Raw genomic sequence first — 1,018,059 nt, forward strand, 5'->3', positions numbered from 1 at the left:
AAAGTTGAAACACAACCTGCCTCTTTTCTACCTTTAAAGAATGAAAAGATCAGACAATAGTTTCTGGCTTGATGCCTAAATGCCTCACTTTAGTCCACATAGGAATTAACTATCTTGATTGAAAAAAGGAAAGGAAAGAAAAAAAAATATCTTGTTACTCTCTGAAAGAAAGGTATTTTAACACAATAACTATAACATTATATCATATTCTCTTTACCTGCTACTTTTTACCCATAAAAACTTTTCTCTGGAGGCTTTGTAGCCTACACATACAACACACAGGCATACACACACAGAGACATTCTGTGTGTTGCTGTCCTTGAATTTTCAAAGCAACTACTCATGGAAAAATTATTTGATGAATGAAGAAGTTATTTTTATATTTGGTAACAAAAAAAAGCTTTCTGCTAGCTGAAAGTTAATAAAAGCCAAGGCTGATTTGGGAATTTATGTAAAATGCCTATTGTCAGCTGTATTACAAATAATATCACATATTTTATTACGTTGCCTCATTTTCCTAAGCAGTATTGTTTTATCCAGGAGACAGAAAGAAAAAATAAAGTTCTAGGATGCAGTCTAGAGGTATGACACATGTGAGAAATTTATGTGTTTAATATCATACACTCTTTTTAAAATAATTTGCATAAAATGCTTTCTTATTTTTCTTTTCCCTACTTTTCAACTGATTTTTCCAACTTTATTGGGCCATAATTGACAAATAAAAATTGTTCATATCTAGGCTATGCTTTGTAATAATTTAATATGTTTATTTCTAAATAATGCCAACAATAAGGTTATTTTACATGTACTTCACATCACATAGTTACCTATTATTTTATTTTATTTTTCTGGTGAGAAACTTAAGATCTCTCAGCCAATGTGAAGTAAACCATATAGTATTATTAACTGTAGTCACCATGCTGTGCATTACATTCCCATATTTTACTCATCTTAAAACTCAAAGTCTGTACTCTGACCAACATCTCACATTTGGCCCACTTTCTAAACCCTACCTAGTAAATATCATTTTTATCACCCATTCTATTTTATATTCCATATACCAATGAGATCATACAGTATTTGTTTTGTTTCTGGCTTATTCCACTTAGCATTATATCCTCCAGATTAACCCATATGTTAGCAAATTGGGGGATTTCCTTTTTAAAAATATCATTATATATACATACCACAATGTCTGTTCATCCATTGATGGATACTCAGGTTTTGTCCATGTCTTGCTATTATGAATAATGCTGCAATGAATGCAGGGGTGCAGATAACTTTTCTAGTTAGTGTTTTCATTTCCTTTGGATAAGTTCCCATGCCAGGGTCCAGCCTCCGCAGGTTTCAGGGTCTCCGAAGGATGGACCTTCAGATGGACGGCACATGCGAGGAATGAAGCGTCAGACACCCGGTTGGATGCAGGAGAACAGCCAGACTCTATGGGTCTGACCGAACTCTGGGAGTTTGATTTAGGCTTTATTTTTACGGAGATTGTTATATAACATTAAAGGAACAGATGCATGGCGTGATTAGTTAAGCAGAAAAAAACAAATCAGAGGTAACTGGGAAAAGTACAAGAATTTCCATAGTTTCAGTTGTGTTAAACAAAGGTTGTTTTGACCAGGAGAGGCATTAATCAGACAATGTGAAATAGCAGTATGTACAGAGATGAGATGTCTTATTGTTTATTAAAGTTCTTAGAATTTAGCATGGGGCAAAAGGGTACGCTAGACCGAGCAGAGGTTGTAGAAAATTTATTATAAGGCCTTTGTGATGTCTAACTTAGCTACCTATCTTTCTGTCTAAAATGTTTCTTTATGTAATATGGACTCTGACCCCTTGGTAATTGTTTTTACATGTTTAGTTTGTAATAGCTAACCAACTTCTCCTGTTTCTTTGCCTAATTCTAATTAATATACATTCCTGTCCAAGGTAGAAGAGGAACTGTTACTCCATCAATTTTTAGATATTCAGTGGCTACTTCATTAGGAAGCACTTTGTTCTCTGGCCAAGAAATTATTTTGTACAACTTCATTGGAATTATGCGGATCTTTTAGCCTGAAATGCAGGTGTCTAAAAATCCCACCACCTATTAATTGCAACGACAGACATACAGGGAGAGATAGACAGGAAATCCAGCCATAGTTGCCTCTGCTGTGCAGGTGCATCTCATCTGTCCCGACTGTGTCAAGGGACAGCTGCTGGTCGGCTCCTGACATTCCCAGAAGTGTAATTGCTAGACCTACCACAGCAGTTCTATTTTTAACTTTTCCAGGAACCTTCATACTGTTTTCCACTGTTATCACCAAAAACAAGTGTACAAGGGTCCTCTTTTCTCCATATCTTCACCAATGCTTGTTATTTCTCATCTTTTTAAATAATCATTTGACATGTATAAGGTGATATCTCATTGTGACATTATTTCCTCATGATTAGTGACACTGAGGACATTTTTATGTACATGTTAGCCATCTGTATGTATGTCACCTTTGGAAAAATATTTATTCAGATCCCATGCCCATTTTTAAATTGTGTTGTTTGCCTCTTTGCTATTGCTTTGTATGGGATATATATATATATATATATATATATATATATATATATATATATANAATTTTTAATATCAGTCCTTTATCAGATATATGATTTGCAAATATTTTCAGCATTTGTTAGGATGCATTTTCATTTTGCTGATGGTTTTCTTTGCTGTGCAGAAATTGTTTAGTTTGATGTAGCCCCACTTGTTTGTTTATGTTTTTGGTATCTAATCCAAAAAATCATCACCAAGACCTATGTCAAGGAGCTTAAATGATATGCAAAATTTCATCCTCAAACTGGACACAAAGTCACAGCAGGGAGCAATGAAATGATGAACTCATTTATTCTTAAGTAATCTACTCCGTGTTATAATAACCACATTTTCAAAAACTGCTGAGCTATCCAAAGAAAATATAATTGCATTTTTATAATAGATTTACAGAGTTTGAGTATGAATCATTTTCAGTATCTGAGTACCTATATTTTTGCTTATATCATAAAATTTCACTATGATGATTTATTATCGAGAGGAACTGATTAACCTAGAAGTGTATCACAAATCTCTAAGCAAACAAACTCACATTATTTTTTTTAAATATTTTATTTATTTATCTTTGGAGAGGAAGGGAAGGAGAGAAGGAGAGAAATATCAATGTATGGTTGCCTCTCGTGAGTCCCCTGCAGGGAACTGGCCTGCAACCCAGGCATGTGCCCTGACTGGGAATCGAACCTCGATCGTGTGGTTTGCAGACCCGTGCTCAATCCACTGAGCTACACCAGCCAGGGCTAAACTCACATTATTTTGATGCTGGGGTTATAAAATGTGTCCAAAGTCTGGACAATTTTTCTGAAAATGTTCCTGGAAATGTGTCCAAATCTGGACAATGTTGGATCTGTTGGCTTGGCCAAAAAGTTCGTTTGGTATTTAAGTAAAAATAAAAGACATTTTTTCATTTTCACCAATAACAGTATTGAACAATGTATTTAGTGTTTTGTTCCACTACCTTATGACATTTTCAGGCAATTTCATAATTCCATCTTCCCAAAACTTTTTATCTTTTGAGCAAAGAACTGTTGAAGTTTCCTTCTGCAGTCTTCCAGGGAATTGGATTTTTTTCTTTTTTCATTAAAATCATTTTGTAAAGACCAAAAGACTTAAAAATCAATGGTGCAGTGTTTGGTGAATATGGCAGATGAACCAAAACTTCCCAGCCAAACTATAACAGTTTTTGCCTGGTCATCAAAGAATCATGTGGTCTTGTGTTATACTGATGTAAGATTATGTGTTTTCTTTCCGTCGACTAATCCTGCATGTTTTCCTTGAGTGCTGCTTTCACTTGGTGTAATTGAGAGCAGTACTTGTTGGAATTGATCACTTGGTCTTCTGGAAGGAACTCATAAGAGTTGACTCCCTTCCAATCCCACCATATACACAAATCACCTTCTTTGGATGAAGACCAACTTTCACTGTGGGTGGTGATGGTTCATTGCATTCGTTTCATGATTTTTTCCATTCCACATTACTATAAATTACCCACTTTTCTAGCCCATCACAATTTGTTTTAAAAATGGAAACTTTTCATTACATTTAAATAGAGAATTGCATGCAGAAATATGGTCAGGGAGGTTTTACAATAAACAAGCTGGTAAAGATGATTTTCAATGTGATTTGGATATTTTGAGTATGCCTATATCTGCTATCTCCCACACAGTGTAGTGTTGATTGTTCTCAATTAATGTTTCAATTTGATCACTATCAGCTTCACCTGATCTACCTGACTGTGTGGAGCATCATCCAGAGAGAATTCTTCAGCATAAAACTCACACCATTTTTGACGTGTGTGATCCATCACAGCACCTTCTCCATACATTACACAAATCATTTTGTTTTACAATTGCTTTTTACCTTTCTTGAAATAATAAAGCATAATATGCCAAAAATGTTGTTTATTTTCTTCCACCTTCAACATGAAAATAACTATACAAAAATTCACCAATTTTGATTTTTTTAATGGATCCCAATAGGACAACTGTCACAGTGCAATTTTTTAAAAGATTTTATTTATTTATCTTCAGAGGGGAAGGGAAGGAGAAAGGGAGAGAAATATCAATGTATGGTTGCCTCTCGTGTGTCCCCTGCTGGGAACTGGCCTGCAACCCAGGCATGTGGCCTGACTGGGAATCAAACCGCGATACTCTGGTTCGCAGGCCCGTGCTCAATCCACTGAGCTATACCAGCCAGGGCTCACAGTGCAATTTTAAAAATTGTTTCAGATAAAGTTAAAGACAAATAAGCACTACCAATGCCATCTATGAAAAAAACTGAACAAACGTTTTGCCCAAATGTATGATTCTTTTAATGTGTTTTATTTTCATGAAACTACTTGAATCAAACTTAGGAAAATACCCGCAACCATTCAAGAAATGTTAATACTGGATTCAAAATTTTAATTACCCTATCTGCTCCTTTTAAACAAACAGTGAGACTACTTCAGTGTTTAAAAATTCTGTGTTCAGATTTCTTCACTCAGAATGACAGAAATTTTACTCTTATTTGCTTAATTATTGAATAGTTATTTTTATTATGCTAAAATTAATATTTTCTTACCTACCATTCATTATACCAGTGATTTAGGGGGAAAATGTAGATGATCCATGTTGTCAGGTCATATAATAAATTAAATAATAAATATAAACCTCCTTTGTAGAAGAACTTCTTTCATTTTACTGTTAGAAATTAGACACAAAAATTTGGAGTAATTCAGCCAGACTCACAGAGTATAATGTTGGCAGAATCACTGCTCCAAGTGCATTGCTTATTATGCTGCATCAAATAGTGGGGAATGACCTGAATTTATACTTGATAGTATATCTAAAAAGAAAGTTTAGCCTATAGTAATCTAGAGTATTAAAAAATTAATTACAGTAAGGTTATGTCTAATAAAAGTGCGTTAAATACCTGGCTGGTGTAGCTCAGTGGATTGAGCATGGGCCTGTGAATCACATGATCGAGGTTCGATTCCCAGTCAGGGCACATGCCTGGGTTGCAGGCCAGTTCCCAGCAGGGGACTCATGAGAGGCAACCATACATTGATATTTCTCTCCTTCTCTCCTTCCCTTTCCCTCTAAAGATAAATTTAAAAAAATGTATTAAATAAAAATACACAAAGTTCAAATCAAAACTATAGGGCACATATGTCAGATGCAATATAGGGCAAAGAGGAAGTACTATCTCTAAGGAAAAGTAGTAAAAATTAGTTATTTTTCCATTTTTACTGATATAGAATTCTTACAATTCAAGGATTTTTCCTCCCAGATAAACAGACAAGAAGCTAAGCATTTGGAGAACAGAATTTATTACTTTAAAGTTAGTCACACTTAAATTATAGAAATAACTGAAACCTGATTGCATATACTCATGAATATTAAAATAAGTGTAAAGATCTATCAAGAAAATCTTAAGGGTATTTGTGTTCCCTATTGAGTCAACTCATTTTTTCTTGCCCATAGCAAGTGCTTTGTTTCTATGAGTACTAAAGAAGATATACTACTTCTATGAATGCAGTTCTTTTTTAAAAATCAATCATATCTACAGAGACTGATCACAGTGAGAAAAGACAGAGATTTTTAAAAAACTGTATATAATCTGATTTTCGGCATATAAATAATTTGTTCCCACATGATTTTGAAATCTTGCTACTAAATAGCCTATGGCTATATCTTTCAATAGATATGTTTACTTAGTTTTATTTATGCTTATACCAAAATTGGGTTATCATTTATTTTGTGCATAGTTTATTGGTATGCAACCATAATGTAAGAAAATCAATAATAACTAATATTATGAGCTTTTAATATGTGGTATGCCTAGTGTTCAATATTTGGCATATATTATCATTTTTAATGCCCCAACAAACTTATGGGGCAAGTACTATTGCTAGCAACAATTTTCGATCTGAGAAAGTGGGGCTTTGAAGGTCTAAGTAATTTGTTTAAAGCCAGAAAGCTAGTAGATGCTGGAATCAGGACTTGAACTTATACAAACTGAAGAAAAAAGTCAAAATCATTTTTCCTATGTTATATGTGAATGTACTGATTATTTAGTCAAACAATGTATATAAATCAGTGGCATCTCCATGAGAAACATTTAACAAATAAACTACATATGTCAGTAAGAATTAGGTTTGGCTATAAACAAGTGTAAGTTCAAATTAGTAGTGGCAAAAAGAATTTTCCTTCTTCAACACTTTCAAATCTAAGTGTTGCAGGGTTGGGGTGTTGACTCCACATTGGCGAGAGTCTAGTGAATATAGACTTTCCCTCCATGAATCCTAGATTGTGATGTTTCTCTTCATTTTCCACAACTATTAGGCATTTTTTTATGCATTCTAAGAAATTGAATGAAAGACAATGAAGAAAAGAGACATATCTTCATTTTCTATCCTAGAAGTAGGAATAGCACAACGCTGCACATCTCAGTAGGTATAAATTTGTCAATGTCCACATCTATCTAACAGGAGTGGTGGCAAATGTAGTCTTTATTCTGGGTGAGTGTAAGAACTGATAAACTTAAAGACTCTATGCCGGTAGAAGAAAGGAGAAAGAGGCCCTAGGGGACAACATCTCTAGTTTTTGTCACGCACATGAACACAGATCAACAAATTAAAAAGAATTTAAATCCTACTTGTCAGTCTTCAACTTAAAAGGAATATAAAATGCTGTGTTATATTTTTATAAAATTAACTGTATGAAAATAATTATTACACTAACAAAATACATAAATAAAATAAAGTAAAATAACTATTAGAATAAAGATAAAACTGAACTTTTGACTTCAGCAAATAAATTGCAATTTGTTTTTATTTTTATAAAAAATATATAGACATTTGTATTTTCTTCCTCCCAATAAAGAAAAACTTGAAAAAATAGGCCATTTGTATAATAAACAAAGAATTTTTTCTACAAAGTAAACAAGGTTTATTCACAAAGCCTGAACCAGTTTCAGGCTATCACAGACTAGGTTCTCCAGAAGTAACAGTTAATTGGCATTTAGGGCTACAAGATATATATTGGGGATCAACACCTGTGAAGGGAAGGGGGCGGGAGCAGAATTGATCAGAGGATGAAGTCAAGCTGTGATGCAGATTTACTTCAGCTAACATTTGGCCAAGTTAGCCGAAGACTTGAAACAAGGATTTTATTGCCTGGCAGAGTTGCCTCAGGTTGATATGAAATGGTCAGCCCTTTCAAACTCATCTCTTTCTATCTCTAGATACAATTAGAGATAGAGTTGTATCTTTCTTAAGATACATATCTTCTTTCTTACGTTGCCTCAAGAAAGATATGACTTGGACAAATCCATTCTGATAAATTAAGGCACTGTTACTCAAATATGCTCTACTCTCCCTATTTCTTTTTCTAGTACCCTAATGGCTGGTTCATGTAACCAATGCTGATCAATCATTTGTGAGCTGAATTATTATATGTCTCTTCCAAGGTGGAGAAATGAAGTTTTATGTCAGACTCTCCTGAGCTTTTTTGCTTTCCTGCAGCATAGTCATCAGCAGCATATGAGACAGTGGTTGCTCAGTCTGGATTCTGAAAGACTGTAATGAGCAAAGAGAGCCCTTCTGCTGATCCATGTTAGACATGCAAATGTGCAAGTACATGAGTCAGATCAGCTATTTATTACCACAGAATAACTCAGTCTATCCTCACAGATACTCACTTTTTTGATAACATAATCCTTGCATTTAGGTAGGCATATTCATATATTTTCTCCCAATAGCTTTTGCTCAGGTGGAAGTCGTACATATATACATACATATATATGTACGTACATTTTATACATGTCTCTTATAAGCATTAGGTACTTCAAAAATTATATTCTGTAAGATGAAAAACTTTTATTTTATTTTTAATCAAGGTATAATTGACATATTAGTATCAGGTTTATAATATAATGATGTTATATTTGTGTATATTTAGAAATGATCACCACAGTAATTCTTTAACATTCATCATGTACATAGTTTTTGTTTTCCTTTGTGATGAGGACTTTGAAGATTTACTCTCTTAGCAACTTTCAAATATACAGCACAGTGTTATTCACTACAGTCACCAGGCTGTACATTACTGCAAGTTTGTTCCTTAGACTCCCATGACCCATTTCACCCAGTCCCTACTTCTGGCAACCAGCAACTCATTCCCTGTATCTATAACTTGTTCTTGTTGCAGGAGGGCAAGTTAGATGCTGCAAATAAGTGAGATCATACAATATTTGTTCTTGCCTGCCTGATTTATTCCACTTAACATAATGCCCTCAAAGTTCACCCATGTTGTGACAAATGGCAAGATTTTCTTCTTTTTATTGCTGGATAGTATCCTATTGTGTTTATGTGTGTACACACACACATATATGTGTACACACATATCACAGATGTGTGGTATATATGTATGGGGGCTCCCAAAATGTGATTTATTTATAAAAACTCTACATTTAGGCTCTGGCTGTTGTGACTCAGTGGATTAAGTGCCAGCCTGTAAATCAAAGAGTTGGTGGTTAGATTTCTAGTCAGGGCACATGCCTAGGTTGCAGCCAGGGTCCCCAGTTCAAGGCACATGAGAGGCAACCATATAGAAATAAATGAAATCTTTTAAAAAAATTCTACATTTATTCTTACATGTTTAAACTTCAGCATCTCAAAGAAAGTACTCTCCATTTAATGCTATATCCCTATCAATATATTTTTTCCACTGCTCAAAACAGTTTTTGAACTCATCGATTTTGATGCCTTTTAGTGCTGCTGCTGTTTTTTTGTTTCACCTCTTCCACATCACAACATGTTTCTCTTTTCAGACTTTTATCATCCAGGGAAACAAATATAAGTCATTTGGGGTAAGAACAGGTGAATAGGGAAAGTAGGACATGGAGTTCATGCCATTTTTAGTCAAAAACAGCGGAACACTCAGTGTGGTGTGGGCAGGTATGACCGTAAATTACCATCATGAAATAGGCAACTATGCTGAAAGAGTCTTCAAAAAAATTCATTGAAGCCAAACACAGTCTCTCAGAACAATGCCAGCTGGTGCACTGATACAGGTGGGTTCCTAGAACACTCACCTAGTGGGGGAAGCCTGTATTACAAGGGATCTGCTGTTCAGAAGGTAATTCTGTGTTTTTTTTTTCCCCTCATATATATGTGTGTGTGTGTGTGTGTGTGTGTGTGTGTGTGTATTTATCCATGCATCCATGGATGGACACTTAGGTTGTTTCTATGTCCTGGCTATTGTAAATAGTGCTGAAATGGAAATATGGGTGCAGATATCTTTTCACATTAGTATTTTTTCATATAAATGCCCAGAAGTGGATTTGCTATATCATATAGTAGTTCTATTTTTACTCTCATATTGTTTTTGATAGTAACTGAACCAATTTACATTCCCAGCAATAGTGCACAAGGGTTCCCTTTAATCCACATTCTTATCAACACTTGTTATTTCTTATCTTTTTTTATAATAGCCATTCTAACATACATCAGGTGATATCACATTGTGATTTGGGTTTGCATTTCCCTGTTCATCAGTAATGTGAGCATCTTTTAATGTACTTGTTAACCTCTGTATGTCATCTGAGTAAAATGTCTATCCAGGTGCTGCGCTCACTTATTAATTGGATTGTTTATGGGGCTTTGCAATTGAATTGTATCTTTTTTATATATTTTGGATATTAGCCCCTTATCAGATATATGAATTGCAAATATTTTATCTCAGTTGGTAGATTTCCTATTCATTTTTCTGATGATTTTTTTGTGGTATGGTGTAAAAAGCTTTTTAGTTTGATGTACTCCTACTTGTTGATTTTTGCTTTTGTTGGCTTAGCTTTTGCAGTCAGATTCAAAATCATTGCCAAGACCAATATCAAGGAGTTTATCATTTAAGTGTTCTAGGAGTTTCATGGTTTAAGTTCTTACCTTTAAGTCTTTTATCCGTTTTTGAGTTGGCTTTTGTATATGGTGTAAATAATGGTCCAGTTTCAATCTTTTGCATTTGGCTATCAAGTTTCCCTAATACCTTTTATTGAATGAAAAGACTGTCTTTTCCTCATTGTAGATTCTTTTCATCTCCTTATATATGAGTTAATTGATTGTACTACATACACAGTTTCCTTCTGGACTCTTTATTTAGTTCCATTCATATGTCTGTTTTATGCTAATACCATACTGTTTTGGATTACTATAACTTTGTAATATAATTTGAAATCTGTAAGCATGGTGTCTCTAGCTTTGTTCTTTTTTCCCTTGAGATTGCTTTAGCTATTTGGGATCTTTTGTGGTTCTTTAAAAATCCAGAATTATTTGTTCTATTTCAGGAAAAAATGCCATTGAAATTTTTAGAGATATTGCATTGAATCTGTAGATGGCTTTTTTGTAGTATTGATGTTTTGACAATACAAATTCTTCCAATCCATGAGCACAAAATATCTTCTTATTTATTTGTGTATTCCTCAATTTCTTTCATCAATACCATATAGTTCTCAATATATGTGTCTTTTCCCTCAGTTAAACTTATTCCTAGGTTTCTTATGCTTTTTGATGCAATAGTAAATGGGATTTTATTTATTTTTCTTTCTTAGTATAATAGTTGGATGAGAATTTAGACCAAAGATTATCTAAGAATCAAAATGTTATGAAGCCAACCAATGCAATTCTTAATTAACAAGACAGTGTACACAGTTCAGCTGATTAGGGGCTACATTCACATCAGGAAATATTTGAGACAAAAGGTAATGGACATTGACATGGCATATGTTTAAAAATATACTGCATCCCCCTCACAGGACATAATCAAATTTGAAATCCATAACAATATATTTATCATTTTTCTTAGAAGCATAGGAAATATGATCAAAGGGTGACGCAGATCCGGGCTCCTAGGGTCCGCACTGTTATGAATGACATGAGACAAATTCAAATGGGCTACTGAGTCCTGTGGAGGAAAAGGGATGGCTCAGCTTCTCTTTCAAGAGGAGAAAAGACTCAGAGTGCCTTGGCTACTCTCTCAAAAGGAGAGTGCCTCAACCCTTGCCCTGACAAGCTTTTATTGGGTTCAATTTGCACAGAAATACAGGTTGTATATGTAAAGCTCATCAGTCATTGTCAGGCAGAAATGATTAAACAATAGATAACACTCGAAGAACTCTGAGGGCTTATTCAGAGTGAGGGTCAGACAGTTAAACAGCCACAAAACTCTGGGGAAGAAACTCACTTCCTGCTTGGTCCCTTATCATTTAAATTGAGAGTATTACTCGCAGCAACATTTTTACTGATATGTCCCCTAGATTAAGGACTATAAAGGAAAGAATAAACAAATGGGATCTCATCAAAATAAAAAGCTTCTGCACAGCTAAAGAAAACAACTTTAAAATAAAGACAACCAACTGTATGGGAAAACATATTTGCCAATGATATCTCAGACAAAGGTTTAATCTCCAAAATATACAAACAACTCAAACTTCACTCTAAGAAGACAATAACCCAATTAAAAAATGGGGAAAGGACTTGAACAGACACTTCTCCAAGGAGGACATACATACAGAGGATCCAGAAACACATGAAGAGATGCTCAATATCGCTTGCTATCAGAGAGATGCAAATTAAAACCACAATGAGATACCACTTTACACCGGTGAGAATGACTATCATAAACAAAACAATAAACAACAAATGTTGGAGAGGGTGTGGGAAAAAGGGGACTCTGGTCCACTGTTGGTGGGATTGCAGACTGGTACAACCATTATGGAAAACAGTATGGAATTTTCTCAGAAAACTAAAATTGTACCTGCCTTTTAATCCAGCAATTCCACTGCTAGGATTGTATTCTAAGAAGCCTAGAACACCAATCCCAAAGAACATATGCACCACAATGTTCATAGCAGCACAATTTACAATAGCCAAGAGCTGGTAGCAGCCTAGGTGCCCATCAGTAAATGAATGGATCAAAAAACTATGGTACATATACACAATGGAATTCTATGCCACAGAAAGAAAGAAGGAGCTCCTACCTTTTACAACAGCATGGATGGAACTGGAAATCATTATGCTGAGTGAAATAAGCCAGGTGTTGAAGGACAAATACCATATGATCTCACCTTTAACAGGAAGCTAAACAACAAAACAAACAAGCAAGCAAATTATAACCAAAGACACTGAAATAGAGAACAGGCTGACAGTGACCAGAGGAAAGAGGGGAGGGAATTTCAGGGGAAATAGGAGAAGGATTTAGAGGAACATATATAAAGGATACATGAACAACAACTGAGAAGGGTGGAAATGGGAGGGTGGGGGGAGCAGGAAGGGGTGGGGTGGGATGAGAGTAATAGACAGAAAGTGTACTTGAAAAATAATTAAATAAATTTGAAAAAAAGAAAAAATAAAAAAACAAATTGAGAGTATTAGCAAAGTAGGTTTCATAGGATTTTATGCATTCTTTCTCAGGCCTGAACACCCTATGGAACCCACCCTTTCCAGCACAGGGCCACGGCCACCTCCATCATTGTTTCAGGCTTAAGTCAGGCAGGGAAAGTAAGGCGGCCAATATAGTAGGAGACTTCTGGCAGACAGAATGAGGACTCAGGCTAGGTTAAAGCCAAGGGGAGAAGGTCCATTACTCCCTTTTTCTATAGCCTCCTAAATCCTTCCCCGAGGGTTCCTTCACAACCATGCCTGTCTTAGGTTGTCCTACTTTTGTGGAATCTTACCTGTCCTGGCTAACCAGTCATCTACCTGGGCCAAGCAGGGTGAAGAGAAAGGGGGCAGAGGTGGTGCCCCTACAAGGAAGATAACCTTTGTCTCCTAACTGGCTTATTGTCCCAAGGTCTCTCTACTCAGCCCTAGCCACTGGAGATTACAGCTTCTGAAAACAGGCAGGGCAGTTCCCAACAAAAGGGGGAGGTAGAAGTTAATGGTTAATATGAGAGATTGAATCTGAATAGGAAACCGATGTGAGCCTATGAACTGAGCCATTTCAACTGCTAGCTGAGTCTGGAAAAACCAAGAGACATGTTTTCACCTCATTTAAATTCCTACCATATACATTATTTATATATTCACTCATCAACTCACCCTGTGTTGTTTTGTGAGTTTCGTACTGTCTCTAGATATCATTTATAACATCTATTGTACAGCTATTTTTATTGTGCCTTTCCTAATATAACCTAGAAAAAAAATTACTATCGAAAGTCAATATTTCTTCTACCTTTAGTTACTGGCTCCACCATTTAATATCTCTTTGATCAGAACTTCTCTAGTCAGGTTAACAAACTATGTAGTTAAAATAGATAAATGAAAACATGCTTTTTTCAGATTCCCTAACAATTATAAAAGTAGAAATCATTTACCTCAAGTATTTATCATTAAATTCATGCATTCTGTTTTACATATATAACCAGATAGCTATTATGTCTATAAATTCATCAGCATACAAAACTTGATTTTTTTTTTTTTTTACTACTGACATGGATGTCTTTGGGAAATTCACTTAAATTATTTCAGTCTTCATTTTACATTTGAAAATTACAAAAATATTAATAGCATCTTTATCAAATGCTTTCCCATCTACTCTTAAGAAAAAAGCAAAACACTACATATCACTACCTTCATTTTCAAGATGAAAAGCAAAGACATTCAAGGCTATGTAATTTGCTTATAATGAGTGAGAAAAATGGGATTTGAATATAAGATAAATTTTTAATGCCTTTAGTTCCCAAGTGAAATTTTTCAAATGAATTAAATCATCCACAACTGTAAATATACCATAGATTGAGATATAGAGACAGAACAACAATTTAAACAATAATTCCAAAGAATAAGTTAAATTATCTGCATCTTTGAGGTTAGACTAAATCTAAACATATCTGTTATATCACCAAGAAAATAGTTACCATAAAAATAAATATATAACATTATTCAGCTTTTTGATATAGACTATTTTAAAGAGGCTAAGATAACTTAAACTAACATAACAGAGCACAGAGCAATTTAACTGGTTTAAAATGAGGTAAGTGAAGTAAGATCATAAGAAAAATAAATAATAGGGAGTTAAAATAAGCAATAGTATCAATATTTCTATATTGGGTGTGTTCTGAGTTTGAAAATCTTGAATTACGAGGCAATTACAATGATCATCTAACTTGAATTTCTGTATTGGAGAAATGCTAATATTTAAATAAAGAATAAGAATAGAGCCTATGACTTCTATCAGGTTGATCAGTAATTTTACATGTCTTCAAGTTCTTCAAAAACAACTGCCTGTCTTCATAAGGATGTAAAAAAATCTAAAATATATTCCACTAATTTTAAAAATTAAATCTTTAAACTATTTAGCATAGCTGACATATGCATATATGATTGTACATGCTTTGCCTGCAAATCAGTAAAGGATGGTTCATTTCCTGTGCCATAAAATATGAGCTAGTTTTGGTAGTATTTCCATCTTACTTTGAAAACTGAAAACATATTCTTCTAAGTAAATGTGATAAACGTGTTTATTTAAAGCTTGTTTTGAGCATGTTTTTGTAAAAGTTATAAAACAGGAAATAGATTTCTACCTGAAAAGCATAAAATGTAAAAAAGTTGTTTGCATTGGAAAGAAAGTGTGGGGAAACCATAATGACTATCTAAGCTATGATGCTGGCTCTTACCAGTCCTCAGTCCCTTAGTGACAGTTTAACTTTGTGGCCTGCCCAGTAGCATTGCCACTGAGCTTTGAGCACTGAACATTCATCTCCCTAAGCCTCTCGTGGAAAATTGGATATGCTGAAAATGGTGACACGCTGACTGTGAAGCAATTCCAATATCTTTTTCAGGACAAAAAAAAAATGAAAATCTTGCTAGCAGTGTTGCAATTCAAACATAGTGAGGGACTGACTCCTGATAAAGTAGTGAGTTATTAACGCCCTTTCTCTTCCTTCTCAGTTCACTACCTCAGCTTGTTGAAAAATAATTGTAAATGTTACATTAATATGATTGTAATGTTACATTGTAAATGTTACATTAAGCATGAGTGTGCTCATAAACAGTGACATCTCTCCATATTGTCTACTGTTTTGTGTCCTAAACTTAAGCCTAGAGAACCCAAGCTGTTTTGAGAGACAGAAAAGTGGGGCAGAAAATGTGGCTCAACTGTAAAAGCTTAACTTTTCAATGAATGATAACCCAGTTGGTCTAGTGCAATAGGCTGTCTACCTAGGATAAAGAATGAGGATGATGGATCTCTGGCAGCTAGAGACATTATTTTTTAAAAAAGATCTAAAGGAGAAAGGATACCAAAAACAGAAGTTGTACAAACCAGAGTACGCCTTAGGCAGACCTACAAAATATGAGGAAAGGATTCTGCCATCAATCAGGAAAATTAGAAGTCTCCAACTTACTTTAAAAAGGATGTTGGTTTTCTAGCAGATAAAGAAGTAAAGCTAGAGAGGATAGATATAATAAAAATTAATAGCAATTATCATGCATAAAAATATTGCTGTTTATACTGAGGTGGGTGTTCAAAGAATGTAGCAATGATGGCCTGAGCTGAGTAAAGCCATCCAAAACCATAAGAGCAGCCATTGAATTATTAACATTATTGTAATAATTAAATGAATATACTAATCACAACCATAAAAGTATAGAGGACTGACCTCTGTATGTAGAAGTAATAAAATGACAATTAAAAAGATAGTAATGATATCTATACCACCAACAAAACAGAACAAAACAAAATTATGCCACACTATAGCAGTTATAGAAAAAAGAGAGATTGATAGAGGCCTTAAGAACAACTGAGAAAATACACAGTATAAATATTATGCTTTAAAAATGAAATACAAAAATACCACATATGCATACACACAGATGTGTGTGTATGTATGTGCCCAGCCATTTCCTATGAAGACATATAGGAAAAATATCATGAAATTCATAATAATTCATAATAATAAGTAGCAGTATCCTTGCAGACAAAATGTGTGTAATATGTATAAATGTTTGAAATAATGTTTGGATATTTAAAAAGTGGACAATAGGGGAAATTAAAGCAAGAACTGAAAACAATTTATGCCAGTAATACATAAACATTGGTATAAACTAGATACTCAGAAAAAGCTATGAAAGCCCTGTAGATAAACCAAGAGTCTTGTATTGCAACCATGATATAGATTTAAATAAAGGGAGGGGTGTGATCTCCCTTCTGGAAACATTCCCACCCCTTTCCCTCTCCATCTCCCCACCCCCACAGGCATGCATCTTCTAAACTCTAAGGGACACCACAAGACTTACAACCAGGGGGCCAATAGACAGTGGCAGCTCATTCAGGACTAACCCCCTGAACCCTCAAGGCCCTGTTCTCTAGGACTCTGAAGTGACCTGACAGCAACCCTGCCTTGGCTCACTTCATTCTCATAGTGTTTCTAGAGTGCCAAAGCAGCCTGCCACATCTCTGTCCTTTAGCTCCTTCTATCCTAGGCCCTTTCTTGTTTCACTCTCTCCAACTTTTCAAAAAAATTTTACTTATTTATTTTTAGAGAGAGGGGAAGGGAGAGAGAAAGAGAGGGAGAGAAATATCAATGTGAGGTAAACATCAATGTGAGAGAGAAACATCAATTGGTTGCTTCTCACACGTCCCCAACTGGGGACCTGGCCCACAACCCAGTCATGTACCCTGACCAGTAATTGAATCAGTGATCTTTCACTTTGCAGGACAATGCCCAACCCACTGAGCTGCACCAAGTGAGAACCCCAGCTTTAATAAACATACTCTCAAAATCACCTGGATTTGGTGTTGTGAAATCTTTTCCACACCAAGTCAAGAACCCACACACTACAGTCCAGCCCTAGGAAGACCTGCTCCAGGCTGGGTCCCTTTCGGACAACACTCTCTGGTGACCCAGATGGGACCTTGTTTTCTGAGCCTTCTAATAACTTCATAACTTTCAGCTTCACCAGTAATAACTGGTGTAGTTCTATGATCAACATCATTGGTAGCATATGTAGTGACTCAAATCACCTTATCATCCTTCTCTGGAAAGTGAGTCTTGCTCCTCTTGTCTAGAGGTACCTACTTACACTTTCAGAACTATCTCTTTCTGTATCTGCCTCATATCTGGGCAGTGCAAGTGCCTCATGGAATCTCCTGAGGTTTATATGTTTAACTACCCAACCTGTCAAAACCAACTCGGATTGATGGGCTGCATGATTAGTCATTGCCCCAGCAAGCACTGGCATAACTCTCACTTATAAGCATTACTTTCATCCTACTCCTTTTGTCTATACCTCTCAGATATTTCACCTATCTCCTGTAGGTTTTTTTTTTCTTGAATTGTCTTATTGTGAAGTATTGTGGCAGGATTCCAAGAAGACCCACCTTGGATAACTTCACAGACCTAGATTATGCTTGGTACAGTCAAGGGCCAATTGCACCTTACTGGCTCCTCACTTTGTATCAGGTAAGCATGGGTGAATTTTCTTGGAATACTGGACCTCTCTGTTTTAAAGTAGAAGGCCAACTTCCTTTGAGATGTTTTTTTTTTTAAATCCTCAAGGTGGAGTTATAGGTTAAGGGTTGAGAAAACCTAGGCTATAAAAAAGGGTCAAGATAATTATACATAGGAGAAAAATGGGTGGCTAATTTTTAACTTTGGCTTTTTGATTTGAATTACTTTCTGAGAGTCTGAATAACACATTTTTCTGGAGAAATGAGCTCCTGAACTCATTTGGCACCAAAATAAGGGTTATTTCCTCCCTGGAGCTTGAATCTTGGGTATTCTTAGGCAACTAAGAATCTCTGTGTAGGTATGAGAGGTACTGATGCAGAGAGATCTGATCAGAACACTGGCGAGAAATAGGAATAAGCAGTTGGAGGACATAACATAGGGCAGTGGTAAACAGTCCAGGACAGGATTGATTGAGAAGCTGAATGCCTCCAGTGTGCATGGAATGATGAGCTGGAAGATTTAAACAGAAGGAAGAGGCAGGCTCTCTACTCTTATTCAAGGAGGCCTAGATGATCATGCTTTAGCCACATGTGTTTTGTAAAGGATGGTATTTTTTAAAATAGTTTTTATTTAATTATTGCTCAAGTACAGTTTTCCATCCCTCACTCCCATCCCAGCTCACCCCCCCGTGCTCCCCACCTCCCTCCCATTTCCAATCCTCTTAGTCGTTCTCCATGTGTCCTTTATACTAGTTTCTATGAATCCTTCCCCTTTTCCCCTGAAATTCTCTCCCCTTTCCCTTCTGGTCCCTGTCAGCCTGTTCTGAATTTCAGTGTCTTCAGTCATATTTTCCTTGCTTGTTTGTTTTGTTGCTTAGGTTCCTGTTAAAGGTGAGATCATATGGTATTTGTCCTTCACTGCCTGACTTATTTCACTCAGCATAATGCTTTCCAGTTCCATCCATGCTATTGCAAAGGGTAGTAGCTCCTTCTTCCTTTCTGCAGCATAGAATTCCATTGTGTATATGTACCATAATTTTTTGATCCATTCATTGACTCATGGGCACCTAGGTTGCTTCCAGCTCTTGGCTATTACAAATTGTGCTGCTATGAACATCGGGGTGCATAGGTTGTTTTGGATTGGTGTTTCAGGGTTCTTAGAATATACTCCTAACAGTGGAATTGCTGGGTCAGAAGGCAGGTACATTTTTAGTTTTCTTAGAAAATTTTATACTGTTTTCCATAGTGGTTGTACCAGTCTGCAATCCCACCAACAGTGAACTAGGGTCCCCTTTTCCCCACAACCTGTCCAACACTTGTTGTTTGTTGCTTTGTTTATGATGGCCATTCTGACCAGTGTAAAGTGGTATCTCATTGTGGTTTTAATGTGCATCTCTCTGAGAGCTAGCGATATTGAGCATCTTTTCATGTATCTCTGGATCCTCTGTATGTCCTCCTTGGAGGAGCGTCTGTTCAAGGCCTTTGCCCATTTTTTAATTGGGTTGCTTTCTTCTTAGAGTAAAGTCGAGCATGTTTTTTATATATTTTGGAGATTAAACCTTTGTCTGAGGTATCATTGGCAAATATGTTTTTCCAAACAGTTGGTTCTCTTTTTATCATAATACTATTTTCTTTAGCTGTGCAGAAGCTTTTAATTTTGATGTGATCCCATTTGTTTATTCTTTCCTTTATATTTCTTGCTCTAGGGGACATATCGGTAAAAATGTTGCTGCGTGAAATACCTGAGATTTTCCTGCCAGTGTTCTCCTCTAGGACTTTAATGGTGTCACAGCCTATATTTAAGTGTTTTATCCATCTTGAATATATTTTGGTGTATGGTATAAGTCGGTGCTCAAGTTTTATTTTTTTGCATGTAGGTGTCCAGTTCTCCCAAAACCATTTGTTGAAGAGGCTATTTTTACTTCATTATGTCACTGCCCCCTTTGTGGAATATTAATTGATTGTAGAGGGTTAGGTTTAATTCTGGGCTCTCTGTTCTGTTCCATTGGTCTATATGCCTGTTTTTATGCCAGTACCAGGCTATATTGATTATAGTGGCCTTGTAATACAGTTTGTTATCAGGTATTGTGATTCCCTCCTACTTTGTTGTTCTTTCTTAAAATTGCAGCTGCTATTTGGGTTTTTTTATGGTTCCATATAAAGTTTTGAAGTATTTGTTCTATGTCTGTGAAATATGCCATTGGTACTTTAATAGGTATTGCATTGAATCTGTAATTGCTTTGGGTAGTATGGACATTTTGATGATGTTAATTCTTCCAATCTAAGAACACAGTATTTGTTTCCATTTGTTTGTGTCTTCCTCGATTTCTTTCTTCAGTGTTGTGTAGTTTTCTGCATACAGGTCTTTTACCTCCTTGGTTAGATTTATTCCCAGATATTTTATTTTTTCTTTTTGCTATGTCAAATGAAATTTTTTTCTTGATTTATGCTTCCACTGATTCATTGTTAGTAAATAAAAATGCCTTTGTTTTCTGAATATTGAGTTTGTATCCCCCTGTTCTGCCAAATTCATTTATTAGGTTGAGCCATTTTAAGGTATAATCTGTAGTATTGTCCATATACACTGTCATATCATCTGCAAACAATGCCAGTTTTGTTTCCTCATTTCTGATTTGGATGCCTTTTATTTCCTTTTCTTGTTTGCTGTGGCTAAAACTTTCAATACTATATTGAATAGAAGTGGTGAAAGTAGAGAAACTCATCTTATTCTTGATATTAGTGGAAAAGCTTTCAGTTTTTGCCCATTGAGTGTGATGTTGGCTGTAGGTCTCTCATATATGGCCTTTATTATATTGAGGAATGGTCCCTCTATTCCCACTTTGCTGAGTGTTTTTATCATAAATGGGTGTTGTAACTTATCAAAAGCTTTTTCCACATCTATTGATGTGATCATGTGATTTTTGTCTTGGCTTTTGTTTACGTAATGTATTACATTTACTGATTTGCGAATATTGTACCATCCTTGCATCCCTGGGATGAATCCCACTTGGTCATTGTGTATGATCTTTATAATGTGTTATTAGATGCAATTTGGCAATATTTTGTTGAGGATTTTAGCATCTGTGTTCATCAGCTATATTGGCCTGAAGTTTTCTTTTCTTTTCTTTTCTTTCCTTCCTTCCTTCCTTCCTTCCTTCCTTCCTTCCTTCCTTCCTTCCTTCCTTCCTTCCTTCCTTCCTTCCTTCCTTCCTTGTGTCTCTGTCCGGTTTTGGAATTAAGATGATGCTGGCTTCATAAAAAGAGTTTGGGAGTTTCCCATCATTTTTGATTTTTTAGAATATTCTGTGAAGAATAGGGGTTAGCTCTTTCTTAAAAGCTTTGTAGAATTCTCCTGTCAAACCATCTGTATCAGGGCTTTTGTGTGAGGGGAATTTTTTGATTACTTATTACTAATTACTTATTTCAATTTCATTTGCTGTTTGGTCTGTTCAGGCTTTCTACTTCTTCATTCAGTATTGGAAGATTATATTTTTCTAGAAATTTGTCCATTTCACCTAGATTTTCAAATTTCTTGGCTTAGAGTTCTGCATAGTAATTCCTTACAATCCCTTCTATTTCTGTGGTATCAGTTGTAATCTCTCCTTTTTCATTTCTGAGTGTTTATTTGTATCCTCTCTTTTCTTTTCTTGATGAGCCTACTTAAAGTTTTGTCTATTTTGTTTCTCTTTTCAAAAAAAAACAGCTCCTGGATTCATTGATCCTTAGAATTGTACTTTTAGTCTCTATGTCATTTAATTGCACTCTGATCTTGGTTATTTCCTTCCTTCTACTTGCTCTGGGCTGTCTTTGCGTTGGGTTAGGTTGTTTGCTTGAAATGTTTCTCTCTTCTTTAGGTAAGCCTGTACTGCTATGAATTTCTCTCTCAGAACTGCCTTTGCTGTGTCTTATAAGTTTTGGGCTGTTGTGAGTTCATTTTCATCTGTTTCCAGAAACTTTTTGATTTCTTCCCTAATTTCACTCTTGACCCATTCATTGTTTAATAGCATGCCATTCAATCTTCATGATTTTTTCGTGTTTTGGGTTCTTTCCTTTGGGGTTGGTTTCCAGTTTCAGTGCCTTGTGGTCAGAGAAAATGCTTGGTATGATTACAATTTTCTTGAATTTGTTGAGGCTTGTTTTGTGTCCTATCATGTGGTCTATCTTGGAAAATGTTCTGTGTACACATTCATTTGAAAAGAATGTGTATTTAGCTTCTTTGGGATGGAGGGCTTTGTATATATCAGTTAAGTCCATTTCATCTAGGGTATTGTTCAATGCCACAATATCTTTGTTGATATTTTGTTTGGAAGATCTGTCCATTTTTGACAGTGGGGTATTAAAATCCCCTACTATAATTTTGCTACTCTATATATCTTTCTTGAAATCCTCTAAGATTTTCTGTATATATTTGGGCGCTCCTATGTTGGGTGCATATATATTTATGATGTTAATGTCTTCTTGGTAGATTCTTCCCTTGAATATTATGAAGTAACCTTCTGGGTCTCTCTTTAAGGCCCTGTTTTTAAAGTCTATTTTGCCTGATATGAGTATTGCTACCCCGGCTTTATTTTCTTGTCCGTTTGCTTGAAAAATTTGTTTCCAGCCCTTCACTTTTAGTCTGTGTAGGTATTTTGTACTGAGGTGGGTCTCTTGTAGGCAGCATATGTGTGGGTCATTCTTTTGTATCCATTCACCTATTCTATATCTTTGTATTGGAGCATTTAATCCATTTACGTTTAAGGTTATTATTGATAGGTACTTATTCTTGTCATTTTTGTACCTGTGTTCCTCTCTGTCATTCTCTTCTCCTTCCTTTACTTAGAGCAGTCCTTTTAGCATCTGTTGCAGAACTGGTTTGGTTGAGGCATATTCTTTTAGACTTCTTTTGTCTTGGAAGTTTTTTATTTGGCCTTCTAACTTTATTGAGAACCTTGCTGGGTAAAGTAGCCTTGGTTGCAGGCCTCTGGTTCTCATCACTTGGAATATTTCTTGCCATTTGCTCCTTGCTTGGAGCATTCTCATTGAGAAGTCAGTAACTAACCTTATTGGGGCTCCCTTCCATGTTACTTTTTTTCTCCTTTGCTGCCTTTAAGATTCTCTCTTTATCTTGGAATTTTGCCATTTCAATGATGATGTGTCTTGAATTGGACCTTTTTGGGTTCCTCTTGATTGGGACTCTTTGTGGTTCCTGGATTTGTGTAACTTTTTCTCTCATCAAATTAGGGAATTTTTTCCTCATTTTTTTTCAAATAGATTTTCTATTTCTTCTTCTTCTTCTGGTATTCCTACTATTTGGATATTATTACATTTCATATTGTCTTGCATTTCTCTTAATCCCTCTTCATTCTTTCTGAGCCTCTTTTCCTCTTCTTCCTCTTTCTGTGAGTTTTTTTCTACTTTGCCCTCCAACTCACTGATCTGATCTTCTGCTTTATCGATTCTGTTTTTGGTTCCTTCTACTGTGTTCTTCAATTCAGAAATTGTATTCTTCATTTCCTCTCGTCCCTTGCTGATAGTTTCTATTTTCTTTTTTCATGTTGATATAGTTTGCGGTGAGTTTGTTGTAGCTCCCCTGTAATTTCTGGTAGCTCGTTGTAAGCTCTTTGAACTTCCTGAGAACCAGTGCTTTGAATTCAATATCTGATAGCTGACTTGCCTCTATTTCATCTAACATTCTTTCTGTGGCTTCCTGCTTTCCTTTCATTTGGGGGTTGTTTTTTTGTCTTCCCATTTTTATGAGCCTCTTCTTGTTATCCTCAGCTTCTTAAAGTGATCTGTTCTGACTCCTTGAGTTTATGGTGTGAACTTCTGTGGTGGAATGCCTGTGATATTCAGTGGTGCAGACTCCTTCGGTCATCCTGGTGTACTCCACTTCCACCTACTCCTTTTGTGTGTGTGTGTGTGTGTGTGTGTGTGATCAGTTGGAGGGGGAGGCAAAGTGGTTTATGACAGCAGGAGAGTATTCTGTGATATTTACAGTAACAGCCAGTAGAGAAGAGATAGGTGATTCCCTAGCTATGTACAGAGATAACCATAATCTTCAACCCAACTAGACACTTTTTAGAGAGGATGGAAGGAAGATAAGGCTCTTGTTGGGGAGGGAAGTTTTGTGATTTGGATCTAGAAAGGAGTGAGGTTGAGGGAGGTCAGATTCTGAGGCAAGGTGAGAATAAAGAATAGTAAATAGGTGTAGTGTGAGAGAGAATAGAGTTAATCACTACAGTATTATAGTTCAGCGAACAGTGAAGTGGGCTAAGATCTGGGGGGGGGGTGTTGGGTAGTATTTACAATAGTATGTAACAGCTATTATTTACAATAATATTAGAGCAACAGTCATATGACAAAATCTATGATATACCAAAATTAGAGAGTATTGAATCTTCAATAGCGTGCTAGCTGGGCAAGGGGAATTAAAGGACAGTAAATTAGCAATACACTATGATTGAGGGGACAGGGAAACCTGTCAAATGATACAATATATTCAACAGAGGAAAAGAAACTATACAGGAAGAGGGGGAATTCAGAGATACTATTAAAATAAAGGATGTAAAAATAATGACAAAATAATGGAAAAAATACAAATATGAAGTAACTTGTAATTTTTCTGTTATAGCAAAGTGAATTTTGTCTCTATGTTTCTACTGTTGGGATACCCCCTCTTTGAGTCCAACTCTGGTCTTTTCACCTTCCCAAGTCTTTTGTCTCACTTGGGCAGGGGAGAGGGGCAAAAAGAAAGAAAAAGAGAAAAAAAGGGCAGAAGATGGGAGGAAAAAGCAGTAGGTTTGGAAAGAAAGGAAGAAGGAATAAAACAAGAAAGAAGAAGAGAGGGTAAAGTATTGAAAGATAAAAGAATAATAAAGTTAAAGGAATAAAAGATTATTTAAAAACAAACAAACAAACAAACATAAAACAAGAAACAACAACAACAAAAAACACCTCTTACTGGTTTCCAGCTGGTCAAACCTTTTATTCTGGTTACACTAGCTGCAGCAGCTTGAGGGGCTATTAGTGTGGCCTTTTTTGCTTCTCGGTGAACTCGACTGGTCTCGCCAGTGCCCTCCCAAGATCCAGACTGGCGCCACTCTCCAGCACCCCACTGAGAGCAGATTTTCCCCAAGATTCACAGTCCTGGCCTGGGGTTTGAGCACGCGATCCCGGCCAGGCTTCCCTGGTCTCACAAGCTTGGGCGCTGACCTTTCCCAGTGCTGTGGCAGAATGCACAGGGCGACTCTCGATTCTCCCAAGCCGGCAACCACAGCCAGATTCCACGGGTAATCAAAACTCTCTGGTTTTCTTCCTAGTGCCCAGTCCTTTCTTTGTCATTCCAAGCAAACAGATCTCTCCTGGCATTTTTCAATCTGCCAAGGATGGTATTTTAAATGGGAGATGGGACTCTGGGTGCGGCCTAGGAATGGTTTGGTCTGGCCTGGCAGAAGGTGGTAGGGAGAATTTTCTTTGGGTGTGATAAAAGGTACAGGCTCTGGAGCTGAAGCCTACAATTTTTTCAACATTGTACAGCTTTCGTGCGTTATGTTGTTTTAGTTTGTAAACTAACCATATAGAAACAAGATTATTAAGAATTAAAGGGGAAAAAAAGAATTAAAGGGAAAATGATAGGGAACTCAAAGGTTAAAGGTTTTAGTCTTAATTGATAGGCCTAAGTGATTAAAGGTGGAACTAAAGAGTTATTTAGCCCAAGGATATCAAACTCATTTTCACCAGGGGCCACATCAGCCTTACTGTTACCTTCAAAGGGCCACATATAATTTTAGGACTATAAATATAAGTACTCCTTAACTAGGTGGTAGGAACTGTCATGGAGTAGAAACAAGGTGCCTGGCCAAGATAGAGGACCTTGTGTTTTCCACCTGTGTTTTAGCCTTTAGGCTTTAGTGACTAAGTAAAAACTTGTTATTCTAAAATTGTATAGCTTTTGTATAAAGACTCCTATCTTTTATCAACAAACCTTTGCCTCTGGAATTTTGCCAAGAGGGTGGTGTTGGGCAGCAGGAACGCACTTGCTGTTTGTAACATTATCTCTCATGAAGTGTAAAAGCCCCATAGGAAATTATAAACCAACTCTAATTAAATAATTGACTTATCTGGAAATGCACACTTACAGATTAGTTACCTAGTCCTCATGGTTGTATTAGACAGGCAGAGAGAGACACCAAGACACACATAGATGCTTGAAATGACTTGGGAGGTGACAGTCCCTTGGAGCTTAACCCATAAGCAGCACACTTCAACCCACTACACAATCTCCCTAGAAATTTGTCCAGACTCTGCAGATCTCAAAAGAAAACTATCTTGCAGCTGGATCTTTTTTGCTGTTCCCCAGGGAAATGGATTGAGGTTCCATATTTCTAAGCCTTTATTGCTCTCAGAGATGACCATAAGCTATGTGCTGTCTGTAAACTAGAAGAATGTTTTTTTCCAGATGCAAAAGACATATTAGAAATGGGTGAATGGAATTGTCACTTCTTTGCCAATATTTGGGTGGCAACCCAACTCCTGAGATATTAAAAATGACTGTGTTTGCTTTACAAATGAAGTCCTTGCAGGGCCAAAGGTGTGGCTCCAGAAACAATTAAAAGCCCACCACATCTTTTTACCTTCCCCTAACCACCCCATTCATCTTAAAAGGCTTACAGATAATTGACTGTATAAAACCCAACTCCAGCCCTGGCTAGTGTCACTAAGTGGATCGAGTGCCAGCCTGTGAACCAGAGTTGCAGGTTCGATTCCCATTCAGGACACATGCCTAGGTTGTGGGCCAGTTCCCCGGTAGGGGGTGCATGAGAGGCAACCATACACTGATGTTTTTCTCCCTCTCTTTCTCCTTCCCTACCCTCTCTAAAAATAAATAAATAAAGTATTTTAAAAAATAAAATAAAATAAAACTCAAGTCCTTTTTGAGGAAGCTTGAATTTCTTTTTCTGTACCTTTGAGATGCAAACACCTGACCTTCTTCAAGAACTCTTACCTGGGCCATCTGTTAAACACAGACTTCTGGGAGATAATTCTTATCAAAAGTGAAAAAACTTTTAGCCATTTGAACAGATAACTTTAACTTACTTCAGCTGTTCTTTTCTAAATTAGTAAATTTTAATAAAAGTTATTTAATATCTAGATATTTTGAGATAACTTGAATTACTGAAACATTGATTGCTAGACAAGCCTTAAGTTCACCCACTTTTGTCATTTTATGATAGAAAATATATAAAATAGATTTGGAGCTATTAATCACTGTTATACTTTATTAAAAGTGTGTTTCTTGAAAATGAGAATGTGTTGCCTAATAGAGGACCCTGTGTTTCTAAAGGTTGTGATATGTATTCATAAAAGTATTGCTCTGGAATGCTGATTCCTTGTTTTTTGGTTATCATTGGAAATTGAGGTGTCTAAGAAAGAAACTCTAATTAAATTGGAAAGAAATTGCATGGTTTGATAGTAGAAGGCATAAAGTATGGTGATTCTTTTGAAGGAAAAGAAGGAAAGTGAGTTTTTTAAGGCTGATTATTTTTAAATGGGTAAGAAGAGGCAAACCAAAGAAAAGTTGTAGAAGGTTTATAAAAAGAAAACCTCCAGTCAGGTTCTACTCCCCCTACCCCCACCTGATTCTTGTCTGGTGACATTCTTTAACAACTCTAGTGGGAATCAGAGTTTTTTCATTATTCTGTCTTCTCATTGCAGGTGTGCAGGAAACCTACCTGTCAGCAGCATGGTAAATTTCTTGGTCAAAAAGTGCCTTGTCATTGCTGAGATGGAAGGTAAACTTGCCCTCTGGACATGAAGTCACCATCCACCTAACCATCCTAAGGTAACACCTGGATGATGGGGTTCAGTGAGTCAGGACCTGATTGCCCTTGAAGTCCAAAGGGACCCTTTTCCTTCCCCTCATTTTGCCAACCACACCCAAGGACAGATGAAGTAAAGGAATAAATCTCATTCTGGCACATCAGTATGAAACTAATGAATATTCTATTGATATCTTCCCCTAAATCTCTAGACTTTAAATCCCTCAAAATGAAGGACCCAGCATGCCCTCTCCTTCCTGGGAACACACCCACAACTTTTCCTTCCCTACCTTCTTCCCCCCACAGGCATACATCTTTTAAACTCTAAGGGGTGCCACCAAGGGAGCAATAGGCAGTGGCAGCTCATTTCAGGGAAACCCACTGAACCTGTCCCCAAGGCCCTTTTATCTCTCCAGTGAGCTGACCGCAGCCCCACCTTGGCTCACTTCTTTCCTATGACCTTTCGACAGAGCCAAAGCAGCCTACCTAGTCTCTCTCCCATGGCTTCTTCTATCCTAAGCCCTTTCTTGTTTCACTGTCCACAGATTTAATAAATGTATTTTTAAATAAAATAAAAATAAAATAAAATGGGGGTGTTTAATGTAGTCTTCATCTAATTTAGATGACTGGAAGTCATATAAACCCTCAGATTAGGAAATACATGACCTATGGTTGTGATGGGCCTGATTTTGGTCAAGTCAGATGACAAGATTCTATACAACCATAGACATCACATGTAAGTATCAAAATTATAGAGAAAAAGGTTAATATAGTTGATTAACATAGACTCACAAGTTACAATAATTCTGAACAAGCTAGCCATCGGAAGTTACAATAAGAGGTAAAGATAAGGTCTGTACAGTACAATATCCAAATCACAGGAAATAGAACAGTGGGGGCAGCTTTCAGGATAACCATAAAGAAATATAAAGTTGTAAAAGCACCAATTTATGGATGTGTGATAGCAATAGATACTATTTGGGGGGAAAAACTCAGGAAAATGTGATAATAAATAATATTTTATTGCACATAAAATAGATAAAGCTAAATACAATCCTGATATACCTAACATCAGACCAAACTGTAAATACCCATCGATATGATATCAAAGGAAGATTGGAAGATAGCATAAAATATTGCAGTATCTTTCAAGAAAATTCCTAATTAGACAAATAATGTGTGGCCAGTAATGTTACTGAAGCAAAGTCTGTGTGTCTGATGCTTTGAAAGGCCAAAACATCAGAGTTCCTCAATGAATAAAGGAAACGTTTATTGATTGAGTAGGTACAACCAAGAAGGTGGGAGACCAAGAAGTGGCTCTCTAAACCCATCTTACCAGAGTACACAATTCAGGCTTCTTTTATGCCAGGAAAAAGGAAATCGGAGGGGGATGCTAAGAGGTGACTGGCCTCTTAGCACATCTGGTGACTAAGAGGTGACTTGGCACATTTGGACAACAGCAGAGGTCCCAGGAAAATTGTGCTAGTTGATATGCATCTCATCAGGAGATTCCTTCAAATCTTTGATTAATAATCATCATTGTTTTACACACTTTCCTGATCTCCTGGTAGTTGGTAGTGCGCCTTCTGACAGGGAGGCATGTTTATAAAACTCAAGCCACAGGCAGAATCCCTCTAATGATCAGCATGTATATATGCAAGATTGAGCAGAAACTATTAGCCTAAAGGCCTTGGGAACAAAACAGACTTGAACAAGACAGAGTCAGAGAGGCCGAGCATTTCACTGTTACAATAAAGAAAGCCTTCAGGAAGAGAGGGTTTTTTTGACCAAAACAAATATGTAAAGGTAAAAAAAAAGTCAGAGAATCATTGGCTATTTTATGGTTCAGTTGGAGAGGAAGGACAAGAGATTTCCATTGACTTTAGGAATTAAATAGAAAATGTCACTGAAATAGCAGGCTCACTTCATGGCAAAAGATAATAATTAGATGAGATTTCAAGTAGCCCCTAACAACGCATGTCAATGATACATTAGGTAATATAGATTTTTCAAAATACTAGCAGCATAAGGAAATAATTGCCTTCAGAGAGAAAGGGCATTACACATGATTACCAGATTGACATAAGAACGTTTGTCTGCAAAGAATATGTATATACAGATTTTAAGTCAGAATTTAAAATAAAGTACAAGGAAGAAAAAATCATTTTTCTTCTACCCTTCTACATTTTTGACTGACAAAGCTCTGGCATAAAAAGCATATTAATAGCAGAAAAACAAACAGCACTTTAGTAACATGTGTACCTTCCATATACATAAAAGAGACCAGGAAAACTGAGCCACTTCCTGAAATGGCCCAAGCCCCCATCTTCAATACCATCTGCAACTACAGACAAAAGAAGGTGTTAGAAGTATGGAGCCAGTTATGGGAGGCTGTCAGAAAAACTATAGTAAACAAACATAGGCTTGTCATTCAGATTTAGGTCCTTGCTTTTTCCATTGTAACAGTTTCTTGATATTTAGTCATCCTTCTCTTCCCAGTGCAGGGAGAGAGATACACACTTACAATTGGAGGTTTCCCTTTTAAATGCAAATTTCTCTCACAAAAATGTAACTTCTACTGGACTTTCAGAGCTTTCCCTATGTCTACTGTTTTTAGAAAAATCATCAGCCTAAAATAATTCTTATGCCAAAGAGGCATATTTGGGGTAGAAAATTTTGCTGCCCTTCAAGGAATTAATAGCAGAATATTTTATTGATAATATTGTGATCAAACGAGAAAATAAGTAAGAAGTAATGAAAAAATAAGAGATGATAATTGCCTGCATACAGACTAGAAGATAATATATAGTACAAATGCAACTAAAATTGGCACAAAATTTGATTAAATTATAACATCAAACTTTGGCAAGTTAATTTACAACTGCATCAGTAGAGAATTTGGGAGATTTATTTAACTGTAGATCATTCGTTTCCATTTCAAAAGAAAATGAGAACAGGACCTAGAACACACCCATCCCTATACCCAGTTTTAAAGTCTGGATATGTCCAGAATTATCTTGCCCTTGGAGAAATGCATTTATTTATAGATGAGAATGAGAATCCTATCCATCCTGTCTCCAAGGAGCAAAGCTTTTACTGTCTCTCTTCAGGAGGTGCCAAGGAGGCAGCTACCTCTTGTGTGTAAGTAAAAAAAAAGCTTTGCTTTTTGTTTTCCTCTGTTTGTTGCCTATGTTGCAGACTTTGTAATACTAAGGTATTTGGCTTGATTTTCACTTTGTCACTAAAGGGGCTAAAATAAAGATATAGGGAAATACGTTGTTGTTACCAAAGTCAGTGAGTTAGATTTTGGCCCTGCTCAGAGAAGCCGAAGTCTGAGGCAACAGGTTTTCACAGAGGTAGGATTTATTTCTCCAGCTGCAAATACAGAGATGGATTAAATAAAGACTAAGAGCAAATTTAAATGATAAAGTTGAGAAATATATATATATATAATTATAATTTATATAGATTTACATATATATATAGTTTATATATATAGTTACTTCTAATTTAGGAGTTTTCAGTGGACAATTTTGGAGTAATTCATCAAAGATAAGGAATGGGAAAGATGAGGGAAAGTATAATGAAATTCTAAGTTGGCAGGAAATGGTTGGGAGAAATAGGTGCTGCGTTCAGAGTAAGTTACTAGGCCTTCCCCCCTCCCCTTGCTTCTGAATACTGTCTTCAAGGACTGGTCTGAACACAAAAGTTCCTGCTAGTAGAGGGTTTTAGTTTTGGCCACTCTAGGGTTAGTTGGAGGTCATTTGTCTTTCTGAGCCTCCACGAGAATCTGGGCCCAGGCTGAGCTGCCTTTTTCGTGGCCTCAGGGTCACTGTAAGGAGGACTGACTCCTGATCTGAAAAGAAATAAATAACCAACCAAACAAAAAACTAAGAGAAAAAAAGATTATTAGGATGTTTCAGTGTTAGGACTGTATTTCATTGTCACAGGGAACTTGTATCTACCCTGTAATCCCAAGGCAAATACTAGAGAAGTGGAATGGACTATTGAAAACATGTATGAATATAAAGATAGCTTTGAAAGAAATTAATGTAAAGTTGATATAAGTACTGACAGATTTCAACAGGTTAAGAAAAGATAAAAAGGGTAAATTTATTTTCTCTGATATAGATATCTTTTTCCTGTATCTTATTGTAATAATTTGACCTAAAATATAGGAGAATTAGGTCCACTTTATATGATAAATTATGAATTAAAGGAAAAAGTTATATGTGAGTCCCAAATAGATGATAGTGAAAACAGCACCTCTGTACACACAGGGTAACAGTGGAAAATATAATTTCTGTGAGAAAATATTCCAAATAGTTTTCCAGACAGGTAAACTATTTTTGAGGAGGAAGGGTGTCTGTGTTCTGTTTTAAATGCCATAATTTAGAATTTTATGAGAGTAGTTACAATAAAAAAAGCTTGCTAATCTTCAATGTGAAACAGTTTGAAAAATATAAATTAGGTATTTAATATGTATAATTACTAATTTCTATTTTTTATTCTAAAACTAGTTATTAAACAATTATGTAGTATATAATTGATGTTTTATTATAATGAGTTTTTTCAAATTTTTAAGTATGGTTATAATTATAGATCAATATGTAAGCAATTATGAGATTTATGATTCTACTGATAATCCTTTAGCATCAAGCATCAACTTATTTATGTGTTGTTGAAGCTTGCTAACATTTTGGAACAATCATACTGACAGTTATATTACTTGAAGGAAACAACTTGTTTATTACTAATCAGACATCCTTGTACCATTAATTCTTGATCACTTCTGGCAATGACTTTATTTTCAGTCAATAAAAATATAGCCAAATGTTTTACTTTATTTTAGGTGCTATGTAGAAATGATTGCTCTCTCCATGGATTATTTTTCTGAAATACTGTCATCTTGTGGTATTCTTCACAGAACCTCTAAGAGTCATTTATTGTATAGACTTTCAGTGAAAACAAAATTGTCATTTGATGAAATAAGTAGATCTAGAGAGTACAATTGACCTTATCTTATTAAATATGAAATATCTTCTTAGTAATCATCTAGGTGGGGAGTTATAATACAATAATTTAGAGCAGAATAAATCATTAAAAAATTTTAAAATATTTTATTTTATTTTTAGAAAGAGGAGAGGGTAGGGAAAATGTGAGGGACAGAAACATCAATGTGAGAGAGAATCAATCCCTTGCTTCTTGTATGTACCCTGACTGGGGAATTGAACCAGCAACCTAGATATATGCCCTGACGGGGAATCAAACTGATGACCCATTTCTTTGAGGGATGGTTCCAAACCAAATGAACCACACAGATCAGTGAGAGATAGTTTATTTGATTTGCCTATAAATTTCTTAATGTGAATAACTCAAGGAGAAATATAATTAAGTACTAATAAAATATTCTCTCTGGAGAAAAAATCCTCTCATTTTTATCTCAGTCTAATTTATTTCAGTACAACAACTTACTGAGTTTATTTTACAAAGTTTTACACATCACATGGAAAACAAATATGGCACAGTAGCTACTACACTTCAATTTTTTTTGGCTTTTGATAAAGCCAAGTTTTATTTGCATTATGATTTGGACTATCAAATACCAGGGGATGTATTTTTATTTTGATACATTTGAGTTGTTTGATTCTCCATAATCATTTAAATTTTCTTTACTCTCTAGCCACAGAATATTGACATATAGCTAATAGAAAGAAACAAGTTTTAGCTTACAGTCTACTTCAGTGATTTTCAACTGCTGTGCTGCAAGAATTTTACAACATGCAATATCTGACTATTTAGTCAGGGCACTGACATCTTTTTTTTCTTAAATTGTCAAATAAAAAAGAAATGACAACAGCCAGCTCAACAATAGTAGTCCAGTGTGAATGAATCAAACTTATACCTATTTTTGTCAGATCAGCAAAATATATATACATATATATTATTTTGCCACATAATTTTATAATTTACATGTGTCATGAGATGAAAAAGGTTGGATATCACTGGCCTATTTAATTTTATTATGAGAATATAATTATGTAGCTTAATTGTTCCCTTACTTACTAGCTTGATTCCAAATTAAGCATAATTATTTCCAAAAAGCAAAGTTATTTATCTCTGTTCAAGATAGGTAAAATGGTACTCAACCTGATTTAAAGATCACTTCAAAAAATTTTCATAAGTTACTGGCAAAATCACAATTTCCATTTGAATCTATGAGCTCTGACATATGGATTCAAGTGATCAATTATGTTACTTTTTGCTTTATTTTTGTAAAGGTTCTTTGCTACATAAATATGTTTAAGAAATAATGAAAATTTAGTCTAAAAAAGAAGTTCTGTGGTCTTTTGGACTAAGAGAGTACCCAGATCTCTAGTAATGCACCAAGAGCACTAAGTAGATTATGGACACAGGAATAATGTCTGTGAACACTTGTAAGGTCAGCTTAGGCTTCCTCTGGTAACTGAAGCAGAAGAAGCATTTTCAGCATGATGTCAGTGTAAATACCCTAAAACTTTGAGTATTGAAGCAGTTTTCACACAATAAAAGGAAAACACTTTATGCAGCAACTTTACCCTTGCTTCCAGGACACTTTATTTTCTCCCGCAGAAATTAACGTGAACATTATCAATGAACTCAACCTTGTAATAAGCTGTGCCAAATGTTTTTTTTGTGTGTGTTTCTGCATCCAGTTCCAAAAAATTCAAGTGATTTTACTTTTTACTATGAAACATTAACTTGAAGAGAAATCTCAATATTTAGCGAATATAGAGAAATATTTAGTGAATAGAGAAATCTCAATGTTACAGTGAATCTGTAACCCTGAGACATAATCAAGAATATTCTTACCTTTTTGTTATGTCTTAAAATACTACATTTCAAAGTAGTCAGCTTTAACAGAAGAAAAAATGCATAATGGTTTTGAATAAGTACCAGTGCTGATATGGTAATGTTGGCGATGGCAAGAATGACACCTGTGCTCTTCCTGGAAGCCTGTAATGTACAATCAAGATAAGCTTCCCATTCATTCAGTTTATTTTTAAAGCTGTTTTTTTTTTCTAATTTTCAATGTAAAAATTGATTTAGGCATCAAAAGAGGGACATTTTGGCCATCTTAAGTTCATATCGCTTCTAGTGAATTCTTCCCACTTCTGTAAGTACTTGTAAATAAAGTCTTCCTATCAATTGTATATCTGCAGGAGTATTAATGGTGGCTGGGATCTGAAAGTTTCTCACCCCACAATTTCCCATGTTTTCTTTAGAAAATTCTAGTTTTCTTTAGAGAAACTGAACAAACTTCTAGGGATATTATGTAGTGAGTTGAAGTATGGTGCTTGTGGATTGAGCTCCAAGGAACTGTCACTTCCAAAGTCATCTCAAATCCTCATCTGTATCTTGGTCTCTCACTGCCTAACGTAAGGGAGGACCCCCCATAGAATTATCTTGGAGTATCAGCTTTTCCTGCTAGTGAGTGTTTTAGGAACCCATCTGTATCAGTATACCCGCTAGGGTTGTGAGAGGCTGTATTCAGCTTCAGTGAATTTTTTAGAAGGCTCTTTCAATGTGTTTGCTTATTGTGTGATGAGTGATTTATGAGCACACCTGCCCACACCGTGCCGAGTGTTCAGCAGTTTTTGACCAAAAACATCATGACGTCCATACCCCACCCTGTCTATTCACCCAATCTCACTCTGAGCAACTTTTTCTTGTTTCCCCAGATGAAAAGATTCCTCAAAGGGAAACATTTGGCTGTTGTTGAATAATTTAAATTTAAAAAATGGCAGAAGTACTAAAAGGTATCAAAATCAACCAGTTCAAAAGCTGAGCAATGGAAAAAATCTCAATAGGTGAATTGCATCAAATGGAGAGTACTTTGAAGGTGACTGAAGTTTAAACATGTAAGAATAAATACACAATTTTTAATAAGTAAATTCTCTGTTTTTAGGTCCCCTTACAACTGTGAGGACTCAGAGCAGTAAGTTGAGCTGGAATTCCCTATGGGGCTCCTGCAGGTAATGAAGGATATGCTCTGACACTGCCACAGAGAATCTTAGTCACATGAGAAGGCCTGAGATTTGAGTTGGAGTGCAGAAGTGCCCTTTGTCTTACCAGCCGAAGGAATGCATGCTCTCATTTCTCCGGCAAAAGGTTTTGTTCAGACCCTCAAAGAAAGCTATTCCAACTGAAAAGCCAAAGTTAAAAACCAACCACTGTGGAATTTAAAGTGTTAACATAGCCCTGGCTGGCGTAGCTCAGTGAATTGAGCGCGGGCCTGCGAACCAGACGATCGCGGTTCGATTCCCAGTCAGGGCACATGCCTGGGTTGCAGGCCGGTTCCTTGCAGGCTAACTTCCAGCAGGGACGCACAAAAGGCAACCATACATTGATGTTTCTCTCCCTCTCTCCTTCCCCTCTAAAGATAAATAAAATCTTAAAAAAAAATAAAGTGTTAACATAAATACTTGTTATACAAAAGGCAACCCAAAATATTGATTTTATTTATAAAAAAGTGTGTATTTATCCTTATATATTTGAAATTCAGTCATCTTCAAAGTACTCACCATTTGATGCAATGACCTATTAGGATGTTTTCTGCACTACTCAAAACTGTTTACGGCCTTGTTGATAATGATGCCTTTGAGGACTTTTTCAATCTGGGGGAAAAAAAAACTTATTCCCAGTGCAACAGCTGAATGGGAGGGTGGGGAAGGGTGGTCATTACCTTTTTGGTCAAAAACTGCTGAACACTCAGTGGGGTGTGGGCAGGTGTGCTGGTAAATCACTCACCATGAAATATGCAAACACATTGAAAAAGTTTTTTAAACACTTCATTGAAGCTGAACATAGTCTCTCACAAAAATGCCAGTTGGCCCACTGATACAGATGAGTTCCTAAAACACTGACCCAGTGGGTAAAACCTAGATTACAAAGGGGCACCCTCAAGAAGATTATTCTGGATTTTTGGGGGTCCTTCTTCATATAGTAAAATATTTTTAGAATATTAATTGTATAGCAACACATTGAAAATACATAAATTAATTCATTAATGAATCTAGAAAAATTACCAGTGAAAACTGATTGACATAGAGTATACAAAGAGCTGTGACTAGGCATTCAATACAATTATTTTATCACTAATACCTTTTATTACTTTTTATAACTTAACAAAACCAAAACTTACAAATTTAGTCAAATTTGAATACTTATTCCAACTGAACATAATTATTTTTACCTCTTTCTCCTATTCTAATTCAATGTTTTTCAAAGTTTAATCATTTTTACTGAATAATCAATAACTTAAAAAAAATTTTGTTGATGCTCTGTTACAGTTGTCCCAATTTTTTCTTGTTGCTATCCCCTACCCCACCAATCACTCTGCTCCCACAGTCAGTCCCCACACTGCTGTCTGTGTCCATGGGTTCTTACACACATTCTTTAACTAGACACTTCCCCTTCATTCTCCCATTTTCTCCCTACCCCCACTCCTCTGGTCACTGTTACTCTGTTCCTTGCTTCTGCTTTCTGGTTCTATTTTGCTTATTTAATTTGTTCATTAGGTTTCACTTACAGGTAAGGTCATATGTTATTTGTCTTTTGCCATCTGGCTTATTTCTCTTAGCATAATGCTCTTCAATTCCATCCATGCTGTTGCAAAAGGTAGGACTTTTTTCTTTCAGCTGCATACTGTTCCATTGTGTAAATGTTCCACAGTTTTAAGATCTTCTCGTTTATTCATGAAAACTTAGGTTGTTTCCATAATTTAGCTATTATAAATAATGCTGCTTTGAACATTGGGGAGCATAGGTTCTTTTGGATTCGTGTTTCAGAAGTCTAAGGGTATAATCCTAGCAGTGAGGTCACTGGATCAAAAGACAGTTTCATCTTTAGTTTTTGAGGAAATTCCATACTGTTTTCCACAGGGGCTGCACCAGTCTGCATTCCCACCAACAGTGCACAGAGGTTCCCTTTTCCCAACATCCTACCAGCACTTGTTGTTTGTTAGTATGTTAATGATGTCCATTATGACCAGTATAAGATGGTATTTCATTGTGATTTTAATTTGCATCTCCCTCATGGCTAGTAATGCTGAGCATCCTTTCATATATCTCTGGGCCCTCTGTATGTCCTCCTTGGAGAAGTGTCTGTTCAGGTCCTGTGCTCATACTTTAATTGTATTATTCGTCTTCCTGGTGTGAGTGATATAAGTTCTTTATATATTTTGGAGATCTAACCCTTGTCCCAGTTATCACTGGAAAATAAAATACATTTCCCAAAATGTGATTCCCTTTGATTTTGATGATTTAAAAAATGTAAAACAATATGTATTTGGACAAAATAAAACATTACATGTACATTACATGTATATTAAAACATTACATGTAATTATTTAAAAAGCATATTACAAGTTTATCTATCACCAACTTTATGAATACAATATTAAAATTCTGATTAACCCCTAAAAATTTCTCAGAATGCATTTCTTTTATACACTCAAAAAATTAGCATTAAGTTAGGATTTAATGGAAGATTTTTGTCTCTAGTTTAATATTTACATACTCGTGTAAGCAAATTTGTTTTAGTTGAGTCTTAAACTTTGTAGATTTTTTCATTATTTTTACTGTTGCTGAAGTATATTTGTCTCTGTTTTCATCCCACAACACCCACCACCACACCCATGCCCACCTCCCGCCCTCACACCTACCTCATTTGGCTTTGTCCGTGTGTCCTTTATATGAGTTCCTTGATGGACCTTCCCCTACTTTCCCCCATTATCCCTCTCCCCTCAACCCACTGGTTCCCATCAGTTTGTTCTTTATTTCAGTGTCTCTGGTTGTATTTTGCTTGCTTGTTTGTTTTTGTTGATTAGTTTCCACTTATAGGTGAGATCATATGGTATTTGTCTTTTACTGCCTGGCTTATTTGACTTAGCATAATGCTCTCCAGTTCCATCCATGCTGTTGCAAATAATATAAGCTCCTTTTTTTCTGCTGGGTAGCATTCCATTGTGTAAATATACCACAGTATTTTGATCCACTGATTTACTCATGGACGCTTAGGTTGTTTCCAGCACTTGGATATTGTAAATTGTGCTGCTGTGAGCATTCGGGTGCATAGGTTATTTTGGATTGGTGTTTCAGGGTTCTTAGGATATAATCTCAGCAGTGGAATTTCTGGATCAAAAGGCAGTTCCATTTTTACCTTTCTGAAGAAATTCCATACTCTTTTCTATAGGTGGCTGTACCAGTCTGCATTCCCACCAACAGTGCACTAGGGCTCCCTTTTTTCCACAACCTCTCCAACACTTGTTTGTTGATTTGTTTATGATGGCCATTTTGACCAGTGTGAAGTGGTATCTCATTTTATATTTATTTTGCATCTCTATGGTGGCTAGTGATGCTGAGCATCTTTTCATATGTCTCTGGGCCTTCTGTAAGTCCTCCTTAGAGAAATGTCTATTTAGGTCCCTTGCTCATTTTTTTAAAGATTTTATTTATTTATCTTTAGAGAGGAAAGGAAGAAGAGAAGGAGAGAAACATCAATGTATGGTTGCCTCTCATGAGTCCCCTGCTGGGAACTGGCCTGCAACCCAGGCATGTGCCCTAACTGGGAATCGAACCGCGATCGTGTGGTTCGCAGGCCCGCGCTCAATCCACTGAGCTACACCAGCCAGGGCTGCCCATATTTTTATTGTGTTGTTTGTCTTCCTAAAATCCTCAACAAAATATTGGCAAACCACATTTATACATTAAATGATCATACAGAATGATCAAGCGGGATTCATCCCAGGGATGAAAGGATGGTATAATATTCACAAATCAATAATGTAATATATCACATAAACAAAAGAAAAGACAAAAATCATACGATCACATCAATAGATGTGGAAAAAGCATTTGATTAGATACAGCACCTATTTATGATAAAGACACTAAGCAAAATGGGAGTAGAGGGAACATTCCTCAACATGATAAAGCCCATATATGAGAGACCTACAGCCAACATCATACTCAATGGGCAAAAATGAAAAGCTTTCTCACTAAGATCAGGAACAAGACAAGGGTATCTGCTTTCACCACTTCTATTCAACATCTTATTGGAAGTTCTAGCCACCATAATCAGACAAGAAACAGAAATAAAAGACATCCAAATTAGAAAAGAAGAAGTAAAACTGTCATTGTTTGCAGATGATATGATAGTGGACATTGTAAACCCTAAAGGCTCCACCAAATAACTACTTGACCTAATAAGCAAATTTGTCAAAATACCAGGATTCAAAGTTAATATTCAAAAATCAAAAGCATTTTTGTATACCAACAGTGAAATCTCAGAAACAGAAACAAGGAAAAATCCCATTTATTATAGTAACAAGAAACATAAAGTACCCAGGAATGAACTTAATGAAGGAGATAGAATACTTGTACTCAGGAAACTACAGAACACTGAAGAAAAAAATTAAGGAAGCACCAGTCTCTGTTGAGTCTGTTCTCCATGACTCCCCCTCTCCCAAAACTAGAGTCTCTAACAGTTGGGTCTAGCTACCACCTTTCAGAGCCTCCAACAGTTTTAAATAAAGTTTCTTTCTGGATCTTTCCCAGATGGCATTGGGAAGACCCCACAGCTAAACAATAATACAGGGTGGTAACAGAGTCCTGACCTCACTCCCTTTAAAGATCTTTAGCTCCAGCAGTCTAACTTCCATTGTGCTATGTCTGGATCCCACACTTCCCAGGCCTTCTCTCTCTTCCCTGGTAGTTTGCAACTCCTGAGCCAATCACCAGCTGCTCCAACTCTGTGCAGCTAGTAGTGCTGGTCTGGGCAGCCATGATGGCTTCACTTGGAGAATCCAAGCTTCTAGCTCCCAAGTGCCCTGCAGGTTGGCAGATTCTTGCATACTGCCGCACACTCCCCACAGTATTTTTTAAAGATTTTACTTATTTATCTTTAGAGGGGAAGGGAAGGAGAAAGAGAGAGAAATATCAATGTATGGTTGCCTCTCGTGCATCCCGTGCTGGGAACTGGCCTGCAACCCAGGCCTGTGCCCTGGCTGGGAATGGAACTGTAATCCTTTGGTTCACAGGCTTATACTCCGAGTCTTTTCTGATGTGGACACTGGCCTGCAGTGTCCGAGTCATTATGGATAAAATGAGACATTCACATGGATGGTGGAGGAAAAGGAACATCATGGCCTTTTCTCTCAAGGGGGGCAAAAGCCTTGGCCCTTGCCATGCCTGCCTTTATTGGGTTTCTCCGCACATTACAGGATGGTCCTCATTTACTATGCACAGGTTTGCTTTAGGTGGTTACCTTTTACAGACAACAAAGGAGTCAATGCTGCTTATCACATTACAGGAGAGGGATATTTGCAAATGAAAGGGGAAAAGTTGTTGAACGGTTACACTGGTCCTGGGAAGGTTTAGCATGGATTTTAGAAAGTTACAATAAGCACTTGTCTCAATTCGTGGTGAGGGAGTTTTAGCAAAAGCAAGTCTCACAGCAGACAGGCACAGTGCAGGCCTGATTCCCTACAGGAGAAACTGCCCATGGGCGTGGGTCCTGTGCATCTCCAAGGGGGAGCTGGGCCCACGCCACACAGAATGAACGGTCTCCTACATTTTCCATGTACATGCTCACTCACAGGCGCTCACTCACTCTCCACTGGACTCTTGAGTCAACTGCTCTGTGTTTTGGCTGCAAGACCAGTCCCGCTCTGACCTACTCTGTCACCATCTTGGATCTCCTCATATTCTAACTAATTTAAATTATGCTTATCCTTCAGTTATTTTTCCCCATCAGCTTGGACAATAGCCTAGAATGCATTAACATTACAGTAATTCTATAAATTAGTGTACATGACCAAAAAATGGCATTTTTTGCTTTTATTTGCTCCAGTAAGAATGATATGTGTGTGTTTATTTTGTACATTTCTCTTTATAAGCTATCTGTGTGAGTTAATATTGGCTACTAGCATTCTTTTCTTTAAAGATTTTATTTATTTATTTTTAGAGAGAGGGAAAGGGAAGGAGAAAAAGAGGAAAAGAAACATCAATGTGTAGTCACCTCTAGGATTCGCCCTCCTTGAAAGTTGCCCTGCAACCCAGGCATGTGCCCTGACTGGGAATCACACTGGAGACCCTTTGGTTAGCAAGCTAGCACTCAATTCACTGAGTCACACTAGCCAGGGCAAACACTATTCTTTTTTAATAGATTTTTTATTTATTTTTAGAGAGAGGGGAAGGAGAGGGGAAGAAGAATATTAGCATTATTCTTTTAGTGAAGTTTTATAAAACAAAATATAGCAAATATAGGAACTTACAGCAAAAGATTCTTAAATAAATTGCAATGCACCTAAAACTCAGACCATTCTTAAAATCATCAAGAGAAAATCATAAGTATGATTATAAAACAAGGTATGAGATTAAAACTAAAAAATACCCTAACATGTAATACAAAATAAAAATGAAGATAGATGAGGTGATAAATTTATGGTTTGTAATTATCCAATGACTTCAAATAATAAATGGAAGATTTTTAATTTCAGAAAACAGAATCAGTAATGTTGAAGTCAAACTGAAAAATAAAATGTCCTGAATGAAAAAGCAAAGCAAATTTTAAAAAAAGTAATAATAGAAAATCTGATACATGAGGGTAAAATGTATGATGAGTAATTTGTACTTTATAGAATAAACTTCTATACTTTTTGACCCTTCAAATTAGCTTCCTTGTATAGTCATTTACTGTATCTTGCTGCCATTTTGAGATTATTGTGTGGCTGTTCTTATTCTGTTTATGTTCACTAATAAGAACAGTATTCCTCTAGTAATTAAGACTCGCTTTGTAATTAACGTGATTCAAATTAGTTTATTGTGGTCTAAACCATTACTTCATAAACCCAACTCAGTGTTTTGTCCCTCACTTTGTCAGAAACTTGATAGTTGGCAAATATACCAGCAATAGGGAAAAAGACCACTTTATTCTTTTTTCATTTCTTATTTTTCACTCCCCCTCAGCAATTCTTCACTTTGTTTTATTCATCAGCCAAGAAAAAAATAAGTTGAAAGGATATTAAAGAGACTGATTTTTTTTTCCTGGTAGGCATTTCGATTTTGCCACCTCATGGAACCTTAGGTATATTTTTTTCTAGAGGTTCTGTGGAAACTTCCCCACTGAAGAGTTACCTGATAAGAAAACTCCTAGTTGTGATTACTCACTATGTACAACCTCTGCATTTCACTCTGCACAGTATATACTACAGCCTCTGGCTATAGGGAACACTTTGCCTGATGACAAGCCTCTCAGAATGGGGCATTAGGAAGAGAGCTCAAGATCAGGTACTTTNGGTAGGCATTTCAATTTTGCCACCTCATGGAACCTTAGGTATATTTTTTTTCTAGAGGTTCTGTGGAAACTTCCCCACTGAAGAGTTACCTGATAAGAAAACTCCTAGTTGTGATTACTCACTATGTACAACCTCTGCATTTCACTCTGCACAGTATATACTACAGCCTCTGGCTATAGGGAACACTTTGCCTGATGACAAGCCTCTCAGAATGGGGCATTAGGAAGAGAGCTCAAGATCAGGTACTTTCTGTGGCACCCACTCAGTCTTAGCTACAGTCATATCTCCTGACCCTCCCAAAGGGAGACAGTGCCTTCATCTTTGGTCCTCTCTTTCCCCCCCCTCCGCCATGTTATCCAATCTCCCAGATCCTCCCAGAGATATATGTTAGGCTCTTTCAAGAGCTCTCTTACCACATTTAACTCTCATGACAGCTTCACAGTATCCTTATGACCAAGAGTGAGATACCTAAAATTTTGTGGGCGTCCTCAAAATCCATGAATAATTTTTGTGAACTCCTCTTCATAACATGGTTTGGGAAAGAAAGACTCATTCCTTCTTTTATGGTGAGATGATGGGAAGGAAAGTTAAAAGCAAAATTAAAAAAAGGAGGAAAGTGCCCTGGCTGGTGTAGCTCAGTGGATTGAGCGTGGGCTGTGAACCAAAGGGTCGCTGGTTCGATTCCCAGTCAGGGCACATGCCTGGGTTGCAGGCCAGGTCCCCGATGGGGGCCATGTAGGAGGCAACCATACATTGATGTTTCTCTAACTCTCTCCCTCCTCCCTTTCCCTGTGAAAAATAAATATTTTTTTAAAAAGGAGGAGAAATAATACTCCCAATTTAAATTAATATTTGTTTTAGTATATGAGGTAGAATCTTATTAATATCAAAATATTCTGAGCGCTTACTAATGCCTAGTTCTTATTGCCTAATACAGCATTTACAGCATTTTCTCTATGATAGCACTTCATGTTTACATGGTATTTTCAATGTGTAAACTATACTCATTTAATATTGTCATGCAAGCTTGACAGAATTCTTGACGGAATTCTAAATAGTAAGTATGAAGGAAGTAATTCCAGATTTACAAGTGAGAAAACTGAATGTCAGAGAAGTTAAGTATTTTGCTATGACTAAAAAGCTATACAAGTCAGTAAGCAGGTCTTCTTAAGTCATATATGCTATCATTTACAACTATCCTTTAGCCAAATTAATTATTAATGTGATTTATATAAATATAAAACAATTCACTGTTCTGATATAATTTAATATTAAACTTCCTTTTTTAAATTTTAAAATTATTTATTGATTTTAGAAAAAATGAAAGCAGAGAGAGAGCAGGAGAGAGACATCAATTTGTTGTTCCATTTGTTCATGCATACATTGGTTGACTCTTACATGTGCTTTGATGGGGAATCAAATCTGCAGGCTTGGCATTTCAAGACAATGCTCTTAGAGCTAGCTGGCCTGGGCTGAACATTGAACTTTCATAATACTAAAATGAGTATTCTAATATCTATGCCATTAGTTAATAATAATTTTAAGGGCACAGATGAAAAACAAAAACAATATATACCCATGACTGAAAAAACTTCCTATAGAAGTTTTATTCCTTACATGCACTTGACCAAAAAGTTTCAAGCAAATTACTAAAACATTCTCTACTTTCCTTGTCTTGTTTACATATGTAGGTATGTATACATCTGTTTATATCATTACTATGTTAAAAGTAACTTTATTTACATGTCAAAACTACATTTAGAAATATTTATTTGATATTAATTTTAAAATTCTGTCCTCTCAAAGAATGAGTCTTTTTTAAAAATTAATTTGTCATTTAACATTAGAACCAATTCTCATCATTGCACAAATCTCATTTTATTTCATTATATTTAAGCAAATCACAGATATATTTATGAAGTTAATGTTACAGATAGAAATTCCACTATATTTTTAAAATTCTCAATCCATTGAAAAAAACATTTGAAGCAAAGCAGAAGTTCAGGTTTTAAAAAATAATTAGTATCATGTGGAATGTGTATAACTTTGTTTTTTTTTAGATATTTCTCAACATGAAGGTTTACTTAACTGTCTGCACATAGCTCATTTTAACAGGAATTATAGAATCCATTAAGATATGGGTAAGTTACTCTTAGGAAGAAGTATCTACTTTGGAGTAAAGAAAAACTCAAATATATTCTATATTTTCTGGAAACCAATGTGTCATTTTCTTTCCCTAAAGCTAAATAACAAATACAACCAAATAGCATAGAAATATTTGTCCATTAATTAGATAAGTCTATATGTGCTCCTTTTTTCTTTTAGTGTTTATTTCTATGTTTCACAAAGCGGCTTATGAATCTGTTGTGAATGTTGTGAATCCAAGTTTTATGGGAACTTATACTTGGTCAATTCAGGAGATAGCTTTAAGTAAAAAAGTAAATAAAATTGTTTTAAAATTTGTATGTGGGAAACAATACTTATTTAGATAGAGAAAATAGATCATAACAAGTTGTAAATTTCAAAAAGTTGACACATAACAAAACCATACAATCTAAACAATATTTATACGAATAATGTCTCATATTATACATTATTTTTTCTACATTTTCTTTCATTCTCTGATTATCTTATAGATAACCATACTCTGTTATTATTTTTATAATAGGGAATATAGAAAGCCTATTCAGTTTTCTTTCTACTTGAACACATTTTTAAACTGGTAATTCTTAAGAATTTTTTTTTTATTTTTAAAATATTGCTAATATACTAGTGTTTTAAACTTCCAGTCATGGTAAAGCAACAGATGTACTCTGTTGCCTTAAACAGCTTAAAAGGGAGAAAAGCTATGCAACAAGTTTTCAGACACTGGAAAACAGGCAATAAAGACAATAATCCCTGAGAGAAGGAGAGCTAACAAGGTTAGCAGTGAGGTTACTCAGCATATGGCCTGGAGAGAATGTGTAGGCCAACGCAAAGAAAGTTGTACAGATGGTTCAGAATATGGGGAGACCAAGGTGACAAGAATTCACAAAGCACAGTATTTAAGAGGAGAAATCTACAAATAGAAACTTATTTGAATCTCTTGCTGGATACCAAACAGTGTGTACTTCTGAAGAAACCACCTAAAGGCAAGGCAGGCATTGCCACCCACAGCAGCATGGAATCATCAGAAGTCAGTAGGTCTGGGCATAGCCAGAGTAGAAAACTTACTAATGTTCAACAATTACATAAAGTGCACACAAGTGTTTTGCCTTAGTAGTGGGGCCAATTAAACCTAGTATAAAGGTAATGCTAATTCCTGGGGTTTTTCAAATAGCAAAAGTTAAAAACACGTATTAAAAGATCAGCTCTTTACAGGTAATATAATTGAATCACAGAAAATTGCTAAAAATATTTGGAGGAATATTAACCTTTTCTCCAATAAACCTAGCACACAATTATGTAAAGTTCAATATGTATGATGTTCACTTATCAAACATGTTAAAAAGCAGAGAAACTAATTCATAATTAGAGGAGTCAGTAAAAAATTATGTTTTAAAAAACAAAGCTGGTAAAATTATTAGACAAGATGATTATAACAGCTATTAAAAAGACTTTGAATTTAGATGTTTTAGTTAAGATGGCGACAGAGTAGCCCGGAGGGAACCCAGCTCCCGTGCATCTGGTAGAAAATCCGGGCAGATCTACCGAAGAACAGCTTAATCAACCAACAGTTCCCCAACATTTATGAAAATAAGAGACCAAAGAGTGTTACAGAGGAACCAGACACCTGCAGGTCAGCGAGGACTCCTGAAGGTGAGTGAGGACACAAGCGGCTGCGCGCCTGCGGCCTCCTAGGCTGCGGGCTGTGCCCGCCGGGCACCCAAGGCGGGCGACCTCGGGCAGAGCATGAGTATGGACGAGAAGCAGCTCCCAATCTGGCCCGGCTCCCAATCTGGCCGGGCGCCATCAGTGGGAAACAGAAGTCCCCGTCTGAATTCAGGGCTGGGGCGCCTGTGGTGGAGGTAACTCCAGAGTCCTGGCACCCGGTGGGCCGGCAATAGACTCCGTGGGAGAGAACTGACTCCCCACCTCCCCGTCTAGGCAGGCAGGTTAATACCGGGCAGAGACCTGTGGGCTTAAGTTAATGTAAAGGGTGACAACTGCAGACTCTGTGGTCGCCAGCCCGCCAGCCCACCAGGCCGCCAGCTCCGAGGATTTAAGAAGGACACTGACTGTCCTTGCTGATCTTTTGGGATTGGGTTGGGCTGAGAGGCAGGCTTTGTGGAGAAGTCTCTATGGAAAAGTGGACTGAGGTGCTCTTCCACAGCAGCTTACCTCACGGCCCAACCACCCAGCAGCCATCCAGGAGAGGGGTGGGAACACCTAGGTCCCTCCATGGGACTGAGAAGGAAAGTGCCAGATACTGCAGGACACAGGCAGCCTCCCAGGGGTGTGGGTACCCACATCCCAATCCGAGCCTACTCGCGCATACCTGCATACCTGCCCTCAGAGGGGCCGCAACCAGAAAAACCGGTTTGGACAATTTGAAACCCACAAAGGAAGGGTGCTTTTTTTGTGTGTGTGTATGTGGGGAGGGGTTCCCCTTCCCCCCTTTTTTTCTCTCTCAACTTCTTTTGTAAGTAATCTTATATCTTTTAAACTGTATTGTTGCTCTATCTTTCAATACAATGTCCCTCATTTCTTTTTCTTTTTGTCTGGTTTTAGTCCTTCCGTTCTTCCCAAATTTTCCGCTTATTGCTCTTTTCTCCTGACTTGTGTGTGTGTGTGTGTGTGTGTGTGTGTGTGTGTGTGTGTGTGTGTTGGATTGTTTGCTTGTATGTTGCTTAGTTTTCTTTTAGGTGCATTGTTATTTTTTTGCATTATTCTTACTTCTTTTTTTAATTTAAGAATATCTTTGTACCCCTCCTTTTTCTGTACAGGTTTCTTAGTCCTGGCTGGTTATATTGTGCTACCTGACAGGCTCCCACTGCTCTTTCCTCCACAGGGTTATTGCTAATTTTCTATACTTCACTTGCTTTCCTTTGCCATACCAACCAAGCTCTATAACCCCCATTTAGAGTATCACATAGAGTTTATCACGTGAGTGTTGCTCTAATATTGTTGTAAATAAGAGCTGTTCTATACAACGGTAATACTTCATAACACATCTCTTGGAACTTAGACCACCTTACAGGTTCCTGAAGTCTATTACTCTGTTTACTCACACGTTACATCTAGTTACTAACCTGTACTCTCACCTTACCTCAAAATCTGACCACCTGCAACCACACTGCTTTCTAGATACAACTCACAAGCCTCCCCTTCCCAAGGAGAGACTTAGCTTATGTCCATCCTTTCTTAAAAGTGGCAAGCTGGGTCGAAGAGCACGGTTAACTCAATACATAGCCTAAAGATTGTCTATTTCCTCTCTGCCGACTGTGTCTGTAAATAACATAAAATAAACTTCTGCTTTCATAAACCATTTTGCCTCCCCCTCCAACTAATGACACACCCACACTAAAGAAAGGAGTAGGTGGAAGCGGAGAACACCAAGATACCTGCAGCAGACTGCACCCCTGAATTTCACAGGTATCCTACCACAGAAGTACACACCATAAACCCATGGAACCAGAACAGATCAATTTAAGAAGCTGAGGAAAACAAGAAGAGTATCACAAACAATGGGAAGACAAAGAAAAAATCCCCAAATGAAAGAAAAGGAGGAAGCCTCAGAAAGAATGTTAGATGAAATAGAGGCAAGTCAACTATCAGATGTGGAATTCAAAGTACTGGTCATCAGGAAAATCAAAGAGCTTACAACAAGCTACCAGAAACTACAGAGGAGCTACAATGAACTCTCTGCAAACTATACAAACATGAAAAAGGAAATAGAAACCATCAGCAAAGGCCAAGAGGAAATGAAGAATACAATTTCTGAACTGAACAGAGAAGAAGGTATGAAGAATAGAATCGATATGGTGGAAGATCGCATAAGTGAGATCAAAGACAGGATGGAAATAATCTCCCAGACAGACCAAGTAAGAAAAAAGAGAATCAGAAAAAATGAGGAGAATTTAAGAGAAATGCAAGACAACATGAAACGTAATAATATCTGAATAATAGTAATACCAGAAGGAGAGGAAGAGGAACAAGGGATAGAAAACCTACTTCAAAGAGTAATAACAGAAAATTTTCCTAAGTTGAGGAGAGATAAAATCACACAAATCCAGGAATCGCAGAGAGTCCTAGGCAGGTGGAACCAAAAGAGGCCTACTGAAAGACACATCATCATTAAAATGGCAAAGCTCTAAGACAAAGAGAGAATCCTAAAGGCAGCAAGGGAGAAAAAGGAAGTAACATACACGGGGGTCCCAATAAGGTTGGCTACTGACTTCTCAATGAGAACACTCCAAGCAAGAAGAGAATGGCAGAAAATATTCCAAGTCATGAGAAACAGAGGCCTACAACCAAGGCTACTGTACCCAGCAAGGCTCTCAATCAAGATAGAAGGCCAAATAAAGAGCTACCAAGACAAAAGAAGTCTAAAAGAATACGCTTCCACCAAACCAGCTCTACAAGAGTTACTAAAAGGGCTGCTTTAAGGAAAGGAAGGAAAAGAGAGGGACAGAGAGGAACACAGGTACACAAATGACAATGAATAAGTACCTTTCACTAATAACCTTAAATGTAAATGGATTAAATGCACCAATTAAAAGACACAGAATAGCTGAGTGGATAAGAAAGCATGACCCACACATATGTTGCCTACAAGAGACCCACCTCAGGTCAAAAGACCACCACAGACTAAAAGTGAAAGGATGGAACCAAATTTTCTAAGCAAATGGACAAGAAAAAAAAAAGCCAGGGTAGCAATTCTCATATTAGACAAAATAGATTTCAAAAATAGGGCCATTAGAGAGACCCAGAAGGTCACTTCATATTACTCAAGGGAATAATACACCAAGAAGACATCAACATAGTAAATATATATTCACCCAACATAGGAGCACACAAATATATAAAGAAAATTCTGGAGGACCTCAAGAAAGAAATTGACAGCAACGCAATTATAGTAGGGGATTTTAACACCCCACTGTCAAAAATGGACACATCTTCCAAACAAAATATCAACATGGATATTGCAGCATTAAATGAAACTCTAGATTAAATGGACCTAATTGATATATAGAGAGCCCTTCATCCCAAAGAAGCTAAATACACATTCTTTTCAAATGTACATGGTATATTTTCCAAGATAGACCACATGATAGGACACAAAACGAGACTCAACAAATTTAGGAAAATAGAAATCATACCAAGCATTTTCTCTGATCACAAGGGACTGAAATTGGAAACTAACCCCACAGGAAAAAACTCAAAACACCCAAAATTGTGGCCACTGAATTGTATGTTATTAAACAACAAATTGGTCAAGATAGAAATCAGGGAAGAAATGAAAAAAGTTTCTGGAAACAAATGAAAAGGAACTCACAACAACCCAAAACTTATGGGACACAGTGAAGGCAGTCTTGAGAGGGAAGTTTATAGCAACACAGGCTTACCTAAAAAAAAAATAGATATATTTCAAACCAACAAACTAACCCTACATCTCCAAGAACTTGAGGAACAACAACAAAGACAGCTCAGAGCAAGTAGAAGGAAGAAAATAACCAAAATTAGAGCAGAATTAAATGACATAGAGACTAAAAGCACAATTCTAAGGATCAATGAATCTAGGAGTTGGTTTTTTGAAAAGATAAATAAAATAAACAAACCTTTCAGCAGGCTCATCAAGAAAAGAAGAGAGAGGACCCAAATAAACACAATCAGAAATGAAAGAGGAGATATTACAACTGATACCACAGAAATAGAAGGGATTGTAAGGAATTACTATGCAGAGCTCTATGCCAAGAAATTTGAAAACCTAGGTGAAATGGACAAATTTCTAGAAAAATATAATCTTCCAAAACTCAATGAAAAAGAAGCAGAAAACCTGAACAGGCCAATAACAGCAGATGAAATTGAATAAGTAATCAAAAACTCCCATCGCAGAAAAGCCCTGGACCAGATGGTTTCACAGGAGAATTCTACAAAGCTTTTAAGGAAGAGCTAACCCCTATTCTTTACAAACTATTTCAAAAAATCCAAAAAGAGGGAAAACAACCCAACTCTTTTTATTAAGCCAGCATCATCCTAATTCCAAAACCAGATAGAGACACAACAAAGAAAGAAACTTCAGGCTAATATCGCTGATGAATATAGACGCTAAAACCCTCAATAAAATATTGGCAAATCACATCCAACAATCCATCAAAAGATCATACACCGTGATCAAGTAGGATTCATCCCAGGAATGCAAGGATGGTTCAAGATTTGTAAATCAGTAAAATAATACACCACATAAACAAAAGCAATCACAAAAACCACATGATCATATCAGTAGATGTAGGGAAAGCTTTTTTAAAAAATTTTTGACTTCTTTTAAGATTTTATTTATTTGTCTTTTAGAGAGGAAGGGAAGGAGAGTAATATCAATGTATGGTTGCCACTTGTGAGTCCCCTGCCAGGAACTGGCCTGCAACCCAGGCATGTGGCCTGACTGGGAATTGAACCTCAATCATGTGGTTCCCAGGCCCATGCTCAATCCACTGAGCTACACCAGCCAGACCCGGGAAAAGCTTTTGATAAGTTACAACACCCATTTATGAAAAAGGTACTCAGCAACGTGGGAATAGAGGGAGCATTCCTCAATATAATAAAGGCCATATATGAAAGACCTACAGCCAACATCACACTCAATGGGGAAAAACTAAAAGCTTTTCCACTAAGATCAGGAACAAGACAAGGTTGCCCACTTTCACCACTTCTATTCAATATAGTATTAGAAGTTCTAGTCACAGCGATCAGACAAGACAAGGAAATAAAAGGCATCCAAATCAGAAACGAGTAGACAAAACTGGCATTGTTTGCAGATCACATGATAGTGTACATGGAAAAGCCTATAGTGTCTACCAAAAAACTGCTCGAACTAATAAATGAATTTGGCAAAACAGCAGGATACAAAGTCAATATCCAGAAATCAAAGGCATTTTTGTATACCAACAATGAAACAGCAGAAGCAGAAGTCAAGAAAAAAATCCCATTTGATATAGCAAAAACAAAGATAAAATATCTGGGAATAAACCTAATCAAGGAGGTAAAAGACCTGTATGCAGAAAACTGCACAACACTGAAGAAAGAAATCAAGGAAGACACAAACAAATGAAGACATATACCGTGTTCATGGATTGGAAGAATTAACATCATCAAAATGTCCGTACTACCCAAAGCAATTTACAGATTCAATGCAATACCTATTAAAGTACTAATGGCATATTTCACAGACATAGAACAAACAGTTGAAAAATTTATATGGAACCATAAAAGACCCCGAATAGCAGATGCGATTTTGAGAAAGACGAACAAAGTAAGAGGGATCACAATATCTGATATCAAGCTGTATTACAAGGCCACTGTAATCAAAACAGCCTGGTACTGGCATAAAAACAGGCACATAGACCAATGGAACAGAACAGAGAACCCATAAATAAACTCAAATCTCTATAGTCAATTAATATTCTACAAAGGGGGCAGTAAAATAAAATGGAGTAAAGATAGCTTCTTCAACAAATGGTGTTGGGAGAGCTGGACAGCTACATGCAAAAAAATGAAACTCGAGCACCAACTTACACCATACAGCAAAATAAATTCAAGGTGGATAAAAGACTTAACTATAAGCCATGAAACCATTAAAGCCCTAGAGGAGAGCATTGGCAGGAAAATCTCAGATATTCCATGCAGCAATATTTTTACTGATACATCCCCTAGAGTAAGGGACCTAAAGGAAAGAATAAACAAATGGGATCTCTTCAAAATTAAAAGTTTCTGCATGGCCAAGGAAAACAGTATCAAGATAGAAAGAGAAGCAACTGTTTGGGAAAACATATTTGCCAATGATACCTCAGACAAAGGTTTAATCTCCAAAATATACAAAGAACGCACACAACTCCACTCAAAGAAGACGAGCAACCCAATTAAAAAATGGGCAGAGGACTTGAACAGACATTTCTCCAAGGAGGACATATAGAGGATCCAGAGACACATGAAAAGGTGCTCAATATCGCTAGCTATCAGAGAGATGCAGATTAAAACCACAATGAGATACCACTTTACACCAGTCAGAATAGCTATCATAAACAAAAAAACAAACAACAAGTGCTGGAGAGGTTGTGGGGAAAAGGGGACCCTAGTTCACTGTTGGTGGGATTGTAGACTGGTACAACCACTATGGAAAAGAGTATGGAATTTTCTAAGAAAACTAAAAATGAACATGCCTTTTGACCCAGCAATTCCACTCTTAGGAGTATATCCTCAGAACCCTGAAGCACCAATCCAAAAGAACCTATGCACCCCGATGCTCATAGCAGCGCAATTTACGATAGCCAAGAGTTGGAAGCAACCTAGATGCCCATCGGTCAATAACTGGCATCAAAAACTATGGTCCATTTACACAATGGAATTCTATGCTGCATAAAAGAAGAAGTAGCTCCTACCTTTTGCAACGTCATGGCTGGAACTGGAAAGCATTATGCTGAGCGAAATAAGCCAGGCGGTGAAAGACAAATACCATATGATCTCCCCTTTAACAGGAATCTAAGCAACAAAACAAACAAGCAAGCAAAATGTAACCAAAGACACTGAAATACAGAACATGCTGACAGGGTCCAAAGTGGAGAGGGGAGAGAATCACAGGGGAAAAGGGGAAGGACTCACATGAAGAACTACAAAGGACACATGGACAATAAGTAAGGTGGGGGGCGGAGATAGGAGGGAGGTGGGAAGCACTGGGGGGGTGCAGGGCTGGGAATACAGGAAAGAAAACTGTACTTGAACAAGAGTTAAGTAAAAAATTTAAAAAATAAAAGAAAAGAAAAGACTTTGAATTTAAAGAAGGTAGAAAAACACACATTTTAAGAATACATCGAAAAGTATGAATAAAGATACATATCACATTCAGAGGAATATAAAACAACACTGAATGAAATTTTAAAACAACACCAAAAGACATTAAATTATTTATATTAATAAAATAAAAACATACAGGGATACTGAATTTAAACTAACTAGCCAAACAGAAGTATACTTTTGTCATTTAAAAAATTATTTAAAAGTTTCAAAGATTAAAGCAACAATTATTTTAACAATTTTGCAGAGTTATAAAATATGCACAACTGAAATATATGACAATGATAACATCAAGTTAGGAGAAAGGGAGATATGCTGTGGTGTACTTACACCACCCATAAAATTATTTGAACAATGAATATGACACCACTTATACTGTAAACCTTAAAATGGTGATAAGAAAATCAGAACAAAGATATGAGGGTAAAAAAGCCAATGAAATAAATAAAATGGAAAGGTAAAAATAATCAATTACTCAAAAATAAAACAATAAAAAGGGAACCAAAACAGATGGAAAAAATAAAACTATTATTAAATAGTAGATTTTTATCACAATATATCAATACCACACTTTGTTTAAAATAAATTTTTAGTAGGTTTAATATCTAAATATCAAATATAAAAAAGAACCCATTTTTGGAAGGACTAATGAATATGCCTTCATGACCTAAGATAATAATGAATATCTTAAACAGGACACATACTGTTCACCATAAAAAAGGGGTTGAAACAAATTGAGAACTTCTGTTCATCCAATGATAACATCAATAGTGAAATAATAAGCAACAGTGTGAGAAAATATATTTTAATAATATACAACCAGTATCCATAATACATTTTAAAGACTCAGAAGTCAATAAATCAGAGAAAAGATCTGATAGAAATATGGTCAAAAGATATAATCCTTTCAAAGCTTTTCATATGAAAGAATAATTGGACAAAGAACATCCAAATATGACTATATTAATTACATAATACAAGTTATTTACATAATCAAATTACATAATATACGTTAATTACATAGTCAAATAAATACTGGTTAAAATGTCAAGGTAATATCACTATATATGGACCAATATGGCAAAATTTAAAGATAGTCAGTAAAGTACAAATTCTACTTATGATGGAAAACAACCAAATTCTCATACACTGCTAGTAGGAGTATACAACACTTTATGTAATTGTTGGTCAGTATTTTAACACATGCGCATTCTATAGTCTAAAATTCCACTCTAGGTACATACTCAAAGGAAATGCCAAAATAAAAGTGGAATTGTGGGGTTAATGCTGGACATGGCCAGCCCTTTAAACTCATGTTTGAAGGCTGGCCAGAGGGCTTCTGACCATGAGGAATGTGAATTGTCCTGAGGGATGTAATGTAACTCCCTTTTTATCTCCCCTGGGGATAGGTTTCTTGGTTAGTGACTGCTTCTTGACCTTTTCCTTTGGCATGTACACACTGATATAATGTGGCTCTGAGCTGCATGAAGGTTTGTTCAACTTAGACCCATGCCACCTTTGTCTGGAGCCCTTATGATAAGCCTTGAACTGGGGGACGCTTGGTTCTACTTTGCCAATCTATTGTCAACGGTGCTCCCTGTAATGTGAGTATAAAGGCTATATCTGCTCCATCAGGTTCTTCTTGTTTTTTTTTTTTTTCAGTTTATCTGATGAGTGCTCCAGATCACTGGGCTTAACTTCCTGCATTACAATTGGTGTAGGAGGCAAGATTCACACGCTCTAAAAACTCCTTGGGTTGCTAGGTGGAATCCAGGACTGGCCAGTAAATTCTATGTGGTTTGAGGTAGCTAACTTTGATTCATGGAGACCACCATAGGACTGATTGAGGAGATGCCCCTAATACTCTTTCCGATATTCTACAGGCCTTGCAGCATGCAGGAGAGCATTGTGCCCAGGAAAAAATAAAGACCTCCACCACGTTGCCACTGCCATTGGTTAGCTAATGTTGCTGGTGCTTCAGAATGTGACTGAAAAGCAGATAGAAGCAGAGGCACACACTGAGTGTTTAGAAGAGGAACTGAAACTAGAAAGGGACAGACGTCTCCTATGGGCAGACAATAAGGAGATAGAACAGGCCAATGAGCAATTACAGAACCTAGTACTCTGCTTCACCAGGGTACAGGGGCAGCAACTAGTGCCCACCAGTATACAAGCAGCTGTAGCACAGTCCGGAATCCCCACAAGTGGGATCCTACAGACAAAATCGAAAGTGACTTGGATGTAGAGATCATAATGAATGATAATGAGGAGGATATAATCGTAAAAGAAGGGAAGTTTATGGCTTGTCCCATTATGACTTAGAAGATTAAGACCCAACAGAAATAGGTGCCTGAGGGCATTCAAGTGCCACCTCCCCAGTGGACCTTGCATACCATGACACACACCTACACTCCTGCTGAACTAGTAGAGCTAGCTGCTAAACTTAGGCAGAAAGGGTCTGAATCCATTGTGGCATGGCTATTGAATCTGTGGGATATAGGGGCTGATGGTGTTTTGCTTACGGGGGATGAATTAAAATATGTCTTCTGTTACCACGCATCCCTCATTAAGAGGAAGGATCCACGGTGTTGAGCTCATGCTGGTCCCATGGCTACCTATGGGACTGGCTGCAGAGCAGTGTGACCTAATAAAGGGCTTCCTCCCTCCTCTAACCCATACCGGACCAGTTTATTGGAGCTCTAGCAGTTCGTCCAGGAACTAGACATCCAACACTCTGCCCACAACCCACATTCCAATGGGTCAGATATGGAAAGGCTTACTGTAAGATTGAGGGATCAGGTTGTGCAAACAGTGCCCCCAGCTTTCTTCGGCATTCTGAAACATATTTTGCTCATTAAGGTGGGCGATCATGTATAGGAATTAATACTGACAGTTGATAGTTTAGGGGAGGTAGAATTACTGAAAAAAAAAAGCAGAATAAACCCAGTAGGAAAGGACAAAGAAGAGATAGAGGGAGTGAATATTTAACTGTGAAGAATGAGCAGGAAGGTCCTGTGAAGGTAACCCACAAACAGCTATGGAATGACCTGATAAAGGCTGGGATAAATAAAAACCAAATAGATAAAAGACCTAACTATGTCCTTGTAAACCTGTGATAGCAACTGAAACCTGAGCAACAGTTCCAGCTTATAGTGATATCTACCGTGCCAACGTTGAAATGGACACTATCAACTGAGATGGTCCGGTCAGTGCCCCCAGAGCCAATACCCTGTTGAGCTGACTTGATGGCTTCCCTACTTGTGAAATTGCCTCTGGCCCACCCAGAGGACAATCCATCGGAGGGACCTTTGCATACTGGGATGGCCAAGGGACCTGCTTACCAGGACCCAGGGGGGCCAGATGCTACAAGTAGAACTTGCTATTTGCTTTGCCCAAAAATGTACAAAGAGTGTTGGCTTTAGTTGATACTGTTGCAGAATGTACTCTTATTTATGGTAACCCAGAAAAGTTTAGAGTACCTTTAACCGCCATTGACGGCTATGGAAGACAATCCATTTTTGTGTGAACAGCGACATAAACCCCTGGGGTAGGGTGTTTTCCACCCACCTCTTATAAGGTCTTATTTCCCCTGTCCCAGAGTATATCCTAGGAATTGACATCATAGCCAGCCTATGACTACAGCCCACCATAGGGGAGTTTTGCCTCAGAATACTGGTTGTGAAAGCTGTTTTAAGGGGGCATACGAAACACTCTCGTGCCATTTCCCACTCACTATAGAATAGTGGCCTACATTAATATAGCTAGCCTCCTAGACCAGTTCAACCATGAGCTGGGACATGCCATTGTGTACTAGATTTGGCATGTGTAGGCAAGGATGTGTAGTCAACTCCAACACAATTCAGGTACCTGGACTGTCTGTCAAATTTTTGAGGGTTGTTTGATCAGGTAAGAGAAAGGTGATACCTGCTGCCATTTTAGGTAAGATTCAGCTTTCCCCAAACCTCAAGAGCCAAAACAATTACTGGAATTTTTAGGGTTGTTAGGATAATGGTGGGTTTTTATACCACACTAAGTTCAGCTAGTATGCTTTCTATATCAGCTAACCCACAAAGGGGCCCCACGGGATTGGGAGGAAGAGCATGACTAGGACTTTAAGATTACTAAGCAAGCAGTGAAGACTATACAAGCACTGAGGGGTTATATATTGATTGCAAGCATGTAATTTATATGTCCACATCACCCCTGAGGGCTATGCCTGGAGCCTCTGGCAATGACAAGTGTGCACCAAGACGCCAATTGATTTCTGGTTCCAGCTCTAGAAGGGGACAGAGGCTTGATAGAGCATAATTGAATAGCAGGTAAATGCTTTTTACTAAGTTATCTTGGCTACTGAAGCCATCACAGGACCTTCTGAGGTTCCAGTACATACTACCTATCTTGTTGCTGGTTGGGTATAGGACCTTGTAAAGTGACCCAAGAGCTCAGTAGCACAGACACCCACTCTGACAAAATGGAGTGCATATCTCCAGCAGAGAAGCAAGGTGGCAATAAGCCTTCTGAGTCAAGAACTGCAACAGCTTGTGGGCCTGGTTACTTATCAAGATGCAGAAACAGAGGCCTCCTGCTCCCCTTTCCATGCCTTGGCCTGCTACTAAAGAGGAATGAACACCTGTGCCTGAGGATGCTTGGTACAATGATGACTCTTGCTGGGTCCAGCCACCCACCTATAGCTCAGTAGCCTACCAGCCCAGCACAACAACATATGGATGGAAAATGGCTTAGGACAAAGTAGCCAATGGGTTCAATTAAGAGCCATCTGGATAGTCATAACCTGAGAACCAGAGCCAATAACAATTTGCATAGACAGCTGGGCATTATACATAGGACTAACACTATAGTTACCCCATTGGCAAGAAGATGACTATCAGGTATTCAGCAATCCTTATGGGACAGGACCTATGGAAGGACATTCATGCACATAGTCTAGAAAAGGTAATAACCCTTTAACATATCAATGAACATCAACCTCTCCACAGCCTGGGAAATGCCAAGGCAGAGAGCATGGCACGTATCCACTGGCTTGAAGAGACCAGCAGAAGACCTGAATGGCTCCACAGAAAGATACATCATGTGGAAAAGAATAATTTACAGAAAAGAAAGTGATAAAGGCCTGGGGCTTATGGTTCCATTGCTCTGATGTAGTCACAGCCTTTCAGCAATGCACCATCTGTGCAGAGAAGTACCCTTGCCTTGCTGGCTACCTGTAGATACGGTGGCCTGTGACAGAGGACACCCCATTGACCCACAGGCAAGTAAAGCAGATTGGCCCCCTCACAGTATCCGAAGGCTCACACTATGCTCTTACATGTGTGGACTTGAATAACTATTGGCTTGTTTTAAGCATGCCCATGCATGCAGGCCACACAGTGTGGTATCCTCCGAAGCCTAAAACCAGCTGTGTCCTGCCTGTAGAACCCTGTATGTCATTGAAGCAACCAAGTCAGCCATTTTACAGGACATTAGGCACAAGAATGGGCAGATATTCTCGATATAATTTGAAGGTTCCATCTGCTACACAACCTTATCAGAACCAGCCACATTGAGAGATATAATGGCCTCTTGAAAGATGCTCTGAAGATTGACTCTGATTTATTCCAGGGCTGGATGGCTCCTCTTTCCAACTATCTACAAGATTTTTGAATGAATGGCCTAGGGCAGGGGTGTCAAACTCATTTTCTTGGGGGGTGCATATCAGCCTCATGGTTGCCTTCAAAGGGCCAAAGTTAATTTTAGGACTGTATAAATGGCCCTTCAAAGGGCCAAATGTAGAGCTCCTTGCCCCTAGTTAAGGAGTAGTTACATTTATAGAGTCCTAAAATTACTTTCGGCCCTTTGAAGGCAACTGCAAGATTTATGTGGCCCCCAGTGCAATTGAGTTTGACACCCCTGACCTAGGGTGAGACAGGCATCTCCTGTCAAACATCACTAGTTCTTGGTTGGCAAATATCTGCCTGAAATGAAGCACCTAGGAGCCTCTGCTGCATCTTGGACTGGGAAAACAAAATAACAGGCTCTTTCCAGTGCCTGTGGAAGACATACTCCTGTGAAAAGTATCCCCATCTGGCCCTGACAGGCACAAGTAGGGTACCATTGGCATTCCCTAGTGATTCCTTGGGGTTATAGCTAGCACTGTGGTAATGGCCTCCTGACCCCTTACCTTTGTGTGTTATAACCTACAACAGACCTCAATTTATAAGGGAACACACAAAGCCTCAGTGTGACTTGTATGCATACCTCCCTAGGCCCTTTGAGTACGGAAGGCCCATAGCCTAGGGCCAGACGGGGCATGCTACCAACCACTAGGGCATCCACAAGTTAGGGTAACAATTTTAACCAAAGGCCGGGCTGTTGCTTGTGTATTGCCATACTGCTCAGATCTGTCCCTACTGGTTGCTATTAAACATCTCTCTTAGCCCTGGCTGGTGTAGCTCATGGGATTGGGCATGGGCCTGAGAACCAAACAACTGCAGTTCAATTTCCAGTCAGGGCACATGCTTGGGTTCCAGGCTAGTTCCCAGCAGGGGACACACAAGAGGCAACCATACACTGATACTTCTCTCCCTCCCTTCTTCCCTTCCCTTCCCTTCTAAAGATAAATAAATAAAGTCTTTTTTAGAAGGTTTAAAAAAACCATCTTTCTTATCACTACTAGAGTCTGCTCTAGAATCACCATTCTACGGTGGGCCAGTATGATAGCAGCAATCAACAACTGCTCTGATTGTTGGGTCTGCACTGGATTTCCCACTGCTGCCTATGCCGGCCTACCATGATGGATCCACCCTGCGAACCAGACATGTGGGGACCGGCTGCAAAGCTGGAAAGCTTCTGACCTCTTTATGACTTGGCGGAATTCTTTATGATCTTGGTGGCATTCCCTCTTTAGGTCTGGCCCTTCTCTCTTGGGGTGTAGCCTTTACTGTATCTGTGGTATATGGATGGAATGTGCTACTATGCCCACCACACAAACACCCTAATGGAAGAATTAATGTGAAGAATATGAGGTGGAAGAGCAATGTTGGGGTGGAGTGTGGGGTTAGTGCTAGGCATGACCCTTCTATCACCTGTGATGGATGGCCAGAGGGCCCCTGACCAAAAAAAAAAAATGTGTATTGTCCTATGTAATGAAGCTCCCTTTTCTTGTCTCCCTTGGGGAAACAAGCTCCCTCCCTTGTCTCCCTTGGCTTCTTGCCTGGTGACTGCTTCTTGACCTTTCCCTCTTGCATGTACACACTGATGTAATGTGGCTTTAGACTATATGCAGGCTTATGCAACTTAGACCCGTGTCACCTTTGTTGGGCCCCTTATAACAACTCAGACAGGGGAGGCTTGGTCCTGCTTTGCTGATCTGCCACCACCAGTGCTCCCTGTAACGTGAGTAATACAGGCTATGTCTGCTCCATCAGGTCCACTTTGTAGGAGACCATTCTGCATGGCGTGGGCCCAGCTCCCACTGGGAGATGAACAGGACTCACACCCACTGATAGGTTCTCCCATAGGGGATGAGACCTGCTATGTACTTAGGCTGATTTGAGTCTTGTTTTTTGCTAAAATCTCCCTCACCTGGATTTGTGGCAAACATTTACTGCAAAGTAACTTCCTAAAAACCATGCTAAACCTTCCAAGGACCAGTGTAACCCATTCAACCACTCTTGCCTTTTCATTTGAAAATATCCCTCTTCTATGATGTGATTACCAGCATCCTCTCCTTTGTTTTCTGTAAAAGGTAACCACCTAAAGCGAATCTGTACATAGTAAATGAAGACCATCATGTCATGTGCTGAGAAACCTGATAAAAGCAGGTCACAGTGAAGGCAGGGCTTCTGCTCCCCTTGGGAGAAAAGCCATGCTGTCCCTTTTCCTTCACCGGACTCGGTAGGCTGTGTGAATGTCTCATTTCACCCATAATGACGCTGACACTGTGGGTCGGTGTCCACATCACATCCTTATGGTTTTTCTTAGTTTATTCAGATGAATGGTGGAAGTCCCCAGGCTTGACCTCCTGCATTACAAGAATAATCTGGTAAAATGTCAGAATCTTTATAGCAACACAACTTGTAATAACCAAAAAGCTATCAATAGTAGTATATCCACATAATAGAATGATATATAGCAAATAGAATAAAAGATCCACTATGTATAGCAATATAGCTGAATAGCATAAACATAATGTTGAGTGAAAGAATCCAGGCACAGTTCAATATCTTATGATTTCAGTTACACAAGGGCAAACATAGGCGAAACTGTTAGAGGTCAGCATGGTGTTTATCTGTGTGGGTGGCAGTGAGGGAAGGAGGTGCTCAAGGTTTTCCTTGAATAATAGAAATGTTCTATTTATTCACACAAGGGGTGATTATATGGGTGTGTTCAGTTGTGAAAATTCAACTCCTCTTTCTCCTCTTTCTCTAACTTCTTATGTAAGCTAAAATGCAATGTAGTGTGCAGTTTAAAAAGTACAATTTAGGTTTCTTATACAGCATTTACATCTTAGCCAAATTACCTAGAGGTTGATTAGTTGGGCTGTAGCAGACTCTGCTGATCTCTTGGAATATCAGCTGTGGTTGTCTTACATAATTCAGTACATTCTCAGAACACTGTTTCAATCAGTGCCTCAACCTCCCAAAATGGATATTCAAAGGAGAGGAACCATTTTAAAGCTTTCAATTATTATCAGCATTGTTGTGCTATCTAGAATTAAGACTTCTTTTGGTACAGGTATTGAGTCCAAGTAGTTAATTGGAAAGTAGTTACATCATTAAACAATTAAACTTATGACTAAATACATATAATTATTAAATGTAAGGTATTTAGCCACATAGGATCCAGTTATCTATCATGATTGCATTTTACATTATTAAACTTTTTGAGCAAAATATTACCCTATGTGTTTAAAGCATTGTGCAATCCAGATAAGCAAGATTTTTAAAAAATCGGTGGCTTATATTCTATGAGAAACTCCTCTGATAGTCTATCTTATACTAGATTTGCTTTGATATACATGCTTATTACATGCTCATAGACATTGATGGATTTGGAACACTCAATAAATTTATAAATAAAAATGTTGAGGGACATGCTTCAAGGTAAGGAAATTTCTACTCCATATACACATTAATTTGAGTTATGAAGTGGTGGACTTTAGTTGGATTCAAAGTCAAATCAATGACATGTAGAATGGGGTAGTAAAATTGTGTGCACCATAAAACTTTTCTTAAATATCAGCCAAATCATGGAATATTTGGCAGGATTCCTAGTTTTTTATATAACTTTAGAATTCTTTTAAGTGCTCATAAGCACATTTTATGTACATGTTGCCAGTTAACTAGGAAACTGTAATAACTCTTCATTATATTGATATTCAGAAGCCAGTTGTTATAGATTCTACTCACTCAAAATGTTCAAATCACACAACAATTTAATTCTCTCAGAAAACTACGTTATCTCACATCAAGAGAATGCACTGACCACAATATAGCTCCTATGGCCTGGTCTGAGAAGTGGATTGTAGGGGTTACCCAAATCTGTGAGTGGCCAAAACCTAAAAGGAAGTGACAAATAGAAATTGAATGAGTGAACTAAGGTTAATCTTAACAAGGGATCAAAGTAGAATGTGGCAGATATTTGGAGCTTGAATCTTCACTTCACAAATATTTGAGGTAGACTGATGCACAGAAGACAAGGACATTCAACAACTTTAAAGAATTTTGTAGAGGACTAGGACCGGTACTGCACTGTTGGGCTTAGAAGAGAGAATAATAGGTTTGAAAAATAAAGTCCTATAAAGCAAAAATTTTCTGGTTTTGGAATTTTGAGTGTTTTAATCTTAGCCATTTTAAAACTTATCATGACATATCTAGGTATTGTGTCTTCATTTATGCATCCTCCTTAGTGCCTAGTTGACCCTGATGTCTTCTTTCTTTTTGCATTTTCCAATGTTGATCTTCTTTATTCTGCATTTAAAATATTTTTCCTGGAGTTTTTAATAGATAAGATGTTAGAAATTCTGTTCTTCCATATGAATGTCTCGTGTCCCTTGAAATGTACTTCCTTACTTTTATCTATTAACTTCATACTGTGTATTGGTTAGAATCTGTTTCAAGTGGCAAATAATTCATTCAAAATGCCTTAATCTAAAAAAGAATTTATAAACTCATATAAATGAAAAATCAAAAGTAATAGTAACAGTTCAGATGGACCTGATGCACTTTGAAAGTCTCAGAACTTGTTTTTTTTTTTTACTATTTGAAACTTACTTTTTAACTTTGTTTTTATTATTACACACTATTACAGATGTCCCCATTTTCTCTGCCTTTGCCCACCTATACCCAGCCCACACTTTCCTTAGAGCATCACCATGCTCTTGTGTTTATAGGTTATAAATACAAGATCTATCTGGAAAAGTCCAGCCATTGTTAATATAAGAATGGTTTGCATGACATTGATGTAACCTGACAGCCAAGGAGAGTGGACAGGAATGCACATGTGTGAACAATGACAACTTCACTATTCTGGTCAGTAGGGGTGGTTGATGCTATTGTGTGAGCACATGTACTATGTGGCCATCACATTCACAATGATTTAGCAAGTAGAGCAATGACTCAGCATCAAATATTGCATTAAACTTGAGCATTCCTCCTCAGAAACTATTCGGCTGATTCAGAAGTCCGAAGCTCTGGGCAACTAGTGATTGGTAGCTTCATCAAGACAATGCACCCATTCATGCATCATACTTCACACAGAGTTTTGGTGAAACATCAAACCACCCAGGGGACTCAGCCCCCTTACAGCTGAGATTTGGGTCCCTGAGACTTTTGGCTTTTACCAAAACTAAAATCACCCTAGAAAGGGAAGATATTTTAGACCATTGATGAGATTCAGGAAAATACAATGGGGCAACTGATGGTGGTAATTGGGAGAACTGTGTAAAGTCCCAAGGTGCCTACTTTGAAGGTGCCTGAAATGTCATTGTCCTGTGTATAATTTTTCTTGTACTTTGTATCTTCAATAAATGTCCCTATTTTCCATAGCACATGGCTGGATACTTTCTGGCTGGCCCTAAATCTATTCTCTGGCTAATCTCTTCACCTTTTTTCATTCAGTCTCTCCTATCCCTGACAACTGTCACTGTGTTTCATGTTTCCATATGTCTGTTTCTATTTTGTTCATTAGTTTATCTTAATGTCTCTTAGCTGAGTTTTGTTGAGTGTCTTCCTTCTCAAAAAAATATTTCTTGGTGTTGATTCAAGAGGGCAGCAGCTCTTGACCTCAGGAATGGGGAGTAAAGGAGAGGAGGATTTTTAAAATAAAATTAAGATCCTGTCACAAGCAATAGAGGGCATGAACAATGATTTTAAAATAACAACAAAACAAAACACCAACAGTCACAGAATGAATACTAATCTGAATGAAGTCTTGGGCTCACTAATTTTTTCCCTTTAGTTTTTCTTGCTGTATTATCTAGTTCATATTGCTTGACCCCCTACAACAGTCAGTAACTATTCTCTGGCTAGAAGGGCTTCCCCATGTGCCTAGACTTGTCAGCTACTCAGCCAGCTCTGCTTTTCTTTCCCTGGGTCTCACGCCCACTAATACTGATTTGGAAGATCAGTATGTCAGCTACCCTGCTGCACATTTTTGCTTAATGAATTTAGACAACACTTCAAATGTTGATAAAAATGTTGACTCAGATAACTTAAGTAAATCATGCCCATTATCTTTTCCACTGATCTATTCATGCTCATTTGAAGCTGGGGTATCCTTTTTAGTTTAAATCTATCTGCCTTTTCATATAAATATACCTTATATTTATGAATCTTCAATTATTTCTAGAAACTTGGGCAAAGATGAAGAGGAATAGCAGATGTATCTCCACCTGCTATTCAATTTTCAATTTTTGATCTTATCCATAGCATCAAACTATACATCATATTCCACTACCACCAATTCCTTCTGTATTCTAGATACTATATTCCCTTCCAAAAAATACTATGGAGTTTCCTGTATTGAGATGAAACCTGTTTTCAAATATGTACTGGTAGGTACCAATGTTATTTATCATAAAACATTAATTTGTATAACATTAAATTTATTCCCTAATCTTAGCATGTTTATTTATTTTTACATATGTGTGTTTTGCTTTGAAATATGACTTTTATTTACATCGTGTGCTAAAATTATTTCTGTGGAATATTTTAAATTATAGTAAATGTCAAGAAATATTAGATTTCACTTATATACTTGTGAGTTTTCAGGAAGTTAGTCCTTTTACAACAAGAAAAACATATTTAGTTATATAAATAAAACTAATTAAATTTTTATTATTCTACTTGTTACTTAAAATATTTATGTATTAATGGTCAGAGATAACCCGAATGGCTGCATTTAGCTATTTTGGGAAAGGGGGAGATATGCTGTCTTCAGTTCTTTTTTAGCGGGTGTTCTGTATTCTTTCCACGTTTGTTCATCTTCAGAATTCCAGAACAGTTTCATCTGTAGTACTGTGCTCCACAGCAGGTGAGGTTCGGTCTACTCATAGGCTACATTTATATAGCATTTAAAGCTTAACCAGTATGATTTACAGTGTTCTGCAGTGTTGTTTATCCTAGTATGTGTATAGCAGAGAAGGTACTTGTCAGAGTACTTAATGATCACATAAATTTTAAAAAACATGAGCACTAGAAACACCATTGTATTTATACACTGACTAATTCACTACTGTAAAATAGTGAAAGACCCCCAAATAACTAAATAAATAATGAATGGAGGGTTGTTTTACTATTTCTAATGCAGATTGGAGAAAATCTAACAGATTATTACATTAATGACATGTATGATCATGACCAGAATATATAATTATAAAATCGTTTTAGATTATTAAAAGACTAGGTATATTATCGATTATTTGTTTAATAAAGCTACTAGTTATTTCAAAATAAAAACATTTTGAAGTGTACTTTCTGCAAGCACCATGTAGAAAACAGAAATTTAATGAAGTTACATTGTTCTGCTACAAAAGACATGACAATCATAATGGCTCTTAATTATCATAAAATTGTATTATTTAAGCACTTAGTTAATAAAAAATAAACTTTTATAAGAGCAATTTTAGAAACCTATGGCAATAGATCTCCATCTTTGTAACTGAGGCCACCAGACTTTTATTTAGCTTGAAGAGCAAGTCTAATTAAGCCCAGCATGGTGCTCATTTGAAGATTAGAATAGTTTTCCATGCTGCTATATGAGAAGGGCAGTATCAAAACTGAGTATCAAAACAAGTGAATTAGACTCTGAGAAAACTGTGCCTTTGTCCATGCCATATATACTCAATGTAAAGTACAAACAGTCTAATTACATTACTGTTTTGATATGTGAGAGGAAAAATTAGTTTGAATATCTTTACTTTCTTATTGAATTAATTGGCAATTTTGGAAAATACAACTTAAAAGGAACAGCACACTGGCTTAAAAATATATTTTCTGAAAACTTAAATGGGAGGCAAGGAAATTGTACAGCTGAACAAAAATAAAATTCTGTGAACTCCAGTGGGAAAAAATTACTGAGCCATGGAAGAAAGTACTGGTAAAATATCATGTGAGTACACACAATAATATATTTTTCTTGACCAACATCATAGAGCAGAGAAAAATGAAAATGTTTAGGACTCTTAAGTCCATTTGTGTGAAAATATGGTATTCCCATAGAAACCAGTAGAGTTACTGTTAATTATCACTCTGTGAATGAAGGCCAAAGAACTACAGGTTCCTTCTCAGGATACTTACAGAATTTTACAGTAAAGAGTTGAAAGGCATGATAATGTAAAACCTATTTGATTCTATTACTGGTTAATGAAAGACATTTATAGTTGATTGAACTATGAAACAGAACCCCTAGCAGTCTTTTTGAAATGTCTGGCAAGACTTCAGTGTGAACTCCTCCCAATAACCATCTGCATATAATTTACTTGAATTGTATTACCAGCAACTTGTACCAAATCAGTGCAGCAAACAAGATTTATGGGATATGTCTACTGAGATCTTATATATAATACTTCTTTTCTAAAATATATTTTATTGATTATGCCATTACAGTTGTTCTATCCCCCCATTCCCCTCCATGCTGCATACCCCTATCTATTTTCTACCTACCATTCTATGCTACTTATTTTCTGTACCTTCTCCCCCCTTCTCCTCCTCCCACTCCCCTGTTGCTAACCCTCGATGTGATCTCGATGTGATTTCTATGGTTCCGCTCCCAATCTAGCTGTCCTCTTAGTTTGCTTTTGTTTTAGGTGTGGTTGTTAATAACTGTGAGTTTGCTGTCCTTTCACTGTTCATATTATTTCTAATACTTCTTAAACAAATCACCTCTTAATACTTGCATATCTTATTTTTTATTAATGATATAGTTGTAACTTTTCAATCTATAAAATAATTAACACAACATTATGAAATAATGCTTTGCCAAATCACATAAAAGTGCATGTTCTTTCCTACTTTCACTGCATTTTCCCCAGGTATATTTGAGCTTTGTCAGCTGGCCCATTCTGAACTACAGTGGCAATCTCCCTACCCACCTCCTTTAAAAAAATCAGTCTTCTGTAATTTAGTTGCTATATTCAAATGCAACAAATCACTGGTTGTGACCTAATTATCTGATATTGATTTTTGGAAGCAAGATACTATTTTGGTAGCAGCTATACTATTAGTTTGTTACTGCAATTAAAATTGCTTCCTTTATCTTCAGGAGCCCATTTTATGCACATGAGTCATATTGCTTATACCACACAAATGGAGCACATTCGGAACTGATGGCAACTGTAGACGGGGATCCAAACTTGGTAGAACTTGGATCACTAAGGACGGAATGGGTAACATAGAAGAAACAGGCAAAGCATTAAGGTTTTGGCTCTAGAATAACACTTGGTGGTTAGTTTACACAGAGATTTACACTCCAAATAAACAATGATAGAAACCATTTGAGAATCTTTTTTTTTCAGGAAGAATTTTTTATTTTTTTAACTTTTTATATATTTTTATTTTTTTAATTAATCATATCACTTATCATTTTATTTAATTCTTATTCAAGTACAGTTTTCGTTTTATATTCCCTGCCCTACCCACCCCAGTGCTCTCCATCTCCCTCCCATTTCTGCCCCCCACCTTAATTATTGTCCATGTGGCCTTTATACTTTTCATGTGAGTCCCTCCCCTTTTCCCCTATGATTCTCTCCCCTCTCCTCTCTGGACCCTGTCAGCCTGTTCCGTATTTGAGTGTCATTGGTCATACTTTGCTTGCTTGTTTGTTTTGTTGTTTAGATTCCTGTTAAAGGGGAGATCATATGGTATTTGTCTTTCACCACCTGGCTTATTTTGCCCAACATAATGCTCTCCAGTTCCAGCCATGATGTTGCAAAAGGTAGGAGCTCCTTCTTCCTTTCTGCAGCATAGAATTCCATTGTGTAAATTTACCATAGCTTTTTGATCCAGTCATTTACCGATGGGCATCTAGGTTGCTTCCAACTCTTGGCTATCGTAAATTGCGCTGCTATGAACATCAGGGTGCATAGGTTCTTTTGGATTGGTGCTTCAGGGTTCTGAGGATATACTCCTAAGAGTGGAATTGCTGGGTCAAAAGGCATGTTCATTTTTAGTTTTCTTAGAAAATTCCATACTGTTTTCCATAGTGGTTGTACCGGTCTACAATCCCACCAACAGTGAACTAGGGTCCCCTTTTCCCCACAACCTCTCCAGCACTTGTTGTTTGTTTCTTTGTTTATGATAGCTATTCTGACTGGTGTAAAGTGGTATCTCATTGTGGTTTTAATCTGCATCTCTCTGATACCTAGCGATATTGAGTATCTTTTCCTGTGTCTCTGGATTCTCTGTATGTCCTCCTTGGAGAAATGTCTGTTCAAGTCCTTTGACCATTTTTTAATTGGGTTGCTCGTCTTCTTTGAGTGGAGTTGTGTGCGTTCTTTGTATATTTTGGAGATTAAACCTTTGTCTGAGGTATCATTGGCAAATATGTTTTCCCAAATAGTTGCTTCTCTTTTTATCTTCATACTGTTTTCCTTAGGCATGCAGAAGCTTTTAATTTTGAAGAGATCCCATTTGTTTATTCTTTCCTTTATGTCTCTTGCTCTAGGGGACGTGTCAGTAAAAATATTGCTGCATGGAATATCTGAGATTTTCCTGCCAATGCTCTCCTCTAGGGCTTTAATGGTTTCACAGCTTATATTTAAGTCTTTTATTCACCTTGAGTTAATTTTGGTGTATGGTGTAACTTGATGCTCCAGTTTTATTTTTTTTCATGTAGCTGTCCAGTTCTCCCAACACCATTTGTTGAAGAGGCTATCTTTACTCCATTTTATGTTATTACCCCCTTTGTCAAATATTAATTGATCGTAGAGAGTTGGGTTTATTTTGGGGCTCTCTATTCTATTCTATTTGTCTGTGTGCCTCTTTTTATGCCAGTACCAGGCTGTTTTGACTACAGTGGCCTTGTAGTACAGTTTGATATCAGATATTGTAATCCCTCCTACTTTGTTAGTCTTTCTCAAAATCGCATCTGCTATTTGGGGTCTTTTATGGTTCCATATAAATTTTTCAACTGTTTGTTCTATGTATGTGAAATATGTCATTGGTATTTTAATAGGTATTGCAGTAAATTTGTAAATTGCTTTGGATAGTATGGACATTTTGATGATGTTAATTCCTCCAAAACATGAGCCTGGTACATGTTTCCATTTGTTTGTGTCTTCCTTGATTTCTTTTTCAGTTTTGTGTAGTTTTCTGTGTACAGATCTTTAACCTCCTTGGTTAGGTTGATTCCCAGATATTTTATTTTTGTTTTTGATATATCGAATGGGATTTTTTTCTTGATTTCTGCTTCTGCTGTTTCATTGTTGGTATACAAAAATGCCTTTGATTTCTGGATATTGACTTTGTATCCCGCTATTTTCCCAAATTCATTTATTAGTTCCAGCATTTTTTGGGTAGAGGTTATAGGCTTTTACATGTACACTATCATGTCATCTGCAAACAATGACAGTTTTGTTTCCTCCTTTCCGATTTGGATGCCCTTTATTTCCTTGTCTGGTCTGATCGCTGTGACTAGAACTTCTAATACTATATTGAATAGAAGTGGTGAAACTGGGCAACCTTGTCTTGTTCCTGATCTTAGTGGAAAAGCTTTTAGTTTTTTCCCATTGAGTATGATGTTGGCTGTAGGTCTTTTGTATATGGCCTTTATTATAATGAGGAATGCTCCCTCTATTCCCACTTTGGTTAGTACCTTTATCATAAATGGGTGTTGTACCTTATCAAAAGCTTTTTCCACATCTATTGATATGATCATGTAGTTTTTGTCTTTGTTTTTGTTTATGTGATGTATTACATTTATTGATTTATGAATATTGAACCATCCTTTCATCTCTGGGATGAATCCCGCTTGGTCCTGGTGTGTGATCTTTTTCATGAATTGTTGGATGCGATTTGCCAATATTTTATTGAGGATTTTAGCGTCTATATTCATCAGCGATATTGGCCTGAAGTTTTCTTTCTTTCTTGTGTCTCTATCTGGTTTTGGAATTAGGATGATGCTGGCTTAATAAAAAGAGTTGGGTTGTTTTCCCTCTTTTTGGATTTTTTGAAATAGTCTGTGAAGAATAGTGGTTAGTTCTTCCTTAAAAGCTTTGTAGAATTCTCCTGTGAAACCATCTGGTCCAGGGCTTTTCTGCGATGGGAGTTTTTTTATTACTTATTCAATTTCATCTGCTGTTATTGGCCTGTTCAGGTTTTCTGCTTCTTTTTCATTGAGTTTTGGAAGATTATATCTTTCTAGAAATTTGTCCATTTCACTTAGGTTTTCAAATTTCTTGGCATACAGTTCTGCATAGTAATTTATTACAATCCCTTCTGTTTCTGTGGTATCAGTTGTAATCTCTCCTCTTTCATTTTTGATTGTGTTTATTTGGGTCCTCTCTCTTGTTTTCTTGATGAGCCTAGTTAAAGGCTTGTTGATTTTGTTTATCTTTAAAAAAACCAACTCCTAGATTCATTGATCCTTAGAATTGTGCTTTTACTCTCTATGTCATTTAGTTCTACTCTGATCTTGGTTATTTCCTTCCTTCTACTTGCTCTGGACTGTCTTTGTTGTTGTTCCTCAAGTTCTTGTACATGTAGGCTTAGTTTGTTGGTTTGAAATGTTTCTATCTTCTTTAGGTAAGACTGTATTGCTATGGACTTCCTTCTCAGGACTGCCTTCACTGTGTCCCATAAGTTTTGAGTTGTTGGGAGTTCATTTTCATTAGTTTCCAGAAACTTTTTGATATCTTCCCTAATTTCAATCTTGACTCATTCATTGTTTAAAAGCATACCATTCAGTCTCTGTGCTTTTGTGTGCTTTGGGTTTTTTCCTTTGGGGTTGGTTTTCAATTTCAGTCCCTTGTGATCAGAAAAAATGCATGGTATGATTTCTATTTTCCTAAATTTGTTGAGACTCGTTTTGTGTCCTATCATGTGGTCTATCTTTGGAAATGTTCCATGTGCACTTGAAAAGAATGTGTATTTAGCTTCTTTGGGATGGAGGTCTCTATATCTATCAATTAGGTCCATTTCATCTAGGGTGTCATTTAATGCTGCAATATCTTTGTTGATATATTGTTTGGAAGATCTGTCCATTTTTGACAGTGGGATATTAAAATCCCTTATTATAATTTTGTTACTCTATATATCTTTCTTGAGGTCCTATAGGATTTTCTTTCTATATTTGGGTGTTCCTATGCTGGGTGCATATATATTTACAATGTTAATGTCTTCTTGTTGGATTCTTTTCTTGAGTATTATGAAGTGACCTTCTGGGTCTCTCTAATGGCCCTTTTTCTGAAGTCTACTTTGTCTGATATGAGAATTGCTACCCGAGCTTTTTTTGTTGTCCATTTCCTTGGAAAATTATTTTCCAGTGTTTCACTTTTAGTCTGTTTAGGTCTTTTGACCTGAGGTGGGTCTCTTGTAGGCAACATATGTGTGGGTCATGCTTTCTTATCCATTCAGCTATTCTGTGTCTTTTTATTGGTGCATTTAATCCATTTACATTTAAGGTTATTATTGAAAGGTACTTATTCATTGCCATTTATGTACCTGCCTTCCTCTCTGTCTCTCTTTTTTCCTTCCTTTCCTTAAAGCAGCCCTTTTAGTAATTCTTGTAGAGGTGGTTTGGTGGAGGCGTATTCTTTTAGACTTCTTTTGTCTTGGTAGCTCTTTATTTGGCCTTCTATCTTGATTGAGAGCCTTGCTGGGTACAGTAGCCTTGGTTGTAGGCCTCTGTTTCTCATGACTTGGAATATTTTCTGCCATTCTCTTCTTGCTTGGAGTGTTCTCATTGAGAAGTCAGTAGCCAACCTTATTGGGACCCCCTTGTATGTTACTTCCTTTTTCTCCCTTGCTGCCTTTAGGATTCTCTCTTTGTCTTAGAGTTTTGCCATTTTAATGATGATGTGTCTTTCAGTAGGCCTCTTTCGGTTCCACCTGACTGGGACTCTCTGCGATTCTTAGATTTGTGTGACTTTATCTCTCCTTAACTTAGGAAAATTTTCTGTTATTACTCTTTGAAGTAGGTTTTCTATCCCTTGTTCCTCTTCCTCTCCTTCTGGTATTACTATTATTCAGATATTATTACGTTTCACATTGTCTTGCATTTCTCTTTAACTCTCCTCATTTTTTCTGATTCTCTTTTCCATTACTTGGTCCATCTTGGAGATTCTTTCTACCCTGTTTTTGAGGTTGCTTATTTGGTATTCCACCTACTATTCATACCTCTTACTGCGTTCTTCAGTTCAGAAATTGTATTCTTCATTTCCTCTTGGCCTTTGCTGATGGTTTCTATCTCCTTTTCCATGTTTGTATAGTTTGCAGAAAGTTCATTGTAGCTCCTCTGTAGTTTCTGGTAGCTTGTTGTAAGCTCTTTGATTTTCCTGATAACCAGCACTTTGAATTCAATATCTGAGAGTTGACTTGCCTCTAGGTCAGCTAACATTCTTTCTGAGACTTCCTCCTTTTCTTTCATTTGGGGATTGTTTCTTTGTCTTCCCATTGTTTGTGAAGCTCTTCTTGTTTTCCTCAGCTTCTTAAATTGATCTGTTCTGGTTCCCTGGGTTTATGGTGTGAACTTGTATGTTAGAATACCTGTGAAATTCAGTGGTGCAGTCTCCTGCAGGTGTCTTGGTGTTCTCTGCTTCCACCTACTTCTCTGGTTGGTTTCCAGCTGGTCAAACCTTTTCTTCTGGTCTCACTAGCTATAGCAGCCTGAGGGGCTATTAGTGTGGCCTTTCTCATGCCTCGGTGACCTCAACTGGTCTCGCCAATGCTCTCCCAAGATCCAGACTGGCACTGCTGTCCTGCGTCCCACTGAGAGAGCATTTTTCCCCAGGCTTTCCAGCCCTGGTCTGGGGTGAGGGCGTGCGCTCCCAGCCAGGCTTTCCTGGTTTCGCAGACTTGGGCATGTACCTTTCCCTGTGCTGTGGCTGAACACACAGGGCAACTCACAATTCTCCCAAGCTGACAGCCACAGCCTGACTCCCGGTGCTTCCCAGTCTGTGTCAACTGAGTTGGGATGAAGCTGGCGACTGGCTATCTTCCAGGTGCCCTACCAGCTGCCCAAGACTCCCCGAGACTGTTTGAAAGCTGGCGCAGGCCCCATGTTACCAGGAAAGCAAGGGCAATTCACAGTTCCTCAAGCTGACAGCCAAGGCTTGACTCCCGGTGCTTCCCAGTCTGCGCCCAAGCATATGAGAATCTTTAAAAAATCTGTTAGTCTGAGTTTCCTACATGATCTTATAATTTTCATAGAGAGTTTTATTTCTTTGTTTGTTTTGTTTTATTTTGCTCTGTAAAAAAAAGGATTATAAGGCCTTAACCCTAGAGATCTAGTGATTCTATGTAAGATATCTGTGGTAAGGTCTGAATAGCTATGTTTTTAGAACTTGTCTGATTCTTGTGGCTGAGTAGCTTTGGATCTACATATTAAAACTAACTCATAAACACTTATCTGGTACTTTGGTTCATCCAAAATACGCGTTTGATATTTAGAATATGCTAGATTTATTTTCTGATTTGACAGATATTGTCCTGCAGCATAGTTTTATCAGCATTATTATAATATGAGATAGGAGGATGGCTGTTTAATTTTATGAAGACACATGGAAATTAACATATGTGTGTGCTTCCATTCAATCAATATCTACTTTCATTAATTTATTTTGCTTCTTAAAAATGTGTAATTTGTGACGAGAAATAGATGTAAAGATTTGAACCATGTCTAATACAATATATCACATTGCAAACACTAACTTTTACTTTTTCTATTAATTCAAATTTTAACTGATTGCTTTAATATTTTATGTTGAATTTACTATCTTCCAAGCTCTTTTGCTAGTACTTTACAAATCCTGACTAATTTGACTTTTAGATAACCCTATAAACTAGTGCTATTTTTATTCCTGCTTACAGGTGAGGGAACTGTACAACACATATATGTCATTGCTTTTTATAAATCACACAGATTGTAAATATTAGAACCAATAATATTTAAGTTCAGGTACTCTCTACCTACTGAGTCTAGATTTAAATTCTGTGCTATAGAGCAAGACTTAGCTTCAAAACATACATGGGCAGCTTTACAACATTGCAATAATTAAAATAATTTAAAGTCAGAATGTTGAATGTCTAAAAACACCTTTTAAATAAAAACTGTCAACTCATATTTAATTTACAGACTAATGGAATATAAATACACTTGATGGGCCCTACCAAATGATCAAAGCTATTCTCATAATTCACATGGAGAAAGTTAGGGTTACAGGAAATACTGCATAGGAAGTCAATGCAGAAATGCATGGAGAGTCAGGGTAGAAAGGTAAGATCTGACCTACTGTCCTCATCTCTTTAGAAATTCTAAATGAAAGGTAGATTCTCATTCCTCAGTGGTCAGTAATTGATGTCACTAACAGTGTTCAAATTGATATAAGTTAATGGAGGCTCCATGACCTATTCCACCATCAAAAGAAAAAAGCTTTTTATCTTCCAAAATGGCATATATCCTTACACCACAATTCAAATATTTCTCAGAAACCTCTAACTTCTAGAATTTTTGTTAGTCATCTTAAGCCTTATTACTTTAGAGTATAATTACATAATTAATTCATATTTATAATATTTTAAAAATGCATTTGAAAAGAAGTTTTCCTTTGCCCTCTGCAGTTCAATCCTATACCCAAATGTATGTATTTATAATTTAATATATATTTTTCTGCAACTGGTATTTTTCACATGATACTATTTTGGAACAACTTTCTTTGTCAACATGTATAGATTTATCTTGTTCTATGTAATTGCATCCTTATATTCCACTGATAAAATTAACTATAAGTCATTACAATAAAAATAAGTTTGTTTTTTCTAATATCATAAAATGCGTACACATAGTAATAATTTTCAAATGGCCTGGAAGAATATAGAAATCAAAACAAATGCCTACATTTTTCTCAATCACAAAGGCAGCCAGTGCTAAAAGTTTCATTTTTTAACCTTTCTAATGTTTCTATCTATCATGCATTTGTATATATATGTATAAAATACTTATATCTATCTTGAGCCTATTTATTAATTTATTAATTTTTAGAGTATTTGTTGTTCTACCATTAAGAATTAGAACACTCATAGCTTAACTCTGACCATATATATTATTAGGGATATTTTCTGATTGCCTCTTACCTGTCTTACCTTCATGATTTATGTATTATGTTATGATATTATTACTTGAGCCCTGGCCTGTGTGGTTCGACTCGTTGGAATGTTGTTTCATAATTGAAAGTTGTGAGTTGGATTCCCAGTCAGGAAACATACCTAGTTGAAATTTCATCCCTGGTCCACACATGTAAGTATCTCCAGTCTGGGTATATAAAGGAAGTAACCAACTGATGCTTCTGTCTTACAAAATGTTCTTCTCCTTTCCTCTCTCTCTAAAAAAGCAATGAAGAAATACCCTTGGGTGAAGATCTTAAAAAATGTTATTACTTGACTTATGAACTGTAACCAGGCCCTATTATAGAAGTAAAACATTGCTCCGGTAATTACCCATATTTTCTTCTCCATTCTCATTTTTTTTTCTTTTTGATGAATCATTTCTATAAACACACAATCCCACTTGTATTCTGTCTTAAAAAGGACTATCCTTATCCCTACTTTTCACATAAGCTACAATGTTACTTCTTTCCTCTACCTTGTGGCAAAAATCCCTTAAAGAATATTGTACTTATTTTCTTCAATATCTTTTTTCCCTTCAATTTATTGTATTCATTACAGAACATTTTTTTCTATTTCTGAGTATTTTTTTAATCAAAGGGAACCTGTGCTTATTAAGAAGTTTATGATACATTTATATTTTTATGACTATGATGAGGTTTATTTTTTCTTAATCCCAAAAGAGTCTCTTTTCTTAAGGGTGTGTTTAATTTACCCATATTTATTATAATTGCTGGTTTATTTAAAATTGTTTGAAACATACTATTCTATGTTTTGTATATAACATTCTTTTTTTATACTTCCTTTATTAACCTTCCTTGACTTCTCACACTAATTGAATTTCTTTGACTTTTATTTTTCTTAATTGGTTTGGATGATATATACACTTACACACACCTACTTTTTTTTCCATTAAATGTTAATGACAAAAATATATACATGTGTGCATATTTTCATTACATTTAAAGCTTATTTTAATTTTCTTTTTAACTTTCTCTTTGCTAAAATTTATATTATCAATATCTAAATGTTTAACTGGTTTGTTTTAAAATACATTAAATATGTTAAATTGCATTATTAATAAATTATGTTTCAAATATATAGTTATATGGATTACCAATATACCTTACTATTTACTTGTTTACCTATTCTCTTTGAAACTATACATTTTTTATAATCACACAGATTGTAAATATTACCAGTGTTCGTAATATTGGTAATAATAATTACCTTACTATTTATTTGCTCACCTACTCTTTCAAACTTATTTCTTTATTTGGTGATACTTTCTGATTTTATTTCTGGAATATATTTATCCTCTGAAACTTTATGTACTCTTGGGCAAATTAAATTATATTTATTTTTCTGCTGAATGGCAGATTGTTAATCCCTTGTATATAATCTAATTCACGAAGATATTCAACATATATTTTCTCTTCATTTTTTTGTTTATTTTTGTTTGAAGATTTTTTTTCATTCTCACCTGAGGACATTTTTTTCCATTGCTTTTAGAGATGAAAGAGAGAAAAGGAGAGAGTGAAACACTGATGCAAGAGAGAAGCATCAATTGGTTGCCTCCCTATGGTAATCATAGACTGGGGAGCAGAAGCACCAGGACCAAGGAACAAACCCACAAATTAGGTATGTGTCCTAATCTGACCAGGGAATCGAACCTGCAATGTTTTGGTTACAAAACCACATTCCAACCAACTGAGCCACGCCCCAGGGCTGAAGGTCTTTTTCTACCCCATAAAGATTTTTCTTTCTTGTTTTCAAGATGCAATATGTCTTTATTACAATACTTAATCATAAACACTTCCCTTTTGACAGGAGTTGTCTTTGTATTTGAAGTCAGCTAAAGTATTGAGAATATTTCTAGGAAGTATTTTGGGATTTATATTTGAAGAAAATATTCAGAGAAGATAATGTTGCATATTTGCTATGATCCAATCTTGCATCCTAAACACATTCAATGAACTGGATAAATTTTTCTAACAATGTACAGTCCACTGAACAGCTTCTTTTCATACATAAAACATTGGAAAATTCATATCTTCTGAAAGAGTTAAAGGGCCAGGAAACTTTCAGATATTTAGTGCTCTTTTGTAAAAGATAATTTCTCTGTCCTTATCTCCTAAAAAAATAGCTGAGGAAAATGAGTTAAATCAATTCCCTATCCCTAGTCCTATCGTCAACACCATTTCTCAGCTTCCTTTGTCTGCAAAAGTTAGTCCGTTAATCACTGTGTCTTGTCTACTTGGTTCAACGAATGGAGGAAATCGACCTTGTTTCAATCACTTGAATTACCAATTCATCTTAAGTCCCCTAAAAACATCTATAGTTGTTGTAAGACTTTTCTTTGTTCAAGGATAAGCATGTAGTTCAGTTCTCTAACTTGCTTCTCTTATTTTTATACGGTATCTGCTTGATTCTCTTCATATTGAGTCTCTATCTTTATTATGCATTTCTGAGTACATCAGTGTTGCATATGATTATGTATTTGATAAATATAGATATATAAGAAATATGTATATTGAGTCTTCTGCTTCCAAAATTAATCAGCCTAAATTAATCCTCATGCCAAATGGTCACATTTTGGGTGGCAAATTTTGCTCCCCTACTTAATCATATATTAAACTATCCTATTTTTACTTAAATAAAGCCACATAATTATTGTTTTTGCTTGAAAATATTTTAGCAATATCTGGATGTTGCAAAGTTACAGAAATAGTTATTTATTGGCATTTCTGTGGTAAGGGAAAGATTAAATATTGAAAAACACATTGTGTCAATTTTTTAAAAGGAAGTATTTAGGCAAATGGAAGAGGTTTGAAGTATAGTGCTAAGAAAATAATTATTACAATGACAACTTCATTAAAATTAAAAATAAGCTCATTTAATTGAATCACTTGTAACTGCTCAATTAGAAACACTTCAGAAAGGTTATGGCATTCTTAGGTTTCAGGTTACATAACTTCTCAGGAGAGAAAGCTCATTAACAATTCGCTACTTAAAGATGAAATAAATTAAGACCTAGGATTTTACAGGTTTTCACAATTTCTTAGAATATTTTAAGTATTTAAAATATTAAGAAAGCAGATACAGAATCTTGTCTTTCCTGACAAAACAAAAGTATGAAATAAATGTCTTCAGTATTCATGGTTGGAATATAGTTCATATTTAAGTAACACCTAGCTATGTAGTATAATTCTTAATAAAAACATTTATTTAAATTTTCCACATTAAGGTTTTTTTAATCCAAACCACATCTTCCATCAACAATCCAGGATCATTTCAGTATGAAGTCACTACAACAAACTTAAGCCTCACATATTACGGCGCAGTAACATTTCAAGCACTGTTTACTGGTTTTGTGACCCTGGTGAATTAATTTAATACCTTACCTCTGTTTTCTAATCTATAGGATAAGGTTAGTAACAGTAATTGCTTCTTGGTTATTTTGAGAATTAAATAGCATACTATGTGCAAAGTCCTTAAAACAGTACTTGGAATATGAGAAATATTTAGTAATTTTAGTGGTTGCTTTTGTTGGTATTGTAATATATTATATTACAATATAATATAATTTAGTATTTTGTTGCTTTTGTAATATAATTACTAATATTTTTATGTTTATATATTACATAAGTAATATAGTTACATAAATATAATTTCACTATATAGTTGTTAATAATTACTGTTATTAATTACCTTTTACTTTTTGTCTACCACTGTGCTTTTCTTTTATGGTATAGAACAATTTATTATCCAGAGCTCTAAGCACAGTCCACAAATTTCTATCAAATTCTTATCTTGGGTCTCTCTCCTCTAACAAGGCAGCATCCTCTTGCAACCCTGCTATTTTATCATCCATATCACTGACACAAGAAAGGCTTTTCAAACCAAAAATGAACTGCTATTTTTATAATCTCTACTGCTTCTTTCTCATGCTTTATAGTTGAGGACTGTAAAGTTGAGAATTTAAAACACCATTGTTAGCACCTCTCAACACATACATACACATATGTACACACATTTCTCTTTTCCTTCATGATTTTTCTCTTTCCTGAGTATTGTTACCTTTTAATGCACGTAAAATGTCAGTACTTTGGGAGAAAAGAATCAGCCAACAGGCAAAACTGCTTTGGTTGCTCAGTCTTCACGTCATACTAGACTGATTCACTGACTCTGTGGAGTGGTTGTAAGAAAAAGTGTATTTTCTGTCATTACCCAGGCAGCCCCAGTATAATGAAATATGGGGGTGGCAGAAAAGGAGAGAGAAAGAAAAGGTGAGAAAAAGAGAGAGGTAAAAAGAAACATAAGAAAGAAACATACTATATAATGAAGAGAAGCTTGGCAAATTCTTCACAATAAAAACTGCTAAGCTTGAGTATGGGAGGATACTGTGGGATTCTCATGTTTTGTTTATTCTAACTTAAGAATGTTGGGTTGTCATCATTGTGTATGTATTTTCCATTTTTTTAGAACTTGGTTTTTCATCATTATGTATGTATTTATAGGTATTTTAGTGGAGGGTAGAAGATGTTATAATGGAGGTTATTTGTTCTCAAATATTATTTTAATCCACAAGATTAAATAAATGTCTATATTTCTGGAATAGAAGAAAATGTTACAGATTGAAATAGATGCTTGTGAGAGAGAGAGAGATTTTAAGTTTTAAGCTCTGTGTGTTCACGTTTAAAAGAGGAATAGAAAAGAAGAAACACTATAAAAGATATATTTAACACTTCCAGCCAATACGGAGGTGTAGGTAGATGTCACACAACCAAAAGAAGAACAACAACACATTGAAAAACCAGAAAATAACTAGAACTGCCAGAAAATCAAACTGTATGGAAATCTGACAACCAAGGAGTTAAAGAAGAAACATTCATCCAGACCAGTAGGAGGGGCACAGACTGGCAGCAGGTTCAGAGAGAATTCATGGCAAGGTGGGGCAGCTGGAGGACCAGACAAAATGGCAGCTGATGGGGTGGGTGGTCCTGTTACAGGACAGACCCAGGGAAGGGGAGAAATGATCTACTATTGCCAAATGGACCCACCCTTTTGCTCCAGGGATCCCCCCACCCCATACTAGGTTCACCTTGCCTGCCACTTGGAAAAGACATCTCTCAATGCCAGAGACTGGTGAAAAGAAAAGGAATTATTTAAAGAGTTATACAAACTTAGAGTAATGACTTAATGTCTTTATTGAGACCCTAAAGTCCTTTAGAATACCCACAAATGCACAGTTCTTCTTTCCCCCTCTGCCGAGTACAGAGTACCATATCTCAGAAAAAGAAAAAGAAGTCCACGGTTCTTCTCTACCCAAGCCATGTAGTCCCAAAAATATGCTGCATGGCTACTGCACCTGGGTTTAAATATCAGCACCAATCTTCTTCTGCTGCACCATTTCTAACTCCTCCCAAAATTGGTCACAGCCACCAGCATTCCCATAGTTTTCCACCTTTACTAGGCTGCCATAGTAAGTCTGGGCAGGTATGGCCCCATGGTGTGGAGCCAATCACCTCCAAGCTCTTACACAGGATCTGTAACCAGGGGGAGTTGCCTCCCAGTTAAATTCTGGGTTGAAGTCATTCCCATCCTCCTGGCTCAAAGCATGGCCACAGCTGTTTAACATATCTATGAAACCAGTTAAATGTTATAGATACGTTAAACAACCATTCTAGTTTTGCATAGCAAAAGTGTTATTATGCAAAACAGCTCTCAATGGTCCTGCTCCCTGAGTCCCAACCTCCAGCTCAGACTTGTGGGGGTGGGGACATCTTCTCTCTCTATTTTTTTCTAATATTTTCTGGACACCGAGTTCTGGACCCCATTACAAACCCCTATCTGTGCCCCCCTTGACTATACCCTGTTACAGTCCCACATTTGCATGGGGATAAACTGGGAGAAACAACAGGGGAGTGAGACAGAGACAAACCATGCAACGCAGAGTTCTGGGACAGCAAAATACCAAAATGTTAAATGATAAAAAGACTTATCAAGAAAAAAAGAAGATAAAAAATATGAACGGTAAAAAAACAAGAAACTCACACCTATCAACAACTGAACCTAAAAAAAAAAAAACAAAAACAAAAATGAACTACTGGAACAGGAACAGATTCACAGAAATAGAGATCACCAGGAGGGTTATGAGGAAGGAGAGGTAGGGGGAAGAATGGGGGAAAAGTTACAGGGAATAAGAAGCATAAATGGTAGGTAAAAAATAGACAGGGGGATGTTAAGAATAGTATGGGAAATGGAGAAGCTAAAGAACTTATACATATGACTCATGGACATGAACTAAGGTAGGGGAATGATGATGGGAGGAAGGTAGAGGATGGAGGAGAGTAAAGGGGATGAAAAAATTGGACAACTGTAATAGCATAATAAATAAAATATATTTTAAAAACCTGGTACATTTACACAATGAAATACTATGCAACAGAAAGAAGTAGCTCCTGCCCTTTGGGACAGCATGAGTGGAACTGCAGAGCATAATGAGAAGTGATATAAGCCAGGCAGTGAAAGAGAAATATCATATGATTTCACCTGTATGTAGAACCTAATCAACAAAAGAAAGAAGCAAGAAAAATAGAACCAGATACTTAGAAATAAAGAACACACTGACAGTGAGTGACCAGAGGGGATGGGACAAGGGGATAAGAAAGGAAAGAAGGGGAAGGGGCAAGCAAAGGAATATGAATAGAAGACTCATAGGCATGGCCAATGAGGGGGGAATTGACTATGGGTGTGGGAGGAGATGAGTTAGGGGTGAACAATGGGGAAAAGGGCAGAACAACCATAGCGAACAATATTAAAGCAAAACAAAAAAAACCTCAAGATGTCACTTCACACCTGCTAGACCAGCTATGATTTTATAAAATGACAATAACCACTATTGGTGAGGAGGGGGATAAATTGGAACCCTGAACTTTGTTGGTGGGAATGTAAAATGGTGTAGCCTCTGTGTAAAAGCAATGTGGCAGTACCTCATTTTATATATTAAAATATATATGTATTCTCCAAAAAGTTTGGTTTCTTGGCTAGATTTCTGTCAGCAGGAATGCATATATTCCCTGTTGATGCATATATTTTCTCTAATTTTTAAAATATTATAGCTCAGTTCAAGACTTATGAAACTTGAGTCAATTTTTTTCTATGAACAAAAGCAACTGTGACTTATCAGAAGCAGGCCCATGATTTTATGGACTTAAAAATACCTAAGGCAAGACAACCTTTTACAGAAACATTATCTTGTTAATCAACTGACATTATACAGTCATGTCTTTTATAACTTGTTAAAGAAGCATTGTTTGAGTATCAGCTGTGTACTCTTAGAAATATTCTCACTTGGAAAGAACCCAGTACTTCTGATACTAAAGACTAATAATTAGAGCCCCCCATCAAAAGCCAACTTTGCCCTATAGTGTAGCTCAGTTGACTAGAACATCATCCTGATAGCCAATGTTGCAAGTTCCATCCCCATTCAGGGCATGTACAAGAATCAATCAATGAATCCATAAGTAAATAGAGCAACAAATTAATCTTGATCTCCCTCTCTCTCTCTCCCCCACTTATTTCTTTTCTCTCTCAAATCAATTTCAAAAATGCCAACATATTTTGAAAAATACCTGATAACACACAGGCTTAAAATTATTGCCAATCATAAGGTTGTCCTAGAAGAAAACATTTGAAGGGAACATGTTAAAATGAATATATGCAACCCCTAAGTTTTATGAACCCTAATAAATTCTAGTGTGTGTGTGATAAATAATCTATGTCAGATTGTTGAGATCTCTTGATTAATTTAATTTGCATACCTTAAATAAGAAATATTTATTATAAATAAAAAGCAGATTTAATTCAAAAGGGGTAGATGACTGTGTGATAAAAGCAAAGTTTGGTAGGTTCTTCACAAGAAAAATAATAGTTTTTCTTTTTTTAATTTTCCAATATTTTCACCATTTACATTCTCAACATCCACACTCAAAGATATAAAAGAAATTATTCAGTAGATACTTCATGAATGACAGAAAAAAATAATGGACTTGTTTGTGTTTGTACATCATACCTTTAAAAAAAGATTTGTTAGTTTATAGTGATTTATAAGGTATAGCTGTATATAATACATTTAAGTATTTTATAAAGTAGAATTAAAAATAAATTATGGCAAGGTAAGGCAGAACCAGAACTGCTGCATATAATGTCATGAAATTATTTACAATTTCTAAAGTCAGGCTGTTCTATTAAAATTACTTTATTGTTTTTCCATGTTAAATTCTCTTACAAGGCATTAGTGGACAAACATTTCCCCAAATCTACCACCCAGTTGTACCCACCCTTAATTATCTTTTAAATAAACTTTATTTTTAAGATAGTTTTATTTATTTGTTTTAAATATGCTTATGGCTTTTAGAGAGAGAGGAAGGCAGGGAGGGAGGGAGGGGGAAGAGAGAGAGAGAGAAAGAGAGAGAGAGAGAGACATCAAAGTGAGAGAGAAACAATCAATTGGCTGCTTCCCATACATGCCCCAAACTGGGGATCAGACCCTCAACCTAGGCATGTGCCCTGACTAGGGATCAAATCCCCAAGTTTTGGTGTACTGGATGATGCTCCAACCAACTGAGCCACACCAGCCATGGCTGGTTTAGAATAGTTTTAAATTTACAGAAAAATTAAGAAAATATAATGAGGATTTTGCATATAACCCACATAATAGTTTCCTCTATTATTAGTACTCATTTGTTACATTTAATGAATTTTGATAGATTATCATTGAAAAATCTATACTTCATTTAAGCATCAGCAGTTGGTACCTCATGTCCCTCTTCTGTTCCAGGGTCCCACCTAGGATACTGTTGGGAACCTTGCTGCCTGGTTTTAGGAGCTGTAACTGCCCCCATGGCTAAGACTGAGGGAGCCACCTCTGGAATGTGAGCCATTAGGGAGATAAAGCTTGTCTCTAGTAGGAAACGCTGCTTCTGCTTCATCCTGCTCCCCAATGCATGGTTGGTAAGACCCCTCAGAGGAGGGGCAACCTAGGCCAGACATGATCATTTGGGAGGCCATCATGGAAGGACTCGGAGGGCTTCAACAAAGAGGCAGTGATGAACCCTCACCACCACCACCCCCAGATATTCTGACATAGCCTGAGTCCCCATGTCCTCCGGAAGAAGCACTTCCTGGCTCTAATGCACTTAAGCCTAAAAACATGTGATGGAGAAGGTGGTGCAGCCCTTTCCCTGCTGGAGCGGGATATGGGGTGATCAGGCCTAAGAAAGAATACGTAAAATCACATGAAACCTGCTTTGTTTAGAATGGTCTTATTTAAATGATAAGAGTCCAAGCACAAAGTTTGTTCCTCAGAGTTTTATGGCTCTTTAGCTATCTGACCCTGACTGAGAATAAGCCCTCATAGTTTTCTTAATCACATAGAGTCTGTCGTATGATTGTTGCTCTAATATTATTGTAAATAATACATATTGTATATAACTGTAAATACTTCATAACACATCTCCCTGATCTTAGTCCACTTCACATTTTCCTGAATTCTATTACTGGAGTAGTTAACTTTATTTGCTCATACATTACACCGATTTACTATCCTTTACTCTCACCTTACCCAAGAATCTGACCAACCTCAATCTACTGCTTTCTAGATATAACTCACTAGCCTTCCCTCCACAATAAGAGACTTATCTTGTGTCCATACTATCTTAAAAGTGGCAAGTTGGTTAAAGATTATGGTTAACACTATATATAGCCTAAAGATCTTCTATCTTTTCTCTACTGGCTGTGACTGCAAATATCATAAAATGCTCTCTCCCTGTCATAAACCCTTTTGTCTCCCCCTCCAACTGGTCACACACACACACACACACACACACACACACACACAGGAGTAAGTGGAAGTAGAGAACAACACGATAACTGAAGGAGACTGCACCACTGAATTTCACAGGCATCACACCACAGAAGTTCACACCATAAACCCAGGGAGTCAGAACAGATCAATTTAAGAAGCTGAGGCTAACAAGAAGAGTCTCACAAACATTGGGAAGACAAAGAAACAATCCCCAAATGAAAGAAAAGGAGGAAGCCTCAGAAAAAATGTTAGATGAAATAGAGGCAAGTCAACTATCAGATATTGAATTCAAGGCACTGATTATCAGGAATTTCAAAGAGATCACAATGAGCTACCACAAAATACAGGGGAGCTACAACGAACTCACCGCAAACCATATGGACATGAAAAAGGAAATAGAAACTATCAGTAATCGACAAGAGAAAATTCAATACAATTTCTGAATTGAAGAACACAGTAGAAGGAACCAAAAACAGAATCAATGAAGCAGAAGATCTGAATAGTGAGCTGGAGGACAAAGTAGAAAAAAACTCACATAAAGAGCAAGAAAAGGAAAAGAGGCTCTGAAAGAATGAAGAGGGATTAAGAGAAATGCAAGACAAAATGAAACATAATGATATCCCAATAATAGGAATACCAGCAGAAGAGGAAGAACAAGGGATAAAAACATATTTGAAAAAGTTATGAGGAAAAAATTCCCTAATTTTTTTAAAGATTTTATTTATTTATTTATCTTTAGAAGGGAAGGAGAGAGGGAGAGAAACATCAATGTATGGTTGCCTTTCGTGCGCCCCCTGCTGGGAGTTGGCCTGCAGGGAACTGGCCTGCAACCCAGGCATGTGCCCTGACTGGAAATCGAACCGCGATCCTCTGGTACGCAGGCCAGCGCTCAATCCACTGAGCTACACCAGCCAGGGCAAAAATTCCCTAATTTGATGAGAGAAAAAGTAACGCAAATCCATGAACCACAAATAGTCCCAATTAAGAGGAACACAAAGAGGCCCACTTCAAGAAAGACATATCATCATTAAAATAGCAAAATTCCAGGGTAAAGAGAGAATTTAAAAGAAGCAAGGGATAAAAAGGAAGAAACATACAAGGGAACCCAAATTAGGTTAGGTACTGACTTCTCAATGGAAACACTCCAAGCAAGAAGAGAATGGAAAAAATATTCCAAGTAATGAGAACTAGAGGCCTGAAACCAAGGCTACTTTACCCAGCAATCTTCAATCAAGATAGAAGGCCAAAAAAAGAGCTTCCAAGACAAAAAGAAGTCTAAAAGAATATGCCTCCACCAAACCAGCTCTACAAGAAATACTAAAAGGGCTGCTTAAAGGAAGGAAAAAAGAGAGACAGAGAGGAACAGAGGTACAAAAATGACAATGAAAGTACCTTTCACTAATAAACTTAAACATAAATGGATTAAATGCTCCAATCAAAAGATATAGACTAGCTGAATGGATAAGAATGCATGACCCACACATATGCTATCTACGAGAAACCCACCTCAGGACAAAAGACCTAAACAGAAGGGCTGGAAAAGGACCTAAAAGTGAAGGGCTGGAAACAAATTTTTCAAGCAAAGGGACATGAAAGAAAAGCCAGGGTAGCAGTACTCATACTAGACAAAATAGACTTCAAAAACAGGGCCATAAAGAGAGACCCAGAAGGTCACTTCATAATACTCAAGAAAAGAATTCAACAAGAAGACATAAACATCATAAATATATATGCACCCAACATAGGAGCACCCAAATATAGAAAGAAAATCCTATAGGACCTCAAGAAAGATATTGAGAGCAACACAATTATGGTAGGGGATTTCAATTCCACACTGTCAAAAATGGACAGATCTTCCAAACAAAATATCAACAAAGATGCAGCATTGAACAATGCCCTAGATGAAATGGATTTAACTTATACATATAGAGCCCTTCATCCCAAAGAAGCTAAATACACATTCTTTTCAAATGCGTATGGAACATTTACAAAGATAGACCACATGATAGGGCACAAAACAAGCTTCAACAAATTCAAGAAAACTGAAATCATACCAAGCATTTCCTCTGACCACTAGGGACTGACGTTGGAAACTAACCACAAAGGAAAAAACCCCAAAGAGTTGAAATCATGTAGATTGAATGGCATGCTATTAAACAAAAAAAATGTGTCGAAAATGAAATTAGGGAAGAAATCAAAAAGTTTCTGGAAACAAATGAAAATGAACTCACGACAACCCAAAACTTATGGGACGCGGCGAAAGCAGTCCTGAGAGGGAAGTTCATAGAAATACAGGCCGCCCTAAAAAAGGTAAGAATATTTAAAACAAACAACCTAAACCTATGCCTGCAAGAACTCGAAGAACAACAACAAAGACAGCCTAGAGCGAGTACAAGGAAGGAAATAACCAAGATCAGAGGAGAATTAGATGACATAGAGACTAAAAGCACAATTATAAGGATCAATAACTCTAGGAGTTGGTTTTTTGAAAAGATAGACAAGCCTTTAAGTAGGCTCATCAAGAAAAGAAGAGAGAGGACCCAAATAAACACAATCAGAAATGAAAGGCAGAGATTACAACTGATAATACAGAAATAGAAGGGATTATAAGAAGTTACTGTGAAGAACTGTATGCCAAGAAATTTGAGAACCTAGGTGAAATGGACAAATTTCTAGAAAAATATAATCTTCCAAAATTCAATAATGAAGAAGCAGAAAGTCTGAACAGAACAATAACAGCAGATAAAATTGAAGCAGTAATCAAAAAACTCCTGCCCCCCAAGCCCTGGGCCAGATGGTTTCACTGGAGAATTCTACAAAGCATTTAAGGAAGAGCTAACCCCTATCCTTCACAGACTATTCCAAAAAATCCAGAATGATGGAAAACTCCCAAACTCTTTCTATGAAGCCAGCATCATCCTAATTTCAGAACCAGAAAGAGACACAAGGAAAAAGAAAACTCCAGACCAATATCGCCGATGAACATAAATGCTAAAATCCTTAACAAAATATTGGCAAATCACATCCACTAATACATTAAACAGATCGTACACCATGACCTAGTGGGATTCATCCCAGGGATGCAAGGATGGTTCAACATTCACAAATCAAAATGTAATACATCACATAAACAAAAACAAAGACAAAAATCACATGATCATATCAAGAGATGCAGAAAAAGCTTTTGATAAGGGCACCACGCCCATTTGTCATAAAAACACTCAGCAAAGTGGGAATAGAGGGAGCATTCCTCAATATAATAAAGGTCATATTTGAAAGACCTATAGCCAACATCATACTCAATGGGCAGAAACTAAAAGCTTTTCCACTAAGATCAGGAACAAGACAAAGCTGTCCACTTTTACCACTTCTATTCAATATAGTATTGGAAGTTTTAGCCACAGAGATCAGACAAGTAAAGGAAATAAAAGGCATCCAAATCGGAAAAGAGGAAAGAAAACTGTCACTGTTTGCACATGACATGATAGTGTACATGGAAAATCCTACAGTCTGTACCCCAAAACTGCTCAAACTAATAAATGAATTTGGCAACACAGTGGGATACAAAGTCAATATCCAGAAATCAAAGGCACTTTTGTATACTAACAATGAATCAGCAAAAGCAGAAGTCAAGAAATAAATTGCATTTGATATAGCAAAAACAAAAATAAAATATCTGGGAATAAACCTAACCAAGGAGGTAAAAGACCTGTATGCAGAAAACTACACAACACTGAAAAAGAAATCAGGGAAGACACAAATAAATGGAAACATGTACTGTGTTCATGGATTGGAAGAATTAACACCATCAAAATGTCCATACTACCCAAAGCAATTCACAGACTCAATGCAATATCTATTAAAGTACCAATGGCATATTTCACAGTATATAGAACAAACACTTCAAAAATTTATATGGAACTATAAAAGACCTCAAATAGCAGCTACAATTTTGAGAAAGAAGAACAAAGTAGGAGGGTTCACAATACCTGATATCAAACTGTATTACAAGGCCCCTGTAAAAAAAGCAGCCTGGTATTGGCATAAAAGCAGGCACATAGACCAATGGAATAGAACAGAGAGCCCAGAAATAAACCCAACTCTCTATGGTCAATTAATCTTCGACAAAGGGGGTAGCAACATAAAATGGAGTAAAAATAGCCTCTTCAACAAATGGTGTTGGGAGAACTGGGAAGCTACGTGCAAAAAAGTGAAACTTGAGCACCCATTTACACCATACACCAAAATAAATTCAAGGTGGATAAAAGACTTAAATAAAAGATGTGATACCATTAAAGTCCTAGAGGAGAACATTGGCAGAAAAATCTCAGATATTTCACACAGCAACATTTTTATTGATATGTCCCCTAGAGCAAGAAACATAAAGGAAACAATATACAAATAGGATCTCATCAAAATAAAAAAGCCTCTGCGTGGCTAAAGAATACAGCATTAAAATAAAAAAAACAAATGTATGGGAAACCATATTTGCCAATGATACCTCAGACAAAGGTTTAAGCTTCAAAGTATACAAAGAACTTACACAACTTCACTCTAAGAAGACAACTGACCCAATTTAAAAAAAAATGGGGAAAGGACTTGAATAGACACTTCTCCAAGGAGGACAAACAGAGGATCCAAAGACACATGAAAAGATGCTCAGTATCGCTAGCTCTCAGAGAGATACAAATTAAAACCACAATGAGATACCACTTCACACAGGTGAGAATGGCTATCATAAACAAAGCAACAAACAATAAATTTTGGAGAGGTTGTGGGGAAAAGGGGACCCTAGTTCACTGTTGGTGGCATTGCAGACTGGGACAACCACTATGGATAACAGTATGGAATTTTCTCAGAAAACTAAAATTGGACCTGCCTTTTGACCCAGCAATTACACTGCTGTGATTGTATCCTAAGAATCCTGAAACAGCAATTGAAAGGAACCTATGCACCCCAATGTTCATAGGAGCATAATTTACAATAGCCAAATGCTGGAAGTGACCTAGGTGCCCATCAGTAAATGAATTGATAAAAAAAATTCTGGTACACAATGGTACACAATGAAATTCTATGCAGCAGAAAGAAAGAAGGAGCTCCTAGCCTTTGGAATAGCATAGATGGAACTGGAAAGCATTTTGCTGAGTGAAATAAGCCAGGTGTTGAAAGACAAATGCCATATGATCTCACCTTTAATAGGAAGCTAAACAACAAAACAAACAAGCAAGAAAAATATAAACAAAGACATGGAAATGGAGAACAGGGGTATAGCAACCAGAGTGGAGAGAGGAGGGAATTTCAGGGGGGAAGGGGGAAGGATTTACAGGAACTAGTATGAAGAACACATGGACAACAACTAAGGGAAGTGGAAATGGAGAGAGTTGGGGAGCATGGGGGAGGTCAGCTAGGGTGGGAGTGAAGTCAGAAAACTGTACTCTAACAATAATTAAATAACAATAAATAAAAATAAAAAGAAAACATTATCTCTGTTATATTTTACATGTATATATTGATTAAGGAATAGAAAGATTAATTTATACAAAGTGTTACTAAAGCAATTCAAAATCCCTATGCTAGACTTAATTCTATTCAACTTTTTAAAAATATATTTTATTGATTATGCCATTACAGTTGTCTGATTTTCCCTCTTCACTCCCCTCCACCCTGCACAACCCTCCCCCACCATTGCCCCCCTTTCATTCATGTTCATGGGCCACAAGTTCTTTAGATTCTGCATTTCCCATAGTATTCCTGCCCTCTCCCCTGTCTATTTTATACCTACTGTCTATGCTACTTATTCTCTCTACCTTCTCCCCCCTTCTCCTCCTCCCACTCCCCTGTTGCTAACCCTCCATGTGATCTCCATTTCTATGGTTCTGCTCCTGATCTAGTTGTCCTCTTGGTTTGCTTTTGCTTTAGGTGTGGTTGTTAACTGTGAGTTTGCTGTCCTTTCACTGTTCATATTTTTTATCCTCTTTTTCTTAGATAAGTCCCTTTAACATTTCATATAATAAGGGCTTGGTGATGATGAACTCCTTGAATTTGATCTTATCTGAGAAGCACTTTATCTGTCCTTCCATTCTAAAGGAAAGCTTTGCTGGATAGAGCAATCTTGGCTGTAGGTCTTTGGATTTCATGACTTGGAATACTTCTTTCCAGCCCCTTCTTGCCTGTAAGGTTTCTTTTGAGAAATCCGCTGACAGTCTGATGGGAACTCCTTTGTAGGTGACTGTCCCCTTATCTCTTGCTGTTTCTAGGATTCTCTCCTTCATTTTAATCTTGGCTCATGTAATTATGATGTGCCTTGGTGTGTTCCTTCTTGGGTCCAACTTCTTTGAAACTCTCTGAACTTCCTGGATTTCCTGGAAGTCTATTTCCTTTACCAGACTGGGGAAGTTCTTTATTATTTGTTCAAATAAATTTTGCACTACTCATGGGTGTTCCTCTTCCCCTTCTCGTACCCCTATAATTCAGATGTTGGAACGTTTGAATATGTCCTGGAGATTCTTAAGCCTCTCCTCATTTTTTTTGAATTATTGTTTTTTCCTTCTTTTCTGGTTGGTTGTTTCTTTCTCCCTTCTGGTCCACTCCCTTGATTTGAGTCCCAGTTTCCTTTCCATCACTATTGGTTTCTTGTGCATTTCCCTTCATTTCAATCAGTCTAGCCTTCATATGTTCCTCTAATTTGTGGCTAAAATCAACCAATTCTGTGAGTATCCTGATCACCAGTCTTTTGAACCGTGCATCTGAAAGGCTGGCATTCATCTTTAATAAAAAGATAAAAAATGAATAAAAAAATTAACTGAGGTAAAAATAAAGAAGCTGTAGATGCTCTAATTTTAAAACCTTCACTGAAACCATGTATCTCAAAAGATCATGCAAATGATAAGAAAGCAATTATGGAACACGTTATGATTGGAATATTTAGGTAATTGTTAAATATTTTAATTTTTAAAATCAACATGGCTAAATCATCAAGTCTTTTCTAATATATATTATTGATTATGCTACTACAGTTGTCCCACATTTCCACCTGTATTTTCCTCTGCCCTCACACACCCTCCCACCCTCATTCCTCTCTCCTTTAGTTCATGTCCATGAGTCATACATATAATTTCTTTGGCTTCTACATTTCCTTTACTATTATTAACCTCCTCCTGTTTATTTTCTACCTGCCATTTATGCTACTTATTCTCTGTACCTTTTCCCCCTCTCAACCCCTCCCATTCCACCACTGCTAACAGTTCATATGATCTCCATTTCTGTGATTCTGTTCCTGTTCTAGTTGTTTCTTTCTTTTTTTTTTTTTAGGTTCTATTGTTAGTCGCTGTCGGTTTGCTGTCATTTTGCTCTTCATATTTTAATCTTCCTTTTCTTAGACAAGCCTCTTTAACATTTCATATAATAAGGGCTTGGTGGTGATGAAGAGCTTTAACTTGACTTTTTCTGGAAAGCACTTTATCTGCCCTCTCATTCTAAATGATAGCTTTGCTGGATAGTCATCTTGGATGTAGGTCCTTGTCTTTTATGACTTCAAATACTTCTTTCCAGCCCCTTCTTGCCTGCAAGGTCTCTTTTGAGAAATTAGCTGATAGTCTTATGTGAACTCCATTGTAGGTAACTGTCTCTTTTTCTCTTGCTCTTTTTAAGATTCTATTTTTATTTTTAATATTGGGTAATGTAATTATGATGTGTCTTGGTGTGTGCTTCCTTGGGTACCACTTTTTGGGGACTCTGTGAGCTCCCTAGAGTTCCTGAAATTCTATTTCCTTTGACATATTGGGGAAGTTCTTCATTATTTTTTCAACTAAGTTTTCAATTTCTTGCTCTTTTTCTCCTCTTTCCAGCATCCCTATGATTCAGCTGTTGGGACATTTAAAGATGTCCTGGAGGTTCCTAAGCCTTTCCTCATTTTCTTGAATTCTTGTTTCTTCATTCTGTTCTGGTTGAATGTTTATTTCTTCCTTCTGCTCCAAACCATTGATTCGAGTCCTGGTTTCCTCCCTGTCACTGATGGTTCCCTGTAGATTTTTCTTTATTTTATATAATGCAACCTTCATTGCTGCCCGGGTCTTTTTTATGCTGCTGAAGTGCCCAGGGAGTTGTTGGAGCATCCTGGTAACCAGTGTTTTTAACTGTTCATCTGATAAATTGGCTATCTCTTTGTCACTTAGTTGTATTGTTTCTGGAGCTTTGAACTGTTCTTTCATTTGGCCATTTTTTTTTTCATCTCGGTGCATCTTTTATACAGTAAGGGGTGGAGTCTTAGGCATTCACCAGGGCAGGGCAACCCACATGGCTGCCTTGTGAGGCTTTATGTGGGGTAGGGGTCTGAGAGGGAACAACACCGCTTACTCTGCTCTCTGCCAGTTTTCAGTCACTTCCCCACTACCCACAGTGAAACTGAGCCCTTCTAACTCCCAGATGGGTGGTTTGTGTACATTCTAGGACCCTCGGGGTCTCTCCAATGAACTCTCCTGTGAGGCTGGGAGTTTCTCCCATTGCCACCTCAACCCCCACAGGTGTTTTCAGTCAGAGATTTTTGAGACTGTATTTCCCTGCACTGGCACCCTGGATTGTGTGGTCTGTCTTGCTCCCCAGTTGTCCCTCCAGGTTTATCTGCACACAAATGTGGGACTACCTGCTCTGCCAGCCTCTGCTGCACATGGTCCACCAGCCACTGCCTTGCTCCAAGTCCTCTCCTCCCATTTTCCCATGTCTGCCCCTCCTACTGGTCTGGAAGAATGTTTCTTCTTTAACTCCTTGGTTGTTGGACTTCCATACAGTTTGATTATTTTTGTTCTGGCAGCTCTGTTTCTCTTTTTTAAATGTGTTGTTGTCCTTCTTTTGGTTGTGGGAGGAGGCACAGTGTCTACCTACACCTCCATCTTGGCTGGAAGTACAGCATTAAGAGTTTTAAATGTTATTTAAATTATCTTCTCCTTCACTTGAAAACTTTTGTTAGAAATATTATCATAGTGTTATAGCATCCTATAAAATTTTCAACCTGTTAGGTAAACATTTATATTAATTTCATTTTAAATGAACTCAGATAATGAGCCTGTTTCCTTTTGAGTTATTTACCTAGGCTATTTCTTAGTAGGTCAGATTTTTGTTACCAAGAAGAAGAGAGCTCATGTGTATTGTCATCCTGAAGTTTTTTTTTTAAATGTAATTGACACTGCCTGTTAGTTTATATATAATACTTGGGGAAAATCTAAGTTGAGTACAATATCCTGAGTTTATACTCTTCATCAATCTGAGCTTTTTAGTAATCATGGCAGTGATCTAGAGCATGATATGGTCTTAGAGAAAAATATGAGGCTATGCTGAATGACTCCCCTTTCTACAAGCTCCCCCCATTTGGTTACTAAAATAATTATTTCTTCAAACTTAAACTTCTGCAGTGTTTTTCTATAACATAAAGTGTTATAATCTATATATGATTTTATTTCTGCCTTGTCCATTCTGTTTATTGTTATTCTGAATTAATTTTCTTATTTTTTCAAATGTTATTTTTATCCATGATCTTATTGAGTTTACAAGCTTAATATTTATTCCATTTGTCTCTTTACATTCTGTCTTAGAGGTATTGTTTTATTACATTGAAAAATATACTACTTTCAGTATTCAAATCATTTGTGGGAAATTTTCTCCTGTTACAGCTTATATAAACTAATCTGTATTGTGCCTAATATGATACTTGCTTTTAATTCACATTATTAGTTTGCATTGTTACCAACCCATTTCTTTTCATTTTTTACCTGCTTAGGCAATTTTGTCTAGTTCACTTCTTTGCTCCTTGCAATGTTTTGACCATATTCTCACCATATCTATATTGCATATTTTCCCTGTTTTGTTACTGTTTAGTACCAATTTATTTATTTTTTGTTGTGTTTTAAGCACATTTCTGTAGCCTGAGAGCATAACAGGTAAAGGAAAAAGCTTGAGTGAAGCACATTGAAATCCTTGTTAGAAAACCCAAGCTCTGCTTTGGTTTCTGTAATCATGCTAAATGCCCATACTGTGTTCTCAATACCTACCATAGAATTTGGCACATTGCAGATGCTCAATAAATGATTATTAAATGAGAGGAGAAATAAATAACTTAGAAGAAAATACTTGCCACATAATTGGATACTTATGACTCTTCTGCTACAAATTGTTTTCCCTATTAATTGTATAATTTTGAATTCACACTTTAAATTATAATTAGCAGACACTTGCAATGCTACACAAAACTGAAATTGGCACACAGTTGCATTCACTCACTCATATTTTAGTTGCCCAAGCAAAGCATCTGCAGAGCCTGATATTGGGGAAGAAATATATCTGCTACCCTTCATCATTGAAGAGGCACTGGAAATACCTGAGAAAGGGGTATATACTTCTCCTTGAGTGAAGAGAAAAATATCCAGGAACAAAAATACACTGCACTTTAAAATGCTCCAACCCTTTCAGGTAGACAGCCCTTTCTAGAGCTGACAAATCTTAATAAATGTGTAGAACATAGACTCAGATTTTTATTCTTTATGTTTGCAGTTAATGTTAAGAATAGTCTGACACTGGCCAGTGTGCTCAGCTAGTTGAAACATCATCCCAGAACCAAAAGGTCTCTGGATCAACTTCTAGTGAGGGCTCATGCCTAGGTTATGGGCTCGATCCCTGTTGGGTACATGCAGGTGGCAGCCAATCAATGTTTCTTTCTCACAATGGTAATGTTTCTCTCTCTCTCTTTCCCTTTCTCTCTCACTCTTTCTCTCTCTTGCCCTCTCCCTTTCTCTTTATCCCCCCCTCTCTCTTCTTTCTTTCTTTCCTCACTCCCCTCATTTTCTCTCCCAAATGAGAATAACATAAACCTTTAAAAAAAGGATTATTTGACTTCTTTTTGGCTATTTTTTGCCTTGCCCCCTGGATTAACAGACTTTAATAATTTTGACTGTTAATACATGGTTTCATGTTTTTTCCGGTTTCTAGAATTATGCATTATCATGCTTAGCAGGCTCTTTTTAAATAGTATTATTTTTAATGTTCATTTAATTTAATATTTTAAATGATACTGTAAAGTAGTTCAATTTTGCCATTTTACAACCGTTCAGGCTCAACTTTTAGCCAAGATCTCCTTACCACCTTAAGTGTGAAACCATTCTATCTAATACATACTTTCTCATATTTAATATATGATACATTGTTTATACTTAGTATGGTGTTATGGTTCTGTTTAATTAAAAATTTATACTCTTATGAATAATCAAGAATGAAGGCACTTAAAATTTGCCACTGTTTTAAATTTTAATTTAAATTCTTCATCTGGTAAATTATTTTTTAAAAGCCATTAAATCTTTTCTTTTAAAGTATACCCTTCACTTAACCACATTTAATACTATGGTTTTCACATACAGCATTTGCCATGTTCTATTAAGATCTGTAAGAAAACTACTAAGTTGTTGGTCATATTCTGGGTATCATAGAGCAGTCTCAGAAATTCTGCATAATACCAATTCATAACCTCATCAGTATTTATCTCTTACTTTTTCGATAATAAGCATTATAAAAGGTGTGAGGTGTTATCTTATTGTGCTGTTGATTTTCATTTGTCTAATAATTAGTGATTTTAAGCTCCTTTTAAAGCCCCATACCCAAAAGTTCCTTGATAAGACCTAATAAGTGTATTTTTTTTCTTCTGGGCCTTATGCTTTCAGGTTTTACATTTAAGTCTTTAATCCACTGTACATTAATTTTTGTGAGTGGTGTAAAACAGGGAACTGGCTTAATTCTTTTATACGTGAACATCCAGCTTTTCCAGCACCAATTATTACAGACACTGTCTTTTCTCCTTGGAGTATTACTGTCTTCCTTCTCATATACTAGTTATTGTTGTTTGACCCCATCTAACTCTCTCTATCTTTTTTATATACAGGATATGAGTATATCCACTTATTGTTCTTTCTTTCTAGTTTAATATGTAATATATTTTTCACTGCAAGATACTTGAATTTTATAATAACTTAGAGAATATGAAAATGTTTAATAGGTAGAAATATGTTGTTGGCACTATTAGAGCTAATTGCCCAAAGCTTTGCAAGAGAAGACTCATTTAAAGGCACAGTCATTAGTCACACACTCAGATCTGATTTACAATCCAGTCAAAAACTATGGAGAATTAGATTTTAACATTGATGCAAGCATTCTAGGGGTCCACAGACCCAAAGTTTCATGACCCACTGTGTGTTTTGGCTTTGCATAGGAAAGAGTTCCAATATGAGCCAGCATAGAATTTTAAGTGGAGGAGTTTATGAGTGAAGTATGAGACAGAGAGAAGGCTACTCCACAAGCAGAGAAGTCCCATCCCATTTGGGATTACTACTGTATTATGCCATGTATAATGCACACATTTTGGCCCAAATTCTATAAGAGAAAAATACAGGTGTACATTATACATGGGTATAATGATTGCATACTGTGGGTATAATAATAGGCATAATAATTCTGTATTTAATGAGCATAAAAACGTGGGTGAGAATTATACATGGAAAAATATGGAAACCTCATTTATTGAAGCTCATTTAGTATAGAAGTAGACCATTCAATAAGGGGAATAAATATTCAGTATTTTTCTGAGAGGTGGGTAGAGATTTCTCAGAAGAGCTCAGTACGCTACTTCATGACATTTTATGGGCTTTCATTTCAATTCAAGGCAGCCAGGGCATGTTGTAAAGTATGCCAATGGACTACAATGAGCATATAATGAGGCTACAGGTTACTGCAAGGTGAAATTAGACACCCTGTTGGGTCAAGCTGATCTTTGCTGGTTCTAAGCCATAAATCTTTTGGAGGTTGGTCTTACCACCTCCTTGATAGTCCTTGTAGCCCTCCTTTATTACAGCCCTTTCACCACATACCCTACCTCAATATCTGTAGCAATAAAATAGCTTAACATTGTACTTGGTTGAGCAAATAGTAATGTTAAGAAAAAATAGGCTAAGATTATGAAAAGTACAATTCTACACCTATTTCATTTTTACAAAGTAAATACAAATGACAGAGCTGGCATGGCTTTAATAATTCAAAATCTTAATGAAGAATAATTTATATTTTAATTGTTTAGTAAAAAATAAAGTAATTTAGAATTGTATTCATTGATTTAAAAAGATAAGTTATTTATTTAATTTAGAAGGATAAATTATGTTTTTTACTCTAATTAGATACTTCATGAAAGATAAGTTGTAACTATGTATGGCATATATATATATATAGATATAATTTTACACTTTGCGAAAGATGAATCATAAAAAATATATCAGTCGATCTAAAAGAAATAAAAACTCTTCCTACTATTTAAATTTAATGTACATTTATCTGAATGCAACTGATACTTAAACAGCAGTTAGACAGATTTGAGTCTCATGCTGTTACAAGTGGCATCATTTCAAAGATCTACTTTTAGTTTGAGATTTTGTATTTATCAAGATGGCCTTAGTGTCTGCCCTCTGCTTTACAAAATTTTTGACGAACTTCTTTCTGACTGTAAGTAACTGACCTTAGAGCATTTACTTTAGAAAACTTGTAAATTCTCTTCGCCCTCTTCAGATGTAAATCTTATTAAAATCTTCCTGAATTATTAAAAGCCAGTAATATTTTTTCTTAAGGAAGTGAGAATCACTTATTTGAAATATAATCATCAAAGGTGATGGTACACTTATCTCTGTTTGTGTGGGAGATTTGGAACCCAATTTCTTCAGGTGTCTTGTTCCAAGTTGGGAAGTTACCTCTGTCATATGATAAGCATGGTTTTCTTTAGGATAAGCCAGTTAGCAAACACAAATGACTTAAGATCCATAGCATTGTCCAGTAAATTTTTACTAGCTCACTGTAGCACTGAAAAATCCTACCATACTCTACTTTGCTGAGTTTACATTTAGTTTTAGCCTCTTTCCCCTATTGCAATAGCCATGAATAAAGGTTTTTTTTGCCAGGTTAACTTATCCAATGTAAAATAATTTCAGATTATTTTAATTATTTTTGAAGATGTCTTTAACTTAGCCTATTTTATTATACAGTGGTAAAACAAAGCAAAAGAAATAAAAATATCTCACCTTATATAAGATAACCTGAATTTGAATTCAATTATCCTGTTCACATACATTAAAGAGTGTAGTTCATATATTTTCTGTGATCATCAAATAAACATTAGCAACATACTAAAGTAAAGAATTAATACATATAGACCACAAATGTTTTTGTCCTCTCAAAATTCATATTTTGAAACCAAATCACCAATGTGATTTTATTTGGAGGTGGGATTTTGGGGTGGTGATTAGGGCATGGGGGTGAAATCCTCATTAATTGTGTTAGTACCCTTATAAAACAGACCCTAGAGAGTAGTCTCATTTCTTCTTCCAAGCCTTCTCCATGGGGGCACAACAAAGACACACATCTATGAAATAGTATGTTAGATCTCGGTAGGTGTTGGATCTCTAAGAACCTTAATCTTGGATTTCCTAATCTCTGAAACTGTGAGAGATAAATTTCTGCTCCAGTTTAATAACCACCTAGAATATGCTATTTTTATTATAGAAGGCCAACCAGACTAACTGGGTAGCTTATACTTACTTATTATTATCATATTTATTATATTTTCCTTTGAAATAATAGACTTATCACAGTGACCAATAATTGACCAAGAGCATGAATAAATTTTATCTAAAAATCACTTTCCATGATTTTTTAAATAGGTAGTTTGATTGTAGTACTGGCAAACATTAGGATATACTAGATGAATTAATTTAAATGAGAAAGAATACCTTAAGATTTCTATAAAAAAACATACTTATCATTGTTCCAAAATTGTTAAAGCAAAACATTTATGAGATTTCATTATCATATCTTCACAAAACAGTGTGTCTAATCTGTAATGATAACATATCTTTTTTTTACATTTTTAAAAATATATTTTATTGATTATGTTATTACAGTTGTCCCATTTTCCCCTTTTTAATTCCCCTCTGCCCTGCACACACCTTCTCACACCTATCCCCCCTTTAGGTCCTGTTCATGTGTTGTGCATATAAGTTCTTTGCCTTCTACATTTCCCATACTAACCTTAACCTCCCCTTGTCTATTTTGTACCTATCACTTATGTTTCTTATTCCCTGTACCTTTTCCCACTTTGTCCCTCCACCACTGATAACCCTCCACGTGATCGTGATCTCCATTTCTGTGATTTTCTTCCTGTTCTGGTTGTTCCTTTTTTAAATTTTTATTTTTATTTTTTTAGATTTAATTCATTTATCTTTAGAGGGGACAGAAAGGAGAGAGAAAGAGAAGTATCAGTGTAAGGTTGCCTCTCGTGTGTCCCCCACTGGGAACTGGCCTGCAACCCAGGCATGTGCCCTGACTGGGAATCAAACTTCAATCCCTTAGTTCTCAGGCCTGTGCTCAATCCACTGAGCCACACCAGCCAGGGCAGTTTTTGTTTTTGTTTTAGTTTTAGGTTCACTTGTTGAAAGTTGTGAGTTTGTTACCAATTTACTGTTCATATTTTTGATCTTCTTCTTTTATTAGATAAATTCCCTTAATATTTCATATAAGGGCTTGGTGATGATGAACTCCTTAAACTTGACCTTATTTGGGAAACACTTTATCTGCTAAATGATAAATGATAGTTTTGCTGAGTAGAGCAATCTTTGATGTAGGTCCTTTCCTTTCATGACTTGGAATATTTCTTTCCAGCCCCTTCTTGTCTGCAAGGTTTCTTTTGAGAAATCAGCTGATAGTCTTTTGGGAACTTCTTTGTAAGTAACTTTCTCCTTTTCTTTTTCTGCTTTTAAGATTTTCTCCTTATCTTTAACCTTGAGTAATATAATTATGATGTCCCTTGGTATGTGCTTCCTTGGGTCCAACTTTTTTTGGACTCTCTGAACTTCCTGGACTTCTTGGAAATCGTTCTTTCTTTGCCATATTGGGAAAGTTCTCCTTTATTATGTTTTCAAATAAGTTTTCCATTTCTTACTCTTCTTGTTCTCTTTTTGGCACCCCTGTGATTCAGCTGTTGGAACATTTAAAGATGTCCCAGAGGTTCCTAAGCCTGTCCTCATTTTTTTGAATTCTTGTTTCTTCATTCTGTTCTGGTTGAATGTTTTTTTCTTCATTGATCTGAATCCTGGTTTCCTTTCCATTACTGTTGGTTCCCTGTACATTTTCCTTTATTTCACTTTTCCTAGCCTTCACTTTTTCCTCTATTTTGCAACAATAATCAACCAGTTCTATGAGCATCCCAATTACCAGTGTTTTGAACTGTGCATCTGATAGGTTGTATATCTCTTCATTACTTAGTTTTTTTTTTGTTTGTTTGTTTTTTTATGGAGCTGTGATCTATTCTTTTGTTTGGTCCATATTTTATGTCTTGGCATTCCAGTTATGTAATAGGGGCAGAGACTTAGGTATTGTGGTGGGCCTACCCATGTTGCTGCATTGTGGGGGAGAGGTCTGGCAGGTGTCACTTGCTTAGCTCTCAAGTGGCTTTCAGTCACTTCTTCTGCTACCCACAAGCAAAATGTGAATCACCACCAGAAGGGCCCACAGTGGGTGGTTTTGTGTGCATCTTAGGACCCTGTGGGTTTTTCCAATGATCTCTCCTGTGAGGCTGGGAGTTTCTCCCGCCACCTCAAGCCCCACAAGTGTTTTTGGTCAGAGTTTTTGAGGCTTTATTTCCCTTCACTGGAACCCTGGGTTGTGCAATCTGTCTCACTCCCCTGTTGTTCTTCTCAATTTATCTTCACACAGATGTGGGACCACCCACTCAGCCAGCCACCACCCCTTCTGGTCTGCCAGCTGCCACCTTTCAGTGAAATCTCTCCACCCTGGCTGCCCATCTCTGCACCTTTTATCAGTCTAGATGAATGTTTCTTCTTTAACTCCTTGGTTGTTGAACTTCCATATAGTTTGATTTTCTGTCAGTTCTAGTTCTTTTTTGTTTCACATGTGTTGTTGTCCTTCTTTTGGTTGTGTGAGGAGGCACAGTGTATCTACCTATGCCTCCATTTTGGCTGGAAGTTCATTAATAACACATCTGACAACACATCTTCTGCCTACATATCCATTCTAAACATGTGATATGTCTAAGATATATTGATGTATTAAGATTTATAATCCCACTCACTAATTTCTGATTGCTTTGTAAAAGCACTCTGAATTATTACTTCCAGAATTATGCCACTCACACTTGATTTTTGTTAGGACAGCCAACAAAAGAAATTCAGAATCTATCAAGAAAGAAACCAAAAGCAGATGACATGATACTGCAGAGAGAGAAACCTAAAGATCCCCCCATGACTCTACTAGAACTGATAAATTAATTCAGTAAAGTAGCACGGTACAAATAAATATACACAAATCAGTTGAATTTTTATATACCAGTAATGAACTATCAGAAAATGAAACTAAAAAATCCCATTTACAATTGCATCAAAAAATACCCAAGAATAAATTTAACCAAGATTGTAAAAGACCTGTACTCAGAAAAATATAAGACACTGAAGATAGAAACTGAAGAAGTTACAAATAATTGAAAGCATATAACATGTTCATGGATAGGAAGTATTTTAACATCATTACAATGTCTATAAAACACAAAGCCATCTACAAATTTAATGCCATTCTTATTAGGATACTCTTGGCATGTTTCACAGAACTAGAGCAACTATTCCAGAAATCTGTATGGAATCACAAAAGACCTTTAATAGCCATAGCATTCTTGAGAAAGGAGAACAGAGTTGTAGGAATTACACCACCTCATATTAAAATATACTCCTAAGCCACAGAAACCAAAACCTGATACTGACATAAGATAGGCACAGGGACCAATGGAACAGAATACAGAGCACAAAAGTAAATGATACCATTATGGTCAACTAACATTTCATAAGAAGGCAAAAACTTACAAAATGAAATTAGACCACTTTCTTTTACCATACACAAGAATAAACTCAAAATTGGTTACAAACTTAAATATAAGACTCAAAACCATAAAAATCCTAGAAGATAACGTGGGTAGTAATATCTCAGGTATTTCTCGTAACAAATGTTCAAAGGACTGGAGTAGACATTTCTCCGAAGAGGACGTAGAGAAGGCTGAGGTCTTGAGCAGATAGATGAGATGGTCTCTGAGACAGAAGTCTATTATTCTCCCAGATTACCTGGAACCTTAGTAAAACCTCTTTCCTCTTGCGCTAGCACATGCCTCATGAATTTGCCTTTTGTTGTGGCAGAAAAACAAACCTCTCTTCTGTTCAGTTATAGTTTTTGGTGAGTCTGCTGGAACAGTGTGGACCTCAGTCAGTCTTGGAAAGCCCAGGTTCAGGTCCCAGCTGCCTGTGGCAGGCCAACCTCAGGAGCAGGACTGTGGGGACTTCCCAGAAGATGCACAAGCTCTTCTTAGGGAATATCCTGCATTCCTTTTCAAGGCTTCAACTGCCCAAAACTTGGCTGGTGAAAGGAAATTGGTCTGGGAGGCAGATGGATGACAAGATCAAGTAAGTCAAAGCAACATGTACACCGATATTCCTGCTGTTTGGGCTTTGTGCCATTAGGCTTTGGGCCATTTGAGTTTGTGCCACTTGGGTCCAGTTAGGAACATTCATGGTACCAATTGGCAGTCTATCCATGATGCTCGGGCTTTGTGCCATTCAGACTTTGTTTCATTTGGGTATGTTTGAGACCATTCATGGCACCAGTGGTCAGACTGTTTCTGCCACTGGGGCTTCATGCCATTTTGATCTGATTAGAACTACTTGCAGTATCATTTGGCAGGAGATAAGGCTCTAAGGCCAGTTTGTGAGCACTCATTTGGAATAATGGAATTATGGGTTCAAGTTTTATCTATATGTTCCCTCTTTTTCTGAGTCTTGCTACACGTATGCTTTTAGGTTTGTACTGTCTTGTCCTCAGGGGTTGTTCTGTTTCAACTCCTGAAGGGAGCCTACTGGATCAAATTTTAGCAGATTAGTTCATGTATAGCTATTATCCAATGAGTAGGAAGGAATTAGTTTTCTATTGTAACACTGCTTGGGCTATGTATACTTTAGAATATGAAAAAATAGCCCATAAATGGTTCTCCAGATTACTATACCATCATACAATTTTAATTGTTTTGCCAAAGGTCAGTAAAATAAGAAAGAAAAGAAAAAACCTTATGTCCAGGCATTTGTGTCTTTATACCATAAGAATTTGGCAAAGAAAGGAAACAACCTAATGATACAGAGAAAAGGATTAGCTTTAAAACTCCTCCCTGATGGTAAGATACAGAAAGAAAAGGTATATGAGTAAACGAGTCTCTTTAATGTCCTAAACACAGGAGATGCAGGATTAGCAGCAAGAAGATCACCCCCACTCCCAATCCCACTGCTGGATACCCCTGAAATAAGGCCCAGAAAGGTGACAACGCCACCCCTGTGTGATGAAGGTATAATGTCCCCATAGAAGACTTGTAAGAGCACTCAGTTTGGCCAGGGAATATCCTTATCCTGGCCAGAAAAAATTCCCTTTGAGGCAATTCCTTATAGGCTGAATAAACTAGGAAGGCCAGTGCACAGTGCCAGTATAGACCACAACTGGGCCTATACTACATCTTCCATTTCAGATTAACTAAACTGGAAGAATTCCAATCCCTCATAGAAAGAATACTCAGAAAATGGCAGATCTTATTGCCTTTATTTTTACCACTCAACTTCCAAATGGGCAGATGTACAGGCTCTCCTTAACATTCTGCTCAGGGAAGATGAAAGGCAGCTAGTTATAAATAAGGTTAATGAAAAGGCTCATTGCCTCCATCAAGAGAATCCCAATGGGACTCCCAACCTAGCTGGGGAGATTCCCTTGACAGAGCCAAACTGTGACCCAAATGGGGACAACCTAGCTTCCCTAGAACATTACAAAAAATGCATGTTGGGCGGGCTTAAGAAAGAGATGCCTAAATAAAATATCCTGAATATGACACAGGGCATTCAGCCGAAATCAAATGAAGACCCTTCTGAATTTTTAGAAAGGATCTATCAAACCTATCAAAAGCACACTGTTGCTGAACTACAGGCAACAGAAAATGTTCAGATGGAAACGTAACTTTTATTGGGCAGTTTGCCCAAAATATCAAAACAGAAGCTTCAACATTTAAATGGGGCATTGGAAATGAATCTTTCCCAGCTGGTCAACATGGCCTTTAAAGTTTATCATGCCCAGAAAACAAAGAAACGAAAGCATACTACCATTTTCTTAGAAAAAAAGTGTGAGAAAACTAAAAGAAAATGTGGGACCTTGAAGGAGGAAAGACCCACTAGTTGCCAATCAATGTGCCTATTTCAAGGAGCAGGGCCATTGTAAAGAAGATTGCCAAAAACTCAAAAGGAAAGATACAAACAATAGAAGCCCTCAGCAAGAAATGATAAGAAAGACGGTATTGGCTAATGGCAGGGTGCTGATAAAATAACAAACCATTTTGTTAGACAACCTAAATGTTACCTTGCCAACCAACTACCACTACCTTAAACATAGTCACCCTGCTCAGAGACTCAGAGGAAGACGCAACCCTCCAGCATGATTGCTTGGAAATCATTGACTAAGTTTATTTCAGCATATTGGATCTATTGGATTAGCTACCAACAAAACCTGACTGGGAATTATATACAGATGGGAGCAGCTTCATAGAGAATGGTCAGCAATGAGCTGGGTACATGGTAGTCACCATAGACAAAGTAATAGAAGGCCAAACCCTTGCTGTAGGAACCTCAGCACAAAAGGCTGAGCTGATAGCCCTCAAGAACTCAAAGTGACAATGGGCCATTGTTCACTTTTAAAATCGTCCAGAAAATAGGACAGGCACTACAGATTCAATGTAAACTACAAGCTTCTTGGAAATCCTAATAATCTATGGGGAAGACTTAGAAAATGAACCACACAATAAAGAAGACCCTGGTAAAAATATGCCAAGAAATGCATTTGAAGTAAGACTAAGCACTCCCTATTGCTTCCTCCAGATTAGTGTTGTGCCCCACAATAGACTTAAATTAATTCCTTTTGAGATAGTTTATGGGAGACCCTTCTGAGTTCCTGTTTTAGAAACTCTGTTTTTAGATTTAGGACATGAATCAAAAAGCAAACAATATGTATAACATCTAAGGGAAACACTAACAATTTGGCACAAATTTGCTCATTGTAGGTCCATCTGTCTATCTGGCGAGCCCTTATACCTGTTACAACAGGGAGACCAAGTCTTACTAAGCACCTGAAATAGTCAAAGACCTGAACGGCAGTTAGCCAATCAATGGAACAGCCCTCGTGTCATCCGGCTCACACTCTTCTCTAGAGCTCGTAGAATCAAGCCTTGGATCCACCACTTGGGGAGAAAGTTGGCATCCCTAAGGAGGACTCGGATCTTGTTGCTACTGCTAATAAAACAAGGAAAAGCTGAACCTGCACTATTGAAGGAGATTTAAAACTCCTCTTTCACAAAGGGACACCACCTACCACAGCTAAGTGATAATGTTACTTTCTATTTTATTCTGCATGTTTCAGACAGTAGTTTTCTCAGCAAATTTATCCTGTTGCTGAGTGTGCCAACTAAAGCCCCACTCAGGATTAGATCATGGGTATCCTTTAGTCTCTCCAGTTTTTTTGTTTCTCTAAAATTACCTCTGCACTACTAGATATAACCCAAACTTGAATGTTTGTACTATACATCTCACCTTGGAAGCCCATCTGCAACACTGTCTGCTGAAACTTGAAGCAGTCTACCAGCTTCACCTGCTTATTAATGCTATCCTCTAGACAGCAACCCTTCTCTCTCATGTAAAGGCTTCCCTCCATTCTCGACCTCTTCCTTCTTCCTTCAGTAGACAGTAGACTCTCTGGACCACAGGAAGTAACTACAGATCAGACCTTTCTCCTTTACCCTTGTAAGACGACAAGGGTGCAGCATTTTCAAGTGGGTGTTATTACCATCGACAGGAAGCTATACCACTGAGGAGCCTTCCCCATTGGCCAAGACAGCAACAGGGGGAGGCTCTTACACTGAGCCCATCAAAAGCTAAAAAAACAAAAAGAGAGAGAGACTGGATAGGGTTAGAAATTAAACATTCCGCTATTTGTAATAAACTTCTGGTAAACAGTGCACCAAAAGCTAGAAATATGAATGGGTAGGGCCTGAGCATGTACCAAAAACTTGAACGATGAGCAGATAGGGCCCTGAGCATGGCAAAAGCTAGCAAGACTGTTAGGGAAAAAGAAAGAGCTTTCCCCTCCATATCCTTATAAGAAGAACTAGGGCTTGAACAGGAAGATGAGATGGTCTTTGAGATAAGAGTTCACCACTCTCCCAGGTTGCACAGCACCTGAATAAAAACATCTTTCCTTTTGCAACAGCATCTGCCTCACGATTTTGGCTTTTGTTGAGACAGGCAGCCAAACCTTCATTTTGTTTGGTTACACTTACTCACTGTTAAAGTACAGCAATTACGAATTTGTGGATTGGGATCAGTGGTTAAAACAGAGGCTCTGTGGACAATGGACAAAGTTATTCAACTTAGCTAAGCCTCCATTTCCCCTTATGCAAATTAAGGTTAGAAATTAAACATTCTACTGTTTATAATAAACTTCTGATAAATAGTAAATCCTCAATAAAAAACACAAAAAATATCATAATCACTATCACCATACACACAAAAAAAGAGTCTTTTCTGAGTGTAAATACAAAGTGTAGGTTAGGGCAGAATAAGAGCATAACTTTAAGGTATGCCTGAGATGTGCCCCTAGGGAATGAAAAGTTAAGATTAAGAGCCCAGCAATAGAAGAGAGACTAAGGACCCCATTCCTCATTCATCTAATAAGTATAGACAAAACAATCTGAAACAGATCCTGAAATTTGAAAAAGTCCTATTTTTAAAATCAGCATTATTTTGAAGTGGCTCAAGGGAATTTGGGTGACAATTTTCTAAAACTATTTTTAAAAATCCCTAGAAATAGATTTTAATTTTTATAAGAATATTTACATTGAAATCTGGGAATTAATTCTTATAAAAAAGTTCATCTTTGGAAGCAGATTATGAGCCCTTATGAAGAACTGTTATAGCTGTAAAAAATGGCCACAGACATGGCATTGTCATTTAAAATCTCCTCTTGTTTTAATGCAGAGGTAACCATTGCTATTAGTGAGGAATATAATGCCTTCTCTTTCATAAGTTGACAGCAATCAAGCAAAGATATCTCCTAAAAGCCAATAAAAATAATATAGCTATAAAAAGCTAGAGATTAAAATTATTTTATATGATGAACTCCTAATAAACTTATGAAAAGCAGATTAATATTAAGTCTTCCAAAGTTATATTCACCCGTAAGCCCAGGCTGATTTTGCTCAGTTGGCTAGAACATCACCTTGTAATAAAAAGTTGTAGACTCGATTCCTGGTCAGGGCACATACCTAAGTTGTAAGTTCAGTCCCCAGTCTGGGTGCTTATGGGAGGCAAATGATCCATGCTTCTCTATCTCCCTCCCTCTCTCTAAAACCAATGAAAAATGTCCTTGTATGAGGATAAAAATAATTTAAAATTTACTGATCCATATGATTTACATATATATGCTTATTGTTACATTGTTTTTAATAGCAAGATTCTAATCAATGTAAAATCAATAGCTTGTTGAATTATGATAATTTTATGCAATAAGACACCTTTTACTAATTAGAAAGAATAAGGTAGATGTAGGTGTATAAGTCCAGATATGGAGAAAAATAATTTAACATATAATGGTAAAAAGTAAATTACAGATTGTTGTGCCTGCATATGTATATATATGCATGTCTATAATTGTATATATGTGTGTACATATGTGTGTATGTATAACTATTTGTATAAAATACCTGTGTATATAAAAAATATGCATGCATATAATTATTTTCAGAATATTTCTGAAAATATACAAGCAAATATAAATAGTAGAGACCCACAGGCACTTGACAAGTGATACTAACAGAGGAGAATATTTTATTTATTTTTTCTTAATTTTTAAATTGAAGAATGTTGGCATACACTGTTACATTAATTTCATGTGTAAAACATCATTATTCAATATAATATACCTTACAAAGTGATCATCATGATAAATCTAGTAATCATCTGTCACTGTACAAAGTTATTACAATACTAACAATATCCTTCTGCTATACATTACAACCATGTGATATTTTTATTTTATAATGGGAAATTTGTACCTCTTATTCTCCTTTAACTTTTATTAGAAGATTTTAAATTTTATTTTGCATGAGTTGAGTAGCTGTTTCAAATTTTTAGCATGCATGATATTTTTTCTCACAACATTTTACTGTAGTTGTTTACTTTCTTACATTGAGAACTTCATATATATTATTTCTCCCCTCTGCATACAATAGTACACCTCTCATTTGTGATGGAGGGAAGAAGGGCTGCATATTTCCCCTCAGTCCTGCTCCATGGAGGAAAAATAAAGAGGTGAGAACAAAATGAAAACACACACACACACAATTGAAAAAAAAAAGCAACTGAAATTTAAAACTTGACTTTAGCTTCTCGGTTTTATTTGCAGAAATCTGCAAGGACTACACTGGGAAAGAGTGATAACTATAAAACTATAAAAGAAAATAATAGAAATGTAACTGGAAAAAGAGAGCAATTACACTAAGTACAAGAGAAATGAATTTTAAAATGAATATACTTAAAGACAAAAGAAATGGTTACATAAAAATGGCTATCATGGCAATTAGTTGCAAGCCTGCAGACATCAAATCCCACGAGCAAAGGTTAATAACACTGATCTCATCAGGTCGATAAGAAAGGTCATGTTTCTATGACAAAATGCAACCCACAGTTATAATTTCTTATTTCATACCTACTCTTTTTTGGAGTGGGTAGAAATCACTGCCAGACCCATTCAGATCATTTCTTCTCTGCCTAAGAGCTCTAGACTGTATTGTAGAAGGGCAACAGAAGACGTTGTGCATTGTCCTTCCAATAAACCACCAAATTTCTCAATCACAGTGTTAATTAAGAAGCAGATTGCAAAGAAATTTATATGAAACAAATTAAAAGCAAAACTACATATGTCTATGCATGTATGTGAATGTGAATACATGTATGTAGATGTGAACACATGAATACACATGAAAAGGTTTGGACATTACATTCACCATGGTTACTTCTTAAGACAGGAAAATGAGTTTGTGTATTTTAAATGGTAAGATAGTAATTTATATGTTTTTTGAGTTTTTAATGCTAGGCTTTACTATTTCATGTTATTTTATTTTTTTACATATTTTATTTAAGATTTTATTTACTTATTTTTAGACAGAGGGGAAGGGAAGGAGAAAGAGACAGAAAGAAACATCAATGTGTGGTTTCCTCTTGTGCCCCCTACTGGAGACCTGGCCCAAAACTCAGGCATGTGCTCTGATGGGAATTGAACCAGTGACCCTTTGGTTCACAGGCTGGCACCCAATCCATTGGGCCACACGAGCCAGGGATATTTCGTGTTATTTTAAAAAGTGAAGTAAAAGACAAATAAGTTGATAATAGTTACACTACAGGGGAATAAAGGATAATCTATCAAATTTAAGATTTTTAACTGATTTTTAAAATATAGATTTGAGCTTTGAGGAATTCTTACCACTTTAAGAGGCTAAATAAAATATGATATGTTTTTATTCCCAATACCAATTAACACACTTTCACTATGGGCCTATGGAACTGGGCCTATGGAAAACATGAGCATAAGTGAGTTTGTCTGCCCTACAAACTCAAACCCCACCGCACTGTTCTATAATCTATACCTCAGTTTATAGACATTAAAGATTCTAGACATAGAGATTAGCAAGTAAATAATTACATTTATAATAATTTATGTTTTCCAATCTAGTTTCTCTTAATAAAATTAGTACTTTTTCTTCATCTGCTTACTGTTTTTCTTAGCTTCCAATTAGTTCAAAACTCGGGGAGGAAGAACGGTGTAAGTCCCTTTTGAATATTCCCAAATGTAGTCCTGGCGGGCTGGTGTGGCTCACTGGACTGAGTGCCAGCCTGTGAACCAAAAGTTTGCCCATTCAATTCCCCATCAGGGCACATGCCTGGATAATGGGCCAGGTACCCATTTGGGGGCGTGCAAGGGGCAACTTGTAGATACGATGTTTCTCTTACACATCAATGTTTCTCTTCTTCCTTTCCTCTCACTCTAAAAATAAATCAATAAAATATTTTAAAAATATTCTATAAAGTATAAGCATGGATGTTTTGCCTTCATGGAAAATAAGCCACATTTGATGCTATATTAATGACAAATAAAACCTCATAGAAATCCTCAAAGTAAGAATAAATTATTCATATTCTATGATTAAAATGAAAAAAATCTAGAAATGAAAATCAAAAGTTTAAAATTAAGCTTACATTTAAATGAAAAATTTAAATGTAAAATTAAACTTTAAATTGAAATGAAAAATTTTAAATGAAATAATTTCTTAAATAAGAAAAATTGAAAAATAAATGTTGATTTTGTCATAGCTAAGCAGAATGTAGACTAATTGAATCAATAAATAAAATATTTAAAAAATAGCCAACTTGGATATATTTTTTAAATATTTTTTTTATTTATCTTTAGAGGGGAAGGGAAGGAGAGAGGAAGAGAAACATCAATGTATGCTTGCTTCTCGTGCATCCCCTGCTGGGAACTGGCCTGCAACCCAGGAATGTGCCCTGACTGGGAATTGAACTGTGATTGTCTGGTTCACAGGCTTGTGCTCAATCCACTGAGCTGACAATTTGGATATTAACATATCCAAGTTAATTCATGCATCCTAAGTATTCTGAATTGATATTAATATTTCTTCCAGACATTTCACATGATTTTTTTAAACTTAGTGTCCTAAAGGAGAGAGGAAGGAGGAAGAGCATACCTTAAAAGTACTACTTTTCTAAAAAATATTTTTTTAATTTATTTTTAGAGAGAAGGGAAGGGGAGGACAGAGTGGGAGAGAAATATCAATGTGTGGTTGCCCCTCATGTGTCCCCTGCTGGGGACCTGGCCTGCAACCCAGGCATCTGCCCTGACTGGGAATCGAACCAGCAACCCTTTGCTTCACAGGCCCATGCTCAATCCACTGAGCTACACCAGCCAGGGCTAAAAGTACTACTTTTTTTTTAAAAAGGATTTTATTTATTTTCAGAGACAGGGAAAGGGAGAGAGAGAGGGAGACCACCACCGATGTGTATTTGCTTCTTGTACGCTTCCAACAGAGGATTTTGCCCACACCCCAGGCATGTGGCCTGACTAGGAATTGAACTGGAGACCCTTTGGTTCGCAGGCTGGTACTCAATCTACTGAGCCCCACCAGCTAAGGTAAAGGTACTGCTTTAAGGTCACTTTCCCAACGTTGCTCAGAATTAGCAAAACAATAGGATATCAAAAGATGATTAAAAATTAAGGTAAGATTTCTCAAGGCACATACCTCACGAAATATAAATAGTATTCTAATCTCTTTCTTTGTAACTCATCTCTATTTCCTTAATCTTTCTTTGTATTGGTTACACACATGTGAAAACATTCCTGCTTCACAGTCAACTGTAGACTCCTAGAGGAAAGTTATCATTGGAAATGGTTATTTAAAGCTCTATGGCAAGCAAAAGACTGGTCTGTTATTTCTCCCTCGTAATTTTTCAACATGACCCTCAAACTGAGTAATTGGAAGAGGGTTTGATAAACATACTATTTTACAAAGGTCTGGGCAAAAAACCAAATAAGGAAAACATGGGTAATAGTGGAGTATCCTACTGTTAGTGAAAGCCCAAAAATAACATATTGAGGCCCAAGTGCAGAGCAGAGGGGTCTGTAGAATGGCCCAGAGACAAACAGAGAGCTGTCATGGACATAGCCTGCCAAAGAAAAGCCCACAGGAGAGAGGCTGGATTTACCCTATTCTCCATATTCTCTTTGGTGCTTCTACTAGTGCTCTTCATTCTCTAGTCTCAACAAAAGATACCCTGGGTCAAGCCTATAGAGGTCAGTCTCCCAGAGCATAAAGCATGGTGCAGAAAAGTGAACATGCATCATGAGGGAAAACGAAAATAAACCTAGCTCAGGTACTATGAAAGAGAGATAAGCATGAGGAACATTAGGAAATGATGCTTGGCATCAATACTAAAACTAAGAACTGACAGACCTGTATAATGATTTTTCATCTTTGTGAGTACATTTCAACAAGAAGAAAGGGTAGGGAGGATATTAATGATATTGAACCAGAGGTAAAATTTCAAGGTCTTGGATTATATTCAGCCCCTTGATAAGTCATCCTGAGAATAACTCAGGCTTTTAATAAAACAGATTCACAACTGAATCAGACAATTAAAACATTCCTCTCCACTTACCCAAGAGAAATCTTTAAGAAACACAATGTGAAAACAAAAACATAACCTCCAACCACGATCTCACAGCACATATACCCAGGGAGAGGCAATTGTGTACTTCATATGCCTTAGGCTAGCCTCCTTCTCTGCAGCTATAAGAAACACTGTATCTGTCAGAATGATTGCAGCAAGTTTCCTTTTTAAAGGAGAAATGTCATATAGACTTCGTCAGTTTTGAGTGTGATGCTTAGAATATGCAATGAATTTGATATAGCATGGTACAAATTGGCTTAAGGGAGTAGGAAATATTTTAGTTGCTAAGTATCAACAGATCTGTCACTTGAAATAAATTAAGGATTATGCCAATAATCTAATTTTCTGCTTCTTGGAGTGCATCTTTGAGTGGCATAAGCCAATGAAAATTGAGCACCATTTCTGATCTAATTAGAGATATGAACCCGTTGGGGGTTGTCTTGCTCTGCTTGACAAAGTTGAAGATTTTATCTGAATCAGGGCCGAGAATTGGTGTGGTATGGTTTTTGGACCAAAGTTAGGGGAAATATGTCTGATATGGTGTACTTTTTGCCTGTTGAGATGATAATTTGAGGCCAAACTGGCAATCTATTATTTTTATAACACTGGGAAATGACTATAATTAAAATGGGATACGAAGATAAAGTAATAGTCCAAGAGAAAAAATTAATAACAGACATTAATATTAATAGATCAGAGCCATCTCTAAATGAGTAGATAAAGCCTGATGCATAAGTATATTCTGTCATGGAACTATGGGAGATAAAACAGTACCCCTTAAAGAGCCTGGCATATTTGAATAAGCTCAGCTTTACTTACTCTAACTACTTAAGAACTATCTGGAATAATTTGACAGTAAATTATATAACATAAAGACACCTTTACTTATTTGTGCACATGGGTATATTTTTCAGTGCCATTATGTGCTACGCACTGTTTTAGACACTGAGGATATAGAATAAACAACAAACAGGCAAGGATCTGACCTAATGGAGTTTACATTCAAGTACACAAGACAGAGTAAACAAAAGAAATAGATGCATATCAAATTATAGATAATGATATAAGAGATTATGAAGCAAAAAAGTAGGGTAAGTAGATCGCTGTAACTGCTGTTTCAGAAAGAGTGCCATTAAATTTAAACATAAACTTGAATGAAGTTTGAGAGCCAGCCATGAAAATTTCTCTGGGAGGAGTATCACAGATGAAAGAAACATCAAGAGCTAAGATCTTGAAGTGGATCAATAATTGTGCTGTTTGGTAAACAGCAAGGATTCCAGTGTGTTTTAAGTGTAGAACAGGAACAGTGGCTGACAGAGAAGGAGTCAGGAGCCAAATCATATGGAACAATTGAGGCAGAGAGAATGGTTTTAAATTTTAATCTAAATGTAATGAAAAGTCATGGTGTAGGGCAGGGGGTAAGAGCAGAATAATGAATTATTACAGAATCCCACCAATAGAGTTCTGGAACAGCTACTGGTTTCCATAGCCTGCTGCCAAAAAGCGGGACTCCCAATGAGAGAGTTTGGTGAAAAAGAAAAGAGGCTCTTTATTTAAAGGTTATATAGATTTATAATAATGACACATTCCTGTCATTAAGTCCCACTCCCTTTAAAAACATCCAAAATAGCCCTGGCTGGTGTAGCTCAGTGGATTGAGCGCAGGCCTGCGAACCAGAGGATCGGGGTTTGATTCCCAGTCAGGGCACATGCCTGGGTTGCAGGCGGGTTCCCTGCAGGCCAACTCCCAGCAGGGGATGCACAAAAGGCAACCATACATTGATGTTTCTCTCCCCTTCTCCTTCCCCTCTAAAGATAAATAAATAAATAAATAAAAAATCTTTAAAAAAAAAACATCCAAAATACATAATCCTGCTCCCCTTTGCCAAACCAGGATAGTTTGAGAATACACCACTCAGAGGTACAGTCTTTCAGAAAAGCAGAATTTTGTAGCTCAGCATTCCCAGTCACAGTGCAGCTCCTAGACTCTCTCAGGAATCTGAATGTCCTGGCAGGTCCCTGAAGCTCTCTCAGATCTGCTACCAACTTCTCCAGGCAGAGTTCCAGACAGACATCCTCCTGGGGGGACATTCTCATTGACTTTCAGACCTCCCAGTGGACCTCCTCTCTCACTGCAGACCTTGTGGCTCTCTCTCCTGACTCTCAGCCCTCTTTAATTTAAATGTTTGGTCCAGAATTTCCTATGTGATCTCTTATCTGGCCCTTCCTATGATGTGTTATTGTCTGCCATTTTTGACAGTTCCCCAGTGTCTTTTACACTCTTTTGCCTGCCATCTTTAGTCAGGGCAAGAGTTTCCAGTGACACAGGGACACCCCAGGTAGGCATTAACCCCCAGTCTCTCATTCAGGCTATGTATGAGCTTCCCCCTGACTATGTCACAAGTCACTGCATGTTCTCAGAGTCACGTACACAATTGCCCCTCAAGCCCTGAGTGGGAGCCCTCTTCCTTTCAAGAAGGCATAACTATTAATTTGCCTTTTGTTATACAATGTATGTCAAACACTGTACCATCTGCTCTTTCCTTCCCCCAATCAAGGGTTGTGGTGGCTGTTACCCTATTTTCAGGGGAACAATGCTCCAAAAGCCATTACAAGATCACCTGAATCAAAAAATGGTCACTATGTGTTCTCTATGAAGAATAAACTCTAACAGAAGAAGATTTATTCAGGAATCCCAATTAGGGAGTAATTATAGTAATTTAGGTAAGGGATGATAATAATCTTATGTCCTGAATACTTGTGACCCATCCTTTTGGTACTCATTCCTGTATTTGTTTATGCTTGTTCTCAGTACTCACTTCAGAGGAACGCTTTTTCACTTAGAGGTAAGAGGGCCAATAGAAACACTGGATCTGGAAAGCATATCCAACCTAAATGCAATTCGACACTTGCAATAAGTCTCCAATGCTTTCTCTTATTACTGGCCAAAACATTCCCCAGTTACTATTTTGCATTTGCTTCTTAAAACTCAGCATCATCTTCTGTCATCTCTGGACCAGCTGTTCTGATTATGAAACTTCAAATAGTTTCTCTAATCACCGATCTCCCATGACTGTGTTTTAAGTTCTAAAAACAACCTGGGATAAATTTAGAAATCAAGAACAAAGTACATACGAAATTCTAGATTTAACAGCTTGTGACTTTTAATGGCATCTGTCACCTTGTCTTTGAAAAGCTATTTATTGCTATAATTCCCTACTGTACTGTTTTGAAATGGTGGCCTTTTTATCTTCTTAACCCAAACATTTTATGTAAGCAAAATCACTAGGATGAGAATAAGAATGTCATACTTGATGAAGAACTGAGTTCTGTGTACTTTGGAAAAATTTAAAGATACCTAGCCTCAGATATTCAGATAAAATTAAATATGGGATTTTACACAACATTTTAAAATACCAACTCCCAGTATTACCAGATCTCATGACATCATGTTAGTCACATTCTTGGCTTCACACAAACATGGGCATGTGATACAACAGAACAGAGGCAGGTAAGAGTAGGAGGGTTAAAAAGAATGGTTGGTTCTATGCCATTAGTTCTGAGCATCATCCGTATGGGCTACGATTGCCTAGACTGAAAAATTCAAAATTTCAAGTACATGTATTTAAGATCCATTTGGGTCTGAACATTTTCACATTTTTGATAAAATAAATTTTCCAAGTTCAGTTCTCCAACAGAATGATAGCATGGATCAGTAAGAAAAGAATAGATTACATCTTTAGCTCTACTAGTTCAATGCAATCCATTACCAAGATAGATTTTTACTCTTAAAGGGCTTATTAAGTTAGTAACATACAATACAAAGTAGTTTAGCTTATAGTAGTTGTACAAGGAGATGTCATACAATACTGTAAGAAGAATAAATCATTGTTTATATACACTTTAACAGCATGGGTTTGGTAAGATTTTTAAATGAATGTCATGTTTAGATTTTTAACCCACCTGCATTAGTTCATAACTTAAGTTTTTCTCTTTTCTTCTTTCCAGCATCTCTTCAGTATTCTACTCTAAAGAGAGTTAAAGTTTGTTTGGTAGCAGTAGATTATACTCACCATGAGGATGTCATTGATCTCAAGATCATGCCTGTCTAGAGACAATGAGAATTGCTTTTGGGGCCCTATCATCTCTGTCTTCACAAATTCACTTCTACAGGCTTTTGTCCCAAATGAACAAGGCAACTCTGTGAGATATTAAATGCTCAGATGTCCTATTACTTACTACTTTCTCTCCTTACTATTCAGTTTGCAGAAACTCCATAGACCACAGCAATTGAAACTATGAATAAACTCCATATCTATTCATGAAATAATAATTTGATATATTTTTATTTGTAGCCCATTCCCCAAGTACAGAAAATTAATATTTAATTTCATAGGGCAAGGTTTGGTGTAAGACAGAGTGTGGCAATGCCAGAGTGTGGCAATGTCAATTTGCTATTGTGCAATTTTCTATCACTTTCACATCCCCTGATTTTTGAGTGATAGTGATTGATTCAACAGGACAATGCAAGCTACTTTGTTCATCCCCTCATGCAGCCAAACTGCCATCTTCCTGCAGTGAGATGACAGCCAGCAGGCATGAGCTCTGGCAGAAAACTGAGTTAATTTTTCTACAAATTTAGATATAAAGAGTGAGCTTAGTTTATCAAGGAAAGAACAAATAATTTGCTAGTCATAGTCATGCATGCTCAAGTCGAAATTCACTTTTTCAAGCCTCATCATACCCTAAATCAAATCCAGAGGAGCAAAAGAAACAGCATGAAAACTTTATGTGTTATTATTAATTTCCAATGATAAGAGGTATAAATAAGGTATCTCAATAGTGACTCAATTCATTTTTTTTCTCATTAAATGTAGCATTGTATGTTTTGTGTAAAAAAAGTGATTTGTTTGATTTTTTTTTTTTGGTCAGGGAGAGTTTCTTCTATTCTTCATTACAATTTAGACCCCGTCATGACCTGAGATATCAATATGACAAATGCCCTTATTAAACTAGTTTACAAATTACAGAAATATACATAATCTGTCCAGAAGTATCCAGCTGTATGCTATGAAAAATAGAGACATCTCTTGAAGAAGGTAGAAGTATAAGAAACATGGTACATAGGACAATGACACTCCAGCCCCCTTAAAAGTAGGCACCTTGGAACCTCACATAGTTCTCCCATCACCATCAGCTGACCTGTCATATTTTCCTGAATCTCATCAATGGTCTGAAATCTCTTCCCTTTCAAAGGTGATTTTAGTTTGAGGAAAAGCCAGAAGTTTCAGGCCTCCAAATCTGAGCTCTTGGGGAACTGAGTTACCTGGGTGATTTTGATATCTCACCAAAATTTGTGCACAAGACATAATGCATGAGTGGGCACATTACGCAATGTGCCCACTTCAGCAATGATGAAGCTGCCAACTGCCAGTTGCCCATAGCTGTGGCCTTATGAATCATCTGAATAATTTTTGCAGAGATATGTTCATGCTTAATTCAAAATTTGATACAGATTCATTGCTCTACTTACTCAATCATTTCAAGTGTGACAGCCACACAATGTACAACTCTCACTCAGCAGCATCTAACACCCCCACTGACTAGTACAGTGAAGTCATCATTGTTCATACATGCACATTTCACACATGCACATTGTTCATACATGCGAAGTCCACTCTCCTTGGCTGCAAGGTTACAACAATGTTAGGCAAACTGTTTTCATTATATTAACAAAGTTTGGATTTTTTCCAGACAGACCTAGCGTATATAATAACACAAGGGATTATTACCTTTATCAGTTTCCTTGATTTATAGTCACTATGTTTTATCATAATTGCCATGGTAACTTCTGATCAGTTGTCAATTTTATATCATCCGTATCCCCTGTACACATTAGTTCAATCTGTTATGGCAGTCAGTTATTTTGTACTATAGCTTGTTAGAGTTTACTGATATTAAGTATAGATGAAACTAAACAAAGAAAAATTAGAAAGTTAGATTCATGTAACTTATGACTAGGTTTAAAGAAAAACATACGCAGCCCTGGCTGGTGTAGCTCAGTGGATTGAGCACAGGCCTGCGAACCACATGATTGCGGTTCGATTCCCAGTCAGGGCACATGCCTGGGTTGCAGGCCAGTTCCCAGCAGGGGACTCACTCGAGGCAACCATACACTGATATTTCTCTCCTCTCCTTCCCTTCCTCTCTAAAGATAAATAAATAAATTCTTTAAAAAAAAAAGAAAAACATACCCAGACATTTGTAAAGCTAAATTTATGTTCCTAGATATCTTATTTGAAGATGATGAGAATTACCACACAGATTATTAAAGCCCCTGAAATTAGTTCATTAGGTCCTAAGGATCTTGGGATAATTAGAAATAGACAGAAAATGCATGAACTATGCCATTGTTCTTTGCTTTTACTTGTACTTCTCAGTGCATGTATTTTTAATTGCCTATATTGAAATTGATATGTATTTATAGTTTATTAATACTTGATGTGAATATTATATTTTGAATAATATTTAACCAGAATTGTAATTCAACTAATCAGATAAATATTTTATGTCTTAATTTTTATGTAGGTATTGATGCATCTGTATCACCTTTTTACAATTTTTATATAAGTTGGTTTTCTTTGCCAACTTCTATATTACTCAGAATTGTTTTTAAAATATGTGTCTTGTTTCAAGGGTAAAATGAGTCAGAAACAAACACTGATTAAGTATTCATTTACTTCATTCAGTCATCTGATTGGAGTTTCCTATATGATCAAAGAATTTTATCTATGGCCTATTCTGTCAGTATTAAAGAAAAACTCAATCCATGTAGCTTAGTAAATATTAATTTGAAAACTAATAATAATTGTTCTATACTCCAAATATTAGTGTGCACTACTAAACTGTTAGGTTTTCTAATTGTAAAACATTGTTATTTAAAATAACCACTTAAAAATCAGAAATAAAAAGATGTTTCTGCATAAACATTGGTTCATTTGATTTTTTAGATCTTATATATATATTTTTAAAGAGAGAGCAGGGCAGGAAGAAAGAGAAGGAAAGAAACATCAACCTGGATTATTAACCCGCCACCCAGGCATGCACTCTGGCAGGGAATTGACCAGTGACCTCTCACTTTGTGGGACAATGCCCAACCAACTGTGGTATACCAGTCAGGACAGTTCGAAGTTCATTTCTGACATGTTCATCACCTTGGAGTGGCCTCGTGCATGCCTTCCTATTTATATGTTGAGTTGACCTGTTTACCTGTCCATTTATCCTCTCACTATTATACTCTCAGGTGAGGCACTTTTCTCTGGTTTTCCATAATTTATATTTCCACCAACAGGTACTTCTCTAAGGTGCTGCTATATGTAGACTGCTTCATTTTTAAAAGACAGTACCAAATTGGAGATTTATACAGGGTGGGGCAAAAGAAGGTTTACAGTTATAAGCAAAATATAATTTGTTTTTGTATTATTATTTATTAATTATATTATTTTTCATGTAAACAACTGTAAACTTACTTTTGTTTCACCCTGTGTTGAATTTAACCAAAATACCTTATATTTATTTCTTCATGTAACCCTAACTTTAGAACCTCACAGCAATTTTTGTGTTCTTACAAACATAAAGCTGATTTTTTATAAGAGTATATTTGAGATGAGAAGAACTTTTAAATAGCTGAAAGAGAAAGGATTTGAATATCACATTGGATGCAAATTAGGATTCAAGGTCTGATCTGGGTAATGTTTAGTTTCCAAATGTGGAAGTACAAACTCAATTCTAACATGACCTCCTATTATATCATTGTATCATTTAGACACTAAGTGAATTATCAGACATTTAAAAGGCTTTCTATAAAAGTAGCTTTTTAATTTAACTGTGTTATAGATTTTAAAAGAATCATCAACTTGGTTTTTCTATTTCAATTTATAAATAGAGTCTTTAGAAATATAATATTCCAGAAAATAAGCAGGCACCCATCACTACCCATGGCCTAGGGAATTAGGATAGTCATCATTACATAAATTAGGTCCAAATCTCCATAAACTGGAGATAAATTAGAACTTAAGAAGTATTTTATTTTTAACATAATATGATTTCAAAAGGTTAGTAAACTTAATGATAACCTCATAATGATTCTTAAGAAGATTCTGATTGATGTATCATGTGAGCTGGAGGGGGACAAATTAAAGCTCTAAAATAAAACAAAACAATTTAGAATTGTGTACCAAAAATTATAATAGAGAAAGCAATTATACTAATAATTTAACCAGAAAAATAGCAGAAAACCTCAAACATCATCAAGTGACTTATCACTGAGCAGGACTACAGGACACATTTTCAATAATCAGTGATAGAAGACATATCACTTTTTAAAATTAACATTAATTTTCAACAAATGCATTAGAAGTAGTTAAAAATAAAACTATTTCTGAAGCAATTATTTAAAAAAACTATTATTTGACACTTTATACTTTGTTCTATCCTTCAAGGCAAATACATCTACTATTTAACTGTTTTATTTGGTAATTATCTCCATATATATAAAGTAAACAAATATACTGCTATAACTTGTGTGTAGTCAGTTTAAACACTATGTGACTCCTTATTGTAAGGTTTTATTGTTATGGATCATTTATAAGTTCTATTTTTTCAGTATAATTATGCCTTAATTTTGCTGAAAAACATAGTGTTTCTATGATAACTTTTCAAATATTGTTCACTGCTGAGCAAAGACATCTACTCTGATTAAATTTCTTTCTTTACATTTATTATTTTGCTGAAGTTAAAAATTGCCCCCCTCACCCCTGCTTTTATTGTTTTTGAACTTATGAATAAGTCACCCCCACACTTCAGAAGCTCATAATTTCAATATACTCACAGCTTTTGTTTCATTGTCAAACATATTTTACTTCCCTGAACACATGCCTAGTGAAGACATCTGACTTCTTACTAAAATTTGAGCTTCCTGCACTGTAGACCTGCTATCCAATTATCACATGGGTACTTCATTTTGCCACAGATCTTGGGAATTTTTTCATCTCTCTGCTGAGTTGGAGCTCCTGTTTCCTGGATCACACAGTTCTTCTATGTTGGCTTCTTTATTTGTTTTGACAGAAATCAATCTCATATAGCTTTCTGAAAAAAAGGTATAAGAGGGTCAAATTTTATATTTTTCAAAAGTCTAAATATAATTTTATTTTTCTGTGTTAGATAATCTAAATGGATAAAAAAATTTAACTCATATATTTTCTTTAGAATTTTAAAAACCTTTTTTCAAAATTTTTGAGAATCCAATATTCTGATCTATAATCTTTTTTATTTGACATATTTATTCTTTAAAATATTTCACTGTTTTAATTGTGTCTTATTCACCTGATTAGTGAGTGAGGGACTCACACTGAGAAAAGATGAACAGCATTTTCTTAGTAACATTAATTCACAGTTTAGTGCAGGAAGATATTTCAGGGCTGATGCGGGCAGGAGGTCGGGGGTGCTCTTGGGACCAGAGTGACCAAGGGGCTGTAGGAGGCAGTCGCTGTAGCAACAAACGGTTGAGGTGCACTTCTTTAACATAGGAGAAAGGGATTGTCTTGTTTGAATAATTCTCTGGGATGGCAGGAAACCAAAACCTCAGGAATAAGCAGGAACTGTGCCTGATCTCTTTTATAAAGAGGGTTGTTTTGGTAACGGACCTCATCTGCAAGAGTAGAACAGCTTGGGGAGGGACTCGCAATTAGGCCCTTTGAGGCACTTCTGATTTTACCAAATGTTAATGCAGAGGATAATATTAATATTACGACTTGCATTCCATTTAGGAACTTCCCCTTAATTTCTATGTTATAAAATTTCATGGTATTGTTGGGAACAAGAAAAACAGTCTCAGCCCCAAGGAGCCTGCATCCCTAGCAAACATCCTGTAAGTTCATTGCCATCTGTTTAGTTTCAAAATTTTCCTCTCAGTCTAGTCAGACCCTACCCTCTTCCCGCGCGCGGGCTCTGTAAGCCAACAGCTAACCGCCACATCTGCTTCTGTGCAACGCTTGCTGACTTGCCTCTATATAAGGATTTAGCTGTAAGCGCTAGGCAAGACTCTCGTTTTCAGCCCTTGCGGGCACTGTGTCTGAGAGTTCGCCCCTGCGCAGGTTAAACTTGGCCAATAAAGTAACATCTTTGAAACCCTGAAAGTCTCCAACATTTGTTCTGGCGGTTGGTGGATGCAACAGTATTATGTTTTAGTAAGAGTCTATTTTTCACTTCCTGTCACCCTATCACTTTGGAAATTCATGCCCCTGTTTATAAGTTTTGTTTGTTTTCTTTCTGCTTCTTTTCTTCAATGATTGCTTTTAGAAGTTCCTCTCATTTTGTTTCACTGATCTCCTTTTGTTGAAGTTCTATTCACCAGATTTTGAATTAATTCAACTTCTGCAATGTCCTTACATAATTCCTCCCATCAATCATCATTTTGCCTTCTTTTACTTTTCCCTGAGAGATACGACTTCACTTTCTTCTAATTATTTTATAATTTTATACATATTATTTTTAAATTTCCAAGACTTTTTTCTCTGAGTAATTTTTAAGTATTGTTTAATAGTTATTTGTATCTTCTCCAATCTCTCTGAAGATATTACTAATATATTTTTCTTCTATCATTGTCACAATTTCCTTTTTTTCTATTTGCTTACTTTTCTGATATCATTTGTCCTTAAATGTGGGCAGGCTATTTATATTTACAAATGAGGCTCTAAAAATTGATTGGAAACTGTACATACATTGAATTTGCCATAAGGCACAATTTCTTTTTTATGTTTTCATTTTGGGGATATTCCACAAGTTTTATCCTCTGACATATCTTCCTGTTAAACCCTATACACTTTTTCTGTGAAGTATTTTCTTAGTTTTGTTCATATTATCTCTTTTTACTCTTACTTTTCCTATTACACATTTTAATGTCTTTTATAGTAGTCACGGTATTCTGCCTTTTATTATGTCTAGACTGGATTGTAAACTGCTTAAGAGTATTCCCTATTATTATCTGTGAAGTTCTCTCAAACTATGCTGCACTTTTTTAGCATTCAAATATTTACAGCTTTACATTTCACATTTAATGGCCAGTTAAAAATATAATCTTTACTTCTAAAACAAAAACTTTGCCTGAAGTTTTCATTTTCATAAATATTGTGATTCAGTAATTAGGCTGAGTTTAATAATATTTAACTTTTGTCCAAACTAAGGGTGCTTCAAAATAACAATGAAGCCTCAGGTGCATTGATACCAGATGCAAACCTGGTATCATTACCAGGTTTCTTCAGAGGTAGGGATTGTGATAAGACATATTCTACGTAAATTTCAACTTAAGCTGAACTGCCAGCAGACAGAAAAAGAAAAAAGTTGTCTTCTACCTGAAGAAGGGCCTCACATTTTCAAAGTGTCTTAGAATTCATTCTTTTAAAAAAAATACACTTTCTTAAGCCACTAGTTTTATCTCCATAGGCATGTAATGCAATTCATACTTTGCTGTGTGTATGTGTGTACACAGATACTACAGTATTCATGCAGATACTGTAGATATTTTTAAATCTCACATAATACAATGCAAAGTCTATATAGTGTTAATACAAAGATTCATAACAAACACTATATTTTCATAATTCTTTGTGAATAACCCAAGTATATAGCTTACAAGAAATATTAAAAATATTCAAACATCCATAAAAAGTAAAAAATCACAATCTATGAAATTTAAAGCTACTCATAGATTATTTATATGTATATATAACTTTTGTCAAGTTCTTATATCAGTTTATAGTGCTTCACATTCCTATACTGCAACACAGTGCAAAATGTACATCTTAATTGACCCTAATTATTTTATTATCTTTTTATTATGTATAATTTATTTTATATAATTATTTGATATTCTTTTGTGCCTTAGTCTGTTTCTAACAAAGATGGTATTTTACAAGTAATGACTACACATATGTCAATTTGGGTGTTTCTTGTGAAAACAGAATATCTGAGTATGTGTAGGTTGACTAAGGTGAGAACTCAATCCTGCAAAAGAAGGAAATGGATCCATAGCACTTTCTTCCTTTTATCACCTCTCCTTTTCCTTTTCCTTTCCAACTTAATTGCTATTTGGGTCATAAGAATGGATGGATACTGTGTCCTTTTCAGTCCCCATTACAATTTCTGTGATGAAGATATGGTATAAAATGTTAATGTTTTATGTATTTCTGACAGTAGTAATGTAAAATTCTATTTTGACCTTTCCAATATGATTCAGATTGATCAACTGGACACTGTATTTCTTCCTTTGTCTACTACTGTAATAGCCTATTAAAGAAAAAGACAAAATGATCACTCAATCAAGCTTTCTAATGTGATGGATAACAGTCATCCAATTTCACCTAGTTAAGATAGACAAATGCTGATTGTTTATATATGTCCATAAATGTGTTTGTGTCAGTATAGGCATTCTATTATTTTGAATATATGTGTATTGTATTTTTTCTTCTGAATTATAGTCTTATTTAATATGCAGTAGTCTCATGCGTTTCCTTGTTAGTTATCTATTTTACAAAAAAATGAAGCTGCATTTAAAAAACAAAAAAGCCCTGGCTGGATTGGCTCAGTGGATTGAATGCTGGCCTGAAAACCAAATGGTTACAGGTTCAATTCCTGGTCAGAGCTTATGCCTGGGTTGAATGATGGTCAGATGCCCAGTTGGGGGTGTGTGAGAGGCAACCACACATTGATGTTTCTTTTCTTCTCTTTCTCCCTCCTTTACCCTCTCTTTTCAAATAAATAAATAAAATCTTAATAAAGTTGCAGTTTTTTGCTTCTAGCTTATAGAAATTAGAATAAATGGGAGAAAGAAAAATGAGACAACTTTAATAACATAATCAATAAAATACATTAAAGAAAAAAGGAAATTAAAAAAATAATATACAGTAGTGCCCTTAAATGCTGCTAAAATCTGGCTTCAACTCTGCATGGGTGTTAGTGGTTAAAAAGCATGGGTATAGCTATATCCACTTTTTTTTGTGCCCAGAATCTAGTTTTATGCAAATGCTGGAACAATGAAGAAATGTATACATCCTTATCACATTTTAAATAAAATCTATCATCTTCAGAAAAAATAAATTAGAAATCTGATTTTTTCATTAACAAAATATGAGTTTTCTAGGTATATTGGATAAAGTAGCAAGGTCTCTAGATGTTATTGCAAAATAAGGAAAGATCTTGGGGATTCTGCACACAGTGCAAAGTAATTGAGCTGAATATCTGAATGCAGACTTTCAAATTATTTACTTATGATAATGCAGACAAGGAGGAGAGGACAATTTGAGTCTCATTCAAAGAGTCAACCTATTACTGTATAGTTTAAACTGATTAGTTCTTATTTGTTAAAAAAAAGGTATCTCTTTTCTGAAAATCAGACATTTCACTCTAAAAATTAGAAGCAGTGTCAAAAATCACTGCAATATGAGTAGGAGAGACTAATCAGTAGTGTCTTGGGTTGGCTCACTCCTAAGGAAATCAATTAATAGCAATATAGTGATTAACAGTACTGTAGGCTGAGTTCCCAGAGTCAATAATTTCCATTTTCACCACTGCAGGGATATCATAAAAGAAATACCTTATCATAAGGTTAAAATTAGTGTTTTGCCACCTATTTGGCAGCCTTCAAAGTGTTGCAAAATATTGAGGGTCACTGCTTATATAGTCCAGGTGACTATTATGCTTTTGATTTCCAGTAGGAACATATTATTTGAGTAGTTAGAACAAAATGTGAAGTGTATACTTATATAAGTATATATTACCATCTTACAATTTTACACAATGCTATCTTACAATATAATACTATCATAAAATTTTTACATAATTTAACATAATTTGAGACATGATAAACAAAAAGAACTGAGATTACATATCTTTTTCCCTGCTAATCTTTGATATCCATTTGGTTTTCCAAAGAAGGTGGACTACAATATTTCATTAAAAAGGAGAAGGAGAAAGAAGAAATTGAGTTACAACCTAGACTCACCTATTCCTGAATTATCCCAAGAAGAAATGTAGGAGTCATTGTGATTACATTACCACACCACCTATATCCAATGCACATTCAAGGCCACGAGTGCTCTCCTTACCATCTCTACTGCTACTGTCTTCCTTTACTGTCAATAAATAATTATACAGGTCCCAATATGTGTCAGACACTCTGTCTTGAATTTTACTTGGATTTTTGCAACTATTTATGTTGCCCATGTCTCTGTTTTACCCTCATCTGTGACATTCACATCTGTGACTACACTACCATTAGATGGTTTTGGTATCTCTAGATATAAGGTGTAAAGGGCTTCACATACCTTATAAGGCTTGAATTTTAAGTATTAATGTTATCATACATTCTTTAAGGAATTGGCCACTAATACAATGTTCAATATAATTTTTTCTTGCCTAGAAAATATTTAAAATTACTTGACAATATTCAGAAATGCACGTTCCAGACTAAATACATTATTTGCACAAACTGGTGTTTATGCCTAGAATCCTTTAACTCTACCAGCTAGTTGGCTAATTTCTTCTGTTTAATCTCCCTAATCTACCAATCTAGATTATATAGCTCTATTTTGTCACTCCACAACGACTTGTGCTTCCTCTTAGCATTTATCACAACATATTTCAATTTTGTGTTAAATATACCCTATTAGTTGGAGATTATTGTAGAGTATAATGCAGTGACAGGAAATAATAAAGACAGATCCCATATGTCCTTTATCCAGTTTTTCCATGTGGTAGCATTTTACAAAGCTGTGTCACAACCAGCATATTGATATAATCCACCAATCTTACTCAGATTACTCAGATTTACTTGTCCTCTTGTGTGTGTGTGTGTGTGTGTGTGTGTTTAGTTCCATGTGTTTTAACACAAAGATAGGTTTGTGTATCACCAGTCTACTCAATATTTATATAACAGTTCCATCACTGAAAGAATTCCTCAGGTCAGCCTTTACTGTGTTTAATATGCCCTGTGTTTTAAACTGTCCTAATTATATATTAAGATCCATGAGATTAGGCTTATTGATAGGTTTAATAAATACTGAATATTACATATTCTGGTTGGATATATATCTGTATGTGTGGATGAATAGACAGATATATGTATAACATACACACCTACATATACAGTTCTTTGAATTGATGTTCTGTTAAATTAATTTTTAAGAAGGTTTTTGTCAGTGTCTTTGATTCACACATTCAAATACTGGTTATTGTTTAATATAATAATTGGTATATAATTCTATAACAAAGCATGATTTTAGGAAGGATGTGTGTGTGTGTGGTGTAAGTCCACAGCTTTGACCCTAAAAAGCTTAGTAGAACTTGTGGTACCTTGGATAATTCATGAAGTTTTATTTAATAGATGATTGCTATGATTCATACATATTTGAATTCATGCTGATGCTTTATGCCAAATTCAGTTTGGCACCAAGATCTAGAATTTATATGTATCCATAATATTTTCCCCTTTTCTCTTTATCTGCTTATTGTGATTGGAGATTACCAGCAGTTGCTGTGTGCATTTGCTGATAACAAGAAATGTTTAGAGTTCTGTGTCCAGTTTTTCCTGCTTCAAACCCTCCATGATAATCAGCTTCCCTGCATTTGGCTGTGACATGAGATTATCTTATCCCTCCTATGAGTTTTGTCTTTCCACCATAGATATAAATCATTGTGATTGGGTACACAGAGATGTGGGCATAAGCCAATTGGTAAAAATTCAAGCATAGGCAAGAATAGGGCTCATTCTGGTCTAGTAATTAAAATCAGCCCTCATTTCTTGTAGAAATATTTAGGTTTGGTCACCCAATATCAACACTGTTCTGCATATCCTTCCCTTGTTAACTTGTCCCTGGAGATGGAGGACCATTTCTTACAACACTTCTGAAAAGAAGGCCCAACAATCAACCAGAACTTTGCAAATAGATTCTCAGAGGTTCCTCATATGAGAATGGAGTGTGACTGTGAGGTTAAACTGCCAGGAAAATGTTACAGAGGTGCTCAGTGGGCATTTTTCTCTTCCAATAATTTGCATAGGTCAGCTGTGATATTGTACTCAGAATGGTGTATCTAGAAGCGGTGTATCTAAAACCCCACATTCTCTGTTTCAGTTCATGTCCCTGTCAGTACTTTTGTGCCAGAGCAGATAATACAAGAGTGACTAACATAAAATGAGACAAATCCATTGCTTAAGAGAAGTGGTAAACCTCATTTATCTTAAGAGATGCAGTTTCCTTGTATCATCATTTTACATTTTTATTCTATTCTTTAAGCTAATAATCAAACACTATATATGTTATGTTGTCCACCATTCTTTATCTCTAACACACAAAAAATGAGGCAAATGCAGCAGAAAGAAAGAAGTAACTCCTACTTTTTGTGACAGCATGGATGGAACTAGAGAGCATTATGCTAAGTGAAATAAGCCAGGTGGTGAAAAACAGATACCATATGATCTCAATTATAAGAAGAATCTAATGAATAAAATAAACAAATGAACAAAATAGAACCAGAGACACGGAAACACAGAGCAGACTGATGACTGTAAGAGGGCAGGAGAGGGAGATAATGGTGAAAGGAAGGAGAAGGGACTAGTCGAAGAATGTGTGCGAATGTCCCACAGGTGTGAACAACAGTGAGGGGATTGACTGTGGGAGTAGGGGATGGGATGGGCAGAAGAGGGCAAAGAGGGAAAAAATGGGACAAGGTAATAGAATAACAAAATTCTTTTTAAATGTCAAAATTATTTTATTTAAACAATTTGCTAATATCAGTTTATTTTTTGTATCAAAACATTTTTGGTTATCTCATAGTGTATGTTAATGAATGTCTGTATATATGTGTGTGTGTATATATATATATATTTACATTTAGGGGCCTCTTTCAAATTGAAGTTGTCTTTGACATAGAATCACTGACGAAAAATCAATAATGAGTGCTTGATTGTATAAACAAATTTTGGGAAGACACACTACCTTCTCTGCTTTTCTGAGATTTTTGTGACCACCCTTTTTGAATAAAAATTAAACAATTGATTCCAGATTCTCATAAAGGACCTAGAAGACATTAAGTCACTCTTCCTAATCTCAGTTCAAGAGATGAGAAGAAGATATTCATAATAGTTTAGATGATATTAAAGTTGGCTCAGATGAGTTGTAACAAGCTAAACAAACAAGAAACCATGACTTATGAGAAAATAATTGAATTTACTCATATGAAAACCTACTTCTAATTTTTACATTTTATTTTAAGTTCAAGGTTGCATAAAATCTTTTGCAGGAAAATGAGCCTTAATAAAGGTCTTCACTGATAGAAGAATACTCTGGGTATTTTAGTATTTTGATCATGGTTACACAATTGCATAATTTTTTGTGTGATTTTTTTCTTTGCCTAACTATATAAAAAGTAAAATAGTGAAATAAGAAAAAAAATTGCCTTGGCTTATATAGTGGATTCACACAGGATTCCTTCATATACATAGCTCTAGACAAACCTTTTGACCCAGCAATTCCACTGCTGGGATTGTATCCTAAGAACCCTAAAACACCAATCCCAAAGAACCTATGCACCCCAATGTTCATAGCAGCACAATTTACAATAGCTAAGAGGTGGAAGCAACCTAGGTGCCCGTCAGTAAATGAATGGATCAAAAAACTATGGTACATATACACAATGGAATTTTATGCTGCAGAAAGAAAGAAGGAGCTCCTACCTTTTGCAACAACATGGATGGAACTGGAAAGCATTATGCTGAGTGAAATAAGCCAGGTGTTGAAGGACAAATACCATATGATCTCACCTCTAACAGGAAGCTAAACAACAAAGCAAACAAGCAAGCAAAATATAACCAAAGACACTGAAATAGAGAACAGGCTGACAGTGACCAGAGAGGAGAGGGGAGGGAATTTCAGGGGAAATAAGGGAGGGATTTAGAGGAACCTATATAAAGGATACATGGACAACAACTGAGAAGGGTGGAAATGGGATGGAGGGGGGAGGATAGGGGGTGGGACGGGATGGGAGTAATAGACAGAAAACTGTACTTGAAAAATAATTAAATAAAAAAATTGGGGAAAACAAACAAACAAACAAACAAAAAAACAAAAGGCTCCTGGAAACCTTGCCCTTCAGTGTTCATGGTATAATATACACAGCTTAATAAATCAGAGTTCTTTCAGAACATCTTGGGAAATTTTAGCAATTTTAGAATCATGATTTGTATTAATAATTTTCCAATTAGGTTCAAAAGTATTTTAATAATATAAAGCATTATGGCTTGTTAATAGGTTTTACATTTTTAAAATGTTTAATATTTTATGTGAAAAACTTTGATAACTGCTTCAGAAGAACACACTCAAGTCCAGCATACTTACATAATATGTGTTGAAATATAAAAGATAAATTTTAGATTTAGGTTAGTGTTTTATCACTTTGAATTGTTATTTAGAGAGTTATAGAGAAGTATTATAAGAACTTGATTTCACATATTTGAAATACATGATTAAAGGTAGTAGGGCATTTTAACTAAAAAATGGTACTTTAAGAGAGTTATCCATTAAAACAAAATGTTTATCTTGGATTACCAATGATATCACTGATATTTCTAGGTTTTGCTTTTACAAGTTGAAAATATGAGTTATAAAATAAAAATAGATATAAAATGGGTTAATCTTTTACCATACGAGTGTAATTTAATTAATCAAGAGGTAAGTAAATGATATCAACAGGATAAAAATTTTATTTACCTACAATACACTATGTTTCATAAATGTAGAATGAGAATTTAGAGAATCTGTACCAGTTAGGGTAGGCTGAGCTGCAGTAATAAATACACACAAATATTACAGAACCAGGCAAAAAAAAACCCAAAACAAATATTTATCTCTTATCCAATAGTCTAAGGCTGGTCTTCTAAGTCAATGAGAAAAGATGTGTGTGTGTGTGGTGACTGTGGTGGTGGGTTGGGGGTGGGGGTCTGCTCCAAGTGTTCATTTGGAGGCCCAGAATAATAAGAGATCTTCCATCTTTAACACATGGCTTTTCCATTTTAGACAATAAAAGGGGAAAGAGCGTAGAGGGGTGCACACAGGAAATTTTAGGATCTGTGCTCAAGGCAGGGCATATGATTACTGTACTGTACATTACTTTTCCTCACATGACTAGACTTTGACTGTACCAGCTTTTTCCCCTTCTTTTAATCTTTTATTTAACAGTCACGTGAACTTAAATAAGTTGTATTACTTTTATTGGGATCAATTCTCCAAAATATTTTTGTTTTATTTTTATCTTTTAATTACAGTTTACATTGTATCAGCATCTTCTCTGACCACAATGGTATGAAACTAGAATCAATTGCAAGAAAAAAACACACAAATGCATGGAGGCTAAAGAATATGTTGTTAAACAAAGAGTGGGTTAACAATAAGATCAAGGAATAAATCAAAAGATACCTTGAAAGAAATGAAAATGAGAACACAACAACACAAAACCTACGGGATACAGTTAAAGCAGTGTCCCCAAAGAGGGAAATGCATAGCACTACAGGCTTACTTCAAGAAACAAACAAACAAATCTCAAATAAACAATCCTAAACTTAAAGGAACTTAAAAACAAAAACAAACAATCCAAACTGAGTAGAAGAGAGAAAATAATAAAGATCAGAGCAGAAAAAAACAAGATAGAGTCTACCAAAACAATACAAAAGATTATAACTTAGTTTTACCACTTTACCCAACTGCAGTAAAGGTTGGAGTGATAGTCTGTGTGGTGTGCCCAGGTGAAAAACAAAAGAAAACATTTGGGTGAATAGCGAGTAGCTTCTGACATGCAAAACAATGTATGCCACTAATCTCTGAATCCAAGTTTGTTTTCCCTATGCCCAAGGATCCTTCCTTTTAGTTTTCAGAGAGCAAAGTTTTTTGTTTTACTTTCCCAAGAGAGGGAAAGGGCTACAGGAGGAGATGTGTACCAGCCCTGAGGAGTGGGGCTGTGAGATTTTATTAGGTGATTTGAGTGGTTGTAGGGCAGGATGTTTTAAAGGATCCTAAATATTTTAAGAGCCTATTTAGCTTCTTAATAAACACCATCAGTCATTTCTTTTTAGCATACTATACTACATGAAGACCTTTAGTTTCTTACACACAGAGAATGATTCTGTACTTAGAAGGAAAATGAAGAATTTGAAAGTTAAGCTTTCCAGTCCTGGGGTATCAGTCTACATCATTGCAGGGAAAGCCATGGAGAAAGAGAGGGCTATGCATGGGGGCAGGCTACAGGGTATGGCAGCAGAAGAAATGGCCTAGTACTCAATTCTTCTTGCTGTAAGGAGCCACCACACCTCAGACAACTTTCTTTCTTATAAAAGAAAAAAAGGTGCTGCTTTAAGAGGCAGGACAGTAGGAACAACAAAACTGTTGAGATATCAGAGTAGAAGCAGACAAGAGGGCTTCCATCATCCTACATACATCTTCTTTTTCAGGCCTGCTTCTAAAATTTTCTCTGTCCCTTGCAGAATGAGAAAAAAGCACAAACATTTTGGACTAATCACAGTTAAATTTTCTCCAGCACTTAGCCATCCAGTCCTGGACTATCTTTTAAGAATCTTCATACACTTTGAAGAATCATCTATCTGCATGGTTCTGCTTTGCATTTCTTTTTAAATTCTTTTCTTTTATTGATTCCAGAGAGAAATATCTATCAGTTGCCTCTTGCAGGCACCCCAACTGGGGACAAAACCATCAACAGGCACATGCCCCGACCAGGAATCAAACATACAACCTTTCAGTTTGTGCCTGGTTCTAGGAATTGTAACTCTCTACTCCCTGTGGCTAAGGATGAGTGAGCCACAAACTCACTCATTGCTACAAAAATTGCTAAGTTACTCTCCTTTCTGATCCATTGATTTGTTCCATGACCTCCTGTCTTGACACTGTTGGACCTCAATTTCAAAATCTATAAAACTATTCCCATTGGATTTGCAGTTGGACCAATTACTTGGGTCTTGAAATATCAGAAAAAAAAGAGATGACACATTTATCCCACCTCTTTATAATATTCGGTTCAAAAAAATGCAGGCCTTCTGTATTGCTTAAGTCTCTCCATAGTCTGAATTTTCACATATTATATATTTAATCATTTTATATAAATTAAGGATATTGCAATTGTGATAATTAAATCTGGATTTAAATCTGGATTTAATTATCTTCAACTGATGTTGTAGACCTCTCTGCCTGGTTCTAGGAGTTGTATCTCCACCCCTTGTGGCTAAGGGTGAGGGTTCACCTCTGGAATGCCAGCTGCAGGAGACAAAGCTTGTCTCTTGTAGCAAATGCTGCCTCAGTTTCCTCTCCCTGCCCCCAAAGCTTAGTTGGAAGTCAATGACAGGTAAGACCCCTCACGGTGGGGGGCAAACTAAGCCAGACTGGATCACTTGGGTAGCCATCATGGAAGGACTCAGGGGGCTGCAACAAAGAGCAATGGACTCTCACCCCCTGGCTTTGACAAAGCCTAAGTCCCCATTTCCTCTGGGAGAAGTGCTTCCTGGCTCTAATCCCCTGAAGCCTGAATACCTGTTGGGGAGAGGTGCAGCTCCTTGCCTTGCTAGAGCGTGTCTTGGGGAAAACTCTGACATCACAAAGACTTCCTGATAAACCTGTGAAATCTGCTCTGCTAAGAGTGCTTTCATTCATATGTTAAGGGTTCGAGCAGGAAACCCTAAAGCTCTGTTCCTGACAGACTCTGACTCATATTAAGCCCTCAGATTTCTTTGAAATGTTATCTACTGTTTGATCCTTGCTGCCCTGTATTCCTGTGTATTACAACCCAATAAAAGGCTCTGGAGGAGGGGGTCCAATGACTTTTTCCCCTGGGGAAATGGCCACTTTTCCTCCCCAAGCAGATCACATAATCTCTGTCATGATTACTCTCATCTGTGGCAGCTGGGGGGACTTTTGAGGAAAGCCTCCCCCGCAAGCAATAGTAGCTGCCAGTAAAAATTTTTGGGTAAAAAAGTTTTTAATGCCTATCATTCAATATACAAAGGTCTGTCCAGAAAGTACCCCGCCAGGCACTATGAAAAAGTAGAGACATTTATTATAGAAGATACAGGTGCAGGGAACATTGTAGACAGGATGAGATGCCTCAGTCCCCTTCAAAGTATGCACCTTGGGTCCTCACAGCATTCTCCTAATCATCATGAGCTGCCCTGTCATATTTTCCTGAATCTTATTGATGTTTTAAAATCTCCTTCCTTTCAAAAGTGATTTTAGTTTTGGGAAAAGCCAGAAGTTGCAGGGTGCCAAATCTGGGCCTTAAGGGGGCTCAGTCACCTGGGTGATGTGATGTTTCACCAAAAAATTCTGCATAAGGCATGATTCATGAGCGGGTACATCATCATGATGAAGTTTTCAATCACCAGTTGCCCATAGCTATGGACTTCTGAATCATCCAAATAATTTTTGTGGAGGAGTGTTCAAGCTCAGTCTTTTTAAATGTGCTGGCCACACAGTACACATGCTCATTCAAGGGTGTCTACTGCCCCCATTGACCCACACAGCGAAGTCATCATTTTCATGCTCAAGCATTCCACACCACTCTCCTTGGCTGCCAGTTTATATCAATGTCATGCAAACTGTTCCCATTATATTAACAATGGTTAGTTCACTCTGGCTGTTGTGGCTAAGTGGGTTAGGTGCTGGCCTGTGAACCAAAGGTCACCTGTTTAATGCCCAGTCAGAGTCAGGGCACATGCCTGAGTTGTGGGACCAGGTCCCTGTTGGGGGCATGCGAGAGAAACCCATTGATGTTTCTCTCCCACATTGATGTTTTTCTTCCTCTTTTTCATCCTCCCTTCCCCTCTCTCTAAAAATAAATAATAAAATCTAAAAAAATATTGAAGAAAACAATTCTTGGACTTTTTCCAGATAGACCTTGTATACCATATATTATTCAATACTTAAACTATAGAAGAGTCACAGGTATGAAGAAAACTTTTTTTAACCTTAGAATCACTAAACTAATTTTAGAAAATCCTCAGGGCTCAAAGTTAAAGATATTCTGATTCATTTTAAAATCAAATATTCTCTAAATTTGTTATTTCATTTGACCAAGAATAATATAAGTGACAACTCAAGGCTATATGACACCCATAAATTATCTTGCTAATACAGTAGTCCCCTCTTATCTATGGAAATATATTCCAAGACCCTCAATGGATGCCTGAAACTGTGGGTAGTACAGAACCATACATGTAGGTAGATATGGATAGATAGATACATGGGTATAGATTAGATATAGATATAGATATGTAGATATAGCTCTATAATGTTTTTCTTATAATAATTTCCTATATAAAGTTTAATTTATAAATTAAACACTATAAGAGACTAATAATAAAATAGAATAATTACAACAATCTACTGTAATAAAAGTTATGCTAATGTGGTTTCTCTCCTTTTCTATCTTTCTCTCTAATAACCAATCTGATAACTGAAATGGTTATTATACTGAAGAAAGGCATGATTCACATTCAGAAAGAACAGAGTGGATGATACAAGATTTCATCATGATTCGCAGGGCTGTGAAATTTAAAATCTATGAACTGCTTATTTCTGGGATTTTCTATTTAATATTTTTGGACTGTGGTTGACTGTGGGTGACTGAAACTATGGAAAGTGAAACCACAGTTAATAGAAAACCACTATATATGTTTTCACCATAAAAGATTAGGAGTGTATGAAAGGACAATGCAATTTCATCACTATAAACAAAAATTAATTTAAAATAAATATTCAAAACATTTCACAGAAGTACAAAGTTTAGCCAGAAAGCATTTTCTAAATTTATAGAAAGGCAATATAATGTAGCCATTAAGAATGTAAATTCTGGAACCGGATCATAGGGGTTCAGGTCTCAGTCCCACTATCTGTGTGACTTTAAGGAAGTTGATTAGCCCCTCTGTGCACCTGGTGCCTTCCTGAGGTTAAAAGAGGATGAAGATGATGCTTGTACAGGCTGTTTCATATATATTCTATTTCTGCTCCTCTAGCTCTTCCTCCTCTTTCTCTTTTACTTTCTTCTTATTACTTTTGGGAACTATTGTATATAAATGTTATACACTCTTGAGTATAGGTTGTTTATTGCAAAGGTTAAACCAATATCATGACTATATTTTTTTAAAAAGCTTCCTTATCTGCTGGACACATGAACAATAGAAACTAATATGTAGGACCTACATATTGTACCAAGACTATATTCTTACTATTAAACTGAATAATGTAAAAATATTAATTATATGCAACAATAATGTTAGTATCTCAATGAAATTAAGAAAATTGTATCCCAAACCACATTTTGCTTTGTATAACTTAATTTTTCCTAATAAATGCTGATCCACTCTACTTAAATCAAACCTATATATACTGCTTGAAAAATTTGATTTTTTAAAAACAATGTTTAAAAAATTAAAGAATAACCTTGGCTGGTGGCTTTTTGTTAGAGTGTCATCCCATATACAAAAAGGTTGTGGGTTTAATCTCTTGTCAGGGCATGTACCTAGTTTGTGGGTTTACTCCCAAGTAGGGGTACATACATATGGGCAACTGATTGGTGTTTCTTTTTCTCTATAAAATTGATAAACATATCCTTCATTAAGGAGTAAAAAATATTAAAGAAAAATAGGTAGCACAGAAGTAAAGCCACTTTAGTACTAACCAGAAAAAATTTATCTGTCAGATGGTATTTACAGCTATTAAAAGGCTATGTTCAACCTCAATGAGCCTGCTTTGGGCACCAATCATAGTTCAGTAACTTTGTTTTAGTGTGTCCTTTTATACTGACTCATGGGCAGGTTATACAATTTATCCCAATTGCCACAGTATTCATGTCATTGCCCATATGGCCTATATGGGCACTGCCCATATTTTGTGGAAGCATTTAATACTGTTTTGAATACTCTAGAATTTTTCTGTAAGGTTTGTGAGGATTGCATTTGGCTATTGTAATTGTAACTTCAAAGCCAGTTGCAATATACTTTAAACTTAGCATCAGTAGCATTTTTTTTTTTTGCTCACACGCTACATAATGTTATTCTGACTATATTGTTTAGTCAAGATAACCAGTTATATTATTCCACAACATGCAATCATAGTGGTCAATTTATCCAGATCTGCTTATGTAAGAAATATGTGACCATCCATGAAAAAGAGAGATTGTATGCTCTACGTCTTGGGGACCTCAGAAAAGAAAGAGATACTTGACTTTATAATGTATAAATAACATTGAAAAGTATAATTACTAAGAAAAAAGTCAATATTATATTTTCTTTTCAAACTTATCAGCCTCTTCAGATATAGACACTAATGTCTGTGTCTTAAAATCCAGACCTAAGATTTTCTTATCAAATATTGAAAACCAAAGTCGTATTCTTACAGCATCATATCTGTCTGCAGTAGAAAAAAAGGAACTATCTTTGCCCCTACTCTACTCGCCAGGTGACCGAAATGCTTCACAGATTCCATCTACTTAGCATGATACAACCCACTATCGTGCTCAAAGCACATCTCTGCCACTTACTTGTAGTTTTTGGCAAGGGATATTTTTACTGTATGCTTATTCCCCAAATATGTACATACAATGTTAATTATAGTGCAATGTCTATCTCACAAAATTCTTTGAGGATTAAATGAGCAAATACTTAAAAATGCACTTACCACATTTCTAATAAAAACAAATCTTAATAAATATAAATTATTATTAACAATAGTTAAATAAGAAAAATATATTAATTTATTTCACTAGCACTCTTTCCACAAAACTTATATTCCTGAGCCCTTGATCTTTCAAAATAATAGATCTATATGTGCGAAGTTATGATGTGATAAGGATGAATATAGGCAAGATAAAATTCAGGTAAAGGATTTAAGAAAGAAAGCAGTTTGTGATACAGTTTAAGTAATTTAACCTTTAAGCAAAAATAAATTTACATTTTTATCTTTAAGAGCAATAACTTAAAAAAATTAATAGTTCAGATTTGAAGATTAGATTAATTCATACAGTTTAGAATCCCCAGTAAACTATTTAATTAGTATTTAATAGGGTGATCTTAACTTTATTATATGATAACTAAGCAGACACACTTTTTCCCAAGAACTCATATATTATATTACAGAGCATGCAGCTGTCAAGTATTTTTCTAAAAGGCAATCAAAATAACTGAAAACTTATTTTTTATGGGTGACATAATCGAAATGAGGAAATGCATTAGAACATCCGCTGCATATTTCAGAGCTTAATGAACAATCTCATCTTCATTCAGCATTTTTAAGTTACTTGTGCCTAAAAGGATAGAAGTAATTCTAAAATGATCTTTCATACCAATAGAATCTATCTCTCTACAAATTACAAGAGCTATGGGAAATGAAAATATAATACATCACCTGAGCAAAACATTAGCCTTTTACCTCTGATTTTTCTTTGCACCTTTACCTTTAAAATGTACTGCCATTTGCAAATCAGCAAAATGTGTGAAATCTTTTTATAGTGGAATTGCACAAAATCCAGTGATTATTCAACTTCAGTAAAATTAAATAAAACCAAATTGCCTGATAAACAGAATGAGACATCCTTCCTGTAGATCCACTTAATGGGTACAGAAACATATTATTGAAGGGTTTTGCTTTTTTTTTTGACCATTTTCACTTGGGATAAAGATTGCCTTTGGCCTTGGAATACAGAAGCATTACTCTGACAAACAGAAAATGATAAAAGTGTTTTTTATCCAAAAATTAAAGGCTCATCTATCACAGAACATGTATTTTTGGAATAAAAATATCTCAACTTCATGCCATTCATTTATAGATAAGTTAGCTCCTTTGATGACAATGTTAACTTGGCACTTTATATTAGATTTAAAAATGTGTTTCATAAACAAATATTTATTAATTCACTTCAGAAAAGTCTAAATTTTGAGCCATTTTCAGTGACCATAATTATTTTTTACTAATGGATTTGTGTATGACTGATTTTCAACAAGCTACCTCAGTTACAAACCTATTTCTTTTATGAACTATATTTAAGTCAGTGCCTTTTTATTTTTTAAAGATTTTATTTATTTATTTTTAGAGGGGAAGGGAAGGAGAGAAGGAGAGAAATATCAATGTATGGTTGCCTCTTGTGAGTCCCCTGCCGGGAACTGGTCTGCAACCCAGGCATGTGCCCTGACTGGGAATCGAAACTCGATCATGTGGTTCACAGGCCCGCGCTCAATCCACTGAGCTACACCAGCCAGGGCAGTGCCTTTTTATTTTTGTAATTTTAAACACTAAGCTTTTAGGATTCTTTAATTTCAACCTAACATTATTTCTTATAGATTAATCAGCACAGGGTATCCATATACTAAAAGTACATGAAGAGGTGAGACATTGGACCACAATCATGGGATTTGGGCTCCTTACCCTTTGAGTGGTCTTCAACACTTCTATTTCCTTTAGTAAGATAATGTACTGAAAGTATTACAATTGGCAACCTACTCTCTTCTGATTAGTGCACAATGGGTCTCCCATCATTATTTTCCGTGTTCAACAATCTATTCGACTTCAGAATTCTGATAGCGGACTTTTTAGTAAAATGCTATTGTGATAATTAATGTTGGTTACATACTTGGAGATTCTTGTATGGTTAATCATATTCTTGTGCTAGGTGCATTATGATTTCATTAAAATGAATGCCAAGACGAAGCATAAAGTGGAAGGCATGGCCTGAAATTATTTCCTATCACCAAGTAGAACATATATTTGTTTAACAGCTTTCTAAGTACAGTGTAAGCAGGTGGCCACGGACAAACTGACACATAGAAGAGAAACATTTCACCAACATAACTTAGATTCTGATTGAATTATTGGTAAAGTATATAATGTCTGGGTTTCTTTGGCTATTACACTAAGTGGAGATTTAGACAAATTACTTTGTGAGAGGACAAACAGAAACTTTTTAAGAGAAAAAAAGCTTCAAATCAGAATTACCCAAAAATGTTTTCTTTACTGTAGTGAAAAACTATGAGTTTGGAGTTAAAAAAAGGATGAGCTGGAGTTGAGGATCTGTCAATGTTGAACTTCTGTGACAAGTGGACTGGGTCTGTGTTATTTACTGCTGTACTCCTGGTGTATAAAACATAGTGGGCACATGCCTGGGGCACAATGCCTGTTTACAAATAAACAAAGTGCATGAATTTAAGTGAGATATGTAATAATGGTGACATTTACTTAAAAGTGTTATAAAACTCAAGTCAGTTAATGAATGTAAATGCTTTGTGAGAATAATGTAATAAATATCAATAACATTCTATTGTTCTAAAACCTATTGTGTAGTATCTTCATGAGAATAATAATAAACAACTCTACTAATTTTGATGAGAATGCTTTTCAATTTTCAATTTTTAATTCAAGTTTCAATTTTCTCCTTTTAGTTTTAACTCAAGTCCAGAACCATCTATGCGATAAGTTTCTAACAAAACCAAACATTAAATAGCATATAACTTTAATTTATATAATGTTGATTATAAAGTCTTTATATCCACTATTATTTATATTACAAGATATGAAATGTAGCAAAGAATAAAGAATACATTTAAAAATACACTTTAATTCCACTACTTGGTGATAATAATCATTGCCATTTTAATGTATTTTTAATGTATTTCATAAACAAATACAGACATATGTAACTATATAAGCACATGCATGTCATATTTTCATTTTATATTCTTAATTGTTAAATATTTCCCAAAACTTTATTTTGAGTGACTGCTAAATATACCTTATATTAATATTTATTCACAAATTAATAATTAAGTTTATCTCTCCAATGTTTAATTAAAATATGTAATAATAGTGCTATAAAATACATATATGTAAAACTTCACAGTCATAGCCTTTGTTCCCTTAACAAAATCAGTGGGTGAAAAATTATTGTTTAAATAGCATTATTATAATGTAATTATTTTGGTCAACAAAAAAAAAACCATCAACAAATGTAATGGAAAGGTAACCTACTGTATGGGAAAACATTTAAAAATAATATATCTGATAAGGGAATAATATTGAAAATATGTAAAGAACTCATAAAACTCAATAGCAAAATATATGAAAAAGCTAGCAATCCAAATAAAAATGAGCAAAAGATTAGAATAGACAAATTTCCAAGATGGCCAACAGCTTCACGAAAAGATGCTGATCAAACCCCAACCAGTGTGGCTCAGTTGGTCATTTGTCTTTCTACAAAGCAAAAGCCCCCCAGCTCAATTCCTGGTCAGAGCACATGCCTGGGTTGCAGGTTTGTCCCCAGGTATGAGAGGCAACCAACTGATATTTCTGTCTCACATTGATGTTTATATCTCCTTCTATTTCTCCCTCCCTTCCCCTTTCTCTTTCCCTCTCTCTTAAAATAAATAAATAAAATATCTTTAAAAAAGATGCTGAGCATCATTTTCATGAAGGAAACACAAACCAAAACCACAATGAGTATCATCTTACCCCTTTTAGAATGACAGTTATCAAAAAGAAGAAATAACAAGTATTGATGAGGATGTGAAGAAAGAGGAATGTATTGTGGGTGGGAATGTAAATTGCTGGAGCTACTATGGAAAGTAGTATAGAGGTTCCTCAAAAATTGGTAACAGAACAACCAAATGATCAATTCCACATATCGGTATTTATCTGAAGAAAAAAAATTCTAACTCGGAAAGGCCTATGTACTACGATGTTTATAATACCAAGATATGGAATCAAACTAAGTTTCCATCAAAGGATGCATGGATAAAGAAATTTTGACAAATACGTGTGTGTACATAGATATTATATGTAACGGAATATTATTAATCATAAAAATAATAAAATTTTGTTATTTGTAAAAAAAAGCTAAAATAGATGGAACTTGAGGGCATTATGATAAGTCAGTGAAAGACAAATACTATATGTTGTAATTCATATGTAGAATCTAAAACAAACAAATGAAAAAAGCTTATATATACAGATATTAGATTGATAGTTTCCGGATTTGGGGGCAGGAGGTAGGAGAAATGGGTGAAAGGGTCAAAGACAAACAGAAAAAATTAATGCTTTTGATACAAAATGGATAACAGCCCTTGGTAGTGTAAGAATCACAGTGGCATCAGCAATTCCCTTGTACATATGCTTATGGATCATTTATAGTTAATATTTTGTGATAAATGTGTTCCCAATGTTTGCCAATGCTTTAGTGTTGTGCTTGATGGTTTTTATTTGGTTTATAATGAATTATGGGTAAAATATAAAACAAGTTTTATTACATACAACAAAAACATTTTACATAATATATAGCTTTATATAACAAAGCATTAATTATTTGTAGATCATATATCTCATTTCGAACAAAGAATCTTGGACAGGAACATGCTCAGAGCTGTGGAAGGCGAGGAAGACAGATTGGGAATGAATGACATGGTTGGTGTTAAGAGATGAAGTCTCGCCCTGGCTGGTGTAGCTTAGTGGATTGAGCATGGGCCTGTGAAGCAAAGGATCACAGTTCGATTCCCAGTCAGGGCACATGCCTGGGTTGCAGGCCGGTTCCCTGCAGGTCAGTTCCCAGCAGGGGACGCATGAAAGGCAACCACACATTGATGTTTCTCTCCCTCCCTCCTTCCCCTCTAAAGATAAATACAATTTAAAAAAAAAGAGAGAGATGAAGTCTCAGCTGGGGATTGAGAGCATGTGGGTCTTTCAGGATAGTGTAAGGTCATTAGTATTAATTTGAAGTAAATGAGGAGCGGTTGCAATATTTTGAGGAGAGAAGTCACTTAGTTTTTTTAAAGGATGTTTACTTTGACTGCTTTCATAAGAATAGACTATAAAGGAGGCAAAATAAAAGCAAAAAATCAAATTAGGAAATATTTACAGAAATCGGAGGAGAGATGATGTTGCCATTGGAATAAGAGAGAAATAGTTAAGGTGGTGAGAAAGGTCAGGTTCTGAAGATATTTTAAAGGTGTTACTAAAAGATAGTGTTGGGAACTGCCCTGCCTGGTTTCAAGAACTGTAACTATCTCCCATGGCTAAGTGAGCGACTTCTGGAATTCGAGCCACAGGAGACAAATCTTGTCTCTGGCAGCAAGCGCTGCTTCTGCTTCTTCCCCTGCCCCGAAAGCTTGGTCGATGTTCCTGGCAGGTACAACCCCTCAGAGAGGGGTAACCTAGGTCAGACATGATCACTTGGGAGGCCATCATGGAAAGACTTAGGGGACTGCGACAAAGAGGGAGCAATGGACCCTTCTCCCCCAGCTATTGTGACAGAGCCCAAGTTCCCATTTCTGTCTGGTAGAAGCACTTCCTGGATCTAACCCACTTAAGCCTAAAAACCTGTGATGGGGAAGATGGTGCAGCCCTGTGCTGGAAAGAGCCGGTATCCAGGGTACATCAGGCATAAGAAAGAATATGTAAAAATCCTGTGAAACCTGCTTTGTTTAGAATGCTCTCATTTAAATGATAAGGATTCAAGCAAGAAGTTTGTTCCTCAAAGTTTTATGGCTCATTAGCTATCTGACCCTGACTGAGATAAGCCCTCAGGGTTCTTTGAATGCTATCTATTGTTTGATTCTTGCCTATATTCTTGTGCAAATGAACCCAATAAAAGCCTCTTGAGTAGGCGGCTCTTGGCCCTTCCCCTTTGAGGGATCGACCACCTTTCCTCCCCAAGCAGATTTTGTCTTGGTAGCTTCACTTTCATCCGTGGCAGATGGGGGGACCTTGTGGGAAAAGTCACCCCCACAAGATAGTAATGTTGATTATTCTTATGTAAGTTGGCAAGTATAATACAAGTAGATTTCAGAAGAAAAATATGAACTAGAAATGCAAATGTTAGAATTGCTGGCATAGAAATAGTGCCTAAAGTGTTTGGAATAAATGAGATCTCAAAAGGAAAAATAGCAAAGAAACATGCTCTAAGCGCTTGGCCACTTGGACTTGAGCAATTAGAAAGAGAGAAGAAGCCACCAAAGCAAGCTGCAAAGGGTGATAAGTGAGGTATGGAGGAATTCAGAAAAGTGGGAGAATGTGGACAAAAAAGATGAGCATAAGCAGCTATAACAAATGCTATTGCTAGGTCAAGTGTGATGATGATTTAACAACATGGAAGTGTCATGAGCATAGTGTCTGTTGAATAGGTCACAGCATGGTTTACTTACACACACACACACACACACACACAACCCTATTTGAATTGTGCTTGAGATAGAAGTGGAGGAGAAATTATGAGGATAGAAAAGTTATGCAGGACTGTTAACTATAAAATGGGAGCAAAAGACTGCATAAACAGCAGGCTGGGAAAGTGAGTTAGAGAAATTCATATTTGATTTCATTCTTAGAATGGAAAAATACAGCTTACTTATAACTAATGAGAACTATTTAGTAGAGAACAAATATTTGAACTCATACATAGGTGAAAAAGGTAAGAATCATTAGATCAAAATGCTTACGTAGAAAAGAGGGAGTAAATTTAGCACACAAGTACAGAGCTTGGTTTTATACAGGAGCAAGAACAACTCATCTCTGAGGCCTGATGTCAGGTTCAAATGCTGTAGGTGGGTAAAGATGGTAATGGGAGTTGATGGAAATTGTATTCTCACCCTGCCTGAACCTCATATCACCTTGTTCATATTTTCTTTTGAATAAATGTTCTAGTTTTTGACATAGTCAATTTTGCTAATCTTTTCCTAAAGGCTCTGTAGTGTTTATATCTTTCATCAAAAGCCCTTTCTTACTTGATGTGATTAAAATGTGTACCTATACTTTATCCCAAAAGTTTTACATTTATTTAATCACTAATGTACCTAAATTGCATTTTTGGAGTAAAAATTATAATAGATAGAAAAATATTAGTAGTTTAATTTGATTTTTAAACAATAAAGATGTATTTGGGGATAATTAATTATACTTGCCAACTTACAGAAGAATAATCAACATTACTATCTTTTAGTAATACACTCAAAATATTTTCAGAACCTGACTTTTTCACCATTTCAACCACTTCTCAGCCCAAAGACAACATCACCTCTCCTTTGATTTCTGTAATACAAGGTGTGTCCGGAAAAAATCCAGCCATTTTTTTAATATAAGGAGAATGGTTTGCAGGAATGTGCATGTGTGAACAATGACAACTTTACTGTACTAGTCGGGGGGGGGGGTGGTAGATCCTGCTAAGTGAGCGTGTGTACTGTGTGGCCATCACATTCAAAATGAGTGAGCAAGTACAGCAATAAATCTTCATCAAATTTTCTGTTAAGCTTGAACATTCCTCTGCGGAAACTATTTGGATGATTCAGGAGTCCACAGCTGTGGGCAACTGGTGATTGCAACTTCAAAATGACAGCACACCCACTCGTGTATCACATGTCGGGCAGAGTCTTTTGGTGAAACATCAAGTCACCCAGGTGACTCAGCCCCACTACAGCCCAGATTTGCTACCCAGTGACTTTTGGTTTTTCCCCAAACTAAAATCACCTCTTCAGTAAATGTCTCTATTTTTCATATTACATGGCTAGACACCTTCTGGACAAACCTTATATTTCTTAACTTGTCTCTTGGTAGTGAATCATACTATACCTTTCTTTTATTGTTTACTTTTTTCTTCATTAAAGTCCTATACATATTTTGTTAGTTACATTAGGTATATTTTTGTAGACCACTCTGCCTGGTTCTAGGAATTGTATCTCCACCCTTTGTGGCTAAGGGCGAGGGATGACCTTTGGAATGCGAGCCACAGGAGACAAAGCTTGTCTCTTGTAGCAAATGCTGCCTCAGTTTCCTCTCCCTACCCCCAAAACTTGGTCAGAAGTCAATGATGGGTAAGACCCCTCACAGTGGGGGCAACTTAAGCCAGACTGGATCACTTGGGTAGCCATCGTGGAAGGACTCAGGGGGCTGAAACAAAGAGGGAGCAATGGACTCTCACCCCCTGGCTTTGACAAAGCCCGATTCCCCATGTCCTCTGGGAGAAGTGCTTCCTGGCTCTAATCCCCTGAAGACTGAATACCTGTTGGGGAGAGGTGCAGCTCCTTGCCTTGCTAGAGCGTGTCTTGGGGAAAACTCTGACATCACAAAGACTTCCTGATAAACCTGTGAAATCTGCTCTGCTAAGAGTGCTTTCATTCATATGTTAAGGGTTCGAGCAGGAAACCCTAACACTCTGTTCCTGACAGACTCTGACTCATATTAAGCCCTCAGATTTCTTTGAAATGTTATCTACTGTTTGATCCTTGCCACCCTGTATTCCTGTGTATTAGAACCCAATAAAAGGCCTTCGAGGAGGGGGCTCGAGGCCTTTTTCTCCTCTGAGAAACTGGCCACTGCTGGCCTTTTTCCCCTGAGAAACTGGGCACTGCCCACGACCTTTTTCCTCTGGGAAAATGGCCACTTCTCCTCCCTAACCAGATCACAATATGCCTCAGTCATATTTACTCTCATCCGTGGCACTCGGGGGGGCTTGCGAAGAAAGTCATATTTTTCTGTGTTAATACTGTATTTTTCACAGAAAGTATATTTTTCTGTGTTAATACTGTATATGTTATATTCTTTAAATATTAAAATGTCTGATTATAGTATTGAACTGGGAACAGTACATCAAGAAATATTTATATTTTTATCCAACAACTGCTCTTAAATAAAGTTTAATCATTCTGTCAATTCATTGAATGACTCCTTACGCAGAAGCCATTACTTTCAGAACATGTTCAGTTACAGAAACTAATTGTATTTCAGTAATTATAACTTGCTTTTAGATATCAAAAAAAACAGTTCCCATAAAGTGCAATTTAAAATTTAAATGTCTCTTCCAGTTCATGGATATTTCCCTTTCCCTGACCCAAGGCTGATTTATGACTTAGAGACCTAGAATAGAAGATTTTTTTCACTGTTTCTTTTTTGTTCCTTACTTTCCCAGCCTTTCCACAACTTGTTATTCCTCTTCCTTCTTCCATGTAAGTGTGCTATCAAAGCAATGATTGCACTGGCAAAAGCTAAACAAGCAAGGCAGATCTATTCAAGACTATAGCAACAAGGGAGAAAGGACAGAATTCAGTATGAGCTCAACACTCCTGAAATAAAAAGTTGGAGAGATTTTGAGAGCTGCAGTGGGGGATGTCTTAAGTCACCTGTGTTTACTAATTGGCTGTATGAAGAAAAAGAGCAAACATTCACTTATCTTCATAAAAGAAAGTAGCTTTTTTTCCTTTTCTTTTAAGATTTTATTTATTTATCTTAGAGGGGAAGGGAAGGAGAGAGAGAGAGAAATATCAGTGTATGGTTGCCTCTCATGCATCCCCCGCTGGGAACCGGGAACTGGCCTGCAACCCAGGCATGTGCCCTGACTGGGAATCGAACCGCGATCGTGTGGTTCGCAGGCCCTCGCTCTGAGCTACACCAGCCAGGGCAAGAAAGTAGTTTTATAACTTGGAGAGAATCTCCTAGCAAAATTAGACTGCTACCTTCCCAAGAGAAAGTGGGAGATAGGTGCTCTAGTTTCCCTGGTGATTACATTTCAAAGGAAATCCCCCAGGTCCTTGAGAAAGACATTTTTGGTTATAAAACTGGAAAGAGAACTTTGATAAGATACGCATGTCAATTGCGCAGAGATAACATTTTCAAGTACAAATTTTTTAAAGTAAATGCTTTGAGTCAGAGGTGGCAAACACAAGGCCCACAGACTGAATCCAACCCTCCACCTTGTTTTATTCACCCAGCATTTTGTTTCTATGGCAGCAGCACCGAGCTCTCACTTAACTGTTAAGTTGTAGTTATACTTATACAGTCCTAAAGTTACATTCAGCCCTTTGAAGGCAACCTCGAGGCTGATGTGGTACCCCGTGAAAATGAGTCTGACACCCCTGCAAGTAAAGGGAGGTCAGGATCTAGAGTCAAGAAGTTTGTCTTAAGTTTAGTCAAGCTCAGGGGAAGGTGGAAGTCATCTTGATCAGTAGGTACAGATCACTGTTCTCTATCTTGTGCCCTGAAATATAGGGACAAGAGGAAAATCCCCCTTTTTTTCATTTGTAACACTTTCTAATTATTCATATTCACGTTAGGAATAAAATTGATTTGTATACAATGACTTTTTTATTATTTCAGAAAGCTTGTGGAATTATTTTTATCATAAAAATTTATTGTAAAGTCTCTTAGGTTTTATCTGTCAGCAATCATCTTGTCAGCAATTATGACAGTTTTGTTTCCTACTGATTAATCTTTCTTTTTTTTTCTTGACTTCTTATCCTCTGTACCCACTAGGACCTCCCTCACAATATTCAATATATATGCAGTGATAGAAAGCATGCTCCTTTCTGCCTGACTTGAAAGAGAATGCTACTAATATTTGCCTGCATGTGCAAAATCTGATGTCAGGGTTTGGTAGATTTTAGTAAAAATGGCAGTAGCTTTACATTTTTATTTTATTAAGATCTTTTACCTAAAGACTGAGTTTTATAAAGAATTTTCCCCCCATTATCATACAGTAGGTCCTCCGATAACATTGTTTTATTCAACATCATTTCATTATAACATTGATGAGAGGTCATAAGAACTTAACTCTTATTTATATGACCTAGCCTGTGGTAAAATTGGTCTCATCATACACTGTTTCACTCAAACTCACAGAACCAATTGATGGCATTAAGTGAGGACTTAGTGTACACATTTAACATAGTAAAAGTTGGCAATTTTTTTCTATATGTTTTTCTCTTAGTTATCTATGCATTTTTTATTCCAGGGTGACAGGGAAATTCATTCACACTTTTTTCTAAAGCTTTTTAAATATTAATTTTTACATTGAAAGTATTTAATGACTCCAATTAATGCTATTGCACTCTGTCTTAGTGCTCTGATAATTTTCTTGATTTGTGATTTTATTGGAATTGTCTATAGAAAGTGGTATCATGCCAGGGTTTGTTTCTTGGCACAATTCTCTTCTTTCCTTTTTTAATATTTTTTTTTGTTCAAGTACAGTTGTCTCCATTTCCCCACCACCACTCCCCCCCACCCCATTGATTTCCGCATTCCACCCTAGATCCTACCCCCTTTGGCTTTATCCATGTGTCCTTTATACATGTTCCTTGATGACCCTTCCCCTATTTTCCCCCATTATCCCTCTCCCCCCTCTCTTATGGTTACTGTCAGTTTGTTCTTTATTTCAATGACTCTGGTTATACTTTGCTTGCTTGTATGTTTTGTTGATTAGGTTTCAGTTATGGATAAGATCAAATGGTATTTATCTTTCCCATCTGGTTTATTTCACTTAGCATAATGCTCTCCAGATCTATCCATGCTGTTGCAAAGGGTAGGAGCTCCTTCTTTCTCTCTGCTGTGTTGTATTCCATTGTATAAATGCACCACAGTTTTTTGCTCCACTAATTTTCTGATGGACACTTAGGTTGCCTCCAACACTTGGCTATTGTAAATTGTGCTACTATGAACATTGCAGTGCATAGGTTCTTTCGATTTGGTGTTTCAGTAATCTTAGGGTATAAACCCGGTAGTGGAATTGCCAGGTCAAAAGGCATTCCATTTTTAGTTTTCTGAAAAAAATTCCATACTGTTTTATAGTGGCTGCACTAGTCTTCTTTCCAGCCAACAGTGCACTAGGGTTTCCTTTTCTTTACAACCTTACCAGCACTAGTTGTTTGTTGATTTCTTTATGATATAATGATGAGTATCATGGACTTCAGAGTCAGAACACTCAGGTTCAGAATCCAGCTTCTTGAACTTTGGTTCTGTGTCTTTGACAGATATTTAAGTGTCTGCTGGATTCATCTGTAAAATTTAGATAAGAATAATACTATGACAGGAAAAAGGAAGGCAGGTAGAGAGACTTAGCTCAAAGCAAGCAAAAAGATGCAGAACAGAATGAGATATTCCATGTATAAGAATGACTCATTCCATGGCTGCTGGCTGTGAAGGTGGGAAAAGGGTCTACACATATGTCAAATAATGTGGGCAGACTCTGGAAGCTGGGAAGCTGAAGTTGATGCCTGGCTGAGAACCAGCAAGGAGGTGGGACATCACTTCTAGCATCACAAGGGAGTGAATTAAGCTAACAACCCAATTGAGCACATAGAGGGATTCTTCCCCAGAGCCACCAGTAAGGAAAACAAGCCTGAGTAACCTTGATTTTTAGGTGACAATCTTGTTGGATATATGAACTACAGAAACTGTGAGGAGCAAATTTCCATTGTTTTAAGCCACAAATTTGAGGTAATTTGTCATTCAGCCATAGAAACCTAAAGCAGCTACATACATGAAAGGATTGTTATGCTTATTAAATGAGTTTGTTTGTATAAAACACTAAGAATAGTACCCAGTGTGTATGAAGGCATAAATTCTGACTGTTGTTATAAAGATACTATATTATTTCACTCATCTAAGTCAGATCTCATTTATTATAATGTTACCATACATATTAATCTTGGAAATTCTTATTCATTTATCCTTCTTTACTCTGTCAAGTTTAAATCACAATTGAAATTCTATAACACATACTTCAAAAAGTGCATTGATTCTAACTTTCAGGTTCTATTGATAAAAATTATGGCTTTTAACACAATATTATTATTAAATATTTTAGTACATTTATGTTCTTCCAAAATTATTTTTCTTTCTTTTACTCTTATATCCATGTTCACATTACTTTAGATCAGCTTTTCATTCATTTTCTAGGATGATAATAACAACAGTGTGGTGACTGTATAGTGGGGCAGGAATAGTGGATGGAAGTGGAGGAGGTTATGATGGGGGATAAATGGTGATGATACTTAACTTGGGGTTTTGAACCCACAATACAGTGTACAGATAATGTGTTGTAGGTCTGTGCACCTAAAATCTATACAGTTTTGTTAATCAGTGTCACTCCAATAAGTTTAATAAAAAGAAAAGTAAATAAATAACCAACCTCAAAAGAATTCTGCCCTGCCTAGAAGTCCTCAGATGAAGCACATTGGGAGGTATTCTTTCCTCCTACCTTGTGGACCTACACTTTCACCACTTACAATGATCCTCTTGCTCTCCTGTGGCTTCAACTTTTCCCTTTCAACCAGATTGTTTCCATGACCTGCCCATTGTCATTTTAAAACAAAGGAAAACCAAGCAAAAAGTTATACCTTGATTTGCACACCTATCAACTACCACCACATTTCTCCTTTTATAACCATTTTTTAAAAGATGCATTGTACTTTTTCATTTTCATTGATCCCCCTTACATCCTCTTCCACCTATACATACCTCCTCTATAACCAAATTTTCTGACAGATGTGAATGGATTTATGTTTTCTATTTCCTCACCTGCTATTGCTCAACCCATTCACATCACTTCCTTGTAGTTTATGTCAGGGTCTCCCATACCTTTCACATTATTCTGAGCTCATTTTACCTCACTTCCACATAACATTTAACACAATATCAATTTGTTTTCCTCCTGGGAACTTCCATACTTTGGCCATTAAATATTAACAGTCCTTAGTGCTCGCTGTTCTTATTCTATATTCTCTGTGGTAAATCTCACATTTGCTAATAGCTTCAATCACTGTCTATATGCTCTGACTCCCAAAGTGATGTATCTAGTCTAAGCTTCTCTTCCCAATTTCAGATCTTGCTTATTTTACTTCTCTGCTTGGGTGTCTCAAAAGTTTCTCACACTCCACAGGTTCAAGTCTGAATATTGTTTTTCTACTCACAGCTCGTCCTCTTCCATTGCTCTCTAGCTCAGTGACTGGCCCCGCAATGGAGGTACACAAGCAGAAACCTATATATTATCTTCAACTTATCACCTTTCACCTTCCAAATTAAATACAACACAATTCTCCTTATTTAACTTTCTAAATAAGTCTTGACTTTTCCTCTAATGCCACACTCTAGTCTAAACAACTTCTAAGGAATTTCAATGAAACTAGGTAGCATACAGACTTTTTGAGGTCCTCCTCTTTTGGAGCTACCCTCCTACCCTCAGATTTAGCTAGTACTAGTGGTCATGGGTTTTCATGGCATCTAATAATGAGCCACACAATAACAATGAACTGATGCTTAATGACTTTATATTCTGATCAAAATGAAATTTACAAAACTATAATATCTAAATTCTTGCTTTATTCATTGGTTACATTTTCCTTAAATTGTATTTTGAAAAAGACTGACATCTGAAAAATTTCACTGTGTGCTTCACAACTATTAATTATTTATTGACAAGCAATGAGCCTTGTAAAAGATTAAAATGGACTGAAAATAATGCACAGAACAGATTTCTTAAAAGGGTATGCACCAACAAACAAAAATTAATTGTAAAATACCACTTCACATATACTCATTTTAAAGCTAAGGAGAAAGTAAATACTAAGTGGGAACCTAATGCAAGGCAGCTTCAAATAAGAATATATGTATTTTCAAAAGCACCTCATTGGCAAGGTAATCACAGTATACAGATAGCACATATGATTAAATAATCTTTAATATCTCAAAGTTTTCTCTTGGAGAGAGGTCATCAGATGTGTAGGAGTAGTTTTAACATGGAAAAAACTGTCTTTCCCAGCAGGACAGCCTAGGTGGCCATAGCTCTTCACTATCACAATGAATGGCCAAGTATGTATGAGTAATGATAATAAGAGCCTGTATCACGGTTAGCAGCGCTTCTTTGAAAAGAGTATATTTCGAGCTCAAACTCCACTGTTGTGAAGAGGCCTTGTCCTCTTCTTGTCATTAACAGCAGCCAAAATTCTCAACCTTGAGGGTGTTTGCCAAATGATCCTGCTAACCTCCCTCCCATGGGTTCTGCCAGGACTTTCTGTTTCTGTCTTTTCTACTTGGCCCACCAGGGTTCCTCCATTTCCTGTAAACCCTTCTGTTGGGGCCAGACTTGGGATGGTGGCTATGAAATCTTTTCACTTGATCCTTAAGTTATTGAGCTGAGTGGCTTGTCAGCTGTGAACAAGGCCTTGTCTGGAGCCCTTCTGCACAGAGCTGGGGTGAAGCCAACAGGAACTGAGGAGGAAGGACATCCTGGGGATCCTTCCAAATTACCTTCTCTCCCTGCGGTCTCTAAACATGCTTAATCACACATTTCCATCAGTAAAAAATATTTTGAGCATGTACCCCAACATTTTTATAAATTATAAATATAATTATGACAGCATCTACATATTAGATTAAGCCTACTATATGGGTTAAATATTAATATTACATATTATATATATTAAGTATCAAGTAGATTAAATATATATTAAACAGTAAAGCTTATTATAATTTTTCAGAGTAAATCAATCTAATACTTTCCTCACTCTTATCAGAGTGTTTTGTACACTTCATAATTTGCTTACGTTGCATTTTGAAGATCATTGCCGTTCACTTTTGCTAGAGTCAATGTTATAAAATACACATCTCTTTTTGCTTGAAATCCTTCAATGGCACCACATTGCTCTCAGGATAGAGTCCAATTTCCTTGACCTGGATTTCAGAGTCAGTCTGGCTCTGATCTCACCACTTTATATTCCCATAATTTAGAATCATAGCCTTAGTCTTCTCTCTATGCTGTATATTGTCTCCCTTCCAGGACTCTGCACAGAATTTTCCCTCTCAATAGAAACTCTTCTCCCCACAACAGTCTTCCCCATAACTGCAATTTCCAGAAAATTCCTTGATCTCTTCCTCCACCTCCTGACTCATCAGGATTTGGAACCTGCCTGTGCTTCTCCACAATAGGGTTCGTTGTTTGTGTGACATGCATTATAGATCAGTTATAAACTTACTAGTGAACTTGCTAAAATTGGGTTAAGTTTTTAATTAAAAGGTTTGGGTTTAGCAAGTTTAAAAGGTGCTGGTATGAAAGAGGGTCCCAACCTCACTCCTCACCAAATGGATACTGGCTCTGGTACTGGGAACTGATGTTTCTCACCCTTTTCTTCCTGCTTTCTTCCTTCCCTTTGTATGCAGACCATACTGTGGTTTAATAGCAATGATTTTCATAGATTATGGTCAACAACTAATTTTATAATAGACTCAATTCACACATATATATGCACTTAATTATATGCACAAATTTATTTTCCACTTTCTCAGGGAGGGCTACTTATTTACCTCATGTACAAATACAACTAATACCTTGTGACTCCTGAAGCTCCTTATGTCACTCTACATTTTTCCTTTTTTTCATCAAGCCTTTGGACATACTAACTGATTTTATCCCATTTATTTTTATGTTCTGAATCTTCACCCTGGACTATAAGGTCCTGGAAAGCAAGAATCATTATCTATTTTGTTCACATATTTATCCCAAGTGTCCAAAACAGTGCCTGGCACATTGTACGCCCTGAATAACTATTTAAGCAAATGAATTAATTAAATTGAAATAAATGTTTTGTGAAACTTAGCCTTATGGTGTAGAATACATGCATGTACTTTCTCATCTCATCTATTAAAACAATGACCAAGATACACTTGGTTTTAATGGGTCAAATCTGAAGTTTCAAAAGCCCTGACTGAGGCTGTTCTTTTGGGGACCTGTGTCAGGGGATCTTGATATGGCTGGAGAGAAAATACTCTATGGGCCAGAAACCTTCTAAAGGGATGCTACAGGACTTACAACACTGGGTGGAAGTGAGGGAAGAAGGAGCAGTCCCTGAGGAGCAGTTTATCTAATACATGTTGTGGACTTTAAAAACATACCCTTAATTTTTTGACACTCTTTCCTTCAGGATAGAGGGCCTAATTTGTGTCTACTTGAGTAGAGGCCACACTCTGAGTTTCCTCCTAATGAGAAGATTGTGGTGAAGCTGACAGTGTGTGGCTTCCAAGTCCAGGTGAAAGAAAGTAGTGTGGTATCTCCTTGCTTCCTCTTTTGATGATCAACAGTGGGAAAGTCAGCCACCGTGTCATGAGGACACACAAACAGCCCAAAAGAGAGGTCCACATAGCAAGAAACTGAGGCCTCTTGACAGGGGCTGTGTGAATGAGTTGTCTTGGCAGCGAACCCTCCATCCCCAGTCAGGCCTCCAGATGACAGCAGCCCTGGACGGCATATTGGCTCAACCTCATGGGGACCCTGAGCCACACCCTCCAGTCAAGTCACTCCCAACTTCTGACCCAGAAACCTAGATTAAAAATATATACATTTGTTGTTTTAAGGCATTAGGTTTTGGAGTAATTTGTATGCCAAAATAGACCATTTATATGTGTGTAAACCATTTTAAAAGGCATTTAATCACATAATTTGATGTATAGAAAATGAAACACAATTGTTTTCATAATACTAACTAAAATGCACAGCTTGTTAAAATATTGTTGGCTAGTGGGAATTTCAAAAGATAGACTCTTGGTTTAGATTATTGTTGCAAAAGCTGGAGCTGATTCTTTCTGTGAATAAGTTTTCAAGGTTTTCCAGTTCTTTAAGAGGACTTCTTGGCCAAAGACTAAGGGGAAGCCTCTTCCTCTACCAGAAATTAATCATTTTTTTAAGATGAAAATTCAGCACTCCCAGAAACCAGAATTAATCAAAATGATATTTGCACTTTGTTTTCTTCTCCGTATACTTTTAGATGCAGAAGTCTGCATTGGGTCCATCATATTTCTCGATTCATGGCACATTTATTGTGGTCCATGAAATCCCCTCTCTTATTTGACTTGTTTAGTTAAATTCCTGTATTCCCTTTCCCACTGTGATCAGAGGCAATCATTCCAGTGTGTTTGTTGTGAATCCTTTTATTTGAGTAGTGTTGTAATGGGTGCACTTTGAAAACTGGCGTTGTGTTCTAGACATTTTTCTGTTTCTTATTACTCTATATTTAACAGCTTTCAGTATTGCCATGTGTATCCCCACTGCCTCTATTTCCTTATCCATTTGCCCGTAGATGGTCACCCAGGTCATCTGCAACTCCCTTTGATGGAAGCCATATTAGTGAGTATTCTCATTATGTCTGCATGAGAATTCTGTAACTAGGACCAGACAGTACGATCATGGGGCATGTGCAAATTTTATTTGATTAAATGCCAGTAGATTATTTTTGTAATGTCTGTGCCATCGAAACAGTACCAAGAATTAGTACGTGAGGATTCCTGCATTATGCTATATCCAGCTTTCTAATTGTTGCCCCATGTATTAATACAGATAGACATTTTATTATTGCATGTATGGTTCTCTGTTACAAAGGAATTTGAATATTTCTTTACCTGCTTGTGAGTTACATAGCTTCTTTCTTTTGCAGATTACATGCTCACATCCTCTATACATTTACCACTCTGTTTCTTTGTTGATTTGTAGAAACAAACTAATTTGTTTCTAAAATTAGTAAAATTAACATTCATAAAATAGATTAATATTTTCATTTAAAAGACACTGTTATTTTTGTTGCATTTTATTATCTGTATTCCCTATCTGTTATTTATTATTGTCACATGATCAATATTCCATATTTAATATACTAATGTTTACTCCCTCATTCTAAATATATACCTTTATTCTCTGAATTAAAGAGACATCCCTAGAATTTTCACCTACATCACTGATTCTATTTTATATAATCTTCACTCAAAAGTAGATCAAGTTTTAGGAACTTTAAAAATTTGTCTTATAATGTTTTCATACCCCAATGATGTTTTCTCTCTCTTCCTCTCTCCCTTCTGCTCATCCTCTTCTTTCTCTCTCTCTCTGTTTTACCACACACTTTTAAAATTTGAATTTATTGTGCTATCATCTCATTTTCTGTCTTTATGGTCAGCATTTTATTAAATTTTAATAGTGCACAATTACATTTTTCATATTTATTTTTTTACTCTATTACTTTTTATGTTGACTGTCTTTTGGTAGTTTTATTACAAAATTTAGGTGCTCCTCCTTTCTTAATTGTTAAATAAAGAGTGTTCCAGCTTAGCTTAGGTTTAACAAAAACAAAATGATAAAGTATTTATGCCCCCTAATATTTTAGTCAGAAATTAATCTGAATTATAAAATATGTCCCTCAATTCTCTGTAATTTAATGTTTATTTATATAACATGGTTCGACTGCAATTAAAGGACTTTCTTGTTTTTAATAACAGGTAGTTTTATGGGAATATTTGAAGTGGGCTGCCCTTCTTTCTTTTTCAGAAACAGTACATGAGGCACTATAATGCTAGTACACTAAGGCTCTCGCTTTTTCCATCTCTGCCCTTCCTTATGATGGATGTGCCCTTCACAGCCAAGATTATGTGATCAGGTCAGTAGATATCTAAGTCATTCCTGAAATGGAAACGAATGAGAACTGGAGCATCCAAGTAATCATTATCTTGAAAAAATGAAACAGAGCTACTCCTGTAAGGTGTATGCGTGTATGTTTCTGGTAAAGAAAAGAATATATACGTCCCCTTTTTAATCTGGAAAGATTTGTTTTCTCTGTGGTTAGATGGAAATCTGCCATCATCTTCTGAACACTTTCAATTTTTTCTTTTAGGGTTCTATTTCTGCTGTGGGTGACTTTTTCCAGGAACCTGGAAAACCCTTGGCCAGTTTTGTCAGTGATTAGTTGTTTTATAATTTATAACCCCTTCTTTGTTTTCATGGTCACTTTGATCCATCAAAAATGAGCAACCTTAGCTAGTAGTCATTATTTAAAATTGTAGTAGAATTTCTTTACTTTTGTAATGTATTGGGTTGGCCAAAAGTTCTGTGTGCTTTTCTTCCTTAAAATAAAAGACACATTTTTCATTTTCACCAATAACTTTATTGTTTTGCATATTTCGAGTATGCCAGGTATCTCCTGCATGGTAAAATGTTGATTACTTTCACTAATGTCTCAATTGATTCCTATCAACTTCAACTGTCCCATCCAACCCTGGGACACTGTGCAGCAGGAAGCTTCCCTAACCACTTTTGGTACGTTTGATCAGTCACAGCTCCTCCGTACACTGCACAAACCCTTTTTGCATTTCAATTGTCTTTTTATCTTTCTTGAAATAATAAATGATACTATGTCAGATGTTTCATATTTTCTTCCTATAACAGTGGGAAATTCTAACGGTAGAGAGCTGTAACCACCCCCACCATTCTTTTGACATTGTTTCTGCAAGTGCTGACTCTGACTAATATGTAGCTTATAGATGAACAACATGTTTGTATAAGAATCCTAGGAACTAGTTTCAAAAGGTACTGACTCCAACCTTCAAGTGTCTCAGTTGAGGGAGATTTGCTGACCTCCACCCATCATTAAGTGAGTCTGGGATGACAAAACCAGGATGATGCCTAGCAGACCACCATTTGCCTTATTGGAATGTACCATGCTTGTCTGCATGCAGAGAACTTTTCAACACTTCCCATGATCACTTTGTTCTGTTTCCCTCTCCTTCCTTATAAAAACCTCTGCCTTCACTGAGAGATAAAGATAGGCTTTGAGGGGCGAGTCCCCCATTTTCCAGGTGGCCAGCATCTACAGATAAACCACTTTCCTTTACATCAGCTCCCTCTTCTTGAGTATTGGTTTGCATGCTGGCAGCCCGCCCCACCTACTTTTAGTTACATTTCAGCTTCAATATTAAAATGGCTACACAAAAATCCACCAATTTTGATGTTGCTTTTAATGCACGGTAATATAACAGCTATCACATTACCATCTAGCAAAATTGTTTTGAATGAAGTTAAAGACAATTAAGCACTACTGTAGCCATCCTATGGGGAAAAAAGCAAACAAACATTTGCCCATCCCAACATTTCATCATATTAATAGGTAGTAAAAAATCATCTCAGATTTAGGCAATAGATTGGCTGCTAGACTTTCCTGTGAGACTGAAAACTTCAGTACTATTTTGAATTTTTATAGGCTTTTGAAATATTTTGTGAAAACTGAACACCACAACATCTGGTGACATCTTAAATTCTGATTTTTACATTTTCATTAATCATCATGTTTTCATTTTTCATGATCATAAAGTAAGTCAACTAATTGTTCTGTATACTTTCAAATTATTTAGTCATTTATAGAAGATAATTTGAAATTTTGCTGTGTTCAGTCACACTTTTAAAGGGAGAAGTCTTTTAGAGTTATGTGTCAATAATAAACCAACATAACCTAATAGAATGATGTGAATATTTACAGACTGTGTCTTATTTAGTTGCTGTTTCCACAGTTGCAATGAAACCAAATAATGGAATTCTATATGTCTGAGGACTAGAAGATTATATGTTATTAAACTCATTTTGAACAGTTGACATCAAGAATTCTCAAATGTTTTGACCTGTTTTAAGTAAGTCACAAAGATGTCTCACCCCAGCTTCTCAGTTCCTATTATTGTTTCTTCATTCTATTCTTTTGAAAATAATTGACTTCCATGAATCCTTTCATCTTTTTTAAAGCTCAAGGAGGGTACTTTAAAGAATCAGACTGGGCAGGAAAAAAAATCTTCAAAGGACTGAAGCAAATCTGAAACTATGTCACAGAACTGGGAGCAGCTGAAACAGTGAAAATGTTCTCATGTTCAGAGAGCAGCCTGAAGGCAGCACAGCTTCTCCAGTAACCGTTTTAGAGGCTTATAAGCAGCATTTGCTTAATCACAGGTTCAAAGAAGTATCTCTCCTTTGTACAGTGATACAGGTATCTGGCATCACATTGGCTACTTTTTGACACTTGTTTAAGAGATCTCATTTACATATCTGTACTCCTTTCTTGACCCTGTTTCTCTTTAAAATCACAAAGAAAGGAGGGGGAAGGGGAACATAGCAAGGGTTTTGTTGGGTGAACCTTTAGGTGCTATCCCCTTTCCTCCCCTCAGATCATACCCAGTCCAAGTCACAGCCACTATAGATGGATGTGAAATGCAATTAATACTTTGGAAACTACGCAGTCAGTAATTATATAAATAATTAGAAGACTGTGTACATTTTTCTCAGTAATGCATGACCTTTTCTTAATCTACTGAGAAGCAACAGCCTAGTGAATACATAGGTGTTTAACAATAACCACTTTAATATGTCTCACTATTTTGTGAGTCATAAATATGGGCACAGCTCAGAGGTTGATTATTTTGCTCTGTGCAGCATCAACTCCTCAGTAATAGCATTTTGCAGGGAGTCTGAGTGATCTGGGTGGTTCATATAGATTCACTCTTCTTCCTGGCACCTTGGTTTCCCAAGGCTGAAAGCTGAAGGCCTCCCAAGGCTTCACAGGCTGAAGGCTGAGCTCAGCTGGATCCCTCTTTGATGCAATTTGAGGGCCTTTCCAAATGGTCTCTGCAGCTGTATATTTGGATATCTTTCATGGTGACTCAGGGCTCCAAGAGGCAAAAATAAGTCGCTAGATGTATCAGAACTTAAATACAAAGTGTCACTTTTATTGGTAAAAAAGTCTTGAGCCCTGGCTGGTGTAGCTGATTTGGTTGAACTGTCCTTACACATGTGGGTTGCGGATCATCCCCAGTCAGCAGGGTGCTCATGAGTAGACAACCAATCATCTCTCTCTCTGTCTCTCTCTCTCCCTCTCTCTCTGTCTGTTTGCCTGTCTCTCCCCTATCTCTCTCTGTCTGTCTCTCCCCTATTCCTCTCTAAAAGCAACTGAAAAAAATGTTCCTGAGTATGAATAAAAAAATCTTGAGCCAGTGCAGACTCAAGAAAATAAGAATATACTCCAACTCTCAATGAAAAGAGAATTAAAGAATCTATGGCATTCCTTTATCTATCTCAAGACACCATGTATGTTCAGTGTTTAATAACAATTTAATGCCCTTCCATTTAGTTCCATGGATGCCAATTATGAATGCAAGGCTGCCTCTGGCAGACAGAAATTCACATTTTAATATAATCAGCATGTAATTCCTGTTCTGTGTGAGTGTGCGTGTGCACAGTCAAGCAGGCGCCACCCTTCCCTGCCCCCTCTCCATATTATCTGTTACTGAATAAATGTGAGGTGCTAGCTTGAGCATTTTAAAGGGGTATGTGGTAAGAGTTGAAGATAATTATCCCTTAGGAAACAATGTGGCAGAAGCACCTTATATTCAGAAGTGGGTTAACAAAGTGTCACTTTAGAATGATAAATTAAAAAGAAAAATGAATTGACAGTGGATAACGACCTGGGCATAACCTCTCTGAACCCATTACCTGCTTTATTCTTAGTAGCAGACCTTTGTGTGAAAGACAGCAAAATAAGAGCTAGTGAGGTAGAAGGTGGTGGCTCATTGCAAGGAGAGGAAAATAGGATATTCTTACTTGTCTACTTACTTGACTATAACAGAATAAAAGTATGCAAAGGTAAGAAAGAAGGAGGGGACAGGCCAGCAGGGAGACAAGAAGGGGGAAGGTATAACCTGGAGAGAGGGTGGAAGAAAAAAGAAGAGAAAAAGAAACACTAAAAGGAGACAGAAAAAAAGGAAACTTTTTCTGGTTACTTTCTTCCTCAGCACAAAATAAGCTTTGAGGCCACAATGGTCATCCCCAGGTATATTATTTTTAAGCTGTAATTAACTACTAAAAGGGAAGATATGTCTATTTTTTATTTCATGATCTTTTTCACTACTTGACATGATGCTAGGAACTATGCACATATTAAACACAGATTACATGACAAAAAGTAATTTGATCTAAACTTTTGATCAAATTAGGATATAATTAAGAAATCACTCATGTTGGCTTTTTCTCACATTAATTATAACACTTATATCACCTTTATAAATATCATCTAAGAGATGAAAACATTATATTTAAATATTTGGGAATAGGCATTTTTTTTTACATTCTTCATTACTGATTGCAAACTTGGTTGAGGACACGTCTAAGACAGGAAGGTAGGAATTAACATATATTCATTGAATATCACACTAACATTTAGAATGTAATTTTTCACACTGCAGTCTCTCATATTTGTCACAATGATTATAAAACAAAGGCAACCACCATTGCCCTGCAAGATAACACTACCCATGTGTGTAGCACAGTTTTAACTTGCTACTAGGCCTCTAATTTGGGGGTCTAGAGTGAGAATGCCATTATAAGAAAGACTGTTCTAAAAATCTCAGGCCATTAAAAACAAATCTATATAAATCTATATAGAGGATACAAATGCATTCTCAATTGAACACAAAGAATACCCTATGAGTGTAGTTTAAGAAATACATTATATCTAATTATACACTATTTTTCTTTTATAATGTATCATATAATATAAACATACATATATATTTTAAGAATATAAATGTCATAAACATTAGGTTCTACAAACCTAAAAGTTCAGATTAACAATCATTACTGTAAAATTATGTAACTGGTAGACATGATTCTTGGAAAGTCATTATCATGTTTACATGGCTACAGTTTTCTACTGGTGTTGTTAGCTTGTAGAATTAATTATAACAGTACATAAATATTTTAAATAACCCTCACTTGAAATTACCAAATTATGATGGCTTATACAAATTTTATTAACTACAGGTATAATTCATTTTATTGTACTTCATTTTACTTTGTTATGCAGATATTATATATATGCTTTTACAAATTGAAGGCTTGTGGCAACACTGCATCCACTAAGTCTACAAGTGCCATTTTCCAACCACACTTTCTCATTTCCTGTCTCTGTTTGTTCATTCTAGCAATACTGTATTTCCAACTTTTTCATTTTTGTTACATTGCTATGGTGATCTGTGACCAGTGATCCGTGATGTTACTGTTGCATTGTTTCGGGGCACCATGAACGCTGGCTATGCAAGATGGTAAACTTAATCAACAAATGTTGTATATTCTAACTGCTCCACCAGCTGGCAGTCCCCTTATGTTTCCCATTCTTTTTCGACCTTCCTATTTCCTGAGACACAAGAATGCTAAAATTAAGACAAGTAATAACTCTACCATGGTCTCTGAGTGCCCAAATGAAAGGGGGGATGGCACATCTCTCTCTTTAAATTAAAGCCAGAAATAAATAAGCTCAGTGACAAAGGCAAGTTGAAATCTGAAGTAGGTAAAAAAGCTAGGTATCTTGGGCCAAACCTTAGCCAAGTTGTGAGTGAAAAGTAAAAGTTTTTTTGAAGTAAAGTGATAATTCAGTGAACATGCAAATGATAAGAAAGCAAAGGAGCCAGATGGAACAGATTATCATTGAAAGTGCGTGGAAGTAGCTGCAGATCTGGCAAACGTCAGCCAGTGGAACCTGATGGTGTGACTGAATTGGTGTAATCTCACAGTAAAACTTGAATGGCTGAGGAGTTGCTTCTTATGGATGGGCAAAGAAAGTTGTTTCTTGAGATCGGATCTACTGTTGGTAAAGATGCTGTGAAGATGTTGAAATAACAAGAAAGTGGTTAGACTATTATGTAAATAAACTTGATACAGCAGCAGCAGAGTCTGAGAGATTGACTCCAATTTTGAAGGAAGTTCTGTGGGTAAAATGCTATCAAACAGCCACCCAACCTTCAGCGAATACAACCCTGGTCAGTCAGCAGCTGTCAACATTAAGGCAAGACGTTCTCCAGTAAAAACATTGTGACTTGCTGAAGGCTGAGATGATGGTTAGCATTTTTAGCAATAAATTATTTTTAAATTAAGATGTGTACATTGCTTTTTAAACATAATATTACTGCACACTTAATAAACTACAGTATAGTGTAAACATTACTTTCATATACACTAGGAAACCCAAAAATCCATGTGGCTCACTTTATTGCAGTGGCCTGGAACCAAACCTGCATGTTTCTGAGTCTGCCTGTTCTGTAGAATTTAACTGGAGTCCCTTCTCTCTCTCTCTCTGTGTGTGTGTGTGTGTATGTGTGTGTGTAATAGTAGTAGTAGTAGTAGTAGTAGTAGTAGTAGTAGGAAGAGGAGGAAGAGGAAAAAGAGGAGATTTAGTAATTTCTTTGGGATTCATGAGACTTTATTAGTGCTATGTTATGTATTCATCATTTGTTTAAAATATTTAAAACAATGTTCATCATATATTTCAGAGAAGAAGAAACAAGAGATACTATATTCATACAGAGACAATATTTTATTAAAGCTATTATTTGAGGGCAGTGTGTCTACTTCACTATTTATTTATAAGCTTATGATTCTTCCATATCCTTTTCTGGTTCAGAGAAAAGCAATCAAAAGAAGATAGCAACTTCTTTAACTTATCACACATACATTTCATAAATTAATCTCCGAGATTCCCTGCAACTTGTAAAGAAGAATTATACTTTATATAGGAAATTTTAGAAACTATATTTTGGGCCCTCTTACCACTACCAACCACCACTTTCAAAAGAAATATCACTGTATCAAAGTTTTACTTAAACAATTTAATTGCAGAACATTCTCAATTAAATTTTAGAATAATTTTTAAAAATTTCTTCTCTTTTTAGACTCTGTAACTTTCAAAATTCAAATACAGAAATGTATGCAATGTATGCAAAAATAGTTTGGTAACAAATAAATAATTAAAATACTTTAATAATAATTTCAGAATATTAAGTTAATACAAAAATAAATTCACATATATGTTTTTGGGTGGATAATGTAATGCTTCTTATGTGTCCAGTGTTATTGTAGTGGTTGAAGACTCAATAATAAATGTACATGCTTTGTACACAGTTTATGAGATTTCCCTAGATAAAAGATATATCATGAATCAAAATATAATCTGGTGACACAACATATTTCAATATTATTAAAGTCCAAAAAATGCTAAGAATTTTGCAGGTTAAATCAAGAACAAAATAAAATTTAAAATAACATCAATACTTCTCTCAAAGTCAAATAGTAGTTTAATTATTTATTCAAACATCTCAGATAATCTACTAGTCATTTTACATTATCCTTGCCATATAAAAATTCAATTATTTAATTCAAGAGGCAGTCTTTCTTATTATTGTTTTCATGTATCCATGGAGCAAAATTATGACATAATGAATCCAAACTTGATGGTCGTTACTCTTAGGTACTTGGAGGTGTAGAGAAAGGGTGGGGAGTTAGACAATTTTATTATTTATATCACTAAATTATATGGTCATTTGATTTTTTTATGTGTTCCCCATCTGAATAAAATTTTCACAAAGGTAAAGATTTTGTTTTGTGACTGAAGTTTTCCCAGCATTTGGAACAGATCCTGACCAATAGAAGGTCTTCTGTAAATACCGGGTGAGTAGGTACATCAATACAGTACAATATTGGGCTGGCCAAAAAGTTTGTTTAGTTTTTTCCATATGTGGCTCTTGTAGTGCTTAGTGCTTTAACTTCATTTAAAACAATTTTGTTAGATTATATTGTGACAGTTGTCATGTTAGTGTGCATTTAAAAAATACTTATCAAAAGTGGTGAATTTTTGTGCAGACACTTCAATATTGAAGATGGAAGAAGATTCACAACATGTTTAGTTTATTATGTTTTGTTATTTCAAGAAGGGCAAAAATGCCACTGAAACACAAAAATGATATGTTCAGTTTATAGAGGAGGTTCTGTGATTTATCAAACATGTTAAAAGTGGTTTGCACCCTGGCTGGTGTGGCACAAAGGATTGAGCACCAGCATGAACCAAAGGGTCGCTGGTTTGATCCTCAGTCTAGGGCCCATCCTTGGGGTGTGGACCAGGTCCCCAAGGGGAGGCATGTAAGAAACAACCACATATTGATGTTTCTCTCCCTCTCTTTCCCTCTGTATAAAAATAAATAAAATATTTTTAAAACGTTAGAGTGTACTTTTAAAAAGTGGTTTGCTAGTTTCATGATACTATTGACATTTTGGCCAAATAATTCTTTGCTGTGGGGCTGTCTTATGCATTGGGAGATGTTTAGCAGCACATTGGCTAAACCCTGGCCTCTAATCACTATAGAAGCCAATAGTGGGAGAGAGCTGACATACCCCAAAGTATCCAAATCAGTAAAGTTATTGGTGAAAAAAATTTTAAAAATGTGTCTTTTATGGAAAAAAACATACAGACTTTTTGGCCAACCCAAATGATAAAAAGTAAAGTGAGGCATATGCTACTGAAGCAGCATATTTGCCTTGGGCCATCTAAGCTTACCTGTAGCTACAGGCAGTTTCCAACCTGCTGACTGCTTCTTAACCAGGGGCCCTGCATCTGCTCCCTTCTATGCCCAAGGACTTTCTCCAGCACAATTGGAGATTATCCCTACCATCAGATGGAATTCTATAGTTCAGTGGGGTCATCACCCTTGGCAGCAATGTTCTACCAATGCCGGATGAGAGTTAGTAGATAAATGTTAGAGTTTACCTGCAACCTGATAAGACACTTCTGGAGTTTATTTCACTATGTTCCTCAGCTAGCCAACACGCCCCAACAGGATTGTGCCTTAGTGGCCCTTAGGAGCAACAGACTCATTAATACCTTCCTTAATGGCTTTTCACTGTCTCACTTTCCCCAGTTCTTTNATCCCTACCATCAGATGGAATTCTATAGTTCGGTGGGGTCATCACCCTTGGCAGCAATGTTCTACCAATGCCGGATGAGAGTTAGTAGATAAATGTTAGAGTTTACCTGCAACCTGATAAGACACTCCTGGAGTTTATTTCACTATGTTCCTCAGCTAGCCAACACGCCCCAACAGGATTGTGCCTTAGTGGCCCTTAGGAGCAACAGACTCATTAATACCTTCCTTAATGGCTTTTCACTGTCTCACTTTCCCCAGTTCTTTACTATAGCTTCTCTGGACTGCACTCAGAGAAGTCAGACTATGGTCATCAATGATGATATTTCCTCTGGGCAGTGCTTATCATTTCATCAAGTTGAACTCGAGCAAGTGCATAAGAATTAACTTTCTTCATTTTGTTATTCAACTAAATTAGAATAAAATATGAGGAGTCACCAAAATTATACATTAAATTAACTTGCTCAATACTTAAAAAGTAGTAATAGATTTCAAATTTTTTGTGCAGAAATGTGTATTGTTGGTGCCTTTCACCCTGCTACCCCTAAGTGCTCTTCTGAATTTAAATTGTAGAGAAAAACCCATTTTATGCACAACATAAAATGTTATATTATGTCTAATTAAAATTATCTTTCTTGGAATTTAAATAATTACATCTCAAAACATAACTAAAATATGGAAGAATTAAGTCTTTTATCTTGTATATTTATTATAAATAAGAATTCTCAAACTTTGTATATAAACCTTCCAAATATCATTTTGAATATTACTAGCTTTTCAGTGAATTTTTAACTACATTCTATTTTTGAAACACCTCTTCTTGAAAAGATACACTTTAAAAATGAAGATAAAAAGAACATTGCAATAATTTATTTTAACTTTAAATGAGGAATATCAAAACCAATATATATATTTGCACATATATAACTAAGCAGTGACACTTTTAATGTTTGGTATATTTATCTTGAGTGATTTTGCAAAACAATATAAAATAAGATCCATCTTTTTTGTTATCAAAAGATATTATTAGCTAACCCACATGATGAAAAAATGAAAAAAGAGAGGTTCTACATTTGATGACAGGGTTTTATCTTAACAACTCTATATATGCATTATAAAAAGGCAGTATTAAAGTTACTGTACTATTACTAAATCAAAAGATCATAATAGGTTCACTAATGTTACTGTGAACTTCATAACACCATGCCTAAGAAAAACAGACAAGTTTATTTTACTTCTGTGTAATAGCTCTAAGTTAATAGTCAATGATTACAAGACAACTCTGTTCTACATGACCATTTCAGAGATCAATCATGTTGTAGCCATACTCCAAACACCATGTTCATGTCTTAAAGCCAAATTCCTGTGGGTCTCATGATCCTGTCAGTGGAAAGGATGAGGCCACTACTGTCTTGAGGACTAAACACAAAAGTGGGAAACATTACTTCTGCTAATCTTCCATTGACAGTTACTCAGTCATATAGACACATCTCACTGCAAGGGAATTGAGAAATATAGTCTACCCATATTACCAGAAGGAGGGAAGACACATTTTAGAGGACCACTCACTATTCCCTTAAGTGATTAGGGCTTAGTCACTAACAGGGATAAAAAACTTTATGTAACTTTAGAATTCTTAAGATTGGTATAAATTTAAAAGACAGTAAGTATAGTATTCATCACCATTGTATTTATATAATACATGTTGACCAGCTCTTATGAATAAGGGTCTTAGTTTCTAACATATAAATCAGATTTAGTTCATGACGTACTTTATATTTTATTCATTTACTTTTAAAGGGAGGGGAAGGAAAGGAGAATGAGAGGAAGAGAAACATCAATGTGAGAACAATTGGTTGATTGCATCTTGTGTACGCCCCATCCAGGCACCAAGCCAGCAAGCCAGTAGTGTCCTGACTGGAGATGGAATCAGAAACCCTTTCCTTTTGGGATGACACTCAACCAACTGCAGTCAGGGTAGATTATGACATACTTTTAAAAAATTGATGTAAAGCAATTAGTAACCTGTAATATTCAAAGAAGTTTGGGAAAATGTTTCATATATGCACATCTAACCGCTTCAGCATAGATTAATTTCAGAATTATTCAGAATCATTCAAACTCATAATATTACTTAATTTTGCAAAAACTGAAGTATAAGAAGTGGAATTACTGTGCACAATATTTCCCGCTGATAAAATTGTGGCACAGTATATGTAGGCAAAGATAGATTCATTTTTCAGTGAGCTTAAGTGTATGTTAATAAAATAATAAAAAAATCCCCCAATCCTCTCCCAAATGAGCTTCCATAAGAGCTGAAAATATCAGTAATTTTATCTTGTAACACATTATAACGTGTAGTTGGAGAAATCAATCAACCAGTCAAATAATATTGTTTAAACATTGATCATTGTATTATCATGCATTTTAATATCTAGCACTATAATTATAATTATTATTTAATAATGATTGTCTCAGCCTTGTTCTATTATATAGAGATTAAAAGCTGTATATTTAAAACTTATTATTTGTGTATAATACTATAGCACAAATTTTACAAAACAGAAAGCCTATATGAGTCAACTGATAATAGTTTCATCTATGGTAGTGAAATAAATTTGCAGTCATATTCATTGTTTTAAATAAAGAAGGCTAATTTTATAGACATAAAAACATGCAGAAGTATCTATCTAGTTTAATCAGTGTGTAGATTGTACTATTTATCCATGATTCTTCCTTTCATCCTCCCTCTTGCCATGATTAAATGTGGGGGGAAACATCTACTTTTCCACTAACTTGCCTTGGCCAGGTAATGTTTTTCTGACTGGTAGAATGCAAACAGAACAAAAACTGCAAGTACTAAGCAGAGTTTTTGGAGACTGTTTTCATTTACCACTCTGTTTTTTCTGTTTTCTGCCATAGAACATGTTTCCTATGAGACATGCTCCGTCATTCTGTTTCCCAAAGCAAGAAAACATGTGGAGCAGGGTTTTACCTAACTTAGAGCTAAATCAAGCAGAGTCCAGTGGAGAGAGCAAAACCCAGTGGAGTTCTGAAAACCCACAACAAACTCTTAGATATTGAAGCACAGTATAAACATGAGTTATAATAAATGCCAAAGTTGTCAGTTGAATGCTATACATAATTATAAACAATATCAGAGTAATACAGAAATTGTTAACAAATGTCCCAATTTTTTTGTTAACAAATTGTTAACAAAAAAAACCTAAAGTACATGGCACTGATATTAGAGGTACATGGTGACCAGCCACTAGACCATTACTGCAGACAGAAAATTTTCAACCCATGTATAATAGTGGAATAAAACTTGGTAAAACTGCACCCTGCAATAACCTGAGGTAGAAATGTTCTTAACAAATTCTTGAATGAGGGCACAGTTTGATTAGTCCGAAGTGATGTGTGCTAGTTTTGAGAAGAAACATTGTTATTGCATGCTTTTATTTCTCCTCTTGCATTCTTTCCCTCTTTTACGAAAACCCCATGACCCAGATGAGAGGTGCTCCTTCAGTGTGCATCCCATAGTGAGGAGACATGTCAGGGAGACTTAATTCTAACATTCAGCTTTGGGCCTGTCTCAGCTAAAAGTAGGAGTGATAATCTTAACAAATCACGGTATAGCAGCCAAAACATGCATAGATCTATGAGCTACTACAAAATATTATTTGCTACAACCCATGGGCTTCAAGGTAATTAGATAGCACTATCACAGCAAAAACATGAGTAGTTAACTCCAACATCCTCTGTAGTTACTAGTAAATTATTATTAGCATAGTTATTGTTTTTTAAAATTTTTTGACTATTCTTCCTGAGAAAGAACAATTTTTACTTTCATTCGAAATAATTGCAAATATTTTTATGGACAATCCTTTTCAATGTAAGTAGAAATATTTACAAATAGGATGACTTTTGCTTTATTACATCTATTATATTTCTCAAATGTTTCTTGGTTGAGTCTAAAATTTATGTCAAGGCATAATCTCAAGGGATCTTCAATGTGCATTAGGTATCCTTGTGTGTTTAAACTTTTAAATGATTTAATGGATACACTTACTGTAAATACTAAACCTTCCCAGCTATCTTCTCAAATTTAGAAATCTTATTTTTTTAGACAGCCATTGTAAATCAAAACCAAAATAATATACTAGAAGAGCTGAGAGACATATAATACAGAGATTTTTTTCTAAACTTAATTTAATATGCTAGAATATTAGTTATTAAGTTGAAACAATCTAATAAGTAATTAACATATAAGATAATAGCTAGGCTTTTTGTTTCTCTGGAAAAATTCATTCTTACCATCCTTGATTAAAAATGAAAATCTTTGTAATGGTCATTTTTGGCCATGAGTAATATAGTGTACTATATGTTATTTATAAGAGAAGAGACCTACTACAGCACTTTGTAAAGAATCAACACTGTCTCATGCAGACTTGGGCCAGAGTAGTGCACACAACTCTGAGGAAAAACTGAGATTTACCTTCATCTCAAAACTTACCACCATTACAGAAAATTTTATTATGCAAATTTTATTATACCAAATTTTATTATGGCAGGACAGATATAATTGGATAATTTTTCACTTTTATACAAAAAATGTATTATGTCATTAAAATATTTTAAAGGGTTTATATTTTTACTTTTGTATGATAATATTTTTATGTGTTAATGAAATTTTGGTATACCTAATCCATCTAAATATTTATCTTTTTGTAATTTTGTATTGCTGCCCTATATTTTAGAGAATCTTAATACAGGTAAGTAACTCTTTTTTCAGAAGTACTATTTCACTTCACAGATGCATGTGTCTGGGATACCACTTAAGATTCATGAAAGGAAAAATTAGTTGTTGATTTCAAATCAGTGGCTGAGCCAATTTTTAAAAATAATTTCTACTAAATTAGCTGGAGTTTGAACTCCACATACTGTAACATTCTCATTAAAGGTACACATCAATAATTTACCTAGAGGTGATGTTTCAACAGGCAGTGTTTAAAATAGTTTTTTTTTCACTTTTAAGTTTTTTTTAAAATATAATTTTTATTTAATTCTTGTTCAAGTACAGGTTTCTGTCTTATATTCCCAACCCTGCCCGCCCCCCACCCCATGCTCCCCGCCTCCCTCCCCTTTCCACCTCCCACCCTTAGTTATTGTCCATGTGTCCTTTATACTTGTTCATGCGAGTCCATCCCCTTTTCCCCTATGATTCTCTCCCCTCTCCCCTCTGGACCCTGTCAGCCTGTTCCATATTTGAGTGTCATTGGTCGTATTTTGTTTGCTTGTTTGGTTTGTTTAGATTCCTGTTAACGGTGAGATCATATGATATTTGTCTTTCACCGCCTGGGTTATTTCGCTCAGCATAATGCTTTCCAGTTCCATCCATGATGTTGCAATTTAGAGTAATACATTACAAAATCATTCACAAAATCAGCCATCATCTATACAGGATTCCTTTAATAATGTGTCTAATTAAAAATTAGAGGGATTTAAAAAATATCACAATTAGCATCATGCCTCAGCATCTTTGCAAACAAAATACTATACTAAATCTCACTTTCAATGGTCTTAAAAAGGCAAATTTATTTAAAAAATGAATATAATATTAGCTAATATGCAGTATTTTAATCTTAATTTCAGGTTACAAAATGTTGGTAATAAGAACATAAACTATTATAATTCAACTCTTTCTTATAAGATTATTATTAAATAGCTTCTGTATTTGATACTAATGACCTGGTTTTCCTGAAGGTAGATATTTTTCCTGTGTGAACTTTTTATTGGGTCAGTTCAGTACCATTTTCCCTGATTGGATATTAGATTTAAATCTGACTGCATTACTTATCAGATGTGCAGAAATGAAAGAAATTTATTTTTTCTCTATTACCTAATTTAAATACATATTTATTCATTTAGTAATTATGAGTAAAATAACAACACAAAGTAGGGTAATCAAGTATACAATAAGTACTACATGTTTGTTCATTTCCATTTTACTAGGAAATTCTCATCTTATCCATATGTGATCGCCAACACTTTTTCATATGTCTCATTTCTCTTTGTACTTAGCACACTTAGCATCTATGGAGTGTAGACACATTAATCTGATGCTATCTAGTACAAAGGAGAGCAACATGTTTTTGCATATACACAGTTCTTAACATGTATATATGCAACTGTATCTTAGAGATTTGTATATGGATATGTCTGTGTATGTGTATATGTGTGTGTTTATGTATCAAAATATTCATATTATTGTGAAAAAGGAGAAAAGTGTGCTTTGTAATACATAATATAAGCACCATGGAGTGAAAGGACAAAGCCAGTGCCACTTGCTATCTTGGTGCCATCTGCCGAGCAGGCCTATGACCTTGTTAAACGTGACTGCCATTTTACTCTTCTGAGATTATGTGCCCAGGACTGGAAAATTACTAGAAAAACAAGAACAGAATGTAACTGAACACTCCCCACAGCCACAGGCAAGAGATAACATTGGAGCAAACTGCAGCTTATGCAAAACTACCCAAAGCCTCCTGTGTTGCAACACCCTTAACAGCCCAGTGGCCTCAAAACAGCAACCCTTCCCACCCTTTATAATCCGATTAAAGCTCAAATCCCAACCCTTGGGGCCAGCATAATTCTTCACACCTGACCCCTTTTCTATTTGGGAAAGTGAATAAAACCTTACTCTCTGCATTTTCCTTTCTTTGTGACTTCTTTCACAGTCCACGTCAATGGTCTCCCTAACATTTTGTGGTCTACATGGGGATATTCTCTATTTCTTCTCTCCTCTGCCTCCTAAGACTTGTGATTAGGTGACCAGTGGGTACTGAAAGTTTGTCTCAGACTTACACCCTAACTCCATTTCTGCAAGGTTTGGAGAGTGGATTCTAATCCTTTAACATTTCTCCGGACTCTGAGAACAGCCTTCCCCTTACCCACCTTCACAGCCAGCAATTGGTAAGTCTCCTTAGATCCCAGGACACTAACATTCACAGAACTGAAGGCAACAGTTTTCTAGCCATGCTGTGGTAGCAAGCACTAGCTTTGGGCCTGTTGCTTTCCTCCCAACATTTAGCCATGAGGGATGCCTCTTCTCTGTCTTGCTTCTAGTCTCAGTCTTGTCATTTGACCCAGCAATGCCTGACTCTAGAACAGATTTTTGTGGTTTTGGTCTGATCTTAGAGTCAGGGGTGCTCAATTCCTAGGGTCAGATTTATGTAAGTCATCAGAGTTGATGACACTCCTCTCTGACCTTTCCCTCCCTCAGCATGTTTCCTTCCCTGAGATGGCCTCCTCCTCCTTCCTCCCCCCCTTTTTTTTCTTTGTAGTTCTCACCATGATCAATACCTAATCGACCCCATCCAGGGACTCTCCCTTGGGATGTCTCCTTAAGAATTTGAGGGCTCTGGGACTTACCAACCTCAAGCTAAAGTGCTTGGTTTTCTATTGTAATACAGTCTGGCCCTAATATAAACTAATCAGAGGTCTGGCCCACAAATGGATCTCTTAACTCTAATACTATTCTCCAGCTTGACCTGTACTGTTACTGTCTTGAGAAATGGTGTTAGATTCCTTACTTTCAGGCCTTTTTCAAACTCTCTTATCATCCTGATATCTGTGCCTCCTGTCACATGCTCAGTTTATCCTTACTTCCCTTCCTCCTCCATCTCCCCAAGATTCAGACAATATCTCCCTCTCCACCTCCTCCTCTTCTATATCCCCATTCTGCCCTTTCACCTGACTTTTCAATACCCCTTCCATCTCCTCTCCTTATTTCTCCTCCTCAGCCCACTCCCTCATCCCTCCTTCAGATTGGATTTCCCCCAGCCATACCTGTTTCATCTGCCCTTTTCAGGTACACCCTAAGCCTGCGACCCAGCTCCCTGTCCATGAGGTTGCTAGATCCGAGGGTACTGTTGAAGTTCAAGCTCCCTTTTCAATGTCATACCTCTTCCAAACTGAGGTCAGACTTCGCAGTTTTTTGGAAAATCTAGCCAAACTTACAAAGGGGTTTGAATATCTCACTTTCTCATGTGGCTTCTCTTGGAGAACTATTCATATTCTGTTTTCTACATGTACTATTTCAGAAGAGATAGGTTGTATTTGGGCCAAGGAACATGAGTATGGGTGTCACCTAGGTCAAGGCAGCCTAATACTTACACTCCCAGTGCCAAAGCCATTCCTGACCAGGACCCCAACTGGGACTACAAAGCTAATTCCCCTGTCTGTAGTAAACAGGATCACATGTTCTCCTGCCTCATAGAAGGAATGAAGCAGGCCACAACTAAGTGTGTTAACTATGACAAGTATAAGGAAATTACCAAGGGCAAGATGAAAATTCTGCTATTTTCCTCTCTATGCTTTTTGAGACTTTTTGGCTCTACACTAACCTAGATCCCTAGTCTAGGGAGGGTCAGCCTAACCTAGCAATGCACTTCATCTCCCTGTCAGCCCCTGACATTCAGTACAAACTTCAAAAGGTAGAAAAGTATCCTCAGAGCCCACAATCAGAGTTAGTCAACCTGGCTTTCAAAGTATTTAACAATTGTAATGAGGATAGAAAGCAAGAGAGAAGGGAGTGGGACCAGCAATAATCATGGGACCAATAATAAGTTTTTCCAAATGGTAGCCTCAGCAATTGAGGGGTCTTTTCAGGAAGGGACTTACCCAAGGCCTCTAACATAGCATCAAGGACAGTCATCAGGGGCACTGGGGCCCTGAACCTGCTTGAACTGCAAACAAAAGGGTCATTGGTGCAAAGTGTGCCCTAAGAAAAAGCAGCAGCTGCTGGGTCCATACCTATTTTGTAAAACGATGGGGCACAGTAAGAGAAGGAAGAAGACTGAACTCCTCTTCTAAACCAGCAGGCACTCCTAGGAGGGCTCTCTGCATACCCATGGACCTCCTTGGCCTCCTCCAGACACTGAACTGACAAGCTCTGGCATGGAATCAAGCTCAATTCTGCACCATTGAATTGGCCAAGCCTTGGGTAACACCGTTGCAGGTAAGCTAATCAATTTCTTAATCAAATCTGGAGCCACTTACTCTGCTATTTCCAAGTTTTGGACCCTTTGTCTCCCTCTCTTATCTCCATCATAGGAGTCAAAAGAAGGCCTCAGGCTACTCTACAAATCCCTAGCCTCCTCTGTGCTCTGGGAGATCAGGTCTTTGCTTGTTCATTCTTAGTAACTCCTAATTCTCCCACACCTCTACTTGGAAGAGATTTAATGACTAAGTAGGTACTCACATCCTCCTACACCCTCAGGCTTCTTTTCTAGGATTGTTGGGGATGTTGTCAACCCCAACTTCCCTCTTGCACCCTCAAATAGAAACAGCTGTACATCCCTAACCAACAGGAAGCAGCCATTAGAGGACAAGACCTTCCTATACTCCTCAGAATCAGATCCAAGCTTTAATAATAAAATGATTTCCCTTTTTTCCTCCATTTGTTCTTTATTTCAATGTCTCTGATTATATTTTGCTTGCTTGTTTGTTTTGTTGATTAGATTCCACTTATAGGAGAGATCATATGGTGTTTGTCTTTCACCACCTGGCTTATTTCACTTAGCATAATGCTCTCCAGTTTCATCCATGCTGTTGCAAAGGGTAGGAGCTCTTTCTTTCTTCTTTCTTTCTTTCTTTCTTTCTTTCTTTCTTTCTTTCTTTCTTTCTTTCTTTCTTTCTTTCTTTCTTTCTTTCTTTCTTTCTTTCTGCTGAGTAGTATGCCATCATGTAAATGTACCATGGTTTTTTGCTCCATTCATTTACTGACTGGTCCTTAGGTTGTTTCCAGCACTTGGCTATTATAAATTGTGCTGCTATGAACATTGGGGTGCATAGGTTCTCTTGAAATAGTGTTCCAGGATTCTTAGTGTATAATCCCAGCAGTAGTATTGCTGGGTCAAAAGGCAGTTCCATTTTTAGTTTTTTGAGGAAGTTCCATACTGTTTTCCACAGTGGCTGCACCAGGCTACATTCCAACCAACAGTGAACTAGGGTTCCCTTTTCTCTACAACCTCTCCAGCACTTACTGTTTGTTGATTTGATTATGATGGCCATTCTGATGAGTGTGAAGTGGAATTTGATTCTGGTTTTAAATTGCATCTCTCTGCTGGTTAGTGATACTGAGCATCCTTTTATATGTTTCTGGGCCCTCTGTATGTCCTCCTTAGAGAAGTGTCTGTTCAAGTCCTGTGCCCATTTTTTAACTGGATTTTTTCTCTTCCTGGAGTGGAGTCATATGACTTTTTAAATATATTTTGGAGATCAAACCCTTGTCCAAGACATCATTGAAAAATATATTTTCTGATACAGTTGGTTCTCTTTTCATTTTGCTGATGCTTTTTTTAGCCATGCAGAAGGTTTTTATTTTGATGAAGTCCCATTTGTTTATTCTTTCCTTTATGTACCTTGATCTAGGGGACATATTAGTGAAAACATTGCTGTGTGGAATATCTGAGATTTTTCCTGCCTATGTTCTCCTCTAGGACTTTTATGGTAGCATGACTTACATGTATGTTTTTTATCCATGTTGAGTTTACTTTTGTGTATGGTGTAAGTTGATGGTCAAGGGTTGTCAAGGAACATGTATACCGGACCCATAAACAAAGCCAAAGTAGGTTAGGATTGAGGGTGGTGCGCAGAAAAGTGGTGGTGGGAAAATAAAGACAACTGTATTCAAAAAACAACTTAAAATGGTAAAATAAATAAATAAATTTTATTTCAGCAGATAAAAAAATAAAATAATTTTAAATCCAGATTCAGGAATCAAAGGACAAAGCTTGTGCCATTTGCTGTTGTGACGCCATTTTCTGAGCAGATATGTGACCTTAATAAATGTGACTTCCACTTTACTCTTCTGAGCTTATATCCCCAGGAAAACTGGAAAACTACTGGAAAAGCAAGAACAGAACATGACTGACCACTCCCCATAGCCACAGGCAAAAGATAATATTGGAGCAAACTGTAGTTTATGCAAAACCACCCAAAACCTCCCACTTTGCAACACCCCTAACATCCCAGCAGCCTGAAAACAGCAACCCCGCCCACACTTTATAACCCAATAAAAGCTCAAAACCCCAGTCTCTCAAGGCCAGAATAATTATCCACATCTGGCCCCTTTTCTATCTGGGAAAGTGAATAAAACTTTGCTCTCTGAATTTTCCTCTCCTTGTTAATTCTATCACAGCCTGAATCAATGGCCACCTTAATATGGAATACAAATGATACAAAGGCAATATGCATAGCTTTTGATTTATTTTTAAATGACTGTCCTCAAATGTAAATGCATTATTTTTAAAAATTTGACCATAATTAAAACTCAGTTTCTTAATAAAAGTACATATTGAGGGCTGTAGCAGTAAAAATAAACACAATCATTTATTAGGTGAATCTTTTCTTTGGAGGAAACTCTCTGGCCCATTGTTTACCATGACCACTGTACATTTTGGAAGACTCTTCTTTATCTATTATTCTCTATTTATCTGAAGTGAATAATTGGAACATGCCATCCTTGGGGTTGAGTTGTTCTTTAAAGCTTACTGCTTGTGGAAAAACAGAGTTCCAAATGATTTAACTAATCAAAGTTTTTTGGGTAAGCCTTATGGATTTTTATTTATAATGATATGCTCACAAATTTACTAAGTATTGCATTCACCACTAACCACACTCAAAGATTATTCCTAGTCCTTGGTCTTCAATCTGCATCATATTTCTGCCACGTTGCTTCCATGTGCCCCATCTCAACCCAATTCCCAGTCTTGAGCTCTCTCTTCATCTCTCTCCTTCCTCACCCCTCCTATTTTTTGTTTTCTTACACACTTTTCAAATGACTTATTTTACCAAAACTTTGATTCTCATATTCCATTACTAGGAATTAGAACCAGTGGCTTTTCAACCTGGAAGACCCTTAAATCATCTTTGGCCTCTTTTTTCATGTGTTAAATATGGTCTTATAACATGTTTTTTAATATGGCTCATAGAGGCCAACACACCTGAAAAAGGTCTTGTATTCTAAGTCCTGCTTCCTAGCTTCCTTCCATGGAGTGGCTGACCCAACAAATAACTTTTCTCTCCATTATAACAAGAGATAATTTAGTAAATCTTTACCATTATAAAAAGTGTTAGTTTTTTTTTTTTTTTTTACTTTCCACCATCCAAATGCTAAGTCAACATTACATATTTTTGGTTTTTGCTAAAGTAGAACCCCACTTCAAAAAGTCATTTTCTTATATCACTCTTGTAGTGTGGGTACTAACTAGCTTTCTATACAACTTAGGAACTATATTTAATAATAAGAAAAAATTATCTCTCAAATAGCCTACATGCTAGTATTTCAATGAAAAAAAAATGTTCGAGAAACCAATTACTTTATGCTAAATATGTAGATAATGCAAAATCTGAAAGGCAGCTTGAGAAGTAATAAGAATAAAATATAATGAAGGTGACATCCCATAAAAAAGAGAAAGAGAGAGAAAAAATCAATCATCCCTCTGAAGATATACCACTGTATTTTTAAAAATTATGGCTTAGGAATCATGCATACATGACTTAATCTCCCTCAAGATATCAAGAAACAAATAAAAACCTTCAAAAAAACAAAAAAAAATGTTTTCATACTGCTAAACCAACATCTTCATACAATCCTGACTTTTTAGGTAAATAAGTAATAAAAAGGTTTTTTGGAATGGTCGCTTTCCCACTGAATCAAATAAGAATAAAAACATGTACACAGTAAAAGTTGTATAGACAACCAGGGAATAATTAAAAAATACACAAGGTACTCAAAGGGTGGAGAGTGAAGCAAGTTGGAGTAAAGATTTCCTAAATATAAGCAGAAATTGGGGAGAAAATAACTTTAAAAGAAATTAGCTTCAAGAATTGATTTTTACTAGTAGTAATAAATAGGAATGTTCTCAGGAAAGCAAGTTCAAAAGGTAAATGAGTCTAGGAAATCACAATGCCATTTTCAGAAATAATTCCAGCTGTATTTTCTAAATATTTATAGAAAAAATGGAAAAGAACAAAAATAAGCCATCTAAATTCAGAGAGCTACATAATAATGTGAAACTTAAATCTGCAAACATGAAAATATGAGAAGAGCAATTAAGAACAAAAGCAGTTCAGAGATGCACTTCTCCTAAAATACAGAATGGAAGAACAGACTTTATTTTGCATTGTGCACTTATAAAGAGATAAAGCATCAACACTTCATTGTAAGTAAATGAAATAGATTAAATACTACTGATAGCAATTAAAGTGTACAGTACTTTTTCTATTTTATTTACGTTTTATCTATTTTTTATTGGTTAGTGTAATGCATGCAATATGGAAAAAAACAAGCTCTGTCTTAACCCTGCCCCTGACTTAACCTCCCAGAAGCAACCACTGCTGTCTGTCCTTGGAGTGCTTTCAAAGATAATGTCAAAGACATTTAGGTATATATAAACATACTATATGCAGACACATTTATACACCCAAAGGTAGCCCACTATACATAGTATTCTATATTTAATTAACAATACACCTTTAAACTTTTGTATAAATAGATGTGGAGCTTCTGAACTCTTTTTAACAGCTACGTATTTATATATAAATAAAAACACACATGTGTATAGTTATATAATAGTTAGATATTATCAAATTCATAATAATACAAATAAAATAATACATTTGCTATGTCAAAGGGTATGTGAAATCTTAATTATGACAAATATTTCTAATTGCATTATAGTTGAACTCCAAAACATCAACATATGACAGTGCATATCATCCCACTCTTTCTGAATATGCTATCAAAATTCCAGAATAGTTACAAAAGTAATTTATTCAATATTAACAAATACTTTGTTATAATGTGCTAATTATAAAAATAATATTCTATGTACCCCATTGGATGTTTTATTTAAAATATTGGTTTTTAATTTTTTTTATATTGATTTTAGAGCAAGGGGAATAGAGGGAGAGAAACATTGGTGTTGGAGAGAAACAGGTTGCCTCCTGCATATACCCTGACTAGGGCCAAACCCACAACCCAGGTATGTACCCTGACCAAGAATCAAACCCGTGAACTCTTGGTTTGCAGGGTAACACCCAACCAACTGAGCCACACCAGCCAGGGCATATATGAAACAATTGTTATGAGCATAATTTAAAAGAAATGGAGACACATGAGAAATAAGGTAGCTTAAATAGTCTCAATATTTTTTCTCTTAAGCAAATGTGCTCAGCAATCATTTACATATACATATAAACTTCATATAAATATAAACTATGATAGAAACTCCAAATGTGATAGAACTTCAAGTATTTAGTTGAAAAAAAAACTAATATTTACATAATCTGGTACTGAAATATATAGTGTTTTACAAGAGTGTTATTTACTTAATAATCTATAAAAAGTCATCTGACTCTTCCATAGATTTTTCTCATGTCAAAGCCTATTAGAGTTTTTGCAGTGAAATATTAAACCCATAGGTTATAAAACTTACAAATGAGCCATTACTGTCTATTAAGTCAGTAGAGGTGCTATGTATGGGCCATCTCTTGGTTAAAATGCCTATAATATTTTAAATATAAAAATATCAAGCCTGTATCACAATGATTCACTATAAAAGATGCAGTAAAAATGAAATGTATACATTTTCCAGAAAAACCCACTTGTGAAATGTTTGAAAAATATTTAATTTCTAAACATTTTAAAAGCATTATATTTCAAAAATTATTCTGCAGCTGCAAATTTTTTAGAAAGTTCTATATTCATAGATTATTCAAATGCTATTCTAATTTATTTCCATTTATGCAGGAATAAGACTGAAAGAATTATCCTAAATTATACCTAAAGTTGTGGAAGCAAGACCAGAGAGATAAAGATGGAAAATTAGCAATGCTGCAAAGGAAAAAAATCACAGAACTGGAGTCCAGAGATCTAAGCTCTGCCACTAACTAGCTCTGTAGCCCTGGCAAGGAATTTTACATATAGTCTTCAGTTTTTTTCTCAAAAATAAAATAAAATAAAATAAGCCCCCTCGCACAAAATGAGCTCAGAATGTAATTTCTAAGGACAATCTCTAGACTGAATTAAATTCACAATCATAAGTGCCTTATTTCACAAAAAATTATACTTCAAATTCAAATGCAATTTTTAATAAAACAAAATATGTGTGTAGGTGCTTAAAATATCTAAATCTTCTAGTAGACCTCAGACCAGCATTTCTGAAATGCTGGCTCACTGGGCCAGCATGGCCCAGACCAGTAGAGCATTGTACTGCAAAGCCAGAGGTCACTGTTTCCATTTCCCATTAGGGCATATGCCTGAGTTTCAGGCTAAGTCCCTGGTTGGGGCACATGTGAAAGGCAACTGATCAATGTTTCTACCACACATTGATGTTTCTCTTCCTTTCTTTCTCCCTCCCTTGCTCTCTTTCTCCAAAAAAAAAAAAGAAAAGAAAAGAAAAAGAGTAAATCTACCAGTAGAGTCTCAAATTAAAAAAGATCTCTAAATAAATAATATAGAGAAGACATCAAAATTAGTATTTAATTCTAGAAAATTAAGAAAGTATAAGCCTGTAATCAGATTTAAGCTTGACATTGATTTTGGGAAATATAACAATTGCATAAATCATAATTGTTTCTGTTAAACAAATGTGGTATTCTGCATTGGATCCCTGAACAAACAAAAGTTATCTAGGTAATAATAAAGAAATATCAATATAAATATAAACTGAAATTAATAATGGGTCTTTATTAATTCATTAGCTGTGATAAATGTATGTAACAAAGTTAAATGTTAATAATAGAGGAAACTGAGCAGACTTAAGGCATATGGAAATTGTACTACTTTCACAACTTTTCTATAAATGTGTTCTAAAAATTTTTCTAGATTAATTTTTCTTGTTAGCTAGCCCAAACCTTATCAATTTTACTGAAATTTTCAAAGAATTAGCTTTTGAGATATGTTAATTTTTTAACATTTTCTTGTTTTACATTTCATTGATTCCCTTTTTTAAAAATTATGTTTTATTGGGGGGAAAGGAGGAAAGGTTTTCAGGAACATGTATAAAGGACAAATGGACAAAATCAAAAGGGGGGTGGAATCGAGGGTGCGAGGTGAAGATGGCTGGGGTTGGGGGAAGAGTAGAGGGGGAGAATTGAGACAACTGTACTTAAACAACAATAAAAAAAGTGAAAAAATAAAAAATTAAATTAAAAAAGAGAGAGAGTGGGAAGATGGCGGCGGAGTAAGACAAAGGATTTCACTTCCCTTCACGTGCCAGAGAAAAACCAGGCTGCTCTGCAGAGGAGCACGGCGAACACCCAACAGGGACCCAGCATATGGGACGGCAGGACCCCAAAGAGTATAGCGGACACTGAATGACCAGAGGTTGAGGAGAGGAGATGGACCTCAAATCTGCAAGGTACGAGGGAACAGCACAGAGGCTGCGGGACCTTCGACGGGCAGCACCAGGGCCCTGGCAGGGCTGCCCTGATCTCTGAGAGCAGAGGGAGGGCAACAACGACAACCCTATGAGAGAACTAGTCACCGGCATCCTCTCTAACCAGCAGGGTGCAGATTGGAAAACACCAGGAGAGATCAGTTTGTCTGTAGTGGCAGAGAGAGGAGTGGGCATTGGGAAGCAAACCGGAGAACTCTGATAACCCATGGAGTCAGGCTGTGTTTGCCAGTTTGAGGAACTGAGGGGCCCCAGCATTCCCAGTAGCCTGAGCCTGCGCTCCCACAGTCTCGGGGGAGATTCGGGATACGGTCAGTGCCCCTGGAAGAGCACCAGTCACCAGCTCCCTCCCTACCCAGCCGGGCGCAGGCTGAGAAGCACCGGAAAGCAGGCAGTAGTTGCCCGCTTGGAGGTCTGGGAGTCCCGTAAATTCCTGGAGGTGTGCATTCCTGATACCTGGGGACTCCAGCCGGGGACTCCAGCCGGCACTCACACAGCCTCGGGGCGCTGCACGCAACTGACAGGGCCCCTGGGGAAGCACTAATCGCCAGATCCATCCCTACCCAGCTGGGCTCAGACTGAGAAGCACCGGGAGTCAGGCTGTGGTTGACAGCTTGGAAGAATTGTGAGTTGCCCAGTGTGTGCAGCCACAGCACAGGGAAAGGTCCAAGCCCAAGCCTGCGAGACCAGGAAAGCCTGGCTAGGAGTGCCTGCCCTCACGCCAGGCCAGAGCTAGGAAGCCTGAGGAAAAACCTGCTCTCAGCCGGGCACGGGAGAGCTGCGCCATTCTGGATCTTGGGAGGGCACTGGCGAGACCAGCTAAGTTCACCGAGAAGAGAGAAAGGCCACACTAATAGCCCCTCAGGCTGCTGCAGCTAGTGAGACCAGAAGAAAAGGTTTGACCAGCTGGAAGCCAACAAGAAGAGTAGGTGGAAGTGGAGAACACCAAAATACCTGCAGGAGACTGCACCACTGAATCTCACAGGCATCTTACCACAGAAGTTCACACCATAAACCCAAGAACCCAGAACAGATCACTTTAAGAAGCTGAAGCCAACAAGAAGAGCAACACAAACAATGGAAAGACAAAGAAACAATCCCCAAATGAAAGAAAAGGAGGAAGTCTCAGAAAGAATGTTAGATGAAATAGAGGCAAGCCAACTATCAGATATTGAATTCAAAGCACTGGTTATCAGGAAATTCAAAGAGTTTACAAAGAGCTACCAGAAACTACAGGGGAGCTACAGTGAGCTCTCTGCAAACTACACCAACATGAAAAAGGAAATGGAAACCCTTAGTAAAGGCTAAGAGGAAATGAAGAATACAATTTCTGAACTGAAGAACACAGTAGAAGGTATGAAGAATAGAATCGATATGGCGGAAGATCGCATAAGTGAGATAGAAGACAGGATAGAAAGAATCTCCCAGACAGACCAAATAATGGAAAAGAGAATCAGAAAAAATGAGGAGAATTTAAGAGAAATGCAAGACAACATGAAACGTAATAATATCCGAATAATAGGAATACCAGAAGGAGAGGAAGAAGAACAAGGGATAGAAAACCTCCTTGAAAGAGTAATTACGGAAAATTTTCCTAAGTTGAGGAGAGAGAAAGTCACACGGATTCAGGAATCGCAGAGAGTCCCAAACAGGTGGAACCCAAAGAGGCCTACTGCAAGACACATCATCATTAAAATGGCAAACCTCCAAGACAAAGAGAAAATCCTAAAGGCAGCAAGGGAGAAAAAGGAAATAACATACAAGGGGGTCCCAATAAGGTTGGCTACTGACTTCTCAATGGAAACATTCCAAGCAAGAAGAGAATGGCAGGAAATATTCCAAGTAATGAGAAACAGAGGCCTACAACCAAGGCTATTGTACCCAGCAAGGCTCTCAATCAAGATAGAAGGCCAAATAAAGAGCTTCCAAGACAAAAGAAGTCTAAAAGAATACGCCTCCACCAAACCAGCTCTACAAGAATTACTAAAAGGACTGCTTTAGGAAAGGAAGGAAAAGAGAGAGATAGAGAGGAACACAGGTACACAAATGGCAATGAATAAGTACCTTTCAATAATAACCTTAAACGTAAATGGATTAAATGCACCAATTAAAAGACATAGAATAGCTGAATGGATAAGAAAGCATGACCCACACATATGCTGCCTACAAGAGACCCACCTCAGGTCAAAGGACAACCACAGACTAAAAGTGAAGGGATGGAACCAAATTTTCCAAGCAAATAGACAAGAAAAAAAAGCTGGGGTCGCAATTCTCATATTAGACAAAATAGACTTCAAAAGAAGGGCCATAAAGAGAGACCCAGAAGGTCACTTCATAATACTCAAGGGGAGAATCCACCAAGAAGACATTAACATCGTAAATATATATGCACCCAACATAGGAGCACCCAAATATATAAAGAAAATTCTGGAGGACCTCAAGAAAGAAATTGACAGCAACACAATTATAGTAGGGGATTTTAACACCCCACTATCTAAAATGGACAAATCTTCCAAACAAAATGTCAACAAAGATATTGCAGCATTAAATGACACCCTAAACGAAATGGACCTAATTGATATATATAGAGCCCTCCATCCCAAAGAAGCTAAATACACTTTCTTTTCAAACGCACATAGAACATTTTCAAAGATAGATCACATGATAGGACACAAAACGAGTCTCAATAAATTCAAGAAAATAGAAATGATACCAACCATTTTCTCTGATCACAAGGGACGGAAATTGGAAACCAAACCCAATGAAAAAAAACCAAAACACCCAAAATCATGGAGACTATATGGTAGGCTATTAAACAACGAATGGGTCAAGATTGAAATTAGGGAATAAATCAGAAAGCTTCTGGAAACAAATGAAAATGGACTCACAACAACCCAAAACCTATGGGACACAGTGAAGGCAGTCCTGAGAGGGAAGTTCATAGCAATACAGGCTTACCTAAAGAAGATAGAAACATTTCACACAAACAACCTAACCCGACGCCTCCAAGAACTCGAGGACAACAACAAAGACAGCCCAGAGCAAGTAGAAGGAAGGGAATAACCAAGATCAGAGCAGAATTAAATGACATAGAAACTAAAAGCACAATTCTAAGGATCAATGAATTCAGGAGTTGATTTTTTGTAAAGATAAACAAAATGGACAAACCTTTAAGTAGTCTCATCAAGAAAAGAATAGACAGGACCCAAATAAACACAATCAGAAATGAAAGAGGAGAGATTACAACTGATACCGCAGAAATAGATAGGATTGTAAGAAATTACTATGTGGAACTGTATGCCAAGAAATTTGAAAACCTAGGTGAAATGGACAAATTTCTAGAAAAAATATAATCTTCCAAAACTCAACGAAAAAGAAGCAGAAAACCTGAACAGGCCAATAACAGCAAATGAAATTAAAGTAGTAATCAAAAAACTCCCATCACACAAAAGCCCTGGACCAGATGGTTTCACAGGTGAATTCTACAAAGATTTTAAGGAAGAGCTAACCTCTATTCTTCACAGACTGTTCCAAAAAATCCAAAAGGAGGGAAAACTCCCAAACTCTTTTTATGAAGCCACTATCACCCTAATTTCAAAGCCAGATAGAGACACAACGAAGAAAGAGAATTACAGGCCAATATCGCTGATGAACATAGACGCTAAAATCCTCAATAAAATATTAGCAAATTGCATCCAACAATACATCAAAAAGATCATACACCACGACCAAGTGGGATTCATCCCAGGGATGCAAGGATGGTTCAATATATGCAAATCAATAAATGTAATACACCAAATAAACAAAAGCAGAGACAAAAATCACATGGTCATATCAATAGATGCAGAAAAAGCTTTTGATAAGGTTCAACACCCATTTATAATAAAGGTACTCAGACAAATGGGAATAGAGGGAGCATTCCTCAACATAATAAAGGCCATATATGAAAGAACTACAGCCAACATCATACTCAATGGGCAAAAACTAAAAGCTTTTCCACTAGGATCAGGAACAAGATAAGGTTACCCACTTTCACCACTTCTATTCAATATAGTGTTGGAAGTTCTAGCCACAGAGATCAGACAAGAAAAGGAAATAAAAGGCATCCAAATTGGAAAGGAGGAAACAAAACTGGCATTGTTTACAGATGACATGATAGGGTACATGGAAAATCCTATAGCCTCTACCAAAAAACTGCTGGAACTAATAAATGAATTTGGCAAAACAGCGGGATACAAAGTCAATATCCAGAAATCAAAGGCATTTTTGTATACCAACAATGAAGAAGCAGAAATAAAAAAAAATCCCATTCGATATATCAAAAACAAAAATAAAATATCTGGGAATAAACCTAACCAAGGAGGTAAAAGACATGTATGCAGAAAACTACACAATACTGAAGAAAGAAACCAAGGAAGACACAAATAAATGGAAACATATACCATGTTCATGGAACGGAAGAATTAACATTATCACAATGTCCATACTACCCAAAGCAATTTACAGATTCAATGCAATGCCTATTAAAGTACCAATGGCATATTTCACAGACATAGAACAAACACTTCAGAAATTTATATGGAACCATAAAGTACCCCGAATAGCAGCTGCAATTTTGAGAAAGAAGAACAAAGTAGGAGGGATCACAATACCTAATATCAAACTGTATTACAAGGCCACTGTAATCAAAACAGCCTGGTACTGGCACAAAAACAGTCACATAGACCAATGGAATAGAACAGAGAGCCCGGAAATAAACCCAAATCTCTATAGTCAATTAATATTCGACAAAGGGGGCAATAACATAAAATGGAGTAAAGACAGCCTTTTCAACAAATAGTGTTGGGAGAACTGGACAGCTACATGAAAAAAAATGAAACTTGAGCACCAACTTACACCATACACCAAAATAAATTCAAGGTGGATAAAAGACTTAAATATAAGCCGCGAAACCATTAAAGCCCTAAAGGAGAGCATTGGCAAGAAAATCTCAGATATTCCAGGCAGCAATATTTTTACTGACATGTCCCCTAGAGCAAGAGATATAAAGGAAAGAATAAACAAATGGGATCTCATCAAAATGAAAAGCTTCTGCATAGCTAAGGAAAACAGTATCAAGATAAAAAGAGAAGCAACTGTTTGGGAAAACATATTTGCCAATGATAGCTCAGACAAAGGTTTAATCTCCAAAATATACAAAGAACTCACTCGACTCCACTCAAAGAAGACAAGCAAACCGATTAAAAAATGTGCAGAGGACTTGAACAGACATTTCTCCAAGGACGACATACAGAGGATCCAGAGACACATGAAAAGATGCGCGATATTGCTAGCTATCAGAGAGATGCAGATTAAAACCACAATGAGATACCACTTAACACCAGTCAGAATGACTATCATAAACAGAAACAAACAACAAGTGCTGGAGAGGTTGTGGGGAAAAGGGGACCCTAGTTCACTGTTCGTGGCATTGTAGACTGGTACAACCACTATGGAAAACAGTATGGAATTTTCTAAGAAAACTAAAAATGGATGTGCCTTTTGACCCAGCAATTCCACTCTTAGGAGTATATCCTAAGAATCCTGAAACACCAGTCCAAAAGAACCTATGCACCCCAATGTTCATAGCAGCACAATTCACGATAGCCAAGATTTGGAAGCAACCTAGATGCCCATCAGTCAATGACTGGAACAAAAAACTATGGTACATTTACACAATGGAATTCTATGCTGCAGAAAGGAAGAAGGAACTACTACCCTTTGCAACATCATGGATGGAACTGGAAAACATTATGCTGAGTGAAATAAGCCAGGCGGTGAAAGACAAATACCATATGATATCACCGTTAACAGGGATCTAAACAAAAGAAACAAGCAAGAAAAATATGACCAAAGACACTGAAATAGGGAACAGGCTGACGGTCCAGAGGGGAGAGGGGAGAGAATCATAGGGAAAAAGGGGATGGACTCACATGAACAAGTATAAAGGCCACATGGATAATAACTAAGTGTGGGGGGTGGAAATGGGAGGGAGGTGGGGAGCTTGGGGCGGGGAGCGGGCAGGGTTGGGAATATAAGACAGAAAGCTGTAATTGAACAAGAATTAAAAAATATTTTAAAAAATAAAATTAAAATTAAAAAAATAAATTGCATAAACTTTTTTAAAAAAATAAATTAAAAAATAAAATTATATTTAATTGATTATGCTATTATAGTTGCCCCAATTTTTCTAGTTATCATTCCTTTTCTTCAACTTGTTTTAAGCTTGAATTATTGTTATTTCTCTAGTTTGTTAAGGTGAAAATTTGATTATTGATTTTAGATTGTTTTTTCCAAGCTATTTATGTATCTCATACTATAAATTTCCTTTTAACAACTGCTCTTGCTGCATCCCTCTGATTTATAGACTATATTTTTACAGTTATTTCAAAATATTTAAATTTATATTATGACTTTTCTTCAACTAATATATTATTAATAGTATGCTGATTAATTCACAATCATTTGTAGATTTGCTAGTTATCTTCTTTTTTTGAACTCTAGTTTAATTCCATCTTGGTTTGAGAACATAATTTTTATAACATATAAAAACTTGTTTAATACTTTTTTAATTTGTTCAAGTATGTTTTAGGGCCCCAAAGGTGGTAAATATACATCAAAGTTCCATGTGAATTGAAGAATAAATATTGTGTATTTTGCAGTTTTTGTATGGAGCATTGTATGAATGTGACTTACAAGAAGTGTATTTATAGTGCTGGTTAGGTCACTATATCCTACTGATATGCTTTCTGATTGACCTATCAATTACTGAATGAAAAGTGCTCACATCCCCAACAAAAATATATAAATTTGTGTATTTTTCTTTAATTTTATAAGTTTTTTGACATAATATTGCTGAGCACATGTACATTTTGGATGTTTTTTTTCCTTGAAGGATTGAACTCTTTATCATTATTTAATGTACCTCTTTATCCCTGATAAACTTCCTTGTTCATAAGTCTGCTTTGTCTGAAATTAATATAGATAATTCAGATTTACATTGATTAGTGTAAGCGATAGAATATTTTGGGTGACAGGGAAAATGACAGAGAGAATGAGAGGGAACTAGGAAGGTATGCCTAGATTTTTATTTTCTTCCTGTTAAATCTTCATGAAGAGATAAGCTGGGGGATTCTTGCTTTTCCTGCTTTGAGCTTTGAAATTCTTAGTGCTGCAGAGAATGTTATCCATCCCCAAACTTTGATATAAAATAAGGAAAAATTTTAAATGTGTTTTATACTACTAATATATTAATATCCCAAGTTTCAGAAGCCTGAACAACAGATGATTCACTGAGCTACAATATATGAATAATCTTAGCAAAACAGGATAATCGATGATAGTAATACTTTTTATATCTAAATATGTTTAGGCTACAATGGTGGTAGCCTGGACTAAAACATTTACAGGTTTTTGCTCTATACAGAGGGCCTAAAATTAGCAAAGTGTACTTTAATGTATTTGGCCATGAAGGGAGATAGGGGACAGAAAATAAAATTGTGGTTAATTATGCACAAAATGATATAGTGGGCTTTGTATGCTTTGCTGCCTACCAAATATAATATTAACAATGAATGTAAAACAAGATGTGAACCAGAAGTGTGGTTATGATTGTAAACTAACTGCACTGAGAATATGTTTCACTGGTCCATAGGGTGAGTACAAGCTCATTTAAAGTCAGCTTAGGTAGCAAGTTGTCTTCATGGTGTATATTAAGATTTCCAGTACCCTGGGTAAAAATAAGGAGCTAAAACTTAAATCATCATATATGACACTTCAAAGGGTTTTTTATCTCACCTAATTTAAGATCCATAACTAAAGCCAGGCTATGATTTTATGCAGACATTTCATCTGCTTAGCATAAAGGAGAGTCATAATGACCTCAGAATCTGAGCCAGCCACAGTCATTCAGCAATCTAATTTTATACTCAGTGGGATGGAATATTTTTTATCATTCTGGAAATGTTCTAGTTCATCTAGGAAACACTGGTTCTTGTATTTTATCTTCTTAAGTAGATAATGGAGTAGTAGTGATCAAGCAGATTAAGTTTAAATTCATTTAATGGTCTTAAAGTGTAGAGTTTAAAAATCTTGTTAATGAGAATAATCCTCTTCAGTTAGTTTGCCAAATGCTTGGTGACAACAATTCTCCAGTACAATTTATCCTGAGGTATCTGCTTCTTGAAGTTTTCCTGATTAAGTAAAAAAGAAGTGCTTAGAGTGCAATTTATATTCTTTTCAGTTCCAGATTGATCTATAGCACAAAGTTAATTAGAGTTAACTGCTAAATTTTTATATTTTACACTATTTTTCAAATTTTTGTGTATATTTAATATTTCCACTCAGTAATTGATTTCATTCTAATGAGATACTATTCAGCGTATATAAACTTGACAAAAGCACAATCTATAATGTCCTGGCCAGGTGGCTCAGTTGGTTGGAATATTGTCCCATGTACCAAAAGGCTTCAGGTTTGATCCTCATTTAGGGCACATACTTAGGTTGCAGGTTCCATCTCAATTTAAAAGATGTAGAGAATGAAACCCATCAATGTTTTTCTCTTATATCAATGTTTCTCTCTCTCTAAAATCTATAAACATCCTCAGGTGAGGGTTTAAAAAAGAATAATTCATAACACTTTAAAATAGTTATTTTAAAGTATTCATCAAGATGCCAGTGTAGGTAAATGGGGTACTTGGAACATTCCACAACCACATCAAAATTACAACTAAAATAGAGAACAACCATCACTGAAAACCACCAGAAATTTAGTGAAACAGAAGCCCTAAAATTAGTAACATGAAGAAGCCACATTTAGACTGGTAAGAGGGACAGAGACATGGAACAGGCTGGTCCAACAGCCATATATGGCAGATAAAAATCAGAAATGATAGCTCAGCTGCAGAGGTCTCCCTGAAGAGCAAGGGGCTGAAACCTGTTTCCCGGGCCCCCAGCTTAGGGTGCCCAGCTCAGGTGGGTGGGGACACAGTGCCACTGTACCCTACATGACACTTACTATATAAGGCCACTGTACTAAGACTGAGTGATGTAGAAGCTCTACCTAATACACAGAAACAAACACAGAAAGGCTGACAAACGAGGAGACAAAGAAGTGTGTCCCAAATGGAAGAACATAACAAAATTCCAGAAAAAAACTCAACAAAATGGAGAAAAGTAATCTAACAGATGCAGAGTTCAAAACACTACTTATAAGGATGCTCAATGATGTCAATGAAAATTTTAACCAAAATGTAGAAAACATAAAAGTGGAGGTAGAAAACATAAAAAGAACTAGTCAGAAATAAAGAATAGGCTAACTGAAATAAATAATATATTATTATTATTATTAGATGAAGCAGAGATCAAATATGCAAATTGGAAGACAAGGAAGATGAAAACAGCTAATCAGAGCAAAAAACAAAAAGAAAGCCCCAAAAGTGAAGGTTATTTAAGGGACCTTTAGAATAACATGAACCATAACAACATCTGCATCATAGGGGTACCAAAAAGAGAAGGGAGAGAGAGCAAGGGATTAAGAACTAATCTGAGAAAATAATGACTGAAAACTTCCCTAACCTGGTGAAGGAAATAGACAGAAAAGTACAGAAAGCACAAAGTCCCAAATAAGATAAAGCCAAGGAAGCCCAGACCTAGACACATCATAATTAAAATGCCAAAAGTTAAAGACAGAGAATCTTAAAAGCAGCAAGATCAGTTAGTCACCAACAAGGGACCTACATAAGACTGTCAGCTGATTTCTCAACAGAAACTTTGCAGGCCAGAAGGGACTGACACCAAATATTCAATGTTATGAAAAGCAAGGCCCTACAACAAAGATTACTTTACTCAGCATAACTACCATTTAGAATTAAAGGACAACAAGAAGAAGCCAAAGAAGTTCATCATCACCAAACCATTTTTTACAAGAAATGTTAAATGGTCTTTTTTTTTTAATCTTTTTTAAAGATTTTATTTATTTATTTATCTTTAGAGGAGAAGGAGAGAGGCAGAGAAACATCAATGTATGGTTGCCTTTCATATGTCCCCTGCTGGGAGTTGGCCTGCAGGGAACCAGCCTGCAACCCAGACATGTGCCCTGACTGGTAATCGAACCGCGATTCTCTGATTCGCAGGCCTGTGCTCAATTCACTGAGCTACACCAGCCAGGGCTCAAATGGCCTTTTTTAACAAGAAAAAATATATAAGATCAAAATATAAATAATAAAGTGGAAAATACCATAAAAAGTTACATATTAAGATTCTGGCCCTTCTGCAGGTAGATGAATTTTTTAATGAAGTAAGTAATTCTACTAAACTCCCCCAAAATGAGGCCTATTCATGATTAACTAAAGCATCACCATATTCTGAATGAAGGCTTTGGGTGAGAGAAGAAAATGAAGACTACAGTTAGAGAATATAGTTAGAGAACTATAGTTAGAGTAAGATTTCTAAGAAAAAGTGAACAGGGTGAAATCCTGGATTAAATGGAAAAGCCTTTATTAATTACCATATTTTGGGACTATAAGATGCACTTTTTTATCACATTTTTGCTTTAAAATTTTCTCCCTTATTTTTCTTCTCTAAAACCTAGGTGCGTCTGGGGTCTGCATCATAAGATGCACCTTGGTTTTAGAGGAGGAAAATAGGGGAAAATTTTTGAAGAAAAAATGTGGTAAAAATGTGCATCTTATAGACCAAAAAAGTACGGTATGTGAATGAAAAGAGGCTCTACAGAGAGTAACCTCAAAGAGTGGTCTGATCCTAGATTCCTAACTGAAGATTCCTATGGTGGTAGCCATGTCCCAGGCCCTTAACTTTTTTAGTGGAGGGTTTCAATCCTTATTGTTCTTGTGCATCTAGGTTAAGATACCTTTGAAACACCAGAGGTAATATCCCTCAAAGAGAGCATTACCCTCAGGGGATAACATGATTTTGTTAACTATTTTGTAATCCAATCCCTGCCGTGCTTTTTTTTTTACCTCATGTAATTATTCTTACATCCTTTCCTTAATTTCAAATGTGTAAAAGAAGCTGCAAAGCTTATTTTTCTGGAGCATTTGAGATCTTGCTCCTCAGTATATATTGTCTGGTTGGCTCAAATAACCCTTTAGGAAAACTCCCTACAGATTTGGGTGTTCCTTATATCAATGATTACATCAATCAGAAATTTTATAGTCCTTTTCAAAATATTGTTTAAACTCCCTACTACAAATCCCCACAGAGTAGAATACTATGACTGAAGCAGAAATTAAAGGAAGGTAAGAATATCTTTCCAGCCAATTATCTGCCTTTCCCCCCTTACAGAACACTAGAAATATTTCTCTCTCTCTTTTTTAAGATTTTATTTATTTATTTTTAGAGAGAGGGAGAGAAATATCAATGTGTGGTTGCTTTTCATGCATTTCCTACTGGGAACCTGACCTGCAACCCAGGCATGTGCCCTGACTGGGGATTGAACCAACGACCCTTTGCTTTGCAGTACAGCACTCAATCCACAGAGCCACACCAGCCAGGGCCCTAGAAACATTTCTAAATAACTCAAAGATTCTAGGTAACAAAATTGAAAATCTACTATTCAGTTTATTTTCACATTCCTATAAGCTTATCTGCAACAATTAAAAAAAATAATATTATGACTCTCAGTAGTACTTTTAGAAGGGCCTCTCAAAGATGATGAGGTCAAAAAGAGTTTTGACATTTATTAATAATGTTTCAAAGGTCAAAACCATAGAAGTTGAAATGAAATGGCATTACAGGAGTAGATGAATGAATACCTTAAAGTTAAAAGCGGAATTGGATTTAAGTATGTTATCACTGACAGTATAGGTATAAAAAGACATAGAACCTCACAGACAGGCACTGAACAAGTTTAACTGTTCTACACATGTTAGTTATAGGAAACTAATTGTCCCCAAAGACATTGCTGACTGGCATCCCAGGTCTCTCTGTTGAATTAATGTTTATATTATTTAATGTATTTATATCCTACCTAATTACCAAAGTGATCTGGATTTTTAAATACCTACAAGACAAATAATTGAGGAAATGAGTAAATTAGACAAGATTCAAAAGTAAAAAAAATATGATACATACAAGGAAGTCTTTTAAAAATATATTTTATTGATTATGCTATTACAGTTGTCCTAATTTTTTCTCTCCTTTATTCCTTCCACCCTGTATCACCCCTCCCACCATCATCCCCCACCCCTTCAGTTCATGTCCTTCGGTTGTAAGGATAAGTTCTTTGGCTTCTCCATTTCCCATACTATCCTTAACATCCCCCTCTCTATTTTATACCTAGCATTTATGCTTCTTATTCCTTGTACATTTTCCCCCATTCTCTCCCCTCCCTCTACCCCTCCCCACTGATAGTCCTCTATGTGATTTCTATTTCTGTGAATCTGTTCTTGCTATAGTTGTTTGCTTAATTTGTTTTTGTTTTGTTTTTTTTTTTTTTAGGTTCGGGTGTTGATAGTTCCTAAGACTCTCCTAGTTTTTGTGAGTTGTTGTTTCTTCATTTTGTTCTGGTTGAATGTTCATTTCTTTCTTCTGCTCCCAACTATTGATTTGAGTCTTCGGTTTCCTTCCTATCACTGTTGGTTCCCAGTACATTTTTCTTTATCTCACTTCTCATAGCCTTCACTTTTTCCTCTATTTTGCAACCATACTCAACCAATTCTGTGAGCATCCTGATTTGACCAGTGTTTAGAATTCTGCATCTGATAGGTTGGCTATCTCTTCATCGCTTAATTGCATTTTCTCTGGAACTTTGATCTGTTCTTTCATTTGGGCAGTATTTTTTTTTGTCTTGGTGCACCTGTTACATATTAAGGGGCAAAGCCTTGAGTATTTACCAGTAGGGGGGCACCCATTAGGCTGCATTGTGGTGTTCTATGTTGTGGAGGGTCCAAAAGGGAACAACTCCATTCGCTGAGCTCTCAGCCAACCCTCAGTCTCTTCCTCCACTACCCACAAGCAAATTGGGCCCTTCTGGTGCTGACTTCTGGATGGGTGGGTTTCTGTACTGTTCTAGGACCCTGTGGGTCTCTCCAACAAACTCACCTGTGAGGCTGGGAGTTTCTCCTGACAGCTCAACCCCCACAGGTTTTTCTAGTCAGAGGTTTTGAGACTTTATTTCCCTGAGCTGGAACCCTGGTTTGTGCAGTCTATCTCACTCCCTAATTGTCCCTCTTGGTTATCTGCATGCAAATGTGGGACCGCCCACTCTGCCAGCTGCTGCCTTGCCAGCCCTGATCATCCAGCCACTGCCTTGATGAGAGTCCTCTCCACCCTGGCTGCTCACTTTCACCCCTCCTATCAGTCTAGACGAATGTTTCTTCTTTAACTCCTTGGTTATTGGACTTTCATACAGTTCAATTTTCTGGCAATTCTAGTTATTTTTTTGTTTTTAAGTTTGTTTTTATCCTTCTTTTGTTTTTGTGAGGAGGCAAAATGTATCTACCTATGCCTCCATCTTTGCTGAATGATTCCCATGGAAATCATATTAGAATTATAAGGTCCTATATTATGCTTCAGAATTAAAATAAAAATTAGGATGAGCTCAAAAATATCTAACATAAGAAGGAAAAGTAATTATGTTAACGATAATGACCATGACCTAGTACTGAGGTAGCCAAAAATTTGGTTTGTTTTTTTTTCCATAAGTAAAAGGCATATTTTTCATTTTCACCAACAACTTTATTGATTTGGATATAGTGAGTATGTTGGGTATCTCTCACATGGTATAAATAGTATAATATTGATTGCTCTCAATTTATGTCTTAAATTGATGCTTATCAGCTTTAACTGGTCTATATGACCATGGAGCATCATCCAGCAAGAAATCTCCAGCATGAAACTTCACAAACTTCTTTGACATATTTAATCAGTCACAGCACCTTCTCCATACACTTCACAAATCTTTTTTTGCAGTTCAGTTGAATGTTTACCTTTCTTGAAATAATAAAGAATAATATGCCAAAATTATGCTTATTTTTTCATCTTCAATATTAAAATAGTTACACAAAAAATCACCAATTTTGATACGTTTTTTTAACACATGCTGATATGACAGCTGTCACAATGCAATCTAACAAAATTGTTTCAAATGAAGTTAAACACAGTTGAATGCTATTAGAGCTCTCTTATGGAAAAAAGCAAATGAACTTTTTGGCCAACGCAATGTCTACATTCTTAGTGCTTGTAGTCAAATCTATGAGAAAAATACATAAATATGCAATTTTAATCTACTGCCTACATATTATAATAACTTGGTCAAAACATATGGCCTGTTATAGTATAGGAAATGACGACATATATTGCGATATTATTGGAGTAATCAAGACAACTAAGATAATTGTAGTAGGAAGAGAGATATGAAAGAAGTAGAATTTATAAAAGGTAGTTATTGCTTTTATATAAAACATTAAGAAAAGCGAAAGACCAAGAAAAATAGCACCACATCTTTGGTTGATTGCACCATTCTCCAAGATTAAGAAACAGGAGGAGGAATGTGTTATGAGGAAGGAGAGGTGGATATGTTTTGGACAAATAGAGTTTGAAGCTGTGTAGAAATATAACTATTTCTGGAGATAAAGACAGAGTGTATTTTTCCCCATGGGTATTCTTCTAAAAATGTATTATCCAGGTATCTACCTGGATAATACCTTGGAGGATTAGGATGTGGATAATTTTCTTCTAAATTTTTTGGGATTATTATAATGGAAACTTCTTCCCTTTGGGAATTAATGGGAAAGCTATTTTTGTCTTTCCCTCACCCTTGTAACTACTTCTTCCCAAGAGGAGTGATTATCTGATTGGTAGAATGATGAGAATCTCACAGCACTTAGTACTCCTTCCTCTATTATTAAAGTTTTAGGTGGTAAAGATGACTATTTCTATGTTGTTTTCCCTGGTCAGTTTAAGGCTAGCTTATGGCTACAGATCATTCCTCCCTGAAACTAGGTTTCACAAAATAAGCAAATACCCCACATTGTTTCAATTTACAGTGACTGAACTGGGGATTATTTTTTTAAAGATTTCACTTATTTATTTTATAGAGAGGGGAATGTAGGAAGAAAGAACTGGAGAGAAATACTGGTGTATGAAAGAAATATTCAGCTGCCTCTTACATGTACCCCAACCGTGGACAAGGCCTGCAACCCAGGCATGAGCCCTGACCAGAAATCAAACCGGTGGCCTTTTGCTTTGTGGGACAATGCCCAACCAACAAGCCACACTAGCCAGTGCAAATTGGGGGTTATTTTTCAGGTAGCTATGGGACAGTAATTAGACTCCAAGATAGTCAACCTTTAACAAAACCTTGGTTGGGAGATATACTATTGGTATTTTGCTCCCAAAATGATAACAGTGTCTCTTAAGAAGGATTCATGGATACTTGAGTCAGAACAGTCTGTGGTTATTATTAAAGGTACACATACTGGATTCTACTCCAGATCTATTTCATATGGAGAGAGTTGGGAGAGGACCATTTTCACTACTTCTCTAGTGAAATCTAAGTACCTTAATATTGAGAAATGGTTATCAAAGTGCTACTCTAGACATTTTAGTACAATCTATAGTACTACTTCTCCTATATATCACAAATTCATCTCAATAAGAGTGTGTTTGGGCTCTCTAGGGGGTAAAATTGCACCCCTATTATTACAGATTCTTGAAGATTTGAAATATAAACACATAGATCAGATTAACATTTAAATATCAGTTTCCTTTGTGAAAAAAACTAGATAGGATTAAAAGATGCACAAGTGGGCTTCTGGCCAAGATGGAGGCATAGGTAGATACACTGTGTCTCCTCCCATAACCAAAAGAAAGACAGCAACAATTTAAAAACAAAAAACAATCAGAACTGACAGAAAATCAAACTGTATAGAGGTCCGACAACCAAGGAGTTAAAGACGCATTCATCCAGACCAGTAGGAGGGGCTGAGATGGGCAGTTAGGCAGAGGGACTCCTGGCAAGGCAGTGGCTGGTGGACCCAGCAAGGCACCTGAATGTGGACTGGACAGTCCCGCATTTCCATGCAGATAAACTGGGAGAAACAGCTGAGGAGTGGGATGGACTTCATAATCCAGGGCCCCAGAGCAGGGAAATAAAGCCTCAAACCACTGATTGAATAAACCTGTGGGGGTTGAGGCAGCAGCGGGAGAAACTCTCAGCCCCATAGCAGTGATCTTTGGAGAAACCTACAGGGTCCTAGAATGTACAAAAGCCAACCCACCTGGGTCAGCACCAGAAGGGCCCAATTTGCTTATGGGAAGAAGGGGAAGTGACTGAAATCCGGCAGAGAATGGAGCAAGTGTCATTGTACCCTCTCAGACCCCTTCCCTGCATACAGCACCACAACCCAGTGACTGGGTTGCCCGACCCTGGTGAATGCCTAAGGCTCTTCCCCTCACTATGTAACAGGCTTGCATCAAGGCAAAAAAAAAAAAAAAAGGCCCAAATGAAAGAACAGATCAAAGCTCCAGAAAAAATACAATTAAGGGACAAAGAGGTAGCCAACCTATCAGATGCACAGTTCAAACCACTGGTAATCAGGATGCTTACAGAATTGGTTGACTTTGGTCACAAATTAGACGAAAAAAATGAAGGCTACACTAAGTGAGATAAAGGAAAGTGTAAAGGAAACCAATAGTGATGGGAAAGAAACTGGGGCTCAAATCAATGATTTGGACCAAAAGGAAAAAAGAAACATCCAATCAGAAAAGAATGAAGAAACAAGAATTTTGAAAAATGAGGAGAGGCTTAGAAACCTTCAGGACATCTTTAAACACTCCAACATTTGATTTATAGGGGTACCAGAAAGAGAAGAGTAAGAGAAAGAAAGTGAAAACTTATTTGAATAAGTAATGAAGGAGAACTTCCCCAATCTGGCAAAGGAAATAGACTTCCAGGAAGTGGAAGTCCAGGAAGCTCAGAGAGTCCCAAAGAAGTTGGATCCAAGAAAGCACACACCAAGGCACATAATAATTACATTAGCCAAATTAAAAATAAGGAGAAAATCTTAAAAACAGCAAGAGAAAAGGAGACAGTTACCTACAAAGGAGTTCCCATCAGACTGTAAGCTGATTTCTCAAAAGAGACCTTGTAGGCAAGAAGGGGCTGGAAAGAAGTATTAAAAGTCATGAAAGGCAAGGACCTACAGCCAAGATTGCTCTACCCAGCAAAGCTTTCATTTAGAATGGAACAGCAGATAAAGCACTTCTCAGATAAGGTCAAGTTCAAGGAGCTCATCATCACCAAGCCCTTGTTATATAAAATGTTAAAAGGATTTATCTAAGAAAAAGAAGATAAAAAACATGAACAGTAAAATGACAACAAACTCACAGTCATTAACAACCACACCTAAAACAAAAGCAAAAGCAAACTAAGCAAACCACTAGAACAGGATCAGAACCACAGAAATGGAGATCACATGGAGGGTTATCAACAGGGTAGGGGGAGGGAGAGAAAGGGGGAAAAGGTACAGAGAGTAAGTAGCACAGATGACAGGTAGAAAATAGACAGGGGGAGGGTAAGAATAGTGTAAGAAATGTAGAAGCCAAAGAACTTATACATATGACCCATGGACATGAACTAAAGTCGGGGATGGGGAATGTGGGTGGGAGGGGCTGTGCAGGGCTGAGGGGAGTGAAGAAGGGAAAAAAGGGGCAACTGTAATAGCATACTCAATAAAATATACTTTTAAAAATGTAAAAAAGGCAGCAAATGTAAGAATTTCCGCCACTTTTCCAAAATGCAAATCTGAGACCTGTGCATAAACAGATTTAATCTGCAGTGGGACATTTACCCAAGCAATTGGAAATAAATCACTTTTCTGTACTCATCTTGTCCTGACAGTGAGGATAAAGTACGCTGCAATTCAAACATTCTTCTAAATGACAGACCCTAGACTTGGACCTTTATGTGCTTATTTTATGAAACCTATATTTGGTGACAAATGATCTGTGTCCATAAGCTAGGTATATATCTGAAGAAACCCAAACCACTGATTTAAAAGAATATATGCACTCCTTCCCTGGCTGGTGTAGCTCAGACTGAGCACAGGCCTGAGAACCAAAAACTTGCTAGTTTGATTCCTAGTCAGGGCACATGCCTGGGTTGTGGGCCAGATCCCCAGTAGGGGGTACTTGAGAGGCAACCACACATTGATGTTTCTCTCCCTCTTTCTCCTTCCCTTCCCTTCTCTCTAAAAATAAATAAGTAAAATATTTTTAAAAATAAAGAAAGAATATGTGCACTCCTGTGTTTATTGCAGCAGTATTTACAATAGCCAAGATATGGAAATGACTCAAGCACCCATTAACAGATAACTGGATAAAGAAGAGTGGTACGAGTGTACAAAGGAATATTACCGGGCCATAAAAATAATAAAATATTACCATTTGCAAAGATGGACCTAGAGGTTTTTATGTTAGTGAAATAAGTGAGACAAAAAAGACATATAACAAATGATTCCATTTATATGTGTAATCTAAAGAGTAAAACATATGAACAAACAAAATAGAAACAGACTCATAGATGAAGAGATTAGACTGATGGTGGCCAGAGGAAAGGAAGGTTAGGGGGCTGAGTAAAAAAAAAAGGAAGGGATTAAGAAGTACAAATTGGTAGTTACAAAATAGTATGGGGATATAAAGTTGAGTATAGGGAATATAGTCATTAATATTGTAATAACTATTTACAGTGCCAGGCTGGTATTAAAAGATACCTGGGGGAACACTTTATAAATTATACTATTGTCTAACCCCACGCTATACACCTAAAACTAATATATTATAATATTGAATGTATTATTCAATACATTGAATAATGTATTGAAATGAAAAATAAATGTAACAAAGGAAAAAGAAAGAATTGGCCATTGAAGGGTATTAATGCATGGGTACACATTTATATATGGTATATTTTATGTGAAATGAGTCAGTGTGTCATACCAATGTTTTAGAGCAGGAATGTGTGTGAATGTGTGTCTGTGATCCTGCACTGCCTTACAAATCTCTGGGTTTTCAAAGTTACAGGTATTTGTCCTTTTGGACTCTTATCCATTTGCAGAATGTGACTGAGGTCATAGATGGTCATGTGGCTATAGGGTGTGGAGAATTACAATGTAATGGACCACTCCCCTGTCTTCCAGTTGACTGCTCTCTCCACATCTCTTCTGTAAGGAAGATTACCTGATTCACTTGAATTGGGGTCTCCTTCTCCAGGAGCTTTGCAGCCCATCTCTCATCCCCCTCAATATATTTGACCATCTTATTTCCAAAATCCATCATCTAGGAGGTAACAGTTAAGAGATTCAGTGCCGTAGGAGGCTCCACCAAGCCCTGACCCGAAGCCAACTTTCTCAAATTCTTGCAGGCTCATTACCCCAGCACGGCCCCTCTGCAGACAGAGCAGTGTGCAGGAGGATGTCAAAGTCACAGCCATGCTTCCTGAGCCTCTTTTTCCTTCCTAACTCTTTCTTTCTTTTTCTCCTGAGGATTTCTCCCTCCCCAAACTTGACCCCTTGACTCTTGCCCCCCGCCATCTCTTACACCCCACCTAAACTCATCCCAAGTGCCTTTATTTCAGGAAACAAACAAAAGTCAACCAGGTATTAAGCTACAGGTAATGGAAAGATAGCTCTCCAAATATGGAGAGCGAACCATGAGGCTGGCTTCTGATAGAGGCAAAGCAGAGAGGCAATAACATGTGATCAGGGCTGTGTTCAAATCAGTTCAACCAGAAATAACCATGTGACCTTGGCCAAGTCACTTTTAGTTTCCTGATCTGCAAAGATGAGAACTCTTATATCTTAACTTTTTCTGTTTCCTTTGACAGTTTCTGCTCCCCCAGGCACCCCTCAACTTCCACCAAAGGAAACCCCGGAGCTCAAAACCCCTCATATCAGAAAGAGCTGCTCTCTCAGGAAAACTTTTTTCTCTGTCTCTGAATCACAATGACAGATCTCTAGTGAGGCTTCTCTCGTCCATTGTTTACACTGAAAATTCTGCTTCCTCTCCCCACAATCTCAGTCCTCTGAATACTGCTTTTTTTTTTCTCTATAGCAATTGTTACTGACTAACCTAGCAGATAATTTGCATGATTTGTTGTTTCTTTTCTCCCCTTCACCTAGACTGTAGGCTCCACAAAGTCAAGAATTTTGCCTTTAGTGAGTCTAGTGGAGGCCCTGCAGAACTCTAAGATTAGGAAGAACTGAGTGCAATTTTAACCTGTGTGATTTAATATTTTAGCAGATTAGATTAGAACCAGTCTGGTTATTAAAGAGGATCTTTTCTGGTATTTTTAAGCAGCATGATAAATTCTAAGTAAACATAAATTTTCAATAATCACAGAACAGCCATGAGCTCTTTCTTACTTTGTTCCTTAGACTCATAAATCTAGTTTATCCTAGTTTAAACCAAATTTATCCTCTGGGTAAAGTGGGGATGTGTGAGGATGACTGGCCTAAGTCTGCACTAAATAAGAAGACACACACACACAAAAGCATTTAAACAATTTTTAAAACTAAAAACATAGTGTGGTTTCCTATGGCACGTCAGATATTATCTAGCCTCCACTGAGGTCAGGGGTAATAGAGATAAAAGCACAGGGTGAAGAAGCAAGGGTGGGTCACCCATCCCTCCCTCTTCTGGACCTTCCACCAGTATCATCATCCCTTACCCTCAAAACAAGATCTCAGGGGCCAGCACATGCAGTCATAAAGTGTGGCTACTTCCAAATCCTAGTCACAGGGATGTAGAAAATTTTTGCTTACAAAAAATTTTTGACCACTTTCCCCAAGATTGTTTTTAGGCTACTGCCCATCATTGGCCCCATATGTGGGCTAAGAGGTGGTTCCTGGGTCCAAGGGAGGGTTGGAAACTTGGGTTTTAGGTAAATAGGTGGAGACATCAGCCAAGAGAATGCTGCCACTGGGTAGTGTGTTGTCAGAATTAGGAGGTAACACGGACAATGGGGGAGTAGCTCTCCCGAGAGACAGGAACCGAATGTAAAAGGACAACCTAGGAAGGAGGAGAGGTGTCCATAGCCTTGGTGTCAATGGCAGGGTGAATTTTACAAAGGTTCTGTCTACTGGAACATGAGTGACTTCAGAGTCCATAAGGAGTGGTCCGGTGGAACAGGATCCCTAGGGAGAGAGTTTTTCTTATGGTGAACATGGGGGTCCCTAAGATGGGCTGAGGGCCAATAGAATGGTTTTGAGGTAGAGCAAGGGTCCTTCAGTACAGAAGGACCAATGAAGGGGACTGAAGAGTGCTGATGACCCACACTGAATTGGGTTTGGTGAACTGGCAGGAATCTTATACTGGAGTCTAGAGAAAATATGATTATGGCAGCACCGGAAGGGGGCAGGTAGAGTCTATTTCAGTGACATCGGGATCTAAAGTAGACTGACAGGCCAAATCTGCAGATGTCTTGGCTGTGATATTGGAAGTGATTTCACAGAGATGATTGGCTGGTCTGTAGAAACAGGGATACTGGTAGAAAGGACTCAAAGAAGGCTGGGTAAGACAAAAAAAGGGGAGAGAATCTATGCTCATAGGGGTTGGGGATTCATTTTGGCAAGAGGGAGGCTGGAAGGAGAAGGTTAAGGTCCTAGGAGGTGTGGAAAGGTAAGAAATAGGACGTGTTACTTGTAATGGAATAAGGATGTCCTGCATTCTCATGAACTGGAATTTCCAAAATGTGATTAGAATTAAGAAAATCAGTGTGAGCTGCAGGAGCAGAGTAAGGGAACCATATTTATTTACTGAGTAATATTTACTGTCAGAGAAGGTGGAAGGACAAACAGGTTCTGGGGTGAAGCAACTGGGTCAGCCAAGTTGGTAGTGGTAGCAGAAGCCAGCCAAGTTTGAGTGGCCGGGGCAGACTGAGCCAGGTAGAGAGAAAGATGAGAGGCACTGCAGTCGGCCACAACCTCAGTTTTATCCTTCAAGGTCTTTTTACTCTGATACTCAGTGTTCTATAGGGTGCCTGAGTTTTTGTCAGCAGGAAGGCAAAGCAGCTTAGGAGGTGGTTCAGCTCATCTTGGTCCAACAGCAGTGGTGGCAGTGGTAGCAAATGTGTGTATGAAGAAAAGAGGTCAAAGGACAAGAGGTGGAGCCCTCAACCACTGGCCAATCCTTTTATGACTTCCTGACACCTGAGATTTCCAGCTGTAGGTAGCAGATACTTGGCACCTGATAGCCCTCCGTGAGTGTTGTATTCCAGACCAGAGAGGCCTCACTTGCCAGAGCTTACTCTGCCTGGCTACAGGCTCTGCAGGTGCTTTGGTGACTTCCCCAAGTTATAGGAGCCCCAGCCTGCTCAAAGCCAGTGCTGGAGCCACCCAGATACTGCCAAGATGTGGCCCACCTCATCCCAGGACCTCCTCAATTTCTATGTGAAGCCTGGAGTCAGGTACACTTTCTCCACAGTTGCACTGACCACCAGCCTGACCATTAGGTGTGAAAGTTTCTGAGGAGTGGACCCGAAGCCCTGACCTGACAGAGTACTGCACCCCACAACCTTCATTCCAGAAAGGCAAGTACTTTCTTCACTTTTTAAAAAGTTGGTAAAACAGCATTTAAACCTTACCAGGGGTGCCCAATCCATGGCACACAGGCCACATACAGTCCAGGATGTCCATGAATGTGGCCCAACACAAAATCATACAATTACTTAAAACGTTATGAGATTTTTTTGTGATTACATGCTGCAATGCATTTAGTGTGTGACCCTTCTTCTTCCAGTATTGCCCAGAGATGCCAAAAAGTTTGGACACCCCTGCCTTAGACTGTTCCTCAGCTCGCACGGTCGGTGGCTGCTTAGTCAGGATTGGAGCCCAGCTTGTGATTCCTGTTTGCATTGAACAAGTTTTTTTCTTCACCACACCTCAAATTGGCGATTCCTGTTGGCATTTAATTGGCACCAGTTGACAATCAGTTGATATATCAAATTTATTGTGGTTAGTATTTGCATATTTTTAAGTTATACTTTTTATAGTCTCTTTTCATCTCTTTATGTTCTCATCTAAATAGTGACTTTTGTAAAGAGGGTATGATTAGATCTTTTATTTTTTGTCCTTTCTGACAATTTTTGTCACCTACTTAGGTTCATTTCTTGTATTTTTAATTTAACCACCCACATAGGTAGATTTAAATAAGGAGCTTATCCATTTTCAAATTATTCTAGTATTCTTTCTTTCTTCTCTTATAGCCTCCCTTTGAATATTCAGTTATGTTTTATTATTTTATTTTATCTCCTCTATTCATGTTATACCATTTTATATTATTCTTTTAGTGATTGGCTAACATTGTAGAGATTAAAATTTGCAAGCTTTGTTGCTTATAGTCTATTTTAAATAAGTGCTTTTACAACATAACCTTACAATAGTTCAACTCCATTTACCCAACTCTAATCTTCATGCTGTTATCATAGATTTTATTTCTTTAAAACTCACACATCATAATTATATTTGCACCTTTAAAGATAAAAATACATTTTAAATTTGCTTAGATATTATTTTTTAATGTTTTAACTTACTGATTTTAGAAAGAGATTGAAAAGGATAGATAATATTGGTTCTACTTGTTTATGTAGTCAGTGGTTGATGCTTAGATGTGCCCTGTCAGGAGATGAAACCCACAGCCTTGGCAGGTGGGGATGAGGCACTAACTGACCGAGCTACATAGCCAGGGCTTGCCTGCATATCCTTTACTTATGCTGCTGTTCATGTTTCCTTCTGTGTAATAGAGCTTCTATTTAGAATTTTTTTCATTCTTCACAAGATACGCATACAAATAATTTAGCCAAAACAGTGTTTCACTTGACTAGTAATTTCCAAAAGGAAAAGAAAGACCCCACCCAGGTGTTACCTACAGATCTTGCCTTTCTTGCTACATCCCGGTCCACTCTCCTCCTCCTGAAGAATAGGCAATGTATAAACATTAATAGCTCGAAGCACCCTAAAACTACACAAACTGTATAAAGTGACACAGGTGAATATCCAACAGAAAATCTCAGTACAAAGAAGAAAATGCAATCAAGACTCAACAAACATATGAGGAATATCAGTAACATAAAAGCTTATAGCAACAAACCAAAGTAATTATAATTGCATTAAATATTGTAAAAGTTTAACATGACAAAAGATTAAATCAACACTTACTTATTAGAAGCCCAAAGTTTCAACTTGGACCTTCCTATGCTGACTCAATGTTAAAACTTCCCCATACTATTTTTTCAAATCTTTTTATATTATGTCTACTCTGTATTTACAGAGTCAGAGAATAAAGCATTCATGCATTTACTTTGTCTCTCCAAAGACTTTGATAAAGTTGTTTAATAAGTAAGTGCTCAGAACTTTAAAGTCTGAAGTAAAAGTGATCCATGGAATTCTATGATGGATATTGCACCAATTAAAATCTGAAAAATGTATTTCCCAATTTAAAAATTGCATAAACAGATTAAAATATGTCAATTATTCCAAAATGAATTAAAACATAAAAATCAACATTGAGTTATATCCTGAATGTTATGAAGGTCAGATATATTAAAAGTATACTTTGTTCATCTAGGTAAGAAAAAAGTTTCCTGCAAAGGGAAAATCAGGGTGGACTCACGACTTAGTCATACATCCAGATACAATACAGCAAAATTATGAAAGTAATGAGGAAATTATGTTACCAAAAATTAAATTCAGACTAACTTTCACTCAAGCATAAAATCAAAATGAAAATATTCTCAAATATGGGAAAGTTCAAAGAAGAAAGCATTTAGGAAGTCATAACTTCAAAACATTGAAATTAAGCCAACCAATAGGTACTCAAAATAGGCAATTCAGAAATGAAGAAGCCTTTAGGAGGTATGATGACATATATTAAAATCAAGTAAATATAGAGCGAAGATATTCAAACAGGAAAAATGTGGATACAGACCAGAAATGTTAGTACTACAGCTCTGATCAAGGAAAAATTCAGAAATTATAGCTAGAGAGAAATTAGAGTGATAATTATAGTGTTAAAAACTTTATCTTTCATAACAGGAAGTTAATGATAATAAATTAGTTATTATACAGTAGAAATGTAGAATAGAATTATTGTAAAACACAAATAATTATACATTAATTACTATAAAACAAAAACAGAGCTTAAAAAAATGGGTTCAACATGATACCCATGTGAACAAACTTTTAAAATGCCCATCTGTGTTTACTATCTGCATTTCTCCACTAAAACTGCTTCACACTTTGCACTCCGCACAAACTGCTTCATCTAATATCACCAGTGAACTTCGTGTTGTCAAACCCAATGGTCATTTCTCAGTCTGCATGTGATGTGCTTTATCTGCAGCATTGGGCACTTGTATTACCTTTCTTCCTGCAAGACTTTCCTTTCATAGGACATCATAGAATGTTTTACAATTTTTCTTTCACTTCATGACCTGCAGCTTTTTAACATTTCAATTAATCTTTTTCATACTAGACACTCTAAAGGTTGTAGAGTTCCTTGATCTAGTACTTGAAACTTTTCTCTGTCTCTATGAACTTAGCTGGGGATTACATGCAATTTCATCAGTGCATGAACTGAATTGACAACACCTATGTATCATCAATTTTTTAAAAATTATATTCAGCTTAAACCTCATCCTGAATCGTAGACTCAAATATTCAGTCATTTCCTTGACACTTTATTTAAATAGCTGTCAAATTTAACATGTCAAAAGTCAAGCTCATCTTGCCCCACCCCACACACTCATGCCTCATCCTGCTGCTCATCCAGTGTTCCCCATATTAGTTACTGGCAGCATTATTCTTCCTGTTGACTCTTCTCTCTTATAGCTCATCTGCAATTACCCATCAGATTCTATTTACTCTACCTTCAAAATATATCCACTTCCATGTAGCTTGTACAATCCACTATTATCTGTCAATAGACTCATCACTGGCTTCCCTACTTTTATCTTTGTTCTTACAAACTACTCTTAGCAGAGCTTCTAGAATGGACCTACTGAAAATTAAATCAGATCATTTACTCTTGTGCTCAAAACCTACTAATATATTCAAGTCTGTTTATACTGAAATGACAATAGTAAATAATAATAACAATTATTGTTTTCATTGTTTCTTAGCAATGAAATTCTGACCTCCATTATATCTCTGCATTAAAGGTAATAACCTTTGGTTATCTACAATGAAGAGGTTACTGAAGGCAAGTCTTTGTAGAACTAGTAAACCAGTGTCTTAGAAAAATACATGGTAATGAGTAATTCCAGAAAGAGTTGGTGAGCTGGTTGTCTCTAAACACAGTGACATTTTTAAAGAAAATAATCCAGCCCTGGCTAGGTGACTCAGTTTAGTTGTCCCCTACACCAAAAGGATGAAGGTTTGCTTCCTGGTCAGAGCACCTAGGAGAGACATCTATGTTTCTCACATTGATGTGTGTGTGTCTCTCTCTCTTCTTTCCACTCTCTAAATTCAGTACACATACCCTTGGGTTAAAAAGGAAGAAACAAAATAATCTACAAACTTAAAGTCCAAAATTCTCAGCTAAAATTCTCGCTGAAGATGAGGAATTTTCTTTTATAAAAGAATCAATTTTAGCCACAGTCTACAGTTTATCAAACTATAATATCAGCTGAATTCACAACCTTCACTGAACTCATATGTGGGAAGAAAGGGAGAAATAACAGAATAATCAGAATCTCTATTAGAAACAGAAAAACTTCTACTTCATGAGGGTCTTAATAGCTTCCTTGAAGATCTTGTGGTAATGTCTCTAGGTACTTTACTGGCAAAGGGAAGATTTTTTTTTTCATTATTTACTTTCAAACCCCTTCCAGGCAGCTAGAATCATTGTCTTGTATTCCCCAAAGGAACAATATAGGTTATGACCACATAAAATTATAAATTCAAATTTCAAGATTTGTTTATTCACACTGAAAAAAACCTGGAAATATTTGGGAGTGGAGTCTAATGATTGCCCAGAAGGCAAAATTTATAAATTTGGATACATGGACCAAATATTCTGAATCCAAAAAGCTGAGGGCCAAAATTTTTGGCTTTGTTATTTGGTTGATATACACACTCAATTGGTGACCTGAACAAAAGTGAATTCCCAGAGTTTCTTGTCCAGGTACACTTTCTAAATATGCCCAAACCAATATATATTCTATCATGCTCTTCCTACAATATAATTTTGACACTCCTTCATTGAAAGATGTAAACACATGGTCTCTCTCCTGGATATCCTGCCAGGCTTGTTATTACACCAGAAGTAAAACCTCATATATAATTCATATGGGATACTCACCCTTAAAACCAAGCCACCACACTATGAATGCACCAAGCAGCCACATGGAAAGGCCAGAAAGAGTTGTTTCAGCTAAAGGCCCTGCTGAGATTGTAGTGGATAACCAACACTAGCACCAGACAAGTGAGTGAGGGAAGTGTAAGTTTTGGAAGTACCACAGCAAACACTGAGTAGAGTCCAGCACAAATTCCTGTTCATGATAAAAGTAAATATTGTCATTATTTTAAGCCAGAATTGTAGATGCTTTAGTACTTAGCAATCAATAACCAGAACACTTCATACAATGTGCCATTCTGTGGCCTATTTGACCTGAGATCTATTCTCCATTTTTTACCTGCTTTGTTCTGTTTTGCAGCAAATTCCAGCCTCTTGCAAGTTGTTTTAATGCTTGTTTAGTTTAGTAAGCTGAAGAACTAGAAGCAGTTTGGAAGGTGGGAGGAAGGGGAAACCCAGTGGGTTCAACTTGCACACGGTCTGCCTCTTGCAGAGCATCTTTCAGGGACTGTTTTCTTGCCCATGCCTCTGGCTTTTACCAGGCAGGTCTGCTGTGGTTAGAGGTCCTTCTGGTTGAATCTGTGTTCCTTGGAATCTTGTAAAACGCCTCCTTCCTTTTGTCACTCCAAGCTGATGAATGGTTAACAGCAACTGCAAGCAACTGGCTTTTCTCCATTATTCATTATTTGGATTCTCAGATATTACATCACCAGTTTACCAAATTCCATGTATTAAATTTCCTTTTCTAAGTATTTTAACTAGTATACTTACCAAGTCCCCAGTTATACCCTATTTAGTACAAATATAGCAGCAGCAATTTTCAACCTTTTTCAGCTCATGGTGCACAGAAACTAATTACTAAAATTCTGCAGCTCACCAAAAATATAGTTTTTGTTGATTAAAATAGGTATAATTTTGATTCATTCACACAGGACAGCTGTTGCTGTGTTGGCTGTTGTCATATTTTTTATTTGACAATCTAGGGGAAAAGAGGTCAGTACCCCTGAATAAAAATAGTCAGGTGTTGCATGTTTTAAACATTCTTGCAGCACACCAGTGTGCTTCTTGTGGACATCAGTGTGCTATGGCACATAGTTGGAAAGTTGCTGAAATATAGAGAATTCAAATAAATAGACAGCTAGGACATTTTCAATTAATCCATCAATATGAAATTCTTTCACATCTCTTCACCATGGCAGGAGGCAAGAGATAGTCATTGATAATCTCAGTTTTTGCTATATTTCTGCTCATACATGTCTCAGTCTACCATTAGTCTTATGGTTATTTAACCAATTTTGAGTATATGTTTAAAACACGTAAGATCAACTCCTGAATTTTTGGAACTAGGTTTGTATGAAGAAGCAAGTAGAAGTCTTAGCTCTCCCACTGCTGTGTAAAATAGTAAAATCTAAAAAAATATTTCATCCTTGTGAGAAGTCCTAGGGTGATGCTACCCCATTTCCCGCAACTTGCCTATTTGGCTTATACAAAAGAAAGCTATTGATACAAATGTGGTCTTTTAATGTGAGCAAGCTACATAACCTCTGCACCTGTGTATTCATCCACTAGTCTGCTACATTATTTTTATCTCTAGAAGTGGAGAAGAACACTGGAAACAGTTAGCTTCTATCAAGAAAGAACAACTTCTATCAAGCAAGAACAACAGTAATGCCTCACCTTCTTGTCTAAGATTTGTATAAACTTTCCTGCTCTTTATTATGTGTCAGTCTAAAAAGATGTTAGTTATATTAGCATAAGCACTGGACCTCAGAATTATACACTATACATATCAGAACATATACTGATATGTTCTCATGAGTAAGACAGTAGATTCTCTAAGTATGTTGAAAAGCCACACGGATGCCAGTTGTTGGAAATAAATCCCATGAAATTATAAGTTCCTGCCATCTCAGTGGATTTTCTAGGAGATCTAAAGGTTGTGGGTTGTATCATGACAACCATTCCAAATTGAAAGACATATTTAAACTCATTATAGTCCTTTCTGCTAAGAAGGGGACATGTGCTTAGTAGGTCTGTTTAGCTATTAAAAATATGTATCATATTTGGGTACTTTTTTATTCCCTTTTAGTAAAGTCAGTTTGTTTGTTTTTTTAAAGAAAAAAAGCATCTCCAGCTAGTCTATTTTGCAATTGAAACTGTTCTATTGGCCTTTGTTTCCTAAAATCTGTATCATGTTGCTTAGTATTTCTGAAACAGACCAGAGTAATATATGGAGTCTAATACAAAGTCAATGATACAGCACTGAGAATGTCTTTAAGGTTTTAGAGCAAACTCAGCCTTGTCAGACAAAAATGACTATTGTCCATCTGATAACTCTTAAATTGCCACTAGACCTTGGTAAACTGATTGTCTGGTCAGTGGATGTGAGAAGTTTATGTGACCTGAGCTGCCCATTGTGAAATGAGTACCCAACAGCATTTCTTTATCAAATAGAGTATTTATAGGTCTGGGTGTCAATAAGTCTTGACACCCCCCACCAAACCAGTTCCATCTGTATGGTTACACTTTCTTTAAACCTATTTGTGCTGTACTGTCACACCTCCCTCAAAGCACATTTATAGCCTCCTGGACATTGCCTTCTGCAATATTTATGCTACCAAGGAGTTTAAAAAAAAGAGTCTTGCTTGACAAATGATTTCTGTGATAGGCTCAGTTTGACTGGATTTGTAGTGCTGCAATTATGCGACCTTATTTGAGACTAAGGCAGACTGAAAATCCTGCCAGTGGTTATAAATGCAACTTTATATCTCATGATCTACTTGGTCTGCAGAAAGAGAAGCATGAACTCATGGCCAATAGCTAAGAGTTTGGCCAGATGTTCAGAGATTGAAAGCAATAGTACTATAGGAAATGGGCAAAGAGGAATGTCTGTGAATGTGCCCACATTGCACATCCACACTGTGCCCCATTTAAAACTCACCAAATTACTTTCTGAATAAAAGTCTCTCAATAATCACATGGAAAAATGATACATTTAATGTCAATCAGTCATTTTCCTCGAGTACAACAGTGTTTCTTAGTAAGTTTTTGAATAAATAGCTATGGTAACAGGTTATCATTTATACTCCTACTTTAACATGGAATTTTCACCAAGTTTGAACAATGCACTACCACTACTGAGCATCCAATATGTTGACAACAGCAACCAGCTCTGAGACTCCAATGTAGTACTATACCCAGAGCAAACATAAAGCCAACTGGTGCAGTATGACTGTAAAATTTCAGTTGACCAACAAACTGCATCATAATTATGATGTGCCCTTTCCAAGCTCACATATCAGGGAGCCTTATATGTTTCCTCCTGCTTAGATAACCCTGCCCCATTGCCATAGAGACATTCCCAGGTTAGCCTGTTGGGCACTGAGAGACCATATAGAAAAGAGATCCTCTTTCCCAGTTGAGGCCATCATAGACCAACCTACTTCAGCCAACCAGCAACTGGCTGCAAATGTCTGTGTGAGATCAGCCAAGTGTAAAACCCCTTAGGAACCCAGCACAAATAGTCTTAGAATCATAAACCATGTTTTTTTAAACTATTTATTTTTTCTTATAAAACAATCTCTTTATTTGTTAAAAATCTATTTATATTTTTATGTTTTCTTCTTTAACTATTTCTTAGCATACAACAGTGAAGCCATCTGGGGGCTTTTGTTTGTGGAAGCAGTTACTTTTTTACTATGTTGTTTTTTCTCCCTGATATATTCCCATCAATTAAAGACTTTTGCAGTTTAAATGCTCTTGGATCAGTTAGGATCCCAGTAGGAAATGAATGGCCTGCTCTGTTTAAGATAATTCAAGGAATCTGTAATAGGGATGGTAGGGTAAAGAAATTTTAAGGGATATTTTAGATCCCTAGGTTTGGCAGCAGGTGCAGCTCTTCTTAATCTGAAACCCAAAGGATCAGTAGAACGAAGAGATTACTGGAACCTGGAGGAACAGCTGTGTCCTCTTTACAAGGGACATAGTCATTCCAAGGAAACGAAGCAGGGATTCTCAACTTCACTTTACTTCCTCCTTTTGCTCTTCTGTCACGTCTTGAGGTTGAACCCAACTGGAAGCCAGAGTGTGAGGGAGCCATTCATATGGTTAATAGATGACCCTTCTGGGGCAGAGAACAAGGCACAAAAGGAAATATAATGTATCTGAGAAAACAAAAGCTTGTTAGAACCTATATACCTATCCAGAACATATGTATTTGAATGGATAAGTGAATGGGATAGATGTTGCTGTGTAAATTGTTTCAGTCTCTATGCAGGCAATTTGGAAGCATTCTTTGACATTTAAAGTATTTGATTTTATATCTCAGAATCTTAACTAAAAAATACTAGTACTGGTAAACCAGGAAGAAGTTCTAAAAAGATACCTACAGATACAACTTTGGTCACCAGCTGAGAGTAGTGTAAGCTTTTAGGGTAATCCACTTTTATCTATATTTTTTAAAAAATTAAAATGATGTTTTGTACATGTACTGACTAGATAATTAAAAGATCATTTAAATTTTAGAAAAATAAATACAGTAATTTTAGTAGAGCTATCATAAAATAATATGTGCAATTAATCATTCCATTCATATGGGTCTTAGGTTCCTGGCAAACAAAGCAAAATAAACATAAAATATTACATAATATTAATTGTCTAATGAAAAGAAACAGACCAGTTGAAATAAATATGTTATTTCTACTAAACTCTTCCTAATATTAAACATTGTGCTTCTATAAAAAATTGTATAGCCCTGGCTGGTGTAGCTTAGTGGATTGGGCCTATGAACCAAAGGATCGTGATTTGATTCCCAGTCAGGGCACACGCCTGGGTTGCAGGCCAGTTCCCAGCAGGGAATACACAAGAGGCAACCATACATTGATATTTCTCTCCCTCTCTCCTTTCCTTCCCCTCTAAAGATAAATAAATAATAAAATCTTTCTAAAAATTGTATAAACTATCATATAAATGACAGAGGTAACTTTCACGGTACTATAATTTTAGAAGTTTTTTTTTTTAAACATCGTTTCTTGTTTATTTTATTTTTTTTTAGATTTTATTTATTTATTTATCTTTAGAGGGGAAGGAGAGAGGGAGAGAAACATCAGTGTATGGTTGCCTTTTGTGCGTCTCCTGCTGGGAGTTGGCCTGCAGGGAACTGGTCTACAACCCAGGCATGTGCCCTGACTGGTAATTGAACCGCGATCCTCTGGTTCACAGGCCCGCGCTCAATCCACTGAGCTACACCAGCCAGGGCCAAGAAGTTTTAAAGAAATTGCAAAAGCATTCTCCTTCATAAAACATTTCTTATACCAGGTAGTTAAAAATTATATGAAGGCTCAGTGAAGCAATTAATGAACTCCAAATGTATCATATGCAAGTAGCATAACCTGAGTTAAGAATAAAAATACCATATTTTTGTTAATTTTATACAGTTTAGTGTATATTGCTTACATTAAAATGTTTTCATAATGACATTGCATAACTTCACCTTTTACTAAATATTTTCACCAAAACAATGGTAGTCCAAAAATAAACTGACACCAAAATAGAGTAGATAACCTGTTTCTGTTTTTTGATTATTCATCTTCCATGTATGGGTAGAAGAAGCAATTTAAAAAACATAGTTTGTTACAAAAAGTGAGATCATATGATTTTCTATATTTGTAACTCTTGTCAATTTGATAATTTTACATTTAAATACTCCTTACTAGAATTCATTTCTAATATTCATAGAAAAGATAATATTTTATATTCACTATACATATATTGAGACCTCACCACTGCCAAACTAGTATTGGTATAAAATACAAATGAAGTTCTATTTTCATTGTTTCCAAAGGTTTTATTGCTAAGAGCACCACATGGAATTGTTGCCATACTTATAAGATCAATGAGGTATGACTTTTTGTAAAGCGTGGTATTTAATCTGCCTACAGATACCAGAATCATAAATTAAGTCTGAAAAACAAAAATAGCAAATTATAAAAATACAATCTCTCTTTCAAATAAAAATTTAAGATTATGAATATTTAAGCCATAACTTCTGAATTTCTTATGAAATTTTAACTTTTTATAGCAAATTATTTGATTATATGTTTTGGAAAATTAAATATACTAGTAATAGTTTATTTTTCATGATACAAGTATTTGCTAAAATACAAAAGTTTAATAAAATGCATTAAATCTTTTTGAAATTACCATGTAGTATAGCTCACATTCACCCCAGTAAGGACTTTATTTTTTTATTTTTTTTAAATATATTTTATTCATTATACCATTACAGTTGTTCTATTCCCTCCCTTCATTCCCCTCCACTCTGCACACCCTTCCCCCATCATTCCCTCCCTTTAGTTTATGACCACGTGTCTCAAGTTCTTTAGATTCTGTATTTCCCCCACTATTCTCGCCCTCCCCCCTTTCTATTTTCTACCTACCGTCTATGCTATTTTCTGTGCCTTCTCCCCCCTTCTCCTCCTCCCACCCCCCTGTTGCTAACCCTCCATGTGTTCTTCATTTCTATGGTTCCACTCCTGATCTAGCTGTCCTCTTGGTTTGCTTTTGCTTTAGGTGTGGTTGTTAGTTACTGTGAGTTTGCTGTCCTTTCACTGTTCATATTTTTCATCTTCTTTTTCTTAGATAAGTCCCTTTAGCATTTCATATAATAAGAGCTTGGTGATGATGAACTCCTTGAATTTGATCTTATCTGAGAAGCACTTTATCTGCCCTTTCATTCTAAATGAAAGCTTTGCTGGATAGAGCAGTCTTGGATATAGGTCTTTGGATTTCACGACTTGGAATACTTCCTTCCAGTTCCTTCTCACCTGTAAGGTTTCTTTTGAGAAATCAGCTGACAGTCTGATGGGTACTCCTTTGTAGGTGACTGTCCCCTTATCTCTTGCTGTTTCTAGGATTCTCTCCTTCATTTTGGTCTTGGCTAATGTAATTATGATGTGCCTTGGTGTGTTCCTTCTCGGGTCCAACATCTTTGGAACTCTCTGAACTTCCTGGATTTCCTGGAAGTCTATTTCCTTTGCCAGACTGGGGAAGTTCCCCTTTATTATTTGTTCAAATAAGCTTTTCACTCATGGCTGTTTCTTTTCCCCTTCTGGTGCCCCTATAATTAGGATTTTGGAACGTTTAAAGGTGTCCTGGAAGTTCCTAAGCCTCTCTTCATTTTTTTGAATTCTTGTTTCTTCATTCTTTTCTGGTTGGATGTTTCGTTCTTCCTTCTAGTCCACTCCATTGATTTGAGTCCCAGTTTCCTTTCCATCACTATTGGTTTCCTGTGCATTTCCCTTCACTTCAATTAATTTAGTGTTCATATGTTCCTCTAATTTGTGGCTAAAATCAACCAGTTCTGTGAGCATTCTGATCACCAGTGTCTTGAATTGTGCATCTGAGAGGTTTGCTATTTCTTTTTCACTTAGAGTTATCAGCTCTGGGGCTTTGAGTTCTTCTTGAGCCTTATTTTGGACTGTTTGTGCCTGTTATGTATGAGGAGCAGAGCCCTAGGTGTTCACCAGAGTGGGGCAACTCAGTCCCTGGGTTGTGACGCTGTATGTGGGGGCAGGGTCAAAGCAAAGCAAAGGTAGTCCCCTTTGCTGCCTACCGCTGCCACCCGGTGCCGGGGCCCACGTGGCCTGTCCCACTGTGCAGGAATGTGTGACTGTGGTCAGCCCGCCACTGGGTTTGCATGTTGGGGCCTGCATGGTCTGTCTCACTGCTTATTCCTTTGCTGGTTTATCTGCACGTGAATGTGTGATTGCAGCCAGCCCGCCGCCCTGAGCCCTCACTGGGTCAGCCCGACCCATAGCTGCCTGAGCGCCTGGGGTTGGGGGATCTTTCTTGCCTGTCCCTGCTCTGTTGCTGGCTCCGCCCCTCTTAGCTGTCCGGTTGAATGTTTGGTTGTTGTCAGACTTCCGTATAGTTCAATTTTCTGTTCCTTGGCTGCATCTTTGTTCTCCAAACATTTGTTATATTCAAACTTGGTTGTGGGAGGAGGCACAGTGTTTCCACCTACACCTCATCTTGGCGGAAGTCTCCCAGTAAGGGAGTCTTCCGCCAAGATGAGGTGTTAAAAACTTAACCCAGTAAAGTTTTTATCTAAGATAACCCTTAGATAACATCTTGAATTAATTTCTGTATATGGCAACAAATAATGTAGTTTAATTTTTTGCGTGTGGCTTTCCAGTGATCCCAGCACCACTAAAAAAGGCCTTCCCCCCTCCATTTTATGTTTTTGCTCCATTTTCAAAAATTGTTTGTCCATAGGCATGTGGGTTTATTTCTATGCACTCACTTTTGTTCCATGGGTCTGTTTGTCTGTTTTTCTGCCAATATCATGCTGTTTTGTTATGACATTAATCATATGTGGGATGTAAAACTGAAAGCAACAAAGAAAAAACAATACAAACAAAGAAGAACTCGTAGACACAGGTAACAGTATGGTAGTTACTAGAGGGAAGGAGGTGGGGAGGTAGTGAAGAGTAAAAGGATCAAAATCTTGTGACAAAAGGAGATTTGACTTCGGGTTGTAATCACACAATGAAATCTACAGATGAGGTATCATAGAATTATGCCCTTAAAACCTATATAACTTTATTATCCAATGTCACCTCAATAATTATTTTTTTAAATATTGAGAGGGAGGAGATAACATCTACTTAACATAACTTGGCTTTAAATAAGTCAGTTTATCTGACATCACCTAAGAGATATATCACCTGCATTTTCCAAAGTACAGTGGAACATTAACTGGCCCAAGGCCAAAAGGCAATGCAGAAATTTGAACATAGTCCTTTCTGATTCCAAAATTATTTCTTTTTCTAATAAATTATAATTTCTACTAAAATAAAGCATTTAGTCAGTACTCTAAGCTATAAATAATGTTGCACTTGATTGAATAGTGTCTTGCAAATAGCCGTGTGTATCCAGCACTTCAGAATGTGACCTCAATTGAAAATAGTATTGAGGCAGGAGACAGCATAGGAAGAACTCTAAGATGGCAATACTGTCACTGACCAGCGTCTAGCATCCCGGTTTCCAGGAAACATCTTTTACCAATTAGGTAGATTAAATAGTAAACCAAGGCAGGGAGGAGGAAGGAGATATATCTCACATGCTAACTCAGTAGTCCTGAGCCTGATCTGATAATATTGCCAAGTGTTCCAACATCACAAGAAACACTATGTTGGCAAGAAAAAGGGGAAGCCCTTGAAATTCTATGTAGCATTTTCACTATTTGGGAGAGAAAGTCTTGCAACTGTGCTTTTATCCCCAGGCCTGGAATGTGGGAGAGGGTCCATGGTGCCCAAAGAAGAAGCCCATAAAACAACTTTGGTTAATTGTCTACCTCTAGTCACTACCTGTTTTATGAGGAAGTCCCTGAGGCTTTCAGGAAGAGCCCATAAATAACTTTGGAAAGTGCCTCAATTTTAATTAACTGTGTCCTGTCACATATTTCTTTTACAACAAGATCAACAAATGGAATCTGGAGCAAGGTAAGTCTTTGGGCTAACAGACTCCCACACATACCTAAGTTTGGGTAGTCACATTTCCCCAGAAAAGCTCATAACACATTTAATTGTTAATCAATATGTAACTTTTTTCCTCCTATACCACCAACTATATAAGTCCTCAGAGCTAAGGACTTGCTCCCTCTTGGGAGCTTGGGCACTCTTGGCCTCCCAGGCCACTGGGCCTCTGGACACCCAGCCTCAAGCTGCCCAGAGGCTTGCTAACCTGGACTTCAGCCGCTCTTACTTTTGCCACCCTGCTTTGCCCTGAAACTTTGCCTTTCACCCTCCACTCTATCCAGTCCCATTCTTTTACATGGGAATGGGTCACTAATAAACTGATTACATGCTAATAGATTTGGTGATCTGTAATTCTTTACATGTGTCAGCAAGAAGAACCAGGCCTCTCCTGTCAACAGCATTATTGCAGATATAATCATTAAGATGAGGTCATTACTAGTTTACTATCATAACTATCGTTACTATTCAACTCATATTAGAGGAGACCCTAAATACCCCCTGTGCTGTCTTTCAAAGAGGTCATATAAAGACACAGAGAAACACACACATGCTCACACACACAGAGAAGGACATGTGAAAATAAACACGGAAATTAGTGATGCAGCTACAAGCCAAAGCATGCCAAGAATTGCCAGCAACCAACAGAAGCTAAGAGGAAGACTATTTCAGAGGAAGCATGGTCCCACCAACACCTTGACTGTAGACTAGCCTCCAGGACTGAAGAGAATAAATTTCTGTTATTTTAGGCCAGAAATCTTATAGTATTTTCTAAATTACCCCACAAAATCACTACCAAGGTTAATTAACAATGAAAGTATAATTTGCTTGTTATAGTGTTAGAAATAAATGTTCTTTAATAATTAGAGGACACTTTAGAATCTTGCATTTCCTCAAAGCCATAATTAATATCATTGACTGCTAATGAAAATATTCTTATTAATTGTTTTTATCATTTATTGCCTCATTTGACTACCTCCTCCCCCATCCCTGTACAGTCAAACCCAAGCACTCAAGCCTCCATAATGTCTTTGCTTAAATATTTGTTAGATAAATGGTTCAATGAATGGTTGGAGGGATTCATTATTGAACTTATCAGCTTAGATGTTTGGAAAAGTTGACTAGCTGAAAGTCTTAATTCAATTTTTGGACAAACATTCAAAATGAATATAGAAACTTTGCCACTCACTTTTGCTCTTACATATACAAAAAAAATCCTTACCTATAAATATGACAAAATGGCTAAAGAACTAAAACTCTGTTGATTTTAATCAAATCTATGGCCACTTGAAAGAATACTTACAAAGTAAAAATGAAATATATGGTCTGAGGAAACAATTCTGAGGTTGTCCCATCAGTACAAGAGAAATTTTTAGCAAAAATATCTGCTCACAGAGTAGGAGTCCTATCTCCATGCCTCTAAAATCTCAAAAAAATAAAAACTGAAAAACTGGCTATTTAAGTACAAGTTGATAAAGTTTCTGTATGTTTGTATCTGTACTTTGAACATTGTAAAAAGACAGAAATCTTTGAAATTATGACATTACTCTTATCCAAAGATTTAACTGGAAATATCTGAACCTATTTGGAACTGCCTTATTGGAAAAGAAATATTAGTAAATTTATAATATAAAGAAGAAAAGGAGTTCTAGATAGGACCAAAATGAAAGATATATCCAATGCTATTAGCTTAGTAATCAATTACACAACCACATCTTTAAATATGTCTACACGTTAATTTTTTTATTTAATTATTTTTCAGGTACAGTTTTCTGTCTATTACTCCCATCTCATCCCAACACCCAAGCTCCCCCCTCCCTCACATTTCCACCCTTCTCAGCTGTTGTCCATGTATCCTTTATATTTGTTCCTCTAAATCCATCCCCTATTTCCCCTGAAATTCCCTCCCCTCTTCCCTCTGGTCACTGTCCCCCTGTTCTCTATTTCAGTGTCTTTGGTTATATTTTACTTGCTTGTTTGTTTTGTTGCTTAGCTTCCTGTTAAAGGTGAGATTATGTGGTATTTGTCCTTCAACACCTGGCTTATTTCACTCAGCATAATGCTTTCCATTTCCATCCATGCTGTTGCAAAAGGTAGGAGCTCCTTCTTTCTTTCTGCTGCATAGAATTCCATTGTGTATATGTACCATAGTTTTTTGATCCATTCATTCATTCACTGACAGGCACCTAGGTTGCTTCCAACTCTTGGCTCTTGTTAATTGTGCTGCTATGAACATTGGGGTGCATATGTTCTTTGGGATTGGTGTTTTAGGGTTCTTAGGATACAATCCTAGCAGTGGAATTGCTGGGTCAAAAGGCAGGTCCAATTTTAGTTTTCTGAGAAAATTCCATACTGTTTTCCTCAGTGATTGTACCAGTTTGCAATCCCACCAACAGTGGACCAGAGTCCCCCTTTCCCCACACCCTCTCCAACATTTGTTGGTTATTGCTTTGTTTATGATAGCCATTCTCACGGGTGTAAAGTGGTATCTCATTGTGGTTTTAATTTGCATCTCTCTGATAGCAAGTGATATTGAGCATCCCTTCATGTGTCTCTGGATCCTCTGTATGTCCTCCTTGGAGAAGTGTCTGTTCAAGTCCTTTCCCCATGTTTTAATTTGGTTAGTTGTCTTCTTAGAATGAAGTTGTGTGAGTTCTTTGTATATTTTGGAGATTAAACCTTTGTCTGGGGTATAAGGAGAAAATATGTTTTCCCATACAGTTGGTTGTCTTTTTATTTTAAAGTTGTTTTCTGTAGCCGCATCGAAGCTTTTTATTTTGATGAGATCCCATTTGTTTATTCTTTCCTTTATATCCCTTGCTCTAGGGGACATATCATTAAAATCTTGCTGCGTGGAATATCTGAGATTTTCCTGCCAATGTTCTCCCCTAGAGTTTAATGGTGTCATGGCCTATACTTAATTCTTTTTTTTTAAGATTGTATTTATTTATCTTCAGAGGGGAAGGGAAGGAGAGAGGGAGAGAAATATCAATGTATAGTTGCCTCTCATGTGTCCCCTGCTGGGAACTGGCCTGCAACCCAGGCATGTGCCCTGACTGGGAATCGAACCGCGATACTCTGGCTCGCAGGCCTGCGCTCAATCCACTGAGCTACACCAGCCAGGGCCTATACTTAATTCTTTTATCCACCTTGAATTTATCTTTGGTGTATGTTGTAAGTTGGTGCTCAAGTTTCATTTTTTTTAACGTAGCTGTCCAGTTCTCCCAACATCATTTGTTGAAGAGGTTATCTTTACCCCATTTTATGTTACTGCCCCCTTTGTCAAATATTAATTGATTATAGAGAGTTGGGTTTATATCTGGGTTCTCTGTTCTGTTCCATTGGTCTATGTGCCTGCTTTTATGCCAATACCAGGCTGTTTTGATTACAGTGGCCTTATAATACAGTTTGATATCAGGTATTGTGATCCATCCTACTGTTCTTTCTCAACATTGCAGCTGCTATTTGGGGTCATTTATGGTTCCATATAAATTTTGAAGTGTTTGTTCTAATCTGTGAAATATGCCATTGGTACTTTAATAGGTATTGCATTGAATCTGTAAATTGCTTTGGGTAGTATGGACATTTTGATGATGTTAATTCTTCCAATCCATGAACACGGCATATGTTTCCATTTGTTTGTGTCTTCCTTGATTTCTTTCTTCAGTATTGTGTAGTTTTCTTCATGCAGGCCTTTTGCCTCCTTAGTTAGGTTTATTCCTAGGTATTTTATTTTTGTTTTTGCTATATCGAATGGGATTTTTTTCTTGATTTCTGCTTCTGCTGATTCATTGTTAGTATACAAAAATGCCTTTGATTTCTGGAAATTGACTTTGTAACCCGCTGTTTTGCCAAATTCGTTTATTAGTTTCAGCATTTTTTTGGTAGAGTCTATAGGATTTTCCATGTACACTATCATGTCATCTGCAAACAATGACAGTTTTGTTTCCTCCTTTTTAATTTGAATGCCTTTTATTTCCTTTTCTTACCTGATTGCTGAGGCTATAACATCGTAAATATATATGCACCCAACATAGGAGCACCCAAATATATAAGAAAAATTCTAGAGGACTTCAAGAAAGATATTGACAGCAACACAATTATAGTAGGGGATTTTAACACCTCACAGTCAAAAATGGACAGATCTTCCAAACAAAATATCAACAAAGATACAGCTGCACTAAACAACACCCTACATGAAATGGACTTGACTGATATATATAGAACCCTTCATCCCAAAGAAGTTAAATACACATTCTTTTTAAATGCACATGGAACATTTTCAAAGATAAACCATATGGTAATACACAAAATGATCCTCAACAAATTTAAGAAAATTGAAATCATACCAAGCATTTTCTCCTACCACAAGGGAGTGAAATTAAAAACCAACCCCACAGGAAAAAACCAAAACACCCAAAAGCATGGAGACTGAATGGTATGCTATTAAACAATGAATGGGTCAAGATTGAAATTAGGGAAGAAATCAAAAAGTTTCTGGAAACAAATGAAAATGAACTCACAGCAACCCTAAACTTATGGGACACGGTGAAGGCAGTCCTGAGAGGGAAGCTCATAGCAATACAGGCTTACCTAAAGAAGACAGAAACATTTCAAACAAACAACTTAACCCTACGCCTGCAAGAACTCAAAGAACAACAACAAAGACAGCCCAGAGCAAGTAGAAGGAAGGAAATTACCAAGATCAGAGCAGAATTATATGACATAGAGACTAAAAGCACAATTCTAAGGATCTATGAATCCAAGAGTTGATTTTTTGAAAAGATAAACAAAATAGACAAGTCTTTAAGTAGGCTCATTAAGAAAAGAAGAGAGAGGACCCAAATAAACACAATCAGAAATGAAAGAGGAGAAATTACAACTGATACCACAGAAATAGAAGAGATTGTAAGAAATTACTATGAAGATCTACATGCCAAGAAATTTGAAACCTAGGTGAAATGGACAAATTTCTAGATAAATGTAATCTTCCAAAACTCAGTGAAGAAGTAGAAAGCCTGAACAGACCAATAACAGTAGAGAAAATTGAAGCAGTAATCAAGAAACTCCCGGCACACAAAAGCCCTGGACCAGATGGTTTCACAGGAGAATTCTACAAAGCATTTAAGGAAGAGCTAACCCCTATTCTTCACAGACTATTCCAAAAAATCCAAAATGATGGGAAACTCCCAAACTCTTTTTATGAAGCCAGCATCATCCTAATTCCAAAACCAGATAGAGAAACAACAAAGAAATAAAACTTCAGGCCAATATCGCTGATGAACATAGGTGCTAAAATCCTCAATAAAATATTGGCAAATCGCATCCAACAACACATCAAAAAGATCATGCACCATGACCAAGTGGGATTGATCTCAGGGATGCAAGGATGGTTCAATATCCGCAAATCATTAAATATAATACACCACATAAAGAAAAGCAAAGACCAAAACCACATGGTCATATCAATAGATGCGGAAAAAGCTTTTGATAAGTTACAACACCCATTTATGATAAAGGTACTCTGCAAAGTGGGAAAAGAGGGAGCATTCCTCAATATAATAAAGGCCATATATGAAAGACCTACAGCCAACATCATACTCGATGGGCAAAAACTAAAATCTTTTCCACTAAGATCAGGAACAGGACAAGGTTGTCCACTTTCACCACTTCTATTTAATATAGTATTAGAAGTTTTACATGTTATTTTTGCATCTTTTATATTAATGTTTAAATCAGTGATTGAAGTAGTGACTCTTTCACAACGCATCTTTTCTGTGTTCAGTAAAACTGTCCTCTCACCAGGCAAGAGAGAATAAAATTCACAATTGACAAAACAGGGAGGAGAGATCAGCTAACTCTTTTCTTCATTCTTTTTATTTCCTGGCTGTGCTCCTCTGTAAAAAAGAAAAGCCCTCTGTTTCACTGATGTAGTAAACATACCCAGTAGCCACTTACAATCAAGCTCAAGCGATAAGACAGGAACACAAATGGACTTGTGATCCAAGAATCTAAATTGTCTTTTTTGTAACTCTTTTGTTTCCATAGCTTATCTGAATCCTAGAATCTGTGTCCTTGGAATTGCTGAGAAAGAATGCCCTCATGACTCGCGGGTGTCCGGAGCACCCTTGATGATAACCATGAAGGAGCACCCTTGATGATAACCATGCAGGACAAGGGACATCTATCCTGCATACAGTGTACAAAGCTCCAAGGGGGACAGCTAATTGTTTTTTTATCTCCTAACTTGCCATAAAACACAACTCAATATTAAAAAAAGATTAATTTGTCCCCGATTGAAAACTGATGTAGACTCTATTTACAAATTATTGAACTTGATTATATCTGCTCCAGAGTCCCAGTGTTTTTGACAATTTTAATAAGAATTACTAACTGGAGCCCTGGCTGGTGTAGTTCAGTGGATTGAGCACAGGCCTGTGAACCAGAGTATCTCGGTTCGATTCCCAGTCAGGGCACATGCCTGGGTTGCAGGCCAGTTACCAGCAGGGGGCACACGAGAGGCAACCATACATTGATATTTCTCTCCCTCTTTTCTTCCCTTCCCCTCTAAAGATAAATAAATAAAATCTTTTAAAAAATAAAATAAAAATAAGAAACATTAAAAAAAGAATTACTAACTGTGCAAAGTTTTTCATATGTTTTGATGTATCATATTATACAGTAATTCTACAATGGAGATAAAATATTGTCTATAGCCATTTCCAGTAAAATACCTTTGTGTAGAAAGCATGTGAAACTATGAACCAAAATCTTAATGAACAGCAATTTATATAAATAGAAGAAGACCCAGGTTATACTTAGAAAAACATAACAACCCTAAGCAAGTTGTCAATCTCTTTGAGTCTCAAATTCCTCTCTGAAAACTCTGGATTAGAAGATATGCCCTACCAAACTTTATGGACTAATAATTCTGTAATTGGAATTAAATCAGATGCATAAAAAAGCATTAGGAAAAAATGCATCCTTAAAATGTGGATTCTTAATGTTTTACTTTTAAATATTTTGTTTTATAAAAATAAAGCAAGTGTGTATGTTTTAAATTCAATAATATTTAAAGATGTGCCAAAAATAATAATCTTCCCTTACCATATCTATTTTCTAATCTTACTTTTTTTCCTGCCAATTTTTTTTTAAATCAATGAGATACCTGATCAATTTGGAAAGTACTGTTCTAATCCTTAATGTCTTTTTTATTGTTATGAAAGTACAGTTTTCTGCCTTTCACCCCCACTTCTCCCCCACCCCAATCCTTCCCACCTCCTCCCCCTGTTTCCATACCCCCCTTGTTATTGTCCATGTGTCATTCCTATAAACCCTTCACCCTTTTCCCCATTATGCTCTCCCATCTCCCCTATGGTCACTGTCAGAATATTCTCAATTTCAATGTCTTTGGTTATTTTTTGCTTGCTTGTTTGTTTTGTTGATTAGGTTCTAGGTAAAGGTGAGATCATATGGTATTTATTTGTCTTTCACTGCCTGGCTTATTTCACTTAGCATAATTCCTTCCAGTTCCATCCATGCTGTCGCAAAGGGTAAGAGCTTCTTCTTTCTTTCTACTGCGCAAAATCCCATTGTGTAAATACACAATTCACTTTGTATATTTGATCTATGCATCTACTGATGGGCACTTAGTTTGCTTCCAGTACTTGGCTATTGTAAATTGTGCTTCTATGAACATTGGGGTGCACAGGTTCTTGTGGATTGGTGTTTCAGAGTTCTTAGGGTATAATCCTAGCAGTGGAGATGCCAGGTCAAAAGGCAGTTCCATTTTTAGTTTTCTGAGGAAATTCCATACTTTTTTCCATAGTCGTTGCATGAGCCTGCAATCCCACCAACAGTGCCCTAGGGTTCCCTTCTCCACCCCCGCACCGCAACCTCTCCAACACTTGCTGTTTGTTGCTTTGTTTCTGATGGCCATTCTCAATGGTGTGGAGTGGTATTTCATTGTGGTTTTAACTTGCACCTCTCTGATGGCTAGTGATACTGAGCATCTTGTCATATGTCTCTGGATTCTCTGTATGTCCTTCTTGGAGAAGAGTCTGTTCAAGTCCATTGCCCATTTTTCAATTGGTTTGCTTGTCTTCTTAGAGTGGAGTCCTGTGAGTTCTTTATATATTTTAGACATCAAACCCTTGTCTGAGGGTTTGATTGGGAAGTATGTTTTCCCATAGGGTTGGTTCTCTTTTCATTTTAATGCTGTTTTCTTTAGCCATGCATAAGTTTTTTATTTTGATAAGATCCCATTTGTTTATTCCTTCCTTTATGTCCCTCACTCTAGAGGACATATCAGTGAAAAAACTGCTGTGTGGAATATCTGAGATTTTCCTGCCTTTGTTCTCCTCTAGGACTTATATGGTGTCATGACTTATATTTAAGTCTTTTATCCACCTTGAGTTTATTTTTGTGTACAGTATAAGTTGGTGATCAAGTTCCATTTTTTTTGTATGTAGCTGTCCAGACCTCTCAGTATCATTTATTGAAGAGGCTATCACACCCAAATATATAAGAAAAATCTTGGAGGACTTCAAGTAAGATATAGACAGCAATACACTTATATTAGGGTATTTTAACACCCATTGTCAATAATGGATAAATCTTCCAAACAAAATGTCAACAAGGATATTGCAGCACTGAACAATGCTCTAGGTTAAATGGACATAAGTGATATATGTACAGAACCTTTCATTACAACGAAGCAAAATACACATTGTTTTTAAATGCACTTGGAACATCTTCAAAGATAGACCACATGATTGGACACAAAATGAGCCTCAACAAATTCAAGAAAATTGAAATTAGATCAAGCATTTTCTCAGACCACAAGGGCCTGAACTAGAAGCCACTCTCAAAGAAAAAATTCAAAACACTCAAATTCATGGAAATTGAATAGCATGCTATTAAACAATGAATGGGTTAGGAATGAGACCAAGGAAGAAATAAAAAAGTTTCTAGAAACAAATAAAAGTGAACTCACACTGTCCAAAATTGTGGGACACAGCAAAAGCAGCCCTGAGAAGGAAGTTCATAGCGATACAGGCCTACCTTAAAAAAGATAGAAACATTTCAAATAAACAACCTAATACTACATCCAAAAGTACTGGAAGAACAACAACAAACAAAGATCAGAGGGAGTAGAAGGAAGGAAACAATCAAATAGGAGCAGAATTAAACAACATAGAGACTAAAACAACAATCCAAAGGATCAATAAATCCCAGAGCTGGTTCTTTGAAAAGATAAACACAATTGACAAGCCTTTAAGCAGATTCATCAAGAAAAAAAGAGAGAGCACCCAAATAAACAAAATCAGAAATGAAGAGAAGAGATTACAACCAATAACACAGAGATACTAAGGATTGAAAGAAATTATTATGAACAACTATGTGCCAAGAAATTTGAAAACCTGGGTGAAATAGACAAATTTCTAGGAAAATATAATCTTCTAAAACTGAATGAAGAAGAAGCAGAAAACCTGGACAGACAGACAAGCAACAGCTGCTGAAATTGAAGCAGTAATGAAAAACTCCTGGCACACAAAAGCCCTGCACCAGACAGTTTCACAGGAGAATTTTACAAAACATTTAAGGAAGAGCTAACCCCTATCTTTCACAAACTATTCCAAAAAATCCAAGAGGGTTTTCTGTTTCTAACAGATCTCTCAAAATATGATAATGTTCCAGAATGCCCAGGCATAGCAGTTTTCTTTTTTCCCCTAGAACACCAACTTTCCATAGTTATTTTTCTATTCTAATTTCTAACTATACAGCTGTAAACATTGAGAATTTCTTCAAAAATTTACTTTTGGGAATGTTTTGTTTCATGGACATCAGTTCATTTTTTGTTTGTGTGTTGCTTGCATATTCTCTAATCTTCTCCAAAAGGAGTGGGTTATAAGAAACACAGTGTCTTTTTTATTTCTTGCATGTTTAAAAATGTTATATCACATCCTCTCATTTGAGTAAATTTCCCCAACTATATATATATATATATATATATATATATATATATATATATATATATCTTCATCTTCACTGGGTGGTTTCCATCCTCAGAGGACATAGAGAACAGTAGGTAGTTGAGTGCTGCAGGGTTTTTTAAATTGTTCAATTACAGTTGTCCCCATTACCCTTCATAACTCAGTCTTGCTCTACCCTGAGTGCTCTAGTCTTGATTCTAATTGCAAGTACATCCACCCTAAGACATGAACCCCAGTGCCTTCCCAGGTACATCCTGTCCTCGCAGGGATACATGAGGTAGCAGACAAAACAATGTGAATGTAACACTAAAAACACACCTCAGCAGCCTCTCTTCCAGTGAGGGCAACAAGAGTTTTACAGTACCTAGAAGTTCCCAAATGCAGAAGCTGGTATTTACCTATATAAATAATTATTCATATTCCAGCTTTTGATCTCATCTAATATTCCACCCAATATCACATTCAGGTTAGGGCCATGGCTCAGGATATATTTCCCCCAAAATCAGTCTGCTTACATTTAGTTTCATAATATACTGAATGGACTGGGGTTTTAGTCTTTACTTTCAATGCCTCAACAGACAGTTCTTATTATATTACATATCTATTTAAAGTATTTTCAGAGACTTAAAATTAACATCTTATAGACAATAGTTGGTATTAAAAAGAATTCATTTGCTTTTTTCTATTCTTAGTACTTTGAGTTCTATTTTTTTAATGCAAACAATTTTTTCCCTTTAGAGTGTTATCATACTTCTTTTTTTCCCATTTTTACTGATGTTTGAATACAATTGTCTTCATTCTTCCACCACCACTTTCCCCTACCCTACCCATGCCCATTTCCAACTCTCAACTCCACCCCTTCTTGGGTCCCATGGGACCCTCCATGGGTTCCTCACTTGTGTTCATTTATGTCCCTTTCCCTTCTTCCCCATGTTATTTCCCTCTCCGCCCCGCGCCCCCCCCCCCCAAGTTATTGTCAGTTTGTTGTTGATTTCAGTGTCTCTGGCTATATTTTGCCTGCCACTTTGTTTTGTTAATTAGGTTCCACTTATAGGTGAGATCATATAGTATTTGTCTTTCACCACCTAGCGTTTTTCACTTAGCATAATGCTTTCCAGTTCCATCCATGCTGTTGCAAAGGGTAGGAGCTCCTTCTTTCTTTCTACTGCATAGAATTTCATTGTGTAAATGTACCACAGTTTTTTTATCCACTCATTTACTGATGGGCACCTAGGCTGCTTCCAGCACTAGGTGCTGTAAATTGTGTTGTTGTGAACATTGGGGTGCATAGGTACTTTTGAATTAGTGTTTCAGAATTCTTAGGGTATAAAACTAAATGTGGAATTGCCATTTGACCCAGCAATTCCACTGCTGGGTTTATGCCCTAAGAATCCTGTTAGCATACTTCTAAAATGTTAAGTTGAATTTGCTCACTATATTTTGTTAATTGTACTCCTCTTCCATTTACCATTCAAGGTTAGAAAGTAAGCACCTTCAGGAATTTGAAGACATAAATCCCTCAGCTTCTAATACCCAGGATTGCTATTCCATTCTCAAGTTTGGACATTTACGTGTGGTATTCACTAAAGAGCAGACAATTGTTAACCTAATCATTTCTGAGGTTGTTCAAAATCTTCAAGGTAGCAGGCTGAAATAAACCATTCACAAGTAGAATTATTTTGGCCGAAGACCTATTTTTGCAGTTGAAAAGTTTTATATGTGTTCTAAGAAAAAAACTTATAAACCAATGAGTGAATAAATACTGAGATGCTTACTACACTCCCTCCACAAAAATCTCTATTTGGTAGCTAAAAGGCTCTATATTTTACTTTACCTTAGAAATTTGTGATTGTTTAGCATAAAACAATTGAATTTTTATCTTTACAACACAAAATGCCAACAATGTTAGCCAAATTGCAATAAATACAGTATCAAGATCTGCTTATTGGCCTCTTTTTCTGCTTCGTGATAATTGACTATTCCATAGTTTATTTTCGGTTTTCATATCTAACTCAAAGATGTCTATGAGCCCAACACTGCTTTAACCCAGTGGTAGTTGGGTTAAAATAGAAATTGTTCCTTCTTGACCATTTGGCTAAGATCAAATTCAAGTAGAAACTAAATATAAATAAACCATCAAGAGAAACTGCTAGATTTTTTAAAAAGACAAAAAAAGTACATTTCTAAAATTTTACGTTTTGACCATTCATACAAGTTTAACTCACCAGAAAACTTTTGGCTTTTAACCTCATTTTCAATACATTTTTATTGAGTAATAGTGAGATAGTAAGCTTAAGGAAAATTGCCAAGTTACTGTCCTTTCTGATCCATTGATTTGTTCCATGACCTCCTGTCTTGACACTGTTGGACCTCAATTTCAAAATCTATAAAACTATTCCATTAGATTTGCAGTTGGACCAATTACTTGGGTCTTGAAATATCAGAAAAAAAAGAGATGACACATTTATCCCACCTCTTTATAATATTCGGTTCAAAACAATGCAGGCCTTCTGTATTGCTTAAGTCGCTCCATAGTCTGAATTTTCACATATTATATATTTAATCATTTTATATAAATTAAGGATATTGCAATTGTGATAATTAAATCTGGATTTAAATCTGGATTTAATTATCTTCAACTGATGTTGTAGACCTCTCTGCCTGGTTCTAGGAGTTGTATCTCCACCCCTTGTGGCTAAGGGCGAGGGTCGACCTCTGGAATGCCAGCTGCAGGAGACAAAGCTTGCCTCTGGTAGCAAATGCTGCCTCAGTTTCCTCTCCCTGCCCCCAAAGCTTGGTTGGAAGTCAATGACAGGTAAGACCCCTCACGGTGGGGGCAACCTAAGCCAGACTGGATCACTTGGGTAGCCATCATGGAAGGACTCAGGGGGCTGCAACAAAGAGCAATGGACTCTCACCCCCTGGCTTTGACAAAGCCCGAGTCCCCATTTCCTCTGGGAGAAGTGCTTCCTGGCTCTAATCCCCTGAAGCCTGAATACCTGTTGGGGAGAGGTGCAGCTCCTTGCCTTGCTAGAGTGTGTCCTGGGGAAAACTCTGACATCATAAAGACTTCCTGATAAACCTATGAAGTCTGCTATGCTAAGAGTGTTTTCATTCATATGTTAAGGGTTTGAGCAGGAAACCCTAAAACTCTGTTCCTGACAGATTCTGACTCATATTAAGCCCTCAGATTTCTTTGAAATGTTATATACTGTTTGATCCTTGCTGCCCTGTATTCCTGTATATTACAATCCAATAAAAGGCCATGGAGGAGGGGGCTCAAGGCCTTTTTCTCTTCGGAGAAACTGACCACTGCTGGCCTTTTTCCCCTAAGAAACTGGCCACTGCTCACAGCCTTTTTCCTCTGGGAAAATGGCCACTTCTCCTCCCTAACCAGATCATATCATGTCTCAGTCATATTTACTCTCATCCGTGGTGGCTGGAGGGACTTGTGAGGAAAGTCTCCTCCACAAACTGAAATTTAAGTAATTAAAAATACAGTTGGAAAACTATAAAAAACCATAGAGTGTATGGTGGCAAAATTACACAGGGTGAGCAAAACTAGGTCTACATTTTTAAGCATGTGAAACAGTTATTCTTGCATTATTATTTATTATTTTACTATTTTCCATACAAACAACTGTAAACCTACTTTTGTCTATGCCTGTATTTCTACCATAAGTAATTAAAGTTATTTTCTGTTTAGAAAAAAAGAAGTTCTCTTCTAATTACACTGACGAAACAGGTAATATCTAGGATCCTCACTAGAAAATGCAACCTCCACAGAGCCCTTATAAAGACTCGAAGTGCTATTCTCCTCTTTGCAGACATGAGCATTTCAACTTCTCTAGTACATGTGGTATAGAGAAATGGAAAAGGAAGAGTGGTGATAACAAATATTGGACTCCCCTCTCCAACATGCACACAGAGAAAACATCATACATAATTTTGGTGCAAAATAATTTCTAACTGTACTGAAGTGCTATCATTTCAACTTCTCTAGGTTTATGCCTTGAGATGGCCTCAATAAACATTGTAATGAAGATGTCCAGCATTTTCTCCAAGACTTCTTTGTTTTCCCTTTATGAATCTTAAATACTGTTTCATTAATATAGTAATACTGTGAGAGCATTTGAAATATTATTCCATTTCTAATTATTAATCATGAGATCAGTTCACTTTATTGTTTAAATATTAGTCATTTTATCTTAATAATGAAAGTTTCTTCTTGATTAAAATTGTAAACCTCACCATTACATTTATTTTAGTTATTTTTTATTGTTGTTCAAGTGCAGTTGTCTCCATTTTTCCCCATCACACTCTTCCACCCACCCACTTCCACCTTCCACCCTCAATTTTATCCCCTTTTGACTTTGTCCATGTGTCCTTTATACTTGTTCCTTGATTACCCTTCCCCTTCTTTCCCCTAATATTTCTCTCTCCCAACCCTTCCCCTCTGCTTACTGTCAGTTTGTTCTTCATTTCAATGTCTCTGGTTATATTTTGCTTGCTTGTTTGTTTTGTTGATTAGGTTCCACTTATAGGTGAGATCATATGGTATTTGTCTTTCAGCAGCTGGCTCATTTCACTTAGCATAATGTTCTCCAGTTCCATGCATGCTGTTGTGAAGGGTAGAAGCTCCTTCTTTCTTTCCACTGCATAGTACTTCGTTGTGTAAATGTTTTCCTTAAGATCATTAAATTAAATTAAGAAGGCAAGAACCAAGCACATATGCACCCAGTATAACAACCACTCTACTTCTAGGGAACTTTTAAGAAAGTCTTCTTCACTAACTACAGAAATTAGAATAAGACAGTGTGTACTCAGATTTCCTTATCACTTAGCTAAGAATCTGAAAACCATACACCTTTTTCTCCTAAAGAGACTTAAAGTGTCTTTCATTTCTTCATAAAACATATATAGATCATTTATTAAAACACAGAAAATATCAAGTAAATTCAAACTCAAAAGATAATTAATGTTAAATATGTGTAATTTGACAACAATAAACTGAATTTCATAAAGTAGATATTGGCTGAAATATTAATTGTATATTTTATAGTTAATATCAATGCATAATTAATAGAATACACTTGTTACACTATATTTGCATAAATACAAATACAATATATTGATAATTAGTATAATTGATTGAAATCCAATAGAATGAAACCATTGAAATATGTTTATTACAATAATATATATAATTAATACAATATATTTAAAGAATAAATATTTGCAGAGCAAAGCTTATCATTGATGAAAATATTGCTGGGTGGAAAGACCTAAAATTATTTTCCTAAAGTGTTTCTCTCAAAGCGTCTAATAGCAATTTTGTAACCTTAAGCAATAAAATGTACATATAAAATTAACTTTCACTTAATATGACCCAAACTTTATTAAATCTTAAATATTAATTTACATTACTGCTAGAATTTATATAAAAGTGTTTTTGAAGGATTATGAAGAGGAATAACTATTTCTCTAAGTTATAGACACTTTAGGTTGTTTAATATTTGTTTCAAATGTTAGGCTTTATTTTCTCTTCAAGCATATTCTGAAAATCTCATTTCTTATATTGGCTAAAGCTTAAAAATGTTAGGTGAAACCATACACTACCATATATGTGCACATATATACATATATAAAATATATATCTAGATAGATATTTTTAATTTTGCTTTACTTGCATGAGAAAATGAATCCAAACAATGTATGATATTACCACAATTTATTAACTAAGAGTCATATATAACCTTTGATTACATTGTCAGGAACATCTATCAGGTAAACAAAATGACTCATATCAAGTTATTGATTTAACTTTATCTGTAGTATTTTGGTGTTGTTTTATGATTAAGAGTTAAGAGAAAATAGTATCTGGTAAATGGCATTCCAATTTCATTTTGTGTAATTTAGGGATGAATTATCACTTTGCCTAATTTTACCAAGCAATTAAATTAAGATACATATTTTAAATGTGTTGAATGCTTGCCCTCTTGGCTTAATACAAAATAATGCCCTCAGTGCCGCTTTTGTGGTTTTATCATCTTAATTAATAGCCTCAGGAAACAGTCTAACCATCTGTCTCCTCTACATTGTACTGACACCTTGCCTCTTTGTGCACCCACATCATAATTTGGACACTTCTGATGGAGGGGACAGTGCAGCGACTTTTTTTGCTAGGCACCTTTCTATAAGCAATACGATTTGCTGTTTAGGCCCTGGTATCCTTGCATGGTGTTTCTTAATGAGTAAAAAAGAAAAGACAGTATTCAGGTCAACAAAACACTAGGCGGATTCCGGCTACATATGATGTCTGGTTAGCAATTAGTATTTTGGAATTAACAAGTATACATTCATTCCTGATTGCAATTCTCATGTCAATTGCATGATATGGCATTTTTGTTGATGACTTAGCAAGCATTTGGAATTTAATATTTAATTCTGAGCCTTTTGTGCTGAATCTTCATCGATAATTTAGAGGGAAAATAAAATATCAAAGAAGCAAAACCATATTATGGTCAACTAGCTATCAAAAAGGAGATATGTTTCTCCTTTCTTGTTGACTTTTGCTAATATGAAGATTCAAGTTTTACATCAACATAAAATTGCCTGGTGATCTTTAGTCTGGGCTGATATTGGAATGTGTTGGCTAGAGTATAAGATAGACACTCCTTTGGAAATGTGCACACATATACACACATCCACACATAATATGATATTTTATATGCACTATATCTAAAATTCCAAGATTAGAGATTGTAAATAACAAAAGTGAAGTGGATCCTGGCCTACAAGATCCGTGTATGTTGTGGCTGCTAGTGAACAAATACACATGGACAACAGACGTTCTGTGAAGAAAAAGGGATGGCATGGCCACCCTCTGAGAGACAGAGGGCGAGAGAGCCAGAGATCCCTACCTCGACAGGCTTTTATTGATTCTCTGGGTACATTACATCGAGGATAGTCCTCATTTACTATGCACAGGTTTGCTGCAGGTGATTATCTTTTACAGATAACAAAAGAAAGAATGTTGCCAATTACTTCAAAGAGAAGGATGTTGCAGACCAAGGGGAAAAGTGGTTGAACTGGTCACACTCCATACTTGGTAGGTTTAGCTCAGATTTTAGAAAGTTGCAGTTAGCACTTCTACTTCAATTCAGGGTGAGGGAGTTTTAGCAAAAGCAAGTCTCATAGCAGCCTAGGTATGATTTAGTCTGATTCCCATGGGAAAACCTCTCTGTGGGCATGGTCCTGTGTGCCACTCGCTCCTTACTCGTTTTCCATGTGGAGGCTGAGCTACATTTCCACATCATGAGAAGTGGTTCCCTACACAAGTTTTACTTGAATTAGTAAATGCATTAATCAATGTCATGAAAAACAAATTTGTGCATTTTTTCAGCATGGTGAAGAAAATAAAAAGATAAAGTAAAATGTCAGGATGCCAGAGAGAATAAATATGGCAAACTTTTCCCAATAAAGAATTATAGTTATTTCTAAAAAAGAATCATAATAAGTCACTAGAACTGTACTATCTATTTTGATTGAATCTTAAAGAAATAGAAAACATGAAAATATCAACTATGAGTAAGGGGATCGAATCAAACAACTCCCAACAAGAAAAATCCAGGACTAGATAGCTTCGCTGGTGAATTCTATCAAATATTTAAAGAAGAATTAATGCAAATTCTTCTCAAACTCTTCCAAAAAATTGGAGAGTAGGGAACACATCCAAACTCATTTTTCTTGGCCAACATTACTCTTTTACACAAACCAGTCAAAAACCCTACAAGAAGAGAACTTTACAGGCCACCATCTCTGATAAACTTAGATGTAAATTTCCTCAACAAAATATTAGTAAACTGAATCTAACAGCATAGTAAAAGACTCATACCCTATGATTAAGTAGAATTATTTTCCTAGACTGCAGAGATGTTTCAAAATTCATGAATGAATACATGTAAAATATCACATTAATCAAGTGAAGGATAAAAATCATGTAACTATCTCAAAAGACAGAGAAAAAGCATTTGACAAATACTTTTTATATCTGTGAAAGGATATAACATCCTTTCATGATAAAATGTTGAACAAATTAGACATAAATGAAATGTATTTCAACATAATTAAGGTCACACATGGCAAGATCATAGCTATTATTATTCTCAATGGTGAAACCCTGAAAACGTTTCCTCTAAGATCAGGAACAAGACCAGGATGTTACTCTCACCACTTAACTCAACATGACACTAGCAGTCCTAGCCAAAGCAATTAGGAAAGGAAGAAAAGACATCTGAATTGGAAGGAAGTAGTAAAATTGTCTGTGTTTGCAGAAAATATGGTCTCATATATAGACAATCTTAAAGACTCCACCAAACAAAGTGTTAGAATAAATGAATTCAATAAAGTTCCAGGATAAAAGAAATTAATGCACAAAAATCTGTTGCATTTCTATACTATGAGATCAAAATGCATCAACTATCAATCAGTTGGTAATAGTAAAGGCAAGAGCAGGGCAAACACATAAAATTTACAAGGACACCGCTAAATTCAAACTAGTTTAATCTTCCCCTCCTTTTTATCTTCTCTTTCACACATATGATACACATATGTATCACATCTATTACAAGATGTTAACTAGTGGGGAGCTAATACTTTTTCTCTTTCCAAACTTGACTCAAGTAAAGGGGCTCCCCCCTTCAAGAAAAATAAAGGGAATCCAGGAGAAGTACTCAAAGGGAATGGAGGGGGCATGAATAAACAAAAGGGAGATGGGCATCTTATTTCATAGCTGAACATTTTTTCATGTAGTAGATTGTTCTTTGTGTCCTGTGCTCATTTGAGTCTTGAAGAAAAGCGATAGGTCAGAAAGGTTTCCACAGGAGAGGCTGCAGTGCACAGGATGGTAAGGCAAGTACGCATGAGTGTCCTGTGGGTCCAGTGTGGGGAACTGTAGTCATGGGGAGGGGGAGGCAGGTTGCAGGGCAAAAGAGTCTGACCACAGACAATTTTCAAAGACAGTGAATGGTGCTTCTGAAGTTTCCCTGCCATCCTCCCACAAGAATCGCACGTGCAGCACAGCGTTTAGAAAGCTGCCTACAGTGTGTTGTCAGAAAGCCCATGTCAGTGAGAAGTCTTCTCCCATTCCTCTCCCCTGCCCTCACCCAACCTGCTGAAGGAGTAAGCTGTGAGAAGAGAAAACAAGGGAAAGAATTTAACTATTTCAGGAGGAGGACTCTTTGGACTCTAGGTCATGTGAGCACAAACCTATGTGCTCAAATCTATGAGCACAAGTCTATGAAAGGGATTAGAATCTATGGGATTTTCCAAAGGTATCACTTAGGAGTGAAGAGAAAAAAAGAAATTCACCAGCATTGTAAAAGGCAGTGATAAAAGAAAACTAAAATCATTTCTTTTTTGTAGTCCACTGATTATAGATAGTTTAATAAATTGGTTGAAGTAATTACTTGACAAGAAAATATATTATAAAAATGGCCTATTATTATCATTGTACCAAAACTTCACATAATAATTTTGATGGCAGTCTTGGGAAGGATTATGCTAAATACTCTTATTCAGATAGGTCAATTATTTAATAATCTAAGAATGGGGTAGAACTCTTTACAGCTAACATACATGACTGGCCCTAAGTTGGTAGGTTTAATAAATGTCTATCTCAAATAAAGTAGCAAACTAGAGATACCTAGTTTTAGAATTTAAAAGAATAAGTTATCTATACAATCTGTGCCATGAAAATTGGGTGTTTCAATCAATTATCTGAATAAATACAAAGACACTTCTTAAGACAGCTTTGGCCTAGTCTACAGGCTATTTTAAAACATCACTTCAGGTTAAGAGGTAATGAAATTTCCTGGAAGAAAATTCAGTCCCATACTCTTCTAACTTTATTTACTTTGCCTCTCTGAAAGCACAGGGATCACCCATCAGTCAGTAACCAGAACAAACATTTACCCAGATTCTAAATCATCATGATAGCATAGTAAGCTGAGGCAAAAGTGCCAGAGTCAGACTGCCTGAGACCAAACTTTTCACATCTACATTACCTTAGGCAAATTACTTAATAACTCTGTGCCTAAATTTTCTCATTTTCACAAAAGTAGCTAACAGCTATTGTGTTTCATAGTATTCTTGTAAAATAGAAGTTCAAATAATGTGCACATCTTTCAGAATATTAATATTATAGAAGATACAAATTATGAGTTTGCTATAAGCAGCTCTTGCCAAAAAATGAACATAAATGTTATTTGAGAAAGATAAGAGAGCAGGATAAGTATATATTGTTCTAACTTCCCTTGGGTTTTATTCCAGTTTTCATATTTGTACCTGAGACATTTGCACCTTGACATTTTTCTGGATTATATTTCAATACTCATACATTCACTATAAAAATGGGTAATAAAGAAGATTGCATAAGGCCCTTTTATAAAAATATACATGATACTTCTAAAATTGAATGGCAGCAAAATTATTTTTCATCTCCTAAGTAAAGGATATAACCTTCCTTTTTACACAATGCAAAAAGATTATATCCCTTTTTTAAATTAAATGGGTAAGAAAAATGCATTGATCGATTGAAATCATATTACACAAGAACTTTTCTATATTCGTCTCTCCTCTTCTTCAAATATTTTGTATTTTATTATAATAATTATAGAAGTTCAAGTTAATTCAAATTCTATTTTTGCAGTAGGTCAAATTTAAATTGTAAACATAATTTAGAGTACTATGTATAAATTACTATGGAGGTAGACTTCCCCATCCTGTAGATCCATCACTTCTCTGTAGAGTGAAATGCAGTCAATTGGCATTTACCAATAAACTATATAGAGAGTAGGGATCAGTACCTGTACAATTACAAAAAAATTTTCAGTTAAACCCCTATTTCTGGCGGCCTGGTCAGAAAGACAGAAAGAAAAGGGAGACAGATTGAGGGAGACACCAGAGAGGGAGAAGGAGAAAGAGAGAGAGAAAAAAAGAGAGAAAAGGGAAAGGAGAGGGATTTTAATGATAGGTGCCAACATCATAGATTGCAGCTTCCAGTCAGTCATGAGCTAGGGATTAATGGGAATAAGTGAATTTTGTACCCAATTTCTAACCTTCCTAGGAACATTAGGAATTATTTTTAATTGTGAAAATAACATACAACTATACATGAATTTGTAAATGTCAAATGGTTGCTTTCCATAAGAAAAAATAGTCCCAAAAATGTTTTGTGTTTGTTAAATATATTAAAATATAAGCCCTATGTGTTACACAACTCCTTACTCAATTTCAATTTGTCCTGGGTTGGGAACTTGAAAGAAGATTCGATGGAAACAAAATGTATCCATTTTACCTAAATTCAAAGTACACAATACAGTAGTATACTATTCAGCCAGACAGCAATTACATTAGGAATTTTCCCAACACCTTGATGTGAATTCTAGGCCCTCTGCTTCAGGAGAAACACTCCATTGTAAGATGAAATGCAGGCATGTGTGGGCCACTTTAATTTAGGAATGGAGCCCTTATCATTCACCCAGCTCTACACATTGCAAGTAACCCTCCTTTAGAACATGCTTATTGAATACAGATAAACATCCACCAATCAGAGATTTAACGATGAACACTTTCAATACCTGAATACAATCTGCTTGATACAACATGAACCAATTAATGTTCCACTTTTATCTCAACTGAGTACTTTTCAGAGGCAGAGTTGCAAAAAGCAAATCCAGAATCATATTGAAAGATCTCTCTGGAGTTCAGAACAAATGAATGGAACATTAAAAACCAAATTTTCTAAAATATGTAAGCATTACCTAGAAATTTGACTGATTAAAAATCCCTAGACAATTAAGATTGAATATGAAACACTTATTATGGGTGCCTTTGAACATTTCAAACACCCTAAGCAGTAGATAAAACATATTGCAATAACAATTAATGAAAAAATATTTTATCTCTTACATAAAATCATCATAAGAAGTAGATATATTCATTTCAGCTAATATTTTGTTCATATTTTTACCTATAGCATTATTTTGATATCTTTTATGGTTGTAATCATATACATTTGATACTGCATAAAAGGTTGTAATCTTCTTAATAGAAATGAAGGTAAAAGAATACCAAATCAAATTAATCAATGATCTGAATTATCCATGTATTGAATCTTGCTCAAAATACAGTATTAGAATTATTTTCCTTTGTATATTCAAACCCGAGACAATTGCCATTAGGCTGAATTTCCTATTAATAGTTAAGCTTATTAAAATGTAAAAAGTAGGCACTCATATTCCAAACAAGTAGAACAGAGGCTGAAAATTAGGGCTCAATAAAAGTTATATTTATTAATTTGTTAATTAGCATTTTTTGCTCAATCACCCATATGCTTTATTTTTTGAAGACTAGTTTGAGTTTCAAAGTGCTATGAATCATTTATTTGAAATTTTGTTTTACCACTATTATAAAAACATTGCCTAAATGTCATGGTATGTTTACTTGTACTGCCAGCACTATTAAAAATTTATGCATGACTCGGTATTTTATAATTAATATCATTTACAAAATTCATCTCCTAGGAGATGAAGACTTGTGCCTTATCTATCAGTTCTCCTTTTCTGATCCAAGGAAACACTTTAATCACAAAAGAGACCTTACAGGCAAGAAGTGGCTGGAAAGAAGTATTCCAAGTCATGAAATTCAAAAACTTACATCCAAGATTGCTCTATCCAGCAAAGCTTTCATTTAGAATGGAAGGGCAGATAAAGTGCTTCTCAGATAAGATCAAATTCAAGGAGTTCATCATCACCAAGCCCTTATTATATGAAATGTTAAAGGGATTTATCTAAGAAAAAGAAGATTAAAAATATGAACAGTGAAAGGACAGTAAACTCACAGTTATTAACAACCACACCTAAATCAAAAGCAAACTAAGAGGACAGCTAGATCAGGAGTGGAACCATAGAAATGGAGATCACATGGAGGGTTAGCAACAGGGGAGTGGGAGGAGGAGAAGGGGGGAGAAGGTACAGAGAATAAGTAAAATAGATGGTAGGTAGAAGATAGGGGGACGGCAAGAATAGTGTGGGAAATGTAGAATCTAAAGAACTTGAGACACGTGGAGATAAACTAAAGGGGGGTGGTGGGGAAGGGGTGTGCAGGGTAGAGCAGAATGAAGGGGGGAATAGGACAATTGTAATGGCATAATCAATAAAGTATATTTTTTAAAAAGTATAAATTAAACAAAAATTAAACTACTTTTCCTATTTGCCCATTGTTTGTGGCAACCAATACTAATTAACCTTTGAATCCCAGGATAATCTGTCCTATATAGTTGATATTACTATAACTTACCACGTTCTTCCTTTTCCTGGATCAGCTGTGACTGTTTCTGCAATGTCCAGTGTCATAGTTCCCAAATTTCACTGATTCCTGTCTGCATTCTATATTTTTTACAATGTGTTTTTGTATCACAATACTTTTGATTACTCTTTACTATTCCTTTCTATTTTGAGTATGTATTAGTCAGTATTAAGTAATGTTAGCTGTGTAATAACCCTAACACCTTGGAGGATTAACAATATAAAGTTTTATTGTTCACTCACATGGAAGTACACATTGATTGCTAAGAGTGGGGAGAAAAGATTCTGATGTGTGGAGAGATTCAGAGAGCCAGTATAGGTGAAGGCTGGCCATCTCTAACTCAGGGTTTCAAATTTACAGGCAATCAATCAAAGAAAGAAAGATACTGCATAACAGCTCTGAATTGCCTTCTACTCGAAGTGGCACGCTGCTTCTGGTTACATTTCGGTGCTGTTAGCCAGTCTGACTGATACGGAAAACCTTTGTTCACCTGACCCCTAAGCACCCTGGGGAAGAGCTAGCTGGCCATTTAAGAAAGCAAGGAACAGGATGTTCCCAAGGACTAAGATAAGCCCCATAGCCAGAACTAACTTCCGCATTCTACTTCTGTATCCCGCTTTACCACGTAGACGGGAAGACCCTGAAGAGTATATAAACCCCAAGAACCCTTTGTTCAGAGCTCAGAATTTGGAGACTGACTCCTCTGGGCCCGTGTATGTAATAAACTTCTCATTTTTCCCGCTATCTCCTCTCAGTGTGAGTTTCTTCCCGCAACATTAGGACTCCACCTGTAATCAAAAAAACAAGAAAACACAGTTTAACCGTGTTTATGAAAGGGGGAAAGTTTAATGAGCATATGGCCAATATTTGACACAAATATTACATACATTCATGGTCTTTACAGACTCAATTTGCTCCAAATAATTATTTTTATCACTATCATTGTCATCTTGATACAGAAATTGCTATGACATTTCCAGTGTAAGCTTTCACAATACTTCCCGAAAGGATATTAATATGGAAAAAAAACTTTTATTCCAAGCAATGAAAAGATATAAGATTCCTCCTGATCCTTTCTTTACTTAAGACAAGGATTCAAGTAAGTTCTCAGTTATTTTTAAATGGAAAATAGTAGTAAAATCCATTATCAAGGCAGTAGGGACAGACATGGGCCAAGGTTGCTGCAGCTGCTGGGTCAGTTTTAGCAATGACATAATGAAAGAGCGGGTTGGGCAAAAGTAAGTTTACAATTGTAAGTACATGAAACAGAGTTATTCTTATATTATTTACTAATAACGTATTGCATTGTTTTCCATAAGAACAATTGTAAACCTACTTTTGCCCAATTCTGTATATGTTTAAGATCATGAGTTGAAATTTATTTTTTAATTCAATGTATTATGTTGTATACTATTTTTTTAAAAAAGTAATAGGGCTGCATTGACTACAACTTTGGCAATAGTTATTGTGGACTTTTTTTTTCTTTTTTAAGACTTTATTTATTTATTTTTAGACAGAGGGGAATGGAGAAAGAGAGGGAGAGAAACATCACTATGTGGTTGCCTCTCACATATTCCCCACTGGGGACCTGGCTCGCAGCCCAGGCGTGTGCCCTAGACTGGGGATTAAAGTGGGGGCCCTTTGGTTCACAGGCTAGTGCTCAAAACACTGAGCCACACCAGACCGGGATGGACTTTGTTTAAGGCTTTTCCAGGTTCAGGTGGGAACCTAATCAAAGTATTTCCAGATAAACGATGCTTGGGCCCAGTTGATTTTTAAATATACCTTTGTCTATAATCAGAAAGCTGTCCTGATTTCTGTAGCTAGTGGCCAAAGTGTGTCAAAAGTTTCCTTTTAAGCTCAATAGAAAGCTATATGAAAGATATACTACGTTTTCTTACAGGGAGACTTTAGCTTACCATACTGTTACCAAACAGAAGTCCAAGGGGGGGGCCAGTATTTGGCCCACCCAGGGATGCCAAAAACTGCTACAGAACAACAGGGGCCCCTCCCAAGGACAGTATACTGATACCTACTGGGCTGGTCTCTCTGCCGCCAGAGGAAAGACATCTCTCAATGCCAGAGATTTGTGAAAAGGAAAGGAAAGGTTTATTTAAAGCTATACAGACAAAGCAGTGACCCAATGTCCCCATAAAAATATCAAAGTCCTTTAGATGCCCACAGTGCTTCCTTTTCCCCCTGCCCTAATTCGGGGTATTGTATTGAGAGCAGGAAAAGCGGAACCAGCCCCAAGAGGCTTATGAGAAGGAAAATAGAAATCTTTGTTACAAAAGTGAGAGGAAACAGAACAAGAAGTATGAGATAAGGTTAAGCAAACATTCTGTGTGAGGCAGGCATCCTGTTCTCTCTAGGGTAAGATAAGTGATTGAAATGTGCTTAGTGTTTGAAAAGTTTTTTTTTTCTCCGGCTAGGCCAAACTGCTAACCACCACATCAGCTTCTGTGTAACGCTTGCTTGCTGCCATATAAAGACTTAGCTAGGCTTGTTTGTTCGCCTCTATATAAACCCTTAGATGTAAGCACTGCGCGAGACTCTCGTTTGCAGCCCCTGTAGGCACCGTTTCTCCAGACACTTTGAGAGTTCGCCCCTGTGCAGGTTAAACTTGGCCAATAAAGTAACATCTTTGAAACCCTGAAAGTCTCTGACATTTGTTCTCGCGGTTGGTGGATGCAGCATACTGTATCTCGGGAAAAGCAGCACACATCCGTATTTCAGGTTGCTGCTATCATCCATTGGGTCGCCATCCAGGCAGCATCTCTAATTACTCCAAAGCCATGTGGCACCTTCTCATGGTCCACTGGCAAGAATTCTTTGAGCCAATTTTTCCGGGCAAAGTCTCTCCTGCTTCCCAGGCCACACGGCCAAAGAGAGTTCCCCAAAGATGCGTTAGCTCTTTGCTAAAGCTACATGATGATTCTCTTTCACAGGGCTGTGGGAGTCCCCATTCTGGCTGAAAGCACGTGGTTCTCTCCTTCTTCTTTTACATGGCTGCAGGGGTCTCCACTCTGCCAGAAGCGTGTAGTTCTCCCTCTCACATGGCCAAGAGGAGGTCCTCAATCTGCCAAAACAATATGACCTCCTTTCTAGGCTGCCGTGTCTGTGTTTAAATCCCCGTGGCAACCTTCCTCTGCAGCCCCATTTCTGACTCCTCCCACAGTTGGCTACACCTGCCAGCACTCCCACATCCTCCCAGATTTACTGGGCTGCCATAGTGAGTCTGGGCAGGCATGGCCCCATGGAGTGGAACCAATCATCTCCAAGTTCTCACACAGGCACTGTAACCAGGGGGTGTTGCCTTCCAGTTACTTCCTGGGTGGAAGTCACTCCCTTCTCCCTGGCTCAAACTTGGCCACAGCTATATGTTAAATGGCCATTGTAGAGGTTATCTGCAAAATTGTTGCTATGCAAAACAACTCTCAATGGCCCTGCTTCATTTGTCCCTTCTCCCAACTAACACCTGTGGGGGAGGGGGTAAGGGGTGAGGGCATTTTATATGTCTTTCTAATATTTCTTGGATATGTTGAGTTCTGGACCCCATTCCAAATCTCTTTTGGGGGGTTCCCCTCTTGGCTGCGCCCTGTTACAATACTACCACACAAATTGTTATAATATTCTAAAACTTTATGTAACTAAGTTTCAGGTTTCCTTTATCCCTTCACACTTTGAAGGGAACATATCATCACTTACTTTTATTACTGAAGCCTGAAAGTCTAGAAGTTATTTTGTGTATTTCATTTGCAGGGCCTTTTCTGTTCCCAAATTCATTCATATGCAGAATTACCCATAAAAGTCTGAAGAAAACAGGATGTCATTCTCTAAATGAAACACTTGGAAGGAGGATATTTCTATTTCAAGCTTCCAGTTTATTTTAATTTATTTGCTGATGGAGCCAAGATTTGCAAGAACAGTCCCACATTCTCATGCTGATTCTAAGTGCAAAAATCTACATCATGACCTTTGTATTAACAGACACAATATATCCTTAAAAATAGAGTTTTCCAGCCATATGTGCCAGGGCCCTAGCAGTTTCCAATCTGAGCAGACATTACTATTGAAAAGCTACAGTCTTGAGAAGGGGGGCTCTCACACAACTGAAGGTAAACTAAAAAGTAAAAAAGAGAGCAAATGCTGAGCTTAAAATACATTGTCAGAATACCGGCATCAAAAATAGAGTGCAAATGTATGCCTCAACCTAAGCAGCTTTTGTCTGTCACTCATTTCAGGGTTTATCATCATTCCCAAGTGAATATCATAAAGAAGATGCTTTTGTCTCCTCAGTCTCTACCCCATCTCCACTGATACTCTTCCCTATCCCATGAACGATTCTCGGATGGGACTTAAGAGGGAGACTGAGTCAGTTATTCACATTTGGGCTGCACGGCTCCTTGGAAGGGGTCAAATCAGTGATTTAGCAACCTTTTTCTTTGCTCATGCTCATTCCTCTCACTCTTCGAGGACCGCAGAGGAAGATAAATAACCACTAGCCTTTTGGGAGTAAACTTTGTGATGTCAAAATAATGGAATAGCTGATGTTGTCATAAGTTGTCACTGAGTAATATATCCTTGGAGGCCATTTAGAAGAATAAGGGAATGTTGAAATTCTTGTGTGAATGGCCAATGGGGACTGGAGAGGTGCTTAAAGGAAATAACAGTCTGGATATTTTCCTTTTAAGGTGGGGAAATACATATAAATTACAATATCAATTGATAGTGCATAATATCACATAGTTTCCTATGGGTGACTTACTATATTTAATACAGCAGCCTTATGAGTTAGATGACATAGGTATTATTTATAATTTTCCATGAAACAAGTATAGATACAGAGAATTTAAGTGATTTAGCCTGTCTTCAATTAGTATATCCTACAGCCAGTATTTTATAAAACTCTGATCCTTTGATTTGAAATCTGATATTTTTTTTCATTACACTATTGATTTTCATATTGTCTACTGCAAAGATATGGGTCTCTGTAAAGCTTTGGTGGTTACCATAGTATTGTCCCTTACATCAGTCAACACAACCCCATTTCAACTGGTTGTTTAAATTGGGATTTGATGTTAAGATTGCATTTAAAATTTAAAAAAATAGTTCTGACAACTATAATGCACAAACAATAGGTTTTCAGCACTAAACATTGTACTCTGTATTATTTCATTTACCAAATCAAGACTGCTTAAAGTGATTCTTGGTTAAAAGGGTATCTTTCAAGCTTACCTAGAACTCAACACATTCAGATTGTGAGGCTGAGGTGCTGCTGGCTGCCAGGAGGGCCCTTCTATATTCACTAGAAAAACACAGGAATTGTAAGATTAGGCCATGTTTAAGGCATTAATATGTTATACATATATATAATATATAATCTTTGGTAATTTTTTAAAGATCAAGTGGTAGTTGATTTAATTTATTAGATTTAGCAAATGTCCTAGTCACCTATTGGGCATCTGTGAGAAGGGCAGATGGATCTCTCTATAACAGGACCCTGACTTTTCCACAGAGATTGAATCAAGGATGACACCAAACCTAAGCTGTGACAATTTCATTTCCTTCCACATACCAAACGACATAGGTGCAACATGTTAAAGCTGAAAGCTGAGTCACATACGGAGCCTCACAAACTACAAAACAGCCCAGGTTTTTGACCTTTTTGAAACCTTTGTTTCCAATGTTTCCTTTGAGTCATTGACATTGTGTTTTGTTGCTTAAGTTACCTCAAGCTTTTATTTTTCTTCTTTTTTGCAACCAAAAATACCTTGCATAAGAAGGTAGTAATTTCAACATCTATTTGTGGAAGCAGTTGTGTTCTGTAATTCAGAGACTATTTTTCTTTTTATCTTTCCTTATTGATAAGCTCAAGAAGAATACTTAATTACCTTTATATTTTATAGTAAGTCATAATTCCATCAAAAAACTATAAGAATTTTCTTAATTTGTTTCTATTGTTTTTTTATAACAAATATAAATGATACAAATACAGGTAAAAATTACATCTTGATAAAGTCTGTTAAATCAATCAATGACAATGTTTTTCAGATATTAAATTTAATTTCTCTTTTCTTAATTTCCACTGATAATTCTAGAAATGTACTTTTACATATGAGGAATCTTTAGTTTTTGTATGGTTATTAACTTTGCTAAAATATTAAAAAAATAGATGGCTTAATTTCTATAATATTGTCTCAAATATTATTACTGCATATGGCATTTCATCTAAGTACACCCCCTAAAGTGCACTATTCTTAAATGATTACCATATGAAGTAAAATACTTACTTTATATTATACTCTGTTTACAGAAGTATGAATTGTATGACATGAGTAATTGTATATAAAGGAAGATTTTACTGATGATGGTTAAACTTTTTTCAATTTTCTTGTATTTTACTGTATATTATTTTATTAACCTGTGGAAAGAGGATGCCCTGCACATCTTTTGACAGCCATCATTATTCAATTAAGTAGACTGTTTGAAAAATAAAATTATCATGATAAACTGCTGAATTGGGTCATTCTGAGAATCTTCTAATAATTTTCCTGGTTTGTTCTTAATTGTTGTACCTTACCGCCTTATGTTTCCTTGGCTCAACTACCCATCAATTCACAATTTATTATAGTAAACTCTCCAGTCTTCTCCATATTTCTAGCTCCTTTCTTTCTCATGACCCCCAAATCCAGTGCAACCTACAACCTATACTCAAACCATTTTAAGAAAATAATACTGTTGGGAATTATTCAAGGTTCTCCAAATTGGTAGTAAGTAGTCCAATACAAATTAGTTTTATACAGTCAAGCATTTGTAATACATTTTTCTAATCTTCATAATAATCTTGTTAATTTATAAATTAGGCATAGTAAGAGATTAACAATAATGATAAAGTAGAACAATTATAACAATATACTTTAATAAAACTGGTCTCTCTCAAAATATTTTATTCTACTGCACTTCTGTGTCTTCTAGTGATGGGAGATGATAAAAATGCCTATGTGATGAGATGAAGTGAGATAAATGAGGTATTATAAAGTAAAATAAGGGTTACTTGAACACAAGTAGTGCAATATTGCAACGGTTGATCAAATAACTTAGTTGATTACTAAGTGACTAATGGCAAAAAGAATCTTCAATGTAGGGATGCTGCACCAAGGGATGATTTGGGTCTTGGCTTAGATGGAGTGAAACTGCATGACATTCCATCTCATTATTCAGAATGACCCACTATTTAAAACTTGTGAATTGATTATTTCAGGAATTTTTCACTTAATATTTTGGACTGTAATTGATGGCAAGTAACTGATGTAGCTGGCCATAGAAACTTCAGATAAGGGAGGAACTACGGCACGATTCTCAGATGAAACATATGAGGGAGTGAGAAAAACAAGAGAGGGGAAGAAGCCTGCAGACACATGCATGCAGATGAAGTCTAGCCTCAGCCTAAAATCCAGGGAATTTTAGCCCGGGAAGGTCCTTAGAGCCATCTTACCCTGAAGCAAACTGTCTTGCACAACCTGAGGGCAATCTAAGGAAAGAATATAATTCAAATGTTAGCAACTTACACTCAGAAACTGGGACCTGTATATCCTCAGATCAATAAAGGGAATCTTGGCAAGGTAAGCACCAACCACCAACTGCTTCCAAAGCTAGAGTTTTGAGAAACTGCAAGGTATAATCTACAAGAAACTTGATTATTACAGTCAGATTAATCTTGGTTAAATTCCAGCTCTGGAATTTAATTTTTGGGTTAACTTAGACAAATTATTTCACATCTATTGGAACAGTGTTACTGAACAAAGTGGTTTCAGCTGCCTGCCACCGTACATAAGCATAACACAATATTTGGTGGGGAATGAAAAGGGTTTTTATCAACAGGCTGAGGCTGCCCATTTGTGAATGTGGGCCTCCCATGGTCCAAGCCACTCTCTTTAGCAAAACTCAGAAATCTCCTTGTTCCCAACAAGCCTGAAATTCAAATGCATGCCCAGAGTCCCCCCTCCATACTCATCTGTCCTTTTGAAATGAAAGCTGATATGTGAACATGTTTCCATCTCTCCAGCTCCAGGTTCTGTCTTTCTCTGGGTGTACACTAGTTTGGCTGAGATCTCCATTTCCCCACTGCAGCTTCTTCCCACTCCTGAGGCCGAAGCATGCTGCCAGAATACTGCAGCCAGTTATGCAAGGGGCTCTTTTCATGAGACCCAGGTATCCGAGTTTGCTCACGCTCCAGGGGCCAGCATAAGCTCCAGGCTTGAATATTGCTGCTCTTAGAACAAGAGAATGGGAGCAGTCCAGGACCCGTGCCATTTGGTGCGAGCCTGCTCCTGACATGCAAGCAACAGAAAGGCAAGAGTCAGGCCTTGTGAAGTTCTGGTGTCTCCCGAACTGGATGGGGGTGAGAAGAACACAAAAGAGTCTCCAAAACCCCACGTGAGATGGAAGTGCCCAGATTTCCAGCAAATCCTGGCTGGTGTCCACTATACACATCATTCCGCATAGCATCTCTGCCTTTCCTTCTGTTGCCATGATCTGAAAGCAGGTAGGAAGGTTTCCAGCCACCACAGGGGCACAGTCTATCTACTCAGGATGGGCTGCCGTACTCACCTCCTCCATACACATGTGTTGTGACCTTTTCAGCCTGCCTATACTCTGCAAACTGTCCTGATCTGCATTGGTTACTTACCCTTCCCCAGGGATACAGCAGCCTGTCATGCCACAGCAGCAGCTTCAATCCACCCCCTTGTGGTTTCCTTCAACTGCTCCCTCAATTTGGGGAGTGGGACCTTTTCAGCCACCTGAGGTTCCTGGCTCCACTCTGCCCAGGAATCTGGCCAGAACCCTCTGTTACTCTATGATTATTCCTTTGTAGGGATTAGAGGATTTAAAGCTTTTGTCACATAGTTGGCACTCAATATCTAATAAGCATTAATAACACATGTAAAATCAGGCACTTTGTGACTTTTCTATCTGTACCAATTCAAACGACATTTATTTACTACACAAACATAATTTAAAATAACTTAAAAGTAAATTTTTGCTGCAGCCTCTAGAAAGAAAGAAAGAAAGAAAGAAAGAAAGAAAGAAAGAAAGAAAGAAAGAAAGAAAGAAAGAAAAGAAAGAAGGAAGGAAGGAAGGAAGGAAGGAAGGAAGGAAGGAAGGAAGGAAGGAAGAAGGAAAGAAATGAACTAGGGATTATATATCAAATACATATCAAACTGTTTACCATCTTCATTTTTAAACTCTGTCCTAAAAATCTAAGCAACAATGCAGCTGCCCCTGAAGTCTCAGTCTTTCCTCGTTCTGAACTACCCCAAGCTACATTCCTTTATCAGGGCGTCTTGACTTTTTCTTTTTGTATTACTTTGCTAGAGTCCCCATTACAAAGCACAAACTTGGTGGCTTAAGCAACATAAATTTATATTCTCACAGTTCCGGAGTTTGTTTAAGTCTGATGCAGTCAAAGTGTTGGTTTCTTCTGTGGCTATGTTATGTGTTTCTTTACTGGGTCTTCCCTCTGTGCATGTCTGTGTCCTAATTTCCTCTTCTTATGGGACACCAGTCAAGTTGGATTAGGGACCACCTTATATCATCTTATTTTAATTTAATTACCTTTTTAAAGGCCCTATCTCTAAAATACGGTCACATTCTGAGGTACTAGAAATTAGACTTCAACATCCAGATTTGGGGGAAGGGGGGAACAGGTCAACCCATAAGATTTAAACTTGCCCTGTAGCTAACATTTACCAAATATTTTATGTTCTTTTCAGAGACTTTCTGTTTTTTCTAGTGTGAGTTTTATTGACTTTTCTGACTTCAGAACTTTTGCTTGTTACTTTTTAGTGTGATGGGTATAAAAATAATCCAGGAATCACCCTGATAAAGGAAAAACTATTTTGGGTACTTCTTTGGCATGTGAGAGTGAGTAAATATGAATTTTCATGAATTCAATTTTTTCCTATCATGTCATATAATAAAAATAAATTTTAAAATATTTTAAAATAGGTTCTATAATAAAACATCTTATTGAAATACAACATTTGTAGTAGTAATCCATGTTAAATTTGTCAGTGACCATCTTACCAAGGTTGTGAGCAAGCATTGAGGACAGTATGACTGTTTCACCTTTCCCTCAGGCAAATCCAGAGTAGAAAATAGACTAAACAGTTATATAGATGGTATTCCTTTTAGGACATGTACATTTCTTACAAACAAGCAAGATTACTAGAAAGAGAATTGCTATATCAAGATTATTTTGTTTATACATACATCATTTCCAGAGTGCTTAGTGTTATATTTGCCTATACCTGGTGCCTGAAGGCAGTTCAAGATATGGACAAAAACAGCTCATTACATTACTGGACAGGCCCTTGACTTTGAGCAGGGCTGCCTAGGGCCAACAGAAATGTGTGGGTTCTTGACTTCATGAAGGAGAGATTTCACAACACAAGTCCAAGTGACTATGAGGATCTATTTATTAAAACCAGGACAGTAAAACAAGGAACGACTTAGTATAGAAGAAGCAACAGGACAGTCTGGAATGGCTGCCTTAGCTCAGTGGGAGTTTAGAGAAAAGGGGCCTCTGGAGACAGGTTTAGGGAATCAGCCTGGGACAAGCTCCCAGCTGCCCATTAGAAGATGTGTGCTTCTAATGGGGAAAGAAGTTGGAGGAAGAAGGAAAAGGAAATGGCTCTGCTGCTCCCCAGAGGGAGAGCACTGGGTCTTTTGTCCTGAGGCTTTTATCTCTTTTTTGCAGGAAGGAATCTTAGGGAAGTTCTCAGAGGAGGGTTTCCACAAGAATATCCATCGGTTCTCTAGGTGTGCCCTTTCAGGGTCATGTTTTCTACTGATTGGTCAGTGACCCCTGAGTAGGGGTCTTTAGTATTTGCAGTTAGTCCTGGCATTGCCAACCTGGTTTTATTGCTTTTCTGGCGTGGAGCTGAAACACAACTGAGGCCTAGATTTTATCACCTAGGTGTTATATCTTCCATGAAGAAAGGTTATCCTGAGGGTGAGGTTCTCATTTTCCCGGTTTTGCCTCCTGCTGGGCACTTGGGGCCTTCCACCCTGGTGATGATCTGTACCTGGCTATAAATCGCTTGGTTATTTATATTTATGTGTTCAGCTATTTGTCTCAGTTTCCCTATTTCACTTGCCAAGAAATTTTCCTAGCTTCTTACTATTCTGTCTTAATTAGAGAGAGAGGATCCCTGATATATATACACATACATACATACATACATATATGGAGAGAGAGAGAGAATCTGCTACTAGGCTGCCCACCAGGAAAATAATTCACTTGTCTGGGAAGCATACTGTATCCTCCAAGTCAGAGAAGTGGAAATACCTTCTGAGAAGAAACAGCCTAAAGATCAAAACCAAGAGCCAAACAATGAGGTGAGAAGTAGAAGATATCAATTTACAAAATACTTGTAATGGGGAGAGAGGGAGAGAGAGAGAATGAGAGAGAGAGAGAGAGATCTAAGTCCAGTTGTTAATATTTTTAAGTTAGTACGCACTTCTTCTGTAAGAGATATTCGCCATCATTCTTTTTATTTAATAAATAATTTTGCAAGGTCTGCCTGATTAGTGCTAAATAATCCAACGCTTTCTATTCCTTTATTTCTTTCCAGTATGAATTTTTTAAAAGAGCTCAATGGCTCAGACCCTTCAAAATCATCATTAACTTACCACTCTTTATTTATTAATGTTTCTTCCTCACATCTTTTGCTCCCTTTTCTCCAAAGTATTTGTAAAATACCTCAAACCCTTTGGCAACCATGAATTATTCCTGCCTTTTTTCTAGTACTGAAAAACTACCAAAAAAAAGTAGCATCATTTTTGTATTTTCTTTCCTTTTATTCTTGCATTATTCTTCCTCAATATTAGCTTTAATTACAGTAAAAATAGAATCATAGTCAATTTTTCATAAAATAATACTAATGACTTAACAGTACAACTTGTTATAATTATCTATATGTTTCCAAGCTGTATGAAAATATAAATATATAAGACACATGCAATTTATGATGGATATATATGCATGTATATTGTTAAGGTGGGCGGGGATAGGAGGAAGCTCTGGCTGGACTTTGCCAAGAAGGACATCTACACAGTAACCTGAATCCGGGGTAGAAACCACCAATGCTGTATCGCTGCTTTGTTCAGAGGGCACCAATCCCCAGCTCCCATGGGGAACCAACAAAAATAAAACCCCACGACATTCCCTGCTTGGGTGTGACTTCCCCAGCCTCATTCTGCAGACTGGGGAACCTCATCCAGGTGCACAAACCCCAGTAAAGCTCTTTATTGCCTACTTTATGGCTGATTGGTATTTCTTTCTCGGCAGAGCCTAAGAAAACCTTTCATATATAACTTTATATAAAATATTATATTCACAGTTTGTTGGTGACACTGTACACTAGCATTAGCAACATGTACTAGAAATCTTTGACAAACTATGTAAAATAGATATTATGTTAATCTCTCTCAAAATATATGTATATTTACTGGGATGGAGGCATAGGGCACCTATATTTCCCTTCTAAACTGAGGTACACCTTCCCCCAGTTTCTGGGAATGTTTACTATGGATGTGTTTTAGCTACTTCACTCTCAGGAAATTTTCCTCAGCTGAAAAGAATATTTTTATTCACAGTCACATCTCTCTCCTGGAGGTCAGCATGCATCCAATGACTGATTGATATTGGAACATAAACTCCTGGTGCCCTTGCCTCAAGTTGAAAACATTCTGAAGCACTGTCCCATCTCTGAGCATCCACATAACCCATGGAGACCCTTGGTACAATCACGTCTTCCCTCTGTCCAATATTGCTTTTTTCACTCTTCTACACATGTTAATCCTGAAGGTAGTTCCTTATAAATTTGCAGCATAAAAATCACAGCCTCATCACCTAATTCCCAGGCAAGCCACCATAAAAGTGTTGGCATCAAGGATGGTCTAAGATAGCAGACTTTAACACAGGATTTTTGACGTGGACTGCTTACCACTCAGGTGCAAATTAAGACCCGACTGGTTGCAGTTCTATGCAACTGTTATATTTTGCTGATTGTTAACATCTTATATTTGCCATAAGAGATGCACTGGCAGGTATAATATTTGATTTTTTTAAGTTCCTTGGAAATGCAAATTATAGGAACAATTGTATCTTGCCATTTCTTGCTAGATGCCGTTCATGTATTAGAACACGACTTTAAAAAGTAGAAGGTGCTTAATCACTGAACAAAAGTAAGTGCTCAAGGCAGAATTCCTTTTTTGACAGCATAAAAAGAGACTCTTATGTCCCATAACCAGAGGGCAGAAAAACCTAACAGAGAAGTTCATGACAATTATAAAGAAGAGTAGAGTTCCAGAGGAGAGAAATCTAATAAACTGGACCAGGATGTAATTATTTGAGTAGCAAATCTCAAGCAAGGTTAATTCTTTGTCCCTTCTAAATGAGTCATGTTTGCTGTTCCAACCATGGTTAGAAAACAGTGAAGTATTAAGACCAGCCTTGAGGACATCTATTTCACTGCACTCAAAAGCCATGAGGTTCCAGACACCACTGAACTCTCTCTGGACTTGGAAAAGGGCTCTCCTTACTGTCAGAGGGTAGAGCTACTTTCTTGCTTTAAGATATAGAAGCCTCTACCTTTCAAGACAACATATGTACCCTTTAGGATCAACCCACACCTCCCCTCTTTGCCAACCACCAATTACCACAGCCAAGTCATAACATAATCCTGGGATGTTCTAGACACTCTTCTACAATACGGGTTATAGCACTCTGGCAACAATCTCAGGAAACAATATTAGCATGCTGTTTTTGGAAGTATAGGGAAAGTAATGGCCTACAGTGCCAGGGAGGTCCAACTTTTTTGGCATCTCTGGACCACACTGGGAGAAGAAGAGTTGTCTTGTGCTGTATATTAAATACACAAACACTAAAACTAATGAGCAAAAAAAGATTTTAAATAAATTTATGATTTTGTAGTGGGCCACATTCATAGCCATCCAGGACCACACGTGGCCTGGGGGCCATGGGTTGGACACTAGGTTAATAGACTTTCCTGTGGCTAATACTGAAAGAAAGCATCAAAAAGCTCAGAGAAGTAGGCATGTGAAAGTGGGTATATGATGTAAGGCTGAAAATCCATCAGTTACCTTTGTACTTCAGAAGAACCTGAATGGCACCTCATTACCAACGTGTTAAAGAACACACTAATTAGAAAACACTAACATTAGTCTAAAACTCAACAATTGTTCTCCCCTATAACAGGGCCAGTAGTAATAGATACTACCACTGGTAGTAGTATTTATTGGTAGTAGTAGTATTCCATATTGGTCAATGGTAATAGATACTACCATCTATTGATATAGAATTAGGCTCACTGACAGCAATGGATATTGCACATGTTCCCTTCTTTTCTTTCTACCCCCATAAGAGAGGCCATGTGAAAGTATTTAACCATCAGAAGGAAGTGTAGTTAATATCATCATAATGAAAGGCAATGTTGGATTGGAATCCAAGAAAGCATAATTGCAAGAGGGTATGGATATGGTTAATAAAACACAGAGTCTCTAGGGTCAAGGAAGTTGAACAGCTATTGAAGTCTCATTTGATTTATACATTCAAGAGGCAAGGAAGAGATATATAGAGAGAGGAAGAGGTAGGAGAAAAGAGGAATAAAGGAAGAAAATTATTAGGAAATCTTACTGTCTCAAAGTTATGATCTTTTGTCAAATTTAGGGACCTATGCCTATTTCCAGGCCCTGATTGACAGAAGGAAATACCAAATGCTTACCAGCAAAACCACATCAAAAATATATGTCTCATGCGCTGTGGCATGTGCACTGTTGCACTGATATCTCTGACTTTTACCTGTGGCTACATGGAGTGCAATCTCATATTGCCAGATGAGAGAGGAGAAAAGAGTGTGGGGTAAATGGATGCAATCTGGCTTCCTCACCCAGGTGTCTGGGTATCTGAGGGAAGCAGTTTTTCCATAACTTTGAATGGGCTTGATAAATAGTGTTCTAATAGCCTTGAGACTAGGTCTGATAAACAGTTCCCAGAACATGAAGTGAGCTCTCATGCCCAGAATCATGCTATGTTACATAATTTTTTGGCTCTTTTCCAGGTTTGTTTCTGATACTTAAGTAGGTAGGGGCTTCTCACTTAAGTAGGTAGGGACACACAGCTTGTAGTGTGCTTGGTTTGCCCACCTGTGAATAAAGGCATGTCAAGCATCCCCTCAGCTCCACGCATTTTCTTCCACCTGCCCAAATACTGTGAACCTGACAGGCTTTAACTGGCTGCAACACAAAAGAGTTAGCTTTATTCAGAGATAGATTGGCCCCACATGTGAATGCGAGTGAAAATGTTCTGCTGCTGTACTTGTTGTTCCAGTGAAGACAGAAAGCAGTAATGGGGATTTTTTTAATGAGCAAAGCATCAGGTGGTATGCTTAGTTATCACTTTGTATAGAAATAGAAGTAGCCCAAGGTAAAAATATTTAAGGACACATGAAGTGACAAATGGTGTGGCTGGTTGGTCCTGGCCTGGAAAAAGAAACATCTGAAAATTAGGGATAAGATGGTACAGAGAAAAGTTGATGAAATTATTGAAGTGGGCACAAAGGAAGAAGTTCTTTGTATTTTTTGTTAGTCCCCACCAAAGAGTAACAACTACAGAAAGGGAACTAAACAGGAAGACAGAATTGCTTGACCGCTAATTCTGACATGACCAGCCAGCCTCTGTCATTGTCTACTGCATACCAGTCACAATAAATTTATGAAAGACTCAGGAAAGTAAAGATATGCATGACACCAACTGCATGTTTTCACTCAACAAAGCTAACTTAATTCCTATGTTGGGGGGCACTGTGCCCACAGAGCTCTCCTGGGCCACTGCGGATGAGAATAATTATACTAAGACATGATCTGCTTGGGGAGGAAAGGGCCAATCTCTCGGAATTCTCAGAGAAGAAGGTCCTTGAACCTGTTCCTCAATGGGCTTTTATTGGGTTTAGTTTGCATAGGAATACAGGGCATAAAGGTAAAGTTCATCAATCATTGTCAGGCAGTAATGATCAAACAATGCATAACATTCAAAGAACTATGAGGGCTTTTACTGAATCACAGTCAGATAGCCAAAGGACCATAAAACTTTGGGAAACAAACTCATTTTATGCTTGGGCCCTTATCATTTAAATTGAGGGTATTCTTAGCAAAACAGGTTTCATAGGATTTTATGCACTCTTTCTTAGGCCTGATTGCCCCTAGAAACTGCCTATTCCAGCACGGGCCACACCCACCTCTGGCATTATTTCATGCTTAAAATCAGGTGGGGAATTCTGGCAGCCAAGAGATTAGGAGACTTTTTACAGATAGAATGAGGACCCAGGCTATGACAGAGCTGAGGGGTAAAGGTCCATCACCCTTTTTCTATAGTCCCCTAAGTCTTTCCCTGATGGTCCCTTTGCAGCCATGCCTGTCTTAGGTTGTCCCTCTCTTAAGGAATCTTACCTGTCATTGGCTAACCAGTCATCCACCTGGGGCCAAGTAAATGGAGCAGAGGCTGTGCCCCTACTGGAAGCATAAGTTTTGTCTCCTTGGTGGCTATAGTCCCAAAGTCTTTTTACTTAGCCTTAACCATGAGGGGTTATAGCTTCCAAAACAAGGCAGGGCAGTTCCCAACGCTCCTACTATTGTTAAACACCTAACTTGCCAGCCACAAAGACCAACACTAAGTCCTAACATGTCGTCATACCTAAAGAAAACAAATCAGTTATTTGGTGACACATTGATTACATTTGACTTCTTCAACCCTGAAAAATCCAAAAGATAATTCTGAATAGAAAGAATATATAATCTAGGGTATAGGTCTGCCTTTTCTAAATCACTATTTAAATACCTGAAAGCATTAAATCAATTAGAATGATTTAATAACACTGCATGACACTGCTTTGGACAAAAGCACCAATGGGTAAAAATAGGTACAATGGGAGGCATATGACCATCGAATGCCCTGGTCTGATATCACACTTCCCAGCAGCTCTTGATTTGCTGTGTCCTCAAGGGATAGAGATTGATGATTATATAGATATAGATGATATAGATATAGATATAGATTAGATATAGATATATCTCTCCAGGAATCATGCTTTGGAGGAGGTATTAAAATCCTGTATATAATTTTATCATATGTTTACATTATTATTTTAAGAAAAAATAAGTAAATTCCCAATATTGAAACACATAACAAAAGAGTAAGAATTTCGCCTTTGATCTACTTTGACTTACTACTTTTTCTTTCCACCACAAATTATTGTCTTTCCATATTTGCACATTGATCAAAGGACTGAACAAACAACAGTGCTAAATAGTCTCTCAGGAATAGGTGACTAAAATTGTACGTTAAGGCCTCATTTGTATACAACAAAGTTCACATTCTGGAATTAACCTAAATATCCACCATTAGGGCATTGGTTGTATAAAATATGATACATATGCATGATACACAACCATGCAACCATTTAAAAAGTTTTTGATTGGCTTACCCACATTATAGTTAGTAAGTAATAGCATCTATTACTGTATTCTATTACTAGAATACAGTATTCTAGTATTCTATTATTCTATTCTAGTATTCTATTACTCATCTAGTATTCTATTACTAGAATATCGATATTTGCTTTCCAATCCAATGAGCTCTTCACCAGATAGCTCTGGATTGGTCTTGATATCTCTCCTTAGACATCACACATCAGCACCTTCCTCTACCATTCCTGATCCATGACATGACATTCCAAATTAAGTATTACATTGACAAATGTAATCATGTTCTGATTAGTAATAGTTATATGTGAGTATAACTCACAAATAAATTTTATCTCTGCTATTTTTAAATACTAATTCACTTTTCATTTTGTTTTTAAAGTGTATAATGGCATGAAATTACAATCACCATATAACCATGTGTAAAAAATAAGAATAAATAAAGTGTACAGTATGGTCTCATTTATAAACATATAAACACTGAATATTAACAATAATATGATAACTTGGGTGTACATTTTATTTCTTGTACTTTTCCTTATTTTGCAAATAGTTTTACAGTTTTGTAATCTGAAAAATAAGAGCTATATTAAGACAAAGATAAAGAAAAGCAGGCAAGAAAGAATTAAAAAATAATGAAACAAGCCCTGGCTGGTGTAGCTCAGTGGATTGAACATGGGCCTGTGAAGCAAAGGGTCGCTGGTTCAATTCCCAGTCAGGGCACATGCCTGGGTGGTGGGCCAGGTCCCTGCTTTCGGGGGTGCGAGAGGCAACCATACATTGATGTTTCTCTCCCTTTCTCCCTCCCTTCCCTCTCTCTATAAATAAATAAATAAATAAATAAATAACAAGTTAAATAATAGAAAGCCCTACCCAAGATCTCTCGTGTACCTGATTTGAAACATTTTAAAGACATTTTTGGAAATAGTGTTACTTTGTTGAGCATATTTTTATAATCTCCAAGTGAATTGGAGTAAGTAACATTTCCCTTAAATAAATGCTAGCAAAGTAGCTCTCCAGGGAACAAAATTTCTTTAAAGTAAAAACGGGCCCATTAGGATTTACAAAAAACACAAAAGTTGGTACAATAGGTCAAATGTAAGCAGAAATTGTTTCTCAGGCCTAATATTGCCTTCTTCAATCTCACTCCTCTCTATTCTGCTTTAGTTTACCAACGGAGCGAAAATGGATATTTGTCACACTCTTTCTCAATTAACAAGATGTTAGAGCTCCACCAAAATGTATAAGAAATAAGTAAGGACTTAAAGGAGGCAATTTATTAGAAAGCCCCTTTGGTTTATACTTTTCATTCTGTGTTCTACTCAAGTGATACAGCTACTCCCTTGAATTCTAGCCTGGTTGGCATAAATAAATGATACTGTGGACATAATGCATGACAATTATATGCATTATCTTTTTAAAAAAATTTAGTTGTTTATTTTTAGAGAGAGGGGAAGGGAGGGAGAAAGAAAGGGAGAGAAACATCAGTGTGGTTGCCTCTTATGCATCCCTCTGGCCTGCAACCCAGGCATGTGCCTGACTGGGAATTGAGCCTGAGACCCTTTGGTTCACAGGTTGGCACTCAATCCACTGAGCCACACGGGCCAGATGTACATTATCTTTTTATTTGATGATACTTTGTAGGAACTATTATCAAAGGTATCAATCACTTCCGGTTTCACCCCACCCCTTACATGCAGTTAATTATTACAGTAGCTTTGCTCATCTGCATAGTTGACACATTTTGATATGCTAATAAGTACTCTTTGTTACCTGAATAACCACTTTAAAATTTAAAATAACTTTGAAGTTACTGCCATATTAAAATAAACATTCAATAAAAAAATCTTCAATTGAGAGGCACAGCCAACCCAAGGCATCCTAGCAGGCCCAAAGCCGGGTTAAATATCCTGACCTTTGACTTTCTGCTAATAGATACCCATTTTCAAAATCCAATCTGATACAGAAGATGCAATCTAAAAAGTTCAGCATGTCAGGACAGAAAACAGGAAGAGAATGATGAAATGTGTATCTGAAAGGACCAACCAAAGGAAAACATCCCACACAATTAGTGAACACTTTTTCCTTCAATTTGAACATAAAAATATAATGATAATAATCATAATAATAAGAACAGTTTATATTTGGGTAGGTCTTTGTTTGATTTACATGTATTTTCAGGGAATTCAGACTTGGATTTAGAGTTTTTTTATGATGTCTCCATCTAATACAATGTGATATGGTATCCAGAGTGGAATTTAATTTTTTGAGTGCTTCTCAATTGAAAACCTCCTAGATTTCCAAGAATAAAGTCAGGGGAAAATGTGTGCTTCATATGATACATTAGTTTAACCAGTTAATAAAAACCTATATTTTTACAGTTTAATTTTAGTTGCTTTCAATATTTTTCATACTCCTTTTTAGTAAAGCAGGTATATAAAGTTTTCTGTGGAAACAATAGTTCCTAGCTCCACTCACCTCAATTACCTCTCTCTAATAGAGTCTATTATGGTCTTCACTTTAGATAACATTCTTGTATTTTGATTTTTTGATTGTCAAATTTTTATTAGTTTTCTAAAATTTCTAAAACTGCCAGACCAGGTGCCTAAAATGACAGAAATTTATTTTCTCACAATTCTGAAAACTGAAAGTCCAAGATCAAGGTATTAGTAGGTTTGGTTTCTTCTGGGGAGTCTCTCCTTGGCTTGTACAGGACCACCTTCTCACCATGTCCTCAGATGGACCCTTCTAAACTCTGTGTCCTAATATCTCTGCTTAAAAGAACATCAGTGATATTGCATTAGGGCCCAACCATATGGCCTCAATTTACCTTTTTAAAGGTTCTGTACCTAAATACAGTCACATTCTGAGGTACCAGAGATTAAAACTTCAACTGTGAATTTTGGAGGACATGATTCAGCCTACAACAGGTATTCTCTATTTGCATTGTGTTAGTAAAGGAGATAGGATTGCCTATTTTTTATTTACCCAGTAGCTTCACACAAACATTCTTTCTACTTTCCAATATAGTTATATTATAATATGCTTAAATCGATATTAATGTTCACATTATTTTTTATTTTTTAACTTTAATATATCTTATTGAAAATGCTGTTACAGCCCTGGCTGGTGTAGCTCAGTGGATTGAGCGCGGGCCTGCGAACCAGACAATCGTGGTTCGATTCCCAGTTAGGGCACATGCCTGGGTTGCAGGCCGGTTCCTTGCAGGCTAACTACCAGCAGGGGATGCACAAAAGGCAACCATACATTGATGTTTCTCTCCCTCTCTCCTTCCCCTCTAAAGATAAATAAATAAAATCTTTAATAAAAAAAAAAGAAAATGCTGTTACAGTTGTCTCATTTTTTCTCCTTTTTATTCCCCTCTGCCCTGTACCACCCCTCCCACCATCATTCCCCATCTTAGTTCATGTCCACGGCTCATATATATAAGTTCTTCGTCTTATTTCCCATTTCCCATGCTATTCTTAACCTCCCCCTGTCTATTTTGTACCTACCATTTATGCTCCTTGTTCCCTATACCTTTTCCTCCATTCTTCCCCCACACCCTCCCCATTGATAACCCTCCATGTGATCTCCATTTCTGTAACTCTGTTCTTATTATAGTTGTTTGCTTAGTTTATTTTTCATTTTGGTTTTTAATTTTGGTTGTTGATACTTGTGAGTTTGTTGTCATTTTACTGTTCATATTTTTAATCTTCTTCTATTTCTTAGATAAGCCACTTTAACATTTCATATAATAAGAGCTTGGTGATGATGAACTCCTTTAATTTGACCTTATCTGGGAAGCCCTTTATCTGCTTTTCCATTCTAAATGATAGCTCTGTTGGATAGAATACTCTTGGATGTAGGTCTTTGCCTTTCATGAGTTCAAATACTTCTTTCCAGTCCCTTCTTGCCTGAAAGGTTTCTTTTGAGAAGTCAGCTGATAGTTCCATGGGAACTCCTTTGTAGGTAACTGTCTCCTTTTTTCTTGCTGCTTTTAAGATTCTCTCCTTATCTTTAATCTTGGGTAATGTCATTATAATGTGCCCTGGTGTGTGTTTACTTGGGTCCAATTTTGGGGGGGCTCTCTGAGCTTCCCAGACTTTTTGGAAGTCTATTTCCTTTGCCTGATTGGGCAGTTCTCCTTCATTATTTTTTTCAAATAAGTTTTTAATTTCTTGCTCTTTCTCTTCTCCTTCTGGCACCCCTATGATTTGGATTTTGGGATGTTTAAAGTTGTCCTGGTGGTTCCTAATCCTCTCCTCATTTTTTAAAATTTAGGTTCTTCATTGTGCTCTGGTTGAATGTTTCTTTCTTTCTTTTGCTCCAAACTATTGACTTGAGTTCCAATTTTCTTCCCTTCCCTTTATTTTACTTTTCATAGCCTTCACTTTTTCCCATACTCAACAGTTTCTGTGGGCATCCTCATTACCAGTGTTTTGAACTGTACATCTGATAGGTTGGCTATCTCTTCATCACTTAGCTGTATTTTTTTCTGGGACTTTGGTCCGTTCTTCCATTTGGGCCATATTTTTTAAAATCAGGGTAGTAATTTAAAATCAGTAACTGTTGAGTAGTAATGGGTGGAGCCCTAGGAATTCGCTAGGGCAGGGCTACCCATGTTGTGTTGTGGTGCTTTACATGGGGAAGGGGTCCAAGAGGGAATAAAGCTATTTGCTCAGCTCTCTGCCATATTCCAGTGACTTCGCCCACCACCCACAAGCAAATTGGGTGCTTTTGGTGCTGATTCCTCGGCAGGTCGGCTTGTGTACATTCTAGGAGGTCTCTCCAACAAACTCTCCCATGAGACTGGGAGTGTCTCCTGCTGCCTCAGCCCTGACAGATTTTTTCAGTCACAGGTTTTGATGCCGTATTCTGTTGTAGATCACTCTGCCTGGTATTAGGAATTGTATCTCGACCCCTTGTGGCTAAGGGCAAGGGACAACCTTTGGAATGCAAGCCACAGGAGACAAAGCTTGTCTCTGGTAGCAAATGCTACTTTAGCTTCCTCTCCTTGCCCCCAAAGCTTGGTCGGAAGTCAATGACAAGTAAGACCCCTCACAGTGGGGGGCAACCAGACTCAATCACTTGGGAGGCCTTCATGGAAGAACTTGGGGGGCTGCAATAAAGAGCAATGGACTCTCACCCCCTGGCTTTGACATAGTCTGAGTCCCCATGTTCTCTGGGAGAAGTGCTTCCTGGCTCTAATCCCCTTAAGCATGAATACCTTATGGGGAGGGGTGCAGCTCCTTGCCTTGCTAGAGCGTGTCCTGGGGAAAAATCTGGCATCACAAAAACTTGCTGATAAACCTGTGAAATCTGCTCTGCTAAGAGTGCTTTCATTCATACGATAAGGGTCTGAGAGGAAATGAGTATGTCTCCCAAAGTTTCTGCAACTCTCTTCCTTACAAACACTGACTCAGACTAAGCCTTCAGATTTCTTTGAAATGTTATCTACTGTTTGATCCTTGCCACCCTGTATTCCTGTGTATTACAACCCAATAAAAGGCTATGGAGGAGAGCGTTGGGGCCTTTTTATCCTCAGAGAAACTCGCCGCTGCTGGCCTTTTTTTCCCTGAGAAACTGGCCACAGCTCACCTCTCATCCCTAAGCAGATCACATCATGTCTCGGCCATGTTCACTCTCCATCCGTGGCACTCGGGGAGACTTGTAAGAGAAGTTGGCCCCACAGTATTCCCCTGCACTGGAACCCTCGGTTGCTTGGTCTGTCATGCTCCCCAGTTGTTCCTCCTGGTTTATGCACACACAAACGTGGGTCTGCCCACTCTGGCAACTGTGGCCTCCCCCACCCTGGTTGCTTCTGCCTTGCTGTGAGTCCTCTCTGCTCTGGCTGCCCATCTCCGCCCCTCCTACCGGTCTGATGGATGTTTCTTCTTTAACTCCTTGGTTGCCATACTCTACACAGTTCAATTTTCTGGCAGTTTTAGTTATTTTTTGTTTTTTAATTTGTTGTTGTCCTTTTTTTTGGTTGTATGAGGAGGCAAAGTGTATCTATCTATACCGCCATCATGGCTGGGAGTCCCACATTACTTTTTTAAAAATTTAACTTATTTATTTTTAGAGAGATGAGAAGGGAGAGAGCTAGAGAGGGAGAAAAACATCAATGTGTGGTTGCCTCTTGAGCACCCACTACCAGGGACCTGGCCCACAATGCAGGCATGTTCCTTGACTGGGAGTCTAATCCATGACCCTTTGGTTCACAGACATGCTCAATCCACTGAGCCACACCATCCAGGGCTAATGTTCACATTATTAATATCATGTAAACCTATTCACAATGAGCTCTAAAATTATTTTTTACTTACCTGAATAATACATTATTTTCTCTGGAGTTGAAAGGCTATACTTTTTATTTAGTTTCCTTAGCAATTATATTATTTTACCTAAAAAGGCTATTGGTTAGTTTTAAAATATCTTATGAAAACATTCAGAAGCATGAATTTTATAAATTTTATCTTACTGGGGCAGCCTCCCATGGGCCTTCTTGTTGTGGACCGCTCTGCCTGGTTTCAGGAAGTATAACTCTACCCCCTGTGGCTAAGGATGAGTCAGTGACCTCTGGAATTTGAGCCGCAGGAGACAAGGCTTGTCTCTGGTAGTAAACACTGCTGCAGTTTCCTACTTGCCCCAAAAGCATGGTCGGAAGTCCTTGATGGGTAAGACCCTTCAGAGGAGAGGCAACCTAGGCCAGACACGATAACTTGGAAGGCCAAATGGAAGGACTTGGGGGCTGCAACAAAGAGGGAGTGATGGACCCTCTCCCCCCAGCTATTCTGACATAGCCCAAGTCCCCATGTCCTCTGGGAGAAGTGTTTCTTGGCTCTAATCCTTTAACCTGATGGGAAGGGGGTGCAGCTCCTTGCCTTGCTAGAGCGAGTCCTGGGGAAAGATCTGGCATCACAAATACTTACTGATAAACCTGTGAAATCTGCTCCGCTAAGAGTGCTTTCATTTATATGTTAAGGGTCTGAGCAGGAAACCCTAAAGTTTCTGTAAAACCCCCTTTCCTGATAGACACTGACTCAGACTAAGCCCTCAGATTTCTTTGAAATGTTATCTACTGTTTGATCCTTGCTGCCCTGTATTCCTCTGTATTACAACCCGACAAAATCCCTTGGAGGAAGGGGCTCAACGCCTTTTTCCCCTGAGAAACTGGCCACTGTTCAAGTCCTTTTTCCTCTGGGAAACTGGCCACCTCTCCTCCCCAACCAGATCATGTCTCAGTCATGTTTACTCTCATCCATGGCACATGGGGGGACTTTCGAGGAAAGTCGCCCCCACACCTTCTGACCTGCTTCAGGCCAGTGTGTCATCTGTTCCTCCTGACCTGGGATCTGCTTACCAGAACACTGGTAGTATTCTTCTTGTCCTCTTTTGTTTGGGTCACTTAGACCCTATATTTCATGTTCTGGTGCTAGTTCTTGCATTTCTTCGTATTGGTGAAGCATCCTCTCCAATAACCTCTTCAGAATAATAATGTAAAAGATAATATTTTTGAGGCCTTGAATTTCTAAAACTACATCCTGCTTTCTCATATCCTACCTTCACAGACAGCAGAATTCCAGTTGGAAAGAATTATTCTTCTGAATTTTAAAGGCATTTTTTTCCTTGCATTCTCAATTCTAACATTGCTATTAAGAAGTCTAAAGCTAGGATTCATTGAAATTTTGTGTGTACATGTTATAACTTTTCATCTTTCTCTCTGAAACTTGTATAATTTCTTTTGCTTTTTTAATTAAAATTATTTTATTGTTGTTCACTTACAGTTGTCTGTATTTTCTCCCCACCCCCTCCAAACCCACCTCCCTCCCTTGCTTCCACCCTCCCCCTTGGTTCTGTCCATGTGTCCTTTATAGTAGTTCCTGAAAACCCTGCTCCCCACTGCCCCCCCTCTCCCATCTGGCTATTGTTACATTATTCTTAATTTCAGTGTCTCTGGTTATATTTTGTTTGCTTTTTCTTTTATTGATTATGATCCAGTTAAAGGTGAGATCATATTGTATTTGTCCCTCACTTCCATGCTTATTTCACTTAGCATAATACTTTACAGTTCCATTCATGTTGTCACAAAGGGTATAATTTTTTAACTAATTTTTTATTGTTGTTTAATTATGATTCCATGTATTTTCATATTTTGTACTGATGTGTCTTCCTGGGTTTGTTTAATCTTCTTGTTAGGTGTTGCTTAGTTACAACCTGTCTAATTGAAAAATTATATCCTTTAGTTATAGGACTTTATTATCTTTATTTTACTTTATTGATTTTTAGAGAGAGGGGATGGGAAGGAGAGAGAGTGGGAGAGAAACATCAATGTGTGGTTGCCTGTCATGTGTCCCCTACCAGCAACCCGGCCCACAACCCAGGAATGTGCTCTGATTGGGAACCAAACCTGCGACCTTCTGCTTCACAGGCCTGTGCTCAATCCACTGAGCTACACCAGCCAGGGCTAGTTATAGGACTTTAAAAAGAAACATTTCATTGACCATTTCTTCTTCTGTTCTTTGTTCTCTCTGTACTTCTTGATTTGTTTATTAAATCTCAATAACTGATATTGATATTCTTTAAATCATATTTTCTATCTCATTGCATTTTTATCCTCCTCTAGAAATGTGTTTAACTTTAATTAGGAACTGCTGTCATATTTTTAATTTCTAAAAGTTATGCTGTGGCATATGGCTTTTTGCAAATATGTATAACCTTATTCTTTTTTATGGTTCTAATTGTACATTTCCTAACTCTTGAGCTAATGAAAATGATAGTCCTTTTTTTCCCAGAATAGTCTTTTGTTTTTCTAAGTTGAGTTTTTCTTTTCTTGCTGTTGTTAATGATGGTTCTCTGAGTTGAGGGAAAGAAGCTTCCTTTTATATCTGGTAATCCTTTAGTTTATTCATATGTACCTATCAGTGACTATACATTGATTTTGATACCATGAACCTGTGAGTGGGGCCATTCCTTAGGGGAAGCACAAATGTCTGATTAGTTTGTTGTATCTTTGGATAGTATATAGTTTTTCTGAAGACATCATCCCATTTACATTCCTGTCCTCTGACCATTTAATTTTATATTCACAAGGCCTATTTAGTGTTGCAATTTGAATGATCAGCTATTTCAAAATAAGTATTTCCATACATAAATTCTACACTCCCAGGATATTTATCTTTCCCCTACTCTTCAATTTTTCTTTGAGAAACTATCGTTCATTCTTCTGATACTTGAGATTAGACAGTAGACTTTTTTTCTGTCTCCACTTTATAGCTTCATCTAACATGCCAATAAATCATAGTATTTCTTCTCTTAAATGTTCTCTTAAAGTTTGCACTTTCACTGTTTTCTTGGTATTTCCATTCTGGTTCATTGACATGCCACTGAAATTCCAGCTCATTTAACATGAGACCATTCAATAAATGTGTGTTATATTACCCAAATGATGGATTTCACACACTCAGTGATCCATTCACAAATGAATGCCGAAAATGTTTCAACCTCAAATTAAAGTATAATTTGCTGCTATTAACATAATCTATGCATCACATTTTTTGATATTTGAAAGTGGAAGGAGAAGAAACATAAACCAAGTGAATAAATAGTGTTTTGTTACTAGTATATCATTGACTAAATTTATATGGACTTTGAAAAACACTTGCCCCAGATTAATTATTAAATCCATGCATCTATATTAAGTTGAAAGTGTATTATTGCTTATTCAACATTGATTAGTTTATTCAGTGCCTACTATGTGTCAAGTATGGTGTTGGTGTTTGGTTAGATCATGCTTAGATAGGGATACAAATGTGAACAAGAAAATTAGAATGTGACCTCCCAATCTTCCAAGTGCCATAAGAATGACAAGCTTTTACATAACAGGGTGTGATATGGTGTACCTAGTTCTATAACAGGAGTAGGAACAAAGCACATAGATAAAGAATATCATTTTAAATTTCATTCAGCTAGACTTCTCAGAGAAGCACGTGTTTGAAATGAGTATGGATACTATGCACTTAAAGCAAAAGCACCAAATAATGAGTTGGGTTAATATATTTACGTCACTGGGTGTTTAATTATTTTTTCAAAATTTATCTTTGTATTTCTATCACCTGGGATAGATTGTAGGTAACACTATGTACTTATTAAATGTTAGTAGGCATTCATTCCATTCATTAATTCAAATAAATGGACCATATATGTTAGCTAAAAATAAAAATAAATAATGTGATATGCTTTTTTATAGGTTTTATTTATCTTTGCTTTTGACCATGCTCTATATGTTGCAGTCCCTATCCTCAGAATGATGAATAGCCCCATTGAAAAAGACAGAGACTCATGCTAACAGCACATACTAGAAAAATCTGTATAGAAGGTTGCAAAGCAGAAGTTTTGTAGAAAGAGTTCTGTACCAGAAGTTAGGAAACCTAGGTTCTATTCCTAGACTTTCTTTTAATTAGCTTTGTGACTTTTTTAGAGTCAATTATCATTTCTATGTCCCATGTTCTCAATTTAAAAGACTGACTTGCACTAGATAAGGACCAAGTTTCTTTTCAACTCCTAAGTTACATGTCAGTGAAATGACAAATGGGCAATTTCTCCTGCTTCCATTCCTTTATAATTGTGTCTGGCAAAGCATGACCTTTGTTCCTAAGGTCCACACAGAAGCCAACTTATCTCTCTTCTGAACTCCCATGGAATTTTATTTTTAGCACTCTTAAGGTTATATGTAGAATAAGATATAGAGTATAGGTTCTGGAGTCAAACTGCCTGATTTTTGGTTCAGCTTTGTCACTTCTTTACTAGCTACATAATCTTGGAAAAAATATTTTCATCATTTTGTTTATAAATTTCATGTATTTGCACAACTCTTATAAAAATAGAGAAAGAAGAACCTCATTTTATGAGGAAAGAATTACCCAGATAACAAAACCAGACTCAGTTACTATAATAAAAGAATAGTAAAGACCAATATTTTATGGTCATGGAAGCATAAATCCTTATTAAAACATTAGCAAACCTAATCCAGTATTATGTAAATAGAAAATCATGAATAAATTTATTTTGGTATGGCATACTGGTTTAATATTCAAAAATTAAATAATGCATTTTGCCCTATTATTAATTTAAAGAAGAAAAATTACATTATTTTGTAAAATACAAAATAACAATTGCACAAATTAAATATTCATTTATGATAAAAAATGCTAAGCATATTAATAATAAAAGGGAATTTTCTCAACCTGGTGATGGTAATCTAGGAAAAATATAGAGCTAACAACATACATAAGGGTAAAATACTACATGCTTTTCCTTTAAGAACAGCAAACATGAAAAGAATGTTCTTTTTTTTTTACCAGTTCTTTTATTTTTTATACTTTTTAAATTTATTTTAATTCTTACAGTTTTCTGTCTTTTACTCCCATCCCAGCCCACTCAACCCTGCAGTGCTCCCCACCTCCCTCACATTTCCACCTCCTTCAGTTTTTGTCCATGTGTCCTTTATACTAGTTCCTGTAAACCCTTTCCTTTTCCCCCTGAAACTCCCCTGAAATTCCCTCTGCTCTGATGAGTGTCAGCCTGTTCTCTGTTTCAGTGTCCTTGATTATATTTTGCTTGCTTTTTTGTTTTGTCATTTAGGTTCCTGTTAACGGTGAGATCATATGGTATTTGTCTTTCACCACCTGGCTTATTTCACTCAGCATAATGCTTTCCAGTTCCATCCATGTTGTTGCAAAGGGTAGGAGCTCCTTCTTTCTTTCTGCTGCATAGAATTCCATTGTGTAAATGTGCCATAGTTTTTGGATCCATTCATTTACTGATGGGCAACTAGGTTGCTTCCAACACTTGGCTATTGTAAATTGTGCTGCAATGAACATTGGGGTGCATGAATTCTTTTGGATTGGTGTTTTGGGGTTCTTAGGATATAATCCTAGCAGTGAAATTGCTGGGTCAAAAGGCATATTTATTTTTAGTTTTCTTAGAAAATTCCATACTGTTTGTTGTCCATAGGTTGTACCAGTTGGCAATCCCACCAACAGTGATCTAGGGTCCCTTTTTCTCCACAACCTCTCCAACACCTTTTGTTTTTTACTTTGTTAATGATGGTCATTCGCACCAGTGTGAGGTTGTATCTCACTGTGGCTTTAATTTGCATCTCTCTGATTGTTAGTGATACTAAGCATCTTTTTATGTGTCTTTGGATCCTCTGAATGTTTTCCTTGGAGAAGTGTCTGTTCAAGTCCTTCACCCACTTTTTAATTAGGTTGCTTGTCTTCTTAGACTGGAGTCATGTAAGTTCTTTGTGTATTTTGGAGATTAAACACCTGTCTGAAGTATCATTAGCAAATTTGTTTTCCCATACAGTTGTTTCTCTTTTTATTTTAATAGTCTTGCAGAAGCTTTTTATTTTGATCAGATCCCATTTGTTTATTCTTTCCTTTTTGTCCCTTACTTTAGGGGCCATATCAGTAAAAATGTTGCTGCATGGAATATCTGACATTTTCCTGCCAATGTTCTCCTTTAGGACTTTAATGGTGTCACAGCTTATATTTAAGTCTTTTGTCCACCTTGAATTTATTTTTCAATATGGTGTGACTTGCTGCTGAGTTTCATTTTTTTTGCACATAGCTGTCCAGTTCTTTCAACACCATTTGTTGAAGAGCCTATTTTTACTTCATTTTATGTTTCTGCCCCCTTTGTCAAATATTAATTGATCATAGAGACTTGGGTTTATTTCTGGGCTCTCTGTTCTGTTCCATTGGTCTATGTGCCTGTTTTTATGCCAGTACTAGGCTGTTTTGATTACAGTGACCTTGTAATACAGTTTGATATCAGGTATTGTGATCCATCCTACTTTGTTCTTCTTTCTCAAAGTCGCAGCTGCTTTTTGGGGTCATTTATAGTTCCATATAAATTTTTGAAGTGTTTGTTCTATGTCTGTGAAATATGCCATTGGTACTTTAATAGGTATTGCATTGAATCTGTAAATTGCTTTGGGTACTATGGACATTTTGATGATGTTTATTCTTCCAATCATGAACACAGTATATGTTTCCATTTGTTTATGTCTTCCTTGATTTCTTTCTTCAGTGTTGTGTAGTTTTCTGAGTATTGGTCTTTTACCTCCTTGGTTAGGTTTATTCCTAGATATTTTTTTTCTATATCAATTGGGATTTTTTCTTAGTTCTGCTTTTTCTGTTTCATTGTTGGTATCAACAATTCCTTTGATTTCTGGATATTGACTTTGTATACCACTGTTTTTCCAAATCCATTTATTAGGTTGGGCAGTTTTGGGGTGAAATCTATAGAATTTTTTATGTACACTATCATGTCATCTGCAAACCATGACAGTTTTGTTTCTTCCTTTCTGATTTGGATGCTTTTTATTTCCTTTTCTTGTCTAATCGNCTGCTGAGTTTCATTTTTTTTGCACATAGCTGTCCAGTTCTTTCAACACCATTTGTTGAAAAGCCTATTTTTACTTCATTTTATGTTTCTGCCCCCTTTGTCAAATATTAATTGATCATAGAGACTTGAGTTTATTTCTGGGCTCTCTGTTCTGTTCCATTGGTCTATGTGCCTGTTTTTTATGCCAGTACTAGGCTGTTTTGATTACAGTGACCTTGTAATATAGTTTGATATCAGGTATTGTGATCCATCCTACTTTGTTCTTCTTTCTCAAAATCGCAGCTGCTTTTTGGGGTCATTTATAGTTCCATATAAATTTTTGAAGTGTTTGTTCTATGTCTGTGAAATATGCCATTGGTACTTTAATAGGTATTGCATTGAATCTGTAAATTGCTTTGGGTAGTATGGACATTTTGATGATGTTTATTCTTCCAATCATGAACACGGTATATGTTTCCATTTGTTTATGTCTTCCTTGATTTCTTTCTTCAGTGTTGTGTAGTTTTCTGAGTATTGGTCTTTTACCTCCTTGGTTAGGTTTATTCCTAGATATTTTTTTTCTATATCAATTGGGATTTTTTCTTAGTTCTGCTTTTTCTGTTTCATTGTTGGTATCAACAATTCCTTTGATTTCTGGATATTGACTTTGTATACCACTGTTTTTCCAAATTCATTTATTAGGTTGGGCAGTTTTGGGGTGAAATCTATAGAATTTTTTATGTACACTATCATGTCATCTGCAAACAATGACAGTTTTGTTTCTTCCTTTCTGATTTGGATGCTTTTTATTTCCTTTTCTTGTCTAATCGCTATGGCTAAAACTTCCAAACTATGTTGAACAGAAATGGTAAAACTGGACAAGGTTGTCTTGTTCCTGATCTTAGTAGAAAAGATTTCAGTTTTTGCCCATTGAGTATGGTGTTTTCTGTAGGTCTCTCATAGATAGCCTTTAATATGTTGAGGAATGCTCCCTGTATTCCCACTTTGCTGAGTGTTTTAATTATAAATGGGTCCTGTACCTTATCAAGTGCTTTTTCTGCATCTATTATGCAGAAATCATCTATTATGATCATGTGATCTTTGTCTGTGTTCTTGTTTATGTGGTGTATTACATTTACTGATTTGTGAATGCTGAACCATCCTTGCATCCCTGGGATGAATCCCACTTCATCATGATGTATGATCTTTTTAATGTATTGTTGGATGCGGTTTGCCAATATTTTGTTGAGTTTAGCTTCTATGTTCATCAGCAATATTGGCCTGAAGTTCTATTTCTTTGTTGTGTCTTTATCTGGTTTTGGAATTAGGATGATGTTGGCTTCATAAAAAGAGTTTGGGAGTCTTCCATCATTTTGGATTTTGGGGAATAGTTTATGAAAATCTATGAAGGAAAGGAGTTAGCTCTTTCTTAAATGCTTTGCAGTGTTCTCCTGTGAAACCATCTGGTCCAGGGCTTTTATGTACTAGGAGTTTTTTGATTACTGCTTCAATTTCATCTGCTATTATTGGTTTATTCAGGCTTTCTGGTTCTTCTTCACTGAGTTTTGGAAAATTTTATTTTTCTAGAACTTTGTTCATTAAACCTAGGTTTTCAAGTTTCTTGGCACACAAATCTTCATAGTAATTTCTTACAATCCTTTGTATTTCTGTGGTGTCATTTGTAATCTTTCCTTGTTCATTTTGATTGTGTTTATTCCTGTATTCTTTTTTTTCTTGATGAGCCTGCTTAATGGCTTGTTGATTTTGTTTATCTTTTCAAAGAACCAGCTCCTGAATTCATTAATCCTTAGGATTATGCTTTTAGTCTCTATGTCATTTAATTCTGCTCTGATCTTGGTTATTTTTTCCTTTTACTTGCATTGGGCTGTCTTTGTTGTTGTTCCTCGAGTTCTTTTAGGTGTAGGGTTAGGTTGTTTGTTTTAAATATTCTTATCTTTTTTAGGTCAGCCTGTGTTGCTATGAACTTCCCTCCCAGGACTGCCTTCGCTGTGTTCCATAAGTTTTGGGTTGTTATGAGTACATTTTCAATTGTTTCCAGAAACCTTTTGATTTCTTCCCTAATCTCATTCTTGACCCATTCGTTGTTTAATAGCATGCTATTCAATCTCCATGGTTTTGAGTGTTTTGTTTTGTTTTGTTTTGTTTTTTTCCCTTGGGGTTTGTTTCTAGTTTCAGTCCCTTGTGGCCAGAGAAAATGCTTGGTATGATTTCAGTTTTCTTGAATTTGTTGAGGCTTGTTTTGTGTCCTATCATGTGGTCTATCTTTGAAAATGTTCCATGTGCATTTGAAAAGAATGTGTATTTAGCTTTTTGGGGATGAAGGACTCTACATACATATCAGTTAAGACCATTTCATCTAGGGCATTGTTCAATGCCACAAAATTTTTGTTGATATTTTGTTTGGAAGATCTGTCCATTTTTGACAGTGGGATATTGAAATCCCCCACTATAATTGTGTTGCTCTCAATATCTTTCTTGAAGTCCTCTAAAATTTTCTTTATATATTTATGTGGGTGCTCCTATGTTGGCTGCATATATATTTATGATGTTAATGTCTTCTTGGTGGATTCTTCCCTTGAGTATTATGAAGTGACCTTCTGGGTCTCTCCTCATGGCCCTTATTTTGAAGTCTATTTCATCTGTTATGAGTATTGCTACCCCTGCTTTTTTTCCCTCTTTATTTGCTTAGAAAATTTGTTTGCAGCCCTTCACTTTCAGTGTGTTTAGGTCTTTTGTCCTGAGGTGGGTCTCTGGTAGTCAACATATGTGTGGGTCATGCTTTCTTATCCATTCAGCTATTCTATATCTTTTGATTGGAGCTTTTAATCCATTTACATTTAAGGTTATTATTGATAGGTACTTATTCATTGCCATTTTTGTACCTGTGTTCCTCTCTGTCTCTCTCTTTTCCTTCCTTTCCTTAAAGCAGTCCTTTTAGCATCTCTTGCACAGCCTTTTTAGTGGAAGCATATTCTTTTAGACTTCTTTTGTCTGAGAAGCTCCTTATTTGGCCCTCTATTTTGATTGAAAGCCTTTCTGGGTAAAGTAGCCTTTGTTGTAGCCCTCTGGTTCTCATTACTTGGAATATTTCTTGCCATTCTCTTTTGCTTGGAGTGTTTCCATTGAGAAGTCAGTAGCTAAGCTTATTGGGGCTCCCTGGTATGTTACTTCCTTTTTCTCCCTTGCTGCCTTTAAGATTCTCTCTTTGTCTTGGAATTTTGTCATTTTAATGATTATGTGTCTTGAAATGGACCCCTTTTGATTGGGACACTGTATGTTTCCTTGACTTGTATGACATTTTCTCTCATCAAATTAGGGAAGTTTTCCCTCACTTTTTGAAATAGGTTTTCTGTCCCTTGTTCTTCTTCTTCTACTTCTGGTATCCCTATTATTCGGATATTATTACATTTTATATTGTCTTGCATTTTTCTTAATCTCTCTTCATTCTTTCTGAGAGTCTTTTCATCTTCTTGTTCTTTCTGGTTGTTTTTTCTACTTTGTACTCCAACTCACTAATTTGATCTTCTGCTTCATCGATCCTGCTTTTGATTCTGCCCCCTGTGTTCTTCAGTTCAGTAATTGTATTCTTCATTTCCTCTTGGCACTTGTTGATAGTTTCTAGTTACTTTTTCATGTTGATGTATTTTGCAGTAATTTCATTGTATTTCCCCTGTAATTTCCAGTAGCTCATTGTGCACTCATTAGATTTCCTGGTAAGCAGTGCTTTGTACTCAATATCTGATAATTGACTTGCCTCTGTTTCATTTAGCATTTTTTCTGAGGCTTCTTTCTTTCTTTTCAATTGGGGATTGTTTATTTGTCTTCCCATTGTTTTTGAGACTCTTCTTGTTAGCTTCAGATTCTTAAATTGATCTGTTCTGGATCCCTGGGTTTATGGTGTGAACTTCTGTGATAGAATAGCTCTGAGATCCAGTGGTGCATTCTCCTTGATCTCCTGAGCTAACTGGTCTTGAGCTGTCTTGTAAGTTGGCTCTGTGTTTGTCTTTTGGTTTTGACTGTTTTGGGGTCTTTGGTTGGTCCTTCCCACCAGCTGGTTAACTGAGGATCACCCTGTCCACCACCTCTTGTATTCTGTTGTGCTTGTGAGGGCAGGTTGTGTTGAAGCTAGTTCTTCTATGTGTATAAGGTTTTGAGGATTCTCTTTTGCTCTGGTTGAGTTGTTTGTGCTGGGAATTTTCTGTATTATTTATTTGTATTTTCAGATGGGTCCTGGATTGATGTTAGTGTGGCTTCCACTCTCTCCTTTGCTTTCTTCTGTTGTTATCTGTTGGTGGTTCCTTTGTTTTGGGGTATTCTCTTCCAGTGGGTATCCTGGTGTTCACTGTTTCCACCTACTCTTTTTTGTGATCAGTTTCAGGGGAAGGCAAGATGGTTTAAGACAGCAGCATAGTATTCTATGATATTTACAGTAGCAGCCAGTAGAAAAAAGATAGAAAATCATTTGGCTACGTGTAGTGTTAACCGTGATCTTCACCCAACTAGCCACTTTTAAAAAAGGATGGGAGGAAGATAAACTCTTGTTGGGAAGGGAAGGATTGTGAGTTGGATCTATGTGAGATCATAGATCCAAGTGAGGTTGTGGGAGGTCAGATTTTGAGGTAAGGTGAGAGTAAAGGATAGTAAATAGGTGCAGTGAGTGAGAGAATAGAGTTAACTGCTACAGTAATAGAGTTCAGGAAACTGTGAGGTGGGCTATTTGGGAGGGGTATTGTGAGGTATTTACAATTGTATGGAACAGCTATTCAATAATATTAGAGCAACAATCATATGACAGAATCTATGTGATCTGGATAATAAGAATAGGGGTTATAGGACTTTGAGTAGTGTGCTAAAGGAACACAAGTGATGAGAAGGATAGTAAATTAGCAATACACTGTGAAGGAGAGAACAGGGGAAACCTGTCAAATGATACAATATAACCAGCCTAGCAAAGAAGAGTACCCAAAAGAAGATGAATAAAAAACTACTATTAAATTAATAGATGAAAGAATAATGAAAAATAATAATAATAGAAATATGCAGTAACTTGCAGCTTCTCTGCAATAGCAAAGTGAAATTTGTCTCTCTCAACTGTTGTGATGCCCCCTCTTTGGGTCTAACTCTGGTCCTTTCACAGTTCCATGTTTTTTTTTTGTCTCACTTGTGGGTATTTTTTAAAAAAGGAGAAGGGAAGAAGAAGAGATAAAATTGTAAAGAAAGGGATAAGGAATAAAACAAGAATGAAGGAAAGAGAGGGAAAAGGTACTGAAAGATAAAACAATAATAAAAATTAAAAAAAAATAAAGATTACTTTAAAAAAACACCTCTTGATAGTTTCAAACTGGCCAAACTGGTTTTTCTGATCTTGCTGCCTACAGCAGGTTGAGGGGCAATTGGTGTGGCTTTTCTCCCTTCCCAATGTGTACTCAGTGAGTCTCCTGCTCACTCTCCCTAGAGCTAGTGTGGTGCCTATCCCTTACGCCTTGGGTGTGAGAGCCAGGTCTTCCTCAGAGGCTCTTTCCTTGGGTTTACCACTGTGGTCTCGGGTGTGGGTGTGAGTGCTCATCCAGGCTGCCTTAGTCCCCTCCCAGTGCTATGGGAGTACACAGGGCCTTTCCCGAAGCTTCCCGAAGCCTCCCATGAGCAACCTTCCTCTGAACCTCAGGATTGCTCCCTGGCTGGGAGGGGAGTAGGCCAAGCGGCTGTTTCAGGAGCATTGCCCAAACAGTTTTTCTTTCTGAGAAATCCCTTCTACTCAAGCCTGCCACTCTGTACAGCCCAATTCTCCAGCAAGACCAGTGACTATCAGAGTCAGTGCACATCACTGAGGGACTCTCAATTCTCCCAAGCCAGTGATCACAGACTCGAGGGTGATCACAGCCCCGTGTGTTTGCCTCTTTGTCCTTATTCCCCTCTTTGCAACTTCAAGCAACCAGGTCTCTACCAGTGCTGCAGTAAACCCTGCGTGTCTGGGGAGGGAGGAAGCAGTTGACCTGGCTCTTTACCAACGACTCTGTGGCAGGCCTGCTTCTCTCAAGGAGTCCGTGGTAGACCCAGCGCCGTGTGGGCACCGGGCCTGGGGATAGAGCCACCCTGGTCCAGGGTGCTGGTCCCTGGGACCTTATTATCCTGAAGCACTCTCCTTACCACGTGGTTTGCAGTGTCTGCTACAATTTCTGGTTTCTTATTTTCATATATGCTCGGGTACTTTGGCTGTTTACTCTGTTCCTCTGTAGATTGGTTAGGCTTTTCTCCCCTGTGTAGGGGGAAGTGGAATCTGCTCCCTCCTACTCCATTGCCATCTTCCTTCTCAGAATGTTCATTTTTATCACTTCAGTCAAACATTGTGTTATAAACACAAACCACTGCAGTAAGATAAGAAAAATAAATAAAAAATCTTACAAATTGAAAAGAATTAAAGTCATCTTTGTATGTAGAGTATAGCAATATTTTTATTCAAAAACAAATACAGAAATAATCAAAGCAAGGAAACTACAGAAGATCTACTAGTCAGTTTAATAAGATTGCATAATACAAGGTCATAACAAATTTGATTGTGTTTCTGTGTACTAGTAAGAAACAGTGGGAAATGGAAACCTTTACAAAATACTTTATAATGACATTCAATAATATTACATATGAATTCACAAAATACTCTGCAAACTACAAAGAACTGCTGAGAGAAGTCAAAGAGCTGAATAAATGAAAAGGAATACTATGTTCAGTTATAAGCTGACAATTATCCCCAACTGGTCTATAAATTCATTGCAATTCTAAAAAAAATTCGACATGCTTTTTCTGCAGGAATTAACAAGATAATTCTACTGTTTATATGGATATGCAACAACTCTGGGTTTGGCAAACAATTTTGAAAATATTAACACAGTAGGAGGACTTAGACTGCCTCCCCTTGACATTTATAAAGTTACCAATCTAAAATTATTTCTGTAGTAAAAATGAATAGAACTGATGTAAGAATATAGCTATAGATGAGTGGAACAAAACACAGAATCCAGAAATAGACCTACATGTTTATTATGGCCAATTAATTTTTAAAAGTTACCAACATACTTTAATAGATAAAAATGTCTTTTCAATAGATGATCCTGGAAAAAACTAGATATTTGTTTGGAAAAAATAAACTTTGACCCTTATGTCATATAAACAACTTAACTCAAAATGAGTGACAGATCTACATATAAATGTTAAAACTAAAACTAAAATAAAATTCTTTTACTTTTCATATTTCTCCTAATTCATAAGAGAAATACACAAGGCTTTGGGGTAAGCAAAAAAATTCTTAGACATAAAAGGCATGAACATGAGAAACAATTGATAAATTGAATTTCATCAAAATGACAAAATTAAACTCTTCAAGAATCTATAAAAAGTTAAAAGGCAAGCCATAGACCAGGAGAAGGCATTCATAATACATGTATTAATCTTTGAATTTGTATGAAAAATATTTAAAAACTACTTTTACAACTCAAAAGTAAGTAAATGACCCAGTACAAAATAGTCAAGAGATTCCAATAAGTGACTCACAAAAATGTGAACAACATGTACATGAAAACACTCCACATCACCTATTATCAGGGAAATATAAATTAAATCTACAGTTAGATACCAATATATACTCACTAAATAACTAACTTTGTGAAGGTCAACTGTTCCAACTATTGGTGAGGTTGTGGAACAACTAGAACTCTCATTCCTTGCTAAGGGGAATATAAATTTTACAAACACTTTGCAAAACATTTTTGGCAGTTGTTAAATAACAAAATGCATATATAATAAAACCTAGTAATTGCTACCCTAGGTATTTACCCAAGAGACATGAAGATATATATGTTCTAAAAAGGCTTGTAAACAAATCTGTCCAGGACCTTTATTCAGACATTAAGGATATATCCTATGATTGCTTTTATATGAAACCCTAGAAAAATATAAATATCATAGAGAAAAAACAGCTTAATGATTTCTTGGGGTTGATTGTAAGGGGCCAACTTGACTGGAAAGGGACATAGGGATATTTTGGGGTGATAAATGTTTTTCATATGTTGATTGTGTTCATTCATTACAATGCACATTTTAATGGAGACATTTTATCTTTTGTAAATAAAACTGAATTAATTTGATTCCAAAAAGTTTTCTGGGAATTTGTTTTTTGCATGTGGTCTTAAATGAAGTCAACTAATCACCTCTAAATTTAGTATATCCTTTCCTCTTCTGTGGTGTGAACTTGAACTGGGCGAGCTCTGAAGCTGGGCTGGTCTTAGCCCCATTCTCAGGCAATACACCCATCTACCACAAATCCAAGATGCCTTGTAATGAAAGCCTTAGACTTGGTGGAGAAAAACAAATCTGTGTCCTCAAATGTATCAACATTCATGCTGTCTTACTTGTTCTGGAAATAAATCTTCTTATATTAAAGTTTGTGCTTAGAAGATATATTCTGCTTAAGCTAATCATTCACTATACTACTTTTGAAATGAGAATTATCTGTTTGAATATTTTAAAAAATAGAAATATGTATAATTTCAAAAAGACCTATAATAATATTCAATCTCACCTGAAATATATGTTCATGGGAATTTATAGAGATTTATAAAGAAATTCTATTAGAAATATAATTTGAAATTCAAATTACTTCCAACATTTTGCCCCATCCTTTTTCAGTTCTTAGCAATTATGCCCTTTGCTGAGTCCATGAGCATGGAATTAATCACGAGGCAGTAGCTAAGGCACTATATAGTGTACAGTAGACAAGCCATGTAATTATTAATCATTTTCTGACATAAAACATTAATCTTTACTTTATTTCCATCAAGTTAAAGACATCATAGAATTTTTTAATGATTATGTTTTCTCTTGTTGAAAGAGTTTGCACATTATTGTAAAAGTCAAAACTCAAGCAAGTTCTACTAACACTCCATCAGAAAGCTTCAGAAACTAAACTGCCTTAGAAACTAAAGCATAACTTATCCAGCTTTTTAACCCATAAAAGTGTCAATCACATGGTATGTGGTGCTGGCTGTCTCTAATCTTTAATATGTTAGTCAGACAATATATTTGTGATGCCCAGCTTAAAAATACAAATGCTAAAGTGACTTAGTTAGACTGGATGGCTTACAATCTGCTATATTTATTTATAGATCCAATTCAAAAATATTGGTAAATTGAGCATTAATTTTGACTTTCTTGTCACATATTTTTAAAGTCTACAGTTGTGACTCAGTATAATATCCACTTGTCAATTATTCAAACTTCAACATTGCTGTTGTCATTGTTGTTGTTTTGTTCATGGTCATTAGGGAATATTCCCTGATGATAGGTCTTTTTACATATATGAAAACTACTTTATTTTTAGTGATAAGATCATAATTTACTCTTTGTGAGAAATGCAGAACAATAAATGCATGCATTGTGATGGTAGCTGATAGGTATCTGTTGAAATCCAGTTTGAAAGAGGTAATTCTCTCCTCCCCTGTGAAGAGACCTCTGGTATGTACCTGTAGTATAGTTTAAGAAACTGATTACAGATTCTCACTGGAAGAGACTTATGCCTGACTAATGGCTTTCAGTGACCAATAATTGATCAAAAGAAATTTCCACATTTCACACCAACAAGACATTTTAGCAGAGGAGACACAATTTACAAAAATTCAACATTGTTGTTTTGAGTGTTGTAAATTGTCAGCAGATTTACAACACTCAATAGGGATAGCTGGAGATATCCCTATAGACTGTACATATAAACAGGCTCAGCAGCTTAATGTAATCCTACTCAAGATTATATATTTGCCTAGACATGAAAGTTCAATGATGAGCATGTTTTACAAACTGAAACTGATGAGAAAATAGATCTATGTAAAATATAGACATGTTGTAGCTTGTGACTTAAAGTCAAATTATATATTTTTCTTTCATAAAACATATTTCTTATCTATAAGTGTCAATCCACTGAAAATATTCTATCCATTGGTAAGAACAATATGACCAAAATGTGGAGGGAAAGAGAGCTATATACAGTCTAATGAAATTGGAAAAATATAGAATCATCATTTATCATTTTTAATAACAATGCCAAGTAATCTGGCTAATTAAATAGCAGATATCCATACATAAGTAGTGATAGCTCTAAATTTATATGGGTAAACTAGTTTATAGTGACATATGGATGTTTCAATCAGATCTGGTGTCTCTCATTAATATCTATATCTATAAACATGCCTTCAAAACAGACTCAAAGCTCTTTTTGAGAGAGTCAAAACACCAGTCAAAGATGGTGTTTTGTTACCTTTTCATAATCTAGCCTGTTTTAAATTATGTTTAGTCACTTGTTAATGTTTCCCATCTTTTCCTTTTCTCAAGTAACAGGAAAAGGAATAGAAAAAAGCATTGAGGTTAGGGTGAGAAGACAGCACCTGTTAGAGTTCTATCAAGTAAGAGAAATTGAATACCATTTCATTCTTGTAGAATTTAAAACATGATGAGTATTATTTTACCAGTTACATTACATGGGAATAAAAGGGAAGAAGTATGTAACTCACAGTTTTTAAGAAAATTTCTAAAGAGTAAGATGTGTTTGAGTAAGAAGTTGACAGAGAAGAGGAGAAATATTTAAACCAGAGCATACTGATACAACATGTACAAAGACATGAAAAGAAAATTGGGAAATTTGCAAGTATTCTGACATGACTTAGGACAGGTGTGTGTTGGTAGTCATTTTGGGGTTACAGGGAGGGGAGGGATATGTGCAGATTTCAGGAAATGAAACAGGACCATTGCAGGGAGCATTACAACTTTCTGCTCCAGGCAATGACGAGCTCTTCGAGAATTTCATCAGAGGAATGAAGCAAACCTGTATGTTTCTTTAATGTCTCACTTCCAATATATGAGTGTATCCTGTATACCTTGCCTTGGTGGAAAAGAAACTGTTGCAGGGAAACCAGTGAGGAGACTATGGCCATAGTCTGCATAAAAGAAGAGAATTTATAGAAGGAATGAAAAGGAATGGACAGATTTGAGAGTAACTTTTTACCTTGTTACAAGCATTTCACTTTTACTTATAAAAGTAGCTAATAAACTTTTCATTGACTTAACACAGACAGCATTACAAGTATTTTGATTCAATTTCTAATTTTATCCTATTCAATTAAACTTTCTCATACAGCAAACAGCAACATTGTTTCTTTGGGAAGAAATACCATTTTCTTTTCTCATTCAAGCTTTCTAGTTCATTATCTAAAAATGACTCATCTTGTCAGGATCATTCACACCCTAATGCATCATTATGTTTCTCTTCATCTTTTTCCAAGGTCAGAATTCATTTCTCCTTCCTCTTTGCTCCATGTAACATTGCTCATATCTTTATTAATAGATTTTATTTTCTTTGCCACCTTCACTATCTTAAAGGATCCTTGAGGATAGGGACCCTGCCATTTATGACAATCTGTGATAGGTGTTTCTTTATCATAAACACTCAATAAATGTACATTGGAAAAAACATTTGGTTTAAACTCAACCCTAATTTCATAGTATTATCTACAAGTGATGAGAAACTGCCAATTGATATCTGTGGTATATAATATCATACAGAATCCAAAGTTTATGATTTTTATGCATATATTGATCTTTGCTCATGTCTGTATACAAAAGATAAACATTGCTTTAAATCCCATCAATAAACTGAATTAATTCTTATTCTCAAATATATTTGTGCAAGATTTTTGATATTTATTTTATTATAATTTTATTGTAAAGAATGATATAATATCTAACTTTCAGATTGTTTTATTCAAGTTAGCATTGCTATTATCAGCAAACCATTGGTCACGTGGTTTTACTACATATAAACAGTGTCACTTCAATGATGAGAACAGAGCACTAGAATGGCAGTTTGTACCTCAGTGTACCATAGTTTATTAACATGGTTTTGAGCAGTGTTTCCTGACAAGTTAACTATAACTGCACCTCCATTATAAAAACTATTTTATATAAGTTAATTTTTTTTAGTTCAAGGCTTTAGCATGCCATTCATTATTTCATAAATATTTTGTCTATTTTAGGTTTTTTGTGGTTTCATATAAATTTGATAATTTTTGTTCTATTTCTTTAAAGAATGACATTGAGATTTTGAAAGGGATTGCATTAAATCTGTATATTGCTTTAAATAATATGCCCATTTTTAACTATGTTGATTCTTCCAATCCATGAATATAAAATATCTTTCCATTTCATTGTCTTTTTCAATCTCTTTCAATAATGCTTTGTAGTTTTCAATATATTCACATTCTTTGTCATATTTATCCCTAGGCATTTTATTGTTTTGATTGCAATTGCAAAATAAAAATTTTATTTCTTTTTCTGAAGTTTCATTGTTAGTATATAGGAAAGCAAAGGATTTTTGTACATAGGTTATGTATCCTGTAACTTTACTGTAGTTACTTATTGTTTCTAATAGGTTTTTGGTGGCGTCCTTAGGTTTTTCTATATACAGACCACATCATTCGCAAAAAGTAACTCTCTTTCTTCTTTCCCAATTTGGATGCCTTCTATTTCCTTCTCTTGCCTCATTGATCTGGCTTGGACTTTCCAGACTATGTTAAGTAAGAGTGGTGAGAGTGGGCATCATTGTCTTGTTTCCAGTTTTAGAGGACGAGCTTTCAGTTTTTCACCATTAAGTGCAATATTAACTGATGGTTTGTCATACATGAGCCTTCTTTACCCATTTTATTGAGTTTTTAAATCATAAATGGATGTTGTGTCTTACCAAATGTTTTTCTCTGAATCTATTGATAAGATTATATGATCTTTATTTTTTGTTTTATTAACGTGGTATATTATACTCTTTGACTCGCATGCATTGAACTATCCTTCTGTTCTTGGAATAAACCCCACTTGATCATGATGTATTATTTTTTAATGTAATTGATTAAAAATGTGTTCAATTTGCTAGTATTTTGTTTAGAGTTTTAAATATGAATTCATCAGAAACATTGGTCTGTAATTTTCTTTTTTAGTGTTATCTTTGCCAGGTTTTGGTATCAGAATTATGTTGGCCTCATAAAATGTGTTACAATATATTGTCTCTTCTTAAATTTTTGGAAGAATTTGAGAATGGTAGGTATCAAGTCTTCTCTGATTGTTTGGTAAAGAAGGAGCTCCATCCTATCTTTTGTGACAGTGTGGATGGAACTGGAGAGCATTATGCTAAGTGAAATAAGCCAGGTGGTAAAAACTAAATATCATATAATCTCACCTATAAGTAGAACCTAATGAACAAAACAAACAAGCGAGTAAAATACAAACAGAGCCTTTGAAATAAGAACAAACTGATAGTAACCATAGGGGAGGGGTAATGGGGGAAATGGGGGAAAGAAGGGAAAGGGTCATCAAAGAACATGTATAAATGATCCATGGACAAAGCCAAAGGAAGGTAGGATTACAGGTGGCAGGAGTGTGTGAGTGGAGCAGGGGAAGCAGTGGCAGGAAGATGGAGGCAATTGTATTTGAACAATTAAAAAAAGATTTTTTTTAAAGAAGAAAAGGGAAAAAATTTGCTAGGAAAGCCCTCTGACTCTAGACTTTTATTTTTTTCTGAGGTTCTTTATGGTTGTTTCAATTTCCTCAGTGTTTCTTGGTCTATTTAGGCTTTCTATTTATTCATGATTCAGTCTAGGATGGTTGTACATTTTAGGAACTTACTCATTTCTTCTAAGTTACTGAATTTGGTGGCATATATTCTTTCACAGTATTCTAGTACAATCTGTTGTATATCTGTGATGGCTGTGGTAACTTCTCTTTTATTTTTGATTGTTTATGTGAGCCTTTTCCCTTATTCCTTAGTTTGTCTAGTTTATTAATCTTTTCAAAAAACAAGTTCTTTGTTGTATTAATATTTTGTATAGACTTTTTGCTCTCTATTTCACTCAGTGCTGCTCTAATTTTTATTATTTTCTTTCTTCTGACTTTGGGTTGCTTTCATTGTTTTTCTAGTTTTTTAAGATGTAATGTTAGGTTGTTAACTTGGAATTTGTCTTGTTTCTTGAGGTAGTTCTGTAATGACATAAACTGTCCTCTTATTACAGCTTTTGCTACATCTCAGAAGTTTTGATATGTCATATTGTCATTCTCATTTGTTCCTATATATTTTCTGATCTCAACTTTCATTTATTTTTGATACAGTCATTTTACAAGTATGTTATTTAATCACATATTTCTGGGTTTCCTTGCTTCCTTTTTGTAGTTGATTTTTAGTATTAAAGCATTATAGTCAGATAACATGCTTGGTATAATTTCAATCTTCTTAAATTTGTTGAGGTTGGTCCTCTGACCCAACACGTGGTCTATCCTTAAGAATGTTACAGGTACCATGGAAAAGAATGTATATGAGGTCTTTGGAAAAAGTCCAGCCACTGTAATGTAATGAGAATGGCTTGTGCAACATCAATGTAACCTGGCAGCCAAGAAGAGTGGACTGGAATGCACATGCATGAATAACAACAACTTGACTTTACCAGTCAGTGGAATAGGTAGACGGCATTGAGTAAACATGTGTACTGTGTGGCCATCATATTCAAAATGGCTGAGTAACTACAGCAATGAATCTGCAACAAATTTGCCTTAAACATTCCTCTGAAGAAATTACTTAGATGACTCATAAGGCCACAGCTATGGGCAATTGGTGATTGGCAGCTTCATCACAGCAATGTGCCCAATCATGCTTCTCATCTTGTGCAGTTTCTTGGTGAAACATTAAATCACTCAGGCAACTCCGCCCCCATACAGCCCAGATTTAGTGCCCTGTGACTTCTGGTTTTTCCAAAAACTGAAATCACTTTTGAAATGGAAGATATTTCACACCATTGATGAGATTCAGGAAAATATGATGAGGCAGCTGATGGCTATTGGGAAAACTGTGTGAGGCCCCAAGGTGCCTACTTTGAAGGGGACTGAGGCATCATTGTATTATGTACAATATTTCTTGTATCTTGTCCCTTCTTCAGTAAATGTCTCTATTTTTCATAGTGTATGGCTGGATACTTTCTAAACAGATTTCATAATCTGATATTCTGGTATGAAAGACTCTGTAAATGTCAGTTGTGTCCATTTGGCCTAATGTGCCATTTAAGACCAATATTTACTTGTTGAATTTCTGTGTGAATGATCTGTCTAGAGCCGTCAATGGAGTATTAAGGTTCCCATCTATGATTGTGTTTTGGTCTATTTCTTCCATTAGTTTTGTTAGTAGTTACTTTAAGTATTTTGGTGCTCCCTGAAAGGGTGCATATATATTAAGAAGTATCATGCTTTCTGGATGTACTGTCCCCTTTATCATTATAAACTGTCCGTATCTGTCTCTTGTTACATTTGTTATATTGAAATCTATTTTGTCACATATAAGCATGGCTATACCTGCCTTTCTGAAGTGGGTGTCATTTTCTTGAAGAAGAATCATTTTCCTCCCATTTACTCTAAATCTACCTTTGCCTTTGCTGCTTAGATATGTCTCCTAAAGGCAAAATATGGTTGGGTTTTATTTTTTTGATTAATTTTGCTACTTTGTGCCTCTTTATTGGTGAATTCAGTTTATTCCCATTTATAGTAGTTATTGACGTATAAGAATTTTGTTATATAGCCATTTTATCCTTTACTCTCTGGTAGTTCTGTGCCTCCACTGGTCCTTTTCTTCTGTGTTTCCATCTGATGTTTTTGGTTGGTGGTATTCCATATTTCTATCCTGTTTCTTCTATTTCTAAAGCTATGTGTCTCTGTTTGGGTTTTTTGTGTATATTTAGCATTAGGTTATGAAAAAGAAAGCTCCATGTACACAATAGTCCTATTTCTTTTGAATGCATTTTATCTACATCAGCCTTTTTGCAAAATCAGACCTTTTCCCTCTAACTTTTTATGTTTTCGTTGTTACAAATTATCTCTGTTTATGCATTAAGTTTGTTGGTAACCTTATTCATAGATTTGCAACTTTTTGTTTTTTGTTTCAGGTAGATTAATCTCTTTGAGTATTCCCTGCAATGCAAGTCTTCTGGTGATGAATTCCCTCATACTTCTGTATGTCTGGAAAAGGCTTCATTTCTTCTTTGTACTTAAAGTATATCTTTGCTGGATACATTATTCTTGGATGGTAATTTCTCTCTCCTCAATAGTCTGAATACTTTGTTCCACTCTTTTCTGCCTTGTAGAGGTTTTGCTCAGAAAGCCAGTAAAAACTCAATGAGCTTTCCTTTAGAGGTTGCTTTCTTTTTTTTTTTTTCCTCCAGCTGCCTTGAGAAATCTCTTCCTTATTAATTTTTGACAGTTTTAACGCAATACTTCATGGAGAAGGGCTTTTTGGATTGAGGTAACTGGGTCTTCTATTTGCATCTTGGATTTGAGGATCTAGTTCTTTTCATAGGTTTGGAAAGTATCTCATCAACTATTTGTTTGAATAGACACTGCATTCACTTCTCATTCTCTTCTTTTTAAAAACAATTTATTTAATTATTTTTCAAATACAGTTTTCTGTCTATCACTCCCATCCCATCCCACCCCCCCATAGTCCCCCTCTCTCCCATTTCCACCCTTCTTAGTTGTTGTCCATGTATCCTTTATATTTGTTCCTCTAAATCCCTCCCTTATTTCCCCTGAAATTCCCTCCCCTCTCCCCTCTGGTCACTGTCCCCCTGTTCTCTATTTCAGTGTCTTTGGTTATATTTTGCTTGCTTGTTTGTTTTGTTGTTTAGCTTCCTGTTAAAGGTGAGATCATATGGTATTTGTCCTTCAACACCTGGCTTAGTTCACTCAGCATAATGCTTTCCAGTTCCATCCATGCTGTTGCAAAAGGTAGGAGCTCCTTCTTTCTCTCTGCTGCATAGAATTTCATTGTGTATATGTACCATAGTTTTTTGATCCATTCATTTACTGACGGGCACCTAGGTTGCTTCCAATTCTTGGCTATTGTAAATTGTGCTGCTATGAACATTGGGGTGCATAGGTTCTTTGGGATTGGTGTTTTAGGGTTCTTAGTATACAATTCCAGCAGTGGAATTGCTGGGTCAAAAGGCAGGTCCAATTTTAATTTTCTGAGAAAATTCCATACTGTTTTCCATAATGGTTGTACCAGTCTGCAGTCCCACCAACAGTGGACCAGAGTCCCCTTTTCCTCACACCCTCTTCAACATTTGTTCTTTATTGCTTTGTTTATGATGGCTATTCTGACCAGTGTAAAGTGGTATCTCATTATGGTTTTAATTTGCATCTCTCTGATGGCAAGCAATATTGAGCATCTTTTCATGTGTCTCTGGATCCTCTCTATGTCCTCCTTAGAGAAATGTCTGTTCAAGTCCTGTCCCCATTTTTTAATTTGGTTAATTGTCTTCTTAGGGTGACGTTGTGTGAGTTCTTTGTATATTTTGGAGATTAAACCTTTGTCTGGGGTATAAGGGCCAAATGTGTTTTTCCATATAGTTGGTTGTCTTTTTATTTTAAAGTTGTTTTCTTTAGCTGTGCAGAAGCTTTTTATTTTGATGAGATCCCATTTGTTTATTCTTTCCTTTATGTCCCTTGCTCTAGGAGATGTATCAGTAAAAATCTTGCTGCGTGGAATATCTGAGATTTTCCTGCCAATGTTCTCCTCTAAGACTTTAATGGTGTCATGGCTTATATTTAAGTCTTTTATCCACCTTGAATTTATTTTTGGTGTATGGTGTAAGTTGGTGCCAGAGTTTCACTTTTTTGCATGTAGCTGTCCAGTTCTCCCAACACCATTTGTTGAAGAGGCTATCTTTGCCCCATTTTATGTTACTGCCCCCTTTGTCAAATATTAATTGACTGTAGAGAGTTGGGTTTATATCTGGGTTCTCTGTTCTGTTCCATTGGTCTATGTGTCTGTTTTTATGTCAGTACCAGGCTGTTTTGATTATAGTGGCCTTGTAATACAGTTTGATATCAGGTATTGTGATCCCTCCTACTTTGTTCTTCTTTCTCAAAATTGTGGCTGCTATTCGGGGCCTTTTATGGTTCCATATAAATTTTTGAAGTGTTTGTTCTATGTCTGTGAAATATGTCATTGGTACTTTAATAGGTATTGTATTGAATCTGTAAATTGCTTTGAGTAATATGGACATTTTGATGATGTTATTTCTTCCAATCCATGAACATGGTATATGTTTCCATTTGTTTATTTCTTCCTTGATTTCTTTCTTCAATGTTTTGTAGTTTTCTGTATACAGGTCTTTTGCCTCCTTGGTTAGGTTTATTCCCAGATATTTTATTTTTGTTTTTGCTATATCAAATGGGATTTTTTTCTTGATTTCTTCTTCTGCTGATTCATTGTTAGTGTACAAAAATGCTTTTGATTTCTGGATATTGACTTTATAACCCGCTGTTTTGCCAAATTCATTTATTAGTTTGAGCAGTTTTTGGGTAGAGGCTATAGGATTTTCCATGTACACTAACATGTCATCTGCGAACAATGACAGTTTTGTTTCCCCTTTTCCAATTTGAATGCCTTTTATTTCCTTTTCTTGCCTGATCGCTGAGGCTAAAACTTCCAATACTATATTAAATAGAAGTGGTGAAAGTGGGCAACCTTGTCTTGTTCCTGATCTTAGTGGAAAATCTTTTAGTTTTTGCCCATTGAGTATGATGTTGGCTGTAGGTCTTTCATATATGGTCTTTATCATTCTCTTCTTATATTGCTCTTCCTGATGGAGTCAAATAGCTCATGAGCTCTTTCATTTTTTAATGCTCAGGTCTCTTTTTTCTTCCCTCTGCATCAGTTCTAGATTTCTATCTTCAATGCCATTGATCCTTTCTTCCATTTGTTTTGCTCTGTTTCCTCTGCTTGCTAGTTCATTCTTGATTTCTTTTATTTTATTTTTAATCTCCAGAGTTTTCATTTGTTTTCAAGTTTCAATCTCTTTAATAAAGTACTCAATTTCTTCATTAGGCTGTTTTCTGCGCTCACTAAACTGCCTGTCTATACTTTCTCTCACCTCATTGAGTAATTTTAGAAATACAACATTGAATTCTCTGTCATTTACATCACATATTTCCATGTCTTTACATTTGTTTTCTGGAGATTTCTTTATTTTTTTTCTAATCTGCCTCACTGCTTTGCTTATTTATGGTATTTGATGGATTCTTTCCTCTCTAAGCATCAGTGTATGAGTGCTCATTTAGCAAATTGATCCCAGGATGTTTTTCTATTCTTTTCTAGTGCATTCCTCTGAATTACAAGTCTTCTTAGCTCTATTAAATTCCAGTGTGGATTCATCATCTCTGGCTGCTGTGAGTGAGCCACAGTGCATAGTGGTTGGTAGAGAAGGGGGAGTCTGCCAACCTCTTTGTTGTTTTGTCCTCCTAGTAATTGCAACCTTGGTCTTCTATGGAGTCTCTTTTATACACTAACCCTGGGAGCAGTCACAGACTACCCCTTTTCCTCAAGGAGAAATAGGATTCCCTAGTACTAGTTCTTTGGTTCACAGATAATGTGCTCTGCAACCTAACACCAAAGGCAAAGGGAGGTGTACCCTGGTAGGTTAAGGAGGCTAAGGGGAGATGGCTAGGTTCTATGGCTTTGTTTCTGTCTGAAATGCCAACCACCTGACAAATACAGTTGTACTCCTGTGTTGTGTGTCTTTGTCTAGATCTCTCAGCTCAGCTGCAGCTCACACTGCTTATTCCTGCAGAAGCACCTACCATGTCTTCTGCTCATCACAGCTAAAGAGAGTGTCAGCCATCGCCAGATTTCTCCCATGTCCAATAGAGTCCCCCTCCACAACTGTAGCTCCAGCTGCCAGGTTGTGTCCTTGACTCACATCAGTACCTCTCTCTTTTTGCCTCCCTTTTGCTATACTTGCCCAAATTCAGATATTTGAATGTGTAGATCCCTCAGGGGTGTTTGTGGATTGAGCAGGAAATCTTTTGTGAGTGATAGCTGTTCAAATTGTTGAAAGTTGAAGGGGAGATACCAAGTAGATCTCTCATACCACTATACTTCTGCCATCGCCCTGTATACCAATTTCTGATTGAGTTGTCTATATTTGTTCATTTAATAATTTACTAGTACCTGAAACACAGGAATTGATTTAAATATCTCAAAACTGCATTTTCATGTGTTCTTTCAAATATCATGTAATATATGTAATTTTGATTCAAACTGTGCTATGTTATCTTACCTATAGTAACTATTCTTCTGATTTCTTCATTAATAATATGAAGAAATACACCTTGCAAGCTAGGTGTATTTTTCTTAACGTCTTCTCCTAAATAAAAAGATCCCATTGTCCATCCAAAGATTCAGATTCAGCCATGTGTTTTCTGTTTTATTGACTGGAAGCAAAGCATATGCAACACACAGGCTTTGGGAGAAAATCCCATAACTATGAAAAATGTTTTATTATTTATTCTGCATTGTGTTGCAGAGCTCATTCTGAGTGTGATAGACAAGGAAGAACATTAAATAAATAGGCAGAGGCACATAAACATCAGTGTGAGAAAAATTATTGAACAGTCACCAAGTATGATATAATTTTAGCCTTTTTATATTTTTGTAGTATTAATTTATGTAGTATAAATATAAAAAATTCCCATAGACATATTCAAATATGATCTCAAAATAGCAAAATTATTTGTTGATTACTATCATTATTAATCATTGGTCTCAGTAAATTATGAGGAATTTCTGTAATTAAAAAAATTAATGACATTTATTAAAATATCAGAAACATCACCCTGGCTGGTGTGGCTCAGTGGATTGAGCTCGGGCCTGCGAACAAGAGAATTGCAGTTCGATTCCCAGTCAGGGCACATGCCTATGTTGCTGTCCAGGTACCAGCAGGGGACGCACGAGAGGCAACCATACATTGATGTTTCTCTCCCTCTTCCCTTCCCTTCCCTCTAAAGATAAATAAATAAAATCTTAAAAAATATATCAGAAATATCACCATAATATCTATGGAAATACCATGTTGTACAAAAAGAAATGTTTATGATAATATAAAATTTTATTAAATAAAAACAAGGACCTATAACCAAGATTATTTTACCTAGCAAAGTTATCATTTAGAATTGAAAGACAGATGAAGAGCTTTCAAGGCAAGAAATTTTATGAAATGTTAGAAGGTCTTCTTTAAGAAGAGAGGAAAAAGATAAAGAACATGAATGATAAAATGTCAATACATACATATCAATCAATGATTGAATCTGAAAAAAATAAATGAACAAGTAGAACAGAAACAGGTTCATAGATACAGAATCTGGAAGGGGAGTTGATAAAAAAGGTGTAATGAATAAAAGAGGTGAAGGGATTAAGAAGTACAAATTGGTTGTTACAGAATAGTCATGTAAAGTATAGCATAGCAAATATAGTCAATAATATTGTGATAACTATGTATGGTACCAAATGGGTGCAAGATTTATTGGGCTTATCACTTAGTAACTTATGTAATGTCTAATGACTGGGGTGTACAGCTGAAACTAATATAACAATGTATGTCAATTATAATTGAGTACTTTAAAAATGAAAAAAATTGTATTTGATTTTATTAAAATAATTGTTTTAATAAAAGACAAAATTGCTTTGCAAACTAAAAATGTCCCGTAGTTAATTTTAAGTTGCAGAATTATAATGTTTTACTTTGAAATGATCTCTTATGAGAAGTTCTTGAAATTAAAAACAAAATAAAATAACAACAGTAAAAACACTCCATGGATGGATTTGGTTCTAACTGCTCTTGATATTTTTTTCCAAGGTGGTCTAGCAATGAGTGAAGATAGACAGCCTTTTTCTTTGTTCTTTTTTAAAATCCTCACCCAAAGATATACTTACTGATTTCAGAGAGAAAGCGGGGAGGATGAGAGAGAGAGACACCCAAGTAAAAAACACCCATCAGTTGCCTTGAACCCACAACCTGGGTATGCACCCTGATCAGGAATCAAACACTCAACCTGTTTATGTGTGTGTGTAAGGGATGATACTCTGACCAACTAAGTCAGCCAGGCAGGGTGGTGTAAGGGATGATACTCTGACCAACTAAGTCAGCCAGCCTTGTTTTTAAAGTCTAACTTTGAGCAACCTCACCCATACAGACATGATATTTTACAGACACTGTATTTTTTAAGTTGTTGACACAATATTTTATATTTTGTATAAAGAATAAGTGGCAAGTTTTATTTTGTAAGTGTATTATATTTTGAAATTCATAAGGTAGTTTTTAAACAGATAAACACTTGAGAATATATAAGTGAAATGCTAATATCACTAAGTGAAAAATGTCAAACTTAATGCCTTCTTCTGGTATTTATCAGAATTTATGAATAGGATCAAAAAAGATGCCATAGTTTATTGCAAGGAACTATTGCATTAAAGAGAACTTCAGTCTGATTCTGTTTGTCAAAATGTAAAATACAAATAGCTAACTAGGTCATAGTTTTCTAGATTATTAATAATTTACTAATAATACCATAAATAATTTTACTCAAAAGTGGACATAATAAGGATAACAGCCTGCCATTCTTTCACTGTCCCAAATATCCATTGAATGATCCAATTTTACCTATTCCTCATCTTAATATTAAGTATTAAGAAGGAATACTCAATAGAAGAATTGCTGAGATCTGCCTTCTGCTTCCATTTGCTGACTGCTTTCCCGAAACTTACTGCTTAGGAAACTATGTATTGGTTGTGCATCCCTTCATTTCCCCAAAATTGTGTTAACGCCCACCTGCAAGCTTTTGTATATGCTGTATCCTCTGCCCAGAAATGCTCTGAATGCTACTCTCACTTAACAAAAGTTGTCTCAGCAAAGTTACAACTCAGTTTGGGAGTGTTTTGGATGTCCCCAAAGTAGTTGCCTCCACTTTCAGAGATTTACTAAAAAGACTCAGAGGAGTCAGTGTATAGGTGTGCTCACCACAAGGATTTATTACATCAATGTAGAAGAACACATGACTAGATCATATATGGAAAAGGCAGAGTGTCTTCAGGAATTCGTGTGGTAGTTTTTTATGCTCTCTCCAACTCATCAAGTGACACCGTGTCCTCTTCTTCCAACAGAAAAATGCAGCATCATTTGTATGATGTTTCTGTCCAGAAAACCCACTGGAGACCAAGGCAAACTCTACCTATCAGGTACTAATATTCCAGGTTCCCAGGAGGAAGAAAACTGTTTGGTATAAACCATATTATTTGGAAGTCGAGGTATAGGAACTTTTATCAGTTAACAATTGATTGTGAGCCAACCATCCAGATGCCAACAAACAAGGGCCAATCTGTCTAGCACGTCTTTCTAAAGACTTGGTACTGCTGTGGTAACTCTACACAAGAGGTAAGTCTTAAGGATTCTACCTCTGATTTCTAGAGAGGTAGCTGCTGATTGTCAGTGGCTCCTGCTTTATGCAACCGATCACCCATTGCTTCCAGTCTTCTTCCCCATTTAGAATACCAGTATATTACCCCTGATATCTTTTAACACACTTGGGAAAATATATGCACTTAGAAAAACTTGTTAAAAGATTAAGTAATATGTATACATAGTCATGTCCCTTTTCATTAAACAAAGCTTTAAAGTCTATGTATTTCATCCCTTTTCCAGTCACCGTTTCTTCTTGAACAATTCATTCCACTTATCATGTAGGATTAAGCAAAGTATGTGTCCACATGTGAGGTGTAAAGGAGACCAGGTTGAGCTGTGATAACCCAAAGCTGATATTAGAGCTATGTGAGAAAGGAGAGATTCCACTGGGTAGAAGTGGACCAGCATAGGGTGGTAGAGACCAAGCATGGAAATCTCTATGAGGAGGTGACCCATGATGCTGTCAGAACCTGGAGGGTTAGGGAGAGAGTCACACAGAGGGGGGCCCAAGGCATGATTTGGCATCTAAGGGCAGACAAAGAAGGGTGAAGGCACAGGGGTGCACAGTGGCAGCAGTGTCTGCCTGATAGTATGGGAAGTTTCATATGAGGATGACTGGCAGCAACGGGTGATTGGCTGCATAAAGGAGGATCAATAGAATGAGTAAACATTTAGGACAATGAGAAACAAGACTCCCACTGTTAGAGGGAGGCATTACAACTATGGCAAGGAAGAAAAAGAAGTTTGGATTGGGAGTACCAGGGTGAATTTATGTTCTAAGCTGGAGAGACACAGAGAGAGAGAAAGAAAGAGATAGACATCTACATAGATATTTAAATTACATGTATAATCTAATAGGCTACACATATAGTGCTATTCCTTATGGTCCTACTATATGAGCGCAAGAGAATTTTAAATATTTTTAATATCCTTTAAGCAAGTAGTTCACTAGTTATTTTGACGACAATATATGCATCTTTTAGAGAGAGGAAAGTTATTAAGTACAATAAATTGGCTATGAGGGTCAGTAAATTGTATTATTGCTCTTGATCCCTAACAGGTTCTTAAAGGTTTTTATTTACCCACTTTCAGAATAAACTCATCGTATCTCAGTGAACTAGAAGAGAAATTGGGGATCTATAACAGGATTCTAATGTTTGAATGTGTAACATCTAAATATATATCTCTAGAAGATCTGGAACCGTAAACTCAAGTCTTCCATTCAAACATACTCTCTCCTGCATATAAAGCTTACTGCCACCTCGGTCTTATCATGTCCTTATGAAAGGTAGCATCTTCTTTCCCTAAGTGAGTTTTCCTGTTTCTTATTCTTATTCTCAGTCACTGGGCTCACAATCATTGTCACCTACCTTTGTCTCCTTAGCCTTTAACACCCGACACTCAAATAATAGCACAAGCTACATCTTTCCTCATAATTTCTCTCATGTTCATCTTTACATTTTTATTGAACCCTTTATTTGGAGTAACCTTTTTCCCCGTCAGTCTGTTCTCTTTTAGCTTTCTCCTGCACACAGCTATAATAAAATAAAGCATGTTTGCTATTTTCTTTCTGAATCAGTTAAAGAAATAGACATAGTCTCAAGGAGTAGGATCAGTGTTGAAATATATATTTTCTAAATCTTTTCTGTTGTAGCTTTGCAATTCATTTTTCCGTGTAAGCAATATCTACTCCCCCTATAATATCTTAACCTCACATCCCACACTGTCCAAACTCCTCTTTTTATACTTTAGATGTTTCATATGTTTATATATTATAAAGTGTTATAAATATGTTTAAAATAATTACACAATTCTTTTTAAAATTTTTTAAATATTTTATTTATTTATCTTTAGAAGGGAAGAGAAGGAAAGAGGGAGAGAGATATCAATGTATGGTTGCCTCTCATGTGTCCCCTGATGGGAACTGTCTGCAACCCAGGCATGTGCCCTGACTGAAAATCCAACTGAGATAGCGTGGTTCGCAGGCCCATGCTCAAGCCACTGAGCTATACCAGCCAGGGCATTATACAATTCTTTATGTTGCCTTCTTACTATGGATTTTTTTTTTGCTAGGGTAGAAAAACTGAGCTTTCCAAATTTCTTTATTCAGAGTGCAGTTCATGTTTTATTTTTTTAAATATTTTATTTTTATTTATCTATAGAGGGGAAGGGAAAGAGAGAGGGAGAGAAATATCAATGTATGGTTGCCTCTTGTGAGTCCCCTACTGGGAACTGGCCTGCAACCCAGGGAAGCAACCCTGACTGGGAATCGAACCTAGATCATGTGGTTCGCAGTCCCGCACTCAATCCACTGAGCTACACCAGCCAGGGTTACAGTTCATGTTTTCAAAAAGCAGTATTAAAAATTAGATGCACAGAGATCAAAACATCAAAGACAATTATTTAATATGCATTCCAAGCATGTTTCTCTCCTCAAATCTATATGCATAGAATTCTTTTTACAGCCAATGGGAGTTCAGCCTTCACAAAAGTTTCACACAAGGGAAAAACAATTAAAATTAAACATATATAAGTAGAACAAACTTTAATAAGCCCTCTCAATAAGTATTTACCTGAGGAACTAAAACAGATGAATTGTAAAAATATGTGTAATAACCCTCTATTAAATAACTTTCTTGATTTGAATTAAAATCTAATGCAGGCTAAGCTATAAACAAACAAGATTTACATAATGGCAGTATCTAATAAGATAATCCAGGAACCATCTATTAAGCAAATATTTTTTATTAATCAGTACTGTGTTGTTCTGCTTTTCTTTACACTCTACCAATCTGAGTGATTTATTAAATCTAGTTACATAAGTCTGTTTAAAAATATGAGGCAAATATGCTTATCAAGTGGTTTTAAAGTAAACAAGTAAATTGTCAGTTTTCTTACAAAATGTGGCTTCTCAAATGATGAAAAACTTAAAAGACTTCTTCAATATTTCCAATGACCGTAAACTATTTGAAAACAATTTATATTTCTTGCCAATGTTTGTAACATATGCAAGAATTAACTTTTCTCCACCTTTTGAAAAATGAGACTTTTATATCTTTAGAAGTCTCCTTTTTCATTTGTAGTCACAATTTTCAGTTTATGACACTAAAATTGTTCTCTTGCAATTAACCCCAAAGTTATAAATATCATAATGAGCCCAAGAAGCAATGTTATATGTTCTGTCTTATCTTCTCTCTTTTTTCCATCTCTAAAAAATAAACAGTTTCTCAGAATAAAACACATGAGAAAAACATCCTTGAAATGAAACTCAAAAGCAAGGTTACTTTTGGATTAAAAAAGATTTACACGCTCTCTTCTTTTTAAAATTCCAGGTGTCAAGCACTCTCAGGGCAGGTTGATCTGGAATAACTTGGATCATGCTAACAGGCTTGTAATGCCTTGCACTGCAAGTGATCAGCAATAACAATGTGCTGAAAACTGGTTTCCAACTCTAAATTGCCCCCTGCTTTCTTGTATCGCAGGGACATGGGATCACCATTCACAATATCATAAATTTTTAACTCAAAAACATATTTTATATTAAAACAATCACTGTGTTTCTTCATGACAGCCATCCTGTGGGGCAATATGGGCAGTAACATGATGGTTAGATTCTGTAAATCTATTTACAAAATTTGTTAGCCTTTCAGAATTCCAATCAAATAAAATGTGGCAGGGTCTCACAGAAGTACTATGGGAACTTTAAAAGTAGAGTCCATTTCATTATATAAAATATATTTAAGTTCTGTATATGACAAATAAATTTCCTGAAAATGGGTTATTTATAATAGTTACTCAAGATCTAAAACTTAAAATGGGGAAGATCCTTTGAAGAAAACTTTGAAAAAGACTTTGATAGTATTAATAAAGGAAAAAAAGAAGTTAAGTTCAGGTTGCCAGCATATCTTTTTAATAGTAGTCCAAAAAGAGACACAGGGTCATCATCCTTTCTATGATGACCATATTCTAGAAACTCTGTGAGGTGTTTAAAATCTCAAGTATGTTTTAAGCATTTAACTAGCATTTCCTATGCTGTGACTTTCTCTTGCCTGCCACCCTCCCCATATGTCTGATTTTATTTCCCTGAGGAGCAAAGAAATAAAAAAGAGAGATGGCTTTTATACCTCTTCCAATGAATAAAGAATCCGATTTTTTTCTCCTTTGGACAAAATACATTTGCCAAACTCAATATAATGTAGAACCTGGAAACCTAATAAAAATAAAAGATGTATTTTTTCTACAGAATCACAGGTTTTCTGAAATGCTTACAATTTGTGGTTAAATATTTTAGGCTAAAAATGTTGAATTTTTTCTTGATTTTTAACAGTATAAATAAATATAGTATTTGGTGAAAAAATTGATATATAAAAGTTTGAACTTGTTATACCTTAAGATTCAATGTACATAATTTCAAGTATTGCCTTAAGGTTTCACTTATAAGTTAATTGATTTATTTCTCAATTTAGAATGATTTTTGTTTAATAAAAGTGATACTATGTTAAAATAACCAAAATTCAGGGTTATTGAAAATAATAGAAAGTGGTCAAATGATACAAACTTCCAGTTACAAGATATATAAATCCTGGGGCTGTAATGCACACCATGATGACTGTTGTTAACAATACTGTATTGTACATTTTAAAGTTGGTAGGAGTTCTTGGCTGGTGTGGCTCAGTGAATTGAGTACTGGCCTGTGAAACAAAAGGCTGCCTCTTCAATTACAGTCAGGGCACATTCGTGCCTGGGTTGTGGGCCAGGTCCCCAGTTGAGGGCAGGCAAGAAGCATGAGAGGCAACCACTCATTGATGTTTCTCTTCCTCTCTCCCTCCCTTCTCCATCTCTGAAAATAAATAAATTAAATTAAATTAAGAGAGTAGATCTTTAAAGTTCTCATGACAATACAAAAAATTTAACTATATGTGCCAATGTATTTTAACTAAACTTATTACTATAATAATTTCATAATATATCAAATCACTATGTTCTTTACCTAAAATTAACATAATATTATATTTCAATTATAACTCAATAAAAATGAGTAAAAATAAAGTAACCTAATATAGACTCTAAGGAAAAGTTGTCTGTGAAGAGTTTCTGAGAAAATAATTGTATACACTAAGTGTGTCTTACGTAAAATATATGATCTAGACTTAAAATTTCTCTATCACTCTGAGCAGTTAGAATAGTAGGCTAAAATATGGGATGAACAGATGTACTGTGCCCCTTCTCTATGACCACAGACTGATTTCCTGCCCTGGCAGAGAACTCAAGGAGATGTGCCATGGAGAATGAGTAAAACAGAATGCACCTGTCCATGCAAATTAATCACCAGTTTTAACAGCAACGTCAAATTGGCAAAGAGGCTTTACTATTGCACATATTGGTGTTTTTATAAACCTAAAAGGATATGTGATTTTGGGTCATAAGCCCTGGGAATGATATAATCACAGAAAATCACTAAACCTCCTTCAACTTTGTTTCCTTTTGGAAAATAAACATGACAATAACACCCACATCAGAAGTCCTTTATGAGAACCAAGTACATTTTAAGTAATATAAGTACATTGTACAATGTACTATAAGTACATTGAGAAACCACTATTTACATAGCTCTAAAATGTGAATATTTGTTTTGTTGTTAATTTGTTTTCCATTGCACATCTTGATAGTAAATCAGCTTGATTCTATATCAATCTTTTGGAGAGTTACAATAATAATCTATAATAAGAACAAGGTGCATATTAGCTATCTCATCAGAGTATTCGTTCAGGTATTCAGCAAACATTCACTGTAATTTCTACTATGTGCCAAGTATAATGACAGATACTTGAAGATACAGAATTAACTACCATTGTTACAGTGGACATCATTTTGAAGAGGTTAGGCAATGGTTCCTGGAGGATGTGACTCAAGCTGAGTACTTGTGGACTGTGGGAGAGAGAAGCATGAACCACAACCCAGAATCATGATAAAACATACCAATTTCTGCAGACTGAAACTAGTTGAGCAAGACTGTGAAATAAACTAATAATCAGGTAGTATAAGATGAGACTTAACCGGCAGGGTAATCAAGATCTTGAAGGGTTCTTCATTCTCTGTTAATGACTGATTTCTGAAAATGTTGGAAGACTATTACAAGGGGCAGTGACCTAGTTATAAGTGTGCTAAAAAACACACACTCTCTAAATAAAGGCATAGATCACAAAGAAAAAAAATAAAACTGATACAATCATCAGGTGGCATGTTCGTCCCAAGAATTAATAGGGAAATTCAACAAAATTGCAGGTACAAAATCAATACACAGAAATCAATTGCATTGTTTTAGTATTACTTTTTTATACATAATGTTCAAGTACAGTTGTCTCCATTTTCCCTCCACCACTCTCCTCTGTCCCACCCACCCCACCTTCCATCCTCCATTCTACCCCCCTTTGGCTTTGTCCATGGGTCCTTTATATATATATGTTCCTTCACTACCTTTCTCATTCTTTCCTGGTATGCTCCTCTCCTCTGACCTCCCCTCTGGTTACTGTCAGTTTGTTTAATTTCAGTGTTTCTGTATTTTGCTAGCTCATTTGTTTTGGTGATTCGGTTCCACTTATAGCTGAGATCATATGGTATTTGTCTGTTACCACCTGGCTTACTTCACTTAGCATAATGCTCTCCAGTTCCACCCATGTTGTTGCAAAAGATAGGAGCTCCTTCTTTCATTCTGCTGCATAGCATTCCATTTTGTAAATGTACCATAATTTTGATCCACTCATTTATTGATGGGAATCTAGGTTGCTCCCAGCACTTGACTATTGTAAATTGTACTGCTATGAACATTGGAGTGGGTAGGTTCTTGATGATTGGTTTTTTAGGGCTCTTAGGTTATAAGCCCAGCTGTGGAATTGCCAGGTCAAAGTGCAGTACCATTTTTAGTTTTTTGAGGAAATTCCATACTGTTTTCCACAGTGGTTGCACCAGGCTACATTCCACCCAACAGTGTACTAAGGTTCCCTTTTCCCCACAACCTCACCAGCACCTGTTGTTTGTTGAGTTGGTTATGATGGCCATTCTCAGTGGTTTGAAGTGGTGTCTCATTGTGATTTTAATTTGCATCTCTCTGATGGCCAGTGATGCTGAGGATTTTTTCATATGTCCCTAGACTCTCTATATGTCCTCCTTGGAGAAGTTTCTCTTCAGGTCCATTGTCCATTTTTTAATTGGATTGTTTGTCTTCCTGATGTGGAGTCGTGTGAGTTCTTTATGTGTTTTGGAGATCAAACCCTTGATCTCCAGGTCTCCAAGGTATTGTTGGCAAATATATTTTCCCATATAGTTGATTCCCTTTTCATTTTGCTGGTGTTTTTTTAGACATGCAGAAGTTTTTATTTTTATAAAGTCCCATTTGTTTATTCTTTCCTTTATGTCCCTTGTTCTATGTGACATATCGGTGAGTATATTGCTGCATAGAATATCTGAGATTTTCCCACTTATATTCTTCTGTATGACTTTTATGGTGTTGTGACTTAAGTTTATTTTTGTGTATGGTGTAAGTTGGTGATTGAGTTTCATTTTTTTTGCATGTAGCTGTCCAGATCTCTCAACACCATTTGTTAAAGAGACTATTTTTATTCTGTCTTATGCTCCTGTCCCTTTTGTTGAATATTAATTGACTATAGAAACATAGGCTTATTTCTGGGCTCTCTATTTTGTTCTGCTGTTCTATATGTCTGTTCTTATGCCAGTACCAGACTGTTTTGATTACAGTGGCCTTGTAATATAGTTTGATATCAGGTATTGTGATTCCTCCAACTTTGCTCTTCAATTTCCACAGCTATTCAGGGTCATTCATGGTTCCATATACATTTTAAAATGTTTATTCTATATCTGTGAAACACATCATTGATATTTTAATAGGGATTGCTTTGAATCTATAAATTGCTTTGTGTGGATGGACATTTTGATGTTGTTAATTCTTCCAGTCCATGAACATGGTATATGCTTCTATTTATTTGTATCTTTCTTAATTTCCTTCTTCAGTGTTGTGTAGTTTTCTGAGTACAGGTCTTTTACCTCCCTGGTTAAGTTTATTCCTCGGTACTTTGTTTTTCCTGTTGCTATGGCAAATGGGATTTTTTTCTGATTTCTGGTTCTCATATTTTATTGTCGGTATACAAAAGTGCCTTCGGTTTCTGAATATTTACTTTGTATCCTGTTGTTTTTCCAAATTCAATTATTAGGTTGAGTAGTTTTTTGGGTGAGTCTATAGGGTTTTCTATGTACACTATTATGCCATCTGCAACCAATGACAGTGTTACTTCCTCTTTTCCAATTTGGATGTTTTCTTATTTCTTTTTCATGTCTAATCACTGTGGCTAGGACTTCCAATGCAAGTTGAATAGAAGTGGTAAAAGCAGACATCCTTGTCTTGTTCCTGATTATAGTGGAAAAGCTTTTAGTTTTTGCTTATTCAGGATGATGTTGGCTGTAGGTTTCTCACAAATGATCTTTATTATGTTGATTTAAGGTCCCTCTATTCCAATTTGCTGATTGTTTTTATTATAAATAGGTGCTGTACCTTATCAAGTGTTTTTTCAGCATGTGTTGATATGAACATGTGATTTTGTCTTTCTTTCTGTTTATGTGATGTTTTATGTTTATTGACTTGTAAATAAAGTATCATTCCTGCATCTCTGGAATGAATCCCACTTGGTCATGGTGTATTATTTTTTTAATGTATTGCTAGGTGTGGTTTGCCAATATTTTGTTGAGAATTTTAGCATCTATATTTACCAATGATATTGGCCTGTAGTTTTCTTTCTTTGTTGTGTTTTTATCTGGTTTTGGGATTAGGATGATTTGGGCCTCTTAAAAGAGTTTGGGAGTCTCCCTTCTTGGATTTTTTGGCATAGTCTGAGAAGAATAGAGGTTAGCTCTTCCTAAGTGTTTTGTTAAAATCTCCTGTGAAAACACTTGGTCTAGAGGGTTTACATACCAGGAGTTTTGTGATTACTGATTCAATTTCAGCAGCTGTTACTCATCTGTTCAAGCTGTCTGTTTCTTCTTCATTCAGTTTTGGAAGATTATATTTTTCTAGAAATTTGTCCATTTCACCCAGGTTTTCAAATTTCTTGGCATATGGTTGTTCCTAGTAAGTTCTTACTATCCTTTGTATCTCTGTGGTAACAGTTGTAATGTCTCCTTTTTAATTTCTGATTTTATTTATTTGGTTCCCCCTCTTTTTTTTTCTTAATGAGTCTGGTTGAAAGCTTATCAATTTTTTTTTATTTTTTCAAAGAACTAGCTCCTGGATTTATTGATCCTTTGGATTCTTGTTTTAGTCTCTGTCATTTAATTCTGCTCTGATCTTGATTATTTACTTCCTTCTACTCTCTCTGGGCTTTGTTGGTGTTTCTGTAGTTCTCCTAGATGTAGGGTTAGACTGTTAATTTGAAATGTTTCTGTGTTTTTTAGGTAGGCCTGTATCACTATGAACTCCCCTGTCAGAACTGCTTTTGTTGTGTCCCATAGGTTTTGCACTGTTGTTCATTCATTTCTGTTTCCAGAAAGTTTTTGATTTCCTCATTGATCTCATTATTAACTCATTCATTGTTTAACAGTATGCTATTCAATCTTCATGAATTTGGATGTCTTTGAGTTTTCTCCTAGAGGTTGGTTTCCAGTTTCAGACCTTGTGGTCTGAGAAAATGCCTGATATGATTTTGATTTTCTTGAATTTGTTGAGGCTGGCTTTGTGTCCTATTATGCGGTCTATTTTTGAAAATATTCTATGTGCTTTTGAAAAGAATGTGTATTTTGCTTCTTTGGGATGAAAGTTTCTATATATTGTGGCATTGAACAATACCCTAGATCTTATAGACTTAATTGATATATATAGAACCTTTCAATTACATTTCTATATACTAACAATGAATGTATAAAACCTGAAATTTTCAAAAATGCATAATAATTTTTACAATTCTTCTAACCAAAATAAAATACTTAATATAAGTTTAATAAATCATGCACAAGATATGTATCCTGAAAATTTCAAAAGCTGATTAAAGAAATATAAAAAGAGCTAAACAAATGAAAAGACATGCCATGATCATAGACTGAGACACTCTGCAAAAATTCATGTCCATTCCCTGACATTGAGTTATAGATAGAATGTGATGCCTATTAAAATCCCAGCACTCCCAAACTGAATTCTAGATGTGATGAAATATCATTTGAAATCTTAGCAATGCATCTTGTATACATAGACAAGTTTATTCTAAAAATATAAAAAGGCTAGAGCCTAGAATAGCTAAATCAATTTTGAAAAAAAAGTCAGTATAAAGAATAATTTTACTTCATGTTAAGAGTTACAATTCAGTTACTATTAAGAAAGTGTGTTTTAGTGAGGGGATAGACATGCACAAATGGAAAAAAATAGAGAACCTAAAAATAGATCACAAAAACATACCCTACTCATTTTTGGCAAAGGTACAAAAGCAATTCAATATAAGAAGAATAGACTTTTCATGTAATGGTGCTGAAGAAACTTGACAGCTATTGGTAGAAAAGAGAAAAAAGGGACTTTGACCTAAACCACCTCAGAACCATATACAAAAATTAACTCAAAATTGATCATAAACTTAATTTTTTTAAAAACATTTTATTTATTTATCTTTAGAGGGGAAGGGAAGGAGAGAGGAAGGAAACATCAATGTATGGTTGCTTCTTGTGCATCCCCTGCAGGGAACTGGCCCCTGCCGGAAACTGGCCTGCAACCCAAGCATGTGCCCTGACTGGGAATCGAACCGCGATCGTCTGGTTCGCAGGCCCGCGCTCAATCCACTGAGCTATACCAGCCAGGGTCTTAAATTTTTTAAATAAATGAGAAAATCTTTGAGACACAGGGCTAAGCAGAGTTGTTAAATTTGATACTAATAGCATGACTCATAGAGGCAAAAAAATCATAAAGTGGACCTCATCAGCATTAACAACCTTTGCTTTGTAAAAAAAAAAATCCTGTTAGGAATATGAATAGACAAGCTACAGACTAGGAAAAATATTTTCAAACAACACATCTGATGAAGGTAAATTATTTGAAATATATAAAGTACTCTCAAGAGTCAAGACTATAAAACAAACAATCCAATTCAAAAATGGGCAAAAGAGGAGCACACATTTTGCTGAAGAATATACAGATGGCAAAAATGCACATTTAAATATGTTCAACCAAAATTAGCCATTAGAGAAATAAAAATTGAAATCACAGTGAGACGTCACTGTACATTATCAGAATGGCTAAAATGAAAAATAGTGATAATACCAAATGCTGATGAGGATGCTAAGGAACCAGATAACTTATACTTTACGGTGAGACATAAAATAGTGCACCTACTCTGGGAAAAAACATAAAACTTTGGGGCAGCTTCTGTTAAAACTAAAAATGTACTTATAAAATCCAACAATTTCGGTACTGGGTATTTATCCCAAATAAATAGAAACTTATCCTCATACAATAACCTGTACAGCACAGCAGTTTTATTCATAACAGTCAAAAACTGGAACTAACCCAAATGTCCTTTAATGGGTGTTACTGGTCAGTAATAAAATAATTCTAATGGTACATGCAACAACTGGATTGTCTTAATGTAATTCTGAGCAAAATAAAACAATTTTGACAGATTACATTGCATAATTTTTATTGAATGGCATTGAGTTGATCCATTATAGAGGAGATCAGGTTAGTGGGTGACAAAGAATAGAGAAGGAAAGAGAGGGAGATAGGCATATAGTGGGGAAATGAAAGGGTTTTCCAGAGACAGAAATCTTCCTGTTTACTGTAACCACAGTCACACAAAGCTACATGTGTGATAAAATTAATCAGAACTTAATAAACACACAAAAATTTGTGTATATAAAACTGGTGAAATCTGAATAAGATTGGTAGATGTGTCAAAGTTTCCTGATTGTGACATTGTACTGTAACCTTTGAGGGAAATTAGGTGATGGGTATAAGGGATCTCTATTTTTTCTCACAACTGCATATGAATCTATAATTATCTCAAAATAGTTTTAAAAAATCACTCTAGGTGCAGTATGAGAATAGACTTGTTACAAGGTTGAAATATACAAGACTTACTGGGTCTTTGGATGAGTCTGTGTCTATTGGGGGAAACAGTGAAGGGCAGGACATGGTCTATGGTGACTATCAGGTATCTTCCTTAGGCTTTATTTATTATTAGAGAAAACAGAGTAGACAACTGGAGAAGATGAGTGATTGAATTCAATTTTGATATTATGGAGTTTATTTTTCATCGACCAAGCAGAGTACACAAAATGAAAATTCCAGCAGGAAGAACAGGAATCCCTGGTCAAGGGAAGGATATAGAATGTTCTACTGGATCCTGTATACATAATTATCATACAGCACCTCAACACGTGAATAAGTATTAAAATATCAGAGTTACCAGTATATCACTGAAAGGGAATTTTTGAACTCAGAAGCAAAAGTAAACATAAAATATGTATCTGTGGGAGTTTCAAATATAGGGTGGAAAGAAGAATTTGCATTTCCATTATGCATTAAAGAGAAACTGACACTAAGTATCCTCTGTGTATGCCAAATTCTGTATTGGTATTCAGAAGTATTATCCTGTTTAATCCTCACAATAGTCTTAAAAGTTAACTTTTATTATCTACAATTTTTATTGTTATTTTTAAATATTTTATTTATTTATTTTTAGACACAGGAGAAGGAAAGGAAAGAGAGACAGACATGTGCCCTGACTGGGACTTGAACCGGCAACCTTTTGGTTCACAGGTCTGTGCTCAATCCACTGATCTACACCAGCCAGGGCTGATTATCTAAAATTTTTAAACAGAAGTTAAGTAGTTTGCCAAATGAAACAAAGCCTATGAGGAATTTCTCAGCTAGAGTTTGAACTGAGATGTGTTTAACTTCTAAGCCCGCATCCTTTCCATCCCGTCAAGAAGCTTGTGGAGAGTTGCAAGAGCAGACCATACAGCAGATTTTATACTCTTGCTTATTTAGGGGTTTTTGTAAAGTTCAACATCTACATTTATTTCTGTAAGTAGTTGCCTCCTTTTTATTTTCCATATTTTAAAGTAGGCAGGTTATACAGATTTGTTAACAACCATCTTTCATCTCCACTAATACAAACTGATAAACAGCAGGAGTCTTCAGTCTGTGTTTCCAAACTTTATATGGTGCATTAGCTCCAACTTCATTAACTATTAACATGGGATTCCTTAAACCACTATACCAGTAAACAAGTAAACAACAAATAACTTTCCATTTCTACAGAAAATGCCATACATTATAAGGTTTATTTTTTTTCCTCTGTTGATTTTCTATATGATTTATTTTCTTAGTTCACATCTTTTCTAAGCAGTATTTCATTTCAGATTTTTAAGGTTAGCATATCCTGCCTGTTGTTTCAAGGGCTTGAAAGTCAATTTAATTCAAGACTATACATCACAATCCATTTAATTACAAACCAAGAACAGTCAAACCAAGTCCTGAAGATGTAATTTTTAGGTAGGAAGTAGACGTCTCTCCTTAATCAACATATATAAAACTTCAGTATTTCCAAATGCCATTATTATTATTATTATTATTATTATTATTATGTCATTCAATGTAATTTTCAAGTGCATTTCAACAGGAAACTGTCCACATCTCATTTCATATCCATCAACATGTAAATTCAAGCCTGAGTAATACATCTAAATGCTAAAAATGTGGGTGGGAGTAGAAGATTTGAGAATGTTTATGTGATCTGATCCTCTGCTGTCTCAGTTCATTTTGATTCTTCACCTTTCTAAAGCATCCAAACCTTAGGAATAGATTTAACTTCTCTCCCTTTTCGCCATCTAGTGGTTATAAATGGTGTACTTTTGGTTTTAAGAAAGATTCCTAATGAATGGGGGGCGGGGTATACGAAAAACACAAAGGTTCCAGCCACAATTTCCTAATCTCTCTCCACATCACTGACTCCTCACAAGGACACCTTTAACTATTTTAACCATTTTAGATCTGCACAGAGATACGCAGAGAGAATGAAGGGGACGCACACTCACTGCGAACTCAGGCCCCTTGACGCTGACATTTAGAAAAGGATTCTAAATCCTCCTTGTCATTCGCAAAGGACGGGGAAAGGAGTTGTGGCAAGACCTAGACGAAGGAGACTGCCAGACTTTTCCTCAAGTTGGATAGATGACGTATTAATCTCCGCAACGTTAGCATCTGGTATGAACAAATAAAAAGAAAGAAAAAGAGGAAAAAGCACTTAAAAATTCCGCCGCGGGGCTTTGCAGGGTTTGCCCCCCAGTCTCCCCTAGAAGACAACCAATTCCTGCGCGTTCCGCTCCGCTCACCCGCCTTTCCAGCTTCTCTCTCTTTCCCTGTTTCCCACGCTCGCCTGGAACCGGGACCCAGGGAGAAACAAGGCACCGGTCCCTTTCCTCCTCTCCTTCACCAAGCCACCGCAGCAGCCCCACGCGTGCAGCTTCCCTTTGTTCATCGAGGCTCGCTCTCCTCCCACGGCAGATCCACCTGGATGCTCTCCCTCGGTGACATTTTGCGCTGAGGCTGGTGGGTGGCTGGGGTGGAGCCAGAGGAGCCCGAGGAAGCGGGGGGTGGAGAAAGGTTAAGCCCAGGGAAAGGCGGGAGACGCCGTTCATAACCTGCGTGGTGGGGCGTGTGCTCGGTTATTTATTTATTTTCTCCTTATTTATTGATCGCACCAGCAGAGCGGCGCGGGGAGCCGGGGGACATGCAGGACCACCCATTGGCGGGGAAGAAGCCAGCCGCCCCCCCGCGCCCCCTCGTTGCTGAGCACGTCCAGCCTCAGCGCTCCGGCGATTGCCCGCGCCAGCCCCGGCTCCGACCCCGCAGCGCCACAGCCCCGGCAGCCCGGCAGCCCCGGTGCCCCGCAGCTCCGCACCGGGCAGCTCTGGCCCTGGCTACAGAGACGGCGCAGTAAGTTGGCAGGAGCGAGTCCCCTTGGTTCGCTTCCCCCGCACCTTTTGAACTTGTTGCTGCTGCTAGGCTCGCCTGCTCCCGGCGTTGGGAAGGTGAAAAGGAGGAGGGAAGCACGGAGGGATGGGGGAAGGGGAAGCAGAGCTCGGTTGAGCTTTATTTACGCTCCCTCGGCGCCTGGATTCGGCTACTCGAGAGCTGCTCCCTCTGCTTTTCCCTTTTCGGGTGCACGGTGGGGAGAAAGTCTCCATGCAACTCAGCCCCGGTGCACACTTGGCCAGGTATGTACCGCAGGCAAGGCGCGTTCTGTGGTCAGACAGATGCTCCTGCCGCCGAGACGGTGGCGGCTACCAGCTCCCCGGCTCCTTAACTGTCATACTGCACCTGAGCTGAACTTGAACAGAGAGTAAAGGGGGGCGATTGGACGAACGCTTTCGGCAGACACAAGGGGTGCTTGTAGGCGTAGGGGAAGGAGGATCTATACAAACGTCCCCCAGCGTGCCCATCACACAGCATCCCTATCTCTACAAATACTGCTCCAGGGGTAGAGGCAGTCACCGGACTCCCAAAAAGACGTGGGGTACTGGCTGTGGTTGCATCTGGGAAGCTACAACAGGTCGTCTTTTTGAGACTCCTTTGGCGGGAGCTGCCAAAGGAGCCACTTGAAAAAGGAAGGTTTGAAAAAGTCGAAAGGGAAGGTGTGTTGACTAATTCGTCAAAAGAATACCACTGATTGTCCTTCGTTTTTTCCTGCCCCACACAAAGCATACTGACCCCACGTTATCCACGTGTTAAGGGAGAAATCAAAGACACCTGTTTGAAGAAATTGCTGCACCTAAAGTCACCTGTGTACATATTTGAACCAGCAGTGGCCTGGCCCAACTGCTGGAGAAGGTTTAGTTAGGTTCTGTTGAAAGTGATTGTCAGGACATTTTGTTTTCTAAATAACTGTCTCTGGGGGAAACTTGCCCTTCTGAGACCTGCGACTTCACCAGGAACACTACCTTGGAATAAGATTGATACCTCTGGACCACCTTTCTCTGTAGTATTTGTTTGGCAGGAGGAAGTGGGTGGTTGTGGCTACTTTGACCCTCTATAGAGGCCTGATTACCCTCCTGGCCTCCACTCCAAGGCACCATGGCGGCGGGTGTAGCAGCGTGGCTGCCCTTTGCAAGGGCAGCGGCTATCGGGTGGATGCCTGTGGCTTCGGCGCCTATGCCAGCTCCACCAAGGCAGGAAAGAAAAAGGACTCAAGATGCTCTAATTGTGCTGAATGTGAGTGGCACCCGTTTCCAAACATGGCAGGACACCCTGGAGCGCTATCCAGACACTCTGCTGGGCAGTTCAGAGAGGGACTTTTTCTACCATCCAGAGACTCAGCAGTATTTTTTTGACCGTGACCCAGACATCTTCCGTCATATCCTGAATTTCTACCGCACTGGGAAGCTCCACTATCCTCGCCATGAGTGCATCTCTGCTTATGATGAAGAATTGGCCTTCTTTGGCCTCATCCCGGAAATTATTGGCGACTGTTGTTATGAGGAGTACAAGGATCGAAGGCGAGAGAACGCAGAGCGCCTCCAGGATGACGCTGACACTGACAACACTGGAGAGAATGCGCTGCCCACCATGACTGCTCGGCAGAGGGTCTGGCGGGCCTTTGAGAACCCCCACACCAGCACAATGGCCCTGGTGTTCTACTACGTTACAGGGTTCTTCATTGCCGTCTCAGTCATTGCTAATGTGGTTGAAACAGTGCCCTGTGGGTCTAGTCCAGGTCACATTAAAGAACTGCCGTGTGGGGAGCGGTATGCGGTGGCCTTCTTTTGCTTGGATACCGCCTGCGTCATGATCTTCACTGTTGAGTACTTGCTTCGCCTAGCTGCAGCACCCAGTCGTTACCGTTTTGTACGTAGCGTCATGAGTATCATAGACGTGGTGGCCATTCTGCCTTATTACATTGGGCTGGTGATGACAGACAATGAGGATGTTAGCGGGGCCTTTGTCACACTCCGAGTCTTCCGTGTCTTCAGGATCTTTAAATTTTCTCGCCACTCTCAAGGCCTGCGCATCCTGGGGTACACACTGAAGAGTTGTGCATCTGAATTGGGCTTCTTGCTCTTCTCTCTCACCATGGCTATCATCATTTTCGCTACAGTTATGTTCTATGCAGAGAAGGGGTCTTCTGCCAGCAAGTTCACCAGCATCCCTGCGGCCTTCTGGTATACTATCGTCACCATGACAACACTAGGGTAGGTGCCATCAAGGGGAATGGGGTGCGGGTCGGATGTGTGTGAGGTGATTGTGGTCCCACTAATGTTATAGTAAATCAGAAGAAAAAAATAATTTTTCTCTTTTCTAAATGGGTTTGGGAAAGCATTATCTAAACGGTTTTGAGGAGCTACTTTGATCTATGAAATGGGTATGATAGAGAGATTGAAGTACTTAGGTAGTTGGGTGTTGATACTGGGTATGGATGCCTGGAAGTGATAAATACAGCAAAGAATTTTTATAATTTCTGAATATGAGGGAGGATCATCAATATTATATGTATGAATAAATAAAAATATAGGAAAACTGAAAACAAAATCTGTGCCCCAGTAAAGATATAAATGTGCACCATGTGTATTGAAATGCCTAGAAAGTGTTTCAGTGTGTGTATTCAAGTGAAAAGTTTTTATGTATATTTGAAGCATTACTTTCAAAGGAAGAAGATACTTTTGGCATGTATTTTCCCTTTAAGAACTATAATTATTATTTTACATTATAAAATATAGATTATAGATATCACATAAAATAATTTTGTAATATATATGTACATATTCGTATGTATGCATTTTCATTGCAGCTAATAAGTTATGCAGGTTTATAAGTTACACACTTCTGACTATCAGGACTGAAACTGATCAACTCTATAAAATGCAGTGGAACGATATTTGCAACATATTTAAGACTTCTAGGTTCATAGTTTCAAAAAAACAAGCAAGTGACTGTCACCCACCAATTTTTGAGAAGCCACAGATCCCATCAGGCAGTGGGCTCATGACCATTAAGTAAACATAGAAGGTAGAGCAGTATCTGGCGAGAGTGGTGGTTCCCAAGGGCCAGTCGCAATACAGAATTTTGCGCATTCTGATTTTCTTCTAGAATTCTTTTGTGCATTCTTTTGTTTGGGAGTAATGGTGTTTTGCAAGCAAAAGGGCATATCCCAAATTAATGTTTTTTAAAGTACATTTTAAGCTGGAATTAAGATTTTTAGATTATAGAAAAGAGAAAGGTATGGAATAATTAACAATGTTAATCAAACTACAGAAAAGTAGCAGTATTTACATATGAGAGAATCTAATGAAATAAGATGGTTAGAGACCTTCACTTTTATGAGTCTTAGATAAGGCAGGTAGTGATAATGCTTTCTTCAGCTTTATGCTTCTTTTCTGGCATAGTTAATCAGTTCAATGGGGATTTGGTAATGGCTATAAGAAAATGTTATTCCCAAGGCTGCTTTTTGAGTTTTGTGTTCCTGACTAATTTAATTGCCTTCTTTAAATGACAATGTGGTTAAAATCAACCTAATTTTTTAGGCATCTTGTGTTGAGCAGAATTTCTCATGTTGTTATATAGCTAGTGGAATATTTTATATGTGAAGAATTTTTGGCTAAGTAGGAAATTATAGTACAATAGAATATAATAACTTAGGATCTTGATTTAATTTCACATGCATCTTGAAGTCCTACTGGTGCATTTTCAAAAATTAATTAGTGAAAATCCATATTCTATTGCTTATGTTTTTCTTTTACATATTGGTAATTTTGTGACAAATTCTAAAGATTCTTCAGAATAGTGTAGGCTCTTATTTCTTATAGAATTATATATGTGTGTAAATAATTATATATACATATATGTGTACACATATTGTCTTGTCTTTTTATCATTTGAAATCTTTATTTAGGACGGTTGGATAGTGCAAATCAGTATTAGGAGTATGCATGAATCAAATTAGAAGTATGCATGAATAAAAAAGGGCTCTGTTAAAGGGAAATAAAGGAAGAAATATTGAAAGGAAGTATATTTGCAAAAACTTGGTGTCAGTGACAATGTTTTTCATAAAGTGTCACTGAGTCATAGTAATACTGTATGATATCTATAAGATTGAGTGTAGGCATTATTATAACTCATGTTGATGAGATGCTAATTTCATCCAGCTAAAAGTTTTATCCTAAATATATAAAATCAGTATTATTTTGAAATTTGTTTCTTGAAACAACTTTCAAATTTTATTTTATTTTGAAATTTATTTTTGTTTTCAGGAGAACAATGAGGAAATGTTAACCATTATTGTCATGTTATTATGTCATAAAATGCTTATAAGCAGCTACTTTTTGAAATAAACTGAATCATGATGCCTGAGTAAATTCCATGAAATGAATTTAATTAACATGTTCTGTATGTAAGTGAATAGAAGAATTAAATATACACTTTCTCAGAATGTAGAAGCACAATTGGAGTTACTTTTAAGACGTTTCATTGAAGTTAAAGTTTAATTTTCAGGAAATTAAATTGAAGATGTTGATGAAATATAGTAGTCATATTTTTCAGGTGTTGAAATGCTGATGCTTTCAAAATACACTATGTTTATTGGAAAAATATGTGAGTATTTAACAAACCATATGCTTTATAATATAATATCATTTCGTAGAAAATGTCTTCAGTTTCTCATCAAAGTGTATTTATAATGTATTTTATTTTCCTGCAGGACTAGATTTTTTTAACTCTGATTTTCTGTGTCTTATCTTTACTTGCACTGTGACCCTAAAGCTTTATTTAATAATAGAAAATATTCAACAAAAGTCATCACCTGAATTTAGTTTATTATGCCGTACTTTATACTTAGAAGCTGAAGTATATATACTGTGTAAACTTTCTGGAAAACATGCAGTGGCTGAAGCTAGTGTCAAGCTGTGTTTGTTACATGGCCAAGAATTTCCCATTACATTTTCTGAACTCTTTTTACATGGCTATTACTTTTAATGGATTTAATATTCATCAATTAATGATAATAGAAGTGAAAATGGAATCCTAAATAGTGGTTATTGAAAGCTCCAGCTCATACAAATATTGTCTATTGGTGAGGGAGTAGCAATCAGCTTTGTAATTCAGAACTGGCAGAGTTATCTCCTCCCTTTAGGTCACTTTAGACAACATTCAGTTGGTTTTTTGGTCTGAAGAAATGCTTGGGTCTTTCTTAGATCTCTTGTGTATTTATTTAATCATTTTTGTGCTGCTTAAAATATCAAATATACCATTATACTATAACTTAACCATGCCTGTTCTATATGTATGTATTTAATTTGCAGGTAGCCTACCCATTTGCAATTAATTATAAAGTAGAAAACATCAAAAGCACAATATTAACAAGTCAATAAAAGAAAAATGTTGGATTTTTTAAAACAGTGGTTAGGTTGAGTGGCCATATGTGTTGCTCCATTTCATTCTTCCTTTCTGTTCATATTTATTAACCTGCATTAGGCTCTGATTATTGTTTTATTCCCCTACCTTTCTTCTTTCCATAATGTAAACTCTAAGTATAGCCTTATACTCTCTTGGGAGAAAAAGAACCAAAAATTCCTTCATTGTCCTAATGACATTTGGGAGATGGCATCCAGGCCTTGTTTTTCATTCAGGTGAAAGTAATGAAATGTTGCCAAATTTAGGAAATTTCCTAATGATCATCAATAATCAAAAACAATGTCATGAAAATATATTTAGTAAGGTCTAGCTTCAGTTTATCTCAGGGGCTTGACTTACAAGTGAGAAGTGATACCAGATGGTAGCACATCACATAATTTTAGACTTTATGTTAGGCAGTATCTGCATTCTTGGTCATGATTATTAACCAATTATACCCTTAAAAGACAGATTATATTACTCATGACAAAAATCTGAAGAACTGAGAACTGTCATTTCTGCAAACATTACCACTTCTTTAATTTTAAGACAAAGATGTTTTTCATAAAGTTTTCAATATGGGAAAATTATTACATGGCATTTCTCTAAAGTTTATGTTTAGAATAAACTTTATGATTTGCTTACATAAATCATATTCTGATTTATGGACAAAATCTAGTAAAACAAAAACTTTATTTATAGTGTACTTTCACCAGGAGCAAATATGGTAGAATCACATCTATGCTGTCAAAAAGAACTTTCTATAGTTGTCCATTTATAAGACTCTCAAACACTAGCTCTAAAATAAACCAACTTTAATAGGCTTGGTGAATTTCTCTTGCAAAAAAAAGCAAACTGTTTTTCTTTGCAATTTTTCTAACAATGGAGTGTGAAATTTTCTTTTTTAGAATGACATACATGCATATTTGATTCTATATGTTCTATTTCATGTAACATACAAGGATGTTATAAATACACAACATATAAATATATTAAGTATTTTATTTGTTGTATATTTTAAAATTATACTCATTTTTGAAAATCAGTTAGTGAAGTTCAAATTTCTTATTACTTAATTTCTGAATACCTGGTGAAAGAAAAGTTAACTGTTATTTAAAATCCAGCATTTTACACATACAAGATTTTTTATAGAGGCCCTGGCTAGTGTAGCTCAGTGGATTGAGCACGGGCCTGCAAACCAGACAATTGGGGTTCAATTCCCAGTCAGGGCACATGCCTGGGTTGCAGGCCAGTTCCCAGAAAAGGACTCACGAGAGGCAACCATACATTGATGTTTCTCTCCCTCTCTCCTTCCCTTCCCCTCTAAAGAAAAATAAATAAAATCTTCAAAAAAATTTTATAGACTGCTCATAGTTATGCAATTAAATAGCAGGTTTTTTTAAATTTCATTTTTTAGTCCTTTTTTGGAGACCTTAAGGCATTATCTAGGAATGTGCAATAATAACTACATGAGGGATACTGCTGTAGTATCCCTACATGAGGGATACTGATGCTACACGGATAAGAAGAGGAATACATTTGCTCTTTATTCCATTAATACGCTATTCTCTCTTAGTTCTACTGTCTGTGATTCACTCCATATTCCTCAGTGTCACTGCCAGCTCTGCATTCATTCACACGGTACTGAGGTTCATCGTGATGGCATCCGGTTGATACAACACGACTGTGTGTTCTCATCTGGTGAACTCTTAAGCCATTTGTCACAAAACTATTTAATAGTGAGTGCTTTACTTGGCCTGATGGAGAAGAAAAGAAGCCAATTTCTTTTTGCCTAAATTACCTAAAAAAAACATTGGTCTGTGGTTAAAACTCTATAGTTCAACTTCTCTTTTGTTGAAAGAACAGGAATGGTGAAAAGAACATTCACTGAAAAATGAGTATGATTTTTCCTTCAAAGCTATGATAATGATTTGCTGTTTTTCTTTCAACTCTTCATATGTCTTAAGGTGTTTTTGAGCCTGTGTGTGTGTGTGTGTGTGTGTGTCTGTTTTGCTGTTGTTCTCCCACTGGCCCACTGGCTTCAGCTAGATTTGACAGAGTGGAATATGATCTGATATTGAAAAGAAACTCAGGGATGAAACATCCTCTATATTTCTGTGCACATTTATGCTTCCCCTTGGTTTAGTAGAGTCTATTGGAATTTTTGCCCTTTAGTTTTCTTCGTTGAGAATCAGCCTTTAACACTGACCTTCTCCTCAAAGCCTTTCAATTTTCCAAGCCTGTATCATCTGCAGTTGGAATTACTCTTGACATTATAAGTGCTATTTTATATATAATATATGGTTTTACTTCTTGCCTTCCTAACTACATTGAAAGGCTGTTGAGATTTGATGTATACCTTCTGGGACTTACTACCTACTAAGTGAGTACTCAGCTGTAGAAAAATGTATATTAATATGTTGCTGATCACTGAGTGAGATGATACCTGCACATCACAGAGAGCTCCTTGGTCGGGAACGGTGCCACCTACACATTAGCAGGAATCTACTAACCTAATGTTTTGCTGTGTTCAATGTTACAAAATTGAAATTTTTATTATTAGAGCATTTTGTCTTTAAATGTACTACAATCTACCTTTTTTCCCCTTTGGATTAGGGAGAGCTATGAGACTTTTTCATCTTTGATCTGTAACTAATTCTTCTGCAAAGATTAGATTTAGTGGTTGTTGGTAGCTCTGTTCTTATTCAGTTTGCTTTCTGGGGAAGGCTGGGTAAAGTGCATGCTCCTCTGGGAAGTACATGAAGATATCTTATAATGTAAGTGAATCAGCACAGGAATATGCTGACTTCCCTTTGAAGCTCAGCTCCCTATCTACAGAGGAGAAGGCAAGGAGTCTGTGGGTCCAAAAGATATTTTTGACACTTTGTGACAAGAAAGGCATTCTCTCTCTTACCTAGTAAATACACAGTGGCACTTTTTCTTTATCCAGGTCTAACCATTTATTAATAAAATGGAATTGTTTAAAATAGTGAAATATTATCTCTTAATGACATGTAAGATAAATGTAGTTTCTCTTGGGAAGAAGTTGCTATTCTAGGTGATTAAAAGGAAGATATACAAAATGCATGTAGCTATATATCCTGGCATGGTGCACTCCATTTTACAGTGGAAATTTTGACAAGTCTGTTATGTAAAGAAGATTCAAATCATAAAAAAGTGTGGGGAGAACATGGAGAGAGTTATCAGAAGTTAATAGTGAGAAAAAATAACATCGAAAGAGTAGGATGACAGTTGAAATAATGTCAAACAGAACAGAAAGGTTTTGTTCTAAAAGTAAAAGTTCTTGCCTTTTTTGCTCTTGTGTGGGCCTGATTTTTCCATCTTCTTCATTTTCTTTACTTTTGAGAGTAACAAGGAAAGTAAGTGCTTTTGGAAACCCAAAATTTTACTAGCAGCGTATACTTTCAAGAAATCAAAATGTGACTCATAGAGTTCAATTTAACATACTGTGTTGATCACTTACTACCTCACATTGACCCAACAGTAAACACACTTGCCAACTTGCTGTTTAAGAATCCATAGTCTAGTGAAAGATGCAAAAAATAGACACATTATTATATAATTCCAAGTACTGGTAGTTGCTATAAGCAAAATAAATCAGGGTAAGGAGTGTGTTATTTTGATTAGGGAACAGACAAGGCTTTTCCAAGGGTAATATTTAAACTGATGGATAACTGAAGGGAGTAAAGTGAGTTCTGTGACTGCCTGGATGGAGAGCTTTAGAGGGAGAGAGAAAAAGAAGTACAAAGACCTCAAGTTGGGAGGAGGCTTGGTATATTTCACTTAAGGTCACTGTAATTGAAGTGAAGGGACAGATGAGCTTGGTACCAAACACTATCTGGATGATGATTGGAACAAGATGATGTAGGATATTGTAGGCCAACATAAAAACTTCTGGTTTCATTCAAGACATAAGGGAGAGTTATGAACATGGTAGGGACAGGATATAATTTCTGTGTTAAAATGAGCACAAGCTCTAAAACATTTAAATTTTTTTCAATGACCATTTTAACAATTTTTCATCATGTATAAATACCATTTGCTAGGTTTGTTATACTCACCTTAACTTAAAATTTATGTAGAATTATTCATGAGATTTTCCAAAAAAGGAATATTTTATAAGAATGCATGATTAAATTGTTCTTGTCTGACAAAATTAACACTAGTTCAAATGAAAAACAAATTTTAGCTGAAAAGACAAAAGTGGTTCTCAATAGATGTGGAGCTATTGGGGAAATGATTGGAGATTATTATTTACTTTGAATATAGATTTGCAGACTTACAGTTGTCAGTTCTAATGTCAGTGTTCAAGAATATCACATATGCTTTGGATTCTATTTAAAAAGAATTTTCATTTCTTTTTTCTTCACATTGCAGTAGGTACACATATATCCTTTTCAGATGTTTTGTTATTTTTGTGAGATTGAAAGAAAAAATGGTTTATATGTGTTGAAATCTGTGAAAATTGCCAGAGGATGATTATTTTTAAACCCAAAGTGTGTTGGGACCATGTGGGTGGACAGCGTGTAAGAACAATTTACAGAGACAGGGCTTTGGTAAGAATCACCATGCTGCAGAGTAAAACATACTCATGAATGGGTGATTGGAGAGAACATAGGTCAGAAGAACAAGAATTGGATTAACAACATAGGAATTCAGAAAAAAAATCATGTGTGCTTTCCAGATGAGCAACTTGTAAAAATAGTCCTTGAATAGAAGGGAATTCAGGGTGGTATCTCACTTTAGCATTCTGTCTCCATGAAAACATTGCCCTCTGGGTAATTCTCCAGTCTACTCAATATCCTGTACAGAGGCTTCATTTCTGACTGAACAAACTAGCATTTTACAAGGGCCATCACAAGGAACATGTCCCGGCATTCCTGTCTTTTTCATCTGATGAAGTTGCTAAAATAACAATTACACTCTCATAATTAGCAATGTTTGCTGATTTTGAATGGAGACTAGTTTCCTTTCATCTTGTTATGGAAATGGAAGCTAAATATATAGAAATAGTTCATTAACTTCAACTACATGTTTTGACTGATGGCCAGCCATATCCAAGCAAATAATATGAAAAACAGCAAACCTGAAAATATTTCACAAGACTTCGGTTTGCTCAGTTTTGTGAAATGAAGGATGATGATTTGAGTAGATATTCACTTGTTTTTATGATACTTTGTAGTATTTTATAAAATGTTACATATAACTTTTTGCAAGTATCTACAACCAAGAAATATTCATAGTCTCCATTTACACTGCATAGTTTATCAGAATATTATGTAGTTGGAAAAAATTGTGCTAGTTTCAAGACATCTCTTAGGTGTATGACTAAATATTAAGGGGAACTTACTTTCATTTTAGGAAATTCTTAATTGTATAAATTAAAATGAATATTATTTTTAATCCTTCATAGATAATCTTGCAATTTTTTATGTTTGCAATAAAATAATTGTTTTAAAAAGCATAATTAACATAGAGTATATAAATACTAACTTGTTGTCTGTTCTTAATATAGCATTTGTGCTTTTGGCTTTAAAAAATTACCTGGATTTGATGCAAAATGTCAGAAGATAACAGTAAATATTCTAATAAAAAGAAAAAATGATGTAATTTTAAAAATGTATGAGAGTAAAGCACTTTCTTTATTTCAGGATTAACATGGTCCTCGAATAAAGTGCCTAGTGATTTTGCAAAGAACTTTATTATTTTCATGCAAAATGTCCAACTATCTTCATAATCACCTAAATGAAAAGTAAAAATATTTTATTTCAAAAACAGTTAAAGCAAGTCTTCCTTTTCAGTCAATGCAAATTTTGGCAATGTTCTAAAATACACTATTTCATGACAAACTTAAAGTTCATTAGGGAATCACTTTACTGATATTCACACTTTTTCACTTTTGTCTCCACATTATTTTTCACAGTATTTAGTGTACAGTTACTGGATCGATAGCTATTGTTTTAAAATTATTAAAAATATATGAATGTATAATGCATACTTAAATATATATTTAAGAAACATAAACGCACATGTGCACCAATACAAAATGTATGGCAATAAGTATTACACATGTGCATATGTCGATATACACATACTCTCTCCTTGTATTTTTCTGACAGGACACAAAGTGAACTATCGATGATAATACTTCTAAGTAGTCTGCATATGTGGGAGATAAGAAGAATCATTTTATGGTTAATTTTGTACCTTTTTGTATTAAAGTTTTTCCCCATCAACCTATAGAATTTCTGTTAAAAGAGTGCTCTCTGGTGACATTTGGGGACTTCTTTCTTCATATTTTCCTATATAAAATCTTAATCAGATGCTATTTAAAATTAAACCCTTCTTTTACAATATTCCTTTGATGATTCACTAAAAAAATCCTAAATATATAACAGTTATATGGCATTGGTCAAGTTACTTAAATTCTGTTTGCCTGAGATTCTTTTTTTTTAAGATTTTATTTATTTATCTTTAGAGGGGAAGGGAAGGAGAGAAATATCAGTGTATGGTTGCTTCTCATGCGTCCCCTGCTGGGAACTGGCCTACAACCCAGGCAAGTGCCCTGACTGGGAATCGAACTGCAATTGTGTGCTTCTCAGGCCCGTGCTCAATCCACTGAGCTACACTAGCCAGGGCTGCCTGAGATTCTTCATCTATAAAAATAGGTGAGCGTTATCTACCTCATAGCACTTTCATGGAAATGAAATATGTGAAGTTTTTAGAATGGTACCTTCTGTGTAAGTGCTATATGAAGGATTGCTGTTTTATTATTATTATAAATATATGGTATTGAAATAACACTAAAAGTAATACTTTATTCTTGCATAAGAAAAAATAGTAAAGGAGTAACAGGAAACTTTGGGAGATGATGGATACATACATCCATGGTCTTGATGGTGGTAACATTTTTCATGGATGTATGCTTCTCCCCAAACTCATCAAGTTGTAGACGCTAAATATGTGCAGAGAGAAAAAGAGATGAGAGAGAGAGGGAAGAGAGAGAGAGAGAGAAGAAAGGAGGGAGAGATGGAGGGAGGAAGGAAGGGAGGTTGGTTTTCAATAAACAAATAGAAGAAAAATTCTCAACTGTCAGTTGCCCAACAGACAATTTGATAGGAAATGATTGTGGAAGATGAAGAGTTAATTGAAAACACATCATAAAACAAGAGGTGTTTCCTATTTAGAAACTGGAATTTTGAGTCACCATACCAAAGCTTTTGTTGTTGAAAATTCAACAATTAATAAATTTGGGCTACCAAATAATAAAAATTCTGTGTCTCTGGAAAACTTGTTTTGGGGTTAAATACTTAATCATTCCTTTATTATGACCTACTCTACCAACTTGCAAAGAGGATTTAAAAACAATTTACAGTCAAATGAACCAGAAAGGTGAAAAAACAAGCACCAAGTATTAAAAATGAAGAGCAAATGATAGAGAATAAAAGTTATGTTAAATAAAGCATTTCTGAGCATAAACAGCTCTGAATTTCCTGGCAGCTAAAGCTAAGAAAGTGCAGCATGTTTTACAGATTTATTTATCCGATAAAGGAGAGCATCTCGCTACCTGAAGAGTTTTTAGAAGAGTAGAGCAATTTTTTAAAACAACATAATGAACCATTAATTTCAATTTCACAACATATTTAGAAACATTTTTTATTTTGTCAATGCAATAATATTGTAAGAATACAAAGGTGTTTTCATAGGAAATATAAATGACTTGATAAAAATAAATAACTTCCAGATTACTACAAGATTCACATATGTTGTTTACAAATTCTTAATGTGGACTGAAGACCACCAGAATTAGAGGGTTACCCAGGATAATTATTAAAAGTGCAGATTCTTGGCATTCACCTAAGATAATTAAATAGTCTCTGGTGGTGGAAACCATGACAAATGCATTCTTACTTCTCTCATCAAATTTTAAGAACCACTGATCTGGAAGAATGCATGTTGAGCCTGTCTTACTCTTATCATCCTGAAATATTATTGATCTTGAGTTGGAGTTTTAAAAGCAGGTAAAAAGAAACCATGTAAAATAGTGACCTACACAAAGCAGCTAAATTGCTAGTTTTCAATATTACTTAATGAATAATAAATAGAAATAAAAATTCAGTAATCTTGAATATAGGTGACAAACATTCTATTTTGCAAAAGTCCTATCTTGTCCTGTGTTAAGGAATAAGGTTTCATGGATGATAACAATCAACACTAGTGTTCTGGAGAGCAGCAGGAATAAAAAAGACACAATGGCTTCCTTTTAGGAATTTAGGATTTTGAGCTTTTAAAGTTACCAATTTCTAACACCATCAGGTATAGGTGGGCTGAGCCTCCCTAGTGCAGGCACAAGTTAACTGACCAATTGATCATAATGAAAATAAGAAACACAGAGTCATATATCAGAGCCTAGGAAGTAAGGAAGTGCTTATGAGAAGCAAGATGTATGAACACATTCTATGAACAACACCTAAATTTCATGAGATGAGAATTTCCTTGGATATTTCCCCTTTTATTTTATTTTATATAAACAGAAAGTTGATTTGCAAAGGATTCACTTTCCAAAGAGGATAATTTTAGTCACATGTTAAGGGTTTCAACTGTGGAGTACCTGAAGATAAAAAAAATGGGTTATTGGTAGACTCTCAGACTGTAATCGAGCATAAGAGAAGATGCATGTAAAAGTTAACCTAATGGCTGCTTTGATGTTAAGTATTTTAATTGGCTTTTCATGGTTGTTGGCCTGTCTGAAATGATATATGCTATAAACCTTTTCCCACAAGGTCTAAGGACAAAGAGAACTGTCTTGTGAAAGTCCAATAGACAATTAGTGTGGCCAAGAATTGGAATGCATGTCCTGTGCTGGAGGATGCTGTCTCATTAGCTATGGTTACAGAATTTGGGGTTATCACTTTTGTAAAAAGGAACCCGATAGTCAGAAGTTATAATTCAATCATAAAACTGGTGATAAATATACTCTAATGCAAACTCAAGTGTTCCTTAGTGGTAAAATTAGGGGGCCTGTTGACATTTTGAGATCTTGGTTTAAAATGACATTAGTTAGATGATGCAGATTTATCCCAAGTCAGGTAAATGAAAAACAGGGTCTTATAAACCCTCATAATGCCTCTCTTCCTGTCCAGAATATATATGGAGAGAGAGAGAAAGAGAGAGAGAGGGAGAAAGAGAGAGATGTGTACGGATATAAGCTGACACTTTTCATGGAGCAGAAGAGTGCATATTCATTGGGGCTCCTCCTCTGTGGCAGGCACCAACCTCATAGACATGAACCTTTAAAATTTTTTTTTTAATTATTGATTTCAGAGAAAGAGAGGGAGAAGGAGAGAGAAACATAGATTTGTTGTACCACTTAAAAACATTCATTGAATGATTCTTTTATGTGCCCTGACTGGGGATTGAACCCACAACCTTAGCACATGGGAATGATGTTCTAACTCAGAGGTCCCCCAAGCCCAGACTGTGGTGGTCTGTGTTCTGTTAGGAGCCAGGTGCAAACAAAGCTTTCCCTAGCAAAGCTGAGCTCCACCTCCTCTCCCCACCTCCCCTAGAGTCCCTGGTGCCAAAAAAGGTTGGGGAGCCCTACTGTCACTGGGCTACCAGGCCAGTCCTCTGTGTTATTTTACCATACAGCACATAGGGATGCCTCCCACCTTGCTTTATCACATTTTGAGTCCTATTGGCAAGAGAGATAAATGAAAATAAGCTAAATGTTTTTTTTTAAAATGGAAGAGACAAAACAAAATTAAGACCACTCCATTGAAAACATGTTTAAGTTCAAATAGCCAGAAGTAACATTAAAAAATTAAGCAAACTCTTCTAGCTGGAATAAAAAGCTAAAACCAAAAACAATAGAAAATGTTCTGAGATGCATGTCTGGACTTTCTTTTCTTTTTTTTTTGCAAGTTTATCTTAAATATTCTTTTATTTAAAGTCAGATACTGTTATTATTTTTTCAATTTTCTTTGTTGTTTACACAGGCACTCTCTTTCTCTGTATTTCCTATACTGTTTGAGAGTAAGGTGTACACTATGGTTTTGACTTTCAAATACTTTGCTGAGTATTTCTTAATATTAATGATTTTGTTTTATCTATCATATAATTGTTACTCATTTCAGTAATTTAACATTGATACATAATATTTTCCTAAACTATTGTTAGTATTTCAGTTTTATAAGTTTATCTAATAATGTCCTTTATAGCATTATTTTTTTATTTTATTTTTATTTTTTAGCTTTGGCTGATGTGGCTCAGTGGATTGAGTGCAGGCCTGAGAGGCAAAGGGTCTCCAGTTTCATTTCTAGTCTAGGAAATATAAGAAAATTTAATTTAATTTAATTTAAAAATTAATTTTGTTGTACCTTTTAATCCAAGATATATATATACCTGAGTTTTGGTCCAGGTCCCTGGTAAGGGATGTGCAAGAGGCAACCACACATTGATGTTTCTCTCCCTCTCTTCCTCCCTTCCCACCTCTCTTATAATAAATAAATAAATAAACAAATAAATAAATAATGTTTTTAAAGATATTATTTATTTTTAGAGAGAGGAAGGGGAAGAATTCCAGAAGTGGAATCACTGGGTCATAAGGCAGTTCCAATTTTAATTGAGGAACCTCCACACTGTTTTCCACAGTGACTGCATCAGTCTGCATTCCCACTAACAGTGCAGGGTTTCCTTTTGTCTACATCCTGGCCAACACTTGTCATTTGTTGATTCATTGATGATAGCTATTCTGACAGGTGTGAGGTGATATCTCATTGTGGTTTTAAATTGCATTTCTCTGATGATTAGTGGTGTTGGAAACATGTATGAATTTTAATATGAAGTTCTAGGAGAATATCAGAGGAAATAAAAAAAAATAATTTATGTCCCTGATTAGGTATGTCAGTAGTAAAAATCCTTATGCTTCTACCAAAGATTTGAGCCTTGAGTCACAAAATAAACATGTCCTCTTATCTTCCTGAGGAAATCATCAGTGGGTTTGCCAAGGGCAGCAGCTGTTCTTTCCCTGTACCTTAGACCAGACATAAACATCAGCCAATTAACACACACACCACACGTCAAGTTCCAACCTGCTATGGAAATCTGGAGTAGTAAAATATACATATATTTTTAACATTATTTGTTTTCTATTTTGGGGGGTTTTTTGTTGTTGTTGGATCAAAAATATTCAAAATAATATTTAAAGGTGTCACAATATCTAAGGCAGGGATTTAAACTTAAGAAAGTAGAATTAAACCAAGACACCTTTTTGACTAAGCTAAGGAGAATTTCTTTAAAACCAGGCATGTTTCTGAAATACATCATTTTACTTGGTAAACAATTATTATCATCAAAATAAGTATAAATGATGTAATATTCTACCCAATCCAATCTCAGATAGTTTAATAGTCAAGAAACAAATTAATTTCATTGTAATTTTTCATCCCAGATATATTTTAGCTGTCCGTAATTTTTGTTCATCTTTATATTAGTTGATTTAGAGGACTCTGTTTCATTGAAAAGATAGACATACGTTTAAAAGTAAACTTTTTTCTAAGCCTACATATTATATTTATTTGTAGTCTCTCTAAGAACCAAATCAGCAAAAATATCCATGGATCTATAATGCCCTGCCTGTACCTTGTTGAGTTTAAGGTGCCTTAATACAGTATGCCTGTTCACAAAAGTTCTGTCTTCAAAGAACCTCATCTCCCTTGGCTGTAGGTTTTGTAACAATGCCTAGAACACTGTTTTGCTGATCATAGATGCTGAATAAAGATTTTTTTTTTTTACTGTAGAGTTTAAAGTCCAACCAATTTTAGGAACTTATATCAGTCACAATGCAGCACTTTCTAGCTACTTTTCTCTCAGCTACATATTCTCTGACGTACAGATATCTACATGCAGATATAAAATTCCCACAGATACAAAGTCTTTAGTTTAACACATTAAATAAGAAAACATGAAATACATTTTTAGAGTTTCGACACTTGTAGGGTATGCTGACTGATTCCTTTGTAAACATGTTTTCCAAATCCTGAATCAGTTTCCTTACTGTTCAAATGAAATTCCATTTCTCTCCTATTCCTCTCATCTCTGTGCTGTTGGGTCATCTGTATACAAATCTATCCTGTGCACTCTTTTGAGCTTCACACAGTAATTTCTGGATTTATGCCATCAGAAAATATTATGCCCTAAGCAAGGAATATAAAGGAAAAAATAAACAAATGGGACCTCATCAAAATAAAAAGCTTCTGTGCGGCTAAAGAAAACAGCATTAAAATAAAAAGACAACCAACTGTATGGGAAAACACATTTGCCAATGATACCTCAGACAAAGGTTTAATCTCCAAAATATACAAAGAACTCACATGACTTCACTCTAAGAAGACAACTAACCCAATTAAAAAATGGGGAAAGGACTTGAACAGACACTTCTCCAAGGAGGACATACAGAGGATCCAGAGACACATGAAGAAATGCTCAATATCACTTGCTATCAGAGAGATGCAGATTAAAACCACAATGAGATACCACTTTGCACCGGTGAGAATGGCTATCATAAACAAAGCAATAAACAACAAATGTTGGAGAGGGTGTGGGGAAAGGGGACTGTGGTCCACTGTTGGTGGGATTGCAGACTGGTACAACCATTATGGAAAACAGTACGGAATTTTCTCAGAAAACTAAAATTGGACCTGCCTTTTGACCCAGCAATTCCACTGCTAGGATTGTATCCTAAGAACCCTAAAACACCAATCCCAAAGAACCTATGCACCCCAATGTTCATGGCAGCACAATTTACAATAGCCAAGAGTTGGAAGCAAACTAGGTGCCCATCAATAAATGAATGGATCAAAAACTATGGTACATATAAACCATGGAATTCCGTGCAGCAGAAAGAAAGAAGGAGCTCCTACCTTTTGCAACAGCATGGATGGAACTGGAAGGCATTATGCTGAGTGAAATAAGGCAGGTGTTGAAGGACAAATACCATATGATCTCACCTTTAACAGGAAGCTAAACAACAAAACAAACAAGTAAGCAAAATATAACCAAAGACACTGAAATAGAGAACAGGCTGACAGTGACCAGAAGGGAGGGAATTTCAGGGGAAATAGGGGAGGGATTTAGAGGAACATATATAAAGGATACATGGACAACGATTGAGAAGGGTGGAAATGGGAGGGAGGGGGGAGCACAGCGGGTGGAATGGGATGGGAGTAATAGAATACTGCACTTAAAAATAATTAAATAATTTAAAAAATTTTTTAAAAGAAAAGAAAATTTTATGCCCTTGGTTTTTATACACAATTGGCATAAGAAATGGTCATAGAAAGGCTATTTCCAAGTCAAATGCAAAATCATTAGACACAGAGTGTTGTATAGTGAGCACATTATTCACTATCCCATATGTTAAGAGCTATGGATATGTATTTATATTTTTCTTGTGCGCTCCATTAAAATTTGGATGTTTCCTGCATGACCGATAAGAAGAACTCTCAGAGTTGTCCAGGGTTAACAATAATGGGTGTCATGACTATTTAGTGATGCCAGCTGTAGTGGAGCATAGAAGAGAGTTTTTTAAAACTGGCATAAGCAAAGTCTCAGTGGCAGAAAAATGCTGAGCATATTCTGGGCACAGTGAATAGATTCATTTGGCACTCAAATATCTGTTGAATGTTGACTGAACAAAAATCTGGAATCTCTTGTCACTTTTTGAATCTTAATAAATTCTGCTGTGAATGAATTTAAAAGTAATTACTATAACACTAGGAATTCCTTCACTCATATTTGTACTTTTACCTTTTTAAATGTGTCTTGACCCTTTTAAGTGATCAATAAAGATCCATGGAATAAGTAAAAGAGTAAGTTAAAATGTCTTTCTGAATGCATAAAATGTCTACTCATATATATGAAATGGGACAAACAAACAATTCTAAGAGGAGGATGGAATAGAGATTGAATTTGATGACACTTGAATATTGACTTATTGTTTTAACACTTGATCCCCCCAAATAATTTGTGATCTATGACATATAACTTGACCTCTCTGTAATATTATTCTGTGTCACCATCTCTCACCTTCACTTTAAGATTGGTATTTATTAACAATCCATGAAATTGGTGAATATTAGGTGTTACGCATAGTTGAACAACTGGTGCACTATTGTTTAACAAATACAAATGTGCCCAGAAACTCAGAAAAACAAATGCACAGTCATACAAAAATGTAGCAAGTAAATACAGAATCCAGATTTCATCTAACTCAATTTATGGACTATTCCTATGTGCTAGGCAATATACTTGGCACTATGAAGAAAAGATGTAAGTATGAGAAAATATGTTCTGTGCAGAGCTGGGATTTTAAATCCTAGCTTTCTCACCAGCTGACTATTCAGAGCCTGGTTGCTATTTAAAAATTTATTTGTGTTTGTATAGTATAAAATGTGTGAGGAACTTTTTATGCTCTGAAATGAGCGACTGTTTGCCTGAGTTGGAAAGAACAAAAGTCACCCATCAATTCCAGTAGTCAAGTAACTGTCTGTGAAGCATAGAAAAATTGCAAGGATATTTGAACATGTTTTTTTTTTTTTCACAAAAGTCCCTCCTTTCCTCTTTTAGGCCTGTCCTAGAAATTAGGGAAGAATTGTTAGGATGGTTGCAAGCTAACCTGTGAAATAATTTCTATACCTTTTGTTTGCCTTTTCATTTTTTGTTAGTAAAACATAATCATGTTTGCTCTTTTCCAAAGAGTTTAAGGTTGTCTATCCATTGTAGGTTTCAATGATGCACAACTTAAGTTGATAAATAATTCAGTATTGCCATCAACAATATTACAATATTTCTTGTCTAGTATAGATATGTTGTGTCAGAGATAATTACGTGAAATATATTAAATGAGTCTTTATTGTTAATGTGCTAGTTATATTTTGAAAGACATTTCTATAAGAAAGCAATTAATTTAAATATTACTTCTTGATTTTCTTAGTGCTTCAGCTCCTTTTGACTGAATTAATTTTCACTTATTTGCAGTGGTATCAGAATTCCTATTGATCTCATTTTGTTTGTTTATGTCATCATAGCCCATAATGCCTACATAAATTCAGTGACATGTTGATTGAAAGAGACATTTATGGGAGATTTTTTAAATGGTAGTTCTTTATATTCTTATAATCTAACTTTGAAACTAAAATTTTTCTTGCCGTTCACCTCATTCAGACATCTACTGTTTAAAATACATGACCTTTTATGGGTTTTTTGACTATTCTGTGTAACTGGAAATTTAAGGCAGCCCATTTCTTTGCAGCACAACTCAAATTTTTACCAAGATTTTTAAAAATTAAGCTGACCTGTATACCTTCCTCTGTCATCTATGTATCCAAATAATGCTTTACAGGTTGAAAAGCATGTTTTCCTTTTCACTTCCTTTTGAGAACTGTACATAAGAGAGTTATCATGTCCCTCCTTAGGCTTTTCTCTGGTGGAGTGAACTCCCCAAGTCATCCAAGTAATGGGATAATATTACAAAGTTTACAAGTAAACTTTGCCATGTAATATGATTGCTGGAGTCCTATACCCATTACTCAAATTGATTGATCTCAAATCCTCTCAAGTTGATCTAATTGGAAGAAAGTACATTGAAATCATGACCTACCATGACACTAACAGTGTGTATCTCTGAATAGGGCCTAAATACAATGACTTGTATTGGTCTTTTGGTAAAATAACAGGTCTTGTTATTTTAGCCTTTAAAAGGCTATAAAACCTTTTCTTTCATCTTCTCTTCATACTATTTACTACTTGAGAAAATTTTACCTGATTTTTAAATTTTAAAAAAATATTTCATTCTACAATGCTAATTAAAATCCATTGTTTGAGTGTTACATGGCTCAAACTTTTCTGTGAGTCTGTTTAATTGTATTACAATAATAGAACACACAACAGAGAATGTTCTTCTGGAAAAAGCTTTGAAGGAATCCTTCTCATGAGTAGAAGTCTTTATTCAAATCATTTTACCGGAAAGCATCTATCCAGTTCAACCAGACATTTAAAATCCAGTGGGGAAGGAGAAAAAAGGGAAAGAGTGTATTAGAAGTCTTAATTGAATTGTTTCAACACCCATGACTATTCTGGCTCTGTTTGACCGGAGGAGGCTGAAGTTCATTCAGCTCTCTGATGATTTCAGAAATCATCAATACCTAGGAGAATCATCAATACCATGCCTATTAAGACAACAGGGATGCATAGAGGAAAAGAGTCAGACACACACACACACAGCTTTCCTGTCCCTCTTTATTTGATCAGCTTCATTCTAGGGGATGAAATGGCAATCATCAGCATCGTTGTCAGGACAGAAACTCTCAAATTACCCTGGCTCAGATGCTGTACTCAGCTTTGCCTTACATTTCTTGTTACATGTGATTCTACAAAGTACGCAATATTTTTGTGTCACAAGTGAACAAAATTTGACTTAGAAAGAATTGATATTGGTTCTGTCTGTCTCCAAAACATGTACCTTATCCACAGAAACATGTAGGCTTAGAAACTATTTCCACTTGTCAAATAATTAGGAGTGATATAAATTGTCTTTCTGTAGAAAAGACTTGATTCAAAGTGTGTGAGGACCAGCAATGAGAATCTAAATTTTCTGCTCTTGAAGTTTACTTACAAAGACTACTATTATAATAGAGTATTCTAACAATGTGTTGCATTGTGATTTTCAAGTTTTCTAATTGAAGTCAAGATGAATATGTTTCATCTTGTCCTCAATGCAGCACTTCTAAATAGTTTAGTAAAAGGGTGCGTAAGTTATGGAGCCTTATTTTATTTTATTTTATTACAGAAGAAAAAATGCTGTAGGATGTTTTCTAACATCTTCTGTTTGAATTTATTGTCCAAGCATCTTTGAAAAAGTACACAACTAGATAAAATATATATTCATTATAGCAAATTGGACTGTTGTCTCACTACTATAGAAATACAGTTTATGATTTATTTCAAGAACAAACTGACAGTAACCAGAAGGGAGGGGAGAAAAGAATAATGGGGGAAAATAGATAGTGGAAGGGTCATCAAGGAACATGTGTAAAGGACACAGGGACAGAGCCAAAGGGGGTAGAATCGAGGGTGTGAGGTGGGGCTGGGCAAGGCAGGGGGTGGTGGTAGAAGGAAAATGGGGACAACTGTAATTGAACAACAATAAAAATGTAAAAAAAGAAATACAGTTTATACTGAATTCAGGGAGAAGTTAGTGGTAAACTCTTATCTGACTTGCTAATTGGTATGTTATGTCAGCAATAATGGACACATATTAAGTCTGAAAATGATGTCAGCTTATCCTTGATAAATGGACAAGAAATTTTTGAATAATCTTTATGTATGTTTCCTAGAAGTAATTTTCTTTATTACATTATCTGTCATTTATAACATTACTAGATCTGATTATAATATTGTATTCTCTCTTAGTTATGAAATCACTAGACCCGATTATAAAATAAAAGTTATGATTGCAAATTACATATTTACAATGACTTCCATCTAACTTAAAATTTAGAGAGAACAGACTGGTTATAACAAACATCTTAGTTTAATGAAAACTAATTTGGTCCTGATTAAAAGACGTTCTTATAGTGAACAAATTTTAAAAATTATTAATGTGGTAATAATTTGCAAGAAAAATATGCCTGTTAGGTAAGCATTTTGGCTTGTGAATGTACATTTAAATTCTTTTTTTTAATTTATTTTATTTTATTTTATTTTTTTTAATATAATTTTTATTTAATTCTTGTTCAAGTACAGGTTTCTGTCTTATATTCCCAACCCTGCCCGCCCCCCACCCCATGCTCCCCGCCTCCCTCCCCTTTCCACCCCCCACCCTCAGTTATTGTCCATGTGTCTTTTATACTTGTTCATGTGAGTCCATTCCCTTTTCCCCTATGATTCTCTCCCCTCTCCCCTCTGGGCCCTGACAGCCTGTTCCATATTTGAGTGTCATTGGTTGTATTTTGCTTGCTTGTTTGGTTTGTTTAGATTCCTGTTAATGGTGAGATCATATGATATTTGTCTTTCACCGCCTGGCTTATTTCACTCAGCATAATGCTTTCCAGTTCCATCCATGATGTTGCAAAGGGTAGTAGTTTACATTTATATGTACAGGGTCCAGCACAAAATAATGCCCTTTTTATTACAAAATCATAAGCATGTAATTTCTGTAACAACAATATCACACTCAAGCACACCATATGACATTTTAGGTGAAATGTTCTAATTAAAACTATAAATTATTATACCTTACCAGCCACACTCAAGCAGGGATTACTTCTACTGGACCTTGTATGTTTGTATGTGTGTGTGTAGACATATAATCTTAGACACGTGGATAGTACACATACATACATAACAATATATGTTCAATGTATTTGTTTATCTTGTACTGTCTCTGTTTCCTATATTATACACTTTTGGAGGTCAGGACCTATATCTAACTTTGTCAGTATTTGATCCAATACTATAGACACTGAATACCTTTTTTTTGCTACTTTCTATGTTAGTTTTGATTAAAAACTGTAGTATTCTATTTATAAAGGAACATTATCTTGGCTTGAAGATAATGATTTTCAATATGTAGTGGTAAGAATTCGTATTTATGCCAAGGAAGAAACTCAATAAAACATCAGTTTGGTTCAGCTTTGGCTGCAAGAGTATTATACTGTTCTGTTTCAATAGCTATTAGAAAATATCAAGATTGTATTATTTCATTTGTTCAGCAAATATTTGAGGTCTATCCTATGCATGCTCTTGCTCTGTGTTAAGGATACAAAAATTAATGAAGCATATGCTACAGTGTCATCTCACACATGCACACACACACGTGCACACACACACGCACACACAGAGGAGATTAGTCCACATGACAGTGTAGAGAGTACAGTCATAAACTTATGCCAGAGAACTGTGGGAGCCCTAGAGAAGGATGCTGATGTATCTGGGAGTCTTGAATGAAATGTTTAAGGAAGAGTATGTGCTTTCAATGAAATGGGGATGTGCAGTGAGATCATTCCAGATGGAGGGAATAGCATAGATAAAGAAATAGGTAAAACATTTAGCAATAAGATAATTATTAGTTATTATCTTTTTAATATTTATTGTGTACTAGTAACTGAGCAAAGGGTTTTATATGGATACTCTAGTTTATGCCTTAAAATAACTTGAGAGATTAAATACAGTTTTTATCAGAATTTATACATGAGTAATGCAAAAGTAGAGTCCAAATGCAGGGAAGCTGTGATACAAATGCAGGTAGTCTCAAGCCAGAATCCCTTCTATTAAGCACCCCTGCACGATATTGAACTTCAGATTGGGACACTCCCAATATTTCACAGCAGCTTTAAATTATTCCCCAGGGAAGGATTCACAGACAAACGGGCTATGGTTCCACAGCAAGGGTTCATGGGAATTTTTTAGGTAAATACCGAATACTTAAGTATAATCTAAAACAATTTGACATTTCTAATATGTAGTACTAAAGATTTAATATGTTCTTTATATTCTTAAAAAGTTAGCCTATATCCTTCACATGCTGAGCATTTATACATAATCATTCACTCACCCTCTGGCTGGGTCAGGATTGCATTCATGTTCTGTGTATGAGAAATCTAGGTGTTGATTTTGAAACTGACATTTCTTCTAATTCTGGAAAGCTGCGTTGTACACACCATGTTCTTTCAACTAAAGTGTTTGGTATCATACTTGTACTTGTGACTTGTGTCCTACAAGTTATCAAAAAGATTCAAAGTGCTGGATCTCATTAATTTAATTCCTAGAACCAAAGAGAGAGGAAATCTCTTTCAATTTAAACTCTTAAATGTGAATTTTTGATTTCAAATAATTCTCTTAAGAAAGACTCAATGGTAATAATTAACTTAATATTATGCTTCATTCTTACAAAAGCAGAACTCGATATGTGTCTATAGTACAATTATATAGAAATACTAATTGTTTATTTGAAAAAGCCTCTTTTAGTTCATAGTAAAATAGTCTAAGAATGAATTCTTTATAGCCATTCTAATTATCTGAGTGTTCTCATCACATCAATTTGGAAGCAATACTGTAATATATATAGTCACTGAGAGAAGCAGTTTTTGAATACTTTCAGAAATGAAGAGTCGAATATTAGAGATAGTCTTTGGAACTGCTGGCTAGGTTGAAAGAAACCAGAGCCAGACCTAGAAATGAGACATCAAAAAGAAGCCAAAAATGAAAAATTAGAATACTTAAACACTAAACTTTTCATTCGGTTAGCAATTATTTTCTAAGAATAGTTTAAGTTACTGGTTTTAAAGAATTGCAGTTTTGATGTTGAGAAGACATGATTCCATTGATCTTTTTATTAGCTGATAGATCTGACTTCACATTTATATTTCCATGATGGCTTGTTAAGAATCAGATTATTTTAAAAAAGCTTCTCTGTATCACTGTATTTTTTCAGAAACTTTATTTTTTATAAACATTTTTACTTATATGGCTGTTTTATGAAAAGCTGTCATTTCTCACAGAGTTTTAAGCCCCCTGGCTTCTCACTGAAATACTTTGGGGACTTTTTTGTTTTCTAAATCCTGTTGAATAAAAGTTTTGTAAACAATATTAACATTTTAAAAAGATTTTATTTATTTACCTTTAGAGAGATGGGAAGGGAAGGAGAAAGAACGTGATAGAAACATCAATACGTGAGAGATACATTGATTAGTTGACTCTCACATACTTCCAATTGGGGACCTGACCCGCAACCCAGGCATGTGTCCTGACCAGAAATGAAACCAGTGACCCTGTGCTTCTCAGGCTGTCACTCAGTCCACTGAGCCACACCAGTCAGGGTACCTTTTTATTTTTAAATTAAGACTCTTTCAAAGTGTGTTGATAAATAAAAATCTATTCTTGCTTTGTCCAGTAAAACTTTGTATGATGATGGAAATGTTCTGTATCTATTGTGTTTAATGGAGTAACCACTAGCCACATGTGGCTATTGAGCACTTGGAATATGGCTGGAGTGACCAAGAAGCTGAGTTTTTAATATTATTTGATATTAAATATTTAATAGTCACACATGACTAGTAGCTACCTTGTTGGATAGAGTAGTTCTAGGTACTATAGTTCAACTGCTTGTTTAGCTAACTTCATTATAAAATTGGAATAATCACCAAACAGGGAACTTAACTAGACAGGGAACTAGACATCTCACCATGTTATGGTAGTTTTAAAAGCAAAAATAATAAGTTTTCAAATTGAGAACAACCAGAGGTATGAAATATATGAGTCCACTGACTACAGTTTTCTGGCCCCTTATACTTTTCAGTCCAGCTATGCAGTGATTGATGAGTTCATACTTTTAAATTAAATATTCAGTGTGATTTGGATGATGGATGATTGAGAGTACTTTTATATCCATCTATAAGTTTTTGGTGTTCCTGCTAATAATCTCTAAAAATAAATGTTGGAAACCAATCACAAAAAGTTTTCCACAACAAGGACATTGATTTAAGTTTTTTTGTTTTTTGTTTTTAGTTTCTACTTTAATGAATTCAAAACAACATTTGTTAGGGCAAATTAGGAATTGTACAAAACAATAAAAAAGAATGTAAAACAAATATTAAGTAAAAATTATTTAATGTTAACTATAGACTTAATGAGGCTGTGTTTTACATAGATTAACTCATTTAATCCTTACAACAAGCTTCTGAGGCAGGTATTAATAATCTTGGGAAAACTATATAGAGAATTAAGATCCACCTTTATTCTGGTCACACAAGTTAATAATTGAGCATTACTGTTACTGAACAGAAATTGTGGTTCAGCTGCCCACTGTCACCCATAGACAAATTCCAGAGGCAGAGATTTGGTGAGAAAGGAAAGAAGTCTTCAAAAACTGCACAATCTGGAAGAATGTCAGGCTTCTGCCTCAGAGCCCATTCCCTGAAGAACACACAGAGGAAAACCCAGCCACCTCTTGGCCAACCAGTCCAAGGCTGTGCCCAGAATTCCTTTTCCCCATTTAAAACACCATCATTCAGAAGTAGCAGGTAGACCCTGCAAGATCATCCAAGCAGCTCAGCTTCTTTCCTTGCCACTGTTGGGCCTCAGCCTCCTTCCTGGAGTCTGTGTGTGCAGCTGGTGCCACCATGCCTGTCCCCACAATTCTTGGCCCCCAAAGCACTGGACTGCAGGTCTGCACAGGTGGGTTCCAGAGGAAGAAGGACATGTTACTCCCTTTCCTCTGTTTAAATCTGTAGGCTCAAACTTCTGTGAACTGAGAAAGGGTCAGCAACCCCATCCAATCCCAGCCTTTTCCCAGACCACACTGACAGGTTAGCACCTCCTCCTACAACCAAGATGATCTTTATGGTACATTTGTGGTTGTGTTCTGGGGACTGGAAGGGAGTAGAAGGGCTTTTCCCTCTATCAATCACTCTCGATAGATGCATACGTACTCCATGAAGACCTCTTACTCGTCTGTGACTCGTCTTTGACCGGATGGGGAAATGTATGGTCACTGGGGCACTAGCAGTACAGCTTCACTCCTGTTGCCTCCGAGGCCCCTCCGTCTTTCCTGGCACCATGCCAGTGTCACTACTATTAGAAAGTGGAACTCTTAAGGTATATCTCATATGACTATTGGCCCTTTTTTAAAATATATATTTTATTTTTTTTAAGAGGGGAAGGGAGAGAGAGAAAGAGAGGGAGAGAAACATCAATGTGTGGTTGCCTTTCACCCTGGCCCCACTGGGCACCTGGCCTGCAACCCAGGCATGTGCCCTGACTGGGAGTTGAACCTGTGACCCTTTGATTTGCAGGCCAGCACTTAATCCACTGAACCACACCAACCAGTGCTCATATGAATGTTGGCTTTTTAAACACTAATGATAGGGTGATTAATGCAAAATGTATCATTTATTCATATTTTTTATTATTTGGTTGTGTTTTGTCTTGTTTTCTTAGTAAAACTTTGTACAATAAACAAAATATTAGCAAGGAAATGTTGTTCACACCTATGCATAAATAAGTTAATCAATGAATTAAGAGCTTGATTAGGAGGGAGACTGTCAGAGCTATCACACTCTCCCCATTTTGTGTGTGTGTGTGTGTGTGTGTGTGTGTGAGTGTGTGAGATAAAACTTTCCCATGTATAAGTTCTTCTGGATATCAAGGTTTACTACCATGTTCTTTCAATAATATTCACATATTCTAAAACACCACATCTGTGTAGTTCATACTTTCATTCTGCCACAAGTAAGATAAAATATAAAGAAAAAAACTTAAACAAGAAATTTCTTTGTTTCTCAAGTAAGTGAGTCAGTATTCCAGAACAGTTTTGACTATTTATTCATCAGAGAAACTCATATTTATTTTATTAAGTTCTCTACCAAATTCAGCACATGACTTCTGCTTGTGGTCATGATGGCTAGCTGAACTCTAGATAGCACATCTGCATTCCAGGCAATAAGAAGAAGAAGAAAAGGCAAAAAGGGGGCAGAGTCCTTAAGGTAAATGTGTTTGAAGAGATTTCTTAGTAGTTTCCACATGAGAAAATTGTTAACAAGCCTGCAAATTGCCAGGCACATGTTTAAGTTGAGTGATCCAGGGATTTTGTGACAAGAGATGAAACATGTGTGTCCCGAGATTAAGATTTCCTTTTGCAGGTTGATCGTGAACTAGTTTTACTTTGCCAGAGTATTATTTCAGCACATATTAGAACTGCTTTGTGATACAGACAAAACTCTGCAAATAAAAACACATATCTGGCCAAGGATATCTACCCTGGGCATAGCAAAGTTAGCATTAAGAAAGGCATTGTAAAAGAGTTGATCTCACTGATTGGAACAATGAGGCCAGGCCTTTATACAAATATACATGATATGGGACAGATTCTTCTTTTAGAGCAATTTGGAAAACATCCCCTTCACTAGATTGACTTTAAGATGGACTATTTCATTTTAGATGATATTTATACATTTATTTATTCATATACATATTTTTAATTTTATGATTCCATTTTGTTACACCAGGAAAATAAGGTGCAGATGATAAAGAAAATTCAAAGCTCACAATGAACTCCTCAGAACAAGTAGATGAAAGAACTAAGTACCATTTCCATATGAATGAATCATAAAGAGCCTTGAGTACTGGATTTGCTTACTTAGTGCTGAGTTGACAAAAAGACTCAGAGAATAAACTAAGAATATTTGGATTGCTATTTAACAATACCAGTATATATGGTTTTCATTTTAGTATTATCTGAAGTCTGTTGTTTATGTTCAAAATATATAATGAACATTGATATTACTCAGAGAAAAAACAAAACACTGAATGGTGAACATATGCTAAAATTATATTTGTTGGTATTATGTTTATAGTAACTGATGCATTGTAAAATATTATTATAAATTTTGAAAAGCATAAGCTAATTATGGTCACAGTGAGCTTTTATTATCATGTAGAGACAACTATTTTCCCCATATTCTCCAAGCTTACTAAAGTTCTGATATCATAGACCAATTTTGAATTAAGCACAATAGAGACACAGTGCCTATGGCCATGTTACTTTAAGGGGGCTCATGATAATAGTTTAACTACTTTCAAAATAAGAACAAATGAACTTTTAGGTCAAAATACTTAATATGTAATATCAACATATTTATACTTATAGTCTTGTAATAATGTAATTTTTAAGGGAGAAAGTGGCCCACAAAGGCGAAACTCCCTAGGGCTGTGAATATCACATGCTACCCCAGGATAGACAAATAAGAATCTGAAGAAATACCCCCATTTGGCATTATGAATTGCATAAAACAATCCGAAAATAATATATAACAAATATTAAATAAAATTCTTTAATGTCAACTATGGATTTAATGTTGTTGTGCTTTATATAGATTAACTCATTTAATCCTTACAACAAGCTTCTAAGGCATGTATGAATATTATAATCATTTCCAGTTTATGTAGTCTGTGCAGGCAGTACTGTGGGAATGTCTGCTTTGAACAGCAAACCTGAATGTGCTGCAACCGCTGCATTATTATCTCCTCAGTAATGCAATGAAGCAGAATTAGTCATCAGGAGAATGTTGAATTTCCCCTTTCACATTTATCCAAAGTCAACATATTTTTGGTGCATTGCCATCCAAGAACTTTAACAGGCTTTAAAGGTTTTTTGTTGTTATTGTTTTTAATTTTAATGAAATGTAGAATTCTTTCTACCAAACTATTAAACCCTGGCATTGCTTACTTTGTAAATAAGTGCATACTATGAAAATTGCCACCACGTTGGGTCCAGTTCCATGGTAGTGCAGTGTCTTCAGAGGAATAAAATGTGGCAACTGATAAAATTTTGCCACTGCATTGCTACCTTTGGTGGATATAGTATTTTAGTGTTTTAAATTAAAAAATTTGCTCAAGTTATACAAATAAAGGTAGCATCTGTAAAAGCTAAAATTCGAATAAAGAAAAGTGAACTGTATCTTTAATTAATTAACAAAAATGACCAAAATAAGTGCCGCTTCCTTGAGTAAGAGAACATGGAAAAGTGAAATAGGTAGCTGACGACTTGTTTTTCCGCAAATGCATGTTTGCTAGGATCATCTGTATGATTTTGATATTTCTGCAGTATGTATTTCATAGCTAAATATAACTTTGGTTGCTTGGTAGAAGTTAGAACAAGCTACACAGAGTCAATATTTTGATATATTGCTATAAGATTATATTTATCTCATACATTTAAATGTATGATACAAAGTACTATTTACCCAGTTAATTCCTTCATTGTAATCTATACCACTAGTAAAGACTCCCTCAAAGTTCAAACAAGTTACCTAACAATTTATCTAACATTATTATTGTAATAAACAAGTAAATTGTTGCATATGCTATGTACTTAAAGTAATATAATGCACTAAATGTATTATTAATGAAGGTTCTTAAAATATTTTACTTGTGGCTGAAATGTTTGAATCTAAAAGAGCTGATTTTTTTAGATAAAAGTGCTGATATTTTCTATCAGAGAATATGTCTTCTTGTTAGAAGTCATGCTCAAAATGTATTTAAAAGCATATTTCCAAAGTGAGAATTTTGTGATATCTGGGATGCCACCTGTAACTGTTGAGGAGCACAATTTATCAGAATGCATCATACCTTAGGAAGGCTTCAGTACATTTTAGAGGTTATGTATTCAAAGGTTCTCATTTTACATGACAAAAATACAATGTGTAAAGGCAAAGTGATCTTTACAAGGTCACACAGCTATTTAGAGGCAGAGATGGAGAACAAGTAAAAAGAAGCTGTTGGGGCCTTCATCTTGTCACTCCCATCCTTTATAAAACACTGTTACTGGTGCTCCACGTCATACAATTCAAAGTTCTACCATCAATATATTTTCCATTGTTTGCTAGACACTTGTTATAAGGAAAAGATGGGAGATGGATATTGTAAGTCAAAATGACTTGAAAATTGTGTTTTGGTAATAAAATTTCCACAGATTACAGCAAGGCAAGAAGAGACAATTACTTCATGAAGGGAGGAGATACTGCAGTTTTCAGGAAACTAGATGATAAGGTTTATGCCCAGAGATCTATGATCAAATGGACTTATAATTGTGAAAGACACAGGTAGTTTTACTTCTAAGTTACTAAACGACAAAATCAGTGCTCTTTTCCCACAGACAGAAAACTACATTTCCTAACAGAGTTGTTCTTTCCTTTATTAGAATTAGGGATTTAAGAGGTGAAAGATAAGATTTTTATTTTTTTATTTAATTATTTTTCAAGTACAGTGTTCTGTCTATTACTCCCATCCCATCCCACCCCTCGTGCTCCCCACCTCCCTCCCATTTCCACCCTTCTCAGTTGTTGTCCATGTATTCTTTATATATGTTCCTCTAAATCCATCCCCTATTTCCCCTGAAATTCCCTCCCCTCTCCCCTCTGGTCACTGTCAGCCTGTTCTCTATTTCAGTGTCTTCGGTTATATTTTGCTTGCTTGTTTGTTTTGTTGTTTAGCTTCCTGTTAAAGGTGAGATCATATGGTATTTGTCCTTCAACACCTGGCTTATTTCACTCAGCATAATGCTTTCCAGTTCCATCCATGCTGTTGCAAAAGGTAGGAGCTCCTTTCTTTCTGCTGCATCCCTTGCTATCAGAGAGATGCAAATTAAAACCACAATGAGATACCATCTTACACCGGTGAGAATGGCTATCATAAACAAAGCGATAATCAACAAATGTTGGGGAGGGTGTGGGGAAAAGGGGACTCTGGTCCACTGTTGGTGGGATTGCAGACTGGTATAGCCATTATGGAAAACAGTATGGAATTTTCTCAGAAAACTAAAATTGGACCTGCCCTTTGACCCAGCAATTTCACTGCTAGGATTGTATCCTAAGAACCCTAAAACACCAATCCCAAAGAACATATGAACCCCAATGTTCATAGCAGCACAATTTACAATAGCCAAGAGTTGGAAGCAACCTAGGTGCCTGTCAGTAAATAAATGGTTCGAAAAATAAGATTTTTAAATACCTGTCCTTGCAAACTCAGAAACTACATTATATAGCCCATGGACTTTCTTCTAAATGTATCATTTTTAACATACAAAGTCTAATTTTAAAAAAAATTAAAAAAAAATAGTTTGCCTACTGTTTCTCAGTAGTTTGCCAGGTACAAAGTTTTGATTTTGGCAGAATTAGGGGAAGTTCTTTTAAACTCTAAACTCTTTTTGCGATTCCAAGATTTATAATTATTTTCATGGGAATTCATCCCATGCAGGAAATACGTTTAATGTCTGGCTTCTTAAGCATCTTTAGATCAGCATTAATAGAGAAGTTACTCTCACTCTGAATATATTATGTGTGTATTATATATATATGTGTGTGTGTGTGTGTGTATGTGTATTTATAATCTTTTTCCTATGTGCCAATGTGTCTTTTAAAATAATGCCTACATAAGCAAATAACTATAAAAAATTGATCTGATCAAGAAAAGCACAGTGGGATCCTATTTCCCTCTTAGTGTTGTTGAGAGGATTAAATATTATAATACCTGTAAAGCACTTAGCCAAATGCCCATCATAGAGTAAGTGCTCAATTACTGTTATTAATTGCAGTTGCAATGGTACTTTTAGCTGTTTGGTTAATAAGGCTTTTCTCACATGGCACCTAAAGATATTCTGAAACAACTATTCCAAATAATACTTGCACCAGCAATAAATGAGAATACCAGTTTCATCTGTCACTACCCCATCAGCATAAATGTGCACTGCTTCCTCACGCTTTTTTTCTCTTACCTATGCTATGCAATAAAATATAAAGTAAAGCCATTTAATCATAGCAGAAATGTAAATAATAATGATTCTAACATATGCATAAGTAAGAAAAGTTTAATATTTTGAAACAAAATAATACAGTGCATGGGAAGGATAATGACTTTTAGAATGATGGTTGTTGAAACAATTTTCTTAATAATATGAAGAACAAAGTGCATTGCAACTTATCTTTTTCCTATAAGACTCTATATGGATGGAGACCTATAACAATGTTCTCAAAGTGTGGTCCCCAGACAAGCAACGTTGACATTACCTGGGAACTTGTTAGAAATGCTGGCCATGCCCTAGTCCAGACAGAACCACTAATACGTAAATTGGCCTATGTCACTCTCTTCCTGCCATGTATCTCTTTCACTCTTCTCTCTCCTGCCATTCTTTCCTTTCTTTATTCTTCCATCTCCCTCTTTCTGTCATCATCCTTCCCTTTCTGCTTCTTTCCTCCCTCTACTGTTAAATGGTGGTTGATGCTAGACATTGCATTATCATTAAACTGGGGAGGTGACTAATTTGACCCAAATACTCAGCTGATTAGTTTTTTGAAAGTTAAACATTTTTATTGTTTATGCTATTACAATTTCCCCCCTTTGACTTCGTCTCCCTAGTCTGCTCTCACTCCCATAGTCAATTCATACACCATTGTTCATGTCTATTGGTCATCCATATACAAGGTCTTTCCAGAAGGTATCTAGCTTTGAAATATGAAAAATAGAGATATTTATTGAAGAAGATACAACCAGAAACATTGTACATAGGACAATGATGCCTCAGTCCCCTTCAAAGTAGGCACCTTCGGACCTCACACAGTTCTCCCAATCACCATCAGCTGCCCTGTTGTATTTTCCTGAATCCCATTGATAGTTTGAAATTTCTTCCCTTTCAAAAGTGATTTTAGTTTTGGGGAAAGACAAAAGTCACAGGGCACAAAATCTGGGCTGTAGGGGTGGCTGAGTCATCTGGGTGATTCAATGTTTTGCCAAAAAACTCTGCACGGGATGTAATGCAGGAGCAGGCACATTATTATGATGAAGCTGCCAATCACTAGTTACCCATAGCTATGGCCTTCTGAGTCATCCAATTAGTTCCTTCAGTGGAATGTTGAAGCTTAACATGAAAGTTGATGCCAATTCATTGCTCTACTTGCTCAGTCACTCTTTATGTGATGGCCACACAATACACTGGCCACTGAATAGAACCCACTGCCCCCACTGACTAATACAGTGAAGTTGTCATTGTTTATTCATACACATTCCAGTACACTCTCCTTGGCTGCCAGGTTACATCAATGTCATAGAAAACATATTCGTTATATTAATAATAGCTGGACTTTTTCTAGACAGACCTTTTATGTTCTCTAACTCATTCACCTTCTTTCAACCAGTCCCAGCCTATCTTACAGCTATGGGTCTGTTCCTTGTTTCTGTGCCTCCAAATGTATTTTGCTTGTTAGTTTATGTGCATAAGATTCCAGTTATAAGTGAGACCTTATGGCATTTGTCTTTCATTAATTGGTTTATTTCACTTAGCATAATAGTCTCCAGCTCCATCTACCCTGTCACAAAAAGTAAGAATTTCTTCTATTTTACTATTTTCAAATTATTCCATTGAAATTATTCTATTTTACTATTTTCAAATTATTCCATTGAAAATTTATACAAGTTAAGCCAGATTTAAATTCATATTCTACCTACTTTAATTTTTCTGGTGGTCCTTACAATGTTGCTGACATTTTATCTCACCCTGAAGCTTTCATGAGGAGATGGCTGGATATAAGGTAAACTGAAAAAGTAGACAATATGCAATAATGGAAATAAAGTAGAGGACATGTCTTCAACCCAGAGACAATGAGGGGTTTTTTCCTTAAATCTTAATGAAGCAATGATAAAGCTTTACCTGTTTATCTGCTTCCAACTTCAGTCTCCTCTTCCTTTAATCATGAGCTTATTTTTCTCAAAGTACAATTCCACCTAACATTCCTTCTCAAAATCTTCACTGACTGCAGTGTATATGTTGATTGCTCGGGCCTCAAACTTCCAAAGCATTTTCTCCCTAGATTTCTATATCTAAATTTGTCACAAGTGTAGCCCAAGTTTATAAGCTCTTGGTATTAAACTTTGTTATGGCTAACTTAATTTTGATCCTGTAAGCAGAGTCTTAAATTTTGAATTTTAATGTTTTAGAAGGGCCTGACCACATGTGGCAATCTAGTTTGTGAGTCTATTAAACTTAGAACCTAGGCTTTCACATTTGCCAGGGTTCTTAGCATCTATAAGATCTTAATATGTAGACAAAAATGCTTTTAAGGTAAAGTTCTTTGAGGATTTCTTGAAATGACATAGATAAAGGAGCTAGCACACAGTGGGCTCAAAATTATGTTTCTCCAAAAATTTTGTGGCTCTTTCCTCAACATTGGAAATCCTGTGTTGCTTTTTGGTCTGTTTTCAATACCTCCTCTTCCATAATATACCACTTAGACATTGCCTCAAAAAATTTACGAGGTTTCTTTATTACCAGATTTTAATCTATCTATTGGTACGCAACTATGCCCTTTTCTCAAACCCAATCACTAATTTTATTAAATATTAATATTTTTGAACAGTTGTTTAGTTATTATTTTAGCTTTTATGATACCTTATTTTAAAGAAATATTCAAAAGTATTTGATGGATTAAGTTTGCCATTAAAAAACTGAAGATAAAATAGCAGAGTTTAGAAGACAGTGAAATAAAACAAGTTAAAATATTACAAAGAATTCTTTTTTCTTAAATATATTTTATTGATTATGCTCTTACAGTTGTCCCATTGTTTTCTCCCCTTTATTCCCTTCTGCACTGTACTCTTCCTCCTACCATCATTCCTCCTCCTTAGTTCATGTCCATGGGTCAGATATATAAGTTCTTTGGCTTCTCCATTTCCCATACTATTTTACCCCCCCCCATTTTGTACCCACTATTTGTACTTGTTATTCCCTCTAAATTTGCCACCATTCTCCTCCCACTCCCTCCCCACTGATAACCCTAAATGTGATATCCATTTCTGTGAATCTGTTCCTGTTCTAGTTGTTTGTTTGTTTGAGTTTTTGGTTGTTGATAGTAGTAAGTTTGTTGTCATTTCACTGTTCATATTTTTGATCTTCTGCTTAGATAAGTTCCTTTTGCATTTCCTATAATAAGGGCTTGATGATGATGAACTCCTTTAACTTGACCTTATCTGGGAAGCACTTTATCTGCCCTTCCATTCTAAATGATAGCTTTGCTGGACAGAGTCATCTTGGATGTAGGTCCTTGCCTTTCATGACTTTGAATCCATCTTTCCAGCCCCTTCTTGCCTACAAGGTTTCTTTGGAGAAATCAGCTGACAGTCTCATGGGAACTCCTTTGTAGGTAACTGTCTCCTTTCCTCTTGCTGCTTTTAGGATTCTCTCCTTATCTTTATTCTTGGGTAATGCAATTATGATGTACCTTGGTGTGTCCTTCCTTGGGTCCAACTTCTTTGGGACTCTTTGAGCTTCCTGGAATTCCTGGAAGTCTACTTCCTTTGCCTCATTAGAGAAGTTCTCTTTCATTGTGTTTTCAACTAAGTTTTCAATTTCTTGCTCTTCCTCTTCTCCTTCTGACACCCCTATGATTAGGAAGTTGGAATGTTTAAAGTTGTCCCAGAGGTTTCTAAGCCTCTTCTCATTTTTTTTTGAATTCTTATTTCTTTATTCTGTTCTGGTTGAATATTTCTTTCTTCCTTCTGTTTCAAACTATTGATTTGAGTGGCAGTTTCCTTCTCATCACTGTTGGTTCCCTGTTCATTTTTCTTTATTTCACTTTTCATAGCCATCATTTTTCCTCTATTTTGTGACCATATTCAACCATTTCTGTGAGCATTTTGTTTACCAGTGTTTTGAACTGTGCATCTGATAGGTTGGCTACCTCTCTGTCCCTTAGTTATATTTTTCTGGAGCTTTTATCTGTTCTTCCATTTGGACCATTTTTTTTTTTTTTTTTTGTCTCAGAGCACCTGTTAGTGAGGGGCAGAGCCTTAGGAGTTCACTAGGGTGGGGCAACCCAAATCACTGTGTTATGACACTGTAAATGCAGGAAGTGTCCAAGAGGGAACAATGGTTCTTGCTCCACTCTCTGCTGGTTTTCAGTTACTTCCTCCACTATACACAAGTAAATTGGGCCCTTCTGGTGCTGATTCCTGGGTGAGTGGGTTTATGTACCTTCTAGGATCCTGTGGGTCTCCCCAAAGAACTATCCTGTCAGACTGGGAGTCTCTCTAGCCACCTCAACCCTCACAGGATTTTTCAGTCAGAGGTTTGAGGGGTTTATTATCCCATGCTGGAACCCTGGGTTGTGTGGTCTATCTCGCTTCCTAGTTGTTCTTCCCAGCATATCCACACGCGAATGTGGCACTGCCCAGTCCGCCAGCTGCTGCCTTGCTGCAAGTCCTCTCAGCCCAGCTGCTCATCTCTGCTCCTCCTACTGGTCTGGATGATTGTTTCTTCTTTAACTCCTTGGCTTTTGGACTTCCATACAGTTCAGTTTTCTATCAGTTCTGGTTCTTTTTTGTTTTTCAATTTGTTGTTCTTTTGTTTGTGCAAGAAGGCACAGTGTGTCTACCTATGTCTCTATCTTGGCCAGAATGCTTACAAAGAATTATTTTCACACTATTATATGCATTATATTTAAGATAAGTTCATTAGTTTAGTTTTTCACTGTAAGAAACAGATATGTTTGCAAAACGTATTCCTCACTTTATGAGGCATGTTCTTCATCAACTAATCACTAAATTCCTCAAAATTTTTCTATAAAACTCCTTGTTCATTCATGACTATACATGTATAAGTGGGCAGGATGTTTATGTATGAGAAACTTTTTCACATGTTGATTTTTACATCTTTTATATATTTTTCTTTCCTTTAACCCATGTTTTCTTTTCTACTTCCAGGAACTTAAAAAATATGGTGACACCTGAAAAATCATCAGGGATAGCTAGAAACAGGGAAAAGAAGAGAAGAGATAAATCTAGGAACAGCAGAAGGCAGAGAAATAGAGAATATTTACACCATTTTTTGGGTTGGTTGTTTAATACTTTATTTCCATGACATTGGTTGTTTAATACTTTATTTCCATGATATTGAAGTATCATATAAAAAGCCTCAGATTAATACAAGTGAATAGAAAATGAAAATTATACAAAATTTGGCAAAATTATGAAATCACAAATTATATGAGTAGCAATTATTAAAATCAGAAAAATACACATTAGAAGATATATATATGTGTGTGTGTGTGTGTGTGCGTGTATATATAACTGAAAACTAGTTTTTCATGTCAAAATTGTTAGTAACTCCAGCAAGTAGAGAAGGACAATTTCTCACATTCTATAAAGCATAAATCTTCCTCCTAGTTAAGAAGTTCACATTATAGTAGTTCCAGATGATTCTTTGATTTGGAATGCATTATGGCTTTTGATTGTTCTGGATATCTGAATTAGTGAGGGCAGAAAAGAATTGTGTAAAACAAAAATTTCAAAAATACTTTTTACAAGAATTAAGGGAACTAAATTTAAATTGGGGACTCTCTGAAGAACATAAAATAATATGTTGTGATTTGTAAACCATCCTACAAAATCACTAGGTATGTCACTAGCTGAATTTCAAAATGAGTTAGCTATAATCTTGCTAATCATTTCTATTACAGGAACTACACAGAAATATTAATTACCACTCTTAATGAAAGTATTAACTAAAAAATCTTTATGGTAATGGCTGGTAAGAAATACCTATTTTCACAATTGCTGAAATGGATTTTTACTCCTATTAATATAAATGTTATAAATATTCATTTCCAGCCCTGGCTGCTGTGGCTCAGTGGACTGAGCATCAGTCTGTGGATGTAAAAGTTGCCAGTTCAATTCCCAGTCAGGGCACATGCCTGCGTCATAGGCCAGGTCCCTAGCCAGGTCCCTAGAGAAACAACCTATTGCTGTTCCTCTCACATGTCATATTTCTCTCCTGCTCTTTCTCCTTTCTTTCTCCTCTCTCTAAAAATGTATAAATAAAATCTTTAAAAAATTGATTTCTAATATAATTGACTAAAATTATTTTAGGAGGTTGAACATTACCTAACTACAATTGAATTAATATGATTGAATTTTTTAATTCAAAGGAATAATATTACTTTTTAAAATATTTTATTTATTTATCTTTAGAGGGAAAGGGAAGGAGAGAGAGAGAGAAATATCAATGCATGGTTGCCTCTTGTGCATTCCCTGCTGGGAAATGGCCTGCAACCCAGGAATGTGTCTTGACTGGTAATCGAACTGTGGTTGTTTGGTTCACAGGCCCGTGCTCAATCCTCTGAGCTACAACAGCCAGGGTGAATAATATTAATTTGTCAAATACCCTAAAATCTTGCACTGTAAGCTCTCATACAGATTGTGAATCTGAGCAACTACCCTACCCCAACCTTGGCAAAAGATATTTATTCTTAGAGAATATGAAGCTGCACTTTAAATAGTGAAAAAGAAAAAAATATTTAAACCTAAGCAGCATTTGGACATTGTAAGGATTTTTTGTGTGAATAATTTTATTTAATTGTATTTTCTTCCATTACTATTTATTACCCTTATATCCCCTCCCAACTGCAATCACCACACTGTTGTCCATGTTTCTTTTTTCATTTTTGCTCGACCCCTCCACCCCCTAAATTCTGCTTCCAATATCTGTCACCCTATCTATGATTCTGTCTCTATTTTGCTTCTTAGTTCACTTCAATTCATTAGATTCCACATATGAGTGAAATGATATGACATTTTATTTCTCTGACTGACTTGCTTCATTTAGCATAATGTTTTCTAAGTCTACCAATGCTGTCACAAAGGGTAAAATGTTCTTCTTTTTATGACCAAGCAGTATTCTGTTGTGTAAATGTCCCATAGTTATTTTATCCACTCATCTATTGATGGACACTTGGACTGCTTCCAGATCTTGGCAGTTGTAAATAACACAGCAATGAACTTTATGTTCTTTTGAATTTGTGTTTGGGGTTTCTTTAGGTAAATTCCTAGAAGTGGGATCACTGTATCATAAGGTAATTCCATTTTAAATTTTTGAGGTATCCCCATACTGCTTTCCACAGTGGGTGCACCAATCTGCATTCCCACCAACAGTGCAAATGGGTTCCCTTTTCTCTACATATTCACCAGCACTTGTTGTTCACTGATTTATTGATTATAGTCATTCTGATTGGTGTGACATAACTCACTGTGGTTTTGCATTACATTTCTCTGATTGCTAGTGACATTGAGCATCTTTTCTGTCCTTTTTGGAGAAGTGTCTATTCAGGTACATTGCCCATTTTTTATTTGAATTGTTTTTTGGTGTTGAGTTGTATAATTTCTTTATAAACTTTTTATATTGACCTCTTATCAGATGTATCAGTATATATGTTCTCCTATGCAGTGGGTTGTCTTTTTATTCTTTTAGTAGTTTTCTTTGCCATGCAAAATCTCTTTAGCTTCATGTAATACCATTGTTTTTTCTTTTGTTTCCCTTGCTGAGGAGATACATCAGAAAAAAAGTATGGCTATGAGTAATGTCTGAGTTTTGCTGCCTATGTTTTCTTCTGGAAATTTTATGGTTTTAGGTCTAACATTTAAGCCTTTAACACATTTTGAGTTTATTCTACAGTGTGGCATAAGAAAGGTATCTAGTTACATTTTCTACATATATTTGTCCAATTTTTCAACATCATTTGTTGAATAATTGGATAAACATAGTTTATTCAATAAATGACCCCTGTAAGATTTTAATTATAAAGTCAAAGTCTATTGATAGGTTCACTTTTATAATCCATACTGTGTTTTAAAAGTAAGTTTTCATGTCTTATATAATGTTTCTTTCTACTTCTAGAATTTTCACAAAATCTGATGTCATCACATAGATATATCTTCCTTTAACTTCATTATTATAGGGAGAATAAAACCTTAACAGCAAATAAAGAAAGTTTACATTATTATAGCCAGCCTTTTCCTAGTATTTATTTTTCTTTCAACAAGGTGCGTTATCAGCAAGTGATGAATATTCTTAGAAAAAAGTTTTCTTTCTCTTCTTCTTCTTAAGAGTATTTTCAAGAACTGAAATTCTCCATTATTCTCATTTACATAATAGAAAAAGTTTGAATGAGTAAAGAAATGTGTTTTAAAATGCCTATGTGGTCAGATACATGTTGTATCACAGCATATGTAACTCATGTTGCATAATGTACTCAAGAAGCATGGCTCAGCCATCTGAATGAAACATGCCAGTGTGAAAATTAGAGTTACTTTTTAAAAGTGGAACAAGGTTTAATAGCTGCTGTGCAAGCTCCTGAGACTAGACACCATGAAGATTTTCTGGGCTATTTCATTACCAAATTGCATCTCTGCACCATGCATTTCTCTACTTATTTATTGAACAGATAATAGGAAATAACTACTTTCTTTGTGAAGTCATAAATAATATGGCAGAAGGATATTAAATGCACTGAGATGTGGAGAAGAGCTGAAACATGTGGGTTTTAGAATTTTATGATGCAAGCCTTTTTTTCCATGAGTACATGTAAAGTAAACAGATATATTTGGGTTGTTTATGTGAAGAATTACCAGTTTAACATTGCAGCTGGTGAAATGAGAGTATCTTAAATCCAGAACTTCTGCATTTTCCTGAAATACCACTTGCTGAAGGAATTTTCTAAAGGGGAAAAAAACCTCTCTCTTTTACTTATCTATAGTCAAGCTTCAAATGATATAAAATATGTTATGATTATAAAGGCAGTTTTATGTCCATGCTTCTTATAATCACTGTGTGGCTCCTTTAAAGGTGATATAGGAGGGCACCAGCTCCTGTAGTTTAACATAGCTTTATCCTGTTTACTGAAATAGTTCCAAGCAGGACCATGCCGAGATAATACATTACCATTCTTACAGCAATCAGCATGAGAGCTCTCTCAGTTTGTCTTTTGAGGGCTTAGCAAGATTTTACAATTTTTCAACAGATAAAAAAAGCTCAAGTAAAGATAAAATGATAGAATTAAAGTCTCAAGGGGCATAGGCACTGTATTTTTTATTATGACAAACAATTCAGATTATATTTGTCCATATAATTTGTTCGTTCAGTGGCTATTTTGTTTTTCTTGATTAGAGAAACCTGTGTTAGATAGGATCATTTTTGTTTCCTATCAAGAGTCTTATTTGTATTGTTCAGAGCAGTGTGAGGTAGGAAATAATGGCCTTAGAGGCAGGTATTACTAGGATTAAGTTTATATTTGACCAATTATCAACTGTGCAAATGAGAAATAACCTAAACTTCTCTGAAATTGTTTCCTTACATAAATAAAACAAATCAATTTAAAAAATAATTAATTTGTTATTATTGATATTATTACAGATGTCCTCTATTTTCTCCTCCCCTAGTCCCTCCAACCAGCCAACCAGCCTCTGCCTTCATCCTCCCTGGCCCCTCTCCCCTGTTCCCTTTTGGCCTTCATCACATTGTTATCTGTAGCTGTGGGCTATACATCTATACATATATAGTTCAATAAAGGTTTTTAAATGAACTTGAACACAGTTATTCCTACTCCTTTCTGAGATATAATTAAACTGAGAAAATGAACTTTGAAATATATAAACCCACAAGGAAAAGGAGAATAGGAGAGGAGGTGACAATAGATGAATGGCTATCATAAGTTTTTAAGGGGTAGAAAAATATGTGGACTGTGGTCCACATGACTCAGTAGGTCAGATAAGCTAGACTTCCAAAGAGAACACCAACAGAAAACAAGCCAGTGTTGCTGCAGGAAATGTATTTTCCATCCCTTAGTTGCTGAATTTCCTCAGCGAGTGGTTAAAATATAATATGAAGCATTCGTCTAATTAATTAGTTGAATTCTTACACAGCTTATGTTGTGTCAAGCCTTGTTCCAAGGTCTTCACAAATACTAGCTCATGTTAATTAATTCCCAATACAGCCATGTGAAACTGTGTTACTGATAGGTCTCCACACTTCAGATTCACCTGGCCCCTCAGATTCAATCTCTGATTGTGTCCCTCTCCAGCTTAAAACTGTTCAATAACAGCTTTCTATGTACAGAAGTCCAAACTTTTAATTTTGCCATATAAGAAAGACTCTTTATTGTCTACAGCACAGGTGGCGAACAGAAGGCCCACAGGCCAAATCTGGCCCTCCACCTTGTCTTATCCTGCCCAGCACCTTGTTTCCACCCTGCAGCAGTACTGAGCTCTCACTTAACTGTTAAGGAGTGGTTACATTTACGCAGTCCTAAAGCTACATTTGGCCCTTTGAGGGCAACAGCAAGGCTGATGTAGCCCCTGGTAAGAATGAGTTTTGACACCCCTGGTCTACAGCCACGGGGATTTCTCTGTAAAATCCTCTCGCGCATACTTGCCTTTACACATGCTACCCCTTTGCCTTTCACTCTTTAGACGCTTGTTTACACGAAGGATTGCTACAATTTCTTCAAATCTTATTTCAGTTGTTACTTCTGTGGCTCTTTTCCTGACTTTTCCAGGAAGAACAGTTGGGTACTCTTTTTCCCATGTTTCAGAGCACATGGAACGTTTCTCTGATACAGCAGAGGGAGAGAGAAAAGGAGAAAGAATAACGTTAATGACACAGTGTCAATATTAGGATTAAGAAGAGCTTTAAAGTATGTGAATCTTTGAATAAATGATATTTTAGAAACTAAATGACTTGTATTAGCTTAAAATTTTTGTATATATCACTTCTTCTATAGCATCAACAAATAAGTAAACTCATAGAATTTATCTTTGCATTAGTAGTATACCATATATTATTTATAGTTTTCAAAGACAGTGAAGAATGATTAACTTGATTTGTCCTCCATTATGTTTTTTAAAAGAAAATGAACATTTATGATAAATAATTGACACCTATCAACTATTTTTTGCATAAAGCTCACGTCACTATCTGGCTTAAAACATGCTGAATGACACAATCAGATAACTCCTTTTTTTTCTGTGTGTTTATTTTCCAAAATAAGCTTACTAGTAAATGCAGTGTTTGAATAATGTAATTAAAGAAAAGTGAATGTATATTATAGAAAGTTAAAATATACTTTGCAGTTTATATTTTATTTGGTTGTTGGGTACCTTAAGCCCATGTGTTGTCACTTTCATGGCATGTATATTTTCTTCCTCTTTCTTATTCAGGTTCCTGATAAATAGAGCGTAGATGCATGCCACACTATCTTGTTAGCAAAACTGTGCTCTTGGGGCATTTGAAGTTTCCAGGGACTGAATGACCTTTTAATAAGAATGATTATTTTAAAAATTTTTCGAAGGGTTTACAGTGGCATTTATTATTAAAAAAACAGAGAGAATATAAATATTTGTCAGAATTTTCTATTATAATTATAGTAGGGATTTTCATTTATTTTAGAGGCAATTGGGTCAGAATGGGACATTTTAATTTGAAGAAGAGTTGGGAATGAGTCCAAAATGTCTAAACTGCCTTATTTTAGTAATAACAATGACCAATATTTATTGAGTGCCTACAATGTTACAGTACTTCTTCTCAAAGGATTAATTCTTATATTCTTAGCATACTAAGTGACATTATCCACAGTTTTTAGTTGAGATAACATGCAGAATTGTAAACTACTTGCTAATTTATGCAACTAGAAAGTGATAAATAGAAGATACTTGGAAGTTATACATGATTCAATTGTGGATACTTAAAAGTTGACATCTGTGGTTATGACAAAGAATATCCATACAGGTAGCTTCAAAGAATATTTAAACTCAACTAAATGTTTTAGGTGTCAGTCACTGCCTAACTCATTCAGGGATAGTTACAGTTCTAGCTGTGATGGATGAGCATGAAGAAGAATTATCATAGGAACTACGAATAAAAACTTTAAAAATGAGTAGATATTCACAATAATAATGATAATTACCACAGAATAAAGTTAAAGGAATGATTATATGAATGTATACATGGATAGGTGGATGTCTCCACCAACTACTTTAAGAAGATCAGAAAGGGATATTTTGATATATTTTTGAAGTCTGATGAGATCTTTCTGAACATTTTGCACAAATCTCAGGCTTCCACCTCTTACAGCGTTACTTGGTCTAGACTCTAAAAGCATCTAATGTGACATAGGGCATTTAAACACATTATTCTATGGGCTTTTACTTTGCAGAAATTTGAAGAAGTGAATTCACTTGTGATAGCTTGGTGATCCTTTTGTGACTATCAAACAACTCTGCACATGTGGGGCCAGAAATGGTCTATTACTGATACATTTCCAGTTTTCTTTGTGATCACATGAAAATTTCATGGGGAATATACTTTATCTGTTTTGGCAGAATGTTGGATTGAGGCATGCATAGATAGAGATGCTTGTGGGGTAGAAATGTAGCTTTATTAATGCTTATTAGGAGATTTTTTAAAACAAATCAATTGCTGTTCATTCTGTTATCCTAACAGTTACAATATTTCTGTGGTATACATGTATATGTCATTATAGATTTTTATATATCTACATGTCTATATTATGAAAAATAAATGTAGATGGTATGTTTCATTATTAAGGTACAGAATTCTGGGGAGAAAAATATTTGTTGTTAAAATGTTTTCTTGTTGGAAAAACTATTACTAGAAGTTTAAAAGTACTTTGTAATAATATTAAATGTAGAAAGCATAGCTATAGTTGATTTAATTTAAACCACATTTTTTCTGTCTCTTCTGTTTTTCCTTTCAGTAGTAATTACAAGATGTGGAGGGCAAAAATAGCAAGACTTCTTTCTTATCTTTATTTTTTGTAGTTGGCACTATTACAGGTATCCCCATCACCCCCAGCTTTGCCTGCCTCCACCCAGCCTCTGCCCACCCCCTTCCTTCTGCCCATCACCACACTGTGTTGTCTGTGTCTATGGGTCATGCATATATGCTCTTTGGTTAATTCTTTCACCTTCTTTCATCCTGTCTCCCCTAGGCCCTCCTCTCTGACAGCTGTTAGTATGTTCCATGTGTCCATGACCCTTTTTCTATTTTGTTCATCAGAATTCACATATAAGTGAGATCATAAGTGGTAGCAGCTGAGGCTTTTGTTGAATGCCATAGATGACTTTCTTGGTAGCTTCTACATTGCTCCTAGGTCTGTCCTTGCTGGGGAGGTGCTCAAACTTTGTTATTCTTCAGAAATGCTGCTCAAGATGTCTAAAGGAAATTTTTTTGTAAATTTAAAGAACAATGTCATTCTTTGAAAACATGTATTATTTTAAGAATCTTGTGATAATATACTGTAAGACACGGGCCAACAGTTTACACATCTCTGCCCAGAAAGTTGAATTATAAATATTCCTGAGACTTTAAACCTGTATTTTAAGCCTCTATAAGGACACTTTAATTTTTTTTTATAAATGCAGAAAGGCATATCCTGATCTTCCACTCACTTCAAAATAAAAATCCCTATAGGCTAAAAAATAAACAAATGCAGGTAGAATGAGAACTATTCAGATTAAGTGAATTTATTTCTTATTTTGATTACTTTTGTGAAAGTTGATTATGAATAATGTGGGAACATATTTATTTTTCAAACATATATTTTATTATTTGATTCTTTAAAGTTGAACAAATATAAACAAAGACTCTTCTCTTTCTCTAATTCTTGGTTTAAAAGACTAATTGGTAAAATGGATAATTTATACACAGTCTGAGGGAATAAATGCATAATAAAATTAGTACTTAGTAATTCTTTGGCATTTCATATATTTTATAATGATTATCCCACAGTGCAATGAGTAAGAAATTATAAATCCATTTTATGCATAGGGAAGCAGACTTTGGAGGCTGCACTAGTGATTCATCCCCCTAATGTATGTCAGGGCTGATATAAGTTGTGGATCTATAGACAACATAAAGTATGCCTGAATAATTACATATTTGTTGCCTGTATATATTACAGAGTAAACCAGTACATAGTTATAGCTAGTCACCAAGATATAGTTTATGTGGTTTGAAGTTAATAATAATCTCTATGGAGAATATAAGCACAAGAATCTACATAAAACATGAAAAAATAATGAAATATTATAAAAGTTGAGTAAAAATTGCATCTACCCGTTAGCTACAGTGTAAACTTAAATCTTAGAGCTCTTTCTTCACTGAAATATCTATCAATACATTTAAGACTTTTAAGGAAAAAGCATACACACACACACAGAAACACACAACTTGAGGAGAATATGGATAGCACAATTATTGAAAAATATATAGAATTATCAATTTACCAATTGACTAAAGCTTAATCCAAGGTAAGTGGCTTTGTAAAGGGAAAAAATATCTATTAATATGGTTTATTTCAGTTCCATAAAAGCTTGAAAGAATTGAACTTTGCTCAGCAATTCATTAGGGTTTCTGCTGTTTCTGACGGCTCCCTCACCAGCATACATCCGTGCTTGACTCGCATTCATCAAGTCAGAGTCAGAGAAGACCCAGAATTTTCTGTAAAAATTAGTGGATTCACAGGAAACACTGTTTGAGCTAAGAGTTATCATACTTTAATATGAAAAATCCTGCTTATGCATAACATAGGATGCTTCCCAAGGTCTCTAGGGGTTTAAACCTTTACTGGTTATTTTAGGGTGACAGCAAAACAAGAAATGAGGAAACCTATAGTACTTACATTTTCAAAGCAAAGAGGAAGACAGAGAATGATACATAAAATTGTCTACTACTACAAGAAATTTTGGTATTAATTACATTGCTAGACATAGAAAATCATACACTTATTGTCTATGGAAAGTTTGACATGTTCTGGTGCCATTTTTATGGAATAAACCCCAAAGCCCCAGATGTGACAGTCACTCCAACCCTGATAATGTCCCCTAGATCACCATGCTGTAAAGATCATGGTCCTCAACCATTGTTGCAAATGTGGGGGAAATCAAGCGGTGAGACATTGAGTGCCTTGTGTTTTTTTTTTTCCTATGAAGACAGTTGTTTTCTTTCTTATTTTCAATACTTAATATTTTTAGACTTAGTGACTAGCTTCAGCTTGGGAATAAGCAGATTACAAAGATGCAAAGATGGTATACATTTTAGAGTAGATGAATCTTTAAATCAAAGGAAAGTGCATGTCATAAACTGTGGGTCTTTGGTATCCCATAGCTGTTTGCTTTATATCAGACCAATGGCTTTTGTATATTTGTTATGTATATTCACATATATTGTGTTTAATTCTTGAAGAAGTATTTCAAGACATGAATATACAGTAATAAAATATACTTTTGATGATGTTTTAAATACAATGACTATATTAAGCATAATTAATATTCTTTCCCCCCTTTATAGTTACATAAATTGCCTTATTAAGCAATTGTTAGGTAAAATTTAAACTATACCTATAGTCACCTTAAAAATAACTAATTATTACCTTATTATGCATTTTGAATAAATCAATTTAAACTAAAATCTGCTTGGTGGATTTTCAAGGCTAAATGATCTTATCAGTGATAGCTTAAAATTATATTTCAATAGTGATTAAAAGAGTGAATGAATAAAACCTTAATATTCTGGACTTCTAGCCAAGATGGAGGCATGGGTACATACACTTTGCCTCCTCGCACAATGAAAAGAAGGACAACAACAAATTTTAAAAAATAACTAGGACTGTCAAACTGTATGGAAGTTTGACAACCAAGAAGTTAAGGAACAAATATTCATCCAGACCAGTAGGAGGGGTGGAGACAGGATGCTGCAGTGCAGAGTACTCCTGGCAAGGCAGTGGCTGGAGGACCAGGATGGGCAATGCACAGGCTGGTGGAATGGGCAGCCCCACATTTGCATGTGGATAAATTGGAAGGAACAAGTGGGGAGTGAGACAGACCATGTGACTCAGGGTTCCAAAGTGGGGAAATAAAGCCTCAAAACTTATGACTGAAGAAACCTGTGGGGGTTGAGGAGGTATGAGAAACTCTCAGCCTCACATGAGAGTTATTTGGAGAGATCCACAGGATCCTTGAATGTATGCAAGTCCACCCACCAGGGAATCAGCACCAGAAGGGCCCAATTTGCTTGTGGACAGGGGGAGAGTGACTGAAAGCCAGCAGAGAGAGGAGCAAGCAGCAATGTTCCCTCTTGGACACCTCCCCCACTGACAGTTTCACAACACAGTGACTCAGGTTGCCCCATCCTAATGAAGACCTAAGGCTTCATCCATCACTATTTAACAGGTGCACTGAGCCAAAAAAATATGGCCCAAATGAGAGAACAGATCAATGCTCCAGAAAAAAAATATATAACTAAGTAATGAAGAGGTAGCCAACTTATCAGATGCAGAGTTCAAAACACTGGTAATCAGGATGCTCACAGAAATGGTTGAATATGGTCACAAAATAGAGGAAAAAATGATGGCTATGAAAAGTGAAATAAAGGAAAATGTACAGGGAACCAACAGTAAAAAGAAGGAAACAGGGACTCAAATAAATAATTTGGAGTAGAAGGAATAAATAAACATTCAAATGGAATAAAATGAAGAAAGAAGAGTTCCAAAAAATGAGGAGAGGCTTAGGAACTCTTGGGAAAACTTTAAACATCCCAACCTCCTAATCATAGGGGTGTCAGAAGGAGAAGAGGAAGAAATTGAAAACTTATTTGAAAACATAATAAAGGAGAACTTCGCCAGTCTGGCAAAGGAAATAGACTTCTGGGAATTCCAGGAAGCTCAGAGAGTCCCAAAGAAGTTGAACCCAAGGAAGGACACACCAAGGCACATCATAATTACATTACCCAAGAATAAAGATAAGGAGAGAATCCTAAAAGCAGCAAGAGGAAAGGAGACAGTTACTTACAAAGGAGTTCCCATGAGACTGTTAGCTGATTTCTCCAAAGAAACCTTGTAGGCAAGAAGGGGCTGGAAAGATGGATTCAAAGTCATGAAAGGCAGGGACCTACATCCAAGATGACTCTGTCCAGCAAAGCTGTCATTTAGAATGGAAGGGCAGATAAAGTGCTTCCCAGATAAGGTCAAGTTAAAGGAGTTCATCATCACCACGCTTTTATTATATGAAACATAAAAGGGACTTATCTAAGCAAAAGATCAAAAATATGAGCAGTAAAATTACAACAAACTCACAACTATTAACAACTGAGCCTAAGAAAACAAAAACAAAAACAAAAAAAATGAACTAAGCAAACAACTAGAACAGGAACAGATTCACAGAAATGGAGATCACATGGAGGTTTATCAGCAGGGAGAGGGAGGGGGGAGAATGGGGTTAAAGGTACAGGATATAAGAAGCATAAATGGTAGGTACAAAATAGATGGGGGGCAGGTAGGAATAGTATGGGAAATGGAGAAGCCACAAAGAACTTATATATATGTCCCATGGACATGAACTAAGGTGGGGGAATGATGGTGGGAGGGGAGGTACAGGATGAAGAAGAATAATGGGAAAAATGGGACAACTTTAATAGCATAATTAATAACATTTAAAAAGACATAAGAAGAAGAAAAAAATCTTAATATTCTTTCAAAATGAAAGTTCTTTGGTTTCTTATCATAACTAACATGGATTATACAACATTCCACAAATTGGGCGGTAAAAAAAAGTAAGTTTACAATTCTTATCTATGTGATGTACTACTCAATTGGGAAACAAGTGGATTCAGTAAACAAAAGTAATTTTTTATTCCCCAAGCTCTCTGAAGACTCTCCCACCTTGTCTTTTATAAGTTTTATTTACTACACTCAAGTGTCATTGATTATCACCAATAATCTATTGTATTTTGTATTTTCTATCTGAGAAGCAGCAAATACTGGTTAAGAACAACAAAGTAACTTCTTTTGAGGGGAATGCCTGTGACCAATTAATTCCATCGTGCTGTTTGCCCAAATAATTGGGAGAAAAACAGTCTTAGAAATTGTGACTTAGAAGTTGTTATCTAAGGTTTCATATCTAAAAATAATGAATATGGAGATAGATGTTGATGATAAGATTCTTTTTCCTAGAAGTAAAAATCAAACCACAAAGGAGAAAAAGAACTTATGAAAACAGCTACAGTTTAAAAAATAAATTTATATTCTCTTGATGCTACATCATTGCACTTCTTCACAATGGCAACTTTTTAAATCTATTTTTGACTGTTGATGTTTTAAGAAGTGAAACAGGGTTTAAAATATTGTTACTTTACTATTTGGATGGACCTACCTAGGTTCCAGCCTAGCAATTCATTACTAAAGAAGAGTCCACACCATAGATAACCCTTTGATCTCTCCATGCAGGAGAAAATAAATTATGTGAATTAATGTCACACTTAAAAAGTTTATATAGCAGTATTTGTGTGTGTTTGTGTTTGTGTGTGTTTCTGTTAGGAAACTAGCAATAGTATTCACTAGGTCTGGTAAAGTTATGGAGATGTTATTGATTACCAGATGTCGGGGTTTATTTGGTATGGATTTCTGAAATTAGGAGGGTTCAACAAGACCTGGGAAATTAACAAGATTTAGGACTGCCGAATCAATAATATATGAGGAGATGAAGAGAGCCAACTAGAGAAGTCATCAGACTACTAGATAATCAAAGAGTAAGAAAGTGTGAACAAATTGCAGCATCAGTAAGAATTCTGGGCAGAGTCTTGATCAGAAAATGTGTGGCATTCACCCAGTTCTGGATAGGTTTATCATCAGAAGTGGGACAGACTGGTACCTGAAACAGAATTTGCTAAAACATTTCCTGAAATCATTTGGGAGAAATAATAGCAACATTGTCTTTTTTCAAACTGTCCAGAATTCTGGACCCTACTTGGACCTCTAAGACTATCAGTTTTTTACTTCTTATGATATACGTGTGCTGATAACATGAGCTCCTCCAAGTTTTCTAATTGACTGCCTGCATCTATTTTACTTTTCCCTTGGCACCTATGAAAAATTTTTAATGTTTGTATTAGCTTTGTTAAGACCAAAGAACCTAGCAGCTACCACATAGCCTTGCTGATATTTTTGTCACTTCTTGCATTGTTGTCATAGTTATTAAAATTGTTGAACCTGGTTGTTCTATCAACTGTTCAACATAAGACTAAGAAAATTTATCCTCTGAAAACTTCTGAAAATTAAAGATGAATAAATCCCTTGGTAACATTGCCAAAGTAGAGTTTTTATAGATACATCAAAATTCCTGATTTACACCTGGAAGGAGTAAACACACCTTGAAACATATGGAAGAGAAATATTTAAAAATATTCATAAGGTATCAATAATAAGTTTATCTCCAAGGGGAGAAATATGGAAATATTATTTGTTTATTCCAGAAGTTTTAGGATATCTGTGGTTGACAAAGCCATAATACATTATTAAAGAAAACTAAAAGTATCTCCAGTTACAGAAATTTAAAAGATAAAATCATATTCTTTTCTATCTGCCTTAACATGTCTCACAAGAGATACAGGTGCTTCTGGTTCCCACACTACTTTTCTTTGCATCTATTAAAATTCCAATTTTGCTTTGAGAGGAAAGAAAAATGACTCCAGTCCTAAGATTATTTATCTAGCTATGTGACGCAGAAGCAGTTTTCAGATCTTCATTCTTATCACTGCTTCTGTAAGCCCAATTATTTTAATAAGGCTTTTCCAATTTCCCCTAATGTTTTTCATAACTGCCTTGAGCTTACATTTAAATCAAAATTCATTTTTGAAATAACTTATATCTCCTGGATTTTTTAAAAAAAATTTGTTTGTTTTAAATATTTTATTTATTTTTAGAGAGAGGGGACAGGAAGGAGAAAGAGTGGGAGAGAAACATCAGTGCGTCGTGGTTGCACTGGGGACCGGCCTGCAACCCAGGCACGTACCCCGACTGGGAATCGAACCGGCGACCTTTTGCTTCACAGGCCCGTGTTCAGTCCACTGAGCTACACCAGCCAGGGCTTATCTCCTGGATTTTTGAAGCATGCATACTTGTATGAAGGTCTTGTATTCTACATGTGAAGTTTAGTATTAAGATTTAAGGATTTTCTTTTTATTTCAATGGGTTTATTAAGCTATAATCAAAGTCATTAATGTAAATTTCAGGATATTTTTAAATCATGTTGACATATGACTATTTATTCTAAGAATAAGAATGTTATTCTTGTTCTGTGAAGTAGGACTAGTCAGACCTTAAAATGCTAAAGTTTCAGTTGGGTAAGATAAGTCCTAAAATCTGCCTTACAACATAGTGCCTGTAGTTAATAATATTGTATTGTACACTTAAAAATTTGTTAAGAGAGTAAATCTCATATTAAGTGTTCTTACCAAAGTTAAAAAAATGCCTATGGGTAAAATTTTTTATTTGGCAAAGAAATGGTATAGCTTCTGATTGTACTGAATTATGGTGCTTGATGTCTAAGATTTTTTTAAAAACTTCTGATCATAACATACTAATTGTAAATCATTTTTGTAAATTATTTATATATTCAATGTTTTGTGTATTATATAAATATTATATATCTCAAACTTTTGCAAGTAACTATTAGGAATATTTTACATCAAACTACTTTATGTTGAAAAGTAAATGTTTTGCGAAAACCAAAACCATCAAAACATGGCATCAAATCTTCTAAAACATGCATTAATTAAAGATTAGGTTATTTATATATTAATATTTATAACCTGTAAGATATGTAAACAACAATGCATATGTATCCTACCTATCTATAAGTAGTATCCTTATATTATTCTCCTAAAAAGGAATGCATCACTCTTTCTTCCCTTATTCACCTGTGCATAGTATGAATTATGTATTCTTTGATACTGAGAACATCTCACTCTAATTAAAATATTGTTTACAATAGTTGGTCCTAACATGATTTGTAAGCCAAGTTCCAAAAAATTGAAAGACAGGTTTAGAGTATAGCAAATGGAGACAAATTGGTTTTCATCCTTAAACTTTGCCCATTTTGATTTGTGTGAATTTATGGTTTGGCTGAGATTATAGTACATGGCTTCAGAAATAAAATTGTCTTTAGAGATTATTGCTGCTGTGCATGTGCAATTAAGTGTACTGATTATTGTCTATAAAGTAGTAAAAACCCGCAGTTTTATGGGAAGAGAATAAAGCCAAAGATTTCAAATCATTCAGTTGGAGAGAGTTCTGAGATGTTCCAACCATTAGTTTTGTGAAAAACTTTAAGGAACACAATCTTCCTGCGGTCAGCTTAGATGAATAAAGTAGTAAAAGCTATGCCATGCTAATTAAACAACTATTTGTTAAGCACCTGCTGTGTACTTGCCACTGTGTACTCCAAGGTGTGAGGGCTGTGAAATGGGAGAGCTGTAGAATGTTATATTTGGAAGGAACTTCAGAGAAAATCTTGGCCCAACTTTTCTACTTTATTTTTGAGTTCCAGAAAATGTGAGTGACTTAAGTTCTCACATCTAAATTAAGTGTTAGTACTAGAATTAGAATGCACAAAAGAAAACAAAATGAGTGAAACTAAGGACTCATAGTGGGTATTGAGTTGACTAAAGATAATAAAATATAACTGTACAAATTACATAGTGATGCCATAGGAGGAAAAATCAAGGGATGGTTAAATATAAAAGTAGATGTTATTGTTATATGTTGCTCATAATTCTCATTTTTTCAGAAATAATATCAATTACTTTTACTGATTCCATGTGAGAGACCAAAAAAATCCTTGACTTCTGAAGGTCATTTATAGCAACTGGACAATACAGTGAATTAAATAATACTTTTATAATACTTTAAATTTGATTGAACCATCAACAGGACTCATATATTTATGCAGCATATTTATTTTCTCTAATGTCAATGCTCATTGGCTTTGAAAATACATTTTTTTATATTTTATTTTATTTATTTTTTTAAATTGACACTATTCTAGATGCTTACAACCCCCAACCCCCCCCTCAATCCCCACCTTTTGCCTATCTCCACTCAGCCCCTGCCCCCTCTTCCCTCTGGCCTCTCTGAGCCATTTTAATGTAAATAGTGCAAACTCTTCTTTAAAATCATAACTGTTAACTTGCAAACTAATGCTCTGCTGAAGAGATATATAAGGAAGGTATGACTGACACTGTGAAAACTGTGAAATTCTTAGTATCTGTAGAGAATACAATAACCTAACAGAAAGAGGGCAGCCTAAAGCGGCTGCAAGTTCAGTAGTATTGTCATTGTAGGTGAGTGGCAGGTCCTCTGACTGCCCAAGTGTCAGCCTAGGCTGAGGTCCCATTAAGTCTTTTGATGGTGCTTCATGGGGGTCAAAAATCCCTCTGATGGGTACCTCTTGCAGCTATTGGAAGCCTATACCAATTCTGGCAATTGTTGGCCTCTTGGTTGCATTTCAGGTAAAGATGCCCAGGAGAACTTTGAAACTAGAATCCTGTATGTGTGCTCTATCCTGGTAAATTAAAATATTTTGTTTTTTTAAATATATTTTATTGATTATACCATTACAGTTGTTCTATTCCCCCCCTTCATTCCCCTCCACCCTCACCCTCCCTCTCCCACCATTCTCCCCCCACCCCTTAGTTTATAACCACGTGTCTCAAGTTCTTTGGATTCTATATTTCCCCCACTATTCTCGCCCTTCCCCTATTTTCTACCTACCCTCTATGCTATTTTCTGTGCCTTCTCCCCCCTTTTCTCCCTCCCACCCCCCTGTTTCTAACCCTCCATGTGTTCTTCATTTCTATGGTTCCACTCCTGATCTAGCTGTCCTCTTGGTTTGCTTTTGTTTTAGGTGTGGTTGTTAATAACTGTGTGTTTGCTGTCCTTTCACTGTTCATATTTTTCATCTTCTTTTTCTTATATAAGTCCCTTTAGCATTTCATATAATAAGGGCTTGGTGATGATGAACTCCTTGAACTTGACCTTATCTGAGAAGCACTTTATCTGTCCTTCCATTCTAAATGAAAGTTTTGCTGGATAAAGCAATCTTGGCTGTAGGTCTTTGGATTTCATGACTTGGAATACTTCTTTCCAGCCCCTTCTTGCCTGTAAGGTCTCTTTTGAGAAATCCGCTGACAGTCTGATGGGTACTCCTTTGTAGGTGACTGTCCCCTTATCCCTTGCTGCTTCTAGGATTCTCTCCTTCATTTTGGTCTTGGCTAATGTAATTATGATGTGCCTTGGTGTGTTCCTTCTTGGGTCCAACTTCTTTGGCACTCTCTGAGCTTCCTGGATTTCCTGGAAGTCTATTTCCTTTGCCAGACTGGGGAAGTTCTCCTTTATTATTTGTTCAAATACGTTTTCCACTCGTGGCTGTTTCTTTCCCCCTTCTGGTACCCCTATAATCCGGATGTTGGAACGTTTAAAGATGTCCTGGAGGTTCCTAAGCCTCTCCTCATTTTTTTGAATTCTCATTTCTTCATTCCTTTCTGGTGGGATGTTTTGTTCTTCCTTCTGGTCCATTCCATTGATTTGAGTCCCAGTTTCCTTTCCATCACTATTGGTTTCCTGTGCATCTCCCTTCATTTCAATTAGTTTAGCCTTCATATGTTCCTCTAATTTGTGACTATGTTCCTCTAATTTGTGACTATAATCTACCAGTTCTGTGAGCATCCTGATAAATAGTGTCTTGAATTGTGCTTCTGAGAGGCTGGCAATTTGTCGGTCGCTTAGAGTTATTGGCTCTGGGACTTTGAGTTCTTCTTGCACCATCTTTTGGGATGTTTGTGCCTGTTCCATAGCAGGATCAGAGCTCTAAAGTGTTCACTAGAGCAGGGCAACTAAGTCGCTGGGTTGTGACCTTGTATGTGGGGGCGGGGTCAAAGAGGGACTATGGTGTCCTGTCTGCCGCCTGCCGCTGCAGCCCTCACCAGTGCTGCAGCTGCTGCCGTCACAGGGCCCACACGTTTCGTCCCACTGCACGNGCTCTGGGACTTTGAGTTCTTCTTGCACCATCTTTTGGGATGTTTGTGCCTGTTCCATAGCAGGATCAGAGCTCTAAAGTGTTCACTAGAGCAGGGCAACTAAGTCGCTGGGTTGTGACCTTGTATGTGGGGGCGGGGTCAAAGAGGGACTATGGTGTCCTGTCTGCCGCCTGCTGCCGCAGCCCTCACCAGTGCTGCAGCTGCTGCCGTCACTGGGCCCATGCGTTTCGTCCCACTGCACGCGAGTGTGCCACCTCCGACAGCCCTCGCCCCCTGGGGCCTGCGTGGTCTGTCTCACTGTGCGCAAATGTGCGCCCGCGGTCAGTCTGCCCCACACCCCAACTGGTTCCGGGCTGCCTCTGCGCCTGGGTCAGGGGACCTGTCCTGCCCGACCCTGCTCGCTGCTGGCTCCGCCCCTCCTACCGTCCCTGTTGAATGGTTAGATGTAGTCGGACTTCCGTATAATTCAATTTTCTGTCCTTTGGTTGTGTCTTTGTTTCTCCAAACCTTTGTTGTATTCAAACTTGGTTGTGGGAGAAGGCACAGTGTTTCCACCTATGCCTCCATCTTGGCGGAAGTCTGAAAATACCTTTAAATAACTCCCTGGTGGTCTAAACCTAGAAGTTGGAAACCAAATAAAAGCTGATGAGAAAGTTCTTTCTATGGTATAAGTAACTTTTTAATGCTTTATGACTCTCTTTAAGGCCTGGCTTCATGAAGAGCAGGCAACACTTTTTACCAATGCAAACAAATAAAATTCATGGTCAGTGCTAGCATACCAGATTTAAAGATGGCTTTCAACAAATTTGTATTACTAGTGGCTTAAATATTTAAGAGTAAACAAGCAGATCACTATTAATATATCTCATAGCAGTCTAGAAATTAAAAAAAACTAACCTGTCATCAACATATGGTAAATTTCAATTTTTTTAATTATTTGTATTTTAAATTATTCACCTATATTATAGAGATAATTTTATGGTATTAATATCATCACCATTTAGTAGATTATCTCCTTTTCCCATAACATTACTACACAGAAGCATTAGAACATTTAGTTTTATATTTTGTAGACCATAATTCCCTTTCACTAGTTGATAGAGATAATTCTAATACCTTTCTTCCTGAATGTACCCTCTATTTGCTGTCTTTTTCACATTTCTTACAGTGCACTAAATGTAATCTCAGGCATTCCTCCCGAATCAACATGAAGTAACAAGGGAATAGCTATAGAGATATTTTTTGTCTTCTTTTAAAAGACAAATTGGAGAATAGTAATATACTATAAAAATCTAAGCCAAAAATAGGACATAGATCTTATTTTTACTATGCTATTCCATATACTTAATATATTATAATAGACTTTCTTATTACATTAGGCACAGGTTCTGGGCATTTGAATTTCTTCATAAAGTAGATAAACTTTTCAAAATATTGGGTATGAAACAGAAGAATAGAATATAGAAGCAAATTCTCTGCTTCTAAAGGTGGGTCACAATATATAGGGCAACACTCTGTAAAGTATATGACTGTCTAATCACTATCTTGTATATCTGAAGCTAATTTAGTACTGAAAGTAAACTGCAATTGAAAAATTAGAAAACAAATAATTTTTTTAAAAAGTAGGTCACAATAAATGACACTATAGTTAATTCACCTGAAATATGCAGTGTTTTTATATCTGACTTAAGCCTTTGAAACAGCAAAGTCATTTAGGATTAATTTAAAAGCATCCTGTAGATAACTAAATTGCCAAGTTAATACTGTAAATATTTCTGTAAACTAAAGAAAAGATTTAATATAATTATATCTTTATTCCATAAAGTCTTATACATGAATATTTTTGTCCTTCATTTAGTATAGAAGCCATATAATCAATATTATTCTTCATGTTTCTATCTATACATGCCAGTTAGTGTCATAGTATATATTAAGCCATGAAGTATATTTTTTAACATACAAATTTTAGGTGGTCAGCACTTAAAAAGTCCTCACACCAATTTTAGTGTATGGTGAGAGGAGTTTTTTCTACACATACAACAAGCAATGCCCTACATGTCATCTGGGTGGCATACAATTCAACTGAATTCTCACACTGTCTTCTCTGAGATGGTTTCAGATTCCACAGGTTAAGGGTTCAGTCCTACAAGATTATGCCCCTTCCTCTTTTATTTTAGATGTCAGTTGCAAGCTCAGGTACCTGTATTTCTGACTGACTATAAATCAGATGTTTCCAGGACTATCCTTTTGGGTTGATTAATTTGCTGGAGGTGCTCAGAGAAACATTTTACTTACTAGATCACTGGTTTATTGAAGGATATAGCTCAGAAAGAGCCAAATGGTAGAGATGCATGAGGTGATGGATGGGGAAAGGACACCGAGCTTCCATATCTTCTCTAAGCATGTCACTGTCCTTAATCGCTATGTGTTCACCAACCTGAAAGCTCTTGAAAGCCCATCTTTTTGAGTTTTTATGGAAGTTTCATTATGGAGCTATGATTGATTAAATCACTGACTGCTGGTGATTGAACTTGACCTCCAGACCTATCAGTTCCTCTGGCAAACTGCCCTCAAATCATTTGGTAATTTACAAAAGTCATCTCTTCAATATAACAAACATTTTTGTCACTCTCAGCACAGGACAGAGCTTTTCAAACTTTTTTTAACCTCATGGCACCATAAACTGATTACTAAAATTTTGCAGCACACTAAAAATTATGGGTATTTTTGTTGATCTAACAAAAAAAGGTATGATTTTAATTCATTCACCTCAGATGGCTATTGTGTTGGCTGTTGTCATATGTTTTATTTGACGACCTAGGCAAAAAGAGGTCAGTACCCCTGACTAGATAATTAGGAATTGCTGTTTTAGAAGTTCTTGTGGCATGTGGGTTGAATATTGCCAACCTCACAAATTCCAAGGGTTTGGAAAGATCTGAACCAGGAACCATGATGAAGACCAAATACGTAGGAGAAGTATATATTGGTCATCTGAGTGACAAAATATATTTTTCTTATACATTATAATATTGCATCATTAAATATTAAAGTATACATATTAGTGTAGGCTGTGGAAATATAAAATTAAGAAAATTATTTTTTCACTTTAACAATATACTGAAATTAAAATTCATTGAGTCAATCAGTCCAACTTCAGCTTCTCTGTCAGGTAGTACCACTTGTGTAATTACAAACAATGAGTAACTTTAGGATTGTAAGTATGTGCCAGGCACTAGAGAGACACAGAAGTTGACTAATTGAGACATATGTAACAAAGTAAGATAAGTGTAATAATAGCTTACATGGCAGTGTAAGGGTATTACAAAGGAAAGAGGGATCATACTGCAGAGAGGAATTAAGGAAAGATTCACAAAGGAAATGCCACTTTAGTCTGGCCTGGTAGGATGAATGTGACCCTGACAGGCCTTAACAATTCATAAAAGTGCCCGAAGACTAGCAGGTGCAAAAGCTGAAAGTGAGAATTTAGGATGTCTATGTGTGTGGTTCCATTTGTGTGTGAAGCTTACAGTGCAGCCAGGGTGAAGCCACAGTAAAGGATCTTTACTTTTTCCTGTCAAAGACAGGCTCACCAAGAAATTTCAAGTCAAGAACAATGTGACTTACTGCTCCTTAGAAAACTGATTGAAATAGATTGAAATTGAAGCAGAAAAGCAAGTTAAAAGTTTATTGTAGTGGCTTAAAGGGAAAAAAATGAGAGTGAGGTGTAGTGAAGGAGAGAGATGCATGTAGAAAGCAGAAGTGAAGATGGGATGACTAACAGAAAATGGGCCATGGAGGGAGGAACACACTCTTTTGCTCAGTCTCTAACCTGCTTGATATACTTTGAGGGGGTGGAATAAGACAAAGAATGTAAGAATGGTAGGTTCATGAAGAAAAGAAGTTCATTTTGGGGTATATGAAGGCTAAGAGATCTGTGGAGAAGTTTAGTACCTAAACTACCAGTAAATACTAGGTGAATGAAGGATTGTTCAGTGGAGACACACAGCAGTGCTTAGAATCTATGCCCAAAGGTCCATGTTTGATTGTGGTACCCAAACCTCAATACCTCCCTAGCATTAAGTGCTGTCATTCCCCTTCATGCATTCTTGGTTAATGTACTCAAGAGATGTCTATATATTTTGTTACGTAGGCACAACACTGTACCATTAAAGACCACGGACCCAGCCTTCCTGTATTTTAATTCAGCAGAGAATACTAGGAATTAAACCAGCAATCACAATACTGTGTGTTGTATACAGATTTAGTACATTGAAAAATGGTAGTTTATTGTTTAATTTGCATTTATGTGATTATTAAATCTACCATTTAAATAATTATTACATACTTGGATTTCCATGTATGGTTTTTCCATATACATCCTTGGACCATTTATTTGTTAGAAGACTAATAATTTTAAACATAATTTATCTAAGGTCATTATATTTGTGATATTAACATGCTTTGTTTTTGGAAAAATTTATTGTCCACTTTTTATATTTGAATATTATTAGGTTTTATTCCATTATGAAAACTATAAGCATGTGTTTACACTTTAAATTAAAAATATCCCAGATAAGGATGAAGATTATACGTATGAGAGTACACCACATTGTGCCTAGTGGAGAATATGCACGTCAACACTTCCTTGTTTCATTTTTCTGACTTTTCCTTCTAGTCCCTTTCATCACATATACTATCTAATGTTTTAGCTTTATCCAACACACTTGGTCTTCCATGCTTCATACTTCACTGAAGAAAAATATGTTCAAAGATTTATAAGCATTAAATAATAAATGTAATAAATATAATAAATTTATTTATTTATTTATTATAAGTAAATAAAGGCATAGTTATGGGTGTCTGGAGCACTGCACACACAAGAGAAAGTCATGGGGGGAGGTGAACTATGTCAGAGTATGAAGGGTTTGTTGTGCTTTAGTAATAAACATAATCTCTTTTTGTTTTTTGGATGTTTTAAATTTTTATTACAAAATTGAGAAATGCCAGTTATCTTAATCATGAGAATAATATGGACATACAATTTAATATTTTAAAAGGTACTATTTCCATATAAGAGACAATGGACTAAAGAGGAAAGATGCTGAACATATGACTACATGGTAATTTTACTGCTAGATGAAGTTATTAAAATCTCATTTATTCTTATGCATTTTGTATATATGTACATGTGCTTGTGTAGGATTTCTAAAAATGCATGTTGAGTGTTTATATTTTGTAACAGGGTATAGATGTCTAGTAAAGATGCAGAACTTTTACAGAAAGTGTGTTGGATTCAAATGGGTTGATGTCTGAGTTGATGAAACATGATTATTGAGTATTGAGAGCAGAACATCTGCTGAACAGGAATGGACAGACTAGAATCATTTTTCTCCTCAGAAAAATGAAGTCAATACTTCCATTCTAGCAATCCTGCTTTTAAAAAAGTATTTATTATCAATTCTGTTGAAAAGTAATTACTAGTAACTTGGAAAAGAATGTGTACAATGCATTAAAGTAGTGAAATGTATGTTTTAAAAACTGAAAAGATACTAGGATTAATAAAGTGGACACTGGCTATAGATCTAAAAATTAATTATTAAAATTAAAAGAAAGCAAAAACATATTTGTCAAGCTGCACAAATAACTGTGGAATGTTTTCATTTTGGACATGCCAAATATGCTCTTTGTGAGCTACAGATTTTCAGAACTATAAGTGACAAGATGAGTTTGCATGTGTATAAGAATCAGTTTAAGAGTATCCCTTGAGCTGAAGGAAGTTACAAAAATGGGTTGAGAGTTTAAGAAATAGAAAAAAGGCAATTTGAATAATAAAACAAAAAGAGCTCAGAAGGCTGGTGGAATAGAATTCACACTACAAAGTTTTGAGGCCTATACATTGTGTCGTTTCTGTAAGAACCCAAAGAGAAGCTATCATAAAACATCTGGAATATCTTCAAAGTAATGATTTACCAGAAATTGGAGATGGAAATTAATGATAATGGGAATGGCTCAGATGTCACTGTATTATTTATTTAGTCATTCTAAATTTTTCAACATAATAAGTTGGCAAAGAATCATTACTTCTCTGGGAACCAATTTCAGTTTTTATGGTAAACCTGTGTGAGAAGCAATTTAAAATCTCCATCTTGCCATTAATTAATTTTTGTTACTGAGTAAAGAAAACTTAATTTTAAGTGAAATGAATCAGTATTATAGTGAGGGAAATCTTTTTAAAAAGCAAAATACCATACGATTTCACTCATATGTGGAATCAAAGGAACAAACTAAACTAACAAGCGAAACAAAGGCAGACCGCTAAGGGCAGGGGTGGGGTGAGTAAGGAGTGGAGGCATTGAGCAAAAATGGAAAAAGCTCATGGACATGGGACAACAATGGGTGATAGCAGGGAGAAGGGGGGTATAAAAGCACTAAATGGTAATGAAAAAAATTGAGCAAAATTATTAAAAATTAAAAATTAAAAAAGCATAGTTTTGTGTACTACTATCATTAGTACACAAAAAATCTTAATTTATAACACTTTTTATGTCCAATATAAGCTACCATGTTTAATAGGCTTATAGGGTTTAGAAATATAAGGAAATTAACATCAATTGTTTTATATTTCTTACTTTGCAGGTGAGGATGCTCAGACCCAGGGATACTGAATACTTCACATGTAGTAGCACATCTAGTTTGTGTCAGGGCGACGACACAGTGCAACTCCTTTCTCTTGTCCAGGGCTCTTTGCCACACATTACTGATCTGTATGGCATAGTTAAGTTTAGAGTATTTAAAAAGAAATAGCTCGTAAAGCAAACAACAAGAGTTCCAGTTGTCATAATGTAACTTATTTGTCTTTAGATTGCTATTCTATTCTTGCATAGTTTAAATGTTATGTATACTTCAGATATTTTATTCATTTAAGGAAGAAAATATTTATTTTAATTTTCGTCACTGCCATCACCTAACATTTAGGACATTTTCCTGGCCTGTTCTCTGGGTGTTAGGTCATTGTAACAATGAAAGATAGCACTCCTCTCTGTGTCACCTGGTTGTTAATATTTTCTATGAGTTGAGTAAAACTCAGATATATTATTGGCAAAATGTGTAATAGCATTGTCTTTTGAGAACAGAACAATTGGTCCAATAAATGACTACTAGCTGTTAGATCAATGTATACATGGCTTTTTATCTAGTGCCATTAAATGAACATTTTATACTGAATTCTAGGTACTGCTAAAAGTAATCCTTTACTATAAATTTTCTGATTTTACTAAAAATAAAACATTTCTGAAACAAAATGATTGATTATTGCTATGATTAATTTGTAGGTTAAAATAAAGACTTGGAAGAAAAACTGCTAGTATTTAAAAATAGAATCAGCCATTTGAAAATAACAGTGTCAGCTTGGTTTGAGGTAACTGGAAATTATTATTGATGCAATGGCACTGATATGTGCTGTGATAGGGTGTCAGATGTCGACCTTTGGTCATGAAACAGCCTGCTTCTTAGAGCAGGAAAACAAAGCTGACATCAAAAGGAAAGCAGGAGAATTATATATAGTTCAATCACCAGTGAGATTGGGAACTCTGGTTTTCAAAGTTTTTCTTAATTGTACAAATTGATAAATGATACGTGGCTGGGCTCGTATCATACAAAAACATAAATGAAAGTCCCCCTGAGCACACTTTAGTTAATATATTATTAAAATACTAATTGTATACAAATTTAAATATTTATTACTGAGTTAATATATTAGTGTTATTTGTGATTAAATATGCACTTTCTTTTTTTACAAAATATTTATTTATTTATTTTTCAAGTACAGTTTTCTGTGATGGGAGTAATAAATATGTACTTTCTTGATGGGATGGGAGTAATAAATATTCACTTTCTTGATTGAGAAAGGCTGATACAGAATTAATCTGTGCACAGATGTTGCTTTCCTCTTCTTTTGAGCTGCCTGAGAAGAGCACTCTGATAAATTGAATGTAGCCTTTTTAGTATAGTTTATTACTAAATATTTTATTACTTTATGACAGAGTAATAAGAAAATGACATTTTATATTTGACCATGGACATCTGGTCCAAAAAAAAGCACAAATTTCTGACCTAATTCCAAAATTCTAAAAAAAAGTGATTGCACATAACATTCACATTAACCTATTTCTTTAAGTGACTTGTTCAATTACAACAATATGCATGTATATGCATAGACATCTGTGCATCTTTATAGTTACAGGAGTAAAATCAAGAATAACCAATAGCCTCGTGTTGCAGGGAAAGCATATTTTATTTTATCTTTAAAATGAAAAATTTGAAGAACTCTTCAACAAAGTTGTAGGTAATTGTTATCATATTCTATCAAAATAAGGGTATATGAGTAAAATAATACATCAAAATAAATCTTTATTCAATTTGTTCTGTAATTTATTCTACAAAATTATATTAAGAATCTATTTGTTTACCTTTTGTGTTGCCCACAAGAATGCAAACTGCAGGAAAGCAGACCATATCATTACGGTCTGTCTTGATTATAGTGTTACACCCTGTACCACTAACCATGCCTAAACAGAAATAGGCATTCAATAAACACTGTTGAATGAATGAATGTCAGGTACTGAACTGTGTGATAGGTGTATGCTGGGCACCAGAAGAAAGGTGCCTGAATGTCTAGTTAAGAGGGTGATCATTGCATAAAAAGTTTAAACACATTAATATGTGTTTAGTGACAATTGTGTTAATGGATAGGAAGAAAAAATGACATTTTTTTCAGATTTGAAAATGTTATTCTTGATACTAAACCTTTCTTCTGCGTTGCCATAAAACAGGCAATCTACAAAGTACACTAAATTGCTTAAGTTTAAACTCAAAAGGAGAAAAGATAATGTACACTTTTCAAATAACCTATATTCTAGAATTGAGGGTGTGCATATGAACATCTTTACCCACATTGATCTATTAGCATGAAAGGCCTTTAGAGATTGCAGGTGATATTACACGAGATCTACATTAAACCTTCAGGATGTCAATGTTCCATCATAAGCTTTCACGCACAAATCTAGAAGGAGACCTTACTCATTACTAAATTCAGAACGTTTCTAGATGTTTTTGTCTTGATATTGATCTAAATGTTTCTTATATAGACTAGTTAACAGAATTTGAACTTCCTCTTCCAAAACAGTGTATAGGGGAATTCACAGTTTCAATACTATCTAGACAAAACATTGTTACTAGAATCAATCCCAAATTGCAGCAACTAAAGAAATAAGACATATAATATGCCATTGGACACTTTTATAGCCTTCCTTGTAAATCTCAAATTTGTTTTAATCATGAAAGAATGAAAAAATATGGAAACTCATATTTTTTAAAGAAGTATGTTATAGGAAGTACCTTTTTAATAAAATTATAAGCATGGAATTTATTTTTAAAAGCAGATTATTTTAAAATGTTTGGAATTAATTTTTAATTGAGTTTTATAAAACTTTATGAAAATATTTATTATAGAACATAGTCAACTTCCCCTTGGGCTCTTTCTTCCTTGGTTGAGTTTGAGAGCATGCCACAGCAACTGTGTGTCTTGATCTACAGATTTGGCGTTGTCCCCAATCTCACTGAGCACCTACCAAGATCTATAAGACAGAATCACTTACCAAGACATATATCTTAATTTTACCCAGTTACTTCCTGCAATTATTCAGCCTGCTATGGCCCTTCTATCTTGTTTGTATTTCATGATGTAATATCACTACCTTTGCAACTGGACTTACAGGTAGCAGCTATCAATAGTTCAATCTTTATTGATAGAGTTTCCTTTACTTAGTTCTGTAGAATACAAAACAGCTCTTATGAGGTGTTAAAAAAAAGATTTTCCAATCGCTTAGGTGGTCAGTTCATTTTTAAGCTTTTACTCAGTATTTGGCACTATTGAATATTAACTTTGTGCTACACTTTCACTTAATTTTTAGAACTACCCTATTTAGTAGATACTATTATTCTCACTTTGTTGATGAGGGACTTAGTGATGGTAGAGATAAAGTAATTTTCCAACAGTCAGACAGCCTGTAAATAGTGAAGCTGGGAATCTAACCAGTATTGCCTGTTTCCAATGTAAACATGCTTAGGTTTTGTGCTATGGATAGATGAATGTGTTGAATTACAGCCTCAAAAGGAGATAATTTATCTGAAATAATGAATAAATGTATGCATGAATGAATGACAGAGTATATTAGTATATAAATTTATCTTAGTACTAAAGAAAAGCAGGAAAATATTATCAAGAAATGTGGCAAATTTCTAATCTATAGGTTGCTTATCTTTTGTTTTCATATTTTTGTTCTTAGCTTCAAAATAGGGAAATAATTATCTGAGTTTATGTATAAGAAGCATAGACGTACAAAAGTGTTTGCCCCCAGGTATGAAGCATTTAACTATACATTCAAATTTGTCATAGTTATATATTCCTTATCATATAAATTATGTGAGCTAACAGAAAATACTTCAATAAATTTGTATTTAGCATTTGAGAGCCTCAACTTTTAGTACTTTTTTTTTAAAGATTTTATTTACTTATTTATCTTTAGAGGGGAAGGAGAGAGGGAGAGAAACATCAATGTATGGTTGCCTTTTGTGCGTCCCCTGCTGGGAGTTGGCCTGCAGGGAACCCGCCTGCAACCCAGGCATGTGCCCTGACTGGGAATGGAACGGCGATCCTCTGGTTCGCAGGCCCACGCTCAATCCACTGAGCTACACCAGCCAGGGCAACTTTTAGTACTTTTGAACACATTTATTTTTATCTCACTAAAGTCCTTCGGGAAATGCCATAAAAATATTCCACTAGAAATTGTTCAGTTGGTTACTTATTTGCCTTGTCTTAATTCAGTGAGAATCCCATTAATCTGCTAATGGGAAGCTATTGCAATCTACTATCAGGGAAATAAAATAATCAAATGTAGTGAGACGAAACTACAAGATAATCAAAAAATAACTAGCTGAGTATGTATTTATACCTATATATACTTTCTGATTCAGAACCTTAGTATGAATTTTCCTTGCTATTTAAAATTTAAGCTGAATCTCTCAAAACTATTCTGATGCTGTTTTCATGAAAATTCATAATCGAATGAACTTTACAGGAAGAAAATATTGTTTTTCCAGCAGAAAAAAAGAGGAATTTTGCCCAATAAAATAAAATATATTTTATTTTCTGGTTATTTTGTATTGTCTGAACTAATAACCCTGCTTTTTCAAGTCATTTTTGACAATAAATGAACTATTTTGAGCTCCAGAATTTGCAATGATTTGATAAAAATCTTTCAAATTATTTTTAAACTGACCATCTAGATGCCAATAATTCATTGTGTGTAGGCTATGAAGGAAGTTCTTTATTCTATTATCTATGCAATTAAAAGTTGTTTCAGAGTCCAATGAATTTCCGAATTTCAAAAAGTCTGGAAAATACTTGCTCATTCTGCTGCAAATTTTTCCAGGATCCATGTTATTAATTATTCATGGCTTTAAAAGTGGCATATAGCCCTGGCTAGTGTAGCTCAGTGGATTGAGCGCAGGCCTGTGAAGCAAAGGATCACGGTTCGATTCCCAGTCAGGGCACATGCCTGGGTTGCAGGCCAGTTCCCAGTGTGGGACACATGAGAGGCAACCACACATTGATATCTCTCTCTCTCTCCTTCCCTTCCCCTCTTTCTGAAAATAAATAAATAAAATATTTTTAAAAAGTGGCATATATTATAATTTACTTTACATCATTAGATTATTAAATGGAATGCAATGCTCCATTAATATTCATCTCTAGTAAATATTTCCCATTTGTCCGCGTCTTTTGATTTGCTATGAATAAAGCAAGACCTATAAAGGGAGTATATCGATCCAGTCTCTGGAACTACACAGCTGAAGTTGAAACCCGAGCTCCCCATTCACTTGGTGTGTAAATCTTGGTCAAGTTGCTTGAATTTGTTATGTGTCACTGTCTTTCTCTGTAAAATGAGGATCATAAAATACCTACTGTAGATGGATGTGATAGGACAAAATGAGTCCATCTATTTAAAAAACTTAGAGAAGTGCCTGACACATTTTGAAAAAATCACTAAGTGTTAGCTAACAGTACTAGTCTCAAAATAGACTTTTTCATCAAAATTAAACACAAAAGCTGCTGATTTTTTAAAAAGGTGTCCATGTACTCATATCAAAAATGATGAATGACTTCCATTTTAGAATGTGAAAAATGATAGAACAATCATACAAGTGCAAAGAAATTAGTATATGTAGATATTTGGCTATTTCATTTTTGTGCTACTGTTTCTAAATAGAATACAATGCTTTCAACACCTCATGAAGGATTTAAAAAAGAGACTATAAAGCATCAATGTTGTTAACTATGTAAGATCCACATACAACCCTAAATGAAACTGATCTGAAGACAAAAAATAGCAAGAAAATTAAGGTAAGAATAACCTTTTTGAGAAAATTGCACTGTGTAACATGTTTGATCTTTCTTAATCATTTCTTTAGGATTCCAAAACAATATTATTTGCCTGTGTTTTAGCTTTTAACATTATATTTTAACATTACGTTTAACAGCCATAATAGCATGAAACATTGAATACAATTTTTACAGATTTACATTTTAATTAAATGTCCTATTGAACTTCCTCACTTTTAGTATAGGAAATAGATAGTAATATTTAAGTAAGTTCATTATGTTATAATTAGTCAATATGACTGTAGTTTGTAATGTAATGGATCAAGGTAAAGGTCTTTTATTTCCCTTAAAAAGTATAGTATTTTAAAAAGTATAGTATAGTTCAAAAGGTTGAACACTTTTATCTTGGTAGTTTTAAATGTTATTTTGCCCTTGAACTTGTATTCCAAGACTGCTTTTTCATTACGACAACAAAATAGTTAAAGAAGGAGGGAGGAAAAGAGTGAGAAAACATGTATGTAGTTGAGGGAGGTATTAGGAAAGTAGATTTTAGTGGTATTTACCATATTTACAGAAGTAATGAGATAGGTGTTTTTGCTTTGTTTTAGCTTTCATAATACCACTAGTAACTGAAGAAATTAACAATCATTATAAAGTACGAACCAACCCCATAATTTATCTTCTAAAAGAACATACAGTAATTTGTCATATTAAAATAAAAATGTCATCATAATAAATTATCGTGTGGCTTCCATGAAATAAGTGAAAGAATTCACAGGACTCTTAAAAATTGCCCTGACATCATTTAACATGACAGTATCAAGATCCATCAATTTCATCACAAATGACATTATTTCATCCTTTCTTATTGATGAGTACTGTCCATTGTCTATATGCACAATATATATACATCTTCTTTATCCAATCATTCTTCTTATTCAAGGAGGTGAAGGGGGTCAAATATATGTTGATGAAAGGAGACAAAACCTTGGATGGTGAGCACACCACACAATATATAAATAAAAATATAGAATTGTACACTTGAAACATACATAATGCTATTAACCAATGTTACCCCAAAATATTTAAGTAGAAAATAAAACCCTGACTCCTGGGACACTCATCAAAATACCATACTCTAAGATTTTTAAATACCTGATTTCATCCCATTCTCTCTAGCAATAGTCCCCTATTTGCTTTTTGCTAATTTTTAAAAATTTGTTTGTATCCTATTCTGCTCTACTTTCAATGTCTTCACCACCTTATCACTACCTCCTCTTCGGGGTCAGGGGTTTTTATGAAGGTGGTCTAGATTCTTACCTAATTGTTACCTTATTCTTACCTAATTGTTCTGTTGCCTTTAACATTTTTAATGCCAATGCCCCTCCACTGCCTGTGTATTTAAGTTAATATTATTAGCTCTACTACCTACTGTAGTGGTATTAATAGAACATAAACTAAGAACTTAACATCAAAAGCCGCTCTTTATCTTCCACCAAATGAATATAATAGTAAAAATTACAACTTGTGGAATTATCTTTAAAATATTCCTAACTGTAAGCCAGTGATTAGTTCTTATTACAGCATAACAAAGCTAATTTTTCAGCATTGCCAAATATGAGAGACATAAGGCAATACCCTACATGTATCTTGTTCATGCTTAAAAAGCAGTGATATGTTTAGAAGCAAGTTTTAGGAGACTAAATGTGTCAAGAAAAGGTAGATAAATGTGGCTGATGTTTCTTGGAAGGTTCTTTATCAAATGTAAGAAATCTAAATGCAGTTAGCTTTTTTTTTGTTTTAATTTAATCAAATAGTGTTTCCAGTATAACTGAATGGCTATTGAAGGCTTTATATCCTGTACTTGTTAATAAAGGATTCACTGAATGTTTAATACTCTGGCATCATGGTTTGGAGCTTCTTTTAAAGGCATCTTTCATTAAACTTGGGACTGAAACTAGTTCTAGAAGACCACATGGAGAGCTGTACAAAAGAGAAACAAATTATAAAAGCTCACTGTCCGTTGGTTGCTTAAAATGTCTCTCTTTCCTCTTTCTTAATTAAAAAAATGAGATTAATCACTGACCTATGTTAGTTTATATATCCTATATAGCTGACAATTTTAAATAAAGGGTCACAGGAAATAATTTTAAAAGTGAAAAAAAAAAGAACTAGACAATCTTTTGAAGTTAAACAACCAGAAATTTGGGGAACATGATAAAGGCAATTCTTTTAACACATTCAAAATCATTTCACTTCACATAGTATTTTAAACTATGTAAATCAATACACCCAGCCAGAATTGTTGTGAACAGTCCTCAGTGTTTTTGGTATCTTCAAAACTGCATCTTCATCACAGGCATTCCACACAGTATTGATTGGAAGAGCGTGGGGCTAGAACTACATAGACCTGCCTCTGATTCTGTTGCAGCCACTTGCATCTTCTCATTGTTGTTCCCATGTGTTATGAAAACTGAGCTCAACAGGATTAAGTTATCTGTAAGAGGTAGTTAATCATTCATTCCTTGATTTCTTCATAGGTTTATTACAAGATTTAAGTTAAATATTATTTGTCTTTACATTGTAAAGCATTTATAATAATTAGAGGTTATTATAACTACAGATTAATTTGTCTCATTATGTTCTGATGAGTCTTCACTGTCCCATGAAGCTAAGTTTCTCTTCATACTCCAATCAGCCACCTTGCAACTGGTTATTGTCAATCATCACAAAAAATAGATAAAATGTGGACAGATTATTAGAAATTTAATCCCATTTGTTGATAAAAAACACAAACCTTAATTAAGCCAATAAACATAGTTTCTAATAAAGCATTTAAGACTTGCCATAATGGTATAGTTTGAAAGGTAAGAAAATATAAGGAAAAAAATTGTACCTGTACAAAGGACACATGGACAAAGAAATTGTACTTGTGTAAAGGACACATAGGGGTGGGGGTGGAAATGGGAGGGAGGTGGGAAGGGCTGAGGGGTGAGATGGGATGGAAGTAAAAGACAGAAATCTGTACTTGAACAACAATTAAAATAAAATAATAGCCCTGGCTGGCATAGCTCAGTGGATTGAGTGAGGGCCTGCAAACCAAGGATTGGTTTGAAATCATTGTTTGATTCCCAGTCAGGCACATGCCTGGGTTATAGGCCAGTTCCCAGCAGGAGATGCATGAGAGGCAACCATACATTGATATTTCTCTCCCTCTCTTCTTCCCTTCCCCACTAAAGATAAATAAATAAAATTTTTTTTAATGGGAATATAAGACAGAAAACTGTACTTGAACAAGAATTAAATAAAAAATAGATTAAAAATGAAATAAAATAACAAATTATAAAAAAGAAAAATTGAATTTTTTCCAAAATACAATCAGTGGTTTCATAAATTTGAATCTATGAAATTTAACAGATTATTTTATAATTAGTCTTTAATTATGATCAACACAGATATTTGAACTAGCAATTCCATCCATAATACCATTTTGGAACTGGATTCAGTAGAATTAGCTGTCAACATTAATAAAAATAAGTTATTGTTGCCAAAATTCTACTTCATTTTATGCATTTGTAGACAATCTCTGAGGGCCATCTTCCAAAATACTTTACAAAACAGCTTTTGGCATTTTAGATCATAACAATTTGTCAAGAATGTTAATTTTTTTTATTTTAAAATGTCATGTAAAGATAATCATTTTTATTTTATGTAAATGAGTTGAAATCAGAATTTTGTCTGCTACATATGTGTCAGAAAACCTAGGTTCTTGAGATAATATATTTGTTTAACCTTTTAAGTAATTTGTATTTTGGTTTTCTGTTACAATGAAGAGCTCTTTAAAAGAAACATAGGAACAGCTAAGTTTATAAGAAAAAATAAGAGGTCTTGAATCCATACCACATGAACATCAAAATGGGTAAAATGACATGGTACATAAGCCTAAAGAAAGAATATTTAAGCATTAAAAAAGAAATGTTGACATATTTGAATGGATGCAGTTTTGAAAGGGAATGTGCTTATCTACCTATTATATGGGCTAGAACTACTATCACTTACTAGTGGTTCCATGGTCATTAATTTTTATTTTGTCCCAAAATGTTGGATTTTCTAATAATTTTAATCATATGCCTGTAGCATTCTTTGCCTTATTTTTCTGATCACTTTCATTTGTTAGGTATAATTCCAGTATATTTTTGCAGTAACTTACATATTCTTACTAGAGAGATGGTAACTTTTCCTGACGTGGAGGACACATTTTAATCAAGGTCAGAAGTAAAAGTTACCTCCAGAGAGCCTAAAACAAACCACTCAATGACACTCAGCAAAACCATCCTTTCCATATACTAATGTTTGTCCTAAGAGTCTGGGCATCATAACTGATGTGTAAATGTTTAAAAAGTTTTCACTGTGATCACTTGCCCTCCCAAAGGCACAGGGGAGTAGGTGGATCACTTCATCTTAAAATTCTAACAGTCACTGGGGAAGGCAGTAGTAACAACTTATTTGCATCACTCCCTGGACACACATGGTAAAATACCATGTATCTTTCTCACATATAAATTCTTTAGGCATAAGATTTGAATTGGTGCTGCAGTAAATAAAGGAAAACTAGCTTTTCCCTTTTTCCCAACTCTTTTCCTAAGAGTAGGGTAATGTCATGGTTCAGGGATCTATTCTCCAAGATAGATGTGACAAGCACAGATGTGGAAATGACTCCTTGAGGACTGTTGCTTGACTGTGCAAAGTCCCTGTCAATCCCATCCCTCCCCCACTAAAGAGGTGAAGGTGTGGAGAGCAGAATTTGGTTTCAGGAAGTAATCCAGATAGGAGGCATAAATGGCCCTGGTAACAAGTCATGATTGGTCTGTTTCTTTTTACCTCATTTACTTCTTCCTTTTCTTCTCTGGCAGCAGTAGTATGGGGATTGCCATTTAATAGTAAAAATTATCCAAAGGGACTACATTGGAAGCACAATTTAATTACTACATTCATTGTAATTGTGTTTTTTTTCTTATTTGGCTAAATACTTAATCCAATTTAGGGAAGCACAAAGAAGCAATATCACAACTAATATTTCTGTATAACATAAAAACTTATCTTAGTATAAAAACTCCAAACCATACAACAAAATTATTTTTTGCTTTACTATATTATTTAGGTGGCTTAAACATAGTTACATTTTTAAATATTTCCCATCTCATTTATTTGTCACAAGAAATATTCAACCAGAAGCCATCAAACCCCTCATCAAGAATGTAATTCATTTAAAGATAGGCTGGGTTAGTAAATTAGATAATGTGTAAAGACATTTCCAAATCTGAGTGTCTGTGATTCTGTTAATAGTCACTCCAGTCTCCTACCCTTCAGGTTTCCCCTAGATTGTCCACATTATCAACCAAAAAGAAAGTGCCATTTTTTCAGTTATATATGTTAAATTGAGCTCTTTCCAGGTCCTTTGACACATTCTGTCTTGTATGTGTATGTTCTTCCCTAAGAATATATTTTTCCTTGAATATAAGGTCCATATATGGTAGAAACATGTATTTTCCACAGTGTATTAGCACAGATATATATCCATGGCAGTATTACTCATTTTATAAGTGGATAAATAATTGCACAGGCCATTCAAATTATGTATTGATTAATCTAATAAATTTCTTCTGTGTATAAAAGCAATTACAGTTATTTCAGTTTTTTAATTGAGTACTTTTCTGAAACAATCAGTTGTACTAATGGTGAGAAAAAGATTTCCCTTAAGTGTACAGATATATCCAGTGCAAAGTATCAGCTAAGAAGCTTATTAAAATCTCAAAGTCAGTGAATGCAGGGGTTTGATTGACAAGGGATGACAGATCTTTATTTTTAAAAGAATTACTAGGTAACTCTAATGAACACGAAAATTAAAACATACAAATATTCATCCAAGAAATTATTTTCTCTCCAGCAAAGTTTTGTTTATGACCCTAAAGTGTTATCCTATATGAAATGAGAAAATTGACTATGCATTGGATGTAATTTAGTTACATTTGGTTTCACCTGTTTTTATTCTTTGTGGACCTTATATAAGGAAAATAGAAAAAATAATAGATATCCCCATGCATATGTATAATACCACACTGCAGGGTATAGCCATATCTCTAAAATAGTATATCATTTACCTTAGAAACAAGAGAAACCATATAAAATTATTTTTCTTCAACTAGTAATTCAACTGAAGTTCTATTATTTATTTAATCTTTGCAAATAGGTAATCTAATGCATGGAGGATAGTGAGATCCAAGGTAGTGTCAGACTGGGTGGATGTTGTACTAATCTCCTTCCAGGACAAAACTGAAATTATAACTAAAATATAGAGTAGTCAACCTGAAAAAGCAACTAAAGAGTAACTGAAGAGAAGACTTAAAACTAAAGATTTACAGAAGAAACCACTTCGAGATTGGTAGAAAGTGTGGAGGTGCATAAAGGTCTGATCTTACTTCCATGAGTAATGGCTGAGATACCTGAGATTCTGGAGAAATATCCCAGCTATGGGGGTTCCCTGAGAAACATGAAGTCTTAACTACAAACCAGGATCCCCAGTTCAGAGCACCAGAGCTGGGAAGAGGTGCCTACATAATGTCTCACTATGAAAATCAGTGGAGATTCTGTATGCCAGGGAGAGGGGGGAGTGTGCTAGAGACACAGGTACCTTCATGAAGGGCCAGTGCACCAAATACTCACATCCTCTCACCCTGGACCCCTGTGGAGGAAGGGAGAAACAGATGAGAGTCATGTGAGGAGAAATGAAAGTTTGTGGCCCTGGGAAGAGAGTTAAAGGGCAGCCACGACAAAAACTGTGCTGAGCCACTCTCCCACATCATAAAGACCATTCTTTCTTGAGTGCAGTATCCCCCTCTATACTCATCAACCTGTGGGAATGTGATAGTAGTCTTACTCTGTGGAGCTTGAGCCTGACTGAGAATTTAGCCCTATGGAATCATATTGGGGCAGACTCAGGGACTGTCAATGACTGAATTGTGTAGCTTTTGGGTCTGGGCCATTCCTTTCACATTTCCATGAACCTGATTGGTGCCTTCCCTTTTGGAAATCTGTTAGCCTCACTTTCCTGGCCCCCAGCAAACCTACCCTCCCAACTCATGGTGGCTCTACCTATTAAGGTCTGGCCAGAATCTGTGACAGATTGAGAGTTATGTGGCATGGCTCAGGGCCACTCCCCACAGCTTCCCCCAAGCCTTGTTGAGACTTTCCATTCAAGAGGGGACAAGTAGTCCCATCCTCCTGACTCCTGACTCCTGTGGCCCTGCTGTGCTGAGACTGGGCTCCTGGTAGAGTCTGGGATAGGCCCTAGGATAGGGGCCATTATTCCCTAGCCACTTGAGTGGTGCAGAGACCTCCTTTCACATAGCCCAATCTTGGTCAGCTTGGGCCTGATAAACTCTGACATTTCCCTGAAACCCTACCCCACCACACACATGTGCAAACATTTAGTGAGTGGCAGCTAGACTCGGTATACAATGGGACAATTACTGAATGGCTCAGACCCATTCTTGGCACTGAGCTGAACCTGTATCTGTCTGGTAAACAACACTAGCCCCTACCTAGTGACTCATTTAGAACCTAATTCATGCAATTCAAGTACCATCAAAGACTCTTTTAGTGACTGAGGCTAATAGGCAGCAGGCAGGCAGAGGCAGGGGGAGGCAGATCTCAGGGCGCCTTGGGACTTTTGATGACCCCACCCAGTGCTGGTAAAAGCCAGCCTTGGTGTGCACTTTGATCCTTCCCACACATACCATGGCCAAGTAGAGGCAGCCACAAACTGTGGAATGCTTTGTAGCTCCAAACACATTCCCCAGGGCCAGCACAGGCAGCATCTAACATTGGCTAGCACAAGAGTGGCTCCCAAGAGGACCCAGAAATATCAAACCTAGTGGCTCACTTCAGACAGTATCAGAGCAGGATCTAATTAGCTTCACAAGTGGCACATCCAAAGGGAAATTTCAGCAGGCACCAAACCCTGCAGAGGGAAATTCTACTTTGTGTGGTCAGCACCTGCACAGAAAGCTCATACACTGTGTTTGCAGTTGTTCCTCACCAGTCATCCAGCTTGAGGGTTGACCTTATGCACGAATGGGCCAATAGCAATCAAGACTAAATTAAAATAGGAAGGACCAAACAACCACATAAGGAATATTCCTGGAGCATCAAGCTCATGTGATCAAAGAAACTGCACCACTAGGTACCACAAGTCTCCTACTATATAACACCACTCTACAAAGACCAGAAGTCATAGCACATCTATATAGACACAAATACAAAGGGGCAGCCAAAATGGGGGAAGCAAAGAAACATACTCCAAATGAAAGAACAAGGGAAATCTCCAGAAAGAGTGTTAAATGAAATGGAGGCAAGCCATTGACCAGACATATAATTCAAGGTAATAAGTATAAGGATTCTTGAGGAACTTAGAACTACAACAACATGAAAAAGGACATAGAAACCATATAACAGAACAAATAAATAATGAAGAATACATCTGAGATAAAGAGTACACTAGAAGGAGTAAAGAGTAGTTTGAATGAAACAGAGGATCAAATCAGTGATTTGGAAGACAAAGTAGAAAAAAACACCCAGTCAAGAAATTAAAAAGAAAAAAGTTTTAAAATAATGAGTATAGCATAAAAGACCTTTGGGACAACATGAAGCAAAACAACTTCCACACCACAGTGGTACCAGATGAACATGAGAGAGAGAGAGAGAGAGAGCAAGGGATAAGGAGCTAGAAGAAATAATGGATAATTTTTTTCCAACCTGGTGAATGAAAAAGACACACAAGTTCAAGAAGCACACAGAATCTCAAGCAAGATGAACCCCAAAAGGCCCACACCAAAATACACCATAATCAACATGCCAAAGGCTAAAGAAAAAAAGGAAAGCTTAAAAGAAGCAATAGAAAGACAGTTAGGTAGGTAAAAGGGAGCTCCCATAAAATGGTAAGTTGATTTTTCAACAGAAACATTTCAGGCCAGGAAAGATGAACATAAAATGTTCAAAGTAATGAAAAGTAATGACCTTCACCCAAGAATAATTTACCCAGCGAGGCTCTTATTTAAAATAGAAGAAGAAATAAAGAGCTTGTCAGACAAAAAAAAAAGAGCTAAACAACTCTGTTACCACCAAAATAATATTACAGAAAATGTTAAACTGCCATCTTTAAGATGAACAAGAAGAATAAGAAAATAGAGGAATATAGTTAAAATAATAAAGTGGCAATAAATAATTAACTATCATTAGTCACCTTAAATGTAAATGGCCTAATGCTCTAATCAAATGATATAGGGCAGCTGAAAAGATAAGAAAACAAGAGCCATATCTGTGCTTTCTGTAAGTCAGCCACCTCAGAACAAAAGTTATACACAGACTAAAAATAAAATGATGAAAGATGGCATCTCAAGCAAACAGAAATGAAAAAAAAACTCAAGTACCAATATTCATATCTAACAAAATACACTTAAAAACAAAAGCTCTAATAAGAGAAGGATTCTACACGAAGATAAAGGGAGCATTCCAACAAAAGCATATAATCCTTATAAACATTTATGCACCAAACATATGAATACCTAAATATATAAAGCAAATTTTGATGTACATAAGGGGAGAGATAGACAGTAATATAGTCATAGTAGGAGATTTTAACACTCCATTGACATCAATGGATAGATGTCCCAGATAGAAAATCAAAAGATAACAATAGCCTTAAAAAACACACTAGATAAGATGGATTTAATTGCTATCTTCAGAGCATTTCACCACAAAATAGAAGAATATACATTCTTTTCAAGTGCACATGGAACATTTTCTAGGATAGACCACATGTTAGGACACAAAAAAATAATAAATTTAAGAACATTGAAATCATATCAAGAATCTTCACTGACCATAATGCTCTGAAACTAAAAATCAATAAAAAAAAAACAAAAAACACACAAAGACAAGGAGGCAAATAACATGTTACTTAACAATGAATGGCTTAACAATGGGGCCAATGAAATTAAAAGATACCTTGAAATGAATGAAAATGAGAACACAACTATGCAAAATCTATGGGACTCAGGAAAAGCAATCTTAAGAGAGAAATTCATAGCACTGCAGGCCTACTCAAGAAGCAAAAATCTCAAATACGTAATTTAACTTTATACTTAAAAGACCTAGAAAAAGAACTACAAATAAAGCCCAAAGTGAGCAGAATAAAGGAAATCATACAGATTAGAGAAAAAATAAGTGAAATAGAGTCTGAGAAAACAGTAAAAAAGATCAATGAAACCAAGAAATGGTTCCTTGAAAAGATAAAACGATTGACAAACCTTAACCAAAATCATCAAGAAAAAAAAGAGAGATGACCCAAATAAATAAAATCAGAATTGAAAGAGATGTTATGACTGACACCAAAGAAATGCAATGGTTCCTAAGAAAATATTATGAAAAAATGATATACCAACAAATTTGACAATCTGGAAGAAATTGATAAATTCCTAAAAACATACAAAATTCAAAAACTCAATCTGGAATAAACACAAAATCTGAATAGACAGATTACAACTAATGAAATTGAAGCAGTAATCTAAAAGCTCCCAACAAATAAAACTTTTGTATGAGATGCCTTCACAGGTGAATTTTACCATACATTCAAAGGATAACTAACACCTGTCCTTCTCAGAGTATCCCAACCTCTTTTTACAAGACTATCATTATACTAATTCTAAAACCGGGTAAACAATTTCCAAAAAAGAATATTATAGATCAATATCCCTCATGAACATAAGATGCTAAAATCCTCAACAAAATATTAGTAAATCAGATCCAGAAATGCATTACAAATTATACACCATTATCAGTGAAATTTGTACTGGGGATACAAAGTTGGTACAATATCTTCACATTAATAAACATAATATACCACATAAAATGTTAAAAATCACATGATCATATCAGTAGTTGCAGAAAAGCACTTGATAAAATCCAGCACCCATTTATGATAAAAACTCTCACCAAAGTAGGAATACATAGAATGTACCTCAACATAATGTAGGCCATATTTGGAAAACCCACATGCAACACATACTCAACACGAAAAAACTAAAAGCATTTTTCTTAAGAACAGAAACAAGACAGGGATGTCTAATTTCATCACTCTTATTCAACATAGCCCTGGAAATCTAGCCACAGCAATTAGCAAATAAAAAGTAAAAAAGTGTATACAAATTGGAAACAGAGAAGTAAAACTCTTATTATTTGCAGATGACATGATACTGTATATAGAGACCCCTAAAGATGCCACCAAAAAAAACTACTAGAACTAATAAATGAATTCAGTAGACTAGCAAGATACAAAATAAATATCCAGAAATCAGTTGCATTTTCATATACCAATAACAAACTATCAGAAAAGGAAACCAAGAAAACAATCCCACTTATAACTGCATTAAAAATAAAATAAAATAACCCTGGCTGGTGTAGCTCAGTGGATTGAGCGCGGGCCTGCGAACCAGAGGATCACGGTTCAATTCCCAGTCAGGGCACACACCTGGGTTTCAGGCTGGTTCCTTGCAGGCCAACTACCAGCAGGGGATGCACGAAAGGCAACCATACATTGATGTTTCTCTCCCTCTCTCCTTCCCCTCTAAATATAAATAAATATATAAAATCTAAAATAAATAAATAAATAAAATACTTGGGAATAAATTTAAACAATGTGGTAAAAAACCTGTACTCAGAAAATTTCAAAACACCAAAGAAAGAAACTGAAAAAGATACAAATATGTGAAAGCATGTATCATGTTTATGGGTAGAAAGAATTAACATTAAAATGTTCATACTTAATGGAAGATCAAGTGTGCAGGGAGAGAGTGGTGGTGCTAAATCTTCACAACCAGTCCTTGCAGCCAGCTGGCTTGGGTCAATCCCTCCCATTGATCTGCAAGCAGTAATCAAGTCTCAACTGCAAGAGGAGGATGTACTCAGCCCACACAAAGGGCACACCTCAAGTACCCAGCTTAAGTTATAGGTGAGGCTCTGACACAGGAGCAGAGGACACCTACTATATTAGGCCACACTACCAAGGCATGGGGTCAAAGCAGCTCTACCTAATACATAGAAACAAACACAAAGAGGCTGTCAAAATGAGTAAACAAAAAAACATGACTCAAATGAAAGAACAAATAAACCTCTGCAAAAAGAGCTGAATGAAATGAAGATAAGCAATCTATCAGATGCAGAGTTCAAAGCACTGATTATAGGGATGCTGAAAGAAACTAGTGAGGATCTCAACAGCACAAAAAAGATCCAGTCAGAAACAAAATATGCACTAATGAAAATAAAGAACAATTTATAGGGAAACAACAGTAGAGTGGATGAAGCCAAGATTCAAATTAATGACTTAGAACATAAGGAAGAAAAAACAACCAATCAGAACAACAAGAAGAAAAAGGAATCCCCCCAAAATGAGGATGGTATAAGCACCATCTGGGACAATTTTAAGAGGTCCAACATTTTCATCATAAAGGTGCCAGAAGGAGAAGAGAAAGAGCCAGAAATTGGAAATCAATTTGAAAAAATAATGAAAGAAACCTTTCCTAATTTGGTTAAGAAAATAGATATTCAAGTCCAGGAAGCACAGAGAGTCCCAAAGGAGATAGATGCAAAGAGACCCACTCCAAGATACATCATAATTAAATGACAAAGGTTAAAGATAAAGAGAGAATCTTAGAATCTGCAAGAGAAAAGCTAGTTTTCTAACTTTTGGGGACTGCCAGCTGATTTTTAAGAAGAAATTTTTTAGGTTAGAAGGGATTGGCAAAACATATTCAAAAGTCATGAAAAGCTAGGACCTATAGCCAAAATTGCTATACACAGCAAAACTATCATTGAGAATTGAAGGGCAGGTAAAGAGCATCTCCTACAAGATAAAACTAAAGGAGTTCACCATCACCAAATCATTATTATATGAAATGTTAAGGAGAATTATTTAAGAAAGATGATCAAAACTATGAACAAAAATGTCATAAAATACACATCTATCAACAAGTGAATCTATAAAAGCAAATAAAATGAGAAAAACGGAAACAGAATCATGGATCCGGATAGCGTTTTGATGGTTGCTATATGGGAGGGAGGTGTGGGGGAGTGGGTGAAAAGGTGAGGGGATTAAGAAGTACAAACAGGTAATTACAGAAGAGCCACAGGGATGGAAAGTACAGTATAGGAAAGGGAGTAGCCAAAGAACTTATACACATGACCCATGTACATGAACATTGGTGGGGGAATTGCCTGAGCGAGAAGGGGATACTGGGTAGAGGGGGGCAAAAGGGGAAAATCAAGACAACTATGATCATATAATTAATAAAATATAATTTAAAATATCCATGTTACACAAAGAAATCTATAGATGCAATACAATTTTAATCAAGGTAACTGGCGTATTTCACAGAAGTAAAATAGATATTCCAAATACCTTGAATAGACACAGCAATCTTGGGAAAGAAGAATAAAGTTGGAGGAATTATGGTACCTGATAGTAAACTCTACTATAAGGCCATAGTAATCAAAACAGCATGGTGCTGGCATAAAGACAGGTACATAAATCAATGGAACAGGCCATTAACATGGCCAGAATAGGCCATGCCTTTATGGCCTGTTAGTATTTGATGAAGGAGGAAAAGTCATACAATGAGATAAGGATAAACTGTTCATTAAACAATATTGAGACAATTGGACAGATATGTACAAAAACATGAAACTAGACTACTTTCTTACACTATACACTAGAATAACCTCAAAATGGATAAAGACATAAATGTTAGACTAAAACCATAAAAATTGTAGAAGAACATATTGATGGTAAAATCTTAAGACATTTTTTGTAGCAGAATTTTTCTGATCTATTGTTTCAGGCAAGGGAAACAAAATTAAAAAAATAAATGAGACTACATCAAACTAAAATTTTTACACAATAAAGTAATCAATCAACAATATAAAAAAACAACCCATGGAGCAGGAGAACATATTTGTCAGTGATACATCTGATACTGAGATATATCCAAAATTTATAATTATTTTAAACAATTCAACATCAAGAAAAAATAGTCCAATTAAAAATTGGGTACTTTTTAAACACTTTTCCTAAGAGAACATGGAGATGGCCAATAGACAGTTGCAAAGATGCCCAACATCACTAACCATCAGTGAAATGCAAATTAAAATCACAATAAGATATCACTCAACAGCTTTCAGAATGGCTATAATCAATAAATTAATAAACGAGCGCTGGCAAGGATGTAGAGGAAAGGGATCTCTCATTCACTGTAGGTTAGAATGCAGACTGGTTTAGCCACTGTGAAAGAACTATGGAGTTACATGAAAAAATTGAACATGAAACTGCCTCATGGCTCGGTGATTCCCCTTCTGGGGATACATCTGAAGACGCTTGAAACACTAACTTGGAAGACTATATGCACACCTATGTTCTTTGCAATATTATTTATAATACTCAAGATGTGGAAGCAGCTCAAGTGCCCATCGTTAGATGAGTGGGTCAAAAATATGTGGTACATTTACACAGTGGAATACTACTCAGCCATAAAAAGGAAGGATATTTTACCTTTTGCCACAGAATGGATGGGCATGTAGATTATGCTAAATGAAACATATCCGTCAGGGAATGACCAGTGCCATATAATTTCACTAATATGTGGAATCTAATGAATACAATAAACTAACAAAATAGAAATAGAATCATAGATACAGAGAACAGACTGACAGCTGTCAAAGAAGAGGGGGCTTGGAGTTTGGGTGGAAAAGGTGAATGGATTAAGAAGAACAAACTCATAAACACAGAAAATGGTATGGAATTACTGAAGGAAAGGGAGTGGAGGAGGTAGAAGAGGGTAAAGGGAGTGATAGTGATAAATGGTGATGGAGGGAGACTTGACTTGATGTTGTGAACACACAATACCATATCCAGATGATGTACTGTAGAATTCTACACCTGAAACCTATATCACTTTATTAACAATTGTCATCCCCATGTACTCAATAAAATTTTTTAAGAAAAGGAAAAGAAAACTGCCAGATATTATGATTTAATTTCCCTGCAGGTAGTAATTTTTACAATTGAATTTGAAGTCATTTTTAAATTTCTTAAGCAAAGATCGTGAAACGATCTGATATGTAGATAGCATAAAACATCAAGATCTAACAAAGAGTCAGTTTAATGAGGCTTTATAACTTCATGTGTGGAGTGAAGCCGTGTGGAGTGCTAGAAAGAGCACTGCAGTCTGAGTGCCATCTTAGAGGAGACCTCGGTCCTGCTGAGGAGCTGGGTTCTTCCTCCTTTTTCTCTGTCAGTGAAATCAGGTGTTTGGAACAGATTACCAGTAAATTCTCTTTCCACTTTAAAGTCATATTCCCATAGTTTTAACTTCCAGACCCAAGGGAAAATATGTATGTGTATATAAAGGTACATATAAGCAAATACGTGTATATAAAGCATGGATATAATGGCAAAACAGGAGCATAAGTATAGGAAGTCTTTGGAGGAAAAGCACTCAAGGAGAATCACTCAATGTACACAAATTTTAATGAGATGTGCTTATGTTTTTGAAAGCAAATTTTCTTTTCTATTTTCTGACATAGTACCAAGAATGTGTTCCTTCTGAGAAATTATTTTAAGACACTGTTCATTTGAAGTTTTGAAGTGTTTATTGAGCTACACAGAATAAAGTCTATTTGTAATGATATGCCAGCATGGTAAATCAAAAATTTCAACCTGTTTTAGATTTCAGATTCCCACAGTAATAAAAATTTTCCTCTTATTTATTAAATATAACATATAACATCTTTACACAAGAGAACTCTGATAGGAAGATCTTTAGAAATTTGAAGAATTTAATGATACCACTGAGAATTTAGAGTGTGTTATTCATGATTGCTGTGTTGTCTTTAAGCATCCTGATTATGAATATTTCATTGTCTCTTACAATTTTATTACTTTTTATCTATTTTTGTCATAGTGTGCTGCACGGAAGAGAAATCCAAAACATAGTTAAAATGTGAAGGACTCACAATTCAAACATAGTGTTTGGGTCTTATTTCTTTTTAGGTCCGTCTTTCTACGGACCTACTAGTAGATAGTATAGTGAGTTTTTAAGTCAGACTTTGCCTGAATTAGTTAGAGAAAAATTTTAAGGGCTTTTTAAATTAAAAAATTATGACTTTTATTTATTTAATTTTTGTTTTCATCTTTCTAATATGAAGGTAGAGTTCACAGAGCATAGTATAATTGTATTTGGAAGTTCCCTGTGGAATTATCTACCTCAAACTTTTTGTGAATTCTGCCCTGGCTGGCGTAGCTCAGTGGATTGAGCGCGGGCCTGCGAACCAGGCAATCGCAGTTCAATTCCCAGTCAGGGCACATGCCTGGGTTGCAGGCTGGTTCCTTGCAGGCCAACTCCCAGCAGGGGACGCACGAAAGGCAACCATACATTGATGTTTCTCTCCGTCTCTCCTTCCCCTCTAAAGATAAATAAATAAATAAAATCTTTAAAAAAAAAAAAACTTTTTGTGAATTCTCTTTCTGCAGGCCTAGAATCTGTTAGTGATACTCTTTTATCAGCCTAAATGCTTTATAGTTGGAATACTTACTAAATAATTTCAATTTCAAAAAATTAAGTATTTTTAATTTACAAAGTAAAGACTTATTTACAAAGTAAGTATTCTTTCAATACTTACAAAATAAATTCAGGAAATGAGTTTTTTTAAGTTCTACATATAAAAACTTTTGATAATATTTTTAAATTGACTTTCATTGTATAAATATTGTTTTAATTGTCAATTATTGACATAGTAATTTGTGTTTTTTCCAGTAAACATATGCACTAAATATTATTTATACAGAGGTTGGTTTGATATAGGCCACTATTCTAGTAGGCAAGAGACCTGGTTTCTAATTCTAACATTGCTATTTTTTAATTGCTTTGTAATCTTAGACAACATTAAATATCATTGACTTTCAATTTTCTTTTTGCAAACTATATACAGTCCCTTATTACTGCTGTATAACAGATGAGAAAATTAATATGAAAAAACATGTAGAAAAAACAAAACACACACACACACACTATATATATATATATATAGTTGTATTATATAACCTTTAAGGTTCTCACAATTTTTAATTTGTTGTTCTATATACAGAATTAATTTTCCCTAAGTGTAGACTATCATCATATTTTAATTGAGGAAATTTTCCAATAATATTTAGAGGTTTTTGTGTGTGTAGTTTTAACTAAGCTTATATTTTATTGTTTTATAGATTTATTGTTTTACACATTTACTGTGTGTAAACCACTGTTCTACATACTAAGGTTACAGTTTGCAGGACACACAAAAAATGATTTAAATAGCCTAATGTTATAAGTGTTGTTGAAAGCATAAAGCAAAGGAAAAGGGAAGGGTGTAAGGTTGCATTTTTTGATTAGGTGGTCAGAGTTGGTCTCATAGTAAAGAAAGAAACTGAGCAAAGACTTGATGTAGTTCGGGGGAATGAGCAAACAGATATTTGGCAGATGACATTCCAAGAAAGAGATACATTAGTGAAAAAGTGTATTTTTATATAACTTTATATATATTTATGTACCTTTAAAGCATAAATATGCCTGATATGTTCACTGAGTAGTAAAGAGGTTGGGTGGCTGAGGTGAATAACTAGGGGAATTATTAGGTCAGAAAGAAGTGGAGCCTGATCTTGTAGTCACAGTAGTGCCTTGTTGGTGCTCATAACATCTTGAGTTTTTCTATGAGAAGAGGAACTAGCAAAGGATTTAGAGCAAAGGAAAGTATTGATCAGATTTAGATTTTTACAAGGATCTTGTAAAGATCCTTGTAAGAATCAAGATTTTTACAAGGTTTTTACAAGGCTGTTGTGCTAAAAGAGTTTGCACATAGATGGAAGCAGGAAAACCACTTAAGATGTGATTACAGTAATCATCAAAGTAATAATAATGGCTTTCTATCAAGGTGGTAGAAATTGAAATTGTGGGAATTGATTGGTTTCTGGATATATTTCAAGGTAAAATAGCAGGATTTCCAATAAACTGGACATGAATATGAAATAAGGCAAAAATATGGAATGAAGCCAATATTTTTGTCTGAGCAGATGAAAGAATAAACCATCCGTTTAAATGAGAAATAAAAAAAGACCCTCAGTTGAATAGGTGTGTATGGAGAAAGGGAATGAGAAATTCAGTTTTAGACATGTTGATTCTTAGATATCTGTTTGACATTTCAATGGAGCTATGAGGTAGGTAGATGCATATATGAGTTTGAAGTTCAGAAGACATCTAGACAAGGAATCTAAATTTGAGTGACATAAGTATATTGGTGTTATTAATAGTTATATGCTAATTGAGGTCACAGTGTAATAAAAGTAGATGGAGAAAAAGAGAGGATAAAGAACTGAAGTTGAGGGAATTTCAACATTAAGAAATCTGGAAGAGGAAGAGAAAACAACAAAGGGTTTTGAGATTAATAACAGTAGTGTTAGAGAACCAAGAATTTGGAGTCATGGAAACCGAGTGAAGAAAATATTTCAAGGGCAATACACTTGACATTAATAAGTTAAGTATGGTAAGAGGTGATGAGTGACTACTGGATTTATCGATTTGGAGATAATTGGTGATTGATGATGGGAAAAAAACAACAAACACTCTTGCTGGTGGTGATCGTCTCTAGTACATAAGAAAAAAAAATAATCCAGAGAAAGGGGAATACTTTCCATTATTTAGTTCGTGGATATGTGATGATAAGTTGTAGTTTGTGCACAAGAGAAGAGTTTAGAGAATAATAGATATTTGCCTCCAAAAACCTGAGAGCACGCAGAGTATATTGTATGTGGCCATAAGAGTTTCTGGAAATTCATTCTAGTTGCTTCAATGTTCTCAGTGGAGAAAGAAGCAGTCTTCTACTGGGGGTAAGTATTGGGATGGAGGTTTGGAAATTTAAAAAAGGAGATGGTATGAAATAGTTCTCTAGGGCAGTGAAAGTACAGATGTTCAAGAGGCAGAGAGTTAGATTTCAGCAGGATTATAGTTTTGCCTAGTAAAAAAAAAATGATGGATATTAAGATATGTATAGTCAATTGAGTGAAGGCCCAAGTGTGATGAAATGATTGTCAGTGTTTAGATACTAGAGCAAATAAACTGGAAAGATGGGAAATGATTGATGGCCAGAGAACTGGATCCATGAAACAAATATTATGAAAGTATGGGCATTATTTATAATAATATGTTTAAAAATGATCAGGGAGTTGTTTGGCTGAGATAACACTGAATCAAGATACTAAGAGGAAAGAAGATTCAGAAATCAAAAAGCCAAATTTCAGGTATCATCATATATGTATATATTGAAATCATCAATAATTAAGTCAAAAGTCATATTGGGAAAAGTGAGTTAGTCAGGAACTAAAATACTTAAGAATCATGAAGGATTTAATTGAAAGGCTATTAAATGACTGCTACAATGAAGGTAATGAACCATATAATCTGATAACAGGAGATTAAAACCTGTTTTAATGGGGAGAAAGGATTTATGGGGAGAAGGGAAGAAAAATGGTATAGAAAAACTCATAGCAATGGAAATAGCTCTCTTTCAATGTGACTTATTTGATAAAAGGCAATTCTTTATGTGGTTTTTAATGTTTTATTATGTCTAGCATAATGTGGTAACTCATTAAATAATAATAAGTTTGATTTATGTGTTGGTATTTAGAATAGAGAAGTAAAGTACTTCAAACACAAAGTAATTAAAAATACATAGTTGAACCCTGGCTGGCTTAGCTCAGTGGATTGGGCATGGGCCTGTGAAGCAAAGGATGGCGGTTTGATTCCCAGTCAGGGCACATGCCTGGGTTGCAGGCCAGTTCCCAGTGGGGGACACATGAGAGGCAACCACACATTGATATTTTTCTCCCTCTCTCCTTCCCTTCCCCTCTCTCTGAGAATAAATAAATGAAATATTAAAAAAAATACATAGTTGAGAGGTGTTAGAGAGAATTCTCAGTTAAAGGGAAAAGTTATGCAAGAATAAGGCAGGTGTGGATTCCAGTCATGGCTCTGTAATTTATGAGTTATGTTCTTTATGAAGGTATTTCATGTCTACAATGGGAATAAAAGTAAGTACCTTCCAGAACTGTTGTGAGGGGTAAATAAAAAATTATTTTTGTAAAGTACCAGGCACAGAACAAGCATTCAATTAATGTTAGGTCCCTCCTTCAAAGCAGAGACTCAAATATTGAACATATATACAGAGTACTTTAACAATGATAGGGATCTGAGGTAAATAATTTCTATTTCTATCACCTCCAATAAATATTTTATGAACTCATTCATATATTGTGTGGCACTTCAGTGACTTGAATGTGTTTGTGGACTCAGATAGTGTCTTTTTTCCATTTCTGCCTTTATATTACTTATCACAACACGTATTGAGAACAATGATGAGTAGAAAAAAATCTGAACATTATTATTCTCTTTTATAGTGAATATTAAAGCAAGTATTAATTTTTGCTATACTTTTAAAAATTAGGTGGATATATAATTATCATGATCATTGAATATCATATAAGTATATAAACAATGAAATATTTCTGTTATGAATAATGGATGCATATACTTGAATGATAATATGACAAGTTTAAAGATGCTATATTTTTTATTAAAAATACATTCATGTTGCCCTAGCTGGTACAGCTCAGTGTATTGAGCCTGGGCCTGTGAACCAGACGATCGCGGTTTGATTCCCAGTCAGGGCACATGCCTGGATTGCAGGCCAGTTCCCAGCAGGGGATGCATGAGAGGCAACCTTACATTGATATTTCTCTCCTGTCTTTTCCTTCCCCTCTAAAGATAAATAAATAAAATTATAAAAATAAATAAATAAACTTCAAAAAATACATTCATATTGAATGATGTTATTTAAAAATGTAGTTGAGTATATAAAGAATTTTTTAAAACATTAGGATATTCAGTTTTTCTGATCAATGAGGGAAGTAAAAAAAATAACCCAAGAAAAACAAGGATACCATATAAAGTGATATGTTGGTGCAGTGGATGGAGTTCATTGCATAGTTATTGAGGCACATAAGACCTCTGCCATCCCCTAAAATCTCATACTTCCTGTTGAATCCTCTACATGTGAGCAGTTTTTTCAAAGGTACAAATAAGATTACATGAAGCATTTTAAAAAGTTTAAAGGCCAAACCTTGAAGTGTTGTGCCACAGGTCACAACTAGTCATGAGGTCCACCCAGATGCAAAAGGGGCTGGGAAGCACTGTCTAAATGTGTGCCGTGGAGAAATTGTGCTTCTAGTAAAGTAGCTAGTCTATTACACAGTTGATGCATTACTAGATATTAATTTATGTATGAACTCTGTGGCACTATAAAAATGTGGAAAAGATATAGATAATTTTCAGCTATTTGAATACTAGATGCCAGATGGTGCTTCACTGAAGAGACGGACAATGAAGTATGCTTTGCAGGACATGGGAAATTTGGTTTGGCATGGAAGAGTTGAATATGTTTTTTCTGGAAGCAAATAATGAGAGAAGACATGAACTTGTGATGTATTTCAACAGTGAGATTAGTCTGAGGGGAAAATTGGCTTTAATTAATGAGGCATAGGAAACTCTCATATATATAGATAAGTTGGACCAGATTAAGTTCTATATTATATACAAGGATGAGCAATTATGGGATGATGTGGAAATTATATTTATATCTATGTTATTTTAAACTGTAAAGAATATAATACAAGTATAATCCTGAGTTCTCAAGATTGAAAATTTTATTTTCTATAAATCTCAATATAGAATTATTTTTATGTGATATTCAGGACAGCTTCTCTTTATAGAGAGAGGTAAATATGAGCATGTACACATACAAGTGAGTATTTGTATTTAATAGTCACACAAGTGTTTAGCTTCTCTCCGGGGTGTCCAACCCATGGCCCATGGCCACATGTGGTCCAGGATGGCTATAAATGCAGCCCAACACAAAATCTTAAATTTACTTAAAACAGTATGAGATTGATTTGTGATTACCTGTTGCAATGTATTTCTGTGTGGTCCAAGACAACCCTTCTTCTTTCAGTGTGGCACAGAGATGCCAAAAGGTTGGACACCCCTGCATCTAGACATTGCTGAAAGATCCATAAAGCAGGAAGAAATTTTGAGGTAATCTAGTCCTGAGTAGTCAAATGAGTTTTCCAGGGAATCACAGTTAATTCTAAAGATAAATCTAGAAGCAGGTCTCCTAAATTTTTCCATTTAAGATTCTTATGAAGGAAATCATATGTTCTCCTGTCTTAATTATGCTAACTGAAATATGTATGCCTAACATAGAAAGGGTCTTGACTAGATTGTCTTATTACTTTGAAGAATTACTTAATTTAGCTACAGTTTAAGGAAAAATATCATAATTAATATGACACAGAAGTGGATATACATTAGAAAACAAATTATGAAGAACACACTATGTTGCCTACACAGAACGGAACTAGACAAGATAGAGTATGTGAGATATTGCAGTAATGAGAGCGCAGCTGTTTAGGATTCTACTGAAATGTAGGAAACATTATTTGTGGAACACAGAAAGGAAACTGAAGAGAACAGCTTTAAAACAGCACCTTCATATTTAGCCTCATATTGCATATTTTACATATGTAGTCATATCTCACTCCTTTCCAAAATAGACTTGAGGCCATTTATAACAAGATAATGTCACAATAGCACCAACACAGAATAAGACAGGATGGGAAACTAGTGGAATAATACCAGGTTAGTCATTCTAGATGATTAACATTAGGGATAAACTTTTATTTAGGACAAACTTTTGGTGTTTAGCTCCTTGGCATTCAAGTCAAAAAGAAAAACAAATTATATTACTTGAGAAAATAATATATTATTTAGTAAAAGAAGGAGTAGGTGGGCTTCCTTCCTCCCATAGTTTTGACTTTTAAAAAGAACTTATTTTGCAGTTATTTAATAAAGCAACTTGATAAGAGATGGCCTGAACAGCAACCTCTGAATACTGAAATTCTATTTCTTGTCTGGTTCTCTGCTGAGTTCTTGGGACACATAGATGAATTTGAAGCATTCTTACCCTTAAGGAGCTCACAGCTAGTATAAATCTAATTGGGCAGTAAATGGAATAAATGAGTTCTTTGAGAGATATAATGGTTGCCCAAAGGAAAGAGTGGTCAGTGTAAAGAGAGCAGACTTCACAGTGGAAGAAATGTTGAATTAATCTTGAAGTCTGAATAAATCAAGGAATAAAAGAGAAATGAGGAGAACTTCTTATGTTAAAAAAACAACACGGTGCATAATAATTTATGCAGATATTTGTGAGAGAATTCTTTTAGGAAACTATGTAGTTCAGATGTCTAAAATCTAGGAGAGCTGGTTGGATTAAAGATACTAAAATTTGAAGAATTTAGTGCTTCATTGGTTTCTTTGGTCCTGTGTGGGTATAATAGGTTATATATTGTTCACGCGGTGTTATGCATTTCGACCACAGAAGTGGTAGAATTGAAAGGGCTCAGTTTTCTTTCAGCTAAAGTCTGTATTATTTTTAGTTGTGGTAAGAGCACATACAACATTAAATTTACCATCTTAACCATTTTAAGTGTACAGCTCAATACGATTACATATTTTTATATGGTTGCGCAACCAGTCTCCAGAACTTTTTTATCTCCCAAACTACAACTCAATGCCCGTTAAACAGGTCCCCATTTCCTGCCTCCCACCCCTGGGCGCCACCCTTTTACTTCCTGCTTCTGTGAAATTGACTACCCTGGACCTATCCTATAAGTGCAATCATACAGTATTTTTGTTTTTGTGACTGGTTTATTTCACTTAACATAATGTCCTCAAGGTTCATCCATGTCGTAGCATGTACCAGAATTTCCTTCCCTAAAAAGTCTGAATAATATTCTGTTATATGTATATCCTACATTTTATTTAAACAGTCATCCATCAATGGACATTTTCACCTTTTAACTGTTGTGAATAATGCTGCTGTGAACATGTGTGCATAATGTCCCTGCTTTTAATTCTTTCAGGTTTATACCCAGAAGTACAATTGCTGGATCATATGGCAATTCTATTTTAAATGTTTCAAGGAATCACTGATACTCTTTCCTATTTCAGCAGCACCATTTTACATTCACAAGAGTTCCAATTTCTCCATATCCTTACCAACACTGATTATTTTATGATTTTCTGATAGTAGATACTCTGATGGGTATAAATGATATCTGACTATAGTTTTGATTTGTATTTTTCTACTAAGTAATACTCTTGAGCATCTCTTCATATGCTTCTTGGATATGTGGTCTTCCTTAAAAAATGTCTATTCCAATCCTTTGCTCATTGCTTAATTACATTGTTTGTTTTTTTGTTGTTGAGTTTTAGTTCTCTACATATTTTGGATGTTATCTTATCAGGTATATGATTTGCAGATATTTCCCCCTATTTTTCAGATTACCTTTTCACTCTCTTGATTGTGTCTCTCAAAATATTTTATTTTTACTCATCTCAAAGGACACCCAGTAGCTGAGGTTCAGGAACTGGGAAGAAAAATCTTTTTCATGGAAGAAAATGATAGTGTGAAATACTAATTATTTCTATTCACTTATACTTTGGAATATTATTTACTAATGCTCATCTTGACAAGAATGAGATTATGGTGTTTAAGTCCATAAGCCTAGAATAGACTATGGTGCTCCATGCTGTGTTTAATAAAAATTAAAAGATAATTAGAATTAACTGTAAAAATGTTAACTCTAAGAGATATGAGAAAAATGCAATTAAGTAGTCTCTCTCTTTTTTTTTTGCTTTTTCTCTCTTTTTTTCAGTTTTACTCTCTCTAAATTCATTTATACTCTCCCTGCTAAACTAGTGCCTTGGTCTCTCTAATATGTAGTCTAAAACACTATCTTGATAAAAATGTGAGATATTCTCCTTTTAGATATTCCACTAACTGATATGGAGATACATTAATAATAATGGTCATTTTAGTATGCAATGGTGTATAGTAAGTGTTGTTTTAAGCTCAGCTCTAGAAAGAAGTGAGACATGAGAGGTTGCTTCCCACATGGAGGGACATGAGGCAAAAATATTGGATGAAATATATTTTCTGGCCTCCAATGTTCAGCAGCTATTTTTTTATTTTTATTGAATTTATTGGGATGACATTGGTTAATAATTATTTAGGTTTAATGTGTACAATTCTCTAATATATCATCTTTATATTGTATTGTGCATGGTATATGAATAGCATTTACCCTAATAGATAAGACCAAATTTTTACACTGTTTTGAATAAGTTGTTTCTGAGATGGTTTAAGTTAAAGCATGTTAATTTAATTCCATTGATCCACATGATCAATTGCTTTGGTGGTTTTTCAACCTTTTTTCTAATAAATAGTTATTATATGCATAAACAGGTTATCTATACTTTAAATACTCAAGTAGTCAGAACAGGTTTTGAGTTGTGTATATACAATTGTGATAAAAAGAGGCCTTATTCACACCCTGCACTTTAAAATCTGTATCTGGACCCTCTGTTTATGTGGACATGCACACTATACAGTGGCAGCTATATTGAGCAGCTGAGTGACCTCAAGAAAAAAGTTCTTGTGTTTAGCACTAGAAGGTACATTTTCTAAATGAAGATGAATAGGGTATTACTAAACACTCTAATGCTGCCTTCTTAATTTTAAATATGGTGAAGATTTCTCTGAAATATTCTAAAATACCATTTAACAGAATGAAGTTATTATAGATGAGTCTGGTCACAGTCTTCCTCCTTCTATGGACTGAAGGTTTCTTTTCCCTATATTCCCCATTCACCCCGACCCCCGGTTTGTGTGTTGAAGTCTTAACCCCCAAAGTGATTGTATTAGCAGGTGGGGCCTTTGGTAGGCCCTGTCCTCTTGACTGGCATTAAGGCTCTTATAAAAAGGGACTCCAGAGAACTACTTCACAACTTTAACCATATGAGTTTACAGCCAGGAGGTGCCAATCTGTGAACCAGGAAGCACGCTCTCACCAGACTCCAAATGTTCCAATGTCTTATCACACAATTGTGAGGAATAAATGTTTGTTTTTATAAGCTACCCAGTCTTTATTATTCTGTTATATCAGTCAATATAGAATAAAACATCTCTTTAAGAAGCCTAAAAGATGCATAGCTTCTGGGGACACTGACTGCACTTGGAGGTCTTTCTCTGGTAGAACTTTATTTTTTTTAATTATTTTATTGTTGTTCAATTAGAGTTGTCTTCATTTGCCCTCCACCACTTCCCCTGCCCTCAGCCAAACCCACCTTTCTCCTTTGCTTCCACCCCCTTGGTTTTGTTCATCTGTCCTTTATAGTTGTTCCTGAAAACCCTTCCTCCCATTATTTCCTCCCACCTCCCCTCTGGTTACTGCCAGTTTGTTCTTAATTTCAATGTCTCTGGTTATATTTTGCTTGCTTTTTTCTCTCTCTCTCTCTCTCTATATATATATATATATATATAGAGAGAGAGAGAGAGAGAGAGATTGATTACACCATTACAGTTGTTCTATTCCCCCCTTCATTCCCCTCCACCCTGCACACCCCCTCCCCCACCATTCCCCCCTTTAGTTTATGTCCACATGTCTCAAGTTCTTTAGATTCTATATTTCCCCTACTATTCTTGCCCTCCCCCTATCTATTTTCTACCTACTGTCTATGCTATTATTTGTACCTTCTCCCCCTTCTCCTCCTCCCACTCCCCTGTTGCTAACCCTCCATGTGTTCTTCATTTCTATGGTTCTGCTCCTGATCTAGCTGTCCTCTTGGTTTGTTTTTGTTTTAGGTGTGGTTGTTAATAACTGTGAGTTTGCTGTCCTTTCACTGTTCATATTTTTCATCTTCTTTTTCTTATATAATTCCCTTTAACATTTCATATAATAAGGGCTTGGTGATGATGAACTTCTTGAATATGACCTTATCTGAGAAGCACTTTATCTGTCCTTCCATTCTAAATGAAAGCTTTGCTGGATAAAGCAATCTTGGCTGTAGGTCTTTGTATTTCATGACTTGGAATACTTCTTTCCAGCCCCTTCTTGCCTGTAAGGTCTCTTTTGAGAAATCAGCTGACAGTCTGATGGGTACTCCTTTGTAGGTGACTGTCCCCTTATCCCCTGATGCTTCTAGGATTCTCTCCTTCATTTTAATCTTGGCTAATGTAACTATGATGTGCCTTGGTGTGTTCCTTCTCCACGTACAGCATCACAACCAAGCGACTGAGTTGCCCTGCTCTGATGAACACCTAGGGCTCTGCTCCTCATATGTAATAGGTATGAACAGTCCAAAATATGGCTCAAGAAGAACTCAAAGCCCCAGAGCTGATAACTCTAAGTGAAAAAGAAATAGCGAACCTCTCAGATGCACAGTTCAAAATACTGGTGATCAGGATGCTCACAGAACTGGCTGATTATAGTCACAAATTAGAGGAACATATGAAGGCTAGACTAATTGAAATGAAGGGTAATGCACAGGAAACCAATAGTGATGGAAAGGAAACTGGGACTCAAATCAATGGAATGGACCAGAAGGAAGAACGAAACATCCAACCAGAAAAGAATGAAGAAACAAGAATTCAAAAAAATAAGGAGAGGCTTAGGAACCTCCAGGACATCTTTAAATGTTCCAACATCTTAATTGTAGGGGTACCAGATGGGGAAAAGAAACAGCCACAAGTGGAAAACTTATTTGAACAAATAATAAAGGAGAACTTCCCCAGTCTGGCAAAGGAAATAGACTTCCAGGAAATCCAGGAAGCTCAGAGAATCCCAAAGAAGTTGTATCTCTGGTAGAACTTTAAAAAGCCATTTCTAATTATTTTACTAAAGCTTCACATGATTATTTTGTTGTTTAAATGACATTAAAGTATTGGAAAAGCTATCAATTTAGAACCAAACAAGATGGGCACATGTGCCTTGAGTAAGATAATATATACCCTAATAAAGGCTAGGTCTCCTTATCTGAATCAGGAGTTTGGCACTAACAATTTTGTACATGCAAGGCAGCTAAAAAATAGCTTCTCTGATATGAACAGAGATTTGATCGGCCAGCCTGCTCTATCCTCCCTCCATAAGAACTGTTTGAAACACCTTTCAACTTCATTGTGAATAAATGCATTCTCTTGGCCCCAGCATTCTCTCTGACAAATGACATGCAAGACTAAAAGGAAAGGGTCCTACCTGGGGCAGCTGAGAGATTGCTTTAGCCATTATCCAAAATATGCTTAAGGATTATTTATTTATCTGCTCCTTAAAAATAAGATTGCACATATCAAAGTTTGCATGTGTTGTTTTACTGTTGCTACTTAATTCCTGTGGTTTATTGCAATGTCCTTAGAAGTTTTATGACTTACTCATTAGCATATCACTGGCAGTAGAGCAGGTTTTGAACATATCTAGTGTGTGTAAGGGACCCCATGGTAGTATACCAAATACCCAGTAAATATATGTTGACCCTGTGAATGAACATGTTGACATACATATCTGAACTATGTTTTAAAGGATAATTTTAATTTATACACTCTAAACCAAGTATCATTCTACTTTGTTAACATCTCAACATATGATCTACTCCCACTACTACTGGCCATTGTCGATTTCTCAGTCCTCCAACCAAATTTACTTTTGTTCTTCTACTTCCACCTAAGAAAGACTCATCATGCTTCTCAATGCCTCCCATATGACTAATTATATGGATATCTGAAGTAGTGGGAGAAGTTTAAGACCATCACCATTTCTATCATCACCACTGTGTCTGAGCTACCACACTCACACGCTCATGCACACACACAAATGATACTATCTTAGGGAATGTGGACATCTTGTAGTACTGTCTTTCTGTGGTGTATGTACCTATCTGTCATTTAACCTAATGAGGTAAATATGAGTAAAATGGCTAGAAATGAAGGCCAGTAGTCTCAGATAATGTCTTTGGATGGGTTTTTATTTCAAACACACTTGATTTTTTTTCCCCTGGAGTATATAGCCAGTTTTCTGGTCCATCAGATTTACCCTGCTGCTAAACATTTCTCAGAGAAATTCACTAGTAATGAAGAGGAACTTTTAAAATTCTATATTTTTTACAATACCAGACAAATTTATTTACTTAATGTTTTCAGCTGCTGCTATGACCCAGATAGTTTTCTAGATACTGTCATGTGTTGCTGAACAAAATGTACAATGTATCTGGCCCCCTTATCGTTTTAATTTTACTACTATTTATAATTTTTCTGTCTTTAATTATTTTCACTCCATAGTCCATTACAGATATATGAACAATGAAATAATAGTATTTATTAATCCTTCCATTTAGTGTTTCATCAGTTTACAAATGGAATGTATAATAATTTAATTACATATTTAATATGTATATATTCCCTGTTGTATATGAATTTGTCTACATTTTTTAATGGATAAGAATTTTGAGGTCAAGATGGTAGCACAGGTAAACATGGCTCACCTCCTCACAAAACCACATCAAAATTACAAGTAAGCTTAGAACAACTATCACTCAGAACCATCATAAATTGAGCTGAATGGAAGTCCTATAACAATGGCATTAAAGAAGAAACCAACTATGGAATTCAATAAGAAACTACATTGAGACTGGTAGTGGGGGCAGAGTTGCAGAAATGGGCTAATCCCACATCCTAGTATGGTGGATAAAAATCAGGGGGGATATCTGAAAAGCAAGGGGTCCAGTCTTATACCAGGGTCTCCAGCTCAGGGCCCCAGAGCCAGGAAGAGGATTCCTCATAACTTCTGGCTGTAAAAACCAACATGGATTGAGGCTGTGAAAGACAGAAACTGCTGGAATCTCAGGTCATTCCTTTAAAGGGCCTGTGCACAGATTTATTTTGACTCACTCCCTCTGAGTGTTGGGCAGCAGATTGTAAGGCATCAGAGACATATGGGGAGGAGCTGAATTATTTGGCATCAGGGCAGGAACTGGGGGGCAGCTTTATCCCAGACATAAGTGCTGGCAGGGGCCATCATTCCTTTTCCAAGCCCTCACCTGAAAGAGCTGACAGGTGGATGCATATCAGAGATTCCATTAACATGGCTCACACTGTTTGCCATATCCTGATGGTTCCCTGAGGCCCTGCCCGACCCAACTTTCAGGCCACTAAAGTCATTTCCAGTGGCTTTTCCCTATGAATGGATAGTCTTGGCTCATGCTTCACATTTTCCTAAATTGTCTCAAATAAGGTGCATCTGGCTTCAGCTAACGCTGAACCTCTCAATAAGTTGCCCCAGACTCAGCACTAGCAGCAGCCAGCCTTGGTTCACAGCCTCTCCTCACCTGGGCATCTCCAAGCCAGCACAATTAGCAGCAGCCATCTGCAGATTGCTCTGTAGCTCATACTGTGTGACCCCAGACAAAACACAGTCAGTGGCTGACCTTGGACATGCCAACAGCAATCAAGGCTCAACTACAACAAGAAGATTTACACAGCCCACACAGTGGACACACCTTGAGTACCCAGCTTGGGTAATCAGGGAGGTGGTGCCGCTGGACTCCATAGGACACCTACTGCATTAGGCCACTGTACCAAGAATGGAGTCAAGGCAGCTCTACCTAATACATAGAAACAAACAGAGGGAGGCTGCCAAAATGAGGAAACAAAGAAACATGGCTCAAACAAAAGAACAGAATGAAACTCCAGAAAAACAAGTAGACACAATGAGGATAACAATCTATCAGATGCAAAGTTCAAAACACTGGTTATAAAGATGCTCAAGGTATTTAGTGAGGACCTCAACAGCATAAAAAAAAACCCAGTCAGAAATGACGTGTACACTAATTGAAATAAATAACAATTTACAGGGAATCAATAGTAGAGTGAATGAAGCTGAGAATCAAATCAGCAATTTGGAATACAAGAAAGAAAAAACAATCAATCAGAAGAGCAAGAAGAAAAGAAATCCAAGAAATGATGTTAGTATAAGGGGCCTCTGGGACAACTTCAAGCATACCAACATTTGCATGAAGGTGCTGGAAAGGACAAGAGAGATAGCAAGAAACTGGAAGAGTATTTGAAAAAAATGACAGAAAACTTTCTTAACTTGGTGAAGGGAATACATATGTAAGTCCAGGAAGCACAGAGAGTTAGAAACATGATGAATCCGAACAGGCCCACAACACAACACACTATAATTAAAATGGCAGAGGTTAAAGACAAAGAGAATCTTAAAAGCAACAAGAGAAAAGAAGTTAGTTACCTAAAAGGGAGCTCCCATAAGACTTTCAGCTGATTTTTCAAAAGAAACTTTGCAGGCTGGAAAGGATTGGCAAGAAATATTCAAAGTGATAAAAAGCATGGATCTATAACCAAGATTTCTCTACCCAGCAAAGCTATCATTTAGAATTGAAGGGCAAATGAAGAGCTTTCCAGACAAGAAAAATCTAAAAGAGTTCATCACCACCAAGTTAGTATTATATGAAATGTTAAGATATCTTCTTCTTCAAAAATATAAGTAATAAAATGGCAATGTATACATATCTATCAAAATTGATTCTAAAAACCAAAATAAACAAATACGCAGAAAAGAAACAGATTCATAGATACAGGGAACATTTTGATGATTGCCAGATGGGGAGGGGGGTCAAAGGGATGAGCTAAAAAGTTGAAGAGATTAAAAAGTACAAATTGGTGCCCTTGCTGGTGTAGCTCAGTGGATTGAGCTCAGGCCTGTGAACCACATGATCATGGTTCAATTCCCAGTCAGGGCACATGCATGGGTTTCAGGCCAGTTCCCAGAAAGGGACTCACCAGAGGCAACCATACATTGATATTTCTCTCTTTCTCTCCTTCCCTTCCCCCCTAAAGATAAAGAAATAAAATCTTTAAAAATTTTTGAAAAGTATAAATTGGTACTTAGAGGATTATCATGGAGATGCAAAGCACAAAATAGGGAATAGAGTAGCCAAAAGAACATATATGCATGACCCATGGACATGGACAATTATGGGGATTGCCTGAAGGAGTGAGGAACTGGGTAGAGTAGGGTAAAGGGGAAGTAACTGGGACAACTGTAATAGCATACAAATATATATATAATTTAAAAAAGAAATAAAATGATTGCCTTGGTTGTTGTGGCTCAGTGGACTGAGTGCCAGCCTGTGAACCAAAGGGTTACCAGTTCAATTCCCAGTCAGGGCATATGTGTGGGTTGTGGCCCAGATCCCCAGTAGGGGGTGTGTGAGAGGCAATCACACACTGATGTTTCTCTCCCTCTCTTTCTCCCTCCCTTCCCCTCTCTCTCTAAACAAATAATTAAATAGGTAAATCTTTTTTAAAAATAAAGTGTTTTGTACAGCTGTAGATGTACAATGTGTTTTTTAAGCTCAATGTTATTATACAAGCTATTTTTTTTAAATTTAAGTTTAAAACATAAAAAGTTACAGTAATCTAATGTTAATTTATTACTGAAGAAAGATAAAATTTAATTTGGCATAGCCTAAGTGTACAGTATTTATAACATCTACAGTAGTGTAAGGTAATGTAGACCTTCACATCCACTCACTCATCCAGAGCAACTTCTGGTCTTGCAAGTTCCTCATGGTAAGTGCCTTCTACAAAAGTACCATATTCTATCTTTTATACCATATTTTTCTGTAGCTTTTCTATGTTTGGAATCACAAATTCTTATCATTGTGTCATATTGTCTACAGTGTTCAGCAACATGCTATACAGATTTATACCCTAGGGAATAACAAGCTGTCACATCTAGGTTTGTTTAAGTGAACTATGTAATGTTCACACAATGATGAAATTGCCTAACAAAGCATTTCTCAGAATGTGTCCCTGTCATTAAGTGATCCATGACTAGTTAAAGATCTCAACATGAAAGCATCCTGAATTTAAAATGGTCTTAACCCCAATAACTGGTGTCAATAAATGGTCTTTATAAGAGAAAGAAGATGGACATTTGGACACATAGGAACATGAAGAAGAAGGCAGTGGGAAGACAGTGGCATTGATTGGAATTATGCTGCCACACTGCAAGAAATACCAAGAGCTATTAGAAGCTGGAGAAAGGGAAGGAAGAACATCCTTGAAAAGCCTTTGTAGAAAGTATGGCCCTGCCAATACCCTGATTTTAGACTTCTGGCTTCAGAATGGGAGAACAAATGTTTGTTGTTGTAAGCCAAAAAGAAAAAAAAAGGAATTTTGATAAGTTGATATGACATTACATAAATAATGTTTTATAGAATTTTCAGGCTTATGTAATAATGTTATTTTATGAAGAACTTTATTATTGTTTATAAAACTACTAGACTATTAAAGTTTTTATTTGTTGCCTTTAAATGCACATTCTGTTTCATTCAAGAAAACAGGTGTCATTTTTATTACTTGATCATACTTCATTTTCTCAAGCACTTTATTAAATTGCAGAGTCCCATGATAATACAATGTTAGTGTTGCAAATTTTAACCTTCATAACTCAATAAAATGAAAAGTTAGAGTTTTTATAATAGCATTAATTTTCTTACATTTCCTATGTCTTATAATAAAGTGTACATTTAGAATACCAACTAGCAATTGAGGAATTATATATAATCAATGTTGGACAAGTTAATGTTACTAAGAGGGTCTGAACTTTCATATCCTCTGATTTGTTTTTAAATTTACAGCTTAACAGTTACCTAATGGAAAGATTTTGCATTTAATTTTCTAAATTTTATGAAGCCGACAAGAACAGATAATAAAGGTGGAAAGTTGATAATGATTACTTCAATATGATGACTATTTCATTAGTGTATTTAGAAGTAACCTTACAAATATTTAATCAGTGTGTTGGGTTTCAGAATACTTATAACATATCCATGTTATTTCTCTCAATTACTTAGAAAATTTTAATTTAGAGAAAGGTTTATATTCACATGAAAGCCTATAAATGAGCACCTTTTAACATATACTGGAAGTGAAGTACATTGCCATGTTCTGTTGTGCTGGCAGAAATAGTTTCATCTCAACAAATAGGGATTTAAAGAATATACACCCAAGTTTACTCTATGTACCCAAATGTTAAATCAGTTATAAACTGCAACAACACAAAAATTAGTTCAAAGAAAAATCTGCCTTAAACTGGCATTTCCCTATTAAATGTTGTAAAGATATTTAAGTGTAGTTATTAAAATATAAATGGCTTTTCATTATTGTTAAAGACTAATGACTTTAATCAAATTGTATTTCTTATAAAATTCTTATACAATTATCTACATTAAATGTGCAAGTTATTTTACTACTGTAGAAAAACCATAAGTTTTAGAAAACATTTTATGTATTAGGTATTATATATTATGTGAAATTAATTTTGTTTCATATTATAATTTATATTTTATATACTGTGTTGTTTTATAACATATATTCATAGTATAGGTCATAATTATAAATCATAAATATGGCTTTTAAATTGTATTCCATTTAAATGGGATCACCTAAAATCCCAGGAGAATGCACACACATGCAAACAGAATGGTTTGACCACACTGGCTCTCTCTAAGCCTTTGGCAGTGTTGGCAACAAACATGTGCACTGTACAAAAGCATGTAGTGAAATTGGCAGTTTTATGTATTGGCTTTTGTTCAAAAGTCAGGGAATTGGGTTCAGGGTTGTGGACTTCCTATGATTTATTTTCAAAGTTCAGATTAAAAGACACCCGGTAGGCAGTTGCATTCATTGCAGATTTTGACTTGAATGACTGTGTAATGATTGTTTCTGAGATGGGAAATGAAATAGGAACAGTTTGGGGAGAAATGAAAGAAATATGACCAATAATCAATTAAGATGCCTATAAGATTTCTAGGCCATTGAATATATGGGCATAGGGCTTAGGAAAGTTTTGAGCTTGTGCTCCACAGACACCTAGGGTCTCTAAGATAATCTGAGGGAATCTATGGGGTCAAAGTAGCTAAATAATGTTCTAAGATGTTATTTGCTTATTTCACTGTTTTGATATTTGCACTGATGCTATACAAGCTATCATGTGTAATGATGCCTTAGTATTAATAAGGGAAGTGGCCCCAAATTTTCACCATCTTTATCACCATATGGTTACTATTTATTTTTTTTTCTTTTTTAAGTGTATTTTATTTATTTTGCTATTATAGTTCTCCCAATATTTTTCTCCCCTTAATCCTCACTCCACCCTGCTCTCCCCCACCCTCCAGCATTCCCCACCTTAGTTCATGTCCATAAGTCATACATATTAGTTCTTTGGCTTCTCTATTTCCTATACTATTTTTAACCTTTCCCTGTCTATTTTGTCCCAGAGGTTCTGAAGCCTCTTTTCATTTTGTTTGACTTCTTGTTTCTTCATTCTGTTTCGGTTGGATATTTATTTCTTCCTTTTGTTCCAAATCATTGATACGAGTCCCAGTTTCCTTCCCTTCACTGTTGGTTCCCTGAATATTTTCCTCAGAAAGAAAGAAGGAGCTCCTACCTTTTGCAACAACATGGATGGAATTAGAAAGCATTATGCTGAGCCAGGTGTTGAAGGACAAATAGCATATGATCTTACCTTTAACAGGAAGCTAAACAACAAAACAAACAAGCAAGCAAAATATAACCAAAGACACTAAAATAGAGAACAGGCTGACAGTGGCCAGAAAGAAGAGGGGAGGGAATTTTAGGGGAAATACGGGAGGGATTTAGAGGAACATATATAAAGGATACATGGACAACAACTGAGAAGGGTGGAAATGGGATGGAGTGGGGAGTACTGGGGGTGGGATGGGTTGGGTGTAATAGACAGAAAACTGTACTTGAAAAATAATTAAGTAAAGAAAGAGCTAAGCAATGAGGAGATAAACAACCTATAAGATGCAGAGTTCAAAATACTGGTGATCAGGATGCTCACAGAATTGACTGAGCTCAATAGCAAAATGAAGGAAGAAATAAAAGCTACACAAAGTGACATATGGTTACTATTTAAAAATAAAGAGCTAACTTCTCCTAATAGGAAAGCTGTAAAGAGCTATTAATGTTATTAAACCTCAATCTTTGAGAGTTTTGATATTTAAACATTTTGCATGATAAAATGACAAATATTCACTCATGAAATACAACTGACATGCCAACTGCGGTTATTCAGCTGTGGGTATTTTGCAGACATTTTCTCAAAAGTGAATGAAACAAGCATGTTATAACTATTACTTGTACTTAAAGACTTTCCTGATAAGGTTGGTGGTGATGTTGAAAATGTGGTTTTTATATATGCATTTTATAATAAAATGTGTCAACATTTGAAAAATGAATGTAACTAAGGGAAATGATATTTTACAAATGTCCAATGTTCCAAAATTATGCATGGCTAAAAGATCCATTCAAAGTGCAAAGTAGAAAAAAAGGATTTCAATGTAAGAGAATCTGAAAAGTTCATTAATATGGTTTCAGATTCTATCCTGCAGTTACTCTTTTAGAAGGTGTACTTTTTACAATTTGGTATAGTAGCAGAGAATACTACTCAGTTACCTGAAAATGCTATTATAATGCCCACTCTTTTCCAAATGTGCATTTTTGTGAGGCAGAATTGTCTTCATCTATTTCAACCAAAAGAGCATATCTTAACAGATTGAATACAGAATCCAGCTTTCTTCTATTACACCAGTTATTAGGTTTGCAAAAATTCAAAAAAGTGCCACTCTTCTCATTTATTTTAGAAAATATATGTATTAATATAGTTATTCTATGATGAAATGTTATTTAAGTGAAAGTAATGGGTTATTTTTGTTCTTTTCAAAATAATTAATGTTTAAATTAAAAAAATATTGACTGATTGTTTTGATTACTTTGGACATAGCTTCAGCCTCAGTTCTAAGGGAAAAATATATTTTAGCTATTTCCCATTAACTGAGATTTATTTTAGGTAATCCTGTGGCCCTTGGCATTGGATGATCATTACATAAATGTGTGTGCACACATAAAAAGGATTATGTGAGTAAGGAGACCCTTACTTGGTATAGGCAAGTATGCTTTAAGGCATTTTACTTTAATAACTTTAATTAAAAATTCTCTGCAGAAAACTCATAACAAAAACATTATATATGAGATATACATTACGTAAACTATAACATTCTTTGGCTTTGATAAGTATCCACAGGTATGTTCAAATGAATAATATTAAGATATATATTTTTGGGAGGAATGATGAAGTTAAAAAGTCGATATCCTGGTGTTTAATCATTCTTTTTTTCTTTTTTATCAAATTTTTGGGGGTGACACTGCTTAGCAACATTTTAGAGGTTTCAGGTACACAATTCCACAATGCATCTGTACACTGTACTATGTGTTCACCATCCCAAGTCAAGTGTGCATCCGCTACCATTTATCCCCTCTTCCTCTTCCCCGACTCCTTTTCACAAATGCATTCCCTTGCTTGCTTTTTTATTGAAACTCACTAGCATAATGTATCTTCTAGTAGGAAATTCATGCAGTAGAAACCACAGCTTCATCAATATTTATCATTATCATTTCTGAGCAACTTCTACTGATAGTATTTCTAAGTCCTCCATGAAATTTTCTTGTAAATTAAAATATCCCTATCAACTGAGCAAATTTACATAATTAATTCATACCTGGGTACTTAGAGAACATTGATTATATTTTTGTTGTTCCTAAGTTCTCATAGTAAAAAGGCATTTAAAATCTTATGTTTTAGAGGTAAGAGCTCCTAGGTATCAGATAACTCATCTAGAGGAGGAAAAGTTATGAGGAAGAACAAACCAGTCTCAACGAGAGTGTGAATTCTGTGATTCTTGTGTGTTAACCTTGAACTGAGGGAGGGCACCTAATTCTTTATGCCAACCCCATATCAGTGATGTTTGAACGGAAAACTATTGAGATGCTATATGCCCCCTGAGCAGAAAGAATGCCATTCCTAGTGATTATATATTTTTAACATTTCTCATAAAGTCTTGAAATAATGTATTTTCTCCTAGGTATACCTTTAACACCATATAAACTATAATTATACTGCTCAGACTGTAGTTACTTGAAGACTAACAGCAAGTACTAGGCAATTTTTGTATAAATATAAAATCTAAAGACATTGTCATGGGAATTCTAAATTACAGATGAACATTTAGAATGACCACAGGTCCTATGACAAAAGAGAAAAAATAAAATGATCATAAAATCAAAATCCTGTTGCTATGACTTAGTTGAAAACACAGTTGATCAGAGTAGAAGACCCCAGTTTGGCTCACTGGGTAAAACCTAGTGCAGAATTTTGAAAAGCAATAGTACTGGTAAGGTCAAAGGAACCCTAAAATGGGAGCAGGAAAAAACTCACAACTTTTGTGTTGTGTCCTCTCCTCTATTGGCTGCATTTCACCTTGCCATGTTTTATTCAGCATGGCTCAGGATCTAATATTTCACAGCATTCTCAGTCCCTATACATATTGTGTTTGGGCATCTTACTCTCCAGACTACTCTGAAGCTTTATGTGAAGCCAGCAATTCTTTTCTTGTTATTTTCAGACTAATTAGCATTGCCAGAAAATCCACATGACCCCGTGGACAGATAGCTTTAAAACGTTAGCGTTCCAGATTAACCTGTGATTTTCAGTACAGCTGAATCCTAGTAAGCTCTTTATTTTCTGTCCTCTGTAACTCATCAGCTTCTTCTAGACCTCTCCTAGTACATTCATCACTTTTTCAGGTTTGTTCTTTTTCTAATTTATTATTTTTCTACTTGTACTATGTAAAATTGCCCAAAGGACCAACATCTATTGTTAAACATTACTAGAAATTAGAAACAATGTATAACAGTTTATCTTAATCCTAATAATATTGAAAATTAAGTGTTGTTATTATCCAATTTTTTAAATAATGAAACTGAGGGACAACCTACAGTCACTGATTTGGGGAGCCAGGATTCAAAGTTGGGATTGTATGGCTCCCAAGTCAGAATCACATCCATTATAATGTGCTCTTCCTGTTTGTTACCAGAATCTTAAGTGATTTTCACTCTTCCATCCTAGCAGCAGTTTAAATCTTCCTAAGAATATTTTCCTCTATAAGAATCGCAAATTAACTCACTCATGTGTGTGAACATTTAATCATCTAATATTATTGCAACAAATAAAATACCCCAAGCCTCATAATAGATTTTTTTTAAATTAGATAATTTGTTTCCTGCCTTCCAGAGGATCAGAGTCAAATAAAGGAGATGAGACCAGTATTCAGTAAATACAGGCCGTACCATTAGTTTTACTGGGCTGTCATGGCCAACTGCCATGAACTGAGTGCTGTAATCACCAGAAACTTATTTTTTCACAAGAGAAAGGTATGTGCAGGTTTGGTTTCTCCTGCGACCTCTCTCCATGGCTGGCAGGCAGCTACCCTTTTTCCATGCCCTCACATGGGCTTTTCTCTGTGCACATACACTTCTGGTGTCTCCTTGTCTCCTTTTCCTGTAATTTTTATATTAATGATTTATTGTGTATGCTATTACAATTGTCCCAAAAGTTATTTTGCTCCTTTGCCTCCCTCCACCCAACCCACTCCTCACTTCCATAGTCAATTCCTACACTATTGTCCATGTTCATTGATCCTTCATATGTGTTCTTTGACTAATCCCTTTACCTTCTTTTTTAAAGTTTTTATTGTGTTTTTTCTCCATTACCCTTTAGTTGCCTTGTATCTCCCTCCCTCCAGCAACCACCACACTGCAGTCCACAAGGACACTGTTTCTATGGATTAGGACCCCACTCTCTTGACCTGATTTAAATTTATTTACCTTTTTAAAGACCTTATATCTAAATACAATCTCATTGCCTGGTAGGGGATTGAACTTCAACATATGAATTCAGGAAGGACATAGTTCATTGTATGACAGGCAGCAAATATAATTGTCTCCAATATCATATTTGTTAATTGTGACTTTTAAAAAATACTATAGGTGTGTAGAAAATTGAGAGTTAAATATAGTATAGATGAAGGTGGTTCTGATATATATGTTAGAGAAAAGGAGATATACTCATAACCTAGAACTTAATGGATGGTATAATCTAGAAAAAAATGTGACAGAGGGACAGAAAGTTTCCTAGGAGGAAATTAACCATAAAAGTAAACATTTATGTAGGAATTAGCAAGATGCATATAACAGAATAGGAAGGTCTGTAAGTACAGATGGACCTCGACCTTAGACATGCCTCTCTACATTCTTCTTCACCACAGCAAAATCCAGCAGAGACTTACAGATTTGTTTTGTTTTTAATATAAACATATAAATCTAAAGTGGATTGATTGAAAGCTAAAATGGTCAGTTGGTGGTAGATGAAGTCAGCAATTACAATTTGTTGCATTGAGCTCAAACTTTTCTTCTTGGTGCCTTTCATTTAAGGTTTCAGTTCATCTATCCTTCATTATCTTAACCCTAGTAAGAACCCTAGGATTCCCTAGGCAAGAACCCTGTGTTTCTACTAGCACAGTATCAACATTCTCCCTCAGGTATGGACCCTGGATCTAAATCTACCCTTATGCTCTTGTATTTATCTTGCCTGAAGTGTTCTACCCAACTCCTCTTCATTAATTTGTTTTGTAAAGTCTATCTTCAAGTTCACCTTCTACAGGGGTAAGCCTTGCCTGAGGTTTGTAATCAGCGAATTCCTAACTGCATTCAGCAAAGTACTTGATAATATGCTATCTTGCAAAGATCTTTAGCTATTCCATGCAGGTAAATTTTGTCTTCACAATTAGAGATAAGGATGTCATTTGTTTCCTCCTATGTTGTCTTGTGCATACAATAGATATGCACAATATATTGTAAACTTCTATTAACTACAAAAGTGAGGGCTATTCTCTAGCATAGCTCAGATATTTCAAAAGAGAGAGACCTTCACAAGCCATAGGAGGCATTCATCGATTGTTAGTGTTTGTCAAATCCATCTCCTCCTACCCTTTATCTTATTGCATGTGCACTGTTCTTACATATAATATTATGCTTCTAGCTTTGATATGAAAGGTTTGGAAAACTCAGATATAAAGGTTGTAAAAATTTAACAGAATCTACCTAAAATCTATACAAAGATCATGCCTTTCTGGCAATATTATTTGGCTGTGCACGACATTTATTTTGAAAGTAGACTGAGTGAATTGACATTTTTTCTGATGTAGATGATTTAGGTCATAGTGAAGTTGATTTTTTTTCATCTTGTTAATGCTTTTTTAAAATCAAATTTTAACTTTTTTTACCATTTCTTTTTAAATTTAATTATTGTTCAAGTACAGTTTTCTGTCTTTTACTCCCATCCCAGCCCCCCGCCAGTGCTCCCCACCTCCCTCCCATCCCCCCCCTAGTTGTTGTCCATGTGTCCTTTGTACTAGTTCTTGTAAATCCTTTCCCCCTTTCCCCTGAAATTCCCTCCCCTCTGGTCACTGTCCCCCTGTTCTCTATTTCAGTGTCTGTTTTTATTTTGCTTGCTTGTTTGTTTTATTGTTTAGCTATCTGTTAAAGGTGAAACCATATGGTATTTGTCTTTCAACACCTGGCTTATTTCACTCAGCATAATGCTTTCCAGTTCCATCCATGCTGTTGCAAAAGGTAGGAGCTCCTTCTTTCTTTCTGCTGCATAGAATTCCATTGTGTATATGTACCATATTTTTTGATCCATTCATTTACTGACAGGCACCTAGGTTTCTTCCAGCTCTTGACTATTGTAAATTGTGCTGCTGTGAACATTGGGGTGCATAGGTTGGTATTTTAGGGTTCTTAGGATATAATCCCAACAGTAGAATTGCTGGTTAACCCTTCCTTTATATATCCTTTCTTCATTAAAATAGATTATGTCATTATTATATACATTCCATCTTAAAAACTCAAATTTTAGATGCACAAAAACAATGAATGAGTACTTAAATTTACAGATGTTAAAAATGGAAATGGTTTTTTACTTATGTTACTTCATCAAACACTTAAATGATGTGATCACTTCTGGTTTTGTTTTCCTTTTTCTACTTTGTGTTATTTATGAGACAATTATTGCAAGTAGCCGGTAAAATTCTGTTAAAACAGTTGTCAGGCAATATCATATGTCTTTGCTTAATTCAAATTAAGTTCAGCTCAAATACCCACCCTTGTCCTGTAGACATATGTGTCATAGGAATTTTAATGCTGGTCATCTGTTGTGCAACAGGACCCATGCTTGTTTGTGTGACCACACACAGATTGGTGGATGGAGCTCACATGATTCCAAAGTGGTCCTTCTTTTTTGACTGTCACATTAGCCTTTATTCCTGCAAGTTGAATATCACCACATAACCCAGATGGTACAATGGATGACCTAAACCTTGACCCCAAGGGCTGCTTAATAAGCTGCTTTTAGCCCATACTAGCCTATAAATTTTCTTTTCTAGCTCTGAAACAGGAATTGTCTGTTTCCCATTCCTTGGTATTAGTAGAGCTCAGTCTTCAGGAATAATTTTTTGTTGTATCCTTGGAGATGGAACAATTTCCCCCCCTTTTCCCTCCTAATGAATACAGCTTAGAAATAAAACAAGTTAATTTCTAAGTAGATTATCTGCCTACATTAAATTTTTAATAAATCACCTTCCTTCACTTAGAAAGACAATTTGTAAAAGCCATTGATTTGAGGGTGGAGAATTAGGATTTGAGGCTCGGGGCAGGTGAGAAGGATGAACAAAGTCACATGGTGAGTGAGTTGCATATTAAGCATGTTGCATGAAAAGAAGAAAGCCATGAGTAAAGACTGAAAAGCAGAGAGGCAAAGCAGAAGTGCTTAAAAATGCAGCTTCAACAAAGTATATTTCACATAATGATTTGCTCTACTCTCCAATGATCCTTACTTGGCTGCTTCATGTTATGAGAGAACCTGGTTGAAAAGAAGTTCCAAAGTCAGTTCTAATTCTATTGAAAGATTATTGTGCAGCTATTTAATTACCTTAAAGAAATCTAGGCTATTTCTATACTGTCAGAACTTAAAAAAAAGGATTACAATCTCCAGTAAATCTAATGCCTTCTTTGTGAATCCAATAAACATCACGGCCCTGTGAGGACTTCCTGAAGAACATATAGAAAATACTACTAAAAATGATAACCAAACCAATAATCTTCCATTTTATATAACTATACAATATTAAAATTAAAGTGATTCAGTATTACCTCTTTGGGTGAGACTTTATCATTTGTCCTCATTTGATCCTGAGCTTTTCTGTATGAAATTATAATTAAACCTGTAGTAAAAGAAAATGCTGCTGTAAAATATTAATATTCAGATTTTTTTCCTAAATTGCGATAGCCTGGTACTCTGTCCATAAATAATTTTTTGAACTGTTGTAATGGCATGGTATTTATGTAGCACAACTCTACTCATTTAAATGTATGTAAATGTTAAAAGTGCATTTTCTCTGGTTTAAATCCCAGGCCACCTTATTGGTGCAAATCATTTATCTGTTTGATGTTTTACAGTGCATGGTCCTATTCATTTTAAGGTTAAGGGAAGATTTCAAAGGCATTTAATTAGAAAAAAAAGGAACAGAAAAAAAATTTCTTTTCAAAGCCAGGAAAGTGGTGACTCTATGCTAGAGGTCTAGCATTTAATTACTTTCCCATACAAATATATAAGTAGAATGTTAATGCTGCAGCATATGAATAATGACAAAAGCAGGAAATCAGCTGAGAGGCAATGTGCTCTAATAGCTTGCAGGATCCCTGGGTTCCAGCTCCAGCTCTGTAATAACTAGATGACTGACCTTTCAAAAGTCATTTATCCTCCCTGGGCTTCAGCTTCCTCTAGTATAAAATAAGAGGTTGCTGTAGATTCTGCCCGAGATTGCTAAAAGTCTATAATTCTATGACAGGCTATATATTATTGATTCCTATCAGTATCAGTTCAACAACAGAATATATTTTACCTTTGGAAATTACATAATATGTTTTCTGCTGAGCACTACTATAGACTGCACCATGGACAAACAGAACCAAGAAGGTCTAAGCAGAATATTTTTCTTTGGAAAGTATTAATTGGCAATGGGGAGGGAGAATAACTAAAAAAAAGGAGGTATGAAAGAGGAAAAAGAGATTCTCCTGTTAGGGAAACTCTGGTATAAATCTTAGGGTGTCTAATAAATTTCTCAATTTACATCCCAAGTGAAACTTCTCATCTTTCCCACAAAATCTCTTCCACCTACATTTTAGTGATCTCAGGTGATGGAAAACCCCCCATCCCTCCCATTTCCAGGTGAAACATCTTATGAGTTATCCTAACTCTAAGATCCTTCACACACAACACATGTAATCCATGGCTGTATGTTTAAAATATACCCCTAGAGCACCCACTTCTCATTGCACCACCCTGGCCAGAGCCATTGTCATTGCTCATCTACACAATTGCACCTGCCTCTTAATCAAAATCCCTGCTGACCCCATGTTCTGCTTTAGTGGCTGGAGTCATCCTACCAAAACCTGAGTTTGACTATGTGACTTTTTTACTCAGAGCTGTGCAATAACTTCCTGTTTCATGCAGAATAAAATCTAAAGTCTTTATAATCATCAGCATGGCCCTACATGACCTTCTGTCATTCTCGGACTCTTTTGGGACATCTCCTTACCTTTCTTTCTGCCCACTGGTATGACTCCTCCAGCTATTCTTCTTGCTCACCTTGCCAAGCCTCTCTGGTCTTCGTATTGCTTTTTTTATTCCCAGAGCTAATAAGGGTCCTGTCCACTCACTGTTCCCTTTGCCTGGATCACTTTTTCCCCAGATATCCTCTTGGTAAACTTTATCATCTGCATCATTTGTAGTTACTGCATCATTTATAATAGAGCCTGGTATGTAGTAGCTACTGAGTAATATTTGTTGAATGCATTAACCTTAGATATGATATATCATCCACTGGAACTTGTTTTACATTCTCAGTTGCTAATCCATCCAAAGTATATCTAGTTTATAAATTCAGCATCAACTTGGTATTTTTTGCCAAGTTTTTTGGGGGGATCTTACTATATTATATGCCATCGATAACTTTGTACTGAGTGCTCTCCAGAAGGAAGCCTCTTTTAGTAAATGGAGGCATATTTAATACCCAGATTTCTCTGAAGAAAAACAGTGAGAAGCGCAGTAATTAACTTTCAAGGCAAACCATTCACATACGAGGAGGCACACCTCACCCATTGGGTAAACTGAGATTATGCCAGATGGAAGACAAAGTTCATAAGAAGCAAAGTAGATTAGTTATAAATTACACAAAATATATCAGCATACACAATTGATATTGTTGACAAACATATAAAAATTATTTAAAGATACAAAAAATGATGATGTATGACAAAGGTAATTTAAAGTTCATAGCTTTACTTATCTCTTTGTATTTTGCTTTGAGATAGGGAGGAAGGAAAGTAAGGAGGGAGGAAAGGAGGGAGGGAGGAAGGAAGGGAGGGAGGGAGGGAGGGAGGGAGGGAGGGAGGCAGGGAGGCAGGGAAGAAAGGAGGGAAGTTAGTTCAAGAGTACCAATTGACAAAGCCTGCCTTTGAGATGTGTCCTGAGCCAAGGAATCACTTCTAGATTTGGGCAGCAAGTCTAGGTAAAGTCATCCAGACTGGTCATTTTATCAGACAGTAGCAACCCCACAGTTTTCATACTGGATCAAAGGGACGAAGATGAAGAGGACAGTGAAAACACAGGACAAAGGTCAATATATCAGCTAGAGCTCCTTTTCCTCTTTTCAATCTCCACTCAGAGAGGACAGAAGATCAAGATGTGTGTTTGCATTTATTGTAGTGAAGGTCTAGTCATTGCCCTAACCAATACTACCTTCTCCTAACTAAGGTAAGGGCAGAGGTGCTGGGATATAGGGAATGAATGCAGAGATGAGAAAAATATTAGCATTCAATTGTGCAATTACTTACTATTTTTTGATGTGCATGGTTAGGGCTATGAAAAAGAAGGAATTGGAAAATGAATATATAAGAAAAGATAAATGATATTTTTGAAACAAGATACACATGTTCTAAATAGAAGCTTCATGAACAATATAAATGAAAATTTCTGTAAGTATGAAAAATAGATGTTTAGGTAAAGAATTATATATATGTTGCCCTGATCATTGTGGCTCAGTTGGTTGGGTATTGCCCTGAAAAGTGAAAGGTCACTGGTTTGATGACTAGGTTGGGGTTTCGGTCCCCTATAAGGTCACAGATGAGAGGCAACTGATCGCTGTTTCTCTTTCACGTTAGTGTTCCTCTCCTTCTTTTTCCCTCCTTTTCTCTCTCTCTAAAATAAAATCATATATGTCTTAAAAATAACTTGTAAATATAATTGAAAATGTAGTATTTTATACTAATTTAGATATGAATAAAATAAGACTGTAATAGACATTTTAAATTATTCCAATATTCACTTAAAATCTTAAAATTGCCGTAAAAGGTGCTCTCTAAGGATTGTAGGGGTTTGACAACTGTGTTCTTTCTCATAAGTGATTTTAGACAACTGTGAATTAAGGTGGAGATGATTTCAGTTAGCCAACAATGTAGTGAATCACAGCCCCACAGAAAGATAAGAAATCCTTGAGTTGTGTTTAAAAACAAGGTATTGTGCATAAGGCTTAAGAGTCCAAGAAATTTTTATGTAGATTCTTTTATAATATTTGAGTGAGGCAAGCAAGGAAATGATTATCTGTTAAATGTATCTCCATCTAGCTGAATTTTGTATTCCTTTCTCATGTACTATTTCTGCACTAAATCGAGACCTCCTGATTCAAGAGATTATTTGCCTCCCTGCTACTGAGAATTTACAATATAATAACTACAATGAAACACAGGTTTTCCATGCACCATAGATAACTTTATGCCTTCAAGATATTATCTTTTAAAATCCTCTTTCAGTGAGGCAGCAAGTTTATCAATATGGAAATGGCTCAGGATTGGAAAGGCAGGAGTCATTTTTTTTTGGAATCAGAGGCAGAGAGTGTAAGTGGAACAAAGAGGGACACTAAGGAAAGAAAAGGATTAATTAGCCCAGCTGCCACGGTGCAGTCAGGGTGTTCAGCAATCCAAGATGAATGCGTGGGGAGTGCTGGATTATCCACTTGGCCAGCTGAGTGTGTGATTAGTGCCCCAGTAAAGCAGATATTATTTTTTAAATGTATTTAAAACTTCAAAGTAAGTATAAAAAGGCCATCCTAGTAAAGTTCTGTGTTGGTCATCTAGCCTTATTTTAGGACTTATTACAATCTGTTCTTCTTTTTTAATTTTTCAGTTACAGTTGATGTACATTATTTTAGTTTCAGGTGTACTACCACATGATTAGATGCTTATATAACTTATGAAGTGATCAACCTGATAAATCTAGTATAGTAACTATGTATGATGCCACCCATTTGACTCCATATACAGTTATTGTAATATTATTGACTATATTTCCTATGCTGTACTTTATATCTCTGTGACTATTCTGTATCTACCAATCCATACTTCTTAATCCCTTCACCTTTTTCACCAGTCCCCGAACCTATACACCCCAATGTTCATAGCAGCACAATTTACAATAGCCAAGAATTGGAAGCAACCTAGGTGCCCATCAGTAAATGAATGGATCAAAAACTATGGTACATATACACAATGGAATTTTATGCTGCAGAAAGAAAGAAGGAGCTCCTACCTTTTGCAACATCATGGATGGAACTGGAAAGCATTATGCTGAGTGAAATAAGCCAGGTGTTGAAAGACAAATACCATATGATCTCACCTTTAACAGGAAGCTAAACAACAAAACAAAGAAGCAAGCAAAATATAATCAAAGACACTGAAATAGAGAACAGGCTGATAGTGACCAGAGAGGAGAGGGGAGGGAATTTCAGGGGAAATAAGGGAGGGATTTAGAGGAACCTATATAAAGGATACATGGACAACAAGTGAGAAGGGTGGAAATGGGAGGGAGGGGGGAGGATGGAGGGTGGGATGGGATGGGAGTAATAGACAGAAAACTGTACTTGAAAAATAATTAAATGAAAAATGGAGAATAAAATAAAATGTTTTCTGCATGTATGAGTCTGTTTCTGTTCTGCTTTTTCATTTATTTTCTTTTTTAGATTCCATATATAAATGAACATATATGGCGTTCATTTATTTTCTTTCTCCATCTCACTGATACCACTTAGCATAATGTCCTCTGGGTCCATCCATGTTGTTGCAAATGGAGAGATTTCATTTCTTTTTGTGGCTGAAGCATATTCCATTGTATATATGCACCACTTGTTTTTTATACCCACTCATCTATTGATGGGCACTCAGTTTGGTTCCACACCTTGGCTAATGTAGGCAATGCTGCAATAAATATATAGAGAATGTATATGTCTTTTAGATTTAGTGTTTGAGTTTTTCAGATAAATACTGAAAAAGTGAACTTGCTGGGTCCTTCTTTGTCTCTTGGTATGGCCTTCGTTTCAAAATATATTTTTTCTTATATGTGTTGATTGCTACATCAGCTTTTTTGTTTTGTTTTGTTTCCATTTTCGTGAAATATGTTTTCAATCAGTTTAGTTTCAGTGTGTGGGTGTTTTCGATCTGAAATGAATCTCATGTGTAAACAATCTTGTTTTGCTAACCATTCAGCCACTGAGTATCTTTTTATTGGAACATTAGTGGTTCACATTTAAACTAATGATTCATAAATATGTATTTATTTCCATTTTACTTATAATTTTATCTTATTTTTCTTCTTCTTAAAGAATACTCTTTAACATTTCTTTTAATACTGGTTAAGCAGTGATGAACTATAGCTTATTCTTATGTGGGGAGCTCTTTATGTTTCATTTGATTCTAAATTATATAATCTTGGTTGTAGGTTTTTGCTTTTCATCATTTTGAATTATTTCATACCAATCTATTCTGGCCTGCAAAGTTTCTGTTGGGAAATCAGCTAACAGTCTTATGGGAACTCCCTTGTAGGTAAATAGCTTATTTTTCTCTTGCTTCTTCTCTGTTTTTAACCTTTGGCATTTTAATTATGATGTGTCTCGGTGTGGGCCTCTTTGGGTTCATCTTGTGTGGGACTCTCTTCATTTTCTGGGCTTAAATTCTGTTTTCCTCACCAGGTTTGGGAAGTTTTCTGTTATTATACTTTCAAATGGATTTTCAACATTTTACTCTCCCTCTTCTTCTTCTGACACCCCCATGATGTTAACGTTGGTATGCTTAAAGCTAGCCCAAAGGCTTTTTATACTATCCTCATTTTTTGGTATTCCTTTCTAATTTTTGGTTTTCTGATTGGTTGTTTTCTGCTTTCTTATAATCCAAATCACTGATTTGATTCTCTGCTTCATTGGCTCTTCTGTTGATTTCCTCTAATGTATTTTTCATTCCATTTAGTGTATCCTTCATTTTTATTGTTTTTTTTATGTTTTTCATGTCCTTTTCTAGAATTGACACTATCACAAATGTCTTCAATTGCTTCCTCCTTCTGATCCTCCTTCTACACAGTGCCCCTGGACTTTACCACATTGTTGTCTGTGTCCATGGGCTGTGCTTGTATGTATATATGTCCTTTGGCTAACCTCTTCCAGTCCACCACTCTCCTCTCCCTCTGAGATCTGTCAGTCTGTTCCATGCCTCTGGTCCTACCTTGTTCATCAGTTTATTTTGTTCATTAGGTTCCACATATGAGTGAGATCATACCATGTTTGTTTTTTTGACTGGCTTATATTTCTTGGCTTAATAATCTCCAGGTTCATCCATGCTGTCACAAAGGGTAAGAGTCCGTTCTTTTTAAAAGTTGTACAGTATTCTGTTGTGTAAATGTCTATCTTTTTAATCCATTCATCTACTGATGGGCACTTCAGCTGTTTCCAGCACTTGGCTATTATAAACAATGCTGCTATAAACAGGGGTGCATATATTCTTTCTGATTGGTGTTTTGGGATTCTCCAGATATATTGCCAGAAGTAAGATCTCTGGGTCTAATGGCAGTTTCTTTTTTAATTTTTTGAGGAAACTACATAGTTTTTCACAGTGGCTGCATCAGTCTGCATTCCCACCACCAGTGCATGAAGGTTCCCTTTTCTCCACATCCTCACCAGCACTTGTTTATAGATTTATTGATGGTAGTCATTTTGACAGGTGTGAAGTGTTTCCTCATTGTAGTTTTAATTTGCATCTCTCTGATCATTAGTGACACTGAGCATTTTCCTATATGTGTATGGGCCATCTGTATGTCCTTTTTGGAGATGTGTAAAAATATGTAATACTTCACAAATTTGTATGTCATCCTTCGGCAGGGGCCGTACTAATCTCTGTATTCTTCCAATTTTACTATATGTACTACCAAACTGATCACTTTATTTTCTTCTTTATGTTGTTGAAGTTCTCACTAAGTTCCTTGAACATCCTTATAACCATTGTTTTGAGCCCTATATTTGGTAGTTTGCTTGCTTTCATTTCATTTATTTCTTCTTCCGGAGATTTTTCCTAGTTTTTCATTTGGGACCTGTCTCCTAATTTTGGCTACTTCCCTGCTTTTTTCTATGTATTAGGTAGCACTGCTATGTCTCCCAGATTTGGTAGTGTGGCCTTATATAGTGGGTGTCTTATAGGGCCCTATGGTACAGCCTCCCTGATCAGCTAAGCTGGGCACTCCAGGTGCACCCTCGGTATGGGCTGTGTGTACTGTCCTATTGTAGTTGAGCCTTGATTGCTATTGGCATCCCTGGAAGGGATTGACACACCAGGCTGATTAGCTGTGAGGACCAGCTGAGACGACAGTAGGGGAACCACTGTGCAGTGGCCAGCCATACAGAGTAGAATTCCCTTTAGTGGGGCTTTGGTGCCTACCAAGTCCACCCCTTGGGTTTGTCACTCATGAAGGTGGCTGAGCTATAAACTGGTGTGATCTGGAGCTTCCCACTGGGTGCACTGGCTCTGGGGCCTCCCAACGGGCCACCAGCTGTGTCCTGACCAGGGCCATTTGGAGTGAGCTACAGAGTGATATGCAGATGGCTACTACTTGTGCTGGGCTTGCAGGTGCCCAGGAGAAGCCAAGCTATGAACATAGGCTTGCTTTCTCTAGTACTAGACCTGGAGCCAATTAGCAAGCAGTAGAAGACCAGATGGTGCTTGTCTGAGAGATTTTTAAAAAGTCCACAGCATGAGACAAGACAGGTCATTTGTATGGAAAAGCTACTGGGAAGGGCTTGGATAGGTCTACAATTTAGGTGGGGTGGGCTCAGGAAATCACCCAGTCAGGGCCAACAATGATAGCCAGGTTGATGGATACTCAGATATGGCATTACCTGCCTTCTCTTTGAGGGGAGAGCTCAACAAGGGAATAATGACTTCTGCCAGCTCTTATGTCTTGTAGAAAGATGCCTCGCCAGTTCTTACTCTGATAGCAAATAATTCAGTTCCTCCCTATGTCCCTGATGGCTTTCAAGCTGTTGCCCTAATGCTGGAGCTCAGAATGAGTGAGTCTGAGCAATTCCATGTGTGGGCCCCTTAATAGGAATGGCTGGGGTTCCAAAAGCTTCTGTCTCATTCAGCAGCAATTCCTGCTGGTTTTTATAGTCAGAAGTTGTGGGGACTTCTCCTCCCATCGCTAACCCTGGGCTGAGGGTTCTGATGTGAAGCTAAGTCTCCCTTGCTCTTTAAGGGAAATTCAAAGCAGTGTGGGACCAGCCCATATGTGGCCTCTGGCCCTTCTACCTGTATTAGTATGGCTTCCTTACATCCTTAGTTTTAGGACTCTTATTTAGCTAGGTTTCAGGCATTCTGTATTATGGTCGTTTTGTAGTTTGTTATCATTTTGATGTGGTTGTAAGAGGTTCTGAGTACCGTATTTACCTAACAATCTATTACTATTTTGTATAGAAGTGTCTGTGTGGGGAGTCATTTATAAAGTAACTTTTCAGCTCTTAGGGCCTGTAATAGAGTCTTTGTGTGCATGTGGAAAGTGATCAGGGCTTGATATTTTGGGAGAAGCTCTGCACTGCTACAGAATAGGTAAATATTTCTTGTCAAGCTCTCAGTGGAGTAACTCCATTCTCTGGGGCTGCCCTTGCTCCAGCTGAAACCCTACTTTTTGAAAATAATGGGAAGTAGTTAGAAGGCAGCTGTCCTAGAAAAATGTAAACCAGTTTGGTTCTAACTTGAAGTTCTCTAAATTTTTGTTCATTCATTTGTTAAAAGAACAGATTGGGCCAAGTCACTTCCCAAATCTAATCATTGTCATGACTCTGTGACCTTGCGTAACAACCAGCATTTTGGTCATATTTCCTCAACTGTTAAATTAAATTGTGGGACTATAGTTGTTGACCTCATCCATCTCTCCCTTTCTCCCTTCCTTCTTTTTTTCTTCTAAGAAGTTAATGAGATAGTATGTTTGAAAGCACTTTACGAATTAAAAATGTGGTATGTAACTGTAAGACATATTACAATTTCTAAGACAGTGTAGGTCAACAGTTACTGAATGCATTTTATATACCAAGCATAGTGCTAATGATCTATAATACATTATCTCCTACCGACTTAGCAAATTTACAAGGTAGTTATCACATATTTGCTGCAGGTGAGAAATCCAGGATTTGTGGGAGTAAAGGGGTATTTTTAAGGTCAATCATAAATAGCGGAATTTAGGATTCAAACCCATGTGCCTGATACCATGCTGCCAAGTTTATTTCTTGCGGCTTCAAGCAAAGTGAGCCAACAGAATCAAAGCAGCAGGGGTTTTCCTATTGTGCTCAGGCTGAACATAATGGTTGCTCCTCTGTTTCCTTTGAAAAAAGACAAAGAAGGTCTATATAGCTACTTCTATGGGATAGAGCTGACAGATAATTTTAAGACTGATGTTTTTTTCTCTTATGATCTTTTCATCATTGCGATATCTCACCACTACCATCCTGAAGTTCTAATAATTGTTCTAAAGTAGCTGTTGAGGTGGAATTGCCTATATGGGAAATGTTAGGACATGCATAATTTTATTTTTTTTATTTTTGGGGAAGTACATGTGGCTTTGGAGACTAAATACTGTTGATATTTATTCAATTTACTTCTCAAGGACATAGGAACCTAAGTATTTTCATGAATCCATAAATTTAGAAGAGAAATAATAACAGAAAATGTATAAAAAGAAGATATGGATGAAATAAAATTTTCTTTTTATTAATATATTGAGCTGATATTAGTTCATAAAATAATATAGGTTTCAGTTTTACACAGGACATGCATAATTTAAAAAAACTCAAATTACCATTTCCACCCTTCTCAGTTGTTGTCCATGTATCCTTTATATATGTTCCTTTAAATCCCTCCCCCAGAAATGGGAGGGAGGGGGAGCACAGGGGTGGGAGGGGATGGGAGTAATAGACAGAAAACTGTACTTGAAAAATAATTAAATAAAAAATTGGGGAAGAAAAAAATTAAAAAGAAAAATAAATAAAACTTTCAAAAAACAATTAAAATATCGTTGAACAATGAAGAAATTTTGATAGGCATTACTTCTGCATTAGAAAGGGTCACAACTTCAGACTAAAAAAATTAAAAAATAAAAAATAAAAAAACTCAAATTATTTAAACAGGTCTTCCTCCCAGTGAGAGTTTGCATGGTTTCCATTGTTAAAATCACTTAGTTGGGGGGAGAGGTTTCCTTGCAAAATTTTAGTAATGTCGTTCTAAATAGTTATGGGTTTGGTTCTCAGAAGAAAGACTGGAGACTCAGCTTTCAGTTTCAATTAGTTACAGAAAACAGTGATCAGTTAATTTCATAAACATTTTCAAAAGAAAAAAGTAGCAATGAGAACATAATGTTAATAGCTAAGTCTTTCTATATTATTGTCCTATCAAGGTGACCAGGGAAGGGCTATATCAACCTTGACAAATATCTGCTTTAATGGCTAAAGTTCCGATAGGGTCTTCGTTGCCAGAGTGTAAACAGGTCTGGGATAGTTTTTAATCTGATACCAGCTCAGTTGGGCAAACTATCACCAGGCATGTCACATCTACACCTCTGAATACACTGCTCATCTTCCACTGTCGTTGATCTCAGATTATAGTGCCACATCAAAGTTCATTTGTTCCAAAGCCTTTCAGCTTTGGATTTTTTGTCTCAGCAGCTTCAGGGAAAGACACTTCCAGAATGTAAAGGCTGAGTATTCCGTAGCCTTTAGTAATTATATTTTGCTTTTAAGATTCTTCTTTCACATCCAGAGACAACTTTTCTTATTAGTGTTGAAACTTCTAATTGCTAGTTAAAAATAGGGTAGAGAGTTTTTATTTTTAGTGTAAATTTCTTGAGTTTCAGGTTATTTTTTGACAGTTCAAATTTTTTTTTGCATGAAAGCCAAACTACTATGTTGAAAGCAACCAATTAGGTATCCTTGGCTTAAATTTTAAAAATCTGTTTAAAGTGACTCAGTAAACATGGAAATGACCAATTATCTTTTTTATTCTAAAAGTTAATTTTCTCTGCCAGTGGGAGTCTGATTGTAAGTTTAAGAATATTTTATAACATTTTTATTAATACAATTTACAAATTTAGTCTTCCCTAGTGTACATAAGCTCTCTACAAAATATTTAAATTTACATTAGCATCCATTTTTCTAATTTTCCTTTGTCATTTTCAGTTTTATTAATAATATTAATATGTTTATAGGAAATTTGACTATATTCCAAATCTCTTGGTTTGGAATTGTTGGTTTCCATTAAGAATTTAAACATTGAAAAGAGAAGAAGTCTCTAATGAAGACACAGAAGGATTTTATGGCAGATGAAAGCACAGAACTAAAGAATGCATTGTGTTTCTCCTGAAACCTGTCTACTTTATCAGATTTCAGTTACTCATTGTCCTTAAAGGACTGTACTCTCTGTGGATAACCTGCAGCTGCTCATTTCCCAAACATTTTCCAAACTGGGACTACTGAGTGGACACACCAGTGTGTTGAGGGACTGCTGCAGTACAGATAGCATCACGTTGGGTTCATGACCTTGGTCCTTCTTTGATAAATGTTTATTAGCTAGACTTTGAGATTCGACAATATATTGAGGGTTGAAATAAATTAGTTAAAATAAAAGGGAATTTTGAAGAGCATAATAATTTCAAATTAATATTTTATCAGGATCCACTAAAATTATCTAAGTGTGTACCAGGCCGCTTTGTTGTTGTGCCCGCCCCCCCCCCAAAAAAAAACGCACAAAGCATGTGGCTAATTAGTTGTCTTTTATATTTTGCCTGTTTATTTTCAGCTCAGTGAAGTTAGAATGATGTGACACCAGTGACTTGTTTTATAAAAAAAAAAGGCACTATTTTAGTCTTCAAAAAGCAACAGCTTGCAGGGGTCAGTCTTTTAAAGTATATGCTTCCCTAGTTCAAATTATTAATGAGTTTCCTTCAGGAAATATATGAAATTAAATATTAAAGTACACATCTAAACAGTGCTACAGTCTCAGGGCTTCTGAGAGCATGATTTCCTTATTAGCTTGAAGTAATTGACCTTCCTTTATCCAAATGTGGAATCTTGACTGAATACGAAATCCCTCATTCTGTCTTTATACCTCATCATTTGGACTTTATTTACTATTATTTTTGTCTTATTTACTAGAAGTTAATTTTCTATGATGGCATAGTTAATTGCTAAATAAAGGTCTTGTTTATTAAAAGGAAAAATTAACAGTATGCTCAGTTCATTGTTGGCTCACTCAGCTACCAATATTTATCTGCCACTTGCCTATCAGGTACCAAGCACTACTCTCATTGCTAGAAATCAGTAATCAAACAAGGTATCCAACCCTCAGGAAGCTTACATTTTTATGGAAAGTAGAAGATAATAATATACATGTTTTATAAGCAAATCATATAGTGTGTTAAAAGGTGTTAAATTCTGTGGAAAAATTTTAAAAAATGCAGAGAAGGGTAGGGGGAGTCATGAGTGCCATGTGCATCTGGGTAGGGTTGGGAGGAGAGTTGAAACTTCAATAAAGATACTCTGTTTGCTGTACTAATAAGGTGACATTTGGACAAAAAGGCAATGAGGAGTTTAGCAATGTAGCATACTTCCTGAAAAAACATTCCAAACAAAGGGAGGAACCAAAGCAAAGACTCAAGAACAAAGCATTTCCTGGAGTGTTTAAAAGGAGCAAAGGAGAGTTTGTGTGGAGTGGGGTGAGCATGGGGAGAACAGCAGAGATGAGGTAAGAGAGGGGCTGGATAGTGAGGCCCTATGAAGACCTTGGAGGGTATCCTTGCCTATTGTGGAACTCAGTGTTTATTCTAACAAAAATGGGAAGCTGCTGCAAGGTTTTCAATTTAAGTAATAGCATTTGATTTATTTGAATTCTGGATACATCATGAATATTGACTGAATAGGAGTTTCTGATAGGTTAGAACTGAGTTTGGATAGATGCAAAATTACATCTATTAACTATAGAAACCATAGATATCTTGGTAAATAAAATAGCAAATCAGAATAGTAATATTCATCATAAATATTAATATATGCCAAATATATTGTATTGTATGCAATTGTCTGTATATTGTATTATATGCCAAATACTTTTTTCTAAATATTTCTTCTATTTTTAAAATTACTGTTGATATACAATGTTATATTAGTTTCAGGTATAGAACCCCATGATTAGACTTTTCTATAACTCACAAAGTGATCACCCTGATAAATCTAGTACCCATCTGACACCATACTTAGTTATTAAAATATTGTTGACTTTATTCTTTATGCTCTACTTTATATCCCCATGAAAATTCTATAACTACCAATATGTACTACTCAAACCCTTAACCTTTTTTGGCCTCATTCATCTGGCAACTGCCAAAACTTTTTCTGTATCTGTGAGTCTATTTCTGTTTGCTTGTTCATTTATTTTGTTTTTTAGATTCCATCTATAAGTAAAACCAGCATTTGCCTTTCTCTGTCACTTGTTTCACTCAGCACCATACCCTCTATGTCTATCCATGCTGTTGCAGATAACAAGATTCCATTCTTTGTTGTTGCTGATATATATTCCATTATATATATGTACAGCTTCTTCCTTATTCATTCATCTATTGATGGAAGTTTAGGTTGCTCCATATTTTGGCTATTATATATAATGCTGCAATACATATATGGATGTCTATGGTTTGGTTTTTTTTTCAATTTAGTGTTTTGAGTTTCTTCAGATAAATACCCAGGAGTGGAATAGCTGGCTAGATCTTTGCTTCTTGTTGTAGCTTTTGCTTTAAAATCTATTTTGTATAGTATAAGAATTGCTATCCCAGCTTTTTTCTCAGTTTTTACTTTTATGAAATATTTTTTTAATTCCTTTACTTTCACTCTGTTGTGTCTTTCAACCTGAAATTAGTCTCTTATAGACAGCTTATGTAAGGGTCTTATTTTGCTATCCATTCAGCCACTTTATGTTTTTTTTATTGTAGCACTTAATCTATTTTCATTTAAAGTCATTGTTCATAGATACGTAGCTATTGCCATTTTATTATTTGTATTTTTATTTTTATTAAAGAAAAATTTTTAACATTTTTATGGTATTGATATGGTGGCCATTTCCTCCTTTAGCTTTTGTCTGTCTGGGAAGGCCTTTATCTATCCTTCTATTCTAAATGAGAGCTTTACTGGGGAGAGTAACCTTGATTGTAGGTCCTTACTTTTCATCACTTTGAATACTGTATAATAATCCCTTCTTGGCCTACAATGTTTATGTTAAAAAATCAGCTGATAGCTTTATAGGAACTCCCTTGTAGGTAACTAACTGCTTTTCTCTTGTCTTCTTTCTCATTGTCTTTAACTTTTGGCTTTTAAATTATGATGTCTCTTGGTTTAGGTCTCTTTGAGATCCTGTTCCTTGGGATTTTATGTTCTTCCTGGACTTGTATGTCTATGTCTTTTACCAGGTACAGGAGTTTTTCATTATTTTTTCAAATTGGTTTTTAATTTCTTGCTCTCTCTCTTCTCCTTCTGGCACCCCCATGATGCAAATGTTGGTACACTTAAAGTTGTCCAAGAATCTTCTTAAACTATCCTCATTTTTTGGATTCCTTTTTTCTTTTTGTTGCTCCAATTGGGTGTTTTCTATTACTTTATCTTCCAAATTTCTTTTTTTTTTAAAGATTTTTATTTATTTATTTATTTATCTTTAGAGGGGAAGGAGAGGGAGAGAAACATCAATGTATGGTTGCCTTTTGTGCGCCCCCTGCTGGGAGTTGGCCTGCAGAGAACTGGCCTGCAACCCAGGCATGTGCCCTGACTGGGAATTGAACCTCGATCCTCTGGTTCGCAGGCCCGTGCTCAATCCACTGAGCTACACCAGCCAGGGCGCAAATTTCTGATTTGATCTTCTGCTTCCTCTATTCCTTTCTCGGTTCCCTGTAAATTTTAGTTAATCATTTTCATTTCCGACTGGTTCTTTTTAATGTTTTAGCCCCCCTTTTTTGCTCCCCATCTTTGTGTTGAAGTTCTCACTGAGTTTACCTACTAAGTTCATTGAGCTTATAACCAGTTTTGAACTCTTCACCTGGTAAATTGCTTGACTCCATTTTATCTGGTATATTTTTTATGAAGTTCTGTTATCTTTTTTTCATCTGGGATATGTTTCTTTGTCTCTTCATTTTGGCTGCCTCCCTCTATTTGCTTCTATGTATTAGGTAGAGCTGCTTCATGGTCTAGTCTTGGTAGAGTGGCCTTATATAGTAGGGGTCCTATAAGACCCACTGGTACAACTTCTCTGATCACCCAAGTTGGGTGCTCCAAGTGTGTTCTCCCACTTTGAGCTTTGTACACCCTTCTGCTGTAGTTGACCTTGATTGCTCTTGATATGTCAATGGGAGGGATTTACCCCCATATCAATAGGCTCAGAAGACTGGCAACAACTGCTGTGGAGGATCTACTATGCAGTGCTGACCACAATAGAGTAGAACTCACTTTGGTGGGGCTAAGGTACCTACTGAGTCCACTCCTTGATTGTTTTGATCATGGAATTGGTTGAGTAGTGCTTCATTGTGGTCTGAGGCTCTCCACCAGGTTTGCTGGCTCTGAGGCCTCCTGGAAGGTACAGGACAAGGTCAGCCAATGTTTTTGCTTTGTTCTGATCCACTGCCTTCACCCTGCTCAGATCTGCTGGTGGCTGATACTTGTATTGGGCTTGGAGTTTCCAAGCATAGGCTAATCCATAAACTGAGATAGGCTGCTGCTAGTACTGGGCATAGGGCCACTTCTCAAGAGGTATGAGGTATGTAGACGCTTGAGTCTGCTTGTTTGAGAATTTTGAGGAAAGTCTACAGCATCAGCCAAGACAGACCATTCATATGGAAAAGACACTGGAAACAGCTTAAGTGGGCCCAAAAGCTGGGTGGGGCTGAGCCTCAGGATATTACCATAATGGAGCAAAAACAGTGTGAGCCAATTTTATGGACTCAGATAAGGCACTCCCTGACTGCTTTGTGCGTGTGTGTTCGGGGGAGGTTCAGCAAAGGAACAATGACCTCTGCCAGCACTTATGTCCTGTAGAAAGCTGCCTCACCAGCTCTCACCTCTTTGCCAAATAATTTGGTTCCTCCCTGATGTCTTTTGAGCTGCTGCCCCAGTGCTATAACTCAGAGAAAATGAATCCCAGGAAGTCTATGCATGGGTTGTTTAAGAGAAACTGTATGGGCCCCAGCTGGGTGGCTCAGATGGTTGAAGCATAGTGCCATACACCAAAAGATTGTAGGTTCAAATCCTGGTCAGGCACACACAAAAGCCAACCAACCCTACTGGTCGATATTTCTCTCTCTCACTGTTTCTTTCTCTTCCTCTCTCTCTGAAATCAATAAAAGTATCCATGGATGAAAATTTAAAAAAGAATGCATGGGACACCAACAGCACTTTGTCACTCTCAACCAAAACTTCCACTGATTTTTACAACCAAGAGTCATGGGGACTTCTCTTCCTTGTACTGGGCTGGGGGACCTGGTGTGGGGATGGGGCTTCTCACTCAGGAGACACCTCTGAAGCTGAGAAATACCTCTGGAATTCTAACAGTCACATGTGGGTGTGGGACCTGCCTATCTGCATCTCCACCCTCCATACCAATCTCTTTATGCCTCTTCTTTATATCCTTAGTTACAGGACTTTTATTTAGGATTACCTCTTATTCTGAAATGAACTTTCTTGTTTGTTTGTTTTTTTAATTAGGAAAGGTAACAACACTGGGAAATGTTGACAGTGCTGAAAGGGAGCAATTACATTACTTTAGATAGTAATGTCTTATGTTGATGCTGTCTGAACAACCACAGGATCTCGACAAAGGTTTACTTCTCCCTCGTGTTACACATCTCTCAGAAGCCTGCTGAAGCTTCACTTCTTATGATCTTCATTCTGGGACTCATTGTGATGAGGCAGCCTTTATCTGGGGCATGTCTATATCATAAATGATGGCAAAGAGAATGCCAAACCACAGGTTGCCTCTTATGTTTTCTGTCTGTTGGAAGCATATATCACCTCTACCTACCTTGCACTGGCAAAAGCAAGTAATGTGACTGTTTATGACTTCAACAGAGAAGTAAGTGGTCTACACACATTCCACTGGGACAGGCCCCATATCAAAGGACAAGAAACTGTACCTCAGTGACACAGATCTACCTCAGTGGTCCTGCCTGAATTTTAATCCTGCTTACATACTTTGCAGTTGCTAATCTGCTGGCATTTTTCAGGGCTGGTCCAGCCTAGAAACAAAGCAATACACAAAATAGATGGATTCCTTGGGTTGGGAGATTTCTTAGATGTTCTAAACAAATGTCTAGGCAGAGAACCCTTGTGATGAAGTTACACTGACAGGATTCCTAATTGGTGCTCAGTGGGGCAATGGAGGGAAGGAGTGCTCCTCTGGATTTTTCCAGCAACTGAGTTATAAAGGTCAATGAAACCCATTTCTTGTAAAGGAAAATTATATGCCACACCCTAAAATATTTGTAGGTAATCTGAACTGCAGCTAGCTGTATTTCTCTCATGAAGTGAGGGAATTGATCGGACCTAAATTTTTTTAAAAATACACCTTTTCAGTATTGTATCTTTGTTTTTTTCTTTCTGTTTTTATTACAGGATATATGAAATGTCATAATGTATTGGTTTGTCCATTTCTCCCATGGAATGTGAGCCCCTGGAAAACAAGGCCTGTGCATTATAATGTTTCTCTGTTTACTACCAAGAGCTTGGGAAATGGAAAGTAGCCTCAATTCACAAAACTAATGAGTGTGTGAATGAATGAATAAATGTCTAACTAGGAACCAGGTTATTTAATCAAGGTTGTCCTGAAAGCAAGCATTATGCCAATAATTCTAATAGTTTAATTTTTGCTGTTTGTGTTTTATTCCAGAAAATCTTCATGAGTGGCTCAACAAGACTTATCTCCATAGAGTAGGAATATGTGCTGGAAGGACTCCCATAGGAATAGGCTATTCAAAGAATGTGGCCACTCTTGCATGGCACTAAAGAGAAGCCTTTTACGTGTCAGAGAATATGTGTTCTTGTTTATGTGTTGGTTTGGTTCATTATGTCTTCTTTCCTCAAAAAGACGCTGTTGTGTTAGAGATGAGGTAGAAACTATGTGGTGGAAATTTTCTTGGGATTTAGGATAATTTGATAAGAGTAATTTACCATATTTATTTCTTGAAGTATTTATTTTGTTAAGTATTCTCCAGTGTCCAAGGTGTTAAATCTAATGTAGTTTCTTTTTATTCTTCTTGCCCCCACATCTTCTTACTTCTCTTATACTTCTATAATTGCTATAAACCAATTGATCTGAAAAGGGAAAATGTGGAATTTTCTTATAAACTCTTGCTTAAAATCAGTCTTAGTAGTCTGCCCTGTGATAAATAAGGATTATTTTTTAGCTGAATTTATTTTGTTTTGTTCTTGCAAAAGTATTTACTTCTATATATACATGAACTCTTTTTCCATTTATTTCATTTTTGTGTTAATTTCAAGATGAAATATCTTAGATCTAAAAAATATCATAAAATATTATATGATTTTCAACTTATTATATTGTAGACCCATTTTACAACAACTTATTTGTTTTGCATTTTTGAAATTATATTCTAGAACTTTGGCTTAAATAGCTTAAATAGTTAAAACTGTGATGAGAAATTTGTCTTTCTGTTTCACTTCTATCCTAAAAGGTGTCTTTTTCCACAGAGGAACAGGACTACTAAATTTAGTGCTGTCAGATACTCCAGTTTCAAAGCTCTCTGCTCAGTTTCCAAAATGGAATAGCTGCCACCAGCCTTTCAACTACAAATCTTTATGAACTTGGACTTTTTCCACCAAAGTTAGAAGTCTGTCAGTTGAATTCTTTTTATCAAGTTTCACTTCACATTGGTGGCCTTAGCTTCATTTCCCTTCAGAGATCCTGTAACTTCACTAGAATATTCTTTGGAAAATGATAGCTTTCAGTGACTTGTGCCTCAGTCCTATTAGAATTTTCCTATTACTTTCCAATGCTCTAGTACTTTCTTCCTTTTTAAAATGGGAATATAATTTACTTGAAATTTTTGAAGATTATTTCTATACTGGTAGTTTTTCATCTTATTTTTGCTTTCCTCTAATCTAGTACTAGATTTTTTTAATGCAAGATTAATTTACTTCCATTTTCTTCTATAAAGAAGGCAGAAAAATACAAAAACCTGACATTTTCGCTAGAGATCAGAAACTCCTCCTAGACTCTGCTCTCATTTCTATAGACCACATTGCAAACCAGAAAAAACAGTATACATATATCATCTCCTTTTTAAAGGCAGGAAACTCTTTTATAAAAAGTGATTCATATGCAAATATGAAAGTCTTTTTAATTCATTCTAAGAGTGGACTTAGCTTTGAGTTTGCTTTTTTATTTTTCAAAGTTGTAACAATGAACTTAATTGTTCTTCTGTCCTATCTATGCTACTGTAAGGAGAGACTTTCCATAGTTTTATGATTTGATCAAGGACTATCTCCACACGAGGAAGAAAGTGTTTATGAATATGATGAACACTTCAAGCTTTAAACATCTAATATCTTCATAATCTGAACATTTATGACCTGTTTAGACCTATGGATCTGAATCTGAACATTTAGATCTGTGGATAGATGAGGCAGCAGACAAAATTAAAATGTCTATATGTTTAAAAAAAACTTGTTTGGTGACTATTCTCTTTAATTTTTCTGTTAATTTTTTTTATTTGTGTGGGTATTGTAGCAAAAGAAAAATAAATTTTACCTCTAGGTTCTTGATGAGACATCCCTGTAATAAAAGACAGATTAACAGGAGAAAAATAAAGAGAAATTTAATAACATGTTTAAAAATCCTCTATACATAGGGGATATTCATAAAAATAATTTCCCCAAATAGTCCAAGGCATCACCTTAACCTATTTCTCCAGCTAAAAAGAGAAGATATTGTCTAAATATATCACTTAGCATAATACTCTTTAGGTTCATGCATGTTGTCATAAATGGTAGAATTTTATTCTTTTTATGGCCATCTAATATTCCAATGTATACATGTACCACTATACTTTATCTACTTGTCTATTGGCACTTGGGTTGCCTCCATATCTCAGCTATTGTAAAGAATGCTGCATTGAACATAAGGGTACATTTATCTCTTTGAATTAGTATTTTGAACATAAGGGTACATTTATCTCTTTGAATTAGCTTCTTTGGATAAAGTCCCAGAAGTGGAATAGCTGGGGCATAAGGCAGTTGCACTTTTATTATTTTTTTAATTTTAATTTTTATTTAATTCTTGTTCAAGTACAGTTTTCTGTCTTATATTCCTAGCCCTGCCCCGCCCCAGTGCTCCCCACCTCCCTCCCATTCCTGCCCCCCCACCTTAGTTATTGTCCATGTGTCCTTTATACTTGTTCATGCACTTTTAATTTTTGAGGTAACTCTATATTGCCTTCCACAGTGGCTGCACCAGTCTGCATTCCCATCAACAGTGCCACAAGGTTCCCTTTTGTCCACATCCTCCCCAGCAATTGTTGTTTGTTGATTTATTAATGATACTACTCTGACAAGTGTGAGTGATATCTCATTGTGGTTTTAATTTACATTTATCTGAAGATTAGTGACTTTGAGCATCTTCTCATATGTCTCTTGGCCATCTCCGAGTTCTCTTGGGAGAAGTGTCTATCCAGACTCTCTGCTCCTTTTTGAGACTGGATTTTTTTGTTTGTTTTTGGTATTGAGTTGTATGAGTTTTTTATAAGTGTTTAATATTAACATCTTGGCCAATGTGTCATTGGTGAATGTCTTATTCCATTCAGTAGGTTGTTTTTTCATTTTGTTGGTGATTTCCTTTGCTGTGTAAGAGCTTTTTAGTGCCTCAGTCTTATTAGAATTATATAATCCCATTTGGGTTTTTTTTGTTTGTTTGTTTTCCTTCTCTGAGGAGATATATCAAAAACAATATTGCTAAGAGAAAAGTCAGAGATTGTACTACCTATGTTTTCTTCTAGGAGATTTATTGTTTTGAGTATTACCTTTAAATCTTTAATCTGTTCTGTGTTTATTCATGTTTATGGTGTAAGAAGGTCATCCAGTTTCTTTTTTTTTCATGAATCTGTCCAATTTTCCCAACACCATTTATTAAATAGACTGTATTTAACCCATTGACTCCTTTTCCTTCTTTTGTCATATTTGGAATCTAAAGAACAAAATAAACAAACAAACCAAAATAGATGCATAGATTTAAAGAACAAACTAATGTTGCCAGAAGGGAGGAGGTTTGGGGGACTTTAAGAAATACCAATTTTTACTTACAAAATAGTCATCAGAATCTAAAGTTTAGGATAAGGGCTGTAGTCAGTAATACTGTAATAACTATACATGGTGCCAGGTGGGTACTTGAATTATTGGGAAGATCACTTTGTAATTAAATAATTGTCTAAATGGCCTGCTTACACTGATACCAATATAAAATAATTTTGAATGCAAACTGTAATTAAAAAACAAAATTAAAAAAATAGATGAGGTTCCCTAACCAGGGTGGCTTGGTTGGGCATTGTCCAACATGGGGAGGGGTTGCCAGTTCATTTCTGGTCAGGGCACATGCCTGGCTTGGGGGGTTCAGCCCCAGTCAGGACACACTCAAGATGCAACCAATGGATTTTTCTCTCTCACAATTATATTTTTTCTCCTCTTTCTCCCTCTCTTCCTCTCACTGTAAAAGTAAGTATATAAGTAAGCTAATAAATAAGTGAATAAATAGATAATATCTTTTAAAAAATTATCAGGGGAGGAGTCAGTTATGGAAGTTTTCAGGCAAAGCGCAGTAGGCAAGTGTATGGTTTTACGCAGATTTAGTGCTTGCTTTCTCCATTGATAAGAGGTTTTAGAGTTTTTAGTCATCTTTCTCTTTCTGATACAGAGATTTCCCTTACAAATGTAGATTTTCCTTATAAATGTAAATCTCTCTTCAAAATGTCTAACTCAACTTCATCTTCAGAGCTTCTCCTAACTCTGCTGTTTTTGATAACCAGGTCAAGATAATCGTGGCAATGATACCATATTGGGATGAAATTCTGCATCCCTTCAGAGTCAATATGAGCTCAGAAAAATACCACAGGAAATTCACTGACAAGTTTTCCTATCTACTATTGAAGAATTGATGCAGTATCATTCAAATTAAATGACTGAAGTTTTTCTGTCTCCATTATGATTTTTTAGAAAGATTAAAATCACATGAAATTAAATATATACAGTAATTTCATAGTCTATAATTTTATATTTTCTGGCTAGTTAACAAGCTCAGAATTATAAACAATTAAAATATTTTACCCTACTACTAGCTTATTTGTGTTTTGAAAAGTCAGTATTGTAACCAGCATAATTTTGTTGAAAGTGTTTTTAAAAGTTGCTTAGTATTACCTTTTCCCAATAAGTTTTACCTTATTTTATCTATCGAGAAGAGAAGCTTACCTATTTTAGCCTGAAATTACATTACCTATATTAGGATTAAATGTAATTATGACACATCCACATAATGATAATACTTCTTTGTCAAATTACTGCAATTCCTCCATATATATGTTTCTCTGCCTTGCCTTATATCAATTTCATCTTCCAAACTGCCAACAAGTTCAGCTTCTTAATATATACTTTGGTCTTAATTAAGAGACTTTATTTAAAGATTATACATTGCTTGTCAAATAAAATGTAGAATCTTTAATGGATAACTCAAGTCTTCTAAATGTTAAAGCACTTTTCCTAACAGTTTGCCCTTTGGCATTTCTGTACTTTTATACATTGTATTTCTTCTGTTTGAGTGTGCATCTCCCTTCTCACCCTCTACCATATTTTAATAGGCCTTTAAGATGTAAGTCTGATAATATTTGTTCTGATGAGCTTCCCCAATTCTCATCTAGTCAGATCAAAATAATAGCTCTTCTCATTGGAGCCATTGACCCGTCCTGGTAAAGGAACTTATCATATCACATCATATGCCTTGTAATCATCTCACATACTGGAATGTCAATGTAAGAAACATCCAAACCTAAAAGAATTTTTGTGAGTCTATTTGAGCCAAGTTGACAATGATTTCCAGGAAACAAAACTTCAAAGGATGGAGAAAATGCTCCAGGATAAATGACAATTTTGCCCCCTATTTTATATACATTACAATTACAATCAAAGAGGAGGCATAAGAGGGTTACATGAAATCCATTGGTGATTGATTAGGGAGCAGGAGAAAGCAAATCAGGGAAACCTCTGGGATTAGATAGAAAGTAAAATGATAGACACATACTTCTTTTACATAGGTGGATACTGGATATTAACAGCAACAATTAAGATGATAACAATAGTGGGAGGTGGGGATGAGTGGGGTTGGGAGGCCAAGGTCAGGTCAAAATGAAGACAATTGTATTTGAACAACAATTAAAAATAAATATATATATAAATATAATAACAATAATAATGAGAGGAACTGTGGTCTCCCCTCTGGTGTGGTTTGTGCCAGAGGTACTTAGAGAAAAGGAATTACCTTGACATTCAAAAGGTATGTTATCATAGAGGCAAAAGGACAATAGACAGGCTCAATTACCACAGAGACTGACTTTTGTCTGGGGGGATTCTAGCCTAGGATATGACTACCTTCCATGAGCTGCTTTTAGATTAAAAGTTTTAATTTCTGACCATCCTGTGCGGTTGGTTTAGGTCTCTGAGTTTATGAGGCCACAACACGGGCCTCCCGAGCTTGTCAGATTTAGTGTGTGGCCTCTTTTTGTCCACAGGAATCTGAACTTTCTTTTGAAAATAAGTCACTTGCTTCATTCTCAACAGTTGATCTAGTGCCAGGAACCTCTATGTGGGCAATAATACATGGTTTTGTCTGTTGGTGTTGTAGTTGTTTAATGAATATTCCACAGTCTCTGAATTAAAATCTGTAAAGTCTCATAGACTATGGTATGTATTATTTCTGTAGATACTGTTTGTGTCATGGAACATCAATTTTTGGAGAGATAAGTAAGATAAATTTTTCCTCAAAGCACAATTAAAAATAACAGCTTATTAAGGAGTTATTAATTGAGGAAGTCTTAATTAGGATATACTTAAAAATTAAGATTCTTTTTAATCTTCTATTTATAATTGCCATGTGGCACAATGTTGATTATGTACCATACAAAGTCTTTTCTCAGAATCATTGTTCAGTTCCATTCCTTGTCAGTTTAAATGTACCTTAACAATGGATATGTGCCTTTTCAATATTCTACATAAATTTATACCAGGGCTTGATAACTGAACTGCCAGAAATCCTAAATTCATCAGAGACTGCATTATTTTCACATAGATAAAAAGATACGGTTCTCTATTACATTACATGAACTGTCTTCATAATATTATAGTTCAAGCAAATGAACCATTCTCTGGCATTTGAAAAGCCAGTTAACATAGCATTTTTCTGACAAAGCTCAAGTTTATAAATGAATTAATTTTGTTTATGTGGGTGTTGTAATGGTCATGAAATTATTTCTGAACATTATGAAATAACCCCTTTCTGCCCCCAATTAAGGTGAGCATGACCTACAAAAGGAAACAAGTCATATTCATTTAATCAAAATAAGATATGTAAGGCTTTAAGGGAAAAATAATCCTATAAGAAAAGTCAATTGCCATAGCATACACTTCTTATAGAAATATGAGTTGTATATTTGGCCTAAACTAACAAGGTTAGTTTTTTGTCATGCAGTCCCGACGAAGCATGCAAACTACTTCACCCTCAATATAGTTCTATAAGTAGAAGTACATTCACATTCATTATCCCTTTCATGTGTCTCAAGCAACAAAATATTTTTAAAAGTACCAAACAGAAATTCCTGGTGACTATTTTTTTAATCTAATATTCTGCTCTTTCTTGTTGAAATTGCATTGAATTATAGATGCATTCCAGTTATCAGAAGAAGGGCTTTAGCTATTAGGGGAAGGGAGGTCCTGTTTACACTGTGAGCCAAGACCCTGTTGCAATAAGGAAATCCCAGTAAGAACCTTTTGGCACTTCAGAGGAACTCATTTCAGGTTTTCTTTGCCTTATTAAAAGCATAAATGTATATTCACTCAATGGTATTTGATATCCTCTTACTGCTATTTTTAAAAGAATTATCTTGTTATATAAAAAAGAAAGCATTTAAATATAAAATATAAGTATAAAGTAATCTATAATGTATATTATGTATGAATGTACATATTCATATGTATATTTTTTTCATACTATTGCAATTCCTAGACTTGAACTCACTGTCTTTGAAATATTGAACCAAATTATGATACTGAGTGTTAGCCACCACCTATTGAATCTTTTTATTTTAATTCATTAGTTAATTTTACCTTACAAGAATAATGAAAAACTTTAAGCTCTTCAGTTTTATTTCAACTGGATGATAAAATGACATTAAAAATGCATCCATATTGAATTTTCTTCTAATTTCTACATGCATATTGTCTCTTTTAAAGCATTTAGATGACTCACTAAATTTTTTATTTTTGCTCAGGTGTTCTGGTATTTTATTGGCAGATTCTTAGCTCAGGTTTTTTCTCCCTAGTAGGAAACAGGCCGTATAGTATGCATCTTCTAGGACACAATGTCTCAATGTTTTGACTTCAGTTGAAGTTAAGGCGTTTTCAAACTAGAACCAGAGGTTCTGTTCAGCATTATATGGGGTATTGTAGAAAGTGCTGAAATTGAAATCTGAAAAACTGGGTTCAAATTCTGGGTCAGCCATATGTTCGTTGTGTGATTTTAAAGAGGTCACTTCCCTACTATGAGTTAACTTTGTCTTTTGAGAATTTTTGGAAGACTTTGAGGTATATAGGACTTAGATTTAATTTCAAAATAAATTATGATATGTAGGTAAAGTATTTGTCTTAGAATATTATAACTTATTCATTAATTTTATGCATGAAAAATGCACCCAGAGAAGGCAAACAGCTAGAAATATAGTGTGCTTAAGGTTTCATACCCAGAAAAAGTCTGTGTTAAGATTATTAAAATTTGATTATCTCAGCCCTTGACTAGTTTACTAACACATATTCTAATTTTTTCCAAACTCAGTCAATATTGTATTAGTAGTTTCCCTATATATATTCCTATATATTAGAATTTTTAAAGATACTGATTTTGCATATGTGAATTCCCCACCCATTAAAAAAGGATATATAGTATCATGTCAGACAAACATAAGTTTATTTTTTTGTTCTGCCAGTTAGATACTTAAACTCTCTAAGTCTTGTCTTTATTTGTAATAATGAAAGACCATATATTTACTCTGTACTATATTATTTTAAATGGAGTATATTTTAGGAAGTTAGGATATTCATTCCATTATATTTTCATGACTTTGTGTACACTGTTCTGTCTATTGGTAATGCTCTTATGCAACCCATTTAACTAGAAAACCTCTGTATACTTTCACTTTTAATTGAAAAAGTGTGATGTTCTCAATAATGCATTCTGTGCTGTAGTCAACCAGCTGAGATGGCCCTCTTCAGAAGATCTCACTGCACATGTAAAGTAACCCCAATTAAAGCAATTAAATTATTGGTTAATAACTTTTTTGTCATCTTTTATTAATTAAACTGTATACTTTTGGAGGAAATAGAATGGTGTATAAGATATACTAGATCTCTGTTTAGTGAATGAGTGAACATAGGAAGCACCTAAACTTAACGTTTAAGGCAAACAAAAGTATTAGTTTACCTTTTCCCTATGTACATAGTGTATACATATACTTAAATAATTTTAATTTTAAAAAATGATTTTAAAGGTATGTATCTAGTATTTAAAATTTTAACTTATGGTTTCCATATGCCATTATTAACATTTTAAGAGGTAAAAATATAATTAATTAAAGTTGCTGAAATACATTGAAAACCAATTTTTAGTTACATTGCTTGTTTTCAAAAAAGACAAAGTTTGACAAAAACATTTGCAATATGAGCTTTAGACTAGCGATCACAAAGTTTGCAGATATTCTTAGATTAAATACACACTAACTGAAATGGAAGGATTTTTTCCATGGAATATTTTGTGGGAATTAGCAATAAACCACAGAACGCCTTTAGTCTGGCTGCTGTATTTTTCTACTAATACATGATACATAGTATTTTAATTAAATATGGTAATATAACTGAATACAATATAATGCAGTAGTTATAAAAGTATTTTGTTAATTCTATATGACATTTGAAATAATAGATATTATTAGAACAGAACTACATGCAAAGCAGTTTCAGAAAATATGATTTTTTTACTGGATTGCCTAGCTATATACATTGTTAAACATAATTTCTGCTTTTAACCTAACTCTAAGAGGTCATTGATAAGTAACAGCTCAAAAAATGTCAACATCCCAAAAATGTGACAAGAAATACAAAAAATTTTCTTCAATAATTTACTACTTTTTAAAAAATATAGAATTTCATATGCCAGAATTATTCTAGGTACTGAGAGGGTGATAAAATCTTAATTGTAATATTACTTCTCTCAGTAGCAAATGGCTCATGTCTTCTACTTTAATCTATTCTGGAAATTTATATGCACGTTTAAGAGGAGAACTCATTTGTAACTGAAAATACAATAAAACTGAAATAAATGGCCAGAAAATTTTAATAGTTATTTAAAAGCAGAGACATCTCTACCCATGCATGCTTTTAATATAAGAAATGCTTAATGTGCTTTTTATTCAAAGTTAATTCTTTCTTAAGAATGGAATAAAATGATTCTGATATATAGCATAGCTCAGGAAAGTATGACAGTGAGTTTTCTATGAACTATAGATTTCCTGTCTTGGGAAGGTAGGATTGAAAATACTTCTGATAATACTTTGGTTATTTGCATGCAGCTATGGAACTCCCTCATCCATATGTAATAACATATGTTAGAGAAATAGAAATGATTACTGATTTATTATTATTACTGTTATTTGGTTGGTGGAATGGTGGTACAAAAAAGTTAGATAATATGTCATGCTTTAAGGTCACAGCTGATCAATTTCAGCTTAAATTTCAGTATCCTAGCTTCCTTGTCAGTTGATTATACTGCTTGGAAAAACAAAATGTTATTTATTTTAATAAGATAAAATACGAATCAATATCTATGGGTGACTTTCACGGGAATTTCAAATTTGCCTTTCTTAAAGTCCTTTTTAAATTTTCCACAGGGAAACCACTTCTCTCTGTGGCCTGGAAATCTTTTGGAACAGTTTGTTTCCTGTTTCTCCTCATTCAGTAACGACGAAAGCAGACATTCCAAAAGCCTGAGTTAGTCAGACATCATAAAGTTCTGCCCAGTGAATTGTGATTGGTGTAGGTGTGTGTACACATCTGGGCAGAATTAGAGAAGCCCCTTTCTCCCTGCCCTGCTGTGGCGAACTGAAGGATTCCAGTGAAGAAGGCAGAGGCATAAAGTCATCGCAGTCATCACTGTAGAGTAGCTGCCCTGTAGTGTTGCAGACACCAAACACCCCTTATGCCAATAAAATGTAAATTTCTCATGGATGTTTATTTTGTTATTATGATATGATACCTAGATTTGGGGTTTGTTTGTTGCCACAACATAACACACACTATCCTGACATACATCTATTTTCTTTTTTTTCTAAAGGAAATATTACTTATGTAATAACTGCAATAAATAAAATACCTAATATATAAAAAGATGAATTAAAAAAAAACATCATAATGCTAATTCAAACTATGGATAAATCTTAGAAATACCTACTTCACAAAGAAAAGGATATTGATGGTCGTAAATATTTTATATGAGAATATTATAAAACCTTGCCAGAATTGCTTCAGCAAAGTGCTATTAATAGTACTGGAAACAGTACCAATTAAGGACTGAGTTTATGTGACTATTTGTGTGTTGTAGAATGGCATTGTCTTGGTCCATTTATCTGTGTCTTTTGTTCTAAAGAGAGCAGGGTCTCTAGGTCAGGGGGTCTGTGGATGGTGAGTTGGAGCCTGGTGACTTGAGACCTGCAGTGGCTTCGGATGCAGCACAAATTCCTAAGTAATATACTTTGGGAAATAAAAAAAAATCAAAAACAATACATAGGAATTGAAAGAGTCTATAAGTTTTCACACCTAATTCATCATTAGATGGATAATATTCAATACGTTTTACTTCTTTTTGTAGTTTTGCTATGAGCAAATTTTAGAGCTACAAACTTATTGAAGACATCACACTAACTATTTTTGTAAGGAGAATATCCCGTTGTTATTTAGACATTGACTACTTTAGGGACAAATCATGGCCACAATATATACAAAACTGCCAAGAAATATAGGTATAATTCCTTCCTCTAAACTGAAACTGAACCACCTTCTACCCTAGATATATAACCAGGTTTGGAGAAATTAAGTATATGTATTTATATGTTATTACAACTGCTTTAGATGTATTTACTTCAAGTACACTTACAACTTGCCAACAATAAATTAGATAAATTATTTTAAATTCACAAAATAGTTTCTTAATTTGTCAAAAACACCAAAGATTAGAAAATTTAAAGATAGAGAAAATTCTGACAGTATTGCCAAAGATATTAGATAAGAAAATATTACATATAATAAATTCTTATTTCATGAAAGGTAATTATTTACTATTTTTTTCCTCAAGGGAGGTGATTCTGAGTTTTATTTACAGTAATATTATGCACAATGAAAAGACATAGAAGACTTAGTTGTGGCTACATTATGCCAATTTTTTTACTTATATTCATTATACTATTATCACTGTCCTAATTTTCCCCCTTTGTTCCCCTTCGCCCAGCACCCCCTGCTCCCTCAGGCAAGCCCCATACCTTTGTTCATGTCCATGGTTCATGCATATAAGCTCTTTGGGTACTCCGTGTCCTGCATTGTACTTCACATCCTCATGGCTCTTCTATAACTTCCTACTTGTACTTCTTAATCCCTTCATCTTCACTCATTCCCCCACAGCCCCCTCCTATCACACAACCATCGAAATGCTTGCCATATCCATGTTGCTATCTCTGTTCTGCTTGTTTGCTTAGCTTGTTTTTTAGATTCAATTGTTGATAAGTATGTATTTATTACCATTTTATTGTTCATAGTTTTGGTCTTCTTTTTCTTAAATAAGTCCCTTTAACATTTCATGTAATAATGGTTTGATGATGATGAACACCTTTAGTTTTGTCTTGCCTAGGAAGGTCTTTATCTGCCTTTTGATTCTAACTGATAGTTTTTCTGGATAGGGCAATCTTGGCTGTAGGTCCCTGCTTTTCATGACTTTGAATATGTCTTGCCAATCCTTTCCAGCCTGCAAAGTTTCTTTTGAGAAACCAGCTGACAGTCTTATGGAAACTCCCCTGTAGGTAACTAACTTCTTTTCCCTTGATGCTTTTAAGATTCTCTCTTTACCTTTAACCTTTGGCATTTTAACTATGATGTGTCTGGGAGTGGGCCACATCCATCTTGTATGAGACCCTCTGTGCTTCCTGCACTTGCATGTCTATCCCTTCACCAAATTAGGTAATTATCTTTTTAATTAGGAATAATGGGAAGGCTGAAAAAACACTTTTTTTAGCGCTGTATGGAAAAATAGGTAGTAAGTTAATGAGATAGACTAATAGAATAGTATAAATAGTTTTTAATTGTAGATAAAACTGAGAAAGATTAGATTATCCTTGGAGATAGAATGCTATAAAATATTAGCCCCAAACACAGGTAAAAATGATGGAGACACAAAATATGCCAAAGTTATGAGTAACTGATTTTTGTGATATATACTGAGGTTTGGCTCGATGAAAATTTTATTTCTGATAGAAAGTATTTTTAGGAATATAAAATTTTATTTTTAAATATGAGAGAAAGAAGATAACTAGTACTTTCTCACTGGATTTAAGAGAAAATATTCAAACAATGATAAAATTGAATAGTCAAATACATAATTTTTGTATTTTGTAAAGACAAATTTAGCATAGGCAGTAGTTTTCTATGATCCATTTACTCGATTTTATAGTTCTATCAAGAATTCAATCAACTTTGTCATGTGGAACACATTTTTATTTTTTCTTGAGAAATTCAAAGAATATATAGCTAATTATGAAGCATATTTCAAGTAGGAAAGAGTGTTTTTTTCTCTTTTGTAAATTCAAGCAACTAAGAAAATCCCTCTAAAATCTAAAAAATAAACAATTTTCTTTTACTACCCACATAATCTTCTCATTGCCTAAAGACTGAACATGAAACCCAGATCCTAACTAGTTAAATATGATTAGGGCATTAAAGAACAAAAAAGATGAAAATTTCCATGGTGGGAACAGAAAACAGTAAATTCTGCTACTGAGAGAGTAAAAGCACAGGAAAGCATTCTATTCATGTTAGAATAATTATAATACATATCTGTCCCAAATAAACTCATAATGTTTATTATTAGAATTCAAATACAAGTATAATGACTTGGTGTGTTTTTTTAAAGTCCTACTGTCCCATGTTGCTAAAATTACACTTTGGTACAGGAACATCTTCTATGAAATCCCTGTTATTGTCTTACCTTTCTCTACTCTAAGTTAATGATCAGCATTAGTATTCAAAGGTTAACTTAGGTATATTTCCATGACTGACTTTTCCCTCCTAATCTTTATATAACTAAAAAAGTAGCTTCAACAGAGTAATAGTCAATTGGATTGTATCAAAGTATTGTGGATACTTTTGGGGTGCTTACTGAAAGGAATATATTTTGGTTTTGATATATAATACATGTTACTCATAATCTTTTTTACTGTTAATACATGTTACTCTTAATCTTTACTTTCTTCTTTTCTCCTATTCAGAGTTTGAATATTAGCATGCAGTGTCACTTAATATGTTTTCTGGTCACACCATTCCCATCATCTTAAATGGCTTTACCCTTTAGACTGCCAGTAATATCTAAGTTTGTAACTCTGACCTGTGACCTGTATGATTCTAAGGCATACACATGACTGTATTGTTTCTCTTAAAAAAATATGCATAAGTGAGTTAAAACGTTTAGATGCTGCAGAATTGTTTGGGAATTAACTTTAAATGATAGCATAGCACTCTTCTTTCAAAAAAATATTTCCCCTTGGATTCCTTATGCATTATTTAGGGTGGTATTCTCTTCTTTTCCTTTCTCCCTTTGTTTTCTGGCCAGATTTTATTTCTGTCTCATTCATTTCTGTATCAGTCAACAGAATCCAAGCTGCAAAATTTGCTTTTGTACTTGCACTTATTCTTTATGGTCTTTCGTCTTTTCAGCATATTATGCTCACCCATTTATTAGACATTAGAATTAATTAAGGAGAATAAACATTATCTGGGAAAAATATTAAAAGTGAGCTTTTCTTTTTGATTAACAAACAGTAATTATTTAAACAAGTGGGGGCTTTTAAAAGTATGAGAAACCACATAGAATATTCATCAAGTTTAGCACTAATATATTCTAAAGTTTAGTTAAAAACCACCCACCTGGTGGCATGCAATGGCAATGGTAGAATAAGTGACAAGACTTCAGTAAGACAGTAGTTACACAAAAATAAACAAACAACATTTGACCCCACATTTGATGTGTGTATGTGTGTACTGTCGCTTAGTGTATGTGTATGTACACACATGCAAACACACAGGTGTTTATGTCATATTTTCTCTATGTATCTCAACTCAGAAGAAGAAAAAAACAGAATGCCAAACTTAATTTATGAGACATTCTCCTGAAGTATTAAATAAAATTTAATTATTAAGAAGGCAAAGTGTACTTCATCCTTCATCTTATACTTCAAATCATCTAAGTGGTATGTTCGCTTATATACAAGCAAGGCTGTATTAGTGAGACAGGACCTATCTACATTATCAATCTGATGAAAATACATATGGTAAAACATAACAAAGTTCATATACACTGCATTCTTTCTTCTCTGTTATATATCCACTGATAAATATTCTAAATAAATATAAACATGAGGAAAGGACACACAGAAAGCAAAAGCCTGTCAATAAAGTTAATATTTAAATGTTGTTACAGTATTAGTTACTGCTAGGCCCAGCAGTATTAATTAGTACTAGGCCCCAAAGCACAAACTACTCTTCCTCCCTCTATCCATGACGTGTCCTTTCCACATACATTTGAAACTCCTATGCCCAAACAATATGTTCTGTAATTTTTAATGAGTTTTTGTGGCACTACTGTCATTATTATACAGCATACTACATACTACTTGAAACATTATACATTTACAAACTATATCCACTGGTTGACTTTGATCTCAATCTCTTTTACACAGTCACATATAATTGTTTTAGAACTTTTTGATTTTTCATACCTCAAAGATGTTAGACAGGAGACAAATAATGCTCCTGGCCATTTTGAGAGCAAATTTTAGATCTGGTTCATACCACTGTTGCATTCAACTGGTTAGAAGTTAATCACATAGCCATACCTAGCTGCAAAGAAAGTAGTAATGTAGTCTTAAGCAAGGGGCCTTAAACCTACCCCAAACTCTATCTTATAAAGAAAGAAAGGATAAATAGAGAAAACTAGCAGTCTACCATACCTTATTCATTCTTTCCTTTGTGTAAACAAAACCAATTATACAGAACTTCAGTGAAAGCATGGGTACCTATCATTTTGTAACAATGAGTTTCCATAATGCAGAAATTTTCTATGTATCTCTGAATATGTGCCTAGCTAGTTCAGCACCTAACCAAACCAAACAAAAACAAACAAAGACAAAAATCATAAAACAAATGAAATAAAAAAATTTAAGTGAATGATTAGTAATGTTGGTTAAGTGGATGACTTTTCCAAGTTTGAAACATTTAACTCATCACCAATCATATTTACCCCAGACATATGGAAGATTAGCACATAGATGAATGTTGAAAAGCAGGAAACTTAACTTTTAATGTGGCATAGAAAAAAGATTAAACAATTCTTTCAAATTCTCAAGTCAGTAAGAAACAGCCCTCAAAAGCAATAATTTATGCAGCAAAAAAAAATACACAGTTCCAAAGGATATGGTGTTTTCATTAATGTTCTAGAAATAGCTGAACTGTGAACCATTTCTAGCCAAAGACAACATTAAAGGTTTTGTGGGAAGAAAAACGTTCTTGATGTACATAGTTTTATCTGTCATATCTGAGTATTATTATACGTTTTTCTTTTCTCTACAATTATAGCTCAGTTGGCTTATGTTCTGGTTTCCAGTGTTCTGCATTGAGCTATTTTCATTCCAGCACAGTTATTTTCAGTCTCAACTGAAAATGAGTACAGTGGACACCTGATGATGCTGACTCCATCCAGCCTTCTTTGTATTCTAAGACTGAACATACACTATTTTTAGTTTGACACTTCTTTGTATTGATTCTAAGAATTCAGTGCAAGGCTCTCCTTTTCTGTCTAGCCTCAGGAGTCTATCAGGCGACACAGCCATTAAAATGTAGGTTTGATGGGAGGACAGACAAAGTCGGAAGCATTTGTGCATTGTTTACCAAGGAGTCATTGCACTCAGATTTCAGCTTGGAAGAAGACACTAGAATATTTCAGAATATGGAAGTGTTTCTCAGGAGTAGAAGTCTTATTTTTGTGTGTTCATTCCATATCTATTGTGAGGTCTGTTATATATGATCTTGGGTAATTGATGCATCACAAGGTTAATAGTAGTTTCTCTTGGCAACAACTTTCTCCCTGGCTGTTTGCCATCTCCTTGCCTCTCTCTTCTCAAAGGCTTTTCAGAGCACAGGGTTACCTTGGAAGTCAATGAGTACTTCAGAATTGATTGAGGACCAAAGGAAGTAGCCCTGAACAGGTTTATGCAAAGGGTCCAAATACAAATTTCCAAATATTTTTGGTCACCAATTAGAAATACATCTTCAAAAGCCAAGAACTGGAATTAAGACATCCCTTTCTTTTTAGGAATTCAGAAATATTTATAGAACCTCATTTTTTTTTAGTTTTTTCATATAAAGTAAATTTATTGATGACAAAAATACTTCTGGAATTGGATGCTTTCTCCAAATGAAGGACACATGCCCACCTGAAATTAGCTTCTATCAGGCTGCTTGTTTATAAAGAAGGAAGTTTCTCCCAGACAGAAGAGGTCTATCACTAGCAATTTCTTTCTCAACTTGTCATACTGCTTTAATCTGTTATTTAATGTAATTTATATGCCAGTTACAGACTATGATGGAAACCCCCTTATTCCCCCTATCATAGCTCTCAATCTCAGATCCACTCTGAACTCCAGCAGCTTGAAAGACACCGGGGACATATGAGGAGGAACTGAATAGTCTGGCATCGAGGTGAGAGTTGGGCTGGAGGAGAGCAGTTTGCGCCCACATAAGTGCTGGCAGAGGCCATTGTTCTTTTGCTGAGTCCTCCCCCGCACAGAGCCAGCAGGTGCATGCCACATTCAAGTCTCCATCAACCTTTTTAAAAAAAAATTAACCGAAGGAATAAAAATAATTTACCTTTATATGCTACTGGCAAAATGCTGACAGTTTCACAAATTCCAATGTTATATGAAATATTGTATCCTTCTTTGTCCTTATCTATTGTTTTAATACTTCCTATATTAAAACTACTTTCCAGAAATTTTCTTGAAGTAAATGGTGAAGAAAATAATGAGGGATTATAATCTGTTTAACATTATTTTCACAAGTATCCATAATCAAAGCATGATAATAATTAAAATATGTTACTGTCCTCATGAACTGCAGTTGTTTGTTCAATGTAATTTTTTCAGTGAGACTGTTCCTAACTCACCAGGCCTGTCACCACTTGTTTGATTTTACTTCTGGGCACTAATTACTGCCTCACATGCTGTGCATTTTATCTGTTACCTTTTTTTGTCCCCTTTCTTTCCCCAGTAGAATAGAAGCTCCTTCAATATAGGGACATTTGGTATGTTTTGATTATTATTAAATTTCCAGCAGAAGTCTGCCATATAGCAGTCTCTCACCAAATATTTGTTTACCAATAATTTGACACACTGAATGAATATACAGGTAGTATTTATTTAAAATGCCATGTTATTTGTGAGATTTTCCAAATTATTGTCAAAATATTTTGGTATGTCAAAGTTTATGTAACTTTATTTTGCCTATTAAAAGAAGTAAAGATGACAAAAATGCAAAAAAATTATGATTATTCTCTTTCCAATAAATAATTTAGTGGAGTATTTTAAAATCATTTCTATATTTCAGGGACTTACACTTTTTATATATGTCATTGCATAAACCAAATAGGGACTTTTGCACTAAATTCCTAAGCACATGTTATTCCATATAACTATACCTCTGTGTCTTCTAACTATGGAAACTATTAAGAAAGTAGCATGATATCCAAATTCTAATTTTATAAATTGATTAGGAAAATAATTCTTTAAAAATTCCTTTGTGAATGATATGAAAAACTTGAAAACCAGAAGTTTGGACTAAACGAGTATTTTCTATTGATTTTTGTTTTTTGTTTTATGATTTTTATGAGGGTCTACTTTTCAGTAAGCAATGAAACTTCTATTTGTTTTAATTTTATGGTGCAAAAATGAACCTCTTCTGCTAATGCCTATATACTCTTAGTAGGATGCAGGTAATAACAGATTATTAGTTTTACAAATATTGTTACTGTTACCATTAGTGAAAATTTTATAGTTTCTTGGTCATCATTACAAATGAAATCAGTCATTATTGTATATTTATATATTCAAAGATAGTATACATGAATTTTAGGCTAAAATTCTGATATGTATGTTTTGACAGGTTACTGCCTGTTTTCCACAGGAGACTATTATAAATGTGTTTATATTTTTAAATATATGACATATTTAATTTTTCATTGAACGTGATATTGAGTATAATTTAATTATTTCTGGGAAAAAATGGAAGTTTAAAGCATCTGATATCTATTTCAAAGTATTGGTGATGTAGAAAATGTTTTGGTGATGTAGAAATTAACCCCTATTCTTAAGAAAGTATTTTTATGTAAATGAATAAAATCTACTTCTTAATTTAATTTCTGCATGTTTTTGAATTGCAGTTTATATTCAGTATTATTTTGTATTAGTTCCAGGTGTACAGCATAGTGGTTAGACAATCATAAAGCCCATTTTTAAATTCAGTTGTAGAGAGTTCTCTGTAATCAGTGAAATGTACCTGCTGATGAGAGTTACATCAGCAAATATACATTGCACATTGCAAATAAGAGTTTAGTAGGAGAAATTTTGGCCCAGCAGTATCTGCATAATCCATTGTCCTCTCCCCATTGCCAACATGAGGCATGAAGTAGATGCCCAACTTGTACATGCTGAGCGGAGGAATGTGTGTGCAAATCTCTTCTTAGCAAGTCAAAGGCCCAGGGCTCAGACTCAGGCTGGAGTAAGGGAGGGACATAGTAAGGGTGTGGGTGAAACTTGTTTGTAATTTCAAGGAGAAAGCAAAAATGAACCAGATTTGAAGTCCTAATCCAGGAAATTTGGAAATAAAGGAGCAGTTAAAAGGATTTAAAACTACTGGAGCTAACTGAGAGCAGCAATCAACCAGGGGGGAGAGGGGAGGGAATTTCAGGGGAAATAGGGGAGAGATTTAGAGGGACATATATAAAGGATACATGGACAACAACTGAGAAGGGTGGAAATGGGAGGGAGGGGGGAGCATGGGGGTGGGATTGGATGGGAGTAATAGACAGAAAACTGTACTTGAAAAATAATTAAATAAAAAATTGGGGAAAAAAAAACAAAATCAAAAAAAGTCTCCTTCTAGGAGGGGTGCCTTTCATTCTTCAAAGATACTCAGTATTTTACAACCAGAGGCACTGCAAATTACCTGATTTAACTTCCTTATTTTATAGATGAAGATAAAATTTAATTATAAGGTGCATAAATAAAAATATAATCGGGCTAAAAAAAGAGAAATTTCTGCCATAGAAACCAGTCCAGATGATCAGTCTACTCATACGGGCTTCCAGAGATCTGTGTATTCTGTTTCCAAAGGAGTGATATCTTCTTGCCAGTGATATCAAATAAATTAATATAAGCCTGTTGTTGCATTTATATATCCTGCTGCTGTATTTTACTTTTTGCTCTAGAATTTATATTATAAACATTTTAGTATCTCATTCTGTTTAATTGTCTATGGCTATTGAGAAAAGACTAGAAATAGACAATACAAAAATAATGCACTTTTATTAAACATCCCAAATTACTTTAATTCACACAGCAGAGGAAAGATTTTACATCGTCCGCTAGTAGAGTGATGAGAGACTGAACTTCACATAGCATGTTTGATAGGATAAGTTTACTGGATTCAAGAAGTCCAGTAATTACTTAGTAATTACTTACATTTCAATTTGGTAATTTTTTTTAATTTTAAAGCCATTATTATGATAATTTAACTGGTTAATTTAATTCAAAATATGCACCTGATTTTTACTGGCCTTGCAGTTTTATTGTATTAAATTGAAGCATTTTAATTATTTTAGGTTTGTAAGAACTATAAGCATAAGGGGTATTTAACATAGATATATGTTTAAATATATTTATACAATTTAGAAATGATTCAAGCCTATCCTGGGTTGTTGAAACACTTAGTTAGAGCCCCCTTGAAAGCCTTCATGTAGAGCCACAGGCATTTCTCAAGTTTCAGTTCAAGATGAAAAATCATGACATGTCCCTTTGCTCAGCTATTAAGGAGAAAGAGCTGGTTCAGATTTTTTATATCACCATAAATTCTTGTCCGTGGCCTTTATTTGATAAATGGATGGAAATGATTATTTACTATTAGATTCTTTAAGGTTACACTAACTAAAGAGGGAAAAGCGAACATATGTTAGTAATTTGTCAAACCAAATACTTTCTGTGTCACTATATTTTTAATTTATTTTTAGTACTCTTTATTGATTATGCTGTTACAGTTGTCCCATTCTCCCCTTTATTCCCCTCTGCCCTGCATCCCCCTCCTACCCCCATTCCCCCACCATAATTCATGTCCATAAGTGATATATGTTCAAGTTCTTTGGCTTCTCCATTTCCTATACTATTCTTAACCTCCCCTTATCTATTTTGTACCTACCATTTATGCTTCTTATTTCCTGTACCTTTTCCCCCAATCCCCCCCTCTCCTTGCTGATAACCCTCCATGTGATCTCCATTTCCGTGATTCTCTTCCTGTTCTATTTATTTGTTTAGTTTGATTTTATCTTAGGTATCATTGTTGATAGTTGCGAGTTTGCTGTCATTTTACTGTTTATATTTATTTTTATTTTATTTATTTATTTATTTATTTATTTTTCAAGTACAGTTTTCTGTCTATTATTCCCATCCCATCCCACCCCTCATGCTCCCCCCTCCCCCCCATTTCCACCCTTCTCAGTTGTTGTCCATGTATCCTTTATATATGTTCCTCTAAATCCCTCCCTTATTTCCCCTGAAATTCCCTCCCCTCTCCCCTCTAGTCACTGTCAGCCTGTTCTCTATTTCAGTGTCTTTGGTTATATTTTGCTTGCTTGTTTGTTTTGTTGTTCAGCTTCCTGTTAAAGGTGAGATCATATGGTATTTGTCTTTCAACACCTGGCTTATTTCACTCAGCATAATGCTTTCCAGTTCCATCCATGTTGTTGCAAAAGGTTTATATTTTTGATCTTCTTCTGTTTCTTAGATTAGCCCTTTAAAATTTCTTTAAAATTTCTTTAAAAATATAAGTGTTGAACTCTCTTAACATGACCTTATCTGGAAAGCACTTTGTCTTCCCTTCCATTCTAAATACGAGCTTTACTAAAAATAGAGTAATCTTGGATATAGTTCTTTGCCTTTCATGAATTCAAATATTTCTTTTCAGTCCCTTCTTGCCTGCAAGGTTTATTTTGAGAAATCAGCTGATAGGCTTACTGGAACTTCTTTTCAGGTAAATGTCTCCTTTTCTCTTGCTACTTTTAAGATTCTCTACTTATCTTTGATCTTGGGTAAGTTCATTATGATGTGCCTTGGTGTGTGCTTCCTTGGGTCCAAATTCTTTGAGCTCTCTGAGCTTCCTAGACTTCCTAGTAGTCTATTTCCTTTGCCACACTGAGGAAGTTCTCCTTCATTATTTTTTCAAATAAGTTTTCAATTTCTTGCTCTTTCTCTTCTCTTTCTGGTACCCCTATGATTTAGATGTTAGCAAGTTGTCCTGAAGGTTCCTAAGCCTCTCCTCATTTTTTTTTTGGATTCTTGTTTCTTCATTTTGTTCTTATTGAATGTTTATTTCTTCCTTCTGTTCCAAGCTATTGATTTGAATCACAGTTTCTTTCCCATCACTGTTGGTTCCCTGTACATTTTCCTTTATTTCACTTAGCATAGACTTCATTTTTTCTTCTATTTTACAACCATACTCAACCATTTCTGTGAGCATCCTGATAACCAGTGTTTTGAACTGTGATCTGGTAGGTTGGCTACCCCTTCATTGCTTAGTTGTATTTTTTCTGGAGCTTTGATCTGTTCTTTCATTTGGGCCATTTTTTTTCTGTCTTGTTACATAGTAAGGGGCAGAGCCTTAGGTATTCAGCCACGGGAGGCAACCAACACTGTTGTATTGTGGCGTCATATGTGGGAGAGGCATCTGAGTAGGAACACTGTGGCTTACTCAGCTCTTGGCCAGTTTTCTGTCACTTTCCACAAGCAAATTGGGCCCCTCTGGTGCTGATTCCTGGGTGGGTGGGCTTGTGTACATTCTAGGACCCTGTAGGTTTCTCCAGTGAACTCTCCTGTGAGGCTTGGAGTCTCCCCCACCACTGCAACCCCCAACAGGTTTTCCCAGAGGTTTTGAGACTTTATTTCTCTGCACTGGAACCCTGGGTTGTGCAGTCTGTCTCTCCCCAGTTGTTCCTCCTAGTTTATCCACATGCAAATTTGGGATGACCAGGTCTGCCAGACATTGTCTTGCAGCAAGTCCTCTATACCCTGGCTGCCAATCTCTACCCCTCCTACTGGTCTTGGTGGATGTTTCTTCTTCAACTCCTTGGTCATCAGACTTCCACACACTTTGATTTTCTGTCAGTTCTGGTTGTTCTTTGTTTACAGATACGTTGTTGTTCTTCTTTTGGTTGTGCAAGGGTGCAAAGTGTATCTACCTATGCCTTCATCTTGGCCTGAGGTTCTGTTTTACTTTACCTGGTTTCATAGATATATGATGTTGCACTAGCTACTAATTGAAACATAAAGTTCCATAAGACACAATCAGAGATCGAAAGTGACATACTTCTGCTCTTGGCCAGTGTGGGTTAGATAGTTGGAGCATTGTCCTGTAGACTGAACAGTCATGGGTTTGATTTCCCGTCAGGGCCTATACCCACGTTGTAGTTCAATACCCATTAGGGGCACCTACAAGAAAACAACCAATGTCTGTTTCTCTCATGTCGATGTTTCTCTCTCTCTCTCTCTCTCTCTTTCTCTCTTCCCTCTCCCTCCCTTCCACTTGTTTCCTCTCTCTAAAAGCAATGAAAAACTGTCCCAAGGTGAGATTTTTAAAAATGACATGCTCCCTGTTTATAGTGGTACATTGATGATGATGATTTTTATTACAATGATGATGTGTATCACTTGAGGGGATCTTACCAATTACCAGTGGTATGGAATATGGTGTGTAGTTGGCACTTGTGTATTTTACATAATTTAATCCTCTCAGTAGCTCTATGAGAGGGGTATAGACATTAATTATGTTTTATAGATAGTAAACTGAGGCTTCAAGAGCTTACGTAATTGAGGTAAATTCACACAGTTCTTGCAAAGTAGAACTTCATGGGATTCAATTTAATCCCTATGCAATATACTTTCTCTCAAATATTATATATTTTCTTTTAAGATACACTATTAAATAACATATTCCTAAAAGATAATTCTGACTTTTGAATTCTTCATTTTGTTTATTAATGAATAAGTAAAGACCTGGCCAATGTGGCTTGGTTGGTTGGGCATTGTCCTGTATGTAAACTGAAGGGTCTTAGGTTCAATTTTTGGCCAGGGCACAGGCCTACATTGCAGGTTGGGTCCCAGTTGGGGCATATATGACAGACAACTGATTGATGTCTCTCTCTCATATCAATGTTTCTCTCCCTCTTTTTCTCCCTCCCTCACCCTCTCTCTAAAAGTTAGTAAACATGTCCACAGGTGATCATGAATGAATGAATGAATACATAAAAATACAAATAATTATTTGTTTTTATTTCTTTTACTTATACAATAATAGAAAATGTATAAAACCTATATACCATGGATACATCCATGGCAAAACCTATATAGCATGAAGTATCCATATAAAACCTATATACCATGGATACTTCTTGAAATATCCATGGTAAAACCAGGATACTTCAAATTTTAAATGTGTATGGATTAGCTATCTTCCATATTCATCTGAAGGCATCCAAATATCTTCTACTCAATATATCAAATGCCAAAAAACTGCCTATACCAATACAAATTTTTAAGAAGTTACCCTCTTATAAGAATAAAACATTCATCTTCTTCAAATTCAGACCTATTAATAGTTTCTAGATTCATTATTTTAATGTCATGAGTAATTTTGTCCTTATATTTATTAACTTGTCCTTTGTGCCATTTTATGTAAAATGTTACCACTTCCACACTGGTTTCCTTAGGGGAGTGATTCTTTGGCTGCTTGAAATTGTTCTGATAGAACAATTTCAAGTGTCATAAGCACCATTCTTGCTTCTGAATTATTTGTGTTATAAGCAGTTAGTTCATAGGCACAGAGTGGATGGTTTTTGTCTAATGTAACTACTGTACAGACTTCACCATGCTATATAGCATCCAGTCTTAAGAATACAAGGTCTGTCCAGGAAAAAACAGTCATTGTTAATATATTGAAAAGGTTTGTGCGGCATCAATGCAATCTGGCAGGGAAGGAGAGTGGACTGGAATGCAGGAGTGAACAATGATGACTTAACTCTACTAGTCAGTGGGGGACAGTAGTGAGCCTGTGTACGGTGTCGCTGTTGCATTCAAAATGACTGAGTAAGCAAAGCAACAAATCTGCATCAGATTTTGCGTTAAGATTGAACATTCCTTTGCAAAATTTATTCGGGTGATTCAGAAAGCTTTTGGGGATGATGTAATGAGTGCAGTGCCAGTAAAAGAGTGACACAGACACTTCAAAAATGATAGAGAATCTGTTGAAAGTAATTTACATTCTGGAAGGCCTACAACAAGCAGAACACTTGAGAATTGTGTGTGGCTGAGGGGGTGGGCTGAAATCAACAAAGACTTCTGGCTTTTTCCAAAACTAAAATCACCCTTGAAAAGGAAGAGATTTCAGACCATCAATGAGATTCAGGAAAATTCTGTGGGGCAGCTGATGGCAATTCCAATAAAGAATTTTTCAGTATTTTGAACCATGGAAGAGATGCTGGGAGAATTGTGTGAGGTCCCAAAGTGCCTATTTTGAAGGGGACTGAGGTGTCATTGTCCTATGTACAATGTTTCTTGTATCTTGTATCTTGTTTAATAAATGTCTCTATTTTTTTCATATTACACAGCTGGATTCATTCTGGACAGGCCTTCTATATATTTAAAACAAATATTTTTTTAATATAATTTTTATTTAATTCTTGTTCAAGTACAGGTTTCTGTCTTATATTCCCAACCCTGCCCGTCCCCCACCCCATGCTCCGCACCTCCCTCCCCTTTCCACCCCCCACCCTTAGTTATTGTCCATGTGTCTTTTATACTTGTTCATGTGAGTCCATTCCCTTTTCCCCTATGATTCTCTCCACTCTCCCCTCTGGGCCCTGACAGCCTGTTCCATATTTGAGTGTCATTGGTCGTATTTTGCTTGCTTGTTTGGTTTGTTTAGATTCCTGTTAATGGTGAGATCATATGATATTTGTCTTTCACCGCCTGGCTTATTTCGCTCAGCATAATGCTTTCCAGTTCCATCCATGATGTTGCAAAGGGTAGTAGTTCCTTCTTCCTTTCTGCAGCATAGAATTCCATTGTGTAAATGTACCATAGTTTTTTGATCCAGTCATTTACCGATGGGCATCTAGGCTGCTTCCAACTCTTGGCTATCGTAAATTGTGCTGCTATGAACATCGGGGTGCATAGGTTCTTTTGGATTGGTGTTTCAGGGTTCTTAGGATATACTCCCAAGAGTGGAATTGCTGGGTCAAAAGGTACGTTCATTTTTAGTTTTCTTAGAAAATTCCATACTGTTTTCCATAGTGGTTGTACCAGTCTGCAATCCCACCAACAGTGAACTAGAGTCCCCTTTTCCCCACAACCTCTCCAGCACTTGTTGTTTGTTTCTTTGTTTATGATAGCCAATCTGACTGGTGTTAAGTGGTATCTCATTGCGGTTTTAATTTGCATCTCTCTGATAGCTAGTGATATCGAGCATCTTTTCATGTGTCTCTGGATTCTCTGTATGTCCTCCTTGGAGAAATGTCTGTTCAAGTCCTCTGCCCATTTTTTGATTGGGTTGCTTGTCTTCTTTGAGTGGAGCCGAATGAGTTCTTTGTATATTTTGGAGATTAAACCCTTATCTGAGGTATCATTGGCAAATATGTTTTCCCAAGCTGTTGCTTCTCTTTGTATCTTGATACTGTTTTCCTTAGCCATGCAGAAGCTTTTAATTTTGATGAGATCCCATTTGTTTATTCTTTCCTTTATGTTCCTTGCTCTAGGGGACGTATCAGTAAAAATATTGCTGCGTAGAATATCTGAGATTTTCTTGCCAAGGCTCTCCTCTAGGGTTTTAATGGTTTCACGGCTTATATTTAAGTCTTTTATCCACCTTGAATTTATTTTGGTGTATGGTGTAAGTTGGTGCTCAAGTTTCATTTTTTTGCATGTAGCTGTCCAGTTCTCCCAACACCATTTGTTGAAAAGGCTGTCTTTACTCCATTTTATGTTATTGCCCCCTTTGTCGAATATTAATTGACTGTAGAGAGTTGGGTTTATTTCTGGGCTCTCTGTTCTATTCCATTGGTCTATGTGCCTGTTTTTGTGCCAGTACCAGGCTGTTTTGATTACAGTGGCCTTGTAATACAGTTTGATATCAGGTATTGTGATCCCTCCTACTTTGTTCTTCTTTCTCAAAATTGCAGCAGCTATTCGGGGTCTTTTCTGGTTCCATATAAATTTTTGAAGTGTTTGTTCTATGTCTGTGAAATACGCCATTGGTACTTTAATAGGTATTGCATTGAATCTGTAAATTGCTTTGGGTAGTATGGACATTTTGATGATGTTAATTCTTCCAATCCATGAACACGGTATATGTTTCCATTTATTTGTGTCTTCCTTGATTTCTTTCTTCAGTGTTGTGTAGTTTTCTGCATACAGGTCTTTTACCTCCTTGGTTAGGTTTATTCCCAGATATTTTATTTTTCTTTTTGCTATATCGAATGGGATTTTTTTCCTGATTTCTGCTTCTGCTGCTTCATTGTTGGTATACAAAAATGCCTTTGATTTCTGGATATTAACTTTGTATCCCGCTGTTATGCCAAATTCATTTATTAGTTCCAGCAGTTTTTTGGTAGAGGCTATAGGGTTTTCCATGTACACTATCATGTCATCTGCAAACAATGCCAGTTTTGTTTCCTCCTTTCCGATTTGGATGCCTTTTATTTCCTTTTCTTGTCTGATCGCTGCAGCTAGAACTTCTAATACTATATTGAATAGAAGTGGTGAAAGTGGGCAACCTTGTCTTGTACCTGATCTTAGTGGAAAAGCTTTTAGTTTTTGCCCATTGAGTATGATGTTGGCTGTAGGTCTTTCATATATGGCCTTTATTATATTGAGGAATGTTCCCTCTATTCCCACCTTGCTGAGTACCTTTATCATAAATGGGTGTTGTACCTTATCAAAAGCTTTTTCCGCATCTATTGATATGACCATGTGGTTTTTGTCTTTGCTTTTGTTTATTTCGTGTATTACATTTATTGATTTGCGTATATTGAACCATCCTTGCATCCCCGGGATGAATCCCACTTGGTCGTGGTGTATGATCTTTTTGATATATTGTTGGATGCGATTTGCCAATATTTTGTTGAGGATTTTAGCATCTATGTTCATCAGTGATATTGGTCTGTAATTTTCTTTCTTTGTTGTGTCTCTATCTGGCTTTGGGATTAGGGTGATGCTGGCTTCATAGAAAGAGTTGGGGAGTTTTCCCTCCTTTTGGATTTTTTGGAATAGTCTGTGAAGAATAGGGGTTAGCTCTTCCTTAAAAGCTTTGTAGAATTCTCCTGTGAAACCATCTGGTCCAGGGCTTTTTTGTGATGGGAGTAAAACAAATATTTTTGTTACATGAAAGTAACATTTATTATCATAGCATATTGCTTTTACTTTTTTCTTCAAACACTGCTATGGGGATGTTTGATAGTATGAAAAATGAAAGTTAATAAGGTAAAGTTTGATAGCCCTAATTTCTCTTCTTTTGTTTTCCTGAACTATCCAAAATACCCAGGTGTTTTTAGTTAATGGATTTGAGCTCATTTCCGTCAAATGGCACTTACTGTGTGACCTTGTAAAATAGTTAATTTTGTGAGCTTTAGTCAACATATCTTAGAAATATATATAGGCATAATAGTAGTATATAACTTTCACACTGTTGGAAGAAGTATATCAAATGTTATACTTTGATAGTATACTATACTATCAAATGTTATATAGTATGTTAATTTACCTAGCACAGTACCATTTTAAGGCAATTTTTTTTTGCCTTTGGCTCTAAATCTTAGATATCTCTGAAAAGAGAATTTCTTAATACCATCTAGAAATGCATTCACTGTTCATTTCTCTTTAGCAAGTGAAATACACGTGCATACTATTCAAAAGTTTATCATGATAGTTGCAATGTTTTATGTACTTTCTTCTCTTTATCATATATCAGTGTGTCCTTGGTAAACTATAGTTTATTAAAATATAATAGGTGATATTTGATTAGAGATATGTGTAAAGATTTAAGGTTTAGAAATTTCAGGCTGATTATTTTGTTTGGGGAGCTTAGGTTACTTACAGAAAAATGTGATTTTTCTCAGTGTCTTATTGCAACATCTCCAGGTAAAGCCATTGTAGTAACATGGTGAATAAGGCTCCTTACTTTATATTTTTAACTTTTGAAATTTATTCTGAGAAAATTTCTGCCATTCTCTTGTGTCTAGTAATCCAAAGATATAAAATATCTAATCACCATAGACTCCAAAATGCAGAAGTTTTTGGAAGGAAAACTGTTTTTAAACTACTTCAAAAAGTAAATAACTTCATAGAAGAGAGAAATTTGATGAATTAACATAGACAGATAATATATTGTGTTCTTTAGGGTACAAATGATAGGTCTAATATATGCTATAATGAGTTGACACTAGGGAAAATAATCAGAAATGAAAGGGACATGTAGTAACTCCCTGTTCAATCTTCCTGTTGTCAAGTCACCATTTAAATCAAATGAATGTTAACTTATGTTTTAAGATTAATGTTGCTTTTACCAGCCTTTGGCTGACTGAGAAGAGGAGAAATTTCTTTTAAATTTGGTGGAAGCAGATAGATTTTAATTGGCTATTTGGTTTTAGGAAACATGCTACTCTATGCCATTCTGATTAATGATGCTGAGTTCAGATTCCCTGTTATTAAAACTCTTTTACTATGCAAATTCCCCAAACCTTTATATGCTGAATGTTTAGCATACAAAGGTTTGGGAAATTTTTTTCTAAAGACTTGAGAATTTTTTTCTAAAGATTTCTAGTTTCACATAATGGTGGAGAGGTAAGTGATTTTTTTGTCTTAAAAAATATGGCTCTGTTTAGAAAGCCTGAATAAACAAATAACAGCCCATAAAATTGAAGCAGTAATCAAAAAACACCCAACACACAAAGGCCCTGAACAAGATGGTTTCACAAAAGATTTCTACAAAACATTTAAGGAAAAGCTAACCCCTATCCTTCACAAACTATTCCCCAAAATCCAAAACAATGGAATACCCCCTACCTCTTTTTATAAACCCAGCAAAATCCTAATCCCAAAACCAGTTAAAGACACAACAAAGAAAGAAAGCTTCAGGCCAATATCACTGATGAACATAGATGCCAAAGTCCTCAACCAAATATTGGCAAACTGCATCCAATAATACATTAAAAAGATCATACACCATGACCAAGTGGGATTCATCCCAGGGATGTAAGGATGGTATAATATTCACAAATCAGTAACAGTAATATGTCACATCAACAGAGCAAAGATAAAAATAACATGATCATAACAATAGATGGGGAAAAGCATTTGATAAAGTACAACACCCATTTATGACAAAAACACTCAGCAAAGTGGGAATAGAGGGAACATTCCTCAACATAATAAAGGCCATATATGAGAGACCTACAGCCAACATCATACTCAATGAACAAAAACTAAAAGCTTTTCTACTAAGATCAGGAACAAGACAAGGTCGTCCACTTTCACCACTTCTATTCAATATAGTATTGGAAGTTTTAGCCACAGCAATCAGAAAAGGAAAGGAAATAAAAGGCATCCAAATCAGAAAGGAGGAAACAAAACTGGCATTGTTTGCAGATGACATGATAGTGTACATGGAAAATTCTATAGCCTCTGCCAAAAAACTGCTCAAACTAATAAATGAATTTGGCAAAACAGTGGGATACAAAGTCAATATCAAGAAATCAAAGGCATTTTTGTATACCAACAATGAAACAGCAGAAGTACCTTTATCATAAATGGGTGTTGTATGGAATTTTCTAAGAAAACTAAAAATGGATCTGCCTTTTGAGCCAGCAATTCCACTCTTGGGAGTATATCCTAAGAACCTGAAACACCAATCCAAAAGAACCTATGCACCCCGATGTTCATAGCAGCACAATTTATGATAGCCAAGAGTTGGAAGCAACCTAGATGCCCATCGGTAAATGACTGGATCAAAAAACTATGGTACATTTACACAATGGAATTCTATGCTGCAGAAAGGAAGAAGGAACTACTACCCTTTGCAACATCATGGATGGAACTGGAAAGCATTATGCTGAGCGAAATAAGCCAGGCGGTGAAAGACAAATATCATATGATCTCACCGTTAACAGGAATCTAAACAAACCAAACAAGCAAGCAAAATACGACCAATGACACTCAAATATGGAACAGGCTGTCAGGGCCCAGAGGGGAGAGTGGAGAGAATCATAGGGGAAAAGGGAATGGACTCACATGAACAAGTATAAAAGACACATGGACAATAACTAAGGGTGGGGGGTGGAAATGGGAGGCAGGCGGGGAGCATGGAGCGGGGGGACGGGCAGAGTTGGGAATATAAGACAGAAACCTGTACTTGAACAAGAATTAAATAAAAATTATATTTTTTTAAAAAAAGAAACAGCAGAAGCAGAAATCAAGAAAAAAATCCCATTCAATATAGCAAAAACAAAAATAAAATGCCTAGAAATAAACCTAAACAAGGAGGTAAAAGACCTGTATGCAGAAAACTACACAACACTGAAGAAAGAAATCAAGGAAGACACAAACAAATGGAAACACATATACCGTGTTCATGGATCAGAAGTATTGACATTATCAAAATGTCCATACTACCCAAAGCAATTTACAGATTCAATGAAATACTCACTAAAGTACCAATGGCATATTTCACAGACATAGAACAAACACTTCAAAAATTTATATGGAACCATAAAAGACCCCAAATAGCAGCTGCAATTTTGAGAAAGAAGAACAATAGGAGGGATCATAATACCTGATACCAAACTGTATTACAAGGCCACTGTAATCAAAACAGCCTGGTACTGGCACAAAAACAGGCACATAGACCAATGGAATAGAACAGAGAGCCGAGAAATAAACCCAAGTCTCTATGGTCAATTAATATTTGGCAAAAGGGGCAGCAGCATAAAATAGAGTAAAAATAGCCTCTTCAACAAAATGGTGCTGGGAGAACTGAACAGCTACGTGCAAAAGAATGAAACTTGAGCACCAACTAACACTGTACACCAAAATAAATTTGAGGTGGATAAAAGATTTAAATATAAGCCATGACACCATTAAAGTCCTAGAGGAGAACATAGGCAGGAAAATCTCAGATATTTCATGCAGCAACATTTTTACTGATATGTCCCCTAGAGCAAGGGACATAAAGGAAAGAATAAACAAATAGGATATCATCAAAATTAAAAGCTTCTGCATGGCTAAGGAAAACAGTATTAAAATAAAAAGAGAACAGCAGATGAAATAGAAGCAGTAATAAAAAAAAAACTTCCATAAGGTTTTCCCAACCCTATGGGAAAATGTATTTGCCAATGATACCTCAGACTAGGGTTTAATCTCCAAAATATATAAGGAACACACACGAATTTATTCTAAGAAGACAAGGAACCCAATGAAAAAAATAGTCAAAGAACTTGAACAGACACTTCTGCAAGGAGGACATACAGAGGTTCCAGAGACACATGAAAAGATGCTCAATATGGCTAGCTATCAGAGAGATGTAAATTAAAACCTTCACAGAGATACCACTTCACAGAGGTCAGAATAGCCATCATAAACAAAGAAACAAACAACAAATGCTGGAGAGGTTGTGGGGAAAAGGGGACCCTACCTCACTGTTGGTCAGATTGCAGATTCATGCAACCACTATGGCAAACAGTATAGAATTTTCTAAGAAAACTAAAAATGGATCTGCCTTTTGAGCCAGCAATTCCACTGCTAGGATTATATCCTAAGAACCCTGAAACACCAATCCAAAAGAACCTATGCACCCCAATGTTCATAGCAGCACAATTTACAATAGCCAAGTGTTGGAAGCAACCTAGGTGCCCATCAGTAAATGAATGGATCCCAAAACTATGGTACATTTACAAAGTGGAATTCTATGTAGCAAAATAAAAGAAAGGGCTCCTACCTTTTGCAATAGCATGGATGGAACTGGAAAGCATTATGCTAAGTGAAATAAACCAGGTGGTGAAAGACAAATACCATATGAGCTCACGTTTAATAGGAATCTAAATGACAAAACAAACAAGCAAGCAAGCAAAATATAACCAAAGACACTGAAATAGAGAACAGACTGATAGTGACCAGAGGGGAGAGGGGGGAATTTCAAGGGAAAGGGGGAAGGTTTTGCAGGAACAAGTATGAAGGACACATGGACAAAAAATATTGAGGGGTTGAAACGGGAGGGAGGTGGGGAGGTCTGGGAAGGGGGGTTGGGATGGGAGTATAAGACAGAATACTGTACTTGAAAAAATAAAAAGAAATTTAAAATTTAAAAAGACAAAAATATGACTCTGCTTGTATCTTTAAAGATTTTCAGTGTATTGTAAACTCTAAGATTATTTATGTTCTTTAGTTATAGTCTTACATTTGCATAGTAAAGTTGTTTAGGGCAGTTTTCAGTAACTAATCTAATATTTAATTTTGAAGTCAATGTAATTAAATATAAATAGTTATTACTTTGTAAATAGACCCAGTTCTTTGAATTATTTTATTTTAAACATTAACATTGGTTTAGAGTATTGCTTAAGTAATTTTTTAATGACATAAATAGAAATCACATTTTTTTCTTTCTTACTACAGTCACTCAGATTTTGTGCTCTCCATGTAAAATAAGTAATCTGCCTTATTTTACTTGGGGTGACCTTTTATATTCACTTAAAACTTCCAACACAGTAAATCTCAGAATTAGAGCCATATATTGAGGTAAACAGATCACAAAAATGTAATAGCCGATTATCCAAACAAAGTCAGATTAGTAGGTACAAATCCACAGTCTGATGTGGCTACATGCTGGTATTAATTTATTTAATGTGATCTATGTAGTTAGCTAATTTGGTCATTGTCAAACTCAGTATTCAGTCTTTGACCCAAAAGTACATTCTATATTGGTCAAATTAATCATAAAATCAATTGCTTTCCCTCCTAATTGTTAAAGACATTATGTGAGACTCTGCATAGAGCTTTAAGAATCAACTGGTGTACCTCAGCTAATAGTTTCCTGATTTATATCCTCAGGGTCAAAAAGCATATTTTATGCTAAATGTTCATGGCACCCTGCTAACTTGGCTTGGAACAATTTCAAATGATTTATTCTTTTGGACTGGATATAATGGTTATATTTTAACATTAATAATAAGATTTTATTCTGTGATTTTTAACTGACCTGAATTTATATTTTAACTGGGTTTGCATTTTTAATGAGAGAGATTAACTATTACTTGTGAGTTTCTATTAACATCAGAACATAGTGTGACTTAAAGCCAACTCAGTTAATTAGAAGATAAGTGCTCAGTAATCTTGAGTTTAATTAAGCTTGTGTGAGTGTGTTCTAATATCACATTCTAAATGACTTCTGTGTGTTTAACAAATAAGAGTCCATAGTCGTAGGAACACCCAATGGCAAGGCAAGAACTCTCCAAGTTTGTGTCTGACTGACATGCCACTGGAAATCATGGCCATGTAATACAACAGACCAGACACACTTGTGGGCTTTTGTTGTCATTTTACTGAATTGCTTGTCTTGCTAAATCACTTTACTGTGTTATTTCATCCATATTTAACATGTGTCTCTAGGCTTTAGAAAGCCAATTTATCTACATTTAATTATTTTCAATTTTCTTTAAGCTAATCTTCCTCAGTTGTTTCTGCATTGTTTATTGGATTTTCACTTCTAGTTTATCTACATATTCCTAAAAATGAAGGCTTTATATCTATATACACATTTCATTCCCTGTAGAATAAATGATGAAGTATTACTTTAACTCTGAACTACAGTGAGAAATATTGATAACCAATATGAGTATGCATTTTAATAGTTAATATGAAGAAAATTCTAGTTCAGTTTGAAGTGTTCTCATGAAACATTTACCAAAGTAGAAATATCATTTTAATAAAGTGTAAAACATATCCAAAGATATTATTAAAACCCTTAGTAGGTATGAATACATATTTTAAACAGATTCTCAACTTACCTGGGAAATAGTTGGGACTTCTCTCCCTCTTTCGTATATTTAAGATCTTTTGACCACAACTACAAAATATCATGTAAAAAGTTAGAAATCTTAAAAAGATGTTATTTTTCTCCTGCATTATGATCCTTCTGAAGTTATGAACATTAAAGTTCTCAACTTATGATTGTATTTGAAGTAGATTCTACATTTTGCTAAGCTTAACAGTGTTTCTCATTTTCTTTAATATGTGTTAATTAATAGCTACATTGCAACTATTTCCATACTCAGTGACTGAGGCTAATCATAATATCCTGGTAATTTGTATTTTAAGAGTTTTAATAAAGTATGAAGTATTCTATAGCTACTGACTCTGTTTTAGTTCTTATTTATTTCATATGAGCACACTTTGAATAAACCAAGAGGGTTTATAGAAAAATTAAAATACAGAAATAGAAATTTTAAAAAAAAGACATATACATTTGACAAGTTTAAAATGTTTTTAAGTTAGAGAAACCTTATTAGGGATGAAATAAGAACCAATTTCAATTTTTGAGGCAGTCACATAATTACTAAACTGAGTTTGAAAACCTTTGTTTACAAAAGGGGAATTTATTGTCAAAAAACAGCATCATGGAGAGAATATCTTAACAGACTTTTGAGATAATTTTTCCAATTGATATGACTTCCTAAGCGCTCACTATATTCAAAGCACGCAAAAACAAACTAAAAACACTAACTCATTATTTGACTGATGTTCACAGTGATTTTTCCTGGTAGTTTTGGTAAGTTCATCTTTGTCTCTCTCAGTTATCATTCTAAATTTTCTGATTGGTTTACTTTCCTTTTAAATCACCAGCCAGTCAGCTAGCCAGCAAGGCGGCCAGCCTGCTACTTACCTACCTACTTATTACATACGCAAACAAATAAAGACATTCTCTGGCAAACAAACTAACAAGACCATTTCTGGCTTTTCATTATATACAGGTGGCAAACACAAGGCCTGTGGGCCCAAATCCAACCCTCCACCTTGTTTTATCCAGCCTGTCACCTTGTTTCTACCCCACGGCAGCGCCGAGTTCCTTGCCCCTAGTTAAGGAGTAGTTACATTTATACAATCCTGAAATTACATTCTCCCTTTGAAGGCAACCTCAAGGCTAATGTGGCCCCCGGTGAAAATGAGTTTGACACCCCTTCAGTGAAATGATAATTCATTTGTGTGTATTCTGTTTACTTTTGCTCATTTTTATTTTCTAGTGTCATTCACTGTAGTTCTTAAGGTCAACAAAGAACCAGATGCAAAGGACTCTTCACCCTACCATTCAAAAACTCCTTTGCACCTCCGAAGCCTCTACTATTTTTATTCCCTTTCCCAAAATGGTTTTCTTCTTCATTAATTCAACCTAATTCAAACTTTAAAGTCCAAATCATTTGAATTCTCTAACCCTTTCCTTCTCCTATCTCCATAAATGTACAATACATCTTACAAATACATATATTTATTTTCTTAGGCACTGCTTACCAGCTAGAATTTGAGATCTGTGAAGGCAGAAAAGGCATTTTGGTCACCAGCAAGTTTTGTACAGTACTGATTAGACCTTCATTCAGAGGTTGTTGAATGAAAGAATAAAAGAATGAAAGAAATGGAATGATTATATCAGTAATTTAAAGTTAGCTAAGGACCTGTCATTAAATCAACATTTATCATACATCTGTAATTATTTTATAGCATATGGGGCATACTTTCATTAAAGTTTTATACATACACACGATTCTATGCACAGTGCTTGGAAACATAATAACTAATTTAAAATATTTTATTTTACCCCTCTCCCCTTGAAAAAAATAATGTTGACTTCTATCTGCACATTTATTTTAATATCCCTGATAAGTTTCTTTTGTGAATATGTTATAATATCTCTCTGGCCCCCTCATTTACTAGTAAGAAGAATAAACCTTTAACATATGCTCATTTAAAAATATAAATAAAATGTATTTTATCAAAAGATGTGTTTGCTTTGCAACACAAAAAGAAACATATGTCAGCAAGTGTGGGGGCCACATTTACATCTTCCCAATTCTTATAACGCATTGTAATAATTCTTAAATGATCTCCCACCGTTCTTCCATTTATAAAATGTTTAGGTAAATTTGACCTTAAAATATGATGTACAGGGTGGAAATAAAATGGTTCTTTTATACTTCGTTTTTTCCTTTTATTGAATTATTCATCTGAATTCAGGGAAAATGTAAAGCATGACCTGATTTCTAACAGCTTTTTATGTAGTAGAAATTTTAGTGGTTTTACTTCTGTAGATCCCTGGAATATAATGTCTACTTTGCAGGATCTTAAACTGATTTCATTATCAAACATATGAATGATAGCTAAGCCTTATCATTTTAAATTTTTTGACATATTTTAATTTCCTAAGATTTTCTTTCTTTTTATTTTATTTTTATAATTTTTTTCCAGCATGACTTCCTTTTAAATGTCTTCCTGGACTCTACAATGTATATATTAGTCAAGTGTAGGTCATTCCTAGTGTCTATATCATGTTGTAACTCATTGTTCACTTAATAGATAATTAACATATTATCATGCTGGTTAAAAATTTCAGATAAGTCCTAACTACTTAAAAATATTGTAGTAAACATAAATAGAGTTAGTAGTTAAGTAAAATTATTGTATCTTTACTATGAACAAATTTCTAAAAGCCTTAGCTCTGCTTCTAAGAGTTTGAACAGTTTCGAAACATTTATATATATACAAAATATACATATATATTATATATATTGCCCTTTTGCCTGCCAAATATACTTTAAGTACTTATATTTCAGCCAGCTGGTTGTAAAGTTGGTCATTTTTCTGAATGCCTACCAGTACCAAGATAAATATATATGTCTAAATGATATAATATGCATATGCATATATATAATAACTATATTTCCTTTAATAATTATATTTGTCTAGTAGAAAGGATAATTGAAATGAACACTAGTAAATTTTTAAGAAACAAAAATAGAAGAAAATATACATTGAGAACTGTTCTAGAAATATTATGAAACTTTTATTATCAGGCACTCATGTATTCACTTTTTAAAAGTTACTTACTAAACATCTACTCTATTCCAGGAAATGTGTTGAATGACTACTATATAAACATTAGGGAGCAGTGACTTCAGCCTTGCGCCTTTGCAGAATATATTTACGTACAACAAATTCACTTCTGTAAAATGCAGCTGGAAGAGATGCCTGAACAAAGTGTTATGCAAGAGAATGAGTTGAGAAGGGGGTGAAAGCCTCACCCAGGAGACAATATTTGAGCTAGCTATAGAAGTATAAGTAATAGTTTATTGGAAAGTAAAGGAAAAAAGAAAAAGAAATTATTACAAATAAATAAAATGCATATGCATGAGATAATCAATGAGTGTTTGTTTTGTTTTTTAAATGAAAAAGAAATACAGTTCAGGCCCACCTGTGGAATGTAGGGTGGCTCATACCTTGCTGAAGTTCAGCAATTCGTGTAAAAAGTGAGCAAAGGAGATTTTTAAAAAGGAAGTTAAACACTCTTTACAAAAGACAAATACTCTTAAGGAACTACAGATAATGGATCCGAGTGGAGGAGAAACTGATGGTGGAAAACAATGAAGAGACTACTAGAAGAATCCACATGACAGAGCACATGTCTCAGTGGTGGGGGCAGCAGAGACAAAGAAGCTAGGCTATAGTCCATGGGATGTGCTGATTGAAAAGGGAGGAGGGGAACAAAGACCTGAAGTTGTAAAGAACCTTTATTGCAGAACAAGCTCCTTCCCCATTTATTCCCTGTGCACCATCCTTTGCTAGGCCCCAGTCCTGAGGTAAAGTCATTCCAGAGACTCGATGTCCTGAACTGATAGACAATAATTAGTACACACAAAGATCTGTACTTTTTATCAGATTTCATATTAGGTTCACAGAGAAACTAAATATCACAATGCATGTGTGTATGGGCACTTTTCTAGAGAGAGATGCCATACTTTACATAAGATTCTTTAAGTAGATTATAATACCAAATAGCCAAAAACTGCTGATTGTCTGACTATCCTTTTATTTTAACAGGTTTGTTTGAATTCAGTCATGTCTTTAGGGAAGGATGGTGGGCAATATGGCAGAAAATACATGAGTTTAAATCTGAGAAGACTCGCTTGGCATCCTAACTCTGCAATAATGTTGTGTGACCTTAATAATGCTGTGTGACCTTTGCAACATTGCTTAACCCCTCTTAACAGCAATCTCTTCACCTATAAAATAGGGAAAGGAGCATCTAGCTCAAATGTGAAGATATTAAATAAGATTTTATTAGCCCAGTACTTAGTAGAGCAGCTGTTCAGTAGAATATACTCTGGTAGAAATAATGAACATTGTTATTCATTACCTTTAATGAAAAACAGGTTTTTTTTTAGTTTTGCACACTATTTTATTTTTTAATTTATTTAATTATTTTTCAAGTACAATATTCTGTCTATTACTCCCATCCCATCCCACCCTCTATGCTCCCCCCTCCCTCCCATCTCCACCCTTAGTTGTTGTTCCTCTAAATGTACCCTTTATATATGTTCCTCTAAATCCCTCCCCTATTTCCCCTGAGACTCCCTCCCCTCTCCCCCCTGGTCACTGTCAGCCTGTTCTCTATTTCAGTGTCTTTGGTTATATTTTGCTTGCTTGTTTGTTTTGTCGTTTAGCTTCCTGTTAAAGGTGAAATCATATGGTATCTGTCCTTCAACACCTGGCTTATTTCACTCAGCATAATGCTTTCCAGTTTCATCCATGTTGTTGCAAAAGGTAGGCGCTCCTTCTTTCTTTCTGCTACATAGAATTCCATTGTGTATATGTACCATAGTTTTTTAATTTTTTATTTATTTAATTCTTGTACCATAATTTTTTGATCCATTCATTTACTGAAGGGCACCTAGGTTGCTTTAAAGTTTGCCTCAATTCTCTCCTCTTCATGAAGTTGTTATTCACTATTCTACCTAAAGTCAATCTCACCCTCTTTTGGTGTCTTTGATTTTAGTTCCTCTTGATATCTACCTTACTTTAACTCAAATTATAATATATATGTTACTGTTTCATCTAGCTTATTGGATATAAGGACTTTACTGTTCTTTGTATATTCCCTTTAGTTTTGGCTACTGCACATAGTAAATAATAGTAGCACAACGTTTTAAATATTTTGCATTTTACCTAATATTTAGTATAACATTTAATATTTTAATAGCTTATTTGGTTCAGCATAACTATTATTTTATTCGTCACGTAACGTTGCCACCCCATACAACACTGTGGACTCTGAGAGTGGAGTCTGGAGTATATTCATGGAGCTTACATTATATTTAAGAAAAAAAATGTGTATCATCTGAGTGAATGACCACGGGCTTCTGCACTGGAAAATACTTGGGTTTTCCTTCTTCTCTTTAAAAAATAAATATTAGATGTCCTATCATTTATGTAATGTAATAAAAAACTTAAATATTTACATAGTGTTGTAAGTATTGTGTTAAATATCCATATTTGCAAAAATCTTGTATAAACCAAACATGGAAAAACTTAGCAACAAATGATGTATAGGTAGTGAAAGATTTTGTTATTGTAATGTTATTCTTCACATAATATTTATATATGTTTTGACAGTAGGAAATTTATCCCTACCTAAGTATTTAAATTAAAATTTCAATAAGGTTGTGCCTACAATACACCAACAACTCCATCACATGACCCCAAAACATTATACAGCAGAGGACTGACTAGCAACAAAAACAGAAATCAAAGTATTTTGGTTGTCTTTTTAAAATATTTTATTTATTTATTTTGTAGAGAGGGGGCAGGGAGAGAGGAAGAGAGGGAGAGAAACATCCATATGAGAGACACTCATATGCAATACACTCCTTCAAACCATCTTTATACTCTCAGAGCCTACCAAGTATTTGTACATGGAAGACATTAGATTATTGTTTATAAAATCAATTCATGAGGTAAATATTTTGTTAATTAAACAATCACCATGTTTTCTAATGATTTTCAAACTTTAAGGTACATGAAAATTACTTGAAGAACTTAGTTTTAAAATGAAGACTCCTTTTGGCCCAGCAATTCCACTGCTAGGATTGTATCATAAGAACCCTAAAACACCAATACCAAAGAACATATGCACCCCAATGTTTGTAGCAGCACAATTTACAATAGCCAAGAGTTGGAACCAACCTAGGTGCCTGTCAGTAAATGAATGGATCAAAAACCTATGGTACATACACACTATGGAATTCTATGCAGCAGAAAGAAAGAAGGAGTGCCTACCTTTTGCAACAACATGGATGAAACTGGAAAGCATTATGCTGAGTGAAATAAGCCAGGTGTTGGAGGACAAATACCATATGATCTCACCTTTAACAGGAAGCTAAACAACAAAACAAACAAGCAAGCAAAATATAACCAAAAACACTGAAATAGAGAACAGGCTGACAGTGACCAGGGGGGAGATAGAAGGGAGTCTCAGGGGAAATAGGGGAGGGATTTAGAGGAACATATATAAAGGGTACATAGACAACAACTGAGAAAGGTGGAAATGGGAGGGAGAGGGGAGCATGGGGGATGGGACGGGATGAAAGTCATAGACAGAAAACTGTACTTGAAAAATAATTAAATAACTTTAAAAAATAAAAAAATAAAAATAAAATAAAATACAATAAAAGTTTTCTCTAAAAAAATAAAAATAAAAATAATTAAAATGAAGACTCCTAACTCTCGCACACATAGATTCTAATAAATCAGTGTGTTACACAGCCTGGGAATGTGTATCTTAACTAGGACACCAATGTGTGTGCTTCATCTTTACAAACATTGATAGAATATTATTAGCATGATTAAAAAATCTTGATTCAGGTAAGTCACAGCAAAGTTATTAGGCACTGAGTGTACTGTGAGAGAAGGCCTATGCTCATCCAGGGCCACACTCACAAAAGACTTGACTGGAAGTTCCTCCTATTCTGTGCCTGTTAAATTTGTGATGTCAGTATGAATACGAAGCAAAGCTAAGGACAAACTTGGCAATATGAGCAGACTACAGCACAACCTAAAGTTTCAGAAAAGGTTCATCTTCCAAATGGGCTGCATTGGGGTCACTATACAATGGTTCAAACCAAGAAAAAAGCAAGGAGCAAAATCTAAGTGAGATAATGGAATAACATCTTAAGGTACAGATTGTTCACACTGGAAACAGTCTGAGTGTGAGTTTTGATGCCTCTCCAGACCTAGTTCTTATTTGAAATTGCCTTTCTCAAAGTTAGTGAAAGAATCTAACAAAATATGTGCTGCTCTCGCTGAATGTGCTTCATAGGTACCAGCCATGGTGGAAAGTTGGATCTTTTAAAGCATTTGTACCTTCAGATTCACCACAGAATCTAGTTAAAATATTGTTCAGATTCTTGGACTGTAAGCCAGATCTAATAAATCATTCCAGGAAACACACAATGGGAATCAATACATGTATGATCTTGAGGTGATTGATATGATTCATCTAAATCAGGTTAAGTGTGGGAGCCATCACTTTGAAAAGCCTTCATAGATATTTCATTAGTGAAAAAAATTTTGTTGTATGTATAAGGAGTTATATCCATTCCCCTATCTTTAGCCACATGTTTCTGCCTCTTGTACTCAGCTCCTCTCATCTGTTTCTTCATAGCTCCTGCCCAAAACTATTTTGTCGTAGACTTGCTTCTTAGATATTCTAACTCTCTTTCCTAATAGTAATTTCTTCTACTCACTTTTCCATCAGTTTTCAGTATAGAGACTTGGGTCTTTGTTTTTTTCTGCATAAATTATACCCTAAAGCATATTCAGATTGCATGTCATATGTCATATGCACCCTACCCACCCTTGTGTTCACATGGTTAGTTTATCAGCTGGCCTACATGTTGAAGAAAATATCTCAACAAGTATCCAAGGTCATTACTAACCTAAGAATGTAAGAAAAATTAGCAAATCAAAGAAAGTTGATTTCTAAAAAAATGGAAGATGGGTTCAAACTTAAGACATGCAGAGAAAGTTTATTAAAAGAGAAATAAAGGTGGGTTCAGAATGGAGCAGGACACCTAAGACATTTTTCATCCTGACTTATTTTAACAAGATTCCATTGCTTTGTAATTCATTTATAGAATGGTTGGTTATAGCCTCCCATTGGCTCAGAGCTCCCATTTGTTCAGCAACCATAAATAATAGCCATCAGCAAAGCTTATAAAATCTTCATATGAAAGAAACTCAATTAAGGAAGCATCCCCAGTGCACCCCTTTCTCACAAAGCGGATGGTGACTAGAGAAAGCAAGGAACAACCAGTACAGCCTGGTGATCATTCCCACCTACCGCAGTCCAGCTTCTGAGAACCATAAATGTTTATTTCTATGTACTTAGAATTTTAAAAAATAAATATTTTTCATCATTGAAACAGGACAGAGTGGATTTTATATTAAGACATGAAAATACTAGAAAAGGCAACATCAAATCAGTGTCATTATGTTAATTAATGCTGCAATAGTTTCTCTCTGGTTGCTTGTTGCAAAACTGGTTGCTATTTTAAAGCTTTTTAGTCACATGCCACTGAGCCTAAGAGTGAAATGTTTTATTACCATCTAAAGGTGATTTATTTTGTTACAAAAAATAAGAACTTTGATAAATAATACAGCATTATTTTAAATATTCTTATGGACTTAAATGCACCTGCAATTAAAATATATATGGATTATCTTCTTATATAGTTTACTTTATATAATCTACATATTTTAAATAACTATACCATTGAGCTTGCAATAAATGAAGGTATGATCTTAATGAAGTGCTTTGTAGAACCTTTTATGACATATTGCTGAGTTATTGAAACTGTACCACTCCTCTGAGCCATGGGCATGTGATTGGACCAGCCTGGTATGTAAAGTTAGGAAGCGTAGGAAGCGTAACTTGAAATATAGGCTATGCCTAAGTTAGATAACAGTGGATTTGAAGTTTAAAATGTGTATTAGACCTTTTTGTCATTTAATTACTGTATTTTGTCTGATAATGTCAAAACTCAGTAGTGCAGAGAATACAGTAAACCAAAAACAATACTGTTCACTGAGATCAAGCAACTGTTGGTCATCATATGAAATATAAGAAGTGTAGATGTGTTCTGAGCCTTCTGGGGCCTCAAAATGCATGTGGTCAGGCCAGGATATAGATATAGGTGTAGATGTAGGCACAGGTATATGTATACATATGGTATAAATACAAATAAAAAGATAGCTAAGATTTATGACATTTCTTTTCAAAAACACATGCCTTAAATCCCTTATTTTTTGTACCATTCATTTGACATTTATATCATATAGCTTCTCCTATGTATGTCTTTAAATTATTTAAATTCATGAACTTTTTGTACCTGAGAGAAGATCTGTTTGCTTATTCCCTGATGTTTATTTTGTAGAATAGCTTAGGTATTGTGGATACACAAAAACCCTTTTAAGTGCTTGAAGTGTTCATTTCAATCCTAATTACTATTTTATTATTTTAGGATGTAAGCATTTCTAAATGCACTGCTTATTTCCTTGACTTACTAAAAAGTAAGTCGAGTATGTTTTTATCTATTTAAAAGGCATCATTATATGCATAAGTGTCTGTGACATTCCCCTGTGAAATCACCAGTATAGAATGGATATGATGGAAATCCCTTGGTTTCCGGGAAAAAAAATGCAGTATTGATCTACTTTTTTTTTTTTTAATCTTTAGAGGGTAAGGAGAGAGGGAGAGAAACATCAATGTATGGTTGCCTTTCATGCGTCCCCTGCTGGGTAAGGAGAGAGGGAGAGAAACATCAGTGTATGGTTGCCTTTCATGCGTCCCCTGCTGGAGGCTCGCCTGCAGGGAACCAGCCTGCAACCCAGGCATGTGCCCTGACTGGGAATCGAACCATGATCCTCTCTTTCGCAGGCCTGTGCTCAATCCACTGAGCTACACCAGCCAGGGCTGACCTACTTTTATATTATTTTTATTTTCACTCCTAAAAATGTGTGAAGCAGTTGGGTGATTTTTTGTGCTCTTTGTTATAAATTACTAATAAGTTAATAAGTATATCAAAGGCTAAAGTATACTTCTTCCAAGGGGTAATTTTAAGATATAGAAACTATCCATTTTATTATTGATATCAGGGGTCCTGGTTTGTCAGTCTCTTTGAAACATTATCTCCTGGCCAATGTAAATAATCACCTGCAACACTGCAATATTCCCCCACTCTTCTACTTGCTTTGATTTGACTTTGTTTCCAATGTAAAAAGGAAGGTTATTTTTACCTTCTGTAGTTTTGATAGAGAATTGCATTTTTAGGGCTGGAGAGCTGGCATGTGGGAAGGAGTTTTGTGACACCAAAAGATTAATAAAATTAGAAATAGATACTTAATCTATGGTAACAATAAAATTAATAGCTATGTAATAATGTATTTTTGTCTGAAATTCATAAATTATAATTCCATTTGTTTTGTAAAGATTTCAGGAGGTAGACAACAGTAAGAAGCATATTCCTTCTAAAGCTTCAAGATTGTACTTACTATCTTTGTTCAAATGTCTAATATAATTATTCCCTTTCAAGTGCCCAAACCCAATTTTGTGATCAATACAACTTTATAAGTCTTATGTACTTTTTGGTAAAATTGTTTTTAGTAAGTATGGTAGAAAAATAAATTCTTCCTCCAAAGATGACAATGTCCTAATCCCCGGAATTAATAAATATGTTGTGTCACAAGGGCTGACCTTAAGATCAGGAGAATGTATTATCCTGTTGCAGCAAAGCTCTTCACATAAGGAAGAGAGAGGCAGAAGGGCCAGACATGGAGAGATGGGGTTCTGAGAGAGACTCAACTGGTCAGTGCTGATTTTCATGACAGAAGGGTCATTGCCCAATGAACAAGACAACCATCCAGAGAAAGAAAGCAATATCTGCCCTGGAGCTCTGGTAAAGAATGCAACTCAGACTTATGTCAAATCTCTGACCTCCAGAAATGTCAGATAACAAATGTGTTTTGTTTAAAGACACTAAGTTTCAGTAATTTGTTACGGTAGCAATAGGAAACTAAAGCAATGATTTTGGGGGTCAAGATAGGAACATTGTTATGATGTTTCATGGAGACAATACTGCTGAATTTCCAGATTTAGGTGAATGTATGGAGGGTGCTTCTCTGACACTTGGCATCATTCAGAATCTTTGGGCAATATAAATAGCTTTGCTGGCTGAGGTCTGATGCAGAGACGAGGTAGATGAATCACGTCTGTGATTCAGCCCTATATAATGAGAATACAAGGCCTATTCTGTATTTTGGCTTAGGTTGTAATGACGGAATTGCTTAAAGCCTCAAGAACTACAGTACTGACAAGCCTCTGAGTTACTGAGATAGTTCTATTGGGTGCTACATTTACAGGCTAGATATATGCTAAGAAAAATAGTATATAAAAATAACTACAGTGACTGACTGACTGTGACAGTTGGGAAGTAGAACTTGACTCAATCAAGAATAAGCTTTCACCCTACAACTTATATTTGTTATCTCAAATTAAATTAACTCTATAAATCAGAACCATTAAGGGTCAAAGGTTAGAACTTGGAGATTATTTATGAAGTATATAAAGATTCCACTTTAAGCTTATTTATTGGTTAAACAGGGTTTCTCAACCTCAATACTATAGACATTTGAACTACCTAGTTTATTATTGTACAAGGCTGTCCCTCACAGTTTAGGATGCTTACAAGTTCCATGACCTCTGTCCACTAGATGTCACTAACAAACCCCTACTCCAATTGTAACAACCAACAAGGTTTCCAGGTATTGCCAAATGTTCCCAGGAGACAAAATCACTTCTGCTTGTGAACCTCTGGGTTACCATACTTGAGTACTTAACTTACTTTCTGCAACTAAGACTCAGTTTTAAAGTCCACTTTTAGTAGCTAAGCTCTGCCTTCACAGGCCCTGTCAAAGTACTTGTGTTTAAATACTGTACTTTTCCTTGACCTCAATTGTCATGGTGAGGTCTCTGTTATGAAATTACAGAATGTCTTCCTCTCATCTCATGAACCAACTTCATGTTTGTAAAACCTCCCTGATTGCGCATCCTCTTCTTCTAGATTTTAGCCATTGACTTCTGGAGGCATCTTCTCTCTTGGGTGCAGCTTGGTGGATACCCATAATTTTCTGGCCTATTCACCTATAGTTCTACCCATTCTACTAGAGCCTCATTTCGGGAAGTCAAACTTATTTTTTAAAACTTAATCTATATATATATATATATATTCTTCTTTGGACCCATAAACATATTTCACCACCACCCACAACCACCACTGTGATGTGGGTATCCAACAAGTTTTGCTCATAAATGACAAACTGATTTGAGAAAGCTTGTGTAGAAAAGCAAAGCAAAGCCAAACAATACGAAAATGGGTAACTTTGACTAAATAAAAAAATGTCTCAGAAAATTAAGGTATGCAAAATGACCTGGAGTTTGTACGCAGGAGCTGGGAAGAGGTCAGGACCTCAAAGAATCAATCGTGTGCCTCCTTCATTCATCCTCGTCATTCCCACATTTCCATAATTCTTTCTTTGTACTGCTTGGCTTTCTCTTGTGCACTGCCCACATGGGAAAATGGCTGAGTCAAAGCTCCCAAGATTTTACAAGCAGTCTCCTCCAGAGATTAAATTAACTTCAATACCTTAATCCCAATTCCTCAATAAGAGAATCCCATTGTTCCTCAGTGAGAGAATCTGTGACCTTAGGTGTGTAGGGAATAATAATACTTCTTCCTTTCAGGTAAGAAGATGCCGCAAGAGATGACAACCACAGACTCCTTCAGAAATTTAACCAAATTACCTCATTGCCAACATGATAAATGATTCTCCATTTATTTAAGTGTAAGATTTATGATTTAAAATAATTCCACAAGTGGAATTGAAATGTTATGAAAGTAATGTAAAATATGAACATATCATCTTTGAAAAAATGCACATTTATATAGTTATATATAAATACTCATATTGCAAACTTTATTTATCAGAGACATAATCAAAGCAGTTTTGTCTGGATATAATACTATTTTCTGCTTAAGAAAATATAAATTTAATTTCTGTTGTATAACAAATAAATAAAAATATCAAGATTTTTACAAACCATTTCTAAGGTTTTTTGCACATCATTGAAAGTAAAACAAAAAAATGAAGATCTATTTTCAGGATTAAAAAATAATAATAATGTAACCTTTGTGTGAAGCTACAAAAGTGATTTTTATTTGTTCAGACCATGCTTGAAAAGTATTATTTTAACAGAGACTGTACAGGAAATTTTAAAATACTAAGACAAAAAAATGGAAAGGTTGGACTTTTATGTTTTTCTAATAAGGATGCTCTGTTTTATTTCCTGACAAGATCACTGACAGAGCTTAAAAGGTAATGTAACAGTATCTGCACTTACCTGTCAGCCAGGAAGGAGTCACTTTTGAATTTATTAAAAATGACATGATCAACATGACATAGTAATGAACCCTGGGGAGAATTTGAAGATGTTACATGGCAACAGACCCTCTCATTAGTGCCATGGGTCTTATCAGTACTTGTCATTTTTCTTACCTTTCCAGCATTGCTGAAAGAATACACCAACACTGCGTATCTCTATATTTGTGATATCTCTTAATGTCACTATGTCTTGATTTTTAAAAATTGCTTATAGCTTGTTGCATTTTCCAAACATGTTTTAAAGATGAAGAAATAATGTAATAGCAATAAAAATGAGAAAAATTCATAGACTGTGGGGGTGGAAGGGAAAAAGTGGCTAATACAGTGAATGAAAAAAATGCTTGTTCCCTGTCCGTCTCAAGACTGTGATTCAGGCTAGGGTTCTAAACTCAGCTCTGCCAGTAATAAAATAACTCCTATTAATGCTAACCTATCTTAGGTTCATTATTGACATATGCAATATAGGAAATTAGTTCTAGGATCTTTTTTTATTGTACTGCCTTCTCTCCCCTTTTATTCCCCACTCTGACTTCCTTTTCTTTCACAAACATTGATGAAGCAAATTACAAATCCCAGGCTTAGTGACAGGCACTGCAGATAAAATCAGGGACATTATTTTATTAATGTAAAGATATGATAATATTGTAACTATATGCAAGTTGATGCATATTTGACTGTATAGAAGACCTCTTTGGGAATGAATTTAACAAAACTTGGATGCTATTTATTTGCAGTTAACAGGATGACAGAGAAGAGCTGCTGGATTTGCGATTTAAATATCTTCACGTAAATTTCATGAAGTCTTGAGAAAGCAAAGGATTCACATTTTGCAAAGGACCAGAAGTAAAAACATATAGTATAGCTGTAGTATTTTAAAGGCCAAAGCAAGTAATTAAGAGTGTGTTAAAGTAATTCCAATATATTTGTTATTTTCAATTTTAAAGTTAACATTTACCATGTGCTACTTTAAGCCAATTTTGCCAAGCCTGTCACTGCTAATATCTAGCATGGTTGAGCCCCCGTGAGTCCCTAATGTCTTCTGCTGACATTTCCTCCAGAGTGACCGATAGTTGGGCAGGTCCAGAGGTACTGGGTGAGGCATACAGATACTCATACAATCAAGATAAGCAATAGTGAAAAGATGACATCTTATTCTGATGACTTGCCAAAAATATAGCATAGTTTTTATGTGGGGTTAAATAAATAACACATTTCCAGGTGTATATACATAAATATTTCAAATAAAAATGAGTGAATAAGTACTAAAATATATTTTTCACATGTACATCACTATAATGTTATTTCTGCCAAATTCATAGCAATAAATGTCACCTTAAAATGAAATTAAGATTTTTTAAAAATATGTCTGATTTGTCAGGTAGTTACTGAACTACTTGTCATCAGATGACTAACTTGTCTTTCTAGAGGAGAATCATGACAGATATTAAAAGTAGAATGGAGGTAGGAGTATTTAATACATTTCAAGGCAGTGGTTTAGACGTAGGAAATCTCCTGAGGAAATGCCCTGTGTTAGTGAGACTATAAATTGCATTGAATGTTTATTGGTTTCTGTCATGGTATGGTAGGTATTGGTTAGTGATAAAAATGAAGGGAAATGCATTTTTTGTAGCTTTCATTTATCATTCCCATGCTTTTTGGTAGGTACATTTGTCTTGTGGAGGAGGTAGAAAGGTGTACTACTTTATAATTCAATTCTCATCACACACAAAATATGTTCATGTAATTTGTTTTTCCCGGGTGGAACTGGAGAGTTATAGCTATCTGGTAAAGCAACTACAGTGCATCAATAGTTAATCAAAATAGAATAAATCTGTTTTTACTTCTTGAAAACAGTTTCCTTTCCCTGTCAAAGAGTAATTATTTCAAATGTGCATTCTTTTTTCTAGGAATCTCAAAATCAGTCTAGTTTGTACAACATAAAATTTGTAAATTTTTCATTATTTGAAATTGGCCTTCAGTGACTTCATATGGAAGCCTATGATTGCAGCATGCCCCTTCTGCCGTTTGGAAGCAGTAACGAACGCTTCGCCTTTTATGGTGTCCCTGCTATTTCAACTACACTGAGTGAACAGTGGGACAATTCAGGTATAGGTCAAAGAGTTTAAAGACATTTTTTGAAAAGCAAAACATATGAACGCTAAAAATTTAAATAGTCTTTCAACAATAGAAATATGTGACACACTTGTACATGATTAATAGCAACATTAATGGCTTAGGCAATAATTGCTAAGGAGTCATAGGAAAAGATCACTTCACTGAAGAGGTAAGCTACACATTAATCCAAAGGTAGGAACTGAGCTGAGTAATGAAGAATGGAGCCAAGGCCAGAGAGTCATTTTATACTCAAGAAATGTCCAGAGCCAAGGTAGAGAGATAAAAAATGTAAGATGGTATTTTGGGGGTACTAGTGAGTATAGATATATGGAAGGTATCTATATGGAGTAGAAAAACTAGAAAATTAGCTAGGAGTTTGAATATAATGGCTTTAGAATGTCTAATGTTAACTTATCTTTTAAACCAGTTTTTCCCAGAACACAGTCTTTGAAACTTCCAAAAGCTCTACAAAATGTGACATCTACTCTTGGGGTGAGATAAGGACAGAAGTGATATTTAGAAGTTCAGTATATTTGGGAAGTTCTAAATTTAAAAAAGGGAACAAGTTTCTTTATAAGGAGTTCTTCATAGAGCCCTTAATAAATATATTACTGTGCGTTGTAAAACTACAAGAAGAGAAACAGGCAAAATGAATCCTGAAAAACATGTTGGTCTGTGAGATTCTTTTCCTGTGGAGCATCCACAGCAGAGATGTGCATGCGACACAATTCAGGAAAAAAACACCAGTGTTGATCATTGTTGAACTGGAAGTTTTAAAATGTTTGATTAAATCAAAGTTTATTCAACTCTACCACTGTGTGCCAACACTATAATAGGGAGTAAAAATGTAGAGATAAATTGCAGTTACAACATTATCTTCAAAGAACTCAGAGTGTAGTCATAAACAAAGCAAAAAAAAATTGTAACATCACTCATTGAATGCAATAATAAGACAATGTGAAGGGAAAAACAGACAGACTGTAGTGTTTATGCATGTGGACTTTGGATTGAAACTACTAGGCTTCGAATTCTGGTTCTGTTACTAACAAGCTGTGTATCCTTGGAAAAAGTACTTGCCCTTTCTTGGGATCAGTATTTTCATCTGTAAATAGAGAAAATACTACCAACTTCAGGTAGTTACTATGAGGGTTAAAATGCTAATGTACATAAAGCATTTTAACAGTACTTTGTATATAATGAGCACTGTGTAAATATAAGAGCATAAGAGAGCAATGACATCTCTTTTAGGAGGAGAGATAGAAGTTCATGATTAAAATGTAGGAATTTTAGGAGCTAAGGCACGCCAAAAAAAAGGGACAGGTATGTGAAACATCTTCATGTATTATAGAAAGTTTAAATAATTTGATATTATTGAAGGAAGGGTACTATATATGAGGGGTTAAGATGTGAAACATGAGAAAATTAGACTGAAGAGTTTACACTTGATTGGGAGCTTCTTGATTGTGTAGGTAATGGAGAGTCAAGAGAAGTATATAGGGAGAAGACTGTTATATTCAGATTTATAGTTTTGAAAGGTCATCCTGGTGCCAAATCAAGAGGCTCCTATAGTCACTCATTTAAAAATGAACCAAGGCAGTGGCACCAGAAACAGACCAAAAAAAAAGTCTAGCTCAGAAATACTTAGGGAATAAAAATCCTAAACTATTGATGAGTTAAGAGATATGAAGAAGAGGAAAGAATTGAAAATAAATACTGAGTTTGTAGCTCCAGAGACTAAGTGAAAGCAATATCACTGATAAATTGGAGAACAATTTGGAGAACAAAATGATTACAGAATGGAGTGAAGGGTAGGAATAATGCAGGTAAGCAAATAATAGTAAGATCAGTTTGTGGTAGTTCCGGGTTTGAAGTCCCAATGGTACATACAGAGCAAACTCACAAGAGAGATTTGATCTAGAGGTGAAGGTTTGCAAGTCATCACATGCCATGACACTAATGTAAAGACCTGGGAGATGATGAAAATACTTACACAGACCTTATAGTGAAGACAGAAGGATCACCAAGAACATAATCTGAGAAAATGAAGATCATACAACAAAAAGGTATCGAGTAGTGTTATCCAAATGCTATATTAGAAATTATTGTCTATCCTATTATTGTTCAACTCACAATTGGCCTTTCCCAAATTCCTTCATGAGACAGTTGTCACCAATACCCCTGCCTACAGGTACACACCCACCCATGTGAATTTTGGTTTCATATTCACTGGGGAGCATAATCGATATAGGTTGCTTTCTTTTTTCCCCTTGACATAATTCAATGGATTTGTTTTCCAAATAGTTCCCTGGTAATATATTTGAAGACAACTGTTCACCATATATGTACACGAGTTGAGCACAAAAACACAATACCAAAAAGTATTAGGAAAAAAAGAAACAATGTTCTGTCAGAGCTACTTGATACATGCTGGAAGACCATGCTAAGACCAACTGTACATCCTCCTTTCTTTTGTATGTCTGAGACTGTTACTACATATATTAATCAAGATCAAGGCAATAGGCATGATTTACTCCAGTTTAGAAGAAGACAGAAAGCTATTGGGAGAAAGTGTGACATGGTACAATGAACAGATGGAGTTAAACAGGTCTGAGTTGGATTTTTAGCATGGCCCCATCCTAAGGTACTTTAGACATGATATTTAATCTCTCTGAACCTTCCTTCCTTTATTTGAAATATCAAAAATAGTTACCATATGGAATAATTAGGATGACTAGAAGAGATAGGCAAAGCACCTGAAGAACCTGTGATATATTATGTTAAACAATCAGTGTCCCACTAGTGTGTGGAAATTAATCATGGATAAGATGTGCTGAGGTTGGAACTCTCAAGCCTTTGGTTTAATTAATATGGGGACTAGAGTGTCTGCAGCTAACAAGCCTGTCACTGGCAGCTGGAGCAGCCTTATCCAATTACTCCATCAGAACATAAAAGTAATATTTCCTATCAGCTACCAAGGCTCTACTCACCTTTTCTTAAAATTTAGATTTACTTTTTGTTCTTTCCTCTTTTCTTACTTTTTAAAAAAAATTGGCATTTAGTATATGCACTGCAGCACTCCTGGTATTCTTTACACCATCACATGCTCTGCATTCCAGTCAAACAGGAATTTCCTGTTTTGTGCTAGATTTGTTGAAACCCTAATCAATGAAAAAGCATGAAAAGTGCCTGCAACATTTTAATATAATACAGGTAAAGTAGATATTGCAACTACTAGCACCTTCTACCCAATAATGTAATTCTGAAGAATGTTTATTCATGACAAAGTTTATATATATATTTTAGATTTTATTTATTTATCTTTAGAGGGGAAGGGAAGGAGAAAAGGAAAGAAACATCAATGTATGGTTGCCTCTCATGCATCCCCTGCTGGGAACTGGCCTGCCACCCAGGCATGTGTCCTGACTGGGAATTGAACCACGATCCTGTGGTTTGCAGGCCCGCGCTCAATCCACTGAGCTACACCAGCCAGGGCAAGACAAAGTATATTTAAAGGAAGATTCAATGTTCATAACATGTATGTAATTGGCAGTAGCTGATTAATTTACTGTAATTCACTGAAAAATCTATGAACAATTCAATGAAATCATAAGTAGTTTTAGAGCACAATAATTTTTTAAAAGAATTACTGAGGACTATAGTTAAAAACAATCTATAGCATCAAACATTAATATTTCATTTAGGTAATTATTTTTTCATCAGGGAAATAACTAACAATTGAAAAGTTAGGTACTAAGTAAATCAGAATTTACTAAGTAAATTGTTAATAACTAACAATCAGAATAGTTAGGTACTATTAGGTATTAAGTAAATCAGAATTCCTTCAGGATTAATTTGTCCAGATATATGTATATTTGCATATTATTAAGAAAATATATGGTTCATTTTTGACATGTGTTTGATATGTAATATCAATAATGGTTCAATTATAATATATATACACACATAGATACATATGCATATATGTATAGAAAGAATAATCAAAATCTGTTCAGTACAATACATCTAATTTATGCTTTAGTGCAATTTAATCCATTTTCATGGGAATTATTCTTTTTTGTTTGTTTTATTTTTTAAATTATTTTATTATTGTTCAATTACAGTGGTCTGCATTTCCACCCACTGCTCCCCCCACCCAACCCACCCCAGCCAAAACCCCTCCCTTCTTTCCCCTTCCTCCTCGGTTTTATCCATGTATCCTCCACAACAGATCCTGAAAACCCTTCCCCACATTATCCCCTCCCACATCCCCTCTGTTTTCTGTCCTATTGTTCTTAATTTCAGTGTCTCTGGTTACATTTTGCTTGCTTTTTTCTTTTGTTGATTATGTTCCAGTTAAAGGTGAGATCATATGGTATTTGTCGCTTACCGCCTGGCTTATTTCACTTAGCATAATGCTCTCCAGTCCCATCCATGCTGTGGCAAAGGGTAGGAGCTCCTTCTTTCTCTCTGCTATGTAGTATTCCATTGTGTAAATGTACCATATATTTTTTTTATCTACTCGTTTACTGATGGGCACTTATGTTGTTTCCAGCATCTGGCTATTATAAATCGTGATGCTATGAACATTGGGGTGCATAGGTTCTTTTGGATTGGTGTTTCAGGATTCTTAGGGTATAATCCCAGCAGTGGAATTGCTGGGTCAAAAGGCAGTTCAAGTTTTAGGTTTCTGAGGAAATTTCATACTGTTTTCTACAGTGGCTGCCCCAGTCTGCATTCCCACCAATAATGCACTAGGGTTCCCTTTTCTCCACATTCTTTCTAACAATTGTTTGTTGATTTGTTTATGATGGCCATTCTCCTGGGGGTGAAGTGGTATCTCATTGTAATTAAAAAGCTTCCACATGGCTTAAAAAAACAGCATTAAAGTAAAAAGAGAACCAACTATATGGGAAAACATATTTGCCAACAACACCTTAGATAAGAGTTTAATCTCCAAAATATATAAAGAAGTCCAACAACTCCAGTCCAGGAAGACAAAAAAAAATTAAAAATGGGCAAAACACTTGAACAGACAATTCTCCAAGGAGGACATACAGAAGGCCCAGAGACATATGAAAAGATGCTCATCGTCACTAGCCATCATATAGATGCAAATTAAAATCACAGTGAGATACCACTTCATGGAAATTATTCTTGAAATTCTGAAGTGGCATTGTACTACAGTCTGAAAGACACCGAAACAAGTCCTCCAAGTTGAAAGAAAAAGAGAAACTCATGTTACTGCCTGTTAGTTGACACTTTCTATCTGAATATTTTAAATAAGTGCTTTCTGTTAGGTGATTAACATTGGCTACCTAGGATTTTTTTTTTCCTGTGGAAGACTTAGATAAGTCAGTGTTTTCATGATTTTTCGCATTATAATAGAGTATGTGCTGTTTTATTACTTAAATTGATTTATTATGTTTCAGATATTTTTTAAGGCTTCTTTTTCTGTGAATCTATAAGACCGAGGTTTAACTTTTTTCTCTTGTGCTAAATTTCATTATGAAACTTTAAATTTTTTCTATTAGAAAATAAATAGACAATGCAAAATAAAAACTTCTGTTTGGAAAACATCTTCATCCTTTATCACTATTGGTATTTTTATTTCATATTCAGAATCATTAATTGTGCCACACTTTAACAATAACAGACTCACTTTAGTAGTTAATTTATGTAGAAAATATGGTTCCAGAGGCAGAAAACTGAAGATATTATATTTTTAAATAGTTTAAATGGATTATTCTATTTTCACTTAAATCAAAAGCCATTTGGGATAATTCCAAAAGTTTCTAGCCAATGGTCACAGGGTAATTAATAATTTTCTAATTATCATTACCTCTTATTCAGTTATTTTTCTATTGTGGGTCATTTAATTAAGGTTTATTAAGTGCACTTATTTTAGTTTCCTTCTGCAACTCAATTCCTACCAAGATTATTGGTGCATGTTGATACGAATGACCCTAAAGATACCCTTGTTATTAGACCCAAGTGTTTCATTTTGACCTTCTCATGTCCCATAAACTTTTGTGCTACACTCCAGGCAATTAGTCTCACAACCACTGCTCTATACTTCTTCCCTGAAACCATATTGCCTCTACTAATTTAAACATCCTTCTTCAGGAGCAAAACCTAATTGTTAAAGTACCACCCATATGATTTTTTTCCACTTCATTGTCACCTCTATTTCCTTGATGCCCCTATTGCTGGCCTCTCTTCATCCATCAGCTTGATTGCTGAAATACCCCCATATGATCATGCTTCTACCCCATCGTGACATCTGACACTTTTATATTGATCTCTTAGGCCTCTTCTTATTCACTAGCTGGCTCCCATACTTGTCTTCATTTCCCTTGTTAATCAGCTTAAACTGCTTGGATTATTATGTCACTAAGTTTCACATTAAACCTAACCCTAACCCAAAATTCTAACCCCTTCTCTTTGATCTGATCATGAAAATAATTGACTCCTCATGAAGCCAACTATTTGGTGTATCTAGCCTACATCTTGCAGCCAGGCTCAGCTAGATACAATGACAATGAATGTCAAACTAGTGCCACTATAATTGCTGTGTATTTACTAATCTTCACTGGGCCGTTATTACCATATAGTCCTGCCACATGTGGTCCCTCCCACTCCTCTGAAAAGATTATTTCAAGCCTGTTCTGTTCTCTGTAAAACTCCAATGTCCCTACTAGTTAATTCTCTGTAGATAACCTAGTCTAAATAAGAAAAAACAAAACACAAAACCCTCTTACTTAGAAAAGTTTCCAATTTGGTAGGATACAGAGAAGTCAACAGAAAGAAGCTTTTTGACAGCAACTTTCTCAAAGCCTTACTGTCATATCTCACCCTTTAACTCCTTATCCTAACATGTTATTAAATTAAGTCAAACATTTTGAGTCTGCTGCTTAGCTCACTATATCTTCCTTCTTGCAACACTTGTTTTTTTTCCTCTATACCAACATATTCCTTTTTGTTTTTCTCCTGCTTCTCTGCACCCCTTTACTTGCCCATTTTCTGTGCTTTTTTTATTAAATGTTGGTATCAGTCTAAGGCCTCACCTTCCCTTTCCATTCTATATTTAATCCCTAACCAATTAATCCAGGAGGTGGCTTCAGCTCAAAGCTATTCTTTCATATCAATGACTCTGATTATAGTTGCAGTCCAGTTCCCACCTGAGTGCAGAAGAGTATATCAGCTGTCTTCTTCTTTATTTTCAAATTTTATTTATTTATTTTTTAGAGAGGGGAAGGGAGGGAGAAAGAAAGGGAGAGAAACATCAATGTGTGGTTGCCTCTAACACACACACCCCAACTGGGAACCGGGCCCACAACCCAGGTATGTGCCCTAACTGGGAATCAAACCAGCAGCACTTTGGTTCACAGTCTAGTGCTCAATCCACTGAGCCATACCAGCCAGGGCCCAGCTGTCTCCTAAATATCACCACTTAGATGTTCAGAAATACATCAAAATCAGTATGTCCAAAGTTACACAATATTGTACCTCTGAGTTTCTTTATGTTTCATTCATTAATGGAATGACACCATTCCTCTCTACAAAGGCAGACACTTGGAGTCATTCTGAACTTCTCCTTTCTTTCACCCCTTATCCAATCTATTGGCAAGCCTCATTGATTTAACCTCCAAATATATTTCAGTAACACCACTTCTCAACATCACCACTATTAACCCACGCATGTACAAGCCACCATCTTCTCTTGCCTAGACTGCTTCATTAGTGTCCTATCTGACCTGCCCAAATTTTCTCTTAGGGATCTCTAAATTTTTATTTTTATTTAACTCATTTATTCATTCATTTATTATTTATTTGTTTGTTTGTTTTTGTATAGCAGCCAGAAAGGGCTTGAAAGGAAAATTTACTATCATTATTATGTTTATGTTTATTATTATTTTGCTTAAAATTATTCTACTCCACTTTGTACTCCCGTAACACTGTGTTTTTTTTTCAGTTTCTTTAATGTGCCAACCACCCTATCTACCTCAGGGCCTTTGCACATACTCTTGCTTCTATTTCAAATGTACCTCTTCCCTGACTGTCATCCTCCTATGCATAACTCCTTCAATACCACCCCTGCCTACTCATTTTCATAATCTTGATAGAAATTGCCCTCAACACTCCAGATAAGGTTAGCTTCTTCCTTTTGACTATCACAGTATCTTGTAATATTTTCCATAAATGCTGGTTTAACTACTAAGTATTGGAATAAGGGTGCAATTTCATGAGAAACAATCAGCTCAATTCAGCAAATATTTTACTGGGTGCCTACTATAGGCCAGACACAAACTATGCTCTTGAAAACCTCATCATAGATCATAGAAAGCATCCACATTAATAAAAAATATGCAAAATTATACTTTCCAAAAATGATGCAACCTTTATTTCAATTGTTTTTCAAGTACCTACCATGTATACTGGGCACAAATGAAGACATACATTCTGCACTGAGGGATTCAGACTAGCAGGGGAAATATTTTTTTAAGCAAAATATAATAAGCTATATATAATGCAGGTATTTAGAAAGCTTACTGGTGAGGGAAAAGTTGGGGTGAACCTGACAAATATTTTTAAATAAATACACCCTAATAGACAAGGCATGTAGTTTCTAAATTCATGTTTTCAGAGAAAGTGATTGTGTCCCTCTGGCAAGAAAAAATTTAGTCTGTGGAAATAAAATTTCAAAGGAACTTACACAAAATCATACATTTGGTTTGCTTGGTTGTAAGAATAAATCTGAGATAATCATGCCCCATCCTCCTTATGCCTCCAAGCTTTTCATTTTTTCAGATGACTGAAAAGATTTATTGAGACCTTATGGCTGTTCACTCCCTAATAAAGTTCTCCCTCAGTCATCCTGCTAATTTGGTTGACTGGTCTATTTTTAAAAATTAGCAGTTTTCAGAAACAGCCTCCAGTATTGTGGCTGTGAAAAATCTATTGAGAAGAAATAAAAGGCTAAAACAAAATCTAATACTGTAAGCAAGTATAAATTTTTCGGAATGATATACAATCTTGTGTTATGCCAGTTTGGTCCCTGAGGCAGGAAAGAAAGCAATCTGGTTTTCTGAAACATTCAAATTTCTCACCTAAGCTCAGCAAAGAATACATCATTATGGGAAGCAGAGTGGAAAGTCACCATTTTATCCTTTAATTTACAGTGCCAGTGGGAACAGCACAACACAATTCAGAGTTCAAAGAGAGAAAAAGATATGGCTTATGGTGGATATAAACTTAATTTCTTTGAAACGGTACCTACGCCCTGCTGTGTAGATTTAACACTTGGTATTTCTACACTTTGTTTAATGTCCTTTTATAAGTTTCAGAAATATGATAAAATATTCAATTAAAGGAAAGCACTAAATAGCTACTTGGTAAAAGGTGACCTAAGAAAATATTTCTGTTAAAGTATTATGAAGTATTTTACTTGTTTTAAGATAGAACAACTTTTTAAGATTGTCCTTCATTTAATGAAAAGGTCATCTCTACTTTCTACCTCAGTTGTGATATTAATCTCTTGGTTTCTTTCTAAATCCTATTAAGAGAGAGTAGAAGCTTAACTTTATCATCTTAATGCCAAGATCTCAGCAAGCACTTATCTAGATATAAACAAGGATGCCTTTCAGAAGGTTATCCATTATTTCACAAAATAGAATGTTTGGTAAAATTTATAGCACGTTTTATTATTTTCCAAACCTTATAAGCAAAAAAAAAAAAATTAAGGGGAAATTATCTTGTGATTTAAAAAAATGTAGCTCAAGAATAGACTAATTTGAGCAACCAAGATATATCTTGAACTAGGGTAATATTTGTCCAATACACCAATGGATTTCAACACAAGCTGCTTATTAGAATCACACTGGACAAAAAAAGGGGAGGGGGTAGAAATACCCATTATTCTTATGCCCACACACTGAGATGCTAATGAAATTTGTCTGAGATGAAATCCTGGTATGGGTATTTTTTATTAGTTTCAGATGATGCTTATATTCAACCAGGCTTGAGAATCACTGACTACTACATCCCTTTGCCTTTAGAAAACATAGGACTGAGGCCCTGGGTGGCTAACTTGGTTGGAGTATTGTCTTCATATGCCAAGGTTGCAAGTTCAATTCCCAGTCAGGGCACATAGGAACAAACCAATAAATGTATGAAGAAGTGGAACAGCACAGCTGTGTTTCTTTCTCCCCCCCTCTAAAACCAATAAACAAAAAATTTAAAGACAAAAATATGTCCAGTGAATGAATCCCTTCACTGTATTTCCTAATATAGCATTGTTCCTGTTGTCAAATTGAAACATATTGTACTTCCTATGTATATCAGCCATGAGTCATTTTTAAACCTGCATCACTGTCTATCCTGAAATATAAGGTCTACTACTAAGGAGGGGCAACTTGATCCTCCCACATCTCTGACTGCTTCGAGTTCCCATCTGTCGTGCATTGCAGAAGTGGCTGCCAATGAATTTCCCGTGGCTTCTGCATTGTTTGGGGAACAATGTTGAAATGATTGGTCAAAAGAAAGAAAGCCATTAATTTAAAAGTGACTTCCATAAAATGTAAGTATATTTAGAATATATATTTAGAATACAGAAGAATCCCATTTGTCCTGCCAACATGTTATATGCATCTGTATATACAAAGGAATTCCATTTAACCCAAATAATTTAGCAGCAAGATCCAATATGAGCCCTCTCTTGAAGCAGATCTCTATCTATCTATCTATCTATCTATCCGTGTGTGTATGTATAGATAGATAGATAGTGTGTGTGTGTATATATATATATATATATATATATATATATATATATATATATAAAATAAAGCCTGTCAGGCTAGTAGCTAATATGTCCTCTCCTGTAAGGTCACAGGAAAAAAATTAAAACTCAACACACCATTGAAAGCTGATGATCAGAAGCTATAGTCAAACTCTGAAAATTAATTCTACTAATCATGAGGATTTTGAAACCAGATTAGTAAAAATAAACATGGCTGGCTTAAATAAACTTCACTCCCTGTGATGTAGAAAGAAACTCCCATCCCTATTCCCTCTCCTGCTCCCGCCCCCTCGCCCTGAGCCCTACTAGCCAGACCCTGGCCAGAGAATCAAAAACCGAAGAGCCATTAGTTTTGCATATGGTTAAAAGTATAACTCTCTGAAGTGGTGTGCTGGCTTTGCCAGGTTCCTGCAGTTTGACCTTAAGGAATTTCCTAATCTTTGTTAATCTGAGTTTCTTTAAATATGTGTGTGTGTACACAGGGATTTATACTTCTGTAATCAGTGGGTCAAGAGAAAAGACAATGTAACTTTGCCAGGTAGGTTACACAGCTGTTCAAGAATTACTTGCAGAATTAATGAAAATAGGTTTCTATAGGAGTGGAAAGAAAAAGGAAGAGATTGGCAGTGGTCCCTCCTGAAAGGTTCCCAGGTACTTCATGTACTTCAGGTTCAGTCGCAGACAGCTAGTTGGGAGACAGTAATACCTCAGTATAATAGAGAGACAGGGAATGCTTTGCAGTCAAGGACAGGATCTGTAGAAGAGGTGCACATCCTTATAGAGCAGAGAAGGAGAGAGACATGTTTTTAAAAAGCATCTGAACAACCTGCAAGTAGATGGTGAAGCAAAATCCATAATCTTGTAATCGTGTCTTTTGATGACTAAGGGGGCAGAATAAATTTTCACTATCTGAGTTTGGGTAAGAGGGGAAAAGTGAATTCAAGATGATTTCAGGCAAATACATGCCTCTGAAAACTATTAACATAGGAATCAAGCATTTACCGTATCTTTTGGCATGTGTAAAATTATGAGCTTTGTGATACACCAGGCATTTACAACAGAAAAAAATTGGAGCTCTGAATGATAGTGCTATAATAGTGACAATGTATTAGAATTTTTACAATAGCAACAGTAATAATTATAATTAATAATGTGACAGATATTCAGTGCTATCAAAATAAAATGTATCGTTAACAATGAGCATGTCACCAAAATATGTTTTAAGTTATGACATTATACTTGAAATTGTTAGACTTCCTAACAGTAGCATGTGCAACTCAAATACCTGCCACTTTAGTTACTGTCAGGTATGTCTAACTGAGAGGTGGTGCTCAGCCATAAACAACAATAATGTCACTGTCCTTTCTATGCAAATTGAGCATTGTTATCACTATTGTCAGGGCAATTCTAACTGTAGATAATTACCTCAACTCCAGAGATGATGAAACAGAGCCTCATAAAGCGGAAACAATTTACTTAGAGAGAAGAGTACCAGACAAAGGCTTCATCTGTGGCCAGGACACTTCAGCATTTTCAGTCAAGTGACTTGTATACATGAAAGCCCTGCTAAAACTCAGGTTTCTATTTGAATAATGGAGAACTGGACACATTATCACAATGCCATTTTGTAAGAAAAGCAATGAGAAAGGGTTTCAAACATTTCACCATGACATTGAATCAGATACTCTGTCGGACACTAAAAATCTTTGTTCAAGATCCATTGGTGATTGTTAATTTTTAGCCAGGTTTGGAACTCAGCACTTGGAAACATTTCTAGATGAGAAACTAGCATGAGTGACTGAATCTCACCAACTCCTAGATGTCCATTCATACAGCATTCTCATTTTTAGTTATGCCTCTGCAAGTGCCAGTCATCTTTTCAGACTGCCCCTTTTTTATCAAGGTATCAAGCCTTGAATAACTTGGCTACTCTAATTACAGCTTAGACAGCACAATCTCAGTAGTGGCCACCCTGACACAACTGCTCCCTACAGGAAGTGTGGTGGGGGCTGGTGGACAGTAGTCAATTCTCAGGGAGTTGTGCGTGGTGGGGGATCACATATCAAAAGCAGAGCTTCTGGGACACTCAGTGGAGAGATCTGCAGAATGGCAGAGGCTGCTCAATATATCTTCCTTATAATTCTTAGAAAAATTACTAAGTTCATGAAATGCTAAGTGTGGAAAATGCTGAAGGGGTGGATCCTCTCATCTGGGCCTGACATATGTAGCATGGTCGAACCTTTTGCATACTCTAATGCAGATATACCAAAATCTGTACCTTCCTTATGTTCTGTAAATGATCTTAAATATCCTCATGAGTCTTCTTACCATTCTGGCTGGTAGAGAATGAATGAAAAGATCCCAAACTTTTCTTATTTAAAAGTTTTACTGTCAATCATCAAAACATTTGAAAATGGTCTCAAGAAAATACATTGTCAACTCAAATTCCAAATACCACTCAGAACTGTTTTTCCACTTTTCTATCTTCCTTCATCAATCCACTTATCATTAGAAGATTGGAGAAGGATGCATCGGGCTATCTACTGAGTTTATGTTGGTCCAAGTCTCGTGTGGTATAGAGTGCCCTTTCCTCTGGCCTCAGTGACCACTGAGGCATGTTTGACCCCTCTTTGGTTCTCTGTGCTCTGTGTGAGCAGCCCCTAATGCTGACACTTCCCAGGAGGGATAATTAGGATGTTCTCATTCATCCTACTGTGTTCTCTGGATTCTACCTCTCTTTTCAGAGATGCAGCAAAAGCTGAGGATCAGACTCCTTTCTTCCATTTGGCTTCCTGCTTTGGGTTTCTTAGCCCATAACCATAGCTGCTTGGTTACTCCACTAGCTGTGAAGGTGGCTTCATGGCAGCCGTCTGGCCCTCACTTCAGCTCTTTGCTGTGTGCCTACTGGGACCTGAAAGATTTGGGGAATTTCTTCTGCCCTCACTTAAGATAGAATATCAAAGCAAATTCACCTCAATTCCATCCTCCATTTGCTCAAGATTATCCATATTGACTGCAAAACAGTATGTCCCAGCCCTCATTCTCCACTGATGCTTCCCCCAGGCACTTCTGAACTGCCACCAAGTAACTTCAGTGCCCTGCTGAATATGGACCTTCTCTTTGCAGCTGGAAAAATATCATTGAAGGTTATGCCTTTATAAAAAAGAAGCAAATCCTTTGCAATGGGACTTACTAAACTCATCTGGTCATTTTCACTATTTTACTTATTGTTTTGGTGTCTGACCTCTGACTTGACTTCTTATCTACTCTGAACTACCTCCCCTAGACCAGAAGAACATTCTTTAACTTACCTTCCTGTATTGTGAAATCATTCCTCCAAAAGTAGAGTGTGCCCTTCTTTCAAACCTTGGGCTATAACATTGGAGGAGTAGCATGTGAGTGTATCAGCTCAATACTACATGTTTTAAGGAAATACTATGTTTTTTCTTTTACATTAGACTTCATAAAAGAATCTGGGGGAGTCAATTCTTTGAAGATATAAGAAATAAACCACTAGACAAAACCTTTAGCTTAACTCCAGAAGTAAGAGCGCATACTGCCATCTTAAAGATTAGTCTTGCCCTTACTGGTGTGGCTAAGCTGGTCTGGCATCGTTCTACAAAGCAAAAGGTCTCGAGCTTGATTCTCAGTCAGGACACATGCCTGGGTTGCAGGTTCCATCTCCAGTTAGGGCATGTACGAGAAGCATACTGATGTTTCTCTTCCTCTCTTCCCCTCTATCTAAAAATAAATAAATAAAATCTTAAAAGATTAGTCTCATGTATCATAGCAAAATTAATACTTGCGTTTATTTGTTTGTGTTTCTACCATAAAGCTGCTTACAGAGTCTTTGTGTGGTCTGAACACTAGAATCCACCCCATTTAATATGGAACACAGTTGAAACTGGGCTAACTTGTCTTCTTTTACCCACCATGACAGGCAAGAAGTATTTCTCTCTCTGGAAGAACCCATTACACTCATGCTATATTACTGGCTCTTGTAACAAAATGATATATGATATTGCCTTGTTTACTAACCCTTCCTGTTCTGGTATACATTGCTGGCATTTTAAAATTGGCTTTCTGTCAAAGAGTAGTTTTACTCTTTATTTTCTATCTGAGCATTTTAACCCAACTTGAACAAAATAAGCTATAATAATTCTGAATATATAAATTCTCATAACCTTTTAAAACACACTTGCTTGTTTTACATTAGGTTTAACTTTAAGGTGCTTTTCCTAATTCTTCTCAGTTGATAAAAGTGTTAAAAATGTAGCTTATCTTAGAAGCTACTCAACAAAGGATCAATTACTCTGTATTTACTTCAAATTCTGGCTATTACTATGCCATGAGATTGAAAATACTCTTATAGTTTGTGTTAATATTGATGACAAAGTTGACACATATTTCGACATAAGCTTGACTATCAAATCAGTGGAGCTTAGTGGCCAGGAAAAGGAGCTTCAGAATAAGATCCTTAGAATTCCAGTTCCTGCTCTGCCACTGTTGGGTTTGTTATCCTTTGCACATTAATATGTCTTTAAAGTTATGGTCCCCACATTGCAGATATTTACTGCTTGACAGAACTGTATGGAGACTACCTGAGATAATGTGTGTCAAGACTCTGCTTCAGCATAAGATTTCTATGGAAAGAGTGGCTATGTTATCTAAAGATTTGTCAGATAAAATTTGTAGCAACTAATTAAGATGGTGATATCAGCACTACCATGCAAATCAATTACTACAAACTGAAGTGGTGGGATATTTTGTCTCATTCACATCTACTGATGGTCATAAGCCCAGTTCTGAAAGCCAAGAACAGATTCCATAGGAAGAAAGGTATATTTGATCTGGAGCTATGCAGTTTCTTGAAATGTCTCCTGAAATAGATTCCTTATTTAATAAACAATGTCTTTCTGCAGATTGATTTGACCTCATCTTCTACCTTATAAACAGAGTCTACAAACCAACCGTGGAAGAAATCTGAACTTAGCTACAAATGAAAATAATAGGAAGCATAAAATTAAATGAAGTCAAAATAAATATTCAGTTTATTTGACAATAGATGTGAAGTCAAGTCTAATTTATCTCTTAATCTAAAGGCAAATTAGTGAAGGACATTTTTCTCCACAGCTATGAGACAGAGCTTACTACACTCATGCTCTAGTGAGACAAGCATTTTACTAGTTTTTCCATTGTTAGTATCTTTTGCTCTCCTAGACATGGCCTGAAAAAAATTTCAAGGCACCATTTACTGAAAGGAGAACAAATTGATTCCATTTTTATAGTGCAACTCCAGAATCATTTTTCTCTCCCTGTTCTTTTTCAAAGGTGTACATAATTAGGGTATTTTTTGTATTGCATATTTATGTAGTCTTTTTCCTCTTCCTTATGCTCTCCTCTGCTCTCTTTATATTTATATAACAGGTGTAAAGTGAGGATATAATTAAGTGGAAGACACAGTAACAAACAGTAATTTCTTGGCTCACCCTTCCACCTAGGTTACTATAAATGCATCTTGTCCTACCCACTCTCACTGTACAGAATATTTTGCTACTTATACCAAGGCCACAGATACGTGGTGCTTTCCTGAGACAATGTTTCTCAACACTTATTCAACCAACATATATTTTTTGAAGAATTAATATGTTCAGGAATGTGGTGTACAGTGATACAATAGTTGAAAGGAACGTGTGAATTCTGACTTCATGGTGACTCCAGTGTAAACATCACCTGTTTAATATGTATCTACCTCTGCTGTACATTCTAGCTACTATTATACTGCAAAAACTTTCCTTCCAATGCTCGGTCACAGTGTTTTCTCTGTAATTCAACTCAACTCACACTCTTCCATTATTATTTAGCATAGCATCACTATACTTTGAGTGTGCTACAAAGACCCATTTTCAGATTCTAGATGGTACCATTCACTGAAGTAGCATTATTCTTTGCCTAGATGTATGGGCAGCACATTAATCCTAGCTTTATTACCATGCTAGACCATGTTTCCACCTATCTGATATGGAGTGAGCAAATTGACCTTCTCAATCATTCAACCTCTACCTCTCATATGCATTATTCTTAAATTCTTTTCTAAATTTTGACAGCTTTCTTTTACTTCCCTTTCCCTTTTCAGCATTCAAGAAACGAATCATCCTCTAGTCCTCATTTCAGATGAGAAATGAGAGTTGTCCAGAGCATTTGGGGGAAAATGAAGGCTGCTGGGTTACTCAGCCTTATCATTATTTTTCTTGTCCATAACACTAAGATTCATACTTACCATAAATAAGTAGAACTGTACTTTAGCATAATCTGGTGCTGTGCTTGAATTATGTTTGTTGACAGACATCAAAGATTGCTCACTTCAAGCATCTCTCTCCCTCTCTGTCTCTCTCTCACACACAAACACACACAGTCTTTGGTACTGTTCTTGAGAGCTCAGATATGTGCAGTGGCAAGATGGTTGTTACTTGAAATAACAGAATAAATAACTGCTAATCAGTTTTAATTCCTAAAATACATGGCCTCAGGATGAATCTACATTTAACTTTACTAAATGCTTGTTCATCTTAGATATGTCTTCAAAATCAACCAAAACATTATATTCACTATGACAAATCTTTGAATATTAGAAGACAGTCATTACTTGTTGCTTTAGTATTTTGTCCCTCAGTGTATTACTGATACTTTAAAGCAATTTTCAGATGAGAAGATTTTCATTACTTCACCCATTCTGATAGCTCCTGTCAGGGCAAATCCTGGTGCACTAATGCCTGTTTAAAGATCTCCCAGAGTAACATACTGTGTTTGTAATTATATCGTCCCCTCTGTAGCCCCTTCTTTGTCAGTCTGTTCACTGAATTACTCTCAGACCTGTTACCCTAAGTCCAAATATAATCATTCCAGAGCTACTTAAAAACCGTCCATCACTCCCCACCAACTTCAAGGCCAAAACCCATATCTGACCCAATGGCCTTTCACAGCCTAGATCCTGTCTGTGTTCCTGCCTCGTTCCCCAGGTGCTCCTGCAGGCCACCATCTCAGCATGAGTGGGTCTCATACCTCTTGCTGTGACTTTTCAGAGAGAGCAGGCAGAGGACTTGGGGAGGGTGAAAAGTGGATATTAACCAATCTGGTGGCTTTTAAAACTGCACACAACCCCATCTTCCTTCTCAAGGGTGTCTACACCCTCAGCAGCAGTGGCACCCCTTGTTGAGTGTCAGTGCAGTCAGTGATGAGTCAGTGTTCACCCTGAGAGGTGTCATGTCAAATAGTTGCCTTAAAATAGATTGAAGATGAAACAGTTCTGCTCCCCTACCTGTGTGCTGTACCAAATTCAAATCTTTCCTTTGAATTCTTATCCTAAGGCCAGTCCGTCGTGAGGCCAAGTTTCCTGGAATAGTTTAAAATCATAGAAGACCTCTAACAGAGGGAAAATGGTAAATTCTCATTGGTTTTGCTTTTTGACTTATTGTTCCCTTTTTTACTGTGGGGATATTAACAAAGAAATAAAAGCAAGAGAGTCCATCCCTGGAATTTCCATCTCTTTGAGTGCAGTGTGCTTGCATCGATAGATGCCTGGGGCAGCTGAAGAATCCAGTTCCTGACCCCTGGTTGGGAACACTCTCTGCTAAGTAAAGGCTCATAGTATTTGGTTCCAGCAGAGGCCATGGTTCTAAAAAATGCCATTTCTTTCTTATTTCTCTTTCCTTTCTTGCATGTCCCTCATCCATCCATATGATTTCCCCCCTCAAACTGCACATCAATTCAAGTGGGATAAAACACAGTGGCCGCTAAACTGTAAAAGAAAGTGGCTCAATCAACAGCTGTTATTCTGGTTGTAGTTTATTGCTTATTTTCCTTTGGGTAGTGACCTCTTGTGGGGACACAACCAACAGAGACTGTCAAAGCTCGTTGGTCCCAATGTGATGCTTTAACCTAATTACTTTATTTTCACAGCTGTGCAAAAAAGATCCTAGAGAAAAAATAGATCTCTCCAGGTGTGAGCTATTACCTTGAAATGGCATTTGCCACCTGCACTAGTTTGTGATCATTGTCCATTAGTAGATGTCACAGGTCCCATTGTCTTCTAGTCAAGACTCACAGGACCAGCAGACTTTGTTTTTAAAGAATGTGATATATCTTCATGGTAGAAAACTACTCACATCTACTCTGTAGTGGGAAAACATTAATAAATATTAAAATTCATATGAAGATATAAAAAATAAATTTTAGCCTAGCTACCCACCCATTCCTTCTACTTTACATTATATTTTAGAAAACTGGTGTTTCTTAAAATGTAAAAGTAATCCGATACACAGTGAAGAAATCATATTCTTTTTACAGGAAATAGTATAAAGCACAATGTAATTATGGTTACAACAAATGAAGAACCTAATTAAAAATTAATTGTGCATTTGTACAATTTAAAACCAATCAAAACTTAGACACAATAACAACAACAACAACAACAGTTCGAAAGGCACCTAAATCACTGAAGTGATCTATACTTCCTCTGGCATATATAACCATTGTGCACACATAAACCAAACTCAATAGAGCCCCATCCTCTATGCCCTTTCCCAGTTTCCCTTTCCAATGGTGTATGTCTATTTGTTCAAAAATGTGGGCAATGGATGTGTTTTCTCAGTACTATTAAAGCACTGAACACTATATTAAGGAAAATTCATGCTCAGAAATTAGAATCTGCAGCCATGTGCTACTTGGTTTAATCAGATGAAAATGTTAAGAAGTCTATACTGTGAAGGCTGAATAATTAGCAATTACAGTAAGAGTACAAACTTGAGAATTACAGTGCCTGAAACAAAACTAAAGAGAAACACAAATAGTAAAAGAAGGGAAGACCATAATATTTCATTGTATTTTCAAGACTGATAAACTGTTTTTGCTTTCATATGTAAAAAGAATGTATTATTTCCAGTAAAATTGGCCATCATCAATGTTGACAAGCAAAAGGGGAGTATAAGGGGAAGAGAAAGAAGAGAATGAACACAGAGGACAGGGCAGACAGATATTCTCATAGTAGATTTTAATATGCACCATGATTTAAGAAGGACTGGTAACTTAGTGAGGAAATAGAGAATAGTAGGTAAATAAAATAATTAGGTATATTATGTAAATGCAATAATTACTATTCAAGACCTGATTAGTAATAGTTGTCCTATATGTCATTCATATGCTTGCATCAAAGAGAAATTTTAGTCTATAAGCTCAGGTATTCAAGCACACAAGAAACACAGTTTTTTCCTATTTTTGTCTCACTGAACTTAATTTGTATTCTGGGCCCCATTTCCATCAAGTGGCAGAAACTCAATCTCAATTAGCTCTAACCAACTCTCCTCCAGGACTCTGTCTACAAAATGCCAGGTGGGGGGCCATCTGGCCTTCAGTGTCATCAGCTGTCCCAGCTGGCACCCACTGACACTTTCTCGTCCAGCCTGGTCTTTGCAGGTTGCCACTGCAACCTCCACATCCTCATTCCAAGGACACACTAAGCCTCCTGGCTTTCTGTGCATTTTAACTGGAGAAATTTTGCTTCTCCTGCAATTGTTCTAAAATAAGGAAGACTCTGTGAGATGCTCCCAGCTCACATGCCTTATCAGATCTTGCTTTTAGAGAGCCCCAATTCATCTGAAAGTCCTGTCATTCTTTCCCAGCTCTGGAGGTTGTTCTATGGACATCAGTAAAGTGAACACCCTTTCTCAGTCACGTTACAAACATCTAGACTCTTCTTTTTTGATTCTCTTTCTTTTCTTTTTCTAGCTGATGGAATTTTTCACTGACAATGGAGCTGAGATGTGAAGAAAAACTACTTATACTCACTCTACATTCTTCCAAATACTTTGAATTTTGAAACTCAATATGTAAAACTAAATCTTACTTCCTTTTTTATTTTTAATATCAGTCACTACTTGGAATATTCTATCTGAGCTATGGGAAGGAGCATATAAATTAATCAAACCTGTATTATGCATTTACTTATATGATACTGAATAGTATACTGATACATTTATTTTACCTATTTATGTATCAGATACTGAAAATGTATCAAATGTGTTTCTAGATTTGAAGCTGTTTCTTTCTTATAGGAACAATTGGGAAAAAACTGAAGCCATCACATTAAAATGCAGCTCTGTGTCAGAATCTACATGACTGAACAAATGTGATCCAATATTACTCAAAAATAAATTTTGGAGTGCCTCTGGTAATGCATGCCTCTTAGATAATGCTCTCTAAAATCACTTCTCTGACTTGAAGAATTAGAAATTGAAGAGCAGCGAATCTGGTTTGTTCTACATAATGAATGCCTGGAAAGTTGGGCTTTCATTTTGCTCAGAGAAGTTTAGGTATATACTTTGGAAGCCAGATGAGCAACTGACATGCTTGGCAAGGTACTATGAAACTGAAAAGACTTTATAAAAGACCAGTTTACTATCAAAGGTATACATAGACAGCCTCCTTATTCCAGGGAAAAAATTTCAATGTGTGGCAACAGCATGTAATCAAATATTTAATTTAGTATCCATATCTGACAACATGGATGCAAGCAGTGCCAGGTATCATCAGGAGTGGCCATAGTGACAGAACAATTTCTTGATGCCCCCCTGGAACAACTTAACACCCATTGGTGGGGATCTTGATGTAAACAGTTGGTAATAATGTGTTTACTTCATTCAGCCTTATATGGAATCATATAATGTAGATCAATTTAAATGTTTGTTAAAGATAAAGGCAATAAGCATGTGTAGAATATTTATGATAGGCAGACAAATACATATAGATATTTAGTTATTAAGGCCTTTAAGAAAGAATATTCTTTTAGTTTCTTTATGTTTTTTAAGTTATATTTTACTGATTGTGCCATTATAGTTGTCCCAATTTCCCGCTTTGTACCCCTCCACCAAGCACCCCTTACTCTAGAGGTGTCCATCCTGCAGCCTACAGGCAGTATGCAGCCCAGGATGGCTGTGAATGAGGCCCCACACAAAATCATAAATTTATTTAAAACATTCTGAGATTTTTTTTGAAATTATGTGTTGCATTGTATTTAATGTGTGGCCCAAGACAACTTTTCTTCTTCCAGCCTGGCCCAGAGATGCCAAAAGGTTGGACAGCCCTGCCACTCTGGCAATCCCCTCTTCATTTGTTCATGTCCATGGTTCATGCATACAAGTTCTTTGGAGTTGTTTTAGATTCAATCATTGTTAGTTATGTATTCATTGACATTTTAATGTTATAGTTTTGATCTTTTTTCTTAAATAAGTCCCTTTAATATTTCATATAATAATGTTTTGGTGATGGTGAACTAGTTTAGTTTTTTCTTGTCTGGGAAGCACTTTATCTTCTCTTCAATTCTCAGTGGTATTTTTCTGGATAGAGTATTCTAGGTTGCACATCCCTGCTTTTCATCACTTTGAATACTTCTTGCCAGTTCCTTCTAGCCTGCAAAGTTTTTTTTGAGAAATAAGTTGACAGTCTTATGAGAACTCCTTTGTAGGTAATTATCTGCTTTTCCCTTGCTGCTTTTAAGATTCTCTCATTATCTGTAACCTTTGGCATTTTCATTATGATGTGTTTTGGTGTGGTCCTCTTTGCCTCCACACCAAGTCTGTACTTCCTGGACTTGCTTGTTTATTTCCTTCACCAAATCATGGAAGTTTTATTTTACTATTTTTTAAATATATTTCCAATTTCTTGCTCTTTCTTTTCTACTTCTGGCACCTCTATTATGCTCATGTTGGTATGCTTAAATTTGTCCTACATGTTCCTTAAACCATCCTCATTTTTTTGAATTGTTTTTCTTCTTGCTGTACTGATTAGATATCTTTTGCTTCCTTATATTCCAAATCACTGATTTGATTCTCAGCTTCATCCACCCTTCTGTTGATTCCCTGTAAATTGTTCATATCAACTAGTGTCTCCTTCATTTCTGATCGGATCATTTTTATGCTGTTGAAGTATCCACTGTATTCCTTGAGCATCCTGGTAACCAGTGTTTTGAATTCCGCATCTGATAGATTGTTTATCTCCATTTCATTTAATTCTGTTTCTGGAGTTTGTTCCATTTCTTCATTTGAACCGTAATTTTTGTATCCTCATTTTGGTGGCCTTCCTGTGTTTGTTTCTATGTATTGTGTAGAGCTACTTTGATTTTGTGTCTTGGTAGTGTGGCCTGGTGTAGTAGATATTCATTTGTTTGGGACTCTCTGTGCTTCCTGGACTTGTATGTTTATTTTCTTCAGCAGGTTAGGAAATTTTTCTGTCATTTCAAACAGCATTTTGTCTTGGACAAAAAAAAGCTGCCCCCAAGTTTTGTCCTGATGCCAGACACTTTATTTTCTTTTCTTATGTTCCTGGTGCTTTTCCAAGCTGCTATCCCATCAATGGAAGTTGGAATGACTGTGAGGAAATCTGTGCATGGGTCCTTTAGTAACTTCCTGAGACTCCAAAAGTCTTCCATCTCACTCTGCCTCAATTCCTGTTAATTTTTACAGCCAAAAGTTATGGGAACTTATCTTTCCAGCACTGGAACCTTGGGATTGGGAGAGTGATATGGTGTTGAGACCCCTCATTTTTCATGCAGAACCTTCACAACCAAAATATCCCTCCTGATTTTTATCCACCACACAAAAGTGTGGGACCAGTCCAATTTTGTTTCCACCTTTTCTACCAGTCTCAAGGTGGTTTCTTTTTTTAAATCCCTAGTTACTGGATTTCTATTCATCTAGATTTCAGGTGGTTTTGAATGATGGTTCCCTGTAGTTTTTAGTTGTAATTTTGATGTGGTTATGGGAGGAGGCAAGTACCTACTACATTTATTTATGCGACTGTCTTGACCAGAAGATTCAGGAAACAAATTAGATAAGCAATAAAACCATATTATTTTTATTGTGGGTCTTCATGATCATAATAATAGTGAAGCTGCATAAGATGCAAGTATTCCTGCAGTCCAACTAAAGTTAAAATGATTTGAAATTATAAAATTCTACATTAAAATATATCTTGTGACAATGGGTCTGCCAAGATATTTCTCTGTCTGCCTTCTTATGTCTGACTCTTGTAGCATTAAAAAATAGATTGTATTGTGTACATTCAGCCTGACGCATAGCTTGTTTATGTTTATGTTCAATTAATATAAATAATTTTTGAAATAATAAACCACATTGTATTATTTTAAACAACTTTTCCATAACATATGTATATATGTGTGTGTGTATATACACTACACAGTTCATAGATATTTATAATATTAACCTTATTCATATCAGAACCATGTTCTAGAAACTTAAGTCTTGTTTAGCATGGTTGGATTTTAGTTCAAGAAAGTCAGTAGTGGAATGACCACGCCAGATATTTCTTTGCTTCATATGTGAAATATTTGGCTCAAAGAATCAATCTTCTACTTTATTAAGAAAACTGATACTATATTTTGAAAGAGACCTAACTTGAAATTACCTTTTAGGGGAAATTAGTATACAGTGCGCATCAAATATGTGTTAATAGGTGCCATGATTAAGGAAAAATTGAAATAATTCTTTTCAGGATATAGATCCTACCAATTAGAATAAAGTTTATTTATTTATTTTTAGAATAAGATTTAAAGTGATTTTTAGCTAAAGAATATTTACTCAGTGTTATATTTGTTTTAAGATACTTACTCAAAATACTACTGTTAGGAGGAATAATTAAGTTCCAAATACAGAACTATGTCGGCTCTACAAAAGTAGGTTCATTAATACAAAACTCTGAGAAATACTTGAATTCCAATTCCTAAGTATTGGTTCAATCACTTATTCATCATCACTGAGTGCTCAATATTATCTGACTCCACACTGGGTGACAGTTCCGGTGTTAGGCCTAGGTACTGGAGTGAACTGTATTAACAAGGCCTCCTGTTCAGAATTTATAATTTTGGTTTATATGGGTGCCTGGGTTCCTCACAATCTCTCTCTTGAAATTATATCATACAAACTTACCTTCATCAATGATTCAGTTATATACTAAACTGTAGATGTTTAGAGGAAATATGAATATCATAATGAGACTTGAATGAACTTAGTTCCTAAGTAACATTTTCCAGACTTGAATGAACTTAGTTCCTAAGTAACATTTTCCATGTTCCCTCCCATATGTGACCTGGCCAAACAGGAGTGTGTGCACATATGTTGGGGTGCTTTTATTGACCTGTTAGAATCTCTGCTCGAACCAAAAGGCAGAAGGGCAGAGGCAAAATTCATTAATGTAAACTATTTTAAGTATAATTTAATCTTTAAAGATTCAGAAAACAGGATTTTACAGTGCTGCCTTTATCATTAGTGGAACATTTTTCAAATACCAATTGCTGTACTGAGTGTTAGATAGTGAGTTTGATATATCATCAAACAAGCCATACTGAACTGTAATTTAATTCCTAGATTTCTTGAGCATTTTTACTTTCAGTATAGAATTGTGTTAATCTAGATCCCATATAGATCCCATAAAACAATTCTTAAACTACCTTTATAATCTCAGCCCTTTTTAAGGAATTGAAAACAAATACTATATTTTATATTTATATTCTAGGAAATGAAGAGTACCAGGAATAAAATACAGCTTAGTCTTTGATTTTGAGATAGGGCTGTTTACAAAATTGAAACAGATGGCTAGTATTTTCAGATGAGGGATGATGAACAATTTTGAAAAACATGAGATTTTATTTCATTTTCTTCATCTAGATGGAAAACAAGATTTCCTTTAGATATTTGTATATTTTTTTAATTCACTTTGCTGAACAGAAATTATCTGAGGGAATAAATGCAAGTGATTAGATATTAACAAATTATTTTAAAAGGAGATTAGTCGATATAATATGTATAATTGCAACTTCTATATCTCATTTATTTTTATTAATATTCTACCTAGAGCTCCTTTGTATAACCAGCTCTCTCTGTGAACCTCTGACACACTGAATTGTGTTTACTTGTGCCTCCTCCTGAAATGAGCCCATAAATATTTCCTGATTCTCAGGGTTTTAATGATCCTAGTGAGTTCTCACTTATTCCTGGTTGCTATCTTTTCAGAATTGTACTTCTCTGAAGAGACTTCTGATTATTTTATCCTTGCAAAATCAATCTCTTTAATATCAAAGGCTGAGGGTATTCTTTTTTAAAATATATTTTATGGATTATACCATTACAGTTGTTCTATTCCCCCTTCATTCCCTGCATACCCCTCCCCCACCATCCCCCCTTTAGTTTATGACCACGTGTCTCAAGTTCTTTAGATTCTATATTTTTCCTACCATTCTTGCCCTCCCCCCTATGTATTTTTTACCCACTGTCTATGCTACTTATTCTCTGTACCTTCTCCCCCCTTCTCCTCCTCCCACTCCCCTGTTGCTAACCCTCCATGTGATCTTTATTTCTATGGTTCCACTCCTGATCTAGCTGTCCTCTTGGTTTGCTTTTCTTTTAGGTGTGGTTGTTAGTAACTGTGAGTTTGCTGTCCTTTCACTGTTCATATTTTTCATCTTCTTTTTCTTAGATAAGTCCCTTTAACATTTCATATAATAAGGGTTTGGTGATGATGAACTCCTTGAATTTGATCTTATCTGAGAAGCACTTTATCTGTCCTTCCATTCTAAATGAAAGCTTTGCTGGATAGAGCAGTCTTGGATATAGGTCTTTGGATTTCATGACTTGGAATACTTCCTTCCAGCTCCTTCTTGCCTGTAAGGTCTCTTTTGAGAAATCCGCTGACAGTCTGATGGGAACTCCTTTGTAGGTGACTGTCCCCTTATCTCTTGCTGTTTCTAGGATTCTCTCCTTCATTTTGGTCTTGGCTAATGTAATTATGATGTGCCTTGGTGTGTTCCTTCTTGGGTCCAACTTCTTTGAGACTCTCTGAGCTTCCTGGATTTCCTGGAAGTCTATTTCCTTTGCCAGACTGAGCAAGTTCTTTTTTATTATTTGTTCAAATAAGTTTTTCACTCATGGCTGTTCCACTTCCCCTTCTGGTACCCCTATAATTCAGATGTTGGAATGTTTAAAGATGTCCTGGAGGTTCCTAAGCCTCTCCTTATTTTTTTGAATTCTTGTTACTTCACATTTTTCTGTTTGGTCATTTCTTCCTTCCTTTTGGTCCACTCCCTTGATTTGAGTCCCAGTTTCCTTTCCATCACTATTGGTTTCTTGTGCATTTCCCTTCATTTCAATTAGTTTAGCCTTCATATGTTCCTCTAGTTTGTGACTAAAATCAACCTGTTCTGTGAGCATCCTGATCACCAGTATTTTGAACTGTGCATCTGAGAGGTTCGCTATTTCTTTTTCGCTTAGAGTCATCGGCTGTGGGGCTTTGAGTTTTCTTGAGCCATATTTTGGACTGTTCGTGCCTGTTACACGTGAGGAGCAGAGCCCTAGGTATTCACCAGGGCCAGGCCACTTAGTCGCTGGGTTGTGATGCTGTATGTGGGGGTAGGGTCAAAGGGGAGCAATGGCAGTCCCCTCTGCTGCTTCCAGCCTCTGGGGCCTGCATGGTCTGTCTCACTGTTCACTGCTTTGCTGGTTTATCTACGTGTTAATGTGTGACCATGGACAGCCTGCCACCTTGTGCCCTCACTGGGTCTGCCCAATGCTACCCCAGCTGCCTGGGTGACCGGGGTCAGGGGATCCTTCCTGCCCAACCCTGCTCCGCTGCTGGCTCCATCCCTCTTACCGGTCCAGTTGAACAGTTCGTTGTTGTCAGACTTCCATATAGTTCAATTTTCTGTTCTTTGGCTGCATCTTTGTTTACTAAACCTTTGTTGTATTAAAACTTGGTTGTGGGAGAAGGCACAGAGTTTCCACCTGTGCCTCTATCTTGGTGGAAGTCTGAGGATAGTCTTTCTTAGTGTCTGTAGTTATCCTTCAGTTGAATGAGCACAGTCAGAACCTTCTTGCTGTTGATTCAGCTTCTAGTATACATACTGATGGCTACATGAAAACATAATGCAGTTAAGTAGTTAAGTCCTCCCTTGACCTGATCTATAGGCTCTTGGGAACATTTAAGAAAAATGTATAATGAAATCAACTTTACCATTGGCTAATTGATATAAACAAGGGTTAAGTTCCTAGGGCATACAAGGCCTGTCCAGAAGGTATCCAGCCAGGTAATATGAAAAATGGAGACATTTATTGAAGAAGATACAAGATACAAGAAACACTGTACATAGGACAATGATGCCTCAGTCCCTTTCCAAGTAGGCACCTTGGGACTTCACATAGATCAACCAATCCCAATTAGCTGGCCCATTGAATTTTCCTGAATCTCATAAACAGTCTGAAATGTCTTCTCTTTCAAAGGGGATTTTAGTTTTGGGAAAGCCAGAAGTCCCAGGATGCCAAATTTGGCCTGTAGAGGGTGCTGAGTCACCTGAGTGATTTGGTTTCCCTAAAAACCCTTGCGTCTGAGGTGACACATGAACATGCAAGTTGTTATGATTGGGCTGTCAATCACCAGTTGCCTATAACTGCAGCCTTTTGAATCATTCAAATAGTTTCCAGGGAGGAATGTTCAAGCCTAATGCAAAATTCAGTGCAGATTTGTTGCTCTATTGACTCAGGACTTTTGAATGCAATGCATGCAGTACTCACTCAACATTCAATGGTACCTACTTCCTCCACTGACTAGTACAGTGAAGGTGTCATTGTTCATGCATGTGCATTCCAGTCCACTCTCCTTGGCTGCCAGATTACATCGATGCCAGGCAAACCATTCTCATTATATTAACGATGGTTGGATTTTTTTCCAGACAGATCTCATATTTCTGGTCAAAACACGTCTACAAACTTCTAAATAAAGACACAAAGCACAATTAATATTAAACATTTAAAAATAAGTGTGAGCTATACATACATTTAACAAAGATTAAAAAAAAACAAGGAACAGAATTCTTTTTCCAGACTGCTTATTCCAGTTCAGGGTCCTCTCTCAGCATCTCAGGACAAAAGGTGGACACCCACCCTAGGCACGATGCCCTTCCATCACAAGGGCACTCACACCCATTCACACTTTGCTCAGACTGGGACAGTGTAGACATGCCAGTTCATTTCACATGCACCTCCCTGGGGTGTGGGAGGAAACCCAAGTGCCTGGAGAAAATTCACACAGCTATGGGGAGCATGTGCAAACTACACACAGTGGCCCCAGCTGGGAATTTGTAATAAGGAATCAATGTTGAAAGAAATATTGTTTTTCAAGGACCCCATGTGCTATTGTACAAGAGCACCTAACACTACAACTAGTAATTTCATGGAAGACAAAGTAAATCTTGACTTTGGGGGATAAAAGTGGTTAATGAGGGAATGGAAAATTTTACAAATATTTTGAAATGGAATAATGTCCTGTTTCTTACATAGTCTGTTCTCCTATGTTAATAAAATACTCCCAGAAGTTGTTAGGAGAGTTAAATTAGTGTGAAATTACTCATATACTCACATATGAATATATGGTAGAGATGGGACATTAATATATATTTCCTTTATTTGTTGAAGCAACAAGTGGCACTATCCTACTGATTTTATTCTTCAGGAAATTGCTCTTCAATTTAGAGAGTCATTTATCAAGTCAGAGATTACTTTTAATGCTGAGAAAGAATGGCAGAGTGGGCTGACTTATAGAAATGAGTATCTATTAGGCAACCCAGATAAAATGGACCAGAGAAAATTCTTCTTCATACAACATATAATTAACCTGCAGAAGATTTTCCTACACCTGGTTAAATAAAAGTTAATTTCTGAGTGAGTTTAACAAATGGCTAGATTTGCAACTAAAATTAATTAGGAAGAATATTGTGCTTCAGGGATAATCTTACCAGAAAATAATGAATGTGCTCAAGATTTATGGGTACCAGTGTCTGCCCGGGCCCTTATTGTGGGATTGTATGAACTACTGGTGATTTTGCAGCCAGCTAACACTGGAGAAAGGTGCCTCATTCAGAATCAAGGGAAGACCATCCAGAATCAAGAATAAAGCCCATTTTTTAGAAAAAAAAGTACCAAAGACAATGATATATACTTTCTTCCTCTGAGAGACTACATCACCACAATTCTTTTTTAGACTCTAAGGAGAAAGTTTAGAAGTTCCAGCATCAGGACACCTTACTTATAACCAACAAGAGAATCCCCCATGGACTGTACTATGTGGAAACCCTCACGCCACCCTCATTAACCATTAAAGAATTAGAGGGAGCTTTATGGTCTGGGATGTCAAGTTTGCAGTCCATGGGTCCATGGCAGCCAGCACAGATGCCATGTGTGCCCAGCACGGTGATTTTTACCAACAGTGAATGTGAACGCCTTCAGTCAGGTGCGCTCTGCCTTTACCCCAGCCCCCTCTGCAACCTGTTTTCCTAAGTTTGAGTTTGCCGCTTGTACTGTAAAACAATCTATCTTTAAGTGAGAAGAAAAATAGTAACTAGAGACTTTTCAGAATTCCATAATATACAAGATGACATGTAAAAATAAGTGGGAACCTATAACTCTACAAAATAAAGAAAATAGCAAATCTTTTTAAAAACAATATATCATTAAACTGTTGAACATGATTTACCTCACTGAGAGCAATTAATGACTGGGTGTGTTTAACATAGCACATGTAAAACAATATTTATGGACACTCATCAAAGAAGTCACAAAAGAGCATTGACAAGAACACAAAATTACTTTGTGACTCTTCCAACAAAACAGTCTACGTAACCATCAGCATCCCTGGTACAGAGCTGGCCAGTGTGGCCATATGTCCATCACTTCCAGCTCTTGTTTTAAAGCAAACTTAAGATTTAAAGCAAATCTTAATCTTTCTTCTTCTTTAAGAAGAAACAGTAAGCTTTCTGAATTTTTAGTTAAAATCAAAAGAAGAAGTACAAGGTAGATAAATGTTCTCAGAGTCATTAATTGGCAATGTTGCTTTAATTTGCTCTAGGAATGAAAAGGTGCACATACAGGCATGTGCACAGTGTGTGTGTGTTTGTGTGTGACTATCCTTCCAAGTATTTCTGGGCTAGTGGCTTTAGTGATGAAGGACTGGAGCAGTGTTGAGTCTAACAGACAACCTCAGGTGTGCAGCCCCAGGGGGCAGCTCCTGGGCTTGTTTTTTACAGCTAATCAGGGTGAGGTATGCTGCTGAAATTGCATTTTTGACACTTGCTTTTCCACTATCTCCCTTAAGGCAATGTTATTGTGACAGACCAAAGAGTGGGGTAGAAGAAATTCTGGCTTTGAAAGATTAGATAGGATTTTCCTTCCATTCTCAGATCCTAAGCCCTCAGAAAAACTTGAAAGTTTCACTGGTTAATGAACTCCAAGGGGGGTGGTTGTCCTTTAGAGAGAAAGAATATTAGTAAGATACTGTGATGTCAACCTCTCTCCATGGAGAAACAGACATTGTCATTACCTCCCTCTTGTTCCTTCTCACTGCCTATAAAATCCTGACTGGTCACTCCACTGCCCATTTTCCCACTACCTTGCCAATGAATGCCAAATTCACCTTGTTGAATCATTAATATTCTTTATTCTCAATAATTTCAAAGATTAATAATCGAATTCCTTAGTTCCAAAATGTTCAAACACTCCCCATTGCCTACCAATCAAGACACATGCATGGCATTTGATGTCTGGTATGATAATGGAGTCCTTTTCCAACTCCATTTCTCACTGCTTCTTTTTATAAGCCCTATCTTCCAGGAGTGTTTTTGGCATTTTTGGAGAATGGTATTTGTTGTGTGGCACTGATTACAGAATCATTAGCCTATTTTCCTCCAATGCAGTTAATGCCAGAAGCACTCTCAGTCAGTGTGGCAATTAAATATTCCTTGGGTCATTTCTAAACTCCAAATGGGAATGCTTTACTCCTCTTGGAGGTCTGTTTGTGAACTTCACGGGCTCTCCTGCCTTGATTCCTTCATCATGCTGCTTTCTAGCCTGGAAATCCCTCCTTCCTGCCTGGTTGGTATAGCTCAGCGGATTGAGCAATGGCCTGTGAAGTAAAGGATCGCTGGTTTGATTCCCAATCAGGGCACATGCCTGGGTTGTAGGCCAGGTCCCCAGTAGGAGACCCATGAGAGGCAACCACACATTGACGTTTCTCTCCCACTCTTTCTCCTTCCCTTCCCCTCTCTGTAAAAATAAATAAGTATTAAAAAAAAAGAAATCCCTCCCTCTTGTCTCAATCCCTAGTTCAAAACTATTTCTCCTTCTTTCTGAATACCCAAGGCAATACATATTCATGGAGTGTCTGCCACATGCCAGACAGTATGTTACTTGCTTTATATGCATGATTTCCACCTAACATTGTGCTTCCTTGCTCATCATAAGTGATATTAAAACTCACTCCCTGCCTCTATCATCTTCCTCCCATCAGTGAGCACATTAGAGGTGAAATCTAAACTCTCTAATCTTATTAGACCTTGAGCATTCAGCTTGTATCTTAGGTACAAAGCACCTCTTACTAATTTTCATAAAAGCAATAATTTGACATAATTATTGGCTAGACCTGACATTTTGATTTCTTATCTTCTGTACCTGACCAGTAGTTCTTTGAAGTTAGGGCATCTGATTTATTGTATTTCCTAAGGAGCCCAGCAGACTGCACTGGGGTGGTCTCAAAAATATTTGCTGTTAGAATAATCTGGATACTGAAAAAATGATTCATACATTCTAATATTTAGTGATTATTTTAAAACTTAGAATAGTTCAAAGGAGTCACAATCTAGAATATCAGAATATTAATCAGGAGTGGGGGAAGCTAGATAAGAGCAGCTTAAAAATTAAAACTAAAGAAACTGATTAAGTTATCTGGTTTTTCAAACAAATATAAAAGGAAAATGCCATACTATAAAACCAACATAAAATGCCAGGAAAAGTTCAATAATATTGTGAGGATGTTAATGGATAACGATTCAGAGCATATTAAGAAGGGCAATTTCACAATTCCCTTTATGATCAGTGAAACTTCTATGGGTAGAAGCATGACCTCAACATGTTATTTTTCAAGGTGTGCGATTTTCTCCTCTAATTTGAAGCAATTTAATTTTCTGCCCAATTCACAAAGAAATGTCAGGCAAATGACTAGAGCATTGATATTTCTTCACATGTTGTATTTACAGTAAAAGTTATTCTGTTATCCTTGGTATCACCAAATAAAGGCAAAAATGCACTGTTTAATTATTTAATATTTTCACCTTTGAAAATGAGAATTTGGATACAAATTAATGATACTTATATAACATCTTAGTAGAAATACAAAATTTTTAAAGAAAAAGTTTTGTAAGCATATAAGAAAAGCCATTACTGAAGAACAATATTATACTGTGTTTCTCTAAAATTTCAGGATGAACTGTATATTGAAAATTATTCAATACTTGGATTCTCTGTTCATTTTAAATTTTAAAAATCAAATACCATGATTAAAAGGACAGTTTCTGGCACCAGACCATTCACTGATGGGCTTTACTGATTATGAGCTCTGTCATTTTGAATGAGTTAGAGAACATCCATGGGCCTTATTAATTAATTGGTGGTGCTGTCATTCCTACCTCATAGATTTTTGTGAGGTTAAAAAATTAATAAATAAAAGCTTTATAAAGAGTGCTTGACACATGATGAACATACAATAAATTTGCATTATCACTATTGTCATCTTAAAGTATGGTAGACATTCTGCTGGAGGACACGTAAGAAAAACTGATTCTCACATTAAATTTACTATTATGTTCTTTCAAAATGTATTTTACATGGTTATTCTATTTTATCATATACTAGGGAAAAGAGTACCAATGTAACACAAAAGTTTTATAATTATTTTAGAGAATTTGATTCATGAATATCAATAAATAACCAAGAATGTGACCTTTCTAGTTGCTTAAGTGCAGGGGCCATTTCTTACTCGATTCTTCAACTTTTTCACCTAACACTTGGTACAGAATAGGCACTCAGAATATATTTGTTTATTCCATTAATCTTTCTCAGAAAAAAATTCTACTTCTACTTTTCTTTATGCAGTCAGTGCACCCCCGATCCTTACTCGTGCCCCAGGGCCTTTGATCTCTGTCTCCCGTCTAAGGAATAGTTTGAGTTTCATCACCTTTTAATTTCTATACAGTGCTTCTAGCCCACCCTAATCTTTGCCTCCTCCAACTTCTCACACCCACAGTCAGTGCAATAGAGTTAAGCACTGCGTTGATTTAATGGCACGTTGAATTTGACCCTTCAACTAGACCATATGCATCTTAAGGGCAGAGATAACTTGATATTCTTCCCAGAGTATCATTGTACAGGTGATTCTCAACAAATAATTATGAATTGATAACTACTGATGCCCACGCTAGGATTTCTTCTTATGTGCCAAGCTCATCTCCCTATTTGAATTGTTCTCTTTTGTTCCAATGTTGGGTGTATTATCCTAATATTAAAGACAAATTGGCAATACTATGTGTTATATATCATGTAATAAGTGTGTGTGTTTGTATATGTGTATCTATGGTTTTATATTGCCAGACATGAAATAAATTCAATTCTATTTTTCTAAATTTAGCTTTTATTAGGCATTAGATTAGATTACCTACCACTTTGATTCACGAATTTTTACTTTTAACAAATGTTTTAAATTGCATTAGCAAATTTGGTGAAGAAGTCTTTAAGAATGTGAGCCTATCTGATTTATCTGACCTTTTACATCATATAATAATTACTACTAGGCACATGAAAATATACCTTAGTTTCATTCCCTTCCTTACATTTAAACTTAAACTCGTATTAATAAGTCATTGTGTGTCATAGGGACTTCCCCAACCCCTTCTCACTTAAACAAATGAACAATCATCATGTATGAGAAAATATAAATCCTCCCTCTTTTTTAAACTTTGTCTTCATACAATACCATGTTTGTTTACATTGCCTTACTGGTGTTTCCCTAATCAGGTTGAAGATAAGAATACCTACCATTTAAGGATATTTTAGATTTGATGTAAGAGAGAGTAATGTGTTCCTAGTTTTGTTTTTTATTGTTTTTATAATGCATTGCTTTATTCAGATGTAAATATTTTTAATATCTGAAAAAATGCATCTTTATTTAAAGTTAAAAGTTTAATTTTATTGTGATAAACTGGGATGCAAAGATTTAGATTTATTAACACTAATAGGAGCAAATGCATAACTTCTAAAAAATTAAGATAAGACAATCATCCCTTGGGGAGAATTTCATTTGTAGGAAGCTAAAAAAAAAAAAAAAAAAACTCCTTAGCTAAGCCTGCTGTTCACCCTATAATTTACCCGCATTGCCTATCTGCAATGTCAAAGTGCCTAATGCTACAGCTTGCTGAGCCCACTTCAAATCTGAATCTGTAAGTGCCAGTTTCAGCCTTCTGTGAATAAAACCAGTGGGCAAAACTCAGAGATTTAGGTATGTCACAACAATCACTCTTTTTAATGTGAAATTTTGAGCCCTGCCTGGTGTAGCTCAGTGGATTGAGCGCGGGCTTGCAAACCACCCGATCGTGGTTGGATTCCCAGTCAGGGCACATGCCTGGGTTGCAGGCCAGTTCCCAGCAGGGGACACATGAAAGGCAACCATACATTCATATTTCCCTCCTTTCCTTCCCCTGTAAAGATAAATAAAAAACCCTTTAAACTATGAAGCACTTTAAAAAAATAATGACATTTTGAAAAAAATTGGTAGGGCATTTTCTAGTGTAGGGAATTGTATAATGTCCTCTGAGGATTCTATTACATGTATTATTTAAGTACCTGTAGCAGATTCAAGTGAAGAGAATAGCCATTCTCTACCCAAGTACATAATAGAGGTTCAATAAATGTTGATTTGATTCTCATGGCTGGTGGGGGTGGGGTGGGACAGTGGGGTGTGGGAGGTGGAGACGGTATAGGACAGGAGTGGAGAAGGAAAGGTAAATGAAGCAGCAGAAAGGACAAGGGCCTCACGGACAATGGAGAAAAGCCCTTTTTGGATTTATGTGGGAAGGGCACTCACCAGCTCTGCGTGTGCACAAACTGGAGCTCTGTGTTCAGCTGCAGGATGCATCTTGGAGTCCATGCCAGAGGATCTGATTGAGAAGTATTAGGAAAAGAAACAAAGGAAGTAAGATTTAGCTCAAGGTAACTATAAAAACATCTGAAGTGGTAGGCCAGAGATCTTTTCTGAGATATACCACATTTCCTTCATCACATATTTTCATAAAAAGAAATGAGACCTGACTGAAGAGAGAGAATGATATTAAAGTGAATGTTTAAAGCCCCTCACAAAGAAGATTGGCAGGCCCCTCAGTACCTTCTCATTCAACTCCATTTTGTCTAATTTATGCGCATGGCTTTAGCTATAAAATTTTATTTGAACAAAGAGTAATATGATGCTTTCTGTTTTTAAATGACTAGTCTAATGAAAGGACATTCTTCTGTAAATGACTAGATGTGTAACCTAGCTTCTCTGAAACCCATTTCTATTAAGACAATGGCATTAATTTGAGCAATCTATAATAACCTGTAGAATTTTCAAAGTCTATTCTTTTATTGGTATTGATTATTTAGTATTGATGTAGCACTTCAAACTTTAATTCTTTGGGGATTATCTTTGGGTTTTTATAATATTTATATTTTTCTATCAATATAGTACCCAGAGAAATTCAACTATTTATTTCTATTATTCCTGGCTTACTTTCTCTCTGGGAATATCACAATAAGTAAATGCAATTTCATTTCTATGAAGCTGATTACTGCATTAGCTACAAATATGAAATCATAGTGATATTATTAACTTGTGTAAAGTAGCACAAGAATAGATTAAATCTAGCCTTTTATCTTTTAGAATGTGTTATTGAAAACTATATAAAATTTTATCAATGAGAGTAGATGCTAAAGCATTTTATCTCATTAAAATTTCATTTAAAAATGTGTGCTTTTGCTTATGTGCAATTCATATGGAAAGAACTCATACTGCTATCAGGTTCTTAAATTGTCAGTGAGTGAGCCCCAAATCTGAAATTGTTCCCATTACTTCATATCTGTTTCCTGTCAAATCCCAGGTGACCTGTGTTCTTTCTGTTCATGTGTTCTTCAAAATTTTACAGTGACAAATAGAAAGACAGAAGTTGAGATTGCAAGCCCCAACCTACTATTCCATCTCAGGTTAATGTATATACATTTTTCAAAGTTGGATATAATGATCATTCTCTCATTAAGTGATTATTTTAACTGAGCTCTACATTGGTGAGTGTTCTTTATTCCAAGTAACAAGGCCAAGTATAGCTTATTGAAGCAGAAATAGAGGTTATAAAAGGATATTAGGTAATTGACGGAATAGTTGAGAAGTTTGGAGAACCAAGCATAGGCCTAAGCAGCCAAGAATTATACCCTGCATCACATCTCAAAACTGATCTGATAAAGAAAGGGCAGCTAGGAGAAGGAGACATTAACTGGTCCTACATTTGTGTACTAACTCTGCAGGCTGTTTTCTTTGTGGAGTTCTCTGCCTGGAGGGCCCCAGCTCATAAGTCTGGGCCCAAGACATAAAAGATCTTGGGGAAGCAAATATTTAACATTTTTACCTTCTGTACCTCAGGCAGTCTTTGATACCAACCAAGACTCATTAAATGAGACAGACCTCACAACCTGCAAATGGATTCAGTAGCTAAATGGAAAAAATGAATAAAAGTGTGTATGATTCTACATCCACCATAACCTCACACTATGTACGTCAGATCCTGTAGCAGGCCTGAGAAAATAAAAATGAATAATTCACATCTCTTGTTTTCAAGAGGAGCAGACTCTAGGTAGGGTGATGGTGGAATGAGAAATTTGAATCTAATGTAGTAGGAAGTTGGGAGCATAAAACAAGAATCCCAGACTGGGAGGGTGAAAATATATACCAGAATTATTTAAAGCTGTCCAGTTACTAAATTGAACATTCTTCCCACATAGAAAATCCTTGGATTTTTACCTCTTTTCTTTTACACATTATATCTGATCTGCCAGCAAATCCTGTTGACTCTTCCTTTAGTTTGCATCCAAAATAGTATTATTTTTATTGGTACTGGTAGTATCTCCTAACTCCTACTGCTTTGCAAAACAAAGCAGACAATATGAACCAATTAAAATGGAAATCAGAGTATGCCCCCCAAAGTTCCACTGGCTCTCAATCTCTTCCAGAAAAAAAAAGCCCAGATTCTTAGAGGGAACTAAGAAGTAGCCAGGCCTGTCACCTTCACCACCCCTCTTCTGGCCACTTCCTCCCTCACTCCCTGTACCCTAATCACCTTTGTATCCCCGCTGTTCTCCCAGGACAGGAAGTGTGTTCCCACCTAGAGAGCTTTATCTTTGTTCTCTGCTCCGTCTGGAATGCTCTTCCCTACATTATTTGCATACTATGTTTCTTCACATGCTTTAGACTTTATTCAATTGTATCTTGCTATTGAGCCATTTGCAGAATACCCTATTTAAATCTCAGTGCCGACCTCTGGCATGGCACTCCACATCCCACCTCCTTGCTTTACATTTTTCCATAACCATTATCATGGGCTAGTGTTTTATATCATTTGTTTATTTATCTCATGTATTAGTTTGTATCCTTCCTTCCCTAGGATGTAAGCTCCAAATGAGCAAGGATTTTTGTCTCTCTGATTAGCACTTTATCTGCAATGCTCCAAACATAGTAAAAAAAAAAACATAATAAATTTTTATCAAATAAATGATTGGGTAAAAACCCCAACTGAAGGGTAAAAACACATAGAGATTTCCTTTCCTGCTTTATTTTTTCTCCTGTGCATCAGAATTTATTTTCTTAGTAATTTATTTGAACCTTATGTTTCCATCTTCACTTCTGCAAACTCGCAGCCCGAACTCCCCTCCCCAAATATATGCCAGCACAAATACCCTTCTCCTGTCCTACAACTAGAGGGAAAAGAACAAGGAAATAGTGTAATTAATAAACTGAGACTGTATCATGTCCTTTGTTTTTCTCAATGACTTTTTCCTTTAACTTCTCTCTGCTAGTGATTCTCATCACAGAATTTATCCAGGTAGAAACATAAAGGCTTCCAATTGGAAGGGAATGTTTCCCTTGCCCAGACTTGAGAAGAAGGAAGAGGGAAACTCTTTTCCTGAGAGTTTCGTAGGCCACGAACTTCTGCCACAGCTCAGAATGTATTATATTCTGTGTAGACCTAGTGGAGCTCCCCTCAGTGAAGTTTATTAAATGACTAATAAAGACCAGGCATTCTTTAGTAGCTTTCAAAGCTATAATATAATGTAATTGAATTCAAACAACATATTAGAGCTCTACATTGTTATCCAATATTACAGTTTAGCAAACTGAAGTTGGGAAAAATGAGCCATGTGCCCAAAGTCAGCTGTCTAGTGAGGACCTTACATCCAAATTCATGTCAGCCTGACTCCAAAAATGGTGCTTTCTCCACTTTTCTTCATCCTGATGGCAAGTATCTCTTTAGGCATCATGTTCCCTCTCTCATCATTCCAGGTTTGTGCTCAGCTCACAAAATCATTATTAGGTTACTAAAAACTTACAAGAATTTGTTTCATAATCCAGACCTCTTTGTTATTTTAACATTTGAAATTAGAATATAGAATAGAAAACAAAACAATTTTCCATTTTGAACACCTGCAGGGAAGTAAGATACAGAGTAACTAAAAACAGCCTGTGGGGGTATCAGGACATTTGTTACATACAGATGCTGATTGTATTTTCCAAGCTATAACCAAAGACATTGAAATAGAGAACAGGGGGACAGTGACCAGAAGGAAGAGGGGAGGAAATTTCAGGGGAAATAGGGGAGGGATTTAGAGGAGCAAATATAAAGGATACATGGACAACAACTAAGAAGGGTGGAAACGGGAGGGAGAGGAGTAATAAACAGGAAACTGTACTTGAAAAATAATTAAATAAATTTTTAAAAAGAAAAGAAAAAAATAAAAAATAAAGAGAAATTAGAGGCAATTACCTTAATTTCAAGTTTTTGCCTGCTACTGACCACTTTCTTTCGATCAACAAAAAGGAGCACATAGAAATCAAAAAGTTTTCAGAGGCTTGACACTCTTCAAATTCAGCCAAGATGCATAATCATTTTTCTTATAAACTATAAGAAAAAATGCCTGCCCAGATACTTTAGGCAGCCCCTTTTTTTCTCTTTTTTAAGTACATTTTATTGATTTTGCTATTATGGTCATCCTAATTTCTCCCTTTGCCCCCCTCCAACCAGTACCCCCCTTCCTTCAAGCAACCTCCCTTTAGTTCATGTCCATAGGTCATACATATAAGTTCTTTGGCTTCTACATTTCCTATACTATTCTTAACCTCCCCCTGTCTATTTTGTACCTACCATTTTTGTTTCTTATTCACTGTACCTTTTCCCCCCACCTCCCTCCCCCTCCCTGCTGCTAACCCTCCATATGATCTCCATTTCTGTGATTCTATTCCTGTTCTAGTTGTTTGCTTAGTTTGTTTTTGTTTTAGATTCAATTTTGACAGTTATGAGTTTGTTGTCATTTTAATGTTCATAGTTTTGATCTTCTTCTTAGACAAGTCTCTAACATTTCATATAATAAGGGCTTGGTGATCATGAACTATGAATTCCTTTAGCTTTACCTTGTCTGGGAAGTACTTTTATCTGCCCTTCCATTCTAAATGATAGCTTTGCTGTATAGAGTTATCTTGGTTGTAGGTCCTTGGCTTTCATCACTTTGAATATTCTTGACAGTCCCTTCTTGCCTGCAAAGCCCCTTTTTTCCTGCTTTGATGTATTACTTGGAAAAATGGGGAAATATGTCCCTTGTTTCTACTTTACACTTTATTGTTAAACCTAATGTGTGACTTTTATTGGGCTGTCACCAGCACTTACATGCTCCTGAGACAAGGTGGTACCCAAAGACCTTCTTGATTGTGGATATGGTGTCATTAGCATCTTCTGCCCCAGGCACCCCAGCTTCAAGAACTCTCTATTGTGGCCCCAAGCACCTATAATTATCTGTACCTATTGACAGGATAGCAGTTAATTAGCCTATGTGGCTTGTCAGGTGCCACAGAGGTCACTCTATTTCTGTACTATTTGTGGAAAGTATCCACAAGAGCAGGCACATTTAACTAGCATTCAAGGGCAAATAATAATTACTTTTTTCAGATTAAAAGAAAAGCATTTCCCCCATCACTGCTATGTGTTCAAGAAGCTGGATACAACTGATATTTTAGACATGTTGCTTCTCTCTCCTATTTCATTTTTAAGACTCACAGATTCTTACATCAATGCAACTGTTTAAACTCTGTCAGTATTTTAGTTTCCTTTTGATTCATGTTATGATTTTCACAATGTGTATGGTTCTAGATATTTGAGGGAGTTGATAAATATTTGAGCTGCTATTTGAAATTATATAATTGACAGAGACTTCTACTAACTGTCAAGAGTTTTCTAAGAGGTACAGGATGATTTTTAAAGAAGATTAAATATGCATGTAGATTAATGGAAATTTTGAGGGTTTTGCAATAAAGAATGCCAATTTTTTGTTTTTTAAAAAACAGATTTCTGGCCTTATTGAATTTTGCTTTTGTTACTTGTCTAAAATCATAACAGTCCCACTCCTGTTCTTGTAGTTTTTTCATTACAAATCAGTGGGAATGCTTAGTTAATCCAACTAAGTTCATGATATACTCAAGAAAGTTGGATCTTTACATGCATTCCTGTTTAAAAATAATAAAAAAGACAATTATTTTCATTAACCTGAATGGAGAGTAAGTCACTTAGGATATAAAAAATGTCAAACATAAAATTATAAAATAAAATTCTTCCAAAATGCCATGAGATATAGTAGAAGATGCTAACAGATTTTTAGTATTGATTACTCTTTCTGCAAATAGTTTCATTAATGTTCTTTCTTGGCACAGTTCAAAATGTACCATCTAAATAAGTTCCCAGAAAAATAAGGTACTTTATATTTTTGTTTGTTTTTGCATGGATGTTAAGGCCTCCTATGCTTCTGTGAATATTTAAAATTTGGTATCTGAATTGAAATCTTACTTTTTTTTTGAGATCTCACTTTTTTTTACTCTTATACATATTGTATAATTTGTGTATAAGTTATTAAGCATGGCTCTGGGAAACATTTTTTCCTTCCAATTTGTTTTTATTATTCTTGTTTATTCTGTTACAGTTGTCCCAATTTTTCCCCCTTTGCCCTACTTTGCTTAGCCCCACTCCTGCTCCCACAATCATGCCCCACACCATTCTCTGTACATGGGTCATTCGTATGTGTTCTTTCACTAGTTCCTTCTCCTTCTTTCCACTGTTCCCACCCTCTCCCTCCCCTCAGGCAGCTTTCTACCAAAAGGTAGAAATTATTTTCCTGCTATATAGTATTCCATTGTGTAAATGTATCATGGTTTTTAAATCTATTCATCTACTGATGGGCACTTACACTGTTTCCAATACTTGGCTATGGTAAACAACGCTGCTATGAACATAAGGGTGCATAAGTTTGTTTGAGCTAGTGGTCCGGGTTTCTTAGGATATATTCCCAGCAATAGAATTGCTGGATCAAAAGGCAGTTCAATTTTTAATTTTTTAAGGAAATTCCATACTGTTTTTTCTGGCTGCACCAGTTTGCATTCCCACCTACAGTGCACTAGAGTTCCCTTTTCTCCACATCCTTGACCACACTTATTTGTTGATTTGTTTATGATGGCCATTCTGACAGGTGTGAGGTGGTATCTCATTGTGGTTTTAATTTGAATCTCTCTGATGGATCATGATTTTGAGCATTTTTTTCAAATGTCTATGGGCCCTCTGTATGTTCTCCTTGGGGAAGTGTCTATTCAGATCCTTTGCCCATTTTTTAATTGCATTGAATTAAAACATTACAAACAACTCTATTAAATTTGAGAAAATTAATAATAAGAATATCATCTTTTTAAAAGAAGAAAAATCCAACACAAACCTAGCCATTCTAATGTTTTATATAAAATTAAAATTCTTCCCTGACTGATGTTGCTCAGTGGATTGAGCATAGCCTGTGAAGCAAAGGGTCACTGGTTCGATTCCCAGTTAGGGCACATGCCTGGGTTGCAGGCCAGGTCCCAGGGTGGGACACATGAGAGGCAACCACACATTGATAATTGTCACCCACTTTTTCTCCTTTCCTTCCCCTCTCTTTAAAAATAAATAAATAAAATTTAAAAAATAAAATTAAAATTCTGAGATTCATTCAACTTTATCTGGTTGAGAATAAATTTGAGGATAACTGCATGTTTTAAAGAGTCCAGTCAGTAAGCATCATAACTGTAATGAGTCTCTGGCCAGGAAAAAATATACTATTTCTAACAATGCTCTTTTAATAGAACAATACAACTGTCTGAAATGCAGTAGGAAATATACCATTATAGAAAATAGAATAGTATATACTCTCTAGTCTGAGCTTTCTCTCTCTCTTTTTTTACTGACATAATCATCTAACTTATTACTTTATCCTGTATTAAGAGATGATATTCCCTATTTTATCATATAATGTGCAACTCCCTAGTATGAAAAAGAAATAAAACAAGAATATAAATACTAAAAAGTACAAGAGATGAAAAATAAACTTTTCAAGTAAGAACCAAAAGACAAAATTGATTTTGGCATTTTCAATGGAGTGTACAAATATTGAATATGAAATAAAAAACTTAAGAACACTAGTCATCCTAGAAACTAGATGTCTGTTGCTTTGTTTTAAACCTGTTTTGCATTACCTACCTATCTGTACTTACTTTCTTACCATCTTCAAGTCAAGCTAAGGTAGGCAAAGCTGCTACTAGTGACAGATTACAAAATCTCAAAGCTTATGAAAATATAAATTATTGTTCTCTTGTACAGTCTTGTGGAGATTGGTGAAGGTAGTATACAACTTACCAATTTCTTCTGGTATCCACCTCTTTAATGTAATCTTTCTCTCATACAAGCTAAGATAATTAAATCACAACTTAATTTTAAACTGGCATATATATCCATCAAGAAAAAGCAATTATGTCTTTTCAATTTTAATAATGTAATCTGGAAGAACCTAATAATTAAATATCTCAAAGTAAATGATGATGCTATTTTTAAAGTGCTTTCTTTAAAGTTATTTTAAGAAGTGTTATTCTTCACATTTGTATTTATAAAGTCAGATACATAGACATATAAATGAGCATTAAGCTTTTATTTTTATTTTACAAAGTATTTTGTATTGCAGAGTATTACAAGTTATACATTGTGTTAAGCAGAATTCTTCAATATACACACATTTAGGTCAATCTATCTGGTTCTTTTGCATTTCTATATGACCTAGTTTAAATGAGAGACACATTCTTTAAAATGACTAGTCTGTATAGTTAAAACAAAATCAGTTAGCTGTCAGTCTTCTCTCTTTACTTCTCAGTTGAAAAATATAAATTGAATTTACTAGCAGCCACGGTATTTGATTTTCAGAAAGAAACAAAATAGGCATCTTTGATTGCCACATCTTTTACCACTTATATCAGAATAGAAGGTTCCATTACTGATTATATTTATCCTGAGGGGAAAAAAACACTGGCATCGGTTGCACTTTTTATCTCGCAAGTGGAATCTTTGGATACAGAAAGCAATGCCAGTCTATTCTTGAAGGATAATTGAGGTATATGTTTTGTAGTAGAACGCCCTGACCGAATTCATCAGATAATGTACACATTTCTGAGTTCTTTCTCTTGTTGTTGAGCCTTTTTCTTTCAAGATGATCATGTGTCAGACAACCCCATAGCATAGCACAGAACCATTTAGTTTTTCCCTTATTGTCAATTTGGCTATGCAGCTATATTAAACTGGGCTGTCAGGGTCCTGCCTCTGGCTCAAACTATTCTTAAAAGGTAGTTGGATAGTTTGATTTCATTAGTCATGGTTTAAAAAATGTTCATTTCCAGAGAGCCTGACCAATAATATGACTAATTTTTGTCACATAAAATTTTTATTTCATTTGTTTATTCCTTAGTTATTTGAATAGCACATAATGCTTCCCTTTAGGAGTCTTAAAGTTATTGGTTGTGGGAGCAGATATATGTAGAAATCATACTACCTATTTGGAGTGTAGTCTAGAAAAGAGTGATTCATTTGTTGAGGTGAAGAGACTCCCTTTTGCCATATAGGATGTGGACATCTTTGAAGGACTATTACTAGGCCTCCTGTTATATGGTGAAAATATGACAATATGATAAGAATGATAAAAGCTAGATGTGTGGGATTGAGGACAGAGAATTATACCTGGTAGATATCTTGACTGAAACTATGCCAACCATTTATAATCCACAGTTCTATAGACTGAGTAACTGACTGGGTTTTGTGCTCTGGGCTAAAAACAAGATGTAAGCTGGGGATACTATAGGATCATAAAGAATGAGCACAGAGGAAGGACATCTGATTCAGTTGAGTCAATCGGATGTATCAGAACACATTTCCATGAAGAAAGTTCAATTGAATTTTAAAGAATAGGCATATTTGCCAGGTAAGTGGATGTCAGAGATGAGTGAACCACAGCAACAGCAATGAAAAAGACTCAGGACTTTCGAGAGAAAGAAAAATGGCCAATGCCAGAGTAGGAGTAAGTTTTAGTGAAAACGCATGAGCCCAGTTTGTATATGTTCAGGTTGGGGTGTTTGAAGCAAAGAACTGAGGGTGTCTAGCAGTCAGTTAGACCCAACTGTCTGAGATTTGGGGATAGAACTGGCTAAAATAAGATGTGGGCATCAGCCCTTGAAGGTGTGGCTAAATAGGTTGGAGCATCATCCCATAACCAAAAAATTGCAGGTTCAATTTCAGGTCAGGGCACATACCTAGGTTGTGGGTTCTATCTCCAGTCTAGGCACATATGATCCATGGTCTGGGTGTGTGTAATCCTTCATATGGCACTTCCAGGAGGCAACCAACTGATGCTTCTCTCTCTCATCATTGTTTCTCTTTCCCTTCCTCTCTCTCTAAAAGCATGGGAGCATCATTTGTGTGTTGCTAATATTTATTTATTTTGATGTAGTTTATTGGTTATGCTTTTACAGTTGTCACATTTCCCCCCTTTTGTTCCTCTCTACCTTGCACTCATCTCCTACCCACATTCCCAACCCATTAATCCATGTCCACGGGTGGTAGGTACATATAAGTTCTTTGGCTTCTACATTTCCTATACTATTTTTAACCTCCCTGTCTATTTTGTACCTACAATTTATAATTCTTATTCTCTGTACCTTTTCCCCTATTCTCCCTACTGATAATCTTCCATGTGATCTCCATGTCTGCGATTCCAGTACTGTTCTAGTTATTGCTTACTTATTTTTTGTTTATTTAGGTTCAGTTGTTGATAGTTGTGAGTTGTCATTATTTTACTGTTCACATTTTTTATCTTCTTTTTCTTAGATGAGTCCCTTTAACATTTCATATAGTAAGGGTTTAGTGATGATGAACTCCTTTAAGCTGACTTTATCTGGGGAGCACTTTATCTGCCTTTCCATTCTAAATAATAGCTTTGATGGATAGAGTAATCTTGAGTGTAGGTCCTTGTTTTTCGTGACTCGGAATACTTCTTTCTAGCCCCTTCTTGGCTGTAAGGTTTCCTTTGAGAAATCAGCTGACAGTATGTGAACTCCTTTGTAAGTAACTGTCTCTTTTTCTCTTGCTGCTTTTAAGATTCTCTCCTTATTTTTAATCTTGGCTAATGTAATTATGAGGTGCCTTAGTGTGTGATTCCTTGGGTCCAATTTCTTTGGAACTCTCTGAGCTTCCTGGAAGTCTATTTCCTTTGCCAGATTAAGGAAGTTCTCCTTCATTATGTTTTCAAATAAGTTTTCAATTTCTTGCTCTTCCTTTTCTCCCTTTGGCACACTGATGATTCAGATGTTGTAATGTTTAAAGTTTTTCTACTGGTTCATAAGCTTTTTCTTATTTTTTGAAATTTGTTTCTTCATTCTGTTCTGGTTGAATATTTATGTATTCCTTCTGTTTCAAACCGTTGATACAAGCCCTGGTTTCCTTCCTGTCACTGTTGTTTCCCTGTACATTTTTTTTTAAATTTCACTTTTCATAGCCTTCATTTTTTCCCTATTTTGCAAACATACTCAACTAATTCTGTGAGCATCCTGATTACTATTGTTTTGAACTCAGTATCTGATAGGTTGGCTATCTCTTCATTGCTTAGTTGTATTTTTTCTGGAGCTTTAATCTCTTCTTTCATTTGGGACATTTTTTTTGTCTTGGTGTGTACCTATTATGTAGTAAGAGGTGGAACCGTAGGTATTCGCCAGGGCAGGGCAACCCATATCACTGGGTTGTGGATCTGTATGTGGGGGAGGGGTCTGAGAGGGAGCAATGTTGCTTTCTCAGCTCTGAGCTGCTTTCAGTCACTTCCCTCACTATCCACAAGCAAATTGGGCCCTTCTGGTGCTGATTCCCAGGTGAGTAGGTTTCTGTACATTCTAGGACCCTGTAGGTCTCTCCCATGAACTCTCATGTGAGACTGGGAGTTTCTCCTGCTGCTGCAACCCCCACAAGTTTTTCAGTCAGAGATTTTGAGGCTTTATTTTTGGTGCTGGAACCCTGGGTTGTGCAGTCTCTCTTGCTCTCCAGTTGTTCCTCCCAGTTTATCCACATGCAAATGTGAGACCACCCACTTTACCAGCTGCTTGCCCCTGTCCTCCAACAGCCACCTTGCCATGAGTCCTCTCTGCCCAGCTACTCATCTCCACACTTCTACCAATAGGATGAATGTTTCTTCTTTAACTTCTTTGTTGTTGGATTTCCAAACAGTTCAATTTCTCTGGAAGCTCTGTTTTGTTTTGTTTCTTTTAATTTGTTTTGTTTCCTTTAATTTGTCTTTCTTTTGGCTGTGTGAGGAGGCATAGTGTACCTATCTACACCTGCATCTTGGCCAGAAGTCATGTGTGCTGCTAATATTTAAAGTCATAAGTTTGAAAGAGTCATCCCAAAGGAGGGCAGAAAGGATATAGGAATAAAAATGAGCTTGCTATAGTAAAAGGATAATGAGGAGAAAACAGATTAGAATATATGGGTGGAGATTACTCTTTTAATTTTTTTTAAGGAAAAGTGGAGACAGTCACAATCTTAATTTTTTTTGAAGGTTGAAATCAAGACTTTTAATAATTATTTAATTTGAATAGAATCTTCATGTTTTTTCTTACATTTTTTAAAAATTTATTTAATTATTTTTCAAGTACAGTTTTCTGTCAAATTAAAACCACAATGAGATACCACTTTACACTGGTGAGAATGACTATCATAAACAAAGCAATAAACAACAAATATTGGAGAGGGTGTGGGGAAAAGGGGACTCTGGTCCACTGTTGGTGAGATTGCAGACTGGTACAACCGTTAGGGAAAACAGTATGGAATTTTCTCAGAAAACTAAAATTGGACCTACCTTTTGACCCAACAATTCCACTGCTAGGATTGTATCCTAAGAACCCTAAAACACCAATCCCAAAGAACATATGCACCCCAATGTTCATAGCAGCACAATTTACAATAACCAAGAGTTGGCAGCAACCTAGGCGCCTGTCAATAAATGAATGGATCAAAAAACTATGGTACATATACACAATGGAATTCTATGCCGCAGAAAAAAGAAGGAGCTCCTACCTTTTGCAACAACATGGATGGAACTGGAAAGCATTATGCCGAGTGAAATAAGCCAGGTGTTGAAGGACAAATACCATACGATCTCACCTTTAACAGGAAGCTAAACAACAACAAAAACAAAAACAAAAAAAAACAAGCAAGCAAAGTATAACCAAAGACATTGAAATAGAGAACAGGCTGACAGTGACCAGAGGGAAGAGTGGAGGGAATTTCAGGGGAAATAGGGGAGGGATTTAGAGGAACATATATAGAGATTACTCTTTTAAAAAAGCTTGGCTTAAAGGAAAATAAGTGCTATAACATTAAAAAATGATGTGTCCTCTACAATGGGGTTGCTTAATGGCCAACAGTGGCACTATTGACATTTGAGGCTAGATAATTCTTTGCTATGGGAAGCTGCCTCATTCAGTAGAAAAATTTTGCAGGCAGCCCTACAGTCTACCCACTGGATTCCAGCAGCACACACCCCTACCACCCTCTGCAAGCTGTGATAAACAAAATGTTTCCAAACATTGCCAAATGCATTCTGAGGGCAAAATCATCCCCAGCTGAAAACCACTGATCTAGAGATATTCATTTTAATTAAGCAACCACTAAAGATAAGTCCAATAAAAAGTGGATATAACTGAATATTGAGAGATCCATTGGGGGGAAGAGAAACAGTCTGTTGATAGCATCATTGAGAGTAGAAACATTTGAAGGCCTAAGAAAACATGGAGAGTAATAATGTTCACAGTTTTGAGGGAATTTAAGAACGGTTCCCAGCAAATGCTATCATAGCCTACATTATTGTTAACATTGGAAGGCCACAATGTGAAGCCAATTTTCTCTGTCCCTACCTGCTGTGTCCTAGATTCTAGGCATTCTCACCTTCTCAAGATTATTGCCCTGGCAAAGCTCCATTTAATCTCTCTCTCTATGGAATTGTCCCTCTCCATGTATTATTCCTGATGTCTGTGAAAACAATGCTTGAGCCCAGGGACACCAAGAGTATATACATTAGTTTCCTATTGGTGCTGTAACAAATTATCCCACGCTTAGTGCCTAAAACAATACAATTTTACTCTCTGACAGTTTTGGAAGCCAAGATTCTAAAATGAGCCTTAAGGGGTTAAAATCAAGATACCTGGCCATGCTGCATTTCTTCAGGAAGTTCTAGGGGAGAATTCATTTCCGTGTCTTTTCCAGCTCCTGGAGTTTGCATACTTCTTCTGGCTATGGTCCCATGCTCATCTTTACATCATCCCAACCTCTGTCTTCCATCATCCCATCTACTCTTATAATTTGGACTTCATCTTAGTAAAGCCTTTGTGATTTCAATAGGCCCACATGAATGCTTTAGGGTAATTTTCCCATCTCAAGGTCTTTAACTTTAACACATCTACAAACTCCCCTTGGCCATGTAACATAACATACTAAGACGTTCCAAAGATTAGGACATGCATATCTTTGAGGGACTATTATTAAGCTTATCACTGTGTCACAAGTGGAAAACTATACTAATATGATGAGAATGATGTAAGCCAGATATTTGGGATTGAGGAGGAAGAATTACATCTGGTAGACATTTTGACTGAAAATATGTAAAACCTTTGTCGTGATATGTGGAATAAAAGTGATCAGCCTATCTGTCAGTTCCTTCATTCTGAAGACTGGGTGAAAATAGGATCAGTGACCCAAAGAGAAAGGTAATTCACTGTGCTAGTGACTGCTCACTCCATTTTATTCTCATTTTTATCAATCTACTAGAAATCTAAAGGTTTAATTTCTTGTGTATTTGGAGGCCGTTAGGTGATATTTAAATGCAGCCTCTCAATAAAATAAAGTTCCATCAGAACAATCTGGCAAGTCTGCATCTGTAGGGAAGCAGAGTGGGAGACCCAACCTGCTTAGGATACACATTTCACCCAAATGTGTGAGACATAAATGCTACTGTTCTGTTGTCTGAATATAGCCAATGAAGGTCACTTTATTGCTGTGTATTATATTATTAGCCATATGAAATTTTCAGTCTGTTTACTTCTTTTTGTCATCTGAGATCATTTTTACAATAATCTACACACAACACGTCCCACTAAGTATCACTTCTATAAAGAAAATGATTGTAAGCAGAAGTGGGTGTTGATGCCTAATCTATGTAAATGTAGCCAGAAACCATTAGACAATGAAAGTTAGCTCCCAGATGGTACTACCATCTGGAACATAAATTTATAAAGGTACTTCTGCAGTATTTTTGCAATGAAAAATCAAGCCTTACTAAAAATTTTTAATGGCCACTTACGAAGTGCACTGTTAACATTAGTACTGATAAGTTACATTTATACATATATACACAAACCTGCATTCACTGAGGCAGGCTCTGGAAGCTTCAGTTCCCTGTTAAAGCAAAAGTGTGCTGTAATCTAACTGGTCTCTGGGAGAATGCATGCAGCTGGTTTAGTAACTGGGATGTAAATAATTTTAATTCCATCTGAGTGCAGATATCAGCATTCATCTATTAGGACTTTTCTCTTTGTTTTCCCATTTAAATCCCTTGCAAATATTAACTACATACTTTACTTAATTCTCTCTTACATTCTCATTTCACAGAAAGATGAATAAGAGAAAGAGAATTAGTACTTTACTTGCAGCTTTAAAGTAAATAGCCTCTGCAGTGATATAATTCTCTGTAAAACAGATAGGGAAATGAGGGTGGTTTTGTCTGAACACTGCCAGGAGGAGTATCCTTCTTAATGCCATTACCTTGTCCATGACAAAGATCTGTGACATCCCCCAGACAGAATTGTAGTAGTGGTTTTTTTCTACCAATAATTTGCATGAAAACCAAATTTATACATGTAATATTCCTTTTTGGGGAAAAATTCAAATCAATTCTACTTGGAAACTTAAATTTCTATAGACTATTTTTAGAAAATTGTATTCTTTTATGTATATTTAAAAGGCCATAGCAACCACAAGCCTATCTATATGCTATGATTTTATTTACATATTTATGTATTCTTTAACGTTGAATTGGTTCCACTGTTGCTGTTTTCTATGGAATGAGAGTTGAACTTTAGGGCTGAATTTCAACGTGATCTATCTGAGAAGTGTGCAATAAACAGCAGACAGATTGATTTCCTGGAAACCTGTCATAATGAGATTGCACAGGGTATATGCCAAGCTCCAAGCTTTTTCTTTATTGATCCATGACTGACAACAGGAATACTGCTGATCATGAAATCCCACTCCCTGCTTGTTTCCATATTAGAACTTACGACACATGGCCCCCCAATGATAAAAACAGATTCTGGAAAGATTTTTATGGATATGGTGTATATAGACACACATAAACATACACACAGACCTGCCTCTCATGTCCCCATATTTGAAAGTGAAAGTGAAAACTCACTAACTTTGATCCATTATGCATTTTATTGGTATAAATTCCTCAAAAGTCAAGCATGAGTAATTCACAAAACATAGATGAATTGGATCCTCTCATTTGTGAAGCTCAGCACTTCATCTTTGTCATACCTCTGTAATGGAATAGGTTTAGTTATTACCTGAATATAATTTTATAAAGATGTGCATTTGAAAGTAAAATAGAATTCATGATCTCATCCATGAGTGGCATATTTAAATTCTGTTCACAGTGAAGTAGTACATGTAATTTCATTTTGGAATTTTAAATGTCTTTAGTGGATGCATAGCTTTTTAGCAGTAAATATGCCTTGTGTGTTCATTCTTGGCTCCCTAGTGCCAGATAACTTCAACAAAAGGACGTTGGAGAGTGTAACAACCCTAATATTGTTAGAGAAATCATCATTAGTCAGTGTTCTATTTCAGTAGCAGAGGATTCGGAGCTCAAGTCCCGGTTCCGTTTCTGTCTTTTGTATCTGCCAAATGCATAGGATATTTTCCTAGAAAGGTTAGCCAAAGACGACAGAGTCAAAAACCAAATTACCAGCCCTGGAATGTGGTCATGAACTGGAAGAAATATAGATCAGCACAAATTTCTTCATTCTTCTCTTAAACCAGTTGTGAAATAATTATAAATCTGTTATGAGTCTGCTAAACTGAAAACTACCAAACAAACTTCATGATAATAGCATGAGTGTTACTCAAATCAGAGGCTAAAAAGCTATTTGTAGTTCATACAGAAAGAAAAATAATAACACTGAACTTTTAAGTCCTATTAGTAGCTTTAAAATGTCACACTTGGCATGTTGGTTTTTACACAGGTTAAGAATATTGGTTGAGCATTCCTCTGAGATTTGAGACTATGGCTACTAATTTATCTCTAATGGTGAAAGTATAGTAAAATTTCATTTTATTAGTATTGAACATAAATTCCTAGAGTGGCATGGTATCTAAAATTTTTTAATAATAAGGTTAATATTTCTTCCATACTTGTAGGTAAAGTTAGTACACATAGCACCCGTCTTGCTAAGAAACATTTACACTGTAAAAAAAAATAAAGGTCAAACTTTCTATAGCACTGTATCACCACTGCCACTACCAGCTATATCTACTCAAAATAAAGGAATAATATTTTTTACTTGGCAAATGAGTGTGCACTGTCAAATGTTTTCCAACAAGTAATATTCTATATCGTGGGACATGAGCCCCTGAAGGCCCCACTTTATTGTCCACTGCACTATCAAGCACTTTAACATAAGTGCATTGCATGTGCTGTGCCTATCTGTCTCTTCTCCAAGTGAGCTAGTGTGAACCTCTTCTCTCCGCAGATTAAAACATTTTACATCTTAGATCTAAAACCATAGTAACACGTTTCAAACTTTATCATGTGAGGGCTATTCTTCCCTTTGAAGTCTTCTGTTCACATAATTCCTCATCCAATTTTTATAAACATTTAAACTAGAAGATGTGTTTTGTTTGTTTTTGCTCTACGAGAAAATGGTAACTAGAAGTGGGAAGAAATTAGGTGACTTTTACTTCCCTTCCAAACCCTAGAGGGTTTGTGATTCTACAAAAATTGATAACTAGTGTAGAAAAGATATAGAGTGGAAACTGTCATAATAGACAATGGGGAATAGAGAGGGACAGAGGCCATGGTAACTCAGTACATTTGTTATAATATTATACATACAACATTATATAACATTATATATGTCATATGTAATATAGGTAAAATGCATCCAGTTCAGCTACCAAATGAATTGGTCACAGAGCTCAAGACCTTTTCATATATATCCTATTAACTTAAATAAAATAAAAATGTGTATAATATTAAGATATCTGTGTGTATGATATTAAAATTATTAGAAATTCGAAGTGAATCATCAATTAATAGATTTGAAGGACACTGGACTTGGTTAATATGCTGATGGAAATGTCATGTAATCAGCTGTCACACCAAATTATAGGCAAACCACATTTAATTATTATATAACATGTAATAAGGAAATATTTGAGTGAGTCACTGTTTTAATATAATAGGAAACCCTACATTTCTTCTTTATTAATTGTACATTTTCAGAATCAATAGAAAGTTATTTTATTGCCTATATGTCACAAATTGAAGATATTAAAATTTTCACCTTATATATATTCAAAACAAATTCATTCTAGCAGTGTACAAATAATAGTAATTCATGTTTATCTTGACTGGAATTACACATCCCTCCAAATGTGTAATTGGAGGAAAAGAGTTTTAAAAATTATCTTCAAATAATTTATATATAAGTAATACATGGATAAAATATTGACACCACAGACCTGGAATCATTTACAGTTGATACTGCAGGCTATACTTTTTTTGACTTGGGTAGCATTCTAATAGTGAGTGTCCAGGAATTTGAGCTTTTTACTATCACTATCTGTCTGCTACACTCAGAGTGAAACTATTTAATCTCTCTAAGACTTTGATTTACCACCATCTTATGATCACTGTCCTCAGGGTTGATGTCATGAGGAGAATGATGATGACAGAATAACATTATTCCTTCAAACATTAACCCTATTGGACAGAATACTGAATTCTACCCTCAATTACAAAATATCGGAGTGAACATCAAATGTTTGGCAGTACTTTTTGTTGAAAACTATAAAGTGTTGGTGTGAGCTATGATAATATGGTAATATTCAGTAAAACAAAATGTGGGGGAAAGAATTATATACCTTTAGAGGGGTTGGGGACCATGCGTGGTAAATCCTCAGAGAACACATGGCCAATAACAAAACAGCAGCTAGACTATAGGAATAAACATGATCTGTTATGTATAATTTCAGTTGACTCTCACTGTAACTATTATTACCAATTCCCCCATTTTAGAAATAAGGATTATATTGCTACCAACTGGGTAGGGGTTGGGCGTCTTACTAAATAAGAAGAAAATGTCAGAAATAAGTGAAGGGCAGGCCAAAAAAACTGCCAGAAGAGAATATCTGAAATGAAATTCCATGTGCCACAGTGGAAAGTTCATGGGCTTTAGAATAACCTGGTGCTAGTAGCATATCCTTGTCATCAGCTTGTGATTATCAAGACTTGGGTTCTTGCGAATAGAGATATTATCATATTTTCTCTAATGAATTTTTGTGAATCCTGGAATACATACAGGAGTCACACACACACATAGGTTTTCTAGGGTTTTTTTGGTTGGGTAGGTGCTTGGTTGGTTGGTTTTTGAACTTGATGGAGGAAACCTGGAAAAGTTTCCCCTAAGTCCTAGTCCTGTGAAAAGTTCAAGCTTTGGGAATAACCATAAGTAAATCAGCAAACTAGACTCAAGACTTAGGGATGCTCTGAACAATTGGAAATCCAAAACTGACAATACAATAGTTTCTGAGGGCAAATGGTGGAACTTAGGGAAGACATTCAGGAAAAACTCTAGCTGTGGGCCTGAGAATCAGCATGAAGCTGAAATCCACCAGAAGAAATGGTAAGAGATGATGAAGATTTGTGAACCGTTAATAAATAGGGACTCATAAACAAAGCCAACATTTATTTTATCTGTGAACATGTAGAAGATGGAGGTAATGCCGAGGTCCAGCAGAACACAGGGATGAAGGAAACCATGGTTCCAAAATACATATAAGAGCTAAGCAGGCAGCTTCCACTATTGGTTGATGGAACAGGATCCAAAGCAGCAGTGGGTTATGCTTACTTTAAAGGACTTAAGCTCAGGGCCACTCTAACTGGGAACAAAGAAAACCATCATTATAGGAAGGCATCTAGGTCAGGTTTCATGACTCGGGATCTGCATTTGCTCTGACTGACTCTCCCCCATGATTATTTAGCTGAGTTTTTCAGTAGTTCATAATGCTGCTCAAGGACCATCTCCTCAAAAGGGCCTCTTCTGATCAGCCCAGCTAATGCTTCTTTCTCCAGCCCCTGCTATTCTTATACCAGGATAGCACAAACACCAACTCAAGCCCAGAGGTAATGTAATTTTATTATGTCTATAATTAGCCTGGCCTCCTTCAAGTGTATTCTATGCACTGGTTTATGAGAAAAGAAAAAAACTTTTAATCCAATCAAAAGGGTTTTTGGGATTCAGTAATTGTAACGGTGGGAGGAATATCCACCCCATTATTTTTCCCCTTTTACCCTGCTTCTTTCTCTCAATTCATCACTGGGTATATTGGGAAGGAAGTAGCTTTGTGACCATGTCCTGAGAGGGGAGTTTCAGAACCCTGGGAGGAGTCTTCAGCTCCTTGGGACTTCAGAATAGTGTTCTTTATTCGAACAATTGCTGCTTGTCCAGTTGTGATTCTTGATCTGAATCTCTGGTCATGCAACGTGCAATGTGACTCAATGATGCCCCTTGCCTGTGTCCCACTCATCTCAGTTGTCACTTCACTGTGCTCTTGCTGCATTTTCTTATCAAACCAGCTAGGGAGATGCACAGTCCTTTCTACAAAGCTAGCTACCCCCACTCTTTTCTATGGTGTCCTCCCACAAATTCCCTAGCTATAGTTAGGTGGGTGCTATGGATATCATGTTGGAACACAGGCCTTCGAGTGCCTGACCATTCTGCTCGTCCAGGTACATGTGGGGTCATCTGAGTGGTAGCTTCCTTTCTTAGTCCTCAGTGAGCATTAGACTCTGCTCTTGCTGCTTCCCTTGGCTATACAGCATCTTATCACCATCTCCCCACCTCAGGACCTGGGATCATCTGCTTTCTCCAGGGAAGGAGGATAGATGGTGTCAAGGTCACTTTGCTTCTCTCTGTGTTCTCATTCTTGTCCTTCCAGGCATGACTTTAGTTATATGCTCCCATCAAGGCCTTCACTTTTGACCATTAAGGACCTGGTTTTAGACACCAAAACTGAACATTGCATATTTCACTCTGAAAATTGTTGCTGTAAGAAATGGTCATTCCTTTCAGATATTTTTCTTCAGAAACATCTCATGTTCAGAAAGCAAAGGGAAAAGGAGACTAACAATTTATAAAAGTGATGCTCTTAAGAATCAAAATACATTTCTATTTTCTTTAACTTGGTTCTTAAGTTTGTACATAAATATATAGGAATATATTTTTGTGTATGTGTTACAGGAAAAAGGATAAAGTTAACTAACATTTGTTGAGTGACTACTATGCATAGGGTGCTTCTCTTCAGCCTTTCATTTTTTCCTCTCTTAAATAAGGATCTTGAAAATGATTTTGCATAATGCTTGCTACATAGTAGGCTAAATGTCCTATCCCTGTCCTTAAAGTTTGGACTTATCCCTTATTTGGAGGGCAATGTCCAGGCTGGTCACCGAGGAGGGAGGAAACCATGGTTACATGGGAAAGCTATGTGTGGACCTTGTGATCCTGGTGGTGTTCTTTAAAATGTCAAAGCCCTTTTGTTTACATTTTCATGTCAGATCTGCATAGCCATTCTGCTGGTGCTGAATAAGCTTCCTAGCAGTTTTGTTTAGAGGTTGAAACTGAGGTTCACAGAGTTTAAATGCATGGCCCCCAATCATAACAAATCATGGTGGAGCAATGACTAGAATGCATGGAAGTGATGTCCTTGCTCTTCTCTTCCAAGCTTGCTCATGTTAACAGTAATCATATGGTCAATAGCACTCCAGTAAGCAGTAGAGAACTTAATGTGCTCATGTATAAATTGTGTAATGTTGTGGCAATACAACACTACTGAATGTTAATCTTAGCACAAATCTGACCAATTTGGTTACAGTTGCTTAAAATTAAGACAGCAGAGCCAAAATATGATAAATTTCCCACTGAATCAAATCCCAATGCCTCAAATCATCTACTGACAATTACCAGAAAGTAGTTATGGGAGGATAGAAAATGCATTAGTTTTTAGAATAGACTTGCTTTACGAAGGTTAACATTTTTAAGCTTTCGTGAAGACCCAGCTTTTTAAGTGGTTAAGTGCATAGCATCTAGAGATAAATTAATCTCACTCAAATCTTAGCACCATAATATCCTAGTTGCATGACCACAGAAAAGTCACTTAACCTTTCAAATCCTCAGTTTTCTTATCTGTGTTAATATTTTCTGTCTGATGGAGTTGTTGTGAGGTTTAAAACATATAAACCAGTTTAAACAGTGCTTGGCACAAAGCAAGACATTTGTAGCTATCACTAAAATCTAAACCTCTGCAAGCAGAAATTGTCGTCTGTTTTCTTCACTATTGTAATTCCAGTGTCTATAACAATTCTTGGCCTAGAAATATGCTTTCAAATATACTTCAGTTATTGAATAGTTATTTAATCAAATAAACAAATTAGGCAATGTCGATCTCACCAGCCCATTCCATTCTATTCATATCATGAACTTTCTAAGTCAATTAATACTTCAGAACTGACTTGCCCTTATCCATATTTAATTGATGTTTTCCTGCTCTATGCTGCATGTACTTGTGTCTGTGGGAAGTGAGGGATGTAAATGGGAAAATGTGCTTTTGCACATAACCTCACTAATTTCATTCTTACTCCCTCAAAATACATGTCCATTATGTTCTATTTCTTTTCGAAAGAGATTTATGCTGACTTATGTTAAAGTACAACATAACCAAATAAAATAGAAATAGGAGATTATAATCAAAATCAAGAATACTGAAGCCACGAGAACAGTTGCTGTGTTTGGGTACCACAGCAGATTCTAAGCTCTTGCACAACTGTTAACAAAGGTTGCACAACCTTTCCAAACACCACCCAACGGGGCTGGCCTCATCTCATGACTATAATGGTAAATTAGGTAGCCCCCACCACAGGACATTTGTGGGAAGTGGTTATATTGCACCACAGCACCAGCCTATTTCTCTCCCTTCCCTAGCATCAGTGTCTGAATGTTAAGATGCCGATCTGTAACAGAGAACAGCAACAGAGAGCTTGAATTTGTTTAGAAGCTCTCACACTTTCCACACCTACCTTCCTATAAGTTATCTAACTTCCTATATGCTAACTACCTTACTATGTCCTCAGTAGATGGTAGAGTCACTCCAGAGAATAAAACACTAAACTTTAATATTAAGGGACAGAGGGGAAAGATAGTTGCACAGAGTGACCTACCAAGGCAATTGGTCTGGGTAAAGCACTGCAGTCAAGAATGCTGGACAAATTTGTGAGGCATTTATCTGTAGTCGAGTAAACTAGAGTTATGTAGGACCAACAAATTCAGGAATAGTTGGATGTTCCCTAGACTCCGTACTTCTCAAGTGAGAACAGCAAAAGTATAGTTATTACAAGACACACACATCGGAGTCAAAACTTGTAAGTTGCTTTCCCCCCACAAATAACTCTGCTCTCAAACTCTCAATTTATCTCTCTTCACTAGCCTTTCACTTTGCAACATTCAGAGTAGATTCCATCCCATGTATATGAATGCTAACAGAATAATAATAATACTATTCTTCTAATCCTTCATTAATCATTTATTACACCTTAATTCATCAACAGTTTGGAGCAAAGGTAAATAGGAAAAGGACTTTATAAAGTCAAATAATTTATAATCTCTATGGTAATTCTTAGGATTGCTCCTAAAAGTAGTCCAAATGAAATATATGTCCTAAAATATTTGCACTAGTTAAAGCATACTACAAATATAAAACATATGGTATTGTCATATCATATATGACACTTTTAAACTGAGCTTTTACCACCCATAAATTTTCACTTAGTCACAGTAGTTACCACACTGATATCAATAATAAGTTCTGTTGATTCTCAGGCAGAAAAGCTTGTCAGTGAAATAGCATTTTCACTATAAGGTAGGGATGTTACTGGAACCAAGTCCTGCTACTATTTTTCTTTATGTCAGAGGCCCATGGAAAAAGTGGGAATTAATTTAATCTCAATTTAGGTAACAAATTATTTTTTAAAAGATTTATTTTCTGATCAGTGTGAAAAATAAAGAACTTTAAAAATTTTCAACCTCTGATGAGCTGGGTAAAATTTTTCTTAAATATTTTTAATAATATAGTTAGAGCTGTAAGAATAAAATGGAGTTGGAATAAAATTCCTACTTTGCATCTCTCTGATAGCTAGAGATATTGAGCATCTTTTCATGTGTCTCTGGATCCTCTGTATGTCCTCCTTGGAGAAATGTCTGTTCAAGTCCTCTGCCCATTTTTTAATCGGGTTGCTTGTCTTCTTTGAGTGGAGTCCAGTGAGTTCTTTGTATATTTTGGAGATTAAACCTTTGTCTGAGGTGTCATTGGCAAATATGCTTTCCCAAACAGTTGCTTCTCTTTGTATCTTGATACTGTTTTCCTTAGCCATGCAGAAGCTTTTAATTTTGATGAGGTCCCATTTGTGTATTCTTTCCTTTATATCCCTTGCTCTAGGGGACGTATCAGTAAAAATCTTGCTGCGTGGAATGTCTGAGATTTTCCTGCCAATGCTCTCCTCTAGGACTTTAATGGTTTCCCGGCTTATATTTAAGTCTTTTATCCACCTTGAATTTATTTTGGTGTATGGTGTAAGTTGGTGCTCGAGTTTCATTTTTTTGCATGTGGCTGTCCAGTTTTCCCAACACCATTTGTTGAAGAGGCTATCTTTACTCCATTTTATGTTACTGCCCCCTTTGTCGAATATTAATTGACTGTAGAGGTTTGGGTTTATTTCTGGGCTCTCTGTTCTATTCCATTGGTCTATGTGCCTGTTTTTATGCCAGTACCAGGCTGTTTTGATTACAGTGGCCTTGTAGTACAGTTTGATATCAGGTATTGTAATCCCTCCTACTTTGNAGAAAACTAAAAATGGACGTGCCTTTTGACCCAGCAATTCCACTGCTAGGAGTATATCCTAAGAACCCTGAAACACCAATCCAAAAGAACCTATGCACCCCGATGTTCATAGCAGCACAATTTACAATAGCCAAGAGTTGGAAGCAACCTAAATGCCCATCGGTCGATGACTGGATCAAAAAGCTATGGTACATTTACACAATGGAATTCTATGCTGCAGAAAGGAAGAAGGAGCTCCTACCCTTTGCAACATCATGGATGGAGCTGGAAAGCATTATGCTGAGCGAAGTGGGCCAGGCAGTGAAAGACAAATACCATATAATATCACCTTTAACAGGAATGTAAACAACAAAACAAACAAGCAAGCAAAATGTAACCAAAGACAGTGAAATACAGAACATGCTCACAGGGTCCAGAGGGTAGAGGGGAGAGAAGCACAGAGTAAAAGGGGATGGACTCACATGAATAAGTATGAAAGACACATGGACAATAACTAAGACGGGGCGCGGAGATGGGAGGGGGGTGGGGAGCACTGGGGGGGTGCAGGGCCGGGAATACAAGAAAGAAAACTGTACTTGAACAAAAGTTAAATAAATTAAATAAATAAATAAATAAATAAATAAAATAAAATAAAATTCCTACTAACAATTCATATCTCTGAATCTTCACAATTTTTTGTACCTCTGCCTCTGGTCATAATATTTTCTATGAGACGGGGGAGACAGGATTTTCCTCTCTTCCTTAGACAAGCTGGAAAAATAACCACACTCGATATTTTATCATTATATCTAAGTAAAATAGAAAGAACCTTGACGCTCTCTAATTTAATAATGCATTAAATCATTAATGTTTTCCCTCTCGTACCTTAGAGTCTTCTTCTTGGTTCAAATGATAAATTTCATTTGAATTTGATACTAACCAGGGAAATAAGTATTTTCTGCATCTTTGCTGTAGGGAACAATTGAAACAAATGTATTGAAATTCATGACTCACACTTGACTATAGGCAATATCAACTTAAAATTCAAAGTTGTAGTGTTGCAGATGTGTGATGAGGCTTCATGCATACAATTTCACCAACAAGAACAAAGGAAAAGCAAAACCTCAGAACATTTTTCCTAAGAAGCATAAAATACATCCTTTTAAAACACAGCTATATGGGTGTTTGCTTCTTTGTTACAAATATGTTACAAATTACTGTTTGTTTTCATTTTAAATATAGAACATACTCAAAGTAATATTTCAGTTTTAATTATAGACTTAGTAGATCATTATCTTCACTCAAATGTCATCATATATGATTAGAAAGTTGACTATGGATATGTGCATAACAATAAAGTTAAGGTGATAATTATATTGGCTATTTATAAAATTTCAGCTTTCTTTTATAATGAAATTAACCTAATATTTTAAAAAGAGGTATATTTTCCTGAGTTGTGGATTTGGTCCCCAGTAGGGGCACATATAGAGGTAATCAATCAGTGTTTTTTTTCTCTCTCTCTCTCTCTTTCTCTCTCTCTCTATTCTTCCCTCCCCCCCCCTTCCTCTTTCCAGATAGAATGGATAAATTCTTGGGTGAGGATTAAAGAAAATACAGGTATATTATCAAATATCAAAATTTTTGTTTTATCAACCCATGAAATCAAAATAGCATATTCTTTAGCTTGATTTTGAAATCATTTTTACTTTTCATGAGTTTGTAAAGTGGATAAGCAAGAAAGAAATATAAGCATATAGAGTTAAAAAAGAATGGGAAGAATGTATTTAACTACGCAGGACTTTTTACTCCTTAAAACAAACCTGTAACAATCCTCAAAATATGTATCATTATTTTTTCTGTCTCATGTAATGAGTCTTTTTCTTTTTGTTCAGTTATAGTTGTCCCCATTTCCCCTCATTACTCTCCCTCACCATACCCACCCCGACCTCCCATATTCAGTCCTCAGCCCCACCCCCTTGCCTTTGTCCATGTATCCTTTACACATGTTTCTTGACAACCCTTCCCCTTCTTTTAACAGTGCTTACTTCTATGGGGAAGGAGTTTCAAGAAATATGTTTAAAATATATTATGGTGTTTTCCAATGATTTCTAAAATGTTTATTCTAGCCATCTCAGAACAAATAATTCTATCTGATGTTTGTAAATACCCCTTGAAAAGGAGAAAGAATCAGACTATTCAGATGTATAAGGGACATATAATTTATCATTACAAGGTGGAGATGGAATGGTAAGGAAGACTGATACCTGCCCGAAGCTTAAACTTCTGTGTTGAATCAGCAAGAGTTTCACTTGTGAAAAAGACTGAGTTTTAAACTGATCAGATTATCTTGTTTTAAATAGACTAGTTTTTGACCATATAGGTCAGGTTTCCTGTGGCAGTTAGATGAGTAAATTAAATATTGACTCTAATTAGATCTGTTTGTATGCTAAATCTTCTTTCCCCATCAAACAGAAGGAAAGTATTTGAACACTAAATTCTGTGGATAACTGCAATATAGGATAAAGCTGAATAAAAGAGATTACAAAGAATTTGTAAATCAAAGTGTTCTACCTTCTTAATAAAAGCATCATTTAAGAAACCATGACATATCTTTCCAAACATCCAAGGAGACACATGGTGAATACATAGTTTGTCAATTAATGATTACATATTTTCCTAACAATACTGCTTTGGTAAAATGGCATGATACTGGGATTTGTTTTAAAATACTGTGAAAAAATTGGAGAGAGAGAGAGTAGTTAAATGGGCAAAATCATAAAAACTACTGAATCTGATTATTTTATGAGAATTTGGTTTATTTTTCTCTCCACCTTTTTATGTTTAATATTTCATAATACAGTTTTCATTTTTTTAGTATTGTTTAAATTAACTACTAACATTTACAAATTGATAATATGCAAGTATTTATCATACTTGAAATCACATGTAATTGTCTTATCTCTCTATGAATATTCCTAAGTTTAGAATTATATGAGGAAAATATGTATTGAGTTCTTCTTGGTCATTACAATAAACTTTTTATGTCATTTTATATATGCCTAAAAAAACTGTCTGAAGGCTCCTAAAAATTTATAAGCCAAAATATCTTTTTTTCTTACCTTTAGAGGCCAAAATGATTATTTTTCAACATTCACATGCATTTCTTATTCCATATCACATCTAAAATTGCAGTCCATACACTATTCACATTAATCCTAAATGTGAATCTAAGGAGCCTTGAAATCAGACTATTATCATATTTCTCAAGTTTATCTATAAACTTACTTATAGATGCTTTTCTCCTAACAGTAATCACTAGATACATTTATTGCATTAATTAAGCTATACAACTGATATAATTAAGTCTAATTGGAATCTTGCTAAACTTGGAACTACCGTAGTTTTTGGAGCAGAAAAACTTAATTGCCTATTTGAAAATTTGTTCTTGTTTCTCCTTACCTTATTTGCAATGGCCTTGCACCCAACTGAAGGACAAATTCCACAGACTTCCTTGCAGGTATATTTTGAAAACAAGTTAGGCAACTTCTAGAAGTCTTTTTTTTTTAAGGGTACTTTCTTTTTCTTATTTTTTCACTGCTACTCTAAGGTAGACAAGATGACTCTAGTTCATACTGGCATTTAGAATCATACACTGTACTCTTAATAATTTTATTTTCATTTTAATAATAATAATCATCACTAACATACATTCAGCATATATATGGTGATAAATTGTTTTGTGATTGATAAACTGTTTTAACTTATTACTCATGAGCCTATAAATTACGTGCTGTTATTATCTTTGTTTAATAGAAAAAAAACCAACAAGGTTTCAGAAAGTTCACAAAGTTAATCAGATTCAAACCCAGAGTTGCTTGACTTGAATGCATAACCACTGGGCTGTAGAGCTTTTTGATTTAAAGCCTTTATATTTTATTTAAGGATTGATTTTTTAAAATTTTTAATTTAATTTAAATATTTTAATTTTAAGAAAATTAACTTTAATTTTATTAAATATCCATTCAGTAATCACTATGAGTCCCTCTCTAGACCTAGAAATATTTTTGACAATTTGTTAGAACAAGTACCCAAATGGTACATATTAAAATTGATTATGTATTTTGAGTTCCCTTTAATTTATAGGTTCTTTTTCATGTCTTCTTTAGTTTCTTGCCATTTATTTGTCAAAGACACTAGAGCTTTTTCTTTATTTTTATTTTTTAATGTATTTTATTGATTATGCTATTACAGTTTCCCATTTTCCCCCTTTCACTTCCCTCCACCCTGCACACACCCACTACACACATTCCCCCCTTTAGTTTATGTCCATATGTCATACTTATAAGTTCTTTAGCTTCTACATCTTCCATACTATTCTTACCCTCCCCCTATTTTCTACCTACCATCTATGCTACTTATTCTGTGTACCTTTTCTCCCTCTCTCCTCCTCCCACTTCCCTGTGGCTAACCCTTGATGTGATCTCCATTTCTGTTCCTGTTCTAGTTGTTTGCTTAGTTTGCTTTTGCATTTGTTTTAGGTGTGGTTGTTAATAATTGTGAGGTTGCTGTCATTTTACTGTACATGTTTTTTATCTTATATTTCTTAGATAAGCCCCTTTAAAATTTCCTATAATAAGGGCTTGGTGATGATAAACTCCTTTAACTTGTACTTATCTGAGAAGAACTTTATCTGCCCTTCCATTCTAAATGAAAACTTTGCTGGAAAGAGCAATCCTGGATGTAGATTCTTGCCTTTAATGACTTGGAATATTTCTTTCTAGTCCCTTCTTGCCTGTAAGGTCTCTTTTGAGAAATCAGCTGACAGTCTGATGGACACTCCTTTGTAGGTAACTCTCTCCTTTTGTCTTGCTGCTTTTAAGATTTTTCTCCTTATCTTTAATCTTGGCTAAGGTAATTATGGTGTGCCTCAGTGTGTTCCTCCTTGGGTCCAACTTCTTTGGGACTCTCTGAGCTTCCTGGACTTCCTGGAAGGCTATTTCCTTTGCCAGAATGGGGAAGTTATTTTTTACTATTTGTTCAAATAACTTTTCCACTTGTTGCTCTTCCACTTCTCCTTCTGGTACCCCTATAATTTGAATGTTGGAACATTTAAAGATGTTCTGGAGGCTCCTAAGCCTCTCCTCATTTTTTTTGAATTCTTGTTCCTTCATTCTTTTCTGATTGGATGTTTCTTTCTTCCTTCTGGTCCACTCCATTGATTGAGTTCCAGTTTCCTTCTCATCACTATTGGTTCCCTGTACATTTTCCTTTATTACAAAGTGTATCCTTCATTTTTTGTTAAATCTAATTAGGAGCCATAGTCAACCAATTCTGTGAGCATCCTGATCACCAGTATTTTGAACTGTGCATCTGATAGTTTGGCTACCTCTTTGTTGCTTAATTGTATTTTTTCTGGAGCATTGATCTGTTCCTTCATTTGGGCCATTTTTTTTGCCTTGACACAAGCCTGTTACACAGTGAGGGGAGGAGCCTTAGGTGTTCACCAGGGTGGGGCAACCCAGTCACTGGGTTGTGGTGCTGTATGCAGGGAAGGGGTCTGAGAGGGAACAGTGGCACTTCCTCCATTCTCTGCCGGAATTCAGTCACTTCCTCTGCTTCCCATAAGCAAATGGGTCCTTCTGGTGCTGATTTCCATGTGGGTGGGTTTGTGGGCATTCTAGGGCCCTGTGGGTCTCTCCAACAAACTCTCTTGTGAGGCTAGGAGTTTCTCCCGGCACCTCAATCCCCGTAAGTGTTTTTAATCAGTTTTGAGACTTTATTTTCCAGCACTTGTACCTTGGGTTGTGAGGTCTGTCTCGCTCCCCAGCGTCGCCTAGTTTATCTCTGCAGGAATGTGGGACCACCTGGTCTGCCAGCCACCTTATGCACTACAACCCTCCACAATCCGCTGCCTCACTGGGTCCACTTACTGCTGCCTTATGCGCCAAAGGTCCACTAGCCACTGCTTTGCCAAGACCCATCTCTGCCCGGCCACCTGACTCTGCCCCTCCTACTGGTCTGAACTAATGTTTCTTATTTTTTTAATTTATTTAATTATTTTTCAAGTGCAGTTTTCTGTCTATTACTCCCATCCCATCCCACCCTCTGTGCTCCCCGCTCCCTCCCATTTCCACCCTTCTCAGTTGTTGTCCATGTATCCTTTATATATGTTCCTCTAAATTCCTCCCCTATTTCCCCTGAAATTCCCTCCACTCTTCCCTCTGGTCACTGTCAGCCTGTTCTCTATTTCAGTGTCTTTAGTTAAATTTTGCTTGCTTGTTTGTTTTGTTATTTAGCTTCCTATTAAAGGTGAGATCATATGGTATTTGTCCTTCAACACCTGCCTTATTTCACTCAGCATAATGTTTTCCGGTTCTATCCATGTTGTTGCAAAAGGTAGGAGCTCCTTCTTTCTTTCTGTGGCATAGAATTCCATTGTGTATATGTACCATAGTTTTTTGATCCATTCATTTATTGACAGGCACCTAGATTGCTTGCAACTCTTGTCTATTGTAAATTGTGCTGCTATGAACATTGGGGTGCACATGTTCTTTGGGATTGGCGTTTTAGGGTTCTTAGGATACAATCCTAGCAGTGGAATTGCTGGGTCAAAAGGCAGGTCCAATTTTAGTTTTCTGAGAAAATTCCATACTGTTTTCCATAATGGTTGTACCAGTCTGCAATCCCACCAACAGTGGACCAGAGTCCCCTTTTCCCCACACCCTCTTTAACATTTGTTGTTTATTGCTTTGGACTAATGTTTCTTTAACTCCTTGGTTATCCGACTTCCATACAGTTCAATTTTCTGTTAGTTCTGGTTGTTTTTATGTTTTTAAATTGTTGTTGTCCTTATTTTGTTTGTGCAAGGAGGCACAGTGTGTCTACCTGTGCCTCCATCTTGTCCAGAAGTCCTTATTTTTAAAAAAATTTTATTAGCTTTTCTACTGACATTATTAGAGGCTTTAAGAAAATGTTATATTCATACTATATCTTGAAAGTTATATGGCTTTCAACAAGAGGAATGTTGGGAGAAATACAAGAATGTGAAACATGATGATTTAGATATTATGCATGTTGAGTTTAAAATGTCAGAATGACAACCAGGAGGAAATACTCAACAGGCAACTGGAATATGAATCTTTCACCTATTTAAAATGTCAGGACTTAATGTATAGATGTTATATTCTTGGAACTAATAAGTAAATAGTAGAAATCCTTGAGATAATCTGAAAAGAGATGTAGGAATTTGAAAAATAAGATTGGAGAAGGATTCTTGAAAACATCCATTTAGAGAAGGAGGGAAATGAAGAATGTTCCATAATGGAGACAATTTATCTAAGTGAGAGGTGGAAAAACAGAAGCCAAAAGTGTTACAGACACATTCAGTAGAGCAGAGACTCAGAAATTGGAAATTAGAAAGGTCCTCATAACTTGAAGAAAGCATCAACTAGTAAAAGGAAAGACTGATTGTGTTGGACTTGCAAATATATACAACATAAAGAATTAGGTACACCAAATATAGAACACTTTCTAGAGTTTGGCAAGGGATGGGAAAATAGGTATAAGCATGTTCCAGAGAGAGAAAAAGAATACAAGGAAGATTATTACATGAGGAGCAAGGTCCTGAAAGACACAAGAAACCTCAGTAAACAACAGGGGAGATGAGTTTTAGAAATGAGAAGGCAAAACTGCCTGGATATAGGACATGCAGACAAAGCAGGTGAAGAGAAAGGACACACTGATGTGACTGTTATGCATCTATTTCCTTTTGGGCAGTTATCATGTACTTCATTTCCACTGCTAGATTCATAAAAGGCTTGTAGCTATCCTAAGATTTCAGAAAGACAGACAAGTAAGTGTGTCTTATCACTTGATAGCATCAATTGTGGAGTTATTTTCCATAATTCTTTGAAGGCTTTACATCTGTTTTCTTTCATGCAAATGGAATATATTTTATTATATAGAAAGAGAAATATTCATCTCCAAAAAGCAATTCTAATATATTGAAATATATTCCAACAAATATTTTTTTCTGAGATTAAAATGGTCCTTTTCAACATTACCACATAAACTTATTATACCTTTTAATGGTTCTCCTTTCTGGTGCTTTAATTTTTTCTACCTTTTTTACCACATATTAAATATATAATATGTATATATACCTCTTTCAGAACCTCCAAGTAACCATTCATTTTATTTTTTTAAACTTGTTGATGTGCTTTTTTATATTTTCTGACTTTGCTTTAAAACCAAGCTATCAAAATGAGAGCTCTCTGTGGCTATTTGCTTCATAATAAAATAAATTGTATTTTATAATCCAGGCTTACATGCATTAGAAACACACACATATAACCACATATAATCAAATTAAAACAAATTTAAAATGTTTTAGGAGTATTTTAGTCTACATTGTAAAAACTTTTAATGTTGATGTCATTATTTTTAGTTGTGGATAAACTAAAAAATGATTTGATTTAATTTAATTTAGTAACTTTAATGATTAACATTTTGTTATAATAACTGATGAATTTAGTATTATACTAATGATGAAATTACTGAGGTTCTATTCAGGACATTATTTTTCCAGTGTATAAAACTCATCTAAATATCAAATTCTAAAATACATAGAGTTAATTATCCTAGAGTAGATAAATTATCCTAGAGAGGAAAATCTCCATTATTTTTTCAAATAAAGCCAAGAAGGTATGACTCCATGGCAACATGAAATATCAAACTGTAGAAATGGAAATGCAGCGCCTGCCCAGGAGCCTAGACAATGACTTATGACCATAGCTTTTCACAAAGCCCAGAAAACGAGAGCAGTACTCTCTGATTTTCTCAGACAAAAGATTGACCTCCAGGTGTTTGACAGAAGAGCCACCCCTTCTGGACTCCCTATGGACAAAAACATGCACTATATAGGCAGAAGACACTAGAGCTTTTTTATTTTTATCAAACAGGGAATATTTAAAAAAATCGTAATAAGTATCACCTCATCAAAGAGGTTACCCTGACATTCCTTCTAAAATAGTAACTTGCAGACCCTTTACAATGCTTTATTATTCTTCCCAGCATCTGTTACTACCACATATAGTGTTTGTTTGATTTTCTGGTTTCTATCTCCCTTCTCTTAAAAGCAAGCTTCATGAAAAAAGGGGCCTTGATTGTGCTGTTCACTGCTGTATTACAGCACCTAACATACATAATGAGTTCAATAAATATTTTTAAAATAATAAATGAGCAGATCTGAACTATTAGAATTTACTTACCCAGTAACTAATATATTTTATGTATATTTGTCTTAACATAACAATTTGAGACATCTTAACTTAATATAAAGTATATTCCTGATTTGGATAACCCAACAAATTATCTGAATTGGTTATCAGAACTGAGACAATGCAAGGGAAATTTACAAAGTACTGCTACCTACCAGTGCTGTCATTTTAAGCAAATATATAATAAGCCCAAAATATGTGGGACTAGAACTTGAGAAATGCCAGACATTAAAAAGGAAAGTCAATTTTAACTTTCAATACCAATTTAAATAAATGAACTATTAAAAAATCAGAGCTACAAAGGAAACACGCTGCTGTGGGACAATTTCAGTGTTCCTGACAAACATAAATGAATTGGAACCATGAGAACAATCAAGGCTTCAAATAGCTTTGAAAGCCATAAATTGTAAAATCAATATGCCGAAATACTGGAAGCCAATGTGAAAAGCACAGTACATGAGCACTCCAGTAATCCAGCCAGGCTCCCACCAACACCTGGCAAGTGCATTCTGTGCTTTATATTTCAACAGGTTCAGCTCTCTCACCAAACAGTCCTATAGTTCTTAATAGAAATAAGAAATGTCCATTAAGTGAAGGAGAAAAAAGAAAGATACCCTTAATATTAGAACAAGCAATATCAGAAATATTGATCTCAATATGATAAACTGAGCTAAATCACTCTCTGTGTATAACTAAGTGCTAAAATCCAAAACAGGAAAAATGAACAAGTTGGAAGAGGTGAGGTACAATAAGGAAAAGAGAGAGAAATATTATGTTATCAACTATTTCCAATGTCACTGACCTTCACAAAACCTAGACAAGAGATCCATTTGCGATGGCCATGCCTGGTTCTCCACGTGCTCCCTTCCCACAGGGTCATATGGAAAGAACCTGTGTTTGGACAGCATCACCATCATTCTGCCAAGTATTTTTGGAAGAGCAAAGCAATGAAATAATGAAACCACACCTCACCTCAACTTCCTAGATGTCTCTCAGATAAGAATTTTTTTCAGATAACATGGAAAGGATCTGAAGATTTTATATAACAAGTTAAAAATAGATATAAAATTAGTTATTTATGAGACACCCACGCAAAAAAACTTGCAATTTGAAAAGTGAACCAGAAAGTAGTACAATAGTTTCAATCCTAGAAGGATAAAGAATATATTTTATTCATGTGAACAAGTATAAAGGACACATGGACAATAACTAAGGTGGGGGGCGGAAATGGGAGGGAGGTGGGGAGCACTGGGCGGGACAGGGCTGGGAATATAAGACAGAAAACTGTACTTGAACAAGAATTAAATTTAAAAAGAATATATTTTATTATTTAAATGTTTGTAAAAAGACTTTAGTATTTAGAATTAAAATGAAATATTTGTTAATATAAAATAAAATTGCATTACCATCATTTTAAAAAATATTTTGTTTATTTTTTGAGACAAGGGAAGTGAAGGAGAAAGAGAGGAAGTTAAACATCAGTGTGTGGTTGCCTCTTGCATGCTCCCTGCTGGGGACCTGGCCCACAACCCAAGCATGTGCCCTGCCTGGGAATGGAATTGGCAACTCTTTGGTTTGCAGTCCTCTGCTCAATCAACTGAGCCACACAAACCAAGGCTTTACTATCATTCTTTTTATTTATTTTATGATTATTTACTAATTTTGTACCCCCTTTTATGAATTGTTTTTTTAGTCCATTTCTATGTATTTGCAAAAAATAAACAAATTTTAAAAACCTGTAATCTTTTAAATGCAATTAATAAGTATAAGAAAATCAGCATGATCATTTTTGACTTATTTTAGGTATCTAGCATGCTAATTAAACCTAAAGTATATATTCCAGTCTTTTACAGAATAAGCCCATATTCAATTAGTTCCTCTAAATAATCTGTCCAATGTTCCCCTTCCATTGGAAAGTTAGATCATTAGGCTAAATCAACAGTTAAAAGTAAATGTTAATAAATATCTTGACTAAAATTACCATTTTGCTAGAAATATATTTATTTTTCTGCATATATTAATATTATATATTTTAAACATAGGCAAAAATAATGCTATATTTTCATGTAGAATAGTTTATATCTGTGTAACTAATATATCTAAAACATTTAGGATAAATAGAATTTAATTCATACATAATACAAATGATCTATACATTTATAGATCATTCTATCATTATTTAAACTTTATTGTAAGTCATTCCTCTTCAATTGATATATAAATGAGTCAAATATGGTTATAAATGATATATATGTTAATGTAATTTATATATTATACATATACAGTATACAAGTTAAAGATACATAACTGTAGTAGAATAATAGCTCTATTATTCTACTAAGACATTCATGCAATTGATGCAATTATGCAAGTTAAGCTAAAACCTCCAACTGAAACAACACAGTCATCATAATATGCTCTAAATAAATAACACTAACAAAAATCCCATCCTCATTATGAAAATCTCTCTCTGTCCCTGATGGGTTGTTCATCTCGCTGACAGAGGCATATTCTGTGAAGTTATTTTTTTGTGTTCCATTTATAGTGACCCCAAAAGATACTAGAATGCTTTCCTTTCAGTTGATATTATTTACTCAATCACACCCTTACCACAAGTGATGTTAATATTGTAGTTGTGGTACTTTATTTAAATAGTGTAAGAAAGCACTGTGCTCATGTTCCATTTTAAAGGACATAGATGGAGTATGTAAGATGTAAAGTAGTAAATATTGTGGATCCTGTAAAGTTAAGAAATTAGCAAAGATTGCTTAAATTTCTATTATGTGTGCTCTATAATCATTTTGGCAGAAATACTGAAAAACTTTAGAAGATAACTCAATCTAGCCACCAACCCTAAGTGAGTCAGCCAGATTTGCAAAAAGAAATTGGAGAACCAAGCAAATCACCTTGTTACTATGCAAAAAAAAAAAAAAAGAAGAAGAAGAAGAAGAAGCACCTACATTAAACTACACTTAAAACTTTGGCTTTGTCAGGTTGACCTGGAAGCCTGGACCCTGGGAGGGACACTGCAATTCTTTGTCTCCACATTGACCCAGAGGGCAGTCTGGCCATGCCTATATTATTCACAAAAATCTGAGATTTCAGTACTACTTTAGTGTCTGTAGACTTGGTTACAGACAAAATTGGTTACAACAAAATTACAATTTTATTTTCACTCAAATTTTGTTGATATTTAGAATTTCTCTCAGCTATGAATATAAGCAAAACACAGTAGAATCACTATACTACTATGCCATTATATCATATTGTGTGATAGCAGTTGTATTCATAAAGTGTTAAACTCATCATTATTTTGTAGTCTAGGTAGTTATTAGACCCAACCCTATATATTACTTTATATGATCTACTGATAATAAAACATTATGATTTTAATTTTTAATAAATTTATACCTGAACTTTAGTTTTACTGGTTTTATTGTAAACTTTATTGTAATCCTGTATATGTATTTCATGCATCTTAGAATTCTTTTCAGAAAAAAGAGTCCATACATTTCACCAAAATGCCAAAGGAGTTAATGGCACATAAACAGTGAAGACACTGAGAAGGCAGACCACAAGTTAAGCAGCAACATCATGCCACATCGGGTCTCAGGTGTAGAGGGATTTTTATGCCATACACATGTGGCTCTCTGTACCTCAGACACTCCCTAGGGGATTGAAAAAGTGCTAAATAGCCACAACAGGACTTGGAGGGATTAGATGATGGGAATTTTTTCCAAAAACAAATCCAAATAGCTCAGGAAATAATATTTCTCTCTATAGTCAGCCATAGCCATCACCATCTTGTGTAAAACTCCTGTTAAAGCAAGTAAGTCTGTCAGGTCACGCTGAAGTTATACTGCAGTTCAGAGAGTGATTGGACAAAGTACTACCCAATAGGCCACACCTACAAACTCAAACAAGGGACTTAGTGAATGTGTAGTGAATGCTAAAGACCAAACAATTGAAGAATCTTTACTGAGCTGTCACATTAATGAGAAAATCTGCCACCCATATGTCTAGTATACGAATAATTAAATATCCCTGAACCCTCAAAAATAAACAAAGAATTTGTATTGCATGTGTTTATCACAATTAGATTCTGAATAATGTTTAAGAACAAGAACGTTTATCACACACCAAGTGTTGAGTTCATTGGGTTGGAGATGCCATAGAGGAGCAAGAAAATTTTGTTTTGGATAAAACTGTATTCCCCAAAATGTAAGTGTAACAAATAATTATGTCAAGAGTAGCTACTGGGTGCTCACTATAGGCAAGGCATTTCTATAGTAACAGTACAGATGTATTATTACAGATATTCTAATATCATAAGGAAATATTTTCTAGTATAATATAAAGGTTTTCCTTCTTTTAAACAGATAATATAATTGATTATTATGATAGGTTGGTAGCCTATCACTCATAATTATGGGCAATATTTTTCATATTTCATGGAACTATAATTAAAAAGACTTATCCAAGGCATGTGGAAATAATAGTCTGGATTCCTAGTACATAATAGAACAAGTTCTGTGCAGAGATTCACAGGAAATAATCATGTCTTTAAATGTTAAAGAAAATATATAATCTTAGCAAAATAGGTGCAGATTTATTTTAAGTACTATAAACACATTAACATTTTTAATGTACCCTCAAATTTCTGCCATCTCTTCATTTTCATCTTAACTCATTTCATGTATTTAAAATTTTAGAAGCAATTAGGAAATGTCTGAAAGCATTTCCACCTATTTGTGTAAAAAGTGAAATTATTTAATTAATACAGATAATTGCAACCTAGTGATTATAGTTTTTGTTTTAATAAAATATCTGTAATGCTAAAATATTTGTGTAACAAAAGGAATTTTAATTTAAATTTTTGGCCATTAAAAATAAATCGTGTATAATCAAACTTTTCACTAATGGTGCTGTACAAAGTAGCAGTTATAATTTTATGTTTTTAAATGAAAAATATGCCTTCTTTATGCCTTGCATAAGTTGTTTCCAATTTATTTCATGACCATCAATCAAATAAGAAGTAATTTATTTCTATAAATTTCAGAACATATAATTTCCATCTATATTCATTCTTATGAAATTAAAATCTAGTTTAAAGATACATATGCACTCAGAAAATTGTATAGGCTCTGTAGTAACATAAAATTATGTGTGATTTAGAAAGAAAATCCTAAGGTAGGTGATTTCTTGAAGTCACTTTGTAGACAAGCTGATGTGTACTATACCAAAAGTTGACGTGATATTTTTACTGAATCATCGTTTTGTGTGTGTGTGTGTGTGTATATATATATATATATAATCAATGATTATATATATAATCATTGTTGTATATATATATGTATATGTAATACGTATAATATATTCTTCTGTTTCTTCCCCATGACCCTTTACTATCCAATCATCTCATAAACATCTTATAAAACAATCATTTATGTTTTTCTTCTTTTCTTAGAAAAGAAGAAACAGAACTTTTTAAGTTTCAAGAAGAAATTAAAAGAAACATGCTACAATCTGCAAGAGAGAACTACCTAGTTGAATCAGAATGATAATTATTGGAAATAGCAATAAGGAAGGTGCTGTCTTTTCTTTCAAGAAATTTAAAATTTAATAGGAAAGCAGTTAGACATCTGAAGAAATAATATATAATTTCATAAATAAATCTTGCAAATACAAAAGATAAAAGCAAATAACCAAACAAAAAAATTGACAAACATCAAGAAGCATTTCCTTTTCAAAAAAAGAGACAAAACCAAACACAATAACACCAGGAACCTATAAAAAGATTCATTATATATTATCAGTAAAAACAAAGGCCATAATGGGATAGCTTTGGACACCCACTAAATTTGCAAAAATTAAATTTTAACAAGGCTAAATGTTGGTGATGATATGAAACGATTCAAACTCATATGTTGCTCATGAGAGTAGAAACTAATACAAGCAGTTTTGAAACTCTTACATATTTGTATCATGAGATTAGGTTCAGAGTTCTCATAGGAACACAGTCCACAACAGCATTAAACTGGAAACATCTCAAATATCATACTGAGAAACAAATCATGATACAATTATACAATGAAATATTAAGTGAGCAGTAAAATGTACTCACCTACAGGTAATTACTTTTAACATTAATGAATCATAAAATAGTAAAAATATAAACAAGCAGAAAGTGTCATTTTACTATCTATAGAGCATTACCATTTTTACAAAGTTCAAAAATCTTCAAAACTAAACTATACACTGTTTAGGGAAACATGTATGTGGGGTAAAAACTGTATTTTAAAGCAATGAAATCATTAGAAAAACAAAGCTCAGCCTAGCTGTTTCTCCAGGGGCAGAGAATGCAAAGGGCATCTGGAAGGAGCAACCGGGCAGCTTCAGGTGGCAGTTTGATGTCTAGACACTGAGTTAACTGATGAGTTTTCAGGTGTGCATTTTGTCATTATGCTGCATAGCTTGGTAGACATTACATAAGAGTTTAAACAGTATATTCATGTCACATGAAAATGTCCCTAAAATAGCAATATTTACAAAGCATTGCAGAGGTGCCACAGTTGTAGTGAAGAGAGAAATTACCTGCAAAATCTGTACTTACATCAGACTAATATAAAAGATAATAAAAATTAGATTATGGATGAGTCAGTATAGAATGGCATCTTATGTCCTATAGACAGTTTGTGTTTACCTTAAAAATATATTACTTCTCCAAGGAAAAGTTCATTTACACAATTCTAAAAATATTTAAATTCTCTATTACATAGCCCTGCTTTGGAATCCAAATGATATTTTAATCAGGTAAAGTATTGTTGGGGGTGTATTCTAGTTCAATTTAAATTCAACAGAAATTTGTGTGCATGGCATGTAATTTTATTTTACAGTGCTTTAGACTAATGCAACCTTATAGGAGATGATTATATTGCTGCATGTTAGAGTGGATACGTTCTGAAAATAGTCAAGATGTATGTATATTAACATTTTAAGCAGGACCTAATGGAACCACTTAAACAAGCTTGTTGAAGTTTGACCCACAATGGTGATGGTACCAGTCTGTCGTGTGTTGTCAGTTTTACTGCCCATGCTGGTTGATAATCAGGGTACATAAATGGCCATCAAGTGTATAATTGGTGCTGTGTTACCACAAGTAGTTATTTAAATTCATTCTCTCTGTTCCCTTGGAATCATGTGCATTGGTAATAATAACACTGCTGAAATTAATAGATGCTTTAGAAATATAATCAAATCTTTGAAATGTGTTAGTTGTATTTATTTTTCTTCCTAACACACTACCCTGGAAACCTGTGTTTACATTTTATAAAAGCTAACATTTAAGCCTATTCTAACAAGCTGTGGATAATGTGGTTTGTTTTAAGCACAGTGTTGTTTTGAAAATTAATGAGATTAAACTTTCTATTTGAAAACATGAAGATATTAAGAGCCCACTCTGGGATACTCTAAAGCAGGAGAATGAAGTGTTTTGTTTTGTTTTGTTTAAACCAATTCAATGAGGTCCAGCTCATGAATGAGACCTACTTTATCACTGTGAGATAAGAACAATCCTGTCAAACCAATTTGCCCAGGTCACTATGTCCCTTTCAATCAGGAAAGTGTGGCCTGTAATGTCACTGACCCAGAACTATGCAAATTGTTCATTAGCATAATGGCTGATCAACCTAATGCATTTTAATGCCATTAACTTTTTCCTATCCCCAAGGAGGAAAAGAAAATGTAGAAAGTTACAATTTTAGATTTGTCACAGGTACATCTTCAACTGAGATTCTCTTTTCCTGAATTTCATAGACTAAAATGCCACTCATAGAAGCCCCATCCCCTTTTTCTGGCCAAGGTCAGGGTAGAAAGGTGCATTATCAGAAAGAAAGGTGAAGATAACGGTCCAAAATATTGAACTATGCCTTGCTCCATGCACCTTAGTGGTGGTGTCTACCTGAGTTTAGGAAAAGTAAGGTCTCAAAAGAGTAATTTTCTCTTTAAGGCAGCTGGAAGGAATTTTGCTGCCTTTGAAGAAGCTAAATATTCTTCTGCCATATTGTTTTACAGAAAGCATACCAGGAATGCATGTGATATAGCCAAAGAAAGGCTAGGAAGTTAACACCAGAAACAGGCAAATCAAATAGAGAACAGGTCAATATAAACAAGTAGCTTCATAACTAATACGATTATGGTGAGTCATTTTCAAAGGTGTGCAAATAAAGAAAGAAGGCTAGGCCAATAGCCGAAGAAACAGTAGTTTCACGGAGGAGTCCTTTAGCTCAAAATATCCTTGAGCAAAAGCTGCCTTGCACACCTGTGTCACTCTCCTTGAACAAGTTGTCTTGGTAGGCTCTGATGTTGTAGGACTTAGATCTTCATCTCAGCCTTTGTTGGTAGATTCTCACCCTCTCTGTACCATGTATCAATGTTGGGCCAAGCTGAGGTCAGACAAAAAGGCCACAAGCTCTAAACCAACTCACTATTGCACAATGTGTTACTGTCACCTGCTTCATGAAAACTTTCCTACTCTCTGCACACAGGCTGTGATCTTTCTCTTCTCCAAATCTGTGTTGTGCTTTGTAGCAGTTATTGTTCTGTGATCTGTGTTATTATTATTTCTGCCTTACCTTCCCTCTAATATGTTAACCTTGTCAAGTGCTGCAAGTATGGGTAATGTGTATGCATATCTTCTACTACTTAGTACAATCAATTGTGGAGCTGAATAAAATTTAATACTGAACTCCATGAAAAGATATTAATCTGGTTTAATAATGATGATGATGACATTTGGGTTTTCCTAGGTTCTTTTTAAAATAAGAGTAATTTAAAAGAACTGTCATATATCTGAGACTATAATATCCTTTCTATGCTAAATGTTATGTGTAGTTGTAAAATACTGATTAATCATTTTTGTTAATTATACTGAAATATGAAGTGAAAATAAAGTATACTAAAAACATATAGAGATAAAGATAATAAGTGCATTCAGTCCTATCAAGAACTCTTTAATTGCATTTTTATTAATTGTCAGCAAGCTCACAGGGTCACTTTCATGTGATGTGTATTTTAAGATTCAGTTCCCCTGTGGACCCTTTGGAGGGTCAGTATGGCCTCAACTGGAAAATTTATTCATAAGGCCACCTATACGATATTTCTCAGTCTTGGAAGACTTTCTGAAAGAGTTGAGTCCTCAGAATCCTTAAAAAGGTAAGAGTTAATGGCTCGCATCTCATAAGATTAGGTTCTCATGTTTGAGTTAGCATTATTTTAATAGTTATTTAAAAAAGATTTATAAGATTTATATATCTCTCATATTGAGAGGCTCTGCTCCACAAAGTTCTCAGGGGCCCAGACACCTTCCAGACATCCAAGTGTGTAACTGTCATTGTCATGTTCTGAGATGGCAAATGTTGTCCAGCCATTGCACGCAAGGTCCGTGAACAACAAACAAGTGGCAAAGGCTGAGGCACAACTATTGTCTGGAGGAACAGTCCCAGAAGACCAGAAGCACAGGACACTTCCAACTACATTTTACTGACCTGAATTTATGTCATAATCAAACTTAACACAAAAGAACCTGAAAAGGTAATTGTACTTCAAATAAATATATGCACCTGGGTAAAACTCAGAGGGTTTACTGTGGTAGAAGAAGTGGAGTATGGATATTAGAGGACCCCTGGCAGCCTCTGTCACAAAACACTCCAGATTAAAAACAAAGTATTTAGAGAAATAGGACAAATTAATGAAATAAAATTAGAGGAAACACAAGGTTTTAATTTTTGCAATTTGCCATACTGTTCCTTTTTTATTTATTTTTATTTGTTTTTTTAATTGTTGTTCAAATACAGTTTTCTGTCTTTTACTTCCATCCCAGCCCACCCACCCAGTCCTCCTCCTTCCCTCCCATTTCCACCCCCCTTAGTTGTTGTCCATGTGTCCTTTATACTTGTTCCTGTAAACCCTTTCCTTTCCCCCTGAAATTCCCTACCCTCTCCCCTCTGGTTCCTGTCAGCCTGTTTCTATTTCAGTGTCTTCGGTTATATTTTGCTCACTTGTTTGTTTTATTGATTAGGTTCCTGTTAAAAGTGAGATCATATAGTATTTGTCTTTTACCACCTGACTTATTTCCTGTTTCCTTTTTAATATCACTCAAAAATATATTTATTTACCAACATTTTGTAAGTATCAGGTATCACTTTCATTGAGATAGGGACATTATAAGTCAGAGTAGCTCCCAAGGGCTATAGAATATTTAATTGACCAAATAGAACAATATTATTAAATGGCACCACAGAAACCCAAGCATGTTAGTGTGTTGGGGTTTTTTAAATTTTATTTATTTATTTATTTTTTAATGTATTTAATTCTTATTCCAGTAAAGTTTTCTGTTTTATATTCCCTGCCCTACCCCGCTCAGTGTCCCCCACCTTAATTATTGTCCATGTGTCCTTTATACTTTTCATGTGAGCCCCTCCCCTTTTCCCCTATGATTCTCTCCCCTCTCCTCTCTGGACCCTGTCAGCCTGCTCTGTATTTCAGTGTCATTGGTCATATTTTGCTTGCTTGTTTGTTTTGTTGTTTAGATTCCTATTAAAGGTGAGATCATATGGTATTTGTCTTTCACCGCCTGGCTTATTTCGCTCAACATAATGCTCTCCAGTTCCATCCATGATGTTGCAAAGGGTAGTAGTTCCTTCTTCCTTTCTGCAGCATAGAATTCCATTGTGTAAATGTACCATAGCTTTTTGATCCAGTCATTTAGCGATGGGCATCTTGGTTGCTTCCAACTCTTGGCTATTGTAAATTGTGCTGCTATGAACATCGGGGTGCATAGGTTCTTTTGGACTGGTGTTTCAGGGTTCTTAGGATATACTCCTAATAGTGGAATTGCTGGGTCAAAAGGCACATTCATTTTTAGTTTTCTTAGAAAATTCCATACTATTTTCCATAGTGGTTGTACCAGTCTGCAATCCCACCAACAGTGAACTAGGGTCCCCTTTTCCCCACAACCTCTCCAGCACTTGTTTGTTTCTTTGTTTATGATGGCCATTCTGACTGGTGTTAAGTGGTATCTCATTGACATGAGTCATTTCTTGAGCACTGAATCACTCACTATCTGATTAATTTTGGTATCACTGCAACCAACCCCCAAAGTTAGCACAGGGTACCCAGTACCTAGGGAATGCTCAGAAAAAATGCAGTAGCTCCGGTGCAAAGGAAAGTAACACTTAAATACTGGGTTAAATTGGCATTTTCATACCACTATATTTTGTATGTAGGCTTTTTTGGTTTTAAGGAGGTTTTTTTTTCCCTCTGAGTATTCCCTTATAATTATTTTACTAAATTAAGTACTGCTTTCAGAGATCAGAGAAGGTCTCTAAACTGTATTTTTGGCAAATTTTGGTGTTAATTAAGAAAGTTTTTGTTTCGACTAACAGCACAGTCTGGAGAAAGAAGGTGACTGATTACTCACCAAAACCCGACAAGAAAGCACCGAGTCTCCATTTAACACATCACCTTCACTAATCATCTTAAACATAAGTCAGTTTTCTTGGCTGATAAACACTCTGCATCCCCATAACTGTTTTAATAGTGCTTATTAATTTCCTCTATCAGACAATAAAGTACAGTATATTTTCTGGGACCATCTAACTTGATTCTAAGCCCTCTCTATTGAAGCTTTCTGGTAAAATGTATGAGCCATGTCACAGTGTTAGAAGTTCCAAGGTGCCTGTACTTCCTTGACATTCTTCCAAATAAATATTTTATGGACAAGATGTTAAAAAACTTTAAGTATACTGGGGTAATTCAATATAAAAAAGAAACTGAACAAACAAAGAATCCAACAAACAGTAAGAACAAAAAAATAAAACCAAAACTCTGTTGCAATTTTCCAAACAAAAGCAGTTCATCAAGTTAATATAACTTGAAATTTTGTCTCATTTCATAAGTAAATTTTGCTTTTTTTAAAAACATGTGCATCTATGAGTTATAATGAATATGGGTTTAAGTATTAGTACTGAGAATATTATACCTGTAATGCCAAAGCATGTGAATAAATAATATCACTTTTGATTTACTTTTTATCCTATTTATACCAAAATAATGGTTAAATCTTGTATTTGATTTCTGGCTACAATTTCTTCTTTTTGTATGGAAAAACTACAATGCTAAATTAACAAGGATTTATAACAACTTATCAAATGTTATTTTAAACCCCAAAGCTATGTTTTGAGTATTTTTAAAGTGAGATCAGTTATTCTAGAATCTGTTGGTGTGTGTTCTTTGTTTCTTAGCTGCACCAGTCTTGGTACTTCAACATAAGTCATCTTGGGAAGCAGAGATTACAGCACAGTAGTGACCTTGCCAAGGGCCATCATAGGGCTGTACACTAAATTACTTAAGATACAAGAAACACCTCTTGTATCTCAAGAATTATAATCTCTTGCAACTCGATTTATGTGATCACTGTGTAAAACAGAACTTGTTCTGCAATGATGGATGGCAATGCTGCAGGTATGGACTGATCTTTACAAATATTTATATGACAGGTCCCTTTAGGTTTTATAGATTGTAGGAGAGAATAACTGAATAGAGTGGAAAAATGAACTGTGATTCAGATTCTTGAGCAATATACACTTAATTATTGGATTCCCTCCTTGTCCAATCTAAAAATTAAACACTTGCCAATGTATTAGAAACAAGTGACACTCAAATAAATAAATGCCCTCTGTACTTTGCATCATCTTTGCAAAAAATATTTATGATTTTGAATAAGAAAATATTTTAATTTATTTGAAAAGGTGAAGAATATATTTAAAAATCAAAACTTACTTTAATTATTTAGCTTCTAAACTTAGTATGTTCTCTGATATATTTCCAGTCTGGCAACTGCAGACATAAATAGCTATAAAAACATAAGAAACTCACTTAGCCTATGCTGACAATTCTGCTTTGTTTACTAAATTCCAACTCCTGCTCCATGACATCATATATTTCTATTTCCTGATGTGGCTTTCTGCCTTCTCCTGGGTATTTCACTTTCAAAATTTAAATTTCCATTAAATATTCACTTTGATAACTGGAAGAAAAATGTTTTGACAAAAAAGATTTTCAGGAACATAAACTTTTAAAATGTTTCATTTAGCAAAAGCATATTTACAGAAACAATCTCTAAAATCTATAAAGTGTTTAAAACAGTGCTTTGAATAAGCTGGGCAAATATGATGTAATGAAACGAATCTTTTTTTTTAAATTAATCTTTATTGTACGCTTTATATTACCTTTTAGTCCCTTTATACAAACTGAAAAACCTGCCCCAGCCATCACCACTGCTGTCCACATCCACGAGCCCTTTTATGACAGCTAGTATGGTGGGGGAGGTTACGGGCTGGAGGGGTTCCAAAAAGAATCTTAGTTTTTCTCCGTAACACCCTTTCAAAATTCACTCAGCCCAAAGTTCTCCCACCAAGGGTTGAAAATGTCAGCAACCCAGAGCAGCTACCTTCTTTCAATAGCAATCTCATCCCTTATAACGTTCTGTTCTGTAAACAATCACAACTCTGATTTAAGAGTAATTTTTTTTTTTTTTTTGCCCTCCAAGTGGGGATGTACTTAAAAGCTGTCTGGTGGCTTAGAAAATTTAGGACGTTGTCCTTTTCATCTCCTTCCCCTATCCCAAGCTTTGTCTTCCTCTTCCTCCATCTTATGAACTAAGAGTTTTGGTCTTAAGAGAGCTGCAGAGGATGGAGAGGGGCAAGAAAAGCAGAAGTAGGAGAAGTCTTGACTCTAAGGTGGCTTGGCCTCCCCTGAGCCCAACAGGTACTGAAGCTGTCAAATAGGCCACGTTCCATTGTTCTAGCTGCAGGTGATTTCCTGCTTCAGCCCCAGCTAGGAATTCGCCAATCCACTCCCAGCTTTGGTTGGCGCAAATCCACTGCAGGACTCTGCTCCTTTACTTGAAAAAACCATAGGAATGCAAGCTAATCACAACGCAGCAGCCACTCTCCTTCAATCCAGCATCGAAGCAGTCAGAGAGCTGCTTTCCTCTTAGGTATCTCGGGTAGAAATTGGAGTCTGGTTCTTTGTATATCCCAGCTGCAGGGGAATAGATAAAAGTTTTCCAAATGGTCCCTTTAAGTGCTGTCTCTGGGGACACGTGATGGGAGCACCCTCTCTTTTTCCTTGGTGGAAACAGGGATGCTCACTGCACAAGTGCCTCTGGGAAATCTGCTCTGCAGTCTCATGTTTCATTTATCTACTTTCCCACCCTGACACATGCTTGAAGTAAGTGAGACAAAACTGTTTTTTTTCAGTTTGTATTTATCTATTTGAAATTCTTGCAGGGTGTGAAGGTATTCTTACCCATCTGCTACCTCCTGGCTTAAGGTTTAGCTTGAAATACATTTTAACATCTTGTTAAAGTAAATGTAACTCACTGCACTTTAACCACTTACTGTTTGCAAGCATCTTCAACTGGATCCAATTCAAGGAAGAAGAGAGGAAAGAGGAAGAGAAGGATCCTGTGTTGAATGTATATTGAGTAATTTTTCTTCAATTCATATTATGAAATAAAAATTAAATATCCAAGATAAAAATAACAGCAACTCACGCTAATATTGCAAAGTTGCTATTTTAATTGGATATGACAAATTCATTTCTAAAGTGAGAGATAGAGTAGGAACTTGTGTCCAGTAAAGCGCTGGAGTCTCATGTGTGAGCTTCTCAGTCACTCTCTAAGACAGTCTTTTCTACTTAAGTTTTTTAAACTTTCTGATCTCTCTCCCACTTTCCTTCTCATATTCTCTTCCATTTCACCACCTTCCCTCCCCCTCTTTCTTTCACCTTTCTGTACTTTGTCCTTTGTTTCTCTTGATTGTTTACTTTTGAAGGTGATGAAAACTTGCCCAAAATTCTCATAATTCTTCAGGACTCTCTGTGTTAAGTTTGTTTTAATCCCGAGGTTTCCAATTCCACTGAAAAGACCTCCACCCGCTTTTTATAAAGACTGAAGCCTTACATGGTTTGGGGGTGGGTGCAGAGGAAGCCACATTAAACTGTAGAAGTAGAATACAAAATAATTAACATGAAATAAAGTTCCAGACCTTGGAAGGGATGCTTGTAAGTGTGGAGCCCAGAGCTTCATTAGCTTCACAGCAATCCTCCTCTGCCTCTGTATATAAAAAGCCTTGAAAACCCTTTTTGCTCCTTTCTTCTATCTGTCTAGAACAGTCATAATTAGATAGCTGCTTCCCTCTGTCTTTCCCCTAGGTTATATAAGAATAAATAATAAAAGAAATTTGTTAGTTCAGATTTTCAGATCTGAATCTTCTTAAGTGGGTGTTAAATATAAAAGCCACATCACTGTAATTAACTCTTTTGGTATGCACAAATATATGATAGTGTATAAAAACATAATTTGGCACATTCAATACCCTCACACTTACATAACTAGATGCCAAAGAAATATTACTATACATCTTAAAATAATTCTTTAGTTCAAAACATGTGATAAGTAGAGCAATTTTGAGTTCTTAGTTAATTATTGTGCTAACAAAATTATTTCAACACAAGGAAATGTGAGCATGTTAGCTCTCTACTGTTTCATTATTATTTTATGTAAAACTTCCTATTATAACCTCAAGAATATGGATCTATTTTTATCATTAATTTTTAAAAAGCCTTTATATTGCTTTTTATTGTAAATAACTAAATTTACAACACTTGTCCCTCATGTTATATTTGATGATCGTTAATTGTTAGTTGGTTTTAATTATACATCACAGTCTTTGCTCTGGAGACAATCCAAAGAATAGATCATCTTGGTGTGTAATTTACTCAAACAGTTTCTAGGCACTCTGCCATAGTAAAGACCATGTGGTACAATTGTCATTAAAATTAGAAAAATATTGGTATACATGTTTGAATTAAGAATCCGGGGTGGTTCTATAAATTATAGAAACCTCTGAAAAGTATTACCAAGGTCTGAGTTAAGCCAAAGGCCTAATTTCTAAATGTCACTTTTATATATGGATACACTTCTTGTACCTTTAGTAAGACTTTGATCCATGCTGCTTCTCCTGGTAGAATTCTGGATCATTCATAAATATTGATGTACTCTTTTTTTAGCAGGTGGGTAGGTAGGTAAATATTGTTAGAATCTGGGTATTGTATAGCACACTAATAAATGCTGTCTCATTATAAAATATTGATCACTTTAGCTTTTTAAAATCATAAATTTATTTCCACAAAGTATAAAATGACTATTCTCCTAGATACCACTGAATAACATCATTAAACATTATTTTTCATTATTATTTTGTTTTTAAAACAGTAAAAATATGTCAAGATAAAGACTAGCATGAGCTGGCTGAAGATAAAAACACTATGAACCCTTTTGAAATAAAAGGCATATCTTCTCTCTTCTTCTTCTCTTTGACATCTATCTTAGAAATCTTCAAAAACAAATCTCAGGGCAGACAGCAAAAGAAACAAAACAAGACAAAGGAACAGAACTTGTGTTTGCTGAAGTAAAGTAGTCAGCAGCAAATACAACTCTGGAAACCTCAATCAGTTTTTATTTTAGTGTTATGCCAAAACAATTCCAGTATAGTAAAATTTAGGGAAATATAGAGAAACTACATATTTGTAATAAAACAACAAAAATATATTTTTGTCTTTTCTAAAATCAGATTTTATCAGTCAATCAAAAATCTAAGTTTAATAAAGTCTCTTTCCCCTGAATCTGTGGAGTGTATCAGCTTATACACTCCACAGTTCTGGCAGCTGTTTACTGACCCTGCATAAACCAAGAGAGATATTAAAATGATATATGAGTAGCTAGTCTAGTGGTGAGAACTTTGGACTCACAGTCAATACAACAGAAAAATGTGAATAAAGGACAGATGGAGAGAGCAGTACATTCATGAGGAGGGTTCTGCTTGCTTCCTAATTGTATCCACTTTTTAGTGGTGCTTCTTGCCATTATAACAACTCCTTGTTTGACCTTCTATGAAAAAAGCACTTTTGATGTTAAAGTCAGGTTTCTAATCATGGAAAGTAAATAAATAACTATAAAATGTTTATACTAATTTAATGTTTCCATATTATATTTGTTTCCAATAATTTAAATTAATTGTTGGTTTGAAGCCCTCAAAAGGAAAAATGGCAATCATGGCTTTTCTTTCAAAATTCTGGTTTTGAAAATTGATTTTTCCCTAAACCTTGGACATAAGAAGAAATACATGAAGGAAGCAGATTTTTTAAATGAGTAGTATGGGGTTACAGTTTTATTTAACAAATACTGAGCTCAAGTCATGTGCCCAGAAATGTGCTAGATGCTGAGTACACAAAACTGAATGTGTTTCATGCCCTTCAGCAGCACAGAGACGAGGGCAATGGCTGGCTAATTGGATTAGAGCTGTACAGTAAAGAATGCCAAGATCATAGATTCCACTTATGGGCCAATTAGCTTGTCTTTGTTCTATGGCCATAGATTGCATACAGATTAGATACTTTCATAGGTTTGTGCATTTCTGCTTCATCTCTTGCCAAAAAAACATTTAAAAGAGCATACAGCAAAGATATATAGCATACAAAAACTCAGTGAAAGATAATAGAAAAGGTTTTTAGAGGCTGTATTTCATAAGACTACTGAAATGTACAAAAATTTATTTCTATTTTAGCTTATGAAACACATGGAAACAAAATGTACTCATTAATTCAATCTGAAAAGTATTTAAAATTGTAAAATGATTTTAATAGAGTGAAAGAAATTTAACAATCCATAAATCATTTATTAAAATCCAAGCCTCAAACATAGAATCTAGCTTTAGAATAACAGATAGGAATATATAAAGGTAATAATTTGCAGAATTGAGAGATTTCCTAGTTGTAGATAAGCTGTCCACAGACAAATTTTCCACTATAATTATCAGTTAAGTCCTTTTTAAATTTTCTTATCTACATTACTGGCATGTATTTAATTGTTGTTGGAATCATTATAATGGTCATTTTATTTATTCATTTTTTGAGCAAGCCCACAAACAAGAATAAACTAAAGATGGATTTCTGACTAAATCCAGAAGCTGTATCTAAGCATTCATATACACATTATATGTTATATAGACTATAGACATTGTTTTATAATAATAAATTGACAGGTTGACTTAATTGATTCAGTTAAACATTTATTCAGACTGGCTATTTCACATTATTTAGTATGAACATACACACTCATGGATGTTATTAATCAGCTTTTAATAAATTATATTGAACATCTTAGGAAAAAATGTTTTAGTCTTTTCTTCTTGACAAGACTAATAGCTGGAGATGTTGGATCTATATTCTTCTGTGAATAATATTTATGGGTATTCACCAAACTTGGGGAGGATGGGCACATCTGTTGACTCTTCCTTACTAATGTATGTGGCAGGTACTTCTGTTATTCCCAGTATCTGTCCTCTCCTTTGTTATTATTACTGCACTAATTTTTAGCTGGGCATACAACCACATGGAATAAAGACCACATCTGTCAGTTTCCCTGCAGCTAGGTATGACCAAGAAATGAATTTCTAGCCAATGGGATGTAGCAGAAATCTTGAGTGTGTAATTTATAAAAAATTTCCCCTATAGGCAGGGATATGTAGATTTTTCCTTCTCCTCTCTGTTGGTAGGAATGTGCATATGATGACTCACACTTCAGCAGTCAGTTATCTTTAAATATGAGGTGACCTTGAGAAGGGGAGCCTACATCTTACAAAATATCAAGACAGAATGTGTCCAGATAACCTATCCCACAGGACTTCTATTAGCCCTACATCTCTTAATTGTGAACTTCCTGGTGAAATTAATACATTCTTTTTTTTCCAGTGTTATTGAGAAATAATTGACATACCTTACTGTTTAAGTTTAAGGTATATGGCATGATGGTTTGAGTCACACATATTGTGAAATAACTACCATAAGTTTAGTTAACATCTATCATTTCATAAAAAGAAGAGAAAAAAATTTCTCCCACAATGAGAACTATTAGGATACATTCTCTTAGCAGCTTTCCTATATGTCATACAGCAGTGTTAACCAGTCGTGTTGTGCATTATATTTTAGTACTTGTTTTTTGTACATTAAATACTCATGCTTTATTTTATGACTGAAAATCTATACCACTTGACTCCCTTCACTCATTTTGCCCACCTCCAACCCCCTTCGCAGAAATATATTCTTATCTTACATAAGACACTGTATTCTTTTTAATTTTTTTACTTGTATTTCAAACTCTTTATACTGAAAGATGTAAAAAGGCATTTTTAGCATCACATGGCAGTTATTGCATGATATGTTTAAGTTGACATTTTCAGAGTAGTATTTCATAAACAAACTCGTTTTGTTTATGAGGGGGTGGATGCCGAATGTTTGAAAGTTTATTTTGAAGCTATATTGTCTTAATTTAATGATAAGCTTGTTCCCTTTAATATCATTAAGCAGTAGTAAGTCTATATTGTTATTTTAATTATTTTAATGAAATTCAGAATTTTGTTGGCTTATTATTCACCATGCAATGGCACATTTACAAGATTTTAATTAGTCTTTTATTTTTAAAAAATTGTCATAAATAAAAATTAGTTGTTTTTTCCCTGTTTTTAAATTTTTATTTCTTAATATTGTTAGGACAAATAAAAATTATTTCTTATAATTAAAATGATTGCTTTTTATATTTTAAATATCATGTCCTTTATTGATATACACAGATTTACATTCTACTAGAAAGTTTCTTTTTTTAATCAATTGTACTATTGATTGTTATTTGGGGATTTTTGTTATTTCTGTTATCTGGGGATCTGAGATTTTCAATCAGAAATAAGTACTGAACATTATCTGTCTCTAAATAATAATTTATTTTTTGCATTCAAAATGAACTCAGGTTTTGAAGATTTTATACTCAAGGAAGGTTGGTAACAAGATGGTTCTCAGGAAGTAGCTGTAGATACAATTCTCCCATTCATTCTGACCTCTGGCTTTGACATACTACTTATTCATAGTAAGGTGGAAAGAAAGAAAAGTGATATTTTAAAAATTAAATTATACCTTTTAAAATGATTGCCCTAGCAATTTGTTTTCTAATGGTCTTTCACTAATGGTCTATAAGGAAGCCAAGGTGACAAATGTTAACTAGACATATGGTGGTGATCATACAGATATGGAATCATTATGCTGTACACCTGAAACTAATATAATGTTATATGTCAATTATTCCTCAATGAAAAGTAAACTAAGAATAAATTTTAAAATGAATAAAAGGCTAAAATAAAAATTAATCTGAAAAATCACAAAATATCCCAAGTTTTATAATACTTATTTTAATTATTGGCTAAATTCTGTAAATTACTTTAAAAATCAGTCCCAACAGTATGTAAAATTATTGTTTTGAACCATAGAAAGCCAATCTGCTATAGGAGTTACATTATTTTTTCTGCCAACATTGTGGAGTCTACAATTTTGTCACCAAGCAAAATATATAAAACCACTTTGACCCTCATCTGAGTGTACACTCTCAGGATAGAAGTTATATTTTTTTTCAATTGTCCCTTTTAAATAAAGGACTGAGCAGACTGTGCTTTGCCTCCAACCCCACTATCCCAGGGACTGGCACTGGCTAAATATTAGATAAAATATTGGACACTGATAAAATATTAGAAACAAAATGTATTTGTGAATATGTATGTTACATAACTGTCAAAACATAAAGAGATATTTCTACCAAGAAATTTTAAGTGAAAATAAGGAATATATTGATTAAAATTTCTATTTTACTTTTAATTATATTGATAATGTGAAAATATTATGGTAACTGTTATACCCAAAAGGAATATAAGAAAAAATGATGGCTAAATATAATGAAGTATCTTACATGGTGTCTTGGAACAGAAAAAGATGTTAGGTAAAAATTTTAAAAATCTGAAGAAATTGTGGGCCTTAGTTAAATATAGTGTACCAACATTACTTTATTAATTATAACAAATGTTCCACATGAATATAACATGTTACTAATGGTAAATTGAGCATAGGGTATAGGGGAACTATATACTCTGCAAATTTTTTGAAAACTTCAAACAGCTTTAAAATGAAAGATGCATTGAAAAATATATCAAAATATTATGTTATCAAAGATAGGTATTCAAACATAATCTCTTATCCAAGGTTGAAATTATCACTTCAATTTATAAACTTTACAGATATCAAACTTTTTACTTCATTTGGCCACACACTGGAGGAGTTGGATGGCTTATTAACAGTCAAATGGCATCTTAAGTTTTTTTTATATTTATTGACATTTATTATGTTTGTGCATGGAATGGCAGGTGTGCCTTCACATGCTAGTAAGTTGCTGCAAATAACATTAGTTTTGCTGTTTATTTTGATGCAACATAATCCAGTTGCAAAAATATTTACCAACTATGGTCATGTACTTAAAGTGGATTTCATTTCTAGTTAAGAAAATAATTCCCAGTTATTTCAATAAAGTATGCAATGCCTAGGACTCAATGTTTTCATCCCATCTAGGATATGCTTTGGCTCTTTTTTCTAGCCAAACAGTCAAGTAGCAGGAGTTGTGGGATAGTTTTGTCGTGAAAATATTGCCTCCTACATCAGACCATCTCATCATAAAACACTATGGGAAGCCAATCCCTTTCTCTTCTGTGATTCAGAATCTCTTCTGAGATTCAGTATTTGAAGTTGAACATTTATGTTTTCCTATGTGACAAAAATCCCCTATTGCTTATATAACAGGGCACTAATGTTCAGGCTCAAGACCTTCAATCTTTCCTAACCTGAAAGATTCCTATGTCAGTGACAAGGTTGATGGTGGCATATGAAGTACAAGATGTTAGCTGTCAGAGACAGCCAGGTGGTGTTCCAAGTGCTCTACATATGTTAAAGTTCAAGTTTAACAAACATGTTGAGTTTGTCACTATTATCAGTTTTAGAGGAGAGGAAACTGAGGCCAAAAACTTTAACTCACTTGCCCCAGATTACCAACTACTGAGTATTAGAGCCAGATTTTTAACCCAGGTAGCCTGATTCAAAATTCTCATCAAAATCAACCCCCAGAATTTTGTCAGTGCATGAAAATAGATAGAAAATCATAGATTTGAGATTTTTAAAGACCTGAATTCAAACCTAACCTTACCTAAAGTCCTTAAAGTATTTCAATTTATTTGTTACTAAATATATACAAGTTAACTAGTTGCCAGCTTCCCAAACATTAATTATAGTAAGAGGATTATTTGACCTGCATATTTTAACAACCTCCATAAATTTCAAAATACCCTGCCTAATGAGCACTAAATTCTTCAACATTCAAAATTATTTGACAGTTGTAGCTTTGAATATATTGACATCCAGAACATTTTGAGTGGCTGTGCATACCTTCCCCAAATTACAAATTTAGCCTTACTAACCAGATTTTCCTACTTTAGCCTCTGTCCCCAATATCAATTATTCACACAGCAGTAGGTAAATCCTTGAAAATCTAAATCACTCCTCCTACCCTTAAAGCCTTAAAATAGCTTCCCACTTTCTGGTAAAAACCCAAATCCTCAAATGCTCTATAAGGCCTCACATGTTTCAGCAACCACCCCCATCACACACACACACACACACACACACACACACACACACACACACTGCAGAACATCTTTCTAACTACTGAGTCCCTTGCACATTCCTTACTGACTAGTGTCCTTACTATTTCTCGAACATGTCAAGAGCACTAAAAATTCAGGGCATTATAATTTCTCTCTCTCTGGAGCATTTTTTCACCTGGAGAAATCTATAGCTCATTCTCATTTTCTACACTTTTCTTCACAAAAACTCACTTTATCAAAGGGACTTTCTTCCCCCAAATTTTTCTTCACCTTGTGCACACAAACCCTTGTTACTTTGCTTAGTGTATCCCCAAAAGACTCATCATGGTCTAAAATTATTGTATACTTAATGGTTTATTTTATTTTTGTTTGTCTAGTACCCCAAGTATGTGATCTTCTGGAGGCAGAGACTAGTTTTGTTTACCGGATATTTTCAGCATTTGGTTCATCATAGAATATTCAATGAGGAATGAATGAATGAATATAAAATATGTTGTATAACACACGCAGTATGTAGTGGGATTTACTTACTAATGGTGTTTCTTTTCTTCCTTGATAAGCTATACATCACAAGAATGATTTCTACATGAGTTGAATACAGTAAATTATTACTATCTCATTTTCTGCACAGCAGAGACATATGGTTTTGCATTCTAATAGTTATTTTTATTAGTTGGACTACATGTGAATTTTTTTACCTTTTTGACATTGTGCTCACAACAGTAATACAGGAATAATAACACCCATCCTGCAAATTTCAGTGAGGACATTACAAAACTGTTCATCATTGAGAGCATTTATGCCCCTAATGATACAATCCCAGACCAAGCCATTTGTATTATATGATAAAAGTCCCACCTCCTCACCACTTCCCAAACTTGGTACAAATGAAACTTCTTCAGTTATACCTCATTTTTATTCAGATGATTGGAGCAACCTGTGATAAATTACCTTTGCCCTAACCCAGATGTGAATTACCAATTAGTATTATTTATTCATGGCAATGGCTGCCTTCATTGACATTGAATAATGGAGAGTTGATTGTGTTTAGTAAGATAAACACTCCCATGGTTTAACTCACATTTCAAAGCAGAAAACTCACCAGCCTTCCAAAGAATAAAGAAGAATTAATGCTTTTCAATAAATACAAGTGCAGAATTTTTATTTGCACCAAAAATTGGTAATTATATTAATGAAAAATATATGTTAAAAGGAACTGATAGAAAAGTAAGCAAGAAATATTTGTGATTACATGTAGTTGTTTATTTTGTAAATATTAGATATTAAACATTAAATATAAGTATTAAAGAACTTAGCATGTATTATGGGCAGGTTTTTTAAATCATATTTTTAAATTTGTTAATAAATAAAAAAATTATTGAATTTATCTCACTCCATAAGCATCACATTAACTTCTTCTAACCTTCAGAAATTAGGGAAAAGTAGCAATTATACTCTTCATAATTTACTTTAGAATCAACTAATTAATCATTCATTGTCCATAACACTAATAAGTCATTAGTCTCATGGGGCCTCATGATAAGGAGCAACATATAGACAGATTCATTTAGGTAATTCTTTCTGAATGTAGATGAGGTTATTTGTAGATGATAAATGTATGTTAGGATCAATTATAACAAATTACTGAGGGTTTCTTTTTCTCCTTTTTTTATAAAACAGGAAAAATAGAAGTGGTCTAAGCCAAGAATTACAATTTTGAGATGTCTTTGAAGTTTCATTAAAGTAAATGCAGTAATTTTCTGGTGAAACACAATTTTTACTTCTTACTCTCTAACCTGAGTGGCTCACAAAACTCTAATAACTGCACACACTCATTCTGAAGCATATTTTGAGAAATTTACATTCAGAAATTTCAACCATGCAAGACTTTGAAGCCAACCAATAGGGGCATTCAATAGTGACATTACAACACCTTTTCTTCTCACCACACAAAGAAAAACATTTTCGTTCATTTCTTAATTCATTTACTTATTATATTTTTGTCACTTATGATACAGATTTAGGTTGAATCTATGTGAAGTTAAAGAATTTAACATTTTTATAGACTCAGTTACTCCATTTTAAAACAAATGACTGGTCTGACTTATTTCACAGAAGTTACCATCCATTTCATTAAGTTAATAGAATTAACCAGTTGCTTTGGTTTAGATGTCTACAAATTAAGTAGTTGAGTATGAAGACCTCAAGAATCCTTGTTCTATTTTAAATAGTTGTAATACTTGGATGTTACATTTTTCCTAATGTCAATAAGCGTGTTTATCTATTTGCACATATAAATATAGAAAAATATATCATTAACATAACATTTGCATTTAATGTGAAAATATTTATTTTATGAAACCAATAAAGTGTTTTAAAGTACCTACTGAAAGTCCTCATACAATAAAACTACTGTATACTTCAAGAATTATTTTGAAAACAATTTTATTTAAACCATGCTTTTACTCTAGCCAAACACACAGCATAGTAACAATTTAAACCCACTAAGGAGCATTTAAATGTGAATTTACTAATAGGAATGGCCCAGACTCTGCCCTTGGATGATCATATATTGCTTTCATTGAGGTCAATGGGACATATGCTGGAAGGACTGGGCAGGCAATTTATATAATGATTATTTTTTAACTATGCTGTACTCATAGGTTCCTGGAAAACATATTTCAAATATAAATAATACAAATTAAATTGGATTTTCAAATTAAAATACTGGTATGATTGAAGGTTTTGCCTGTGGCCAATGACCTGCTCATATTCTTACCTGTCCACACCAAAATCCTAGAGGCAAACAATGCTTTACAACTGTCAAAAACATGAAAAAAACTGTCAAAAGAACATAAAATCAGTTGTGAAGCAGAAGATATGGTTTGGTTTTCTCAAATACAACATATAAATTGCAAATTCCCAAGTTACGAGCACCCCAGAAATACAGGTACTTTACACCCTGGAGACTGATATCCGTTCTTATGTATTATATCACACATTACATTTAGTTGATTGTAATTTATATTCCTATCTAGTATAAATATTTATAAAACATATTTAAATAATGCATTTCAATACCCATCATGCAAAGTTATAGATTTTTTTTACTTATAAAGTAGCTTTTATTGCAACAAATTAGACAATGAATATGTACTTTCATATGAGTTATTGAAGTCAGGAAGTTCACTCCTCCTTAAAATGCATTCTTATTTTGTTCCATTTTTTAAAACCTATTGTTCTCTTGTGATATTATTTCACAAAATTAAAGAGCCTCCAACTTGTACTCTGTGGTTTTTGCATACCCAAAAGACAAATAGTACTGAGCTGTTCTTGCTTTGCCCATTCACTTACCTTCCCTCTGGCTGTGATGACCTGCTTGCCTTCCTTCTCTATGCTCCTGCCTTCCTGCCTCTGCCACTTCCTCTTCTATTTTCCTGACCTTCAATTTCACTTCACCTTGAAGTTATCACTCATGGCCAAGTAGAAATGCATGTATTTTGTGAAGCATTTTCTGATCTCTGCATCTGCAAATGTATGTTCCTTTCTCTCAGTTTTTATTGCTCTATCAGTTAGGATCCACTCATAAAAACAATTTATGCCAGTGGTTTTACCAGAGATAATTTAATTAACAGTTTGTTTAAACAAGTATGGGAGGGCAAAAAGGAGAGGGATGCCCAGTAATTTCAGGCAGGATGTAACATTCCTACAGCCAGGAAAACAGAGGGCAGAGGTTGGGATCTGGAGAACCTGGAAGTGCATGAGAAGGTCCCTGAGGGGCTGAGACCCACACTTTAGTAGGCAGTATGTTCTGCTGCTGGTGGTGCATTAGATCAGAAGAGGTCCTCCAAAGAATTAGGGTGTGGAATTCTGAGAATGAGGCATCCCAGCTAGCTGGGGCTTGTATCTGCTTCAGGGCTTGAGAGGGATAAGGAATATGGAACTAAATGATCCTGCGAAGATGAAGAGTCAGTTGCTGGGGTGATGCTGACAGGAGCAGGAAGCAAGACAGTGAAGTGGCAAATTCCTTCTCCCTCTTTCAACCCTCTTCTCTCTGGATTAGAAAAAGTACCAGGGAGCCAGCCAACATCTCCAGCATCACAAGACAGCTTAGAAGGATGGATTTGACACAGAGATAATCATTTAAACAGCACCTTAGCATTTTAATTATACCTCTCTCATATACTTAGCATTTTCTTCCTTCTAATGTAGTGTTCTGTATTGTTTTCTATCAGTCTCTAAGATGCTTGACATCTGAATAAGATTCATATGTTGATCTTCCAAATTTTAATTAATATTGTTGAATAAGTTAATATACGAATTCCCCCAAATCAAAGGCCTTTCCAGTTATCAATATGGAATATTTTATTATAAAACAGGGTCACTAGAAAATTATTTTTTCTTTTACTTGACACATCAAATAATATTTCTAAGATTTTACTGAGTATACTTATAATACATGTATTCAAACAAATACAAGAGAGCTTTCTTTTTAAAATTAATCTTGTAGCAGTCTATATGATTATGCAAATATTGCTTCAACTTCTGAAACAACTGTTGTTTCTCAATCCAGTCTTACCCTTCTCTCCTTGCTCTCCAAAGGGAAAGTAAGAGCAGACTCCCAGGAAGAGACACCAATGGTGTTCTAAAACCGAGACCACTGCAGGAACAAGCTGTGTAGGTTAGAGCATGAGAAAGCCAGGGAAGAAACTGAGGTTCAAGAAACTCAGTTCAAGAAACTGAGGTTAAGAAGTAACAATTGCCAATTATAAAAAATAGCCGCAATGATGTAAGGTACAGCATAGGGAATATAGTCAGTAATATTTTAATAACTATGTATGGTGGCAGATGGGTACTAGAGCTACCCAGGTGATCAGAAGATATAAAATATCTAATCACTATGTTGTAAACCTGAAACTAATATAATAATAAAGATGGAAATCTTTATTCTACTCACATCCAGAAATGATTTATTGGCACTAGTCTATGTATACACTGCCTGACTGCCCAAGTGCTATAAGTTCAGCTCATGGGGGTGAGTTGGCTGAACTCCCATTAGTATAAATTGTTTGTATTCAACTTTACAGAAGATGGGAACTCTGCTGTTGACTGACATGTATTCACATATATGAAATACACATGCATAGACTCACATGTGTGGTCCCTTACCAGGAATACTTTTAATGGGTAGAATGGTTTTACAATTAGGTCTTTCCATAACAACTAATTTGGGCAGGCTCTAAAGATGTATTGCATAAAATTCTACATAAAACTGTAGAGATTGTGATGTTGTCAAATTTTCATTCACTCCAAAAGAAACCATTTGTCCTAGTGAAATAATAATATGTATAGCATGTGAGGTTTTACCCCACAAAGTAAGAGTAAAATAGGAATTGATTATTCATTTTAGAAATTATTGACCACACAATTACTTTTATTAAAGTATTGGGTTGGCCAAAAAGTCTGTTAAGTTTTTTTTCCATGTGATGACTCTAGTGGTGCTTAGTTGCCTTTAACTTATTTGACACAATTTTGTTAGATTGTATTGTAACAACTGTCATATCAGTGAGCATTTAAAAACTTATCAGAATTGGTGATTTTTTGTAGCCATTTTGATATTGAAGACAGAACAATGTATGCAACATTTTTGGCATATTATGCTTTCATATTTCAAAAAAGGTAAAAATTCAACTGAAATGCAAAACAAAGATTTGTGCTGTGTATGGAGAAGGTGCTGTGATTGATCAGTGTCAAAAGATGTTTGCAAAGTTTCTTGGTACTATTGACATTTTCCCCAAATAATTATTTGCTATGGAGCTGTCTTATGCATCGGAAGATGTTTAGCAGCACCCCTGGCCTCTACCACTAGAAGTCAGTAGTGGGAGATACAGTACATGAAAATCAATGAAGTCATTGGTGAAAATAAAAAAAGTATCTCTCATTTTATGGAAAAAATAGACATTTGGCCAACCCAATAATACCACTGCATATTTGAAAAGCAATGTTATTTGTCAAAATTGGATATGTACACAATTTTACAAGTAATGGTTTTTTGTGAGTTGATATGTATTTCATGAGGCACAATAATAGTTAAAACTCCTCAGAGTCTGATTTTATTAATCATGTACTCAATATCCTTTTTGAAGAAAATAAGAAAATGTTTACTCTTAGTATAGTTATTGAGTCAGAATTACATCTTCTATAACTATTTCTGTAACTTTTTCACAAATACTATCCATAGCTGGAGTTCAAGTTGTACTCATTATCAATAAGTAGTGAAGAATCAGCAAAATCATTATTTAGCTATCTGTCTTCTAAGAGAAGCAGTGTAACATAACAGTAAAAAAGTACAATATTTGAATCAAAATATAAACTTTTCACTTACTAGCTATGTGACCTTAAACAAAATATTTAATTTATCTGACTTCTCAATGTACAAAATAAGGAGACGAATTCACCTCTTACATTGGTTATACAGACTTAATAAGGGGGGAAGCTATTATGAATATACTGCTATTGTCAAGTTCAACCATTTTAGATGTCTTTAATACTTACTCATACATTAATAACTGACAATATATTCATTTCTGGAGTGCATTTAAATATAAATCCCCTTCCATTTCACAACCAGTTTTCAATAACTACTATTCTTCTTAAATGAAACCCCAATGTGCTTGTTAAATAACACATTTAATTTGTTATGGTATGAGCTACAGATTGTCTTAAAAGATTCAATCATGTATTTTGTTCCCTACATTTCCTATACATTTCTCTTTAGGAATGCTACTTTCAGCCATCTGATGGGCTACGCATGGGGTGAGAGTTCAGTCATCTATGCTTGAAGAAAGAGCTTGTTGAGTGGGCATCTGTGGCTCTGTCCATGTAAGAGATGAGCATCAGTTCCTGGGAATTAAAATTGGACAGGAAATTACACTTATGTGGCCTGATACTAGACCCTTTATGTGTGTTATCTCAGAATCCAAATTTATTATTCTGCTGTAACATGTTTCGAAAGCAAATCCTGACTTGCCTCTGTATGTGAGGATCCTTCCCTAGAAAAAGAAATTTGACTGACAGACGAGTGTCAATTCACAATTTTCATTATGAAAACATTTTTTTTTAATTACAGTCCCCACATTGAGGTAGATGTTTACTACTTTAAAGTAACCTAAAAACAAAATGAAACAAATTGTTTAGGTATCAAACAAAGAATAAATGTTAAATCAATAGCTTCTCACATTTTTTTCATTTGAATCATTGGAAAATATTCATAGTTCTTACTTCATTTGAATTCAGTAGTTTTCCCAAAACTCATCATACACTTAACCATCTGCTAGAATAAATTTCAAGAATGAACTTATATGTACAGATTATATGTGTCTACCCTATAAACATGTGGACATGAAGTGGAAAATATTGTTAGAACAAATTTAAATTCTATTATATGTGTTATATAGGTAAGAAATGTAGCATCTGAGCTAAATTAATAAATAAAAAAGACTGAAAGCTTGAAACAATGTGTTTCAATATGACTGCACTTTGCCATGATCTGGAGAATGTTTCCCAGAAATGTCTGTGCTCTAATGCTCTACTCCCTGGAACTCGTGGTGTGTTCCTCTATATGACAAAAGGGTCTGTGAAGATGTCATGAAGGTTAGGGATATGATAATGAATTAACCAGGTAGGTCCAGTTTAATCATATGAGCTTTTAAAAGCATAGAACTTTCTCTGACTGGAAGAAGATGCTATAGAAGAGAAAGCTTAAGAAATTTGGTGAGGAAGACTAGACACTCTAGTTGGAACAGAGAGGGGGCAAAATGACAAGGAATGCAGGTGGCTTTAAGAAGTGACAGAGCTCTTGTCTGACAGCCAACAATGAAAGAAGAGACCTCCTCCCTACAACAGGAACTGAGTTCTGGCAATAACCAGATGGAAATGTATTCTTCCCCAGAATTACAGTTCCCAATTCCACATAAGAGTGTTGGCCCACTGACACCTAGATTTCAGTTTTGTGAGACCAGGTGCAGAAAAGTCAGCAGATGCCAGCTGCCTGGACTTCTGACCCAGTGAAGTAACAGAATAAACTTATCGTATATTAAGCCACTAACTTTGTGGTAATCTGTATGGAAGCAATAAAAACTAATAGATATACTTTCTCAATTATTTTAAATGAAAGTGTTATTTCATTAATAGAATCATCAGAAAAAATAAAACTTTATAAAATAGTAAAATCTATTCTTACATAGTTGGGTGTTTTACACTAAAACCTGATTCATTGTCTTCATATTTATTTAAAATAGTTTCTAAAATTCTTATATGATTATAATTAATGTAATATTTATGCAATCAAAGTTACTGTTAAGATATCTAATTATAATATCTGGTAAGCCATAAATAAAAATTACAAATTATCATAATTATTTAAGATCATAATATTTTCATGGTGAAAGTATTTTTATTTGTATTTTTAAAATATATTTATTTTTATTGCTTTCATTAGGGTGACATTGGTTAATAAAGCTACATAGGTTTCAGATGTACAATTCTATAATACACCATCTGTATATTGTATTGTGTGTTCATCACCCTAAGTCAAGTCTCCTTCCATCACCATTTATCTCTCTATACTTTCTTCTGCCTCTCTGCCTTCGCTCATTCCCTCTGGTAATCACCATACTGTTAACTGTGTCTGTGAGTTTTGGTTTTGTTTTGTTTTTGCTTAGCTCATTCACCTTTTTTACTCACACCCAAAAATCCTCCCCTCTGACACTTGACCATCTGTTTTCTGAGTCTGTTTCTATTTTATTTATTGGCATATTTTGTCCATTAGAATCTACATATGAGTGAAATCATATGGTATTTGCCTTTCTCTGACTGGCTTTTTGCACTTAGCAAAATACCCTCCAGGTCCACCCATGCAGTCACAAAAGGTAAGATTTCTTTCTTTTTTATGGCCAAATAGTGTTCCATTGTATAAATGCACCACAACTTTTTTATCCACTTATGTACTGATGGACACTTGGGCTGATTCCAAATCTCGACTGTTATAAATAATACTGCAATGAACCAAGGAATGCATATATCCTTTTAAATTAGCGTTGCTGGTTTCTTCTGATGTATTCCCAAGAAGTGGAATCACTAGGTCAGTACAAAGGCAGTTCTATTCTTAATTTTTGAGTTATCTCCATACTTCTTTCCACAGTGGCTACACCAATCTGCATTCCCACCAACATGCACAAGGGTTCCCTTTTCTTCACATCCTCACCAATATTTGTTTGTTGATTTATTGATGATAGCCATTTTGACAGATGTGAGATAATATTTCATTGTGGTTTTAATTTGCTTTTCTCTGATTATTAGTTTCATTGAGCATCTTTTCATATGTCTATTGGCTATCTGTATGTCCTTTTTAGAGAAGTGGCTCTTCAGGGTCTTTGTTTATTTTTATTTTTAGTTTTAGTTTTACAATAAAAATAAAGGGAGAAAGAGAGGGAGTGAAACACTGATGTGATAGAGATACATCAATGTGAGAGGGAAACATCAATTTTTTGTCTTTCATACATGTCCAACATGGGACTGAGCCTCAACCCAGGCCTGTGGCCTGACTGGGAATCAAACCAGTGACCTGTCATTTTGTGAGATGATGCCCAAACAACTAAGCCACACCGGTCAGGGCTTTGCCCATTTTTAATTGCATTGTTTGTTTTTTGTGTTGACTTTTATAAGTTCTTTATATATTTTGGATATTCACCCTATAAATCCTGAACTATGAAAAATGTACTCAACAGTGGTAGCTTATAACTTGGAGATGGCCAACTGGCACTTTGCAAACAATGTATAGTTACTTATAACACACTTTTCCATTTCATATGCTGATAGTCATTGGTTTCTGCATAGTATGAGACAGAATGACCTTTCTATATATTTGAAGTGAAGTCTTCATTTAACAAACATTTTCTGAGTAGGATGAAAATTGAAGATAATTTTTGACCTTGAGAAGGTTAGAGGAAATATACATGAATCAGTGAAATAAATGAAAAGAAAAAGAAGTGTATATGCCCAAGGATGTTTGTAAAAATGAGTAAAGAATATATAATGAAGACAGATAGATCTGAATGAAGAAATGTGATAGTAACTAGACTATTGACAGTCATGAAGCTAAAAATATTTTATTATATTAGTCAAATTATTGACTAAACTAACAATATGTTTAATTTTGGCAATATGTTACTAGTAAATGAGGGAAAGATTAAAATACATTATTCAGAATTCAGAGCATTTAAAAAACAAAAGAGAGAGTTTGAATGTGTTTATTTGTTAAGGTAACATAACGTTACTATAAATAATGCCCAAATTTTTAATAGATGAATATTATAGTTTATTTAGCCTTCACTTGTCAAGGTGGGTGGCTTTCTTCCATTTAGTGATTTAGGAACCCAAGTTCCATCTATTTTTAGCTCTATCATCCTGTTCTGCATTTGGGCAGCTAAGGAGAAAACAGAGAATGGAGAAGTCATACTTAGTAAATAACTTGTGCAGAGTTCATTGGTAATAACTAATCACAAGGCCAAGGTAGACTAACTGGGAAATGTAGTATATAGATGAGGCTATAAAAAGAGGATCAGTATATGCTATTTTCTACCAGTTAAGCTCTGTGAAATCATATTGATACACATGAAAGCAAAATCATAGTCTTAGCACCTTAACTTTAATATTACTATAAATGTAGTGAGACTAAAATAAATACATGTATTCTATTTAAAGTAAGTTCAACCTAATATGTACGATTTTCAGTTTCTAGGAAGCATGAAACCTGACAGCTTTGCCCACCGAGTATGATAGAAGGTTGCTAATTTCAAAGAAGATTTCTGGGACTAATATTCCAAATGTTCACTTCAATTTTCACTTGCAACTCTAAATTTAAAAATCAAGGGACTAATTACTAAATAGCTGAACATGCCTTTTTTACCTGTATTGGATTTATTGTAAAAGCATTATCAGATGATCTTAAACTTACAGAATATTTTATATTCTTTGGGCTTTCAAAAATCTAATGCATTATTTTTATTAAATATTGAAAATATTTAAATCTTGATATTGAGTCACATTCAGCATAGCAATAGGTAGAATTGAACCTTTAAATATTTTCAGTTAACATTTGGGGACATTTATTTCCCAATCTCTAACCTGCACAATAATACATGCCTCACTTATCTCAGGGCGATTTTAAGATTTAAATAAAGAAAAAGATGTGACAGTTGTTGGATCACTGAAAACACTTTAAACAAACATTGATCTGTCTATCTATAATCCATATATTTACATATGTGTGGGTGGTTGGCACTGGTCTGTGCACACATGCACACTGGCATACCTAAAGTGTATTTGTAGTGTTGTAGTGGAACATAGCAGAATAATCTAGTGTATAAACTGGAAGAAAGGCCTATTTATATTTAAAAATGAGAGTCTTGACATCCCCGTGTCCTGTATTATCAGCTGTTTAGTTGTCTAAAGGCAAGAATTGCATCCAGTGATTCTAAGGGTGCCATCCACCTCTATTTTCCAAGGAAAAGTAAAATTGTAATGCTATGCAACTGCATTTCACACACAAAGTTGCAACTCACCTTTCCTAGTATTGGCTTCCATTTTTTCAACTTTGGATCAGGGCTTCTTTTATTTATAGTGTTCCTTGCCACTCCTGCCACTAATTGAAAAGGACATATCTACCTTTATGGTCATTGCAACATTATGTATACTAGCCAAGATATGGAAGCAACTTAAGTATCCCTTGACACTCTTTTTAATCACTGTCTTCTACAGCTCCATTTGTCCTTCTTGTGCTTAGGCTGTTGTTAGGAAGTGAAGTTATTTTCTGCTGTGTTCCTCTATGTTAGTGGTCATATGGCCTTTTTAGGAAAGTTCTCATGTATGCACCATGCAAAAACCCATGGTGAATCTACCCAGCTCGACACAAGGCACAGTATTAGAACAGAATGTACAAAAGCAGACTTAACCAAGGACTTATGGCAGGGCCACGAGTGAATCACTAATTCCATTAGGTTTTAGATGAGGGTATTACCTCAGTTACTCTAAGGTAAAGATATTGAAAGATCAATTGGATAGTATATGTAACGTGGTCTTTGGAAGGAAAGAGAGGGGTAAACCAGACTTCCCTTATCATCCTCTCCTTGCTTTAAGAAATTAGTCACTCTAATATGCTTTGTTAGGATTGCTGTGTGCCTTATTCACTGCTTTCAAACGCTGCTACAAATCTAGGAAAAGGTGATTGTTCAGTAGGTTATGCTAAGAATCATCCCTGATAGATCAGAAAGAGTAAATGGAAGTAATGAATATTTGGGCTCTTAATTCTCTAAATCTCTAGTTTGATAGAGCTTCTTCGTAACATGAGTCAAGCCACATCATGGCAGGTCTTAGCTTCTGTGTCTCAACAATCTGGTAAATTTAGTGCTGGTTTCATGAATAATAAAGAAAATCTCTGTAAAGTGCTTGTTTTATGGAAATACTAAATAATGAAGGGAGTCCTTGTGTTCTGCCAATTTTAATAAAGGCTTCTTGCCTTCATTGCTTAGACATACTTTTCTTTTAAAATCTTATTCTGAATTTATAGTATTTTTCACTAGATTGTGTCTAAATTGAAGCAACCAGAGTGTTAAAAAAAACAGAGCATATATAGGTGAGCACTTCAGATGAGGAGTATAAAAGAGTTTCTAACCCATCAAATTCTGCAGCACCAGGAAATGCCTTTTAGATGCAGGCTATGTGGATGAAATGGACTTAAAACCTAAAGCCACATGAAAATTGAGGGAAGCCCCTACCCTAACCTGCCAAGGCTTAGAGTCATGGTGCTACAAACCATCAGCTAAATCTGGACCATTTTCTCAAATTACTGAATCAGACTGGATTATGAAAAAATAATTTATTGGTAGGGACAATTCAAAGGGTGAAGAACAAGCCCTGATTGCCTTGGGGATGACAAGAAAACTGTAAATCTTGCACCAGATTCATAGCTCCTAAGGTTTTCTATCCTCTACTTCTTCTCCTTCAGCTATGTAGGTAGGATCATAAACCTAATTATTTATAATAATTTATTTTTCCTATCTGCATAGCTTTACATTTCTAAGTTTTGAGACAGAAAATGATTTAAGTATCCATAGATTTCAAAAATATGACTATCTAATTAAGAGTACTGTGGTGTAAACTGCAGCTTCGAAGTTTCCTTGAACTATATAATCTTCAGTTCTTAAATATTTGCAGATACCAACTTATTCTGTGTTTTCTAATTATATACTTTTTTAGCATTTATGATAGGTAACCAAAGAGATTAGTAAGTTATCCCTATTATCCCTAAATGTAAATTTGAGCCATCTGGACCATTGAGTATAAGGAGAATGAAGATCTAAGCCCTCACTTTTATTCAAATGCCAGACATTCCCTGATTCATCTAGGTAGAAGAAATGGCTTCCTCAGAACTGCCATAATTCTATGAAGCAAACTACTTCCCATTTCCTACGACAATTATTGTGTACATGTTCAATCTCTTTAAGTGAAAAGAGACACTGTTACTATTTACTTTCATGACAATAAACTGTACTGTCCTGGATAAACTGGGGTGTATGGTCACTCTACTGACATGAGATTCTTCATGACTTGACCATTGCTTGCATTCCAGCCCCATTCTCCATCACGCTCTCATACCCATACTGAGCAGTAGCTGTGTTAAATTCTTTGCAGTACCCTTGAGTGATGATCTCTCTCATGTCTAAACTACTACAGAGGAGTCAGATGAAATGGCAGTTCCCCACAACCCTTTCCTCAGCTCTCAGAACAAAGCAAAATTACCCTATTGACCATGGTTCTTAATGCATTGTTCTAATCATTTCTGTAAATGTCTGTCTTCTTCACTTTACTGGCAGCCCCACACAACTGTGTGGAACTACTGATCATCTTCGTTTTTCCTGAAAAAAGTTTTAGGCTTATTGTAGGTACGTTATTAATTGTGGTATTCAGTGAAATTTTAAAAATTAATTGCAGTCCAAACTAGTTCCCAAAATTGTATTCTGGTGTGAACATGAAACTAAGACAAAAAATTACATGGCATCAAACCTGGATTCAAGTTTTATATCTCAAAAGAGGACTTCTGGCCAAGATAAGGTAGGTAGACACACTGTGCCCCCTTACACAACCAAAATAGGGACAAAAAAAATTTAGAAACAAAATAACAGTCAGAACTGACAGAAAATTAAACTGTATGGAAGTCCGACAGCCAAGGAGCTGAAATAGACACATTCATCCAGACCAGTGGGTGGGGCGGAGTTGGGCTGCTGAACAAAGAGGGGTCCTGGCACAAGCAGCAGTAACACGGGCACTCAAGGCATCCCTAGCACGCAAGATGCAGCAGGAGGACCCTGGGCACACAGGCGGCGTCTGGCAGACCCTGGGAGCAGAGTGGCAACAAGCAGATCCAGAGAGGTGGCAATTGACAAGTGGGGCACTGAGCACAAGGCAGCTAGCTGACTGGGTGGCAGTTCCACATTCACGCACAGATAACTGGGGAGCAAGACAGACCACACAATTCAGGGTCTTAGCACCAGAAAATAAAGCCTCAAAATACTGATTGAAAATATCTCTGGGGGTTGAGGCACAGGGAGAGACTCCCAGCCATACAGGAGAGTTCATTGAAGAGACCCATAGGGTCCTAGAATGTACACAAACCCATCCACATGGGAATCAACACCAGAAAGGCCCAGTTTTCTTGGGGGAAGTGGCGGAAGAGACTGAGGTTTGACAGAGAGTGGAACAAGCACCATTGTTCCCTCTCAGATCCCGCCTCCACATACAGCACCACAACCCAAAAACTGGGTTGCCCTGCCCTGGTGAACACCTAAGGCTCTGCCTCTCACTATGTAACAGGCATGTCAAGACAAAAAAAAATGGCCCAAATGGAAGAACAAATCAAAGCCCCAGAACAAATACAACTAAGCAATGAAGACATAGCCATCCTATCAGATGCATAGTTCAAAGCACTGGTGATCAGGATGCTCACAGAATTGGTTATATTTGCTCACAAAGTAGATGAAAAACTGAAGGCTATGCTAAGTGAAATAAAGAAAAATGTACAGGGAACCAATAGTGATGGGAAAGAAACTGGAACTCGAATCAATGAAGTGGACCAGAAGGAAGAAAGAAAATTCCAATCAGAAAAAAATGAAGAAACAGAATTCAAAAATAAATGAGGAGAGGCATAAAAGCCTCCAGGACATCTTTAAATGTTCCAACACCCAAATTATAGGGGTACCAGAAGGAGAAGTAGAGGAGCAACAAGTAGAAAAGTTATTTGAACAAATAATAAAGAACTTCCCCATTCTGGCAAAGGAAATAGACTTCCAGGAAGTCCAGGAAGCTCAGAGAGTCCCAAAGAAGTTGGACCCAAGGAGGAACACACTAAGGCACATCATAATTACATTACACAAGATAAAAATGGAGAGAATCCTAGAAGCAGCAAGAGATAGGAGACAGATACTTACAGAGGACTTCGCATCAGACTGTCAGCTGATTTCTCAAAAGAGACCTTACAGGCAAGAAGGAGCTGGAAAGAAGTATTCCAAGTCATGAAAGACCAGGACATCCAAGATTGCTCTGTCCAGCAAAGCTTTACTTTAGAATGGAAGGGTAGACAAAGTGCTTCTCAGATAAGGTCAAGTTAAAGGAGTTCATCATCACCAAGCACTTATTATATGAAATGTTAAAGGGACTTATCTAAGAAAAAGAAGATAAAAAACATGTATAGTAAAATGACAGCAAACTCACGGTGATTAACAACCACATCTAAAACAAAAACAAACTAAGGAAACAAGTAGAACAGGAACAGAACCACAAAAATGGAGATCACATGGAGGGATAGCAACAGGGGAGTGGGAGGAGGAGAGAGTGGGGAAAAGGTACAGAGAATAAGTAGCATAGATGGTAGGTAAAAATTAGACAGGGGGATGGCAAGAATAGGAAAATGGGAAATGTAGAAGATAAAGAACTTGAGACACATTGACATGAACTAAAGGGGAGGAATATGGGTAGGAGAGGGTGTGCAGGGTGGAGGGTAATGAAGGGGGGAAATGGGACAGTTGTAATAGCATAATCAATAAAATACATTTTTTAAAAATTTATATCTCAAAAGTGACAATTCCAGGACCTTTATATTTTAACTGTTCAATAATATTTAATAATTTTTTAAAGATAAGCAATGAAATACTTGTGAAGGTCACCAACTGCCCTTTAAATTTAGGTCATAAAATTTCAGGTGTGGTAAATCTTACTGTGATTGTACAGTTTCCACAGTCATGTTTAAGTACTAACTTCAGTCCCTAAGAGCTGCAATTTTTAATATCACCATTTTATTATGACTGTGCTTGGTTTCCTGCCACAAAAGAGTGTTGTGCAAAAATCCATGAAGACAAAATTCTATGTGTGCTTTTAATAATGAAACAAATTTACAGATGTTTCACAACAAATTATTATTTATTAAGAAAATTAATGTTTGAGTATGTAGTACTTACTCTGTGTATGTTTATGTATCTTTATCTAGACAAACCACTTACTATTTGTATAGTATTTATTAAAGTTGGCATGATTTCTACATAAAAATAATCATAAGCCAGAGTGTAGCAATTAAACATTTTGAAACATCTCAATGAGAAGCATAAATATTTTTATTCTTGGTAGCTCAAAAAATACTGTTGGATGAAGAAAAGTAAAATATGAAAAGTATAGATGTTTGATGAGAAAACTTTTGAAAATCAGTTTATTTCATTTTAAAAAAAGATTAAGCTAATGTCCTAAGAAGTTTTAAGTCAAAAAGAGCTAATGATATGTCTTATGAATAATGAGGTAGTAGGAGTTTAGAAATCAAAGTAAAACCTGAGAGTAAAATAAAATGTGCAATCGTTACATTGCTTTTAAATTTTTATTTCAATTCCATGTTGGCTTTTAAAATATATCCCTAAATGCTATTTCTTTGACACTTGGTCTTCAGGCAGCATGAAATATAAACATAACCTTCATTTGTTTGGATATATAATTTCATTTTTCATAATTACTATCTTAACTGCTGTCATGGTAGAGCTTTTTTAATTCATACTAACGACAGGGAGACAATTGCTGAACTTTTCAAATTACTAAGTATGTAAACAAATATAATAAAAGTCATAGATATTTTATCTCAGATGTACTTTATTCATTTATTTGGACAATTTTAGTTTAGTTCTTAATTATTCTGATAATATTAAAACTAATCAATATGCTAATTCATAGTCAATGAAACTTAAAATACAAGAAATGCTTTCTTGCCAACAAATTGTTTGTGTTAGCTAACTTAAAACACAAAATTATCCTAAGGAATAATTAATAAAATCTTTATTTTCCCACTTTTTATAGATTCCCAACTTCAGGATATATTTAGCGTTAGGATTGCAAAGTTAATGTACATTATATGTGTCTTTGAGCATCTCATGCTCTAGTGTGACATGGAACTTGTATTTCTTTGTTTTTTTTTAAGATTTTACTTATTTATTTTTAAAGAGAAGGGAAGAAAGGGAAAGAAACATCAATGTCAGAGGGAAATATCAATCAGTTGCCTTTCACATGTTCCCTGACCATGGACCAAACCCTCAACCCAGGCATGTACCCTGACTGGGAATAAATCTGCAACATTATGCTTCACGGAACAACACCCAACCCACTGAGCCACATTGGTCAGGACAGAAATTGTATTCTTTTTAAAAATACATAACAGTTTTTATTTATTCATGAATTTCTTCTTTAGTCATTCTGAATTAGTGAGATGATATTATAATTTATGTTAAACTATGTTTTAGGCTAAACAGCTTCTATCTTTTGTTAGTTATTATTGGTATTACTGTTAGTTTTGGATTGTATGAAATAAATTCCCAAAGTCTGTGATGCCTATATTTTATTTCTTCCCCCAGATATTTGTTTGCCACTCTGTACAAATTCAAGTTGTCAACCACTTGAAAAAAAACTTTAAAATTACATCTATTGACTATGATTTAGAAAAGAAGTTCTAAAGTGTAGAGCTCCAGAAGGGAAATTTGAGTTTCAGGTTCCAAGTCCAAATCATAAAATGTCCCAGTGTGTGACCCTTGTTTCCTTGGAGTTGCAGGAATTTTAACCAGTATGGAAATTCCTATCTTACTTTCTGGGAATGTTCTGATTTTTATTTTAGGGTGCTAACTGGTCTTCAGAAAGTTCTGACTGTATAGTTTTAAATCAGCATAAGAGAAGCTGGTATAAGTGAAGTCAACTCAACATCTCTGCCTACAATTCTGAGGGTGCAAGAAGCATTTGGCAGGACAGCCCAGTCTGTTCCCAGGTGCCACATGTGCTGAATTCATGTCTTTGCAAGGTTTGAATTGACCCATAAATCCCTCTACAGTATAACACTCCAACATTAACATTATACAATATTTTACTCACTAATAAAAATGAACACCATGTGCTCATGCAGTGGTGTTTATTCACTCAATAATCATTTGCTAAATAATGAATGAAAAAAGAAATCCTATCGTAAATGCCCAGTTGACCCCCACTGCCTCAACAAGGCCAAAGTGAGAATTATTTGGTTCTATGCACACAATCCAGTCTGAACTCTCCTTTAGAAATATTTTTGACTTTCCCATGTCAATAGCTTCCTTGTAACTCATTTGATTACTGTGTTCTTCTAATACTCAGTCTGACCAAGCAAGTTTGCTTCCTCTTTTTTACCTTTTCTAAACGGTAACAATTGATAGCCACCCCCTACCCATAATCGTGGGATTTCCCACAGTCTCTAACATCTCCCCCACAGGGGAACATAAGCCATTGCTTTTTTTCTCACCAGATCATGCTTCTTGCCATGCTGATATGTGAGTGCGGTCTCTCATTCACCTTTATGAATATTTATGTACAATTCACTAGGTATTACTTTCTGATCCTGATTCAATACAGAATTCCACTTAATCAGTACTGATTGTTCATTTCAGAGAAATGACAGATTACAGAATAAGGAGAAATTGATCTTAAAAAAGTTTGGAATGAATCAAGCTTTTAAATTTGTGTGGCTTTGAAAAAAATGATTCCTGAGGTTGTCTCCTCATGTACAGAAAGGAGATTATACTTTAAGGTAAAAATGTAAGGATGTAAACTTTACCTCACAATAAAATTGTTAAGGAAGTTTCTTGGCTTTTTCATGTTGTTCTGGTTGTATTTAACAAAGGGCTTCAAATATAGTGCTCAGTATGCCATGTATCCTCAAAGAAAACAGATTGTATTAGTTTGAAAAACTTGAAAACCAGCCTATTTTGTTCATTTATTTTTATTTTTTAAATACCATTCATCTAATAAACCAATAAAATAGCTAGCTCAGAATTTGAACTATGTAAGGGAGAAGTTTTAATCCTTAAATACAAAATTTTGATAATTACCAATTGTAGAGTAATACTTATCTAAATTTACAATTGTTCTTTTTTAAATGCCATGATATCATGCTGGACACACTTCTTTTTTTCAATACAGTGAAGTCTGCTTTTCTGTCTTTGCACTTCTATTGTCATTTTACTCTTTGTAAGGGCAATAATCTGAATCTCCAAATAACCATCAAGAGTCAATTTTGAGAAAACTGTAATGTGTGTTTCCTATGCCTGGATGTACATAAAATTTTTGACTTCAATTCAATAAAAAAACAACGGGTTATTTTAACATTTGTAACCAATACAGCTCATGATAATGTAGCAAGTTACATCAGATTCATTGAGTAATCATGATGGCACTTTATCAGGAAGGCACAATGTGCTGAGGAGTCACATCAATATATTTACCCTAATGTATATTGTTACACAATATATAATAAATTCTCTATTTTATAGCCTTCTGGGAACTGAGGGAAATGATTCAATTAGTAAGAACACATGATCTGAGGGAAATTAAATCAACCTTAATAAAAACATCTATAAAGCATGTTGCAAGCAAAGTATAGTGGTCATTAGGGGCCTCATTCCTGGAAATCAATAAAACATTTCAAGGGTAATATTTTTATAACTTCTCGAAAGTTAGTTGGACCCAACTCAGGGACATGCCTAAAACATCTGAGGACTCCTGACTTTTGGTACACATCCCTAATGAGGTTACGAGGTATGCATTAGCTCGATAAATGGAACTCTGCCTGAGAAAGCTCCACAGGGAGTGATATGTGAATTTAACACATCATTGATAGGAAATGCATGCAGAAAGGTGGAACTCAGTCAACTTTTGTTTCGTCTAAATACTCGAGGTTTCCTTGACCAAAAGTATTTTTAATACCTTTAACCTAAGATCCCATTCTTCATTCATGATTGTGGGAGTGTGGTTGGTTTTTATTGTCCCTTTAAACATTTATATATTTTTCAACTTTTCTAAAATAACTATGTATTTTAATTGCCATTACTAAATAATATATCCATGCACATTTTTAAAATTTTTTCTTGTTTTTTTATTGTTGTTCTACTATAGTTATCCAATTTTCCCCCTTTGCTCTCCTCTGCCTCACCCACACCCGCACCCCACAGTCAATCCCCACCCTGTCATTAATGTCAATGAGTCATTTATACTTGTTCTTTAAATAGACCTTTTCCTTCCTTTCCTCCCTTGTTCACTTCTCCCCTCCCTTCTGGAACTGTCAGTTTGTTCGTTGTTTCCATGCCTCTGGCTCTATTTTGATCATTTGTTTGTTTTGTTCATTAGGTTCCTGTTATAGGTGAATTCATATGGTATTCGTCTTTTGCCGCCAGTCTCGTTTCATTTAGTTTAATACTCTCCAGTTCCATCCATACTATCGTGAAAGGTAGGAGTTCTTTCTTTCTGCTGCTTAGTATTCCATTATATAAATATATCACAGTTTTTTGACCCTCTCATTTATTGTTGGGTACTTAGGCTATTTCCAGGACTTGGTTATTGTAAATAACACTGTTATGAACACTGGGGCACACAGGTTCTTTTGAATTGGTATTTCATGATTTTTAGGGTGCAATCCCAGCAGCAGAATCACTGGGTCCAAAGGCAGCTCCATTTTTAGTTTTTCTGAGAAAATTCCACACTGTTCTCCTTAGTGGCTGCACCAGTCTGCATTCCCACCAACAGTACTCTAGGGTTCCCTTTTCTCCTCATCCTCGTCAGCATTTGTTGTTTATTAATTTCTTAATGATGACCATTCTGACTGATGTGAGGTAGTATCTTTTTGTCATTTCAGTTTGCAGCTCTCTGATGGCTAGTGATGTTGAGCATCTTTTCATATGACTATGGGCCCTCTATATGTCTTCCTTGGGAAAGTGTCTGTTCAGGTCCTTTGCCCATTTTTTAATTGGATTGTTTGTCCTCCTGATGTTGAGTTGTATAAGTTTTTTATATATATTGGAGATCAAACCCTTGTCTGAATATCATTGGCAAATGTTTGCTGTATGATTGTTTCCTTTTTCATTTTGATGATGTTTTATTTAGTCATGCAGAAGCTCTTTGACGTATCCTATTTGCTTATTATTTTCTTTATATCTTTTGCTGTAGGGGACATATCAATGAAAATATTGCTGCATAGGATGTCTGAAATTACTGCCTATATATTCCTCTAGGATTTTTATGGTGTCACAGCTTATGTTTAAGTCTTTTATCCATTTTGGGTTCATTCTGGTATATAGTGTAAGTTGGTGGTCTTGTTTCATTTTTCTGCATATACTATTCCAGATCTCCCAGCACCATTTGGTGAAGAGGCTATTTTTATGCCATTTTATGCTGCTGCCCCCTTTCCAAATATTGACCAGAGACCCCGCTTCTCCAGCCAGTGCTTTTCTGAGAGTCCTCTCCACCCAGCTGCCTGTCTCCACCCCTCCTACCAGTCTGGATGAATTTTTCTTAACTCCTTGGTTGTCAGACTTCCATACAGTTTGATTTTTTGTCAGTTCTGATTTTTTTTTTGTTCTTGTTGTTGTAATTTGTTGTTGTCCTTCTTTTGGTTGTGCAAGGAGGCACAGTGTGTCTACCTGTGCCTCCATCTTGGCCAGAAGTCCTCATATATGGCCTTTATTATGTTAAGGTACACTCTCTCTACACCCAATTTGCTGAGTTTTTATCATAAATGGGTGCATACATTCTCAAATGCTTTTTCCACATCTATTGATATGAGCTTCTGATTTTTATCCTTCCTTTTGTTTATGTGATGTATTTGTGAATATTGTAGCATCTGTGCATCCCTGGAATGAATCCCACTTGATCATGGTGTACGATTTTTTTAATGTACTACTGGATCAAGTTTGCCAATATTTTGTTGAGGATGTTAGTTAGCATCCTTGCTCATTAGTGATACTGGCCTGTAGTTTTCTTTCTTTCTTGTGTCTTTATCTGGTTTGGGGATTAGGGTGATGCTGGCTTAATAAAAAAGTTTGGGAGTCATCCCTCTTCTTGGATTTTTTGGAATAGTTTCAGGAGGGTAGGGGTTAGCTCTTCCTTAAATGATTTATAAAATTCTTTAAATGATTTGTGTGTCAGGAGCTTTTTGGTTACTTCTTCAATTTCACTGGCTGTTATCATTTTGTTCAGGCTTTCTGCTTCTTCTTCACTGAGTTTTGGAAGATTAAATTTTTCTAGAAATTTGTCCATTTCACCTAGGTTTTCAAATTTCTTGGCATATAGTTCTTTGTAGTAATTTCTTATAATCCTTTGTATTTCTGTGGTATCAGTTATAATCTCTCTTTCATTTATAATTTTATTTATTTGGGTCATCTCTCTTTTTTCTTGATGAGTCTGGTTAAAGGCTTGTGAATTTTGTTTATCTTTTTAAAGAACCAGCTCCTGGATTTATTGATTCTTTGAATTGTTCTTTTAGTTTCTATGTCATTTAATTCTGCTCTGATCTTATTTCTTCCCTTCTACTTGTTCTGGGCTTTGTTTGGTTTTGTTCCTCAGGTTCTTGTACATGTAGGTTTAGGTTTTGTATTTGAGATTTTTCTATCTTTTTTAGGTAGTCCTATATCGCTATGAACTTCCCTCTCAGAACTGCCTTTGCTGTGTTTTGTTTAGCCATATGTTTTGTACTGTTGTGTGTTAATTTTCTTTTGTTTCCAGAAACTTTTTTATTTCTTCCTTGATCTCACTGTTAACCCATTCATCATTTAATAGCATATTATTCAGTCTTCATGCCATTGTGATTTGAGAAAATGTTTGATATGATTTAAATTTTCTTGAGTTTGTCATGGTTTGTTTTGTGTCCTATCATATGGTCTATCTTTGAAAATGTTCCATGTGCATTTGAAAAGAATGTATATTTTGCTCCTTAGGCATGAGGATATATACAAAGATTCTGTATATATCAATTAAGTTCATTTGATCTAGATTGTAGTTCAGTGCCTCAATATCCTTGTTAATTCTTTGCTTGGAAGATCTATCCATTGTTGACAATGGATTATTAAAATCTCCTACTATGAGTGTGTTGCTGTCAATGTCTTTCTTGAAGTCTCCCAAGATTTTGCTTATACATTTTAGTGCTCCTATGATAGGTACATATATGCTTATAAGAATTATATCTTCTTGATGGTATGTTCCCTTTAATGTTATATAGTGTCTCCCTTTGTCTCTTTTTATGGCCTTTGTATTGAAATCCATTTTGTTTGATATAAGCATTGCTACCCCAGTTTTTTTTTTTTCAGGTCTGTTGCTTAGAATTTTTTTCCAACTCATTACTTTCAGTCTGTGTAGGTCTTCTTTTCTAAGGTGGGTCTCTTGTAGACATCATATATGCAGGTCATGTTTTCTTATCCATTGAGCTACCCTATGTCTTTTTCAGAGCATTTAATCCATTTACACTTAAGGTTATTATTGATGGGTATTTATCCATTGTCATTTTTCCTGAATTCTTGTGTTCCTCTCTCTTTTTCTTCATCTTCTTAAAGCAGTCCCTTTATCATCTCTTGCAGTGCTGATTTGGTTGAGATGTGTTATTTTAGCCTTTTATTGTCTGGAAAACTCCTTATTTCACCTTCCATTTTAATTGAGAGCCTCACTAGGTAGAGTAGTCTTGATTGCAGTTCTTTGCTTTTCATCACTTGGAGTATTTTTTTGCCATTCCCTTCTGGCTTGTAGTGTTTCTGTTGAGTAATTAGCTGATAGCCTTATTAGGGCTCCTTTGTATATTAATATTTCTCCCTTCATATATTACTTTGTATATTACTGTTTCTCCCTTGCTGCCTTTAAAATTCTCTCTTAATCTTTAAATTGTGCCATTTTTATTATGATGTGTCTTAGAGTGGGCCTTTTTTGGATCCCTCTTGAGTGGGACCCTCTGTGCTTCCTGGACTTGTCTTACTTTTCCTCTTTTCAAGTTAGAAAAGTTTTCTGTCATTACTTTTTCAAACAAAATTTCTATGCCTTGCTCCATTTCTTCTCCTTCTGATAGTTTTATGATACAGACACTACTACATTTTATGGTGTCCTGCAGCTCCCTTAAGCCCTCCTCATTCTTTATGAGTCTTTTTTCATTTTGTTACTCTGTCTGGGAGATTTTTTTACCTTGTCTTCCAGCTTACTGATTTGATTCTCTGCTTCATCTGGCCTGCTTTTAATTCCTTCTACTATGTTCTTCAATTCAGAAATTGTATTCTTCACGGCCCTGGCTGGTGTCCAGAGGGGAGAGAATCATAGGGGGAAAGGGGATGGACTCACAAGTATAAAGGACACATGGACAATAATTAAGGTGGGGGGGCGGAAATGGAAGGGAGGTTGTGTCACTGGGGTGGGCAGGGCTGGGAATATAAGACAGAAAACTGTACTTGAATAAGAATTAAATTTTTAAAAAATCTTATTTCCCTCACTTATAAAACAGGAATAACGATTATTTCATAGATTTGTGAGTTTATATATATATATGTAGGAGTTAACACAATGACTAATCTATAATAAATTCTCAATTAATGTTTTTAAAAAAGAAAGAAATTGTATTCTTCACTTCCTCTTAGTTCTTATTGATACTTTCTATCCTATTTCATCCTGAGATAGTTCCCAATAAGTACTCTGTAGCTTCCCTGTAGTTCTTTGCAGTTCTTGCTGAGATCATTGAGCTTCCTCATAACCATTGTTTTGAACTCAATTCTGATAGTTTACTTGCCCATATTTTACTTAGAACTCTTTATGAGGCTTCTTCCTTTCCTTCTGTTGTGGCTTAATTCTTTGTCTCTCCATTTTAGGTACCTTTCTTATTTTTTTCTATTTTTTAAATTGATCTGTTTTGACTCCCTGTTTAGTGATATAAGCTGCCATGGTAGGAGACCTATGTGATTCACTGGTGCAGTGTTCTTGATCTCCTGAACTTTATGCTCTTGGGATACCCTTTATGCCATTTATTTTGGTTCTCTGCTTATAATTGGGTTTTGATTGCTGTTGGGTCATTCTTTGCTGGGTTCTCACCTCTGGCTGGCTGGCTAACTATGAATCACCCCACCAACCACATCTTGTGTGCTCTTGTGCAGGTGCTGTCAGAACAAAACCACACAGCCCAGAAAACAAACCCACATCCAAAAAAGTAACTCCCACCCACAATCACATTATCAGCAGAAAACAAGCTAGCATTAGTAAGGGTGTAAAGAAATTAAGACTATTATAAGAAAGGAGAAATGAAAATAAGATGACTAAGTAAAAGAAAAATAATTTTGAGAGGGTAGAGGGAGGGGCAATAATAAGAATAGGAAATTGGGGCAAGGTAAAGAGAGAAAGTAAAATTTACAGCATAAATAAAAAAAGGAATGACAAAGGCATACAGTATTACGTCTAAACAGAAATTTTAAGAAATATGGTGGGGGAAAGAAAGAAAAGGGGGGAAAAACTAAGTAAAATAATTTTGTAAAAAATAGGAACCAAATTGGCATAAAAGATTCACCACAGCACTATCAGCAACAAATGAGCTAAGATTAATATAACTGAAATGGGGATGACAGGGAAAAAGAAAAGCTTGAGATATGTGTAGAGGAAAGAGAAGTGACTTTGAGATGATAGAAGGAGAAGGAATATTAAGAGCAAGGAATGAAAACTAGGCTAATACAGGGGAAAATTAAAATTTGAAATAAAAAAAAGGCAGGAGGAAAGCAGAATGGAGTAAAAGAGGGGAATAGTAAAATTTGAGATTTGAGATATCAAAATAGGTAAGATCTAGGGATAAAATTTAAGAAATGCAATAACAGCCATTCTATCCACAACCAATGAGCAAAGATTGATAACGGTGGAGAGAGAACAGAGGCATTTTAAGAGCAGGAAAAATAATCTGAGATGAACAATGATAGGAAAAGTGGTTTTGAGGGGCTAGAGGGAGGAGAAATAGTAAGAATGCAGAATGAAAACCAGTCATAGCAAGAGAGAAAACAAAATTTAAAATGAAAATAAAAAGAGAAAATGAGGTAACATGAGGTAAGAGAAGAGAGGAGCAAAATATGACATTTGAAATAAACTATAATATAAAATATAGTCACTTAATATGCAAACTTGAATGACAAGAAATGAATGTTAAAAAGCTATGCAAGGTAGAAAAATATCACAAATTATGAAGAAGACTGCAATGGATTTGTCTTGGTAGCATCTAGTATTTACCAGTGTTCTTTGTGGGTCAACCTCTGGTGCTGTCAGATGGTATCCAGTCTGGCTTTAGGCAGCCTATTTGAGACTACCAGGGATCCACCATCTATGGCTGACTCCTTCAGTTGTTAATCTACATATGCTGTAATCAGCAGTCAGGCTTAAGCACCACAGGATGGGGCAGAGTAACTCCTGAATATGAGGCTATTAGCTTCTCCTCAGCCTGATGCTTCTTGGAAGCAAGTGGTTTGCATGAGAAAGATGGCTCCTGCAGTATGGGGTATGACTTAGCCCCAGGATCCTGGTGATTACTCTCTTAGTTTTCTCCCCAAAGGTACCATCCCCAGTCTCTCCTCAAGCATCTCTAGTCCACTCTGCCCCACCCTTTGCTGGAGACCAAGGTAAGGGACTGCAAGTGAAATTTCATGTGCTGGCCCTTTAAATGTCTCTCTGTGACTCCAGGTTTCTGTCCCTGGCAAAGAGAAACACTGACCCTTTTCACAGCTGTATGTTATTTGGGTTCTTTTAGGGTGCTGGTGCTGTAGACTAGGGAGCCCAGCTTGGGGTTTAGACCCTACACTTCTCATGAGGAACCCCCTGAGCACTGAAATATTCCTCTGGCACTTCAGCTGCTGTCCATGTGAGCCCAGCCCTCTTGCATCTCCTCTGTACTCTCTACCAGTTACATTGTAGTGAAGCTGTTCCTTCTATCTGTCTGTGTTTATAAGGCTTCTCTCCCACTATTGATTAATTGTTTATTCTGGATGGTTTTTTTTTCACAATTTAGCTGTAATTCTAGGTTGGTTGGGAGGAGGTTAGTGTAGCCCCCACTCACTCCTCTGCCATCTTGGATCCAGCTCCATGCACATTTTAAACAAAGCAACAATACAAGTATACAGTTTTCTTTTCATTGCTTCTGCCCTTCTTCTACCTTCTTTTCCAATTTTACTATGCTGAGGTAATTGCTATTTACAGTTTATTATGTATTCTTTTAGAAATGTCTACTTAACATATACATATAGAGAGAGAATATGGACATATTCTATGCTACCATATACATAGTCTCCATAACTAGATCATATTATACATACTATTCATTTTTTTCACTTAATAATATGTAACACACTTTAATAAAAGTTTTATTTTATTGCCTAGAATGCATGTACCATAATTTAACCACTGTTTTTGGTCAATGATTTTATTATTTTTTTATCCTAAGGATAGACATAATTTCTCCATAATTTCCTAGTATGTTTATAAATTATTCTTTAATTTTACATTTTTAATAATTGGAATATAAGGGTATACAATGTGGTTGCCTCTGTATCAGCCTACTTTAGTATTACAACACATTTTAATTAATAACTCAGAAAATAAGTCCATGGTCCTTTTCCTTTTTCTCTGCCAACTCCCCTCACCCATCCTCCTCTGGACTGTGAACTTCAGTCATAGACATTTCTTGAAGGGAGCTCAATAATGTAGGGAGTCATATATTTTTCCTGTGTGGAGTTGCAGATTTCATAACTCGGACAAACTTGGTACTCAATTTGTTCCCATCTGTATGCTGTCTTCTAGAAACCCCTCACAGTCTGCTTGTTGAAGACATATCTTCACCATCCTAGTAGAATTTAGGAAGACATTGTTTAATGCAATAGAGATAAACCTTAAATGTCCTCTACAGAATTATTTTTAAATTTCTTCTAGCACTTTAGAAATTTTGAGAGGAAGGATATTCAATCAGGCATCCTTAACTAGTAGCTTGTATTGCCTTCATAATCAATACATGCTATAACACTTGTAAAAGGCCTATGCACCTGTCAGAACCCAATTTAGAGAGCCACCTGCACACTCACAGGAAATATATGAAAATATTTATTGTATGAAAAATGGATGAATGGATGTTTATCTATGTGAAATATGGTATTTATCTTTTTATTGCAAAGAGTTGTTGTTACCTAATTGTGGAAAGTAGTAAAATATACATTTTTAATGTAGTTGGTTTTTTGTTATTGTCCTACAGAATAATGTATTGAAACACTTTGGATATACTTACATTTTTCTCTATGATTTTACTACTTTTCTCCTACAAAGACAAACATTGTTCTAGTACTCTCAGACCCTGAGGGAAGGAGGAAAAATTTCCAGTTTATACAAACACTGCTCTTTAAATTGGACCCAGAAAGCTTCCTTAAAAATGACAGCAGTCATAGAATTTAGTCTCTCAGTTGTAATATAAAATTAACTGTTTCATTTTTTCTAGCTGTGGGGAATAATTTAGAAGTTAGATGGGAAAGGGGAACTTGTTACATATGTAAAAGAAGTTTTAAAGTGATTCATTATAAAAACAAATGGATAACATTTTAGCAGGTCACTAATAATGAGCTCTCCTAGTTTTGGGTTTTTGAATCAATATAAATATATATAACATTTTGACAAAATACTATATCATGGTCATGTAAGGCATTATGTCATTTAAAAATAAACTGAGTTGATTTCTTATCCTCTTCTTCTTCCTTCTCCTCCTCCCACTCCTTTAAAATTTTTTTTATTGATCTACTTTTAGAGAGGAGGGCAGGGAGTGACAAAGAGAGGGAGAGAAACATCGACGTGAGAGAGAAATGTGGATCAGTTGCCTCTCCTACACACCCTGACTGGGAAACAAGACCACAACCCAGTCACTTGCTCTGACTGAGAATCCAACTAGTAACTTGCCTTGCAGGATGATGCCCAACCAATTGAACCACAACATTCAGGTATCCTTCTTCTTCATCTCTCCATGTCAATATATTGATACTAGCCAACACCCTCTAAAACATGAGACAGATATTGACTAACTTTACAGAGACAATCCACAATAAGTAAAAAAGACACAAAAGATGATACAAATATTTCTATAATAGAATACTTTTTTTTGCAGCCATAGCTACAGTATTGCAAAATTTTCAACTCCATGCTAGAGTCAACTCTTTCCTAGTAATACATAATGGTACCCCCTCTTCCAATTTGACTAGTATTCTCAATATCACTGTTCCTTAACTTCAATGCATTTACTTATGAGGCACATGAAAAAGTAAAGCTATAGGATTTGGAGGATCTTGAAACTAACTAACATGTTTATAAACCTCTGTAACTAATTACTTCCTACATTTTTTCTACTAGCAACTAATACAAGATTCAAAACTAAAAAGTAGATATTATGAATTGATGTCTTCCCAAAACAATATTTATACAAATATTTTATTTAATATTTTTCCTCCTTTGCTGTTTGTAGCTTTCAGAACCAGGCACCTTAGTGAAGGCAGTATAAAGCAAATGTGTGCAGTGAATGGGGAGTGCACTGACCCATTTTGAAACTAACTCCAGGGCATACTTTCTGTTTCCTTTCTTGCCTTGCCCCTCTTAGGTTCTCACTATGCCGGTTCAGTTTTATTAAGGTTTGAGATTAGATGTGTCTAAGTTTGAGTTTAAGTGAGAAAGATGCTCTCCTAGTGGCTTATTCAGCAATGAAACTAAGTATCTAAATTACTGGAATATAAAAGATGCCAAGATTTCAGATATACTTGGGCCATTTCACCTTCACCCTGTTCCTCTCTTACAGAAAGCTTTTCATGGCAGCTCTCCAGTTGCTCCTCTTCCAGTTGAATTTGAAATGCTCTGCTGCCTTGGCTAAATTTCAACTATGTCAGTAAAATCCCAAAGAGCAAATCAAGCTAGTAGCAAAAGTACCATTCCTAAATAAATAGACTGCTGACACCAAATATGAGAAGAGGCATTCTACCATCAGGATTATGTTATAGTTGATTTTAATAAATGTAGTCATTTTCTTGTTCAGGGGCTTTCAATTGCTTAACTCAAGTTGGAACTCAGTTTAAATGAGTGGCCTGCCGCCTTGGAATGAACACAGTTCATGGCAGCACTTGAGGAGCACACACCTTGTACTTCCAGTGCAGCCAACACTGCTGCATTTATCTCTCTGAAGTGCCAGAGACTAGTCTCAAAGAGGAGGCATCCACAGTCCTCTAAGAACTAAGTCCAAATGTCATGTGTGCTTAATTACTTCAGCCTCCATAAGAAACCAGTTCCTTTTCCTTCTGAAACATTATTCAAAGCATATGGTTTCTGATGATTTTGTCCATCACCCTTCTTTGCAGTAACATTTTCTTCACTCCTAACAACATCATTTATTGAAAACTTAACACCTCTTCATGAGTCCATGAAGGCCTTCCATGGTCATCTCTTGTAACAAGCTCATCTTCCATTCACTTTATGCACATATTCCCAGGGTCTCCTTATACCTGGTCAATACTAATCATTACAGGCAACATCTCTAAAATTTCAGTTTCAAATATTACACTGCCTGACCACCACCTTTCCACCTTGCTTTGCCTACTGGGCCAGCTCCAATCATTACTCAATCCCACAGGTGCTGCAAGTAATTGACACTTATTATTTTACCTTCCCTCATCCCACTTAACCTTACTCACTGTCCCTTTACACAATTTACATGATTCATCATCATAATTATTACTCCTTTGCAAACTCCTTCATGTTCTTTGCCTGTTTTTTCCTTATCAAACTCACCTGTCAAACCCCAGCTTTAATTAAAACTAGCTCTAACCTACTAACCTGAACATGGTTGATGAAAAACAGTAGTTGTACTGACTGATGTTAAATATATGGCTTTATGGCTCAGCACAGATTTATGGCTCAGCGCTGCCAAGAATTCTTTTTTTAAAGATTTTATTTATTTATCTTTAGAGGGGAAGGGAAGGAGAAAGGGAGAGAAATACCAATGTATGATTGCCTCTCATGTGTCCCCTGCTGGGAACTGGCCTGCAACCCAGGCATGTGCTCTGACTGGAATCGAACTGAGATCTTTGGTTCACAGGCCTGAGCTCAATCCACTGAGTTACACCAGCTAGGGTCCAAGAATTCTTACTGGATTCTCATAGTCAGTTCATGTTTCCATACTGTGAAATAACTATCTGATACCTTTTCTGCTCAAACCTCAAAAGACTTCTACCCCATTCTAATTACCTTGACTTTTATATCCCTCTTCTAAAAAAAGCAATCAGGTAAACTTTCTAATTCTTCCATCACCAAATTTGCCATCCTGCCTTTATCTTTACTCATATACTTCTCTTTACCTCTGTGTCAATGGCTGAACTGACCTTGATGCTATTGAATTCCAGCAATTTAAACCACATTCCACCCCTCCTCATGCACGCAGAGTCCTTGCTCTTGTAATTAATTCCATCTTGCTCCTGTACCGATTGATCACTCTCATCAGCATACAAGCTTTCTGGAATAAACCCATCCTAGAAAAAATTTTTTCTTTGATAAAATATCCTTCCCCAGGTGCTACCCTTGTAAAAAAATTGAAAATATTGATACTTTTTCTCTTGATATTTTTACAATGAGCCTTTCAAACCCACTCTACCAAAAGGTTTCTTTTCTGTGTCACGAGTAACATCAGCACCGCTTATTCCAATGGTCAGTTCTCAGGCTCCATTTTATTTGATAGTTCCCTTTCCCACAGTTCATTACTACCTCCTGCACAAAAGACTTTGCATACTTCTTACAGGGCACAATACTTTTCTCTTTTTTAGTCCTAGAAAACTATTTCTTTCTTTAATTTTCCTTCTTGGTTCTTTTCCAAGAAATGCCGGATTTCTGTAGTTATTTGATCTTGGACCTTGTCTTTCTTTACATTTATCCTCCAGGTGATCTTATCCAGTGTCATTGCTTTAAATGTAGCACAGACTCTCAGGCCTTAAGCTTCAAATTCTCTGAGTCCTGCTTGGTTGTCCAATGGGCATAGCAAACAGAACTCTTGACATATGAGATGTGGGGATTAAGTCATATTTTTTAAATTTACTTTAAAAACTGGAACTAAATAAAAGAAAATGGCTTGTTTTATATAGGATCCTCTATTTAAGATAATCTATTTTTAAATTCTTCTAAATCTATGCAGTGATTATAACAATGTCAGTCATATTTTGAAAGTTTTTCTATGTTTTCAGTGTGTTATTATTTCTTTCAAAGTAAAAATAAAGTCTATGTCATCATCCTTTAAAATTATCACTATAGAGAACAAATCAACTGACATCTAAACACATTTTAGTTTAAAATAGAGCCAATAAAACAAAATCATTTAAACCTGTTGTTATTTTTAATATCCTATTAAATTGATGATATAACATTGAAATTCTTATGATATCTTGGTTCTGAAAGACTGTTCTTTTAATAAAAATATATCTCACAAAGTTAGTTGTGACATAAGCAATTAGAGAAAAATCAAGATTAAGTATTAACAGCAAAACATGAAAGTACTCACTAGCTGAAATAGAAAGATTATTAAGTACAGTAAAATATATCAGTTATGAAAGTAAGAAAATGCTATAAAATTCCCAATTTAAAACAATACATATGCTTTTCACATGAGTCAGAGCTAAGACAAAATAACTCTAAAGTAATTGTGAATAGTAATGACAGAGGAAAATTCTCATTGGGCAGTATAAAATGAAGACACAGGATAAGCTACTAGATAGCTACAATAATATCTTAAGAATAAATACATATGTAAACACACACACACATTCATACTCCCCTGAAAGGATATAAAGGAAGTGTTTATAGTAGTTCCCAGATGGAAAGTTGACAAGTGATTTTAGTCTCTTTTCACTTTGGGGCATTTTTTGATGGTTAAGTGTTCTTTATTTTAAGATCAGCAAAAGTAAATATCAATATATCACTTAAATAAATCACTACCTGTCTTTAAAAACTTCAACCTCAACCCATTTACAAATTATTTGGTTTCAAGGACTTTCAAAATCTACTTACAAACTTGTCATCACTTTTCTGACCTCTCTATTATGTGAAAACTGTCCCAGACCAAGAGGTCTACCTCTGATATTCAGGAACTGCACGCATTTTCACCTTTAGCCAAATATAATGCCTTAAGGTCCAGCTCAGAATTTTTTTCCTCCATGAGGTCTTTGAGACCATCATAACCGTTTGAGATTATCTTCTCTGTTGATCCTCATAGCATTTTCTGTACAGTTCATTTCAAACTTGGCAAAAGATTTCTGGCATAGTTTTTATTTCTGTAATTATAATCCCTGAATATAAGAGATATGATCAAAGAAACAGTAATAACCTCCCCTGGCTGACATCGCTCAGTGGATTGAGTGCAGGCCTGCAAACCAAAGGGTTGCTGGTTTGATTCCTAGTCAAGGCACATGCCTGGGTTGTGGGCCAGGTCCCCAGGAGGGGGAGTGCAAGAGACAACCACACATTGATGTTTCTCTCTCTCCTTCCCTTCACCTCTCTCTAAAAATAAATGTTTTTTAAAATCTTTAAAAAAAAGAAACAGTAGTAACCTGTATCTACAGATTTTTAACAAATTTTGGTATTGCTGTTAATGATGATGATGTGAATGTATACTAATTTAAATCCATTGCTAATTTTTAAAAATAATTTCTATTAAATCAAAATATGTAGATGCTTTACTCAGATAAATGGGAAATGTGTTGGTTGTACGGGAAACTAGCAAAGGTCACATTAATTGGATAACTGGATCTACAACATCACACTCACTTCTTCTCTAGATCAGTCTCTCTTGGCATATACAGGTTTGCGCAGCCCTCTCTCATAGTTCTTTAGCCACCATATATAAGGGGAGTTGGTATCTTGAATGTCAATTACATACTATGGCCCTGGTATATACCAACTGGTGCACAATAAGTAATAGTCTCCTTTAGAAAGTGAGTAGTTTAAAGAAAAATTGACAGTTATTGCACCCATAAAATTGGAATGATAAAGCCAAGAAAAATCTCCCAAATCCCTGTTGCACTAGTTCATTCACAACTCAAGGATTTTGTAAAATCTTTGTTTTATTTGACAATGTGATGAAATAATCTAAAAAATGAATATTAAAAAAGTCTGTTGTATGAATTTCCTATACCCATATGTCCAAAAAATTTATCTAGATCTAGACACTACCCCGTCAAAGGAGTGAATTATAATTCCCAACCTTTGAGTGTAGTCTGTTTGGTAACTTGTATCCTAAAAGGAGAGCGTGGAAGGAAGAAGAAATAATTTTTCTTTGGAGAAATTTGAATAACACTATTTCAGCCATATGATCAAGGGTAACATCTTCAGTGTAAGTCCCACTGATAGCAGGTACCACTACGTGATGTGATGAGAATGGCATTTTACCTCTACGGTCTTCCTCCCAAAATCTCTACTTCAGTCTAACCCCCCCCCAAAATACCAGAAAACCCCAAAGTTATAAACACTCTAAAAATACACAATTAATTTTCCTCAAAATTGTGAAGGTCATCTAAACAAGGAAAATCTGAGAAACTTCCTGTATAGGGCAGACTACATAACAGGTAAATGTAATGTAGGATCTGAATGGGATCCTGCATCAGAAATTAAACATTAGGTAAAAATTAACTAAAGCTGAACAAGGTATAGACTTTAGTTAATAGCAACATGCCAATGTTGGTTTTCTTAACCATGGCAATGTGCTATGTAAGCAAAGGTGTTAACAATAATGGAACCTGGGTAAGGGGTATAGAGAAACTCTCTAAAATATCCTTGCAACTTTTCTGTAAATGTCAACCTATTCTGAAGTAAAAAGGTTATTTAAATTTAAAAATGTATTTTATACTGTCTTTGATAAAATAATGTTTAATGTTCATATGAAATTCCTCACATATCCATCAAGTGGGGTGATATTTTTGATCTATGATATGTAATAGTCTCTAAATGAAAAGTGTGCATTTAAAGAAGAAGGTATTCCAGAAAGTTATCCTATCACCCCAGCAATACAGTGTTTTATGTATAGTTTTTGGTTTTAAACAGTTATAATGGCTACAAATACAGTTGAAATACATGTCTCAATAACTAAGAGGGAAAGTGCCTGAATCCCAATAAAACCTTACTATTATAGTAATCTACTAGTGAATTATGGGCTGTTCCATATCCTTTGGATATTTTCATTCCGCTGTAGCTAAAGCATGACTTATTTCTGTCATTATTTTCTACCATAAGTAATAATATGTACACATTATGTGTGCCTTTCTCATCTAACATTCATAGTTTGACAATGGAAGTTTACTTCAGCTGATTTGTATACTTTTAGTTATAAATGGTTTAATATTATTTTTCTCTCCACTGTTCCATTACAGTTTATTGTTTCTTTGTAAAAATATTGGTATACTATCTTACAAGCACTTGTTTTAATAAGTGCTCTGTGCAATATTTAGATAAGCATACATTAATTTCTAGTAAAGTTTATTTTGGAGCTGGAAGGTGACATAGAGTTCACTTGCTACAAAATTTTTATTCTTTAAAGGAAGAAACTGAGGCAGATAAGGGTAAATCAGTTACCTGGTTTGAGAGTACCCATATATACTAAATATAACAAATATACCAACTTGCTTGGTATACATGTTATTTTTATAACATGTCAAAATTTATGAGTGACAGCACAATTATTCTTAATTAGAGCCTTAGACATTTGGGTGATACTAAATGTATTGCACAAATAGTTGTATGTGGAGTAGTGTTCAAGTCCACACACTTCATGCAGGTCAACTTCAAGAGATGTACCAGGAAAGCTGTCTCCTAGGAGGATGATTGTGTCTACACAAGCAACTTCTAAGTCACTATAATAAATGAGTCAATCAAAATAATAATTAAGTTCACCAAAATAATATGTTGACATTTTTGACAGATTTCTGTGAGTGGGATGGACTCTGTTTCACTAAAAGAGGAATAATAACAGCTTTCATTGATCAATTACTGAACTGGTTAGTCTCTTCCATGTAGCTGAAACATATTTTGTAAAAGCAAAAAGGTAACATAAAATAATTTGACTGTTTCAACTGACTTCACTATACCTTTACAACCTCTCCTTGTCATTGAAAATGATTTTATTTTTTATTAACAAAAATTCAGGCATGTAGAACTTAGAATACTATTGTTCATTTATCCTCTCTCCATCCCTGCCTGTGTTCTATTCCACCCCACCCTCATTACTTTTTATAAGTAGAGTAAAAAAATACTAGCAAAATAAACAGACATAACATGCAGCCTTTTACTAGATTCAAAACTCATAACAGTACTCATCAAATTAAATTTTAAACCTTATACTCTTAACTGCTGTTTTTATCTCAACTTAAGTGGGTAAAGGGGGAGAGAACCCTAGTCCTTCAAGTAGCACTGCCACAGAATAGGTTCATTGTTCCCACCCTGGATGATTATGAGAACCACCTCGGGGAAGCTTTCCAAAAGAAAGGTGTCCTGATTGAATACGATTATTCAGATTATGGACAAAGTGGGACTCTTTTCTCATAGAGACCAGGATGTGGAATGCATCATCTACCCACACTAAAAGTAGCTACAATAGAACCTCATGAAATACAGAAAGACCAAAGAGCTTACAAATCCAACTTCCAGAATCCTTATTCTGGAGTAGGAATTTCTGAGGTTTGCATGAGTTTTGCATGCTCTAAGCACAGAAGGCCTTTCAGCTGGTGGCCACCAGGACAGGCCATAATTCACTGACTTTCTAGCTGCCTTTGGCCACAAGCCTGGAAGCACCAGATGATCTGAGAGCAGGAGAAGGATCATGGCCTCAGGGGTTTGCAAAAAAAAAAATATGGTGTGATATTTCTTTTGGTCAGGAGGAAAGAGATATGGGCCATATTGTGTCATTAATATTCCAAATGGTACAAGTATGTGTATATTGATAATAAACTCACAGACCTCCAGAGCAATTCATTTGAAACTGTTCTACAACTGATGTTATACTGGGCCTTCCACTCAGCATTTTTCATTATAATGTTCTGAATGTTTACCTTAAACACATTTCCATTTTAATCATTTATTGGCTTAATAAGATGTTTCTGTGACCTATTTTATTAAATATTTAAGTGTTTTGGTATCAGGGACATGGGTTGAATATTTGCTCACTACAACTCTGTGAATTAGTGGAGTTGAAATCAAACCTGAAATCTCAGATCCTCAGGCCTCCCCTCTCCAGTTTGAAAGGCGATAAATAAAGACCCTGTCAGCGTAAGCGTCAGTGTCAGCCAGCAAGCAATAGCATTAGGACCCTGGGTTAAATGCAAATTCATTGCAGTAAGGATTTTTACCACACATCGGGTAATTTTATTTCATTTTCAAGTGTCAACACCTTTTAAGTATTTTAAAATCAGTTTTATAACTGGCTTTGGAAAAATTGGTCACAACACTTGACACTATTCACTGTCCTAATTATCATGTTGTATGATTAGCATAAAGCAGTTTTAAAAGAAATTGACTCATTTTATTCCTTCCCAATTGCACAGGTTTTCTAATGTATTGATTCTGCACAACTGTGAGAAAAGTAATAAAATTACCATGATAATTGTCCCAAATTCTAGTAAAGAAACAGCATTAAGTAAATGAGACCTAATGCTAATGTGGCCCTTATTGAAATGCCCTAGCCATTCCTGCATCTATTCATGTCACTTCATCATATTTCTCTTTTGTTGTTTTTGTCTATAAAATGTTTTTTGTCAGTGCCTGATGCCTCTAAGAGCCACCAGAATATTTTCATTCCTGAAGAAGAGTAGAGTCATCTCTACCTCTTTCAGCAATCTATTGATAGCATCTGATACAATTTGGAAGCCTGAGCACACACGGCTTGGGAAGCACAGCTAATATTAAAATCATTGCTGTTGTTAACAACTCTTTGCATTAAGATTCAGCAAATGGCTAATATTTATTGCTCACTTGCCATGTGTCAGGTGATATAATAAATAATTCTAGCTGTTATAACAGCCGAGGAAGGAAAGAATTATCCTTGTTAACTGGGTCACTTGACCCTTCTTGCTCTTAACAAAGGAAATTAAATATATCATGTAAAATATATAAATATATAGATTAATATAAATATATAAAACACAGAATATATAAACATACAAATAAATATATAAACATACAAATATATAAACATACAAATAAATATAATATGTACATATGAACTTATGTTAATTGAACATATAAAATAGCATGGTATAATATATAATTTATATAATTAATACAAATTAAATATATAACATAAAATATATAGATATATAAATTTATATGATTTATGTAATATAAAATTAAGTACAAACTATATAAACATGTAACATATAAATGCATATATTTTAATCCTCACCTGAGAATGTTTTCATTGATTTTAGAGAGAGAGGGAAGAAGAAAGAAATACTAAGGTGAAAGAGAAACATTGGTTGGTTCCCTCCTATATGCACCCAACCAGGGATTGAACCCACAATTTTTGTATGTTTCCTGACCACGAGTAGAACCTACAATTTTCTTGTGTATGAGATGATGCTCCAAACAATTGAGCCACCCAGTCAGAACAAATTTTGATATTTTTTAATCCAGAAAAAGATTTTTCTCTTTTTCTCTTTCTCTCTCTCTCTCTCTCTCTCTCTCACACACACACACACACACACACAAACACACACCACTCACACATTTTTCTAAAAGTATTGAGAAATATTAGAAATATTCACTAAAGTTTTCTTGCAGAGTGTATGTGGTTTTTATTGCACATGCCACAGAAACTCTTCTAAAAAGTTTAAACAATGTTATCTCCTGACCTCCCACCCTCTCCCTTTGTTCTCGCAGCATCAGTTTCTCTGGCCTTTTTCTGTTTTATACATCTCTCTCTCTGACCACTTCTCCTATCTCCTCCTTCCTTCAGTTCATGCTCTTCAGGATTTCCTCATTTTCTCAAGTAGAACAAGCTTTTCTTTGTCTTCTTCAGTTGTCCTCTTGTTACATGCCCTTTCTAATTCAACAAAGAACTAGTAACTAGCTTCTCTAAGAGAAAGGAGATAAAGTAAATGCTTATATACTAGAATTCTTTGCCCCTTTCCAATTCCACAGGTAAGAAAAATAAGGTTAAACATAAGATTTTGACAGATGAAGTAGATTGTTCAGCTGCTTAAGTAGTTTTAAAATACTATTTTAACAATAACGCGAATAAGGTGGTTTAATTAGAATACTTTATGTCATTTCCACTATGTAACAATGTCTTACTACGGTAGAAATGTTATCTAAATCTGAATTTTAAACACCAAAGATAGTTATCTTGTATATAGGATGTGTCATTTATATAAAACCCCTATTAATTTTCAAAAAAGTATTTTATCTTTCTTTTATAAGCCAAGGTTGCATTACCTCTAAACATCTAATTTGCAAAGAAGCCTCAAAGTTTTTCCTTAGCCAATCTGCCTTCTGAATAATAGATATTATTGAACACAAGTGACTCTTACCCATTTCTGGTAAGAACATACATTTTAGGCAATTACAACTATTATCTCCTAAAAATATTTTAACTTGTTTGAGCGTGTTGGTTATATGTGTACTTGAGATAGACCACCACTCTCACTGGCTGATCTGAAAAACTTACAGAGAGTGGACAAGGAAGTTATGATCACATGATTCCTGAGAAAGCAAATAATACTACTGATTGCTATCTACTACATAACCAATTTGAATTGTGGGATTTGACAACTAAAAAGACTAGAATTTATATGGAAATATGTATTCCTCTCTGAACTGTGTACCCTCAAAAAGTAAGTTTTGATTAAAGCAGGAGCATATGGTAAAACATAAATTTCATAAAAGGAATAATGTTCAATGTGAAGGCAAATTACAACAGGTAATGAGCAGTAACAAAGCAGAAAATCTAGAGTTGAAAAGATTAGCAGAAATTCTAAGGAATGGTTGGTGCTTGGATTTTATTATGTAATAGACTCAGCCTTATACACAATTATGAGCAAAGATGTCCTTTAATTTAGAGGTGTGTTTTAATATTTTTCCAGCAATGGAATTATAAAAAGCAGTATCATTATTAAAATTATTAATTATTATTATTCATTAAGACATTATTAAAATGTCTTATTTTATTCTAAATTGAAATTGATCTAAGATTTTTAAATATGTAATCATTCATGAATTAATCATTAGTATGGAACCAGAAAATTCTGGAAATATTTTCATAGATGATTAGAGTCAACCTAAAGTTAGCAGTGGTCTCTTGAGCTTGCTTTTGCAACTGGTTGATTCAAAAAAACAAATCTATAAATCATGTTTCTACCTACAGTATCAATTCAGCAGTGCCAGGACCAAATTCTCAGGATGCATTGTGCTCTCCTATATTTCTGTCCTTGATAATAATTACCCATGTTCCCCAAACTTATTCTCAATGACCTTTGCTCCCTTCTAAATCTTCAGTAACTGAAAAAGCTAATTTATTAAACAAAGTTAGAGTTAAAAATTACCTTATTTTCTTGGCAATTCAAGTGATAAGAGATGATAAGTGATGCTGGGTCTAAGTTTGATAAGAGTTCACTGTTACCTTGGAAATAAGAGCAAATCTGAATATTAAAAAATGGAGATTACTCCTACTTAGAGAATGTCTCTGAGAATATTCAATATCATTACCTCCTTCCTAGTTCTGAAAACTACTTTAGGGCTCTTTTAATAGTTCCATAAATGCCTTTTCTCTTTTCCTCTCATGTATACTCAATCAAATATTGCCATAGGTGTAAAATAAATATGTAAATTCTAATCTTAGACATCTCTCTGAAAGGAAAAATGTCTTGCAAAAGTAACTTGATTCATGCTGCCATTATGTACAGAAATTACTTCTACTTTCCACCCATCTGTCTCTGCATTTCTACGGGCCACCACTGCAGGAGTCAGGCGCTGAGAATGAGATCGTGCAACGGAACAAGGCACGTATCCATCCCCCCAATTTACCCACACTGAAATTAACTCAGATCTCCTAGAAAAGATCAGACAGCCTCAACTCATAGAGAATTATTTGAGACTTTCAGTAACAACCTACATTTTATAGGTGTTACAGAAATAATAAAATGGGGATTAAATATCTGAAGAAAGATTTTTATTATGTAAATTGCATAAAACTTCCTTTTCTGATTCTGCAAAGCTTTACTCTTTGAAATAAACTATTTACCATTCAGCAGTGAAAGTTAAGGAGAAAAAATAAGAAAAATTCCTATGATAATTTTTTTCTCATTGATGGGATTTAAGTTTCAAATATAGTCTGTGTAGTTTCTTTGTATTGCTGGTTTGCAGGTAACAGGCCAGCCAGCATAGGATTGATATGTGATGAACTGAAATGTGCTGGTTAGCAAGCATGACTTTGAAAACCAGATAGAAGTTACTGGTTTTAAAGTAGTTTAAAAAATATTCAGTTACTAGAAAAAATGTTATTCTGAAGATAAATGTTAACAAACAAAGTGAAATTTGAAATAAATATTCCTTATACTAGCAAGTCCTTAGAGCTCAAAGTTTATTCATTTCGGAATCTAAGATTAGCTTCTTGACTCTGAGCTGGCCATATACCTAGACATAAGCTTAAACAAAGGAAAAACCTCACAATGTAGAAAGATTTCTCAGGAACATTAAAACAGGCACAACTAAAATGTAAAATAACTTATTTATGATACATATACAGGTTTAATTTTCTTCCCCAAATTTTAGAAAAATTGTGGGGGCAACTTTCCTTGCAAGTCCCCCCAGCAACCACAGATGAGAATAAACATGACTGAGACATGATGCGATCTGCTTAGGGAGGAGTGGTGACCAGTTTCCCAGAGGAAAAAGGCCATGAGTAGTGGCTAGTTTCTCAGGGGGAAAAAGGCATTGAGCTCCCTCCTCTAGGGGCTTTTTTGGGGTTGTAATACAAAGGAATACAGGGTGGCAAGGATCAAACAGTAGATAACACTTCAAAGAAATTTGAGGGCTTAGTATGAGTCAGAGTCTGTCAGGAACAGAGTTTTAGGGTTTCCTGCTCGAACCCTTAACATATGAATGAAAGCATTCTTAGCAGAGCAGATTTCACAGGTTTATCAGGAAGTCTTTGTGATGTCAGATTTTTCCCCAGGACATGCTCTAGCAAGGCAAGGAGCTGCACCCCTCCCCATCAGGTATTCAGGCTTAAGGGGATTAGAGCCAGGAAGCACTTCTCCCAGAGGACATGGGGACTCGGGCTTTGTCAAAGCCAGGAGGTGAGAGTCTATTGCTTCCTGTGACAGCCCCCCAAGTCCTTCCATGAAGGCCTCCCAGGTGATCGAGTCTGGCTTAGGTTGCCTCCCGCTGTGAGGGGTCTTACCTGTCATTGACTTCCAACCAAGCTTTGGGGGCAGGGAGAGGAAACTGAGGCAGCGTTTGCTACCGGAGACAAGCTTTGTCTCCTATGGCTCGCATTCCAAAGGTCGTCCCTCGCCCTTAGCCACAAAGGGTTGAGATACCATTCCTAGAACCAAAAAGAGGGGTCTACAACAAAAAATAAATATCAAATATCAATTAACTGGCCTTGGTTTCTGCCTCCCAGTAGGACCCAACAATTCAGGAAGGCCATGATCCATAGACCTTGGAGCCCAAAGTTGCATGTCTGAGTCCACAAGTGTTTATTGCATGTCCACGCTTGTTTATAGAGCACAGTTCTAGCCCTCTCAGTGAAACAGTTTTTCTGGGCAGGAAAGAAGATAAGTAGAACTGGGGCACTCTTCTTTCCTTGAATTTCAGACAAATGTTCTACTTAGCAATGGGAGAGCCATATGCTATGTGCAACTTTCAAAGTGATTCACATTAGTTATTTCACATGGACCTCTTAATAATCCTGTGAATTAAGAGATAGAAGGTTTAACTATTTCTATTATTAAAATTAGAAATGCAAGATGCATTTAAGTGATTTTCTTTAAATTGCATGATTTGTTATGGATGCAAAAGTAGAAGCCATCAGGTCCTTCTGACTGTAAGCTTCCTTTATTTTTAAATTCTCTGGCCTCCAGGGAAACATCTCTCACAAACTATGAGCTAGACAGTTGGGTTGATAAACTCCTGGTCAATGAATAGTTCACTGAGTACTCAAAATATAATTGTCTACATGAATAGGAATTCAATACACAATAGATTTTAAGTTAAATTGAGCATGTAAGAGAAATTATCCAATCTATACTTAAGCATCTTGCATAATATGTATTGCATGTTGTCTACAATGTAATCTTAATTACAATATCATGTTGTAGATTTTCTGTCAATGTAAAATAATATATTTTTTCATTTTTAATCCTTCATCTTATTCTTCATATGAAATGTGGATTCTGTTATCAAAATCAGAGATGATAATAGTTATAGCCAATGTGCTTCAGTGATTATAAACTTATAAGCACTGGCACCAGCATCAAAACAATTGAAAATAAAGTATATAACATATATGGAGTTACAAGAAATCTATCTGAGTGCTTGGTAGTTACTCACATTTAAGTCTTTATTCTGTTAAATTGAAATGAGTCTTAAAAGGTCAAAGATAGAGAGGTAAATTGTGAATTAATCAAAGTTAGCCAGCCTTGGAGTTACTTGGCCGAAATCCCTGGACTTGCATCATGAACTTCAATAAGAATGCAATGACTGAAATCATTCTCCATTTTACTATAAATGTTATCTGGACAAGGTCTGCCTCTGATTTCCCTCTCTAGGAAAGCGGGTTTTTGCAGGTCATGTTGTTCCTGAGCCTCCATTTTCTTTTCAGTTTTAACTGCAGAAGAATTTTCACTTTCCCAATTTCTCTGGCAAAACGACAAGCAGAGACTCAGGGATCTGTTTGTTGCAGTCCCATAGAGGGTATTAGAACTCTCAGTCGCCTCTGCTTTTTCTCTCTGTTGTTGCAATTAAAGTGTCCAGTACATCTAGGGGTGATAGGAATTTCAAAGTCAGCCTGAGGATTTGGATAAATTATTTACTCATCTAAAAAAAAAGTACTTTACTTAAATAACTGTGGGCAACTAAGAATTTTGTTGTTCCTCTGTTTAAAATTAACAGATGCTTCCTGAATGTTCTTTATATTGTCAGTGGTATAGAATGTCAGTGCTACATTAATACTGACCTGAGACTTGAGTAATATATTAAGAATGTGATATAGTCAGCTTTGTTCACCTTTATGTGTCCTAAAGGTTTTTAGATACAGCCCTTCCCAGACGGGAGAGAAGCAGAAGTATTTCAGACAGGGCTTGGGCCTGAGATACTGTCACAGACAAGTTGTGTGACAATAACCAAGACACCTATACTCTTGGGGACTCAGTTTCCACATTTTTATATTGAAGCAACTGTTTCAACTATATGACCTTTAAGGTTTTTTCCAGTTTCCTTGGTTCTATGAAGAAGGAATGTTTCTCTATCCAGCAACCTGGTGCTCTCGAGAATTGCATAGAAGTGGCTGGTAGCATTTGCAACAGAGCATTTGTTTACTTGGGTAATCAAGACCCACTTTAGGAACCACAGGAGGAGTCTGGAGACTCATTCAAAACAGCCAAGCTCTCACTTTTGTGGAAGTCTGCTGTTGTGTGACTTTTTTATAAACTGCCTTATTTTATGTCAGAATGAAACTGACCCAAATCAGTGTTAGGTGGAGGAGAAGCAATGGAGGGAGGATGCAGATAATCTTATTTCTGACTAGACAAATTCATTTCAAGCATTGCTGAAACCATCTCCTTCTGTTCCTTCTTCTACTACTAGAGCTGTGAGCAGTTTTCCTTAGTTGAGAATGGTGCTATCAGTCTCTGCAGGGGAGGGGGTCAGAAGAATCTGAAAGCCCTGCCTTCCTCTCTTCTAGCCTGTCTTTTCCCAAGCTAGCCAATATCTTCCAAAATTATTAGATTCTTGTAAATCAAACATGGGAAGTCTTTCCTCCATAAAGCTCTTAGTGGGAAAAAATGTTCTGTAGCAGCACCTTAGCAGTACATGCTCATTAAATATTTGTTGAATGAATGAATTAAAAACAAATAAAAGAATGGGGCTTTCTTATTTTTGTTGAACTTATTGGGGTGACATTGGTTAATAAAAATTGAACTCTTACAGCTTTCCCTCAAGAAGTATGAGGCTCATTCTACCAAAGACTAAAGAAGGGGAACTAACATAGAAGTTATGTTTTAATGAGTAGGGGAAGGGGAAGGAAAAGGGCACTGTTGCCAGTGGCAAGTTCCATGGCTACAGGTTGCTGGTGGGGACTGTAAAAGGGCTGGACCAGAAGGGCTGGCTGTCAAGGCAGCTGCTGAGCCCCAGACAGAACGCAAGTGAGTGAGGGACACCCATGACAGAAGTGGGGCATCTAGCTCATGGAAATTGGGGCAACATTTTGTTTCAATGACCATTTCTGTTTGGTTGTAGCATTTAGATTTCATCCTTGTACTACACTTTGGATTCAAAAGAAGCACTCAGTTGCAGGAATTGAATTTTAACAAGGTTGATATCTCAGGGAAAACTGACCCCCACATCAATTAAGATGCCAAAAGACAGAGAAATTAGGGCTGACCCTTTTGAAATAAATTCAGAAATAGTACATTAGCTGTAGACATGGAGATTCTAAAGGGAAGGAACTTTCAAACTATGCTATAATTGTGTTGGAAATTAGAAAGCATGTTATTTTAAAGAGGACCTCTATCTTGATATCTGATTTAATAAAACATCACTTTCTGTTCCATAGATTAGTCATAATTTATAGAAAACAGCCCTTTTCAGTTGAGAACATAGAGGGAATATGTAGCTATGTAAAATGGGAGGGAGAGTATGAGAAAGAGAGATGGAGAAGAGAGTCATTTTCTCTAAGCATAATGGCACACTCCCGCTGAGGTTTCAGTGTTTGCACACTCGGTGTTTGTGTGTTGATTAACACTGTTGAAATGTATCTGTTATTATTTAACTGACATGCTGCTGTAAATTATAGCTAGTGCGCTGCAGTGGGTTACAGATGCAAATAACATTTAAAATAATTTCTTTCCTTTATACCTAGAAGAATTGTGAGCTCAACAGCAGGTTTTCCCTTTACTCTAAAAGCATCCATCCTGCTAACAGAGTAAAATAGCTGTTTTTCGGTTCATGCTGAGTTTTAAATGTAATGTGTTGTAAGGTGTTTATTCTCTCACCGATTAGCTCCCATCATCATTAATGGGAGATGCCTGAACCAGTACTCCATGAAGTACTAGAAATATCATTTTTCTGGGATGCTTTTTTGGGAAATGCTTTCTTTCATGGAGGACTTTTTTTCTTAACCTCAACTATCATAAGTGTCACACCATTTCTCATCCTGTTGGGTCTTGTGTTTTTCTATAGCATTGGCAAAACAAAACAGAGATAGCCATATCAAAAGTAATCCTAAAAAAGGGCAGAGAGATAATAAAGAATAAAGAATAGATCAAAGCAAGGGTGGTTTAGCAATCTCCCTGCATGTATAGCCAGTCTCACACATAGCTGGAGTTAGAAGCTGCCTCTGCAGAGGGATTTCAGATTTTCTCAGCACCCATTTTCCACCCCCATGACCAGCTCTCACTGGCTCTGCTAGTTCTATTGTCATTTTTGGGGGGGATAATATTAAAAGTGGAGCTAATTTTCTCTTCTTTTTTAAAGTTAAAATACCCCCAAGAGCAAGATGGTGCAGTGAGGCATGTGGTGAATAGATTATTATTCCCATTTTACAAATGGGAAAAAATGAGGTAATACGAGATTCAATGAGATGTCAGAAATTGATCAGAGATTGTTATATCTTAGCCCAGTGATCAGAATAAAATGGTTAGAATTACCCTATCACTCCATTTAATAATTTGCTTAAAACAGGGAAATCTACAAGATATGGTCAAAGTAAAGATACAGAATTAATAATATTTACTTGGTCAGACCTCATCATGGGTTGATGTATCTGCAGATTCTCCACATGGCACTTGTATTTAATATTTTATGTTAAGAAACAGGAAATGGTTTTGTAACCAAGCACTTTATAGTGAACCACAGGAAACTCACGCTCTTTTGTATTCACACATGCTCTTCACAGTCTTCAGGGATCCATTTCACAATAAAATATGCCTTCATAACTCCCTTCCTTTAGAGTAAGAACAATTTGCTGTTATGTTTGTGGAATCTTCCTATCAGTTTGAAAGAGAACAAATTCTGATGGAAGAGGCAAAGAAATAATTTACTTTCATATGGACTTTCCCAGTCAAATACATGAATGAAGTTGGACAAGCAACCTTAAAACAGTACTTTCTCAAGTTACAAATACCTCAATTTTAAAAGATTAAATTGGTGCACTATGATCAGCAGAGGACCAGCTCTGGGAGAGGAGTAAGAAGTCCACCAAAAAAGAACAAAAGAGGAATAAATATTAAAGAGAATTTGCAATTATTTATTGTAGAGGACTGAGGATTGAAAAATAGCAATCAACATTCAAGTACAATAAAAGCTCATAAATTTCTTTTTATATTCATTCAGGATTTTTAATAAACTTGTAGGATTCTAATAAATTTCCTCTTTATACTATTTTCAAGGGAGATACTCTAGGAAAGAAAGGAAACAGAACAGTTACTTGGAAATATTTGAACAATTTAAGAAAAAATCATTTTGACTATCTATAAGCATATTTTTAAATTCTACTAAAATTACTACATAATTATGAAACGCTTCTATCTATTAAAAGCAGATCTCTTAGTAATGAAAAGCTCAACATATGGCTACAAATCTCCCAGGTTTTATTTATTTTCCATATACTTATTTATTGATCAATAGTTCAATACCTGTGCACCTTCCTTGTGCTAGGTACCATAGTAGGTTTTAGAAATATAAAGTAGAAAAATGCAATGTATGTGCAGAAAATTGGAAATTTTATTTTTATCTCGTGCAGATGTTGTACCTGTGAGTTGATATTTTTCATACGCTAGAACTCAGCAAATTTTCTCAGTACATAGGAAGACATACTCTCCCACTTGCTTCATTGTAATTAGCTTTCATTCTTTAAAAATTGCCACAGAATATTATTATAAAACCCACAAGATCCCACATTAGCTAAACCATGAGAGGTCTAGATTTTTTAAAGACACTTACTTTTCTTCTTATCGATCTCAGTCTACTCTGAAAAGTTAGCAGTGTGTGATAGCCATAGCCTGTAATTGGTGTGCCCAGTCATTTATTCATCTAATAGTCACTGAATATTTACTGTGTTCCAGGCACTCATTGATCTCAGGTGTTGAAGAACTGAAGATGAATGACACAAAAACCTTGCCCTCAAGCAGAGCACTTATAGCACTTCCTGATGATATCAGATATGTAGAGACAGAAACTTAGCTCTGGTTATAATGCATTTCACTTCTACCTTCTCAGGGCTCAGGGATTATAATAGCCCAGTTTGACACAGGATATAAGATATCAAATGAGAAATAGACTCGAAGAAAGTAGACTGCAATAAATGTCTATCTACAAAGAAAATAAAAGTTCCCTGTAAGGGTATGCAAATCCTAGAATGGAATGTTTTCTTATAATCCCATATATATGAGTTATGGTGAGATATAAGGTATTAAAATTTGTGGTAAACACACAATGCAATATACAAATGGTGTATTATAGAATTGTACATGGAAAGCTTATATAATGTTATTAACCCATGTCGCCCCCAAAAACTTAACTTTAAAAAATTTTTAAATTCAACTGCTGTGCACTAAAAGAATCCACAAAACCTACTTTCTTTTGAATTAAGAGAATGAGCCATGTGTTTACCGCATGTAAAGGAGTTACTATTATGAGACAAGACCTCTTAAATCTACCCTTTTTTAAATTTCATACTACCTGCCATGTATCACTCCTTTGGACACCTTATCCTTTTTGTCTCTAATTTTTTTAAGCACCATTTTGTTTTTACAACTATGTAGGGGTTCCCTGACACTGTGGCTTCCACATCTATGCAACGCAATTTGTAAACTGGGAACTCAATATGCTGTTTCTGCTGCCATAGCTGCCAATGAGGTTGATAAATTTTTATCTCAATCCATCTCTAAGCAGAGAAATGGCCTGCCTTTGTTGGGGGTGGTTTTAGGCCATCCTGTGAGCATAGAGCTTAGACCACTCAGGAAAGGAAAATGATTCTCACAGCATTAATCAACTGAAGTGAGATTTTCAAAACAATGAGCTTCAATTAAATAAAGGAGAAAAGAATATTCCAGCAGTTTTTACATGCACTGTATGTGGCTCAGACACCGGGTTTAGCAAATCTGGGCATTGCTAATTTCCTTTCTTTCCCTCAAGAAAGTTTATTATGCAGATTGCTTAGGCAAAAGCTGGAGGTCTTCTGGGATCATCTGTGAGTTTTTGGCCTTGATAAGCAGTTCACACCCTCACTGGCCTTTACATTTAATGTGCTCCACATGGGAATTACTAGGGTTTTGTTATTGCTCCCAGCAGGGCTAGCCTACTTTCCCGCTGAGCTGGAAAATTATTCAAAGATTGGTCTTGACCACAAACACACACCAAATATAAAGAGTAGCTTAGGACCCAAGAGGCAGTCACTCACAGAGCAGTTCATAGAATTAACTCAATTAGATCTTTTAGAGTAAATACAGCATGTCCTTTCTGCTTCTCCTGGCCATTTTCACACCATCTCAACTATCAGAGTATGGTTCTCAAACATTGGCTGGCATCAAAATCACCTGGAAGGTTCATTAAACATGGATTGCTGGCATCTACCCCAGAGTTTTTAGTTTAGTAATTATGATGTGATGCCAAAAATTTACATTTCAAACATTTCCAGGAGATGCTTGTGCTTCCAATCTTGGGGCCACACATTGGATCTCCTGGATCTTTGAAATTAGCCACAGAATGACACCCCAGCTAGCTACTGCTTCTTTTATTGAAAGCTCCACCTCTCTTTTTTAGCAGCTTCCTAGCTTTCCCAGTTTCTCCTATTCCCCTTCCACCACCATTCATTCATTTACATATTCAGTGAAACGTTGTGAATCTTTAAAGTCATAATTAATCTGATATTTAGCTGTAGGCTACTTTACTTTCACTATACTCTGAATGTAAATTAAATGTGCCAGGGAACAACATTGCTGCACACCCACCCAGAGACCTGCAGGCCCTTGTTCTTCCGAGTCCCTCCTAAGGGCAACGATGCCACACATTCCCAGGGTCTGCCGTTCCTTATTGGCATATGATGCCGCCCGCCTTTTACTGATTTTTACAAACTGTAAACTAGGAGGATTTGGGTTGGGGTGAATAATTTACAATATTAACCATCATTTTTAGTTATGGAGGAAAACAAAGACATTATTTTTTCACTTTGTGTTTTCCTAATAGAAAGTAAGAATGATGGGCAAAGTCTTCTACTCCATGAAAATGCAACCTATCGGGTCAACTTTGTACAAACCTAAAACAGTGAATTCTACAAAATTCAATCCTTGTTGCTCAGGATTTAGTTTAATATGACTTTCAAGATAAAATGTGGGTGTAAAGGATGATTTGTGTATTCCAAAGAAGTATAATTTAAAGACATTTAAAAGGTATACAATGTAAATCAAATGTAAAGAGCATCACAGTTATTTCAGGGAACAGTTAAGTCAGCTTGCATTTTCAATGCAGTTACTCCATATCCCTGAATATGAACATATATGCCATAAAATTTGCTGGTTCGAGTCCAGCACCTGTACAGGGCAGTGCATAGCTGTTAAGTCGTATATTCATAAACAAATTTAAAAAAAGAAACAATTCAAAGATGGTTGCTTAAAATGTATTCAACATACTACATTGTTTCTAATAATGAACCATAATTTTTAATTTTTAAACAAGGGGGAGTTTAAAACTGAGAACAGTATAAGAAATTATTGGTACTTCAGCAATTCTTGAATCAAAGACAAACTTGAATTGACACTTGAAGGTGCACTAGGGCACTGACTATTTGAACTCTTTTGTACCATCCTCTTGTATGTGACTTCAAGGAGGTTGATAGTAAGTGAAAAATACCAACCACCCTTGAAAAAGTCCTTCAACACTATTTGTTGTCCTCTCATCCCTCAGTACCTCTAAAGAGAAGAATGTAAAGAACACTAAAATGATTACATAACTTCTCCTGGTGATCCAGAGAAGGAATCTATCTTCTTCACAAAGAATGACTTTAAGAAAGAATAAACAAATGGGATCTCATCAAAATAAAAAGCTTCTGCGTGGCTAAAGAAAACAGTATTAAAATAAAAAGACAACCAACTGTATGGGAAAACACATTTGCCAATGATACCTCGGACACAAAGGTTTGATCTCCAAAATATACAAAGAACTCACACAACTTCACTCTAAGAAGACAACTAACCCAATTAAAAAATGGGAAAAGGACTTGAACAGACACTTCGCCAAGGAGGACATACAGAGGATCCAGAGACACATGAAAAGATGCTCAATATTGCTTGCTATCAGAAAGATGCAAATTACAATGAAATACCACTTTACACCAGTGAGAATGGCTATCATAAACAAAACAATAAACAACAAATGTTGGAGAGGGTGTGGGGAAAGGGGGACTCTGGTCCACTGTTGGTGGGATTGCAGACTGGTACAACCATTATGGAAAACAGTATGGAATTTTCTCAGAAAACTAAAATTGGGCCTGCCTTTTGACCCAGCAATTCCACTGCTTGGATTGTATACTAAGAACCCTAAAACACCAATCCCAAAGAACATATGCACCCCAATGTTCATAGCAGCACAATTTACAATAGCCAAGAGTTGGAAGCAACCTAGGTGCCCATGAGTAAATGGATGGATCAAAAAACTATGGTACATACACACAATGGAATTCTGTGCAGCAGAAAGAAAAAAGGAGCTCCTACCCTTTGCCAAGGGCTCCTACTCTTTGTCTATCCATTTTCCATGGATGGAACTGGAAAGCATTATGCTGAGTGAAGTAAGTCAGGTGCTGAAGGACAAATAGCATATGATCTCACCTTTAACAGGAAGCTAAACAACAAAACAAACAAGCAAGCAAAATACAATTAAAGACACTGAAATAGAGAACAGGGGGACAGTGACCAGAGGGGAGAAGGGAGGGAATTTCGGGAGAAGTAGGGGAGGGATTTAGAGAAACAAATATAAAGGATATATGGACAACAACTAAGAAGGGTGGAAATGGGAGGGAGGGGGGAGCACGGGGAGGTGGGATGGGATGGGAGTAATAGACAGAAAACTGTAATTGAAAAATAACTAAATAAATTAAAAAAAAAGAATGGCCTTTAAATCTGCTGGCCTGACTGCCCCAGAGGCAAGTGCTGGCCTGACTGCCCCAGAGTGCATGCACAGTCCCCATGTTCAGCCTGATTCAGGTGAGTCAGCTTTGTCTATCATTAGAAAGAAGATGCAAGCAGAGCCCAGTAAGGAGCCCTTCCTGGACAAGGGAAGTCAGTCCAGGGAGAAAGGGAGGTCTGGCTATGTGGACACTATTTGAACATCTAAGGCTCTGCCTTGGAATAGACAGATCACTAGCCAGAAACTTGTTTCTCTTTTTTATCACTGTTTCACAGCTTTTTCAGGAAGGTTTTTTTTTTAAATTAGGATCTCATCAGATATATCACTATAGTGTTTTATTCACTATGATATTTCACTTTTTTGAGATGCACAGTGAAGACTTGCTACTAAAGCACCCTTTTGGAAAAGAGGACTTATTACACACATGCAAAGAGAAACAGTATTACATAAAGTATATATGTGCTGGCAAGCAATCTAGAATTACAATATTAATTAAAACAGATTTACCTGTATAATAGGCATGACATATAAATCACTCCAAGGAATTGGTGACATATTAACATTTCACATAGCAGTTACCTTTGGTAGAGATCTGTCTCTTACCTTAATTCCAGTTGGAGATTTTGCAATTGTTATTCACTGACATTTTATAAGGGCCACTGTGCATATTATTCAACCAACAACTGTGTTGATCTGTTAATGTTTCCAATTCTTGAAGCTTGTAATCCAGGATTTTATTTCTGAATCCTGCAGGCTGGCTGCTAGTGTTTTTTTTTTTCTTACATATGATCACATACTGCTTTCTTCTATCAATGAGTAATACTCATCAGAATACTTCATGTCAATGTATAAAAATTATATGGAGATATCTTTAAAACCACATGTAAAATGATGGTATGAAGCAATTTGCATAAGTAATATCTAAGATTCTCTTCCACACCTTCAATCATAGTGCTGACCCACTTGAAAGATCCCTTGAATTTCCTTCTTCTAGAACAGTCCATGTTCTCTGAGGAGTGCTCCCTAATCCCTAGACACCAGCATTTTTGTTATTTTGCCATTTGCTGTTGACTAATAACCTACATACTATACTAATAACATAAATACAGTTTTCCCATTAAAATTCACCCATAGTTTTAATTCATTTTCATGTCTTTCCACCTCAGCTCCGTGAGTTCAGAATTTTGTTTTGCATTGTTTCTGAATTTCAACTAACAGATTATTATTACCTAATAAGTGCTCAGTAAACATCCTTTGCATTCAATCTCATGTTGACAGCCTCATCCTAATTCAGGCCAAAACCTAGTTCATTTGGCAGTTGTCAAGACACCTAAGAATAATGAGCAATTAAAAAAAAACATAATTTTTGTTTTGTGGTTTTCAAGTATTAAACTACTGAGGAAATATAAGATTTGAATATTCACAATTACCAGAATTTGTTAACTTCCTGTGACCTGGCAGAGAAAATTAACAATATAACCTTTCAAATTTTTACCAATATATCCCCCTGATGCTATTTATTTTTCATAGCTCCACAGAATATGCAGATGCCTTTAGGGAATTATCATATAGATCATTTTGTGGCATGCTTGATTATGTTTTCACATAGTTTGGGTTCTATAAAAGGGTACAGGGACTCTAAAACATTATGATCTGATTGTTGTAAGGTAAGATTTTATTCCAGATTTAAATAATAAAAATAGCAAGAAAACTGTTCAAGGAAGAGAATATAAATGGCCCTGATGAATCATAAAATGAATAGGCATTGCAATCATAGGTACTAGGATAAGACAGTCAGAGAAGGACAACCATCACACCCTCAAATTAGAGCGTGCTTGGTGACTTTAACAGCTCTGAAAACCTATTCCTCCTACACAGATACATCCTTACCCTAACCGTTCACCCCCAGAAATAGGGTGACATTAATGCATTATTTTCAGCTCAGATTTAAATGAATTTTATCTATCCATGCATAACTTGGGATTCTAGGAAGAACTAAAGGGGGTCTTTTTGATATATGTGAAAAACTAATTACCCACTCTGTTTCCTATAATATCTTCACTTGAATGAGTCTTTCGTTGAAAATAATGGTCTGTGTCCCATGGTGAAACAGATTGAGTCAGCTGTTTCCTGAGCTTTTCAAGTGATGAGCAGATGCATTTGTTCTTAATTTGCAGGATAATTTGGGCCTTAAATCCCTATGTTTTATAAATGTCTGTTCCTCAAACTATGTACTGTCTTTGTGAGAAGCAAATGCAAATATCTAGGAAATCATTACATTTAGGAGACCATAATAGTATAAAAGAATGTAGGTGGTCCAAAACATCATGCCAAGACCCTTTGGTTTATGGATAAACCCTTTGGTTTATAGATAAATGCTTGATAAGTGATAGAGCCTGCATTCACAGAGTAAATACTTTTTTCCTGCATTATTGATAAGTAGAGCTAAAGACTGATTTAAAAAATATATAAGTGTTAATGCAATTCTCAGAAGTTGAGTAACCTTTTATGAACATATGATTAGCCTTAAGTGAATAACTTTATTCCTTGAAATCATAGTCACCGTGCTACCATAGTGCTACCACTAGTAAATTTATGTATTTTCTAATATTTTAATTCAATGTTATGATGATAAGCTTACTACCACTAATGATAATAACTAGAATTAGCTGAGCACTTTGTTTTTCAGGCATTGTACACATACCATCTCACATGTGATCTGGCACACAGTCACACGTGATCAGCACCAGTCCTGAAGAGTAATGGAAATCTCCCATTCTACAAATGAGAACACCCAAGGCTTAGCCAAATTAGAGAACCTTTTCAAGATCATACTGGTAGAAAGTGGAAGACCAGGGGCTCACAACAAAATATTAACCACCACTTTTATTAAAGATTCACTCTAGATGCTACCATTTTATAATTTTGTATGTAGTGATGGCCATATTTTCCAAATGAAAAAATTAGGGAAATGATCTGATAGGAACAAAGAAGTATTCTCAGGAGAAAATGGGACAATATATTTAAAATTGAAATCCTGTTGGACAGTTATTACCATGGGGTAGCTGGTAACTCAGCTCCTACCATGTAATCCAGGTATTATACACCAGCATAACTATAATCTTTGACATTTGAGATGTTAATCCTCCACATCAAAATATGAGTTCATGAATTAATTTTCTAATGATATCAATCAGTTTCACTATCAGATTGATTAAGGCCTTAATAAATAGTAACTCTGATTTCCTAAGGCCATATTAGGAAATACCCACAGTGCTTTGGAATGAAAAGTTCTCAGGTAAAGAACAACACTAGCATACAGCAAATGATTTAATGTTGCCTACAAAATAACTTTCTATGGATTGGGATAGGACTGGAATGACTTTTCTGTTTCCCTACTGAAATCATAACATGACTGTCTTTGACAAAAGAATTTTAAGCAAATAGTACATGTGGGCCAAAACTGTTGGGTCATTCTCAGTTAAAATTTAGGATTCATATGGCTAACTCATAAATAATTCAATATTGATATACACACTTCTGGCTTCTACAGGAAAATCTTTTTTTCTCAGATTCCAGAAATCATTTTTGCAGTTCATTTTTATTACATAAAAATGCTTGCCATAAATTAATCAGCAGAAAAAATTTTAGGTATTCAGTAGTTTTAAAAGGTTATGTTTAAAATACTTGCCACTTGAAGTGGAATGATGAATCAAATTTAATTTAAAATATTATGCCTGTTTAAAAACCTTCAATCAAATAATCAGAGGGAATGTGACAATAAAATATTTGAACTAGTAATTTTTAAAGCCAATATCATCTTAAATGATAGGGATTTATATTCTATAGAAACCTTTCTGAGCTCAAGGTCAAAACTTTAATATGGTAAGCAACTTAAGCTAAAATCTTTTGCACTTTTTTGAGGTTTGCTGTTTGAAAGAGATGCAAATTAATGCTCAGACAGGGGAAATCTTGCAGAATTAAATTTAAAAAGCTGTCTTTTAGAAAACCCTGTCTACCAGCTTGTCTCATTGAACTAAGCAACAGGCTGAGAAATCAAGGTCATTAGTTTAATAATCCTTGCCTGAAATTTTTTACATTATGTGTTTTTCTCAGTGTCTCATATTTCAAATATTGAATAATTGCTCAAATCTATTGACATCATAAATGTTAAAGGATCACTGAGATAATTCTAGTCCAACTTACTAATTTTAGAGGAGGAGAAAATGAAACTCAGAGAAGCTATATGTGAGTTGCGTGATGCTGCAAAAATAGCAGGGAGCAAAATGTTCAATTGTTACACTAATCGTTGACTCATCTTGTAAGCCAGACATTAGTGGTAAGACTGATGCACAAGAACACCGGTATGTTTGTGTCCTAGTAGTCTGCCTTTCTAAACATTACCTTAAGAGAATATACAAATATTTCCCTGATCAACAAAAAAGAGTTTTGGAGTCCATTCACAGGGCCAGATTTTGCAATAGTTATACATTAATTTAGTTATTACTTTACAGTGACTGAAAGCCTACTAGGCATTGACCACTGAGAATAAAAAGGTATATGCCACTACATCCTTGTTCCCAAGGATTACAGTAGAAGTAAAAATATATTAAAGGAGAAGTGAGGAGGATACACAATTAATAAAAGTGGGAGATTAATTAGAGTCAAGACAGGTAAGAGAAGGTGCAGAGGGTAAAGATTTATAATAACTTATATAACACCATATCAAACACTACAAAGTGTGATTATTATCATTATTTCACAGATGAGGGGACTGCCACCCACTAAAGCTGCACTAATTTCCAAAAGCCACAGCACTGGGCTATGAACCAAGGCAGTTCATCTATAGGTTCCACATTCTTAAATACTAAGCTATCTGACTTTTGCAGAATGGTTCTGATGGCTTCAGTGCCCAAGTATATGGAAGTATTTCTAAAGTAAATTGGGTGTGAAGAAGTGCAAACAGGTTTATGAAGAAGGGAGAAAGATAGTCAATTTCTTTATTTGTACAGATTCAAGTATCTATTACAGGGTCAAGCATTTCTCCACATTGGTCAGGACTACAGACATCTCTTTGGGAGCTACTAGCACAAAGGTAGCAGTTGAAAATACTGCTACCTTTAGGTGTAGCCAAGTTTGCTCAGAGAATGTACTGAGTGACAAGTGAGGTTTTCTGAAGTACAACCCTCACATTCAGGGAAATGTCACAGAAAATAAACCAACAAAATTGATTGAGATGAAAAAGTCAGAAAGGAAAAAGAAAAAAAACATGAGAACATTGTAAAGAATGACAGCATGTTCTATAATGTCAGCTTCAAAGACAAGTCAAGGAATTGAATGACTAAAAATCACAAGTTGAATCACTAAAATTCATAACAAGGAGGTTATTCAAGTGGATAATATGTTGGGCAATGAATTTGAGGTGGTCAGGAATTAATATGAGATGGACTCCCTACTAAAGAAACTTTATTGTGAAATGAAAAAATAATATGAGCTTGGGGAAGCAAAAAGGAGTTTTATTAGATATCACATCTGGATTTTTATATAAAAGCATTTAATTTTTCTCTCATTTTTAAATGACAGGCTCTTAATTGCATTAAAGAATAATACAGTCTCTTAAACAACAATTTCTGCCATCATTTGAGACATTAAAAATGAGTTACAAACTGTAAGATTAATTCCATGAAATAAAAACTCAGATATTTTACTAAATGTATGTAACACCAGGCACTGCATTTGGCTCTGAAGAGAAATAATGGGCAAACATAGATGCAATCAAAACTCATTTGGTAAAAAAAAAAAGTAAATATGCCAAATTATGAAAGATACTATATGCCATTAATAGATTCTATAAGACAAAATATCTTTGTGAGAAGGCATTAGGAAGCTCTATGTAATTATGTCCTTTATTATATTTTTCCATTGCCATTTAGTCCCTTTATATCCTCCTGCAGTTCAGTTTGTTCATTAGATTACACATATGAGTGAAATCATATACTATTTGTCTTTCTCTGACTGGCTTATTTCACTTAGCATAATGCTTTCCAGGTACATTCACACTGTTGCAAAGGGTAAAATTTCCTTCTTTTTTACAGCTGAGTAGTATTCTATTATGTGAATATCCCACAGTTGTTTTATACACTGATACAGTGATGGACACCTGCTGTTTCTATATCTTGGTGATTGTAAATTACACTATAGGGATCACAGGGGCATTTATATTCTTTCAAATTAGTGTTTTGGGTTCCTTCAAATATATTCCCAAAACTGGGATTGCTGGGTCAAAAGGCAGTTTCATTTTTAATTTTTTAGGTATCTCCACACTACTTTCCACAGTGGGTGCACCAGTCTGCATTTCCATCAACAGTGTAAAAGCGTTCCCCTTTCTCCACATCCCTACCAGCACTTGCTTGTTGATTTATTGATGATAGCCATTCTGACAGATGTGAGATGATATCTCATTGTGGTTTTAATTTGTATTTCTGTGATGATTAGTGACGTTGAACACCTTTTCATATGCTCATATGGTCTATTGACCCTCTGCATGTCCTCCTTGGAGAAGTGGCTATTCAGGTCTTTTGCCCATTTTTTTAATTTGCATTGTTTGTTTTTTTATGTTGATTTTTGTGTGTTCTTTATAAATTGTGGATATTAACCTTTTATCAAATGTATTGGTGAATACCAGTACTGTAGGTTGTCTCTTTATTTTGTCAACATTTTCCTTTGCTGTACAAAACCATTCTAATTTGATGTAGTCCCATTTGTTTATTTTTTCTTTCATTTCCCTTGCCTAGGGAAATATATCCCATAAAATGTTGCTACAAGCAAAGGCCAAGATTTTGCTGCTTATATTTTCTTCCAAGATTTTTATGATTTTGGGCCTAACAGTCAAACTAACATTCAGGTCTTTAATACACTTTGAATTTACTACTATGTGTAGTGTAAGGAGGTGGTCTAATTTCATTTTTCTGCATGTATCTGTCCAACTTTCCCAACATCATTTATTGAATAAACTATCTCTGGCCCATTGTGTGTGCTTGCTTGCTCTGTTAAATATTAATTGACTATAGTGGTATGGGGAACAAGAGAAGAATGTTCTCTTTCACCTCTCAAATAGTACTGGAAGTCCTAGCAACAGAAATCAGACAATAAGAAGAAATAAACAGCATCCAAATTAGAAGGGAAGAAGTAGAACTCTCTTTACTTGCATATGATACTGTACATACAGAACCCCATGGCTTCCACCAAGGAACTACTAGAACTGATAAATGAACCTGGCAAACTAGCAAGATACAAAATTAATATCCAGAAATTAGATGCATTTTATATGCCACAAAAAACAGAAAGGGAAATTAAGAAAACAATTACTTCAAAAAAGAATAAAGCACCTAGGAATGAATCTAACCAAGGATGTAAAGGGCCTGTGCTCAGAAAATTATAAGACACTGAAGAAAGAAGTTGAAGAAGATACAAATAAATGGAAATAGATACCATGTTCATGGATAATGAGAATTAACTTCATTAAAATGTCCACACTACCCAAAACAATTATAGATTCAGTGCAATTCCTATCAAGATTCCAATTAAGTATTTCACAAAACTAGAACAAATATTTCAAAATTTTATATGGAATCACAAAAGGCCCCACACAGAAACAGTAATCCTGAGAAAGTAGAACAAAGATGGAGGAACCATGCTACCTAATATCAAACTACACTATAAGGCCATAGTAATCAAAACAGCCTGGTACTGGCATGAAAATAGACATACAAATCAATGGAACAGAATAGAGAGTGCAGAAATAAAGCAATATGTCATTCCGAAAAAAAACCTTCAGCCTATCTGCAACTCAAATTTGAATTTGAAATATTAGCAATAGAACATTTTCATATTCTTGGTTTATCTTAGACCCTGATCAAGCCATTTACTGTTTAGCATAATTAGAAATTCTAATGTTTCCAGTGTTTCTTCTAAAATAGAATGCTGGCATATCTGTTACAAAAAACTTAGTATCAGACTTCTGGCCTAGATAGGCATAGATAGACACACTGTGCCTCCTTGCACAACCAGAAGGACAACAACAATTTAAAAACAAAAAAACTACCAGAACTGACAAAAAAATAGAACCATATTGAAGTCCAAGAACCAAGGAGTTAAAGAAGAAACATTCATTCAAACCTGTAGGAGGGGCGGAGATGGGCAGTCAGGTACAGAGGACTTGCAGCAAGGCTGTGGACTTGCAACAAGGCTGTGGCTGTGACTCAGCCAGGCAGAGGCTTACAGACTGGGTGGTTCCATATTTGCGTGCAGATAAACCAGGAGGAACAACTGTGGAATAAGACAGATCGCACAACCCAGGGTTCCAGCTTGAGGAAATAAAGCCTTGAACCTCTGATTGAAAACACCTGTGAGGGGTTGAGGTGGCAGTAGGAGAAACAACCAGCCTCACAGGAGAGTTCGTTTGAGGGACCCACAGGGTCCTAGAATGTATACAAACCCACCCACCTGGGAATCAGTACCAGAAGGGCCCAATTTGCTTGTGGGTATCAGGGGAAGTGACTGAAAACGATCAGAGAGTGGAGCAAGGGCCATTGTTTTATCTGAGACTCCTACCCCCCACACAGCATCACAACCCAGGGATGTGAGTTCCCCCACCCTGGTGAACACCTAAGGCTCTGCCCTTTACTACAAAACAGGCCCTCTGAGACAAAAAAAAACCACAAAAGCAAACAAACAAACAAACAAAAAACACACACACACACACAAAAAAAAACGGCCCAAATGAGAGAAGAGATCAAAACTCCAGAAAAAAATACAACTAAGCAATGAAGAGATAGCCAACCTATCAGAGGCAGAGTTCAAAACCCTGGTAACAAGGATGCTCATAGAATTGGTTGAATTTGGTAGCAAATTAGATTTTAAAAAATGAAGGTTATGCTAAGTGAAATAAATAAAAATGTACAGGAAAATAACAATGAATGGAAAGAAACCAGAACTCAAATCAACAGTTTTGGAACAGAAGGGAGAAATTAACATTAAACTAGAACTGAATGAAGAAACAAGACTCCAAACAAATAAAAAGAAGCTTAGGGACATCTGGGACAACTTTAAACATTCCAACATCAGAATCATGTGGGTACCAGAAGGAGAAGAGGAAGAATAAAAAATTGAAAACTTAGTTGAAAAAATAATGAAGGAGAACTTCCCCAATCTGTCAAGGAAATAGACTCCCAGGAAGTCCAAGAAGCTCAGAGAGTCCCCAGAAACTTGTCCCCAAGGAACCATAACCAAGGCAAATCAGAATCACATTACCTAAGACTAAAGAAAAGGAGAGAATCTTAGAAGAAGCAAGAGAAAAGGATACAGTTACCCACAAAGGAGTTCCCATAAGACTATTGGCTGATTTCTCAAAAGAAACCTTGCAGGCAAGAAGGGGCTGGAAAGAAGTATTAAAAGTCATGAAAGGCAAGGACCTACAGCCAAGATTACTCTATCCAGCAAAGCTCTCACTTAGAGTGGAAGGGCAGATAAAGTGCTTCTCAGATAAGGTCAAGTTAAAGGAATTCATCACCACCAAGCCATTATTATATAAAATGTTAAAGGGACTTATCTAAGAAGAAGAAGATAAAAATATGAACAGTAAAATGACAGTAAACTCACAGTTATTAACAACCACACCTAAAACAAAAACAAAACAAAACTAAGCATGCAACTAGAACAGGAACAGAATCACAGAAATGGAGATCACATGGAGGGTTATCAGCAGGGGAGTGGGACCAGGAGAGGGGAAAAAGGTACAGAGAATGAGTAGAATAAATGGTACGTAGAAAATAGACAGGGGAAGGGTAAGAATAGTGTAGGAAATGTAGACGCCAAATAACTTATATGTATGATCCATGGACAGGAACTAAAGGGAGGGATGTGGCGGGGGGTGCAAGGCAGAGGAGAATAAAGTGGGGAAAATGGGACAACTGTAATAGCATAATCAATAAAAATATATCTTTTTTAAAAAGCTTAGTATCATAATTTTCCTCAGTAATCAGAATATGTTACACCATTCTTTGTAATATAATGCTGTTTCTTAAAGCTGAAAATTCTGTGAGCATACAGGTGATGTGATAAAGAAATAAATAAAAAGAGCACTGCTGGAGTCTAATCAAGACCTGGCTGAAGAATGCTATGAGATGGTACAGCCAGATTGCCTTTATCTGGTACAGCCAGATAAACTTTCTCCTTTTTCACTATCAGGAAGATTATGCAAGAGCAAGTTCAAGAATAATTTAGAAGAAAAATATTGAGGTAGTGAAGGGCTCTTCTCTCACCATTAATGCCTTTCCAATATTTTCTGTCTCAGATTGCACTACTGTTCACTGAACTACCCAGCACCTGAGACACTCTTCTGTACTCTTTAATTTCCCCACCACCTACATCAATCACAAAGTCCTTTCATTTCTTCCTTTTTCTATGTTAAACCTATCTATTATCTGTAGCTCCGCCATCTCTACCTAGATTCATTATAATTTTTAAAGTTTGTATTGTATTTTTCCACTTCCATTTAACCCCCTTATACCCTCCTCCTTCATGCAATCACCAGAGTTGTCCATGTCCATGAGTCTTCTTCCTTTTTGCTCAGTCTCTCTAAGCCTTGAAATTGGTCACCCTTCCTTTAATTCTATTCTTTCTCAATCCATTTTTCACAGGCATAGGAATCATTCTAAAATGTTAATGTAATCTTTTCCATGTCTTTCAATCACCAATAGATTGAAGTCCAAATACCTCAAAATGTACAAAATCCTTAATGATTTGACTCAAGTTTTCTTCCACCTCTACATTCAGGCTGAACTGAAATACCTGCAGTATTTCAAACTCTCCAGGCCCATTCCTACTTCCAGGCTTTTGCAGAAACTGTTCCTTCTGCCTGTCATACCCTAACTCCATCATTCCTACTTCTTTACCTGGCTAACTCCTACTTACTTATTTGTCCACTTCAGTATCTCCCACTTCAGAAATCTTCTCAAAATGCCCCAAAGCTGAGTTAGGTATCTCTTATATTCTCCACTTGTAGCCTCTATTTACTCCATTGGGATATTCATGAAACTGTATTGAAATTGCCATTCATATATCTATGTTTCTACTTGAAACTACTTAGAGATTAAAAAATGTGGCTGACTTACTTTTAGGTGTATCCTATCAGGAAAAAAAGGAATAAATGAATGGGAAAATACCTCATTTTCTATGAAGCATGCAAAAACATCTGGACAAATAACCTTCTTTCTACTGCCTCTGTTTGCTCATCTATAAACACCATTGTACTGAAAAGACCAAAAGGGATAGTTAAGGTAGAACACATTAATAATAATAATGCAAATGTATAATGTATGCTATATGGTTATAATTTTTGTTCTTGGTGATGATTCCTTATGAAATTGATGCCATTGGTATCCCTGCTTTTATGAGCTGCTTGAGAAAGTACACTATATTCTGGTGCAGAATTCCACATTGAGGATCTGGGCTCTCCCATCCACATTTTGACAGCCCATCAGTCAAAGGATTCCTAGGAGACACCCACAAATGTAGCCCGGGAATTAAGGACTGGTTGCTAAAAGTTTGCTTTAATAAATTAGAGCTGTTTGAGTAATAAAGGTATTAATCAACAAAGATATAAATACACATACATCTGCAATAGTTCTTAATAGACAGAGTATAATGGAATTATAATTAACCTCAAAATCATCAGAATTAATTTAACTCTTTGGCATTTTCTTCATAGAATTACTTGTGGGTTGGAGGATTTTACCTTAGGAGGTTTTATAAAGTATGAGAACAGTTAAATATCTCTGATAACCCTTATGTAGTTGTATAAGCCTTAAACATCAGATTCTCAATTTTTCTGTGCCTAATTATTACCTAAGATTTATAACAAAAATATATAATTAATGTTCCTACTGCTAGAAATTCTGACTCAGTGCTCTGCTGTGAGGCTGAGGAATTTGCATTTTAATGAGAACTTCAAATGATTTTGATACAGGTTTTAATCAGTTCACCCTTTAGAATCCACTCTAAAAAATGTGCCCATCTTCATTCTTACTACCCTACAAAAGACATAGTACTTTTTATCATACTTCGTATAGTGCCAAACACACCTATTCCTGTAGAGTAACATGTTTAGATGCTGTAATATAGGTGGAGTTCTCACTTTCAAATCATGTACTCACTCATACTCAAGTTCCAATACTATAAATAACATTTCTCTTATGTTTTAAGTAGGACTATATATATTATGAATATGAACCCACAGAACAGACAAAGATAATGCTGGTTTCATGTGACTAGTATTCCATTATTGGCATTACAGTAGAAAATGGAGAGGGAAGTTCTGACCTGGACAGGAGGACATACTCTACCACTATCTCTGTGAACTTGGACAAGGTACCTCTTGGCTGTTGATCTCTAGGTCCATATCTGGGCAAGGATATTGTACTGAATACTCTTTAAAATGCTTTCCAAACTGAAGGTCATGACATTCTCATGCATGTCAAATCATTTTAATTTTTAAGAACTCATTTTTTATATATGACAATAGTTGCTCGTCTAAATTTAAGGAGAAAATAGGGTATATTTTCAAAAAGCATCATTGCTTATATATATTACATCTTACTTATAGTTTACCCATCACAAAAAGAGAGGGACTAAGGCTTAGTAAAAATAATTATTCTAGGATTGTGACAGTCCCACAGGTCACATCTCTAGTAAAGGGAATGGTGGCAAGGCCATATGGGGTATTCAGCCAGTGTATAAAATGATCAGTTCATTGGATAGCTGTATGGACAGCTTTTCTGTGAAAAGTCCAAAGTCCTAACACAGCTGGTTCAGGAAACTCTGTTAGTAAGAATCATGGGTGTGAAGCCCATGGGTGGGCTTCTGCATGGGTGTGAAGCCAGAGACCATTCTCTGGAAAAGATTGAGGCTTCCCTGGGATTCCATGATTTTTTAAATGAATGTATATCCATTAACTCAGGAAAAGAGAAGCTTGGGATTCTTCTCCTGAAGTGTTCCTTACTTGAATGACAAAAATATATAACTGTATATTCTTACAGAATACCTGAGAAGGAATTTGCAAGACTCTGCTTCTGTTCTATTTAGGAAATTGAAGTCTGCATTGTTGACAAATACTTTAACTTTCAACAGTTTCATCAAGGTGTGAATAATTAGTCAGTTTTCCAGTGATCTAACGCAGGATTACACACTTATGCTCTAATTCCTGAGTGTTCAAGCCCTCCTGGTCATTAGACAAATTTAAGGGACTTAGTATTGGTGGCTCACAGACTGTAACACCTGTCCACAAGGGATGATAGGTGACTGTCATGGATAGACACTTCTGGTGCTGCAAAAGCTCAGGGACTTGAATTTTTTTTCTCTTACTGACATATGTATATTGAGGGTGCCCCTTTGGCATTTGTATTCTCCACTGTGAAGTAGCAGAGTAATGCATAGATTAGGGGAAAAGGGAAGAATTAACTGGGAAAAGAAGATTGCATTCTTTATTGTTCTAAATTTTGAATGGGCATAATAGAATCACACACACACAGTAGTTTCCAGCTCTCATTTCTCTTATTTACATTGTTGTTTGGACACATTGCTTGTTCTTAATGTTTAAGTTATTCATCTTTCTACACATGTGATTTTCATAGGGAACTTTATACAAGTAAATTTAAATATACTTGCATTCATACTGAACCTCTAGCAATGGGCTAAGTTGCTAGCATATTTATGAGGTACATGATTATGGTTTACTAATGAGTGTATTGAAAAACTCCAAACATATTGTTAGTGTATAAATGTTTTGTTTTTATTAGTTTTGCTTTTGTTCATATTTTTAAACAACAAAAATATTGTTTTTATTTTGTTAAAACATCTTATTTATAAATGTTTTGCAATTTTAGAAATAGAAAATTATTTTTTCATTGGAACATCTATTATAAGGCTTATTTTTCTGAAGGAAAAAAATATTGTGAAAGAATTGCCATGTTCTTGTTCCTTTTGAACTTATCTACATTCAAAGATGATTGGAAGCAACTCTTATTATCCCATCTGCAATCACAACAATTGCTATGCTTTTGTCTAGAATATGAACGTTCTCCTTTACAAAAACTATAACTATACTCTGTTCTTGCTACCCGATTTGTGAACAGCTGTATACATATAATTGTATGTACATCATAAAATTTCCTATTAATCCAAAATTTCAATAGAAATGGTATTCAGTTTATATTTGTTACATCCCTCCCTCCACCTGATAGAAATGACTGCCTCAGATATATTCATTGTTTTAAAATCCATATATCTGCTCTCTGAAAATAGTAGAGAATCTGAGAAGAAAATAAACATACCACATTTTAGAACTTAGAAGTTGATTTTCTTTTGGTATACCTACAATGATGAGACCTACAGGTCTCCATTTCAAAGAGAAAACAGTAGAGAACAAAACTTCAGCTACCAAAGTGAGGGCATGGCATAAATTCTACAATCACTTGTCTTCATATGCAAATATTTTCAGGAAAACACAAATATCTAAAATGAGTAAATGCCTTTCTCTTCCCAGTATAAAGCATTGCTTATAATTGTTTCCTGACATGATAATTATGCACTATAACATTTTCATTGAGATTTATATTTCTGTCTGCCAAGCTTGTTGCAGATTTTAAATCTTGCACACTGTCATCATGGGTGCCATCACGCCAGTAAAAAAAATGCTTAGGGAATAAAATTAGATATTTATATATCAGATCACAATTTGTAGCATCAAACCAGGTAAGCACACATTTCTTTCATCTTCCCAGTTAAAGATACATTGCATCAATGATGCGTGTAGTGCTCTTGAATTTAACCAATATATGCATGAAGGATTAATTTAGCCCTTCCCTGTGTAGGTTCTTGGTAATAGACCCACAAGAAAAATAGTTGACCTACATCATTTTCCATTTTAAAGCATTGCAAAAATATCTGGGACCATTTACATAAGCTTTATTTCAACCTAAGTGGAGGAACTGAGTTTAATGTCTTTGATGCAAGCAGCAAATAAACCCTTTTCTAACTCTGAAAATTAATATTATAGAAAATTCAGTAGGGTTGCATGAAGATTGCTGTACATTAAAGTAAAAAATCTCAGGTCTAAAGCTCTGTAAGTATTTTGTGATAAATTAAAAATCATTTGACTCTAGCACTGAGTTTCTAATATGACTGACCAAATTCTCCTTTGTCCTCAGCAAAATGTGCATTCCTATTATTGGGATAATAGACTAATCAGAAAATAAGTTGTATTGAACTTCAAATAATTCAATTACTATAAATGAATGAGAAATTAAAGGATTATGATTCCTTTCAAAACACATTTGTATCTTACTTGAGGGCAAAGGTTTCATTAAAATCAAACCCTACGACTTCCAGAAGAGTTCATTACGATATGCAGCAAATGTTCCAATTGTGGAAATACTGCTTCAAAGTACAATTAACTACCAAAATTAGAAGCCCTAGAATTAGTGTTGAGTGGTGGGTTAGCCCATGGATTCTGGGCCAGCCTGCTTAGTAACTCTCTTTTTGATTTGTTACTTTCAGGAGGTTACTAAAGCTCTTTGTATTTTCAATCTCCTTATCAATAAAACTGAAGTAATAAAAGGACCTACCTCAGAGGTTAAGAGGATAAAGTGAATTGATTTAGCAGGTGCTATATAAGTGTTTGCTATGGTAAAGATGATAAGGATCATCATAAATGGTTTGTGTTTTGGAATTAAGTATTTATCTAGTTCATAAAGGAAAATCATGTCTGTTTTATTATGTTTTTGTTCCCCAGACACTTCCTAGCTAAGTGCTCATGACTTTTGCTGTGTGAGGGAATGAGTTTTTCACTGTTTCTCACTAGAACCACGAGCAGCTAGACAGAGAAAGCAAGCAAGAAAGGCTAAAAAATAAAATGTGGATGTTGGGGCATAGTTTGGGTTTCAAGTTGTTCCAGGAGGAAGTTCGCATTAATTACTACATTTATTTTTCAATTTATTTGTGCTATGCTCCTTCATTCTACATGAAGATGTTTGTGAGGTGACCACCCTGTATGTTCCAGTTGCCATCTTCCTTAACCACAATGTCAGAAAAGAATCTTTACAAAGAAGTGGATGCTCTAATTTCAGACTCAATTCCTTGCTTAATCTAGTTTCTCAGTTAATAATAACAGAAGCAAAATTCCTAAGTTCTAAAATAGCTATTCCTAACAGCGCTGTATTCCTAATAATATAATTTCTAATTGCTGCCTCTGAAGATTATTTATTTAATTATTTACTGATTGTATCCCCTTATTTATAAATAAAAATTAATATCACAAATTGTTTATTTCACTTTGGGGAATGTTATTATTAGTACAAAATAAAATTTAAAACTCAGACTGGAGTAAAGAAGACTTTATTTAATCTTCCGCTTGTTTATGAGCATGTCTGCTTGACCCCACAATGTTCCTACATCACTAGAAAGAACTACAATCAATATTTAAAAAAACAAAACTGACTCTGCATCAATAAATGCAAAATACTCTCATCAGGGAAAATTTCCCTATGTTTGTCAACTGAATGTCAGAAGTTACTTAGAGAATATCTAGTTTGAAGAATAGAAAAATAAATATTTAGCTTAAATTATCTTTATAATAGAACACAGTATTAAAAAATTAAATATATAAAACAGTATAATAGCTCTCTAAGATGATTTTGTAACCTCTAGGTTATAAATTGATACTCGAAGGTAGAGGACAATTGAAGTTGCTTTGTAATTGGATAGCAGCCGGCACAGGACCACAAGAGTGACAGGTTGATTGAGCTGTAATGGAGACAGGGGACCTTTCAGCCAAGGATTGATTTTTATTTGACAAAATGCTAATGATGCTTGAAAAAAGGTAACTGAGATGCTCTAAGCACTGTCTCAGTTAGGTAATACATGAAGGACATTTAGAGAAGCGTTGGTCTCTCTCTTTGTGTAAGTACTTGTTTTAATTGATGATCTTCCTACCTCTTGACATTTTGTAACTAATTTGTTTATGAGAATATAATTTCAGAATGTCTGCCCAACATAAGAAAATTAGGTATTTGTAAACTGGTGATTGAACTCTAGTGATATTTGAGTTTCCCCATTTAATTATTTTTTTATTGTTGCCCAGTTACAGTTGTCCCCATTTTCCCCCATCACTCTCCCTGGTCCTACCCGCTCCCACTTGCCTCATACAGTCCTCCCATCTGCCATTGTCTTTGTTCATGGGTCCTTTATACATGTTCCTTGATGACCTTGAGTTTCCCCCTTTAATTATTTTATTTCAGATAATTATTGTGTAATTTCTGCCTTTTTCTTCTTTGCTCTCTCAAAAACAATTAACATTTCCTATACTTTTATGATATTCTCTATTATCTATACACAAATAGCATATTACCTTTTCCCACTAAAGATATTTTTCAATTAAGTGTTTGACAATTCCTTTATTTATTATAGTTTTTTATTTCTGTTATGGCTTCCTCACAGTGTTATCCTTCATCTTCAGATTTCTTAAAGTTCCAGTGACCAAGCAATATTTATTTCACAAATAAACAACACCAGTCTTATTCTCAAAACTAAGTATAACTTTTTCTTTCTTGGCTAATATCCAAAATGGCATTAACAGTTGGTATTTCTTAAACATGTTTTGTGTTGGTGATGTTAAAATGTTTTGAAAAATAAAAGTGTCCCTGTGTTACAAATACTACTGTAGCTGCTTTGTGGATTCTGACTATCCCTACACTGCTCCTATCTCTCCTCCCCATTTCTGTGACTAGACCCTGCCCATTTAGCCAGCACCCACACCTGCACCCAATCATATTTATAATATGATTGATATTGTACACAGGGGATGTGTCTTCCCAAATAGCTTTTCTTAACTCAGCATTTACTATATTTAGCCTTTATTTGTGACTAATAAATCCACCCAGCTTTACAGCTTTGAACTGAAGACAGAAGCTGAAATATGAATGAAAGAGAGAAAGGGATTTAGAAAAAGATATTATCAGGTTTAATAGATGAATTAAAACTCAAATCAGAAAAAAATTAATATGGAGGGAATCTTGGCTCAACTTGGACACAGTTTTTTAAGGTCTATTATTCAACAAATATATGGATTTGTGGAAGGAAGGAAGAAAGGGAGGGAAGGAGGAAAAGAAAAAGGCAAAAGGTAGAACAGCAAGACTCTTATTGGAAACACTTGCTGGACTGAGAACAGACAGGCTTTTTATACCTCTCTCATTCTATCCTAGAAAAATGGTCAGGAAATAATTCAGGGTTTTGTTTTTTTTTTTTTCATTTTACATAAAGCCTCATGGCAAGAAACTACTCTTTAGGGTTCTTTTGCACGTTCAACATCTGTCTTCCCTTGAAAAGCTACATAACTCTTTCTCAATGAACCATCTTCCATAATATATATCACCTAAACATCTGGCTAAATAAAACCAATTATACTATTAAAAATAAACCCGGATTTGCCAACAATATGTTCCACTAGCTTGGTCTTCCTCAAAGTCAGATATATGTACTTCAAACACAATTGCATAGATTTTGCTGCTTGCATTTTTCACCTAAAGTGTTTTTCCTCTTTTTCTTTTTTTCTGTTATTTCACTCTTAATTTCTACTCTCAGAACATGAATAGAGTGGTAAAATAGGGGAAAATGACAGAAAAAGAATAGGGAACAGAAATATTTAGCTTTCTAGCTGGAAAATTTCAGCTTTGTTTTTATTACTAAATCTTATTGGTGGTACTTATCTGCTTTACCTTCTTCTGTATGTTGATAAGTTAAATGAACAGCATGATTTTGAATTCTTATGGTATAGGCTTAGGCAGAAGCTAATGATGGAGTTAATGCTTCATTTTGATCACCAAAACATTTTTTCTTTCTTTCCAAGTAAATTAAAATATAGTTAATTGGTTGTTTAAGCAATGTTCAAAAATATTTTCTACATTAATATGAAAGTATGAAATGTCTACATGTGTAAGATGTGGTACTGGACTAGAAAAAAGATTTCAAAGGCAATTGTATACTAACTCTTTGCAAAAACAATGCAGAGGTGTATGGTTTCTGTAATTACAATTTGTATATGGTCAACCCTTATACAGATGCCTCATGCATATATGAGGCAATACATTGCCTTACTCAGTGTGACCTGTTGTGAGGATGTGTTATAGTTTGGCAGCTTTGGAAGATGTCAACATACTTTATATGACCAATCTAATAAAAAACTTTGAAATGAATGAAGGAGTATACAGTTATCTAGATTGTGTGTGTGTTCATGTGTGTGTATACATACATATATATATATGTATGTATGTATATAGCTTGTATGTAAACAGGTAATAGTGTTCATGGTGATTAAGTCAGATAAAGAAAAAATAATGGATCAATATTTTGAAGATTTCTTTCTTCTTTTAATATTATGTCAAAATGTTTTTTAATATCATGCAATTAAAAACCAATATTTTAATTGCTGCATAATGTTCCATCTTACAAATCTATTTAGCACTTACCCTACTGTTAAAAATTAAGGTTGTTCCCAATGTTTCTGTGTTCATAAATGTTATGAGGAGCAACTGTGTGCCTTTGATGACTTCTAATTATTTCCTTGGACTAGATTTTAAGGGACTGCAATTTCAAAGAATGTCAATGTTTTGGGAATTTCTTATTCACATTGTCAAACAGGTTTCCAAATTTTTTTTTGCAAATTTAAAGCAGCATATGGAATAGCCCCAGACACCAAGATCTCACCAAAGTGGAGTATTTTTTGTTGTTGTTCAATTGTATAAGTAAGTAAAACATATACTTCTAAATCTGTTTTCCTCATTCTCCCAAAAAATAGTCCCTTTCATTCTTAGGCCAGTAGCAAAACCTGAGAAGAATCCACAGGTGATCATAGCCTGATAAAGACTGATGTGCTTACTGCAGAATGTCTTGCTATTTAAAAAAAATAAATAAAAAGAATCTTGGTCTCAATATCCTGATAAAGAACAAATAAAAATGCTATGATGATTTCACATTTTAACACTGGGAGATTTTCATAGTTTGATAATAGCTAAATGACAAAGTGAGGAAGATAGAAGAAAACAATAGTACAGCTATAAAGTCATTTTCATTTTTCCCCTTTGATTTATATAAGTTTTTATTCATAACTTATTATGAATGCACTAATTATTAAATATGTCTCTCCTGGAAAATCATTTATGCATCATTTTTTCATTGTGTGAAGTGACTTTCTCATGGTTTCAGGGATGAGAATGAAGACCTACTTGCCTGCCATTTTGGTCTGTGCTAAGTAACATTAGGTTAATTATGTCTTCCTGGACAGTTAAAAAACATAATTTAATATTGTTAAGAAAAAATCAGTTTTGTTTTAATTCATTCAAGAAATATTATCTTATAAATCAATGAAACATCAACTTAAAATTCAGCTAATTTTATACAGCCACAAAAAATGCCGATTTAGCATATGAGATCTTATCACTTATGGTTGCCCATGAGTCTGTTACTTAATAATTGGTTTGTAATTATTTTTATCCTCAACAGGTGAATAACAAGATATACCACCCAAGAAATTAAGTTTATCTATGTCTATTCTTATAAAATTAAAACTACCCCTAAAAAGAAATTAATGAAAATTATCTGCTCCAAAATGAGCACTTTGATAGAGTTTTCCAAAGACGTATAGTATGTGTGTATACATATATTTTTTTTCTAATTATACTTCAAGTTTAAGAAGAGCTTTTATTTTAGTCATAATAAACCAGAAATGAATAGAAAGAGTATATTATAAAGTTGGGTGATTTTCCTCTGTTTTAAGTATGCTACTGCAAAAGTACAGTTAAACATTGAGGGAACGGTGGAGGGGACCAAGATATGGGCTATGCCAGCAAATCGGTAATGCCTGTAGTGTCTAAGGATGGGCACCCTGGTCTTACCTTTGATACTGAGAGGTGTGTGTTTGAAGACCGAGTCTTGAATCCCCAGTGTTCTCTTTATTACATACCCCTCCCTGTGGATAACAATTTACGTAAATATTCCCCTCTCTCCATCCCATTTCTCATGGGTACTAATCAGTTGTGCTATTTCCATCAGGGTTTGCATATCAGTAGAGCATCACCCTTCTCAATAGGGCAAGGCATTCTTAAAGACAAAGAATAAGAGAGGGTGAGATGGCACAGAAAACAAGTGAACTTCTCTTCCTTCTCACCCCGTCTTATCCTGTTCCTCCCTTCCTCCTCCTCCTCAGGCAAACATTCATCAAAGCAAACCTGAAACTTGAGAACCAACAAAACCCACTGATCAAAACTAAGGTACTGCATTCCCAAAGGGATAATTAATTCAAACAGTCCCATGTTGTTTACAAACATGTGCTCCTGTTCCAAATGTCTGGTGTTTTCTTTTGCTTCTTGAACATATTTACAATTCACTTTTTCTTAGAACCCGTGTTCTATTAATAAGAAAAACATGGCTTTCTTTTACATTATAAGAAGCTATTTTGTGTCTGGTAAACTACTTTAATATTTTATTGTCTACTTTGCAATTTGCACTCAGAATCTTGAAAAACAACTTCCACAACTTCAGAGTATGGGCTTGTTTCTTCAGACACAATGATCAACCTCAAAAGGCAGTTCAACCTCAGGAGGTAGCGGCTCCCCATCCCTGAAAGCACTCAGATAAAAGCTGATGACCCTGTGTGAGGATAGCTGAGCATGGATTCCTAAAGTTAGTATAAGGCTGAGCTAAATAATTTCTATTTCAACTTCAAGAATTTATATAGACACCTATGTACAAAATGATTTGACATGATCCACAGTGAAATATGTACTATAAGTCTGCCAAAGTGGAATTTGAAACTTAAACTTCAGAGAACATAAGATTAGATGGTTCGGGAACTACAAAGGACACATGGACAAAAAGAAAAGGGGGATGGAATCGGGGGAGAGGGGTGGGGACTGGGTTGGTGGGGAGAGAAGCCAGGAAAAGGCAGAAAGCTGTACTTGAATAACAGTAAAATTTAAAAGTATTTAATAAAACAAAAACAAAATAGCCACAAAGACAGTAGATGGTAAATACTCCCATTATAAAAATTTTTTTCTATATATAGACAATGGGGGGTTGACTGTGCGAGTGGGAGGTGACTGGGTAGGGGTGAGCAATGGGGAAAAGGCGAGACAACTGTAATTGAACAACAATAAAAAACATTAAAAAGGAAAAAAAGACTAGATGGTTCCTTATGTAAAGTGTGATTAGAAGATGTAATAATGAGGGATACTCACAAGGCAGAGTTTTCAAGGCTTATTCATGTGGTTCTGAACAAATTTGCTAAGTGTGACCAGTGTAAATAGGTTATAGTTTTTAGATCCAGTTTAATGTTACTCTTTCTAAAAGCTAGTTTATAGTTTCTCACTTACCTATGGGCACTGTGCAGAAAATAGTTTCTGAGTCAGTCAAAGTTTATATTGCAGGCAATCCACACAGACAGTGCCTTGCACCCAGTAGATACTACATAAAAGTGTATTAAATCGAATTGAATTAAAAGAGCCTGGGACAGGAAGTCTTTATCCAATTTTTCTTTAAAATGTGAGAACTCTCACTGAAGAGTGAAATATACATCCTGCTGGAGATCTAATTAGATCATAAAAGAGGAATAAACTAAAACAACAAGAAGTACAAACAGCAACAATTCAGTCCCTCTCTGTTGAAAGAAGCAATCCTCCACCTACATTTTTTTCCTCAAAAAAGAAAAATGTGCTTGTGGCTTTAGTATTCTGCTGAAATAGAGAGTAGGCAAGATGAACTAGCAGGATGCTATTTGCCCAGAATCCAAAATTGATAGAGCTTAACAATTTATCAAAGTGTTAAAGAAGAAGAAAAAAAAGCCCTCGATCCTCTTAATATTTAAGGATCATATATATCACTCTTCATCTTGAATATGCAGTGTAACTGGTCTCCATCTTTTCTCACTGGCTTTTTTCAGGATGTTAGTCCCTGACCTCTCCCAACCCCAGTCCTGCAGCGATGACACCTCCCTCTTCATTGTCCCTCAAAGACCCAACACCTCACCATCGTGGTTATTTTTAAAAATCATCTGACTCTTCTTCCATTAACTCCTCTTCAATTTTTATTGCTTCTGACAAATAGAAACTCTTCAATTATGGAGGGTTTTTTGACATCATGTTTACCCTCTTCATTCTAAACCTGCAGTTAAGCCTCAGTCCTCATCCTATCTGATATTGTTTTCAGGTCACAAATTATCATCTGCTCATTAAGTTAGTGTGTTTAGCTTCATCGTCCTGCTACATTTTCTATTATTAGTCACTCCCTGCTTCTCCTTTGCCTTAGATTCCTGTGCACTGCCAGGTCTTGAGTGTCTTTGTCAGCCCCCCAACTCCTCCTCCTCTCTGCAGTGCTCCTCTGTCCACCCATCCCATAAAGTGCGCTTGTCCCTCAAGATTTGACCTTTGTCTTCATTTTTTTTGTACCTTCACTCTCAGAGATCTTATCCACTCCCAAACTTCTAAAAATTAAAGTCAATATGCCAGCAAATCTTTAAAGAATTCAGATAATTAAATAAGTAATTTTTCCCTGAAAACATCTCTTTATTTTTTGGGCAACTATTGTCTTATTCTTGGCCCTTATCCTAAACCCAACAGCGTTTTCTTCATACATGTGTGTGTGTGTGTGTGTGTGTGTGTATTCTTTCATTTTCTTTATTTTTCTCCTACCTCACTTTCATCTGTTATATAACACAAGAAACTTTCAAAATGGCTTCCTACAGTTTCCTTAGCTTTTTCTTTAGTCTCCTGTCTCTCATCCTACCTGGTTTTCATTGCCCTTTCTCTAGATGTGTGGATGTGTTTCATGGGATCATATATTCTTTCTCAACTGTAGTGTAAGCTTCTGGAAAGCAGAAAATACATGTTTGCAATATAACCTATACACCTAGCAGAGTGTCTTTCCCGTAGTTAATATTGAATATATATTTCTGATCATAACAATAGTGAGGACTCAGTCACTGTTAAGAGCATGAATAAGGAGTATAATGTAACCTCCTCTGCAGTAGGTCAGATCTCTACTTTGACCAACATGCCCACTGCAGGACTCAGTCCATGTTCATCACGATTTTCACTAATTCTTTGTGGTATCTAGTTTTATTTATTTCCCAGAACTGTATTCAAAAATATAATTTTAATGCATTTGTATTACTGATATAATATTATCCAACATTTAAACTTAACTATAAGTTGTTGATTTGGAAAAGAAGAAGATATAGATGTAGATATGAATACAGATATACACATATATGTGGGTGTAGTATGCAGTGTATTCTGGTTCTAGTGCTGTCACAACAAAGCGTCACAGAGTGATACACCTTATTTTCTCACAGTTCTTGAGATTAGAAATCTGAGATTATGGTTTTAGCAGCATTGGTTTCTTCCGAAAATTCTCTTCTTGGGTTGTAGAGGACCATCTTCTTCTTGTGTTTTCACCTGATCTTTCTCCTGAACCTCTTTGTTCAAATTTCCTCTTCTTATAAAGACACCGTATAGGATTAGGGTCCATTATAATGATCTCATTTTTTTCATTTTAATTTAATTACTTTTTAAATTCCCTTTCTTTAAACAGTCATATTCTAAGATACTGGGAATTAGAATTTTAAAATACAAATTTTGAGGAAACAAAATTCAGCCCATTCTGCTCTCTCTCTTTCTCTCTAAATTCAAGTCAAACAATTTTGTGAAAACAAGAAACTAAAGAAATACATTAAGCTGTGAGGGCAAAAAGAGCCACACAAAAATTTACTCAACCACCGAGCCTAATATCTGAAAAACTCAACTGGAAGATGTCAACCACAGGATGTTAGGGAGGTCATAGGACTCAATGCTGTCATCTCAGTAAAGAAAAGCAAGTAGCTAATGCATCCGGTGGAATTCTAGAGTGTGTAAATCATATCAGTTTTTATTCCCTTGAGAAAATCTCACAAAACTGAGGCAAATATCTGGAATGCACAATTGACAGAGATATATGCAGCACATCCATTCATAATATGAATAAGCTTTCTATCCTCTTCGGGGCATAGTTGCCTTTGGAATTACCTCACAGACATATGCTGCCCTGTGTATCAACAGTTCAGCATTTTACACAGATCCATTTTCCAAGACTATTCCTAGACCTGAGTCATTTACTGATTGTTGTCAGTTATGGCTTTTACTGATAATTTTTCGTCTCACATTAGGCAGCTCTTTCAGCACATTTTAGAGTTTTCTTGTTGGTATCCCTGCTGCTTTTTCTTAGGTGACTCATGTTGTAATTTTGCAAACAGACTCTCTTAAGATTAAAAAAAAGAGCATTCACTCAGCTAAAATGGATTTTGTGTTCAATCCCATTCTATATTTTCAGTGAAAAAAAAATGAACATGTTAGTACTTGAAAAACATTCAGGGCGATATAAAGGAGCCAATTTAGGGATTAACTGCCTACAAAACATCCTCCTGTCAGAAAGACTCACCCCAACTGCCCCCTGACCCTGTCCTCTCACAAAAACATAGTTTGACTCTCAATAATCCTGACCTATACTAGGAGTCCTAAATACATGGGCTCACTTTCTTCATGTTTTTGCATATGACATCCTTCAATCTGTGTGTAAACATACATGCACATGCACACTTTGGGTGAAAGATGAAATGTTCACTGAAAGAAAAACAACTGAAAATGTGTAATTGTATCTTGTTTGTTAAAAAAAGAATACTTTGTTGCCCTTATTGGGGGCAAGCAGGGCAGACAACCAATTAATGTTTCTTTCTCTCTCTGTTCCCCTTTCTTCCTCCCTCCCTGTTTTCCTCTCTCTTTCTAAAATCAATAAGCATGTCCTCAAATGAGGATTTTGAAAAAGAGAAAAAGAATACCTTACTAATTCTTATGATCAGCACTGAAATGAAAAAAAAAATGCTCAGTGGTAGAAAAAGAAGGGAACCATATAGAATAGGGCAAAAGTAAGTTTACAGTTGTGAGCACATGAAACAGAGTTTATTCTTGTATTATTATTTATAAGTATTGTATTATTTTCCGTACAAAACTGTAAACCTACTTTTGCCCTACACTGCAAAATGACAGAACCTTTTCAGTCTATTTGTGTGAGTTAAAACAGTGCCTTTTTCACCCCAGTGAGCATATCCTCTTTAGAATGGCAGTATATGAGAAGATTTGGGTTAAACAGGGCTTTTGCAGAAAAGCAAAAACAAGAATATACACACACACCTTGAAGTTTCTGGTATATACACAGCATGCCTTCTGTTTTGGGGCAAGACCAAGTACAATAGTAACGTTACTAATGCTTGCTTTTTTTTTGCACATGAAGTGTAGGGAAATAGAAAAGAAAGCATGCTGAGAAATAGTATAGTAGTATAAAATTCACCTCAGGGAAGCCATATCTGTCCCTAGAATGATTCACAAGGAGACATGGACTGAAGAAGACAGGCAGAGAAAGGGGGTAAAACAGGAGAAAATAAGGAAAGTCATCACAGTTGACAAAGGAGTGTAATGTGGTCCAATTTGAATTTTTAAATATATGGAAAAGAGGAGGTTTGTGATTTTGTTCTCTTGGCAGTCATAACTTGGGCAGACAGACCAAATAAGGGAAATAATGCAAAGAAATATGTTATGCCAGGACTTCATAGGTGAAGCCAGAATTTGAACTTCAGGTAGACTGGAAGAGGAATAGTTTGCACCAAATATTAAGGCGGTAATAGATCACATACACTGGGCACCAAGGGGGAAAATGACAGTAAGAAACAAGTAGGGATCAGGTGCCATTTGTGTATGTAGATAAAAAATGAATTCCAGGAAGCAGACAAGGGGAATCAAGAAGCTGGGTCATGGGAGTAAAGACAAACACAGTCTGTGAAACATTTCAGTACTCAGCTGTTTGAACCAGGGACCTATACCCAAAGTGATAGCCATGGTAACAAATCTTAATCCTTTAAATGTTCACCTTTAGTAAAGTAGATGATCTTTCCTGGTGTCTATAAGCCATCACTGGCTATTCATTTACTCCACATTAATGAGAAAATTCCACAGTCTGATGGGGTTCCATTGGCAGCATTTTAAGATTGATCCTTTAATAGTCATATAGCTCCATCAAGTTCAATCTATAAATTCTGGGTGTACTCTCATAATTCTTTACCAAGAAAAGTGCCAAAGACTACTATCCTTGATGTCTTTATAAGTCTTTCCTAACATGCAAGTATTATATTATCAGATTTCTTAATATCTTACATATCATGCAATATAAAACATACAGGGGCTATAAACAAACACAAATGTGTTTATACATGTAAAAATTATAAAATAATAACATTGCACCTTCTTTTTATGAAAATCACACCTATATATTCTGAAGTAGTGATGTTAGCCCTCATTTATATTTTTTGTTTTTTTGTCCTTTTAAGCACTGAAACTCTTACCATTGTTTTTGTCTTCATTCCTGTCAAAAGACAAAAGACATCTTTGTCCACACTTAACATTTACCAAAATGTTTATTTACAATTAAACTTGTAAAATATGGTGTTGTTATAAAAATTACTGTAATTTGAACATGTATCAGAAGTTGTCAGATGCAAATGTTCTATGACTTTTAGACAGTTAATTCTCCCTTTTCTATACTGCATAAATTTGTACAAGTGTTGTGTGTGTACTTTGTAGACTAACTTTTGAATAACTGAAAATATATTATTAATGATTTGCAGCATTATATTTTTAAGATTTTCACTGCTTTCTCAATAGTTTCTTGATTTTCAGGGGATTTTTCTTTTTTTTCTTTTTCTTCTCATTTTCTACCAGGGTAGCATGTTAAGTAGATGTTATAAATCCCTGCCAACAGCACGTTCATAGCCCTCCTCGAATAGTTTCATTTAGATTAGAACTACCCTTTGTTTTCAAGCCTATTTAAGATCTTTTTCTATGTTAAATGACACTTTTTATTAAATCAAGCACAACCTCCTAACAAGCCCTCAGAGTTACTAAATACGGATGATTTCTTTAATTTTTGAGTAGATTCAAAGTTATACAATATTATTAAATTAACTTGAAATTTCTACCTCAAATCCAAACATGGATTTCTTTTAGGGAGAAAAGGGGACCCTCTGAATATCTATATTTTTAATACGTCTACTACTTTAGCTCTGTAAATCCAACATGTTTGATACCTGGGTGCTGTAAACATTTTTTACAAAGTCAAACAGGATGCTGGTATCTTGCTTTGCAACTTTAGTCAAACATTTTCTAAAATACTAGTAATGAGTTTGTTATTTTTTTTCTTAAAGCTTCCAAGACTTCTAATGCAGGCCATAAAAACAATTTTTTAAATGTACCAAATTTAGCAGAGAGATATATTGGGTCAGAGGTTCAAAGCAGAAAAATGGGAAACAGAAATCTTTTCCAAATTCACTTATTATCTAACCAAGTAGACATATTAATTTTTAAAATGTGTAATAATTTTTCAAAAATTTAGCCCCAAGGCAGCCATATAATACTCTTTTTAATGTGTTTTAGGATGAGTAACAATGGTTTATTCGTATGGTTATCAGTAACAGGGGAATGCATATCCCAATGACTTACAGGATTGTTTTTCCAGGTGAATTCATTTCCTAACACATATCTATCTCCTGGGGGAAAAAAATCAATGATGAGATAACCTTTCTCTTTCAACATTTTTCTAGCATCAGTTATTTGGTTCTCTCTATATGACGATAAAAAATAACCACTTTCACTACTGGAAAAGCTCCCATATTCATAATATCCCATTTTCATGAAGCACAACACTGCCTTCATAAATGCCTTCATGCATTATATGCATGTCACCCATATTACAGCTCCTACTGTGCGCTGTTGCATTTATTCTTGTCACTTTAATATTTTAGTGTTTCAAATAATAGGGAAAAATTACTCAGCAGTGTTCACAAATGCCAACTTACAGACACCTCCTATAAATCTTGTGGTAGAGTCTAAGATCCCCTAAAGTGTGACCTGTGCTTAGAAGCCAAGGTTCTGCTGCGTATAATTTAAAAATATGTTATATATTTGTGTTTGTGTTTTTTAGTACCAAAATGCCAATCAGAGAAAGACACCCTCTTTGCCCAGTGTATAACAAAACTATCTGTTTCATTTTAATACATGTTCTCCTCTCCTCAGCTGATTGTTTATATAGTTATAATTTGTAGGACATGATTCTATGGTTCTTATGTAATAAAAATTCAAATTAAATTCACTGAGACTTTTACACAAGTAAAGTGAAGAATTAGTGGCATTTTTAACTTCAACTGTTTTTCCAATTCTTTCCTTATATCATGACAGGTATGTGGAAGGTAATTTAAAATGCTCTATCTCATTGTAATTCACATTTTGCAATCCTAAAAACCAGAATTACAATGTCATTAGTGAATTGTGTTCTTTTAAAGGGCATATACAGTGATCATTGATTATGAATGATAATAGAGGGAGATAACTATACAATACAAACAGGATTCCTGATCTCTATCTACTGTGATAAAACTGAAGTGGTCCAGCTGAAATGAACCTGGCAAGAGGCTGAATTATGTAACTAGAAGCAAAGGCCCTCAGGGGTTAGTTTAGTTCTCAGATATCTTAGGATTTGTACCTAAGATCCTCATGAAAACAATGGTGAGTGTGTTTTTCCTAAACAGATCCCTCAGACTAGAATCTAGGATGAGAACCTTAGAGACCATTTAGTTTGGAAGCATCATCTTAAAACTGAATCTATTAGTAAGCTGTTTATAGAAAGCAGAGCAGAACACTGTTTACCCACGATTTATTGGGGAGGATGGAACTTGATTCTGTTTTGCAGCTGCATTCACTCCCACCTCCCCCTGACATCTGTGGGCTGAGGGAGCACCAGCCTGTGAAGAAAACAATGTTCACTTACCAATTACAATGAAAACTTTAAAAGGAGGCGGCGGGCAGAATAGCAGAGTAGACAGGAACAGGAAGAGAACTGAATTAATTTTATACCATTGCCTAATGTACATTTTTAAATTTCCCACATCTAATTTCTTTAGTTTGGGGATGTAATTATCTACCTGCCTGTCTGGCAGTATTTTTTTTTTCAATAATGCTTCATATAGCCATGTGTTGGGGCTTCAGAACATTGTCTCTTGCATTAAGTTCGAAAAACCAAAATAAAACATGTAGAGTCGGAAAACACCTTCTCATAAGCCTGTGCAAAAGCACATTTAAGTGCTCAATAAATTGTTTTGTTGTTATCTTACTTTTAAGTATATTTTATTGATTATGTTATTACAATTATCCCATTTTTCTCCCATTTGTTTCTCCCTCTGCCTAGTACCCCCATTCCTTCCAGGAATGCCCCCTTAGTTCATGTCCATAGGTCATATATAAGTTATTTGGCTTCTCCATTTCCTATACTATTCCTAACCTCCCCATGTTTACTCTGCACCTAGCAACCATGCTTCTTATTCCTTTTACCGTTCCCCCCATTCTACCCCTTCAGCCTTCCCACTGCTAACCTTCCATGTGATCTCCATTTCTATGATTCTGCTCCTGTTCTAGTTGTTTGCTTAGTTTTTTTTTAAGTTCAGTTGTTGATAGTTGTGATTTTATTGTCATTTTACTGTTCACAGTTTTTATTTTCTTCTTTTTCTTTAAGCCCCTGTAACATTTTATATTACATAAGAGCTTTGTGATGATGAACTCCTTCAACTTTATTTTGTCTGGGAAGCACTTTATCTACTCTTCCATTCTAAATGATAGCTTTACTGGATAAAGCAATGTTGGATGCAGTTCCTTGCTTTCCATGACTTCAAAAATTTCCTGCCAGTCCCTTCTTGCCAATAAGATTTCCCTTGAGAAATTAGTTGATAATCTTATGGGAACTACTTTGTAGGGAACTCTTCTTTTCTCTTGCTGCTTTTAAGATTCTCTCCTTATCTTTAATCTTCGCTAAGGTAATTATGATGTGCCTTAATGTGTTCCTCCTTGTGTCCAACTTCTTTGGGACTCTCTGAGCTTCCTGGACTTGTATATCTATTTCCTTTGCCAGATCAGGGAAGTTTTTGTTCACTATTTTTTCAAATAAGTTTTCAATTTCTTGCTCTTCCTGTTCTCTTTCTGGCACTCCTATGATTCAGATGTTGGAATATTTAAAGTTGTCCCAGAGGTTCCTAAACCTCTTCTTATTTTCTTGAATTTTTGTTTCTTCATTCTGTTTCACTTGAATGTTTACCTCTTCCTTTTGTTCCAAATCATTGATCTGGGTCCTAGTTTTCTTCCCTTTACTGTTGGTTTCCTGTATATTTTTCTTTATTTCACTTTGTATAGCCTTGACCTCTTCCTTTATTTTGCAGCCATATTCAACCAACTCTGTGAGCATCCTGATTACCAGTGTTTTGAACTGTGCATCTGATAGATTGGCTATTTCCTCATTGCTTACTTCTTTTTCTGGAGTTCTGATCTGTTTTTTTTTTTTTTTTTTTCATTTAGACCATGTTTCTTTGTCTCAGTAAATCTGTTATACTGTAAGGGATGGAGCTTTAGGTATTCAGCAGGGCAGGGCATTCCACTTCACTGTGTTGTGGCACTGTATGTGGAGGACGGGTCAGAGAGGAAATATTGCCACTTGCTCAGCTCTCACCCCACTTTCAGTCACTTCCTTTGCTTCCCACAAGTGGCTTTTGACCTTCCAGGTGCTGCCTTCCTGCTGAATCTCCAGGTGGGTGAGCTTGTATATGTTCTAGCACCCCATGGGCCCCTCAGACAAGCTCTCCTAAGAGACCAGCAGTTTCTTCCACCACCTCAACTGATGCAGATTTTTGCAGCCAGAACTTACGGGGCTTTATTTTTCCAGCCCTGGAACCTTGGGTTGCATGGGTCTGTTGGGTTGGTATTACTTGCTCCTCAGTTGTTCCTCCCAGTCTTTATCTGCATGTAAATGTGGGACCGCACAATCTGCCAGCCGCCTCCTTGCCCCACCACACATCCTCTCCTTCCCTGCTGCCCATCTCAGCCCCTCCTACCAGTCTGTATGAATGTATCTTCTTTAACTCCTTGGCTGTCAGGTGGAAGTCAGTTTGATTTTCTGAGAGTTTGGATTGCTTTCTGTTTTTAAATTGGTTGTTATCTTTTCTTTGGTTGTGTGAGGAGGTGAAGAGTATCGACCTACTCCTCCATCTTGACTAGAGGTTTTCTTATTATGTTTGCCATTTTATACACTTTGAGTCAGAGAGGCCCTAAAGTTCATGTGTTGGTTGTATTCCTTAATTTTTATAAAAGCCTTCAACTTCATTTATTTTATAAATTTATCATCGCAAAAAAAACAGAAAAACAACTGAATCTTGTTAGAGGTTTCAGCCTTCAAATCATTCATGTTGATCCTTACCAAAACCTGGTTATGGCTAATATTAATGGGAGATTAAAACTATCTGTTCATTTATTTGAGGGATTTTGGATGTGAGGGATGGGCTTCCGAGAATAAAGAATGCCTGTAGGTAGTCAGTTCTACATCAATATTATAAATATACTGCAGCTGTAATTTTGTGTATGTGATTTTAGAGGGAGAAGTTCCAATCACAGCTGTCATCTGATTTTTCAATGGATATTATTGCCACAGAGCTACATTTCTGTGAGATCCTTTGTATATTCTAATTTTAACCTTAGATCAATCCAGGCCCTCAGAAAATAATATTTAGGACTATAGTGGTAAAAGAGATTTTACTAAATTAAATTTTGGCATTTTGCCATTGTCATTTAGTTTCAGTGGCATTTCTTATATAGATCATTTTCTGGAATAACCTTTATAATAACCTTTTATAACAGTCTTGTTATGAGAACTTGGTAAGGTAAATTTTACTTATGCCTCAGTGTCATGAAAAGTTCTGAAAAGCTGTATTTATCTTATAGATAAGTAAATATGCTTTTTCTGGGCTTCCAGAAAACCTATACTGCAACTCAAATATAGATTTTTCATGTTAAATTTATTATAGATTGATTATTTTCCTAGTATGATACTGCATCACTTGGATTTCTCACCCATTTTCTTTGAAAAAGTGAAAAAGAAATGGTCTTTTTCATAGTGTTTACCACAACGCATATTCAATGTCTTTCAGTAATGTTATGCCTCAGCTTTTTACCCAAATAGTTATAATCACAAATAAAACACTTCTGAATGCTTATTTGTGTATTTTTAGGTTAAAAGTATAAAACAATGTTAATGAGTTTTTTTCCTAGTTTCCTTTATTCTGAGTTATTGCCCACTAAGTATCATACCTAGCCAAAGAATAGAGTGACCTACTAAGGGAGACAATAAGGTTCAATGGAAATGGCCTCTCTTGGGGACTTAGATTCTAACCCAGCCTCTACAGCTTCAGGCAGAACTTTATTCTCTTCACAAGCAGAAAAAAAAAAAAAACATTATGCCTGTATACCTCAGGTGATTATGATACTATAAACAAAATAACACAGTGAGAAATGCTGTGAAAAACACTATAGAAATATGAAGTATTGACACAACCCGTAATTTGAAGCCTGCCTGTCCCTCAGTTTCCTCACATATTGTAGAGAGGAATAAATGAGATAATTCTGCTACAAGCCTCAGTTCAGTATTTGCCATTGTGTGTGCAGTTTAATAAATTTTAGCATTTGTCATGAACATGTAATTTCTTTCTCTTGTCCTGAAAGTTAATAGGCATTACAAAATGAAACCCTCTTATTAAACTAAAATATATACACTGTGTAAGCGGTTTCATATAATAGCAACTGGTAACTGTGACAAGATTTTATAAACAATCATTAATGAGATTTGAGGCACTGATTAAAATTTAGTGAAAAAAGTTTTAATTTAAAAATTGCTTTTCAAAGTATTCTAGTCATCCAGTTTTAGTTTAAGGCAGTGGGTGCTGTTGAAGAATATCACTGAGGCATCTGCTGGCCCGGCTGTGCTATTAGTTGTGTTCAGTCACCAAGCACACAGTCCAGCTGCAGTCAACCTCTCCAACAAAATGTGGTCCTACAACACCTCCCCTTCTAACCTAAAGAAGCAATGGTGAGGAATGCTTTGTTATAGTTTTAAGTGCATGCAAAAATTTACAAAAAGTGGACATAGTTTCTTGTACAATGAAAATCAAAAAGACATGTTAGTAGTATCTGGCATTACACAGCCTTTTTCGCAATTACTGCATTGCACATTTAATCTAGTTAGAAACATTCCTATGAACTGAAAGGCTAGAAAATATTATTGTTTCTAAGTCTAATAAAAGTGAATTCATTTGATCTGAAGAAAATTAAGATGCCGTCATTAGATGCTGGGAGTGGCACTGGAAATTTCACTAGTACTCATTTCTTATAAATGTGTGTCATGGAAATATTTATTAACTTTAAAAAGGGATGGAAATATCTAGTGGGATTACAACATGATCCTGATGAATACTCTCGATTCTCATATTTCCTGGGAGAGCAGAGAGTTACCTATTGTCAATACACACTGAGAAATATCCAATATAATAAGCAAATGGTTTTTGCTAACGTGTTCATTAAAAAATGGCCATCTTAAACACCAGCAAATACAGTTTGACTATGTAAGTACAAATATAAAATTATTTCACAAAGATTCTGTGGAAACTTTGTTTGGTTTAGCTAAGCACCAAGATGAAATGAAAGAAAAGCTCCTTACCTATCAAATATTCCTTCCCAGAGCTGGCATTGGAACCTAAGTAAGAAGCAGTATGTGACAGCCGATCCAATCACATACTAATTTATCTCTTTGTTGTTCCCGAAGAATGCTTGATTTGGAGTAGAAAAACCTCCTGATTGATTCCCCAAACAGAATTTACTTTAAAATGCAAAAGTAATGAGCTAAGTAAAAGTCCCTACCAGATGAGATCCATAGGCATTGTCCTTATATTAGAGGAGACTGTCACAGAATCCTTTCAAATATAAACTCCCTGTCACTTTCCATTGTTATTAAAATCAGAGCAACTGATTGTAATAGGAAAGCTACTGCTTAGCTACAAATATCCTTATCAATATCCTGGTAAGAAAAACAATTTTGGCAGCAAGAGCCCTTCATACCACAAGCTTTATTAATGATGTACTATAGCAACAGATATGTTGAATCACAAATTGGAAGGACACTGAATATATATATTCAGTGGTTATATATGTATATAACCAGCTATATATAAGCAAAATTGGTAACCAAATCATTAGCCACAGCCACAGCACAAATGTGACACACCACAGAAACCAAATATTGGTTCTCTGATTCCTTGCTCACTTCATTAGAAGGACATTAGGGCTTTTGCCTGCAGTCTTGCTGCTAGACCTACTCCTCAGGAGGAAGAGGGGAATGTTTTCTCACATATCAGAGCAGAGCAGTCCCTCTACTGGAATGCTCCATTGATCACTATTATCTGCTGCCTCTGGATGCCTACCCACACAGGTACCAGCCTCCTCCAAACTGCCAGCCTTGGCAGTCTTCTCTGTGACTCATGGGGCACTTCTTCTCACAACCAGGTAATTTAAAGGGCAGAGCTTTTGTAACTCTATTATATAAGTGTATGTGTTCCCAGGGGGCCCCACTGATTACCAGGATCATCTTGTAAACCCTTTCAAAAATAAAATTGGGAATCTCACTTGCAACCAAAATAAAATGAAACTCTGGCAGTAGATCTCATGAAATCTGTATCTTGAAAATGTTCTCCACAAGAAAGGCACATAGTAAGGGTACAAAAATAGTTGTTGGATTAATTCCTAGGCAGATACTACAACCCCAGTGCACAGATTGGTGTTTAGAAATCTACATTAACACCACAGCCCCTTTCTTCATATGGTAGAGCACTTACTTTACTTCCCCAAACATACAGACACAGTTAAAGAAACTCTTAAACATTCAACAACAAGCTGGAGGTTGGTGTGTCATAAGTACCAGTGTACCTCTGGGGAAGATGTTGCATAAGTTTCCTGCATTCCAAGCATAACAGGGCCACCTCAGTCCCCTCTAAAATCTTTACTGGGAACTGGTACTTTAAAAAATTCTTCTTAAACAAATTGCATCATAGCTAATATTTTGACGAATACATTGGGTCTCAGAGATAGTTAAATCAAAATGATCTCAATAATATTTTAATCCCATTTCTGAGATGGCAGAGTGTAAAGCCCTGAACTTTAAAATGATCATGTTTTTCTTAAGACTACACTATGAGTTCTTCCAAAGGTTAATAACCAGCATGTAGAAAGCACTCAAATATTATGATCTTTAAGGAAGAAAAGAATGAAGTGAGTCAGGAAGGCAGGGAGGTAGAGGTCTAAGAGACAGAGGGAGGACTCTCTGAGAAAGTGAATGAATGAAAGGCTTGTTAACATAAACCTTACCTTTGTCAATTATGTTTACTATGTATCAATTCCTCTGCAGTTGCTACATGATAGAAAACCAGTGCCTATTCTAAGGAAGCCTATGTTCTACCTGGAAGGATCAAACAATGTTCATTGATTATACTATGTTGTGTTAATACTGAGAAGGAGATAAATAATCATGTTTAACCAGAGTCTAGAATTTTAGGTGCCAGGTATTGTAGCAAGGATTCTATGTCAACCTGATAAGAAACTCAGAAAACAGACTTGGAGACACTAATCAGCTTAGCCAAAACTTAGGTTCAAACTCAGTCTATTACTGACATTCTTACACGTAATTACTGTTCCGTTTCTTCCCAGGTTAGAAGGTGGAGGAGAGACAGGAATAAAGGAGATCAGTTAGGTTACTGAAGTCATTCCTGTGAGTGATGATAAGGACCTAAACTAGAGGGACAGCAGTAGAACTGGAAAGGCATTAGAGAACTGATACTTGGGAGAGAAAATTCGGACACTTGATCCCTGATTACATGTGGAGGAGCAAGGAGTGGTTATTCATAAGAGACAGGGAAGAGTCAAGATCAAGAACTGTAGCCCCAATGAAGAGAATAGTGTATCCTCAACAAAAATAGAAAATATAGAATCAAGAGAGATCTGTCAAGAGAAAAAATAGGTTTAACTTTTGATATGCTTAATTTAAATAAAAGATTTCATACATGCAATAAGATTTCTAATCAGTTAACACTCAGGGAAAAAAATAGCAAGAAAGTCAGCTGACAAAAACGCTATCTATCAAGTATAGAAGTTGTTGTTTCTGTCACCACTTAGAGTGCATTTCTCACTGAGGTCTTATACCTGTGGGTGTGCAGAACTTCCTGGACCTTAAAGGGCTCTGCAGTTATTACACAATGATGGACAATCTTGGAACCATTTCTGGGTTTCCATCCTAAATGGACTGGGAGAGTATTCCCAAACCTAACCATTCTTTTTGTTTTACATTTTCATGCTAAAGAAGTTTTTTAGGAAATATAAATGCTTTTAAATTTCAGGAGTGTAGGGCCTGGCCAGTCTTGTTTTTGTCCATGAGTTGCCTTGTTTTCTTAGAAGACAGCCTGTGCTAAGTTGCCAGAGGCTGTGATTCAGCTAAGGAAACATCAGCCTCTGTCCCTAGGGGACTCTTCTTTAAGTCAAGAGAACAGTCTTCGCTTGGTGTGGGAGATTTGTTTGCAGTACTAAAAATGGCCTCTGCAAAAGAATTTAGCCTCCCTTGAAAAACATGTGAATTTTCCTCCAGAGTGCATCAACGTCAAACCTTTGGCACTATAGTTCTGCAGTAAAAGCATTATTTATTTACATTTTCCAGTAATATTTTAAATTAAGTTATGATTTAACTTAATGATTATGATTAAATTAAGTTAAGTAAGTTGATTCTATCTTTTATGACATAAAGTTTAATATTCCTGTTTTTTCTGTAAAAAGCCAGTAACATTTGTTGAAATATTAGTTCCAGCCCCCAAAGGTAATTACTTTTACTTTTGAATAATATTAATATCTTGCTATTCATTTAATGCACATATGTGGCAGCTCCACATATTCTTACTGTTAGCTTATGGTTTCATACAGAGAAGAATCATGATGTGAGCAGTTCTTTATGTGGGATCGCTGGGCCATATGACAGTGGCACGCCTAAGTTAAGAAACTGATGAACTGTTTTCCGAAGGGGTTCTGTATTTTGCATGCTCACAGCCAGGGATGAGTGTTCTCATTGTTTTGATGTGTTGTCAGTGTTTGCTGTTGTGGGGGTTTACTGGGAGGAGGCAGTGGAGGTGTTTTCATTCTAACGTTTTCTTTTCACTTTAGTCAAATTGTTGTTCAAACCTCAAGCTCATTTTTGAAAATGAGTTGCAAGTTTTCTTTTTTTAAAATTTAATTCTTGTTCAAGAACAGTTTTCTGTCTTATATTCCCAGCCCTGCCCCCCCCCAGTGCTCCCCACCTCCCTCCGATTTCCACCCCCACCTTAGTTATTGTGCATGTGTCCTTTATACTTATTCATGTGAATCCTTCCCCTTTTCCCCTGTGATTCTCTCCACTCTCCCCTCTGGTCCCTGTCAGCCTGTTCTGTATTTCAGTGTCTTTGGTCATATTTTGCTTGCTTGTTTGTTTTGTTGTCTAGATTCCGGTTAAAGGTGAGATCATATGGTATTTGTCTTTCACAGCCTGGCTTATTTCACTCAGCATAATGCTTTCCAGGTTCATCCATGATGTTGCAAAGGGTAAGAGCTCCTTCTTTCTTTCTGCTGCATAGAATTCCATTGTGTAAATGTACCATAGTTTTTTGATCCTGTCATTTACTTATGGGCATTTAGGTTGCTTCCAACTCTTGGCTATCGTAAATTGTGCTGCTATGAACATTGGGGTGCATAGGTTCTTTTGGATTGGTGTTTCAGGGTTCTTAGGATATACTCCTAACAGTGGAATTCCATGTTTTCTTATTGAGAATTGAGAGTTCTTTATATATTCTGAATATATTCCTTTATAGTATATTTTCCTGCAAATATTTTTCCCAAGCTGTCGCTTGTCTTTTATATTTCTTTATAGTGTCTTTTAAAGAGCCAAGATTTTTTATTTTTATGAACATCAATTTAGGTTAGTTTTTATTCAATTAATGGTCACTCTTTTAGTATGATATTAATGAAATAGTCCACTATCCAAGATTATGACGGTTTTTTCTATTTTTTACAGGTTTTATTATTTTTAATTTTACACTTAGGCCTCTGATTCATTTAACTTAATTAATTCCACAAGATGTACCTATGAATTAATAATCTTTTTTGAAATGCAAATGTCTAATTGTTCTGGCACCATTTCATCAAAAGATTGTGAGTTTCTATAAAATTGCCTATGTAGTTTTATGGAAAAATTTACTGACCATATACATGTGGGTCTATTTCTAAACTCATTCTTTGGTTCCATTGATATTGTCACACTGTTGATTACCTTGGCTTTACCCAGGACTTGAAATCAGACAATGAGTCTTCTAACTTTGTTTCTCTTCTTCAAAATTTTTTTTGGCTATTCTGCATTCTTTTTATATCAAAATAAATTTTGAAATGAACTAATTCATTGATACAGAAACAATCTGCTGCCATTTTTACTAGGATTACACTGAATCTCTAGACAAATATTGGGAAGAATTGACATTTTAATAATATTGAGTCTTCCTCAGTATATTTCTCCACTTATTTAGGTCTTCTTTGATTTCTTTCATCAGTGTTCTTTGGTAATCAGCATAGAAATCTTGCACATTTTGCCATATTTACACTCATATATTTCACGTTTTGCGTACTATTTTGAGTGATACCTTTTTCAATTTCCAATTGCTCCAAATTAAAACAATATTTTTGTTCCAATAGAAACAAATTTTATTTGTGTATATTGACTCTGCCTCTTGCTGTCTTGATAAATTCATGTGTTAGTTCTGGTAGCATTTATGTAGATTTATTGACATTATCTATGTAGACAATCATATTGTAAATAGAGACAATTTCTTTGCTTCTGCTCTGCATGCTTTTTTTTTTTTTTTGCCTCATTTCACTGGCCTGTAAAATAATGAACAGGAATGGTAGGAACACACACACTTATATTGATTCTGATTATAAAGGAAACACATTTAGTATTTCATAATTAAGTGTGATGTTACATCTAGGATTTTAGTAAATACCCTTTTCTAGGGTAAGGAAATTACCCTCAGTTCCTACATTGTGAGAGTCATCATTTTGAGTACATGTAAATTTTGTCAATTTTTTTCTTATATATATTGTAGATGATCATATGGACTTAATTTTTCTTCTTTAGTCTAGTGAGACTGTATTTTTTCACTTAAAGAACTTTGTAAGAGTCCATACTGGATAATCACAAGATGAGAACTTCATGTCAAGGTGGAACCTCTTCCCAGAAGTTCACACACTGCATATTCATGAAATGAAATCTGACTTCAAAGGGATACCTAAAGGCATTCTTGCCTTAGTAAATCCTAGAGAAATTATTTAAATATTTTTAATAACTTAGTTCTACACTTTCAAGCTCAGAATTTATAATACTAAAATTAAATATTGTCCCATCAACTCTTATAGTTTTATTGGTTGTGTAAAATATTAAAATATAGCTCATTGTAATGAGTTGTACTGAAATTCAATTTCTGTGGACAGAGTATTAGGTATTTAAGAATGACAATGTTTCCAAAGGGACCTCAAGACTTATCAGCCTTAAATCTCAGATAATCTAAGAAGTATTCATCAAAAAAAACAAAAAGACTGTGAATTTAAATTGTAAATATTTTTTTTGAAATGCAGGAGATGAGCAATGATGTGTCTAATTACTAAATGAGCATCATTGCTTATATTTTTTTTTTAATTTAGACTAGCATTTATTTTTTTATTTTTTTAATGATGTGTCTTTCATCTGAATCAGCTTCCTTTTTTTAATTTTTTTTTATTTTTATTTATTTATCTTTAGAGGGGAAGGGAAGGAGAGAGGAAGGAAACATCAATGTATGGTTGCTTCTGGTGCATCCCCTGCAGGGAACTGACCCCTGCCGGAAACTGGCCTGCAACCCAAGCATGTGCCCTGACTGGGAATCGAACCGCGATTGTCTGGTTCACAGGCCCGCGCTCAATCCACTGAGCTACACCAGCCAGGGCCATTGCTTATATTAAGGCATCCTTTTCCATCACTTATTAGAGATTTGTGAAAATTGGCTATAAATTTTCTTGCTTTTATTCTAAATAACTTCATGTGATTTTTAAAACTTACTACGTTAATATGAGAAATGGGAAAATGTCAATCTGATCTATGTGTTATTTCAATGAATATTTGTTAATTGAACAACAGAATGCATCAATGTCATGTATTATTTTTACTGAAGAAAATATACGATTATATATAATTCCTTAATTTTGGTCCAATTTTATTTAAATTTTTGTATTTGTGTATTTTTATTGAGATTCACCTTTTATCTGCTAAATAAGATATGTGTTTTTAGTACTATATACTCAATAAACATTTGAAGAAGTTTATTTTTTTCTGTGCATATACTTGTGCTAGATGATAAGAGTTCAAAAATAAATGAACGACAGTGTCTACCTTCTTGGAGTTTGTATGCTATTATACTGAGTGAATAAAACATCTCATACTGCAGAAGTAGAACTAAAAAAAAAAAATGTGGAGACACAGAGGATCCAGAGAGAAGTCTGTTTAGAGCAGATGACATTTGAACTAAATTCCATAGATGGGAGAAAGAAAGGACATTTGTAAGATGGCATAAGCAAAGGTGCTTTAGTGCTAAGTAAAGCAGCTTTCAAGTCACAGCTGACTCTCCCATGTAGGACAACAGTTGCAGAAGCTGGCGATTGCTACCAGAAGCTAACCCGTGGACAGAGAATAGAGATTTACCATTCCTGCTTAGCATCCACTTCTCCACAAAAAAAAATGCAGCTAACAGCTAAAGAAATCTAACTCTATATTATGCTGTACAGAATACAGAATATTACACTAGTGACATAGGATTCAAATGTTGTACATCACAGCATCCTTTAGTACTGTAAAACAGCCTTTTCTACCTTTCCTCACAAAAGTCCCTGTAATAGTTCATTACTAAAAGAATTAAAACTTCTCACCAACAAAGAACTATAGTAACCCTTAGAATACGTAATCTCTTCTCCCTTGACTAATTATAGGTCCACCTGCTCACGTGTGAGGCCAATATAGAATTCCACTCAGTGATTTTTGCAATTTGATCTACTTGAAGAAATGGGTAAGGGAAATCTTCAAATATACAACTCTCCAGTGAAGATAACAGCATATAATTTAGGACATGCTGCCTCAGACAGCATTAGTTATTGTTCTTCTCTGTGCACTGAACAACAGCTGCAGAACTCCTCACTTACTGACAGAATTATGGCCTCCACTTCAAGCCCTTTGTGCTACAGATGTAAATAGTAAAGTTATGTAAGCCGCAAAAGGGAGACTCCATCCTCTACGTTTATCAGATTTCCTCATGTTAGAGAATTCATGGGTATCAAATGTGTTATTATGGGGAAATGTTGGGCCTCAATGATCATCTAAATGTGGCAAAATTTCTGGCGTTGGATCAGTATGTCTGTTTCCTTTCTGCAAGTACACCACTGAGCTTTAGTGTATCTTTTGTTTGTTGGTTTCTTTTCTTCTTTGACATCTTGCCCCACTGCGTGGGCTTCCTGCAATCATCTCATCTGTCCACTGTGCCGGGACAGAGCTATGTGGTTTCCAGTATTTCATGGCCCAAACTCAGTATTAGGGAGTTGTGGAGATGCTGAGCAGAGAGAGGTTAATGCAGGTAACAGAGATGAGGACACCCTTTCTTAAACTACAATGATAAAACTTGCATATTTCCAAACCTTTGGAATATTAAATTAAAATTACAGAGTATGAGCTTGTAACCTGAAACATTCAGTAGACATATGAACAGAACCTCCTTTGGGAATATATCCTGTTTCAAAAAACAACCCGTTCCAAATCTCTTTAGGAACAAATGTCCAAAATTCAGAAAGACATTCACTGCAAATGTTACATAGCTCATCATTTTCCTTTCCAGTTGTTTCTATGGAAACATTTTAAAAGCATTTTTGAAATAAAGTATAGCAGATAAAAATAAAGAGTCTGATTCAGAGGCAGTTTTCAAAAGCAAATATTGCCCTTAGAAATCTATTGAAATGTTTCTTTCTACTCCTGAGGGAAAGATGAGGAGGAACTCAATACAAATTGTGTGAAAATCATGAAGTCCACATATGGAGACTGGTGTTAAAGAAAGAGTACTACTTAAGGAATTAAAAGACCTACTTGAATATTTCCACTCATTGGCATGTGACCTACTGGAACTTATTTAAATTCTCTGACTCTCCATCTCTTCATTTATAAAATTAAATCATAACAGAATCTGGATTACTATTTAATTAGTTTCTATGAAGCTCAAATATAATAATAAATGCATAAACACCTTTGACAGCTTTTCCACTTGGTAGGAATCTATGGTAGGTGTCCTTCTAAGGAACAATTTCTGCAACAACCCAAGTGGACTGCAGGTGTGTCAGAACAACTGGCCTGATCATTCCCAGGAGTCAGGCTTTCAGCTTTCTAAGCTGTGAGAGAGTGTGGTTCTGTGCTCTGTACCCATCCTCTGTGTACACACTTGGGGTTTGAGGTTGCTGCTAAAATCTTGTGTTTAATTTTTATCATCTACTTTACAAGACTGTTAGTAGCAAGCAGCATGGAGCTATAGAAAGAGTGAGAGGTCAGCAATGAGATAGGCTCGAATCTTGGCTCAAAACCATTAAACATCTCTAGCTTTGACCTCCTGCCCTGAGTTTTGGGTAGAGCTAGCCATTATATTTGGTCTCCTTCAAACCTACCACAAATTCCGTATTGATAGCATCCCTGCGAAAGCATTATCTGCTACATGCTCATCATAGTCATTTTTATCTACACTGGCAAAGGTAGCATTGAAAATTCTTCTCTATAGAATAATAGCAGTATAAGTGATACCCTTTGTCCTACATAGAACTTAAGATTTAAAACTTTTTAAAATTTTAGTGAGAGGTTGGTATAATATATGGGCTTAGTAACTAAATAAGCTTGAATTCAGTCTCACTCTTTGTTTCCTGTATGCCCTGAATCTTATTAAACCTCAAGTTTTTTAGCTATAAATTGGAGTAATTCCTTAAACCATACCTAATGGGATCATGCAGTTAAATGGAACCGAAGGCCTGACATTTAATTAATTCTAAAATGATTACTATTATTCTGTAAGTATTCTGTAAATACTATTACTCTGTGATTACTATTACTCTCTACTATTATTCTTGTTAAGTGAACTGTAATAAGGATACTTTATACTTTCTCTCCTCTTATTTTTAAACTGAAGTGGAGTCTTCTTTTATAGAATCCTATTTACATTCTAGGTTCTCTATGGAAATTAAAGTAGAAACAGGTGCTCCTTGCATTCTCTTGTCTAGAATATGCAAAAGTTTGATTCATTTGTATTTATATAATTATGCTTTAATGATTGTGGAAAGCAAACTGAATTTTTTCAGTACTGTGTTAAGTATATAATGTGACAGGAAAATTGTTTTTTTTATGGTGGATCATTTTTCATCTAACAATTATAAAAACAAAACATTCATGAATGTAACTTAATCATTCCAGCATATCTTTGATGTGGATAGAATATTTATGCCTATTATTCATGCATGAAAATTATTTTGCAAACTATTCCTGCTCTATGAATTTGAAATTTGCTTCTTTTCTGAACTGCAAGCAATCTTTGAATTGACATTAGTGACATTTTTATTGTTTTACATTTTTATTATTATAATTACTTAAAAATACATCTTTGAGATCATTCCACATCAAGTCTACATCCATGTTTCTCTGCAGGGAAGTTTGGACCTCCATGTGAAATCTGGCAATGTCTGGAACGGTTGCACAACCATGACCATTGTCAAATTCTAGAACAGCCTTATCACCCAGAAAGAAACCTAATTAGCCCTCACCCCTCCGCCAAGTCCTGGCAACCACTGCTCTACTTTCCATCTCCATATTCTGTACATCTCATGTAAATGGAGTCATACCATATGCGGCCTTTATATGTATCTAGCATCTTTCATTTAGCAGAATGTTTCCAAGTTCCATCCATGCTATAGCATATATCAATTACTACAATATCCAGTTTTATGGCTGATAATATTCCATCATATATAGAGATAACATTGTGATTATATTCATCATATATATGTATATACATACATGTATACATAGGTATATGCGTTCATCATATGTATATCTTCATCACATGCATGTAGACAAATATATGTTTATATATTCATCATATATGTTTATGTATATGTAAATATTTTATTTATTTATTCAGATGACAAACATTGGGCTTGTTTCCACTTTGTGGCCTTTATTATTAATTCTGCTTTTAACACTCATGTACAGGTTTTATATGAACATATCTTTTCAGTTCTCGTGGGTGTAATTAGGAGTGAAATTGATATGCCATAGGATACCTCAGTGTTAAACTTTTTGAGAGACTGCCAAATTGTCTTTTAAACCAGCTACATTTTTCACTTCTCCAAGCAATGTGTGTTTCAGTTCCACAAATTGACACCAACACTTACTGTTTGTCTTGTTTATTATAGCCATCCTAGTAAATGTGAAAACATATTCATTTTCATTTTTCTTTGATTAATGATGTTGACCATGTTTTCACATAATTATTGGATATTTGTATCTTTCTTTGAGAAATGTCTATTTAAATACTTTTGCCCACTTTTATTTGTCTTTATATTATTGCAGTGTAAGAGTTCTTTACATATTTAAATAAAGGTTTCTTATCCAATATATGACTAGCAAATATATTTCCCCATTCCATGAGCCAGTTTTTTGTATTTTTTGGTTGTGTTCTTTGAAGCAAAAAACATTTTAATTTTGTTGAAATTCATTTTATTTATTTTTTTGTTGCCTGTGTTTTTGGTGTTGAATCTGAGAAACTACTGCAAGATTTTTACACCTATATATATTTAATGTGAATTTAATGGTTTTAACTCTTACATTTAAATTTCGGTCCACATTAAGTTAATTTTTGTGTATAGAATGCAGAGGGGTCCAACTTTATTCTCCTTCTGCATATTGATATCCAGCTGTCTCACTACTCACTGAAAAGACTATTTTACTATTTTAGAATTGTCATGTGGAAATCAACTGACAATAAATATGAGGGTTTATTTCTGGAGACTTAATTATATGCCATTGTTCTACATATGTTTATTTTTATGCCAGTAACACTGTCTTGATTATTGTAGATTTATAGTAAGATTTGAAATCAGAAAGTGTAAGTCCTAAAACTTTGACTTCAATTTTGAAGATTGTTTGGACTATCCTAAGTTCCTTGAATTTTCATATGAATTTTAGAACAACTTGTTAATTTCTGCAATGCAGCCAGCTGGTATTTTGATAGTGATTGTGCTGAATCTGCAGATTAATTTGGGGAATATTGCCATTTTAACAATCTTAACCCAGGATCTCACTCCATTTACTTAGGTGTTTAATTTCTTTCTGTGATGTTTTTGAGTTTTCAGCGTACAAGTCTTGAACGTTGTGCTTCTTTTTCTTGAATCTATTGCTAAGTATTTTATTATTTTTGAAGCTATGGTACATGGAATTATTTTTCTAATTTTGTTTTTGGATTGTTTGCTCATGTATAGAAATACAATTAATGTCTTCATATTAATATTGTTTTCTGCAACCATAACACTGTTTTCTGGAATTTGTTTATTGGCTCTAATAGTGTGTATGTGTGTATTCCTTGAGGGTTTCTGTATATAGAATTACGTCATCTTTAAATAGAGAAAGATTTACTTCTTCCTTTCCAAGCTGGATGCCTTGTGTTGCTCTTTTTTTTGCCTACTTGCTCTGACTATAAACTCCAGTAAAATGTCTTTTTCCTGATCTTAAGGGGAAGCTTTCAGTATTTTACCATTATGGATAATGTTTTTCATAAATTTCCTTGATGAAGTTCAGCAAGTTTCCTTTTATTCTTAGTTTGGTAAGTGTTTAATTCGTGGGAGAATGTTGGATTTTGTCTAACATTCTTGGACAAAAATGTTGGATTTTTTGCATCTATTGAGATTATCATGTGCTTTTCTCCCTTACTTATTGGTTATATGTTCAACCAGCCCTACATTCCTGTTAGGTTTTTACTGTGGTTACACATCTGTTGGTTTTAAAGACTCAGTGGTGCTGGGGAGAACAGAATGGGAGAAGGGAGAGCTAAAACATGTCAAAATCCACTGTTCCTCATTGTTATTTAGGATTTTATCTTATTTAAAGATCTGTAGATTGTTGTAAGCCTCTTGTTAACTTCCAGACTTCTGAAAATGTGTAGTTTGATGGCACTTGTCTGTGTTGTCATTGCTGTCATGGAGGTGAGGTTTTCAGAGGTCCAGCATTGCCATTCCCACTGACAGCACTCCATTCATACAGTCTTAAGGATGGTATTGAATGTTCCTGAATATTCAACTCAAAACCTTTGTACAGTAAGAAAACTACAGAATCTATCCACCCTCTCATAAACCACATTTTAATTTATCTCTGTTTACCACTTTATCCCAGGTAAATATTTATTCATTATACTTATTCCTTCAAGTATCTATTCAGTGATATCTATGGTTAAGGTACTATGACAGACTTTTTAGTAGATACAAAGTTAACAAATATAAATTATTCCCAATGTGATTAATAAAATATATGTATAAGTTAAATATTAGTAAAACATGATAAATACAAAAGGGGGGATACAAATAATGGGGTTTGAAAAAGGCAAAGGAATATTGCTTTCTCCTTAGACAATAGGAGAAAGGGGTACACAGAGGTGGTATTGGTTGTTTTTAACATGGTGTGAGTAGGACTGGAATATGAACAATGGAGGAAGAGCACTTCAGACAAAGGAAATGCTAAGAACATTGACGTTAAGAGTATACTAGTCCTAACCAAGAAGAGGGGGATTAGTCTATTTGACTGTAGCTTAGAGTATGTAAAAGAGATAGTGACAGATAAGGTTAAAACAGATTGGCTCAGTGGATTAAATGCCAGCCTGTAAACCAGGGGGTTGCTGGTTCAATTCACAGTCAGGGCACATGCCTGGCTTGCCAGCCAGGTCCCCAGAAGGGGGTGCGCAGGAGGCAACCACACATTGATGTTTCTCTCCCTCTCTTTCTCCCTTTCCCTCTCTCTAAAAATAAATAAATATTTTTAATAAATAAAAAAAGTAAATAATTAGATAAATGATGTGCCCTTGAAGGAGTTGGATTTGTACCACTCACTTCTCTGTCACACAAAATAAATCTGGGTCCTTGTAGGATTTCTTTTCTCCTTAGGGGGAATATGACCTTGATTTTCAGCTGTTTAATTATTTTTTAAAAATACCATGCTGGTAGTGCAGAGCAGTTCATAATATTCTGGATTTTTCTTTCTTGCACAGTTAAGATTGCAATACTACAACAGCTATTGAATCATTCTTTTGAGGACTTTAATAATGTTCATAGCCTATTAAGGGAGACTAAGATCATATAATTTTTAAAAAGCTTCTATTTCCCCTGTGGTATCTTAGAGCATAGATTGACTGAAATTTTTTGCCAACATTCTTCACTACATTGATGAGAATGAGAGGGTTACACAGCACTCTGTCAACCCTTACATAATGGCTCACACTATTTTGAAGTAGCCTTGGGAACTTACTAAATATTTCTTGGCAGTCAGAGTACCTGAGACTTTGCCAGAAACTGATCAACTGATGTGGTCAAACAACCTGGGGAAGGCTAATGTGTAGAGTGTGTATATCTTGATATTACCCATTATTTTCTGCAATTGCTGTGCAAAAACACTTTTGTGTCTGAGTTTTGTAGATCTGGAAACTTGGAGACACTGCTGATTTGCAGTACAAAGCCATTTCTGAAAAATGCTCCCATCTAAAGTGTCGGCAAAGGGAACTTAAGGACATGATGTCCAGTTTGAGTTTAAGAAGCTGGCTCTACTATCACTAGATCTCTTCCACACAGGTCCAGCTATGCAATTTTCAAAATGAAAATGTTTTCAAAAAGAATCTCCTCAACTCATTTTTCCCACTCATATGCACACAAATTGTGCTGAAAACCTAAATAAAATAAAGTCTGATTTCCCTGTGGAATAGGAAGGAGATTCTGAATTCCCAACAAGGTTTCAAGAGATTTCTTGCACTATTGGTCAGCAGACTTTGCTTGAAAGGCAAGGCCCAGAAAAATCAAATCAATCACCTGCCTTGAAATAAACAGAGAATAGATGTACTGTGCAATTGTTATTCATGAGGAAACTAATTACTTCTTAGTTTTGTTTAGTCATTCCTCAGCTGTAACATTTTTAAAGAAGCTGCATTCTCTCTTACTAAAAAAATGCATTAACAGAATGCTGCTCATCTACTCACCTTCTTTTTATTTCTTGGTTATGTAGATAAATGAGTACTTTCAAAATTAGGAACTAGCCTGCCCTTTTGTTCTCTTCACCCACTCAAGTTGTTGTTCTTAGAACAACTTCATCCTCACATCTATCCAAAGCCATTCTCTCGTCAGTTCTGAAAACGCCCATCTTGCTTTCCCAGAGGAATCACAAATGATCTAAGTTCTACTGCTATCATTATAGGAGGATAATTGCTTACTAAACATAATGCCCTACAGCCCACAAAAGCCCTCTTGATGTACTGAACCATTAAATGGAAGTTGGTGATAGATAGGACTGCCCTGATGACTAATATCTGGGTCCTTCTATGATTGGCATGCTTTGTTATTCAATAAACTCCAGTTTGCACACAATATTTAACTCTCATACACATCATCTGTCATCATATTTTTGTGCTTTTTTAAATGTGAAGCTTCAAACAGTTATGTTATAAATTTAAAACATTTTACTAAGAAGAATCTTAAAAAGAAAAGCTGAGGTAATCAAATATGAGCTTTCAATATAATTGTCACCAGTCCACAGAATTGAAATGAAATGAAAAATTTGTGATTTGGTGCCCTATATTTTTAGGGGGTGTAGGTTAGCAGAAGTGAACTTTTACTGCAAGGGCATGAATGAGTTTTGTAATATTTATTTGTTTACAGTTGGGGGTAAAGAGTATAAAAAGGGCAATGTAAAAGATTGTTCTTAAAATTCTAATGTGTCCAGAAAACTGTGATTGAACTGTTGAGATTTAATAAAAACAGGTAGATAAGGACACAGAGAGTAAAACCAGAGAGATATAATATAAAAAAGACTTTATTTTCTGTTCTCCACAATAAAGTGAAAAACAGACCCTGTTCCAAGGCAAGTCTCCTGACAAAGAGAACTTTCAAGTCTTCCATCTACTGATATTTAAAATACCATCAAAGTTTACAGAACCCTGGAAACATCGCAGAGTTCTTGCCTAAGCCTCCATTTGAAAACCACTAACAGAGAAAAGGATGTTTCATAGGAGGAAATCTTTGGCCCATGGTGTTCAGGCTCCATGGGCAGTCCTCTGCTGTCACAGCTCTGTTGAATTTTTCTTACCAGAAAAAGTGTGTTCAGCACAAGCAATCTGGATTCCCTGAACTCCAAAATATGCCTCATTCAAAGTGAATTCAGAGACCTGGTTCTTATCACTTTCTCAATCCACCCTAGAGAACATTAAGGCAATAGCTCTCTCTACCCAAGATGTGGCTTTTGTGAATTGCTTACTACTAATGAGCAAATAGAGAGCTATCACACCATTGCTAATTTGTCTCTGAATATGTATATGAAGTGCTGCTAAACAACTCTGGCTGAATTTGAACAAGCAACTATATCTAAAAAAACACCACAACTCATCTTTCAAATCCCTTATGCCCAAACACTTAAACTTATAGTTCATGAAATAGAGAGCTAATGTTGCATTTTGGCTCCATAGCTATGTCTCCTTGCAACACTCATTTTGTGTCAGTAGCATTTCCCATTAAATAAAGTAATTAAGAATCATTCAGCAGTGAAGGAAATAACAAATAAGGTACATTGCTAATGTACTAAATAAATTATGAAAAAATATGTTCAAAGATCAAAGAACCATGTGCATTTTACTGCATTTCATGAGACATGCATATTTGTTTTATAAGTTTTTTCACATTACATGTCAAATAATCAGCTTTTATCCCTTTTATAATGGTGTATTGACTACTCAGAGCACTTACTGCACACATACACAAGGATCCCAGACATCTGTAATATACTGTTAAACTAAATCTTAAAAAAGCATGCATTTCTTTTTTTTACTATTGTTCAAGTACAGTCTCCACTCTACTTGAGAAATGGAGAATATGTTCATTTTCCCCCCACCACTTTCCCCTGCCCCTCCCACCTCCATCTCCCACCCTCAATCTTACCCCACTTTAGCTTTGCCCATGGGGCCTTTATACATGTTCCTTAACAACCCTTCCTCTCTTTCCCTTGTTATCTTCCTCACCCTCCCCTCTGGTTACTGTCAGTTTGTTCTTTATTTCAATGTCTCTGGTTATATTTTGTTTGCTTATTTGTTTTTTTATTAGATTCCACTTATAGGTGAGATCATATTTTCATTTCAATTGTAGAGGTTAGTTCCTAAAAGAATGAGGCCCTTCTTATTGTATGCTTAAGGATTTTTGGTTACTAGCCCTTATAATTTTTTAATGTATACAAACTTGATAAAGTTATTAGTACAACAGTTGCATGGGTCTCATTCAGTTACATTTTTAGGTATTTGAAGAAGGTATTTGAAGCAAGGTATTAAAATAATTAAATTTCCATTGCTTAATTAGAAAAGGGTTGCATGTTATTCCTAGATGTTGTTTCACAAATTATTTTATAAGTTTAAAATTATAAAATAGAAGACATTTCAAATAAACTGCTCATTACAGAATACTGTGCATATGGATTTAAGCATGAAGATATCCACAGAAGTTGGGAGAGATACTCAGTAGTCTATACAGTAGAAAACTGTTTGTTATCTTAATTTTCAATTCCTTTTTTGTTTCTGGGATGGTCAGGGTTTAAGGGCATCTACCAGCTATTACACAGTGATTTAGAAAAACAGCACACTAGAGAAATTCAAAAAGAGTCAATTGTTCTAACTCACTCCCTGCACATAACTGGATAACAGAAATTTCGAGAAAGAAGACTGCAACCATTTAGAAATTAAAGATAGTTATGATTCATCATTTGTTTCTTTTTCTCCTCCAGAATGAATAATTTTATGCCTATAAATGGCCCTTGAATTATATCATGGTATAATTTATCCCTGATGTCAGGGAGAAATTCTGTGATAGACAGTCCTTCACTTTCTTTATGAGGCCCTTTGCTATTTTTAAAAGTACAGTTACAGTCCTCTCAATATTTTCTCGATTGTTAAAATTCCTAAAAGGTGGCTCCTAATTCCCTGTAAAGATACTCGCTGAGGTCAAAATCCACATTTCATACCCCAGTACACTGGAACTATGAAAAGTATGCTTTCATTGTTGTTAAAGTCTAAAAATTATTTGTATATAAAGTGCCTTTTGGAGAAACAAATCTCTAATAAAGCATTTAACCTTTATTGAAATAATTTTAAAGATTATACTCAAAGTTCATTGTCTTAAACAGTTGGCACAAAGCGCTCCAATGGAGGGTCATTTTGAGGTTAGTTTCATTTGAATCAGCATCCTTTCATTGGTAATAAAGTCTACAGATTTAAAAATCCACCACAGCTAGTGTTATTTGCAGCTGTAGAAGTCTGTCACTTTATTCGATTCCTTTGCCAAAAATCTTCCACATTTCATGTCCCAATATCCTCTTTCCATGAATGCACATTCCTTTCCCATTTATATGTTTCCCTGCTAAATCCAGTTAAAATGTGATGAATATTGTATTGAAACCTCATTGACTAACCTGATGTATGCCACAAGATAGCCAATGTCACAGGATAATTATGATACAAATGTTTTGTGTTGATATTTTTCTTCATGTTAAATGATTATATTCATCACTTTATGTTGAAATGAACAATGATACTTTATGGAGTAAAATATATTTGCAATATTGTTAATATAAAACAAGAGATGTCAAAGAAATTTCAAGAGGAGATTTTCTTCCCCCTAGGAGAAAACACATAGAAATGTTTAATGAGTATGAGGTGGACCATGCTATACTATGAGCATTTCTCTTCAAACAGCACACATTAACAATTTCAATGCATTCATCATAGACAAAGAACTCAGAGTCAGCAGGAACATGGAAGATCATCTAAATGAGCCTTCTGGTGCAGATGAAGAAACGAAGGCCCTGAAACTTGAATGATATTTTTCTCGATAAAATCAAACTCACGCAACTAGATAACTGTAATAACTACGTGAGGCCTTATAACCCTGACTCTAATTCCTGTTCTTCCAACTACACCCTAATGCTTCATAGACTTGTTATTCCCTGTTTCTGCTTTAGAAATTTGTAAACGGAGAGCTTTGCAAAATCATTACAGATAGAAAATGACATTTCATTGAGAATCCTCCACTGGAAACTGGCTCCAAAAATAGAAATTGGTTTGGGAGATAATTTGCAAACCCCACTAAGACTAAGTTTCTGAAGGCCAAATGGTCTAATTATAAGAAATTCTTATGAAGAAATTGTTTACTAACCTTGTTTGAGAAGATAATATTAAGAGACAGTTAATTAAATAACAAGAAATACTATGTCTTCCAAAACCCATTGTCTGCCTGGGAGCAGACACTTGTAGCATTCCTGGGCACATTTTTATTTGAAAAGGTGAAACCCCGTCACAGAGTGACAAAATGCTGCAGTGCTGCAGTTTCATCCCAATAGTCAAGATCTTCACCATGTTGTTCACTACCATTTCCATAAGCATTTCTCCTGTAAATCCTGCCTGTGGTTACCAGAATTTAGTTCTATATTTTAACTGCCCTGGTATTGTACTAGAAAATAGAGAGTAAAATGTGGGAAATTATTGCTTCTGCAGGACCTGAGTTTCCTCGTGTCAGTTTCATGGCATGATCTGAAACTTCACCAAACTCCATGGGCAGCTTTTCTAAAGGAACAATGTCCCTTGCTCAAGACTGAATAATTTCCCTTGAAGCTACTGAACAGCATGTTAAAATGACTGGGATTACATTGACTTGAAAGTTTAGGGAGTTCTTCTTTGAATCTGGTTCTAAACAATCAGGTAGGTTTAACTTTTCACGGAGTTGAAGTGACACTCAGTTTCAGTTCTAATGGTGAGAAATAACTGGAATACCATATTGGGTCACAAATTCTTCCCATAGATTAGCATAGCTGGAACACTAGGTGCATTGTTGTTGAAGTATAATATAATGGAGATAATCCTGGCTAAGTGTCACTCTCATCTAAGTATCTTTGGCTGTATTCCATAGGCTAGGAAAATACAATAGTTTGGAGAAAACATAAATGATAAAGAAATTATTTAGTTGGTTTAATGAAGATGGATCTGGTGACAGGAAAAGACCAGAGTGGTAGTGACAGCAAAGAACAGGGAAGCATTTAGCCTTTACAACAATATAGGTCATGGGAATGGAGTAAAAGACAGAAAGCTGTACTTGAACAACAACTAAAATAAATTTAAAAAATAATACAGGTAAAATTTATAATGTTTATTCAATACATGTTTTAGTATTTAATACATGCCAGACTTTGTTTTCATTATATGAGATAAAATAGACTAATGTAACCTTTGTTCTTATGAAGTTTACTTTTTAGTATTCAGGGGAACACAAAAAGAAAATCCGATAAAATGCTTGGAAGAAAATAAACAATATAGAGGATAAACTAGGGGAATATGCTTTAAGTAGGATGATGAGGAATGGACTCTCCAAGAGGTTGATGTTTTAGCTAATGTGGAAAGTGGGAATCTCAACACAACCAATGAGAACACATTTACAGGGACAAGGAAAAGTTGTGCTTGTTCAGAGAAGACAGTGAGGACCAGTGCAGCTGGAGCTCACAGGATTTTGGAGAGAAAATATGAAGAGGGGAGAAATTATTCCAGGCCATATACAGCATGGCAAAGATTTTAGATTTAACTTTAAGTGATGTAAACTGCAATTGAAATACCTATTGCAACTGACTCTGGGCTTACATTTACCTGTTAAAAGGATCCCTTTGTGGCTGTGTAAAAAAATGGTTTAGGGAAAGGAGATGAGAAAAGGGAATAGGGTAGGAGGTCACTGATGCAACGACCTCAGTTAGGCTCATAAAAATAGACATGAAAAGAAGTTACAGATTTGAGATTATATTTTATAGCTAAATTGCTGATAATTCAGAATTGTATGTTTAGAAAAAGGGAGTAACTCAGATTTCTGCCTTTGGCAACTGGGTATGTTTGTTAAGAAAAATAATGGGAAAGACAGGCTGCAAAAGGTAAGAGTTTCTTCTTTTTGTTGCCACATAGTAATCCATTGCGTAAATATACCACAGGTTTTTTCTCTTTTTTCTTTAATATATTTTATTGATTATGCTATTACAGTTGTCCCATTTTCCCCCATTTATTTCCCTCCACCCCGCACACCCCCTCCCACCCTCATTCCCCTACTTTTAGCTCATATCCATAGGTCATACATATAAGTTCTTTGGCTTCTACATTTCCTACACTATTATTAACCTCCCCTGGTCTATTTTAAAGCTATAATTTATGCTAGTTATTCCCTGTGCCTTTTGCCCCATTACCCGCCTCCCCTTCCCCACTGATATAACCCTCCATGTTATCTGTATTTCTGTGATTCTGTTCCTGTTCTAGTTTTTTGCTTAGTTCATTTTTGTTTTTGTTCTTTATGGGTTCTGTTGTTAATAGTTGTGACTTTGTTGTCATTTTACTATTCATATTTTATATCTTCTTTTTTTCTAGATAAGTCCCTTTAACATTTCATATAATAATGGCTTGGTGATAATGAACTCCTTTAACTTGACCTTATCTGGGAAGAACTTTATCTGTCCTTCCATTCTAAATGATAGCCTTGCTGGATAGAGTAATATTGAATGTAAGTCCTTGCCTTTCATGACTTGGAATACTTCTTTACAGCCCCTTCTTGCCTGTAAGGTTTCTCTTGAGAAATCAGCTGATAGTCTTATGGAAACTCTTTTGTAGGTAACAATCTCCTTTTCTTTTGCTGCTTTTAAGATTCTCTCCTTATCTTTAATCTTGGCTAGTGTAATTATATATATGGCTAATGTAATGTAATTATGATGTGCCTTGGTGTGTTACTCCTTGGGTCCAACTTCTTTTTTTTTCCCCAATTTTTTTATTTAATTATTTTTCAAGTACAGTTTTCTGTCTAATACTCCCATCCCATCCCACCCCTCGTGATCCCTCCCTCCCTCCCATTTCCAACCTTCTCAGTTGTTGTCCATGTATTTTTTATATATGTTCCTCTAAATCCCTCCCCTATTTCCCCTGAAATTCCCTCCCCTCTCCCTTCTGGTCACTGTCAGCCTGATCTCTATTTCAGTGTCTTTGGTTATATTTTGCCTGATTGTTTGTTTTGTTGTTTAGCTTCCTGTTAAAGATGAGATCATATGGTATTTGTCCTTCAACACCTGGCTTATTTCACTTAGCATAATGCTTTCCAGTTCCATCCATGATATTGCAAAAGGTAGGAGCTCCTTCTCTCTTTCTGCAGCATAGAATTCCTTTGTGTATATGTTCCATAGTTTTTTGATCCATTCATTTACTGACGGGCACCTAGGTTGCTTCCAACTCTTGGCTATTGTAAATTGTGCTGCTATGAACATTGGGGTGCATAGTTCTTTGGGATTGGTGTTTTAGGGTTCTTAGGATACAATCCTAGCAGTGGAATTGCTGGGTCAAAAGGCAAGTCCAATTTTAGTTTTCTGAGAAAATTCCATACTGTTTTCCATAATGGTTGTACCAGTCTGTAATCCCACCAACAGTTGGGTCCAACTTCTTTGGGTCACTCTGACCTTCCTGGACTTTCTGGAATTTTTTTTTTTTTTTTTTTTGCCAAATTGGGAAGTTCTCCTCTATTACATCTTTAAATAAGTTTTTAATTTCTTGCTCTTCTTTTCCTTTTGACACACTTATGATTTGGATGTTGGAACATTTCAAGATGTCCTGGAGGTTCCTAAGTCTCTCCTCATTTTTTTGAGCTCTTATTTCTTCATTATTTTCTGGTTGAATATTTTTTTCTTCCTTCTGTTCCAAACCATAGATTAGTGTCCCGGTTTCCTTTCTACCACTGTTATTTCCCTTTATTTCCCTTTGCGTAGCCTTCACTTTTTCCTGTATTTTGCTACCATACTCAACCATTTCTGTGAGTATCCTGATTTACCAGTGTTTTGAACTCTGAACCTGATAGGTTGGCTATCTCACCATTACTTAGTTCTATTTTTTCTGGAGCACTAATTAGTTCTTTCATTTGGGCCATTTTTTTGTCAGTGCACCTGTTATGTAGTAATGGGAAGAACCTTAGGTATAGGCAGGCTGGGGGAACCATGTCACTGCATTGTGGCGCTATATGTCGGGGAGGTGTCAGAGGGGGGACAATGCCACTTAACTTCCTTCCTGAGCAGCTTTCTGGCTTTCATTCACTTCCTCTGCTACGCACAAGCAAAGTGGGCCCTTCAGGCGTTGAATCCCAAGTGGGTGATTTCTGTACATTCTAGGACCCTTATACCACAGTTGTTTTTTAGCCACTCATCTACTGATGGACAGTTGGGTGAGTTCCAAATCTTGGCTATTGTAAATTATACTGCAGTGAATGTAGGAATGTATGTATTATTTTAAATTAGTGTTTGGGGTTTCTTCAGATATATTCCCAGAACTGGAATTGCCGGGCCATAAGGCAACCCCACTTTTAATTTTTTGAGGAAAATTCAATCTGCATTCCTATCAAGAGTGCAATAGGGTTCCCTTTTTTCCACATGCTTACCAATACTTGTCATTTGTAGATTTATTGATGTTAGCCATACCAACAGGTGTAGGGTGATAGTTCATTGTGGTTTTAATTTGCACTTCTGTTTATAGGATATATTTAAATGATGAGTCTTTTTTCTAAGATTAATTACTTTTCACAAACAACCAAATTTTCAATAAAAAATGTATGGCATATAAAGCCCTGGCTGGTCTAGCTCAGTGGATTGAGCGTGGGCCTGTGAACCAAAAGATTGCAGTTCGATTCCCAGTCAGGGCACATGCCTGGGTTACAGCCCAGTTCCCAGTAGGGGACGCATGAGAGGCAACCATGCATTGATATTTCTCTCCCTCTCTCCTTCCCTTCCCCTCTAAAGATAAATAAATTAAATTTTTAAAAAAGAAATGCATGGCATATAAACTGAGGATCAAAATTAGACAAAGATTATAAAGGGACTATAAATCAAGTAGAAATATTTCCCATATAGGTCATAACTGTATGAAAAGACAATTCCTAAGGAACAATTATAGAATAATTAAAACTGGTTATAGTTTTCAATATTGACTCTTGATTTCTACATATTGTTTGACCTTTTCTTAAAACCTTAATACTTCAATCACATAAGTCATTTCAACATTTAATGCAAACTAGGATCAATTGCTGAGATTCTTCACCTCCATTTCATATACTCCTAATAATTGCGACCAATGTTAGATCATCTATTGCAAAAATATTTCTATTTAAATTTATGTGAAATGAAGAAAGGAAAGTAAGCACTTAGCTTATAGAGTTCTGTTGTCCATTATAATAAGCAACTATGCTTTGCTTTGCTCTGGCTGTGAATCCTCATTATACATATTATTACAGAAGTTGTCAGGCACTTTGTGAATTTCATGAGTTACTCCCAGACCCAGAGAATCTAACCTTTGCTAAAATTGGATTCATGGTAAAGAACTGCAGCTCTGTGCCACCTGAGCCTGTTTTCCACACCAAGACACTACCAATGACTGTGCAAATTTCTGGATGTGTTACAACCAGCAGTAATGAATCTCATCATTGTAAACAGTAACACTAGAGTTAACATGTGAACACACAAGGGAATACTCTTTAGTCCCAACTAATGACCCTCCAAAGTGACCCAATGTGCAGTGTAACCCATTTAATATTAAGAATGTCAGGAAAGATTACATATTTTTGAACCTCCCAAGTATAGCATTGTTTTTGTGCTCTATTGTGAAACTTACAAAATGCTTACTATCTAAAGAAGTTGCCTTAGTTTCATGATCAGCTTGTATCTCTTTCTGTTTTGCTACTCTTATCGTAGTTTTGAAATGTCCCTCAGGCTTGACTTCTGTTTATCCTTCTCTAGACAATAAGGGTATAAGGGCAGTCTTAGCTGCTCTATGTTCTGTGTTTAGCACAGAGCAGGTCATGAATAAATTCTTAGGAAGGAAGGAAGTTAAGTTTAAGTTTACTTGGATTTCACAAACTTGAAAAAAGGGTCCAAAATCAAATTGCCAAATGACAATCCTATTTGTCACTTATTAATTAAGTAATCTAAGAAAATTTTTTTCTTCCATTGAGCATTAATTCCCTAAACTAAAAAAAATGGTTATGAGTTGTACCAATCTAAAAAGACCTGTAAGAATTAAATGAGATAATACATATAAAGGTATTAGCATAATGCATATGTAGCATGTACTGTTCTAACTGTAAATAGCTCTATATATTTGATCTTTTGTTGCCTTGAAGGAATGTCATGTATCCATCTGGGAATCTGATAGAAACGGACCATCTCTGGAAATATTTTCATGGTTTTAATAAGCTCTTGAAACCTATCCTTGTACTTCATTTTAAAAAACATTCATTAAAATTAGTCATTTTTTCCCTGCTACACATCATGACTCATTAGTGAAATGTACTTACTTTGTAGAAATTAGTAATATATACCTTGCATCTCATTTAATTAGGGTAAATAAAAGTCAAAAAGTTAGTGAAACTTTGTTTTGGGATGTGTGTGTGTGTATTAGGTTATACTGTAATTTGATTTCACAAGATGTGTCAACTTAAGCATCCTTCAGATCTTAATGCTAATAGTCCTCTTAGCCCTTACTGTTCTTAGTTCCATCCAGTTTCCTTGAATTCTTTTGCCTTTCTGTTTGTAGTTCCACCTTGTCTGCTTGATTTCCATACATCTGAGCACAGTAGCCACATTTGCACATGCAACTGATCAAAGGGTTAATTTTTTAAGTGAATTAACTAACCCAAGTATTACATTGATTATTGCATATTAAGCCCACCAGTAACATAAATGTCATTCAGAAGCCATGATGTATGCATCTAAATTCCATGCTTGGCGCATAGATGACTTACATTCCAGAGTTTCACTGCCATACTGCCCTTCAGCTATGAAAGTATAGCACGTTCTACATGAAACAGGTATAGCAAGATGCTGCTAGTAATTATATTCTTTAGAAAAACATCCAAAAGACCATTCTATGCCACACTGAGCTACAATGTGATGCTGGATAGTGAAATTGCAATAAGTGCCTGTAATGAGTTTTGTAATAAAACTGCTTTAAGCCAGTTTATCCACTTTCTTAGCCTAGAACCAGAATCAAAATATGAGTCAAGCGACGCTTCTATAAAACATAAGTTTATACTTAAGTTTACAATAATTTCTAATTGAATTTCAGATACCAAAGATGGTGTTCACAAAAGCCTAAAGTCTTCAGATGATACAGACGTCATCTAAACTCTCTGTCTCTGTGATTATTAATCCATTTTCTTCCTAAAATAATGTCTCTTCAAAAAGGATAGTTTCTCACTGAGTCTAAACTGACTTACAGTTGCATGAATTTTATGTTCCCAAATTATGAACGGATTATTTATTATGGAATTATAGTATTATGTAACATTTAGTATTTTTAAGACTGCCACTGCTTCACAAGAAAAAGACAAAATTATTTTAGAAAAAGTGCAAGATTATATTGTCTTCCACCTACCATGTACTTTACCTAATAATCACAATGGTGATTGATTTACACTGAACTAGGAAAGACCTTCTCAGTTACACTATATTTCAGTGTAAATGAACTTTAGTCGGCAACATTTTGCTATGTATTTCAGGCCAGAGACATCACTTAAACACATAAACAAAGCATTTCTTTCTGATGTACTCTGTCCTTACATTAGAGATTTGGGGAAGATTTGCCAAAGGAATCCCAGAAGTTGAAAGTCATTATTTATTTTTCTACCTTTTAGAATTTTGTGGTACGGCTGAAAAATAAAATGGTTATTATAGTAGAAAATAAAAACATGATTAAACTTTTTACTCCAATATCACCTGGCCTATTGACTAAGGATATATGGATGTTTCATGAGGATAAACACCTTCAGTAAACTTCAAACCATAAATGTTCAAGATGTGTTATTTTATATATACTGTGTGAATAGTGTAAATGAAGCAGCTAGGTATTCATGCATGCATTTAAGAAGTTGGAAAACCAACCACTGGTGTAATAAACAGTATTGTGTGCATGGAAACTTAGAAAATATCATTTAGAAGCATGAAATAGAATTTGTATCAATGGCAACTGACACTAAATGGCCAGGACATTCACAAAATATGGTTCCTCAAAGAGCATTAACCCACAGTCAGAAAGCCTTAATTTTATTTTTCTTATTGCCATGACTATTCCTGGCTTGTGATCTTTGAAAGTTAAATATAAAATTATGAATTTGTGAAACAAAAATACAAGAACAAGGTTTATATATGCCCTACTTAGTACAGAATATGGGAAAGAGGAATATAAAAGGAATTTGTTTTGCAAATATATATTTAAGCAGTGGCTTTATTCATAAAACCACTGTTTAGGCAGTATGAGCATATTCCCTCTAATGTTTTTTTTAAGATTTTATTTATTTATCTTTAGAGAAGAAGGGAAGGAGAAAAGGAGAGAAATATCAATGTATGGTTGCTTCTTTTGAGTCCCCTGCTGGGAACTGGCCTGCAACCCAAGCATGTGCCCTGACTGGGAATCAAACCAGGATCGTGTGGTTCGCAGGCCCACACTCAATCCACTGAGCTACACCAGCCAGGGCCCTTCTAATGTTTTAAGACAAACTTTTCTAACTGTAAAATAATTATTTACATTACATCAAATGATGATATCCTTGAGAATAATTTTATAAATAGAAATAAGTCTATTAATTATGAAAAGTAAATATTCCCAGTTAAGTAATATTTAAAAATTAGTATCATCAATGTTTCGTTTAACTGCTGTCATTCATTCTTACATGGAAAACTGACAGAATTCTAACTGTACAAAAACTCTCCTACTGATAGAAGGCACTCAGTCATTTTAATTCATTTACAATCTGTGACATCTAGTTCATGAAAAATTATAATTTGGAGTTCTGAGTAGGTGTTGAGAACAGGGGCCACAATGTCTTTCGCTGCAATGTCTTTAGCACAGTTCCTGGTAGTAGGAAGTCAGTTTATATATTTTGTTTATATATTATGAATAAATGAAGGAACAAAACTAAATCCAGGAAAAGAAACCATGGTAAAACCATTTGTAGTTTTAACAAAGAAGAACAAAAGTTCCTACTAGGTATTTTTTCTGAAATGTCCTATTCCAAAAAACTAATTTTTTTAGGAAAACCAAATGAATTTTTATCAATTAATTGTCCAAATTTATAAAACCTTGTGATTTTAAGAATTTGGTTACTTCACAGACAGGAAAGGGGGGAAAACTGATATGCCAGGTCATAATTTCTTAATCCAAACAAGTTCAATGATGTAAGTAACAGCTGTGGTATGCAAAGGTCTGGATATAGGGTGAACTCGGACTCATCCTGGGTAAAATAAAAAGGGATTTTAACACACACCATAGGTATTCTCTCACCTTGGGCCGCTCCTCCGTTCTGTCAAGTCACTGCCTACCCTTTCATTTGATCTACTGTAGACACACTGAAGGATGTGGTGAGAATTTTGACAGTGGCTGTGGAGATGAGGCATGTGCCTGTCTGTCTGCAGCGCTTAACCAGAGGCTCCCAAATACCAGTCAATACACACTCAAGTCCATGATAAACATTTTAGTTATCACAGGAGTAAAACTAAACAATATGGACAGTGAAGAGAGCTTTTTGTTGATATATTTTTCAGTAAAATATAGTCTTCATTACAAAATGTTACTTCTTTTGTAAAATACTGATGATATTAAATGTTAGGCTGTTAAATAATTCAAAACAAGTAGACAGTTGGTATTAGAAAAACCATCTGACTGAATGAAAAGAGGAAAATAGAAAACATTGCAATGAAAAAAATGTCCTCAGTTAAGGATAAAAATTTTTTAAAGACTATTCTCTCTTTTAAAAACAATTCATTACAATTTGATTAAGTTGTGATGGGAAGTCTTTTATAATACACTATGTAAAATTGTGTATAAAATACATTATTTATTATATTACACTATTTTTATAATACACTATTGTATTATAAAATAATTATACTAGATAACAAAAAGAAAACTGCAACTTTTTCCAAAAATAATAATCTTCTACTTAAACAAATAACGTATTGCCATGTTATATTGGATTTTCAGCAATTTAGCACTGATATGGCTGAGTACATATATAAATTTTTTAGAAGAATGGTTTAATTATTAAGACATAAACATCAAAGTTTAGAGACACATGAAAATTAACATATTTGCATTTACAGGATTATCTTTTTAAGGTAAGGAACATGATGCTACTTCAAAATAGATATGTCAGGTTTTCTACTTGACCAGTGAGTGGGAGTTGTTACCCAAAGACTATCTACCCAAGAAATATCAGGCAATGATTAACTAATTAATTAAACAATCCATGTAGAGTTATTATGTATACAGTTTTATCATTTCTGTTAATAAGTAAACAAACAAATATCTAAATTAAATATACCCTAAGTTCCTACCATACTTGGGGAGGGGCGTACAGCAGAACAGTGGAACACTCAGGCTAATGTCATTATTTTCTCAGGCTTTAAAACAACTCATCCTTCTTCTTACATACACACACACATACACACAAGTTAAACCTCTTTTCTTCATACCTATACATTTTTGGGTAAATCAACTCAGTGTATGCCATATACTACCAAATTTTTAAAAATACCTCTTTTGAAGATTTGTTAATTTTCAGATATTAGTGCAACATTCATTTAGTCCCTTCGATCAGCCTTATAGGACAATTATAGAAGCATAAAGTTGAAGGCTTGAAAGTCTTTGCAATCAGGTTTAAGAGAAATAACACACATTCAATGGATAAAGCAACAGATGAGTAATTCCATAAATCATAAGTTTAGGCAGGGGAGTATCAAAAAATCAAATGAACAGAGAAAATAGACATGGGTTTAAATCCTGACCAGGACAATATTTGGCTAATATATAACCTTTTGAAACTTTGTTTTCAATATATGCAATGAAGATACTAAGAATTCCATAATGTGATGATTGTGGGGATTAGAAGTGGGTCATGTTAAAATGTAGCATTGGACCAAGTACCCACACTAGAATCCACACATAAGTATTTATTATTATTAATGGTACTTCATGGCAATAACTTATAAGTGTATTTGGTTGTGACCTTTTCTCACTTTAACATCTCCCTACTGGAAACTTTGTTTATATGACCTTTACTTTCATTTTGCCTTGCAGAGTCAATGCTCTAATATCGGTGAATTGTATGAGACAAGTATTATGATTTTCTTATATTTGCATTCTTCAGAGCAGTGATCCTTTACCTTCCTTCACCTATGGATCTTGTTACCATGAAGATTCAATTCTAGCTCAGCAGGTATAGGCACAGTTTTGAGACTGCATTTTAAACAGTGCATCCAGTTCCTCCGACCATACTTTGACTCCCCAAGGCCGGACAGCACTTACCCTTTGCCTTGCACATGAAAGATATTCAATAACTTTTCTTGATTGAAAAGATAACATGAAACATGTGGTTTATATTGTCAAATTAATTACAAAAACAATTATTTTTAAAGATGAAAAATGATTTCAGAGGAAAAAGCTAGCTACAGAAAACTTTACAAAGTAGATGAGTAATTATCCAGGTCCACAAGAATTACAAATATATGAATGGTTCCAGTGTAGGGCAAGTGACTTCAGACTTGTAGAATAACATAAGCCAAATTGTGGAGGGAGCAAAGCACAGGAATGTCCAAGAATAAGTACAGCCATTGTGCCCAAAACATAAGATGTAGGTTAGGCTAAAAATAAGTTGAAAAATATTGGTTGAGACAATGGTTTGTTTATCCATGAATGAACAGAGCAATCAGCGAAGTGATTACTAGGATTTTAGAAAAGTTATTCTGGGTAGTAGTCTGTAAATGGTTGATAGTGAAGAAAAAAAAAGGAAGATAGGAGGCTCAATAAACTCTTAGCTTTGGCTGCTAAGTATATATTAAGTTAAGCTTCCAGGGCTTAAATTGACATCAAATATAAGATATCTTTACTGTATTAAACTATATTGTAACTAAGCCTGAAAACTATTAGGCAGGAATATAATTTGGTCTCAAGATAAGTTTGTTTCATAGATTCTTCTACCAGTAGAACACATTAATTATGGTACAGCTTTCCTGAATGTGAGCAACTTAATGACTAAAAAGAAAAACAACAATTATAACTCACTGCATTCTATTACAATAGTTATATTTAGCACATATCACCATTATTTTCCCACATTTAGTAATATTATAATTAAACACCTATGCATAACATTATAACCAATGGCAATGTAAGCCAATCAGATATTGTTCATTAAAAATTAAAATGTAAAAATAGAATTTTCTAATATATTTAGTAATAAAAGGAGTAAATAATCATGTTTTTCAAAAGTAATTTTTATTATATTATAAAAATCAACATTTTGATCAAGTTTATAAAGTTCATAGCTGAGAAAATCATCCACTAATATATAACTTAAAGCATCTAATTGCAATTTTTCCTATTATGTGATTCAATTCTGGGGGAAATAGAATGGAACTTGGCTCATGTAGTGTGATATTAACATCCAACTATAAGATATAGCTGCCATAAAATTAACTGAAGAGTAGCCTTCATTAGTGATGTCTAAGATCAAGTGATTTAGTGCATTGCATCATTTAGGACCAATGAAGCAGAGTAATTGGCAGAAAAAATTAAAACATAGTAAAATAGCAAAGCAAGGCAATTGCTATTAACAGAAAAATGTAATGATCTCATTAAAAACATTGCATGCAGTCTCCATTCCAATTTTTACATCTCTGGATTTTTCTCTTAGCTTTGCAAAAATATTATCTACCCTCACATAATGGTAATTTTAGTTCAAGTGTAAAATAAGAATATATTTTAGAATTTTATTATAGGTTTCACACTTACTCTTCAGTGTGCCATATACAATATCAATATTTGAATAGATTTCTGTCCTCTCCCTTTTCTAATATAAGATAAATTAATTTAATACAAAAAGAAAGTCCCAAGGTAAGTGTCCATTAATTTATACTATATACAAGAGAGAAAAAATAATTTTATTTGTGGAAAAGCTCAATGAACTAGTATAAAGGACACATGGACAACAACTAAGGGGGGTGGAAATGGGAAGGAGGTGGGGAGCACTGGGGTTGGGGGTGGGCTGGAATGAGAGGAAAAGACAGAAAACTGTACTTGAACAATAATTAAATAAAATTTTTTAAAAAATAAAAAGAAAAATAAACTCAGCAAAACACTAAAAAAAGAAAAGAAAAGCTCAAAGAAATTTAAAGATTGTTGAAATAGGATATATTCAAAATTATATCTAAGCTTTTTCAATTGTGAAATCTGACTGAAAATTTTATAAGAATAACTTTCTTATGAGAAAATCATGAATGTTTTAGACAAAAGTAAGTACAAATTTAAGAAAAATTTTAGATTCATTTGTGATTTCAGTTTTACAGTTTACTATCATTGATCATAATAAATCCACATTATTTTGTCCTAGCGTTGCAAAGTGAAAAATAGAAGTTTTAAGAAACTTTAGGAAATAGAAGCTTTAGGAAATTTCCTTGAAAGAAAGTAATTTTAAACACGTAAGTAAGGACATATGAAAGGTGGATAGTACATTTCAAAATTTCAACATTTGCAATCTGAAACAAGAAACTGTTTTAATTGTTCTAACAGTGTTTCTACTTCTTATACCTTTATGTTAGACTTAATATCACTATTAACAATGTGTAGTCTGCATTAAAATTTAATCATTTACTTTTCTTGCATTTTCTATTTTATTGCATCATAAATAAATAGTTCATAAATTTGCCTGATCCATTTTTTTCTATAGAAAACTGGATTCTAAGGAGATTATGTTACTGTTCTAGATTTATAATTAAAAGGTATTGAAAACCCACAATGCCACTAAACACTTTAGTGGAGAACACATTTTTTAAAAAGGACAAAACCTCTTTTTTCAAGCATCATGTAATCCTTTTGAAATGTAAAAAAGGATTTTAAAAAGTAAATGCCAGTTATCATTTTGTGTATTAGCATATACATTTCTAATGAAAAGTGAGTTAAAAGAGTAATTATAGTTAGGTAATACCAACCAAGGTGATTCCTAGGATTAATGAGTTTTGTGTAATGTGTATGGATAAGGGACTGATGAGTATGTGCCATTATAAATTGGTATCATTTGATCAATCAATAATAACAAAAAATAATATATCTCCAAATCAGTTCATAATTAATGGTACCAATATCTTCCAGAATATTGACATTTATTTTATTTTTTAATATGTTTTATTGGTTATGCCATTACAGTTTTCCCATTTCCCCCCCTTCATTCCCCTCCACCCTGAACACCCCCTTTCCCCCATTCCCCTCCTTTAGTTCATGTCCATGTGTCACAAGTTCTTTAGCTTCTATATTTCACATATTATTCTTGTCCTCCCCCGTCTATTTTCTACCTACCATCTATGTTATTTATTCTCCGTATGTTCTCCTCCCTTCTCCTCCTCCCACTCCCCTGTTGTTAACCCTCCTTGTGATCTTCATTTCTATGGTTCCACTTCTGATCTACTTGTCCACTTAGTTTGCTTTTGTTTTAGGTGTGGTGGTTAATTACTGTGAGTTTGCTGTCCTTTCACTGTTCATATTTTTATCTTCTTTTTCTTAGATAAGTCCCTTTAACATTTCATATAATAAGGGCTTGGTGATGATGAACTCCTTGAACTTGTCCTTATCTGAGAAGCACTTTATCTGTCCTTCCATTCTAAATGAAAGCTTTGCTGGATAGAGCATCTTGGATGTAGGTCTTTGGATTTCATGACTTGGAATACTTCTTTCCAGCCCCTTCTTGCCTGGAAAAAAATCTCTCCTTTCTTTTAATCTTGGCTAATGTAATTATGATGTGCCTTTGTGTGTTCCTTCTTGAGTCCAACTTCTTTAGTACTCTCTGAGCTCCCTGGACTTCCTGGAAGTCTATTTCCTTTGCCAGATTGGGGAAGTTCTCCTTTATTATTTGTTCAAATCAGTTTTCCACTTGTTGCTCTTCTTCTCCTTCTGGTAACCCTATAATTTGGATGTTGGAACATTTAAAGATGTCTGGAGGTTCCTAAGCCTATCCTCATTTTTTTTTTTGAATTCTTGCTTCTTCATTCTTTTCTGTTTGGTCATTTCTTTCTTTTTTTTCTGGTCCACATGATTGACTTTAGTCCCAGATTTGTTTCCATAACTATTGGTTCCCTGTGCATTTCTCTTCATTTCACTTAGGGTAGCCTTCATTTTTTCATCTAATTTGCAACTAAAATCAACCAGTTCAGTGAGCATCCTGATCACCAGTATTTTGAACTGTGCATCCAATAGGTTGGCTATCTCTTGGTCGCTTAGAAGTATTGACTCTGGAGTATTGAGCTGTTCTTCTGCTTGAGCCATAATGTTTTGGTCTTTTCCCACCTGTTACATATGAGGGGCGAAAGCTTAGGTGTTCACCACCAGGGCAGGTCAGCCCAGTCATTGGGTTGTGACTGGGGGTGGGGTCAGAGAGAGAGCTATGGTGTTTTTTCCACTCTCTCTCTGATTTTGGTCCCCTCTGCCGCTTCCCACAAGCAAATTGGGCTCTTCTGGTGCTGGTTCCTGAGAGGGTGGGCTTGTGTTTGTTCTAGGACCCTGTGGGTCTCCCCAAGGAACTCTCCTATGGGGCTAGAAGCCTCTCCCAGCACCTCAGCCCAGGAAAGTTTTTCCAATTGGTGCTTTTAGGCTTTATTTCCCATCACTGGGGCCCTGGGTTGCACGGTCTGTCTCACTGACTGTTTTTAAACCTGCCTGGTTTATCTGCATGTGAATGTGTGACCACAGTCAGCCAGCTGCCTTGAGAGCCTTACTGGGTTTCTGTCCAGGTTGCGGAGTACCACCTCCTCCTGCCAGGATTCCTCTCCCCCCCAGCCAACTCCGCCCCTCTTACTGGTCCGGATGAATGGTTTGTTGTTTTGGACTTTGGTACAGTTTACTTTTCTGTCTGTTTGGTTGCATTTTTGTTTCTAAATCTTTTTTGTCTTTCAATTTGGTTGTGGGAGGAGGCACAATATTTCCACCTACACCTCCATCTTGGCTGGAAGTCTGGAATTGATCTTAAAATGAATGCACTGGATTTTAAGATGCAATCATGTTCAAGAGACAAAAGCTGATTTATTGTATGACATTGGGAAAATCATTGACTTCCTATTTATAAGATTCTCTTTCTATTTTTAATAGTTTATTTTTATTATATTTTTCCATTACCATCTATCCTCCTTATGCCTTCTTCCACCTCTATCTCCCTACCCACCCCCACCGCAATCACCGCACTGTTGTCTGTGTCCATGAGTCCTTTTTTTTTTTTTTCTCAGTCCCCCCACCCTCCGAACCCCCTACCCTCAGAGCTGTCAAGAGAGATTATGGTCTGTGCACTGTGCAACTCATAATGTTGTTCAGAAGATCAAATGAGCTCACAGTAAATACACTTTTGAAAGTGCAGCACTAAGGAAATATATTGCTCAAAAAATATCCTAAAGAAAACCATGTTTCCTCAGTCTCTTTGAGTTTGTCTAATATTTTACCTAGATTTGGTCAACATTGACTCCCGTTTGTGTACAGTACAATTTTCATCATGCAACACTAGACTATTATATTCCAATATAGCTTCAAGTGAGCACATAGTACAGCAGGAACCTAGACAGAACTGGAAATTGAATTCACTGTTTCCACAAACCCTTATGAAATATCTGAAATGTGTCTGACCTTATGCTTGTCACAGGAACCCAGGGAAGAAAGACAGTTCTTACCTTCCAGGGCTTTACGTCTAGTTGGAGTGAAAGGCTAATGAACATATAATAACAGCCAACTCTTAATAAGATTATTTAAAAATGGATAAATGAGAAATGTTCATTTATTATAGCAAAGGGGTATTTTATTTAAAAGGTTGCAGTATGATTCATAATGTTGGTTTATGTCAATTTTTCAAATAAATGCTTATTTTAAAGAGGGGTTTTCTAAATAAATAAATAAATAAATACCTGGCTGGTGTAGCTCAGTGGATTGAGCGCGGGCCTGCGAACCAGAGGATCGCGGTTCAATTCCCAGTCAGGGCACATGCCTGGGTTGCAGACTGGTTCCCTGCAGACCAACTTCCAGCAGGGGATGAATGAAAGGCAACCATACATTGATGTTTCTCTCCCTCTCCTTCCCCTCTAAAGATTAGTAAATAAATAAATAAATAAATAAAGAGGGGGTTTCTATTAAATGTTATTCACTATAGTTTATTTCAACTCTAAAAGAATTATTCCATAATTTGATTCAGTTGTCAATGTTCATCCAGAAGTCGAATTTATACGCCTCTCAGTGAGCTAACCCCTCCTATTGAAGGGAAATGTTCTGGTCTATACTAGAGTTTAAGGTGGGAAGATTATGGCAGTGACCAAAAGGCTTAATCAAAGATTTTAATAGGCCCTGGCTGGTGTAGCTCAGTGGATTGAGCGCAGGCCTGTGGTTTGATTCCCAGTCAGGGCATATGCCTGGGTTGCAGGCCGGTTCCCGGCGGAGGACCCATGAGAGGCAACCACACATTGATATTTCTCTCCTTCTCTCCTTCCCTTCCTCTCTAAAGATAAATAGATAAAATCTTTAAAAAAAGATTTTCATAGAATTATATGTAGTCATGGTACAAATGCATTTATAATGTGTTACAAATAATAGTAAAAGCATCTATTATTTTATTTTAAATTGATGAGGCAATCATTCATTTATTTGCAGACACATCATAATTGCTGCTTCCAATGCCTTTACTGGGGAGGCCTTATAGAATCCAAAGTTAAAGCTTCAACTAATCTATAGTAAATAGTAATTTGGAAAGTGAAATTAAAAAATCTGTGGGGATGGCTGTGGTGGAGGGATAGTAGGGGAAAATAGAGACAATTGTACTAGAACAAAGATAAAAATGTGAGAAAATAAAATAAAATTGCTTTCTCTAAAAAAATTTGTGAAGTGAAAAGGTTTATTGTAAAAAACGCATGTGTCCAGGTACCTTTAGCTCTAAGGAAATATACCAACATTCATAAATGTGTACAAATCTAAGAGGAACTGAGGGCAGCAAGTGCACATGGATATGGAGAAGAGAAAACCCAAATTGTAAGACACTGATGCATTACAAAGAAGTAAACAATACTCCAAATAACTAAGACAAAGGTTTTGATTGCCTCCTTTTATAAGCTGAGAACAATGACAAGAAAGCTAAAGGTGTGAAAATTAAACGATATCAGTCTGTCAAACCAAAATCAATTTGGCAAACCAAATATCCATCCTATTTCTGAGCACTTTAGAGTTACCTTAGAGGTGGGGCCCAGCTCCACTGTAAGCAAACCAGTGTGGACATTCCACAGTACATGACTCAATGGAATATGTGCATTACCAGACACTGAAGTAACGTTGGCTATGATGCGACCAACCAACGGTGACTGTCCTCACAGAAAATCTTTGAGGTTATTTTAATTCTTTAATGATTATTTCTCCTGGTGAATAAGTCAGGATTTGAGATGAGTTGTACCTAAAAATCTGTAATTGGAAGGACTAAGAATGCAGCTTCCCTTGGCATATACCTGTTGTAGACCACTCTACCTGGTTTTAGGAATTGTATCTGTACCCCTTGTGGCTAAGGGCGAGGGATGACCTCTGGAATGTGAGCCACAGGGGACAAAGCTTGTCTCTGGTAGCAAATGCTGCCTCAGTTCCTCTCCCTGCCCACAAAGCTTGATCAGAAGTCAAAGATGGGTAAGACCCCTCACAGCGGGGGCAACCTAAGCCAGATTCGATCACTTGGGAGGCCATCATGGAAGGACTGGGGGGGGAGGGGGCTGCAACAAAGAGCAATGGACTCTCACCCTCCGGCTTTGACATAGCCCGAGTCCCCACGTTCTCTGGGAGAAATGTTTCCTGATTCTAATCCTCTTAAGCCTGAATACCTGATGGGGAGGGGTGCAGCTCCTTGCCTTGCTAGAGCGTGTCCTAGGGAAAAATCTGGCATCACAAAGACTTCCTGATAAACCTGTGAAATCTGCTTTGCTAAGAGTGCTTTCATTCATATAAGGGTCCAAGAGGAAATGAGTATGTCTCCCAAAGTTTCTGCAACTCTCTTCCTGACAGACACTGACTCAGACTCTGATGCCCTCAGATATCTTTGAAATGTTATCTACTGTTTGATCCTTACTGCCTTGTATTCCTGTGTATTACAACCCAATAAAAGGCTGTGGAAGAAGGAACTCGGGGCCTTTGTCTCCCCAGAGAAACTGGCCACAGCCCACTCCTCCTCCCCAGGCAGATCACATCATGTCCCGGCCATTATTCATTTCCATCTGCGGCACTCGGGGGACTCGGGAAAGAAGTTGCCCCCACATATACCTATCATAAATAAGAATACATTAATAAAATAAGAACTCACCATGTCCCTAAAGGGAAAAAGTATTTCTCTTATGTCCCTAGAAATTCAAGTGGTTATAGAGGAAGTCTATTCCTTAAGCCCAACTGCCCAGTTCCAGCCACTATGCAAATGGATAGTATCCCTAGAAACTTCTCTAATTAAATTCATACTTATCACATTCTCCACACCACCAGTCCATGCAGCTTTACTGAATTAATTCAATATATTTTTTTTAGTTTTTACTTTGTGCCAGTCTCTGTTCCCGTGTACCTACAGTTAAACAACAAAGTCCCAGAACTCAGGGTTCCATATTCTAGTCAGAAGATGAAGACAGGAAGTATGTGCTAAATAATGGAATGAAGCTATTTAGAAAATTAGGCAGGGTAAGGGAGCAGATGATATAGAAGCTCATGAAAGAACTCTTATATCATTGTAAATCAGGAATGTTGAAATAAAAAGAAGGAACCATGCACATATCCGCAAGAAGAATTTTCAAAGTAGTAGAAATAAATTTAAAGCCCCAAGGCAAGAAAGTACTTAGCCTGTTTGAGTATCAGAAAGAAGACTCAAGTGTTTGGTCTAGGGTAAACAAAGAGAACAGGATGAATTGAAACTAGGGAGAGGACACAGGCAAATGATGTCAACTCTGTAAGCCCCATGTAAAACTTTTGTTTTTACTTTGAGTGAGGTGGAACTTAACTAATAAGACATGTTTTAATTAATTTTTCTGCCTGCTGAATTATGAATACATTGTAACAGGGTCAAGACGGAAGCTGCGAGTTAGTGAGAAGACTGTCGCAAAAGCACAGGTGAAGGCTCTATTGGCTTACATGGGGCTGGTAGTTGATGCGGTCAGACCAGATGAGATTCTGGATACATTTGGAGCCTGTTGGATGGACTGTGGTCTAAATGAATTCAGTCCTCAGTTCCTCTTAGATTTGAGAGGACTGTGAGAGAGGAGGAGGAAGGATGATTCTAACATTTCTAGTCTGAGCAACTGGAATATTGGTGCTATGTTAGAACAGATGGGTAGAAATCAAGATTGTCTTTGAACATACAAATTTTTAGATGTCAATTGAGCATCTAACTGAAAATGTTGGAGTTTAGGGGAGAAGCTGAAACTGGTGTTATAAATGTGGGAGTCAGCAATTTGGATGTGACAACTAAAGACCCAGGAGTGAGTGCTCAAAAGAAAAATAAATCCCAGCACTGACATTTAAGGTAGATAAAGATGAGCATACAATCTTGGCATTTCTCTCATTAAGGGAAAAGTTGTGAAAAGACCATAAACCGGTTGTTTTGCCATTTCAGTGTTGACCCATGTATATATAAGCAATTAACAAGTCACCTCAGTAAAGTTGTGGCAGATCCATGCATTACTGACTCCGGTACACTGAAGCAGTTATTCTTTGACCAATACAAATTAATTAACATTTTGGAAATGATCAGTGCACTGTAGTATTTTTAAAAGATATATATTCAGCATCTTAATGCATAGACAGTGATTTAAAGAATGAAAGCTGCTGTTGCATTTCCTTAATGTGGTAACAGTTTCCTTTTTTGCCAAATTATCCAAAATTTTAGGTGTCAATTTCCATTGCTGTAGTTACAAAAATATCTAACTATGATTACCATGCCTTCACAGACATGAATTGTAGATAAAATGTTATACCAAAAGCTTAGATCTTTTAAAATTCATAACCACTGGTTATAAATACTTTTTTTATAAAGGAACTACTGGGAAAACATAGTAAATAAAAATATCCACATAATACTAATGAAATATATTTTTATCGCTTGTATGATTATGGGGTGCCCAGACTACTGGGAGAATGAGAATTGTGGGATCTCAAAGGCTATTGAGCCATATATGCTTTTCACAATAGGGTTTTCTAAGATAAATCACATGACGTTTTCAGTATTTAATTTAAAGTTTTTGCATTTTCATTCGTTATTATGTGACTATGAAACTTTCTTTGTCAAAAGTAGTTTAGAACAGTAATTTAATGAAGAAATTGAAATTAGGTATTTGTGCTTGCTAATGTTATGAGAATAGTGCTAACTACATCTGCTAACTAAAGCTATAAAATAGCAAATCTTTGGTTTAGCAATCACATGCATCTTAAGGATCTGCATTTTAAAAGAAATGTGATGCATTTCTATGAATTGCTTCCAAAGATGTTGGGAGAAGAGAAAATAAATGTCTATTATCTTAAGAAATGTCTGCAAAATGTATTAAGGTAATATTTTGATCTTTTTTTTCTTTCGGATGGCACAAAAACCAAATATAGGATATAATAAAATCTTGCTTTTGCAAGTTTAAATAACATCCAACAACATTTATCTATGGAGTCATTATTTATCCAAATCTTTTTTTCTGAGATGCTACTGGATTCGCTTAGAACTAAAAAACATGAATATACTGTATGAAGTAACCGAGCATGCAGATAGTCAGAACAGTTCCATTTGAGGGCCAGTGATTTTTAAAAACAAAATTAGTTTCTAAACTTACTAAGACTAAAAACTAAAAACTAGAACACTTAAAATAATGCAAATGTGAAAGAACACATTAATAATGCAAACTTTTATATGAGTATTTTCTACTGTTTAGAAAGAGACACGGAAAAATCAAGAGTTTTGCTTTGGCGGGATATAAAATTGTAGCATCTACTTGATTCTGTGCTTTCTAAAACAGCATATTTAACTATTTTGTAGAGTTAGAATTCTGGATGACATAATAAAGGAATGTCTATTGTTTGGGCTACATATCACATTGCATCCACTGGCTTTTATATCTATAAAGAGAAAATATGGGAAAGTAATTTTATATGTGCATAATTTATTCATCAGTTAGTAAAACCTTCAGGTACAAATAATTCATTATTTTCAAGTACACTTAGAAATGAGGATTATAAAGTCTTCATTATACAAATATACAAATTCTGTTTTGAAAAACTCTTTACTAAAGAATAGCAGAGAAAGATTAAAATGGTAGGTACCTTATGTGGTAAGCATTATCCTCATTTTATTCATGTATTTAGTATGCTGTAGCTTCCCAAAATGAAATCATTAGGATACTGTCTCAATTCATGATGCCAGTGCTCCCAGCTTGATTTTAGGTTCTTGTCATTACTCTAACTAAGACCTCCATTTGCTTAGTGGATAAGTAAATTTCTATATATTTTTATAACCTCTCCAGGACATAACATGGTTCTATATGATTAGAAAAGAGCAATTACTGTAAATTGTATTCATAATGCAGCATCTGCTATTAAAGTCTCCCAATTCTGCAATTTGCTATCATTAACATGTAATTTCAGCAGCATATATGCACACATGCTAAGCAGTGGGAAACAAGGGCATACTTCCAGAAAATAAATAATTCCATCTTGTATTTATGTATATATACCTTGTCTCTAAAAAATTGAAAGTAGTGAAAAGAAATAAATTTTTAAAGCCAGAGACAACAACCTGTAAATTACAGTTACTGCTTCTTTTAGAGAGGTGAAGTACATAATGTACAACATAAAAAAGCAGCTCCCTCTGTGATTATTTGCAGAGTGAGAGAGACATTCTGAAGTATCTTCACTATTATATATGGGGGTCTTTTCTATTCATTATAAGATGAAAAAAATCATATTTGACCAAAACTTCCCACACCATGTTTATTTTATTCATTTGATTTTATTAAGTAATAGTAACCACAATTTATTTATTGCCTTCATTTAATATGGAGGGTGTATAAATTAACCCACTAAAACCTTTCGACATCATGAAAAGTTATTTAACATCCCACAGATGAGAACATGGGCATGGAGAGGTTAGGTAGTTTGCCACAGATCACACAGGGAAGAGCTGGGGTTAATATCCTGCTCTGTTACCTTTAGAGGTAGCTTTTGAACTTAGAAGGACTCCATCTTCGACAGGTCTACATCTATCTGATTGGCTCTCTAGAGTCACAAGACACCAAGATTGTCCCAGGACTGACCAGGAATCACTTTCTCTCACTGAATTAGGGTGAACCTTGGTATAAGGAGAGACTTTAAAACCTGCAGCAATTCTTATACTGTTCATCAAACTACAATAAAAATAATTCTGTTAGTAACAGAACAGTTACTGTCCAGCTTATCTATTGTAAATCGTGAAAATAAAGCCTTGACTTATTGCCATTTCAAGGATTGAGAGATATGTATTTTTTCCTTCTCAAAGGAGAAAGAAATTGAGAGAAGTTAACATTAAGATATCTGTCTTTCCTTTCAAATTAATTGCCAACTTGTTCACCATCACTCTTATAACTGGTTTCTCTTTCAGCAGAGATGTTTAAAGGAGAACAATCCTGCTGGTAATAATGTTCACATTTGGCAAACTTGGCAGGTAGGTCCAAACACATTAGTTTACTTGGGGAAGATATTTATTGACTCAGAGAAATCTCTTTTCAAACATGGACCACAATATTGAGGCACAAAATGAATCTACGGTAGATTTATATAAAGAAAAATCAAAACTAATGGTAGCATTTAATGGAGATCAAGGAAGAACAATAAGCTTTTGGAAGAAAAAATCATGCTGTTTTCTAGACAATGTTGGCCCATCAAATAGTAATAAGAACCAGACTTATGAAAGTCTGTGTTTATTGGGCTTATTTAATTGTCTTCACAAAACTCATGAGTGTTGTTATTTCCCATTTCACAAATAAGAAAACTGGTGTTAAGAAAGTTTAAGACTAGGAGGGAAGAACATTGGCCAATGCCAGTAGGCTGGATTTGGAGGCTAGGGTTGCTGACAGAGAGAAGGACCCCAAATCCCAATGGATCCCTGCTTTCTGTGTCACCACATGCCTACTGCACACCCCAGAAACCTTCAATCTTCATCCTCCTTGAAAGCTGCCATTTCGAGGTATTAACAATTGCTCTTAGGATTTTTGGTACAGAGATGGAGGGACTCCAAGATGGCTGCAGAGTAGCTGGAAGCTACATACAACTCCTCCAAGATTTACAGCTAAATTATAGAGCAATCAACTTGAATGACCAAGTGAAGGACAGCTAAACAGGAGTATCATATACAAGGATTCATAGAAAAGCTACCACAGACTCATGAGAAGGGCAGAGACACAGAGAGGCTGTCCCCTGCACCCAGTCATGGCAACTGAGAAGCCAGAGAGATATCTCAGCTGAAAAAGTTCTTCCTGAGCATGGGGACCCCCAATCCAGAGCACCAGGACCAGGAAAAGGACCATGCATGGCACCTGGCAGTGGAGATTCTGTCCACTGGAAAGAAAAGGGAGTCTTTTAGAATCTCAGGTGCTCTCTTAAAGGGCCAACACACAATAGCTTGCTTTTGGACACTTACCCAGGCCTCTGGTAGAGGGAAGGTGACTCAGGCCATATAGAAGCCATAAAGAGCCCTGGCTGGTGTGGCTCAGTGGACTGAGTGCGGGCCTGTGAACCAGACAATTGCAGTTCGATTCTCAGTCAGGGCACATGCCTGGGTTGTAGGCCAGTTCCCGGCAGGGGCCAGTTCCCAGCAGGGGATGCACGAGAAGCAACCATACATTGATGTTTCTCTTCCTCCCCCCTTCCCTTCCCATCTAAAGATAAATAAATAAAATATTTTTAAAAAGAAACCATAAAGAGAAAATCTGGGTGGCATAGCTATGGAGAGGGATCTGGAGGGTTGGCTACTGGACGTCTGGAGGTCTCAGTCCTGCCCTTCGGCACTACCTTCCATCCTTTGCAGTTCAAATCTGGCAGAAAGTACTGTTGGCTGCATCCAACAGGGGCCTGAGACACAGTTTTTTCCTGGGGCAACATAAATAGACTCTCAGACAGTCATTGAACTATATGGCTTTGGAACAAGGGCCAATATTTCCCCCCTCCCACAGGTTTAGTAGGTACCACTCCCAACGGAACTCTCTCTTGTCTGGGTTTCTGGGAGCCAGGCTGTGAAGCTAAGGTGAGGCATGCAGTTTGCTCTCTTCCTGCAGGCCTGTGCCACCCTAAACAGAGGGTTGTCCTGATCTGCATTCCAAAATCCCACAGGCCCCATCCTAGTAAGCTCAGTTCAATGGCGGGGAACAGAGTACAGCTCAGAGCTGGGACCTTAAGCATGACCCCCTTGGAGCCTCCTGTCAGGGTCTCTAGGGAAGGCATGCAGCATGCTCCCCTGCTGAAGACCGGCACCACCCCCAGTGAAGGGCTGCCTTGATCTGATTCTCCAGGTTTCACTAGTCCCATCCTTCTGGGCTCAATTCCATGGAGGGCAGGGAGCAGGGAGCATAGCTCGGAGCCAGGACCTTCAGAGTGCACCTCTATCATGGTTTCTGGTGGTGCAGAGCTAAGAAAAGGTTCTTCCCCTTTTCCTGCAAGCCAGCACCACCTCCAAAAGAAGGCTGCCTTGATTTGTTTTTATAAGTCCCACTGGCCCCATCCTGTCCAACGTAGTACCACAGGGAGAAGGTGGCTCCACCTGAGCTGGGAAATCTGGAGTGTATCTCCCTCAGAGGCTTGAGCAGGCATGGCTACAGAGCTAAGGAAAAGAGTGCAACTCACCCATTTCCTACTGCCAAGCTAGTGCCACACTCAATGGAAGGCTATCTTGATCTGTTTGCCCAAATACCAGTGGCTTGCTCCTACAGTGGTTACAGCTGGCTACACCCAACCTGAAGCTGTGGTGTGCTCCTCCTTGGAGGAACTAGAGCTGGAGAGTCTAGCAGAGACTGAATGCCATAGCTCTATAGTAGGTACCACATCACATTCTCCACATTGAGAGCCTAACCATGCTGCCCTCAAATAGGGGATCCACAATCCTCCTTTTCCCATCCTAGTTGCCATACCTTACCAAACTTAAGCCATGTGGAAAAATCATTGGGGCATGGCCAGCTTGGGCCCACTCTATGGCTTTTGTTCATAAGACCTTGAAAGAAGCCTAGATAACCATGGGAGAGGTAGTGGAATAGCCAATAGCTGGATGCTGACCTCAGGGAGCCTTGGACTTTTATTAATCTGCCTCAAGCTTAGTGCATCAGGAAGCAGATGATGGTACACAGCTTGGCCCCTCCCACACATATTCAGGCACAGTAGACACAGCCACAAACAGTGAGTAGTGTGGTAGCTCCTAACAGGTAGCTCAAGGCTGGTTACATACAATGCCTGACGTTGACCTGCACTAGAGCCCTGGCCAAAAGGGCCCAAAAGCAATATACCAGATGCTGAGCTTCAAACCACACCAGAGCTTGACCCAACTAGCCACATAAAAACATAGCCAAAGGGAGACTCTGGCAGACAGCAGACCATGCTAGGAACAATTCTGTCTTAGGGGGCAGCTCCTGAACAATGATTCATACATGGTGAATGAGGTCCATCATATATTGAGCCAACCTGGGGATTAACTCTACCCATAAATAAGCCAATAACATTCAAGACTACCAAAGGAGTGGACATATAATCCACACAAGAATCACTTTAGGAGCACCTAAAAGACTGCACCACAAAGATCCATAAGGATCCTACACCAGAAAGCCGTCAGTACAAGATAGGGAGCCATGGAAGATTTACCTAATACACCGAAATAAACCCAAAAGGCAGACAAAATGGGGAGACAAAGAAATATGTTCCAAATGAAAAAGAAGATGAGAAACCCCAAGAAGAAGAATTAAATAAAATGGAAGCAAACAAAATACCAGATGCAGAGTTTAAAAAATAGTTTTTAAAATGCTCAAGGACATTAGGGGAAAATGGATCATCTTAGTGAGAACCTAAACACAAAGATAATAAGCATTAAAAAGGACATAGAAACCATAAGAAATGATAGCCAGAAATAAAAATATACTATCTGAAAGGAAGAATACACTCAAAAGAATCAACAGCAAGTTAGATGACACAGAAGACAGAATCAGTGACATAAAGCACAAGAGAAGAGTAAGCTGCAAAGATAGCATGAAAAAGAAAACAGAATTAAAAAAATAAGGAGGGACTTCCAGCCAAGATGGAGGCATAGGTAGATACAACTTGCCTCCTCGCACAACCAGAAGAAGGACAACAACAAATTTCAAAAAAATAATGAGAATTGGCAGAAATGAACTATAAAGAAGTCCAACAACTAAGGAGTAAAAGAAACATTCATTCAGACCTGTAGGAGGGGCAGAGAAGGACAGCCAGGTTGGAGAGGACACGCTTCAAGGCAGAGCTTGGAAGACTGGGCAAGGCAGTGATTGGTGGACCTAGCAAGGTGGCAGCTGGTGGATCATGTGAGGCAGCAGCTGTCAGAGCAGGCAGTCCCACATTTGCATGAAGATAAACCAGGAGGAACAACTGGGAAAAGAGACCACACAACCTAGAGTTCCAGCATGGGGGAAATAAAGCCTCAAAACCTCTGACTAAAAAAACCTGTGGGGGTTGCAGTGGCAGGAGAAACTCCCAGTCTCACAGGAGAGTTGGTTGGAGAGATCTATATGGTTATAGAATGTACACAAGCCCACCCACCCTGGAATCAGCACCAGAAGGGCCTGATTTGCTTGTGAGTAGAGAAAAAGTGACTGAAAACCAAACCGAGAGCTGAGCAAGTGGCATTGTTCCCTCTCAGTTCCCTCCCCACAATGCAGATGTGGGTTGCCCTGCCTTGTTGAATGCCTAAGGCTCAGCACCTTACTGTGTAACAGGTGGACCAAAACAAATATAAATATATGTCGCCCAAATGAAAGAACAGATCAAAGTGCCAGAAAAAAATATAGCTAAGCAATGAAGAGATAGCCCACCTACCAGATGCAGAGTACAAAACACTGGCAATCAGGCTGTTCATAGAAATGGTTGAGTATAGTAACCAAATCCAGGAAAAAGTAAAGGCTATGAAAAGTGAAGTAAAGAAAAATGTACAGGGAACCAAAAGTGAAGGGAAAGAAACCAGAACTCAAAACAACAGTTTGGAGTAAAAGGACAAAATTAACATTAAACTGGAAGAGAATGAAGAAACAAGAATTCAAAAAAATAAGGAGAAGCTTAGGAACATCTGGGACAACTTTAAACATTCCAACATTCAAGTCATATGAGTACCAGAAGGAGAAGAGAAAGAGCAAGAAATTGAAACCTTATTTAAATATGTAATGGAGGAGAACTTCCCCAATCTGGCAAAGAAAATAGACTTCCAAGAAGTCCAGGAAGCTCAGAAAGTCCCAAAGAAGTTGGACCAAAACAAACACACAGCAAGGCACATCATAATTACATTAGCCAAGATTAAAGATAAAGAGAGAATCTTAAAAGCAGTAGGAGAAGAACAGAGAGTTACCTACAAAGGAGTTCCCATAAGACTGTCAGCTGATTTCTCAAAAGAAACCTTGAAGGCAAGAAGGGGCTGAAAAGAAGTATTCCAAGTCATGAAAGGCAAGGACCTACATCCAAGATCACTCTATCCAGCAAAGCTATAATTTAGAATGGAAGGGCAAATAAACTGATAAGGTTGAGTTAAAAGAATTCATCATTACCAAGCCCTTATTATATGAAATGTTAAAGGGACTTATCTAAGAAAAAGATGATAAAAATATGAACAGTAAAATGACAACATACTCATAACTGTCAACAACCAAACCTTAAAAAAAGCACACTAAGCACACAACTAGAACAGGAACAGAATCACAGAAATGGAAATTACATGGAGGGTTATCAACAGGCAAGGAGTGGGGAGAATGGAAGGAAAAATGCACGGAATAAGAAGCATAATTGGCAGGTACAAAATATACAGGGGGAGGTTAAGAATAGTATGGGAAGTGGAGAAGCCAAAGAACTCATATATATGACCCATGAACATGAACTAAGGTGGGGGAATGATGGTTGGAGGGGATGCAGGGCAGAAGGGAATAAAGGGGAGAGAAAATGGGACAACTGTGATAACATAATCAATAAAATATATTTAAAAAACAAAAAAATCTCTCTAATCAAAAATAAAATAAGGAATGTCTAAAGGACCTCTGGGAAAATGTCAAGGATAGCAAAAACTACATCATGAGGGTACCAGAATGAAAAGATAATGAGTAAATGATAGGCAACCTGTTGGAAGAAATAATGATGGAAAATCCCCCTAACCTGGTGAAGGAAAAAGTCACACAATTCAGGAAGCACAGTGAGTCCCAACTGAGATAAACTCAAACAGGCCCACAACAAGACACATTATAATTAAAATATCAAAGGTAAAAAACAGAGAGAGAATCCTAAAAACACCAAGAAAAAAGCATTTAGCAACCAACAAGAGATCTCCCATAAGACTATCAGCTAATTTCTCAGCAGAAACATTTCAGGCCAGGAGGAATTGACATGAAATATTCAAAGTTACGAAAAACAAAGACCTACAACAAACACTACTGTATTCATCAATAATGTCATTTAAAATCAAGGGTGAAATTAAGAGCATCTCAGACCAAAAAAAGAGAAAACTCTAAAGGAGTTCATTACCATGAAACCATTATTGCAAGAAATGTCAAAGGACATGCTTTAAGAAGAAAAAAATAGAAAAAATAGAGAGGAACAAGGAATAAAATTGCAATAAATAAGTATCCGTCAATAATAACCTTAAGTGTAAACAGATTAAATGCTCTAATCAAATGTCACAGGGTAGCTGACTGGTTAAGAAAACGTATATATACTGTCTATAAGAAAGCCACTTTAAAACAAATGGTATAAACAGACTGAAACTGAAGGAATGGAAAAGAAACACTTCATGGAAATGGTAAAAACGTAAAAAAGCTGGGGTAGCAGACAAAATAGCCTTCAAAACAATGACAGTGAGAAGAAGTTAAGAAAGTCACTATATAAAACTAAAGGGATCAATCCAACAAGAGTATATAACCATTGTAAACATATATGTATCCAATATAGAAGCACCTAAATATATAAAGAAAATCTTAGTAGACATTAAGAGAGAGATCACCAGCAATACAATCATAGTAGGGCATGTTAACAACCCACTGATATCAATGGATAGATCTTCCAGACAAATATCAGCAAAACAACAGTGATCTTAAACAACATATTGGATCAGATGGATTTAATCAATAATTTCAGAGTATTTCACCCCAAGGCAGCAGAATGTACATCTTTCTCAAGTACACATGGGACATTCTCAAAAATAAACCACATCTTAGGGCACAAAATAAGTCAAAACAAATTCAAGAAGATTGAAATCATATCAAGCATCTTATCTGACCACAATAGTATGGAAATAAAAATAACTACACTTAAGAAAAACAAACAGAAAACATTTGAACACATCGAAGCTAAACACATGGCATTAAACAATGACTGGGTTAACAAGGAGGTCAAGGAAGAAATAAAAAATTATCTGCAGACAAATGAAAATGAACACAAAGCAACCCAAAATCAATGGGATACAGCTAAAGCAGTCCTGAGAGGTTATTTTCCTAGCATTACAGTCCTACCTCAAGAAGCAAGAAAATTTTTTTAAAAATCTAAGCCTACACCTAAAAGAACTAGAAAAAGAACAGCAAACAAAACCTAGATTAAGTAGAAGGAAAGAAATAATTAATTAAGATCAGAGGAGAAATAAATGATGCAAAGACTGAAAAATCAATACAAAATATCGATGAAACCAAGAGCAGGTTCTTTGAAAAGATAAACAAAGTTGATGAAGCAACCAGACTTATCAAGAAAAAAAGAGAGAGGACCCAGATAAATAAAATCAGACATGAAAAGAAGTAACAACTGATACACACACAAAAAAAAATGCAAAGGGTTGTAAGAAAATACTATGTTGGACAACCTGGGTGAAAAGGATAAATCCCTAAAAAAATACAATCTTCCAAAACTGAATCAGGAATGATCAGAAAACCTGAACAGACCAATTACAAGTAAAGAAATTGAAGCAACAATAAAAAAAACTTACCAAACAAAACTGCTGGACCAGATAGCTGCACAGGTGAATTTTACCAAACATTCAAAGAAGAACTAGAACCAGTCCTCAAACTATTCCAAAAAATTTAAAAGTCTAGAAGACTCCCAAGCACATTCTACAAGTCCAACATTATCCTAATTCCAAATACAGATAAAGACACCACAAAGAAAGAGCATCATATGCCTATATCCCTGAAGAACATACATGCTAAAATCTTCAACAATGTATTAGCAAACCAGATCCATCAATACATTAAAAAGATCATACACCAGGATCAAGCAGGATTTATTCCAGGGATGTAAGGTTGGTACATTATTTGTAACTTAATAAACATGATATATCACATAAACAAAATGAAGGATAAAAATCCCATGACCATATTAATAGATGCAGAGAAAGCACTTAATAATACTCATCGCCCATTTATGACAAAAAAAATCTCTCAGCAAAGTGGGAATAGAGATAACATGATGAAATAAAAGCCATGTATGACAAATCTACAGCCAACATCATACTCAATGCACTTAAACTACAAGCATTTCAATTAAGATTGGGAACAAGAGAGGGATGGCTGCTTCCCTATTATTAACAGTATTCAATGTTGAATACTGTTCAACAGTGTTATTCAACATTGTACTGGAAGTCTTAGCCACAGTGAGCAGACAAGAAGAAATACTAGGTACACAAATTGAAAAAAGAAGTAAAACTGTCATTATTTGCAGATCACATGATGTTGTATGTAGAAAACTCAAAACTTCACAAAGAATCTACTAGATCTAATAAATGAATTAGGCAAAGGATTAGCAGGATACAAAATAAATATTCAGAAAGTGGTGGCATTCTTACACAACAAAAATGAATAATCAGAAAGAGAAATTACAAAAAGAATCTCATTTACTATTGCAATAAGAAAAATAAGTACCTAGGAATAAATACAAATAAAGAGGTAAAAAAACATGTACTTGGAGAACTACAGTACATTGAAAGAAGGAATTAAGGAATATGCAAATAAGTGGAAGTGTATACCATGTTCATGGATTGAAAGAATTAACATCATTATAATTTCCATACTGCTCAAAGCAATCTACAGATTCAATGCAATTTGTATTAAAACACCAATGGCATATTTCAAAGATCTAGAATAAATATTACAAAATTTTTATATTGAGCCACAAAAAATAATTATCCATAGCAATCTGGAGAAATAAAAGAACAAATTTGGAGGTATCATAATACCAGATATAAAACTTATACTACATGGCCATTGTAATCAAAACCACTTGGTACTGGCATAGAAACAGACATAGATAAATGGAACAAAAAAGAAAGCCCAGAAATAAACTAATGACTTTATGTTCAGTTAATATTTGACAAAGGGCAAAAGCATATAATGGAGTAAAGGCAGTCTCTTCAGTAAATTGTATTGGGAAAACTATACAGGTACATGCAAAAAAAATGAAATTAGACCATCAAATTATACCATATACAAGATTAACTCAAAATGGACAAAAGACTTAAATGTAAGTCACAAAACCATAAAGAGCTTAGAAGAAGTCACAGGTAGTGAATCTCAGCCATCTCTCATAGCAATATTTTTGCTGATATATTTCCTTGGGCAAGGAAAACAAAGAAAAATAAACAAATGGGACTACATCAAACTGAAATGCTTTTGCACAGCAAAATGAAAGACCAACCCAGTGACTGGGAGAACGTATTGGCCAATGATACATCTTATAAGGGCTTAAATTCCAAACAGATATAAAGAATTTATACAACTCAATACCAGAAAGACAAACAGCCTACTTAAAAAATGAGCAGTGGACCTGAATAGACGCTTCTCCAAAGAAGACATACAGATGGCCAATAGATGTATGAAAAAAAATCCTCAAGTCGCTAATTATCAGAGAGATATAAATTAAAAACACAAAGAAGTATCACCTCAGACCTGTCAGAATGTCTGTCATCAATAAGAATGTGAAGAAAAAGGAATTCTCATGCACTGTTGGTAGGAATGCAAGCTGGTGCAACCATTATGGCAAATAGTATGAACCTTCCTCAAAAACTTAAATGTGGAACTGCTTTTTGACCTAACACCCTTGTGATCATCGCAGCACTATTTACAATAGCTAAGATCTGGAAACAGTCCAAGTATCCATCAGTAGATAAGTGGATAAAAAAGCTGTCGTGCATTTATACAATAGAATACTATTCAACTTTTTAAAGGAAATCTTATTTTTTGCAACAGCATGGATGGCACTGAAGATTATTATGCTAAGTGAAATAATTCAGTCAGAAAAAAACAAAAACTATATGATCTTACTTATATATGGAATCTAAGAACAAAAAGAACTGATGAAAAAGATATAAACAGAGTCATGGATACACGGAATAGACTGATAGCTCTGAGGGGAAGGATGGGGGACCAGATGAAAGAAGGTGAAGGGATCAGCCAAAAAAAACCATAAATATGACACATAAACATAGACAACAGTATGGAAATACCCAGAGGGAACGGGGGTGGGTGTAGGTGGAGGTGGGGAAAGTGGAGCTGGAAACAGACTTTGCTAGGGGTGATGAGTGTGTGATGCAGGGTGCACATGATTGTTTTTTGAGTTTCACACTTGAAATCCGTGTGGTTTTGTACACAAATGTCTCCCCAATAAATTCAAAAAAAGATTCTCAGTCCATTGGGGAAAAAAAGTTTAGGTGCTTTATCAAAATTACTTGCAAGCTGTGTGCCTAAAATAGTAATCCAAAGAATTTAATTCAATAGCCCATGTTCTCATTTTGCTATTCTGAATTCATCATGTGGTATATAAGTGATTAGTCTTAGTAGTCTGTTCTTACAAAATGACAACTTTTACCTTCAGGTCCAGTAAATTTGTACATCAGCATTTATTTTGACCTTATATTGTCTAGAGAATTTATGGTTTTAAATTGGGTAGGATAGCAAGGCTCTCAACTATTTTTAAACTAAGGAAAACCAAGTTTATTAAATGCATGAAAAATATGGTTATGGAGCAAATGTCAACTTTCTAAGTACCTTCTAATATCACCATGTTCCTTTATATTTGTAGAATCTTTTCATTTGATACACTGTAATGTTGATCTAATGGATAGACTATAAAATTTGGAATTACAAATTCTTAGGCTGTATTCTAATCTGAGGCCAAAAACATTTTTTCAACACTTTCAGCCTCAGGTGCTTTATTAATAAAATGAGATATTCAACAGCAGCAATTATTAATTGAATAATAATACTTATTATAATGCCTCCTTACATCAAAATTTTGTTCAAGTGTTAAGTGAGAAGACATGTTGTGAACACACTAAAATTCTATCCAAGAATTGGATGGCATTATCTGACAATTCCAGAGACTGCTTCTTGCTATCTCTACTCAGATGTCTCAAACATATTTTGTATTTAATAAGACCAACACCGAACTGCTCCATTCACCGTGCCTCCTAGCACAGGACACTGGTTTGTTTGTTTTTTTTTAAGATGTATCTATTTACTTTCAGAGAGATGGGAAGGGAGGGAGAAAGAGAAGGAGAGAAACATCAGTGTGTGGTTGCCTCTCATGCACTCCCAACTGGGGACCTGGCCCACAACTCAGGCATGTGCCCTGACTGGGAATCAGCAACCCTTTGGTTTGCAGGCCAGCCATGGCAGAACCCTGGTTTTTACATTTGTGTCACCCGCAATTCACTTGCCACATCCTATTCATCACAAAGTCTGCTGAATGTGCCTTCTTAACTCTCAAAGTCCTCCCTTTCTCACCACAACCACTCCCCCTATTATTTCTCACAGACACTTGCTGTAACTCCAAAGAGAGCCCTCAGGTTTTTTCTTGCTTGCCTTCTTTCTGTTCTCCACTTTGCAGCCAAAGTAAAATTTTAAAGTTACAAAAGTGACCATATTGTCTTCCTATCTAAAACCCTATAACAGTTCCTCACTGACCTGAGGGTAACATTCAAAGCCATGACTCTGCCTGACCACCATCCCCACCTCCCAGTTCTTCCTCACCTCAGGCTACTCCCCACATAGAGGTCTAGAAATCAGCATTTGGAATTGCTACAGAACTGCCACATACCACCTCTTCCTCACACCTTAGCCACATCATGCTGCTCTCTTTTCCTGGAATATTCATAACTCTTCCTTACTTGGATAATTCCTAGTGATCTTCAAAATCTACTACTTGACAGTATTCCTTTCTTTAAAGATTTTATTTAGTTATTTTTAAAGATTTTATTTATTTATCTTTAGAGGGGAATGGAAGGAGAGAGGGAGAGAAATATCAATGTATGGCTGCCTCTGCTAGGGACACACAATGTATCATGTGTCCCCTGCCAGGAACTGGCCTGCAACCCAAGCACGTGCCCTGACTGGGAATTGAACTGCGATCCTCTGGTTCGCAGGCCCATGCTCAATCCACTGAGCTACATCAGCCAGGGCTGATTTTATTTATTTATTTTATTGTTGTTCAGTTACAGTTGTCCCACCTTTTTCCCCATCGTTCTCCCCTACCCAGCCCCCCTCACTCCCACAGTCAATCCCTCCCAAATAACTTGGTAAATTTACATGATGGAATACTATGCAGCAGAAAGAAAGAAGGAGCTCCTGCCCTTCATGATAGTGTGGATGGAATTTGACATTATTTTTTTTAGCAAGCTTGTTCTCAGTCCCTTGAACCAGATTAGATCCTTCTGCTAGTGAAAATCTAACACTCTTTACTTTTCTTCAGAAAATGTTCATTGACACATAAGTTTTTTTTAATAGACCTCTCTGTCTTATTTGTATTTGTACCTTATAACATAGAGCAGGTCATTCATAAATTTGTAAATGTTCAAAAATGTACTTTCTAACAGATAAATGAATGGATAAAATAATAATATTAATCATCTGGGTGGCTAAAATAGTAATTAACATATTTAATCTTGAGACACACTGGGAGAACTAAGCATTGACTGTGGGCATTGCTGCAACTCATCAAGTAGACTAGTGTTTCATGTAAAGCTTGAGAGCAAGGAGACTGCCTTGTTTCCTTCCTTTATCCTGAGACCCAAAACAGAGCGTGTATAATCATATGATCACTTGTTACCTCCTTTAGAAAACATACCTGGGACACAAATAGTTATGACAGGTATGTTACCAACTTTTAAGATACTTGAGTATTCTTTTGTAAAAATTATACAAAAGGGTGACAAAAAATTTCTTTGGATTGTCTTCTGCAATGGAAAATATTTTAATCGTTAAGCAATCCAAATTCAAGAGCTACATATGGTGAGGGTAATTGCAGGGACAAAATACTGTTTTTGAAGTTGAGCAGAAGGAAAAATAACAAAACAATTCTTGGATGAGTCTTAAACTCTTCAATGGTTTGAGAGTCTTAAACTCTCAAACCATTCTTAAAGAATTTCAAAACCATTTAAATGGAATAGAAAGACTTCAAATGGCAATATTCATTTGATCACCAAGGGACAAGTACATTTTGAAGGGTTTTTCTTAGGCTCCGCCGAGAAAGAAATGCCAGTCAGCCATAAAACAGGAAATAAAGAGCGTTATTGGAGTTTGTGCACTTGGTTGAGGTTCCCCGGTCTGCAGAATCAGGCCAGGGAAGTTGAACCCAAGCAGGGAATGTCATGGGGTTTAATTTCCATTGGCTCCCCATGGGAGCTGGGGATTGGTGCCCTCTGAACAAAGCAGCAATACAGCATTGGTGGTCTCTTCCTCCAACTCAGGTTACTGTGAGGATGTCTGTCTTGGCAAAGTCCAGCTGGAGCTTCCTCCTATCCCCACCTACCCTAACGCATTTATATATAAATCAATCCCTGGACCAATGGCATTATTGCTAAGCTCCAAAACACAGCTGTTTTATTGTAGAAGCTACTATTTTGTGTCTGAGTAAAGAAAATGGTGCCTGGGCCTCACCTCTAATTTCACAGCTGTTCTCTTAGTTGATGGATTTATTTATGTGCTGATTTATTCACTTACTCACTGTTTCTATTTAACAAATACATAGTGATCAGAAATTATCTGCTAGAGAAGGAATATAACAATGCCCTAAAAACATATTGCCTTGTGGGATGGGAGTCCGGGCAAGATCCAAGATTATAACCACAGACAGCAGAAATCATGGTGCATAAGAGCATGGTCAAAGTCTAGTGAAAGAAGAGCTCAGGCTGGCTGCAAAATCCTCATCTCTATTATATACAAAGCACTCTTCCTCATAATAATATATTTATGTTTGCACTAAAGAATCTAGATCATTTTTTTGTATTTTAATAATGCTTCATAGGCTGTTTGCTGTGAATGTTATTATTTTTGCATAATTAAGTAATGAGGCAATTAGCACAGCAGGCATATGTCAACTAGATAGTGGTTAAAATTTGTGATTAACTAGAATTTTTTGCTGTGTTTGCCAATATTTTCCTTCTTACCAAATGAAGCTTTTTTTTCACTCTGAAGGGATTGAGTTCCCACACACTTGAAGCTTTGCCTACATAATAACATAACCAACAGAGTTCAGCAAAATGTCTTGATAATGTGAAGGAATGCACGTAGACCTCTCTGTCAAGATCTGTGAAGGAAACTACTAAGAACATCATTTAGGTTAAAAAAACATGGAGGGCCCTGGCTGGTGTAGCTCAGTGGATTGAGTGCGGGCCTGCGAACCACATGGTTGTGGTTCGATTCCCAGTCAGGGCACATGCCTGTGGTTGCAGGCCAGTTCCTGGCAGGGGACACACCAGAGGCAACCATACATTGATATTTCTCTCCCTTTCTCCTCCCATTCCCCTCTAAAGATAAATAAATAAAATCTAAAAAAAAACATGGAGGAATAAAAAATTTTGGAGGATATTTAATTGACAGCTTACTCCTCTACAATCCACAAAGTAATAACATAGCTCCTCAATACTTTTTACACTGTGTTTATGCACCCTCTGACAAACTGACAACCCTCTACACTTAGAGACTTGCAGAACTATGAGCAACAAAACTGGCACTTATAAATCCCACCTTTGTGACTCCATTATGTAAACAGAAGGGAGAAGGCAATTCCTTCAGACTCCAGGCCCACCGGGTAACTTCACTCAATGGGTATTCATTGTGGACCTGCCCTGTGCCAGCACTTTGTTCTACTCTCTATGCCAGAAATGAGTAAGACATGGAGTCTGCCCTTGAGGAACATACAGTCTAGACCAATAATTTCCAAACAGTGCGCCGCAAGAATTGTTAAAATTTGCAATACCTGACCTCTTTCCCCTTAGATTGTCAAATAGAAAAAAAATGACCACAGCCAACACATTAGCCACCCCATGTAAATGAGTCAAAATTATACTTATTTTTGTCAGATTGGCAAATATATATATATATATATATATATATATATATATATATATATATATATATATATTTTAGTGAGCCACAGAATTTTAGTAATTAGTTTACATGTGTCATGAGATGAAAAAAGTTGAAAAATCACTGGTCCAAGTTTGATTCACAGTTTAAATTATACTACCATATGAATGCAGAAAAATTTCATTTCATTTCTTTTTTTTCTTTACTTTTCCAACAAGTATTTACCATTAATTAAGCCATGATTCAAGATCTTAGGGTAGGCGGTACCCAGGTCTCTCTTCGCCTCCCTAGAAGAATGGAAGGCCGAGGACAGGTGGGGTGCAGCCAGTCCGGATCTTCCCAGGAAACAAGCCTTCTGCCCGGTTGTTGTGCCAGGCTGACACCCAGGATATGGGGCAAAGGGACTTGTACACACACCAGTAGCAATCACACACGGAGACATCACCCTCTTTAGCAGGGGTAGAAGTCCAGGTAGTTCTCCCAATAGTTCCTGATCTGGTCCTGGCTGGGTTCTTAGAGGGGGCAGCCTGGTAGTTCTTGGTTTTTCTGCCTTGTCCCTGACTCCTAAGGATGAAGCTATTCCCAGCTCACTGTTACCCTGGCCACTTCTGATAAAAGCATTAACCTAAAGCCACAAATTCTCTAGCAATTACAGTGCCTATTTTGTTTGTAGATAAGTTGGCTAACTTGAGTTAATCACTGGGTAGGTGAAAAAGGAATCCATCTGTGCTACGTTGTTACTAAATCAGATTTGGGATGATTGAAGTGCTTGAAGTGTTTTAATCCCTATCAGTAGTCCTGAGTTATGATAACCATCACAAAGTTCTGGGATCCAGAGTGAAAAGATTAGCTCTTGGGTAGCTTCTGCTGAGAGTTTGGGGGGGGGGAAAAGAAAAAGACCCAATGGAATACCTGCATCAAAGCAAAAATAAAGTATAAATAAAGAGAAACTGAAAGATAACCATTCTTCCAAAATACAAACAACTGATATAGAAAACTGTAAAGACAAATCAGAAAAATATATTAAAACTGAGATGTTAGGTTATATTGGCTTAAGTGATAGAGGAGAACTAAAGTGACTGCAGTAAAGTCAAGGTCAGGGCAAAAAGTTTGACAGGTAAATCTAGGATGAAAGTGTTCCCTCAGCATTTCTTCCACCTGTCTGGAGAAGAGCTTCTTTTTTCTACATGCTCACAAGCTGTTGTTACCATTTCCATTTTACTGTTTGAGTCTGAAACAAAGTATGAAGTATTATAAAAACATCTCCAATGTCTCTGTAAGAATAAAAGGCCAAGTAGGGGACAGATATGTTTATATGTGGTAGCATAAATTTAAGACAACCAGAACACGCACCTCTAAGTGGTCAGCTTCACCATAGATGCGGTAGAAAACTAATAATTTGCAAAAGGGAGACACTTCCCTGAAATTCAGAGAGGGATTTTGATTCTCTATCTAACTAAAGATGAGATATTCACTTTACCAATTTTCAAGTTTATTCTCATGGGGGTTAAATTTCATCTAGATCCTAAAAGAATCCTTTGGGCAGAATATACTATTACTCCTAAAAAGAGGGGCAAATATGATGTGTGAATAGTTGTCAATGTGATGACAAATAATATCCTCCCTAAGATTTTGAGAATAATAAGTCCCATTTATAAATAGTGTGTACACACTGATGAGGTTACGTACCTCCCTCTACTTCAAAATTGAAAGTTCCCCCTCAAAATCAAAACAGTACTTACACCCAGCAGGTGCTTCATACCTGCCTTGGGCTTGTATAGAAATGAAAGAGACAATTAAAAGTGTTAAAAATGAGCAGATTATTTAAAGCCATACCCACCATTGGGAGAGAGGGCTTGCAGGGGGAGTGTGTGTAGAGAGAGAGGGTAGCTTATAAAAAGGAAGTGAAAACAAAATTATGCAGCTTGTCACTTTGCCTGATTCCTCTCAAAGCACTGAGAATGTTTTTAAGCTCATTTTCCCAGACTGAATTGTATAGAATAGTCTCCCTTTGATGCCTCACATACCTAAGAGGACTCCAAATACTTAGCATGCACACATACCTTGGTATTGCTGAATAAACCCTGAAAAAAAGAGATACCACAGGAGTTTTCATGGTATTGATCTTAGGAAGAGAGCTCTTTGGCAGTAGAAGATAGAAAATTTTATCAGTTTGTTTTCACTTTACTTACAGAGGAAAATAAAAATGGTAAAGAGTAACTCTGGAAGACAACAGAATCAAGAAGTCTTCTTTTACTGTGGGATCCTAGGGAACTTCTCCTTTCCATATAGTACATTTTTAAGTACCAGACAACAAAGCTTCAGAACAAAAGAGTTAGCTTTTTATAGTGTATAAAACAATTCCTTCCAAAAGATTTGAGAGGCATACCAACAGTGTCTGTCCTTCCACTTTAAAATGGATACCCCCAGCTCTGGCAGGAAGCACTGCACTGCACCCCCTTGGAACAGAGCTGTATCTGCACAATCTTCTCATTGCTGTTGGGCATTAACAATATAAGAGCACAGTGACTTTTTTTAATAGAGTCTTGTCAGTAGTTGTTTATTGGGCTGAATTATTAGACACAAAGTCCATGCAAAGGTAATAGGAACTAACAGCTTTAGTAACAGATAAGAGTAATGAATGCTTCTAATTTAACTCATCCATCCTTAAAACTGACAAGTTTGCCTGCCTTGTTTGTCTACGTGTTTTGGGCTGAGAAAGGAATTATTCTCTCCCAGCTACCAAGTGCAGCCTCTGGAAAATGGCCCTTCACACAAAGGCTGGTCTTGCTTCCTCCTGGGCTGGAGTTTGGGTCTAAGCCTCAGCAACATGAATATCCTATCACATGTGTGTGTGTGTGTCTTTTTTTAACTAGTAATACTAGTTACTAAAACTATTTTTACTAATACTGAAAAATAGAGAGGTAAACCTTCCATTCAACTCTCATAGCCACACATATGCATCACACCACTTCTGACACATTCATATTTTAGACTCATGGATACTTTAAATGTAGCTTTTTTAATAACACTGAATGCTTTCAAAGATTGATTATTCAGCAATATTTCTTTCTTCTTTCTGTGGCTTTAGCCTACCCTACAGAGTGTGTTGTTGAAAAGTCTCATAATATATTGAGCCTTCACTGAAATTTATTGTCCTTTTTAGATGACATATGTAAATACCCTAAATGAAATGTTGGCACCACCATCAAAGTACTAAAATATGTCATCATCCCTCTCCAGCAATTTTATATTTTACATGTGTTTGATGTTAATGTGAATGTTATATTTGGACTTAATAAATATATAGTAAGAAGAAAAGTAGATGTCAATAGGCTTCTTGAACCATTTCATTAAATAGTTGTTTTGCATAAAAATACATCATAAACATAAGAGGCATTGTAAATCTTATCAACATTATATAGTTCCATATTCTTAAATGATTTATACCTATGTAAATGCATATTTCTATGGAGAACAGGCTAAAGTTATAAGGCCAATTTTTCAGAAATGTGTCATGGGAGGAAAAGTTTTATGTTAGTTGTTTGGGGGATGCAGTTATTACTAATAGTTCATAGCATAAACTTTTTGTTTGGCTTCTTGCTCTGAAAGAAGACATTGGAAAGATCACCTGAGGAGCAGATTGATGATATGACATTCTTTTTTTGCTTCATGGGATACCTATCTCCTAGGAGGACTATGGAGTGAAGACAAGGAAAAGAGAGTGAAGAATGACATTTCTACAACCAATGTAGAGAAATCATCCAGAGAATTAAAATGGAATCTGACTCAAGTCCTCGGTGTTTCCTTTAGGCCAGCTGCTTAGTTAACCCAGCAGATCCAATTACCTCAGCTCCATGTAGATCTGGCTTTAGCTCACTCAGGGAAGTCAGTTGGCAACTGCCAGTTAATCCCATAATGTTGAATCCAAGGAGAACACAAGGGGAAAATGAAATGAGATTGTCTTTCTGGAATGGTTGCTCCAAAGGCCCTGTGCCCTCCAGATTCCCTGGAGACAGAAAGGTAAGCTTTCCAGCCCAGCTACCCATCCACTGGCATGCTTTCAGGGACTAAAATAATCTGTGACCTTGTGTAAATCACAGTTACAATAGACATTTTCTCCAAGTAGCTGCCTCTCTTTTCCTCTGGGCACCTGACTCCCACTGACTTTAATTGGACTTCTGTGTGGTCACCCCAGGAGAAATGTCCCCAAATGCAATGGGCTGATGGATAAAATTTCAAAGTGTCACTGCTTAATATCCATGCAATGACATGAAATGAAATGACACAATTAATGTCATTATTACATCACTGAACTAGATGTTCCTTTTAATATGAGAATCTTATTAAAACTTTTCTGAGAATTTTTTAGCACATTTCATACTTAAAAATCCAATTAGCATAAAAAATTTCCTGGAAAGAATAACCAGTGTTCTGTGTTATGGAGCATAAAGATAAAAGATTATGAAAAGAAAAAGAAAGAAAAGCACAGCACTCTCACATGCACCTGCTAACATGCAGCCTGAAAAACCAGCCATTGTCATTCCCTACCAGATGAGAGCTCTTAGAACTTCCTTGTCCTTCTGGTTGCTGGGATTTCACACCTGATTTAAGTTTATATAAGAAAAATATTATTGATTCAGACTCTAAATAAACTATTTCGTGAGGTTTGCTGTTGAAAGCCTCTTTGTACAGTGCTTACTTTTTGCCCTGGCTGGTGTAGCTCAGTAGGTTAGGCATCGTCCTGCAAACTGAAAGGTCCCCTGCAAGGAGAAAAGTTGCTGATTGGATTCCAGGTCAGGGCACATGCCTGGGTTGTGGGTTCAGTCCCTGGACAGTTGCATGTCGAGAGGCAACTGATCAATGATTCTCCCCCTCTCTTTCTTTCTCCCTTACTTTCTCTCTAAAAATAAATAAATGTAATCTTTTTTAAAGTAAATAAATAAAGTGCTTTATTTTCTCTATATTCGAATGAGAGCTATCACCATTTTTTTGTATCCTTTCTCTATTATATCACAAATGCATCCCAGGATGAAAGAGATTTATTTTGCTCTCAAGAAGATATCTGTATCTAAATCTGCCCTTCTGTATAATAAAAACATAAATTTTACTTTATAAAAATGTATTATATACTATATAATTTATATATAATATTTTGTATGAAAGTTTTATGTTTTATAAAACATCCTTTTATGTAAATGTTTTAAGTATATGAAATATACTACATAGCTTTCATTAAATAATTTAAAGAGAAAGATGTTTCAGTGAAGTTTAACATATTAATCTTCTCTTCTGTTAGCCATTCCACCTTGTTAAGGAAGGAATCATATTTTATTATAATAGTGAACATTCATAAATCACCTCAGAATTAATAAGACATTGTCATATCTATTAAGTATTTAAATCTATCTCTCTATGAAGTAGTCATTGTAGATTATACAACTGTATTTCAAAAAGGTTGCTTTGCCAAGAGCACAAACCTGGAAAACAAAATAACTAGGAACTTAACCATGTTCTGTGATACCAAAATTGTGTGCTTTTTCCCACAATATGTATCAGAATTTTTATAACAAAACTCTCACCTCCACAACAATAACTTCTATTGTATGGTGCTCTTCAGCGTTCAGAGCATGTCACTGCATATGTCACAACATCGTTCCAGGTGCAATTGTACCAAGTTTAGCACATAGTAGGTGAGGGGGAAAAATGTTTGCTACTTAAATGGATGACAAATTCAGAGCAGCATATATTGGAATCTCTTACCAAATAAGACACTAGCTTCTAAAGCCATTATGTTATTACACATATAAATACTTTTTCTCCCTAAGTAAAGAACTGAGAATATTAGCTATGGGAAATGCAGTTTTAATCTTGTGAATGATATTATCATATAAAAATAAAATGTAAAAATGAGCTCCATGTAACAGGCTGCAATTTCTGAATGTCCACAGAGAATAAAAAATATTATTTTAATTTATAAAGTTTACCATATGGTATATTTTTCCATACATTTTTCAAAACTATTAAATTAAAAATATACAATACTCAATTGTAAAAGCAATTTTTGTTGCCACAGGTATATGTGATTTAATCAAAGTAATACATATTTATATCTTAAACTATATAGTGTTTCATTTTAAGTGTCTATGAGGAAAATAAATGGCTCACACTGTTTCAGAATTCAGGAAAATCATTTCATCATATTAGAAGCCAAAGTCCTTTTAAAGACCAATTATGCTTAGAAGACTGATAAATAAGGATCACAATAACTTTTTTTTACAAAAACTGATTTTAAATGTGCTTCCTATTTTATATTATATAAACAGAGCGCACTACAAAATGATTAGTTGTACAAGAATGCCTTATAGAAAATTTTTAAATTCTTTAACTGTGAGTGAAACAAAAAATAATTACTACTTACTCTCAAAAATAGAGTGTTTACATGACATATTCATTTTAAACTATATGAATGCAAGGAATATTTAAAATTATTATTTTATCATGTAGTATTAATTTCATATTATTTTTATTTGCTATTTTCAAGGTATATTATTAGGAAAAACATAAGTAATCTAGGCTTATTTCCTCATACTATCCCACTAAAAGTGATCTCAAAATGAACTTTGCAGAAAGTATATATGTTTTTTAAATGAAATATATTCAAAGATTAACTAAGTTATATCCCAGTTCAAGGAACTGAGTGAAAAATTTCTGAGTACACAACCTACCCTGTTTGAGAATTTAGAATAATAATTACAGATTAGGATAGGAATTTCAGAATAGAACACACAGAGAAGAGAACATGAGAGCACTGGATGACCAGTGTACAGTGCAGGGGAAAGTGGTCCACTGCACAGACATCCCTGTTTTCAGCTCTGCTGGAAAATGCATTAATCAGATACTAGCACTTAGTTCCACTTCTGAGGCCCAGAGATTTCAGTGAGGTTCTATCAACACATAAAATCTGATGTTTCTAGAACACTTGATAGTATAAATAATAGACCTGTTAATGTCACCAAGGAAACTGTTAAGACAAAAGATTTAAAAATCACTTTCCAAAACTCTAGAAGAGAACAAAATACCAGTAAATGGCCATATTTAATTTGTATAATATTTAATGTTAGTTTAAAATATATCAAAACAAAGAAGTCATTAGTAAAAGTTTTATTTCTGGTCAAGGTGAAAGCATCCAGTTTTGTCTTAACTGAGTTAAATGTTTCTTATGGCTGGAAAGTGTTTGTCTTTCCACAGTGACAGGGAGGTGCAACACATATGTACAATACCTATAAAATTTTAAGTAAAAATTTACTTAATATAATGATTTTAAGTTCTATTTTCTGGAAAATGCTTATTACTGCCAGAAGCCAGGTCCTGTCTTTGGAAGTTAATTAAGAACACTTTTACATAGGATCAAGGCCTTCTACAGAAATTATTTATGTGTCTAATATTTATCCCTTATCCTAATATATTCTAGACTGAAAATACCTTTTGTTGATAATTCTTCTAAACCATCACAGTGGTGTTTGCTGGCTGAGATTTGGTCCTGTTTAAATATATAGGCTAGAATAAGACTCTGTTTTGGTCACATTGGTATTGAATATTGTTAACATTATCTGAAGTATGAGAGACAATGAATAGTTATCCTCTTTTCTGGGTTGGTAGTTTGTTTTACTCCTATAAAGTTGTTCTGTCTCTTTAAACTTTGTACATGTAGTATATCTGCTTTCAATCTCTCTCTGTGCCTCCTGCAATATTCTGAATTAAGGAGTAAATTTGTTATATGTTGTTAAGTGACTTGGGAAATTGGTTTGGTACAAGTTCAGAAGTAGTTCCATCCCTCATAACTGACTGGAAATACTGAACAGAACTATAGCCCTGGGACCCATTACTATAAAAGACTTCTCATCAGGAGGCCACATAATAAATGACATGCTAAAATAGAGGTTTGTGTCCAATAGCCAGATATCTTAACATTTATTTGTGTAGTGGACACTTAGCAAGTTTTGTTTATTTCTCTTCTTTAGGAAGATTCAGAATCCCTCACTCTAAGTGAGGTGAGAAAACAGATGCCTTCGTAGAAGTACCCACCACTAGGCTGTATAGCTTTGTTACCTTTTGTACAGATCTCGACTAGGAAATCATTTCACTTTGAAGGGATGAAAACATGGCACTAACAAATTTAACAGAAATGCTGAAATTATTTTGCAATCCAAACCTTTCCCTTGACAATTTGACCCAAGATTTTCTTCTGCAACCATATGTGACGCATTTGACACAGCCCAGTAACTTATTCTCTTTCTAAATGAGCCATGAAAAGAAACTTGAAAAGTATTCACCACCACAAGAGGCACAATGTGAGTTTTGGGCACCCTTGATCTCCACAGCCTGACTCCCGCCTAGTTCTTTTTTTTCAACAATAGCTCCTTCTTTTCCTGACGGGTCTGACCTGTTTCACTCTGAGATGCAATGATGACTAAAGACACCTTTTCAAAAAAATAATTTCTCTATTGGTGATTTTGTTGATTTTTGGCAATTAAAATTAAATATCTGTCCTTCAGGTTTTTTGTTTATTGTGATTTGTCTCAACTCTCATATTTACATTTGTTTTGTGAGAAATCATATCTCTCACCAGCCTTCTTTCTGATTTCCGCCCCTACCAACATGCAGTGAAAAACCTTTCCCACTCCACAATTACACAAATACACACATGGTTTCCATTCTTTGGAGAAGGGGGCACCCACAAAGCTCAGTTTGTCAATGAAACACTATTTAAAACAAATTCAAGGGAATTTACAGATATCCTACCAATGGAGAAAAAAATTTAAAAAAATTTGTTTTCATCTCAGTAAAGTGATTCAATACTGAACTAAGGTAAATCATATTTCCACAGACAGACAACAATAAGAAAAGTGCACTTTCTGTTAACAAAAATACAAGCCTCGGTATAGTTTTTTAACCTTCTCTCTTCATTTTATTTTCTCAAGGGTATTTGATATTATGAAAGGACAGTTCAAAGAGCCATTTTTTTCCTTAAAGTTCCAGGTCTGTTTCTCTGATACACGAAGTTTTAAGGAAAAGCCTAAATGATTAAGTGTTCACTGAAAGTGATGTTGAGAGTATTTATTTCATCTGAAGTGTCATGAAGTAATAATCTCCATACTACTAGATCTTGAACTTGACTTCTAGTGTGACTTCAATTTTTTTCTGGTTTTAGCTTTACCCTTGTATACAATGACCTTCCCCATGGATTGAATATAACTGAATTCAAAGTTTGTGATTACAATTTACCTTAAGTTAAAACATCATCTCGACCTTCAGGACATAGTGTTTGCTTTCACTGTAGCGACCCCAGGCTGCTTGACTGCTCTGACTGTCCGTGAAGCCAGCTCTCTGCTACTGGCTGAGGACAGTCCCTTCAAAGAATTAAATCACAACTGCCATGGCTTTTAGGAAGGAGAAGGGTATACCATTATGGACAACCCTTGTCTGTATTGCTATTACACAGTAACCTGTGGATCACAGACCTCATTTTTATTTTATAGCTGACAAAAGTGTTTGTCTTCTGTGTATCCAGCCCTCCAAGAGTCCTCTGGCCCTCCCCTGCTTTTTGCAAACAGGGTTATGCTTTGTTAGGAAAGTCATTAATTAGTGTATTACCATATTGAAACTAAGACTCTTTCTTGTTTCTAGTCAAGTTAATAAAGCCAGAATAGATTGAAAAATCTGGATGTAGAAAAAAAGATAATAACTTTTATTTACATAAGTGGTTTACTATTCATGTCTAGTGCTATTCAGTACTTTTAATGTACTCTATATATTCATTTTGTTATGTTTTCATTCATTTTAGCACTTAATTGTGTGTGTATAGTATGTAGTATTTATGGTTTTATGCTCATTTAAAATAGAAATATACTCACAACTTTAAATAAAGTTAGTGGCATCATAGACCAGAACATATAGACTTTATTCCCATATATATGGCATATGGGTAGACTTAGGTATGCACATAAATATGGATATGTTTCTTTTGTGTGTGTGTGTATATATATATACATTATATATATGACACACATATATCATAACAAGAGTCTTGCCTTACTTATGCAGTCATGTCCAAGTTTGTTTCATATTCATTTATAATATTAACAATGGCAATTAGTTGCTTTTTTATTGAATGAATAAGTGGAGGAATATTTTCTGAAATACTTATTTTGTTCTCTGGTATTTTTCTCCATAAAAAGAGGCATAAGAGTTTGAAAACACACAGCAGAGCCCCAATAAATATTTAGAATTAAAAGAATGAATAAATAAAGATAACAATAAACACAGATTGGGATGAGTTTGTCTAGTACAGATCAGAAAAAGAAGGCAGAAGTGTAATTTAAAAGATAAAGAGAAATGGGAACCTAACTATAGGTTAGGAAATAGAAAGTGAAACTAAATACAGAGTAGCAAGTGGGGAAAAAAGAGAATAAAGTGAAGGAATGGATGGTAATAGAATACATCAAAGTAGAGAAGTGTGTGAGCAGATAGACAAGAACATAAAAAGCAAAAGCACAGTCATTGCAAAGAGAGAAAGAAGGGGGACCTGAGAGGAGCTGATAAGGCACAGCCACACAGTGGGCATGAGCAGAGAGGAACTGAGACGTGAGAAAGTGAAATGGTCACCAACACAGTGGGAAGGGAACTGGGCCACTGTTATCTCTGTGCTTCTGGCATACATTAATAACTTTTTATTAATTTGAAATTTGATATTTTCCTAAGTTATTTTAAAATAACAAAATTCATATAGATTAGAAGTTCTGAAAACCCTGAAGAATTAAACTTTCATGAACTCTGTATGTGTAGTCTATTATAGCAACTCTGAAACATAACTTTATGTATTCCAGCTGGAATAGCATTTCTTATAAGTCACTACTGTGTTTTTTATAATTTAACATATGTCCCTTAGTAATACTAAAAAGTCACTGTAAATTATATTTCAATTTTTTAGAAATTATTAGATGATATTAATGCAGTTAAAAATTAATAAGCCATCTAATCACACTAATTAATGTTTTAGCAAAATGAAATACACTTATTGTTAAATAAGTCCAATGTCAATAGATTCACAGAGTGCAAGAAAAGAACTTAAAGATAAATATTTTTAAAATTTTTTTATCTTTAGAAGGGAAGAGAAGGAGAGAAACATCAATGTATGGTTGCTTCTCACGCGTCCCCTGCTGGGAACTGGCCTGCAACCCAGGCATGTGCCCTGGCCAGGAATCAAACCACGATCATGTGGTTCACAGGCCCTCGCTCAATCCACTGAGTTACACCAGCCAGGGCAAAACTTATATTAGATATATTAACCCTAACCTTTCATGTAAATATTGAGGGATGTGAGTCTCAGAGAATTGCTTAATATCTCAAGTGTTGAGGAACTCACTCAAGCACCTATAAAGAATTAGTGGAAGAATTAGGGACTAGAATTCAAAACAAGACTTCCTTTCTCAGTTATAATTAGGATATGCAGTGTAGTGATTTCTTAAGGTAGGTATGTTATATTATCGAAGAATTTCATCATTACTTACACATTAGAACCAGTAGGATTTTAAATTCTATGACATTTCTTATAATATGGAGGTAAGAAAAAAATGAAATTTATTACAAAGAAGAAAAATTTATCTAAGATAAGACAATGAATGCTTATTTTAAGTAAATAGTTGAAAAGAGAGAGATACAGAGGGGTAGAGAGAATAAGAATAAGAATAAGAATAAGAATAAGAATAAGAATAAGAATAAGAATAAGAATAAGAGAAGGAAGAAGGAGGAGAGGAGGAAGGGGAAGGGAGGAAGAAGGGGAGGAGCAGTAGGAAGAGGAAGAAGACAAAAAAGAAGATAAAGAAGAGAGACAGAGAGAGAAAACTAACTTTTCTCCAAAAACAAAGATATTTAATTGAGAAATAAAGGAAATGAATCAACACTACACTTAGATTTAATTAAGTTTCATGTTTATGAGTTCATAAAAATTAAATAAAGACAGAGGGATCACCAGAACCTCACCTTTGACTAACCTTTCATATACTGAGTGCAAATTTTAAAGAGTAGTGAAAATTAGAATTGGGGGGTTCATAAATACTTTATAAAATTTCTTGGTCTATGTAAACTACTCAAGATTTCTTCTAACTTGGATATTTTAGTCAAGTTCACCTACCCATGCAATACCTTTATGAGAGTAAAGGGAAATTCCAGTACATTTCATCATAGATAGGACTTTTTGTTTATTTTGATATTCACTCAGTTAGACACTTTGATCTAATTATGTCAACATGGATTACCAATGTGAGTAAAAATTCAGAATCAACAGTTGTTTCAGATATTTCATAGAGCTGTGGACTACAAGCCTATAATGAATAATACAAAATAAATATGATTCTGTTACGTTAGTATAGGTTAATAGAATTTGTATAATGCTTTCACATTTATTGTCAACTTTTATAACAACCCTGTATAAGTAGGATAAATCTCAGATTTTAAAAGGAGGTTATATATCCAAATTGCTTCATAGGTGAAGCAATTTGCCTAAATTTACATAGTGAGTCTATTTTGAAGTTGTCATTAGATTCCAGTTCACCTAAATCCTAGCTTAGATCTTCTACCGAGGAGAAAATAAACCTCAAGAAGGCAGTAACTTCTGCTATGTCTTTCCCAAACTGCTGGGTAAATTGTAGGTATTCAAAAAGTTTGTGTTAATTTAATGACTGATAATCCTACATAATTTTTACATTGGCATACCATTTTCTTTTTCTAAATTTTAAATTTGAGTTCATAAATCATTTTAAAACAATTATTCAAAGCACATTTTTGCCTTAAAATAAGTATCTTTGTTTAAGTCTTTACAAAATTAAAACATTTGGACCTCATAAATACCTTGCACATTTTCTACATTACCAATATAGTAATGATTCTGCCTATTTTGGGTAAATAATATGTTTCAGTCCAATTAATCAAAGCTATTGGAAATCTATTTATTTTATAAATATAAAGGAAATTGCCTCTCTACCCCCAGCCCCAAATTATCCCTGGTAAGAACAAGTAGTTTCATAGATAAGTAGGTTTTTTAAAGCCCTTCTGTTGCAGATAGTGCACTCTAATGAGACATGGATCAGAATAGAAAAAGAACTTAAAGGGTAAAGAGACAATATGATTCTGCTCTGCATGGCCTCAGGCCTCTTCAATCAGCTATCCATAATCCTCAGTGATTAAAAAAATTAAAAAGTGGAATGGCAAACCCTAATTAACTTATAATGTACAGACTGTACTAGTAGAGATAACTAATCAGAAACTCATATTTCCCTGGGTAGTCCGGCAGAATGGCCCTTGAGAACTATGGAAACATTTCTGGAAACTCTTGTAACTGGACAACATTTGGGGTAAATGCAGATGGACTACATCTATGTGTTTCCAAAGCTAACTCTTAAGGTTGGTGTCTGAAAGGCTCACCACTGCAAAACCACTGCCCATTTCCATTATAATTTCAGCTCTTTCTGCTGGAGGGAGGAAACTCGTCATGGGTTGAGTTTGGAGAGAGGAAGAAACAGAGATACCACACCACGAAAGAAAAACAAGCTTTAAGATTTCCAGAACTGTTGTAATTTCCTTATCTTGTTATAAGTTTTACACAATTTTTTTCTTAGTGATTAACAGGAAAACATTTGGTATACAGAGGATATATGCTTGGTGCCTGCAAGAACAGAAATGGCTAAAGAAACTCACTCTTTCTACAATCCTTTTTCATGGAGAAGAACCCCCCAGGGACAGTGGAATACTTAAAGCTCAATAAGGAAAGATTTAAGTCCCAATCTCAATGATTTTGCAGGGCTTTGATAAAGGTCCATTGATCACTGAAGTGATCTAAAGTGGGCCTGAGAGATGCCTTCATTAGTTCATTTGCCCTCTGGTTCGCAGGCCCGTGCTCAATCCACTGAGCTACACCAGCCAAGGCTAGTTCATTTGCCCTCTGAAAGCAGTATCTCCTCTTTCATCCAAAGTTTGATGTCAGAAAATCTTAAGACGTGAATTCCATAACCAGCTGAGTGACCCAGAATGAGTTGTTCTTTATAGATGCCAATGAGCTCATATAAAACAGTATTATTTACATTAAAGATTTATTGTGAGTTTAAAAAGAAATGTTGCTCAGCATGCATTTATTCATAAAGCAAGTGGTAGTTAACATAACCTACTGCAATGCTCTTGTTATGCTAAAGATTGTTATGCTAAGAAACTCAAGGCCTACCTTTACTGGTGTGGTTCAGCTGGTTAAGCATCATCCTGCAAAGTGAAAGATTCAATTCCCAGTCAGGGCACATGCCTGAGCTGTGGGTTCAGTCTTCACTCGAGGGGCAACCAATCAATGTTTCTCTCTCACATCAATGTTTCTCTCCCTCTCTTTCTCACTCTCTTCCCCTCTCTCTAAAATTGAATAAGTAAAATCTTAAAAAAAACAAAAAACCTCAAGGTCATAGGTCCAGAAGGGCTGCTGAGAGGTCAATAGAGAAACACAGTACACAGAGGGAAGGGTGCAAAACGGAGTGCGGCAAAAGAAGGTTTACAGTTGCAAGTATGGGAAACAGAGTTTATTTTTGTATTATTATTCATTAATTATTTTATTATTTTTATACAAATAACTGTAAACCTACTCTTGCCCCACCTGTATAAATGGAACACTATGGGAGTATGGAATAGGGAGTCACTAAACTTGCTTAGGGAAAGTTAGCAAGAATAGTTTAACAGCTGTGTTTTTATACTCGTTCTCTCTACCCTACTTTAAATTGCAGCTTAAATGTGTTTAGACCATGTCCAATTCTAGGTTATTTTTACAGTGCTTATAGTTAGTGCTCAACAGGTGTTTATAATTAGTAATTATTTTAATGCCCATCTCCAAAAAGTTGTATTGTTGTAGCGTGGACAAATCAGGGAGAGTTGAAATCTCTCATGTGGTTCTTCAGCCAGATTTAATAGCAAGTTGTGCTTAATTGTTTCTTCAAATTCTAGTAAGACTCCAATAATGCAGGGTATTTGATATTTTCAATGAGAAAAAATATTTTTACAGAATTCAAAATACCATAATGATATTTAACAAGTATTTGAGTAAAGATCAAGTATTTTTACCATAAAACATTCTGTTCATGAATGTGAGGAGTAATAAATACATATAGCTTGCTGATTGGCATATTAAATATTATAATTTATATGGAGAGTGATTTGGAAATATCAATCATAACTTATAACTCACATAATCTTTGATTTGGCAGTACTAATTCTAGGAATGTATCCTGCAGACATACAGACTTTTTGTGAAGTAACATTTTTATTAAAATATTTATTATAATGATTATAGTGGCAAAAGATTAAAAACACATTAATGTTCAACACAGTAGGGAACTGGGTTATTGAATTACTAAATAAATTTCAGATATTGTCTGTAACATATATTCAACAGTTTCATACAATAAAGTACTATGCCTTGGTTAAGGAAGAATGAGATCAAAGTATGTACTGAAGCAAAACCAAGCAAAACAGCACAGTGCACAGTTGTGCGTGCGGCATAAAGTCATTAGTGCAGAAACATGCAGATATATGGGTATATATATATAAATATGGACCACACACATACATCTGTATAATCTTGAATATGAATAACTATCTTGAAAAGGACACACAAGAAATATTCACTTATCCTTATATATACTTTTGTTCTTTTTGAACATGATATTATGTCTTTGTATTACCTATTCAAAAACTCATTAAATGAGTTAACAAAAGAAATACCTAAAACATAAAATTTCTTACTTACCGTATTTATGATAATTGTAATGGGAGAAAGTATTTATGTAAATTCCCAAGAGTTATAAGTGTTAATTCATTTTTATATTTATGTAGAGGAAAGATTACATTTTATCTAGAGGGAGAATATTTTTTAAATTCTTTAAATTACTTTTTCTCCCCAGAAGTCAATAAACTTCAATTACTTTACTCCAAAACAAGCAGCATCAGCTATAAAAAAAGGGATGAATCCTATATTTGATAGCATAAATGAGGCATAATGATCAAAGAAAAAAACTTTTGAAAAGGAGAATGTGTGAGCTACTGAATCCTTGGTACACCAGCAGTAATTTACACACCATTACTTATTCAGGGTTGCATTTCTAATTACTTCTTAGCAAAAAAGACATAATTATTATACTGTAGTGATTATTCCTTTCATCCTACAAGGGAAACAATGCTGATACAGGCACAACTTAAAGAAATATAACTCTAGTCTGTTGAAAAGTTGTTTATATACAATATTTTAAAGAAAATGTATTAATAGCAAAAACTTTTCTTAAAGGGGCATTGAGCTTCCCAGCAAACTCTTGTGCTCAATTATTGCTAGGAAAATACACATAAACAAAGTCAATTTGATACTGGATTCTAGATCATTTATGACCTACCAGCTTTCTCACAGACATTTGTTAAAATACTTTTGAGTACTAATGGAGGGAACACTACTGAACTGCACAGTTAAGATGGTAAATTTTGTTTTTGTAAACGTAATATAGTAATAATGGAGGTTTGGAAGAAATAAAAAAGGAAAGAAAATTTGACTCTTTGGTGTTAATAGTCATCTACATCTTAGCTACAAAAGGCCTAAAACATAAGCATTATCACTTTCCTACAGTCATAATAAATATTATCTATTTATATAGCTTTGTCTATATATATCTAATTTAGTCAATCTAATTATATAGAGCAAGATTAAAGAAGAAAGCTTCAATTGCTCTTACTCAAACCACAAACTTGCCTCGTTTTCTGTTTGTTTGAAATTATACTTAGGCCCTGGCCAGTGTGGCTCAGTTGGTTGGACCATCATCCCATAACCGAAGGGCTGTAGGTTTCAGTCCTGGTCAGGGCACATGCCTAAGTTATGGGTTTGATCACCAGTCCAGTGCGTGTGGGAGGCAATCAGTCAATGCTGCTCTCTTGCACTGATGTTTCTCTCTCTCCCTTCCTCTCTCCCTTCTTCTCTACCTAAAAGCAATGAAGAGAATGTCTTCAGGTGAGGATAAAAAAATTAAGTTTAGTTCAGATTTTTGCAGAAGTATTTTAACAAAGGGGGAGAACTTTTAATATGCCATCAACTCTTACAGATTATCTATAAAATGTATTTAGCAGTAAATGTTGATGCACACTAGCACTTATTTCTTTTCATGTCTGGTCTGACTTTTCTGGCCATCAGTTGGGGTACACTTGTAAATAAAAATTTTATTATTCTATGGCAAACAAAATTCAGAAGGTGAAGAGGCAGAAAGCATGTAAGGATATATTCTGAAGGCAAATATGTGTTCATGCTTTTTAGATGACGTACATCATTGTCTCCTCACATTACTATGGACTAGACTTGAGTCATAGGTATTTAATAAATGAACCATAGAAACCTATTTTCTTTCATAATTAGTCACTATAAAGCAAATGTCTAAATCCAGAATGGTAGAAATGAATCTTTCATGAAATTTTTAAATACACAGAGCATACTGAGATTAAGTATTTAGAATTCATATCCTAGTATATCTATGATGTGTTTTAATAAGGTCATAAATAATGAAGTAATTTTACACAATGTGGAAAAGCTGTGAGGTGTAGCATTCTGGTGATATTTATCTATGAGATGTATCCACTTTATGGTTCTCTTTTCATAAATTTTATTTCCACTTGTGGAGTTCTCTCATACAGACTAATTAATATGACTTACCCTGTGGCTAAGCATGAACATTTTTCACTGTTCCTTTATCTTTTTACCTTGTGCAAAATTATCATTCCCCTTACTCCTCACTTCTCTCTCCCATAAACCCTAGGGAGTCCCCGGTGGAGAACAACTAGGAGGTGTATATGGGGAAAGAACAATCTGGCAGCCTCATCATAAAATGTGGTATGTTAGCTGTTTCCCTTTCCAAGGGATCTCTCCTCCAGCTGAGACAGTACAAGGCTTCTGGGCCACACATGCAAATTAAGCAAACACACATCCCAAGCAAACCTTCTGCCAGAAAGTCAGAGGGAAATCACTCTTTAATGGAACTTGCACAGAAGGGGGGAAAAACTTGATTTTCTGGGAGTTTGTCATGTAGGAGAAATAAACAGCTATAGCCATATGACAAAAGGAGATATTTTTACTGGACCAGATATGTACAGAAATAAAATTCACTTCCATTCATTCTTACTGCTGTCTGGGAAATTGTTCATTTCTAGTATACAAAGGCCATTTTTAAAAACTAGGTAGGGTACTGTCAAAACCAGTAAAGAATAATTTGAACATATATTCTTGAAAAGAGATTCGTTTGCCCATAACAGATCTGAAAATAGGCCTTGATAAACACACATCAAATTGCCTCTGCTACTGTGGTATTTATTGGCTCTCATTTGGGTCTGCAGCTGGCCCCAGGAAGGCAGGAAGATTTTACTCTTAATTTATGTTCCTTAGGCATGCTTTTTTAGGCATGTGGCTCATTTTCAATAACAGAGAGATTTATGTAGTATATATTACCTGGGTTCACTTTTGACCAGTAAACACATTCTGATTGATTTTACTAATTAATGACCACGATTTCAGTTTCGTATGGAACTAAAAGAAGCTAACTGACCTGGACATTGCTTAACCTTGTATCAAATCCATATTTCTATTAGAATTTGACCAATACACCTAATCAACCTCACATGAAGAATTTATGCATGGGTTCTTGGTATTTCAGACAAGAAGCTAATTATTTTCAAGAGGAAGAGGTAGCAGTAGGGATGATTATTGGTTCCAAACAAGTGAGAAATTGAGTCTGCCATGTTCCTGCTCTACCCCCAACATCTAGAACATTTCTTGTAGCTTTATTCTTTTGTGGTTTAGAAGAACAGAATGATACCCAAAACATGAAAGCAGATGAGTGATTTCATTGTTTTAATCAAACAAATCTACTGGGTGACATGATGCTTAGCCATAAATGATAAGCAATTCATCACACATGTGACTGAAATTAGTACAATTTTAAATAACCAAGTCAGCAGTTTTGTATATTATTCTCCCAACAGTTGAACACTTTGGGGGATTTATTTTCAATCTTGTCTTTTTTCCCTAATATTATATAAAATTTAAGTCATTATCTATTTCAGCAGCACCATCATACCCTCCAACATACAAACCTTTAAAGATAAAGGTTCTGATTCTTCACCTCCAAACAGCCAGGGTCCTAATCCCACACAGCAGAGACTTTCTTTTGTGCCGGTATCAGAGTCCCCTTACTGTCTTACAATGAACACTATGTTACAAGTCATTACAATGCTTTAACTGAAGGTGTGCTCCTCACACACTCATTCATTCCACAGTTGTGGAGCACATAAGAATGTGGGATTGGTCTATAGCCGTCCGAATGTGCTGAGTACTGGAAAAATACAAAGATGATCGAACCAAATCCTTACTTCAAACTTAAATGCCAGTAGGAGGTAAAGCATATACAGAGATCAGAGCCTTTCTGACTTTGTGTAAAATAATCCTCCATATATGACTAATAGAGTGAATGATGTCCTACTCTGTTTAGGCTGCTAAAATAAAAACATAATAAACGTAAGTAACTATAAGCAACAGAAATGTATTCCTGATGGTTTCAGGGGCCAGAAAGTCCAAGATGAAGTCACTGGTAGATTTGGCATCTGGAAGAGCTCCCTCCTGGCTCATAGATGACCATCATGCGCCCAAACATTGTAGAAGGGGCCAGGAGGCTAGTTCTCCGGGTTCTCTTTTATAATGTCACTAAAGCTGTGAGGCTTCTGCCCTTATGACCTAATCATCCCCTCAAGTCCCCAGTTCCAAACACCATCACACAGAGTATTAAGTTTTGAATTTTGGGGGAACATAAACATTTTAGTCTATAGCTATAATTGGTCAGGATTGAGGATTTATAAAACACAAAAACCCTGGGTGCCTAAAATTTAGAAGTAGATGGAAGAAAGGGAAAAGAAGTAAATATAACCACCACTGGAGGGAAAGGGAGAAATAGAAGATCATTCAAACTTGAGACTTCATAATTTTCTTCTAGCTATGCATGTTTTCATCTGTGCACAATGTCTGTTTTCCAGTCATAACTCTAGCCTCGGTGGAGCTGAGCTAATACATTTCATATAAGACAGCTGAGAGAGGCTAGCTGCCTCTTTAAAACTCTTTGCTACCATGGCTCTGAGTCACAACTACTGCTACAGATGACCCAACCAGTCTCCTTGATCAGAGTTCATAATCCAACAAACATAGCAAGAATATCAAAAGCACCATCTGCAAAGAAGTATTTGTGTATAGAATTACGTGATACTTAAATTATGTAAATAAAATGGTGGAAAATGACTGGCCAGTGCATGGTTGCATCATGCATTTACATTGCAATTGTGAAACTTTTCCTTGATTAAGATGTTATAGTGTTGATTGCACATCATAGGGAGAAAATTGTAAGTAAGTTTGCAACTGTCTTTATATGCCAATCCAGTGAGTCATGTATATTTAAACAGGGAACTAATTTCCAATGGCAACATTAGCAAGAAAGATTACTTTTGAATTTCTTAGCTGCTTTAGTGATTAGTGGGAAAATTATCGCCCCTTCCCCAAGATTCTGTGTAGCATCTGGGTTAAATGATGCTATTGTGGGGAGAGGGGGTCATAACTGATATGTTGCAAGGAAAATAACTCATTACAGATTCCCCCCTATTACAACATATATGCATGGCATATTGGTATCTTTAATTTTATTGTTCAGATTCTACTAATTTTTTAAAAGCTTGGTAACTGGCATTTAAGATAAAAGCAAGTTTTGATTCTCATCAGTTCTGAAGTCTAGTCTGATAAAAGCAGTGACCATTTTTTATTCAGTCTTATAACTAAAATGCATACATTCTTTGTCTTTAAACTTTGAAAAGAGAAACAATGACTGGTCATGTGAAGAAAGCTTCCTAATCAAGAAAAATGCCTTTTCCTAACATAAACCAAAAGTAAATTTGAAAAGGAACCTTCAATTAACAATGGATCATTTCTTTTCCCTATACATCATGACCTCTTATTCTTTCCAGTTGGTTGGATTTCAATAGAAATAGCTTTATATTAAGTTTAATTGGGATAGGGCTGCCAGCATGGCCTTGAAAAACCATTGTACACAAATGTGCAAACACAAATCATTATAATACGAACTAAGGCTTGCTGGCATGCAAATGTATTAATGATAATGGTATAGTCATTAAAGATATTTAGGAAAAATATGTTTTGTTGTGATAAGCTCCCTAGTTTCAATGAAGAAATGCAGTGCTCTTGGATTTGATCTAATAATGTACTATTTATAGAATATGCATTTACACATATATCCTTTTTTCCCTCCCAGAACTGAACAGAAGCCATCAATAGGCCTTTTTTCTAGGAGCTGCAGGGAGTAAGAGGAGTCTTCAGTAACACTTTCTTTGTTTTTTTTAAAATATATTTTATTCATTATACCATTACAGTTGTTCTATTCCCCCCCTTCATTCCCCTCCACCCGCACCCTCCCTCCCCCACCATTCTCCCCCCCCCCTTAGTTTATAACCACATGTCTCAAGTTCTTTGGATTCTATATTTCCCCCACTATTCTCGCCCTCCCCCCTATCTATTTTCTACCTACCATCTATGCTATTTTCTGTGCCTTCTCGCCCTCCCACCCCCCTGTTTCTAACCCTCGATGTGTTCTTCATTTCTATGGTTCCACTCCTGATCTAGCTGTCCTCTTGGTTTGCTTTTGTTTTAGGTGTGGTTGTTAATAACTGTGTGTTTGCTGTCCTTTCACTGCTAATATTTTTCATCTTCTTTTTCTTATATAAGTCCCTTTAGCATTTCATATAATAAGGGCTTGGTGAAGATGAACTCCTTGAACTTGACCTTATCTGAGAAGTACTTTATCTGTCCTTCCATTCTAAATGAAAGTTTTTCTGGATAAAGCAATCTTGGCTGTAGGTCTTTGGATTTCATGACTTGGAATACTTCTTTCCAGCCCCTTCTTGCCTGTAAGGTCTCTTTTGAGAAATCCGCTGACAGTCTGATGGGTACTCCTTTGTAGGTGACTGTCCCCTTATCCCTTGATGCTTCTAGGATTCTTTCTTTAAATTCTGTTTGAATGTGAAACCTTCTCAAGCTACATTTAGACGAGACCCTTTAACTTTAACATAGTTTATAAAGGCAGCAGGCTCAAAATATCTGAGCCTAATGATATCATTTGGGGGGAGGAAGTGGAGAGTGAAAGAACTGACATTCCTAATGTGAAAAGTGGGTAATTGCATTGCTCCTAGAAGCGGAAGCAAAAACCTTTCCTTGTCTAAAAATTTTTAGTCTAGAAGCAATTTAACTATTATATTTTTTAGATTCGAAATATTCTAAGGTGCAATCAGTAGCAGTACCCATGGGCATAGGTTCCTGAGGCTTACAGTGCAGAACACAAAGCAATGAGAGAAGAAAGGAGGACAACAGTTCTACAAGATCCACCCAAGCTATTGGTGATGGTACTTCAAATCAATACACTGGATGATATCTGCGAAAATGAAACAGTATGATGAAGACTCTCTTAATGACGACCTATTATAACTGGACTTTAAGCTTTACCCATTGTTCTGACAGTACCTATGGAATATGCATCCATGCCTTATCACACCATGTTTGATAAGTTACAGAGAACTAGTATACTCTCCACATATTTTTAAAAGTTAATTGAACATGCATTACTGTCTTCTACTAAATACCTCTAAGAATGTACAGTAGTGTCATGTTTAGTCAGTAAAAGTCTTGTTATAACAACTATCACTTTGATATGACAAAATTCTGCATGACTAAGCCATATTAATATTCCAGCATATCACCCATATAAACAATGCTTCAATGATCTGATTATATTTCCTTCCTTTATAGCATAATTCTACACAATGGCTTTTTCTATTACCTGTCCCTAGAATAGTCATGCTTTGCAAAGATAGATAAATAAAATGTCTCTTATTTATAATATCTAAGGGAAGGCAAACTGAGTTTACATATCAAATAGAAATATTTTCTCTTCATTTATTTTGTTACTAATTGAAGATGACTTGGCTGGTGTGGCTCAGGGGATTGAGTGCTGGCCAACAAACCAAAGGGTCGCTAGTTGGATTCCCAGTCAAGACACATGCCTGGGTTGTGGGGTCCACCTCCCAGTAGGGGGCACATGAGAGGCAATTATATATTACTGTTTCTCTGCCTTTCTCCCTCCCTTCCCCTCTCTAAAAATAAATAAAATCTTTTTTTAAAAAAGACAAAATTTTCCTTCAAATTCATTTAACCTTTCTTACTCCAAATAACTCAACCACCTAAATAAAATGCAGCTATGAACTAAATCATCCACTAAAACAAAAGAACCTACATAGACTTAAAACCAGAAGGTAAGAGTACAATAAATATCTGAAACTCATCATGATTTCTGACATGTATTTGTCTTCTTCAATGGATTCCAAGAGCTTAATCTTGCAGTGACTGCCAACAGATTGACTGACTCATAGGAATTCTTTACTATTGAAACCTCTCTAAGTTAACAAAGGTCAGGCTAGAAAGAAGTGTTAACAGATGGCCAAACTTTGATTGTTTATAACTGATACTGACTAACCAGTTTTATAACCAAAATTATTTTACTAATAATCCAGAATTTTTTGAAGCTCTCTACCAGGGATGTCCAACCTTTTGGCATCTCTGGGCCACACTGGAAGAAGAGCTGTCTTGAGCCTCCTATTAAATACCCAAACACTAATGAAAACTGATGAGCAAAAAAAAATGGCTTTAAGTAAATGTACAATTTTGTGTTGACCACATTTGTAGCCATCCTGGGCCACATGAGGCCTCTGAGCCGTGGGTTGGACAGCCCCATCTGGATCTGACTGCAGCCTGTGATGGATAATGCTCTTCTAGACTGATATCTAATGTGTAATATGATTTGCAATGATTTGTTGGAAATAATTTAATTTTTTCAAATTTCATGGAGCACTAAGTATTTATTTTAGAGAAATAATTACATATTATTTTTCTTACTACTAGAATCTAGTTTCAGTCCACATATGTTAACAAAGAGAAGTTACAAATGAGATCAGTTTATGATCAAATTTCACTGATCAAAAATGAAAAGAGCAAAATGACTGTGATTTTTCCTAAAGTGATTTTATGCCATCCCTATTGGCTTGATCTTTAAATGTTACTTTTTTATTTTATAAAATAATGGGGCAATTAAAAATGACAACCACATGACGGTTTTCCAATTTTATGATGACTTTGCTTATCAGTGATAACCTATCTATATTTATATTTTCTTACTTTTCTCTCTGCCCATAAGAATGTGTTTACATGCCATATATATAATTATAACTGCATGCTTATTTCTCTGTAATGTGACATATGTTTCTTGATACTATGCTGTGGATAAAATTCCAAACTAATGAGTCCATGAAAAAGGCTGTGGTGAAAACACAAACTTAGCAACATTTCTTAACCTTTGGATGCAACTTCCTCCCTATCTTTCAAAAGTCAGCAATTAGTGTCCTTGCCATTATCTCTTACAATTAAAGCTTCCAGAGCACTTTACAACATTTGTGCTCACTGATCCAATTACAGTTCTAGGGTATTTGTATAGGAGAACAGAAGTCTAGGCATGGGAGTTGATATCTCCATGACCTTTGTTAACTTAGTGTGGTTTCAATACTAAACATCTTTCCAATACAGGCATCTGCATGCAAGCAAACACAGGCACACTTGTGTATACATATAAACACTAGATACTCGGTAATTTTAGGCCATTTCTATTGTTTGCATTAATGTTTCAGTTTTTTGTTGGTGGTAGTGGTTAGTTGGTTGATTTTTCAACCTTCTTACTATAGTAAATGCCTTTGCTTTAAAAATACTTTATTTTGTTAATCTGGCATAACAACCTATTTATTCTCCCACCTTGATATAAACAGCCATTAACTGTTTTGAATATAGTCATTATACATATACTTTAAATCTTCACCAGTCTGATCCAAGTTTGTATCTTTGCATTTTGAATTTAATGTACTATGTTTATTGTAAAGTTTCTATAACTTATTGAACAGGAGGGAAGGAATAAAATAAGGAAGGGAGGGTGGGAAGAAAGAGGGCAAGAAGAAGAGAAAAAAATGAGAGAAATATGTAAATAAGCTGCAAAAAGTGCATATTTAGCATCCAAGTTTAAAAGATAATAATTTCTAATTAACACTGGCCAAGAATAAAGCCACCCACAGTTTCCTTGCCATTGTGCGTTTTCAAATAAAAATGCAATAACCATGTGTCAAGGACAATCATGTCGGTTAGAAAACTCCTGCTTTTTCCTGGCGTGAAAGCTTTGATTGCAAATCTCATCTATGACTTTCCAGATGCCTTAGCTATTGTATTAGTGATCCCAGGGCTATTCTAAACCCATGAACTATGGAGGTGAGATACTTGGAGATGTATAAACTCTGCCATAATTCTCAAACCAAACAATAGTGGTATATTTGCCAGTTCAGCATCTTTGAGTCTCAGTCCTCATCCTATGAAAATATATAAGGAAATCTATCTTCACATATATTGAATATGATTTAATTAAAATTTGTTCTGGATTTTTCTATTTTACAATATCCATAAAATTACCTCCTAATTAGACAGATTTTAAACTCTAGGGACGCAAATGCTGATAACCTTTCCAGGAAAGTTGAGTTTTGTGTGGAGAGCAGTGCCATGCCAGCTCATAAACCCAATTAATACAGGCCACTCACTTAAATAAGTGGATATTTAAGGGGATGATGGAATTAAGTGAAATGGGCTTTGTGTATCATCATAATAAAACAAACTATGGAGCAGCTGCTAAAGTAATCTGATTTTATGTGTTGATTGGTTGACAAGTTGATAATTATTTGTAACTTTCTACAATTCTGAGTTTGAGAAACATACCAGATATTTATGCTGAATATGACATATCTACCTCTCCCCTAGGCAACACCCAAGTTAAATTTGTTTTACACATACAACTTTACTTGATATATCAATGCACATTTCATTATCTTAAATTGAGCTAATACCTCATTAACTCAAGTTAAGTTTCATTTTCCTGAGTTGTATGCTTATATAGCCTAAAAACAGATTTAAGTCCTTTATTTTCTTACAAATATAGTCAACAGCTTTTATGTATTTGGGTATGGAGGAAAGGTGTTGTATGTGCCTGTGGACTTGCTGGCAATAAAACTAGCATAAAATTAGTTAAGGATGAGAAAAGGGGAATTGGGAGCTTTTTTGTGCTGCTTTTACTAATCTAAAAGAAATCACTGCTGTCATTTATTTTCCATTCTCTTTATAATTGACTCACAGAACCCATCTCTTTTTCTTCAAATAGTTCTACAATGATCAAACTGGATTGGATATTTCTGTGGTTGTGTCTTTTATTTTACAACCAGAGTTATTCAAATAATGAATGGGAAAATCATCCATAAACATGTACACACAATCAAGTATGACTCCACAACTACTCCATTTACAGATATTTACAGACAGTATTTTATATATGGTCCATACTTTTGCAAATAACTGAATATACTAAGCATTAAGTTCTTGATTTGGCAAATAATATTTTGTATTAAGCAGAGAATAATACTGGAGGGGAGGACAGAATTATTAAGAAAACTATTGTTAGGTACCAGTCTACCAAAAATTGAAAAAAAATTTAAAAGATCTAGCAGGTTTGACAGTTATTCACGTGTGAGCACATAATATCAGTCCATCATTAATCATGAAATGTTTTTAATATTGGTTCAATCTGGTAAATTGTTAGACATAATTACACGTATGCCATGTTTTGGGGGTAGAGGGAACATTTAAGATGTAAGGAACAATGTGATCCATGACATTGAAAACCAGGAATGAACAGAAAAACTACAATCAGATCAGCAAAGAGAAAAAGTAAATTTTTACCACATAGAATTAAGACATGGAGTTAGTCTGTTTATAATATCTGCTATGTGTCAGGTGCTCAATTAGTTTCTAAAATATACTAAGGTAGCAGATGCGGTTATTTTACTGATATACATTCTAGTACATACGAGAGGAGTGATAAAACAGGGCAACAAAATGTAAAAGATACCTCGGGTCACCCTTAGGAACTCCAGATTGGAGTTTTACCTTCCTATTTACTCAAGGATAAAATGGCATATTATCACATGAGAATGTTCCCATTTCCTTGCTCATTGCCCAGATGTGAGATAATGTGTATGCCCTTGCAGAAACATCCAAAGGCCTACCATCTTGACCCAAACCGAAGTTTGTGGGGCTCAGCCAGTACAGTTAGCCTAACACTTAACCGCTAGGTCCCTTAACTTCATTTAAAACCAAACTCCTTCGAAAGATGATACTTCAACCTGTCTCTTTTTACTTACTACTTATTTGTACTTCTCTGGGTAATTCAAGGGCCAGGGTGAGGGGTGGATCAATAATTAGGGCATTCACAGTAAGGAATTTTAAAGCCAAATTTACTCAATAAGTCTTAAATTTTAATGTATTTTTTAACTTCACAGGGAGTGAGACAAAGAATAACTGAAGAACTAGTGGGAAGAGAGGGAGGAAGAGACAAAAAATAGAGAGAGAGAAAGAAGACTTTCAAGTCCTGCAAAAGGCTTCATAAGGAGAAAAATACATTACAAACTGACTTCAATTAACAATCTACTACCTAGGCATAGGGTAACAGGCTAATTTTAAGCTTTGTCTCTTTTTACCCTAAAAGAACAAGACTCTTATGATGGCAAGAAGCACAGGCTTTGGTATCTCTTGTTAAATTTGATAAGAAAAACCTTGTAGGGCTGCTAGTTAGAGCCATGTGGTATAGTTTCAGAAACTCTTAAATTTGGCAGATATTAAGATTCTAGTAAAAGTTCTGGACCTCCCCAGAAAAGTACTGAAGCACGTACATATGAAGTCTTCTGTATACAGTGGCCTCAGAATACGTGCAGCCATCCATAGATCCGGGTTTGGATGACCATATCTTTCACTTAGTTGCATTTCCATAAATTAGAGTAGTGAGAAAGAAGACAAATATGAACTCTGTACTGTGTGTACATAAAAGTCTAAGAAGCAACATACAGGATAAGATTAATGTGTGTATATAATAAGAATCCAAGAAATACCCACTAGGTAAGGTTAATGGGCCTCCAGCCCCATGTTCAGTTTTTAAGAGTGGACTTCAAGAAAAATTGGAAAGCGTAAGAAATACCCCATGATCCTCATTTTATCTAAAACTATTAGAGTTCTTCAACTAAATACATCTAACTTACTCTTAGAAATCCAAATTTTATCTCTATTCAGCAGACATGAATATGCCCAAACTTGTATTTTTATTGCACTTGAGATAAAGGGAAAAAAATTAAAAAGGGTAAAAGAGACAGCTGGGCCTGACACATCATTCTGCATTGACTTCAGCTTCTTTCCCCTCACAGAAACACAAATCCTTTTCTCAAGTGTGAGAAGGTAAAGACGAAATGTAATACTGAAGTAAACTTAGTGTGTGCTGACAGCCCCAAATAGGAGCATAAAGAAAATGCCTTTAAATATCTCAGTAACTAAGAAGTTTATTACTATGCCTGTCTGACCCAGAAGAATATTCAGATGTGTCTCATATCCTCAAAATAAAATCAAAATTCACTGAAGCACTCTCAAATAATGGTTCACCAGGGTAAAAAAAAGTGTGTTAAAAATGAATTTTTCATGGGACAAAGTTGTGCATTTAACCAGTGTGACTATGTTCTCAAAGTGAATAAATTTTCTTCCTTGAAACATTTCACACATCAATGGTAACATAAAGTTCAGTAATTACCTTCTATCTTCTATCATTCTACCACTGTGTGATATAGTAATTCTTCCGTGCCAAGATTTAAAGCATCTGGGAATTAAAGAAAATTAACACACATTTCACGTAGGTTATGCTCTGAGAAAATCTATGCTGTGCAGTGAAAAGCACCTGGGGTGGGGTGGAGGAAGGAGGGCTCACCTGCAGACAAAAAGTTGTTATAACAATAGACTTTTAAAATAATTATCCTGAGCCCTGGCTGGTGTAGCTCAGTGGATTGAGCGCAGGCCTGCAAAATAAGGGATCACGGTTTGAGTCCAGTCAGGGCACATGCCTGGGTTGCAGACCAGTTCCCAGTGGGGGACACACGAGAGGCAACATTGACATTTCTCTCCCTCTCTCCTTCCATTTCCCTCTAAAGATAAATTAATAAAATCTTTTTAAATTAAAAAAACTGTCATTTGAAGTATCAAATGTAAATATGGAAATAAAAATAAAATGTTTTTTAAAAATGAAATAAAATAAAATAAAATAATTATCCTTGTGTTAAAATGCCAACAAATAAAATTCTAATAAATTCTAATAGTCCTTTTAGAAAGTGTTTCTGATTTTTTTTAATGTTTAACATAAAACAACAAAGGTGGTTGATTGGGATGAATAGGAAAATTACTTTGTATGAGTCTCAGGATATTAGTTCAAGTCTAATACGTTTGATGACTTTAACTTACTGCTGAATGAATAGTACTCTCCAGGATTTGATAGCATACCACTTGAGAAAAGATTATTAAGAAGACACATAACACACTTTTATAAAAGATATTGGCAGGAAACTGTTAGACGATACAGAAAATCAATAATGTCCTAATGCCAATTTCAGCAACACTAAAATTAAAGTGATCATTGATATTTATGATGATAGAGCCTGCAAGTCATTTCATCTTTGTCTTTCAGTACATTGCCATTTTTCTTTGTTATCTAGGACCCATAACAAAGTTTGATCTGTTCCATTTTTAAAGTATTTATTTCATAGATGATCTGGTTTGTAAACAGTTCTTGTCAGAAAAGAACTTTAGCAGTGCATTCTTTCTAGTCCATAGTAGGAGAGGATGGATAAAGCTCTTTCTTTTAGAGAAGCCATAATTATAAAATATTAAGGCATTGAAAATAGATCTTATAGAAACAAGAAATAGGATTCAATAAACAGAATTATTTATCTTTTTTTTATTCCCTGAAAGAAAGTAATAGTGACGGTCTAGCCTCATTACCTCACATGTGTAAACTGAGGTCCAAATAATATTGAATTGTCCAAGAGTAGAATTATATAAAGTACAAATAAATCTCTTGAATTTGATACATGTCTTACTCCAAGATCACCCAAATTATCATGCAAACAAAGATATAAAGCTTACAATTATTTGGCTCCTGAACTAACCCTAAAAATGTTCCTGATGTGCTACATTACTATCACCAATGAGTTTAGATAAACTTGTCAAATTAGAAGAGAAAATAATGAATATGGTGAAATATCATTTCCACCAGTTCCCAACTTAGTGTTCTGGCTACAAGAAAACAGAAGCTATTTGACTATATGTCTCATTGACTAGGCTTCTCCTTGGGTAAGGAGACGCAAAAAGACATCCCATTGGAAAGCTGTCTAGGATTGCTATCTCCAACTTGAAAAGAAAATGAAAAATTTAAATGATTTTCTAAACTTTGAGACTCTCTAGTTATAGAATATAGAAATAGCAATCGCGAGAGGTGAAGTCTTTTTACTTGGTGGCTTCCATGAATTGGGAAGTCTGGTGCACTGATAAGCTGGGAAAAATCTTTCAGATCTTGCCCCGTGCTAAGGCTCAGGTGAATTCTCCTTTTTCCTCGTAGCCAGTCTAGTCGTATACACAACAAACACATGTAAGAAGAGTAACATGTTTGCGTATACAGAACAGCAACATGTGTTTGTGTGTACATTAGGAGGAGATGTAAAAGTTCACATCTCCTCCTAATGAAATCTGTTTCACAAGATGAATCTACTATCTGTGAAAATAGATACTCTAAGAATCTTTAAGGATTTCTGTGGCTCATAGTCCTCTCAAGCTTAGAATCACAGGTAACATTGCATTTTGACTTGGAAATTTTCCAGTTTGCTGCTCCATCCAGATTATGGCATCATTTTTCATACTCATATAGAGCTCCTTGGATTTTATTTTCCAGGTCAGTCCTGAGAGACAAATATAACATTTACACTCTCTCTGCATGACCCCATCTTGTTGTTATGCTTTTTAAATTACCAGCTACAGTCAATGAATCTCAAATCTATCTAAAGATCAAATTTGTTTATGGGCTGAATTGTGTCCAAAATTCATACACTGAAACCCTAAACCCCATTATCTCAGAATATGACATGTGTAGAGATAGATATCACCTTTAAAGATGTGATTAAGTTAAATTGCTTGCCCAAACTTTGTCCAATTCAGCATCCTTACAAGCAGAGGAAATTTGGACACATGGAGAGATGATGTTACAGGTGCAGGTGCACAGAAGAAACAGGAAGAGGCAGGCTATCTGAAAGCTAAGTAAAAAGACCCCAGAGGAAACCGAATCTGTCAACACTCTGATCTTGAACCCTTAGCCTACAATCAATGAAAAACAAATTTCTGTTGTTTAAGTCATCCAGTCTTTGTTACTTTTTTTACAGCAGCTCTAGCAAACTAATACAAGATCCTTCTCTTCAGCTCCAGATCATGAACATAATAACATTCTAGTTATCTCAAATGGAACATTTCATAACTTTCCCAAACCTAACATGTTGAAAACTGAGTTAACTTTATTTATTTAAAATTTACTTCCTCTCTTTTATTTCTATACTGATGGGAGGCATCTACATCTAACCAGAGCTGCCCATCCAGAATCTGGGAATCATCAGGAGTGCATTCAGTTTCTTCAGCCAGTATTTCTACTGGATTACCAAATAATTCTACAGATCAAAAATCTGTCCTCCCACTCCATATATTATGTCCTCTTAAATACTTCATCATCCTCCTCACTCGTCTCCTGTCTTGTCTTCCTTTGCTCTAATCAATCCTTCACACAGCAGCCAGAATGAGCTTGCTAATATGCAAATCTTATTATGTCATTTCCTTGCTATAAATTTTTCAGTGGTTCCTCATAGCCTAAAAAATGATATCCAAGTCCTAATTATGGCACCAAATGCGCTCCATGACATTCAGACAACATCCTACTTCATCTGCCTTTGCCAGTCTATATTCCAGGCATCCTGAGGAGTTTTGAAAGCTTACATTCCCTTTCCTCCGTACCTTTGTGTAGCCTTCCCTTCTTTACCTGTCGACCTCTAACTTCTCTCTCAAAGTCAACACGAATAACACAGTAAAGAGCTTTACTTAAATGACCTGCCACAGGCCAGCCTAACCTAGGTACTCCTCTAATGAAATACAAAGGCATTTTAAGTATTTTTGTATATTTTATGTGTATTGTTGCCATGATAGACCTTTGCCTGGTAATCTAAGAACTATGTTTAAGTCTTTGAAAAACTTTGTCTTTGTAACCTGAAGCTCTCATATGAATTCAATCAATGTAAGTTGATGGACGAATAAATCAAGGAATGAAGATATGAGTACAGGTTTAGAAATGTTAAATTTTCATAAGAACTTCCTGAGGGAAAGTCATTAATAGACCCAGTTATATTGTATATGTCTGAGAATCTTCTTATATAAATATTGTCAGATAAACAACTTGATCCTTCAAGTTATTAATTTTTCCTGCTCTTATTAAAAAATACGAGTACATCCTAAAAGTAATTTATTGGTATGTTTATGTTTGCCTAGTTCTACAGTTGGATAAACTTCCAGCTTCATGGTCAACCACGATGTGCCACATGAGGCCCACGGCCCTCAAATGTAACATTACTGCATTTTGCTTACATCCCACTCGGGGTGTCTGTGTGATGGGGCAGTTCCCATCACATAGTTCAAGAAAGTAAAATAATAAAGTATATACTGACAACAAAACTGATTTAAAATAAGTGCCTTCAATGTACATCACTTTGAAAAGCAATTCCTTGATTTTTACAGAATTTTATAATGACTATTTACTAAAACCATTTTCCCAACCTTGATTAGAAGTTTTAAAAAACAACTTTCTCTACCTGCAGCTTTTTAAAAATAGGACTTTTTTCTATTATTTTTCTTACAAGTCTTTCATCAAATCACAACTTTTTCATATATCTGTTTAGAATCAGAACAAATTGGTCACCTTTGCTCATGTAACTGAAGCTTTCTGAGCTCTTGGGTTTTTAACCGTTGATTCATCATTGAGTTTTATTTTTTTTCTATGGCAGATACATGCTAATGCACAGCATATGTCTGAGTCTCTGGGATACGTATAGGAATGAAGTGTAGAGAGACTGCCCATCTGCCACTTACCTATTTCCACCTCAAGCCTATACACATGCTCCTGGAACTGCAGGTGTCAGGACCAAGAACAACCTCAAAGGTTATTGTGGCCTCATAACACCTTGCTTATTCCTCAATATCTGTTTTTTCTTGCATAGTTTGTAAGTTATCTAAGTGCAGCTTCCACTTACCCATTTTTCTATTCTCAGCACCAAAACAACCTAGCATTTAGAAATGATCACTAATGGTTGCTGTATTGAACTGTTTTTGCCAGTTGCTTTTGTATTGCCAAAGTTAAAGGATTTTCTTTTATTTTTTTCCATGGAGTCTTGTTTTTAAATGATTTCCTTTCTTTTTTGCAATTAAATGGAATTTTATCATTAACTGAAAACACATTTTGGATGTATCTCACTTTGTTTAATTGCAGTTTAAGCATCACTTTGTCCCACTGTGCTCAGTGTTGCCTCATTAATTTAACTACACCAACTTTAGTTTCTAGATGTTTTCAAATTGTATGGATTGTTTGTCTTTCTAGGTTGTAGAGTTACTTATAGTGTTTTCTGTCTTTGGCTTCATACATGTTTACTCATTTTAGAATATAGGAATTCTACCTTGGCTACTAATTTATATTTTTAATAATGTACTGAATATTATAATCTGATTCATTTGAAAAAATATATACTTGAAAAAATCAAAGATGAGTTAAGAAGTAAGCAAAAATCCTCATCAATGCTTTGCATTTCTCTTGGGAAATACTGTGTGTGTGTGTGTGTATTTGCCATGGTAACCAGTCTTATTTTTCTAGTTTTCTTACATTTCCTTTCCTCGCATCTCTAGCTGTTTCATAATTGATGACTAAAATGTTTTAAAATCCAACTATCTGATGCTGCAGAATAGAAGGGAGAAAAGAGGAGTCTGGGTGCCACAGTCCTCATAGGAACTAAGAATGGTAACTTTTTCAAAAGAGCCAATCTGAAGTAATCAGATTTGCTGTGCTGTGGAGGGACAGAAACCTGAGATCATAAAACCACAACTAGTGAAGCTGGGTCTTAACTGATTAAACATCCTGTTAATCCAATGGGCAATCACTATGGAAAAGCCAAGGAAGTTCGTGGTCATGGTGAGTTGAAAGCTGCTCTTCTTTCCTTAGCTCAGAGATGCTGGCAGTCTGCCAGGATTTAAGAGCAGAAGGTGACTGCAGCAGAGGTTTTAGAACTGAATCAGGGCAGGAATCACAGGTATTGGGCCTAATAGAAATTTTTAAAAAGAATCAAAATGTAATGGCAATAGAGACAGTGCTACAAGAACATCTGTAAATAAATGTAAATATTTCCATGCCTGATATCAGAGGGTCTGTGAGTATTCAGTCGCCTTAGACTGAATCAGTTCCAGGGAAGAGTAAGTCAAGAAACTGACACAATCCAGAAAAGAATGATGAAAATAATGTGGAACAGGCCACTTTAAAAATTTTTTAGTACAGTTGGTATACAATACTATATTAGTTATATTAGTTTCTGGTATACAATGTAGTAATTTGACATTTTTATCACTTTTGAGTTCCAAAGACTATCTAGCTAGTCTTTGTAAAATAATTACAGGCAGAGGTTGGTGCGCAGTTAAGTTTTTATGACCATCTATATAATTGGTGGACAGAACTTGTGCATATCAAATATCCAATGCTGTTCCAAATGATACTCTAAATACAGAAATTTGAATATTCCAAAGATAAAACACAGGAACCTGAACTTTCAGAGACATCAGAAGCATAAATTAGGTACAGTTTGTCAGATTTTGTACATCATCTCCAATAAATATACAGGATGCATCAGAAGTAATGCTTGCTTGAGTGTGTTTGGTAGTATGCGTGAATGTCTCACACAAAATGAACAACAATTTGAACATTTCACCTAAAATGTCATATAGTGTGCTTGAGTGTGCTATTGTCATGTTACAGAATTACATGCTTATGATTTTGTAATAAAAGATTATGTAATTTAAAAGGGGCATTATTTGCATCAGACCTTGCACATGGTGTCAGTACTTTCATTTTTGCTTTCAAAATGCTAAGATACTCCAAAAACTAGCTTCTATATGAAAAAATTACAATATAATGAGTTTTTTAATTTCTTTATTGACTAATGTAGTCTTCTTTTGAAACAAGATTCAAGCTTATTTCTAGGTCAGTAAAAATATGTATAGTAGTGTTATTTTATGGTTCATAAAATTAATCAGTAGTCCATATAGTTTAATTGATGTTCCGTCTATACATTTTATTGAAAATAGAATCATTAATTCGTGGGCCATTTTTGTTGAATTGTCAGTGCAATAGATGTCTTTAATGAATTGAGATCAAGGCTGATCCTTCACTTCATTTATTGAAAATAAGCCTTATCTGAAAGAACACATGTCCTGTGTTATTAGCATGGGTTACATTTAAGCTTTATTATGATTCTTGAATATTAACTCTAAGATGGTTAGGAAAATCTGACCTTAGCAAGAACATCACTTACACTTATACCAGCAGCTAAGTAAATATTACGCATTTTCAAACCACTGTTGCATTTGATTGTGCAGGATGTAATACTACAAAAATATGTATATTTTTTATTCCCTAGAACTCTCATATCATAAATAACATATACATGTATACATGTAAATATATATGTGTGTGTTTTATATTTTAGCTATCTCTATATACATATACATATATGTGTGTACATGTATGTGTATATATTCCTTCACACAAGGGCATATTATAAATACACAGTCCAGTTTTGTGTGTGCATACATTGTGCATGTGTGTGTCTTAGTTTATAACATAAAACTTGAGAAAATTTGACCCAACTGCACATGAGTTTAGAGTTACACTTGTAAGGTAGTAATATCTTCTACATCTTTTTATGTTACTGTGGCACTTTAAGCCCTTCCAAAGTACTAAGTGTGGTAGGGAATATATACAGACAACGTGGTTAGGCAGTTACATAGCTTACATAAACAGTGAAGTTTCCAAATTTGTATATATTTCCATCCTGTACATATTATTCCATCTGGTAGCCTGCCCTGAGGCTTCATTTTTATCACCCTACTTGTCCCATAAAGTGTCTTGAGATTTTTTTATTGAAAGAAACAATGAAAATGCTAATTAGTTGTATTTTTCATCATAATCTTTTTTTGATATGAAAGGATTCCTCTCCTTTTTGTGTTCCTGCTCTGTATTCTACTTCCAATGAATTTCATTGCCCCAAAGCTATCATTTTTAGGCTTCTAATATTGTTTCCTGTTCACAGGGCTTAATAACTGCATTTTAATGGATTCTGTTTACCTTAGAGGCAGGCATTTTAGAGAATTCAGCTTACATTTGGGCAGTACTAAAAACTTCTGTGCGGCTTTGGAGGTTTTTTTCTTCAGAAAATTAAAGTGGTTTAATCTTTTGACTGAAAGAGGAACTGAAATAATTCCTTTTTAAAATGAGACACTTGGGATTTGAAAGGGATCACAAAAGAAGACAGTCCTGAATGTATTTAAAATCATGCAGAATATTTAGCACACATATTGTTTTAGTTCTTTTATTTATTTTTTTACCTGCTTCAAGAAAATGGCCATCTAATCAAGCCCTAGAAATAGAAGTTCTATTGCTCTAGTAAGGACAACCAGGTGGCTCAGCTGGTTGGAGCACTGTCCCGTACTCAAAAAGGTTGCAGGTTTGATCCCCAGTCAGGGCCCATATGGGAGGCAACTAATTGATCTTTCTCTTTCACAGGGATGTTTCTGCTTCTCTCTCTGTCTCTCCTTTCCCTGTCTCTCTGTCTCTGTCTCTCTCTCTCCCTTCCTGCTTTCCTCCTTCCCTCCCTCCCTTCCTCCCTTCCTCTTTCTCTAAGATCAAGTAGTATATCCTCAGGTGAGGATTAAAAAAAAAGAAGAAGAACCCTGGAGTTCAAGTTGGACAAGCCTTTTACAAGCTTCTTTTAGAAAATTATCTGCATTTTTCTGCTCCCTTAAGTCCTGAAAAGCCTATCTAAATAATGATTCATACAATGCTAAATTCAATACCCAGAAAGGGGTCTTATCATTATTCATTTGCTCACTCAAACACACTTTGCTCATGTGCCCCTAATACCTATATAGACTGACTTGGTCAAACAGAGTCATCTCTACATAATGAGGATACTGATAGATTAAGATAGAGGAAGAAATCTGAGAAGGCTTAAATTTGGGTAAATATAAATAAGTGAATTTTTTTAAAAGATGAACTTTGTTTCATGTATGATGCATTTATATGTGAATGAATATTGATCTCCTACTGCTCTCCATTTTGAAAGAGTAGTTACGAACTGAAGAACAAGATTCAGAGAACAGCCATCATCTACAACAAACTTCTATCATCCAGACGAAAAGCATACAGGGAAAGAACCATGCTAGAAAGCTGAGATACAAAGGAGAAAAATGTGACATCACCACCTCTCTAATCCATGTGTGGCCAGCCAGGCAAGATTAATTCAAATGAACATTTTCTCCTTTCCTTTGTCTCCTGAATTCCCTTGCACTTTACCCATGCTGCTCTTTTACATCTACCATGACCGCCTTGTTTAGTTATTACTACATAATTGGGTTATATCTCTGACGCTAGACTGTCAGTCCCACAAGGGAAACAACTTGACATGGTTTCATCCAGATACAGTACCTGGAAGCACGCCCCACAGCAGAGGACACATAACAAGTACTTGATGAACGAATAAAGGAAATTTAAGGCGAATAAGACACAGTGCCACATACACGGGATCTTTGATCAAATGTCACATTAGGAAGTTCTCTGGCCACCCAGTCCATGTTGTTTTCCAGCACACCACCTTCCTAACCACTCACTTTGTTTCATTTGCATAGCCTTTATTGCTGCCTTTTGCTATAGTAAATATGAATTTATATTGAGTCTAATCCAATACTTTGTAAGCTCTTTGGGAGAAGGAAATTTGTTTTATCTACACACAAAAAAGTAGTTAAATATTTGTTGTGTGAGGAAATAAGTTCATAAGGAAGAGTGATAAGTTTAATTTGAAACAAAATGGATTCAAGGCACTGACAAGTCATCCAGATGGAGATACCCAAACACTGTATCAAAGAGTCAGGTCCCCTCCAGTCTTGAGGCCCTTGACCAATATCCTTACATGGTACTACCAGTTGGTGTAGCTGTTGGACTATCAGTAATGTCATGCTGGTTAGTGTCTTAAGGTAAAATCCCATAGTTCACATCCCAAGATTGAGATTCACTTCACATTTTGAACAACCTATTCATGAATAGTGCATCTCAAGTTATATACATACAGTAAGCAGTTTTCAAAAGGAGACATGTCAAAGTGGCATTCGGGTGGGATATATGGCCCCAAAAAGCTGAGACTCTCCAGGACTATTCATTTCTTAGGACTGGACTAAAATGAAGAGTTCTGGGGCCTCTACTGCTACTAAATAATCAAGGAGCTTTGGATTTCTGCCCCAATTTCCTCCTCCCTGAATGGAGATGGAGGGGGTGTAGAAGTGGCATACTTGGATTAAAAAATTCCTTCCAGATGTAATTCTTCCAGATCCCACGATCCTCTGTGAGGAAAGGTTTGATAGAGGAATGGGGAATATGTCGGAAGAAGGAAGATGATTGTGCTCTAAATAAACATTCTTCCTGTACACCCAGCTCTTCACCTGCAACAACATCTAGTGACATTTCTGTTAGAGACATTCACAGTACATCAATAACAAATAAAAAATTTCTATACCCACCTCTATAAAATGAAGAAGTCAGCAGTTTGACATTAGTAGAAAGTTACTAAATTTCTTTAAAATTTTTTTAAGAAACCGCTCACACTGTGTTCTCTCCCTCTAACTCTTCCAAAGGAATAGAAGAACGATCATCAAGAGCTATTGGCAGCTGCAAAAGGAACACCAAAAGCTCCTTCACACTCAGGAGAGACCACTGTACCTCCTCCCAGTTTAGGGTGCTCTGCACGTTCAGAGAAACTTCTCTAGTGACGAGCGATAGAAATGACCCCTGAAAGTAGAGTCCTTCTACTCAATTTGTATCAAACTGTAATATGTACATAAATGTGTTTTGGGCTTCATAATTTTTCTCTATCCTCAGGTTATAACTATTCACATTTTTATGGTTGAATAACAATGAGCTTATTTGTCACCAGAATTGCTGAGAAAAAAACAGGTAGACTATGTGAATGCTGGTTTTCTACTAGAGATTAAGGATTATTATTAATACCCTACATAGAAATATCCCTTACTGAATGTCCATATAAAAGGGTTTTAATTATCTCATAATAACATAATTAGGCTCATTAAGTACCTAATGCTAACTTAGAGATAATTTCATGAAACTTACAAAAAGACATAGTTAAACTTTAAGTAGATAATAATGCAATAGAAAAGATGCATTTAAAACAAAATGGTAAAATCCTACATGATGTATTGAATATAAATTAGTTTTAATTGTAGTTTATTATCAATTTCACAAATAAAATCTAACTCTGCTAGAACATAAATTATAACTTAAACTAATTCATTTCTTCAATGGAATAGTAACCTTGTTTTTCTTTTTCCAAGTTAAAGCACATAAACATAATTTCATAAGTTTCTGTATATTTTTTCTAAATAAAGGTTGTTTTTGCTATATCAAGTATTTCCTTCAAAGGTATGTGGAGGAATAAAAGATAATATTAATAATACTTCTGTTGCTGACCACAGAAAATTATTTCAGCATTTACAATTTAAATTTAGCAATCTTTCACATACATTTTCAGTAATGGTCACTTTTTCTAATGGATAAAATACAGAGTAAATTTAAGTCTAGAAATATGAGTTGAAATAGAATGTAAAACAGTTATGATTTCTATGGTGTACTATTCTTTCTATTAGACACTAATATATAGAAAAAGTACAAAGACTCCACAGAACCAGAAATCACCCCATCTCTCCATTAATAGTAAAAAAAACTAGTCCTATTGATTAGCCATTTCAGTGATTATTGAAAAATACATCAATAGTTTTTCAACACTATACAGCTACAGCTAAGAAAAACTTTAGAAATGAAGCAATGACAGATTATTTGGTAACATGGTTAACATACAGGTATATCATTTAAGATTTGCTAGCTATATGTAACACAATGCCCTATTAAAAGTACTTTAAGAAATAGTCACTTATTGTCTCAACAAGACCTTGAGTTAGGCAGTCCCATGGTTGATCTGGTACCTCTACAATGTTTGTTCCTCTCTTCTGTTCCACCATCATTTGGTATGTTGGTGATATTCCTGCCTGAGGTTTTCAGATGACTATAGCAGCTGTAAGTATCATGTCTTCATAGAACAACTTTCAAATGAATAAAGAAGTCTCCCCATGTGTCAGGGACTTTTGGAAGACTCCCAGCCATCATACTGGCCAAAACTACTTCACTTATCCAATTCACAAACTAATTATTGGCAAAGACAATCAAGATTGCCATACTGACTTAAAAAACATAGTTGGGTGCCTTTTTTCAGAAAAAAATACTATACCATACCTGAGAAAATTTGGCCTTCTTTAGCAAAAAAAGGAAGGGATATGACTAGAAAAAGAAACCACTAATATTTGCCAGAATAAACACACTTAATATTAGTGCAATTTTTCACCTGAAAAATCTGATAAAATTCTGACTTTTAACTAATTCTAAAAGCATAGAGGCTAACAGGGGAAATAGCTCTCTCCTCCTAGCAGTCTGAGGCAAGTTTCATTTCAAGTACCAACCATAATGCCTGTCACTCAGTGCCTGTTTGATGAATACGTGAAAAAGATCTGCAATTGTAGATTAGCTTTCTCTAATAATGACATTGCAAATGCAGAGGACTAGTTCACGTTTCTTAAACAAGGCACCATGGGGATAAGCTAGTAATGATAAGTATCCTAAAGACTCTGTAAGGCATGGTATTGAAAGATGTCAGGAGAACTCCAAAGTCTTTTATTCCCTGTGAAAAAGAATAACATCAAGACAACTAATTGAATGTTCTCTTGGTGTTATTAGTATTAATATTAGTTATTAGTATATGTTATTAAGATGCAAGTAGTATTTTATAGTTAGTTCAAGAAGCAAAGACTCAAAACAAATGTGATAAGTCCTCTTTTATAAGATATTTAGCAAAAGGAATAATTTTAAAGTATATAAATAATATTATAACTGGCATACAATAATATATGTACAATTTGAATGTGTATAACACAATTAGGGCATTCTATGCTCGGAAAGAAAAGATGATTAAGGAGCATGAAAAATTTGAGGATAGCACTGTAATCAATGACCAAATCGGATATGCATAGTTATGACATAAGCAAGTTCTGAGAGTTCCAGCCAAGATGGAGGCATAGGTAGATACACTTTATCTCCTTGCATAACCAAAAGAAGGATAACAAACAATTAAAAAAAACAGAATTTCCAGAAAATCAAACTGTAGGGGAGTCTGATAACCAAGGAGTTAAAGAAGAAACATTCATCCAGATTGGTAGGAGGGGTGGAGATGGGCACCTGGGGTGAACACCCACAAGTCATCAGCTGGCGGTCCAGGCAGATGAGGTGGTGGCTGGCAGACCAGAATATCCTACATTCACATGCAGAAAAGCTGGGAGGAACAACTTGGGAGGAGACAGACCACACAACCCAGAGTAATAGTGTGGGTAACTAAAGCCTCAAAACCTCTCTCTGTAAAAATATGTGCAGTTGCAGCAGCAGAAACTCCCAGTATCACAGGAGAGTCCATTGGAGAGATGCGCAAGATCGTAGAACGCACACTAGGCTACCACCTGGGAGTCAGCACCTGAAAGTGCATAGCCCACTTCTGAGAAATGAGGGAAGTGGCAGAAATTGGGGCAGGAGCTGAGTAAGCTAGCAAGCAGCATTGTTCCCTCTCTGATCCACATACAGTGCCATAATCCCACCCTGGTGAATGCCTAAGGCTCTGCCCCTTACAATGTAACAGGTTTTCCAAAAGAAATAATTATGGTCCAAATGAAAAAAACAGATCAAAACTCCAGAGAAAGAACTAAGCAACAAGGAAATAGACAACCAATCAGATGCAGAGTTCAAAACACAGGTAATCAGGATGCTCAGAGAAATGATTAAGAATGTTCACAAAATGAAGGAGGAAATGAAGGCTACACAAAGTAAAATAAAGGAAAATATACAGGGAAACAAGAGTGAAGGGGAGGAAACTGGGACTCAAAGTATCAATTTGGAACAAAAGGAAGAAGTAAACACCCACTGGAACAGAACGAAGAAATAAGAATTCAAAAAATGAGGCAAAGCTTAGGAAGCTCTGGGACAACTTTAAATGTTACAATATCCAAATCATAGGGGTGCCAGAAGGAGAAGAGAAAGAGCAAGAAGTTGAGAACTTATTTGAACAAATAATGAAGAAAAACTTCCCCAATCTGGTGATGGAACTAGACATGCAAGTCCAGGATGCTCAGAGAGTCCGAAAAAGCTGGACCCAAGAAGAAAAACACCAAGGCACATCATAAATTACCCGAGATTAAAGAGGAGAGAGTCTTAAAAGCAGCAAGAGAAAAGGAGACAGTTACCTAGAAAGGAGTTCCCATTAGACTATCAGATAATTTCTCAAGAGAAACCTTCCAGGCAAGAAGGGGCTGGAAATAAGCATTCAAAGTTATGAAAGTCAAGGGCCTACATACAAGATTACTGTATCCAGCAAAACTATCATTTAGAATGGAAGGGCAAATAAAATGCTTCCCAGTAAGATCAAGTTAAAGGAGTTCACCATCACCAAGCCATTATTACATAAAATGTTAAAGGGACTTATCTAAGAAAAAGAAGATCAAAACTATGAACAGTAAAATGACAACAAACTCAAAACTATCAACAACTGAACCTGAAAAAACAAAACAAAAACTAAGCAAACAACTAGAACAGGAACAGAATCACATAAATGGAGATCACATGAAGGGGATCAGTGGAGAAGGGGAGAATGGGAAAAAAGCTACAGGGAATAAGAACAATAATTGGTAGGCACAAAATAGACAGAGAGAGGTTAATAACAGTAAAGAAAATGGAGAAGCCAAAGAACTTATGTTTACAACCCATAGACATGAACTAAGGAGAGGGAGAATGCAGGAAGGAGGGGGATGCAGGGCAGAAGGGAGTAAAGTGGAGAAAAAATGGGACTGTAATAGCATAATCAATAAAATATACTTAAAAATGTTATAAGCAAGTTTTCATAAAGAAACTTAAATAAGGTGGGGGATAAAACTCTGACTAATCAAAATATTATTTCTCTTAAATTTTTCTTGAAGAAAAAATGAATTAGAAGTGGAAATGATATTTAAGAAATTCAACAGACTTGAGTTCTGAGAGCTTAAATGTAGGTGGGGTAATGGTCAGAATGGTGGAGTAAACACAGATGATTCTATTGCAGCTTGTGTAAAATAACCTTGTTTTTCTTATATTATGTTTCTCTGCCTCATACTTGAGCTATTGAGATAACAGGGATCATGTCCAAACACAGCCTTTATTTAGTAAAATAGTTATAATAAGAAGGTGGAGTATTTCATTATCACCTAAAAGCAATGGGATACTGCTGATTAACTAGAAAGTCTCTGTCAAGACATGGCCTAATTTTGTACAAAGGATTGAACTCTTTGTGTACTTGCTAACATGGAGTAGCCTTAAACCTGGTACTTTTAAATATAGCAAGTTCATCTTTGCTAAAATATATTTCATAAGTTCAAGTTAGCACACTCATTTTAGTACCCCAGGCTTCATGGCTGAAGCAACTAAATGTAAGCAGAAGTTTCAAGGGGGTACTATTTCAAGGAGGTAAAGATTATTTTTTTAAAACAATTATAAGAAGCTCTCCTGGAATAAGAGGGTATTTGAATTTCCCTCTTACGTAATGAGAACTGTAGCAGATTGGTTAGTATATTTCATCCTACTCCCACCAGATTTGATTTTAAGAAGTCAAAAGTTTTGCAATGGAGGCCAATTTTCAGCTCCACAGGAAGTTACATACCTGGGTAAATATTTTGTCTTTTGGTAGTTACTCCAGGTAGACAGTGGTAAACCCTAAGTCTCAGAAGCAGTAAACAGCAAGGCCCAGAGACCGCAACATAGATGAGAGCTGACAGTCTCTGTGTATGTCTACAGCAAGACTGGGAGAAAAATAAACTCCTTCCCTTCATGATAGTGAAGATCACCCATACAGATCTGGTTAAAAATTGGGCAGTTACCTAAGCACTAAGATCATGTAAGCTCTTCTTCAACATCATTAGATCTGCCATGGTCCAATATATATACTCATGCAGGAGATTGTCCAGGTTCTCACAAATACTTCTTTTCAAATTACATGTGGATGAGGGACGATCATTTGACAATATGTATATAAATACTTGGAAGTTGATATCGTGATATCAAATGCCACAATTCTGACAATTGACAGAATTTAGAAGTCTAAGATAAGTGTATGATCACACAGATGAAGACAGAAATACCCAAATTCAGTGCAGTCAACTCCTGCTCCATGAGCTATTTGTCACTGCAAAATCCAGATTCATTTAGCATTGCAGTGTCAACTCCATATCTCCTGGCATGAAAACAGTTAGATTTCTACTCCACAGCTTTATTTGAGTCCTGATAAAATGCTTGGTTCTACATATGGGACAAAGTTTTTTGTAAAAGCAATTTCTAAGGAACATTCTGACCAAGCAACATTTTTTTAGAATTCTCTCCTACTAAGGAAAAATAAAAAGCAATATCATCCCAATGCAAAAAGAGCGTCTTTCTTCCCCTCTCCCCTCATGGCCAAGAGTTGCCCTATCAGAACTTCCTTCTGCCTTTTTTTCTGAGACCCTTGTAAGGATAAGAAGCAAAAATTCCTTGACTTCAAAGAGCATATTCAAGAGACTGAAAAGATTAATTATTCTCCTCATCCCACAGTTCCTCTAGTGCAGTAAACAGGCAGCAATTAGAGGACTTGAGGGGGTTGAGGCTGCGGGAGAGACTCCAAGCCTCACAGGAGAGTTTGTTGGAGAGACCAACAGGGTCCTAGAATGTACACAAGCCCACCCACACAGAAATTAGCACTAGAAGTGCCCAGTTTGCTTGGGGGAAGCAGCAGAAGGGACTGAAATCCAAGTGAGAGAGTGGAGCAAGCGCCATTGTTCCCTCTCTGACCCCGCCCCCACATACAGCATCACAACCCAGTAACTGGGTTGCCCCACCCTGGTGAACACCTAAGGCTCCGCACCTCATATGTAACAGGCACAAACAGACCAAAACATTATGGCTCAAGAAGAAGAATAGCTCAAATCCCCAGAGCCAATACTTCTAAGCGACCAAGAAATAGCCAACCTATCTGATGCACAGTTCAAAACACTGGTGATCAGAATACTCACTGAACTGGTTGATTTTGGTCACAAATTAGTTTAAAAAAATGAAGGCTACACTAAGTGAAATGAAGCAAAATGCACAGGGAACCAATAGTGATGGGAAGGAAACTGGGACTCAAATCAATCAAGTGGACCAGAAGGAAAAAAAAAACAACCAAACAGAAAAGAGTGAAGAAACAAGAATTCAAAAAAACACCCCCCACAGGTGTTTTCAACTGGTGTTTTGAGGCTTTATTTCCCCAGGCTGGGGTCCTGGGTTGCGTGGTCTGTCTCATTCCCCAGTTTCAACTGGTTTATCTGTGTGTGAATGTGTGACCACCAGGTCAGCCAGTCACATTGCATGCCTCATTGGGTCTGCCTGTTGCCACCCCACTCCCAGGGTCTGTCAGCCACAGACTGTGCACCCGGGGTTCATTGGCTGCTGCCTAGTGAACCCGGGGTCTTCAAGCCACCTTTTTTTTTGCGCCGACCCCTCTCTGCCTGGCTACACAACTCTGCCCTTCTTACCAGTCTGGATGGATGTGTCTATTTTAACTCCTTGATTGTTGAAGTTCCATACAGTTCAATTTTCTGTGAGTTCTGGACCCAAGGAGGAACACACCAAGGCACATCATAATTACATTAGCCAAGATTAAAATAGATAGAATCCTAGAAGCAGCAAGAGATAAGGAGATGTAACCTACAAAGGGATTCCCATCAAACTGTCAGCTGATTTCTCAAAAGAAACCTTGCAGGCCAGAACGGGCTGGAAAGAAGTATTCCAAGTCATGAAAGGCAAGGACCTACACCCAAGATTGCTCAATCCAGCAAAGCCTTCATTTAGAATGGATGGGCAGATAAAGTGCTTTTCAGATAAGGACAAGTTAAAGGAGTTCATCATCACCAAGCCCTTATTATATGAAATGTTAAAGGGACTTATCTAAGAAAAAGTAGATAAAAAATATGTATAGTAAAATGACAGCAAACTCATAGTTATTAACAACCACACCTAAAACAAAAGCAAACTAAGAGGACAGCTAGATCAGGAGTGGAACTATAGAAATGAAGATCACATGGAGGGTTATCAACAGGGGAGTGGAAGGAGGAGAGAAGGGGAAAAGGTACAGAGAATAAGTAGCATAGATGGTAGGTAGAAAACAGACAGGGGGAGGGCAAGAATAGTATGGGAAATGTAGAAGCTTAAGAACTTAAGACACATGGACATGAATTAAAGAGTGGGAATGTGGATGGGAGAGAAATGTGCAGGGGGGGACAAAGGGGGGAAAATGGGACATCTGTAATAGCATAATCAATAAAATATATTTTTAAAAGAATACCTGAATTCTAAAGTTAGATTAAGTTGTAAGTCATAATAAATAATAATACTAATCACAGTATTTTCATAAAATTAAAGGCAGGACACATAATCCTTAACAGATAGTGAAATTGGGATTGAAGTTTATAAACAATTGACTGATACTTGGCCATAAAGAAAGAGGAAAATTTTACCCTTTGTGACAGTATGGATGTACCTGGAGAACATTATGCTAAGTGGAATAAGGCAGTCAGAGAAAGACGAATACCTCATGATTCCACTCACATATGGAATCTAATTAACCAAGCAAAGTAGAGACAGACTCATAGATGGAGAGCAGGCTGAGAGCTAAAGGAGGAGGGTAGGGGTATAGGGATTGAGCCAAAAGGAAAAAGGACTCATGGATATGGACAACAGTGCAGTGATTGTGGGGTGGGGAAGGGAGGTATAAGGGGACTAAATAGTCATGAAAATAAATAAATAAAAATAAATAAATAAATTTTAAAGAATAAAAATAAAACACTCCCCGTTTTAAAAGTATATTTCTTGCAAAAGTATCAATTTTGCTACTGAATTTCAGCTATCTTATTATACTATTGTTAATTATGATATTAAGTATGTTTTGATAGTAAATTAAAAACAGAAAAATCACTGTTCTAATATGGTAGTGTAAAAAGCATCATTTCTGGACCATGGGGCTGAATCCTTACTGCAACCTAGACAATGCATTCCTGAATCTCAGATTCAGTCCAGCACCTGGGGGAATGTGCCTTCCTTAACAGCTACGGCTGCAAAAACTAAAGCTATACTAACAGACATATTTATCCCTGAGTTTACAACTAATGTAAAAAATTGCAAATGACTTAACAGCAATTTTAGGTAAAAGTTATGTAAATTATACCAAGAGTCCACGAACATTTTTTATAAAGCACCAGATAACAAATATTTTCAGCCTTGTAGGCCATATGATTTCTCTTAAAACTAGTCAGCTCTGCTGTTGAAGCATGAAAGCAATCATAGAAAACAGACAGATAAACACATGAAATTTCAATAAAGCTTTATAGGCACTGAAATTTGGATTTCATGCCATTTTCAGTTGTCATGCATTACTCTTCTTTTGAATTTTTTTAGTCATTTAAAAATTTAAGAACCATCCTTAGCTTGTAGACTGCACATAAACATTAGGATGACCAAAATCACCCACGATCTGTAATTTGAGAAATCTTGTCTATGGGTGGAAGTCTTCACGGGCCCTCAAGATACTGCAAGTAGCCATGAGTAATGCATGGTTCTCATTTCTAAGCTTCTGAAAGTCATGTCTATTATCCTCAGTGTTTGCCGCAAGACTCCATCTTGGTTCCAAAACATTATTCTCAAAGAAAAAAATTAAAGAATATGACTCAAGCCTGTTTATGGTTTAAAAATAGGGCTACCTGTACTACTCTGCAAATACTTTTGTCTATATGTATTGGTGTTAATACTCTCAAAAAAGATTTTATGAGACTGAGCATGAAGAAAGGATGTCTAAGCTACTGTACGCCAATCGTGAGATCCTGAATATGCAAAAATGTTTTTGTGCAGATGGGACAACTCAGTGATGGATCCAAGCAACACATACTCAGTCCCCGTCTGTGCCTTCCTATTCTTCCAGGTGCTTTGGAGAATTGTATCACAGTGATAATGCCCATGCAGCATCACTGAATTAGTCTTATCACATAAAAAAATGGGCCTGTGAGCTGAAAAATGCACAGTAATGAGCCTAACTCAGACATCCACTCACAATACCACCTTGTGCTTTTGTTTCTGGACAAGAAAAATATGACACAGGACACAAAATAAAAACATTTGATAAGCACAAATCAGAATACCAGGAAATATTGGTATTGTTTTCTTTTTGCTTGACATTAATTTCATCACAGTGAATAACACTGAAATAAAAAACTTGATTCATTTTAAAAACATTATGCCTTAGATACATCCATTGAAATAGGTGTTTAATTTTGTCTTTAAAATGATTCCAGCTCAATAATCTGATTTCATAATTTGCTGTATTTTCATTTATAAGGAGTGTGAGTCTCAAGTCACATCTGTATAATTTAGACCTAATATTTACTTGAAATATATAATGAATTCCAAATCAGAAGATTCATGATTCAAGTTGCCCCTCATTTTATCTTGGGATCAATATTCTAGTTTAGTAATTATGATTTATATGAAAAGTTGGTCATAAATTATCACTATCTTTCTCTCTAAAACTACTTGGATAATGCAGTTGAAGAGTCCAGTAATGTGCTTCTCTGAAGCATGGTATTTGTTTAAGTCAGCTTCATTTTGAAGCTGTTTTATTTTTTCTCCTTAGAGGCAAATAAATAAAATGAGCATAGGAGACTAAAAAACCTTTTATCTTGGGAATATTCTCCATTAAGGAATTCCCCAGAGCACCCTTCAGCAAAGCAGGAAGATTTTTGGTCCTCTCTACCAGTGTTGTGAAGAGGAAGAGCTCAGAGATTTTCACCAGGGCCCATCATTTAACCCTTTTTTAGCATCTGCCAAAGGGCATGTAGAAGTTCCAGTCACATCACTGGCACTGCTGAATACTTCCTGAATTTCCCTGTGGCACCTAGTAAACCACAACACAAATCTCTGCACATGATTCTGGCACTAAAAATGCTTTATTGTCAATTATAACTTTTTATCAAAAAATGGAAATATTACTTCTTTTCAGTGATAAGCATTCATAAACAAAGTATGTGCCCTGGTACTTGTCCTCAAAGAGCTAATGTTTTATGCAAGTGTAAGGCATGTAGAAAAATACCTTCTTCAGAATAACTTTTAAACCAGTTTTATTCTTTTTTAAATAAAAAATTCATATGCACAAAGATAGATCTATTAGTTTGTCATGTAATACTTCTTATAAAAGAAAGAAATCCACAAATAGCTCCCATAGAGGTTCTGACACTCAGGGTGTAGTTATTTCCAAGTGTCAGTGAATGGTGGCCTCAGTGCAGAGGGGAGAGAATTCCAGGCTTGCACAGACAAGTGGAGGCACGACAGCAGCAACTTCATCTACTGACATAGTTCCATTGGCATCACCCACACCATCGTCTTTGCCTGAGAACAGGTTATTGGAACAGCACACAGGAAGCAGAAGGCAGTAAGAAGTAAAGTAGAAACACATCAGGCAGGATGAGGGTGCACTTTAAAGTCAAAAATAATAAATTATATTTTTGACAATCACATTTACCCATTACGATAATATTTACTGACCACTTTCATGTGCCAACCACTGTTCTAAACCATGGGAATATAACAGTGAATAAAGAAGACAAAGAACTTTGCCTTCATGGAGGTTGCATTTTAGTGCAAGGAAGGGGCAGGAAACAGGAAAAATAAATAAGTAAAATACATATTATGTTAGAGGGTAATTGATGGAAGATATAGAGAAAAAGAAAATGGGAATGAATATAAAATGAGTTAGGAAAAGGAATAAATGTTGGAAATTTAAATAGTGTAGTCCAGTAAATACACACTGAGATAACATTTAAGATGAAACAGACTTGGATATCCAGGGAAGAGCAAACGTCCTGAGACAGGAGCATGTCTGAGCCTATGAGGAACACCAGTAAGTGGCCCTAGTATGGAATGAGCTCAAGGTCTTGCAAAACTGGAGATCAGATAGTGTATGGTCTTGTAGACCATTTTTATATATTTTTTTACTTTATCCAGAGTGAAACTGGAAGCTAATGCAAAGTTGGAAGCAGAGAAGTAACAGCTTTGACATTTCTAACATCTGCTTTAATTGGGTGTCTGGCTACTAGGCCAAACAGGATTGTGAAGAACAGGGCAGAAACAGAATTATTGTAATAATTCTGTTAGTAAGTTGGTCACTGGATGTGATCTCCAAAGGAATTCATAGGAATATAAAAAGTAAGTAGTGCTTGTGCTGAGAGCTGGGTCACTCCAGTGCAGAGGGATTGAAGTAATGTACAGACTGAGAAGCAGAAGCTAGTTTGGTATGAGGAAAGCCAGGAGAATGTGGGGCCCTAAAGGCAAGTGAAGAAAATGAATATAGGAGAAGCTTGCGATTGGCTGTGTCAAATTCTGTAAACGAATCAAGCAAGATCAACACTGATCTTAGAACAAAGAATTGACCTTTGGATTCAGCTACTTAGAGCACCTTCAAAGGAGCAGTTCTGATGTAGTAGTGGGGAAGAAAGCCTATTGGAGTGCAATAGAAAGATGAAAGAAGATGAACTGGAGGCGGCAATACTCTCAAGGAAAGTTGCTATAAAAAGAGAGAGAGAGCCCTGGCTGATGTGGCTCAGTGGATTAAGTGCCAGCAGGCAAACCAAATAGTTGCCAATTGAATTCCCATCAGGGGACATGACTAGGTTGTGGGCCAGGTCCCCAGTGGGGGAAGCTCGAGAGGCAACCACAGATTGATGCCCCCCCCACCTTTCTGTCTCCTTTCCCATCTCTAAAAATAAATAACTTAAGTCTTTAAAAAGGGGGGGAGGAGATAAATGAGGTAGCCAGAGAAGGAAGTAGAATGAAGTGATGGGTAGTGGGAAGAGAGATATCATGTGTACTGTGGGTGAAGTCTATTACATAAAGGCCAATCCTAGTGCAACAAAGGTCATCATAGCTCAATGATCTTCTCCAATGGTGACTCTGAACTAATGGTCCTAGACTGTGGTGCTTTGTGAATAACTTAACTCCAAGTTCTCTATACAGATTGTTGGTAACCATCTTCTATTTTTTGTCTTCAAGTTTCATTCCTAAAAGTGTCACTTACTATAATGAGATGAAATGTTACACTAGCTTATGCGACATAAACATACTGACAGGACCCAAATTCCTCAGCAGTGGCAGGAAGAGCAAGTGAGGAAAAGAGATTTCCCAGTAACAGTCCTTTAATAAAAAGTTATTTTTTACTCCAGACTCCAAGGTCCCCTGCAAGGACTCATCCCTTCCAGAATTGCTGTTTGGAACTGCTGGCTTTTGTCACTTGGTGGCAAGAGGTCTTCTTATATTGATGAGGACTTTGAGTTCTCTGTTCTGTCCAAGGTACAGAGCCTGGGAGAAGCTTCAACCCCTCCAGGGCATTCCATCCTGTGACGCTGCCTCAGCTCTAATCATTACAGTGAAACTCCTATGAAGGACTAAGCTTCTATTGAGTGTTTGTAATGTGACTGAACATAGATTTTTCCAGGCAACCCATTGTTTTGAACACCAAAGTACATTTTTACCCCAGAGAAACAAAGGAATTTCTATTCATTTAATCAAAGGAAGAGTAAACTGATGAAATCTACCAAAACAACTACTATCCAAGAAAAAAAGGAGTAAAAGAAGCATAAAAGACAAACATCAAATATAAATGTTATGTTGTAATGTCCGTTACTCACTTCCTGATTCCAGACTTCAAATGCAAACATACCAACTATCCTTAAATTTTCAATATCAATCCACCAACATATAAACATTTACATTTTCCAGGTTCTAGTCTAGTATAATTTATTCTTCTCTTTATACTTATAGAAAGGGGAAAAGGGAAAGATATTAATTTTATTATTCTCTTCTAGCACCATCTACTTCTGCTTTAAATGCAGCAGTTGTAATTTTTACTTTTATTTATGTCTCACTCTTATTAATATTTGTGACTTTCATTAGATTGTAAGCTGATGAGGCCAGGGACATATTCCCCATCAGTCAAAGCACTGATTTATCCTCAGTACCAAGGATAGCACTTAGCAAACAAAAGTAGTCTAGAAATATTTTTCAATAGATAATGAACAAAGAATGAGAGGAAGGAGGCAAAGAACGAACAGCCAGGGAAGAGAGGTAAAATGGAGAAAGGGAAAGGAGGAAGAAGTAGAAATGTAAAAGCTTCCAACAAAAGTGTTTGTTGTATTTTTAGCTCTGTTTGGCTATTCTATATGTGGTACCTCAATCCTCACACAAAAAATAAATATTATCATTTCTATTTTACAGGAAAAAATAAAACCCTGTGATTCAGAGTGGTTAAGATCACACAGCTGGCAAATGGCAGCTAGAATATTGCCCTGTTTCACTTTCCAGGGCAACTGTCTCTATCCTTTCTACTAGTCTGGGACAACAGGGGTAGTGATATGGCAGAGAAGGCCAGAAAGGAGATGAAAAATGTAAACACTTAAAAAAGGGCAAAAATTATCTTCTCTGTCTGCTTACTAGGAATTAGGCTCAAAATCAACTCTTGGCAACCCCTTTTGACGCCTCCACTCTTAAGCCCACTTTTGCCAAACTTCAGCTTGATGCATTGTCGTCTACATTTTCTCAAATTTTAAAACTTTGTGACTTCCAGCCAAGGTGGAGGCATAGGCAGACCTACTTTGCCTCCTCACACAAGCAAAAGAAGGACAACAACAACTTTAAAAACAAAAAATAACCAGAAAATTGAACTGTATGGAAATCCAACAAAGAGTTAAAGAAGAAACATTCATCTAAACCAGTAGGAGGGGTGGAGGCAGTCAGATATGGGGTGGAGAGAACTTGTGGCAAGGCAGCAGCTGGTGAACTGGGTAGCCCCACACTTCTGTGTGGATAAACCAGGAGGAAAAACTGGGGTGCGAGACAGACTATGCAACCTAGGGCCCCAGCCTGGGGAAATAAAACCTCAAAACCTCTGACTGAAAAAAACCTGTGGGGGGTGTGGCAGCAGGAGAAATTCCCAGCCTCACAAGAGAGTTCGTTGAAGAGACTGACAGGTCCTAGAATGTACACAAATCCACCCACTTAGGAATCAGCACCAAAAGACCCAGTTTGCTTGTTGGTAGTGGGGAAAGTAACTGAAAACCAGCAGAGAGCAGAGCAAGTGGCACTGCTCCCTCTTGGACCCTTCTCCAACATACAGTACCACAACGCAGCAAAATGGGTTGCCCTGCCCTGGAGAATACCTAAGGCTCTACCCCTTGCTACATAAAAGACACACCAAGACAAAAAATATGGCCTAAATGAAAGAACAGATCAAAACTCCAGGAAAAATACAACTAAGCGATGAAAAGATAGCCAGTCTATCAAATGCAGAGTTCAAAACACTGGTAATCAGGATGCTCACAGATATGGTTGAGTATGGTCACAAAATAGAAGAAAAAGTGAAGGCTATGAAAAGTGAAATAAAGAAAAATGCACAGGGACCAACAGTGAAGAAAAAAAACTGGGACTCAGATCAATGGTTTGGAGCAAAAAGAAGAAATAAACATTCAACTGGAACAGAATGAAGAAACAAAATTTGAAAAAAACAAGGAGAGGTTTAGGAACCACTGGGACAACTTTAAACATTCCAACATCAGAATCATAGGTGTACCAGAAGGAGAAGAAGAAAAGCAAGAAATTGAAAACTTATTTGAAAACATAAGGAAGAACTTCCCCAATATGGCATAAGAAATAGACTTTCAGGAAGTCCAGGAAGCTCAGAGAGTCCCAAAGAAATTGGACCCAAGGAAGCACACACTAAGGTACATCCTAATTACATTATCCAAGATTAAAGAGGAGAGAATCTTAAAAACAGCAAGAGAAAAGGAAACAGCTACCTACAAAAGAGTTCCCATTAGAATATCAGTTGATTTCTCAAAAGAAACCTTGCTGGCAAGAAGGAGCTAGAAATAAGCATTCAAAGTCATGAAAGGCAAGGACCGACATCCAAGATTATTCTAACCAGCAAAACTTTCATTTAGAATGGAAGGGCAGATAAAGTGCTTCACATTGAAGGTCAAGTTAAAGGAGTCATCATCACCATGCCCTTATTATATAAAATGCTAAAGGGACTTATCTAAGAAAAAGAAGATGATCAAAAATATGAAGAGTAAAGTAACAACATACAACTATCAACAACTGAACCTAAAAAAAAAACTAAGTAAACAACTAGAACAGGAAGAGATTCATAGAAACAGAGATCACATGGAAGGTCATCAGTGGGAAGGGGGAGGGAAGAGAATGGGGGAATAGGTACACGGAATAAGAAGCATAAATGGTAGGTAAAAAATAGACAAGGGAAGGTAAGAGTAGTGTGGGAAATGAAGATGCTGAAGAACTTATATGTGTGACCCATGGACATGAAGTAAGGTGAGAGAATGATGGTGGGAGGAGGGGAACAGCGCAGAATGGAATAAAGGTGAGAAAAAAAATGGAACAACTGCAATAGCATAATCAATAAAATCTATTTTTAAAAAACTTTGTTTTCTCCTCCCACAAGTTTGTGTGGAGACTTGCCCCAGCTTGATATTTTAGAGAATGGCCTTTCATATGGGATACCTATACCTCGCTAAGGTCCTTACAGGTTGTCTTTGCAACATATTGTCATGTGTGTATGGACTATGCAGCCTGGGGCCTGGATTTAATCAAGTTAGGCACATTTATAAACAAATACTTATGACTTTGAAATACTTTCATTGGAAAGGGACAGATATAGACCCAGGTTGGAAGAAAAGTACCTCTTCCTATGTTAGCCGGGATAGATAGCGACAAGTCCAAACTCTGCTGCTCGCCCTCTGTCCCAGTGGAACTGTACTTTCCCATAACAATGTTGTACAGCCTCCTGTTATAAAAGTGACTAAACCTAAAACAGTTAAAAGACCACTGAAATTCTATTTTCTGTTCATGTTACTACCTACTTTGATGCCTACAGTGATCTGAGATTTTTGCCCTTGCCCTGTGCTGGCTAATTGAGGACTGTAAAGTTAATCTTCAGCATAAGACATGCTCATAAGTCATATGATTTACTGTTCCAAGGAAGAAAATCTCCGTAAAATACAGTTTTAATGTTTGCTCTAAGCTATCACTACTCCTCAAACCACCAGCCTTTGCAATTGTACCAACATCATGTTCTACTATGTTTCTCTACCTTTGCTCAAGATTTTCCTCCAGACTGAAAGAGCATTTAGTAACCCTGTCATTTCACTCAAATCCTACCTAACCTTCTAAATCTGATCTCTTTCCACTGAATTTCTATAGCAATTTTGGTCTTCCCATCACACTGATTTTTAATCTTCACCTAAGGATGTATTTATTGAATTTGCAGAGAAAGGGGAGAGAGAAAGAGAGAGAGACATCAATGTGAGAAAGAAATATTGATTGATTTCCTGCCTCCCATAAGCTCCCTGAGTGGGCACTGAACCCTCAACCTAGGTATATGCTCTGACTGGGAATTGAACCCACAACCTTTTGGTGTAAGAGACAATAATCCAACCAACTGAGCTACCCATCCAAGGCTTCCCATCACATTTTAGTACTGTGTTCTGCACTGATGATTGATTCTTTCTTCCCAATGTTTGCAAATTCTTCGGGGATTTGGTTCTTAACCTTTTATTGTGTACCATTATGCTAAACAGATGATAAAGCACCATTGTGTTTTCTAACAACCAAAAAGAAAAACTTCAGTTAAAACCATATGCACATATGTATGAGAACTTTTCTGCCTTATTGATCTACTTCCTTTAAAGAAACAACAACTATACACAGAAAAACTATGCTTCACCTTAATTTTATAGACAAGAATATTCAAAAGTAGAAAATATGCTAAATTTAAAGTTTGGTGTTTTTCTCTGTTGATGGGACAACAAAATTTCTCACTTTACATCAGATGTATTTTGTGATAGAATGCTAGTGAATTGTCAGAGAAGCTACTTTTTAAGAAGGAGAGGAATTGGGCTAGATTTAAATTAGCATGATTTTAATAATTCTAAAGTATATATACCTTCAAGTGAGACTATAATGGAGAAAATGGCAAGTGCATATATGAACTTAATCAATAAATTTATTGATGATGATGATGATGACAACAGTGGAAACAGAAATTATCCACAGGTCCCCTTAATTTTTCTCTCTGTATTTAATACCCCTGATTCATATTTTCAACAAAGTTTAGGATAATATAACACTAATAAAGATATATATATAAAACATCTCAAAATACACTGAGTAGTTTACAGAGGGAAGTTGATTGACCACACTGCCATAAGCTGATTTCAAAAAGAGGTGTAAAATGAAATGCCAAAATTAATCAAAGAGTCGACTAATCCTCATACAAAGGTCACAACTGACTCAAGTTCCATATCACATCAATCCTTTTATTTAATAGCCTTAAAGGAAACCAATTCTGGGAGCATCAAACTCGGCAACCAGCCAAAAATGTCATTATCCCTAGCCACATTTCTAATGCATAAAGCTGCCTAACTCACACTGTAATTTACTTTTTAAGAAATCTGGTTATATTTTTTCTAGACAACCCAACATAATTTTATTTTCCATATAGTTTACAGACAATTATTTTACTACATATTTTTTTCTTAAAAAATTGGGGCCTGAGCTGGAGGACAAATTAGCATTTTACTGAGTGGTCAAGTTTAACTTAGCCGTTACCCCAGTACCTACAAAGACCCATCCAATGTATATTTCTTCGATGAAGGCATATTGTGACCTCTTTGGTCAGTTTTCCATATTAAAATTGACCATGGTACAAAACTATGTGAACTGAACTTAAATTGTCTTGCATGATGAGGAAGCAAAATGCTTGTAGATTATTAAGCAAGTGTAACTACTTAAATATTTGAAAAACCTACAGTTATAAACATTTGCAAATAGCATTATTCTTTTTTCAATCTTGAGGATATTCTATTTTATAGAGCTTTTAAACTGCTGAATCAGTGAAAATGCGTGATTTTTCACCTAGGTAAAGAGAGTATTGAGAGGATCAATCTTTTCTAATCGCTGATAAATGAGTGAGTTTGCATTCTAATTACAGATATGGTTTATGTGTTTTCTCCTTTTCACTGAGACTACTATGAGGTAAAGTAATCAGAGGACAACTTTTTATACTACTACCAATAATTTTTGCATTACTGAACTATGCATCTTCCCAGTGTTTCTGCCTAGATGGGTAAAATAATTTCCTTTTAGATCTGTCTAGGTGTGGGAGGAATTTTTTATTATAATTATTTGTTTTAAAAATGAAAAAGAGCTGAAAGACATATTTTAAAGACACCAAGATACCTCATAATAAAGAGCCTCTAGTCTGATATGCTACCAGGTTTTAACGTTGGCAAAGTATGAGTTTTTGCTGTATACTCTAATATGTAAGTCACGTATGTGATTATATGCAGATTAGTCTTTAGAAGGGTTTCAAAAAATGTGAGCATACATAAAATGCAAAAGAGTAAGGAAGCGGATTTACCCCAGTGGACCAACTGCAAGAGAATGAAAAGTAGAAGCTGAGATGCTAACAGGAAAATGGTAAGAACAACAATCAACAAAGCTGTGAAGTATAGTTAAAGTGGAAGCAGCTTGTCATTAAATAATAAAATAGAGTCAGCATGGCCTGAGATAGGAGAAATATTATTAACATCATGTATCAAATGCTCTCATATAAAATTACTAAACATTTTAGAAAATAATAAAAGTCCATACACATAATCCAAGTCACTAATTTTCATAGAGAAAGCACAAGATTTCTTTTTTTATGTGTTCTTGAGAACTTTTAAGGAGATTGGAAAAGGAGAGGTAAAGTCCTAATTACTCCACAGGAAGACTTCTTGAGATTCTCAATAAAAGCTTTAAGACCATGAATGAGTGGTAAAAACAAAGAAACTCTCAGCCCCAATTCAAGAAATTACATACCTAACACCCCAATGAGTTGTTTAAAAAAGAGAAAGAGAAACCCAGTGACAAAAGATAAAATGTGACATGATGAGGAAGGAGTTGTCAAAAGTAGTGTAATAAAAATTCTCCAGACTCTGTCACCCAGGTGTCACCTAGGGTCCAGAAAGAGGACCAGAGTATTAATACACCTCAAACCAGGTCACAGAAGTTGGGTCCCTAACAGACAGAGAAATATGAAGAGAAAGTGTGCTTGTACTGTCAACATGTTCACCTTGCATCCTGAGGGTGATCTCACCAGTGATCGCGGTGGTGGCCAGGTGCCCTGAGGATGATTTATTCCACACATACAGGGGACTCAGCTCCACACTGGGGAGGTGAGGGGGCAGGGAAGGGGTCCCTTCAGACATCAGGAGTGAGCAGGTGCTGGGTCAGTGGACTCTGTCATCCAGGTGCCACCTGGGGTCAGTCATGTGGGTAGGTGACTGTGTGTCAAAAGGGCAGGTTTAGCTTTTCAACTCAGCATTGACAAGTGTGTGTTGATGAAGGATTTACTCTGTATGAAGGGCAATAAGGTGAGCTGAGTCACAACACCATATGTTCCCTGCAATAGTGGTGGCAGAACAGCACCAGTTGTTACCAGCAAAGTTGGATTGCGGTTCTTGAGTTTGGCAAAGAAAGGATTCAGAGCCAGGGACTCAAATTATAAGAGAGAGTTTAGAAAGTTACAGAGGTATTAGAAGTGAGCTGGCTGGGCTGCACAGGCTCAGAAAACAAGTTACAGAAGCAGAAGAAGGACCCTTATTTTAGAAGTGAGAAAGGCAAAAATAACACACCTGGAAGGAAGAAGAGGGAGAAGGGAAAGGCACAGATGTGCTCCAGAAAGGGGGAGCACATGCAATATTTCTTTTATGTAAAAAGAAGTCTTTAAATATGTCCATAGCAGATGGAAGCAACCTCAAAATCAATAGATGGGTGACAGGATAAAGAATATGGGAGACATATATATATTTGAGTAATACTCAGCCATTAAAAAGAATGAAATCTTGCCATCTGCAACAACACAGAGAGACCTAGAGGATATTATGCTTAAATAAAATAAGTCAGACAGAGAAAGGGAGCTACCATGTGATTTCACTTAGACGCAGAATCTAAAAACCAAAATAAATGAATAAAAGCAGAAACAAACAAACAGGAACAGAGAATAGACTGATGATATCAAGATAGGAAGTGAACTAGGGGTTTGCGTGAAAAGGTAAAACTATTAAGAAGTACAAATTGGTAGTTATCATCACCCTGGCCTTGTGGCTCAGATGGTTGGATTGTCATCCTATGCACCAAAAGGTTGCAGATTCAATCCCCAGCCAGGCTACATAATAGGAGGCAAACAATCAATGTTTCTCTCTCTCTCTCTCTGTCTCTCTCTTTCACTCTCTCTCTTTCTCTCCCCCACCAATCAGTAAACATATCCTGGGTGAGGATTTTTTTAATTGGCAGTTATCAAATAGCCACAGGGATCTGAAGCACAGCATAGGGAATATTGTCTATAATATTGTAATAACAATGTATGGTGTCAGGTGGTAACTAGACTTAGCGGGGATCACTGTGTAAGTAACATAAATCTAACCACTCTGCTGTGTACCTGAAACTACTATCATATTGAATATCAACTTTAATTGAAAAAATTAATTAAAAACAAAAACATGTTAAATAACCAAAATGTTTTACAAAGGAATATCTTTCAGCTTTAAAAAAGAATGAAATTCTGATACATACTATAATATAGGAACCTTGAAAACATTATGCTAGGTGAAATAAACCAGACACAAAGTGAAAAATATTATATGATTCTACTTATATGAGTTACCTGGAATAGTCAAATTCATTGACGAAAAATATAATAGAGACCATCAGGAGCTGGAGGGAGAAGGGAATGAGTAGTCATTGTTTAAGGGTACAGAGTTTCTGTGTAAGATGAGGAAGAAGAAGTGAATAATGATGATGGTTACACAATGTTGTGGATGTACTTAATGACACTAAATGTACACTGAAATGGTTAAAATTATAAATTTTATATTATATGTATTTACTATGATAACAATATCACTTCTTTAATGTTTAAAAATTAAAGTTTCTAAAATGAATAAGAATTTAACTGATGAAAAGTCTAGTTGAGATGGGAGATGATTAAAATTTAGCAAATGAAAAAAAGGGATGAAATCAATGACTATTATATCCAAACTATGTCTCTATATCAAAGGTAGAGGAAAAACTCACTTATTCAAAGGCATTGCTTCAGCCCCTAATTTATCTGAATCATTGTGGTCGACCCCAAAGACACAAAGATAAACAGCTCACAGCTGGGCTCAAAAGAAACTAAGAATGAATGAGGATGATTTAAAAGTAAATGAATAATGACAGTATAGGGTAAACATATTCAGCAGAAATAACTCTATGTTGTTATGGGTCAAAGAGCTGGAGCACAGAAGAGGAAAAACATTATTAAGCTCAAGAATATTTCCAAGCAGAAATGAAAATTGAAATTAATCAAGGGCAAGTGAGCTTTCTAAGACAAAGGGAGATAGACAAGAAAACAAATCCTGGCTGGTGTAGCTCAGTGGATTGAGCATGGGCCTGCGAACCACACGATCGCAGTTCGATTCCCAGTCAGGGCACATGCCTGGGTTGCAGGCCAGTTCCCAGCAGGGGACTCAAGAGAGGCAACCATACACTGATATTTCTCTCCTTCTCTCCTTCCCTTCCCCTCTAAAGATAAATAAATAAATAAAAATATTATTTAAAAAAAAAGGAAACAACGATGCTGTCACCAAAGGAGAGAATACTGGTGGAGAAGGTGGAGGCGACAGGTTGGCATTTGAGGTGGGTGAGCTTAGTCTTAAATTTGTAAATTTTTAAAAATAATTATAGAAATACAACTCTACATTTCAGGAAATATAATGTACAATTATGAGTCATCAGAAAATAGGGGATATGTGAAAGAAGAAACTCAAGATAGAACCCTAAGAAAAGCAATATTTGGGACTTCTGGCCAAGATGGAGGCATAGGTGGAAACACTGTGCCTCCTTGCACAACCAACTTTAAAGACAACAAAGTTTTAGTATCAAAAATGCAACCAAAACACAGAAAATTGAACTATACAGAAGTCCGAAAACAACAAACCATTCAGCCACACCGGTAAGGGGGCGGAGCCAGTGACTGTCGGAGCTGGGTCGGAGCTGGGTCACACAGGAAAACTTGGCCAGACCTGACCCAGGCAAATGGGTGGCAGTTAGCAAATCTCAGGCATGGAGTTGAGACGGGCAGACCCAGTGAGGGTGCAAGGCAGCGGGCTGACCACTGCCCCACATTCAAGCACAGATAAACCAGTGAAGGAATGAGCAGTGAGACGAACTGCGCATGCCCCAGTGGTGGGAAGCAGCAGAGGGGACCGCCATTGCCCCTCCTGGACCCTGCCCCCACATGCAGCATCACAACCCAGCAACTGAGTTGCCCCGCCCTAGTGAACACCTATGGCTCTGCCCCTCATAGGTAACAGGAACGAACAGAGCAAAATATTATGGCTCTAGAAGAACTCAAAGCCCCAGAGCCAATAACTCTAAGCGACCAAGAAATAGCCAACCTATCAGATGCACAGTTCAAAATACTGGTGATCAGGATGCTCACAGAACTGGTTGATTTTAGTCACAAATTAGAGGAACAAATGAAGGCTAAGCTAATTGAAATTAAGAAAAATGCACAGGAAACCAATAGTGATGGAAAGGAAACTGGGACTCAAGTCAAGGGAGTGGACCAGAAGGAAGAAAAAAATGAGCAAACAGAAAAGTATGAAGAAACAAAAATTCAAAAAATGAGGAGAAGCTTAGGAACCTTCAGGACATCTTTAAATGTTTCAACATCCAAATTATAGGGGTACCAGAAGGGGAAGAGGAAGAGCAACAAGTGGAAAAATTATTTGAACAAATAATAAAGGAGAACTTCCACAATCTGGAAAAGGAAATAGACTTCCAGGAAATCCAGGAAGCTCAGAGAGTCCCAAAGAAGTTGGACCCAAGAAGGAACACACCAAGGCACATCATAATTACATTAGCCAAGATTAAAATGGAGAGAATCCTAGAAGCAGCAAGAGATAAGGGGACAGTCACCTACAAAGGAGTGCCCATCAGACTGTCAGCTGATTTCTCAAAAGAGACCTTGCAGGCAAGAAGGGGCTGGAAAGAAGTATTCCAAGTCATGAAATTCAAACACCTACATCCAAGATTGCTCTATCCAGCATAGCTTTCATTTAGAATGCAGGGACAGATAAAGTCCTTCTCAGATAAGGTCAAATTCAAGGAGTTCATCATCACCAAGCCCTTATTATATGAAATGTTAAAGGGACTTAACTAAGACAAGGAAAATAAAAATATGAACAGTGAAAGGACAGCAAACTCACAATTATTAANGCTGATTTCTCAAAAGAGACCTTACAGGCAAGAAGGGGCTGGAAAGAAGTATTCCAAGTCATGAAATTCAAACACCTACATCCAAGATTGCTCTATCCAGCATAGCTTTCATTTAGAATGGAAGGGCACATAAAGTGCTTCTTAGACAAGGACAAGTTAAAGGAGTTCATCATCTCCAAGCCCCTATTATATGAAATGTTAAAGGGACTTAACTAAGACAAGGAAAATAAAAATATGAACAGTGAAAGGACAGCAAACTCACAGTTATTAACAACCACACCTAAAACAAAAGCAAATTAAGAGGACAGCTAGATCAGGAGCAGAACCATAGACATGAAGATCACATGGAGGGTTAGCAACATGTGAGTGGGAGGAGGAGAAGGGGGGAGAAGGTACAGAGAATAAGTAGCATAGACAGTAGGTAGAAAATAGATGGGGAGAGGGCAAGAATAGTATGGGAAATATAGAATCTAAAGAACTTGAGACACATGGACATAAACTAAAGGGGGGAATTATGGGGGAGGGGGTGTTCAGGGTGGAGGGGAATGAAGGGGTAAATAGGACAACTTTAATGGTATAATCAATAAAATATATTTTTAAAAAGAAAAGCAATATTTCAGGCATGGTGGCAGAAAAGACACAGCCCAGTGAACTGTGGGGAAGCTACCAAGATGGGAAAAGCAGACCAAAAACTCCCATGGAATCTAAGAGTGGACAAAGCTTCAGGGACAATATTAAAGACAGTGGCAAATGCCAAAGGTTGGTAAAGAAAAATTAGATCAGAAAAGCGTCATGAAAGTGAAGATGTGAAGTAGTTTAGATTAATCCTTGATAAAGTTTACCTAGAAAGAAAAGGTGATAAATATGACAGTTTAATAGATGTACCTTTACTGGTGAGGTTTTTTTAGTGGAAATATTCTGATCACTTTTATTTACTGCAAATAATGGGCCAGTAGAAAGAAATGCTTCATATGGCTAATTCATGTAAGGGTGGTTACTCTTTTAAAAAAGACTGCTTGCAAAGTTGTCTTTCTGTATCCACACTAACTCTTCCCCTATAGGTAGCACTGTGTTTTATTGAAGCTATATGAAATAATATCCCAAACTGAGTGTTCAGTTTACAAAGCTATGTTTTTATTTGTGGCCATCATATGAAACTATGACATGATAAATTAGCTATCTCTTAGTTTTTTCATTGTTTGAGTGAACATTACACTTAGATATAAGCATGACATAAATCATAATTAACACATTATCACCCCTATCAATATGTAAACTTTTGAGCACTTAAAATGCAAAAATTGATGTATGCATTTGTGATGCAGGTGATTTATGCAGTTAAGTGACAATTTTAATCAATTTGGTAAGGTTGTTAATGAAGCACAAATTTTGAAATCAATTTTTTCATTTCTATAGATGTAGCCCAAAACTATCCTGAGATGGTTAAGGTTCATTTGCTCATTAAGTATTTATCAATGAAAAAAGTACATTGCTTTCTACAAAGTCATGAAGGAAAAGGTAATAACTAATAAGTGTAATGTTAAAAAATTCTATAAAGCCCATGATGATCTGTATCAAGATTAGTTTGACCAAATGACTTAAGAAAAATATATATTTGACTCTTACATAAGAGGAATAAAAGTAGGAAGTAGAAGACTCCCCAGATTCTTGAAGGACCCAGATTTCTTCCAGATCACTGCCCACCCATCCTTAGGGTGTGGCCCTTGTCCTCATGGCCAGTGAAGGCTGCCAGAATTCTACCAACTACATTTATGTTCTAGGCAATAGATGATAAGTAAGAGGAAAAATAAAAATGTCCTTTTCCTTTCCAAGTGTAGTTCCCAAAAGTTACTACTAACATTTATACATATATTTCACTAGTCAGAGCTTAGTCATATAACAATACCTAACTGAATTAATATCTAGTTCAATGTCTGTAATGCATAGCAGAAAAATTAGTATTCTACTTCTATTGCTAAGAAAAATATATATTAGCTACATTGTCTAAAATAGCAATTTTTCCACATGGTAGCCATTTCTGCTACATGGTTCCATTCATAATTAAAATTTAAAGCTTACAAAACTCCCTCCTTGCCCAGTGGGCAATGCAACAAGAAATAATGCAGGCACTAGGCGACTTGAGGATGGAATTTAGGATGCCTAACTGATCATGTTCCAAAGGAGTGTTCATATTTCTAAATCAGTTGCCTGGGAAGTTATATTAGTTCACTTTGTGATTGTTCACTGTCTTCGCTTTGCTTATATAATTCTAATGCATGCACGAAAAAAGTAGAAAATGTAGCCTCAAATGTGGAATGTGTCACTTCGATGTCCTGATTGGTCCAGTGATTGGGGGCTAAATTGGCAGCATCACTGAGAAATGCCTGAATGGCTGCTGTCAAAGAGAGAAAGCATCTGAGCGTGAGTCAGACTTTCACACAGGCCACTTCTCACTGGCTCATAGAATGGACGCCACCACCACTGCACCCAGCTACACAGTAAATTAACAACAAACTGTGGCAGCCCCTGCCCTCCCTCAGCATCTTCTTCCAGGAATTATCCAAGGTCATTGTTCTTCCGTTGTTACTCCTCCATGACAGGAGTCAGCATTTGGACATCGCTTCCAGATGGTCGTGTTCAGGATGTTGGCACCGTGCCTTTAAAAGGCTGTGAACTCTGGTGGAGAAAAATTACCTGATATTGAACTGGGTTTTTTTCCACCCTTTGTAGTTAAAATAACTGGGAGCAATGTGTGACTATGTTGACAAAGTGCTTGGCTGCTAATATATCCTTTTAGATAACAAGTGGAAAGTGATGTGAGCCCACTCATCTGCTGTAACATTCAGAACTGTTATCATACAGCACTAGAACCTAAATTAGTGCTGTAAGTTCAAGAAAAGAAAGTGTGTCCCAGAGTGAGAGATTGGATATTTATTAGAGGTACGTGGCACTTGAAGGAGAGAAAGTGCTGATACGTTGCAGGTGGCACTGGTCGCACTGTAATGTCAGCACTGTCACATCAGCAGGTCAGACCAACCTTGCACTGTAACAGACAAGGGCTCTGACTTGGCTGGCACTGCTCCAGGTACAAACCAAATCCCATTTTGTGGCTTCATAAAGTCGCTTTATTTCACTACTAGCCCAGCACACTCGGATGTCTCATGAAACATTTGAGAAAATGCTATCTTCATTTTAGGAAGTCATCCATATTGCTGATGATTTCCTGGGCATCTTTCTACTGCCAATAACAAAGATAGCAATAGCTAACGCTTATTGAGCTTTTACTGTATTCCAGGCACTGTACTAAATTTATATTCATTTCACCTAACATACTAATGACTATTGGCCAAATACTATCCTGTTCTGTCTACTTGCCTTCAAACAGAGCCCTGATTGAAAAAAGTCTAGGTAAAGAATATTACATTTTAAAACTTCTCTCTGTTTATTCAAGAAGAACAAATTCAATATCAGTGTAATAAACTATGCCACAGCCAAGAAGCAATTTTTAGAAAGAGACATTTCTAAAATATAATAATTTCATAATAAATCCTGATTTGTTTTTAGATGATGCATTATTCAGGATGGTAGAATCCCCAAGATTTTTTTTCTAGGGGCTTAAGAAAATCTTTTAAAACCTTGAGCTTCAGTTTGAAATACAGAAACTATTCTTAAATCTTAAAGCCCTGGTCAGGTGAGTTGTTTTACTTGCAATATATCTATTCCCACTCAATGAGGAAATTCACAGCCCTGGATACTTATGTGCCGAGTTTTCTGTTTAAGGGACATGTACCAACAGCTATTGACCAGCTATAGCAACTCATAATAATTTCACAGACAGTAAGAAGATAAACACAATACAATAAGGGCAAAATATAAATCACATCTAAATGCCCACATTTTGAGTATTATGTATGTTAAACTTCAATGAAATTGATGAAATATTTGCTCTTTTTAGTCAACCAAGACCTGGGTTAAATCCTGTTTGCCCCTTATCATTTGGGTAAACTTGTATAAATTACTTAATTTATCTAAATTTCATTGTCCCTACATGTATTCTACTGCATTGCCTGAGAATTAGAAATCATATGTGTAAAACACAGCAGGTGCTATTGATAGCAAATATTATTGTCATTTTCTAGTTTTTAAATAAACTAAATGAGATGAAGAGAAAAATCTTTTAAAATTAATAAGCATGGGGAATATATTTAAACCCTTTTTTAAAGGAATTAATATTTTAATTTTTAAATATTGCCTATTGATATTCTCTTTTGGAATAAAATAACATTAATTATTAGATTTGAATTTACCAGAGGCAAATAGTTTTATTCAACAGAAACAGTGTCAGGTTATGTCTGGGATCCTGGTACACACCTGCACAGAATGGAAAAATTTAATGGAAGAAACCCAAAGACCCAACCATGTTCATACGCTTTTTCTGGAACCTTGAGCAGCATCACTTCTAAGTCCTCAAAGACACTGATGTAAAAACAAAGGACTGAATTACATAATCTACATGGCTTCTCATATCCAGTAGTCATGTTCAAAATAATGAATTATATTCCATCAGCAGAAATTAATCCCTTTGGTTTTAGATATTGGAGGCAACATGGTGTAACAGAAAGAATGTGCAGTTTGGAGTTAGAACACAGCTGAGTTCCAACCCAGCCTTGCTTTCCCAGCACATGACCAAGTTACTCATCTTCTCTGAAGCAGTCTGTTTTCTCACTCATAAAATGTAAATAATAGCTACTTGCTTGGGATGTTGTGAAGATGAGAGATGGTATAGGTATTCAATAATTTGCCTGTCCTTCAATTAATCTTAGCTACCATTTTCCAGAGTCCTCCAGTAAAATGTAAATTCACTAGGAAGAAGGATTTTTCAGGTCATTTTTGGTTGCCAGGAACAGAGAGCCACTCAAATCCCAATAAATGAGAGATGTGAAGCAGTAGTCTTATAAGGTTATAGATAATTTCATGGATCTCAAGAGAGAGGATTTGGAGTTGGGAATTGAAAAGGAATAAAGGTTTCTCTCCGCTCATGTGATATGTGTCCTTCCATCAGAGGATCTGCTCTGTTTCTCTCTTTTCTTTTTTCTCATTCAAGCTCTAATACTCTAGGACAGTTCCCTAGACCTCCTACTGGGCCTCTTATCCTCCCAGTTGGTCCCTTACTTACTAATTTCTATTTCACTGACAGTTTTGGAACAGAAGGTCCAACCAGGGGATGGAGTCCTGCAGTCCACCATCCATTTCATAGAGTTAGACTATGGGAAGACACTGTGGAATGGTTACACAACAGAGGCTAGTGCTCAATATAAAACCAGTAAGAAGGAGAATGTGAAAGGCTTTTTGCCACATTAACATTCATTTTCTAATGTAGGATATATACAGTTGAACTTGGGATGGACATAGTATTTGTGGAGCCTGATGCTTATATAATTTTGAGGCTCCTCTTTAAGACAAAAAAATAAGTTATGAATGTAAAATTTCATAGAAAAGTAAATATTTGTTTAGAATTAGAAAACACCAAAAAATTATACATTCTAAGAAAGTTGAAGAGTAACATGAATGTCACAAAACCCCCAAAATATTTCTGGGAATTAATTGCTTATTATACATGCATAATACTTTTTTCTTACCCTTTTTAGTTGCATACTTTTTGCATAGCAATAATATTTGTAATACTTTCTATAGAGAGAATATAAACATGATTTAGTCTTTTCTATAGCATGGTCAGTCAAAATTTGCTTTTCTCTACTTGATAGTTGAGATAAAACATAAAACATATATTTACTGTGTGTAGTACTATTAAAATTCCTAAAAAGACAAAAATTCTGTCTTTTTGAATATAACACAGTACAAGTCTACTTTAAAATTTCCATTAAAAATGTAAGATACAGTGTATAATACGATGTATTCTGCATTTACCAATGCTATCCCTAATTGGAGAGGATTTGTCTTTTGACTTGTTGTTAATTGGAACTGAGTATTTTCTGATGATTGGAAAAATTATTTACCTCAGACTAGCTTCTGGTTATTCTGGGGATACCCAGCTATTACCAGTGCCAGGTGATATAGAACACATTTTATATTGGTACAGATTTTGCCTTGTACCTTTGGTCAGGTCAAGGAGGTAGCACCAAGGGTGGTAGGTATGTTTTTGGAAATAATCCCTGCACCAGGACAGCTACAACAATAACTATTCATGGAAGTAATGTGAATCACATAGATGTAACCCATAAATTTAAACTAAATGTATGACCGGCTGACCCTTTCACCAGATCACAAAATGTTCCAGTGCTCTCTGCCCATAGGCACATATGAAGGGGGAAAGCTGAAGTGGAAAGAGGTGGTGGCACTAATCTAGAGTAGTTAAAATACCTTACTCTGGAGAATTAAACAAATGTATACAAGACACTGAATACATTGGTAGACCCCTGCCCAGATCTCTAAAGTTTATGCTTGGGTAACTGCTCTCATTGGGGCAAACAAGAGACCATCAAGCACTCAGTATGCTGCTGAGGGACAACAAGCCAGGCTGCCACAGAGGGACATGACTCCTGAGGGGAAGCCTGAAGGTTCTCCATGATCAGGAGAGCAGGCTGTGAGAGAATTATTGAGATAACTGAAGTGACAGTCAAGACCAGCTTCGCCTCTTAAAGTATTGTGTTTGGGGATGGTTCAGCATTTGCTAACCTCTCCCACATGTCTCAGCTTTAGCAAGAAACTAGCTAACTTGATCCTAGACCTAGAGTCTCATCAGGCAAGATGATACAAGAGGCTGTTTTCAGATAAAAGAGGCAAATGGGAGACCAATTCTATGGCAGAAAGGGAGATAGAAGAGTGACAACTTGAGGTGAAAAGACACTTTTTTTCTTTTCCATAACAGTTGTTAAAATCAATGACAAGTAAAAGAAAACTAAAAACAGGAAGGAAAGATCTTCATTAGCGTTCTTTAATTGAAATGTTATTGTGCCAAGGGGAAGTATGCTAGCACAATGCAGTGAAACAAAATGAGTCAGAAAACAGATTCAGATCCTAACCCACAGGCATCCCAGGTAAATTCATTAGAAACTGATTTGTGTGTATTAGAAAGAGCTACAGCAAGGAGAGAATTAACATAATGGAATTGTATTACATACTTAAAGGTCAGTTAAATACCATTAAATTAGTGACTATGTTGATAATGACCTTCCTAGAAAAATATTTACACACACACTGTCAAATATGAATGGACAGTAAGGACAAGGTGCCAGCCTTCTCATAATGATAAAAGCTGCTCACTTATTTGTTATTTACTATTGCCGGGACTGTGCTAATGTTTTTTCACAGGTATTCTCTAATCATATAATTTACGATACCTTAGAGATAGGTATTTTCACTTCTTCCCTTTCCCAAACCTTTTTCACTTATCTCCTGCTCATCTTCTATGTCTCTACTTAAATATTTCACTACCCAAAATAAATGGTCTCAACACCTTTCAAAATTTTCTTTTGCAAAATATCCTTGTCTTTCTTCATAGCACCTATCATAGTGTGTAATTATGCATTTATTTTTTGGTTACCAGTTTAATATCTGTCTTCTGGTCTGCCATGTAAGCTCTACAGAATAGAGAAAGTCTATGGTGTTCTTCATAGTGTACCCAGTAGGCTTAATAAATAGTGGTTGATTAAATAACCAAATGATGAGAAAGATGAGGCTTAGAAAAGTTTGGTGAGGCAATGGCTAAGTGGCAGAACATAATTTAAATCAACTTCTTGGCGACTCCTAAGCCCTCAGAGTCAACCACAGTGGTGGTCAGGGTAACAATACCCTATCCACGCCAGCTAGCCTACACCATTTTCAGGTCCCATTGCAAAATAAAAATGAGGGCTCTATTCAAAAAGCAGGAAAAGATTATCGTTAAAGATATTCAAATATAAAGCTTTATTATTTCTTTCAGTTTCCCTTCAATTGTCAGATTTTGTTACTACTTAATGTGGTTCTAAGTAAAAAAAAAACTTAAAACTTCAAATTATTGCAATAAATTTTACTTTTTACCTTTTCATTATGTAGTACCATTTTTAAAAGCAAATATAAATATTCACCTTGAATGCAAAATCACCCAATTATACAATTCATATGTTGTGACTCAAACATGCATATGGATTTTGGGCTGAGAAAAACAGTGGGAACACTGCACAAAACTAACTCAACTGTTTTCACATCACTTTGTGTTTATGCCACGTCATACTAGCATTTTCTACTTTCAGTATACTGATGCACAAGAAAGAACTAAAAGAAAAAAGGAGATATGGATTACCTCACCTCTCCCCTTTCCTTCTAGGTCATCATTTTCAACATAAGTGGTCAGCTAACAGAGGAAATTAACAGGAGTATGAAAGGAAGTGACAGAGGCTCTTAGGGTATACGTGTTTGTTAGAATGCTATTCCTTCTTTCTGTGCTCAAAGCAAATTTTGGTTCAAGAAGAAAATGTGGCCTTTTGGGGCTGGCAGCACCCCCACTTATTCAGGCTTATGTTGTACATGCTTTGAGTCTTGCTGAATGCCTGCGTATGGTGAGTCCACCAGAGTCTTGTTCTCAGGGAGGTGTTGAGTCCTTCATGCAAATGGAGCAGCAAGCACAGCTGATGTATGGCCTGTGCATCTCCTCTGTTCATATACATGCTTCGTTGTCCCATAGGATTTCGCTTACAAAACACCAAATCAAAGAAAGAATTATTAAGAATTTCAATAGCAGAGCATTAAACCAAGCAAGGGGCCTTTGTGAGCACATGATTCTGTGCAACTGCACAGGTCACACAACCCTGAAGGCAACCTGTGTATTGTCTTAATTTCCTGTGTGCTGCTGCTTCATACCCAGTGGTGCTATATCCAAACTCTAAATTCACAGAAATGATTCATATTGTACTAAGGTAAAGACACCTGGTTTCAGTACACTGTGAGGACAAGGAAGGATGACAAATAGTTCCCAAAGGCTTTTTCAAATTTCTATCATAACTGGTACAGGAGGTGGATACATATGTTTGCACATCAGGACTAAAAAATTATTTTTATTTGCAGGCATTTATAATTGCTTTGCCATTGACTAAGCTGTTAAATATTCAACTGTGAGCAGGGAGCAAATAATTCAGTGCAGCAATATTTTCTCCTCTGCTTCATTATTAAAATTGAATAAAAGCTAATTTATACAGTAATGCATTCAAAATATTTTAGCCAGGAGAACATTGTACTCTTAAGCCTCTTTTAAAGGGAGAGAAAATCATAAACAAGACAATCATAAACAAGATCAACCATCTTCATAGTTCCTTTGGTCTGAGTTGATTTTTCAGTTTTCTCATAGTTTCTCCTTTGTGAACCCTAGTTCTGAGGGTATATGATCTACAACTGTCTTAGCTTAAGTAGCCATTACAAGACTGGTGCTTAGACTGTATCAAGAAAATTAACAAACAGGTTTTCTAGTCTGTTTAACAGATAAGAAAACTTAGTCTCATGAAGGTTAAGTAACCCACACAGCTGGTACATAGCAGCATTAGAATTTGCACCCAGGGCTGGCAGAGTATGCAATTTTTACTCAATTCATTCCCTTTAAAGGAAGAGATACAATAACGATAATATTGAATATCTCTACACTTTTATGAAACTACAGCTATTACATCCTTTTCTCCATTCTGTCAGATTTTTACATTTACATTAGTGAGTAGCTTTGTTATGTTCATGTGCATTAGGGTACACATTTTGGTCTTTCTACACTGTTTCTCAGATTTTAGTTTTTTGGGGGGTGGGTTGTTCATTTGTTTTTTACTTGTCTGTCAGAATTCAGTTCAAAAACCAACTATAGGTCCCTGAAGTGATGACTAAGCTTAAATTTCCCAAACAGATTCAGGATCTATTCCAGCTTGCTTCTTGAAAGATTTTGATTTTATCTGCAAGGTCCACAATTATATTTATATAATATATAAATTATAAAATAAAAATGACAAACGTTGTAAATTGAGTTGTAAATTGAGAGATGTCATATTCTTGCACAATATACTGATTTTAACATTTGATCAAAGGTTCAAAGAAACTGATTTCCTCATTTTGAGTGTCTATGTACATTTAGATCTCTGAGTTTATGTTCCACATCCTGTATAAAATTTATTATTTACTCAGTAAAACTGAACATCAGTATATGCAAAGCAGTGAATCCAACACTGTACTTGAATGTCTTGCATTTACTTTACCAGGATGCTTAAAACAGTTGAATGTCTGGTAAGTGCTCTTTTCCCAACCTGATTTGAGTACCAAAGCCCCACACTGAAAGAAAGAGCATTCTCTTATGAATGCAACTAAAATCAGACAGGCTGTGAAGAGGGTCCTGTGAAGAAAAGGCCCTCAATAGAGTTTCCTAAGTTAGGCTACATAAAGAACCATTCTTGTCACTGAGGATTTGACATGAATTCTTTGTATTCCTTAGCAATAAATGAAAGAATTTAAATGGGTTTCATGGTTGGTATAAATTCTGTTCAGATTTTGTTCAGAGAACATTCTGATTGTATTCCTTGAAATTTTGGTTTCTTAGCAAAAATAATTTGTAACACATATATATGAGTGAGTTTCATTTTTATTTATGTTCATTTAAATATTAGGATTCCCCAAAATCTGTATTTACAGTTAGGGTCATAATTTATTTTATTTAAGATACAGGTTAGAATCAGAGAACTCAGTAATTGAACAAATCAAAATACACAAGTTAAGTAGACAGTAGAAGAGCTTATTGTGGAAAAAGAGTCTAAATTATGTTAAGGAGAGTTTTATTTTTTATTTTTATTTTTTTACATTTTTTAATTTAATTGTTGCTCAAGTACAGTTTTCTTCTTATATTCCTAGCTTATGCTGTGTACAATAGTTGATGTCTCGGGCACTTTCTCTCAATTTAAAAGATTAAAAGTTGATGTGATCAGGCTCAGCTGATGCTTCTTGTTCTACTCTTTGTCAACACGGACCCTAACAGAACTGAGATAAGAAAGCTATTTCTATTTTGATAAGGCAGGTCTAATTTGTACTTGTATCTGTAGAGCCCATTTAATTCTTTCAACTTCCAGTTTTTGGTTTTCTTCTGAATTTTGGATTTCTGAAATATATTTTCAACTTAGCTTTGCAGTCTAGGAAGAATATACATGAACAAAAGAATATTAGATAAGGACAGCAAACAGAAGTCCATAATGAAAAGTATAACACAGTGCCACCTAAGGATATGAATTTCATTTTATTTTAAAACAGAAGAAAACTAAAAGAAATAGTCATCTTAAATTGAAACTTCAAAAACCAGCTACAGCCCTGGCTAGTGTGGTTCAGCTGGTTGGGTGTCATCCTGCAAACCAAAAGGTTGCAGGTTCAGTTCCAGGTCAGGGCAAATGCCTAGGTTTGGTCCCCAGCTGGAGTGTCTATGATCAATGTTTCTTTCTCACATCAGTGTTTCTCTCCATTACTCTCCTCCCTTCCCCTCTCTCTAAACAAACAAACAAACCCACAAATACAGGTTCCTGAAATGATGGCTGAATCAGAATTTCACAAACAGATTCAAGATCTATCTGTTTGCTTCTGGAAAGACCTTTATTTCATGTGCAAGGTCCAGAGTGCCTGAGTTCAGATTTCAGCTCTGCCACTAATAGTTGGGCACATCTGTCTTCATGGCATCATTTGTACATAGGGTATGTTCAGTCAGGCCCACCAAGCCCTTCTCCCCTCTCCTGTGATTGTCTTTTTGGGCAGTTTGCCCCTCAAAAACTTTTTTCCTTTATCTTAAAGCAGGGTAATAATAGTACCTACCTCATTATGGGGTTAGGGACTTATTATAACATGTTTTCCATATAATTTGTAGCACAGTCTCCAATAAATGGTATTTATTGTTTAGCCAAGATCAATAAAAACTTTCCAGAATTGTGAGAACTCAGCCCTTCTTAAGGGAAGCACCTCAAAGGTTTGTACTGCCTCTGTTCACCAAACCATCTCCAACAGCAAGACTGACTCCACCTGAGTAAGAGAGTCTGGAGTAGTGATCTCCACCACAGACTGGAAAGTGGAAACAGTGAATTTGCTAATCCTATACTATAAAAATTAAGAAAGTCTGAGAGAGGTTATTCAGCCATTTTCACAGGGCTGGTGAGAAACAGAACTGAACTTGACCACAGTTATTCTGACTCCATGCCTTGCCATGATTAAAATAAAATAATTCACCATTATATTGTTTCAGATAAAATGCCATTAACTGGGAAACCGCAACAAGGAACACGATACACTAGTGTTTGATAATCTAAGCTCTTCTGCCTTTTGTTTTTGTTTTTCTTTGGCAAAATCCATTCCAGTCACAAAATCTGGGCAAATGTGCCATCCAAGAAGGACATGGATAGTGACAAGTGCCTCCAAGTAAAACTCCAATTCATTCAAATGATCCTGTCATCTCTTGTTAAGATGAACTTAGTTGCATCAGATTTTTTTCTGAACTAAACTAAAGTTCCACATGGCTTGTGGACCTTGTTGTCATTGGGAGGTTTCACTGTAATGTTATTAGTCATGTGAACTGCATGGTTTTAAATGTGAGGCTAAAGACTTTAGAAGTTCTGAATTGTAGTGACATACTATTCTTGATTTGATTTGGTTTAGTTTTCTGGACTATCACAAGCAAATTCAGACATAACAAATATTTAAAAGCCCAATGATAATGTTGGCTTGATAGCAAGAATTTTTCTTTGTACAATAGCTTATTCCAAGAGAACTCTAAAATAAATAAAAGGTTTCTTCTTGTATCTGAAGGGTAGTACATCTGTTACAATGCTTTCTTGAGCACATAGATTGTTATTTAAGCTCTACCACTAATAGACATACAAGAAAATCAAACATTTGATGTATAATTCTCAGTCCTTCAGTCCTTCAGCTTCTCAAAAAAAGTTCACTTGTTTTTTTTGTTAAAAATTAATTTCCTTCTTGCCTGCCTTTGTTGAGAATGGTACTAATATGTTAAATCATTCAGAATTTAATTTACCAGCTAAAGTTGATCAGATGAAACTTCCTTTACATGATAAGGAGTCCTGACAAAGAAAATAAATTACTGTTTTTATCTGATTATGTAAGTAAAAATGTGTTGGTTACGGAATACAACACAATTAACATATAAACAATGTTCAGCTATAATTCATATATCTGTTTGTATCACAGCACAGGATGAGCCAACATTATGCTTATAAATAATTATCCATAGAAACAACTAATCATGTTGATGTAGTTTACCAATTATTATTTTTTATCTTTGAACTTTTGTCCCCAGAACTGTATATTAATTTGCAGTTGTAAGAATGTAACAACATTCAGATACATCTTGTCTGTTCTTTCTGTATTATCCTGTTTGCTCACATTTAATATTTTGGCATTTACCTTTCATCATGGTGTGGGGAGGGGCACTATGGCATAAAAATGGAAAATCTCATAGCAATAACCTATCCAAGCTTTTGGGAATTGAGATGTCCTTCTTGTTTTGCTTTTATAACATGCATCCATTTGTTATGCGAGGTCAGTATGTCATACATATTTTGAACAGAATTACATATAAATTAAAACAGAAAAAACTTTTTGGAAATATTAAATAGCATTTGATATAAAGACATACTGGTACACCAGAAATCAGAGACTGAAGACCGTGTATACTAAATACACCAGAAATACCCCTCCCTCATTTCTCTGCCTTTCCATGGCATTCACCTTCTAGGGTCTTAGAGGTAGGCAGCACTGCTGTTACTGATCAGACTTGATGAATTAAGGAGCCTCTGGGCTGGGATAGGTGGTTCTTGTGGATGGCTTACATCTCTACTTGCACATGGCAGGGACCGGCAAGACATGTAAAATAAGATTGTCTCCATTGTTCCAAAGTTTGTTTTGTTTCTTTTGTTTGAAAGATGCCAAGATTAGTTTCAGGAAGAAAAAGAAAAAAAGAAAGAAACCAGCCAGGTGGAGTAAGAAATTGTTCAAAGTTGGTTCTGCTCCTCTAAAACTCCTTGGACTTTACATATACAATTTACGAAAGAATAGAAAACATTGCGGACTTCTGCCAAGATGGAGGCATAGGTGGAAACATTGTGCCTTCTCCCACAACCAAGTTTAAAGATAACAAAGTTTTAATAAACAAAAATACAGCCAAAACACAGAAAACTGAACTATATGGAAGTTCAACAACAACAAACCATTCAGCCAGACCAGTAAGAGGGGCAGAGCCAGCAGTGGAGCAGGGTCAGGCAGGGAAGAATGCAGGCAGCCGTGGGCAGATCCCAGGTGTGGGGTAGCAACAGGCGGACCCAGTGAGGGCACAAGGCGGCAGGTTGACCTCGGTCACACATTCAAGCACAGATAAACCAGTGAAGGAGTGAGCAGTGAGAGAGACCACGCAGGCCCCAGTGGCAGGAAGCAGCAGAGGGGACCGCCATTGCCCCTCCTGGACCCTGCCCCCACATGCAGCATCACAACCCAGCAACTGAGTTGCCCCACCCTGGTGAATACCTAGGGCTCCGCTCCTCATCCATAACAGGCATGAACAGTCCAAAATGTGGCTCAAGAACTCAAAGCCCTGGAGCCAATAACTCTAAGCGACCAAGAAATAGCCAACCTATCAGATGCACAGTTCAAAATACTGGTGATCAGGATGCTCACTGAACTGGTTGATTTTAGTCACAAATTAGAGGAACATATGAAGGCTAAGCTAATTGAAATTAAGAAAAATGCACAGGAAACCACTAGTGATGGAAAGGAAACTGGGACTCAAATCAAGGGAGTGGACCAGAAGGAAGAAAAAAATGAGCAAACAGAAAAATATGAAGAAACAAGAATTCAAAAAAATGAGGAGAGGCTTAGGAACCTTCAGGACATCTTTAAATGTTCCAACATCAGAATTATAGGGGTACCAGAAGGGGAAGAGGAAGAGCAACAAGTGGAAAACTTATTTGAACAAATAATAAAGGAGAACTTCCACAATCTGGAAAAGGAAATAGACTTCCAGGAAATCCAAGAAGCTCAGAGAGTCCCAAAGAAGTTGGACCCAAGAAGGAACACACCAAGGCACATCATAATTACATTAGCCAAGATTAAAATAGAGAGAATCCTAGAAGCAGCAAGAGATAAGGGGACAGTCACCTACAAAGGAGTGCCCATCAGACTGTCAGCTGATTTCTCAAAAGAGACCTTACAGGCAAGAAGGGGCTGGAAAGAAGTATTCCAAGTCATGAAATTCAAACACCTACATCCAAGATTGCTCTATCCAGCAAAGCTTTCATTTAGAATGAAAGGGCACATAAAGTGCTTCTTAGACAAGGACAAGTTAAAGAAGTTCATCATCACCAAGCCCTTATTATATGAAATGTTAAAGGGACTTATCTAAGAAAAAGAAGATAAAAAATATGAACAGTGAAAGGACAGTAAACTCACAGTTATTAACAACCACACCTAAAACAAAAGCAAACTAAGAGGACAGCTAGATCAGGAGTGGAACCATAGAAATGGAGAGCACATGGAGGGTTAGCAACATGGGAGTGGGAGGAGGAGAAGGGGGGAGAAGGTACAGAGAATAAGTAGCATAGATAGTAGGTAGAAAATAGATGGGGCAGGGCAAGAATAGTATGGGAAATATAGAATCTACAGAACTTGAGACATGTGGTCATAAGCTAAAGTGGGGAATAGTGGGGGCGGATGTGCAGGGTGGAGGGGAATAAAGGTGGGGTAAATAAAACAACTGTTAATGGCATAATCAATAAAATATATTAAAAATAAAAAGAAGAAAACACTACTACACTACTTTTTGCTTTCAGTTAGTAACCCTTAACTACTGGCTGCCCTTCTTACCCAAATCCGTTGCTCCCAAATAGTGAGATGTTCCTGCTCTCAAAAGAAGACAGTATCATGTGAAGGGTGGATATTCTATGTACAAAGATGCAAAAACAGATAAACAAACTGATTAAAATTATTCTCAAAGTCAATTGTGTTAGGACTCTATAATTATAATTACCGCTGGATTACTTTTTTATTTATTTATTTTCAGAAAGAGGGGAAGGGAAGGAGAGAGGGAGAGAAATATCAATGTGTGGTTGCCTCTCATGTGCCCCCCACTGGGAACTGGCCTGCAACCCAGGCATGTGCCCTGACTGGGAGTCGAACCGTGATCCTTTGCTTCACAGGCCCGCACTCAATCCACTGAGCTACACCAGCCAGGGCTGGATTACTTTTTTTAATAGAAGAAATGTAAGGAGGTTGAAACAAAATATCACACATATTATGAGGAAGATGATAGAGCTTAATATTAACACATATTAATACAGTCATGCAACCTCTTTCCTAAATGATGACATATTTCATTTGGGCATATAGTGACAACTCTTCATAGAAGACAAAACATTGTCTAACTTTATATTAAATCTAACATGTAACTCTCTATGTAAGCTCTCTCTCTACTTGCAGTCTTTCATGAAAGTCAATTATAGACTTGTTTGACTGTTATCATTAATTTATTATTAGGGAGTTAAACTTGTAACCCTAGTCTAGTCTACTTTTTAAAAAACTACAAGTCTAATTTTTTTAAAAAATACATTTTAAGGTGAAACTTGAGTCCACTCACAAATGATTTGCTAAGAGAATTTTCTGATTTTTCCATTCCCTTAGTAAGCTTAAGCAAAATCGCACCTAATACTATCATATTTTTAGGCTAGCAAGAGCTCATAATTACTAGATCTGCTCTTATTTTAAATCTTTTATAATTTTTGAGGATGTTTCAATAAGAAAACCTCACTAAAAGAAATAAAACATTTTTTACATTTTATTTCTTCTAAAATATAAAATAATTAGCATTACACTATACATAAACAGTAAATCCAAAGACATAAATAAAGTTAGGAAGTTACATAAGAACTTGTTTCTTCTGATTTTATTTAATAAATTTAATGTAAGGAAAACAAAACATGTCGCCACATTCCCCTTTGACTTCCCTACATTATTTGTTCTTGGGTTCTTGATCCTTCCCTGAACAGAGGGGGGTTTCCTAAATGCATATCGATATGCCCACTGCAGACTTATGTGGAAGGAGAATTAATCCTCCATGGTGTTGCAGTCAACTTCTATTTAGTGGTTTTCCTGCAAAAATCAATACAGGTTCTCTAAGGCATAATGGTTGGTTCCATTCACTCTTACTAGACAAACAAATACCCTTTTAAAAGTCAGTTCAATGGGAAATAAAAGCTTTTTCTAGGCACAACCAGCCCTGGGTAAAATTTTTCTACACTCCAAGTTTGAACTTCAGTGCTACAGGCTTCATTCCTCAGCCCTTTTCCCTCTGCAGCTCTTCTCCAACTTCTCCCCATTAAAACCTACCTGCAAGAAACAATGTGATATATAAATTCAATCCCAAAGAAATACACGAGTTCAAAGGCTTAATGTGTTGCTGCTCTTGGAAGAGTTGTATTTTAGCAAAGACAAGAATTCTTAGATATGTCTCTAATTGTGGAATTTAGCGATTCAAAGAACAAGAGAGACCCGGAGTCGACAGGAAGTCTTCTCAGTCTCATCGTGAAAGAGACTGACTCCACCTACTCACAAGACTATGGCTGCTGCTAGGAGTTGCCTGCCAGTCTCTTCACAACACATCCTTTCTCTTTTTTTGCTTGGATAACTCCTTTTTATTCTTTTAGATTCAGCTAAAGTCTAGCCTCTTTGTGGAATTATTTTCCAAGTACCCTCAACTTTCAAGGAATCCCAGAATCGTTTCTATTATAGCGGTTACCACACTTAACTGTTATTTCCTATGTTACCTCTCTCCCCACAGGAAGTCACTAAGAGCAAGGACTGCTGCCTTTAATTTTGTTTCCCCACACTGAGCACAATGTTTGGAACACAGTATGTCCTTCCCCAGTCCCCTGTACCAATGTTACATAAACAGTAGACAGCGCAATGGGCGACCAGCTCATTCTCCTTTCTTCCACTGTGCCCACAAGACTGCAGGCATCCAGTAATGGACAGTGGCGGGAAAGGGGCATGCAAGCTAGGGTTCAGAGGCTGCTCTACTCTCTCTCCCCAAAAGTTGTGTTTCCTAAAGTCAAGAATTACAAAATGTTTGAAAAATACATGTAGTGATATTATATAATGTTTTGTTGCATGATTTCAAACTCTTCTATAGGAAAACACTCACCAAAAGTGTTTTAGTGAGTCGTTTACACAAAGAAGATCTCTCTAAATTGGGGGTTGGCAAAGTACAACCTGCAGGTTAAATGCAGCCCATTCCCTGTTGGTGTACTGCTCTCGATCTTTGAAGAGTATGTGCATGTTTAAGAGATTAGAAAACAACCAAAAGAAGGAGATATTTCTTGACATATCAAATTCTATGAAATTCAGATTTCAGTGTCCTTTTAAAAAGTTTATTAATTTATGGATACTGACATCTTTATTGGATTATAGCCCCCTTCATTCATTAATGGATTACTTAGGGCCATTTTGGCACTACAACAGTGAGGCTGAGTACTTATAACGGAAACCAGATGTCCTGCTAAGTCTAAAATATTTACTATTTTGCCCTTTGCAAAAGGATATTGTTCTAAATGAGTATATTAGAAACAACATGGGCAACCAATGACATTATTTACATCTTTTTTTAAAATTTCATTTAAAAATAATTCAGAAACAAGTGAGAATGAGTAAAGCCATTCACTTAGGCTTGCAGAGAATAAGCTGCTAGGCATCCATCTTTTGTGTGAATAGCAGTGTAAAGGACATAATTAACAATTGCTTTCAGTGGAAGTTACATCAGATAAATCATAATGCAAGCAATAACCTCAGGCATCTTGGATATGCAAAAATATGTATATATAAATGTTTAGAATCCTAAGATAATGAGAGTTTAATTATTTATTTACAGTTCCAACTACCTTAATTGTGAGATCTTTTGAGGAGTGAGGATCCAAATATTAAACTTATTATCAGTATCAACCCTACTTACTGTAGGAATCATATAAATTTTTGAGGAAGAAAGAAAAGAAGCAGGAAAAGAAGGAAAATATATTTAAGAAAAACATTTGCTTTTTGCTTAATCATTGCTTTGACTTTCTTTTCTTATTTTATAGGTGGAAGTTTGCTACTTTAAGTGCTTTTATCTAACAGACTATTTGTATTTATTTGTATTTATAAAACCACTAGCAAATGTTTTAAAGAATATTTCAAGGAATGTTACTTCTGCTATTTTGATTTTAGGCCCGTTTCTTCACAATGAAAATCTATCATCCTTGATCACACAGTGACTGTTCCTCAGAGGTTAAAGCACTATGCTGTGGAGGCTTTTCCCTGCAACTGTAAATAAACCATTCTCATAAACCTTCATTAGTGCAGAAGCATCAAGTTGTCAAACAGATCTTAAAAAAAGTATTCCAGCTATCTACAGTAATGACATCCATAATGGAACCACTATTTTCATTCTGTTTTTAACTTAAAGCACGTAGTGTATCTTTTCATTTTGTTCCCCAAGTTCTCATCCACAATCTCATAATACCCTTTATACATACGAATATCCTTTTTTATTTTTCTTTTTGTTTTAATTTATAACTAACGGCCAGGCATTGACATGTTCATCTAGACTTTCATTAATATAATTTAAAAATGAACAATAAAAGCAAAAACTCCATCAACAAAAAGGTTCATGAGAAACTGAACTAAATATGGAACTATATTCATTTTTAATTTAATCTTTATTATATTTTTCCATTACCATTTATCCTACTTCTACACCTCTGTCCCTGCAATCACCATACTGTTGTCCATGTTCATGAGTCCTTTCTCCTTTTTGCTCAATCCCTCCACCCCATAATCTCCCCTACCACTATCTGTCATCTGCTTTCCGTCTATGAGTCTGTCTTTGTTCAGCTTGTTAGTTCAGTTTGCTCATTAGATTCCACATGTGAGTGAAATCATATGTGACTGGCTTATTTTACTTATCATAATGTTCTCCAGGTCCATCCATTCTGTTGCAAAGGGTAAAATTTTCTTCTTTTTTATAGCCAAGTATTATTCCACTGAGTAAATGTCCCATAGTTGTCTTATCCACTCATCTACCAATGGACACTTGGGCTGCTTCCAGATCTTGGCAATTGTAAATGATGCTGCAATGAACAAAGGGGTGCTTGTGTTCTTTCCAATTAGAGTTTTGGGTTCCTTTGGATATATTCACAGAACTGGGATTTCTGGGTCAAAAGGAAGATTCATTTTTAATTCTTTGAGATATCTGTAGGCTGCTTTTCACAGTGGCTGCACTAGTCTGCATTCCCATCAACAGTGCAAAAGGGTTCCCCTTTCTCCACATCCTCACCAGTATGTTTGGTTTATTGATTTATTGATAGTAGCAATTCTGACAAGCGTGAGGTGATACCTCATTGTGATTTTAATTTACATCTCTCTGATGCTAGTGAGCATCTTTTCACAGGTCTACAGGAGAAGTAGATCTCCTCTGTGCATCCTCTTTGGAGAAGTGTCTATTCAGGTCCTTTGTCCATTTCTTAATTGGGTTGTTTTTCAGTTTTGGTTTTTTGGGTTTTTTTGGTGTTGAGTTTTGTAGGTACTTTATTAATTTTAGATATTAACCCCTTATCAGATGTATCAACAAATATGTTCTCCCATTCTGTGGGCTGTCTTTTTAGTTCATTGATGGTTTCCTTAGCTGTGCAAAAACTTTTTAGTTTGCTATAGTTCCATTTGTGTATTTTTTCTTTTGTTTTTCTTACCTGGGGGATATATCCAATAATAAATTGCTATAAGCAGTGTCCAAGATATTGCTGCCTGTGTCTTCTTTCAGGATTTTTATGGTTTCAAATCTAACATTTAAGTCTTTAATTCATTTTTAACATATTCTTGTGTATGGTGTGAGAAGGTATTCTAGTTTCGTTTTTCTGCACAAATCTGTACAATGACCCAACATCATTTATTGAATAAACTATCTTTAGCCCATTGTATGTGCTTGCTTCCTCTGTTGGCTATTAATTGACTATAAAGTTGTGGGTTTACTCTGGGCTCTGTATTCTGTTCTATCCATCTGTGTCTGTTTTTATGCCAGTACCATGCTGTTTTGATTACTATGGCCTTATAGGATAGTTTGATATTATGTAGCGTGGTTCCTCCCAATTTGTTCTTTCTCAGGATTGCTGTTGCTATGCAGGGCCTTTTGTGCTTCCATATAAATTGGGCAATAATGAGAGACAAAGAAGGATACTACATAATGCTAACAGGAATAATCCAACAAAGGTATATAACCCTAGTAAATATTTATGCACCCAACATAGGAGCACCTAAGCATGTAAAGTAAATATTGATGGACATAAAAGGAGAGATTGACAGAAATACAGTCACAGTTGGGGATTCTAATGCCCCATTGACTTCAGTGGACAGATCTTCCAGACAGAAAATCAACAAGTACACAGCAGTCTTAAATGACACACTAGATCAAATAGATTTAATCAATCTCTTCAGAGCATTTCACTCCTAAGAAGCAGAATATGCATACTGTTCAAGTGCATGTAGAACGTTCTCTAGAATAGACCACTTGTTATAACACAAAACAAGTCTCAATAAATTTAGAAAGATTGAAGTCATATCAAGCATCTTCTCTGACCACAATGCTGTGAAAGTAGAACTCAATCACAAGAAGAACACTGAAAAAAATCACAAAGACATGGAAGCTAAATAACTTGTTATTAAACAGTGAATGGGTCAATAATGAGATCAAGGAAGAAATCAAAAGATACCTTGAAACAAATGAAAATTAGGACACAACAATCTAAAATCTGTGGAACACTGGGAAAGCAATCTTAAGAGAGAAATCCATAGCATTGCAGGCCTATCTCAAAAAACAAGAAAAACTCAAATAAACAATCTAATTTCACACTTAAAGGAACTTGGAAAAGAACATCAAACAAAGCCCAAAGTGAATAGAAAGAAAGAAATAATAGAGATCAGAGCAAAAATAAATGAAATATAGTCTAAGAAGTGATACAAAATATCAGTGAATCCAAGAGTTAGTTCTTGGAAAAAATAAACAAGACTGACAAACCTTTAACTAGACTCATCAAGAAAAAAAAAAGAGGACCCAAATACATAAAATTAGAAGTGAGAGAGGAGAAATTACAAATGACACAAAAGAAATAGAAAGGTTTGTAAGAAAATATTATGAACAACTATATGCCAGCCAACAGGACAACCTGGATGAAATGGATACATTTCTAGAAACATAGAATCTTCCAAACCTATCAGGAAGAATCAAAGAGTCTGAATGGACAGATTACATCCCCTGAAATTAAAGCTGTGATAAATAAAAACTCCCAACAAACAGAAGCCCTGAACTGGATGGCTTCACAGGTGAATTTTACCAAACATTCTAAGAGGAACTAACACACCTCTTCTTCTCAAACTATTTCATAAAATTAAAGTGAAAGGAAGGCCCCTAAACTCATTTTACAAGGCCAGCATTATCCTAATTCCAAAGCCAGGTAAAAACACTACAGTGAAAGAAAATTATAAACTGGAATCTGTGATGAACATAGATGCTAAAATTCTCATCAAAATATTAGCAAAGATTATACACCATGATTGAGTGGGATTTATTCTGAGAAATCAAAGTTGGTACAACATTCACAAATCAATAAATGCAATTCATCACATAAACAATATGAAAAATAAAAACCACATGATCATATCAATAGATAAAGTGTTTGATATAATCCAGCATGCAATTATGATAAAAACTCTCAGAAAAGTGGAAAGAGAAGAAGCATACCTAAATATAATAAAGGCCATATATGACACACACACTAACAACATCATACCTCAATGGGCAAAAACTTCCCCTTAATATCAGGAACAAGACAGGGATGTCTGCTTTCACCACTCTTATTCAACATAGTCCTAGAAGTCTTAGCCACAGCAATCAGACAAGAAGAAGAAATAAAAGGCATCCAAATTGGAAAGGAAGAAGAAATATTGTCATTATTTTCAGGTGACGTGATACTGTACATAGAGAATCTCAAAGATTTGAGCAAAAAACTTCCAGAACTGATAAATAAATTTAGGAAAATAGCAGGATACAAAATTAATATCCAGAAATCAATTGCATTTTTGTATGTCAACAATGAACTAACAGGGAAATTCAGAAACAATCCCATTCACAATTGCTTCAAAAAGAAATAAAATACCTAGAAATAAACCTAACTGGAGATGTAAAAGACCTGTACATGGAAAATGCTAAGACACTGAAGAACAAAACTGAAGATACAAATAAGTGGAAGTATGTACCATGTTCATGGATAGGAAGAATTAACATCATTCCAATGTCCATGCCACCCAAAACAATCTATAGATTTAAAGCAATTCCTATCAAGGTTCCAATGAGGTATTTCCAGAAATGGAACTATATTCATTTTTTAAAGACTACTTGGTTTTACATATATTTACCTGCCCTTAAAATATGCTTTAATTTATTAATAATGGCACCCCCAATGATCTGTTGAAGGATACAACTCTGAAATGATTCATTGTAATGAAGAGCTCCTCGCCAGCACTTCATCACCACAGGGACTGACTGAAGGCCCAGCAGCCAGCTTTTATTGTTACACGCATTGTGCTCATTTCATAAAAGTAGAGCAGTTTATAATCATCAGATCTAAATAGGCATCTAGTTATGGTTGCTTCATGTTTGGCACTTTTCCCCCTTTGTCAAAACAGATATTTTGATTCTTTAGCCAGCTCATTCTCAATTTACAATGGATTGATGTACTTTGACAAAGTCTGAAAAACCTGGAACCCACCACTAGAAGGCCCAGTTTTTTTAAATACCTAAGGTAGGAAGGCAGATGTCCCTGTGATGTCTAAAAACACATAATTACATGACACAGGGTACTGGTATCTAGAAAGGTCCTATCTGTCTCACTACCAGAATTCTAATTCTGGCAAAAGTAATTTTCTGGTTTTAGGGGGAGGGCTAAAGTCAATCAAAAAAACAACAGCTCTGCATCTTGGAACTGGAATGGACCTTAGCCACGAGCCATGGCAGAGTAGGTAGAGCACAGCTTTGGGGGAAAAGCCCGGAATTACAGCTCAATTATGCCTCTTAATAGCTGCCATGTGCTGCATTTCGCAGGCTGACTTGTTATCTGATTTGCTTGCAGTTTGGCCAATGGGAACATTGGTGGGAGATTAGAATGAGACAGGAGAAGAGTCAGGACATTTGTCCTCCTTCTTTGCATCTTCTAAGATAGCAGCTGACCCTCCGTGGTGGCTCTAGTTCCTTCTATAAAGGCCTAATAAGGATCCTTAGACTCAGCCAACTCTCCTCATTTGTCCTGCTATCATCACTGTGGTAGTGGCTTCTGGCTGCTACCTCCTGGCTTATCTTCAGGTGTGTCTTTTGTTTGGGTCTCAGCAACTGCATTGCTCAACCCCTTCATTTCCCTAAGTCCATTCTGTACCAAATACTTGAGGTAGCTTCTGTGCTTCTGCTTAGACTCTAAATACAAGCAATGCTATTTAAAAGTAAGGTATTGTGTTTATAATCTAATCTCATTTTCAGAAAAATTCAATGCAGATAGGAACATACAAAGAGATGTAAGTTATGCACTTAATGTGCTTAGAATGTAGGATGTATATCCTAGAACTTGTTTAAAATTCTAATTTCTAGTTCCAACTTGTTTTTGCATAATTTGTTTATCCTTTTTCCTTAAAATGAAACTTCGGAAAAATACATTTTTAACACGAGATTCTTTTAGTTGGTTTGTGTTTAAGCAAATGTACTTTTTTGCTTCATTTTTATTATTGTGTTTTCATTATTATTATTTTAACAAGATACAGTCAGAATATACCACAGGAACATTTTCATGTAGAAATCTGACCAGTTAAAACTATAAAGACATGAATTTATTTAAGACCTTCTTCATTTCTGTTTATCCAGGATATAACCTACATGACATAGTTAACAGAAAGAATGACCATTCAATCAATGCTTTAATCTTCTAAGAGGAAGAAAATGAATCTAAACACAAAATGCATATATTATTTTCATTTAGTTTTAGGAAATAACTCTGCTCACACTGATTGAAACAGAATTGTTCTCTAAAACCATCTCCAATGTAAATATAGGGCCTTGTATTTTCATCAAAAACAAAGTTTGTTTAAGGATATAGAAACTTTCTAGGTTAATTGAAGGCAATAAATTTAGTGGAAATGCCTGGCTATCTTTCAAAAGTTAAATCACAGCTTCTCTGAACTCCCTTCTTTTTGTATTCAAACAACTGTGACTATTTACATGAAGCAAAAATACATTAAATTATTTATGCTTAAAGAATTTTGGAATTTTTAGCAGGAAAGAAATTACTGTTCAGTGACTGGGCAGAGTGATGCATAGATGAAGAAGGAAGAAGGCAGGCATGAAACCTGGCCATTTGGCTTGAAACTACTCTGTGATGTGAGTTCCAATGTGATCCTCACCTCCACCTCACAGCAGGAGGAGCCCAGACCTTGCCTGGGCTGGTTGTGAGGGTTTACCATCCACCAACAGGATTGCCATTAGATCATGCTATACACCAGGGGTTTATGTCCCAGAGTCCCTCCCCTCTGCCACTATATGAGAACACTGTGAGAAGACAGTTGTCTATGAACAAGGAAATGGGTCCTCACCATATACCAAACCTGTCAGCAACTTGACCTTGGACTTCCCAGCCTCCAAATCTGCAGGAGGGATACAACTTGTATCTGCAGCAACACCATCTCAGTCAGACACTACTACTGCCAAAACAGAAACCAATTTCCTGCCCCACTTAAGAGTCAAATCTTATCTCCAGTACAGTTAGAATTTTGTGCATTCGTTTCTGCAAAAAATGTAGATAGCAGGTAGCAAAATTATCAGACCTTGCAGGGTAGAATTAGAAATTAGATATGTTAGGTCATTACTGGATAATCCACAAGTAATTTTAAAAGTATAGTCCAAAAAAATAGATAAATTCTTAAGACATTTTAAAGATTTCATGAGGCCTGTATTAACTAAGAGGCTTTAGATTATGTAAACTGAGGTGGAAAAAAATGAAAACTTGCATGACAAACATTTCCCCTTCAAGCTTTGTGCTGCCTTACTGAATCCTCCTGGTAAGTCTGGCGCTGCAGGGGTAACCGTGGGGACCAACCCCTCCTTCTTCTATGGCAAAGGCACCTAGGAGTCTTTAAACGGATTGTAAACAATGAAGAATTTGGGTGATGTTGTTAATGAACAGGGGACCTGGCCCTAAGCAGGGCTGCCCAGGACCAGCTGGCAGGGTGTGGGTTCTTGACTTTGTGCAGGAAAGATTTCACAGCACAAATCCAAGTGACTGTGAGGGTGTACTTATTAAAGCTGAGGACACTGAAACAAGGAAGAACCTAGGGCAGAAGAAGCAACCCTATGGTAGGAGAGCCTAGGTTGGGCTGCCTTAGCTCCCTGGGAAGTCAGATAAAAATGTATCTTGGGGATAGGTTCTGGGGATTAGCCTGGAACAAGCTGCTGCTGCCCATTGCTCCCCTGATTGCATGTCTTGTGGGGACCCTTAGAGTTTAAGAGAGGCATGCCTATGGGGGAAGAAGAGAGGGAAAGAAATGGCGTGGGCTGCTCCCCAGAGGGAGCGTATACTTACAGCTGGGTCTTTCATCTTGAGGCTTTCATCTCTTTCTTGCAGGCAGGAATTTTAGAGAGGTCACAGGGGAGGGTTCAGTAGAATATTCATAATTTTTCCAGGGGTGGCCTTTCAGGGTCATGGTCTCCACTGATTGGTCAGTGCCAGGGCTGGACGGTGGTGTGGTGGGGGGTGGGGGGTGGCGGGATTAGTCGGTGCATGTGGTCCTGGTTTCACACATCCGGTTCTGCTGCTTTTCTAGGCCTAAAGCTGAAATGCAACAGAGGCCTAGCTATCTCTAGAGAGGTGACCTTCTGCATCCAGCTACAAATTGTTTGGCTAGTTCTTTCAACTATCTCAGTTTTCCCATTCCACTTGCCAGCTTCTTATGATCCCTGTCTCAATGTCAGCAAGTGGAATAGGTAACTGGTTGTAAGAAAACTGATTTATGAACAAGACTGTCAAAATGGCATTGGGATTCAGCTCCTCAGGTGACTGCAGCAGTGACTGGGAACTGTGCATATTGGGGAGCTTTCTCCAGCAGAGTTTCCTTTCAAAGGACGGGAAGCAGTGAAAGCAACAGCAGCAGGTAACTGAAAGAAGCTCACAGTGTGAGAGAAGCTGACAGTGTTGAAGATGAGACCCCTTGGATGCAAAACCAAAACACACATCCCACCGAGCTGGTGCCATCAACCCTAAGCCAAATTGACCAGACATTCATGGAGACCTGGATTTGCCTGATGGATTAGCTTTCTTCTGGTGGAAGGCAAGCGTATGTCCTCCAGGGTACTCTCTGGGAATAAGCAGAAAGGGCCTTGTTAAGAACAATGGGTACCAAATGAGGGAATTTTCAGAGAATGGCTAGTGCTCTCTATCTAAGATTTGCAGCTTCTGTAAGATGATAGTAGGGGTATGGAGAGACCCAAAATAACATATGAGAGTCAGAGAACCAGGAGTTCTATTCACTTATATTGTTTGGCACTTAAGGACTGCAAAATTGGCCAAATGTGGGAGATTTGTCGTTTGAAATTCTGCCTAGATGCATGTAGGGTAAGCATGCAAAAATGAAAAACAGGTAGAAACTGGAAACCGTTGTGTTGTGTCTCACGCTTCTCTGCTCATTTAAAATCGCAGAGGTTAAAAATTATTTCTCTGGGTATAAAAATAAGATTAATTGACTGTAGAACTAGGTTATTCTGGGCACTTCATCTAAGTATCCAAAGTGGAATTTAGACAAATTGAGCAGATGAAACGGTGCTGGGCCTGCAGAGGAAAGGGAATCTGGTGACGAGAAAGAGCAGTGTCTGTGTGTTCCCCTTTAGTCCCTCCCATAGTAAAGGTTTACCATCAAACCTCTCCCCAGAGGATTTATTCAAGCAACAAACATTTATTGAGTTTCAACTATTTGCTCAGCAATAGACAAGGTCTGTGCTAGACGTGGATTTATAATGGTGACATGATCCTTGACCTCCTGGACCTCATGGTTTAATGGGAGAAAAGAGACCTGTAAGAAACTAATTGTACTCTATTAGTTGCAAGCTGCTTTGGAGGCACTGAAGAGGGAGAATATTACTTTTATTGCATGGAGATGAAACAGTCAAGAAGTTCTTCAAATAAGCACTAATGCTTGAGCTTTTATCAGTGTAAATTTGTTCAACCAAAGGACTTACCCAAAGGCCATTTGTTCCAGGGAGAACACAGAGCATGTGTGGTGAGAATGGAGGGTGGGATGGCCAAGTCCTGAGAGCTGTGTGTCATGTTCAGTAGCTGGAGCTCCTTCCTGTGGGTGATGAGGAGACAAGGAAGGCTTTGATGAGGGAGACTGACAGGATCAGATTCTAACACCTGTGAGGATAGCTCCAGGCAACAAAAATAACTCAAAGCAGAAGAAAACATTTCCGGTGGTCCTACAGCTGGGCAAGCTGGACCCTTATGGGTTTTCGTTTGTTTTGGTTGTTTTTAAAATACGTCTCACAATAATCAATTATACATATATTTTCATAACTTTTTAATGAAGAATAAAGTAAGCATGACAAACATAAGCTCTGAAAAGCAAACTTTGAACATATTTTTTAGAAAGAAACTTAAAAAGACTTATACTGATAGTATTAATTTAGGTGAAAAACATTTTATTAGGACATTAGGTTATAATCATATGTTTCATTTATAATCTTTAAAGCCTCATTTGATTATACAGTAGGCTTTTTAAAAGCAACAGGGAAAACAGGAAACAGAAAATAATTTGTTTTTGAAAAAGACACAAGCTAAAGGAACACAGTAAGCCCTGCTGTAAGCTAATACTGAGCTTGAAGAATAAATGTGAGTAGATGTAATAAAAGCATCTTAGTCCCCTTCACTGTACGTAAACCAAATCCTTTAATTTCCCCTAATTTTCACAATAAGGGCCTTGATTAAAGGGATTCCTGTTTAAAATTATGCTTTAGTTATATCTCACATTATAGGAATTTACTTACCTTTTAAAATAAATAAAAAATGCTTTAAGAATTATTTTGCATCTTTTTAGAAACATCATGAAAGTAGATAATCTATAAAATGGTGGGGTTTGGCCCTACTCAATTATTTTTAGAGGGAAAATGCCAAAAATATATCCTAAATAGTGAATGTGTTTAGGCAAAGATAAGGAATCAGTACAGGTACTTTATTGGAAATTACTCCTTCAGCTTACCAAAACCAAGAAGGATCCTGGTTTGTTCTCAAACTTTCATTTAGGTTTTTATGCCCCCTAGTGGATGTTTGGTCCTTCTGCAGCTGTAAAATAATGCTGACATTTTTACAGAATCTCCTTTGTGTGTTTAAACCGCTAATAGCGACAATATATGACATTTATGTATCCCCTAAATATTCAAATCATTAGGGTTTAGCATTATTTGGGACATACAATTTTGATAATTTAATAAAAGCTCTCAAAACTTTCAGGAAAACACCCATGAAATCATAACTATTAGAGAGTTCCCTGACCCACCTGAATTTTGTCAATGAATTCCTTGGACTCAGAGGAATTCCTTTTGCCAAGAGTCCATGGACTCTGGCTAAGGAACTGCTAATTCAAATGGAGGACCCTATAGCTGCCCCTTTCATTTAGATGTTAATGAAAGTCTCTCAGTAGATGTTAAGATTGCTAATGCTGTGAACAAATGAAAAATAACATTTTTAAATAGTAGCCCAGAATTTGGCTTAGGTTTAAAGAAACAAGAAAGAACACAGAATGCTTTAAATAACTATGTATGCAATACAATCCTCCCCAAAATCTCAAGCTTTCACCACAGGTAAGGTAAGATAGTGATTGATCCCACAGGCAAGAGTGGTAGAGACAAAATCAAGGCAACTTTTTCAGCAAACATTAATTTTAAAATGTGCAATAGAAATTTATTATCCAAGTAATACCAGGGCCCCTCTGGCAAACAAGTTCTATACTACAAGCAAGTGTGATACAGCAACACTCTAAAAAAAGGCATGTGCTGTTTGCCAACATTGTGGCTACTGTAAAAATTACCCACCCAACTATGATCTGTCTAGAATACCAAGTTGATAGCAGAAAAACCCATGGATAACATAGTTACTGAGACCCTGAGGAATGGAATTATCAATTGAGAAGTGATCCAGCTTACAGGTCAGAAGAAATTATTTCTCAGACTTCTCTGAGTAGCAGTCAGGTCTAGGAGAAAAATTCAAACGCAGCATCAGTAATCAGAACACACACCCATGCAGTCAGCAAAGAGCTTTAGCCAGGACATTATTGACTGAATCACTTTCATCTAGTTTTTTAAGGACACAGCCTTAGCCTGAGATGCTATAACAAAATGCCACAGACCTGGTAGTTTATAAACAGTAGAAATGTGTTCGCCAGCAGATTTGCTGTGGTGGAAGGTGAGTGCCCGCTTCCTGGCTCACAGACCTTTTTCACTGTGTCCTCAGATGGCTGAAGGGGCTAGGCAGCTCTGTAAGGTCTCTTTTTATGAGAGCACCAATCCAATTTGTGAGGGCTCTGTTCTCATGACTTGATCACCACCCAAAGGCCCTACCTCCCCAAATCATCACATCGAACATTAGGACTTTGACGTATGAATTTGAGAGACACATTCAGAGATTCATAGCACCCCCTGTTTTTTAAGTACATCCCCAAATATTGGTTCATGTCCCATATGAAGTTGTTGAGTTTTTTTTATAAACTAATGTATCTGGCAGCATATGGACAACAGTTGCCAGGGCACCAAGGTTGACCAACTGACTGGAAAGAGAAAAAAAAACTAATACAGTAGTTGAAATACAGACAGTATTTATTGAACCAGTACCTGCCACACACAATGGATAGGATCCTCTTAGGCTTCTGTGCAGCTGTCCAGGATCTAGTCACTCTATTCCTTACACCTAGAAATTTAAGACTTTTTTATTGTAAAAAAAGAAAAAGGGAGAGTAAGAGATTGAATTACAGTAAGCACTGAAATTTGTTTTCAAATCAGCAGTTCCTCCCGGTTGTATGAAAATCTTTTCTATTTTCATGATTGTTTATAAAACACAAGATGTTTTTTGTTTTCTCTGTCAGTGTCCAGGGGAAATCGTTTCACAAAAAGCAAGTCATGACTGAGCTGGGGAGGTTTGCCTTGGGGAACATTTCTACTTTATCAAGTGAGCATATATTTATATTCTTCAAATAAGAAGAGAAGAGAAAATAGAAACTGTATGAATAGGACCAGGAAGCCAGAAGTATTGTATTCAAACACTATTGAGAAACTTCATGGAAATATTTTTCTTTAAGATCTAAAGATGGCCAGCCATGCTCTAGCCCTATGATTTCTGGAGAAATGAAAAGAGGGAAACATTGAGTGAAAATTAATAACATTGGGGTTATAATGTGTTTTTAATTGTGCACATTTTTCAACCTATTTCAATATTACTTGATAAATTAGGGAAATGGATAGATGAATTGATACATGACAGACAGATAAAAAGATTTATTCTACTTATTTGTAGCACCAAGTGCATGCCAGAAATTAAGTACTTTGCATGAAACTTTGATATAATATTTGAGGTTAAAGTCCTCAAAAAAAAAAAAACCAGTGGACTCTCTTCTAAGGAATTGGTCCTCCACTCAATATGATTTTTAACAAATGATTAAAAATTGTAATTATAGCCAAGTACTTGGGGGTAGTATATGAAAATTGACATTTAACATTTTGATGGAATGATACCTCCACATCTTATCTCTTAACTAATGTGAGGAGGACAGGGAGCACCAAAATGAGGTTTGACAGCGTCCAGGGTGAAAAGCATCAAAAAGAGACCAGAGTTGCTCTACATGTGATGTAAGAGGAAGAGGGCACACTGAGAAGCTACAGAGGAAAGCTTGCCTTCAATAAGCAAAGTTCAAGCCTGCTAGTTTTTATTGTTGTACAGCTTCTTGGTGGTTATCCTTTTATATCATGCTATCCCCTCTCCTGATTTCTTCTGTCTTTTAGGAATTCAATATTTATCTTATTTGACCTTAAAGGACACTATAGCCTTTAAATCATTTTATTTAAATATTTTAAATGTTTCTATGAAAACAAACTACAGCTATATGATAGTTTAGTGTAACTCTTTGGAAAATAGATTTTTTAAGACAGAAGACATAATATTAAGGTCTGGGAAAAACAGAAGGTACAGAATATACAATATTGCTGGGCTTAGCATAAACGTAAGAATAAGGAGTCAGGGAAAAGTGCAGTGTGTGTTTATGTGGAATATAAAAAATAAAATACCAACCAGCACACAAGTTGCCTAAGGTAGAAGTAATCATTAAAATATGACAGTATCATAGGCAATGTTTTATTAAGTGGTCACTTAGCAAAAATCAGTGTCACTTCTCATTATAAAGCCTTCTATTCTAAGTCTTTCCTCCACTGAGTTTCAGAGAGATATGACACCTGAGGTATATAATGCCAATTTGCTTCTTACTAAGTGTTTGAATAATAGTTAAAAGGTCCTTTATTAAACAAAAGAAAGCAACTAGTTTTGTCAGAGAGAGATATTCCCCATTCCGAGCAGATTCCATGCCCAGTTACATCTTTGTGGATAAAAATTACCTGCTTGCATTTCTCAAGGTCATGCCTAAGAAGGTAATAGACAAAAACAGAACAGCTGCAAATCACACTGTGTATTTCCCATGATTCTCCAACATATTCAAGCTAGTAAAATAGGCTTAAAATACTACATGTATCAACAGCAGCCCAATCTTAAAAAGGGGAGGAGAGCAGGGAGGAAAAACTAAAAGGGTGGCATATACAGAACCAGCAGGTGTGTGGGAAGAGGCAGCAGGTGGTCCTTGGGAATCAGGCTGGGGCTCAGGGTTTCAGTACCAATGACCCCAGGGCAGCCCAGACGACCTCAGACACCCTGCCCTTCCCCTTCCCTGGTGCCCTCTCACCATCTCTGCCTCAGCTTTAGCCTCACAGCAGCAGAGCCTTAGAGACCTTCCTAACTTGCTGTAAGGTGAGAAAGCTCTGGCCTTCTACCCTAGAGTAAAAAGAGAAGAGAGGATGTCTTAACCAATGAGCAAGCTCTTCTCCTTTCTTCTGTCCACCGTAATCACTGTGGTACTGACCTGTCATCTCCAGCGGTCCTTTTTGCTTTATTGATTGTGAAGAAATTTCTGATTACAAAACAAAGTTGGTTGAGGTAAATAATAACTGTAATTGCATTTGATGCAGATTAGCATAGCTTTATGACATCAAACCACCCCTATTTACATACTGTTTCCTTTTTCCTTTTTGGATCCTTTGTGAATTTGCCTGTGAATTTGCTGCCTTTCAGCAAGCTGGTTCATATCCTTACTTTCTACCATTTCATCCCAAAACAAACAAAATATTTCATAACATTCATTGTTTTCCTTTCTGAATAACAAGTGCATGGTCTGTTTCATTTATTTATATTATAATCTGTTTACATTTGAAAAAGATCTGCAGTAATTTTTTCTCTAGTTGAATCCCAGGCACCATATGAAAATTGCTTTTCCAGAGAAATCTGCTCCTTCAATTGGCCCAGAATCCCTTTGACCAAATCCCTCAGAATTAATTTTCTTTCTTGGTTTAGCTGCAGCCCTTCTGAGTGCCTGAATCTCCCCTCTCTATGCACACCACCACTCACTACCTGAACTCAACAGTCTTCTGTCTTCTTAATGTCTTATTGAGCTTTGGGTGTTTACCGGTTAAACTCTTAATTTTAATGATTACAAGTGTGCTGACCTGGTTTGTTCTACAGCATAGTGAGCCTAGTATACAAAACAACAACAAAAAAAGGAGTTAATAAATACAATTTTTTAAATCTCTTTGTTGATGTCTTATTGTTCATGCCATTACAGTTGTCCCATTTTCCCCCTTCACACCCCTTCACCCAGCCCATTCCCCACTCCCACAGTCAGTCCCAGCAGTCACACTGCTGTCCACGCCTGTGGGTCCTTCAGGGATATTCTCTCACTAGTCCCTTCACCTTCTTAGAGAGGGGCAGAAAAGAATATGTCAGGCCCTGGCTGGTGTAGCTCAGTGGATTGAGTATGAGCCTGCGAACCACACGATCATGGTTTGATTCCCAGTCAGGGCACATGCCTGGGTTGCAGGCCAGTTCCCTGCAGGGGACACATCAGAGGCAACCATACATTGATATTTCTCTCCCTCTCTCCTTCCCTTCCCCTCTAAAGATAAATAAATAAATAAATAAATAAAGAATATATCTGATGGATTGATTTAGCTATTTTATTTTATGTATTTGTGTTTTTAAAAGCTTAATTACATAGAACCAGTGCTTATCTTCTCTGGCCATAACAAATAGTTGAGTTTTATTTACTTTCTCTTTTGAGAAACATTTTCTAGATCCTGATTGACAGATATTAAATAAAGGAAAAAAAGCTTTTGGAAAACTGCTTACATGTGTGCACATACAGGGGCATATGTGTGTTTTAGGCTTCTCCAGGGCCTGCTGAATAACCAGGGCAGAGGCAAAGATGTTTATAAAACAGGGCTGGGCACTCAGTGTGAACTGTGGCAAACACAGAAATTGATTCTTGCGCACATAGCATTACACAAAAAAACGATCTTCCAATCCTACTGCCGTATCTCCACAGTAAGAAAGTTTTCAAGCCTTTCTTACTCACTTTATACGTTTCTTTCATAATCAAGTTGTAAATGAACATAATCAGACTGCCACTTAGCTCCCCAAGTAGACTACAAAAAGTCACCATGTTTCATACAAACACAACATTCCAGTTCTCAGGTAAAATATATTTTACTATAAATTAGACTGTCATTCTGATGCCAAAACCCTGTGGAAATTTTAGTTATGGTGAATTAGCCCAACTGCTGCTCCCCCGTAAGTACTGACAAGAACGAGTCAGTGGGCCTTCCAAGGAGGGGGCCGGAGCTTGGCTTGGGGTCACTGAAGCAGTGCCAGTCAGCACGGCCTGTTGCTGCTCTTCCGGCCTTTCTTTGGCTAATTCCTCAGTAACTTCCATCTCCATACTGATACATGAACGTTTTCCCACAAAACAGTGATTATTTTTCTAGATTATCTTTCAAGATATAATGTCTCCCCCAATTCTTCCAAAGCCCCCTTGAGTCTGGATCCCAATACCTGAGCACTTCGGAGCTCTGTTTCTAGGACAACTCTCAGAGAGCTGAGGACCCCAGAGCCCCGGAGTGAGCAGCGGGTAGTTGGAGCCGCGCTGCTGCAGCTGGGTAGCTTCTGCGATAATACAATCAAAAGATTGCCTTCTTGCCCCCACCCCTAGCAATGAAGTCTTAGGAGAACTCTGTATAGGCAAGGTAGGGAAAAGGTAGCATTCAGCTAATATTAACTAAAAGCCTGCTTTGTGCTGAGACACAAACTGCAGCAACTCCTGGTTATATTCTAACATTGGCAGGGCAGGTAGGGAGTTAGAAAATAAATGCATTAAAATTTTATTAAATATCATGTGATAGTACTGTGAAGGTAATCAAATGGGAAAATGATGAAGAGAGAATAAGACCACTATGGATAAGAAGGCCAGAAAATAACTTCTTGAATGGAGACCTCTAAGGTTCAACCTGAATAATGATGATTTGGGGACCGCACATGTGACAGAAAGCCAGATGGCCCATGTGATCTGAGGGCAGTGAGCTTTGTGGAGGGTGGTATGAAATACTGGCAGGAACTAAATGACATAGTCCCTCAGAGACAAAAGTGAGGAATTTGTATTTATTTCCATTTCAAGTCTATTAGAAGATGAAGCAAGGGAGCAACAGTCCAATCTCCATTTTTAAAACCATAAACTCTGGTTGCTATGCTGGCATGAATTTTAATATGGTAAATGTGAAAAAGCAAGTTCAAGGTTAAGAGGCTGTATCTATATGGCTCTGGCAATGAGGGCTTGAGTTGTTGTGGGAAAACGGAGGCTGAGAAAAAAGAACCAAAAAGACATAATCTCTTTTGGTCAGAGACAACAAGACTAGCTGGGGGACCGAGGACTGGGTGGCTGTTTCAATTTTGACAGGCAATTGGGTGGTTTGGGGTTTCATTTAATTAGAGGTGATAGACCATGTAGAAGGAACAGATTCAAGAACAGAGGAAGCTAGGGAAATGAAAGTTCCTTTTTGACAAAGTTAAACCTTAATTGGCTCTTAAACATCCAGAGGTAGGAATTTTCAAACCAGACCACTGAAAATATGAGTCTGATTTTCAAGATAGTCATCAGGGCTGTCGATGTAAATTAGGTTATCATCAGCACATGTGAAACCAGAAAAGACACCAGCATTCGGGCTGCCTGTCACTCCAAATCTAATAAGCAATGACAGCGATTGTATCTTTATGGGCGCTTTATTCAGATGGCTGGTGATGGTGGGTTCATACCCTAACAGACCATTTTCCCTTCTCTTTCCAGGCCAGACTTTTTGTAACAGGGGAGTAAACAACGTGGGTGAGGGGTTTTGAAGTTTAGGGAGTATTGGGTAAAAGAAACTGCAACATTCTTGTCCTGATCAGTTAGCTGTTCCCAGGGGCAGGTGGTTTGTTTCTCCCTGAAACACAATGGCCTGGATGCCTCCACTTGTCCCCAGGTAGTAATCTTTAGTGGTGCCCCAAGAGGTCAACTGTTTTCCCAGGAGCCAAGATGGGCCTTATCTATCTGTAGTTTCTGAAACAAAAGTTATATATATTACTTGCTAGACTTATAACTTTTTACTTTAAACTAAAATTTTCCAACTCTTAAGTCTCTTATCACATGGACAGTAGTTTTAAGCCACAAGATTGTATAAAATCATATAGGAAAAGGGTTTACATGAAGAAGATAAGAGGACTCCAGTTTGAGAGGTAATTATCTCAAGATTTAGATATTAGTTAAGGAAAAAGGAGCCAGAAATAAGATAGCAAAGTAGCCAATGAAGTAAAAGCACCACTGAGGAAATTCTCTAATAAATACTCAAGCCAACAAAGTGTGTTTCAAAGAGAGAGAAATCAACTAACCAAATACAAATGAGAGGTTGAGTATGATATCATGTCTTTGGATTTCATAAGTGAAGCTTAATGGGACCTTGGAGAGTTTATTTTAAGTGATCATACCTGATAAAGGAATGAAATGTTCCAATATTTCCTTTTTACATTTTATATCTAATCCAATGTTGAAAAAATTAAGTACAAAAGTGTCTTATTCACACTATAAAATTCAGCATAGAAATATTTGCAATTAAATAACTGTAAAGAACTATGCCATGCTATAGAAAGGGAAAATTGAAGAGCTATCGTTAAATCATCTGGCTTAAAGTATTTTCCAATCAAAAAGATTTCTAAATGTGAGAATTAATTTTAGAATGCAAAGTTAAAAGGTAATTTTTACATTCATATATTTGTAACTTCTGGTTTATTAAAATTTTAAGCCATGTATATTTTGGTCACGAAGTAGAGATAAATTGCTACAAAATATCATTTGACTTAAAGCAAAAAGGTATTTGTAGCACGTGGAAATACTTGTAACTAATTTCCCATGACTTAAAGCACTTTTTTTTTCTCTAACCCAGGTATGGTGACATGGTACCAAAAACCATAGCAGGAAAGATTTTTGGATCCATCTGCTCACTGAGTGGGGTCTTGGTCATTGCTCTGCCTGTTCCAGTGATCGTGTCCAACTTCAGCCGGATCTACCACCAGAATCAACGAGCAGACAAACGGAGAGCACAAAAGGTGTGTATTCAAGCTGTGTAACTATCTAGCATCTCCCAGTATCACAGTGAGCTTGAAAATCCACCACTGGCTGTTCAGTGTTCCAGATCCAGCCAATAGTTGTATCAGTCAGCACAAGCTAGGTTATATCACAGCAAAAGAACCTTAATATCTCAGTGGCTTAACACAACAAGGAAAGTTTCTCAATCACGCCACAAGTCAATTATGGATCCAGTAATGGAAACTCCATCTTGACAGTGTACTTCTGCAATCATTCAAACAGAAGTAAAAGCACATGATGAATCACAAAAGGACTCCTAAAGCCTCCTGCTGGAAGTGGGCCAAGTCATTTCCATCTCAACTGGATTAGCCAAAGCAAGTCATTTAGCCATGTGTAACTTCCATGTGGAAAGGGAACTACAATACCACTGTACAACCAGAGGCAGAAAGGAAGAAGTATGCACAGAACAACAATAACAATACTAGCAAAATCAAAGATGGGTTCTTGGCAAATTTTGTTAGAATCAGATTTCTAAATTCATTTCACCTCTGTCTACTAGGGGTCACATAGGTTCCAGCAGACAAGAGCTACTAAAGAACACCAAAATGTGCTTTGGTTATTTTATACATTTGACACAGAAGGTAGGAGACATCTGATCACTTGTAGCTGAGTTCTATACCTGGCCCAGCAGTTCACTCTTTCTCTGAACTTCACATCAGTTAATCAAATTCTGAAAGAGTAGCATGGTGCATACTCATCTGCAAAGTGGGAAGAACAATACTGATCTCATAATAAGACTGAGATTATATTCAAATGTATATAAATTTGCATAAGAATTGTATAATATTAGCAACTTCCAATAGCTTAAAAATGGCTTCCAATGTGCCAGAGATTGGTTTAATGTTTTTCAAAAAATAACTTATAAAATTTTACAAGTATAGGAGTTAGTTACCCAAATTATTCCTATTATGTGGATGAGAATCCTAAAGTACCCGAAATTGAGAAATCCTAAGGTTGCATACCTAATAAATCAGAGGACCATCATTCAATTTAATCCAAGCCAATCTGGCTCCCACATTCATACACTTAGACACAATGGTAGGCCACCTCTCAGAAACTGACTACATGTTAGAATCCTTCCCTTCCCCATTCTTTGTCAAAATAGTCATCTTGTTGCTAGCAAATAATTTTGCAAATCTCTTTTGTAATTTCCTTAGTGCTATTGTGCTAGATTTCCAGCATTCTTTACAAACACTATATCTTTGTTCCTTAAGGATAGATTCACTTCTTTTAATATCCAGAAGCCATTGGTAACCATGACCAAAATAGATGCACAACCTGGTGTTGTGGACAGCTCTGCCTGGTTCTAGGAATTGTATCTTGACTCCTTGTGGCTACGGGCAAGGGACGACCTCCGGAATGTGAGCCACAGGAGACAAAGTTTGTCTCTGATAGCAAATGCTGCCTCAGTTTCCTCTCCCTGCCCCCAAAGCTTGGTCAGAAGTCAATGATGGGTAAGACCACTCACAGTGGGGGGCAACCTAAGCCAGACTCGATTACTTGGGAGGCCTTCATGGAAGGACTGGCGGGGGGTGGGGGGCTGCAACAAAGAGCAATGGACTCTTGGCCCCCAGCTTTGACATAGCCCAAGTCCCCACCTCCTCTGGGAGAAGTGCTTCCTGGCTCTAATCCCCTTAAGCCTGAATACCTGTTGGGGAGAGGTGCAGCTCCTTGTCTTGCTAGAGCTTGTCCTGGGGAAAAATCTGGCATCACAAAGACTTCCTGATAAACCTGTGAAATCTGCTCTGCTAAGACTGCTTCCATTCATATGTTAAGGGTTCGAGCAGGAAACCCTAAAACTGTGTTCCTGAAATACTCTGATTCATACTAAGCCCTCAGATTTCTTTGAAATGTTATCTACTGTTTGATCCTTGCCACCCTGTATTCCTGTGTATTAGAACCCAATAAAAGGCCCTGGAGGAGGGGGCTCGAGGCCTTTTTCTCCTCGGAGAAACTGGCCACTGCTGGCCTTTTTCCCCTGAGAAACTGGGCACTGCCCACGGCCTTTTTCCTCTGGGAAAATGGCCACTTCTCCTCCCTAACCAGATCACAATATGCCTCAGTCATATTTACTCTCATCCATGGCACTTGGGGGGACTTGGGAGGAAAGTCACCCCCACAACCTGGGTAATGTGTGTAACTATCAAAGATCATGAGAGACTTTTGTACAATTTATAACTAGATGTGTAGGTTATTACAGACCAGGATTTTAAATATGCCTTTGAACAATGTCAGTATCTTTGGTGAAGTATAAAATCTCATAAAGTGACTCTTTGGATAGCTCAAGTTAATCAGTATAGTCACATAGCATATTGTTCAGAGTCCTTGTTCATGTCCGTTGTCAGAGATCCTCTTCCTCTACAAGTCATTCTGTAAGCTTTATTAGCTGCTTTACAGAATCTCCCATCTTTTGACAAGTATGTAAACTTTAGCTAATCATTGTATAACATAGTAATAAACAGTCCAGTTACTATGAATAGATAGACCTGATAATCCAGTGCACAGGGAGTGTTAGAAAAGGTACCCTCTGGGCAGTTGTAGTTTTATGCAGGGCACAATTTTGGCCAGAGGACATGAATGGAATTTCCACCAGGCCCTCCGTGCGCCACAACCCTGGCTCTGGCCAGCCTTGAGAAACCCCTCTTCTGATCACTCAGGTACATTTTTACAATAACAGAAATCTTATAAAAACCTGAGCCACCCACTACCCATCAATTTCTGTGCTAGAAATTGCTTCTTTAATGAAAGAACTAACTATAAACAGTTTTTTCAATGCCAATGAAAGCTACTTATATGAAAACTGTAGAAACTACAAATCTGATTTTCAAATAAACCCATCTCCAAAATATTGGGTTGGCTCAAAAGCCCATTTAGGTTTTTTTGCTGTAAAATAAAAGACATTTTTAAAATTTTCACCAATAACTTTATTGATTTGTATATTTTGAGTATGTGGCTATCTCCCATATGCTAAAATGTTGATTTTTTTCAGTTAATGCCTCAATTTGATCACTACATGCTTCAGCTGGTCTGCCTAGCCATGGAGCATTGTCCAGCAAGAAATCTCCAGCATGAAGCTTCACAACAACTTTTGACACATTCAATCAGTCACAGCATTTTCTCCATACACTGCACATTTTTTGTACTTCAGTCATGTTTTCACCTTTCTTGAAATAATAAAGCATAATATGCCAAAAATGTTGCATATTTTCTTCCATCTTCAATCATAAAATGATACACAAATATTCAGCAATTTTGCTGTGTGTTTTTTAATGTATGCTGACATGACAGCTATCACAATACATTCTAACAAAATTGTTTCTAATGCAGTTAAAGACAATGAAGTGCTACTAAAGTTATCTTATGGAAAAAACAAAGTTTTTTGCCAACCCAATATATGAGGTTTATCCGTTAAAAGTCCAGCCATTGTTAATATAACAAGAACAGTTTGGTCAACATAGATGTAACCTGACAGCTAAAGAGAGTGGACTGGAATGCACATGCATGAACAATAATGACTTCACTGTACTAGTCAATGGGGGCGTAGATGCCATTGAGTGAGCATGTGTACTGTGTGGCTGTCACACAGTACATGGCATGTGTACTGTCACATTCAAAATGACTGAACAAGTAGAGCAATGAACATGCATCAAATTTTGCATTAAGCTTTAAAATTCCTCCATGGAAACTATTCAGATGATCCAGAGGGCCACAGCTATGGACAACTGGTGATTGTCAGCTTCATCATGAAAACATACCTACTCATGCATCTCACATCTTGTGTAGAATTTTTTTGAGAAACATCAAATCACCCAGGTGATTCAGCCCCCTCCCTCTCAGCCCAGATTTGGTGCCCTGCAACTTCTGGCTTTTCCAAAAACTAAAATCACTTTGAAAGGGAAGAGATTTCAGACTGTCAATGAGATTCAGGAAAATAGAACAGGGCAGCTGATAGCAATTGGGAGAATTGTGTGAGGTCCCAATGTGCCGACTTTGATAGGGACTGAGGTGTCATTGTTCTATGTACAATGTTTCTTGTAACTTATACTGCTTCAATGAGTATCTCTATTTTGGTCATATTATGTGTCTGGATACCTTCTGGATAGATCTCGTATGTACTATTTTCAAACTTTAACATCTGTAAAAGCAAATCAACAAAGAACACCATCTTAGAATATATAAAAGCCATTTTGCCTACAGAAATTTAAAATAAAAAATGTTTTAAGTGTGATATAAATAAGTATACCAAATCGAAAAGGATATTTTATTAGTGCTTTTCATATTTTTAAAATATCTTGTATTCTAAGTGTTTTTTATAAAGCAGTGAATTTTGCATATCATGACTACCAGAAAAATTGGCAATATAAAGCCAAATATAATGACCTGGGGTGATATGTCTAATAAATAGTCCATAAACAATAAACCGAACATAATCATCTAAGAAGGAGCAGTGGGTATGGAACTAAATAAATTCCCAAGGGATACTTCCCATTTACCTACCCAAGAGATTAAAAAAAAAAAAAAGACTAAGTATTTAGTAGACTAAGATAGTTTGATTTAACTGGAACTGGGTAATTTGACAAATACCAAAGTTAATAACCAGCTAATTCAACCAAGCAAGGAGTCCTTCAGTAAAAACATCAGTCAAGCAGAATAATAAGTAGTATTTGAATACAATTTCCAGATCAGATTTTGTGGTGTTTAGTCCCAGTTCACCTCCCAGCTCAAGCAAAAACATGAAATATACACAATAGGCATTTGAGAACATTCCGTCTTTGCTCAGGGATACTTTCCCTCTTTAAGGTTCCTCCTAGAGTCCTAGTGAGGACTCTTCTTGCTTTCACTGCCTGCCCCACCCTTTAAGCGAATGCATTTACCCCATTTCTATCAGTCCTTGATAAATTCTTAAGAAAACACTGATATGTGAGTGAATGCAGACCAAAACTATAATATCTCTCCCCAACCCCCATCATCATTATATTTTAAAAGATTTATTTATTCACTCAGTTATTCAGTTAACATTTATTGATTAGAATATATTAGCCACAGTGAAACTAAGTTAATGCAATGACAAAAGCTGATATTTTGAAACAAATAACTTATCCTGTTTTAAAATACAAATCACACCACATACTAGCCTGCATACTTACAAGGCTAACTGGTGAGTAATTATTATGTATAATAGTGATAGTAATTATGATTATAATTTAATAACATTAATTGTAACAACGACAACCCTCTCTAGAGTTTCTAATATGTCCCAGGTGCTTTATATCTGTTATCTATAATTTCACAATCAGCTTGCAAGGGAAGTGTTATTATTTCCATTTTACAAATGACTAGCTCATGCTTACACACCTATTGATTAAAATCTAAAACAAGAAAATTCTGGTATTATCAGAACTATGAGTCTTTTTCCCTGATACCTGCCTACACCCTGTTTCATCCCCCGCCCTTTGTTGCCCCTCTCATCCCACTGCCCTTTCCTCCTAGCCTCTCAGGGTCCCTTCCACGGCCCGCAACCCAGTCGGCCTCGGCCCAGCCCTGCCATCTCCAGTACTAACCACACTCTAGAGTCAGGAATCTTGCACTTTCTCCACTGATTTCCTTCTTATTCTGTTATTATTTGGCAATAACTTGTCTCATTTCTACAGTAGTAATTTTCCATAAAAAAGGGAAGATTCCAATCAATTCCTTAAATTTTTAAAAGCTGGTAAAGTTTAATATGCTACCTCCACATGAGGCATTTCACTAAACCTTAAATGAAACTTACAAGTGTAAGTAAAATTTCCTGCCTGCATGGTTTAGGGAGGACAGTACGTGGTCTGATATTCCAAAAGTAAGAATCTGCCTGAGATTACAAGGTGGAAAGCCTTGTCTCACCAAGTTGCCCAGGATACCTTTTCCAAAAGTATTGAAAACACATTGTGATTTGGTAAGAAGAGGGTCTAGTATAATGTCTCTCAATCTACATGATACCTCATTTAGAAGATGGAACCCATTTAAGGAAGTTGCTGTCTCAGTGGTTTCGGGCTTCTACATCTTTCTCTGATTGGCATTCTAGCCTCTGTTCCAGAGAATACATTGTAAAGTCCACATAATATAGTTTGCACAATTGAAAAACAATCAGTGTGCTAAAAACCACTGCAAACTAGCCTCCGGATGCTCCACAGAAAATAGGTTCCATGCCCTATCAGCGTGAGCAGCATGGCACACTCTGCCCCCTTTCACCTGCACAACAACATCCAGGGCGTCAGCTGCCCAAGGACTCTGACCCCGCAGGAACCTGCTCACCCTCTCAGCATTTCCCAGGCTTTTCTTGACCTTAGAACCAGTTTGCTTCATTCAGTTTGTTTCTATTTTACTTGTAACACTTACTAGTTTTATGGAGCTAACTGAAAAAACCTGCCAAGTTTAGAGAATTAAAAAAAAATTAAATTTACAAAGACAGTTTTCTCCTAACACCAGCAATATTTGTCAAGATAAAAAAATTGAAAATAGCTGCAAAGGTGTTTTTATACTGACAATATAAACCTTATTTTTAATTAAATTTTGAGAGCATTTTTATACAGGCTAAATATTTACTAAAACCTACTAAAATTTCCACAATACTTGCTAGTATTTGACCATGCAAAGGAGATGTATTTCCTACAGGGTTAGGGGTAGCCACTGGAAGGAAGACATTTCCTCTTACAACTGAATGGTATCCTTTTCACAGCTACACAGCCGGAGTTGCCAAGGTTGTCATACTGAGTGGATCAGAAGTCAAGTGATTTTCTAAAATATCTTTGTAAAAGAATTTCTCTCAATTACCTACTGGGCGTGCAATCACTGGTCATGAAGGCTAGCATTCAACAGACATTTGGTGTGGTGATCCATAAGACCAATTAAAGCAATTAACCCAAAATAAAATTCATGACTGAAATTGAGATGAGAAAGGTGTTTCTGTAACAGAGTATATGGCTTAGCAAAATGGCTGTTCTGTCTCTAACATAATTGTTTCTTTTTCACTAAGCTTTAGAACTACTTGCATGGTAGTGGTTACCACAATATGTAGGCATTCCATGAGAAAGATCTCATTTTCCTTGGCTGCACAGTACAGTATTTTTGGTTAATTTATATGTCTGCTTTATGAAAGACATAATATGTCCTAATACTGTTACTAAATTCTGAGAGCATGACATAGGTGAGACTAGTAACTCTAATATAGTAACTAGTAAATATGATATACACAGTTATCATGTATAATTACACTCAGTGGTTACATTAAAAAAGAGTGGGGAGGGAGTAAGGAAGAGAGGGAATGAGGAAGAGAGGAAGGGTGGGTGGAGAGAGGGAGAATAGGATGGAAGGAAGAATGGAAGGAGGGAGGAGTTAAGGGAGGGAGGGAGGGAGAAAGGGAAAGGAAGGGAGAGGAAGGGAACAACAAAAGGCATTGAATGTGCCAGGAGACTAGTGAGACTCAAGGACGTCAATTTCAACAAACCCTTCTGGAAACGAGTAAATTGTATTTAACTTACTTATTTCTGAATTTCCACCATCAATTCTAAGTCATTTCCAAATGCACTTGTCACTTTCTGTTGTCATTATTGAGTCTACCCTGAAATCCTGGCTGAGCAGCCCAGCTTTGAAGTTAAAATTCTCTACCTTCCAACTTCATTGTGTGGTCTTGGTATTTTGAGTGAAGTAAATATTATACGGTCAACAAAAAGTAAAATTTGTCTATTTTTCCCATCACTTGTAAATGTGATCTTTGTACAGATTATTATTTTAACCTGGAACCAGCACATAAGAAGAATAAATTCATGGAGGAAAAGAAAAGGAGTGGAGTTGAAGCCAGACAATATTTTAATGCTATTTTGAGAGCTTTGAACATCTCAGTGTTCCATCAAATGCTGTGGGTGAAAGGGCACCTTGACACAACAACTTTGGAGAAAGTTTTATAAAACCTATCAAACAAGATATACATACACAGTTCAGCCCAAGAATAATTCTGCTTCTGGAAATCTGTCTTGAAGATACTCTCATTATGATGTTCAAAACAGACAGCATTGCTTATAGTAGCAAAAGATGCTTTAAAATGTTAATTGGAGTTCATACCATGGTATATTATACAGCCATAAACAGATGAGATGGATGCATACATGTAGATCTGGAAGGAGTTCCAAGCTGTGTTAAATGGAAACAGCTGAGAGTAAAAGTGTGAAGCGTGTCCTCCCGAGTGAGTAAAATATCTGTGTATATACATATCAAGGCACATACACTTGCTTTTATATGCGTAGAACTGGCAAGACTCTCTAGAAATATTGTTGGTGGTTGTCTCTGAAACGTAGGCGTAGGCAGCTCCAGGGTCCAGAGAGGCCGGCTTGTTTCTTGTGCACATTTGTAGTTTAAAACTTTTGTGACATGTATATATTTATTTTCAATTTTCAAAAATTTAAATAATTTTTAAATTGTTATTTTTAAAACACATTTCAGAGCTAGATACTAAAGATGGTATTTTAGGGAGTTGTGTAGAAAGGGGGTGGGGGAGGAATCTTTAAAGGACGATTTTATAAAAAAAGCTCTTGTCCAAGATATCCCAGCTGCTTCTACATACATGCTAGATACCTGGCACAGAAACAGAATGGTCACCAAAGCAGTGCTCCCCAGGAAGTGAGAATCAGACTCATTCCATGAGAGTCTGGAGCAGACATACAGCCACAGTTGTAAAGTAGTCAGTTGGCTCAGTAATATCACTTTGGTGATCTATCTGTCAGTGTGAACAATTCAACTGACTACCCTAAACCCTCTACACTAAAAAACATTCTCTATACACAAGTGCTTTAAAAATTAAAAATCATGTTATTGATTTTTAATCAGCACTGCAGAGTGGAGCACTGTGTCCATGCCAACAAATTTAAGAGTGAAATAGCAATCAAATGAGCATGATTTTGTGTGGACCCATGCTGGTAAGAGGTGAATAAATTTAGGGATTGTTTTAGGAGTCCCTATTGTTCATCATGAGGCCTACATTGGCCAATTTAGCAAATTGTCTGCAAAAACACCTATAAAAGTTTATATCTGAGGGCCAAGATGAAACAAAATAGTTTTGTTTGTTTCTTTGTTTGTTTATTTTTGGTGGGAGGTGGATGGAGGGAGGAAGAAATCAAGAAAGAAAAGGCAATTGGTTTCTGGAACTTAATTACTAAATTTTAAAAGGACATTAATTTAAATGAAAAGAGTTGGCAGCTGATCTGCTGGATCTTTATTTCATTAAGTTACTCACATCGGGATAAGTGAAAATATAAGTGAAATCATATAGCTATTTTTCTTTCGACACAATTGACAAAAACAATAATCAAATAACTTAATCTTACTGTAAAGACTTAATTGCAATCCTTAAAATGAATAACCCAGCTCCAAAGTAGTGAATTAATCTTACCAATATGTTAACTAAAATGAAACACTCATTACCAAACCTCTTCTTCGCCAGGTGCTGGCCCTTCCCCAGGAAGGTTCCGGACCTTTCTCATGTCAGATGACCTCCAGATTCTAGATTTGTGCAGGGAAAAATTTCAAGACACCAGTCCAGGTGAAAGTGAGAGTAAGTTTTTCAGAGCTTGGGACAGTGAGACAAAGGAAGGGTCCCTGGAGACAGGATCAAGGATCCGGGTCAGCTGCCGCTGCCCGTTGCTTTTGTGGGTACGGGTCTCCATGGGACACTTAGACTTAGGACAAAAGAAGCAAAGTACATGCCTGAGAAAAGGAAGGTGTGGGTGTGCTCAGACAAGAGCCCTGTGGTGTCCTCTGTCCTGAGGGCTTTATCTAGGTCCTACAGGCGGGAATTTTAAGGGAGCCCCCAGGGAAAGACCTTAACAGAATATTTTTAGATTTCTGGTTATGTCATTTAGTGTGCTAATGGATTAAAATGAGCATATAGTAGAGTCCAGGGTCATTTTCTAGTTAGTCTTATCTTTATCTTGGATTAGTTGGGTTCTAATTGGTTTTTGTTACCTACCTCCCTGACTAGGGTGATTTAAAACATATATTCTAAGGCACCTTCAGTTAGGGAGGGTAGGGCTTTATGATTTATTAGCTGGCTGTTAATTGCTCGGCCTTTCCAGCGATTTATTCAGCCGTTTGTCTGTCTGGCTAGCCATTCGTCTCAGTTTCCTCATTCCACTTGCCAGGGCATTTTCCTCGTTTCTTACTAACCTGCCTCAATATAATGAAAATTTAATTGTCAGTTGTTACAAAAGCTGGCATATTTTTAAACATCTGTATGCTGACGTCGGGAGCATACTAGATTGTAAGTACTGTTTTAGGAGAACAATCCATAGCTATTAACAGGCCATTTATTTTTCTTCTGCAGAAAGCCAGACTCGCCAGGATCCGGGCCGCGAAAAGCGGAAGTGCAAACGCCTACATGCAAAGCAAGCGGAATGGCTTACTCAGTAATCAGCTGCAGGTGGAGTCCGGCACCCTGCTTTTCCGATGCGCCGTGTATCGATGTGGCATTGACTGATTTTACTTAACCATATAGTTTTATTGTGGGTAATTATGAAAATGGCTACTAAAACAAAAGGGTCACTCTTTAATAACCTCCTCCCTGTAAAGTCTTATTGGAGGTAGGTTAGAAACCGGGCCTTGAAACAACGCCAGCGAATCATGGTTCTCATTCGTGACTGGGAAAATTTTTGCACACTCCCATGTAAACATGCCGTGATATTGTGGTGTCTAATAAGACAAATATATATTTGGTCTTCTTCCTCTTTCTGGCACTGAAGCTCCTAAGTCCCTGGAATTTCGTAAGAGAGATGGAAAAGGTGTCTTTTGTTATGTTAATGAGGTGGCTTTTGGATCTCACCTAAGGTCAGAGTCTGGTTGCCTCGGGAGCCAACTGAGTGATTAGAACTTTGAGTCCCATCCCCCAACCTCCTGGGAAGGCAGAGGGGTTAGAGACTGAGTTCCGTCAACGATGGGCAATGATTTATTTAATCAATCATGCCTAGGTAATGAAACCTGCATAAAAGCTCAAAAGGGGGGAGACTGGAGAGCTTCCCTGTAGTGAACGAACGGGTGGAGATTTGAGAGAGTGGCACACTCAGAGAGCAAGGAAGCCCCTTCCCACTTTCCACGTATTTGGACTTCTGCATCTCTTCTATTTGGCTGTACCTGAGTTGTATTATATACTTTTATAATACCCCATTAATCTAGTAAACAATTTTTTTCTTTGAGTTTCGTGAGCCATTCGAGCAAACTAATCAAACTCAAGGAGGAGGTTGTGGGCATCTCTGACTTATAGCCAGTTGGCATCTAAAAGTTCAAGGAGGGGTCATTAGAACCTCCAATCTATAGCCAGGTGGTCAGAAGCACAGGTAAGAATTTAAGATTGCAACTAGAATCTGAAGTGTGGAGGAGGGAGGCAGTCTTGTAGAACTGAGCCCTCATCCTGTGTAATGTGATGTTATCTCCAGGTAGATAATGCCCAAATTAACTCAAATTATAGGGCACCCTCTAGTGTCCAGCGCGTTGCATTACTTAAGGGTGTCAGGGAAAACCCCTGCCACCTTGGAGTTGGATTTAGAACCCTTTCTACGTGGGAAAGGTTAAAAATGCTCGATGACTTGAATACCTACTTATTTTTTTTATTTTAAAATTACTTATAGTCCTTAAAGTTCACTTGAAAAATTACTTATAGTCCTTAAAGTTCACTTGAAAAATTACTTATAGTCCTTAAAGTTCACTTGAACGAGGGTAGGAAGTGATAAAATGTCTCCTTTTACTTTTTAATGGAGAGGGAACACCACTTCGTGTCATAAAAACACACGTTTTGAAATACGACTTAAGAACCCAATTTTAGCTCAAAACTTTCCTTTAATATTTAGGATTCCAGTCATCTTTACTTACAAAATAGCCTTTATTTAGGTTAGCATAAATGGTATTATGCTCAGGATTCTCAGGTACCATTCTCAGGATTATTTAAGTATTAGATTAAATTTTATTATCCAAAAATAATGGCAGTCAGGCTTTCAAAGGTAGTTGGTAGTTGAATGAGTAGAAAAGGTTTAAAATTTTTGTTTAGGGAGACAAGTCTTAAAGACCAGACTACTAATTTGACAAAAATGTGAATATTGATTATCAAACTTAAAATCAACTATTGGTTTGTCCCTTTTATAGCTAATTTTTTTAATGCTGCCATTTAATCTCAGGAACTAGTCAAGATCTCTGTGTGTTGTTGAAGTTCCCATTGTTTGCAAATAAAATAGAAAGCCCTTCTCTTTCTCCGTGTTCACAGTCCTCTGAGGATGAGCAGGCCTTTGTGAGCAAATCTAGCTCCAGCTTTGAAACCCAGCACCACCACCTGCTTCACTGCCTGGAAAAAACCACGGTAAGGAGCCTGCATGACTTCCCACCCTCACACTCACAAAAGCAATCTCATTCGCTTTTGTGAACACTCAGTTCTTTTAGGCAGGTTTTCACTGTCTGCATTACTGGAAAACATACTAAAAAATAAACCCACAGTGTTTGAAATTACTTTGAAAGACTATTGTACCATTTTAACTTGGAAGGCATTTTGAGACATTATTTCAAATTGTTTTATCCTTTGTTGTTATCCTTACTCTAGTCTAAAATACCAGTTTAGTACAGATGGAAAGTTGTTTTCCAATAGCTGAGTGCAAATCCTATAAAACATCATTTTACCTTGATTCTTAAAAATGCTCATTAAATGGAAAAAAGGTAATGAAGTTTGAGTGTTCCTGACATCTGGATGAAGGGAATATCAATAGCAATAATAAAAAATAGATAATGACTGAATGCAAAGCATTTCTTTTATTCAAAAGCTAGATGTTCTCATTAGAAAGAATGGCACTTCATCAGTATCAAGCTCCTCCGGCTGAGGATTGAGTGTGCATTTCTCCATTTATAGTTGCCCCAGTTGGACTCCTCTTTAGCAAAGTCACCCGTTTGTTCTCTAGCTTGCTTGTCAAAAGATACCACAGAGCAGAGCGAAACTTTTGCCACATTTAGATCAAGACTTCTCACTCACTCACTAGAGATGCATATCTGTATTCTCAATTCCAACATCTAGCCCATACATTTGTTTGTTTACTTTCATTTACCTATATAGGCATCTAACAAATATGTATTACTTGCCTACTATGTGCCAGACAGTGAGCCAAGATGTAGATATGTCAGGGAGTCAGTTGTGGTTTCTGTCCCCATCAACCTCCATGTATGGGGCTAAACAGGGATATTACTAGGGAAAGACAGTGAGCAGCAAAGCAATAATGGGGCCACTGTGGAGTGGGACAAAGATGGTGGAGCCAGAGTCTATATCAGACAAGTCTTTCTGGAGGAACCTAAGTTGAGACCCACAGGATGACTAAAAGGTAGTTAGGCAAAGAAATGAAGGGAATAAAAAGTGGTGTAAACTGAGAAAGAGTAGAACTTGGTCTTGGTGGTGGTGATAACAAAAAAGAAAATGGCATTAGACTAGTGGAGTAAGACTGGGCCTTCACTCAGCAACCTCAGTACATGAGTTCTGGCTAAGAAAGAATTCTGAGACAAGAGTCAAACTGTGAAAGAAAATTTATTTAGAAAGTCACAGAAGTAGAAGTGAGTGGCTGAAGAAATAAATTCAGGAAACAAATTATAGAGGCAAACAAAATGCCCTGAAGCTTAGGAAAGAAGAGGGTAAAGGTAAAACACCTGATGGGAGAAGAATAGGGGCCAGGGAAAGATAGAGGCTAAGTCCTCCATCCTAAGGGCTTTTAAGGGTGGAGATTTTAGGAGAAGTCCCAGGGGAGGATCTCAATAGAATATTCATCACCTTTCCAGGTATGTCTTTGGCAGGTGTGTCCTCTTGTGGTCTCCACTAACTTGTTGATGCTAGGGCAGAGTCATTAGTCAATGCAACTGGTTTTGAGGCAGCTGGGGTGTCACTTGTCTGATTTTGCTGCTTTCCTGGGCCTGGAGCTGAAACACAACTGAGGCCTAGATGTAGTTCATGCAGGTCAGAACCTCAGTTTCCTGGGGGCTTAATGCTTAAGGGCTACTCTCCTGCCCCATTGTTCATTCCCTGTCTAAGGGGGTTTAACACAAATGACTAGCAACAAGCCAAGGGATGAAAGGCCAGGGGGCAATCAGGACCCATGACCAGAAATGTGCTCAGGGAGGAAAGGCCACCCTGAAGGTGAGGTCCTTGTTTTCCCAGTTTTGCTAGGTAGCAGGGGCTTCCTACCTGGTAACCTGTATCTGGCCCATCCTCCTTGCTATGCTTATGTCAGTCTAACTGCCTATCACACTCTAAGAGGACTTGAAGGAATTTGAGGCTGGTCAGAAGGAGAAAGGGTAGCATAGCACAAGAGAAGACAGAAAACAAATGAGTAGATAATGCTAGGTTTTGAGGCACATAAAAACTGTTGATCTTTATCTCAAATTGCAAATTACTTAAAACAAGTCTGCAACTTACTAAAATAATGCTTTGAAATTTAAATGATAACATTACTAATAAAATGCATTTATGTCTATTTATTCCTTTAATTTTATTTCCATTTTTTTCACTGTTTTACCATTTAGGCCTTTTTTAATAAAAAATATTCAATACCAATTGATATAGCTTAAATTGGGCTACCTACAAAAATATATGATAACCAGCAGCAGAATAATCTCTTCACTTCCAGTCACTGAGGAGATAAATTAGAATCTAGAATCTCATGCATTATAACTTGTATTATGTGTGTGAAATGTGCATTGCAAAAGAAAAAACCACTATGAATCCTCAGTGAGCTATATTTTTTCTATAGAATTTAATATTTAACATGAAATTCTGTCTTATCTGAACATATTTTTCTCTGGACTTTCAACTGTATGATGTTAAATTCAAAATGCTTGTCTCAGCGAAGAAATGACAAAATGAGTAACTAAAGCAATTTATTTTCTATTAGCCAGTGAATTACTTCAATTGTTTTGCTAATGTTTAGGATGAAAGATAGTTAAGTGGAATTTTGCATGTGGAAAGCCTCCCTTTATGAGACTATTTCCACCAACACAAAGGAAAAAGAGTAACTGAAATCATTTTTAATAGCTCAGACCAACAATGTTTTTCTTTATGTGACTGAAGAAAAAGTCTTCCATGGGCATCTTAGGAGGCAATTCTTTCATTAAATATCTTAAAAGCAAATTTTATACTGTGTTCTCTGAGATGTACTATGTGAAATGATGTCCATCACTGTTTATTTCTTGGCTAGAAGAACTCTGAACTCTAAAGTAGAGATTCTGAGTACAGCTGGTGATATATCACAAAGATAAGAAAGCCCTTCTAAGCCAACATAAAGTGACACATTTTGCAGATGAATAAATTGTACTTATTTAACTAATAGGTCATATTTTTTCTCTACTGAGAATTTTATAGGAATATTTAAAGAAATTAAAAAGGTCTTGGGTACCTCATTTTCTGATATAAAAATATTTTGAATTCCATGTAAAAATATTTTCTATTATATAGCAGACAATTTACCTTGGATTAAAATAGTCTCTTTGCCATATTCCAGTGTGTTTAAAATAAAAGTTAATGTGAATTTATACGTATTTGTGGATATTTTCTATATTAATTTTCACATTTTTTCTTTAGCTTATAACTTTCAGATTGATGTTTAAATTAATAAATGATATGTTAAGGTAAAGTTAGCTGACAAACTGATACTAAATTAGTCTGCATGTGTCAATCCAAGGTCTAATTTAAAAAATTTTATTTTCCCACAAATGCCAGAATGAGGTGGCTTTGATATTCTAATCTTTATAAAACTGGTGTTAGTTACCCATTGGATAGTCTAAATGTACATGGATATTTTTGAGTTTTAAAACTAAAGCTATTCATTTTTTTGAAGTTAAAGCATGTTTCTGTCTTTCTTTACATTCTCTTACACCTATGGAACAGAATCACGAGTTTGTGGATGAACAAGTCTTTGAAGAAAGCTGCATGGAGGTTTCGACTGTTAACCGTCCTTCAAGTCACAGCCCCTCTCTCTCTTCACAACAAGGAGTCACCAGCACTTGCTGTTCACGACGACACAAAAAAACTTTCCGCATCCCCAATGCCAATGTGTCAGGAAGCCATCGAGGCAGTGTGCAAGAACTCAGTACGATTCAGATCAGATGTGTGGAGAGAAACCCGCTATCTAACAGGTAGACTAATCTGTGAGGACACACACCTGTGCTGGTTCTCAGAGTATATTTCCACCTGCAGTTTTGTTGCTACGTTTGTGGCATCTAAACTCTAATTCCTAAAGTTTAGAATGAGACAAAAGTTAGACCGTAACACATAGGAAAATGAATCTACTGTAATATTCATTATGAGTCAACAGAGTAGTTGTAGCAATATTAAAAGAGCAGAGAGAAGATAAGCCAGTCAGATGACCACAAATGTGTTTTTTCCTCTTCATTTCCACAGTTGTTCCTTACCTAAACTGTCACCTCTATACCCAGAAGCCCCTTAGGGAAACACGAATAGCCTAAAATTATAGTCACTGCTAAAAGACACAAATTAAACTGACATTGATGTGATTAAAAAGTATTCAGTGGCACCTGTAAATAAATCGACATCATCAATGTGACAATCAAAAATACAATTGTGCCTACACAGTTTTGAATCAATGTATAATTTTGATCAAGAAAGTATTTTTAGCCACAATAAACATAAAGATTAATCCAATTCGAAGAAAGATAAGTGATGTGCTAAAATTGTTTACCTCCAGTGAATTTATGGACAATTTAAGTGAAATCTTTCCATTGCTCTTTTCCCTTTGTTTTCCTATATTTTCTTATTTTGACAAGTCATTAAAAAGATCAGTTTTGATCAAATAACTTTATTTCATTTTTCAAATTAAATAGTTTGTATTTTTAGATTAGCAATCATTAATTCAGTGCTACTTCTTTGTGGAAAACCTGGATAAGATTCTGTATTCAGGCTATGTTGACATAGAAATCAGATATCACTGAGACCAGAATATTAAATTTTAGAGTAAAGAAGGATTTCTGTCTAAGAGATATTCTATCATTCCAAAGTAGAAAATGGAGAAGTGTTTAGAAAGAAAATCTTAGGGCATTATATTTAAATTAAATTTTCCATGAAAATAAAAGTTTGCCGTTCCTCTGTATATATCCCTCCTTTCTCCTTTTCTCCTTTCCCTCTCCCCACTTAGAGTCTAAAACTCATGCAAGAGTACCACTTGGAGAAGACTTTAAGTATTAGTATTTTACCTGATCCTCCTTCTTACATTTTTATAGAAAACACTGTTTGAAAAACAGTGATGGAAACAGATTCAGCTGGGTTTTACACATTTGTTTACAATTAGTGACCTGACTAATGTTCACTTTACCAAAGAGGGTGGGGCAAACATAGGTTTATAGTTGTGAGTACATGAAACACACAGTTTATTCTTGTATTATTATTTATTAATTATTGTATTATTTTCCATATGAACAACTATAAACCTAGTTTTGCTCCACCCTGTATACTAAAGTCTGGTGCTTCATTTTTTTAAAGTCATCATGATTGTTTTCAGATATTTAAAATGTTACTTATAAACATGACAATATGTACACCTCAGTTATAGGGGGAAATTTTTAAGTAAACAACTTATCTTCTTAAATCTATTTTTTTCTTCATCAGCCGATCCAGTTTAAATGCCAAAATGGAAGAGTGTGTTAAACTAAACTGTGAACAACCTTATGTGACTACAGCAATAATAAGCATCCCAACACCTCCAGTAACCACTCCTGAAGGAGATGACAGGCCAGAATCTCCTGAGTATTCAGGGGGAAACATTGTCCGAGTGTCTGCTTTGTAAGACAGTTGGAATCAGGTCTAGGAGAATTTGAGCCCTGGCTGTGGAAAGAATACCAATGTGGAAGAAAGAAGAAAAAAATAAACCATTTGCAGATGAAAACAGCAAAGCAAGAAGGTTGGTAGTGAAATATAAACAAAGCTTCCAAACTAGAGGATGGAAATAAAACCACCAAATGGCATTTCTTTAGCATTTGACCTGTTGTCCAGAGGAATGGTCTGTGGCCCTTTGGCTTTGTGAATGAGCACAATGAAATGCCTCCTACTGATGCTTCTTATGACCAGAACTCTTTTTTAATGAAATAAATCTTTGAACCTAATGTTCCAGTTGAATGCAAAACAAAAAATATGAAAAACATTTTGATAAAAATTTTTCCTGTTAAAACCATGAGCATTGGCTATGATGAAGATTATTGCATATTAAAAAAAAACCTCATGCAACCCATTTGTATTAACTGAAGGAAACCATCATAATGCATGCTAGAATTCTTTGGAACAGTGATCTCAGTTTCCTTATGTTGTCTTCAGAATAGGCATGATAAACTATAATTGTAGAAAAGGGAATTTCTGTTCACCTACAACAAACTGATTATTCATGTTCCATGGTGGGCTGTACAAATAAACTCCTTTTAGAACTGCAGCATTTCTCCTGGGGATGCTCAATAATAAATCAGAAGTGTTCAGATAGTTCAGTATTAATTATCATTTCACTTGGCACCTAGATACTGTTACAACTGCAATAAGTCATTGTACACCTGTTGTATCAGGAATCAGGATTTTTGTTGTTATACTTTTCAGATCTTCATAATTACAGTAAGAGCAACATTCATAGAAAAATTTCTAGTGTGGCCAGGTTTTAGATAAGGTTTTAATGGAAAACTGTTGTGTTGTAAATGTTCTTCAGTAATATTCTTTGGTCCGCTGTGTTCCTGTGACTGTGCATTTCTTGTTCCTGTTTTTCTCCAGCACCTTCCTATTGGGTTTGTCCTCATCAACTGGACTAATGTTTTATACTTCAAATGACTTTCCTACTTTTGTATTCCCTAACAGATCAGCCTGTAAGTAGATTGTCATCATTAACCCTCTTGTAAAAAAATAGAAAAAAAGGAGTTGACTCTAATGAATTATCTCTAACTTCTTTGCTGTCACAGGAAAGCCCAAATACTGGACATACCACAGTGTGTTTCACTAGAAGAGTGGGCTGGGACTGTTGTCGCAGGATCAGTGATCCCAGAATCACACTTGCTGTATTATTTAGTTTGCTTTAGAACTCAAATAAGTTTTGAGAATAGTTAATGTGATTTGAAGTGCAGAGATAAACTGAAGTGCTTTACATAACAATAGTCGATGAAATCATGCCTTCTACACCATTAGATAAGGCAGCGCAAATTTGTCTCAGAAAAGTTCCTGTATATTGCAAGGAGCTATTTTCTCCACTTAATCAGGAAGACAGCAGTTTGATGATGTGAAGTTGATCTCTATGTACACGTAAGTGAAAAGTCTCTATGCTTTTTCTCCTTTAAAATATATCAGCAGACATGTCTGCACGTGACTGTGTAAAAAAGTTTTACGTCAAATAAAAAGTTTTGTTCATTCCAAGCCACCAGTGTAAGGAATCAAGTTTGGCTTCCATACATGGGAAGAGTTAATAATTATCCCTCTACTGTAGAGATTTTTAAACGCCTATCCTAATTTACCATAAAAAGGAATTAATCCACCTATTTTCAGGAGAAGCCAGATATTCTTGCTTCCCATTTCTAGAATAGCTTCTAGAAAAATACCATGCACACAGTAGATTTTAATAAACATTTGATGTGTGAGAGTAAGATAAATCCTCTCTCTTGGGAAGAACTGGCTTTATTTCTAGTATGTCTTTTAAAAAGTTACTAACCTTCCTGGAGTGTGAATATTAACAATTATATTAACACCTGCCTCATGTCACTTTATGCTTCTAGAGCAAGTATATAGTGGAACTTCTTTGATGGCATTTGTTGAAGAACTTTTTAAAAAGTAGACTAAAGGAACCACAATCAGGAATACTTAGGTCTTTTGGTTCCCAATGATAAGTTCTATTTTCATGTTCTGAATATTACATTTAAAAAATGCAGTTCAGTTAGGTTATTTCAGTTGACAATTCTGCCTCCTTTTCAGCTTATCATTTATCCAAAACTATGACTTTGTTTAGACTTTTGAAAAAGAAAAAACTTTTCGGTGTTTTAGGTGATTTAAAAATATACTGTGTTGGTGGTGAATGACTATTGATGACTGTGTTAAGTGCATCTTTATTGTAAGTGAAATGTAATTATTTCTGTGTACCATATGGAGTAACCAAGGTCACTGTTTTTGACAATTTTGTTTGAAATTCATGTATCTTATTTTAAAGGATAGCATAATACCCGCATTATGCTGGAAAAAATAGACCTTTGGAGAATACTTAAATAAAACATGTGCATGCTTGAACAGGATAACATGGTTCGCTGTTGACCTTTTTTCTTAGACTTTCTTTCTTTCCAAAACCCAGGGTGTGCCACATTGCTAACACATATCTGAGAGTACTTTGTGACACATGCGGACCCAAAGAATTCATCGACTGTAACACTTACATCTAAACCAGCAGAGACTGCAGTTCTACCAACAATGGGAAATTAAGCAGAAACTTTAAGAGAAAAGTTAATATCATTTAAAGAGAAAAGACTGTCAATACTTTAAATGTTCATTTTTGAAAAATCTTGGTAATTCCAACTCTATGGCTGCAAATTATGATAATTTAACTATATTGCAAGGTTTCATTGTTCATTAAAAAAGATGTAGTCTAGCTAAAATGAGTTGTTTTTTGCATAGGATACTTCCAAATACTATCTGCAGTGCATGGCCCACATTTCATTAGCCTGTACCCTACATGCCACTTGCTTCTTGCACAGTGCGGACCAGAGAGAAGGCTGCTGCCTGGACTTTATAAACTTCCTGACCACCTCCATGAGTTAAGCAAGGAATTCTGAGGTAATAACTTTGGTCAGAACTCAATAGATTCTTAGTCAAAGGCTCTTTTCTACCTAGGGAAACAGGCTGGGTGATTTATTTGTTTAGCTACATGTGTGTGTCTATACACTCACACACATACTCATGGATTTTTGTTCATTTTTTAAAATATCTGGATCCCAATGGTTGCCAGTTTCTGTTCACTAGGAGACAAAAAAACAATAAAATGTTAAGAAATTATTAGAAGAGTAAATCCAGAAATCATTTAGTACAGAGAGTGATTTTAACTAGTAATAACTAGTGATGCCCTTGGTGGATAGTCTCTATTTTTTTCTCATTAATTATTTTTCTTTATGGGCCTTGATTCATTGAGATGTCAATCTTACATTAAAAAGGCTCAATACACCTCCTTATTCCTTCAATTTAGTTACAATGTGGGCTTGGAAATAGCCTCCAGGGAGTTCATCAATGTCTGCCAGCACCATTGCTCAAATGAATAAAATATGGTTCCTGATATAAAATAAATGACTCCTTAGAGCTTCAAAGAAAGGCCTCTCATCTTCCTAGGATGTTATTAGGTGTTTATTTTATTACACAAGTACAAAAAGGATTATTGCTCTGTACTGCATAAACTTCATCAGAATTCTCAACACAATTGTATGGACACACTCTATTCTTTGAAAAATACGTTTAAATTTCTATCTACTGAGCTGATTGGATTTAGGGTATAAAACATTCCCTAAAGAAGAAGATTTTTTACTTGTAAGAAAATACTACTTTTTTCAAATTATTACTTTTGAATAACATATTTGCTTAAGATAATGATAAAATATATTATTGCAAAAAGTTTTTAGTGTAAACAATATTAGATCCATTCTTGTCTGACTTACCTTTACTGCCTGACTTACCTTTTTCTTTCTTTCTTTAAACTACTAAATAATTCTTTTATTAGATAATTCTCCCTCTTTCCCTGATCATTTTTCCCTCTGGTTTTTCTATGGAAATTTATTAGATGACTACCCTGTATAATACATATGACTCAAATTTTTGAGCATATAGGATGGGCCAGACATTGCAATAAGTGCTAGAGAAGTAGACATTAAGATTCCAGATCAAATCCTCTTCAAGCAGTTGTATAGGGGAAATAACTCAGAGGACCCTCTGCTTCACATGCTGCAAGTATTCTTTCTGACATAAATTCAGTCATTTTGCTCCTGCAGTCTCCTGAAGACATCTCTTCCTTAGAGGCTGCATCAAGATAATGTTCTTAAAAGTTCTAAATGTCCTAAAATCTTTCCATCACATCATTAAATTTTTCTTTTTGTAGTCCATGGTCCTTTTTCTATTGGAGGAGGGGTTGCAGAAAAGAGTACACATATTCCAACCTACCTGCTTGAAGAAAGATAAGAAAATAAGCCAATACAAAACAGAAAAGGAAGCAGAACTTTGTATTCATGGTTTGAGCCTGGTTAAAATATTAAAAAACAAAATCAAAAACAAAAACACTAGCATTTTTCAAGTATCCACTCTGCTTTTCCCCCCATAGTTTCAGAGGATGTGAAGAAAGCTACTAAAGTAGTTTTGCGAGAGAACAACACAATGCTTAACAGCACACCTCAGATTAGTTAATCTGATTAATCTCGTTGAACTCTGTGAGAGAATGGAACAGCAGAACAGTGAGTCTAGAAAGAAAGGTAAGTTTATAAACAGCACTCACCAACACATGGGCCTTACTGGTCTATGTCCGTTTCAAAGCCCAAGGTTGGTTGAAGAAGAATATTGAAGATTGAGTAGTAAAGATGTGGAGAGAGATTTGGAGGAATACTAGAAGACAAGGTTGGGGGCTGACCAGAGTTATAGGTGAATGAGAAGCATCCTTGGGCTTTTATTCTAGTTTATAATCTAGCATTTTTTTTTAGTTTGATCAAGTTAATTTCTTTGTTAGAACTACAAAGCAAAGCGTAACACTGTAACCGAGCAAACCTAGCTTATCCACCTGGCACCTTGATGCGTGATCCAACAATTATCATCGAAGGAAACAGATTTTTATTTACAGATTCTACCCGCAGGAGGGCTGAGAGCACTGCTTCCAGAGCCCTCTTCTTCCATGAGCCCCAGCACTTCCCTTGCTCCCCACCAGTCTATCAGCCAGAACCATGGGCAAAAGGTCCCCATATCCTCATCTGTTCTTAAACCAGCCATGCAAACAGCTCTCCATCCTCTCTGAAATGTGCTCTCATGGGTCTCAGAGTTGCCAACCTCTCACAGGAGCTCCCTCCTTCAGGGTCTGGGGTGCGCTGTTCTCAGCCTCCATGTTCAGGGAAATATGTGCCATGTTACCCTGGAGCATGGTGGAGTCCAAAAAGGCACACTTCCCAAGAAAGTGGCTTCTCCATATGTCCTTCAAAGAAGCAGAAGTCTCCTGGTCACAGTTCAGTTTAAGCATCTCCCGTGAATCCATGCTTGGTTATGCAGGTTCCCACACAGCTCCATCTGTTCTCTCCTCACATCCTTTCCTCCTGCATGGCTACTTCCTCTCTCTCTCTCAGCCCACATGACTTATTCCTCACTGCTCCAGGCTGCATGGCAGAATCCCTCCTTACTATCCCAGGCTACATGGGAGAATCCCCTTCTCTTTCTCTCAGCCCTTATTTTAAATGCTTAGCCTGGAACTTCCTAACTTCCTGTGTGACTTCATAACCGTCTGCTCCTATGATATGCTTTTTCCAGTTCTTCTGAATCTTTTACCTTCTTTCAGCTGCTCTCTTTAGTTAAGACAAGAGTCCCCTTTGACACAGGGGCATCTACCTCCACCAGCTATATCACGAATCACTAGGCTCTTAAAGTCACATACACCTTTTACCCAGGGTGGCAGCACAGTTATTAACACAGCTAATGGCAACACTGTTATTCAAAGTTTCTTAAATGCTGTATCATCCCCACCCCCCGTCCCCCAACTGAAGTGTGTGGGGAATATGCTCTGCTATTTTGGGGGACCCCTACTGTACACACTGTTACAACATCAAAAATTTACTTAACTTACTCAGTTTTAATAGTGAAGCACTGATAAATTTGTTCTGAGATCTCCCAGGCTCCCTGTACAAGAGAGGACAAATCCCTGAAAGAGCAGAATGAGGAACCAGTGCTGAGCAATGGGAAAGAGAATGGAAAGAACAAAAGCATGCACCTTAGATAGATGAATCTATTCAATTTCCATATCCGAGGCATTGAATATAAAAGTTTCAAAAGTAATATATGTCCTGTACACCACAATGTTACATAGAAATTAATTAACCTGGTTTGTCAGCATTATTTTTTATTCCTAGCCAACCTGGTAAAAAACCAACGTACAAACCACAGAAGTGAAATCTTAATGCAGCCTTTCAATGTAGAGTCTTTTTCTTCTACAGATTCACAATGAATACTAAATAATAGAGATTATAACAACTATGAAAAGATAACAATGTTACTGAGCAAGGGCCTGCTGCCCAAGCACATAGGAGCCAAAACTGTGATGTTAGCTTTTGAAAAAAGAAAGCTTTTTATTGCTGAGTCCACACACAGGAGACAGAAGGAGCCGCTAAATCTTTCTCCCTGAATTGGGATCTGGACAAGTTTTAAGTGTTAAGAAGAGCAGGGTGGCATGTGATGGACCTGTCAGAGCAAGTTTTGATTAGAGGAGAGGGTCTGGAGCTTGGCCAGTTATGGCAGAGAGTGGAGAGGTGAGAGAAAGCAAGCGGGGAGGAATTCCAGTCCAGGGAGGTTTGATTGGTTAGTTCTGTATTTGCCCATATTTTCCTTCTAGTCACTGTATCTTCTTTACTGAAGGAACTTTCCCTTTATAAAGCAGCCATATTTCTGTTACTTGAGTTCTGTATCCTGAATATTCTAAGTTCTGGGGTCAACATGGGAACAGGGGTAGCCCATGCGCACAGCAGTTTCTCTAAAATGAGGATTATGTTAACTGCCAAACGAGCTTTAAGGGAACAAAACTGTAACCGGAAAAGACACCGGTGTTGGGGCTGCCTGTCACTACCAAACCCAATAAGCAATGACAGCAATTGAATTTTTTATGGGAACTTTATTCAGACGGCTGGTACTCCGAGAAAGTGGAGGGTTCATACCCTAACAGACCACATTCCCTTCTCTTTCCTGGCCAGACCTTTTATAAGGGAGTAGGGGAGGACAAATAAGGTGGGGTGAAGGCTTTGAGATTCAGAAGCTGCATCACTCCTGTCTTTGGCAGTGAGCTGTTCCCACCTGGGGCAGGAGGTGGTCGGTGGTGGTCAGCTCCCCTGGAAGACAAAAGGCCCTGATGCCTCCAACTTGTCCCTAGGCAGTAATCTCCAACAGTGCCCTAGGAGGTTGGCTGTTTCCCAGGAGCCAGGATGGGCCTTATCTGTAGTTTCTGAAACAAAAGCTTTAATATACACATTGCTTGATAGACTTATAACTTTTTACCTTAGGCTAAAATTTTCCAAATCTTGAATCCCCTATCAGAACCAGTGGGCTGTTCCAAAAACAAAAACAGTGATTGCTAACTCTGACTGGGTCTTACGTGCATGGTAATTATTTTACCTGTATCAGTCCATTAAGCATGTTTCTGTGGAGAAGACTTTAGCGCTGTAAAATAAAGGGTCTGAATTTTCCTAATTCAGATAATATACATTAAAATTATTTTTTATATCCTTACCCAATGCTCCAACCAACTGAGCCACCATTTTAAAATTAAACCATGTATTTATTTCATGATGGAGTTCTACTTTGTAGAAATATTGATACTGTTTCTCTTTTTAGAGTAAACAGAAGTGAAAGGAAGTAGGGGACAGGTGGAGGCTGGGTTATATTCATGCCCTGTTGGTTGTGACCCCATTATCAAGGACGATTGATTTTTCTTCCAATTTCCTTTGGTCTAAAATTCTTTATCTTAAAAAATATGCTTCTAATGTTATTTTTGATGGGCTATTGGTAAAAATGAAAACTGACGGAAAATATATTGCTGTCCTAATTGCCAAAGGTTTTTTCCGGCAGCTCTGCATCGGCACAGCACACACACTGAGTTAAGTTCCCGGTAATAGAACTATGTGTTAGAGCTTTCACCTTCTCTCACTTGCTCCCAAATTTGAGCAAGTCCTGCCAAAATGTACAGGCCGTTGATCAGGGCTGCAGGCAGTTACCGCCTCCAGCATCTAGCTGGCCCAAAGTCCAAGTCCTGGGGCTCATAATAACAGAAGAGGAATATTTTGGAATTAAGGTCAAAACCACAATTCCCACCTTTAATTACCTTTTGTATCTACCTTAAATTATCACCAGCAAAAATTGCGGAGCACAGCAATGAAGAGCGTATTGGCTTTTAATAACACATGCAAATAAGGTGCAGGGAGATTCAGATGGACAACTTAATTGCATAGTTCAGTATCCCAAATTAATCTGATAACAGTAAAAAAAAATTGAATTTTTATCCTCCCAAAGAATTCCAAAATTTTCTTTAGGTTGTTGATATTTTTTATGTGCTTCTAATAAAATAGAAAGCTTCAATAAGGGTGTAAGCATAGACATTTGATTTATACGGAACTGTAGAACATTTAATGTACCTTTTAAAAGGATACTTGGAATATAACTACTCGTCATAAAACTTCTTTGGGTTTTATTATTTGCTTGTTTTATGTTCCAAAATAACACTGGCCTATTAATAATATCTTTTTACCTTCCACCTCAATCTTTCTTTTCTTACTTCCCAAAAGGTAAATATATTATTCATCATAAATACTAACATTGTGTCTAAAACTTCTTTTATATGAAAATTAACGTGCAATTATGATTTAAAAATTGTATTGACTTTCTAGATTTTAAATTCAGGTAGTTTTCTTCAGAGATTTATTCAGATCCTAAAAACCACTCACAATATGTGCACTTTTCTCAATATCTGTTATCCTTTAATAATAACAATAAAAACACAAACAAACAAACAAAAATGCTGAGAGAATCCCTGAGGGAAGCATACAGAAAGTGCTTCATTTGGCCAATAAATTATAGAATAACTCTGTTCTTTATATTTTTTTATTTTTTCTACTTTAGAGAAAAGAAAACTAAGACTTAGAAATAACTTGCAGAAAACCACAAAAAAGTAAATATGGAGAATTCAGCTAGCTTTTCCTTTCCTGAAAAATCTATGTGCTTTCCTGTGCTTTTCAGGCCAGTGAAAAAGCTGACCTATCATTAATGAAGGTTTATTATGTTTAAATATATAAATAAGTAATAAAAGAAATGTGTCAAAAGTATAATATTATATACGGTTTTTCATTGTCAAGTACCATTGGACATGATGAAAACATAATTATTTGCCTCAACAAGCTAAAGCTTTTTCAGATTGTCTTATAGAGGTTAAAAATTCTCATTTCTGTTTTTTTCCAAGTAGGAATATACAGCAGATAATCTCTGACATAAATATCACACTATATATTGCAAAGGTGGCATATATAATAATATCCAACAGCTCCACCAAGTATCTAAAACAAAATGCACAAGGGCCGCTAATGAGAGACTAAGGGAGAAATAGAGCCATGTGTGAGTGGAGGAACCTGAAACTATCTATACTTTGAAAGGTACAGAATTTGAAAGACTGAAGGAATTCAACATCACATCAGTTTCTTTGGCTCGTGTATCTAGAATTCAGTTCATTGGCAAAGATTCTGAGAATTTAGTTTGATCACACTGTTTACTATTATATATAGATGATAAATTTTGTAGGCTTATCTGAAATCAAGACATTTCCTACATCACCTCTAGCCTCAAATTATTAGGTATCTAAACCTAAATTTAGATGGAATGGTAAAATGATTCAATAAACTGAAGTTAGGAGAATAAGAGTAAGGCCATAAGTCAGGATATAAATGCCTTATTTTATGTGACTCAGTATATGTGATTCTGATAAATACATTTCTATGATAATCCCTGACCATAATCAACATTTAAATACAAATGAACTTAAAAATGACTATCATTTATTTTTAATTGTTTGTACTTCCTTTCTTCATTTTTTGTTATAGCAGAGAAAAATGTATTTGATGCATAAGAGCACAGCCTCAACAATTGGTTTTACAAACAGAGAAAGCCAAACAAATAAATTAACTTAAACAGCCAGTGCACTTTTCATAATATAAACATATAAAATAATATAAAATATTAGTTCTTAGGAAATTTCTTGTACATATATTTTTGTCTTTAAATTATAGATGATCATATAACTTATTGAGTGGTTTTTATGAAATATCTTTTATATCTCCGATGAAAGAGAAAATGTGGGAGGATGGGAGTGAACATGCACATTGAGAGAGACACAATGTGGGGTCCATTTATTTTACTACCTCGTGCATTCTAATGGAATGTGGAAAGAAACTTGCTAGTAATCATTGTATCTTCTGTTGATTGTACAAATCATAATGTAGCTGTGGCTAAGCTCTTTAAATGAATCTTTCTGAAAAGAATTATCAAAAGTAGCATTCTTAGGATCACCAGAGAGCATTGTCTTTTTTCTAAAGCTTAAACGCACAAAGTGCTGAAGCCTGCCTTAGCTTGTAAAGGGAAGAAATGAGAGAGTAGTGACTGTGAGAACACACATGAAAAGAAACTCATTGCGTATTAACTTGCAAATATATTGGAATTCTGTGCATTTTAGGTGACTTTTAAGTAAAGCAACTCATAGGTTTTATATTTTTAATTAATCATTTGTTATCATCTTTAAGGTAATCATTTCTGGTAGTGGGGTTGTGAAAAACAAACTATCCTTCTATTTTCTTACCATGAAAGTAAAAGGGACACTAAAAACTTCAAAGTCTTGTTTTTGAAATGTATCTATGAGCTTCTGCATTACTCTCCTCCCCACTTTTCAAGTGCCTAGGTCACTTTCTTTGGGCTTTGTAATTTCTAAGGATCACAGAGATATACACAAGCCCACACTCTCCAGTCCATGTTAATTGCTGTGTGTGACACCATGGGGGGCACTGGGGACACACCAAGATGGACACAAAGTCTGCTCACTCAAAGGTAATGTCAAATGCTTCTTGGATGTTAAACAGTGTGAAATGCAACTCAAGAAAGTTGTTAGATAGTATATCACCTGCAACTTCAAATTATGTAAAGTTCAAGAAGTTTCTAATAAAAAGGGGATTTTTTATCATATTTAAAAGATTTTATGTATTTATTTTTAGAGAGAGCAGAAGGGAAGAAGAGAGGAAGAGAAACATCAGTGTGAGGTTGCCTCTTGCATGTCCCCCACTGGGGACCTGGTGTGTAACACAGGCATGTGCCCTGACTGGGAATCCAACTAGCAGCCCTTTGGTTCCCAGGCTGGCACTCAATCCATTGAGCCACACCAGTGAGAGCTAAAGCAGGGATTTTTTTTAAAGGAATGGTTCTTGCATTATACATTGGCTTTGACTAAAACTACTGCAAAGGAGCACAAGGACACTCACGCTGTAGTGTAGCCATTCTATTAATTCATTTTCTTTGTCAGCACATTTTATGTTCCAGGCACTGTGTTAGGTGCTGGGATGAAATGACACAATACCTTGCTCTTGTTGATATTGTAGGAGAGGAAATGTTCCCTCCACCCTCTGAGCTCTCAGCTGACACCCTCTATAGCAAAGCACAAATTAAGAGGAAAACAAGTTTATTAATGTGTATACCTCGTGTATTCAGGGAGATAGTGACCCTCCAAGGTGGTTTAGCATCTGAATAAGGAAAGGGTACATAGGCCTCTTTGAGGAGAGTAAATGACTTTTAGGGAGTATGGATAGATGCTTAGAAGAATAGATGGGAGGTGTGATAGTTTGTGGCAAAGTTTGTGTGGGTGTGGTGTTGACTTCTCATTTCGTCTCTCATGACAAGAGCTGATACAATTCCCGGGGAAGGGATCTATGACAGTTGAGTTCCTGCGGGAAGATGTGTGTTTAGAAAAACAAAGGGAATTCAGAGAAAGTCTCCCCCTGCATTTGTTTTTCAAGTGCTGACAGCTCATAATAATCAATATGCCAAAGAAGCATGTTTTGGGATGGCAAGTTCTGCTACCTTTCAGTAATTACAGTCTGCTCATTAACTTGGACCCAAGATAGGTAGAAATGTAATTAGGGAACCTACCTTTAGTGTGAGATACATTCTGGGGAAAATATGTACAGTGTTCAGATCGGCAATGTAATAGTAGTGGGTGTGGTGGGAGGTGTTGAAGGGAAGGCCTGTGGGTGAAGACACGTGAGACCTGCATAAGGATAAGCCGGCCACGCAAAGAGCACTCCAGGCTTCGGAAGCATGCACTTATTTTCCCAGGGAAGGTAAAGGACCAATCTATTTGATTTCAGTAAAATTCATGAATTTTACTTTTTTCCTTCCATTACCTGCTATTTCAGGCCTTTATGTGATTTTGGGGCCAATTTTTCTAGATATTTTAAAATAATTAATAGTTTATTATTCTTGATTCCTATTTCTTTCTCTTTCATAGTTAAGTGCCAAAATAAAGGTCTTCCAATGAAAATGACAGCTAACATTTTTTCATTAAGCAACTAACAGGAGCCATATACTTCCCTGCAATTGTTTGCTCATATTGAGACAACCGTTTCCCAAGTAAGGGAACTGAAGTCAAGGGAAGATAAGCAACTTGCCCCTGACCACACTACTGATAAATGACTAAGGGGGCGTTCGGTCCCAGGTCTGACCGCAAAGCCCCAATAGTTCCCCCTCTAACCAAGTCTCTCATTTTCTTAACAGTAAAAGTAGATAGTATTAAATCTGCATAGAACACATGATTCTGGATTTTATCACTTAAAGACAAGTTTAAGAACATCTTGTGACTTTCTTACACCTGTATTATTGTTTTCATCACAAAAATAACTAAATATTTTTAGAAGCCAGAGTTTATTCATTCACTTTATTAATTCAACAAATATTAATTAGTCATTGCTGTACTAGACACTTGAAGTAAAACAATGGAAAAGACAAATATGATTCCCTATCATCGTAGTGTTGGCATTGTTGAAAAAGCTATCATTAAGCAAATAAACATAAAGCTAGTATGTGATTGCAAATTTTAGTGTCAAATGGAAAATAATGGGGTACTGAAAGTGAAAACAGAGGGTTCTCATTAAGATTTAAGGTCCAAAACATGAGAGAAAAACACTTCAGGCAGCAGACAGTAGCAGTAAAATTATAATCCCCAGGCAGAAAATCTCTCCTAACGTTTGCAAACATGTCAGAAGGCCTGTGTAGCTGAGCCACAGTGTGTGTGAGGGGAGTGACCATTAAGTAAACATGGCAAAGGACCTGTATGAACTTACAGACACTTTAAGGATTGTGGAGTTTGTCCTTAGTCTAAAGGGAAACCATGAAGAATTTTGAGCCAAGGAGAGACATGGCCCAATGTATGCTTTTTAAGGATCACTCTCACTGCTATACTGAAGGATGAGTTGGGAAAAGGGCACAAGAGGAAGCAGGGAGACCAATTAGGAAACTGTTTCCTTAACTCAAGTGAGAGACAAGATATGGCTGATTCAGAGTGGCACATCAGAGAACTGGACAATGTAGGGGGCATTTTGGAGTTGAAGTCAAGGAGACTTCGTAGTAATGGATATCAGCATGAGAAAGTTCCAGGAAAGCTGTTGACTTCTGATTCAGGTAACTGAGTAAAAGAAAGTGTCATTTTGCTGAGACCATCAAGAATTCTGCTTTGAATGTGTTGTGAATCATTTGAGAGGAAGAGGCAAATAAAGCAACAGTAATAAAACTGGTGAATATTTATTAAATGCTTACTATTAATATTTATTGATATTTATTAATGTTTGGTTGGACCAGCCACAGTTTTTAAGGGCTTTAAATGTATCAACTCATTTATCATCAGAAAAGCCCTATTAAGCATACACTACTAGCTTTTCTAGTTTACACATAGAGACATTTTTTATCTAGAAACATAGAAATATTACATAACTTACCTAGGGTCACACAAAAAAATGGTATGCAAGAGGGGGATTGAACCCAAGGTTTCTGACTCTGACTCTGAAGCCTGAAAACTTACTATTCCAGAGTCTGTCTCTGTGGTTATTAAGTACACAAATATAGGAGTACACAGTGTTACTGAGTGATGCAGACCCAGGCTTGCAGGGTCCACGTGTTGTGGCTGAGATGAACAAATTCACACAGACCACAGAAGTTCTGTGGAGAAAAGGGACAGTACAGTCGCTCTCTAAGTGAGAGAAGGGGCCCAGCCCCTGCTTGGACAGGCTTTTATTGCTTTTCTGGGTACATTACATCGAGGATGGTCCTCATTTACTATGCACAGATTCACTTTAGGGGTTACCTTTTGCAGATAACAGAGGAAAGAATGTTGCTAATTACTTAAAAGAAAAAGGATATTTGCAAATGCAAGGGGGAAAATGGTTGAACTGGTTACACTCCATACTTGGGAGGTTTAGCACAGATTTTAGGAAGTTACTTTAAAGATACGCAGTAAACATTTGCTGCTTCAATTCAGGGTGAGGTATTTTAGCAAAAAGCAAGCCTCATAGCAGCCTAGGTACAATGCAGGCTTGATTCCCCATGGGAAAACTGATCTGTGGGCTCAGTTCCCATGTGCCACCTCACTCCTGCTGGCTTTCCAAAGCAGGGGCCTGACTACTTTTGCCAAGCTACATTCACCATACCATATGAATAGGTTCTCTATAGCTGAGCAAACTGGGGCTTGGCCACCTGATGTCTTTACATATGACCCCACAATTATTGTTGAAGGAAACAGGTTTTTATTAACAGGGTTCCAACCTTTGGGGAGCTGAGAGCCCTTCTCTCTCAACAGACTCAGAGTCTCCCTTGTTTCCCCAAAGGCTACAAGCCAAAACCATGACCAAAAGTTCCCCATGCCCTTATCTGTACATCAGCCAGTTACACAAACAGGTCTCCATCCTCTCTGGCATGTGCACTGGTTGGTTCCAGAGTCTCCATCCTCTTGCAGCAGCTCTCTCCTTCAAGGTCTTGGGTGCATTGTTCTCAGCCTCCCATAGTGGTTGAGGGAAACAGGTGCTGTGTTACACTGTGTCATGGTGGAATCCAGGGAGGCACACTTCCCAAGAGAGTAACTTCTCCAAATGTCCTTCAGAAAAGCAGAAGCCTGCAATTCAGCATTCCCATAACAATTCAGCTCCAAGCATCTCTCATGAGTCTGGGTGGTGAGGCAGGTTCACACGGCATCATCTGCTCTGCTGCCACCTTTTCCAGTCAGAGTTCCTCTCACTGCCCACCTCATGGCTGACTCTGATTTTCAGATCTTTTGCCGGACCTCGTCTCTCACTCCAGACTTCAGGGCAGATCTCCTCCCTTTTTCAACCAGCCCTCACTTAAATGTTCTGCCCAGAACTTCCTGTGTGACCTCATTTCCCACCCTTCCTATGCTGTGTTAGTGTCTTTCTTTCTTTCTTTTTTTTTGTCATTCCCTAATAGCTTGTACCTTCTTTTGGCTGCCATCTTTAGTCAGGGCAAAATTTTTCAGCAATGCACAGGCATCCAGGATGGGCATCCACCCCCTGCCTCTCACATAAGTGATGTATGAGCTTCCCCCCATCCCCACTATGTCAAGAGCCACTGAACATTTTCACAGTCTTGTACACAATACGCCCTGGATTGCAGGAAGGCATGGCTATTAACTTGCCCTTGTTATGCAATGTATCTCAAATGCTGCACTCTTCCCATCCCCCAGTCAAGGATTGTGTGGGTTATGTTCTGCACCCTATTACAATAGNAAGCATCTCTCATGAGTCTGGGTGGTGAGGCAGGTTCACGCGGCATCATCTGCTCTGCTGCCACCTTTTCCAGTCAGAGTTCCTCTCACTGCCCACCTCATGGCTGACTCTGATTTTCAGATCTTTCGCCGGACCTCGTCTCTCACTCCAGACTTCAGGGCAGATCTCCTCCCTTTTTCAACCAGCCCTCACTTAACTGTTCTGCCCAGAACTTCCTGTGTGACCTCATTCCCCACCCTTCCTATGCTGTGTTAGTGTCTTTCTTTCTTTCTTTTTTTTTTTTTTTTTGTCATTCCCTAATAGCTTGTACCTTCTTTTGGCTGCCATCTTTAGTCAGGGCAAAATTTTTCAGCAATGCACAGGCATCCAGGATGAGCATCCACCCCCTGCCTCTCACATAAGTGATGTATGAGCTTCCCCCCATCCCCACTATGTCAAGAGCCACTGAACATTTTCACAGTCTTGTACACAATACGCCCTGGATTGCAGGAAGGCATGGCTATTAACTTGCCCTTGTTATGCAATGTATCTCAAATGCTGCACTCTTCCCATCCCCCAGTCAAGGATTGTGGGGGTTATGTTCTGCACCCTATTACAATAGCACAAAGAGCTTTGAGAGTCATTCCTCTTGGGAATCAACATCGTGTAAGAGGTATTAAATCCTAAGGAATGGAATAAAGTATGGAATAAGAGAAGGTTTCTTGGAACAAGGCAGGAGGAGCTAACAAGAAGTCTGAGAAAGAGTAGCCTCTCGGTGGTGAGAAGCAGCCAGGAGACTGTGGAGGCAGGTCAAGGACAGGGAAGGTTCGGCTCAGTGACTGCTGCTGAAATGTCAGTAAGGTACAAGTTGAAAGTGTTGGGGACATCTGGCACCAGAGTGGTCATTGTTCAACTGAGCAAGAGCACTTGACATGGTGTGGTGAGTACAAAACCAAGACTGGATTAGAGACTTAAGGGGTAGAAAATATTCTTGAGCTGCTTGGCCCCAAAGTACAGCTTTGAGGTGAAATTTCTAAGTGAATATGGGTAAAAGGAGGTGGAATTTTTATTTTCTTCACGTGATGGGATGTGATATGCCTTATTTCCAATCTTGGCTAGAAAGATCTGTTGGATAAAAAAGGAAAAGTTAAATTGCAGGAAAGAAAGGAGGAATATAAAGAGTGAAGGAAGGGAAGTACAGGAGAAGGAGGAGGCCCTAGGTGGGAGGGGCCAGTAGGCCACTTTCTGAAAGGTTGCCAGTGTGGCTGTGTGTGACAGAGCTGGGGACATTCACTGAATGTGCTTCCTTGCAGTCTTCTGTTTGTGCCCACCGAGGGGCAACTGTGTCTACTGGGAACAAATTTGCCCTTCCACTGTTCTGAATAAAAGAGGGACTGACCCCAACTCCAAAGAGTACCTGGAAACCTCTGAAGCATAGTTGTGCCAGGCATGTGTGCCATTGAGCCACATTTGGAAACAGCTGACTTTTTCACCAGTTTCCCTTTAATTACTCTGTACTCTCATTTCCCAGTGTTGGCCATTCCTACCAATGAGAAGCAATCCCTGTGATTCAAGGAGATAATTTAGGAGATGTCACCTCAGCCAGCAAGCCACCCAACCACCACCCAAGCCTACCTGGGTTTTTTGTGTGTGTGTGATGCATGCATTGCTTCAGATATCTCATAGTGGGCAGCAAGTGCTAGGATGAATGCAATCTAATTATCATGACTCACAGGAAGGTACAGATGAGGGATGCAACTCCCTGGCTATTTGCAATTGAAAATAGACCACTTAAACTTAATGAATCTTTAAAGAAATATTTATATTGAGAGATTTCTGTGGTCCTTGAGTATTCTTGAGGGAGCTGTCCATCTGCCCAACCTATCACTCAGGATGGCCCTTTATACACAAGAGCACACCAGATACACACAGGCACATGTACATATACTTAAACACACTGAAACATACATATGTTATACACAGCCAAGCAGCATGCACATAAACACACATATGCATGCAAACACACAAAATGCAGATATACATGTGTATACAGTGTGTGCTAATATACCTAAATACAGTGTATTTTTACATTAAATATAACATAATAAGAGTTATATTGTCATTTTTATTTACCAGCTCATCATCCACTAAATTTACCAGCCTATGCATCATTCACTAGATCAGAGCTTCCTACTAGTGTGCCTAACTTATTGATCTCAATTCTAGTTATGTTTTTTCACATAGCATGCACAAATGGATAATCTCCCTCACTTTTATAGGATACTCCTGACTAAAAGTATTATGTCAAATTATTTCCCATAATCACTACTCAAACTATATGTTCTCATTTTTTTTGCCAAATCAAAACATAGCTTTTATTGCATCTTTAAAATGTCACAAGTAAGTCTGAGGAATCATCCAGCATCTCATTGTTTCTGTAGGTGAACAACTTCCAGGGGCATCAAACTCATTTTCCCCAGGGACCACATCAGCCTTGCAGTTGCCTTCAAAGGGCTGAATGTAATCTCAACTCCTTAACAATTAAGGAGTAGTTACATTTATACAGGCCTAAAATTATTTCAGCTCTTTGAAGGCAACCATGAGGCTGATGTGGCCCCCGATGAAAATGAGTTGGACACCCCCAATTAGACTTTATTCATCAGCTGCCAAACTGTTCCTTTTCCAGAAACAGAGATATCATTCTAAAATGTTCTGATATTCTTGTTTCCAATGGTTGCGTCCTGCTCCATCAAAGCAGCAGAGTGTAATAAGTTCAATGTCATTTTGTTTAAGAACTAACTCATCTTCTGGGGCTTGAGATACTAAACAAGCAACACCTGACTTCATCCAAACCCTGCAGATATATTCTTCACTGGATAAAGTCCTGATTTCAACAAGCGAACCATTCTCCTGAATAATGACATTGATGGAGAAGTGAGTGTACACAGACTTCATCTTATAATGGAAGCCCAGTGTAGCACCCTCGATCATGGTCTGTGCGTGACTGCAGATAGTGTGAGTGGTGGTCAGGGCCTGTTTCCCCACCATTTGTCAACCCAGAGCCTCTTCTATTTTTATCCAAAGAGACTGACGTCTACATTAATGTGACTGAAATCCCTCTGCAGGGTGCCTCTGGGGCCCTTCACAACAAATGTGTGTCCTTTCAGGGTGATGTCAATGTTTCTGATGGCTGAGAATGGTCTTCATCCTCACTATTGATGGAGCAAAGAGATATGTGTTCTAATTTTTTAGTTACAACTGAGATCAGGTTTAAATTTCAATTAAGATTTCTTTTTACCAAATTGTATTCTCTCTGTGTGTGAGAGGTGGTGGGGAGAGAGAGGGAGAGAAAGAGAGAAGAGTCAGCATAGCTGGCTAGAGAGCAGGGACAAGAATATATAAAAAATTCGAAGTTAGAGCAAAGAGTTTGGTTTTATTATTCTGAGTGAAATAGAAATCCATAAAAAGTTTTAAATGGAGGAGTGACAAGAACTGACTTCATTTGCAAAATACCACCATGTCTGTGCAATGGAGACTACTTACAACAACCAGAGAAGAAGTTAGAAACCCTGTTAGGAGGCAATCATCATGGTCTAGGTAAGAGAGGCAACTTGGACTAGAGTGGTATGGTGGAGATGGAGGAAGTTTGGCAGACCCAAGAAAGATATTGAAGGAAGTGCTGACAGACTTGCCATGGGATTAGAAATGAGCTGAAGAGGGGTTTAAACAAGCGGGTATGTTTATTGAGAAAGAGAAGACTGGAAGAGAAGCAGAGGGAGTCCAGTTCTGCTAGCCATGGTATGTTTTAAATTCACAGAATCCGAGTGGAGATGTCAAAGAACAGCTGGATATATAAAACTGGGATTACAGGGGAGGTCAGGGCTGAAAACAGAAATAGAAGAATTATGAGAATAGAGATGATGAAAAAAGGATGGTCCCAGAGAATGTTAGTAATGTGAGCGCACATAAATAAGACACTCTGAGCAACTGGGCACCCTCCAATATTTTAATGCAAACAGAGGGGGAGGAGCAGCAAAGCAAATGGAACAAACTATCAGTGAAGGATGAGATATACCTGGAGATTTTTTTTACCAGTTTTACTAGTATATGAAACAGCTGAAAAGGAATAGAGTTATTTTATGTGCTTTCTCCTGCAAAAACTAAGAATTTGGGCAAGGCATCATGGTGGTTTTAGATGTTTAGCCATGTATTCTTGGCTATTCACCCTCCAAGAAGTGGAGCTGGCTCCCTCCCTCTCCCCTCATACTCTGTGGGCCTCATTTAATGAATCACTTCTAGTTAATTGAAACTGCAGTAGTGATGGCCTAACACTTCAAGATTAGATTATAAAGAGGCTGCAGCTATTACCTTGGGTCCTCCTTCCTACTCTTTGGAATCACTTGCTCTGAGGCAAGGTGGCTGCTTTGTAGTGAGTGACCCATGTGGAGAGACAGTAAGAGCCCCAATTAACCCCTAGTATCAACTTGCCAGCCATGTGAGTGACCAACTTGGAAGCAAATCTTTCCTCTTCGTTCGAACCTCCAGATGACTGAAGCCTTATCCAATATCTTCATTAGAGGTCCTGAGCCAGAACCACCGCCCAAGTGGTTGCTTTCCAAAACTGGGAAGTAATGTTTCTTGTTTTAAGCCACTCAATTTGAGGGTGACATGTTTGTAGGGTAAATGGAGGTAGACTGGCTTCTTCTCTCAGGTATCTGAGTAACTAAGGGAAGCAGTGTTCCCATAACCTTGAATGGGCCTGATAAGTAGTGTTCTCATAGACTTGATACTGGGTCCCAAAACAGGAAGTGGGCTCACATGTGCAGAATCCTGCTATGTTTTACAATTGTCTGGCTTAAAGCCAGCTTTGTCTGCCTACAGTACTTATGGAGGTAGGGACTGCCTACTAGGTGCCACAACATGTGCCACACAGAGGGGACAGGCAGCAGGCAGAGACTTGCAGAGACATGCAGGGAGACACACAGCTTGCAGTATGCATGGCTCGCCCACCTGATGAATAAAAGCATGTCAATTTTCTTCCATCTCCCTGAAGCTGGAGTAGACCTGCCAGGCCTTGACAGGCTACAACACAATGTTAGAAGGTAATAGAAAAAAAATTCATCACCAGAATGGAGACAGAAAATGCTATGCAACTATGTGTGGTAAGCATCCTTGTTAATATTCTTACTGCTTTGCTCCTAAGGAAAAAAATATTCAAATCTGCTAAATGCATGTGGAGAGAGCAGAAGTGATGTCATTTGTTTTCTCCACACAGAAGTGCAATTGGGTGGCATGGATCCATGTGTTTACCATTTTCTACCCTCAGCTGTTTCAGCCAAAGCACTTTCTACCTCAATTAGTATTTCTGGTAATGAGACACAACCCCTAGAGGGTCAATAAACTGTTGGTTTCATAAAAAATTTTTCAAAAGGAATTACTTTAAACCCTCCCCAACATCCCTAAAATTGGAAGGTCAAGACCAAGAGAATACATAAAGAGTAAGGAGAAACAGGCACAGATGCCCAGAATCTGCCACTACCCAACTATGACAGCTAGAAATTTAACCAAACTTTTGAACCTCAATTTCTACATCATTAAAATAAATGATGCCTAGCTCACAGATGGATGGGAGAGTTAAATAAAATAAAGCACACAAAAGCCCTTTGAAATGACAAGGCTTAGGATGATGACAGAGATCATCCTTGTCGACTCAGTCTGCTGTTAATATGCTGCTGGGAAAAGCTGGATAGAGGTCAATGGCTTGTCGGAGGATTGAATACATTTATTCAGGTGACCCTGACTGTTCCTCTTTCAAATTGTTCATATCCTGTAAGAACTCAGACATTTCAGTCCAAAGCACACGTTTCTACCAGGGTCCCAAATAGCCCCATTCACCTGATTCAGCTTTTCTTCTATTTTACTTTTATAAGTGATTATTAGGAACTTGTTCTTTCTCCTCTTTGGCAATTCTTGGTATGAGCTGTTTCATCGGAGTTAAAGACTGAAAATCTCAGGGAATAGCTCTAGAATCTGAGTCAAGTTAGCTATCAGTTTCAGTTTCAGTTTCTTCTCTCATTGCTCTCTCTTGAAATCATTTAAAAAATCATACTAATCATAGCAGTCACCTGTAAGCAGATGATTATTTTAAAAAATCACTTACTCATAAAGTCCACACTTCGAGAAATGCCTTACAAATAAAATGTGTATAAATAAAATGTCTGTGCTCGTGGATGGTTATTAAGAAAACTGGGTTCAGACTTAATTTTTCCTTTTTCTTTTCTTTGTTTAGCTTCCTCTTCTTCTAAACTTTTATAAATAAGTACAACATTCCTAGGGGAAGCTGGTGATCTCTAGGAATAAATGCTTGAAAGCATTATAATCCCCAAATTGATCAATTAACTTGTAAAAAATACAGAATTATCATTTCTTCATTAAAAATAAATTAAAGCATAAATTTCACCTATTTCTGTCTATATCTTCTTAGAACTTATTTTTTTATAATCAATTCTTTTTAAGGAATTTTATTTCCAAATTTTAGCAAACATTTTCCAGTGTGATCTGTCCTACACACATGGGTACTTGCAACTATTGGCTTCATCTCAACTGTTTCAGATTTTTAAGTGCTTTTAATATGAAATATTGTGAAAATACTTCATATTAAGAGAGTAGGAAAATAAACATTTGTGTTATCAACACTAAGATCCACAGATGTTAATATTTTGTCTGTTTCAAATATTACTATTATTTTAAAGAAATGACATTAAAATTACAAGTGAAGCTTTCCAGATTCCAATTTTTTCTTCCCTTTCCATGCACAAAACTTACCCTAAGATTTGTGTGTTACACTGTCTACTTATGTTTTAACAATTGTACTATATATGTAAGTATGCCAATTAATGTTGGGGTGCCAGAATGTCCTTGGTATATTGTTTTTGGTTTTTTTTAAGAAAGATTTTATTCATTCATCTTTAGAGGGGAAGGGAAGGAGAGAGGGAGAGAAATATCAGTGCATGGTTGCCTCTCAGGTGTCCCCCACTGGGAACTGGCCTGCAACCCAGGCATGTGCCCTGACTGGGAATTGAACCTCAATCCCTTAGTTCATAGGCCCGCGCTCAATCCACTGAGCTATACCAGCCAGGGCTGTTCTTGGTATATTGTTGATGAAAGGATTCAAAGGCTTAAGGGGACAGGGATTTGGAGTGAATTTACAACGTGTGAGCCACTCACTCAGCTTATAACCCTGTCCAAAGGGGAGTTCTCAGAAAACACTACCTTTACCAACACATTGAGAAATACACTGGTGAGGAAATGACTGACACACTACAATGCTCAGAGTACTGCAAGGCAGTGATGATGTTGAATGCTGCTCCCTTTGAAATAGGCTCCCTGCTCTGCAATCCCAAAGAAAAGCTGGAGGTGGTTATAAAAATGAGCAGCAGGACTAGAGCAGGAATCAAAGTAGCTTAACACACCGAGATTTTTGGTAGCTAATTGATTATGGTGTTCCTAGAGAAAATATATTTGGACAATCTATAGTATAAAAATAAGCTTTAAGTCTTTAATTATTGTGAACAGTCTTTAATTGACACAATGGAGAGTCACAACTTGTCACTCAGTTCCCGGACTTGAGCCAATTCATAAACGTCAGTCCCTTAAATGAAGGGGAGTCCAGATTCCCTAAGGTAATCCTGCCATGGGGACAGTGAGAAGGTTGTGTAAGTATTCCTTCAGTTCCCCAAAGCACCTGCAGTTATTTAGTGTGGCTATGCCCTGGGGAAAGAGAAATATGCAGACTCTTCAGAGATTATTGAACTAGCTCAGAGCTAACACTAACCCAGCAACATCCTACATCAGTGTGGTTTAGTAGTCAGAGTAGAAATTTATAGAAGTCAGTTAGTTCCCTACATTAAATGGAGTTGAGGGATTAGAAATTCTTTATTATAATGTAGAAAAAGGAAAATAAGAGTTCATCTCATAGTGGACTGAACGGGTCTGTGAACTCCCCTGTGCTTAACTATGCAGTTTTTAAAATGCAAACCATACATTATTCAACAGGAAGTATATCCACTTTAGCTCAATCTAGGGAACAAGAAGGATCGAATGAAAGTGGCTGGAATAACTCCTCCCTTCAAATATATAAAATCACCAATAATATTTCAGAGATTAATGGCACTATCAAATTTGAAAGATAGAGAGTAAGGATTTCTATTAATGCTCCCATTTAATTCACCTATGAGGTCTATGCCAAAGAAAGATGGATTTTGAATTATGTGATTAGCATAAATATAACCAGGTAGCATTGCCACTTGTACAGTTGTTTAAAATGTGGTTAACGGCACACCACTATTAAATATGGCAAATGCTTCTTCCCTGGACCAGTTAGTAAAGGTCATAGAAGCAATTTACTCTTATGTAACCAGGACAGTACTACAGATTCCCTGTATTAACTCAGGACTTTGGAGTCTTTCCAGCTCTCTGCGTTACCAGGTCCGGAGACCTTGATTATCTTACCATCCCAACAGACATAATGTTTGTCTACTATTTTGGTAACATTATTCTAACTGACCCCGGAATTACATGTGTGGGAATATTTTTACACTGAAACTGAATTCTGGCCAGTCATCCTTCACCTTGACAAATATCACACCTTTTTCTTAGCATGCATCTCCTTTTCTTCACTTTGTCACTGTAACTGATAAAAATTGTCTCTCCTCATAATTTCCCCTTAAATGGCTTCTTGTAAATAATCTGTTCATTTTATTTTAATTTTTGACCATTTTTTCCTTGTGTCTTTCATTGGTTCTAGCTCAGTCTCAGTCATTGCTCATCACCATCATGGATGGTAATTCTGTTTTGTCTCAGAATTCATGAGGAGAGAAGACTCCAGTCTAGAAATTTTGCATAGAAAAGGATTTAACACAGGGAATTAGAGTCTTACATAACTGTAGGGCTAGAGAAAGCAAAAGTCAATCCAGAAAGTGGCTAGAAATCTAGAAGTGACTGTCCACAGGCATGAGGACACCAGTGAGAATTAGTCTACAGCCGCCACAGGAAGAAGTGAGGACTGAATATTTGAGCATCAGAAAAGTGTCTCTCATCAAAACAATGGACCCTAAAATCAATGGTAAGGACATATTGAGGAATGAGTCTTCAACAATGTGAACTCAGTTTTTACTCTGTATACTCCCATGTAAACAAATGTAGATTAAAAACTTAAAGGATTTATTTATTTATTTATATTTATTTTAACTGTTGTTCAAGTACAGTTTTCTGCCTTCTCCCCTACTCCTCCCCACCACCTCAGCCCTCCCCTGTTTCCATCCTGTCCTTGTTATTGTTCATGTGTCCTTTATAATTCTTCCTGTAAACCCTCCACCCTTTTCCCCCACTGTCCCCTTCCCTCTCCCCTCTGATCACTGTCTGCCTGTTCTCAGTTTCAGTGTCTTTGGCTATACTTTGCTTGCTGGTTTGCTTTGTTGATTAGGTTACTGTTAATGGTGAGATCATATGGTATTTGTCTTTCACCACCTGGCTTATTTCACTTAGCATAAAGCTCTCCAGTTCCATCCATGCTGTCACAAAGGGTAGGAGCTCCTTCTTTCTTTCTGCTGCATAGAATTTCATTGTGTAAATGTACCATAGTTTTTTTGTCCATTCATTTACTGATGGGCACCTAAGTTGCCTCCAGCACTTGGCTATTATAAGTTGAGCTGCTATGAACATTGGGGTGCATAGATTTTTTGGATTGGTATTTCAGGGTTCTTAGGATACAATCCTAGCAATTCCATTGCTAGGTCAAAAGGCAGTTCCACTTTTATTTTTATGAGGAAATTCCATGTTGTTTTTCATAGTGGTTGCACCAGTCTGCAATCCCACCAACAGTGCACTAGGGTTCCCTTTTCCTCACAACCTCTCCAACACTTGTTGTTTGCTACTCTGTTTATGATGGCCACTCTCACCGGTGTGAAGTGGTATCTCATTGTGGTTTTAATTTGCATCTCTCTAATGGTTAGCGATACTGAGCATCTTTTCATATGTCTCTGGACCCTCTGTATGTTCCCCTTGGAGAAGTGTCTGTTCAAGTTCTTTGCTCACTTTTTAATTGGGTTGCTTGTCTTCTTAGAGTGAAGTCGTGTAAGTTCTTTGTATATTTTGGAGATCAAACCCTTGTCTGAGGTATCATTGGCAAATATGTTTTTCCATACAGTTGGTCCTTTTTCATTTTAATGCTATTTTCTTTAGCCTTGAAGAAACTTTATTTTTATGAGAACCCATTTGTTTATTCTTTCCTTTATGTTCCTTGCTCTAGGGGACATATCAGTAAAAAGTTGCTGCGTGAAATATCTGAGGTTTTCCTGACTATACCCTCCTCTAGGACTTTAATGGTTTCACGGCTTATATTTAAGTCTTTTATCCACCTTGAATTTATTTTGGTGTATGGTGTAAGTTGGTACTCAAGTTTCACTTTTTTGCGTGTAGCTGTCCAGTTCTCCCAACACCATTTGTTGAAGAGGCTATTTTTTCTACACTTTATGCTGCTGCCCCCTTTGTCAAATATTAATTGACTGTAGAGACTTGGATTTATTTCTGGGTCCTATATTCTGTTCCATTGGTCCATGTGTCTGTTCTTGTGCCAGTACCAGGCTGTTTTGATTACAGTGGTCTTGTAATACAGTATGGTATCAGGTATTGTGATCCCTCCTACTTTGTTCTTCTTTCTCAAAATTGCTGCAGCTATTCAGGGTCACTTATGGTTTCATATAAATTTTTGAAATGTTCTATATCTTTGAAATATGCCATTGGTACTTTAATAGGTATTGCGTTGAATCTATAAGTTGCTTTGGGTAGTATGGACATATAGATGATGTTAATTCTTCTGATCCATAAACATGGTATATGTTTCCATTTGAAAAACTTAGAGGATATAGATAGAGTTAAGCACAAAAGCATTTTATAAATCTATGACAGTATTATTTTTTATGACTTTATTTATTTATTTTTAGAGAGTGGGAAAGTGAGGAAGAGAGGACAAAAAGCATTGAGAAAATTGGTTGCCTCTCTTATGCCCCTAACTGGGGACCTGGCCCACAACCCAGGCATGTGCTCTGACCAGGAATCAAACCAGTGACCTTTTGACTTGTGGGACAATGCTCAACCCACTGAGCCACACCATCCATGGCTAAGACACTATTACATTATTAGACTACAAGTACAATTTGATAGTTCACTCAGACATTTATAAGACTTGACTGAGCTTTAAACACATTCTGCAAATTCAATTTATATCCATTTACAGCTAAATGGGTACTTAGCTCATGATAACCCAGTGTCTTCTACCCGGGTCAAGAATAGATGACCTCCATTAGCACAGTCTTTCCTTATTGGAATAATTTTGAACAATGACTTTTGATTCATTAAATGGACTCATAATTTATGCATTTATTAATTCATGTACATAGTGAAAAAATATGCAACTGTTAGACAAGAAACACTGCCTAGCCTTATGCAAAATGCTGAGTGGGATACAAAATTGTGTATTGTTCTCAAGAAAGACCACACATACAAATAAAGAGCAAATAAAAATAATATTAGGAAATAAAAAAACACAAGGATAAAGCTACATAATATTATAAAACAGAAAATACAAGAACTGAACTAGCAATAAATAAATGCTGAGCTCTGAGTTGGAAGGAGTGCTATTGGGTGGAATGGTAAGGGAAAGATTCATATAGGAAGTGGCTGCTGATCTGGGACCTGAAGGCTGAGTGCAATGTGAACCCTTGAATATTGAAGGTATGTCAGAGAAGCACCACAATGTGAGCAGAATCAAGGAGGCATGGGATATGAGAGATATTAGAAGCAATGAGTAGAGCATGGTTGGTCCATCTGGCTGGTGTATAGTGACATGTAGGAAAGTATTAGAATTTGGGCTTAGAAAAGTAAGTTCAAGTAGATTCTATCCTGCAAGTATTGAGAAATGTGGCAGAGGTTGCTAGTTGACACAGTATCCATTTCCCCCTTTTCCTGTGGCCACAGAACTTACTAGTATAATTAGATATATGTGTGTTGGAACAAAGACTATTTTCCATTCCACCCCTCACCCCCTACTCCCCACCCATCCCCATCCTCATCTCTACAGCTGTGAGAGGTGAATGGAAGTGATGTGTGCTTATGGGTGTATCCCTAAGGAGCATGCCCCCTGCCCCTTTTACTTTCCCTTCTCCAGCCTGCCATCTGAAATATGGAAGTAGAGTGTGCCATTTGGGACCAGTGGACAAGGAAAACTGAGAGTTAAAAATAGGTGAGGCATATATATCTATATAATATATATAATACCTCTATCTATATAATCTATATTATAGATATATATTCTATATAATATATATTCTATATACCTATATGTATCTATATCCATATGGCTACATGAGTATATTTATATGAGCTCTCTATATATACAGCTAAATGAGTATATCTATAGATATACGTACATATTGTACATATATAATCTCAATAAAGTTGATTAATGAAATTAATTTGACTATGCATGTATATGCAAAATAGATCAATGGGAGGTGGAGAAAAAGGATAAATGTATGGCTTCAAAAAATGCTTTGGATGATTAGGACTTGTTCTGGGAAAATAAGAAGAATGAAATCAGATAGACAAAGGCATTGTCATGAGTGGAGGAGTAACAGACTTTGGAGACAAACCAAACCTTAAGATGTTGATTCATGTGTTGCAGGATCAGGCTTTTTGATGTAAGGCATCAGCTGAGCTTCCCCACAGACTGTGAAGACGCCACATCAAAAAATGGAAAGGATGCCGAGAGCACTGACTCTTGCTAGTTAAATAAATTTTCTCAGTCTCATCAAATCCCTTTTGTTCACTTGTAAAATGGGGTTAATGGTGCCTACAGATTGCAAAACAGTTGTAAGAGCAGAAAAATGTGTAAAACACCTAACATCCTATGGCCTGGCATATAGTAAGCACCCATAAATGCATAAGATGAAGGCCGATTACAGTAACAGAATAGAAAATAAATGCACTTTCAAGATATCAAAAAGTCTCCCATAGGATGTTCTACAAGGTGCTTAAATCAGGAAATAAGAATTCAGTTAATAGGAAAGATAAATCCATTTATAAATCACAGTATGGTAATAGGAAAGGGGCTGGGTGAAGGCACATAGCAGTTGGCAGTATTGTTTGGGGTGGGGGGTTGGCTCCTTTCACCACAGAAGCTTAAATGTATTCATTTGCTTTTTTACCTATGTTGACTCATCCTCAGGAGTGGGAGTTCAGATAAAAGGGAGCTCTTGCAGCATCCTGCTTAAGATTCTCCTCATAGAGGATTTGGTTCTCAGCCCATTTTCTGTCAGCCTTCCTGAAATTGGAAAGCAATGCACAAAGGTTCTCAGGCTCCACAGTGAGCTCTCCAGAGCTCCAGACTGGAAGGTACCGCTGCCTGCAGACATCTCCATCTGCATGTCCTGCAGGCACGTCCAACTCAGTGTGTCCAAACCAAATCAATCACCTTCCCACATGCCCATTTCCCCCTCCAGCCTTCTACCTAGGTTAAAGCCATTGCCAATTTACCAGGTACTAAATCTAGAAATTTCAGTTCTTTCACTTCTCATCCCATACTCCCCCAAATTAATCTGCTGTCCATCTTTTGTAGATTTACCCTGTTGTAACCTGTTTCATGGACTGTGTTTGACTTCCATGGTGCTGGTGAGGGTTACTCTCTCTCCAAGGCCACAGCAACATCAGACTAGCCAGCCCTACTCCAAAGTCTCCGGTGTCTACCCACCCAGAATGCCAAACCTAGACAAGCTAAAGAACCACCATCCTGGCGAGCTGTGCAATGGGTACTCCTATCTCCTTTCCCAGGTTTCTCACCTTCTGACTAACCCAGTTAAATTTGTGAAACACGAGACTTCTGCCCAAGATGGAGGCATAGGTGGAAACACTGTACCTCCTTGCACAACCAGGTTTATGAAAAACAAAGATTTAGAAACCAGAACACAACCAGAAGAGAGAGAGAAAACTGAACTGTACCAAAGTCTGACAACAATGAACCATTCATTCAGACCAATAAACCAGGCAAAGAAGCAAGCAGTGAGACAGACTGCACAACCCAGGGCCCCAGCCCTGGGAAATAAAGCCTAAAAGCACCAATTTGAAAGTCTTTTGGGGGTGAAGGTGCCGGGAGAGGCTCCCAGGCTCACAGAAAGCTCATTAGAGAGACCAACAGGGTCCTGGAGGGTGCACAAGACCACACACCTGGAAGCCAGCACCAGAAGGTCCCAATTTGCTTGTGGGAAGTGGCAGAGGGGATGAAAATCTGAGAGAGCAGAAAAAAGCCATTGCCCCTCTCTGACCCTGCCCCCACATACAGTATCACAACCCAGGAACTGGGTTGCCTCACCCTGGTGAATACCTAAGGCTCTGCACCTCATATGTAACAGGCGCAAACAGACCAAAACATTATGGCTCAAGAAGAAGAACAGCTCAAATCCCCAGAGCCAATACTTCTAAGCGACCAAGAGACAGCCAACCTATCTGATGCACAGTTCAAAATACTGGTGATCAGGATACTCACTGAACTGGTTGATTTTAGTCACATATTAGATGAAAAAATGAAGGCTACACTAAGTGAAATGAAGCAAAATGCACAGGGAACCAATAGTGATGGAAAGGAAACTGGGACTCAAATCAATTGAGTGGACCAGAAGGAAGAAAAAAATGACCAAACAGAAAAATATGAAGAAACAAGAATTTTAAAAAATGAGGAGAGGCTTAGGAACCTCCAGGACATCTTTAAACATTCTAACATCAGAATTATAGGGGTACCAGAAGGGGAAGAGGAACAGCAACAAGTGGAAAACTTATTTGAACAAATAAAGGAGAAAGTCCCCAGTCTGGCAAAGGAAATAGACTTCCAGGAAGTCCAAGAAGCTCAGAGAGTCCCAAAGAAGGTGGACCCAAGGAGAAACACACCAAGGCACATCATAATTACATTAGCCAAGATTAAAATGCAGGAGAGAATTCTAGAAGCAGCAAGAGATAAGGGGACAGTCACCTACAAAGAAGTTCCCATCAGACTGTCAGTGGATTTCTCAAAAGAGACCTGTAGGCAAGAAGGGGCTGGAAAGAAGTATTCCAAGTCATGAAATCCAAACACCTACATCCAAGATTGCTTTATCCAGCAAAACTTTCATTTAGAATGGAAGGGCAGATAAAGTGCTTTTCAGATAAGGTCAAGTTCAAGGAATTCATCATCCCCAAGCTATTATTATATGGAATGTTAAAGGAACTTATCTAAGAAAAAGAAGATAAAAAATATGAACAGTGAAAGGACAACAAAGTCACAATTATTAACAATCATACACAAAACAAAAGCAAACTAAGAGGACAGCTAGATCAAGAGTGGAACCATAGAAATGGAGATCACATGGAGGGTTAGCAACAGGAGAGTGGGAGGAGGAGAAGGGGGGAGAAGGTACAGAGAATAAGTAACATAGATGGTAGGTAGAAAATAGGGGGAAGGGCAATAATAGTATAGGAAATATAGAATCTAAAGTACTCGTGACACATGGACATGAACTAAACAGGGATAATGGGGGGAGGGGGTATGCAGGGTAGAGGGGAATGAAGGGGGGAATGGGACAACTGTAATGGCATAATCAATAAAACATATTTAAAAAATAAAATAAAGTAGAGCCTGGAAAAGAGAATTCAAAAAAAAAATATTTGTGAAACACCAACCACTTCTCATTTTGAAAATATTATGGCTCTCCATCGAACTTATAGAATAACATCAAAAAATCTAGATTTCACCCATTTCCTTTACCATGTTATCTCCTCAAGCATTCTATGCTCCAAACACATTGAATGATGGGTCCTGCCCCCAATATAACATATACTTTTTAACCTCAGGGTAGTGGCACATGGCATGTTCTCTGTGAACTTGCTAAGCTCCACTCTTCCTTTCGGACTCAGCGTGAAGGTCCTCTCCTCTGTTTAGCTGCCTTAATTTTATTCCCTTCTGTTTCCTGTTGCTACCCAAGGCCCCACTGACTGCATGTGCCTGTATGCATTAACTGTATATTTTACAGTGCTAGAAGACACACACCATCTCTTACTGTCATCTCTAAATCTCTTGGGCACTTTGAGTTGACTATGAATCAGTCTAAACATAATCTTCTTAAATGTTACTTTCCAAAAGTGGTGTTTTTCACAAAAGCTTTTAAAAATTCCCAGAGAACCAGTTTACAATTTTGTTTACAATGTACCGAAAAAGTGAACTCCCTCAGCTCTTTCACATTACACTTTTAAAGTCCTGTGCAGTTGTTATTCCAGGTGCACCGCTACCATAAGCAGTTTTTGTAGACATCTGCTGTGAATGCCGTTTGTTCCCGGTACACAAGTGCCTCGGTGTATGGTCGTCTAAATTGACACCAACTATTCTAGAGAGCATTAAAATCAGGTAATATACCAAAATATCTGAAGTCTAAAAATGCAGAAACTGACTTTCATTTATAAATTGAAAAGATTTTTTACCAAGTTCAATATGATATATGTTTGCTTGTTCTTTCTGTGACATCAAGAGAGAAGCTGTGAAATGTTACCCTTATCCAAGTAATTTTCAAATAACTCTCAGATCTGTTTTAATTACTTGGGCATTTTAGGTAAAATTATGGGGAATTGGGGTGTTAAGGAAATTATAAAAAAGATTGCTTTTGATTCTGATTAATTTATACTGTTTTTAAAGATTTTTTAAATTTAATTATTGTTCAGTACAGTTTTCTTTTACTCCCATCCCAGCCCACTCCCCCCAGTTCTCCCCAACTCCCTCCCATTCCCCCCCACCACCTTAGTTTTTGTCCATGTGTCCTTTATACTTGTTCCTGTAACTCCTTCCCCTTTTCCCCTCTCCCCTCTGGTCCCTGTCAGCCTGTCCTGTATTTCAGTGTCTTTGGTTATATTTTGCTTGCTTGTTTGTTTTGTTGTGTAGGTTCCTGTTAATGGTGACATCATATGGTATTTGTCTTTCACGACCTGGCTTATTTCACTCAGCATAATGCTTGCCAGTTCCATCCATGCTGTTGCAAAGGGTAGTAACTCCTTTTTTCTTTCTGCGGCATAGAATTCCATTGTGTAAATGTGCCATAGTTTTTGGATCCATTCATTTACTGATGGGCACCTAGGTTGCTTCCAACTCTTGGCTATTGTAAATTGTGCTGCTATGAACATTGGTGTGCATAGGTTCTTTTAGATTGGTGTTTCAGGGTTCTTAGGATATACTCCTAACAGTGGAATTGCTAGGTCAAAAGGCATATTTATTTTTAGTTTTCTTAGAAAATTCCATACTGTTTTTCATAATGGTTTTACCAGTCTGCAATCCCACCAACAGTGAACTAGGGTCTCCTTTTCCTCACAACCTCTCCAGCACTTGTCGTTTATTTCTTTGTTTATGATGGCCATTCTGACTGGTGTAAAGTGGTATCTCATTGTGGTTTTAATTTGCATCTCTCCAATAGCTAGTGATATTGAGCATCTTTTCATGTGTCTCTGGATCCTCTGTATTTCCTCCTTGGAGAAGTATCTGTTCATTCCTTTGCCCATTTTTTTAAATTTTTTTTTATTTAACTCTTGTTCAAGTACAGTTTTCTTTCTTGTATTCCCAGCCCTGCCCTCCCCCAGTGCTCCCCACCTCCCTCCCATCTCTGCCCCCCACCTTAGTTATTGTTCATGTGTCCTTTATACTTGTTCATGTGAGTACTTCCCCTTTTCCCCTGTGATTCTCTCCCCTCTCCCCTCTAGACCCTGTCAGCACGTTCTGTGTTTCAGTGTCTTTGGTTACATTTTGCTTCCTTGTTTGTTTTGTTGTTTAGATTCCTGTTAAAGGTGATATCATATGGTATTTGTCTTTCACTGCCTGGCTTATTTCGCTCAGCATAATGCTTTCCACAAGACAAGGTTGTCCACTTTCACCACTTCTATTCAATATAGTATTGGAAGTTCTAGCCATTGCAATCAGACAAGAAAAGGAAATAAAAGGCATCCAAATTGGAAAGGAGGAAACAAAACTGTCACTGTTTGCAGATGACATGATAGTGTACATGGAAAATCCTATAGACTCTACCAAAAAACTGCTCGAACTAATAAATGAATTTGGCAAAACAGCGGGTTACAAAGTCAATATCCAGAAATCAAAGGCATTTTTTTATACTAACAATGAAACAGCAGAGGCAGAAATCAAGAAAAAAATCCTTTGCCCATTTTTTAATTGGGTTGCTTGTCTTCTTAGAGTGGAGTCGTGTAAGTTCTTTGTATATTTTGAACATTAAACCCTTTGTCTGAGGTATCATTGGCAAATACATTTTCCCAAACAGTTGGTTCTTTTTATTTTAATACTGTTTTCTTTAGCCGTGCAAAAGCTTTTTATTTTGATGAAATCCCATTTGTTTATTTTTTCCTTTATGTCCCTTGCTCTAGGGGACATATCAGTAAAAAGGTTGCTGCGTGAAATATCTGAGATTTTTCTGCCAATGTTCTCCTCTAGGACTTTAATGGTGTAATGGTTTATATTTAAGTCTTTTATCCACCTTGAATTTTGGTGTATGGTGTAAGTTGATGCTCGAGTTTCATTTTTTTGCATGTAGCTGTTCAGTTCTCCCAACACCATTTGTTGAAGAGGCTATTATTACTTCACTTTATGTCACTGCCCCCTTTGTTGAATATTGATTGTAGAGGGTTGGGTTTAATTCTGGGCTCTCTGTTCTGTTCCATTGTTCTATGTGCCTGTTTGTATGCCAGTACCAGGCTGTTTTGATTACAGTGGCCTTGCAATACAGTTTGATATCAGGTATTGTGATCCCTCCTACTTTGTTCTTCTTTCTTAAAATTGCAGCTGCTATTCAGGGTTGTTTATGGTTCCATGTAAATTTTTGAAGTGTTTGTTCTATGTCTGTGAAATATGCCATTGGTACTTTAATAGGTATTGCATTGAATCTGTAAATTGCTTTGGGTAGTATGGACATTTTGATGATGTTAATTCTTCCAATCCATGAACACGGTATATGTTTCCATTTATTTATGTCTTCCTTGATTTCTTTCTTCAGTGTTGTGTAGTTTTCTGCATACAGGTTTTTTACCTTCTTGGTTAGGTTTATTCCCAGATATTTTATTTTTCTTTTTGCTATATCAAATGGGAGTTTTTCTTGATTTCCGCTTCTGTTTCATTGTTAGTATACAAAAATGCCTTTGATTTCTGCTAATGTATATCTTTTGTATCCTGCTAATTTATTCTATTGTCATCTAAATCTATGGAAAAGATTAAATCTAGCAGTTGATTTCAAATATTGTATTCCCTAGGTTTATTTTCTCTTAAATTACTTTAAAAACTGAAATATGAAAATATCAAGGAGATAAGTGAACATAAATGGGCACATTTTAATATTTATCAACCAATTACATTATCACTTAGCTCAAAATCAAACTTGAAAAGTGAGTGAGCATTTTTTCTTTTCTCAGTGAAGATATATATTCTTACAGATTAGCTCAAGTTTGAAAATCATTATTATTACTACATTCAATCATTTCTTCTCACATTCTTCTTCCTTTGTTAATCTTCTTGAGTGGTAAAAGTGCTTACAATCTATAAAAATTAGACAAATTATTACTCTCTAGAAAATATTTATTGACATGTTTTACTTTTCTCTCCATTTTCTGAGAAATAAACACAATACACAAAATACAGTAAAATGCACTTTTCCCATTTCAAATAAATATATTTTACTCTTGTAAAAAATTAATAATCTGTGTAATTCACCATAGTATCGTCATCAGTGAAATAAAGCAAAGAAATTCTCTAGTTAAGTTGTCACTTGTTTTTATAATTATTACAGCATTTCACTGCAGAGAGGAAACACTATTCTCTGTAGAATTATATTCAGACTTGGAGACTGTTGCTTTTGGTTTGGGGAAGACAAAGATAAGTTTCTTTAAAACATGTTTACTGTCAAAAAGAGTCTTAGTCTGGCAGAAAGAAAGCATCCAAGTCTTTGCTGAATGAACAGAGTTATGTGTAAACTTTCTTATTAATACTCCCTAGAGACCAGACTACATTCTGAATTATAGTGACTCCTCTGTATCACACTAGCAATTTTTAAAAACTAGTGGTTAAGTATTTAAATTAGTAGTTATGTGTATAATATAAAACCAAGACAGAATTTTAAAACTCTATTAACAGGAAAAGTTAAAATAATGGTGTTAAAAAGGACAAAATTATCCTTTTCACAATTGTTATTAACATTGTAAGAACTGAAATCTACTGAATTATACACACTGAAAACAGACTCTTGTATACACATAGATCCCTGATCAGTTTAAGACAATGTGTTAGTTTACTCTTGTAAGTAGTTAAGAATACTTTAGTAACTAGCAAAAATCACATTTAGGCAGTCACCAATCTTCAGACTTCTTGTGTCTAATGTATTTCATTCTCAAAAGACTATCTCATCAATTAATACAAATCATTAGTACTGTCTAACTTCCTATATTAGCAGTTACTTGGTACTTCATATATTAGCAAGCTTATGGAAGTAAATCAAACTTTACTGTAGCTCCAATCCCACCATCGCAGGGCTGGTTTGCATGGATGCAGAAATGTTGGTCAACTTCTATCAAAGCATAAACCTCAAAGCATAGCCGTGTTCAGTAAAAATCTTACACAAGCTATAAAGTGGGTATTAGATCTGTGCTCAGCATTATAAACTATTGCCCAGGTGGGGACTTATAAAATATGAAACTTTTCCCTCTTTATTTTAAAGGATACAAAATTAAATGTTTAAGCATTGATTTATGGCAACATTTTTATTTCTATACATTTCTGAGACAAGTGTGTGCTCAAAAATTCACAAATTCAATAAAATAAATTTATGGTTCCCTATTTGACATCCTTTATAATTCCTCCATCTCAAAGTGTGTATTAAAGCTGTTTGCCATGGATGTGTGCTCAAAAATCCTTGTCAGGCTTGGTTTCAACAGTTCTACTGAGTGACATGACAGGTGCTGAGTCGTGTCATTCTTCAGGGACATTTGGTCTGTCCCAGGCTCCCTTCTGTCGTAATAGAGAGCCCAGAGCAGCGTAATGGTGAGAATCATGGCCAGGATCTGTGTCACACCAATGGAGATTCCCAGAAACCTCAGGACCTGCAGTTGTTTGGTTCCTCTCAAAAAGGAATACATTTTCTTCCCACAACCCTGTAAAAGAAATAACACAGTCAATATTACTTTGGATGTGTTACAGAGGGTCAAAGTAGTAAAAACAATCTGTATCAGTTGATAGAACCAAAGGACTGAATCACAAAATTGAGGACAGGCATTCCCAATTGGGGACCCCTGCAAGAAGCCGGAGGGGTGACGGAGATGGGAACTTTTTGAAAAGCCTGCCCAGGTGATTCTGAGGAGCTCACTACCTTCTTCTGTCTTCTTACAACCTGGAATTGAGAACTACTGCTATAAAAACATATCTAGAGCAGGGGCTGGCAAACTTTTTTTGGTAAAGGGCCAGGTAGTGTATATAACATACATTTTAGGTTTTGCAGGCCATGTGGCCTCTGTTCCAACTACTTATCTCTGCCACTGCAACACCACAGTAACCACAGACAATGGTAAATGAACGAGTGTAGCTGTGTTCCAATGAAACTTCATGAACAAAAAAGGCAACAGGCCAGATATGGGCACAAGCCATAAAGTGCAGACTTATGATATAGGCTGATTCAAAATTCTCAAAAATGATATTTCACTATTATTATTTGTATTCACTGTGTGACTGTTGTTCATTTGGTCAAAAGCTCTTCCCTAGGGATCAGGAATATTTTTCTCTAGTCTGAAGCTGAAACATGCTGGCAGGTGGAAATCAGTCTATTCCCATCCCGCTACCCTCCACATGCACACCTCTGTCCTCTGCCTACAGCAGAGATACACATATGGTACTTTCTGACATGACACCACGTTCTAGTTCTACCAAGTAAGAATTTAACATCTGACTTAAAAAGATTAGTGAGGTTTTTTGTTTGCATGTTTATTCAAAAGGCTATAAGAGTACCTGTGGTACTACAGAAAGAATAGGAGGGAAAAAAAGAGAAAAAATTCACAACTAAGGAACATAGGGGATAAGGGACAAAAAAAGAAGGTAGAATATGGCTAACAATTGTCATAAGTCACCTTGCAGGTGACCAAAGCATAGGCTACCTACCATGTCTCTACTGACTCCATAGCAAATAAATGAAAATTCACTCTTCTAAAGGGAAGCTCATTCTAAATTAAGGTAAAGATCTGGGAAAGAATTTTATAACAATAACAAATTTCAAAAACTTTGAGGATTCTGAGATGTTACTGTACTTGGAAGCTAACAAATTAACCTGTCAAGTTTTCATGGATGCTGGCAGAAGAGAGAGACAATGAATGAAAGTTCTCATAGCTACAGCAATAGCCAGAGAATGTGCCAGTTCTCAAGTCCCAAGGGCAACATGAAGATAGTGAGATAACCCCTGAGCACACAATAGGTTATATTATGAGAGAGGGACCCCAAGCTTAGAGAACCCTAATATTTTATAGCAGGTGGGAAGAATTTCTGTCCTTTCCATTTGAGAGAGATATTATCTTCATTATATTAGAAAATAAACCTGCCTTTGTCTCTGGAGTGATACACTTTCTTAGTTTTCAAGGCTGTTTCCTATGCAAAAACCCTTGAAAAGATAGCCCAAAACAACAGCAGTCAGTGAGACTCTGCTCACAAAATATGCAGAAATGCAAGAAACACATGGACAATTATCTCCCAACAATAAGAACTTGACTTTTCAAAGTTTTTATTCTGAGTTTGGGGTAAAAGTGAGTAGGGTACTTACCCTACTGAAGAAGCTCCTTAAATAAAAAGAAACTGATAATTATTTAAATAATTGCCTTCTTGTTTTCTTCTCTAGATTACACAAAAAAAGAATTCAAATAAATCAAGGAAGGCGAGAGTCAGTTGTTAACTATGCTTATACTGGAAGGGAGCAATGAATAACACATAATGTTCAGATTTCCAAAGTCACTGATCAGTAATTGTACCCCAGTAAGCTCTTCTTCTCAAGAAATAAAAATCATGTAAAACTAGTCATAGACACATTTCAATAACTGCCTTTTCTGGTGCACAATGTAATAGCAGAAGATTATCAAAGTTTCATCAAGTTAACCAAAAGTGAAATTAAAATAGTTATAACTTAATACTATTTAACATTGGTTTAATAAGATCACTTCTCTGGCCATCATACTATTTAATACCTACAATTACGCACGTATACATATTCATGCATGTGTACACACATGCCCTGTGGAAAACCAAAACACATATCGCAAAGATAATTCACCAACATTCAAATATTTTTCAAAGAGTTCTACTCAGCTAGTTTGCCAGGGCCATTCGTGCTTATGTTTATGTGTAACTCTAACAAGCATCCTAAGTGGCACAGTATAGAGCAATGGTTAAAAGTCATGAACTGCAGAGCCTGAATTCTTTATTTCAAATCCCTGCTCTTTTACTTATAAGCTATGTGACGTTGGGCATGTTACTTTTATGTCGTGCTTCAGTTTTTCTCATCTGAAAACATACATAATAATAATGCCTACCTGTTTGAGACTTTGAGAGAATTAAAAGAATAAACACATTTAAACACTTAGAGTGGGGTTTGGTAGTGGTAAGAGTTCAGTAGGTGTAAGCTGTTATCTAGTCAGCCCACAGAAGATTAGAAAATTCAAATTAAAACAGATGAAAATCTATGAAAAGCAGATATTAATGAACAAGTATGAGGTTCAACACTTTTAAAAAGTATGAAAAAAACAAAATGACAGCTTGGTGCCAGCACCTGTGTAGATGCAAAAGCCCTTGCCCACGGAGCTGATGTGCCCTCACCGTTTCTCAGGACAGTGAAGTAATTATCCAAAATGATTATTTGCCATTGAGACGTTAGATCACTAGCTTTCTCATTAAGCAAAGAAGTATTTAACACAATCTGGAAAAAGTCACATTAAAAATAGTTAAAATTAAAAGGTTCACTTCACACACTTGGAAGGTTAATTTATAGAAACATCATTTAACATCACTGTCAAGTAACGCCGCACCAGACCTTCACGTCTGTCATTAAAGAAATGGATATAAAATGGCCGCCAGGTCTTCAGTTTATCAATATTTTGGTAATATTAATAATACTTAAATTAAATTTTAGAATTAAAGGTAAACCACTTAAGAAATATTCGTGCTGATTGAGTCAATGCTGTCTGAGCATTGGATAATACTCAGGCCGCCTGAGACAGTGGATAATAGTTGCATACAATGTCCAAGTCAAAAAACTTAAAGCTGGGGCAGAGCGGCCTTCGCAAAGCTCTGATATATTTGTGGGAATTTAGAAAGTTACACATATGAGTACAGCTGTGCTCATGCCTAAGACTGTGCACATACCGAGGAATAACTTAAGAAAGCCCTAAGATCTCACCTCTGGCTAACCTCGAAGCTTTGTGCACCCAAAGCAAAGGCTGGGAGACTTACTGGTTCCAGGCATCTAAGGAAATCTCTGTTCATTCATTAACTGACCACTAAGCTAACTAAGCAGAGACTTCCCTGGTCACACATGGCAAAGAATACAGACCTTACAAACTGGTTTAGGAAAGTCATCAATGAACAAATAACAACAATAAACAACAAAGTTTGGGGAGGAGGGAGGACTTGATTTCTGAGTTGCCATATTATATTATTTAAAATGTCCAGTGTTCCACAGCAACAAAAACCACAAGAGGTGCAAAGGAACAAGAAAGTATGGGTCACACCCACACAGATACATCAGAGAAAAAGCTTTTAAGAGAGAAACTCCTGGCCTCACTACACACCCCTACCCACACTTGAACAACAGTGGCTCTTAACAAGCATTTCCTCGTTGGAACCTGTCACTTCATAAGATGCACCGGTCCTATTTCTGCCCTCAGACAATCCCTTTTCCATAAGTCAGAGAGTCATGTCTGATGAATCATCGCTTCACATCCTCTTCTCTAGACTAAATATTCCTACTTCCTCCAAATTTTCCAAATATACACACTTCACCATTCTGATTATCCCTTTCTGGATTATGCTGATTTTATCAATGTTTCTTTGAGAATAATACTGATTTTAACTTTAAAACATTAGAAATGCAATAAAATATTAAGCCAGCCAAGGTTGTTGTGAGTTTGGATCCCATGAAAAATAGCTTTTCAGGTACCCCAGAGGAGTGGACTGTCTCACATGGCATGGAGTCAGGACCAGGTCTACTTCCTGACACTAGGCCCTGAAGACTGTGTCCATGCCGAGGTGGGCAAGGGTTGTTTATTCAAAGCAAAGATTCTAGTTTTGCCTCCTCAATTTACAATGTGTCAGTCTTATCCCTTCCTCACTTAGTTTACAAAATATATAGATAACCCCTCAAAACAAGACAAAATTTAAGTACTTGTTTGTAATTACAATTCATTAATTATAACTTATGCTTCTCTATCAAGAGTCTCTCAGAAGAGGGTCTTATCTACAGATTATTTAAAAAGTGAAATCTACTGACATCTTTATGTATTTTAAATTATGTCCAAATGGAGTAAGTTAGCCTGTGCCCCTGTATATTCCTCTCCACTAAAGTGTACTGAAGAACACCATAAGAAACTGTTCAATAACATTAGTGAAAAGTAATATTAAAGGTACTTTCCTAGGTAACTTAGAGTAGTAGATGAAAAAAAATCCCACTTGAAAAAAATACTTTAGAATTTTGCTTCCTTTGGAAATGTAGAATATTCAATTCTAACACTAAATCATGCAAATGATTATGTCTCCTTTTCATCTGGGATTTCCGAAATCTAAGAGGCAAATATGAAACTCCACAACCCTACCATCTGATCTCAGATCAAGCATGTCTAATTACTCTGTTCTTACTCCTTACTCTCCAATGCTATTCATATTTTATTATTAATTCATTGTATCTTTCTTCTTGTGCACTGCATTAAATCATTTATTTAATAAAAAGATACAGGGTATAAATATATAAAAACACAAATCTCTATACTAACACAATTTAATATTTGATGGCCCAGAAAGCATTGTAGAAACCTTCAGCATATTGCTCAATTTTAGTGATTCATATACACAATTACTTAATGCTAAGGATTAACTTTCCAAAAGAACATTCCTCTTCTTGATAAGACAGTATTTTGCCAGACTTTTAATTTTTTTAATAAAATAACTGTCCTTCTTAGGCACCCTAAATTCTTCATGGAAACAGCTGTGGGTTTATGGTGCTTTCTGCATTATTGTTATTGAAGTAATTCAATCTGAGCACAAATTGTGAACTTAGTTTAAGCCAGTCAAATAATCATGCATAAGGTTTACACATTTCTATATAAATTTGGATATTTCCATTGAAAATCAAGACACTAAGTCTAAAGAAGAAAAAAACATAGATGTGTCTTTGTATAATCTATTGTACTATTCACAGATATTTAGTTGCATAAATGAACATTTTTCTTAAATGAGTCAGAAAAGGAAACAGAAGTGTTAAGAGTTAGAAATTGCATTCCATTTCACAAAGCATGTTTTATTCCTAATAGCAAAGAACTGAATTGTACTTATTTACCTTTCTCAAAATAAAATACTGAGTTGATTTATCTTGAATATGTTTTCTTCCTAATAAAGCTATGCTAGCCCTGTGTTAATAACCACAGCTATATATAAGACATACTGGCTAATCTACTTTACTTGCAGGGACATTAAAATTCTGGTCAACTATTATCTGTAAATAATATTACCTTATTATCAGAGAAAAATTACTAATCCCTACATTTCCTGGAATCTATTTGAAGGCATGTCAGAATGCCTCACTTCATTTGAGGAAATTATACCCCTGAAATTATCCTCTAATCTGTCTCCAAAATGAGTTTCTAAAATTAGAAAACAGCCATGGCTTTCACAGGCTATGTCAAAGAGTTAGATGGATCTCGTGTGCTTATGAAGTAAAATATAAATAAAATCTAGTTGCCGTACAAGCCAGTATAATATTTTTATAATTTATTTTTGATAATAAACATACTTTTCAAGTTTGAAATGACTGTGTTAATTATCAGGTACAAATATATAATCTTCTGCTCTATTTCTTCTAAAATTAAAAAATTGAATGATAGCCCTGGCTATCACTTCTGTTTCCTTTTCTGACTCATTTAAGAAAAATGTTCATTTATGCAACTAAATATCTGTGAATAGTACAATAGATTATACAAAGACACATCTATGTTTTTTTCTTCTTTAGACTTAGTGTCTTGGTGTAGTTCAGTGGATTGAGCATGGGCCTGTGGACCAAAAGGTCACTGGTTCGATTCCTAGTCAGGGCATATGCCTGAATTGTGGGCCAGGCCCTCAGTGGGGGATACATGAGAGGCAGCCACACACTGATGTTTCTCTCCCACTCTTTCTCCTTCTCTTACCCTCTCTCTAAAAAATAAATAAATAAAATATTTTTTAAAAATTGAGTGATAGCAGTTCATAAGCTTTAAACAGGTTGGACCACAAGTTTTCCACTGATAATCATAGTTCTGCAGGAAATAAATGCTTTAAATCCTTTAAGAAAATCAAACAGCAAGTAATAAAATTCTCTACAGGACTTTCTGTTGCCTTAACAGTAAGGTTAACCAAAACCTTGCATAGGATATGCAGTAGAAAAGTCTTCTTCTTTTTTACTAATAACAGGCCCTCATATCTCATTTAATCCTGATAATAGTTCCCCATTAGATAGGTAGAATCATCACATTGAAAAGACTGTATTTAGTGAACATTTTTCATTTTTATTTAAAAAAAAAAGTGGTCATAAAGAGACTAGAGTCAGTAGCCCAGCAGGCGTCCCCCTCCGTGGTAAGGCCAGTTCCAGCAGCAGGTGCTCCCTGTCCAGCTGATTAGAACCTTTATGAACTGCTTGTTCAAGCAGTGTCTCTCACTGGGTCCTTTTGTCCACCTAGATGTTCATCTGTAAGTGGGAAGGTGTTAAAACAAGCAAAGTGGGAAACCACATGAAGTCCCGAAAACCTTGACCTAAAAATCTACCTTCAGCCAGCACAAATATACATAACCAGAAAATGCATACTTTCTGGTCCTAACAGGCAAAACTAGGAGCAATCTGGCTAGTGAAAACTCTAATCCTAGGTTGGTAACTTTTCTATTTACTTTAATAAATATGGTAATGAATTACTTGTTATTATTGTCATTATTATTATTATTGTCATTATTATTGTCATTAGTCACCACCACTGAAGATTTAAATTTATTATGTGTCAAGTGGTTTGCTAAGGGTTTCTCACTGAGTAGCTTGGTAAGACTACAGTGCGGTAGATACTACTATTATCTTAATTAATAGATAAGAAAAGTGAGGTTTAGAAGTAAAAAAAAAATCTATAAACTCTCAGTTTGCTCCTCACCATGCATTCTACATCTCAAAATTTTAGTGTCTAAAAGTATGGGCTTTAAAATCAATTAGCCAGCTCTATGACTAGCTACGTCACTTATCCTCTTTGGGCCAGATTTTTTTTTCATCTGTAAAATGGAGATAATAATACTGTAGTCTTCAAAGACTTGTATTTGGGCTTAAAGGAGACATGCATGTAAATATACTTGATCATAAATATATATAGTCGTAAATATGCATCCTATTTGAAAAGCACAATGTGTACTTTTCAATCTCTGATTTACTTTGATCTCAACTACTACTAGTAGTATATATTACATATAGGCACTATTCTTAGGAGTTTGAATAGGTTAATTCACTTAACTCTCCAAACAACCCTACGAGTTAAGCACTCTGGTAATACTCATTTTACAGGTTGTAGCTGACCAAGAAAAAAAAAGGTGAGAAAAATGAAGGACAGAACTCAGAGTCTACTCTGAACAATGCTTCCTCATTTAGGAAAACTCACTCTTCAAAACCTCTCCTCCTCTGACTTCCAGGATACTGCTTTCCATTTCTTCTCTGCCTCTAATTGGTGACTCCTCCCCTGCCCTTAAGTGTTGCTGTTGCCCAACTTCTGTCCTTGGCTGCATACATCACATCATCTCTTCCTATGGTCTTCTTTCCTCCCATGCATTCATTGGCTCATATACACTGACAGCACCTGTAACCTCTTAGTCCCCCAACTCACCCCAGTCTGTTCTCCATCTCTTCTGAGTGACTTGTGTCCACAGACTGTTAGTCAGAGAACACATTCCCTAGCCTCCCTTGCAGCTATGCACAGCCACGTGAGCCCTCTCCAGTGCAATGTGAGCAGCGGTGATGAGTGTAGAGCTTCATGTATGGGATATGTCCTTTCCCCACTGACTGGAATTGAAGGAAAACAGGAGCAACTTTGGAAGGTAAGTATTCAAAAAAGGTGAAGCTGCCTCACCATCCTGGGCTCCTGGATGAACTTGTGCAGAAGAGCTTCCTGACAGACTGGACCAGTTGGCTGTTCTAGGAGAAGGAAATAGACTCCTGACTTATTCAAACTATTATATTCTGAGTTAGCTCTTTCCCTAATTAATACACACAAAATCCACCTCTTTGGCCGGATTCTGTTTCCAAAGCTTAATATTTCCTATTGGGAGTATACGGAGTACCAGGACAGGACCCTCAAACCCAGCATTTCCAAAGTGGAATAATCAAGCCAACCTCTCCCTCTCAAAAAATGGCTTCATCTACTCAGAGCCAAGTCAAAGTCAAATGTCCTTGCAACTTCCCTGTCACTCACTCCCCACAGCAATTCAGCACCTAGTCTGTTCATTCTCCAGCTTTCCTATCCTTCACTTTCATTCCCTCCTCTAACAGTCACACATATGAAGGACCTGCAACAGCTTCCTAAAGACTTCCCCGCCTTAAGCGAGACCCAATCCTCACCTCACCCGTTATCTGTTCATACAATGATTTTTAAGCACAAATCCAAAATTGTCACTTTGTGAGGTACTTTTCCAGGTCAAAATACCACTATGGCTTTCATGTCAGTATATTCTAAAGGCAAAATTTGCAAGTCTCTACAAATAAAGCATAAGGGGAAAAGTTGTTTGAATAGTGAATGTGTAATAGGAAACTCACAATTGAATTATCTCAAGAAAGAAAGAAAAGAAAAATGCATCTGCATACCTGAAGCAAACTGGCAGGATAGTTCAAGGCCTGATTAGATCAAGCAAAGCCTGGAGATAAAGGGATTTCCCCCAACCAAGCCCAAAGCCGCCCTGCAGGACTCTGAATGATAATGCTCAGATACCACCCGAGTCAGAGGCCAGATGGTCCCTGCCAGCAGTTGCTGAGCAGATAATGAAGTCAACAGAGAAGCAGGAGCCAGTGTCTTTGACTTTATATAAAAGAACCCTGAGAATGGCACTTCTTGGGGATATTCCATCTCACTAGCCACTGAGCCTGAAAGCTGCCTGCCGTTTACTATCTGGGCAGGATATTCTGTGTGTGTTTATCTGAGAATGGAGCTTCATTTTGAATCAATCAGAATCCCAGGACTATTCTGTTTTAGACCATCCTTTTATAACATCTCAATTTTGTGACATGTTTGCTGTTTTTTTATTCCATAGCTATTCGAAGACTTCTGTAGAAAATGCATGCATTATCAGATCATCCCGGTGCTTCAGATTTCGGGCCACCCTGCCCAGCCCTGCGTGGCCCTCCTCACGCCCCGGGTTCCACGGTATTGTCTCACTTCTAGCTTCAACTCTGCACTGCTGCCTCTCTGCTTGGAATAGCCTTTTTCAGCCCCATGCCACCCACACATTTTCTGCACCTTGCTAACAGCCCAGTGAATTTCTACCCTACCATGTGCTCTCTGTATCTCAAACGCAAACACAATGGCAATTAAGAACACCCTCTGTCAGGCTCCTCTTGCATCCCAATTCAAGATCATCTAACTCCGACCTCTTATTCTAGCCACTGCTTCCAGAACCATTTCTATGCAAATTTGACTCACTTTAGGTCAGTGTAATTCGCCAGTACCTGGACAGAGGCCTAAGCTGCTACATCTCACTTCCTTGCCTTGGACTTCTCTTTGACACTTACCCCGAACTGTGTTTGTTTCCAGTGTGGCCATTTACTTCTTTCTGAGAAGAATCCAACTAGTAATTTAAGAGCAGGGTTGCCTGGGAGAAAACTGATCAACACCACAACTGCATGAGCTTCCCAGAGGGAGACACCCCCAAGTCCCACTGTCTCCTTCTGCCTCCACAACACTCTGTCAAGTCTCTACCTCTGTCTAAGAAATGCTGAGGAAATATGTATGGGTTTAAGATGCTGTGTGTAAAGATTACAAAATAAGAGTTGTTTCTATTAGTCAAAACAAACAGTTTGACCCACTTTTCTAAGTGGTGAAAGATGTTAGCAGGAGAAGAGTGTTAACAAAAAGTGCCAAGGACAGAGACACTGCCCAGGAAAAAGAATGCACATAGATTATAAAACAAAAACCACTTGACAAGGACAGCCAGGTAGGAAGATGAGTAGGGACAGGACCTCCAATCTGGGGGAGGGCTGGTGAGGGCTGACTGTTAATTCGTGGCTCTCAACTCACAGGGCAGATAACACGTAACTGAGAGAATAAAACCGCAAACAACCCATTCCACATGGTTCACCCTGAGCAGCCCCCATATTTAACTTGGGGGAGCATCCCTACATACCCATTTACAATCTGTGAGCACTGGCAACTGTACATACTTGTCATCATCTGGGTTTTTTGTCCTGCAAGCCAGAGACAAAGAGCATTTCTCTTCACATCCACACGCCCTGCTCTTCTCTAGCTCCCTATTTATAGGTGTTTCCTGTTACTCAGAGAAGGAATAAACAAGCATGAAAGAGGCAGAAATGGTCCTGGCAGGGTAACTCAGTTGGTTCAAGCTTTGTTTGGCAGACCCAACGTTTGCAGGTTTGATCTCCAGTTGGGGCACCTATGGTAGGCAACTGATTGATGTTTTTCATATTAATGTTTCTCCCCCTCTATCTTTCTCACCCTCCCCCTCTCTGTAAAATCAATACTAAGCATATCCTTGGGTAAAGATTAAAAAACAAAATAAATAAATAGGTAGTAATGGTTTGGTTCATACCATTTACCACAAGAAAAATTACTCTATTAAGAGTATTTGATATTCAAACCCAACACCTCATGAAACATACAAAGAATAAAAGTCTAAGGAAGAAGTAGACACAGCATGTGGAAAACACCTCTCTGCCCAGCCCTTACCTAAATTTCTGAAGAAATTTAGAGTACTACTTTTCTGAAGAAGCAGTCAATAGCTCTTCACAGTGGTCTTTCTCCTAACTACAAAACAAATTTGTCTTTGGGGCTACATTTTACTTGACTCTCTGTCCCCATTTGTTTTACATTTTGAGTTGGTCCATTTGAACTAGGGCCTGCTGTGAGCGTGCTGACTTCCACTTAGATTTTTTGAGGTGGCATCAGAGGAAAAAAATGCCATTTCAGACCCTTTGAAGAGATGTTTGTGCTCCATTTACTACCTGAGATAGCAAGTACTGCCACTATTCTCTACAACTGTGGTTTTTCACACTTAGGGATGAGACATCAAGGAAAGTTAATAACAGCTACGGATCCTAGTCACTGAAAAATGCAAATAAAATATCAAAAACAATTTCAGCAGCATTGCTTTTCCCTTGAAGCCCATCCAAAGAGAGCACAGGTCCAGGGGCAAGAGGCTGGGAATGCCTGCTCTTCAAAGACTTTTTCTCTACCAGCCTTTTTATTCATCTTCCTCTCTTTCTTCCTTCCCAAGATCAAGTACAGACACAGAACTCTAGAAACTAAGTTGGTGGAAAACTCAGCAGGTAAGGGAAGGAAGAGATGCATCCTCATCCTGTATTTTAGCAATTTTAACTCTGGGTGTGATGTTTTGCTGAAGCCACATCTCACACATAGTATTTGGGGAGTTGGCTACGCAAACAAACCCAAAAGAACAGGGCAGTAATCAGTCAGTAACCATTGGCCCAGGCACCCCTCCCTGGGTGGGCTTTTGCAGTCACAGTTCCTTGGGCTAAAAAAGAAAAAAGCATTCTTCAAACATACCTGTGCATGGTTGGGCCCTTCTCATCAATTGGTCACAGTTCAAATGCCACCTTTCCTAAGACAGCCTGATCTGACCTGTCCTATCTTAAGTAGCTCCCTCATCAATAGAGCTATTCTCCAGAGTCAGCACGTGACTCTGCTCAGAGTCCTCCAAGTGCTTACCACCACCTGAAATTATATTTTGTTGTTTTTTCTTGTTAATTGTTTATGTCCTTAACCAGAATGTAAGTTAGGTTATACAAGAGGAGACAGTTTTGTCTGCAACAGCGTCCACTCCATCCTCAGCATTTGCAATAGCACCCGGAACCCAGCAGGTACTCGGAAAGCATTTTCAATGAATGAATATAATGAGACCAACTGATGGTCAGAGATATTTTCAACTGTGATTTTAAATGTATGCTTTTATATATGTGTGTAGCTCAATGCGGAATATTGAGAAGCTGTATACCAGACCCAGCTCTGATGGGAATGTTTCTAAAATGTGCAATTGTTGCTATATTTCTGGCTCTGTCATTTTTCACAGGTTTCAAATATATCATAAAATATTATTGGGTCAGGGACTAAGCAGGCCACCTGATGGCTGAGAATGATTTATTTCCTTGATTTTAGGAAAAAAGAAATTACAGGAAGAAAGCCAGTTCTTCTCTCTGAGCTTTCAGAATATGAAAGATAAAAGGGACCCTGAAGTTCACCTAGTCCAGATTCACTCTTAATTTAAAAACCCATTCTACCCACCAATGACATGGTGATCTGACCTTGATTTTAATATTTTTAGAGATAAGACACTCACTATTTTACAAGAGAACCTGTACCACAATTGGATGGATTTTGATGAATGAGCAAAGTCTTCCCTCTACTGATTTCAAAATTTCCTTCCTGTGACTCTGGCCCTTGGAACAACAATGGGTAAGTCTTGTTCCTATACTGAATGAACTTTGAAATATTTGAAGACATCTGAAATATCTCCCCTTAGTACTCACAACTTCAGAGTAAACAGCCCAAGTCCCTCCAGCTATCCCTCCCTTGTTTCTCCTTCTGGACCCCTCATTTCCAGGTGGATGATCTATGGGCCCACTACAAGTAGGAAGCTTGTTTTCCAAGCCAAAGTGGGATTAAATATGATTTTTGATGATGGATTTAATGTACTTGTGCCATAAAGCTACTAAGTGGTCTACTTTTGTAAGTCAACTATTAATATAATTATGCACAATACCACAACCAATATTAGCATCTGTTATTAATTATAAAATCAAAAGCAGATTACTCTGATATAATGGACTCCATCTTTGCTGGAATTCTGTCTAAAGAAATATCTCACAACTGATGATGCTAGCTGGCTATTTGATAAATACATGAAAGAACTTAAAAATTATCTGGGCCATCAAATTTGCCTATACACTACAGCGTGGCTTCTTTCAATCTTAAAATTCATGGAACTGTAACGGGGGTCTGGCCCAACTGCTGGGGAGCAGGTAAACCCTGATCCAGAGGGAAAGGCTGTGTTCCTCAGAGTAGAAGAGGTCCCCCTGAGATGGTGAGAGAGCCTGCCTTCTCTGGGAAGATGGAAGGGTCACAGGAATCCCCAAGGCAGCAGACTGAAGCCACAGCTAGGGCATGCCATACCTCCAGGAGAGGGTAAAACTTCACTAGATACCCATCCAGAGCACATTTGTACACCCCACCCCAGGCAGAGAGACTGTGTGCCTGCTAGAAAACCCTCCTACCCAATTCCAGATCAGGGCAGCAGGAGGAGGGGCAGGGAAATGGCGCAGGCTGATGCACGTGGTGGACGTTAGCCTGAAGTGGCTAACAAGTTGGAAACTTCCACAGCAAGTAGCATTTTGAGGTGAAATAGTGAAATCAGAGGACACACAACAACTCAGCCCTCTTTTTTGTATTCCCCTTGCCTGGCCCCATCAGAGAACCAGGTGTTCATAAGACATGGCAGACACCAGGCCCTGCTCAAGGCTCTTGCCTTATCCTGTTTGCATAGTCAGAAGCAGGCTTGAGCAGACACGCATCTCACAACAGCAGCCCCCAGGACACTGTAGCCCCACACCACACTGATCCTGGACTGCTCCCATTCTCTAGCCCTGAGACCAGTGCAAAGATGTGCAGGTGGCCCTGAGAGCTGTGGCCAGGAAAGTTTGATAACCCCGGGGTCACAGGCAGCCCTGGGCACCAGCTAGCAGACAGAACCACCCTGGCACAACTGGCTGCAGTTGATCTGGCAGCGCATCCAGGCCCTAGGAGAGGGAAGGACCTGCTGAGAGGCAACAGAGACACCAGCCTCATAAGTGCACACTCCAGAGAGAGAAAGCCTGGAGCTGGAGGGAGACCCATTTGCAGAGGAGCCTTGGACTCCAAAAGGGCAGATAAGAATGAATGGTGGGTCTGGGAATGGATCTGTACTTCAGTGGCAGGTAACTGAATCCCATTTTGCCCAGTAACAGACAAGCAATTATAGACATAATGAAAGTAAACTGTCCATTATAAATATTGCTAGTGGAAATAATTAGAAAAACTGCCCTGGCTGGTGTGGCTTAGTGGATTGAGCACCGGCCTGCAAACCAGAGTCACCAGTTCGATTCCCAGTCAGGGCACATGCCTGGGCTGCAAGCAAGGTCCCCAGTAGGGGGTGCATGAGAGGCAACCACACATTGATGTTTCTCTCCCTCTCTTTCTCTTTCTCTTCCCCTATCTCTAAAACTAAATAAAAAATCCTTTTTAAAAAAGAAATAATTAGGATAAACTAGTAAAACTGAATTATAATTTTACAAAAAAATTTCTTAAATATTTGACTGCATGCTTTTCAATTAAATAAAGTAAAACTAAAGTAAACACTTTGTGGGGATATCTGGAAAACTGATTCGTGCTTTGCCATTCTCATGGTCAGTATTAGTTATAATCATATCAGTATTAGTTACTCAAGAAAGTAGAAATTATTATATATGTAGTCCAAGAACTTTCCATATTGACTTGCTATTCCTAAAAACTAACAAATGAATTAAGTTTATAGTAGGAAAGTTCATAGGTTTCAATCCACATGTTTATCCTTGTGTCTGTACTGTAATCATCTGTTCTTTTAACACCTGTGGTTAGTTACAATGTGTTTGAATATTCACAATTATGCCTGCATTTAATACTATCTTAGAAATATTAAGCGCTGTTTCTATTTCAAAGAATGAACAGGACTTTTAACTGGTGCATTTGTTAGCTGGCCAACTCTAATAGACACCAGCTAATATTCAGCTTTCACCCAGAACACAAGATATAATATAATCACTGAGGAACTCAATATACACTTGTATATTCTTTTTTATTTAAAGCCAAAATGGTACTTAATGTAGTATGTTTAAAATGACAATACCCACACAAAATGCTTCTCCGTACTATGAGGCATAACTAAAAGAATTTTGATTATTCTTAATAATAAATAACCTGAGTTATTCAGCTGTTTTAACAGTTCTTGTTATGAATTGAATTACATCCCCTCCAAATATATTTCCTGAGGTCCTAAGATCTACTAACTCAGAATCCAACCTTATTTAGCAGGAGAGTTGTTGTAGATATTATCAGTTAAGATGAGGACATATTGAATAACAGTGAGTGACTAGTGTCTTTATAAAAAGAGAAGTTTTGGGACAGACACAAACAAAAAGAACACCATATGAAGATGAAGGCGGAGATCAGGGTGATGCTTCTATAAGCCGAGGAACCCACCTTGGTGACACCTTGTGCAAGTAACATGGCAGTTTTTTCAAATTAGTTAATTTACATTGTAAATTAATGAGGCTGATTCCTGTGCATCTCTACAGCTGACTTTGGTAGACAGCCTAAAAAATGTTTGGAACAATATTAGCATTTCTAGGAAAAATGTTTAACCAGCTACAGTCACCATCTTGAAATATATAAAAAGGCATGTTTTATAAATTCTGATGTGTTTTGTTTCACAGCTTCATTCTTTACAGATACACAGTGTGTGTGTATGATATCATGAATGCATCTGTTAGGCCAGAGGTTTGCAGCAGTGCTTTACGGTAGCCATGAACTTGACTGGAGATATATCTGGGACATGATTCAGCCCCTCAGCCTGAGCAGCTTCTCTTCCATTTTGAGCTTCACCTTAGACCAAAACTGAAATAAAAGTTTCTGTAATGATGGAAATGTCTCGTCTGCATTGTCCAGTACAGGAGCAGCTAATCCTGAGAGGTTGTTTTAAGCACTTGAAATACAGCTAGTGAAACCAAGGAAATAAATTTTTTATTTTACTTTATTTTAATTTACATAGCCACAAGTAGCTATTGGCTTCTGTACTGGTTGGTGTGGTTCTAGATTTTAATTTGAAAATAGAATTTTGTTGCTAAAAAATTTTGAAAATCGCCACAAAAATGAAGTGATAGGAAAACTTCTGCTAATGAAAGAATAATTGATAATTCTAACAAATCCTTCCTGTAAACACAAACATGCAAGTTTCTTGGGCACAGGACAATTAATTTTCTTTCCAATGAGCACCTAACTCCATTAAAACAGCTAACTAAAACTCACATCACTGATATTAGCCAGCAGGGGGAAGTGAAGAGTAAAGGCCAGTATTTTCTACAGAAAGTGGGATTTTTTCCCCCTGCTTATTTTAATCTATGTGGAGGCCCTATCCTGTATTCCACTCAGGAACTCCAAACTGTGTTCGCATCCTTCCAGAGTCAGCTACACACTGCTTGTGTCTGTTTTCAAAGGACCCCTGGGAGGGGGCAAGAGAACTCAATTCTTAACACATTTAAAAATCCAATTAATTCTAAAACATAGTCTTTCCCAATTTCCTTTGTTAAAACATGATCAGTGTTCAGATTGTTATATTAATTTTTTCCTTTATTCTATTTCTCCACATATCAGAGAAAAGTTTTAAGGGCATTTATATTTACACAGAAGAGGAAAGTCTCAAAGGCATATTGTTGATTCTTTACTTGTCATTATAAGAAAATTTTATCCATAATAAGTTAATTGCACATGGCCTTACCTCTTGATAAAGGTCACTGAGATCTTCCTGGTGGGCCTGTTTGGAACATCCTGGGAATTCCCTAACACAACAGGAATCCGGGGGCCACTCCATCTCTGTCATTTCCAGCCAGTCAGTGAAATACACCACTCCGCAGCACTTGAACTGCAAAAGAATGGCTGTCAGGCTCAGAAACTGCAAAAATATTTTCTTAATTTATAGGAAATTAAACATTAGATTTCTTACATTTTTATAGTCAGAGCTTCCCTTATTTCTGTCATCACCTAATGATATGTGTACATTCTATGTTGGTTACAGAACTGTAGCAAAGGAGTCATAATGGAACAATTCTGAACAATGATGCCCATAACACATGAAAGGAGATCCTGACTAAGTCTCACTCCCAACTAACTATGATCCTCTGCAAGTGATCATACAGCAACAGAGTTCATGTACACAACTAGGAAAACAGGGCTCAAGTCTTATATTTATCATTAAGCGTTCAGGCACTAAAGGGTAGTTGATCATTCTCTCTATATATTCCTAATTACCAGTTTAATTGCTTAATAAATTCAAATATTATAAGTTTCTATAATCTCTGTAGAAAGATGGGTGGGCCAAAGCCCCATTATAAATATTACCAGCCTTGGGATCATTAACCAGAATAATTTCCAAAAAATTTTCAGATGTATAAATAAGTCTAGCCAATAAATTTTTATTCAACCAAATAAGATTCTTGAAGTAAATCATCATATTCTAATACCTTATTCTCAGAAGAAATAATTTTCCTTTAGCTTGAACAAAGTTAGTTTTAAGAAAAACTATTTAGTCTTTTCTTTTTGTCTCATTTCACCCAGGATTAGCAAACACTTTCTCTGGCCAAGGTTTAGATACATGGCTTAAGGGCCTATGTAGATTAGGTTCAGAATAATTAATCACAATAATGTTCTGCCCTCAGGGGCCAGGGCTGCTCTTCGCTCAGTGGAGCTCCAGGACTGTGGGCAGTCCCCGAGAACTCTGTCGAGAGTGAGTTCTCATGACTGGCTCTGCACTTCCTATAGCCCAAAATACCACAGTCCACCATTTCAAAGTCCAGCTAACTCCCACTTTGAGGAGTCCGAATTTCCCATGTAAAATGAAACAAGGGAAACACTAAAAATGGTTTTCCTTTTTTTCATTTACCTAAATATCTAATTTTTAAAAAGCAAAAGTCACCATAAGAGAATTATAAATGATGAATTACTAAATGCTATGAGTAATACTAAAATTTTCCAAGAAACTTTAAACATATTTTTAGTAATTTTCTTTTAAAACCTTGTTCTAAGAGCCATGAATATATTATAGGCATCAAAAAGTAAGTCAAAAATAATTTGATATCATATATTTTATGTTATTGAGATTCTATAAGACTTATATGTATTAAAAAGATTTTACTTCCTAAAAATCATAAACTACTATGTTCCCAAGTCAGTCTTTTAAAATCCTTTCACTCAGAGAAAACTTACCTCTCTCATTTTCTAACGACATGTGTTTTCCTGGGTTGATGACAGAAGAATAGTTCTTGGAAAATTCTAACCCCATCCACAATAGAACAGCTCATTCCTCTGGCCTTGTCAGGAAATGAGGTGCTCCACAGAAATGACATTTTCCAAACAACTTAAGCATATCACATTCAGTGCCAAATATCTTTTATTTTAATGAGTCACTAAGATATTTTTTTCTTTTTACACACTTGCTTTTCATCATTAACAAAAGGTACTGAACGGAAACCTTTCCTGGTAACTCCCTTAAGCGAACCCATTATGATGCCACACATGGAGGTGCTCTACATCCCCTGCAGTTTCCCTGCCTCCTCTAAAGTCACATTGGGAGACAGAGCCATTCTTGCCAACACTACATCAAATTCAAGAAAATACCATCACAATTTAACACATAAAGAAACCAAGGCTCTGATGGGTCAAATAACTTGCCAAGATCACAAACCAGTGGGTGGTAGAGCCTATTCATTCCAAAGCTTATTCACCAACCACTATGTTAAATAAACACAGTTCTAAAAGGAAGGTTTTCTTTTTTTTAAATGTATTAAATAAACATCACTAGGGCTTAAGTGATTGCCCACCAAGTTGAGGAACATTCGCAGAACCGCACTGATCGAGGAGTGAGGACAACAGGGGCCTGACAAGGTCACTCTCAGCTCTACCATTTATTGTGTGAGAGGGATGTTATGGGCTGAACTGTATGCTGCTCAAAGCTCATGTTGAAGTTCTCATCCCCAAAATGTGACCATATTTGAAGTCAGTTTCTTTACAGAGGTAATTAAAGTAAGGTCATTAGGATGGGCCCTAATCCTTTAACACTGATATCCTTATAAGGAGATGAAATTTAAATATAAACATACATAGAGAAGCCAACAGAAAGACATGGAGAGAAGACAGCTATCCATAAGCCCAGGATAGAGGCCTCCAAAGAAACCAACCCTGCATGCCTTGATCTCAAGCTCTGAGCCTCCAGAACTGTGAGATGATACATTTCTGTTGGTTAAGCCACCCAGTCTGTGGTACTCTGTCACAGCCCTAGAAAACTAGTACAAAGGGTTTTTTTTTCATTTTTTAAAGATTTTATTTATCTTCAGAGGGGAAGGGAAGGAGAGAGGGAGAGAAACATCAATGTACGGTTGCCTATGGTGTGTCCCCTGCTGGGAACTGGCCTGCAACCCAGGTATGTGCCCCAACTGGGAATTCAACCGCGATCCACTGGTTCACAGGTCCGCACTCAATCTACTGAGCTACGCCGGCCAGGGCAAGGCTTTTTAAAACTCTACCAGCATACCTAGAAGTCTTCACCACCACCTCCTTAGGGGTAAAATAGGCCTATGACATGGAGGAGGAAATTTAGCATGCATCAATCTGAAAATATGGGTGCTATCATTTACAATGCTCACACATTCTCTCTGTAGGTGAAGCTCCTCTTCCTACCATTGGGGGGAGTAAAAAAACTCACTTTGTTTTTTAGCTTGGATTATCATGGTCTTCATCATAAACCCCAGAAAACAAAGAGCTCTGGGCAGCTTCACCCAGGGCAATAGCTGAACATGGCTTTCTATAAACTCCCTGATGCTTTCCTTACTTTTCCTTGCATGTTGTTTTTAGTTCAAATGAACAGTAAACAAACAAAGTCAGGAAGTATTTGAATAAATAGGAAATCTGTGTTGCAATGATAATTTTCACCATCTCAACAACTGAAGCACAAAGGGCCAGATTTGGAGATTATTCTGGACTTGAACCTCTGCCCATATCCAAGCCAGAGAAACTGAGCAGAGGGCTGGTTATCTATTGTCTAAGGAACTGACTCTCAAATGTTTTGTGGCCCAGCTCTCAATAAAATGAAAGGAAATGGACGTACTTGGTCACCTGAAAATGTCACTCCAATCACAAGGAAACTACTTGGGAGAGAAGCTTGGTTTGAAGCAAGATCAATGATTAACTTCAAGTCACCAGATTTTAAACTTCTAAATATAGTCCCCATTTGAGAAGATGATGAGTGTAGTGCTATATGAAAGTTAAGTAAGAAAAGCTAAAAGTACCTTATACTTTGTAATGTTATTGTTAAAAATCATAAGCTGAACAAGATCAAACTTATTTAATCTTCTCAAAACCTCGAGGAGGTATTTTATTATCTCCATTATACAGGTGAGACTGAGACTTCCGGAAGTTAAGGAAATTATAGAGGTTCATGAAATAGTAAGCAGCAGAGCCAGAATTTTCTGATTAGAAAGCTCATGCCTTTAATGATGTATTGGCTCCTAATTCTCAAATGAGAATGATCATATTAAAATTTTAAACATTTAAATACAACTAGCTCACTCTGGCAGGGTAGCTCAGTTGGTCAGAACATTACCCCAATACACCAAGGTTGTGGGTTCAATACCCAGTCAGAGCACATACAGGAATCAACCAATCAATGCATAAATAAGTAGAACAATAAATCAATGTCTCTGCCTCTCTCTAAAAAAAACAATAAATTAAAAAAACATTTAAACAGTTTGAAATACAAATAGCTCTAAAAGTAATGAAAAATTACCTATTCCAATAAGATTTGGATATTTATTAACTTCTCGTGAAAAGGAAACTTCACAGCAGCTTAGTAAAAAGGATTTAAAAACCTCTAAACTCTATGTGAATCACGTGAAAAGTAGAGGAAACGGTATCCCTGGGAAGAAAAGCAGAGCCTGAAGTTTCATAAGGTATTTCTCGAAGAATTATACCACTGATAACTGAATCGCAAGCCTCACTTTTCAGCCCAGAGAAAGTGACCAGAGCCAATGCTCTGAACATGTTTTGAAAATGTGCCATTTATTCCACACCCTTTACCTCAGAAATTGTAACATTTACCTCTCTCTGAAAAAAATTCCAAGCATGAGTGAGCCACCGGTATCTAGGTAAGCCATAATTTGTCATCCTGGCTTTCAAAGTGACCATGTCTGACCACTGTACTGGAACCTGAAGATAAAAAACAAAATATCAACAACTATAATGCACAAAACACACACCCAGAGACACATCCACCCACAAATTCACAAACTCTGTCCCTCATACTCTCACACACAAACTCACATACACTTGGGATGTGCTGGAATTGACAAATACTTTATACTTGTTTGTGGTCTAAGTTAACTCAGAGTTACTAAATATTTACTGAACAATCTCTACATGTAGATTTTTGTACTAAATGATGAGGTATGTCATATTAAGCAAAGTAATGCAAAATCATTTAATGCTAATATCAAGCTTGAGGAAATCACAAAACATGTAAACTATGTACTCCACAGATACATAGGAAGAGCTCCTTAAAACAAACAATCCCTGCAGAGAAATTTCTTTCAATCTCATTTCATGAAGTTGTTGTTTTTGAAGTGACTGTAGATTATGGAACTAAAAAAAGCAGGGTGAAGAATTAAGAAGAGAAAGAGCACAACCAAAGCCTTACTCTGGAATAAGTTTGTAAACACCTTTTCAAAATTCAGATTTTAGAAGCACGTTAGAATTGTACAAAAATTAGTCCAAAATTAAAACATTGTTTGTGTTTCTATTCTCAAGTCATCTAGCACCGTGTCCCTTCACAAAATGTTTGATCATAACAGAGCTTTAAGCACACACACAGCAGTTGGCGGGAAATCAGGTGAGAATAGCACTCTGTTTTACCAGCAGTGCCCTGGGAGAAACTGACGCATGCCGATCCCTAGTCTCAGGGCACATGCAGCATTAAAGGAACTCTCGGGAGACTGGACAGGCCCCCGCATCTGATCTATGGAGTAATACAGACCAGGCACAGACATGCAAGCTGGACACTAACTTAAGAATTGGATTATTGGGAAATCTTATTTTTAAAAATAATACATTTTAAAAATCAATAGAAGTAGTTAAAAAATTCCTGACAGAAATTTTTCATTTTTTCCTAAAAATTAACAAATTTTCTCTTTTGTTACCTGAAAATACACAATATAAGAGAAAACATCCCATACTTGGACACACAACTCCGTCCCTACATAATGGGCTGACGGGGTAGACTTAGTCGTGCTCATGTGGTTTCAACAAAGCTCAAGGGACTAACCAAACTTCAAGCTGCTCACTATAAATTATTATTATCTCATATCTTATTGAGCATAAAATACATGAAAGTGAAATAAATTCTCTAGAAATGTATAATCTGACACAATAACTTAGATTTTTTTGAGAGAAGAAATAATGAATAAGAGGTGACTATGTACAAACAACAAAAATAATGGGGAAACCAGACCGTCTTATGTCAAATCTTTTGGTTATTAGAACAGTCTTATTTTAGATTTTATTTTCCAAAGTAAATAGAAGTTGTATCTCCCTTTTGACCACAATCAACCTGGGACCAAATATGTCAAGAAACAGAGAAGATCATTGACGTTCTGGCACAAAATACTGCGATCTGGCCATAAAGAAAAACGCACATTTATTGGCTGCTTGCACGAAACAGCTAAGAGCACAGAGCCCACCTATGCAAAGACTGCGTTCTGCACAATTTGGCAGCTAATAAACTTTAATGGCACTTTTCACTCACACTGCTGTTAGCGCAAAAGCAATTAAAAAATCTGTCAAACTTTTTTTAATAGACTACTTTCATATTTTACTTTTAAACGGGCCTCACTCTGTACTCTGTCCTGGTGACTTAATGGGGAAGATTTACACAAGCAAAAACAGTGAGCACTGGTGGGGGGAGGCTGGGATGGGAGTAAAAGACAGAAACTGTACTTGAACAATAATTAAGTAAAAATAAAATTTAAAAAACCAAGTGATGTATGCCATCTACTGAGAGGAGAGTGAGCACCATCTAGTACCACTGTGATACTTAGGAGACACTTGCAAATGGCCCCTTAACAGGATGGATAACAGTGCCTAAACAAGGATAAATTCCTTTCTATCACCTCAAGGTTATTAGAATTATATTAGAATGAAATTTGCCAGTCAAATACCTTAAATTAATTCATTTCAAACTTGTTTTAACCTAGGAGATTTACCAAATACTCACATGCCCGAAACACCAGAGAAACCCTTTAAAAATCCATAGAAAGTAAACTCATTTCTAAAAACCTTTTAATCATCAAAAAGAACACAATCAAAAGCAAAGGTGAGGGGATCAAGAATTAATTACACAATTTGCTCTCTCTTGCTTGAATGTCAAGGAGATACATGTATTTTTTAAAAAGAGAAAAGATTAAGGGACCATCTCTCTTTACCAATAAAACAGAAACTAAACCCCTAGAAATAACTAATTTTTCACTCTCCTATATATGCAAAGTTTCTAGGGTATGAAATGAAAATAGGATTTTCAAAGACAGCAAGAATATTCCAATTTAATAGGATATTTTGTTTTGAAGGAAGTTACTACATTTATACTCAACTGCTTAGAACCTGCCCCAACTTCTCAATTTTGAATAGAGAAGTAAGTAATTATAATTCTCTCTTCTCAATGAGAGCTGTCACACATTAGAAGCACACGGGTGGGGGACACTTCAGAGGGCTCTGAGAGGGATGCAGACTTGTGGCAGTGCCAGAGCATCACTGTCACACAAACTGGAGGATGCAGAGAACCCACGCATCTGCAATCGCCACTTAGTATTCAAACCAGCGTCACAGTACAGTAGCAAATTCACCATAAAATCTTTAATAACTGCATCAGTACCATAAACAACTTCAATTTTCTTACACAGCTGCTGCAATGCCTCTCTGAAAGTAATCTCCCTCTCTGCTCAAGAGCTCTTAAATTTTAGAGTTGAAGACTCACCTGGGGAAACGGTCACAAATGCACATGCCCAGTCCCTCTGTCCCTTCTCCCTCTGCCTTCCCCTCTATTCCAATTTCACAGATCTGGCCTAAAGCCCTACAACGGCTGTTTTTAAGAATCACTTTGGGTGACTGCTGCTAGACAGTCCAAGGACTGCATGTTGGAAAGAGCCACATTATTGAAATAGAATTGCTCTGTGATGCTTGCAGTGGAACATTTGGCCTTCCATCATGAAAACAGCCAGCAAGTGCAGATACGCAGAAATCCTCAACCTCATGGTGAGAAACCCACTAATTTCCACCAATAAAGTGAATAAACAGTAAATAAGTAATAATGCCTATTGTAAGCAAGAGTGAGGTGCAAACAGTAAATCAAACATGACTTCAAATCTCAAGACTAAAAAACCCTTGTTGTCATTCATTCTAAAATAACTATAAAAGTTGGTCCCACGGTTTCAAGAATGAAAGAGAAAAAAAGCTGAAGAGCTGTTTTCATGTAGCCAAGCATCAAATTGTGAGGGTGTTTCTAGACTGGGGTAAACACACAGCAACTCTTCAAATATGCTTTTTAAAGAGGAAGCTGGTTCAACCGGCTGCAAACAAGAGACCACTCCCTAGTCATGGAGCAGAGCTTTTTTTTCTAATAAGGCCTTCGGGCAGACTTTCAAGCTTTCTCAAATCTTGTTGTAAACGTGAATCTTTCCTAGTATATACTCTAAGTCGGTAAAACTATTTTACAACATATGTCAGTTTTATTCTATTGTGTCCATGTTTAAGCAATCTGCGAAATTAAAGACATATATCATAGTATACCAAATGAAATATCACAAATTATGGTTTGGAACTATGCTTTAGACACAGAAAAGAAAATGTTACTTTTCAGAAGTACAGGGACTTAACATTGTTATATGGTATAAACATTTAAATTAACATTCGTGTGCCTAAATTACTCCAAAGGATCTGAGTTATATGGCTGAATTGGATATTGTTTCAGATTGTGATTGTAGCCCATTTTGAACTCACCATAATTTCCTGCTCATATGTCCAAACACCACAAGCCAGTTCCACACAGAAAATGACAAGTAAACTTCCAAAGTACTGTAGAAAAATAGAAAATTAACACTGTTAGGATAGAATCAAAGTAATATGGTTATCTGAGACTATTACTCAGTACTGTTTATCCCATGAACAAGAAAACAAGCACAGATTCAGGAAGCTCCTTTAGGGATAGATGGGTAAAATTTCGGCAAATTTAAGAGACATCTGTAGCCAACATTTAATACTCACCTAAGTGGACCATGTGGATAGTACTCTATTTATCAAGTACTTTCATAATTAATTCATTCAAAAACCTTGTGAAATAAATAGGACTACCTCACTTTACAAATGAGAAAATTAATGCAAAAAGTAGACCATATGAATTGCTCAAGACTGTGCATAGTACATTTTGGAGGGCTAGCCCGCTGAGCCACATTCTCCATGCTATAACTTGCCACCTCTCCAGCTGGGCAGGTAACTTTACAGAAGAAGTAGAACCAGATTGAGAATGGGCCCTCTGCAAGTTCTCTTCACTAATTCCAGCAGAAATAAAACAGTGTCACTGCTCTCGAATATTCCACTCTGTTCATGGCATGGGGTCACGAAGAGGGCACTGGGTAGTGATGATTACTGATCATTTCCCTTCATTGGAAGGACAACTCCAGTGACAGCACGAAGTTTGCGTTCCTCATCACAAAACAGATGTTCCATAAGTATTTGTTACATAGAAGAATAAATGAAAACAAAGTAGAGTGCTGTGACAGGAAGGGACTGGAAGCTGCAAGGGGGCCGGGTGACTGGGCAAGGCCTCTTCATGAAGGTGATCCTTAAGATGAGTGAGTCATGACAAGGAGAAGGTGAAGATTCGTGCAAAAGCAATCCAGGCAGAGGAAATATGAAAAGCAAGGCTGCCCTTCAGGGTGAGTTAGTTAGTTAAGATCTCAGTGATACCTGGAGGGCACCAGGGTGGGGAGGGCACAAGGGGTTCAAGTAAATGATATTGAGAGGCAAAAAGAGCCAGATGCTTGTGGGCTGTAGAAAGGACTCTGCATTTAATTCTAAGTGTAATCGAAATCTATTAGCAGGGGACATGATCTGATGTACATTATAAAAATATAATTCTGGCTATTTTTTGAAAAATGACCTGTAGAAAAAGTAAGGGTGGGATCGCAGAAACTAAATAAAAGATTGGTGAACTAAAATGGTAACAGGAAGATGAAAAAAGAATGGACTGATTTAAGACTGTGAGCCACCGAAACTTGAACTTTGAATTTCTTTCCTCATAGTTTTTGCCACAAAAGCGGAGGGAAAATAAAAAGATATGGAAAATTGAGCTGATTTTCTACTACTGCCATGATATATCCCTTACGATTTAAAAGTATAAATCACTGCTATTAGCTTTAATTTGCTTCTTTTGTATAAAAAATGAAGAATAGCAGCATAACCTCTTAGACAATAATGGGGACTAAAAATAATTGATTCAAAAGATAAAGTATTTTCTTAAGAGGAAGCACTTTTTCTTTCAGCATATGTGGTACTCGCAGTCAGCCTCCATTTCCAAGTCTGCCTTACTTTATAGATGTTAGCCTTGAAGTGATGATTAGAACAAATTTAGTGAATACAATGTTCCAAGCCATTTTTTCTCCATATTCTCTTTGATGCTTTACTTAAAAGATTTCTAGACATGAACAATACTATACATGCAGCTTTCATTACAAAGAGACCCAATGTTCAAAAATTACATGCTGTATCAATAGGAAAGAGTGAAACTCCAGAGAAAATTACACTGTGGGATAAAGTAGTCTCCAGCTTTTCCTCAGTTTTGTTTTCCATGTTCCCAGTTACCTGGAAGGAACTGTGGTCCAAAAATATTAAATGAAAAATCCCAGAACCAAACAATCCGTAAGTTTTAGCTCATGCACCGTTCTGTACAGCACGAGGAAATCCTGAGCCATCCTATTCCACTTTGGCCAAAACAAGATGGTCCCTTTGCCCAGCATATCCATGCTGTACACGTTCCCACCCATGAGCTGCTTACTAGCAGCTGGGTCATCAGACCGACTGGTGGCACTGCAGCGCTTGTGTTCAAGTCACCCTTATTCTACTTCATAAAAGCCCCTAAGCGCAAAAGTAATGATGCTGGCAACTCGGATGTGCCATAGAGAAGTCGTAAAGTGCTTCTTTCAGTGAAAAGGTGAAAATTCTCAACTTAATTGCTCGGTTTTATTAGTTATTGTTGTGAATCTCTTATTGTGCTTAATTTATAAATTAAACTTTATCACTGGTATGCATGTACAGAATAAAACATAGTATATACATATATGGTTCAGTACTATCATGGTTTCAGGTATCCATGGGGGAGGGGGCTTATCCACAGATAAGGAAGGGCTACTCTACCTTTGCTGCCTCAGATCTCTTATTTAGTCTTTTCAGAAAGACGTCTAGTTTAATGAAAACCAAAGCAATCCTGAAAAGGCAAGACATTTCTAAAGATAAAAAAGGAAAATGGGTGCAAATTACCAGTATGTGCTGCTGGTAGAAATAGGACATACCTGGACCTCTCTTTGGGGACTACTATGCAGATTTCTGGTAACTTTAAATCCTTTTAAATTCTATTTGAGTTATCTCTCTCCTTCCTTGCCTCCCAGAGTCACTGACCAGCTTAAGACATCTATCTGCTCTACACCAGCAGAAAGGCCCCCAGCACAGGGCCAAGGGTAAGTCTCCAGAGGTATGCAATGCATGCAATATCTGAGTAACTCAAGCTTATGGATCCAAACAACAGTGTAATAACTATGGCACAACATACATAAAAAGCATAGTCATTATTAACCACCTTTGACTTCCTAAAGTGGGATTCACAGCAGGCTAGTGAAATCCTAACTTAACCACTTTCAGGGTGCATAAGTAAAGCATATATATTTAAAACAATCTCTCATTACAAACTCAAAATTCTGGGAAAACTCTAAGATGATCACATCTTTCTGACTTCCAGTATTCTCATTTGCTGCAGTTTTTCCCATATAAAACAATTCCCCTGTTTCTATTCCACTTACAGTCAGGGGCACAGACTTATTTGACCTTGAGAACAAATTAAATCTAAAATTTAATTCAGATAAAATACATTTCTGCCAATGATGCTGCAGCTTCATGATCAGCTGTCTCTGCTTTGCTGTCCCTGCATTGGCCTCAAATATCCAGTCCTCCAATTCCCAGGAAAACTTTAAATGTCAAATCCATCCTTAATATGACATACATAGATCAGCTGCATTTACACTTACATTTTCTTCTTCAGTGAGCTGAGTCCTAGATAAAGTCATCCTCATGTTGATTATTACACAGAGAATCGCTGCCATTATTTAGTTCAAGGGCTGGATCTGAGTAAGGCATCTATGAAGCACGGTATTAATCCATAGTTTCAATAAAATAAAACCTGCAAACCTGACTGGCATGGCTCAGTTGGTTGAACATCATCCTGCAAAGTGAAAGGTCACCAATTCAACTGCCAGTCAGTGCACATGCCTGGATTGCAGGCCAGTCCCAGGTTGGGCTGTGTACAAGAGGCAACCGATCACTGTTTCTCTCCCTCTCTTCCCCTCTCTTTAACAATAAATAAAATGTTTTTCAAAAACTAGCAAAGAAAAGAATCGAGCAATAGCTCCCACTGAGCTTTGTTGAGGTTGGAAGTGTACATGTAAATCACATTTCACTGCAAAACCATCTGTTGTCCTCAACAGCACTGGGGACATGAATATAGAACTGTAGATCCTGCAATGGTCTCTCATGCTTCTTACTTTCCCAATGCACGTAGTTTCATGAGATGATCTGTACCAACCCTGTTTGCAGAACTATTCACTTCTTTCTCCTCTTTGAGTGATATCCTTCTGTAGAATGATGGAAGGTCTGAATTTAGAGTCAGAAGACTGAAGTTCAAGTATAGCTCTGAAATATACTCTGTGATCTTTTGGCAAAATCATTAAAGTGCCCTGACATCAGTTTGCTTGCCTGTATAATGAAGATTTTTTTAAAAGTCTGCTTTACTGTTATCAAGGTTGATTTGATATAGGGGAAAGTAATTTGAAAATGTATAATTTCAAATTTGTAAAGCATTATGCAAATGCTATGCTGAATTAGTCTGTGGAATACAATCCAGTATTGACTGGTCCTTTCCTTCCGGACATAGCCTTCACTTTCTGCATTGTGCCCTAGCTTCTTGCTCATCATTGTTTTCCAGTATTTCACCTCTTGTCCTTTACTTTTTTCCATCCTTCTGTGTATCAGGGCTTCTCTGTGTGCTGCAATGCACATCAATCCTCAGAGGCTTCGGCTTTTAAGCCAGAGGCTCCCTCCCCCACTAGTCACGGTGCTCACTTAAATGCCAGACCATGGGTCTGACTGCCAGAGATCTTGTCCTTAAACATTATTTCCTCACCAGTGCCTAAGTAGTACCTGTCAGAGCACAGGTATTCAACAAATGCTGATGGAAATAATGATCAGATTACCAACTGAAAAAACCAATTTCAGATTCCCTTGAGTTTTTCTGAACCCAGAGTTTGTTATCATTTGACTTGACTTCTGCTTATACATTTCTATTTTAAATATTGCTTCTCAGTTTTACTATGTGTTTTTTATGTGGATTATACTATGATAATTTGGTGTGCCTTTAAGCATTTAAGACAATTAACGTAGAAAAAGAAACAATATACAGACTCTCCCTATCTTTCCTGGGTTACTATTAACTAAACATTTTAAATAAAGACTGGGAAAGTATGTGTTTATACAAAGAAACAGAATGCAATTATTTGCATTACAAACTATTTTTTGCTTTAAATGTTATTCAATGCATAGTTCCTTAAAATATGTAAGTTCTACTGAAATTAAACTAAAATCTGTGTTCTACAAATAAGTTTTACCCCTGAACATAATGTTCATAGAAAAAATCATCAAGTAAGGCAAGTTGATAATAGGACACAGCTCCAAAATGATGTAACTGTGTTTTGTTTTGTTTTCACCAAATCTCTCAAGCTGATAATAAATACCTCTCGTTAAAAAATGAGTGCCTTCATTGGGTAAGATAGCAGAAGATTAGATAAAACATTTTTTTTAACTATACAAATGGATGAACAAGGGCCCTGAAGTAAAATCGACCTGGCTTCAGATTCTGGCTCCATTTCATACTAACTGAATGGCCTTGAGCAAACCACTAAGCCTCATTTCATCTCAAGTGTAAAATGAGAATGTTAAAATTTCCTTGTAGTGCAGCATTAAAGAGTCAATCAGTAAAGTGCTGTCTCATAGTAAGTACTAGCTAAATGGTAACCATTATTAACCAGATGATAATATCTGCTAGAATACAAACTCCATGAGGACAAGAGATCATCATGTTTTAAATACTTAACATACTGCCTGACATAGAGCACATCGATGCACGTTTCTTGACTAGATATAACTGCAATTGGAGGTGTGAGTAAAACTTCTCATCTCCTCCTTAGTGTCAGTCCCAGTCAAGGATATCTAATCGCACAAGTAAAATCCCTGTCCAGTGTGAATGCAGCTGGTATTTTTCAAAACATCTTTATTAGGAAATGAAAGCAGGAAGGGTGTGGAGGGTGGGGAGTCCAATTTCTTTTATTGAAATACTGAAACCAGTTTGTCTGTTATTTTAAACTCAGGTTGACCACAGAATGTCAAGAATGGTGAAGGTTACCGGTCCCTCGCTATTTAAGCCTCTGATGACTTGTAGGTAAATTCATCCTCCAATAGAAATAAAGGGCATTCATCCCCCTTATTAAATGTTTTATCTCTTTATATGTGTACAGACAATATAGTAAAATCTCAAGGAAGTCCTTCTGTGGGGGCAACTTTGCCAGCAAGTCCCCCTGTCTGCCACAGATGAAAGTGAAACTACAAAGACATGATCTGCTTGGGGAGGAGAGATGGCCAATCCCTCAGAGGAGAAAAGCCAAGAGCTCTTTCCTCCAGGGGCTTTTATTGGGTTGTAATACACAGGAATATAGATGGTAAAGATCAAACAGTAGATAATATTTCAAAGAAATCTGAGGGCTTAGTCTGAGTCAGTGTCTGTCAGGTAAGGGGGTTGCAGAGACTCTGGGAGACATACTCATTTCCTGCTTGGACCCTTATCATATGAATGAAAGCACTCTTAGCAAAGCAGGCTTCACAGGACTTTAGGAATTCTTTCTTATGCCCAATCACCCTGGGTCCCACTCTAGCTGGCAAGGGGCTGCACCGCCTCCCCCATCATAGGTTTTAGGCTTAAGTGGATTAGAGTCAGGAAGCACGTCTCCTAGATGGAAATGGGGACCCGGGCTATGTCACAGTAGCCAGGGGGCGAGGGTCCATCACTCCCTCTTTGTTGCAGCCCCCCGAGTCCTTCCATGATGGCCTCCCAAGTGATCCTGTCTGGCTTAGGTTGCCCCCCCTCTGAGGGGTCTTACCCATCATAGACTAACCGACCGAGCATTGGGGGTGGGGAAAGAAGCAGAAGCAGTGCTTGCTGCCAGAGACAAGCTTTGTCTCCTTAGTTTCTCACATTCTGGACATTGCTCACTCAGCCTTAGCCATGGGGGGGCAATTACAACTCCTAAAACCAGGCAGAGCAGTTCCCAATATCCTTCCTTAAAGAAATATTAATTTATTAAAATGATTGGGTTCCCTGACACCCCACCCCCAGGACTTCCCAATAAAGAAAGTAGATTAAGCTTATGCCCTTGTTCCTTTGCCTCTTGAAACTTCAGTAGCATGACAAGAAAGGGGTACTTTAAAAGGTATAAACCCATATATAAGGGAAAAGGAGACAACAGCAAGTGTATTTTGGAAGGTGCAAAGAATGTGAAATAAAAGCAAACTATTCAGCGTCCTTCAAAAGCTGAATGAATGCTTAACCAGTAGTGGCAGAACTTTGGAACAACCTAATTCCCACCACAGAGCCCTCAAATGCTCAGGTATTGGCAGCCCCAGATACTTCTGGAAGTGGATGAAGGTACAGCTGAAAAGAGGATGACTTGTTGAAAACCTGTTTAGGAAGAAGTTAGAACCCTCAAGTCCCTTCACCATGCTATATAGCTAGGTGACTACCCACTCTTAGCAACACCGACGTTGGAAGAGTCGTGTTTGTATGGAAACAGTAAAACAAAGTCTCAGGACTGGGGGCACAAGATACAGTAGAGGATAAAGTACAGTACTGAAAACAGATAACTGAAGTTCAAATTCACATATCTTTTCCACAAAAGTTCAAAACTCAAATCAAACTAAACAGCATTGGATTTCTCAATAAAATACTGGAAGCTAGAGAACAGTGATAGAAATTCTTTAAAATCAAGAGAAAAAATGATTTCTAACCTATAATTCCACAGACATCAATATTAATACATAAGGGTATCTAAAATCATTTTTAGGCATGCAAGATTTAAAATGAAATCTATCTCTTATATTTGCCTTTTCAGGAAACTACCAAAAGCTGTCTCCCTAAAATGAGAGACTAAACACAAAGGACAATGACTTTGATTCCAGGAAACATGGGACCTAAAATAAGAGGGAAGCAAAGGAAATCCCAGAATGGTCATGTGGTAGGCAGTTAGAAATGAGGACAGCAAGGACAATAGGCCAGGTAGAGAAGGTCACCAGGGCAGAAAGCCCTAGGTGCCTGGCAACAGGCAAAACTGGGAAAACAGAACCTTGCCCCCAAGGTAACCTTTCTCCCTCTAGCCTACCACTGGTCAAACAATTTAGATCCCTTGACATTTCAAGACCTTTCATATTGCTGGTCATGCAGCTCCGACCCTCCTCTGACCTATCCTCCCCTGACCTTTCCTCCCCTGTTACGTCTACCAGTCCTTTAGTAAACCCCCTTGGAGGAGGAACATTGGGCTGAAGAGTATCCTTAGGCAACTCCCACGAGGAACCTTGCAAGACCACTCCTTTACACATTAACCCCTAGGGATAACATGTAGGCCTCAGTTGTGTTTCAGCTCCAGCCCAGAAAAGCAGCAAACCAGACAAGTGGTGCCATGGCTGACGTCAGGACCAGCTTCACTGACTAATGACCCCCCTGCCCTAGTGCCAACCAATCAGTGGAGACCAAGATCCTGAAAGGACACACCTAGAAAGCTGATGAATATTCTACTAGGATTCTCCTCTGAGACCTCCTGAAGACAGAGGATCCATTGTGAGTGACTCCTTTGGCTTTCCCCATCCTCTCTCCCCACTCTCCATTCCCTTGCCCCTGTCTCTCTCCTAAGCTCTAAGGGCACTTCTTTTGCCTCTGTAACTCGTTCCCTGAGCCCATTTCTTCTACAGCTCACTTCTACCTCTGTGACTTTTCAAATAAACTCTCTTATAGCTTGAGTCTTGGCTCTAGATTCCTTCTCTCTTAGAACTCAAAAACAGAAGTTGCTGAACAAAGATCCAATCACTGGTAACATTCTGGTGCCATTTCTCTGCCAGGAGTAATAAAGGTACAGCCCAAGAGAGCAGCAACTTCAGCAGGTCTAGAATGTTGCAAAAGAGATAGCTCTTTGAAAAATCATCCAAAAACTGCCCCAATATTGGAAAATTTAAGGCAGAGACTAACACTGGGTAAGTTTGGAGTTGAATTAGAAATTCATAGAAAACAGGCACTTTAGTAATTCCAAGAAAAACAAAGTATTATTCCAGAAAGAAAAAGTATATTCAGTCCTTTACCCGGCCCAGCTGTGACCATTTACATAGTCACGGTCATGGAAACACCAATTTAATCAAAATTACGTCATGTCGTGTGGAGGTGAAATAAGAAGTATGTCTGGGGCGGGGGGAATGAAGGTGGGAAAGGGGGCCAGTTCTTCATCTTCCATAAGAAGTCAATGCAGAGACTTTAAAACTTAAAGCTAAATGAATGAGAAAAGTCACATAAATATGTCATTTAGAAGGAATCTGCTAAAACAAAAGTTGTAAGTGGTTGCGTCTTGGGAGTGGGAATGGTAGGGGTGAGGACAACTATTGCTCCTAATAAGCCTTTTAGAGTAAAATTAACTCTACATTAAGCGTATGAAATGCTCTGATAAAAGTAAAAGCAAAATTAAAATAAACAAGAGCTTGCCTGAAGCCTTTACACCAAAGAGAGTAACTTGGTAGACACAGTTGTTCAAAATTGTAAGTAGTCCAGTTATGCTTCATGGTTTTAGTAGCAAAGTGGTGGGTGACAATTGGAAATTTTATACTCTGAAACTATCATCCTTTTGCTAAGTGTTCCTTCAATAGGTCGATATAGGGGTGCTATAGCAAAACAAACAAATGTATATTTAAAGGTAATTTATAGAGCCCACTCATAGGTCTCTTTCAGTAGACCTGTTTGGAAATTTGGATCTCTACTGTAATGCTGCTCATTAAAATCACATATACAGCCTGCCCAAATCACTGTCGAAAGAACTGTTTTCCAGTAGAGTTCATTTAAGTCACAAAACTATGAAGTTTAGAATTCTATGTTATGGCCGATTTTGTTCAATAAGGAAGGTTTTGAATTTTGTTTATTTGCAGAAAAGAGATGTATGTGTGTATACAGGATGGTGCAAAAGTAGGTTTACAGTTTGAGTAGAAAATAGTGCAATTAATAAACAATGCTACAAGAATAAACTCTGTTTCATGTAAACAGAGTTTACTCTGTAAACTGTAAACCTACTCTCACAACTGTAAACCTACTTTTGCCCCACCTGTGTATCATCAGGTATTATGACTATGTAAAAGTAAAAGCATATAAAATATGCAAAATATCGATATACTTACATGTCTATACCTACATATGCAATTATGTATATGAGTGAATACACACAGGCATGAATGCACAAATTATTTACTGTGCCAGAGATTCACATGCGTTATATAATTTACTCTCCATAAAATATTACAATAATATCAAAAACTCTGTTTTTAAAAAAGAGAAGATGGAGCTCGGTACTTTTATCTATATGGGAATGAGAGACAACAGAACACTAAGTTTTTCAAAGTACAAGTTCTGGAGCCAAGCAACCTGGACCCAGATTCCAGCTCTACCACCTCCTCTATAAAATAGGGATGACAAGAGTGCCAACCTCATAGCATAGCCAGGAGAATTTAATGAGTCAATACTTTAAAGCACACATAATATTGGCTGGCACACAGTACGTATTACCTTAGGAATGTTGGTGGTGGTGTTAGCCATACCTCACAATTCATCCCGTACACCCTGACCTTTGAGGCACAGACAGACACAAGCACACGTTTACACTTGGATATACTAAGGAGGGAATGACTTAACACCCCTCTGTTCTCATTTTTTATCTTTTGCAGTAGGGAAAAAAGACTACTAATAATATTTAAAAATCTAAAGGTGGTCACAAAATTCCTTTCTTTTTCCTTCTACCTATGGCTAAAGGCAAAAATGCTGCTTTTGTGTGTGTGTGTTTATTTTTTTTACTTTCTTTTAATTGTTATTCAAAGAGTTTTCTTCTTTTACTCCCATCCTAGCACACCCCCCACAGTGCTCCCCACCTCCCTCCCATTTCCACACCGCCTTAGTTTTTGTCCATGTGCCCTTTATACTTGTTCCTGTAAACCCTTCCCCTTTTCCCCTGAAATTCCCTCCCCTCTTCCCTCTGATCACTGTCAGCCTGTTCTCTATTTCAGTGTCTTGGTTATATTTTGCTTGCTTGTTTGTTTTGTTGTTTAGGTTCCTGTTAAAGGTGAGATCATATGGTATTTGTCTTTCACTGCCTGGCTTATTTCACTCAGCACAATGCTTTCTAGTTCCATCCATGCTGTTGCAAAGGGTAGTAGCTCCTTTCTTTCCATTGCATAAAATTTCATTGCGTATATGTGCCATAATTTTTGGATCTATTCATTTACTGATGGACAGCTAGGTTGCTTCCAACTCTTGGCTATTGTAAATTGTGCTGCTACGAACATTGGGGTGCATGAATTCTTTTGGATTGGTGTTTCAGGGTGCTTAGGATATAATCCTAGAATCTCAGATATTTCACTCAGTAACATTTTTACTGATATGACCCCTAGAGCAAAGGATATAAAGGAAAGAATAAACAAATGGGATCTCATCAAAATAAAAAGCTTCTGCATGGCTAAAGGAAACAGTGTTAAAAGAACCAATTGTATGGGAAAACATATTTGCCAATGATACCTCAGACAAGGGTTTAATCTCCAAAATATACAAAGAACTTACAGGACTCCACTTAGGAAGACAAGCAACCTAATTAAAAAGTGGGCAAAGGACTTGAACAGACACTTCTCCAAGGAGGACAGGGACACATGTCTCTGGACAGAGGATCCAGAGACACATGAATAGATGCTCAGTATCACTAGCTATCAGAGAGATGCAAATTAAAACCACAATGAGATACCACTTCACACTGGTCAGAATGGCCATCATAACCAAAGCAATAAACAACAAGTGTTGGAGAGGTTGTGCGGAGAAAAGGGCACCGTAATTCACTCTTGGTGGGATTGCAGACTGGTACAATCACTGAGGATAACAATATGGAATTTTCTAAGAAAACTAAAAATGGATCTTCCTTTTGACCCAGCAATTCTACTGCCACAATTATATCACAAATGTTGCTTTAATTACTATGTCAAAATCCTTGACAAATCCTATCATCAGCTCCATCTTCTATTCTTAGGTTTTGAAGTTATACAAAGTCAGTCAGATAAGCACCTTTTAAAATTGATTATAAAATTAATTTTTGTCCTTATTGTCTACAGTTTTTGTGAAGCATAGTACCATGTAGCCAACAAGTGCTTAAAAGTTCATCAAATTGAACTTCTATAAAACCACTAATAAAGTGATTTATTTTTTTTACATCTTCACTTCTTTACTGTTAATAATTGATATTAGTGGCATTCCTAGAAAAGTAATAATATTTGATTTTACAAATAATTTTCACTTTTGGGAAAATATTTTATTTTAAAATGTTCATTTCTAACTTATAAAACTAATGGAAACAAAAAAGCAGTCTGCCCTTATAAAAACCACTAAATGTATCTAGGACTTATATTTATTGAGAACACTAAACTTAATAAGCAGTGGAGAAATACAGGAAACGATGCTTTGGATTATAAAAGCATTTCTATAGAAAATACATCCTATTAATATAAAACAACCTCATTCCAACAGTTTCATAGAGCAAAGACTCTCGAGATATATACTGTACTTTCTACAGGGAACAAAAACATCCTATATCCAACCTACCACAAATAAAAGTTATTTTTCAATTTTTTTCTATATTATGTCAACTAGAAAATAATTTTTACATTGAAACAAAGGTGTAATGTCTTTCTTGAACACTTTCACATGAGTTTTCCTGGGCCAGCAAGCAGATAAGCAAGCACCACAGAACCTCCTCACTAAGAATATACTCGTATTTCACTGACAGAAAGTAAAATTATAAACACTAAAAGGCTGTTTTGACCTGATACTATCCTAATATCTTTTTTCATAACTAACAGTCAACATATTTAGAAACCACAAAAATCAAATTTGTTAAAATTATAACATACTTTATTGGATATTTTAATATTTTAAAAACACAGAGCCTTCTGACTCCTGTCTACATCTACATGGCCAACACTTTTGATAAACAAAACATTTGATTAAAGGCCTGTATTCACTAAATGATAAATGATAAACTCCAGTCCCTCCCCTGTCAAACACAAAGCTCTGCAAGCTTTCAGTGCTGAGTACGTCTATGTTGGTTGTTTATTTTGCCTTTCCCAGTGATTGGAGGTTAAAAATATTATATTACTTACAGTTAGTAAATAAGGGAATTCCAGTGCCAAATATTTGTACAAGATAATGGAACAGCCAACATTCTGTTAAGAATCCACTGGGACTAAACTAACAGTCCAGAAGCCCTAGCTGCTTAAAACACACAACCACCCAAAGCCTGTTTTAGCCTTGTCAAGAAATGACATCACAAAAGACACAGGCTTGGTACTTTCTGAAGGCCAAGTATTCACCATGTTTTATGTCTCTTTTATAAAAATTTCAAAGAAAAGGTAACGTTAAATATTCTTTTTAGAGAATAATAAATGAAATGAGTTCAGACTAATTTAGAAAAAGCTAAAGGCCCTGGCCAAGTAGCTCGGTTGGAGCCAAGGTTGTGGGTTCAATCCCCAGTCAGGGCATCTAAAAAGAATCAACCAATGAAGGCATGAATACGTGGAACAACAAATCAATGTTTCTTTTCTCTCTCTCTCTCTCTCTAATATCCAATTGAAAAAAACGGCTAAAACTATAAATCAGTTTTTGAAGAAACAAAATCTTGTAACTCCTGAGTCCATACAGAAATTCAAGGTAAGGTAAAAAGTCTTGGTATGCAGTAGTCCTTTTTTCATGTTATACTTGAATAAATATAGAAGACTATTTCAAACAATGTATCTTAATTTACTCCCCTTTTCAATTTTATTTACACCAGTTATTGCTGAGCTAGTTTCTTTATCAAAGATGTTGGTAAAATGCAAATTATTACATGATTGCTTCATGTGCTGTTGACACCTTCTGACTCAGAATCATGTTACATTAGGATCTGAGGGACTTAATCAAGGGCTCCGAGTTGCTAGATCAATGATCGATATCATGAGAGATGAATCATTAAGACTACAGCAAAAAATCAGCTGGGCATGCTAGGCAGAGCACCATGTATACAGTTTCTTTTGCTTTGTGAGCTAGATCTCCATGCTCAGTCCCATTTCAAAAAATTTACAAGTTTTCTGGTTTCTAAATATTACTGCACTGTTCCTTAGAATGTAACACAGAGATCCCCATCATCAGAACCAGGGCAGGAAAGTGCAAATGGGAAGGAGCCTTACAAATGTCCTAAGAAACAAAGTAACACCAGACTTAATTCTGATCCAGACCATGCTTCTCACTCAGACTCAGCCAAATGTGGCCAGATCCCTGTAAAACCTAAGGGAGGATGTGTTGATTACTGCAGGCACCTTTATGACAACTCCTTTTATAAGACAAAAGGTTAGAGAATTGGTCATTTAAAAAGATGATGGAGTTATCAGAGATGGCAGAGGAGTAAGTAAAAGCTACACTAACCTCCTCCCAGGATCAGTGTGGAATTACAACTAAATCATAGAGAAATCATCCAGAACAACCAACTGAATACTAGCTGGAGAGAAGTCTTATAACCAAGAACAGACAAAAGAAACCACATTACCACAGTAAGCCTGGTAGGGAGAGCAGAGGTTCCCACCGGTGGCAGCTGAAGTTCCAGAGGGATATTTCAGCAGCTGGGGGGGTTTCACCCTGAGAAGTGTGTAGTCTAAATCCCAAGGTGGGCTCTCCAGCCCACAGTACAAAGTTGGAAAGAACCCCAAATAATAACCAGCTGTGAAAAGCAGCAGGGTTTCTGTCTGCCAGGAAGAGATGGCTAGAGATGCAAAGAGCCTCTTAAAGGCCAACACACAAAATTTTGTTTGCAGTCACTTACCCTAGAATTTGGAAGAGGGAAGGCAGTGTAGACTAGCGACACTTGAGAATAGTCTGAGGCTGGTGGCTCTGGGGAGAGAACTGAAGGAACAGCTACCAGGATCTCTATGCTGAGTCATTCCCCGTAGTGCAGGAGCCATCTTTCTCAGGCAAAGCACTCCTCTTCAAGTGGCATCACTCTGAGGGGAAGCAATATCCCTGCTCCAGGAATTACTCTGCCCCAACCTGTGGAATTTAAGTCCAACTGTTGTTCACAGCTTGACTAGATTAACAAGTGGATCTGTTTTGATGGCTGATTAGTTTAACATCTAAGGCAGAAAATACAAAGAAGCAACCAAAATGGAAAGACAAGGAAACAGACCCCAAATGAAAGAACAGCAGAATTCTTCAGATAAACTAGATGAAATGGAGGCAAGCAATTTATCAGATCGAGTGTTTAAAGTAATAATGATAAGAATATTCACCAGCATGAAAAAGACATAGAAACCATGAAAAAGGACCAGTCAGAAATGAAGAATGCAACATCTGAGATATATAATACACTGAAAGAAATAAACAGTAGTTTAAATGAAGCAGATGATTGAGTCAGTGTTTTGGAAGACAAGGTAGAAAAAAACACCCAGGCAGAGCAGAAAAAATAAAAAATAATTAAAAAATATGAGGAGAGCTACAGAAACATTTTGGACAACATGAAGTGTAACAACATCGGCATCATGGGAATACCAGAAGGAGAAGAGAGTGAGCAAGGGATAGAGAACCTGTTTGAAGAAATAATGACCAAAAACATCCCTAATTGGGTGAAGGAAAAAGTCACACAAATCCAGGAAGCTCAGAGAGTCCCAATCAAGTTGGACCCAAAGAGGCCTATGCTGAGACACATTATATTTAAAATATGAGGCTTAAAAACAAGGAGAGAATCATAAAAGCCAAGAAAAAAGCAGGTAATTACCTACAAAAGAGCACCAATTAGACTGGCATCTGATTACTAAACAGAAACATTTCAGACCAGAAGGAAATGGCATGAAATATTTGAGGTGATGAAAAGTAAGGACCTACAATGAAGGATACTTTACCCAGCAAGGCTATCATTCAAAACCAAAGGAGAAATACAGAGCTTCCCAGACAAGAAAAAGCTAAAGGAGTTTTTAATATCAAACCAGTACTGCAACAAATGTTAAAAACCTTTCTTTAAGAAGAAGAAGAAGAAGAGAAACAAAAAAAATCCAGAGGAAAACAATCTAATGATAAAATGGAACTACATATGTATCTATCAATAATCATCTTAAATGTAAATGTCTTAAATGCTTCAACTAACAGACATAGGGTAGCCGAATGGATAAGAAAACAAGATCCATATTATGCTGCCTCCAAGAGACATACCTCAGACCAAATGATAAACACAGACTAAATGAAAAGGGTTGGAAAAAATATTTCATGGAAATGGAAAAGAAAAAACCTGGGGTAGCAGTAATTATATTCAACAAAGTAGATTTTAAAACCAAGGCTATAGTAAGAAGCAAAGAAGGACACTACATAATGATAAAGGGAACAATCCAACAAGAGGATGTAATTCTAGTAAACATTTATGCACCCAAAATAGAAGCACCGAAACATGTAAATCAAATCTTGATGGACATAAAAGGAAAGATGGACAGAAATACAGTAACAGTTGGGGATTTTAACAACCCATTGACTTCAATGGACAGATCTTCCAGGCAGAAAATCAACAAGGACACGGCGGCCTTAAACAACACACTAGATCAAATGGATTTAACCAATATCTTCAGAGCATTTTACCCCAAACAGTAGACTATACACACTTTTCAAGTGCACGTGGGACATTTTATAGGATAGAACACATGTTAGAACACCAAGCAAGTCTCAATAAATTTAAGATCGAAATCCTATCAAGCACCTTCTCTAACCATACTGCTATGAAGCTAGAAATCAGTAACAAGAAGAACACCAAAAAACATGTGCAAAGATATGGAAGCTAAATAGCATGTTATTAAATGATGAATGGGTGAACAATGAGATCAAGAAAGAAATCAAAAGGAACCTTGAAACAAATGAAAATGAGGTCACATAAACCCAAAATCTGTGGGACACTGGGAAAGCAATCCTAAGAGGGTAATTCATAGTATTATAGACCTATCTCAAAAAGAGAGAGAGAGAGAGAGAGAGAGAAAGCTCAAACAAACAACCTAATCTCACACTCAAAAGAACTTGAAAAAGTACAACAAATCCCAAAATGAGTAGAAGTAAGGAAGTAATAAAGATCAGAGCAGAAATAAATCAAATAGAGCCTAAAAAGAGATAGAAAAAATTAATGAATGCAAAAGCTGGTTCTTTGAAAAAATAAACAAATTGGCAAACCTTTAACCAGACTCATCAGAAAAAAGAGAGGACCCAAACAAAATCAGAAGTGAAAGAGGACAAATAACAAAGGACACCAAAGAAATACAAAGGATTGTAAGAAAATATTATGAACAAGGATATGCCAACAAACTGGACAACCTGGATAAAATGGATAAATTCCTAGAAACATACAATCTTCCTAAACTAAATCACAAAGAATTAAAGAATATGAATAGCTAGATTATATCTAATGAACTTGAAGCAGTAATCAAAAAACTCTCAACAAACAAAAGCCTTGGACTGGATGGTTTCACAGGTAAATTTTACCAAACATTCTGAGAAGTACTAACACCCATCCTTCTCAAACTATTTCATAAAATTCAAGATGAGGAAAGGCTCCCAAGGTCATTTTATAAGGCCAGCATCATCCTAATTCCAAAACCAGGTAAAGACACTACAAAGAAAATTATAGGCTAATATCCCTGATGAACATAGATGCTAAAATCCTCAACAAAATGCTAGGAAAGATCATACACCATGATCAAGTGGGATTTATTGTGGGAATGCAAGGTTGGTACAATATTCACAAATTGATAAATGTGATTTATTACATAAACAAAATGAAGGATAAAAACCACATGACCATTATCAATAGACACAGAAAAAGCATTTGATAAAATCCAGCACCCATTTATGATCAAAACTCTCACTAAAGTGGGAATTCAGATAACATACCTAAACATAATAATGACCATATATGACACACACACTGACAGCATCATACTCAGTGGGCAAAAAACTTCAAGCATTCCCCTTAATATAGGGAACAAGACAGGGATTTCCACTTTCACCTTTCTTGTTCAACATGTCCTGGAAGTCTAACCACAGCAATTAGAAGAAAAGAAGAAGAAATAAAGGCATCCAAACTGGAAAGGAAGAAGTAAAACTGTCTTTATTTGCAGATGGCATGACACTGTGCATAGAGAATTCCAAGGAGTCCTCTAAGAAACTATTAGAACTGATAAATGAATTTAGGAAAGGAGCAGGATACAAAATTACAATGCAAAAATCAGTTGCTTTGTTATATGCCAATAATGAACTAACAAAAAGGGAAATTAAGAAAATAATCCCATTCACAATTGCTTCAAAAAGAATAAAATATATAGGAAGAAAAAGAGACCTACACATGAAAAATTATAAGGACTGAAGAAAGGCATTGAAGAAGATACAAGTAAGTGGAAGTATACACCATGTTCATGGGTAGGAAGAATGAACATCATTAAAATGTCCATTCTACCCAAAACAATCTATAGATTCAAAGCAACTACTATAAAGATTCCAATGATATATTTCATAGAACTAGAACAAATATTTTAAAAATGTATATGGAACCAAAAAAGGCCCTGCATAGATAGTAACAGCAATCCTGAGAAGGAAGAACAAAGTTGGAGGAATCACTCTAATATCAAACTATGCTGCAGGGTCATAGTAATCAAAACAGCCTGGTACTGGCATAATATCAGACACATAGCTTAATGGAACAGAATAGAGATCCCAGAAATAGACCCACAGCTGTATAGTCAATTAATATTTGACAGAGGAAGCAAGCACATACAATGGGCTAAAGACAGTTTATCCAATAAATGGTGTTGGGAAAATTGGACAGATACATGCAGAAAAATGAAACTAAAACACTTTCTTACACTACCCACAAGAATAAATTCAAAATGAACTTAAATGTTAGACCCTAACCCATAAATATTCTGGAAGAAAATATAGGCAGCAAAATCTCAAATATTGCTTATAGAATTTTTTTATCAGATACATCTCCCCAGACAAGGGAAACAAAAGAAAAAAATAAACAAATGAGTCTATATCAAACTAAAAAAATTTTGCACAGCTAGGAAAAGATCAACAAAACAAGGACAATCCACAGAATGGGAGAACATTTTTTGTCGATACATCCGATAAGGGGTTATTATCCAAAATTTATAAAGTACTTACAAAGCTCAACACCAAAAAAATAAACAACCCATTTAACAAATGGCAAGGGATCTGATAGGCACTTCTTCAAAAAGGATATATAGATGGCCAATAGACATATGAAAAGATGCTCAATGTCACTAATCCTCAGAGAAATGCAAATTAAAACTACAATGAGCCCTGACTGGTGTGACTCAGTGGATTGAGACCTGGCCTGTGAACCAAAATGTTGCTGGTTGGATTCCCAGTAAGTGTACACACTTGGGTTGCAGGCCAGGTCCCCAGTAGGGGGAGTGCTAGAGGCAACCACACAGTGATACCACACAGTGATATTTCTCTCCTCTTTCTCCTTCCTTTCCATCTATAAATAAATAAATAAAATATTTTTAAGAAACTACAATGAGATACCATCTCACATTTGCCTGGATGGCTATCATCAATAAATCAACAATCAATACATGCTAGTGAGGATGTGGAGAAAGGGAAACCTTTTTGCACTGTTGGTTGAAATGCAGACTAGTATAGCCACTCTGGAAAGCAGTGTAGAGATATCTCAAAAAATTAAAAATGGATCTGCCTTTTGACCCAGCAATCCCATTTCCAGAACTATATCTGAAGGAACCCAAAATGCTAATCCGAAGGAATACAAACACCCCTATGTTCATTGCAGCATTATTTACAATCACCAAGATATGGAAGCAGCCCAAGTGTCCACTAATAGGTAAGTGGATAAAACGACTATAGGATCTTTACACAACATAATTCTATTCAGCTGTAAAAAAGAAGAAAATTTTACCCTTTGCAACAGTATGGATGAACCTGGAGAATATAATGCTAATTAAAATAAGCCATTAAGAGAAAGAAAAATACCATAGATTTCACTCATATGTGGAATCTAATGAACCAACTGAACTAGCAAAACAGAGACAGACTCATGGAGAGCAGATGACAGCTAGTTGGGGATGGGGGGTGGTTAGGCGGGTGAAGGGATTTAGCAAAAAGGAAAAAGAACCCATGTACATGGATAACAGTGTGCTGATTGCTAGGGTGTTGGGGGGTATGAGGGGACTAAGTGGTAATGAAAAAAATACAATAAAGATTAAACAAAAAAGTTGATGATGTTTTTATTAGGTAAAAATAGACCTAATACTTTAATATCTGTCCATAACATTTGCATCTATCTATAGCTCTATGTCTGTGAAAATATCTTCTTCTAAATCATATCCTTTTAATTATTTCACCTTTACTTTCAGACAAGATATAAACTTGAACTTATACATGCTTATTCTCCAGAATAACTGGAAACTTATTTATTTAAAGTATTAAAGGAAAAATGTCTCCTTTAAATTTAAAAAATCCCCATGTGTAGAAATATTTATTACAAATGAAAAGGATTATTCTTTTTATTTTCCTTTTTTTTGACAAATCAATTCAAGCAAAAACACTTTCTTCCTTAACTAAAAATGTATTTTCTTCCTTAAAATAAGAAAGTATAAGGATACAACTCAATTCACAGTCATGCTTAATGTTTAGGGGAAAGATAACCTTGTGTGAAAAATGATAAAAGCATTAAATTCTTACCCAAGTTACCCAAATGGGGCTGACAGAAGAAACAGTTTGAATTAAATAAAATGAATTATGGAATGATTTTAAAGAAATGTACTTGTGTTACAACAAATATTTGAGTTATAATAATGTTGAGAAGTAGAGACCCTGGAAGACCTACTTTTATAAACAGGTCAAAGATGACCTGCAGTGAAACAACCCATTATCTGTAGGCAAATGCTTCTACCATGCTGGAAAAGTTTATTCTCAAACAAGTTAAGAGTTCTATAATAATTGATCGATACTAATAAATTGTTTATGGGGCTTTCCCCACCCTGATTCTGTAAAGTTGCTGTAGGATTCCAAAGAACTGCTGTTGTAACCCTTCCACAAACATCCTTAACACCGGCTGGTTTCCCTAACGGCATCTTAGCACAGCATCCAGTTTCCTGGTAACCAATTTAGCTTGATAATTGTATTTTCACTATGAAACTTTAATTAAACATATCCAGATCAACAGTTTCCTTTATAATGTACACCTGGAAAAAAATTCTAAAACATTAGATAGACTTCTCCACCTGAGTACCTTTATTACTTCATCAGAAAAGGCACTTTGTTAGAATAAAAGTATGTCTTCCAATATCAAATTCCACCATTAATACAAAGGTTCTCTAACTGTGAAGCCACCTTAGCTCAGAGTGACAAGACTAGGTAGCTATTTTTTCCCTGATAAGCAAACAAAAAGCCCAGAAACTATCAAGAACAAACAAAGCTACTAGGGTTATGTACCAAAAGATAGATCAGTTCACATTACTCTTCAGGTCATAAAACTTTTCAAACTGCAGAGAACATACAAACAATATTGAAACTCTCCATTATTTGGCCCTAGGTCACACAGCCACCTCTCAGCCCTGCTACTTGGCATACATCTACCTATCACCTACGCATGCCCTTCTCCAAACACACCCTGAGTTTCCAAGTCTTATCCCTAATTTTCTTCCACTGGCCTTTCAGTTGGAGGGCCCTCCTGTAAACCAATGCCTTTCTCCTGACCACAATTAACCTGCCCTCAACCATCAGATCTCAGCTCCAGCACTTCCTTATGTTCCTTCATTAAATGTTCTCAATCGAACATTGTTCCTTCAAGTTCTTTTAAAGTACCTTCAGTAACACAGAAAGGAAACTTTTAAAATTAAAGTATTTTAATTATAAAAGGCAAATCTTTCGTTGACTCATTTTTTAAAGATTTTATTTTATTTATCTTTAGAGGGGAAGGGAAGGAGAGAGGGAGAGAAATATCAATGTATGGTTGCCTCTCTGTGTGTCCCATCCTGGGAACTGATCTGCAACCCAGGCATGTGCCCTGACTCGGAATCGAACCATGATCCTTTGGTTCGCAGGCCTGCGCTCAATCCACTGAGCTACACCAGCCAGGGTCTCATTGACTCATTTAAATGTTACCAGTACATATCTTTAGCTAGTTATGCAAACCTTGCACAGAACTTGGAATTTTAAAATATTAAATTCTTGTTTCACTGAATAAATACCAAAAATTCATATTTTTATTTAATTAAAAATAATTCTTTCATTGGCAAGTATAACCTAATAAAATGTCTATAGTCATGAAGGCAATGTTTCTAAAATATCTTTCTAATTGTAATCATTTTCAGGAAATTTGTAGTTTTGAAATTTTAAAGTTTTAAAACTAAAATAATGGTAATCTAAAAATAATTCAGACATAAACACTTATTTTACAATAATTTAAATGTATCACTTAACAAGACTACTAAGTGCTACAACTACAGCTTTGTACCTTTTAAATAAAATTTAGATAGTGTTTCTGGACTTCCAGTCAAGAGGGAGGCATAGGTTGATACACTTCACCTCCTCACACAACCACAAGAAGGACAACAACAAATCTAAAAACAAAATACAACCAGAACTGCCAGAAAAAAAGAACTGTATTGAAATCTAACAACCAAGGAGTTAAAGAAGAAATATTTATCCAGACCAATAGACGTGGCAGAGAGGATTGGCAGCAAGGCTGTGGCTGGAGGACCGGTATGGAAAAGGCAATGGCTGGCAAAGCAGGTTGTCCCACAATTGCATGCAGATAAACTGGGAGGAACAACTGGAAAGTGAGACAGACCTCAAAACCCATGGTTCCAGTGGGGGAAATAAAGCCTCAAAACCTGATGATAAAACCTAAGGGGTTGAGGCAGCAGGAGAAACTCCCAGCCTCATAGGATAGTTCATGGGAGAAACCCACGGGGTCCTAAAAAGTTCACAAACTCACCTACAAGGTACTCAGCACCAGAAGAGCCCAATTTACTTGTGGGTAGTGAAGAAAGTGATGGAAAGCCAGCTAAGACCTGAACAAGCAGCATTGTTCCCTCTCAGATGCAATGCCACAACGCAGCCATGTTGGTTGCCCTGCCCTAACAAATAACTAAGGTTCCTCCCCTAACTATGTAACAGGCATGCCAAGACAAGAAAAAACAAATTGGCCCAAATGGAAGAATAGATCAAAGCTCCAGAAAAAATACAACTAAGCGATGAAGAGATAGCCAACTCATCAGATGCACAGTTCAAAACTGTGCATCTCACAGAATGCTATCAGGATGCTCACAGAAATGGTTGAGTCTGGTTGAGTATGGTCACAAATTAAAAGAAAAAGTGAAGGCTATGAAAAGTGAAATAAAGGAAAATGTATAGGGAACCAACAGTGAAGGGAAGGAAACTAGGTATGAAATCAATGGCTTGGAGCAGAAAGAAGAAAGCAACATTCAACCAGAACAAAATGAAGAAACAAGAATTCAAAAAAATAAGGATAGCCTTAGAAACCTCCAGGACAACTTGAAATATTCCAATATCCAAATCATAGGGGTGCCAGAAGTAGAAGAGGAAGAGGAAGAGCAAGAAACTGAAGCTTATTTGAAAACATAATGAAGAAGAACTTCTCTAATCTGGAAAAGGAAACAGAATTCTAGAAAGTCCAGGAAGCTCAGAGAGTACCCAAAAACTTCTACCCAAGGAACCACACACCAAGGCACATCATAATTACATCACCCAAGATTAAAGATAAGGAGAGAATCTTAAAAGCAGCAAGAGAAAAGGAGAGAGTTGCCTACAAAAGAGTTCCTAAGACTATCAGCTGATTTCTCAAAAGAAACCTTGCAGGCAAAAAGGGGCTGGAAAGAAGTATCTGAAGTCATAAAAGGCCAGGACCTACATCCAAGATCACTCTATCCAGCAAAGCTATCATTTAGACTGGAAGGGGAGATAAATTGCCTCCCAGATAAAGTCAAATTAAAGGAGTTCATCATCACCAATCCCTTGTTATATGAAATGTTAAAGGGACTTACCTAAGAAAAAGAAGAAGGCCAAAACTATGAACAGTAAAATGACAACAAGCTCACAACTATCAACACTGAACCTAAACAAAACAAAAACAAAAATGAACTGAGCAAACAACTAGAACAGGAACAGATTCACAGAAATACAGATTACATGGAGGATTATCAGTGGGGAAACGAAGGGGAGGAATGGGGAAAAAGGTTCAGGGAATAAGAAGCACAAATGGCAGGTACAAAATAGACAGGGGGAGGTTAAGAATAGTATGGGAAATGAAGAAGCCAAAGAACTTATATATATGACCCATGGACATGAACTAAGGTGGGGGAATGATAGTGGGAAGAAGGTATAGGGCAGAGGGGAATAAAGGGGGGAAATGCAACAACTGTAACAGTACAATCAATAAAATATATTTACAAATTTAGATTAGTGTTTTTGTCATCTGAGCTAAGGAAAAAGGAAGAAAAGAAGGAAAGAAAAGAGATTCATCTTAATCTGACTGCATAACCAGGGCCTGGTATCATCCTTTCTCTGAAAGGGGAAAAAGATATATGGATGACAATTCTAAAAATATAAGGTTTTTAAATATATAAAATTTCATGAAAAAAAGCTTAACTTTAATTTATAAGCTATTGTTTAGTCATAATTTCATTAGACACTGCACATATAGTAAATATTTAACATCATTCTTCTAAAACATTTATCTGTAACCTACTTTCCTCATTGGCTTAAATGACTTAATTCTCTCCTTTTACACGTGTTATTTGGCCTCTTATTTTAACTACTGTACATCTAGGGACACTGTTTCTGGAGTCATTTAGACAGCTTTATGATTTTAAATTAATGTCTACATTCTATATTAGCCAGAGGAAGTCAATAGACCAACAATGTCGAAGCAGGTGAGAATGCAAAAACACTGCACAACTGCTGAATTTGCCTCAAGGTAGCATTTGAAGTGGTGACCAGCATTCATAGCTGGATAAGCCTTTCAATAGCATGTGCTGATAAATACCTGGCTTTGAACTTTGTTCAGCCTAGGGACAGTCATCAAATCAATGGATATTGACTTATATGGCTTACATTTAAGCAAAGTTATCTCAAATGTGTATATTAAGAAACAGTATACATTAAAGCCTCAAATGTTTTCTATGACAAATTACACCAAACTATGCAAACAACAGAAATACAAATACTTGAACCATTCATACTTCAAACTCCTAAGTAGGCAAAAAGTCCAATGAGCACTCAAGATCCTTTAACAAAGACCCAGCATTAAGGTCAGGAATTTCTCACAACTATCTTGAGCCCCAGTGCCTGACACAACACGCTTTTATGGGGCATAATTAGAAGCAAGCACACCAACATGGAGAAGTGGTCATGGAGCTCAGTTTAGGCTCTTGTGCGACCAAAAATGAGATGCATAAACTGAGTTCCTAGATTTACATCTGCCTAAATGCTCTTCAGTTTCCTCTGCCTGAAAGTTTGGTGAGTTTAACAACTACATTTAACATTTAACAGTATGGTTTTTAAAAATTCTAGTTAACATGCAAAATAAAATGCATACATTGACAGGATATGTTCTATTATATGAACAATGCATAATATTGAATATTTCATTTCCTGATGTCAAATAATATAAACAGCACTATCGTGTGCAATTCTTTATCCACAATTCTATTTTAGCAAGTCTATTGAATTCAGCTGCCTTCCTCAACTCCCCAGAGTCTTAGCTCCATCTGTGGACTTGAAAACTAGTGTGACCACTAATAGCACTTCCCAGTGCCTCCTGCCTAAACATTATTATTTCATCCCATGCTAGAAGCACCAACCCCAGAATAACATCGATTCTCCTAAAGATCTTCACAAGTGGACTACTTCATGTGTTGCTCACTGTGCACCGATACCACAGCCACATTGAATTTCTAAGTTTTGCCTAAATTTGCCATGTTCCTTTATTCCTCTGTCTTTGCACATAATCTCCACGTTGCTCTAAAGCCCCTTCCCTTCCCTTCTCCACCAGAAAGCTCTAGCACATTTTCAATCTCCAGTTCAAATACATTCTCTTATGAAACCTGCCAGAAGCCTCCAATTGCTCCTTATTCTGTGTTCCCACGGCAATTTATTTAGAACTTTACAACTGTATTTCCCTTTGTTATTTTCTTTGTACTCTCCACTTTCATCTTTGTCCCTCAAGTGTCTAACACAGACTGGGTACTCAATATATGTTCAAGGCAGGGAGAGGAAAGGGGGAAAGGAAAGAAAAGGGGAATGGGAGGAAAGAACATAGAAAGAAAAAGAGAAGCAGTTTCCTTTCTTAACAAGATGAGGTGGGAGAAATTTCAGAGTTCCTTTTATAATGACATTAAAAGATAACTAAAAAGTTAAATAACTACTGAATGCCTTGGAATTCTAAATGAAGCATATTTAAGTCTTACAGAAATAATGCCAGGAATTAATTAACTGTATTATAATAGCAGTGTGGTAGGTGAAATATGCATGTGGGCTTTAAGCATAAGACAGCTTTTGTACACTACTGACAACTATCGCAACAAGCAAATGTGTATCTTTGGGCATCCTAATTTTCCTCATCTGTGAAATAAGTCTACCACATATAGTTCCTATAAGTATTTTCTCAGAAAACAAGGGTAAAACACTAGGCAGGTGCAGTCAGTGATACGATGAGCCTTGATTTAGAAACAAAGTTGCTAAGCTATTAACCAAAATTATAAAGAGAACATAACGAAAATATTAAATTCAATAGTTTAATTTTAACTTAAGCTATAAAATTATAGAATTTACAACTACTAAGGAGAAGGCCTTAAACAGAGTCTGTAGAAATTTACTGTGTATAGATATTCCAGTTCCATATTATAATTTTAAACAACAAAAACACTGAGAATGGTTAATTTCTCCATGACCATTAATAATTTATTTTTTAATATTTTATTTATTTATTTTTAGAGAGAGGGGATGGGAAGGAGAAAGAGTGGGAGAGAAACATAAATGTGTGGCTGCCTCTCATGTGTCCCCTACTGGGGACCTGGCCTACAACCCAGGCATGTGCCCTGACTGGGAATCGAACCGCGGTTCTTTGCTTCACAGGCCCGTGCTCAATCCACTGAGCTACACCAGCCAGGGCCATTAAAAATTTATTTGATTTCCATTAAGAAAATCATTTCAAATCTGGTTCAATCACTGTGTATCTTAAGAAAGCTTTACAGAAGCTTCCACACAATCCACAGCCATATGAAAATTCCGAAAACGAGGAAACTTTCCCCTTTAAATACAAGGTACTGCTCCTAAACATGTGACTCGTGTCTAGACTTAATTTCTGACCAGTGCTTGACTAGTTGGGATTGGCTGGGAGAGAACCATATGTTAGCATCCCACTCTGACAAATGATGATCTCCTGATGGCGACACTCAGCTGTTGTCAATATTGTAAACATGTCTGTTCAACCTGTTTACATTCCCTCTGAGCTGGCACAGCTTTCCTAATGCCTATGTTAATAGCAAGGTAGAAGTGCAATAACAAATGAATTCCATTTGGTCTACAGCTGAAAGCTGTGGGAAGTACCCATCTAAGGCTTAAAACCAATTATCATTTAGTTTCAATTTCTCTTCTAAACAGAAAGAATTTCTGCTACTGAAATTACTTTGAAAGTCACTGCATAATCAAGTTTATTTCCCTAGTCATTTTTGGCTTGTTTTCCCAATATAATTAAAATTTAATTATTCCCGATCTCCTCGCTTAAATATATAAAAGTTTCTCTCCTATGACAATTTCACATTTATTTATTAAGAACAAATCTTGTCAGTGTAGGGCTGCCAAATTCAGCAAATAAAAATACAGGAATGTTGATTTAAATTTGAGTTTCAGTTAAACAATGAAGAATGTTTTAATACATTATATCTTAATATTGAACGGGACACACTTACACTAAAATATTATTCACTGTTTATCCTGAATTCAAATTTCTTTTGGATGCCCTATATGTTACTTGGGGAATCTCAATTATTTTAACAACTTGAATCTATAATTCAACAGATGGTCAAATTCATGACCAAGGTTCACCTGAAGTGTTTTCCTATGGTGTCCTCCTACACTGAAGAGTTGTTTTTTTGAGAGATGAAGGTGGGATGGGAGGGGAAGTTAGTTATAAAGCTCTGTTTTGAGGCTTTCTCACTTTTTCTTCATCAGTCCCATGAATAACAGCATTTTGATTGCTGGAACAGCATCACAGCCCAGTTGCGAGCTCTTTTTTAGCAACCATTTAAGAGATAAGGTGGTTCTCAGAGATACCGATTGTCTTAAAAAATTCCTCCTGCTAATCTGGCTTACAAGTCTTTACATGAAATAAGACTTTGAACACAGGGAAATGGATAGGTTGAACTAAATGCATTCTGCTTGTTTAAATATTTACATTCAAAATAAAAATAAGAGGCAGCTCTCTCTACAGAATATGCCCACATGTTCCCCCACTGCCCCTCTCCCCCCAACACAGTCCTTGACTCTTTCCTCCTAGGTTCCAAGGAACCCTCTTTTGTTTTTGTAACTTATTCCCTGGCTCACTTCTTCCATGGTTCACTTCTACCTCTTTGGCATTCTAAGTAAAGTTTTGCTTCTACTTAAAAAATAAATAAAAAAATAGAAGTGAGAAATGTCCCTACATTGTTTTACCAGAATAAAATGCTAAAGGGCACAAAGAAAGAAATCATGAGAGCTGCCTTGCAAACATGTGCCAAAGACCTATAAGATGACGTCTTATCTTAGCTCCCCTGCATTTAACAAGCCATTCCCTTTGTAGTCTAAACCTATCTAACAGCCAGGCTCGTCTTGTGAAGTGTCACTCTTCACCGCCCTCCAGGCACCATCTGACATCCCACCCACGTGCTGGTCACCCATATTCACACTGTTCTAATTTCCTGTTCATTATTCAATTTAGTAAACATGTATTAAAGCAACAGGCAAGGTGAATGGCTCATATTATCAAGTTGTTTGTAGTCTGGTAGTTTTATCTGGTTATAAAAATATGAAATTTATAATAAGGGAAATGCACTGGACTACAAAGGTTAAGACGCGTCTATTACAGACATCAGTAAAGCCCAAGGAAAACAGGCTTGGCAGTCAGAAACGTTAAGGTCGTTATTGCCGAGTGACTTTGGACATATTACTGAACCTTTCTGAAAGTCACTTATAATTGTCTTTAGTAGATTATTGTCATCAGTTTTAAAACAAAAGATCACAGGAGAAATGTACATAAAATGGGAGGTATGTTTAGCACTTAGGAAAAGGCAGCAACTACAGAGTGAAAAAGTGATGTTGTAACTGGGTGGCCATGGTCTGCACACCAGGTTCTCCATTTACTAGCTAAGCAAACTTAGTCAAATCTGCGCTTCATGTCCTCATCTACATTATGGTAATACACAATTGTGTATTGTGTGTCAAGCCTCCTTTCATCATCATTTGTCCCCCCTTTATCCTCTTCTTCCTCCCCCTTCCCCTTCAGTAATCACCATAATGCTCTCCGTCAATGAAGGGTTTTTTTGTGTGTATGTTTGTTTGCTTAGTCCCTTCACCTCTGTGAATGAGCTGCAAGTATTGAAACAAAAATACTATAAGAAATTCCCAGCAAGGAGACAAAGAATAAGAGCAGGGAAAAATGGAGCAAAACAAGTTTGTTCAAGATTCAGAAGATGCAGTGTGACCAGAGAATAACAAAGTAGGTAAGAAAGCTAAAAATGGAAGTCAAAGGCTTGATTGCAGAGGAAACTGATATAAGACTGAGGTACCACTAAAGACTTCATTACCCACCCAGGAGTCTTTCAAGGTTTCGGAAAAAAGGAGTAACATGATTACTGTTGCATTATATTAACTGGTGGCATTGGTTTGGGGTAAATCAGAGGAAACAGAGGCAGGAAGTTTTGTTAGGGCGATGTGCACTGTGTCAGTAAGGACTCAGGAGAACTTGAATCTGGACATGCCAAATAAGAGTAGAAAAGGGGACAGGTCCTGAGCTTGTAGATCCAGAACTTATAGGACTTGGCAACTGCTTAGACAAGGAGGTTCTGAAAAGGAAACCAGAGAAGAAACTGCCTGAGAAGCAGATCAGAGGAAGATTGATTATGAGTAACCGATAATAGGGAGTTGACACCCCAGATCATTCTTTAACAAGGGGAAAGCTGTGTTGGGTTCAGACAAAGTGAGGTCTGGAAACTAGCTATGATAAGAGAAGCAGCCCAATGGCAACGGGGAATGAAACATCACAGGCAGTCAATGGGAAGGAAAAAACCAAGATGCACACACTGAACAGCAATGCACCAAAAGCTGCTTTGTGAAAAAGAGTGAGACCAACAAGTAAAGGGGGATGGGATGAAGTCATCGCCCTGGGGGAGGTGGTCATCTGCCTGAGGGAGGTGCTGGGCCCCTGGAGGAGGTGCTGGGCCCCTGGGGCTGAGCTTGGAGCTCCTCTTCTGCCTCAGAGCATCTGATGCAAACTCTATTCAAGGTTTTATCAAAAGCAGTGGGATTGTCTATCACAGACACTGGTTTCTTGGCAGAAACTAGTACTGCCAATATTCTCAACAAATATTTGAAGAACAAATGAATGAACAAGTCAATGGCCCTTAGCACCTCAGCCAACCATGTCACCTTTCATGTACACGTTTCTATGACTCATCACGCCTCAAGTAGAGGCCAAATTACTTTCTTCATCCATTTGCTTCACTAGCATTCAAGCAAAATAATGGGATGCATACATGGTTTTCAAAATATGTTTTTAAAAGCCCTTCCTTACATGGAACATGCTATCCACCCCACCCCATCCCATAGTCCAGGGAACACCTAGTCGTATGAGTTGGGGAGGGAAAATATAGCAATCATACTTAAGCTGGCTGTATAAATAAAACATCATTGTGAGATTGTGGTTTGAAAAGAGGATTCTGAGGGTTTTTTGTTTTAGTTTAAAATACTTTATCCATCCTTTAAGGTATCAGTTTCATATGAAGTGAGACCTTTAATTTATGTTTAAATTACTGTCCAACTATCTTAAAAAGCAAAATAAAGCTCCAAACCCTTCTATCATTCTTCTGGTTAAACGTGCAAAGAAGTGAGGCACCAGGCATGTTCCCCTTCTCTGAGTGTGGTTTATTTTCTGCAGCAGATTTTATTTTCTAAAAATGAGCCTAAAGAGTTACCACCCCCCCCCAAAAAAAGCCAAGGAAAACATTAACACAAGTTGCCCCTATGAAATTCAAAGGTTTAGTTCAGCTTCACACTAAGATTCCATTTTAATTGGCTTCCGGTGGGAGCCAGTCAAGCACTGGTGTGCAGAAGCTGGCTCCTGAGAGCCAATTTGTGCTCATCTCTCCCCAACTCTACATTCACTGATACCATGTTGGTAGCCTAAAATCCATCATGCTGGGAGTATTTACCTCACAGAAACCTGCGAATGCTACAAATCAGGGATTTTTTTCTGCCCAGATCCAGCATATAAGCACACAGAAATTTATGTTCCCTACAAGGAATTAATGCATAACTAGCCTTGAGAACTACTGCACAGAACATAATATACTCAATGAATTAATTTTGAGGGACATCTGACACACCTGCAAATATATTAGCGGCCTTAAGACCTGGTACCACTAACATGTAATATTTTATATACTCAATGCACTTCAAAAAATCTCTATGTAAGCTATATTTTTAATTGACTCGAGTTTTTAAAATTAAAAGAGAGTTTGCTAATATTTTAATTAAAAGTTTAAGCATAGATTTTTGTAATCATAGAATTTGAGTGCCAAAGGGAATTTAAAAAGTAATTTAGCCCAACTCTTTCAGAATTAAAAAATAAAAAACCACTAAGACCATAGTAACAGAGACTCACTTATATCCACTAACCTATACAAAGGCAGTGCCAGGATTGTAACATCTCTCTGCTACCTGACCACCTGAATTTCCATATGAGTTTATATGGCAGATTTGGTTTTAAAAAGGAGAGAAAAAGAAACAGTCCCATTATGACTTCTCCGTTCCAATTCTGAGGGACGTGTCGAGTGGTAGTAAGGCCCATGACATGAGGAAAAAACTCATACTTTTGAATGAAAATGTCAACACATAGCCTAAGTGAAATAATTAAGTAGAACATATATTTCCATACCTCATCATCTGAGTAAAGAAAATACTTGTATTAAAATTGTCTCTCATGGAAAAAAAGCTTCCCTCCTCACAAGGTGTTGAACAACTACCACAGATCAGAGCACTGCTGTCACAGTTCCCTAGTTGCATAATCTTGGGCACTGAAGAAAAAATAACACATTACGGAATGGCCTGTTTAACAGCAACAGAGAAGATAGAAACACGTACCCAGGCGAGAAGCAACAGGTTTCTCTTCACTGTTCCACAGTATCCTAACATCCCCACAATGATAAGGAAACAACAAACAGCAATCATGACTGGATGAACCACAGGAAAGTAAGTCAAGATGACAGCCTCCTCTACCCTGAAAGAAGAACGATAATGTCACATTACAAAGAAAATATAATCACAAAGCACCCAGTATATGGTACAAGACACAGGTATGATTTGCATTAACAATCTTTAAGTCATCACACCTCAAAGCTAATGGCTGATTGCTATTTTCAGAATCACTGTGCTATCCCCAATGTGCTTGCTTGTCCTACTTTTGTTTCGTTTTGTTTAGTTGTTTATTCATGTGGTACATTCCAACTTCAGCTCATTTAACATATAAGATAAGGGTCCTTAGTAAGAGGTTGATCCACTAGGAGCTCTGAAGCCTTGACCTGAAGAAACTACACCAGACCCTTTGCTGTTTCCCAGCCGAGAAGAGCCTTCTCCCTCCTCTTCCCTGACCTGGGGCCCCACTTGCAGCACTTTCTTCCCAGAGACTGAGCCTTCCCAAATGTGAAAGGGAAGCTGGTTTATAGTAAAAGAAAAATTAAGGACAAGAGATGATTTTTGCTAGAACTATGAAAAAATTCATTAACTACAACCATAAGAGTAATGAGAGTAACAAAAATTACCATTATTACACTCCACTGAGTTAAGGGCTTTACAAAAATATATTTCAAAAACATATCTCAGTTCATCCTTAGGACATTTCAGAATGGAATATATTACATTATCCATTCAGAGATGAAAAAATTGAGGATAGAAGAAGTTGAGTAATTTGCTCCTAGTGAGGATAGTGGACCCACATTTGAAATTTGAGAAGAAAATGGCGCTTCTGGGTTTGGTTTTCATTAGCTAAGAATATGAAGGTAACAAGGTTGGCGATTATTTTTATAGAGCAAAGTAACTCTGCTGTCCTCTATATGCAAATATGTCAGAGCTGATACACTGTCAGGAGGAGAGGAATGTTCTCTTAGGACTGTGGTGCACCTTAATGAGAGTGTTAGAAAATGCAAGTGGCCGTGGCAAAGGTTGCCATGGGCAGGGAAAGCTTTCCAAGTGAACAGGAGCCAGCTCAATATCCTCTGAGTGGCTGAGGGCCAAGTTACCTAGAAACTAGAGCCTGAGAAAACCTGATGAAAAAAATTAATCATTACTTGCAAAGCCTACCTTGTTTCTGCAGTTAAAGTCAGAACATTATTCAGGTAGTCTCTCATCCAAGCAGAAACCGCCAACACGCTGATGGACATTAACTAGAGAGAAAAAAATACCGACTTGTTACTAAGGACTTATATGACATTCTCTGCCAGATTAATAGTAAAAAAAGAAAAAAATGATTGTTGTTGCACAATCATTATGCTTTTTCCTAAATGTCATTTACTACCTGCTGTAATTTACTTTTACTTTAAATATCTGCCATTCCATTTTGTAATCTCAACATAGCCATTAAATAGGATGTCGCCAAATAGAATATATACAGCTAAACTGTTAAATGACTGATTCCAGGTCCAGGACAGGAACTGCGTAAGATGAAGAGGCCACAAAACAACTAAATTACTAAATGTACAAGATATGCCTAAAATATGTCATATGTAAAAGCAAGGAAGCAATCAAATACTACTGATGTTGTCAAAAAAAATCACAGGTGCTAACTTGGAAGAGCTTCCACTGGCTAATGTTCGAACAATTTGAACATCGAAATAATAGCAATAATAATAATGAATGCAATGTTTTGCAACAACAAATATGCTAAAAAATCTATGAATTCATGCTCACTTAAACAAAATTCACTGGTGGCCTTTGTAGAATGTTAGGTACTCGATTCATTTCAAAAAAATGATTAGAATCCAATATTTGCCCTAGCTTTTCTATAAAAACTAAAGAACCAAAGACTTAATGACAGTTATTATAGATGAACATTTGTGAATATGTGAAGAAAGCATGATAGAGTAATACTATTTAACAACCCCTTCTGAATAATGAATTTATTCATGTGAAGATCCTCAATGACTGCCAAAATTATCAGATCAGTGGTTCTTCCTTTTTAAAAAAGTTAATTATTTTTCAAGTACAGTTTTCTATTACTCCCATCCCATCCCACCCCCCCGTGCTCCCCCCTCCCTCCCATTTCCACCCTTCTTAAGTCCTTGTTCATATATCATTTATATTTGTTCCTCTAAGTCCCTCCCCTTTTTCCCCTGAAATTCCATCCCCTCTCCCGTCTGGTCGATGTCTCCCTGTTCTCAATTTCAGTATCTTTGGTTATATTTTGCTTGTTTGTTTGTTTGTTTTGTTCTTTAGCTTCCTGTTAAAGGCGAGATCATATGGTATTTGTCCTTCAACACCTGGCTTATTTCACTTAGCATAATGCTTTCCAGTTCCTTCCATGCCGTTGCAAAGGGTAGTAACTCCTTCTGTCTTTCTGTATGGAATTCCACTGTGTATATGTACCATGATTTTTTAATCCATTCTTTTACTGATGGGCACCTAGGTCGCTTCCAACTCTTGGCTATTGTAAATTGTGCTATGAACATTGAGGTGCATAGGTTCTTTGGGATTGGTGTTTTAGGGTTCTTAGGATATAATCCGAGCAGTGGAATTGCTGGGTCAAAAGGCACGTCCATTTTTAGTTTTCTGAGAAAATTCCATACTGTTTTCCATAATGGTTGTAGCAGTCTGCAATCCCACCAACAGTGGACTAGCGTTCCCTTTTCCCCACACCCTCTCCAACATTTGTTGTTTATTGCTTTGTTTATGATAGCCATTCTGACTGGTGTAAAGTGGTATCTCATTGTGGTTTTAATTTGCATCTCTCTGATGGCTAGCGATATTGAGCATCTCTTCATGTGTCTCTGGATCCTCTGTGTGTCCTCCTTGGAGAACTGTCCATTCGAGTCCTTTCCCCACTTTTTAATTGGGTTAGTTGTCTTCTTAGAGTGAAGTCATGTGAGTTCTTTGTATATTTTGGAGATTAAACCTTTGTCTGAGGTATCATTGGCAAATATGTTTTCCCATAAAGTTGGTTGTCTTTTAATTTTAATACTGTTTTCTTTAGCCATGCAGAAGCTTTTTATTTTGGTGAAACCCCATTTGTTTATTCTTTCCTTTATATTCCTTGCTCTAGGGGACATATCAGTAAAAATGCTGCTGTGTGAAATATCTGATATTTTCCTGTCAATGTTCTCCTCTAGGACTTTAATGGTGTCACAGTTTATATTTAAGTCTTTTATCCACCTTGAATTTATTTTGGTGTATGGTATAAGCTGGTGCTAAAGTTTCATTTTTTTGCATGTAGCTGTCCAGTTCTCCCAACACCATTTATCGAGGAGCCTATCTTTACCCCATTTTATGTCACTGCCCCCTTTGTTGAATATTAATTGACTGTGGAGACTTGGGTTTATTTCTGAGCTCTCTGTTCTGTTCCATTGGTCTATGTGCCTGTATTTATGCCAGTACCAGGCTGTTTTGATTACAGTGGCCTTGTAATACAGTTTGGTATCAGGTATTGTGATCCCTCCTACTTTGTTCTTCTTTCCCAACATTGCAGCTGCTATTCGGGGTTGTTTATGGTTCCATATAAATATTTAAAGTGTTTGTTCTATGTCTGTGAAATATGCCATTGGTACTTTAATAGGTATTGTATTAAATCTGTAAATTGCTTTGGGTAGTATGGACATTTTGATGATGTTAATTCTTCCAATCCATGAACACAGTATATGTTTCCATTTGTCTATGTCTTCTTTGATTTCTTTCTTCAATGAACTGGATGGTTTGACAGGTTTTGTCAAACCTGTCAAACTTCAATGAACTAGATGGTTTGATGGTTTTCTGCATACAAGTTTTTTACCTCCTTGGTTAGATTTATTCCCAGATATTTTATTTTTGTTTTTGCTATATTGAATGGGATTTTTGTCTTGATTTCTGCTTCTGCTGATTCATTGTTAGTATACAAAAATGCCTTTGGTTTCTGGATATTGACTTTGTAACCTGCTGTTTTGCCACATTCATTTATTAGTTCAAGCAGTTTTTTGGTGGAGTCTATAGGATTTTCCATGCACACTATCATGTCACGTGCAAACAGTAACAGGTTTACTCCTTTCTGATTTGGATGCCTTTTATTTCCTTTTCTTGTCTGATCGCTGTGGCTAAAACTTCCAATACTATATTGAATAGAAGTGGTGAAAGTGGACAACCTCGTCTTGTTCCTGATCTTAGTGGAAAAGATTTTAGTTTTTGCCCATTGAGTATGATGTTGGCTGTAGGTCTCTCATATTATCATATTGAGGAATGCTCACTCTATTCCCATTTTTCTGAGTACCTTTATCATAAATGGGTGTTGTACCTTATCAAAAGCTTTTTCTGTGTCTATTGATATGATCATGTGGTTTTTGTCTTGCTTTTGTTTATGTGATGTATTACCTTTACTGATTTGTGAATGTTGAATTATTCTTGCATCTCTGGGGTGAATCCCACTTGGTCATGGTGTATGATCTTTTTAATGTATTGTTGGATGTGGTTTGCCAATATTTTGTTAAGGATTTTAGCATCTATGTTCATCAGCAATATTGGCCTGAAGTCTTCTTTCTTTTTTGTATCTTTATCTGGTTTGGGAATTAGGATGATGCTGGCTTCATAAAAAGAGTTTGGAAGTCTTCCATCATTTTGGATATTTTTAAATAGTCTGTGAAGAATAGGGGTTAGCTCTTCCTTAAATGCTTTGTAGAATTCTCCTGTCAAACCATCTAGTTCAGGGCTTTTGTGTGTTGGGAGTTTTTTTATTACTGCTTCAATTTCATTTGCTGTTATTGGTCTATTCAGGTTTTCTGCTTCTTTTTCATTGAGTTTTGGAAGATTATATTTTTCTAGAAATTTGTCCATTTCACCTAGGTTTTCAAATTTATTGGCATACAGTTCTTCATAGTAATTCCTTACAATCCCTTCTATTTCTGTGGTAACAGTTGTAATCTCTCCTCTTTCATTTCTGATTGTGTTTATTTGTGTCCTTTCTCTTCTTTTCTTGATGAGGCTACTTAAAGACCAAGTTCATAATGAGTCTTCCTTGAAAGCTCTTCTAAAAGCTGAGGGTCAAAACCTCTAAGTTCTGAGGATCTTCCTTGATGAAACTATTTTGTTTATCTTTTCAAAAAACCAACTCCTGGATTCATTGATCTTTAAAATTGTGCTTTTAGTCTCTATGTCATTTAATTCTGCTCTAGATCAGTGGTTCTCAATTATGTCTGTGCATCAAAATCACCTAGGACTATAAAAAATTACTGAGCCCAGATACACCCTGGGCCAATTGTTGAACATTGGGCCTGAGCATCAGAAATGTGTAAACACCCCAAAGATGTTTAACATGTAGTAAGGGCTGAGAATCACTGCATTGTGTGAAAATGTAGAATGCAGAGAGCAGGCCAATGTAAAATATCAGACCCCACTAATCAGTCTTAGTAGGAAAAAACCAGATATGTCTCCCAATATGACACAACAAGAAGTACACAGAGGTACCTTTGAAATACTTTCACCAAAAAGTCAAACCTGAATTGACTCAAGTGCCTAGCTGTATCAGTTCATAGGAAATACAGGGGATAGATTTAAACTTGTTAAATGCCCCCATGTGGATGCAATCAGCAAAATCAAGAATATGAGAAACATACAGGACAAATAATCTGATTTCTTCAGTTAAAAAAAGAAAATGGAAAAAAGAAGAAACCATAACAAATTAAAAGAGATTTAAGAGGTTACCCAATGAGACATATTGACCTGGTATAAATCTTATTCAAACAAACCAATCACAAAGAAATTTACGAAACTGGGAATAAACATGACTGGATATTTGAAAATATTAAGAAATCAGTGTTTATTATCTCAAATATGGAAATAGCATTAATTTTTTAAAGATCCTTATGTTTTAGAGACATAAGCTGAATGATTTAACAAATGACTGGTATGTAAGGAGGCTAAATAGGAAGTGGGGGCTATGTTGACAGTTGCTGAAATGGCTGCTTGGGGATTAATTATACTATGTTCTCTACTTTTATATATGTTTTAAATTATCCAAAATTCAAGTCTTTAAAAAAGCAACCACCTAGACCAAGTTCATAATGAGTCTTCCTTGAAAGCTCTTCTAAAAGCTGAGGGTCAAAACCCCTAAGTTCTGAGGATCTTCCCGAGTTTGATGAAAGTTTTTCTAAAATGTACCTTATACTTATCTTTTTAAGCATAATACAGGAAATTCTACTTCATTTGATTTTTAATAATTCTGGCACCTTAATAAATATATTACCATTATCTGTTACAAACTTAGCTTTAAATGCTGAAATAATATACAATACAGCAATGTGTCTGTACTGACTCAAGCAGTGGCCATGAAACCTGTTTTCTGGAAAAAGACTTCGAGGTAAGTAACACATGTAGAGCTCTGTAATCTCTTGTACAGCGAAGCAGAGACACCTGCTTGGAAATCCATTAGTGAATTCACTCGCCCTTCAATCAGTTGCAAATATTTCTCAACACCTATTATCTGCTTTGTACTGTCTGTGCTCAATTCAGAGACCCAACAGTGAATCAGAAAAGCAAGATCTCAGATTTTGAGAAGCCTCGTGTGGGACACAAGGAATAACTGTATAAATCAGGTAACTACAGACTGTGGTAGAGCTGCAATCCAAATCCAGGCCTTTGGTCTTTGGAACTTTACCTTCAGTCATTAACTGCCTTCCAAGTTTAGATACAAGCATGAGAAATTCCACAGCTGGTGAGGAGAGCAGCCTACAGAGCATGCAGGCTTCCTTTCAAAAGGGGAGGCAGGTAGGGTGGAGCTGGAGGAGGTAAGCTGCAGTGTCTGAATGTCTGAACTGTATATGGAGGCTCAGGAGCCAATAGCTAAAACAGGTTAGGAACCCTGGGACCACAGTTCAGAGGAGAATTAGGTCAGTTATCACCACCCTTATTACTGTTGGGAATGAAGAACAGATTGCAGCCTAATAAAAGTTAGCCAGTGGGTTGGCCACAGTGTATTAACCATGCTTCCAGCTTCTATAAACTTGATATTTTAACATCTGTTCCACACACTTATGCTGGACACACCTTGGTCTGGACAAACTGATAATATGCCTGAGTTACCTTGGCTTGGCAGCCTGCCTTCCATCAGCCCTTGGAACAAGTCCTTCTCCCAGGACCAGTTTTCCATTTTCAAGTACAACCCAACTAGTCCAGAGGCCATACCCTCACCACCTCCTTTACTGAGGGAGCTTTCTCACTCTGGGCCACTCTACACCTGCCCTGATCACTCCAACGTCCAGTGATAGACAACTAGAGGCACTCCCTATACTCCAGAAGCTGCTGAAATTATTCAAACCTACTTACCCTGCCTTGCCTTTTCCTTCTCAAAGAACCCACAAAAATACTTGCCCAGTCCTGCGACTTCTGTGCCCTATGATGGGTGCCAGTGCTTCCCATCTTGACCCCCTGTCATGAGACATGTACTCTTTTGGGATCTGTGAGTATAATAAACTAACTTTCAATACCAGTCATCTCCTGATGTGTTGGCCTTACCATACCTAAATAATAATAGAACCTACTGAAACACACAGGCCTAGCAGGGGACCATGGACTCACTACCTAATTAAATCTGAGGCTACATGTTCTTTCTCTACTTGGCTATATACGGGTGTTTGTAAGATTAATGGAGACAAGAAAGTCTATGAATGTGCTATTTTATTTGATCACCTCAAATTCTCTTGCAGTTATACATCTCTATCATTTTTCAAAGTAATAATTGATCTTGGTTTCCCCATCCTCTACTTTTTTATAGGCTGTTTACCCAATTTTCAATATCACAGCTGTAAGGTGTCAAAAATTATCAGATTCTTCATTTGTATAACATATTATCAGCGGTTGTAATTCTACATAGTGCTTCTGTTTGTAACCAAAAAGTGTATTTATTATTAATGGCCTGTCCCAAAAACATTTCTAGTATGTCAGGATGGTTAAGAGAAGGAAATTTGAAGTCACTCTTCTCTCCAGAAAAACACGTGCTGATCAGCTGCTCTTTGCCAGGTGCTATGCAGCGTGATGGAGGCACAAAGATGGGTAATAACAGACACCAACTCCATTCTACAGTGACATTTACTAAGTGAGGAGGACATACACATTAATCAACTCATCAGAGAAATAAATGTGTAACTGCAAACTATAATAAATACTGGAGAAGAATAATACAAGTTTGTATAAGAACTCCTTTTGGGGTGACTGACCTTTTCCATGGGGTCAAAGGGAATTCTTTAAGAGCACTGAGATCTGAAGAATAATGATCAAGTTCATCAGGGAAAGGAAGATTCAAAAGCACATTTCAGTCACAAAGAACAATAAAGGTCCCGGGGGTAGAAAGTATCACATGTTCAAAGAAGAGAAATAGGCACACAGTAAGAATAGACAGCCAGGCAGGGGCCAGATCATAGAGTATTAGAGGTCATTTGAAGGCATAACAACTTGACCAGTAGGACTATGGGAAGCCATCAAATCAAAAAGCCTTGGTTTGAACACCGGTTCTGCTCCTTTTCAGCTATATGACTTTTGGTCTTCATTTAATCTTTTCTAAGCCTCAGTTTCCTCACATATCAAATGTTATAAGAGGATTTATATGATGAAAAAAGAGTAGGATTCTAATATATGTTATCTACTATTAACTAAAGTCACTTTTGACCTCAGGGCTTTCTCTTAATCTTTCTGTCAGCTCAAGAGAGAAGTCAACTGCAAAACCAGTCCAGAAATGGAGCCTTCATACATTTGAAGGTCTAACAAAGGGCAAAAGCACAGTGACATAGCCACCTACTAGACTTCCATGGCCATTCTTGATTTTGACTTCTGTAAAACTGCTCATGTCCACTCTTCTGGAAACCTACGTGCCTCCCCCGACCACTTTTCCTATCTCAGTACATGGTATAGCCAACACTTAATAACAGAAAGTGGCAACTGGCAACTTGGCAGGCAGGCTGAACCTCTCCCTCTTCCTCAGTTCTGCATCTAATTACTTCCAAGTCTGGCAGCCGGTCTGGTGAATCCCTGCCCCTTTCCTGCCACTCCTGGCCAGTGCCTGCCCTTAATCTCTGGCCAGACAATTACAATCACCTTATAATAGAATGCTCCCACTCACAGACTACAGCTCAAATTCATACTTTTATTAGCTTTATAAAACAAAGATCAAGTTCTTCAGCTTGCACAGCCCTAACAGCGGCCCTTTGCAGCTCCCCCCAACTCTCACTTCCACTTCACCCAGCTCTCTCTTGGAGAACAAAGTTTAAGGCCTTCAGCAGGGCACACAAGCCCTCTTCAGTCATCCTTTGACTTGCCCCTCAACTTGTTTCCTGCCCGCTCCTTCCCACATGCATTCTGTACACAAATGACAACTTGCTGGCTTGTGTTCAGGATGCCCCATGCACATCTCCCAGAGCTTCCATGCCTTTGCCCATACAGTTCCCTCTGTAGTGCTGCCTTGCCCCAGCTTTTCCACCCCCGTGGGCAGAGCCACCTTATCCTGGAAGACAAGTTCAAACACCAGCTAGCGTATGAAGACGTTCTCCCAACACCCTCCCTCCCCAGTCAGGGCCCATGTACAGACTTCACAGAACAGTTATCTACTGTTTCCTGGTTTTACCCACCTGCCTCACTCCTCCAGAGGACACAAACCACTGCTCGCAGTCCCATCAAATAGCAGAGTACCAGCCCCACAGTGAGGCTTAATACATTAAATGAATGAATGACTGAGAAAAAGTAAAGGGAGATGATTTCAATGTGCTAGATAAGCTGAATATTAGAAAGCTTGAGAAAATTTACTAGATGCTTTAAGAAAATGAAGCTTTCTATCACCAGAAGTTTTCCAGCACAAAGGTGTTTGCTGAATTACAAGATCAAAGATTTATATATCAGGTCAGAAAAACTGGCTTAAGTGTTCTCAAAAATCCTTTAAACTTCAAACTTTGTGCCCTACTTGGCCATACTATATTTTTCACAGCAGTTACCCAAGCACTGTAGCTATCTACAGAACATTAGTCAAAAGAAATTGTATCAACTCAAAGCCTTATCTTCTAGTAAACAAGGCACTGAGAATAACTGAGTTTTATTAGGACATTATTTCCATCCACATTAAATGTCTGAGAACACTTTCATTCTCAAATGAAAATGAAATCACCAGGGTTGAAAAAATAGTAACAGTAGCAAGAAACATAGTGCAAGCTATAGCACGAATCTAAGCTAAAGTGAGATGAGGTCACCTTGGTAACTAATCCTGATGTATCAAATCTAGAAGAACAAATTATGCACATAATTCAGCACCTTACTAATCATGGTATTTTCTACTAATATTCAAAATGAAAATAATTTTTAACTATTATTCATGATGATTAAATTATTAGGAACATTGCAATTATCATGTTACTAGGCTTATAGCTCCTTGTATTTTCTCCCTTATTGCAAAGTATTATTTTCATTTCAAGGAAATGTTTAGTAAATAATACAAATATTACTTCAGAGAGCTATATTTAATATATTACTTTCAGGACATTTGCCACATTCTGTCTTACAAAACATTTAGAAAATGCTAGCTTTCAACAAATATTTATGTGTGAAAATTTCTTGTAGGAGATATATTCTGGTTCTGCTTGAATCTAATTATATAAAAAGAAGTAGTGAATCAAGTTGTTTTCTAAATCAGAATTTTATGTGTATTCCATTCCCAAATTATCTATAATTTCCACCAAATAGTAAGGTCACAGTCAAAAAATGGATTTTTAAATCCTTCCACTGTCTGCCATACATAATACATAGTCTCATATAAGGTGACAGTGACAACAATTATTTCTGTTCCAGGCTGACAGATGTCTAAAACCACCTACTTGAAATTATCCTTCCATTCCAGATCGTGAGAAACAGCAGACTGTGAAAGAGGTGAGAACGTAGTTACAGTTCTGTCTCTGCAGAGAACCTGGAGAAGCAATACAAATGTTCCCAACCTCTGCTTGCTCATCTTAAAAATGAAGAAAATGAACTAGGTTCTTTTTAAATTCCCCTTTTTTCTTAAAAAAATTCAAATAGTTATTTATTGAAATGTAAAGGTAACCCCATCCTTACTTTTGTGGAGGCTCACAGCCCAATGCCAGTACTTCCCAGCAGCATGTCTGTCTCCTGCCCACTCCCCTCCACCTTCTGGTCAGTTGGTACCTAACCAGTTTCCCTTCTACCTGGGATGAGCAACAGAAAGCAAGCAAACACATAAAGTAACACCATTTGAGAATGCTGTGGGAAAAAAGGCACTGTAAATGATGGCCGAAATGAGTTCTGGAGATTGCTTCTGCATATCATTTAACTATCAACATCTACTAATTGGAACTAAGTAAATCAGTAGCACCCAGGAGCTGCTCTGACTAATAATTTGTATCAGTCAGCATGCTGCCCTGTGGACAGGGAGACCATACTCCCTGCACTGGCCAGGCTTTAAGCTCCTGTTGTCCCAGAATAATTAGTCATAGCAACATCCCCTTCCCTTCACTGCCAAAACTGTCCTGGTTTCCATGACAAGTTATCTGATCACCCTTTAGGGACCACAGGTCAAGGAAGGGTAAATGCCTTCTTCTGCACCGCAGTTCCTGCGCAGACCAATGAGAGTCAAGTCCACTTTCACTTCCCCAACAGCCCGATGGTGCTTACTCTCAGAGGGACAAATGACTGAGAGGCTACGGCAGCAGGAATGTGCTCCAAAAAGCCCTCCTCGCTCTTCTCCTCAGAAGGTGTGCCTTAAGCATGCAGTTTGCCCATCTTTGCCCTGATGAGCCATCCTATAAAAAAGAAATGTATCGGCTTTGCCCCTGAGACTCAAGTTTATTCAGAGTTTATTTCTAAAAGGCAGTAACATTTGTTGGAGGGTTCTCCACTATTCCCTAGGAAGAGTTAAAGAAAACTGGAAGCCTGTCATAGTGTAAAGTTGGGGGCATCTTTTAGAAAGTAGCACTTTAATGTGACTATGTAAATGCTGTGGGAATGCAACTGTCCACCTCCCAGAAGGCCCCTCAGGGTCTGCGTGGGTCCGGCACACGAGGTTCACTACAGATCGCTGACAGAAAAGAGCAGCATTGTTCCTGTTTCTTCTCCCTCGCACGTATTCCAAAAGCCTGAACTAGATTTCCTGTCCACTTTTTAGGCTTTCTTTTTATATTACATCCGGGTAGTTCCTTTCCATTGCTACTATCTTTAGTAATCGGTAAGTGAAAAACAATGGTTCTTATCTACTAATGAGAAATGGCAGCTTAAAACTACAAATGTGATATTATACTTTTAGAAAACAATACACACATTTGATGAAGGTTGTGTTTAACAATTTCAGAAATTTCCAAAAAGAACCACATTTATCCATATTTTAAGAGCAGAAAATTACTCTTGGCACGCATATCATAGATCCACAGATTTGTCTTTAAAATGGAGGAAAGCTTTCATTTATTTAAATAACATGCCATCTAAATAATAAAAGAGGAATAAATTTAAAGTAGAGATAACCCAGTTCTTTGCTCCATCTTGGCCTTAATGGGAACCATGGTCTCAGAAGGGTTCTAGGAGCAGTTTCCTCACATGCTCTGGGTCTTGTGTGGCCTTTCCTGTGACAAACCCACCACACACTCAGGATGAAACTGAATGTCCGGCATCTGCCTGCCAAACCCAGAGCGGCTATTCGGGGATCACGCTTGTTTGTAACAAGGGAGAGTCACCAGCAGATAGCAGGTCAAGGCACCCGGACACATAGTGATGAAGAGCACGCAGGGCATCTGCAGTCCTGAACGTGCTGTGGACTCTTCCCTCTCAGACATGCCTATGCTTCACACCTCAAAACATTAAATACTCAAGATACACATTTTTACATAAAAATTCACTCTGATTTCCAATTCTCAGAACAGCAAAACAAAATTGTATACACCCCCAGTATTTTCCCATTTAAGATTTATTTTTCTTTTCTCTAAAATTCCTGTGGGGTAGCAAAAGGGAGAGAGTATGAGTAAAGCAGATATAGGCCAGAAAAAGTCTATTTAAAATGCTGAGTGAAGAGCAAAAGACTACAGTTTTTGATCTCAGAGGTAACGAAGACAGACTTCTCAATCTTGCAAAACTAGAGGCGAGAACAATCGCCCATTCCATACTCAGGATGTGAAGTCTGTTAGAAGCAGTGGGATTTATATGCCATACTGGTTTGTTCTTCTAATTCCAATAAGAACAACAAGAAAGGACAAAAGCCTTGCTCCTCAGGATGAGGCACTAAAACCAGTAGCATCAGCATCGTAGAAAAGCTTGTTAGAAATGCAGATTCTCAGGCCGACCCACACCTACTGAATCACAATCTGCATTTTTAACACACAGGAGGGCCAGGTGATTCGTCCATACATGGGGGTTTGAGATGTTCTTTGCTCTAGAGGACTTGGACTGAGATGTGGACAGCTAATCCTTGCCTACTAATGATGTTTACTTCTTGGCTACAGCCCGGGCTGAGTGCCAGCCTGCAAACTAAAAGGTAACTGGTTCGACTCCCAGTCAGGGCACATGCCCAGGTTGTGGGCCAGGTCCCCAGTAGGGGGTGCGTGAGAGGCAACCATACACTGATATTTTTCTCCCTCTCTTACCCCCCTCCCATCTTCCTAAAAATAAATAAATAAAATATATTTTTTAATTTACTTTAAAAAATACTCTGGTTTTTCTTTAGATCATCTACGTCTTTCACATTTCACTTCTTTACTGCAAATAAATTACACACTGTGTCCAGTACAACTCCACCTGCACTTGGGGGGAAAACACTAGACTTTGCATCTCTGTTCTGTTACTTACTAGCAAGTTACTGAACTTCTCCAAGTAACTCCCCTTAGTCAAACAAACAAACAAACAAACAAATAACAACAAAAAAAAAACTATCTTTCAGGGCTGCTACGAAAGAGTAGTGTAAGGATGGCCAGGCATGTGCCTGGCACAAGGCAGAAGACTGCCTCTGATCAGTAGTGGTAGGAAATCAAGGATCAGCAAACACTGCTTTAACATTGAGAGATAATGCCAGTTTCCCCAAAGCTAGCATATACACTTCATACAATTCCAACAAAACTCTCACAGACACTTTTAATTGTATACAACAATCTTAAAGTCAGCACTGAAAAAGAAATCTTTAACCAAGACAAGAAAGGCAGGTGCTTTAAAAGAACTGAAGAACTTAAGAGAATGTATAAAACTCTAGAGAAGAATTCTATTAAAAACAACACACAGAAATGTGTTTCTTGTGCAGCAACAGAAAACATAAGTGAAATCAACAAACAACAGTGCAAACCAAAATTAAAAATGAAAATACTTAATAAATACAAATTATGGAACAAACTGATATGTATATAAGTATATATGTATATATAAATGATGCTGTGCTCACTGGTAGTGTGGGAAGTAAGAAATAAAGTAACAGTGAGACAACACTTTAAGCCAGAGATTTTCAACTGGTGTGCTGCATGGACTTTTAAAACATGCACTACCCACTTAGTTGGGAGCACAGACTTTCCCTCAGATTGTCAAATCAAAAATATAACAACAGCCAACATAACAATAGCCATCTGGTGTGAATGATTCACAATTATATCTATCTTTTGTCAAATTGGCAAAAAATTGAATATATTTTTTGGTATGCCACACAATTTTTGTAATTAAGTTTATGTGTGCCATGAGATGAAAAAAGCTAAAAATCACTGATTTAAACCTTTCACACTGGCAAACATTAAACTGTCCTAACACCACCAAGAGGGCAACAAATAACTGTTGCATGTACCGGGGTGTAATGGCGCTCTTGTTTCAAGGAGCTAGAGTCCCCAGATTGCCCGGACGAAGGAATGTAACAGTAGTAATGCTAGTAGCAGTCTTAATCACAACAATAACAATTCCCGCCCTTATTTTATTGCTACAAGGATTCCTTTGTCTTAACAATCCACCTCCTGGTAATCTATTTACAGGAGATCATTCCTGTAGTAGCACTATTAGTAACAACCAGAAGTGTTACTGCTACAGCTACATAGACAGTACTTAATGCCACAGTCCATGCACTTTACACATATAGCTATAATCCTCCCAACAGCCCTAAAAATTAGAGGCTATCATTCCTGTTTTACAGACTAAGAAACTGAGGCACTCACATGCCTCGCAAACACAAGAACTTACATATAAATGGTAGCTATTTTGCTGCTGTTATATGTCCTCTAACAGCAATTCCGCTCCCGCGATTCCAATCCAAATGAAAAAAATAATTTAATAAAAATACCGTGAATGTACACCTGAACATACATGAATGGGACTATATGGGCAGGTATGAGTAAATATATTTTTGCATGAGATAAAGAAAAACACAGAAGGACCCATATTAGACAGCTCACATGGATTATTCTGTTGCAGGTAAGGTGGCATTGGGAGAACAGGAGGCTGGAGAAAAGGGAAAGCAATCTCAATAATTGGAACACACACAAAGTGAGGAAGTTGAAGTACAGGATAAAAAAAATAGTATTTCACATTCTTTGGGAACACAGAGATTTCTGCAGAAGTTTAAGGAATACGTGTTTTCAAGCAAACTTCATTACTCAGAACAGCAATTTTTTTGGTAAATGATTTCGGTTTTTCGCCCCCATGTAATGCAAAATCGTAAGAAAAGTTCCAGATGACAGCTGCAGGGGCTAGTTAGGTAGTAGAGGGCTTGATCAAAAAGGAAAAAGGACTCATGGACATGGACAACAGTGTCGTCATTGCTGGGGGGAGGGGGGTATAAGGCGACTAAATGGTAATGGGAAAAAATACAATAAAGATTAACTAAAAAGAAAGAAAGAAAGAAAATTTCCCAAGCATTATTCTTTGTTCAACAACAACAAAACTTCTAGTAATTCTAAGGTTCAGAGCCCCATAATCATCCAGGTGAGGGCACTGTCTAGCAGGGGAGTCCAAACTTTTGGCATCTCTGGGCCACAATGGAAAAAGAGTTGTTTTGGGCCACACATTAAATACACAAACACTAATGAAAACTGATAAGCAAAAAAAGGTTTTAAGTAAATTAACAATTTTGTGTTGGGCCCCATTTATAGCCATCCTAGGCCATGGGTTGGACCCCCTGGGAGGAAAGAAGGCTCAGGTCTGCTCCTGGCACCATCCTCTCTGGGCTCCTTGACCTTTGGCTAGTTAGTAACCTACATTCAGTTTTCTCATCACTAAGGAAGTTCAACCAGGTCATGTTTAAAAACCTTTAATTTAAAATTAAAAAGCATAACATAGAACATTGAAAAATGAGCAAATAGGAATGATAATTATCAATATTTTAAAGAAAAAGTTTTCAAAAAGTTAATACCCACTTAAAACTGTACACTTTTAGATTTAAAAACTGCAATAAGATCAATTAGTGACTTTACATTTTCACGTGGTGAATTTAACTACTCAGCGCTTTCACTTTCACGTTGAGAAAAGAAAAATAGGTGCCAGTTTAGCTATCACTCAGATTACTCACTGCAGTAAGGCTTAATTTACCACCTTAAAACGGAGCTGTTCATAAGGAGTACTTCCCCCACAACGACATCCTCTACAGGCCGAATGTAACAGCCCTACAAAAAAAAGGCTGGCCAACGCCAGCCAGTCAGCCAGATAAATAAATTACATGTTATAATTTTAACCGAAAATTTGAATGTTATTAATAGAATACAAAATTGTGCAAAAAATTACTTGCTTAAGAATGACAGCTCCCTGAAGCAACAAAGTTTTAATTTTTGTTCTCCTCAAAAGTTTTATAAATAATAATGTGATTATTAATAACACTTAATGAAAAGTTATTCCTGGATGCAAAGCGTAAAGTGTCACTAGCTCATTGGGCATAAAGGTTTCATCTGTGAGCTTGTTAAATTTAATGTATTTTATTTCCTTAAATGGTTATGGGATTTTCCAAAAGCATACACAAAATTCCTTAAAACTTTGCCAATTTAGAAATAGTTACACGAAAACCACCTTTTCAGGCTGATTGGAATCTTCTAGAAAAATCTCCTGAGTCTTTCAAACACAGTAAGACTGCTAAGACTGCTTGCCCCAGCCAGGTTTTATAGGCTAGGATGACGTAGGGAAACAATTTATGGCTTGAGCAGTTATCTGAAATTCCTGAAAACAAGCAGTTCCCTAAGTAGTATGTCATAATTTTCTTATCTACAAGCACAAGCACGTGCATTTATTTATATCCCCAGATTAACTTCAAGTCTAATTTTACTGCCACTAGTATGCAGGGGTGGATTTCTTTTTTCAAATGGAACTTCAGCTAGATCAAAGACATTGTAAGGTCAAAATTTACTTCTCTGAAAAAATAGAGGGTGTGATCCAATGCAATTAATTAACTAATTAATGCTTAGCCATGGCCTTTGGTGCATTCTGTGGTGGCTTGCAGAAAATCCTGTCCAGCCGTCCCCACCTGTTGGTGCCCCCACCTGTTGGTGCCCCAACCTGTTGGTGCGTTAGAATTGTCTGACTTACCCAAAAGAGCAGATTGAGGGCGTAGAGCAGGCAGCGCAGACACTTGACGGAATCTTCTCTGGCCATTGTGACCCCCGGAAGGGAGAAGCCCCATTCTTTCACCACATCCTACCCCCACAGGCGAAGCAGAGATCTGCAGGGGTCAGGGGAGAACAGGGGATTTACAACGTGCCCCAAACCCTCAGTCCACCCCTCCTCCGCCAGCCCTCAACTGCGTCCGGAGTCTGGTTCATTCGAGACACCTTTTCATCGAAAATCATTTGTTGAAGTTATAATAGTAACCTAAATCCCCCAAAGTTCGAAACCAGCTTCAGATAACACCTGCCAAGAATAGAAAAGATTGACTCCCTGGATGAATGAAGGCGCACAGTAAACTCCTGTCCTCAAGGGACACGCAGCGGTGTCTTCTGCATTCTGATGAGACGCTCTTTAAAACCTCCCGTAATCCACGCCTCTTCTCGGGGACCTCTTTGCTCTAAACCAAACTACCCTCTGGAGACATCAGAGGCGCCGCCAGAGAGTCTGAGGGTGCGAATGCATGTCTCATAAGGGCAGTTCCTGAGCCTCCCAACTCCGCATCCCCCATCCCGTCCCCGAGCACGAATGTGAACGCGGGGCACTGAAGGGGGCGCAACGCAGATCCGCCCAGCGACTAAAGTTTCTGTGGGAGAACGTGAGAAATGATGTTTCGGCCCCGGAATGATGGATTAGCCTGGGGCGGGGACCGGGACGAGGACGGGAGCAGGGGAATTAGGGCCCGTGCAGCTGTGCAGGCATCGGGTTAGTCATTCACATCCCCTCCCCCGGCCCCAGCCGCTGCAGCTACCCCACGCTCCCAGCCGCTGGAGAAGCACAAAGCCGAGCGTGGTCAACAGCCCCGCCACCGGGTCCGCGCGCCCCTGGCAGGGCGAGGGGGGCAAGCACCGGCGGCTGGGAGCTGCAAAGGCAACTTCTAAGTAGTTTAGCACACAGCGCCCAGGGGCAGCCGCCGGCAGGCTGGTGGGACAGCGGGTAGGAAAGACGGGAGACCAGCGCCCACTCACCGTCCGCGCTGGGCCCCACTCTCCACTCCCGCCGGAGAACTGTCCCGGACGCCCGGAGGGGGCTCATCAGGGCAGGGACGCTCCTCCCGCAGAGCCGAAGGGCTGCATTGGTTCCAGCCGCAGACGCTTCCTTCTCTTCCTCTCCCCCCCGCCGTCGCCGCCGCCCCCTGGGAAAAAGAAAAAAAAAAAGATTCCCGGGCAGCAATTGCTGGAAAGTCTGGTAAGCCACTTCCCAGCGCCGCTGTCCCTTCCTAGTCCTCGCCAAGTCCGGACGAGGCAGCGACGGCGGCCAGGGCTAGCTGCACAAACTCTCGGCGCATGCTCCGGCCGCGGCTGCCGGCGTTGGGTCCCAGTGGGTGTTTCTGGCCCCGCCACCGGGTGTGAGCCCCCGAAGGTCCACCTCACCTCTACAAGGCACTGTTCAGAAAGTGAAAATCTAGGGACTTGGGGGAAGTCCGCGCAGTAACCCCCTTTAAAATGGTTGTGCCGGAGGAGGAGAGACTCGGTTATAACCACAAGGAAACAGGCTTTTATTATATGAAAATATTTGTGTTTGAGAAGGGGGGTGAAGGAGTGGACCAACCCAATTCCTGCAACGAGAAACCAAGTTTTCACAACGTTTCGGGAACCACCTCCTATGATTTGTCACTAACTTGGTGTTCTATGATCCTTTTCACTGCTTTGTAGCCCTCCCTGGTTTAAAAATAAAAAATTCTATCCTACTTCCATAATGCACTAATAGCATTTACGTAAATACCAGGGCAACTATGTCCAGGTCGGACATCCAGAAAAGGAAGAAAATATTTGTAACTCTTTCACGGTTATCCAAAGTCTTCAAAATTTTCTCCCAGTAAGATTGAGTTTTAAGCGAGTGATTTACCTTGACTTGTGTACGTAGTAACGAGACTTTAATTTTTTTCAATTAGAAATTCGGGAAGTATTCAAATAATAATAGGAGACTACTCTCTTTTTTAAAGTCTCTTTTAGAAGAAGTTTCACTCTTAAAAATCTCTCCATTGCCATTGGATAGCTTAGTTGGGTAGAGCATTGTACCCCTTTATGCCAAGGTTGTGGGTTCATGCCTTGGTCAGGGAACCTACAAGAATCAATCAACTTGACTTCAAATTGCACTACAGAGCTATGATAATCAAAACAGCATGGTATTGTCAGAAAAACAGACATAGATCAATGGAACAGAATTGAGAGCCCAGATGTAAAACCACTTGTATATGGGCAGATAATTTTTAACAAAGAAGCCAGAAATGGGGACATTGAAGAGGACTTTTTTTCCCCACAATAGGGAAAAAAGCCCTCTTCAATAAATTGTGCTGAGACAATTGGAAAGCAACATTAAAAAAACAAAACTAAACTAGATTATAGTTTGTCCCCATGTAAAAAAATTAATTCAAATTGGATCAAAGACCTAAATATAAGATCTGAAAAAATAAACTACATAAAAGAAAACATACGTACTAAATTCATGGACCTTGGTTATAGAGAACATTTTATAAATTTGACCCCAAAGGCAAGAAGTAAAAGCAACAATAAATGAGAGGGACTTTATCAAACTAAAAAGCTCCTGCACAGCAAAAGAAACTGCCAACCAAATAAAAAGACAGCTGACCAAATGAAAGATGATATTTGCAAACATCAGGTCCGACAAAGATTTAACATCCAAAATATATAAAGAACTCATAAAACTCAACATCAAACAATCCAATTTAAAAAATAGGCAGAGAATCTGAACAGATACCTCTTCCAAGACATACAAATGGCCAACTGATATATGAAAAGATGCTCAACCTTGCAAGCTATCAGAGAAATGCAAATCAAAATTACAATGAGACACCACCTCACACCTGTTAAATGGCTATTATCAACAAGACAAGTAACAACAAGTGTTGAAGAGGTTGTGGAGAAAAGAGAACCCTTATCCAATGCTGGTGGCAATGTAGACTGATACAGCCACTATGGTAAGTAGTCTGAAGGTCCCTCAAAAAATTAAGAATAGTGTTCTGGCTGGTGTGGCTCTGTTGATTGGAGCATTGTCATGTAAACCAAAAGGTTGCAGGTTAAATTCCTGTTCTGGGCACATGCCTAGGTTGCAGGTTTGGTCCCCAGTCAGGGCGCATATGCAAGGCAACTGATTGATGTGTTTGTGTGTGTGTGTCTCTCTCTCTTTCTCTCTCTCCCTCCCTCTTCACCCCCTGTCTCCTCTCCCACTCCTTCCCTTTCCCTCTCTCTAAAAATCAATAAGTCCCAGGTGAAGATAAAAAAATTTTAAAACAGAGTTATATGACCCAGCAATCCCTCTCCTGGGTATCTACAGGAAAAACTCAAAAACATGCATTTGCAAAGATATATGCACCCCTACACTCATTGCAACATTATTCACAGTGGTCATGACATGGAGACAACCAGGGTGTCTTTCAATAGAGGACTGAATAAAGAATATGTGGTACATATATACAATGGAATACTACTCAGCAATAAGAAAAGATAAAATACTGCCATTTGCAACAACATGGATGGACCTTGAAAATATTATGCTAAGTGAGCCCTGGCTGGTGTGGCTCAGTAGATTGAGTGCTAGCTTGTGAATCAAACAGTTGCAGGTTCGATTCCCAGTCAAGGCATATGCCTGGGATACAGGCCAGGTCCCTGGCCAGGAGCACACGAGAGACAATCACACATTGGTGTTTCTCTTCCTTTCTCCATCCCTTCCCTGCTCTCTTAAAATAAATAAAGAAAATAAAATATTATGCTAAGTGAAGTAAGTCATTCAGAAAAAGCTAAGAACCATATAATTTCACTCATTTATGGGATATAAAACTGAAACTCATAAACAAACAGTAATGAGGTGGTTGCCAGAGAGAAAAGGGTAGGGAATAAAAGGGGCCTAATATATGGTGACAAAAGATGGTTTGACTTTAGGTGGTGGGCATGCAGTGCAATATACAGATGTAGTATCATAGAAATGTACACTTGAGCCCTGGCTGGTGTAGCTCAGTGGATTGAGCACGGCCTGCGAACCACAGGATCGCGGTTCAATTCCCAGTCAGGGCACATGCCTGGGTTGCAGGTCAGTTCCTGGTTCCGGGCAGGGGACGCATGAGAGGCAACCATACATTGATCTCTCTCTCTCTATCTGTCTCTGTCTCTGTCTCTGTCTCTGTCTCTCTCTCTCTCCTTCCCTTCCCCTCTAAGATAAATAAATAAAATCTTTAAAAACATTTTTAAAAAATAAATGTACACTTGAAACCTATATGATCCTGTTAACCAAAGTTACCCCAATAAATTTAAAATAAAAATTATTTGAAAATCAACAAATAAATGCATAATTAAGCAGAACAACACAATTAATGTTTCTGTCTCCCCCTTTCTCTCTCTCTAAAAATAATCAGTAAATAAAAATTTTTAAAAATTACTTCATTATATCTCAGTATAAAATTTGGACATTTTATGCCTCATGTAGTCCATATTTCTGTAATTATTTTTATGCACATTGTGTGACAAGTAAGTCTACACTAACAAATCTTAATCCTGAAATAAAAGTGACATTTTTTCAGAGAAATTTTATGAGTTTGTTTGAGCCAAACTGACAATTACTAGGAAGCAAAATCTCAACCATTTGAGAAAATGCTCTGGAAAATGGCAGTTTTGCGGCTTATTTAATATAGTTTACATGCAGTTGGTCCGAAGGTTGTGGGTTATTGTTAAGCTAATATAGTTTACATGCAATATTATTTTGTATTGGTTTCATGTGTGCAGCACAGTGGTCAGACGATCACAAAGTCCCCCAACCCCACATTTCCCGTACCAACCTGGCCCCATACATAGTTATTACAATGTTTTTTACTATGTATATTCCCTATGCTGCAATTTGTATCTCTGAGACTGTTTTGTAACTACCAATTTTTACTTTTCGTTCCCTTCATCTTTTTTACCTAGTCCGTCAACACCCCTCTCTCTGCAATTTTCAGCCTGTACTCATATCTATGTCTGTTTCAATTTTGTTTATTCATTAATTTTCGTTATTAGATTCCACATATAAATGAAATCATATGGTACTTGTCTTTCTCTGACTGACTTATTTCACTTAGCACGGCACCTTCTGGGGCCATCAGTCTGTCACAACTACTAAGATTCTTTTTTCATGGCTGAGTAATATTCCACTGTATATATGTACCAACACTTTTCGTCATCCATTCATCTATTTATGGGCACTTGGGTTGCTTCCATATCTTGACTATTGTAAATATCACTGAAGTGAACATCGGGGTGCACACATTGCTTCAAATTCGTATTTTGGCTTTCTTTGGATATACATCCAGAGTGGAATTGCTGGGTCATAAGACAGTTTCATTTTTAATTTTTTGAGGATCTTTATACTGTTTTCCATAGTGGCTGCACCAATTTGCATTCCCAGTGTTTCCTTCCCTCCACATCCTCACCAACATTTGTTGTTTGTTGATTTATTAATGATACACATTGTGACAGGTGTGAGGTGATATCTCACTGTGGTTTTAATTTGCCTTTCTCTGATGATTAGTGACGTTGTGCATCTTTTCATAAGTCTATTGACCATCTGTATGTCCTCCTCAGAGAAGTGTCTCTTCATGTCTTCTGGCCATTTTTTACTTGGATTGTGTTTTTTTTCCTTTGGTGTTGAGTGGTATGAGTTCTTTATAAATTTGGAAATTAACCCCTATCAAATGCATCATTGGTGAATATGTAGGCTATCTTTTCATTTTGCAAGCAACATCTTTGAGAAAACCCGATAATGGAAGTCCACCTTACATTTATGTAAAGGAAAAGACAATTAGAGTCTTGTGTCCATCATTGCCTGTCTAGGGTCATTTACTGCATTATTGAAACAACAATGAGATTTGTACTTATTTGGGTAGAAGTAAAATCAAGACTACAAAGAGAACCAGTGTTCTGGGTTTGAGTTAGGACAATTCTTAGCTGGCAAGTCAGTGAGCTGGAATATAAGGCAGCAATCCCAAAAGAGCACAAAGATAGCTGTCCACACAAAACACCAAGAAAAAAATGTCCAGTCACCCATCAGATGACTCTAACTCTGGCAGCAAAATATCTTCTAGAAACATGGAGAAGAGCAAAGAAACCCACTTTTATCCACTATCAGTTTCTGCTCGAATTAGAGAACTGCTAAGACAACACATCATCTGAATTCAGTTGGCACCACACATTCCTCTGAGAAATAGAAATGTCTCCATTTTGGCAGTCTATGACTACCATCAAAACTAACCAAAAAAGTGCAAATAATTTCCATGCCACTAAACAGAGATCCTCTTCTATTTCTGGAATACAGTTAAGTGCTTTTCCATAATTCATAAACTTTTAAGGGCCCTAGAATAGTATGCATTTAGAGGAAGGTGCTTTGGAAGTGTGTGTGCCCCCACTTTAGTAAATAAGTAATATGAGCCATAGAAGTTAAAGGAATTGCTCATATTGTATCTCTAGTTAAATCAGACTCCAAATTAAAATCCAGAATCATACTTTCTGTAGTATGATAGTTCAATGATTCCCAAAATTACTCTATATTAAATCACTTAGGAAGTTTTGAAAATTTCTGGTGCCCAAGCTATTCCCCCACCAATTAAACCAGAGTCTCTGCAGTTGTGGTCTAGACATTCAGATTTTTCAAAGTTCCCAAGTTAATTCTAATCTGCAGTGAAGTTCAAAAATCCCTGAAGCTAAGGCCTTACAGATGTCAGCAAACTAGCAAAGGGGTCTCTTCAGGTTTGATCCAAACTGGATCAAATCCCTCATTTCTGGGCTGATAAATTAAAATTAATGTCCTCATTTTAAAAGTGAAGAAGAAAACAAAGCTGTAGTTACTGCTATAATGTTCCTGATAAACCTTCATCAGAGTATGTGGGTCAAAATTTCAATAGAGGAGATCTCACCACATTTGAAACATTGCTTACTACCTGTATGACCCTAAAGAAATCAACTGAGTCTCAGTGTCTCACTGTATAGTTATGATGAGTTAATAAGATACCTTATGAAAAGCATCTGGCATGTCGGACACAGATTACTTGCTCAAAACATATTAAGTCTCTTTCCTGCATTGATTGTGAAAAGAGTCTCAGGTGTACGGTAAGGGTATATGCTGAGAAACAATAGAAACCCATTCTACCAAATGCCTATGCTGCTCCTTCCCTCTGCACAACTTGAGCAGAATGACTGGGCAGTCTTGATTGTTTCAACCTGCCCATACATCCCTTCATCTTCTACCCTTCAACTCCAGTTCTGCTCTTGGAATCCACAGCTAGAGCAATCCTCCCATCTTCAACCCTTCAGCTCCTCGAGGGCAGCCACCATTCCCTCCCTCTCCAATTCTGTCTTCACCGGAATTACAGAAGCATAGTAAGATGACATTACAGCTGGCATTCTATGGGCTCTATATTTTTCTCTGAGAGAATAACTTTTTTGTGTGCACACACACACAAAAAAAGAGGCTAGAAAAATCCCAAAATGGGCATGACAATTTCAATGAAGAAAAACACATGAGGAAGACAGTATGGTCTATTCATTGCCTATGAGGCAGAAACCCAATTATGTAGCTACGTATGCCTCATTAAACACCTTTCCAGTGTGTGGCACCTACTGTACCACATGCTGAAGGTAGTAAGAATAAGATGGTCTCTATCCTCCAAGAAAAGGCGAAACTATCCTTTTTAGTTTAGATGATAACAGCTGCTATGTATGAACAAACTCATATGCATCAGCCCCAAAGTTCAAAATAAACCTCGGCTCTTTCTTCAGTAAGGTAATGTAAGTTCCTCCCTCCACAAGGCAGCTTGTTTGTCCATATGTTATTCTACTCATTCTGCTCGAGTTATGCAGAGGGAAGGAGCAGCATAGGCACTTGGTAGAATGGGTTTCTGTTGTTTCTCAGCATAATACCCTTACAGTACACTTGAGGCACTTCTTCACAATCAGTTTGGGAGAGGGACTTAATATGTTTTGAGCACATAATCTGTGTCTGACATATTAGATGCTTTTCATAATGTATCTTATTAACTCATCATAACTATACAGTGAGACACTGAGACTCAGTTGACTTCTCTAGGGTCATACAGGTAGTAAGTAGAGAAACTGAAATTCTAAGATGTGTCTGACTCTTTGTAATGTTAATCTGCATCGAAATAATATTTCAAATTTGGGTGGAGAGTTATTGACATGCCCCAAGAAGAAAAAATATTCTAGGCATTTTATTAGTTCTTGAGAATATAAGACTAAATTTCAAATATGTATACTCAAACTATGGATGGTAAATCTACTTTTATCACTTATTTCTAAATGATTATACCTCATAGAATGTGATGAAGTCTTTCATCACTGAATTAGTTAGACTTCCTTCAACTACAGGCTTAAGGCTGGCAAATAAAATACAGGATACCCTGTTAGACTAGAAATTCTGATAAACAACAAATAATTGTTTGGTGTAAGGATGTCCCAAATATTGCATGGGACAAATACCACTTTGGATATCTGTGTACTAAAAAATAATTCATTGTTTATTGAAAATTCAAATCTAACTGCACACTGTATGTTTATTTGCTAATTTAGGCAATCGTATAAAAACTAGAAAATTCAACTCGAAGTGCTACAGCAATAAGGATATAAGTAAATATATTATTTTACATAACAAAAGTCCCAAAATAACAATTCATCCATTTAACAATGACAGCAAAGAGTCAGTCTTTCTCTCTTTTACTCTTCTTGTTTACACAGTGCATCACCCAATGTCCTTGGGCTGCCTCTTTTCATGATGACAGGATGGCTATTCAAATCCAGCCATTGCATTCAGTTCCTATTTCTTCTAGAAGAAACTGATTCTTTTTGTGGATCTCCCTCAGGATCCAGGATACTTCTCCCAGAAGTATTACAAAAGGTTATTCTGTATGATTTATTAGCTGGAACCCCATCACATACTCACATCTGCAGCAATACTGGCAAGGAATATGGGTCTGCATGCCTGTGCCTGGAACAGGTATGGATGCTACCATCCTCTCTCCTATTCCCTGCTAAAACAACCCAGCTCTGAGCCAACTACTTCAGTGACACTACTCAGGAAACACCCTTGTTACTCAAAAATCATTGAAGCAAGAACCTACTGGAACACCAAGATACCCTCAGAAAACTCAGATCACATTGCTTCCATCCCATGCTGAAAGCTTACCTCCTGCATTTCATTTGCATTTGCATACAATACTATTTATTAAAGGGTTGCCCCAAACAGAACCGTAATAGAAATGCCCTAGAACACTTTCTAGTTAAATTTTATCCAAATCCAGCCTCTGGACAAAATTCCGAGATTTAAACTCATTTCACCAGCTGACAGTGGTACAAATGATCCAGTACTATTCAACAAATATTTATTGAATTGTTACTGTTACAGAGCAGCTAGGAATGAGTGACCAGAGGGAAAATAAAGACAGGGCCACCATCATTACAATCTAACAAATAACTAAGTACAAGGCTAAAAGCAAAGAAGACACATCTCTCCTGTAGACCCAGCAGTCCTGAATCCGGTTCAAGAAGATTGCCAGGCATTCTGAACAACACCAGCAAAACTATGACAGTGCAGATGTGGGGAAGCCCTCAAAAGTCTGTGTGTATCATCTCCACTAGCTGAGAAAAAGGAAAACCTTGAGACCATATTCATCCCAAGGCCTGGAAGGGGGAAGGGGTGCTGGTCCACAGTGCCCAAAGCAAAAACCCATAAAACAACTTTGGTTAATTGACTGCTTCCCATCGTATATGCAAAATAAACAAATAGAGTCCAAAGCAAGTTAAGGATTCTTGTTTACAGACCCCAACACATACCTATGTCTGGGTAGTCATGTCTCCCTGGAGGGAAACTGGCACCGCCATTACTCGTCAATAAACATGTAAACTTCTTGACTCCTGCCCCACTAACTACGTAAGTCCTCAGAACAAAGGACTTGTTCTCTTGGTTCTCTTGTCACAGGGTGGGAGTGGGGATGCTGGAAACCCAGGGGGGCGCCTCTGACCACCCTCTTTTTCTGGCCACCCAGCCTCAGGCCACCTGGCCCCTTGCTACCCTTGCTTTTGCTTTCCCATTAGGACTCAGAATAAACTTTGCCTGCTCACCAATAGGCTTGCTAATCTGTAATTCCTTACTGCATCAGCAAAAAGAACTAAGTTTCTCCTGTAACATTACTACAAACTGAGGACTGTGCTAGGACATACCAAAAGTTCTAAAATAATTTTGATTCTCAAAGAATTTACAACTTCATTAGCACACATACTCTTGAGAAAGCAAGAACTCTCAGCAGAAAGTCTTAACTTACAGCTCTTTGAAACAAACTAAAGAAAAGGAAGGAATATTGGCTTCATTTACAAACAGCTGTCAAACCCTAGTTTTCTTAGATCCCTCAGGAATTATTTCATTATGTTACTCCATCAGCTTCTTGTCATGACCACAGTATAACTAAGAGAAAGCAAAACCAATAGTTATCATGAATATTGGTTATTTGTCACCATCTGCTGCCCCTTCAATTCACTTGCTGTATTTTAAAACTTCCAAGTTACTCCAACAGCATATTAATAACAAGTTCATTTATTCACACCAGCAAAATATTTAATTTTAAAATTTATTGTCAATTAGCTAATCCAAGCTCACGTGTTTTCATCTTATCACATATAAACCAACCATTTTATGTACAAAAATAATTGTGATTATGTGATTATAATTCAACTTTAACAGAAGTTTTATCATTGCAACCTAATTCTCTATTCTTTTGTGATATTTGTGTGTATGTGTATTAGTCATAACCATATACAGCAGACTAGAGATGTGGTGAATTTTCATTTCGTATTTCATGCTATGACTGCCTAAAGAGTGACTGATGAATCAAAAAATAAAACTAGTGTTCCTGCTTTCTTCCAGTGATGATGCTACATTTTTTTTCATTGCAAAAAACTAACAATTTCCATTGTGTTTTATTGTCTTTGTGTTGCCAGTATTCTTTCTTAGAAAGTACTATTAATGATTACTGTTCACAGAAATGAAGAAAGAGATATTATGTCAGGGACATAAGACATCCATGTATAACTCATTAGAGTTACTATTAATAACTTACAAGCATTTCTGTTATTTTAATCAATTTCTTAGCTTTATCAGTAAAATTACTCTAAATGACTAGAGAAAAGGCTTGAGATGTAATACGTTTGGTTGAGAAAACTCATGCGTAGTTTCCAAAATGACTAGTAGGAATTAAATTATATGTTGTCTGGCGGGAGTTTGACATTAATGATGCATTATGAGTCACTGTCCCCTTAGCTCTGGGTCACACCGAGGAAACTTTCCGAGTCTGTCAATGTGGAGACGAGTTGGTTCTCCCTTGATGAAAGGCAGCCCGCATGGGGCAGCAGGCAGTCTGGGCTGCAGCGCTGACCACATGTTAAGTTAATTAACCAAGTCCCAGCAGCTATTTCTTACATCAGACATAAAAACTAAATATATAACAACCAAAACTTATGTTACTTAAGTTTACTCTCTCTTTTCTGAATTTTTTACCATCCCCAACTTGCACTGTACAACGGATGTTATAAGCCATTTCTCTTCCCTCCCCTCCATGACCTTCACTCTGTTCACATCAGTACATTCCCCCAGCCATCTAGTGAAATAATCACGTTTGTTACACATCCAAAGTTTCACAAACATGCCTCATTCCATTGTGGGAGCAGAGGAGGCTAGCCAGAACCTAAAAACTAGACCAATCAATTAGGATGTGACTGGAATTTGAGTGAAGAGCCACCAAAAGGCTATGTAAATTCAGGCAGTCAAGTGGAACCAGGTATGAGGGGAATGTGTTGGCAAGTGTGAGGTGGAAATCTCAGCAGGAAGACAGATGGCAGCATCAGAGAGGCCCAGCAAAGGGTGATGGGCAGGCGCTCTGGCAGGCAGACAGAACTCAATGTCATGAGAGGAGAAGAAAAAAAAAAGCATGAAAAGCAAGAAAATACCTACTCAGTGTCGAGGTGATTTAACCACTCTGTCCAAGGCTTAGTTGGTGAGGTTGGTCTGGGGAGGTGAAGGCAGGTTCCTAGAAAAGCAAGATTCTAGAACATGAAACACAGTCCCAGAGAAATTCCACTAGACCCTAGTTTAAGCATCCTAATGGTAAGAAAAATTTGTGGATTCCAAACTAAAAAAGATCATAAATGCTGGGCTCAGGAAGTTGCACTTTATTCGGACACAATAGCAGCCACTGACAGGCTTTGACATAACAACAAGCAAGGATTTCGAAGTCAGACCTAGATTCTAATGCTGTCTTCACCACTTGCTGGTAATGTGATAATGGACAAGTGACCTCCTCACCTCTGTAAGCCACTGTTTTCTTATCTGCATACCTACCTCCTGAAGTGGTCGTGAGTATTACGTAATATGTGAGTGGCCTAAAGTTGGCTGGAGTCACACTGTCCTTAGAGGTTTAAATAGAATAGGCCAAATGTCTCTTCCAAAAGCAGCAGATAAACTTGTTTCCCCCTTGTAATCATTCTTGGGATTCTTGGGATAGGGAGAGAGGGGAAACAATTCTTGTAGAGTTCTGAATCAATTTGGGGACCATTTTGTCACTTCATGCATGCTGTTTTTTTTCTCTGAAGGTGACCACCTTTAGGAAAGATTTGTTCCCTCTCAAAGTATTAAGTGGACATTCGTAGTTGCCTTTGATTGAAGTCTCAGGGTATCTGAAAAGACTTCCATAGCAGCACTACATGTAACTAAAAAAAAAAAACAGACAGTGGTACCTCGCTACTCATTGTCAGTTCATTCCAGAACTCTTGAGGAGCGCCGAAACCAAGGAGTACCGAGTAGTGACAAGTGATGAAGCATTTTTCTCTTGTGGGGCAGCGTTGTGACTCATACAAGTTCTACCAAGCATGACTAGTCCCGAGCAAGTGCTAAGTGCTGAACATTTTTTTCTCAGCAAAATTCGACAAGATAGGGTTTGAAGAGTTCTGAAACTAATGAGTACAGAGGTATGACTATTAGAAATCCTCTGGGTACTCTATAGTACTATCGTACTTGCCTCCTCCCGGTTGGCTTTCCCTGAAGTATCCATGTTGACCACTCTCCTACCCACTGCTTTCTCTGTTCTCTCTCCCTGCTTACACTTCAACCCCAAATTCCTGATAACTTCTTATGCAGACCACATGGTTATCTTTTTTGTTTCATATTCCCTTTTCAATCAATGCCCCAGAGGTCTCAACTTTCACACAATTTTCTTCCTAAGAGAAATTTTGGTGCAAGCCAAGTGGGAAGAGATTCACAGATCTCAGGGAGCTACACAACCTAGACTATAGATGGTGCATCAGAAGAGAACCTGGGATTAAGATAGCTGGGAGGAATCATTCTGGGCTCTGAAAAAATATCAAACACTAACCTCAGGTATACTCGGTTTGTTTTGAAGACACATTTTGATTGGATTAGTTTGTAGAGGAATATGTACCCTGAGGCATTGTTGAAAACAATGCAAGAATCAGCAGGAAGTTAGTGGAGCTTACCAGGTGGCTGCTGTCAGGGAAAGAATGGAAAAGAGCCCTCCTAGTAGACACTGTCATCCTGGTGGCTGTGGTGTCCCCAAAGCTGTGCCCTCCTGAGGAGCAACATCAGAAGCTTAACACCATGGGGGAAATATATTTTACTAAAATAATCCACCCAATCACCCAACAAACAAACACAAAAACAAATCCCAAAGGAGGACTGATGACCAGCACCCAGAGTTGTTGCAATACATTATCCAAAACATCTAGTTTCCAACAAAGTAAAGTTGAGGCCTGAAAAGATACAGTATAACTCATACACTAGAAAGAAGCTGACAACAGAAACTGCCTGTGACAGTGACCTGACATTGGATCTAACCAAAAGATGTTTCAAAATAGCCATTATGACTATTTTCACAGCACAAAGAGCAGTATGAGTAAAGAGTAAAGGAAGGTATGATAGCAAGTGACATCATGTAGGTAGATAAATAAAAAGATGTTATAAATAAGAACCACATATTTCTGTATGTTCTAGACCCAATATTACATTTTATATTTACATTCATGTATATACTATATATATAATGATATATATTTACACATATGTATTATATATAATGTATTGTGGACCTATAACATAGAAACATACATACTCTATTTGCCAGTAATAGCACAAAAGAGTGGGTGGGAGTAAGGCTGAAATGGCCTAAGGAAATGGCTATAGGTGATAAAGTAATAATTGTATGAAAAAGAAAGGAAGGAAGAAAGGGAGGAAAGAAGGAAGGAAGGAAGGAAAGAAGGGAGAGAGAGAGGAAAGAATGAAAAGGGGCAGGAAGGAAAGAAAAGGAAGGGGGAAGGAAAGAAAGGAGGGAGGGAGGGAAAGGGAAGGGAAAGAGGAGGAGGGGAGGGGAGGGGAAGGGAGGGAGGTGCCATAAGCCTGCCTCACCAAAGGTGACAGCAGGCCCTATCTTCCTTAGCCGTTACTTGCTGAATTCCTGATGCTTTTCTCCTGCATGCTCAGCCCCACTGTGGTGCTGGAACAACCTTGGTGCTGCAGTGCAGATGGCAGAACAAGAAGGACAAGCTTACTGGATTGTCCAAAGAATCCCTCTGCTCCCCACTGCAGTCTGTACACATCAGTCCCACGCTATCCATCCAGCACTGATCACAGGCTCCTCCTCTGCTTTCCCTATCTGACATTCAAATTTGAAATCTGGCTTAGAATCAGAAATCCTTCCCCAAACCCCATCTTCTGGTTATGTCCTAATACTATTCCTAATCCCTCCCTGCAGAATCTAGATCTTGTTCTGTGTATTTGATTTACTATCTTACTTTTGGGGGACCTGTTAAGTCTGAACCCTTAAACCACCACATGATACAACCTGCTTAACTTTAAATTTTCATGGTGTTGTGGACCTCAGTACCATCCTCCCAACACGTACACCATGATCACCCTCCAGTACACACACACACACATATACACACACACACACACACCCAGAGCACTGGAATTCCTAGGATTCTACAACCTGCAAGAAGCAGGTCTCAATTGGCCTTGACCCTTCAGACATGTACTCAAACCCCAGGGCTGGGAGCACTGTCCCCAGACCTCTCCTACATTGACTGAAGGGATTTGTATGGTTTTTGTATCTTTGTTTTTGTTCTGCCTTTAAACATGCTTGAATTTTAACAATTAATACATTAACATCTCTTTTCAGGGTTGATCTCACAGCTATGGAAGTAGGCAGGGTATTAGTTTCTCCACTGAGTGAGTTTGTGTCATCATATCACTCTGCCTCCTCACTGTAGGCAAGGTTTACTGGCCTGTTTGTTAGTGTTGCTGCTCAAAGTGTGCTTCCATGAAGCTACACAGCTCTCCCCTTCCCTGCTCTCTGTTTGTTTTCCATCAAAAGCAAAGGAACACATTTTATGATGTGTTCTGGGCAGAAAATCAGGAGGCCCGAGATGATAGAACAGAACTCAAAGTCAGAGGAAATGTATTCTAATGAGAGTTTAGAACAATCCATGAGATTTAGTGTAAGGACTTTGTGCTGTCTGTTTTGCATAGGATTTAACCGTAAGAATTATGGATGCGTGCACATGTATGTGTGTGATTTTTACTCGCGTATGTAGTTAAATTCTGTGATCAGTGGAGTGTGATCATGAAAGTATTACTGAAATAGTCTTTTGTAAAAAAAAAGACCTTGAAAAAATATTTGAAGGGAATTCTCCTTTTAGCAGATCAAGTTTAATTTTGTAGCTGAGCTACTTCCAGCCTGTAGAGCAAGTGAAATGACCAATGAGGGAAGCAGAAGACTGAGGTTCTAATCTAGATTTTTCCTAGGCCAGGAAACCTAAAGTCGTTTAGTGGCTCTCCACCTGGAAAGAGAAGAAAGAGATTTTAATCTCTCACATTCCTTGTTGTTAAATTTTAACCTAATTATAACTTCAAGCAATTTGATCAAATATTTAAAATTCTGTCCTTTTTAGTCATGACAAAAATTACTATCCATAGAAAATTTTTTTAGGAGCAAAATATTCATGATCTAACATCCTTTTCTTAAATCTACAGATTCGGTACTGAGATGGGGAACATGCTTCAATTCTATCGATAACAACAGTTCAGTGTTTTGATACTATTATGACAGTTCACAGTTCAATTGTTAAAGTTCAAAGTTAGGTTTACAATATTAGTTGTTTACATATTATCTTTGGTTAAAAAATTTGTTTCTAAAAGAGCTTTAGATAAGGTACTCCTGTTATATAAATCAAATACACATGTCTTAGATATATCTAAGCATTAGAGATGCTAAATTTGCTTTCTTTCTTAATCTTCTTTTGCCTTTCATCTCTGAAGATGGCTGTGATTAAAATATACAATTGTATTATGTATCCACATTTATACTTAGTCCTGAAATTTTTTATACATTGGACATTCATAATAGGCATAATTGACTTGGTAAATTTATGCTAATTGGTATCTACTAATTCCCTCTGTTAATTCATATTCAAGACCATAAATTATGATGCACTTATCCTATTACTATTTTACTTTCAGGATAAATATGAGAGTATTATATGATTTTATGACTCACAGTCTTCACAAAGAGAAGATGGATAATTAGGACAGCAGTAATTAATAACAAGTACATCTGAGATTCTCCACTGAACAGAAGCAATGATCTCCAGGATCTGTTCCAAGACTTTGCAACACATACTTTTGGTGGTGTCTGGACCATAATGGCAGCACACATTTTAAGTGTAATGTCGAATTGAAACATGTGCTGCCAGTTTTCACAGCACAAGAGAATATGTTTGCAGGGGAGAGAGGTAATATCATAACCATAGTTTTTTGTTTTTTGTTTTTTAAACTGCAACCTTTTAGACTCTCCTTCAACAACATTTATACCAATCTCTAGGTATCATTAGAAATTGGTTCTACAGACACAGGTGCCAATATAGTGACTCAACTTCTGTTGTCACTGTTGACCTTCATTTCAGGTGTCCTGTTGCTCCTGTGATTTAAGCAAATGTAAGCAAATCATGGCATGACTGCATTGCCTTTTTTCTTCCCACGGTCTTTTCCCCTCCTCCTTTGGTTGAAGAGGAAGGATGTGATGTGGGGGCAGTGGGGGAGGGGTGTGGTAAGCTGGTCTTCTTCCAGCCAGTGTAACAACAGTTCTGGGTGATTTGGCATCCCAGTATTTTCCTGCAGAAATTTTTCATGTGAGCTCTTGATTAACTTTCGGGGGCAAACTTCCTTTGGAGCTGGATGGGAAGTACCACAACTAACAGAAATCAACTCTGCACTAATAATTACTTTCACAGGTCTACAATGGAATGTCTGTGCTCTCAGACCCTTTTCACTGTTGAGAGTGATTCCTCTTGCTCCAGAGGCCTTGTTTCAGAAATCACATCTCTTCCAGGGGGTAAATAAAGCCTTCAGGGCACCATCGAGGTGTGAGATGATTTCAGGAGATAAAATCTGTCTGATCTCCCCATGGTCACAATGGGGTGGGCTATTCCAATGTACTTCCTTTCCAACCTTTCTTACTACATTTAACGTTTTCTTTTTAGTTATTACCTTACTTGTTCTGCCCTAGTCAAAGTCACATCCAAAATAATTGTGTGAGTTTCTATTTCACACGAAAAAGTACAGAGGTGCTATTTTGCTGATATAAACTCTCCTCATTTCAAATTAATCATTTTTGTCTCCCTCTCCTCTGAATTAAAAGGGCTTTGGGTGAAAACTGGTAGAACATTGATGTCATATGAAACTTTCACTTTTCCACTCAGCACTAATGAAAATATTTGCCTTCTACTTAACTAACAGATCTTTTCTTTAAAACTTGCTGAACTTGTTTTTTAACTTAGTAACTTCAGTGCAGACCATAACAGAGATGTTTTAGATTTTCATCTCTTTCATTCCTTAAGAAAACAATAAAGAAAAGGAGAAAAATGCCCATGCTTACAGGCTAAATAAGGAGAATGAAGAAAACTTTTTTATTTCAAAAAATAATTTTTAAATTCTCATTGCTCTGTTAAAGTATTGCTTTCTTTTAACTACTGACCAAAAAATCATTATCACAGACATAATATATTTAAATTGTCAATGTAATTTTAGCTTATGTAATTACAACATGGTGAGTACAAATAGAAAGGATCCTTCCTCATTAACAGGGAAATGGTGCTTTGGAATTTTAACACTAATATTTGCTCATTGGACTAACTCAGACTGAACACAGGGCATATCCACATCTTTCAGACCCTAAAAACATCTCAAGTTTACCTGTAAAGGTCCTTCTGTAAATCTACAAATGCAATTTTAAAAAAGTGGTAAGACATAATGGTATATAGAATCAGCATAAGGATACTTTATTCCATCTTCTCAACAAAATTATTCCAGTGAAGCTAAATAAATAGTCATCAAATTACTACCCAGAACAGCCAGCAGCTGCTTCTATTTAAGGTTTTCATATATGTCCCTGCTCCACCAAGTTAACCCAGGAAAGAGACAGCAGGATTAATTTCGAGAGCTTTCTCTCCCTGCAGGGCACTGGGAAGTGATGGAATGGGAAGCAGCTGCATTTCCTGAGCTATTCTGTCCCTTTCAGTTATTTTTCTTTATTTTCTTTCCTTCCACAGTCCCTTCCTTCCCTCATACAATCTCAATTAGTTCTCAGGCTTTAAATTACATTTATATCTTGACACTTATAAGTAAGTACATCTCTAGCCCAGACTCCTTCTACTAGGAACTCCAGATTCTGGTATCCAACCTACAGGATATCTCAGACTCCATGCGTGTAGTATGGAACTTCTAGTGATGGAGAACCACATCACTTCTCAATTAGCAAGTGGAATCATCGTTCATCCATTTTTAAACCCCAAACCTAGACTTCGTCCATGATTCATCCTTTTATCTTACCTCTATTCCTCTCTTGTCTTACCTGCGTTCACTCTCACAGGAAGTTCTGACAATTCTGCTGCAAAATATGCATCAGATCCATCCTGATCAAGAAAACTGCAGTCTCTCATTTGGACCCTTTCATACTAACTTTATGACAAAATTATTATTAATTTCATAATTTTACAACTTAATAGATTTTTATTAATATGTAGTGTTATATAGATCAATCAAACATTCTTTGTAAAATATTTAAATCAAATTAAATGAAAAAATAAAATAAATTAAAAATTAAATTAAAAATGAAAATTAAAAAATTTGCAGCTCAGATATTATACTCTCCTGAGACTTCAATTTCTCTCAATAGTTTCCTGACTAAATCTATCGTCAAAATACTTTTTTGCAAATTACTAGGCTCCCCTTAAACTGCATTTTCATGTGAACTTGGAATTAATCTCAAGGAATGACAGGGCATTTAAGCATGAGTGACAAATGTTTCTCAGAAACATTTAATTTTTTCATATTTGTGAATAGTTCCTAGAGCTCCAGCTAAGCCTTTCCTTGCTCCACAAGCGCAGGATGCTGCATCCGCCTTCTACAGATGATTCACTGGCGTTTCCAACACAGTAGGCCTAACACTGAACTCTTTGACAGCTGACGCTGAATTAGTGCCCCCATACCGCCTTATGTGATGTCTTTTAACATGTAAGTTGTGTCATAATGATTTGTCAGTCTATATTCTCTACTTAACTGTAACCTCCTTAAAAGCAGTCTATATTGCTCTTCTCCTCAGTGTCTAAGCATTCTATATGCATTCTGTAAACACATTTTTCAAATTAAAAAACTAACTTCTCTAAAATAATACAATAAAAGTCATTGTTTTACCCAATTAAAATCTACATAATAATAAAGTATAACTTACTCTTGAAGTCAATTTGAAGTTAGTTAATTGGCATATATTTTAATACCTGTAAGATTCAGATTCCTCTGGGCTAGCTAGGAAAGAGTTAAATGGAAGAGTTTGTCAACTGGACAATTTTGACTTTTGGCATGCCAAACAGAAGGTATCGACAAAATGCATCTGGGATGATAATGAAATATTTGACTTCAGTGTTCTTTACTTCATGGAACTGGTTATCAGTTTTCTTCTGTTATTCATTAGATCCCATCTGCATTATTCCATTAAAAAGGTGTCTTTAGATGTGCAAAGACTTAGCTGAAAAGTAGTGAAATTCAGTCAATGGAAGAGATCTTTTCCCTCTTATATAGTTCTCTAAAAAATCCACAGTCTTTTATCCATCTTTGATCTCTCTCTCTCTCTTCCCCCTTGGTTATCATATTTGATTTCTTTAAAATTGTTTACAGTTAGAGCCTGATATAAAATGCCACTTTCAGAATCTCATCAACCACAAAAGCACATAAAAGACAACCTTTTTATAGTTTTCACAAGAGTTTCAAAGTATGATATTTTGTCTCAAATAATCAGGGAAGGAAAAAAACCCAAGCATCCACTAGCTGTATGAGCAAAACTAGCACATGGACATGCAGCTGGTAAATGAAGGAAACCTTTAGAAATTTAGTAGGCAGCTTGAAATGTATATGGACAATTGTTGGGTTTGAGGATTTCTCTCACTCCAGTGGGGTAAAGGATCTATTATCTCTGGGAGATTGTATGATGCTAGGTGTTCAACCCATGAAGTCTGAAGTTATAGTTCTTGCAGGGTATCATTTACACTATGCAGATCATGGCCTAACATAGCACGAGGGTCTTTGGAGCCTCCATTTGGCAGCCAGCCACGATTCACTGTAGCAGCATATTGTCCAGGCAGCTGCTCCTTCATCCACGCACACACACACACACACACACACTCAACCCGCTGCAGAAATTAACCCTTTCTCACCCACCAACACACACACAGCCTTGTTTTTACACTACCCGTAAGAACCGTATCTGATTTATTGAGCACCAGTTGTGTACCAACTCTCTTTGTATAGTATGTCAAAGCTTTACAGTAACTATATATGGTAGGTATTAGTAATCCCCAATTAACAGATGAGAAAATTAAGAAGTTGAATATCTCACTCAACGACTCAGACTAGTGCAAGCCAGAATTATAATTCAAACCTACTAGATCTGTCTGGTTCCCAAATCTCTTGCCATTGATAAATGATAATTTATTTACGCACTGTACCATGTCCTAGAGAAAGGAGAAAAGCTTTTTTGAAGCACAAACTCATAACGTCGTATTGTTCATTCATTGGCTGTTTCTTATATGTGCCCTGACAGGAGATCCTTGGTATATCGGATGATACTCTAACCAACTGAGCCACCCTGCTAGGGTCTGCCTCACAAAATATTAAGGGTTATATCCCCATATAATTTTTGGAGCTGCATTCTCAAATTCTCAATAACTTGAGGCACTCCTGGAAGACTGAATCCTGCCTGTGACAGGGATGAAACATATTGAACTCTATAGATTGTAGCAGACTATAATAAGGACTTGAGGAGTAAAAGAAGAAAACTTCATGCAGCTGATATTCATCAGAAGTGAATCATACCCTGGCAGTGTGGCTAGGTTGGTTGGAGGGTCATCCCATACACCAAAAGGTCATGGGTTCAATTCCTGGCCAGGGCTCACACCTATTTTGTATTCCACCTTCAGTCAGGGTGGGTATGGGAGGCAACTGATTGATGTTTCTCTCTCCCCCCCCCCTTCTCTCTCTCTGAAATAAATAAAAAAAATATCCATGGGTGGAGATTAAAAAAAGAAGTGAACACCATCATTATCTAGTTTTCAAGTCACGTTAAATCTCTAACTCCCACCCTGGTGGCCATACCTCTCTTTTAAAATTATATTTTATTGATTATGCTGTTACAGTTGTCCCACTTTTTCTCCCTTTGCTCCCCACCAGTAACCCCCACTTCTTAAGTCAATCCGCATCCTTTTGTTCATGTCCTTGGGTCATGGTATAAGTTTTTTGGCTACTCCATTTCATATACTCTACTTTATATCCCTGTGTCTATTCTGTTCTACCAAGTTGTACTTTTTAATCCCCTCACCTCTTCCCCATTCCCCCAAAACTCCTTCCATCTGTCAACCATTAAAATGCTTGCCATATCCATGATTCTGTCTCTGTTCTTGTCAGCTTAGTTTGTTTTTTTTAGATTCAGTTGTTGATAGGTATGTGTTTATTGTCATTTTATTATACACCGTTTTAATCTTTCTTTTCTTAAATAAGTACCTTTAACATTTCATATAATAATGGTTTGGTGGTGATGAACTCCTTTAATTTAATTAATTTTTTTTTTGGTCTGGGAAGCTCTTTATCTGCCCTTTGATTCTAAATGCTACCTTTTCTGGATAGAGCAATCTTGGCTGAATGTCCCTGCTTTTCATAACTTTGGATGTTTCTTGCCAATCTCTTCTAGCCTGCAAAGTTTCTTTTGAGAAATCAGCTGACCATCTTATGGGAACTCCCTTTTAGGTACCTAACTACTTTTCTCTTGCTGCTTTTAAGATTCTCTCTTTATCTTCAACCTTTGGCATTTTAATTATGTTGTATTTGGTGTGGAGTTGTTTGCATCCATCTTGTTAGGGAAGTTTTCTTCTATTATCTTTTCAAATAGATTTCCAATTTCTTCCTCTTTCTCTTCTCCTTCTGGTATTCCCATAATGTGAATATTGGTATGTTTGAAGTTGTCCCAGAGGTTCCTTTCACTATCCTAATTGTTTTAGATTATTTTTTCTTCTTGCTGTTCTGATTTTTATGTTCTTGTTTTCTTATGTTCCATATCATTGCTTTGATTCTTGACTTCATTCATTCTACCGTTGATTCCTGATAAATTTTCCTTTATTTCCATTACTATATCCTTTATTTCTTTTTTTAATGATTTTTTAAATTTATTTATTTTTAGAGCGGAAGGGAAGGAGAGGATAGAAATATCAATGTATGGTTGCCTCTCATGAGTCCCCTGCTGGGAACTGGCCTGCAACTCAGGCATGTGCCCTGATTGGGAATCGAACCGCGATTGTGTGGTTCACAGGCCCACGCTCAATCCACTGAGCTATACCAGCCAGGGCTATATCCTTTATTTCTGTTTGGGTCTCTTTTATGCTGTCAAGGTGCTCATTAAGTTCCTTGAGTATCCTTATAACCAGTGTTTTGAATTGTGCATCTAATAAATTGCTCATCTCCATTTTCTTTAGTTCTTTTTCTGGAGTTTTGACCTGTTCTTTCACTTGGACCATGTTTCTTTGTCTCCTCATTTTGGCAGTCTCCCTGTGTCCATTTCTATGTATTAGGTAGATACATGACTCCCTGTCTGCATGGCCTGATGTAGTGGGTATCCTGTAGGGTCCAGTGGCACAGCCTCCCCTATCACCCAAGCTGGGTAATTGAGGCACTCCCTTCATGTGAGCTGAGTACATCTTCCTCTTGTAGTTGAGCCTTGATCACCCTTGGCAGGTCAATGGAGAGATTTACCCAGACCAGTCAGCTGCAAGGACTGGCTGTGACCACTGACCACTAATCTCTGCCCCCGTGGAGGATCAGTTGTGCAGGGGCAGGGTGGTCATATTCTGACATGGTCTGTAGTTGTCCACAGAGTACACAGGCTCTGGGGTTTCCCAGGTGGTGCAGGCAGCATCAGCCACCACATGCGTTTTTCCCATAACCACCTAGCATGAGCTACAAATCAATCTGAGATGGCTGATACTTGTGCTGGGCTTGGAGGTTCCCAAGTGAAGCCAAACTGTGACCCAAAGCTGGCTGTTGCTAGTGCCAGGGCTGGGGCCACTTAGTTACAGGTATAGGAGCTGAGGGCTCACTGAGGCTGCTTGTTGTTTATTCGAGAGGATTTAGGAAGATGCAAAGCCTGACCCAGGACTGGTCATTTGTATGGAAAAGCTAGTGCTAACCATGTGAGTGGGCCGTAAATTGGGTGGGGCAGAGCCTCAGCGATTCCCCAGGGTGGGGCAAACCATGTGAGCCAGGTTGATGGAGTCTCAGATCTGGGCCCTGCTTGCCAGTTCTATGGCTCTGCGTGGGGTGGACTCAGGAAAGGAGCAATAGCCTGTGCCCGACTTTCTGTCTGGGAGAAAGCTATCCCCCAGCTCTTTCTCTGTTGCCAGACACTTCAGTTCCACCCATTATACCACTGGTCCTCTTCAAGCTTCTGCCCTGGTGCTGGAGCACAGAAGGAGTAGGTCTGATCAAGTCTGTTCATGGGCCCTTTATGAGGAACTGCTTGGGACCCCACTAGTTCCTTTCACTGGCTCAAACTCCACTATTTTTACTGCCTTGAGTTATGGGAGCTTATATTCCTGGCTGGAACCCTGGCTGGGGAGTGTGGTGTGGGGCTGGGACCCATTGCTCCTGAGATATTCCTCCAAGATCTTTATCTACCATACGTGGGTGAGAGACCAGCCCATTCCGTGTCCGTGCATCTCTGTGTCTCCTACCAGTCTGGATGGTTGCAGTTTCTTTAGTTGCATAGTTGTTGGACTTCCATTGAACTCAATTTCTGATGGTTGTGAGTGATGGTTATTCTGTAGTTTAGTTGTAATTTTGATGTGGTTGTTCAAGGAGGCAAACCATGTTTACCTACTACACTGTCTTGACCCTGGTAGCCACACTTCTTAATTGGATTTTGCTTTCCTCAGTTTTGCTCTCTTAGTTCTTAAGACAAGTAAATGTACTCACATCTAGGAAATAAGGTACTTAAATATAAGGCAATCACATTTTCTCACATTAATTAAAGCACTTAACTCATCCTAGCATTAAAACTACATTGGATTGAATTCCGAAATGGCTTGGAGCTTTGTCTGACTATTTTGCTCAAAACTTCTAAGGTCATTCTATTGACAGATTCAACTCTTAGGGGCAAATGAACATTAACAAACAGCCTTATGAAAGTAGAATAGCAAAACAACATGCCAATATTTTAATTTATAAAAAGAAATACAACTTTTTTCTGGTAAGAAATCCAAGCCCTTAAAAACTTCTGGTGTGCACATTATTTTCATACAAACAAGTTTTGTTAAGAGATAAGTTATAATCTGAAGGTTGCTTGGTGAGTATGGAATCAGAATGAGAGGAATGACATATATGATTTGGATAATTAATGACACTAGCATGGGTTGATCAGATATAGAGCAGCCTCATAGATAACATCCCTTCCTGCCTACAAGTTTTGTACTAACTATAAGGCAAATATGGAGTCAGACAGATGGAGCTTGAAATGTCAGCTTTATTATTGAGGAAGGCTAGATTATGAGACACAGCTTGCAACCAAAAGCACTTGATAATACTTCTCCACTGAATTATACCAATGGACATTGTCATTGGTACAGTTGCCCAGTTGCAGTTACCCCACAGCCAAGCTCCTGGCTACAAGGAAGTGGAGAGATGAAAATGTATGCACCCTGTGGGAAGGCTAGTTTACAAAGAGGAAAGAAACAGAGGTGGAGAGGACAGCAGAGAGTGATAGTTCTCTTCCAAATTTTTCTTCTTAGATAAGACATTTCTCCTCCTGTGAGAAGAAGAAAATGGAAGAAATGAAGGTTAGAACAATGACCCAGTTGAAAAATAGGTAGTTTTTTTCATTGTCAAAAAAAATGCCATCATGTGAATACTAGAAGCCCAAACTTCATAGGTAATTTAGGATTTTTAAAAATAAGGTTTCTTCAACAACCTTTTGGAAAGACAATGAAATCAAACTGCCACTAAGCAGAAGAAAGAATTATTGTGCATATTATGACTATCTTTCAACCAGGGTCAGCTTTCCAATCAGGTGATGAGAATGCCAGTGGAAGCCCATTGCTGCCCATGGTTCAGGCCACTTCTTACACCCCATCCATTACCCGTGCCCCAAATTTCTCCAATCCCTCTTCATTTTCCTAGGTTCAAAACCTCTATTAAAATGCCAGCTCTCTGAATGTAAGCTAAATATTAGCAAAACCATGGCCTGAATTTCTTAAAAACTAGGATAAAACTTGACATTTGAGGAGGAAAGTGAACCAGAAGAAATCTACCAGAAGCTATAAAGTGTGTCATTAAAATGGGAAATACAGCAATCTAACTTTTTCTATTTTCCACTTTTAATGCACCATCTTCTACCAATGAACGACAAGTCATGTCAGCCAGCTAGGAGAAGATAAAATGTAAGGATATAGAGGCATTTCTAATAAATTTTAGAAATTGAATGTCCTGGCCAGAGAAGAGAGTGACAGGGGCTCTTGATGAAGTAATATGAAGGCTAGATAGAATTTTTCAGGAAATAGAAACAGGTATATGCAGCCTATCATAAATCATTGATCACATTTATGCCTAGTGCTCTATAACATTTTCCCTGTAGTGTCTATCCATATTAATAAAAATAACCTGAAATTAATGCCAAATGCCCAATGAAAATACTGCAAAGCAAAAACACTACTTACCAGATTACTTTTGCTTCAGTTCAAAAGAGTTTGAAAGCTTTGTATCACTCATTTTAAGCAACCTTGTCTACTTTCATCTCTGCGCTATGTGTAGCATGTTGAGCTGTCTTCAGAAGATCAAAGAGAAATGCACTGCACTCTATTTACAAAGGCAAATTTAATGGATAACCAAGGTACTTACTTTACTAACCCAACTGGTGCCTTCGAACTACTCTCTTCACTGCTCCATAGACCATGCTCAAATGTGGAGGAGGCTTCTCTGAAGCTGGGTGATGTTCGTAGCCTCATTGGTGCTCTTTCTTTGAACAGCATGCCATGTATTTTCCTGTGCTGGAAGAGCACAATGGAGTTTTCTTCAGGACACATGAGTGCTAAAATCCCTTAGGAAACAAAACCAAAACAAATGCAAACTACACCAACACTGCAAGATTGAAAATATTTCATCTCAGTATCAACAAATAAGAAAAACTTGTCCCAAAGTACATGATTATAATAGTTTTTTTCAATAATTTACCCACTTATATGTGTTTATCTGGCTATGGAATGGCTTATAATGCTTATGTGTAGAATGATTTAACTAGAAAATGTTTGTTCTGTGTGTTCTATTAATATAAAGGTGTACGGCCCTGGCTGGTATTGTTCATTTGGTTGGAGCATCATCCTGTAGACCAAAACATCACAGATTTGGTTCCCTGTCAGGGCACGTACTTAGGTTAGGGGTTCAAATCCCTAGTCTGGGTATGTACCCCGGTCAGGGCATGTCAAGAAGGCAATCAATTGATGTTTCTCTCTCTCTCTCAAAGCAATGAAAAAAGAGTGTCTTTGGGTGAGGATAAAAAATAATATAAAGGTGATTGTGAAAGAAAGTAACACAATGGAAAGAATATAGATTTAGATGTTTTGAATTCCAATACACCTTATAGAAAGGACAATGATTTTGCCTAATTTGTTAAAATCTCTGAATCCCAGATTCTTTATCATCAAACTAGGAAGTTCCCTTTTATGATAGGCATCAATCCTGCTCAGCAGAATGTTTGGCTTTCATGCTTTGGGGCATACAAAGAAATTGCTTTCTCTTGCCCATTAAGGTTATTCGTGGTGCTATAGCTTACTTTGGCAATGAAATGTGTGTGGAGGTAATGTGTCATTTCTGGGAAGAAGCATTAATTGGCATTATTAAACTTTACAAAAGTGTCTTATTTTTCTGGGATAGTCTTGGAAGTATATGGGGGTGACCAAAAAAAACCTGGAATTATCTTTTGGATGGCAGGCCCCTTGTAATACAGGCTTGCTCTGCTAGGTGAGTGTTCTAGGAACCCATCTGTATCAGTGTACTAGTTGACATGCCGAGTTTGCCTTCAGTGGATTTTTAAAAAGACTATTCCAACAATTTGCTCATTTAATGGCGGGGGATTCACGAGTGCACTCGCCCACACCACACTGAGTGTTCAGCAGTTTTTGACCAAAAACGACATGACTCCCATACCCCATCCTCCCTATACACCCCATCTCACCCAAGTGACTGTTTTTTTGTTTCCTGGTATGAAAAAAGTGCTCAAAGGGAAACATTTTGCCAATGTTGAATAAGTGAAGCAAAAAATGGCAGAAGCACAAAAAGGCATCAAAATCCATGAGTTGAAAAACTGTTTTGAGTGGTGGAAAAATGTCTCAGCAGGTGCATTGCATCAAATGAAGAGTACCCTGAAGGTGTCTCAAGTTTAAACATGTAAAATTAATTCAAAATTTTATATAAATACATTCCTGGGGCTTTGCACACCCCCCGCAAGTGGTGCTATGATGTGGAGGAGAGCTGCCCTTGAGAATTACCTGGATCTAAAATCTTGCTGTTTCAAGCCACTGGGAGTTTTTACCATGGTGTGCCCTACCTATTCTGATTGAACATCCTTGTGGAATTACTTAAAAGATTAAGTGTAATAAAAATAAAGCCCTTAGCTAAGTGCTTGGAACATAATTGATTAATATATACTGGTTCTCTTCTTTCTCTTTTTTCCTTTAACCTTGGGCATTGTTTTTGAAAAGTGAGTCTGCTGTTATAAGTTTACAATAATATAAAATTAATAAAGTTTACTTTAATCCCTTCCATCCTTTCCTATTACCTTTATACCTCTCCTGCCTCTCTCCCTGGCTCATGGGAAACAGCTATTATAAGGAAACATGAAAAATGTATTTTGTAACCATTTCTTCCCGCCTCAGAGTCACTGTCTCAAGAAAGAGAATTTAAAAATCAGTTAAAATCACCTGGAGCCCTGGCTGGTGTAGCTCAGTGTATTGAGTGTGGGCCTGTGAACCAGAAGATCGCGGTTCAATTCCCAGTCAGGGCACATGCCTGGGTTGTAGGCCAGTTCCCAGCAGGAGACACAAGAGAGGCAACCATACATTGGTAATTCTCTCCCTCTCTCCTTTCCTTCCCCTCTAAAGATAAATAAATAAACATTTAAAAATCACCTGGAATTGGTTTTTTTTGTCCCCCAGAAGCTACAAGGACAGTCTTCTCTAGAATACCTTCTTTTGATGAAATCACCTTTGACAATTTTCCAAAAATCATGCCAGTTCTGAAGAGTACTTCCCATTATGTTTACTTCAGGGTCACAATTTCCCTTAGTCTAATTGGTCTGATAATTAGCTAAATTTCTGCTTAACTTAACTTGGTCTTAAATTGGCCTTCTTAAATTCACTGCAAGACCTAGAAAATGGAAACATACAGAAATAGAACAGAACAATTTTTCTAGTTCAGTGGATGCAAGAAATGGCCCTAAACATACTCGATATCATTAATGGCTATATATACAGGGTGGGGCAAATGTAGGTTTACAGTTGTTCATATGAAAAATAATGCAATAATTACTAAATAATACAATAATTAACTCTGTGCTTTGCATTCTCATAACTGTAAGCCTACTTTTGCCCCTCCCTGTATATATCACAAACTTTGTGTCAGGCACTTTGCAAGCAACAGTTTATATAGCATTTGAAATGCTATGAAGTAGGCGATGCAGTCAAGAGTGTTGAAGCTGGGTTTACAGGAACCAACTCACCAATATCTCTAACTAGTAACGAGTGAAGCAGAGACACGTACCTAAGCACTTTGACTTAAAAGTCTGTGTTCTTATCCAAGTCATATGGTTATAGAGGTACATCATCAGATCATTCTAAATTGGTTTCTTATATACCAAGCTCCATTTTTATACCCATGGGATAACTCAACTATATCCCACAGTCCACCATCATAAATGGAAAGCCTATATCTGCATATAGGACATCACATACGGAGAATAGTTATATTTTTTTGTTTTGTAGAAATCAGAGGAGGAAAAAAAGGCAGTTTTTTTATCTCTTTGTCATCAAACACTCAATGAGTAATTATTTGATTATTATTGTTGGGGGGAGCTCCACCTGCAAAGCCCCCCATCCACCATGGATTAGAATAATTCTACTAAGACATGATCTGTTTGGGGAAGAAAGGTAGCCAATCTCTCAAAGGAGAAGGACCAAGAGCCTTTTCCTCAATGGGCTTTTATTGGGTTTATTTTGCACAGGAATACAGGTAAAGCTCATTAATCATTGTCAGGCAATAAGAATCAGACAATAGGTAACAAACAAAGAACTGCGGGGGGTTATTCTGAGTCAGGGTCAGTTAGCTAAAGGGCTATAAAACTTTGGAAAACAAACGTATTTCTTGCTTGGACCTTTATTAGAAAATGTGGGCATTCCTAGCAAAGCAGTTTTCACAGGATTTTATGCATTTATTTTTAGGCCTGATCACCCTGGGGAACCCGCCCTTTCCAGCACAGGGCTGCATCATCCTCTATCATTGTTTCAGGCTTAAGTCAGGCAGGGGAAGTAAGGCAGCCAAAAAATTAGGAGACTTCTTCCAGACAGAATGAGGACCCAGGCTATGTAAAGCCAAGGGGCCAGGGTTTGTCACCCTCTTTTGCTATAGCCCCTCCAAATCCTCCCCTGAGGGCCCCTGTGACCATGCCTATCTTAGGTCATGCATCCCTTGAGGAATCTTACCTGTCATTGGCTAACCAGTCATACACTAGGGTCAGGCAGGGTGAAGTAAAGGGGGAAGAGGCGGTACCCCTGCCAGGGAGATAAGCTTTGTCTCAGTGGCTAATGGTCCCAAGGTCTCTCACTTAGCCTTAGTCATGGGCGGGGAGTGGGTGTTACAGCTTCTGAAACCAGGCAGGGCAGTCCCCAACATATTATATTCTTTGGTTATTCACAGAAAACATTTACAAGGAGATATTTTTAATCTATATGTATTGGATTATTGAATATGGCTACATAGGAGACACTGTGACAAGAGTATTTATGAAACACAGAAATTGGATTCTTCCTCTCAAAACTCAGTTTAATAAGGAGAAACAGTGGCAATATGTATTACATTTTGCTGTCGCTATGTAGCTGTGGTGATCAGGTGTGAAGGGAAGAGAATAATACAGCTCTGTTTTTCTTTGCAGAATAATTACGTTCCATATGTAAGTTAATTAAAACTGCTATGGAAATTTTTTTATTATCTTTTGTTTTCATTCCTTTCTGAAGAGGAAATTAAAGAGCAGACATTCATTGCTTCCCAACCTCAACATTAATTTTTTGGTTTAAGGAGGCTCCTTAGAGTACTTCTGAAGTTCTGAGGTAGAAAGAATATATTACAAATAATAAACCGCAATCAGAGCACAAAAATCAAAGAGCAACTGAATAGTTATGGATGTGGTTTTTCAGATTAAAAATATATATTGTTTTAAAATTCAACTAACTAACTTCATATTTTCTCACATTATATTGCACATATAGGTTCTGCTATATGTACATGGAAATATGAGGAACAAAGGATCTCAATTTTTTATTTATTCTTATTTATTTTTTTAAGGAACAAAGGATCTCAATTGTACATATGTGTATTTGTGGGAATTTTCTAGATCAAAATTTCTTGAAAGTCTGTCATTCACTGGACTGCATTGTAAAATACAGGATGGGGCAAAAGTAGGTTTACAGTCATGAGTATGTGACAGTTTATTCTTGTATTATTATTTACTAATTATTATGCTTTTTCTATATGAACAACTGTAAACCTAATTTTGCCCTACTTTGTACTATCTAATTCTAGAGACATACAGACTTATATAGAAGAAAAATATGTGGGGATATATGCCATGGAGTCTTTCATATACGTAATTCAACAGGGATGAATTCACGTTCATACAAGTGTGTAGAGACAAAAATAATTTGAAAAGAAATTCATATCATTCCTCTAGATAGGAGGGATTCTTAAATTATCAGATGTGGATAGTTATTTAAATCTTCTGCTTGATTAGCCATGAATTGCTGCAGAGAGGAGAGCCGGAGATGGAGTGGTAAGTGAGATGAGGTTTCCTCAGACAATTTTAAATTTTGATCTTGTTAAATGACTGGAAATTACAACAGTGCTAATTACAACTGCTAATTGTAGCAGTGAACTATGAAAAATTATACAAAGATAAAAGATAATACACTAACCCATGTTTTAAATACCCTTCTGTCCACCTAAAAGAGCCAACTTGCATTTTCACATGGTCATACAAACCAATGCATACACACATTCTCTCTCTCTCTCTCCCTTTTTCTTTTTCTTTTTTTTAAATATTTAATTTATTTATCTTTAGAGGGGAAGGGAAGGAGAGAGGGAGAGAAACATCAATGTATGGTTGCCTTTCGTGCGTCCCCTGCTGGGAGTTGGCCTACAGGGAACTGGCCTACAACCAGACATGTGCCCTGACTGGGAATTGAACCGCGATCGTCTGGTTCGCAAGCGCGCGCTCAATCCACTGAGCTATACCAGCCAGGGCTCCCTCCCTTTTTCTCTGTCTCTCTCCCTGTCTATCTCCCTCTCTGCTCTGTCTTTTTCTCTGTTTCTCTCTCTGCTTCTTTCTCATTCTTTCTCTTTCTCACAGATTTTATTTGTTTTACCAAAATGGATTAATACTGTATACATTAATAAGCAGTTTATTTTTTTCCTTTAAAAATGCTTCAATGCATTCCTCTGAATCAGTAATATGAATAGAATATATACTTTTGAAAAGCTCCATTGTGTGGATGTATAAAACTTATTTACTCATCTTCCTAATAACACTTAACATTTAATAGTTTTTACCATTAAAAATGTTTCAATAAGTATTTATATGTGCAAATATTTACAAACTAAATATCTTTATTTCTATATAATAAATCCTTTGAAGTGATTTCAGCCTAATAAATATTTTCTGTAATAAATACTCCCAATGTTAATCTCAGCTCTGTGTAACTCATGGCTCTAATTAATTTACCTGTAACTTGATCATGGGTACCATATTGCTTTCTCAGGAAAATGTCTCAAAAATTATACTACGATGTGTTTTTTTAAATTTGATTTATTTATCTTTAGAAGGGAAGGGAAGGAGAAAAATATCAATGTATGGTTGCTTCTGGTGCATCCCCTGCTGGGGGATGACCCCTGCTGACCCCTGCTGTGAATTGGCCTGCAACCCAGGCATGTGGCCGGACAAGGAATCGAACCGCGATCTTTTGGTTCGCAGGCCCATGCTCAATCCACTGAGCTACACCAGCCAGGGCTTATGTTATGATGTTTTGATAGCAGTGAATTATTATACTATTTTCATTTCTATGAATTCATGCTTACTCCAAATGGAAATAGAAGAATACAGAAAAAAACCTACATTTAACTTCCAAATATTGGAAGCAAGCTGTCTGACCTGTAGCTGGTGAATAAATTAACAACGGATGGTGCATCTCATCAATGTAATACACTCAGCCATTAAGAGAAGTGTACTTCTGCTGCACACAAAAACACTAAATAATCTCACAGGCAACATGCTAAGTAGAAAGATTCTGACAGAGAGAATTACACAGTGTCTGACAGCATTGACAGGACATTCTGAAAATAGCACAGCTGTGGGGACAGAAAACAAAGCAGTCGGGGATTCAGTGACAGGGACTGAGTGTGGGGAGAGAGGATGGTGACTAATGGGACATGAGTGAAACTGAGAGAACGATGGGGCTCTACTGTAGCTTGCTTGATGGTGGTACATTTTTCATAGTACCGAATGAATGGCTTGTAGTCTGTGCAAATTATACTAAATATAAAAACTAACACTGCCACCAACAAAAAGTAAAATATTTTCTAGTAAGCTACCAAGCATAAAGTGGAGTACATTAACTCTACCAAAACTCTACCAAAGTATTAACTTGTATGGATTTCCTTAAGATGAAACATGTGAATACGATTTGGGACAGAACATTTTTTTGGCATTTAATTAATGCATGAATGCCTATGTGAACATGATATAAAGCCAACATGTCTGTCTCTTAAAAATGTGCGTTTTGTATGACATAAGCAGAAAGTTGATGGGTTGGCAGGTGTTAGCATTTGTTCAGTTTTCATTATTTGATGTACATGAAAAATAATCCTATTATTTGTCAAAAGTAGCAAAAAGTTTCCAGTTGTATTAAATAAAGTTTAGGTAATATTTTTTCAAACTAGGAACACCGAGCAAAGTTGTGTCATGGTTTTTAAAATAAGGGAATTAATTCAAACTGTATTTAAACTGAGCATGCATGATGTTTAATAGTGTAAAAATTCAATCTTTCAGGAGAAAGTAAATCAAATATAAATAACTGTTATAAGATACAAAAGATATATAAAAAGGCTCTTGTTTCATAGATTTGTTAGGAAAATAGAAGTATCAGTTCATTTTTCTTTTTCTAGAGAGAGGGGAGGGAAGGGAGAAAGAGGGAAAGAAATATCTATTGGTTGCCTCCTGGGGACCAAACCCACGATGTAGGCTTATGCCCTGACTGGGAATCAAACCAGCCACCTTTTGTTTCGTGGGATGACACCCAACAAACCGAGCCACACCTGTCAGAGCAGAAACATCACTTTAGAAAGAAAAGATAACATGGAATGAGGTAATCAGATATAGACATTTATTAGAGTTATGGAATTTTTGACATTTTTCTCTCCTTCTTAAGCTGATCTGTGATCCACTGTCAGCCAGGGCCTCAATCCAGACAAATATAAAGATGATAATATTAATTTCTATTCTGTACACTTTTTTCTATCGAAGCTCCCATAAAAAATAATCTCATGACTTCCCACACTGATATTATTAAAGACAATACCTACACATGCCTTAATCCTTTTTGAGCATGTTCTTAAGCAATGTATCCATTGACTAACTTAGTTAAATAAAAAATAAAATATTTGCTGCCATGTATATTTATTTATTATTTATTTCCAGTTGTGGCTTTCAAAAATTATACAATCTATTTCAAATGAACACAGATAAAGTTAAATCATCATGAATCTGTTTTTTCATTTGGCAAACAAATTGCACCCAAACTCAGAATATGTGATAAAATGAAATATATCGAGTTAATTCATGAGATTCTTAATTTCTCAAAAATAAATTTATAAAAATGTTAATTCTCATTTTATGACTTTTATTTTCTAAAAGATTTTATTTATTTATCTTTAGAGGGGAAGGGAAGGAGAGAGGAAGAGAAATACCAATGTATGGTTGCCTCTGGTGTGTCCCCTGCCAGGAACTGGCCTGCAACCCAGGCAGGTGCCCTGACTGGGAATCGAACCGCCATTGCCTGGTTCACAGGCCCGTGCTCTATCCACTGAGCTACACCAGCCAGGGCTTATGACTTTTCTTTTAAATACTTTCCCAAAGATATGTTTATTGATTTTAGAGAGAGAGGGAGGGAGAAAGAAAAACATCGATGTGAGAGAGAATCATCATACGTACCCCAACTAGGGATCCAGCCTGCAGTCTAGTGTGTGCCCTGACCAGGGATCATCAAATTTGCACCCCTTTGGTGTATGGGATGATGCTCCAACCAACTGAGCCACCCGGCCAGTACTCATTTTATGACTTTTTAAGCCACATTTAGTTTTTTTTATTAAACAGCAATCTTTTCATTGAGAAAAATGAGCATGGTCTATAAAATATTAGGGAATAATTCTTAAGGAAATAGTAGAAAATGTGTTGATATACTCTGTTTTGTATAATTGTTTGAAGTTTAGCAACGTAGTAACAGTAGGGATATATGAGGTCTGTCCAGAAGGTACCAGCCATGTAATATCAAAAATAGGGACATTTATTGAAGAAGATACAAGAAACATTGTACATGGGACAATGACACCTCAATCCCCTTTAAAGTAAGCACCTTGGGACCTCACACAGTTCTCCCAATCACCATCAGCTGCCCCATCATATTTTCCTGAATCTCATTAACGGTCTGAAATCTTTTTCCTTTCTGTGGGAGAGCTCCACCCGCAGGGCCCCACCGACCGCCATGGATGAGAATAAGTCTACCAAGATATGCTTGGGGAGGAAAGGTGGCCAATCTCTCAAAGGAGAAGGGGCAAGAGCCTTTTCCTCAATGGGCTTTTATTTGGTTTGTTTTACACAGGAATACAGGTAAAGCTCATTAATCATTGTCAGGCAATAAGAATCAAACAATAGATAACAAAGAACTCTGAGGGTCTCTTTTGAGTAAGGGTCAGATAGCTAAAGAGCTATAAAACTTTGAGGAACAAACTCACTTCTTGCTTGGACCCTTATTTAATTGACAGCATTCTAAGCAAAGCAGGTTTCACACGATTTTACACATTCTTTCTTAGGCTTGATTGCCCTAGGGAACCCACCCTTTCCAGCACAGGGCAGTACCTGCCATCAGCACTGTTTTGGGTTTAAGGCATTGCCTCAGGCTTAAATCAGGCAGGGGTAGTAAGGCGGCCAAGAGATTAAGAGACAGAATGAGGACTCAGGCTAAGTCATAGCCAAGGGACAAGGGTCTGTCACCTTCTTTTGCTGTAGCCCCTCAAGTCCTGCCTTGGGGCCTCCACATGATCATGCCTGTTTTAGGCCACTTCCCCCCTTGGGGAATCTTACCCATCGTTGGCTAACTGATCAAGTATTGTCAGCCAGTTATGGATGAAGAAAAAGGAGCAGAAGTGGTGCCCCAGCCAAGGAGATGATAATTCTTGTCTCCTTAGTGGCTTATGGTCCAAAGGTCACTTTCTCAGCCTTAGCCATGGCAGGGTTGCAGCTCCTGAAACCAGGCAGGGTGGTTCCCAAAACTTTCCAAAGTTGATTTTAGTTTTTGGAAAACCCAAAAGTTGCAGGGTGCCATATCTGGGCTATACAGGGTCTAAGTCACTCGGCTGATTTGGGGTTTCACCAAAACATTCTGCACAAGATGTAATGCATGAGTGGGCATGTTGTGGTGATGGAGTTGCCACTGGCCAGTTGCCCATAGCTGCAACCTTCTGAACCATCAGAATATTTTCCACAAAGAAGTGTTCAAGTGTAACATAAAATCTGATGCAAATTAATTGCTCTACTTGTTCAGTCATTTTGAATGCCACAGCCACACAGTATACATGTTTACTCAACAGTATCTACTGCCCCCACTGACTAGTATAGTGAAATCCTCATTGTTCATGCATATAATTCCAATCCACTCCCTTTGGCTGCCAGGTTACATTGATGTCATTCAAACTGTTTTCATTATACTAACAATGGCTGGGCTTTTTTTGGACAGACCTCATATGTAAGAGACTTAGCAATGACACGTTAATCACAGAGAAGAGGATTAGTCTCTCAGTCAGTGGTGAGTAATTTAGACCTGAGTAACTCAGGGCTCACATGTAAGTGAAATCTGTGGAACATCTAGAATCTCTCAAATGTTTGGAAGTCCTAATATGGCCATAAAAGTCTGAAGGCCTTTACCTCATTGCATGAGGGGATGATCCCAATCCATCAGATTAAGCTCTTCTACTAAACCCCACTCAATTTAAGTGAAATGTCATGGTCTCAAACCCTTGCAAGAAGTAGAAAATACTAATGTGGGCCAGAAAAATTAAGTGTCAGGAAACATGAACTTCTGAGTGGCATGGCTCTCTATTGGGTAGAGGCATGGAGATCATAATTAAATGGTAGCATTTACTTTTCTTTCCCAAAATATCATATACACAAAGAAATTGGCATTGGGAGAAAATGAGAAAGCTGACGGAAAGATAAATTTGCCTTGGGAAGGAAAGGTAGACAAACACACTTCTATTAGAAAAATGACCAAAGAATGAGAGATTTTTCTTCTACTTCAGCTGGACAAAGGTGTCCCCAACCCACCAGGGTTCTGTTGAGGAAGGGTTCCTTGGAGTCTTAACTGTGTGCTCTCAGGAGGGAAGAAGAGGGTCATTTGTGACACTTTATCTTTCCCTCACCAAATGTTCTAAAAGCTGTGATGTTGCTGGAGTGATATGTTAATCACAATATATGAGTCAGTTCTCTGCCTCTGCCCAAGTCTGAGAAAAGAGCTAGAATGCTATTCAGAGCTATTTTACTAATTCTTAATTCTCAAGGTAAAAAATCATCTTTCTGAATGTGTGGAGCATACCTCAGGGAAACTTTCTGATAGAAGCCATGATAGGACTTCCCAGAGAGAATGAGGAATTTGAGTGCAAAGAAAGGCTATTGTCATGGAGTTCATCACACTGCTGAGCCTACTGTTACGGAAAAGCAAAACCTTGGGAAAAATAGGTCTTTTTGTATTTCTCGTAGTGCATATCACCATCTTCAGGAAGGTTCAATTACACAAGAGAATTGAAAGGAGAAATTTCCAATTCCAAATTATGTGTTCATAACATGCATTTGAGATAGAATTTGGGGAAACTTTATATCCATTATCAAAAGCCCAAAGAAAGTTTGATAGAGGTTGCCTTCATGTTAGGGACTAGTAGAAAGACCAAGCTTTGGAGCTGCTTTTGATATTTACCTCTTTGGCCCCTTTGTGTGTCAGAGCATGACTGCAGATACAGATAGCTTGTACAGTTTATGCTGACAAAGATTCTGTTTCTAATCTTCAGGCAGACTCTTCTGACCTCTTTTTCAACTAGGCCTTAAATTTTGGGCTTCTGTGTCCAGATCTACACTGTCCAGTTTTAACAAGAATCCTGCTACATTGGTTTAGCCAGGATATTTCACCCTCAATATCCAATCAGTTTCCTCACCTTCCACCATCCCTGAAATGCTGTTTGGTCACCTTGGCCTGACTTCACCAAGAATTTTATTACATCACTTTAGCCAGAAGAACCCCTTACCCCTGATATTCCTTACTAATTTTCTAACCACCAACCCCAGCCTGTTCCTTAGATGAAAATTCCTGCTTTTCCTTGGTATGTTTAGAATTGAGCCGTTCTGCACCAATTTTTTTTCCTGTTGCAAGAGTTTTTCTAAATAAAACCTGCTTTTACTGCTCTACTGTCCAGTTCTGTTTTTGCTTTGCCAATACTACCTTTGAAAGGACCTCCTAATGAGAATGCTGCTCTGCACTAGATGTCGTTGCTGGAGAACAGACCCTGGTAAGTAACTCTGGGCTGGGCCTGATCAGGCACTCCAAATAGCTGCCTCTTGACAGGGCTCAGTCAGTACTAATTCAATGCTGTGGGTCACCTACAGAGTTGTATGGCATGAAGTCATTTTTTCTTTGCGATCCAAGTAATCGTAAATATAGCTATTGGAAACTGGGCTCCTCATCTACAGCTAGGCCTCTTATTAATTTACTTAGCTCACACTGCAGTAATATTTAACATGCATTTTGACAGGACATCTAAGCCTTCACTAATTATATTTTGAACCACAGGATCCTTTCTTAAGTGGCTAAAACTGTGAGGCTTAAAGAAATACTACCATGAACTCTTTGGCTTTGGGCAAGGGTAATTTGTTATTAATCTTTCTTATTGCCATCTTTTTAGCTGTCCCAATAAGTAAGTAGTGTCTGTGTGTGTGTGCATGTGATTAAGAGACAGAGCACCAGTCAGAGACAGAAGGGGGAGAGAAGGAGAAAGAGACTGGGGAAGGCAGGCAGGCAGGCAGGCACATCTTATATATGTCTGCTTATTTGTATGTCCATGTGTCTGTACACTTGAAATCTACGTGGAAGGTGAGATAAAAATGCATGGTTGAGGTGAACAATAAAATTTATGAAAAGTTAAAATTTTGGAACTATAATAGCAGCTCTATAACTATAGAGGTCATGTCTTTGACAATTCCTAAAGAAATTTATAGTGAAAAAAAATAGAATAGAAACTTAAGTCAGACATTAATCAATTAAGAAACTACTATCACTTAGGATATGATCAATAATGAATAATGAAAACAAGCAATAATTTGGTCTGTACTATTATTTTTTATTTGCCATCTAAATCACTACCAAAACTCCCTCTCTTCACTGCAGCTTTAACATGATATATGCACAGCTGTGGGATTAAATTGAGGATTATGTATAAACTAATGTAATTTTATAAAGTCATAATCCGTCCTTACTGGTGTGGCTCACTGGATTGAGTACTGACCTGCGAACTGAATGGTCACTGGTCTGATTCCCTGTCAAGGCACATACCTGGGCTGCCAGCCAGGTCTGCAGTTGAGGACGTGGGAGATGCAACTGATCCATGTATCCCTTTCACATTGATGTGTCTCTCCCTTTCTTTCTCTTTCCCTTCCCCTCTCTCTAAAAGTAAATAAACAACATCTTTTAAATAAAAGTTATAATTCATGAGGTACAGCCTGAGATCAATAGTGCAGTCAGAACACAATGAAAAAGATAATTTCAAAATAATTTAAGTTCTTCAGCCCTGACTGGTGTGGCTCTGTTGTTTAGGTATCATCCCACAAAGCAAAAGATCATTGGTTAGATTCCTGGCCAGGGCATATACCTGGGTTTTGGGTTCTGTCCCCATTAAGGGTGCATACAAAAAACAATGAATTGGTGTTTTTTCTCTCACATGGAAATTTCTCTCCCTCTGTTTCTCTCTCCTTCTCCCTCTCTATAAAAGCAGATAAAATATTAAATATTAATAATAATTTAAGCTCTTCACATGTATTTCTTAAAGTCCATGAAGGGGGCATATTTTTATTGTACTGCTTAAAATTCTTCTCTCGCTCAACAGCTTCTCATTTCTGTATCATTCCAAAATTCCTCTGAAAAATTTGCATGAAAGTTTTAGTCCTCAAATCAATCTGGTACTTAAAATTTTCTCTTTCAGCCCACATTCCTTTTTCTAATAGTTCATCATGAAAGCCCCCAAAATAAGTGGAACAAGATAGGACCTTTTTTGGAAATTTAAAGGGTGAAGTCAAAATTTATCTTAGTAGATAAGGGGAAAGAGAAACGTCAGTATTTATTGTTTAGTACATTTGTCATATCGCATTGAGACTTTGTGTTTCTTTATCCAAATGCTAATTCCTTTCTATTTTGATGGCTTAGAGATGCTGACATCTACATACCAATCCCTTTCTCCTTGTTTCCATGTTCCCACAGCCTTAGTTCTCCTCCATCAGCTCTTGTTTTGTACATGATCCAGCTCACTCATGCTCTTCCAAGGGCCAAGTTTTCTTCCTTGTAACATTCTGTATATTTTCCAAGCTTTAACTGCAAAAGAAAGTATACTTTCTCTTCTACTTGATTTTCTTCCGTTTTCTATTTCGAACTCTATTTAATTCTCAATAAAAGCGATTTGAAAAATCACATACTGTAACATCCCAAATTTGGTAACTGACACAAATGTATGCATAAGTAATTGAACAAATTCTCACATTTTACCTGGAGGAGAACCTCTTATTGGGAAATGACTACTATATTTCCGGGTCTGCCTTAGTTTATACAAGCAAACTCTTTACCAAGAACATGTTTTGTTCAAGGCATTATTGCATTATTTGAACTTGGTTTGTAAACCTTGCTGTTTCTTCCACTCAGCAACTGCAAATGCCCCCTTTCAGCTCCCAGCAACAGCTGCTCCAACATCCTGTTCACAGTGGTGTTAGGTTGCATCAAGGATCACTGAAATGCCAGAAGACTGGCTGTGGTCCAGAAGTGCTGATATTATCTGGTTGTTTTAGATTTAGTATGGCTTCAACCAATGGTGGTAAAATCTACTAAGAATAAGATATAGTAATTATAACAGATGAAATCTCACAAATATGTAACAGGCCACAATCTGCCACAGTTCTTTAAACCTTTACTTTAGTGAGGAATATGAAGCCAATGTCCCAGACTATTCTACCTTCCAGCTCAGCCAATTTTAATCAACTGTTTCAGTTAGTACATAATTTTACAATGTATTCTGCCTAGGCATATATGTAGTGATAGTAGCCTTAATTCCAATCTGGCTGATACAAATGTTCAATACATGAAATATATCTGTATATCCAATGAATGCTACATTAACCCATCAAAGTTGTTGTTTAATGGTTAATTAAATAGCCTGAACCAGTTTTTGCATGATTGTTGCCATGATTTATGTCACATGCCCCTAAAAACTGGGCCAAAACATACTGAACTCTGCACAGATCAATGCTGATCCAAGGAACACCTGGCCTAGCAACTTCTAAGAACTCTGCCTGTTAGAAAAGCTGTAGTTTGTATATAGTATAACTGTGATCATATGGTTCCTATATATTTTTCTTATTACTGTTATTCTATTACAGTTGTCCCAATTTTTTCTCTTTGCTCTCCTCCTCTCAGCCCACCCCCTGCTCCCACAGTCAATCCTCACACTGTTGTCCATGTCCATGGGTTATTGATACGTGTTCTTTGACTAGTCCTGTCCCTTTTTTCCCACTTCTGTCTATCTCCCCCTTCCCTTTGGCAGTTTTTAGTATGTACCAAGTATGGCATGTGTATTTGACTAGTGTGTTTCCATGTCTCTCGTTCTACTTTGCTCATTAGTTTTTCACTTAGCATAATGCTCTCCAGTTACACCCATTCTGTTGCAAAGGGTAGGAGTTCCTTCATTCTACTGCATAGTATTCCACTGTGTAAATGTACCACAGGTTTTTGATCCACTTATTTACTAATGGGCACTTAGGCTGTTTCCAGCACTTGGCTATTTTAGATAGTGCTCCTATGAATGTAAAGGTGCATACGTTCTTTTGAATTGGTGTTTCAGTGTTCTTATGGTGCATTCCCAGCTGTGGAATCACTGGGTCAAAAGGAGGTTACATTTTTAACTTGTTGAGGAAATTCCATACTGTTTTCCACAGGGGCTTCACTAGTCTGCATTCCCACTGACAGCGCACTAGGTTTCCCTTTTCTTCACATCCTTGCCAGCACTTGTTGCTTGTTGATTTCTTAATGATAAGTAGACAAGTATCACTAGCCATTCTGACAGGTGTGATGTGATATCTCATTGTGGTTTTAATTTGTATCTCTCTTATGGCCAGTAATGTTGAGCATTTTTTAATGTGTCTATGGACCACTGGTATGCTATTTTTTAAATTTTATGTATAGTTGGTATATAATATTATATTAGTTAAGTTGCTTTCAGGTGCACGATATAGTTATTTGACATTTTTATACCTTACAATGTGATCATCTCACTAATTCTAGTAATCATCTGTTACTGTGCAAACTTATAACATTATGAACTATATTTCCCTTCACCTTTTTCACTCATAGTTTCATTCCCATCCCTTCTAGCAACTATCTCCTTTATTCATTTATCTATCAATGGACACCTACATTGCTTACATACCTTGGCTATTGTAAATAATACTGCAAAATACTGCAATCAACATAGGGGCATATATATATATATATATAAAATTATTTATTTAATTGTTGTTCAAGTACAGTTTTCTGTCTTTTACTCCCATCCCAGCCCACCTCCCCCCAGTGCTGCCCACCTTCCTCCCATTCTCACCCTCCCACCTTAGTTTTTGTCCATGTGTCCTTTATACTTGTTCCTGTGAATCCTTCCCCTTTTCCCCTGAAATTCTCTCCCCTCTCCCCTCTGGTCCCTGTCAGCCTGTCCTGTATTTTAGTGTCTTTGGTTATATTTTGCTTGCTTGTTTGTTTTGTGTTTAGGTTCCTGTTAATGGTGAGGCCATATGGTATTTGACTTTCACTGCCTGGCTTATTTCACTCAGCATAATGCTTTCCAGTTCCATCCATGCTGTTGCAAAGGGTAGAAGCTCCTTTTTTCTTTCTGCTGCATAGAGTTCCATTGTGTAAATGTGCCATAGTTTTTGATCCATTCATTTACTAATGGGCACCTAGGTTGCTTCCAACTCTTGGCTATTGTAAATTCTTTTGGATTGGTGTTTCAAGGTTCTTATATTTTGAATTACTGTTTTCATTTTCTCTGGACAAGTATCCATAAGGGAATTGCCAGGTCACATGGTAGAGCTACTTTGGTTTTTTGAGGACTCTCAATATTGTTTTCAACAGTGGCTGTATGTATGGATTTGCTGTTCTACCAAGGGTGCCTTTTTCTCCACATCCTCACCAACACATTATTCATTGAATTTTCATTATAGTCATTCCAATTGGTGTGAGGTAGTATCTCACTGTGGTTTTGATTTACATTCCCTGATGAATAGTGATGTTGAACATCTTTACCTATGTTGGTTGGCCATTTATAGATCTTGTAGAAATGTCTTTTCATGTTCTCAACCTGTTTTTTAATCAGATTGTATGTATTTTTGTTTTTGAGTTGTATGAGTTTCTTTTATATTTTGGATATTAACACCTTACCAGATATCTCATTTGTGAATATATTCTCTCATTCAGTAGGTTTTCTTTCTGTTTTGTTGATGGTTTCCTTCACTGTGCAGAAGCTTTTTAGTTTGATGAAGTCCCATTTGTTCTCTTGCTCAAGGGGACAAATTCAATAGATATTACTCAACTTATGGCAAATCACTTCCTACCTATGTTTTCTTATAGGAGCTTTCTGGTTTCAGACCTTACATTTAAGTCTTCCATGGATTTTGGAAATTTATTTATTTATTTAAGATTTTGTTTATTTATTTTTAGAGAGGATGTTGGGAGGGAGAGAGAGAGGGAGAGAAACATTGATGTGAGAGAGAAACATCAATCAGTTGCCTCTTGCACATGCCCGTACTGGAGACTGAACCCACAACCCAGGCATATTCCCTGACTGGGAATTGAACTGGTGACCTTTGCCTTTCAGAAGAATGTCCAACTGAGTCGCGCTGGTCACAGCTTGAATTTATTTTTGTATATGGTTAAGATATTGATCCAGTTTTATTTTTTGCATGTATCTGTCCAGTTTCCCCAACATTGCTCTGTGAAGAGACTATTATTTCTCCATTGTATCTTCTTGCCTACTTTGTCATAGATCAGTTGACCATATAAGTGAAGGTTTATTTCTGAGCTCTGTTCTGTTCCATTGACCTATGTCTCTGTTTTTGTGCTACTACCATACTGTTTTAATATGACTCCCTTTTTTGAGAATGTGAATGTAACAAAGAGGTTGCAATAGTAGCAGCAGACATCTATGCAACAAGAGTAATGAAAACAAAGCATTAGGGGGTTAGGACCACACAAAGTTCAAATAAAGACTTTGTCATTTGCTAAGTCTTCGAGTAAAGAATAAGAAGGCAACTACAAGTTGAGGTTCCTTAACTGGAGTTCTCAGTGTTTACGGTCATACCCACCAGAAGATGATGACTTTCATGTCACAAAGCACACTGACCATGGCAACATCTGCGACATTAAGAACAATATTTTCCAAATAATAAATCTTTTTAAAATGAAATATTTACATTTTATTTGTAAATTTTTTTGTGGTGAATATACATAATCTAAATGTTACTGTTTTAATCATTTTAGGTGTACAGTTTGGTAGCATTAAATACATTCAAAATGTTGCATTAAATACATTTGGTAGCATTAAATACATTTCAAAACTAAAGAAAGGAGCAGGACAGAGCAGGGTAAGGCTAGTTTAAATAATGTCCTGTCCATAATTTTCATTGTTTTACAACCAAGGGTTTTGCTCTCAGGCAAAATTTAAAAATGCCACCTTAAAAAAATACTACTGGGACTTCCAGCCAAGATGGAGGCGTTGGTGGAACACTGTGCCTCCTTGCACAACTAAGTTTAAAGACAACAAAATTTAAGTAACAAAATGCCACCAAAACACAGAAAATTGATCTGTATGAAAGTCCAACAACAATGAACCATTCAGCCAGACCTGTAAGAGGGGCAAAGTTAGCAGCGGAGTGGGGTCGGGCAGGAAAGATCGTTTGGTACCAACACAGGAGCATAGGCAGTGGCAGTTGGTGGATTCCAGGCATGGGGTGGTAACGGGCAGACCCAGTGAGGGTGCAGGGCGGCTGGCTGACCACAGTCATACATTTGTGCACAGATAAACCAAGCGAAGGAGAGAACAGTGAGACAGACCACTCAGGCCAAGGCCCCAGCGACAGGAATTAAAGCCTGAAAGCACCAATTGGAAAGACTTTTGGGGTCAAGGTGCCAGGAGAGGCTTCCAGGCTCACAGAGAGTTTGTTGGAGAGACCCACAGGGTCTTGGAGGGTACATAAGCCCACAAACCTGGGAAACAGCACCAGAGGGGCCCAACTTGCCTGTGGGAAACCACAGAGGGGACAGAAATCTGTGAGTGCAAAGTGCCATTTGTTCCCTCTCTGACCCTGCCCCCACATACAGCATCACAACCCAGCAACTGGGTCGCCCTGCCCTGGTGAACACCTAAGGCTCCGCCCCTCATACATAACAGGTGTGAACAGACTGAAACATTATGGCTTAAGAAGAACTCAAAGCCCAAGAGCCTGTAATTCTAAGCGACCAAGAAATAGCCAACATTTCAGATGCACAGATTAAAATACTGGTGATCAGGATGCTCACAGAATTGGTTGATTTTAGTCACAAATTAGAAGAACAAATGAAGGCTAAACTAATTGAAATGAAGGGAAATGCACAGGAAACCAATAGTGATGGAAAGGGAACTGGGACTCCAATTAATCGAAAAAAATGACCAAACAGAAAAGAATGAAGAAACAAGAATTCAAAAAAAAATGAGGAGAGGCTTAGGAACCTCCAGGACATCTTTAAATGTTCCAACATCCAAAATTATAGGGGTACTAGAAGGGGAAGAGGAACAGCTATGAGTGGAAAACTTATTTGAACAAATAATAAAGGAGAACTTCCTCAGTTTGGCAAAGGAAATAGACTTCCAGGAAATCCAGGAAGCTCAGAGAGTCCCAAAGGAGTTGAACCTAAGAAGGAACACACCAAGGCACATCATAATTACATTAGCCAAGATTAAAATGAAGGAGAGAATCCTAGAAGCAACAAGAGATAAGGGGACAGTCACCTACAAAGGAGTACCCATCAGACTGTCAGCGGATTTCTCAAAAGAGACCTTACAGGCAAGAAGGGGCTGGAAAGAAGTATTCCAAGTCATGAAATCCAAAGACCTACAGCCAAGATTGCTTTATCCAGCAAAACTTTCATTTAGAATGGAAGGGCAGATAAAGTGTTTCTCAGATAGGGTCAAGTTCAAGGAGTTCATCATAACCAAGCCCTCATTATATGAAATATTAAAGGGGCTTATCTAAGAAAAAGAAGATAAAAAATAGGAACAGCGAAAGGACAGCAAACTCACAGCTATTAACAACCACACCTAACACAGAAGCAAACTAAGAGGACAGCTAGATCAGGAGCAGAACCATAAAAATGGAGAGCACATGGAGGGTTAGCAATGGGGGAGTGGGAGGAGGAGAAGGGGGGAGCAAGTAAGAGAATAAGTAGCATAGACAGTGGGTAGAAAATAGACAGGGGGAGGGCAAGAATACTATGGGAAATACAGAGTCTAAAGAACTTGTGACACACAGACATAAACGGAGGGGGGGATGGTGGGGGAGGGGTGTGCAGGCTGGAGGGGAATGAAGGGGGGAATAGGACAACTGTAATGGCATAATCGATGAAATGTATTTTAAAAAATACTACTGATAAATAAGCCACTTATATCCTTTGACCTGTGGCCTGTTCTTTTTTTGGTTTGTTTTGTTTTATTATCTTCAACAAATTTATTATCTTAATGAATTACTGCTTTGTCACTGAAATGTCTCAGTACAATCCGTTTCTTTTTTAAGTATAATTTTTTGATTATGCTTTTACAGTTTTCCCAATTTTTCCTCCTTTATCTCCCCTACCCTGCACGCCCCAACCCTCCAGCTTTCCCCCCACCTTAGTTCATGTCCATGTGTTGTACATATAAGTTCTTTGAGTTCTCTTTTTCCTATACCATTCTTAACCTCTCTCCATTTATTTAATGCCTACCAATTATGCTTCTTCTTCTCCATACCTTCCCCACTATTGCTCCCTTCCCCCTCCCCACTAAAAACCCTCCATGTGATGTCCATTTCTCTGATTCTGTTCCTATTCTATTGTTTGCTTAGTTTTTATTTTTGTTGTTTTTCTTTATTTTTAGGTTCATTTGTTGATAATTGTGATTTTGTTGTCATTTTACAGTTCATATTTTTGCTTTTCCTTTTCTTAGATAAATCCCTTTAACATTTCATTTAATAATGGCTTGGTGATGATGAACTCCTTTAACTTGACCTTATCTGGGAAGCACTTTATCTGCCCTTCCATGCCAAATGACAACTTTGCTGGACAGAGCAATCTTGGATGTAGGTCCTTGCCTTTCATGACTTGGAATACTTCTTTCCAGCCCCTTCTTGCCTGTAAGGTTTCTTTTGAGAAATCCGCTGATAGCCTTATGGGCACTCTTTTGTAGGCAACTCTTTCCTTTCCTCTTGCTCCTTTTAAGATTCTCTCCTTATCTTTAGTCTTGAGTAACTTAATGATGATGTGCCTTGGTGTGTTCCTCTTTGGATCCAACTTCTTTGGGACTCTCTGGGCTTCCTGGACTTCCTGGAAGTCTATTCCCTTCACCGGATTGGGAAAAGTTTCCTTCATTATTTGTTCAAATAAGTTTTGAATTTCTTGATGTTGTTGTTCTCCTTCTGGCACCCCTGTGATTCATATTTTGGAATGTTTCTAGTTGCCAAAGAGGTTCCAAAGTCTCTCTTCATTTTTTTGAATTCTTTCTTCATTCTGTTGTGGTTGAATGCGTATTTCTTCCTTTTGATCCAAATGGTTGATCTGAGTCCTGGTTTCCTTCCTGTCACTGTTGGTTTCCTGAATATTTTGCTTTATTTCATTTGGGGTATCTTTCATTTGTTTTCATTTTTCAACCAAGCTCAATCAGTTCTGTGAGCATTTTGATTACCAGGGCTTTATATTCACCATCAGATAGGTTGTTTATCTCCTCATCTTTTAGCTCTCTTTCTGAAGTTTTGCTCTGTTCTTTCATTTTGGCCCTATTTATTTGTTTGGCATCCTCATTAAGTTTTAAGTGGTAAGGGGGCAGGGCCTTACATATTCATCTCAGAAGGGCAACCCTCCTTGCCCCGCTGTTGCAGGGGCTGCCTGTGGGGGAGGGGCCAGAAAGGGAACAGTGCAGTTCTCCTGCTGGTCTCTAGTGCACTTTTCAACTCTCCTATGAGACTGGGAGTTTCTTCTGCCAGAGGCAACTGCCATAGTTCGCAGCCCACTCTGAGTCTCAGTTTCCCCTTAAGTCAGCCCTGCGCACTCAGCCTGCCACTTCGCCACAGCCAGCCTGGCTCACAAGGTCACCTCCATGCCATGGTTCCTCTCCGTCCAAAGCCTTACTGGTCTGGTAGTTCCGTTTGACTATTTCTTTAATTCTGTGGCTGTCAAAGTTCCATGCAGTTTGATTTTCTGGCATTTCTGGTTGTTTATGGATTTTAGATTGGTTGTTATCCTCCTTTTGATTGTGCGAGGAACCAAAAGAAGGGTTTCTACCTATGCTTCCATCTTGGCCAGAACTCCTATGGCCTGTTTTTAATAAACCAAACATTAAATTTATTTTTGAGCCTAAGACTATCCTGGAAAATATTATTCTAGATCAAAATTATTTAATTTATGTATATCTTAACTATATACAAGTGCACACATGCATAGTCATTAAGGAAAATAAATTTAAACTCAAAATTTTTATACTTTTACCAGTAAGTTTTTAATTTTTTTAAATCAAGTATTTTTTAATTGTTTGATTGGAGGGTACCTTTTCAAATAACTACAGTTTGAGAATTTGAGATTCATGAACACCATTTTAATTTTCAACACTAGGTCTTTATGAATCATAATGTTAGGCATCTCTTTTGCAAAAATAAGTCTTGAATCTATAATATAAAATAAAGATAACTTCATGTACTGAAACAGAGTTGCTAACATTTATATATATTCAAATTTTAGCGTCTAGTCAGTACCTCTTAGCCTAGTGGAGTGACACTGAGATATTTATAGCAAGAATGTCACCTTTAAGAAATAATAGAAGTGTAAAATTCAATATGAAAATCAATATTTATTCACAATAAAAAAGAACCACAAGTTTACATTTCTCAAAGTGACAAAAACTGCAAATATTATAAAATCCAAAAAATGGGCTAATATTTTTATTGATTAGCTGGACCTGGCTCTGAATTATTCCTTTTTTACTATATTTTTGGATATATATGCTTTTGATTGACTTTTACATGCTGATAATTTTGTAACATTGTATCAATAGGAAAGGGAGATAATTCATTCTCTTCTCAAGTGGTTGATCAAAATTTGTTTTTTATGTTAGTACTATAGGCATATATCTTGCAGCTTCACAATACTTTATTAATGTTATATAAATATTTAGGATTTAAAAAATTTGAGAAAACCTCTGTCAAGCTTACGATTTCATAAATAAGCTGTATTACTTCAAGTTCACATTTTCTTGTGCAATTTCTAGTCCTAAATGCTCTTTATATTGACAAAGCTCATCAACCAGTTTGTCATTGCTATTCGTATAAATTGTTTTTTTCTTCATTATGCCTCATATCAATTTTTAAAGTTCCTATTTAAAATTTTATGGATTCTCATCATTCTTCAGTGTTGTTGCATATTCATTCTCCATATTTTCTTTGATATCCCGATTCTTTTCCTTACCTTTGTGATTTAGACTATGAGATTTTTTTACTGTTCAGTAACAGGTTATTGGCATTTTAAAATTTCTCCCATTCTTCCTTTTGTTCTGGTTATGTGTATATTTCTTTGCTTTGACTAGGAGACTTCCTGATAATTATATTTGAATTTGGATGGAATTAATAATTCTGAAAAAAAGAAACACAATTAGGAGACTCAGGGAAGATAGCGGCGGAGTAGGACAAAGGATTTCGCTTCCCTTCACATTCTGGAGAAAAACCGGGCTGATCTGCAGAGGAGCGCAATGGATACTCAACAGGGACCCAGCATATAGGAAGGCAGGATTCCAGAAAGTGTAGTGGACACTGAATGACCAGAGGCTGAGGAGAGAAGACGACTGCAGATCATTGAGGTATTATTCTAGATCAAAATTATTTAATTTATGTATATCTTAACTATATACAAGTACAATTATATATAGTTAAGATATACAATTATATATACATATATATAGTTAAGATATGCATAAATTGTATATATAATTTATGCATATCTTAACTATATACAAGTATATACAAGTGTATATACAAGATATACAATTTATGTATATCTTAACTATATATATGAGGGAACAGCACAGAGGCTGCAGGCCCTCCACTGGGCCACGCCAGGGCCCTGGCCAGAAACCAGAGAGCTCTGATAACCCAGGCAGTCAGGCTGTGGTTGCCCCTGCGTTCCTGGTAGCGCGGGACCTGAGCTGGCGCTCCCACAATCTCCGGGAGCTGCAGACTACTGGCAGGGCCACTGGAAGAGCGCCAGTGGCCAGCTCCATTCCTACCCAGCCGGGCAGAGACTGAGAAGCACTGGAAGTCAGGCTGATGTTGCCAGCTTGGCGAACTGAGAGCACAGGACTTAAGCCAGTGCTCCCACAGTCTCAGGGAGCTGCGGGCTACTGGCAAAACTCCTGGTAGAGTGCCAGTCACCACCTCTTTCCCTACCCAGCCAGCGCAGACCGAGAAGCACCGGGAGTCAGGTTGTGGCTGCCAGCTTGGAAGAATTGTGAGTTTCCCTGTGTGTTCAGCCACAGCACTGGGAAAGGCCCAAGCCCAAGGCTGCGAAACCAGGAAAGCCTGGCTGGGAGCACGCGCCCTCACACCAGGCCAGGGCTGGGAAGCCTGGGGGAAAACCTGCTCTCAGTGGCGCGGGAAAGCCACACCAGTCTGGATTGTGGGAGGGCACTGGTGAGACCAGTCGAGTTCACCGAGACACGAGAAAGGCCACACTAATAGCCCCTCAGGCTGCTGCAGCTAGGGAGACCAGA

General features: G+C 36.3%; 2 protein-coding genes, 1 long non-coding RNA gene, 2 other non-coding genes and 1 pseudogene across 7 annotated transcripts; 2 read left to right on the forward strand and 4 right to left on the reverse strand.

Annotated features, from left to right (window-relative positions):
• Nucleotides 1–316,877: 316,877 nt before the first annotated feature.
• On the forward strand, nt 316,878–856,968 carry KCND2 (potassium voltage-gated channel subfamily D member 2). Its single transcript, XM_037058806.1, has 6 exons — nt 316,878–318,011; nt 836,491–836,653; nt 847,045–847,140; nt 848,971–849,063; nt 852,616–852,863; nt 854,350–856,968. Exons 1-6 carry the CDS (start codon nt 316,897–316,899, stop codon nt 854,525–854,527), a joined length of 1,893 nt encoding a protein of 630 aa, XP_036914701.1. The 5' UTR covers nt 316,878–316,896; the 3' UTR covers nt 854,528–856,968.
• On the reverse strand, nt 436,289–436,392 carry LOC118995692 (U6 spliceosomal RNA). Its single transcript, XR_005068351.1, has one exon. It is a non-coding gene; the product is annotated as a U6 spliceosomal RNA (small nuclear RNA).
• Nucleotides 774,814–775,023, reverse strand: LOC118995691 (small nucleolar RNA U3). Its single transcript, XR_005068350.1, has one exon. It is a non-coding gene; the product is annotated as a small nucleolar RNA U3 (small nucleolar RNA).
• A 15,934-nt stretch (nt 856,969–872,902) lies between the features above and the next one.
• On the reverse strand, nt 872,903–874,699 carry LOC118995686 (60S ribosomal protein L9-like; annotated as a pseudogene).
• Nucleotides 874,700–890,564: 15,865 nt separating this feature from the next.
• On the reverse strand, nt 890,565–967,965 carry TSPAN12 (tetraspanin 12). Of its 3 annotated transcripts, XM_037058807.1 has the most exons (9): nt 967,872–967,965; nt 967,467–967,633; nt 966,424–966,556; nt 950,047–950,129; nt 948,832–948,967; nt 916,731–916,805; nt 912,786–912,893; nt 908,416–908,559; nt 891,015–891,524 (listed from the first exon to the last, which is right to left on the reverse strand). In XM_037058807.1, the coding sequence occupies exons 3-9, from the start codon at nt 966,487–966,489 to the stop codon at nt 891,222–891,224; spliced, it is 915 nt and encodes a 304-aa protein (XP_036914702.1). In that variant the 5' UTR covers nt 966,490–966,556; nt 967,467–967,633; nt 967,872–967,965; the 3' UTR covers nt 891,015–891,221. The 3 variants fall into 3 exon arrangements, with proteins under 3 accessions (XP_036914703.1, XP_036914702.1, XP_036914704.1); XM_037058808.1 differs by having other exon boundaries at nt 890,565–891,524; nt 967,467–967,954; XM_037058809.1 differs by lacking the exon at nt 966,424–966,556 and having other exon boundaries at nt 967,467–967,954.
• Nucleotides 934,364–953,912, forward strand: LOC118995690 (uncharacterized). The gene is made up of 3 exons (XR_005068349.1): nt 934,364–934,452; nt 949,876–949,878; nt 953,902–953,912. It is a non-coding gene; the product is annotated as an uncharacterized LOC118995690 (long non-coding RNA).
• Nucleotides 967,966–1,018,059: the final 50,094 nt, after the last annotated feature.

This window comes from Sturnira hondurensis, unplaced genomic scaffold (assembly GCF_014824575.4).
Source record: "Sturnira hondurensis isolate 20B ecotype Veracruz unplaced genomic scaffold, ASM1482457v3 Scaffold0010324, whole genome shotgun sequence".
NCBI classification, from domain to species: domain Eukaryota; kingdom Metazoa; phylum Chordata; class Mammalia; order Chiroptera; family Phyllostomidae; genus Sturnira; species Sturnira hondurensis.

What these genes read in the sequence shown, in the direction of transcription:
- TSPAN12 (XM_037058808.1), bottom strand. Translation starts at nt 966,489, where the DNA reads ATGGCCAGAGAAGATTCCGTCAAGTGTCTGCGCTGCCTGCTCTACGCC. An exon ending in CCCTCAATCTGCTCTTTTGG is followed by an intron (nt 950,130 to 966,423) that starts GTAAGTCAGACA and finishes TTTTCTCTCTAG; the next exon opens with TTAATGTCCATCAGCGTGTT. An exon ending in TCAGTGACCTTTATCAAGAG is followed by an intron (nt 891,525 to 908,415) that starts GTAAGGCCATGT and finishes TTTCTTTTACAG; the next exon opens with GGTTGTGGGAAGAAAATGTA.
- KCND2 (XM_037058806.1), top strand. Translation starts at nt 316,897, where the DNA reads ATGGCGGCGGGTGTAGCAGCGTGGCTGCCCTTTGCAAGGGCAGCGGCT. An exon ending in TACTCAGTAATCAGCTGCAG is followed by an intron (nt 847,141 to 848,970) that starts GTGGAGTCCGGC and finishes CCGTGTTCACAG; the next exon opens with TCCTCTGAGGATGAGCAGGC. An exon ending in ACTGCCTGGAAAAAACCACG is followed by an intron (nt 849,064 to 852,615) that starts GTAAGGAGCCTG and finishes CCTATGGAACAG; the next exon opens with AATCACGAGTTTGTGGATGA.